At 38.4% G+C, this 1,140,687-nt stretch overlaps 3 protein-coding genes and 1 non-coding gene across 4 annotated transcripts; 1 reads left to right on the forward strand and 3 right to left on the reverse strand.

Annotated features, from left to right (window-relative positions):
• Positions 1-263,058: 263,058 nt before the first annotated feature.
• CNBD1 (cyclic nucleotide binding domain containing 1) lies at positions 263,059-753,898 on the reverse strand. Its single transcript, XM_052651586.1, has 15 exons — positions 753,811-753,898; positions 730,847-730,919; positions 716,085-716,090; positions 695,735-695,842; positions 673,945-674,103; positions 477,782-477,927; positions 466,916-467,086; positions 447,273-447,284; positions 431,090-431,100; positions 409,256-409,393; positions 406,836-406,968; positions 355,715-355,824; positions 353,010-353,160; positions 352,910-352,927; positions 263,059-263,276 (listed from the first exon to the last, which is right to left on the reverse strand). The coding sequence occupies exons 1-15, from the start codon at positions 753,896-753,898 to the stop codon at positions 263,059-263,061; spliced, it is 1,542 nt and encodes a 513-aa protein (XP_052507546.1).
• On the reverse strand, positions 662,416-662,487 carry TRNAW-CCA (transfer RNA tryptophan (anticodon CCA)). The gene has a single exon. It is a non-coding gene; the product is annotated as a tRNA-Trp (tRNA).
• A 134,797-nt stretch (positions 753,899-888,695) lies between the features above and the next one.
• CNGB3 (cyclic nucleotide gated channel subunit beta 3) lies at positions 888,696-1,063,599 on the forward strand. Its single transcript, XM_052651974.1, has 18 exons — positions 888,696-888,806; positions 892,740-892,821; positions 908,877-909,003; positions 971,009-971,154; positions 972,182-972,310; positions 973,180-973,388; positions 979,477-979,527; positions 983,605-983,691; positions 987,055-987,119; positions 987,855-987,977; positions 1,001,370-1,001,511; positions 1,006,911-1,007,070; positions 1,009,008-1,009,105; positions 1,027,557-1,027,640; positions 1,034,653-1,034,771; positions 1,060,239-1,060,385; positions 1,060,624-1,060,798; positions 1,063,342-1,063,599. The coding sequence occupies exons 1-18, from the start codon at positions 888,696-888,698 to the stop codon at positions 1,063,597-1,063,599; spliced, it is 2,313 nt and encodes a 770-aa protein (XP_052507934.1).
• Positions 1,063,600-1,084,928: 21,329 nt separating this feature from the next.
• CPNE3 (copine 3) lies at positions 1,084,929-1,129,778 on the reverse strand. Its single transcript, XM_052651454.1, has 16 exons — positions 1,129,696-1,129,778; positions 1,115,915-1,116,054; positions 1,115,464-1,115,643; positions 1,113,856-1,113,930; positions 1,112,549-1,112,620; positions 1,107,861-1,107,944; positions 1,106,076-1,106,165; positions 1,101,723-1,101,821; positions 1,098,500-1,098,586; positions 1,097,767-1,097,826; positions 1,097,093-1,097,226; positions 1,092,219-1,092,273; positions 1,092,085-1,092,136; positions 1,088,781-1,088,914; positions 1,087,537-1,087,773; positions 1,084,929-1,085,234 (listed from the first exon to the last, which is right to left on the reverse strand). Exons 2-16 carry the CDS (start codon positions 1,116,044-1,116,046, stop codon positions 1,085,124-1,085,126), a joined length of 1,602 nt encoding a protein of 533 aa, XP_052507414.1. The 5' UTR covers positions 1,116,047-1,116,054; positions 1,129,696-1,129,778; the 3' UTR covers positions 1,084,929-1,085,123.
• Positions 1,129,779-1,140,687: the final 10,909 nt, after the last annotated feature.

Consider the following 1,140,687-nt stretch of genomic DNA (forward strand, 5'->3'; position numbering starts at 1 on the left):
TGTTTATGGAGGAAACCAGCATTAGAGAATAAGAGCAAATAAGAAGAAGGTTAGGTGGTTGATTCTCTAATGTTAAGATGCAGTGTTCAGGGACTTTCTCAACAAGACCCGATACATATATTTTATAGAGTAACAAAGCTAAAAGAATATAAATGTCCAACAAGACAAAGAAATCCTTGAAAACCATGGTGTGCCTTGACATTTTGTCCCCCTCTCTTACTATGTGGCAATATATGGTGTTTATGACTTAGTGACTAAATGTCCATGGAGAAGGTGGCTCAGCTGATAAAGAATCCAACTGCAAGGAAGGAAGCCCTGATTTGATTTCTGGGTCAGGAAGATCTCCTGGAGAAGGGATAGGCTACCCACCCCAGTATTCTAAGGCTTCCCTTGTGACTCAGAAGGTAAAGAATATTCCTGCAGTGCGGGAGACCTGGGTTTGATCCCTAGGTTGGGAAGATCCCCTGGAGGAGTGCATGGTAACTCACTCCAGTATTCTTGCCTGGAGACTCCTCGTGGACAGAGGAGCCTGGTGGGCGTGTCCATGGGGTCACAAAGAGTCAGACAGGACTGAGCAACTAAGCACTGCAAGGGGGAAGTTAAAACGGAAAGGCTTCCTGAGTCTGTTTCTTTAAAAATCAGACTAAATTAATGCTCATGCCAAACGGACACATTTTGGGGTAGCAAATCTTGGTGCCCTACAAACTGCAATATACTTCACCCTTCAGTGACCACAGTGCTTTGGCTGTGCACAAAGCTGAGTATGGGGAGGGCACTTTCGCCTATGTGGCCTGTCAGGAAAGCCTTTTTGACTACTTATGACCAGGCCTGAAAGATCACACAAATGTTTAACCAAGAGATGAACTCAGGTCGGGCTCAAAGAGTGGTCTATGGATGCCATCAATGGACGCTGAAGCTTCTGAGATTTTTTGATCAACACAATGACTGAAAAAATAGCAAGTTTTAGAAAGAAGTACTGTTGCAGGTTTGCAAAGATAACTGTTGTGCTTTGAGGGGCTTAGCCAGAAGATTAAGGGCAGACACAGAAATATTTCTTCAGAATTCAAATGTGGGTATGGAAAAATCATTTCTAAAAACAAAGAATTTATTAAAAAAAACTAAGAGAAAGTGAATGATTTCTTGAAGAGAATTAAGAACAGTTGCTTTTTTTCTGCTTTCTTGAATTAATTTAAATTCATTTTAAAGTTTTGCTTGTATTTACTGATCTACCACGTGTAGTCTTTTAGCTGCCTTTAAAACATTTTACACATTAAGAAAAATATAAATGAAGTTGAATTTATACTATCTTAGATATGAATAATGTTATCCATTTTCAAAACAAGTCCCACAGACTAACTCTATGAAAACCACATGAAAAATTGCTTAAAGGTTTTCTGACTAAGTTTGCATTTCTAAAGACATTTCTCAAGAGCAAGCTCAATAATTTGAAAGCCATCTGTTCCATAGACTAAAATAATACAGCCAAAGCAGGGAATTGAGAAAAAAAAAATGTCATGTATTCTCCCCATGGGAAAGAGAATGAAAAAACATAATAGAATTCCACAGGAAATGTTGAAAACCCTCACTTCTGACAAAGAATATAATTGGAGAAAAGCAAGACATGTGTCTACAACCACATACATTAATCAAGATATCATTTCAAAGTTGTGTTTAATATGAGTAACTTGCACATTCTTTGACCTCATATGTTTGTTTTATCAATGTCAAGAAACACCAATGTTTAGAATATAGAAATTAAAAAAAAATTGATCATACAGGCCAAATAAATTTCAGAACCAAGTGAGCCATTAAAGAATATCTTTATTTGTAGATTTATAGTTTGTTTTCTGATAATTTATAAAAGTTATCTTTTGTAATTCAAGGAGAGCCTGTTAAAAATAATTATCGTATGTTATTAAAAGAATGGCGTTTTTAAGAATAAAGTAAGTTCAGATGATTGTCAAACAGGGGAGAATTCTTCCAGGATTCAGGCATTTTTCATCACCTACCCTAAGTTTTCTTGTTGAAATGTTAATCACCATTGTAGCTTAGAAAATCCAATTATTTAAGAGAATTATTCTCTAAACAGTCGGTGAAAAAATATTCTAAATGCATTAATAAAGCCAATGACAACATTCTATGTGGACAAAGAAAATTTATTCATTAATAGGTTATTTATTGAGTGGCTATCATGTGCCAGATACTATGCTAAGCTCCCTAAATACAAATATGACCTAGATAAACCTTCTTGAAGCTTATCTTCAAGTGAAGGGGTGGAGATTAATCATGGATAAATAAGTACATACATATAATACTACCCAAACTAATAAGTACAATGAAGAAATTAGAGGAAAGATGTCACTGGATGAAAGAGTGGGAGAGGCTGCTCTGTAGGGGCTAGAGGAGGATATCTGAGGAAGAGACAGTTTTAAAGACATTATGTAAATGAACTAAAAAGTAAATACAACCTTGATGGGTAGATGTTCAGTGTGAAAAATTAGAGTGACATTCCGGCTTCTGGTTTAAGTCATCAGGTGGTAGGTTGTGTCAGGCATCAAGACAGAAAATCAATGAAGGAAAGTAGATTTAAAAGGGGAAGTTTGGTTGTGGAAACAAAGAATTTGGGAGTCCCACCCCTAACATTTTTAGGGCTTATGGAAAGAGTACCAACCGACGTGCCTGTGCCATATTCCTAAGTATTTAAGTTATAAGTCAAGCTAACAAATTGTTAAAAATGATACACCCTATTATCCTCGTTTGAAAAATATGCCCCATCTAGAAAATGTTTGTGTTTCTTGTCTCTTTTTTGTCTTTTTCCTTTTCTGGGCTATACTTTTATACTTTTAATTACTATCATGACAGTGAATTGTATTCACTGAGTGATTTAGATGATTGAAAATAACATAGAATTCTATTCAAATATCTAGAATTTGAATAGATCTTCGTCAAAAATGTAAATTAAAATAAATGCAAAAAAGTGTTTCAAAACTTTTTCTAAGATTATTAACACTGAAAATCAAAGTATACTAAATGTGTTCCAAATTTTAAAATGAAATTATTACAATTAAGCTGAAAAAATTTGAATTTAGTCTTAAAAATTTTTATAAAAAAATAAATTGTTGTATTTATGACATGCGGTATTCATTTTGTTGTCAACAAAAATTGGTATCATGTTTCATGCAAATCGTGTAGCTCTACATATAGGCAATTCCTGTCTCCATGTGGGACTGTTGCAAATTCCATGCTAATGCTTCAGAATCCTTAGGAAAAAATGGGGGGGGGGGGGGGGAAACTTTTCAATAACGGAAAATGCTACTCTTTTAGATATTCAGAAGTAGGATTTTACAGGGTGATTGTCATTTCTTTCATTTAACCATTTCTCCTTTCTGAGGTAGTGTCTGTATCCAATAATACAATGGCATTCCAGTGTAGTCCCTTTTATTTTCAAGATAAAGGGCAGGCTATGTAGAGATGAAATTCCCAAGAGGAAAGCTTCTCTGGCCTGCATATAAAGATTGTGCTAAGCTTGAGGTATCTGTGGAATATCTGGCTGAAAGTTTCTAGACAAAATTAATCCTTGGAGGTTTGGATTGAATTGAGAACACATATTTGAGATCTTTATATAGATTAGGTTGAAAAGTTGGGTAAAAATGAATTTCTGAGAATCTGCAGAATAAGAATAGAGGTGTGTGAAAGAATGCTCAGTTCAGTTCAGTTCAGTTGCTCAGTCGTGTCCAACTCTCTGCGACCCCATGAACCACGGCATGCCAGGCTTCCCTGTCCATCACCAGCTCCTGGATTTCACTCAAACCCATGTCCATTGAGTCGGTAATGCCAGCCACCCATCTAATCCTCTGTCGTCCCCTTCTCTTCCCGCCTTCAATCTTTCCCAGAATCAGGGTCTTTTCAAATGAATCAATTCTTCCCATCAGGTGGCCAAAGTATTGTAGTTTCAGCTTCAGCATCAGTCCTTCCAATGAATATTCAGGACTGATTTCCTTTAGGATGGACTGGTTGGAACTCCTTGCAGTACAAGAGACTCTCAAGAGTCTTCTCCAACACCACAGTTCAAAAGAATCAGTTCTTCAACACTCAGCTTTCTTTATAGCCCAACTCTCACATCCATACATCACTACTGGAAAAACCATAGCCTTGACTAGACGGACCTTTGTTGGCAAAGTAATGTCTCTGCTTTTCAATATGCTGTCTAGGTTGGTCATAACTTTCCTCCAAGGAAGTAAGCGTCTTTTAATTTCATGGCTGCAGTCACCATCTGAAGTGATTTTTTAGCCCTTCAAAATAAAGTCTACCACTGTTTCCACTCTTTCCCCATCTATTTCCCATGAAGTGATGGGACCAGATGCCATGATCTTAGTTTTCTGAATGTTGAGCTTTAAGCCAACTTTTTAACTCTCCTCTTTCACCTTCATCAAGAAGCTCTTTAGTTCTTCTTCATTTTCTGCCATAAGGGTGGTGTCATCTGCATATCTGAGGTTATTGATATTTTCCTGGTGATCTTGATTCCAGCTTGTGCTTCTTCCAGCGTTTCTTATGATGTACTCTGCTTATAAGTTAAATAAGCAGGGTGACAATATACAGCCTTGACATACTCCTTTTCCTATTTGGAACTAATCTGTTGTTCCATGTCCAGTTCTAATATCTAACATTAGAGAACATCAGAAAGTCAAAGGATCTAAGGAATAGAAGCTGACAAAAAAGTAGTGAAATATTTAACACACAGGTACAAGCAAAACTCGCTGAGAAGAAGATGGTGAGAGTAAGAGTTTAACGAGAAGGGTTGAAATGTGTTTATTTAGATGTTATAGCTAGGGGTATTGATGATACCTCTGAGTTTCCTCTCAGATAGTTTGTATGCCTACCTTTTGAAACTTAAGATGTAAATCAGATCAAATTTTGAATAACACTAGGCCTGGGGAAATTTGTACATTAGAGCTGCAGAAAGTAATGTTATTAATACAAAATATTACTGTATGACCCAAGATGAGTAAAAGAGGAGAAAAACATCTTACTTTTTACTTATTTTTTTAATAATCAAAAAATCTAGTTACATAAAGAAATGACTTTCATGTATAAAAGATACATAGCAGTGTCATAACATTTTGATACATCCTAGGAGCAGAAGTATTGATCAATATCTAAGTGAAAACAAGGTAATTTCTGGCCAGTTAGACACATATGCCATCAAAATAAAAACAAGAGATGACTTTCATTGAAATCTCTTGGGTTAGTAAATTCTCTGTTCTTAAGTACAGTGCCATTCTATCTGTTGATCCCACATCAACTACTGAAAAGTTATAATTACTGTGTGACTAATTTAAAAAATATAATTTATAAAACCCTCAATTATATTAATTATTAGTTCTCATCATTTTTGGTTTAGATTCAGTTTTAAACTGAGTATAAAGACACAACTAGCAAAATAGAAGTATGTTCTACTTTTTTCTATTTGTTTCTCTTTGTGTGCTTGCCTGCAGAATTGGATTATTGTGATAAGAGATTTTTTTTTTAAACAACTTAGTTCAATTCAGATTTTTCAATACAGCACATAATTACCTTAATCTTACCAATGACATTCAGAATTGTAATCCTAGAAGTATTCAAAAGATATATCTATGTATAAATTGTTTACAAATGTTACTTTACTAAACTTAAGTTAATTTTATCTATTTTTGTTTTGGCAAAATTATTGATTCTTTCCTAAAAATTTTCCAGAAGTATTGGCTTTGCTATGACCCACTTTTTTACATTATTAACAATAAGGAAACAGATTTATTCTAGAAAACTTTGTTGGGATGACAGTTATTTTGGAAAGTAAATTTTATGATCTATATTGTTACCTAAAATTTTCAAAATCAAAGATGAATTTTCAATGACATTTTTTAGTGACTGGTAGATATAAGCACTGTGATTATAGATGGACTTCATTCTTCCAACATTGCATTGTTAGTATATACACAAAAATGGGGTGGCCAGACTCTCCAGATTCTGTATGTTTATGAAATTGATCAAAAATCCATGCACTCTTTGGGAGACTTTCCCACAAAAGGATATTTCCTGGTTTTGATTTAGCTAAAAATATCAAAAGAATTTACTTGGTAGCTTTGTAAAAAGGCTTTATTTTTCAAACTAAGCCAGACACCAAATGGGAATTTAAAATTTAAGAGAGGAAAATAACAAAATCCCTGCTCACATCATTACATTTAAAGATTTCAACATTTATCTGTCTTTCCCATCAGTTTCACTTTTATTTTTCACACATTAATATAATTTTTACCTTAAGTTTATTTCTGATGGCAGCAAGCTATTATTGGTCCCTTTGCCAATTTCCCAATATTAATATGTGTGATACATGTGCTGTCTTACCTGAAATATATCAGTCCATCAATAAGAGAATGTTTTAGTATCAATGCATGAGTGCCTGGTCAGTCATGTCCAACTCTTTGCAACCCCATGGACTGTAGCCTACCAGGCTCCTCTGTGCATGAGATTTCCAGGCAAGAATACTGGAATCTCGACCAGGGTTGTGCCAGGGTCCTTTTTCAAGGTCAGTGGTTATTGGCCATTTCAGTTCTTGTGACTGTAGGTTTAAGATCCCCACTTACTGATTTTTAGCAAAAGACTATTTTCTGCTCCTAGTGTTCACCCACTGCTCTCTATCTTGAGTCCTATATACAGCAAGGAAGTTTCCTCTTTCAAGGCTATCAGGTCAATCTCTCATTTAAAATCTCTCAGATCTCTTCTAACAGAGCCACTTAAATAGTTCCATAGAGAATAATATCCCTTTAGATTAGCTATAAACCAATTATAGGAACCATAAGACATCTGAAAATCTATTTCTTCTATATAATATAACCTAAACATAGGGTGATATCCCATAATGTTCACAGGCCTCTGTCACATTCGGGGGGGGGGGGGGGGTGTTTCATTTTTATATTTATTTATTTAACACCTAAAACATTTTATATTGGGGTATAGCAAATTAACAATATTGTGATTGTTTCAGGTGAACAGTGAAGGTACTCAACCACACATATGTATCTATTCTTCCCCAAAGCAACATCCCATCCAGGCTGGCACATAACATTGAGCAGAGTTCCATGTGCTATACAATGGGTTTTTGTTGGTTATCCATTTTAAATATAGTGGTGTGTACATGACCTTCCCAAAGTACTTAATTATCCCTTCCTCTCATGGCAACCAGGAGTTCATTTTCTAAGTCTGTGAGTCTTTTTCTATTTTGTAAGTAAGTTCATTTGTATCATTTTTTTTTTTAGAGTCCACATATGAAGGATGTGATATGACATTTCTCCTCTGTCTGACTCACTTCACTCAGTATGACACACTCTGGATCCATCTGTTTTGCTGCCAATGGCCTTATTCCATTCTTTTTCACGGCTGAGTAATATTCCACACCTCACATCTTCATCCATTCCTCTGTTGATGGACATTTAGGTTTCCTGCATGTCTTGGCTACTGTAAGGAGTGCTGCAATGAACATTGGGATGCATGTATCTTTTCAGGCCATGGTTTTCTCTGGGTATATGCCCCTTAGTGGGATTGCAGGGCCATATAGTAACTCTGTTTTTAGTTTTTTAAAGAACATCTATACATTTCTCCATAGTGACTGTACCAACTTATGTTCCTTCCAACAGTGCAGGAGGGTTCCTTTCTCGCCACACCCTCTCTTGCATTAGTTGTTTGTGGATTTTTGATGATAGCCATTCTGACCAGTGTGAGGTGATATTTTATTAGTTTTTATTTGTGTTTCTCTAATAACTAATGATTTTGAAGATCTTTTCATGTGCCTATTGGCCATATGTATGTACTTTTTAGAGAAATGTCTGTTCAGATCTTCTGCCCATTTTTTGAGTGGGTTGTTTGTTTTGATACTATTAAGTGTCATACGCTGTTTGTAAATTTTGTGACTAACCCCTTATCAGTCACATCATTTGCAAATATTTCTCCCCGTCTGTGGGTTGTCTTTTTTTCTGTTTTGTTTCTTGTTTCTTTTGCTGTGTAAGAGCTTTTGAGGTTAAGTAGGTCCCATTTGTTTATTTTTGCTTTTATTCCAATTATTCTGGGCAATGGATTCAAAACGATGTTGCTCTGATTATGTCAGAGAGTGTACTGCCTATGTTTTCCTCTAAGAATTTTATAGTGTAGTCTAACATTTAGTTATCTAATCTCCTTTGAGCTTATTTTTGTGTATGGAGTTAAGGAAAGATCTAATTTCAGTTTTTTACATATGGTTGTCTGGTTTTCCCAGCATCATTTGTTGAAGAGATTTTCTTTCCAACATTGTGTAGTCTTGTCTCCTTTGTCATAGATTGACTATAGGTACATGGTCTTATTTCTGTTTTCTATCCTGTTCCATTGATCTATCCTCCTAGTTTTTGTCCCAGTACAATACTGTATTGATGACTGTAGCTTTCTAGTGTAGTCTGAAGTCAGGGATCCTGATTCCTCCAGCTGCATTTCTTTCTTTCTTTCTTTCTTTTTTTTTTTTTTTTTTCATAATTGCTTTAGCTATTCAGGATCTTGTGTGTCTCTATACAAATTTTGAGATTTTTTTGCTCTAGTTCTGTGAAAAATGCCATTGGTAATTTGATAGGGATTGCATTAAACAGTACAGTCATTTTAACAATATGGATTCTCCCAATCCACGAAAATGGTACATCTTTACATATGTTTATGTCTTTTTCGATTTCTTTCATCAGCACCTTATAAATTTTGGAGTGCAGGCCTTTTGTCTCCTCAGGTTTATTCCTAGGTATTTTACTCTTTTTGATGTAATGGTAAATGGAATTGCTTCTTGAGTTTCTCTTCTGGTTCTTTTGTTGATAATGTGTAGAAATGCAACACAGTTCTGTGTATTAATTTTGTAACCTGAAACTTTGCCAACTTCATTGATGATTTCTAGGAGTTTTCTGGTAGTATCCTTACAATGTTCTATGTATAGCATCATGTCATCTGCCAACAGTCACAGTTTAACTTCTTCTTTTCCAGTTTAGATTTCCCTTTACTTATCTTCTTCTCTGATTGCTGTAGTTGAACTTCCAAAATTATGTTGAATAAAAGTGTTGAGAGTGGATATCAACAGGGGAGAAATTTAAAGACAGTGTATACCATAGGCAGGAATCATGGAAACCATCTTAGAATTCTGCCTGCTACATTGGTCAATGTACTAATCAAAGTATAATCAAATAATTTTAAAAGTTCCTGGGGAGTGTGTATGTAACTTACAAATAGAAATACATGTAAATCCATTAAGAAAAGAACTCAGAGAATTCTAAGAGTGAGAATGAAGGGAAATACTAAGAAGAAAGAAAAAATAGGCCTAGAGTTCATACAAATGGCAAGAGAGCATAAAAAAAGAGGGATCCAAAGGGATTCTTTCATAAAAAAAGTGAAATCTATATATCCAGATAAAAAGAAGAGAGACACACAAAACAGTTGAGAGTGAATTAGTGACAGGTACATAATAAAATAAGTAAGCAAATAAAAATTAGTGAAGCAATTAATTTCAGGAAAATGTTTAAGAGTGTTTGAACTTTTTCTTCCATTTTAGAAAATTTCAAAACAATTTCTACAAATGAAAAGTATGTAAATAGGATTCAAATGAGTTGTCAATATATGGAGATGCATTTCTGGTAAGAATTATACTATATAAATCAACCACTGTCCCTTCTATTCCTGGAAATTGCTCAAAAACAAGACTATCACAGTTCTATATTCAGCAGAATGAGGAGACAATATAATCCCCAGCTTTTGGATGAAAGGTAAAGGCTGCCAATATAGTTGAAATGAAGCAGAATATGTGGGAGGAAATGAAGCTGAGAAGCTAAGCAAGGAAATCATAGTATTGAGAAAGGCCAGAAGAAGCGTATCTTGAAAAGTAGCACTAGCACAAAAAGCGTATTGAAAATGAAGGACTCAAAAAAAAAAAAAAAGAAAAAGAAAAAGAAAATGAAGGACTCGTCATGAGGCAAAAATCTATGCCTTATGTTTTCTCACGTCAAGGTGAAAATTGAAGTGAGCTGGCGTAAGGTGCCTCCCAGAACACAATAGGACGTTGAGATGCTGAGGATGGAAGGCTATAATAAAATCACCCTGACAAATCCTTTTTTCAGCATATCTTTAGTCTCTTAAGAGAAAGAGCATCTTTGTGTTAAGAAAACTGTTAGTCTGAAATGCCCCTTTCATTTCATCCTTTATGCTCTTCCTCTAAAGCTCTTGCAAAGCCATGCTTCAGGAATACCCTAGTCATCCATAGGCAAGGAAATAAAACATGATGTAGAAAGGTATAGATAAAAAATAATGTAAGAAATAAACATGAGTGTGATTAATTATTAATAAGAACTTGGATATGTTGCCCTGGAGAAAATGAATACAATGATAAAGAAATAGACAACTTTTATAAAGCAAATCCATGAAACAGAAATGTAAGAAGTAGAAAAGAAATGATATTACAGTGGTAGGAAGTGATAAGTGAACTTATAAAGTTTAGAAAAAAATTTAAAAAATGAAGAAAGTGGAAAAAAGCATTTGTGAGAGCAGATATTTCAGAAACCTCAGAAATATAGAAAAGAGAAAAAAGACAATTGAAGAGGACAAAATGGCATATAGAAAATATTAAAACTTTTAGGAAGAAAATAAGAAGTAAAAGAATGGCAAAGAGATCCACCAAATTACAAGAAGAGAGTTGCAGTCTCCAAAAAAGAAGAAGGTAAATTACAGACTAATATTAAATATAATTTTATATGGACATAAAGCATGCCTTTTATATAAATATTTAAATGGCACCTTAAATGTAAGATAGGGATTTAAGTTAAGATGATCAACACAAATACACTATTGCTATCATTACAAATCTTCAAAAATAGACAGATAATACTTCAGACAACTAGGCAAAAAGATCAAGTAACTCAACATGTTTCTAATAGAATCATTGGTAATACAAGGATAAAGACAATAGGAGAAAATATTGCTGTATCAAATTTCATAGTAGAAAAAATGAGAGGATGGGGAAAAGGAAAAGATGTGTTGATTTCAATATTGTTCTTACTAAGGAAACAATAGATACGACTTATAAAGGATAAGAGAAATATATGGAAAATTAAGTTTTCACTACAAAGGTAAATCTAAAATGAAAAGGCAGATCATTCAAAATATCAGAGAGGTAAAGCAGAAAGCACGTCAGATAATAAAGAGTTTCAGTGATGAAGAAATATATAAGAACAGAATCAGTTCAGTTCAGTCACTCAGTCGTGTCCAACTGAAGAACAGAATTGTTATATTAATAAAAATAAGCTTATATTCATCTGTTAAAATAAACAGCTTTACTTTTTTTACTATACAAAACCCCAGATTTTTTGTTGTGTACAGTAGATAAATCCAAAACAAAAGTGAGTTTTAAAAGTGGTAGTTAAAAGTTAAAGGAGACAAATTGAATAGTGAGGAGACAAGGATAAGAAGTAGGAGGAGGAAGAAAAGGAGAAAGGAAAAAGCAGAGGAGAGAAGAGAGGAATTGATAAAAATAAAGAATGAGAAGCAAAAAAGCAGTAATGGGTAAAAATTGAAATGGGTTGAAGTATCATACAAGGTGAAAGTTAGGCTAAAAAAAGCATTACACAGAGCAAAGTGCTAAAGAAACGTTAGCTTCTATAACAGATATGACCCAAATCTTTGAAACTTATATAATAGTTTGCTTCTTAGCAGCATAAGCACCAAACTTAGGTATACCTGATCAGATGACTCGGCGACTCAGGCTTCTTCCGTCCATGATTCCGCCATTTTTAGCAGTGTCTTTTCCCTGATTGTTTTCAGTTTTCTCCTTTTCATGCTGTTTTGTGTCATTACCATGGCTTAACTGTTTCCCTGAATCTTTATTTTATAAAATGCATTTTTTCTTTTTTTTTGGCCTTGGAAGACACGCTCCTAAATCTTCCCATCCACATTTAAAAAATCTTGACTTTTTACTTCTATAAATAGAAGAGTGTAGATGTCTTGGAATTTCCCTCAAAGCTTTCTTGGTTTCTGTTAACTATTTCCTAAATCATATGTATTTTTTGTTTTGTTCCATTTTGTTTTCTCATTTTACTGGCTAATATCGCCAAGGAACTTCTGAAGAAAAGCTCATTAGTGGGAAATATCTCTGAATCCTGATAATATTTTTATTCTACCTTCACATCTTGTTGTTGTTGTCCAGTTGCCAAGTTACACCCAACTCTTCACAACCCACAGACTGCAGCATGCCAGGCTTCCTTATCCCTCACCATCTCACAGAGTTTGCCCAAATTCATGTCCATTGAATTGGTGATGCCATCCAACCATCAATTCTCTATCACCTTCTAAGAAATAGTTAATATAAAATTCTAGTTTAAATCATTGTCCCTCGGAGAAATGAATGTACCGTCCCACTGATCAGAAGTTTGGTGACAGTTTTCTTCTTTCTTCTGTGAATATATTGTTATTTTCATTTTTTCTCAGGAAGCTTGAGAGGTCTTGGATTTATCTTTCTTATTTTGAGTGCTTTTATTGCTTTGGTTAAGTTAATGAGTTTTTTTTTTTTTTTTTCTATTCATCTTGTTTACCAGTTGGTAGGTGATTTTAATTTTTACATTTAGAAGGATTTTCATGTCATCTGGGACACCTTCCCTGATCATCCCATGCCAGACTCAATCATTTTGTTTAATTTAGGTCTGTGAGATTTAGAAACAAGAAGTCTTTTGAGACTTTGGTGAAACAGTCCCAACTGAATGGTTTGCTAGGAGTCAGATTATAGTCAGATGAGGAATGATATAAAGGAGAAGAACTGGGGACAGTGGGTGAAGGCATTTCTTTCAAAAAATGTGGTTACGAAAGCGAGGGGAATTGAGAGTTATATATGGAAGGAACATGGGTAACCGTGGTATATGTCTCAATAGTGTCATGTCTTATATTTGTTTGATTTCAGTTTTCCCTATTAGGCAACAAAGTCATAAGGGATCATATTATTCATGTTTAATGCTGTTTTGTCCTAAAGTTAGTTCAGTGTTTGGTAAACAGTAGATACAAATTATTGCTGTTTGAATGGAGAGATTAATTTATGGGACATTTTATTTATTTTTTCAGAGACTTTAAAAATATTTGAATGTTAATAGGAAAAAAGCCAATGGGTATAGAGACAGTGGATGAAAATATAAAAGTTGATATAGCAAGATGTATGAGATGATAGTATAAACTTTGAAAAAGACCATTAGGTTTTATCCAAAATTGCTAATTTTGTTATAAAGTCTTGGTTTAATAAAAATACATTAAAGAAATATATTTTATTTAGAGTTATGTGTATATACAAACATATACATACATTTTCATTATTACAGACTCCTGCCAATCCTATCCAAAATGACAGGTGCAATTTAATTCAATGTTTAGTGAAGTAATTTGCTTCCACTTGTAATATATATAAAATATTAAGTACACCTATTAGCAAAGTAAAAAATTGAATGCTTCTCTCACTCATAAAAGGACTTTCCAGGTGATGCTAGGGTTAAAGAAAGTGCCTGCCAGTGCAGGAGACATACAGATGTGGGTTTGATTCCTGGGTCAAGAAGATCTCCTGGAGGAGGGCACGACCACTCACTCCAGTATTGTTGCTTATAGAGTCCCCATGGACAGAGGAGCCTGGAGGGCTACAGTCCATGGGGTTACCAAGAGTCAGATAGGACAGATGCAACTTAGCATGCATGCACACACGTTATTCACAAAACCACCTGAGGTAGCCACCAGAGCTTGGATTGACCTTTTTGTAACATCTGATTATGCCACTCTTCAAAAAATCTCATGCTTAAATGATTGAAAACCCAGATATAATTAAACAGAAATTAGAAGAATCCTAATACAACTAAAATACAAGGTACTGATAGTCTTTCTTTGAATTTTATTTAATAGCTGACTTGACATTCATTGAAGTGAAGTGAAGTGGAAGTCACTCAGTCATATCCCACTCTTTGTGACCCCATGGACTGTATAGTCCATGGAATTCTCCAGGCCAGAATACTGGAGGGGGTAGCCGTTCCCTTCTTCAGGGGATCTTCCCAACCCAGGGACTGAAGCCAGGTCTCCAGCATTGCAGGCAGATTCTTTACCAGCTGAGCCACAAGGGAAGCCACAAGAAGAACCCTAATACAACTAAAGTACGAGGTACCAATAGTCTTTCTTTGAATTTTATTTAATCACTGACTTGGCATTCATTAGGTCCTATCTAATAATTTGACTATTTCTTTCCTTGAGGTCATATGATAGGAGGGTGAGGTTATGGGATAAGAAAAACTTTCTTAACAGTAAGAGAAGGTTTAAGCTTGTGCCCAGGTCCAGGGTCAGACTGTGGGCTTAGCTGATATAGAAAATGGTTGTGGCAGAGTCCACAAGGCAGGAAAGGAGAAACTGGAGCTAAAGTGCTGGGCTAGCTAAGTCCCTAGTTCAACAGAAGAAGTAAGAAATCTTGTCAAAACACGTTGACACTGGAGGATCAAATGAATCTTTTTTAAACTAAACATACAATAAAATTTAACATAAAGGCAACTCCTTCTCTCTACCTACCTCTCCCCCTTTCCCCTAAATACTTCCTGTTCTTTCCCCCACCACCTACTTCATACATAGCCTGCTAAATCATTTCTATCTCATTCTCTCTCTCAGAATTGGAGCTGGGTAGTCTTTCTCTCCAGATATCTCATAACTTATGTTATGTCTGTGAACTGTGTATGTTCTGTGCCTGCTTCAGCTTATTAGAAGTGTTCTCCAAGGATAGATTTAGCTTCCCTTTATGCCAGACACCTTTTTTTCCTGGGACTTCTTTCTTTGGAATAGATTAGTTCCAATGCAAGTATCTCTGTCCTGGGCACTCAATTGTTTAAGTTACTATATGCTCCAAGCCCCCTCACTTAAATGTTAAGGTTTTTAAAGGCAGAGTTTTTCTCATGAACCGTTATTTAATGCCATGGGCATATAATTAATATGCATACATAAATTTGCATAAGTCAGGAAAGCCCCACACTATTTGAGCTCGTGTGTGTGTGTGTGTGTGTGTGTGTGTGTGTGTGTGTGTGTATGTGTTCTAAGTTGCTTCAGTTGCAATCCTATGGACTGTAGCCCACCAGGCTCCTCTGTCCATGGGGATTCTCCAAGCAAGAATAATGGAGTGGGTTGCCATGCCCTCATAGACCACAAGATAAACCAGAATGCTTGGTAGACAGGATTTTTTTGTTGTTGTTTGTTTATATAGTGAAAAGCTAACAGGTAGGAAGGCTACAGGTCCCCACGTGGAGCAAATAGGCTGCAAGTGGCAGACATTTTTCTTTTTTTTTTCCTCTTAAGTGGCAGGAAGAAGCAAACTGCAAGTGGCAGACGTTTGTTTGTTTTTTCCTCCTCTGGACAAAATTAAAAGGTTTCTTTTAAATTCTGTGTTGTTGTGACAAGACTTGGTTCTGCCTGAACTTAACTTTTCTCAAACCTTGAGCTAATGAATACATTTTTCTTATGGATAGGTTTTCTTAAACTACGTTACTGCTGCTGCTGCTAAGTCGCTTCAGTCGTGTCCGACTCTGTGCAACCCCGTAGACAGCAGCCCACCAGGCTCCGCCATCCCTCTGATTCTCCAGGCAAGAACACTGGAGTGGGTTGCCATTTCCTTCTCCAATGCATGAAGGTGAAAAGTGAAAGTGAAGTCACTGAGTCGTGTCCAATTCTCAGTGACCCCGTGGACTGTGGCCTACCAGGCTCCTCCGTTCATGGGACACGTTAATGAACTATGTATTTGCCTTGGAATCTGCTTTTCTTCAAATCATTGGCAAACCACGAATCAAAAATGACTCTACAATCAGTATTTCTTACTCATGGAAATGTTCTCTTTAGCTGTGTTAATGAAACTATGCATTTGCTAGAAATCTGTCTTTCTTTAAGATTCATGTCCATTGTTTTATGGCCTGGGATGACTCACCTTGTGCCAAAGTTATCTCAAAATGCATGTTGTGGGAGAGGGGCCTGATGCAACTCTCTCAGTTTTGAGGTGAGTCTTTAACAGATATATAATTCCTTGCTAAAGACTAGCAAGGGTGACACTTTCTTCCCCCTTCTGATGTCTGTGTCAGAAGCTTCCTCTAGCCATTTATACTTTAATAAAACTTTATTACACAAAAGCTTCGAGTGATCAAGCCTCATCTGACTCAGGATCGAGATGGTCACATCCAGAGGTCACGAATCCCAGCATAGCTCACAGCTCACAACTGCAAGCTTTTAATATTTTACAGATGTTGTTCTATTATATTGCAGGCTCCAGAATTTCTAAAATGGAATATTCGTGTGTGTGTGTGTGTGTGTGTGTGTGTGTGTTCAATTGTGTCCAACTCTTTGCAACCACAAGGACTGTAGCCCATCAGGCTCCTCTGTCCACAGGATTTTCCAGGCAAGAGTACTGGAGTGGGTTGCCATTTCCTTCTCCAAGGAATCTTCCCGACCCAGGGATCCAACCCACATCTCTTGAGTCTCCTGCATCAGCGGGCAGGTTCTTTACCACTAGTGCGACCTGTATTTTAGGTTGCAGAGTTTTTGATGCAAGGATAGGGATTTAAAATTGCTACTCCCTCTATGTAGCATGCTATTTTCTCTGGGTGCTTTCAATAAGTTATCTTTATCTTTTATTTTTAGCAGTTTGAGTGCAATGTGATAGACCTAGGTTTCTTCATTCCATCCTTCTTGGAGGCTACCGAGCCAGGGGTTTACTTCACTTGATGAATCTACGTTTATGTCTTTCACCAAAATTGTTGTTTTCACACACTAGGAAAGAATTTTTCTATCCCATTCTCATTCCCTGTCCATCCAAGAAGCTAATTACAAATACTGAAGACATTTCGATATGCTCCATACTTTCCCAATGTTTTCTTCTCCCCTTTCTTCAGACTGGATAATCTATATGGATCTATCTTTGCCCTTCCTGATTTGTTCCAGTGACATTTTTTTGGTTCATTATATTATATATGTTCCTTTTGAGATTTCCATTGGGTTTTAAAAATATCCATTTCTCTGATTTGATTTCCTATATTTTAATTTGCTCAAGGATAATTTTCTTTATTTCTTCGAATGTATTTATAATAGTTGCTTTAGACCCTAGGGTGTTCATTTACAGATATGAGTTGTCATGAAATTGAACCTCATTTTGTGTCTTTTCTTTTGAGAATAGGATGTATATTTCTGGCTTTTCATATATCTAGCAATTATGTATTATGATGACATATACATCTAAAGAGTATTATTATTTACTATTGTTACTTGTTCTTGTTGTTTTATAACATGAAAAATTAATGAACAGAAACCATCTTAAATTCTTTTTTTTTTTTTTAACTCTAGCCCTCTCAACTTGCTTTTATCTCTCTGGAAGTTTTTCTCCTTCCATTGCCTTGGGGGGACTTGCTCATGGCTTGACATGCTTGCTGATACTGAATTTCAATTTGTTGCTGATCCTGAATAGATCTGTCTTTACTGGAAAAATGTCTGACATTTTATTTGCTCTGTGTGATTCATTTTAAATATAACAGTATGTGTGTGTCCATCACAAGCTCCCTAACTATCCCTTCCCCGCATGCTTCCCTCCTGCCCTCCCCATTCATTCCCTCCCCTCAGTCAACTATCAGTTCATTCTCCGAATCTGTGAGTCTCTGTTTGGTAACTGCCTTTGTACCATTTCCTTTTAGATTAATGGAGCTTTCCAGAAGTTGAGCAAATAGGAGAGTTGAAGTCCTGGCCTGAAGGCATGAACAAGAGCACTTCAGATGTTCTTAGATACCTGCATGCATACATGCCCAGTTGTGCCTGACTCTTTGCAACCCCATGGACTGTAGCAGGCCAGGCTCCTCTGCCCATGGGATTTTTCAGGCAACAATACTGGAATGGTGACCATTTTCTCCTCCAGGGGATCAAAACTCATCTCCAGTGTCTCTTGCATTGAAAGGTGGATTCTTTAACACTTGAGCCAAAGCAAATTATGTTAGAGTAAACTATCAAATGCTGCAATCTCAATGCTCTTCAATAAAAGACAAAGTAAATAGAGAAATTTTAGCAAATGTAAATCCTATCAGAGTCAAATCTCATATTTTTCTTTTAAGTCACTACTAGGCAAAAATATTTAGGATGTTAAGAAACAAAACACTCATTTAGCCTGATAGATATTTTCCTTCATAATCTCCAATTCTTTGAGAGAGAGTGAATTACCTCTCCTAATGATTCTCACTTAATAGTATACCTTGAGCACACACAAGTCTTAAAAGCAGTTGAGATCAGTTGGCGGATCACAGGACAAATGCTAAGCAGTCCATAGATGAGGACCCTGTTTTGGCCACTGAGACCTTGTACCTAGTTCCCCTACATATTCCTTTAATAACGCATTTGGGACTGTCTACCTCTTAAAACTTGTGCCAGTGGACTGACTTGTGACTGCTAAGTAAAATTGTCCAAACTGTGCTTAGAAACACTACCCCCAAAATGATATCTTTTTCTTGGAATGTGTTAAATCACAGTCCCAAGTTTACAGCAGTTATGAAAACTGCTATTCCTTCTGGTTCTTTTTAAAGGTTATCTACTGATACCATCCTATCAGTGTCTGTTGAGTGAATATAACAAACCTGCTTCCTTTGCTCTTATATCCTCAGCAGCAAGCTTAATTCCTAGCATGTAGTAAGTAAATATTTGAGGTATTAATGAATAAACACTTAGAAAAAGTTACATTTACAATCTTAACATCTATAGTTGATGTTGATTGAGAGTCAAAAAATTTGTTGCCAATTATTTTGCCAGTAGTATTATTCTTTTAAAAAGTACAATCACATTTTCTTTTAAAAATACTAATTTAAATTATTTCTACAAAAAATTGTTACACTAAAGATGTTGCTTCTTAATAATTCTTGTGCTATATGACATTGTTTCTCCTAATGTAATTATCTGCAATTAACAAGATTAATAGCCTCTGCAGGGCAAGGAGAAGCTGGTACTGAGATTGATGTTTGGAGTTTCTATTTTAATACAAGATGTTGATTTTTTGAAGAAGAATTCAGTGTCTTTATATATAGAACTGAGAATAAGTAACAGCCTCAGGACTGAGTGACCAACCTGGGAAAAGCGTATGAAATGTAAAATGATGGCTAAACTGTAGCCTGTCGATCAGAATTTATGAGTAGATCTGCTGTGTGGTTGTGTTTTTGAGCAAGTCAAACTCTCTTGGCTTCATGTTTTTCCTAAAAACTAAACGACGGTTTATAAAATAACATATTTGTCAAAGTCCTGTGATCTTTATACATCCATATTAAAATGGTTGCCATTAATATTAAAAACATAGTTTAATTTTAATAAGAATGAATATTTTTACTTTAAATAAGAATAAATTCAAGAATTTTTAGTGCTGACTGATAGTGACTACAAAGCAAATCCGTTGCTCAGCAGGAGAGTTTTTATATTCAAATCACCAAATTTATCAACTCTACACGGAGAAAATGAGGATCTAGAAAACTAGGTGTGGGGGGGAAAAAAGGAGCTAGTCAATTATTAAATAAGTTTTATATATTATTTATAAAAATATGTTCTAAATTTTTTGATACTCATTATTAGGCTATGTATTTCCTTCTCTATCTTTCTCACTTTCTGTATCTGACACTCTGTCAAAACTTTTTAAAAGTTTATACTTTACCCATTCAGTTTCATTTTTCTCATATGTTGTTTAAATATTTCACAATGAAAGTCTATTGTTTTCATATACATGAGGCTTAATCAAGTAATGTTTACTATGGCATTATGTTGACACATGAACCATGAACTTCCAGATGTTCAAGCTGGTTTTAGAAAAGGCAGAGGAACCAGAGATCAATTTGCCAACTACCACTGGATCATTGAAAAAGAAAGAGAGTTCCAGAAAAACATCTATTTCTGCTTTATTGACTATGTCAAAGCCTTTGACTGTGTGGATCACAATAAACTGTGGAAAATTCTGAAAGAGATGGGAATACCAGACCACCTGACTTGCCTCTTAAGAAACCTGTATGCAGGTTAGGAAGCAACAGTTCGAACTGGACATGAAACAGACTGGTTCCAAATAGGAAAAGGAGTACGTCAAGGCTGTATATTGTTACCTTGCTTATTTAACTTATATGCAGAGTGCATCATGAGAAATGCTGGGCTGGAAGTATCACAACCTGGAATCAAGATTGCTGTGAGAAATATCAATAACCTCAGATATGCAAATGACACCCTTATGGCAGAAAGTGAAGAGGAGTTAAAGAGCCTCTTGATGAAAGTTAAAGAGGAGAGTGAAAAAGTTGGCTTAAAGCTCAACATTCAGAAAACGAAGATCATGGCATCTGGTCCCATCACTTAATGGGAAATAGATGGGGAAACAGTGGAAACAGTGTCAGACTTTATTTTTTTGGGCTCCAAAATCACTGCAGATGGTGACTACAGCCATGAAATTAAAAGACACTTACTCCTTGGAAGAAAAGTTATGATTAACCTAGACAGCATATTCAAAAGCAGAGACATCACTTTGCCAACAAAGGTCTGTTTAGTCAAGGCTATGGTTTTTCCTGTGGTCATATATGGATGTGAGAGTTGGACTGTGAAGAAAGCTGAGCGCTGAAGAATTGATGCTTTTGAACTGTGGTGTTGGAGAAGACTCCTGAGGGTCCCTTGGACTGCAAGGAGATCCAACCAGTCCACTGAAGGAGATCAGTCCTGGGTGTTCTTTGGAAGGACTGATGCTGAAGCTGAAACTCCAATACTTTGGCCACCTCATGCGAAGAGTTGACTCATTGGAAAAGACTCTGATGCTGGGAGGGATTGGGGGCAGGAGGAGAAGGGGACGACAGAGGATGAGATGGCGGGATGGCATCACCGACTCCATGGACGTGAGTTTGAGTAAACTCCGGGAGATGGTGATGGAGAGGGAGGCCTTTAGTGCTGTGGTTCATGGGGTCGCAAAGAGTCGGACACGACTGAGTGACTGAACTGAACTGAATGTACTTTTCTTCCTCTTTTCACATATTGGTGTTTTAATCTTTGGCAAGCATGTATGCCAAGCACTCATACGTCTGCACAAAATTTTATACTGTTTGAAACTAATTTTTTTTCTTTTGCTGAAAAGCAAGTTCAATTAGACTCTTAAAAAGGAATTTAGAGACTCATCATGATTTTCATCCTTAGGTAGATCTCAGTGTTCTTTAAGAAACATACACAGGTAAAATATTTTCATAAATCCATTAACTGAAGTTCAGCAGCTACCTCTGCTAGCAACAGGGGTTAAGGATAGATGTCAGAGGACTTGTTGAGGAAGGTTTCTCAGCCTGGGTTCTCTAGAAAACAGACTAAGACTATGCTTATTTGTTAATGCTTTATTGGGGGGTTAAATCCAGGAGGGTACGGGAGAAGAATGGGAGAAAGATGAGGCAGAGATGGAGAGAAAGCCAAAATTAAGTTATGTATTACCAAATTGATCACATCCTTACAAGAACACTCAGGTATTTAATCAGTCACACAATTCAATGCACTGACATCAGGATGGTTGAGCAGTTGGTCTGCAGGGCTCTTCTTGTCTCTTGTGTCTCAGTGGTCAACAATTTTTCTATAGGGTTTGGGCTTTCTCCACTTATAGGTTGTATTACTTGGCTATATTAGGCAGTTGCTGAGATGACAGAGCTACCATGAGTTTGGGATACTGGAATTATTGGGGCTTCCACTGAGAATATCCTGATAGAGGTGTTGGTGAGCATCAATCCATATACATGGGGAAGGCTGAGATAAACTTTTTTTTTCTAATGGAAGCAAAACTGGCTTACAATATTATATTTGTTTCAGATGCATACTGTATTTATTCAAAAATTTTAGAGATTATACTCTATCCAGTTGTTATAGAATATTGCCTGTATTTCCTGTGCTGTGCATTACATCCTTCAGTTCAGTTCAGTCTCTCAGTCGTGTCCGACTCTTTGCGACCCCATGAAGGGATAGCAGCATGCGAGGCCTCCCTGTCCATCACCAACTCCCGGAGTTCACTCAGACTCACGTCCATCGAGTCAGTGATGCCATCCGGCCACCTCATCCTCTGTCGTCCCCTTCTCCTCCTGCCCCCAAGCCCTCCCAGCATCAGAGTCTTTTCCAATGAGTCAACTCTTCTCATGAGGTGGCCAAAGTATTGGAGTTTCAGCTTTAGGCTTATTTATCTTATAATTGGCAGTTTATATCCCTGAATCCCCTAAATCAATTTCACCCTTCCCCCGTCTCTCTTCTTTGTGTAATTAATATTTTGTTTTCTGTATCTGTGAATCATCTGTTTGATTTTTCTGATTCCACATACACGTGAAAACATGTGGGGTTTGTCTTTCTCTGTCCTACTTATTTCACTTATCATGATACACTCGAGGTCCATCCATGTTGTCACATATGACATGGTTTCACCAGTTTTCAAGACTCAGTTAGCTTTACTAACTTAAGCACGTTTGCTAAGTTGCTTTAGTTGTGTCTGACTCTTTGAGACCCTATGGACTATAGTCCACCAGCTCCTCTGTCCATGGGATTCTTCAGGCAAGAATACTGGAGTGGGTTGTCAAGCCCTCCTCCAAGGGATTTTCATCTTTCTGACTTAGAGATTGAGCCCACATATTTTATATCTCTTGCATTGGCAGATGGGTTCTTTACCGCTATCACCACCTGGGAAGACATATATATATATATGTATATATATATATATGCACATACATAAACATGTCTTCTTTACTCATTCATCTGTCAATGAGCACTTAGGTTGCTTCTGTATCTTGCCTATTGTAAATAAGACTGAGTGCTATGAACATTGGGATGCATGCCTCTTTTGTATTTGGGTATAGTTGCTTTACAGTGTTTCATTAGTTTCTGCTGCACAAGGAAGTGAATCAGCTGTATGTACTCATACATCCCCTCCCTCTTGGACCTTCTTCCCACTCTCCTCCTATCTTTTCTAATTTTTGTTTTCATTTTCTGTAGGTAAATACTCAGGTATGAAATTGCTGGATGGTATGATACAAATATAAATTTACCTCTGTTTATTACTTGATGTTACATCATTCCTTTGTTGCTGCTGCTGTTAAGTCACTTCAGTCGTGTCCGACTCTGTGAGACCCCATAGAAGGCAGCCCACCAGGCTCCCTCGTCCCTGGGATTCTCCAGGCAAGAATACTGGAGTGGTTTGCCATTTCCTTCTCCAATGCATGAAAAAAAAAAGTGAAAGTGAAGTCGCTCAGTTGTGTCCAACTCTTCGCAACCCCATGGACTGCAGCCTACCAGGCTCCTTTATCCATGGAATTTTCCAGGCCAGAGTACTGCAGTGGGTTGCCATTCCTTTGTTCAGTTCAGTTCAGTTCATTTCAGTTCAGTCGCTCAGTCGTGTCCGACTCTCTGCGACCCCGTGAATCGCAGCACACCAGGCCTCCCTGTCCATCACCAACTCCCAGAGTTCACTCAGACTCATGTCCATCGAGTCAGTGATGCCATCCAGCAATCTCATCCTCGGTCATCCTCTTCTCCTGCCTCCAATCCCTCCCAGCATCAGAGTCTTTTCCAATGAGTCAACTCTTCGTATGAAGTGGCCAAAGTATTGGAGTTTCACCTTTAGCGTCATTCCTTCCAAAGAACACTCAGGGCTGATCTCCTTTAGAATGGACTGGTTGGATCTCCTTGTAGTCCAAGGGACTCTCAAGAGTCTTTTCCAACACCACAGTTCAAAAGCATCAATTCTTCGGCGTTCTGCCTTCTTCACAGTCCAACTCTCACATCCATTCCTTTGTTGGGGAGCTTTAAGTGGGAAGCCAGGATCATGGGAGAAGGCAGGTCTAAGTGGATCTGGAGACCCACAGAAACTGGACCTGCTGTAGTATACACCCTGAGCCATTCCAGTAAGTTCACACTCACTTGTGAAAACAGAATGTTCTTTCTTCCTGGAGATGAGAAATATAAGTAAAGTTCTTCAAAGAGTGGCCATTATTTATTTTTTAGGTCACATCATGTGGCATGTGAGATCTTAGTTCCCTGACCAGGAATCAAACCAATGTCCTCTGCAGTGGAAGCACAGGGTCTTAACCACTGACTACCAAGGGAGTCCCCCCAAAAGACTTTAAAGAGGGTTAGTTAGCAAAACAATCAAACAAATTGAAGTGGAATCATCTCTGCTGCAGCTGACCTTGGAAAATCTTTTTATTTATTCATGATCTTTACTTTAAAATGTCTAGCAAGATGGTCCAGATCTTTATACATAAGGAGTCTGGGCCTTATTTAACTGGCCCTTATGATGTTGTGGTTGCTCCCATTATCTGTCCACAGTTTTTACCAGGCATGGAAGCAACAAGCAATGCCAACAGAGCCCTCTTTATTCCAGACACATTTATCCTGGTCCCCGTTGCATACCTATTTGTCTTGCTAATGTGGTCAGTTAGGTTTTCTGGCCATCCTTGTCGTCTAGTCTAGTCATTGTTTTTTTGTGAGTATATTGGAGTGAAGATCCCACAAAGCAGATGTAGTTGATGTCCAATTTAGGCAGACTCTTATTGTATCCCTTAGAGGAAACTTTCCCCCCCTTAGTATCTAAAGCTCCAGAAGAATCCAGAAGATTCTAAGGATAAATGGATTAGAAGCACAAATTCTATGAGTAAGTCACTAGGACACATGGTTCCATCCTACTTCAGACCTTGATTCCAAGGCCCTTTTATTTAGCTACTGGAAACATGTGATCACTTAACAGCTTTGGGTTCACAACAGGTACCGAAGGCCAACAGACAGTGCTCCAGATTCCCAGGGTTTTTCCTGGCCTGGCACTTTAGCTGATCATTCAGAAGCCTACTCCCCTATATAATTAGTGGGATAAACCAGTTGCTCCTGGGTTATAGAATAAAGAAGACAAGTGAGCTCCATGTTTAGGGTCTCATTATGTCTCCTCTTTTCCTATAAAATGGCAAAACTGTGTGTGTGTGTGAAAAGGAGAGAGTTATATTTCTAAAACATTACTTCTTCCTTTTATCAGTGAGAACACTTTTCTACTCTCTTCACAAATTTCAATTAGACAACCGTGTTATCAGCTATAGTTATCAGCTTAAACATTAGATCCTCAGGCCTTATTTATTTTATAACTTAAAGATTGTCTGTACACTTTTATTGACCTCTTCACATTTCCCCCCCTCCAGAGCCCTAGGCAACCAATTTTCTACTTTAGGCTTCTATGAATTTGGCTTTTAAAAAAAATTTAGACTCCATATGTTCACTATGCAGTGTTTGTCTTCATGTGGCTTATTTCACTTAGCACTATGCCTTCCAGGTTCATCATGTCCCAAATGACAGGATTTCCTTATTTTTAAGGCTAAATAATATTACATGGTTTATCAGCACAGTTCAGCCTCTCATTTATGTCCAGCTCTTTGAGCACCCATGGACTGCAGCACACCAGGCTTCGCTGTCCAACACCAACTCCCAGAGCTTGCACAAACAATTGACTGATTGGATCTCCTTGCAGTCCAAGGGACTCTCAAGAGTCTTCTCCAACACCACAGTTCAAAAGCACCGATTCTTCAGCACTCAGCTTTCCTTATGATCCAACTCTCACAACCATACATAACTACTGGTTAAAACCATAGTTTTGACTATGTGGACCTTTGCCAGCAAAGCAATGTCTCTGGTTTTAATTTGCTCTCTAGGTTGGTTGTAGCTTTTTTACAAAGAGCAAGTGTTTTTTTAATTTCATGGCTGCAGGCACTATCTGCAGTGATTTTGGAGCCCCCAAAAATAAAGTCTCTCACTGTTTCCATTGTTTCCCCATCTATTTGCCATGAACTGATGGGACCAGAGGTCATGATCTTAGTTTTTTGAATGTTGAGTTTTAACCCAGCTTTTTCACTCTCCTCTTTTACCTTCATAAAGAGGCTCTTTAGTTCCTCTTTGCTTTCTGCCGTATGGGTGGTGTCATCTGCATATCTGAGATTATTGATATTTCTCCCGACAATCTTGATTCCAGCTTGTGCTTCAACCAGCCCAGCATTTCACATGATATACTCTGCATATAAGTAAAATAAACAGGGTAACAATATATAGCCTTGACATACTCCTTTCCCAATCTTGAACCAGTCCATTGTTCCATGTCTGGTTCTAACTGTTGCTTCTTGGCCTGCATACAGGTTTCTCAGGAGGCAGGTAGTGTTGTCTGGTATTTCTATCTCTTTAAGAATTTTCCACAGTTTGTTGTGATCCACACAAAGGCTTTAGCATAGTCAGTGAAGCAGAAGTAGTTGTCTTTCTGGAATTCTCTAGCAAATGCTCACACAACCCTACAAGAATGTATAGAAAGAAATGAATATTCAGTTTTTTATTTTCAAAGTTTAATCGTGTATGTGATATTAATGTCATCTTATAATCTGAGTACTATTTGTGCTTGCTTTTTATTGTTACAAAATAGAAGAAACATGTTTGTTTAGGGGGTATATGAGAGTCCAAAAGCTGCATCGGTCATGAGAAACACAGTAAGCTTTCAGTTCAGTTCAGTTCAGTTCAGTCGCACAGTCATGTCCGACTCTCTGTGGCTCTTTGAAATGCAGCACGCCAGGCCTCCCTGTCTATCACCAAACCCGTGATACTCAAACCCGTGTCCATTGTGTCGGTGATGCCATTCAACCATCTCATCCTCTGTTGTCCCCTTCTCCTCCTGCCCTCAGTCTTTCCCAGCATCAGGGTCTTTTCAAATGAGGCAGCTCTTGAATTAGATAATTTGTTGTTTTTGATATGAAAGTGTGAAAGTGAAAGTTGCAGAGTCGTGTTTGACTCTTTGTTGCTGACATATATGCCACTAAATTAGATAAGAAACTTTTACATATTATTAAAATATTTGTAACTTGCTTCCTCATATGAAAAATGGAAATATTGGGATTGTTTAAAAGGTTTAAAAAGGTAACAAGCTCTGTTACAGTGACTGTGTATGTGAAGAGTTCAATAAACATTCAATCATTATTTATTTGGCCAGTTTTTACAAAAGTATTTAACCTGAGTTTTAAAAATTAATTTATTTTAATGGGAGGCCAATTACTTTACAATATTGTGGTTATTTTTGCCATATATTGATATGAATCAGCCATGGGTGTACATGTGTCCCCTATCCTGAACCCCCTTAACCTGCTTTTGAGTGAAAAGAATAATGAGAATGAAGATTTTGCTCCATTAAGTGAAATAAATAAATAAACCAGTTGAAGTGCTGGAAGAGGATAAGGAGCACATGACTATATGGTAGAAGAGAGGAATTGTGATTTCAGTTTAGGCCTCATGATCATCTACAGATTGGGATTTGTGGCAGCTATGTTTTGTTTTATTGTGTTATATAATTGGAATGTATTGGTGGTAGCTTACATTAGTTTCTGTTCCAGCTGAAGAATTGATGCTTCTGAACTGTGGGGCTGGAGAAGACTCTTGAGAGTCCCTTGGACTGCACGGAGATCAAACCAGTCCATCCTAAAGGAGATTAGTCCTGATATTCATTGGAAGAAATGATACTAAGGCTGAAGCTCCAATACTTTGGCCACCTGATGCAAAGAGTCGACTCATTGGAAAAGACCCTGATGCTGGGAAAGATTGAAGGCAGAAGGAGAAGGGGATGACAGAGGATGAGATGGTTGGATGGCATCACCGACGCCATGGACATAAGTTTGTGCAAGCTCTGGGAGTTGGTGAAGGATAGGGAGGGCTGGCGTGCTGCAGTCCATGGGGTCACAAAGAGTCAGACATGACTGAGAGACACCTGAGATGAACCTTCCTTATTCATATTTGCAACATACTTTGGGGGTATAGGAAACTGATTACAATGTGATGCCCTTACTTCTCTTTAGCTATAAACAAACAAAGAAACAAACAAAAGACACAAGGAGTAAAGTTTTCAAGTTTGCAGTTTCTGTAAAAGTATTACAGAATTTGTAAAAAATAATAAGAAGAAATTTTAATCAAATATTAAGTAAACAAACCTTAAAAGATAAGAGAAAATTGGAATTCCTCATGCCCTGTGGAGACAGCAAGAGAAAGAAGAAAGAAGAAAGACCACCAGGAAAAAGAAAGATTCTTCTTCTTTCCTGGCTAGGGTTCAGCCAAGAAAAACCATGGGCTTTTCTTTCCCAACTGCCCCTTCCTCTCTATAAACACGCTATCCTTTTCTGGCTCTGCAGATACTCGCAGGTGGCTTACCATGTTTGCAAATCCAGAATTGAAATTCACTGCTGATCCTGAATAAATCCATTATTGCTAAAGAAATACCTAGCATGCTATTTGCTTCAGGTTAACAAGGGACAGTACGGTCCTTTCCAATGTGTTTCTCTCTCTCTTTTTCTTCTTTCCTTCCTACTTCATCATTGCAGCCTGTGCCTGCAAGGAAAAAAAAAACATAAGAACCAAGAAATAAGGAAATAGAACTAAGCACTTCCTAGTGATTTTGAACAATAGCATTTCCAGCTTACTACAAAAAAACTTCTCCTGTTATCTGAGGAAACTTAATTTTACAGATAACAAGAGAAAAAAAGTATAAATCTATGACATTTTTATAGTTTAATTTAAAATTATACAAACCCTTTATTCTTTTCTTCTCAGATGAGAAAGGATTTGAGTTCCTCAGATTCTTTTTCTAAAGAAATGTTCTTACAAATCATGCATAAAATATAAGATGTCTTTTAACTGCAGTTAATTTTTTTCCCTCTCCTCCTCATACCTATACTGTATGTGCCTTTTGAACATCTCTTGATTAGATGAGGCTTTGTGGAGAATGTGGGCTTCCCTTGTGGCTCAGACAGTAAAGAATCCTCCTATAATGTGGGAGACCTTGGTTCGATCCCTGGGTTGGGAAGATCCCCTGGGGTAAGGGAATGACTACCCACTCCAATATTCTGGCCTGGAGAATTCCATGAATGGAGGAACCTGGTAGGCTACAGTTCGTGGGGTCGCAAAGAGTGGGACACAACTGAGCAATTTTCACTTTCACTTTCATGGAGAGTGTAGAAGCCTGGGAGTAATCAGGGATCTACTTGATCATATGGATAATTATATTAATATGATTTAATGATTAAAAAAATAGATGAAAAAGGTTTGTAATCAAGCAAATTTATTTGGTGACTTTTAAAACATTGTTATTAAAGGTCACATAGATTACTGATTTTTCAATAGTGATCAATCAATCACATTGATCTTTCAGATTTGTAGAAAATGTTGTTAGTGATACATTATGAAACAATGGTCTCTATCTTAACTACACATTAGAATGGCCAGGGGTGCTTTAAAGGTGTACTGATGCCCAAAGTACATCAATCCTGTCTGAATCTCTGCTGAGGGTAAAGCTTGCAAATTGCTATGTAAAAAAAAAAAAAGAAGAAGAAGCGAAAAGCACTTTTTTCAATGTCTTTAAGCCTTCTGGTTTTGAACTGCTTCATAACTTAAAGTGAAGTATTTAAGTAAGAAAGAGTGGCTTATGTTCACTGTAATGCATTGTATAAAGTTGGAAGTACATAAATAACTGTGTACAGCTTTCCCCACTATAGCCTCACACTGGTGAATCCAAATTTATGGAGCACTTTTATTTAGTAGGTGACAAAATCACTTTGCAATGATGGCCTTTTTTCCTTTGAGGAAGAAACTAGTACAAATTGGGCAATCTTAGGGAAACTGGAAGCTCAGCTTCAGTGTAGAGAATTGGTATATTTCTTAACATACCCATAGAATTGATTCCTATATAGTTAATGCAAAACCCCCATAGATAAGAATTTGATTTATTAAATTTCTTTAAAAATATCTTACATTCTTGATATATGGAAACTACAGAGAGTTTTCCTGAGGCTTATTGAGTATTCATTTTTATTTGAAAATAGAATATTTTTGTTTTGTTTTGTTTTAAACCTTTTTAAAAAGATGGTTTTTGATACGGACCATTTTTAAAGTCTTTATTGAAATTATTGCAATGTTGTTTCTGTTACTTTTTATGTTTTGTCCTTTCGGTCATGAGGCATGTGGGATCTTAGTTCCCTACCAAGGATTGAACCCATACCCCTTGCACTGGAAGGTGAAGTGTTAACCACTGAACTGCCAGAGTGTAGAATATAGAATCTTAATATACCAGGCCAATCCAATGGAAAATTCCAATTATAAAGTACCTTGTGATCTCATAGTGTTGAATTCTGAGTGCCCCCAATAGGAGACTGATTGATAAAAGAGCATCATTTTTGGCCATTCATTGGCATTTCTAGTGAAAATATTTTAACACGACTTTTCTCTTTCAATTCTTGGCTGATTTGGGTTGTGGATGATATATATTATAAAAGTTTCACATCACATTGTTCATTCAATGCAAGACAAATGTCTCACCTGAATGGTGTTTCTATTTGATACATTCAAATATTTAGGTAGATCAACTATTCAGTAGACAAATGCATAATGAAAATATAGTGCATATTTACAACATAATATTATTCATCTATAAAAAGGAAATGCCAGCATTTCGTGGCAATGTGGATGTATCTTGAGGGCATTATGCTAAATGAAATAAATCAACAAAGAAAGACAAATGCTGTACGAGTTCACTATATATACATCAAATCCAACCAAACAAAACAAACAAAAAAACTCATAGAAGCAGAGAATAGAATGGCAGTTGACAAGAGGAAATGTTGGTCAAAGAGGACAAATTTCTAGGTACATGTTCTCAGTTCAGTGCAGTCGCTCAGTCGTGTCCGACTCTTTGCCACCCCAGGAATCCCAGCATGCCAGGCTTCCATGTTCATCACCATCTCCCGGAGTTCACACAGACTCATGACTATCGAGTCAGTGATGCCATCCAGCCATCTCATTATTGGTCGCCCCCTTCTCCTCCTGCCCCCAATCTCTCCCAGCATCAGAGTCTTTTCCAATGAGTCATCTCTTCGCATGAGGTGTCCAAAGTACTGGAGTTTCAGCTTTAGCATCATTCCTTCCAAAGAAATCCCAGGGTTGATCTCCTTCAGAATGGACTGGTTGGATCTCCTTGCAGTCCAAGGGACTCTCAAGAGTCTTCTCCAACACCACAGTTCGAAAGCATCAATCCTTCACCACTCAGCCTTCTTCACAGTCCAACTCTTACATCCATACATGACCACAGGAAAAACCATAGCCTTGACTAGACGGACCTTAGTTGGTAATGTCTCTGCTTTTGAATATGCTACCTAAGTTGGTCATAATTTTTCTTCCAAGGAGTAAGCATCTTTTAATTTCATGGCTACAATCACCATCTGCAGTGATTTTGAAGCCCCCCCCCCCCAACACCAAAATAAAGTCTGACACTCTTTCCACTGTTTCCCCATTTATTTCCCATGAAGTGATGGGACCGGATGCCATGATCTTCGTTTTCTGAATGTTGAGCTTTAAGCCATCTTTTTCACTCTCCTCTTTCACTTTCATCAAGAGGCTGTTTAGTTCCTCTTCACTTTCTGCCATAAGGGTGGTGTCATCTGCATATCTGAGGTTATTGATATTTCTCCCGGCAATCTTGATTCCAGCTTGTGTTTCTTCCAGTCCAGTGTTTCTCATCATGTACTCTGCATATAAGCTAAATAAGCAGGGTGACAATATACAGCCTTGACGTACTCCTTGTCCTATTTGGAACCAGTCTGTTGTTCCATGTCCAGTTCTAACTGTTGCTTCCTGACCTGCATACAGATTTCTCAAGAGGCAGGTTAGGTGGTCTGGTATTCCCATGTCTTTCAGAATTTTCCACAGTTTATTGTGATCCACACAGTCAAAGGCTTTGGCATAGTCAATAAAGCAGAAATAGATGTTTTTTCTGGAACTCTCTTGCTTTTTCCATGATCCAGCAGATGTTGGCAATTTGATCTCTGGTTCCTCTGCCTTTTCTAAAACCAGCTTCAACATCAGGGAGTTCACGGTTCACATATTGCTGAAGCCTGGCTTGGAGAATTTTGAGCATTACTTTATTAGTGTGTGAGATGAGTGCAATTGTGTGGTAGTTTGAGCATTCTTTGGCATCGCCTGTCTTTGGAATTGGAATGAAAACTGACCTTTTCCAGTCCTGTGGCCACTGCTGAGTTTTCCACATTTGCTGGCATATTGAGTGCAGCACTTTCACAGCATCATCTTTCAGGATTTGAAACAGCTCAACTGGAATTCCATCACCTCCACTAGTTTTGTTCGTAGTGATGCTTTCTAAGGCCCACTTGACTTCACTTTCCAGGATGTCTGGCTCTAGATTAGTGATCACATCATCGTGATTATCTGGGTTGTGAAGATGTTTTTTGTACAGTTCTTCTGTGTATTCTTGCCACCTCTTCTTAATATCTTCTGCTTCTGTTAGGTCCATACCATTTCTGTCCTTTATTGAGCCCATCTTTGCATGAAATGTTTCCTTGGTATCTCTAATTTTCTTGAAGAGATCTCTAGTCTTTCCCATTCTGTTCTTTTCCTCTATTTCTTTGCATTGATCGCTGAAGAAGGCTTTCTTATCTCTTCTTGCTATTCTTTGCAACTCTGCATTCAGATGCTTATAGGTTTCCTTTTCTCCTTTGCTTTTCGCCTCTCTTCTTTTCACAGCTATTTGTAAGGCCTCCCCAGACAGCCATTTTGCTTTTTTTGCATTTCTCTTCCTCGGGGATGGTCTTGATCCCTGTCTCCTATACAATGTCACCAACCTCATTCCATAGTTCATCAGGCACTCTATCTATCAGATCTAGGCCCTTAAATCTATTTCTCACTTCCACTGTATAATCATAAGGGATTTGATTTAGGTCATGCCTGCATGGTCTAGTGGTTTTCCCTATTTTCTTCAATTTGAGTCTGAATTTGGTAATAAGGAGTTCATGATCTGAGCCATAGTCAGCTCCTGGTCTTGTTTTTGTTGACTGTATACAGCTTCTCCATCTTTGGCTGCAAAGAATATAATCAATCTGATTTTGGTGTTGACCATCTGGTGATGTCCATGTGTAGAGTCTTCTCTTGTGTTGTTGGAAGTGGGTGTTTGCTATGACCAGTGCATTTTCTTGGCAAAACTCTATTAGTCTTTGTCCTGCTTCATTCCACATTCCAAGGCCAAATTTGCCTGTTACCGCAGGTGTTTCTTGAGGAACTCCCCAGGTCATTATGTGCCCAATATGCTACTGGAGATCAGAGGAGAAATAACTCCAGAAAGAATGAAAGGATGGAGCCAAAGCAAAAACCATACCCAGTTGTGGACGTGACTGGTGGTAGAAGCAAGATCTGCTGCTGTAAAGAGCAATATTGCATAAGAACCTGGAATGTCAAGTCCATGAATCAAGGCAAATTGGAAGTGGTCAAACAAGAGATGGCAAGGGTGAACGTTGACATGCTAGGAATCAGTGAACTAAAATGGACTGGAATGGGTGAATTTAACTCAGATGACCATTGTATCTACTACTGCGGGCATGAATCCCTCAGAAGAAATGGAGTAGCCATCATTGTCAACAAAAGAGTCTGAAATGCAGTACTTGGGTGCAATCTCAAAAACGACAGAATGATCTCTGTTCGTCTTCAAGGCAAACCATTCAATATCACAGTAATCCAAGCCTATGCCCCAACCAGTAATGCTGAAGAAGCTGAAGTTGAACGGTTTTATGAAGACCTACAAGACCTTTTAGAACTAACACCCAAAAAAGATATCCTTTTCATTATAGGGGACTGGAATGCAAAAGAAACACCAGGTACATGTTCTAGGGACCTAAAATATAGCATGGTGACTACAGTTAAGAATAATGTATACTTGAAGGTTGCAAAAAAGTAGAATATTAAATATGCTTGTCACACCAAAAAAGTAAGGAGATATAAGTATTAACTAAATTTATTGTGATAATTATTTTGCAATATATGCATGTATCAAATCAGTACACTATGCTTAAACTTACATAAATGTCTCAACATATCTCAATCAAACTGGGAAATATGAATAGCTTGATCTATGCCACCACCAAAAACTTAAATGAAACTGAAGCTTCAGGGGCAAGGATGCTGATGAGGGCACTTGTTTGCATACCAGAGATGGCCAGGACTACCATACACTTCTTTGTGGAGTTCTCTGTTTAACCGGCTTTAACAGAGAGTAGAAGCATTTCAGCAAGTGGATCTTTTAGAAGTCAAGATGACTGGTTTCAAACTTTTTAATAGAGTATAGGACATGCCCTTCACTAAGGCATTTCCTTTTAAAGTGGTATTGAGAGGTTTTTTGTTGTTGTTTTCCTCCTTTTTTCTTTTTTTAAACAATATCACTTCTTTGTAACCCGAAGATGTGAATGAGTGGACTATTCCAATGCAGGACTTTTATTGCTTCAAAACCTGTGATTTGATACCCTCATTATACATCATTGAAGCCTGTAATTATAAGAACAAAGAGAAAAGGAGCAGAGAGAAACACAAAGGGAAAACCAACATCAACATTGCATCACGTTGAATCACAGCATCTCATAGCACAGCATAAATTTGTTTTTCAATCAAAATTTTCTTCATCTCTTTATTTCCATTAGTTGTGCTTCATTTTTAAGCATGGTTGAATAATTCCAACCTCTGAGAATTTAGGCACTCTGAAAAATAGCAGTCTGAAATCTCTTTTTTGGTATTTTAGATTGCAAGCTGTCTTAAGAAAATTTCTCCATTTATTTCTTAATCTTCAAAAACTTGAAGCTAAGTATTAGTTTTGTAAATAGTGAGTTATTTATGATTTAAAGCATTTTTAAAAGTTTTTTTACAGTTTATTTGCATCTTGAAATTCCTCACTAAAATAGTCTTTCATCTAGAGATCATATCAAATATTAGAATATGATTTCTGTATTCCAAAATTAGTGAAATTTTTTACTTATGATAGTTTGTATATATATTTGTCTCTAATATCTTCAAATAATATATTATATTCTGAAAATATTTATTGACCATCTATTACATGTCAAAAAAAAAGGTAAAAATATCTTCCAAAGTTCCCCATCTGGTCATAATAGTGGGCATATGAAGAAGGACATGCAGTAGAATAGTATCCATAGTAAGTACTATTAATAAAAATAGTAGTGAATACTATGGAGGGGGATGTCCTTTGCAGATAGTATGTAAGGTCCTGATACCTCAAATTAGCATTTGAAAGTTATGAGAAAGAGATCAATATTTGTATCAAAAATACTTTAATTTCTTTGTTCTCTCAACAAGCCTTTGATTTCTAAGCTCTGTGTTAGGGCGCCCCTGGTGACTTGGTGCTAAAGAATCTGAGCACAGTGCAGGAGACTGCCTGCGAGGCAGGCGACATTTGTTCAATTGCTAGGTGAGAGAAGGAAATGGCAACCCAATCCAGTCTTCTTGCCTGGAAAATCCCATGAACAGAGAAGCCTGGTGGGCTACCGTCCATGGGGTCACAAGAGTCGAGCATTACTTAGCAATGAAATCATCGCCACCACCATTGCGTTAAGAATACAAAGATGTGTAAGGCATATTACCCATTCTGAAATGGCTCAAATTCCTTTTGGGAAAGGCAGATCTTAAGAGGATATCTATGATGTGATATATGAATAGTAGCAACAAAGTTTTGAAACAGATTGGTATCATTTCTGGAGGCTCTGAAGAGCTCTGGTAACAGTCCTTTATTTCTCCGTGCAAGGAAAATTCAGTGAGAGGCAAAGTGATAGATAAAAAGTGATTTATTAGAGTTGAACTCTTCTGAGGCTTATAAGCAGACAAGTGAGAGGATGCCATGCCTTTGGAACATACTGGGCTACAGTTTTATAATCAAAGAAAAAGTTGGGTTAAGAGAACAACGTTTTGCTCTTTCTTGAGTGGATGTCATGTCACGTTTCTATCATCCACTCTTTCACCAGGTTGAGAAGGGGAGTTTTCTCGTCCCTGTGCGGTCAAGCTAGGTCCACAAATTATTGTTTCTTGTGTGTGCAGAGAGTGTGTCCTAAGAATCATTTTTCTGCAGCAGGCGGGTCTCATGCAACCGTTGTTCTGATGTTTGGGGCTGTGTCTCGTGTTTCATGGTTTTGTTGCTAAGCAAGCCTGCATAGTTTTGTGGTTAAGCAAACCTATTTTCTTGAATAATCATTAGCTTACAGGGATTGCCTATGTTTTTAAATTTATAATCCCCGAGTAAGATTAACTATGTGATCACCTATTTTGTCCCTTTCCTTTGTTTCTATCAGTTAGACATAAAGAATAACGATAATATTCAATTGTTGCCACTTTATGAGACAAAGCAATCTTCTTGGTTCTTCCTTAACTGAATCGCATGTTCTCATTTTTACAAACTGTATATATTAGGCAGAAAGTTAGATGAGAGCGATGAGAGGTAGCCCCTTCAGCTAAACATCTGGGATAGTCAGGGAGCCAAAAAAATTCCCTACTGGTAGACGGATGGTGACTTTCCGTACTCTAGCATATGTCCATACCACACATTATCATGTACTAAAGTAACCTTTGGTGGTCATTGGACTCATTAGCTGCTCATAAATATTCTATGAACATGTGCATCAAATTATAACAGACTGAATTATGGGAAGGACATGCGTGGTAGAACATCTTGTTATATAACCTGCAGTTGTCAGTCAAGACTATCAATCAAGGACCCACAGGGTTATGCAAATGACCTTGCCTTAAATACCACATACTCCAGCCCCGCAGGGCCATTGCCTCCCTTGGCATGGCCCACGTCTCTCTTGAGGGGTTCTCTCTGTTATTTCTTTGCTTATCATCAATAATCTTTCTTGCAACAGATAAGACCTTAGATTCTTCTTTGCATTTTTCCTTACCCCAAACTGAATTTCGTGTGTGGTGAGGTCTCCAGACTCTCCTCCACTAACATATATAAATATATTTGTAAAAGTAACTTGGCATTTCTCACCTATATTTCTTTTAAAAAGTTGATTGAACATGAGACCACATTTTAATGCCTAAATATGGCTTGATTTCCCAATCTTCAAAACCTTGGTTCTTTTGTGAATATTTGCAACCTTTGAATGTTGATTAAACAGGATATGATTGTTTTGGTTAGAGTAGGAAGAACTAATGTCTCCATGTATTTTAGCTCCTGGGTCTCTGAAGCAAAATTTTCTCTCTGTCTCTTTCTTTCTACCTCTGTTTATATCTCTATCTCTGTCTCTCTGTCTTTGTGTCTCTCTCTCTATCTCTATTTCTCACCAACACACACAGACACGTACACAAATTTTTTTTAAAAAATCAAAGACTTATCAGAGGAATGTGGATACCCTGACCTTCATGCCTGTTCTCTTGTAAAAAAAAGACTCAGAAAGAAGGGGATGTCCCAAGGGCAATGAGTGATTTTTTTTTTTTTTCTATCTCTAGTGTTCCATCTTATCAGTCTAAATATTATTACAGATACTTTGATATATGGCAATATATATCTTTTTTAAAAAGCATATACGCTGATAATAATTTAGCTTATTGGATAAATAAAATCAAGGACAGAGCTTTCAGAACCTATGTGATGTTCTAATCAGAGTCCCAGCTAACATAATATATCAATGAAAACACCAGCACAGTTAAAAAGATGTATTAAATTTCTAATAAATAAAGACAACAATAAATGCAGGAATTTATCTTTTTAAAAAAGATGACAGTGGTTCACTGGAAAGCAGTATAAGGAAGGGTTGAAGCCATTGAACTATGGAAACACAGGGGATGCCCCTAAATGCCCCCAAATTGGAAGGCAGCACAGAATAAAACTTTTTTGGACACAACACACGACTGAATTGAGCCTGGAACACTGGAGGTGAATGGCCATCTGTGGATATAGTTCTCCTTCACGGCTTGTTAGGTTTAGCTCAGTGTGAATACTTTCTGTCCCACAATCCTAACTAGAAAACAGAAATCCATGTGAACCTAGGTGACTTCCACTTTACTTTGACATCACACCTAAATTTATTATGGTGTGTGAATTGATTTGCAAATCAAACCCTATTGTACCAGAAGGTCTATTTTTGCACTATTTCTATCACCCAGACACCTAAGTTACACTGATCTTTGTCATTCGGCTTTATCACAGATCATGATGAGATCCTGAGTACTTCCTGTCCATTGGTGGCTCAGATGGTAAGGAATCCACCTGCAATGCAGGAGACCTGGGTTTGATCCCTGGGTTGGGATGATCCCCTGGAGGAGGAGATGGCAACCCACTCCAGTATTCTTGCCTGGAGAATTCCCAAGGACAGAGGAGCCTGGGGGGCTGCAATTCATGGGGTTGCAAAGACTCAGACATAACTGAGTGACTAAGCACAGCACATTTCTCGAACACACCCTTTTTGGATAGTTGGATTTTTTTAAGTGAGATTGTATGTATTTCAATCAGACGAATTCTTTGGAAATATGGTTGTAAGTCCTTTCTTAATATTATAATCCTATTCAATGCTTTTTCTCCCCAGTAAAGAAGCCAATTTTAAAATATTTCTAGAGCATAAAATATTTTCTATAGCATAAAAATCAGAATGTTAACAAGCCCTCAGACGTATCAAAATTACACAGCTTTCTGACTTTAGCACTTAATTTGTTAGAAAAACCTTGTGATATTGGAATAGATGTTTGCCAATGGATGAGCACAATGTTTTTCTTCTGTTGTACGGATTCCCTTGTATTTAACTTTTTATTTTTTTAAATAAAATAAAAGGAACTGGAACTGGAAGCTGGTGGTAATTCATGGATGATTAATACTGAGGAGTATTAAGCAGCATGGTAACTATCAGCAAGAGGTAAGTAAAGCACAGTTTAGTTCAACGACCTGGATATTGTAGATAATGGGCGTTTGGGGGCTTTGAGTATTCAAATATTTTCCATTATAGTCTTCAGTCTGCAAGTGTATAAGAAGGTATTGTCAGCATTCTGTGCTGTCATGTTTATAAATGTCCAAAAAAACAAAACTGCATCATGATAAAATTGCTGAATACTTAGTTGCTGCTGCTGCTGCTGCTAAGTCACTTCAGTCGTGTCCGACTCTGTGCGACCCCATAGATGGCAGCCCACCAGGCTCCCTCGTCCCTGGGATTCTCCAGGCAAGAGCACAGGAGTGGGTTGCCATTTCCTTCTCCAATGCAGGAAAGTGAAAAGTGAAAGTGAAGTTGCTCAGTCGTGTCCGACTCTTAGCAACCCCATGGACTGCAGCCCACCAAGGCTCCTCCATCCATGGGATTTTCCAGGCAAAAGTACTGGAGTGGGGTGCCATTGCCTTCTCCAGATTACTTAGTTAAGCTCAGCTAATCCATATTGTCATCGTCATTGTACAATGCTGCTGCTCCATAGTCCTTCAGTTTCCTGAATAATGCTACTTTTTTCCTTCCTTGACCTTGGATTACTGCAAGCAGGTCATGTTTCACTAATCCAGGATATGATGAAAGTTCTTCTGGCTAACTTGTTTCCATTATTACCTTGATTACTATAAAAATAGATATTACTCATTTAATACTTTCCTTGTCTTAAAATGAAGAAAATAATCTGTGCTTTGAAACAGAAATCCTGTTTCCTCTCCACCCTTTGCTGTTCTGAAATAGGCCTTTTTCAAAGAAAGAACCCATATGGTGCTTAATGATCTCTCCACTTGCACAACTAATGTTTAAAGGCTGTCAACTGTACACTCAAGTGCATAAATCATTTTCAGTGTGTTCATTGTTAAAGATTTTATTGCTTTCTTCAGTAGCCAATTCCACACACTAATAATCTACTACTAAAAAAAGTCTTTCCAACTTCCCAAGGCTTGATCTTAGCTTACAGTGGATGGTGCCACTGGATTCATGGTCTCCAAAGGGAAAGATTTAACTCCAGGACCAAAGATACTCTCAGTCACTCAGAGTTTTGTGTAGATTTTATTAAAATAACAGGAATTAGAGAAAGCTTGCAGCAGGAGACACTGGAGGAGGGCTCTGGTTGGGGAACCCATGTGTGCCTGTGGCTGATTCATGTCGATGTTTGGCAAAAACCACTACAATATTCTAAAGTAATTAGCCTCCAATTAATTTCAATAAATAAATTTAAAAAAAGAGAGAGATAGAGAGACACTGGAAGGGGGCAGGAGAGTACCTGCTTCACTAACTTAAGCAAGGTTTATATACTCCTCAGCAGGTTGCTGAGAATAGATAAAAAGAACACTTCAAGGTTGTAAAATTCCACCAGACTCCTCTCAAAGGCATGCATCCTGAGATAACTGTGTCACAAGATTAACCAGGGAGAACGGGTTCTGGGCAAACTTCTCTGGTCCAGATACACTGTGGCTGTGTCATCAGGGGCACAAGTCTTGAGAGACAGGTTCCCAGGCAAGATTTGTAACAGTTATAATCGTTAACACAGAGCCTAAGAAAAGCATTTCCATGAGTAAGACTTTGTGCTGTGTATGCATTAGCTCGGGACCTAAAGAGAGGCCAGTTCTCGGGAAAGATCCACTGATGCACATGGCTTAAGGCACGCATGAGCGAGAAGCTTCACCTCCTCCTTAAATGGCCCTAAGCTTCAACTCTCAGTTCTTCATTAGTTTATAGCAAAGCTTTTATACTTCACCATTTGATTTTGTGAAATGCATTTTCTTAGATTTTCAAATACTATCATTAGCTGCTGTTCTCTTAAGGCAGGAGACATTAAATTCACCTCACCTTTCAGAAGTTGGTTGTAATGTTCTATTAACTTCAAGGAGTTTTACAAGGTTTGATTAAAAAAAAATACTCAAGTGATATTTGGAGTGACAGATGTCTATTAAGCCTTCTTCTCATATTTTTTATCTTTATCTCTCTTTTTTTCTCTTTATCTCTCCAGTTATAAAACATTACAAAATATCCCGTGATGTCAAGATGTAATGAAAATCATTATTAAACGCCACAAAAGTTCATGAAGGGACATCATAAAGCTTTAATCACCAGTCTCTTATTTTTTTGGCTAATTTCTGAATTAACTTCTGTTTCATAAAGCAGGAAGTCAATTTGCTATTTGCCTCAGTTATTTCTCCACATACTAGAACGTTCTCATCACCGTGCTGTTCTGCATGAATGTTATCCATCTTATTTTTTTCTTACATTTCTTTGCAGTTACTCTCCATTTCTCAACTCTTCTTCAAAGAAACTCCTAGGTGGTATTGCCTTTGCGCACTTCTTCATATCTTATTTACTCCTCAACCTATTCATTAATAAATCTGGCTGTTCTTTCTTCTCTCCCCTCTGAAAACTCTCACCAATGACCTCCAGCTTGCCAAAATGAATGGCCAGTTTCTTGTCCTTTTCTTACTTACACTTGCAACTTTGATAGTTTAAATATTCCCTACTTCTTGAATATATAATATCATCTGGTTTTCTATTTTGGTGGCTTTTTCACCAGCTACTTTTCTATTGCAGTCTTGTCCTTGATTCTTCTATTTTCTTTTTATGCTCTCCCCTTAGGTGAGCTACTCTGTTTTATTACTTCATACAGTGCTTATATGCTGATGCCCCTTATATTTGTATCTTCTGAATGAATATCAAGCCTTTCTCTCAACATCTTCACTTAGATTCTCAATTCCATTGGCAAATGCTACATTTCTGAATAGAACACAATTTCCAACACCCAAATCTACTTTTTCCAAAGTATCTCCATTTCCATCTCTCTCTATTTACTCAGGAAAGGTATTCAATAAGAAATTAGCATTCATTCCTACATTTCCCTTACATCTCACATCCACTTCACCAGGCAAGTCCTTTTAGATTCTCCCATCAAAATATAGCCCAAATCAGGTCACATTTTTTAAAATATTTATAGCTACAGTGCTAACCTCAATTCTTACCCTCCTATAATATATTCTCTACTCAGCATCCAGAGTGATCTTTCAAAACAAAAATGATTTCTTTGCTTGAAATGCTTCACTAATATCTCCATATTTTTAGAATAAAGTCTAAGTGTCCTGCCATCACTTATTAGTGAAATAGTCAAAATAATCTGAAATTTATGGAACTCTAAATAGAACATCTATTCCATTCCAAAGTACCTTTAGGCATATTTTGTCTGTCTGGGAGACACTTACTTTTCTTAAGCCCAAGATAAAATTTAAAAGGTATTAAATCGTGTGTTGTTTTTTTTTTTTTTTTTGGCCTGGATACTATACTTTTCCCCTCACTCTTCTCTGCTTTTCCTTTACAGTTTCCCACAGTCACTCCTTATTCAAGCAATTGGCCATTTGCATTCCTTGATAAAGATGAATAATATGAAAGAACAGAAATGAAAGACCTCTTATCCCATCCATTCACCAGAAAGAGTCCACAAGGCAGAATGCGGGGTGCAGAGGAGGGAAATGGTGATGAAAAAACATGGAGATCACTGGGGCCTTAGAGAGATACAGGCTTTTATTTGGTCCCCAATGAACTCTTGGCCCCTTGAATAACCTGAGACTTGCCTTAACCCTGACTTTCTTACTCCCTATGGATAATGTCTCCTGCAAATAAAAAAGAGTGAGGGTCAAAATGACAAGCAGACTAGTGGCTGTGATAGAGGAAGATGGGGGGACCATTTGTCTCACTAAAACTGGTTAGGAAACTAAATGGAACACACACTAAAGCTTCCTTAGGACAATGATTTCTCACCATAACATACGGGTACTTGTCCAGAATATTGTTAATTTATAAAGTGAAAGTGAAGTCGCTCAGTCATGTTCGACTCTTTGTGACCCGTGGACTCAGGCCTACCAAGCTCCTCCATCCATGGGATTCTCCAGGCAAAAAATACTGGAGTGGGTTGACATTTCCTTCTCCAGAGGATCTTCCCGACCCAGGGATCAAACCCAGGTCTCCCACATTGCAGGCAGACGCTTTAACCTCTGCACCACCAGGGAAGCCCTTAAATATAAGAATCCAAGTACTAACATCAAAGATTTCAAGGGAGGAAAGGAAGCCAGGTTGAAAGCAGAAGGGGGAGGAGGTGGGGGGGCTGAAAGGGGTGGCCTTATAGACATGTTCTGCCACCTACAGATACCCAGGTGTTACGGGACTTTTCCCTGGGCCTCCAGAGAAGGGAGGACTGGAACTCAGCCCTACCAGAAATCAGACCAGACCAGAACCAGAATTTGAGTTCTCTGCCAAGAGGAGGTGATCAGTCTCCAATCCTCAGCTCAGGCTGAGGGCCCTTCGACCAGATTCTTGCGTCCAGGACCGGGGGACTAGAAAAACAGGGAAGGATAGGAAGGGTTAAGGAGAGGAAAGAGAGAGGGAAGGGGAGAGAGGTCAATAAAGTCTCTTGTTCCTTACCAGTCGGGGCACTCTGGCCAGCTGTCCACGTCAGGAGGAGACCAGGGACAAAAGGGTCTCAGTTGCGGCCACTGGGTCTGGTCCATTGGCAGGCAAGCTGGCCCCTGAGTACCCCAAGTGGTCAGGATGTCAGTCTCACTGAAGAAGAGTCCCACCAGAGTTGCCATTTGTTGCAGGAAGGAGGACCCCTTCCAGGGCCTGAAACTGGGCTCTTGTCTAACGCACGGAAATGAATTGTCCGAGGAGACATATGTGCTGACAAAGCAAGAGATTTTATTGGGAAAGGGCACCCGGGTGGAGAGCAGTAGGGGTAAGGGAACCAGCTGGGTATAATTTAGGTGTCATTATTGACCTAGGAATACTTCTATCTAATCAAGTATATATTTTCACTTTTTAGTGTCATTCAAGAATGCTAACAGATTTTACCCATCTCATATGGTGTGGGTGGGAAGGAAACTGACCAGCAGCAAACTGCCTCACACATAACCTATATAAGTCTGCCTGTGAATTGACCCAAAAAGGATTTCTGGAAAACTAGAAAAGGAGGAAGGATGATAGAAAATAACCTCCAAACCTAAGCCCTCTTCTCTCAGAGGTAATCATCTCAAAATACACCCTTATAACTGTTCTCTTCAGTTCAGTTAAGTTGCTCTGTTGTGTCTGACTCTTTGCGACCCTGTGGACTGCAGCACGCCAAGCCTCCCTGCCCATCACCTACTCCCGGAGCTTGCTCAAACTCATGTCGAGTGATGCCAACTCGACATCAAACTCGAGTCGGTGATGCCATCCAACCATCTCATCCTCTGTCATCCCCTTTTCCTCCCGCCCTCAATCTTTCCCAGTGTCAGTATCTTTTCTATTGAGTCAACTCTTCGCTCTAGGTGACCAAAGGCTTGGAGCTTCAGCTTCAGCATCAGTCATTCCAATGAATATTCAGGACTGATTTCCTTTCGGACGGACTGGTTGGATCTCCTCACAGTCCAAGGGACTCTCAAGAGTCTTCTCCAGCACCTCAGTTCAAAAGCATCAATTATTCAGCACTCAGCTTTTTTTATGATCCAATTCTCACATTTGTACATGATTACTAGAAATACCAAAGCTTTGATTATATGGACCTTTGTTGGCAAAGCAATTTCTCTGCTTTTTAATATGCTGTCTAGGATGAATGCAATTATTGGTTAAATTTCTTAGCCAAAGTTCAAAGATGCAAATGAATTCTATCAATGGGTTGATAAGCTAGAGTGGATAAATAGCATGCTCTTCTAGCTTCCAAAATGTTCTATAAAACATAGATTACAGAAATTTTAGATAGACCCAATTATATCTTTGTTCAAAAAATGTATTTTGGGATGTCTTGGCTAAATCAAATTTAATAAATTGCTAGAAGTTTCTTAGAATAATTACCATATTATTCTGATTGTGAATCTTCAAGGGAAGAAAATTTCTTTCCAATTTTTTTGATTCTGAAGTACATTTTCCATAGAATATACTACAGAAACATGTTATAAGAAACTTCCATAGTGGTTCAGATGGTAAAGAATCTCCCTGCAATATGGAATAGCCAGGTTTTATTCCTGTGTCAAGAAGATACCCTGGAAAAAGGAATAACTGCTTACACCACTATTCTTACCTGGAGAATTCCATGAACAGAGGAGCCTGCTTGGCTACAGTCCATGAAGTCACAAAGAGTTGTACATTACTGAGTGAAACATACAAACCACAGAAACATTTATATATATATATTCCAAGTGGATTGAATGAAGGCATTTAAATAAGTATTATTTTGAAATATTAATTGGTTAACCAACACATACCTGCTTATTTAACTTGTAGTGAACTCTGGGAGTTGGTGATGGACAGGGAGGCCTGGCGTGCTGTGATTCATGGAGTCACAAAGACTCCCACACGATTGAGCGACTGAACTGAACTGAACTGAATTGATGCAGAGTACATCATGAGAAACGCTTGGCTGGAGGAAGCACAAGCTGGAATCAAGATTGCCGGGAGAAACATCAATAACCTCACATATGCAGAAGTCACCACCCTTGTGGCAGAGAGTGAAGAAGAACTAAAGAGCCTCTTGAGGAAAGTGAAAGAGGAGAGTGAAAAAGTCGGCTTAAAGCTCACCACTCAGAAAATGAAGATCATGGCATCCGGTCCCGTCACTTCATGGGAAATAGATGGGGAAACAGTGGAAACAGCGTCAGACTTTATTTTTCTGGGCTTCAAAATCACTGCAGATGGTATTGAAGAATTGATGCTTTTGAACTGTGGTGTTGGAGAAGACTCTTGAGAGTCTCTTGGACTGCAAGGAGATCCAACCAGTCCATCCTAAAGGAAATCAGTTCTGATGTTGAAGCTGAAACTCCAATCCTTTGGCCACCTGATGCGAAGAGTTGACTCATTGGAAAAAACCCTGATGCTGGGAAAGATTGAGGCAGGAGGAGAAGGGCATGACAGAGGATGAAATGGTTGGATGGCATCACCGACTCGATGGGCATTGGTTTGGGTGGACTCCGGGAGTTGGTGATGGACCAGGAGGCCTGGCATGCTGCAGTTTACGGGGTCGCAAAGAGTTGGACATGACTAAGCGACTGAACTGAACTGAACCAACAAATTTGTTTTTATTGTAGACCTATAAAATTATTCTATTCAGTAATGAGTTTTACACTTACATTATTAATAAAATAAAATTAATGTATATGCAAAGACATTGTAGTAAAACACCTCTCATATTACCCATTATTTGTACTTTAAAAAAATACCACAATAGAAAAATTATTTTTCATTCAAATTCATATTATTTTTATTAGTTTATTAGCTATATTTTTCTAATGTCTTTTATGAATATATTTTAGTATGGTGTCATTATTTTAAAATAGTTTACAAAGTTACAAATTTTTTCATAATTACATTTTGTGAGTAATATATTTGAAATTGTTGAAACATTTTATTGATTTTTTTCTGTTAACTGTGACATTTCTAAGGAAATTATACTTTTTATGTGCCTTGTAAACTCAAGAGAAATTCTTCTAAAAGTAATTTATATAAATTGTAATTTTATTTTGTAGTTAATGTGTAAATATCTTAGGTCAAGTGTTTTTGTAGGTACTCTTTTTGGTCACCATTTGAGTAACTGTTCTTGACAATTAAAAAAATGATCTTAAATATTTTATTGTTTGCATTTCTTTTTAATGTTGTAGATGCTTAAAAATCATAGACTTTCTCAATGTTTTTCATTTCCAGTGTCAATGATCAATGTATACACTTAAAACTAAGTGCTCTAACACATTTTCTACATAAAATCAAACTATTCTGGAGTGCAACTATAGAAATTCAAATTAAAAGTATATTCCATTTCAGAATTCATGATTTAATTTCTTCAGGTCCCTGTTTTCCTTTTGATAAGTTTGAGTGTTTTGCAGTTTTCAAATATTGCTTAGATATTGAATTTGGTTAAAGTTAAAAAAAATTAAATTTGATTTACTTTTTTCTAGTTGCAAATTTCCAATTCATTTGATTGACTGTGACTAAACTTTAGAAACTATATACAATTTAGGAGATATGTAAACAAGACATAAAAATTTAAAAGACATATAAGACATTTTGACTTAAAAAATTTTTCGAAGGTTCAAACAGATCTATGCCTTAACTGATAAATAGCAGCAAAGAAAGAAAAAATCATAGCATAATTGCTCTTCCTGAAGTTATTTTTATTTTCAGCATCAATTTCTTAATGTAGTTTAGCTTTGTAGTTTAATTATTATAAATATATATATAACATATAATTTTTGATGTAGTGGCTTTAATTTCAATTAAGTAAATGTTTGCTGATTTTTGACATATAATTAGTTTATATTTAACTTTTTAATAATATTATTTATACCATGAAACTGGATCACCCAAAATTTTATTATTGAAAAGCAATCATCTTCTGCTATAGAATCATAATTGCAGTAATATTAGGCATTTAACTTAAATAGAATAATATACCAAAAGATTTATTTGATTTAAAATTTGATGAAAAATGAACAATTTTCAATACTAAATAGATTTTTTATTTGAAGCATCTAATGACATGAATGTAAAGTATGTATCATGTAAACGTTGCTCTGCTAATGAAGAATCATATTGTCCATCCATCATAAAGGAACAAAATTAATTTTAAAATAGTATTTGAGCTAAATAAAATTCTTACTTCACAGAGTATTATTAAACATGAATTGTATACCTTACTTTCTCTCCTTTAATAATCTTCTTAAAATATTTACTAACTTTTCAATTAGATACAAATGCATCTTCTTTAAATTTTGCCTTTACGTGGTACATGATGCTAGTATGCTTCCTCCTTCCCACTTTAGTGTGTATTAAATGTGTTAATGATGACAGACAATTTACATAAATCACACAGTCATTACCAATTTTCTTTAGAAATGAAAATTTTGAATTTTAAAATTAAACATGCCGTTTTAAGGCTTATTCGTGCATAAAAAGTTTATAAAATGTTAATGAAAATAAGATATTTTAGATTTTAACTATGGAATATCTGACAAAATATTTGTAGCAAGATAATGTAGATACAATCTAAGACAGGACTGCCCAGCATTTAATTCCCATATACCCAATACATTCTTGACTGACCACACAGACAAGGGGGATGGCAGTTCTGTTCGTCTGATGGGTAGGCATAAGCCACAGTAAAATTAGCTGGCACTCAAGTAGTCCAGAATGCTTCCTAGTCCCACTAAAGACCAGAAGGTACTAGCTTTTCCGACCTATTTGTGCTGATGAGTATCTGAACAGCCATTCTTGAAAGGGAAGTGTTAGTTATGATGCCAAATGGGTCAAATCAAGAAAGTGAGCCCAATTTCCTTTGTACGATTTTCCCCTGTTAAACTGAAGCCCGTTACATCTCACATACATCTCACATTTGTGGCAGAACCCGGAGATGCAAAATGGAGGTTTATCAAAAATATTTGAGAAGTAAATGATTTAGCATGCTGAACCACAATCTATACTTTCTTTTAAATGGAAGAAGCATTCTCAAGAGAGAAAGAATTTGACCCTGACAAATCTCCTTATAAAATATGGCAATGTAGTCCTACTGGTAAATAATGTTTGTTTGTTTGTTTTCTGGAGAGTCTCTATTTTTAGAATGTTTTTAACTGGATAAATCTCATTTATTTAGCATTACTTTGGAAAACAAATCTGGAATCTACAGAGTATGATCTGGAATTTTACAGAGTATGATTCCCTGAAAAATATCACAGAAAATATGTAATTATGTGAGGATGAATGGAGATGTTTCTGACCAAAATGACTCTGTATAAGATACTGTATATTGAGACTGTATTTTAGCAGTAGCAAAAAAAGACGTGGGGAACTGCATTGGAAAACCTATACATTTTCTATTGCTCTAGTGCTTTACAATTGCTTATGTTCTTAAAATTATTAGTAAATATTTATGCTAAGTAAAAATCTTAGATTTGTGTAAATCTTCTTGAAAAATCTAATCCATTATGTTATCCATTTCAGAAGATTCTCTATTACAACTATGGTGCATTAATTATAAAACTTTCATAAAGTGAAAAATACTGAACAAAGGCTAAATTGGTTGGGACTAAATTGGTGTCAGCAGGAAAAAGCCAAAACTATCTCCTCCTTGTACCTGGAAGAGTGCAGATCTTTAAAAGAATCTGGCCTCTAAGACAGAAATTTGCCACTCACGCTCCAACAACAGACATTTTGTTGCTCAATATTATTTAGAATGAGACTTTCCTCTTTCTGGCAGTAAGCATGGGATGAACTGATTGGTCACTACTTAGCTGTAATTTCTGAAAAATTGTTTGGTGTTCTCACATTTCATTGCCTATTGTAACCATAAATGGGTTATAAATCCAATTCGGTGAGCATTGATGCATGTTTTATTTTAAATAGAAGAGACTGCAGTAGAATAGAATATACAGGACAAAATAAAAATAAAAAGAAAATGTCAAGGCACATTTACCTTTAAAGGCACATTTGTAAATGTAAGTATTGTTTCATTATTGTTTTGCTTTGTTTACTTATAAGTATGTTTGTGTGTGTCTGAAAGAGAGAGAGAGAGAGGGAAGGAGAGAGACAATGACAAAACATGAAAAGTGTTTGTTATTGAAAATCACAGTAAAAAAGAAAAAAGAAATACCATGACTTTTATTACGAGATAATAGTCTAGAATTTTAAGTAGTCTTTTTTGAGGTCACATTTTTTTTGACAACTTAAGAACCATAATCTTTCTTTACGTGGGATCTGCTCGGATATAGTGTAGTATAAATGGTTTATGCAGATAGACCCTGAAGGATGAAATTTGCAAGGCTGACATCAAACCTTGAAACTTGAAATTCAAATCTGAAATTGAGCCTTGAGGGTTCAGATTAATTTCTGACTAGCAAAGTGCATTCATTTTTAAAAAGTCACCATCAAATTATCCAAAAAATAATATCAAGCAGCTTTACCAAATGATGGTTTGAATATCGATCAGTCATCAGATGTAAAATACACTTCCTGTAGCATATACTAGGATTTTTAATTTAAAAAAAGATACTTGTAAAATTAAAAGAAAGATACTTGTATTTTGTGCAACCTCAAAGTTAGAGGGAGAAGTCTTTTATTTGCTTGGATGGTGTAAACACAGAAAAACTTGCTTGTCTCTCACAATGCACTGTAGCACAAAACAAAATGAAAACACTGGAAAGTTATTATGAGGAGGCAGAAGAAATTCAAATTATTCATTTAAAATTTAACTCTGACCAAAGCTCCAACTTTCATAGTTAGTAGTTTCTATAATGCCATTATTATTATTTCAACTCAACAAAACAAGTTGTTGAAACATCGAACAGGAATTATTGTCAATGTACTAAAATCAATAGCATGTAAAATATAAGAAATCTTTATTCCATCAGTCCATGCACACAAGGCTTTCCCAGAGCCAGAAGTGCAGAAAGTCCAGCTCCCTTGGTCTGTGGTCAGGCGGTCACAAAAACCATCCAGCCTTCTGCTGTTACGGTAGGAAAGCAGAAACCAATGTCCATGTCCCTTTACTTTCCTGAAAATGAACACATTATGTTGATGATGTTCAAAATGAATATTTACAGAATATTCTATACCTGAATAAATACATATATATATTCTATATCTGAAGATCTTTTCATACCGTTCATGGGGTTCTGAAGGCAGGAATACTGAAGTGGTTTGCCATTCCCTTCTCCAGTGGACCACGTTTTGTCAGAACTCTCAACCATGACCTGTCCATCCTCGGTGGCCCTACATGGCATGGCTCATAGTTTCACTGAGTTAGACAAAGCTGTGGTCCGTGTGATCAGATTGGTTAGTTTTCTGTGATTGTGGTTTTCATTCTGTCTGCCTTCTAATGAATAAGGATAAAGAGGCTTCTGGAAGCTTCCTGATAGGAGAGACTGACTGTGGGGAAAGCTGGATATTGTTATGATGGACGGGGCCATGCTCAGTAAATCTTCTAACTTTCTGTTGATGAGCGGGCTTGTGTCCCCTCCCTCTTGTCTGGCCTGAGGCCAAACTGTTGACCCACTGGAGACTCCCAGACACTCACAGGCAAGTCTGACTCAGTCTCCAATGGGGACACTGCTTCTTTCTCCTGGCTCCCAGTGCACACAAGGTTCGGTTTGTGCCCTCCAAGAGTCTGTTTCCCCAGTCCTGTGGAAGTTCTGTAATCAAATCCCACTGGCGTCCAGAGTCAAATTTCCTGGGGGTTTTCAGTCCCTTTGCTGGATCCCAAGGTTGGAGAATCTGTTGTGGGTCCTAGAACTTTCTTAACAGTGTGAGAATTTCTTTGGTATAATTGTTCTGCAGTTTGTGGGAGTCTGCTTGGCAGCTCTATGGTGGGGCTGATGGAGACCTTCCCCAAGAGGGATTATGCCACATGCTTGTGTGACCTGGGTCTGCTGCAGCCAGGGCCTTAAAGCTATGGTTTTCCCAGTAGTCATGTTTGAATGTGAGAGTTGGACTATAAAAGCTGAGCACCAAAGAATCAATGCTTTTGAACTGCGGTGTTGGAGAAGACTCTTGAGAGTCCCTTGGACTGCCAGGAGATCCACCCAGCTCATCCTAAAGGAGATCAGCCCTGAATATTCGTTTGAAGGACTGATACTGAAGCTGAAACTCCAATCCTTTGGCCACCTGATGTGAAGAGCTGACTCATTTGAAAAGACCCTGATGTTGGGAAAGATTGAAGGCGGGAGGAGAAGGGGATGACAGAGGATGGGATGGTTGAATGGCATCACTGACTCAATGGACACGAGCTTGAGTAAACTCCAGGAGTTGGTGATGGACAGGGAGGCTTGGCCTGCTGCTGTCCATGGAGTCACAAAGAGTCGGACACGACTGAGTGGCTGAACTGAACTGAACATCTTCTAAATTCGTTCTATAGATTATCTCATTTAATGCATGAAACCACCTGTTGAGTTATTTAGTATTCTCATCTTCATCATATAGGTAAGAAAACTGGGAGAAACGTAAATTTTTGTGGGTTCCAGAAAATATTGAAACTATATGAATCAACTCTGATCTACATAGATAAACACTGCACACTTTCTCATATAATTTTTCCTCCCTCCCTCTTTCCTTATCTTTTCTTTCCTTTCTTTTGATTTTCCTTCTTCCTCCCTCTCTCCCTTATTTTTTCTCCTTTGATACTTTTTACCTGAATGTCTAAACTCAATGTCTTCTTACTCAGATGTCACAGACAATCAATTTCTTTCCCCTTACATGCTCTTCAGCCATTGATGTTAGCAACTACTCCAAACTCTCCTGTACTGTACAATGATACCTGTCATATAATCTATGTCATCTTTGGGGAATAGTATTTGAAAATGACATACTTTCACAAATTGCTTAAAATTAACTGTAGGTGTATTTTGTGGAACCGCTCATTTAATATTTAAATATCGGTTAGCCAAATGATCAACCATTTCAATAGTTAACTCATCCAGTAATAGGCAGCTTATTTCTAACTTTGAACATGCCTATGAAAATACATCTTCACATAAAGGTGAAATGTGACCTTATGGTTTTGTTCATTTATCAAACAAATATTGAGTGATTGTTGTTGCTGTTCAGTCACTAAGTCATGTCCAATGCTGCAAGCCTATGAACTGTAACATGCCAGGCAGCATGTTGATTGAGTGATTATCATATGCCAATCACAGTGTAGGTCCTAAGGGTGCATTAGGAAACAAACAGACAAGCAATGATCCCAGAATTTGTAGAGCTTCTAATTTCTTCTCTGGCCATAATGTAAATTATTTTTGTTATGATCATCTTTCAGGTGTTAAATGATAGGTCTCATGTACAACTTTAATGTTCTTTTCCATAAATAAAATATTCTCTGTTAAAAGGATATTTGTGGAATATATTTTAAAGCTTCACCATTTACACTCATCTGGAATCTAAGTATTCCTCAGAGTAGCACAGAAGGAGTATATGTTAATGTCAAAGTAAAATAGAACAGTGATTTGTTTAATCCAGATAATCCATAAACAAAACAAGCTGTTTGAATTTTGGGTGTTTTCTTATGCAAAATTACCAATAGATTTAAGGACTGATGAATTTGGTGAGTTACTGGATTAGGTAGCATTCCCTAGCTAGCACCTGTCTCTGATTTTTATTTTTGTAAAACTTGAGGATTTATAAAACTAAATCCTGAGTGGAGGTTATTCGTAATTAGTTCCTATTCATTTTATCCTTTAACTCAGGAGATTTTCCCCCAGAAATATCCAACAGTTTTAGGTTAAAAAAAAAAAAAAGTCTCTTCTAAGTCGCAGTTGATTCCTCAGGGTAGATTTGCATGGACAAATACAAGAAGGGGGCAAATAAATGAAAAAAAGCTATATACTATGTCCAAGTTTTTTTTTTCTATCATCTTTCTACACTGAATAGTCGATACTTGATGAAAAGGAGACAGGAAATGTGAGGAGCAATTCCTTAACATCCATTATGTCAGGAACACTTTTCTGTCAGTGACATCAATTTCTTTGGAAATCATTGCTCATCTCTAGCTTAACCCATGCCTTTCAGCAAGTTTCAAAAATACATCTACTCCTTACCCACAAAGTGAAAGTCACCTTGAAATGAAAACTACAAGGTATGTTTGTGGTCAGAAAATACAAACATGTTGACCAAGGATTTTTCACCAAGATCTGAAATTGGCACAGTTAAAAATACATGTTTAAAGTGATTGTGAAAATTACAGTTTTTCCATCTCTTTATCTCCAAAGCTACCAACTCTGCCTCCACGGAGAACCCTGAATCCAATGACTGGTATGTTTGGTCTCCCACATTGGAGGCAGACGCTTTAACCTCTGGGCCACCAGGGAAGCTTTTTACGTGAAGGACATGTGGAAACGCAGAGAGGAGATAGCCATGTGACCACAGAAGGCAGACTGGGATGACACAGCTCCATCTTTCCCCTTCCTCCTTGGGAATATCTATTCTTGATGTCTCACCACTGCATTTGGAAGCAGATAGATAACTTGTTTTCTAGTTTCACAAGTCCACAGATGAAGAGGAATTTTGCTTTAGGGTAGATCATATCCAGAGTTTCACCCACTCCTGATTTGTGTGATTTTGATGGAGAAACAAGTAACTTTGATGAAATAGCTGCAGACTTTGGGGTTTATTAGAATAGCGTGAACACTGCATATGGGACAGATGTGAACTGGGAGGTGGGCAGACTATACTGTGGTCAATCTTGTCCTCTCAAATGTATGTCTACCTAAAACCTGAAGAATGTGACATTATTTGGAAATCAGGTGTCTGCAGGTGTAATTAGTTAGGATGTTGTTTCGTGTCCTTTAAAAAGGCCACATGAAGACACAGGAGAGGAGGAGGCCATGTGATGATGGAGACAGATAGAAGCGATGTAGCCACAAGTCGCAGAATTCAAAGGTTTCTGACAACTGCCAAAAGTGAAGGGACGAGGAAACATTCTTCCCTAGCCTTCAGAGGGAGCATGGCATTCTTGACACCCTGGCTTTGGACTCCTAACCTCCAGAATTATGAGAAAATATATTTCTATTGTTTTTAAGTGACCAAATTCGTAAAAATTTTAGTTACGGTAGTCCAAGAAAGCTAATACTCAACCATACAAAAATAGCTTTCTTTATTTTTTTTTCCTCTGGAATATCACATGATCAGTTTACTCCTTCCTAATATGACAGTTCATCCAATGCCTACCTTCAACTTTTAGTTTGGCCTTCTCTAAGCTAAAATCAACAGTTCCTTTCAACATTTTTGATGTCATATAATTACATCTTGGTTTCTGTACCTCAAAGACTTACAGTTTGTCAACCCCTTATTAAAACAGCAAACCAAAACTAAACATATTCCAGATGTGGGATATTCAAGGGAAAGTAAAGTATGTCTGAATTTAATCTCTGAAGAAAACAATTCTACTATCTCCATGTAGTAATTGTATGAGCCTTTAAAACAGTTATTAAGGTGTTGAAATATATTGTTTGTAAACTACTAAATCTTACCAATCTTTTGCATATGAGCTTTATTAAATTCTGATAATATACAGCATATACTTGAGCAAGGAATTTGGAAAATAATATACAGATTACTGTATGTTCCTGTTAAATTTATCTCAGTTTGTGGCCATACATTTAGCTATAGTGCTTATTTCTAATTTGGATTTTGAATTTCAGTACATAAACTCAATCCTTTAGTTTTACATTGCTTGAGAATTTGATAAGCATGCTATCAATGTTTTTATTAAAGTTACTGATAGAAATACCAAATAGGTATTTTATTTTATAATTATTTATTTTATAAAATAGGTATTTTATTTTATTTTATAAAAATAAGATCAAATATAGAGCTCAGTGCTATATCAGTGTAACATTTTCTCCAGCTGAGCATCAAAAATTAATCAAAAATTTTAGGAAATTATTCAAAAAGAGGATCTTACAGAATAAAATTAATATTAGTCAATATTTTGTCATATAACCCACCAGAAAACCTATTACCTAAGATAACTTATATCTGTCAAATATTTAACAATATTTACATTATATTAATCTCACAATTAAATAACAATTTAAAATAAAATTATATTATTTTGGTTTAATTAATTTGAGGAAAAGTTTCACTAAGTGTTCACCAAATAGCAACTATTTATTTAATATGATATTCCAAATTATTAATGTTCTGAAAGATATTAACTACATTATTGGAAGAAAATTAAGGTTTCTGTATATACATATATTTGGGAAATATTCATTTTATTTCCTCTGGTTATTACAGAGGATGAGATGGTTGGATGACATCAGTGACTCAAGGGGCGTGAGTCTGAGCAGGCTCGTGGAGTTACATAGACTTCTATACAGCTGTGGAGAGTGCAGTCAGCACACTGCCTCTGGCTGACAGCTCTAAACAGTGCTATACACAAGTTCACAGCTCCTAGGGGAGACTGCAGATGGTGATTAAACAAGATGGAGGTACAAACTTGGTCAGTCAGTTCAGTTCAGCTCAGTCGTGTCCAGCTCTTTGCGACCCCATGGATTGCAGCACGCCAGGCCTCTCTGTCCATTACCAACTCCCCAAGCTTGCTCAAAAGCATGTCCATCATGACAGTGGTGCCATCCAGCCATCTCATCCTCTGTCATCCCCTTCACCTCCTGCCTTCAATCTTTCCCAGCATCAGGGTCTTTTCAAATGAGTCAATTTTTTGCATCAGGTAGCAGAAGTATTGGAGTTCCAGCTTCAGCATCAGTCCTTCCAATGAATATTCAGGATTGATTTCCTTTAGGATGGACTGGTTGGATCTCCTTGCAGTCCAAGGGACTCTCAAAATCTTCTCCAACACCACAATTCAAAAGCATCGATTCTTTGGTGCTCAGCTTTCTTTATAGTCCAGTTCTCACATCCAAACATGACTACTGGAAAAACCATAGCTTTGACTAGATGGACATTTGTTGGCAAAGTACGTCTATGCTTTTTAATACGTCATCTAGGTTGGTCATAGATTTTCTTCCAAGGAGCAAGCGTCTTTTAATTTCATGGCTTCAGTCACCATCTGCAGTGATTTGGGAGCCCCCAAAAATAAAGTCTGACACTGTTTCCACTGTTTCCCCATCTACTTGCCATGAAGTGATGGGACCTTGGTCATTTAGGCCCAGTGTAGCACGGCTCATGTGGGCAGTGTTTTTTCCAGAGTTTCCTGCTGAGTCAGCTGAAGTTATCGAGCCTTCATTTCAATTAAATGTCTTTCCCTTCCTAATCCTACCTCCTTCCCCTTCTTTTTTCAAGTATTAATCCTACATCTTGTACTGAAAATTCTATCTCAGCCTATGTTTCTTAAAATATCCTCTAGCTTGAAAAGCAATGCATTTTTTGCAATTATTTGAGATAATTTTCTTTGGGCAAATACACCTTGGTGGAAAGTAGGAGGAAAGTTCTAACATAGAGGCAGTGATAGAAGAGAGGAGCCTGGAGAGGTCCATTCCACTATGGATTTGAAACATGTACAACGAAACCCTAAAGGCCCTATATATAGGCAGGAGCAGGCAGTATGAAGAAGTGAAGAAAATGAATGATTCCAAGGACAAATATAGCTGCAATTTAGCTACATTCTTTTGGTTGACCTAATGATAGACCTAGCATAAATTGTGTCTCTGGTCTTGAGGCCAAAGGCAAAGCCAACCTTAATTTTAAACAAGACTATAAATTAAGGTCTGGGACAGATTGTCAGTACACTACATTTTCTTGCTTAATCCCAAACCTCTGCTGAAATTCGCTTCATGACTAACTAAAGGAAGTGGTGATACTGATTCAGCAGAAATATTTTTGAACTGAGATTTCCATCAAGACAAAAATCAACTAGTCATTCAGGGGAAAATAAAATAGCTTCAAACCTTTGTTGGGATAAATTGAATCAATTCATTGGACCATTTAAGCAAGAGAGAAAGTCTGAAATCTGGCTATATTGAGCAACTACTCTATGAAATGATTATGGAAATAAATATACCCAAAGTGGTGGATTCATGTCAATGTACGGCAAAACCAATACAGTATAGAAAAGTAAAATAAAGTAAAAATAAAAATTTAAACAACAACAACAAAAAAACATAAAAAAAAAAAAACCAGATCTAAAATGCTACTTTAGCTCTTACAGGTTGAATTAACTCTTTATTTTTCAAGTACACTACACTGTAACTGTAGAATGGTTTTTCATTGTGTCCTATTGGCCAGGAAAGTGAGTATCTCTTTGATGCCTTTGCAGAAGGCCTTCTCAAAGAGACATACACCATTTGAGATACATAAGAATACTGCAGTGTCAGTCAGACTTGTGTCTTCAAAAAAGGGATGCCTTATTTCTTTGGTCAGATATCTAGAAGTAGACTATGCTTACCTAAATCCAGAGAATAAGCCAGTTCTCTTCACTACAAAGACTAGATTTAGTAGTCTCACTCATATTTTTTTTCACTGAACTGATGCTAGGTACATAAATGTTAAAACAGTTAGTATCCTCTTGTATTGCTCCTTTTATCATTTTATAATGCCTGTCTTTATCTTTTTAATATAGACTTTGCTTTAAATTTTACCTTGACTGATATGAGGATTGATACCTCAGCTTTCCTTTTGCTTCCACTTGCAAAATATGTGTGATGATCATGGAGTTCGTGTTGCTGACCTATAACTGGATCCGCATATTTTAAACTGATAGGCATTTAAATTCAAACACATTCTAATAAATCTACATTTTTTATTCTTCTCTAAAATGCTTTGTTTCTTTGATGTCAAATTTCACATCTTCTATCTCTTGGCTGTTTATTGTAGTTTTTGATGATTTTACAATTTTTGTCTTTTAATCTTTGTACTAGCATCTAGTGTACAGGCTTTACTGTACATTTGCTTTTACTAGCAGGCTTTTTCCTTTCTTATAATTTCTTCTTTTCTCTTACAGTTAAAGAAGACCCTTTAGTACTTTTTGCAAGATCATTTTGGTAACTAGGTAAAAGGTTGCCTATCCCAGTCTTGAGGTGGTGTCTGTGTGTGGCACATCCCTATGAAGTCTGCACATATCCAGTACCTTCGGTGGGAGGGCTGGTCTGAAGTGAGCACAAGCCACATTTTTCTCTAGGATGTGCTGGCAGCTACCATACTGATGGAGGTTTTAGAGATGGAGGGGCTAGGGCTAGAGCCATGTGTGAGCTGGGGCTTTTCCTCGGCTCAGTGACAGTCTGTGACCTCCCGTATGTGGAGCTGGGCCCAAGACGCGGGAGCAGCGGTCATAAGCTGCTTCCACTCCCTCTGTGTGAAGCCTCCTTGGCAATGGCAGCTAGAAGAGAGCAGTTCAAGCTAAAAGTATCAAATTACAGATTTAAAGTTGTTTTGAATCCAGAATCATAAATTAATTTAACATTTTCAGTAAATTTTACTATATTTGCTTACTGATAAATTCAAAGTCACATTTCAAATTTCCTCCCCCACAAGAAAATATGGAAAATATTATACTTATCTTTTTCACCAGCTTAAAAATAAATTCTTTGTGTGTATTAAGTATTAATTAAATATATATTAATATTAAATATTATATACTATAATATAATTAAATATATTTATAAAACATATAAACATATAATTATGTAATATTAATAGGACTGGAAAAGGTCAGTTTTCATTCCAATCCCAAAGAAAGGCGATGCCAAAGAATGCTCAAACTAAACTACCGCACAATTGCACTCATCTCACACGCTAGTAGAGTAATGCTCAAAATTCTCCAAGCCAGGCTTCACCAAATACGTGAACCGTGAACTTCCAGGTGTTCAAGCTGGTTTTAGTAAAAGGCAGAGAAACCAGAGATCAAATTGCCAACATCCGCTGGATCATGGAAAAAGCAAGAGAGTTCCAGAAAAACATCTATTTCTGCTTTATTGACTATGCCAAAACCTTTGACTGTGTGGATCACAATAAACTGTGGAAAATTCTGAGAGAGATTGGAATACCAGACCACCTGACCTGCCTCTTGAGAAATCTGTATGCCGGTCAGGAAGCAACAGTTAGAACTGGACATGGAACAACAGACTGGTTCCAAATAGGAAAAGGAGTACGTCAAAGCTGTATATTGTCACCCTGCTTATTTAACTTCTATGCAGAGTACATCATGAGAAACACTGGACTGGAAGAAACACAAGCTGAAATCAAGATTGCTGGGAGAAATATCAATAATCTCAGATATGCAGATGACACCACCTTTATGGCAGAAAGTGAAGAGGAACTCAAAAGCCTCTTGATGAAAGTGAAAGAGGAGAGTGAAAAAGTTGGCTTAAAGCTCAACATTCAGAAAATGAAGATCATGGCATCCAGTCCCATCACTTCATGGCAAATAGATGGGGAAACAGTAGAAACAGTGTCAGCCTTTATTTTTTTGGGCTCCAAAATCACTGCAGATGGTGACTGCAGCCATGAAATTAAAAGACGTTTTCTCCTTGTAAGGAAAGTTATGACCAACCTAGATAGCATATTCAAAAGCAGAGACATTACTTTGCCGACTAAAGTCTGTCTAGTCAAGGCTATGGTTTTTCCTGTGGTCATGTATGGATGTGAGAGTTGGACTGTGAAGAAGGCTGAGCACCGAAGAATTGATGCTTTTGAACTGTGGTGTTGGAGAAGACCTTTGAGAGTCCCTTGGTCTGCAAGGAGATCCAACCAGTCCATTCTGAAGGACATCCACCCTGGGATTTCTTTGGAAGGAATGATGCTAAAGCTGAAACTCCAGTACTTTGGCCACCTCATGTGAAGAGTTGACTCATTGGAAAACACTCTGATGCTGGGAGGGATTGTGGTCAGGAGGAGAAGGGCACGACAGAGGATGAGATGGCTGTATGGCATCACAGACTCGATGGACATGAATCTGAGTGAACTCCAGGAGTTGGTGATGGACAGGGAGGCCTGACGTGCTGTGATTCATGGGGTCGCAAAGAGCCGGACACGGCTGAGCAACTTAACTGAACTGAACTCAGTATATACATACAAAATATTAGAGGATTTGGAGTAGCATGGGATGAGGACTAGATTGGCAGTGAATAAAGGAGGGCTTTTGGCCACTTATCAGTTCAAATTATCACAGTTTCAAAATCTTACTTAACCTTTTTGAGGTGATAATGGCCTCTTTTGCTAACTTCATCATGTTGATAAAGAAATCAAGTTTGATAATGTATGTTAAAGCATCTGGATTATTTGAAAAATTTTTCAAATGTAAGAGTATTATGACTAATAAGGATAACAGTGTCTTTTCTTTTGCCTCATAACTTTGTTGCTGTTCAGTCACTAAGTCATGTCTTACTCTTTGTGACCTCATAGACCTCATAGATTGCACCACTCAAGTCTGCTCTGTACTCCAGTATCTCCTGGAGTTTGCTCAAGTTCATTTTCTTTGAATCAGTGATGCTATCTAACCATCTCCTGTTCTGCCACCACCTTCTCCTTTTGCCTTTCATCTTTCCCAGCATCAGGGTCTTATCAAATGAGTCAGCTCTCCCATTATATGGCCAAAGTATTGGAGCTACAGCTTCAGCATCAGTCCTTCCAATGAATATTCAGTGTTGATTTCCTTTAGGGTTCACTGGTTTGATCTTGCAGTCCAGGGGACTCTCAAGAGTCTTCATCACCACAGTTCAAAAGTATTAATTCTTCAGTGTTCAGCCTTCTTTATGGTCCAACTCTCACATTGTACATGACTAATGGAAAAACCATAGCTTTTGCTCTATGGTTTTACACTTGATAAAGTGATGTCTCTGCTCTTTAATATGCTGTCTAGGTTTTTCACAGCTTTCTCTCCAAGGAGCAAGCATCTTTTAATTTCATGGCTGCAGTCAATTTCCACAGTGGTTTTGGAACCCAAGAAAATAAAATCTGTGACTACTTCCAGTTTTTCCCATTCTGCTTGCCAAGAAATGATGGGATCAGATGTCATGATCTTAGTTCTTTTATGATAAGTTTTAAGCCAGCTTTTTACTCTATGCTTTCACCCTCATCAAGAAGCCCTTTAGTTCCTCTTCTTTTTTTTTTTTTTTTTCCCATTAGAGCGGTGTCATTTGCTTAGCTGAGATTGTTGATATTTCTCCCAACAATCTGAATTCCAGCTTGTGATTCATTCAGCCCAGGATTTGCATGGCATACTGTGCATATATGTTAATAAGCAGGATAACAATATACAGCCTTGTCATACTCCTTCCTCAATTGTGAACCAGTCTGTTGTTCCATGTTTGGTTCTAACTGTTGCTTCTTGACCCACATGCATGCTTTTCAGAAGACAGGTAAGGTGGTCTGCTATTTGCGTCTCTAAGAATCTTCTACAGTCGTAGTGACACACAGTCAAAGGTTTAAGAGTAGTCAGTGAAGCAGAGTTTTGTTTCCTGGATTTCCATTACTTTCTCTATGATCCAGTGAATTTTGACAATTTGATTTCTGGATCCTCTGCCTCTTCTAAATCCAGCTGTACATCTGGAAGTTCTCAGTTCACATACTGCTGAAGTCTAGTTTGAAGGATTTTGAGCATAACCTTATTAGCACATGAAACAAACACAATTGTACGATACTTTGAACATTCTTTGACGTTGCCCTTCTTTGGGATCAGATTGAAAACTGACTTTTTCCAGTTCTGAGGCCACTGTTGAGTTTTCCAAATTTGCTAACATATTGAGTGCAGCACTTTAACAGCAATATCTTATAGGATTTTAAATATCTCAGCTGTTATTTCATCAACTCCACTCACTTTGTTCATAAAAATGCTTCCTATGGTCCACTTGATTTCATGTTCCAGGATGTCTGGCTCTAGGTGAGTGATCACACCACCGTGGTTATCCAGGTCATTAAAACCTCTTTTGTATAATTGTTCTGCATATTCTTGCCGTGTCTTCTTAATCTCTTCTGCTTCTGTTAGGTCCTTGCCATTTCTGTCCTTTATTGTGCCCATCCTTGCATGAAATGTTCCCTTGATAGCTTCAATTTTTTAAAAGAAATCTCTAGACTTTCCCATTCTATTCTTTTCCTTTATTTCTTTGAATTGCTCATTGAGGAAGGCCTTCTTATCTCTCCTTGATATTCTCTGGAATTCTGCATTCAGTTGGGTATATCTTTCCCTTGCTTCATAGCTAATTTGGTGAAACTTCAAAAACTTACCTAATCTTCTCTCAAAACAGATTTCATAAATATTTTTACCTGTTATTTTCTATATTATTACTTTGTTTTTGATAGAAACTACCACTTTTTCTTCCCATCTAACAGTGTTTCCCCAGATCTTTTGAAAAAATGAAACTGAAGGTTTATATGTATCTTGATATTTATCCACTTCAAATTATAAAATAAAAATGACGAATACACAATTGGTCTATTACCTTCAAGAAAACATATATCCCACTTTTTACAAGTTCAGAATTAATTTAATATATGCATATTTTGAAATCATGTTCAAAGAACTATTTTAATATACTTACAATTAAAGTAGAACAAATTGTTCATTTAAAAATAAATTTAAAAATTGTTTCCATTTCCACACTTAAACAGGATGCTTGGTGCTGGTGCACTGGGATGACCCAGAGGGATGGTATGGGGAGGAAGGTGGGAGGGGGGTTCAGGATTGGGAACACATGTACACCCATGGCAGATTCATGTTGATGTATGGCAAAACCAATACAATATTGTAATTAGCCTCCAATTAAAATAAATAAATTTAAATTAAAAAAATAATAAAATGAAATAAAACTAAATAATTCCTGCACACAATTTTTACTGACTTCAGTGGAAGCTTCAGTGAACTAAGCTTTGTTTTTTTTGTTTTTGTTGTTGCAAACATGCAGTGTAAATGATTGCAAATTAAAAACATTGATTTTAATGAATTCCATTGCTTTTTTTAAGCTACTCAGTATTGATCACTTGTTTTTCCTGATTAATCAGAAAACTGGTGAGGTTGCAATAGTTCCATAATCCAGAGAAAATGTCTTTGGTGGAAAAAAGGGAAGGAAATCTTCATTTAAAATAGTGAGTGAGGAGTCATGATGACGGCGGCCACCAGCCTGTGGTGAGCCAGCGGATTCTCTGCTGCTGGTGCAGAGCCCCTTGTGCTTTCTACAGATCCAGTGGCTGGTACCCAGTGCATGAGGAAGCATGGTGGCCCTAAATAAAAATGAACAAATAAATACATAAATAAAATAATGAGTGTTTCAGTTATAAGGAAATAAATCCATGTAGGAAATACATTTAAAAAAATCAATTGTATACAAAATGGTAATATCTTAAATTGTTTATTTTGGATAACATGTACTGTTGAAATATTCTATTCTGTATATAAGACGATCTTGTTTCACCCAGTGCTAATACCAGCAAGAGGAGCATATTGTCATCATGATAACATCGACATTTAACAACAGTGTGTGCGTGCATGCTAAGTTGCTTCAGTCCTTTCTGACTCTGCGATGCTATGAACTGTAGCCTCCAGGCTCCTTTGTTCATGAGATTCTACAAACAAGAATACCAGAGTGGATTGTCATGCCCTCCATGGGGTCTTCCGGGCCCCAGGGCATCCAACCTGTGTCTCTTAAGGTGGGTTCCTTACCACTATCGATACCTGCATCAGATAGATAATGTAACATGGTTCATTCCTAGTCACCTAGCAAATACTTCATATGTTTCCAACTCAGAAGTCAAGGATAAATTTGAATTGCCCTTTCTTTATTCTTTATATTATACAACACAGCCTATGTATAAAGTAGTATTTCTTCCTGTGCCATATCAAATACTTGCTAAAAGTTAAATTGCCACTCTACATTACAGACACAAAAGCAAAAATTGTTTTCTTTTCCTTTTTTTTTGCCACACCATGGGCATGGGGATCTTAATTCCCCAGCCAGGGATGGAACTTGTGATCCCTGCATGAGGAATGCAGAGTCTTAACCACTGGACTACCAGGGAAGTCCCTAAAAGAAAATTCAAAGGCATGTATTAAATGCTCTTGATCATGATCACAAATCTGGGGTGAACTGAATTCCATTTACCATGCTCCTGTTATAAAGAACAAGCTTAGTTACAAAGAAGAACTAGCCATATGCTAGAATTGCATAAAAATTTTGGGTTGACCAAAAAGTTCATTCTAGTTTTTCAAGATGGTATATATTATAGAAGCTCCATAGTGCAGCTTTACTTATATTATTATTTTTTTATTTTACTTTACAATACTGTATTGGTTTTGCCATACATTGACATGAATCTGCCATGGGTGTACATGAGTTCCCAATCTTGAAACCCCTGCCACCACCCTCCCCATATCATCTCTCTGGGTCATCCCAGTGTATCAGCCTCAAGCATCCTGTATCCTGTATGGAACCTAAACTGGCGATCCATTTCTTACATGATAGTATGTATGTTTCACAGTTATCCAAGTCATGCCCCAACTAGTAACGCTGAAGAAGCTGAAGTTGAATGGTTTTATGAAGAACTACAAGACCTTTTAGAACTAACACCCAAAAAAGTTGTCCTTTTCATTATAGGGGACTGGAATGCAAAAGCAGGAAGTCAAGAAACACCTGGAGTAACAGGCAAATTTGGTCTCGGAATGCGGAATGAAGCAGGGCAAAGACTAATAGAGTTTTGTCGAGAAAATGCACTGGTCACAGCTAATACCCTCTTCCAACAACACAAGAGAAGACTCTACACGTGGACATCACCAGATGGTCAACACCGAAATCAGGTTAATTATATTCTTTGCAGCCAAAGATGGAGAAGCTCTATACAGTCAACAAAAAAAAGACCAGGAGCTGACTGTGGTCAGATCATGAACTCCTTATTACCAAATTCAAACTTAAATTGAAGAAAGTAGGGAAAACCACTAGACCATTCAGGTATGACCTAAATCAAATCCCTTATGATTATATAGTGGAAGTGAGAAATAGATTTAAGGGCCTAGATCTGATAGATAGAGTGTCTGATGAACTATGGAATGAGGTTCGTGACATTGTACAGGAGACAGGGATCAAGACCATCCCCATGGAAAAGAAATGCAAAAAAGCAAAACGGCTGTCTGGAGAGGCCTTACAAATAGCTGTGAAAAGAAGAGAGGCGAAAAGCAAAGGAGAAAAGGAAAGATATAAGATATAGCATTAGGGTTAGGGTTAGGGTTAGGGTTAGGGTTAGGGTTCCAAAGAGCAGCAAGGAGAGATAAGAAAACATTCTTCAGTGATCAATGCAAAGAAATAGAGGAAAACACAGAATGGGAAGACTAGAGATCTCATCAAGAAAATTAGAGATACCAAGGAAATATTTCATGGAAAGATGGGCTCAATTAAGGACAGAAATAGTATGGACCTAACAGAAGCAGAAGATATTAAGAAGAGGTGGCAAGAATACAAGGAAAAACTGTACAAAAAAGATCTTCATGACCCAGATAATCATGATGATGTGATCACTCATCTAGAGCAAGACATTCTGGAATGTGAAGTCAAGTGGGCCTTAGAAAGCATCACTACAAACAAAGTTAGTGGAGGTGATGGAATTCCAGTTGAGCTCTTTCAAATCCTGAAAGATGATGCTGTCAAAGTGCTGCACTCAATATGCCAGCAAGTTTGGAAAACTCAGCAGTGGCCACAGGACTGGAAAAGGTCAATTTTCATTCCAATTCCAAAGAAAGGCAATGCCAAAGGATGCTCAAACTACTGCACATTTGCACTCATCTCACACACTAATAATGCTCAAAATTCTCCAAGCCAGGCTTCAGCAATACATGAACCCTGAACTTCCAGATGTTCAAGCTGGTTTTGGACAAGGCAGAGGAAACAGAGATCAAATTGCCAACATCCGCTGGATCATGGTAAAAGCAAGAGAGTGCCAGAAAAACATTTATTTCTGCTTTATTGACTATGCCAAAGCCTTTGACTGTGTGGATCACAATAAACTGTGGAAAATTCTGAGAAAGATGGGAATACCAGACCACCTGACCTGCCTCTTGAGAAATCTGTATGCAGGTCAGGAAACAACAGTTATAACTGGACAGGGAACAACAGACTGGTGCCAAATAGGAAAAGGAGTACATCAAGGCTGTATATTGTCACCCTGCTTATTTAACTTCTATGCATAGTACATCATCAGAAGCGCTGGACTGGAAGAAACACAAGCTGAAATCAAGATTGCTGGGAGAAATATCAATAACCTCAGATATGCAGATGACACCATCCTTATGGCAGGAAGTGAAGAAGAACTAAAGAGCCTCTTGATGAAAGTGAAAGAGGAGAGTGAAAAAGTTGGCTTAAAGCTCAACATTCAGAAAACGAAGATCATGGCATCTGGTCCCATCACTTCATGGCAAATAGATGGGGAAACATAGAAACAGTGTCAGCCTTTATTTTTTGGGCTCCCAAATCACTGCAGATGGTGATTGCAGCCATGAAATTAAAAGAGGCTTACTCCTTGGAAGGAAAGTTATGGCCAACCTAGATAGTATATTCAAAAGCAGAGAGATTACTTTGCCAACTAAGGTCCATCTAGTCAAGGCTATGGTTTTTCCTGCGGTCATGTATGGATGTAAGAGTTGGACTGTGAAGAAGGCTGAGTGCTGAAGAATTGATGCTTTTGAACTGTGGTGTTGGAGAAGACTCTTGAGAGTCCCTTGGACTGCAAGGAGATCCAACCAGTCCATTCTGAAGGAGATCAGCACCGGGATTTCTTTGGAAGGAATGATGCTAAAGCTGAAACTCCAGTACTTCAGCCACCTCATGCGAAGAGTTGACTCATTGGAAAAGACTCTGATGCTGGGAGGGATTGGGGGCAGGAGGAGAAGGGGACGACCGAGGATGAGATGGCTAGATGGCATCCCGGACTCAATGGATGTGAGTCTGAGTGAACTCAGGGAGATGGTGATGGACAGGGAGGCGTGACGTGCTGCGATTCATGGGGTCGCAAAGTGTCGGACACGACTGAGCGACTGAACTGAACTGATGCATGTTTCAATGCCATTCTCCCAAATCATCCCAGCCTCTCCCTCTCCCACAGAGTCCAAAAGTCTGTTCACATCTGTGTCTCTTTTGCTGTCTCACATACAGGGTTATCATTAACATCTTTCTACATTCCATATATATTTGTTAGTTTACTGTATTGGTGGTTTTCTCTCTGGCTTACTTCACTCTGTATAAGCGGCTCCAGTTTCATCCACTTCATTATAACTGATTCAAATGTATTCTTTTTAATGGCTGACATACTCCATTGTGTATATTTACCACAGCTTTCTTATCCATTGGTCTGCTGATGGACATCTAGTTTGCTTCCATGTCCTGGCTATTATAAACAGTGCTGCGATGAACATTGGGGTACATGTGTCTCTTTCAAATCTGGTTTCCTCAGTGTGTATGCCCAGCAGTGGGATTGTTGGGTCATAAGGCAGTTCTATTTCCAGTTTTTTAAGGAATCTCCACACTGTTCTCCATAGTGGTGGTACTAGGTGTATTATTAAACCACCATCAGTTTATCTCTTTGTGATTTGTGAGTGCTATTGATTGTTCCCTAACTAGGTATAAATGGCATTGTAATCAAATTTAGTCACTCATTTTCTATTTATTCATTAGCCACACGTGATTCATCATGCTGGAGAATTAATGGTGGACAATGGTTCCAGCGGAAGGACTAGATATTAATTGTGGCATTCTGAGAGCATATAAATGAACGCAATGGGATCATAAAGCTATTTGTGTACATCTTCTTATATAACTGTTAATTTGAACTAGATATGAAGGAAGAGAAAGTGATCTTGCATAAGTGGTGTCAATAAAGGAAAAAACCTTTCAAGAAGAGGACACAACATATGTAAAGGCCCTGCGGCAGGGAGTGGCAGATATTCAGTAACTGAAGAAGGATCATGTGACAGACCCCGAATGGACTGCATAGTTTGAGATATTAAGTATGCTGTGCTTCACTTCAGAGCAACAATCAGTTCAGTCAGTTCAGTTCAGTCGCTCAGTCATGTCCAACCCTGTGACCCCATGAGTTGTTGCACGCCAGGCCTCACTGTCCATCACCAATTCCCAACATGAGTTCACACAAACTCATGTCCATCGAATAGGTGATGGCATCCAGCCATCTCACCCTCTGTCATCCCCTTCTCCTCCTACACCCAATCCCTCCCAGCATCAGAGTCTTTTCCAATGAGTCAACTCTTCGCATGTTCATCAGGCACTCTATCAGATCTAGTCCCTTAAATCTATTTCTCACTTCCACTGCATAATCATAAGGGATTATATTTAGGTCATACCTGAATGGTCTAGTGGTTTTCCCTAATTTCTTCAATTTCAGTCTGAATCTGGCAATAAGTATTGGAGTTTCAACTTTAGCCACGTTAGCATCATTCCTGCCAAAGAACACCCAGGACTGATCTCCTTTAAAATGGACTGGTTGGATCTCCTTGCAGTCCAAGGGACTCTCAAGAGTCTTCTCCAACACCACAGTTCAAAAGCATCAGTTCTTCGGCGCTCAGTTTTCTTCACAGTCCAACTCTCACATTCATACATGACTATTGGAAAAACCATAGCCTTGACTAGATGGACCTTTGTTGGCAAAGTAATGTCTCTGCTTTTGAATATGCTATCTAGGCTGGTCATAACTTTTCTTCCAAGGAGTAAGCATCTTTTAATTTCATGGCTACAGTCACCATCTGCAGTGATCTTGGAGGCCCCCATAAATAAAGGCTGACACTGTTTCCACTGTTTCCCCATCTATTTTCCATGAAGTGATGGGACTGGATGCCATGATCTTCGTTTTCTGAATGTTGAGCTTTAAGCCAACTTTTTCACTCTCCTCTTTCACTTTCATCAAGAGGCTTTTGAGTTCCTCTTCACTTTCTGCCATAAGGGTGGCATATCTGAGGTTATTGATATTTCTCCCGGCAATCTTGATTCCAGCTTGTGTTTCTTCCAGTCCAGCACTTCTCATGATGTACTCTGCATATAAGTTAAATAAGCAGGGTGACAATATACAGCCTTGACATATTCCTTTTCCTATTTGGAACCAGTCTGATGTTCCATGTCCAGTTCTAACTGTTGCTTCCTGACCAGCATATAGGTTTCTCAAGAGGCAGGTCAGGTGGTCTGGTATTCCCATCTCTTTCAGAATTTTCCACAGTTGATTGTGATCCACACAGTCAAAGGCACGGCATAGTCAATAAAGCAGAAATAGATGTTTTTCCAGAACTCTCTTGCTTTTTCCATGATCCAGCAGATGTTGGAAATTTGATCTCTGGTTCCTCTGCCTTTTCTAAAACCAGTTTGAACATCTGGAAGTTCAGGGTTCATGTATTGCTGAAGCCTGGCTTGGAGAATTTTGAGCATTACTTTATTAGTGTGTGAGATGAGTGCAATTGTGCAGTAGTTTGAGCATTCTTTGGCATTGCCTTTCTTTGGAACTGGAATGAAAACTGACCTTTTCCATTCCTGTGGCCACTGCTGAGTTTTCCAAATTTGTTGGCATATTGAGTGTAGCACTTTCACAGCATCATCTCTCAGGGTTTGAAATAGCTCAACTGGAATGCCATCACCTCCACTAGCTTTGTTCGTAGTGATGCTTTCTAAGGCCCACTTGACTTCACACTCCAGGATGTCTGGCACTAGGTGAGTGATCACACCATCGTGGTTGTCTTGGTTATGAAGATCCTTTTTGTATAGTTCTTCTGTGTATTATTGCCACCTCTTAATATCTTCTGCTTCTATTAGGTCCATACCATTTCTGTCCTTTATCGAGCTCATCTTTGCATGAAATGTTCCCTTGTTATCTCTAATTTTCTTAAAGAGATATCTAGTCTTTCCCATTCTGTTGTTTTCCTCTGTTTCTCCGCATTGATCGCTAAGGAAGGCTTTCTTATTTCTCCTTGCTATTCTGTGGAACTCTGCATTCAAATGGGTATATCTTTCCTTTTCTCCTTTGCTTTTTGCTTCTCTTCTTTTCACAGCTATTTGTAAGGCCTCCCCAGACAGTCATTTTGCTTTCCTGCATTTCTTTTCCATCGAGATGGTCTTGATCCCTGTCTCCTGTACAATGTCATGAACCTCAGTCCATAGTTCATCAGGCACTCTATCAGATCTAGTCCCTTAAATCTATTTCTCACTTCCACTGCATAATCATAAGGGATTATATTTAGGTCATACCTGAATGGTCTAGTGGTTTTCCCTACTTTCTTTAATTTCAGTCTGAATCTGGCAATAAGGAGTTCATCATCTGAACCACAGTCAGCTCCTGGTCTTGTTTTTGCTGACTGTATAGAGCGTCTCAATCTTTGGCTGCAAAGATCCTAATCAATCTGATTTCAGTGTTGACCATCTGGTGATGTCCATGTGTAGAGTCTTCTCTTGTGTTGTTGGAAGAGGGTGTTTGCTATGACCAGTGCATTCTCTTGGCAAAACTCTATTAGACTTTGCCCTACTCCATTCCAATGTATTCCAAGGCCAAATTTGCTTGTTACTCCAGGTGTTTCTTGACTTCCTACTTTTGCATTCCAGTCCCCTATAATGAAAAGGACATCTTTGGGGTTTTAGTTCTAAAAGGTCTTGTAGGTCTTCATAGAATCATTCAACTTCAGCTTCTTCAGCATTACTGACTGGGGCATAGGCTTGGATTACTGTGGTATTGAATGGTTTGCCTTGGAATGAACAGAGATCATTCTGTCGTTTTTGAGATTGCATCCAAGTACTGCACTTCAGACTCTTTTGTTGACCATGATGGCTACTCCATTTCTTCTGAGGGATTCCTGCCCGCAGTAGTAGATACAATGGTCATCTGAGTTAAATTCACCCATTCCAGTCCATTTTAGTTCACTGATTCCTAGAATGTCGACGTTCACTCTTGCCATCTCTTTTTTGACCACTTCCAATTTGCCTTGATTTGTGGATCCGACATTCCAGGTTCCTATGCATTATTGCTCTTAACAGCATTGGATCTTGCTTCCATCACCAGTCACATCCATAGCTGGGTATTGTTTTTGCTTTGGCTCCATCCCTTCATTCTTTCTGGAGTTATTTCTCCACTGATCTCCAGTAGCATATTGGGCACCTACTGACCTGGGGAGTTCCTCTTTCAGTATCCTATCATTGTGCCTTTGCATACCGTTCATGGGGTTCTCAAGGCAAGAATACTGAAGTGGTTTGCCATTCCCTTCTCCAGTGGACCACATTCTGTCAGACCTCTCCAATTTCACCCGCCCATCTTGGTTGGCCCCACAAGGCATGGCTTAGTTTCACTGAGTTAGACAAGGCTGTGGTCCATGTGATTAGATTGACTAGCTTTCTGTGATTATGGTTTCAGTGTGTCTAGCCTCTGATGGCCTCTTGCAACACCTACCATCTTACTTGGGTTTCTCTTACTTTGGACGAGGGGTATCTCCTCACAGCTGCCCCTCCTGACCTCTCGGCCCTCCTGCGCCTGCGTAGTCACTGCTCCTTGGACACGGGGTTGCTCCTCTCGGCCCCTGCCCCTGACCATGGAGCAACAATAAATTATTCAAATGTTTTGAATATGGGAAGGATACATGGGACAGGAGAAGTTCAGGTCTGTGTTTCACAGAAAGCACTCTAGGTGGAATATGAAGATTGACAGGGGTAGACTTTAAGAAATCATCCATGAAAAATATTGAAACGATGCCATTTGCAGCAACATGGGTGGACCTAGAAGTTATTACTAATTGCAGTATCATAGGCTAATCATTTATATGTGAAATCAAAAGAAAATGCAAATGAACTTCCTTACCAAACATAAACAGACTCACAAACATAGAAAAAAATATCTTATGGTTATCAAAGTGGAAAGGTGGCAGAGAGATAAATTATCACTTTAGGATTAACGACTCACACTGCTATATAAACAACAAGGACCTACCATACAGCTCAGGCAGCTATGTTTAATACCTTATAATAACATATGTAAACATATATACATCTATATATATACTGTCCATACTGTCCAGCTCTCACAGCTGTAGGTGACCACTGGGAAGACCATAGCCTTGACTACATGGACCAGAGTCGTGTCTCTGCTTTTCAACATACTCGCTAGGTTTGTCACAAGACTGTAAAGAAGGCAGAACACCAAAGAATTGATGCCTTCACACTGTGGTGTTGGAGAAGACTCCTGAGTCCCTTGGACAACAAGGAGGTCAATCCAGTCAATCTACAGGGAAATCAACCCTGAATATTCATTGGAAGGACTGATGCTGAAGCTGAAGCCCCAATATTTTGGTTACCTGATTCAAACAGCCAACTCATTTCAAACGTGCCCAGTACCGGAAGGATTGAAGGCAGAAGGAGGAGAGGGTCAGAGGATGAGGTGGCTGGATGATATCAATGATGCAATGCACATGAAATTGAACACACTCTGGGAGAGGGAGGCCTGGTGTACTGCAGTCCATAGGGTTGCAAAGAGTCAGACATGACTAGAAAACTGAACAATAACATGTTTATACACTACTGAATCAGTCTGCTATACACCTAACACATTATAAATCAATTATATTTCACACACACGCACACACACTTTAAAAAGAAACCAGTCAGAGATGCCTATAGCTGAAGCTGAAATATCTCTTGGGTGTTTGAAGAGAAGTCTGACTTCTAATTATATTCAACTTAGTTCAGTATTTCAAAGACATTTGTAGTCTTAGAGTAGAGACACAGAGTGTGAGTCTGCACTTAATTTGTTAAGTTTTATTGAGAAAATAACTCCCTGAGAATAATCAGCAGTCATAGTAGCTAGATTAGATGAACTGATATCGTTTGAAGTACTTCAATATTCTTAGTTGATTTTATCTTTGGTGGTACAGTTGAAATGGAAAGTATTTCAATTTAATAACTGAAAGAAATAAGGCAGAGGAAGTGGTATTTTTAGTAGCAAGGCTGTGAATAATGTAAGTCACAGTGTCAGTGGGAAAAGGGATTTGTTTAATATGTGGAACATGGTGTGTAGGCTTAAAGGGATAGACACCAAGAAGAGTAAGTTCAACCAAGAAAGAGCTTGGCACAAAGTAAAAAAAAAAAAAACATGAATGAAAAATAGGATGAGCCTTACTGTTGTGCTACCACAAATACACTAAATTCAGTAGGAAAAATGTATATTCTATGCTTTCACTGTTTTCTAACTGAATGGTATCAAGGAACAGTATGAGAATAATTGTTCATATTCTACAAGCATGAACTCTGAGAATTTTAAAAATTAGAAAATTAGAATAAAGTTAGAAATGTAGAAGACACAGAAGCACATAAGATCTTTTTACAATTTGATTATAAGGACAACAGAGGGCCAAGGGATGCCTGGGAGAAAGAATGGCTGGCTGATTGATACTGCTAGACCTGAAAAAGAGCTATTTAGATAAAGAATGAAATTAAGTGATCTATCAAAGAATTTACATTGATAAGTGGGAACAACTTATTTCCATTGATAATTCAATTCATAGCTCCTAAAATTTAATTTGCCAACAAAGATCCATCTAGTCAAGACTATGGTTTCTATGGTTTTCCAGTAGTCATGTATGGATGGGAGAGTTGGACAATAAAGAAGGCTGAGTGCCAAAGAATTGATGCTTCTGAACTGTGGTGCTGGAGAAGACTCTTGAGAGTCCCTTGGACTGCAAGGGGATCCAACCAGTCCATCCTAAAGGAGATCAGTCCTGAATATTCATTGGAAGGACTGATGCTGAAGCTCAAGCTCCAACACTTTGGCCACCTGATGCAAAGGGTCAACTCACTGGAAAAGACCCTGATGCTGGGAAAGATTGAAGCTAGCAGGAGAAGGGGATGACAGAGGATGAGAGTGTTGGTTGGCATCACCGACTCAATGGACATGACTTTGAGCAAGCTCCAGGAGTTGGTAATGGACAGGGAAGCTTGCCGTGCTGCAGTCCATGGGGTCACACAGAGTCAGACACAACTGATGTGACGCAGCAGCAGCAGCAATGGGAAAATAATTGAGATTATCGTTTAAAGATCTACTTTGAAAAATGTATTATTTGTCCTGTACTTTGTATTCCAAAGTTGACAGTATCTTGAAACAGGCAATTTCCACTTGGCTGACTTGTTGTAGATTAGTTGTTTCAATTCTCTAAGAAATGAAACCTATATATAAAGAAGAGTTCAGATGTCTTTTCTTAGTATTATAGATGACTGAACTGCTTGTTCTGTCTTGTATGCATTTCTATGGTTATCATTACTGCCTATATCTTTTTGTCTGGAAAGGTGCATTTTAAATCAGATAAACCTGGATCAAATGTGTCATTACTAATCATATGATTTTATGGAAAATAATACACTTCTCTAAATGAGTTTTCTCATTTGTAAAATAAGAATTATCCTGTCTTGTATATTTATTGTTTATTCTTGGACTGATTCTTTCATGTACAGATATTGATTGAATAATAATTCTAAATGCTGAGGATGAAATGGTGAATCAAAGTAGACAAGTTCTATGCTGTCATGGAGCTTAAAAGTTAGTAGTAGAGAAAGACTTATTAATCATAAGTCACACATATTTACAACTTTGATTAATGCTAGAAAGAGCAACACATGATATCTTAAACATATAGTAAAGAAATTTGACATAATAAAACAGTCATCCAAAGCTTCCTTGAAGAAATAACTTGATGATAGAAAGATGAAAATTATTGCCTGTGTCCATCAAGGGTAGACTTGAAGGAGAGAGAATTAAGCAGTATGTGCAAAAGCCCCACGGGTGCAGAAGTAAGAATCTGGTCATGACAGACAGAAGGCCCTGGAACACAGAGAACAAATGGGCTGTTATAAAAGTTAAAGTTAGAAAACGAGGTAAGAGTCAAATTATGCAGAACTTGAGGCTTTTTTTTTTTTCATTCTTAAAATGATGTACTGTCTGAACAAAAGGAATGGCAAAATCCGTTTTGTATTTGTTTATACATATTTCACCACCAATAAATATTTTATCCATTTCATGTAGGAACAATCTCTAGTGGACAGCCTATATGTGGCTCCAGCACTAAGAAACAGATATTCCCTTGTAAGTAATATATCTGACAAAGCATATGCATTCCTTGATGCGTTGAAGCAGGACCACTACATCCATGATGCTGACCAAAGATACTGCAACATCAAAAAATGCAGTATCAGCAATTGATGAAACTCTAAAAATGTTTTCTACCATATTTTAAAAAATAACAGTGTTTCAAATACTGTATTATGAATTCATTACTAATGCAGTATGGCAAATGTTTACAAAGATTAAATATAGAATATTATACACATTCTTAATATTTAATCTAGTCTATATTGGAGTATAGTCTATAATAAAATTATAGATTAAACACAGTAAATTAGATCTATTTATAGTAAATAAAATATAAAATATAAATGAAATGAAATTACCAATAAATTATAATTTATAATACAATCTATAGTTTATATATTATATATAATATATAAAATGAATATATATTATATTATATATTATTATAGATTATATATATTATATACATCAATGAATAAATCACCACCAATATTATTGTGATGCAGAAATATTATAAGAGATTAAAATTACCTAATAAATTTTGCAATCTAAGTGTTATTGATTATCCTGATAAGAGCAACTTTGACAAAATGGTGGGTGGATGAAAAAAGCTGGATGAATTGGACCCAAAAGTTACTTAGAGAAACAGAATTGGAAACCTTATGTTTACAAATGTATCTATGCTTGAAAAATAAGGTTAGACAGCATGTAAACTTTGGGGGGGGGCATATATGTGGTAAAAGATCCATGTTTTAGTTTTGATCATACTGTGGGGGTCAGATTACAATTAAAGTTTCTGTTCACTTTTGCACTTTTAATTTTTCTCTAAATTTAAAGTTATCATCAATAAACATATATTATTTTAAACAGAAAAATACATTTTTAAAAAAATTAGTAAAAAATAGTTTCTTATATGGAAAGAAAAACTTGGCGGTTTAGTCTTAGAACAGTTTCAGACTGTGAGCTGATGAAATTAAAAATGTGCAAGACTTGTCTTCTAAGAAGTTTGGTGTCCACAGGCTTGATGTGGACTGTACTTCTAAGAATGAATTTCACACCCCTCAAAGCATGCTGTCTTTGCTGTTCAGGATTTTCAAACTGAATGCACATCAGAAAGCCTCTTGGGATATTCCAGAGATAAGGTTTTATAAAACTAGAACATTGTATGGGGCTCTTCTCTGTGATTAGTCCTCTGTCTTAGACAGAAATCCCACTCTGTCCTTGTTTCTGTAACAAGAGACCTCAACTAGATATAATCCTGATCGTGTCCATAAACTTTCTCATTCCACCCTCTTCTGTAGAATTTCAGTGTTATCTTTGAAAATAGAAGCTGACATGTACAAACAAGCCCTCTTTCTTAATGCTTGAGAGCCAGCTGTCCAGAGAGAGTAAGCAATTCTGGTTTGCTCAGTTGTATCCTTTCATGCTGTTAAGATTCACAGAGGTACTTCAACATGGAGAAGCCTCGATTTTATTCATGATAATCATCAGTTTGTTCATTATTCTGAGAAATTCTACAGTTAGAGTCAGGAGATACATAATGGGTATTCAATTAAGATATAATTGCAAATGTGAATATGAGCTTTACTATTAACACAGGTGATTGTATCATCTCCATTGACCTAAATCCTGATTGGCTTTTCTTGTTTTAATAGATTTGATTTTGGTAGCACAGTTTCATATTTACAATAATGAAAAATATACAGATAGTATAAGAATTTACCATCTATCTTCTGCTACTGCTGTTTAATCCCTAAGTCATTGCTGACTCTTTTGTGACACCAGGGACTGTAGCCCACCAGGTTCCTCTGTCCATGGGATTTCCCAGGTGAGAATACTGCAGTGGGTTGCCATTCCCTTCTCCAGGGGATCTTCCTGACCCAGGGAGCAAACACACACTTCCTGCATTGGCAGGAGGATTCTTTACAACTGAGCTACAGGGAAGCCTCGTAAACTCCTTTGTTTTTGTTCCATCCCTAAGTTGTGTCTGACTCTTTGAGACCCCATGAACCACAGCATGCCAGGATTCCTTGTCCTTCATTGTCTCCCAGAGGTTGCTCAAACTCATGTCCATTGAGTTGGTGATGCCATCTAACCATCTCATCCTCCTTTTCTCCCTTTTCATCATGTCCTCAGTCTTTTTCAGCATGAGGATATTTTCCAATGAGTTGAATCTTCAATCAGTGGCCAAAGTTATTGGAGGTCCAGCTTCAGTATCAGTTCTTTCAATTGGTATGCAGGGTTGATTTCCTGTAGGATAGACTGGTTTGGTCTGTTCTCATTGCAAGGGACCTTCAAGAGACTTCCAGCACCACAGTCCAAAAGGGTCAATTCTTCAGCACTCAACCTTCTTTGTGGTCCAGCTCTCACATCCATACATGACTACTGGAAAAACCATAGCTTTGACTAGATGGACCTTCGTTTGCAAAGTGATGTCTTTGTTTTTTAGTACTCTGTCAAGGTTTGTCATAGCTTTTCTACCAAGAAGCAAACATCTTGGAATTTCATTGTTGCAGTCACTGTCTGCAGTGATTTTGAAGCCTAAGAAAATAAAATTTGTCACTGTTTCCACTTTTTTCCATCTATTTGCCATGGAGTGGTGGGACTGGATGTCATGATCACAGTTTTTTGAAGGTAGAGTTTTAACCCAGCTTTCACTCTCATCTTTCACCTTCATCAAGAGGCTCTTTAGTTCTTCTTTGCTTTCTGCCAGTAAAGGGGTATCATCTGAATATCTGAGTCTGTTGATATTTCTCTCAGCAACCTTGATTCCAGCCTGTGAAATATCCAGCCCTGCATTTCACATAATGTGCGCTAAGTATAAGTTAAATAAACAGGGTAACAATATACAGCCTTGATGTACTCCTTTCCCAATTTTGAACCAGTCTGCCATTCCATGTCTGATTCTAGCTGTTGCTTCTTGACCTGAACTCTAAAATAGTACTCTCAGTACTATTTTAGAATAAAGCAGCCTAGTATTCTAATCTCTTTAAGAATTTTCCACAGTTTGTTGTGATCCACACAGTCAAAGGTTTTAGTGTAGTCAATGAAGCAGATGGTGATGGTTTTTTGGAACCGCCATGCTTTTTCTGTGATCCGATGGATGGATGCTGGCAATTTGATATCTGGTTCCTCTGCCCTTCCTAAATCCATTTTGTACATCTGGAAGTTCTCAGTTCACATACTATTGAAACCTATATTGGATTTTGAGAATCATCTTGCTAATATGTGAAATAAGCACCATTGTACTGTAGTTTGAACATTCTTTGTGTGTATGTGGGTGTTATTTGCTCAGTCATGTCCAAGTCTTTGCAACTCCATGGATTGCAGCCCACCAGGCTCCTCTGTCCATGGAATTATCCAGGCAAGAATACTGGAGTGGATTGCCATTCCCTTCTCCAGGGGTTCTTTCTGACCCAGGGATTGAACCATGTCTCCTGTACTGCAGGCAGATTCTTTACCATCTGAGCCACCAGGGAACATTCTTTGGCATTGCCTGTCTTTGGGATTCGAATGAAAACTGACCTTTTCCAGTCCTGTGGCCACTGCTGAGTTTTCCAAATTTGCTGGTATATTGAGTGTAGCACTTTCACAGCATCATCTTTTAGGATTCGAAATAGCTCAACTGGAATTCCATCACCTCCACTAGCTTTGTTTGTAGTCATACTTCCTAAGGCCCACTTGACTTCTTACTCCAGGGTGTCTGGCTCTAGCTGAGTGATGACACCGTCGTGATTATCTGGTTATTAAGATTTTTTTGTACACTTTTTGTGTATTCTTTCCACCTCTTCTTAATCTCTTCTGCTTCTGGTAGGTCCTTGACATTTCTCTCTTTTATTGTGCCCATCTTTGCATGAAATGTTCCTTTGATATCTCCAATTTTCTTGAAGTGATCTCTAGCCTTTCCCATTCTGTTGTTTCCCTCTATCTTTGCATTGTTCACTTAAGAAGACTTTCTTATCTCTCCTTGCTATTTTCCGTAGCTCTTCATTCATTTGGGTATATCTTTCCCTTTCTCCTTACATTTCTTACTTTTATTTGATGAACTAATATTGATATATTTTTATTAAATAGAATTTTTAGCTTATTCAGGTTTCCTTAAGTAAACTTTAAATTTTATTTAACAAAATGTGCCATTATTCATTCATCAACTGTGAGTAATTGCCATAGCAAAATATTAATAATAGATTAACCTGTGTGTGTGTGTGTGTGTGTGTGTGTGTGTGTGTGTGTGTGTGTGTGTCGGGGGTGGTATTTGGGGCTTCTCTGGTGGTTCATGAGTAAAGAATCCACTTGTCAGTGCAGGAGATGTGTGTTCAATTCTTCAGTCAGGAAGATCCCCTGGAGAAGGTTTGTTCGAGCTTCCCAGGTAGCATATTGGCAAAGAATCCAGTTGCCAATACAGGGCATTCAAGAAACACTGGTTGAATCCCTAGGTTGCCAAGGTGCCCTGGAGCAAGTTCCATGGACAGAGGAGCCTAGTAAGTTACAGTCCATGGAGTCACAAAGAGACCCAACTAAGCAACAGAGCACACACACACACACACACACACACACACACGTTTGCTTATTTTACCTAATTATTTTTCTCTTTCAGGGTTTCATGTAGGGTACCACATCATATTTAGTTCTTCTATCTCTTTAGCCTTCTTTTAGTGTGATAATTTCTCTGACTTTTATTGTTTAATATGATCTTGCAGTATGAGGAACAGAGTTTCTCAAAATTATACTGGGGTTGTGCTTTAGGGAATGTAGATCACAGAGTAAAGCTGTCATTTTTATTATATCATATCAGTGTTACATAGTACCAGCAAAGTGGTTTATGACAGCTGATTCTGAACTTGGTCTCATGGCTGATGTAGGATTTGCCATGTTTCTTTCCTTTATTCCCAGGTAAAGGAGAATTTGAAAAATTAATATCTTCTTTTGGACAGGGAATATTTTTAATTGTTTTTTAGGATTACTGAGAGGGACAAGTGGTGATGGTGGAAAAAAGGGAAGGATAACGAGGTTGTGAGTTTCAGATACAGTGGTAGTGGTACAAATGGACATGACTGCTTTGGCTGGAGTTGAAGCACATTCTTTTTCTGAGACTGTGGAGAAATTTGCTAGGAATAGTGAACCTATAGTTGTGTTTGAGCAAGTCCCAAATATGTTCATTTTTTAATAGCGCAGATTTTTTGGTTTCATTTTGCTTCACTGAGTGAAAGGAAGTGGCTGAGACTAGCCACAGAGCAAAACAGAAAATTTAACAAACTAGGAATTAGTGAAAAGACAACTAAGCAGCAGTGGAGGGTTTATTTCAGGTTAAAAACTATCAGTTTTTCCAGATTATGTAATTTTATCCAGATAATGCAAATAGACCATTGGTTAGAACTACAGTTAGAAGCTGGCAAAAGCAAGTATAGTTGAAGGAATTGGGATATGGGATTCTGTTGAGAATGAGCTAAAGCATCTGAAAAAAGCAATTGAAATTTTAAAGTAACTAGAAGATGGTGATATTTAAGAAGATGTAATGAATAGCTTTGAAGACTGAATTCAATGCAGTGATTGAAAAGAGGGTAAAAGAAGGATGATCTGATGAGAGAAATTTTAAATTTCAATATGTGGAAAATAGTGTGAAAGCCTTCATCCAGTTTGTACTCACACAAAAATTCTTCCAAAGAAGGGAAATGATTTAAAATACATTAAATGGCAGGATCTAACAATATGGCTGCCTACAATGGTGATAGTAACGCACATGGATATTCTGATGATGGTAGCCTATGAAGTTGATGGGAAAGTGAGTCAAGTATAATCTATGTAAAATATCAAGTTGTGACTCTAAAGTTAATAGATAATTGTGACAAGGATACAAAGTGGGAGTACTTGAGATGTTGTGAACAGAATGGTAGTTGATAGGCAGTGTGGAACCAGAAGAACATTAAACCATTCCAAACTTTCTTTTTGATGATGGAAAAAGAAATAATGAAGAAAGGAGAGGCCTGTTTTTAAGAGTGAAGCAACAAGAGTGCAAATGTTTTAGCTAATGAAACATTATGGTACATTAGAGAAAGATAAGTATTTTAACCCAAATCAAGATCATAAAAATTCACATAGTATAGTAATTTAAATGCTTTGATTTTATTACCAGTTTAGATTAAGTATGATGAAATGTAATTTCCTCTTTCTGAATACTGAGTAATAAAAGTTGCATAAGTGATAGCAAGGATTTTGATGGTACTGAGACTGTCTTTATTATTAATATATGGGGACAGCAATATATAACAAGAAGAAACAACACCAGAGGATGGAAAAATTAATATGATGCACTATGGCCCTAAGTTCCAAAACTTACTCTTCATCAGTGGGCTGCATATGAGAAAGACTGAAAAGACTTCTAACTCTAGTTTTGAACTCTGCCTCTAGGAAACAGGCTATGAGTCAACTAAGCACTTCAACTGCTTATATATATTGACATTAAATACATTCCAATCAATATCCTAAAAGATGAAAACACACTTTAGTATGTGCCTGTTTTTAAGAGGAAGTGTCCTATAAGTAACTTTTTATATTAAAAAATTAATTTATTTATTTTAATTGGAGGCTAATTACTTTACAATATTGCATTGTTTTGCCATACATTGACATGAATCAGCCATGGGTGTACATGTGTTCCCCATTCTGAACCCCCCTCCCACCTCCCTCCCCATCCCATCCCTCTGGGTCATCCTAGGGCACCAGCCCCGAGCATCCTGTGTTATGCATCGAACCTGGACTGGTGATTCATTTCACATATGATATTATACATGTTTCAATGCCATTCTCCTAAATCATCCCACCCTCGCCCTCTCGTGTTGCTTAACTCCTGCTGCTGCTGCTGCTGCTGCTGCTAAGTCGCTTCAGTCGTGTCCGACTCCGTGCGACCCCATAGACAGCAGCCCACCAGGCTCCTCCGTCCCTGGGATTCTCCAGGCAAGAACACTGGAGTGGGTTGCCATTTCCTTCTCCAATGCATGAAAGTGAAAAGTGAAAGTGAAGTCGCTCAGTCATGTCCGACTCTTAGCGACCCCATCCTGTTATAACTGTATTTGAAATCTTACCTGTTAAAATTTCTCTCTACAACATGAAACGAAACCATTCTGTTTTCCATGTAAGAGAGACAATAAAGAATTACTATGTAAGGATTTCTAGCATTCTTTATTTAATAGTTCAATGAAATTTTGAAAATTCCAGATTACTTGAGATTTTAGAATTTTCTTTAGGTCCTCCAAAAATTTTTCCATCGTATTTATAGTTGTATCTAGTTTTTCTTCAAAGCATTGATTTTTTCCTTTTCTTTTTGCATCAAGAAATATCCAAAATGAATACAGGAATTTTACTATGATGCAGATAATCGTAGATGGAATGTTAAGTGTGAAGTTTTGCAAATATGTCATGTTGAATACGTGAACTTTTTAAGATGCTTCTTTCTACTTTTAGTAGACATTTCTACTATATACTCTTGTGATATGTGCTTCAACAAGCCATTTATTGAATTTTAGCACAGGAATTACAAAGCACATTTACAAATTAAGTATAAAAATCATAAAATGACAAAAATTGAAACACATTTAGGAGAAAATGAATGTTTAATCCATGCTTTCATATAGCTATTACTCTTTTGTACTCCATGATGAAATTTTCACCCATTAATTATAAATCCACTTGAGAAGACCCAGAGATGAGGTGTCCAAGATCAAGGTGTTGGCAGGTTTTGGTTCTCCTAAGACCTCTCTCCTTGGCTGCAGATGGCTACCTTATCCCTATAACTTCACATGGTCTTTTTTCTATTTATGAGTATCCAATGTGTCACTATGCATTTCCAAATCTCCTCTTGTTATAAGGACACCAGTGAAATTGGATTAGCTCGAGTATTACATTCCAGTATAACCAGCCTCTTCTCAAAATTAGCCACATTCTGAGGTTCTAATCATGAGAGTCTCAACATATGAATTTTGGATGAGATATAGTTTAGACCATAACACACACACACACACACACACACACACACACACACACACATGATTAACATAATTAGCACTGCTGTAAGTTATACATAAAAGTTAAGAAAGTAAATTCTGAGTTTTTATCACAATGAAAAAGTATTTTTCTATTTCTTTAATTTTGAATCTGTATGAAATTATGGATGTTCACTAAAATTGAAGTAGCAATGACTTAATGATGTACATAAGTTAAATCATTAAGATCTATATTTTAAATTGATACAGTTGTTGTTGACGTTCAGTCACTGAGCTGTGTCTGACTCTTTGCCACCCAATGGACTGCATCACATGCCTCTTCCCTGTCATCCACCATCTCTTGAAGTATGCCCAAGTTCGTGTCCTTTGAGTCGGTGATGCCATCCAACCATCTCATCCTCTGTCATCCCTTCTCCTCCTGCCTTCAATCTTTCCCATCTTCAGGGTCTTTTCCAGTGAGTTGGCTTTGGCTTTTAGGATCAAGTGGCCAAAGTATTGGAGTTTCAGCTTCAGCATCAGTCCTTCCACTGAGTATTCAGGACTGATTTCCTTTAGGATTGACTGGTTTGATCTCCCTGCAGTCCAAGGGACTCTCAAGAGTCTTTTCCAGCACCATAATTCTAGCACCCAGTAGCATCAATTTTTTTGGCATTCAGCCTTCTTTAACGTCCAACTCTCATATCTGTATATGACTACTGGAAAGACCATAACCTTGACTATGTGGAACTTGTTGATAAAGTGATGTCTTTCCTTTTCTTAAATACACTCTAGGTTTGTCATAGCTTTCCTGCCAAGAAGCAATTGTCTTCTAATCTCACAGCTGCAGTCACCATCTGAGTGACTTTAGACCCCAAGAAGAGGAAATCTGTCACTGCTTCCACCTTTTCCCCTTCTATTTGCCATGAAGTGATGGGATCAGGTGTCATGATCTTAGTTTTGTTAATATTGAGCTTTAAGCTCAGCTTTTTCACTTTCCTCTTTCATCATCAAGAGGCTCTTGAGATTCCTCTTTGTTTCCTGCCATTAAGGTGGTATCATCTGCATATTTGAGGTTGTTGCTGTTTCTCTGAGCAATCTTGTTCCAGCTTGTAACTCACCCATCTTAGCATTTCACATGATGTGCTCTGCATATAACTTTAATAAACAGAGTGACAGTAAACAGCCTTATGTGTTCTGTATATAAGTTTAATAAACAGGGTGACAACAAACAGCCTTGTTGTTCTCCTTTTTCAGTTTATATCTAGTCAGTTATTCCATGTAAGGTTTTAACTTGCTTCTTGACCTACATATAAGTTTCTCAGGAAACAGGTAAGATGGTCTGTATTCTCATCTCTTTTAGAATTTTCCACACTTTGTTGTGATTCACACAGTCAGAAGCTTTAGTGTAGTTAAAGAAGTGAATGTTGGCAATTTGATCTCTGTTCCTCTTGCCTTTTCTAAATACAGCTTGTACATCTGGAAGTTATCGGTTCATGTACTACTGAAGCTTAGCTTGAAGGATTTTGAGCATAACCTTACTAGCATGGGAAATGAGTGTAGTTGTTTGGTAGTTTGAGCATTCTTTGGCATTGCCCTTCCTTGGGATTGGAATGAAAACTGACCTTTTCTTGTCCTGTGGCCACTGCTGACTTTTCCAAATTTGCTGGCATTTTCAGTGCAGGACTTTAACAGCATCAACTTTTAGGATTTGAAATAGCTCAGCTGGAATTCTGTCACCTCCACCTTCTGTCTATGAAAGGATTTGCCCCACTTGTTGCTGGAGGGGAGAGGTTGATCTTTGGACAGATGTTCACCCACTCTCACCACCAGTTGTCAGCATCTGAAATAAACCAAACTTTCCTTTGTATCAACCTGGCCTGGTTATTTGCTTTTGAGCAGCGAGCAGCCAGGCTGCACACACCTTTCAGTAACAGTGCTGCATATATTTTAATTTTTTGTGTACTGTGATGTTTTGACATCTTAAAAACCTTTCTGGCAGGGAAGAGACTGCCTTTCCAGGGGCTAACCAGTTCTTAGAGATAGCAGAGGACTCGGCCCACAGTATGGCTTTGATATGCAAACTAATCAGTCCAGAGCCAGACCTCCTCTGTCTGGCATACTCTAGAAGGCAATTTTTTTCTTAATAATCTATTCATAAAAAATGAGATTGGAGGGGGTCTAGGGATTTAAGAGAACAAGGGAGCTCTGTACATGAGGCTGGGAGATAATGGAGCCTCCAAGCAGAAAGTATTAGTGTTAGGTATTCAGTCCTGTCTGACTCTTTTTGAACCCGTGGACTGTAGTCCACCAGGATCCTCTATCTGTGGACCACTCCAGGCAAGAATACTGGAGTGGGTAGCCATTCCCTTCTCCAAGGGATATTCCTGACCCAGGGACTGAACCCAGGTCTCCCACATTACAGGCAGATTCTTTACTATCTGTGCTACCAGGAAAGGTACTTTTTGATAAAAACACTAGCAAATATGATTTTAATAACAAATGTTAAAAAGCAGAGACATCACTTTGTCAAAAAAAGTCCATATCATCAAAGCTATGGTTACTCTCGTAGTCATGTACAGAAGTGAGAGTTGTACCATAAAGAAGACTGAGCTCTGAAGAACTGATGCTTTTGAATTGTGGTGCTGGAGAAGACTCTTGAGATTCCCTTAGATAGCAAGGGGATCAAACCAGTCAATCCTAAAGGAAATCAATCCTGAATATTCATTGGAAGGACTGATGCTGAAGCCGAAGCTCCAATACTTGGCCACTCAATGTGAAAAGCCCACTCATTGAGAAAAAGACTGTGATGCTGGGAAAAATTGAGGAAAGAGTAGAAGAGGGTGGAAGAGGATGAGATGGTTAGATGGCTTCACTGACTCCATGGACATGAGTTTGAGCAAACTTTAGGAGACAGTGAAGGACAGGGAAGCCTGGCGTGCTGCAGTCCATGGGGTCACAAAGTCAGACATGACTTAGGGACTGAACAGTAACAATGGGGACTACAACCATCCATCTGCCTCCCCAGTTAAAAAGGCACAAATACTGACATCCCTGAAGTAAAGCGGGAATCCATAACTTAAGGGAGTTGAAAGGTTTTACAGGTGTCAGGACATAAAGGGGGATATCACAGGTGCTCGGGTGGCTCCTGCATCACTTGGGTGAATGGTACATGGCCCTCACTGGATGCTACTTGGTCTTCACTGCAGGAAACACCAGTCACTGTAGACATAGCAAACAATCTGACACCAGCATGGAACTGTGTAGCAGCCATTGTGAATGCTGCTAGAATGGTTGCAAATGTGCCGAACTGTCTTTGCTCACTGTTGCCAAAGAGAAATGCACAGACAGAGTTTTTGGTGAAATAGAAAAGAATAGCTTTTATTGCTTTGCCAGGCAAAAGAGACTTAAATTCAGGCTTAAATTGCAGAACATAAGGAAAACCACTAGGTCATTCAGGTCTGACCTGAATCAAGTCCCTTATGATTATACGGTGGAGGTAACAAATAGATTCAAGGGATTAGATCTGATAGAGTGCTGGAAGAACTATGGATGGAGGTTCATAACATTATACAGGAGGCAGTGGTTAAAACCACTGCCAAGAAAAAGAAAGGCAAAATGTTTGCTGAGGAGGCCTTACAAATAGCTGAGAAAAGAAGAGAAGTGAAAGGCAAAGGGGAAAAGGAAAGACATAGTCATCTGAATGCAGAGTTCCAAAGAATAGCAAAGAGAAATAAGGAAGCATTTTTAAGTGAACAATGCAAAGAAATACAGGAAAACAATAGAATGGGAAAGACTGGGAAATCTCATCAAGAAAACCAGAGATACCAAAGGAACAATTTCATGCAAACATAGGTACGAGAAAGGACAGAAACAACATGTACCTAACAAAAACAGAAGAGATTGAAAAGAGGTGCAGGAATACACAGAAGAACTGTACAAAAAAAAGATCTTAATGTTTTGGATAACCACAATGGTGTGATCACTCACCTATGGCCAGACATTCTGGAGTGTGAATTCAAGTGGGCCTAAGGAAGCATCAGTTCATTTCAGTCGCTCCGTCATGTCCGACTCTTTGTGACCCCATGGACTGCAGCATGCCAGGATTCCTGGTCCATCACCAACTCCTGGAGCTGAAGCATCCATAGAAAGATCCCATAGGAAGCATCACTACAAACAAAGCTAGTGGAGGTGATGTATTTATAGCTGAGCTATTTTAAATCCTAAAAGATTGTGCTGTGAAAGTGCTGCACTCAGTATGCCAACAAATTTGGAAAATGCAGCAGTGGCCAGAGGGCAGGAAAAAGTCAGTTTTCATTCCAGTCCCAAAGAAGGGCAATGCCAGAGAATGTTCAAACTACTGCACAATTGTACTCATCTCACATGCTAACAAAGTAATGCTCAATATCCTCTAAGGTGAGTTTAAACAGTATGTGAACGGAAAACTTCCACATGTACAAGCTGTATTTAGAAAAGGCAAGAGGAACCAGAGATCAAATTGCCAACATCTGTTTGGTAATAGAAAAAGCAAGAGAACTCCAGAAAAACACTTAATTCTATTTCATTAACTATGCCAAAGCCTTTGACTGTGTGGATCACAACAAACTGTGGAAAATTTTTAAAGAGATGAGAATACTAGACCACTTCACCTGTCTCCTTAGAAACCTGAATGCAGGTCAAGAAGCAACAGTCAGAATCAGACATGGAACAACAGACTGGTTCAAAATTGGGAAAGGAGTATGTCAAGGCTGTGTATTGTCTCTCTGCTTATTTAACATATATGCAGAGTACATTATACAAAATTCTGGGCTGGATGAATCTATGCTGCAATCAAGAAATATCAATAACCCCAGATATGCAGGTGACACCATCCTTATGGTATAAAGCAAAGAGAAACTAAAGAGCCTCTTAATAAAAGTGAAAGAGGAGAGTGAAAAAATTGGCTTTAACCTCAACATCCAAAAAACAAAGATCATGACATCGGGTCCCATCACTTCATGGCAAATAGATGAGGAAAAAATGGAAACAGTGACAGACTTAATTTTCTTTGGCTCCAAAGTCACTGTGAATGTTGAGTTAAACCATGAATTTAAAACACACTTGCTCCTTGAAAGAAAAGCTATGGCAAACCTGGACAGTTTATTGAAAAGCAGAGACATTATTTGTTTACACAGGTGCATCTAGTCAAAGCTATGGTTTTTCCAGTAGTCATTTATGGATGCGAGAGCTGGATGATAAAAAAAGCTAAGCACCAAAGAACCAATGCCTTCAAAGTGCAGTGTTGGAGAAGATTCTTGAGAGTCCCTTGGACCTCAAGGAGATCAAACAAGTCAGTCCTAAAGGAAATCCACTCTGAATATTCACTGAAAGTACTGATCTTGAAACTGAAGCTCCGATACTTTGGCCACCTGATGAGAAGAGCTGATTCACAGGAAAAGACCGTGATGCTGGGAAAGATTGAAGGTGGGAGGAGAAAGGGGAAAACAGAGGACGAGATGGTTGGATGGCATCACCGACTTGATGGACATGAGCTTGAATAGGCTTTGGGAGTTGGTGCTGGATGGGGAGGCCTAGTGCCCTGCAGTCCATGAAATCACAAACAGTTGGACACGGTTGAGCAACTGAATAGCAACAACAATATTTCCATATAATCCAGCCTCAGACAGTATGTACTTGGAAAAGAGAAGAATCTTATTTAATAACTATGGATTCCTTTCTTTGATACTATATTAAAACTACTAAGTGGAAGTTTCTTAAAAGCTGCAATGCACAATCTGAAACCCTATCAGTGCAGTGATATGGTTATCTCTCCTCACACCCCAAACTATCCAGCCATTTTCTTATCTGTTATATATAGGGTGTTTGCACATAACATTTCATATTTTAAAAAAATAATTTGCAATTGAAATATTTTAAAAGTACTGACCTTGTCCAATCCAGAATCTATTTACTCATGAAAGACTTGTAATATGATGGTGTCACTGTTTTATTATATCTAGTTAATTAAGAAAAAGCACCAATATAACTTATCTGAATAAATAAATCTGTCACTTATTTTCAATGGGAAGAGTAAATTAAAGAAAAAGAAGAAATCACTTTCCAAATACTTCCAAGGTGATACAAGTTTTTATTTTGTAACTAGCAAGAGCGTGGAAAGATCCTTTTTTCCTAAAATAGTTGCTTAGGATTCACAGTCTTTAAAAGTGAGAATGACACTACACATAAGCAGATTATATAATTACCTATATGTTCAAATATTCTCTTTTCAGGTTTTCTAGCTCTACATTTACACATCATTTATACATAAATATGTATTTTGTGTGCTTATTAAGTAATTACTTCCCTTATATGGTTTCATCACTTAATTTTTATGATATTAATTACAGAAATCATTAATCTAAAAATTGAGGATGGAAAAACTGAAGTAATTTTTAAGTTTCATCCTATAAAAATAAAATGTTAAATCTTGATCCGGGTCTGCTTTATTTCACCTTCTCCCCTATATGACATATATAACTCTCATAACTCTCAAAAAGAACTCCAGAGAATGGTTGTAGGGAATTTACCACTGAAAAAATTCACATTATGATTTACTTAATTGTTACATATTCTCTTCTGACAGAGAGATTAGAGAAGTGGAAATTTTGAAATTACCAAATCCCTGGAATATGGCTATAACAAAAAAAAAAAGAAAAAGTTCAGAAAGAGTCAAGAAAGGGCTTCAGAGAGGAATTTATTACCTTTACTAATTATCTCAGGCGTTGGCCATACAAATAGATAATAAATGTAGACACTGAAAATGTTCAAAATTCAAAATATAAAATAAATTTACCTCCAGAGTCTCAATGTTTAGTATCCCTTCCCTGGAGATAATATGATTCACTAACTTCCACACATGTGAAAGACAACTCTTTCCAAGTTTTGCAGTAACTATCGCCATTGGTCGTTGCAGGAATATACCAAGGACAGAAATCTAAAGTCTGGCAGAGAGGTAAAGGGATTTTCCATGAGCTTCCAAACAATGATCCAAGAGCAACAACAAAAACTTGGTCAGATCTCTTATTATTTCAACTAAATTACCATTTAAAAAATAATGCGAGTGCTTTTTAAGTGAAGTGTAGGATTAAAAAATAAAAAGCCAATTCTGCAAAATGTTTCAGACTTTTTCTGTTTCAGACAATGATTCAAGCTCCTATTCTATTACTTTCATACTAAATCAACAAAAGCCATTGTCAGAGTATACACATATGGTATTTATAAGATAAGTTTAGTTTACTTCATATGATTTTATTTTACTCTGGACTTCCTGCAACTCAGATAGTCTTCCTTTTCAATTACTGAAGATAATTTAATAATGTTGTTTTTCTTAGACAAAGAACTATCCATTGTTTAAATGCAAAGAATGACTGGGACACTTCAAAGATGAGTGAAATCTTATGTCGGTCATATTTTATGACATCAGGCCTTAACTGACAATGTAGCCCTTCCTTTCATTTTTGAGACTGACCATGAGCGAACCAATACCAATTTAAAAACTTTAATATCCTATTATATTAAAAATTTCCAATGATAAAGTTTAGAATTAAAAATTAAAACTTTGAGATTCTTTATCCTTTCTTGAAAATTCAGTGATGCATCCATAGTAAAAAGAAAATGTCGTTGATGTAAAGTTAAGCAAAGGTTTACAAAAAGAGTTGCAATAATATATACTCTGGGAATTAATGTATTATTTAATGAATTATTTCTAAAGAAGAACTATGCAAGTGAAAGTGTTTTTCACTTAGTCGTGTCCAACTATTTGTGACCACAGGGCTATAGCTTGCCAGGCTCCTCTGTCCATGGAATTCTTTATGTAAGAATACTGGAGTGAGTAGCCATTCCCTTCTCCAGGGGATCTTCCTGACCCAGGGAGTGAACCCAGGTTTCCTGCATTGCAGGCAGATTCTTTACCATCTGAGGCACCATGGATAACTATAACTTATTGCAAATAACCTACACAAAAATGCATTTCCTTAAACTCCAAGGACTAGCAACTGGTAGCAAAAGGAAATGTCTGGCTATACCAGGAGAACTACACTGACAGTTATCTTCTAGACAAAAATATGTACAAAGGTATTTCTTGTGATTGTGATATGGTTCAAAGGGATTACACATACCTGTTGGTGAGAAACATTAAGCAGTATAGATCATCTTTCTTTCAAGGTTGAATAACGAAGGAGAAAGTTTTAGTTAGGTGACAGTAAAGTCGCTCAGTCATGTCCGACTCTTAGTGACCCCATGCACTGCAGCCCACCAGGCTCCTCTGTCCATGGGAGTTTCCAGGCAAGAGTACTGGAGTGGGGTGCCATTGCCTTCTCCAATGTTAGGTGGCAACCACAGCAAAAAGTAAATTGCTGACCTTAAGTTGTAGAAGAAGTTATACATACATAAAGGATTTCTACAGAAAACAAAAGAATGTTTTCAATACATATGATATATCTTCAGTATAATAAAATAACAAAAACATATGAAATAGAGAAAAAAACTTATATGTAAATGGAACTTTCTTTTTGAGATATAGAATTAAATTAAGAGGGGTGAACAGAGATAATGAAAAAAAGGTAATAAAATACAATAGCAAACTAATGTTCATTATAAGGTACCAAGAAATAAAGCATTTCATTATATAATAGAAAATTATATCAATGATGTCGGGAAATAGAGAAGTTCTTTAAAAAAGAAATAGCAAGAGTAGAAAATGATCAAGAAAGATGAGAGCTGTGGAAGAAAGAGATATGATCCACTTTATATAGATTATCAGAGTCTTGAGATGGAAGCAGAACTTGACTGCTAGAGAAATTAAACAAACATGCAGTATGAATTAAGTTATATCTAAATGTTTAGAGCAAAATAATCCACTTTGATGCAATGGCACTGAAAAAAGATTATCTACCTAAAGCTGTATACACACATACACACACACACACACACACACACACAAACACACACACATATCCCTGTACCAAAAAACACCTATAAAACTAGGGCCTGCCTTATGGCTCAGATGATAAAGATTCCACCTGCAATGCAGGAGACCCAGGTTCAACTCCTGGGTCAGGAAGATCCCCTGGAGAAGGGAATGATATATATATATATAACAGTATCTATTCAAGGAGTTACAGTACAATTCTTATATTCTTTGTATTTATATTGAGTTATTGTGTTAGGCAAAAAGTTCATTTGAGTTTTCCATAACATGTTAAGAATAAAGAAAACTATTTCAAACTTAACAATAAGCAATCGTCTCATTGCATGCAAGATGTATTAAATTAAAAGTAATAAATTATTTTAAAATATACATCATTAATTTGACAACATACAATTTGCAAGTTGTCTTCTTCCAGAAATGCAGGGCGGTTTAACTTCAGGAAATCCACAGAAGTAGCTTGCAGTATCCTAAGTCAGTGAAAAAATTCACATGCAAGGGCAGCACCCTGTGAGGCTGTTCTGATTCCAGAGCCACCTGGCCTTTCTCTATAAGCAGCTTGAGTGTCTTCTGGGGTCTTCAGGCCCTTTTAAGACTGTGCTTAGAAGCCGGGCTCTGGTTTCCTGCCTAATGTCTGCAACAGAGTGGTATATATGAGGCAAAAAAGTTGGCCTGCTGTTGGCTCAGTTGTGCAAAAAGAAACTCTTCTGTAGTTTGGAGAAAGGCAGTTGTCACAGTACAGTTTGCTGACTTCAGAGGGAAGTGAAAGTGAAAGTGAAAGTGAAGTTGCTCAGTCGTGTCCGACTCTTTGCGACCCCATGGACTATAACCTATCAGGCTCCTCTGTCCATGGGATTCTCCAGGCAACAGCACTGGAGTGGATTGCCATTTCCTTCTCCAGCGGATCTTCCCCACCCAGGGATCGAACCCAGGTCTCCCGCATAGTAGACAGACGCTTTACCGTTTGAGCCACTAGGGAAGCCTGAAACAACAATTTTTAACTGGTGTCTCACTTAACACTTAGAATCAAATAGTTTCCACCAGACTGGATTAAATTTTGTGTTTCTAAATAAGACTGGAGTCAGTAACGTTTCAACTTCTCATCATCAAATTTTCACCAAGCAGTCTCATTGCAATTATCATTCAAAGCACAAAGGTAGTTTAATTATGTTTCCCAATATAGCTACATTATCATTTCATATAACTGTCATTTTGATTCTAAAATAGCCATAATCTGTTACTTGTGAATGTTGACATATAATCAACCATAACTCCTATAAAATGATTTTTTCTTGACCTAAAGCTGAACAGAAATGAGCATATATAGTTTCACTTTCAAAAGACTTTTTTGAAAATCAGCAAGCTGTTTAGAATAAAAACTTTTGTTATTGACTGTTGTCACAAATCTTACTGTGTATTGTCCATAAAATTGTCACAAATTTACTGCAACACATAAGCAATGTTAGATTCACAAAAGGTTATAAAATATGGGCTTGTCCCTTTATTTTTACTTAGTATGCAAACTATTTAAGATGCCATTAGGAAGCCTGAGGATTTATGAACTTGGATTCCAATCTCAGCTGTACTTCCTGTGGTGATTGTTTTACTGAATGTCTGAACAAAATTATACCCACGTACTGTGCCATACTGTATTTCCTTATGTCATCATGCAAGCTGGTTTATTTTGTGTGGGTGACTCTGTAGGATTTGTACTTCCATTTTAATAAACATATGAAAATCTACTACAAATAAGCCTTGCCAAAGAAAGCTGTGTTTAATACCAGTTTATCTTGTATGGCATTAAAAATATTTTTCTCTCTCTTGGCATTGTGATTTTACAAGAAAAAAGAGAAACACTTTAAAGAACAGAAATGACTTTTCATAAGGTTGAAGCCTAATTCAATAAAATTATTGTATATAGAACTACAAGGAATAATAAGTGACTTTCTTTTTGTGCTTCAGACATCAGAATAAGAATTTGGGTCAAATAGGACTTATTTTCTTGACTGCTTTTGCACTCATTAGCATTCTTTTTCATATTATTTTCATAAGCCTAAAAATCAAACTTTTCAATGAAGGTCACAGTTGGGAATTTCTTAACTCTTCTTATTACTCTCATTTCCCTAGTACTTTATTATCTCTTTTCTCTTTGGCTTCACTTGCAGGGTGTCGAGTTAATCATGTTTTCCAACTCATACTTTATTATCATTTTTATTTAAGTCCAGAACTTCTTTTTTCTTTTTTAAATTAATTAACTTTAATTGGAAATCAGTCCTGAATGTTCATTGGAATGACTGATGCTGAAGCTGAAACTCCAATACTTTGGCCACCCAATGTGAAGAACTGACTCACTGGAAAAGACCCTGATGCTGGGAAAGATTGAAGGCAGGGGGAGAAGGGGACAACAAATGATGAGATGGTTGGATGGTATTATCAACTCGATGGACATGAGTTTGAGTAAGTTCCAGGAGTTGATGATGGACAGGGAAGCCTGGCATGCTGCAGTCCATGGGGTCGCAAAGAGTCAGACATGACTGAGCAATTGAACTGAACTGAATTTTAATTGGAGGCTAATTACTTTACAATATTGTGGTGATTTTCACATACAATGATATGAATCAGCTGTGGGTATACATGTGTTCCCCCTCCATCCCCAAACCCCCTCCCCCTTCCCTCCCAACCCCATCCCTCTGGGTTGTCCCAGTGCACTGGCTTTGAGGGCCCTGTTTCCTGCATCAAACTTGGACTGGTCATATATTTCACATATGATAATATACATGTTTCAGTGCTATTCTCTCAAATCATCCCACCCTCACCTTCTTCCACAGAGTCCAAAAGTCTGTTTTATATCTGTGTTTCTTTTGCTGTCTTGCATATAGGGTTGTCATTATCATCTTTCTGGATTCCATATAAATGCATTAATATATTCTATTGGTATTTTTCTTTCTGACTTATTTCACTCTGTATAAGAGGCTCCAGTTTAATCCACCTCATTAGAACTGACTCAAATGTTTTCTTTTTAATAGCTGAGTAATATTCCATTGTGCATATGTACCACACTTTCTTATCCATTCATCTGCCAATGGACATCTAGGTTGCTTCCATGTCCTGGCTATTATAAACAGTGCTGTGGTGAACACTGAGGTATGCTTGTCTCTTTCAGTTCTGGTTTCCTCGGTGTGTAAGCCCAGCAGTGGGATTGCTGGGTCATATGGCAGGTCTATTTCCAGTTATTTAAGGAATCTCCACACTGTTCTCCATAGTGGCTGCACTAGTTTGCATTCCCATCAACAGTGTAAAGTGTTCCCTTTTCTCCACACTCTCTCCAGCATTCATTGTGTGTAGACTTTTTGATAGCAGACATTCTCACCAGCATGAGATGGTACCTCACTGTGGAACTGATTTCCATTTCTCTGATAAGCAGTGATGTTGAGCATCTTTTCATGTGTTTGTTAGCCATCTGTATGTCTTCTTTGGAGAAATGTCTTTTAGTTTTTTGGGCCATTTTTTGATTGAGTCATTTATTTTTCTGGTATTGAGCTTCATGACCTGCTTGTATATTTTTGAGTTAGTTCTTCGTCAGTTACTTCATTTGCTATTATTTTCTCCCACTCTGAAAGCTATCTTTTTACCTTGCTTACAGTCTCATTGTGCAAAAGCTTTTAATTAGGTATCATTTGTTTATTTTTGCTTTTATTTCCATACTCAAGGTGGATCATAGAGGATTTATATGATTTATGTCAGAGAGTGTTCTGCCTATGCTTTCCTCTAGGAGTTTTATAGTTTCTCATCTTACATTTAGATCTTTAATCCATTTTAAGTTTATTTTTGTGTATGGTGTTAGAAAGTGTTCTAGTTTCATTCTTTTACAGGTGGTTGACCAGTTTTCCCAGCACCCCTTGTTAAAGAAATTGTCTTTTATCCATTGTATATATTTTTGCCTCCATCAAAGTTAAGGTGTCCATACGTGCTTGGATTTATCTCTGGGCTTTTTATTTTGTTCCATTGATGTATATTTCTGTCTTTGTGCCAGTACCATACTGTCTTGATGGCTGTAGCTTTGTAGTATAGTCTGAAGTCAGGCAGGTTGATTCCTCCAGTTCTGTTCTTCTTTCTCAAGATTACTTTGGCTATTGAGGTTTTCTGTGTTTCCATACAAATTGGGAAATTATTTGTTCTAGTTCTGTGACAAATACGGTTGGTAGCTTGATAGTGATTGCATTGAATCTACAGATTGCTTTGAGTAGTCTACTCGTTTTCACTATATTGATTCTTCCAATCCATGAAAATCATTTCAAAGAATTTTTCTGATCACGATGTGGTAAGATTAGATGTCAGCTACAGGAAAAAACTATTAAAAATACAAACATTTGGAGGTTAAACAAAACACTTGTGAATAACCAACAGATCACAGAAGAAATAAAAAATATATATATATGCATAAAAACAAATGAAAATAAAAGCACAACAACCCAAAACCTATGGGATTCAATAAAAGGAGTGATAAGTGGAAGTTTCATAGAAACATAAGCTAACCTCAAGAAACAAGAGAAAATCAAATGCCGGGTTCCAGCCCTGGTGGATCCAGGGTAATTCGAAGGTGGGGACAGAATTGGCTTCCTGGAAAAAACTTATTTAATTACAGATATAGAGGGAGATTAGAAACAGATAGTGTAGTAGAAAAAGAGGCTGAATAACTGGTTTACGTGGAATACTAATCACCACCTACGTAGGCCACAGGTGTCTTTCCATTCTTCCGAGGGAGAGGAGGCACTGAGGCCTCCCCAGTCCAATCTTAGAAGCCCCGGCAAAGTCAGTAGGCTTGGTGCGTACCCTCGTACCAGATGGGAATTCAGCCAGGAAAATGGGGAGCGAGAAAGAAACAACACGGGGGAATCAGTCTTTCCAGAAACTAATCTGATTTCTTTATTTTTCAGGTTTGTTTATATACCTTTTTATTATACATAGGGATGAATACAGAGTCACGTGGGGGTCAGCAGACCTGACCCTTGTCAAAATCAGGTGCTTCATATTAAAAAAAAAAAAATTCAGAGAAGGTGATGGCACCCCACTCCAGCACTCTTGCCTGGAAAGTCCCACGGATGGAGGAGCCTGGTGGGCTACGGTCAATGGGGTCGCTAAGAGTGGGACACGACTGAGCGACTTCACTTTCACTTTTCACTTTCATGCATTGGAGAAGGAAATGGCAACGCACTCCAGTATTCTTGCCTGGAGAATCCCAGGGACGGCAGAGCTTGGCAGGCTGCCATCTATGGGGTCGCACAGAGTCGGACACGACTGACACGACTTAGCAGACTTAGCAGCATATAAAATTATACAAAGGTCTTATGAGTTTCATCATCTTCTAGCCATGAGGTCTGCTGACATCTTATGGCCCTTTCTGGTACCGGTCAGTTAACCAGAAAACTTATTTTTCCAGGGGTGATTTTTTCTTAAATCAGGCACCACCCTCCAAATAAAGTTGCATTCCTATAGGGTGAGGGTGTAGTGAGTTACAATCAAGAAAGAAATTTACTTAACCTAAGGTTTAACATGATTAATCTTAAAGGTTAATACTTATTTTTCCTATATGCTAGTTATATTCATTATAAGGGCAGGAATACGGAGATTTAGCAGCAAACATCAGCCCAACAAATGAAAACCCTTCACCAATGTTCCCTTTACGATCTATTTAGTCTTAAGGTAGTGATAAAGTCACATTTTTGCATAGCAAGGACACAGTGATTTATAACAAAGTACAGTGGTCTATTACAAAAGAGAAGATTCATTAACTTAAAAAGTCTAGTATTGCTAACATCAAAACTACTATATTTCCTTTTCTATATTCCAAATACATTGATTAATATATTCCCAGGTGCCTAAGAATATGGAGGCCTGATGGCAATCATTGACTCATCAATGAAAAAAGCCCTACGCTAATACTCCAAACTCTCTGTGCTGTTTATGGTTGAGGGGTTGTCACACAAGCTAGTCTGTCAGCAGAGAGGTTTGACCTGAGACATCCTTGTCACACCCAGGGGAGGGAATTAGCAGTAATTATTGGCATGACAAATGAAAAAACCCTTCACCAATATAATTTCTAATCAACCCACTATACTATACTAATAATTTTCTAACTTCTCAAGAGAGTCTGTATTTAGAAAGTTTTAAAACATCTCGTGCCTCTCAAGGTTGGGAGGCTGTAAACAATCACATGCGGCCAGACGAACCTGATCAGGCAGGCCAGAGAACCTTCAGGGTTCATAAGGTGAAACACTTTTGTCATGCCCAGGAATTTTTATTAACTGGAGCTGCAAGTTAACTCCTTCTCTGAGAGAAATGGTTATGGGGGAGAGCTCCCCGTAAAGTACTCTGGTTTGGGGGGTAGATGCTCGGGAACAGGGGGTTTCTTGAGGCTTGATCACGCCTTTGCATATGCCAAGCTTCCTTCCTCATGACCTTTGCCATGGGCGGAGTTCCTCACGCTGGCTCCCAACAATCAAATAAATAACTTCACACCTAAAGCAACTAGAAAAAGAAGAAATGAAGAACCCCAAAGTTAGTAGAAGGAAAGAAATCATAAAAAGCAGAGCAGAAAAATGGAGAAGGAAATGGCAACCCACTCCAGTGTTCTTGCCTGAAGAATCCCAGGGATGGAGGAGCCTGGTGGGCTGCCATCTCTGGGATCACACAGAGTTGGACACAACTGAAGCGACACAGCAGCAGCAGCAGCAGCAGCAGCAGAGCAGAAAAAAATGAAAAAGAAACAAAGGAAACTATAGCAAAAAATCAACAAAATTAAAAGCTGGTTCTTTGAGAAGATAAATAAGATAGAAAAACTGCTAGCCAGACTCATTAAAAAAAAAAAAGTGGTGGGGGTGGGGTGGGGGGGAGAATCAAATCAACAGAATTAAAAATGATAATGGAGAAATCACAACAGACAAAACAGAAATAAAAAGGATCATAAGGGACTACTGTCAGCAACCATATGCCAATAAAATGGACAACTTGGAAGAAGTGGATGAATTCTTAGAAAAGTATAACTTAGGTGCATGGATTTATCTCTGGACTTTCTATTTTGTTCCATTGATCTATATTTCTGTCTTTGTGCCAGTACCATACTGTCTTGATGACTGTGGCTTTGTAGTAGAGCCTGAAGTCAGGCAGGTTGATTCTTCCAGTTCCATTCTTCTTTCTCAAGATTGCTTTGGCTATTACAGTTTTTTTGTATTTCCATACAAATTGTGAAATTATTTGTTCTAGCTCTGTGAAAGATACCGTTGGTAGCTTGATAGGGACTGCATTGAATCTATAGATTGCTTTGGATAGTATACTCATTTTCACTATATTGATTCTTTCAATCCATGAAGATGGTATATTTCTCCACCTATTAGTGTCCCCTTTGATTTCTTTCACCAGTGTTTTATAGTTTTCTATATATAGGTCTTTTGTTTCTTTAGGTAGATATATTCCTAAGTATTTTATTCTTTTCGTTGCAATGGTGAATGGAATTGTTTCCTAAATTTCTCTTTCTATTTTCTCATTATTAGTGTATAGGAATGCAAGATATTTCTGTGTGTTGATTTTATATCCTGCAACTTTACTATATTCATTGATTAGCTCTAGTAATTTTCTGGTGGAGTCTTTAGGGCTTTCTATATAGAAGATCATGTCATCTGCAAACAGTGATAGTTTTACTTTTTCTTTTCCAATTTGGATTCCTTTTATTTCTTTTTCTGCTCTGATTGCTGTGGCCAAAACTTCCAGAACTACGTTGAATAGTAGCGGTGAAAGTGGGCACCCTTGTCTTGTTCCTGACTTCAGGGAAAATGCTTTCAATTTTTCACCTTTTAAGATAATGTTTGCTGTAAGTTTGTCATATATAGCTTTTATTATGTTGAGGTATGTTCCTTCTATTCCTGCTTTCTGGAGAGTTTTTATCATAAATGAATGTTGAATTTTGTTAAAGGCTTTCTCTGCATCTATTGAGATAATCCTATGGCTTTTATTTTTCAATTTGTTAATGTGGTATATTACACTGAAAGATTTGCGGATATTGAAGAATCCTTGCATCCCCGGGATAAAGCCCACTTGGTCATGGTGTATGATCTTTTTAATGTGTTGTTGGATTCTGATTGCTAGAATTTTGTTAATGATTTTTGCATCTATGTTCATCAGTGATATTGGCCTGCAGTTCTCTTTTTTTCTGGCATCTTTGTCAGGTTTTGATATTAGGGTGATGGTGGCCTCATAGAATGAGTTTGGAAGTTTACCCTCTTCTGCAATTTTATGGAAGAGTTTGAGTAGGATAGGTGTTAGCTCTTCTCTAAATTTTTGGTAGAATTCAGCTGTGAAGCCGTCTGGACCTGGGCTTTTGTTTGTTGGAAGATTTCTGATTACAGTTTCAATTTCTGTGCTTGTGATGAGTCTATTAAGATTTTCTATTTCTTCCTGGTTCAGTTTTAGAAAGTTGTACTTTTCTAAGAATTTGTCTATTTCTTCCAAGTTGTCCACGCACTTATGGACACCTTATCTTTGACAAAGGAGTCAAGAATATATAATGGAGAAAAGACAATCTCTTTAACAAGTGGTGCTGGGAAAACTGGTCAACCACTTGTAAAAGGATGAAACTAGAACACTTTCTAACACCATACACAAAAATAAACTCAAAATGAATTAAAGATCTAAATGTAAGACCAGAAACTATAAAAATCCTAGAGGAGAACATAGGGCACAACACTGTCTGACACAAATCACAGCAGGATCCTCTATGACCCAACTTCCAGAATATTGGAAATAAAAGAAAAAATAAACAAATGGGACCTAATTAAAATTAAAAGCTTCTGCACAACAAAGGAAATTATAAACAAGGTGAAAAGACAGCTTTCAGAATGGGAGAAAATAATAGCAAATGAAGCAACTGACAACTAATCTCAAAAATATACAAGCCACTCCTGCAGATCAATTCCAGAAAAATAAACAACCCAATCAAAAAATGGGCCAAAGAACTAAATAGACATTTCTCCAAAGAAGACATACAGATTGCTAACAAACACATGAAAAGATGCTCAACATCACTCATTATCAGAGAAATGCAATTCAAAACCACAATGAGGTACCATTTCACACCAGTCAGAATGGCTGTGATCCAAAATTCTACAAGGTGGGAGAGGGTGTGGAGAAAAGGGAACCCTCTTACACTGTTGGTGGGAATGCATACTAGTACAGCCACTATGGAGAACAGTGTGGAGATTCCTTAAATAACTGGAAATAGAACTGCCTTATGATCCAGCAATCCCACTGCTGGGCATAGACACTGAGGAAACCAGATTTGAAAGAGACACATGTACCCCAATGTTCATCACAGCACTGTTTATAATAGCCAGGACATGGAAGCAACCTAGATGTCTATTGGTAGATGAATAGATAAGCAAGCTGTGGTACATATACACAATGGAGTATTACTCAGCCATTAAAAAGAATACATTTGAATCAGTTCTAATGAGGTGGATGAAACTGGAGCCTATTATACAGAGTGAAGTAAGCCAGAAAGAAAAACACAAATACAGTATATTAATGCACATATATGGAATTTAGAAAGATGGTAACGATAGCCCTGTATGTGAGACAGCAAAAGAGACAGAGATGTATAGAACAGTCTTTTGGACTCTGTGGGAGAGGGAGAGGGTGGGATGATTTGGGAGAATGGCACTGAAACATGTATAATATCATATAAGAAATGAATCACCAGTCCAGGTTTGATGCAGGATACAAGATGCTTGGGGCTGGTGTGCTGGGATGACCAAGAGAGATGGTATGAGGAGGGATGTGGGAGGGGGGTTCAGGATGGGGAACATGTGTATATCCATGGCAGATTCATGTTGATGTATGGTAAAACCAATACAATATTGTAAAGTAATTAGCCTCCAATTAAAATAAATAAATTTAGATTTTTAAAAAAAGTATAACTTTCCAAACTGATCCCAGAAATAATACAAAATCTTATCAGACCCATCACAAGCACAGAAATCGAAGCTAATCAGAAGCCTTCCAACAAACAAAAGCCCTGGACCAGATGGCTTTACAGGTGAATTCTACCAAACATTTAGAGAAGAGCTAACACATATCCTACTCAATCTTTTCCAGAAACTTGCAGAAAAAGGTAAACTCCCAAATTCATTCTATGAGGCCACCATCACCCTAATACCAAAATCAAAGATGCCACAACAAAAAGAAAACTACAGGCCAATATCACTAATGAACATAGATGCAAAAATCCTCAACAAAATTCTAGCAAACAGAATCCAACAACATATTAAGAAGATCATACATTATGACTAACTGGGCTTTATCACAGGGATGCAAGGATTCTTCAGTATTTGCAAATCAGTCAATGTGTACACCACATTAACAAACTGAAAGATAAAAACCATATGATTATCTCAATAGATGGAGAGAAAGCCTTTGACAAAACTCAACACCCACTATGATAAAAACTTTCCAGAAAGCAGTTGTAGAAGCAACATACTTCAACATAATAAAAGCCATAAACTCACAGCAAAAATTATCCTCAATGGCAAAAAATTGAAAGCATTTCCTCTAAAGTCAGGAATAAGACAAGGATGCCCACTCTCACCATGACTATTCAACATAGTTCTGGAAGTTTTAGCCACAGCAATCAGAGAAGAAAAAGGAATAAAAGGAATCCAGATTGGAAAAGAAGTAAAACTCTCACTGTTTGCAGGTGACATGAGCCTCTATATAGAAAACCCTAAAGACACCACCAGAAAATTACTGGAGTTAATCAATGACTGTAGTAAAGTTGCAGGATATAAAATTAATACACAGAAATCCCTTGCATCCCCATACACTAACAATGAGAAAATAGAAATTAAGGAAACATTCCCATTCATCATTGTGATGAAAAGAATAAAATACCTAGGAAAATTTTTACCTAAAGAAACAAAAGACCTATATATAGAAAACTATAAAACACTGATGAAAAAAATATCTTTTCTTTCATTCTTATGCCATACTCCCATTGCTTCCTCCAACATAGGTATATGCCCATTATTTGATATATGCCTTTAAATATACTATTGTACATATTTTATAATCAACATAAATGCTATTGATATTTGTATCTAAATATTTCATTTCTCAAACAATATTATGTTTTTATGACTTTGCTACACACACACACACACACACAGATATATAGTCTTTGTTTCTACCTACTAACAATATTCAATAATTTAACTTGCCACATTTTTTAATCCATTCCATAGAGAATGAGAATCTTCTATTACAAACAGACAAGAAGGAGTTACTGGACCGGGTGGGAATCTATGACCAGGAGTGGAGTTTCTAGACCCCAAATTATACACATGGTATTTTACTAAGTTCTGAAAAAGCACTTTCTACAACAACTGCAACTATTTAAACTCTCAATAGAAGTATATGAAACTTTCAATATTTCTTCCACCCAACACTTGCTATTATCCAATATTTGTCTTCAGCATTACCATTTTTAAAATTCACAGTGATAAACTTCCTAGTGAATTAGAATCAAATATTTGTTAGAAATTTCATTATTCTGTGTTTTGCATTTTATATTACTGTTCTTTGTTCATTGGTTTTATTATATTTCTTATACCTTTCTTGTTGACTTCTAGGAGTTCATTTTATATTACATTTATTTTTTCTTTTGGTTTCAGACAGAAGATCATCTTCTAGCCTTTGTTGATGGGTATAATCGTCAGGAGAGAGTAGGCTATTCATGAACGATTTCAAAATCTAAGTGTTTTAATATAGAATATCATCCAAAGCTTGTGATAGTTCTGGCCAGGCAAAGAGTCCTTTCAGAGTGGGGACTTAGGAGTTTAAGAGTTCTCCATCTGTTGGCACTACCATTTTAACTAAGATCTCCACTGATACAGAGAAAAGGAGATAGAAATTATGGTTTAACCATACTCTTTTCTAAGTGTGTTTTAACAGAAGTAACACATGTTAATTTGGCATACAGCCCATTGCCTAAAATAAGATACAGTTCCCAAATCTAGCTACAGGAGAGGCTAGGAAATTTTTGATGGATATGTAGATAGTGACCATTATCATTAAAAAATATTTAAAAATCCTTAAATTTGATATAATTTAATCCAGCAAATTATCTCATGCTTGTTTTCAAAATTTTTTATTATGAAATATGTTTATATCTTGAAGCTATTCTCCCATTTTTCCCATTAAGGTATATCTCATATTTTCTTCCATTCATTTCATAGTTTTAGCTTTTGCATTTAAGTCTTCAATCTGTTAGAAGTTCAGGTTTGTGTGACTGTAATGTAGGAGCAAGCATTTCTACATTTATTAATCTAAATTTCCTGATGTCATTGTACTTAATGTCTTCTTCTTATTTTTTTAATTTAATTAATTTATTTATTTTTTTTGGGGGGGGGGGGCTCCAAAATCACTGCAGATGGTGACTGCAGCCATGAAATTAAAAGATGCTTACTCCTCGGAAAAAAAGTTATGACCAACCTAGGTAGCATATTGAAAAGCAGAGACATTAATTTGCCAAACAAAACTCGTCTAATCAAGGCTATGGTGTTTCCAGTGGTCATGTATGGATGTGAGAGTTGGACTGTGAAGAAAGCTGAGCACTGAAGAATTGATGCTTTTGAACTGTGGTGTTGGTGAAGACTCTTGAGAGTCCCTCGGACTGCAAAGAGATCCAACCAGTCCATTCAAAAGAGATCAACCCTGAGTGTTCTTTGGAAGGAATGATGCTAAAGCTGAAACTCCAGTACTTTGGCCACCTCATGCAAAGAGTTGACTCATTGGAAAAGACTCCGATGCTGGGAGGGATTGGGGGCAGGAGGAGAAGGGGATGACAGAGGATGAGATGGCTGGATGGCATCACTGACTCGATGGAGGTAAGTTTGAGTGAACTCCGGGAGATGGTGATGAACAGGGAGGCCTGGCGTGCTGCAATTCATGGGGTCACAAAGAGCTGGACACGACTGAGTGACTGCACTGAACTGAATGTCTTCTTTCCACATTGCTCTGTACTACCCACTTTACCATCAAAGGCTGAATTCTAAGGTCACTATTGCTATATTTCATGAATTCTCCTTTAATTTTGTTAATAATAAAGTCAGCATTCCATTTATAAAGTTCAATAGCTTCTATCTCCTGATTTCTAAACTTGATTAAAGTTTATTAATTTGTTAACTATTGTATTTATTTTACAAATACTAAATGAAAATTCCCAGATTTCAAGAGCTATATAGGCAAAGACAATATATAATTGACCACTTATATGTATAAAAGTATTTACAAGTGACTGTTGGAAACTATTTAGGCTTTAAAATCAGTTTTGTTGTCTTTTAAGTGAAAGAAAATTTTCTCACAATTTTTTTTGAGAATTAAATACATTAATAGAGCACCCATTAATTGCCTTGTACATAGTAAGTCTTAATTAAGCATTTGTCCAGTTCAGTTCAGTCTCAGTTGTGTCCCACTCTTTGTGACTCCATGGACTGTAGCACGCCAGGCTTCCCTGTCCATCACCAACTCCTGAAGCTTGCTCAAACTCATGTCCATTGAATCAGTGATGCCATCCTATCATCTCATCCTCTGTCCTCCCCTTCGCCTCCTGCGTTCAATCTTTCCCAGTATCAGGGCCTTTTACAATAAGTCAGTTCTTTGCAACAGATGGCCAAAGCATTTGTTACCATTATTGAATTAATTGTAATCATTTTTTCTACTTTTTGACTACCCCAAATCTCTGCTTTTAGAGTTTTTTTAATTCTCTTTTTATATGACTATTTAATCATTGATCTTCCAGATGCTTAAGAGTTAAAAATAAAAATAAGGTAACTTCATAAAATTCAAGAAGAAATACTCAAAGAAAAGACACAAAGCATGATGATGATGGAATACTGCAACACAGAGTTCTTCTTCCTGAGAAATGAGGAAGCAAAGCAGTAGGTGAAACAAAACTTAGCAAATCATGCAGAGTGCAGAAGAGTGCACATAACCCTGGAAGGCCTTTAAGAAATAGTCACTATAAATCTTCAAATCTGCTTTCCACTTCCCCAAGGAAAGTTAAAATTGTTTCTTTACCTCATAAAAACAAAAAGAGAATTATGCATCTTTGCTGCCATGAGAAATAGGTAGTAAGTGAGTAGGCACTCTGGTAGATAAAATCCTGTCTACTTCTTTTAACGTTAATATTTAATTCTCATTAACAATAGCTAAACAGTGTCCATCTTTTTGTGACCCCATGGACTGCAGCACAATAGGCTTCCTTGTCCTTCACCATCTCCTGGAGTTTGCTCAATGTCTTGTCTATTGAGTTAGCGATGTTGTCCAACAAACTCATCCTCTATTGGCCCCTTCTCCTCTTGCCCTCAAACTTTCCCAGCTTCAAGATATTTTCCAAAAAGTTGGCTCTGTGCATCAGGTAGTCAAAGTATTGGAGCTTCAGGTTCAGCATCTGTCTTTCCAATGAATATTCAGAGTTGATTTCCTTTAGGAATGACTGGTTTGATCTCCTTGCTGCCTAAGTGCTTTACCAATAATCTTGTCCTCAAAATTGCTATTGGGACATTAAAGTTACCATAGTATTTTAAAATACATGAAGCCCTAAATTTAATGACATGAATAATCGATTGTTTTTAAAAAAGAATGTGAGCTTCAAAACATATCCAAACCTAAATTAACTGAAAAAACCTTCATTACAAGCTATGATATTTATCATTCTCAGCTTAATAAATTGTGATTTTTTTAGGTTTCCTGCTGTTAAATACTATAGATTTAACTATAAAAGAATTCACTAGATTATTGCTATTTGACTTGTTTTCAAACATTAGTCTTGTCTATTTAAAAATCCTTTTTCAGTTTCTTATAAATTTAAGTCTGCATATAAATCAATTAAAAAAATAGATAAAATGAACTAAAAACTTGCCACTGTTCATCCATAGGAGTGTCCCACAATATTGAGATTATTTGTTCTTATTTAATCTCTAAGTTATTTCCAACTCTTCTGCAACCCCATGGACTGTTGCCAGCCAGGCTCCTCTGTTCATGGGATTTCCCAGGCAAGACTACTGGTGTAAGTTGCCATCTATTTGTCCAGGATATTTTCCTGACCCAGGGACTGAACCCACATCTCCTGCATTTGCAGGCAGATTCTTTACCACTGAGTTACCAGGAAGGCCCCTATTTAGATTACAAAGTGCTAAATGTTTTCCATTTGTGTGCAATCATTTTTCAAAGTTATTGAAATAATTTGTTTTCTATTTTCAGATAACCCAATCTGGCAACCCACTCCAGTATTTTTGCCTGGAAAATCCCATGGACAGAGGAGCCTGGCAGGCTACAATACACGGGGTCGCAAAGAGTCGGACACGACTAAGCAACTTCACTTCACTTCATTTCAATCCTATATAGCTGGTCTAGACAAAGAAAAGCCAATTAAAGGGAAGCATAATCCCAGAAACTCTAAAAAGATTATGAACATCAAGAATTCCTGATTCATGTTGATGTTTGGCAGAAACTAACACAATTCTGTAAAGCATTTATCCTTCAATTAAAAAATAATTACTAAAAGAAAAAGCAAGACTATAAATTTTATTCACATATTGGCCAGTGTTTAATGCCAAATATAAAACAAACAAAAAATTAAACCTGATTCTGCTTCTTTCCTGATGTCTTTGGTAGATCTTAACAAAAATAAAAATTACTGCTGACATAATGACTTCCCTGGTGGCCCGGATGGGTGGTAAAGCATCTACCTACAATGCAGGAGACCTGGGTTCAATCCCTGGGTTGGGTAGATCTCCTGGAATAGGACATGACAACCCACTCCAGTAGTCTTGCCTGAAAAATCCCATGGACAAAGGAGCCTGGTAGGCTACAGTCCATGGGGTTGCAAAGAGTCAGACATGACTGAGTGACTTCATCCACTAATGCCAACATATGCCTATTTGAACAATTTTCATAGTACGTTGATTATGACAAAATACAAATGGTGAAAGCATGTGACCTCGGACTTTCTTAGACTTTGGTTCTTAGACTGGTCAGGCTTTAGGTTACATGAGCACAGTTCACCTGATTCAATTGGACGGTAGTTCAATAGTATCCACTGAGAAACTGAGACTCAAACTGGGACATACAGAAGAAAGAGGGATAGAATCATTAGGAAGAATTAAGAATGTTGGCATAATTTCAAAAAGCATGCTTTTTGTTACTTCCTGTTTTTCAGTTACTAAGTCATGTCCAAACCTTTGTGATCCCATGGACCTCAGCATGCCCGGCCCCACTGTTCTCCATGATCTCCAGGAGTTTGCTCAAATTCATGTCCGTTGAGTCAGTGATGCTATCTAATTCTCTCATCTTCTGCCACACCCTCCTCATTCTGCCTTCAATCTTTCCAGCATCAGAATCTTTTCCAGTGAGTCATCTCTTCACATCAGGTGGCCAAAGTACTTGAGCTTCAGCTTCAGAATCAGCCCTTTCAATGAATATTCAGGGTTGATTTCTTTCAGCACTGACTGGTTTGATTTGCTTGCTGTTCAAGGAACTCTCAAGCGTCATCTCCAGCACCACACTTTGAAAGCATCGACTCTTCAGCACTCAGCTTTCTTTGTGGTCCAAATCTCACATCTGTACATGAGTGCTGACTGAAAAAAAACATAGCTTTGACTAGACAGACCTTTGTTGGCAAACTGATGTCTCTGCTTTTTAATACACTGTCTCGGTTTGTCATAGCTTTCCTTCCAAAGAGCAAGTGTCTTTTAATCTTATGGCTGAAGGCACCATCTGCAGTGACTTTGGAGCCCAAGAAAATAAAAACTGTCACTGTTTCCACTAAAACTCTTCTGTTTGCTGTGAGGTGATGGAACCAGATGCCATGATCTTAGTTTTTTAATGTTGAGTTTCAAGCCAGCTTTTTCTCCTATTTCTTCCTCCTATTTCACCCTCATCAAGAGACATAGTTTCTACTTCCTCTTCAGTTTCTACCATTAGTGTAGTTTCATCTGCATATTTGAGATTGTTAATATTTCTCCCAGTAATCTTGATTCCAGCTTGTGATTCATCCATCCTGATATTTTGCATGAGGCAATCTGCATAAAGATTATGCAGAAATAATTATGCAGTAAATTATTAATAATTATGCAGAAATAGTTATGCAGTAAAATAAGCAGGGTGACAGAATACAGCCTTTTTGTACACCTTTCCCAATTTTTAACCAGTCAGCTGTTTCATGTTCAGTTCTATCTGCTACTTCTTGAGCCACATGCAGGGTTCTCAGGAAATAAGAAAAGTGGTCTGAAACTCCCATCTCTTAGGAATTTTCCACAGTTTGTCGTGATACACAGTCAAAGGTTATAGCATAGTCGATGTAGTACAAGTAGATTTTTTCTGAAATTCCCTTGCCTTCTCTATGATCCAACTGATGTTGGCAATTTAATTTCTGATTAATCTGACTCTTCCAAACCTAGCATGTACATCTTGAAGTTCTTGGTTAACATACTGCTAAAGCCTAACTTGAAGAATTTTCAGCATAACCTTGCTAGCCTGTGAAATAAGTGCAGTTGTATGGTAGTTGGAAAATTCATTGGCATTCCCCTTCTTTGGGATGGAAATGAACACTGATCTTTTCCAGCCCTGTGTCCACTACTGAGTTTTTCCAATTTTCTGTCACATTGAGGGCAGCACTTCCACAGCATCATAGTTTAGGGTTTTAAATAGCTCAGCTGAAATTCTATAACCTAAACTAGCTTTGTTCCTAGTATTTCTTCCTAAGGTCTTCCCTAGTGTCTCAGATGGTACAGAATCAGACTGCTATGCAGGAGATCCAGGTTTGATCCCTTGGTTGGGAAGAACCTTTGGAGAAGGGAATGGCTACACACTCCAGTATTCATGACTTGAGAATTCCATAGCCAGAGGAGGCTGAAGGGTTACAGTTCATGGGTTTGCAAAGAGGGAGACACAACTGAGTGACTAACAATTTCACTTTTCACAAATCTTCCTAAGGCCCACTTGACTTCACATTCCAGGATGTCTGGCCCTAGGTGAGTTACCATACCATCATGTTATGTGGGTCACCTTTTTTGTATAGTTCTTCAGTGTATTCTTCCCATCTCTTAATTTCTTCTGCTTCTGTTAAGTCCTTACAGGTTCTGTCCTTTATTTTGCCCATACTTGCATGAAATGTTCCCTTGATAGTTCCAATTTTCTTGAAGAGATCTCTAGTCTTTCCTATTTTATTGTTTCCTGCTATTTCTTTGCATTGTTCATTTAAGAAGGTCTTCTTATCTCTCCTTGATATTCTCAAATATTCTACATTCACTTGGGTATCTTTCCCTTTCTCCCTCACCTTTGGCTTCTCTTCTTTCCTCAGTTATTTGTAAAGATTCCTCAGACAACCATTTTGCCTTCTTGCATTTCTTTTTCTTTGAGATGGTTTTGGTCCCTTTCTCCTGTAGAATGTTATGAATTTCTGTCTATAGTCTTTCAGGCAGTCTACCAGATTTACTCTCTTGAATCTATTTGTCATCTCCACTGTATATTCATAAGGGATTTGACTTAGGTCATACTTGTATGTCCTAGTGGTTTTCCCTACTTTGTCAAATTTAATCCTGAATTTCACAATAAGGAGCTCATAATTTGAGCCACAGTCAACACCAGGTCTTGTTTTTGTTGAGTTTATAGGATTTCTCCATTTTTGACTGCAAAGAATGTAATCAATCTGGTTTCTATATTGGCCATCTGCTGATGTCCATGTGTAGAGTCATCTTTTGGGTTGCTGGAAAAGGTTGTTTGCTATGGCCAGCAGTTCTCTTAACAAATCTCTTCTAGCCTTTGCCCTACTTCATTTTATACTTCAAGGCCAAACTTGGCTGTTATTCTGGGTATCACCTCACTTCCTACTTTTGCATTCCAATCCCTTATGATGACAATGATAGCTTTTTTTTTTAATTGTTGTTGTTATTGTTAGCTCTAGAATGTATTGTAGTCCTTCATAGAACTGATCAACTTTAGCTTTTTTGGCATCAGTCCTTGGGGCATAGACTTGGATTGCTATAATGTTAAATGATTTGCCTTGGAAATGAACCGAGATCATTCTGTCACTTTTCAGGTTGTACCCAAGTACCACATTTTGAATTCTTTATTTGACTATGAGGGGTACTCCATTCCTTCTATGGGATTCTTGCCACAGTAGTAGATATAATGGTCATCTGAATTAAATTCACCATTCCTATTTATTTTAGTTCACTGATTCCTTAGATGTCAATGTTCAAATTTGCCATATCTTGCTTCAGTTCAGTTCAGTTCAGTCACTCAGTCACATGCAACTCTTTGTGACCCCATGGACTGCAGTACACCATGCTTCCCTGTACATCACCAACACCCAGAGCTTACTCAAACTCATGTCCATCAAGTCGATGATGCCATCCAACCATGTCATCCTCTGTCATCCCCTTCTCCTTCTGTTCTCAATCTTTCCCAGCATCAGGGTCTTTTCCAATGAGTCAGCTCTTTGCATCAGGTGGCCAAAGTATTGGAGTTTCAGCTTCAGCATCAGTCCTTCCAATGAACACCCAGGATTGATCTCCTTTAGTATGGACAGGTTTGATCTTCTTGCAGTCCAAGGGACTTGCAAGAGTCTTCAACACCACAGTTCAAAAGCACCAATTCTTCACCAAAGAATATATATGCTTAAATATGTCTGTATATATTTATAGATAGATACAAATTATATGCATACCTAAAACCTGAACAGAATAAAATGTTTCTTTTCTTTACATTATTGTCTGCACTTTAAGTAGTCTTTCATCCCTAGGAATGAGTTTCTGGTACATTCACAGAGACTAAACGTACTTATGGAAATCAAAAGGCAGCCAATGAGGGTGATATAAAATAGTGTGGTAAGATATTTCAACTATGATCTAAACTTTTAAAATGGTTCCAAGTTAGTTCAAAAAATTTCCATAAGTTTCACTTAAGTCAGTGTAAGTTATTTTTCCAAATGGCTCACACATCTGTAGTTCCCATTTAAATGCTTTTTAATTCCTTGTTGGATACAATTTGAGTTTGTTGCCAAGGAAAACAGAAACCTTTTTACAGCTGCACCATTTGGGAGAGAAGTGACATCTAATGACCATTGAGTGGAGGGGATTTATTCTTCAGGGGTCATAGTTTCAGCTCTCCCTTAGAGAAAGCTCTCTTTGAAAATGATACTTAATGTTTGCATATTATAAAGTGGATTATTGAAAGACACATCATGAAAAATTAGCAGGGACCCTAAATTTCATTTCAGGGTAAATTTGAGCCTTTGTATCAAATACAGCAAGTCTATTTGAATATAGAACAAAATATGATAATTCTCTCCCCAGTGCAATACAGCTGCTCTTTTTACCCCTCCACAAATAGTAATACAGACAAGGATTATAAATGTCAAGTCTGAGTTTTCTTCTCCGCACTGCTGGAAATATATTCATTTTCAGTGTAATGAAAGATGATCTCTAAATAAAAGATCATTTTCAGTGTCCATGAGAAGTCCTCATACAGAAATTCTTGAAGTATTTTTAATTGCTAGAAAATACTACCACCCCTCTAATGGTGTTAATTACCAACATTATCTTGCTTTTTGTTGTTGCATTAATTAAGAGAAAAATGGTAGAAAGGAGAGTGTTTCTCATGGTTTGCTTTACTGTACTATTTTTAGGTAAAATAATGAAGTATATTTACATGCAAAAATACACACTGCCCATATGGATAAACTATAAATCTGTGACTTGCAATTCTGGTCGGTCATGGTGCAATCTTAAAAAATAAAGTTGAGACACAGGATTTTTCACGACTGAAGATACTCTTTCATGAAGGCAGTGAATTTTCCTACAGACAGAACACTGATAGATCACCTTAGAATTCTTTTGTGATCAGCCAGGAAGTTTTAAAATTAATTGTATTCTTATTGCATCGGTGGCATGCAACTTACCAAAGTTTGTATGTTATCAGTTTGAGGACAAGAGTAATGAAACTTCTCAATTTACCATAATCTCAAAGTATCTTAACATTCCAAAAATGAATAGGCAAAGCAATCCATGGGATCCTCAATTTGTTTTGCACTCATTAGCAACAAAAACAGAATTTAAAGTTGATTGAAATTCAGAAATAATTTGCTATTTGACCCATAGGAGATCATTTCTCAATGGATTATCTTTCTTCCTCATCAAGTAGAACCAGAGATCAAATTGCCAATATCTGCTGGATCATAGAAAAAGCAAGAGAGTTCCAGAAAAACATCTATTCTGCTTTATTAACTATGCCAAAGACTTTGACTGTGTGGATCACAATGAACTGTGGAAAATTCTGAAAGAGATGAGAATATCAGACCACCTGACCTGCCTCTTAAGAAACCTATATGCAGGTCAGGAAGCAACAGTTAGAACTGGACATGGAACAGACTGGTTCCAAATAGGAAAAGGAGTATGTCAATGTTGTATATTGTCATCCTGCTTATTTAACTTATATGCATAGTACATCATGAGAAACACTGGGCTGGAAAAGCACAAGCTGGAATCAAGATAGCTGGGAGAAATACCAATAACTTCAGATATGTAGATGACACCACTCATGGCAGACAGTGAAGAAGAACTAAAGAGCCTCTTGAAGAAAGTGAGAAAGGAGAGTGAAAAAGTTGGCTTAAAGCTCAACATTCAGAAAACTAAGATCATGGCATCCAGTCCCATCATTTCATGGCAAATAGATGGGAAAACAGTGGAAACAGTGGCTGACTTTGTTTTTCTGGGCTCCAAAATCACTGCAGATGGTGATTGCAGCCATGAAATTAAAAGACGCTTATTTCTTGGAAGGAAATTTATGACCAACCTAGACAGCATATTGAAAAGCAGAGACATCACTTTGCCAAAAAAGGTCCTTCTCGTCAAGTCTATTGTTTTCCCAGTGGGCATGTATGGAGGTGAGAGTTGGACTACAAAGAAAGATGAACGCCAAAGAATTGTTGCTTTTGAACTGTGGTGTTGGAGAAGACTCTTGAGAGTCCCTTGGACTGCAAGGAGATCCAACCAGTCCATTCTAAAGGAGGTCAGTCCTGGGTGTTCATTGGAAAGACTGATGCTGAAGCTGAAACTCCAATACTTTGGCCACCTCATGCGAAGAGTTGACTCATTGGAAAAGACTCTGATGCTGGGAAAGATTGAAGGCAGGAGGAGAAGGGGACAACAGAGGATGGGATGGTTGGATGGCATCACTGACTCAATGGACATGGGTTTTGGTGGACTCTGAGAGTTGGTGATGGACAGGGAGTCCTGACATACTGCAGTTCATGGGGTCACAAAGAGGTGGACATGACTGATCGACTGAACTGAACTCATGCAAAGTAGTAAGTTTTCTCATTGTAATTTATTTTTAAATATGCCACTTATTTTGTTGTCATTGTTGTTTATTTGTTTTCTTCTTAGGAGATTCCTTCTCTAGTTTTTGTTTCCAAAGCTTTTCTATAATATCATCTACTCAGAGAAGACAGTGCTGAAAACTCAGTCTAAAAAGTAGATCCAATTCCAGCGCCCGTTACTCTGTATTAAGATTACCATGTATTATTTTATAAAGGCTGCTATTATACTAACTAGACTCTCTCATAATCCCAAAATAGAAATTATCTTTCCAAATAGTCTTAGGGGGAAAAAAAAGTGAAAGGATGACACCTTTATAAATAAGTTCTTGGTTAAAGTTGATTGCCAGACTAGAGTAGCACATCTAACCCCAAAAGAAAATCCAGGTACCAGAGGGCAATGTGCATAGTATGTGGCTCTATAATTGCTGGTCACTAAATCTAGCAGTATTTGCAGTTATATAATTTCAGTGTCCCCAAGTCAAAACAACTCCAAAAATTTTAGATTTTTTTAAAGTGACTGAAAAATATATCGAAAGAATAATATCTTCACAAGTCTTAAAAGTTTTGGTGAAAATGTATGACTCCATTAAAAGCAGCAACAATTTTGTGTTTATTTTGTATGACATTTTTTCAGGAAATTATATTGAAAAGTAGCAATAGCTTGAGTATTATATTTTATTTCAAAAATTTTGGATTCTAAATTTAGTCTAATAGCAATAATTATCTCTTTGGTGGTAAAAAGTATAACTTCTTTGTTAACTATCAAGCTAAGAGTAAAATACTATATTGAAATGACACTGGCTGCAGTACCAGCTGGTGTTTTCACACTTACTTTATTGATCAAATGATGATCAATACATGTTGATCAGAAATAATTTGATCTATGATTAAATTAAATGAACACATGTTAAGATGTGTTCATATGATAGCTTTTAGTTATTGTCAGAATTCTGGTAGTTAGTAATGTGACTAACATCTTGACAAGAAAAATAATATTTTTACTGATAGTCATATCAATTTAGTAACTTAATAAGATGGACTATAAATCTTACAAATATACAAAAACACTTAAAAGAATATATACTCTATTTGCTTTGGTTAGGTATGTAAACATTTCATGTTATTCTCAGAATAACTGCTAGTTAATTCAGTTTGCTTATTTAAAAGAAAGTGCTTTATATTCTTAAACTTTCTCTGAGATAAATCTATTCTGTGCTCTTGCTTCTGATTACTTTTTTTAAATTTTTTTTTAAATTTTTATTTTTACTTTATTTTACTTTACAATATAGCTTAACTGACTTTATTGTTGGCAAGTACAGCTGAAGTCAGGAAATCTTGCTAAAATCAGAATGCCATTGTTTCTGAGGATAAATGAAGAAGATATGTTTCTCTTCTGAACTGAGGGATATAATTCCTTACTCCAAGGAATTATAGGTACATTTTGGAGAGCAATTCATGACATTCAGCAAAAATCAAGAGTTAAGAAACAGTAAGCACCCTCATTCAAGATTTGAGTGGGTAAGGATTTTTGGTGACTCTTAAGTGGTACTATATGTAAGTTTACCAAACTTCTGACTTTATGCTCTCTTCCTAATAATATCTTGTTTGCTAAAAAATTAATAACTAGAAAACCAATGAACATGTGGAAAAGAGTTAATAAACAGACACCTAGGTTATTTCCCAATGCAACCCATTTCAGATATATTCAAATTTGATGAATTATTTATACTCATTTAATGGGCAAAGTGTTTTAATTATTTTACAACCTGAAATATTTTAATGTTATGCTCTTAAGAGTTATTTTCTTTTATGAATCTGGACCTGTTAACTCTGTTGCTGAATGCAGCTAGAGCAGAAACGTAATAAAGCACAATACAGATCAGGACAATTTAAAAACAACTTGCACAGTAAAATGAAGTATAAATTCCATTTAAAAGAAAATTTAGGCTTCATGCTTTGAAGTGGAATCTTATCAAGGAAAGACCTTGGGGTCTGGTCAATAGGAAAGATCAATTATACAGTGTAGTTGATTTAAAGGTCATTTTGTCAGAAAGATTTTCAAACTGGATTCAACAGTACATTTTCTGCTTTCTCCCTTTTAAGTGATAGAGAAATTTCTCTATGCCTTATGTTTTTAATTATTATTATTTTCTACAAAGCTTTACTATCTATCCTGAGTACAGAATTAGAATTCTCAATTGCTTATAAACATATGAAAAAGAAGAAACATGTGCTCAAAATAAATATGGTATATGGATGATTTTAAAAAAGAAAATGAAAAGAAACCATTTCCAAAAAGGAATTTTTTTTGAGGAAATGATAGTTTGGAAATTGTAGTTTTGAGATGTGGGTAGTAAAATTGTCATTATCTTTAGACCAATACAAACAAGAACACTGATCTTTCATAGTATCATGGCTCTGCATAGAAACATAAATTAGATATAGCAGAAAGGAGATAAAGTGTCATAGTAATTTTTTTAGAAATCACATAGTTATATGTTTTGAATATGCAGAAGAGTGACTCTTTATAATAGTCATATTGTATTTATTATTTTATCAGACTTAGCTGTTTATATATTTTCTTCTTGTTTATGTTCTTAAATTGAGTTACAGCACTACTTTATGCCACCAAAATAAAATAAAAAGGCAAATATAATAAATAGCCTACTCAGGAACATTTGCAAATATACAGGCTTGACTAGGTGGAAAGGTAAATTATATATAAAACAAGAATGAAATAATGACATTGCAGCAACAAGGACGGACCTAGAGATTGCCATACTAATTGAAATACTAAGTGAAGTCAGAGAAAGAAAAAAGATCACATGATATTTTTATATCCACTTATCCATTTATTTATATCCACTTATATTCCACTTATTTGTGGAATCTAAAAAATGATGAAATTATTTACAGAACAGGAACAGACTCACAGACATAGGAAACAAACTTATGGTTACCAAGGGGTAAATGTCGGGGAGGGGTACGTTAGGAGTTTGGGATTGACAGTACACACTAATGCATATGAAATAGAAAACAACAAGGACCTACTGTATACCACAGAAAACTATACTTATTATCTTGTAATAACCTATAATAGAAACAATCTGAATAAGAATAAATATATCACCTCACTGTACATCTGAAGCTAACACAACATTGTAAACAAACTATTCTTCAATTTTAAGAAGTTTCCAAATTATCATAAAATAATCAAGGGGATCATCCATTAATCATGCTCATCATTCTGACTGAGATGCTATAGTAGATTTTGGCTGTATCCAAGTCAATAATAACTAAGTATGCTCAGCATGTTCTTTGATACTCAGATAAGTGTATTTCAAAGTAAAATTCCCTGACAGTGTTGCCCCCTGAAAAAATTTCCCCACTTGACACCAACTCCCCAATCACAGTAAGAATGGATTCCTTGGTTATCTAATTTTGAGGAATAATGCATCCTATCACCTTTTAGAAGGGTTGAAAAAATATTTAAAAACTTTAAAAAAGTCTTGTAGTAAAGAAGTATTTTTAACTATGTTAATCCCAATGTTTTCCAAATTTGTTACTGATAGGGATAAAAACAAGAACAATGATAGCAAACAAGTACTTATTAATATCCAAAGGAGCTATTTATCTTATGAAACCATTTTGGAAATGCTGCAAAGTAGCAGTAGAAGCTGTGGAGTTTGCAACTATTAAAACAAAGAGCATCAGTATTGGTATATTGTTGGATTTCTTCTCAAAGGTGTCTTCAGGGAGCCATCAAACTCAAGAGTTATAAAAACTATCCATTTTTATTTTGATATATATAGTTAGATCTTTGTTCTAATCAGTTCGTTTAAAACTATTGTATTTTTTAAAATCAACAAGAATTTAAAATAAGGGTAAAAGCTATGGTGTAATTTTAAAAATAATCACAAAGCTGCAAAGAAAGAAGGAAGACTTCTCTGTGTCCCCATTTTATGTTATTTTTCGCTGCACTAGATAGGAAGTAAGAAAGTACCTTTTTCACTGCTTTTGAGTGCAAGTTTTTACAGTAAAAGAGAAATATGTCTGAGATCAAATATTATAGTCTTATTATTTGCATAATGGTTACAATGGGAAATTCAAAAGTCATATCCATAATAATAAAAATTATATATATGGGAATTTAACCATCCATTATGCTATTTTGGGGGTATCCCCCTTCAAGTTTTGTAATATCGCTTTCATTTTTTGTTTAGTCGCCTTACAAGTATTGCTTGTAAGTTTTGCTTTTGAGTGTTGCTTTATTGGTGGTATTGTTTTTGCTTTAAGAATATAAGCTCACTGAGAATTTGAATCCTGCCTTCGAGTCTGTTCTGTCTTTCCAGGCCTCACCCACTAAGCAAGGAGATGTCAACTAAATCAAAACATTGTATGTCTACAACTCTGAAGAGTATATTTTGCCAGTGGATGTGGAACAACTATTTGTTAATTTATAGAGTCTTCTTTGGGAGAAGGCAAAGGCAACCCACTCTAGTACTCTTGCCTGGAGAATCCCAGGGACGGGGGATCCTGGTGGTCTGCCATCTATGGGGTCACACAGAATCGGACACAACTGCAGAGACTTAGCAGCAGCAGTAGCAGAGTCTTCTTTAACTTATCAAAATTGCATGTATTTGACTGTTATTTTTAAAATATATTTATATTTAATTGGATGGTAATTGTTTTACAATTTTGTTTTGGTTTCTTCCTCCCTACCTGCCACCTGAGAAACCTGTGTGCAGGTCAAGAAGCAGCAGTTAGAATTAGACATGGAAAAATGGACTGGTTCCAAATTGGGCAAGGAGTACATCAAAGCTGTAAATTGTCACCCTGCTTATTCATTATATGCAGAGTACATCATGCAAAATGCTGCTCTGGATGAAGCACAAGCTGGAATCAAGATTGCAGGGAGAAGTATCAAGAATCTCAGATACGCAGTTGACACGACCCTAATTGTAGAAAGTGAACAGGAGCTAAAGAGGCTCTTGAAGAAGGTGAAAGAGGAGAGTAAAAAAGCTGGCTTAAAGCTCAACAGTCACAAAACTAATATCATGGCATCCAGTCCCATCACTTCATGGCAAATAGATGGGGAAACAGTGGAAACAGTGACAGATTTTATTTTCTTGGGCTCCAAAATCACTGCGGATGGTGACTGCAGCCATGAAATTAAAAGACTCTTGCTCCTTGGGAGAAAAGCTATGACAAATCTCAACAGTATTAAAAAGCAGAGACCTCACTTTGCCAGTAAAAGTCTGTATAATCAGAGCTGCGGTTTTTCCAGTAGTCATGTACGGATGTGAGAGTTAGACCTTAAAGAAGGTTGAGTGCCAAAGAACTGATGCTTTTGAACTGTGGTGCTGAAGAAGACTCTTGAGAGTCCCTTGGACTGCAAGGAGATCAAACAAGTCAATCCTAAAGGAAATTAATCCTGAATATTTATTGATTGGGAGGACTGATGCTTAAACTGAATTTCCAATACTTTATTCACCTGACAAAAAGAACCTACTCATTGGAAAAGACCCTGACGCTGGGAAAGATTGAAGGCAGGAGAAGCAGACAACAGAGGATGAGATGGTTAGGTGGCATCATCGACAAAATGGGCAAGAGCTCAAGTAAACTCTGGGAGAGAGTTAAGGACAGGGAAACCTGGGGTGCTGCAGCCCATGGGGTCACAAAGAGTCAGACGCGACTGAGTGACTGAACAGCAACAACAGTTTGTTCCTGCCATACATCAGCATGAATCACCCCTGGGTGTACAGATGTCTCCCCCTCAAACCTCATCCCCACCTCCAATCCCATCTCTCCCCTCTAGGCTGTCACAGAGCACCTGATCTGAGCTCCCTGCATCACACAGCCGCTTCCCCGGTGGCTCAGAGGTTAAAGCGTCTGCCTGGAATGCGGGAGACCACAGAAAATATCCACTGGCTATCTAATTTTACATATGGTAACATATATGCTTCAACGATACTCTCTCAATTTGTCTCCTCTCTCACTGTATCCACAAGTCTGTGCTCTGTGTCTGCATCTCGATTCCACCCTGCAAATAGGTTCATCTATACCATCCTTCTAGATTCCATAAATAACACAAAAACATGAACTCTAAGCAATACGCTTCTGAATAATTGATAGATCGCTAAAGAAATCACAAAGGAAATCAAAATTAACCTAGAAAACATATGACAATGAAAACACAACTCAAAACCTATGGGATGGAGTAAAAGCAGTGCCAAAAGGGAAATTTACAGCAATACAAGCCTATCTCAAGAAACATGACTGATATTTTTTAAAGTTATAGTATCACGCCACAATCAATTTTTGTCTAGAGTGCAAAGGTACTTCCCAAAAGTTCACTCATGCTATCATTTTTCCTGATGTCACACAAAATATTACCTAACTATAGCCGTAAATGGTCATGCTTACTTTCACAAGGCCACCAATGCTGTGCCATCATGAGCTCATCATCATTTCAGTAGTTTAGTCATGTCCGACTCTTTGCAACCCCATGGACTGCAGCATGTCAACTTCCCCTGTCTATTGTGAACTCCTGGATTTTGCTCAAACTCATGTCCATTGATGTCACCCAACCATCTCATCCTCTGTTGTCCCCTTCTCCTCCCACCTTCAATCTTTCCCAGTATCAGGGTCTTTTCAAATGAGTCAATTCTTCACATCAGGTGGCCAAAGTATTGGCATTTCAAATTCAACATCAGTCCTTCCAATGAATATTCAGGACTGATTTCCTTTAGGATCGACTGGTGGGATCTCCTTGCAGTCCAAGGGACTCTCAAGAGCCTTCTCCAATACTGCAGTTCAAATACATCAGTTCTTTGGTGCATCAATTCTTTATGGCCCAACTCTCACATCCATACATGACTATTGGAAAAACCATAGCTTTGACTAGATGGACATTTTATGGCAAAGTAATATCAGAACCACCTGACTGGCCTCTTGAGAAACCTCTATGCAGGTCAAGAAGCAACAGTTAGAACTGGACGTGGAATAACAGACTGGTTCCAAATAGGAAAAGGAGTATGTCAAGGCTGTACATTGTCACCCTGCTTATTTAACTTATATGCAGAGTACATCATGAGAAACGCTGGGCTGGAAGAAGCACAAGCTGGAATCAAGATTGCCGGAAGAAATATCAATAACCTCAAATATTCAGATGACACCACCCTTATGGCAGAAAGTGAAGAGGAACTAAAAAGTCTCTTGATGAAAGTGAAAGAGGAGAATGAAAAAGTTGACTTAAAGCTCAACATTCAGAAAACAAAGATCATGGCATCTGGTCCCATCACTTCATGGCAAACAGATGGGGAAACAATGGAAACAGTGTCAGACTTTATTTTGAGGGGCTCCAAAATCACTGAAGATGGTTATTGCAGCCATGAAAATAAAAGACGCTTACTCCTTGGAAGGAAAGTTATGACCAACCTAGATAGCATATTCAAAAGTAGAGACATTACTTTGTCAACAAAGGTCCATCTAGTCAAGGCTATGGTTTTTCCAGTGGTCATGTATGGATGTGAAAGATGGACTGTGAAGAAAGCTGAGTGCCGAAGAATTGATGCTTTTGAACTGTGGTGTTGGAGAAGACTCTTGAGAGTCACTTGGACTGCAAAGAGATCAAACCAGTCCATCCTAAAAGAGATTAGTCCTGGTTGTTCATTGGAAGGAGTGATGTTGAAGCTGAAACTCCAATCCTTTGGCCAGCTTATGCAAAGAGCTGACTCATTGGAAAAGACCCTGATGCTGGGAAAGATTAAAGGCAGGAGGAGAAGGGGACGACAGAGATGAGATGGTTGGATGGCATCACTGACTCAATGGACATGAGTTTGAGTGAACTCTGGGACTTGGTGATGGACAAGGAGGCCTGGTGTGCTGCGGTCCATGGGGTGGCATAAATGGCACACGACTGAGCGACTGAACTGAACTGAATTTCCCATCCCTCAAAAATAGTCATTCAATTGTCATTGCATTTTGCTTATAGCTTCAAAACTATAATCAGGTGTGTTTTCTTGACTTTATCAGTGGCTAAAATGAAATATTGAGGGTTAATACTCATTATGTAAATGTGTTCACAAAGGAAATCTGAGGTCGTTGCCCAAAAATTTAATAAAGCCAGCAGGAGTAAGGCAATTGCCCAGCATGTAAGGTACTTTCTGAGAGACCTGTGTCAAGAAAGTGATTGGGACTTTGCCATCAATGCAACAATTTTTCAAGTGCTTGTCCTTAACTTAAAGGACAGGCATTGAAAATTGCTCATCTTTGTAGTCACAGCTCCTGGCAGAATGATTGGCATAGAGTAAGCATTCACAAATGTTGGTTGAGTAAATGTATATACAGTTGGCTGAAAACTAAATAAATCATAAAGGGACTTTCCTCTTTTTTTAACCCTAATTTTTGGATGCAACAGACTGCAAACTCTCAGCAAACATTTCCAATTTGCCTGTTGTTGTTCAGTTTTACTCAGTCCTGTCTGACTCTTTGCAACCCCAAGACCTGTAGCACGCTGGGCATCCCTGTCCTTTACTATTTCCCAGAGTTTGCTCAAACTCATGTCCATCAGGTCAGTGATGCTATCCAGCCATCTCATCCTCTGTCCTCCCCGTCTCCGCTTGCCCTCAGTCTTTCCCAGCACAGTGTCTTTTCCAATGAGTCAGCTCTCTGCATCAGATGGCCAGAATATCAGAGCTGCAGCTTCAGCATCAGTCCTTCCAATAAATGTTACAGGGTTGGTTTCCTTTAGGATTGACTAGTTTGATCTCCTTGCAGTCCAAGGGACTCTCAAGTATCTTGTCCAGCACCACAGTATGAAGGCATCAGTTCTTTGGTGCTCAGCCTTTTTCATTGTCCAGCTCTCACACCTGTACATGATTACTGGAATAGCTTTTGCCTGTTGTCCCAGGGTAATTATTAATTTTTCCCTCACATGTGTCCCATTTGGGTGGTAATGACCTCAAGCCTATCTGATGATAGGAAGTGAGGTACAAAAGGCTTTTTTGTTAACACTGACATATTCATACAGTTCTGCCTTACGTCAGTGAAAAGTCTGACGGTAAGCAAATGTTATAAAACAAGAGCTGATATACTATATCTGTTTTTAGGAAATGAATTTTCTGGAGCCAGAATGGAAGATGAAGTGTAGTGAGGGGAAAGAATAGGGATTCTAGTTAGGAAGAAAACCCAGTTACCTAAATAGTTCTTTTCAGGGACCTGGGTTTCACAGAAGGGACTTGGGTTTCAAAGAAGGGACCAAGTTTAAAAAGGATACTTTTTGCCCTACGTTTTGTAGATTTTCACAAAAAGCCAAATAGGTCCTAACTAAGCTTTCTGGTTCCTTGCTGATGATAGTTAACTGTAGATATTTTTAAAAGCTTGCTGTTTTTAAAAAAATTTTATTTTTACTTTATTTTACTTTATAATACTGTATTGGTTTTGCCATACATTGACATGAATCCACCACGGGTATACATGCATTCATTGAAATATGTATATTATCATGTAAGAAACGAATCGCCAGTCTATGTCCGATGCAGGATACAGCATGCTTGGGGCTGGTGCACGGAGATGACCCAGAGAGATGTTATGGGGAGGGAGGTAGGAGGGGGGTTCATGTTTGGGAACGCATGTACACCTGTGGTGGATTCATGTCAATGTATGGCAAAGCTTGCTTTTAAAAAGTATTTTTTAAAGTTTTATATATATTGAATACTTTTTTAGCATATATATTATGATTTTTTTAAAAACTTCATCATATACAGAAACAATGATTCTAATTACTTCTCTCATTCAGTTCATCACATAGAACTAGCTTTATAAGTTAAATGAGGAGAGATAATAAAGACATATTCAAAACTTTCACAAAAAAAGTAGCCATAATTTCATTCTATTAGTAAAAGTAAAATTTTGAACAATAGTTTCACAAGTTGAGGAACAGGTAAAATCAGATCTTGGCCATTAAAGAAAAAAAATTTAATTAGTTCAATAGTAAAATTCCTTTTTAAGATAAGTTTAGTCTGGACTATTATTGAATAAAACACTTGCAAATCAGAGAAGCTACCTGCAAATGAGTAGGCTATTCCCTATGAAATAAATGAGATCGAACGACACATGCTGGTAAAATTATCCACATGTGTATATCATATATGTATATATGTGTACATACATATATAAAATTATTCATTTGTGTATATTATATATGTGTGTATATATGTGTGTGTGCGTGTGTATGTGTGTATATATATATATATTTACACGCAGATATGACGTATGAGGAAGGAATGCTAGGTAACTATAGCTAAGGGCTGAACCCTCCCAAATACATGGAATATTTATTCATGTTGCTTACTATGTCATGCTACTTACTATATACTATGAGGTATATAACATGTGTACACTGCATGTTATATTTCATTGTAAAATATGGTTCAAAGGAAATCATTCATGCAGGCTTCCAGATTGAATCATACAGAAAGGAAATCTGGACCATATGCTTAGTAACTTTAAATAATCCACATATTTCCATAAAATTTCCTTTGTAATTAAGCATCATGTGAGAAAGTCTTTTTCAAGTATATTACATTACAGTTTTGACTTTTAAAGGAGGTACTGAACAGCAGGTTACAACTGCTTGCCTTATCTCCTAGAACCTACACAGTTGGAACAAAGGCAGGAGAAGTCCCAAAGAGAATCCTCACAAAATGTTAGGCCCCCAGGGCTTCCCTGCACAAAACAGAATACAAACGGTAATGTAATCAGGTTTTTTTTTTTCCCTCCTTAGATTTCTAAATGAAACCAAGTTGATGTTTTACTCAACGAAGAGAGGAGGAAGCAAAGGCACCCTCAAGTAACATAACGTACATTAGTGCAGAATTTCACTCTAAGGTGTAATTTTAATTTAAGCTTAATGGTTCCACAGTGCATTCCTCTGTCCCTGCTGTGCATAATGACATTGGAAAAGAACATGTACATTGTCCTGACTGCTTTAGAAATTTTCTAGATTAGCAGAATTACACAGCTTCTTGCTCTGCAGCAAAATAAGTGTTAATTTTAGAAGTTTAGCTTTCCCTTAGGAGGGGGTGATCCTGAGAACTTAGTATTTATTCTTCTCTTTCCTCTCTGTGTCTCTGCATATGGATACATTTTTCCTCCCAAGATCCCAGATTTAACAGACTACAAAATGATATTGGAATGTTTTTGTCTCTATAACACAAATAAACAATTTAGGAAAACATATATATACACACACAACAAAACAAAGTGAAAAAAAAAAAGAAAATAGATATTGTTTCAATCTCTACCACAAAAGATGATGTCTGGTCATTGCTCACAAAGAACTTGTTCATGCCTATTCTCAGTTTGGTAGTTGAATGAAATTACATCTGAAACATTTCCTATTCTTTGATATTAATGTCTTCTCAGCTTTGGAACTAAGATACAACTCAATTTTCAATTGAATCTTTTGCAAGGTTTTGTGGCAAAGTAATCTTAGTCCATTTCAAGTCAACCAAAATTTTGTGATTGTACATGTAAGCACTTAGCAGAGTTGTTCATTCCTAGTAGTTATTTTAAAATGTTAGTTTGTTTATCTGTGATGACATTTTTGAACTGTGGTCAACTAGAAAGAGAAAAGCGACTCAAGTCTTCAAATGAAATGTAGGAGTCACTCCAGATTATTTTAATTCCTGGGCTCATGAAAATTAAATAATCATCTAGTTTCTAAAAAATAGCTTTATGCCTTTCACAAACACATACATGTTTATAACAAGTAATTCAGCCTCAGATGCCCATAAAGACCAAGTGCAGTTCAGTTCAGTCACTCAGTCTTGTCTCTTTGCGACCGCATGAATCGCAGCACACCAGGCCTCCCTGTCCATCACCAACTCCTGGAGTTTACCCAAACTCCTGTCCATCGAGTCGGTGATGCCATCCAGCCATCTCATCCTCTGTCGTCCCCTTCTCCTCCCGCACCCAATCCTTCCCAGCATCAGGGTCTTCTCCAATGAGTCAACTCTTAATAACTTGTAAATGAGTGGGAAAGGACTAGTTGAGAGTTGCAGGGTACATGTGAACTGTCTAAAAAGCAGCTGCTGCTTGTTTGTAGGAGACCATGGCTGTGACAGGTGGAATAAAGATGTCTGTATCTCAATCCCCAGAGCCTCTGAGTATGTGTCATTACACGGCAAAAAGGGATTAAAACAGCAGATGGAAATAGGTTGGTAATCAACCTATTTACAAATAAGAAAACTGTCCTGAACAGTAGGCCCAGTGTAACCCGGTCATCCTTTAGTGTGGAAGAGGGACGCAGGATAGTCAGTGTCACAGTGATGCGATGTGAGCCTGACTCCACTGGTCATAACTGGCTTTGGAGGTGCAGAGGGGCAAGCGATGAAAGCAATTTCTAGAAGTTAGAAAATGCCAAAGCACGGATCCTTGCTTAGAGCTCATAAGGCTTCACATTAAAAAAGAAACATCAATATACTTCCTACTGGTTCTGTTTCCCTGGAAAGTGCTGATTGACACAGACATGCAATGTTTATATGTTTACTTTAAGAAGCTTGCCCATCTGAAGACTTCATTTGACTAACCTGTATCAGTGCCGGTGACCCAGGGCACTTTCACATACCCATCCCCACCTGCGTCTTGTACACGTCAATCTCCTGTTATCAGTATCTCCCGTTCAGGAGCTACTGAGGACTGCCCTCCAGGAGTGAGCATTGACTGAAGAATGTTGAGATCTGCCTCTGTTTCTTTCTTATTCATGTTCTATTCACACCCACTACAGCCTTACTCGTCAAGTTTCTACTGATTTTACTCAAGGTAAAGTCTTCTCTCACTTTTGAAACTCAAATTTTGAAATGCACACATTAAAATTTAGTTTTTCACATGCGTGTGAAAATTGCATTCTGTTACAATAGAATAATGTGTGGATCTCTTTCATCTATTGTGCCCAAAACTCATTTTATTATTATTATTATTATTATTCTGGAAATTCAAACACTTCATATCTGGGAAATCACTTGGTATGTTTCTGTTGATCATTTCCTTTCTTCCATAATCTTTAAATACCCTTCCTGAGCATCCTCTTTATTTAAGATGCCAGAGAAGAAATTTATATTGAACGTAATCAACTGATTTTCCGATTCTTTTAATTTTTTCCCCTGTACTCTCTCATTGTTTCTCTGCTACTTTTTTTTTCTAATATTTTCTCAGCTTTATCTTCCAATATTTCTATGGATTTTTTTTGTTTGTTTTTATTCAGTCTTATCTTTTAGAAAATTAGAGTAATTTTATTTTCAGTTTTACTCAATACTATTATTTATCTAACTTCATTCATTATCCTTTTGTTTTGCCATCATATTTATCTAAATTCATTCTTTGTCTTCGTCTTTTGCTATCACCTCCCCCAGTAGCTCAGTTGGTAAAAAAATCCACCTGCAATGCAGAAGACCCCAGTTAAATTCCTGGGTCAGGAAGATCTGCTGGAGAAGAGATAGGCTATCCAGTCCACGGTTCTTGGGCTTCCCTGGTGGCTCAGCTGGTAAAGAAGCCGCCTGCAATGTGGGAGACCTAGGTTTGATCCCTGGGTTGGGAAGATCCCCTGGAGAAGGGAAAGGCTACCATTCCAGTATTCTGGCCTGAAGAATTTCATGGACTGTATAGTCCATGGGGTCACAAAGAGTCAGATACGACTGGGTGACTTTCTTTTCACTGTTTTTCATAGTCATAAAACAATAACATGAATTGTTGGCATTGATATAATGCTTACTAAGAATATCTTTCCTATTTGCTTATTAGTTACTCTATGCAGTAGGAAGTAAATAGTATTCATTATAGAGATAAAGGAAATTAAATGTACTACCCAAGGTACCCACAGAGATAGTAATAGCAGATCTGAAATCTGGAATCTTGAATATCATAAACTCTTATTTCCATTGAAATATCATACATGGTTGTATAAAGAAAGAATCATGAACGTTCTGTTTTGGAAGCTCTGGATATGTAGCTTCAACTGTGAATCTCAGCTCCACTGTAAGATCACCTCAGGAGGCCATCTGTCAAAGAATGAAATGCCATTATCTTTAGGTCTTTCCCCTTAGTCTGGAAAACTCCAATATGTAGCCTCAACTTTAAGGCTCTTTTGTCTATTCTGAGAACTGAGAGAGCAAAAAGAGTTGGGGGCAAGTTCAGCATTCAGCATTCATTTGGCAACATCAAGGTCCTCTTTAATGGAATTCACCAAGCAAATTTGAAACCTGAGTGGTAAAACAAAATGAAGTGATCTTATGTATCATTTCTTTGTTCTCTTCTTACCAAGAGTTATCTCAAAATTTTCATCTGCCCCCACTGAGTCCTCAACTCACTCGGACAGGCTTCGATCTCACAGCTCTTTTGAGATTGTTCTTTTTGTGGTTATCAGAAGATCTGTGTTGACAATGTCAATGGTAACTTTCCTCTTCTCAACTTTGTCTATTCTCAGTCATTTTTGACATAACTAAAAATTCCTTGTTTCTTATCATTTCATTTTTTTCTTTCATATCACATTTTCCTTATTTTCTTTTATATTTAGGACACTTTATGTATTAACCATGTTCTTCATTTTCTGTATCATTTGATGCCTTGATAACTTAAGGCCTTACTCATCTAGAATAGTCTGCCCCTTCCAGGGCTGATTAATTCCTAAAGATAAAAAATGATTCCTCTGTGAACGTGCCTTTCACAAACCAATAAATCCAAACCCCATACCCCAAACACTTCCTGTATCAGGCTCCTATAGGGCTGTTAAACTCAAAACCAGTATTCATTTTCCTAATTACCCCAAGGCTAGTTATCAGACAACTCATACCATAAGGGCAACCGCTTTCCCTTTTACAAGGTTCTACTCATCTGCTCAAGCAATAATGTCAGCATGACCTCGATAATGGTACCGAAGCTTTTGCTCTTCTTCAACTAGTGAGTTCCATATGTATGCATCTCCAATCTGACTGTTTCAGATGTGTATCTCCATTTTAGATTTTCTCCCAGAGATATGTATCTAATTGATTTAATTAAAAATTCAATTTGGAGGTCTAATAGGAATTTGAAATATAACATGGCGAAAGTAAAATTCTTTATTTTCCCCAATTGTATTCTTCTTCCAAAGTTTCCTTAGTAAATCTTATTTTGATATACTCAATTAGTTAAATCAAAACCTTGCCATTATTCCATAACATTTTCCTTTTCTTAGCCTTCAACCTTTTCCATCTTTACTGCTATCATTATACTCGAACATTATGTCCCATCTAAATTGCTTCAGTAGCAACCAGAGTTATCTTGCAATTCAGATTCTGGCACTGTCCTGCTCCTAACTGTATATCATACATTGATGATAATAAAGACAGTCTAAGCTGTACTCCAATGTCTCCTAAGATTTTTACTGCCTAGTCCTAGCCTATCTCTCTCTCTCTCTAATAAATATATTCTGAGTTCCAGCCATAAAAGCTTTCTTCTTGGTGTACACACATGGCAAACCCAGGTATCTACTTTGCTAAGGCTTTGGCACTGGGTGATTTTTCTGTCTGTAACTATTCCCTGTAAAACTTTATGCAGGTTTTTACTCCTGATTAGGCATATCTTAACCTAATATAAGTTCTTCAAAAGTTTCTCCTCTGACCGCCTTGAGAATTTTGCTTTATATGACTTACAATTTTGAGAATTATTTTACTTGTTTACTTGATCAGTATCCATGGAACCTAATATATGTAAGTCACTTATGAACTAAGACCTTATTTTAACCTTTCTATCCCCAAAATATAGAACTCTGATGGACACAGAGTAGGTCTTTAATATATTTTTGAAGATGCAATGAAAGAGCTATAGATACAGTTCAGTTCAGTTCATTTCAGTTGCTCAGTTGTATCTAACTCTTTGCGACCCCATGAATTGCAGCACGCCAGGCCTCCCTGTCCATCACCAACCCCCGGAGTTCACCCAAACTCATATCCATCGAGTCGGTGATGCCATCCAGCCATCTCATCCTCTGTCGTCCCCCTCTCCTCCTGCCCCCGATCCCTCCCAGCAACACAGTCTTTTCCAATGAGTCAACACTTCCCATGAGGTGGTGAAAATACTGGAGTTTCAGCTTTAGCATCATTCCTTCCAAAGAAATCCCAGGACCTATCTCCTTTAGAATGGACTGGTTGGATCTCCTTACAGTCTAAGGGACTCTCAATAGTCTTCTCCAACACCACAGTTCAAAAGCATCAATTCTTCGGCATTCAGCTTTCTTCACAATTCAACACTCACATCCATACATGACCACAGGAAAAACCATAGCCTTGACTCGATGGACCTTTGTTGGCAAAGTAATGTCTCTGATTTTGAATATGCTGTCTAGGTTGGTCATAACTTTCCTTCCAAGGACTAAGCATCTTTTAATTTCATGGCTGCAGGCACCATCTGCAGTGATTTTCCAGCCCCCAAAAATAAAGTCTGACACTCGTTCCCCATCTATTTCCCATGAAGTGATGGGACCGGATGCCATGATCTTCATTTTCTGAATGTTGGGCTTTAAGCCAAATTTTTCACTCTCCTCTTTCACTTTCATCAAGAGGCTTTTTAGTTCCTCTTCACTTTCTGCCATAAGGGTGGTATTATCTGCATATCTGAGGTTATTGATATTTCTCCCGGAAATCTTGATTCCAGCTTGTGCTTCTTCCAGCCCAGCGTTTCTCATGATGTACTCTGCATATAAGTTAAATAAGCAGGGTGATAATATACAGCCTTGATGTACTCCTTTTCCTATTTAAAACCAGTCTGTTGTTCCATGTCCAGTTCTATCTGTTTGTTCCTGACCTGCATACAGGTTTCTCAAGGGGCAGGTCAGGTGGTCTGGTATTCCCATCTCTTTCAGAATTTTCCACAGTTTATTGTCAAAGGCTTTGGCATAGTCAATAAAGCAGAAATAGATATTTTTCTGGAACTCTCTTGCTTTTCAATGATTCATCGGATGCTGGCAATTTGATCTCCGGTTCCTCTGCCTTTTCTAAAACCAGCTTGAACGTCTGGAAGTTCATGGTTCATGTATTGCTGAAGCCTGGCTTGGAGAATTGTGAGCATTACTTTACTAACATGTGAGATGAGTGCAATTGTGCGGTAGTTTGAGCATTCTTTGGCATTGCCTTTCTTTGGGATTGGAATGAAATCTGACCTTTTCCAGTCCTGTGGCCACTGCTGAGTTTTCCAAATCTGCTGGCATATTGAGTGCAGCACTTTCACAGCATCATCTTTCAGGATTTGAAAGAGCTCCACTGGAATTCCATCACCTCCTCTAGCTTTGTTCATAGTGATGCTTTCTAAGGCCCACTTGACTTCCCATTCCAGGATGTCTGGCTCTAGGTGATTGATCACACCATCATGATTATCTTGGTCGTGAAGATCATTTTTGTACCATTTTTCTGTGTATTCTTGCCACCTCTTCTTAATATCTTCTGCTTCTGTCAGGTCCATACCATTTCTGTCCTTTATCGAGCCCATCTTTGCATGAAGTATTCCCTTGGTATCTCTCATTTTCTTGAAGAGATCTCTGGTCTTTCTCATTCTGTTGTTTTCCTCTATTTTTCTACATTGATCACTGAAGAAGGCTTTCTTATCTCTCCTTGCTATTCTTTGGAATTCTGCATTCAGATGCTTATATCTTTCCTTTTCTCTTTTTCTTTTCACTTCACTTCTTTTCACAGCTATTTGTAAGGCCTCCCCAGACAGCCATTTTGCTTTTTTGCATTTCTTTTCCATGGGGATGGTCTTGATCCCTGCCTCCTGTACAATGGCACGAACCTCCGTCCATAGTTCATCAGGCACTCTGTCTATCATAGAGAGATAGGTGCAGTTGCCTAGTTTCAAATGCAGCCAAATTTCAATAAATTTAAACCTTGAATCATGTATGCTTTTTGGATTGGTATAAGGTATTTGTTGAGACTGAATTATCCTTTTAATGCCCATGCCTTATTTAATAATTTTAGTATACTGGCATTTTCTGATATTTGAAAATTTCCTCTGATTCATTCAATCCTGAAACAGAAAGTTCAATGTATTTGCTTTATGACTCTATGACTCCTTTCTTATTTGCTGAACCATGTTCCTCTTACACCAGGCTTGTTATTTGAATATGGAAGTTTTAGAGAGGTTGTGGATATTTTAGATTTTAGAAAATCATAGTAAACATTGATGGATATTAATAACACATCCGTTAATGTTAAAAACAAATGAGTGTAGAAAGCATAACGTGAGTACAGAAAGTTTGAATCCTGATTTTAAACATTTTAAGGTTTATAATTGATGTTTCTCTCCAATTTTAATATAGGAGAATTGATATTAAAATTGGTATCTTGGGAAAATCTTGAAGACAGTTTCTTTCCTAAAAGCATTTGGGGCTACAGAATGAAAACAAAATACTGTTTGTATTGAAATAGAACCAATATGCATATATGATTAAAACTGTATTTAAAAGTGTGTGTGTGTGTGCTCAGTCATGTCTGACTCTTTGTGACACCATGGACTGTAGCCTGCCAGGCTTCTCTGTCCATGGGATTATCTTGACAGGAATACTGGAGAGGGTTGCCATTTCCTCCTCAAGGGGATCTTCCTATCCAGGGAACAAACCTGTGTCTTCTGTAGCACCTGCATTGGCAGGCAGATTCTTTACCACTGAGCACCCTGGGAAACCTGAGCATTAATTTGTTTGTATAGTAAAGACTCAGTTTATGGAACCTCCAAATGTGTAGACAGGTAAAAGGAGATAAAGCTCTTCTGCACTATAGCAAGGTTTCAGTTCAGTTCAGTTGCTCAGTCGTGTCTGACTCTTTGCGACCTTATGAATTGCAGCACTGCAGGCCTCCCTGTACATCACCAACTCCCGGAGTTTACCCAAACTCATGTCCATCGAGTCAGTGATGCCATTCAGCCATTTCATACTCTGTCGTCCCCTTCTCCTCCTGCCCCCAATCCCTCCCAGCATCAGAGTCTTTTCCAATGAGTCAACTCTTCGCATGAGGTGGCCAAAGTACTGGAGTTTCAGCTTTAGCATCAGTCCTTCCAAAGAACACCCAGGACTGATTTCCTTTAGAATGGACTGGTTGGATCTCCTTGCAGTCTAAGTGACTCTCAAGAGTCTTCTCCAACCCCACAGTTCAAAAGCATCAATTCTTCGGCACTCAGCTTTCTTCACAGTCCAACTCTCATATCCATACATGACCACTGGAAAAAGCATAGCCTTGAATAGATGGACCTTTGTTGGCGAAGTAATGTCTCTGCTTTTCAATATGCTATCTAGGTTGGTCATATCTTTCCTTCCAAGGAGTAAGTGTCTTTTAATTTCATGGCTGCAGTCACCATCTGCAGTGATTTTGGAGCCCCAAAAAATAAAATCTGACACTGTTTCCACGTTTCCCCATTTATTTCCCATGAAGTGATGGGACCAGATGCCATGATCTTCGTTTTCTGAATGTTGAGCTTTAAGCCAACTTTTTCAGTCTCCTCTTTCACTTTCATTAAGAGGCTTTTTAGCGCCTCTTCACTTTCTTCCATAAGGGTCATGTCATCTGCATATCTGAGGTTATTGATATTTCTCCCGGCATTCTTAATTCCAGCTTGTGCTTCATCCAGCCCAGCGTTTCTCATGATGTACTCTGCATAGATGTTAAATAAGCAGGGTGACAATATACAGCCTTGACATACTCCTTTTCCTATTTGGAACCAGTCTCTTGTTCTGTGTCCAGTTCTAGCTGTTGCTTCCTGACCTGCATATAGGTTTCTCAAGAGGCAGGTCAAGTGGTCTGGTATTGCCATCGAAATAATAATCTTTTGGGTGAAGTTAGATGCCTTATCTAATTTGCATTATCATTTGAAATCCAAGTGCTACCTGGGAGCTATTCTGATCCCATAAAGGGTAATGAGGCAGATACAGCTTGTACTAGAGATTCTAATCTTCACGTGTGTGTGTGTGTGTGTGTATGTGTGTGTATCTATGTAGGTTTAAAAAATTATAGCATCTGTATTCTTCCTCATTGTTAAATTATCCTTTAAGGGATATAAATCTAGATATAGAATACTTGGAACGTAGGAAAAGAATGTGGCAAAAATATTTTAATCAAATCGCTTTCTCTGTTTTGCTCTCTATCTTAACACATTTTAGTGTTTACTACATGAAATACAAATGTTGCAAAGTCAATAGGAATATTTATATGCAAACTACCTTATGCAGTATTTCCTAAATATTGGACCACAACTTTATATTCTAAGAAGGTCAAATTCTAAAGAGTTAAGGTTCTGAAAAATGCAACAATATCCCTCTGGGATTGAAATATATTAAGTTTGAGAAGGATGGAAACTTAATTGTGAATGCTTGCATAGCACCTACAGTGATGATTACCATAATTTTAGACACTTTGTATACATTATTGCAATTATCCTGTTGATTGCCTGACAGTATAGGCACGTTAATAAGACCTTAGTTGAAAAAACTGAGTCCCCTATGAGGTTTAAAACATTACATAAGACACAGAGTGAATCCACCTTAGAGAGAGGTTTATAAATCCCAACCATCTAGAGCTAATGCCAGGATCTAAACCACTACACTATGTTTGTGCCAAGTTCTGCTCTTTCTTTCCTTCCCTCCCTTCCTACCACACTCCCTCACATACCCATTCACTCATTCTCTTTATTATTAGACCATGAAGATTAATCTGAAAAGGAACACCTGTGAAAATCTTCCCATTCATTGACACATCTCAAAATATTGACCCTAAACAACCCAGCAATAGAATTATATCTAACACAGTATCTTCAGTTCAGTTCAATCGGTCAGTCGTGTCCGACTCTTTACGACCCCATGAATTGCAGCATGCCAGGCCTCCCTGTCCATCACCAACTCCCAGAGTTCACTCAGACTCACGTCCATCGAGTCACTGATGCCATCCAGCCATCTCATCCTCTGTCGTCCCCTTCTCCTCCTGCCCCCAATCCCTCCCAGTATCAGAGTCTTTTCCAATGAGTCAACTCTTCGCATGAGGTGCCCAAAGTACTGGAGTTTCAGCTTTAGCATCATTCCTTCCAAAGAAATCCCAGGGCTGATCTCTGTCAGAATGGACTGGTTACATCTCCTTGCAGTCCAAGGGACTCTCAAGAGTCTTCTCCAACACCACAGTTCAAAAGCATAAATTCTTCAGTGCTCAGCTTTCTTCACAGTCCAACTCTCACATCCATACATGACCACTGGAAAAACCATAGCCTTGACTTCACATATGGATAATTGCATTTCATCAGAAAATTTTTAAGGAGAGATTATTTCTAATATTTTTAATTAAATACATTGAGCAATCTGATTGAGTATATTTTTAAAGAGGATTCTTTTGATTGTACTACCCAAATCACAGCATTTAGATACTTACTTTTTGTAAATCTGTTAGTTCCTCTGTAATGTATTGGCTATTATTTTACTAAATCTTCCAAAGAAAACATACAGATGGCCAAGAGGCATGTGAAAAGTTGTTCAGCATTGCTAGTTATTAGTGAAGTGAAAATCAAAACTGCAATGAGATATCACCTCACAACAGCCACAATGGCTATCCTCAAAAACTCCACAAACAACAAATGCTGGTGAGGGTTTGGAGAGAAAGCAACCTTCCTACACTGTTAGTGGGAATGCAAATTGGTACAGCCACTATGGAGAACAGTAAGGAGGTTCCTTAAAAAGCTAAAAATAGAGCTACCATATAACCGTGCAATGCCACTCTTGGGCATATAGCCAAAGAGAAGCATGATCTGAAAGGATACAAACACCCCAGTGTTTGTTGTAGAATGGTTTACAGTAGGCAAGTCATGGAAGCAAATTAAATGTTCACTGACAGAGAAATGGATAAAGAAGATGTAGTATTGTATATATAATGGGATATTACTCAGCCATTAAAAAGAATATAATAATGCTATTTGCAGCAACATGGATAGATCTAATCATTGTTACACTCAGTGAAATAAATCAAACAGGAAAGAGAAATATTGTATCATATCCTTTATATGTGGAATCTAAAAAAGAAATGATAGAAATGAACTTATACTTACTAAACAGAAATAGACTCACAGACTTAGAAAACAAACTTGTGGCTGCCAAGGAGTTTGAGACTGACATACACACTCTGCTATATTTAAAATGAATAACCAACAATGGCCTACTGTATAGCACAGGGAACTCTGTTCAGTGTCATATGGCAGCTTAGATGGAAGGGGAGTTTGGAGGAGAATGAAAACACGTATATGTATAACTGAGTCCCTTCACTGTTCACCTGAAAATATCACAACATTACTTGCTAATCAGCTATGTGTACCATTCACTCAGTTGTGTTCAGCTATTTATGACACTCAGGATTGTGGCCCACCAGGCTCTTCTGTCCATGGAATTTTCTAGGTGAGAATACTGGAGTGCGTTACCACTTCCCCCTCCAGGGAAGCTTCCTGACCCAGGGATTGAACCCATGTCTCTTGTGCCTCCTGCATTGTCAGACTGATCCTTTACCACTGCACCACCTGAGAAGCCCTGTTAATCAGCTATGCTACTGCTACTGCTGAGTCACTTCAGTCGTGTCCGACTCTGTGCAACCCCACTAACAGCAGCCCACCAGGCTCCCCCATCCCTGGGATTTTCCAGGCAAGAACACTGGAGTGGGTTGCCATTTCCTTCTCCTACCTCAATACAAAATAAAAGTTTTTTAAAAGGAAAGTTAAAAAAAGAAAATTCCTAAAAAGGATTGTTTGTAATATTTTTAATTAAATGCATTGAACAATCTGATTAAGTGCATTTTTCAAAAAGATTATTTTGACTATATTCCCCAAATCAAAGCATTTAGATACTTTTTATAACTATTACACCTTCTATAATTTATTCATTTCATTGCTCAATCCTTTCTGACTCTTTGCAACCCCATGGACTGCAGCACACCAGGCTTCCCTGTCCATCACCAACTCCCAGAGCTTACTCAAACTCATGTCCATCAAGTTGGTGTTGCCATCCAACCATCTCATCCACTGCCCTTCCCTCTCCTCCTGCCTTCAATCTTTCCCAGCATCAATGTCTTTTCCAATGAGTCAGTTCTTCACATCAAGTGGCCAAAGCATTGGAGCTTGAGCTTTAGCATCAGTCCTTCCATTGAGTATTCAGGACTGATTTTGTTTACGATAGACTGGTTTGATCTCCTTGCTGTCCAAGGGACTCTCCAGAGTCTTCTCCAACACCACAGTTCAAAAGCATCAATTCTTTGGCACACAGCCTTCTTTATAGTCCAGCTCTCACATCCATACATGACTACTGGATAAGCCAAGCTTTGACTAGACGGACCTTTGTCAGCAAGGTAATACCTCTACTTTTTAATATGCTGTCTTGATTGATCATAGTTTTTCTGCCAAGGAGGAAGTGTCTTTTAATTTCATGGCTGCATCACCATCTGCAGTGATTTTGCAGCCTCCCAAAATAAAGTCTCACTGTTTCCATTGTTGCCCCATCTATTTGTCATGAAGTGATCAGACTGGATGCCATGATCATTTTTTGAATGTCGAATTTTAAGGCAGCCTTTTCACTCTCTTTCATTGGCTATTGTTTTATTAAATCTTCCATTCATTGATTTATTCATTCAGTAAATAGTTTTCAACATCCATTATGTGGTAGTGCAAACAGTTCTCTGGGACTCAAAGGTGGACAAAATTAGACATATTCCCCTTCCTCACATCATTTATGGTACTTGTGAAAGACTGATATTTATCCAATAACTATTGAAATAAGGGTAAAATTCCAATGCAATAAGTCCTAGAGGAAACTAGAAGGACCTGATGCTATGAGAATTTTTTAAGTAGGGGATTCATATTAGTTTGGAAAACACAGAAATACGTCTTTGTACAAGTGACCTTTGCATTGATAACTGGAAGATAAATAAGAGTTTACCATCTACCATTGACATATTGCTGTTTGTATGGTATAAGCTCTTAAAGAGAAGCAATTTGAAATAATTATTTCAGTGTACTTCCTGTACAGTTATCCCTTAATATTTGTTTCTTGATGATGACATTAAAATTGAAGATTAATTATCTCTGAGAACTCATCAAAATTTTTTGCCTAAGCTGATGCACTGATATTTCATTTAAAGAATAACTGCCTGGAGATCTCAGCAGCCAGTCTACTGGATCTGAAAAGTTGAAATCTCTACAGGAGACCTGAGGATATATATTGAATTTGGAATCTCAGGACCACTGTGCCTCAGTGACCCTCATTGCCATATAGATGTGTGATAAAAGAAATAAGGGTTGTATGGAAGTATCTGCCTTTTTACATTGCACTGTTTGCCAAAGTTGCATGCATCACTGCTGAATGAAAATGTCAAATAGGATCATAAAGGTAACCTCAGGTTTTTACCAATTCTCATTACCCAAGTCTTGTAAACTTGGTATATATCCCACAATACATAGAGTATTAAATACTGTAACAAAGACAAAGACAAGTGCACTATTTATCAGAGATACTATAATTTTGAGATAAATGTATTATACTATGTCTTATAAAAATTGACTATATATTTTACTAAGGCCATAACAGTTCAGAGAGTCTATTAGTCTTTTTCCTTATAGATAATGACATTTACTGGCAAAACAACTCCCCAAATGCCTTTTGGGTGACATTTTAAGTTTAAAGAAACTGAAGATATTTTCCCCGTATTAGCTATTATCGGGATCTCTTCACATTAAGGCTGCTTTATTCTCTCCTCCTCTCCCTCCAGCCCTCTTTTCCTTTATTCTTTCTCTCTCTCTTTATTTCTGTCACATTCATCCCTTAATATAACTTTTTCCCTGGTTGAAATGCTTCCCTTATGTCTTTGATTTAGTCTTGGTGAGCTAATTATATTCGCTAAATAGATAGATAACCGTGAACTTCCAGATGTTCAAGCTGGTTTTAGAAAAGGCAGAAAAACCAGAGATCAAATTGACAACATCCGCTGGATCATCAAAAAAGCAGAAGAGTTCCAGAAAAACATCTATTTCTGCTTTATTGACTGAGCCAAGGCCGTTGACTGTGTGGATCACAAGAAACTGTGGAAAATTCTGAAAGAGATGGAGATACCAGACCACCTGACCTGCCTCTTGAGAAACCTATATGCAGGTCAGGAAGCAACAGTTAGAACTGGACATGGAACAACAGACTGCTTTCCAAATAGGAAAAGGAGTACGTCAAGGCTGTATACTGTCACCCTGCTTATTTAACGTCTATGCAGAGTGCATCATGAGAAACGCTGGGCTGGAAGAAGCACAAGGTGGAATCAAGTTTGCCAGAAGAAATATCAATAACCTCAGATATGCAGATGACACCACCTTTATGGCAGAAAGTGAAGAGGAACTAAAAAGCCTTTTGATGAAAGTGAAAGAGGAGAGTGAAAAAGTTGGCTTAAAGCTCAACATTCAGAAAACGAAGATCATGGCATCCGGTCCCATCCCTTCATGGGAAATAGATGGGGAAACACTGTCAAACTTCATTTTTTTGGGCTCCAAAATCCATGCAGATGGTGATTGCAGCCATGAAATTGGAAGAAACTTACTCCTTGGAAGAAAAGTTATGACCAAACTAGATAGCATATTCAAAAGCAGAGATATTACTTTGCCAACAAAGGTCCATCTAGTCAAGGCTATGGTTATTCCAGTGGTCATGTATGAGAGAGTTGGACTGTGAAGAAGGTTGGGCGCCGAAGAATTGATGCTTTTGAACTGTGGTGTTGGAGAAGACTCTTAAGGGTCCCTTGGACTGCAAGAAGATCCAACCAGTCCATTCTGAAGGAGATTAGCCCTGGGATTTCTTTGGAAGGAATGATGCTGAAGCTGAAACTCCAGTACTTTGGCCACCTCATGCGAAGAGTTGACTCATTGCAAAAGACTCTGATGCTGGAAGGGATTGGGAGCAGGAGGAGAAAGGGACAAAAGAGGATGAGATGGCTGGATGGCGTCATGGACTCGATGGATGTGAGTTTGAGTGAACTCCGGGAGTTGGTGATAGACAGGGAGGCCTGGTGTGCGGCGATTCATGGGGTCACAAACAGTCGGACACAACTGAGCGACTGAACTGAACTGAAATAGATAAAAATCAAATATGAAACTAGACAAAATTTTTGCCTAGAGTTCAGAGCTCATTCAAAGGAATCACACAAATTTTCATTTCTGTTTCAAAGCATCTGAGATACCATCCAGCAGTCATATAGGGGAAAAAAAAAATGCTTATTCTAATGTACCAAGTACATCAATCCCAGACATTGTGCATAAAAATATATCTAGCCTTTGAATGATGCCAGTTTTCCTAAGAGAGAATCTATGTTTCTTTTGGAAAACAGTTAAATTAGTGAGAGATGATGGTTCCTTGTTAAGGGTTTCTTTATTTTGGTCTGCTCTTACTGGTAGGATGTGGTCCTTTAAAAGTCTCAACTGAAATCTAGGTTTGATTACCAGAGCCCATTTTCTTTGGAAGGTCATGAGTTCTTGCTCTTATTTCCCCATTCACGTGGGACTTCTGGAAGACACTGCGACACAGTTTTCTCCTTGGTCAGAGTTTTCTGGATGGGCAAATAGGCACTTTGAGACTCACCATAAGATATTTCCTTTCTTCCTGACATCTTAGTCCTTTAAGTCTAGCTTTCTTGTTCTTCCAAGGCCTTCAAACAGCTTTTTTCCTTGTTTTCTGTTGCTTGTGTGTGTGTGTGTGTGTTATCTAGCTTCTTTTTTTCTCTTGATGTGAACACTGATGTTATAGAAGCTAACCATTTGAGCTGGAGCTATTTCAAACAAAACAGATCCTACCTATTACAAAATGCATTCCTCATTTTCAGGAGTCCTCCTTCTTATAACGCTTTAGGGATTTTAGTGAAAAAAAAAAAAAAGATAGTTTTCGCCACTCAGTTGCATCTGACTCTTTGCCACCCCATGGACTGTAGCTGGTCAGGCTCTTCTGTCCATGAGATTTCCCAGGCAAGAATAATGGAGTGTGTTTCCATTCCCTTCTCCAGGGGATTTTACCAACCCAGGGATCAAACCTGGGTCTCCTCCACTGCAGGCAGATTCTTTACCATCTGAGCCACAAGACATTCTCTCTTACTGTTTTTTTCTTTTTTTTTTTAAGGAATTTTATGGTGTATTTTTGGCAATCACAAATTGCCAATCTTAGCCACTCTTATTTCAAGGAAAGAAGGAAATCCTGCAAGGATCTGTGAGAATGAATGGTGCGGCTATCATGTTAACACAATTTCACTTGAGGTCCTCAGCTCAGTGTTATCTTTAACATCAGGGTACCAATAAGATATATTTTTCATTATAGAATTACCACCACTAATAGTCGAAACACACCTTTTTTTCTTAGCTAAAATTCTGCAATTTTCAGAATTCTTCTAATGTACTGGCTAAAAGAATGCAGCATCCCCAGAGCCTGAGAAGTAGAATAGTACGAATCAATGAATAAGGACGCCATGTATGACTGTGTCATTCATGCTATACTTAAAAGCAATATAGGAGCGATTGGTCAAAGAGAGTTAGAGACGTCTAAGAACGGACATGAGTCTTCTCTAGAAATGTTTCTAGAAAATATACCCTTGGTTTGAGGTGAAAGTGAAAGTCTCTCAGTTGTGTCTGACTGTTTGTGACCCCATGGACTACACAGTCCATGGAAATCTCCAGGCCAGAATACTGGAGTGGGTAACCTTTCCCTTCTCCAGGGGATCTTCCCAACTCAGGGATTGAACCCAGGTCTCCTGCACTGCAGGCAGATTCTTTACCAGTTGAGCCACAAGGGAAGCCCAAGAATACTGGAATGGGCAGCCTATCCCTTCTGCCGGGGACCTTCCTGACTCAGGAATAAAACCAGGGTCTTCTGCATTGCAGGCAGATTCTTTACCAACTGAGCTATCAGGGAAGCTTTGGTTTGTGAAGGTACAATTGTGTGGTGGATCATTCACTTCCTACTGATGCAGTCAATTCTACTTCCAAAAAGCTCTCGTTGTTAGAAAGATATTGACTATATGTTGAACCAAATCCTCGCCTGGTCTGAGTACTGTCTCTTGAGACTACATGAACTAGGTTTACTGTCCTGTAACCTGATACACTTTAGGTATTTTAAGACAGCTGCCACATTTCTTACATGTTTATCTCCAAGAGGCCACAGTTCTGGCTTCTGAATTGGCACAGTCTCAGACTTTCACTTGCTGGTTTATTTTCTTCTGGAAGTGTTCCAGCTTAAACATGCCTTTTTGCTACTGTGTCCAAAATTGTACTTAATGTTCAGGTGTGTTCTGAATAACCCAGAATGTCATAACCCCAGCTACCTCTAGAAAAAATATTCTTTATACAATGTGATTTATTCATTTTGAGATGTGATTAGCATCTTGATATTACAGTATTAACATGCTGTTTCTCTACCAGCAGCTAAAGAAAATTGAATAGATGTCTCCCAAAATACTTTATTCTTATTCTGTCTCTGTATTTTTTCAAATCACAAGTTATTCTTATTAAAGTTTAACTTTTAAGAATTGCTTTATTATTTTTGTCTATTAAGTTGTTTGTGGAGCTTCAGTTTCTCATAAAACTTTAAAAATACATTGCTATGCCCATTTAGCCAAGAACTCATATTACCTTTTAACATCCTCCAAAAAAAAAAAAAAAAATTGTTGTGATTGATTTCATTGCAAGTTACTATTCTCAGTGCAGCTTGTTCCTATGTGATACTAATACAAATGGATGAAAAGTAGGCTTTGCTTGTATTTTTCTTGTTTGTTTTCAGAAAATAATTTTTCTCAGTACTATGGCAACATAAGGGCTTCCCTGGTAGCTCAGCTGGTAAAGAATTCACCTGTAATGCAAGAGACCTGTGTTCAATCCCTGGGTTTGGAAGATCCCCCAGAAGAGGGCAGGGCAACCCACTCCAGTATTCTTGCTTGGAGAATCCCAATGGACAGAGGAGCCTGGCAGGTTACAGTCTATGGCGTCACAAAGAGTAAGACATGACTGAGCGACTAAACACAGCACAGCACAAGGTGATATAAATAACTGGTTGCGATGACATAATGTGGCAGCTGCTGCTGCTAAGTCACTTCAGTCGTGTCCGACTCTGTGCAACCCCAGGGATGGCAGCCCACCAGGCTCCCCCGTCCCTGGGATGCTCCAGGCAAGAACACTGGAGTGGGTTGCCATTTCCTTCTCCAGTGCATGAAAGTGAAAAGTGAAAGGGAAGTCACTCAGTCGTGTCTGACTCTTAACGACCCCATGGACTGCAGCCTTCCAGGCTCCTCTGTCCATGGGATTTTCCAGGCAAGAGTACTGGAGTGGGGTGCCATTGCCTTCTCCGTAATGTTGCGGGGAGGAAGCCAATTCTGACTGCATGTTGGAAACTGTTTCCTTGACTTGTTTTTCATTGCTTTGTTATTATAATCATAAAGAATGGCTTGCCTGGAGGACCGTGCCCCTCTGCTTGACTGTAAACTAAAGCGCCTTTGTTCAGCTCATGCAGAGATAGTTTGTCCCTGCCCACCTGTGAACAGGAGAGATTTACACACTGCTTTGAAAGGCAGGTCATTCCTTAGGAGATTCTTTGCTAAGAGTGGAGACCCTTTCAATTTCCTCCCTACTACCTTTCCCTCTCTATTCTGCCTTTTGACTTTAGTTCCTCGTTGCTTCTTCCTCTCACCTATAGAAGAATCTGGCACCCAGACCCCAATAAATAGTTACTTTGAGGGGCAAGTCTGCCATTTTCTCCGTCTGCCAGCTCCCCAGTCAAAGTCTCTTCCTTGCCTCAACACCTCGTCTCCCAGATTCACTGGCCTGTTGTGCACTGAGCAAGGCGAGCTTGGACTCGGTAACAATAGTACACCCGTGTTGTTGTTAGTCACTAAGTCATGGCTGACTTTTTTGCAGCCCCTTGGTTGGTAGCGCTCCAGGCTCCTCTGTCCATGGAATTTTTCAGTCGAGAATACTGGAGTGGGTTGCCCTTTCCCCCTCCAGGGGATCTCCCTGTTAGGTAGTTAGTGTAGGAAAAAGGAGTCCAGAATGGTGGTGGCTAAAAGACAAGGAAGGGAAAAGCCCATGAAAATAGAACAAAGGAAGGTCTGAGGACTGGAGTGAGGACCTCAGGTAAAACAAACAGCCCTCCATGCTAGCCCAATTTACATAGGGCAGGCCCAGGGGGAGGAGAAAAAACATATAAAAAGAGGACCAAAATTAGGCTGGGGGCCTCTCTTCCTTTCACGTCTTTTGGGTCGGCATGCCCTCATGCCTCAAGGATGTATTTTCCTTTACTTTCTAAATAAAACTGAGCTGTAACACTGGTCCCTCTGAGGGCTGTGACACTGGTCCATAGGTTGCTTCAAATTTTTGTTGTGATGAGACAGAACTGATGAAATTACAAACTCCCCCGACATTCCCAACCCAGGGATCAAACCCAGGTTTCCTGCATTGACTGGTGGATTTGTTAACAATGAGCCACCTGAGAAGCCCAGACTATTTTAGAAATTTATGATGATATTAAAATGGAAACAAACTCATCTTTTAATGACATCTGTTGCTCATTGAAGTAATTAGTTTTAACATCTAAAATATTATGACACTAATCATTCCATTAGTATACTTATGTAAAAGAAAAATGAATTTTATTTTATCTTTTTAGATAAATCATGGTTATTTTGAATCTCTAGTATCAGTTCAATTCAGTCACTCAGTCCTGTCTCTTTGTGACCCCATGGACTGCAGCACACCAGGCCTCTCTGTCCATCACTAACTCCCGGAATTTACTCAAACTCAAGTCCATTGAGTCAGTGATGCCATCCAACCATCTCATCCTCTGTCATCCCCTTCTCCTCCTGCCCTCAATCTTTCCCAGCATCAGGGTCTTTTCCAATGAGTCTGCTCTTCACATCAGGTGGCCAGAGTATTGGAGTTTCAGCTTTAGCATCAGTCCTTCCAATGAATATTCAGGGATGATTTCCTTTAGGAAAATCTTGCAGTCCAAGGGACTCTCAAGAGTCTTCTCCAGCACCACAGTTCAAAAGCATCAATCAGGGACAAATTATCTCCCTATGAGCTCAACAAAGGCACTTTCATTTACAGTTAAGGAGAGGGGCAGGGTCCTCTGAGCCAAGCTAGTAAGTATGATTATAATAACAAAAACAATGAGAAGCAAGTCAAAGAAAAAGTTTCTAACATGGAATCAGAATTGGCTTTCTCCCTGCAACGTGCATTCTCTTCCTTCTATCCTTATTAAGCTGTTCAGATCCAGGCTACGACTACTCACCCCTGCCCATATAGCCTCGGAGGAGCTCTTGCCTCCCATTCTTCCTGGTTCTTGTTTTTTTTCTCATTGTGTATCACCCTGAGAATGTTAGCACACGTCTTAAATGTGAGGCCATCATTATCTAAGTTCCTTCCTCTATTTTTAGGTTATTTCCTGAAGGAAAGCTAAATGCTGCTTATACTATAGAAAGCCGATGATGCAGATGTTTAGGAGCAATCAGAAGCCTTTTTGTGCTGCCTTCATTAACCAAATTGTCCGCTGAGCTCTAACTCCAGAACCTTGCTACTACTGCGATGTGAATGAGAAAAAACGCAGAGTGACTCTTAGAATTCAGGTTCAGTTCACTGCCTACCATGAGAAAAGGAAACTTTTCATTTGCAAACAGAGAAATGTTATTGACTGGTTAAAGGCATATGATTCTGCTTTTCAGCAAAAACATACTAATCATTTGTATGTAATAAGTCAATAACACCTTTTAAATAGAGTGTTTTTTAAGGATCATTTAATTTCTACAACTAAGAGGACAATTTAAGTTTCCACTGCAGAAAAATATCATAAATTCTGATACTATTGCAAACTACAGTCTAAAATTAATTGATTTTTAAGTATCTCAAGACATTTCTTATTTAAAAGAAAGTGGGAAAACTTATACTACTAAGTGCCACCTCAAATTCTGTAAATCTCTGAAGCCCATATTTATTTATTATAAAGCAGAATTCCCCTTGGGCAAATAATCATTTTGACTTTCAGTGAGATGAATGCCTTAAATAGTCTTCTGGTTTAAGAAAAGCTGTTTCCAAACTTGAGATAAGAGAAAAAGATGATGCATGTATCCCTAGTTTATGAGTTTCTATGAAAATCATTATTCTTAATATCTGCACAAAAACACTATGCCTCTGGATCCAATGTCTTTGCAACCACATCTTAGATCAATATTTCAGCCTGAAATAAAATGTGAACATTTTACAGATGTTTCATTGGTTTAGAAAATGTTTTTGTCCAGTAATTAGAGTAATTATAATGTTAAATAATGACCAAATAAATTAACTGATGCTACTCTTCTCCAGAGATCAAATTGCCAACATCTGCTGGATCATGGAAAAAGCAAGAGAGTTCCAGAAAAAAACATCTATATCTGCTTTATTGACTATGCCAAAGCCTTTGACTGTGTGGATCACAAGAAACTGTGGAAAATTCTGAAAGACATGGGAATACCAGACCACCTGACTTGCCTCTTGAGAAACCTATATCCAGGTCAGGAAGAAACAGTTAGAACTGGACATGGAACAACAGACTGGTTCCAAATAGGAAAAAAAGTACGTCAAAGCTGTATATTGTCACCCTGCTTATTTGACTTATAAGCAGAGTACATCATGAGAAACGCTGGGCTGCAGGAATCACAAGCTGGAATCAAGATTGCTAGGAGAAATATCAATAACCTCAGATATGCAGATGATACCAGCCTTATGGCAGAAAGTGAAGAAGAACTAAAGAGCTTCTTGATGAAAGTGAAAGAGGAGAGTGAAAAAGTTGGCTTAAAGCTCAACATTCAGAACACTAAGATCATGGCATCTGGTCTCATCACTTAATGGGAAATAGATGGGGAAACAGTGGAAACAGTGTCAGACTTTATTTTTGGGGGGCTCCAAAATCACTGCAGATGGTGCCTGCAGCTATGAAATTAAAAGATGCTTACTCCTTGAAAGGAGTTATGACCAACCTAGATAGCATATTGAAAAGCAGAGACATTACTTTGCCAACAAAGGTCTGTCTAGTCAAGGCTATGGTTTTTCCAGTAGTCATGTATGGATGTGAGAGTTGGACTATAAAGAAAGCTGAGCACCAAAGAACTGATGCTTCTGAACTGTGGTGTTGGAGAAGACTCTTGAGAGTCCCTTGGACTGCAAGGAGATCCAACCAGTCCATCCTAACGGAGATCAGTCCTGGGTGTTCATTGGAAGGACTGATATTGAAGCTGAAACTCCAACACTTTGGCGACCTAATGTGAAGAGCTGACTTATCTGAAAAGACCCTGATGCTGGGAAAGATTGAGGGCAGGAGGAGAAGGGGACGACAGAGGATGAGAGGGTTGGATTTCATCACCAACTTGATGGACATGAGTTTGGGTGGACTATGGGAGTTGGTAATGGACAGGGAGGCCTGGCGTGCTGTGGTTCATGGTGTCGCAGAGTCAGACACAACTGAGTGACCAAACTCTTCTCCCTGAGGCTTCCCTGGTGGCTCAGCTGGTAAAAAATCCACCCACAGTGCAGGAGACCTGGGTTCGATGCCTGGGTTGGGAAAATCCCCTGGAGAAGGGAAAGGCTACCCACTCCAGTATGCTGGCTTGGAGAATTTCATGGACTGTATAGTTCATGGGGTTGCAAGAGTCAGACAGGACTGAACAACTTTCACTTCACTTCACTAATCTGCCTAATGCCAAGCTGGCTCTAAGAATGTCAACCCTTTGAAGACTTCTTAAAACACAGCTGCATTCTGATTTGGGTAATTTTATTTCTAAAAGTAATTTTCAAACACACTGAATATATGTTCATTATTGAAAATATAGAAAAGTATAGAAGGGAGACTTTTAAAATGATATTTGATGTTGAATCTGTAATTAATTTGGGTAATGAGAGCTTACAGAATATGACATGCAATATTTCCTTTGTCATTTTAGAATTCATAGTATATTTTACATGTAAGACATTTTTTATCAATTCTTGAAAATAACTGCAAATGCCCAGGTGTTTTAATAAACATACTTTCCCAATAAATCCTCATAAATTAGTCACAATGTCTAAAAAATCATTTGGTAGAAAATATTTGTAAATTGAATTCTTAACTTGGGTGTCACTAGTGAAAATGATCAAATGATATATAAAATAAGTCAATAACAGGATAATAAACTCCATGAGTTGGTGATGGACAGGTCACCTGGCGTGCTGTAGTCCATGGGGTCACAAAGAGTCGGACAGGACTGAGTGACTGAACTGAACTGAACTGAATGTATGATCAAGATGCAGGACAAATTTTGGACTAATGTGAGCCCTAAAAATTTCAGTTCCTTTACTTAGATTTTTAATTATAGCTCTAGCAGGATTATATTTTGAGACATTACATATTACATATAAAATATATTATATTTTGAGACCTATGCTGTCTCAAAATTTCAGCTGAGGTCACAAAGATTAGAAGAATGGGTGTTGAATACTGACTAATTTGAAAGTGCGGTACCAGACCAGCTGTACAGAACTTGCTAAGGGGTGACCCAGAAGACAGATGGATAAACACTTTTCTATGAGCTTCTTCAAGGCAATATAAGGGAAAGCACAAAGATCATAAGAAATGGGTCTCTGTGGGAAGAGTTGTACATTTCTCCTTTCTAGTCCTTATCTGGAGCCAAGAAAGGAAACTAAGAAATCCCTTCAGGGAGCATGGCCATGGCTATCATCAGTAGGTTGGGCAATGGAATGGAGAGACCCTTCTTAGGTCGTTAGAATAGGAAAAAGGGATCTAAAATGACAGTGGCTAAATATAAAGGGAAAAGCCCGCAAAAAGGGAACAAAGGAAAAATTCGTGGACCTGAGTGAGAACCTGAGGTGCAACAAACACCTCCTTTCTGGCTGGCCCTATTTTGCATAGGGCAAGCTCAGGGTTGAGGAGACAAAATGTATAAAAAGAGGAAGCCAAGACCAGCTGGGGCTTCTCCTTTGGGGACAGCCCACCCTCATGCCTCAAGGGTGTACTTTGTTTGGGAAATAAAACTATGAAGTGTAACAGAGCTGTAAACTGTAACACTGATATGCCGTTTCAAATTTTTGTTGCAGTGAGATAGAATGGAGGGAATTACACACTTCCCCGACACCCTTAGTCCTTGACCTGGTTTGTTAGAGTTGGGGGAACATGCTTGGTGTTGACCTTTTCTTGGAGAAGTCTGATTCCAAGGGACTGGGCTGCCTATAGCTGCCTGACTGGTGGGCTTGCAGAGGGGGGCTTTGGTGGGAGCAAATTCAATTTTCACTGACCATAGGCAGGGATGCATGAGACTTCATGGAGCTCTAGAAGCTATCTAGCCTTGAAAAACCCAAGGGCTCTCTTCCTGAGGAAAGATGATCCTGGCTGAAAGAGTCGGGGGTGTAGTGGCCAATGCAGAAGCAGCCAGCAAAGGTGGAAAGTCCCAGTTGGGGACTACGTTCTTAACTTCAGGCCTAGTACTAAGCAAGATCTGCAGCAAAGATGGGGCAATTTCCCACCCTCCATAACGCCAAGAAGAGAAAGAGCCAGCACTCTAGCATTAGCCACACCCTTCTGGATTATAGCATTCTGTCCGTGTCCTCTCTCTTCTTTCTCTGCTCCAACCCCGAGGAGCCAGAGGCGGCACAGTACCTGGAGGAGGAGGAGGAGGAAGGTGAGGAGGAGATGAGAAATATGGTGGCTGGGAGGAAGAAGTTTTTCCTTGCTCTCCTAAATCCCTCTGGCTGGTCTAAGAAGTAAACTGCATGAGACAGATAAACAAGAAACATATCACATAACTGTGGAATAGTATGTATGTTTGGAAGAAGCCTTCAATGGCTTGGATGGTAGAGAATCTGCCTGCAATGCAGGAGACTAGGGTTTGATCCTTGGGTCAGGAGGATCCCCTGGAGAAGGGACTGGCCACCCACTCCAGGATTCTTGCTGGGAGAATCCATTGTCAGAGGAACCTGGTCAGCTACAGTCCGTGGAGTTGCAGAGTCAGAAACGACTGAACAAATGACACTTTCACTTTCACTTCATACAAGGAAGAGGCCCAGGAAAACGCAGTGACTCTCCAAAATGGCCAAAGTCCTCACCTTAAATACCATCCTCCAGCTAAAGACAAACGAGGATGTTGAAGGTGGAGGAAGCAGTTATGGGAGGTTACCAAGAAAAGCCCAGTAAACAAGGGTAAGGTTTTTATGAAGATTTAAGTCAAAGGCTTTACATTGACATGTTCCTAGGGATTTGGTCAACCTCTTCTGGTACAGTGTGGGAATACCCTTAACAAAATGATTTCCCTAGAAAATGTAGATGTGTCTATAGATATCTCTATTGCTCTCTCTCTCTCTCTCTCTCTCTCTCTATCTATCTATATATATATATATTTTTTTTTTTCTTTTTTTTACTAAAGGGTAACCCCTACTTTGGAGAAAGAAATGGTAACCCACTCCAGTATTCTTGCCTAGAGAATCCCAGGGATGGGGGAGCCTGGTAGGCTGCCGTCTATGGGGTCGCACAGAGTCAGACACGACTGAAGCAATTTAGCAGCAGCAGCAGCAACCCCTACTTAGTTTTCAGAGTTTTTTCCATGCCTATTGTTTCTTATAAAATAACCAGTTTAAAATACTTAACATGCCAAAGAGACATATTGTTTCAGAGAAGAACCAATTCCGACTCCATGTTGGAACTGTTTATTTGACTTGCTTTTCATTGCTGTTGTTATTTGAATCATCCATAATGACCTGCCTCAGAGGAACTCACCCCTCTGCCTAACTGCTAAAGTACCTTCATTCAGCTTACAGAGAGATAATAAATCCCTGCCCACCCGTGAATAGCTGCAAGAAAGAAGAGGTTAATACATGCCTTCCCTGATGCTGGCCGTTCTCGGAGATGTCTTGCAAGATTGATGACCCTTTTTGCTTTACTTACTCATTGCCTCTCCCTCTCTATTTTGTCTTCAGCTCCTCACTGCTTCTCCCTCTGGTTCTATAAAAGAACCTGGCACCAGTCCCCAACAATCTGTTTATTTTGAGACATTAGTCTGCCATCTTCTCAGTCTGCCAGCTTTCCGAATAAAGTTGTTTTCCTTGCGTTAACACCTTGTCTCTCAGATTCATTGGCCTGTTGTACAGTGAGCAGAGCAAGCTGCAACTACTAGTAATGGTATTTTGGGGTGGCAAATTTTGCTCCCAGATAGCAGATAAACAGTTAAAAAAATTTTGCCTCTTTCTCTAATGCTTATTTCTGAGCCTAATCAATTTCTAGTTAGTGTTGCAAAAATCACAGACTTTAATATTAAATATTACACTATTTATTAAACTTGAAAGTGAACACAAGAGTTATGAGAATTTCATAAACTTTTATGTAGAGATGACGAAGAACTGGCAACATAAATTCAATAGGGTTGTAGTGAGGGAGAAAAATAACAACACTGCTTTCTATTTGTACCTGGCAGAGTCCAGCTCACTCATTAACTTCGCTGTGCTACATTCATGAGAATTAGGAATATTTGGATAACAAAAACTGCTATCCTTTTTTTCTAATTCAAATAGGGATTTTTATTCTACATTTGGGTCGCCCAGAAGGAGACCTTGAGAAAAGGATTAAAATCCAAGTTATTTATTTTGGAGGCGATTCCATAAAGCATCAGTTGTTAGGATTAGAAAGTAAGAGAGAGAAAGTAATGCTGCTAATAAAGTGCATTTTTCCAAGCAGTTGTGCACTGTTGGTTCCTAGAGCTTAATCCTGCTGGGAGAGCTCTGAGAGCCAATGTTCTTACACCACTGCCATCAGTCCCTGTAAGAGCACAACATTCAGAGTTCATTCTCTAGCAGCTCTAGTCTATTCTATAAATGGCAAAGAGACATTACCAGCAAAGGCAGTTACTCAGGCAAAAACACATGTGCTAAGAAGAATCTGCCTTGTGGTAGAGTAAGGCAAGAACATAGGGGCAAGGCACTGACAAAATCAAATATGTATAATGGATCACAAATTAAGAATGGGGAGTAATACATAGATGATTCAATCTTTCTCACTGAAAATTTTAAAGTATGATTTAAGTCCTTCTTGGGGGAACTTTTTCTGTACTGTGTCTGAAATAAAGGATATTGAATTACTCTAAAAATTTTCTGCTGGAGTTATAAAACATGAAATTATAGAAAGGAGTTATTCTTATTGGTAGTAAAGATTTGATTTTTAAAGCTTTAAAAAATGGTTTTTCCTAGAAATGCTTTGAAGAAGAAAAGTTTCTCTTTTGAGCAAGAATACAATTTTCTCTGATATTAAAAAACCCAGCAGGAGTTAACTCAGGCCTTTCTAACTCTTGTATACGTGATAAAAATGAGTTTAGCCAATGCACAAAAATATTATATCATACTCTCTGACACGATTTTAAAACACTAATTTTTGTAACTACCAATATAAATCAAATATTTATTAATTGCATTTTCAAGATATCAACACATTTAGAAAGCATATTAGTATTAAATAATTATGCATTTCTGTTAGGTGTTATGGGCTTCCCTGGTGGCTCAGCTGGTAAAGAATCCGCCTGCAATATGGGAGACCTCAGTTCAATCCCTCAGTTGGGAAAATCCCCTGGAGGAGGGCATGGCAACCCATTCCAGTAATCTGGCCTGGAGAATTCCACGGACTGTACAGTCCATGGGATCCCAAAGGGTTGGACACTACTGAGCGACTTTCACTTTAATTTTTATTAGGTGTTATACAGTAGGCAGAAGCAGTACAGTGGGGAAGATAGACAAGATTCCTGCCCTCTAGTGATAGTAGTAGGTGTAACAATAAGCAAATAATGTAACATACAGTCACAGAATAAATATGCACGTTCAAAGTGGAGAAGTGCTCAGTTCATTTCAGTTGCTCAGTCATGTCTGACTCTTTGCGACCCAAAGGACGGCAGCATGACAGGCTTCCCTTTCCATTACCAACTCCTGGAGTTTACTCAAACTCATGTCCATTGGGTGATTCATTCCAACCATCTCATCCTCTGTTGTCCCCTTCTTCAGCCATCAATCGTTCCCAGCATCAGGGTCTTTTCAAATGAGTCAATTCTTCATATTAGGTGGCCAAAGTATTGGAGCTTCAGCTTCAGCATCAGTCCTTCCAATGCATATTCAGGGTTGATTTCCTTTAGGATGGACTGGTTGGATCTCCTTGCAGTCCAAGGGACTCTCAAGAGTCCTCTCCAACACCACAGTTCAGAAGCATCAATTCTCTGCCACTCAGCTTTCTTTATAGTCCAACTCTCACATCCATACATGATGACTGGAAAAAACATAGCTTTGACTAGACAGACCTTTGTTGGCAAAATTATGTCTCTGCTTTTTAATATGCTCTCTGGATTCCAATCACAAAGAAAGGCAATGCCAAAGATGCTCAAACTACCAAACAATTGCACTCATCTCACAAGCTAGTAAAGAAATGCTTAAAATTCTCCAAGCCAGGCTTCAGCAGTACATGAACTGTGAACTTCCTGAATGTTCAAGCTGGTTTTAGAAAGGGCAGAGGAAGGAAGCAGAGATCAAATTGCCAACATCTGCTGGATCATGGAAAAAGCAAGAGAGTTCCAGAAAAACATCTATTTCTGCTTTATTAAGTATGCCAAAGCCTTTGACTGTGTGGATCACAAGAAACTGTGGAAAATTCTGAAAGAGATGGGAATACCGGACCACCTGACCTGCCCCTTGAGAAACGTGTATGTAGGTCAGAAAGCAACAGTTAGAATTGGACATGGAACAACAGACTGGTTCCAAATAGGAAAAAGAGTACGTCAAGGCTGTATATTGTCACCCTGCTTATTTAACTTATATGCAGACTACATCATGAGAAATGATGGGCTGGAGGAAGCACAAGCTGAAATCAAGAATGCCGGGAGAAATATCAATAACCTCAGATATGCAGATGACACCACCCTTACGGCAGAAAGTGAAGAAGAACTAAAGAGCCTCCTGATGAAAGTGAAAGAGGAGAGTGAAACAGTTGGCTTAAAGCTCAACATTCAGAAAACGAAGATCATGGCATCTGGTCCCATCACTTCATGGGAAACAGATGGGGAAACAGTGGAAACAGTGTCAGACTTTATTTTTGGGGGGCTCCAAAATCACTGCCGATGGTGCTGCAGCCATGAAATTGAAAGACGCTTACTCCTTGGAAGGAAAGTTATGACCAAGCTAGATAGCATATTGAAAAGCAGAGACATTACTTTGCCAACAAAGCTCTGTCTAGTCAAGGCTATGGTTTTTCCAGTAGTCATGTATGGATGCGAGAGTTGGACTGTGAGGAAAGCTGAGCACCGAAGAATTGATGCTTTTGAACTGTGGTGTTGGAGAAGACTCTTGAGGGTCCCTTGGACTGCAAGGAGATCCAACCAGTCCATTTGGAAGGAGATCAACCCTGGGATTTCTTTGGAAGGAATGATGCTGAAGCTGAAACTCCAGTACTTTGGCTACCTCATGTGAAAAGACTGATGCTGGGAGGGATTAGGGGCAGGAGGAGAAGGGGACGACAGAGGATGAGATGGCTGGATGGCATCACTGACTCGATGGATGTGAGTTTGAGTGAACTCCGGGAGATGGTGATGGCCAGGGAGGCCTGGTGTGCTGTGATTCATGGGGTCGCAGAGAGTCAGACACGACTGAGTGACTGAACTGAACTGAGGGTAGTCAATAGAATGCCAATAGAATTGAGCAATATCAAAAGTCAGACTATTGTTTAGAAATGACATTCAGAGGCAGCCAGAATAGCTCATTTATTTTTTAGTGTATTGAGAATGTGGAGAAACTGGATCACTCATGCACTGTGGGACAAACACAAAATGACATAGTCACACTAGAAATGCATGTATGGATAAAAAGGCTTGTATAAGGACTTCCATGGCAGTTTAATCTCTAATAGCTGTAATAAAAATCAACCCAGATATTCATCAGAAAAACAGTGCAAAAACTAGCTTTTTAATATCCATACTCTCTCTTAGCAAAAAAAAAAAAAAGAAAGAACATATTGATATAAGCAAAAACATGGATGAATCTAGATGTTATTCTAAGTAAATTATGCTTCACACAAAATAAGCTGCACTCTATAATTCCATGTTTATGATATCCTGGAACGGGCAAAATTTATCTTGGGAAATTATCAGAACAGCCATTTGTGGGCATTAGGGCAGAAACAGTGGTAAAAGGGAGCATTTTTGGAGGTTATATTAGTGTTGGGTATCTTCAGAACTTTTTACTGGGAATATATACTCAAGCGTTTTACTCTATTTTGATTTTGTATCAGAAAACACCATGAGCAAATATAGATCTATGTAGTGACACAGTGCTTAAGTACTTATGTAAGATTGTTCTATTGTTTTTAATTTAAATGGACTCAAAAACTGATCTAATAAGTGAATATTAAAAAGAAAGGTTTGATAGTTTAGAAGCAGAGCAAGTGGAACAGAACCAAGGTAGTGAGTGTAGGTCTCTATGAAAGTTTTTCAATTTTCATTTTTGTTTGATGAATACACAGTTTTTAAGTAAACAGAGTTTTTAAAATCAAACTTTCTATCGGCATTGAAGGAGGCAAGTGCCTCTACCTCTTTTTAAGAATTTAACTTCGGGAAAACAATCTTTAGAGATCCTTAGTATTCTCTTTGCAGAGTGACTGAGTTGCTCATTGCTTGGCAGTCATAACTTTACTGATATCATCACTTCACAATTTCATCAAATTCTTAGTTATTACATGATGTTCAGTATATAGTATCGCTTTAGTAACTTTTATATTTGACATGGAATTAAAACAGAATCATTTTCTGTTATTAATTTTCTGCACCTTTCCGAAGTTCACAGTCTATGCACATTCCCATAGTACACTGTATATTCTGAATATGGAAACATTGGTTAGGAAACTTTTGCATCTTTCAGTATAATGTGTTTCATAATCAATTCAGTTAAATAACTGAGTCGTGAAGATCTTAATAAATAATTAAATTTTGTCTTTCAGACACAAGAGGGATGTAAGTATATGACTATATTTGCACAATAATGTGTGTTGGCACCTTTTAAATTACGAAGTTCCTGTAAGATCTTTTTGAGGATAATGCTAAACGAAAAGAAGGAGTCAAAAATTTTTATTCCTTAATTTAAACATGCACTCCCCCAGTATTTTCTGAATACATAACTACTCATCTGGGATACCTTGACAAAACATGACTAAATCTTATTTCATGGTTACCTAACATGTGCCATTAATCTCAATATACTTAATATAATATTCAAAGTAGAATTTGATATTTTGTTATAAAACGCAGAACTTTCTGCTTGGACAATGGATATACTAAATCAGGCACATTTAGGTCTTTTCTCTTAAAATGTATGTTAACTTATTTTATAACCTCTCTAAGCAAAAGGTTCATCTAATTCAGCCAGTAGGCAGTGTCCAACATGTTTCTGTGCTCAGTAAATATCAAATTGCAAGTTGTTACAATGTTCTTTGCAGGATTCTGCCTATTATTGTGTGGGACCCGTAAGGCATTAAATAGCTTCCTTTTCCATAACAATGCAAATATGATCACTTTTTAAATAAAAATTCTACAGAAGTTTTACTCATGTTGTGGTTTAATTTTCCTTGCCTTATTAAAAGCTAAATATTGCGAGAACCTTGGTGTGTAAGGAGGCAAAACGCCTCTCACTCCCCAACCTAATTCTCAGCAGGCCCACCACAATTCAAAAGGCAATTCATTTGGACACACAGTTGTTCTAGTGAGGCCATAGTAGGTAGAGTATGGTATCCTGATACTCCTTGTTCTCATTCACTCATGCAGTTGACTGGGACCAAGCTTCACGAGTTTACAGATAAATGGCTAAAAATTTAATAATAATAGCATGTCGTGGCTATAATTAGTTTCAGAAGTAATTCTTCTAGTTTCACGGAATACCTTGTACTCAAGCCCAAGGGCTAATTACTGCCACAGGCTTCAGATATGTGATACGTGCCACCGCCACATATCACTATGTGGCGTTCAGCATCCATAAACCTGGAAGAGTAAGTGAACTGCCTCTTTCTCACAATCTAAACTCCCCAGGCCTTACCTGCTTTCTGTATAAAAGAGCGTGTGTGCTGGTTAAGCTGGTTAAGGTTTCACTTGCGATTATAGTACCCTCATTCCCCTTGCAAACTCCTTCTTTACCCCATTAATGAGATTCTGCAGTTATCACACATGTACTCAAGGATCTTAGGATGGTAACTGTCCTCTTTTAAGACATAAATGTTTCTATGTAGAAATTTTACTTAGAGTTGCAAATTCATGAAATATTAAAAAACAATGGATTCTTTGAAAAGTTTAAATCAAATTTAAATCTTTAATCAGCATTAAAAAACAACCAACCAACCACACCTCCTAGACCCCCGGCTGCTTCAAAGTAATGTAAAAATCACTTCTGTGACATCTTGGAAGGTTCATAGTTCAAAAGTCAGTGTTTATGAAGTGATCTATGCTTGCCACAGTTACTAGGCTTTCTCAGTGAATTTCAAGGAAAGAATAACACTTTCCCTATAGGAAAGTTGATTTAATTAATCATTAATTTATTCATTCAGTTAACATTATTGTGCTTTCCCATTCCCCATGCTTTGGACTAGCATTTCTACTCTTATTTTAAGGGGCAGTGATTTAGTATTCTTTCTTCACGTTTAAACCAAGACTTAAGAACAAACTTTCAAACTTGATAAGGTATTAGAAAATAAATTTTAATGTCTGAGAATTTTCCAGTTGTTTCAATTCTAAGCTCAAAAGATGCATCACCATCATAGGATTTCTTCCTCATGAACGATTATTCATTCTGGTTGACCTGAATATAGATTTCCTAAGAGCACCATCGGTCCATTACACACATACCCAGTAGGGGTTTATTTGTATAAGCAAAACTTGTGTTGATTTGGTTTTAGTTGGTTCCATGTGTATCAATAAACCTCTAAAACCAGCAAGTTATTGTTCTCCCTTATTTGTACCTGTAGGGCATGATTCCTGGGTCTCCTCCATAAACACAGTCTGCTTCCATTTCTTTACTTTTTTTAAGAAATGTGTGTCTAAAATACATGATATTGGTGGAGATGTGTCTGAGATAGAGAGGCAGTGTCCAAGAATGTCTTGAAATTCCTAGAACTCCAATGAAAACATTTTGAAAATCCCTTTCCAAGGATAACATATTGTATTATTTTACCTCCCACTACTTCAAAGAATAAGAGGTATTTTATTTTCCTTGTTTTGGCTTCATCTCTTTATAGCATTACTATTTTCCCTTTTGTCCTATTTATCTATACAGTGGGATAATTATTTATTAAATATTCCATGTAAAAAGTATCAGGTTTTTATGACCTTCCATATCTCTTCATACTGAATAATAAGCGTAATAATATACGTTGAAGATTTAGTTTCTTCTCAATGTGAAAATGTCTCCATTCCTCAGATAATTATCATATTGTTCTATAAAACATTTCTTGGTTCCATTTGATTTTTCTTTTTGCTGTTGTTACTAACACATTACTACCATAATGCAGGATCTGATGCCAACAAACTGTTTACTTTGGGGAACACTGTAAATAAATCTCGGTAGAAAAAATAACATAAAAATACACAATTTTCAGAGCCTTCATGAAAGTACCAGTGTTAACCAACTGTCCCTTTTCTCTCCATGCTGTCTATAAAATTTATTTGCAGATACTGATAAGATCTACAGAAAGTACCTAGAGGAGTCAGATGCATGTGTTTCGGCATCTGAACGACGAGTGGGCATCTTTGGTTCTTGGGGAGCTTATTCAGTCTTTCCAGGCCTCAGTTTCCACTCTCATTGTTTTGATATGGAGGTTAAATAAGCTCAATGCTGAGTCTAAACCTTCAGTCAAAGAGAGATATATACTTGAAGCCTTTGGAGTTTAAGCATCCAGGCGTTTTACTTAGAAATGCCCAATCCCCCGAAAGAAGGACATTCTGTATATGACTTCTCACATCCGGCGGTATTGAATTGACCATGATTATATTATTTCTGGAACGCTGTATGTGTTTTCTTTAAAAAGGCTTCCATATTTTATAACTTTCAGGCCCCCCAAAATATGGCTCTGTCCTTTCATGAAGTAATTATTTCAGTAAACATGACTGTTATTTACTTTTAGAAAGCTTTCCTACTTTTCTCTCAAACAACATGGATTCTGAGCAGAATGGCAATGGCCTTTTAATCATCAGTAAGACACTGAGAATGTTCATTTCAGATTTTGATTATGGCATGGTTTCAACTCTGTAAAGACAATTGAACTAATTCAGCCGGTTTTTCTTTTCCTAAATAAGATTCCTTATCTTTCTCCTTGAATGACAAATGAAGAGTTGAAATTGATAAATGAATTGATCTGAATTTATGTTTTACAAGAACTTTCAACAGCCCTCCCTTATCCCCCAAATTAAAGAAGAAATCTGCTCCTCAAGTTTTCTATGCTCATACATAGAATAATTTAAAATCAGTAAATGCAGATCTTTTAGTGTCTAATTTGGGCTAGAGAAACTAGAAGAGGCCACACTAGATTTAGAAATTATGACAATACCCTTTTAAAAATTAAAAACAAAAAAAGAAGGAAGGAAACAATCATTATGATATAATCATGACTATTTTGCTTTAGAATGTATTTAAATTTATTAATAAATATCACACGATTACATGGTTCCTCTTTTATTACTGACCTCACATGTAACTAGAAGACAAAACTCACTTATTCCAGAAAATATACAACTTTCTCTGTTGCAAGAGTAAGGCTCATAATCCCTCTGCTTACTAGCCACTTAATGTAACATTACTTAAAACTACCCAGACTCCACTCTGAAAAACAGTAATGATAACATTACTTATTTTCTAGACATTTTAAAAAATATTAAATAGGATGATACATGAAAATGCTTAGTTCCAGTGCCTGGCATGATACAGAAAATTATTAATAAATGTATATATACATAACCCACAAATTATATATCAAAATAATATATGAAATTATGTATATATATAGAATTATGTATATATAAATTTAATCTTGCTCCCTGTTGCATTGCGTAACTCACTAAGACTTGTTCTAAGTGCCATATATTTTCATAACAGAATAAACAGTATACACATGGATGAAAATTTAGTAGTGCACGTCAAGAATTCTTGCATAACGGTTTGAATGTGCTTAGTTGCTCAGTTGTGCCTACCTCTTTGCGACCTCATAGGCTGTAGCCCTCCAGGCTCCTCTGTTCATGGGATTCTCCAGGCAAGAATACTGGAGTGGGTCGCCATTCCTTTCTCCAGGGGATCGTCCGGACCCAGGGATCAAAACCAGGTCTCCCGCATTTCAGGTCGTTTCTTTACCACTTGAACCAGGGAAGCCCAGTGGTTTAAACAGCCATTGCAGATTTGGGGCTTTGGCTAAAAAAACTAATAACCCACACTATCATATTAGCATTTGTCTGTAAGGTCTATGCTCAGATGACTATGTAAATGTATTGCATATTTTCACCAGTGATTTTATATACCACCTCTCTTCTTGCTTTGATCCAGCTGAAGGCATAATGAAGTGTTTTAGCCCCATCTGCTTTAGCTCTGGAATACTTAGAAATGTTTCTGCTGCTACCCATGTATGATGAAAATCAAAACTGCTTGTTAGTGATGTATTTATAATTACTTTGATGGAGGGTTGAGTCCAGAGCAAAATGTTTACTTTCATAAACTTCTGCTGTGGTCGTGCAGTGGTGCTGCTTGTCCCCACTCCACCCTGGCTAACGATCTATCATCAGCATCTAAGCATCCAGCATCGGTGAAGGTGCTGACACGACTCTCTCTGTCTAAACAGGCCAGAAACCAAGGTTTAACTTGTCCCTGCAAACATTCAATGTTATAGATAAAAGAACAGAACAGATTTATGATATAAATATTTGTGTCCCTGATTCCATAAAGACCCAATCAAAACATTAACCCAGCAAATTCCTTTGATGGAATGTTTATGAGTATTTTTAAACTCAAGCATTGATTAAATAAAACTTTCCTCTGGAAATGCACAGAAAATTTCTTCAGAAGAAAAAAATAAATACATGAAAGAAATTTTGCTTTAAAATAAACCTCGAGTATGAACAGTTTGAATAAGGATCATTTCTACTGAACATTTTTAATGAAAGTAACAGACAGTTAATCCATCTTTCATAAAATATATTTTTAAGTCTAAAAATTTGTCTCCAATTTTCAGTCTAGCATTGCACATAAATCAATACAAAGTCAACACTTTGTAGCTAGATGAAAATGAAGCTGTATAAATATAAAGACAGACATTCAAGAATTGATGTAAAGTGTACTTGAATAAATCTCTTTTAGCTGTTCTGAGAGCCCCAAGGTAATGGCTTCCTCCCCAGCCTGATTGTAATGTTTCAGTCCAACAGCTATTTCAGCTGAACCACAGGCCCTTATCTCAGCTTTCCAGACGGGCCCTATAGGTGCTTCTTTGACCTTAGAAAGGGTAATTGCTTAAGACTGGAGGGAGGATGGTGCATGTGGCAACAAGAAGTTGAAAAGAATAATTTAAGAAGGAAGAATAGGATCTGGATTTTAATAATTCATAAGATTCCTTAACAGGCAAGATTTTAATTACATCTTTATCAGCTGTCCCTTTCAAATTTGAGCTCCTCACAACAATAAATAGTCTAACATTTTTAATGCTGACATACCATGGACACTTTATTTGAAATGCATTTCAAGCTCTTTGTGCTAAAATTATGTGAGCCAAAATGGATCTTCAGATGCTATGGGATAACATGAAGACAGAAGCTTTTTCGGCAGTGGGTTTTTAATAAAAACAAATGATTGAATTTGATTTTTATGTCTATTCTAGTAGACATTAAAAAAGACTTAGAAAGTGAAATTAAACAATTATGCCATGAATTAGATCACCTGCAATAGCCCTGTTAACTGATTTCTGTACAAATTATTTTCTCCAAAAATCTACATGGTAAACATATTTAGTTAAAAATCTTCCATTTTGATTATTGCTTTGGAAACACAGATTATATCTGAAATAAGTGTATGAGAATTACTTCACCTTCTTTTATCCATACCTTGGAGAGAGACCTGAGATATTATTGGTGACAACACCTTGAATTATGTGTTGGGATTTTACAGTTGGGTCTGTGTTTTATTCACTTCTCTAACTTTAGTACTTCTCAGAGAATATGAGATATGATATACACAATATCTTTCACTGGATAACTAGAAATGAAATTCTTGTCTCAAACTTTCAAAATTTTCCTTTCCCCATTATGCCAAAATACTTGGAATGAAAACAATATACTGATTGGTCTGCATGATATAAATTTATATAAATGCTCCTGTATAAATGCCAGCAAAGTAACTAATTATTTTGGCATTACCAGGTGCTTTGGGGAAAGATTCTGAAATTAGATCTTTTCTCTTTCCAGGCTGTGCATATGAGTGGGTGAGAATATGAGCACTAGGTTATTCGTGGTGTAACCAAACAATCATGAGTTAATGTCTCAGTATTGTTTCTTTTCTTTCACTTTGTGAATTCTTAGTCCTTTTATGTTTATAATTAAAGGTCACCTGCTTGGTGACTTTCCTGCAAGTCAGCAGACAGTGTGTATGTGTGGGTCTGTGTAAGAAATTGTTTATTTTAGGAGTATTTTGACAAGAAGAGATAGAAATATCACTTCAAATTGTCTAGAACAATATCATCATCATCATTATTCATCTCACTAAAGAAAAAGACCAGAATTAAGGCCGGCTTTTGCCCTGGTCTAATCTGAAGTTTATTAATAACACTGAGAATCCTGTTTTTCCTCCTGGCTCTACTCTGTCACTGTGTTAAGTATTTGCCCTTCATATTCCTTCTTCTAAGAGTTACAAAATAGCTACAACAGTTCTAGATAACATTTCCCAGGACAGCAATCTCCAAAGAAGAGAGTTTTTCTTTTAGCTTTTTTTGGAAGATAAAGAAATATACTTTCAAAGACCCCAAGAAAAATTCTCCTCTCACACCACTGGCCACAAGGAGAGTCCACGCCCAGTTCTAAGCCATCCACAGGTAAAGGGAAGCGGAGCTGGAATGAGTGTCTGGATGGATTAGGATCTCTTCTCTGGCTTTGGGAACTGCCAGTCCCCATGAAACCACAGCTCCATGAAGAATGGATGGTGTTAGGATGCTGAAATAAAATAAAATATTTGTAGACAAAATGTGATGCTGATAAAAAGATATAGACACTTTCAATTCTTTTTAATAGAAAGTTTCTTTGATTTACTCATTTGCTTAGACTTATTTTGAGGTCATTTCTACTTCTATATCCTGTGATATATAAGGTTAAGTCTTTGAAAAATTTAACTGTAACTAATAGTAACCTCTATTTGAAAAGACTACAATTATAGTTATTGTAAAATTTTCTCTTCTTTCAAGCACTTGGTTAAAATTTTGCATTTGTCTTAAGAATTTGCTTTGACCCCATCTAAATCTAAAATTCCATCTCCCTTCAGTTACTCAGTGTTATCTAACACCTCAATCTATATTCCTCTAGAAGACTGATAATATTATATTAACTGAACAAAGATGTTTCATTATTAAAACTAAACATAAGATTGTTTTTTTTAATGTCAGGAAAGTGGGTAAAGAGTTATTAATTTGAATAATGTTTTATTTTAAAAAGATTGTATCTGTTATAAAACAAAATAATTGAACATCTCCAAAATAATAGCTTGTACTTTGTTTGATAGCTTGCTTTTTTGATAGCTTACTTTCTTCATGATCAAGGATATCTTATAATGTCATGTGATACATGTTTATTTCAAGATTGCATCATTGCAATTTATCCACTTTCACTGTTTTCCACCAAAGGCAATATATGGATAACTGAGCCCTTTAGAGACTCACACAGCTAAAATAAAGGTAGTCAGGGCTGTTCTGATGGAGTTCTGCTCCCTCAAAAGACCCCAGAACACAAACAAATCAAAAAAAGGGATAAATAAAAAGCATAAAACGTAACTTATTCGACACCATTAGTATGAGTAGTGGCATATTCTTATTTAGCTTGGGTCCTGGGATTTGTATTATACAAACTGTAATGTTTCCTTAAAGCAATGTCCAGTTTACTCAGGTAGCAACATTTGAAATTCTATACAGTCATATTGTTACTCTTGAAATGTTAATGCAGGAGAGATGTAAAGCAGTTTCTTATGATTTATAGTAATGAAACATGATTTTTCAGAATAGGCAGACTAAAAGGAAAACAGAAGAAAAAAACACATTATTATTAAAAGTAGAATACAGCTATTTATTTTTTAAAAAATCTAGAGTGTTGCTAAGGCGAGATTCAGTTCATTATTGCTCAAATAATTGCCTTGACTGTTTATACTAAGTGAAGAGCTAGAGGGAAAATGATGCCTTGTATGCAAACATATGACTGTGTCTCAGCAACTGGCCTCAGGATGCGTCATGTTCAGCCCATGCAGAAACTGACTCCTTGGGTACTTCAGTTGCATTTGCAGTAGTCCTGTGACTGGTACTAACACAGCAGTGATGTGCAAGATACGCGGGGGATACAGACCCCGCCAGAATTTTGGTTACTGCTCTGTGTCATGCATTCAACGGAAGGAGCATTTTGGGGCAGAGCTATTTTCAGCATTGCATGATGAAATCACTATTGCTATTTAGTGCTGTTGGAGGAGAGCTGGTGTCAGACCCTGAGGCTGAAGTGAAAGTAATTACTTCCTTGCAAAATTGTGTACTTTTGCCCTCAAAGAATGATATCTTCTCTATCCTTCTTTTCTGTTGGAAGGCGGATATTTCACAGTCATTTCCTTTTCATTTATTTGATAATAACGAGTACTTGAAATAAGATTTTTAAATATGGCAACAAAACCAATATATATTTTCTTTCAGATTTCTCACTCCTGCTGACTGATTCATAGAGACTGAACCTTGATGGAAGCACTGTTTCCTCTTTGCTCCTTTCCTGAAAGCTCCTCTATGGATAATTTTCTTTTGCCTTTTTACTCTTCTGCCTCATCTTGGTAGATGTAACACTAGAAAAATAGACACTTGGGGAATAGTAGGAGAATAGTGACTCATGGTAATTGCAGAAAATCTTAAGAAAGAAAAAATAAGTGCACTGAAAAATCTAAAGTTTCTTATAACAGACCTATCGTTTCTATACTCATTTTGGATTTTAGAAGCACAGCAGGCAAAACATTCACAAAAGATGCTTACATATTCACAAAAGGATAAAAAGCAATGATAAAATATGTTTTTAAAATAACAATAAAAGAATAAAAATAAAATGGATTAAATGCAAAGCCACATCAAAACATTCCAAATGACGAAGAGAATCAATGTACATTTTTTGAGGTAATTGAAGTCTGTGATGCTTTTGTCAATTATCTTGACACTGAGTATAAAAATGTGATTCTCGATTATTTGAATAATTGACTTTGTTCTCCAATTTTCTTTGAAGTCATGATTATAGATGAAACTGATGCATGGATCAAGTGTTAGATCGATTTTAATGAAAGGAAAATAACTATATTCATGCATAAAATTGTCTTACATTACCAAAATAGAACTCAAAGGGACAAAGAAAGAGTAAAATGGCAAAGTGAAAAGGGGAACTGTAATAGTGTTATGTTTCTTCTATATCTGGTCTTCCACCTTCTAGATTTTTCCATCCACACTTCTACCTCCAAATGTAATGGATAAATGAAATGACCTTTGGGTGGAAATAGAAGCAAAATGCTTACAACCAAACTATTTAGAATGAGATGGATTAAAAAATGTCTCCAGCATTGCAAAACTTTTTCTCTTGCTTCATCCTCAAACAGAAAATATGAGTTCTATTTGAGAATAAAGAAGATATTTCCCTAATTTTCAGTCATATCCACAATTTGAATAAGTTTTCTCTATATACTGCTGTGTAGAGACAATGATCGGTACCTATTAGTTAAGCTTATGCTCAGTTGCTTCAGTCATGTCTGCTCTCTGTGACCCTATGGACTAAAGCTTGCCAGGCTCCTCTGTCCATGGGATTCTCCAGGCAAGAATACTGGACTGGATGGCCATGTCCCCCTCCAAGAAATCTTCCCAATCCAGGGATTGAACCTGTGTCTCTTGTGTCTCCTGCATTGGCAGGCAGTTTCTCTATCACTGATGCCACCTGGAAAGCCCCTATTAGTCAGGTAAACTAGTGGAATTGATATCCCAAACCCTCAGTAAACTTGCTTAAATATTTCCATAAATTTCCTTCAAATTTTAGTATTTGAGAGTCCCATAAATACCACTTCTCTTTCTTGCGTAAGTTCTGAATCAAATATGAGACAATACGACATAGTCATTAGATAAAAAAGACAAATGTTTTCTTTACTTCTTATTAAGCCTGGATGACAGAACACAGCTAAGTGTGATGACTAGACGACGTTTACTAATGCTGTGTCCCACTGGTGATCCTGGAACTACCTACCAGAAAAGGAATTTGAATTTGTAGCAGCTTAACCTAGTCTGTATTTTCCATCAGTTGATGTGGACAGGAAGTGAGGGAAAGCAGTCTCCTACTGCTTAAGCCATTAAGTCATTAGGAGATTATTTCACCCAAATGAAAAAATGCACCAGTGGTGGTTCCTTATTCCATTTCTTCTTTGGGAGCTGGTGCAGAAGTGTGCAAGGAACACCATACATCATGAAAACTGGGGAGGAGTGCTCAATAAATTTCTAGTAACTTTCTTGAGATATTACAAGAAAGGAGCAAGCTCATGTCTCAGCTGGTATATTTAAAAGCAGAGAGACAAGAGGAAAATAAGCATGTAAAATTTTAAGGGACATGTTTGCCTGAAACAAGGAAGGTGCAGCTTTTAAGGACTGTACATCTTACTTAACTGCAGAAGATAGATTCTTTATCAGATCCTAAAGTTAATGAATAAAATAGGAAACAGTAGGATCTTGGATAAGCAAAGGAGACATAGAGAAACTCCTTCATGAATCAGAGGAATCAATTTCTATTGCAAAGTGCTTTCTGGTACGACTTACTTGAGAGGATATGAAGTGGCATATAAATATTTAATGCATATTTTTCATTTTATTTATGTTGTCAAGTGTGTTCAGGATTTATCTAGTTGCATTGTTGCTCACTAGTTGTAGAGTTTATTAGAAGTAAGATCTGGAATTGCCCAAGATTAATAGCACTTTGTTGTTCAGTTGCCAAATCATGTCCCACTCTTTGCAACCCCATGGACTGCAGAACACCAGGCTTCCCTGTTCCTAACCCATACTACTGAATAGTATAAAATAAACTTAAATCAATGTTGGAACATCTGGTATATCAAATCACTGATTCACAAGGGTTTAAGCTTGGAATGAGTTTGAGATATCTCACTTTGGAAAAGTGATGCACACTGCATCATGCTGGGTGAGAGTATTTTTGGAAATATTGTAGAGAGTTTCTACCAGTTTGTATGTAAATGTGTGTTTGCTGGGAAGTCAAACATTGGACTAGAGTAGACTAGTCCTATTAATTTTTGTTTTCTATCAATATCATCTTCCAAAACAACAAAACCACCCCTCTTCAGTAAATTGTGCCTTCCCTCACTGTATTCTTGGGATTCTTTTGCCTCTTTGGCCATCAGTTCAGTTCAGTTCAGTCGCTCAGTCATGTCCGACTCTTTGTGACCCCATGAATTGCAGCACGCCAGGCCTCCCTGTCCATCACCAACTCCCGGAGTTCACTCAGATTCACGTCCATCGAGTCAGTGATGCCATCCAGCCATCTCATCCTCTATCGTCCCCTTCTCCTCCTGCCCCCAATCCCTCCCAGCATCAGAGTCTTTTCCAATGAGTCAAATCTTCGCATGAGGTGGCCAAAATATTGGCGGTTCAGCCTCAGCATAAGTCCTTCCAATGAACACCCAGTACTGATCTCCTTTAGAATGGATTGGTTGGATCTCCTTGCAGTCCAAGGGACTCCTAAGAGTCTTCTATGACAGCATAAGTTCAAAAGCAGCAATTCCTTGGTGCTCAGCTTTCTTCACAGTCCAACTCTCACATCCCTACATGACCACTGGAAAAATCATAGCCTTGACTAGACGGACCTTTGTTGGTAAAGTAATGTCTCTGCTTTTCAATATGCTATCTAGGTTGCTCGTAACTTTCCTTCCAAGGAGTAAGCAACTTTTAATTTCATGGCTGCAATCACCATCTGCAGTGATTTTGGAGCCCAAAAATATAAAGTCTAACACTGTTTACCCTGTTTCCCCATCTATTTCCCATGAAGTGATGGGACCAGATGCCATGATTTTTGTTTTCTGAATGCTGAGCTTTAAGCCAACCTTTTCATTCTCCTCTTTCACTTTCATCAAGAGGCTCTTTAGCTTCTCTTCAGAGCATACCTGAGATTATTGATATTTCTCCCAGCAATCTTGATTCCAGCTTGTGCTTCATCCAGCCCAGTGTTTCTCATGATGTACTCTGCATAGAAGTTAAATAAGCAGGGTGACAATAGACAGCCTTGACGTACTCCTTTTCCTATTTGGAACCAGTCTGTTGTTCCATGTCCAGTTCTAACTGTTGCTTCCTCACCTGCATATAGGTTTCTCAAGAGGCAGGTCAGGTGGTCTGGTATTCCCATCTCTTTCAGAATTTCCCACAGTTTATTGTGATCCACATGGTCAAAGCCTTTGACATAGCCAATAAAGCGGAAATAGATGTTTTTCCAGAACTCTTCTGCTTTTTCCATGATTCAGTGGATGTTGGCAATTTGATCTCTGGTTCCTCTGCCTTTTCTAAAACCAGCTTGAACACCTGGAAGTTCACAGTTCATGTATTGTGGAAGCCTGACTTGGAGACTTTTGAGCATTACTTTACTAGCATGTGAGATGACTGCAATTGTGTGGTAGTTTGAGCATTCTTTGGCATTGCCTTTCTTTGGGATTGGAATGAAAACTGACGTTTTCCAGTCTTGTGGCCACTGCTGAGTTTTCCACATTTGCTGGCATATTGAGTGCAGCACTTTCACAGCATCATCTTTCGAGATTTGAAAGAGCTCAACTGGAATTCCATCACCTCCACTAGCTTTGTTGGTAGTGATGCTTTATAATGCCCACTTGACTTCATATTCCAGAATGTCTGGCTCTAGATGAGTGATCACATCATCATTATTATCTGGGTTGTGAAGATTTTTTTGTACAGTTCTTCTGTGTATTCTTGCTACCTCTTCTTAATATCTTCTGCTTTTGTTAGGTCCATACCATTTCTATCCTTTGCATTTCTGTCCTTTTGTCCTTTTGAGCCCATCTTTGCATGAAATGTTCCCTTGGTATCTCTAATTTTCTTGAAGAGATCTCTAGTCTTTCCCATTCTGTTGTTTTCCTCTATTTCTTTGCACTGTTGTTTTCTCCTTGCTACTCTTTCAGATGCTATTCTGCATTCAGATGCTTATATCTTTCCTTTTCTCCTTTGCTTTTTGCTTCTCTCTCTCTCTCTCTCTCTTTTTTTTTTTTTTTTTTTTGCCGGGGGGCAAGAATACTGGAGTGGGTTGCCATTCCCTTCTCCAAGAGATCTTCCTGACCCAGGGATTGAACCCGGGTCTCTCGCATTGTAGGCAGACGCTTTACTGTGTGAGCCATCAGGGAAGTCTCTTTGGCCATAGAAAGTTGTTTTTGAAAGAGTGACTTGAACCAGACTGAGCTATGGAGAATACCCTCTAATCTTCAAGCTTTAGTTGATGACTCCTTTAACCTATCCTTGCAAAATATGCTTTGACTTTAAAATTCTTTAAAGTTTGATTACAATCTAAACTGTAGCTTAATTTTAATCTACTTTGCTATTGACAAATCATTTAGTAGAACAAAAAATATTTCTGTATTGCCAGAAGCATTTGTTTGAAGACTTGTTTCAGCCAGGATTTTTCATTCTTCTATTGCGGCTTTATAGAAAAACATGTGACAAAAAAGTGGATCTTATATTACAACAGATATCTGACATCTTGTCTCTCAATAAGTCATTGATGTAGTATGAATGCTCCCCCCAAATTGTCAACACTGAAATTATTCCGAGGCATGAGATGGATGGGCCCCTGGGGTGAGTATGAGGAGTTCGTTCCCTGTAGACCAACACTCTGAGATGAAGATAGTAGAAGCAAGAGGGGAGCCCTGACCAGATAAGACATGCTGCTGCTGCTGCTACTATGTCGCTTCAGTCGTGTCCAACTCTGTGCGACCCCATAGATGGCCTCCCACAAGTCTCCCCCATCCCTGGGTTTCTCCAGGCAAGAACACTGGAGTGGGTTGCCATTTCCTTCTCCAATGCATGGAAGTGAAAAGTGAAATTGAAGTCGCTCAGGATAAGATATAGAGGCCACATTTTCCTCATTCTTGACTTCAAGGAAAACTTCCCAAAAAGGCTCTTTGGAGGTCAAAAAGGGAGGGGGCACCAACCTGCCTACTGAAGTGCAGCTTACCTAAAGTAAGTGATGCCAACCTACCCTACCCATTCTTCACTAGAACCCATCTTGACCAAGTGAGGTACATACACATATGGAGGACACTTGAAGTGAAGTGAAGTTGCTCAGTCGTGTCCGACTCTTTGTGACCCTGTGGACTGTAGCCTGCCAGGCTCCTCTGTCCATGGGATTCTCCAGGCAAGAATACTGGAGTGGGTTACCATTTCCTTCTCCAGGGGATCTTCCTGACCCAGGGATCGAACCCGGGTCTCGAGGCAGACGCTGCTCTGGAGGCAGACGCTTTAACCTGAGCCACCAGGGAAGCCACCTTAGATAAACCAAATATGGGCTCAGAACCAGGCAAAGTAAGGTGACCAGCTAAAGGAAACCAGGAAGAAATGTCCCATATGAGTGATTTAAACTACCACAGGGGCGTACCCCTCTCTCTGAGCCCACCCATATGTCTATCCACATGTGTCCTTTTCCTCTTGATAAATACTTTACCGTTCCACTACTTCCTGTCTCTACGTAAAAATTCATTTCTACAGAGCTCACAGGCCAGGGCCTCATCACTGGACACTGGTCCCTAGAGGTCTAATGGTTAGGATTCAGCATCCTCATTGCGTTGGCCTAACTTAAGTCTCTGGCGGGGACCTGACTTCCTGTTTTAAGCTGTGGTAGGCCAAAGCAAACAGAGATCAATCCAAAGTATGATGATAGGTTTGATATTTCAAGAAGCATACTACAAGAACAATTTTAAGAGGGTAGAAAGCAAAACAACTCATCTGTTTCTGCACAAAGAATGAGTTAAAAATGTAAATGTACTTTACAAATAAAGAAAGTTTTAGATCATCATAAACAAACAGGTTACTAAAAAGAAGTACTAAATTCAGAATGCTATTATTACTCTTACTTAGTATAAAAGTGAAACAAAAGCACCCATTTAGAAAACATTGAGTTTTTGGTTTGCTTTGAATTTAATAAAGGGGTTGAATATAATTATCAGTGTATTACTAGTTGTTTAAAAAAACATGAAAATTTGGAAATATACTGAAGATGCTGCAAATTTTTCAATAAAGCTTAAAAAAATGAATGTAAAGATAATGGTATTTTAAAATGGCCAACATAGTTTGATGAATAGGAAGAAAAATTTCCAATTAAAGTAAATATATTTAAATATGGCATTAAACAAGTAAAGGGCTTTTTTTAATCCTTGAAATATTAGTAGGCAGAATGAAAATAATTGCCTATATCATCACTGCTTCATATGTATATCTTGGATTTTCTGGGAGTGTAAACAGCTCTAGGATTTTGTTGCCTAAACTATAAGAACATTGGCATTTATGAACTTTATATTATTTCCCATTCATAATTAACTGAATTTAAATTAAAACAAGTTATTTTAAATTTCAAAAATTTGAATATACATTCTAATAGGATTAATTATAACCAACACTTATTGTTTTACTCAATAAATTATTATGCTTTACTCTTTTATGACCAACCTAGACAGAGGAGAGTGAAAAAGTTGGCTTAAAGCTCAACGTTCATAAAATGAAGATCATGGCATCTGGTCCCATCACTTCGTGGGAAATAGATGGAGAAGCAGTGGAAACAGTGTCAGACTTTATTTTGGGGGGCTCCAAAATCACTGCAGATGGTGCTGCAGCCATGAAATTAAAAGATGCTTACTCCTTGGAAGAAAAGTTATGACCAACCAAGATAGCATATTCAAAAGCAGAGACATTACTTTGCCAATGAAAGTCTGTCTAGTCAAGGCTATGGTTTTTCCAGTAGTAATGTATGGATGTGAGAGTTGGACTATTAAGAAAGCTGAGTGCCAGAAGAATCGATGCTTTTGAATTGTGGTGCTGGAGAAGACTCTTGAGAGTCTCTTGGACTGCAAGGAGATCAAACCAGTCCATCCTAAGGGAAATCGGTCCTGGGTGTTCATTGGAAGGACTGATGCCAAAGATGAAACTCCAATACTTTGGCCACCTGATGTGAAGACCTGACTCATTTGAAAAGACCCTGATGCTGGGAAAGACTGAAGGCAGGAGGAGAAGGGGACAGCAGAAGATGAGATGGTTGGATGTCGTCACCGACTCAATGGACATGAGTTTGAGTAAACTCTGGGAGTTGGTGATGGACAGGGATGCTGGGCGTGCTGCAATCCATGGGGTCACAAAGGGTCAGACATGACTGAGTGAATGAACTGAACTGACCTGAACTCTTTAAATTCTTTACACGTTTAAGCTTAATGTCAGTTCTACAAAGTAGGAGCTATCATTATCCTTATTTAGAGATAAGGAAACTGAATTACTTAGGGTAATGAAGTTGTTGAGATCACAGATGAAATGATGATGACAAAGCCAGTCATTCTGCTAAATGCACTCCAGCAGTCTACTAAATAAGAGTGTTTGCAGAAGATAATTATCTGATATAGGTTTGAGGAAAATCACCTCCCATTTCCTGACAATACTTTTATAATAATGTAAGTATGTTGAACTAGATAACTTCTAATTCAGCTCTTAGTCTTCAGCTTCTCAAACTTGTAGCCTAAAAATCTAGCCATTTCCACTTTTCGGCTTATGCGTCCATGTTAAATCTGTTCTTTCAGTCTGAACAGTGATTTTAATAGCGAGACATTTCCAACTGTTATTCCTACTGCTGCCTCCTACACTAAGGACCAGCTTTTACTGAACTCTAATCTTGTTTTATTGAATATGGTATAAATAACCAATGCAAAACAACAATAAAGCAATTTGCTTTGGATTATTAAATACAAATTATTAAAAATTAATGAGTCTAGGGAATAAACCCCATTTCAAATGGGTTGTGTAAAAAAAAAAAAAAAAAACAAACTTTTTCTTCCCACTAATTCCGTACCTTTGTGCTATAATCTACCTCTAGACATCAGTACTTCATCCTGACCTCACCCCAGGGGAGAATTCCCACTCCTGGAAAGTGGAGGAGAGTGTGGGCAGAAGACAAGCAAACTATTAAAGTCAAGTCGCTCAGTTGTGTCAGACTCTTTGCGACCCCATGGACAGTAGCCTACTGTCATCCATGGGATTTTCCTGGCAAGAATACTGGAGTGGGTTGCCGTTTCCTTCTCCAGGAGATCTTCCCGACCTAGGGATTAAACCCGGGTCTCCCACATTGTAGGCAGACACTTTACCGTCTGAGCCACCAGGGAAGTCCAAGCAAAATATTAAGCTCCTTATTATATTAGATTCCTGGCTACTGGCTATGGTGAAGTGATTTTCCGTTGGGAAGCTGCCTTAAATTCAGTTCCTTGTTTAAATGAAGTTCTAAATAGGAACCCTAAAGGTCAGTTCAGATACCGTCATTTTTTAAAAGATACTCTTCAGAAAATTTCATTTAAAAATATTTATTTATTTATTTTTGGCTGTGTGAGATCTTTGTCATCGCACTCAGGCTTTCTCTGGTTGTGATGAGTGGGAGGGGAGAGTGCTCCTGTTCTTGGCCCCGCATAGGCTTCTCTTGGGGATTGTGGTCTCCTGGGCATATGGGCTTCAATAATTGCAATTCTGGGCTCAGCAGTTGCAGTTCCTGGGCTCTAGGGCACTGGCTCAATACTTGTGGCATGTGGACGCAGTTGCTCCTCCATTATATAGGATCCTCCTGGACCGGGAATTGAACCTGCGTCTCCTGCATTGGCAGGCGGATTCTCTACCACTGAGTCACAAGGACGCCCTACTGTTTTTTTTTTTTTTCTTTTCTTTCCTTTTCAAAACAGTAATCATGTTTATTCTTTTTAAAAAATATTTATTTTATTATTATTTTTTATTTTACTTTGCAATACTGTATTGGTTTTGCCATACATCAACCTGAATCCACCATGGGTGTACACGTGTTCCCAATCCTGAACCCGCCTCCCACCTCCCTCCCCACACTGTCTCTCTGGATCATCCCAGTGCACCAGCCCCAAGCATGTGAGACAGCAAAAGAGATACAGATGTCTAGAATCATGTTTATTCTTATACTTCCAATGTTGGATAAACTAATTCATCTCATGTCTTAAATTTCTTCAAATTACAATGCTATTGGGGATATACTGTTTAAGGTGACAAACTTAGAGCTACTTAATAAATGCATCATGGAGGGTTAGGCAGAGTATAGTGACCATAGTCCACAATACTGTACCCTTGAAACTTGATGTTAGCAGGCTTCATATCCAAGGATTTGACCAACTGCAGATTGTAAACATTAATTGAAAATGATTATCTAGAAAGATTCAAAACAAAAAAAAATTGAATTTCCTGCAAGCTGACAACTATTTGCATAGCATTTATATTGTATTTACAGCTATTTTCATGGTGTTTACACTGTATTCAGTATTATAAGAAAATTAAGAGGTAACTTAAAGTATTTGGGAGAATGTGAGTAGGTTATAAGCAAATACTATTTTGTTTGTTGCTGTTCAGTCACTAAGTCATGTCCAACTCTTTGTGACCCCATGGACTTCAGAATTCAGGCTCCTCCGTCCTCCATTGTCAGAATTTGCTCAAATTCTTATTCATTGAGTACTTGAGACTGTCTAAACATCTCATCCTCTGTAGCCCTCTTCTCCTGCCTTTAATCTTTCCCAGCATCAGGGTCTTTTCTAGTGAGTCGGCTCTTCACACATGTGGCCAAAATGTTAGAGCTTCAGCTTCAGCATCAGTCCTTCCAATGAGTATTCAGGGTTTTATTTATTTATTTATTTTTCTTTAGGATTGACTGGTTGATTTACTTGCAGTCCAAGGGACTCTCAAGAGTCGTGTCCAGCACCACAGTGCAAAAGCATCAATTCTTTGGGGCTAAGTCCTCTTGATGAACTCTCACATCCATACATGACTACTAGAAGAACCATAACTTTGGAGGAAGTAAACTGCAAGTGGCAGACATTACTTATTTTTTTTTTCCTCTTCCCAACACAAAATTAAAAGAGGCTTCTTTTAATTCTGTGTTGATGGCACCTGGTTCTGCCTTGAGCTAATCAATATGATTTTCCTTATGGAAATGTTTTTCTTAAGCTATGTTAATGAAATTATGGATTTGCTTTGGAATCTGCCTTTCTTCAAATAGGTTCTGCCTAAGATTAACCTTATTTTCTTTTCTCAAACCTTGGGTTGATAACGGCTCAACAAACCACTATTCATATCCATTGTTTTACGGCCAGGGATGGCATGACAGAGAGGACCATTCTCTCTCAAAAATGTATCTTGTGGGAGAGGGGCCTGGTGAAACTCCCTCAGCCTTGAGGTGTCTCTGTTATCTCATTAGCAGCTTGCTAACAGACATAAAACACCTTGCTAAAAACTAGCAGACTGACATTCTTTCTACCCCTTTCTGATGTCTATGTCAGAAGCTTTGTCTCTCTCTCTTATTCTTTAATAAAATTCTGTTACACAAAAAGCTCTGGTTATCAAGCCTCATCTCTGGCTCCAGGTCAAAATCCTCTTCTCCAGAGGTCACAAATCCTGGCGTAGCACATGGATCATAGCAGCAACCTTTCAGACCTTTGTCAGAAAGTGATCTCTCTGCTTTTTAATAAGCTATCTGGGTTTGTCATAGCTCTCCTTCCAAGGAGCAAGCGTCTTTTAATTTCATGGCTGCAATCACCATCTGCAGTGATTTTGGAGCCAAAGAAAATAAAACCAGTCACTGTTTCTACTCTTTCCCATCTATTTGCCATGAAGTGATGAGACTGGATGCCATGATCTTAGTGTTTTTTTGTTGTTTTTTTTTTTAAATATTGAGTTTTAAGCCTGCTTTTCACACTCCTCTTTCACCCTCATCAAGAGGCTCTTTAATTCCTCTTCACTTTCTGCCAAGGCTTTTGATATTACTCCCAGCAGTCTTAATTCTAGCTTGTGATTCATCCAGACCCATATTTCACAGGATGTACTCTGCATATAAGTTAAATAGACCAAGGGACAATATACAACCTTATTGTACTCCTTTCCAATTTTGAACAAGTCCATTGTCCCATGGCTGGTTCTAATTCTTGTTTCTTGACCTGCATACAGGTTTCTCAGGAGACAGGAAAGGTAGTCTGGTATTCTCATCTCTTTAAGAATGTTCCACAGTTTGTTGTGATCCACACAAAGTCTTGGGCATAGTCAATGAAGCCGATTTTTCCAAAATTCCCTTGCTTTCTCTATGATCCAAGGAGTGTTGATAATTTGATCTCTGGTTCCTCTGCCTTTTCTAAATTTGGCTTTTACTAGCAAATACTATACCATTTTTTAAAAAAAGGGTCTTGAGAGTTCTTAAATTTTGCTATCCAAGGGAGTTTGGCAAGCAATCACCCTCCAATAATGAAGGACAATTCTATTACCAGTTACAAAGTTGCTAAGAGACTAAACTTTAGTTGTTCCCCATTCAAAAATTTAATAATGCTAGATTTTCTTCTAATTGTATATTTGTCTTAAAATGTCATAGCATGAGTTTTCAAATTTAGATACTTAATTTACCAATGGGCAGATCTACTGTTCATAACCAAAGCATTTAACAAAAGAAGTGGTAGAGAAAGATTTTTAGAAAGTAAAGTACCTTGCCTATTTACTTAAAATGCAAATCACAGAGCATTCTTAATGTGTAAGTGGTGGCTGAGTCATCATTCTTATGGAGTAGTTCTGAGTTGAAAAATCTTACGAATGAGCAAAACAAGAGAAGAATGTGTACTTCCAACTATACTTAAATTTAAAACAAAATAGCTTTCATTAAGCAAAAGAAACCATTTAGTTAATGGTTTTCTAACCATTCACTAATTTATATGTTGTGTGTGTTAGTGCTTCAGTCGTGTCCAGCTGTTTGCGACCTTATGGACTATAGCCCGCCAGACTCCTCTGTCCATGGAATCTCCAGGAAAGAATATTGGATTAGGTAGTCATTCCCTTCTGCAGGGGATCGTCCCATTTTAGGGATCAAACCCAGGTCTCCTGCATTGCAGGCACTTTCTTTACCATCTGAGCCACTAGGAAAGCCATAATGTTTGTGTTAACATTAATCAAAATAAATACAAATTAGTAGCATGTACAATAAATCTCAATTTTGGTCTACTTAAACTTTTCTTTAGCTGTTTTAATAGACTTTGCTGCTAAAATCAAAGCACAATTTGCTTATTTTTCATGTAGTAGCTTTTTCTGTCCTGAGTAATTAAGAAAATGTTGAAACTGCAAAAGAAAGTTGTCAAAGGATACTCCTTGTTTAGTATCTTCAGTCTAGAAAATAGCATGATGGACCAAAATTTATTCAATTTTTATTATCAGTTTTGTTTTATTTCTCTCTACTTTCATTTTCTGATGTGGTTGAAGGAAAGCGAGTTCATGAGAACAAGATTATTTTTAAAGAAATAATGAAAGATGACATCAGATGTTAAGGTGGGGGAGTAACATGAGAGCTGTAGAAAGCAGGAGGGCTTGGAAAAATTTGGACCACAGATTAGTAAATATTAGAACTGGAAGAAACTGTAAAAAAAAAAAAAAAAGAAAGAAAGAAAGAAAGAAAAAGAATCATTGAATTCTCTCCTTTTACAAAAGAGACAGAATTCCACTCCCCAGTCTCTCAAAATAAACTTGCAACTAGCCCAATATCACATTTTGTGATATTTTCTTCAGCATCTTTTACTAATTTCTTATCTTTCCTCTTTTTTTTTTTAATTAAACAATTGGACTAAAACAGTTCTCTCTTCATTCACCTCTTAGAATGTATGAGGAGGGCAAGACCAAAGAAACATCTCTACACAGATGGGTTGTGTTCAAAATCAAATAGGTCCAATGGAAAGTACTCTTTAGGAAGTAAATTGCTTCAGCATTTCAATAAAGCTTCTTTCCATATGGTTTAATAATTTAGAAACCTTGCCAATGTTGGATTGAGTCAGTCGAGTATTTTTGGTACAGAGACAGGTGCAAAGAATGGAAACTCTCTTATTTGCCCAAGATAGGCAGAAATGAGTTTAAATAAAGCTTGGAAAAAATGGCACAGTAAATATTTATAGAATAAGAGAAAGAGAGGGAGAAAGAGAAAGAGACTGAGTCAGAATTGAGACAGAGACTTAAATACGGATAGTGATAGGGACTAGAAATACTTAAATCTAATCTGACGTTAAACTCCGGGGTGAAAAAATACATTTGGTAAGCAGCCAGATTCACCACCTTGAGCTGTAAACATTTACAATGCACCAGAGATTAAGAAGTTTCTATAAATATTATGTTAGTCTTTCTCTCTCATTGTCTTTTATGAGAAATGGACCCACCACTGTGGGAAGACATCTGGAGTCCTCCCAGCATACGCTATTGTAACCCTTTTGGCATTCAACAGCTGTCAAAGTAGGAGGCACGTTGCAGACACCGTGGTTGGAAACTTGGGAGTAGGCTTGGCCTTGCTGGTGAAGGAATCAGAAGCTCATTGTAGGCTGGTTGCCGTGCAGATAGTTTTGTGAGAATTCTGGACCTCTTTAGTGCAACTCTGTAACAATCTTCTGGTTGCATGAAAAAAAAAAAAAAAGGTTTTCAATGAGTATGTATAATAGACCATTTTAGGAGACTAGAATATTCAGAACTTCACACCTTCCCTCATGCTGCTCTTGTCCTATGGAGACACTTCGTTAGGTTTGTTGGTCTTCCAAGCAGATGTGGGGTGGTCATGAATTTCTGAGCTAATATTCAGAGGTCATATTTAAGATGACAATAACCTGATTAAAATGTAGATGAGTGGTTGATTTTATACACAAAGTTGTCTTTTTAGGAAAAATGCATGTTTTGAAGGACAACAATGAAACAAACAAATAAAGACCTTGCAATTTTGATACTTCATGGTGCATTTGAAAATAAATCTTCTTCAACAAGAAATTCTAAAGTAACTAGAAAAATAAAGAAACAGTTGATAAACCGATAGAAATGGAGCTGAGAATTACATAGAAGCTAGTTTATCATATTTTCCTTGCTTTTCTTTTCTATTCCCGGGCTAAAGTTGTTTCTGTGGTGTATGATTTTGGGCTGTTTGCAATATGTTTCACATCTTGATGAATAGTGGATGGGGTTTAGAGCACCCCGCGGTACCTGCTTCTCCCTCGGGTCACACAGCCTCAGTCCTTTCAGGAAAGAGAAGTCTCTTATTACCATCATATATCCCCCAAATGGCCAGCACTGGACCAAATGGTACAACCTGCTTTCCCCTCAGGATTTACCGACACTCTCTGTAAAGTGCTGTCAGCCTTATTAATTTGCTCTGATTTGGGTAAATGCTATAGATATTCAGGCCCTGAACTTTGTAAAATATTTTGTTTAGTCTCATAAATATTTCTTGGCTCATAAAAGCAAGCCGGTAATTTAAAGCAAGCATTGCAGCTTTTTATTGTGGGACTTACACATGTGCACTACAAAAATAAAATTTCAAAATCTATAATCTTCTAATTTTTATCCCCTTCTCTACCAAAAAAAATTCCTAAAGTTGCAAACATACAGTATAAACACTAACCGCATACATTATATGTATACTCAATACTCTATATTATGTTAATGAAAGAAAGTGAAGGCTTTTATTTGGATATGTATAAGGTTAAAAGAAGTCTCATTCATTTCCTTAACATATGCAGTCTAAGTAAAGAAGGAATACTCAAGAACTTGATGGACTGGTATAATTAATCATGCACAATTGAAGCAATTTTCTTATAATTTGAAAAGGTCCACAAAAGTCTTTGGAGAAGAAAAAATAAAATTAAAATGTATCGATTATAATTCAGCCTTTTCCTAACAATTGAGTAGGTGATTACTTAAAGGTCAATGAGAATTATACATACATTACTAAAACAAATAATAAGTAACCATAGCCACCAAAACATTTCCAGTGAACACATGTGAAAATACTTACTGGAAAGAAAGGAAAACCAAGTGGAAATATATCACTTCATGCAATGTACCAAAATTTGTCCGGAGAAAAGTCCTTACTAACAATCAGATATCAAAAAATGCACAATCCTAACTTGTATATGATGATGGCAGAATTGTGTTGACCTGCCAGCTGTTTCCACATCTGTGATACACCTGTTTAAACAGAACTATAGGAGAGGATACAAAGAATAAGACTTTGGTAAAATGTAAATTTCTTTCATAGTTGTATGCTCTGTCATATCCACTTTGTTTAAAACCCCTAATTTAACGTTCCTGTGATGAAGAATTTATTTTGAAAACATGACATTGCTCCATTTTTTCTGCTTTTAAAATAAATCAAAATTAGATTACCTTTTACAAACTGAATAATAAAATTATTTTAAGATATATATATATAAATATAAATATGTAGTAGTGAATTGAGTAAAGTAAAGGGTGCTAGAACTCTGAATGCTAATTTTGTTCCTGGTTTGCTAGTCATATACAGTCTTGATGTAGTTGTATATATTATAACATTATAGGATGAAGATATCATATTAAGGCATAGAGCAAATCAGGCTTACACTGGAAGTGTCTGTGAAACAGACACTTGTTATCCAATTCTGAAAAACTCTCTCTTTTCTCTGAAAATTGCTGTAAATCCTTTTTCTAGTAAAAGGGAGAGACAGAGAAGAAAGAAAAGAAATGGATGTCCATACATTTAATAGTGCTTATTAGTAGTCATGAACTCGTTTACTCCACAAAAATATCACACTCAATGTGTAAACCACAAATAAATATATTATAACCCTTAAGAGTATGGATCTGAGTTTTATTTCAACCAACATTTATGCAGGTATTATTGAATACTTATGAATCAACAGGTATGTGTTAAGGCTCTACAGACTAGGAACAAAAAATTTAATGAAATGAGATTCTACTTGAATATTTACTTTGACTCCTTCTTGAAACAGGCTCTATATTTGTGTCACATGCATCTTTCAATCAGTTATTATTGTCTTCTCTAGATATCACATGAAGATTATGATCAAAATTAACACTTGAGTCAATTAGGTAGCCTATTGTCTTGTTTAGAATGCACTATTGTTACCAAACACAAGTTCATGTGTTTGATATTTAGTGAGGCCAAAGAAACCTACAGTCAGAGTTTGGAGCAGAGAAAGTTCTATTATACGGTCGTGCAAAAAAAAAAAAAAAAAAAGGGTGGGTTCAATGCTCCAAAACCTAAAGCCCTGAACTCCCAGAAGAGTTCCAGCAAAGCATTTTTAAAGGCATGGTGAATGCAGGACATGATTAGTTGTGGGAAACGTCTTGGTTCAAGAACGCTTACCTACAACACAACAAATGCTATTCTCTGTTTGGCAACTTATCTCTATGTGAATGGACTCTTAAAGGTCAAAGTCTTGAGAAATGAGCTATCCTATGTACTTTAGGCTATAGACCACATAACTCCAGAAAGAATGAAGAGACGGAGCCAATGCGAAAACAACACCCTGTTGTGGATGTGACTGGTGATGGAAGTAAAGTCTGATGCTATAAAGAGCAATATTTCAGAAGGACATGGAATGTAACAGGCAAATGTGGCCTTGGAATACAAAACAAAGCAGGGCAAATGCCAAAAGAGTTTTGTCCAGAAAATGGACTGGTCGTAGCAAACACCCTCTTCCAACAACACAAGAGAAGACTCTACACATGGACATCACCAGATGGTCAACACCTAAATCAGACTGATTATATTCTTTGCAGCCAAAGATGGAGAAGCTCTATACAGTCAGCAAAAACAAGACTGGGAGCTGACTGTGGCTCAGATCATGAACACTTTATTGCCAAATTCAGACTTAAATTGAAGAAAGTAGGGAAAACCAACAGACCATTCAGATATAAGCTAAATCAAATCCCTTACAATTATACAATGGAAGTGAGAAATAGATTCAAGGGATTAGATCTCATAGACAGAGTGCCTGAAGAACTGTGGATGGAGGTTCATGCTATTGTACAAGAGACAGGGATCAAGACCATCCCCAAGAAAAAGAAACATAAAAAGGCAAAATGGTTGTCTGAGGAGGCCTTACAAATAGATGAGAAAAGAAGGGAAGTGAAAGGTGAAGGAGAAAAGGAAAGATACACCCATTTGAATGCAGAGTTCCAAAGAATAACAAGGAGAGATAAGAAAGCCTTCCTCAGTGATCAATGCAAAGAAAAAGAGGAAAATAATAGAATGGGGAAGACTAGAGACGTCTTCAAGAATATTAGAGATACCAAGGGAACATTTCATGCAAAGATGGTCTCAATAAAGGACAGAAATGGTTTGGGCCTAACAGAAGCAGAAGATATTAAAAAGAGATGGCAAGAATATACAGAAGAACTCTACAGAAAAGATCTTCATTTCCTATAATGTTATAATCTAGACAGTACATTAAAAAGGAGAGACATTACTTTACCAACAAATGCCCATCTATTCAAAGTTATAGTTTTACCAGTAGTCATGAATGGATGTGAGAGTTGGACCATAAAGAAAGCTGAGCATGAAAGAATTGATGTTTTTGAACTGTGGTGTTGGAGAAGACTCTTGGGCATCACTTGGACTGCAAGGAGATCCAAATAGTCAATCCTATAGGAAATCAGTCCTGAATATTCACTGGTAGAACTGATGCAGAATCTGAAACTCCAATACTTTGGCTACCTGATGCGAAGAACTGACTCATTTGAAAAGACCCTGATTCTGGGAAAGATGGAAGGTGAGAGGAGAAGGGGATGACAGAAGATGAGATGGTTGGATGGCATCACCGACTCAATGGACATGAGTTAGAGTAAGCTCCAGGAGTTGCTGATGGAGGGAGGCCTGCATGCTGTAGTCCATGGAGTCACAAAGAGTCAGACATGACTGAGCGGCTGAACTGACAGACCATATTCTTTTAGAAAAAGCACAGAGCTAGCGTGACTAAGGCAAGAAGGCATAAAGGTGAAGTAAAAGAGATCAAATATGGAGTCAGATTTATTCTTCTCTGTTATGCTATTTTGCATCCCATTCAACATGCCTTATCTTTAGAAAAGATAATTTAGATTTTCACTACTATTGATAGTGACAACATATTTGGGCTATTTTTTCAAGATAAATTGACTGAAAATAATGCAATCCTATATTTATTAAATCAATAAAAGTAATGTTTAATTCTCCATTTTTTAACTCTTTTTAATGCTTTACTTTTTCAAAGAATATACTGTGGCTGAAAGTGTTCCTAAGTAATAAATGATGACCACAATATAACTCTGTTCTTTTGATTTGCTTTAGCATTTGATGCACTAAGTTGCTTGAAAGTAACATATAAAGGCAGCCATAGTTGACACTTCTTTCTCTTTTTAAGACAAAATAACCTTCTGCATTTTTCTCCAACTTATATTTTATACAGCAGGAATCCTGTGAACTTGATGGTGAATTCCTGTAATTACCTAGAGAATCTTGCTTCCAGGCTCATGGCTATGTGCCCAATTTCAAATTACAGCTTTCATAATAGCTCTTGGGGATAACTTTTTTAAACATTTTAATAATTGTTACTTACATTGTTTCAACTCTTCTTTCTGGTTATTGCTTTAGCTCTTTGGTTTCCAGACAGTGCAAGGAATTCAATATTCTTTGAGTCCTCCTATTTCTGTGAATGTAAGTGATTATTTATCTTCCTTTAACCTATTTACAAAGGCTATCTATGTGTATTCCATTAATTGAAGAAATGGCAACCCTTTATTCTTGCCCAGAGCGTTTCACAGGCAGAGGAGCCTGGAGGGCTACAGTCATGGGGTCGCAAAGAGCTGGGCATGACTGAGTGACTGCATGTTCACTCTTCACTTTTTCACTTTGTATCACTCAATTTGCCTGTTTACTACAGTTCTGTAACAGAGAGGAGCAAAGGACTCCACCTTAGACCTATTCCTTTAGCTCTTTTGTGCTCTGTTTCCTTGCTTAGTCATGCTCACTCTACCCCTTTATAAAAGAATGTGGTTTATAGCCCAAAATATACAGAATAGTGGGTCTTCCCCGGGGGCTCAGTGGTATAGAATTTGCCAGCCAAGCTGGAGATCTCGGTTGGATCACTGGGATGGAAAGATCCCCTGGAGAAGGAACTGGCTACCCACTTCAGTATTCTGGCCTGGAGAATTCCATGGACTGTATAGTCCCTAAGGTCGAAAAGAGTTGGGCACGACTGAGCAACTTCACTTTCACTTTCATACATAATAGCGCTTTATTAATGCTCTGCTTTCCAGGGTTGACCTTTTCCATTCAGAGCAGAGAACAATATATGACCAGACCCCTGTGAACAGTGGCAAGAACAAAAGATTCTGACACCAAGAAATTTGTGACAACCAGCCATACCCTCTCCACTTTTAGTAAAAACGAAGCCTGGACTCTAGTTTGGCTAAGATGGTTTTTTGGGACACTAGTCCCCCATCTTCTTGGTCTGCTGGCTTTCCAAATAAAGGTGCTATTCCTGGCCCAACACCTCATCTCTTGATTTACTGGCTTATTCTGTGACGAGCAATAAAATCTTGAACACTATAACAGTTATTAATTACACTATTTTGGTTAACTTGCTTTCCCTGTCATCTCTTCTGGACAAAAGCACAAAAAATATGTAAATTTTAAAAAGTAAAAATTACCATCAGTGGCTGGAGTGCAAGGTACATGTAGAATAGCTGCAGAAGGTGTGCCTTGATTCAAGAAAGTTGTATGGAGTTTAACGTAGACAATCTTGAACTTTGTCCTTAGAATTAAATATAGTAATGGGCAAGAAATGCCAAAGTCATTAAAATGATCACAGGATATTATTTATTTAAAAAACACAGAATTATGGTTACCAAGCAATAAATAATAAATAATATCCCCAAGAAATAATCCAAGTGAGTTGAGTAGTCATAATGAATTAAGAGCAAGAAAAGAGACTCAAATTAATCTTGCAACACTAAATGATTGTTGAGGGGTAATATTTTTATGTGTATAATAATTGTTCTGGCATGTTTCCACCTCAGAGAAGTTCTTACCCTCTTTTAAGAAAACTGGGAATAGCTTGCCAAATATATTAGCTAAGCTGTAAGAAACTGAGGCAACAAGGCCATTTTGTTTGAAGAAGTAAAACTTAAATATTTTAAAATACGAAGAAGTTTTAATTTTATGTGTTATAAGGTTATAGAATTACATGTTGGCAATGTGTGGGTAGAAGTATAGTCAATGTTCTTATGGAGCTTACAGTTCAGTGAAGAATATATTAAAAAATAAATAGTAAAAATAATAACACTTATATGCGGACTCTAAAAAGTAATACAAATGAATCTATATAGAAAATAGAAATAGACTCTGAGACATAGAAAACAAACTTATGATTGCCAAAAGGGAAAGAGGGGGCAGGCATAAATTAGGAATATGGAATAAAATAAATAGATACAAATGCCTATACAGAAAATAGATAAGCAATAAGAATTTACTGTATAACAAAGTTACAGTCAATGTCTTATAATATCCTATAATGGAAAATAATCTGAATATATATATTCATATACATATTCACATATATAAATGACACACTTTGCTCTACACCTGAAAGTAACGCAATATTGAAAATCAACATTTCAATGAAAATAATACTAACCTCAGAAAATATTGCAAAATTGCAATTTTAAAAACTTCTATGGTGGATATACACCATTTTGCAAACTTTGCAAGGGAAAAGACCTTATTTTCTGTTATTCCGTTCCTACCAGTGCTTAGAGGATTTTTTGCATGCTACACTATTTTGTTACACTGCACTAAAGTCAGATATCAATACTTATTAGCTTGCTTATATCTCACCACACAGGGGGAAAAGGGGAAAGAAAACCAAAGGTTTAGAGCAAATTGAAGCTATTTGTAAATATTTAAAATCATTACACAAAGACACTCATCTTTCTGTAGGTGGGCCAGAAAACTAATTTTATGATTTCTATTGGTTATTAATGTAGAGGAAATAAATAAGCTGTCTAATTTAAAATACCATAAGATAGAAAAACAGTGTTTCAGAAGTAAAAATGTACTTTCTAAAATACAAAGAAATAAATAATGCACAGACAAGATATACACAAAGGTGACACTCAGCAGAATGGTGAGCAAAATTTTCATTGAGCATTAAGTTCTCTGCATAAACAAGAGAAATTAGGTTGAATTTAATCATGAAATAGTCATAAAGCAACAAATTAAATGCAAGAATGATAAAAGACATAAGCAAAGGGTAGTTTATGTACTGGAGACAAAACTTAAGATATATTTGGAAACATAGTGATAAAGCAACTATTCTAAGATAGTTATCCATAGTCATTTCTTCTCATCTGCTGAGCTTTTGAGTTGCTTCTAAGTCACTGAACAGGCAGTTTTTTAGAGAATGTGTTTTGTAGTGCATGGGTATGAGAGATAGAGATGGGGCTTCCCTGGTAGCTCAGCTGATAAAGAATCCACCTGCAATGCGGAAGACTTGGGTTCCATCCCTGGGTTGGTAAGATCCCCTGGAGGAGGGCATGGCAATCTGGTGCAGTATTCTTGCCTGGAGAACCACCACGAGATACTGGCAGGCTACAGTCCATGGGGTCATAAAAAGGGACACGACTAAGTGGCTAAGCACAGCACATGAGGGACAGAGATAGTATTTCCCAGTGGGGCAAAAGGCAGATGTGTTTGCTTTCCAAAATAATAAAGATGTCTCCCTCTGAGGCAAAGTTGGGGCACGTTTGTCAGCAACTCATAAATTAGAATTTTCCTAAGCTCAGCTGTGGCATGGCCCACTAAGCGTACACACTGATCTAGGCTGGCTCCACATTGTTCCTATCGGATTTTACAGGCAGAGGGAAGCAATACAAACGGAGTTCCTTCTGCCTGCCATGCCTTGGGTAAGAAGTCCTATGTCTTTGATCCTGGGCTCTTGTGTTTTCCTTCAGCATCCATGAAATTCTAAAAGACTAAATTAGCTTACAAGCATGGTAAAATCTCAAAAGATATTTCACAGTTCTTAACAAATACCTATTTTACTTAAAATACTGTAATTAGTTAAAACTTCCTCAATGTTTACCAAGAAGTTGTTTTCAGAATTTTTCAACTGTTACTGGAAAAGAAAAAAAATTGTCTCACTCATATGACAGACCCAGTAGTTTGAAAACTACTTTTGTAAGAAACTTCTAAAAGTCCAAGATAAGAGCTAAAAGACAGAAAAAAATGCTCAAATATTCATATACATTTTCCAATATTGGTAGCATCTTGATACCAAAATATGTAAAACAGCCCTCAACTACAAGATCCAAGGAGTATTTACAAATGAAAATATATTAAATTCAATTAAACTGAATATTAAGATAATAACCTAACATGACTAGAATAAAAAATTCAACTCAATGGGGATTTGAATTAATCAGTCTAATAAGAGGATATATCACGGCAACAGGTTAAATAAAGTAAACTTATAATGATCAGAATACATGACAAAACCTTTAGAAAAATAAGAATGAGGAAGTTACCTCACCACAAAAGTGAACATCTATTTCAAACAAATAATAGTGAATTTCTACATTTGAGTTTCTTAATACATGTTTAAGCAAGATTCAATTGGAACAAAAGAATTCCATGTTAAAATGTATGACTTGGAAATGCAGGCTAGATATTCTCTTCTTGGGGATTTGATGTTAAGTTAGATAAAAGCTGAAATAAAATTAAATTGGAGCACAGTTATGACATGATATCAGTTTGGATTATTTTATAAAAGAGAAAGGATATGGTCAAAATCTGTTTCTTCATCTTCTTTTACTTCACCTCTCTGCCAAAATGATAAAATTTCCCTCTGGCTGGGTGCTTTGTTCAAAAATGATAGTCATTTTTCTTTATATATTTTTAATTAAACTTCCATATTTGGCCAAAAATAGTTTGACTAGATAAGAGAACGGCTTTTGCTTAATATGGGACAATAGCTAGGAGTGACTTGTGCTGAGAAAGGTTTTCTCTTTGTTTTCCCTGAGACATATCTGTACTAGGGTAAGGAAATTATAAAATGGCCATTTAAAAGTTTTGTATGATATTGCCTAAAATTAATTCCACTTATCAGATGTGAACTTTAGCTACATGAAATCAGACCTTTCTATGTAGTCTTAAATATAACAGACTTCCTGGCATCCTGTGAATCTTGTAATACATGGAAGAGAGCTGCAATATATTTCAATGAGCTCTTTTTACAATTCAAAAATGAATATCATTAATTACATGCATAAGCAATTTAAGAAAACTTCTATCAGTGTCACGGGTTTTTAATATGTTCTTTAGCATTCATTGAAAGTAACTTGTTTTTTAGGTTACCAACTTTAAAAATAGATTAATTGCTTTCAATACCATTCCTTGAGCACTGTCTCAATTTGCAGGAATAAATTTCTGCTCTTCAAAAAGTGCATGCGGCATTCCACCATGCAATTGCCTGGCAGTATTAGAATAATTATAGCTGATCTATCATTAATCAAGTACTTATTGAACATTTTGCCAAAAGTACAGTGTTCTATAAAAGGACATACTTAAAATAATGATGATTGATATTTATTACATGATTGAGAGATGTCATTGATCTACTTATATTAACTTAATCCTCAACTATTTACATGATAAATTGCATTCTCATTTCATAAACAATAAACTGAGTCCTAGAGAGGTAAAGTGGTCACAGAGGGGTCAGTGAAAGCATTAGATTTCAAGTATTCTACCTCCAGAGTAGTGCACAAAGCCACTTTGCTATGGTTTGTACAAGAATAAAACATCGTTCTCCCTAGAGGGCTACATGCCTTGTACAACATGCAAGCAAATAATCACATTAGAGAAGAAGTATTATTCAAAGAGGTAAGTACAAAATACATAAGACAAAGGGCTTTTTCACTATAAAATTAGTCATTAAATGGGGAAATCTACTTATTCTAATGTCTACTACAAAACATATTAATCTTTGATACCTGTGCAAAAAATGTTATCCCAGTTGTAAAAATGTGCCTAGCTGCTCCTTCAAAAACTTAAATTGCATCATTAAAAAGATTAATGGAGAGATTTTCATTTCTTGTGAGAAGAGATTAAATTAGTTACCAAAGTTTTTTGTTTTAAAGGACATTTAGGAAAAAATTCTTAAGAGCCTCTAAATGGTCAGATATTTGTAAGAAATCACCAAACTTATCCCGAGGTAGAAGTGAGAATTCAAAGATAGATACAAATGAGAGAAAAAAAAAAAAAAGTACTCTTCCCATAACATATTGGCTGAACTGAAAGTTCTGAACTTTTATTTTTACAACCTTAAAACAGTGAATGGGTCAAAATATCAAAGCCATTTATTCACGAAAGGTAAAGAGTGAAAGAGGAAGTGCTCCCACAGTAAGTTGTGTCTCCAAAAATACCCTGAGGTTGAGAGTAGATAAGAAATGGAGAAGTTTTCACATGATCTGAAACTCGGGCATCTTTCAGGGTGCATGTCTTAAAGCTCTTCTGGAAGAATGTAACACAAATTGTTTCTTGAAGTAGGTATCTTCACTCTAGCTATCAATTAATTCTAAAACTATTCGTAACTGTCGATATCTAGTAAAAATATTCACAAACACAGCAAACATATAATGACATAACTAGTATAATAACATACCTAGTATAATAACATAACTAGCAGAAGCTAAGCTTCCCCTGTGGCTCAGCTGGTAAAGAATCTGCCTGCAATGCAGGAGACCTGAGTTCCATCACTGGGTTGGGAAGGTCCCCTGGAGAAGGGAAAGGCTACCCACTCCAGTATTCTGGCCTGGAGAATTCCATGGACTATTTAGTTCATGGCACTGCAAAGAGTCAGACACGGCTGAGAGAATTTCACTTTTTAGTAGAAAACAACATAAATAGACCTGCAAAGACTTCATATATTGGAATCAGGCATAGACTACAAAATAACTTCATTTTATATGTTTTAAGAAATAAAGAATACATTTTAAAATAAAAATAGGAAATAGCAACGAAAACAAGCAGCACAGGAAAAGTGGTAAGGAATAAGATATAACTTCTAAAAGTAAAAAAGTAAAAATAAACATTAAAAATTCAGTTGGTGGATTTAAAGGCAGGTTAAAAATAGTTAAATGAATGAATTACTGAATTAGAAAATAAATTAAAGTAAATGATCTAGAATTCAGCATGAGGGAAAAGTGGACAATGCAGGATATATTTTAGACAAAACAAGCATAGGACAAAGGACTAGTTAACTGAAATTTCAGAAGAAGAAGGAGATTAATGGTTCCGAAAAAAATATTTGAAGAGATAGAAGTTGAAAATTTTCCATAACTGATGACAGGCCTTATGTCACAAAGTTAAGAAGTCCAGAGAAACCCAAATCAGATATGTAAGGAGAAATACAAGTCTAACCCATTTCATAGTGAAAATTCATACAGGAAAAGTAAAAAAGAAAAATTTCTAAAGCACTCTGAGGAAAATTATAAATTCTCTTCAAATGAGTTGTGGCTGGAGTGACAGCTGATTTTCCACCTGCAGGGAGGGGAAGGCTTCTTCTGAGGGCTGGGAGGAAGAATTTATTCCCTGTCTTTCCCCTAGCTTCTGGTAGTTGCTGGCAATCTTTGCTGGCCCTTGCTTGGTGACGCATCACCTGATTCTGCCTTCACTGTACCTGGCATTCTCCCTGTTCATGTGCGTCTGTCTCTAACTTTCTCCTTTTCCAAGGACACCATTAGATTAGTGGCCCGCCATAAGGTCACACGATAAAGGGCATTATGATAAAATCGCTTACGTCTCAGGAATTCAAAGTGTATAAAGATTAGGAAATTAAAATATCAAGAGATAGATATTATATACATATACATACATAAAAACTATAGATTGATGTATATAAAGAGTAAAATGATAAAACTTTAGAATGTATCATAAAGAATATTTGTATGATTACAGAGTAGAGATTTCATAAACATGGTATAAGAAGCACTAAACAAAAAAGTAATGATACATTAACATTTCTTTGTAAGTTTTCATACAGAGTAAAACAAGTCACACAGTGGAAGAATATATTGATAACACATTTTACCAAAAAAAAGTATTCAAATAAAGGAATAACATCCAAAGGGAAAATGACAAAATACCAGAACAGACTGAAATAGATATTCTGAAAACAAATAACCATTTAAACATATGTGTTTAATTATTTTTACATATATTCAAAAAAGGACAGGACAATGAAATAAAGAGAAATGAAAGTTAAGGAAAATAAGGACTACTCTATTTCCCTTGCAAAAGCACTAGAAATAAAAGCTCATCCAGAAGACTACCAACTTGCTTTTTTTTTTTCAATTGAGCAATTTATTGACGTTATGGTGTAAAAAATTCCTACAATCTCATGCCGAAGAGATGAAATGTGATTAGAGAAATGTGGTGATATTATAACTGGCCCCATCTCCTACATTCCTTTTGAAGTAACTTTCTTATCAGTGGTTTCTTTTCAAACGGACTACCTTTTTATACTTTATAAGATTTTATGTAACATAGAGTATAAATTCTATTTTATACTTTATAAGATTTTATACTTTATAAGATTCTATGTAACAAACGGGTGTTTGTTTACATATTAAATACATGTTCGTATTCTTTTCTATTTAATTAAATTTTTTTATTACGAAAGTATGATAACATATTTACAAGAGACTTGGAAAATACAGAACCAAGTTATATACAGTTCTACTATATGTAACCAGTATTTTTAATAGATAAGACTTTTAGTTGGAATTTCAATATTAAGCTCTCAAAAATTAGTAGAATGACTAGACTTAAAAGTAGGAGGATATAGTAGATCTGAAAAGCACTATGAACAAATTCAACATAATTAAACCTTATACAATTTTCACACAACAGGACAGGGAGGCCTGGCGTGCTGCGATTCATGGGGTCGCAAAGAGTCGGGCACGACTGAGCAACTGAACTGAACTGAACTGAAACCTTACACAATTGTCACACAACACTACCAACCCAGGAGATAAAGGTTTGATCCCTTATCCGAGAAGATCCCCCACGCCTCAGAACAACCAAGCCAGTGAGTCGCAACTGCTGAGCCAGAGCTCCCGAGCCAGGGAGCTGCAGCTACTGAGCGCGTGTGCCACAACTACGGAAGCCCGCATGCCCTACAGCCAGTGTCCAGGAGAGAAGGCTGCGGACCACAACTAGAGAGTGAAGACCCAGCACAGACAAAAATACATAAACAAATACATAGAATGAAAAAAACATGCTTGGGGCTGGTACATGGTGAGAGAGATGTTATGGGGAGGGAGGTGGGAGGGGGGTTCATGTTTGGAAACGCATATACACCCGTGCTGGATTCATGTCAATGTATGGCAAAACCTATACAGTATTGTAAAGTAAAATAAAGTAAAAATGAAAAGAAAAAAAATAAATAAATGTTAAAAAAAAAAAAGAATGTAAAAAAAAAAAAGAACAATAAAGCAATTGTGAGCTCCCTCCCAAAAAAAAAAAAAAAAAAAAAAGCAAACAAAAAATGCTTTAAAAAAACAGCACTCACCAATGTAAACGTTAAGTCTATCGGTAAGTGCATTCTGTTTTAAAAGCATTTTCTGTTTGTTGCTTTTAAAAATTTGTTTGTGCATTTGTTTCTGCGCTGCGTCTTCACTGCTGCTCGGGCTTTTCTCTTGTTGCGGAGAGTGGGGGCTGTTCTCTAGTTGCGATGGACCAGCTTCTCGTGGAGCCCTGACTCTAGGGTGAGTCTTAGACGCTGGAGCTCATGGGCTCAGACTTGCGGCTCTGGTCCCAGGCCTAAGAGCGCTTGCTGGCCCACTTGTTGCGGCACCTGGGCCTGGTTGCTCCACAGCAGGTGGGTCTTCCGGGACAGGGATCAGACCCAGGTCTCCTGAATTGGCAGGCAGATTCTTTACCAGTGAGCCACCAGCGAAGCCCATTTGTATTCTTTAACAGTGTCTTCATCCTGCGTCATCCTTGGCGAATAATTTGATATAGCATAATTTATTTCTAAATATGCATTCTGAAGTTCATATGACGGCACTAAAAATATAGCTGCATTTAGTAACCACTTTGTAAGTAGACATGTGGCTGTGAACTAATGTTTTTGTCTCCCCAAAGTTTATATGTTGAAGCTTTAACTCCCAATATGATGGTGTTTAGAGGTGGGGCCTTTGAGAAATCATTAGATTTAGAGGAGGTGGGTCGCCATGATGGGCTTCTGGCCTTTATAAGAAGAGGAAGAGCCTGGAGCTTGCCTTCTCGCCATCATTTGAGGAATATGCTGAGAAGATGGCAGTCTGCCCGCCAGGAGAACCCTCACCAAAACTCCAGTCTGCTGGCACCTTGACCTGGGACTTCCCAACCTCCAGAACTGCTCAAAAATAATGTGTGTTAAGACACTTAGTCTGGGGTTTTGTTATTGAAGCCTGAGTTAAGACAGTTTTCATTTAAAAATTGCTCCCAAATTTTAAATTTTTCCTTTAGTCTCTAGGAGATCAAGCTTCCCACTGATTCTGAATAATAACTTCTCTTTTCTGGGAGAACTACAATTTACACATATTTTTGTATATACAACAGCATATTTAGAAGTTCTTAATTGTAATTATTCTTCTGACATGAGATAGTAAGCGCAGTTATATTTCTTAGATTGTTGTCTTCTTGTACAGAAACATTTTTTGTACTTTAAATGTATTCTATTTCTGACTTTGTTCTTTTCACATGGTCCACATCCGTTCCAGGTAAAGATATTCTATCTCTTTTCAGAGCTATTGTATTTATATTAGTGATGCAAATAATGTATTCTGGCATAGTGTAGTCAGCTTTTATATTAGTTAAATGCCAGAGAGAGTACAAAGATATTAGAACCAAACTTTTTGTATTCACTATAATTAAATATAATTGCTTTCACTTAAAAAAAAAAACCAAAACACAGATAATATTAAGAAAGCATAAAATGTTTTAATAATATATTAGTTTTACTTTATTTTAAAAAATAAAAAATAGCTTATAGTAAATAACTTACCATGTGTCTCCCACAATGACAACTCAAATGCATTTTAGTAATGAGAACTTTTCCATACAGCATATAACCAGGAATTGATTTTTTAAAAAGCTGATAATATATTATGACATGATTATTGACACATCTTTAATATGGTAGAAATTATTTGTGGTTTTTCAACTTTCAACTAGCCTTAATTCATAAATGGCTTTTATATTCGAGGTTAAAGACTGGCTATACTACATTGACTTTCTTTAATTTTATGTAAAATTATAGTCAAATCTAATTGGATGGACATGAATTTGAGCAAGCTCTGGGAGTTGGTGATGGACAGGCAAGGCTGGCATGCTGCAGTCCATGGGGTCACAAGGAGTTGGACACGCACGACTGAGCGACTGAACTGAACTGATAGGCAAATCTATCACTCTTGGCTCAATTTGTAATAGAGAAATGATCTCTGATTTTAACAAAGGAAGGCATGTTATTCAAGCATTTAGATATTTAGAAAATTGTTGCAGACTGGAGAATTCCAAGTGGTAAAAATTAGATCTACCACCAACTTCAAATTTATTGCAGAGGGGTCAGAGATTTGATGCACCACAGCTTCCCCACTGTCAGCCTATGGCCTTAGAAGGAAGAAAGTGGTGTCTGCTTTTTTTCAGCCCACCACACTTCCTGTGAATGCATCTTATTGGTGTGACCTAAACTGTACATGTAACACTGGAGGCAAAGATTTTTGGAAGTATTACAGACATTCAGCTCCTAATGCTCAGGAAATCACAGATGGGTTGTAAATGTTCTTAGAACCAACAGAGAATATCCAGGGCACTTCTCCACAAAAGTAAGTGTTGGAAGATAAAAAGTGGACCTGAGTTATAAACCCTGCATGACAAGGTTGAATTACTACAGTGTAACTTTTCTCTTATGAAATCAAACCTATTCATTAAAGACCAAGATTTCAGAATCCTCCTCATCTTTTCTCCCCTGGCTGTAGCTCCCAATGTGACTATTTATCACATACATCCACCCTCACATACACACAAGTCTTGTAGGAAAAAACTCATAAAAAATGTTTTAAGGCATTTTGCAGGCCTTGAATGAAATTAAACTGTTAGTGAAAAAAATATATGTTCCATGATTATAATGAAAAATGTATACGTAGACAGAAAAGCAATTTGTTTTTCTCTGTGACTAATTTTCAGTGATTAAAAATAATGGATGGTTTATTCTTTTCTTTTTTTTTCTAAGCACAGGCTTTCATTAATAAAGAAATATTCCTTGTATGTGTCATCAAGCTATGTTATTAGGCATTTTCTTTTTTTTCCACACTATTTATTTGAAATGATATCATATTTTTATAATGTATGATGTAAAAAAAGCTATATCTTTTGGCACAAGTATGGCATTTGTTGGCTATATAATGAACATTTTTAGCCCTCCCATTATATTGTGTTTTCATATTATTAGCTAACCACACAACTAAAAACTCGGGCAAGGCCACCACCCAAGAGGAACCCCAGGCTTGATAAATATAACCAGCTGTCTCAAACCACCAACTCTTTTCTTTTCTTGGCCCTGAGCCTTCCCTGGAAATGCATCATTTCTGAAAGATCATTCCTACATAATCAAATATATACAAAGGAATTGCCCCTTTCTTTTTATGTCTTTTATAATTAAGACTCACAAATTACCATAAAGCAAATTAAATCCAAACTCTTCAAGCTGATTGAATAAAAATATTAAATGTGATAGAAATGTGGGGACATTGTGTTTTTCATTCCTTGAGTTTACAACAGCATAATATATATATATTCCCCTATTACCCTAGTCAAGCTTAATGATTTCTAATATTTGTTTTTCTATGAAAGTGTCTTTCTCATTCTATTCTTGCCTTTTATTTCTATAAATATTGATTCCAGACCAGCTTCCCACAAGTGTGTATATATATATATATATAATTAATCTTTTATTGGTCTTTCCTGGTGGGTGACTCATAGGCAAAGAATCCTCCTGCAGTGCAGGAGACTCCGAGATGTGGGTTCGATCCCTGGGTCAAGAAGATACCCTGGAGGAGAAAATGGCAAAACACTCTGGTAATCTTGCCTGGAACATCTCACAGTGTGAGGAGTCTGGCAGGCTACAGTCCATGGGTTGAAATAGAGTTGGATATGACTGACTAAACAATAAAAATTCTTTCCTTGAGATAGCTATCTGGTATCAGTTCAGTTCATACAGTCTTTCTTGTACAATTCTAAATTCAATTCTGAGAGCCTTTATGAAGTTTCCTGCAGATAAGCATAAATTCCTCTTAAAGTGTTCTCAGGTCTATGCAGTTATAAAACACTAGAAGAGCTTAAGTAATATCAGCAATGACTTCCATAGCTCTGTATAGTGGCTAACACATTTAGTAACCACTTACTAATGGGCATAAATTGAATGAAACTGAGTTGGTCTAGTGTAGACCATTTTCCCCTGGAAAAGAAAATGGCAACCCACTCCAATATTCTTGCCTGGAAAATCCCACGGACAGAGGAGACTGGTGGGCTACAGTCCATGGGGTCGCAGAGTCTGAAACAACTGAGCATGCTTGCACCAAGACTATGTTTAGCAGTTCTTTTGAAGGAACAGCTTTAAGGCCATTCCCTATAACTCAGGACCACACCATTAAAGTAGGTTAAAAAAAAGAATTTAAAAAAAAATTTTTAATTCACAAAATTATCTGGAAACTTTCTGAAATTGTTAAATGGACTTTAAAAAATATTTTTTAAATATTTGTTTCAAATATCAGTTTGATATCAAATAGCATATATGGAACTGTTACCTATATTCTTGATCTGATGTAATTTTAAAACAAAGACTTCACATGGAAGATTTTTTTTCTGAGTTTAGCATTAATATAAAATTAATTTAATATATGGAAAGCATCTTTGCTAAGATGGTCCACATTGGACTTTTGGCTTTAAATTAAGATTTATAATTATTTATTTTCTCATGAAATGTCTATAATCCCTCTTATTTTATGTCAAGTATCATTGAAGTTTTGCTTACCCCCACATATTCAGTTCCTAATACATAGCTGTTACACATATGTGTTGAGTGAACCAGTGAAGGAAAACTAACTGCAATTTCAATCTTCCTAGAGTCTGGAAGATTTTCTAGAAAGTTTCAAAAGTCTAAAAACACTAGGACTTTTCTAAACATTCTGTTACTGAAGTCATGCATGCTTCTCAAACTATAATTGAATATTATAATAACCAAAAATTATGATAAGCTGGCTAGATTAATGATCTGAATTTACATGGTTTATTCAAGTGTAATGTAAGTGTCCGCCACCAAGTAATTGAACTGAGGGTGCAGTTTCCATAGCAAGGAAAAGCAGCAAAGAAAAGATAAGTCCATTTTGAGGGAAAACTGTATGAAGAGTATCTTCCACTCACACCCATTTTATCAGTCTAATTTCTCAGGAAAATTTGTGCTGATTTTGACATAATTAAAAGGTTTTATAACAAAGTTCAGTAGTAAACATTCTATAAAGGATCTATAGATTCAAGTGAAAGGAGTTTGAAGTTATAATATTCATGGAAATTTTTCTTAGCAAAAAATATTAGGCAGACAATCATTTAAAGTTTCATTTTCACAGTAATACAAAGTGTGAGAAGCACAATGGAATGGGGATAGAGAGGCAAGAAGTTGGTGTTCTGGAAAGAACATATTTCACAGTGATGTGAAAAATATTTTTTAAATGCTATTCAGTTCAGTTCAGTTCAGTTCAGTCGCTCAGTCGTGTCCGACTCTTTGCGACCCCATGAATCGTAGCACGCCGGGCCTCCCTGTCCATCACCATCTCCCGGAGTTCACTCAGACTCACGTCCATCGAGTCCGTGATGCCATCCAGCCATCTCATCCTGGGTCATCCCCTTCTCCTCCTGCCCCCAAGCCCTCCCAGCATCAGAGTCTTTTCCAATGAGTCAACTCTTTGCATGAGGTGTCCACACTATCCAAAATATTTAAGGTGAATGAGAGACCTGATTCCATGAGTAAGAAAAGTCAAAGAAAGCAATTACTAGAGTTATTGACTGAAGCTGAAGCTCTGATATTTTTGCCACCTGATGCAAAGAACCGATTGGAAAAGATCCTGATTCTGGGAAAGACTGAAAGCAAAAAGAGAAAGGTGGGGAGCAAAGGATGAGATGGTTGGATGGCGTCACCGACTCAATGGACTTGAATTTGAGCAAACTCTGGGAGATAGTGGAGGACAGAGGAGCCTGGCATGTTGTAGTCCTTGGGGTCACAAAGAGTCAGACACGACTTAGGGACTGACAGCAACAAACCTCAGAGTACTTGGTGATAACTGATAATTTCATTCACATCACAAACTGATCCAATTTATGTCCCAAAAGAACAAAATAAAAACGAAACTAGAGACTGGATTGAAGGAAACAGGAAGTGAAGATAAGAATCACATGAGTCATGTCCTAGAGAAGCTCCGGTGAGCAATGAGCTGATGCAAGGATAGACGGAGTGAGAAGAGGAAGAGAAATTCTACCGCTAGGGGGTCTTCCAGATCCAGGGACTGAAGCCGTGTCTCCTGCATGGCAGGCAGATTCTTTACCATCTGAGCCTCCAGGGGAGCTGATGCTTTTTCTGGATTGTATGGCAACTAAGCTTTTAGATTTCTGAGGACCCTCCACACGGTTTTCCATAGTGGCTACACCACCTTACATTCACACCAACACTGTAGGATGTTTCCCTTTTCTCCACATCCTGTCCAGCATTTGCTATTTGTAGATTTTCTTAATGATTGCCATTCTGACTGCTATAGTGTCGTAATTCATTGTGGAAAACACAACTTCGTAAAGTGACTAAAATGTAAATAGAAAACCTGATTACTCTTATGCAATTAAATACATTAAAGCTATCATAAAAACTCTTCCCCAGAAGAAAATCTGGGTCCAGATAGCATTAGCAGTGAACTCTGCCAAAGAACAAGAAAGAAATTATACAAACTCCTAAGAGTATATAAGCAAGCATAACTTCAGTCTTCAGTTGACAAAGTATTACAAGAGAGGAAAATTGTAGGCCAATTTTCACAATTCTAAATGCAAAGTTCAGTGATATACAAAATGGCAAATAAACCTAATTTGAGTTTATATTAGGAGGGCCATGTGAAGCTGACTTTGACATTCTACTTCTCGCAAAGAAATGGAGCAACTAACTACAAGATATCAAGTACCAATGAAGCACTACCCTCTGTCTGAACCACCAAGTCAAAAGGGCATGCAGGCCCAGTGGCAACATAGTGAAGATGAAATTGGTGCATGAACGGGATCGGAAGGAACAGATAAGTTAAGCTGGCATGAATTCTCATGCCATCTACTGCTATTGCACTGACAAGTAGCCCTCATTCTATGCTTCTTGCTAAAGGGAGGGTTTCTTATGGTCTGTCAGCAGAAAAGGAAAATTCAGATTTGGGTTCACAAAGGCTTCATTAACTAGGGGTATATGTCCAGACTAATAATAGGCTTCTGCTCTACTAGACCCCCCACAAAAGGAGCTCAAAGATCAGCAAGAAGGAACATCTTCTTAATCAGCAAACTTCAGGAAGTATATTTCATCGTCTACTTGGTGTGGAAAGAGAATTGGCTTTAAATAAAAATATATACAGTTTCATAAGCAGTGACTAATGCCTTGGCTGGTTGTTCAGAGTCCTCGAAGGAAAACTATTGGAAGGCTAGGGATGAAGCGTTTCAAAGAAGAAATATGTAGATGAACATATGGGTTTGGTCATGAAGTGAGAAAATCTAAGCTTCACATGTTAGCACTCACCAAAGCGCATATTCTGTGCTGATACATTGAACAGTCGGGCAGACAGAATGACTTTGCTGTTTAACATGAGCCAACTCCAGTGTGGTAAATGGTCAGACTAATAGAGCAGCTGCAGTAGAAATGATAGAGGTTATTGCAAGGCTTCCACAGCTGAAAGTCCAACTACTGGCAGAAAAAATCTATATGCTGTGCTTAGGTGCTCAGTCATGTCTGACTCTGTGACGCCATGGACTGTAGGCTCCTCTGTCCATGGGATTCTCCAGGCAAGAGTACTGGACTGAGTTGCCATGCCCTCGTCCAGGGGATCTTCCTAACCCAGGGATTAAACTCAGATCTCCCACATTGCAGGCAGATTCTTTACCATCATAGGTCACCAGGAAAAGCCCAAAAATCCTGGAGTGGGTAGCCTATCCCTTCTCCAGGGGATCTTCCTGAGCCAAGAATTGAACCAGGGTCTCCTGCATTGTGGGTGGATTCTTCACCAGCTGAGCCACAAGGGAAGCCCAAGAATGCTGGGGTGGGTTGCCATGCCCTCCTCCAGAGGATCTTCCCAGCCCAGGGATCAAACTCAGGTCTCCCACATTGCAGGCAGATTCTTTACCAGCTGAGCCACCAGGGAAGCCCCAGAAGAAACCTATGCTGAGTCCTAAATATGGCACCACCTCTGGAAGATACTAAGCGCTTGAGTAATTACATCAAGTCTTTTTTTAACTTCAATTTTTTTTTTTTAATTTTGTATTGGAGTGTAGCAGATTAACAATGTTGTGGTAGTTTCAGGTGAACAGCAAAGGAACTCATTCCTACATATGCATGTATCCCTTCTTCCCCAAACTGAACCTTTCTTATTCCTAGAAGAGGTGGAGATTTATTTTTTACTGGAAAGCCACATATATTTACATATAAATTTACCTTTCTTGCCTGCAAGTTCTTAGCTTGCTTCAGAATAACAGGATGAAGAATATTTGAACTACTTTCTAGAGCATCAGATTTGCCGATGTAGTATCCAATTCAATATTAGATCAGACCATGGGTCCTACTTTTTGGCAGCAGAGGACTTCAGTGAGTATACACTCAAGAGATCCCCTAGCTCAGGGGCCCCAACATTTTTGGCACCAGGGGCCAGTTTTGTAGAGGGCAGTTTTCCACAGACCAGGCTAGGGGGAAGGTTTCAAGATGATTCAAGCACATTGCATTTATTGTTCACTTAATTTCTATGATTATTACTTTGTGACATAAAACACGATTATACAACTCATCACAATGCATGACCAGTGAAAGCCCTGAGCTTGTTTTTCTGCAACTAGACGGTCCCCTCTGGGGGCGAGGAGCGACAGTGACATGCAAAGTGTGCCTCTTCAGTCCAATCCACGCCATAATCTCATTTGGTTGCTGTCACTAGAGAAAACACAGCTTTACAAATATACGATGTTGGAAATGGAACCAGGCTTTTCAGGCCTTTTGCGGCAGTCTCAGGATATTCTGCCTTGTGTTTAATCCAGAACATATGGAGATTTAAAATTGTCTCAAGCATACTTTTCAGGAAACTATCATTTGTGATCTCAAGCAGTTGATCCCCTTCTAACACAGACAGAGTTGATTCACCTGGATTCAAATGGGCCATGGATTCATTTCTTCCCAACTCGAAGGTCTTTGTGGTTTGGAAAGTGAAAGTAAAGCGAAGTTGCTCAGTCGTGTCTGACTCTTTGCGACCCCATGGACTGTAATCTATCAGGCTCCTCTGTCCATGGGATTTTCCAGGCAATAGCACTGGAGTGGATTGCCATTTCCTTCTCCAGCAGATCTTCCCGACCCAGGGATCGAACCTGGGTCTCCCACATTGTAGACAGATGCTTTACCGTTTGGAAGTAATGCTCAAACTCTTTTGAAAGCTGAGATGGGTGATCATGCACTCTCTGGGAGAAAGAATGCACTGGATCAACCTCTTTCAAAATCTCTGCTAATGCTGGAAGCCCAATATTCACTCACTGTCCCCATAATTCCAGTTTGGTTTTGAGTGCGGCCACTTTATCCGCCCATTTGAACACAGCTGTTCTCCCCTGAAATGACTGAGCTCATTGAACAGGTTGAATATGTCACACAAGTAAGTAAGTTTTGCAACCCAATCTATGCCACTGAAATCTGCCGTCAGTGGTGATTGATTTTCTAAAAGAAATCTCTGGAGTGGCTCTCATTAACTCAAAACCTCTGGCCAGTGATACACATTTAGAAAGCAATCACACTTCTATACACAAGACAAGAAGTGTGCCCCGTGTTCATTTCTTTACAGAGCTGCACAAACAGACTGAATTACAGGCATGGACTTTAATGCGGTTGAAAATTTTAATCACATCCAGCAAGATATCGTTAAGTTCAGGTGGTAGTTTGTAGTTCGCCAACATTTCTCTATAGATGATACAATACATAGACTCACATTCAGAAGTGACCTCTTTGATTCAAAGAATGATACCAGAAAGCCATCCAGTCATGACAGCCACTGTGTCCATGCGTATACCAACACAAAATGACCAGTTCAGTTTTCCTGATACGTAATCATCTAGAGATTTGAATAGCTCTCCAGCAGTGGTATTAGTTGGCAACGAAAGTGCACATGTTTCCTCCTGCACATCCTCCTGAAAATAGAGCTCACAAACCCCAGCCTTGTTGCCTTGTTGTCGACATCCGTAGACCCAGCAGCCTGGATTGCATGTCACTGTGACTCACTAATCCTCTCTGACAATTGTGCCCCAATATTCTCTCCTATTTCATTAAATCATCTAATTATTCTGTTCTGTTTAGTCACTCAGTCATGCCCAAGTCTTTGCCTCCCTGTCTATGGGAGTTTTCAAGCAAAATGGAGTGGCATGGCGTTTCCTCCTCTAGGGAATCTTCCCAACCCAGGGATCAAACCCGAGTCTCCTCCTGCACTGCTGGTGGATTCTTTACCCATTGCCATCTGGGAAGCCCTCATCTAAAAATGGTGCCAACCGAAAGGGGAACACATGCCACCATTGGAACTGCAGCCTCTTCTAAAAGTTTTCAACAAATGTCCCTAGAATCAGGCAGATTCAACTCTAAGCCAGTAGTAAAAGATTTCTTAGCTTTAGCAATGTGGTCCATTGCTGTTGTTCAGTCACCAAATCCTGTCTGACTCATTGCAACCCCACGGACTGCAGCACACCAGGCTTCCCTGTCCTTCATTATCTCCTGGAGTTTGCTGAAACTCATGTTGATTGAGCCAGTGATGCCATCCAATCACCTCATCCTCTTTTGTCCCTTCTCCTCCTGCCTTCAATCTTTCCCAGCATCAGGGTCATTTCCAATGAGTCTGCACTTTGCATTGGTGGCCAATGCATTGGAGCTTCAATTTCAGCATCAGTCCTTCCAATGAATATTCAGGGTTGATTTCCTTTTAGGATCAACTCATTCTATCTCTTTGCAGTCCAAGGGATGCTCCAGAGTCTTCTTCAGCACCACAATTCAAAAGCATCAATTCTTCAGTGCTCAGCCTTCTTTATGATCCAATCCCCTGGAGAAGGAAATGGAAAACCACTCCAGTATTCTTGCCTGGGAAATCCCATGAACAGATGAGCCTGGCAGGCTACAGTCCATGGGGTTGCAAGAGTTGGACACAATGTAGTGACTATACCCCTCACCCCCTGTCACATCAGTACATGATTACTAGAAAAAACATAGCTTTGACTATACGGACTTTTGTTGGCAAAGTGATGTCTCTGCTTTTTAATATATTGTCTAGGTTTGTCATAGCTTTCCTTTCAAGGGGCAAGCGTCTTTAAGCCAGTAAGTATGATGGTCTCAGCGCAGACACATTTGTCGAAATAGTGGCCTTCAATAAGTGATTCTGTTCTTGATGTTCACATTTTTTTTGAAAAAAAAAAACCCAAAGGCTTATGTTTTAACACAGGGTGCTTGGTCTCCATGTGGCAGAGCAGTTTTGAAGGTTTCATGACTTTGTTGGATAGCTGGTCACCACAGATTATACAAGCTGGCTTGGGGAATGGGACTCACCTGTTGGAATGAACTCTTAAGTAGGACTCTGTATTTTCTTTTAAATGCAGCTTTCTTTTTGTTGGCAGTTTTAGAGTCTTGTGCTGTCTCATCATTGGATCTTCCCCCCTGTCAAAGAAGCTCTCCAGTGATGTTTGTTTTTTAATCATTTTGGCCACGGTTAGCTTACATGCTTATGAATATGGTTACTGAGATAAGTGCATGGTGCAGGAAAGAGGCACAGATGGAACCAATAAATAAAGAGTGGATGGACTCTGCACGGACTAAGTGTTGCATTCCAAATTAAAACCTGCCACCAGATGCAGCTGTACAACTGAGTCCATCAACTTGCTTACTGCTATAAAACCTGCCACCAGATGTAGTTTAATTGCCACTTGCCTTTCCCTGATTGGGCTTTGATATGCGTCTGCAAGGAATTGATTTATTACGGTCTCTTTGCCGTCAAACCTCTCTGCTAATGATAATTAACATTTACAGCCGCTCCCCAGCACTAGCATCACTGCCTTAGTTCCACCTTAGATCATCAACGCATTTGATTCTCATAGGAACAAGTAACCTAGATCCCTGCGTGTGCAATTCATAGCAGAGTTAATGCTCCTAGGAGAATCTGATGTCAAAGCTGATCGACAGGGGGCGGAGCTCAGGCGGTAACACTAGAGACCGGAGCAGCTTAAATACACTTAAAGCTAAGTGAAGCTTAGCTCACTCACCGCTGCTCTCTTCTGCTGTGCGACTGGATTCCTCACGGGCCATGATCTGGAAGCTGGGAACCCCTACTTTAGATCCACTGCAAACCTCACCACTCAGAAATTGCCAGTCTGACAGACGGAATAGCTATTGGAAGGCACAGCTGGGGCTTCAGCTTGTGAACATCAGTGTATAGATGGGGTACCATCTTCTATGAAACAATATACTCTAAATTGATGATATTATTTTGTCTGTGTCCCCATGGGTACAACACTCATATCTTGTAACCAAGGATTGGAAATAGGAATGGCTCCACTTAATTATTAATGATGATCTAATTGAGGAACTTAGGTTTCCTGAAACTCTGGGCTCTGTCGGTTTAGAGTTCCTTATTCTTCCCACCAGGGACTGCAGCAAGACTTTTTCTAAACTTTAAGAAAGCTATGGTTGTTAGTGGTCACTTTAGCCTTCTGTTTCAAGAGGCCAAAAGGGAAGAAATGAAATCACATCTGATAGGGGTCATGATCATCTGGATCACTTGCCTAATCCCACTGTACACTTGAGACAAGCAACAGTAAACTTGGTTCCCTGTGAACAGTACTACTTCGTTATTTATAATTTAATATTTAATATACTCTCCAACAGTCTTCTGGTATATTAAATTTCAACCCCATCTATTTTCTGGGAAACCTATCTTGAGACAAAGGTATTAATATGTGTTGTGTTCATACAGCATGCCATTATATGTAGTGAATATATGATACATTAAATATATGAGAAGAGAAAAATAGTAATAAACATTTATTAAGTAATAAGTAAGTGTCAGGCACTGATCTAAGTTTTTCACATTATCTATTCATGTTCTCCCACAACAAGTATATGAACTCAGATACATTATTATTTATACAGTACAATGGAAGAAATCGAGGATTAGAGAATCTACTAACTTTTTAGTGGTGTACGTAAGTTACAGAATAGTTTTTTCTCAGTTCAGCACTGCCTTCTTCACACTGTTGATAACAGGTACAAGAAATTTGAAGTCTGCGGTTTTCAACTTTTTTCCATTCTTTTCTTTCATAAAATTAAATTGGAAAAATTAAATAATAACTTGCTGTTCATTAACCCAAGACTTTCATGATGGTAAGAAAGTGTTTTTTCCGAAACTTATTTCTATTTGTCTTACCTTCTTCCTCACTTCCGCCTCCGTCTGCCACCCTGCTTCTCCCCTAGACTTTCTCCTAGGGATCCATTCGCGGCACTAGGTACTTGCGTGCATGTGTGCAAAAGCACTTCAGTCATGTCTAACTCCGTGTGACTGCAGCCTGTCAGGTCCTTCTATCCATGGGATTCTCCAGGCGAGAACCCTGGAGTGGGCTGCAGTGCCTTCCTTCAGGGGATCTTCCTAACCCAGGTATTGAATCTGTGTCTCTTATATTTAACTTGCATTGGCAGGCAGGTTCTCTACCACTGCCACCACTGGGAAGCCAGCACTAGGTTCTTACCCCTTCCTTAATATGTAGACAATTTTAGTAGCAAGTCTCCTGACGTCTCAAACCAAAGGTTTATTTTATGTTACCTATCAAGGATAAAAGCAGAGATACAATACAAGCAGTTGTTTTCATACATGCCTCTATTCACTAGAAGATTCCTAGGGCAACCAATTTAAAACCAGACAGCCAAAAATTTTTGGTATTCTCTGATATCTGCCATCCAGCCAAAAGATGACTCCACTTCCCGCTCCTTGCTTGTTAGTGATTAGCAGAACGACCAGATGACATAATCAAATCATTTCATGAAATAATGGCAAGCCCAGTTCTACTCAAAAAAGTGTTGCTGAAGCATAGACTTCTGAAAAGTAGTTTCTGAACCAACCATGATGAGAATTGAGATCCAGTTCTTTAGCGAACAAAGACACAGCCTCCCATCCTCAATGACTCTCCATCACATGAAATGTGAGACAAATATAGACCTTAGTAATCATTCAAAAATAGAAAAATAGATATTTAGGGATAAGAATAACACCTTGATTTACACGAATACATTGTATACTTGCTGAGACAATATTTTTTTCTCATTGCCCTAAAATAAGTCTCTTATTTTTAAGATTTATTCTTTGTGGTTGTTTTATTTAAGAAACCCAAATGGAAGAATAACATCAACCCAAAGACTTTAAAAACAGAAGAGAAAGGCTTAAAAATAGAGACCTCACAAATGGCTGAGAGTTGGAAATCCTTTCATCCTTACATAATAAACAGTTGGCTCCCTTCTGACTATCTCCTTTCCCACTGAGACATAACATCAACAAATCTCACATCTTGGTCACCATTCGGTCACTTAGCGAATTATAAAATCATCTGCTAATATAAAGTAACATCGATTAATCATCTACTAATTATTCACACCTGCATTCTTCTACCATTTTTTCATTTCTGTTTCCCGTGTTTATTTTTGTGTTTTTCCCTCCAAACTCCCTGGCCTTGCTCTTTAATGTTATGTGCTTAGCTCTATTATATACACACACCTTTGTTTTCAGAGACACATTATTTATTTCTCGATATTTTTTGGCATTGTTGAATAGATTATCTGCCCTGTTATTTTAAACATTTGCAAGCTTCCACTCATCACTATTTTGCAGCATTATGTGATGTGCTCAACCATTTTTAACATACTATATGGACAGGGAGGCCTGGCGTGCTGCGATTCGTGGGGTTGCAAAGAGTCGGACACAACTGAGCAACTGAAGTGAATAGAACTGATGTAACTCATATTCATTGGATATTGAGTCTGTTGATCAAGTTTTATAATAATCCTGGCAGTGTATAGTATGTCTATTCTAAAGTCAAGATTTAGGGACATTAATAAATATACATTGGAATTATAGGTCTTTTTACCTAATAAAACCATGAAACATTTAAACAATATTTTACTATTTGGTGCAAAGATTATTTGTTAAACTAATTCACATTAATCACTGATCCACTAAAAAACAAAAGTTCTATGTAAATCAACTGTATTCCAATAAAAATAATAAAATAAATGAATATATATTCATCTAAACCTTCACAATGTTCAAAGTATAAAGCCAATTTCAAAGTAAATGAAATTTCAAAGTTGTGTTATGTATTTGAAAATGAAACTTTTGCTATCACAAAACCTAACAGCTCAAATATATGTTAGTAGAAATAGTACTATACTGTGATATACATTTTTAGCATGCAGATTCACACAAATGATTTCTTGTATCTCTTACTGAAGAAGTAAATGAGATAGCTAGAGACAAATTCAATTAAATTGGCAGCTCACATACTGATAAGATTAAAGATTCATATGGAACTATTTTAATATATGGAAAAACTATTTTCTTTTCCATAGCTTATTTTGCCAAAATGGACACAAACTATTTCAGAGCAATAAAGTACTTGATTATATGGATTATGATGGAATATAAAGGGAAGGATTAAGCTTTTGAAAAATGATGATTTAGAAATTTTGTCCCCATGTTTATTTATGACATGAAACATATTTTTGGATCATAGCATTTTGTACTTAATAAATTTCAGTATGATAATTTATCAAGATGTCTGAAAATAGTTATACATTTTTAGCCCTACAGCTTAACGAAAAACATGCATGTAAAATGCAATCTGCAGATTGAAATATCTATAAACTACAAGTTAATCATTCACTACCACAGTTGTTCACTCAGAATATAATGGTTCCAAATTTCTGGTTCAGTGAATCAGTTCACAAACTGTAAATAGAGTATCTGGAGTATCTAAACTTCTGTCTTTTGGGGAGATATATTTGTGGTGAAAAAATAGTTTCTTTAACAATGCTACCTATGGTTTTAGGTGTGTGACATCATCTCCTTTTAGTATGTCTTTTCCAGGAAGCTTTCTAATAAATATTTAGGAAAACTAAAATCTTAAGAATTCTATCATAATAGTGTTTTTTAATCTGAAGTGTACATTAGAATCACATGAAGAGCTTTTAAAATGCATGTTTCTGGGTCCCACTCCTAGAATTTCTGATACAGTCAGGCTGTGGTGGGGTCCCAGAATTTGTATTTTAGTAAGATTCAGATGATGTTGATGTTTCTGAAAACAGTGCCATCTTTTGAGAAACATTGTGTTAGACAAACAACATTCGCACATAAGAAAAATCAAGAATAGGGAGTTCTGTTTTGTTTAGCACTGCCAGTAGTTAGATAAGCCACAAGTCCAAACTGATTTTTATTTCACTGGAAACTCTTTTTAATGTCTGAAAGTGGAATCAATGATATCTATTTTATAACCAATGTCAAAATTTTTGATTGCCTAAGGTACTTGTTTCAAATATGGTTCATTTGAACTGTTGCCTATATAAGTATCTAAGGATGTGTGAAATATGTGAATAAAAAATAATGGAAATCCTTATCATACCAATAAGCTTATCTCCACCACACTCTGACATCTGGCCAGCAGAAATACATGCCTTTCACACTCATTTTCTTTGTAGCTCATAAGTGGATGATACTGTAAAAAAAGGACTATTACATATATAGGATCAAACAAATATTCTAAAGCCTTTTTAGGAAAAAAAAAAAAGGTGATGTAAAAGAAATCACAGACGTGATTATTAAGATCATTTTCGGAGATTCAAGTTATATAGATCATCAATAAAAAAATGATGTTAAAGGGGAGGAAGTGATGAAGTGTTTTGTAACAAATAATTTGTTTTAAAAAAAGAACTTGGCAGATTCTTCAAGGATTCAGGCTAAAAATATATTTAAATCATACTAAGCCCATGTAAAATAGTGTAGTGGGAAACATATGATACATTTAGATTTTGCAGCCATTTACTCTCAAATTTTTAAAATGCTAACACATTTTGAGATCTCTGAGGTATCAAGATTGCTTATGGAAAACTGCTCAAATGTTCTTATAATTTCATGGATTCCTTTAAATTTGTATGCAATTCAGTTCAGTTCAGTTCAGTCACTCAGTCATGTCCGACTCTGCAACCCAATGAACTGCAGCATGCCAGGCCTCCCTGTCCATCACCAACTCCCAGAGTCCATCCAAACCCATGTCCATGGAGTCAGTGATGCCATCCAACCATCTCATTCTCTGTCATCTCCTTCTCCTCCTGTCCCCAATCCCTCCCAGCATCAGGGTCTTTTCCAAAGAGTCAATTCTTTGCATCAGGTGGCCAAAGTATTGGAGTTTCAGCTTCAACATCAGTCCTTCCAATGAACGACTGATCTCCTTTAGGATAGACTGGTTGGAGCACTCCAAGGGACTCTCAAGAGTCTTCTCCAACACCACAGTTCAAAAACATCAGTTCTTCAGTGCTCAGCTTTCTTTATAGTCCAACTCTCACATCCATACATGACCACTGAAAAAACCATAGCCTTGACTAGACGGACATTTGTTGGAAAAGTAATGTCTCTGCTTTTTAATATGCCTTTCCAAATGACTCTATGACTAGGTTTTAATGACTTTCCTCTAGAAAAAAAAAGAAAGCTTTTGACTTCAATTTAGTGATTAAATTCAATATATTCAAATATATATTCTAATGGAATCAAAATTAAATTAAGAAAGCTAGAAAATTGCATTTTACAGGAAAGTACACCAATTGTCTTCTAAAACTATCTATATATTGTACAAATATTGTATCTAATTTTTTAGAAGAGTTTTGGAACTTTAAAATGAACAAGAAATAATTATGTTCAATTAGTAAGGCACCTAATCTGAAAAGAGACTAAATAAGAAAGGTCTGAAGCATAGAAATTGTAAAATGTATATCTCTCTTTAAAAGCTAGAAAGTGGTAGGCACAACCTTACTGAATACTGTTGATTGCCAGAAGAATGGAAATGAACTGGAATGAATGGAATATACATGCCAAAGGGTAGACTGACAATGCTGTTGATTCAGTCTCATCTTATATCAGTTTATCTCTATTTTCTGTTCTAATTATAAAGAAATACTGAGGGATGGTGGTTAGACTGAAGCCAGATGTGTATACACACACATGCACACATATAAACCTGGGCTGTTTCAGGAGAAGCACAGATAAGAGAGTGTGTTTAGTTATTTCATTTTGTGCATAATTAAAGACAGAAGGCTTAGAGCAAACAAGCTGAAATTCAAAGCATTTCTCCAAAACGACATCAACTTTAGCCTTTAAACGTCAAAACAGCCTAATTCCACCTATAGTCAAAACCCTTAGAACTGTCATAGGTTATTTCAAGGCTGGTTTCCTGAATAAGAACTAGGAGTTCTTGAGTATGAACAAAAGAGGACAGTTGTGTTGTAACAGGGCTGGGTGTACAACAGAGAATAAGTTTGAAATATTACATAAGGCTTCTGACCAAGAAAAGCATTTTATTCTGCTGGCTTATATATCCATGAGAAAGCAGATTTGTTTTTACAAAGCACTAGAAAGCAAATCACGGTGGTTTGAGCATATGTTTTAAGTTTAATAAAAAAAAAAAGTTTGCTTCAAATTGTTATTTCTTTGTCTGGTAACTATTATAACCAGTTATGTAACTTTAGAAACTTTTAATTTCCCAGTCAATTATTTTAGGTTCCCTAACAAAGCTCTTCGGAGAAGGTAATGGCACCCCATTCCAGTACTCTTGCTTGGAAAATCCCATGGACGGAAGAGCCTGGTAGGCTGCAGTCCACGGGGTTACTGAGAGTTGGACACGACTCAGTGATTGCACTTTCACTTTTCACTTTCATGCACTGGAGAAGGAAATAGCAACCCACTCCAGTGTTCTTGCCTGGAGAATCCCAGGGATGGGGGAGCCCGGTGGGCTGCTGTCTATGGGGTTGCACAGAGTCGGATACGACTGAAGCGACTTGGCAGCAGCAGCAGCAACAAAGCTCTTGGTATTTTTGAGATTATAGAAGACCAGTAGCCCAAATTTCTGATGTAAAATTGAGATCATTTGATCAATTTCTCCACAAGCACTGGAGACACATGGTGTGAGAAATGGTAGACAAATAAAGGCTGAGTGAATGAATATTTGTGATGAGATAAACCAGCCAAGATGCGTTTCAAGAAATATTATTTCTCTGATTTTAGGTAACAGGGAATAGTTGTCTTAGGTGATGTTTAAACACTAACATCCTCGGAGCCTTCAGATTCTTTGAAAATTTTAAATAATCTGAAAATGGGACACCGCATGCAATATTTGTTTCTGGTATTTATTTAAGAACAAAATAACTGCTTTTCTGGTGGGGAGACTTAAGGAAAATAAGTCAAAATTAGGTCAATGATTTAATTATATTAGAGGAATCTAAGTTAAAAATAAAAAGATATATAGATAGATAGATCCAAAAACTGTGACAGGAGTATGTGAGGATGTGAACTGTGCCGCTTCTGTTTAACCTGGTAATTGAAAATTCACTTCATGACTATGGTTTTCTGCTTTCTTGGAACAAGCAGTCAATTAACTTCCTTGTACCTTTACTTCTATGTGATCACATTTATTAAGTAATCGATATGAACTAAATGTACATTAATACAGACTAATTACTCATATCTATGTGATGTAGTCTTGTGAGCTCTCTAAGACTGACTTAAGAAACATATGAATAATTTATTTTCCATAGCTATTTTGTTTTCACTGAGAAAACCAACACATCGTCATGGGGAAAACCTTGCAAATGTGTATGGAAAATTTGCTAATCTCTTCATAGCCTGTCCCTTTTAAGTAGCCTTTGTTAATTGCATTTTTCTTTACACTGCTATCTAAAAATATTTAAATTGCATTATATACATGAATACTCCTGGTGGCTCAGATGGTAAAGCGTCTGTCCACAATGCAGGAAACCTAGGTTTGATCCCTGGGTTGGGAAGATTCCCCGGAGAAGGAAATGGCAACCCAATCCAGTACTCTCGCCTAGAAAATCCCATGGACCGAGGAGCCTGGTGCAGGCTACTGTCCATGGGGTCACAAAGGGTTGGACACGATGAATGGACTCATACAATAGGTATTGTTGAGTAACTTGCTTTTCACACTTTCTGTTGTCAGTACATCCATTTAAGGAGCATCCTTGAAATGACTGCATGGTAGTCTACCGAGTGATTGACTTTAATCAGTACCCTGTTACAAAACAATATTGAAAAAAATACTTATCGTTAAGGGTTTATCTACTTGTAAGACAGTATTCACAGACTTTGAAGGAAGGTGTAGAATTTGTTTATAAGGGACTGCATGTATAACTGAGATTCAGTTTAGAAAGTGGTTTGAAATTTGAAGATGTTAAGGATTTTAATGGGCTTCCCTGGTGGCACTAGTGGTAAAGAACCCACCTACAAATGCAGGAGACAAGAGATGCGGATTCTGTCCCTAGCTTGGGAAGATCCCCTGGAGGAGGGCATGGCAACCCACTCCAGTATTCTTGCCTAGAGAATCGCCATGGACAGAGGAATCTGGCAGGCTACACTGTCCATAGGGTTGCAAAGAGCTGGACATGACTGAAGCAACTTAGCATGTACACACACAAAGACTTAGTAGATATTACCCAGTTTCTCTCAAAATATTTTTTTCATTTTGTAGTATTCCAAACAGTTATAGCTCCACATCACTGAACAAAATAAACTCATTTAATTGTCAGAGAAGTTGAGAAGATTTTCACAGCTTAATGACTTGAAATGTGTCCATGAATTGCAAGTTCAATGCTTTGAATTTTTCCCAAAGGATATTAGTCTTTTTCAAAATAGTTATAATTTTATGGTGCTTTTCTTTTGCTTTAGCTTAAAAACACTATGATGTCAACATTATGACTCTCACATAAACAGTTAATAATTTAGTGATTAATACAATATTAATTGTTACTACTGTTACAAAAAATGTGCATTACATAGAAAATCATATATTACCAAAAGCTTATAGAAAATCTAGCAGCTTCTGCTCCATTCCTTCACATTCCCCTAAGTTCCCCCCAAAGATGGATCGTTTTCACTTTTTTGTGCATTTATGCATCTCTAAATTTCTGGTAACATGATTCTGTTACCACTTTAATCATTATTTTTAGAAATTTTCTATTGGCCTCTTATTACTTATATTTGTACAAACATTGTGATTCATACTTAGATTGTAGCACATCATGATTTCATTTATTTCTTGTTTTCTGTTTTTCTTTTTTTCCCATTTTTAAAAATTGAGTTGAAATTCATATTACACAAAATGGATGATTTTAAAAAGCGGTTTTAGTATATTCACAAGATTGTGAAACCACCACCACTATCTATTTCCAAAATATTTTTATCATCGCCAAAGAAAATGCTGTACCCCTTAAGCAATTAATGACTATTCCCACTCCCTTACTGAAATCCCTAGAAACCACAAGTCTGGTTTTTGTCTCTATAGATTTATTTATTCTATTTCATATAAATAGAATCATAAAATATGTGATCTTTTTTGTCTGGATTATTTCACTTAGCATAATGCTTTTGCAGTTTATTCATGCATATATCAGTACTTTGATCTTTTTATTAAACTGTAATGTTCTATGTGTATGTATCACATTTTATTTATTTAGCTGTTTATGTACATTATTTTCCTACAAATTGACTCTTTGAATACTGCTTCTATAAACATTCATGTACAACTGTGTGCTTTAGCACCTGTTTATAAGTCATTTTAGTCGCACAGAGTCGGGCACCACTGAAGCAACTTAGCAGCAGCAGCAGCAGGCACGGAATTGCTATTGGTCATATGATAATTCTGTTTAACCCATGAGGAAATAATAAACCATTTTTCACAGCCACTACACTCTTCTGCATCACTACCAGTATCCTGTGGGGCTTACAGTTTCTCTGCATTCTCACTAACACTTCTTGCTGTTACACTCATAATATCCATCCTAGTAGAAGTATTCTTTTCCTAAAGTCAGTAATTCTTTTGTTCTCCTTCACTATCCTTCTTTGTAACTCCCTCCCTTGTTTGTTTCTCAGCAGTTTCCTCCTTCAGGGAAATACCATCAGGCATTTTACAGTTTCTTTCTTTTCTTTGAGACATCAACCTGTAAACTGCATTCTACTTCTACGCACTTCTGTTGTTCTCTAGGCCTGCTATAAATATGGCGTCACAATGTTTCCTTGTCTATCATTCTGGAACAGTTTCCTTTATCTCTTCCCTAAATGAGAGGTTTTTTTTTTTCTTTTATTCTTTTTTTGTTTGTTTGTTTTTGTTTTTCTGGACCTTATCCTCACCTTTGTCTTTATTTACTCCCTGTTTTGGTGAATGCAAACTAACTTCATTATGTTACAAATTTAACATATAATGATGAAGGCAATGTGAAGATAGCCTTCAGCAAATCTGGTTTATAACAAATGTTATCTAAACAGAACAGGCTGACCTCTTTTCTTATTACAGAGTAATGAAGACCGAATTATACTAACGTGCCCTTCAGTCACCACCCCAGAGAGCCCTCTCTTCTTTCCCATGTGTGCTGCGCTGTGTTCAGTTGCTTGCTCATGTCTGACTCTTCGCAACACTATGGACTGTAGCCCACCAGGCTCATCTGTCCATGGAATTTTCTCACCAAGAATGTTGGAGTACTTTGCCATTTCTTCCTCCTGGGGATCTTCAACCCAGGGATTGAATCAGGGTCTACTCTCATCTCCTGCATTGCAGGAACATTCTTTACCACTGAGCCACAGGGAAAGCCCTTCCTATGTTGGACATTCTAATTCCTGGAAGGGCTTCCCTTGTAGATCAGTTGGTAAAGAATCTCCCTGCAATGAAGGAGACCTGGGTTCGATTTCTGGGCCAAGAGGATCCCCTGGGGAAGGAACTGGCAACCCACTCCAGTATTCTTGCTTAGAGAATCCCCATGGACAGAATCGGACATGACTTAGCGACTAAACCACCACCACGACCAATACCTGGAAATGTATGTCCTTTATTGTAGGATTAAAAAAAAAATTTTTTGATATGATATAAAGTCTCTGATAGCTCAGTTGGTAAAGAATCCACCTGCAAAGCAGGAGACCCCAGTTGGATTCTTGGGTCAGGAAGATCGGCTGGAGAAAGAATAGGCTCCCACTTCAGTATTTTGGGCTTCCCTGGTGACTCTGCTGGTAAAGAATCCACTGGCAATGCCGGGGACCTGGGTTCGATCCCTGAGTTGGGAAGATCCCCTGGAAAAGGGAGGAGCTATCCGTTCCAGTATTCTGGCCTGGAGAATGCCATGGACTCTACAGTCCATGCGGTCACGTAGAATCCGATAGGACTGAGCAACTTTCACTTCACAAAGTCCCTGATAGTGTCCTGGGCCCAGTGACCTCGTTCATTATCCTCTACTAGGGAAAAATATTTAGACTTCTACTCACCAAAGTGTAGAAAAGGGAATCTAAGACTTTAAGTTCTTAAGTAGTAGCTGTTAAACAACCATCCTAATTTTAGCACTCTGCCTATACCCTCTCAGGAATCATCTAGAAGTGTCAGCTACCAAACCTGTTGAGGTTTCTTTTTTAAAGCAAAGTTAACTTTTGGCTTTCCTCACTCTTATAGTTTATATTTCTAGGTCTTCTAAAATTAAAATTCTTTTAAAATTTAAAAGAATTAAATTTAAATTTAATTAAATTTAAGTACCACTTAAAATGCCACTTAAAATTCTTCCATCTGTCTTCCAGCTTCTTAAATTATGTTGCTACTTGCTCCTGTACCATTCCCACTATTCTTATATGAATCAATCAACCAATATTCAACATACTTTATCTCAGATGATGGTGGGTCAAATCTCTATTTCTGAAGTTTTTGTTGCTTTTTCCTGCTTTTTGTTTTCATACTTTCCATTTCAATTTTTTATAAAGCATTCCATTAATTAAAGATTTCTAGGGAATTCCTGGATGCTTCTTGCTTCTGGTCCCATACAAAATATTCTATCTCCAGTCTTCCTGCATTCTATTTGTTCAGTTGTCTTATTTCTTGGATCAGCTGCTACTCAAATTCTCAATTCTACAGACTGGATGCTGGCAGAAAAGATGTCTTCTCATCCAAATTACATTCCCTCCTTTCATCTCTCCAGCATAACAGCAGGTTTCCAGAAATAAACACCTTTTTCATAGAGACTTACATTTCATGAGAGTCTCGTCACATCCCCAAATTCAGAGAGTAAAATCTGAGAGAAGAATAAATCTGCTGAAGGAACTTGGTCTCTGAGGACTGAAGTGACATGCTGAGAATGACTGAATGGAAAGAGTGCTGAATTCTTCAATCTTAGAGCCCTTCTACCTAAGGATACAATGCTGTGAGCAAATAATATCATCATGCTAAACATTTTAGTAGCAGGAGATTTGGTTACTTGAAACTCAAAGTATACTAACAAAATGTTGATTGCATTTGACTTTCTAAATGATTATATCACATTAATAGGTAATCATTTCAATGGAGGATATTTTCTGTCAGAACAGTGATTTTTAAAATATGATCCAAAAATTTGATTGAAAACTTTAGAGTTCATTCACGGAAACAAGCTCTATAATTGTATGACATGCAGGTTCTATAAGGAGGTGGCATATATGTATTTACATAGGGTTTCTTGGGCTTCCTTGGTAGCTCAACCAGTAAAGGATCTGCCCGAAATGCAGAAGACCCCCATTCAATTCCTGGGTTGGGAAGATATCCTGGAGAAGGGATAGGCTACCCACTCCAATATTCTTGACTTTCCCTGGTGGCTCAGATGGTAAAGAATCTTCCTGCTATGCAGGAGACCTGGATTCAATCCCTGGCTTGGACAGATCCCCTGGAGGAATGCATGGCAACCCACTCCAGTATTCTTGCCTGGAGAATCCCCATGGACAGGGGAGCCTGGTGGGCTTCAGTCCATGGGGTCCCAAAGAGTTGGACATGACTGAATAACCAACACTTTCACTTTTACTTCACTTTTCACATTCTGTACTTCTCTGTCTTTAACTTAAACATACAAGTCTCCCATATATTTCAAAGTGAAGAAAAGAAGCAAGAAAAGGAAAAAAAAAAAAAAACTTTGAATAAAAATGTATCCCCTGTTAGACAATGCCAAATCTATATGCTTTTTATCTAAGCCAAGCTTCTTGCAAGTGTAGTCCAATTTCTTTTTACTTTCCCTGGCTGCTTTCACCAAAATCAAAGCAATTTATCTTCCTCCTGTTATAAGAAATTTTAAAATTTATCTCAAAATTCTTCTTGTGAAAAGCAGAATTTGAGGGATGTCTAACCCTAATTTTGAAAATACATTATTGAACTTTTTGTATATTTAAAGGATAATCTAGTTTGAAGGATAGTTGGTGAGGCAAGTAACAATATAATGATAAAGAGGTGTTTCCCTTGGGTGTCTCACTGTAGAAGGGATAACTGACTTGTAGGTTACTCAGGTGTTTGGGCCTCAAGGGCAGGGAATGTGAGAAAGACTGTGAACTGAACGGGAGCAGGACTCTAGCATGTCATAGCTGAGGGCAAAGTTAGAAGGATAGTGGGGAACATTTTTGACTTGGACATGCCCAGTAGATTTTGTGAGAAGTAATAACTGAGATCTAATCCCCAGGTGCTGTCATTCCCCTTTCCCAGCTTCAGCAGTTAAACTTCTGTCAATGTCTGGATTGGGTCAGGGAGGGTTGTTTCCTCCCAGTTGTATTTTCTCTGTAAAACCAGCACTGGGGAAGCTTAAGAGTTTCCAGGCAAAATAGAAAATATCAGAACAGGAATCTGAGCTGAGGGTAAAAAAAAAATAACTAGGAGATTATAACCACTGACTGGGAACTTTCAAAAATATTTATTGAGCAAAATCATTGCAAGTTTAATCATTATTAATTTGGAGGCTCAACTGTTTTTCATTTGACTGTTAAAGTGTTGACTCAAAAGTAAAAGTTTAAAAAATCACTCTTTTAAATGCTTAATTAAATATTTCAATGAATCTCGGATATTATAGCATTTAGTTTCTTTTTAGTATTTAACAATATTGATGAAATGCTAAAGCCTCCTTGAATTAAACTAGCTTTTGTTGGGTTTTGATTACTGGCAACAGCAAATCCTACCTGAGAGAGAAACTGGCTTCTGGAATTAGAAAATTTCACTTGAGATGATAAAAATTTTGTAAATGATTAAATTCAAAATGAAAGGGGAATAGTGACTATCTTTACATCTCTTAGGAAATAAAATTGCCTAGTAATTGTATTCTTGGCCTTTGGATTCAGTAAAGCTGTTTTTCACTCTGCATAAACTACTGATATACCAATAAACCATATCAGGGTGCCCTTGAAAGTCTCAATTTTATCACTGAATGTCTTATGTCCTGAGAAACTATTCAGTACTGGGTAAGTCAGGATTGTTGGCCATTTTACTTTGGACAAACCCATGTTCCTTTCTTTGTTAATTAGCATAGTAATAATTCCCATGCCTTATGATGTAAGATAGACTAAATTCAGTCATTTTATATATTTATATTACATAGCACTAAATCTGGCAGTCAGCTGATTTATTGTCGTAAATACTTATTATTATGCCTATGTACTAGAAAGTACAGTATTTAAAGTTATGCAAGCAGTTGGTAAAAGGGACATCTTTTGATATTTATCACACTCATGGAAGTTGAAACTCTATGACAGGAACTATTTTATGTGGCTTTTAATAGAATTGCTATAATGCAATATCAAAGAATATGGTTAATTCATCTGAAATAGATGGAAAATACCAGGCTAAGAGAGCATATACCATTTTTGTGAAGCTAGTTTATGTCTATAACTGAGGATCAATGACTGTTGAAGGTTAAAAGAAAAAACATCATGTTTTTCTTGTTTGTTTATTTGTTTTGTTTTTGTGCTAGGAAGGGTGATTTGCCCAGCAAGAAATGTATTAGAACTTTAAATGTGTTCATTACCTTGGAAGAGTCAGAGAAATTGAGAATGTCTTCTGTTCTACATATGCCGATCTAGCATCTCCAGTTTGCACCTTATTCCTATTACTCAGGAGTAGCTTTCTATAAAAAAAAAAGCTTTATTTCACATCTACATATCTTATTTTCTAATAATCAAAAATAAAATAAAACAAGTCACATTTAAACTGGAAAATTATAGATAGAACTCATATCTATAATATCATACCTTCTTGTTTACTTAAAATCAGAAGAGAAACAAAATCCAAATTTATATATCAGCACAAGATTTCTGACTTTACATATTATCCAGTGGAATTCCCCCAAACAAAATGAATTCAATGGGCAAGTCAGTTTTCAAACTACATTTCCAGAAAATCCTCATACCTGTCAGAGGGGAACTTGGTATTGTTCAGCTTTTAAGGCATTCTCACCAACCATTGTACTTGCCCCAGTCAGAAAAGAATGAAGACCACCCGGTGCTCAATAGATATGAAACTAGAGGGCGGTGGGAGACCAGAGGAAGCAGAAATTTTGGTGGTGTCAGAAACACACTCTACCTGCAAGAGAGTAAATAAATAAGAATGTCTCAGGGTCTCTCATGAGTTGAAGTAAGATGGCGGCCATTCCTGGGCTCATCGTAAAGATTTGTCCTGCGTCTGGAACTTGGTCTGAGAATATTGCAACAGCTGAGTTCCCCTGTATTTCTCTCCAAAATGCAAATGTCTCAAGTACTACGGCATGAAGGTAGCTGTAGGGAAGGAGCAAATTAGCCAAGATGGCACCATCTCATGGCTCTCTCATCCCATGGCTTCTCTCCCTCGCTCCACATTCTGTGATAATGTTATGTCACAGCTGAGCTCACGTGCGGCACTGCGCATGCTCATCACGAGGTACTCACTTGCTCACCGGCCGCTTTGGGAGGTTCGCCTGGATGAGCGTCACTATGAAAGCCCTGGCTGCTGCTGCCCCGGAGCAACACTGCAGCATCACGGTTATGTTATACGAGGGTACGTTATGCCTCTTGCGGTTGTGTTGTGGCTGCTGCTATGGCTGCTGTGTCAGCCAGGAGAGAGTAAACGTGTCCGCAGTTCCTACTGCTCCTCCTGTCTTCTTTCAGCCTCTTATCTCCAGCATTTCCTACCCTGGGTTCAGTGGACAGCAAGACAGTTGGCATCATTAACAGGATCAGCAATACAGAAACCATACTCATGTGGCTCCAAATTCCCTAGGTATGTGTTTTGAAAGAGGGCAGGAATGTTTCACATGGAGCTCTGTGAGCTACCCTCTATATATAATAATACAGTCTCATTTTTATTCCATTCTACTATTCAAAACAGTTGCAAAGGTCAGCTATGTTCAAAATGAGGAAATATATACTTTTTGATGAGCAGGCATCACCTTTATATTAAAAAAAAAAAAAAAAAACACCTTGTAAGTTGGGATCTACTTCAATATGGAAGTAGATCTTTGAAAAATATAATCTGCCTAAGAAAACTTTTCAAGTGAGTCAGTTCTTCACATCACGTGGCCAAAGTATTGGAGTTTCAGCTTCAGCATCAGTCCTTCCAATGAATATTTAGGACTGATTTCCTTTAGGATGGGCTGGTTGGATCTCCTTGCAGTCCAAGGGATTCTCAAGAGTCTTCTCCAACACCACAGTTCAAAAACATCAATTCTTCAGCTCTCAGCTTTCTTTATAGTCCCACTCTCACATCCATACTTGACTACTGGAAAAATCATAGCTTTGACTGGACAGACTTTTGTTGGCAAGACAAACTGATTCATTTGAAAAGACTGATGCTGGGAAAGATTGAGTGCAGGAGGAGAAGGGGACGACAGAGGATGAGATAGTTGGATGGCATCACCGACTCAATCAATGGACATGAGCTTGAGTAAACTCTGCGAGTTGGTGATGGACAGGAGGCCTGGCCTGCTGCAGTCCATGGGGTTGCAAAGAGTCAGACATGACTGAGCGACAGAACTGAACTGAACTGAAAGAAAACTTCCACAGAATGACTTTCACACAAATAAGAGATGGAATATGGATGAAAAGAATGCTTATGGCATTTGTGTTTGGATTCTAGATGTTTCTGAGTCCTGACTGTATCCCTGCGATTCTCCCACTCTGTTTTTATAAACTTCTGGCACAATCTAATTTACATAACTTAAAAGGTTTTCACTCTTTTCAACACCCAAATCCTAATCCTCAATGTTTGAATTCTAAATATCTAGTGTCTTCTTAGACATGTCCATCTGTGTTTTCACAGAAACTGAAAGTTCAACTTATCCCAAACTACATTTAGCATCTTTCCTTTAAACTCACTCTTTTTCCTACCTTGGTGAAATTAATCAATCCGGACTTCAGCAGCAGATGACATTAATTAATTTATCATCCTGATTCCACTCCCAACTTCTGGGAATATCATTTACTACCCCACTGCCTATTTCAAATTTATGACAGCTGTCATATTTTTATAGCCCATGTCTTGACTGTACTAATTGACCCTAGGTACACTTTATGAAATTTGACATGGTGTTTTTTTCCCAGGATTTTTAACTTGGGCACCAAAAGGAAAATAAGCATAACTTCTAAGATTGATGATGCCATCAGCTAAGCAGCAAAACACATCATGAAGAGATAATTTTCAGAAAATTGTGAGCTTAGTTTTGAATTTATTGACTTTGAGGTAGCTGTGTAATAACTTTTTGGAAATATACAAGAACTTGCTAAAGTCAATTTGTGAGAGAAGGAAAAAAACAAACCAAAAAAAGAAAAAAAACATAAAGCAGAAGCAAGAATGTTATTAAACTTATGTGACAAGACTTAGAAGGTTAATTGAGGGTGTCACTGTTCGTAACACATTTTTAATGTCATTCTCCAAGTGCAAATTCTAACCATTTCGATGTTATATTCTGATAAAGCCATAGGTAAGCATCTTAAAGACAGTAAAAAATACATAGGATGTGAAGGTAACTAGACAAATAACCTTTGGTTTTGATCAAAATAACTTTTTATCACCACTGAAGTCTAGTTATCCTGAGAGCATTTCAGCTCTAATGGTTAATATGGTGGGAACACTAAGGTTAGACAAAAATTGGAAGGAATATATAAAGTAGCAAAACTTGCTTAATTTTTATTCAGAATCACCATAATGCACACTGACTGAGCAATGTTACTGTGTGACATCACTCTACAAAAATTGAAAAGTAAAAATTTCAATTTTGGCTATTCTATTTGAAAAAACTAGAAAGAGATAGTGACAAGTAATAAAATTAAAAAAAAATAGTGAGGTCTTAAGAAGTATGAAAACATTTGTGTTCCTTTAGTCAAAGGGGAAAAAATAAATAGTCATGTAGCAGAAATTAGGAGACATTTTTGCTATATACAAAAGTTCTGTTTTTTGTTTTTCCCTTTCATAATCAAAATCAGTTAATGAGGTTCTCTGGTGGGTTTTGGAGTTTTTCTGCTTAGTGATATTCAGAAAGAGTCTAAAAAAAATGTTATCAAAAAGTATTTTAGACATTTACCTGTCTAAAGACAGGCAGATTGAACAGAAGATTTCTCAAGGCCTTTATAGTTTTATTATCTTATAAGTCTATAATTTCATCGTGCTTCAAACCACTTTATACTGTCAATATTCTCCATTTTATGTCAACATGAATCAACTCCTGTATTTCATTTTATTCATAAGAGAAGAGCTTGAAAAGCACTTTCAGATAGCAATTTGTACATGATCTGATATATTTTCAAGGTTTTTTAAGCATGAAAGATTTAAAAGCACTATATCCAAGGCTACATTATTCATAAAGGGAAGGTATGAAGCAGCACATCATAAAAGAAATTAAAAGGAAAGCTATAGAGTGCTAGTCAAATCCTCTACAGCTTATGGTATTGTCGGATCAAACAGAAGGCCACACTTTGAGGAGAGTGGCAGAGGACTATGGAATTCTTCTAGGAGCCACTAAAGACATTTCTTTTCTGCAATAATGAAATCATTAACAATAATGAGATCATTTGACACAGCCAGGAAATTTGTTCTAATTTCATTTAGGGGCTTAACAAAGTATCTATTGTTAGCTTGCTATAGGCTTGTTAGTTTGCTAATGATTTGGATTTTTCCTTATGATACTCATCAAAAATAAATTGACAAACACAAAAGAACATTTATTAACATTTACTAGAATACTAACCTCCATGTGTGTTCATTTCCTTATCTGTGCAGTAGGGAATAATAATAGAACCTGCTTCATGTGGTTTTTGAGAGAATTGAGTTTATCTGTTTAAGGACTCATAATAAGTTCTCACTTATTACTGCAAGAACTTTAACTGATAACTGTTTAATAAACAAATTAATTTCATGTTTTAATATTGTAGTGTTTGATGTACATATACAAATTATATATATACAGGACATGACATTGAAGTTGCTCAGTCGTGTCCAACTTTTTGCTACCCCATGGACTGTAGCCTACCAGGCTCCTCCGTCCATGGAATTTTCCAGGCAAGAGTACTGGAGTGGGTTGCCATTTCCTTCTCCAGGAGATCTTCCAGACCCAGGGATCGAACCCGGGTCTCCTGCATTGTAGGCAGACACTTTATCATCTGAGCCACCAGGGAAGTCCAAGAATACTGGAGTGGGTTGCCATTCCCTTCTCCAGGAGATATTCCTGACCCACGGATTGAACCCAGGTCTCCTGCACTATAGGCAGATGCTTTACCATCTGAGCCACCAGGAAAGTCCTTCAAGGCTATGGAAACGGTTCAGTATACATAATTTTCCACCATTCTTCAGTATGATCAAATTTTCCCATTAGTCAATTAATTACTGACTCTGATTCTATTGGAAAAGGGGCTTCTATTTTATTACTTGTTAAATAGGAATAGAGATCATATGAATGTCCCCTATATCATTGTTTTACCTGTATTCATTAACTTCAATATTTCATAATATAAACAAGGAAATGTGAGTTAGGAGAATGGAGACAGTGTTAAAATAGAAAGTCTGTCTTTAACAATGAAGTTAACTGACAGCTAATAATTGCCAATAAGTGATTTGAAGAATGTTATTATGGCTGTCATTGGGAAGATTTAGAATACTGCAAGTTTATATGCTGAAGATTACCTCGCATGATAGACGACTCTGATAATGAAGAAGAGAGAATAACCAAGTTAAGGCAGTAATTGCATAAGTTATAAGGAATGGGTTACAAAACAAGTGGATGTATTTATTTGACTTTGATAGAAGAACATATTTTACTTTAACAAAAAATGTAAAAACAAAATGCCCAGAAACATATCTGTTCTACCTACCTACCTGTCATCCAGCTCTCTACATATACATACACAAGCATGTGTGCCATTCATAAATATCTCTCTCTATATAACTTCTTCTCTGTCTCTCTAATTCTGTTTTAGCCTTTGAAACTAACTAAAATCTGCAGCTGGAACAAGTTTGAGTCCTACAAGACTCAGAATAGATCTGGTTTTCACAGATCCGAAGTGTAGAGTACCCTTTATCAGAATTGTTTTTGGGTAGACTGTAGGGCAGAGATAAGATTTAATGCTTGCGTCATTAAAGATTGCATCATAACGATTCAAGAATTAATCAGAGTTTTCCATCATGGGTTGTTAAATGGTTAAAATATGTGAAAGCAACTTGGTAGACCCTTGTGTCCTTTTCTGCCTATAACTACCCAAGTCCTTTGAATTATTTTCTTTTCACTCTCTCTGAATTTTTATTCACTTATTCAACGTGCATTGATTGATTCAAGCTCTCATATCTCACTTGGACTATTGCTGTTGTTCTCTTATTGTGTTTTTGCTTCTAATTTCTCCACTAGTGTGATTTCCCCTAAAATATGAACATGATATTTATATAATGACCAATAGGCCTCATAAGATAAAACTCAAGCCTTTAGCATGGTGTATATACACTTAATTATAATAAAGAAATCATTCAGAACCAGCTACATACTTTTGTGAGTCTAGTTAAAAATTAAAATACTGGGTCACTTGTTCATAAATGATTATGAATTTCAAGATAATGAGACAAGCATTTAGCGTAACTGAGGATTTTCTAAGGATGAGGCCTGTCACCCTTGCACAAGTAGCGCCCGCATAATGCTAGCCTTGATCTCATCATTTGCCACCTCATTTTCTAATGTTTCTTCACAAGTACCCTCGAGTCTAGGAATGCCTCAGTAATTATACATTCTGAACTTGTATACATTCTGAACTATTGTGCTTTGCCCTTTCCATGTGTCTGCAATGCCCTTCATCATCTTTTTCTGAAAAGACTTTCTTTCTTGGATCTGCTCAGAAAAATGTTCATTTTCTTTTTATGGACTGAAATCTTCTCTCTTAATATCTGAAAACTTCTCTATAAAATTTAAGATTTTGATGACTCTTTTCTGGATAACACCATCATACTTAGTATGTACTCATGTTTGTACTTATTACATAATTGCAGAATTTACTTATACCTTTTTATCCAAGCCTAGATTAGCCCCAGTAGAAACTGTCTATACTTTAATTATATTTTAGTGTCTCATGCTTGGTTCAATGCCTGGCGTGCATTAAACACTTTGTAAATGTTTTTTGGAGAATTCATACATTATAAAAATGCTAAATATTTTAAAGTAGTTAGCCACAAATAGTTTCACTGCTTATGAATGTTCTAAGTGTCAAAACTTAACTATACAATTTTAGGTCAAATTAGAAATTTGTTTAGGTTGTAGATTTTGAGGGAATTTGAAGCTATTTTATATTTGAAGACATTTGGAATCATCAAAATGGAATTTTAACGTGTTCTATTAGGCAAGTCCTGCATAGTCATTTTCAAAACCCACTCTGAATTTATCAATTCTCTTACTCCAATTAGGGAAGGGACAGCAACTGAGATTTTTATATTTCACCTGATATTTGAATAAACCACTTCATCTTTATTATTTCTGCTTAAATTCATTTCTCTGATATTGTATAGATAAATTCCTAGGATAAAGCACATATTATCAGAAATAATGTTGAACATGAAAAAGAAAAAGTGACACTGTTAGTCACTCAGTAGTTTCCAACTCTTTGCAACATCATAGACTGCAGACTGCTACTATGTTAATGGAACTCTCTAGGCAAGAATACTGGAGTGAGTTGCTGTTCCCTTCTCCAGGGGATCTTCCATGCCCGGGGATCAAACCCACGTCTCCCATTTTGGGGGCAGATTCCTTACCAGCTGAGATACCAGGGAATAAAGCAATGAGATATGTCACATGATTATCTTGTAGGCACTTTTCTAGATGTTATAGGAATCAGAAGGACACATAGCATCAAAGAAAATGCATCAGTCAAAATGGTAATGATAAATAAAGAAGAGGCATAAATTTTTACATAGGATATTTTAGAATCATGTGCAAGTTGGATTTAATGAAATATATTTTTAAACTATAGTGGGTAAACTTTGTATTTGCTTATACAATGGTTTAAATGTCTGTATCCTCCAAAATTCATATGCTGAAATCTTAATACATAAATTGTGCCCTTTGGGAGGTGCTTCAGTCACAAATGTGGAGCCCTCATAAATGGGATTGGTGTTCTTTACTTCTACAGAGCTTCCTGTCCCTTCTGTCTTGTGAGGACACAGGAAGCTGCAGACTGTGAATCAGGAAGCCAGGCCTCACCAAATATGACAATTACCGCTGTGTTAATCTTGGACTTTCCAGCCTCCAGAACTGTGAGGAATACATTTTTATTGTTTATAAGGAAACCAGTCTAGAGCACTTTCTGATAGCAGTCCAAATGGGCTAACTCATCTTCAGTCAGTTCAGCCAGTCAGTTGTGTCTGACTCTTTGCAACCCCAAGGACTGCAGCACGCCAGGCCTCCCTGTCTGTCATCAACTCCTAGAGCTTACTCAAACTCATGTCCATCGAGTGAGTGCTGCCATCCAAACATCTCATCCTCTGTTGTCCCCTTCTCCTGCCTTCAATCTTTCCCAGCATCAGGGTCTTTTCTGAGTCAATTCTTCACATCAGGTGGCCAAAGTATTGGAAATTCAGCTTCAGCATTAGTCCTTCCAAATGAGTATTCAGGACTGATTTCCTTTAGGGTGTCTGGTTAGATCTCCTTGCAGTCCAAGGGACTCTCAAGAGTCTTCTCCAACACCACAGTTCAAAAGCAACAATTCTTCGGTACTCAAATTTTTTTATACTCCAACTCACACATCCATACATGACTACTGGAAAAACCATAGCTTTGACCAGATGGACCTTTGTTGGCAAAGTAACATCTCTACTTTTTAATATGCTGTCTAGGTTGGTCATAACTTTTCCTACAAGGAGCAAGCATCTTTTAATTTCATGGCTACAGTCACCATCTGCAGTGATTTTGGAGCCCAAGAAAATAAAGTCTCTCACTATTTCCATTGTTTCCCCATCTATTTGCCATGAAGTGATGGGAGTGGTTGTCATGATCTTTGTTTTTTGAATGCTGAGTTTTGAGCCAACTTTTTCACTCTCCTCTTTCACTTTCATCAAGAAGCTCTTCAGTTCTTCTTCGCTTTTTGCCATAAAGTTGGCATCATCTGCGTATCTGAGGTTATTGATATTTCTCCCGGCAATCTTGACCCCAGCTTGTGTTTCATCCAGCCCAGAATTTTTCATGATGTACTCTGCATATAAGTTAAATAAGCAGAGTGACAGTATGCAGCCTCAATGTACTCCTTTCCCAATTTGGAACCAGTCTGTTCCATGTCCAATTCTCACTGTTGCTTCTTGACCTGCATACAGATTTCTCAGGAGGCAGTTAAGGTGGTCTGGTATTCCCATCTCTTGAAGAATTTTCCACAGGTTGTGAACTACATAGTCAAAGGCTTTGGCATAATCAATAAAGCAGATGTTTTGCTGGTATTCTTTGGCTTTTTCGATGATCCAGTAGATGTTGGCAATTTGATCTCTGAGTCCTCTGCCTTTTCTAAATTCAGCTTGGACATCTGGAAGTTCACGGTTCACATACTCTTGAAAGCCTGGCTTGGAGAATTTTGAGCCTTACTTTGCTAGCTTGTGAGATTGGTGCAATTGTGCGGTACTTTGAACTTTCTTTGGCATTGCCTTTCATTGGGATTGGAATGAAAACTGACCTTTTCCAGTCCTATGGCCACTGCTGAGTTTTCCAAATTCGTTGGCATATTGAATGCAGCACTTTCATAACATCATCTTTTAGGATTTGAAATAGCTCAACTGAAATTCCATCACTTCCACTAGCTTTGTTTGTAGTGATGCTTCCTAAGACCCACTTGACACCCCACTGCAGGATGTCTGGCTCTAGGTGAGTGATCACACCATCATGGTTATCTGAGTTATTAAGTTTTTTTTGTACAGTTCTGTATATTCTTGCCACCTCTTCTTAATATCTTCTGCTTCTGTTAGGTCCATACCATTTCTGTCCTTTATTGAGGCCATCTTTGCATGAAATGTTCCCTTGGTATCTCTCATTTTCTTGAAGAGATCTCTAGTTTTTCTCATTCTATTGTTTTCCTTTATTTCTTTGCATTGATCACTGAGAAAGGTTTTCTCATCTTTCTTACACATACTATAGAATCCACCAAAAAGAAGCTAGGCTTTGCAAACAAATTTAAGATGCTAAATTAAAATGCATTATTAACAGGTTTTAAAAAGCAAACCAAAAATTCCTATTTTTGTTTCAATTTTGTACTTAATATAATGAGGCAAATCATAATATTTAATTTAATTATAGCAATTGGGATTTAGATTATAAGAAATCTTATTTTTAAATATATGTAGTTCTAAAATCTAGGTACAAATTTTTTTTGTGTGTGTGGTTTTTATGCTACAAGACCCTAACATCATGAAAGAAAATTCAGTTGTCCAATATATCAGCAGAAATTTATTTATGTGACTGAGCTAGTAGAAAGCTAGGCAATAGGAATAAACATAGACCCTTATAGAGATTTCAAATGAAGACCATTACAGTGATTTCAAATGAAGACCATTATAGTGATTTCAAGTGAAGAAAAAAAGAATGAATAATTCTTGCTGAAATCCCCAGCTTCTTATGAGTTGGTTTTTTTAATAACTGACTAAAGTATCCTTGAGATGCCTACGAATGCTGCTATAGGAATGGTCCCATTTTCCAAAGCCTGGAATAATTCCATTATGATACAAGGAGTTTTTCACTGTTGTATCCTAGAAAAAAAAAGATTATTAAAAATAATTAATCCTATCAATCCTAAGGTTATAAAGCATAAATTTCATATAAAAACAAATAGAAATAAACAATATGAATCTCTCTTAAGATATATGTTGGTAGAATTTTCACCTAAGCAAAATCTATAAAAAATACAATTTATATTCAATTTTCTATGAAATAAAACCCTTTCAATATTTACATCTAGATGTTATGTCTGAATGGAGCTTTTTTAAGTTTTAAAACAAGAATATGAGGAGAAATTATATTTGAAGTTATAAAGCATTTTTTCCCACTGAAACATTTTATACATGTTATTTAGCTTATCATCTTGATACTTATATTAAAGCAGATTAAACAAGGAGTTATCTGCCCAATTTTTAGTACTTGTCAATATTATAAACTATTATAGTCACTGGAAGAGCTTGTATTATAATAAATTGTGTAAAGGCTCTCTTTGGATCCTCCAAACTAAGAGGGTAACTGTCTATGGTGCCCCTCCTTAGAAGAGGCTTAGATTTCTCTCTTCCATTGATGCCAGCTATCGCTATGTAACTTGCTTTGGCTAATAGATTGAGACATGGGGTGTGCATTTCCAAAAAGAAGCTTCATGAGCCGTTGGCAATTTCCGACAGTATCTCTCTTTAGTCATGTGAGAGCAACACTCTGAGTCTCAGCCAAATGTAGACAAGTGTCAGTCTCTACTAGACAAGTGTGGGAGAAGTGAACCTTTGTTGTTGAGAGTAACAGAGGCCTGGGAATCATTTGTACCATGGCAAAATTTAGCCTAATCTGGAAGACCACATTAATATTTAAAATACATATAATTCTATATTTAATTTTGTGTATATTGACTTTAGTTTGAAAACAGAAAATAAAATAAAAGCCATGGAAAATAGGTGATATTTATAAGTAAGTAAAGGGAATGAGTTTGTGTTGAATGCCTACTGTCTCATTTAATGCTCACAATAAACATGAAAGATGGGCAGTATTTGATTACTTTTCAGTAGAAGACATTAAGGCAGTTTTTAATAAAAATTCTAGTTGACTCAGAGTTGATGTGAGTAATTACATGTTGCTTAAATATATAATAATAAAATGATGTTTAATTCTTAGAATATAAATACTTTGCACCTATTAAAACATAGAAAATGTCTGTAAAACAACTCTGAAAGCAGTGATATTCATGTTAGCATTAATTTAATTTAAAAGATACTATAATTAACCTTGTTATATCAAGCTTCAGGAAATAAATATGTTATTGTTCTTACAGCATAACTTTTTGTTTTTAGTTCAGTATGCTTTGACTATTTTGTGCAGCCTATTAATTTAACTCTCATACTTCATTTTTTCATTTGCAGGGCTGAAAAACTTTTTTCATGTAATATCATTTTACTAGTTACCATTCAATTATGACAGAGAAAAATTTTTCAAAATGGTAAATCTACAAAAGTACTGATAATTAAAATAATACTAATTAAACACAAAGAAAATGAATCTGGGCAGTAAACCAATACTTCAAAGTGGTAATCCAGATAGTTCAGGATGCATTTATATTATTTTTCTGTTAACATTGATAGTGATAAGAAGCAATAATATATAGAATTACAATAAAAACAAGAGATACTTGATATCACAAAGACATTAGTTGTTCCACTATGATCTGAACTTATGGAACCTAGGGGACAAGTGTTACATAAGTTGAAAAATTCCAAATTAGGACTTGGAAATATTAAGCAACCTGTGAGTCATGCAACTCAAAAATGGTAAAGCCCAGATTTTAATCTGAGTCAATCTTCTCTTTTATTATCACTAAATTTTTAGATAGAGCATAATCCTCCTTAAGGTAAATAGTTCAAAACCCCCACAAAACTTATGATGTGATATTAATGACTGAAAAGTAAAAAAGAATAAAATTGTTGACAAAAGAAGATAGTAGAATATCAGAGAAATATATTCAAGAATTCTTTCTTGTCAGAAGCTTATATCAATAGAAATATTTTCTTGAAATTAGCATCAAACTGTTTTATGATTGCTTATTTATCTTTTATTTATATTTTTGTAAAAATAAATAGAGGTAAATAGAAGATGAAATAAAAGCAAAGAAGAGCAATAAAGCCAGGTAAGGACACAATTCATAGAACATGAAAATAGTAACAAAAGGAGAACTCTTAATAGAAGTTGCTGCGCCTTGGCACCAACGCATTCGACTTCATAGGCAACTAAGTTAAAATGACATTTTGTAAGTTTCATGGCTTCCATTTCTCAATTAAGCAAACCTATTCCTCCAAGTATAGTTACAGCCCCATTGGTATTAAGATATAGCATAAATTTAGTAACAGATTTTTTTTTTTTCAGGAAAAAGTAAACTCATTCAATGGTCCTAAAATTTACCCTATCATGCAGCACAAAAAAGTAGCAAATCTTTGATTTTTCTAAGTTAAATTTAATTTACTTTGAAAAATTTACCCAGGGCATACAGGAAATTGAATTTAGTCACTCTTGATATCCTTTCCATTCTTTTCAGAATAGTGCAAATGTCATGAGTCTAACGTAGTTTAAGCCTGCGAAGGGGAAACTGGTCTGTGCTCATGGTCACTAACGACATGCTCTGCTTTGAGCCCACCCCAGATGGCACAGTGGTCAAGAATCCATGCTTGACAATGCAGGAGACACGGGTGACCTGGGTTCAGTCCATGGACTGAGAAGATCTCCTGGTGTGGGAAATGGCAACCCATTCTTGTACTCTTGCCTGGAAAATTCCATTGACAGTGGAGCCTGGTAGGCTACAGTCCACAGGGTCAAAAAGAGTCAGACACGGCTGAGCAATTCAAGCACATGCAGATGCCTCCTTGACCTGGGTTGACCCCATCACTTGGGAGCCACCAGTGTCTGGGCCCACTCTCCCGGGGTCTACCCCGCAGGTACTCTCTCTGAAGCAGGTCGCCTTGCTCGGCACTGTGGCGGAGACAGCACACGTCTTCCTTCTCACAGAGCATGTAAAATGATTTCACTCCTGGCGCTCTAGAGAAGCCCTTCAAACACCCCTCGGAGCTTTCAGTTTCCACCAGCCACGTGGAAACTATTCTCTGTATATTCTCTGGATTCATGATGAATATTTTCCCATTTAAAACTCCACTATAAACACAATAGTTGAAAGTTGAAAAAAAAACAATAGATGTTAGTAACTTTTATTCCTACCAATTTACCTTGTTAGCAGTATATTTTTTAGAGAGTCAAGTCTTAAGAAAAGTCAGAGTTAGGCTTTGTTGAGTTTTATTGTTGTAATATTAGATTTCATAATATACTGTATTAATTGTGTGTTGAATTTAAGCTATTAAGTTTTAATTGTCAAAAACAGATAAATTGGAAAACTAAAATTTTCTTTCTCCAAAATTAGAGATTTCAAATATGGTCTAAAACATATTCATTTGTCTTATGCTTTTATTCTATCTCTCTGTCTCTTCAATGTAATATAATATGCATAACACCATTTTAACCCTTGAGAGACATACAGTTCAGTGGCTTCCACTACATTCACATTGTTTTGTAACTATCACCACTATTCATCTCCAAAAGGTTTTCATCATCCCAAACTGAAATTCTGCATCCACAAAACAAAAACTCCCCACTCTACTCACCTCTGAGCTCCAGGTAACTGCTACCCTACCTTCTGCCTCTGTAAATGTAAGATGGGATTTGGCTATTCTAAGTGTCTCCTGTAAGTGGAATTATACTTGCCTTTTTATGTCTAGCTCATTTCACTTAGCATAATGTCTTCAAGTTTCACCCATGTAGAATATAACAGATCCTCATTCTCTCTTACAGGACATTTCTTTGTCTGGATACCATGAGCATGTTTAGCAACAAAGCTCAGAAAGGAACTGGAAATAATGAGCTTAGTGGACAGTAAGTTAAAGCATATCTTTTGTCATGAGAGAGAAAAAGAGAGATAGAGAGAAAGAGAAAGAAAAAAAAAGAAATAAATTTGGGAGAGCTAAAAGATAAAATGCAGAAGCTGACATTACAGAACTTGAGTTTTCCCATTGCACTGGAAAACTAATTTCAACACTTTACAGCACCTCTTCATTTCAGGTTTACATTAGACACAAAGCTTTTTAAATTTATTGCTTGGTTTGAAAATGGGCAAAGGTTTGTAACACAGCCTCTCTAGCTAAACTCCTTTTCTCAAATTTTATAAAAACCAGGTTTTTCTATTAAAAATATAGTCATGGGAATCTTGGAAGAAGATGTTATTGTTATAAAATGATGCAGCAAGCAGTAAGGACAAAGACTGCCAAGTTAAACACAAAGGGAAGTCCATTTGCATATCCCCACACTCTCACACATGTATTCCAGTGTGAATTGTCTGTGAGTTTCTGATGACAGAACTTGACCCATTAAACACTCATTCTGAGAAAGACTCAGCTTTCTCCACAAACTGCATTTATATTTCCCAGATGATTACATCTTTTATCAAAAGCAGCAGTTGAGAAGTGGGCAAGCTCAACATCAGAAACATAGTCCAGCTTTGACACTTTGACAACCAGTTTCACTTACAAATGATATGGGAAAGGCAAGGAGAGCAAGGCAGTTGTTGGGATTAGATTCTCAAGAATAACATTAAGTTCATGTCACAAAAGATGGGGGAAAAAATCAGTGATCATCAGATGGCAAGTTGTTTCTTCAAGAAATTGAATAGTTTACTTAAAAACTTAGCTTGTGTTGTTATCTTTGAAATACAAGGGTCAAATGAATCAATAAATGTATCACATTCAAGATAAGAATATACAGAATGCATGCATATTATACCCAGAGACATCTATATATACCTATATATCTATTTGTGTCAATAAAAATAAACATGTTCTTTGAAAGATGTTTGTAAATTCTTTACACATCTTTCTTACATGTACAAACTTACTCTTATAAAAATTATTGGATTTGCAAACATTTTTCCTATTGCAGAGGTTGATTTTTCATTTTGTTGATAGTTTCTTTTCTGTGAAGAAGTTTTCTAGTTGGTTTCTAATATCTATTTCTGGTTTATTTTTTGCTTTTGTTGTCTTGGCTTTTGGTATCAAACCAAAAAAAATATTGCCACAACTATTGTCAAGGAGCTTATCCTATGTTTTCTTCTAGAAGTCCTAAGGGTTCAGGTCTTACAGTAAAGTCTTTATTCTGAGACGATTTTTGTGTATGGTGTAAGATAGAAATTAATTTCTTTTTGAATATGGCTGTCTAGTTTTCTCAATACCACTTATTAAAAGAGAATGTCCTGTCTCCATTGTATATTTGTGGCTCCTATGCTATAAATTATGTGACCCTATCTATGTGGGATTAAGTCCAGGCTTTCTATGCTGTTCCATTTATTTATCGGTTTTTATGCCAGTAACATACTTTCCTGCCCTTTGCTTGGGTAGGAAGCTTGTCTTCTAAACTGCAAGGTGTACCTATCAGTACATTCAGTTTGGGGCCTGGCTTAGCCTTCTGCGTGCTGTATCTTACTTTATATGTAATCATTTATCAGTTTGTTGCTTCATAATCTATGTCAGTCTAGATTTTTAAATTCAAAGCAAGCAACCAAACAAACAAGAAATGCCGACACATTGAATCCTTACACGGACCTGTGATCCCTAGACAGACCGTATGATGTGCTGTCTTGACACTTCAGGACTCATGACAATGACATGTGCTCCACTGCACATAAAGTGGCCTTCTACCTGTAACTGATTTAGCTCTTCAGCCCCACTGCTCAATTCTTGAACTTTTTATCTTCCTATCACTGATAAATGGACACTAGCCATGCATATAACATATGCAATTGGTCTATGTAAAATTGAGACAGATGCTATATTATTAGCCACTGTTTAAAACAACTGTTGAATTACAGTAATCTGAGTATGTATCATTATGTGTAGAGTCATGGAAATTGAGAATTAAGCAAAATTCACAGAGCTGTATATATTCAAGATAAGACATCACAATGCACACTGCACAAAATGAATGTTAAAGCTCCTTCCGCTTCTTTCCATACAAAAGAGAAAAACAAGTGAATTACAACTACTTCCCTTAGGATGCTCTGAGTTATATTATGCTACTATGCCACAAGTTCCACATTATATATTGAGATCAAACAAATGTTAAGCTCTGAAAGGCAAAGCTTCATGATAGTGAGCATCTTTCACATTTATGAAGTGCTACTAAGAGGGGTAGGAAAAGATGGTGGTGTAGGAAGACCCTGGACTCACCTCCTCCCATGAACACACCAAAATTCCAACTACTTATAACTGGCACACTAAGCACGGGCAGCTGCGACCGGTGCACTAAGCGCAGCCGAGTGGAGCTACCCCACGACCGAGGTCAGGGGCAGAAGCCGGGAGGACCCCATGCCCGAAGGGCGGCGGCCAAGAGGAGTTACCCCACTTCCAAGGTCAGGGGCAGTGGCCTGGAGGAGCCACCCCATGCCTGAGTCCAGGGTCAGCAGCCGGGAGGAGCAACCCCACGCCTGAGGCCAGGGGCGGCGGCCGGGAGGACCTACCCCACGTCCAAGGAACGGTGGCTGCACAGGCGCAGGAGGGCCTAGAGGAGCTATCCCACGTAGAAGGTCAGGAAGGGCAGCGGTGAGGAGATACCCTTCGTTCAAGGTAAGGAGTAGTGGCTGTGCTTTGCTGGAGCAGCCATGAAGAGATACCCCATGCCCAAGGCAAGAGAAACCCAAGTAAGATGGTAGGTGTTGTGAGAGGGCATCAGAGGGCAGACACACTGAAACCATAATCACAGAAAACTAGTCCATCTAATCACACTAGGACCACAGCATTGTCTAACTCAATGAAACCAAGCCATGCCTGTGGGGCAACCCAAGACAGGTGGGTCATGGTGGAGAGGTCTGACAGAATGTGGTCCACTGGAGAAGGGAATGGCAAACCACTTCAGTATTCTTGCCTTGAGAACTCCATGAACAGTATGAAAAGGCAAAATGATAGGATACTGAAAGAGGAACTCCCCAGGTCTGTAGGTGTCCAATATGCTACTGGAGATCAGTGGAGAAATAACTACAGAAAGAATCAAGGGATGGAGCCAAAGCAAAAATAATACCCAGTGGTGGATGTGACTGGTGACAGAAGCAAGGTCTGATGCTGTAAAGAGCAATATTGCATAGGAACCTGGAATGTCAGGTCCATGAATCAAGGCAAATTGGAAGTGGTCAAACAGGAAATGGCAAGAGTGAACGTTGACATTCTAGGAATCAGCGAACTAAAATGGACTGGAATGGGTGAGTTTAACTCAGATGACCATTATATCTACTACTGCGGGCAGGAATCCCTCAGAAGAAATGGAGTAGCCATTATGGTCAACAAGAGTCCGAAATGCAGTACTTGGATGCAATCTCAAAAACGACAGAATGGTCTCTGTTCGTCTCCAAGGCAAACCATTCAATATCACGGTAATCCAAGTCTATGCCCCAACCAGTAATGCTGAAGAAGCTGAAGTTGAACGGTTCTATGAAGACCAACAAAACCTTTTAGAACTAACACCCAAAAGAGATGTCCTTTTCATTATAGGGGACTGGAATGCAAAAGTAGGAAGTCAAGAAACACCTGGAGTAACAGGCAAATTTGGCCTTGGAATGTGGAATGAAGCAGGGCAAAGACTAGAAGAGTTTTACCAAGAAAATGCACTGGTCATAGCAAACACCCTCTTCCAACAACATAAGAGAAGACTCTACACATGGACATCACCAGATGGTCAACACCGAAATCAGACTGATTAATTCTTTGCAGCCAAAGATGAAGAAGCTCTATACAGTCAACAAAAAACAAGAACAGGAGCTGACTGTGGCTCAGATCATGAACTCCTTATTGCCAAACTCAGACTTAAATTGAAGAAAGTAGGGAAAACCGCTAGAGCATTCAGGTATGACCTAAATCAAATCCCTTATGATTATACAGTGGAAGTGAGAAATAGATTTAAGGGCCAAGATCTGATAGATAGAGTGCCTGATGAACTATGGAATGAGGTTCGTGACATTGTACAGGAGACAGGGATCAAGACCATCCCCAAGGAAAAGAAATGCAAAAAAGCAAAATAGCTGTCTGGGGAGGGCTTACAAATAGCTGTGAAAAGAAGAGAGGCGAAAAGCAAAGGAGAAAAGGAAAGATATAAGCATCTGAATGCAGAGTTCCAAAGAATAGCAAGAAGAGATAAGAATGCCTTCTTCAGTGATCAATGCAAAGAAATAGAGGAAAACAACAGAATGGGAAAGCCTAGAGATCTCGTCAAGAAAATTAGAGATACCAAGGGAATATTTCATGCAAAGATGGGCTCGATAAAGGACAGACATGGCATGGACCTATCAGAAGCAGAAGATATTAAGAAGAGGTGGCAAGAATACACGGAAGAACTGTACAAAAAAGATCTTCACGACCCAGATAATCACTATGGTGTGATCCCTCACCTAGAGCCAGACATCCTGGAATGTGAAGTCAAGTGGGCCTTAGAAAGCATCACTACAAACAAAGCTAGTGGAGGTGATGGAATTCCAGTTGAGTTGTTTCAAATCCTGAAAGATGATGTTGTGAAAGTGCTACACTCAATATGCCAGCAAATGTGGAAAACTCAGCAGTGGCCACAGGACTGGAAAAGGTCAGTTTTCATTCCAATCCCAAAGAAAGGCAATGCCAAAAATGCTCAAACTACCGAACAGTTGCACTCATCTCACACACTAGTAAAGTAATGCTCAAAATTCTCCAAGCCAGGCTTCAGCAATACGTGAACCGTGAACTTCCTGATGTTCAAGCTGGTTTTAGAAAAGGCAGAGGTACCAGAGATCAAATTGCTAACATCTGCTGGATCATGGAAAAAGCAAGAGAGTTCCAGAAAAACATCTATTTCTGCTTTATTGACTATGCCAAAGCCTTTGACTGTTTGGATCACAATAAACTGTGGAAAATTCTGAAAGACATGGGAATACCAGACCACCTGACCTGCCTCTTGAAAAATCTGTATGCAGGTCAGGAAGCAACAGTTAGAACTGGACATGGAACAACAGACTGGTTCCAAATAGGACAAGGAGTACGTCAAGGCTGTATATTGTCACACTGCTTATTTAACTTATATGCAGAGTACATCATGAGAAGTGCTGGACTGGAAGAAACACAAGCTGGAATCAATATTGCCAGGAGAAATATCAATAACCTCAGATATGCAGGTGACACCACCTTTATGGCAGAAAGTGAAGAGGAACTAAAAAGCCTCTTGATGAAAGTGAAAGAGGAGAGTGAAAAAGTTGGCTTAAAGCTCAACATTCAAAAAATGAAGATCGTGGCATCTGGTCCCATCACTTCATGGGAAATAGATGGGGAAACAGTAGAAACAGTGTCAGACTTTATTTTGGGGGGCTCCAAAATCACTGCAGATGGTGACTGCAGCCATGAAATTAAAAGACCCTTACTCCTTGGAAGAAAAGTTATGAGCAACCTAGATAGTATATTCAAAAGCAGAGACATTACTTTGCTGACTAAGGTCCATCTAGTCAAGGCTATGGTTTTTCCTGTAATCATGTATGAATGTGAGAGTTGGACTGTGAAGAAGGCTGAGCATCAAAGATTTGATGCTTTTGAACTGTGGTGTTGGAGAAGACTCTTAAGAGTTCCTTGGACTGCAAGGAGATCCACCCAGTCCATTCTGAAGGAGATCAGCCCTGGGATTTCTTTGGAAGGACTGATGCTAAAGCTGAAACTCCAGTACTTTGGGCACCTCATGAGAAGAGTTGACTCATTGGAAAAGAGTCTGATGCTGGGAGGGATTGTGGTCAGGAGGAGAAGGGGACGACAGAGGATGAGATGGCTGGATGGCATCACGGACTCGATGGACGTGAGTCTGAGTGAACTCCGGGAGTTGGTGATGGACAGGGAGGCCTGGCGTGCTGCGATTCATGCGGTTGCAAACAGTTGGACATGACTGAGCAACTGAACTGAACTGATGGTGCAACTATCTCTGAGAATCACTTGAAGTTGACTAGGAAATATGTTCCACAACTGAAAATAAAAAGGACATGCCACAGTGAGATGGGTGGGAGTGGGGGGGCGTGATCTGGCCATGAACCATACTGTCGGTATTGTGACCTCTAGGCTGAAATGATATCACAGCCTTGAAGGTTGCCTCTGAGAAATGAGAGATTCAAACCCCTGACCAGACTCCCCAGGCCAAGGGATCTGCACTGGGAAAATGATCTCCCGCAATATCTGGCTTTGAAAATCAATGGTACTTATGTGTCCTGACTATTGGGGAGGCATGAAAGTGAAGTCACTCAGTCGTGTCCAACTCTTAGAGACCTCATGGACTGAAGCCCACCAGGCTCCTCCGTCCATGGAACTTTCTAGGCAAGAGTACTGGAGTGGGATGCATTTGCCTTCTCCGTAGAAAACTGAGACTCCACTCTTAAAGGGCATCTGCAAAAACTAAGTCTCTCTGAATTCCAGTGCAGAGGCAAAGTTCTGAAATGTACCTGGGTCATTCATAACGTGGAGAAGGCAGTGGCAACCCACTCCAGTGTTCTTGCCTGGAGAATCCCAGGGATGGGGGAGCCTGGTGGGCTGCCATCTATGGGGTCACACAGAGTCGGACACGACTGAAGTGACTTAGCAGCATTCATAACAAAGGGCTTACTAGGTGGCATCAGTGGTAAAGAACCCACCTGTCAATGCAGGAGATGTAAGAAGTGAGGGTTCGATCCCAGGATCGGAAAGATCCCCTGGAGGTTGGCATGGCAACCTACTCGAGTATACTTCCTGGGAGAAGCCCACGGACAGAGGAGCCAGAGAGCTACAGTCCTTAGGGTCACACAGTGCTGGATATGACTGAAGCAACTTAGCATGCATAGAGGGCTTCCCTCATAGCTCAGTCGGTAAAGAATTTGCTGGCAATGCAGGAGACCCGGATTTGATTCCTGGGTTGGGAAGATCCCTTGGAGAAGAAAATGGCACCCTACTCCAGTATTCTTGCCTGGAGAATCCCATGGACAGAGGAGCCTGGCAGGCTACAGTCCACAGTGTTGCGCAGAGTCGGACATGACTAACGACTGAAGCACACAGCAACATGCATACATAAGGAGATTCATTGAATAATTATAGAGTATGTGTCCAAGGAGTAGGGATCTTTTGGAATTCACTCTGGGTACAGAGAAGCTGGTAAGTGCCAGTTTTCATTTATCTTTGTTTGTTTGTGGTTCACCTTTTATCTTCCCAGGTGATACTAGTGGTAAGTATCTGTCTGCCAATGCAGGAGACACAAGAGATGCTGGTTCAATCCCTGGGTCAGGAATATCCTCTGGAGAAGGACATAGCAACCCACTCCAGTATTCTTGCCTGAAGAATCCCATGGACAGAGGAGCCTGGAGGGCTACAGTCCATGGGTTGCAGAGTTGGACAGGACTGAAGCAACTTAGTATGCATAGCATGCGTGCATGCAACTTTTACCTAACTGGCTTAGTGCTGGAAGGGGATGCCATTTCTGATTCTACCTATCGAATCTACTGGTGGTCAGCCGAGACTCTCCAAAGCAGCCCATGCCCCACTAGACGTAGACTATAATTTTCTGTTCTAGGAATTCTCCAGGCAAGACTGCTGGAATAGGTTGTCATTTCCTTCCCCAGGGAATGTTCCCAACCCAGAGACTGACCCCAGATCTCTTACATTGCAGGTGAATTCTTTCCTGTCTGAACCTAATGATCAAGGTATTGATCAAACAGGAAGATATAATACTTGTAGACATATATGCACTCAACATAGAATTTAAGTACATAAAGCAAATATTGAGATTTAAATTGATAGTAACACAATTTTAGGTAATTTTAGCATGCCATTTACATTAATTAATATATCATCCAGCTGGAATATATATATATATTTTGTTGTTGTTGTTGTTGTTCAGTTGCTCAGTCAAATCCAACTGTTTTCAATCCCATGGACTGCTGCAGCATGCCAGCTTCCCTGTCCTTCATTATCTCCCAGAGTTTACTCAAATTCATGTCCACTGAGTCAATGATGCCATCCAACCATCTTATCCTCTGTTGCCCCTTTCTCCTCCTGCTTTCAATCTTTCCCAGCATCAGGGTCTTATTCAATGAATTGGCTCTTTGCATCAGGTGGTCAAAGTATTGGAGCTTCAGTTTCAGCATCAGTCCTTCCAATGAATATTCAGGTTTGATTTCCTTTAGGATAAACTGGTTTGATCTCCTTGCTGTCCATGAGACTCTTAAGAGTATACTCCAGCATCACAGTTCAAAAGCATTTGGTGTTAAGCCTTCTTAATGGCCCAGCTCTCATATCTATGTATATATGGACTTCCTTGGTGGCTCAGATGGTAAAGAATCTTCCTGCAATGTGGGGAACCTGGGTTCGATCCCTGGTTCAGAAAGATCCCCTAGAGAGGGGAATGGCTACCCTCTCCAGCATCCTTACCTAGAGAATTCTATGGACAGCAAACCTGGAGGGCTACAGTTCTTGGCGTCACAAAGAGTTGGACATGACTGAGTGACTAATACATTCTTTTTTCATATAAGTATATATATATATAAAACATTCCAGTCCAAAGTAGCAGAATGCATATTCTTTTTAAGTGCATGTGAAACATTCTCCAGGCTCACATGCTAGCAAGCACAGATCATATACTCATATGATCACATGCTCGATCACAAAAATGGTTCAGTAAATTTAAGAAAATTGAAATACTTATCAGCAATCTTTTCCGATCACAATGCTATAAAACTAGAACTTAGGTACAATAAGAAAACTACAAAAAGCACAAGCACATAGAGGGTAAACAAAGAATGAGCCATTGAAGAAATCAGGAGATTTAAAAAAAAAAAAAAAAAACCCTGGATATAAGTGAAAATGGATACACAGCGTACCAACGTATATGGGATGCAACAAAAATAGTCCTAAAAGGGAAATTTAGAGTGACAGGTATCTATCTCAGTAAATAAGAAAAGTCTCAAAAAATACACTAATCTTAATACCATTCAGCTCATCTATAGTGAGATGATGTTCACTAAACATACTGAAATCATTTCATGATGTATGAAGTCAAATCATTGTTTGTACACCTTAAACTTATACAGCAGTGTATGTCAATTATATGTAAGTTAAAATTGGAAGAAAAAAACAGATGAATGAACAAAAATGCTGTGATACGTACATGTTAAGTGGTGCAGGCGTAATAATGGAGAGCACGCTACAATTTGGATGAGCCTCAAAAACACTGTGCTAATGAAGGAAGCCGGAGAAAAGGTCGCATACTGTATGATGCTGCTTTCTGAAAACAATAAGTTAGTTCATAGAGAAAGAAAGGAAATGCGTGACTGCTGGAGGATAGGAGAAAGAGGAGATTGGGGATGTAACTGCTTGGTAGATATGAGGATTCCTTTTGAGATGTTGAAAATAATTTAGAAATTGTGGCTGCATAATATCTATATTATGAATGTACTAAATTCCACTGAATTGCTCTCTTTAAAATAGTTAATTTTATGTTCTGCGATTTTCACCTCAATAGAAATTAGATATAAAAAGGGCTACATGGTTTATGTTACGTGATTTTCACCTCAATAGAAGTTAGATATAAAAAGTGCTACACGGAATTGCATCAAAAATAACAAATTATCTTAATATAACTAGAATTTTAGGTTTAGTCTTCAACAAGATAATAAAACAAATTCCATTAAGTCAAAGAAAACACTGAGAGAGGTACCTCTTTTTCTGTCTCATATACCTATTTCTTTTCTTTGCAGCATCTTTTAGAGAACTTCTCACACATTATGCATACACTTGTGTCCATATTTCTATAATTATGTATCTCCCATAAAAGAGATCCAGAAGACCCATAAAAGAAGTGACTGCTTACACTGTACTATTTTCTTTCTTTCTTTTTTTTTTTACATTTCAGAAGATAGAGTCATTTTGATTATCCAGATATCAATTTTCATCATTTAACTAATGCTTACTGAAGTCTTCCCTATATGTCATTCTGTGATAAGTTCTGGACATACATATGTAAACAAGAGATCTTCAAGAAATCTAAAATCTACAACAGGAAACGAACAGAAGTAAAATGTCAGGTAATGAGACAATGTTCTCAAAAAAAGTTGAAAAAGAGATGTTAAAAAAAAAAGCTTCAATTCTTCTTGTAAAAGCTTTAAACACAGTTCAGAGAATTAATGATTAATATTTCCTTTAATAATAATTTCAATGGGAAGAATACGAAAATATCAATTTTACAATAAAAACATAAACTTTGGTATAATAGGAAAAGAAAAACATTTTCACTTCTTAATATTATATTCCATTTTAGTTATGAAGAGTAGTCTGAGGCAACAGATAAATTAATATGATAATTTGATACTTAAAGACTTAGGCATAACAAGTGAAATTTAATTTCGTAATCTCATGGTAATCATTTAGGGTCCAGAAGAGAGCAACACAATAATTAAAAGAAACAGCATTTATGAAGGGAATTGAAGGAACTAATGAAATATAGCCTAGAAAAGAGAAGAATAAGTGATATTTAATTTTGCTTGAAGAGATACAGTAGAGATACAATGTTATGGGTCAAAGAACTAGGGCAAATGTTGATTTAAATATGTGTCAATAATCAAAAATATATATGCAAGTAGGGCATTTGAACACTGACGTTTACATGAAATTTTCTCCCCACAGAATTATACATTTTTTGGCTCTGGACTTACAGACAGGAAAAAACTTACATTAGTTATAACATAAATGAGTGAGAAACTTTTGCACTTCCTTTGTATTTTGGGGAGTAACTTTTTGGGTTGCTTTGAATTTTTTTTTTTTTTTTTTTGGTACAATTTGGAATATACTAAATTGTGTCCATTGTGTCTCTTATTGAGAGCAATAAGCATTAATATTCTTTGATTAATCTGAAATGCTTGTGAAGTATAAAATTGATTTTAAAAATTGATTGAAGTATAAAATTGATTTTAGATTTTTAAAAAATCTAAACAACTGTAACCAATACCAGTACTAATTTAATATGTCCACTGAAATGACGCTACCAGCTCCTGTCCACTGCAACCCTTTTCCAAAATTTATAAAACCACTTAACCCATGTAAATTATACTTGTAGACCAAAGACCACAACTTGGACTACTATTTCTGCAACCTATTGAATATTTACATTAAAAATTTAAACATAGCTTAAAAATTAATAAGGAGCCATTATTCCAGATATTTTTAAATGCAATTTTATTCTAATTTTTGTAGTGTTTCATTTACTTTAGATTTCTGCTCTGACTCACAATTCTATTTCAATTTATAATTATTAATATTTTACTATTTATTCCAAATAGAATAAAATAATTTCAAAATTACCCCAAACAAACAAAAAGCCGCAAATCTCTATCCTGAGAATAAACTGGAATGAAGTATATAAGTTGGAATTGTTATTATATCATTTTTATTTCAAACTACTGAAGGATTCAGTATTTTAAATCTAAAATTGAAAACTGAAAAGGCATTAGAAAGTAATCTGTCAAATTATCCTTTTCTCACTTCTATATTCAAGTTTGCTTCAAGTATTTATTATTTTCATATGTATTTAATACTATTCTGTGTTTTGTGGTTTCTATTCACGAGCCCCTTTAAATTGAAAAAAAAAGAGGGAGACACATGTATAAAACACTTAGAAAATAATATTTCAGTATATAAACAAATATCCTCCAAATTTCTACATTTCACTTGATCTACCATAAGAGTGTTTAGTGGCTACCTCATGTCTCAGGAAGTGCGGTAGAATTGTTGCAGGAAGGCGGACCCCTTCCAGGGCCCGAAACTGGGCTCTTGTCTAGCACTCAGAAATGAATTGTCCAAGGAGACACATGTGCTGACAAAGCAAGAGATTTTATTGGGAAAGGGCACCCAGGTGGAGAGCAGTAGGGTAAGAGAACCCAGGAGAACTGCTCTCAGTCTCAGGGTTTATGGTGATGGGATTAGTTTCTGGGTGGTCTTTGATCAATCATTCTAATTCAGAGTCTTTCCTGGTGGCGCACACATCACTCAGCCAAGATGGATGCTAGTGAGAGGGATTCTGGGAAGTAGACAGACACGCGGTGTCTCCTTTCGACCTTTCCCAAACTCTTCTGGTTGGTGGTGGCTTAGTAGTAGTAGTTGTTTAGTTGCTAAGTCATGTCCAACTCTTGCGACCCCAGGGACTGTTGCCCGCCAGGCTCTTCTGTCCATGGGATTCTCCAGGCAAGAATACTGGAGTGGATTGCCATTTCCTTCTCCAGGGGGTCTTCCCAACCCAGGAATTGAATGGGGGTCTCCTGCACTGCAGGCAGATTCTTTATCAGCTGAGCTAAGAGGGAAGCCTGATAGTGGCTTATTAGTTCCAAATTCCTTATCAGGATTTCCTGTCATAAAGCAACTCATGCAAATTGTTACTATAGTTCCTGGCCAGGGTGAGCGGTTTCAATCTGTGTGCTTCCCCTAACAGAATGACTCAACCAGTCTAGGTAGAATGGCTCCTTTCCTCATTATCACTTTCTTTACTCTCTGGAAATTCTTAAAGGTACCTTCCTGGACCTAGTGTTTAAGTCAGATTTGTGTACGTTAAATGGGAGCTTCACAAACACAGTAGCAAGCAAATAGAATGTATTAAAGAGAAGGAAAGTACAAAGCTTAGCATAGACACTGAGTGGGGGTAAAGAGTCCCCCAAAGGTGAGACTAAGAGCAGTTTATATGCTTACCAGTTTTAATCTGTACATTTTTGGTTGGCTCCTGTTCTTAAAATATGCCATGTCTAATCAGTCAGTTAGGAGAAAGAAACGGCAACCCACTCCAGTATTCTTCCCTGGAGAATCCTGTGGACAGGAGCCTGGCGGGCTGCAGTGCTTGAGGGTCATAATGTTTAACTTAACATCCTTATGTCTTCTCTTGATCTTCAGATTAACCTCCACTCTTGTTCATGCCCCTTGGCAGTTTTACAATCGACCAGGTATGTGGGTTAAAGATTAATGATCATCAGTTGTTTTTCCCTCAGACATATGGAACAGAAATTAATTGCTGCTCTTCCCAAGATCTGAGTGCTGATAATTTATCAGGCCCAAATTCCAGGAATTCTGGACAAAAGGTATATCGCTTTAGGTTAATGGAGTGAGATATTCATTGAAAACAAGACAGAGGTCTCAGAGTCCTATACTGACTGCCTAGTAATTTCTACTTCATAAGCACCTAATCTCACAGACATCAGGAATTTCTTGTGTGTTAGGGTCATTTCATGTCCCATGAGAGTCAAATGGGTACATCTCTTTCCAACTGCATGAACAGTGACATCATGTTTGGAGCTTGAAATTGGCTATGAAGAGATTATTTGCACCATGAAAACATAGTTTTTGTTTCTTTGTTTTGCTGTGTTTTGAGAGGGAGAGGAACAGTTTACTAAACACATTGATTAACACATCATTGTGTTGTTATTCAGTCACTAAGTTGTGTCCATCTCTTTGGGACACTGTGGACTGTACCACACCTCTGCCCTCCGTATGTCCCAGAGTTCACTCAAATTCATGTTTGTTGTGTCAGTGATGCTAACCATCTCATTCTCTGCCACCTACTCCTCCTTTACCTTCAGTCTTTCCCAGAATCAAGGTCTTTTCAAATGGGTTGGCTTTTCATATCAGATGGCTAAAGTTTTGGAGCTTCAGCTTCAGCAACAGTCTTTCCAATGAATATTCAGGCCTGATTTCCTTTAGGATTGCCTGGTTAGATATCCTTTGAGGCCAAGGGACTCTCAAGAGTCTTTTCCAACACCACAGTTCAAAAGCATCATTTCTTTGGTCCTCAGGCTTCTTTATGATCCGTCTCTCACATTCATATATGACTACAAGAAAACCATAGCTTTGATTGGACAGATCTTTGTTGACAAAGTGGCATCTCTGCTTTTTAATATGCTGTCTCAGTTCAGTTCAGTTCAGTCTCTCAGTCGTGTCCGAATCTTTTCGACCCCATGAATCGCAGCATGCCAGGCCTCCCTGTCCATCACCAACTCCCGGAATTCACTCAGACTCACGTCCATCGAGTCCGTGATGCCACCCAGCCATCTCATCCTCGGTCATCCCCTTCTCCTCCTGCCCCCAATCCCTCCCAGCACCAGAGTCTTTTCCAATGAGTCAACTCTTCGCATGAGGTGGCCAAAGTACTGGAGTTTCAGCTTCAGCATCATCCCTTCCAAAGAAATCCCAGGGTTGATCTCCTTCAGAATGGACTGGTTGGATCTCCTTGCAGTTCAAGGGACTCTGAAGAGTCTTCTCCAACACCACAGTTCAAAAGCATCAATTCTTCGGTGCTCAGCCTTCTTCACAGTCCAACTCTCACATCCATACATGACCACAGGAAAAACCATAGCCTTGACTAGACGGACTTTAGTCAGCAAAGTAATGTCTCTGCTTTTGAATATACTATCTAGGTTGCTCATAACTTTTCTTCCAAGGAGTAAGCGTCTTTTAATTTCATGGCTGCAGTCACCATCTGCAGTGATTTTGGAGCCCAAAAAAATAAAGTCTGACACTGTTTCCACTGTTGCCCCATCTCTTTCCCATGAAGTGATGGGACCGGATGCCATGATCTTCGTTTTCTGAATGTTGAGCTTTAAGCCAACTTTTTCGCTCTCTTTCACTTTCATCAAGACGCTTTTTAGCTCCTCTTCACTTTCTGCCATAAGGGTGGTGTCATCTGCATATTTGAGGTTATTGATGTTTCTCCTGGCAATCTTGATTCCAGCTTGTGTTTCTTCCAGTCCAGCGTTTCTGATGATGTACTCTGCATAGAAGTTAAATAAGCAGGGTGACAATATACAGCCTTGACGTAGTCCTTTTTCTATTGGAACCAGTCTGTTGTTCCATGTCCAGTTCTAATTGTTGCTTCGGGACCTGCATATAGGTTTCTCAAGAGGCAGGTCAGGTGGTCTGGTATTCCCATCTCTTTCAGAATTTTCCACAATTTATTGTGATCCACACAGTCAAAGTCTTTGGCATAGTCAATAAAGCAGAAATAGATGTTTTTCTGGAACTCTTTTGCTTTTTCCATGATCCAGCGGATGTTGACAATTTGATCTCTGGTTCCTCTGCCTTTTCTAAAACCAGCTTCAACATCAGCGAGTTCATGGTTCACATATTGCTGAAGCCTGGCTTGGAGAATTTTGAGCATTACTTTACTAGCATGTGAGATGAGTGCAATTGTGCAGTAGTTTGAGCATTCTTTGGCATTGCCTTTCTTTGGAATTGGAATGAAAACTGACCTTTTCCAGTCCTCTGGCCACTGCTGAGTTTTCCAAATTTGCTGGCATATTGAGTGCAGCACTTTCACAGCATCATCTTTCAGGATTTGAAGCAGGTCAACTAGAATTCCATCACCTTCACTAGCTTTGTTTGTAGTGATGCTTTCTAAGGCTCACTTGACTTCACATTCCAGGATGTCTGGCTCTAGATGTGTGATCACATCATCATGATTATCTGGGTCGTGAAGATCTTTTTTGTACAGTTCTTCCATGTATTCTTGCCACCTCTTCTTAATACCTTCTGCTTCTGTTAGGTCCAGACCATTTCTGTCCTTTATTGAGCCCATGTTTGCATGAAATGTTCCCTTGGTATCTCTAATTTTCTTGAAGAGATCTCTAATCTTTCCCATTCTGTGGTTTTCCTCTATTTCTTTGCATTGAATGCTGAAGAAGGCTTTCTTATCTCTTCTTGCTATTCTTTGGAACTCTGCATTCAGATGCTTATATTTTTCCTTCTCTCCTTTGTTTTTCACCTCTCTTCTTTTCACAGCTATTTGTAAGGCCTCCCCAGACAGCCATTTTGCTTTTTTGCTTTTCTTTTCCATGGGGATGGTCTTGATCCCTGTCTCCTGTACAATGTCACGAACCTCATTCCATAGTTCATCAGGCACTCTATCTATCAGATCTAGGCCCTTAAGTCTATTTCTCACTTCCACTGTATAATCATAATGGATCTGATGTAGGTCATACCTGAATGGTCTAACGGTTTTCCCTGTTTTCTTCAATTTGAGTCTGAATCTGGTAATAAGGAGTTCATGATCTGAGCTTTGTCATAATTTTCCTTCCAAGAAGCAAGAGTCTTTTAATTTTATGACTGTGGTCAACATCTGCAGTGATTCTGAAGCCCCCCAAAATCAAATCTGTCATTGCTTCCACTTTTTCCCCTTCTATTTGCCATGAAGCGATGGGACTGGACGTCATGATCTTAATTTTTTGAATGTTGAGCTTCAAGCCAGCTTTTTCACTCTTCTCTTTTACCCTTATGAAGAGGCTCTTTAGTTCCTCTTCACTTTCTGCCATTAAAGTGATATCATCTGCATATCTGAGGTTGTTGATATTGCCTAGCAATCTTGATTCCAGTTTGTGATTCATCTTTTGTTCAGTATGAAAAGGCAAAAATATATGAATCACACCTTTGTGTACACCTATGCATTGGTCCATACAATTTCCAATTGGTTTTTAGCTCCAGTTTTATAACTCAACAACAACAACAAAATATATAGAATACATACATTTCTAGCTATAGGGCTAGAAGGCATAAATATGTAAGTTCACAGTCTCTTCTTGTTAGTGTAAGTATAAGGTTTAGACTATTAATATGAAGTCTGATGTTACCATTGTCACAGAACTTTTTTTTTTTTTTTTTTTTTTTTTTAAGGTCTAGGTGTTAGGTAGTTAAAATAGGAGAAAGGAGTCAAAAATGGCAGTGGGTAAAAGACAAAGAAAGTAAAAAGCTCGTGAAAATGGGACAAAGATCCATAGACCGGAGTGATAACCTTATGTGAAACAAAGACGTCCCCTTCTTGGCTAGCCCAATTTGCATCAGGCTCAAGGGAGGAAGGAGAAAAACATATAAAAGGAGGAAGCCAAGACAGTTTGATGCCTCTCCTTTGAGGTTGGCTTGCCCTCACCCCTCAAGGGTGTCTTATCCTTTGCTTGCTGAATAAAACTCAGTTGTAATCGAGCTATATATAACACTGATCTTCTGTTTCAAATCTTTGCTGTGGCGATTCAGAACCAAGGAAATTACACAGTCCTCAAACATAGGTGTTCCAATATAGAAAGGAAATCAATGTTGAACCATGGCTACTCCTTGGCTCTGTAGCAGAAATCTTGCCAGGACCAATCATCAAATGTTAAGTATCAGAACATGTTTAATAAGAATTCCTGTGACAGATGAACTTGCAAGCAATCTATATTTAAGGACTTGGGAAAACAGCAAGAACTTCAGGGACAACTCTGTGAATAAATAAATTTAATAAATTTGATAGTCTTACATATCCAGCTAGAAGTTCTATGAATCATTTTCTAAATATACAGTTGATAGGGGAAAATTGAATATTATAGTTAGTTAGAAATCTTACTAGAGGGCTAGAGACAGAAAATGAATTTTAAGCGAGTTTGGGAGACTGTTGTAGGCTAGTAAACACTCAAGGAAAGAATCCAATCTACAACCTACTCTACCTTGAAGGAAGACTAGGCACATTCAAGTGCCAGGCATACTCAAGACACAAATCCTAATAGTTAAAACACAACAAAATAAAATAAAATAAAAACCTTAATACTTAAAAAATTCTTTAAAAAACTTAAAGAGCAAATCCTAATATTTAAAACATAATAAAATAAAATTTAAAAATCTTCATAGTTAAAAACAATAGATATGAGATGTGAATCTTATTACATGGAGCCAAAGGGTTAACGGTCCTTGAAGGGTAGAATTTTTGCATGTAGCCAAGTCAGAAATGTAGGGGAAATAATCTAGGTGATAGGGAACATTATACAGGAATCTGAGATGAATTACTGGATTTTAGTACCATGTTACCACCTTTTTGCTAATATGCATATAATTTAAACAGTGCCATGACAGTTTTGGTTAGACCATATGGGGTCAAGGGAAAAACAAATGATGTAAACCTTGATGCCTAGCAGAGAATGGGGAAGAAGGTGGTCTTTCCTCCCCATGTTTCCTTTGATGAAAAAAAAAAAAAAAATGCAGCCTTCTTAGTTCTTGGGACTGTGTTCCCTTACCTGCCCATTTGCATTTTTTACAAACTAATAAACTCACTATTTGCCTATCCACCTATCCTTTTGCTTCATTCTGAATTCTTTCTGTGATGAGGCAAAAGAACCTGGGCTTCAGTAAGTCTTGACACCAGGTGAGCAGTTCTAATTAGAAGACAGTGGATTTGAGTCCCCTCCGAAGGTGGGGATTTGGGGTTCAACTCCTGATCTGAGCTTTGACCGAGTATAAGTCCCATCTGAGATGGAGTTTTGTTTCACAATAACAATATTTCTACAGAAGAAAATTATTAAAGAAAAAAATAGCTTGGATGAAGGACTTTGAACTCCCAGATTTTCCAAGGATTCCCTCATCAGAGATTTGGAGTGACATTGACAAAGTTATGACACCTTTATTCAAGATCATTTCAATAGCAAAGGCATCTGCTGGTAGTGTGTATATAATTCATTCATTTTTCATAATTATCAAGTTTCCATTATGTGACAGGCACTGTGTCTGTCAATCTCTTTCCCTTATTGAAATTACAGTGTAGTAGTTAAACTGAAAATTAGCAGTTGTAAATTAATTCAGGTAAAGGTGTTTTTAAAAAGAGAGAGAACGGTCTTTTAGAGAATTGAAATTTCAGCAGTCAGGATTTTGATAGGGGCAAAATTCTTACAAAATCACATGCAAATTATTACTTTTTAAGATTTAGATTTCTTTAAGGAAAATTGGAAAGCATTAAAATAGCTTTATTCATTTATTTTTATTTTGTGTGTGAGCATAGACATGATCTAACTTTATTTTAGAAAGAACTAAAATTTAAAAGAAAAAATACTATATATTTCAGTAATAGATTTAACCTTATATTTTTGGTAAATTATAATATTTGGAGCAATGAAAATTCCCAATGGGAGAAACATCAAAGCTCATTGACAAGAATATGAGCAAACTTAGAAACAATAGCTTATCTAGAACACTGAATTCGAAGTTTACCATGGTGAGAGCAAGCTGCCATTCAGCTCAAATATTGCATTATTGTACGAGGTTATAGAAGGTAGTATTTTGGTGTAGGCATTCATTCTATCCTTTGTTTCACTATTCCTCCAACAGAAATAAATATTTAACAAATCTTTCTGATGCACTTGCCTTTTCTAAGTGTTAGGTAGATCCCCCCACCCCAGATGACTACAGCACAAAGAGGAGACATCTTCTAGGCTTAAAGTCATAGAGTGGTTGTGCAGCACTTACCTATTGTGGATTGAACTGTCTGAAAAACATTTATCCTTCCTTCTTTTTATTGGAGGTATCTATTGGAGCATTTTTGAAAAATAAAATGCTCCAATAAAATGGAAAATACCTTTCCCATTTAAAGGTATGACATTTTTACTGCATACTGATGATGTGGTATCTCACACAATACTCTACTGTGTTAGCCAGAAAAAGAGTCTGCTACTCTAAAAAGTGGCGCGTTGTCTTAGAACCTAATTTTGAGTTCCTTTTGATTTTTTTGCACATGTCAGAGCTTATGTGTCTCAGTCGTGACATAGTCTTCAGAGTTATACCATTTTTGCTTTTACACATACAAATATTTAATGATATACATGAATGAAATATTTGCAGCTGCTTCACCCACTGTGCATATCTTACAAATGGTACTGGATACATGATGGTGATAATGATTCTGGCAGTAAATTTTTCAAAGTTAAAAAATTTGGATTGATCTCATAGCAAAATGGAGATCACTAGAGTCAACAGCTTTTCTTTTGATGCATATATTACAAAATATAGTTTTAATCTCACTTGCAAGCTACTTTCTATGTCTCTCCTAGAAAGAGACATAAAATGTCAAGGAACTCATTTTATCTTGAATTTTCCATTCCCTCTTTTGCTGTTTCACACAAGCTGTTTCACTGGAAGTTTCTTGAACAATTTCCTTAACCTCCAATATTTGGTTTCCTCCTCCATAAAATAAGAAAAGTAATCACAGGAGTTATTGGGGTTAAATGACGCAGCATACATAATCTAAACACACAGTAGGTACTAAATTCATGATCTTCCTTCTAAGAGAAAAAAAGTTACTACAAATTTATTTGATATGTTTCTTACACAACAGTATTAATATATAAAGAATAATTGATATTTTAGTAGAAATATTGCCTTTATATCCATTTATTATAATAAAAATTTCACTTTCTTTAATATTCATACTCTCTGGAAAAGCTATTTCTAATTTAATGCAGTTTGAAGAATAAATAGCTATCCTAAATATTTGTTGCAATATATGGTATTGTACCTTGAAACTTTTCCATTCCCTCTTTTGTTCCTTTTGCAAATATTCCTTTTTGACGTCCTCCTATAGAAAAACAAAAGGTTAGATTAATTAAATGAGCCAGTGTTTCTTTTAATTATTTAATCTCTGTATGGTGATTCAATGTAATGCTCATAGCAACACCCTCTTTCAATGACACAAAAAACAATTCTACACGTGGACAGATGGTCAAAACCAAAATCAAATTGATTATATTCTTTGCAACCTAACATGGAGAATCTCTATACAGTCAGCAAAAACAAGACCAGGATCTGACTGTGGCTCAGATCATGAACTCCTTATTGCAAAATTCAGACTTAAATTGAAGGAAGTAGGGAAAACCACTAGGCCATTCAGGTATGACCTAAATCAAATCCATTATGGTTATAGGATGGAAGGCAGAAATAGATTCAAGGGATTACATCTGACAGACAGAGGGCCTAAAAAACTAGAGGTTTTTTATAACAGAGGTTTATAACATTGTAAAGGAGGAAATAACCAAAACCATCCCCAAGTAAAAGAAATGTAACAAGACAAATTAGTTGTCTGAGGAAGCCTTACAAATAGCTGAGAAAAGAAGTGAAGTGAAAGGCAAAGGATCAAAGTAAAGATGTAATAACCATCTGAGTGTAGAGTTTCAGAGAATAGCAAGGAGAGAAAAGAAAGCACTCTTAAGTGAACAATGCAAAGAAGTAGAGGCAAACCGTAGAATGGGAAAGACTAGAAATCTCTTAGAAAATTTGAGATAGCAAGGGGACAGTCTATGCAAAGATGGACACGATGAAGGACACAGACTGTGTGTGCCTAACAGAAGCAGGAGATAGTAAGAGGTGGCAGGAATACACAGAGTACATAAAAGGTCTTCATGACCCAGATAACCATTATGGTGTGATCACTCACCTAGAGCCAGACATCCTGTTGTGTAAAGTCAATTTGGCCTTGATGAAGTGGAGTAGTGGAGGTGATAAAATTTCAGCTGAGCTATTTGAAATCCTGAAAGATGATGCTGTTAAAATGTTGCACTCAATGTGTCAGCAAATTTGGAAAACTCAGGAGTGGCCATGGAACTGCAAAGGTCAATTTTCATTTCAATCCCAAAGAAGGACAGTGCCAAAGAATGTTCAAACTACCACACAATTGCACTCATTTCACGTGCTAGAAAGGTAATGCTCAAAATTCTTCAATCTAGTCTTCAACAGTATGTGAACTGACAACTTCCAGATGTACAAGCTGGGTTTAGAAAAGGCAGAGAAAGCACAGATTAAATTACCAACATCCATTGGGTCATAGAAAAAGCATGAGAATTCCAGAAAAATATCTACTTCTGCTTCACTGACGACACTAAAGTTTTTGATTGTGTGGATCACAAGAAACTGTGGAAAGTTCCTTAAAAGATGACCCTGGTGGCTTAGAGGTTAAAGCGTCTGCCTGGAATGCCGGAGACCCGGGCTTGATTCCTGGGTCGGGAAGATCCCCTGGAGAAGGAAATGGCAACCCACTCCAGTACACTTGCCTGGAGAATCCCATGGAGGGAGGAGCCTGGTAGGTTACAGTCCATGGGGTCGCGAAGAGTCGGACATGACTGAGCGACCTCACTCACTTACCTGCCTCCTGAGAAATCTGTATGCAGGTCAAGAACCAACAGTAAGAAAGACCAGGAACAATGGACTGGTTCAATATTGGGAGAGGAGTACTTCAAGCCTATATGTCGTCACCCTGCTTATTTAACTTCTATGTAGAGTACATCATGTGAAATGCCAGGCTGGATGAATCACAAACTGGAATCAAGTAGTATGAATAATCACAGATATGCAAATGAAACAATCCTAATATCAGAAAGTGAAGAGGAACTAAGGAACATCTTAATGAAGATGAAAAAGAAGAGTGAAAAAGCTGACTTAAAACTCTACATTCAGAAAACTAAAATCATGGCTCCATCACTTCATGGCAAATAGATGGGGAAACAGTGGAAACAGTGACTAACTAGAATATTCACTGGGAGGACTGATGCTGAACCTGAAGCTCCAATGCTTCAGCCACCTAATACAAAGGCCAACTCGTTGGAAAAGACTGATGCTGGGAAAGACTGAGGGCAGAAGGAGAGGGGGGTGACAGAAGATGAAATAGTTGAATGGCATCATTGCCTCAATGGACATGAGTTTGAGCAAATTCTGAGAGATAGTGGAGGACAGGGAAGCCTGGAATGCTGCAGTCCATGCTGCAAAGAGTCAGGCATGACTGAGTGACTGAACAACAACTTGTGATTCAAACCTTGCACATGTATAACTGGAGGGCTGGGAAATAATAGTAGAAGTCAAATAGATACATGGCAAAAGATATGGGATAACCTATCTGAGCAGTACCTCGTGTATTGCAGAGTCACAACTTCAAAGACACACGGGGTCTTGAAACAAAGTTTTACTGGTAGCTTATAATGAATAATTACCAAATATATAAGCAATTTAATTATATTTATATAAAGGGACTGAACGCACACACGAGCATGTATGTAGTCTTTCCATGCACTCTTTTAATAAAACTTCCATTTTATAATATACAAAACTAAGGAATAGGAAGATGAAATTAGAATTGTTTCCATTTTAAAAATGAAGATTTGGTCAACATGATCTTTCTGCTGCCATGTGTCACTAAGTTATTATTCCATTTGTTCTGTGAATATCAGCTGTTTGTTTGTATTACTTTTAAATGCAAAGTGTGACTGTAGTGAGTGAATATAGGTCTACATAGGGTTTCCAGGGCAGTGCTAGTGTTAAAGATCCCACCTGCCAATGCAGGGGATGTAAGAGTTACAAGTTCTGTTCCTAGATCAGGAAGAGCCCTGGTGGAGAGCATGGCAAGCCACTCCAATATTCTTGCCTGGAAAATCCCATGGACAGAGGAGTCTGGCCAGCTACAGTCCATGGGGCCACAGAAGGACAGACAGCTGAAGCAACTTAGCCTACAGCACACACATATATTGAATAAATGCTTATATAATATGTACCTAAATATCAAAAATCACCAACTATCTTACTAATAGTCTCCCAGAGAGTCTTTAATTATCAAATATAAAAGGTCCCTTTTGCATTTTAGAAAGACATATTTGCATGTCTATTATATCTATACATTTTAGAAGAGCACAAACATGAATATTAAAAGATACAATAAGCAGCAAAAAGAATGAACCAGTTATTCCAACTATTCATATCAAAACCTGTAATAGTACCTTTGCCTTATGTGTGATCAAAATAATTCAAATTATAATGAATTTGTTTTATACATTCTTATGTGTAATAAGGATATTAAAGATATGTAATGTACAGCTGCTTGTTTCTCTTCTGGAATATGGTCTTTCATGTAAAATTGGAAGTTTCCAGTTGTTCAGCATGATGGATAACAATTTGTTGTAATTTATAAAATAAATAAACAAATTAATAGAGAGAAGTCACATGAAATATTCATCTTTCACTAAAATACATGAACACAAGCTACACAAACATAACTCGAATCCTGGGAATTCAGCAGACGCATAAGTACCTACCTTGTTCATTCCTTATGTTTTCACTTCAGTTTTCAGAAAATATCAGCTTAAAAATGTTTCCCAAGCAGTAAATGCTATATAAAACTGATCCTGTTTTTATTGGGAGATTTGTGACAGTTTGACATTCTCTTTTGAAATTATGCCTATAATGACTCTCAGTGTGAAGCAATCCTTAGGATTAATGGTAATGGTTATGAATCTACTGACATTAATATTCCTCATACAGGGATAGTCTTCTGGATAGCTTCATATTATTGAATAACTAATGACCTCCTTCTCTTTTGGCAGTCCAAGTGAGACATCTTTCAGTGAAAACAAAACACAGATGTTCAGCATTAGCAGAAGTCCAGGATGACACTCTAAACATACTCAAGGAATGGAAACCCTAGATCCTCTCTGATGTGTAAGAAATTCTGACAAGTGACTGTAAAATTTCCTAATAGCATCATTTGGTTTTTAAAGAGTATAATTTTGTTTATGTATTAGATAATAATATCCTCCCAAGTTCCAGTCCTTACATTGATGCCAAAACTATATTTTTTTCAAAAATAAAAGTAATGATATATTACATTTAAAAAATCATATTTATCTTCATTATTTTCATACCATTTCTACATAAAATAACAAAATAAAAACTATAACATGTAAAAGATGATTAATCTGCACTATCAAAATAAATTCTTAAATTAATATATTTTGTCAAAAATTTCTAAGTGGCTTCCTTCATTGTTCATTTTTAGCTTACTCAAGTATCTTCTCAGTGTGGACTTCCTTGGTTCAATTCAAGTGGAATAGCTGACATTGTACACTTAATTCATTTCTCCCCACTAGAAGCTTTGCAAAGGCAGTGAGTCATTTGACTAATTTATCACTCTATTTGCAAAGCCTACATAGAGGACAGAGCAGGTGCTTAATAAATATTTGTTAGTTACACAAAAGAGAAACAAAAAATCGAGTGCTTTTATTTGTTTACTTGCCTGCCTGCCTTCCTTCCTCCCTCCCTTTCTTAGTTTGGTGGGTGAGGTGACATCCTCCCCAAGCCAGTGTAACCATGCCCTGAATTTAATAAACAATAAACTCTATTCAAGTGAGTTAAAGCTGCACCCTAACCAATCCCTTCATAAGTGAAACTTCAGCAAATTATTTTTAAATTGAAGAATAAATTACACACTATAAAATGTACTTTTCTTACATTATTTGTTTGATGAGCTTTCACCACCCAAAACAAATTCATCACCCTGGAGATTTCCCTTATAACAATCTTTTTTTCAGTCAAACCCCTTTTCACAGAGGCAATTGCTATCTGACTTCTACCACTGTAGGTTATTTTTGGCTATTTTACTTAATGAAATCATACAATATGTCATCTTTTTTGCTTCTAGTTTTATTCACTTTGCATAATATATAAGATTCTTTATGTGTATCAGTTTATTACATTTTATAACAAGCAGTATTCTACTGTTTTAATGAATCACAGATAGCTAACTAACTTTTCTGTTGATGGATATTTGGGTTTTTCATTTCTTGTTATTAAGACTTAAAATACAGCATGCTTGGGGCTGGTGCACGGGGATGACCCAGAGAGATGTTGTGAGGAGGGAGGTGGGAGGGGGGTTCATGTTTGGGATCGCATGTACACCCGTGGTGGATTCATGTCAATATATGGCAAAACCAATACAGTATTGTAAAGTAAAACAAAGTAAAAATAAAAATTAAAAAAAAAAGACTTAAAATACTATGAACATTTTTGTAAAAATATTTTTGTATTCATTGACCTTTGTGTTAAATACTTAGGAGTAAAAATATTGAGTCATAGGGTAGATGTATTCTTTACGTTGTTGGGAATGGCAAAGATTTCTCGAAGCTGGTTGTAAAATCTAATTGCTTTTCGTCTCGCTATGTGCTAATCTATGACATCAAGGTCATTAAACACATTTTTCTATGTTTTCTTCTAGAAGATTTACGGCTCTAGGTTTTACAGTTACTTTATCTGTCTTAAACAATGATGAGGATGATTTTATTTTTATAGAATGAAGATAGGGTTATTATTCATTTTTCCATATAAATATTCAGTTATATATTCCGTTTTTCATTTTTAAATTTTAGCCATTCTGGTACATATAAAATAGTATCCAATTGTGGTTTCACATTGGATTTTTCTATTGATTAACGATACTGAACGCTTTTCACGTGTTTATTGATCACTCCCATATTTTATTCTGTGATATGTTTGTTCAAATCCTTTGCTATTTTCAATTTAGTCTTCCATTTTATTGCTATGTCTCCTGGGAAAATGTGTATGTGAGTCAAGAAGCAACAGTTAAAACTGGACATGGAACGACTGACTGTTCAAAACTGGGAAAGCAGTAAGACAAAGTTCTGTATTGCCACCCTGCTTATTTACCTTCTATGCAGAGTACCTTGCCTGAAATGTTGGACTGGATGAAGCACAAACTGCACTCAAGATTGCTGGGAGAAGTAACAACCTGAGATATGCAGATGATACCGCTATAATGGCAGAAAGTGAAGAGCTAAAGAACCTCTTGATGACAATAAAAGAGGAGAATGAAAAATCTGGCTTGAAACTCAACATTCAAAAAGCTAGGATCATGGCATCCGGTCTTATCACTTATGGCAAATAGGGGAAAAGTGAAACCAATGACAGATTTTATTTTCTTGGGCTCGAAAATCACTGCGGATTGTGACTGCAGTCACAAAATTAAAAGACATTTGCCCCTTGGGAGAAAAGCCATGACAAACCTAGACAGCATATTAAAAAGCAGAGACATCACTTTGCCAACAAAGTCCATAGAGACAAAGCTACGGTTTTTCCAGTAGTCATGTTCCGATATGAGAGTTGGACCATAAAGAAGGTTGAGCACTGAAGAATTAGTGCTTCCAAACTGTGGTGTCAGAGAAGACTCTTGAGAGTCCCCTGGACTGCAAGGAGATCCAACCAGTCAATCCTAAAGGAAAGCAGTCCCGAATATTCATTGGAAGGACTGATGCTGAAGCTGAAGTTCCAATACTTTGTCCACCTGATGTGAAGGGCTGACTGTTTGGAAAAAACCCTGATGCTGGGAAAGATTGAAGGCAAAGGAGAAAGAGGAGGCATAGGATGAGATGATTATATAGCATCACTGACTCAATGGACATGAATTTGAGCAAACTCTGTGAGATAGTAAAGGACAAGGGAGCTGGACGTAGTACAGTCCATGGGATAGCAAAGAGTCGAACGTGACTTAGCAACTGAACAGCATTATTAGTATTAATTCTATTGGTTAGTTTCTTAAATTTATAATATATAAATAATTACTGAAACGTCTAGATTTTTTTCTTTAAGCAACCCCACCCATCATTCTCAAATACCTTAATATTTCCTATCAACAAGAACTTTTCCTACATGCTTATAACTGTCAAAATTAAGAAACTCATAACATGATTAAGAAGCTGTCTGCCTAACTTTTCTACTTTTTCTTAAATTTTCCTTTCTTCCTTTTGTAATTAGGACATATTTTATGGGGGGGGGGGTTAGTTTAGAAATGCTCCATTCCTTTTGCATCTTCAGCCCTAATTATTTATTTGTGTTTGGAAACATGGTTTTCAATTGTATTCAAAAGTTATGATCAATATTATATATTGAAATATAATTTATAGTGTAACTAATATATATTGTATAGATAATATACATAGATAAATAATGTTATATATATTCAGACTCCAAGCAGCAGCTGCTACATATGCTCATTGCTATGGAGTGTCCCTCTCCCAAGGTCTCTCAGTGGATAAAACAAGTCTATACATCCAGTTAAACCAACATTTAATACTTTCAATTTCAGTGTTCTACTACAGGTTTCTTTCTAGTTTTCTTTTTCTCTTTTACAAATTGTAACTAACTTTTCTAATAGTGAGTAAACTGGCTTAAGTTGTCCTTAACATATTTACGTACTTGGTTAATCTTCCTGCAGGTGATCAATTTTCTATCTCTAGCACTGTTCACTGGTTATTCTTCCTGCAGATGACCAATTTCCTATCTCTAGCTCTGTTCACTTCCTCCTTAGGGAATTCCCCCCAAGGAAGCTCCATCTCAGACGTCCCACACTGAGTCTGCTCCTGCTATCCCAGTGCCCTCCTCAGCAATCCTGGATATTGACACTGCCCTCTGGTGGATCCCTGCCAATGGACAGATAACAGCCTCTTCAGTGCCTCCTACATGATAGTCCGCACCTTGTCCCCTCCCTTCGGAAATGCTCGCCCCATGCAGACTCCAACACTAGGGCTTGGCAGCACCCTATGCAAAGAACCTGCTTCCCTCCTCAAGCTCCAAAATCTTGCATGCCATTTCTAGACCCTCTGGAAGGGATCTTCCCTCTATTCCAGGGCTGACAGTCTTTAAAAGGGGCAGCCCTCCTAAGTGGGCAACCTTCTCCAGCTTCAAAAGCTCGGGATTCAGCACCAGCTCGGCACGTCACCTTTAGGCTGCACGTGTGCTGACACTCTGTCTGCTGTCCTTCTGCTGGGAGGCCCTCCCAACCTGAAGATAAGTAATTTTTCTTTAAACTCAGAGTGAATTTACACTAAAAATAGATATCTTTTGTCTTGATAAATACTAATGATGCTTTCCCATAAACATAGTAAACAAAAAATATGTCTTCTCTGGACTTCCATTAGAAATACAGGCAAAGCACTAAGAAACTTCAAGGTTTATTTCCAGTGCAGGTTGGTAGGGATGGCTGGTGGTCCTGCTGTGCACAGTCATTCAGGGACCCAGACTGTTTCCATCACGTGGCTCCTTCATTCCAGAGGCCTCAGAGTCCTCCAGATTCTCTGAATTCAGAACCAAACAAGAGAAGATGGAGAATGAAGGATCATGCCTGGGGAATCTGAAAACTACAGGAAAATCTGAAAAAACGTAATCTAGCTGTGTGTTCAGGAGAAAAGTGAAAAGATTTTGTTGTACAAACAGCTAATTTCATCACAACATTATGTTTAGGCCTTTGTGAACCGCAAGGATAGTTCATGGCTGATCATATAGAAGAAAAAGAGATATAAATAAAATTTTTGTAAAGTGTATGCCAACTAAATAATAAGTTGTTTCAACAAAATGGAAATGTCATTGAACAATAATAAAGATATTCTAATAAATATTGAGATTTTTAAACTGTTATTTTTTGGTGGGTGATATATTGTAATTTTTTTCAGATTTTATTAGAAAGAGATTACATGAGGCAGCTCTGTATAAGATATAACATGAGTTTTCTCTGATTCCTTTTAAAATAACCCTTAAGAAATCATCCAGTTTTAGTGCTGTGAGAAACAGACCTATGAAATCAGCTACAGCTTAAAATATTGAAGATGCTATACTTAGGCAGCAAATATTAACTCTTTTTCCTTCTCTATTTAAAGTGTCCTAATCTTACCCACTTAAGCTCTCAAACCTATCACAAAATGTTGCCTCTGAAGAAACAGAGCACCTGGAGTAAAGAAAAGAAAATGGTAACAGCATATATACTTTAAAATTCATCTCTAATTATTTACAGTAAAATTTAATCTTGCAATTTTAGATGATAAGATTAGAAAATTAGATTCTTGCAATTTAAATCTAATATCCATTTTCCAAAAAAGTAGTAACATTGTCTGACGGATTAAAGAAACATAAATAATAATCAAATTATATTGTCCTATTTTCATAATTTTAGGAAACCATTCATTTAGAGTATTGCTAATAAATAAGAGAAAGTGATTATTTAACAAATACAACAAAAATCCATTGTTTAGCAAAAGCAAAACACCAACAAACTTTCTAAAGGACCTAATCTAACCTTAAGCAAAGACACATGACTTTTGATCCTTGTATTTGTATAGAAACAACATTTAGAAAAAGAGTATAGAATCTTTTAGATGGAACCTTAGACATCATTTTATTAGCCCCATAATACTAGGCTTCTTCACTGGCTCCATGGTGAAGAATCTGCCTGCAATACAACTCAATGCAGGAGATGTGAGTTTCATTCCTGGGTGGGGAAGATCCCCTGGAGAAGGAAATGACAGCCCGCTTTGGTATTCTTGCTTGGGAAATCCTAAAGACAGAGGCGCATGGGAGGCTACAGTCCATGGGATCAGGAAAGAGTTGGACATGTGGTAGCAACTAAACAACAAGAAACAGCACTGCAAGTTTTCTCTGTGAGTTTCTCACCACATGGAATCCCAGTCTTAACTCAACACTCCCCTGGGATGGAGTTTCAGCCGTTCCCAGGAGAGCAAGGGCCACTGGCGGATAAAAGGATCTGATAAAGTGTTTACACTGTCCCACACTTACAATAAAATGTCTTACACTGGTTTGAAACGAAGTATCTTATGACTTTTAACTTAATTCTTATTCTATAACCTGGACAATGAATACATTTACACCTTCTACATGAAATATTTTTAATAATGATTGTATAATGTAGTTCATTTCCTTTATTTTGTATGCCTTTCTTAATATCAATTCTTTAATATTTCTAACTAAATTGTCAACTCTTTTTTCAGAATGTCTGTGCCATTCCTAACCAGAAAAACATATATGAGAAACAATGTACTTGACATTTTCAATGTCAATTTTCACTTAAAAATGTGTGATAATACCCCAATAATGAAATTCACTTGAACTTCTCTCATGCAGTTTCAAATAGAAGTCTTATTATGCTCATATGCTGTTACTTATATTTATTATTTTGAAAGAATGATGATCTTGTTAGCTCACAAAATTTGGCATTTAACGTTAATTTCTTAAGGAAAAATAACTTTATTAGGCAAAATATTCAATAGGATTTGAAGTATTTGAAGTTGTTTTATAAAGTAAAACATGTTATACTTGTTTATGCAAATATATGGGTTTCCTTGGTACCTCAACTGGTAAAAAAATCCACCTGCATCAAACCCAGGTCTCCCACATTGTGGGGAGATCTTTTACCGTCTGAGCCACCAGGGAAGGTGAAGAATACTGGAGTGGGCAGCCTATCTTTCTCCAGGGGATCTTCCCAACCCAGGAATCAAACTGGGATCTCCTGCATTCCAGGTGGATTCTATACCAGCTGAGCTTCCAGGGAAGCTCTGTATATGCCTATTATTAAAGAAATGCCAAGTATCCATTCCCATTGAGAACTATTACCAGAAGAAAATGTTCTCAATTATTAATATAGAAATATTCCTGCTTCAGTTCAGTTCAGTTCAATTCAGTCACTCAGTCGTGTCCGATTCTTTGCGACTCCATGAATCACAGCACGTCAGGCCTCCCTGTCCATCACCAACTCCCAGAGTTCACTCAGATTCATGTCCATCAAGTCGGTGATACCATCCAGTCATCTCATCCTCTCTCATCCCCTTTTCCTCCTGCCTCCAATCCCTCCCAGCATCAGTCTTTTCCAATGAGTCAACTCTTCGCATGAGGTGGCCAAAGTACTGGAGCTTCAGCTTTAGCATCAGTCCTTCCAAAGAAACCCCAGGGCTGATCTCCTTCAGAATGGACTGGTTGGATCTCCTTGCAGTCCAAGGGACTCTCAAGAGTCTTCTCCAACACCACAGTTCAAAAGCATCAGTTCTTCAAAACTCAGCTTTCTTCACAGTCCAACTCTCACATCTGTACATGACTACTGGAAAAACCATAGCCTTGACTTAGTTTGTTCCTATTATTTACTGTTTATGAGCACCAAGCTGGAGAGACTGTCATTTTTAGGTAAATATCCAGTGGGATATCTAATTCAATATGGCTGAAATAATACAAGTGTTATCTGAGCATTTCTTCACATTCACATTCCAATGAAGTGAAAGAAAAATACTAAAATAAAATCAAATGGATAGCAGTATTAGAGAGGAGAGCAGAACAAAGCAGTAAGATATAAGAAAGAAGGCAAAATGATGTAATAAACAAAGAAAATGATAATCTCATCTAAATCAATGTTCAGTTCAGTTCAGTCGCTCAGTCATCTCCAACTCTTTGCGACACAATGAATTGCAGCACACCACACCTCCCTGTCTATCACCAACTCCCGGAGTTCACTCAAACTCATGTCCATTGATCGGTGATGCCTTCCAGTCATCTCATCCTCTGTCGTCCCCTTCTACTCCTGCCACCAATCCCTCCCAGCATCAGAGTCTTTTCCAATGAGTCAACTCTTCGCATGAGGTAGCCAAAGTACTGGAGTTTCAGCTTCAGCATCATTCCTTCCAAGAAACCCAGGGCTGATCTCCTTTAGAATGGACTGGTTGGATCTCCTTGCAGTCCAAGGGACTCTCCAGAGTCTTCTCCAACACCACAGTTCAAAAGCATCAATTCTTCGGGACTCAGCCTTCTTCACAGTCCAACTCTCACATCCATACATGACCACAGGAAAAACCATAGCCTTGACGAGATGGACCTTTGTTGGCAAAGTAATGTCTCTGCTTTTGAATATGCTATCTAGGTTGGTCATAACTTTTCTTCCAAGGAGTAAGCGTCCTTTAGTTTCATGGCTGCCATCATCATCTACAGTGATTTTGGAGCCCCCAAAAATAAAGTCTGACACTGTTTCTACTGTTTCCCCATCTATTTCCCATGAAGTGATGGGACTGGATGCCATGATCTTCATTTTCTGAATGTTGGGCTTTAAGCCAAAATTTTCACTCTCCTCTTTCACTTTCATCAAGAAGCTTTTTTCTTCCTCTTCACTTTCTGCCATAAGGGTGGTGTCATCTGCATATCTGAGGTTACTGATATGTCTCCCGGCAATCTTGATTCCAGCTTGTGCTTCTTCCAGCCCAGCGTTTCTCATGATGTACTCTGCATAGAAGTTAAATAAGCAGGGTGACAATATACAGCCTTGATGTACTCCTTTTGCTATTTGGAACCAGTCTGTTGTTCCATGTCCAGTTCTAACTGTTGCTTCCTGACCTGCATATAGGTTTCTCAAGAGGCAGGTCAGGTGGTCTGGTATTTACATCTCTTTCAGAATTTTCCAGTTTCTTGTGATCCACATAGTCAAAGGCTTTGGCATAGTCAATAAAGTAGAAATAGATGTTTTTTCTGGAACTCTCTTGCTTTTTCCATGATCCAGCAGATGTTGGCAATTTGATCTCTGGTTCCTCTGCCTTTTCTAAAACCAGCTTCAACATCAGGGAGTTCACGGTTCACGTATTGCTGAAGCCTGGCTTGGAGAATTTTGAGCATTACTTTACTAGCATGTGAGATGAGTGCAACTGTGCGGTAGTTTGAGCATTCTTTGGCATTGCCTTTCTTTGGGATTGGAATGAAAACTGACCTTTTCCAGTCCTCTGGCCACTGCTGAGTTTTCCACATTTGCTGGCATATTGAGTGCAGCACTTTCACAACATCATCTTTCAGGATTTGAAAGAGCTCAACTGGAATTCCATCACCTCCACTAGCTTTGTTGATAGTGATGCTTTCTAAGGGCCACTTGACTTCACATTCCAAGATGTCTGGTTCTAGGTGAGTGATCACACCATCGTGATTATCTTAGTCATGATGATCTTTTTTGTACAGTTCTTCTGTGTATTCTTGCCACCTCTTCTTAATATCTTCTGTTTCTGTCAGGTCCATACCATTTCTGTCCTTTATCAAGCCCATCTTTGCATGAAATGTTCCCTTGGTATCTCTAATTTTCTTGAAGAGATCTCTAGTCTTTCCCATTGTGTTGTTTTCCTCTATTTCTTTGCATTGATCGCTGAAGAAGGCTTTCTTATCTCTTCTTGCTATTCTTTGGAACTCTGCATTCAGATGCTTATATCTTTCCTTTTCACCTTTGTTTTTCACCTCTCTTCTCTTCACAGCTGTTTGTAAGGCCTCCCCAGACAGCCATTTTGCTTTTTTGCATTTCTTTTCCATGGGGATTGTTTTGATCCCTGTCTCCTGTACAATGTCACGAACCTCATTCCATAGTGCATCAGGCACTCTATCTATCAGATCTAGCCCCTTAAATCTATTTCTCACTTCCACTGTATAATCATAAGGGATTTGATTTAGGTCATACCTGAATGGTCTAGTGGTTTTCCCTACTTTCTTTAATTTAAGTCTCTATTTGGTAATAAGGAGTTCATGATCTGAGCCACAGTCAGCTCCTGGAAATGTTAGATTCATTACCTCAACTTTTTTCAGATCTCTGCTCACATATCAACCTATCCACAGGGCCTTCCTTATCTGAGCTTTACAGAATAACACACTTCATGTGAAGTACTCCACTTTTTGTTATTTTTATCCTCATAAGCTTGATTGCAATCAAAATCATTTATTTATTTACTGTTGATCTCCTTCCCTAGACTTCTGGAACTTGCTGTATGTCACCTACTCTGCCCTCTGTACTCAGATACTGACTGGAACATAGCTGGTACATAATAAACACTTGATGAATAACCCAGTTAAAGAATACTCAATGGTAGGAATCAAAGAAAAATTCCCACCCTTTGGAAAGTGTTATGTGTTCAGAACAAAAGATCCCAACTTTCATTGACAAGGAGTCAAAAGAGAAACTTAAAAAAATAAAACACAGTGAAAAAAATGAGGTTCACCTCCAGATTATGTACTTGTAAAATGAACAATGAAGCAGTAAAATAATATTGAAGCTATAGTTATTTACTCAACTAACCTAGCATTCAAATGTGAGTTGAAAGTAAAACATTTTGGTATATAAAACATAGAGAAATGAGCACATTTAAAAAATCCTATTGAGAAAAGGCACATTGGAAGACATAAGAAACAGAAAAAATAAATAAAATAGAGGCAGTATTTCAGAAATTGCTAACAATTCTGCACTAACTTTACAGATGAATTAAAGAACATTAGATAAAATGGGATACAAAACATAAATCTGCATATTTTATTTGGGTCCTATCATGCAAACTCATTTCTACCAGAAAATGGAAGCATGTATCTTGATCAATGATTACTATGATTGCTCTATATAAATTTCCAATAGAAATATTGATATTATGTTTTATTTTGTGTTAGGATGAAATATTAAAGGACAAAGTAGATCTTAGTTTTTATTTCTATTATCTTCTGTATATTTCATTCTTGAATCAGATGAGTCAAAATTTTGAAAAGAGAAACTGATATCTCTGGTTAACAGTGTCAAAGACAACATACAAACAATACATTGATCAAATTATTTCAAAATGCAATTATTTTCAAAATAAATTGTTTTTGAGGGACTCAAACAGTTATTGAACCAAACTCAGTCAGATACACTATTTACTTTATTTACTAAAAATAAAAATATAAGTGTACCTTATTGCAAAGTTTTTAAAAGTATAAAGATATATGAAATAAACACTTTTAAAAATCTATCTTATTATTCCCTCCAATGACACTTCCTATCTTATAGCGAATCATCGACAAATGACAATGGCAAGTTCTTCTAGGACGTGAAAGTTAGACTTATGATAACAGGGACATAGACCTATAAAGATATGCTGTCAAATATATTACTGTATTCAGAAGGGCATCAAAAGGACTTTGAGAAAGAAGAATGGGATTTCCTTGTTTCATGACAGGAAATCAGTCCAATTCTCTAATCCTCACGAGAACATGCATTATCAGAACTGACATATAAATGCATTACTTGAATAAGAAAATTGACTTGATTAGCAAGTAATTTCTGATATATACTTTGACAATTTTAAATAAAATACAAGTTAAATTTTAAATATAAATAGCATCTAACATTTACAACAGTCTTCATTTATAAAACATGGCAAGTCGACTAGGTGTATTTTTATGTTCACCTCATCTTAACATCTTAGTGGTTAAAGACAGAGAAAGACTGCTTCCACATTTAAACAGCTTACATCTTAGTAGGGTAGAGAGGTGACTTCAAATGTCTTACCAGTAAAATTAAATGATGCGCAAGGTACAAAAGCAGTGTAGAACCGGAGAGAGACAGAGAGGAATTTCCCCAGCAGCGTTGCAGCTTTGGGAAAGACTTTAGAGAGAAAATTTCCTGTGGACGGGATTAGAAAGATGAACTTGCCAGGCTGATAAAAGAATAGAACATATAGGCAAAGGCACAGAGGCATGAAATAGGACAGCACACTAAAAATACTTGCAAGCAATTTTGCTTTAGTTGATCATAACAAAGAGTAAATGGCAGGAGAAAGCCCTGGAAAAGTCTGTAGGGGCTGAGTCATGGATGAGCTGGTATTAGCTGAGTTACTTGAACTCTAACTTATAAGCCATGGAATATGAATGAATGGGTTTTAGAACTAGAAGAGAGTATAGAGGTTATATTACCTAAATTTAAAAATTTAAAGTCATCTACAATCATTTAATAATTGTGATCTGTAAGCAGCATCACACAAAGCACCTTAGACTCTATGTCCGTTTGTTTAAAAAAGTCCAGAGATTAAACTTCATGGAAGAGTCTGGAATATATACAATCAAAAGGGGAAAACTGTGGGCTTAGAGGAAAGGTCATTAACTTGAGAAATGAATCAGGTTTGTTGGATCACATAGGAGATTGTTATCAAAATGTGATTTGGCCTAGATTCTCTATTACATTTCACTTGTTTCAACTGTTATGGAAACTTTTGAAATATTAATTCACCACATTTTTTATTTTCAATCAGTTAAAGATAGTTTTATACACTTTATACAAGGCCTTGAGCTGAGTGCTATTGTGAGGTTTCTGAAATTTGAAAAGTATTGTCCTTATAATGTATACTCTTGTTGAGGATATAGGGCCTAAACATTTTAAATAATAAATAATGAAAGATTTAAATAAAAGAAACTGTCCCAAGGTAACAACTTTATTGCTGAATCTCTTTATGGCTAAAGAAATAAGCACTGTTCCCTTGTGGCTTCCTTAGATATTCCTGTTATCTTCAGTTAGAAGATTTATTACCAATCTTACCAAATGGATCTAGTCTAGACAGAGTAGTTAGTCAATCATCAAAAATAGTTTTGTAATTATAATATTAGATCTAGGGTTAGTCATCATAAGGCATATTGCAGAAATGAATGCCAGAAGAAGCTGATGATCAAAAGAGAATAGGATCCTTAACAATGGAAAAGACTGAGGACCTTAATTCATGTAGCAGACGTCATCACAAGTATAAGACTGCGTGGAATAAAGTATAAATAGGTAAAGTATTAGTTTGTTTGAGTCAAAGCCTATCAACAGAAAATTGAAGGTGAAACTAAACACTCAGTGAGTTTCCAAGGCAGTCCCAGAACTCTTCTAGTCTTTAAATGGTGTGAAAGCAGAGTAATGCAATATTTGACTATTTTAAGGACTGTCTTCAATGCATGATGCTCTATGGTACCATTTGATACCAAAGGTCGGCCAAGGATCTGTAAATTTCAAATGTAATAAATTCAGAAATAAGTAGATAAATCAATGAGGCCTACATTGTCAGGAGTGTGTTGTCAAGCTTTATTAAAAGATGAGATGTTGAATGTCTTTGCAGTCAACAGTCATTAAAGCAATGATGGGCTATGAGCATGCACACTATTTCACACTTAAATTAATGTGGATATTTTCTTCTTACTGATGTTTTCTTTTTAAAATGGCATAGGAATTAATCTCCAGACTTATTTCAGTTATCCATAAAATTTCTATGAATGATAGTTTATAAGCAAAATAATTTCAAAGATAATAGTAGAAATTTTAAGACTATCCTAAAATCATGACAATAAAATTAGATAAAAGTAAAAATTTACATATATTTAATTACTCCAATACTTTTGCTACCTGATGCAAAGAGCTGACTCATTGGAAAAGACTCTGATGCTAGGAAAGATAGAGGGCAGGAGGAGAAGGGGATGACAGAGGATGAGATGGTTGGATGGCATCACTGACTCAATGGACATGGGTTTCGGTGGACTCCGGGAGTTGGTGATGGACAGGGAGGCCTGGTGTGCTGCAGTTCATGGGGTTGCAAACAGTTGGACATGACCGAGCGACTGAACTGACTGACTGACTGAATTATAATTTCATATAAGCAGTAAAGAAAGAAGGTAAAAAGAAAACAAGTTTGTCAATTGAACACTAAATAATTTTAAAAAATAATTCATGAATTACATATATATAATTCATGAGTTATATATACATATATATCCTATATATGTACCCAATACCTAGATTAAATAAAACAGAATTCTGTCATATTTAAATAAAATTGTGGGTCAATTAAATTTTACCTACAACTTCCCAAATGAAATGTTAATATAAAATTTAGCATTCCTAGAATGGATTACTCAAGATACCCATTACTCAATAGAGAGGGATTAAGAACCTGGGTTCTGAAACAATGTAGCCTGATTTCAAACTCCAGCCATAAACTTTATTAGGCAGATGATTTGGGGATTATGCAACTTCCCGGTACCTCAAATTATTCTCTTAAAAACAGATACTGATAGCACTGCTTCATAGAATTCTTGTGAGGGTTTGACTATTAAATACAAAGCATATAGTAAATTGCTGTTCAGTCACTAAGTCATGTCTGACTCTGCGACCCCATGAAGTGCAACATGACAGGCTTCCCTGTCCTTCACTATCGTCCAGTGTTTGCACAGACTTATGAACACTGAGTCAGTGATGCCATCCAACTATATCTAATCTGTCAAATATTATTACTACTCAAATATGGCAATATAAGATCAAAGAGAATTGAAAATACAAAAGCTACTTCTAGTATCTTTTGAAAAACAAAGCTCTGCTGAATGTTGTATTTTTCATTTTTAATATGAATCCATCAATTTCTTGCAGAAGTATTTGGTAGCATTTATTCCTATTATTAAAATGAAGAATGCGTGATTTAGGAAAAAGAAAAGTAATATCTGTGATAATCACAGGTCATTTAGTTTTCTTATCATTCTTAGACCTGTACAGAAATTGGTATAATTCACTCTATATTTTGGGCCTCCCTTTTGGTTCAGCTGGTTAAGAATCTGCCTGCAATGCAAGGAGACCTGGGTTCAATCCCTGGGTTGGGAAGATCCCCTGGAGAAGGGAAAGGCCATCCTCACTAGTATTCTGGCCTGGAGAAGTCCATGGAATTGCAAAGAATATCTGTGATAATCACAGATTACCTAGTTTTCTTATCATTCTTAGACCTGTACGAAAATTGTTAGAATTCACTCTATATTTTACCGTCTCTTTTTTATGATGCCTGGTTATGACAAAAGAGGGCCTGCGAGTCTCCTGCGTTGCAGGCAGATTCTTTACTGTTTGAGCTACAAGCGAGACCTAACTTTTCAGCACTTTTCCAAATGGGTAACCCCTCTGTTCAGAGAAGACGATGGCACCCCACTCCAGTACTCTTGCCTGGAAAATGCCATGGATGGAGGAGCCTGGTAGGCTGTAGTCCATGGGGTCGCGAAGATTCGGAAACGACTGAGTGACTTCGCTTTCACTTTTCACTTTCATGCATTGGAGAAGAAAATGGCAACCCACTCCAGTGGTGTTCTTGCCTGGGGAATCCCAGAGACGGGGGAGCCTGGTGGGCTGCCGTCTATGGGGTCGCACAGAGTCGGACACGACTGAAGCGACTTAGCAGCAGCAGCAGCAACAGCGACTCCTCCGTTAGAGGCTGGATAGGAGAGGAAAACAAGAAAATTCCAACAGGCTACATACATATTCAAACAGGTTCATGACAGATTTTTGTTGTTCCTCGGCAATTATGTTGTCATTATTTATAGCTTTACTAACTCTTCTCATGTGCTATATATCATATCTGTTTAAAAGCCCTGGTTCCAATGTACGGGCTGGGGTTGGGGGCGGTCTTCTTTCCCCTGCATTCCAGAGACGCTGAATGGTTTCTAGCTTGGTGTAAATTTGTCCTGATATTTTGTGACGGGTGCTGTGTGAGTAATGAAAATACTGTATCAGAGCCCTGCATAAGAAAGTAGGCAGGCTGACAATATGCTTGTGCTTTTGGCTGCAAAATATAAGCAGGCTGCTGGACTTTATGAAAACTTCCACCTTCACCCGCCTCTGTGTGCAGTGACAAGGCTGCACTGAGACAGTCCAGATGTTACAGATGCATGGATCCCACTGAGCTGATCTTTATCCTGGAGGAAATCCCAGAATATTCTGGCCGGAGAAAGGTGAAAGTAAGCACTTAGAGTTACATCATATACAATGGTAAGTCCAGAAGCAATAATGAAGAGCTTGCTTTGTTTATTTGTCTCTGAGAATTTTAAGACAACACCCATTGTGAAATCCCAAAGGGCATATGTATGATGAAAAATAAACAAAATGATAAAAGCTAAAAGTCATTTTTAATTAGTGTATCAGTAATGAAAAGCGCAACTGAACTGATGTTCCAGAAGTTCATGATGAACTACAAGTTCTGTCAGGTGAAGAAAAAAAAAGAAAACAGTTCGCTTTAGGATCTTAATAGCAGCACTCTTGCTGATTTTACCCTTTGTAACTTTATGTGGATACTGATATCCCTCCAAAAATATCAAAGGCCATCCTCATAATGGAGATTTATAGATCACATTTGAATTACATCACTGAGGAATTACATTATATTACATCATTTCAGTACATTTGTATGGAAGTCACAGAACTAAGTATACCTGGGGTACGTTACTTACATCAAGACTTTGCTGTACTCATACCCCCACTCTGTTTTCTGCACAAGTAATTTTTATGAAACGTTGGCTGCATATGTTCTGCATTATCATTATTTATAAGAAATATATACATATTTGGTCATTCAGGTGATCAAAATATGTTTCTAATACGTATTTGGTATTCATCCACAGCTTTTAATTGGTCCTTCAATGCAACTCACAAAACCCTTGGAATTTCCTGAGCAATAAGAGCAATGAGATCATCTTTTGCTAAGACATTTGATATCTTGTCTTCAGTTTCTGAAAATTCTGCAGAGCCATGAAATGGGTGAAATGGGTGTCTTCTTATTTTATGAGAAACGTCTTTCCACCACTACCAGGTTTATGTTAATGAAGAGGGCTTTTGGAAGCACCTAGAGAAAGCACGTAGAAGGGACTGTTTGCCAAGGGAGCCAAGAATAGAAATACCGAAACTTTCATTTCCATCCTCTGATTTCCTGGGAGGGGAGAAGGGTAGAGGATGAATTAATCTCCAATGGCCAATAAGTTATACAATTAATGCCTATGTAATGAAACCTCCATAAACGCCCCGAAGTAGAGGGTTTGGAGAGCTTCCAGCTTGGAGAACCAGACCTTCTAGGTGCTGGGACAAACTTGACAAGGATAGAAATTCTTTTGTTCAGAACCTCAATCTATGTATCTTTCTATCTGGCTATTTTTATCCTTTAGTATCCTTTATAACAAATCATTTCCCTGGCATCTCGGACAGTAAGGAACCTGCAATTCAGGAGATTCGAGTTTGATCCCTGGGTTGGAAAGATCCCTGGAGAAGGAAAAGGCAACCCACTCCAGTATTCTTGCCTAGAGAATTTCATGGACAGAGGAGCCTGGCAGGCTATAGTCCATGGGGTCACAAAAAGTCAAACACGACTGACTGACTGATAATAAATCAGTAGTCTATTGAGTAAATGGATTTCCTGAAGAGCTATTCTAGCCAATTAACTGAACTCCAGGAGGGGGTCATGGGAACTTCTGCTATAAGGCCAGCCCGTCTGCACAGGGCTGGCAGTTATTCTCTGAGGTGAAGGGCCATCCTGTGGGACTGAAACCTTTATTGGCAAACTCTGATGCCATCTAGGAGTGGATGGCATCAGAACTGAGTGACATTTATTTGAATTTTTGGACACCACTGATATCTGAACTTTATTTGTTGTTGAGGGGAAGCCTTCACAGGCATGTGTGCACACACGTATACACATGCCTATGCTTTGAAATTAGGTCCAGGAACCCCTGAAGAACTTCCTACCTAAGGAATCATTGAGACCATAGGAGAAGATCTGAGTATATAAAACTCAAGTCCCTCACAAAACAACATCAAATTACTTCTCAGACTTCTCTCCCATAAATGTTCAACATATCCTCTCCATTTCAACTTTGCATTTTTCTTACACCTCATGTGGTACTTAAAATACAGATAATCTCACCACTTCTTAGTATTTACATCCAAAAAAGCCTATTCATTTTCCAAGCTTTAGATAAAATGATATATTTTTCATGTAGATTCACTCCATCTATATTTCTCTGTATTCTGCCTGCAAAATTAGCTGTTGTTTTCTCACCTCATTGTTTGTCCTAAGAATACATGTCGCCCTACTGCAATGGCTAAAGAGGTCAGGGATTGATTAGATTAATTATATATGAAATCTGGGGGTAGACTACCCAATTAACAGATGTATTCAAGGAAACATGCTCTTGATATCTTCTTGCTACAACATCTTTTCTCCAACTTGTGTTCCAAGCCAGAATAATGAGGAAAGTCAAAAATATTTTGCTAGTGAGATATTGTCTGTTTCTTTAGAAGTCAAGTTATCTACAGAAAAATTCTAAAGTATTTCATTGGCTAGAACCGGATCACGTGACCACTCAGCTGAAATAGAGTTTGAGAAGATTTTTTATTTTCCAAATCTAGAGTCAAGAAGAATGAAAGTATAAGTGTATAATGCTAATACTTCCCCTATGCTTCCTCAACTGCCATAAAACTAACACATTTTGTGTTTATATTACACTTATTAATGTGGATATGTTCAAGTCTGTCTATAATCCTGAGTCACTTGAAGAAAATGATTGTTCCTTCAATATTCCTATCTTCAGGTTGGGAACAATTTTAGATGATATTTGTAGAATGGATAGCTTCAAGAAAGACAAGATTCTGTTATAAGAAACCTGAGGAGTTGAAAATAAACCAGTATTATTTAAAGTGACAGATATTACTTTCTTGGACTCCAAAATCACTGCAGATGGTGACTGCAGCCATGAAATTAAAAGACTCTTGCTCCTTGGAAGAAACGCTATGGCAAATGCTAGGCAGCATATTAAAAAGCAGAGACATTACTTTGTCTACAAAGGTCTGTATAGTCAAAGCCATGGTTTTTCCAGTAGTCATGTATGGATGTGAGAACTGGACAATAAAAAAGGCTGAGCACCAAAGAATTGATGCCTTTAAACTGTGGTGCTGGAGAAGACTCTTGAGAGTCCTCTGGACAGTAAGGAGATCAAATCAGTCAGTCCTGAAGGAAGTCAGTCCTGGGTATTCATTTGAAAGACTGATGCTGAAGCTTAAGCTCCAATGCATTGACCATCTGATGTGAAGAACTGACTCATTTGAAAAGACCCTAATGCTGGGAAAGATTGAAGGCAGGAGGAAAAGGGGATGAGGGAGGATGAGATGGTTGGATGGCATCACCAACTCAATGGACATGAGTTTTGAGCAAGCTCCAGGAGATGGTGAAGGACAGGGAAGCCTGGCGTGCTGCAGTCCATGGGGTTATAAAGAGTCAGACATTACTGAAAGACTCAACAACAATGAAATAAAGGTAATATTCTCATGACCTTTCTCTTCTGAGAAAACTTAAATCTTCTGGAGGAAACTAACATCATTCAAAGCATCTATAATTTTGCCAATGTATTTTTCAAAGCAATTGTATCATTCCCACCAAAAATATATGAGTTCTGGTATATACTTATACCACAAAATATATGTATATGTATATATATAAATATAGAGAGAGAATGACTCGGCTGGTAAAGAATCCGCCTGCAATGCCAGAGACCGGGGTTTGATCCCTGTGTTGGGAAAATCCCCCGGAGAAGGGAAAGGATACCCACTCCAGTATTCTGGCCTGGAGAATTCCACAGACTGTATATAGTCCATGGGGTCACAAAGAGTCAGATACAACTGAGCGACTTTCACTTTTCAAGTGAAAAACAGTAACCTTTTATGGGATAAGGAAAAAAATCCATAGTAAAAAGAAATTCTAGTCTTAAGTAGTACATCTTAATTTTCCTTAGGCTGGAAAACTTTTGTCCCAAAAATAAATGTATAGAAATTAAAAGAGTCTCACATATCAGCAATGTAAAGCATCAAGTTATGTCAGTGTGACTAATAGTAGAATTTGTCACATATTAGGGTGTCAATATACATCTTTTCAGTAGTCATGTACAGATGTCAGAGCTGGACAATAAAGAAGGCAGAGTGCAGAAATATTGATACTTTCAAACTGTGGTGCTGGAGAAGACTCTTGAAAGCCCATTGGACAACAAGGAGATCAAACCAGTTAATCTCAAAAGAAAGCAACCCTGAATATTCTTTGGAAGGACTGAATCTTGAAACTCTAATACTTTGGCCACCTGATGTGAACAGCTGACTCATTGGAAAAGACTCCAATGCACAGAAAAATTGAAGGCAGAAGGATAAGAGGGTGACAGGGATGAAATGTTTGGATGGCATCACTGATTCAATGGACATTACTTGGGCAAACTCTGGGAGTTGGTGAAGGACAGGAAAGCCTGGCATGCTGCAGTCCATGGGGTCGTGAAGAGTCAGACACGACTGGGTAACTGAATAGCAACAACAATTTGTGCCTACAGAGTGAAAAATAATAGATCCTATGGTGAGTCTAATTTCCTACTAGATGAAGAAAATTGCGGTATAAATTTTAGGGTCCTTAACTCCCTGGTGGTTGTCAGTACATGCAAGTAGTACAGCTTTGGCAAACTTGTCTGTTAAATACAGATAGAATTATTTATATATGACTTACTTAAGAGTACAATAGGAAAAGTCTAGCAATATTAATTATTCATTACGGAATAGTTATCTGTACTTTTTGTATTTCACAAGCAAAAAGTATATTGCATCCTATACACATAGGTAAATGGCAACAGTGAACATTTCACTGTAAATGTAATAACATGATTCTCCTGTTTCAAAAATAAAATTATTGAAAAAGCAGAGAACCTCAAACATTCTTTATTATTTTTAAAATTATTTATGCAAGAAAAAAAGTTGTTCCAATGAGAAAAATGTTCAGAAAACTTGAAAATCTATTTTCAAAGGAAGAAATCATTGCCAAGTTTTAAAAGTTTGCTTTATGGTTTTATTACTTCTGGAAAACTGTGATTACAAACAGAAGGATTTCTTACAATTATTATGAATGAAAAGAAAAGCATATTAAATTAAGAGTAGTTTTAAGAAACTATAACATTTGTTCTAATGAGGAGCAGAGCAATTTTCATATTGCAACATAACATTTGTTTTTACTTCCTAAGCTTTATTTTCATAATTATTTTGGTGGGAATATTAAATATGGTTCAGTTCAGTTCAGTTCAGTTCAGTTGCTCAGTCGTGTCCAACTCTTTGTGACCCCATGAATCGCAGCACACCAGGCCTCCCTGTCCATCACCAACACCCAGAGTTCACTCAGACTCATGTCCATCAAGTCCGTGATACCATCCAGTCATCTCATCCTCGGTCGTCCCCTTCTCCTCCTGCCCCCAATCCCTCCCAGCATTAGAGTCTTTTCCAATGAGTCAACTCTTCGCATGAGGTGGCCAAAGTACTGGAGCTTCAGCTTTACTATCATTCCTTCCAAAGAAATCCCAGGGCTGATCTCCTTCAGAATGGACTGGTTGGATCTCCTTGCAGTCCAAGGGACTCTCAAGAGTCTTCTCCAACACCACAGTTCAAAAGCATCAATTCTTCGGTGCTCAGCCGTCTTCACAGCCCAACTCTCACATCCATACATGACCACAGGAAAAACCATATAAATCTTTTAAAATTCCTCTGAGTTTATAGTTATTATCTATATTTCTTTTAGAAAACATTTCAATTTAAACTGAATTTAAAAATCATAAAAGCACTTAGTACAGATGATCCACAGCAATGCTTAGGGCTGGAAATGTAATAGAATAAATTGATTATATTAAATGATTAATTAAATTAAATGCTTGCCTGTTGAGTCTATTCAGGAAGCATCTAAAGGCAGGGATCGTTTTATCCATTTAATTAAAGTGTTTTCTGAATTACATTCCAAAAATAAGTTCCTTACATACTAAAACATTCTGTTCTAAGAGACCATTCCAATTTTTTTGTTAAGTCGAATAAAGTTAGCCTAGGTACCCAACAATCACAATCTGCTGTATAGTACTATAATGAGTTTATAATACTCTTCTCATAAACAATACAAAAATAAAACAAGCACAGAAAATAAAGGTAACATTTTTAATCATACAGTATAGTACCTTGAAAAGTACAGTAGTACAATACAACAGCTGGCATACAGGACCTGGCATCAAGTTAACAGGCGAGACGGTTTACTAACTGGAGCAGAAAGAAGAGGTTCAAGATGGTAGAGCTGAAGGATCAGCAGCAATAGGGGATGGAAGACAAGCTACAGTTTCACTCACACCTGACATTAACGAGAGACACATTCTCATCTTTTAAAGTTCTCATCTTGAATGTTCCTATGCAGGGGACTTACTGAACTGTAATTACTCTCTTAGTACATTTTCTTTTATCACACATTAATTCAGACTAGCAAATAAAATAAAAAGCTCTCTCTAAACTTCTCTGGTAATAATCTTGGTCATTTTAATATATTGCTGTACATTCTTATTTAAACCATGAATTAAATAATATGCTAAATTAGTGATTGAATGATAACAATCCAAAGAATATCATTGCAAAATTATATTTTGGTCATTGCAAAAGCATATCATTTATATTCATATATATTTATATATGTATATGTTTGGGCTTACCTGGTGACTCAGATGGTAAAGAATCAGCCTACACTGCAGGAGATCTGGGTTTGATCCCTGGCTCAGGAAGATCCCCTGGAGAAGGGCATAGCAACCCCCTGCAGTATTCTTGCCTGGAGAATTCCATGGACAGAGACGCTTGGGTGGCTACAGTCCATGTGGTCGCAAAGAGTCGAACACAACTGAGCAACTAATGCTAAAGCGCTATACACACATATTTATATGTGCATACATACATATACTTGTATGCTCAGTTGCTGTCATGTCCACGTCTTTCTGACCCTGTGGACAGACTCACCATGGATTTTATGGACAGAGAAACCTGCCAGGCTTCTCCCCATGGATTTTTCAGGCAAGAATACTGGAATAGATTGCCATTTCCTCCTCCATATATATATATATATATATATATATATATATATATACACACACACACATACACATATACACAGATATATATATATATATATTGATTAAAGGTAAAGTTATTTAAATTAGGTGGTCGGTACCATGTGATAATGATTAGCTTGAATTAACTTTCTTTTCCTGTTGAAAGAGATATCTTAAAACAGTCTTCTTGTAAAAATATATTCAACGCTGCAAATAAAGTAAATCAAGAGTGAGAAAATTGGGACAGAGGGAAAATGAGGATAGGAAAGGAGGATGATGTCAGAAGCAAGATGAGTACACTGAAGACATACCAAATGTTTCCGTGCATCTGCTAGAGATGGGATACAAATTTAGCTTGAAGCTTTCTAGTAGTCAACACAAAGAAGGATCAATATTTCATTTAATGGGTCACAGTATCCTTGAAATGAAAACAATATACTCATTCAGGAAAAGACCTATTACTGACACTGTAACCAGAAAAACATTTCCCATGTGTCTTAAAAAGAATATTAGAAATTACACCCACACTTACATCCTTACAGTACAGTAATGTCAGAAGTGCCGTGACATTTCTCGTAATAACATTCTCAACTTCAGCTGTGCTATGACACAGAAGCCAATTCAGCAAAGCCAAAGCAATCAAGTTTGGGTGGACACAACTATCAGACGACGTGGCTTAACCCAGCAATCCACTGCAGTGTTTCTAAAGCAGGAGGCTTTGCATTTCCACGCTACTTCAGGAGCTATCCTGTGTGCACGTGAGTGCTCATCCGTACATACGGGCACACAGATAAAAGGAGCTCCAATATCACTTTCAACTAAAACTTAACAACGTGTTATGTTTGCTCCAGGTTTATATACTTCGTGGCTTAATATGTAGAAGAGTTTTGAAGTTTGTTTGTTGGTTTGTTTCTAAAGGACAGTTTGAAAAGTTTCCAGATCTAAGCAAAGAGATAGACTGAATATTGTTTAGGAAATTTTTAATCACCGATTCTCAAGTGAATGAGAATAAGTGACAATTACTTCCAAGTTCTGTTTCCTGTCACCTTTTTCTAATGTTATTATTTTATTTTTTTATTATTCAGTACAAAACCAAATCTTTGAAGAGTTACTGCAACTAAAAGATGATCAATGCCATCATCTGTTTCAAAGGTAATTATGCGTATGATGAACACATATACTTGAACAGACAACCTGGATTGACCTAATGGTCTTTTAAAAGTAGGGGTTTTTTTGTTTTGTTTTGTTTTTGTTCTTTTTAATTTCAGGACTAAACAGCAAAATGTAAAAAACACATGTTTGTGGATTAGTGCCAGGTAAATGTCTCCAAGCTTGAAGAGAGTTGTAATATAATCATTCATGAAATTTTTACAAATGCAGGTTGTCTGACCTCCATTTCAAAAATCCTGAATTAGAAATTGCAGAATAAGAGGAGGATAAATATAACTACTCAAAACACTTCCATAGGTAATCCTATTATGTATTCCAGGTGGAGAACCATCAACTTGTCCTCAGTAGATTAAGTAGGAGGAACGACACTAAAATAATTCCTTTCTTCAGTTTTAAAGTTCAGCCCATTTGTAGCTGGTCACTTAGTCAAATAACAAAAAGAAGCTGGAAAATATGAAAAGCTGAGAGGCCAGGGCCTTGGCACTAAGCACTGGTCTAGTGGCTAGGATTCAGCTCTCACTGCTGCAACTCAGCTTCACTCTCTGGCCAGGAACTGAGGCCCTGTTTCCCGCAACCACAGGCCAAGGCCCCCTGAGATCAGGACCGCTGGGCAGAACGCTACACGCTCAGTAAGGACCTTCAGTCAGGTTAAAAGGGGAACATCGGAACAAGCATTAAAGATTGCCTTTTCCAGAGAGTATTTAATTAATCCTTTCTTGTACAACAGAAATATAGGTTTCCATAGATTTCCAGAATATTTCAGAAAGTACATTTACTGACAAGTGAACCTAAGAAGTAGGGAAGAGCTGAATAAAGAAAAACGTCTTAATTTTCCTTCTAATTTTCCATTTACTGTATTTTATACATTTCTGGAATGAAATTTTTGATTTTTAGCTTTAAAAATTAAATATCATCGCTTGGCTCTACTAAAAAGTGTATTTCAGTTCAGTTCAGTCACTCAGTCGGGTCCAACTCTTTGCGACCCCATGGACTGCAGCATGTCAGGCCTCCCTGTCCCTCGCCAACTCCTGGATTTAGCATGAGAGTGATAACTGAAAGGCTTTTCACCAGCTACAAAGGGTCTCAGACTATATTTTTCCATTTTGCAAAATGTCCAGTTTTATTTTTCCCAATATGTTTCATTGAATGTAATAGTCTATGTTGACAGTTAAATTCTTCATTAGTTTGGTCTGTTATTGAATTGGTCTAACAATATTTTAAGTGCTATTATTTATTCTCTCTGCTCCTTTTGCTTCTTTTCAACCAGTGTGAGTCAGCCGTAGTTCAAAGTAATGTCTCTCTAGTCTTTGCATATTTAAAAATCTTTTTGCGCATTCTGTCAGTTATTCTCATGTAACTACCAGACTTCCTTTGTTCTCCATAGGATTTATTAATTTATCAAATCATGGTCATTAAGTGCCTTGCTTGAAGTCTACCCTTCTCACAAAGAATAAAGTTAGAGAAAAGGAATTTCTATTTCATGCGACCCCATGGACTGTAACCTATCAGGCTCCTCTGTCCATGGGATTTTCCAAGCAATAGCACTGGAGTGGATTGCCATTTCCTTCTCCAGCAGATCTTCCCGACCCAGGGATTGAACCCAGGTCTCCTGCATTGTAGACAGACGCTTTACCATCTGAGCCACCAGGGAAGTCCACAATGTCATCATCTTAATATATAAATGTTTAAAATGGATAAGTAAGTTAATTATCATAAGTAAAGGTATTCTTGCTTCCCTAGTGGGGCAGTGGTAAAGAATCCACCTGCCAAAGTAGGGGAGGTATGTTCAATCCCTGGGTCTGGAAGGTCCCCTGTAGTAGAAAACAGCAACTCAGTCTAGTATTCTTGCCTGGGAAATCCCATGGACAGAGGAACCTGGCGGGCTCTAGACCATGGGGTCACAAAAGAGTCAGACATGACTTAGTGTCTAAACAACAACAACAAAGGTATTCCTGCTGGGGAAGATGCTTGGGTGTGAGGGAGACTCACCTTGAATGACTCCAGATGTTAGGGGCTGAAAGGCATTTGAATCATTCATTGGGAAATTGAAAACCATAGGAAAGTGGTTGTTGGTTTTCAGTTGCTAAGATGTGTCCGACTCTTTGTGACCCATGGACTGTAGCACTCCAGGCTCCTCTGTCCTCTACTATCTCCCAGAGTTTGCTCAAATTCATGTCCATTGAGTTGGTAATGCTATCTAACCATCTCATCCTCTGCTGTCTCCATCTCCTTTGCCTTCAATATTTCCCAGCATCAGCATCTTTTCCAATGAGTCAGTTCTTCGTATCAGGTGGGGTTTCCCAGATAAGAATACTGGAGAGGACTGCCATTTCCTTCAGGGATCAAACTTATGTCTCCTGCATTGGCAGGCTGATTCTTTTTACCACTGAGCCACCAGGAAAGCCCTGAAAAGTGGTCATGCCAAAGAAGCTAATGGAAAAAAAAAATTAACCCAGGGAAAGTGTTTTGATTCACGATTTTAGCAAAAAAATGTGCAGAACTTCTGTTTCTGGGTAGAATGGATTACTTTGTGGTTGGCTATTGTTCTTGCAGAGCATAAGGAGATCAGTACTTTAAAATAACTTTGACCATTTTGTCTGTGTGTGAGTGTGTTCATGAATTCTTTAGAATTTTCTACATATGAGCTCATGTCATCTATAAACAGATAATTTTACTTCTCCTTTTCCAACTTGGATGCTCTCTATTTCTTTTTCTTAACTAATTGTCTCAGCTGGATTTTCCAGTTCAGTTCAGTTCAGTTCAGTCTCTCAGTCATGTCCGACTCTTTACGACCCCATGAATCGCAGCACGCTAGGCCTCCCTGTCCATCACCATCTCCCGGAGTTCACTCAAACTCATGTCCATCGAGTCAGTGATGCCATCCAGCCAAAAGTAGTGTGACAGTGGGCATCCTTGCCTTGGTCCTTTATCTTAGAGTAAATGCTTTTGGCTTTTCAACATTGAGTATGAGATTATCTGTGAGCTTGTCATGCATGCATGCTAAGTTGCTTCAGTCATGTCCAACTCTGTGGACCCTATGGACTGCAACCTGCCAGGCTCAGAATTCTCCAGGCAAGAGTACTGGAGTGGGTTATCATGCCCTCCTCCAGGAGATCTTCTTGACCCAGGGATCAAACCCAGGTCCCCTGCATCTTCTGCATCGCAGGCAGATTCTTCACCACTGAGCCACCAGGGAAGTTCCCTGAGCTTGTCATATATGTCTCTTATTATGTTGATGTGCTTTCCTACTAAGTTTGTTGAGAGCTTTAATAATGAAAGACTAGCAAATTTAAACGAATGCTTTTTCTCCATATTTTGATATGAACATGTGATTTTTATCTATCATTCTGTGCACTTGGTATATCACATTAAATGATTTATGTTGAACTATCTTTTGGTTTAGGAATAAGCACCACTTGATCAAGATGTATGATCCTTTTAATGTGCTGCTAAACTTGGTTTGCTAGTATTTTGTGAGGCTTTGATTCTATGCTCTCAAAGAATATTGGGCTATCATTTTTTTTGTAGTGCTTTTTCTAGTTTTAAAGTTGCGGGATACAAAGTGAACATAAGTTATATTTCTGAATAATAACAACAAGATACCTGAAAAAGAAATTAAGAAAATAATCTCATTTACCACAGTACTGAAAAAAAGAAAACTGAGGAATAACTTAACCAAGGTGCTAAAATGCTTGTACACTGAAAACTATAAAACACTGATACAAAAATAAATTATATCTATGTGTTCATGGATTGGAAAAATCAATGTTAAAATGTCCATAAGTAATCTACAGACTGAGTGCAATTTCTATCAAAATCCCAATGGTAGTTTTTAAAGAAAAAGGAAAAGCAATCCTAAAATTCATATGGAATCACAAAGGCCCCAAATAGCCAAAGCAATCTTGAGAAGGAGGAGCAAAACTGTGCTTATCACATTTTCAGATTTCAAATTACAAAGCTATAGCAATTAAGACAGTATGGTTCTAGACTAAAAGCAGATATAAAGACCAGTGGAAGCAGAAATCCTAGAAATAAACCTCACATATATGGTCAACTGACATTCAAGGAGAGGCCAAGAATGATCAAAAAGGAAAGGATCACCTTCTCACCAAATGGTATTGGGAAAACGGAATATACTCATGCAAAATACTGAAATTTGAATCTTATTTTACACTATACATTAAAAAATCAATTCAAAATGTATTAAATATAAGACTTGAAATTGTATAATTTCTAGAAGAAAATATAAGAAACGTTATGTGACATTGGTCTGGGCAATGGTTTCTTTGAAATGACAACAAAAGCACAAACAATAAAAGCAAAAACAGACAAGTGAGATAGCATGACACTCAAAAATTTCTTTGCAACAGATGAAATAATCAACAAAATTTAAAAAATGTCCTACAGAATGGGAGAAAATACTGGTTAGCTCATATATCTGATATGGGATTAATATCCAAAACATATTAGGAAATCATTCTTAATTCAATAGCAAAAAAAAAAAAAAAAACCCTAGATAAACTGATTTTAAAATGGTTAAACATACAGCACAATCTTTTTGAAATATTTTGTTAGTACACTAGACACACATATATGTAAATTCTTAGTTAATAAGATAAATGTTTTCTATACAACATTTTAAGGGCAACTTACACTCAGAAAAGTGAAATTTTAATATTCTGAAATATAGATCCTCTATAATTAAGTTCATAATTTTTCAAAAAGAAAATTTGTTAGCATATTGTTTGAAATCTGTTGCATCACTACTATTTGTTTCTGAAGACAACAATGACAGAGATCATGGGCCAAATAAATGCCCTTGCTTATAACGAAGAGATCTGTAGCTCTTTTAAAGGTTAAAAAAAGATAGTTTTTTGGACTAGGCTACAGAAATAAGATGACAGATGGAATGAAGTGTCTCAATGAAATATGCATAATATGATGTCCCTGTGATTTGACCACCTTGAGAAGTGGACCTGTGGCAAATAGTATAGCTCCAGTGCCAAGGATAAATGACAAATTGTCATTGGCATGGTATACCACAGATTTAGACATGAGGTCCCTGAAGGAACCATACCCAAATTTGAGAAACCTGCTATTGAAGCATCCAGTATATTTTAAGGATGGAACAATTAGTCATTTAGTAAGTATTCTCGTTCAAAACAAAACAAAACACAAAATGAGAAAGCAACTTAAATATTTCCAACGAAGACATATATACAGCCAATAGGTACATGAAAAGAAGCTGAATATCATTAACCATAAGAGAAATGCAAATTCAAACCACACTGAGATTTCACTTCACACATATTAGCATGGCTATTATAAAAAAACAAAGGATAGCTGTTGGTGGACATGTGGAGAAATTAGAACTCTTGTACACAGTAGGTAGAAATGTAAATTGGTATAGCCACTATGGAAAATAATATGGAGGTTCCTTGATAATTAAACCTGAACTACCATATGATCCAGCAGTGCCTCTTATGGACAGGCAATCAAAAAAAGTTCAAATCAAGACATCAGATTAATATCTTTAGTCCCATGCTTTTGAACTATTCAAAATAGTCAAGATACAGATACAACCTAAACGTCCCTCAACATTTAGATAAAGAAATATGGTATGTCTGTGTGCATGTGTGTGCGTGTGTGTGTGTGTGCGCGCGCACGCGTGTGTGTATGGAAATTATTCTAGTTTAAAAAAGAAAATTCTGTCACATGCAACAACATGGATGAACTGAAGTGACTTATGCCAAGTGAAATAACCCAGTTTACAGAAGGAAAAATACAACATGATTCCCCTTTGTTAGGGACCAAACGACGGGCTCTGGGACCTGAGTCATGTTTACCAGAAAAAGACAGGACATGCACTCGTCCTGCCTGGCCAATCATGTAACGCCAGCTACTCCTGTAACTGAGACAAAGAACTGCCTGTATATAAGCCGCCATACTCCTTTGTTTGGGGCTCTTGTCGGATTCCACTGTGCTGGAAGAGACTTGGGCCCTAGCACGCTAGAAATAAACTCCCTTCTTGCCTTTGCATTACTGTGGTGACTTGCTCTCGGTTGGTTCGGAGATACGGGCTCGGTGCATAACACCCTTATATGAAGTATCTAAAACAGCCAGACTCACATAATAGAGAGTAGAACGTGGAGTTCCTATTCAATAGGTGTAAAGTGTCAGTTATACCGGATAAATAAGCTGTTCAGTTCAGTTCAGTTCAGTCACTCAGGCGTGTCCGACTCTTTGCAACCCCATGAATCACAGCACACCAGGCCTCCCTGTCCATCACCATCTCCCGGAGTTCACCCAAACCCACATCCATTGAGTCCATGATGCCATCCAGCCATCTCATCCTTTGTCATCCCCTGCTCCTCCTGCCCCCAATCCCTCCCAGCATCAGTCTTTTCCAATGAGTCAACTCTTCCCATGAGGTGGCCAAAGTACTGGCTTTAGCATCATTCCTTCCAAAGAAATCCCAGGGCTGATCTCCTTCAGAATGGACTGGTTGGATCTCCTTGCAGTCCAAGGGACTCTCAAGAGTCTTCTCCAACACCACAGTTTGGTGCTCAGCCTTCTTCACAGTCCAACCCTCACATCTATACATGACCACTGGAAAAACCATAGCCTTGACTAGACAGACCTTAGTCAGCAAATTAATGTCTCTGCTTTTGAATATGCTAGCTAAGTTGGTCATAACTTTTCTTCCAAGGAGTAAGCGTCTTTTAATTTCATGGTTGCGGTCACCATCTGCAGTGATTTTGGAGCCCCCAAAAATAAAGTCTGACACTGTTTCCACTGTTTCCCCATCTATTTCCCATGAAGTGATGGAACTGGATGCCATGATCTTCGTTTTCTGAATGTTGAGCTTTAAGCCGACTTTTTCACTCTCCTTTTTTACTTTCAGACCTATTATATGATGCGTTTATAGATAACAGTACAATATAGGCACTTAGAAATTTATTTACAGGGTAAATCTATGTTAAATGTTCTTATCATAGTCAAAGAAAATAACTTTGACTAATGTATTCAAGAAAATAGTAGAAAAAGATGAACTAAAAGGAAGAAAAACTATGCTATCATCTGATAATTAGAATCTACATCATTGAAATTTAAGATGGCAACAAATAAACCACACATTAAAGAGTAGAAAATAGGATTAGTGAACTGGAAAGAAGAGCAGCTGAAAGTAAGTAAGGTGAAGCAGAGACAAAGAGAAATATAAATACAGAAAATATGTAGAAAAAGTACATATAGAGTAAAATTTTCTCACACACATTTAAACAGAGTCTGAGATGGAAAGGAAGAAGAATGAAGTGGAATCATTATTTGAAACTATCCTGGATGAGCATTTTCCAAAACGAATGAAAGATATAAACGTATAGACTGAAAAAGCTCTAATCAGTGAAAGAGAATAAATAGAAATAAGATAGATACATCAAAATAAAATTGCTGAAAAATGAGGGCAAATAGAAAACCTCAATATCTCAGCAAGCTATTTTGTGTATTTCAATGTCGATTTTATTATAAAATTAAAAGGAAATTCAAAGACGAAGAGAATTGACAAGACAATCATGAAGAAGAACAAAGTGGAAGGATTTCATCTGCAAAAAGTCCCAAATTTATATGTAATTCTCAAAAATGAAGCCACTGTGGCACTGGTATAGGAATAGCCAATGTGCCTATTTTAGAAAAAGAGAATACATGAGTAAACTCATGCATATGTACTCACCTGATTCATATCAATGGTGGCCATGTAGTTCAGTGGATAAAGGATGGCCTTTTCATTACATGGAACTGAGAAAATTGAATATCCACATAGAAAAAATGTAAACAAGAAACTTGGCCTTAAATTCATGCCATTCGCAAAAGTCAGCTTCAGATAAATTGTGAAAATTAGAACAATAGAGCTTTTAGAAGTAAACATAAGAGAATTAAACATAGTCTGAACAGATAAACAGGGAGAAAGGTCGAAAATGAATATTGAAGGTGGCTCTTTGTGGCAATATGCATAAGAATTTGGCTTTGTTGAAAAATTCAATAATTATAAAAATACTACTGAGCTGTGCCTGAAATGCTTCATATTAAAAATGAGGCAATAAAATTCTGTGACGGTGGAAAAATGCTGATCAGCATGAAAAAATGTTTAAAGGATACAGGTGTTTTACTCAGATATGTATTCTGCTCATATGATTCTGCAAGAATTGGTTAACAAAAGAATTCTAGCTTGTGCAAAGGACCAGAATAGATGCCCCTGAAGGAGGCAAAATTTGAAACAGCTTTAGAATCATCATAAAACAAGACAGGGACCTATAAAGAATTAAAAATGAACACTTGTGTGACTATTAGCACACTTGGAAAATAAAGGGTGTTTGATTTTTCTGTGTTATACGGTTTAACACATGTGGCTGGCTTTGCAGGCAGCATCTGTTCTTGTCCCCACTAAACTGTAAGTCAGAGCTGGCATCTTTTTCCACCGAGTGTTAAAAAAAAAAAAAAAAAAAAAAATCGTTAGTAAGCCATTGAAGATTTTTGAGGGGAAACAGAACTTTTACTTTAAACCTGCAACTGCAGCGAACTTTGTTTGTTTATAAATGTGTATTTTCTTCTAAGTCTTTCTTTGGCTGTACTTCCAACTTAGGGTTTTCTCCTTGATGCATTTTGCTTTTTCTGCTTTTTTTCCTCTGACACATCACTTTCCGCTTTATACTCAGATCCCAGGTTGCATGGTCTCGACATCTGCTCACAGGGTCGACCTTTCCTGCCAGTTCACCATTCCTTTCCAGTAGTTCCTACATCCACTAACCATGGTGAATAATAAACATTTTTCTTTCTCACTTCTATTATTCCCTATAGAAAAATATCTGGGCATCCCCCCACCCAAAATCTTCTCAAGGAGAAGACAACACCAGGATTTCCTTGGTATTACGAGGGCTCCATTGATTACTTGCTTAAATTCCTCTCCTAATCCAGAGGTAACAGAGCTTTCTCAACGTCTTCTTTTGGGGTGGTGTTTCCTATTCCAGTCTGAAGACTTAACTGTGGAGAAAGTCTCTTCTTTTGAGTGTGGATTTACCCTTCTCTCAGTCTAGTCAGGCAAAATTACACTTGTGTCAACAGAAGTCAGTGAAAAAAAAGTAAAGTGAAAGTGTTAGTTGCTCACTCATATCCAACTCTTTGTGATTCCATGGACTGTAGCCAACCAGGTTTCTCTGTCCATGGAATCCTCCAGGCAAGAATACTGGAGTAGGTAGCCATTCCCTTCTCCAGGGGATCTTCCCAACTCAGGGATCAAACCTGGGTCTTTTGCATTGGGGGCAGATTCTTTACCATATGAGCCACAGGGAAGCCCTCCCTCAGTCAAGCAAAATTATACTTGTGTCAGCAGAGGTCAGGCTTCCCTGGGAGCTCAGAGGGAAAGACTCCACCTGCAATGCTGGAGACCTGGGTTCAAAAGATCCCCTAGAGAAGGAAATGGCAACCCACTCCAGCATTCTTGCCTGGAGAATCCCATGGACAGAGGAATCTCGCGGGCGGCAGTCCCTGGGGTCGCAAAGCGTCAGACACAGCTGAGCAACTAAGCACACAACATAGATCAGTGAAGAAGTAAAGTGAAGTCGCTCAGTCGTGTCCGACACTTTGCGACCCCATGGACAGTAGCCTACCAGGCTCTGCCGTCCACGGGATTTTCCAGGCAAGAATACTGGAGTGGGCTGACATTTTTTTCTCCAGGGGATATTCCCAACCTAGGGATCGAACCCGGGTCTCCTACCTTGCAGACAGACGCTTTACCGTCTGAGCCACCAGGGAAGCTAATTCAGGAAGTATGCAATTATTGCTACAAAAGGGGAGGTTTAGAGGTGAACTTAAAAGTAAAATCCTTATCTATTTAGCACCTTTTATCCTCTGAGCTATAGCCCACTTTCCAAAAACACCTTTAGCCCCTAATACTGATATCTCTGTGCTTCCCAGGTGGCTCAGTGGTAAAGAATCCACCTGAAAATGCAGGAGACGCTGGAGATGCAGGTTTGATCCCTGAATGGGAAAGATCCCCTGGAGGAAGAAATGGCAACTCACTCCAGTGTTCTTGCCTGGAAAATCCCATGGACAGAGGAGCCTGCCTGGCGGGTGTGTCCACAAAGGGTTGGGCACGAATGAGCGACTAAGCTGCTCACACCAATATCTCAGCATTCCTTTCAAAACCTCTCATTTCAAGAGCTTAATTTCTCTAGAAGATTATGGTTTCTACCCTTAAAATAACCAAAATGAATGGTTGTTTCTATTTCTTCACCTCTTGGAAGGCTCTTTGCTTTTATTTCCAAAATCTGTTTTTCCTGCCTCAGGTGGTCCTTCCAGTTCTATGTAGGACAACCACCAGACCAGAATCAAATGGGCAATTCCAGTGCCAAGGGCAAGTTCAGGAGGCCAACTTCTTCCTCTTTTCCATCTCATATGATCTCAGGCAGATGAGACTCATATTAGCAATCTGAAGATGGGCCAATTTAAAATGACTACTGAAGTTTCAAGTTGGCTATTTCTATTTACTGAGGGCAGGAATTCCTATTCTTTAGTCTCCTTTCTTTTGAAACAGTTAAGAGACAGTTATAAAGGGGCAGGTTTGTTTTTTTAATGAATTTAAGGTCTTTCCAGGAAAGCTAATTTATAAATTGCTCATAAAGTACTATTTCTGAGTAGTTCCAGTATTTTCTCCACATCATATTTCAGAAGGCTTATTACAAAATCTCTTTAGTTTTTAAAATATGTGTAAAGGTATTTTATTTCTTGTCTTTTTGATTTAGAATCAAAATCCTCTGATCTTAGCCCCAGCAACTTTCCACTTTATCATATAATGCCACCAAAAACAGAGAGACACGTCCATGTTATGTAAGTCCTAGCACTGATCTTACAAATGATTTTGTAATCTCTTTCATTTCTCTACTTTAAACCTGCTCCTTCTGAGCATTTCAGTGGCATATTCTAGCTACAAATCAAAATATTTTTCTCATGTCACTGGCATTACACTCCCAATACATTTCTCTATTTTCTGGCAGCTTTCAACCTCACTAAATCATTCTAATACTTGATGGATGACCAAATCACCCAATAGTGTACTTTCTCTAGGGAATTTCACCTCTACAGGTGACATCTGTCATGGACATTTTATAATAATCCTGGAAATGTTTTAATATCTTAAGATTTGTTTAACTGTTATAGCTCAGTTATATATCCATTGCTAGCTTAAAACTTCAGAATGACATTTCTTAATTCTCTCATTCACATATATGGAATGGTTCATGTATTTAACACTTTATCTGCCTGCAATGTGGAGACCTGGGTTCGATCCCTGGGTTGGGAAGCTTCCCTGGAGAAGTGAATGGCAACTCACTCCAGTAATTTTGCCTGGAGAATTTCATGTACAAAGGAATCTGAGGCTACAGTCCATGGGGTCACAAAGAGTCGGATAAGATTGAGCGACTAACACTTTCACTTTCTTTCACTTTGAATCTTTCCATATTAAACTGCACAGTGTTCATCTTGTAAGGTCTCTCTTCCACTCAGTCACGTGCCAGCTACCATCACGGCATGTACCATTTAGCAACCATAGTGAAGAAACACCGTGTCAGTTTTATCACAATGATTTAATCTAAAACATAGATGAGAGGAGCATCTTAATTCGGAAATCCCAGATGAGTATTCAAACTATAACCCACAGGTTGCTCTCTCTTAAGAGCTTCTGTTCTCACCACTCTTTAGTACTAAAGGAGTACTCAACGTGTGTTCCAGTTCAACCACAAGGAAACACCAAAATCATGACTGAGTTAAAGGGATTAGCTACGAGTTTTGTGGGGAGATGGAAGGGATGGCTGGCTTTGAGCTCTGTGCCGTAAACATGTTTGTGTGTGAGTGCTGTGCTCAGTCATGTCTGACTCTCTGCAACCCCATGGACTGTAGCCCACACGGGCTTCTCTGTTCATGGAATTTTCCAAGCAAGCATCCTGGAGCAGGTGATCATTTCCTACTCAAGGGTATCTGCCGGGAGCCAGCGTGAGGAACTCCGCCTGTGGCAAAGGTCGTGAGGAAGGAGGCTAGACATGACGCAAAGGTGGGATTGAGCCTCAGGAGACCCCCTGTTCCCAAGCATCTACCCCCAAAACCAGAGTCTGCCTACTTTACTGTTTTATGCTCTCACCTACACCTGTGACTTTACAGGGGGCTGACCCCCACCACATTTTTCGGAGAAGGAGTTAACTTACAGCTCCAAGTTAATAAAAATTCCTGTGCGTGACAAGAGTGTTTCAATTTACAAACTCCTCTGAAGTTTCTCTATCCTGCCTGAGCAGGTTCGTCCAGCCACATGTGATTGTTTACAGCCTCCCAACCATGACAGGCACGAGATGCCTTAAAACTTTCTATATTCAGACTCTTTTGAGAAGTTAGAAAATTATTAGTATAGTATAGTGGGTTGATTAGAAATTATACTGGTGAAGAGTTTTTCATTTGTTGAGCCAATATTTGCTGCTAAATCTCCATATTCCCTGCCCTTATAATGAATATAACTAACATATAGGAGAAATAAGTATTAACATTTAAGATTAATCATGTTAAACCTTAGGCTAAGTAAATTCCTTTTCTTGGTTATAACCCCCTGCACCCTCACCCTATAGGAATGCAACTTTATCTGGTACCTTCGGAGGGTGATGCCTAGTTTAAGAAAAAAATCACCCCTGGAAAAAATAAGCTTTCTGGATGACTGACCATTATCAGAAAGGGCCATAAAATGCCAGCAGGCCTCATGGCCAGAAGATGATGTAAAACCCCTAAGACCTTTGTATAATTTTATATGAAGCACCTGATTTTGACAAGGGTCAGGTCTGCTGACCCCTCGTGACTCTGTATTCATCCCTGTGTATAACAAAAAGTATATAAGCAAACCTGAAAATAAAGAAAACGGATCAGTTTCTGGAAAGACTGATTCCCCCGTGTCATTCTTTCTTTCCCCTTCTGGCTGAATTCCCATCTGAAGCGTGGGTACTCACCAAGCCTGCTAATTTTGCCTGGGCTTCTAAGCTCGGACCAGGAGGCCTCAGTGCCTCCTCTCCTTCGGGAGAATGGAAAGATGCCTGTGGCCTACGTAGGTGGTGCAAACTTCTTGTCTCGAAGCTTTATTGGTATCCCACGTAAACCAAGTTATTCAGCCTCTTTTCTCCACTGATTTTCTTACTACACTATTCTTTTCTAATCTCTCTTTATATCTGTAATTAAATAGTTTTTTTCCTAGGATGCCGATTCCGTCTCCCCTTCAAATTACCCTGGATCCACCGGGGCTGGACCCCGGCAGGTATCCACACAACCCAGGGAGCGACCCTTGTCTCTTGCATCTCCTGCTTTCTCAGGTAGATTCTTTACCAGTGGTGTCTGGGGAGCCATAAACAGGTTAGTCTTTAAAAACTCCCTCCAGTGATTTCTGGGCCTCAATCATCTTATTTGGTTAAATTGCCAGTCTGCTTCCTTGACTTTTCTACTATTTTCCCATATCAAACATCATATCTTCCACTTTCACAAATATTCACTACAGACATGTGGCCTTGGTTTCTCCCTTCCTTTTATGTAGAACAATGCCATCAGGATTCTAGCCTTCTTCAGTCCTTCCAGAATGTTATTGACTCAACATTCTTTTCCCCATATTCTCATTATATCATAAACTTGTTCAAGGTTTTTCTTTTCTTGTATAACCAACAAAATATTGTAAAGAAATTATCCTCCAATTAAAATAAATTTAAAAAAGGGAAAAAATATTCTAAATGGTATAATTTATAATGACTCTCTATGCATTCTACAAGGGCTTCCTAGGTGTTTCGGTGCTAAAGAATTGGCCTACCAATGCAGGAGCTGCAGGAAACGTGGGTTCCATCCCTGGGTCAGGAAGATCCCTTGGAGGAGGAAATAACCTGCCCCAGTATTCTTGCCTGGAAAACCCCATGGACAGAGGAACCTGGAATGCTACCATCCATGGGAGTCTGAAAAAGTCAGATACGACTGAGCTTGCACATACACGCATTCTATAATACATTATAAATGTAAGTTTTATAGAGATTGGCATAAGTTGCATTTATTGCAATTATATCTTATTTACATAAAAAGAATATACTCAAACTGAAAAAGTGTTATATACCTAACAGATTTTTAAGTATATAATACTGTAGTATTGTCTATAGGCAGAATGTTGTACAGGTGACCTCTAGAAAATTCATTTTGCAAAACTGAGATTTTATATCAATTAATTAGGGACTTTCCTGGTACTCAGATGGTAAAGAATCTGCCTTCAATGCAAGAGACCCAGGAGACTTGGGTTCAATCCCTGGGTCAGGAAGATACCCTGGAAAGGGGAGTTAGCAACTCTCCAATCCATGGAAACCACAATTCTAATTTTTGCTCCCTTGAGTCTAATTTGTTACTTTATGTAACTGGAAATGTGCAGTATTTAGCTTTCTGTGACTGGTTTATATCATTTAGCATGAAAGTTCATCTATGTGCCTATACTGCAGGCATGAAAAAGAATGAAATTGGATCTTTATCTTAAACACTATATAGAAAAATCAATTCAAAATGGATTAAAGAATTAAACATAAGATCTGAAACTATAAAGCTCCTAGAACAAAAATAGGGAAGCTTTTTTATGTAAGAATAATCACATGGTAAACTTTGTTGTGATAAGCTGTAAATGTCTTTGTAGTGTGTTATAAGTCTGCACATTATATAGGTATTACTGTAACATTGAACCACATAAGTAGGTAGAGGGATCATTGTAAGAACTTTTGCAAATATCCTATTCTATTATTTTCTGGGGTGGATAATATGAACTCATTTTTATTAGCAAGAAAACCAAGCCTATTTAAACATAATAAATGCTTACGTTTAACTATCATGAAAACAGATTTGTGTTATTATTAGAACATTTTACTTACATCTGACAGATGACCAAAAGTTGGCTTAGCCGTCTGAAGCATAAGTTGCTTGGTCACTGGGTCTAATGCTGGAGGAAAACCAAACAAAATATATTAGAATATCATGAAGAGAAATAGAAAAGCAAAAATGGAGAAGCAGCTAAAATTATCTTTATCAATATTTTGAAATAAAAAGACAAAATTGGATTTTTCCCTGATAATAAAATTGGCTCACTGAGGATTCTTCTTAAATTCACATTCACAGACAACCAGATAATCACAGAGAATTTTAGCATGAATTATTTAATTTATACAATGTCTAATTTCAAAATTAGAAATTACGTAGTACTTAATTAGTGGCAGATATTATCGACTGCCTACACCAAAGCTATTACCTTATTCCTTACCATGAATTATTTTCCATGACAGATGCTGAAAATACCAGCATATGCTTATTAATATAAGATACTGTGCTCCTAAGTCTTGTGATACAAACTAATTTATCAACCAAACTGGGGCATATTTGAGAATAAAAGGGAAGTATACATAATTACATCTACTACTGTGGGCAAGAATCCCTTAGAAGAAATGGAGTAGCCCTCACAGTCAAAGCAAACTGTCTAAAAGGCAGCGCTTGTATACAAGCTCAAGGCAAACCATTCAACATCACAGTAATTCAAGTTTATGCTCCAACCACCAATGCCAAAGAAGCTGAAGGTGACGGGTTCTATGAAGACCTTCAAGACCTTCTAGAATTAAAACACACAGGATAAGATGTTCTTTTCATCATAAGGGATTGGAATGCAAAACTAGGAAATCAAGAGATACCCAGAATAACAGGCAAGTTTGGCCTTAGAATACAAAATGAAACAGAGCAAAGGCTAACAGAGTTTTGTCAAGAGAATACACTGGTCATAACAAATTCCTTTTTTCGACAACCCAATAGTCAACTCTACACATGGGCATCACTATATGATTAATACCAAAATTAGATTGATTATGTTCTATGCAGCCAAAGATGGAGAGGCTCTATACAGTCAGAAAACCAAGACTGGGAACTGACTGTGGCTCAGATCATGAGCTCCTTATTGCAAAATCTAGATTTAAACTGAAGAAGGTAGGGAACACCACTAGGCCATTCAGGAGTGACCAAAATCAAATTCCTTATGATAATAGAGTAGAGGTGATGAATAGATTCAAGTGATTAGATCAGGTAGACAGAGTGCCCAAACAACTACAGATGGAGATTCATAACCTTGTACAACAGACAGTGATCAAAATCATCCCAAAGAAAAAGAAATGCAGGAAGGCAAAGTGGTTGTCATGGGAGGCCTTACAAATAGCTAAGGAAAGAAGAGAAATGAAAGGCAAAGGAGAAAGGGACAGGTAATCCCAACTGAATGCAGAGTTCCAGAGAATAGCAAGGAGAGATAAGAAGAGATTTGTGAATGAGCAATGAAAAGAAATAGAGGAAAACAATAGAATGGGAAAGACTAGAGATCTCTTCAAGAAAACTGGATATATCAAGAGAATGTTTCATGCAAGGATAGGCATGATAACAGAAATGTAAGGACCTAACAGGAGCAGAGCAGATTAAGAAGAGGTGGCAAGAATACACAGAACCATATAAGAAAAGTATTAATTAATTAGCCAGATAACCAGGATGTTGTGGTCACTCACTTACAGCTGGACATCCTGGAGAGTAAAGATGAGGGGGCCTTAGGAAGCTTTACTATGAACAAAGCCAGTGGAGGAGACACAATTCCAGCTGAGTCACTTAAAGATGAAATTGTTAAAGTGCTGCACTCAATATGTCAGCAAATTTGGAAAACTAACCTGTGGTCACAGGACTGGATAAAGATCAGCTTTCACTCCAATGTCAAAGAAGGGAAATTCCAAACAATGTTCAAGCTACTATACAATTAGGCTCATTTAATATGCTAGTATGGTTATGCTCAAAATTCTTGGAGCTAGTCTTCAGCAGTATGTGAACTGAGAGCTTCCAGATGTACCAGATGGATTTCAGAAAAGCAGAGGAACCAGAGATTAAATTGCCAACATTTGTTGGATCATGGAGAGAGCAAGGGAGTTCCAGAAAAACATCTGCTTCATTGACTATGCTAAAGCCTTTGATTGTGTGGATCACAGAAAACTATGGGAAATCCTTAATGAGAGGGAAGTACCAGACCACCTTACCATCTCCAGAGAAATTTGCATGCTACTCAAGAAGTAACAGTTAGAATCAGTCATGGAAGTACTGACTGGTTCAGTATTGAGAAAGGAATATGACATGCTGTGTATTATCACCCTGCTTATTTAATTAATATACAGATTACATCATGCAAAGTGCCAGGCTGGATGAATCACAAGCTGGAATCAAGATTGCTGGGAGAAACATCAAAAGTCTCAGATATGCAGATGATATCATTCTAATGACAGAAAGTGAAGAGGAACTAAAGAGCTTCTTAATGGGGGTGAAAGAGTAGAGTGAAAAAGCTGGCTTAAAACTCAACATTCAGAAAACTAAGACCACAGCATCCAGTCCCATCACTTCATGGCAAATAGATGGTGAAAAAGTGGAAACAGTGACAAGCTTTATTTTCTTGGGTTGCAAAATCACTATGGATGGTGACTGCAGCCATGAAATTAAAAGACACTTGCTCCTGATAGCTAGACAGCTTATTAAACCTAGACAACTAATGATCTAGACAGTTTATTAAAAAGCAGAGACGCCACTTTGCTGACAAAGGTTCTGTAGAGTCAAAGCTATGGATTTTCCAGTAGTCATGTATGGATATGAGAGTTTGACCATAAAGAAAGCCTAATGCCAAAGAATTGATGCTTTTGAACTGTGGGGCTGGGAAAGACTCTTGAGAGTCCCCTGGACTGCAAGGAGACCAAACCAGTCATTTCGAAGGAAAATAAACCCTAAATCTTGGAAAGACTAATGTTGAAGCTGAATCTCCAATACTTTGGCCAACAGATGCCAAGAGCCAACTCATTGGAAAAGACCCTAATGCTGGGAAATATTAAGGCAGAAAGAAAAGGTGACAAGATGGTTGGACGACACCATTGATTCAATGGACAGGAGTTTCAGCAAAATCAGGGAGATGGTGAAGGACAAGGAAGCTTGCTGTTCTGCAGTTCATGAGGCTGCGGAAATTCAGACATGACTTAACTACTGAACAACAACAAAGTCCATTGTATGGATGTACCATGCTTCTTTAGTCATTCATAAATACAGTTAGGCTGTTTCTACTTTGGTGCTATGAACACTCATGTACAAGTTTTTGTGTGGACATATGTTTTCAACTCCCCTGAGTATATACCTACGAGTGATCTTACTGGGCCACATGAAAGCTCAGTGATTCACTTTTGGAGAACTGCTAACTGTTTTCTAATGCACCATTTTACATTCCCACAAACTATGTATGAGTGTTCTAATTTTTTCACATTCTCATTAACAGTTATTATTGTCTGTGAGTTTTATTTTGTCATTCTAGTGAATGGAACTGACATCACATTTTTCTAATTAACATTTTTCCTAATTTGGATACATGAGTTCAAAATAATTTGCTCACTTTTTAAATGTTTATGATGATTTTGGTAGAATTTCAATAGTTCTACATATCTTACTGTATATATATACTGTGTATATATATATATACTGTGTATATATATATCTCACTAGACTGTAATCAGATATACAATTTGCAAGTTAAATATCTTCCATTTTATGCATGCATGGCCTTTTTAGTTTCTGAATAGTGACTTTAATGCACACAAAATTTCATCTTTTAAAAAAAAATGCTATTAAGTTAACTTGTTCTTGTTCTTTAAGTATTATATGTAGGAACCATTCCCTAATGCAAGGTCATGAAGATTCAGCTCTCTTAAGAATTCTATAAATTCAGCTGGTATATTTCAGTATTTTATGCATTTTTAACTTAGTTTTTGCATATAGTTGGTGGTAGGGGGGTCAAAATTTATTCTTTTGCCTGTAGATACCCATTTTCTCAGCACCATTCATTGACATTGTCTTAGCACTATTGTTGAAAACCAATTAATCATAAATAGCCTAGCCTACTGTGTGCGCTCAGTCATATTTGACTCTTCGTGAATCCCATGAACTGTAACCTTCCAGGCTCCTCTGTCCATGGAATTTTCTTAGCAAGAACACCGGAATGGACTGCTCTTTACTACTCTAGGGGATCTCCCCAACCCAGGGACCGAACTCATGTCTCCTGCTTGGCAGGCCGATTCTTTGCCACTGTGCCATCTATGTGGGTTTATTTCTGGATTTTAAATTATATTCCATTAGTCTAATATTTAATGTATGCTAGTACTATGCAATCATGACTGTTTGTAGCTTGTGTAGTAAGTTTTGAAATCCAGAAGTGTGAGTTTGCCTACTTAGCTGTTCTTTTTCAAGATGCTTTAGACTATTCTAGGTTCTTCATAATTTCCATACTAATTTTAGAATCAGTTTGTTAATTTCTGCAAGAAAAAAAAAACTTGACATTTGATAGGGATTATGGAGAGTGAAAAAGTTGGCTTAAACCTCAACATTCAGAGAACGAAGATCATGGCAATCTGGTCCCATCACTTCATGGGAAATAGGTGGGGAAACAGTGGAAACAGTGTCAGACTTTATTTTTTGGGGCTCCAAAATGACTGCAGATGGTGATTGCAGCCATGAAATTAAAAGATGCCTACTCCTTGGAAGGAAAGTTATGACCAACCTAGACAGCATATTCATAAGCAGAAACATTACTTTGCCAACAAAGGTCTGTGTAGTCAAGGCTATGGTTTTTCCAGTTGTCATGTATGGATGTGAGAGTTGGACTGTGAAGAAAGCTGAGCACCGAAGAATTGATGCTTTTGAACTGTGGTGTTGGAGAAGACTCTTGAGAGTCCCTTGGACTGCAAGGAGATCCAACCAGTCCATTCTAAAGGAGATCAGTCCTGGGTGTTCTTTGGAAGGAATGATGCTAAAGCTGAAACTCCAGTACTTTGGCCACCTCATGGGAAGAGTTGACTCATTGGAAAAGACTCTGATGCTGGGAGGGATTGGGGGGAGGAGGAGAAGGGGATGACAGAGGATGAGATTGCTGGATGGCATCACCGACTCGATGGACACGACTCTGAGTGAACTCCGGGAGTTGGTGATGGACAGGGAGACCTGGCGTGCTGCGATTCATGGGGTCGCAAAGAGTCGGACACGACTGAGCGACTGAACTGAACTGAATTGAACTGAACTGATATCAAACCTGTTGATCAATTCGGTGAGTATTGCCATCTTAACAGCATTGGGTCTGCCAATAAATGAACACATGCCATCTTTTAATTTATTTAGGTTTCTTTGTTTCAATAATGCTGTGTAGTTTTCAGTGCACAAGTCAAACATCTCTTTTTCTTAAGTATATCCCTAAGTGTTTTATTCTTTTTGATACTGTTATACATGGACTTATTTTCTTAATTTTATTTTCAGATTGTTTCAGGTATTTTCAGTTCAGTCACTCAGTTGTGTCCAGCTCTTTGTGACCCCATGGACTGTTTATTGCTTGGGCACAGAAGTAGTTAATTTTAGTATATTAATCTTATATCCTGCTGACCTGATTTACTGGCTGATAGTTGTGTTTTGTTTTTTTTAATTCCTAAGGATGATGTTAATTCCTCCATTCCAAATAGATATCTTCTTTTTTTTTTTTCCTACCTAATTATCCAATGTATGATCTTTTTCAGGATATAAAAATTCCTTTCAACTTCTACTTTATTAAGCATTCTTTTTGTCAAATAAGTTATGTAATATTTGTTGTTTATTCATGTCACTATGGTGTATTAATCAAACATTACATTGTTAGTTATTACATTGAGTGATATTTGTATGCTGAATAAACAAGCATTCCCGGGAGCAGTTCTACTTCATCATAGTGTATAATTCTTTTTATATGGGCAGGATTCAATTTGACAGTATGTTGTTAAGGAAGTTTGCATCTATATCCCTAAAGGTTTTGGCCTATAATTGTCTTATCTTGTGATATCTTTGTCTGGTTTTGGCATCATGTCTCATAAAAGGTATAATACCTCCTGTTTTTGCTTCATAAAATGAATGGAAGTTGTGATTTAGCCTACTGTTTTCTCCAAATGTTATCCACTGCCCTCAGCAGCTGCTAGGTTAAACAACAGTTTAAATAACTCTTACTGTTTTCAAAAAACACCTGGGAAAATAGGTTTTCTGGGCTTCTCTGGTAGCTCAGCTGGCAAAGAATCTGCCCACAATACAGGAGACCTGTTCAATTCCTGGGTGGGGAGGATCCCCTGGAGAAGAGATAGGCTACCCACTCCATTCTTGGCCTTCCCTAGTGGCTGAGCTGGTAAAGAATCTTCCTGTAATGCAGGAGACCTGGGTTTGATCCCTGGGTTGGAAAGATCCCCTGGAGAAGGGAACGGCAACCTTCTCTAGTATTCTGGCCTGGAGAATTTCATGAACTCTATGGTCCATGGGGTCACAAAGAATCAACAGGGTTGAGCAACTTTCAGTTTCACTGCTGAGCTGAGTATGTCACATAAAGACAATCTTTCAGAGAACCACTGGACAGGACAAAGAATGACAGGTCTCTGGGGAGGAAGTTTTAAAGGGGTAACAACATGCTCTGCCTTTCTGGAGATTACAGTTTCACCATGATGGTAGGCTGTTGGTTTTTAAGGCTATTGTAGAGTTGAAAAGGGGGCGTGGTTATAAGGAAAAGGCCACAATGCTCACTGGTCTTATTGAGATTCAGCTGTATTAATACTTAAATAAATGTTCTCCAGATTGCTATAAGCATTTGGTCAATTTTCAGCAAACTGAAAAAAGTTTTATCTTCATAAATTTGCCAATATTGTTCCCATTACTTTTAAGGAGGATAATTTTCATAGGTCTTTCAGACATCAAGTTCAGTCGCTCAGTCATGTTTGACTCTTTGAGACCCCATAGAGTGCAGCACGCCAGGCCTCCCTGTCCATCACCAACTCCCAGAGCTTACTCAAACTCATGTCCATTGAGTTGGTGATGCCATCCAGCCAACTCATCCTCTGTCATCCCCTTCTCTTTCTACCTTCAGTCTTTCCCAGCATCAGGGTCTTTTCTAATGAGTCAGCTCTTTGCATTAGGTGGCCAAAGTATTGGAGTTTCAGCTTCAACATCAGTCCTTCCAATGAATATTCAGGACTGATTTCCTTTAGGATGGACTGGGTGGATCTCCTTGCAGTCCAAGGGACTCTCAAGAGTCTTCTCCAACACCACAGTTCAAAAGCATCAATTCATCAGTGCTCAGCTTTCTTTATAGTCCAACTCTCACATCTATACATGACTGCTGGAAAAACCATAGCTTTGACTACACAGACCTTTGTCAGCAAAGCAATGTCTCTACTTTTTAATATGCTGTCTAGGTTGATCATAGCTTTTCTTCTAAGAAGCAAGTACGTTTTAATTTCATGGCTGTAGTCACCCTCTGCAGTGATTTTGGAACCCAAGACAATAAAGTCTGTCACTGTTTCCATTGTTTCCCCATCTATTTGCCATGAAGTGATAGGACCAGATGCCATTATCCTAGTTCTTTGAATGTTGAGTTTTGAGCTAACTTTTTCACTTTCCTCTTTCACTTTCATCAAGAGGCTCTTTACTTCATCTTCATTTTCTGCCATAAGGGTGGTGTCATCTGCATATCTGAGGTTATTGATATTTCTCCTGGCAATCTTGATTCCAGCTTGTGCTTCATCCAGCCCAGCATTTCTCATATGTACTGTTACAAGTTAAATAAGCAGGATGACAATATACAGCCTTGACATACTATTTTCTCAATTTTGAACCAGTCCATTGTTCCACATCAGGTTCTAACTGTTGCTTCCTGACCTGCATACAGATTTCTCAGGATGCAGGTAAGGTGATCTGGCATTCCTATCTCTTCAAGAATTTTCCAGTTTGTTGTGATTCACACAAAGGCTTTAGTGTAGTCAATGAAGCAGAAGTAGATGCTTTTCTGTAATTCTCTTGCTTTTCTATGACCCAATGGATGTTAGCAATTTGATCCCTGGTTCTTCTGCCTTTTCTAAATCCAGCTTGAACATCTGGAAGTTCTTGGTTCACATATTGTTGAAGCCCAAATTGGAGAATTTTAAGCACTACTTTGTTAGTGTGTGAGATGAATGCAATTGTGTGGTAATTTGAACATTCTTTGGTATTGCCTTTCTTTGGGATTGAAATGAAAACTGACATTTTCCAGTCCTGTGACTACTGCTGAGTTTTCCAAATTTGCTAGCATATTGAGTGCAGCATTTTCACAGCATTATCTCTTAGAATTTGAAATAGCTCAACTGGAATTCCATCACCTCCACTAGCTTTGCTCATAGTGATATTTCCTAAGACCTACTTGACTTCACACTCCAGGATGTCTGGCTCTAGGTGAGTGATCATACCATTCTGGTTATCTGAGTCATTAAGATATTTTTTGTATCATACTCTGTGTATTCTGCCACCTCTTTTTCATATCTTCTGCTTCTGTTAGATTCATACCATTTCTGTCCTTTATTGTGCCCACCTTTGCATGAAATGTTCCCTTGGTGTCTCTAATTTTCTTGAAGAGATCTCTAGTCTTTCCAGTTCTATTGTTTTCCTTTATTTCTTCACATTGGCCACTTAGGAAAGCTTTCTTATCTCTCTTTGCAATTCTTTGGAACTCTGCATTCAGACATCTGAATATATATCTTTTTCTCCTTTGCGTTCTCTTCTCTTCTTTTCTCAGCTATTTGTAAGGCCTCCTCAGACAACCATTTTGCCTTTCTTTTTCTTGGGGATGATTTTGATCACCACCTCCTATACAATGTTATGTACCTCCATCCATTATTCTTTAGGCACTACAGCAGATCTAATCCCTTAAATCTCTTTGTCACTTCCACTGCATAATTGTAAGAATTTATGTAGGTCCTTACTATATCACTTTGGCTGATTTTTATCTTCTATTTTATTATATATTTCAGAAGTATATCATATCTTAATATTATAAATTTATGTATTTCCTTTAAAGATTTATGTCAAAATATTAAATTTAATGTGAATCTATATTATTCCCAATACACAAATTTTAATTGTTTTAGCTTTCTGATAACAGTTATACATTTTTTAACTTAACTCTAATAAAATTTCCTTTTGAAACATATTTTTTTTGTTTTCTGCATACACTTTTTTGTTATTCTTTACATGATAAGTATTTTGTAGCCTTTTTTTTTTCTTTCAATATTTCTAGGTTATTCTTTCCTCTTACAAGCATTATATACTTGGATTTTGCTTTTATTTTGCTATTTATTTTTTATTTATCCTCCTCAGGTCATGTTTTAAAATTTTATCCACTTGGCTTATTTTAAATTTTTTGTGTTATTTCATTTTCTACTGATTATTATTCTCAATTTCATATTTATACATATCCTACTATTTTGTAAAAGTGTACCCTAGAGATGAAAACACATATTATTCTTGACATTATTCTAATGCTTTTAACCACATCCTAGACAATGCAAAATTTTTAAAATATTTTATGCTCAAATACCCATTTTTAAAACATATTTTATGTAGCTTCTTATAGCTCTTAAGCAGAAGGTTTATTTGAATAACCTAGTCCTTCATGAAAAAAAAACAAAAGTGAGTTCTCATTTCTTGATATTTAGACAGGAATATAGAATGTCAATTAATGGTTGCATTGAAATGAAATAGGGAGAAATATAAGAAATCATCAGCAGTAGTTAAACTCTAGGAAAAGTTTCAATGATTGGAACAACTAGTCATCAGCAATCTGTTGCTCAGCACAGAGAGGAGCAAGTTTACAGGGCGCTCTAGGGGCTACAGGGATGCCTGCCTGTGTTCTGAGACTGCTTCTCTGATAGTGACACCGGATATTTTCCCACTTTATAGAATTTTAACAGCCTGAAGCAGGACATTTTAGGGAAATCTTCAGGATAGCCAGAGGCCCTAAAAGACCCTTTGAGGCAGTGGTTCTTAAAGTGTGCCCCTCAGACCAGTGGTGCTGGCTGTTAAAACCTTGGGCCACAACCTGGACTTACCAAATTAGAAAGTGAACTTGAGGGCCAGTATTTGACATGATCTTGGAGTCCCATTAGTGCTCCTGGAGATAACCACCACCAGAGGAAAAACTAACGCTACATCTCCAAAGAGAGCATGGACAGCGTCCACGTGAGGGGGCACCTCCTGGGCGGTGCCCCTCTTTGTGGTATGGTAATAAATGCCAGCTGTTGCTCACATTGCTTGACATCTTCAGGGCTTACTGGGGACTCAGAAGACCTCTCTCCACTTTGCCTGACAATCCAACAAGTGGCTTGCTGCTAGGGGAAACAGACATATATCATCAGGCACCTGGGCCCCAGAGGGCTGAGAAAATAACAGTTTCTTGACACACCTATAACTCATTTGGGGCAATGTTGCTTGTGAAGCTCAATTTTATCATCAAAAATGGATTATCCAATTCAAGCAATATATTCTCAGCAGCTTGCAAACTGAGGTCAAAATCACTAAGTACTTGCACGTATTTTCTCATTATAGAAATTACTTTTTTAATAAGAAAATGCTTTTTTACTGTGGTTATAAAAAATAGCAATACATTTTGAAAAAAAAAATCTAAAGGTATAAGGAAAAGTACATAACAATGTATCCAGTGATGTCTAATTAACAGTTCTTGTATTAGCACCTCGAACTATAATATTATTAGTATATATTTATGAACTCCTCCTTTGCTAACCTTCTACCCACAACCATCCAGTACATAGTATTTCCAGGTGTGTATGTTGTAGGCATATTAAAATAGAATAGCAAAATAAAAGGAGAAATAAGACAATTTGACAAACAAAATAATAACATAAACATTTGTTCAAGAGTAGCTAAGCTGTTTGCTGCTGCTGCTAAGTCGCTTCAGTCATGTCCGAGACTCTGTGCGACCCCATAGATGGCAGCCCATCAGGCTCCCCCGTCCCCGGGATTCTCCAGGCAAGAACACTAGAGTGGGTTGCTGTTTAGGCTCACCAATTCAAATTCAAGGGTTATAATTAAATAAGAGAGTAAAATCTACCAAAGTAAATACTTAAAATGACACTAGTTGTTAAAAATAAACCTTCAGGTGAATTAAAACTTGAATTATTTCAAAAAACAGGTAAACAAATTTAAACTACCAAAAAACACAAATAAGAAAATATAATGTCTCTTAGTATATTATGACGGAGAATGAAATGGCAACCCACTCCAGTGTTCTTGCCTGGAGAATCCCAGGAACGGGAGAGACTGGTGGGCTGCCGTCTATGGGGTCGCACAGAGTCGCACACGGCTGAAGCGACTTAGCAGCAGCAGCAGCAGTATATTATGAAAATGCATATTTTTCTTGGTAACTGTACCATAAAGATCTAGGTTCTCATGAACTTGGAAAACAATATATGAAGGGAGAACATGCAGATGATTGTTAAAGCATCAGAGCACAGAGCCGTCTTAATAAAAATTACTTGTGCATTTTAGGCACATGTTACTCTTTTGTCTAACGTTTGAGAGTAGAATGCTAGCCATAGACATTGGCCAGATGTGATATGTTGATCCAGTATTAACTGCTTTGCTTTTGTTATTTTTATACTTTGCAGATGTCACTTCATTCAAGTTTTAATATTTAAAAGGAACACATAAAATAACAATATATCAGAGGAATTGGGATGTTATAAGAAAATAGTCAGTATATTTAAAAAATGAATGTCATTCCCCAATTTGTCAAAATGGACAAAATGAAGGAGGTAAATATCTCAATTTAATCTGAAAAAAAAAAACCATACTAAGTTATTTAAATTTTTTCCTGACCTTTATTGTATTATAAATCTAAGGTATTGAAGTTACCTCTGATCATTACTAGTGGGGAAGTGCAGTTTGGTGGACTTGTGCCCCAAAAGCACTAATGAATGTCGAGGTAATCCTCATAAAATTTTAATCAGTTGCAATAATGAGAGAGGAAAAAAAAAACTTATGTCAAGTATTTCTCTATACAGTGAAAGCCATCTGTGTCAGAAAATCCCATTCTGTTTCAGCAGCATTGTTTATAGCTATTCACTTCAAGGCCACTCATCTTAGTATTTATGAGAAAATAGTACCTAAAGTCATTACAGTAGCGTTTGTCACTTTACTGCTATGATTTCTTAAGAGGAAAATTCAGCTAATTTACCAGAAATGTTTCAGTGCCTGTAACTTGGTGGCAATTTAGAACGCAGTAATGAACGTATTATAATTATTATAGAAATATATGTAAAAACCTAAAATAAAAAATAACGACATCTCAGGAGAAGGATAAAAAATTGTCAATAAATTCCCAATAAAATTTAAGTAATTCAGTTTCTGGTGGGGGCTTATTATTTACCCTGTGTTCATTAATATATTTTTAAGAACAACTTATCTCGCTGGTTATAGATAATCATCTTTTGGCAAGAGCACACTGTTTGCGAGAATTTTGTAGAATGACTTTTTTAAAATACGTTTGTGAATGAGATGAATACATATGTAACTCAACTAATCCTGCCTATGTAATGTCTAAGCTTAACTATAGAGAGAGGAGTTGATACTCTTAGTGAATTGCAAGTTGAACATGATTATGTAGGGAATTATGTTATTCATTCATTCATTAAAAATATTTAGCTTCAATTGTGTACCAGAAATAAAGATAAATAAAGCATAGCTATGACTTTGATAGCAAGATACTGTAGTGGTGCCTGCTAAGTCCCTTCAGTCATGTCTGTCTCTTTGTGACCCTATGGACTTTAGCCCGCCTGTCCATAAGATTCTTTAGCCTGTCCATAAGATTCTCTGGGCAAGAATACTGGAGTGGGGTGCCATGACCTTCTCCAGGGGATCTATACTCTAGTGATAGGGAGAGACAAATAATTAAAATAAAATATGAAAAATCATATAATAAAAGCTGTGGGAGCAGAATAGAAAAAGTATCCAAAGGCCTTGGAAAGGATTCAGAAAAGTGTTTCAATTAAATGGAATCTCAAGTATAGTAATAGGAGTTAAAATTCTGTTATTTTCTAAATTAATAAAGCATACACTAAAATTCATGGTCACTATGGGCTCCTACATTTCAAAATGGGAGTAAATCAGAAAGGTACCTGGCAAGCACAATGCTAACTAGAAATAAGGCCTTTGAAGAAAAGTAAAAATAATTGATATTATTGAGTTAGAAAGTTGTGATATCATGTAAATGGAAAGCTGCTCTTTCTTCAGATTCTTGTAGAAAAAAACCACAACAGGCCTTTCAAAAATACATTATATTTGGGACTTTGCTTCTGCTTATGATGGACTAGTTTGTGTCAGACCAACGCTACTGACAGGAACAACTGGAAAAGCTGGGTAAAACACATTAAATCTCTTTGGAGGCATCAGAAAATTACCAAGACAACCAAAATTTGAGGGAAGAAAACCCCAGAGAGAATGGAAAATGAAACTGTAGCTCAGTGCCATTTTTTTCTTTCGTGATGTTTGCTGATTCTTAAGCAGGAGAAAACCTAGAGATTCAGGAATAACTAGAGGTTGGTGTATGAGGCTAAGAAGCTATGTAAATCTTTTGGCAGTCTTGCAAGTGCAGGGAAGGGAGAAATGAAGCTCAGGGCCAATTAAGAAACCTGATTAATATGCCAGATTCTGGAAGGCTACACTCAGTGTACAAGAGCAAATCTGAAATAGCCCAGCCTGAAAAAGAACTGAAACCCAGCTTTAAATCAGCTCAGTTTCAATACTAGATTCAGGAGATGTCAGAAATATGCAAAAGTAAATATCTACAGGAAAGATAAGATCATTCAGAAATAAAAATTATCCCTACTATATTTTTACACAATAATTAGGACTCAATCATATATTATCAGGCTATCACCATACAAGGTAAATATACATACAAAAAAGAAAAAGAGTAAAAAGAAAATAAAAAATAGAGATTTAGGAAGGTGATCTAGATGTTAAAATTATAAGGACTCTACAACAATTTAGATTTATAGGTTTATGGAAAATGCATTTTAGGATAGAGAATTTTAGTAGATAGCTAGTTTTTGTGAATAAAAAAGAAAAAGGTGGTTACAGAACAATAAGGTATTAAAAATTAAAGACGATAGGTAGGATTAAGAAGATTAAAAGATTAATGAATATGGATTTATTCACAGAGGATTAATAAATTGATATAGATCAGAAGAAAATGCTTAGCTTGACGCGTGGAAAGAAAATTCAGAGAAGAAATTTCAGAAAATGTCTGATATTCCAAGAGTCATGATCCCATGAAGAAAATGGACAAGGCAGTAGAAGCAATATTTGAAAAGATAATTACCAAGAATTCAAACCATAAAATACAAACAAAAAAATGTAAAACATATTGTATTGAAGAGAACTAAAGGGGAAAGGTGAAACAATAAAGGCACTTATCTACAAGACAGTGTAGACAACTATCTTTAAGAATATGAGGTAGACATGAGCTTCAGTGAAAGAATATAAAAATCACTATATGGGGGAAAATGGTGAGCTGGACTGAACTAAAGTGAAAAACTTCTCATCTAATGAAAGCATTAAGAGAAATTCACTAGGAGAAAATTCAAACCAAGAAGTGAGAGAAAATGCATGCAATATATACATCTGACTCATGTATATAATTTACTGAAAAATCTACAAATGAATAAAAATATAGGTCACTCAACATTCAAATGAACAAATGGATATAAAAAGGTTATCCAAATCACAAATGAATATATTTTAACCATTATTCAACCTTATTATTCTTCAAGATAATGCAAGTTGAAACTATAAAGAGATTCAGTTCAGTTCAGTCACTCAGTCGTGTCTGACTCTTTGCGACCCCATGAATCGCAGCACACCAGGTCTTCTTGTCCATCACCAACTCTTGGAGTTCACTCAAACTCACATCCATCGAGTTGGTGATGCCATCCAACCATCTCATCCTCTGTCGTCCCCTTCTTCTCCTGCACCCAATCCCTCCCAGCATCAGAGTCTTTTCCAAAGAGTCAACTCTTCACATGAGGTGGCCAAAGTACTGGAGTTTCAGCTTTAGCATCATTCCTTCCAAAGAAATCCCAGGGCTGATCTCCTTTAGGATAGACTGGTTGGATCTTCTTGCAGTCCAAGGGACTCTCAGGAGTCTTCTCCAACCCCACAGTTAAAAAGCATCAATTCTTCACTGCTCAGCTTTCTTCACAGTCCAAATCTCACATCCATACATGACCACTGGAAAAACCATAGCCTTGACTAGATGGACATTTGTAGGCAAAGTAATGTCTCTGCTTTGAATATGCTATCTAGGTTTGTCTTGCTCGAAAGACAGAAAATACAGGGAGTTTGCAAAGATTGGAAGTAATGAGAATTTTTATAGACTGATAGGAAGAATGAAATTTGTACATATCATTTTTCAGTACTTACTAAAATTGAATATATGCATAAACTATGACCTAGAAATTCAATTCTGAGAAAAAGGACTACCTGAAATACACTCAGTAAAAGACATTTACTAGAATGTCAAAATGTTCATGGCAGTATTTTTTCATAACAAATCCAAATTAGAAACAATACCAATTTACTCAACATATCAATCAACAAAAGAATTGGTTAAAAGTATAGTATAATCAGAAAAGAGATATCATTCAGCAATAGAAATAAAATGCTAATGTAAACAACAACATAGATGAATCTTGCAAATATAATAATGAGCAAAAAGAGGCCATAAACTTAAACTATACACTATCTTTCCTTATACAAAACTTAAAAATGTGCATAACTTCACAGAATTGCCGGCAAGAATGTAATTTACTTTGAGGATGTAGATAGGTTTTTTACATAACTGGGAAAAGTCAAGAAAGGGTTTCTGTGGTTTTTTAAATGTCTGATTTATACCTTGTTTCTCAATCTGTGTCTGCAGCTATAGGCAACCATGAAGATGCTACCAGTGGCATGTAAACCCACATATAAGCCACGTATTAGTGAATGAGTATGTTTTTTAAATATTTTGTAATGTATTTAGAATTTATTATGATACAAAAATCACTTAAATTGTTATTAAATTCATAGCAGATTTTGCCATTGGATATCTTATCAAACTATAGCTACCAATATAATATCAAGTTATAGATGTTTATAAGATATTTGACATTTAAAATATTCCCCATTCATGAATAAAGGTTGGCATCAACAATTTAGATTATATACTGTAATACAGGTCATTAAATGAATGTTCGTCTAAAATCTCTCTTGATTATATAATTATTTAATTAAAAGAAGATATATTTCCAAATGATGCAAAGTATCAAAATAATCTTGTCTTTTTGGTGAATCCCAAAATAAAGCTCCACTTCAAGGTCCTCAGAGAAATATACTGAAAGATGCAAATGTGTAGAGATTTCACATTGTTACTGGATGATTAATCTCCCCAATTACACCTGTTGTCAGATATGTGATGTTTACCAGAGCTTAAATTTTCAGTGGTAAAATAGATATCTGTAATTGTAATATTTCTAATGTGAATCACAATAAAAATGGAGATAGTTTGAAAATCTCTGAAATAGTGACCCTGGCATATTGGCCAGAATATTGAATGCAGGCTTTCCTTCTGCCATTGATATTGTTAGTCACATTTCATGCCGAATAAGCTGCCATAGCTCAAGGATGGAGTGTTCAAGAGATGCATAGCATGAGTAATTCTCATGATGTCTCCCTTGCTTTATTCCTTCCATGTGTTACTGTTTCAGAACACGAACCATGCAGTTACTGACTCATTCAGGTCTCTCACAAAATCAAAGATGAAGAACATCGGTAATCTGGTCTGAGGCAATAATAAAACATCTGTGCTTCTCCAGCGGCTCAGGGGTAAAGAATCCACCTACAATGCAGGAGACGCAGGAGACTTGGTTCGGTCCCCGAGTCGGGCAGTTCCCCTGGAGCAGGAAACGACAATCCACTCCAGTATCCTTGCCTGGAGAATCCCATGGGCTGAGGAGCCTGGTGGGCTACAGTCTGTGGGGTCACAAAGAGTCAGACACGACTGAAGCGACGAAGGCCAGGGATCTAAAGGAACTGTGGAAACACAAAGCTTGTGTGCTGCAGCAATAAAAAACGCGCTTTAAAACTGTGGTTGCGATAGTCCCTGGATTTACTTCGAAAACACTCACTCTTTTACTCTCAATAGCAGTAGGACGAGGAGTAAAGATAATAATAATAGTGACAATAATAATAAAAACCAATGCTGCCCTTCAGGGAGTGCCTGCCTTGTGTGAGGCATTGTTCTAGGTAATGAACAAACTATTTCATTTAACTGTGAGAAGAATAAGAATATGGGACTTTAAAGCCTTGTTTATGTTAATATGATTATCTTTAAAACCTCAATAGGCCCCTAATATACTTACTTCAGTTTTATCCAGTTGGCTAGGAACTGTGCCCAAAGATGATACTTAGGCAGTTTTTGTTATGGAGGGCTTCCTATTTCCTCATCACAAGCCTTTGTGTATTAAGTACCCTCTAGTTCACAAATTAATAGTTTCAAACCAAGATAAACCAAAATCTATATGATTCTGTCCTCCAGGTTACATTCCAGAGACTTCTTCAATAAGAAAGAATTGTTCAAGAATTACCTAGGGAACGTTTTAAAAAAAAACCAATGCTCGTAATACTTTTTAAGAAAAATTAATTAAATCAGAATTTCAGGGCTGGAAATAAAGCATCATTATTTTTTAAAAAGCCATGTGCAGCCAAAGTTGAAACCACGGGGTTAACCAGAGGTATTTAAAAGAGGGTTAAGAGTTCAGACTTATATTTTAAGTAATCTTATCTTCTAAGAATTCTATCTTTCTGTCAGTTATCAGACCTTAAATTTGGATTACAGTGTATTTTCCAGCAATGCAATGAATCCAGTTATCAGCCATTCAAATCCTGATATCAATTTGGATATCAACTTTACCTCAACAGAGGGAAAATGTTTATTTAAAAAACTGTCTTTTCTTTATTCCTTGTGTCCAGAGAGGCCTAAACTTGTCTCTTTCTTGGAAAGAATATATGATGGCCATAATAATTAATCAGCATGTTGCAACATCCTGATATTTTCCTAACAAATTCTTAAAGATATTGTTCTTATTCCAAATGTACAACAAACCATAATCTAACCAAGCATGTCAACAAAATTTCAATTTTCTACCAAGAATAATAGAGTCCTTCAGCAAATTGATATACATGTTGGGGGTTATGTCACTGCCAGTAATCCAGTACTGGTACCAGATTATTTAACAGTGTTCTCAGTTGTAAACTAGAGAAATTAAATCTGGTTATCATAAACAGAAAAAATAATTACAGTTGAAGAGTGATCGGTAGCTCATAAACTCTCTGCTGAGTCCTGGAGAATAATTCCGGGTGGGGACAAAGAAGGTAAGGTGTAATGAATATCTTTCAACAGGAGCAACCCACACAAGGTGCCATTGCCAGTGTATGGACCGCCGATTGTTAATCTGTGAAGTGGGGAGTGAGTAAGGCTTCCAGTTCTTTTTCCCCTCGAATTGGTATGGTTACCTTTCTTTTATTCTTTCCTGACATCATTGCTCTGGTGCTTAGAAAAATCTTTCTGGAAAGGACCTGATGTAAATAATTGCATATCAGTCATAGTTCTGGGTTACTCCCATTCAACTGAACCAGTTACAATACTGAACTATTTCCTCACCATCTAAATTAAATAACCACTGTTAAAGAACCTTAAGGATCCCATGAGCACTCAGCTGGTCCAGACCTCAGATTGTCCCATGATTAAATATATGACTGGCATGTTAAGGATCCTTCAGGACCCTGTTCTGAGCCCTTTCTTCTGAATGGATCAGGACTGGGACCTTCCAAGCGTCAAATATTTGAGTAATCCTCCTCCTCTCCCAGATGACTGAATTTTTGGCATCCAGAGCTGAAGAGTGACTTCATAAATTATTCAAGAAAGCCCAGAATATAAGTGTGAATCCAGAGTTGGAACTTGGCAGGCTTGTTCCAGAGTCAGACCTATTTACCCCAACCCCATACTCCTTTCTTCTAGATGTGTTTGTATCTCATCAAGTGAATTTCCCTCAGAAAAATTACAGATTGAAGAAGTGGGAGAGAAACACTGGGGAAAACTGGAAAGGGTATCAGGAAGAGTGTTTGCGACCTTAAAACCATGTGTATGCAAGGTGCCCAAGGCTAACAACACCTTAGGACACAGGGATCCTTAGGACTAGTGCATATTTGGTAGCGTCTTTAAAATCCTCACTTATTTAATCTTCGTGATTTATATGCATGCATAAAAGGAACACCAGTAATAACAAAAATAACTGGTTAATTGAATCGTCACAGGTCAAAGCAGTGAAGTAAATAAAATGAAGCATGAAAAGAAAACAGAAATATATTTGTTCCATTATAATAAAAAATAAATGGAAATAAATAGTTTTATTTTAGGATGCTTAACTTCGGGGGGTGGAAACTGTCCTCGATTTAATTAAAAAATTAATCATTGAAGAATAGCAAGCTAGCAAGTAGGAAAAGTGTCCCACTAAGAGAATAATTTTCTCCTCACAGGTGACTAGATGGGTTTGAAAGTTACAGCAGTAAAATCTGTGTTTGTTTTAGATTTACTGCCATTCTTGGTCTAAAAGAATATTAATAATAGAGTTAAAGCCCAATAAGTTATAGGGAAAACTAAGAAAGGCAAGAAGAAACCTTTGAGCCAAACACTTTTCCTGCTTAAAGTATCGAACACGGGTGACAGGGTGAATATAAACTTCTAAGACAGAGGAATTGTATAAACCCTATAACCCTCTCTGGGACTTGGAATGATGAGAGGCTTATTTGAAATATAATAAAAAAGAGGATGAAGCAGGTTTAAATAAAGATGGATTAGGTAAGGAAATCTATAGTTTTAGGAAATGTATGCAACTGAAAACAAAGGTAGCCTGAACAACATTTTTAAAAAGTGAGAGGCTCATAAGTAATCTGTATTAAATACATTTTAAATTTTATTCAACTCATGTGAGTACAGAAAGTATTTATTACATTTTTAATACAGATCAACAATTTGGTTTACAAACAGACTCACCTGTAACTAGGCAATTTCTATTTTCTCTGGAGATCTATTTTCTCAAAACAAAGAGTGTCCAAAATATGTCAACCCATAAAGATAAAATAAGGTAGCTCCAGAAATAGAAAAACAGTATAACTTTTCAAAAGTTTAACTAACAAAATCCAAACATAAATATTTAGATGTCACTAGGGAATAGATACTTAAGAAGATGTGATATTTCAAATTTATTAATATAACAAGGAAATACTTGCAGAAATGTGCTTTGCCTCTAACACAGGTATAATCCAGGTCATAATATAAAGACATTGGCATCTAAAATTTAGAGGATATTGATGATTATAATTTAATCATAGCATAATTGAAGGTATGACTACATTTGCATCTATGATGTTTGCATCCATGCTATGTTTCAAAAAAGGAAGGAAATCTACGTAGAATTCTACAGACAATGAGCGTAAAAAGTAATTTCATTATACCTCCAACACTAACTGAGAAAGAGGTAAGATCTGTTTGCTGCCATGAACTGTCTGGTAAACTATGTGAAGTGTAGAGGGAAACCGTTTTGTGGCAGACTTATGCTTCATATATATTTCCCAGCACATAGCAAAACAGGCCATTTCGCTCTGATTTCACTCTCACAAAACAAATGGTCTTGATTTGTAATAGCACAACCTCACTAGGCTATGGCAAGGGCATTGGATGCAGGTGACTGATGAAATAATACACACAACTCAGAAAGCAGGCACACTAAAGGGGTTATGCCAGCACTTCTAGTCAAGGGATGCAGTCTACTCCTCTTCTACAAATATTACTAACAGAACTAATCATTTCTAGGGTAAAAAATAAAAATAAAAAATTACAGTTCTGGAAGAAATAATGCACAAGAATAAATAAAATATATAGAAAATTAAAAAAAAAAAATAAGAAGTGTCCCTGACAAATAGAAAGTTGTATTATAAAATGAGTAACTAAGACAGTGTGAAAACTTTTCAAATAATAAAGCAACAAATGAAATAATCAAGAGTTCAGAAACAGAAAAATACACATTTTTAAACAGTTTCACCTAAAATCAGTGATAAAATTATGGGCTATTAAATACACAGTATTAGAGCAATTAGCTATACTTGATTATTGGGGAAAAAAATGATCCCTGCATTACATGAGAAGAAATTCTAGATAATTCAAAGAACTTGATAAACAAATGAAACTGTAGCATATTAGACAAAAAATTGAGAATCCATAAAGTAAGTGGAATGTATAACTTTCATTATATTAATAAAAAGAAGTGGTTGAAATATCAAAAAACCAACAGTGGATTAACTAGAGAAAATATTTTCAATATATTAAACTGGAAAACTTTCAGTACTACTAATATAAGAAAAACATATGAACTGATGAAAAAGAGAAAATCTAATGAAAATGGACAAAAGCTATAAATAGATAATAGCAAAAAGAGAAGTGTAAATATTAAATACTTGTATAAAAGATGTTTTGCAACATTAATAATTAATGGAATGAAAATCAGAGTGGTAGACATTTGATTATTACTCATCATATTTGTGTTTTATAAAACTGTCACAAAAACTGAACAATTACTCCACAGGGAAATACGTTAGATTTCCATGAACCTTTAGTCACAAGATTTTCATCAGCTAATCAATACATAACATTGTTTTATGGATATTTCTGTTTAAAAGCACGTGTCTGACTCTGCGACCCAATGGACTCTTGCCCTCCAGCCTCCTTTGTCCAGGGGAGGATACTGGAGCCGGTTGCCATGCCCTCCTCCAGGGGATCTTCCCAACCCAGGGATTGAAGCCAGGTCTCCCACATTGCAAGGCAGAGTCTTTATTGTCTGAGCCACCAGGGAAGCCCTTTAAAGGCAACATCATCTAGTACATATTGTTGATTGATTCACTGACATTGAACTTACAGTCAGCAAACACTATAACTCATGCCCGACTTAGGTTTATCTAACACACTTGTCTTCCTAAGGCATGCCACCACCTTCTTGCACGTGGAAGCACCAAACAGCACAGCAGCACTACACTCGGGGGCTGTTTTAAATGGCAGAATCACCAAGAAGCATAAACTATGGAAAATGCAACACTAATATACTGCAAAAATTACACTTATTTGCAATATGAGAACTGACCACCATTTCCTCAGCTGGGAAGGCGTGTACCAGGTGATTCAAAAGTTTCATTGCCCTGAACAAGTCTATGACTAATCCAGAAAGCATCGTGAATAAAGATGTAGGGGCTTAAAATTAACTTTAGTGAGGAGGTAAGTTCACAAATAGGGAATCCAGGGATAATGAGAATCACTTAAAATCATCAGATGACCATAGCCTGAAATGATTATATAGTCAATGTTGCTATGGGGAAACAAGGATTTGACTACTGTGCTGGTGGAATTACAAAGTTTATAGTGTACCTGCAGTATGGCTAAATAACATGACTTCTAGATCTCGACTAGGGAAATATAAGTGTATATAAAACATAAATATGACCACTTATATCAGGAAAATTTCTTACAGCAAATAAAATTTGACCTCCCCAAAACTAACTGCTAAAAGTGTACCACTACAAGAAGCCTTACTGATAACATAAAGAACTGGTGACACATATTATGCATGTCATACGGATTATATAACATATTCTTACAATAAGGCAAGATAGAGAAAAGAAAATTGTATCAAGAAAATCATAAGCAAGAGAAAGTACATTCACAGTACAATACTGCATTTATTGATTCTGTAAGTTTACAGTGTCTGTTTACAGGAGGAATTGTGTCAGGCTTTGCATCAGTATTGTCTTATATGATATAAAATAGTATAGGTGTTATACATATTGTAACACTCAAAAACAAAAATGAAAAGATAATGTGAAAAAATTCATATTTATTTATAGGTATGATGATTCATGCATCAATAACAAAGAAGCAACGATATGATTGCTTTATGGTAGCCTAGTGTAATCTGTGTGATTGATTCATGGTAGACTTGCCTAACACTAATGAATGAATCCTTGTAAACTTTTATGGCATACAGTATATTATATTCATATTCATAATACACTATTGGAAGCTTTGTTACTTTTTTTTAAGAAAACACCTGTGATGATAATCTGATACACAGTGTCTCCAATTATGAGACAGGCATACTGTAAGCAATGTAATTATTTGAAAGCAAAGTTATGACACTAAGAAATCGAACATATTATTAATATTACATTACATATCACTCACCTTATCCCCAAGTAAGGATAGGCTATCCACTTTATATAAGTGGTGCACTGATGTTTTACACAACCACTACTTAGATGCTAATGGAAACTGTGTCACACAATTCTTGCCACATAATTATTATATTTGCATATGAAGGCACACATATAAGCAACAGATTGAAGGGCACAAACAGAGCCTTGTGCACACCAGGACCCAGGAGAAAGGAGCAGTGACCCCACAAGAGACTGACCCAGACTTGCCCGTGAGTGTCCAGGAGTCTCCAGCAGAGGCGTGGGTTGGTGGTGGCCTGCTGCAGAGTTGGGGGCACTTGAGGGCACCGAGTGTAACAGTGTGTACAGAGGAACATTTGAAGGAGGTCACCATTATCTTCATTACCTCCACGATAGTATAAGTAAGTAAATGTTAGTTGCTCAATCATGCCTGACTCTGTGAATGAATGGGTTGCAGCCCACCAGGCTCCTCTGTCCATGAGATTTTCCAGGCAAGGATACTGGAGTGGGTAGCCATTTCCTTCTCCAGGGGATCTTCCCAACCCAGGGATCAAACCCAGGTCTTCCGCACTGCAGGCAGATTCTTTACGAACTGAGCTACAAGGGAAGCCCCCAGGACAGTTTGGCCCCAGATGATTTTCCTGGTGACTCAGATGGTAAAACATCTGCCTACAGTGTTGGAGACCTGGATTCAATCCCTGGGTTGGGAAGATCTCCTGGAGAAGGAAATGGCAACCCACTCCAGTATTCTTGCCTGGAAAATCCCATGGATGGAGGAGCCTGGTAGGCTACAGTCCATGGGGTTGCAAAGAGTCAGACACAACTGAGCAACTTCACTCACTCAAATAATATGTAGGAAACACAGCTCCATCCATCAACAGAAAATTGGATTAAAGATTTATTGAGCAAGGCCCCTCCCATCATAACAAGTCCCAGCTCCCCTCTCAGTCAGTCTCTCCCATCAGGAAACTTCTATAAGCCTCTTATCCTTCTCCATCAGAGGGCAGACAGACTGAAAATCACAATCACAAAAAACTAACCAATCTGATGACACTGACCACACCCTTGTCTAACCAATGAAACTATGAGCCATGCCATGCAGGGCCACGCAAAACAGATGGGTCCTGGTGGAGAGGTCTGACAGAATGTGGCCACTGGAGAAGGGAATGGCAAACCACTTCAGCATTCCTGCCTTGAGAACCCCATGAACAGTATGAAAAGGCAAAAAGATAGGACACTAAAAGAGGAACTCCCCAGGTCAGTAGGTGTCCAATATGCTACTGGAGATCAGTGGAGAAATAACTCCAGAAAGAATGAAGAGATGGAGCCAAAGCAAAACAACACCCAGTTGTAGATGTGACTGGTGATGGAAGTAAAGTCTGATGCTGCAGAAAGCAGTATTGCATAGGATCCTGGAATGTTAGGTCCATGAATCAAGGCAAATTGGAAGTGGTCAAACAGGAGATGGCAAGAGTGAATGTCAACATTCTAGGAATCAGTAGACTAAAATGGACTGGAATGGATGAATTTAACTCAGATGACATTATATCTACTTCTGTGGGCAAGAATCCCCTAGAAGAAATGGAGTAGACATCATAGTCAACAAAAGAGTCAAAAATGCAGTATTTGGATGAAATCTCAAAAATGACAGAATGATCCTTTTTCGTTTTCAAGGCAAACCATTCAGTATAACGGTAATCGAAGTCTATGTCCCGACCAGTAATACTGAAGAAGCTGAAGTTGAACAGTTCTATGAAGACCTACAAGACCTAGAACTAACACCCCCAAAAGATATCCTTTTCATTATAGGGGATTGGAATGCAAAAATAGGAAGTCAAGAAACACCTGGAGTAACAGGCAAATTTGGCTTTGGAATACAAGCAGGGTAAAGGCTAATAGAGTTTTGCCAAGAGAACACACTGGTCATAGCAAACACCCTCTTCCAACAACAAAAGAGAAGACTTTAACCATGGGCATCACCAGATAGTCAATACGGAAATCAGATTGATTATATTCTTTGCAGCCAAAGATAGACAAGCTCTATATAGTCAGCAAAAACAAGACTGGGAGCTGACTGTGGCTCAGATCATGAACTCCTTATTGCCAAATTCAGGCTTAAATTGAAGAAAGTAGGGAAAACCACTAGACCATTCAGGTATGACCTAAATCAAATCCCTTACAATTATACAGTGGAAGTGACAAACAGTTATACAGTGGAAGTGACAAAGATTCAAGGAATTAGATCTGATAGACAGAGTGCCTAAAGAACAATGGATGGAGGTTCCTGACATTGTACAAGAGGCAGAAATCAAGATCATCCCCAAGAAAAAGAAATGCAAAAAGGAAGAATGATTGTCTGAGGAGGCCTTACAAATAGCTGTGAAAAGAAGAAAAGCAAAAGGCATTTGAATGCAGAGTTTCAAAGAATAGCAAGAAGAGATAAGAAAGACTTCCTCAGTGATCAATGCAAAGAAATAGAGGAAAACAGCAGAATGGGAAAGGCTAGAGATCTCTTCAAGAAAAGTACAGATAGCAAGGGAACATTTCATGCAAACATGGACACAAGAAAGGACCGAAATGATGTGGACCTAAAAGAAGCAGAAGACATTAAGAAGAGGTGGCAAGAATACATAGAAGTTACTCAGTCATGTCAGATCTTTTGCGACTCCATGGACTGTAGCCCCCCAGGCTCCTCCCTCCATGGGATTCTCCAAGCAAGAGTACTGGAGTGGGTTGCCATTTCCTTCTCCAGGGGATCTTCCTGACCCAGGGATCGAACCCGAGTCTCCCACATTCCGGGCAGATGCTTTAACCTCTGAGCTGCCAGGAAAGCCCTGGTGGACTATACAAAAAAGATCTTCATGACCCAGATAATCATAATAGTGTGATCACTCACCTAGAGCCACACATCCTGTAATGTGAATTCAAGCGGGCCTTAGGAAGCATCACTATGAACACAGCTAGTGGAGGTGATGGAATTCCACTTCACTTATTTCAATCCTAAACAGGATGTTGTGAAAATGTTGCACTCAAAATGCCAGCAAATTTGGAAAACTCAGCAGTGGCCACAGGACTGGAAAAGGTCAGTTTTCATTCCAATCCCAAGGAAGAGAAGTGAAAGTAACTCAGTCATGTCCAGCTCTTTGCAATTCCATGGACTATGGAGTCTATGGAATTCTCCAGACCAGAATACCGGAGTGGGTAGCTTTTCGCTTCTTCAGGGGAATCTTCCCAAACAGGTCGAACACAGGTTTCCTGCATTGTAGGCAGATTCTTTATCAGCTGAGCCACAAGGGAAGTCCATTCCCAAACCAGGTCGAACACAGGTTTCCCGCATTGTAGGCAGATTCTTTATCAGCTGAGCCACAAGGGAAGTCCATTCCAAAGAAAAGAAAATGCCAAAGAATGTTCAAACTACAGCACAATTGCACTCATCTCACATGCTAGCAAGGTAATGTTCAAAATTCTCCAAGCCAGGCTTCAACAATACATGAACTGTGAACTTCCAGATGTTCAAGCTGGATTTAGAAAAGGCAGAGATCAAATTGCCAACATCCGTTGGATCATCAAAAAAGCAAGAGAGTGCCAGAAAAATATCTACTGCTTTATTGACTAAGCCAAAGCCTTTGACTGTGTGGATCACCCCAAAATGTGGAAAATTCTCAAGAGATGGGAATACCAGACCACCTGACCTGCCTCTTGAGAAATCTGCATTCAGGTCAGGAAGCAACAGTTAGAACTGACCATGGAACAACAGACTGGTTCCAAAAAGGAAAAGGAGTATGTCAAGGTTGTGTATTGTCACCCTGCTTATTTAACTTATATGGAGAGTACATCATGAGAAATGCTGGGTTGCATGAAACACAAACTGGAATCAAGATTGCTGGGAAAAGTATCAATAACTTCAAATATGCAGATGACACCACACTTATGTTTTAAGAAAGTGAAGAAGAACTAAAGAGCCTCTTGCTGAAAGTATAAGAGGAGAGGGAAAAGTTGGCTTAAAACTCAGCATTCAGAAAACTAAGATCATGGTATCTGGTCCCATCACTTCATGGCAAATAGATGGGGAACAGTGTAAACAGTGACAAACTTTACTTTCTTGGGCTCCAAAATCACTGCAGATGGTGACTACAGCCATGAAATTAAAAGACGCTTCCTCCTTGAAAGAAAAGCTATGACCAATCTAGATAGCATATTAAAAAGCAGAGACATTACTTTGCCAACAAAGATCTGTTTGGTCAAAGCTATGGCTTTTCAGTAGTCATGTATGGATGTGAGAGTTGGACTATAAAGAAAGCTGAGCACCGAAAAATTGATGCTTTTGAACTGTGGTGTTGGAGAAGACTCTTGAGAGTCCCTTGGATTGCAAGGAGATCCAACCAGTCAATCCTAAAGGAAATCAGTCCTGAATATTCATTGCAAGGTCTGATGCTGAAGCTGAAGCTCTGATATTTTGGCCACCTGATGTGAAGAGCTGACTCATTTGAAAAGACCATGATGCTGGGAAAGATTGAAGGCAGGAGGAGAAGGGGACTACAAAGGATGAGATGGTTGGATAGCATCACTGACTCAATGGATATGAATTTGAGTAAACTCCAGGAGTTGGTGATTCACAAGGAGGCCTGGTGTGTTGCAGTCCACGGGGTCGCAAAGAGTTGGACACACTGAGTGACTGAACTGAACTGAACTGAACTGAAGTGTATTAACTATATGGTATGATGATTATTTTCTATTCATTATGTGGAAATGGATCATCACGAAAGTCTTCATCCTCCTCGTCTTCACGCTGAGTAGGCTGAAAGAGAAAGTGAAAGTCACTCAGCTGTATCCTACTCTGCCACTGAAGAGGAGGAGAAAAAGGAGGGTTGGTCTTGTTTTTCAGGGATAGCAGATACAGAAGCCGTGGAGGAGATGGAAGGGCAGGCAGAAGACGCAGGCACACTCCGTGTAACCTTATAAAAATGCATCATGGTTTATGTCTGATTCCCTTGCTTTTACATTTCTCCAAAAATGCTTCTATATGGTACCAATCCCTTGTCCACTGTCTGTTTTAGTTTCAATGCTCATATCATAAAAGGATCCATGTTTTAAAAAAGTCAAAAGCAGTTTTCCACAATCAGAACTCTTCTGTCAGGCTATCCGTTGTCAATTTCTTTCATTTGTTTCTGACACTGCTTCTTCATTTTCTGCAGCATTAGTTCGGAAGCACTCATCTCCATCAGGTTATCTTCTGTTTATCCCTTTGATGTGATGTCTATTAGCTCTTGAGTTTCTCAAAGATCCATATCTTGAAACTCTTTACACACCACTCTTTTTTTTTTTCTTTTTTCCTCTACATCCACATAATTTCCTTGATTGGCTCTATTGTAAAGCCTATGGAGTCATGTGCAACATCTGGACACAGTTTTCTCCAGAAGGAGTTTATTGTTTCAAGTTTGATGGATTTCACAGTTTTTTCTATAACAGTGATGGCATCTCCAAGAGTGTAATCCTTCCAGACTTTTATGATGTTTCATCAGGATTCTCTTCCATAGAGTTCACAGTTCATTGTAAAGGTCCTTATGACCCTCTGGTCTAAAGGTTGAATTAGAGACATTGTATTTAGGGGCAAGTAGACCACATTGGTGCCTTCCGTCCTGAACTCATGGGGTTCTGGGTGACTATGGGAATTAACCCCCCTTCCCCCCCCCCCCCCCAAAAAAAAATAAAACCACTTTAAAAGGCAATTCCTTACTGGCTAGGTATTTCCTGACTTCAGGGAAAAAAACATAAATGGAACAAATCCAGAAAAAGTGTTTCATTATCCAGGTCTTTTTGTTGTACAATTAAAAACAAAACAAAACAAACAAACAAAAAAAAACAAAAAACAAAAAACCCGGCAGCTGCTGTTTATCTTTTCAAGGTTCAGAAGTTAGAAGCATTTGAGAAAGGAGCATTTGCACCAAATGATGAAATTGTGCTATTCCTTCTTGACTTAAAGCCTGGTGCTCTCTTCTCTTCCTTACTAATAAATATCGCTTGTGACATTTTTTCCCCCAAGAATGCTTGCATTAAAAACCTGCTCAGGCAGATATCCTTTCTCCTCAATGATTTTCTTAACAGCACCTGGGAACTCATCTGTTGCCTCTCAGTTACCTGTTATCTTGATATTTTCAAGCCAAATTTCTTTCTAAAATTATCAAAACGTCCTTTACTGGCATTAAATTCTCCAGCTTTAGATCCTTCACCTTTCTTTTGCTTTAAGTTGTCATATAATGACTTCACTTTTCTCAAATCATCTTAGAAATCCATAGATATGTCTTTCCTAGAGCAATCGTGTACCCACATCAAAACTGCATTTTTAATATGAGATTTTTTAAAAAGTAGTTTGCAAGAAGTACAAGATTTTCGAATCTGGTGGAATGACCACAGCAATGGCATTCCTTATTTCCTTCTTTATATAATGGTTCTTACGCTGTATTCATTTCTCTTGAAGTGGCTGCTGCAACTGCTGCTAAGTACTTCAGTCATGTCCGACTCTGTGCGACCCCATAGATGGCAGCCCACCAGGCTCTCCCATCTCTGGGATTCTCCAAGCAAGAGCACTGGAGTGGGTTGCCATTTCCTTCTCCAATGCATGAAAGTGAAAAGTGAAAGTGAAGTCGCTCAGTCGTGTCCAAATCTTTGCGACCCCGTGGACTGCAGCCCACCAGGCTCCTCCATCCAAGGGATTTTCCAGGCAAGAGTCCTGGAGTGGGGTGCCATTGCCTTCTCCGCTTGAAGTGGCAGGCAACCTCAATTGCAGACCTCAATCACTGGTACATATCAAACAATTCAATTTTTTTCTTGTAATGTCATATCTTTTCCTGCTTCCTGGGAGTGCTTCCAGCATCACTAGTGACACTTCATGGGGGTCTCTTGGTGTGACCCAAGGTTTACAGTATTGTGCTAAATATAATGAAAAATGTGCAAGTACCATGAGCCATCACTTTTTCTGTGACACCAATTAACTGGCAAGATCAACTGCTCATGTGGAGGTGATTACTATCACACAGAATTTCAAGCAGATACTCACCACTCTTGAGCTCATTGTGACAACAACAGGAGGTTTCCATGACCTCGTGACAGTCGTCCAGTACGCACTGCAGTCAGCGTGACACGGGTTTGCTTTACCACTGCGCCTGTACATTCACTTGCATTTCTCTTGACTGCAAATGGCACCGTGTATGATCTGTGAGTGTTTGTGTGCGGGAGTTTTGATAAATCTTAATTTTCACAATAGATTTGTGAATATTGTATGGTAATAAATGATAAAATAGACTAGTATCAACATATATTTTGTACATTCATAACATAAGTATTTTTTTTTTTCAGTATTTCTAGGCTTTGTAACTTGTCTGCACGTTTTTCCAACTTATTTCAAATCTCTGAAGAATTTTCCAATATACTTATTGCAAAAAAATCTCATATTGTTCAAGGGTTAACTCTCTATGGAAACTCATATAAATATATGTTTAAAGTCTTGAAGAAAATAAAAAGAAATGGCTGTCTCAAAGGAGGCAACTGGGGAGATTTATAAGAGAAATTGTACTACTTTTAGGTGTGTTATTTATTTTGACAATTTAGGTTGTACGTTGTTGATTTTTTTTCCCCACAGAAGCAATATTAAATGTTATTTTTTGTTAAAAATGCATTTTAAAAGGGAAGATATACAAGGAATAAAATAATATTTTTCCCTTGAAGACTTTTGCCATAAAATTTTAGATTACAAAGTATTATAAAAGACAAATATCTAAGATGACATAAAAAAACCATCTGATTTTAAGTTGAGCATGGACATTTCAGTGAAAGGAGGCAACATCTCAATTCGAACAGAAGTTTGCTAAATGATTTAAAGGAAATGTCTATAGTCCTATAAAACTAATAATGTGGTGTTAGGAAAAAATTAATTTATATGACTGCATAATCATGTCACATTATAGATAAACACTCACAACAGATAGAAGAAGGTTGCGTGCCATAATTTCTGAGCTCTAAGGAACGAATGAGCTGGGGGAAAATACACCTAAACTCACCTCAATATGTCTTCCATAAGCCTTCTCTGTGACGTTTTTTATGTTTTCCATTAACCTCTACGTGCTCCTGAAATGTATGGAAAAGGCTCTGTGGACAAGCCTATGTAACATCCCTGCCTTGCCTCTGAAGGGAATGATCACTAGCTCTCATGAGAGTCTCAAAAGTTTAAAATGACGCAGGCACACCAAGGTTTCACAACACTACTTTACACAAAACAATTCTCTTCCTTCGCTATGCTCAAAATGACTTTGTAAATCTTGATTACAGTGTTTTGAGAAAGTGTTTGGCACTATTAGGACATCAATAAATATTTCTTAAAAGAGTGAACAATTCAGTAGGTTGTATAACATATAAAAGACTTTTAAGAAAATTTTTCCTAGAACGATTCTAAAAGCCATAGAACTTCAGCAAAAAAAGTATTTTTATTATTGACCAAAAAAATCCTTGCCAATATCACTGGCATACAACCAAGCATGTACTCTATCTGCAGGATCTTTAAATTCAATTCAAATACTACTATTTATTTTTATGTTAAACTTTATCTAGAAGGAGTCTATACTCATATAGGCCAAATTCAAAGGACATATTTAACTTTATATTGTCAAATTCTCAAGAGAGAAGTCATTAAGCCAAAGTACTCTGAACTATTGACCTATGTTTAGTGAACAAAGTGTGAACAAGGTAGTAAAACAATATCATTTTACTTTAATTCAAATAATTGACTTGGTGATTCGGTGTGCTTGCCCTGTGTGCTAAATTGCTTCAGTCCTCTCTGATTCTTTGTGACTCTATGGACTCTATTAGTGTCTTTACTGAAAAGGAAACAATACTTCAGCTTGATTTACTTCATCATGGCAGTCATACAAACAATAGAGATATTTCTTTAGCCCACGTAAAAATGGTATTTTCTTTTTTATTGAGTTAGTAGAAACAGAGTCATAAAAAATTTAAAATCAAAATGATTTAATCAAATAAACAGTGAATTTAATTGTTTGCCGAAAGTTTTCACTTTCATCTCAGGTTCAAAGGATTTGTTAACAAAATAAGCCACTCATTATATACAAAAAAATAATACAAATATTTACTAGAGAATTATCTAGCTTACTTTCAAACTACTAACATTAAAAGAAAAGAAAAATAGAAGAGCAGAAGATACATCACCAAATAGGATTCCGACCAACATCCAGACTTAAACAGTGTTGGGAATTCCCCTGCCACATTGCATCTGGAATTCCACCTGGGAAAAGGTCTGTGGGTGAGACATCAAAGACTGCAGTTTGGGGTTCCCACTTATAATCCGAGGATGGACCCAGACTGATATCATCATCAATCTGTGAGCAAATTGCAAGCTTGGTTTCAGGATAAGATTTAGTTTTGTCATGTAAAACTAGGAATGTTGCTAAGCCTGGAGCTTGATTGCCCTGGCCCCCTCCAGGTCTCAACAATCTCAAGACTCCTCCCCCATCTTATCTAAGGTGCTGCACCTCTTGCACTCCCAGCAAACAGTCACTTCAGTTACTCCCAGTCTGGGCCAGTGTCCATGCAGGTTAGAAGCAAGGTCAGAGGCCTGCTCTGCTTTGTCTCTGAAGCTTAAACAGAACTATTTATTTAATTTCCCTAACAATGTCTGAAACCTAAACTAAATGTTAAAAAATAAACTGTCTTAGAATTTATGTCACCCTTTGATATACAGATAGTCTCACACACAGAGATTCTTAAATCTTAAAACACATTTAGTTTGATTGCCTTTTTAAATCATCACTATACAGATAAGTTCAGACAAAAGAATAGAAATTACTATTCTAGACTTTCCCATTAGCCACAGAGAGAAGGAGGGAAAAAAGTGAGAATGCAAATTGTAACTGAAAACAAGATTTATTGCAAAATTCAGACTTAAATTGAAGAAAGTAGGGAAAACCACTGGACCATTCAGGTATGACCTAAATCAAATCCCTTAGGATTATACAGTGGAAGTGAAAATAGATTCAAGCTATTAGATCTCATAGACAGAGTGCCTGAAGAACTATGGACAGAGGTTTGTGACATTATACATGAGACAGGGATCAAGATCATCCCCAAGAGAAAGAAATGCAAAAAGGCAAACTGATTGTCTGAAAAGGCCTTACAAAAAGCTGAGAAAAGAAGAGAAACAAAAGGCAAAGGAGAAAAGGAAAGATAAACCAATTTAAATGTAGCGTTCCAAAGAATCAGTTCAGTTCAGTCACTCAGTTGTGTTCGACTCTGCAACCCCATGGACTAGAGCACACCAGGCCTCCCTGTCCATCAGCAACACCAGCAGTTTGCTCAGACTCATGTCCATTGAGTCGGCGATGCCATCCCACCATCTCATTCTCTGTTGTCCCCTTCTCCTCCTGCTTTCAGTCTTTCCCAGCATCAGAGTCTTTTCAAATGAGTTAGCTCTTTGCATCAGGTGGCCAAAGTATTGGAGTTTCAGCTTCAACATCAGTTCCATTCAGCATTCTATTCCAAAGAATAGCAAGGAGAGATAAGAAAGCCTTCCCCAGGGATCAGTTCAAAGAAATAGAGGAAAATAGTAGAATGGGAAAGACTAGAGATCTCTTCAAGAAAATCAGAGATACCAAGGGAACATTTCATGCAAAGATGGGCACAATAAAAGACAGAAATGATATGAACCTAACAGAAGCAGAAGATATTAAGAAGAGGTGGCAAGAATACACAGAAGAACTGTACAAAAAAGATCGTCATGACCCAGATAACCACGATGGTGTGATCACTCACCTAGAGCCAGACATCCTGGAATGCGAAGTCAAGTGGGCCTTAGGAAGCATCACTATGAAGTAAGCTAGTGGAAGTGATGGAATTCCAATTGAGCTATTTCAAATTCTAAAAGGGGATGCTATTTAAATGCTGCATTCATTATGCCAGCAAATTTGGAAAACTCAGCAGTGGTCACAGGACTGGAAAAGGTCAGTTTTCAGTTCAATCCCTAAGGAAGACAATGCCAAATAACGTTCAAACTACTGCAAAATTGCACTCATCTCACATGCTAGTAAAGTAATGCTCAAAATTCTCCAAGCCAGGCCTCAGCAATATGTGAGCCATGAACTTCCAGATGTTCAAGATGGATTTAGAAAAGGCAGAGGAACCAGAGATCATATTGCCAACATTCACTGAATCATCGAAAAAGCAAGAGACTTCCAGAAAAATATCTATTTCTGCTTTATTGACTAAGCCAAAGCCTTTGACTGTGGGGATCATGACAAACTGTGGAAAATTCTCAAAAAGAAGGGAATACCAGACCACCTGACCTGCCTCCTGAGAAATCTGTATGCAGGTAAAGAAGCAACAGTTAAAACTGGACATGGAACAACAGACTGGTTTCAAATAGGAAAAGGAGTACGTCGAGGCTGTATATTGTCACCCTGCTCATTTAACTTATATACAGAGTACATCATGAGAAACGCTGGGCCGGAGGAAGGACAAGCTGGAATCAAGATTGCCGGGAGAAATATAAGTAACCTCAAATATGCAGATAATACCGCCCTTATGGCAGAAAGCAAAGAACTAAAGAGACTTTTGATGAAAGTGAAAGAGGAGAATGAAAAAGTTAGCTTCAAGCTCAACATTCAGAAAACAAAGATCTTGGCAACTGGTCCCATCACTTCATGGCAAATAGATGGGGAAAGAATGGAAACAGTGAGAGACTTTTCTTTTTTTTTTTTTTTTTGTGGGGGGGAGCCCTCTGAAATCACAGCAGATGCTGACTGCAGCCATGAAATTAAAGACACTTGCTCCTTGGAAGAAAAGCTATGACCAACTTAGACAGCATATTAAAAAACAGAGACATTACTTTACCAACACAGGTCCATCTAGTCAAAGCTGTTTTTTCCAGTAGTCATGTATGGATGTGAGAGTTGGACTATAAAGAAAGCTGAGTGCTGAAGAATTGATGCTTTTGAACTGTGGTATTGGAGAAGACTTTTGAGATGCCTTGGACTGCAAGGAGATCCAACCAGTCCATCCTAAAGGAAATCAGTCCTGAATATTCATTGGAAGGACTGATGCTGAAGCTGAAACTCCAACTGATGTTGGAGTTGATGGCAGCAACTTTGGTCACCTGATATGAAGAACTAACTCACTGGAAAAGTTTCTGATGCTGGGAAATATTGAAGGTGGGAGAAGAAGGGGACTACAGAAGATGAGAAGGTTGGATGGCATCATCAACTCAATGGACAGGAGTGAGCAAGCTCTGGGAGTTGGTGATCGACAGGGAAGCCTGGTGTGCCTGGTGTGTCCATGGGGTCACAAGGAGTTGGACATGACTGAGTGACCCAACTGAACTGACTGAACTGAATACATTTATACAAAGTTGAACCATCCTACCACACCACCTTACTCCCCAGCTCATTAGGTGATCTCTTCATTTAAATAGCTACTAGGTTTAGAGTTGGGGATAACTACTTGATTTTTATCAGGGCTTTATATTACCAGGAATCTTCTTATTTTATATCAATAAGCTAAAATATAGACATCCCTGGTGGCTCAGCTGGCAAAGAATCTGCCTGCAATGTGGGAGAACTGGGTTAGAATCCCTGGGTTGGGAAGATACCCTGGAGAAGAGAATAGCTATCCACTCCAGTATTCTGGCCTGGAGAAGCTAAAATATAATTATTCAAGGCAGTTCTGATTTTAAATACTCCCCATGGTACTAGCATATTCATAACATACTTAGTATGGATGATTATTATATCTAATCAACAGGTTAAAAAATATATCCTTTGATCATGCCCACAAAAAATATAGTTTGTAATTTGATATCATCTTTATTGTTGCTGTTATGTTAATTATTATGTTTATTTGTATTGTCAATGTATTTGCATCTGTTGTCTGTGAATCTGAAAAAAGTCACGCTTATTTTATAATAATTATATGACCACCCAGTCCACAGGTGTTTTCTTTCTGTTTTCCAAAGTATAGTACTTATATGTCCTACACTTACTGGCACTTATCATTTAGTCTGTTACAGCTTAATATATTGACCCCTTATTACCCCTAAACTTCCCACTATTTAAGTGCAATTGACTTTCTCTCGCAATCCATACTTTCTATGAACCTCACAATCTCTTCCGGGAAAGAAAGTGTGGTTTATATTTCTTTGAAATTCTCAAGCCTAGTTTTAATTACATACTACGTGTTGTCTAAAAACTTGAATTCATGTTAGACAAAACACAATAATAAACAATAGTGTGTAGGTCTACTTACAAACTCTCATTTTTGTTATTTAAAAAAAGAATTAAAACTACTTGGATCATATTATATCTAATTAACAGCTCAAATGCAGTGTTTCTGGAGGTAGAATATTACTGGAAGGCCAAGAATAGTTGTCTAAGTAATAGTGTGAACTGTACTTGAGTCTTGTTAGAAATTGTTTCCCCGTTTTTCCCTGAACAATGAACAGCTGCCAGTCTGCTTATTGAAATCTCCTCCTGATAATACTTAGTGTCTGTAGAGTTAACATGTTAAAAATACAGTCTTGATTCCATCCCCGATTTTACTTTTACTCGACTCCCAGACTCCTAGGTTCTAGTTAATGTCATCCCTATTTTTTCAATTCCTCTGTCCAAGAACTTAGTCATTTCATAGTTATGACATTAAAACAAAACAGATAAACAAACAAAAAGCTAGAGAAAGACCTTTAAACTTTTCTGCTAAACAATTTTTAAATGATCATTTTTTAGATTAAAAAAATTAAAATGATTAAAATCCAGCAATATGTGTGTGCATGCATGCGTGCTAAGTCGCTTCAGTTGTGTCTGACTCTTTGTGACTGCATGGACTGTAGCCTGTCAGGCTCCTCATGGGATGCTCCAAGCAAGAATACTGGAGTGGGTTGCCATTTCCTTCTCCAGGCGATCTTCCTGACCCAGGGATCGAACCTGCGTCTCTTATGTCTCCTGCATTGGCAGGCGAGTTCTTTACCATTAGCTCCACCTGGGAAGCCCAAAGTGAAAGTGAAAGTCACTCAGCCTTGTCCGACTCTTTGCCACCCATGGACTATACAGTCCATGGGATTCTCCAGGCCAGAATACTGGAGTGAGTAGCCTTTCCCTTCTCCACGGAATCTTCCCAAACCAGGGATCAAACCCAGGTCTCCCGCAATGCAGGCAGATTCTTTACCAGCTGAGCCATATGGCTTCCCTGGTGGCTCAGATTATAGGCGTGTGGGGAGTACAAACGAGCCAAGATGGAATGGTCAGGCTCTCTTGCCCCACTTTTTGTAAATAATGATTATGTCACAGCTGAGATCAGGTACAGCACTGCGCATGCACATCCCAGGGTACTCACTTGCTCACGGGCTACTTTGCGATGTCCGCCTGTATGAGCTTCACCGTGAAAGCCCTGGCTGCTGCTGCATTGGGGCTACAGTGTCGCGACATCATGGTTGTTATATGAGGGTATGTTATGGCTACATTATGTTATGGTGGCTGCTACGGCTGTTGTGCCACCCAGGAGAGAGAAAACGTGTCTATAGTTTCTACAGCTGCTTGCATCTTCTTCCAGCCTCTTGGCTTGAGTCTCACCTACCCTGGGATCAGTGAACAGTCGGAGCACCAACACAATTGACATCATGAACAGGAGCAGCAACACAAAGGGCTTCCCTGATGGCTCAGTGGTGGAGAATTAGCCTGCCAATGCAGGAGGCAGGAATTCAATCTCTGATCCTGGAAGGTTCCTTAAGTCACAGAGCAACTAAGCCCATATACCACAACTGTTGAGCCTGTGCTCTAAAGCCTGGGAGCTGCAAATACTGAGCCCACGTGCCCGAAAGACCATGATTCTCAAAAAGAGAAGCCACTGCAATGAGAAACCCATGCACTGCAACTAGAGAGTAGCCCCCGTTGACCACAGCTAGAGAAAAGCCCATGCAGAAAAGCAGCCCATGTTTACAGAGTGGAATCCCAGAGCACCTGGCCTGCCTCTTGAGAAGCCTGTATGCAGGGCAGGAAGCAAGTTAGAACTGGACATGGAACAACAGACTGGTTCCAAAGAGGAAAAGGGGTACGTCAAGGCTGTATATTGTCACCCTGCTTATTCAACTTACATGCAGAGTACATCATGAGAAACGCTGGGCTGGAGGAAGCACAAGCTGGATGGAATCAAGATTGCCGGGAGAAATATCAATAACCTCAGATATGCAGATGACACCACCCTATGGCAGAAAGTGAAGAGGAACTAAACAGCCTCTTGATGAAAGTGAAAGAGGAGAATGAAAAAGTTGGCTTCAAGCTTAACATTCAGAAAATGAAGATCATGGCATCTGGTCCCATCACTTCATGGGAAATAGATGGGGAAACAGTGGAAACAGTATCAGACTTTATTTTTGGTGGCTCCGAAGTCACTTCAGGCTTCCCTGGTTGCTCAGACAGTAAAGCATCTGCCTACAATGCAGGTAGACCCAGGTTCGATCCATGGGTTGGGAAGATCCTCTGGAGAAGGAAATGGCAACCCACTCTAGTACTCTTGCCTGGAAAATCCCATGGACAGATGGAGCCTGGTAGGCTACAATCTGTGGGGTCACAAAGAGTTGGACATGACTGAGTGACTTTACTAAAGTCACTTCAGATGGTGATTGCAGCCGTGAAATTAAAAGATGCTTATTCCTTGGAAGAAAAGTTATGACCAACCTAGATAGCATATTAAGAAGCAGAGACATTACTTTGCCAACAAAGGTCCGTCTAGTCAAGGCTATGGTTTTTCCACTGGTCATGTATGGATGTAAGAGTTGGACTGTGAAGAAAGCTGAGAGCCAAAGAATTGATGCTTTTGAACCGTGGTGTTGGAGAAGACTCTTGAGAGTCCCTTGGACTGCAAGGAGATCCAACCAGTCCATTCTGAAGGAGATCAGTCCTGGGTGTTCTTTGGAAGGAATGATGCTAAAGCTGAAACTCCAATACTTTGGCCACCTGATGTGAAGAGTTGACTCATTGGAAAAAAGTGTGATGCTGGGAGGGACTGGGGGGAGGAGGAGAAGGGGATGACCAAGGATGAGATGGCTGGATGGCATCACTGACTCAATGGACATGAGCTTGAGTGGACTCTGGGAGTTGGTGATGGACAGGGAGGCCTGGCGTGCTGCAATTCATGGGGTTGCAAAGAGTCAGATATGACTGAGCGACTGAACTGAACTGAACTGAAACATACCACAATTTAATTAAAATATTTATTACCATTCAAAAGAATTCACATCTTTTAACAAACAATCACTCTTTATCCCTCTCTCAGGCCTAACAACCACTAATCTACTTTCTATCTCTATAGATTTTATTCTGGATATCTCATAGAAACAGGCTTATATAACATACGATCTTTTGTGACTGGCTTCTTTTACTTAGCACAATGTTTCCAAGGTTCATCCATAGAATTCTCCAGGCAAGAATACTGGGAAGGGTTGCCATTCCCTTCTCCAGGGGATTTTTACAACCCAGAGATTGAACCTGGGTCTCCTGCATTGCACGCAGATTCTTTACCATCTGAGCCACCAGGGAAGCCCCATCCATGCTGCACTCTGTATCAGTACTTCACTCCTTTTTATTGCTGAGTATTCCATTGTATGGATATATCACGTGTTATCCGTTGATGAACATTTGAATTGTTTCCATGTTTTGGCTGTTATCAATAATACTGTTACAACCACCTACGAGTGCAATTGCTTAGTTATGCCATAAAGGTATGTTTGGTTTTATGAGGAACTGTTGCATTATTTTTCAAAGTGGTTGCACCATTTGATATTTCCATCAGTTGTGTATGAGAATTCCCATTACTTCACATCCTTGAAAGAATTTATTGTCTTTCTTTGAAAATTTTTGCTACAATAGTGGAAAAGAAATGTTATCTCATTGCAGTTTTGATTTGCACTTTCTTTATCATTATGCTTAGCATCTTTTTATGTGCACAGTACCTTATTTTACGTTTTGGAAAAATGTCTGTTCAGACAATTTACTGATTTTAATGGGGGGTGTTTGGAGAAGGCAATGGCACCCCACTCCAGTATTCTTGCCTGGAAAATCCGATAGATGGAGAAGCCTATGGCTGCAGTCCATGGGGTCGCTGAGGGTCGGACATGACTGAGCGACTTCACTTTCACTTTTCACTTTCTTGCACTGGAGAAGGAAATGGCAACCCACTCCAGTGTTCTTGCCTGGAGAATCCGAGGGACGGGGGAGCCTGATGGGCTGCCGTCTCTGGGGTCTCACAGAGTCGGACACGACTGAAGCAACTTAGCAGCAGCAGCAGCAATGGGGGGTGTTAGCACTCTTTCGATATTCAATACCTTATTATAAAAACTATTTCTAATCTTTTTTCCATTCTGTGGATTGCCTTATCCACTTCTTGTTAGTATAATTTGCAATGCAAAAATTTTTAATTTTAATGAACTTCAATAAGCCACTTCTTTTCCCTTTCTTGCTTATGCTTTGGTATCATAATTAAAAAGAGTTTACCTAACTTAAGGTCATAAAGACTTACTCCCAAATTTTATCCTAAGAGTTTTATTAGTTTTGTTATTACATTCAATTCTATCAGTCTTTGCAACTATTTAAACTTAATTTTTGCCTGTAGTGTGAAGTAGGAGTCCAACTTCATTTTTGTGAGTGAGCATACCCAATTATCTCTGGATCACTTTTGAAACTGCTATTCTTTCTCTTTGAATTATTTTGTCATCTTGTCAAAAATTGACCATAACTATAAAAAGTTTATGTCTAGACTCTCAGTCGTATTCCATTGATATATGTCTTTCTTTATGCAACTCCTACACAAGTTTGCAGTAAGTTTTAAAGTTTGGGAGTCTTCCATATTTCTTCTTATCAAGATTATTTTGGCTATTCTGCATCTTTTGTGTTTCTCTATGAATTTTAGTAACAGTCTGTCATTTTCTGCCAAAAGAAAAACAAAGGGGCAGGCTGGGATTTTAATAGGGATTTTGCTGAATTTGTAAGTTGATTTAGAGTACTCCATCATCATTTTCTACATGGACATTCTAATGCCCTCACAACTGATCTTTTCACTTCAATCCTTGCCCTTCAAATAAGTTATCCATATGGAACTAAAGTGATTAAAGAAAAACAAACCTAGATTATATTCCTCTTCATTTTATAAATCCCCAAAGCCTCACCCAGAGTAAAATCAAAGATCTTTAAGTTTAATGACCCTATATCCGCCTTTCTCCTGCTGCTACTCTGACTTCATCTCTTACAATGTTCCTGCTTAGTCACTCATTCGAACTACCCTGAACTGATCATGAATCATTCTCAGCAGGCTCTACTTCAGACTTTTTTACATTCGTCATTAATTCTGCCCCTGTCCTTCCTCCTCCAGACATTCTGCACTTTCCTCAGGTCTCAGGTACAATATCATATTATACGGGGTCCTTCTTGATCCTTTTGTCTAAAATAGCATCTCTCCATCTGTCTTCTGATATGCTTTGTGTTCCTTCAGAGCACTCATTACTGCCTGACATGTAATATGTGCATACATTTTTATAGTATTTATCTTCCCCAATAAGTAAGTTTCATGTAAACAAGGATTTTGTTTTGTTCACTGTTTTATCCCCAGTGCTTAGAATAAATATCTGTTGAAAGATGAACAAAATATTTTAAGACTATCTAATGGCTACAGATGAAATAGCCAATTCTATTAGGATTCTGTTATACAATGTTATATGCAGATAATACATAATTAAACTTCTCTCTCTTACTTTCAATACTATTATTCAAGCAGTACATCTGCTTTAAAACACATGTCAAATGAATTTGAAAACTATGTGAATGAGCCTTCCTTGAATCTAATTTTCAGCAAGTCAAAAATACTGAGGTCTCATAATCACTATCAGTTTTAGCAAGCAGTTAAATTTATATCACTATGTTTTAAAATCAAAGAATCATTGGTACCTCATAAACAGTATTCTAGAAGAATATTAAGACTATTAAGAAGCCAAAGAGCATTCAACTTCTTCACAATTCTATGTTTTCACTTCACATGACTTGGATTGTACCACTAGGAAGATTCACTGTCTAACAGAACCTTGCTTACAATTGGCTATTTTACCCGTTTCTTCTCTAACATTGGGCTTCCCTTGTGGCTCACTGGTAAAGAATCTGCCTGCAATGCGGGAGACCTGGCTTAAATCCCTGCATTGGAAAGATCCCCTGGAGAAGGGAAAGGCTACCCACTCCAGGATTCTGGCCTGGAGAATTCCATGGACTGTACAGTCCTTGGGGTCCCAAAGAGTTGGACACGACTGAGCAAATTTCACTTTCACTCACTTCTCTAACATTGGATAGTGTTTCTTTAAAACCAACATAATATAATTTGCTACGATTTATTCTCTTGTATGCATTTGGTGATGTTGAGAAAGGTGACATAATTCTAAGTACCGGTCAGTTTTGTACTTGTGAATTGCCACTCAAAAAAAAGAACTCCTGCAGTATAAAAGTTTCCGTGTGCATAAAGGAGGATACATTAATATTATAGTATGAAAAATAACAAAATTATAAATGTATGAGAAGAGGTATAGGGATCGGGAGTCAGGAAGACCTTATTTTAAATGCCGACTCTTTGCTTTCATAAGTATAGTAATAACGATGAAAAGTTACACATAAAGGAACTTACTTCTTTTTCTCTAAAAGGGAAATGGAAAACAATTTTAGAGCACCTAAAAAAAGTGCCAGGGATATGGTAGTACTTTAAAAATGTGTGGTTCAACTTCTTTGACAGATACCTCAAATGGGCATGAGACTAGGTATAAAGTCAAGGGTTTAATGAACAGATAGACTGAAACAGCTATCTTTATGAGGCAGGTGGGATAACCACTGAAATGAACTGTTGAGAATTCCATTATCATTTTTAAAAGAACTGGTATCTTCATAATATAATCACATTAAAAAATGAATACATTTTACAAAATTGAATACTAAAATAAATTGAAAAAGTGTGAGAATTTTGAAGAGTTCATAAATTGGGAATCAAATAATCTATTCACTATTTATCTTTTTGCCTTTAAATATTCTTAATAGATTTTTTTCTTAACTTCAAAAGTCAAATATGCTACTCAGTCTACATCCTGACAACAGTAGTTGAAAACCTAGGGATATATTTACACTCTTTTGTATATAATCATATAACTGTCTGTGTGCATGTGAAGTCACTTCAATAATGTTTGACTCTGTGACTCTGTGGACTGTAGCCCACCAGGCTCCTCTGTCCATGGGGTTCTCCAGGCAAGATTACTGCAATAGGTTGCCAAGCCCTCATCCTGAGGATCTTCCTGACCCAGAGACGGAGGGAACTGTGTCTCTGAAGTCGCCTGAATTGGCAGGCGGGCTCTTTACCATTAGTGCCTGGGAAGCCCTGGAACTATTTACATAGGATTTTTATGACTTGCTTAAATTTGTTATATATATATATATATATAACACATATATCATAATATATATTATATATATATAAATATGTAATATATATAATGTATATTATATATATATGTAACACATATAATATATAATGCTATATATATATGCAGGTCAAGAAGCAACAGTTAGAACTGGACATGGAACAACAGACAGGTTCCAAATAGGAAAAGGAGTACGTCAAGGTTGTATATTGTCACTTTGCTTATTTAACTTCTATGCAGAGTACATCATGAGAAATGCTGGGCTGGAGAAAGCACAAGCTGGAATCAAGATTGCCAGGAGAAATATCAATAACCTCAGATATGCAGATGACACCACCTTTATGGCAGAAAGTGAAAAGGAACTAAAAAGCCTCTTGATGAAAGTGAAAGAGGAGAGTGAAAAAGTTGGCATAAAGCTCACATTCAGAAAACTAAGATTATGGCATCCGGTTCCATCACTTCATGGGAAATAGTGGAAACAGTGTCAGACTTTATTTTTTGGGGCTCCAAAATCACTGGAGATGGTGATTGCAGCCATGAAATTAAAAGACGCTTACTCCTTGGAAGAAAAGTTATGACCAACCTAGATAGCATATTGAAAAGCAGAGACATTACTTTGCCAACTAAGGTCCATCTATTCAAGGCTATGGTTTTTCCTGTGGTCATGTATGGATGTGAGAGTTGGACTATGAAGACGGCTGAGCGCCGAAGAATTGATGCTTTTGAACTGTGGTGTTGGAGAAGACTCTTGAGAGTCCCTTGGACTGCAAGGAGATCCAACCAGTCCATTCTGAAGGAGATCAGCCCTGGGATTTCTTTGGAAGGAATGATGCTAAAGCTGAAATTCCAGTACTTTGGCCACCTCATGCGAAGAGTTGACTCATTGGAAAAGAGTGTGATGCTGGGAGGGATTGGGGGCAGGAGGAGAAGGGGACGACCGAAGATGACATGGCTGGATGGCATCACTGACTCAATGGACATGAGTCTGAGTGAACTCTGGGAGTTGGTGATGGACAGGGAGGCCTGGCATGCTGCAATTCATGGGGTTGCAAAGAGTCGGACACAACTGAGTGACTGAACTGAACTGATATATACATATCTCCTGAAGTTTATTTTGGAAAATTCTTAGTGTCAATAAATGTTATAACTATAATTCATCATCCAAATGAAGAAAGGCTATGCATTTAAAACTCATGTTCATACAGTTCAGTTGAGTTGAGTAGCTCAGTCGTTTGTGACCCCATGAACTGCAGCACTCCAGGCCTCCCTGTCTATCACTAACTCCTGGAGTTTACTTAAACTCATGTCCATTAAGTCGGTGATGCCATCCAACCATCTCATCCTCTGTCATTCCCTTCTCCTCCTGCCCTCAATCTTTCCCAGCATCAGGGTCTTTTCAAATGAGTCAGTTCTTTGCATCAGGTGGCCAAAGTATTGTTGTTTCAGTTTCAGCATCAGTCCTTCTGATGAACACTCAGGACTGATTTCCTTTAGGATGGACTGGTTGGATCTCCTTTCAGTCGAAGGGACTCTCAAGAGTCTTCTCCAACACAAAAAGCATCAAATCTTCAGCGCTCAACTTTCTTTATAGTCCAGCTCTCACATCCATACATGACTACTGGTAAAACCACAGCCTTGACTAGACAGACCTTTGATGGCAAAGTGAGGTATCTGCTTTTTAATATGATATTTAGGTTAGTCATAAATTTTCTTCCAAGGATCAAGCATCTTTTAATTTCATAGTTGCAGTCACCATCTGCAGTGATTTTGGAGCCCCAAAGACAACGTCTGTCACTGTTTCCATTATTTCCCCATCTACTTCCCATGAAGTGATAGGGCCTGATGCTATGATCTTCGTTTTCTGAATGTTGAGCTTTAAGCCAACTTTTTCACTCTCTTCTTTCACTTTCTTCAAGAAGCTCTTTAGTTCTTCTTCGCTTTCTGCCATAAGGGTGGTGTCATCTGCATATCTGAGGTTATTGATATTTCTCCTGGCAATGTTGATTCCAGTTTGTGCTTCATCCAATCCAGCATTTCTCATGATGTACTCTGCATATAAGCTAAATAAGCAGGGTGACAATATACAGCCTTGACATACTCCTTTCCCGATTTGCAACCAGTCTGTTCCATGTCCAGTGCTAACTGTTGCTTCCTGACCTGCATACAGATTTCTCAGGAGGCAAGTCAGTTGGTCTGGTATTCCCATTCTTTAAGAATTTTCCACAGTTTGCTGTGATCCACACAGTCAGAGAATTTGGCGTAGCAAATATTTGCATATATATATATATATATATAAATTTCTATATTCAAGCGAATTCTTACAGTGGATAGATGGCATTTCTTGCCACCAATGTTTCTGCTCATACCCATGTGAGGATCATATGTCTCACTCCTGGTGCTCACTGAGCATTCCATGTGCATTACTTTGGCCATGAAAGTAAATGCAATGATATTTATTAACTGAAATTTTAAGTATCAATGTATGTTCCAACATGTTTCTGTTTTCCTCTCTAAAATGATATCTAAATATTGTAGATAATGACTATTTCACCAGGCTGACCTACGAGTGACACTGTAACAAACCTTTGAGGAATGTGGAATTTGAGTTAGGAAGCAATTTGTTAACTACTAGCTTGCTAGACTATGCAAAACTTGATGAGAAAAAAAAAAAGGAAAAAATCACTTATATATGAAACCTGAAAAATACAGCATTCTAGTGAATATAATAAAAAAGAAGCAAACTCACAGATACACAAAACAGACTGTGGTTACCAGTGTCGGGGAGGGGCAGTACAGGGATTGGGGATGGGAGGTGTAACTTATTTGGTATAAAATAGATTACAAGGGTGCACTGCACAACATGGGGGATATAGCCAGTATTTTGTAGTAGCTATAAATAAGAGTGCAATCTTTAAACAGTGTACATTAAAAAAAAATAAATAAAATTCCTTCTATAATTAAAAAACATGTGGATGAATGAGGCAAAGTGTAAGAGTCAGAGAAAGATTTAAAGGTAGGCCACTGCTGGCTTTGAAGATGGAGGAGGAGACTGAAAAAACCAGGAATGCAAGAGATCTCTAAAATCTGCAGAAGGCAAGAAAACATTTTCTCCTGGGACATTTAGATGGCCTACAGGCCTACTTGCACCATGATTTTAGCCTAGTGTCACCTATATCAGAATTCCAATATCTGGAACTGTAAGATAACAATTTTTTCTTGTGAAGACATTAAGTTTGCAGCAATTTGTTCCCAAAACGGTAGGATTTTGGTACCTGGACATGAGGCATTGCTACATTAAATACCTAAGAAATGGGAAGAGAGAAAAAGGAGTATTATTTAGAAGATTTTTTTAACCTCTAACTCTACATATCATCAAGAATTTTAATTTTTATGTTTGCAATAAGATAGAGATGGTATGCTTTTATTTTCTTCCAGACAAAAGCAGCTATTCTGGCAACTTCATTTCTTTCTCTAGTTATTCTATTTTCAACTTATTTATTTTAAGTTATTCTATTTTATTTCATTTTCTTTCTTCTCCTCTTCCCTGAGCTAACCAAAGAATCATATGTATCAGATCAGAGTTACATATTTACTAATAATTTGATGATACAAGCTAGTAGCAAAAACAAGCATAGCAGAGAGAAATTTGGAACACCAATGATGACTCCCAGGGCCATTATATCATTCTTTAGACATGAATTTCTAACCTGGAATAGCAGATGAGGTTTCCAAGTAAGATATGTGAGTTACTTCACAGAGCAGGAAACATTAAGCTTATGAAGAATTTTTAGTTTATATCTAGATAAGTGATCTTATTTAATATTTTCTATGAAATTAAACCTTACATATCCTAGATTTGTTTGCTATAAACAATCCTAGCCAAAGATATCTTTTTAAGAGTGTTCCATTGATAAGGATTCTTTCTACTAAATCACCCACAATGCAGGAGACATAGGAGATACAGGTTCAACTCCCAGCTCAGAAAGATCCCTCGAGGAAGGAAATGGCAACCTATTCCAGTATTCTTACCTGGAAAATCCCATGGACAGAGGGGTCTGGCAGTCTGCAGTCCCTCGGCTTGCAAAGAATTGGACATGACTGAGCATGCATGCATTTCCTATCAAATATCAATAGTTTATTTCCTGAGACCTCCAAGGAGAGTAGACTGAATCAACTGTGTTCTTTCTTTCCCTCAAATCATCTCTCCAATAAAGATACATAAATTACAGGGCAATTGTTTTACCTCCTTCCTCCCCAGAGCCCCAGAAAACTATTAAGTCTGTTTAGTGTTTTTTAGAAATACCACTGTCTTGATATAATTTAGTCTTGAGTGGATAAATACAATGACATTTCAGGTCAAGAAATAGAAATTCCCATTCAATTTAGTGCTTGTTACATGAATTTGGTTGTAATTACCTCTAACATGACAACAGTAACTCCTAGCAACTGTTTCAGGTGAATTAAGGAATGACCTATTTTTAGATACTGTTATCTCTGTTGACATAATTATTTTATTATAGCACCACCATTTTCCCTTATCTGAAAGGTCACTGCATCTAATTTATATATATATGAAGAATCAGATTTTTCTTCTGGAACATTTTTTTTTCTTTGCCTAAAACATCTCAAGAATTATAAAATATATTTTAACTATTATTTTATTTTGAAAAAATTATTCCTAAAGAGACAACAATGAGTATTTCCCTAAAAGTTATATGTAATTTATATATCAATGTTTCATCGATTTTCCCTTTTAGAGCTCCACAACATTTTAATATCTATATATTAAAACAATTTCTCTAAAGAAATAAAAGTTACATTACTATAAAATGTTTTACTTATTTATATATATTTTAAAAAACTTTACTTCCATAAATAGTATTTTGGTATAACACATATTTTTGTATTACATTCTAAGTAGAATGGTTCTACTTCCCAGGACTATTCACACATAAATTAATAAATACCAATGCTTAGTATTATATAATTATGAGCCTTGAAAGCTGGTTTCCAAGATGTGCTCTGACTCATTAGACAAACGTCCTCAGTTAAATATTTCACTTTTTCTAAGTTTCCAATTTCTCCTCTATAAAATGAGAAGCATAGTTAAGAGCATGGACTTTGTACAGAATTGGGCCTGAATTCTGGCTCCATGATTACAAATTCCTTTTTATTTGTGCAAGTGTCTTCTGCTTTATAAGCATTAGTTTCCTCTTTTGTAAAATTTGTTTAATAAGCTTAACTCAAAGGATTGTCATTAGATTTAATGCAATAATGCAAATAAAGCAATTTAATTCAGTGAAGAATCACTGATGTTAGCTATTTTGATTACCCAATATGCAGATTTCTAGTAAAATTTCCAAATATGACTATGCAAGTCTGAATGTGTGTCTGACGCTTTTCTAAGGCTTTCACCTGGGTCAGGATATTTCTAGAAAGTAATTATTGTTATATCAAGTTTTACCATTAAAACATTGGAATCTAGGGGTTAGGGCAATCTCTTACAGCCACAGTTCACAGAAGATGATGTGTTTAGTTGTTCAGTCATGACCAGCTCTTTATGACCCCATGGACCCCATGGATGGTAGACCACCAGGCTCCTCTATCCATGGAATTCTCCAGCAAGAATACTGGACTGGGTTACCATGCCCTCCTCCAGGGGATCTTCCCAACCCAGGGGTCAAACCCAGGTCTCTCTCATTAACGCAGATTCTTTACCATTTGAGCCACCAGAGAATCCCCACAGAAGATGAGAGACTATAAATTAGCACACTGAAGTTTTATCTGAAACACTCATGATATTCTCACCATAGCAGACTGTCTTCATCAAAGGAGAAAATTAATGAAGTGGTTTGTATATAGGTGATTATGCCCCCAGCAATGTGGCAGCAGTATTCTAATGTGCCCTTCATGATTACGGTATGACTTCCATTATTATGTTATATTATAAATCAGAGAGATTTCACAGAAAAAAGTAAGACGACTAACACGTTGATCTTCTTCTAGAGAGCTTATCTGGATGAACCAAGCAAGATCACCCACAGAACGAGCTGTTCAAAAGCAGTTGGTAGAGAAAAGAAATTTGAATGACTCAGTGTGAGAGATCGGATGGGAGTTTTTCATTGCTGAGATGGAGAGGGCTTGTGAATGGGGCATCCTCTAGTGGCTGAGAAGGATTCCCCAGCTGACAAGCAGCAAGAAAACAAGGAACAAGAACGTAGCAAGCCAACCAACACTGCATCGAATTTGGATGTGTGCTTCTTATCAAGTTAGATGCATTAATAACTCAGTTGAGAATATTTGGAAACCAAAAATAAATTTTAGCATATTTTATGACTTAAGAGTATTCATAAAATCATTAGACTTGTTTGTAAAGGGCAGGGGGAAAACTCCTCTCACTGAAAAAATATCAAAGCATGTGGAAGACACTGCACAATTGCTTTGTGAATGCCAAGTTGAACTTGTTCAATAAACCAGTTATTGCTTTTGTGTATACAGTAGTTTGTGGTTATATTTTAATAGAAGCGCCCCAAAACCCTGAGTAACATTTTAACTTTTTATGCAAGGAGAATGCAAAATGGTTATAGTTAAATTTTTAAAACTAAATGTGCCCAAATTGTATAAGATCATTTTCACCAATAGCAAATAATCCTACTTACAAGTATACCTTCTTGTTGAGAGACACGGCAGAACAATTCAAACACAGACCCTTTGAATCACTGACTACATAATTCATCAAGGACTACATTTATGATAGAACAGCATTTAATAGAACAAGTAGCTTACTGTGTAGTATAAAGCAGAGCATCAGCAAGTCTAAAACTGAGAATAGAGTATTATAGATCTTCCTGCTTCTTTTCTTAAAATAGACTTAAGTCAACTCTGTCATCCCCAAAACCATAAACTGAAATGGTTTAATGTTTTGTTTATGAAACAAATTATTGAAAATACCCAAGCAAAACATTGACTTCTTTATGTAAAATAAACAACATAAACTTTACAAAATTTATCAGTGTTTTCTGATTAATGTTATCATTTATTCATATGTATAATATGTAAGATATGTGATATTTCATAAAATAAACTTAATTTCCCAACTATGAACTATGTCTACATGTCTGCAAAATGTTTAAAATATTTGAATGGTTTTATCATTAACAATAAATTTTTCTTCAATATGTTTATGAAATTCCTAATGAACTGAATGATGTTTTACTCCATTAGTTTCTGAGAAAGTTACATGAAATACATTGTTTTCACACAAAACTTTGTCCAAAATAAAATAAAAATTAACCTCAAATGAATTTGTGTTTCTTCATTGACATTATTAGTAATGAGTAAAAAGGATTTCTAGACAAAAATTATTGTGTCATACCTTATTTTTAACTGGGAAATATATATTTACACAACAATTTTATCATCAAACAGAAACAAAAAACAAAGAGGAAAGGAAAGCATAGTTATGGTAGCAAATCATTCAAGAGTCTAAGCTTTTCTGGTTAACTTTGTTACCAAGGAGACACCTGGTTATAACGCGTCTCAGCAAAGAGGAGAAATACCGAGGAATGCTGGGATGGAGATCTTTTCAGTAAGAATACATTCATTGCTTCTAAAACATCTAAAAGACCTATCTGTGGTAAAAGAAAAAAATCTGGTTTCCTAGGTTTTGGATTAAAATAATTATTATCAGAGATAAACGTATTTTGATATTCCTCCTAATAAAAAAACAAACAAAACTGTTCAGATAGTGTGTCCTGATGACATCTTGAAATTGGAATTTTCCTTTTAGAAAAGCCCAATTAAATTCATAGCTGTCTCTTAGTTTTTCAGTTATTCATGGTTGAATGAGATATAATTAATAACAGTGGCAATCCATTTTTTTACATGAAAGCAATTATTTCTCATTACAAAAGTGGTACACTTGCTTTAATGGTATGATGAGAATTTCAGATATCAATAAAATTAAGGTAGTTGGTATGTATAATTTTAATCTAAATGACTTGAGGTATAAATTCTGCATCTGGGCAAAGATACATTAACTTAATAAAAATAGTAATCAGATAAGCTAAATTCCCAGTGTCATTATATTAAGAAAATATATACTTACATTGCTTAAACTTAATAATCTTGTTCTCAGTTTTTTTTAGATACTTAAGGTAACATCTGAGGAGAATTTACATAGATTATGAAACAAGTTATTTTCTATTTTCCAAAAGTTAACAATCTAAATGAAAAAAAAATACTTTAAGTCCTTTTGAATAATGTCCAATTAATTACTGAACATTTCCTCTATGATCATATACAGTTATATATATAATTCTCCATATATAATATTTAGCATTTATGTACTCTTTTATGTTTCTTGAATTCTGTTCGACTTATCCCAGGTAAAAATATAGTGACTACGCTGCTTCCTTTAGGTATTTACTAAATATTGTTAATAACCTGGATCATTTAAGTGATATTGGTTCTTTAACATAATTTATATGGGAGCAAATAAGACTGTGAACTATATCCCTGAGATAATGTTTTCTTCTCATATGTGGATTATGTTGCAATCTATTAAAGATTGTTAAATACAGTAAATTTGGAGTGGAATTGTAAAATGCATTACTGGAAAACTAATGTTTAATTAGTCACCCAACATGTCAGTAGGTTTATAACATCAGTTCCAAATGAACAAATACATGGAATTTAAAAATATGAACAATACTCACAAAACACAAATAAAACTGAAACTATGACATCTATTTGAATTTTAGTTTGCCAGATGACAAAGATGATTCTGATACATGCTTGAAAGAAGGACTTTCCTGTGTGACATGTTGCTTTATGCCAAAGAGTCCAAAGTGTATTTACCTTGCATCAGTTAACATCATTGGTACATGAAAAGAAAAATCTAGCCTATGTCAAGTGAGACTATTGTAAATATAATTAGTAGTTAGTACATATTCTTAAGTGACATGTATCTTGAGAGGTTTGGTAGTTGAATGTCATAGAAGGAAAGAGTTAGTCAATGCAATTTCAAACGGATACCTACTGAAAGTGGACACATGAATTTGAAGCTAAACACAATCAGAGTTTAAAAGGTAGAGGATACATATTCTCTAAGAAACATTAAAAAAAAACCCTTGAAATTCAGAAAATTCAGCCAAATCATACATAAGTAATAAGAAAATTTTCTAATTGAGCTTATTTAAAAAATCTCTCATGCAAAGAGTTGACTCATTGGAAAAGACTCTGATGCTGGGAGGGATTGGGGGCAGGAGGAGAAGGGGACAACAGAGGATGAGAGGGCTGGATGGCATCACTGACTCGATGCACATGAGTTTGGGTGAACTCCAGGAACTGGTGATGGACAGAGAGGCCTGGCATGCTGTGATTCATGGGGTCACAAACAGTTGGATACGACTGAGCAACTGAACTGAACTGATCTGAAAGCAAATCTCTCACCTATGTTAATTTCTATACGTTTCTAGATCTTTTAATCAATGTTATCATTTCCATTTCAAATTCAAGTGCATATCCTATTTGAATATTTATAGTATTTGGAGGGTCAATCACACATGACTGGGTGATTATTCTTCCAATACCTCTAGAACTCTAAAATGTTAGCATCACTAGTTATTAGAGAAATATAAACTACAGTAACATATCACCTCACATGGTCAGAATGGCCATCATCAAAAAAATGTATCAACAATAAAACAGAGAGTGTGTAGAGAAAACTGAAACTTACCACACTGTTGGGAATGTATAGCCATTAAGTAGAACAATATAGAACGTCTTCTAAGAAACTAAAACTAAAATAACTATATGACCCAGAAATCCCACTCCTAAGGATATAGCCAGAGAAAACCATAATTCAGAAAGATATATACACCACAATATTCACTGCAGCACTATTTACAAGAGCCAGATCATGGAATCAACCTAAATGTCCATCGAAAGAGGAATGGATAGAGAAGGTGTGGTACATATATACAATGGAATATTAGTCATAAAAAAGAACAAAATTCTGCCATTTACAGCAACACGGATGGACTTAAGATATTATCATATGATTGAAGTAAATCAGACAAAGAAAGATAAATATCCATGATATTACTTAAATGTGGAATCTAAGTAAAAGTGATATAAATAAACTTATTTACAAACCAGAAGTATGGTCACAAACGTAAAAACTTTTGGTTACCAGGGAATAAAGAAGGATAACTTGTTTATAACTTCTTTAAGGGATAAAGAAGGAAAACTGGGAGATTAGAATTGGCATACACACTTCAGTATATAGTAATAAAATAGACAAATAATGAGCACAGGGAGCTCTATTCAACACTCTGTAATGGCCTATACGGGAAAACAATCTAAAAGGAAAAAAAAAAGAGTGCTTGGGCTGGTGCACTGGGACGACCCAGAGGGATGGTACGGGGAGGGAGGAGGGAGGGGGGTTCAGGATGGGGAACACGTGTATACCTGTGGCGGATTCATGTTGATGTATGGCAAAACCAATATAATATTGTAAAGTAATTAACCTCCAATTAAAATACATAAATCTATATTTTAAAAAATGGAAAAAATAAATAAATCTCAACTTTAGGAAATGACTATTAAAATTTATTTAATGGACTTCTTTGGCAATATCTGTAAAAAGATTTGATTTCTTAAATTTCAGTTAGCCAATAAAGTCATTTTTTTAATCTCTAAAAAACCCCTAAGAGTGGATGTGTGCATATGTGTAACTGACTCACTTTGCTTTGTTGTACACCTGGAACTAGCGCCACATTGTGAGTCAGCTATATTTCAACAAAAAATTAAAAATTAATTTTAAGATAAAAGTTTAGATACTGCAAACCATGGATTTTTACATACACTTGATCTGGATTATATATTGGACGAGGGTACAAAATTGACATGAACAAGAAACAAGGAAGCAGTGATTTTAAAAAAATCTAGAAAGGGAGGAAATGTTGCTATTGATGATAGCAGGAATTAACAAGGAGGTTTTAGTAATTTACAATCCAAGTCTTTTAAAATATTGCTAATATATTCCAAAAGTAGCACAATTAATGCAGATAAACTATGAAGTTATAAATGGGATTATATATAAATATGTTTTCTCTGCAAATAACACACATACACCCATACTTACCTGAGTATCCTAATTCGTCTGTGAAATACAACTACTCTTATCAAAAATTTATCAAATAAAATGGCAGAATAGTTGAAATAAAAGGCATTTATGTATTTACCATGTAGGTCCTTATCTTCAATAATTGCCATCTCAACGTCTTCTCCAGTAACTATTGTGCAGGTGAAAGGAACTTGAAGAAGAACACTTATCTCACCAAAAGACTCCTTCTCATTAAGTCTACCCATATAAACATGTTTCTGAATTTTTTTCTGTAATAGATACAAATAATGTTTAATGAAATCACTTTCACGTAATGGATAAATATTATTACTACCAGAAACGTACTGTTCATAAATCATTTTGGTATATGGTATTTAAAATAAGTTAGTATTTTCATGCAAATCAAGAGGACACTTATTTATACATACACTTAAATTTTGTTAGAAAAATAGCAGATTGATAAGAGAATTTCAGCATATATAAAATAAATGAAAGCACCATAGTTTAGTGATCTACAAATTAAATGTTTTAATCCACCAAGATGTTTATGAAACCTTGAACTAATTCCATTTTTCAACATCATAGGATACCATTTAGCAATCATAATTTAGTATACTTTGTATGAGATAACTCTTTGAGACCCCATGGACTGCAGTATGCCAGGCTTCAGTTCAGTTCAGTTCAGTTCAGTCGCTCAGTCATGTCTGACTCTTTGTGACCCCATGAATCGCAGCACGTCAGGCCTCCCTGTCCATCACCAACTCCCGGAGTTCACTCAGACTCACATCCATCGAGTCAGTGATGCCATCCAGACATCTCATCCTCGGTCATCCCCTTCTCCTCCTGCCCCCAGTCCCTCCCAGCATCAGAGTCTTTTCCAATGAGTCAACTCTTCGCATGAGGTAATGTATGTCAAAAACCAATTACAATATTGTAAAGCAATTATCCTCTAATTAAAAAAAAAACAAAATATAAAATAAGATTATTACAATTCATCCTATCTGCTGATTATTAGTTCAGTTCAGTTCAATCACTCAGTCGTGTCCAACTCTTTGCAACCCTGTGAACTGCAGCATGTCAGGCTTCCCTGTCCATCACCAACTCCTGGAGTTTGCTCAAACTCATGTCCATTGAGTCAGTGATGCCATCCAACCATCTCATCCTCTCTCACCCCCTTTTCCTCCCACCTTCAATTTTTCCTAGAATCAGGGTCTTTTCCAATCAGTCAATTCTTCAAATCAAGTGGCCAAATTATTGGAGCTTCAGCTTTAGCATCTGTCCTTTCAATGAATATTCAGGACTGATTTCCTTTAGGATGGACTGGTTGGATCTCCTTGCTGTTCAAAGGGCTCTCAAGAGTCTTCTCCAACATCACAGTTCAAGAGCATCAATTCTTCGGTGCTCAGCCTTCTTCACAGTCCAACCTCACATCCATACACGCCTACTGGAAAAACCATAGCCTTGACTAGACGGACTTTTGTCGGCAAAGTAATGTCTCTGCTTTTTAATATGTTGTCTAGGTTGGTCATAGGTTTTCTTTCAAGGAGCAAGTGTTTTTTTAATTTCATGGCTTCAGTCACCCTCTGCAGTGATTTTGGAGCCCAAGACAATAAAGTCTGTCATTGTTTCTATTGTTTGCCCATCTATTTGCCATGAAGTAATGGGACCGGATGCCATGGTCTTCTTTTTTGAATGTTCAGTTTTAAGCCAGGATTTTCACTCTCCTCTTTCGCCTTCATCAAAAGATTCGTTAATTCCTTTTTTGTTTTCTGCCATAAGGGTGGTGTCATCTGCATATCTGAAGTTACTGATATTTCTCCTGGCAATCTTGATTCCAGCCTTGCTTCATCCAAGCATTTCACATGATGTACTCTGCATATAAGTTAAATAAGCAGGGTGACAATATACACCTTGATGTGCTTGATATACTCCTTTCCCAAATTTGAACCAGTCCATTGTTCCATGTCCAGTTATAACTATTGCTTCCTGATTTACAAACAGGTTTCTCAGGAGGCCAGTAAGGTGGTCAGGTATTCCCATCTCTTTAAGAATTTTACACAGTTTGTTGTGATCGACACAGTCAAAAGCTTTAGCATAGTCAGTGAAGCAGAAGATGATTTTTCTGGAATCCCCTTGTTTTTTCTATTATCCAACGAATATTGGCAATTTGACCTCTGATTCCTCTGCCTTTTCTAAATCCAGTTTGAACTAGAACTTGCCTATTCTAGAGCTTCATAAAACTGACATCATAGAGAATGCATTCTTCTGAGTTTCACTTTTTTGCCCAACCTAGTGCTTCCAGACCCATCCATATTCTTGTGTGCATGAGGTTCTTTTAGTTGAGGCATGATACTCCAGGAATAAACCACAATGTTTTTCTTCATCTCACTATGTTTTAACATGTGAAGATTCACATAAGACTTTTGGTAAATGTGTATTTTATTTCTCTTGAGTAAATATTTAGAGTGGAATTTCTGAGTGATATGTTAAGTATAGTTTAACCAATCTGATATGCTTGTAAAAGTATTTTGTTGTGGTTTTAATTTGCATTTCTTTGATAAATAATGTCAAGCATCTTTTAATGTGCTTCTAGGTCATTTCTAAGTCTTACAACTCAATATGTCTTACAATTTATTTTACATATTATAGCTCAGCAACAAGAATAAAATAAATACAATGAAAATTAGTTAAAAAATTTAACAGCTGTTTCATAACACAAGGTAAATAAAAATGATCAATAAACACAAGAAAACCATGTTTAATATCTCCTATTTATTAAAGTAGATTAATCAGTTAAAAAGAATACATACATTTAAAACTTACCACTTTTCTTGATTGTAGTTTTGAAAATCCTATGATATTTCTATAAATCTTACAATATCCAGAATTAATATAAGCCACAAAAGAGATTATATTTCCACTTTCCACAATCACTGTAAACAAAAGAGATAATTCACTATTTCACATAATTTTCTAGAAGATATTATTTTAGTTACTAGGACAATAAAAGTTGGCATGTTTAATTCAACAACTATTAACAATAAACTTCTTAATGAATGACAGTATACAGGCAATGCTTGTTATATGAAAAATTTATGTCGGATATTTATACCAGCACCTAAAATAGAAATAAACATTGACAAGAATTTGGTATGGTGTGCTAGTAAACTGTGTGGTGGAGGAGAGGAAGAGGAGTTTGGAGCAAGCCCAAAATTGTAGCATTTGATGATTTTCATGGTGCAGATATTCATGCCATGGCTTGTTTCAAACTGCCAGTGATTTAACAACTGTCTCAAAAAAAGAAAAAAAAAACAGAAAAATCTGTGAATCTTGAACATTTAGAGCTTCAGAGCTCAAAGTGTATAATAAAAAAGGAAGTAAAAGGTTATTTGTCATGTCATTTATTTTGCTTGAATAAAGATTTATGTAACTCTTCTACTGTTTTATACATTGTTTATTAAATAATAACATTATAAAGTTATCTTCAAACATCAGAGCATATTATAGCTATGGGCTTATGTGTAAATTGTATAGACATGCGAATCTTTTTATAGACACAACAATTAAAAAAAGTAAAAAGTAGCCTTTTGCCAAAATGTGATATGATAGCAGACATTGTTTTACTTCTTGTAATCAATCAATAGGACATAAAGAAAAGCATAGAGTCTTCTGGCAATGTTATAGGTAAGAGAAGGATACATTTATGCAGATATTTAAAAAGCCCACTATTCTTAACTTTTCGAGCAGCACTATCGTAAATCTTTTCTTGAAAGTCAAGCCTTATATAGAATATAAAGAAGCATGTATAGTATCAAAGTGAATAGAGATCAATTTATCTTTTTTTTATTTTTATTTTTACTTTATTTTACTTTACAATACTGTATTGGTTTTGCCATACATTGACATGAATCCACCACGGGTGTACATGAGGTCCCAAACATGAACCCCCTTCCCACCTCCCACCCCATATCATCTCTCTGGATCACCCCCGTGCACCAGCCCCAAGCATCTTGTATTCTGCATCGAACATAGACTGGCGATTCGTTTCTTACATGATAGTATACATGTTTCAATGCCATTCTCCCAAATCATCCCACCCTCTCCCTCTCCCTCAGAGTCCAAAAGTCCGCTCTACACATCTGTGTCTCTTCTGCTGTCTCGCATACAGGGTCATCATTGCCATCTTTCTAAATTCCATATATATGTGTTAGTATACTGTGTTGGTGTTTTTCTTTCTGGCTTACTTCACTCTGTATAATCGGCTCCAGTTTCATCCACCTCATTTAGAACTGATTCAAATGTATTCTTTTTAATGGCTGAGTAATACTCCATTGTGTATATGTACCACAGCTTTCTTATCCATTCATCTGCTGATGGACATCTAGGTTGTTTCCATGTCCTGGCTATTATAAACAGTGCTGCAATGAACATTGGGGTACATATGTCTCTTTCTATTCTGGTTTCCTCGGTGTGTATGCCCAGCAGTGGGATATCTTTGTATTAAAGGCAAGGCAACAACGGAAAAGCTGAACCATTGCAGTAAAACCTATGAAGTAAGCTCCCTCCTTAGAGGGAGCAGTTGCTGCCTGAGTAATTGTCTATAGTCTCTATACTAATCATAGAAACTGTTTATCTTAATGAAGACCACACAGCAAAACACTTTTCATCTAAGTAAGCAGGCTGAATTTAATGACATTACAAAAATGTGTCTCATTACACTTAAATAAGAAATTTTAGATACTTTTTGACTAGGAAAAGAATTGCACCTACTGCCTGTAAAGATTTAACACCTCTCTCTTGTGTTTCTTAATTTTAATCGTTCAGCCTTTGATCCTGCTTCCCATTGCAAAGAACTTATGCCAGTGATGTCAAAATAAATGTTGTCATCTCCATACCTTTTCCTCTTCCATACACAGAAAATGATGAACAACATAGAAATATGCAAAGGATTATAATACAGTTTTAAGTGGAAAGATTTAGTCATGGACTACATAGGAGAAATATTATTCATTATTATTTGAAGGTAATATTCAGGAAATAACGTTTATTTGTATTTCAAACTTAAGCTTTAAAGAGCGTCATCAAAACTCACACTCATATTCTAAAACATGAAATTATTAGATCATTATGAAAAGAGGAAACCTGATTTTATCTTAAAGGTAAATAAGAAAGGGAAGAAAATCAGAAAGGTTCATAGAAAGTGAACATCAGGTATTATTCTTTTCCTTCCTGTTGTTTATTATATACCAGGAAATAGTAAAAAAAAAATCTAATAAAGTAATTTTATTCCAATTTTCAGGTCAGCTAGAAGAAGTCATGATAAGAAAGATAATTCCCAGCTGGCTATTAGAATCAGCTCTGGAACAGTTAAGGTCTCAGTTTAAATGAGAACTAGTGATTAGAAGGATTGTTAAAGGACACCTTCTTAATTAAGATAAGCTCGAGTCCATTAGCCTAACAGGCCAAAACACAGTTTTGTATCAGAGTATCAGTAAGACTGATGCACCTCTAGCAGGACACACATTAGCTGAATGGATACCAGTTCTTATAAAACTTGATTACTAGGAAAATAACAATATTAAAGAAACAAATGCTAGCAAGTGCTACTTTTGAACTTTACTTTCAATTTGGGGGAATATTTTTGAATATGTTTTCTGCCGGGGGCCAGCGTGAGGAACTCCGCCCATGGCAAAGGTCATGAGGAAGGAGGCTTGGCATACGCAAAGGTGTGATCAAGCCTCAGCAAACCCCCTGTTCCCGAGCATCTAGCCCCAAAACCAGAGTCTGTTTTATGCTCTCACCTACACCTCTGACTTTACGGGGGATTCTCCCCCCCATAACCGTTTCTCTCGGAGAAGGAGTAAATGTGTAGCTCCAAGGCAATAAAAATTCCTGGGCGTAACAAGAGTGTTTCAGCTTACAGACTCCTCTGAAGGTTATCTAGCCCACCTGTATAGGTTCGTCTGGCCACATGTGATTGTTTACAGCCTCCCAATCTGAGAGGCATGAGATGTTTTGGACTTGCTAAAGGCAAATTCTTTTGGGGAGTTGGAAATTATTAGTGTAGTGGGTTGGTTGGGAATTGTATTGGTGAAGCGTTTTTCATTTGTTGTGTCAATAATTGCTGCTAATTCCCTGCTCTGGGTGGGACAAGGATGTCTCAGGTCAAACCTCTCTGCTGTGTGACTAGCTTGTGTGACAGGATTATCCATACTGCTGCCACTACGCACATGATTGTGTACTACCTGTTAACCATAAACAGCACAGAGAGCTTTTGAGTATTTTGAGAGTCTTAATTAGCATAGGGCTTTTTCTTCTTGTTGAGTCAATGATTGCCGCCAGGCCTCCATATCCTTAGGCACCTGGGAATATATTAATCAATGTATTTGGAATATAGAAAAGGAAATATAGTAGTTTTAAGGTTAGCAATACTAGACTTTTTGAGTTAATGGATTTTCTCTTTTGTAATAGATCACTGTACTTTGTTATAAATCACTGTGTCCTTGCTATGTAAAAATGTAACTTTATCACTATCTTAAGACTAAATAGATCTTAAGGGGAGCATTGGTGAAAGGATTTTTATTTGTTGGGCTGATGTTTGCTGCTAAATCTCCATGTTCCCTGCCTTTATAATGAATATAACTAGCATATAGGAGAAATAAGCATTAACCTTTAAGCATATAGGAGAAATAAGTATTAACCTTTAAGATTAATCATGTTAACCTTGGGTTAAATAAATTCCTTTCTTGATTGTAACTCACTACACCCTCATCCTATAGGAATGCAACTTTATTTGGAGGGTGGTGCCTGGTTTAAGAAAAAACACCCTTGGAAAAAATAAGTTTTTTGGTTATCAGAAAGAAAGGATCATAAAATCCCTAAGACCTTTTTATGTGAAGTACCTGATTTTTTTAAAGGTCAGGACTGCTGACCCCCGCGTGACTCTGTATTCATCCCTATACGTAACAAAAGGTATATAAGCAAACCCAAAAATAAAGAAATCGGATCAGTTTCCGGAAAGACTGATTCCCCCATGTCGCTTCCTTCTTGCTCCCGTTTCTCTGGCTGAATTCCCATCTGGATTTAGCCTCCTTTTCTCCACTACACTATCTCCTACTACACTATCCATTTCTAATCTCTCTCTATATCTGTAGTTAAATATGTATTTTTCCAAAGACGCCGACGCCGGCCCCCCACCTTCAAATCACCCTGGATCCACCAGGGCTGGACCCCGGCAGTTTTCCTGATAAATATATATTTTTTGCTGTTGCAATGTTGCTAAGAAAAATCTTGATTAGAAACAACTTTGTATTTACAAATGCTGAGTATTTCTGTAAGGGTCTGTACTAATGAAACTTTAACCTATATTAAACATTACCTCTTTATTATTTGAAAATCTACATTTATATTTATTTAAGAATATTTAGGGCTAAGTGGAAGCAAATATTGAATAGAAATATGTGTCAGAAAAATTGATTGCTGACTAATTTCCTAGTATCCTACACCTTCTGAATTCATGGCAGGTTAAAATAGGTCATTATTCTAAAGTATGAGCACTATATGTAAAACTCTCTCATGCAAGTTAAGTACTTGTCACATTACACAGAAATAAAAATAAGTGAGCATTTCTCCAATCTCACAAGTATGAGATTTGGGGGGGGGGGGGAGGTTATATTAATTATTGATAGAGAAAATCCAAAGAAATATGGGTGGAAGAAATTTAAATTTTGAACATGCCTCAGAAACTACTCCAAGAAAAGAATTTGTGTGCTTAGTGGCTTAGTTGTGCTTTACTCTGTGACTCCATGGACTGTGGCCTGCCAGGCTCCTCTGTCCATGGGGATTCTCCAGGCAAGAAAAGTGGAGTGGGTTGCCACGACCTCCTCCAGGGGATCTTCCCCAACCCAGGGATCAAACCCAGGTCTCCTGCATTGCAGGCAGATTCTTTACCATCTGAGCTACTAGGGAAGCCTCTCCAAGAAAAGAATTTACTAATACAATACATTTATAGAATCATTTCACAGAAAGTAACAGCATATGATTGGTTGCTCATTAAAAATTAAGATAGATGAAAAAGGTCCAGACTTGATGTTAGATTCCCTGAACCCTCTCTTCTCCACATTCTTGGTCTTTTCTCCCTTTTCCTCCCATTCCATGCTCCAAGGTAGGACAAATATTGGTGCTTAGAGCTTTTTACTGATGCTGAAGCTGAAACTCCAATACTTGGGCCACCTGATGCTAAGAACTGACTCATTTGAAAAGACCCTGATACTGGGAAAGATTGAAGGCAGGAGGAAGAGGGGACGACAGAGGATGAGATGGTTGGATGGCATCACTGACTTGATAAACATGAGTTTGGGCAAACTCTTGGAGCTGGTGATGGACAGGGAGGCCTGGTGTGCTGCAGTCCATGGGGTCACAAAGAGTTGGACACTACTGAGCAACTCAACTGAACTGAGAGCCTTTTACAAGTCAGAGATGAAGACACACTCACCTACACTCACCATGTCTTTGTTCACATCTCCCCCCTCAATGAAGTCTACCATGATAGATCGTCCTACAGTTTAGCCTTCTCTTTCTCAGCTCTCTTACCCTATTCTCTTTTTCCTCATGGTTTTATTATTACCTAACATGCTAATTCACTCATTTATTTCTTGTGCTTATTGTGTGTTATGCCCTTTAACCACTAGGATGCAAGAACCATCAAGACAAGGATCTTTATTTTTGTCTTTCATTCATGCAACTACTTGCAAAGTAGCCATTCAATAAATATTTGATGGACAAATGCAACATCTCAATACTGAATTTCAATTTTCTCAAAAAGTCAACTGAGCACAAGAGGAAATTCATAGCATGGTGCCTTAGGTTTTATGAAACCAAGCGGCATGACTAAAAATTCTGGATGAAATGTTTTTAAGTATATGAGGTGGTATTAGGCAAAAACAAACAGACAAAAACACCAACCTCAAAAGCCAGAAATAAAAAGAGAGTGCAGTCACAGTATTAAGAAAGCCCTAGAGCCAGTGGCAAAGTCTGTCTGAGAGATCAGACATGCACATCCTCCTCCATAAAACCCCCAAGAGCAACATTCTTATGGGGTGAACTGGAAAAATCCCACCTTACAGAGAGAGTTACTGAAGATATTTTCCTCTTCAAGTTGTGGCACTATTTGACTGGAAAAAGAAAAGAGAAAATCTCTCTGAAAATTCTTAACCATAGCTCGTGGTATTGGGAGTAATGTCTACACCATCTCAGTTCAGTTCAGTTCATTTCAGTTCAGTAGCTCAGTCATGTCTGACTCTGCAACCCCATGAGTCGCAGCACGGCCAAGCCTCCCTGTCCATCACCAACTCCCAGAGTTCACTCAGACTCATGTCCATTGAGTCCGTGATGCCATCCAGCCATCTCATCCTCAGTCGTCCCCTTCTCCTCCTGCCACCAATCCCTCCCAGCATCACAGTCTTTTCCAATGAGTCAACCCTTCGCATGAGGTGGCCAAAGTACTGGAGTTTCAGCTTTAGCATCATTCTTTCCAAAGAAATCCCAGGGCTGATCTCTTTCAGAATGGACTGGTTGGATCTCCTTGCAGTCCAAGGGACTCTCAAGTTTCTTCTCCAACACCACAGTTCAAAAGCATCAATTCTTTGGCTCTCAGCTTTCTTCACAGTCCAACTCTTGCATCCATACATGACCACTGGAAAAACCGTAGCCTTGACTAGGCGGACCTTTGTTGGCAAAGTAATATCTCTGCTTTTCAATATGCTATCTAGGTTGGTCATAACTTTCCTTCCAAAGAGTAAGCGTCTTTTAAATTCATGGCTGCAGTCACTGTCTGCAGTGATTTTGGAGCCCCCCAAAATAAAGTCTGACACTGTTTCCACTGTTTCCCCATCTATTTCCCATGAAGTGATGGGACCAGATGCCATGATCTTCGTTTTCTGAATGTTGAGCTTTAAGCCAACTTTTTCACTCTCCACTTTCACTTTCATCAAGAGGCTTTTTAGTTCCTCTTCACTTTCTGCCATAAGGGTGGTGTCATCTGCATATCTGAGGTTATCTATATTTCTCCCGGCAATCTATAAGGTACCAAACATTGATTTTTAAATTATAAAGTTGTTTTGCATCTCTAAATCCCCAGGAAAAAATTTATTTCCAGGTTTCAAAAGAGTCCCTCAGATATGAGGATACTATTTTAGGGAAATTGAACCCTTAATAAAATGTGTATTTCTAGATACATTAGCCAACCAGCATCATTAATTATAGCCACAATTCTATTATAAAATAACTAGATATATATTATAAACATAAATATACATATATTTAAGTCGTGGTTCCCATTATCTTACATAGTTATTGTTTCTTATATGAACTATGAACTGTTGACTTAAGAAATGTAACTGATTTTCAGTTAAATATTAGTCCTTTCTTCAAAACTTTCTCTTTTATTACATTAAGAAATGGAAGCATTGCTATTAATGTAATAAAAGAGAAAGTTTTGAAGAAAGGACTAATATTTAACTGAAGGTCAGTTACATTTACAGTTCCACAGTCAGAATAAATCAAGCTTCATGATTACCAAACTTAGAATTTTTATTCCACAAAAGTAGTCATAAGTAAGCAAATATGGGTCAAGTGCCAGAATATTTCTTTCTATGCAGCAGGGGTCGATCATCAAAGAATTTAGGTGACATTAACAATGAGTGACTATATGCTAAGCAAACAGATATTTTTAAAAAAACATTTCAAATAACATAAAAAATGTAATTTGTCATCTTCCAAAAATATTTCCAATTCATGGATACCATTATTCTTTCTTTTGCCTAGCACTGTGATGAATCTTGTTGCATATCTGTGTGTGTGTGTGAGTGTGTGTGCACATGCATACGTGTCTGTGTTTAGCCTGACATTTGGAATCAAATTCTGTTTTCAATTGAAATGGCAAAATGACCTTATTTCATAGAGTTTTTTAGAGGACTGAAGAGTTAATCTAAATTAATCTGCAAGAAAGAGTACTTTATAAATATCACTAAATTAATAGCAGAAAATTATTTTCATATTAAACAGTTTCTTCATTTTCACCTGACAATCATATTAAAATATTTCAACCATAAATTATAATCATTGTAATTGTCCATTTAATAAGGATACACTGATTAGCAACTTCATTCTGACACTACATAATCATTACATTGATTTCAGTTAAATTACTTAAGCAATATTATATTAGAAATGAATAACCATGTACTAAATGGACTGGTCAAGAAAGAACATGAGTAGTATGATGCATTTATAATATGCTTGAAATAATGATTTACCTCATTAATTTCACAATAATTAATTTATTTCAAGATATATTCCACTTTGTATATCTTAATGTAGTCTGGACCAGTGTAGGTAAACCAAATAAAGAAAATTTATTTTATTACATTTCTTCAGAACATTGGTCATTTATACTCAAGTTAGTTCAATCACTTTATACGGTATTTATGCAAAAGTACATTTCATTACAACTACTGATGATCCAGCTTCATTTTTGTATACATTATTATGATGAGAAAAAAGTGTGAAGTTGTTATTTTTAACATTTTTCAAACAACTTTAAAAAATATGATAAATCCTATTTTCATTTTTTAATGGAATTTTTAAAAATTAGATTTTATAAACTTTTTTATTAATCTTCTTTTACAATATCATTTTGTTTATTTCTCTGAACCTATTTTTTCCTGTTAATCACATTATTTTCACATATTAAACAACTCAATATAAATTGAATACTCAGTATAAATTGCATACCCATACCCATTATTGCTATTTCTAGTTTCAAGTTAATAATCGGGTTTCCCTGGTGTCTCAAAAGGTAAAGAATCCACCTACAATGCAGGAGATCCGGGTTCCATCTCTGATTTGGAAAGATCCCTGAATAGGGAATGGCTACCTACGCCAGTATTCTTACCTAGGGAATTCCACGGACAGAGGAGCTGGCAGGCTATAGTCCATTTCCATCTTAAATAACTTCTGTAGCATACTATCAGGTTAAATAGCTTATTGAACTTCCTCCCATGTGTGCAGATTATTTTCTAACACTTTTGTCAAAGTTTCCTTTTTTATTTGATCAAATGTATTCAATATACCCAAAACCTAATTCTTACCCTATGCCATGTTTGAATTTTAGAACTGGTAGAGCCTGATTAATACATTCTAACATGATAACTCATTGGAAAAGACTTTGATACTGGGAGGGATTGGGGGCAGGAGGAGAAGGGGACGACCAAGGATGAGATGGCTGGATGGCATCACTGACTCGATGGACGCGACTCTGAGTGAACTCCGGGAGTTGGTGATGGACAGAGAGGCCTGGTGTGCTGCGATTCATGGGGTCGCAAAGAGTCAGACACGACTGAGCGACTGAACTGAACTGAACATGATAAGTTAGCAAATTTGTTTTTCTAATAACATTTTTATTTTAAAAATGACTTGCTTTTCCCCTCTAATACATGATACATCCTCCATTATAAACTATATGTTATTCTCTTGCACACTGGGTTTTTAAATATACTAATGGTCTAAATGAAATGAAAAAGTTGTTTGAGGTTTTATAAGAAACAAATTTATAACGTGTCAAAATCCTTTAACATTTTAGACACATTGATGAAATGGATCTAATCGTAAGATTTTTTTCTTAAGGAAATAATCAGGTATTTAAATATATAAGTAGACAAAATTGTATGTGTAATATATGTTATGCAACTTGAAAATCAATAAGGAAATGCTTAAATAAAATGTGATAATCCATTGAATATATTATATTATGCTTCAATTAAAATTCAAGGGGCTTCCTGATTGCTCAGCTGGTAAAGACTCTGCCTGCTATCCAAATTGCCGGAGACCCCAGTTTGATTCCTGGGTTGAGAAAATCTGCTGGAGAAGGGATAGGCTACCCACTCCAGTATTCTCAGGCTTCCCAGTGGCTCCGCTGGTGAAGAATTTGCCTGCAATGCCAGAGACCTGGGTTCAGTCCCTGTCTTGGGAAGATCCCCTGGAGAAGGGAACATCCCCTGGAGAAGGGAACGTTCTGGCCTGGAGAATTCCATGGACTATATAGTCCAACTGAGCGATTTTCACTTCATTTCACTTTTTCACTAAAATTCATAACTTTAGAAACTGTTTCTGACATGGAATATGCTAACTTTATAAAAGCCAGTGGAAATGAGTTCATTAACTCTATAATATTCAACTTCAGTTGAAAATATGCAAAAGCTGTTTGCTTCTGAATTAAAAATCTGGCAAGATATAGGAAAAGGCTGATGACTATAACAGTCAATGTTTGTAAGACATTGTATGCTTTGTAATATTCAGTATACAAGTATATAATAAATGTAGGCATTGCTTATATATTATTTCATAATTACATTAAAATAAAACATTTTCTAAAATAAATGTTTTTAGCAACTGATTTATCATGTGGTCTCTGGTAGAGGTATACCATAATTACAGAGTAAAAATAAGTTGGTTTTGGGCAATATGGTATAATAACAAACCCAAGACCCTCCTTCCTCTCCCAGAGACACTGATTCCACAGCAATCCATAGACCGGGTCTATTTATCAGAAGTCCAGAAACTAAATAAGAGTCTTTCGTCACCCAGATAAGTACAAAACCAGCCATATCAAAGCTGGTTAAAAAACACCCATGGCACATGCTTGTCATCATCTCCCCACCCTTCCCTCCCCCAGCACAACTCCACAGGATCAGGGGAAAATGACTGCCTCTGATTTCTGTCCAGGGAGGCAGAGAGAAGGTTGGATTGTATGTCCAAAGCTTTGAACTTTCAGGGAAACTTCCTGAGCCATTGGATTCCAGCTTGCTTCTCTGAGAGCACAGATAGAACTCAGTACACTTCAGATGCCTGGGGACCTCTGAGAACAAATAAGAGCTGAGGGGCATGTTCTCCAGAACACGCATGGTGCAGCAAAGTCCAGAACAGCTTGTGGCCTCTCCCTCGGGGGAGGGAGAAGAGGGAGGCAGGCGGCCACCGCTCTGTCTTTCAGTGTGCTGCCGGACTGTCTGAACCTGAGCACTGACGGGATCAGGGTGCCAGGTGAGGGCCACTGAGAGCAAAAGCCTCCCAGCGTGTTCCAGAATCTACAGGACGACATGCAGACAGTGTGTGGCACTCCTGACTGGGACTTGGCAAACCTCTTCAACAAGGAGATTAGACACACAAGACCAGAGAAAACGCATTCCCGGAAAAGGCTTCAAAGATCGCTAGCCTCTCTAGCTAGGCTGACTGAAGAGGTTCCTCCCTGTGCAGAACTGTCACAAAGACTGGGAGAAGTAGTTGGTTTTTCACATTCCCAAGTTCTGACAGAAGATATCTAGACACGCAAAAAGCAGGGAAATATGGGACATTCAGAGAAACAAATCACAAGAAAATGATCCTAAAGAAATGAAGAAATATGAATTAACAGAGAATTTAAAATAGCCGTCATAAAGATGTTCAGTAAATTAAAAGAGAGAGCAGACATGTAAATAATTGACATAAAAAAAATGATGTAGAGGAACTCAATAAAAATTCTAGAACTGAAGAATTAAAATAACTGAATTGAAAAATTCACTGCAAGGACTTAGCTTTTGACTAGCCAGAAGAAAGAATCGGCACACTTGAAGACAGGACTTTGAAAATTATTGAGGCTTAAGAGCAAGAAATTAAGGAGAAGAAAAAGGATTTAAAAAAAAAAAACAAGAGTACGAAAAGTGAAGAGAACGTACCAGATTGCAGGACATCATTGCGTAGTAGAGCATACGCATGATAGGAATCCCAGAAGAGAGAAGAAAGCGTCAGAGACCTGTGCGACATATGCACCCCATAAACTAGTGGAAAGAGAACATGTTAAGTAGGAACATGGAAAACACAAAAATAATGCAAAGCACATTTCTAGAGATGAGAACTAAAATATCTGACATGAAAAATATACAACCTACACGCCAGACACTACAAACAAAATAATTAGTCACTTAGAAGATATGATAATGGACATTATCCAAAATGAAGCGGAGAAGGAAAAAAAAAGGAAGATCAAACATGTACACAGACACACAGAGAAGAGAGCACAGTGAGCCATGGGACAGGTTTAACCCATCTAGTACGTGTTATTTGCATTACCAAAAAACAGTGAATGAGCACTTTAAGAAATGACATCCAAAATATCCCACACTTAATTAAAACTAATATTCCACCCAATAATAGCAAAATATACATTGCTTACACGCACACATGGAACACATACTACATAGACCCTATTCTGGGCCATATAAAAAGTCTCAATAATCTTAAAGATATTTAAATCATACAAAATATGTGCTTTAACCAAAACAAAATAAAATTTAAAATTATTAACCTGCAAAATCTAAAATATTTTTAAGTTTAGTAACATATTTCCAAGGAGTGGGTGAAAGAGGAAAAACAAAGAAAATTAGAAAGCATTTTGAAAGATGAAAACAAAAAGAGTCACATACCAAAATTTGCATATACATCCAAAGCAGGACTTAGAGAGAATAACATTAAATGGCAATATTAAAAATGAAGAAAAATCTCAAATCAGTAACCTCAGCTTCTGGCTTAAGATACTAAAAGAGTGAATTAAAGTCAAAATACACAGGAAAAAGGAACTAATAAAGATGGAGTACAAATCAATGAAAAAGAAATCAGAAAAATGACAGGGAGAATAGATGAAAATCAAAGGTGTTTCTTTGAGAAGATTAATAAAATTGAGATATCTCCTATCCTGGCATTCACAAACACACAAAAAACACCTTCTGCTAAAAGTGCGATTATTACCCCATTTTACAAAGGAGAAAATAAGGCATGGAGAAGTTACATGATTTACCCAAGGCCTCACAATTAGAAAGTAGTGCAGGCAGGATTCAAACCCAAATTATCTTTCTTCTCCAGCCCTTCTGTTAAATATATATTAATATTACATTTTATAATGCATATATTTAAAAATTCATATCAATATTTAAATAGCTGTATCAAATGTAAATATTATATAGAAAATAATAATTACCCACTGTCTGGCACTTTTTCACTTTTTAGTGTATCTTGTATATCATTATGCATTTGTACATTTATTTGTACATATACAGATGCATAATGTACTTTATGAAGGTACATTATGCATCTGTATATGCTTCATTCTTTATGTTGGGAAGATCCCCATTATACAAATTTTCCCTAATTTATTTACCAGCCCATTATTGATGGATATTTGCTTTCTAGAGCAAAAAAGATTGTTGCACATATATCTCTGAATAAACAAGTGCACATTTACTGGTAGTATAAATTTTTAGAAATAAAACTTATTAATAGGAAGATTGTTATGCTTTTATAGATTTTGCTAAATTAATCTTGAAGCATGTCAAACCAAGCGATATGCCTAACTAAAAGCACATAAGATTCTTGTTTTCCAATCCTAGAAAATCTTTGTTAATGAAATTTTGAATGATTGTCAATTAAATAGAAAATGTATAATTAAATAAAATTGAATTTTCAAAATAATGAGCAAAGGTGAATGATAAGAATTGTCTTTTCATTCTCCTTTCTTCATTTCCTCTCACTCTCTTTCTACCCACCTGAGATTTTACAATTGATTGGTTAAGAGCCATTTTATATTAGAAATCATTTTCCTCAGGTGTACAACAATTTTATCAGCTTGCTGATATGAATCACACTGCAACTCAGAATACTGAATTTTTATTATTCTAGGAATAATATTTCAATTTGAATTTTGAAATTTTAGTTTCAAAAAGATATTTTACATGTTTCTTTAGCCATGCTTAAAAGAGCATCTCCCACCAAAAGTTAGGAAGTAAATTTGCCAATGTTCCCTTATAATGGTGCTATGACATCCTAGTTTACACAGAGGCTTTTAATCCACCTGAATGCATTTGTCTCTTTTTAATACTTGTCCAACAATCAGGCATTTAATAAACTATCTTTTCCCTAATCTTTAAATAGCACCTCTGCATTATATTAAGTTGTAATATTTTTTGTATTTCTTAGTTTTTCAAACACTCTGCTTACCAAATAAAATATTTGATTTACATTACTTTCTCAAAAATGACAGAATGATCTTCTTGCATACTGCATATATGTGAATCTTATGAGTGTGTCTGTGTGTTTAATTCAATCTCTATAATGCAAACTCAACATTCAAAAAATGAAGATAATGGCATCGGGTCCCATCACTTCATGGCAAATAGCTGGGGAAACAATGGAAACAGTGACAGAGTTTATTATGGGGGGCTCAAAAATCACTGCAGACGGTGACTGCAGCCATGAAATTAAAAGACGCTTGCTGCTTGGAAGAAGAGCCATGACAAACCTAGACAGCATATTAAAAGCAGAGGCATTACTTTGCCAACAAAGGTCCGCCCAGTCAAAGCTATGGTTTTTCCAGTAGTCATGCATGGATGTGAGAGTTGGGGCATAAACAAAGCTGAGTGCCAAAGAATTGATGCTTTTGAACTGTGGTGTTGGAGAAGACTCCTGAGAGTCCTTTGGACCACCAGGAGATCCAACAGGTCCATCCTAAAGGAGATCAGTCCTGAATATTCATCAGAAGGACTGATGTTAAAGCTGAAGCTCCAGTACTTTGGCCACCTGATGCGAAGAACTGACTCATTGGAAAAGACCCTGATGCTGGGAAAGACTGAAGGCAGGAAGAAAAGGGGTCAACAGAGGATGAGATGGTTGGATGGCATCACTGACTCAATGGACATGAGTTTGAGCAAGATCTGGGAGATGGTGATGGACAGGGAGGCCTGGCGTGCTGCAGTCCTTGGAGCTGCAAAAAATCAGACATGACTGAGCACCTGAACAACAACAGCATCAACATTGGTATAATCTACTTCATGAAAATTTAATCAAATTAAATATTTTTATGCACATTAAAATAGTCACATTTTTATTACATGTACTTCTGGTATCAGCAAGGATCTCACTAATATTCTAGAAGAGGCTGTCACTAAATATGATCAGTATTCTAAAACAAACAAACAAACAAACAGGAAAATGCAAGATACAAGAAGGAAGGGGAGATCTTTGTCTTGGTGAGTATTACTCAAATTATTTCTATGCTGACATATCTTTTCTAACATCATTATATAGTAAGAGTTCATCAGGCACTCTATCTATCAGATCTAGTCCCTTAAATCTATTTCTCACTTCCACTGTATAATCATAAGGGATTTGATTTAGGTCACCTGAATGATCTAGCAGTTTTCCCTACTTTCTTCAATTTAAGTCTGAATTTGGCAATAAGGAGTTCATGATCTGAGCCACAGTCAGCTCCTGGTCTTGTTTTTGTTGACTGTATAGAGCGTCTCCATCTTTGGCTGCAAAGAATTAATCAATCTGATTTCAGTGTTGACCATCTGGTGATGTCCATGTGTAGAGTCTTCTCTTGTGTTGTTGGAAGAGGGTGTTTGCTATGACCAGTGCATTTTCTTGGCAAAACTCTATTAGTCTTTGCCCTGCTTCATTCCGTATTCCAAGGCCAAATTTGCCTGTTACTCCAGGTGTTTCTTGACTTCCTACTTTTGCATTCCAATCCCCTATAATGAAAAGGACATCTTTTTTGGGTGTTAGTTCTAAAAGGTCTTATAGGTCTTCATAAAACTGTTCAACTTCAGCTTCTTCAGTGTTACTGGTTGGAGCATAGACTTGGATTACTGTAATACTGAATGGTTTGCCTTGGAGACAAACAGAGATCCTTCTGTCGTTTTTGAGATTGCATCCAAGTACTGCATTTCAGACTCTTTTGTTGACCATGATGGCTACTCCATTTCTTCTGAGGGATTCCTGCCTGCAGTAGTAGATATAATGGTCATCTGAGTTAAATTCACCCATTCCAGTCCATTTTAGTTCGCTGATTCCTAGAATGTCGACGTTCACCCTTGCCATCTCTTGTTTGACCACTTCCAATTTGCCTTGATTCATGGACCTGACATTCCAGGTTTCTATGCAATATCTGATCTTTACAGCATCGGATATTGCTTATATCACCAGTCACATCCACAACTGGGTATTGTTTTTGCTTTGGCTCCATCCCTTCATTCTTTCTGTAGTTATTTCTCCTCTGATCTCCAGTAGCATATTGGGCACCTAATGACCTGGGGAGTTCCTCTTTTGGTATCCTATCATATTGCCTTTTCATACTGTTCATGTGGTTCTCAAGGCAAGAATACTGAAGTGGCTTGCCATTCCCTTCTCCAATGGACCACGTTTTGTCAGACTTCTCCACCATGACCCACCTGTCTTGGGTTGCCCCGCAGGCATGGCTTGGTTTCATTGAGTTAGACAAGGCTGTGGTCCTAGTGTTATAAGATTGACTAGTTTTCTCTGAGTATGGTTTCAGTGTGTCTGCCCTCTGATGCCCTCTTGAAACACCTGCCATCTTACTTGGGGATCCCAATGGAAAATAAATGCAAAGAAACAAAATGGCTGTCTGGGGAGGCCTTACAAATAGCTGTGAAGAGAAGAGAGGCAAAAAGCAAAGAGGAAAAGGAAAGATATAGGCATCTAAATGCAGAGTTCCAAAGAATAGCAAGAAGAGATAAGAAAGCCTTCTTCAGTGATCAGTGCAAAGAAATAGAGGAAAACAACAGATTGGGAAAGACTAGAGATCTCTTCAAGAAAATTAGAGATACCAAGGGAACATTTCATGCAAAGATGGGCTTGATAAAGGACAGAAATGGTCTGGACCTAACAGAAGCAGAAGATATTAAGAAGAAGTGGCAAGAATACACAGAAGAACTGTACAAAAAAGATCTTGATGACCCAGAAGTCATGATGATGTGATCACTAATCTAGAACCAAACATCCTGGAATGTGAAGTCAAGTGGGCCTTAGAAAGCATCACTACGAACAAAGCTAGTGGAGGTGATGGAATTCCAATTGAGATGTTTCAAATCCTGAAAGATGATGCTGTGTAAGTGCTGCTCTCAATATGCCAGCAAATGTGGAAAACTCAGCAGTGGCCACAGGACTGGAAAAGGTCAGTTTTCATTCCAATCCCAAAGAAAGGCAATGCCAAAAATGCTCAAACTACTGCACAATTGCACTCATCTCACACGCTAGTAAAGTAATGCTCAAAATTCTCCAAGCCAGGCTTCAGCTATACGTGAACCATGAACTCCCTGATGTTCAAGCTGGTTTTAGAAAAGGCAGAGGAACCAGAGATCAAATTGCCAACATCCGCTGGATCATGCAAAAAGCAAGAGAGTTCCAGAAAAACATCTATTTCTGCTTTATTGACTATGCCAAAGCCTTTGACTGTGTGGATCACAATAAACTGTGGAAAATTCTGAAAGAGATGTAAATACCAGACCACCTGACCTGCCTCTTGAGAAATCTGTATGCAGGCCAGGAAGCAACAGTTAGAACTGGACATGGAATAACAGACTGGTTCCAAATAGGAAAAGGAGTACGTCAAGGCTGTATATTGTCACCTTGCTTATTTAACTTCTATGCAGAGTACATCATGAGAAACGCTGGGCTGGAAGAAACACAAGCTGGAATCAAGATTGCTGGGAGAAATATCAATAACCTCAGACATGCAGATGACACCACCTTTATGGCAGAAAGTGAAGAGGAACTAAAAAGCCTCTTGATGAAAGTGAAAGAGGAGAGTGAAAAAGTTGGCTTAAAGCTCAACATTCAGAAAACTAAGATCATGGCATCTGGTCCCATCACTCCATGGGAAATAGATGGGGAAACAGTGGAAACAGTGTCAGACTTTATTTTTTTGGGCTCCAGAATCACTGGAGATGATGATTGCAGCCATGAAATTAAAAGATGCTTACTCCTTGGAAGAAAGGTTATGACCAACCTAGATAGCGTATTCAAATGCAGAGACATTACTTTGCCAACTAAGGTCCTTCTATTCAAGGCTATGGTTTTTCCAGTGGTCATGTATGGATGTGAGAGTTGGACTGTGAAGAAGGCTGAGCACCAAAGAATTGACGCTTTTGAAGTGTGGTGCTGGAGAAGACTCTTGAGGGTCACTTGGACTGCAAGGAGATCCAACCAGTCCATTCTGAAGGAGATCAGCCCTGGGATTTCTTTGGAAGGAATGATGCTGAAGCTGAATCTCTAGTACTTAGGCTACCTCACGCGAAGAGTTGACTCATTGGAGAAGATTTTGATGCTGGGAGGGATTGGGGGCAGGAGGAGAAGGGGACGACCAAGGATGAGATGGCTGGGTGGCATCACTGACTCGATGGACGTCAGTCTGAGTAAACTCTGGGAGTTTGTGATGGACAGGGAGGCCTGGCGTGCTGCGATTCATGGGGTCACAGAGTCGGACACAACTGAGCAACTGAACTGAACTGAAGAGGACATTTCTACAAAATATATGGTATAAGTTGTCCCTATGATAAAAATGTCACTTTCTTCTCAAAGATATCCCAGGTAATGCATGACACTGAATCAGTGATTGAGGTAATTTGTTAAGTGATATTCTTGTAGTTCACACACATTAAAAATTATTTATATCACTTTCATGATTGAATGATTTTTCCAAGTATTACATATTATTTCTACTTTTTAATATTATGTCTTTTATATTCATAAATGCATGAATAAATTAAGGGCCAAAGTACTTCTTGAGAATAACTGCTTAAGCATATAAAATTGTTCTGTGTAAAAAGCTTGAATAATTATTGTCACCTTATTCAAACATGTCATTCATTCTTGAATAGCAACCCAAATTTGATTTATGTTTTATATTTTATGGCAAATATTATTTCCAGATAATTTTCAGCAACATTTTCTAAAATAATATTTGTCAAGCAAACATAAAGGGATTAATATTAATATAGTATGTGTATAAAGAAGGAAATCTCTCAAGTTCAATAACGTTCTTGTCTAAAACAGAATTTAGGTACACGGTATTTTAGTATAAAACCTATCCAAACTTTCTGAGTGAAGAGTTTGCTTTTTGTTAAAATAAACATTGGAAAATGGCATTTTCCTCATAAACATGGTGAAAATTTAAATAACGCATAATTCAAAAATTGAAAGTATGCCATTTGAGAACTTCAGGCAGAACTGCTATAGCCTTTAGGCATAAATGCATATGAATGTGCATGTTTTTTCTCAGGGCAATTATTAATCTCTTTGCTCTATGTGTGTGTGTGTGCTCAGTTGCTCAATAGTGTCCTGCTCTTTATGACCTCGTGGGTTGAAAAAGAAGCCCACCATGCTTCTTTTTCCATGGAATTTTCCAGACAAACTGTAACATTCTCCTAAATGCTTTTGTAAAATGTGGGAGCCTAAAGAGATCAGGAGAGAAACACAGGTTCGACATGTCTGTGCTCTACTGATCCAAGATTTGTCTTGTTTCAACAAAGGACTTTTATGGAGTATTATTATCTGGAATTTCTAAGTCTTGTAAAGTCCTAGACTGAATAAAAATATATAAATAACATTTTTATTAAAGTTTGAAAAACAACATATGGACTTATGAGTAATTGCTCATGTGGTTGTCATTGGCTATAGACATGAAAAAAAAAACATTAAAATATGAAATAAGAATACTATAGTCACAGGTAGATTAAGCCCCTAGCAGTCTTACTTTTCTTTCTTTTTACAAGCAATGTAAGTATCCACTATATTTCACAGAAGTTGAAGACCTGATCATTTGTGATTAACTAGTAGTTTGGGAAATCTTGAATAAACACTTGTTTGGGATCCAAAATATGTAACAATACCACTGATATAAATTCAGTAGTGCTAATATTTAAAGAATCAAAACTAATCATGTGGTTATTGTCCCAAAAGAATATAGGAGGTTGTACATATGTAACTCACACATAGTCATGAAAAATAGATTTACCAAAAAAACAGGTATGAATTTGTTAAAATTAGATTATTATCTCAAAGCACTGCTACGGTTCTTCAAGAAGATTGAGTTTGGGGTTTGCAAGAATATCTGTTCAAGTTTTCCTATAAGCTGTTACAGAAAAATCTGAACAAACTTTTTGGCCAACCCAATACAAGACAGTAACTTGCTTTAAAGAAAAATGAGGAAAGTCTTCCAGTATCACTCAGTCCAAGAGATAGTCTAGATGATAGATACAGATTTTTGCTTTGTTGAAACTATGGAAGCTTATAAAGTTCTTTTAAAAAGAATGAGCAAGAATCATTTTAGTGATTTCAGAAAATTCATGCAGGGGATTACATTTTGTGAAGCAATATGAAGGCAGTTGCAAATATAAATACATGAAGCAGTATCACCAGAAATATGGCCTCTGAGAAATTTAGAGGAAAATTTGTAATTTTAAGACCCAAACCTGATAACACAACACCTCTTCTTAGGTACCAGGAAATGGCAGGTCTTATAGTAGGATGGTAGGTTATCGGAGGATGCAGAAGCAGAAATGGTTTGGAAGACAGAGCAGACAAAGCGTAGCTGGGCCCCACTGGAGGCAGTGCTTTGACTGCTTCTGCCCGAGTGCTGCACAAATGCTTCAAAGAACATTATGTAATGCCACACTTTCACTTGGATAAAGCATGTACTTTTGTTGTCTCAACAGCACCGTAGAAACACACTTATCCCCTTTGGCAGTCCATGTAATCCTAGGAGGACTTTACCATTTTCCAGAGGCAAGACTGTGATCCAGATCCAGCTGAACAATAAATTCCAACCCTAGCCAGGGGAATTGCTCAGAGTGCACACGAGACTCCAGCTCAGCCATGAGTCATACCCGATTTTTCCTGGAACAATCAGAAAAAGGACTTTTTCACAGGGGTTGTTGGCTGTGATGAAAATGCATTCTGTAGGTATTTTTTGCTGTAATATGGGAATCATGCTAGAGAAGAAAATGAAGAGAAAGCAAAAGAGAATAAAGGACTAAAACAAATAATCACAGTGAATTTAGTTCAGATCTTGGATCCAGTTGTTTCTGTAAGATAAGTTCCTAAGCTTCCTAGTTATATGTTATGTTTTGTTGTTTCTCATTCTTGATTCATTGAGTTTGACTTTTGTAATGAAAATGCAAAAATACCTAATAAAATATAGTAAAGTTAGAATCCATAAAGTCTTCTTTGTTAGGCTCTGATCACTTAAATTTTTAGCAAAAGTTCTCTTAACCAGACTCCATTTAATATATGACAAGTTAAATGTCTTTGTAAACATAACACGTGCCCTTGTCTCATTGAATATCTGCAGCTAATCACTGGCGCTTCAATAGCCTCATGTCCTTCAATTACCATCATGTAAGTTGTATTCTTGACAACAGTCAATTGTGTTTGTTAAAAATACTGTTCATATTGTTTCTATTTGTCATTGTAATTAAATTTTAATAAAATATTAAACTAACAAATATTTTACATGTGAAAGAGTTCATACTTCTAGGAAATCTAAAGATGAATCTACCAGAAAGGCCTAATAATTGTGAGTTGCAAAATAAAATATTCTAGCTATAAGATTTTATTTTTTGTTCCTCTTTAAATGACTTACTAGCAGAATTCATGGGAGTAAAAATAAATAAATAAACCATACTCATCTCTAATGTGGATCCATTTTCAAAGAGGCCTTCTTCCTCCATCAAAACATGAGACATACATGGCAACCATTTCAAATAAAATAAAGGCTTAATCTACCAGCAAGTCATTTATATGACTCTAATTTTATTTCAGTTAAATTGCCACTTACTGATCCTAACATACCAGTTCATCCGTAAATTTTTAACCTCTTAGAAGTTAACATGTCTAGCTTTCAATTTAGCAGTATATAATTTTAAAGATATTTTTTTCAGTTCTTCAGTATGGATTCTAAATGCAATGAGGACAGAGAGTTCTGGGTATTATATGACTGGGAATTAACAGGTATTAATGATTCTGTAGAGTTCTGGGTATTACATATTGTAAGTACTTGCAGATTCAGATATGAATTATTTTTATTATCACATTCTTTACATCTAGTCACTCTGTATACATTCCCTCACTCAGAAATAAATTTTTTAAAAAGTTTCCAGTCTTGAGAATAATATTAATAAAATTAATCCATAAACATCTAAAAATATTTTATAACAAAAATATATTAACTTTTGGTGAGTATCTATTTATTTCAACTGTAAGTAGTGCTAATTGTGGGTGACTGATTTACATATGTTCTCCATGTATTAAGAGTTGTTAGTTAAATCAAGAATCTAATGGGTGAAAACAATGTTTTGCCTTACTTCCACTATTTTTTTCTTTTAGTTTTACTGAAATATAGTTGGAACATAGCACTGTGTAAATCGTATGTCACATCAGAATGATTTGACTTGTATACACCATGAAATGATGATCACAAGCTTAGTAAAAATCATTCCTCTGATATAGACACAATATTAAAGAAATAGAAACAAAAGTATTTTTCTTGTGATAAGAACTTTTGGGATTTACTCTTAACACATTTGGTGTTAATTACATTTACATGTCATACACTGTCCTTGTGTGTGTTTGCATACTCAGTCGTTCAGTCATGTCCAGCTCTTTGCAACCCCATGGACTGTAGCCAGCCAGGCTCCTCTGTCCGTGGGATTTTCCAGGCGAGAATACTGGAGTGGGTTGCCATTTCCTCCTACAGGGGATCTTCCTGACCAATGGATCGAACCCTCATCACCTGCATCTGCAAGGGCACGTGAATCCTTTACCACTGAGTCACAGGGGAGGCCACATTATAACCCGAGCACTATTATTTATCTTGTAACTGAAAGCTTATACATTTTGACCACTTTTATCCAGTTACCTCTCCTCCAGACTCCACCTCTGGTAACCATAAATCTGATCTCCTTTTCTATGATTTGTTTGCTTTAGAAGTATAAATGACTCGCAACACTAAGTTACTTCCTATTATATAACATAAGAGGGCATGACAACCCACTGTAGCATTTTTGCCTGGAAAATCCCCATGGACAGAACAGCTTAGTGGGCTACAGTCCATGGGGTCGCAAAGAATCAAATATGACTGAGCAACTAAGCGCAGCACACTTACCACAAAGTGTGATTTGATATTTCTATTCATTTAAAAATGATCACCGCTATAAATCATTACAATAAGATATTAGTTACTATCTTCGCCCTGTACATTTGATACCCATGACTCATTTACTTTCCCACTGAAATTTTATACCTCTTAATATCCCTCACCTATTTCTTCAACTATTGTTTTCTTAATTTCTCATTATTTTCTCCTTATTTTCAGCCCTTTTTCCCCTTAGTTAACAATGCCAATCCAAGATCAGATCTATGTCACAAGTACCAGAGAAAAGGAGGGAGAACTGGAAGACACGGCCACCTCCCTGCAGGGATTAGTGTGGCTCAAATTCACCTCCTGTCCCCATCACCATACTGTGTACGCTGGTAGAAGCCTGCATCTGCCAAGAGACAGCTGAACTATTTTTAAGTCTACACAGAGGTGACATATGGTCTGGGGTAATTTCTGTAGCTAGTCCTCCTGCTGTCTCATATTGAGACTGCAGAGTCTGTACTCATTCTCTTTTTAAAGAAGTTAGTTCAATTCAGTCACTCAGTCGTGTCTGACTCTTGGGGACCCCAGGGACTGCAGCACCCCAGATGCCCTGTTCATCATCAACTCCCAGAGCTTGCTCAAACCCATGCCCATTGAATCAGTGATGCCATCCAACCATCTCATCCTCTGTCATCCCCTTCTCCTCCCACCTTTGATCTTTCCTAGCATCAAGGTCTTTTCCAGTGAGTCAGCTCTTCACATCAGGTGGCCAAAGTATTGGAGTTTCAGCTTCAGCATCAGTCCTTCCAATGAATATTCAAGACTGATTTCCTCTAGGATTGACTAGTTGGGTTTCCTTGCAGTCCAAGGGACTCTCAAGAGTCTTCTCCAACACTACACAGTTCAAAAGCACCAATTCTTCAGCACTCAGTTTTATCTATTTTCCAAATCTCACATCGATACATGACTAATGGAAAAACTATAGCTTTGACTAGTTAGACGTATTTTGGTAAAGTAATGTCTCTACTTTTTAATATGCTGTCTAGGTTGGTCATAAGTTTCCTTCCAAGGAGCAAGGATCTTTTAATTTCATGGCTGCAGTCACCATCTGCAGTGAAGTTCGAGTCCCCCAAATAGTCAGCCACTGTTTCCACTGTTTCCCCATCTATTTGCCATGAAGTGATTGGACCGGATGTCAAGACACTAGTTTTCCTAAAGTTGAGTTTTAAGACAACTTTTTCACTCTCCTCTTTCACTTTCATCAAGAGGCTCTTCAGTTCCTTTTCACTATCTCCCATAAGGGTGGTGTCATCTGCATATCTGAGGTTATTGATATTTCTCCTGGCAATCTTGATTCCAGCTTGAACTTCAAAATTCTTCAAAAGATGGGAATACCAGACCTCCTTATCTGCTTCTGAGAAATCTTATGCAGGTCAAGAAGCAACAGTTAGAACTGGACAAGGAACAACAGACTGGTTTCAAATATGAGAAGGAGTATGTCAAGGTTGTATATTGTCACCCTGCTTTATTTAACTTATATGCAGAGTACATCATGAGAAATGCTGGACTGGATGAAGCACAAGCTGGAATCAAGATTGCTGGGAGAAATATCAACAACCTCAGATATGCAGATGACACCACCCTTATGGCAGAAAGTGAAGAAGAACTAAAGAGTGTCTTGAAGAAAGTGAAAGAGGAGACTTGAAAAGTTGGCTTAAAGCTCAACATTCAGAAAACAAAGATCATGGCATCCGGTCCCATCACTTCATGGCAAATAGATGGTGAAACAATGGAAACAATGACAAACTTTAGTTTTAGGGGCTTCAAAATCATTGCAGATGGTGATTGCAGCCATGAAATTAAAAGATGCTTGCTTCTTGAAAGAAAGGTTATGACTGACCTTATTAAAAAGCAGAGACATTACTTTGCCAACAAAGGTCCATCTAATCAAGGCTATGTTTTTTCCAGTGGTCATGTATGGATGTGAGAGCTGGACTATAAAGAAAGTTGAGCACCAAAGAATTGGTGCTTTTGAACTGTGATCTAAGCTGTCAATTCTAAAGGAAATCAGTCCTGAATATTCATTGGAAGGACAGATACTGAAGCTGAAACTCCAATACTTTGGCCACCTGATGCGAAGAACAGACTCATTTGGAAAGACCTTGATGCTGGGAGATATTGAAGGAGGGAGGAGAAAGGGACGACAGAGGATGAAGTGGTTGGATGGCATCACTGACTCAATGGACATGAGTGTGAGTAAACTTCAAGAGTTGGTGATGGACAGGGAGGCCTGGTGTGCTGCAGTCCATGGAGTTGCAAAGCGTTGGATATGACTGAGTGACTGAACTGAACTGAACTGAACTGGAACGCCTAAGTGAAAACAAGAAAAGAGAAGAGGGCACAGAGGGCTTTAATCACATGTCTATTCCTCATTATCTATTACAGCAATAAAAGTTTCTTGAAACATTAGACAATTTGGTGTTTCTTCTAAAAAAGAAAGCAGGGAACATTCTATAAATTGAATGTGATTTAATAAGAGCATAGGGGCCAGAAATGTTTGGCCAGCAGCACAAGCAGTGTAGTAGACATGTAAATTGATGAAGGAAAGTTATTCCTCAGAGTTCACAATGGCAAATAAGTGGAAAAATGCACTTGACTTGACTTAAAAGCAAACAAACAAACAAAACTCCAGCTTGTGTACTGCCTGGAGTCTGACACACCGACATCTGCTAACACAGGGGCAGTTTTCTTGACTTTTCCAAACACCAGAACACTTCCTGAAGAAATAAGACAGTATAATGGAAAGAGGATTCATTTTCTCATTAGTCCATTCTGGATTTCAAATATTATATTTATAAAAGTCTAATTTTGGAAAAGTACATTTTGAGCTTCAGTTTTCCTTGATATCAGTTTCCCTTAATATAGTTTCCCTTTATGAATATAAAATGAGTATACTTATGATATATTTATATATATTAGCTTTGTGGAATTTCCAATTAGCTTTATTACAAAAAAGTATCGTAACATAGTTATAATCTCAATATTAGAAATCATATTTATCAAATCACTTGAAAATTTTTTGCAAATAATTTGTTAAGAATGCCTTTTAATACCAAGTTCCCTGATGCCTCAGACAGTAAAGCATCTGCCTACAATGCGAGAGACCCAGGTTCAGTTCCTGGGTCGGGAAGATCTCCTGGAGAAGGAAATGGCAATCCACTCCAGTATTCTTGCCTGGAAAATCCCATGGATGGAGGAACCTGGTAGGCTACAGTCCATGCAACCCGCAAAGAGTTGGACACGACTGAGTGACTTCACTTTCTTTCACTTTCCCTGATGCTTATAGAATATAATTTCATTTAAATAAATTCTTCATTAATAATTATAGAAATATAAATATCACTTTATCAAGGCTATTAATATCTATGAAGATAAAGTTGTGTGGTATCTCAATAGACCTGTTTATTAGTATGATACTGTCTGTTTAAAAATGAAAATGAAAATATTAAATGTACTGGTTTTCACATTCCTGAAGTAATCTTGCCCCCCCAACACACACATGCATACACATACATTTTCACTCATCTGTAAATGTGTAATTCCAGAGAAATTTAGGACATTGAAATGTAAGAGATAGGAAAACAAACATAATTCCATGATTTACCTTCTTAACTAGAGTCGCTTTTTAGGAAGTAGCCATTATAATTATTTTAAAAAATATTTTTTAATGAAAGCAGACATATAGTTCATCTTTACTATCAGTAATTCTAAAAATCCAGTTCTGTAAATCTTTTACATCAATATTTTTGCTTCTTTTTATGTTTTCCAATAGCAGGAAGAGTATCTAAATCTCTGCTGTCCATTATGGAATCACTAGCCATATGCACCTGTTGAGAACTGGAAAGCAGTGAAGCCAATCAGAGATGCACTGGAAGTGTAAAAAACACATTGGATTTTGAAGATTGAATTTGAACACTTATCCTTAATAAAATGATGTAAACTATCTAATTAAGCTTCCCTGGTGGCTCAGACTGTAAAGCATCTGCCTGCAATGCCAGACACCTGGGTTTGATCCCTGGGTTGGGAAGATCCCCTAGAGAAAGAAATGGCACCCCACTCCAGTACTCTTGCCTGGAAAATCCCATGGATGGAGGAGCCTGGTACTGCAGTCCATAGGGTCACAAAGAATCAGACAGGACTGAGCCACTTCACTTTCAATGTATCTAATTAGTAATTTTGTGTTTGTTGCCTATTGAAATTGTACATACTTATCTAACACAGTTTTGCTTTCCATAATCAGCAATGGTCTGAATATATTAAGTGGAAAATTCAAGAAATAATTAATAAATTCTAAATTGTAGCTTGCTTGAGTAACGTGATGAAATCTCACCCCGCCCAGCTGGGTCGCACCCAGTCTGTGAATCATCCCTTTGTCTCCCGTGTCCCGCCCATTAGTCGCTTAGGCGCCATCTTGGTCATCAGGTCAACGGTTGTAATATCACAGGGTTTGTGTCCCAGCGAGTCTTATTGTAGTTAATTATGACACAAAGGTGCAAGAGTAGTGATGCTAGCAATTCATATATGCCAAAGAGAAAGTCTAAGTGCTTCCTTTACGTGAACAGGTAAAAGCTCCTGAATTAATAAGTAATGGGAAAAAAATAGTATGCTGAGGTTACTAAGATATACAGTAAGAGCGAATCTCCTATCTGCGAAATTGGGAAGAAAGGAAAAGACATGTATGCTAATTTTGTGGTCACACTTCAACTGCAGAAGTCACAGGCAAAGTGTTTGGTAAGTTCTTAGTTAAGATGGAAAAGACATTAAATTTGTACAGTAAGATGTTTTGAGAGAGAAAGGTTATAGTCACGATTTTTACTATATATATTGTTATAATTGTTCTATTTTATTGTTAGTTATGGTTGTTAATCTCTTCACTCTGCCTGTTTGTTTAGTTAAACTTTATCATATATACATACGAATAAGAAAAAAGACAGTATATATATACGGTTTGTGCTATACACATTTCAGACATTCATTCTAGGTCTTGGATTGTATCCCCTACAGATAAGGAGGGACTACACTATATTAAATTAAATTTAATTTGCTTCTTTTTACTTTTTTAAATGTCACTGCTAAAGATTTAAAAATGTTTATGTGCCTTCTATTCTATTACAGTTGGACAGCTTTGTTCTAAGATGCGTACTTCTGCAAAATAATGTATTATTACATTATAATACTTTGTGAATTATATGTTCAGTTTCATGTTTTTTGAAAAAACTTATTTTCCTTTATATAGCCATCAGGGGTACAGTGGAAAAAATCATCCTAGGTAATTACAGTCTTACCAAACAATACAGACTCTTCCTCTAATTTCTGCTTCAATAAAATCATTCTTACTTCTTTATTTCATCTTTTTAGACATACTCAAGATCTCATCATACAGAAAAGGAGTCCTTTGGTCTAATCCATGTTCTTTTCCTGGACAGATCTATAGTATAATTCTGGTTTGATTTCATACAGTAATGGGTTAGGCCTTAGAATTCAAGGTAAATAAAGCAAATTTATTTTTATTATCACTTCCCTTGCCCCTTAAAATTCATAACACACCACACACTATATATCTAATTGCCTACTTCCATAACCCTGGTGTCTTATCTTTGTTCATAACATCTTTCCAAATATAAAAGTATCTTCCAAAAAGAAGCCATTGCAAAAAGTTTATAATTTCAAACATGATGAAAACTGGCAAGGACTTATATTAATGCAGTTCCACAGGTGGGAGATTGAATGGTATATTACAGCATTCAATAGAGATTGTTCTTTAATCATTAGATTTCTTTGAGGGTCTAAACACCAAATTATAATTATGCCAATTTATTTATTTATAAAATAATAGTTATTATAGAACATTTTTGATATGCTGAAAAATAGAAATGAGCAATTGATACTGTTATGCAGTGTAAGAGTTAGCATTGAAAGAAATTCTGTTTTGAAAATTTAGAAGTCATATTGATTAAAACAAAAAGTATTCATCATTGAGCATTTTTATAGACTGAAGTAGCCACATATTTGGTTTGTTTAGAGAAAAAAAGTTTATTTTCATATATTTGATTTTCTTAAAATGTGAGTAAATGGAGTTGGATTTGTGTGTGTGTGTGTGTGGAGCAAAATGCAACTTTGCTTCTGGATGTCAAAAGATAGAATGCTAAATGTTAATTTTCATGCATAGGAAAGACTATAACTTTTGCAATGACAAGGTAAAAAGTCATATATGGAAAGTAGAAAAAAGTAAAGTATTCCATGAGGGCTTCCCTGTAATTCACCTGCCAGTGCTGCTGCTGCTGCTGCTGCTAAGTCGCTTCAGTCATGTCCAGTGCAGGAGATGTGAATTTAATCCCTGGGTTGGGAAGATCTCCTAGAGAAGAAAATGGCTCCCCACTAAAGTATTGGAATCAAAATTGCCAGGAGAAATATCAATAACCTCAGATATGCAGATGACACCACCCTTATGGCAGAAAGTGAAGAGGAGCTAAAAAGCCTCTTGATGAAAGTGAAAGAGGAGAGTGAAAAAGTTGGCTTAAAGCTCAACATTCAGAAAATGAAGATCATGGCATCCGGTTCCATCACTTCATGGGAAATAGATGGGGAAACAGTGGAAACAGTGTCAGACTTTATTTTGGGGGGCTCCAAAATCACTACAGATGGTGACTGCAGCCATGAAATTAAAAGACGCTTACTCCTTGGAAGAAAAGTTATGACCAACCTAGATAGTATATTCAAAAGCAGAGACATTACTTTGCCGACTAAGGTCTGTCTAGTCAAGGCTATGGTTTTTCCTGTGGTCATGTATGGATGTGAGAGTTGGACTGTGAAGAAGGCTGAGCGCCGAAGAATTGATGCTTTTGAACTGTGGTGTTGGAGAAGACTCTTGAGAGTCCCTTGGACTGCAAGGAGATCCAACCAGTCCATTCTGAAGGAGATCAACCCTGGGTGTTCTTTGGAAGGAATGATGCTAAAGCTGAAACTCCAGCATTCTGGCCACCTCATGAGAAGAGTTGCCTCACTGGAAAAGACTCTGATGCTGGGAGGGATTGGGGGCAGGAGGAGAAGGGGACGACCAAGGATGAGATGGCTGGATGGCATCACGGACTCGATGGACGTGAGTCTGAGTGAATTCCGGGAGTTGGTGATGAACAGGGAGGCCTGGCGTGCTGCGATTCATGGGGTCACAAAGAGTTGGACACGACTGAGTGACTGAACTGACTGACTGAACTGACTTCAGTATTCTTACCTGGAAAATCCTAGGGACAGAGGAGTCTAATGGTATTCAGCCCATGGGGTCACAAGAGTCAAACTCAGCTTATTGACTAATCACCACCAGCAACAAAGGTATTTCATAGAGATCTCCAACATTGCCTTGGTTGTTCATGAAGACTTCTATTTACTCACAGGAAATTGGAATAGGTGAACATTTTATTATTAAATGATATTCAGTAGTGTCCTATATATTTCTAAGGATTTGATTAATTAAATAAATGGTTGACAATTACTGTCTAGTAGTTGGATGATTATTTAAATCAACAGTATTTTTTTACTTTACATAAGTGTTTAATTATTATTCACCTTTGTCTTACTAAAACTTAATTAATTCTGAGTAAGCTACATAATTCCTACAACTTTTGTTTGGGTGTATCCCATGGATATTAATAAACCTTTGTCAAATTGCAAAATCAGTTCAGAACAAAATCAATGCTCTTGTACTATAGAGTTGTACTAGTTTCCTGCGACTGCTGTAACAAATGGTCACAAACTAGGTGGGCTAAGACAGTAGAAGTGTAGTCACTGGTCGTTCTAGAGGTCAGATGTCTGATATCAAGGTGTGGACATGACTGAGCTCCCTCTGGAGGTTCCCTCTGAGGAAAATGCATTCCTTTCCTTTCTTAGCTGGTAGTTGTAGGTATGTGTAATACTCAACAGGTTTCAGGATTAGGAAATGAATATATCTTTAGAGAGTCATTGTTATGCCTGTCATAATAAAAGAAATAATCTAATTGCATTGTTAAATTTATATTTACCAAGTTGTTCAATATGTGTGCAATTTTTAAGAATGTGTTATGTCACCTAAATAAGAACTTCTCCAACATGACTTTTTTTCAAGCAACAAATATCTTTGGATTTTCATAGCAGTGTGTCTTATTTTCTATTGACAAAATGTTAAAAATACTGTATTCAGATTCTAATAAAGTTTATTTTTAAAGATATTATCTACATGCATTTAAATTCATATATTTTCCACATGGGCAAATCATTATGTAATAAAAAAGTCACAATGAAAATATTAATAAAAATTATATTTAATGACATGTAATCTATACTATGTCTAGGGTAAATTATTACAGCATCTATTAGGTTGGTGCAAAAGTAACTGTAATTTTGGACTCTGAATTTTAAATCATTATTTAAATGATTCAGTTGTTGATTATTTAATCAAATACATCTTTATTAATCAAAATGGGAACCATTTCAATCAACACAATTTTGCCCATGAGAAGTGTTTGATTATTCCTGTAGCAAAAAAAAAATCCCTGCTTCAGGATTCATTGAACTCTTGGAAAGCATTTTCTGCTTCCTGCTGGTTGTGGAAGCGTTTTCCCTATGAAAAGTTTTCGAGATGCTTGAGGAAATGGTGGTTGGTTGATGAGAGTTCAGGTTAATATAGCAAATGAGGCAAAATTTCATAGCCCAATTTGTTCAACATTTGAAGCATTGGTTGTGCTATGTGTGGCTTGGCATTGTTGCAGTGGAGAAGAATGAGGCCCTTTCTGTTGACCAATGCTGGCTGCAGACCCTGCAATTTTCAGTGCATCTCATGGATTCGCTGAGCATACTTCTCAGATGTAACAGTGTTGCTGGGATCTCAAAAGTGGTAGTGGATCAGACCAGCAGCAGACCACGAAACAGTGACCGTGATCCTTTGTATGGTGCAAGTTTGATTTTGGGAAAGTGCTTTGGAACATTTTCTCAGTCTATCCACTGAGCTGGTCACCTCTGGTTGTCGTCTAAAATCCGCTTTTTGTCACACGTCACAATCTGATTAAGCAATGGTTCCTTGTTCCATAGAATAAGAGAAGATGATATTTCAAAATGATTTTTTTTTTTCAGTCATCTCTCAAGGCACCTACTCACAAAGCTTTTTCACCTTTTCAGTCTGCTCCAGACGCCAGTTGACTATAGAATGGCCAGCGGTGAGTTCTTGGACTGCTTCTGTAGTTGCAGGAGGACCAGCCTCGATGGTCTTCTCAGTAGGTCATTGTCCACTTCCAGTGGTTGGCACCTGCACTCGTCATCTTCAAGGCTCTTGTCTCCTTTGCAAAGCTTCTTGAACCACCGCTGCTGTACATTCATTAGCAGTTCCTGGGCTAAAGGCATTGTATTGTTGATGTCGTGAGCTGTCTCTGGTGCTTTATGACCAACTTTGAACTCAAATTAAAAAATTGCTCGAATTTGCTTTTTATCTAATATAATTTCCACAGTCTAAAATGCATGTAAAATAAACAGCAAGTAATAAGGCTTCCCTCACAGCTCAGATGATAATGAATTTGCCTTCAATGCAGGAGACCAGAGTTTGATCTCTGGGTTGGGAAGATCCCCTGGGGAAGAGAATGGCAACCCACTTCAGTATTCTTGCTTGAAGAATTCCATGGACAGAGGAACCTGGTGGCCTACAGTCCATGGGGTTGCAAAGAGTAGGACATGACTGAGTGACAAACACACACACAATAAGTCATTGGTAAAAAAAATATAAAGCAAAAAATGCACATTAAATTGATGTAAAACACATTTAAGAATGGCGTTCCAATATCAAATGGCAAATTTTGACAACTCAAAACTGCAATTACTTTTGCACCAACCTAATATGATAAAACTAAAGCTTTTTCATAGGATGTCGATAAAATTGTTTAATTTTATATAGTCATTACACATTTCCATAATTAATTATTACTCTAGCAAACAAGTCTATTATCAAATTATAAGGAAAAATTAAAAAAAGAGAGAGACAGCCACTTCATGGAAAAAAAAAAAGGTTTCTTGAAATGTGAAAGAAATTATAACAAAAAAAAATTTCCATGTAGAAATTTTGGATTATACTTAAGTGGATTTAAGAAATAAATGTATAAGCTAGAATAATAAAAATGTACATATTCTGAAATTGTATCTTTAGATGATCTATAGTATTATAAATCCTTTAGTCAAAATATAAATTAGTAATAATAATAAGGTTAAAAATCAAGTGGTAGACAGGTCTTTCAGCAGCTTTGGGAACATTGGCAGAATGCAGCAACCAAAGAGTTTGGGCTTTAGTGACCAAACTGAGAGAAGAGGAAATACGTGTGCTTGTACAAGGTAAGAAGTAAAAAAAAAAAACTACATAATACCAAGTTTCTCAATGAAGGCATGTTACAATTATCTGTCCATAGATGTAGCAAGTCGTTGAGAAACTTCTGCTTGCTTTGGGTTCTTAGTAGGAAAAATAGCATCTGTTCCATGAACATAAAATACTTGTTTACATTCACAAATGTTTTGAGAATGGGGTGGGGTAGTTTGTATTTAATTACCTTTGGGAAATACTAGAGAAACTGTTTTAACTCTGAGGTATTGAGGGAGAGCACAGATTCATTTAACACCATGCTTGAGAATCCTGGTTGGTGACTAGAGTAAGAGTTTAGGCTGAAATCCAAGATCTACACATATCTATGCAGCAAAAATGTATTCTGGTTGATATTTTTAAAAAGCAAGACAAAAACAAAACGTAGTGTAGGCTGCTAACAGTGCAAGGGCGTACTGAAAATGTACTTGAAAGGGTCTATTTCATGCAATACCTTGAACAATTAAAATAGGTCTCACATAAATCTCCTTCCATTATTAGCATCACCAGCGCCTTTTTTTCCCCCCACCTCTGCACTATCAAAATGGGCTTCCCTGCTGACTCAGTGGTTAAGAGTGTGCCTGCAGTGGAGGAGATGAGGGTTCAACCCCTGGGTTGGGAAGATCCCGTGGAGAAGGAAGTGGTAACCCACTCCAGTACTCTTGCCTGGGAAATCCATGGATAGAGGAGCCTGGCGGGCTACAGTCCATGGGGTCGCAAAGAGTCAGACACAACTTAGCGACTAAACAACTACCAAAATAGACGGCTATCTGTTTTCCTGGTTTTCTAGTGTCTCTCATCACTCATATATCTCTAATTCATTCCTCTCAAACTTTTCCTTCTTCAAGCCTCTTCTACTATTGAAAATCTTTAATGATGCCACATTTGCTGTAAAATAAGGCACATGCATATAAATCTGGCAGTTAAAATGCTTCAGATCTCTATGGTATTGACTGAACTCACATTGCTGGTGAGTAATCGCTGACCTGAATGAGGCACTCTTTAAAGATGCACTTGAAAGGTGCATTGCTTTGATTTAAGATCTGCAGCCCTGTATTGACTCATATTTTTCCTGCCTACAACTATCACTCTCAGGCACTGTCCAATCATGTCCAAAACATTCTCCCTCTCAATCTTATATACTTTTGTAATCGTTAATTCTTTGAGATCAGAACCAAACGCGTGTGCATGTTCAGTCACTTCAGTGGTGTCCTGCTCTTTGCAACCCTATGGACTGTAGCCCACCAGGCTCATCTCTCCATGGAATTCTCCAGAATACTGGAAGGGGTTTGGGATCTTCCTGACCCAGAAAGAGTCAAATCTGCATTTCCCATATCTCCTGCATTGCAAGCAGATTCTCTACCGACTGAACCACTTTTGAAGCCCAAACTTTACATGATAGCTACTCAAATACTTGATTTCATCTGACTTTAAAGGCACTTCTTTTAATCTCCCCAAAGCAGCTAGCATGTTTTTCACATAATAAATGTTTAGTAAAAATGTTACTTGACTAAGAGTCAAATGAAGAAATTATGAAAAAGTACTTGTTTACAAAAGAAATTATCTTTGATATAACAAGCAGCCAGGGTACTAATCTTGATTTCTGAATACAAACAATAGGCTCTTTTTATCTAAATTTAAATAGAAACCAGTTTATTAGAAGATGTTAAAAAAAAAAAAACAAAACTGTCAGAGGGCCATGGAACCTTGTTTCAAAACTCTTGAGTCAGGAACTTCCCTGCTAGTCCAGTGGCTAAGATCGTGAGCTCTCAGTGCAGGGGCTCAGGTTCAATTCTTGGTCAGGGAACTAGATCCTGCATGCCACAAGTAAAACCCAGTGCAGCTAAATAAAGAAAATATTTAAATAAAAAACACACAATTAGAGAGTCAGGGGAAAAAAATTAGACAGTGAAAATGTTCCCCCACAGTATGAAGCTCTTAGAGGAGACCTCTATCTTTCCAATGATCTGTAGTAATGCTGGGAATCAGATCAGAAACACCATAGGCTCATAAGAAAAGCTGCTCCCTGACTTCTTCCAAACTTTGTGTAAACATATCTGCAAGGCAGCACTCAGGCCATAATCAAAATTAAAGCAGTTACAGTGGATATAGGAGATGAAATCTTTAGCTTTTCTAGCTTTCACGGTAGACTAAGACAGGTTAGAAGTGTATGGAAGAGACGAAGACGAATACAATGTGCAGAGTCCACCACAAGCAAGTTATTTCTCACGAGAATATAACAATGTTTATGATGACAAAGTTGAAAAGTAGGAAGGAGATGATATGTATATTTATCAGACATTGTTCCACTTCCATTCCCTTACATTATAGAAGTTGACTGCATATATAGTGAGATATGCACATAATGGCTCACAATAAAAATGATTAGTTTGATAGATTCAAAATGTTTTGCCCCAGGTGATTTCTTTAAGAGAACAGAATTTCAAACTGCCTTTACCTGGTGGTGTTCTTAATATCATGCTAATGTCTGTCTCATTAACAGTATATCAAATTTAAACTGGCTTCTATTTTAACTGGATATGAATTGAAAATGTTGTAGCCTGCCAGAATTCTTGGTGGTTGACTGAATGCAATGATATATATATAACATATATTACATATATTACATATATTATATATTACATATATTACATTATATTATATATATATTACATTTTTACTCAGCAATATTAAAACAAAAAGTTTGTTTTAATCAAAATTTGACAACAAAATATGTTTAAATATGTTGCTATTGTTCAGTCTTGACTCTTCAAGACCCCCTGGACTGCAGCATGCCAGGTTTCCCTGTCCTCACCATCTCCCAGAATTTGCCCAAGTTCATGTCCAATGAATCAGTGATGCCATCCAACCATCTCATCTTCTGTCACCCTCTTCTCCTCCTGCCTTTAATCTTTCCCTGCATCAGGATCTTTTCCAGTGAGTCAGCTGTTCACATCAAGTGGCCAGAGTATTGGAGCCTCAGCTTCTGCATCAGTCCTTCCAATGAGTATTCAGGGTTGATTTCCTTGAAGAATGACTGGTTGGATCTCCTTATAGTCCAAGGAACTCTCAGGAGTCTTCTCCAACACCACAGTTCGAAAGCATCAATTCTTCGGCACTCTGCTTTCTTTATGGTCCATACTATATATAAGTGTATTAAGATTAAGCCAACAAATAGCATTTTTCTAAAAGAAAATTTATGCTTAGTGTTGATGCAACACATCTATCCCAGGAGAAGAAAATGGAGGACACGTTGGTATTCGTGCCTGGGAAATCCCATGGACAGAGGAGTTTGGTGGGCTACAGTCCATGGGGTCCCAAAGAGTTGGACACAACTTAGCAACTAAACTACCACCACCAATGATCCATCCATACTGACCAGTCAAGGGTTAAATTAATTACTTCTGGAAGAAATATGTGCTAACTAGGGCCTAAAGGCACACACCACCATCAAAACATTTGTTCATTTTTTTCTTTCAACATATATTTCAAGGGCCTAGAAATTCTAAGCACTTTTTTGGATACTGGAAAATAAGATGGATACATTCCAGAGTCTATTAAGAAAACTCATTCTTAAGCCATTAGTTGTGACATAGCACGATTAGTGTTAAGATAGGGGTTATCAAACAGCAAACACTGTAAACATACTTTCCATCTCTTTTTCTCAGTTTCTTTAAAAAACATGACTGCATAAAATAATAATGATAATTTTAGCTCAGTTTGTAATATATTTGAATGAAATATGTATGCAACAACAGTGCACAAAAGGGAAAGAGGAAAAAGAGCTATACATTGTAGTGTTTTTATATTTAACTGGAAATAAGTTAGTAAATTTGAAGCAGGTTTTGATAAATTGAAATGTGTACAGCTGCCCTAGAACAAACATTCAAGAAGTAACAAGTATAGCAAAAGAAAAATATAAGGATTTTTCCAGTCCAGCATGTAAGGAGTTTGGGAGATACCACTGCATCCTAACAAGTGGAAAACTGAAAAAATTCAAGAATTCTTAAATCATAAGAGAAATGAGATGATAGGTCAAAATGCCACTCACAGAATTGAAGATATTAACAAATAAATACAGAGAATCACAACTTACTAGAGTAGAAATCTCCATAAGAACCAGGATTGAAGTAGAAAGAATGGCACTGTAATTAATGAATTGCAGAAGGCTCACTGTAGATAAATGTGAGACTTTAAAACCCCAGGGGATCCAAGCAACAGAGAATCACATGCTTTTATGAGTTTTACCTCCTGGATCTCTGCCAGCACTCTTATACTCAGACATGAGATAAGACCACATACTCTGTTCTTATCGAGGCCTGCGTGGGTCAAGTCTAACCTAACAGGGTTTTTACCAATGGTTAACTGAATTGAAGGGAAATATCTAATTCCAGTCAACTCTGACTCACTTTTCCTCTCTAATAGAAATGGGAGAAGACTGGATTATGTGTGAAGTTCACCTTTGAGAGTCATAGGCTCATGATAAGGTGGAGACCTCCTCCCTCTACACCTTACAGCCTCATAACTAAAACCTATTATAGCAAATTGATACCTAGATATCAAGAAAAAGATTAAATACTACAAAACAAAAATCACAGATAGAAAAGACAGAATAAGCAAGACATATCAGAGATGCTGGAATTATCAAACAAGGAATTTTTATGCTAAGCGTTCTAATGAATAAAGTAGACAGCAAGCAAGAACAAATGGACAAAGGAAGCAGAGAGATGGAAGTTCTATGAAAGATCAGAAATAAATATTGGAAATACAAAGCAACATAACAGAAAAAAAAAAAAAAAAACAATGTCTACGAAAGGGTTATCAGCAGACTGCACACAGCTGAGGAATACTCTCTGAACTTGAGGATATCCAATTAGAAATATCAAAAAGTGAGAGGCAAAGAGAAGATAAAAAGAAAGCATAGTCAAGAATTGTGGGACAACTACAAAAGCTGTAACATACCTAATGAGACTGTTAGAAGAAGAAGAGAGAAAGGAAGGGAGACATATTTGAGCTAATAATGACTGAGAATTTCTCAAAATAGTAACAGACACCAAACCATTTGCTCATTCAGTAGCTCAGAGAATATCACGCAGGATATATACAGCATAAGTGCCCTCCCCTATTAAAAAAAAGTGTATATATATATATATATATATATATATATATATATATATATGAACAGAAACCCAAACAACCACATCTCAGCATTTTATTTCCAATATATAGAAAATCAGAGATAAGAAAAGTCCTGAAAGAAGCCGGGGGTGGGGGGGGGGGGGAAGTATATCTTACATATGGAAAATCAAAGATAAAAATTACAACCAGCTCCTTCTCAGAAACCATGAAAACAAGAAGAGAGAGGAGTAAAATATTGACAATATTAAGAGAAAAAAAAAAAATCTACCAGTGGAAAATTCTGGACTCTGCAAAATTATCCTTCAAAAGTAGCTGGAGAAATAAAGACTTTCTCAGACAAATAAAAATTGAAGACCTAGAAATGTCTTGTAACAAATATTAAAATAAATTCTTTAGAGGGACAGATAATGATATAGGCCAGAAACTCTACTCTATATAAAGAAAGGAAAATTATCAGGGAAGGATGAAATATAAAGTAAAATAAAAACTTTTTCTTTTTAGTTTATTCAACAGATAACACTTTGTTCAAAACAAAAATGAAATACTATATTTGAATATGTATGCTTATAAATATGTATCTGCTTAACTATGTTGTATATGAGTAAAATTAATGATGGCAATGATAGAAGAGGTGAGAGGAAGGATTATTTTGTTACTATTGGATTGGTCAAAGAGTTCCTTTGGTTTCTAAATAAAGATACATATTTTTCATTTTCACCAAGAACATTACTGAACAATGTATTCACCATTCTGTTCCACTATCTTCTGCCATTTTTGAAGAAACTTCATAATTTCATCTTCCCCAAACTTTTTATCTTTTGGAGAAAGGAAATGACCCAGGTGTCTTTAACAGTCTTCCAGAAAATTTAAAATTTTTCCATTAAGAGAATTTTATAAAGAATGAAATATACATAAATCTGAAGGTGCAATTTCTGGTGACTACAGAGAATAAATCAGAACTTCCCAGTCAAGTTGTAACAGTTTTGCCTAGTCATCAAAAAACATGCAGTCTTGCATTCTCCTATTGAAAGATTATGCATTTCTGTTGACTAATTTTGGACACTTTTCATCAAGTGTTGCTTTCAGTTGTTCTAATAAGGAACACTACTTGTGGAACTAATTAGTTTTCCAGAAGGAGCTCATAATAGAGAAAGTGAAAGTGAAAGTCGCTCAGCCATGTCTGACCCTTTGCGACCCCAGGGACTATAGAGTCCATGGGATTCTCTAGGCCAGAACACTGGAGTGAGTAGCCTTTCCCTTCTCCGGGGGATCTTCTCAAGACCAGGGATTGAACCCAGGTCTTCCTCATTGCAGGAGGATTCTTTACCAGCTGAACCATGAGGGAAGCCCAAGAATACTGCGGTGGGTAGCCTATCCGTTCTCCAGGGGATCTTCCCGACCCAGGAGGCAAAACAGGGCCTCCTGCATTGTGGATAGATTCTTTACCAATTGAGCTGCCAGGGAAACTTGGTAGCTCTCATAATAGAGAATTCCCTTCCAATCCTGCCATATACACCACATCACCCTCTTTGGATGAAAACTGGCCTTTGGTATGGCTGGTGCTGGTTCATTTCCCTTGCTCCATGATCTCTTCCATTCCACATGATTGTACTGTATCCACTTTCATCACCTGTCACCATTTATTTTAAAAATAAAGCATTTTCATTATGCTTAGGTAGAGAACTGCATGCAGAAATACGATCATGAAGGTTTTTCTTTATATATTTGGTTTTTTGCTTAACTTATATGGAACCCAAACATCAAAGGAATGAATATAACTAAACTGGTGCAAATGAATTTCAATGCTTGATTTGGATATTTTGAGTATGTCAGCTATCTCCTGCATTAGGGTAATGGGATAATGTTGATTGTTCTCAATTAATGTCTCAGTTTGATTGCTGTCAACTTTAACTGGCCTGCCCAATCATGGAAGATCATTCAGTGAGAAATCTCCAGCGCATAGCTTTGCAGACCACTTTTGACATGTTTGATCAGTCACAGCACCTTCTCAATACACTGCATAAATCTTTTCTTTTTGCATTTCAGCTTCATTTTTATATTTATTAAGACAATAAAGCATAAGTGCTGAAAGATGTTGCTTTTTCCCTTACATCTTTGATATTAAAGTGGCTACACAAAAATTCACCAATTTTGGTAATTTTCTAAAAAACGATGCTGATGTGACAGCTGTCACAATACCATCTAACAAAACAATTTCAAATGAAGTTAAGACAACTGAGCACCACTTAGATTCATCTTACGGAAAAAATAAAACCTTTTAGCCAACCCAATACAAGGTATTCACACTAACTGTGGACCGATGAGTTATTTGAAAGTGGGCCTGGATTAGTTATAAGTGTATATTGTAAACTCCAGGACAACCGTAAGAAACAGTAAAAATGTTTATACTGAAAACAGTAAAACTGACATGTTAAGAAAGGAGAGAAAATGAATCATATGAAATAATTAAAATCACAAAAGGCATAAAATGAGTAGAAGCCAAAACAGAAACAAAGAACAACGGTAGCAAATAGACAACAGTAACAAATATGACGAATATTATAAAATTATATCAATAATAACTCTGTATACCAATGGTTTAAATGTACAAATTAAAAGACAAAGATTATCAGAGTGGATAAAAAGGAAAAAAAAAAAAAGACCCAATAATAGGTTGTCTACAAGAAATCCACTTTAAATATAAAGACACATATAAATCAGAAATAACTTTATGGAGAAAATTATACCATACTAGTACTCACCAAATGAAAGCACAAATAGCTATGTTATTTTCAGACAGAACAAACTCCAAAGTAAGGAACTTTATGTGATGAGCAGGGGCATCACATGATGATAAAGAAGTCAGTTGTCCAAGAAAACATAATGATACTTAACATGTATGTGCTAACAACGGAGCATCAAAATATGTGAAGCAAAAGTGATAGAACCTCAAGGATAAGTGGACAAATCCACTATTAAGTTTAGAGAATTCAACTCCTCTCTCTCAGAAAGAGAAAGATCCAGCAGGACTTAGTTGGATTCAGTATCACCACTAGTCAACTGAATAGAGCCTCTCTGTACAACACCACCAGAATAGTCATCTCTCAAGGTCACGTGGAACATTCACCAATAGACAACACATTTTGGGCCATAAAACATGACTTGACTTTAAAAGGATAAAAATCATACAGTGTGTGCTCTTAGACCACAATGGAATTAACTAGAAATCAATAGCAGAAAGAAAACTGGAAAATCTCAAAATTTTTTGGCATGTGGAACCTGAACAACACATTTCCAAATAATATACATGGGTCAAGGAAGAAATCTCAAGAGGAATCTAATAATATTTTGAGTTAAAAGTAATGAAAACACAATTATCAAAAATTCATCAAAATTATGGGATGCAGTGAGAGCAGTGCTTTGAGGGAAATTTATAGCATTGAATTCATTTATTAGAAAAGAAGTAGCTTACAAAAAAATCTAAGCATCAACTTAGAAAATTAAAAAAGGAAAAGCAAATTAAATGAAGAAAAAGGAATAAACTAATAAATACTGGAGCAGAAATCAAGAAAATTGAAAACAGAAAAATCAACATAAAAAATTCATGAAACCAAAACTACTTGTATCAACTAACAATAAACATGTGGAATTTGAAACTTAAAATGAAATACTATTTACCTTAGGATTCCCCAAAACAAAATACTTAGGTATAAATCTACTAAATATGTGCAAGATCTATACAAGGAAAACTATAAAACTCTGATGAAAGAAATTAAATATCTTAATTAAAGGAGAGAGAATTCATGCTTAGGATAGGAAGATATTATCATCAAATGTCATTTCTTCTCAACTTGATCTATAGATATGAGGCAATCCAAATTAAATTCCTTTGTATGTATGTATGTGTGTGTGTGTTTGATTAACTGATTCTAAAGTTTATGTGGAAAGGCAAAAGATTCAAAGGAGTCCCCACAATATTGAAGGTGAAGAACAAAGTTGAAGGACAGCCACCATCTAAGTTCAGTTTAGTTCAGTTCAGTTCAGCTCAGTCGTGTCCGGCTCTTTGCGACCCTATGAATCTCAGCACGCCTGGCCTCCCTGTCCATCACCAACTCCAAGAGTTCACCCAAACTCATGTGCATCGAGTTGGTGATACCATCCAGCCATCTCATCCTCTGTCGTCCCCTTCTCTTCCTGCCCTCAATCCCTCCCAGCATCAGGGTCTTTTCTAATGAGTCTACTCTTTGCATGAGGTGGCCAAAATATTGGAGTTTCAGCTTTAGCATCATTCCTTCCAAAGAACACCCAGGGCTGGTCTCCTTTAGGACGGACTGGTTGGATTTCCTTGCAGTCCAAGGAACTCTCAAGAGTCTTTTCCAGCATCACAGTTCAAACGCATGAATTCTTTGGCACTCAACTTTCTTCATAGTCCAACTCTCACATCCATACACGACCACTGGAAAAACCATAGCCTTGACTACATGGACCTTTGTTGGCAAAGTAATGTCTCTGTTTTTAATATGCTATCTAGGTTGTTCATAAGTGTCCTTCCAAGGAGTAAGTGTCTTTTAATTTCATGGCTGCAATCACCATCTCCAGTGATTTTGGAGCCCAAAAAAATAAAATCTAACACTGTTTCCACTGTTTCCCCATCTATTTCCCATGAAGTGATGGGACCAGATGCCATGATCTTCATTTTCTGAATGTTGAGCTTTAGGCCAACTTTTTCACTCTCCTCTTTCACTTTCATCAAGAGGCTTTTTGGTTCCTCTTCACTTTCTGCCATAAGAGTGGCGTCGTCTGCATATCTGAGGTTATTGATATTTCTCCCAGCAATCTTGATTCCAGCTTGTGCTTCTTCTAGCCCAGCGTTTCTCAAGATGTACTCTGCATAGAAGTTAAATAAGCAGGGTGACAATATACAGCCTTGACGTACTCCTTTTCCTATTTGGAACCAGTCTGTTATTCCATGTCCAGTTCTAACTGTTGTTTCCTGACCTGCATACAAGTTTCTCAAGAGGCAGGTCAGATGGTCTGGTATTCCCATCTCTTTCAGAATTTTCCACAGTTTATTGTGATCCACACAGTCGAAGGCTTTAGCATAGTCATTAAAGCAGAAATAGATATTTTTCTGGAACACTCTTGCTTTTTCCATGATCCAGCAGATGTTGGCAATTTGATCTCTGGTTCCTCTGCCTTTTCTAAAGCCAGCTTGAACATCTGGAAGTTCACAGTTCACTTATTGCTGAAGCCTGGCTTGGAGTTCAAAACACTATAAAGCAACAGTAAATAAGACTGTGATATTGACTGAAGGACAGAAAAATACATCAGGGAAACAGGATAGAGCACCCAGAAATGTACTCCACAAACACAATCAACAGATCTTTAACAAAGGAGTAAAATAATATTACGAAGCAAAAGCAGTCTCTTCAACAAATGGTGCTGGAACAACTTGACTTGCTCACTTGGGTATGTGCTCAGTCTTGTCTGACTCTTTGCAACTCCATGAACTATAGCTCTCCAGGCTTCTCTACCCATGGAATTTCCCGGGCAAGAATACTGAAGTGGGTTGCCATTTCCTGCTCCAGGGGATCTTCCCCACCCTAGGGATCACACCCATGTCTCTTGGGTCTAGTGATGTCTTCATTAAAATTAAAGACGTCTGTTCTTCAAAAATACATTGTATTATGAGTATGAGAAGATGAGGAACACTTTGGGAGGAAATATTTGCAAGGGACATATCTGAAAAACACTGTTATCCAAAATATATAAAGAATTCTTAAACCCCAACAATATGAAAACAAAAAAAAATCTAATTTTAAAAAAATGGGACAAAGAATTTGACTCTTCACCAAAGAAGATATATCAATCAAAAAGCACATGAAAAAGTACTCCACTCATATATCATCAGAGAAATTAAAATTAAGGCAAATCTATTTGGCTAACATCTAGAACACTGACAGCAGCGGATGCCAGCAAGGAGCAACAGGAACTCGCGTTGCTGGTGCAAATACAAAATAGGACAACCACATTGGAAGTCAGTTTTTTACTTTCTCACAAAATAAAACATACTTTTATCATATTATCCAGTGATTTCACTCCTTAATGTTTACCCAAAGGAGTTGAAAACGTATGTTCACAGAAAACCCTGCATGCAAATGTTATTAGCAGCTTTATTCAGAATGCCAAAACCTGAAAGCAACTAAGATGCCTTTCAGTAGATGAACAGTTAAACACACTGGGTTACATCCAGGCAGTGGAATATATCCAGTGTTAAGAGGAAATTAACTAACAAACCATGAAAAGATTTGGAGGAAACTTAAATGCTAAAGGGAAAGAAACCAATCTGAAAAGTTACATATTTATGGTGTGATTTTAATTCAGTGACAATATGCAAGTGGCAAAATCAAAAGATAACAGTAAAAAGACCACTGATCGCCAGAGGTTTGAAGAGATGAATGTGCAGCGCAGAGAATTTTTAAGGCATTAAGTACTGTGCACGATACCAAGACAGTGGGCATACATCTATCTGTCCAAGCTACAGAATGTCTGAAACCAAAAATGAGCGCAAAGATAAACTACGGGCTTTGTTGATGATGTTTCAATGTAGATTCATTTACTGTAAGAAAGGAACCACTTGGGTGGAATATTCTAATAATCAGGGGTAGCATTCAAGATCAGGGGCAGGTGATATATGGGAATTCTCTGTACCGCCTGTTCAGTTTTTGCATGAATGTAAAATTTCTTTAAGCAGTAAAGTCTATTAAAATAATTAAATGAAGTAATATGCTACATTACAAAATATTCACTTAATGCAAAAAAAAAAAAAAAAAAGAGAGACAGAGAAAGAAAAACACAGCATAATCACTGGCACTCCAAGACATAAACCTGATTCTGGGATGCTCAAGAGTGTCCTTGGGGCTAAGAGTTTTGATACCCTCCATAGTTAATTCATCTGCAAAGACAGATGTCAAAAATTTGGGGTGTACACCCATGGTGGATTCATGTTGATGTATGGCAAAACCAATACAATATTGTAAAGTAAAAAAAAATAAAATAAAAATAAAAACATGTCTATACACACACACACAAAGAAACATTAGGTAGAAACGTGGCTAAAACTCTCCATTTTTGGTTTGTGAAGTCTAGATTTTTTTCACAATTGTTATATGTGCATATTTTATCTTTTAAAACTAAATTGAATAATACATTTTTAGTATCTCTAATTATTATGCTTGCTGCATCATACCCAACCTGGAAAACATAGAGCATATTGACATAAGCAGGATAACAATAAAATCTGCACAAATGGTTCATTGATGTCTAACGAATTTACCATTTTGTTCTTATACACATGATACACATAGACATAGGTTGATTAGTGAGATCAGCTGGTTGCCATTTTCCAGTCAATCACACCTCAAAAAACATCACCAGGGAAGATTTTGTACACATACATTATACTCAGTCTCCTTTTGCAAATGAAGCAGAAGGAAAAAAAGACAAGTTAACACGGGAATAGAGCCAGAAGTAAGCTTTACTTATATCATAGATTTCCAGGGATTAATGTTAAGTTCCATCAAGATTTTCAATAACAAAATCTCTCTGATACTTCACCAATATATTTTCCTAAAATAAGATCAAAACACACATAATCATGCTTTGGAATTCATACAACTGCTAATTTCGAACCTAGATAATGAAAGTATAATTTGAGTTATGCTCCACATTTTCTGATAAAAGTTCAAAATAAATCTTGAGTAAAGTTGAGATGGATTATATCTAATGTTTTCTCTTTGATACATCATGTTTGCTAGCACCATAAAAGAAAATTAGATTGAAAGAACTTATTCTTCACTTCAGTATGTTTATTTATGAGAACCATAGTATTTCAGAGCTGAAAGAAGTTTTGAGAATCATCTAGTGAAATTGCCATTCTTCCTTAAGGAGGAAAAATGTTTTTTTTTAACTGTTAAAGAATAAGGATGAAATATTTAAACAATTGGGAACAGAAGAAGAATAGTGTAACTTTTGACTTGCAAAATATAATCATGGATTTTTCAATATAATGGTTTCCACCATTAGTGCAAAATACATTCACCAAAAACAAACCTGAACCCAGCATGTCTAAGAAACTATGTGTCAAGTCATGATCTTCTTAATTTTTTGATCTTAAAGTTAAATATTTTATGTTGAAACACAAATTATTCATCATTAGTAATCAAGTAAATTTAAAAAAAAAAAACAAACACATGACTGCTCCCCTTTTTCCAAACCCTGTATCCTTTTGGTTCATGTAGCTGAAAAATCTCTTTGATTACAGTTTCTTCTGTCCTTTCAAATCATCTCAGAACTATTAAGATCCTGATAAATAGGCAAGGCTATGAAATTCTTATATAAGATAGCCCTGGAACTGAAGTATGGGCCAAGAGTTGATATTTCTAACACAAAAGGAAGACACTATGGTAAATCCAAACACTCAACTTAAAAATAATTCTATACAATACATGTACTGACTCTACAAATGCTAAATTCCAATTTTCTACAGATCAGTTTACTGCTTGTCTTCTAAATATACTTTTGGCCAAAAAATGAATACATCATTAGGAAGAAAATGTCTCATAACAGAAAATGCAACATATCGTATTCAATTTTTATAAGCAAGATGAAAATAAATATTTGGCTAAATGTGGGTGAAACGCTGCATTTCAAAAACTGATAAATAATATATAAAAAAGCACGGAAAAAACTTGGAACAAATTCAGCAAAGTGTGCAGAGTCAGACTAAATTAAACAGGTTTATTAGGGACTCAGTGTTTGAAGCATAATGTACTTTTTTTTTTTTCAAGAATTGAAACATCTATATGGTCTATGCTAAACCTCACTTTCCTATTATGTAGTGACTTCCTCAAATAATGTCGTAGCCAGATTCCACCACGTTTTCAACATACTTTTATTATTAGAATAGTCACATTTTGGAATTAATAAATTAGACTCATTCTTTTTAGAACTTTAGTATTAAACTTAATTCAGAAATGTTCTCCTCCTTCTGATCACATCCTTCATTGCAATTAGGATCTATAGGTTTGAGGTCGGGCACCACAATGATTCCTGACTGAATGAGATCCAAGACTCTGACCCACCTACCATAGTTCCTCTTGTATTAGTGACTTAGTTTTGCCTGTGATAACAATTAGTACTGGCTGGGTGGCTTAAACAGTAAACATTTGCTTTAGAACTTAGGAGGCTGGGACAACGAGGTGCCAACAGATTCAATATCTGATGACAGCCTTCTTTCTGGTTTGCAGATATCTGTCTTCTTAAAGTATATTCACATAGCTGAGAAAAAAGATCATCTCTTTCTCTTCCTAATTTTCAGGGCACTAATATCATTCAGAAGGACTCCAGCCTCATGACTTAATTGTATCCCAAAGGCATCTAAGTAGCATCATATTCAAATTCAAGCTTAAACTGAAGAAAGTAGGAAAAACCACTAGGCAATTCAGGGATAACCTAAATCCAAGTCCCTCAATGATACAGCAGAAGTGATGAACAGATGTAAGGAATTAGATGCAGTAGACAGAGTGCCTGAAAAACTATGGATGGGGGATAGCAATGTACAGGAGACAGTGGCCAAAATCATCCCAAAGAAAAAGAACTGCAAGAAGGCAAAGGGGCTGTTTGAGGAGGCTTTATAAATAGCTGAGAAGAGAAGAGAAGTGAAAGGCAAGGGAGAAAGGGACAGATATACCCAACTGAATGCAGAGTGTCACAGAAAAGATAAGAAGGCCTTTTAAATGAACAATACAAAGAAATGGATGAAAACAATATAATGGGAAAGACTAAAGTCTCTTCAAAAAAAAAAAAAAATTAGAGGTATCAAGAGAACATTACATGTAAGAATGGGCACCATAAAGGACAGAAACAATAAAGCCCTTAACAAAAGCAGAGGAGATAAAGAAGAGGTGGCAAGAATACACTGAATAACTGTACAAAGAAGGTGCAGTCACTCACCTAGAGTCGGACATTCTAGAACATGAAGTCAAGTGGGCCTTAGGAAACATTGTTATGAACAAAACTAGTGGAGGTGATGGAATTCTAGCTGAGCTGTTTAAAAATCCTAAAAGATGATGCTGTTAAAGTGCTTCACTCAATATGTCAGCAAATTGGGTAAAACTCAATATTGGCCACAAGACTGGCAAAGGTCAGTTTGCACTACATTCCCAAAGAAAGCCAATGCCAAAGAATGTTCTAACTATCATACAACTGAGCTCATTTCACATGCTATCAAGGTCATCGTTAAAATCCCCAAGCTAGGATTTAGCAGTACATGAACTGAGAAATTCCAGATGTACAAGCTGGGTTTTGAAGAGGCAGAGGAACCAGAGACCAAATTGCTATCAGTTACTGGATCATGGATGAAGCAAAGACATTCCGGAAAAACATCCACTTCACTGACTATGCTAAAGCATTTGACTTTGTGGATCACTATGAACTGTGTAAAATTCTTAAAGAGAAGGGAGTACCAGACCACTTTACTTGTCTCCTTAGAAACCTATCTATAGGTCAAGAAGCAACAATTAGAATTAGACATGGAAAAATGACTGGCTTTTGGGGAAATTTCCAAAAACTGGGAAAAGAGTATGATAAGGCCACTGTACATTGTCAACCTGCTTATTTAGCTTATACATAGAGGTGGATGAATCACAAGCTGGAATCAAGATTGCCAGAAGAAGTATCAACTACCTCAGATATGCAGACGATACCACTATAATGGCAGAAAATGAAGAGAAACTAAAGAGCCTCTTAATGAGGGTGAAAGAGGAGGGTGAAAAAGCTAGCTGGAAACTCAATGTTAAAAATAATAGCATCTGATCCCATCATTACATGGCAAATAGAAGGGGGAAAAGTGGAAAGAGTGACAGATTTTATTTTCTTAGGCTCCAAAATCACTGTGGATGGTGATTGTAGCTATTAAATCAAAAGACACTTGCTCCCTGAAAGAAAGCTATGACAAACCTAGACAGTGTGCTAAAAGGCACAGACATCATTTAGCTGACAAAAGTCCTTATAGTCCTTATACTTTTTTTCAGTAGCTATGTATAGATGACAGAGGATGAGATGGTTGGATGGCATCATGTACTCAATGGACATGAGTTTGGGTAAACTCCGGGAGTTGGTGATGGACAGGGAAGCCTGGCTCCAAAGGGTTGCAGAGTTGGACATGACTGAGCAACCAAACTGAGCTGAGCTGAACTGATGTATAAATGTGAGAGTTGGACCATAAAGAAGCTGAGTGCCAAAGAATTGATGCTTTCAAACCAGTACTGGGGAAGATTTAGGAGAGTCCCTTGGACTGCAAGATCAAAGTTTTCAGTCCTAAAGGAAATCAACCCTGAATATTCACTATTATTATTGAAGCTCCAATACTTTGGTCATCTGATGTGAAGAGCTGACTCATTGGAAAAGACCCTGATGCTGGGAAAGACTGAAAGCAAAAGGAGAAGGGAACAGCAGAGAATGAGATGGTTAGATAGTATCACCGAATCTATGGACATGAATTACAGCAAAGTCCAGGAGATAGCAGAGGACAGAGGAGCCTGGTGTGCTACAGTCCAAGGACTGGCAAGAGTTGGACATGACTTAGTGCCTGAATAACAACAAGAGATTAGGGCTTCAACATATGAATTTTGTGGGACCCAAAATCAACCCATTCCAGTCAGCATCTCTTATTTAGTACACTTCTCATAGATGAAAATATTGTAAAAAATAACTCAATGCACCTACATTTTTTGCGTATATGTAATCCGACATGTTCATGCATCATTGCAGGTCTAAATATTGGAAATATAGTCAACATCACTACTGTGGCTCCTGCTTTTAATCTTAACTACTCTGTGTAATGATATTTTCCCTGATAATGTGTAGCATGGGTTCAGACAAGCAAATATGCAACTTAAGTATGTGTTCTTCCGAGATAACACACACAAAAAGATGACTATAATTTCTCACTGCATATACTTTGGTCCTTACATTGACAGCAAGGGTAAGTCAAGAAGGGTAGGGATTACGGGGAGAAATAGAGGATGTGGAAGTAACTCTACTTCTGAGATCACCCTTTGAATCAATACAGAATGATTTTTAATTAAAAAAGCAACAATCTAAATGTCCAACTGAAAGTTAACATTAAATATATTAGAGAAACACATGTGACAAAATAGCATATAAAATATTAAATTATAAAACATTTGATATATTTATATTTAATATAATATTTATAAAAATATTAAAATTATGAGAAATTACAAATTTCAATAATATAATGTAAAGAAAGTAATCCAAAATTGCATTAAGCTCACCATGACCTGGGGGAAATTTTTTCCATTTAGTGAATGTAACTAGTTCATATATGGATAAAGTAGGCCACTCCACATAATACGGGCACTTATGGATTAATTTAACCTTATGTTGATTTTCCAGTTTTGTCTTTTCCTGAAACAAAAAGTCACCATCAAAATTTATGTATTAAGTAATTTTTAAAAAGAGAGATAAAAGATAGAAGATAGGCAAATGGCAGTGAAAAGAAAAATAAAGGTTATGTAAATGCAAACTATAATAGAATATATTTGAATTTTTATAAAAGCAAGACCATATAATTGAAATTTTAATCTTCATATTGGCTACTAAAATATTTTCCCACCTTTCATTTATTTTTAAGTTCTTATAAATATTTTAGCATTTTTGAAAGAACTCTATCATAGTTGACTGCACTCAAATGTTGTATTTGATGCAACATTTATTTGAAATAAATGATACTTACTGACATTTTGAAAATAAAACCAAATGTGTGAAACTTTTTTTAGGCCAGCCACTCTGAAACCAGAGATTTGAAAGGAAGCTGAATCTCGGGCTTCTCTTGTGGTTCAGACAGTAAAGAATCTGCCTGCAATTCTTTACCAGAAGACCCAGTTTCGATCTCTTGGTCAGGAAGGTTCCTTGGAGATGGGAATTGTGATGACACCCCACTCCAGTACTCTTGCCTGGAAAATCCCATGGACAGAGGAGCCTGGTGGGCTGCAGTCCATGGGGTCGCTAAGAGTCAGACACGACTGAACGACTTCACTTTGACTTTTCACTTTCATGCATTGGAGAAGGAAATGGCAACTCACTCCAGTGTTCTTGCCTAGAGAATCCCAGGGATGGGGGAACCTGGTGGGCTGCCGTCTATAGGGTCGCGCAGAGTCGGACATGACTGAAGCGACTTAGCAGCAGCAGCCAGTAATTTTGCCTGGAGAATTCCATGGACAGAGGAGTTTGGTGAACTACAGTCAGTCCATGGGGTTGCAAAGAGTTGAACATGACTGAGCGACTAGCACTTTCACACTTCACTGAATCCTGGGAATGTCTTCTGTATCACTAACACTGAGACCACTGCATCAAAAGAAATCCCAACTATTAAAGACCTAATCTGAAGATGGATGTCTCTTGATCTCCTTCCCAAAGAGGATCTCACTGCATCCTATGTAGTGTCTGTGGCACACACACCAGGGTTAAATCCTATGAAGAATTTCTGACAGAGGATAACCATAGTAGTCTCTCAATCTACAATTTATACAGACTTCCTCTACCCTTCAGGGGAGGAGAAATAGAAGATGGGTATATTTTGAAACTTGAATGAAATAGAATAAATTGTCAAAATTGAGGAAAATAAGTTTTCCTAATGCAGCAGAATTAGGGGGTCAGAGTTAAGTTGTGATCACCTATTCATGCAGTTTTGGATTTTGACATGCGCTATACCAATGATATAGTGTGCCAATAATCCCTAGTTGTTTTTTTTAATTTTTTTTCTTATTCCTGAGGCAGATTATACAGGTTTATAGATCTCTGTCTGATTTTTCTGGTATCCCTCGTGGATGACATGCCATTGTTGACAGTCATTGAATGAATGAATTAAAAAAGAGTGAATGAATGAATCTTAAATTTATGGAGAACCAAATGCACCCAATGCACATGTGTAATAAATTATATCCATGGAGACCGTCCCTTCCACTTCAACTACTCATCAAAGGCTTAAGTAATGTATATCAAATCTTCTTTTTATGGTCTCCAATTCAAAACAAATTAAAATATTAAAAGAGATATGGATAACTTCTATCTAGAGAGTCAAACACTCATAATGTGTTAACATATAGACTAGATATGGTCACACTGGTGACTGCAGCCATGAAATTAAAAGATGGTTGCTCCTTGGAAGAAAAGCAATGGCAAGCCTAGAGAGTGTATTAAAAAGCAGAGATATCACCTTGCTGACAAAGGGCTATATAATCAAAGCAATGGATTTTCCAGAAGTCATGCATGGATGTAAGAGTTGAATCACAAAGAAAACTGAGCAGCAGAGAATTGATGCTTTTTAACTGTGGTGCTGGAAAGACACTTGAGAGTCAAGATCAAACCAGTCAATCCTACAAGAAATCTACTCTGATATTCATTGGAAGGACTGATTCTCAAGCTGAAGCTCCAATACTTTGGCCACCTGATGTGAAGAGTCAACTCATTGGAAAAGACCCTGATGCTGGGAAAGAGTGAAGGCAGGAGGAGAAGGGGCGATAGAGGATGAGAGGGTTGCATGGCATCACCATCTCCGTTGAGATGAGTTTGAGCAAACTCTGGGAGATGGTGAAGGGCAGGAAAGCCCAGTGTGCTGCAGTCCATGGAGTCACAGAGTCGGACACAACTTAATGACTGAACACCACCACCATCAACAACAAGAAACACATACCGTCTTTAACTTTGCATAATTATTTGCTGGAATTTTAAGAATTTCACAGTCTTCTTCTGTCACCACTGAGTACTCCTTTGTTTCTGGTTCAATACGAGCTGCAACTTCCAAGGTTCCAAAGGTACTCCATTGTCCAAGCTGTAAAAACACCAACCACTTAAACCTCATCATTATTCATCAACATAAAAACATCAATGGTAAGATCAGTCTAGGAGAGTCTACAAAAGGGAGTATCATAGGCCAAGCTCCAGGTGTGTGAAAGAAGAGGGTCTGAAGTCTGGCATGGATGTCTTTTCTTTTGGCCAATATTACTTGCCCAAAACAAGAAAACTTTATTTTTTCACTAGCATAAGGAAAATAAATCATAAGAATAGATCTTCTGTTTTATTTGCTGATTCATTTAAAATGCCTGAAATAGTGCTTTGTACATAACAGCCATTCAATAAATGTATGTTGAAGGGATGAGAAAATAGTGCACCTATATCCATGGGTCTTCTATTTATTTTATTATACTCATGTTGGTGGTAATAATGAAAACAAATATAGTGGTTAAGTGAAAGTGAAGTCGCTCAGTCGTGTCCAACTGTTTGTGACCTCATGGACTGTAGCCTACCAGGCTCCTCCCTCCATAGGATTCTCCAGGCAAGAGTACTGGAGTGGGGTGCCATTTTCCTTCTCTGGGAATATAGTGTTAAGCGGGTATAAATCACTGGCATAGGTATGTATCCATGTAGGGTCTCCTAACTTACTATGCTACAAATAGATATTAAGCATACCAAAAATATTACCACTTAGAATACATACTGTAAGTTATTAGGATGTAGTGAGAATGTGTATAGCTACATAGAAGGTTTGTACTCATGTTTGCCTGTGAAAAACTGAAGGGCATCTAGGAAAACAGGGATAGCTTCTCAGAGAAGACATCAGATCAATATGGCTGGCTACCACTGATGTGGGAGAATCTCTACTCTTCCACTTCAAATCCACACAAAGGTTGAATGTTGTCCTTAGTTGAATGAATAGCTGAAATTGAATCTGCCAGTTTGAAAATAGAGAAGGAATTTAAAGTAACTGCTGGAACCAAAGTGATCCAGAGTAATATCAAACTTAGATGAGAGTCTCAGGGTCTGAGGTCTAGGAATTGTCACACATACTAGAATAAGAAGCTCAAGACCATACAAGGTGAGGAACCAGAACTGAATGATTTTATATAAAGCTTAAGACCTTAAAGGATTGTATGACATGTTAAATGGGAAAAGCAAGTTGTTGGTTGGTTGTTGTTCAGCCCTGTCTGATTCTCTGCGACCCCCTGGACTGTAGTATGCCAAGTTCCTCTGTCCTCCACTATCTCCTGGAGTTTTCTCTAATTCATGTCTTGAGTCAGTGATGCTATTTAACCACCTTGCCTTCTGCTACACCCTTCACCATCTGCCTTCAATCTATCCCAGGACCAAGGTCTCTTCCAATGATCAGCTCTTCGCATCAGGTGACCAAAGTATTGGAGCTTCAGCATCAGTCCCTCCAATGACTCTTCAGGGTTGATTTCTTGTAGGATTGACTAATTTGATCTCCTGTGGTCCGAGGGACTCTTGAGTCTTCTACAATACCACAAGTCAAAAGCATCTTTTGACATTTGCTTTCTTTATGGTCCAACTCTCACATATGTATATGACTATTGGAAAACCATAGTTTTGATTATTTGGACCATTGTCAGCAAGTTGATGTCTCTGCTTTTTAATACACTGTCTAGTTTTGTCATAGTTTTCCTTACAAGGAGAAGCAGCTTTTATTTTCATGCCTGGAGTCAAACTTCACAGTGATTGTGGAGCCGAAGAAAATACAATCTGTCATTCTTGCCATGTTTTATCCTTCTATTTGCAATGAAATGGTGTGACAAGACGCCTTGATCTTAGTGCTTTTAATGTTGAGTTTCAAACTAACTTTTTTACTCTCTTCTTTCACCCTCATCAAAGGTTCTTTAGTTTCTCTTTACTTTCTGCCATTAGAGTGGTATCATCTGCATAGCTGAGAAAATCATGTTATAGTAATGCTATATATAATATTTCTGTTTTGTCAATAATTACTGTTAATTTTCCTTTATTATAAATGAATGTGAGCCTTTTATCATATTTAAGTGATAATTTTTATTTTGTCATGAATGAATACTGAATTTTCTGCATTTGAGATGATCCTCTTCATTAAGTTTTTAATGTGGTTAAAGGACACAGTGGACATTTATTCTTGGGATGAAAGCAGCTCATTCAACATGTGTTACAGGATTTATATATCACTGTTTGTTCTTAGGATGCTTTCATTTTTTAATAAAACTGGGCTTTCAGTTCAGTTCAGTTAAGATCAGTCACTTGGTTGTGTCTGACCCTTTGTAACCCCATGAACTGGAGCATGCCAGGCCTCCTTGTCCATCATCAATGCCTGGGGTCCACCCAAAGCCATGTTCATGGTCTCAGTGATGCCATCCAACCATATCATCCTCTGTCATCCCCTTCTCCTCCTGCCCTCAATCCTTCCGAGCATCAGGGTCTTTTCAAATGAGTCAGCTCTCTGCATCAGGTGGCAAACGTATTGGAGTTTCAGCTTCAACATCAGTCCCTCCAATGAACACCTAGGACTGATCTCTTTTAGGATGGACTCGTTGGAACTCCTTGCAGTCCAAGGGACTCTCAGGGGTCTTCTCCAACACCAAAGTTCAAAAGCACCAATTCTTTAGTGCTCAGCTTTCTTTATGCTCCAACTCTCACATCCATACATGACTACTGGAAAAGCTATAGCCTTGACTAGATGGACCTTTGCTGGCAAGGTAATGTCTCTGCTTTTGAATATGCTATCTAGGTTGGTCATAACTTTCCTTCCAAGGAGTAGGCATCTTTTAATTTCATGGCTGCAGTCACCATCTGTTGTGATTTTGGAGCCCAAAAAAATAAAGTCTGACACTGTTTTCACTGTTTCCCCATCTATTTCCCATGAAGTGATGAGACCGGATGCCATGATCTTCATTTTCTGAATGTTGAGCTTTAAGCCAACTTTTTCACTCTCCTCTTTCACTTTCATCAAGAGGCTTTTTAGTTCCTCTTCACTTTCTGCCATAAGGGTGGTGTCATCTGCATATCTGAGGTTATTGATATTTCTCCCAGCCATCTTGATTCCAGCTTGTGCTTCTTCCAGGCCAGCGTTTCTCATGATGTACTCTGCATAGAAGTTAAATAAGCAGGGTGACAATATACAGGCTTGACGTACTTCTTTTCTATTTGGAACCAGTCTGTTGTTCCATGCCCAATTGTAACTGTTGCTTCCTGACCTGTATACACGTTTCTCAAGAGGCAGGTCAGGTGGTCTGGTATTCCCGTCTCTTTCAGAATTTTCCACAGTTTATTGTGATCCACACAGTCAAAGGCTTTGGCATAGTCAATAAAGCAGAAATAGATGTTTTTCTGGAATTTTCTTGCTTTTTCGATGATCTAGCAGATGTTGGCAATTTGATTTCTGGTTCTTCTGCCTTTTCTAAAACCAGTGTCTTGTAGGGTTTTAAATGGCTCAGCTAGAATTCTGTCACTTTCACTAGCTTTGTTTGTAGTAATGCTTCCTAAGGACCACTTGACTTCACGCTCCAGGATGTCCAGTTCCAGGTGATTACCCACATCATCATGATTATCTTGGTCATTATGACCATTCTCATGTAGTTCTTTTGTGTCTTCTTGCCACCTAATCTTATTAACTATCAATAACTTCCAGCAGATGATTTATACATATTTTCCTGATATTCTAATTGTTTTTTAATAAGACTCACTCTGAGTTACGCAATAAATTCGTATAAAAGCATAAATCATCCATGACCTTGAATAAAATTCTTAAGGTTTTCTTTCTTGGTTCATTTTTTAATATCAGACACTCAATATCAGGCAAATATTCAACTTCTAACACTCTTTATACACTCACTTATTTTAATTGAATTAATTTAAGTGATTAATGCTCATAACATTTCTATTCTGTTCTATAACTCTGGCCATCTTCAAAGTGCTCAAGAAAAAGAACTTTCAAAGAACTAGAACTGTGTATTTGCTTAAAATAGCAATACAGAATGAGTTTAAAAAAGATGATAATTTCAGACAGCATGTGAAACAAATTGCTAAAAATTGAGTTTTAGCTAAGAAAACATTCATTTCAAAAAGAAGGAATGCCAAAAGTTGACAAAATCGGTAAATGTAAATTTCATTTTTTCATATACAAAAATTTTTAAATAACTAATATGGAATGCATTTAAAACAAGATAAACTTAAAATAATTTACAGCAGAAATGCCAAGGAAAGGTGCAGGAAGATAGAATTAAAATACTTGAAAATATCTATGCTCTGAAACTAGGAAAGAAAAAAGATTTATGTAGTTTTCTTAGCTCAAATTACAAATTTAATATTATAGGAATTAGAACTTTGTAAATGGAAAAGAGAAATAAATGCAATGAAATAAAAATAAAGAAATGATAAAACTTTATGTACCTAAAATATCTAATAACACTAACAATTTGACCTAAAAATAAAAATAACAAAGCAAATAACTACAAAAAAATGATAAAAATATTTTCAGAAATTTCCAGAAGAAAATAGCCAAATGAACTTCAAAGGGAAGAAATATGCTCAACCTCATTAGAAAACAGTTTTATATTTATTCATCCGTCAGACTGAAAATATTAAATTACTCTAACCTATGAGACTGGGGAGATTCTTTAATACATAAGGTGAAAAAGTGTACAAAAAAAACCCCCAAAACTTTAAAAATGGAAAATAAATAATCTGGCAATATTTACTAAAATAATTGAAGAACATATGAAATACTTTATCCAGAAACTCCTTTCCTAAGAATCTAAACTGAATTCACTTCGTTCTTAGAGATATATTTAAAGACTTTAACGCAGCACTTTACAGCAACTCCTGACTGCAGTATCCCTGTAAGTCATCAGCTTAGGTCAACATGTGGGTGTGTGTTATGTGTAGCTTGTGTGTCTATGTATACATGTATACACACATACATATGTAAATAAATTATATATATATACACACATTCATATAACTTTAAGTTCTAACAAACTGATAAAAATCAGTTACATCTAAACATTTTAACACTGCTTATGATGAAAAAAATAACAGATGCAAATCTATTTTTAAAATATTTTTTAAAAGAAACAATTACAAAAACAGTACTCTGTATAAGTGTATACATTTGGTTATCCTTGTGTCAGTTCAAGAAAAGCTGTACAAATGTAATTACAAGGCTATTCAGAGAAGAGGTGAAGTGAAAATGACAGAAGGTTTATTATATTTATTTTCAAACTTCCTTCTATTTTTTTCAATGATAATAGGAAGCTTGTGTTTAATTTTAGACATTTTTTAAAAAACATCTAAAATGCAAGTTCAAAGCAACATTCTCTGTCTTCTAAGACAACAGATATAAAATAAAAAAATAAATAAATGGGACTTAATCAAACTTATTAGCTTTTGCACAACTAAGGAAACCATAGAAAAAGCAACCTACCCAACGGGAGAAAATATTTGCAAAGTTTATGATCAATAAGGGCTTAAATTCCAGCCTATACAAAGAGCTATACAACCCAACAAAAAAAGCAAAAATGATACAGTCAAAGAATAGGCAGAAGACCTAAATAGACATTTCTCAAAAGACAACATACAAATGGTCAAGAAGCACATAACATAATGTTCAATGTAGCTAATTACTAGAGAAATGCAAATCAAAACTCCAATGAAGTATACCTCACAACAGTCAGATTGGCCGTTATTCAAAGTCTATAAATAATACATGCTGGAGAAAGTGTGGAGAAAAGGGAACCCTCCTATACTGTTGATGGGAATATAAATTGGCACTATATAGCCCCTATAGAGAAGAGTACAGAGATTCCTCAAAGCACTAAAAAAGGAGAGTTGTTACAGGATGCAGAAATCCCACACTTGGGCATATACCCAGAAAAGACAAAAGTTTTAATTTGAAAAGATACAATTAACCCAACATTTATAGCAGAACTATTCACTAGAGCCAAGCCATGAAAGCAACTTAAGTGTCCATCAACTCTTAAGATTGATGGATAAGGAAGATATGGTGTATATATACAGGGAATATTATTCAGCCTTCAAAAATTGAAAATCCCATTTTGCGCCAAGATGGATGGACTTAGAGATTATCCTACTAAGTAAAGCAAATCAGAGAAATATGCAGAATATTAAAAGATAGTATAAATTAACTTATTTACGAAGACTAACAGACATATAAATTGCACTCAAGGTTACCAAAAGGGGAGGGGAGGTACAGATAGGGATAAGTTGGGAATATGGATTAACAGATGCGCAGAATCATATAAAAATAGATGAATAACAAGGATTTACTGTATAGCAGAGGGAACTGCATTTGGTATCTTGTAATAAACTATAAATGGAAAAATATCTACATGTACAGTTGAGCCACTTTGCTATACACCTGAAACTAACACAATATTAGAAGTCAACTACATTTCAATTTTAAAGATTCTCATATTTTTCATGCTTGTATTATCTGTTAATATCTTTATGTTGATATACAAAATAAGTAAAATTATATACATCAAATATTTATAGCTGTTACCTCTTCAGTTCAGTCGCTCAGTCATGTCCAACTCTTTGCAATCCCATGAATCGCAGCACGCCAGGCCTCCATGCCCATCACCAACTCCAAGAGTTCACTCAAACTCACGTCCATCGAGTCCGTGAGGCCATCCAGCCATCTCATCCTCGGTCGTCCCCTTCTCCTCCTGCCCCCAATCCCTCCCAACATCAGAGTCTTTTCCAATGAGTCAACTCTTCACGTGAGGTGGCCAAAGTACTGGAGTTTCAGCTTTAGCATCATTCCTTCAAAAGAAATCCCAGGGCTGATCTCCTTTAGAATGGACTGGTTGGATCTCCTTGCAGTCCAAGGGACTCTTAAGAGTCTTCTCCAACACCACAGTTCAAAAGCATCAATTCTTTGGCACTCAGCCTTCTTCATAGTCCAACTCTCACATCCATACACGACCACAGGAAAAACCATAGCCTTGACTAGACGAACCTTAGTCGGCAAAGTAATGTCGCTGATTTTCAATATGCTATCTAGGTTGGTCATCACTTTCCTTCCAAGGAGTAAGCGTCTTCCAATTTCATGGCTGCAGTCACCATCTGCAGTGATTTTGGAGACCCAAAAAAGAAAGTCTGACACTGTTTCCACTGTTTCCCCATCTATTTCCCATGAAGTGATGGGACCAGATGCCATGATCTTCGTTTTCTGAATGTTGAGCTTTAGGCCAACTTTTTCACTCTCCTCTTTCACTTTCATCAAGAGGCTTTTTAGTTCCTCTTCACTTTCTGCCATAAGGGTGATGTCATCTGCATATATGAGGTTATTGATATTTCTCCCAGCAATCTTGATTCCAGCCTGTGCTTCTTCCAGCCCAGCATTTCTCATGATGTACTCTACATATAAGTTAAATAAGCAGGGTGACAATATACAGCCTTGATGTACTCCTTTTCCTATTTGGAACCAGTCTGTTGTTCCATGTCCAGTTCTAAACTGTTGCTTCCTGACCTGCATATAGGTTTCTCAAAAGGCAGGTCAGGTGGTCTGGTTACCTCTACATGATGAAATTGCAGAGAATTCTCTTTATTATTGTGTGTGTGTGTTTAGTTGCTCAGTAATGTCCAACTCTTTGTGAACCCATGGACTGTAACCCGCCAGGCTCCTCTATCCATGAGGATTCTCCAGGCAAGAATACTGGAGTGAGATGACAGGCCCCCCTCCAAGGGCTCTTCTCAACTTAGGGATCGAACCCAGGTGTCCTGCATTGCAGGTGGATTCTTTACCATCTGAGCCAGAATGGAATCCCTTTTCTGCATTTTGTAATTTTTTCAATAAATATAATTTAAAATTAGATAATATTATGAAGCTACTTTAATGATTTAAAACTCAGTCTTTCTCAATTTTTTTGGAAAATATTTTCAAGATTTTGTATATAATCTTGTTTAGGGGGATAGTTAGTAGAGGCACACAAAAGGAAATTTTCTGTCACTTCCAAAATCTCATGTCATTTTACTGAAAAATAAATTGATAGATAAAGTTATTGTGAAGCAATGTATTCCCATGATTTAAGAATTAACTTTTCCAAAAATGAATAATCCAAATAACTTGCCTCTGAACATTAGGAGTTGGTATATCCTTTATGGGGCTTCCCAAGTGGCTCAGTGATAAAGAATCCACCTGCCAGTGCTGAAGATGCAGGAGATGTGGGTTCAATCCCTGGACCAGGAAGAGCCCCTGGAGGAGGAAATGACATCCTACTCTAGTATTCCTGCCTAGAGAATCCCATGGATGGAAGAGTCTGGTGGGCTACAGTCCATAGTGTTGCAAAGAGTCAGACATGGCTGAGCAACTGAGCTCACGTGCACACACATCCATTACAATTTTTTTTTTAATAAAAGCTTCATGTTGAGATTTGTTTTAAACTACATTTTTCAAGAATAAACTTTTCTGAAGAAACAAAAGAATTTCTTAGGTACAATTTTTGTTCTTGTACTATTTTCCCATTTATTCTAGCTTCCAGGCACATTAAACAAGATCAATAACTAAAATTACAGCTGCTATTGTTAAACCAAGGAAAGGTATTGTTCTTAACACTATGAAACATGTTTGTTTTAAGGGACTGAAGAGACAGAGAAAATGCAAAGCCTTGATAGAGGAGGGGTTCAAGACTGACCTCTAAGGATGAATTTTAAAACTCAAACTCCTAATATTTTGCACCCCAATATATAGTTGTTTGTAAATTTCCATTTTTCTTGAGTTTCTGCAGCTTTCATTAGATTTGCAAGGTTGTCTCTCTCTTTCCAAAAAGGTTCAAAAGCATTGCTATAGACAGAAAAATATTATTTTTTCCCTATGATTTAAAAGGTTTATATAGAAGATACCTTCTTAACTAAACAATGTTATAAATAAAAGAGACAGGGAAAGCTGTTGCCTTTTATAATCTTTTGGAGGATTTTGGTCTTATTGAGACTGTATTGTGACATCTAGAAGGAACAAACTTTGTAAGGATAATCTGCTTGGGACCTATGTCATCCCATAGGCTGAGACTTAAAAGAATTCTCTGAGTACATTTGCTCCAAACTTGTATGCTGAGTCAAAGAAGATGTTTCTTACTATAGAAAAAGAATTGATCATTTAAGATTATATTAATAACTATGCAGTCTCTAAGTGAAAACTGCATCCATGATATTAAAAGATGCTTTCTCCTTGGAAGAAAAACTATGGCAAACCTAGACAGAATATTAAAAAGCAGAGATATTACTTTGCCTACAAAGGTCCATATGGTCAAAGGCATAGTTTTACCAGTAGTCATATATGGATGTGAGAGGTGGATCATTAAAAAAGCTGAGCACCAAAGATGCTTTCAAAATGTAGTCTGGAGAATACTTTTGAGAGTCTCTTGGACAGCAAGGAGATCAAATCAGTCCATCCTGAAGGAAATCAACCCTGCCTGTTCATTGGAAGGACTGACACTGAAGCGGAAGTGCCAATACTTTGGCCACCAATGCGAAGAGCCAATTCACTGGAAAAGATCCTGATGCTGGGAAAGACTGAGGGCAGGTGGAGAAGGGGGCGACAGAGGACGATATGGTTGAATGGCATCATCGGCACAATGGATACGAGTTTGAGCAAACTGCGGGAGATACTGAAGGACAGGGAAGCCCAGTGTACTGCAGTCCATAGGATCGCAAAGAGTCAGACACAACTTAGCCGCTGAACAGCAACAAGTGAAACTTACAAATCAACTTGACTTTTAGATATGGTCAATAAATTCCTTTTTAAAAGTTGGCTATAAAGGATGTCCTTTTATTTCCCTCACATATTTTAGCAAGAGTCTGGACATCATAATGAATAAAAGAAGTTCTTATTTCCTCTAAAACAAGAGTGTTTTTTTTTTTTTTTTTTCAAACACCCTCACGGTATTTCCACCTCTTCAACTGTTCAAAAGAAACACTTGTCTGAAATAGGTAGCACACTGGATGCTTGTCTGGATTTTACCCAGCTTTAAGGCCCAGTTTAAATCTCATCTCTTTCACAAAATCACCTGGTTCATCCGTCACCCCTTGGATTTCTAATAAAGCATGCGTTCTTATTGTTTTGTTATATAACATGCAATGCTCTTTTAAGTATGGGCACTCTAAAAACTCAATGATAATATTATATTACTAACTTTAGATTGTGAGGATAAAGAAATTTGTTTCCTTCCCTCCAGTATAGGGATATTTTCAGCAGCAAGGAAGAAGGAAATGGTAACCCACTCCAGTATTCTTGCCTGGAGAATTCCATAGACAGGGGAGCCTGGCAGGCTAAACTCTGTGGGGTCGCAAAGAGTCAGACATGACTGAGCGACTTCACTTTCAGCAGCAAGTGAGCCTGAGTTACATAATCATCACATGCAGCCTCTTTAAGATCAGTAATATTCTAATCAAATATTTTTTTTTATTTTTAAAGGTCTTGCTGTAAAAAAAAAATTATAGGTTAATTTTGAACTCGGTATCAAGTTTATCTGATGCCTTCCTTGCTTAATTCCATTGTGGTTACTGAAGATTTCAAATTTGAATTGCTTGAATCAATCATTTGAAATTTGTAGAGACTCATCTTATGACAGCACCAAGTCAACTTTTTAAAATGTTTCATGTGCCCTTAAAAGGAGTGTGTATTCTGTAACTGTTTGCAATGTTGAATACAAATCGACTAGGTCAAGTTTGCTGTGTTGTTCAGAATTTCTATGTCTTTATTGATGTCTTTTTTTAGGTCTAGGCCTTTATCAGATGCTATTCAAATCCCCCACCCTAGTTGTGAATTTATTTCTTCTTTGTGCTCCATCAGCTTTCACTTTATATGTTTTAGATTATAACTTTAGGGCATATAATTTCACATTCATGAAATATTTCTTTATCTTTAATGGTGCTATGCAATAAAGCATATGTTGCCTATTATCAGAGTAGCTATCCCAGACTTCTTTTTAGTGGGTTCTGATTTATTATATTCTATTATTTTTCTTTGCAAATCCCTATATATTTGTAATAAAATGTGTTAGCATATAGGGTGTTATTTTATCTAGTCTGACAACTTTTGTTTATTAATTGAAGTTTATTTCACCTGTTTATATATAATGTAATTATTGATACATATAGGTTTAAATCTGACATGTTAATGCTTGTTTTTGTTTTTTATTTTTCTATTTTTGTGTCATTTTCTCTCCTTCATTGCTTTATTTTAATCAAGTGTTTTTCTGTTATTTGATATACCTTTATTTAGCATAGTATATTTATTATTATTCTTTCAGTGGTTGCTCAAGTAATAATAAGATATATCTTTGTCTTGCCAGAGTATACTGTAAATTAGTAGGCTTTTTTTTTTTTTAGTTTTCAGAAAGGTAAAGATGCAAAACATCTTTAAATCCATTTACCATATCCTCTTTTTTTTGGTTTTACCACTTTTGTTAGACTTCTATATACATGTAGACCTCCACAGGTAAAACTGTTTTATACTGTCAAAGAATATTTAGATTAACCACATATCCACAAATTTCTTTTGCTCTTCAATCCTTACTAAATTCTTGTAGTTTATTTGGAGAAATATATATATTTTTTCTTCCAGAACTTCTTTGCCTTGGGATTCCTTTCTGAACAGTTCTTCTGGCAGAGATCTCTCTTTACTATTTGTGTGAACACATATTTATTTTGCCTTAAAAGATATTTTTCTGGCTATAGATGTATGGGTTGTCAACTGCTTTTATCTCACTACTTAAATAATTGTCATTCCATGTTTTGTGACATAATGATCTACTGAGAGAGTATTAACATTTACCTTTGAATGGGTTGTGCCCATCCTATCAGCCTCAACATCAAGATTTCCTCTGACTGGTTTTATTAGTTTCTAATGTGTCTAGATGTCATTGCCTAGCTTGTAATTCATATACAACTTGAATCTGTTGCTTGATGTCTTTTCACAGTCGGGAACATGTTTTCAACCTGTACTACTTTCAGTTCAGTTCAGTTCAGTCGCTCAGTTGTGTCCGACTCTTTGTACTACTTTAGGCAGTGCCAAATATTGCTTCTGTCCCATTCTTCTTCTTTTTCGTTAAACTTTATTACTAACTTGTCAGAATTTTGTCATCACCTCTATCCATCACCTGACCTGCCTCCTGAGAAATCTGTATGCAGGTCTAGAAGTAACAGTCAGAACTGGACATGGAACAACAGACTGGTTCCATATCGGGAAAGAAGTACATCAAGGCTGCATATTGTCACCCTGCTTATTTAACTTCTATGCAGAGTACATCATGAGAAATGCCAGACTGGATGAAGCACAAGCTGGAATCAAGATTGCCAGGAGAAATGTCAATAACCTCTGATATGCAGATGACACCACCCTTATGGCAGAAAGTGAAGAAAAACTAAAGAGCCTCTTGATGAAAGTGAAAGAGGAGAGTGAAAAGATGGCTTAAAATTTAACATTCAGAAAACTAAGATCATGGCATGCAGTCCCATCACTTCATGGCAAATATATGGGGAAACAATGGAAACAGTGACAGAATATCTTTTCTTGGGCTCCAAAATCACTGCAGATGGTGACTGCAGCCATGAAATTAAAAGATGCTTGCTCCTTGGAGGAAAAGCTATGACCAAACTAGACAACTTATTAAGAAGCAGAGACATTAGATTGCCAGCAAAGTTCCATCTAGTCAAAGCTATGGTTTTTCCAGTGGTCATGTATAGATGTGAGAGTTGGACTGTGAAGAAAGTTGAATGCCGAAGAATTCATGCTTTTGAACTGTGGTGTTAGAGAAGACTCTTGAGAGTCCCTTGGATGGCAAGGAGATCCAGGCAGTCAATTTTAAAGAAATCAGTCCTGAATATTCATTGGAAAGACTGATGCTGAAGCTGACATTCCAATACTTTGGCCACATGTTGCGAAGTGCTGACTCATTTTAAAAGACCCTGATGCTGGGAAAGATTGAAGGCTGGAGGAGAAGGGGATGAGAGAGGATGAGATGGTTGGATGGCATCACTGACTCGATGGACATGAGTTTGAGTAAGTTTCAGGAGTTGGTGATGGACAGGGAGGCCTGGCATGCTTCAGTCCATGGGGTCACAAAGAGTCAGACAGGACTACACCACTGAACAGACTATCCATCTTATGCCCTTTTCTGTAATCAGTAATTTTTTCTACTCATCTATTTTTTAATTCAGTAGTTCTTTCCTTTTGTATTTAATCTGCTGATAAATACATGTATTGAGTTATTAATTTTTATAGTTAAGTCACAAAGTTTAAATTGTTTCATATTACAATTTTTGTTTTATAGTGAGATTCTCCCCTCATCTATATTCTTCAAAATACAATCACAGTTATTTTTAACTGATAATTTCCATAACCTAAGGTGAAGAGTCAACTCATTGCAAAAGATCCTGATGCTGGGAAAAGAGTAATTGTGGGTGGAAAAGTGGGCATCAGAGGGTGAGATGGTTGAATGGCATCACTGACTCAATGGACATGAATCTGAGCAAACTCTGGAAGCCAGTGAAGAAAAGCAAAGTCTGGAGTGCTGCAGTTCATGGGGTCACAAAGAGTTGAATGTGACTTAGTGACTTAGTGACTGAACACTGGAGAAGGCAATGGCACCCCACTCCAGTATTCTTGCCTGGAGAATCCCAGAGGAACCTCGTGGGCTGCCGTCTATGGGGTCGCACCGAGTCGGACACGACTGAAGCGGCTTAGCAGCAGCAGCAGCAGTAGTGACTGAACAGTAACAACAATAATAGAGAATACACAGTGTCTGAACTATGCATCTCTCCATTCACATCATATCCTGATGAGTGTGTGAGTACTTGATATTGATTGCACTTTGCAGATTGTATGTTTTATATGTGTGTATCTTTATTTCTCTCTTTGAGTTAAATTTCTTTTCAAAGTCTTTTAACAAGCTACACATTTTCTAGTTCACATAACAGATACATTTAAGATTGCAGGAAGGAAGTGGATCAGCAAAGAAAAGAAGTACCTGTAGAATTCAGGAAATGTGTTCTTGACATGTGTTATAACTCTCACAATGTAAACTCTCCTGAACAGCCCAGACTCGATCCTATAAGCACATGTGCACAGCTCAGTGAACAACCATAAACTAAATTTCAGGTGACATATCGAATCATTATGTTTTACACCTGAAACTAATATAAGATTGCAAGTCAATTAAACTTCAATAGAAATTAAATTAGTAATAAAATTAACTTCTGTTAGCTGATTATCTGGCTAAAGAAAACAAGTTTTCCTATTTAGATAGAAAGTCATTATACTAATTATCAGGATATTAATTTTTTAAACTTTAAAATAACCCTAAAAACAGAGTATGAATAGTATGGTTTTATCTATTTCTTCACAGTACTTAAAATATAAGAGTAAATAGCATTCTATTTTTTTGACAAACATAAAGGTTTTGAAATTCAACCATGTTTACCTAGTACCTAGTACATTTCACTTTTCACTGCTGCATGATAAGACTCAAATTATTTATTCAAAATAATTCAAAATAATGTTAGTGAATATTTGTGTTGTTATAAGTCTGCATTTATAAAGCAATGATAATATAAGCATTATTGTGCATGACACTTCATATCATATGTAACTATTTCTCTAATATAAATGCCTAAGGATGCAATTTCCATGCAATAATATGTGTGGGCACTTTAACATCTAATATTAAACTCTTCTAAAGTACAAGTTCTAATTTATACCCCATCTGCCATGTAAATGCATTCTGTTTCTCTGAAACTGCTCAACCATTTTGTATTACCTGTTTTTAAAAATGTTTTCCAGTTTGGTAGTAATACTGTGAGCTTCCCAGGTGGCACTGGTGGTAAAGAACCGTCCTGACAACGCAGGAGATGTAAGGGATTCTTGGGTTGATCCCTGGGTCAGGAGGATCCCCTGGAGAAGGGAACCACAACTCACTCTGGTGTTTTTGCCTGAAGAATCCCACGGACAGAGGAGCCTGGTGGGTGATTGTCCATAGAGTCACAAAGACGCAGGCATGACTGAAGTGACTCAGCACGCACTACTGATTGTAATATTTTTGTTATTTAGATGTATTGATTTTTAAATGTAAAATTTATCTACTGTGTATTTCCTAGATTGATAAGATGGTGAAGCAACTTGTCATTTGCTTTACATTTAATTCATCGTTTCTCTTCTGTAAAAGATTGATTTATATGTTTTGTATTTTTATTATATTTTCCTTTTAGATTTGTGGATCATTATACATTTCAGACATTAGTTCTTTGCCTTTTCTGTATGTTGAAGTTATCTTCTTTCAAGGTATATTTGTCTCTTCATTTACTTAGGGTATCAAGAGATAAATAAAAAGTTCTTGACTTTAACCATATATTCTTATAGTTTAGTTCTATAAATATCTCATTTAAAAAATACTTAAGCATTTGCTAACATGGCATCATGAAAAAAATTCTGTCACACCATCTTCTAAAATATTTGAGATTACCCCTTTCACAGTTAAGCCTGTGATCTGAAGTTATTTTTACATATAATGGGAAGCAAACATGCAGTTTTATATTTTCTATCCACGTAGATAACCAATTGTCTTAGGTCATATTCTTGAATTATGCCCACTGCTCTTTGTGACATTGTTTCACATGAGAGCTCATATATCTGCACCTAATTTTGAATTGTCTGGCTGCCACTGTATTCCTCTATGACCCCCTGTTTTGCTATAAAAACACTATATTGATTATGCGGCTTATTTTAAGTCTTGCTGTCTTGCTATCTGGTAAGAAAGTCCCCCTTTTCAAAGTATCTTCTTGGGGCATTTCTACACTATTCTTAGCCTTTTGCTCTTCAGTATAATTTTTAAAATCAATTTGTCGCTATCCACAGAGATACTTGATTTACTCCCCCACTGGAATTCCTTGAAATTTATAGATCATTTGGGAGGCTTGTCATCTTAAAATAGTAAATGGTCCTGTCCGTGAACATTTCTCTAGTATCTTTCAATGAATAAGTACACCATTCTCTAAAATGTATTGCAACAAAAATTTTGTTATATTTCTCTTGTTTTTTTATTAATGGTATTTTTTTATTATTTCCTATAATTCTGTGAATTATTTATTTTCAGATCAACAAGGTATTTACAATAATGTTCTATTGCAGTTTAGTCAGTTCTTTAGTATTTTCGATTTAGAGAAGGGACTGGCAAACCTTTTCTATAGTGTACTAGAAAACAAATATTTTTAGTTTTGCAGGTCATTTAGTGGCTGTCACTGCAGATGGTGACTGCAACCCCAAAATTAAAAGACACTTTCTCCTTGGAAGAAAAGCTATGACCAACCTAGACAGTATATTAAAAAGCAGAGATATTACTTTGCTGACAAAGGTCTGTATAGTCAAAGCTATGATTTTTCCAGTAGTCATATGTGGACGTGAGAGGTGGACCATAAAGAAGGCTGAGCACTGAAGAATTGATGCTTTTGAACTGTGATGTTAGAGAAGACTCTTGAGAGTCCCTTAGACTGCAAGCAGATCCAACCAGTCCATCCTAAAGCAAATCAGTCCTGAATATTCATTGGAAGGACTGATGCTGAAGCTGAAACTTCAATACTTTGGCCACCTGATGCAAAGAACCGACTCACTAGAAAAGACCCTGTTAATGTGGTTCTTAAAAGCAGGGAAAGAAAGTAAAATTATTAAATCCATAACTGAAAAGTAATTTATTAAAGGGGAGGGGGCCTATCTTGGAACTCAATTAGAAAGCTTTTGACTTTCTAATTTTTTATCTTTTAATAATATAGTTAAAACATAATATTCAGCCATCTTCGTTACTGTGCTTAATAAATAATTGATTAGGGATAAAGCATAGTTCTTGGACTGTGCCTAAATGTACTTGAGTCTTTGGCATTGAAAACAGACAGAACAAACTACAGGCCTGTGATGCACTCACACGTGTGGCAGTGATGAATCTATGAGGGATGCACCAGTCACCAAGGGAATACTTTTCATGCTCAAACCTATTCCTACAGGGGGAAAAAAAAGGAGGGGGGGTGGTTCTTGGTCTTCACAGTATATCCGTACTTAGATACATATCTGATAGGGAACTTAAAATGGAGGTAGTCTTGCTCAGGCTTCAGAAGAAGGAGAGCAGGCTTCTGACCTGCTTCTGACCTGCCTGGATATTACCTGGACTACTTGCCTGCTTGTGAACACACCAATTGTTACCAGAAAGTCAGACAGCACTTTAGATAAGAGAGGGAGTGAGTCTTGTAATTTCTGAGCCCCTGGAGGTCTGGCCAATCCCCCAGGGTCTAAGAAGTCTCGTGACTCACAAGATGAAACAGCATTGTAAAAGTTAAAGTAAAACCAGAGCTGCATTTTGACATGCAGACTGATGGTGGTTTGAAAAATCTGTAAGTGCAATTAGTTATTTTAAAAGAATAAGCATGAAAATGAGTGTCTGTAGTTGTAATTTTCAACATTCAACTTGTAGCCATCAGTTTGTGGTCTAGGAATATAACGGGAGCTCCCAAAACTGGGATTCAAAGTCTTGCCCGTGGGGTGGATGCACTGGAACCCTTTTCCAACTGAGACTCCAGATTACTGTTAATGTGGGACATCCTAGCACTGTTCAAGTCTGGATGTAGGTGCTGGCTCAATTTGGTGATGTATATGCTGTTACTTTTCTCTATTGCTTCTATTTCTTTTATTTTAATGACTATATATTGAAACTACATCAAATAACTCTTCTATAAAAAAATTAAATTATTTATGTGTAACCTGTGGCTTCTTTTGTTTATGAACCTTCAAACCTAAAATGAAACTAAAACTTTTGGCAAAACAATCTCAAATAGTTGGTTGTTGAATTTCAAATACTTTCAAGTGATATAGTAGGAAGTACTATAGTAAGAAAACAATATTACAAAGAAGGGTGAATTGAAATATCAAAGTACATTTGAATAAAACACTGGGGTAGTTTTTGCTTGAACAAAGGGGAAAGGTGAAAATGTTAGTCACTCAGTCGTGTCTGAGTCTTTTGTGACCAGCATGGACTGTAGCCTGCCAGGCTCCAACTGTCCATAGAATTCTCCAGGCAAGAATGTTGGAGTGGGTAGCCATTCCCTTCTCCAGGGGATCTTCCCAACCCAGGGGTCAAACCCAGGTCTCCTGCATTGCAGGCAGATTCTTTATTGTGTGAGCCACCAGGGAAGCCCTGGGAAAAAGGGGAAAAACTAAACAACTCTTGGGGAAAATAGCACGCTATAGAAGGCAATCTGCTAGAGGAACTTGTACCAAAACACAAGGCCAACTTCAGAGAATGTATTACTGTGTGCTTTCCCAAGCTGTCAAGAATCTCTAACACTTTAAAGATTTATGATGCTAGTGTCAAAAAAGTCTGCTGCACTGAACCAAATAAAAATAATTTTTGTTGGTTTTGGTTTGTTCATTTGTTTCAAAATTACAGATCTTTAGACATGGAAAGGAAAAATATTAGTAGTCAAAACTCTTGGCTCCAAGAGGGCAAGAAGGATGATTTGTTGAAAAGAAAATAAATATCAGCAGATGTACAGCACCTATAATGGTGAGGAACTTTACCATTAGCAGCTTGCACAGCAGTCTGGGACTAAGTGTGGCCGCTCAATCACTCGGATTCAAATGTTATGCTATATTTTTATAGTTACTGATTATATTATAAGAGAATAGATAGTTATTAAGTACATTAATCTTGTAATAGCAGTCCGTTTTGATTTTTCTATTTAATAAGGACATAAACTGCTTCCTGATACAAGACAGTGGACTCAAGACCTGACAAATATTAGCTCTTTGAATCCTCATAATAGCCCCATGATGTGAGTTTATTACTATACTCATTTTCAAAGTGACAAAAGTGAGATTAAGAAGGCTGAGTAAGCCTCCCAAGATCACAGAGCTATTAAGTGGCAGAGGCAGTCCCGGGACTCAGGCAGGTTGGCTCCAGAGCCTGAGTTGGTCCAATTACTCCTTTATGCTCCCTGTGAATGCACAGACCAGGCACAGAGTAGGCTAGGAGAATGATTGCTGAAAAAATTGTAACTATAGATATTCATTTTAATACTTTTTAAATAACTGATTGTACTTATAGATTTTTCAAAAATTTAAAATTCCCAATTCCATCCTAAGTGACTTATTTCTCTGATCCTTTCACTCAATAAATATAATCATTAATTCTCTCTTTACTGCACAGCTTGACTTTCTTGCAAAGGTGTAATTAGATCAAGTCATTAACAGTAAATAAAGTTATAGCTACTCAATAAACTGTGAACATGCACAAAGTTTATTCTATATCCCTTCTAACTCTTATTTCCTATAGACTCTTCTCTAAAAACCTTCCATGCCTCATCCCTATTCCCCCATCCTCCTCACCAACTTCAGATGGTCCCTTGGCTCTGTGGGTCACAATTGCTGTGTCCCAAATATCTTTTCTAAGGCTTTATTTTTTAAAGCCACTTTAGGTTATAGCACAATTGAGAAGGTATAGATGTACCATATAACCTCTGCCCCAATATATGCATACCCTCCCCCATTATCAACATCACTCAGCAAAGGGATATATTTCTCAGCAAAGGTGAACCTGAATTGACACATAATCACCTAAAGTCCAAAATGTACAGTATGGCTGTTCATTCTAAGGGTTTGGTCAAACGTATAATGCCATAAATCTATCATTAGATCGTAGAATATGTTTACTGCCCTAAAAGTCCTCTTTGCTCTTCCTATTCATCTTTTCCCCTCTCACCACCATCCCTGGCAACCACTGACTTTTTTAAATGTCTCCATAATTTTGTCTTTCCCAGAACGCATACTATTGTAATCCTCACATTGACTTCTTTCACTTAGCAATAGGCATTTAAGCTTCTTCCATGTGTGATCATGGCTTAATAGCTCATTTCTTTGTATCACTGAACAATATTCCATTGTCTGCATATACCACTGTTTGTTTAACCATTTACCTATAAAGCACATTTTATTCCTTTCAATTTTGTGCAATTATCAATAAAACTACTATAAACATGCATCCAGGGTTTTGTGTTTACATGTTTTAATTTCCTTTGGGTAAATACCAAGGGACACAATTGCTGAATCATATGGTAAGAATATACTTGGTTTTGTAAGAAATCACCGAAGAGCTTTCCGAAGTGGTTAGACAACTGTGCAGTCCCATCAGCAATGAATGAAAATTCCTGTTAATTCACACACTCACCAATATTTGGTAGTGTCAGCATTCCAGATTTTGGCTCTTTGAATAAGTGTGTACTGCTATCTTATTGTGGTTTTAATTTGCATTTTCCTTCTCCACATATGATGTGCAATATCTTTCTGTACGCTTATTTGTTATCTGTCTGTCTTCTTCAGTGAGGTGTTAAGGTCTTTGGTATATTTTCTAATCAGGTTATTTTCTTGTTATTGAGTTTGAAGAGTTCTTTCTGTATTTTGAACCATACCATTATCAGATGTAGCTCTTGCATGTGGTTTGTCTTTTCATTCTCTTGATACTATCTTTTGCAGAGCAGAAGTTTTTCATTTTACTGAAATATAGCGTATCAATTACTTCTTTCATAGCCTGTCTTTGATGTTGTATCTAAGAAGGCATTATCAAAGAAGATATAACAATTATAAATATATATGCACCCAACATAGGAGCACTTCAATATGCAAGGCAAATACTAAAAAAGATAAACGGAAAAACTAACAGTAACACAACAGTAGTGGGGGACTTTAATGAAACTACAAGAAGCTTCCTCCTTGGAAGAAAAGCTATGATCAACCTAGGCAGCAGTCCATGGGGTTGCACAGAGTGACGACTGAGTGACTAAGCTGAACTGAATGACTGAACAATGGCAATGTCTGTGTCTGCATTCCTGGGTTTGATAGAGGATATCCTGTTGTTTCAGCACCATTTGTTGAAGAGGCTAGCTTTGTTCCTTTATACTGATTTTGCTCCACTGTCAAAGATTAGATGACCATATTTATGGGGTTCTATTTCTGACCTCTCTAGTTTCTCCCACTGATCTATTTGTCTTTTCTTTCACCAACACCACACTGTCTTTATTACTATGGCTTTACAGTAACTCTTGAAGTTGGGTTACATCAGTTCTCCAGCTTTCTTCTTCTCCTTCAATATTGTGCTGGCTATTCTTGCTTTTTACCTCTCTTTGTAAACTTTAGAATCATTTTCTTTATGTGTGCTTAGTTGCTTTGGCCGTGTCCACCTCTTTGCAGTCCCATAGACTGTAGCCCGCCAGGCTCCTCTGTCCATGGGGAGTCTCCAAGCAAGGATGCTGAGTGGTTGCCATGCTCTCCTCTGGGGGATCTTCTGAACCCAGGGTTGAACCCAGGAATCCACAAGGCAGGTTGTTTTTTTACCATCTGAGCCACAAAGGAAGCCCCATTTTGTTTATATCTATAGAATAACTCCCCAGCAATCTGGTCGGGATTGCATTGAATATACAGATCAAGTGAGAAGAAGTAACGTCTCAACAGTACTGAGACCTCATATTGTGAACATACTATCTCTCCATTTATTTAGTTCTTTGAATTAATTCATCAGAGTTCAGTTCAGTTCAGTCACTCAGTCGTGTCTGACTCTTTGTGACCTCATGGACTGCAGCGCACCAGGCCTCCCTGTCCATCACCAACTCCTGGAGCCCACCCAAACCCATGTCCATTGAGTCAGTGATGCCATCCAACCATCTCATCATCTGTCATCCCCTTCTCCTCCTGCCCTCAATCTTTCCCAGCATCAGGGTCTTTTCAAATGAGTCAGCTCTTCACATCAGGTGGACAAAGGACTGGAGCTTCAGCTTCAACAGCAGCCCTTCCCATGAACACCCAGGACTGATCTCCTTTAGGATGGACTGGTTGGATCTCCTTGCAGTCCAAGGGACTCTCAAGAGTCTTCTCCAACACCACAGTTCAAAACATCAATTCTTTGGAGCTCAGCTTTCTCTATAGTCCAACTCTCACATCCATACATGACTACTGGAAAAACCAAAGCCTTGACTAGCCGGACCTTTGTTGGCAAAGTAATGTCTCTGCTTTTGAATATGCTGTCTAGGTTGGTCATAACTTTCCTTCCAAGGAGTAATCATCTTTTAATTTTAATCAGAGTTTATAATTTGCTCATATACATTTTGTACATGATGGTAGTTTACTTGCTAAGTCATGCCCAACTCATTGCAACCCTGTTGACTGTAGCCCTCCAGGCTCTTCTGTCTATGGGATTTCCCAGGCAAGAATACTGGAGTGGATTGCCATTTCCTTCCCCATAGATCTTGTATATATTTTGTTAAATTTATACCTAAATATTTCATTTTGAAAATGCTAACATAAATGGTTTTGTGTTTTTAATTTCAATTTCCATTTGTTCACTGTTGGTATATAGGAAACTGATTGACTTTTAAAATTAACCTTGTATTCTGTGACTTTTTTATATTATTATATTAATTATAAATTCTTGGAGATATTTTTGTCTATCCTTTCAGATTTTTTTATATAATCATGTCATCTGTAATAAGCACATTTTACTTCCTTTATCCCAACTTATATAATTTTTATTATTTATTCTTGCCTTATTGAATTAGCAAGGGCTATCAATATAATGTTAAAAAGGAATTGTGAAAGGAGAAATTCATGCCTTATATCTGTTTGGGGGAAAACTTTCACTCATTTCTTCACCAATAATATTCCTTGCTTCTATGTTGATTCAGGTTTATGACCCATATTATTTTTTTTCCTCTCTGAAAAGTTTCTCAAGATTTATTACAAAGTAGGTATACCAGCAACAAATTCCTTCAGTTTTCATTTGTCTTCTAAAGTCTTTATTTCTCCTTTATTTTTGAAGGAAAATTTTCCAGGGTACAGAATTATAGATCAGTAGGTTTTTTTTCTCTCAACATTTTCAACATTTCACTTCACGCCCCTCTTGCTTCTGTGGCTTCCAAAAAGTCAGATGAAATTATTTATTCCTCTGTATACATAAGGTTCCTCACACACCAGGGCACTTTTCAGAATTTTTTTATCTTTCATTTTCTGTAGCATGAAAATAGAATGCCAATGTGTAAAGCTTTTTTGCTTTTGCTTGTCTTTTTTGTGTGTGGGAGGGTATTTATCTTGCTTGGTGTTCTCTGAGATTCTGAATCTGTGAGTTTCACTCATTGCTTCAATATTCCTTCTGTTCCTTTCTCTTCTTCTTCTCCTATTATTTCCATTGTATATGTTTTGCATACTTTGTAGCTGTCCCATAGTCCTTGAATATTTTGTTCTTTTGTTTGTTCTGTTTTGAGTCTTTGTTCTCTTTGCTTTTCGATTTTGTAGCTTTCTAATAAGACACCAAACTCAGAGATTCTTTCCTCAGCCATGTCCAGTCTGCTAAGCTTATCAAGAACATTCTTGATTTCTATTACAATGTTTTGACCTCTAACATTTCTGTTTCTTTCTGGTGATTTCCATCTCTCTGCTTACATTGTCCATATGTTCTTACATGCTGTCTACTTTATCCATTAGAGCCCTTAACACTGTTTTAAATTATTGGTCTGATAATTTCACCATTCTTCTCATGTCTGGTTCTGATGCTTTTTATATTATATTTTGTCTCTTTATGTTATATTTTTACCCTTATGCATGCCTTGTAATTTTTTTTCTCTTGATGCCTGGACATGATGAAATGGGTAAAAGAAAATCACGTAAAAAGACAAGGTTTGGGAGAGAGGAGACGTTCTACAGTCCATAGGCTGCGAATATGTCAGTCTTTTAGTAAAAGACTGCCCTTGGGCTGTGAATTTCACAAGTGTTTCTTAGGGTTTTTCTTCCTTCCCACTTATATGGAACAGGATGGCTAGACTGGGCTAGATTGGATATTTCCCTTTCCCCAGTTCAGTTATACTCCGATAAAACTTCATCACGTTAGGCTCTGGTTAACCAGTTTTCCCTAAGGTCAGGCTTTGTTAAGAAGAGCAGAGTGCTGTGGTGTATTTAAAAATGGCTTCTCCCCTGCCCAGAAGCCCAAGATTTTTCTCTGATATTTACTATGAAAAACCTAGGCAAGATCCTGGAGCTAAATCTTACAATGTTATAAAGGCCCCCCGAAGACTGAGTTCCTCTGAAGATTTTAACTGAGCTGTCTGTACAAGGCTTCCAACAATTCATCAGAGTTCATATTTTTGTACCCTAGCACTGGTTCCCAAAGAAGTTTCGACTCCTGAGCCTCATTTCTGGTAAACCCTGACTCACTGTATTTATCTGTCTTCAATCTTGCCGGCTGTCGTCTGGCCTATGCCCTCCCTTTTTTATGGATACAAGAAGAGACGTAGATATTACAGTCTGCACGCTTTTTTACTTTCAAGGAAAGAGTGGTGGCTTCCCAGCTCCTCACATGTGGAACTGCCCTTGCTTACTTTCTAGCTCTCTGTGAAATAGATGACATTATCTAGCTACTGTTCAAGAGTCTTAAGTGACTTTTCCCTAGATTCCTGTAGCTCAAAAGTAATAACACAAGGATTATACCCCAGGTCTTTAGACACTAATTCTTTCCACATTTAACATATTTCTCCTCCTCTGTAGATTTTAAAATACATTTGTGACTATTAATCCTTGGTTGAATGAAATTAAAAGGCAAAATCAGTGTTAACCTATATAGCAACTTAAAGAAAGAAATGGCAACATATTCCAGTACTCTTGCCTGGAGAATTCCATGGACAGAGACCACAGTCTGTGGAGTCACAGAGTCGAACACGACTGGGTGGAAAAAAAAAAAAAATAGTAGAGCCTTTTCTTCTGCAGAATATTATTGCATCACTATAACCTATAATACAATCTACAATCCCTGCTTGGACTGTAGTTGATTAAGCCATAATTAATACATATAGGATCAGATAGTAAATGATCTGCTTATTCAATGCAGCAGAGATTTTTTTAAAAACTGGTCATTGGAATATAACCAGGAAGAAAAATAATTATTTTTATTTCCTCTAAAGGAAAACGTCATGTAGTAAGTTGATTATAGTATAAGTTATTGACCATTGATTATAACAAATTAATTTAGTTAAATAATCTGGATAAGGTGAAGAATACAGAAATTGGGGTTTACTTATTTATTTATTTTTAATTTTAGTCTCTGGGTCATTTTCCATCTATCTCAGGAATTTTTTTCTCAGTTTTTTTGACTGCCTCCTCTTTCTGCTTATACTGGGTGAGTGGAAGCATTTCCAAGATTAGTTCTCAGGTCTCTGCTCTACATATTAGACAACACTCAAGGAGATCCAACCAGTCCATTCTAAAGGAGATCTGTCCTTGGCGTTCTTTGGAAGGAATGATGCTAAAGCTGAAACTCCAATACTTTGGCTACCTCATGCAAAGAGTTAACTCATTGGAAAAGACTGATGCTGGGAGGGATTGGGGGCAGGAGGAGAAGGGGATGACAGAGGACGAGATGGCTGGATGGCATCACGGACTCGATGGACGTGAGTCTGAGTGAACTCCGGGAGTTGGTGATGGACAAGGAGGCCTGGCGTGCTGCAATTCATGGAGTCACAAAGAGTTGGACACGATTGAGCAACTGAACTGAACTGAACTGATATCTTAGAACTCAACACTAATGACATGATATCATCACTATTTGTAATATTCCTATACCACTCTCCATTTCTGACTACATTTGTAGTACTAATCACATCTCAAAGTGCCTACTGCTCATGTCTCCATAAATAAAATACATGTAAAATTCATAAAGTAAATGTCTACCCTAATTTAGACATCTTTTCTCTATTTTGTTTTATGTATGATAAAATGTTTTTACTGATGACACAGAATCTTTCAGTTGTTAACATCCTTATTTAAGCAAATTCTTATTCCCTTTTAATTTCCATATGCTTGCAATTCTCATGACTGCTCAATTCATGTTTAATATGCTGTTATTATCTCATTGTCCATAACTTTCATCATTACTACGTTAATAGTATTCATGTATTTTCATTACCTGAATTTGCCCCCTGGGTACTTAATTCTGTTCATTAATTCTCTCCATAGTTCTAGTTTGCCGATCTATTTCTGATTCCCTGCCATAATATTCATATTTCTGAAACAATTACTTCCATATTTACCTTGTTATCAGTCAGGGGAGAAATACCACAGTAATATTAAAAGAATTTAATGAAGAAGCTAATTAGGATATAGGGGGATCAAATGTGAGCATGTATTATCCAGGGGCTAAGAAAGAAGTGCACAGGCATCCTCCCTAGGCCTGAAGAGGGAACCCTTGAAGACTAGCTGAAATGTGTGTGTGGAGAGGTCCACTGAACATGCGCTGTGACCTTCAGGTGGGAGCTTCAGCTAGTGACACTGCAGAGCGGGAATCAGGGAACAAATACTCTGACCTCTGCTCTCCTGCTCTTTCTGGTCTCCATGGATTGAATCCAATTGCAGGCCTGTGGGCAAAAGAGCCCTTGGATTTAATCCCTACAAGCTAGCCTTGGGGTGGAACGTGAAGAGTAGAAGGCTAGAAGGTGACTCTGGGGAGTAAGGGAAAAGGAAAACTATCCAAACTTTGTTGCCTTAGCTTTTCAGCTGATTGTTTAGACGCCCTTGGACATCTGGTTTCGTCTTACCTTTTCACTTTGTCTTTACTTCTTCTTTAGCTCTGCCCTTTATCCATTTACCATTGAATCTTCTAAACTTCACAGCTGCCAGGTATATGTGTATTTTCATATCTAAATCACTGCTCAAAATAGGGTTCTTCACACATACACACAATATGTGTCCTCTCCCTTACTTTATAATCAAATCTTGTCTTTTAAAAGTTATCACAAATTCCCCTTTTTCAACAAGCATTATTTGACACTGAACCCATAGTGTCTCACCTGCCTCTGAAATTCTGTAGAACTTCTTTGTCCCAGTTATTTAGCACCTTATAAAGATTATCTCGTGTTGTCATATAATTTGTATGTGTACATATATTGAGCCCCCAGTCAAATTATAAACCCTTTAGAGGCAAGAAATGTTCCTCTAAGTTTCTCCATAACACCTAAAAAAGTTTTATAAATATTGCATATTAGACTTCAAATTTGAGAACAATAACAATATTGAACTCATTGTTTTTTCAGTACTCAGCAGTCGGTACACACACAACATGGATGCTTAATTAAGGTTTGTTGAATTAGCAGTATTAAAATAACCAATGAAAGAATAAATTACGTGCTTCTATTAACTTATTCTCTAGGTAAAATAGCTAATTGCTTTTCTGATTATAAGATGTTTACAGAGTGTAGCTATGAAATTGTCTTTCTTTGTGTAAATATAATAGTTGAAATAAAAACATAATTGATTTTGAATAATGTTAAAACTCATTATAATAACAAAATATTGAAAGTCAACTATCATTGTTTGATATTAAATAGTGAATCAATTTCATAGAATTGGATAAAATGAAAAAGTATACTTTGTTTCATGTTTAAGTAAAAACACACAAAAAAAGCTTTTTCCTTTGTAAAATCTGGTATATCGTGAATCACAATTGAGCCATCAGTTCAGTTCAGTTCAGTCGCTCAGTCGTGTTCGACTCTTTGCGACCCCATGAATTGCAGCACGCCAGGCCTCCCTGTCCATCACCATAGCTGTCATAAAAATGAATAACTCTGGTTATAAGAGCATAGAAAAACTAGAAATGAATGTCAGGAGGAACACCAGGGATTTAATCTAATTTAAATGCCTTTATGTATTTGCTCTTCCATAAAATATACTCACATTATTATCAATTTATGTGGAAATACATGAATCTGCTCATCAAATGTTTTAATCAAAATGGATTCCACAAGGATTATTTTCAAATCACCAATTGAAAAATAGTTTCTGAAAAGAAAACTTATTCAGAGGTATAATAATAGACAGATAAGTATAGAAGTTCTTGATGTAAGAGATGGGAACCAGTCCACATGGGAGCATGAAGGGTTATATCCCAAACTTCTGATTGTATATGGTGGTCTTCAAATGACCAGAGTACAGTTAGAAAAACTGTGTGATTGAACACATTTACAGCCATCTGCTGTAGAGATGCACCATAGCATTTGGAAAGAATAAACGCTAAATTGCACCTAGACAGAAGTGGTCATTTCAGCTCCTAAGAAAAACAATCTCATATTACAAAGGCACCAGTCATGTTCAATGCTCAAAATATTAGGAAGACAATACCACAAAAATGAAGGTACTGAAATTACACTAATGGTCTCAAGGGTCTTGTTTTCATGGAGAACTTTGTCTATATATGGTATCTATGTCTATTTAGCATCCTTGCCTGGGAAATCGCATGGACAGAGGAGCCCAGTGGGCTGAAGTACATCGAGTTGCAAAAGAGTCGGACACAACTTAGTGACTAAACAACAACAGAATTATTAAAAGGTTTTGCATAATGCCAAACTAACTTCTGAGAATTTTGTGTCAGAAATTTATACATCTGTTCAACAGCACTTCCCCACTCCTGCCTTGCTTGCTGACAGAAACCTGGTTTCTTTAAGGCATGAGGTTTCAAAGTGCCTGGGGATTATGAATTAAGCCCATGGTGCTGAAAGCTGATTGTTCTAAGCTAATAGGGTGATAAACTCACCCTTATCAATTCTGAGTTGAAAGATGGACTGTCTTAGTCCATTCAGGCTGCTGTTACAAAGTGCCATAGATTGTGTGGCTTTTAAAAAAGATATATTTATTGCCCATAGTTCTGGAAGCTGAAAGTCTGAGATCAAGGTGCAAGCATGGGAGTGAAAGCTTTCTTTTAAGTTGTAGAATTCTTGAATTCTTATATGATAGAAGACAGTTGAGAGGTCTCTCCAAGCCACTTTTGCAGGCTCAGTATCATTCAAAGTGCTCTACTCTTATAACCTAAAGACCCTACTTCGTAATACTATCACCTTGGGAGTTAATATTTCAGCATATGCATTTTGAGAGAATACAAACATTCAGACCACGGACCTATGACCCTGTCTTGCCAGTGAGATAAGAGTGGAGGTTTGTGCCACCCAGGCTTTTTGTGGAAATGTTTTCTTCACTAATGAAAGGACACATGCTATGCCATCCCATGTCTGGAAGAGTGAACACAATTGAGGGAGAAAGGCAGCATTCTAAGAATGGCAGGACAAAAAATGGCAAGGACCCAACAGAAGCAGAAGAGATTAAGAAGAGGTGGCAAGAATACACAGAACTGTACAAAAAGCCAATGATCTGGTTAGCCATGATGGTGTGGTCACCCACCTAGAGCCACACATCCTGTGAAGTCAAGTGAGCCTGAGGAAGCATTACTATTAACAAAGAGCGTGGAGGCGGTAGAGTTCCATCTGAGCTATTTCAAATCTTAAAAGTAAAATAAAGTAAAAATAAAAATTAAAAAAAAAGAAGAAAAAAAGAGATGCTGTTAAAATGCTTCACTCTGTATGCCAGAAAATTTCGAAAACCTAGCAGTGGCCACAGGACTGGAAAAGGTCAGTTTTTATTTCAACTGCAAAGAAGGGCAATACCAAAGAATGTTCAAACTACCATACAATTGTGTTCATTTCATGTCAGCAAAGCTATGCTCAACATCCTTCTAGTGAGGTTTCAACAGTACTTGAACTGAAAACTTCCAGATGATTTAGAAAAGGCAGAGGAACCAGAGGTCAAATTGTCAACATCCATTAGATCATGGAAAAAGCAAGAGAATTCCAGAAAACATCTACTTCTGTTTCATTGACTACGCTAAAGCCTCTGACTATGGATCACAGCAAACTGTGGAAAATTCTTTAAGAGATGGGAATACAAGCCCACCTCACCTGTCTCCTGAGAAACCCATATGCAGGTCAAGAAACAGCAGTTAGAACTGGGCATGGAACAATGGACTGGTTCAGCTGAGAAAGGAGTACCTTAAGGCTGGATATCTTCACCCTGCTTAGTTAACTTATATGCAGAGTGGAGGTGGTGGTTGTGGTTTAGTCACTAAGTTATGTCTGACTCTTGCAACGCCATGGACTGTAGCCTCCCAGGGTCCTCTATCTATGGGGTTCTCCAGGCAAGAATACTGGAGTGGGTTGCCATTTCCTTCTCCAAGGAATCTTCCCAACCCAGGAATCAAACCCAGGTCTCCTGCATTGCAGGCAGATTCTTTACTGACTGAGCTACAAGGGAAGCCACATCATGCAAAAGGTCAGGCTGGATCACAGGCTGGAATCAAGATTGCTGGGAGAAATAGCAACAACCACGGATATGCAGATGATACCACTCTAATGGCAAAAAGAAAAGAGGAATTAAAGAACCTTTTCATGAGGGTGAAAGAGGAGAGTGAAAAAGCTGGCTTGAAACTCATCAAAAAACTAAGATCACAGCATCTGGTCCCATTATTTTATGGCAAATCAAAGGGGGGAAAGTGGAAACAGTGACAGGTTTTATTTCCTAGGGCTCCAAAATCACTAGGGATGATGACTGCAGCCATGAAATTAAAAGACACTTGCTCCTTGATAGAAAAACTATGACAAACCTAGACAGTGTATTAAACTCCAGAGTCATCACTTTCTTGACAAAGGTCTGTAGGAGAACTCTTGAGAGTCACTTGGACTGCAAGGAGATCAAACTAGTCCATCCTAAAGGAAATCAACCCTGAATATTCACTGGAAGGACTGATGCTAAAGCTGAAGGTCCAATCCTTTGGCAACCTGATGCAAAGACCTGCCTTACTGGAAAAGACCCTGCTGCTGGGAAAGATTGAAGGCAAGAGGAGAAGGGGGTGACAGAGGACCAGATGGTTCGATAGCATCACCTAGTTAATGGACATGAGTTTGAGGAAACTCCAGGAAATAGTGAAGGACAGGGAAGCCTGGGACACTGCAGTCCATAGGGTCACAAAGAGTTGGACATGACTTAGTGACTGAACAACAATAACAAAATGCAGTTAAAATAGTAAAAGCAACAAGAGAAAATAGACAAATAATATACAAGGGAACTCTCATAAAGTTATTAGTTGATCTCTCAATGGAAAGTCTACAAGCCAAAAGGAAATGGCATGATATATTTAAAGTGATGAGAAGGAAGAAATTACAACCAGGAATACTTTACCAAGAAGGACTTTTATTCCGATTTGATAGAGAAAACCAAAAGCTTTGCAGGCAAGCAAAAGTTAATAGAATTCAGCGTCATCAAACCAGCTTTGCAACAATTGCTAAAGGAACTTCTCTAGATAGTAAGCACAAAAGAAGGAAAAAACCAACGAAAAATAAACTCAAAACTTTTAAGAAATGGAAATAAGATCATTCATATCAATAATCACCTAAATGAAAATTGATTAAATGCACCAACCAAAAGACAAAGACTGGTTGGATGCATGAAAACATGTGCATGTATGTACTTTTCCCTAAAACATCACTCTACCTAACCTCCCAAATTCTATGTAATTATTTTACATTGTTAGGTTAATCATGTTTCCAATATGACTTGCAAATGTAATTGTCTTTTATTTTTTGTCTATTGATTGTGAAAACTGATAAAATGTATTTTTCTACTGTGGCTAAGTAACTATTACTCATTTTAATACCATTGTATCATGATTTGTCAGTAGAAAATGATAGAATTCTATATCACTAAAGCTAACATTTAATAGAAAAATCGGTAATCATTTTTCAAAATCCAGATGCGTATAACAATTATCTTGGAATTTTTTGAAAAATGCAAACGCTCAAGTATTGTTTTTTTCTCCAACACCCCAGGTTGGTTCTAATGAGCAGCCAGGTTTAAAAATGACTGGACTATATAATGATCTTTATTCTTATCTAGTTTGTCTCACTCTTTTAAATTTCATTTTCCACGCTGTCATTTAATTTAGTTAATGTTTTCCAAGTTCTCTTTCTCATTTTTGTTGTTTTTTCCTCATGTAGTAGAAAAACTTTTAATATATTTAAAATAACATACTTTTTAGTTAGCATATATTTTTGCATAACAAAAATGTATCACATGTGGTTCCACTGGTCTGTACAAGTATGAATAGAATGCTAGATTTCTAATTTATATTTACTCAGAATTTTGATATATTTCCATTCATTATGGCATCTAGTATTACTGCTAAAATCTAGAAAGCTTATTATCTTAGTCATTTAAAAAACTAATTGAAAGAGGTCTGAAACTTCTAATCCAGTTCTGAGGATATAAAGAAATACTGTGCTGTTAAAAAAAAAAAAAATAGGATATGACACAGTATTACTAATATTTGAGAGTTTGATATTGAAACTCTAAAAATATTAATTTATCTACTAAAAGTAATTATAATATATAGCAAAAATGTATGTTACTTTGTTCTGTATTTCCCAAGTTAATCTCCTATAAATGTGTCATCATACTATCATAATTAAAAATACCATATAGGCTGCATAATTTTTACTTTTTCTAATTTATTTTCAAACAATAGTTTGTTTTCTGTGATTTAAGGTTAGTTTTTAGTTATACCACATATTTTAACTGTGAAAATAGAAGGTCACTACATGATAAGAAATACCTTCATGTTTTAAATCCATCACAAGCTATTTATCTTGAATTTTTAAACGACTGGAGAAATAATTGTATGTTAAGTTCCCATCTTTTTTGACTGAATTTTTGGTTTTTAACTTTTAAATAATCTAATATTTACATTTCAAGAACAAAATACGGCACATATTTTAAATTTAGATAAAATAAATGCAGTCCATAAAAACAGCAGCAGTACATACAAGTTAAATTTGATTCATTTTTATTGAACATCTTAAAAGTTTATGGAATACTAGGCATCAGAGAAATATAAACTCCCCAACCTCAAGGAAGTCACCTTAACCTGGGGAGTTGAGATAGGGGTTCAGAAAGACCAACGTCTAAGATAGCAGAAAATCATCCAAGATAACCCCTAAATGAATAAGAGTCGGAGGGGATCAGAAGTCTGGATGAAGAATGCATCCCTGACAAGTATTTTGATATGGAGAGGCAATAAAAAGGAAGACAACCAGCTTAGAGAACAGCATACCTAGAAGATTAGGCAACTTGCACTTTCAGAAATCTGGAGATCTGGAAATTAAATATTCTGAAAGACAAATTCTTTATGCTTATTAAACATGACTTTGTTTTAGTCTTCAGGATATCCCAATATTCTGCTTGCCCTATAGCTTAAAATTATTTGGAATAAATTACCATTTGAAAATATTGGTTGAGCTTTATTCTGGATCTAGAGATGAAATTGCTATTCAACTATCATATTAAAATGATGTATTATTTCTCCAGTGGGAGCAACCTTTTATCACTGCTTCCAAAGTCCCCCCAAATTCATCCAAATATCTGATGAAACTTGAAATGTTTTGGAGACTAAGTAAGATCCTCATGGCTCAATTACCCTCAGGTATAAGAAAGACACAATCTGCTGATAACACAGATTAGAACTATTTAGCAGTTGGGAGACTGAAAACTCAGGATTCAATGATCATCAACTGATTAACTTGCTCAAAATATGTTTCAGTTCAGTTCAGTCGCTCAGTCATGTCCGACTCTTTGCAACCCCATGAATCGCAGCAAGCCAGGCCTCCCTGTCCATCGCCATCTCCCGGAGTTCACAAAGACTCACGTCCATCGAGTCAATGATGCCATCCAGCCATCTCATCCTCGGTCGTCCCCTTCTCCTCCTGCCCCCAATCTCTCCCATCATCAGAGTCTTTTCCAATGAGTCAGCTCTTTGCATGTGGTGGCCAAAGTACTGGAGCTTCAGCTTTAGCATCAGTCCTTCCAAAGAAATCCCAGGGCTGATCTCCTTCAGAATGGACTGGTTGGATCTCCTTGCAGTCCAAGGGACCCTCAAGAGTCTTCTCCAACACCACAGCTCAAACGCATCAATTCTTCGGCGCTCAGCCTTCACAGTCCAATTCTCATATCCATACATCACCACAGGAAAAACCATAGCTTTGACTAGATGGAACTTAGTCGGCAAAGTAATGTCTCTGCTTTTGAATATACTATCTAGGTTGGTCATGACTTTTCTTCCAAGGAGTAAGCGTCTTTTAATTTCATGGCTGCAGTCACCATCTGCAGTGATTTTGGAGCCCAAAAAAATAAAGTCTGACACTGTTTCCACTGTTTCCCCATCTATTTCCCATGAACTGATGGGACCAGATGCCATGATCTTTGTTTTCTGAATGTTGAGCTTTAAGCCAACTGTTTCACTCTCCTCTTTCACTTTCATCAAGAGGCTTTTTAGTTCTTCTTCACTTTCTGCCATAAGGGTGGTGTCATCTGCATATCTGAGGTTATTGATATTTCTCCCGGCAATCTTGATTCCAGCTTGTGCTTCTTCCAGGCCAGCGTTTCTCATGATGTACTCTGCATAGAAGTTAAATAAGCAGGGTGACAATATACAGCCTTGACGTACTCCTTTTCCTATATGGAACCAGTCTGTTGTTCCATGTCCAGTCCTATCTGTTGCTTCCTGACCTGCATATAGGTTTATCAAGAAGCAGGTCAGATGGTCTAGTATTCCCATCTCTTTCAGAATTTTTCACAGTTTATTGTGATCCACACAGTCAAAGGCTTTGGCATAGTCAATAAAGCAGAAATAGATGTTTTTCTGGAACTCTCTTGCTTTTTCCATGATCCAGCGGATGTTGGCAATTTGATCTCTGGGTCCTGTGCTTTTTCTAAAACCAGCTTGAACATCTGGAAATTCACGTTTCACATATTGCTGAAGCCTGGCTTGGAGAATTTTGAGCATTACTTTACTAACGTGTGAGATGAGTGCAATTGTTCAGTAGTTTGAGCAATCTTTAGCATTGCCTTTCTTTAGGATTGGAATGAAAACTGACATTTTCCAGTCCTGTGGCCACTGCTGAGTGTTCCAAATTTGCTGGCATATTGAGTGCAGTACTTTCACAGCATCATCTTTCAGGATTTGAAATAGCTCTACTGGAATTCCATCACCTCCACTAGCTTTCTTGGTAGTGATGCTTTCTAAGGTCCACTTGACTTCACATTCCAGGATGTCTGGCTCTAGGTGAATGATCACACCATCATGATTATCTTGGTTGTAAAGATCTTTTTGTACAGTTCTTCTGTGTATTCTTGCAACTTCTTCTTAATATCTTCTGCTTCTGTTAGGTACATACCATTTCTGTCCTTTATAGAGCCCATCTTTGCATGAAATGTTCCCTTGGTATCTCTAATTTTCTTGAAGAGACCTCTAGTCTTTCCCATTCTGTTCTTTTCCTCTATTTCTTTGCATTGATCACTGAGGAAGGCTTTCTTATCTCTTCTTGCTATTCTTTGGAACTCTGCATTTATCTTTCCTTTTTCCTTTGCTTTTTGCTTCTCTTCTTTCACAGCTATTTTTAAGGCCTCCTCAGACAGCCATTTTGCTTTTTTGCCTTTCTTTTTCATGGTGATGGTCTTGATCCCTGTCTCCTGTACAATGTCATGAACCTCAGTCCATAGTTCATCAGGCACTCTATCTATCAGATCTATTCCCTTAAATCTATTTCTCTCTTCCACTGTATAATCATAAGGGATTTGATTTAGGTCATACCTGAATGGTCTAGTGGTTTTCCGTACTTTCTTCAATTGAAGTCTGAATTTGGCAATAAGGAGTTCATGATCTGAGCCACAGTCAGCTCCCAGTCTTGTTTTTGCTGACTGTATAGAGCGTCTCCATCTTTGGCTGCAAAGAATATAATCAATCTGATTTCAGTGTTGACCATTTGGTGATGTCCATGTGTAGAGTCTTCTCTTGTGTTGTTGGAAGACGGTGTTTTCTATGATCAGTGTATTTTCTTGGCAAAACTCTATTAGTCTTTGCCCTGCTTCATTCCATATTCCAAGGCCCAATTTGCCTGTTACTCCAGATGTTTCTTCACTTCCTTCTTTTGCCTTCCAGTCCCCTATAATGAAAAGGACATCTTTTTTGGGTGTTAGTTCTAAAAGGTCTTGTAGGTCTTCATAGAACCGTTCAACTTCAGCTTCTTCAGCGTTACTGGTTAGGGCATCAACTTGGATTACTGTGATATTGAATGGTTTGCCCTTAGATGAATTTATTTAGTCATGAGGTTTATTCATTGACACACACACACAAAAAAATACTTTGTGAATTTTGACTCTATTTTCTTAGCAGCTCCTTATAAACACAGAGAATGCCTTCCCTAAGTTATTCTATCCATTTATAATCTAAGCATTTCAACCTACTTTCTTTATATTTTGACTGCAAATACTACTAAGTGAGGTTGCTCAGTCGTGTCTGATCCTTTGCGACCCCATGGACTGTAGCTGACCAGGCTCCTCTGTGCATGAGATTTTCCAGGCAGTTGTACTGGAGTGGATTGCCATTTCCTTCTCCAGGGGATCTTCCCAACCCAGGGATCGAACTCAGGTCTCCTGCATTGTAGACAGAGGCTTTACCATCTGATCCCTGGGTCGGGAAGAGCCCCTGGAGAAGGAAGTGGCAATCCACTCTAGTACTATTGCCTGGAAAATCCCATGGACAGAGGAGCCTGGTAGGCTACAGTCCATGGGGTTGCAAAGGGTCGGACATAACTGAGCGACTTCACTTACTATTGTGTAATAGTTATAACAAAAATGCATTGAGCCCTTTATTTTGGAAATCAGTTTCATCAATCATCTTACTTAATCTTCAGAAGAGTAGTAAGAGGAGGATATTAATAATACTTTGACTACCTCTAAATCTATTTTACAAATGCAGAAAAAGAGCTTTAGAAAAATTATGGAACATGTCCAAGGTCAAATGACTAGTAAACAGCAGGGTCAGGATTCAAGCCTACAATTGCCTCATATCAAACTCTGTGCTTTTGTATCATAATTTTCATTATTTCAAACTGCACTTACAATTCCCCTTATTCTTTATCTTCTTTCTCTAACTGTGCACTTTCTTCTTAATATGGATGTGTAAGACTATCCTATACATCTGGTTATCAAACCAGTCCATCCTAAAGGAAACCAGTCTTGAATACTCGTTGGAAGGACTGATGCTGAGGCTGAATTTCCAACACTCTGGCCACCTGATGCGAAAAACTGACTCATTGGAAAAGATCCTGATGCTGGGAAAGTTTGAAGGCAGGAGGAGAAGGAATTGACAGAGGATGAGATGGTTGGATGCATCACTGACTCGATGGACATGAGTTTGAGCAAGCTCCGGGAGTGGTGATGGACAGGGAGGCTTGGTGTGCTGTAGTCCATGGGGTTGCAAAGAGTTGGATGCGACTGCACGACAGGGCTGATGCATGCTGGCAGGCATACAAGAGAGTCTATAGCATTGAGATATATAATTATGTTTTGTAAGTAGTGAAATGGAATTTTGCAGATTGTGATAGCTGTAACTAGATATATACTGCTAAGTCGCTTCAGTCGTGTCCAACTCTGTGCGACCCCACAGATGGCAGCCCACCAGGCTCCACCATCCCTGGGATTCTTCAGGCAAGAACACTGGAGTGGGCTGCCATTTCCTTCTCCCATGCATGAAAGTGAAAAGTGAAAATGAAGTCGCTCAGTAAGTGTCTGACTCTTCATGACCCCATGGACTACAGCCTACCAGGCTCCTCTGTCCATGGGATTATCCAGGTAAGAGTACTGGAGTGGGTTGCCATTGCCTTCTCCAACTAGATATATAGATAACTAGAAATAGCAAAACTAAATTGCAGACAGAAAGCACACATTAACTAGCAATGATAGCAATACAGAATAACCATAGCAAACAAGGACAAATGTGAGTTTCAAGATCATGGGTTAGCCAAATATCCCTGTTAGAAAACTGATTAAGCTTCCATATGGTCTAACCAATGAATAAAAAGCAAATTCCTAATGAGCTAACTACTAAACTGAAGTAGTACATGCTAGGAACCTGTCTCAAAACAAATGGGAACACAGGAAGGAAGATCTGTGACATGATTTGGAGGCAAGGAAGTAGAGGATAGGGAAAAACAGAATTGTCTCTGTAATGTATATAAGCTTCTCCTCCCAAGATTATAGCTTCTGAAAATGTTACTCAAGAAGCAGAGATTCTCCAGTGGGAATGGAAATGAAAATACCTCGTTCCTGACACAATGAGTAAACTCACTGCTGCTGAAGACCAGCTGAATGCATCACTTGAGAAATGATGCTTCCAGTAGGATTTAATTTGGTGGAAAACTTTTAGGAAGTGTTTAGGATATGGATTGACTCCAGCCTAACAGTCATGATAAAAGTTGGAAGAGAGTTAATTATCCTGCAGTATGAATCAGTATTCTTAATATTTTTTTCTTTATCTAATTCAATTACATTAAGAGTAATGATGAAAATGAAAGTCGCTCAGTCATAGCCAACTCTTTGTGACCCCATGGACTATACAGTTCATGGAATTCTCCAGGCCAGAATACTGGAGTGGGTAGATTTTCCCTTCTCCAGAGATCTTCTCAACCCAGGGATCAAACCCAGGTCTCCTTCATTGCAGGAAGATTCTTTCTCAGTTGAGTCACAAGGGAATCCCAATAATAATAATACACTATTATTTATTAAACCATAGTCTATGTCAGAAATAGGATGATGAACACAATTCAAAACATATTGGATACAGTAAAAGCAATGCTCAGAGGCAAGTTTACAGCAATACAAGCCTACCTAGAGAAACAAGAAAAACATCAGACAAACAAACTAACCTTACACCTAAAGCAACTAGAAAAAGAACAACAAAACAAACTTAGTAGAAGGAAATAAATCATAAAGATCAGACTGGTTATAAATAAAAAAAATAAATGAAGGAGACAATAGCAAAGATCAATAAAACTTAAAGCTGGTTCGTTGAGAAGATAAAATTGACAAACCATTAGCCAGACCCATCAAGAAGAAAAGGGAGAGAAGAGTTGTATCAATGAAATTAGAAATGAAAAGGAGATGTTACAATAGACAATGCAGAAATATAAAGGATCATAAAAGACTATTACAATCAACTATATGCCAATAAAATGGACAATCTGTAAGAAATGGGTAAATTCTTAGAAAAGTACAACCCTCCAAGACTGAAACAGGAAGAAATGGAAAATATGAACATACCAATCACAGGCAATGAAATCAAATCTGTGATCAAAAACCTTCCAAAAAATAAAAGCTTGAGACCAGATGGCTTCACAGGTGAATTCTAAATGTTTAGAGAAGAGGTAACACCTATACTGCTCAAACTCTTCCAGAAAATTGCAGAGGAAAGAAAACTCCCAAACCCATTCTAGGAGGCCACTATCCTCCTGATACCAAAACCAGACAAAGAAACTATACACAAAAAAAGAAAATCACAGACCATATCACTGATGAACAAAGATGCAAAAATCCTTAACTAAATTCTAGCAAACAGAACCCAGCAACACATTAAAGGAATTGAGCAAGTGGAGTTTATCCCTGGGATATAAGGGTTCTTTAATATATACAAATCAATCATTGTGTTAAACTATATTAATAAAATGAAAGATAAATATACGATCATCTCAATAGATGCAGAGAAAGCTTTTGACAAAATTCAACACCTATTTCTTCAGAAAGCAGGCACAGAAGGAACCTACCTTAACATAATAAAGGCCATCTATGACAAACCCATAGCAAACATTCTCAATGGTGAAAACCTGGAAGCATTTCCTCCAAGATCAGGAGCAAGACAAGGGTACCCACTCTCGCCACTTTCATTTAATATAGTTTTGGAAGTCCTAGCCACAGAAATCACAGGAGAAAAAGAAATAAAAGGAATCCAGACTGAAAAGAAGAAATAAAACCCTTATTTGCTAATGACATGATTCTATGCACAGGAAACCCTAAAGATGCCACCAAGAAATTACTAGCCCAAATCAATAAATATAGTAAATCTGCAGGATATAAAATTAATAGACAGAAATCCCTTGCATTCCTATTCATGAACAATGAAAACTCAGAAAGAGAAATTAGTGAAACAATCCTATTCACCATTGGAGCAAAAGAATAAAATACCTAGGAATAAACCCGCCTAAAGAGAGAAAAGACCTGTATGCAGAAATCTATTTGACACTGATGAAAGAAATCAAAGATGACACAAACAGATGAAGAGGTATATCATACTCCTGGATTGAAAGAATCACTATTGTGAAAATGACTATACTACTCAAAACAATCTACAGATTCAATGCAATCTGTATCAAAATACCAATGGTATTTTCCACCATTCAAAAAGCACTAGAACAAATGGAAACACAAAAGACCCTGAAGAGCCAAAGCGATCTTGAGAAAGAAGAGTGGAGCTGGAAGAATCAACCTTCCTGACCTCAGGCCATACTACAAAGAGACAGTTGTCAAGACAGTATGGTACTGGCATAAAAACAGAAATATAGACCAATGCAACAAAGTAGAGCTACATCCATTCACCTATGGGCACCTTACCTTTGACAAAGGAGGCAAAAATATACAATGGCGAAAAGACAGTCTCCTCAATAAGTGGTACTGGGAAAACTGTACAGCTACATTCAGAAGACTAAGATCATGGCATCTGATCCCATCACTTCATGGCAAATAGATGGGGAAACAATGGAAACAGTGACAGAGTTTATTTTCTTGGGCTCCAAAATCACTGCAGATGGTGAATGAAGCTGTGAAATTAAAAGATGGTTGTTCCTTGGAAGAAAAGTTTGGACCAACCTAGACAACATATTAAAAACCAGAGACATTACTTTGCCAACAAAGGTCCATCCAGTCAAAGCTTTGGTTTTTCCATTAGGCATATATGGATGTGAGAGTTGGACCATAAAGAAAGCTGAATGCCAAAGAATTGATGCTTTTGAACTGCCTTGTTGGAGAAGACTCTTGAGAGTCCCTTGGACAGCAAAGAGATCCAATCAGTCCATCCTAAAGGAAATCAGTCCTGAATATTCATTGGAAGGACTGATGCTGAAGCTGAAACTCCAATGCTTTGGCCACCTGATGCGAAGAGCTGACACATTTGAAAAGACCCTGATCCTGGGAAAGAATGAAGGTGGGAGGAGAAGGGTACAACAGAGGATGAGATGGTTAGATGGCATCACTGACTCATGGACATAAGTTTGAGTAAACTTCAGGAGTTGGTGATGGACAGGAGGCCTGGCATGCTGTGGTTCATGGGGTCACAAAGAGCTGGACACGACTTAGCAACTGAACTGAACTGAACATTTAAAAGAATGAAGGTAGAACATTTCCTCACATCACTCACAAAAATAAACTCAAAATGGATTATAGACTTAAATGTAAAGCCAGAAACAATAAAGCTCTTAGAGCAAAACATAGGCCAGTGCACACTTTGAAATAAATCACAGCAAGATCCTCTTTGACTCATCTACTAGAGTAGTGGAAATAAAAACAGAAATAAAAAAATGAGACCCAATTAAACTTAAATGTCTTTGCACAGCAAATGAAATAATAAACAAGATTAAAAGATAACAGAATGACTCTTTGTGACCCCATGGACTGTAGCCCACCAGGCTCCTCTGTCCATGGGATTTTCCAGGCAAGAATACTGGAGTGGGTTGCCATTTCCTTCTCCAGGGGATCTTCCCGACCCAGGGATTGAACCCAGGTCTCCCGCACTATAGTCAGATGCTTTGCCGTCTGAGCCACCAGGGAAGTCCCATAACAGAATAGGAGAACATAATTGCAAGTGAGACAAAGGATATAGCAGCTTATATGGTTCAATATTAATTAGAAAAACAAACAGCCCAGTCAAAAAAATGGGCAGAAGAGCTAAACAGACTTTTCCCCAAAGAACATGTACAGGTGGTCAACAAACACATGAAAAGATATTGAATATTACTAATTGTTAGAAAATGAAAACTACAATGATGTATCAACTCACACCAGTCAGAATGGCCGTCATCAAAAAATCTACAAACAATAAATGCTGGAGAGGGTGTGGAGAAAAGGAAACTCTGCTACACTGTTGGTGGAAATGTAAACTGATATAGCTATCATGGAGAAGGGTATGTAGATTCCTTAAAAAACTAGGAATAGATACCATATGACCCAGCAATCCCGCTACTAGGCATATGCTCTGAGAAAACCACAATTCTAAAAGACACATGTACCCTAATGTTCGTTGCAGAGCTATTTACAATAGCTAGGACATGGATGCAAACTAGATGACTATTGACAGATGAATGGATAAAGATGTATGGCAATATGTATATTGCTCAAGCATAAAAAGGAACAAATCTGAGTCTGTTACAGTGAGTTGCATGAACCTAGAGCCTGTTAAACCCAGTAAAGTAAGTCAGAAAAACAAATATTGTGTATTAATACATACACACAGAATCTAGAAAGATGGTATCGATGAACCTATTTGCAAGGAGAGGGTGGAGATGCAGATGGAGAGAATGGACTTATGGATTCAGTGGAGGGAGGAGAGGGTGAGACAAATGGAAAAAGTAGTGTAGACATATAAACACTATCAAGGGTACAATAGAGAGCTGGTGGGAAGTTGCTACATAACACAGGGAGCCCAGCCTGGCCCTCTGTGATGACCTAGAGGGGTGGGTGAGGGGAGAGGAAGGAGGCTTAAGAGGGAAGAGATACATGGAAAACTATGGCTGATTCCTATTGTTCTACAGCAGAAACCCACACAACACTGTAAGGCAATCTTCCTCCAATTAAAAAATAAATTTAAACAAAAATAAAGGTTTTAACTTTTAGTTAAATTATATTGCTCAAAGGAAACCTATTTTCTCCATTTTAGGATGTTACCAAGTCACATAACAAAATACTCACGAAGAGTCACCACCTACAACCAGGCAAGAAAACATGAGGGGTTCATGCAAAGTTCTCATTGTAAAAGGAAAGGCCTCTAAATACCAATAATTATTTAATCATCTCACCTTCAGTGGAATTTTCTTCTCCCTGTCATATTTCTAGTCAGCTCCGTTGCTGGGATATATAGTGACTACTTTCCTTTTTCTCAAGTGAGAAATTTACTTAAGATTTGCTCCTTGAGTTCAGCTCTTTCTTTTCAATACTATTTTCCTGAAGATTTTATCTATCTTATGGATTTAATATCACATTTCTATGTAGACAGTTTCAAAATTTATATCTCTAACCATTTTAAGATTATATTGTATACTCAACACAGCACTTAAAAATATTTACATAATAACTGCTTAATAAAACTAGTTGATTTAACTGAATTTTTAGCATGCATAAACACACACACAATGAAAAAACGTTTTTACTCTGAGAAACTATCTTGTTGAAATTGATTTTTTGTGTGGCAAAACCCATAAGTAATATAGATATATTTCAATATCCCAGTTTTTGTCAGACGGGGGAGTTTCAAGAAAATTAATAAATAATTTTATATGTAAGATTTCATGTGGAAATATATATAATCTATTCCATTCTATGTGTTATATGTATTTTTATGTGTACACACAACATCCTATTATATTCATATAGATATATTCTAACAGGATATATCATTACATAAGATGTGTTATACCTAAAACACATATAATATTAAGTGCAATATTTTCAATTATTCTAAGATGTTAAACTTTTATTTATAGAAATTTAAGTGATATAAAGTAGACTATATATGCACACATAATAAAGATTGAATGGATATTTATGTAACAGAGTGCTCTGGGTAGTTTCCCTACAGTGAAAGTGACTTTTCCTGTTGCTTCAGAGTATTAGAAATCAAAATGTGTAGAACTTGCATAGAGATTTATCAATCATAAAATTGATTTTGTGAACTTTAGCTCATTTTCCGCCTTGAGAGACTGTAAACTGAGATCACAGTACTGATGGAAAAGACAGAGAGGTCTGTGTAGTGAGAGCTGTCAGAGTCCTGCAGTCATCTCCATTCCTCCTCCTTCCCTTTGCCCAAAGCTCAAAGTGAGGACTGAAAGCAGCTCTTTCTGCCCCTTTCCTGTCTGCCTGCTTCTGTTCCTCTGTGGCCTTAAAAGAACTTCATTATAGGAATGAGATCACTGGATAATTTAACCTAACTCCTAACTTATTCTCCATTGAACGCACACAGTGCCTTGCTAACCTGTTGATTCTTTTCCCAGATCGAAAGAAATAAGAATGAAGGATTAAGGAGTAAGAAAATGACTAGCTCTCTACTCCCAGTAGCCTCATTAGCAATCCTGCAGGCAGATCACGTGGGCAAGCTAGCATCTGAAGAAAGATCAGCAGGAGTCAGCCAGTCTGCATGCAAGCGGAAATGACACAGAACCCAACCTCCCACCTGGATGATTCACTGAGACTCCAAAAGCAGTCATAGCCAAGCAGACTCTTCCGAGTTGATCTGGAGCACAAATCTACCTTCTCCCCAGGTTGCTAGAACTCTGAGAAAGCAAGTTCTCCTTTCTCTGAGAAAGCAACCGTTCACCTACCTTGTGAGTACTGACTGGTTGATCAGTGGGCAGCCAAACTTGAGTTCAGTCACAAGAAGACAGGAAGCTGATGGGCTAAGTGTGTGGCTCTCCCTCTCCCATCAGCTAGGTGGACTCACCAGAGTTAAAGAGTGTGGAACTCTCTGCAAAGGGAGCAAACCTGGGGATCTGCCTGAAGTGGCGAGTTGATTCAAAAGACTTCTGTGATCTCCACTGCATGAAGCCAGGGACAAAAGTTGTATTAAATAACTCACTGTACAAGACAGTGGGCTTCCCAGATGGCTCAAGTGGTAAAGAATCTGCCTGTCAATGCAGGAAACACAGAGATACGGGTCAACCAAATAAAAACCCACTCCAGTATTCTTGCCTCAAAAATACCGTGGGACAGAGGAGCCTGGCAGGTTACAGTTCATTGGGTCACAAAGAATCAGACAAAACTGAGCATGCATTCACAAGACATTACCTTTCAAGGGAGTTACAGAAGGAAAGACATACAAAAGATTGCGTTTAGACACCAAATCACTGACGGTAACCATAAATTCACCTCTAATATTCATTCTCCCTTCCTTCCTGATCCTCTGAAAGGAGCAGAAAAAGCAGTTAGTGAATAGAAGAGGATGCAGAGTAAGAAAGGGGTAATAAACTATCGTGAACTCCTTCCCCCACTGCAGAATTATAGCTTAATAAGATGCAAGTTGTGTTGTCAAGCGTGAGAGTTTGAAATTTTGATATGAAGACAAGACTGCAAATTTTAATATCTAAAAATGAGGCTACTTGTTAATAACTAGGAATCTGACTGAGATTTCATCCAGAGAGCATGGAAAATTACTACTACACAGATTGTTTTAAAGCTTTGTTATTAAAAATATTAAAGCTCTTTCGTAATTTTACCCTATTACTACTAAGTCGCTTCAGTCGGATCCGACTCTGTGCAACCCCATAGACGGCTGCCCACCAGGCTCCGCCTACTCAGTCCAAATTGTTCAATATACATTTATCAAAGGATTTTCATTCCACATGTCTTCAAATGTTTATTGTTCAAAGAAAAGCTCTACTAATAAGCTATAAAGTTATTTTTTGTAATAAAGAGCTTCCATTTAAAAATTTCTTGTATAATGTCGCTAAATGTTATCGTGTTAAAAATACATCTTAATAAAAATACCAGTGTAATCAAATATATATCAATTTCAGGGGCATATAAAGTATAAAATACAAAATAAGGTATAAAATGCAAAGTGTGTGTGTGTATGTTTGTGTTAAAATACACCATATCATACCTGAGTTGACTCTAAGGAAACTTGATTTTCTTTATGATTGTTCTTTGAAAAATTGTGGAACTAATTAAAAACAAACTAAAGATTTTAAAATTACTTAGGATCCTTACTGATGATCTTGTAAATGAATGTTTTTTTCTCTCTTTTCCTTACATGTGATGTGCTTACGCGCTCAGTCATGTCCGACTCTTTGCAGCCCTGTGGACTGCAGCCCTCTCCAGGCTCTTCTGTCTATGGGAATTCTCCAGGCAAGAATACTGGATGGGTAGTCTTTCCCTTCTCCAGGGGATGATCCAAACCCAGGGATCAGACCCCAGGTCTCCCATGCTGCAGGCAGATTCTTTACTGTCTGAGCCACCACAAAACAAATTTGCCTTACTATATAAATCAATATCAAGAAAAACAAAAACAAAAATTGTTATTTGTACTTTACCATTTCTTTTAGTCAAATTTAGATCTGTAACAGGGAATAAGTATAATATGTTTGCATCTCATAAAAAATGTATTTGATTCTTTGACTGAATGCTTTTTACTTTATGCTCATTATACTCAGATAATGCCCACTTGTTTACAAAATTTTAAGTTAAAGAGTTAAGATAGTATTACTTCTCTTTTTTTATGTGATTCGCTGATCAGTTCAGTTCAGTTCAGTCGCTCAGTCGTATCCAACTCTTTGTGACCCCATGAACCGCAGCACGCCAGGCCTCCCTGTCCATCACCAACTCCCGGAGTTCACTCAGACTCATGTCCATCGAGTCAGCGATGCCATCCAGCCATCTCATCCTCTGTCGTCCCTTCTCCTGCTGCCCCCAATCCCTCCCAGCATCAGAGTCTTTTCCAATGAGTCAACTCTTTGCATGAGGTGGCCAAAGTACTGGAGCTTCAGCTTTAGTATCATTCCTTCCAAAGAAATCCCAGGGCTGATCTCCTTTAGGATGGACTGGCTGGATCTCCTTGCAGTCCAAGGGACTCTGAGGAGTCTTCGCCAACACCACAGTTCAAAAGCATCAATTCTCTGGCGCTCAGCTTTCTTCACAGTCCAACTCTCACATCCACACGTGACCACTGGAAAAACCATAGCCCTGACTAGACAGACCTTTGTTGGCAAAGTAATGTCTCTGCTTTTGAATATGCTATCTAGGTTTGTCATAACTTTCCTTCCAAGGAGTAAGCGTCTTTTGATTTCATGGCTGCAGTCACCATCTGCAGTGATTTTGGAGCCCAAAAAAATAGTCTGACACTGTTTCCACTGTTTTGCCATCTGTTTCCCATGAAGTGATGGGACCAGATGCCATGATCTTTGTTTTCTGAATGTTGAGCTTTAAGCCAACTTTTTCACTCCCCACTTTCACTTTCTTCAAGAGGCTTTTCTCTGATACAACACAATAAAAAAAGCAAATAGTGTTAAAGAAGCCAAATAGATGGAGGAAAAATAAAACATAACGCTTAGTGAAAAACAACAAAACTCACAAACATAAATAATGTTTAATGCTTATTTTTTAAATAAATACAGAGAAAAGCAAGTCAACAATATTAGACAAAAAATAGCATGTTTTAAAATGTAACTCACATTTTCTATAGGAAACAGGGTCCATTAGGATACTTTATATTTTTAGCAATCCAAATTAAATTATAGGCAATAGTCACATACTTTTTCTTCAGCAGACTTAAGAACAAAATCGCTAGAGTTGCTGACATGCAATAAAATTGTCTGGTTTTATCTATATTATTTTTTCAAAATATTCTATAAGTACTAGAAAAAAGAATGATTTAGAGTTATTAACTGGTTGCCAGCCAGCTTGCAATAAAAAGCCATTACATTAGTAGTGGTAATTCCTGGCCTGCTGTGGCAGTACAATTGATAAAACTTTTAATGGTGTTGAACAGGGCAAGGGTATTGTCAGAAGACAATGTTCAGGAAGCTACAGTATCTTAGACTTTGAGATGTTGGGGATGAGTATTAAGAACCATAGAAAAGAATAACTGAGTCATGTTTCTGTACAGCAGTAATTAACACAATGTTGAAATTCAACTATACTTTAATTAAAAATAAATTTTCAAAAAGAATAACTGTTTTGGGGGGATATAAATACAATGGATAAAGGAAATAATATTTTAGGAAAATTCATCATCAGCTTAAATTGATATAACCAAAGAACTCCATGGTAGCATATAAGGAAAACTTATTCTTCTATAGTTGGAAAACAGAAAAAGGTAAGAATTTGACTTAATATTTTATTATAAGGATACGATAGCTCCAAATAACCTTGCATATACAACCCCAGCAAGTACTCTGTTGAACTCTGAAACTCAGGGTAGAGACTTTAAAACCTGGTACATTAAGTATCATAATTGCTATCTTTACAGTGAGAAAATATAGAGAATGCAATAAAAAAATTGAGTTTGGGGGCTTCCCTCATGGCTCAGTGGCAAAGAGTCCCCCTGCCAATGCAGGGAACACCGGTTCAATCCCTGATCCAGGGGCATCCCCCATGCTGTGGGGCAATGAAGCCTGTGCACCACAACTATGGAGCCTGTGCTCTAGAGCCTGGGGTCCTCAACTACTGAGTCCACACACTGCAACTACTGAAGCCCACATGCCCTAGAGCCCTTTGCTTCTCAACAAGAAAAACCACTGCAATGAGAAGCCCATACTCTGCTACTGGAGAGTGGCCTCTGCTCTCTGCAACTAGAGGCAAAGTCCATGTATGTAGCAACAAAGACTCAGAATGGGAAAAAAAAATAAAATAAAAAATAAAGAAACTGAGCTTGGCCCAGGTCTGGTTCACAGTGGTGCCACTGGATTCATAGAACCACCACATGACAGCTTTCATGGACTTTAAATATGTAATTTGAATGGATACTTGATATTGACCCCATATTGATTTCTTGGTCTTTGTGCTAAGAGCTATCAGTAAGGAAGATCAAGTAGAAATCTGAAATTCCCTCTCCCTACTATCTTCTACCTTAGCCAAGACAGTAAACCAAAACAATATCATAGACATCAGCAAGAAGGAAGGCTGGGAATTCCCACCCAGTCCTCATTCCCCCACAGAAGTAACAATTTAACAGCAACCCACCAATAAAAACCTAAAAATATTTAGTAGAAGGCAAGGATGCCCACTCTTTCCACTTCTCTTCAACATAGTACTAGCATCCTAGGCAGAGAAATGGTGCAAAGAGAAAGAGAAGAAGAAAAGAAAAAACAAAAGGAGAGAAAGAAAGAAAAGATATCCAAATCAGGAAGGAAGAAATAAAATAACTTGCTTGTATATGACATGATGTTATATGTACAAAACCTGAAAAACTCCACCAAAATTTGTTATAAATAATAAATAAATCCAGTAAAGTTGCAGAATACAAAAGTAACATACAAAATCAGTGTCTTTTCTATACATAATAACAAATTATACAAAAAAAATTGAGAAAGCATTTATAAGAACAAAAATAATAAAATACTTAGGAATAAACTTAAAGATATGTACTAAAAATTATAAAACAGTAATGACATTAAAGAAAGCACAAATAAATGGAGACATTTTTTGTTCACAAATAGGAAAAATTAACATAGTTAAAATGTACATATTATCAACTCCAATTCAACAGCATATTAAAAGTATACACTATGACCAAGTGGAATTTATCCCTGGGAGGCAAGGATAGTTCAATATATGCAATCAATAAATGTGATGCACCACATTCTCAGAATGAAAGATAAAGATCATATGATCACCTCAATATATACAGAAAAAAATCTGACAAAATATACCAGTCTTTCGTTTCAACAAATTGAGTATAGAAGGAACATGCCTCATCATAATAAAGGCTGTTATGACAAAGCCATTGCTACCATCCTACTCAATGGTGAAAGACTGAAAGCTTTTTTTCTGAGATCAGGAAAAAGACAAGGATACCTCTCTCATCACTATTATTCCATATGATACTGAAATCCTAGTTAGACCAATTAGTTAAAACAAAGAAGTAAAAGGCATCCAAATCATAAAGGACACAGTAAACTGTTTTATTATTTGTAGGTGAAATTATCTTATATGCAGAAAAATTTTTTAAAAAGCTGTTGGAACTAATTTAAAAATTCAATAAAGCTTTAGGATATAAAATCAATGTATAGAAATCAGTGGCATTTCTATATACTAATAGAACACCTGAAAAACAAATAAACTATCCCACTCACAATAATATCAAAAACATAAAATAATTAAAAATTTATATAGCCAAGGAACTGAAAGATCTGTACAATGAAAACTGCAGAACTTTTATGATGAAAATTGAAGAAGATACAAAGGGAAAGATATCCCATGTTCATAGACTGGAGCAGCTAATATTATAAATATGTCTATACTATACAAAGTCATATATAGAATCAATGTGCCCCCTATCAAAACTCCAGTGGAATTGTTCACAGAAATAAAGAAATCCTAAAATTTGAACTGAACAGAAACTTTGTATGGGACCACAAAAGACTGAATTACCAAAACAATACTGAGACAAAAAAACAAAGGTAGAGGCCTTACAGGATCTAATTTTAAGCTTTACTACAAGGATATAGTAATTTAAACACTATGGCATCAGCATAAAAAGAGAGACATACCAATGGAGCAGAAAAGAGAGCTCAGAAATAAATGCCGTCACATATAGTCAACATATATTTCACAAGGACTTCAGGAAAATTCAACAGGGAAAGAATAGTCTCTTCTATAAATAGTGCTTGAAAAACCAGATAACCACATACTGAAACCGAACTCATATCTTAGAGCACACTACAAAAATTACCTTGAAATGGATTAAAGATTTAAACACAAGATCTTCTATTGCAAAACTCCTAGAAAAATAGGCAGGAAAGAAGCTCCTTGAAACTGGTCTTGGTAATGATTTTTTGGACACAATACCAAAAGTACAAATAAAGGTAAAAATCAACCATCAGAATTACATTAAGCTTAAAAGCTTCAGAGAAGGCAATGGCACCCCACTCCAGTACTCTTGCCTGGAAAATCCCATAGATGGAGGAGCCTGGTAGGCTGCAGTCCATGGGGTCACTAAGGATCGGACATGACTGAGTGACTTCCCTTCACTTTCATGCATTGGAGAAGGAAATGGCAACCCGCTCCAGTATTCTTGCCTGGAGAATCCCACGACAGAGAAGCCTGGGAGGCCATGGTCCACAGGGTCGCAAAGAGTAGGACAAGACTGAAGTGACTAAGCACGCACGCATGCATGGATCATCCCTCAAAAAATTGAAACAGAACTACCATACAGTCCAGGAATCTCATTTCTGTGCTGTCATCTAAAAAAACAGGGAAACAGGATATTGAAGAGACAGCTGCATTTCCTTGTTTATTGACTTATCATTCACAATAGCTAAAATATGGAAACAATCTGTTTATCCACGGATGAACGGAGGTGGAAAATACCATGTATACACAAACAATGGGATTTATTAAGTCTGAAAGGGAAGGAAATTCTGACATTTGTGACAACACAAACGAACCTGAAAGACATTATGCTAAGTGGGATCCAATTGCCAACATCCTCTGGATCATCGAAAAGGCAAGAGAGCTCCAGAAAAACATCTATTTCTGCTCTATTGACTATGCCAAAGCCTTTGACTGTGTGGATCACAATCAACTGTGGAAAATTCTGAGAGAGATGGGAATACCAGACCACTTGACCTGCCTCTTAAGAAACCTGTATGCAGGTGAGGAAGCAACAGTTAGAACGGGACATGGAACAACAGACTGGTTCCAAATAGGAAAAGGAGTACATCGAGGCTGTATATTGTCACCCTGTTTATTTAACTTCTATGCAGAGTACATCATGAAAAACAGCATGCTGGAAGAAGCACAAGCTGGAATCAGGATAGCCGAGAGAAATATCAATAACCTCAGATATGCAGATGACACCACCCTTATGGCAGAAAGTGAAGAAGAACTAAAAAGCCTCTTGATGAAAGTGAAAGAGGAGAGCGAAAAAGTTGGCCTAAAGCTCAATATTCAGAAAACGAAGATCATGGCATCTGGTCCCATCACTTCATGGGAAATAGATGGGGAAATGGTGGAAATAGTGTTAGACTTTATTTTGGGGGGCTCCAAAATCACTGCAGATGGTGACTGCAGCCATGAAATTAAAAAACACTTACTCCTTGGAAGGAAAGTTATGGCCAAACTAGATAGCATATTAAAAAACAGAGATATTAATTTTCCAACAAAGGTCTATCTAGTCAAGGCTATGGTTTTTCCAGTGGTCATGTATGGATGTGAAAGTTGGACTGTGAAGAAAGCTGAGCACTGAAGGATTGATGCTTTTGAACTGTGGTGTTGGAGAAGACTCTTGAGAGTCCCTTGGACTACAAGGAGATCCAACCAGTCCATCCTAGAGGAGATCAGTCCTGGGTTTTCATTGGAAGGACTGACGCTGAGACTGAAACTCCAATACTTTGGCCACCACCTGATGTGAAGAGTTGACTAACTGGAAAAGACCCTGATGCTGGGAGGGATTGGGGGCAGGAGGAGAGTAGAAGGGGACAACAGAGGATGAGATGGCTGGATGGCATCACCAACTTGATGCACATGAGTTTGGGTGAACTCCAGGAGTTGGTGATAGGCATGGAGGCCTGGTGTGCTGCAATTCATGGGGTCGCAAAGAGTCGGACATGACTGAGGGACTGAACTGAACTGAACTGAACTGAACTGAAGTAAAATAAGCCAAACAAAGACAGATAGGATCTCACATATATATTTTATCTAAAATAGTCAAACTCATGGAAGACAGTAGAATGTTGGTGACAAGGTATAAAGTGAAAGTGAAAGTTGCTTAGTCATGTCCGACTCTTTGCGACCCCATGGAGTATACAGTCCATGGAATTCTTCAGGCCAGAACACTGGAGTGAGTAGCCTTTTCCTTCTCCAGGAGATCTTCCCAACCCAGGGATCAAACCCAAGTCTCCTGCATTGCAGGCAGATTCTTTACTAGCTGAGCCACAAGGGAAGCCACAAGGTGTAAGGGCTAGGGAAAATGGACAGATATTGATCAAAGGGTACAAAGTTTGCTGTATGCAAGATGAGTAACTCTTAAAGATCTAGTATACAACACAGTAATATAATCATGTGTGTATGTGAGAGTTGGACTGTGAAGAAAGCTGAGCACCAAAGAATTGATGCTTTTGAACTGTGGTGTTGGAGAAGACTCTTGAGAGTCCTTTGGACTGTAAGGAGGTCCAACCAGTCCATTCTAAAGGAGATCAGGCCTGGGTGTTCATTGGAAGGACTGATGCTAAAGCTGAAACTCTAATACTTTGGCCTCCTCATGCGAAGAGTTGACTCATTGGAAAATACTCTGGTGCTGGGAGGGATTGGGGGCAGTAGGAGAATGGGATGACAGAGGATGAGATGTCTGGATGGCATCACTGACTTGATGGACATGAGTTTGAGTGAACTCCGGGAGATGGTGGTGGACAGGGGGCCTGGCGTGCTGCAATTCATGGGGTTGCAAAGAGTCGGACACGACTGAGCAACTGAACTGAACTGAACTGAATATAATCAACAATACGAATGTGCTTGCCAGTGCAGGAGACGCAGGATATGCAAGTTAGATTCCTGTCAGGAACATCCCCTGGAGTAGGAAATGGCAACCCACTCCAGTATTCTTGCTGGGAAAACTCCATGGTCAGAGGAGCTGGTTGGGCTGAAGTCAATGGAGTCACAACGAGTAAGAGATAACTGAGCAAATGAGCACATATGCACACACACACACACACAAAATAGTGTATGCTTGGACTTTACTAGGAGGATAGATAGTGTGTTCTCATTACAAATACACAAATATTTAACTATATAAGATGATGGATATGTTAATTAGCTTGATTGTGCTGATCACTTCACAATACATATATCAAAATATCAAGATACACACCCTAAACATAGACAAATTTTCTTGTCAAGTTATACATCAGCTGGAACAAAAACACTACTACATTTATGTAAGAATGACACCTATTACTGCTGCCCTCAAAGACCTAATTCAGGATTCAGAGTTGGTAGTCCCATCTTATTTCATTAAATTCTTGAGTTTTTCCCTCAACAAGCAAACAACTTGATCCTAGAAGATTGGAGTGGATTACTATAAAGTTAACAAAGAAATGGCCCTAATTATAGCTGCTCTGAAAAATGTGGTATTCTTTTTTTCTAAAGCAGATTGAAAAAGTATTAGGTCTGCACAGAAGAACTGTACACAAAAGGTCTTAATGATCCGGGTAACCACAATGGTGTAGTCACTCACCAAGAGCCAGACATCTTAGAGTGTGAAGTCTAGTCGACCTTAGGAAGCATTACTACTAAAAAAGACAGTGGAGGTGATGGAATTCCAGCTAAGCTATTTCTAATTGTAAAAGAATATGCTGTTAAAATGCTTCACTTAATACACCAGGAAATTTGGAAAACTCAGCAGTGACCACATAACTGGAAGAGGTCAGCTTTCATGTACATCCCAAAGAAGGGCAATGCCAAAGAATGTTCAAATTACCACACAATTATGCTCCTTTCACAAACTACCACGGTAATGCTCAAAATCCTTTAAGTTAGGCTTCAGCAGTACATGAACAGAGAACATCCAGATGTACAAGCTGGATTTAGAAAAGGAAGAGGAACCAGAAATCAAATTGCCAGTATCCACTAGATCATAGAAAAAGCAGGGGAATTCCAGGAAAATATTTACCTCTGCTTTGTTGACTACACTAAAGGCATTGACTGTGGATCACAAGAAACTCCAGGAAATTCTTAGAGAGATGGTAATACCAGACCACCTTACCTGTCTCCTGAGAAACCTGTATGCAGGTCAAGAAGCAACAGTTAGAACTGGATATGGAAAAATGGACTGGTTCAAAATTGGGAAGGAGTATGCCAGGGCTGTATATTATCATTCTACTTATTTAACTTTCTAGAGTATATCATGTGAAATGCTAAATCACAAGTTAAAATTAAGATTCTAATCCAAAATCACTGCAGATGGTGACTGCAGCCATGAAATTAAAAGACACTTACTCTTTGGAAGAAAAGCTATGACCAACCTAGAAAGCATATTAAAAAGAAGAGACATTATTCTGCCAACAAAGGTCCATCTAGAAAAAGCTATGATTTTTCCTGTAGTCATGTCTGGATATGAGAGTTGGACCATAAGGAAAGCTGAGTGCCGAAGAACTGATGCCTTTGAACTGTGGTGTTGGAGAAGACTCTTCAGAGTCCCTTGGACACCAAGGAGATCCAACCAGTCCATCCCAAAGGAGATCAGTCCTGAATACTCATTGGAAGGATTGATGCTGAGGCTGAAACTCCAATACTTTGTTTATCTGATGCAAAGAGTTGACTCATTGGAAAAGACCCTGATGCTGGGAAAGATGGAAGGCAGGGGGTGAAGCGTTCGATAAAGGATGAGATGGTTGGATGGCATCACTGACTCGATGGACATGAGCTTGAGGAAGCTACAGGAGTTGGTGATGGACAGGGAATCCTGGCGTGCTGCAGTCCATGGGGGTCACAAAGAGTCAGACACTACTGAGCGACTGAATTGAACTGAACTGAGAATGAAGATTGCTGGGAGAAATGTCAATAACCTCAGATAAGCAAAGAATGCCACTCTAACAGCTGAAAGTGAAGAGAAACGAAAGAGCCTCTTGATAAACATGAAAGAGAAGAGTGAAAAGGCTGGCTTAAACTCAACATTTAAAAAATGAAGATCATGGCATCTGGTCCCATCACTTCATGGCAAATAGATGAGGAAAAAATGGAAACAATGACAGATTTTATTTTGGAGGGTTCCAAAGTCTTTGCAGTTGGTGACTGCAGCCATGAAATTAAAACACACTTGTTCCTTGGAAGGAAAGCTATGACAAACCTAGACAGCATATTAAAAAGCAGAAACATCACTGCTAACAAAGTTCCATATAGTCAAAGCTATGGTTTGTCCAGTAGTCATGTATGGATGTGAGAGTTGGACCATAAAGAAGGCTGAACACTGAAGAACTGATGCTTTTGAACTGTGGTGCTGGAGAAGACTCTTGAGAGTTCCTTGGAAATCAAGGAGAGCAAACAAGTCAATTCTAGAGAAAATCAACCCTGAATGTTCATTGAAAGGACTGATGCTGCAGCTGAAGCTACAATACTTTGAGGCCTGGTGCAGAGAGCTGACTCATTTGAAAAGACCATGATGCTGGGAAAGATTGAAGGCAGGGGGATAAGGAGGTGACAGAGAATGAGATGGCTGGATGGTACCATCAACTCAACGGACATGACTTTGAGCAAACTCTTGGAAATAATGAAGGATAGGGAAGCCTGGCGTGCTACAGTCTATGGGGTCACAATAGTTGGACATGACTGAATGACTGAAAAACAACACAGTAGGTGGCCATTGAGTAGTGAGTTCATTCTTTTCCATTCCAATCAAGATAGAAGTTTAGAAGCCTTACTCATTCATGTGTGATCAACAATTTATACTTCTATGTTTTTGTCTCATTTTTTCTTTTGGGTTCCAAAGTCATTGCAGTTGGTGACTGCAGCCTTGAAATTAGAAGACACTTGCCTCTTGGAAGGAAAGCTATGGCAAACCTAGACAGCATATTACAGCAGAAACATCGCTTTACTGACAAAGTTCCACAAGGTCAAAGCTATGGTTTTACAACAGTCACGAACAGATGTGAAAGCTGGACCCTAAAGAAGGCTAAGTGCCAAAGAATTGATTCTTTCAAATTGTGGTGTTGGGGAAGACTCTTGAAAGTCCCTTGGACAGCAAAGGAGATCAAACCAGTTAATCCCCAAGGAAAACAAACCTGAATATTCATTGGAAGAACTGATTCTGAAGCTTAAGCTCCAATATTCTTCACCACCTGATGTGAAGAGTTGACTGATTGGGAAAGACCTTGATGCTGGGAAAAACTGAAGGCAAAAGGAGAAGAGGGTAGCTGAAAATGAAATGGATAACATCACCAATTCAATGGATGTTAACTTGGGCAAACTCTGGGAGAGAGTGAGGGATGGGGAAGCCTGTTGTGCTGCAGTCTATAATGCTGCAACAAGTTGGACATGACTTAATGACTGAAAAAAAAAATTAATATTTTATCCATGTCTGTCTTTATTGTCTTTATCTATGCTTATCCTTCTTGAATCTAAGAATATTCTAGGTCTTCCTGACTTCAATCCTTAGTGCTAAATCATTTGATTTTAATTAGTTTCTTCGGCTATTTACTCCTCTGAGCATCTTGATCACCCTACATCCAAAACTGGGTTTTAGAGCTGCAGTTCTAGTTGAACCAGTGCTGACCCTCATGAGGGGTATCCAGGTATCCAGAAAGATCTGAATCTTTATTTGAGCCAGTTGATAGTCTTCAAACATTGCATATAAACAAAGTGTTTTCTTCAGTGGAGACTTTCTGATTTAATAGAATCAACCCTTTGATTACCTTAACATTGCTCTTGAGACAGACAGCACAAGCACACACTCTTAATTTTACTTAAAAGGCCCTTCACGTTCTGTCCTCTGTGTTCCCTTTCTTAAGTCACTCCCTCCCTCTCTCTTATCTCAAAACAGCCCTCTTTCTTCATTTAGTGATCCAATTAGAATGGTTTTGTCTCAGTAATCAAATGCACCACAAAACACCAGTCAGTGGGCAGTATGTTGTGGAAGGCATCCCACATTAATTTTTTTTAAACACATCTCCAGTTGTGATGACAGTATAATTTTTAATTTTTAAAAGCTATATTAGCTTTAATATTTCAGGTAACACTGGATATATGTAAATTTAAATATCTGGAAGAGATAAAGTTTATAACAATGATACATCATTGCTTATTGAAGGAGCAAATATTCATTTCTTACTGTGTGACCAACTCCAGTCAACAGAGGGTTTCTGATGTCTTCACTGAAAACAAAGCTGTGAAAACTCTGAGGTATGAAAGAGGTTGTAGAGTCATGTTCTTCAATCAGATTTTTATATATTTGTGTTTGAGGTCGGGCTAGGCCTTTCAGTATTATATAAAATCCATCATTTCCAATCACTGAAAGAAAATAAAACCAAACAAGATATACTATAGACCTTATTTCAAAGGTGCTTTGATGTATATGTGTCTTCAATACATATTACAATTGCTTCCCTTTTAGCAGATTTCTTTTTATTTATTCATTGACAGTGACTTTAATGTAGCAGTTAGGCATCACAAAAATTTAGACAAATAACAAAAATAACAAAGATATCTACACTTAGAGTACTATTTGCTGACAGCTATTTAATCAATCCCCTTATGGAACTGATAAATTCTAGGAAAGAATCGTGGTGACAAATCAAGATTAATAGATTTCAGGCAAAATGAGGAGAAAAGTGCCAGAAAAGCCCTTGAACTTTTTAAAATGTTTCTGTCCCCTTCAAAAGTGCCATTCTTTTTGTTTTATATAAGTAGCAGTTTATCACTAATAATTTTCATTTATGTTTGCTCTAGGCAGGATGAATCACTCATAGAACTGAGTAAAGAATATACTATGAAAAGAGAAATGGATCATTACTAGGAAAAAGTTTTGGGTATTTTTTCAACATTTCTTCTATTCCATTTTCTAACTCTCCACAATCTGTCATCCAACCCCACTACCTAAAGTTAAAATATATGCTGAAGGTCTGGAAGGCTCATTCACTTGTGAAGGTTTGAACAAAACACAAGTCAGTTTTAGTTTTTCTGAAGCCCGTCATCTTGGAGAAGCACATCATGGGAACTGGATGATGTTGCTCCTTTTCTCTATCACTTACTAATGGCTCCAAACGAGGAAATTATTCAAGTGGGGTGCTTTTCTTACCATTTGCTTATTAATTTGCAAATAAAAACTTTACAAGTTGACTTTAATGGATACCTGCATTTCTTTCTTTTTATCCCCTATGACATGTCACCTGCTTGCCTTCTCTGCTTTTGTCTAAGCTGAGTCCTTAATGGGGGGCTGTTTTGTACACCATCTGTACATCCGTTCAGTTCAGTTCAGTTCAGTTGCTCAGTCGTGACGGACTCTGCGACCCCAAGAACCGCAGCATGCCAGGCCTCCCTGTCCATCAGCAACTGCCGGAATTCACCCAAACCCATGTCCATTGAGTTGGTGATGTCATCCAACCAACTCATCCTCTGTCGCCCCTTCTCCTCCTGCCCTCAGTCTTTCCCAGAATCAGGGTCTTTTCCAATAAATCAGCTCTTCCCATCAGGTGGCCAAAGTATTGGTGGCCCTTCCAATGACCGAACACCCAGGACTGATCTCCTTTAGGATGGACTGGTTGGATCTCGTTTCAGTCCAAGGGACTCTCAAGAGTCTTCTCCAACACCACAGTTCAAAAGCATCAATTCTTCAGCGCTCAGCTTTCTTCATAGTCCAACTCTCACATCCACACATGACCACAGGAAAATCCATAGCCTTGACTAGATGGACCTTTGTTGGCAAAGTAATGTCTCTGCTTTTGTTTTGTTTTGTTTGTTTTTCTACTTTTTTTTTATTTTACTTTAGTTTACTTTACAATACTGTATTGGTTTTGTCATACATCAACATGAATCTGCCACAGGTGTACACGCGTTCCCAATCCTGAACCCCTCTCCCACCTCCCTCCCCATACCATCTCTCTGGGTCATCCCAGTGCACCAGCCCCAAGCATCCTGTAGCCTGCATCAAACCTAGACTGGTGATTCATTTCTTATATGATATTATACATGTTTCAATGCCATTCTCCCAACAAATAATAGCAAATGAAGCAGCTGACAAACAACTAATCTCAAAAATATACAAGCAACTCCTGCAGCTCAATTCCAGAAAAATAAATGACCCAATCAAAAAATGGGCCAAAGAACTAAATAGACATTTCTCCAAAGAAGACATACAGATGGCTAACAAACACATGAAAAGATGTTCAACATCACTCATTATCAGAGAAATGTCTCTGCTTTTTAATATGCTGTCTAGGTTGGTCATAACTTTCCTTCCAAGGAATACACGTCTTTTAATTTCATGGCTGCAGTCACCATCTTCAGTGATTTTGGAGCCCAGAAAAATAAAGTCAGCCACTATTTCCACTGTTTCCTCATCTATTTGTCATTAAATGATGGGACCAGATGCCATAATCTTAGTTTTCTGAATGTTGAGCTTTAAGCCATCTGTACATGGTGACTATAAAATAGTGATTTTCTTTAATCTTCACTAAAGCAAACATTGTGTTTCTTTGGATGCCTGAGCTTAAAATAAAATACTTCCTAGATAGCTCAATATCATTTCTTATTAAACATCTAATCTGTGTGACAAAGGTACTGCAGAAATATTGCTTTTTAAAAAAAAATGCTTATGTTTTAATTTTGGCTCCGCTGAATCTTTATTGTGGCCCACAGGTTCAACATTCAGAAAACTAAGATCATGGCATCTGGTCCCATCACTTCATGGCAAATAGAAACAGTGGAAACAGTGGCAGACTTTATTTTTTTGGGCTCCAAAATCACTGCGGATGGTGACTGCAGCTAAGAAAATAAAAGACACTTAGTCCTTGGAAGAAAATTATGACCAACCTAGACAGCATATTAAAAAGCAGAGACATTACTTTGCCAACAAAGGTCCGTCTAGTCAAGGCTATGGTTTATCCAGTAGTCATGTGTGGATGTGAGAGTTGGACTGTGAAGAAGGCTGAGTGCTGAAGAATTGATGCTTTTGAACTGTGGTGTTGGAGAAGACTCTTGAGAGTCCCTTGGACTGCAAGGAGTACTAAGCAGCCCATACTAAATGAGATCAGTCCTGAGTGTTCATTGGAAAGACTGATGTTGAAGCTGAAACTCCAATATTTTGGCCACCTGATGTGAAGAACTGACTCATTTGAAAAGACCCTGATGGTTAGAAACATTGAAGGTGGTAGGAGAAGGGGATGACAGAGGATGAGATGGTTGGAAGGCATCACCAACTCAATGGACATGAGTTTGAGTAAACTCTGGGAGTTGGTGATGGACAGCGAGGCCTGGCGTGCTGCAGTCCATGGGGTCACAAAGTGTCAAACATGACTGAATGACTGAACTGCACTGAACAGGCTCTTTGTTGCAGTGAACGCTCTTGCTGTAGAACCTGGGAGCTATGGTGTGTGCGCTTCAGTGGTTGCGGCATGAGGGTTTCAGTGGCTGCCTTAGGGAAGCTTTGTTGTCTTGTGCCATGTGGGATCTTTCTGAAGCAGGGTTCAAACACATGCCCCCTGCATTGGTAGGCAGACTCTTAACCAGTGAACCCCCAGGGAAGTCTGAAACATTGTTTTTTAATAGCTTTCATGTGGGCTGTATAAGGAAAAAACACCTTGCATTTCCCAGAGATGCTTACTTGTGTGGTCACATGATCATTCTGATTAATAAAACATTGAGAGGATTTTTGCTTTCCAAATATGCACATCACCCGTTTTTCCACGCTAGAATGGGTGTAGGATATTTGAGCTGAGGAAAATGCAAGGAGAATCTCGGAGGCCTCACCTCACGTCTTTAAACTACTGTCCTGTGACTTCTCATTATGTAACATAAAATAAAATAAACCTGAAAAATGTTATAAACTAATGTCCTCTAGTTCTTTGTTACTCACAGCTGAACACACTTTCTGTGTGAATATTGTTGGAATTTCACTGAATTCTATTCATAAAACATGTTCACCTTACTGATGAATGTCATTTTTCAGGCCTCTGGAGGAAATTTTCCTTTTCCTTCAGCCTTGGCCCAGTGACAATGAACCTAACTAAATAAATTCTGCTTGCAATGTATCAATTTTTATATTTACATTTTAAAAATATCTATGATATTAAGGAGGCCTTAAGAGTTTAAGCAATCTAAGGAATTTGGTTGTGCCTTACTCTTTGTGACCCCATAGACTGTAGTCCACCAGGCTCCTCTGTCCATGGGATTCTCCAGGCAAGAATACTGGAGTCGGTTGCCATTTCCTTCTCCAGGGAATCTTCCTGACTCAAGGATCACTCAGGTCTCCCACATTACAGGCAAATTCTTTACCATCTGAGCCACCAGGGAAGCCCAACTAAGGAGTTTAAGTAATATGGGGACTTTGAGATCCATGGAAAATATTTCTGGTCAGAAAATATCTCATCAGTACACAAATTATACTTATTCAAAAATCAGTCAAACAAAGCCATTCTGGAAGCTGCTAACTCCATTTATATAAAAGATGATAGCTGTATTTGAAATGGCAAAGAGGGGCTCTATTTTAAAAGAAAGTATTTTATTAATATTAGGTAGATATAATTTTCTCTTTTTGTTGAGATATAGCTGATGTTCAATATTATGTAAATTTCAGATATACAACATAGTGACTCATTCTTTAAAGGTTATATTCCATTTCTATTTACTATAAAATATGGTTATATTCCAGGAGAAGAAAATGGCAACCCACTCCAGTCCTCTTGCCTGGAAAATCCCATGGATGGAGGAACGTGGTGGGCTACAGTCCATGGGGTTGCAGGGGTTGAACACGACTGAGTGACTTCACTTCACTCATTTCACACTTTATCACTGGAGAAGGAAATGGCAACCCACTCCAAATTCTTGCCTGGAGAATCCCATGGACAGAGGAGCCTGACAGGCCATGGTCCATGGGGTCGCAAAGAGTCAGACACGACTGAAGTGACTAAGCACGCATGCTTATATTCCATGTATTGCACTATATAAATCCCGGCAGCTTATTTATTTTATACAAGGTAGTTTGTACTTCTTAATCCCCTACCCCATCTTATCTTACCCCTCTCTTCTTTGTTACCCCCACTGGTAACCACCAGTTTGTTCTCTATATATGTGAGCCTGTTTCTTTTTGCTATAGTCCCTAGTTTGTTTTATTTTTTAGATTTTATATATAGTTGATATCATATAATTGTCTTTCCAACTCTGATTTATTTCACTCAACATAATAACTTCTAAGTCTATCCATGTTGCCTCAAATGACAAAATATTATTTTTATGGCTGAATAGTATTCAATGTTCTTTATTCAGTCATCTGTAGATGGACACCTGTGTTCCTTCCATATCTTGGCAGTTGTAAAAAACGCTGCTATGAACACTGGTTGCGTGTTCAAATTGGTGTTTTCAAATTAGTGGTTTTGGTTTCTTTGGATGAATACCCAGAAATGGGACTGCAGGGTGTTATACCAGTATTTTGAGAAACCTCCATACTGCTTTCCACAGTGGCTGCGCCGTTTTGCATTTTTACTAACAGCTTAGAAAGGTTTCCTTTTCTCCATATCCTTGCCAACATATGTCATTTCTGGTCTTTTCGATGGTAGCCATTCTAACAGGTGAAACATAGCATTCCACTTTGGTTTTAATTTGCATTCCCCTGACACTGAGACTGAGCCTCTTTTCCTGTGCTTGTTGACCATTTGCATGTATTCTTTGAAAAATATCTATTCAGCTCATTTTTAACTGAGTTAATTATATTTTTGATGTTGAGTTGTATGAGTTTTTTAAATATTTTGGATATTAACTCCATTTATATAAAAATCGCATTACTTACAAAAAATTTTTCGCATTAAGTAAGTTGTCTTTTTGTCAATGGTTTCCTCTTCTGTGTTTTTACGTTTAATTAAGTTCCATTTGTTTATATTTACTTTTATTTCCTCTGCTTTAGGAAATACACTCAAAAAACATTGCTACAATTAATATCAAAGACTGTTTGACTTATGTGTTCTTCTAGGAGTTTTATGATATCCAGTCTTACCTTTAGGTCTTTCAGTAGATACCATTTTAAATGATTTACTACATACTGATAATTTTTTCTTTTCAAAATAAGATGGATCAAGTACTGGTTTAGGAGATTTGTATTTAGTCCCATTTTTGCATCCATTACGTATTCTTGGGAGAATCATGTATTTCTAAGTTCAATTTCCAATTCAGAAATCATCATGCTAAGTCAAATTATCTACATATATTTTATTTTCTTATTTTTCCAATATTCACTGAAATATATTTATATGTTGCTGAACTTACTACTCAAGTTCAAATAAATTAGAACTTCAAAACTATATAAATAACCAAATTTTACCAATAAAAAGATTACTTTAAAAAATTTTGGATAGCTTTACTAAACTTTTAGAAATACAGATGAAAAAGACTTATCTAATTACAATATTTAAATTAGTCAACAATACCTAAAATCCCATATTAAATCTCCAGAAACTTTTTTCAATGTTTATCTGCATTTCAGGATTCCAGTTTCATTTCTACCTTCCTCTCACCCAAGAGGATTCCCAGGCAGTATTGCGGTAGAGACCCACCTGCCAATGCAGGAGATAGGAGAGACGCAGGTTTGATCCCTGGGTTGGGCAGATCCCCTGGAGAAGGAAATGGCAAACCACTGCAGAATTCTTGCCTGGAAAATTCCATGGACAGAGGAACCTAACAGGCTATATAGTCCATGGGATCTCAAAGAGTCGGATATAACTAAGCACACATGCATACCCTATCCAAGAGATATTTGTGAGATTTTGAGAAAATTAATGTAACTTTCAAGGATGAATCTTTATGACCCATGGAGAACACCGTAGTTGCAGTGAAGGCACATGTACACTTTAGAATCAATATACATTCTTCAAGGCCACATTCACCTTTAAGAGAGACACAGTCTGTATGGTAAGGTGAAATATTTTATTGCTTCTATTGTAAGAGCATATTGTTCAAATTATGGTTAATTTATATATGGGGAAGGGGCCCACTAGATTTTACACGAGATGTAACTACTATGTTTTTATATGCTATGTGAAAGTTAAGCCACCACAGAAAATAAAGTCTATGCACGCTAAGATTTGTTTAAGGTTTAGTGATCTAAACATATTTTTCAACATTAAAAATAAATACAATATTTAAAAATGAGGAGCTATGGAGTTTTTCAGATCTAACCTCATAGAAAGTAAGACCAAAAGGGAATAAATTGAAACAAATAGTAGAGAAATAACATTAAGACTTCGTGGACTTCAAGTAAAGAAAAGGGAAAAATTGACATATATATATATTAAGAGACAAAATTCCTTATATCAATAATTTCATAGCAATGTTGCAATGTTAATTTAAAGGTAGATATTAATAAAATTTTTATCTATGATCCAATTCCATATTAGCCATTAAAATGGATTCTCTTCTAAGCTAATTTTCTTAGCTTTCTGAACTTTAGGTTACCAGTCTTCAAAATGCCTTCTGCCCAGGCCATAAAATGAGATCCAGTGGGGAACTCTTGGGATCGATTAAATTAAGTAAACTATGTCTATATAGCATATAGAGTTTACCATATGTACTATATATATAAAGTATTTTATTATAGCAGCATAAACAATCTTTATATATAATGATCGTCATATAGTACTCATGTTTTTAGTACCATTTTCACCTAAGCTAGAAATATGTATGTGTATTATTCAGTGTTTGAAATAAAAAAATTGCTGCTCTTTAATATTTTATTGTCTAAGAAAACAATTCACGAGAGGCTGAGTAGGAAGCTGCCTTAAATGACGAAACTCCAAAAAATCCCATGACCAGAAGAGACCAGAAGGTGCAAACAGCTGTGCAGAATCCCAAGAACGAAACCAAAGCCTTAGCAGCAGAGTGAAAGTCAGCAGCCTGTGATTTGACGTTACTAGGGGGAATACTTTAAATAACAGCAGAGGGAGGGAAATGCACACATGAATAAAGAAAGGGGAAAAAGAAAGACACCTGGTTGGACCTGTTTTGTTTTGTTTTTTTAGAGTTGGATGAACAAAGAGATTTACAAAGGTCAGATATTTAATGAGTTGACTGCTTTGATAGTGAAACACAAATGAGTTGCCAGAATTAGATGTCTTAAAAACTCAAGAGAAGGGTTGTAGCACATGTAGGTGTAAACACAGATAATAAAAATGTTTGATGTGTTTAAAAATATGCACTATTGAAATGAATTGCAAAGTCTTATTTAACATAAATCTTCACATTTTAAAGTTGGTCTTTGTTAAGTAATGAAAGTTCATATTTTATCAGTTTATCACACAAGTCATTACAATACCTGGAGAATGCAGTATTTGCTTCTAATTTTAGTTTTAAAACCTTTTATAAAAAACTAATAGCTACTTACAAACACTAGCACATAAATATACATTCATTGTGGAAAATTCAACACAAAATATATGTGGTTTTTTGGGTTTTTTTAATGTTGGCAATTTGGACTCTGATTACTTTGCCTTTTCTAAATCCAGCTTGAATGTTGGGAAGTTCTTGGTTCATGTACTGCTGAAGCCTAGCTTGAAGGATTTTGAGCATTACTTTACTAGTGTGTGAAATGAGCATAATTGTACAGTAGTTTGAAGGTTCTTTGGCATTGCCTTCCTTTGGGACTGGAATGAAAACTGACCTTTTCCAGACATGTGGCTATTGATGATTTACAAATTTTCTGGCATATTGAGTGCAGCAACACCTTTTTTTACAGCATCATCTTTTAGGATTTGAAATAGCTCAGCTGGAATTCCATCATCTCTACTAGCTTTGTTCATAGTAGTGCTTCCTAAGTTCCACTTGCCTTCATACTCCAGGGTGTCTGGCTCTAGGTGAGTGATCACACCATCATGGATATCTACGCCATTACGACCTTTTTTCTACAATTCTTCTGTGTATCTTTGCCACCTCTTCTTAATTATTTCTGTTTCTGTTAGGTCCTTGCCATTTCTACCCTTTATTGTGCCCATCTGTATATGAAGTTTTCCCTTGGTATCTCTAATTTTCTTGAAGAGATCTCTAGTCTTTCCCATTCTATCATTTTCTTCTATTTCTTTTCATAGTTCATCTAGGAAGGCTTTCTTTTCTCTCCTTGCTGTTCTCCAGAACTCTGCACCAGTTGGGCATTTCTTTTCTTTTTTCCTTTGCCTTTCACTTCTCTTCTTTTCTCAGCTATTTGTATGGCCTCCTCAGACAGCCATTTTGCCTTTTTGGATTTCTTTTTCTCTTGTGGTTTTGATCACTGCCTCCTTTACAATGTGGCAAACCTCTGCCCATTGTTCTTCAGGTACTCTATCAGATCTAATCACTTAAATCTATGTGTCACTTCTATTGTATAATCATAAGGGGTTTGATTTAGGTCCTACCTGAGTGGCCCAGTGGTTATACTTTCTTCAATTTAAGTCTGAAAGTTGCACTAAGGAGCTCATGATCTGAGTCACAGTCAGCTCCAAGTCTTGTTTTGGCTGACTGTATACAGCTTCTCCATCTCTGTCTGTAAAGGATATAATCAATCTGATTTCAGTATTGACCATCTGGTGATGCCCATATGTAGAATTGTCTCTGTGTTGTTGGAAAAGGGTGTTTGCTATGACCAGTGTGTTCTCTTGACAAAATTGTTAGCCTTTGCCCTGCTTCATTTTGTACACCAAGGTCAAACTCGCCTGTTATTCCAGGTATCTCTTGACTTCCTACTTTTGCATTCTAATCCCCTATGCGGAAAAGAACATTGTGTGTGTGTGTGTGTGTGTGTGTGTGTGTGTTAGTTCTAAAAGTTCTTATAGGTCTTCATAGACTTCCGCATGAGTCGTTGGGGCATAGATTTGGATGACTGTGATATAGAATGGTAACCTTGGAATCAAACCGAGACCATTCTCTCGCTTTTGAGATTACACCCATGTACTGCATTTTGGACTCTCTTGTTGACTATGAGGTTTACTCCATTCCTTCTAAGGGATGTTTTCCCCTAGTAGATATGATGGTCATGTGAATTAAATTCGCCCATTGCCATCCATTTAGGTTCACCGATTCCTAAAATGTCGATGTTCACTCTTGCCATCTCCTGTTTGACCACATCCAGTTTACCTTGATTTATTCAATATTGTACTTTTAGCCTTGGAATTTACTTTCACCACCTGATACATCCACAAGTGGGTGTCATTTCTGCTTTGAATCTGCCTCTTCATTTTTTTTTTCTGGAGCTATTTCTCTGCTATTCCCCAATAGCATATTGGATACCTACTGACCTGGGAGGCTCATCGTTCAGTGTCATCTGTTTTTGCCTTTTCATAATTTTCTAATAGGTATTAAACAAATGTGAAAGAATAATGTTTAAGTCTGTTGGTTTAGGGGTGTGTGTGTGTGTGACTCTGTGTGTGTGTTTATTTATAGGCCACTGCCCCAAAATATTAACATATAAAATGCTTCTGTTAATGCACCCTTTATATCCCTGGTCAAGGCACTAGAAATTAAAATGGGAGACCTAACTAAAATTTGTCTGAAGTTTTTGTTTTTGTTTTTCTCAATATCTGGGTCAGTCAGATAAGTACTCTGACCACTTACTGTCTTAACCATGAAAATCAATGCTTGATTGTTATTGAATGTGTGTGTCAATAAATGGTTTTCAAAGTGTGGTTCCCAGACTAGCAGAAACCCCTGGAATGTTATTGGAAATGCAAATTAAGCTTCATCCTAAATCTACTGAATCAGAAACCTTAGGTGCTAAGCACAGCAACACATCTCAGTGAGCCCTGAGGGATTCTGATGCATGTTCAAAAGGGGGAAACACCACTGTAGACCTTTAAAATCTAATTACCAAAATGTGAAGTGTTATTTGTTTCACTAGTTATAACTTTACAAATTATATACAGCCAAACACTACACTCTAGCATGTCAAGTGAAATTCAGATTATTACGACAGAAAACTCAAAATAATGATACACGTTTTGTCTTTTGCCAAATTTCCCTCCAGATTAGTCAGCTTACCTGTGCTGCCTTTTATCCAGGTTTCAGAAATGACATTCTTACTAAGTATTTTCAGATGCTCATCAAGTAGTTGAGAGGTTAAATCTGGAATCGTTTTCAGCATCTTCCACACAATGTTGTGTTCAAATGGAGTCCTGTGAATGGGCCTTAAAGTAAAAAAGATTGCATATTAACAGACTATAGCATAAATACAAAGAAACAGGCCAAAAAATCCTTCACTTTTGAGTTTCCAAATTTGTTTATTCTTGTTTTTAAAATGGTTGCTCAAGAATAAGTGATAGTGTTCTCTTTCGTCTTAAACATCTTTAAAATGTGTTCTCCTTTCAAGATAAAGATGCACCTCCATGAAACTTTAAACTATAGGGGTATTAAATAGTGGGTTTACGTATTTAATAGAAAACGCAATGCTTCAGTTTTACGATTATATCTCTCATTATTAGTCATTATAATAATAATACTTTTTAGACAGTAAAATGATTGATGTTTTAGCTATTATTTATTCTGTATTTTTAAAATACTATTACAGTTAGAGCAAAAGAATCTGTAATTTAACATTTGAGAATATAAATGTTAAGTTGAAAGATACATGTGTAATTTTAAATAAAACACAGTTATCCTGTGATAGAGGATATTTATTTACTTTTCATTCAGTTCAGTCGCTCAGTCATGTCCAACTCTTTCCAACCCCACGGACTGCTGTACTCCAGGCTCCCTGTCCTTTATCTCCCTGAGTTTGCTCAAATTCACATCCCTTGAGTCAATGATACCAACCAACCATTTCATCCTCTGTCACCCCCTTCTCCTCTTGCCTTCAATCTTTCCCAGCATCAGGGTCTTTTCAAATGAGTCAGTTCTTTGCATCAGGTGGTCAAAGTATTGGAGCTTCAGCTTCAGCATCAGTCCTTCCAATGAACACTCAGGACTGATTTCCTTTAGGATTGACTGGTTTGCTCTCCTTGCTGTCTGAGGGGCTCTCAAGAGTCTTCTCCAATACAACAGTTTAAAAGCATCAATTCTTCAGCACTCAGCTTTTTTTATAGTCCAGCTCTCACATCCATACATGACCACTGGAAAAACCACAGCTTTGACTATATGGACCTTTGTCAGTAAAGTAATGTCTCTGCTTTTTAATATGTTGTCTAGATTTGTTATAGCTTTTCTTCCAAGGAGCAAGTATCTTTTAATTTCATGGCTGGAGTCACCATCTGCAGTGATTTTGGAGCCAAAGAAAGTAAAGTCTGTCACTGTTTCTATTGTTTCCCCATCTATTTGCCATGAAGTGATGGGACCACATGCCATGATCTTAGCTTTCTGAATGTTGAGTTTTAAACCAACTTTTTCACTCTCCTCTTTCACTTTCATCAAGAGGCTCTTTAGTTCTTCTTCAATTTCTGCCATAAGGATGGTGTCATCTGCATATCTGAGCTTATTGATAGTTCTCCTGGCAATCTTGATTCCAGCTTGTGCTTCCTCCAGCCCAGCGTTTCTCATGATGTACTCTGCATAGAAGTTAAATAAGCAGGGTGACCATATGCAGCCTTGACGTACTCCTTTTCCTATTTGGAACCAGTCTGTTGTTCCATGTCCAGTTCTAACTGTTGCTTCTTGATCTATATACAGATTTCTCAGGAGGCAAGTAAGGTGGTCTTGTATTCCCATCTCTCTAAGAAATATTCTTAAGAAATAGTTTTGAGTAAACTAGCACCCCATTTAACATCGTTTAAAACCGTGTAATTCAGGTGCAATAAAAAGGACCTAGTATTTAGAAATGGCGTGATATTATAACAAAATCCTGAAATAAATTTCATTGATTAGCAATGAAATGGAGGATGACAAGGAAATAATATCACAGATTTTAAAAACAGACATATGTTTTTAGTGTTAAAACATTTGATATGGTAATTGCCTGCAATAATTTGAAAGGTAGACCAAGTGCCTAGAAAACCTGTCGTTTCTCTGATAATAGTTGGGCAAACCCAGAAAGTTACTGGGTTTTGTTTGCTCAGAGTTAGTTATATTATAATAATTCATGTAGCCATGAATTATTACCTGGGTAAAATTGACCAGCTATCAAGCTAAATGAAAAGGATTAGAGAAGATTTGGAAATGAACCATGTTGTTAGATATATATATATAGTAGTCACATCTACCAATACGGATGAGTAGCCTAATGTTTTTCATCAAATTGGAAAAATTTGGCTATTCCCTCTTCTAATCTCTCGCTCTTTTATTTGCTCTCTCCCTCTGGGATTCTCACTGTGTTGATTCTGGTATACTTGGTGATGTCCCACGGGTCTCTGAGGCTCTGTTCATCCTTTGCATTCTTATTTCTTCTGTTCTTCTGACTGGCTCATCTTAATATATACATCTTCTTGAAGTTTATCAAACTTTTCTTCTGCCAGAGCTAATCTACTGTTGAACCCTTATAGTGAAGTTTTTATTTGTTACTGTACTTTTAAACTCTATAATCTCTATTTGTATCCTTTTTGTAATTTCTTTTAGTGATATTATCTATGTGGTGAGACATTATTATTCTCATGAGTGGGTGAAAGTGTTAGTCACTCAGTCATGTCCAACTCTTTGCAGTCCCTTGGACTGTAGCCTGCCAGGCTCCTCTGTCCATGGAATCCTCCAGGGAAAAATACTGGAGTGAGTTGCGATCTCCTCCAGGGAGTATTCCCAACCCCGAGGATGAATCCGGGTCTCCTGAACTGCAGGGGGATCCTTTAATGTCTAAGCCACCAGGGTGTGTGCCCTACGTGTGTGCGTGCTTAGTTGCTTAGTCGTCTCTGATTCCTTGTAACCCCATGGACCGCAGCCCACCAGGCTCCTCTGTCCATGGGACTCTCCAGGCAAGGATACTGGAGTGGGTTGCCATGCCCTCCTCCAGGGCATCTTCCCAACCCAGGAACTGAACCCAGGTCTCCTGTACTGCAGGTGAATTCCTTACCATCAGAGCCATAGTGTGCAGCTAACCCTCTGTTCATTTCACTTATTCATCTAATACTTGTTTGGAGATTTTCTTAAATGCCTGAACTATTAAGTCACCCAACTTTTGCCAGTGGGTAGGCTGTTTTCATGTTCTACTTTAATTCATTAGATACAGTTTCCTTTATTTCTTTGAACCTCTTCATAATGGTAGATTTAAAATTTTCGTCTACTAATTCTAACATTTGAATCTAAGGGCATTGTTTGTTCTTGGCTGCTTTTTTCCCTACAAATGGGAGACACTTGTTATCTATTTGCATGTCTCATAATTTTTGTTTAAAATTAAACAGTTTGAATAATGTAGCAAATCTGGAAATAACTTTTCCCCTCTTTCCCAGGGCCAAATAAGAGCAAAACCCTATGAATGTGGCTTTTCCAGGACACTGTGTAGCAGTGATCTGGGACTGGGTTTTTAAGGTGCTTCTGGACAATCTGTCCTCCCAGAAGTTGCAAGGCTGCCAGTTTTCAAGACCATCACAGAATTGGAGATAGAAGGATTAAAAGAGGTCAAGATAAAAGGCTACAAACTCTGCTGTTTGTCTTGAATAAATGCTCCTCATTTTGTTCCATGCATTTGATTAATTTCAGAGTTCTGAAAAAAAAATGTACTTTGACAGTCTTTGCCAGTATTTCATTGCGTGTATAGCGGAGCAGATATACAGAGGTCTTCATTTTGCCTTTCTAGGAGACCTGTACTCCATGCTCAACCTTAAATTCTCTGATTGATAGCAACACCCCTAATTTCCTCCCACAGCACAAAATCAGCATAGATTTAACTCACTTAATGACAAGCAGTAGGAAGCACAGGTGGCCGTTGTGGGTGGGACAATCAAAAACATTTGTAAAATAATATTACTACCAGAAGGCATTAAAAGAAATAAAGTTTAAAAGTCTGGAATTCATCCCAAAATTATAGCTATTCGCTTTATTAAAAAAAAAAAAAGAATGGGCTTATAATTTCCATATTCTGACTGAAAATGAAAACCATTTCTTTTCTTCAACTAACATAATCTTACTCTGGAAATCCTATTCCTGATAAATAGGATTTATATATTCCTACTTTTCAGCTTTATTCTGTCTTTCCTACTCAAGCACTCAAGAATTTTCAAATATTTGGAATGTCACGCTTGGAAAATGAGCAACAAGAGAGGGGCTGTGAGTCGCCCCCAGGCTTCCATTGCCACCATGCCTGCCTCACTTGCGCTGCCCCCATGGGCACTTGTCTTTAGGGCATCTGAGGCTACACCCTGACAAACAATGAAATCCCCCCAACATTTTTCAGTGTGGTCTAACACACACCCTTGTGTTTACTATCCTCAAAATGTTGGAATAAGACATTTGGTTCTGAAAACCTGACCTTCACTTCCTCTCTCTAAACTGGACTTCTCTTCTCTTTCAACCTCTACGTTTCTCATCTGGCAGGAACTTTTACACACATCATATCCACTCCTTCTTACCACATCTTCCTGACCTACTCTGAATGTAGAAAAATTTGAGTGAAAGAAACCAGATGAACAAAAAGAAGACATTCATATATTGAGAGATGCTTCAACAACTATAGTGTTCAAACCAGTACCACTAAATAAGGAGTTAATACTGCCGTTCTTACCATTATCATCATTATGAATTATCAGGCCACTTGCAGCGGTGTCAAAAAAAGGTTATTCCCTTCGCATGTTCATTTACTCATCTTTATTTCTATTTCTAGCCCCGATTCCAGCTGGTGACAAAAAGCAACGTCTTAATATATTCCAAGTATTTCAGGCATTACAGTTGCAAGCAAAATAATGATGTGATTTCTCTTCCATGCCTTGCTCTCCTGGTGATCATCTCAAACTTAGGAGCTTATAAAGAGCCATGATAAGTAGGCCTGTGGCTTCTGATCACCAGCACCTGCATGCATTGGCATCTGCTGAATTCTGTTATGTGTAGCCATTGGCATTCATACTATCATTCCCTGAACCTCTATTTGTTTCAAGTTATAGGGACACATGATCTATACTGTGTAAACCTCTTGTTAACCTGTTGACTTTTTCACTCTCCACTAATTCATCACACTTCGTGCTGGTGAGAAGAGAGTTTGATCATTTTAGAAAACCTATCTGTGGCTGTGGGAAAGTGGTTAGGGTTCTCTTATGGTCTCTATACTCCTAACACTAATTTACTTAGATGTGTAGATGAAATGGAGCTTCTGCATTTTTTTCAATTAATCTAGCTTTCCTAATAGTCCCTAATTTACTAGGTTGAAGAGTAAAATAAACAAAATTTCTTGCACTTGTTTCTTATCAATATGACATCTTCTAGTCAATTTAAATATTGAGACTACACAAAGTTTAACTTCCAACACTGGCAGACTCACATGGCCTTTTTAAAAAGATTTAAACTCTTTCATAAAAGTACTTGTCTTCCATTGCTAATCCACTCACAACTCTTCTCCCCAAGAGGGGATTCAAGCATACAAGAGGATTGACTGGGTCCTTGTAGCAGTGGCTAAAAAAGCAGTTAGACTCCATGTGCAGAAAATTTTGTTGAAGAAATATTATAAGTTAAATTAAAAGACACATAAATAGAGCCATTTAACTTGAGTAGGATGCTTGCCAATAAAACTGTAGTAAATCAGAACATGCAGGTGCAAGTAAATGGAGAGAGCAGCGGTGGAAAATGCTATAAGAAGCAATATTTAAACTAAAAAAGAGGTTTACTTCCTTAAGGACACATAGTTAAGGATGATTAAAAATAAACTGACATACTAAAATATTCTAAGTGAAGAACAAATCATTCTAACACTCAATTACACACACACACACACACACACACACATAACAACAACAAAACTTGCAAAATATTTCTTGGAATCAGAATTCAGGAGGAATGCTAATTGCAAGAAAAATGTATTAAGGAAGAGTTGCCAGAAGGCCCATGAAGTTCTCTAAAATTGAAAGCAAACTTCAGAGAGGCTGATTAACTTCTTCTTCTCAGTGACTTATAAACATCAAAGAAAATATCTTTAGGTCCTGTCATAAAACAATTAATTTTTAATTGGAAATAAAGATATTTGTTGGATAAAGCTGATTCATATAGTTAAAGAGCTGTCAAATTAAAGAGGAATTGAGATTATTCTGTCAGGCAATTTGAGTAAAAGCTATAAAGAAATCATGTTTTCTAATTAAAAGTGCAATTAAAAATTAAAAACAATGGAACAGATCCTTGGGAATGTATATAAAAATTCAAATATTTACCTCCTTATCAGGTCCTCCTGCTGTTTGAGTGCATATTTTCTTTCAATAATGGTTAAAAATATCCAACCAAACAGAATGCACCAGGGAGCTCAGTCTTCTGTACTGCGGGAAATGGTATTCCTTCAATGTCCCTGAGAGTTGGGGGGAAGCTTATGTTTCCTCAAGTGGCTTATTATCACTGTCCCATTTTCATTGAATATTAAACTCTGGTCTGGACAGCAAAATTTGCTGTGGTCAGTATTTCTTTGTTTACTTTTAAATAACATCTTATTACCACATATGAGATTGAGATCATATGGAGAACAGATTACTACTTGTTTGCAATGTTTAATATTTTCACTAATGCTCTCAAGTGGTTATATATCTATGTATATATATGGATGGGATGGGGCTTCCCAGTGGTGACCCAGTGATAAACAGCCTGCCTGCCAATGCAGGAGACATAAGAGACACTGGTGCAATCTCTGGGTTGGGAAGATCCCCTGGAGTAGGAAGTAGCAATCCACTCCAGTGTCCTTGCCTGGAGGATTCCATGGACAGGAGAGTCTGGCAGGCTGCGGTCCAGAGGGCTGCAGAGGCCGACACGGCTGAGGCGACTTAGCGTGCACACAAGGACTGGACAGGAGCGATGGTGTTCAAACACACACAGTCACAGAACACTTTGTTCAAACTGAATCTTACACAGACTTGTGTATAAATGAAAGCAGACCTCACTAGTTTAGTGAGTGGGAGGCTAGGTGAGTTTCCAAACCAGACCCAGTTCTCCTCCTTCACATCTGAAGGAGCAGCGAGAGAGTCACAGAGCCAGTGTAAAATTACACAGAATCCAAGGTTCCTTTCAACATGAATATTCTATTATTTTATTTAGTTGATTGCCCACCATTTTAAAATTCCTTATATTATCATAAATTACTAGGAATTATATTTCCTAAACCCAATCTCCTCCTTTTTAAAATAAGAAAAATGAGGCTTACATATGTTAGGTAATTTGTTCAGGAACACATAGATAAGAAACTGTAGAGTCAGAATTTTATTCCCGTAGCCTCATTCTGGATCCTTGGCTCCCATCCACTTAGCTAAACCTTCACTATAGTTGTTTTCTTTTCTTTTCTTTTTTTTTTTTTTTTTTTTGAGTTATTGGGTAATTGAGTTAGGGCAGGGACTATTCCAGGTTTTAGTGAGCATGACAAATTATAAAGCATAAATTTATAAATTACAAAATTGGAACAAATGTCTTTATTTAGGAAGGGAAGCTGATTCCTTAGTCCATAAGGACTTAAACAAATGACATAAACTAAGGGCTAAACTAAGATCATGGCATCCGGTCCCACCACTTCATGGAAAATAGATGGGAAAGCAATGGAAACAGTGGCTGACTATCTTTTTGGGGGCTCTAAAATTACCGTACATGGTGACTGCAGCCATGAAATTAAAAGATACTCCTTGGCAGGAAAGTTATGACCAACATAGACAGCATATTAAAAAGCAGAAACATTACTTTGCTAACAAAGGTCCATCTAGTCAAGGCTATGGTTTTTCCAGTAGTCATGTATGGATGTGAGCATTGGACCATAAAGAAAGCTGAGCACGGAACAATTGATGATTTTGAACTGTGGTGTTGGAGAAGTCTCTTGAGAGTCCCTTGGACTGCAAGGAGATCCAACCAGTCCATCCTAAAGGAGATCAGTCCTGAGTGTTCATTGGAAGGACTGATGCTGAAGCTGAAACTTCAATACTTTGGCCACCTGATGCGAATGACTGACTCATTAGAAAAGACCCTGATGCTGGGGAAGATTGAAGGCGGGAGGAGAAGAGGACAGAGGATGAGATGGCTGGATGCCATCACTGACTCAACGGACATGAGTTTGAATAAACTCTGAGAGTTGATGATGGACAAGGAAGCCTGGTGTGCTGCAGTCCATGGGGTCGCAAAGAGTTGCACACGACTGAGCAACTGAACTGAACTGAGGAAGGGAAGCAAGGACAATAAATTAAAAGTTTTAAAAGCTAGACAATTTAAAACATCATCAAAACCAGAAAAATAGTACAGAATTTTTAAATTAGTTGTATAAGTACATCTAGATAGTGGAGGACAGAGGAGCCTGGTATGCTGCAGTCCATGGGATCACAAAGAGTCAGACATGACTTAGCAACTGAATAGTAACAACTATTATATTTGCTATTCTAAAATTTTTACTGCTTTTCTTACATTTTTTTACCTCTTTGTATGACACCAATTTTAAGTCATTTTTATTGAAAGAACAAAAATGAGCTTGGTGAGTAAAAATTTTTTAATTTATTCTCAATAACTTAAAATTTTTTTAAAAAAACATTAGAATTCCTGTCAAATTTGGGAATATCTAAATCCACATTTGTTTCATGCATGAGCCTTAAACTGTGAAAAGCTTTTCCATGGATTCTATTCTCTCCTGATACATTTCAAAATATGTACCATTTGGCTGCTCACGTGTTTCTGTTACCAGGCTGCCATATGGTGATGGTAATTCTGATCCAGTCAAGATGTTTTGGGTCCTCTCAGTGAGTGATCGGGTTAATTCTGACAGTCATTCATACACTAGAACAGTGAGCAGTAATAACCTGCATGTACAACAATGACTAAGAATCAAAAATTATATCCCACTAGACCAAAATGATATGTATCTTTAACTCAATTCTCCCTAAACTGGACCCACAAAGCACCAGAAGCCACTCCAATGCCAGCTGTCATGAATGTCAAGCAAAGGAAAAAAGTTGGCAGGCTAAATGAAAACAAGAGATTAAAGTTAAAATATCTTACTTTTGCGAATTTTACAAAAATTTATGACCATGTGAATAAATTTCTAAGGCCTCTCCCAGGCCTGTGGAAGGAACCCATGCTGATCAAATGACAGGCCTAAAGCCTAAGCTTCATTACCTTCAGGCTAAATCTACCTGTGAATTAAGGTCTAGTTATTCAGCAGAAGAAACAATAAGAAGAAAATAGCATCAGTAATCAGACTGGATTAAAAACTGAAGGCTTTGAATCTGGAGTGAAAAGAGGTAGAAATTTTCTTAAGGCATGAAGGAGGAACACAGAGCAAAATAAAGGTATCAGCCTGAATTAAAGACCAAGGTGAAACTTGCTCAGGTTTACAATTTGGGAAAAGAAAAACAAAGGTCAACATTACAGTGGAGATTACCATCTGGGAGTAGAATACCAGCGAGTCTATTCCATTTGGTTGTATCTGTCCCTAGAGTCCATACCTGGTGCACCAAGGAACCCCAAAACTTGCTGCAACTTGCTGCAACTTGATGGTGGTTATGTTGGAAATACAAAAACATTTTCAGCTAATTCCTGGGTTTTAGCGAGAATATAACATTTGATCCAATGTTCTGTGAACCACAGATTATTGGGATAAAAAAACTCCAGCTGAAAAGGTCACTTTAATTAAAGGATGCATACACTCATACCCTTGGGCCTCCTTACTAATTTTAAAGGCATCATTTGTCAAAGGAACAAAATTACTTAAAACAGTTAAAAATGTGATTTTCCCCAAATGTCATTTATTTTTCTCCATTTCCCCTTTATGCTTTCAACTAATCCAGTATAAAATTATTTTCATGGAATCTAGTGTGTACCGGAATTTTTCTTGAATCACTGATTATTAATATGAACATCACCTTCTGTCTGACTTCTCATTTGAATTGCCTAATCAGTTAAGGATGAATGAACAGAATAACAATTTATTTTATTTGATCATCCAAATTCAGGTGACAAGTGTTGATCATTATCAGTTTTTCCAGAAATTGGGTTTGGTCAGTCATGAAATGCAGACACCAGAGTCACAGGATGGTTTGGGCTTTCTTTGCTATTCTTAAACACTGGTGAAAATGAAAAGATCAGTGACAACAACTTTAACTCTTCTTTTCAAGCTTAGAATGTATATATTATAGAAAATTGACAATTTTTTTAAATGTCTCTTCTTTTTGTCTGGAGAGGACGAGTAGGGCTTTTCCTTGTGGTGTGAAAAAAATCAAAAGATACATACCTCCAAGATAAAAAACAGATTTCCTATCATTTCTCAGGGATGTGATTAAAGAACATACTAAAGTAACCTGCTGATTGAAAAATTTTAGGTCATAAATCAAGTTTCAAAGAACTTAATTTATATTTCTTTAGGAATTCAACACCAAATTAGGGAATTTTGAGACCCTTCAGGAAAGGTACCTCATCAAAGAACATTTCTTCAACATCTTTCACAGACTTGGTTCCTAAGACCTTAGTGGTTAACAATAGCCACACAAAAAGGGCATAAGTAAGATCTCAAAATATTTCAAGTCACCTATAATCTCACTTCCTAAACATGCTCAGGTTCAATAAATAATATAACCATGGAGTACCAAAGTGCACAGAGGTTTAGAACATTTCCCTGGAGAAGGAAATGGAAACCCGCTCAAGTATTCTTGCCTGGAGAATACCATGGACAGAGGAGCCTGGGGGACTATAGCCCATAAGGTTACACAGAGTCAGACACGACTGAATCGACTTAGCACACATCTTTTGTCCTTACACGTTTGAAAGAGCTGCTTCCGAGAAACAAAATTGATGTGATGGATTTCTCTGTAAGAGAAACTGACAAGCAATTTTGTCAGGAATCTTAATCATTCTCAACTTAATCACCTTACTTCTCTTCTTATGCTCAGAGGAATGTAATGACTACATGTTAAAATCAGAAGGCAAACAGTAGCTTCTACCCGTATTTGAATTAATTTTTTTTTTGGTCAGCCAAAAAAGAGCCCATATTATCTGATCATTCATTCATTTTCTATTCACCAAATAGTTTTGTGCAATGGTTGATTTTTAGATATTATTCTAAATATTGGCGTTTTTGTTCATTAGTCGCTACATCATGTCAGACTCTCTTGTGACTCCCTGGGCTGTATCCCACAGACTCCTCTGTCTTTGGGATTTCCCAGGCAAGAATACTGGAGTGGGTTGCCATTTCCTTCTCCAGGGGATTTTCTTGATTCAGAGATCGAACTCATGGTTCCTGCATTGGCAGGCATATTCTTCACCACTAAGCCGCCAGGGAAGCCCAAATATTGGCATCATACAACAAAGAAAAAGACAAATATGTTCCTTATTTTCCACAACATAAAACACAGTGAAGAAGTCAGATATTAAAGGAAACATGACTGTGGACTGTAGGCTTCCCTGGTGGCTCAGACGGTAAAGAGTCCACTCACAATGTGGGAGACCTCTGTTTGATCCCTGGGTTGGGAAGATCCCCTGGAGAAGGAAATGGCAACTCACTCCAGTATTCTTGCCTGGAGAATTTTATGGACAGAGGAGCCTGGCAGGCTACAGTCCATGGGGTCGCAAAAAATTCAGACATTACTGAACGATTAACACACTGCTATGGAGGGGCTTCCCAGGGGACACTAATGGTAGAGAACCTGCCTGCCAAGCAGGAGACATAAGAGAAGCAGGTTCGATGCCTGAGTCAGGAAGATCCTCTGAAGGAGGCCACAGCAACCCACTCCAATATTCTTGCCTGGAGAATCCCATGGACAGAGGAGACTAGCAGACTACAGTCCATTGTACCGCAGAGTCGGACATGATTGAAGCGACTTAGCACGCAGGAACACGTGGCTGTGGAACTTCTATAAAACTACTATGAAGGGTAAAGCACTGTTCTATGGAAAGTAATAGAGAGGCTTACCTAGTCTAGTTGGGTCAAAAATATTCCAGAAGAATAAACTGAGCAGTGGGGAAAGGGAGGATACCACTGTTGAAGGTATAAGGAATTTCACGCCCAAGGGTCCAGAGTCAAGTATTCAAGAAAGACTGGTAAAGACAGTCCAGACAAATCAGAGCAGAGAAGGCAAGGAGGAAAAAGGACATGAAATGAGGCCTCACTTTGACAGAAAGGTAAAATCCCAGGGGCACTGTAAACTCTTAAGAATTTTAGACTTTGCCATAAGAAAAGTTAAAGTCATCCAAAGACTTTCATTATGAGTAATAACTACAGGGATTTGCCTTCTTTCCACTCTGGCCATACAAAGGAGGATGGATTAAAACTAATGCACTGAGATCAGTTAGAAGGCTATTACAACAGATTGTACAATTTCATCTAGCAGGTTGGGTTTTTAAAATCAGTTTGGAATATATTTAGTGAGTTTTACGGGTCAAGAAAAAAGCAGTATAACTGAATCTCAAGAAGACTCCTCCTTTGGAATAACACTGGTATCCACCAGTATTATCACTATCATAACAGGAGAGACTTCTTTTGTCAGGATTGCTGACTAGTAAGACCACTTTAAAAGTTTTCCAGTCTAAACTAATTGTGACTATATTTCAGTTACTGTCAAAATGCTAGCCAGAAAAAAATAAAATATAAGAAATGCCCTACTATTATCCTCTTTAACATATATTTTAGAGTGTACTCTTTCCTTATCTAATGTTAGGATCAAGGAAACAGACAAACTTAAATTTCATTAGGTTAGCTCTAACATTTCCGTGATCTGAGGGGAAATAAATCCTTAGCAAAGTCACGAACAGTTACATGTGTCAGGTGGATAGAGGAGTAGGTATTTACATAGGTGGTCCCATCACTTCATGGGAAATAAATAGGCAAAGAGTGGAAACAGTGTCAGACGTTCTTTTATGGGGCTCCAAAATCACTGCAGATGGTGACTGCAGCCATGAAATTAAAAGACACTTACTCCTTGGAAGAAAAGTTGTGACCAACCTAGATAGCATATTGAAAAGCAGAGATATTACTTTGCCAACAAAGGTCCATCTAGTCAAGGCTATGGTTTTTCCTGTGGTCATGTATGGATGTGAGAGTTGGACTGTAAAGAAAGCTGAGTGCCAAAACATTGATGCTTTTGAACTGTGGTGTTGGAGAAGACTCTTGAGAGTCCCTTGGACTGCAAGGAGATCCAACCAGTCCATTCTGAAGGAGATCAGCCCTGGGTGTTCTTTGGAAGGAATGATGCTGAAGCTGAAACTCCAATACTTTGGCCACCTCATGCGAAGAGTTGATTCACTGGAAAAGACTCTGATGCTGGGAGGGATTGGGGGCAGGAGGAGAAGGGGATGACAGAGGATGAGATGGCTGGATGGTATCACTGACTCGATGGAGGTGAGTCTGAGTGAACTCCGGGAGTTGGTGATGGACAGGGAGGCCTGGCATGCTGTGATTCATGGGGTCTCAAAGAATCAGACACGACTGAGCGACTGAACTGAACTGAGACATAAATATATATATATATATAGCTGTATTTCAGTATCTGTCTGTAGCTTATATATCTACTTATCTGAAGTAGATGTATATATAGATATTGAAATAGATAACAAAATTTATATCTATGTCTAATTGAAATCTATATATTTGAAAAATATAGACATATCTGTAGTTAGCTGCCAGGGTCCAGCCCTGGTGGATCCAGGGAATTCGAAGTGGGGACAGCGTTGGTGAGGGAAAAAAACTTATTTATTTATAATATAAGATTAGATTATGAAGAAAGAGTGTAGCAGGAAAATTAAGTGGAGAAAGGAGGCTGAATAACTTGGCTTACGGGGAAGACTAATAAAATCTCAGGACAAGAGATTTGCACCATCTACGTTGGGCCACTGGCGCCCACTTGAATATCGAAGGGTGCCCCGCCTTAGGCTCCCTTTCGCGTGGGTCTTAGAAGCCAGGACAAGTAAGTAGACTAGGTGAGCCGCCCCGCTCCAGATGGGAATTCAGCCTAAAATTAGAGTAAAGAGGAGACACTGGGGAAACCAGTCCAGTGACTGGCCCAGCCTCTATTGTGTAGGAAGGCCTTTTATACCTTTTTGATTGTACGTAGAGATCAATGGGTAACACAAAATTATGCAGCATTAGCAGCCCAGACTTATCAAAACCAGGCTTTTCTCTCTGCATACCTAGTTGCATACACAAGTCTTAGGTGATATACATCATCTTCCAGCCAAAAGGGCCAATTAACATTTTACAACCTTTTTTCTGATAAGGGTTTGTCAACCAGAAGACTTATTTGTGTTGTTCTTCCCAAAGTCTGGTGCCACTCTCAGAAAGCACTAAATAAAGTTTCATTCTTACATAGCAAATATACAGCAATTTATAACAAGTAAAAGGAGTACAGTGATTTATAACAAAAGAAAAGTAATTAACTCAAAAGTCTAGTGTTGTTAACATCAAAACTATTATATATCCTTTTCCATATCCAGTTTACATTGATTAACATCCTCCCAGGTGCCTAAAAGATAAAGAATATGGAGGTCTGGCAGCAATCATCGAGTCAACAGTGAAAACCCATCAGCAATATGATTTTTAGCTCTTTAGAAAAGGCTCTGTATCTTTAAGATGCTTTAAGCTTTGTGCCTCTCGTGGTTGGGGGGCTGTAAGCAATTCACAAGCTGTAAGAGGTCCGGGGGAACCTGTTAGGCAAGCTAGAGAGTTATCAGAGGGGGTTTAACTGAAACATCCCTTTCAAATGCAGAAGACTAAAGCCCTGATTTGACTTTTTCCAGAGAATATCAGAAGAGTGGAAAAGCAGGCAGATTCTTATTTTGGCGGGGGGGGGGGGGGGGGGGGGGGGGGGGGGATGGATGCTCAGGAAATTCCAGGGGGAACCCCTGAAGACTGATCACGTCCTTGAGTTTTGTCAGGCTTCCTTCCTCATGACCTTGTCACGGGCGGGATTCCTCATGCTGGCCCCCGGCAGTTAGCTACTGAAATATATATTTTAAATTTTTTAATTTTTTAAAATGTTATTTTTTTGAAAACTGGTAATAAAAATGACAATATGCAGAAAATCCTTTAGGTTAGGCATTGAATAAAAGAAATACTAAAATGCATGATGTTGTCAATTATATACTTCTTTATTTGTTTTATGGAAGAAAAAACTTTGACACTGCAATTTTTTTGTTTGTTTTGCTTTCTCTTTTGAATTGATTTCTTTAAACTGATGAAAACCCTTGTTGTTTGGTCCCTAAGTCATGTCCAACACTGCAACCTCAAGGACCCCAGCACACGAAGCTCCTCTATTCTCCACCATCTCCCAGAGTTTGCTCGAATTGATAGTCATTGAGTCAGTGATGTTACCTAACCATCTCATCCTCTGCTGCCCCTTTCTCCTTATTCCTTCAATTTTTCCCAGCATGAGGGTCTTTTCCAATGAGTTAGCTCTTTGCATCAGAAAGCCAAAGTATGGAAGCTTCAGATTTAGGATCAATTCTTCCAACGTATATCCAGGGTTCATTACTTTTAAGATTGATTTGATTTCCTTACAGTACAAAGGACTCCCAAGAGTCTTCTCCAACACCACAATTCAAAAGCATCAGTTCTTCAGTGTTCAGCCTTCTTTATCATCCAGCTGTCACATCTGTATATGACTACTAGAATAATCATAGCTGTGACTATATGTACCTTTGTTGGCAAAGTGATGTCTCTGCTTTTTAATACACTGTCAGTTTGTCATAGCTTTCCTTTCAAGGATCAATTTCCTTTTAATTTCAATCACCTTCCTCAGTGTCTTTGGAGCCCAAGGAAATAAAATCTGTCACTGTTTCTACTTTTTCCCCTTTTATTTGCCACAAAGTGATGGGACCAGATGACAGGTCAGGTGGTCTGGTATTCGCACCTCTTTAAGAATTTTCCACAGTTTGTTGTGAGCCACACAGTCAAAGACTTTAGCATAGTCAATGTAGTAGAAGTAGATGTTTTCCTTGAATCCTTTGCTTTTTCTATGATCCAGTGAATGTTGGCAATTTGATCTCTACTTCCTCTGCCTTTTCTAAACCCAGCTTGTACATCTGGGAATTCTTGGTTCATGCACTGCTGAAGCCTGTTGGGTTTTGAGCATAAGCTTATAGCACACAAAATGAGCACAGTTGTATAGTAGTTTGTATATTCTTTGGAACTGCTCTTCTTCAGGATTAGAATGAAAACTAACATTTTCCAGTCCTGTGGAAAATTTGCCAACATATTGAGTGCAGCTCTCCAACCCACATCTTTTAGGATTTTAAATAGCTCAACTGGAATTACATCACCTCCATTAGCTTGAAGTTAAGTGACGTGAAAGTCGCTCAGTCTCTTTGTGACCCCATGGACTGAGTCCATGGAATTCTCCAGGCCAGACTACTGGAGTGGGGAGCCTTTCCTTTCTCCAGGGGATCTTCTCAACCGAGGGATGGAACCCAGGTCTCCCACATTGCAGGCAGATTCTTTACCAGCTGAGCCACAAGGAAAGCCCATGATAATGATTTCTAAGACCCACTTAACTTCACATTCTAGGATGTCTGGCTCTAGGTGAGTGACCACACCATTGTGGTTATCTGGGTCATTAAGATCTTTTTTGTATAATTCTCTTGTTTATTCTTGAGACCTCTTTTCAATCTCTTCTGCTTCTGTCCTTATTATTTCTGTCCTTTATCATGCCCAAACTTGCATGAAATTTTCCCTTGATATCTCCAATTTACTTGAAGAGATTTCTAGTCTTTCCCATCCCATTGTTTTCCTTGCTTTTCTCTGGAACTCTGCTTTCAGTTGGGTATATCTATCCCTTTCTCCGTTCCCTTTAACTTCTCTTCTTTCCTCAGCTATTTATAAAGCTTCCTCAGACAACTCTCATTTTGCTTTCCTGCATTTGTTTTTCTTGGGGATGGTTTTGGTCACTGACTGCTGTATAATGTTATGAACCTCTGTTCATAGGTCTTCAGGCACCCTGTCTACCAGATCGAATCCCTTGAATCTATTTGTCACCTTCACTGTATAATCATAAGGGATTTGATTTAGGTCAAAAGGGATCTTAATTATAAGATCCCTTATAATCATAATAGATTTTGACCCCCCAAAATAACCTGAGTTTTGCAATAAAGAGCTCATGAACTGAGCCACAGTCAGCTCCAGATCTTTTTTTTGCTGAGTGTATACAGCTTCTCCATTTTCAGCTGCAAAGAATATTATCAACCTGATTTCAGTGTTGATCGTTTGGTGATGTCCATGTGTACAATCATCTTTCATGTTGTTGGAAAAGGGTGTTTTCTATGATCAGTATGTTATCTTGACCAAACTTTTTTAGCCTTTGCCCTACTTCGTTTTATATTCCAAGGCCGAAGTTGCCTGTTACTCCAGGTATCTCTTCACTTCCTCCTTTTGCATTCTATTCCCCTCTTATGAAAGACACATCTTTTCTTGGTGCTAGTTCTAAAAGGTCTTGTAGGTCTTCCTAGATCTGGCCAACATCAGCTTCTTCGGCATTGGTGGTTGGGGAATAGACTTGAATTACTGTGCTGTTGAATGGTTTGCCTTGGAAACGAATCGAGATTATTAAGAGTGCACCCAAGTACTGCATTTCAGACTCATTTGCTGTCAATGAGGGCTACTCTATTTCTTCTAAGGGATTCTTGCCTTACACCACAGTAGATATAATGGTCGTCTGTATTAAATTCACCCATTCCCGTGCAGTTTAGTTCACTGATTCCTCAGATGTTCACTTTTGCTGTCTCCTGCATGAGCACATCCAAAATGCCTGATTCATAGACCTGACTTTCCAGATGCCTATGCAATATTGCTCTTTACTTCATCAGACTTTACTTTCACCGCTAGACACATCCACAGCTGAGCATCGTTTTCACTTTGACCCAGCAGTTTTATTCTTTCTGAAGCCATTAGTAATTGCCCTCTGCTCTTCCTCAGTAGCATTTTGGAGATCTCTTGACCTGGGAGGGGGGGGGTCATCTTCCAGTGTCATATCTTTTCCCTTTTCATACCACCAGTGGGATTTTCCAAGCACAAATACTGAAGTGGCTTGCCATTTCCTCCTCCAGCAGACCACATTTTGTCAGAACTCTTCTCTATGACCCAGCCATCTAGAGTGGCCCTGAAAGGCATGGCTCATAGTTTCATTAGTTACACAAGCTTCTTCACCACGACAAGACATATATAAGTATTGAAATATATACTGAAATTTATATCTATTTATTTGGTCAAAATCTATATATTTGTTTGTAGACTATATAAACATATCTATAGATAGCTATTGAAATATAACTATATAACCATTTTAATTTTAAAACATGTTACTTTTTGAAGGCTGGTAATCAAAATGACATATTCTTATTTCTCCATATCTGTTTGGTCAGGCTTTGAGGAAAAAATAATACTGCACTTCATGATTTTGTCTTCCCAGGTGGCACTACTCATAAAGAACCTGCCTACCAAGGCAGGAAACACAAGAGACACTGGTAAGATCTTCCTTCCCTAGGTAAGGAAGATCCCCTGGAGTAGGAAATGGCAGCCCACATGCCTTGGTGGCTCAAACAATAAAGAACCTGCCTTCAATGCAAGAGACCTTATTGTATGCTTATGTGTGTATATATGTATTTTCTTCTCTTGTTCTTCACAGTTATCTCCTACTAGACTATAAGCAAATAAAAGTGAGGTTTTATTACATTCTGTATTATTTGTTGTTCAGTCACTAAGTTATTTCCGACTCTTTGTGACCCCATGAACCGCAGCACACCAGGCTTTCCTGTCTTTCGCTATCTCCCTAAGTTTGCTCAAACTCATGTCCATTGAGTCAGTGATGCCGTCTAACCAACTCATCCTCTGTTGTCCCCTTCTCCTCCCACTTTCAATCTTTCCCAGCATCAGGGTTCTTTTCTAATGAGTCAGCTCTTTGAATCAGGTGGCCAAAGTATTGGAGCTTCAGCTTCAGCATCAGTCCTTTCAATGAATATTCAGGACTGATTCCCTTTAGAATGGACTGGTTGGATCTCCTTGCAGTCCAAGGGACCCTCACGAGTCTTCTCCAAACCACAGTTTGAAAGCATCAAATCTTAACAGCTCAGCTTTCTTTATGGTCCAACTCTCACATCTGCACATGACTGCTGGAAAAACCATAATTTTGGCTGTATGGACCTTTGTCTGCAAAGTAATGTCTCTGCTTCAACAATTACCCAAAGTCATGCAATATAAATCCAAACCATTTTTTGTTATAATTATTCTCAGAGCTGTCTTCTTTCTAATATACTAGAAAGCAATTTTTATAATACATGCAATTCTACTACAGTTTAAGGCTTTATAATATTATTTACTATAACATCAACTAATTAAGGAATATGAATTGCATTATCTCATTAATACTGGTTACTATGTGATTAAAAAAGGATGTTAGGACTTATGGGTAGTAAAATTTTGTGCCTTGTGTTTATATAAAATGTGTAATAAGAATGATAAGCCACACTGTGTTAATATTTTGACCATGGTTTTAGGAAAAGAAAGACCAAATTCTTCATTATCAGCACTGGCTTTGTTTAGTGACATGGTAAGATTTAGAATTATGGAATTTTGCTATTTAAAATAATTCCATATTGAAGTTACTATAGGAAAAAAAAAACTCCATTATTTTGAGGATAAAATTCTCTAAATCTCAATCTTTCTCTCCACTGGAACAATTATTTCATAAAATGATTTTCAACATTGTGAGGTTTTTGGGAGCAAACCTTTTTCATAGCAAGAGTATATTCTGAGGAAGTAGCAGAACTAGCCATGCTATTACAATTTGGGTCATGACAATTACTTCTTACATACGCCCTTTTACATTTTTACTCCCATTTTATATCCCGATAATGTTTCCTTCTCCCTCTATGGAAAAAAATGAATGCATATAATAAGAATAATTATAATAGCATTTGAATAATTATTAGCATTCAAGAATAGCATAATTAATAGCATTCAAGAATAATTTGAGTAACATTTTTACATTTTCAAAGAAGTTTCACTTATACTGCTTCGTGTAATATAGTAACAGCACTGTAAATTCAAATAGTCGGTTTTCTTATTATTGAATGAACATGAGTAGCCTCAGATTTCAAGGTAACACTGATAGTGTCAGTGTCAGATACAGCTTAAGCCAGATATCATTTTCCTCTGCCCTGCCATTCTACATGGAAATAGAGAAATAACACTTTTTAAAATTGACTATTGCTTATGGTTATCTTTATTTTTCATAATTTAGGAATGCAACAATAAGAAGAAGAAACCAGTAATATCTGCTGTATTTTGTACTGCAAATATTCATTTAAAACTGAAAAGTCAGTCAATATTAATGCAAGAATTATAAAAAAGTAAATTTTAACCTAACAAACTGACTTAATCCTTGACAGACTGAATTCAGTGCAAGCATGATTTAATTAAGCTTATTACTGAACTAGATATTCAAATAATTGATGACTAAGGGAACATAATAAAGAAATATAATCATATTTTCTAGGTGAGTAAATCACAATATTTTCATCTAGCACTGTCATGTGGAGCTAACTTGGAAACAGAAGCAAAAAAAGAAAAAAATGCCTCTTGTATGTAGACTTACCAAAATACTTCCCATATTTTGAACCAAGTAGAAAATGTTAATTAAAAAGGTATATAATAAAACCCATGAGTGAATATAAAACCCTGCATTGCCTAATCTGTTCACACACCATTGTCAACCTTCATAAATCCACCTAGTAGGGACCCGACCACCCAGTGGTTCAGAAACAGCGAGCAGATGGAAAATAACAGTACTTGTCATTGAATAAAAATGCAGAATCATAAAACAAACCAAGAAAACACATCTGTTTAAAATTCTAATATTTTGTTCATCATAGATTTTTGCATTTATTTTTATTTTTAAAAATGTTTGCATTAAAAATATTTTATCTTGACTACTGAGATTTTTGGCACATACTCTGGCACCTCCTCTGAATCCCAGCCCTGTCTCCAGGTACATTGATGAGAATCACAGAAAAAAAAAAAAGACTGAAAAGCTGTAACTATAAATTGAAATTATCTTTCTCAAAAACGAAAAGTGCATGTTATAGTACACCAGACATACTAGGCTAATGAGTTCTTAATTCAGACTCCCAAATCTAAATTTTAACTTCACCCTTAAGCAACATCACAAGAATGATTACTGTAGCCTAGTTCATAGAATATGCCTCTCAACTGGGAGATTGTTGTTAGAAGTACTAGAGACACATTACACATTAACTCTATAACCATAAATTTGGCAACATTCTCATGATGTGGAAGGTAATTGAGAAAAGCAATCCAAAGTGCATCAATGATATCCCAATATTATAAAATAATAATAAACCTTGCTGATCATATACATATCTATACAGCAATATGTTGATATTTTTTAAAAATCATATTTAAGGAGAAAAGGTAGAAAGAAGCCATATTTCTAAATGACAGTTTACAATAAATGTCCATACAAAGCATGTATGTTTTGATTTCACTTTATAAAAGCATAAATATGTTTGAATATGATATTAAAGACATACTTCAATGAATGGTCACAGAAATGTTAATGGTGATAATATCGAAGTTGTGGGATTTAAGGTAAGTATGTTTTATGATAATGTTTCCAAATAATACTGAATTTTTTCACAAAGAGCATGCATTATTTCTGCTACTAAAAATTTAAAATATTTTATAAGATCACATAACAGCTACTGAATTTAAGCTTCAGAAAATGACTTTACAGATTTTGTTTAAAATGATAGACTGAGCATGGGCTGCGATTCTCTTAGTAATAAAACATAAACATTAAATACATAATTATATACTCTGGTGAAAAGGGAAAAATAGTGTGCGTGTGTGTGTGTGTGTGTGTGTGTGTGTGTGTGGTGGAGATGCAGAGATCCTGACACTGGCTGTCCATGGGAAACTTCTCTCAGAGTAAAATAGTTAAGGGTAAACAGAAGTATGAGGAGGAGCCACCCATAAATTTTTGCAACAAGAATAGTTGGGAAAGAACTGCCCAAATGGAAATAAGCTTATTTTCCACCCATTCTTGTCACAAAAACTTATGGCTGGCTCTTCCTTATATTTCTGTCTACTCTTAAATATTCGACTCTGAGAGAAGTTTTCAGTGAACAACCGGTGTCAGGAGCCCTGCATACCCCACCCCCCAACAAAATGCATTTTTTTCCTTTTCAACAGAGTATATAATAATGCATTAAATCTTTATTTTTTCTTACTAAGAAGGATTTGGGGGAGGGAGACCCAAGAGGGAGGGGATATATGATATATATATATATAGCTGCTTCTCTTGTCCAGCAGAAACTAACACAACATTGTAAAGCAACCACACACTAATTAAAAAAAAAAAAAAGAGAGAGAGAGAGAGAAGAAAGAACCACACCTGCTAAGATCAGAAATCCTGAGGAAGAGAAGAGAAGCTGACCAGAGATTGGAGCACCAAAGAAGAATGAGAAGAGCTGACTTTCAGAAGAATGGGCAGGACCAGGTCCCCCAAGTCATTTGTGGACCTGTTAAGTTTAGTTTTCTTTGTATTGTTTTGTTTGGTTTTTAGTTTAGATTTTATTAGAAGAGAAATGGTACATCAGTAAACAGATTTAACTGAAGAGCCATTGCAGTTCAGTTTGTGTTTTGAAAGGGCATTCTCGCAGCTGTGTGTATAACAGACTCGAAGGCAGAAGTAGCAGAGTCCAAGAGTCTACAAAGGAGGCTATCACAATATCCAGGTGGCAAGCTGATCAGAGACTGATGTCAGTGTGAATGGAACGAAGCAGACAAAATCAAGATGTACTTTGGAGACAAACCTAAAAAGACTTATCAACATGTGGTGTAAAATGGACAGAAATTATTAAATATAATGCTTACATTTGTCACTTTAGTGAATCTTGATCTGACGGATGGTGAGAGAAGGAAATGGAAAATAGCTTTAGAGTCATTGACAGTGAGGCAGGTGGGCAGTAAAAACAGAGAGTTCTATTTTGAGTATGCTAAGTAGGAGATGTCAAAACAGAGAGTTCAATACCTGGATGTAGAACACGAAGAAAGGTCACAGTTAATTTCTTTATGTAATCTCTCAATGGCTAAAAATTTATTTCATTTTACAAGTTTATAACCTTTGACTTAGAAATTTCACTCGCAGAAAGTTATAGTTAGGAAATAAAAGTGTGGTTATGAATTTGTTTACAATAATTATATCATACATAATGGCAAAGAAACTAGCTGAATGTGCATAAATAAGAAACAATACTGCAAAGAAAAGTCAGACAGGATTTAGATAAATTTTTAGTTTTGCATGCTAGGAAACAGGATTTCAGAATGATTCTTTGGTTTGCAACCTGTCTGGGGTAAGTAATAACTTATGCAGAAAAATAACAAGAAATTTGATAGAAATGTGGGTTGTTTTTATTAAGCATTAGTATTGAAGTCCCAGTGAAAATTGTCCACAGAGTCTTAAAACTGTGGGACTTCTATGAGTCAAGATTAAAATTTGCGAAATTTAAAATTATGAAAAATCAGAAAGTTTTAATTTCCAGACCTGCAACTTAACTATATCAATTTGATTACTCAAATTCTTCTAAATAATTTTTAAATTTCCTTGCAACTTCAGCATACTGAACAATATTAAGCATTAAAAATTAATTTAAAATATTCATTGAGTTTCTACAGTGTGGGTCAATGTTTAAGGATTTTTTAAATATTCCCGTGGTAAGTATATGCTTTTTCCTGGCTTATTTCCTATTATGGAATATCTACTTTAGCTTACACTCAGAAAAAAAATCCTATTCCTGAATAAATATGTTCATATCCCTCTTAGTGGGGATGTAAATTGGTGTAGCCACTATGGAAAGCAGTATGAAGTATCCTCAAAATTTTAAAAATAAATTACAATCTAATCCAAAAATTCCACTTCTGGGTATTTATCTGAAGAAAATGAAAACACTAATTAAAAAGATATATCCATCTCTGTGTTCACTGCAGCAATTTTTGCAAGACATGTAAACAACCTAGTCCATCAATAAATGAATAGATAAAGAAGATGTGGGATATTTATATTGTTGTTGTTGTCCTTCAGTTGCAAAGTCATGTTTGACTCTCTGCCACCCCATGGAGTACATCACACCAGGGTTCCCTGTCCTTCACTATCTCTGGAGTTTGCTCAAACCCATGTCCATTCAGTTGGTGATGCCATCCAATCGTCTCATCCTCTGTCGTCCCCTTCTCCTCCCGCCTTCAATCTTTCCCAGCATCACAGTCTTCTCCAATGAGTCAGCTCTTCACAGCAGATGGCCAAAGTTTGGATCTTCAGCTTCAGCATCAGTTCTTTCAATGAATATTTAGCTTTGATTTCCTTTAGGATGGACTGGTTGGATCTCCTTGCTGCCCAAGGGAATCTCAAGAATCTTCTCCAGCACCACAGTTTGAAAGCATCAGTTCTTTGGCTTTCAGCCTTCTTCATGGTCTAAATCTCACATCCATACATGACTGCTGAAAGAACAATAGCTTTGACTATGTGGACCTTGGTAGACCAGATGCCATGATCTTAGTTTTCTGAATACTGAGTTTTAAGCCAGTTAAAACTCTCCTTTTTCACTTTCATCAAGAGGCTCTTCAGCTCCTCTTCACTTTCTGCCATTAAAGTGTTGTCATCTGCATATCTGAGGTTGTTGGTACTTCTCCTGGCAACCCTGATTTTGGCTTGTGATCCAGCCAGTCCGACATTTTGCATGATGTACTTTGCATTTAAATAATCAGGATGACAACATATAGCCTTGATGTACTCCTTTCCCAATTTTGAACTAGTCCATTATTCCATGTCCAGTTCTAACTGTTGCTTCTAGACCTGTATACAGGTTTCTCAGGAGACATGTAAGGTGGTCTGGTATTCCCATCTCTTTAAGAATTTTCCACAGTTTGTTGTGATCCACACAGTCAAAGATTTTAGTGTAGTTAGTGAAGCAGAAGTAAATTTTTTGAAAATTTTTTGAAATCCTATTTCTATACATGTGTGTGTGTGTAAATATTTATATGAAGTGGAGTGAAAATCACTCAGTCATGTCCGACTCTGTGATCCCATGGACTATACAGTCCACGTAAACAAGCAATGGAACATTACTTACCCATAAAAAATGAAATCCTGCCATTTGTGACAATATGAATGCACCTAGAAGATACTGACCTAAGTGAAATGTCAAAGAAAAGCAAATCTTGTGTGATTTCACTTTTATGTGGAACCTAAAAGACAAAACAAGTGAATAAACCTAACCAAACAGAAACAAAGTCATAGATACGCAGAAGAAACAGGTGGTTGTCAAGAGAGATCAGTATGGGAAGGAGAGAAATCCATCTGTGAGGGAGATTAAGAGGTACAATCTTTGTCACAACATAAATAAGCCATGGGTACAAGATGTACAGTGCGGAGAATATAGTCAATAATTATGTAACATCTTTGTGTAGTGACAGATGACTAGGCTCATCACGATGATCATTTTGTGTGCTAAAGTCACTTCAGTTGTGTCTCTTTGTGACCCTGTGGACTGTAGCCCTCTAGGCTCCTCTGTCCATGGGATTCCCTAGGCAAGAATACTGGAAAGGTTGTCATTTCCTTCTCCAGAGGATCTTCCCGACCCAGCGATTGAACCTGTGGCTCTTCTGTCTCCTGCACAGGCAGGTGTCTTCTTTAGAACTAGTGCCTCCTGGGAATTCCCATTTTTAGATGCATGTGGATATAAAACCACTATGTTTTGTACACAAACTAACATAATGTTGTAGGTCAAAAAAATAAAATAAAAGAAGGGGGATGTCTAATATTTTGTTGTAGAAAGACCCTGCAATATGTTTGAACACTCAGCATATCTGAATTAACTCCATAAAGAAACCTTTCACAGAGCAACTCTTCGACACCAAGACCTAAGTATGAAACTGTTTTGTAATCTAATAAAATGCTGCTCTGTGGCTCCCCAGGTGGTGCTAGTTCTAAAGAACCCTCCTGCCAATGTAGGAGACACAAATGATGCATGTTTGGTCCCTGGGTCAGAAGGATACCCTGGAGAAAAATATGGCAACCAACTGCAGTATTTTTGAGTGGGAATTTCCATGGACAGTGGAGCCTGGCAGGCTACAGTCCATGAGTTGCAAAGAGTCAGACATGACTGAGTGACTGGGCACACACACATACACAAAATGCTTTCATCATATTTTGGCCTTTAAATTTTGTATTCCAGAGCTTTACAATGTTCTGGATAAACTAATGAAAGTGTTATTGTGTCAATAACATGATTTTTTTAATTTTTTTCTGTACTTGAAAGTGGATATGTAGTTAGATTTGCCAAGTTACTTGGTAAGGCATAGCTGAATACAATACATTGTCTGAATAAGTCACATTCAGGGCTGTAGAAACTGATTTAGAATTTCCAGTTCTTCAATAAAGTGTTTCTAAAATTTTTTTAAATTCTCTATTTTTATTATTTTTTGAATTCTGGACTGCTTTTATGTGCATTCAATTATTAGTTTGCTCAATATTCTCCAAGTTTTCCTTTAAGCAGCTCATGTGTATTTTGTCATGTAACGAGTCCTTTTTGATGCCCTTCTACCTTATATTGTCATGAAAAAGCATAGGGGTGATTGCAGATTGTCACTATCAGCCTGCCCTTCTACCTTTTGTAATAGAAAGTTGTTGCAAGTTTTAGCTGTGCGACAGCTGCCTCCCTTGCAACTGACTGTGTCTACAAGCGTGAACTCTTGCCAAAGTATAGTGAAAGAAAGTGATGTGGATAATTCCTGATTACATACACAAAGGGGAAACCGTTCTCCCTCCCCTTCCACTCTTACGTTTCTCCCTGCAGATATATATGGAGGGTTATATACATGTGAGATGGCAAGTAACATGATGAAAGCAAATTTAGCTCCTGAATATCTTGCTGAAGCTGAGGCTCCTGCCAGCCCAAACTTCTCTAGTCTGTTACACAAGCAAATAAAATAAAGCTTAGATTATGTAATTCACTGTATTTTAGGATCTCTTTGTTAGAGCAGCTAAACCAGTTCCTAGAAACAAGATGCTTGAATTAAGGAAATACACCACGCAGTTCAATCATCAAATATTGATCTCCATTATAATACATTCTGGATTTTATAATTGTCATAAGACCTTGTCTCTGGTTAAAAATTTCTGCTTGGAGAAAACTTTAAATGAAGCCTCATCTAGTTTAGGAGTCTTCCCATAACTTAGTTGTTTGACTCAACGTCTTACTAATTCTACTCTGCAGAGATTCCTTTACAGATTTATATTCTGACTTAAAGTGATTTAAGTAAAAATTGACTATTGGATAAAGTATACATTTGTTAATAATTTAAAAACATCATGACTACTGCCTTAAGTTGTTAACAACATTGTTCTAGAAGAATAGATTGATAATTCAAGAATACAGTCAATTTTGACCCTCATGATAAAAGTCACTCTGCTACAAATGAAGTCATGGAGAATATCCATATACCTTTTATAATGTATATCATTTTCAGATGGTGTTGATGGGCACTGATTTTTGATAAAACTAGAGCTGAAGAAAATGGACTATATAAAGTTCTCTGTGCTTGTTCCATCCTTCTGTTGTTTATACCTATGATAAACAATATATTTATGTATTTAGGTATCATATTTTAGAAAAATATAAAATCAATTTTGGAAATGAGTTTTATAACACTATTTGTGTAAAAACAACAGAGTATAAAAACACTTCAAAATAACAAAAGCTACTTAACTTTTTTTTATCCATTCATCTACCCTATGTCTTTTGATTGGAGTATTTATTCCATTTACATCTAAAGTAATTGTTGATAGGTATGTAATTATTTGGGCTCAGCTGGTAAAAGACTCTGCCTGCAATGCAGGAGACACCAGTTCGATTCCTGGGTTGGGAAGTTTCCCTGGAGAAGAGAGAAGCTACCCACTCCTGTATTCTCAGGCTTCCCTGGTAGCTAAGATGGTAAAGAATCCGCCTGCAATACAAAGACCTGGATTCAATCCCTGGTGGGAAGATTGCTTAGAGGAGGGCATAGCAACCCACTCCAGTGTTCTTGCCTGGAGAATCCCATGGACAGAGGAGCCTGGTGGGTTTCAGTCCATGGGGTCCCGAGTCAGACATGACCAAGCACAGCAAATATAATTATTTACAGCTTGCCCTTTGTGGTCTGATGGGTTTTGTAGCTCTCCTCTCTGCCTTTGTTTCTTTTTCTCTTCTGTTGTGATTGATGACTTTCTTTAGTGTTACATTTATTCTCCTTTATTTTTTGCACATCTGTTATAGGATTTGGTTTCTGGTTGCCATGAAGGTCATTTATAACAACCTATGTGTATAGCAATCTGTGTTCAAGTTGATAGTCACTTAATCCGTGTGCATTGTCAAAGCAGCAGCTTTCTACTGCCCTCCCCCATCATTTAATGCTTTTGGTGTCTTATTTTGCATTTTTGTTTTATGTATCTCGTAACTATTTTAGGTATAATGATTTTACTTGTCTTTTAAATGTCATGCTGGATTTATAGATGGTTGATCCACTACCTGTCCTGTGTATATGTTTTTATCAGTGAGATAGTCTTCTTTCCTTGTTTTCTTATTTCCAGTTATGGCTTTTTCTCGTCCATCTAAAGTCCCTTTATGGTCAGTCTCCTTAGCGTCCACCAGCAACACCTCTCTTCCAGCACTGCAGCCCCAGCTTGGGCTGGCAGCCCTCTGCAGGTGGGAGCAAGGCGGCCAGTGGCTGGACGGGGAGCTGATGGGAGCAGAGACGGAGCAGTGGGCAGCCTGTGGTCCTGCATCTCTGTGGGGCCGGCGTGGTGTACCCATGCCTTCTAAGGTGAACCCCGAATTCTGTGTTTGTCCGAATACTCCCTTCATTGCACTGAGGGCAATGCATCTTCAGTGGGACTCGAAATCCCTGGAGAAAAGTTTTTGTGAAAAGCTGGCAATAATTTCTTTAAAATCTCTTAGTTTTCCTTTTTGCTGTGTTTCAGAATGACATCAAGCAACTATGAACAACTTTGGTAGTGAACAGTTTCACTGTCATTTCCTGAACAAAGGCTTTACTGCAAAGACATTCTGGACCAAAAAAAATTAATGAAATTTCTTCTTTTGATGATAAGGATGCTTTCCATGTGGCAGACTGGGAAGACATTCTAAAGAAATAATTGAGATGGTTAAAAGCTCTTCCACTGGTCATCCCCTTTAATGCAGTCAAGTGTAATGAGAGCAGAACCGCAGTGAAGTCCTGAGCTTCCACTGGAATAAGATATGACTGTGCCAGCATGACTGGGATACAATTGGTGCAGAGTCTCACAGAGCCTCCAGAAAGGATTATCTATGTGAATTCTTACAAGCAAGTATCTCAGATTAAGTGTGCTGCCAATAATGGAATCCAGATGATGACTTTTGACAGTGAAGTTGAGTTGATAAAAGTTGCCAGGGCATACCCAAAGGAAAAGTCGGTTTTGTGGGTTGCCACCGATGATTCCAAAGCAGTCTGCCGCCTCAGTGTGAAATTTGGCCCCAGAGTCAAAACTAGCAGGCTTCTTTAGGAATGTGCAAAAGAGCTAAGTATTGATGTCATTGATGTCAGCTTCCACATGGAAAATGTCTGTACTGATCCTGAGACCTTCATCCAGGCCATCTCTGGTGCCTGCTGTGTCTTTGACATGGTAGTTGGCTGATTTCAATGTATTTGCTGTTTATTGGTGGCGGTTTTCCTGAATCTGAGGGTGTTGTGGTTTAGCTATGGTTGCCTCAGGCAGGCTGATGGGTGGGGTTGGCTCCAAGGCTTAACCTCAACTACTACTATTGTGCAGCTGTGGGGACTGCCCCCCCCCCCCCCCCCCCGCCAACATGGTTGTCTGTCAGGCCTGGCTTCTACTGCCGCAGGTGTGCTAACAACACAGAACTGGCCCCTGGACTGGCTGCAAGATCCGATAACACCTGTATCGGAACTCTGGTGCGGGGGCTGGCTTCACAGAAGCGAGGAGCTACTCTGCGGCGAGATTCATGCTGGCAGAGGCTCCCACTAAGCGGAGGAAGGTTGGCTTCCTGGAGCAGGAGCCACTTGGAAGGGGCACTGGTCCTGGTCAGTGTGGCCTGCCCGGTGGAGGTGGGGTGGGAGTCACTTTTGAGGCCAGTGTGAGTGGTATGGTGGGGTGGTCCTCAGAGGAATTCTGGGCTGGGGCCAAGCACGTGGTGTTAGTTAGCTTGATGGAGAGTGAGAAAAAGGTGCGCCCACCAGCACCAGGCCAGCTAAGTGGATGGACTGATCAAAACAAAACAACAAAAAATGGAGCCTGCTAGCATTTTTGTCCCTGGAGAAAGTCCCACCACATCTCTGCCTTTCTGGCTCACTTCCTGAAATTAGCAAATGGATCGCCCCTTCATTTGAATGCTTTTCAAGCTATTGCCCCTGTGCTGGGCCTTGAAGAGAGTTTATGTATTAATCAGGAGCAGAGTCTGGGCTTCCTACAGCTTTCAGGCTCTCCCAGATATACACCCTGTGATTTTCAAAGGCAGAATGATGGGGACTCATCTTCCAGTGCCAGTTTCCCCAGGTAAGGATCCCAGCAAGGGGTCAGTTAGAGGTCTCGCTCCTTGGGGGACCTCTGCAGCTTTCAAAACCCTCCTGCTTTGGGGTCTCTGCACCTAGGGTATGGATTCTGACTCGACCACATCTCTGACCCTCCTACCCCTCCAGATGTGGCCTTGTCTTTATATCCTCAGTTGTAGGAAATCTGTTCTGCTAGTCTTCAGGTTGGTCTCAGAGATGGTTGTTTTATATGCGGTGGCAGTTTCAGTGTGTCCTTGGGACGATATGAGCTCAGGATCGTCCTACTCTGCCATTTTGATCCAGACCCCCTACTATCTCACTTTTAAATTCACCTTTTTAAATTACTGGTTAGGTTGACCTTTTTTATAATGTATTTTTTAACATGCACACTTTTTAAATTGTGAATGCACTTGTGAATAAGTCTTGATTTTTCTTTTTTTTAACCTTGTGATTCCCCTTCACTCATTTCTTCCAACCCCACCTCTTGCCTCCAGCAGCCACTAATGTGTTGTCTGTTATCTATGAGCTTGTTTTTTGACTTTTCACTTGTTGTGTTATCTTTGTATTCCACATATAAGATGGATTGGGTAGTATTTGTCTTTCTCTATCTGACATATTTTGCTTAGCACACTACTCCATTGAACCCAAGGCATGGAGAAGAACTATCTTATTGTTGCTTGTGTTGGGATGTATATAGAGCTTTTCGGACATATTAAAAGTATGAGCACTCACGTTGATTTGTAAGTCCTATTATATCACTGGTGGCAATAAGAGTGGTCCAGCTCACTTGCTTGATCACAGAAGGCTCCAACAGCCAGAAATGCATAAGTAATTTAGAAAACAGGTTAGTGGTGGCTCTGGCACAGCCATGATTCTTGGAAGAAATGGACCAACTGCCATGGGTTAACTGCAGAAGGTGCTCTTCAGAGGTCATCAGAAGCTGTCTAGAAGAGCAATTTTCATCCTATGGCAGATGGAATGGATAGTCATCCAGCAACAGAACCTTAAAAGGCATGACAGAAATTTGTCCCATCTCCAAGTAGAAGGCAAACATGGAAGTTTGCATTCCTTCAGCTACCATCCCACTCCTGCCTCACAGAGCCACAAGGACAGAACGCTCACAGCCAAGAGCCCTGTCTCCCACTGCACCAAGCCGCGTTTCATCAGTCAACACTTAATACTTCACTTCTGCTTTATACAGGGACTAGAGGAAGAATTTCTGAATCGGTCCATTTTTTTATATCTTAGGAAAATTCCAAAAACATATATGTGTTGTTTTTTTTTTTTTTTAAGTATAGCTTTTAGGCTAATCTAAGAAAAAAAAAACTAGTCTTCTACTTCATTTAAAGCCACTTGGAATTCTAAGATATTGTTTGAAGGATCATGCACTGGAAAGGATTACGGCAAGTACTGTTAGAACTGATTCTATGCTTACTTGGAATTCAATGCTAACCTTTCATAATCTATGCAAATAAACACCCAATGAAACCAGGCAATATGATACACTCAGTTTGTACTAGAAAACTTAGAGTTTAGCACCTTGTTAACTACAAAGGAAAAAAGATTATTAGAAACTTTTTAAAAAGTGAAAGAAGTAATGAGTGCCATAAGCCTTCTTTAAATTGTATAAAAGATTTATAGCTTGATCCTGCTAAATGATAACTGGCAGGCTATTAAACTGTGTGGAAAATGAGATATGTTATTTTCTGCATAATGTAACTTGCATAACAATGAAGGTGTTTGCTAAGGAATGCTTCTGTTTTAGTTCTTGCTCACTCTCTTTAACTCCAGAAAGTTTATTTAATGTAAACTCTTAAATTGATATTATGCTGACAATGGTTATGTAGTGCTATGAACTGATTAGACTATGCAATAGTCTCAGAGTAAAAAGTCTTTACATATAGTACCAGAGTATTTATTACTTTACTGTGTAACAACAGGCATCTGTCTTTGGACAGATTCTCCAGCTCCCCAATTTATCTTAATAATTGCTATAACTTGCTATTGAGCATAAGCTTCATACAGTTTCCCACGATACCTTTGACAACACCACACAGTGACAGTAATTTTGATATACTATATAATCCATTTCATCAAAAATACTTACTGAAGGTTCAGTATTATCTAGAGCCATTCTAAGAGCTTTACTTACTTAATCTTCTCATGAACCTAAAGCCTAGATCTTATTATGAACCCCTCATAGCAAAAGAGGAAATTGAACCAGAGAGATGTTACATAATTTATTCAAAGTCCAGACTGCTAAAGTGTGGAGTCCATATTTTGCACCAAGCAGTTTGACCCAAGAGAGATCAAGCCTAGGGCCAAATGAATAACACTCTTGATATACTCTATGTACCTTCTGAGGATCAGACACTATCCTAAGCACTTGATACACAATAACTCATTACATTTTGTATAAAAACCTATTACACTTTGCTAACCAAATTGTAAAATCCAAAAAAATAAAAGTATAAGTTTAATTACATGTTCATCATAATATAATGCAGTAACTAGTGAATCTGAAATTCATCTATGTGATTCAAAGCTTATGTGATTGACAAGGAGAATGAATGGCCAACTTCAATTTACTCTGACTTTATGAATGTATTAAAGAGAGAAATCACAGCTCTTTATCCATGCCAAATATTTTTTTTTTGACTTAAAAAAATCAAACTGCTTTGCACAGTGAAAGGAAAAATAGACAAATGTGCTAGGAACGAAATTATGTCAATTATACAGACTTCAGAATTCCAAACTCTACTCTTAAGGATCCTGAGATCCCTCTGACCAGCCTGAGCTTGTTTAACAGGAAGAGTGGCCCTGGGAATCCAGTCAAGTCTCCAGGCAAAGCCCCTGGCATGTAGGCACTTGAGAAGGGAGATGGGGAAGTGCAAAGGAAGAACATCAATAAGTGTCTTTTATGTCAGCCAAAGCACCGTCTGCGGCACTCTGCAGAATGTACAAAGAAATCAAATGTATCTCTATATGTAGTCAGTTGTCAATTATTCCAGGTAGCAGAGTGGTCATAATGTGGGATACCAATGTGTCTGTCAACTTTGGCCAAGACGGTCACCTTATCACCGTTACCTTCGGCCTGCATTCTGCAATTCCAGTGGACATCAACTCTCCCACTGGTGTGAAGGGTTTTCTTTCCTGTTTTTTCTCACTAGGCACCCTCGATATTTATTTTCTATTTTCAGATTTATGGAAATGTATATATATGTGTTATGCTTAGTCACTCAGTTGTGTCCAACTCTTTGCAACCCCATGGACTATAGCCCGCCATGCTCCTCTGTCCATGGGATTCTCCAGGCAAGAATACTGGAGTGAGTTGCCATGCCTTCCTCTGGGGGATCTTCACAACCTAGGGATCGAACTCAGGTCTCCCGCATTGCAGGAGGCTTCTTTACCATCTAATACGTATGTACACACACAAAAAAAATCTTATTGAATATTCAAAGTTAGCCAGACAGACCAACGATTAAGAAAAAAACACATCTGATTAGAAAAGAAATAGTATTGATAATCAAGTTTAAATCTCAGAAATCAGATGGTGCATAAACAATTGCTGATAAATCTACATTAACTTGCTTTTTGGAGTAGGCTGTTTTTTAAGATAATGTTCATCTGCTGGTCAGTCTGCCGTTAAAGCACATGGGTGCAGAGGCTTCCTCTAAACTTGACTATCCAAATACCTCCGCCATACAAGGGGTCACAAACTCATTTAGCTCTGCACCTTAAACTTCAAAGTAGGTGATTTTCACCAAATTCTAGATCTTGGACCACTTCCTACCCCAAATGCATGTGGAAAATAAGTGTATTCTTCCTTTTTTTTTTCTTTTTTACTAGAATTCTAGTAGGGAACTATGTTTCTGACTCATAAATGCTGTAGAAAGAATGCTTCTGAATTTGATCTTTGATAGAGAAATGAAAAGGTAATGACAGCACCATGATTTTCTGTTCTTTATTTCCATAACAAACTGAAATCCCAATCAAGATTAAAATTAAATTTGTCAAAAGGCATCACTGAGCAACATTCTTTGAATATACTCCCCCTACAAAAACTATTTGCGATAACAAACCACAAAGACATATATATGTATGTGTCTGATTACAAGTATATTTTATCAGATACATTTAAGCCATCCTGGAAATAATTATGAACCAAATGAATTATTAGTTGCCAAAACAAGTGGAAACTTCAGTTTCATTTGTAAAATGATGGTGATTGTGCTCACCTTAAAGAACTATCAAGAGAAGTAAATGAGACCATGTGTGCAAAGTCCTTACTATAGTGCTGGCACAGATTAGGCACATAATGGGGTTAAGTGTTGATACTGAGTGGGACCGCTACCCACACACTCTCAAGAGTGACTGAGACCAGCACTTCAAATATCACTAAATGTGAACAACCACTATGCGTGCATTTCTGCACTATAAATGTCTCTCAACTTAAAAAAAAAAATATATATATATATATATATATATATATAAAATGTAACAACTGTACACCTCCACCTGGATATTTCTAAAGCATGTCAGTTCAGTGTGCTGGAAATAAAGTTGTACACTTTCATCAAACCAAATATAATTCACCTCCATTCAAAAATCTGTGAGTTGTCCTAGATTTTCTCTATTTTACATCGCACCGCTTGGCTCCTAGTTCTGTTGATTCACTTTCTAACTAAACCACATACCCATATCTCCTTATTCATATTGCCACTGCCATTGGTGTAGTTCGAGCTCTGATCATTTCTTGCCTGGACTCCGCCTTTCTAATTGGTTTCTCAACTTCCACGTGTGCCCTCTTCAGCATATCTTCTACACTGCCATCAACCCTTCAAAGGCAAGTCTGACCATGTTGCTCACTGATAAAATACTTCAGTGGCTCCCAATTACCTACACAATAGAGATCAAATCATTTAATATCTGGATCTCTTGGAAGATAATAAATAGCACGTTCTTACCTGCCAAATTGTGAAGATAATAAGAAATAGATAACTAAAGCACTCTCTTTATTACTAACGAAGCTATGCTTATTTTTATTACTTTTTAAATGTTCTTAATTTATTTTATTACTTTTTATCATTTTTATTACTTTATTACTAATGAAGCATTTTCTATAATCAGAAAAACTATCCCAGCCCTAGGTATTGCTGAACAAGAGAATATTTTTCCATCTGGAGAGAGTGTGCCATTGTAAAAGCATATTTCAAGTGGAAGAATGGTTTCTCCTAGGAGTTTTACAGTTTGGGGTCTTATATTTAAATCTTTAATCCATTTTGAATTGATTTGTGTGTGTGTTTTAAGATAAGTATGCAGTTTCATTCTTTTGGATGTGGATATCCAGTTTTGCTAACAGCATATGTTGAAGAGATTACCCTTTGTGTACTCTTGAAGACTTGTGATGTATGCCTGAGTTGATGTTGGGGTTCTCTATTCTATTACATTGGTCTATATGTCTGTCCTTATGACAATGACTCCTCGAATATGAAATATGCTCCAAAAGCATAGACAACAAAAGCAAAAGTGGATTAGTGGAATAACCAAACCAAAAAACTTTTGCATAGCAAAGAATGGTGAACATAATGAAAAGGCAAACTATGGAATGAGATCAAATATTTGCAAACAATATATCTGATAAAAGATTAATATCCAAAACACATAACAACTCCACCAACTTAACAGCAAAGAAACAAAGGAGCCAATTAAAAAAACCAAATGGGTAGAGGACTCAAATAGACATTTCTCATACAAATGGGCAATGCATGTGAAGATATTCAACATCACTAATCATCAGAGAAATGCAAATCAAAATCATAATGAGATATCACCTCACACTTGTTAAGATGACTGCTATGGAAACAAAACAACAAAAAATAAATGACAATCTTTGATGAGGATGTAGAGAAATTGTACACTGTTGGTGAAATGTAAAATGGTGCAGTCAATTTTTTAATATAAATTTATTTATTTTAATTGGAGGTTAATTACTTTACAATATTGTATTGGTTTTGCCATACATCAACATGAATCCTCCACAGGTGTACACGTGTTCCTAACCCTGAACCCCCATCCCACCTCCCTCCCTGTCCTATCCCTCTGGGTCGTCTCAGTGCACCAGCCCCAAGCATCCAGTATCATGCATCGAACCTGGACTGGCGATTCGTTTCACATATGATAATATACATGTTTCAATCCCATTCTCCCAAATCATCCCACCCTCTCCCTCTCCCACAGAGTCCAAAAGACTGTTCTTATACATCTGTGTCTCTTTTGCGGTCTCGCATACAGGGTTATCATCAGAAAACAGTATGGAGAGTCCCCAAAAGATTAAAAATAGTGACTCCATATGATCCAGCAAAGTCAATTATGAGCATTTATCCAAAACTAATGAAACCACTAATTTAAAGATGTTCCTATGTTTATTACAACACTAATAACAGTAGCCAGGATGTGGAAGCAGTCTATAAAGAAAATGCAGTACATACATTACATAAAAATATGTAGTATGTGTACTAGCTCTGAAGAAAAGGAAGAAAATCCAGTCATACGTGGCGGTTTGGATTAGCTTTGAGGATATTATGCTAAATGAGACAAAACACTCAATGAAGGGCATACTGCATGATACTACTTATACGAGGTGTCTAAAATAGTCAGACGTATAAAAAAAGAGAGTAGAATGGTGATTTCTGGGGCTGGGGGAGGAAGAGATGGGGAGCTGCTTTTCAGTAGGTACAAAGTTTCAGTTACAGAAGATGAGTAGCTTTATATATCTGCTGTATAGCACTGATACTATGATCGACAATATTGTATTGTGTGCTCAAAAACTAAAGAAAATAGATCCCACTTCAAGTGTTCTTACTATAGCGAATAAAAGCTAAGTTGAAAAGAGGAAAAATGACGATCTGCCCAAACTTCCATGTAAATATTTCCTAATTTACCTCTCAGAGAGGTGGTTCCCAACACCCTTAGAGTGGAGCGAGTGCTAAGACCTGATATATCACTAAATAGGGCTCCTTTCAACTGGAAGAAAGATCTGTTATGCTCTTCCCTAACAAGACGGGCAGACCAAGGCCTTTTTGATCTAACCTGTAGCAGTTACTTCTGTGGCCTCATCCTCTGACACTCCCTGCCACCCAGTTTAGGTAGGTCCTGCTATCAATTCCAAACTGTGTTTCATAGATTCTTAATTGGTTTCAACCCCTGATCCCTCTACCCCCAAAAACGGAAGGTAATAGAGGAAGTTCTATGATAAAGCAATTTTGAAAAAATGCTGAATCAAACAGTGTTATGTTATTCACTGTAGATACTTTCAGATCTTTTACTGTGCTGATGGGCATTGTGACTTTCCAAGAAGGGGACAGACAATACACCTGTTTCCAGATCTTCCTACAGGATGTTTCCTGAGGCTTTGGAAAATGCTACTGTAGTAAAAACATCCCACTCACAGTTCGAAATGTATCTTGTTCTCTCTTGTCTCTAAACCACTGGACACGCTGTCCTACTGCTTAAATGCACTCCCTTCCCCTCAACCAACTCCTCATGGCCCTTTAAAATTTGATTCAAGAATCACCTCTTAAAACTTTTTCAGTTCTTAGACTTTCCTCCTTATTTTCCTACTTATGTGTTTCTTTAGAGCTTCAGGCTCTCACAATTATATCACTTTTCACTCTGTGTTACTGTTGGTTTTATTTTCCATAATTGAAGATACTAAAGTTTAGAAAATATTTTATCTTTGTATCTGAGATCAAAAACTGTTAGGCATCTGATAAATCATTGTAGAAAGAAGAATGCACTTGGACTTATTTGGGTGTCAATTCCACTTTAACATGGTGCTCTGCACCAGTCATCCTGAATTTCACTCTCTTCAGCCCAGATTCTTGTCTCTCTGGTCTTTTCATATATGGTTTCTTCTTTCTGAAGTGCCATTAAGTTTCTTTCTACTGAACTCCTTATTTATTATTCATGCCTTTTCATCCTTCCAAGTTCTCCCAAAATGAGATAAGATGTCGATTTTTGTGCAAGTCTTGAAATACAGTTTATCTCTCTCCAACGTGTTATTGCTTGTTTAATTGCATATTCTATCTAAATACAAGGACCGTGTCTACCTTGCTTACTGATGTGTCGCCATTGCCTGACACGGTACTTGATCCAATGCAGGTGAGCCACAAGCAGTCATTAAATGAATGAGCAATTAATTATGTTTCTCACTCAAGCTCCAGACAACATTCCGGAATTTTATGACATTTACTTCATCAATGTCCTGCGACACTGTCTGCTTTTAGGTAAAAGGTGATATGTGAATATTTTACTTTTCTTTTTTCTTATTCCCAATGCTTCTGTCCAAAATTTGTTACCTGCCTGCTGGGACATGACTTACAATTCAGTGCTTACCTCCTCCACGTCATTCTGCAGTCTTTCTCTACAAATTTTAGCTTAAAGGTCCCTCAGGTTAACTAGAGCATACAAAAGGCTGAGAAAACCTACAAGGGCTTCTTTCCATTGACATTAAAGTAGTAGGTCCCATCATATCCAGAAAATTCATGTGGAAATGGCAGTCTGATATACAGACTAGCATTCATCTAGCAAAACAATTACAGAGAAGCAATTTTCTTTCCCAAGAGACTAGTAGAGCACTTTCCCCATGTCACCTTCCACTATTTTATGTTGTGTTGAGTAACTAACATTTTCTATCCAATTAGAGAGAACTGCAACAAGCTGAAGAGTAAATAGCTAACCAGTCAAGTTAGAAACAAGATATGTTGAGCATATCACCCTCAACCACTTTTTAAACAAACTGACCACAAACAGGAAAGCTATAGAATATCCTTCTTAACAAAGGTGAAGGAAATCCTATTTATATATCTATTCTCCTTGTATGTAGTGTTTATTGGAAATTGTTTTGATATTAGTTTAAATGAGGAACATGGTTAGGCTAGAAAACTTAAAAGAGGTAAAATTAATAGGACACAATTTCCTGAAACCACAATGGCTCCCACAAAGCAGAAATATACTGCTTTATTTAACCTTGAGAACTTATGTTTTTATTGTTTTTTCTTTGGTTTTAAAAGGACTTCCCTGGTGGCTCAGCAGTAAACAATCTGCCTGCAGCGCAGGTTACCTGGATTCGATCCCTGGGTCAGGAAGATCCCCTGGAGGAGGGCATGGCCACCCACTGTAGTATTCTTGCCTGGAGAATCCCCATGGACAGAGGAGCTTGGTAGGCTCTAGTCCATAGGGTCGCAAACAGTTGGACATGACTGAAGGGACTAAAATCTAGCATATGTTCATTAGTGAAAATTTGGAAAACTAGAAATAATCTGAAAACTCACTATAGAAATGCTAGAACCATGTAAGAGTAGAATTATGTGTAGATATTTGGAATATGTAGAGAATAGACGGCTTTATGAGCTTCCCTGGTGATTCAGCAGTAAACAATCTGCCTGCAATACAGGAAACCCAGGTTCAGTCCGTGGGTCGGGACGATCCCCCAGAGGAAGACATAGCAACCCACTCCAGTATTCTTGCCTGGGAAATCCCATGGACACAAGAGCCTGGTGGGCTACAGTTTCCGTAGGGTCTTAAAACAGTAGGACATGAGTTAGCAACTAAACAACAATGAAACAGCTTTTCATGGAGAGGCTGCTGAGAGTTATCAATCTACAGCCTTCTTGACAAGGAATATAGGTTTCAGTTCAGTTCAGTTCAGTCACTCAGTCGTGTCCGACTCTTTGCGACCCCATGAACTGCAGCACGCCAGGCCTCCCTGTCGATCACCAACTCCCGGAGTTCACTCAGACTCACGTCCATCGTGTCAGTGATGCCATCCAGCCATCCCATCCTCTGTCATCCCCTTCTCCTCCTGCCCTCAACCCCTCCCAGCATCAGAGTCTTTTCCAATGAGTCAACTCTTCGCATGAGGTGGCCAAAGTACTGGAGCTTCAGCTTTAGCATCATTCCCTCCAAAGAGATCCCAGGGCTGATCTCCTTCAGAATGGACTGGTTGGATCTCCTTGCAGTCCCAGGGACTCTCAAGAGTCTTCTCCAACATCACAGTTCAAAAACATCAATTCTTTGGTGCTCAGCTTTCGTCTCAGTCCAACTCTCACATCCATACATGACCACTGGAAAAATCATAGCCTTGACTAGATGGACCTTTGTTGGCAAAGTAATGTCTCTGCTTTTCAACATGCTATCTAGGTTGGTCATAACTTTTCTTCCAAGGAGTAAGCGTCTTTTAATTTCATGGCTGCAGTCACCATCTGCAGTGATTTGGAGCACCAAAAAATAAAGTCTGACACTGTTTCCACTGTTCCCCCATCTGTTTCAGTGCTATACAAAATTGTGAATTAAGTAAAATTGTGGTTACCCCAATTTTCCAAATGTCTCCTTGTCTTCTTCTTTAGCTGAGGTTTAATAATTCTTTCCTTCCATAATTACACTTATATCTTCACCCACTCATGCTACAGCCAACTCCAGATTCTCCCCACATTGGTCCACCCTGTATATAACTTTTTCTTTTTCAACATAAAAACTTTCTACAAGGTGGGCATAGAAGGAAGGTACCTTCTGTAATAGAGATTATATAAGAAAAGCCCATTGCTGCTATCATATGCAAGAGTAAAAAATAAAAAATAATAGTAATAATAATAGTTAATAAAAGCTTTTTATCTAAGATCAGAAACCAGACAAAGATGTCCACTCTCATCACTCCTATTAACAACACTGGATGTTTTAACCAGCACAATTGAGCAAAAGAGAAATAAAATGGATCCAAGCCAGAAAAGAAGTAAAGCAGTCTCTGCTGTATGTAAATCATATGCAGAAAAAAAAAAAAGTCTTAAGATTTCACATACATAGACACACACACACACACATACACAAATGATAGAACTAATAAGCAAATTCAGCCATTATAAGATACAAACTTAACCCCCCAAAATTGATTGTGTTTCTCTACACTAACAAAGAACAATCTGAAAAAGAAATACAACTCTATCATTTGAAATTACATCAAAAATAATAAAATATTTGGGGATGAATTTAATCAAGGAGGTGAAAAATCCATACACTGAAAAATATTTTGAAGAAAGAAACTAAAGAAGATTCAAATAAAAGGAAAGACATCCCATGTTCACAGATTGGAAGAATTAACATTGAATTCCTACTTAAATTCCCATGACATTTATCACAGCAATAAAAAAATTAAAATTTTGCTCTATTATAGAAGATGTATCCCTTCTATACCCACCTTGTAGAAAGTTTTTATGTTGAATTTTGTCAAATGACTTTTCCGCAATCTATTGAGATAATCATATGAGTGGTATCCTCCATTTTGTTAATATGGTGGTTGCCCCTGGTGGCATAGAGAGTAAAGAATCTTCCTGCAGTACAGGAGACCCAGGTTCCATTCCTGGATCAGGAAGATCCCCTGGAGAAGGAAATGGCTACCCACTCCAGCATTCTTGCCTGGAGAATTTCATGGATAGAAGAGCCTGGTGGACTACGGTCCATGGGGTTGCAAAGAATCAGACATGACTTGAGTAATTAACACTTTCATAGTTTTTGTTACTGTGGTACATGTATTGATTGATTCACATGTATTAGCCATCCCTGCATCCCAGGGATAAATCTCACTTGATTGTATTGCATGATCCTTTTAGTGTGCTGTCAAATTCAGTTAATAGTACTTTGCTGAGGATTTCTGTGGTCTGTTTTTTGTCGGAGACACTGGCTTGTAATTTTCTTTTCATTTGACATCCATATAGTCTTGCTGTAAAGTAATGCTGGATGTATAAAATGAATTTGGGAATGTACCCTCCTCTTCCATTTTTTAAAAGAGTTTGAGAAGCATTGGTGTTAATTTATCAGAATTCACCAGAGAAATCATCTGCCCTCGACTTTTCTTGCTGGGAGGTTTCTCATTATTGACTCAATCTCCTTACTCACTATTGCTCTATACAGATTTTTGATTTCATCCTGATTCAGGCTTGTTAGGTTGCATGCTTCTAGAATTGTATCCATTTCTATTAGGTAATCTGATTTTTTGGTGTATAATTATTCATAATAGTCACTTATGACCCATAGTATTTGTGGTATCTGTTGCAATATCCATTGTTACATTTCTGAATTTGAGACATCTTTTTGTCTTAGTCTACCAAAAGGTTTTTTATTTGTTCATCTTTTCAAAAAAAAAAAAGCTAAACTCTAGTCTCATATATCGTGTTTTTGTCTGGTCTCTATTTCACTTATTTCTGCTCTGGCTTTTGTTAATATTTCCTCCCTTCTACTTACTTTGGGCCTAGGTTTGTTATTTTTCTAGTTCCTTGAGAAGCAAAAATAGGTTATTTGAGAGCTTTCCTTTTTCTTGCTGAAATTATTTCTTATAAACACATCTCAGAACTGCTTTGGGGCATCCCATGAGATTTGGTATGCTGTGTTTTCATTTCTGTTTGTCTCAAGATATTTTTTAACTTCCCTTTTTATTTCTTCTATGATCCATTTGTCTTTAGGGATGTGTTTTATTTAATTAGAATTAGAGCTAATTCTTTCCATTAGTTACAATTAACACACAATATTACATTAGTTTTAAGTGGACAACTTAGTAGTTGAATATACTTATATATTATGAAATGATCAGTACACTATGACCAGTTATTATCCTGTAACATATAAAGTATTACAATATCATGAATTCCATTCCTGACATATACATTATGTCACATAATGTAATAAATGATTTATTTTCGATTTGAAGGTTTATACCACTTAATCCATTCACCTATTTTCTCTGTCCCCCTACCACCCTTCTTGGGACTTCCCTGGCAGTCCAGTGGTTAACACTCCACACTTTCAATACAGGGAGCCCAGGTTCAAACCCTGGTCAGGGAACTAAGGCTCCATATGCTAAGAACCCACCTGCCCTAATATGGGCCAACTAGGACACATCCCAGGAGAAGGCAATGGCACCCCACTCCAGTACTCTTGCCTGGAAAATCCCATGGATGGAGGAGCCTGGTAGGCTGCAGTCCATGGGGTTGCTAAGAGTCGGACACGACTGAGTGACTTCACTTTCCCTTTTCACTTTCATGCATTGGAGAAGGAAATGGCAACCCACTCCAGTGTTCTTGCCTGGAGAATCCCAGGGACAGGGGAGCCTGGTGGGCTGCCTTCTATGGGGTCGCACAGAGTCAGACACGACTGAAGTGACTTAGCAGCAGCAGGACACATCCCAGTCAATCCTAAAGGAAATCTACCCTGAATATTTATTGGAAGGACTGATGCTAAAGCTGAAGCTCCAATACTTTAGCCATCTGATTCAAAGAGCTGACTCATTGGAAAAGACACTAATGTGGGGAAAGATTGAGAGCAGAAGGTGGTGACAGGAATGAGATGGTTGAATGGCATCATCTACTCAATGGACATGAGTTTGCACAAACTCCAGGAGATAGTGAAGGTCAGGGAGGTCTGATCTGTTGGAGTCAATGGGGTCACAAAGAGCATCTGAACAAAAACAACCCTTCTCCTTGGCAACCACCAGTTTATTCTGTATACAAAGAAAGGCAATGCAAAAGAATGCTCAAACTACCGCACAGTTGCACTCATCTCACATGTTAGTAAAGTAATGCTCAAAATTCTCCAAGCCAGGCTTCAGCAATACGTGAACCGTGAACTCCCTGATGTTCAAGCTGGTTTTAGAAAAGGCAGAGGAATCAGAGATAAAATTGCCAAACATCCGCTGGATCATGGAAAAAGCAAGAGAGTTGCAGAAAAACATCTATTTCTGCTTTATTGACTATGCCAAAGCCTTTGACTGTGTGGATCACAATGAACTGTGGAAAATTCTGAAAGAGGTGGGAATACCAGACCACCTGACCTGCCTCTTGAGAAATCTGTATGCAGGTCAGGAAGCAACAATTAGAACTGGACATGGAACAACAGACTGGTTCCAAATAGGAAAAAAGCACGTCAAGGTTGTATATTGTCACCCTGCTTATTTAACTCCTATGCAGAGTACATCATGAGAAACGCTGGACTGGAAGAAACACAAGCTAGAATCAAGATTGCCAGGAGAAATATCAATAACCTCAGATATGCAGATGACACCACCCTTATGGCAGAAAGTGAAGAGGAACTAAAAAGCCTCTTGATGAAAGTGAAAGAGGAGAGGGAAAAAGTTGGCTTAAATCTCAACATTCACAAAACGAAGATCATGGCATCCGGTCCCATCACTTCATGGGAAATAGATGGGGAAACAGTAGAAACAGTGTCAAACTTTATTTTTTGGGGCTCCAAAATCACTGCAGATGGTGACTGCAGCCATGAAATTAAAACACGCTTACTCCTTGGAAGAAAAGTTATGACCAACCTAGATAGCATATTCAAAAGCAGACACATTACTTTGCTGACTAAGGTCCGTCTAGTCAAGGTTCTGATTTTTCCTGTGGTCATGTATGGATGTGAGAGTTGGACTGTGAAGAAGGCTGAGCACCGAAGAATTGATGCTTTTGAACTGTGGTGTTGCAGAAGACTCTTGAGAGTCCCTTGGACTGCAAGGAGATCCAACCAGTCCATTCTGAAGGAGATCAGCCCTGGGATTTCTTTGGAAGGAATGATGCTAAAGCTGAAGCTCCAGTACTTGGGCCACCTCATGCGAAGAGTTGACTCATTGGAAAAGACTCTGATGCTGGGAGGGATTGGGGGCAGGAGGAGAAGGGGACGACCGAGGATGAGATGGCTGGACGGCATCATGGACTCAATGGACGTGAATCTGAGCGAATTCCGGGAGATGGTGATGGACAGGGAGGCCTGGCGTGCTGCGATTCATGGGGTCACAAAGAGTCGGACAAGACTGAGCGACTGAACTGAAGTGATAGGCCTGTTTCTGTTTTGTTCGGTTAGGTTCTTTGATTCGGGTTTTTAGATTCCACAAATAAGTGAAACTATATGGGATTCATTTTTCTTGGTCTGATTTATTTCAATTAACCTAGTACCCTCTAAGCTTCGCTGGTTGCTCAGATGGTAAAGAATCTGCCTGCAATCCAGGAGACTAGAATTCAATTCCTGGGTGGGGAAGATCCCCTAAAGAAAGAAATGGTAGCCCATTCCAATATTCTTGCCTGGAGAATTCCATGAACAGAGGAGCCTGGCAGACTACAGTCCCTGGGGTCACAAAGAGTCAGCCATGACTGAGTGAATAACAGTTTCAATACCCTCTAAGTCCATCCATGTGGCTGCAAATGCCTGAGTATTATTCTATTCTGTGTATATATTATACAGAATAATAGAATTATATTAGATAATAGAATAGAATTATATTAGATAATAGAATAGAATTATTATATTTTCTATATATGTATATACACGTACACATACATATGTATATCACATCATTTTTATCTATTTTTTTGGTTTCCATTTGCTTGGAATATTTGCAGTAATTCTTCCATCCATTCACTTTAAGCCAATGTGTTCTTGAAACTGAAATGAATCTCTTGTAGAGAGTATACAGTGTGTGTGTGTGTTCTTTTTATAATCTATTCATTCTACATTTTCTAATTGGAGAAGTTAATCTATTTAAAATAAAGAATTATGGCTAGGTAAGGGCTTTCTGTTGTCATTTCACTAATTGCTTTTTTTATTTTTTTTTAATTCACTTGTTTCTTTCTTGCTTGCTGTTTTGCTTGTGATTTGATGATTTTCTCTAAAGACATACCTTGATTTCTTTATTGCTCCATGGAAGAAAAGCTATGACCAACATAGACAGCATATTAAAAAGCAGAGACATTACTTTGTCAAGAAAGGTCCATCTAGTCAAAGCTATGGTTTTTCTAGTAGTCACGTATGAATGTGAGAGTTGGACTATAAAGAACCCGAGCACCAAAGAAGTGATGCTTTTAAACTGTGGTGTTGGAGAAGACTCTTGAGAGTCCCTTGGACAGCAAGGAGTTCAAACCAGTCCATCCTGAAGGAAATCAGTCCTGAATATTCATTGGAAGGACTGATGCTGAAGCTGAAGCTCCAGTACTTTGGCCAACTGATGCAAAGAGCCGATTCATTAGAAAAGACCCTGATGCTGGGAAAGATGGAAGACAGGAGGAGAACGGGACAACAGAGGATGAGATGATTGGATGGCATCACCGACTCAATGGACGTGAGTTTGAGCAAATTCTGGGAGATGGTGAAAGACAGGGAAGCCTGGTGTGCTGCAGTCCGTGGGATCGCAGAGTCTGACACAACTGAGCCAAAGGACAATGACAACAATCTTTTGTATGTCTGCTATAGGTTTTTGACTTATGGTTGACATGTGGCTTGGACTTCCCTGATAGCTCAGTTGGTAAAGAATCCACCTGCAATGCAGGAGACCTTCGTTCGATTCCTGGATCAGGAAGATCCTCTGGAGAAGGAATAGGCTATCCACTCCAGTATTCTTGGGCTTCCTTTAGGGTTCAGCTGGTAAAGAATCTCCTTTCAATACAGGAGACCTGGGTTCAATCCCTGGGTTGAGAAGATCCCCTGGAGAAGGGAAAGGCTACCCACGCCAGTATTCTGGCCTGGAGAATCCCACGGACTGTATAGTCCATAGGGTCGCGAAGAGTCGGACATGACTGAGCAACTTTCACTTTAACATGAGGCTTCCATAAATTTCTTATAGTTGTAACAGCCTATTTTAAGCTGACAATGACAACTTCAATTGCATAAGGAACTGTTTTACTTCTGCTCTATTTTATTCAAGATTGACAGTTTATGTCTTTTTAAAGTGTATACCCATTACCAAGTTATTGTAACTATAGCTTTTTTTTAGTACTTTTGTCTTTTAAAGTTTATACTTGTATTCAAAGTAATTCACAAACTGCTATTACATCAAAAGAGTATGTTGAATTTGACTATATATTTGCCTTTACTTTGTACTTTCGTTTGTTTTATTGTTACTAAATTAGCTTCATTTCAGTATGAAGAACTCCCTTTCAAATTTCTTTTAAAACAGATCCAGTCAGGATGAATTCCATCAGCTCTTTTTTGTCTGGGAAGGCCCATGCCACAACTCCTGCCCCGCAAGTTTTCTGCTAAGAAATCAGCTAGTAATCTTACTGACGCTTCCTTTTCTATGATCTCCCTCTTTTTTCTCTTGCTGCTTTCAAAACTGTCTCTCTCTCTCTTTTTTTTAAGGTTTGATTTGTCAGTGAAATCCTCTTTGGGCTAAATATCATTTTGGACCTTTCATCTGTATGCACTTGGTTGTCCATATTTGTCTCCAGATTTGGAAAATTTTCAGTCACTATCTCTTTCAATAAATGTTCTGCCTCTTTCTCCCTCTCTTCTATATCTGAAACTCCCACAATGAAAATATTAGGTCATTTGATGGTATATCATACATGTCATGGACTTGCTCAGATATTTTTTTATTCTGCTTGTTTAAATATGATGTTGACACTTTCATTCGATTTATTTTTCAGGTCTTGAATTTTTGTATTTTTAAATGATTTCTCTCTCTGTGTTGAACTTTTCATTTTACATACATATTTATTCCTAATCTCATTGAGTGGTCTGTTTGTTTTTTGTAACTCATTGAGCTTCCTAAAATAGTTGTTGAATTCTTTGCCAGGTACCTTTAGATTTCCTTTTTAGGGGGCCAGTTACAGAAAAATTACTGTGTGCCTGTGTACCTTTGGTGGGGTCAGGTGTCCTTGGTCATTCATGGTCCTCAAGGTCTTGCACTACTGTCTACATCTGAAGCAGCACTCACCTCCTCCAGTCTTTACTGACCTTTAGTTTTCATAGAGAAATGCCTTCACAAGTGAGCCTGACTAGAGATTCTGAGGCTTTCTCAAAACTTTTCTTTGAATGCACCTGCTCCACACTACCTGCTCCTTCTGGAGAGGGGATATTTATATATATATATATATATATTTTATTTTACTATTTATTTTACTTTACAATATTGTATTGGTTTTGCCATACATCAACATGAATCTGCCATGGGTGTACACGTGTTCCCAATCCTGAACCTGCCTCCCACCTCCCTCCCCATACCATCTCTCTGGGTCATCCCAGTGTACCAGCCCCAAGCATCCTGTATCCTGCATCGAACTTAGACTGGCGATTTGTTTCTTATATGATATTATATATGTTTCAATGCCATTCTCCCAAATCATCCCACCCTCTCCCTCTCCCACAGAGTCCAAAAGACTGTTCTTTACATCTGTGTCTTTTTTGCTGTCTCGCATACAGGGTTATCGTTACCATCTTTTTAAATTCCATATATATGCATTAGTATACTGTATTGGTGTTTTTCTTTCTGGATTACTTCACTCTGTATAATCAACTCCAGTTTCATGCACCTCATTAGAACTGATTCAAATGTATTCTTTTTAATGGCTGAGTAATACTCCATTGTGTTTATGTACCACAGCTTTCTTATCCATTCATCTGCTGATGGACATCTAGGTTGCTTCCATGTCCTGGCTATTATAAACAGTGCTGCAATGAACACTGGGGTACACATGTCTCTTTCAATTCTGGTTTCCTTGGTGTGTATGCCCAGCAGTGGGATTGCTGGGTCATAAGGCAGTTTTATTTCCAGTTTTTTAAGGAATCTCCACACTGTTCTTGATAGTGGCTATACTAGTTTGCATTCCCACCAACAGTGTAAGAGGGTTCCCTTTTCTCCACACTGGAGAGGGGATATTTAAATTGACATCCCATCTCTCAATTCTGCAACGCCAGACTTGGGATTGAGAGCCTCCCGTTTGTTTCCCTTAGGGAAGGACCTGGAATTCTGAAATACGGGCTTCTTCCAATCCCACAGAGGCGGCAAGCTTTCTGTGCATGTATGTTAGCCATCTGCAAAAGCGTCTTACCATTGTGCATGAGGCTACATGGAGAATCTAAAACAGGGGTAGGGGTGAGGAACACAGAGGATTAATATTAAGGATGCTCACGTGCCAGTTGGAAGAATCACAGTTGAGGCACCCCAAGTGGCTCATGGGTAGACTTTTTGATGGAGTTCATAAAGCTTCTGCTCCCCTGTGATGAATTCTGAGAAACATTCCCTTCCCCCTCCCTCTCAGTTTTATAATTTCAGTACTCGAGGTACATCAAGGAAGAAGTGAGCCTCTTTAGCAGCATCCAGAAGAGCTGGAAGGAGGGCACTCATTCACTAAGTTCTTGCATTCCTCCACGGGAGAAACTACATGGCCCTGAACTCTGCTGCCTTGGAAAAGGGATGATGCAGATGATGGGCAACCATTCTTCCTCCCCTCTTCAACACACCCATTCTCAGATACATTGTATACAGAGATAGATATTGCTCTAATGGTATGCTAGAACTTCGCTGCTAGAAACTTGAACTCCCAAAAAGGTACTCTCACCTGCAGATTGTTGACAAAATAAAGTTTCTGTGGGGAAATGATGGTAGAAACATCCTAAAGAAAGTGGTAGAAACATCCTAAAGAAAGTGGTAGAAACATCCTAAAGAAAGGTAAAAGAAGATTCCTACTCCATCATCTGGTTGATGTCACTGCTAAATATTTTGTTTACTTATTTTGGTCCTATCTGTTGACTTTATATGTATTTAAATACAGAGAAATTTGAATATTTTCTTCACTAATGAATAAGTCTCTATGTTTAGAAAGTGTCTGGCACATTGTGAACATTCAGTAAACACTTGCTAAATGAATGAAAAAATGAATATATATGCACCCCATCTAAACTGGGTCAAAACCATGTTTTTGACAGTTTTTAAGTAACTGCAAAGATACAGCCAAGCCATAGTTGGAAAGAAAGTGAAAGTGAAGTCACTGGGTTGTGTCTGACCCTTTGCAACCCCATGGGCAGTAGCCTACTAGGCTCCTCCATCCGTGGGATTTTCCAGGCAAGAGTTCTGGAGTGGACTGCCATTTCCTTCTCCAGGGGATTGTCCCAATCCAGTAATCAAACCCAGGTCTCCTGCTTTGTAGGCAGACGCTTTACCCTCTGAGCTACCAGGGAAGCCCAACTATGTTGCCTTCACAACGGTGTTTTGGGAGAACACAGACCTCTTGCTGCCAACGTCACTACAACTTTTCGGCTCCTTGCCTCTCTAAAGCTTGATTGTCAAGATTGCAGCTCTTTGAATTCTCAGGTGATTGACCAAGAAGGTCTTAACATTTCCCTCAATCTGACTAAACTTTAGACAGGTTTATTCCTGATGATAAGCCCCTGACCGTTTTTTAGAGCATTCACTTTAGAAAATTGTAACTGTAAATTCACTGCTCCTTTGAGATGTAAATCTCCTAACCTCTTGCAGTGTTTTACAACCCAGGAATGTCTTTCTCAAGGACCTTAAAGCCATGTCTTTGATGTGTAATCAAGACAGAGAACCTATCTCCCAGTTTCTGTGGAAATTAGAAGTCTAACTTCAGAAACTTCATCATAGTCAACAAAAGAATGGGATACAGTACTTGGATGCAATCTCAAAAATGACAGAATGATCTCTGTTCATCTTCAAGGCAAACCATTCAATATCACAGTTATCCAGACTATGCCCCAACCAGTAACGCTGAAGAGACTGAAGTTGAACGGTTTTATAAAGACCTACAAAACCTTTTAGAACTAACACCTAAAAAAGATGTCCTTTTCATTATAGGGGACTGGAATGCAAAAGTAGGAAGTCAAGAAACACCTGGAGTAACAGGCAAATTTAGCCTTGGAATACGGAATGGAGCAGGACAAAGGCTAATAGAGTTTTGCCAAGAAAATGCACTGGTCATAGCAAACACCCTCTTCCGACAACACAAGAGAAGACTCTACACATGGACATCAGCAGATGGTCAACACCGAAATCAGATTGATTATATTCTTTACAGCCAAAGATGGAGAAGCTCTATACAGTCAACAAAAACAAGACCAGGAACTGACTGTGGCTCAGATCATGAACTCCTTATTGCCAAATTCAGACTCAAATTGAAGAAAGTAGGGAAAACTGCTAGACCATTCAGGTATGACCTAAATCAAATCCCTTATGATTATACAGTGGAAGTGAGAAATAGACTTAAGGGACTAGATCTGATAGATAGAGTGCCTGATGACCTATGGAAAGAGGTTCGTGACATTGTACAGGAGACAGGGATCAAGACCATCTCCATGGAAAAGAAATGCAAAAAAGCAAAATGGCTGTCTGGGGAAGCCTTACAAATAGCTGTGAAAAGAAGAGAGGTGAAAAGCAAAGGAGAAAAGGAAAGATATAAACATCTGAATGCAGAGTTCCAAAGAATAGCAAGAAGAGATAAGAGAGCCTTCTTCAGCAACCAATACAAAGAAATAGAGGAAAAGAACAGAATGGGAAAGACTAGAGATCTCTTCAAGAAAATTAGAGACACCAAGGGAAAATTTCATGCAAAGATGGGTTCGATAAAGGACAGAAATGGTATGGATCTAACAGAAGCAGAAGATATTAAGAAGAGGTGGCAAGAATACACAGAAGAACTGTACAAAAAAGATCTTCATGACCCAGATAATCATGATGATGGGATCACTAATCTAGAGCAAGACATCCTGGAATGTGAAGTCAAGTGGGCCTTAGAAAGCATCACTATGAACAAAGCTAGTGGAGGTGATGGAATTCCAGTTGAGCTGTTTTAAATCCTGAAAGATGATGCTGTGAAAGTGCTGCACTCAATATGCCAGCAAATTTGGAAAACTCAACAGTGGCCACAGGACTGGAAAAGGTCAGTTTCCATTCCAATCCCAAAGAAAGGCAATGCCAAAGAATGCTCAAACTACTGCACAATTGCACTCATCTCACACGCTAGTAAAATAATGCTCAAAATTCTCCAAGCCAGGCTTCAGCAATACATGAAACGTGAACTTCCAGATGTTCAAGCTGGTTTTAGAAAAGGCAGAGCAACCAGAGATCAAATTGCCAACATCCACTGGATCATGGAAAAAGCAAGAGAGTTCCAGGAAAACATCTATTTCTGCTTTATTGACTATGCCAAAGCCTGTGACTGTGTGGATCACAATGAACTGTGGAAAATTCTGAAAGAGATGGGAATACCAGGCCACCTGACCTGCCTCTTGAGAAATCTGTATGCAGGTCAGGAAGCAACAGTTAGAACTGGACATGGAACAACAGTTCAGTTCAGTTCAGTCACTTAGTCATGTTCCAAATGAGAAAAAGGCTACATTTAGGCTCTATATTTTCACCCTACTTATTTAACTTATATGCAGAGTACATCATGAGAAACACTGGGCAGGATGAAGCACAAGCTGGAATCAAGATTTCTGGGAGAAATATCAATAACCTCAGAAATGCAGATGACACCATCCTTATTACAGAAAGTGAAGAGAACTAAAGAGCCTCTTGATGAAAGTGAAAGAGGAGAATGAAAAAGTTGGCTTAAATTTCAACATTCAGAAAACGAAGATCATGACATCTGGTGCCATCCCTTCATGGCAAATAGATGGGGAAGCAGTGGAAACTGTGGCAGACTTTATTTTTGGTGGCTCCAAAGTCACTGCAGATGGTGACTCTAGCCATGAAATTAAAAGGTGCTTACTCCTTGGTAGGAAAGTTATGACCAACCTAGACAGCATATTAAAAAGCAGAGACAACTTTGCCAACAAAGGTCCATCTAATCAAGGCTATGGGTTTTCCAGTGGTCATGTATGGATGTGAGAGTTGGACTGTGAAGAAAGCTGAGCGCCAAAGAATTGATTCTTTTGAACTGTGGTGTTGGAGAAGACCCTTGAGAGTCCCTTGGACTGCAAGGAGATCCAACCAGTCCATCCTAAATGAATCAGTCCTGAGTGTTCATTGGAAGGACTGATGTTGAAGATGAAACACCAATCCTTTGGCCACCTGATGTGAAGAGCTGAGTCATTTGAAAGACCCCCATGCTCGGAAAGACTGAAAGCAGGAGAAGAAGGGGATGACTGAGGACAAGATGGTTGGATGGCATCACCGACTCAGTGAACATGAGTTTGGGTAAACTCCAGGAGTTGGTGATGGACAGGGAGGCCTGGTGTGCTGCGGTCCATGGGGTCACTAAGAGTCAGACACGACTGAGCCACTGCACTGAACTGAACTTCAGTAAGTGCCATTTAGCAAAGGCAAATGGTCTAATGAAACTAACAACCTCACTGGCGCCCTCCAACACTTTTTCACTAGCTCACTCCAGCACTTAAAAACTCTCCCACCTCTTTTTTCAGAGATGTTAAGTTTAATCTCTTTTCTATCTCAGTGGTCTTGACCCCTATCACAGCTGAATAAAGTATTCCTTTGTTATTTGATTCTGTCCAGTGAGATTTTGCTTTGACATAGTCTTGAAATGAACTGTGGATTTTGCTTAAGCCATTCAGACTTTAGTTCTCTTGCTTGAGAGAAAAGAAACATCAATTCACACACAAAAAGACAAGAATCTTAATCGAATATTGTTGGGCCTCAAAGGAACTAGAACTGAAATCCCATTTAGAATTCAAGGAACTCTAGGAACTATAGCAAAAGCGGAAAGTCCTGTAGATCTTCACTCTATAGCACATTCTATGCACTTGTGACTCAGTGCATCTCTACTCTTATCGCTATGGGCTTTGTAAACAAAATACATTTACTGTTCTATTCTGTATAGCGAAGTCGCTCAGTCGTGTCTGACTCTTTGCGACCCCATGGACTGTAGCCCACCAGACTCCTCCATCCATGGAATTTTTTAGGCAAGGGTACTGGAGTGGGTTGCCATTTCCTTCTCCAGGGGATCTTCCCAACCCGGGGATCGAACTCGGGACTCCCGCATTGCAGGCAGACGCTTTACCATCTGAGCCACCAGGGAATCCCTCTGTTCTGGATAGCTGACCTCTATTTTGCTAGTTTTCCTTATTAAGTCTCTTATGTTCCCTCATGGTTTTCGCTTATCAGTGACCCTTTGTGCATTTACTCTTAATTTGCTGCATCATTTCAGTTTCTATCCCCATTACTATCTGATTCACACCACTGTTTTTCTCGTTTGAATTGTCAAGAGAAAGACCCATTTTATTCCTTTACAAAAGTCCACCTCATGTCCTGTTCATCTAGGGATTGTCTGCCCTTGGACTGAGTTTAAGACCTGTTTTGCTGTGGCTATTCAGTCAGGATAGTGCTGGCATGCGATAACGGCAGAGACGGTGATGGCCACGTGCACTTTACCTCACCCTCTAATTTCCAGCTGTACATACATTTCCTTTAGACAAATACAGCGTCAAAGATACGCTCTACCTAACAAGGTCTCTTATCACAGTTCAACTATAAATACATCCCCACCACTCTCAGTCAAGCAATAATGCAAAATCATACGAGCTTCCTTAAGATAGAGAAAATGTCATAAAGCTACTTAAAAAGGTTCATGCCAGGAATCTTGTGATCCTAATCCAAGGGACTCCCATTTCTCCTCTGCAGCTGCTGCTGCTAAGTTGCTTCAGTCGTGTCCAACTCTGAGCGACCCCATGGACGGCAGCCCACCAGGCTCTGCCGTCCCTGGGATTCTCCAGGCAAGAACACTGGAGCGGGTTGCCATTTCCTTCTCCAGTGCGTGAAAGTGAAAAGTGAAAGTGAAGTCACTCAGTCGTGTCCAACTCTTAGCGACCCCATGAACTGCAGCCCACCAGGCTCCTCTGTCCCTGAGGTTCCAGGCTAGAGTACTAGAGTGGGTTGCTATTGCTTCTCCACATTTCTCCTCGAGTACAGTCCAAATAACAATCGTATGTTATTTTTTGTGAAATCAGTGAGCTCAATGTTACATGTAATCACCAACAAAACATACCATACATTCGGTAGCAACAACAACAAATGAATAATCTGTTCTACCTAGGTATAGAAAGGAAAAGAAACTGCCCCTAGATTTCTAAGTATAGATGTTCAGGCTGTGGACAGTGCGTACAATAGGAAAACTGTTAGTTCAAAGCATGTAAGACATTGGTAGAACAGTATCACATACGTGAGACATGGAGTCTCATGACTCTGGAGACTGGGAATAGTTAAGCGAACAGATCATTCTGTCATTTTTAAACTTGCATCCAAGTACTGCATTTCCGACTCTTTTTTTGACTAGGAGGGTTACTCCATTTCTTCTAAGGGATTCTTGCCCACAGTACTAGATATAATGGTTTTTTGAATTAAATTCTCCAAGCCAGGCTTCAACAGTATGTGAACTGTGAACTTCCAGATGTTCAAGCTATACTTAGAAAAGCCAGAGGAACCAGAGATCAAATTGCCAACAGCTGTTGAATCATTGAAAAATCAAGAGAATTCCAGAAAAACATCTACTTCTGCTTTATTGATTATGCCAAAGCCTTTGACTGTGTAGATCACAACAGACTGTGGAAAATTCTCCAAGAGATGGGACTACCAGATCACCTTACCTGCCTCCTGAGAAATCTGTATGCAGGTCAAGAAGCAACAGCTAGAACTGGACATGGACCAACAGACTGGTTCCAAATCAGGAAAGGAGTATATCAAGACTGTATATTGTCACCCTGCCTATTTAACTTATAGGCAGTGTATATTGTGTGAAATGCCAGGCTGGATGAAGCACAAGCTGGAATCAAGATTGCCGGGAGAAATACCAATAACCTCAGATATGCAGATGACACCACCCTTATGGCAGAAAGTGAAGAAGAACTAAAGAGCCTCTTGATGAAGGTGAAAGAGGAGAGTGAAAAAGTTGGCTTTAAAACTCAACATTCAGAAAACTAAGATCATGGAATCTGGTCCCATTGCTTCATGGCAAATAGATGAGGAAACAATGAAAACAGTAACAGAGTTTATTTTTGGGGGGCTCTAAAATCACTGCAGATGGTGACTGCAGCTATGAAATTAAAAGACGCTTGCTTCTTGGAAGCAAAGCTATGATCAACCTAGCCAGCATATTAAAAAGCAGAGATATTACTTTGCCGATAAAAGTCCATCTACTCAGAGCTATGGTTTTTCCAGTAGTCATGTATGGATGTGAGAGTTGGATTAGAAAGAAAGCTGAGTGCCGAAGGATTGATGCCTTTGAACTGTGACTTTGGAGAAGACTCCTGAGAGTCCCTTGGACTGAAAAGAGATCCAACCAGTCCATCCTAGAGGAAATCAGTCCTGAATATTCATTAGAAGGATTGGTGCTAAAGCTGAAGCTCCAATACTTTGGCCACCTGATGTGAAGAACTGACTCCTTGGAAAAGACCCTGATGCTGGGAAAGATTGAAGGCAGGAGGAGAAGGGGATGACAGAGAATGAGATGGTTGGATGGCATCACCGACTCAATGGACATGAATTTGGGTGGACTCTGGGGGTTGGTGAAGGACAGGGAGGCCTGGCGTGCTGCAGTCCATGGGGGTCACAAAGAGTTGGACATGACTGAGTGACTGAACTGACTGAAAGGAACAGATTGGGGCCTCATTCCTTTTGCAATGAAAAGAATTTTTAGTCAGTTAGATTGTCTTAAGTTTCCCAGGGAAACTGACCCCTTATGATTAACAACTGTTCTACCACAGCACTCCACTGCAGGGTGATATAACTAACTTACAGACACTCCTAAAAATATGGGCTCAAATTTGTTTCTTTTTATCCTTTATACTCAGATCTGGAAACTGTATGACCAAGGACACATGCCAGTTATTATTCTGAGTCAGATTCAGATCCCCCTTGATTATGACTGGAGAATTTCAGCAGTATATGACTCACAAAAGCATGTGGGGCTATATGTCAACATTCTTCTCCAAGATTCTGCAGTCTATAAATTAAAGATTGCAGCATGTTAGTCTGTCTATTCATGCTTCCAGATTAGTATTCTTCCTTGGCTGCCACATAACATTCTGAGTTCAAATCTAATTCTGCCCCTTCTAAATTAATCTTAGACAGGTCATAAACCTATCTGAATCTCTATTCTGTAAACAATATTGATAAATCTATTTTACAGGGCTGCAATAGGAAATGACCAAAATTAAATGTATCATTACATATTATTATTCCAACTGTGATTATTATAACTTTATACAGATGTTTTGTTTACATGAATTGCATGTAGTTTATTTGCTTATGAGTTTTTTTTTTTCATTATAAGCCTGGATTATGGAATTATTTCACTTCTTCCTAAAATGCATCCTTAAAATTTTCTTTGGTGACCACGTGTTGAATTTTGTGCATCTGAAAACGTCTGTCTTTGGCCCTGATCTATAAAAGATACTTTTGATAAGCGCAATTTCTAAAATTGACATTAATTTTTCTGGAGAATTTAGAGGTTTTTGTAGTCTACTCTCCTTTAGTATCCATTATGATTATATCTATCCTCAGCTCTTTCTTTTTAAAGTATAGTTGATGTATAATATTATGTTGGTTACAGGCATACAATATAGGTGATTCATAATTGTTGAAGGTTATTATCCATTTATAGTTATTACAATATATTGGCTATTTTCCCTATGTTATAAAATATACCCTTATATCTTATTTTATAGATAATAGTTTGTACTTCTTAATCCCTTCCCCTTATGTTGCCCCCCTCCCAACTTCCTTCTCCCCGCAGATGACACTAGTTTGCTCTCTATATCTGTGAATCTGTTTCTTTTTTGTTATATTAATTACTTTGTTACAACTTTTAGATTCTACATATGGGTGATATCATGCAGTATTTGCCTTTCTCTGTCTGACATTTCAGTAAGCATAATGCCCTCCAAAGCCAACCATGTGGCTGCAAATGGCTTTTTTTTTTTTTTTTCATTCTTTTCTATGACAGGGCAGTCTTGCATTGTATTTATATTATATACCATATCTTTACCCACTCATCTGTTAATGGACACTTAGGTTGCTTCCATATCTTGGCAATTGTTAATGATGCTGCTATGAACATTGAGGTGCATGTATCTTTTCAAATTAGTATTGTTCTGTTTTTCAGATATATACCCAAGAATGGAACTGTTGGGTCATATGGTAGCTCTATTTTTAGTTTTCTGAGAAATCTTTATACCATTTTCCTCAAAGGCTGCCCTAATTTACATTGTCACCAAAAGTGTAGACGTCCTTTTCTCCACATCCTTGTCAGCATTTGTTATACGTGTTCTTTCTCATAATAGCCATTCTGACAGATATGAAGTGATGTATCACTGTGGTTTTGATTTGTATTTCCCTGATGATTAGCAATGTTGAGCATTATTTCATGTGCCTATTAGCCACCTGTTGTCTTCTTTGAAAAAAAAGTTTAAAGTCTTCTGCTTGTTTTTAATCAGGTTGCTTTTTTGCCATCATGGAATTGTAGCGCTGTTCATATATTTTGGATATTAACCCCTTACTGATCCTATTATTTACAAATGTGTTCTCTGATTAACTAGGTTGGTGTTTTGGTTTTATCAATGGTTTCCTTTGCTGTGCAAAAGCTTATAAGTTTAATTAGTTTCCATTTGTTTATTTTTACTGCTATTTCCTTTGTTCTAAAAGACAGATCCAAAAAATATATAGCTATGATTTATGTTACAGAATGTTCTGTCTATGCTTTCCTTTAGGAGTTTTATAGTTTCTGGTCTTACATTTAGATCTTTAAGCCATTTCAAGTTTATTTTCATATATGGTGCTACATGTAACTGTCCAATTTTTCTAGCACCACTTGTTTATTTCTGGATTGCTTATTTTGTTCCATTGATTTGTGTGTCTGTTTCTGTGTCAGTATCATACTGCTTTGATTACTACAGCTTTGCATTAATAGTATGGTCTGAAGCCAGGGAGTACAGTTCTTCCAGCTCTATCCTTTCTCAAAATTGTTTTGGCTAACAATTTTATGTTTTTATACACATGTTAACATTACTACCTCCTAAAACTCTACCATAAAATTTGTTTTCTATTAAAATTTATTTGTCTTCTTTTTCTTACACCTAGGGCAATGGCACCCCACTCCAGTACTCTTGCCTGAAGGATCCCATGAATGGAGGAGCCTGGTGGGCTGCAGTCCTTGGGGTCGCTGGGAGTTGGACACGACTGAGCGACTTCACTTTCACTTTTCACTTTCATGCATTGGAGAAGGCAATGGCAACCCACTCTAGTGTTCTTGCCTGGAGAATCCCCGGGACGGGGGAGCCTGGCGGGCTGCCATCTATGGGGTTGCACAGAGCTGGACACGACTGAAGCAACTTAGCAGCAGCAGTGAGATTTAGAGAAGACTCTTGAGAGTCCATTGGACAGCAAGGAGTTCAAATCACTTAAACCTAAAGGAAATCAATCCTGAATATTGGGGAGGATGAATGCTGAAGCTGAAGCTCCAAAACTTTGGCCACCTGATGAGAAGAGCTGACTCATGGGAAAAGACCCTGATGTTGGGAAAGATTGAAGGCAGGAGGAGAAGGGGATGACAGAGGATGAGATGGTTGGATGGCATCATCAACTCAATGGATATGAATTTGAGCAAACTGTGGGAGATAGTGAAGGACAGGGAAGCCTGGTGTACTGCAGTCTTCGGGGTTGCAAACAGCCAGACACGACTTTGTGACTGAACAACAACAAATTGAGTTTTTATTTCTATAATAATGTTTTAATTTCTAAAATATCTCACGGGATTTCTTTTCCAAATTCAGCAAGACATTTTCTCTTGGTTCCTATATTTTACTAATGTCTATTCCTTCCTTTCATTTATATCTTGAATCTGACGTTGTGGTCTTTGAAGTCGTTGGAAGAATTTGCTGCTGTTGTTCAGTTGCTAACTCCTGTCTGACTTTTTGCAACCCATGGACTGAAGCACACTGGGAATTGCTGTCCTTCACTATCTCCCAGAGTTTGCTCAGACCCATGCCCATTGAATCAGTGATGCTATCCAACCATCTCATCCTCTGTCGTCCCCTTCTCCTCCTGCCCTCTACCTTTCCCAGCATCAGGGTCTTTTCAATGAGTCAGCTCTTTACATCAGGTGGCCAAAGTATTGGAGTTTCAGCTTTGGCATCAGTCCTTCCAATGAATATTCATTCATTGGAGGAATAAGTCTGCTCCTTGTTATTTCAGTCTATTTTAATAGTGGTGACTTGTTTCCTTAAATGTTGAGTGATTTTGTGCTTTAATGAAAGTCAAATTTTTAAATGTCATCCGTGAGATAGATCGCTTTGGGCATAAATTGAGGACATTTTCTTTTAAAGGTGAATTTTCTTTTCCTGAGTTCCAAGGAATACCAGCAACCTAGGCACACTTTGGTCTTTTCAAGTGTCCTAAGCTTGGTGGAGAAAACTCAGTTCAGTTTCTCCACATTTCTGAAGTCTTTGGACTTTCTTTCCATCACACCATTGAATAGTCACTTTGTCTTCTTATTTCTCACAACTTTATTATTTAGATCTTAGCTTAATATTTAGATCTCTCTCTTCTGATATTGCCTCATTTTACTTTTTTATTATTTTATTTTATGAGAATTAACTGATTTTAACAATTCTTAAAATGCATTAGCATTTATATTTGGTGTAATTTACCCATGACATATTTTACTTTTATTAGAAGAGCCCTTTAGTAGTTATTTTATTGGGAGGATCTATTCTGTGGCCCTGCAATGTTGCCTTAAAATAGTATTTAAAAGCCACAACTGAAAGAAAATTATTTTGATTTCTCTGAAAATAATAGAAATATATGCATGTTTAATAGTAAGCAGTAGAACATATCTATGAATTTAATTTTGAGAGTCTTTAAGTTAAATATGTTGATATGGGTGCCATTAATAGATATCCTGTTGGCCTAATACTATGCTGGTTAATTAGCACAAACCTAGAACCAATCCTTGGAATAGTTGACATACCAACAGGGCATATAATGGACAAAAGCGTATGAAGACAAAGTTAGAAATTAATAGTTGGCTATATCACGGTTACAAAACCAGGTGGAAATGTTGAAAGTGAAAGTTGCTCAGCTGTGTCCAACTCTTTGAGATCCCACGGACTGTCCACGGAATTCTCTAGGCCAGAATACTGGAGTGGGTAGGCCCAGTAAGAGCTACTCCTCAAGACAACAATACCACTCGTTTCATGCACAGCATGAGGAAGGCAGTCAATGGCTATATGGTATTTTTAATAGTAACAGATGGTAACTGGACTAGTGGTGATTATCTTGAAATACATAGAAATATCAACTCACTGTGTTGTGTAACAGGAACTAACATAGCTTTGTAGGTCAAGCATATTTCAAAAACAAATAAACTCAGAAAAAAAAATACCAGTCATTTCTAAAGGTGGTACAATGGCCTTAATTCACTGATTTGTAGCCCCATTTCTTCTTTTTGCTCTCTCTTGCCAAATAGTTGGATTTCAATAAATGTTGACAAATATATTAAAAAACAGGGACATTGAAGGGAAAATAAAGATAACTGATGCAATGGCAAAATACAGATGTTCTAGTTTGCTTTATGTACATAAATATGCTTCATGGTTAAAGGAATTTTTTTTTAAATCTTTGCCACCAGATAAATCTACTCAACTTCAAAGAAATAATTACATTATAAATGCAATTTATGAACATGATCAGTATTAAAAACATATGAAATATTTAGTGTGAGCTACCCTGAGTGCTATAAAATTTAAAAAGAAGTTGTTTCTATTTTTTTTTTAGAATATAAAATGTAATTAGACATAAGGTCAAATCAAACTTTCGTGAGTGTTCCTATAGGACTTATACTAACTGATCTTGCCCTTCCTTTTTACATTAGGCTAATAGTTCAACTGCTGCTCTTCATTTATCTAATACTATTATGTATATTTTCATGTTTTAGGATCACCATTATTTGAAAACATTATACATGAAGACCAATACAAGATCAGTTACTGAAATAAGTTATACTTATGAGGACTTTGAAAATGTTTAAAACTGAAGAATACTAAAAATGGGTGGAAAATCATCTGTCCTAAATGAAATATACATTAGCTTGACTATAAGTAGAATTGATGACGTGCTTTGATTTTCTGAAAATTTAGAACACAGGTACAGAAAGATACTGAACCAATTTTTTATAATATGATTAACTAGAAAGAAGAGTATAGGAACCTACGCATTTACGCAGTTCCTTCTTTTTCAAGAAACAAAGAAATCAACACAAAATACAGTGCATACACTTCCATTATGTTAGTGAATACACTCTAGATTTCTATCACTGGAAATATAGTTTGATGCTGAAATAAGTCTCATTAAGATCTGTAATCAGAAAATCCATTTTTATTTGGTAGTCATATTGTTAAATGAAACTTAGGCAGCTTGAAAAAACTAAAGCCATTTCCAGTACATTGATTTTGAAAAGACCAAGAGTGAACACCATTATGAACTGTACAACCCGTAGATGGTTAAAGGTAATCAACAATGTTAACAGAATATATTTTTTTTAATGTTTAGAGTGAGCACTTTAGGAGATATGTTCCTTCCATAGTCTCTTCAAAAACTTCATATATCCTAAAAATGGCTAAAGGTTTAGCAGACCTAAACAGTAACTTTCTATTATTTATGATAGGAAGACAAGGTCCAGAAATTATTTAGATCCTACAGATGAAATATGATAATAGCCACCAACACATTGCCACAAGTTACACCTACTCTGGGGCTTCTTCTCATTTTATCTCATGGTAATCTTTTTCTTATTAAAGTTTCTGATTCTACATAATGTGGTATCTTGACAACTGAAATGCTGAATTTTTGAATTTTTAATACATCTAGCATGAATTTTGATATATTGCTATAACTTCAAAAATTGAATATAAAAAATTTACAAGGAAATGCTTTATTCTTCTAGACAAAAATTCTCTCATAATCTGTCATTCCATACTGTGATGTCAATAAATATCAATATTTTAGTCAATCATTATGTTTAATATTCACAGATTGTCTAAATCATCAAGACTTTTTTACATTTAATATTTTATAGGATAGTCTTCTTCAAGCTCAAAGTTTTATAATCATTTGCCATCAGTTAAGTGAGGAAAAATACAGTGAGGAATAATCAGTATTTTCAAGTCACAAGAAATGGAAAAAGCAAATTCCTTTGAAGGGAGAGAGACTTTAATTTACAAGTTGCATCTTATTTCTACCATTTATAATGTGCTTTAGATTAAGTCATGTAACATTTTCAGTTTTTTAATCATTGTTTCTTAATTAAATAGAAATGTAAAGAATGTGTGTTGATGTTTGAGAAAGAGAAAGAGGGAGAGAAATTTAAAACAAAGTGTGTGAAGCATTGACATAAGGAGTAGTTACCATATATTCCCATCTCTTGAAGAATTGTCCACAGTTTCTTGTGATCCACACAGTTAAAAAGGCTTTGGATAGTAAATACAGCAGAAATAGATGTTTTTCTGGAACTCTCTTGCTTTTTCTATGATACAGCAGATGTTGGCAATTTGATCTCTGGTTCCTTTGTCTTTTCTAAAACCAGTTTCAACATCAGGAAGTTCACGGTTCATGTATTGCTAAAGCCTGGCTTGGAGAATTTTTAGCATTACTTCACTAGCATGTGAGATGAGTGCAACTTGCAGTAGTTTGAGCACTCTTTGGCATTGCCCTTCTTTGCGATTGGAATGAAAACTGACCTTTTCCAGTCCTGTGGCCACTGTTGAGATTTCCACATTTGTTGGCATATTGAGTACAGCACTTTCACAGCATCGTCCATTAGGATTTGAAATAGCTCAACTGGATTTCCATCACCTTCACTAGCTTTGTTCATAGTGATGCTTCCTAAGGCCCACTTGACTTCACATTCCAGGATGTCTGGCTCTAGGTGAGTGATCATACCATCGTGATTATCTGGGTCATGAATATCTTTCTTGTACAGTTCTGTGTATTCTTGCCACCTCTTCTTAATATCTTCTGCTTCTGTTAGGGCCATACCATTTCTGTCCTTTATCAAGCCCATCTTTGCATGAAATGTTCCCTTGGTATCTCTAATTTTCTTGAAGAGATCTCTAGTCTTTCCCATTCTGTTCTTTTCCTCTATTTCTTTGCACTGATCACTGAGGAAGGTTTTCTTATCTCTCCTTGCTATACTTTGGAACTCTGCATTCAAATGGGTATATCTTTCCTTTTCTCCTTTGCTTTTCACTTCTCTTCTTTTCACAACTATTTGTAAGGCCTCCTCAAACAGCCATTTTGATTTTTTGCATTTCTTTTTCTTGGGGATGGTCTTGATTCCTGTCTCCTGTACAATGTCACAAACCTCTGTCCATAGTTCATCAGGCACTCCGTCTATCAGATCTAGTCCCTTAAATCTATTTCTCACTTCCACTGTATAATCATAAGGGATTTGATTAAGGTCATACCTGAATGGTCTAGTGGTTTTCCCTTCTTTCTTCAATTTAAGTCTGAATTTGGCAATAAGGAGTTCATGATCTGAGACACAGTCAGCTCCTGGTCTTGATTTTGCTGAGTGTATAGAGCTTCTCCATCTTTGGCTGCAAAGAATATAATCAATCTGATTTCAGTGTTTGCCATCTGGTGATGTCCATATGTATAGTCGTCTCTTGTGTTGTTGGAAGAGGGTGTCTGCTATGGACCAGTGCTTTCTCTTGGCAAAAATCTATTAGCTTTTGCCCTGTTTCATTGTGTACAACAAGGACAAATTTGCCAGTTACTCCAGGAGTTTCCTGACTTCCTACTTTTGCATTCCAGTCCCCTATAATGAAAAGGAAATTGGGGGGAGGGGTAGTAGTTCTAAAAGGTCTTGTAGGTCTTCATAGAATCACATTAAACTGTGGAAAATTCTGAAAGAGATGGGAATACTAGACCACCTGACCTGCCTCTTGAGCAACAATTAGAACTGGACATGGAACAAGAGACTGGTTCCAAATAGGAAAAGGACTACGTCAAGGCTGTATGTTGTCACCCTGCTTATTTAACTTATATTCAGAGTACATCATGAGAAATGATGGGCTGGATGAAGCACAAGCTGTAATCAAGACTGCCAGGAGAAATATCAATAACTTCAGATATGCAGATGACACCATACTTATGGCAGAAAGCAAATAACTAAAGAGCCTCTTGATGAAAGAGAAAGGGGATAGTGAAAAAGTTGGCTTAAATCTCAACATTCAGAAAACTAAGATCATGTCATCCAGTCCCATCACTTCATGGCAAACAGATGGGCAAACAGTGGAGACAGTGGCAGATGTTATATTTTGCGCTCCAAAATCACTGCAGATGATGAGTGCAGTCATGAAATTAAAGACACTTTCTCCTTGGAAGAAAAGTTCTGACCAACCTAGACAGCATATTAAAAAGGAGAGACATTACTTTGTCAACAAAGGTTCATCTAGTTAAGGCTATGGTTTTTCCAGTAGTCATGTATGGATGTAAGAGTTGGACTATAAAGAAAGCTGAGCACCAAGGAAATGATGCTTTTGAACTGTGGTGTTGGTGAAGACTCTTGAGAGTCCTTGGACTGCAAGGAGATCAAACCAATCAATCCTAAAGGAAATCAGTCCTGATTATTCACTGGAAGGATGGATGCTGAAGCTCCAATACTTTTTGGCCACCTGATGTGAAGAACTGACTCATTGGAAAAGACCGTGATGCTGGGAAAGATTGAAGGCAGGAAGAGAAGGGAATGACAAAGGATGAGATGATTGGATGGCATCACCAACTCAATGGACTTGAGTTTGAGCAAGCTCCCGGAGATGGTAAAGGGCAGGGATGTCTGGTGTGCTTCAGCCCATGGGGTCACAGAGTCAGACACAACTGAGTGACTGAACAATGACAACTCGAGAGGGAAGGCTGATATCTTTATATTAATGCAACATCAAGAGGTGGAGCTGATCAGGAACTTCTAGCCTTTGTTGGCATCTGCCATCTCCTCTTGGTCCTCAGGCTTGGTTGTGCTGGAATCTGTGGCTGCTTCTTCCATCCTCATCAGGAGTGATCTCGAAGCTTGTCAACTGATCCGATTTCATCTCAGAATTGGAAACTATAGCTACCCTCCCACACCCATCTTGGCTGCAGGAGTCTCAGCATTGCTCTTTGTCTCCCGATGCCATCATTTGCAGAATGATCAGTATGTTCACCTGCTACCAAACGTTGTTTACATGGTACAGGGAAACTGGAAAGTCAAGGAATGTGCTGGCTCCCTGAGAACCTGAGTCTCAGTCCAAATAACTCACATTTTAAATGAATTCATCATACATATAACACAGACTTACACTATTAGTAGCCCTTTTTCAATGTACTTTATGAACAAATTTAAAAGCACATATACTTTCCCAATAATACAAACTTATATTTAAAATAAAGGAACCATCAATACTTTTAATGTCTGGCAAATACTCTAATATTTGATAACTTCTATTCTATTTTTAACATCAAATAGTAGAGGTATAAAGCAAAAAGTGAAGTGCTTTATTAAGTAACAATTTTCAGATAGGTGCTAAACAAATGCTTCTGAATGCTCTATCATCAGAATAGTTTGGGTTAACCTGCATCTAGATTAAATCACACATGACAAATATCTTCCCCCTTCTCTTCCCGTTCTTAGTATCAGATTTAGAGTTCAATAACTTCAAATTATTGTCTGATTCATTCTTTTATAAACCTGACTCCCTGTCTAGCTAAACTCTAAACTAACCAGGCCAAAAGCACATACAAACAGCCCAGATAAGGCTAAAAATATAAACAGAGCTCTCAGCTTCTGCTCACTGCAGAAAAGGCTGAATTTGGAGTTTTGATCCAGCTTGCTAAAGCAAATAATCAAGTTTTGAGAGGAACACAACTTAACCCAGGGTCTTCACAATGTTGAAGGTAAAAGTCAAAATTATTAGACATATGAAAAACAGAAAAAGATGACTAGTACACAGATTAAAAAACAATATTTTAAGTGTGACACTTAAAATATCACAAGTTGAAATTAGCAGAGAAGTGTTTTAAATTTGCAAGTATAATCATTGCCAAAAAGTATGTGAAACCATGATTGTAGTGAATAAATAAAAAAGAAATTTCAGTGGAGAAATAGAAAATATAAAAATAAATGAAATTAAAATTATGACAATAAAAAATATCTACATTAAAAAAATACATATCCTCATTAAGGAGTGGTCAGTTGGGAAATTTGAAAAAAAAATAGAATTATCAAACTTGAAGATAAATTAATAAAAGTTTTTCAATTTGAAGAAAGCAGAGAAAATAGATGAAGAACCACTAAACAGAACTTCAGTGATTTGCAGAATATCATCAAGTCATAATATTCATGCATTGGAGTCCTATAGAGAGAGAAGAGAGAAAATAAGCAGAAAAAAATACTTGCAGAAATAGTGAAGATATAAAAGTTATACTTTCAGTAATCTCAAGAAGCCCTAAACTGTATATACAAATCTATATATATGATGCATACTAAAGTCAAACAGTTGCAACTCCAATGTGCCAAGAAAATCTTAAAAGCAATTCTCCCCAAAGACACTATCTACAGATAGAAACAATACAAACATCTATATCTCATTATAAAAAATCAAAATAAGAAACTGGAACAAATATTTAAGGTGCTAAAAGAAAAACTGAGAACCTATGTTTATAAATCCAGTGAAAATATCCTAATCAAATATAGAAAAACAAAATGAATAAATAAAAACTGAGCATTCATCCTTAGCTAAAAACAATATAAGAAATAATAAAGGAAGCTCTAGATGAAGGAAGATGGTATCAAATTAAAACTCAAATCCTATAGAGGGAATCAAGACTATCAGAAATGGAGTTTAAGTCATTAAGCACAAATGTTTTTCTCTGTACTAATAATAAAACTTATGATCAGCTAAAGCAAAACATAGCATTGTACTATGGGGTTTGAACATACACACATGTGTGTGTGTGTGTTCTAATATTTAACATAAGAACAAAAATAATTCATCTATGCATCAAAGAAAAGCTCAAGAGAAATTTTAAAATATTTTAAATTGAATTATACAAAATAAATTATGAGAGATCACAAAAGCAACACTTATAGGTAACAGTTTTAAATGTTTAATTATAAGAGTAAAAGAGTATAAGTGCAACATATATAGAGATATCTCTTACGGATATAGTGTATATGACAACAATAGCCAAAGTGAAGTGAAAGGGAGTCTAATATTGATTGCAAAGCTTTTATATTTTTTTGCATGGAATCATATAATACTTAACTCTAAACAGACTGTGAAAAGAGAAAGGCATATCTGTAGAGAACAGAGTTGTGGACACGTGGCAGGGGGAAGGTGAGGGATGGACAAACTGAGAGAGCAGAACTGACTTACAGACACTACTGTGTCAAATAGACAGCCAGTGGGAAGCTACTGTATGCAAACAGAGCCGCCTGCTCTGTGAAGACCTCGCAGGGTGGAATGGAGGATGGGAGGGAGACTCAAGAGGGAGAGGATATGCATGTACATATAGCTGATTCATGATGCTGCACAGCAGAAACTAACACAATATTGCAAAGCTATTGTAGTCCAATAAAAAAGGATAAAAACATATATTGTATCCCTTGGAGAAACCATTTAAGATTGCAAAGAAACAGAATCACAAAACTATTATATAAGAAATTTATTTTCAAAAATGAGTTAACTTTAAAAAAAAATGAGGAAACAAAGATGACAACAGAAACAGAAACGTGGGGAAAATGGAAAAGATGTAATTAAATGGTAGGAAAAAATCTACATAATGAATAAGCACATTAAGTGCACAGAACTGGGGATTCAAAATCTTAAACATAGACATTTTCAGAAGGTATACAGAAACAAGACATAGCATCCTTTCTACAAGAGGCATACTTTAAATATAAAAAATGAAGGTAGGCTGAAAGTAAAAGAATAGATAGGTAAACCATGTGTAACATGTAAGAAAGCTAGAATCTCATATTAATATTAGCACTACTTACGTTATACTTTGAGGCAACAAGAAAATGAAATATTTTAAAATGAGAAAATAGTAAATTCTAAAAAGGAGTAAAAATCATAAATATTCATGCATTCAACAGAGCCTCAAAACATCTGAGAAAAATTTGACAAAATTAAAATAAAAAACAAATTCACAATTATAGTTGCATAGTTTTAACATTCCTTTCTCAAGATTTTAAAAAGGAGAAAAACAGAAAAGACATGGAAGATCTGAACAGCACTATCATCTTCTTTGACCTAGTTGACAATTATAATACATATGCCCAAAGGCTGCAGAATATATTCTTTTTAAGAATACACAGAAAATTCACCAAGATAGACCATATACTGAGCCATAAAACAAGTCTCAATAAATTTCAAAATACTGAAATCCTGCAAGACTGTTCTTTAGTGATATGAAATAATTTAAACATCAATAAACATAATGTATCTAGAATAAAGATCAATTATGTATCAGTGAAAAAAATCACACTGCTAAAAAAATCCACAAGTCAAAGGAAAACTCAAGAAAGAAACTTTAAAATATTTTAAATTGAATGATAAAAAGAGTAACAAATTATGGAACTTTGTTAAAGCCGTATAGGAAAATCACTCTGCCTAAATACAGTTACATAATGAATAGCTGTTATCATCTTTAGTGTAAAAAATTAAATCTCTATTTTTATGTTAAATATCAGTGTTCTCTTTCCTCTCCTTGGCCTGTTTTTAATTTTCGTTGTTATGAAGATACAAATCGTATGCGCTCAACATAGTAATACCAGCTCAACATTAGTCCTATTGATCTGAATAATAGTTTAAACCTCCAACATAATCCATACTAACATTAGAGACCATTACACAGCTGTCAAAAGTCACTGGAGTTTTCTACATTATTATGTCCGTGTGATGTGAGAAATATTTTGACAGCACTAGAAAAACCTCGTAAGTCGTGAACAGCAGAACAAATCAGAGCCACGTGTGGATTAAATAGACTTCCAAAGCAAAGAGAGTTTTGTTTTCTCTAAGAAATGCTGAAAGACTGCTATGTGTATATATAGATTTTTTATATAAACAGATTTTTGTATATGTATGTATGCACATATATATACACCGATTACTAATATGTCTTTTTTAAAAGCTTTAAAACTATTTTTCACTCATTAAAATAGCTTCTGACTCTCCATTAACTTAAATTGTTATGACAGAAATTAAATAAATTCTATTTTAAAAGCCATTTTTTTCTATTAAAACTGCAACTCCTGGATCTATGTTTTAATATTTCTCCTCTTGTGTAAACACCATTGCTAGCCTTTGGACTCACGCAACCAAGAACAGTGAAGATTTATTACGCCTTCAAGGTGTTCTATGTCCTTACATAGACACAGAACAGTACTAGGTACACAGAAGTTGCTGACTACGTCTATTGAATGAAACGTGCATAAGCAATAGAGCTACGGACAACTGTCTAAGTGTAAGTGATAAAACTGAGACTGGCTACATGTGCATCAGGCTTCACTCGCTTCTATGAGTAAAGGTTCAAAATATTTCTGTGAAAAAGGCAAGTACAAAGAAAAATTCAGGGCCTTTGCCAAACTGAAGTTGTAGGAAGGAAAAGTAGTTAGGCATACAATTATGCTCTTATCAGGTGTGCTTAAAAAGAAGGAAAAAAAATTTAAAGTGAAGGCAAAAGCGGCAATGGCTATTTCTAAAGTTAAGAAGCCTGATGCTGGGCAGCAGAAGCACAGAAATGAGAACATACAATAGATGGGCACTAAATATAGACTCGTGAATCCCTCCCATTGCATGAACGCAAAAGCCATCACACCTTTAATGTCTCACTCCATTCCAGCAACAACTGACCTCCTAGCTCCTGCTAGAAATGCTAAGCCCTCTCCTGCCTTAGGGCTTCTGTGCCTCTGCACCCAGACTATGCCCTCTGCCTGGAGGACTAATACACTGGCAGACCTCCCTCCTACACCTCCTTCAAAGCTATTCTCACATATTTTCTCAGTGAAGCCCACCCTGATCATCCTGTAAAATATATATTACACCTCCTCAAAGTAATACTCAAAATTCTCCAAGCCAGGCTTAACGAGTACATGAACGATGAAATTCCAGATGTTCAAGGTGGATTTAGAAAAGCCAGAGGAACCAGAGATCAAATTGCCAACATCTGTCGGATCATAGAAAAAGCAAGAGAGTTCCAGAAAATACATCTACTTCTGCTTTATTGATGAGCCAAAGCCTCTGACTGTGTGGATCACAAAAAGATGTGAAAAATTCTTCAAGAGATGGGAATACCAGACCACCTGACCTGCCTCTTGAGAAATCTGTATGTGGGTCAGGAAGCAACAGTTAGAACTGGACATGGAACAACAGACTGGTTCCAAATAGGAAAAGGAGTACGTCAAGGCTGTATACTGTCACCCTGCTTATTTAACTTATATGCAGAGTACATCATGCAAAATGTCGGGTTGAATGAAGCACAAGTTGGAATCAAGATTGCCAGGAGAAATATCAATAACCTCAGATATGCAGATGACACCACCCTTATGGCAGAAAGCAAAGTAGAGGTAAAGAGCCTCTTGATGAAAGTGAAAGAGGAGTGAAAAAGTTGACGTAAAATGCAACATTCAGAAAATGAAGATCATGGCATCTGGACCCATCACTTCATGGCAAAGAGATGGAGAAACAATGGAAACAGTGAGAGACTTTATCTTTCGGGCTCCAAAATCACTGCAGATGGTGACTATAGCCACAAAATTAAAAGATGCTTGATCCTTAAAAGAAAAGCTATGACCAAGCTAGATAGCATATTAAAAAGCAGAGACATTGCTTTGCCAATGAAGATCTGTCTAGTCAAACCTATTGCTTTTCCAGTAGTCATATATGGATGTGAGGGTTGGACTGTGAAGAAAGCTGAGCAGTGAAGAATTATGCTTTTGAACTGTGGTGTTGGAGAAGACTCTTGAGAGTCCCTTGGACTGCAAGGAGATCCACCCAGTCCATCCTAATGGAGTTCAGTCCTGACTATTCATTGGAAAGACTGATGCTGAAGCTGAAACTCCAATACTTTGGCCACCGGATGCAAAGAGCTGACTCTTTGGAAAAGACCCTGATGCCGGGAAAGGTTGAAGGCAAGAGGAGAAAGGGGCAACAGAGGATGAGGTGGTTGAATATCATCATCGAATCAATGGACATGGGTTTGAGCAAACTCTTGGAGACAGTAAAAGACAGGAAGCCTGGTGTTCTGCGGTCCATGGGGCTGCAAAGAGTAGGACATGACTGAGAGACTGAACAACAATAAATATGAATTATGGACACTTGCAGAGAAACAGTCTCCAAAAGACTCAACAATATCTTTGGCCTTTGAGAGAGATGAGAAAAGATAATTAGCAGGTAAGACAACTCTGATCATCTTAAATTAATTGGACCTCAAGTTCTGGGTACCTATGTATAAGCTGTCTAGTGGGAACTCCCATCTTAAGACCTATTTCACATGTCCAGATACCATGTATTTGTGCCTTTCCACTTAATAATCACTCTATAAACATGCGCAGCTATTTTCTGCATCAAGTGGAAAATATTTTCTAGTATGGGAAAATTCAGATTCTTTTTGAAAGAAAGCCTCAGGAACTAGGAGCAATTTAAAATATTCCCATTTCCTTCCATATTTTCATGTTCATTCATTACCATCAAATAGATTGCAAGTAATTTCAAAGTGGTTGATATTTACATTAAATTCAGTAGGTATCCTAATGTATGCAATTAACAGAGACAAGGTTAGGCACACACAACATATATGTGATATACACACGCATATATATGTAATATATATACATATACAACACATTACAGTTTTAAATGTTCTATAAACTGATATAAATAATGGTAAATTCATGATATGGTGTACTGTGTATGTCTCATATTTTTTATGTTGAGAAATTTTTCTAAAGAATATCATCGAAAGCACTTTTAAGTGAAAAAAAAAAAAGTTGTATGCCTGACAGGAATGTATTTTTAAAAAGCTAGCGTTTATATATATAGTTCCTAACCACGTTTGCTGATGGATTCAATAAATTTGTCATTACATGTCACCTCTGGTAGGTTATATAGATTAAATGATAATTAAGGACCAATCCCTTTTAAAAAATAATTGCATGTTGCAGCTTATATTTATGATTGCTTTGTTGCATCATATGATGCTACAACTTATATTAGAGATTGGTTGCATATTTATTTCATATTCATTTTATATATGATTCTGGTTGCACAGTTATTTCATATTTATTTTAGATATGAAAGAAATATACTTACCTAGAGGACAGCCTCCTGAAGTGAAGTGGTTAATAATAAGAGTTATATTCTCAGTGACTGTGAACATGTTTGCTGTTGTACTGGAAGAGCACATGTGTCAGTTACCAAGGCTATCCAAAAGCTCTTGGGTAAATTGTTTCATTCATGATATGCAAACACTTTTATAATCAGATGAAGAAATTCAAGTACAGAGGGCACTTGCAAGCGTCCTGCTACGAAAGGGAACTAGAAAATGCTAATTTGCAGATAAAAATCAAAGATGAAGTTGAATTAAGGAAAAGAGGTGAGGAGAAAAGAGCCAGGACATAGTCCTTGTATATGTCGATTGTCTTGCAAGGTAATGAATCACTTGCGTACAGTGAGTGCTAGGGCTAATAGTGGTGGTTGATAACGCTTGGGTGTTCCATGAAAAAATATCTCATCACTTGGCTGAAAACCTGATCCTAAATTAAGGCACTCAGACTAAGACATCCCAAGAACCACTAGTGAAACAAAGTGACATCCTGAACTTTAAAGAGAAATTTATATGCACATTAGGAATCTTACGCCATGCATACCTTTTCACCAATAACCTTTTCAAAAATTGTACTGAGTAGTATGCTGAAAAGGAATGCTAATAGTAGCTCACTTTCTTTAAACATTAATCACACAGCTTAATTCATAGGTAAGATCTGCTTCTGTATCTTGGCTAAATAATACACTTTTTTTATTCTTACCAGTGATGTCAGTTTCATTTTTCTGATTTATTCATTTATTTTGCACTGATCTAAGAAATACAGTACCACATTTTCTTTTCGAGGTAATTAAGAGTTATAGATTAGCTTTCTATGTTAAGTAGAATTGAATAAACATACATATTTTTCCTTGTAAAATAGACAAGTTTTACTTGCTTAGTTAACATAACACAAATTTAGCACCTATTGGCTCCTTTACAGATTCATCTTCACTTAATCCTTTCAAATATAAGACGAGTTATTATCTTATTTTTACAGTAGAGGAAACAAAATCTGAAATGTTAATTTTCTTGCCCAAAGGAATGCAGATCTATAAAACTTCAAAGGTCAACCTATTAACATTACATTGTCTCTCAAATATTCTATCATGAGTGTTACAGATGCCGTGGATGTTCCCACTGGATTCCTCTTATCTGGCTCCTCCACCCATCCCTGATTACTGCCAAAGCCTGACACTGGAACTCTTCTCAGAAGAACTGTCCTTGACACGCATGAGTCAACTTGCCCGAAGATGTCCTGGTGATCCGCCTCTACCTTCTGCCTGGGGTAACCTTCAGCTAATTCCTATCCCCTTTGCTCCTGGAGAGAGCAATCTCATTAGTACAAATCATGCTTCTGAAATGTTAGTTGCTCAGTCATATCCATGTCTTTGCAACCCCATGGACTGTAGACCAGCAAGCTCCTCTGTCCATGGAATTCTCCAGGCAAAAATACTGAGGTGGACAGCCATACCCTTCTCCAGAGGATCTTCATGACCCAAGGATTGAATCTGGGTGTTCCATACTGCATGTGGATTCTTTTCCATCAGAGCCACCCTGCTTCAAAAATCCCCTGTGAAATCAGATTGAATTTGAAACCATGTTGACTTATTTAATTTATATGTAGAGTACATCATGAGAAACACTGGACTGGAAGAAACACAAGCTGGAATCAAGATTGCCGGGAGAAATATCAATAACCTCAGATACACAGACGACACCACCCTTATGGCAGAAAGTGAAGAGGAACTAAAAAGCCTATTGTTGAAAGTGAAAGAGGAGAGTAAAAAAGTTGACTTAAAGCTCAACATTCAGAAAACGAAGATCATGGCATCCGGTCCCATCACTTCATGGGAAATAGATGGGGAAACAGTGGAAACAGTGGCTGACTTTATTTTTGGGGGCTCCAAAATCACTGCAGATGGTGATTGCAGCCATGAAATTAAAAGACGCTTACTGCTTAGAAGGAAGGTTATGACCAACCTAGATAGTATATTGAAAAGCAGAGACATTACTTTACCAACAAAGTAATGTCAGTCAGTTATCATTACTAAGGTTACTGTCAGTCAGTAATGTGTCAGTTACCATTACTAAGGTAAAACCAAGGCTATGGTTTTTCCAGTGGTCATGTATGGATGTGAGAGTTGGACTGTGAAGAAAGCTGAGCGCTGAAAAGTTGATGCTTTTGAACTGTGGTGTTGGAGAAGACTCTTGAGAGTCCCTTGGACTGCAAGGAGATCCAATCAGTCCATCCTAAAGGAGATCAGTCCTGAGTGTTCATTGGAAGGACTGATGCTGAAGCTGAAACTCCAATACTTTGGCCACCTCATGCCAAGAGTTGACTCACTGGAAAAGACCCTGATTCTGGAAGGGATTGGGGGCAGGTGGAGAAGGGGACGACAGAGGATGGGATGGCTGGACGGCATCACCGACCCGATGAACATGGGTTTGGCTGAACTCTGGGAGTTGATGATGGACAGGGAAGCCTGGTGTGCTGCAATTCATGAGGTCACAAAGAGTCGGACATGACTGAGTGACTGAACTGAACTGAACTGAACTGATAACTAGCTTCTTCCTCTATCCTGGCTTCCTCCCCTCCTTCACTTACAGGCTTTTCCTGAGAACCTTGCCTCACACAGGAACCCCCTTTTGAAGTTTCACCGGTAGGAAACCTGACCTGAGACAGTTGGCTCAGGAGGCAGGGGTGTCTCTAGAGTAGACTGTGAAGACAGGATTTTAAAATTGACTTTCTTATCAGCCAGTCCCAGTGAAGACCCCAGCCCTGGTCATCAGTGGTGTATGCAGTGTGCTGAAGCAGGACAATTGCTGAGAAGTGCACCGTGGGGTTCTAGGACAGGACTAGTTGCAGATACACTAGCTTCTTTAGTGTCTTTGGCATTTGATAGATACAGGGGAAAAAGTAACTCTAAAATTAGTGGAGAATTGAGTGGGTATGGCTGAGAGCTACTAATTTATTAGGGAGAAATGACAGGCTCCAATCAGTCAATCAACAGTTTAAAGCAAAGTCTGAGAGTCAGAGTGCCCCCTTGGCAGGGTTCAAAGAGACTCTCACCCAGTGCTGTTTGAGGCCTAATTAATTATAGGAATTAACTGCAAAAGAAACAGAACATCAGAGAAAGCTAAATTTTCACCTTGGCAATGCTTACATGCCAAAGTTAGGGCTTACTGGGAAATGACTGGCACCTTAAGATTTGAGGTATGGATATCTGTGCAGTAGCAATGAAGAAGCACGCAACTTTAGGCTACCCTGAGTTTTATGATAGCATACCCCGCCTCCACTTGACAGAAGTAAGAGCATCTCCCGAGCCTCCAAACTGTGAGAGGGCCTCAGAGCAGCTGTCTCACAGGACAGCACTTGCCATCTTCAATGTTACACCTCTTCTTCTGTCTGCCAGACCAGCAGTGGGGATCAAACCTCCTTGAGGGTCAAATAGACTGACCATTGATAAACTGCTGAGCCATTAAGGGGGGGAGCGATTTTTTGATAAAGGATTATAGGATGTAACTAGTTCTCCAGGAGCTTGGCCCAGAAATGTATCTTAGAGTGCTGAATAGAACATTAAACTAGTTAGAAGAAATTCTGTCAGAAATAGGTCACTCTCCTGTGACTCTGGATTTAATTGCCTGACATGGCCCTTAGAGGCTTTTTAATAACTAGAATCTCCACTCAAAGATCAGAGATGCCGATGGCCTATATTACATGCAGAAATGATTTCAGAATTGTGGAACAAAGAATGAAAAGTCTCAGAAAAGTGGGGGTGCAAGAGTGAATCCGTCATGTAAGAATGAAAGACCCCGCATCTGACACTGTTCTCAGGAGCATCCAGAAGACATTCTGTTTATCAGGACAGCAAGGAATGCCTTCATAAGGGAGGTGCCAGTGCTTTGGGGAATTCTGTATTGTAGAGATAGTTGTAATTGGTCTCCCTATTAATGGAGGCAATAATTCTTTCCAGAATATCAGACAGCATATGACATCACTTAACTGTCAGAGATAATGTGAGAGTAGCTATCATTATAGACAATCTGATCTTAATGAGAACCAAGGCTGGACCTGACTCACAGAACTATGGAGGCGGCTCAAAGTGTTAGTCACTCAGTCGTGTCTGACTCTTTGTGACCCCATGGACTGTACCCTGCCAGGCTCCTCTGTCCATGGGATTTCTCAGGCAAGAATACAGGAGTGGATTGCCATCTCCTTCTCCAGGGGATCTTCCCTATCCAGGGATCGAACTTGGGTCTCCTGCATTGTAGACGGGTTCTTGACCATCTGAGCCTCCATGGAGATGACTCATACAGCATGACCCTAGAGGAAGGATGGATGAGCGGTCACCAAGAATATTGCTTAATATATAATCAACAGAGATCAAGAATGAATCAACAGAAGGGTGATCAGCTTACCCAATAGAAAAGCAGTCCACCGTGCAGTTTTCAACCCTGAACTAGTTCTCAGACCACAACTGCGTTGACTGAAAGGGAGGCCAGATGTCTTTGAAGAATGGGACCAAAGAGATCCCATAACCAAGGAAATATACCTTGGATTAAGGAGAATACTCATATTTTTCAAGGGCAGGTAGACATAGGATTTGAGCTGAGAGTGATATTATAGGTTCAGAAAATAAAGGGAGGCCTAACCAAGGTTTATCTCAGTTTTTTACTGTGCCCGTGGGTCCACTTAGTGGTCATTTCTCAAACCCTGAATGTGTTTTTTAAATGAACACACTTATCAGCTCTCAGAACTTTCACACTGACTCCTTGTCTAGTGGTATAAGGATTATTGTTTTAGAAAAAGACAACTGGAAGCTCCTGAAACAGACCAAGTCAGTAAATAAAAAAGAAATACACAGTAAATCCTGAAATTAATTAAAGAGTTTAATTTTACCCTCTGAGATGAAGGGGTAGCGGTTCTCTTCATATCTCATTTCATCAGTCTGTCCCACACAGATATAAAAATAAAAAATTGAAGAGACAGATAACGTTGAATAAAAATAGATGGCTAAAAACTCAGCTTCATGACAGCCTTAAAGCAGCTGACATGGTAGATGTGATATCTTTACTAGAATGCATTCATATTGCCCTGCTATGAGGTGTGGAGATATTCATCCAGCAAATGCATCCTTTTCCATATCCATTAGGAAGAGAAGAAAATGTTACTTTCACATGTGATGTATAACATATATCTTCTATGGCTGCTGTATGCAAGGGCTAATTTAACTTTCTGTCACACAATAGTGCCAAAGGACATGAATTATCTGTATGCTGCACAGACCATCAGATTGGCCCATCATGTCAATGGCATCATGTGAATTGTACTTGATGAGCAAGAAGAGGCATGCACTCTGGATGCCTGATCAGATACATTCTCCAGAAGACAGGAAATAGCTACTAAATCAGTAAAGATTTCAGGAGTTTCCTGCTCTAGGGCATGCTGAGATACCTCTTCTAAAAAAAACCAGGAGCCCCCAGCATGAGCTCTCCTGGAGGTTGCCATTTTGGCACCAAGACCTGGCCCCACCCTCTAGCCTGCAGGCTCTAGCACTAGGACCCCTCAAGTCAAACAACCAAGAGGATGGGAACACAGCCCCACCCATCAACAGACAAGCAGCCTAAAGTCATCCTGAGCCCATAAAAAAAAAAGAATGAAGTTGCTCAGTCGTGTCCGACTCTTTGCAACCCCATGGACTGTAGCCTACCAGGCTCTTCCATCCATGGGATTTTCCAGGCAAGAGTACTGGAGTGGGTTGCCATTTCTTTCTCCAGGAGATCTTCCCAACCAGGGATTGAACCCGGGTCTTCCGCATTGTAGGCAGACGCTTTACCATCTGAGCCAGTAGGGCCCATGGTCGCATCTAGATATGCCGCTTGACATGACCTTGCTCACAAGAGGAACGAGATCCTGCTCCATGCACCAATGAGCAGAGACCAGTCCCTCCAGTCAGTAAGACTGCATAACCCAAGATCTCCAGGAACAAGGGCCAGACACCAGAAAAAAGAAGGAATTTAACCTTGCACAACAGAGGCTATAAACACAGAAACTTAGACCAAACAAAACAGCAGAGAAATATGTTCTATATGAAGAGACTAGATAAAATCTCATCTTAGAAAAACAGCAAGATGAAGAGAGATAGAGCCCAAGAAAATATTGAGGAAATAATAACCAAAAAATCCCCTAATATGGGAAAGGAAACACTCTTTCAAGTCCAGGAAGTGCAGGGTCCAATATAGAATAAATATAAAGAGGAACATGTGAAGACATTGTAAAAAAAACACACATGTAAGCTAAATTTGTTACTAAACAACCAATGAATCACTGAAGAAATGAAAGAAAAAAGAAAAAATACAAAAATGAATATAAGATGATCCAAACCCTATGAGAGACAGCAAAAGCATTTCTAAGTAGGAAGCAATCTAGAAGGAATGGACATATTCTTAGAAAGACTGAATCTTCCAAGATTGAACAAGAAAGAAATAGAAAATATTAACAGATGAATCACAAGTACTGAAATTGAAACTGTGATTTTAAAACTTTTAGCAAACAAAAGTCCAGAACCAGAGGGCTTCACAGACAAATTTTGTCAGCCATTTAGAGAAGAGTTAATACTGATTTTTCTGAAACTCTTCCAAAAAATTGCAAAGGAAGCAACACTCCCAAGCTCATTCTATGAAGCCATCATCATTCTGGTACCAAAACCAGACAAAGATACCACACAAAAAAGAAAACTACAGACCAATATCACTAATGGACATAGAAACAAACTTATTCAATAGTATACTAGCAACCTGAATACAGTACATTAAAAGGGTCTTATAATATGGTCAAGTGGGATTTGCTCCAGGACTGCAATAATTTTTCAATATCCACAAATCAATCAGTGTGATACACCATATTAACAAATTGAATAATAAAAATCATATCATTATCTCAATATGTAGAGAAAAAGCTTTTGAGAAAAATTCAACCTTCATTACTGATAGAAACTCTCCAGAAAGTGGACATAGAGCAAATAGGTGCATGTTGAGCTTAGTTGCTCAGTCATGTCCAGCTCTGTGACTCCACGAACTGTAGACTGCCCGGCTCCTCTGTCCATGGGGATTCTCCAGGCAAGAATACTGGAGTGGGTTGCCATGCCCTCCTCCAGGGGAGTCTTCCCAATCAAGGGATAAAACCCAGGTCTCCCACATTGCAGGTGAATTCTTTACCTTCTGAACCATGAGTGAATTCATCATAATAAAGTCCATATATGACAAACCCACTGCAAAGATCATTCTAAATAGTGAAAAACTGAGAGCATTCTCTCTAAGATTAGGAGTAAGAGAAGTATCCCCACTCTCACCACTTTTATTTAACGTAGTTTTGGAAGTGCCAGCTACAGCAATCAGAGAAGAAATAGAAATAAAAGAAATCCAAATTGGGAAAGAAGTAACTGGTACTGTCTGCAGATGACATGATAATATACATAAAATATCCTAAAGATGCTACCAGAAGACTGCCTGAGCTCATCAATCAATTTGGTGGAGTTGCAGAACGCAAATGGATGCACAAAAATCTCTTGCTTCCTGTTCACTAACAAAATATCAGAAAGAGAAATCAAACAATCTTATTTATCATCACATCAAAGGAATTAAATACATAGAAATAAACTTACCTAAGGAGACAAAAGACCTATACTCTGAAAACTATAAGATGCTGATGAAAGGAATCAAATGACATAAACAGATGGAAAGCTACAACATGTTCTCAGACTGGAAGAATCAATATTGTAAAAATAAATATACTACCCAAGGCAATGTACACATTCAACACCATCCCTATCAAATTACCAGTGGCATTTTCATAGACCTAGAACAAAATTTTTCAATGTGTATGGAAACACAAAAGACCCCAAATAGCCAAAGAAATCCTGAGAAAGAAAAATGGAGCTGGAGGAATCAAGCACCTTGTCTTCAGACTGTACTACAAAAGCTATGGTCATCAAAACAGTATGATATAATGGCACAAAAATAGAAATATTGATCAATGAAACAGAGTATAAAGTCCAGAGATAAACCCACACACCTGTTCAGTTATTATATGACAAAGGAGGCAAGGATATGCAATGGAGGAAAGATAGTCTCTTTAAGAAGTGCTACTGGGAAAATTGGACAGCTTAATGTAAATGAATAAAATTAGAACATTTTCTAAGACCAAACACACAAAAAAATCAATTCAAAATAGATTAAAGACCAAAATGTAAGACTGGGTACTGTAAAACGTCCAAAGGAAAATATAGACACAACACTGAATATAAATCAAAGCAAGATCTAGAGTAATGAAAACAAAAACAAAATTTTTAAAATGGGACCTAATAAATCTTAAAACTTTTCACAGCAAAGGAAACCATAGAAAAATGGAAAGACAACCTATAGAATGAAAAAAATATTTGCAAGTGAGGCAACCAACAAGGGTTCAATCTCCAAAATCTGTAAATAATTTATGCAGCTCAATATCAAAAAAAGCAAACAACATAATCGAAAAATAGGCAGAAGATCTAAATAGACTTTTCTCCAAAGAAGACATACAGATGACCAAACAGTACATAAAAAAGACACTCAATATCACAAATTATTAGAGAACTGCAAATCACAAGTATAGGAGGTATCACCTCACACTGGTCAGAATGACCATCATCAAAAAATCTACACACAATAAATGCTAGAGAAGGTGTGGAGAAAAGTGAACCCTCCTACACTGTTGGTGGGAATTTAAATTGGTACAGCCACTATGGAGAACAGTATAAAAATTCCTTGGGCTTCCCAGGTGGCCTTAGTGGTAAAGAACCTGCCTGCCAACGCAGAAGACGTAAGAGATGCAGGTTTGATCCCTAGGTCAGGAAAATCCCCTGGAGAAGGGCATGGCAGCCTACTCCAGTATTCTGGAACCTGGCAGACCACAGTCCAGAGGGTCACAAAGAGTCAGACACAGGGGCAGCACACATGCATGCACATACAAGTTCCTTAAAAAATAAAAACAGAACTGCCATATGATCCAGCAGTCCCTCTCCTAGGCATATATTTGGAGAAAATAGTAATTGGAAAAGTTACATGCACCCCAGTGTTCATTTCAGTACTATTCACAATATCCATGACATGGAAACAACTCATATGCCAATCAACAGAGGACTGGATAAGGAAAATGTGCTACATACATACAAAGGAAAAGTACTTGGTCATAGAAAAAGAATGAAATAATGCCATTTGCAGCAACAAGGATGGACCTAGATATTATCATTTTAATAGAAATAAGTCAGAAAAATACAAATGTTATATGATATCACTTACATGTGCAATCTTAAAAAATGAAACAAACAGTAATCCCCTGGTGGTCCAGTCGTTAGGACTCTGTGCTTTCACCTCCAGGGCCCAGGTTCAATCTCTGGTCAAGGAACTAAGATTCTGCAAACCACACGACAGGGTCAAAAATAAATGAACAAATAAGGGAAATAATTTTAAAATATTTTTAAATGATACAAATTAGCTTATTTACAAAACAAAAACAGATCACAGACTTCAAAGCAAACTATGGTACCAAAGGGAAGTAGGGTAGGGAAGAAGGGGTAAATTAGACACTTGGGATTAACATATATATACTACTACATGTCCTGAAGAAGGAAATGGCAACCCACTCCAGTATCATTGCCTGGAAAATCTCATGGACAGAGGAGCCTGGTAAGCTGCAGTGCATGGGGTCGCAAAGAGTCGGGCACGACTGACAGACTAACACTTAACACTTACATGTAAAATAGATAATCAATAAGGACCCACTGTATAGCACAAGGAAGTCTACTCAATGTTCTGTAAAAGAATGGATGAATGTATTTGTATAACGAATCACTTTGCCGTACACATGGAACTAACAGACATTTTAAATCAACTAGATTCCTGCATAAAATAAAAATTAAATTATAAAAAATGATAGGTGGAGAGAAGAATGTCAGATAGCATGAAAGGGTAGTATTTCAACCAATAAACAATATTTGTATTCTTCTAGGAAAAAATCCGTGTAGAGTCTCTGGTAAGCCCGCAGGACTCAAAGGGCTATACCTAATGTTGTAAAGCAAGTGTGTGCCTGCCACAGAGAACTAGGCACGTTTTCAGAGCACTGGTTACTATACTGTAGCCCCACTCCTGGGGGGCCCTAAAGACGGCGGTGCGGAGAAATTCTCCCAAAGGGCAGAGCTTCAGATGGCGTTAGGTCATCCACTCTTTTAGTGTGAAGAGAAAAGTGGATAAAAATATAAACAGATTCATGAGCAGTGACAAATGATTTAGCTGTTTGGTCAAAAGGCTGGAAGAAGCAAAACTGGAATATTATGGACAAGGAGGTCTGGGGACGAGGCATATTGCAAACAATCTCCAGGACAGCTTTTGTTCTTTTCTATTAACGTTTGTCTTCAAGCTTATCTAGCTCAGTCTTCTGTACAGAGTAAACTCTGACATGTTTTCTGCCCAGTTCAGGTACACTAACACAGCTCTATATTATAATAAGATTTATGTGAGTTGAATTATGCAAATATTTTACTATGTAGATACTAATGAATTATAATACTCATTTCCTAACCACAGTGTGCCAGATAAACTTCACACACCAGTGTTACCTCTCAAACCCTGTGCATAAATATACTGAAGTTAAAGATCAGCCAAAGTGATTCTCTGTCACTGTGTGCCTATGTAAACTGTCCTTCGGGGTCTATTAGAAGTAATCCTAGGGGTTGGAAGTATCACTCCCTACTGCTCAATATACTTAGGATCTTATCTCAGCTTTTATTTATTTTCCCCTCAACAGAAAACAATATCAAATACCATCTTCATAAATTCCAGATTTTGCAGCAATTAAGTCTAGCTTTGATTATATACTTAGATAAGCTGAATACCTGAACTCTTTCAGTCAGTTAAAAATAAAAGTGGAACAAAGTGGAGGATAAAGTAAAGCAACCTTTTGCCAGCTGTATAGAAAACTTGTATCAAATGCTTCTTTTTGTTGTTGCTATGGATAAAGACATACATTTGTCCCTGTAGAAACCATAAAAGTTTGGCTAGCATTCAGACCAAGAGATTAAAGGCAATGAAACCCAAGAAAAGCAGTTATTTCATTGAAACCAAAACAAGTTATAAAACATCCTAACACAAACGAAGAAAGTCACTATTATACAGTAATAGATTACAAGTAAGCCAAAGGCAAGTAGTCTCATATACATGAAGAGGTTACCAACATTGCAAATATATCAAGCAGATTAACAAAATAAAAATGATCCCGGAACTCGATTGAAGACTGTCTTAATGTTCACACAGCAAAAGCTCCTAACTTTTCCTCTCCTACACTCTCCAATGTCCCTTTAATTCATGGAAAATTTGGATAGTAAATTACCTAGAGTATTGATTCTTAAGAAGTATGTGTCAGAATCATCTGCAAGCTTTTAAAAAGTACACAAACACCAATAGCCAGACTCACTAATTCATAATATCTCATATTGGACCTAGTCATTTGAGTAATTTAAAAGCCTTACAAGAATCCATTCACAATGTATAAAAAGTGAAAGTGTTAGTCACTCAGTCATGTCCACTTTTTTGGGACCCCATGGACTGTAGCCCAGCAGGCTCCTCTGTCCATGGAATTCTGCAGACAAGAATACTGGAATGGGTTGCCATTCTCTTCTCCAGGAGATTTTCTTAACCCAGGGATGGAACCTGGGTCTCCTGCATTGCAGGCAGACTCTTTACCATCTGAGCCACCAGGGAAATTCCAAATTATCACACTGTATATTTTAAATATACTACAATTTTTGTTAATTGTACCTTGATAAAGTTGGGGGGGAAAAAAACACCCCACGTGATTCTGCTGTATACCCCTACCTGATAATTGCCATTTGAACAACTGTAAAGTTGTTCACCCAACCTTGACCTCAAAGCCCTATTTTTCATAGAATACAAGACATTTTAAGAAACATCTTGTTTGGAAGCATAGCTTAAAAGTTTACTTTAGGTATATTCAATACGCTTTTAAAAGTAGCTTGAAGACTAAGCAGGGAGTTTAAAAACCACATATATGATATAACATTTGTGAGAACATATGACTGAGATGTCAGTTTACCCCAAGCCTCTTAGAATACAGCTGTGAACTGCCTATACACAAGATTATTATGTCACTAATAGAAAGAAGAGGGTTCCTTTATCAATTTAAAAGTATTTAAAAGTATGTATTATTCTTATTTGGTTACATGAACATGATGATGTGATTTCACTTCTAAAGGAAACGAGTAACTAGAGGCATAAGCAAGTATTCTATTTAAAGAGATACACAGGTAGCAAAGAAATGAACAGATAGCAGGGATATGAAGGGCGCGTCAGTTGCTCAGCGCTTGTGAGTGTGTTGCAGAACACAGGCTGGAGCAAGCTCTTCTTAGAAGTCTGGGTCTTCCCAGGAGGCCAGCTCCAAGTCCAGTGATGCCAACGCTGCAGTGCTAAAAGGTGGCTAAAAGGAATGCCCCAGCAAGATAAATTCTTGAGATATAGTCATTATTCAAATATTAATTGCATATTCGCCAGTCCATCCTAAAGGAAATCAATCTTGAATATTCACTGGAAGGACTAATGCTGAAGCTGAAACTCCAATACTTTAGCCACCTGATGCAAAGAGCTGACTCACTGCAAAAGAGCCTGATGCTGGGAAAGATTGAAGGCGGGAGGAGAAGGGGATGACAGAGAATGAGATGGTAGGATGGCATCACCAACTTGATGAACATGAGTTTGAGTGAACTCCGGAAGTTGGTGATGGACAGGGAGGCCCGGTGTGCTGTAGTCCATGGGGTTACAAAGAGTCAGACATGACTGAGCTACTGAACTGAACTGATTCACCAGATACTAAATTAGGTAATAGGGCTACTGCTGCTGCTAAGTCGCTTCAGTCACATCCGACTCTGTGCGACTCCATAGACGGCAGCCCACCAGGCTCCCCCATCCCTGGGATTCTCCAGGCAAGAACACTGGAGTAGGTTGCCATTTCCTTCTCCAATGCATGAAAGTGAAAAGTGAAAGTGAAGTCACTCAGTTGTGTCCAACCCTCAGTGACCCCATGGACTGCAACCTACCAGGCTTCTCCATCCATGGGACTTTCCAGGCAAGAGTACTGGAGTGGGGTGCCATTGCCTTCTCCAATAGTGCTACTAGGATATGTAATACATATTGATATGATTTCTACCTTCCTGAAGCTTGTATTTTTACAAATAAAACAATTTGAAACTAGGATATTAGTGCTATTGAAAAAAACACAAGCAACTCAGATGCTGAGATAGAGAATAATGGACATGGTTGATGATAATTTTAGAAGAGTAGTTGCAAATGGGCTCTCTGAAGATTAAATACTTTAGCTGGGAGCATGACAGGCAAAGAGATCAGGGATGGACAGCATCCTCCAGTGTGAATGTGCCTTCTATACACAAGAAACAGAAATGAATATTGCTAGAAACTAGAGCACAGGAAGGTTGGCAGGAAATGAAGGGAAGGTGGCAGCAGAGAGGTAACAGACCTCGTGAGCCACGGTTAGGAGATGTCCTCTAAGTAAACCAGAACTCAGATTTGGGGGATGAAGCCAAGAGCGTCCTTTTGTACATGCCGCTTGTGCAATATCAGCAAAATATACAATAAATGCATACAAATCGGAACCTCTCAGGATTCAGAACATCTATCTTCAGAGCATGGTGTTAAGATAATAAAAAGCAACACATCCAGTGAAGCTGGAGAAGGAAACAGTTCAGTGTGGTTTTGCGTTCTTGTCCTGGAAGCTGGAAGACAGGAAGGAAGGAACGGAAAGAGGGCAGAGAACTACGCATGGAATCGGAATGAAAACACTGCAAAGTTCAAGACGGCCCTTACACATCAGAAAAAAAACAACAGCTGCTATTTGATTATAACCTAGATATGTTTTTCTCTAGGAACATCTACCGTTTGTCTCACATTTGAACAGCAGAAAAGCGTTTACATTTGACTCTCACAGAGAGCGTGACAAGGGAACGTCAGAGGGAGAGCTGCTCCCACTGTTGCTGATGTTACAGGCTGATGAGCCGTCGAGTGTAACTATGGGACAAAATGAAGAAAGTGCCCAGATGGCCGAATAACAGCAAGCGCCCTGACAGTAACTCCTGCTGTGAAGATACGAGGACCTCATTTGAGCGGGCTCAGCTTCGTCAGGTTTAGCGCTGGCACCCAATACGTGGGACCAGAAGTTTTATTGTCCATGTCCAAGACCTAATCTTAAAAAGGTCAGTTTAAATGCAGAGTCTTTAAGGATGAAGACCTCGCATCCACACTCATCACTGGGGAGGCAGTCATGCTTTTGTCTTGGGGGAAGACTCTGCAGATGGAAGAAGGGCTTGGCCCTTAAAGGACTGAACGTGATGTGACGGTCCCACTGAGTCTGACTTCCAAGATACTGAAGAAAGTGCATTAGGGCTCTGACTGATAATAGTTTGTTTTTTTTTCATTTGCCTCTGTGGGTTCCATATTGTCTTCTTCATTTTGTGTTTTTTTGTTGTTTGTTTTTTCTATGGTGCGAGTTCATCGCCGCATTGAAGGTGTCATTTTTCTCTTTAACATGTATGCTCTAATTAAATGCTTAGCAACCTCTTCTGGTATAAAAAGTTGTCATTTCTGATTATGCTCATCTATTCATAGTGTTATTCAAACTTTTGTGTACCTCTGTCTTTTTGTTTTAGGCAGAAAAACTCCTGTAAACATTTTCATACGTTTGTCTGGGAAAGTGTTTCTCCTTCGTATCCGAATGATAACACTGCTGGGTAGAGTTTTCTTGGACGACAGCTTTTATCTTTCAGTACTTTTTGGATGGCAATCAGCTTTTTCCTGGTCCTTAGAATTTCTGCAGAGAAATCTGACTGCCTCACAGAGATTCCTTTGTAGGTCACTGTCCTTTTTCCCTGCTACTTTTAAATGTTATATCATTGACTTTTGACAGTTTTAATATAGTGTTTCTTAGAGAAGGTCTTTTTGCTTTGAGATAATTAGGAGTTCTTTTAGCTTCATAAACTTCAATATCCAGTTACTTTTCCAAGTTTGGGAAGTTCTGGCTTTTATTTCTTTAAATAAACTCTCAGCTCCCTTCTCGCTTCTCTTCTTCCAGGATACTCATTATATTTCCTTACCTGATGGAGCAGAATATTTCTTACATAATTTCTTCATTTCTTAAAATCTTACTTCTCGTCCCTTCTTACTTGAATAATTTCTAGATTTATATCTTCAAGCTTGCTAATTCTCTCTTTCATATAGTCTGCTATAATTTGATGCTTTCTATTGCAGTTTTCATCTTATTTATTGAGTTTTTCAGTTCAAGTATTTCTATTTGTTTAGAGTTTCAGTATCTTTGGTAAAGTCTGCCTTCTGTTTTTAGTTCATTGAATTGCCTTTTAAAATTTTCTCTTTTTTTAATAGTTTGTTTTTTAATTGAAGTATAGTTTATGTACCATCTTGAGTTTTCTTGTAGCTCATTGAGTTTCCTCCTGTTAGCTATGCTGATTTCTTTATTAGATTGCAAACTTCCATAATTCAAAGTTTGGTTCTTGAGGAATAGTCTTTGATGTGTGTGTGTGAGAGAGAGAGAAAGATACCATGTTACCACATTTTCATCACTGTGCTTGATGAGTTTCCACTGCTGGCACATTTGTAGTAGTGAACAACTTTCTTATTTGGGTAAAACTTTTTTTTTTTTTTAAGTTTCATTCTCACTCGTCAACAGGTGCTGTTAGAGGCCTTTCTTTTCTTCTTCAGTAGGTGGCACTATAGCACAAATATTGCCTCTGTCTATATTTGCGAGCCTGCACTGTCTCTCCTCCACCACCTCTGCCAGGCACCTTCTTGGTGGTTGTGCCTCCGGGATCACTGACGTCCCTGCTGTCGGTATCGCTGTAGTCAATGGTGTTGCTGATGTGGGCACCAGGATGGTGGGCACCTCTGCAGCACCCAGGGCAGTCTGTGTCCCAGGCACTGCCATTGTGTTTTAGAGAGCAAGAGCTTGGGGGAGAAAGTTAGGGCTGTTGGGCACCTCTGCCGTTCTGGAGTTGTCAGATTTATAGATGCTACTGTTGAGGGCAGGGGGCCAGGGCCCCTGAGTGTCAAGGGCCTGCCAAAACTGGAAGGGCCTGGGTCACAGTTCCCGCTGCCATTGTTCCCCAGTTCCCTGTGCCTGCAGACACCACTGCAACCGGGAGGCTGGAGTCATTTATTCCACATCTGCTGCTGCTGCTGTGTCCTCTGGGGCTGTGAACTCAGCTGTCTCAACCACGGGTCTGAGCTCATGGGTACCACCACTGGCGTTCCTCTGTTCCTCCTCCTCTCTGGGTTCTAGTTCCACCACCTTCAGACATACAGACGTGCAGGTCTATCCAGCATCCTAGCGCTTGGTGCAGAGGAACCTGTATTGAGTTACGGCTATTTTTACTTGTTGTAGATTACAGGGGAGAGAGTAAGGGAGCTTTTCACTCTGCCACGAGGCTGATGTCACAATACTACTTGTTTTTAATTCTAGTCTTTCAATTTCGTTCCTTTTTACACTTTCTCTGTTTGGATTCTCCATCTGTTAATTCATTATGATTCTGTTTTGCTTTTTATTTTTGAACATAATAATAATTGCTTGAAAGTTGTCTATTGTTTCCAACATCTGTATCATCTTAGAGTTTCTATTCATTGATACTTTTATTGAGTAACTTTTTCCTGCTACTTTATGCCTAGCAATATTCTATTGTGTGCTTGGCATTGGGCTGTGTACATTGTACATAGTCTGGGATTTACTTTTCTCTGAAAGGTATTGAGGTTTTGCTCTAATAGGCAGTCAGATTCAGATTGCAAAAATGTATCTCCAGCAATAGGCAGAAGCTGACATTTCTGTTCATTTCTTTCTTATAGCGACTAGTTTTAGAAGCACTGGAACCTTCCTTACATGCGTAGTTCAGTGGGAAAACAAAGCCTTTGGTAGAGTTACGACATAGACTTTAAGACTCACCAAGTCTAGTTTTCCACTTAAATTTTCCAGCTACTTTGCCAGCTCTGCACTCTAGTCTCTGACAAAGTAAGCCTTTAAGATGGATTTCTGCTATCCTGCCCTCAGATCAAGAATTCCATCAGGACAAAAAAAGTTGCAAATACACAGATATCATCTGATATTGGTTTCATTTTCAAAGGTCAAATTCCCTCGTTTCTGCCTGTTTTTTTCCAGTTTTTTTCAAACAGATGTTTTCTTTTAAAACATCTTAAAATAATTTATAAAGATATTGTTATCTACATATTGGTAATAATGACAAAGCTTCTCCAGTACCAAAAGCCATAGCTTCAACTCTAAAGAAACTGCTTTTGTTAGCATCACCAATAGCCCCACACTATTAGGTCTAATGGTTAACTCTCAGTCTTCAACTTGACCCAAACTTTCAGCAGAATTTTACATGTCCTCCTCACTTTCGTTACTTGCCTTCCAGGAATACATATTTTTTTCTATTTTCCTCCTAACTAATTGACTTTTCTTCTTAAATTGTTGTCCTGATTCTTCATCTTCTTCCAGGCCTCTTAACTTTAAAAGTATGCTATGAGTCAATTTTGCAACTTCCATTTTATGTCTACAAACATTTCCTTGGTGATGTCATCCAGTCTAGTGGCTTCACAAAATGACCAAATGTATAGCTATTCTCCCTGAATTCCAGACATCCATATTTAACTACTCGCTTACTATCTCCATGTGAAAGATCTTCCTTAGATATTCTATTTTCTCACTTTCACATTCAAAATAGCAGAGAACATTAAATGGTCAACCATCAAAACATAGTCAAGAGTGTGTCTACTAATCGCCTCTGAAATTGGTTAAATCTACCTTGGTCTGTGGCTTGGTCTGACATTGCAACTGCCTCCTGATTCATTTTCAGCTTCTACCCTTGTTATCCCACTATTTGTCTCAAGTCAGTAGCTAAGTTATTCCTTTAAAATATAAAACAAATACTATTATGTCTCTGCAAAAGTTTATTTTTTAAGTATAAAATGGAAATAGTATTTCTCTGTTCAAGAATTTGTGCTTCATTTCTAGTAAAAGCCCAAGTTGTCACAATACCCAGAGTCCTTTACGGTCTGGGCCGTCTCTGAGTGCTTCAGCTTCCTTCCTATCTGCTTAGTATGTGGCTGCCATTCTGGATTATTTTTTCAAAAAATGGAGTCCCTTAACTTTGCCTTTTATTTTAAATTTGCTTTTCCCCAACAGCATTGATAGTCTTGCTTCATATATAGTCCATTTATTTATTATATTTAGGTTGTTTTCTCCCACTGTAATGTAAGCATGAGGTTAGTAATTTTCACTGTTTCTTTACTTTTATGTGCTTAGAACCCAGAATCTAACTAACACAAGTTTGGTAATGAATAGTTGTTCAATGAATAACTAAATGAATTAAGCAAATCCTATCTGATTTCTCTCTGACCTTTGAAAACAGTCCAAAATCCTAATATGTTTTATACTCTTAGGCATAATATTATTGTTATATGCCTCCCAAAAGCTCCATGTGGTCTTTCTTCCCAGTGGATAATGTACAGTCATGTTTTAAGTTTCATTTTTCAAAAAGTTTTCTCTTGCTCTTTTAGAAACATCTTACTCCAGTCTGGGTTAGTTTTCTCTTGTCCTCAGAATACCTATTATTCACTGTAGTATTTGTCTATTCAACTGAAGCTTAAAACTATTAAGTTGTTCATAGCAAGATCACCATCACCTCTCTTCTGTGGGCTATTTTATTCCAAATAGTTGGTGAAATATGGGCTGGGCTTAGCTGCTCAGTCGTGTCAGACTCTTTGCAACCCCGTGGACTGTAGCCCACCGGGATCTTCTGTCCATAGGGATTCTCCAGGCAAGAATAGTGGAGTGGGTTGCCATGCCCTCCTCCAGGGGATCATCCCAACCCAGGGACTGAACCCAGGTCTCCAGCATTGCAGGCAGATTCTTTACCATCTGAGCCACCAGAGGAGCCCATGGTCAAATATAATATTTGTCAAAAATAAAGCTTGAAAGATATCACAATTGTTAACCTGAAGTTTTTAGAAGTGAGTAAACTAAGGCTTGGAGCTTCCCAGGTGAAGTTAATGGTAAAGAACCCATCTGTCAATGCAGGTTAGACATAAGAGACTTGGGTTCATGGGTTCAATCCCTTGGTAGAGGGGATCCCCTGGAGGAGGGCTCAGGTAGCCCACTCCAGTATTCTTGCCTGGAGAATCCCATGGGCAGAGGAGTATAGCGGCCTATGGTTCATAGAGTCACAAAGAGTCAAACACAACTAACGCAACTTAGTATAGAACAGCAAACTAAGGCTTGCTTATGGCTATAAAACCATGATGTGAATGAACCAGTATCTGAACCCAAGTCTCTCTAACACCATACTCTTTCTACATGACATATTCTTGAGTTTTATAATTTTCTTATGAGTGTTAAAATAACAATTTATCATAATGCGTTACACCTTTGTTTCCAGTATAAGTTATTGATCATCCCTGGGAATTTTTCATTGATGAAATGAGTTTTCTCTCTATAGTAATAGGCAAAGGGTGACATAACTATGTTATATTCATCTTTAGACATACATATTTATGTATCATCAATATTCAAGCCACTTAAAATACTTTACAAGCTTTGTGTGTCACAACACGGTCAAAATTATGATGACTCTAGTGGAATTTGACAGACCGTGAAGTTAATTTACCTGCTAAGGTGTCAAGAGTGCAAATCTCTCTAGTTGCTGATCATTGCACTAAGCTAAAAAGCACCTGAGGCAACAGGGAGGAAAGTTTGTGGCAAAGCATAATCAACCGCCAGTTAATCTTATCAAATTTGCTGTCACACGTATTGCACTAAAATGCTTCCCAAAAAGCTCAACATGATATAAACTAATGAAGAATAAAGTCAAAAATCATAGTTAAAATGTTATTCTTCTCATACATCAAAGCAGAACACTGCCTCCTGCCCCACTATGAAGACTGTAATTATTTTTAATGGCCTCTAGAGACAGAGCCCATGCTTGTCAAGTGAAGAAACATAAATGCTTTTCTTGGTATACATTGAAGTGTTTTACATGAAAAGACAGCAGTCTTTGGAATCAGACGCTCTTGGGTTTGAATCAACTTCCTCATGTGGGAGGTCTGTGATTTCATGTGTTACATAAACTGTGAACCTCAGTTTCTTCTCTTGCAAATTATGAAAAATATTTTCTCCTCACTCATTTTTAGGTCCAGCTAAAAAGTCACGAGTTAGTTTAAAAAATAGAAGTATAGAATTAAGAGAAAAAATTACATGATATCAAAATCAGAATTAAAATGGAAAAGCAAAATGAAGCTCATATACACAAGGTTCATTGCATAAGAAAGTAAAAGAAAACACAACACTTTCCTTTATCCCTGAAAAGTTCAACATAACCTGTAAACTTTTCGCCTCACTAAAAGTGAACTGTTGGTGCTCAGGAAGTGCTCTGGAAAGAATAATGTCAAATGAAAGGCATGTGATTGAGGGAGCTCTGCCTACTTCCTGGTATACCTGGATCTTCCCCTTCTTCTTACCTTAATTTCTACTTCAGCCACTGTTTCACGCACTGTTCTTTGACACATACATTTGCTTTCACTCGAATTTCCTTGTAATATATTTTTACCACTATGCACACAGCTTTGTAAAGGTTTATAAAGGGAAGAGTAAGCGGGAAATAAATAGAATCAGAAGCAGCAAAGCCCCTCATCTTAGCCTGCTCTGTGGACTTTTCTACCTCCTTGACTCCACTTTCTGGCCTGTGATCTGTAACTCAGAGTCTACTTGATTGTGCTGGAAGTAAGACACATGGTTTTCCCATTCTTTTTCCATTCTAGAGAGCAGGAAACTTGTGCAAGGAAAGGGACCTGTTGCATGTTTGTAGCTCTGCTGAGTTCTCTCTCAGATTCTTCTGACTTAATCATAATTTTCAGCATTAAAAGTAGACTTTTACATTAAAAATTACCCAATGCCCCTGCAATGGACAGAACTGTGTGCTCCAAAAATCCATATGTGAAACCCTAACTCCCACGTGACTTGTATTTGGAGTTAGTGATTAGGGTTAAATGAGGTCATAGAGTGGGGCTCTGATTTGATGGATGAGCATCCTTATAAGAAGAGACACCAGGGTCCCCCCACCCCCCTGAGAACACAGGAAGAAGATGACCATCTGCAATTAAGGAAGAGGCCTCTCATTACCAATCCAATTCGCCAGCACTTTGATTTTGGACTTTTCAGCCTCCACAACTGTCAGAAATTGTTTCTGCTGTTTAAGCCATCTGGTCTATACAGTCTTTGCTGTGACAGCTTGGGTGACTAATACAGCCCCTGTCTGATTCCCCACAAATCAGTTCCTTTTTGTCGTATTTAAAAACACCTGAAAGGACTTGTTTCAGAGCATAAGGGTGAGTCTGCTGCTGCTGCTGCCGCTGCTGCTAAGTCGCTTCAGTCATATCTGATTCTGTGCGACCCCATAAATGGCAGCCCACCAGGCTCCCCCGTCCCTGGGATTCTCCAGGCAAGAACACTGGAGTGGGTTGCCATGTCCTTCTCCAATGCATGAAAGTGAAAAGTGAAAGTGAAATCGCTCAGTCGTAGTGACCCCATGGACTACAGCCTACCAGGCTCCCCTGTCCATGAGATTTTCTAGGCAGGAGTACTGGAGTGGCTTGCTATTGCCTTCTCCGAAGTGTGAGTCTAAGAGCAGAAAAAGAATTGTGATCTGACTGACTGACCTAACATCCTCTAAAGGTGCATTCAATAACACAAAAAGAGAAGGGGTGTTTCAAAGACTAAGCAAATACATAACCATTCATTCATTCATTTGCTCAGAACATAATAATTTGGGTGGTTGCCATAGGCCAAGTTAAAAAGATAATAAGATTAGCACTTATCAATAGGCAATTTAGTTAGAGGATACAAGCATATCTAGTATTTATGATGCAAAATCACAGATTAAAAATAAAACCTATTTATTGACTGTTATATATAGCAGAGAGGAAAGCCATCTAATAAAGGAAAATAAGAAAGAAAGATGATATTCAAATAGGAAGCTATCCAAAATAGTACAGGCTTATCTTCTAAATGAGTTAGTATGTTCAATATAGGTCATCAGGTGTAGGATCTTAAGCAAGAACTAGGTTTTCCAGGAATCCAAAGCCAACATAAGCAATCTCTTAGCCTCCAGAGAGTGAAATGTTAATTCTAATTTGCAGCTTCTAGGTTTTTTTGTTTTGCATTTTTCACTTTGTAAAAACAAAACAGTAGGAAATGTAATTAACCTTCATTTAATCTGAAGCTTTCACAGGTTAGGTGAAGAGGCTCTGCTTCTGTGAATATGATGTTTTAGTAGGTTCTAGATATTTATCCACAATGCACAAATTATTTTTGTGGGTTTAACAGAACAGCCCTGGGCAAAATTTCCTGATAAGCTGACTTCTGGATTAAAGTCTTAAGGTTCTGCAGGCTCTTTTATAGGCTCAAACAATGAATAGTCATAACAGTGAGACTAGGTCATCTAACATCTCAGGGGGCGAGACGTAACTTGAGCATTTAAGAAATTAGTATTCTCATTATGAAGTGAATGCATAAATATGACATTTCTTTCTCTTTGATGGTTTTTCTAACCACTCTAAGAAAGTAAGCCTAACTAGCAAAATTTAATTAAAAAACTAATTTAAATTTTTAAAAAGCACTGGAGAAGAAAGAAACATCAGGGAAAGTAACAGGAAAAGGAAGCATTTGCTCTCAGATCTGAAAAGAGGTTCACCTAAGAGCTTATGCTTAATATTCCCAAAGCTTGGGCCCTTTCTACCTGCAATAACCCCCATATCTTCTAATTAAAGCTGTGCCTTGTAAAGGAGAAAGAAGAAAAGCTAAAAAATGAATCCACAGCATCTTATTCTGGGAAGCCAGAGCCTTTAACATCCTGCTTATCCAAATTCCTTGCACAGTCATCAGTGGACCTGCATGATCCACAAGTTGTATTTTCCCACTGTTCTTGAAGTGGGAGGTGAGAAAGAGAGCTTGTCATAGATGCCACTTTCAGAAAACCAGAACATTATGAAAGATGCTGTGTAGAAGTGTGTTCTGAAGTGGCTCCAGCCATGAATTTACTAGTTATTCCGTTCCTAGTATGTGCTAATATGACTAGAAAGGGATAGAGATTTTTAAACAAATTATTATAGGGCTTTACGGAAGCATTTAAAGAGGAATCGGCCTTGTTCTTGGAGTTAGGATAGATTCCTCTGATAAAATGACATTCAAATTGAGAACTGAAGAAATGAAAATGGTTTCTTATCATAAATGCGGTAGAAGAATATGTGTGGCTGGGAAGAGAGACAGAGTTCACTGGGCATAATTTTTTAAAAAGGGAATTACTGTAAAAGTGTTATAGTGAAGAAGGCCAGAACAGAACAGGCCTAGAACACTTAAAGCACAGACTGGAGGAGGAAACGGTATAAGCTGAAGATGGAAATGTACTCAAGAAGTTTACAGTCAGTGCTAAATACTGAGCTCTTCAGACTAAGGGGGAAACACTTGAATCTCGTTTTTTGTAGAAGTCGCATCAACTTCATAGAGGAAAGCAGAAAAAAAGACTGGGGAGGAGGACCAGTTATTGTAGGGAGACTAAATGGGTAACCACGTTACAATCCTTCAGACAAGAAGCAACCCTCCACACAGAAGCATGGCAGCAATACGGTGAAAAGAGTTGGATGCATTCAACATGTTGTTTATTTTTATTTATTTTTTATTTTTTATTTTTTATTTATTTTTTAAAAAAAATTTTAAAATCTTTAATTCTTACATGTGTTCCCAAACATGAACCCCCCTCCCACCGCCCTCCCCATAACATCTCTGTGGGTCAAATGAAGTTGATGCCCCCCAGCTAGGATTGCATTAAACAGCAATCAACACTTTGAAAATCAAGGTGCTCTTCACTGCATTTCGGGATTTGAGGGCTGGTTTGAGGACTTTGTAGACTTTTTAACAGACTTCCCTGGTGGCTCAGACAGTAAAGCATCTGTCTACAATGTGGGAGACCTGGGTTTGATCCCTGGGTCAGAAAGTTCCCTGGAGAAGGAAATGGCAACCCACTCCAGTACTCTTGCCTAGAAAATCCCATGGACGGAGGAACCTGGTGTCCATGGGGTCTCAAAGAGTCAGACACAACTGAGCAACTTCACTTTGAGGACTTTGCACACTATTTTCTCACTGAGATATCCTTGAAAATCCTCTGTGATAATTCATTTTATGCATCCATTGGCTAAGCTATGGTACCCAGGTGTTTGGGCAAACAGCAATTTAGATGTTGCTGTGAAGACATGCTTTATTTATCTTCAGCAGATTAACTTTTAAATCAGTGCATTAGTCACTCAAGCATGTTCAACTCTTTGCAACCCCATGGACTGTAGCCTGCCAGGCTTCTCTGTCCATGAAATTCTCCACGCAAGAATACTGGAGTGGGTTGCCATTTCCTTCTCCAGGGGATCTCACAACCCAAGGATTGAACCTGGGTCTCCTGCATTGCAGGCAGTTAGTTTACCACCTAAGCTACTACGGAAGTCCAAAGTCACTCAGTTGTGTCCAACTCTATGTGTCTCCATGGAGTATACAGTCCATGGAATTCTCCAGGCCAGATACTGGAGTGGGTAGCTGTTCCCTTCTCCAGGGGATCTTCCCAAACCAGGAATCAAACCCAGGTCTCCACATTGCAGGTGGATTCTTTACCAGCTGAGCCATCAGGGGAAGCCCAAGAATACCACAGTGAGTAGCCTATCCCTTCTCCAGCAGATCTTCCTGACCCAGGAATCCAACCAGGGTCTCCTGCCTCTTGAAGGCAGATTCTTTACCAACTGAGCTACCTGGGAAGCCCTACATATCAGTAGACTTTGAATAAAACAGATTACCCTTCATAATGTGATTAGGCCTCATCCAGTCAGTTGACAGCATGAAGGAAAAAGCCTGAGATACCTTCTTTCAGAAGGAATTCTACCTTCAGCTGCCTTAGGACTCAAACTGCAATATCAAGTCTCCCCAGGTTTCTAGTCTTCCCAGCAGGTGATTGCCTTGGCAGCACCACAATCACATGAGCGAGTCTCTTAAAATAAATCTTTGTCCTCATATACACACATCCTATTGCTTCAGTTTCTCTGGAGAAACGAATGCACTCTTTTCTGCTCACTGCAATCAGTTTTTCCTGTCAGCATGCTGCTCTCTCCCAGCCATAGAACAGTTCCATTCACTTCTTTCTGCCAACTCCCTAAGCACTGCACAATGCCAGGCTGCTCACTCCCTTTCTCCCAGCCAGAAGAAGTCATTGGCTTTCTGTTCTCATCTGCCTTTTACTGCTCACAAGTGGTCAGAAAAATGAAAAGTTGGACTATAAAGAAAACTGAGCACCGAAGAATTGATGCTTTTGAACTGTGGTGTTGGAGAAGACTCTTGAGAGTCCCTTGGACTGCAAGGAGGTCCAATCAGTCCATCCTAAAGGAGATCAGTCCTGAATATTCACTGGAAGGACTGAGGCTGAAGCTGAAGCTCCAGTACTTTGGCCACCTGATGCGAAGAACTGACTCACTGGAAAAGACCCTGATGCTGGGAAAGATTGAGGGCGGGAGGAGAACGGGATGACAGAGGATGAGATGGTTGGATGGCATCACTGACTCAATGACCATGAGTTTGGGTGAACTCCAAGAGTTAGTGATGGACAGGGAGGCCTGGCATGCTGCAGTCCATGGAGTCGCAAAGAATAAGACACGACTGAGTGACTGAACTGAACTGGACTGAATTCATCCCAACAACAAGTCAAGTTCCCCACAAATGGGAAGCCCCCTTTAATGCGTTTCTTATACGAACCACCCCTTTTACCGAATTATTTACAGAAAAAGAGTTGCCAAGAGTTCACAAAGGAAATAATATATATTTATCCTAGAAGTCAGAGGTGAAAATACTGTGTTTATTCATATATTAATAATCCTTGGGCCCTGTCACAGATATTTAGGAGGTAAAAGTTAAAAGATCCATGATAAACTCAAAATGGCAGGCATGAATAAGGATGAGAGAGGAACAGAGGTGAGTACAAGGTTTCTGTCTTAGATAACTATGTTAGTGAATAAAAATGCCTCTCACAGCAAAGGAGGTGGCCAACAAAGTGGGTGGGAGGGAAGGGAATTTTATTATATACATATATATACATATATATAATATAGACATGTGTGTGTGTGCTAGGTTGCTTCAGTCATATCCAACTCTGTGCAGCCCCATGGACTGTAGCCCGCCAGGCTCCTCTGTCCGTGGGGATTCTCCAGGCAAGAATACTGCAGTGGGTTGCCATGCCCTCCTCCAGGGGGTCTTCCCAACCCAGAGATCAAATCTAAGTCTTTTATGTTTCCTGCCTTGGCAGGCAGGTTCTTTACCACTACTGCCACCTGGGAAGCATATATATATACATATATATATCCAATTTTCAGTTATATATTGGTCACACACTAATCCTAAAACGTGTGAAATTTCTCTAGATTTAAAATGTACATGCAAGAACTTCCCGATTCTTGGGAATAGATAAAAACCAAATTATTTCTCTCGGATAGGAGACTGAGTGGAGTTAGAGGCAGCATCAATAGACCTAAACCCCTACCCTGACTATTTATCTTGTTACGTCTTTGCTCCTGCATAAAATTTCTCTGTGTCTTAGTTTCCTCTTTAGGAAAGTTAAATTACTATATCTCCCTGCAATTGTTAGATGGAAGAATTAAAGCAATACTGTGTATAGTATCAACATAGCATATTGAAATGCGGTAACATTCCATAGTGTCAGTCAGTCAGTCAGTTCAGTCGCTCAGTCGTGTCCGACTCTTTGCGACCCCATGAATCACAGCACGCCAGGCCTCCCTGTCCATCACCAACTCCTGGAGTTCACTCAGACTCACGTCCATTGAGTCGGTAATGCCATCTGGCCATCTGGCCATCTCATCCTCTGTCGTCTGCTGGGAGCCAGCATGAGGAATCCCGCCCGTGGCAAAGGTCATGAGGAAGGAAGCCAGACATACGCAAAGGCGTAATCTGGCTTCAGGGGTTCCCCCTGGGTTTTCCTGAACATCTACCCCCAAAAACCAGAGTCTGCCTGCCTTATTGTACTGTGCTTTGCACTCTTCTGACATAACAGGGGGCCATCCTCAATCACCTTCCTCTAAAAGGAATTAACTTAGGTCTCCAGTTAACAGTCTCCTGCATATAAAAAGAATGCCTCGGTTTAAACCTAAAATACCTGACTGGTCTGCCCAGACTTTTACAACTTGTAAATTGTTTACAACCCTCCAACTGTGAGAGGCACAAAGCTTAAAGTATCTTAAAGATACAGAGCCTTTTCTAAAGAGCTAAAAATTATATTGGTGACAGGTTTCACTGTTGAGTCAATGACTGCTGCCAGGCCTCCATATTCTTTATCTTTTAGGCACCTGAAGGATATTAATCAATGTAATTGGGATATAGAAAAAGGAATATAGTAGTTTTGATGTTAGCAACACTAGACTTTTGAGTTAATTACTTTTCTCTTTGTTATAAATCACTGTACTTATTTCATTGTTACAAATTGTTGTGTCCTTGCTATGTAAGAATGTAATTTATTTAGTGCTTTCTGAGAGTGGCATTGGGAAGAACAACACAAATAAGTTCTCTGGTTAACAGACCCTTAATCAGAAAAGGGCCGTAAAATGTTAATTGGCCTTCTGGCCAGAAGATGATGTAAATCACCTAAGACTTGTGTATACAACTAGGTATGCAGAGAGAAAGCCTGGTCTTGATAAGAGTCAGGGCTGCTGATGCTGCATAATTTTGTATTATCCATTGATCTCTATGTGCAATCAAAAGTATAAAAGGCTTTTCCGGACAATAGAGGATGGGCTAGTCATTGGAAAGACTGGTTCCCCCGTGTCTTTTCTTACTCTGTTTTCTGGCTGAATTCCCATCTGGGGTGTGGAGGCTCGCCAAGTCCACTTACTTGCCCTGGCTTCTAAGACCCATGTGAGAGGGAGCCTAAGGTGGGGCACCCTCTGCTATTCAAGAGGGCACTGGTGGCCTAACGTAGATGGTGCAAACCTCTTGTCCTGAGGTTTTATTAGTTCTCCGTGTAAACCAAGTTATTCAACATCTTTTCTCCACTAAATTTTCCTACTACACTATTTCTTCCTAATCTCTCCTTATATTTCTAAATAAATAAGTATATCCTCACCACGCCATCCCCACTTCAAATTACCCTGGATCCAATGGGGCTGGACCCCAGCAGTCATCCCCTTCTCCTCCTGCCCCCAATCCCTACCAGCATCAGAGTCTTTTCCAATGAGTCAACTCTTCACATGAGGTGCCCAAAGTACTGGAGTTTCAGCTTCAGCATCATTCCTTCCAAAGAAATCCCAGGACTGATCTCCTTTAGGATGGACTGGTTGGATCTCCTTGCAGTCCAAGGGACTCTCAAGAGTCTTCTCCAACACCACAGTTCAAAAGCATCAATTCTTTGGCACTCAGCCTTCTTCACAGTACAACTCTCACATCCATACATGACCACAGGAAAAACCATAGCCTTGACTAGATGGACCTTAGTCGGCAAAGTAATGTCTCTGCTTTTGAATATGCTGTCTAGGTTGGTCATAGTGTATATGTATATCAAATCATTACATGGGATATTTTAAATATATATATTTTTCAATGATTCCTCAACAAAATTGAAAAATGTTTTAAATAAAAAATTGATTTTCAAGATAAAAAAATTAAGAATCCTGTTATAGACATTTTATATCAATTGCATATAACTATAATTGTTACTTTGATGGCACCTCAGCTGTTAATTCAGTAGAATACTGAAAACTGATATATTCTGTTGAATTAATATAGTTTTAATCACTCCCTGATCTTCAGCAGATGTTGGTAAACACTGCATTGCCATCAGTCAACCATCTTAGAAGGTTATTAACTCCAACACAGGGCAGTCATTCACAACAAATTAACATTCTCCAGAGGATGTATTAGAGAATGAGGGAAAGGAAATAATCTTTTTGAAGCTATCTTTTAAAACATGCTCTGCTTGTACATTCTCAATCCATTTACATTCTTTGAAAGGGTATACCAGAAGAACCATGTGACTAAAAATTAAAAAGGTGTATTCAGACTATATCTGAATAACCAATCTGAGGAATTTATTAGCTATGTTATCAAATATCTATACATTATTAATAAAAGACATTTGTATGAAAAAGTGACATTTTCAATACTGTCAAAGTCTAATATTATAAAAATGTTTTTATATAGAAGGAAAGAAATGATTCTTTGGGAAAAAGCAAGAGTAAATTACAATTCCAAATCCATTTTTTAACCCTTCATTTGTTTTCAAATTTTGCAATATTATCTCATGACTGTTTCATAAACAGATCTTTATAGAATGAAGGGTCTGCAAATATCAAATTCAGTAACTGCTTTCAGTCTTCATTCTGCCAACTTTTCATAAATTATCTGACACTTTTATTTTTTTCTCAGATTTATTCTTGCTGTTGCTGCTGCTAAGTCGCTTCAGTTGTGTCTGACTCTGTGCAACCCCATAGATGACAGCCCACCCAGCTCCCCTGTCCCTGGGATTCTCCAGGCAAGAACACTAGAGTGGGTTGCCATTTCCTTCTCCAATGCATGAAAGTGAAAAGGGAAAGTGAAGTCGCTCAGTCGTGTCTGACTCTTAGCGACCCCATGGACTGCTGCCCACCAGGCTCCTCCGTCCCTGGGATTCTCCAGGCAAGAATAGTGGAGCGGGTTGACATTTCCTTCTCCAATGTCTCTGGATAAGAATATGCAATAATATCATTTAATTATTTTCCATGTTCTCCCCCCCCATCTCTACATACACACACACATTCACACATACACAAATGTGCGTATACACACACATTTGAGACTATTTAATACAGCTGAAATATAATATCTTTTATTATACTCAGATACTTTGACCATGTGACTCTCGAGATTGTATTTTTAAGGACTATCACTGACTAAGGAATCAAGTCTAGAGTTCGTCCAATACTATTCACAACACTGTTGGATCTGGTTCCACTATGTTCTACCTGCTTTTTCACCTGCGATCCCATCGACTTCACTTCATTGATCCATCTCTCCCATAGACAAGACACCCGGCCATTCCCTGTAGATTCTGTGATGCTCCCTGCTTACATGCTTCAATATTTATTTTTTCCAGTTTCTACTAAGCCTTTTAAAAACCTTGCTCAACTACTTTCTTCTTTATGGAGTCTTTCCTAAATCTCCTCCATGAAAGTAATTTCTTCTCCTGTTATACTTCTGTCCACCAAAATACCTAGGACAGTTATAAGAGTTCATTTTTTGTTATATTGCATTAAACATTTCAACTTATTTTCAAGAACACTTGGTTTATAGACTTTTTACTAGAATATAATTGCTTTACAATGTTGTGTTAGTTTCTCCTGTATAACATCGTGAATCAGCCATATGTATAAATATATCTCCTCCCTTTTAAATCTCACTCCCACCCCACTATCCCACCCCTCTAGGTCACCACAGAGCTTTGAGCTGAGCTGCTTGTGCTATACAGCAGCTTCCTGCTATTTCCCACATGGTAGTATATATAGGGCGGTACTACTCTCTCAATTTATTATTTTTTTAAAAAAATACTCTTCATGTTTAATAGAGAGATGTGGGGTTGAAGAAGGTGGCACTAGTGGTAGGAACCTGCCTGCCAATGCAGGAGACATAGGAGACAAGGGTTCGATCCCTGGGTCAGGAAGACCCCCTGGAGGAGGAAATGGCCCCCCACTCCAGCATTCTTGCCTGGGAATCCCAAGGACAGAGGGACCTGGCAGGCTACAGTCCATAGTGTTACAAACAGTTGAACATGGCTGAGGCAACTGTGCATACATGTCAACAAAATGATAGTGAAACCAGTGTCAAACTTACTCCTCCTTAGTAAATTTAATCACACTAAATAATACTACTACTTTTAATAAAATAAATTAATTTCCTTCAGATATGATTTTAATTTTTTTCACTTAAATATTATTAAAGGTTAATTTACTATGACATTTAAAAGACAAGCACTCCTAAAAAGAATCATAACTATGAATGGCATAGTACAGAAAATGAGGTAAATTCATCAATAATTTTAAAAAATGATTTATAAAAGTCATAAATGCTCTTTTCAGATTACCCTGAAAGACAGCTAGGCCATATGGATATACAAAACATCCCACTGTCCTTTACAATATGACTAAGAGGACTTAGTTTTGCTGCAAAAAGATACTTTTATTGGACATTTCATGCCCAAGGGGTCAACTGAGTTACAACAACCTATCATTAGCAGTGCATTAACCTCTAACATTACTTAATATTCACAAATGTTAGTAGGTAGCAGTGTCAAAGGTGAAACATTTTAAAAATGTCTTTGAAACAGAGGGGGAAAGCTAATATGCCTTTCAACCTGAAAGTTACATTCATAAGCAGGCATATATACAACTCAGCCTTTGGAAAGGAGGATAGAACTTTTGCAATCAATTTATCACTTGAAAAAGACTATTATATAGTGACAAATGACTTTATGTGCACATAATGTGATCACAATTTTTTTTTTCCTCTTCCAGAATAAACACAAGGTAATGGAAAGAGCTACAGACTCAAAGCCAAAGCACTTGTGTCCTCTCTCAGGCTCCACTGCTTGCTGCCTATATGACCTCTGTCAAATCATTGAACATTTCTGGTCTCTGTTACCTCATCTGTAAAATGAGAAAGGTGAACCCAGTGATCTCTCAGGTAACTCTAAGCTCTAAAAACCTATAACTCTCAGGAATATATTTGGATAGAAGAATTTCCAAAAGTTCTCTCTTGTAATATCTCCCAACAATATGTTTCCTGATATTTTGCCACATATTGTCATATTTTGCTCCATTTTTGAAAGTAGATAGTGAATTTTCTCCATGTATTCCACAGTGTCTACTTTACTTCTTTATACCTAGTGAGAACTTATATATAAATATATATATATATATATGTATAGAATGGATACTATGAAGTTTACTAACAACCGGTGCTCTGCCTCCCAGGTATTCTTGATGTTCATTTGTCTTTAATTTTATTAAAGATGTTTAATTCACTGACATTTCTAGGAAAGAATTCCGTGATTTAGCCCAATCCAGGAAGCATATTACATTTCCTTGGGGACAGTGATTGGTTCAGGAGTAGGCATAGAACCAAACCTGATTTGAACAGAACGACTCTTGAGTTTTTATTTGAATGCTGGGCCCTCTTCCTTCCTTTCACAGAATCATTTCTAAGTGTAAGGTCTGAATAGCTAAGCTGGACAAAGGATAAAACTGACCCTCAAAGGAAGGCCAAGGGGAATAGTTTCAGACAATGTCACTGGGCACTGTTGATAATTATGAACTTCTTGCTCAACCGGTGCGTAGAATTCTTACTGCCTTTGAATTTGGGGTTTTACAGGAAGCTCATTTACTTTTCAGTTTGAGGTGGTTTAAGTCAGATTTTCGTTTACTTACAACAGAAGTATTCAAATACAAGAAGTTAATAAACTTTTACAGGATCTTGTTAGTAACACCTCACAGAACTCCCAAAGCTAAATACTGACTATATGACATATATTATTAAATTATTTTGTTTTGTTTCATGGTTTAACATCAATCCTGTAATTTGTATTTTCAACAAATCTACTCCCATAAAATGAATTATTTCATTTTTCATAAAACTATCATTTTAAAAATAAATGATGCTTTGGCCTTAAAAGCAGATTCATAATATTTGTATTGCTCAAGAGACAATATTTCAGTATAGTAACATCTGAAAATCTGAATATAATAATTTATTGCTTCAGAAATATCTTTATATACTTGTCAAAAAATATTCTCTTCCCTGCTGATATACCCTATTTTTCTACTTTTCAAAATTTGCATTCTGCTTAGCAAGTATAAAGCCTGAATGTCTCCCCCATGCTCTAACAATCAGAAAAAGCCAAATAATCTATAAAGGTATATATGTTTCAGATAAATTAGAGAGCTGAGAACATTTTTTGCAGGACAAAAAAATGCACCTAAAATCTAAGGAAAACCAGCTATGCCCAAGGAGAGAGGGGTATAAATGAGGCAGACAATGAGAAGAGGAACTGGGTGCTATACTCTTAAGAAAAAAATCACTTTAAAATTTCTAAAAGGATGTGAGTGAGGGCTATGGTGAGATTATAAAACCATTAGGAGCTTCAGACTCAAAGACAGTTCACATTCATTTACAGACTTCTCAATGATCTCACCCAGACCTTGGGGAAGATTCTAGTGGCAGCACAAATAAAGAAACTAAGGGTAACCCACGTATTGAGGGTAACCATAGCAATAAAAGCTCCCAATGCTGCTCAATCTTCCTTTCCAAAAACTGAACAAAGGAAAAAGTGAGCCCTACTTCCAGCATGAATCACTGTTACTCTCCTATCTTACATACATGTCTGCTTACCAAGCACAAGTTTTGAGAAAAATGAAGCAGCAAGGAAAGCAAAACACTGGTAGAAGACAAAGAGATCAAATGAACCAGACCCATATATGATCCATCGGGTTACTAAGGCGACAACTGAAAAAAAAGCATGCTACATATGAGAACACCTTGAATTGAGTCACTGGAGACTTAACCATAGCTAAGGAAAGAATTAGTGAACTTGATGGCAGGTCAATGAAATTGCTCAAACTAAAACCCAAAGAGAGAAAAAAAGAGACTTAAAATAATTCAGAATAGAGCATCCAGGAGCCGTGGAAGGATTCCAAAAGATGAAGATAAGAAAATGAGGCAGATGAAGGAAGTATTGGCTGAAGAGGTAATTATTGGCAAGTCTGCAAAAATAATGAAATCAAAATACAGATTTAAGAGGCTCAGAAAATATGAAGCAATATAATTTTTTAACGATAACTAACACATTTTAGCTAAACAGAGGAAAAAATTTTGAAAAGTAAAAAATCTAAAAATTGGCCAGAGGAAAATAGTACATCTCATATAAGAATAGGAAGAGTTTCACCTGAAATTATGCACACCAGAAGACAGAAGGATAACATAATAAGTGATTAATTCAGAATTTCATATCAATGAGAACATCTCTCAAAACAAATGAAAAGCAAAAGTAAAATAAACATATTTGAGGGCAAACAAAGGCTGAAATAATTTATAGTCAGTAGTTCTGTGCTACCAGAAATATTAACTCAATTTCTTCCAGTAGGATAATACTACCAAATGGAAATTGGCATCTATAGAAACAAATGAGGAGCTCTAGAAATAACAAAAATAAAGCTAAATATAAACATTTTTATTAATTGCTTTAACAGATACTTTTATTATCAAAGGCTAAAACATCAGTGTATTGTGAATTTTGAAACATATAAGATAGAGTATATGAAACAGAAGAATAAAGAATTATAAGAAAATGGAAATATATTGTTATAATATTAAAATACCATATGTGACATGGAAAAATAATATTTAAAGATTGTGAAAAATTAAAATTGTACATTGTTAACCTCAAGTAACCACTAAAATGTTTTAAAAAGATCTACAATTGATAAACCAATAGGCGAAATAAAATGGAATCATTATAAAACTCAATTCTAAAGAAAATTCTAAATGAGAAAAAAAAAAAACAGATGGAACATAAAGAGAAAAACCAGAAAAGTGGTAGGGTTATTCTAATTACAATCATACTCAAATGTAATGGCCTATTGTTGTTCAGTAGTTCAGTCAAGTCCGACTCTCTGCAACCCCATGGGCTGCAACACACCAGGCTTCCCTGTCCTCCACCATCCCCTGGAGTTTACTCAAACTCATGTCCATTGAGTCGGTGATGCCATCCAACCATCTCATTCTCTGTCGTCCCCTTCTACTCCAGACTTCAATCTTTCCCAGCATCAGGGTCTTTTCCAATGAGTCTGTTCATATCAGGTGGCCAAAGTATTAGAACTTCAACTTCATCGTCAGTCCTTCCAATGAATATTCAGGACTAATTTCCTTTAGGATGGACTGGTTGGATCTGCTTGTAGTTCAAGGGACTCTCAAGAGTATTCTCCAACACCACAGTTCAAAAGCATCATTTCTTCGGCGCTAAGCTTTCTTTATGGTCCAAGTCTCACATCCATACGTGACTACTGGAAAAACCATAGCTTTGACTACACAGACCTTTGTTAGTAAGGTAATGTCTCTGCTTTTTAATACATTGTCTAGGTTTGTCATAGCCTTTGTTCCAAGGAGCAAGCATCTTTTAATTTCATGGCTGCAGTCACCATCAGCAATGATTTGGGAGCCCAAGAAAATAAAATCTGTCACTGTTCCCATTGTTTCCTCATCCGTCTGCCATGAAGTGATAGGATCGCATGCCATGATCTTTAATTTTTGAATGTTGAGTTTTAATTAAAATATAGAGATTGAATTAAATACACACACACATACACATACACAAACATATGATTCAGGTATATGCAGTATATAAGAATCCCACTTTAAATATAAAGATGTAAAGAATTTAATAGAAAATAAAAGGGTAAAATATACCATTTAAACATTAAACAAAAGCAAGCTACAGAGGCTACAATAAAGCAGAGAAAGTAGATAACAAAATAGGAAATATTACCAGGGTCAGGAGGGACACTGCAGGATTATAAAGGGATCCAGAGCATACTTGTATGCTAAATGGACATTCCTCTAACGACAAAATTTTAAAATGCATGAAGCAAAAACTGAAATAACCGAAAGGAGGTATAAATAAACCTACAATTATTGTTAGGAACCTCAAAAATACTCTATCAGTACTCAGAGTAATATATGGAAAGAATTAGAGGAGAGATTGTGTGTCTGAATAGGATTATCAACCTGCTTGAGCCAGATTACATTTATAGGATAATCCATGCAATAACAACAGAAACCATAAGGCATGTTAATTAGGATAAACTATATTTTAGGTGATAAAACAATTTAAAAAACAAACAGAAAACATGCAAGGAAATTAGATTAGAAGTGAATAGAAAGATATTTGGAAAATCCCAAATATTTGGAAATTAAGCAACACACTCTATAGCCAATGGGTCAAGAAGAATCCATAAGAGAAATGAGAAACATCTTAATTAAATACAAATGGTAATATATAAGAAATCACTTGTTGTTGTCCAGTCACTAAGCCATGTCCAACTCTCTGCAACCCCACGCTCCTCTGTCCTCCAGTACCTCGCAGAGTTTGCTCAGATTCATGTCCGTCGAGTCAGTGATGCTATCTAACCATCTCATTCTCTGCTGCTCCCTTCTGCATTTGTTTTCAATCTTTCCCAGCATCAGGGTCTTTTCAAATGAGTCAGCTCTTAGCATCAGGTGGCCAAAGTATTGGAGCTTCAGCTTCAGCATTAGTCTTTCCAATGAATATTCAGGGTTGATTTCCTTTAGATTGACTGATTCAATCTCCTTGCAGTCCAAGGGACTCTCAAGAGTCTTCTCCAACACCACAGTTCAAAAGCATCAGTTCCTAGGTGCTCAGCTTTCTTTATAGTCCGACCTCCCATCCATACATGGCTGCTGGGAAAACCATAGCTTTGACTACATGGACCTTTGCTGAAAAAGTGATGTCTCTGCTTTTTAATACACTAGGTTTGTCGTAGCTTTTCTTCCTAGGAGCAAGTGTCTTTTAACTTCATGGCTACAATCACCATCTGCAGTGATTTGGAAACCAAGAAAATCAAACCTGTCACTGCTTCCAATTTTTCCCCATGTATTTGCCATGAAATGATGGAAATAGTGTCAGACTTTATTTTTTGGGCTCCAAAATCACTGCAGATGGTAACTGCAGCCATGAAATTAAAAGACGCTTACTCCTTGGAAGGAAAGTTACGACCAACCTAGATAGCATATTGAAAAGCAGAGACATTACTTTGCCAACAAAGGTCTGTCTAGTAGAGGCAATGGTTTTTCCAGTGGTCATGTATGGATGTGAGAGTTGGACTGTGAAGAAAGCTGAGAGCCAAAGAATTGATGCTTTTGAACTGTGGTGTTGGAGAAGACTCTTGAGAGTCCCTTGGACTACAAGGAGATCCAACCAATCCATTCTGAAGGAGATCAGTTCTGGGTGTTCATTGGCAGAACTGATGCTAAAGCTGAAACTCCGATACTTTGGCCACCTGATGCGAAGGGCTGACTCATTGGAAAAGACCCTGATGCTGGAAGGGATTGGGGGCAGGAGGAGAAGGGGACGACAGAGGATGAGATGGCTGGATGGCATCACCAACTCGATGGACAGGAGTTTGGGAGATCTCCGGGAGTTGGTGATGGACAGGGAGGCCTGATCTGCTGCAATTCATGGGGTCGCAAATAGTCAGACATGACTGAGTGACTGAACTGAACTGAACTGACGGGACTGGATGCCATGATCTTAGCTTTTTGAAAGTTGAGTTTTAAGCCAGCTTTATCACTCTCCTCTTTCATCTTCAAGAGGCTCTTTAGTTTTTCTATGCTTTCTGCAATTAGAGTGCTATCAGCTGCATGTCTAGGGTTGTTGATATTTCTCCCAGCAGTCTTGAATCCAGCTTATGATGCATCCAGCCCAACACTTCTCATGATGTACGCTTCATACAAGTTAAATAAGCAAGGTGACAATATACAGCCTTGATATACTCCTTTCCCAGTTTGGAACCAGTCCATTGTTCCATGTCCGGTTCTACTCTTCTCTCGTGACCAGCATACAGGTTTCTCAGGAAACAAATCAGGTGGTCTGTTTCTCCCATCTCTTTAAACAATTTTCTCAAATGTGATCCACACAGTCAAAGGTTTTAGCCTAGTCAGTGGATCAGAAGTATATATATTTCTGGAACTCCTTTGCTTTCTCCACGATCCCTCAAATATTGGCAATTTGATTTCTGGTTCCTCTGCCTCTCCGAAACTCAGCCTGTGTATCTGCAAGTTCCCAGTTCATGTACTGCTGAAGCCTAGCTTGAAAGATTTTGAGCATTACCTAAATCTAGCATGTAAAATGAGTGAAATTGTATAGTATTTGGAACATTCTTTGGTATTGCCCTTGTTTGGGATTGGAACTGAAACTGACCTGTGGCTAATGTCAGGTTTTACAAATTTGCTGACACATTGCAGCACTTTAACAGCACTGTCTTTGAGGATTTTGAATTGGTCAGCTGGACTTTCATCAACTCCACTAGCTTTGTTCAAAGTAATTCTTCCTAAGGCCCATTTGACTTCAGACTCCAAGATGTCTGGCTCTAGGTGAGTGGCCACTACATCATGGTTATCTGGGTCATTAAGACATTTTTTTTGAATAGTTCTTCTGTGTATTCTCACCACCTCTTTTTAGTCTGTTCTGTTTTTTAACATTTCTGTCCTTATTCACACCCACTTGTGCATAAAATGTTACCTTGGTATCTCCAATTTTCTTGAAAGTTCTCTAGTCTTTCCCATTCTATTATTTTCCTCTATTTCTTTTGATTATTATTCATTTAAGAAGACCTTCTTATCTCTCCTTGCTATATTCTGGAAGTCTTCATTCGCTTGGACATATCTTTCACTTTCTCCCTTTCCTTTCACTTTTCTTCTTTACTCAGCTATTTGTAAAAGCTCCTCAGACAACCACTTTGCCCTATTGCCTTTCTTTTTATTGAGGATGGTTTTAGTAATTGCTTCTTGTTTAGGTCTGAACTTCCATCCATAGTCCTTCAGGCATTCTGTCCACCAGATATAATGCCTTGTATTTATTTGTTATCTCTACTGCATGAACATGAGTGATTTGATTTAGGTCATAACTGAATAGTCTAGTGGTTTTCCATTGCTTCTTCAATTTAAGCCTGAATTTTGCATTAAGGAGCTCACAGTATGAGCCACAATCAGTTCCAGGTCTTATTTTTGCTGACTATAGAGAGCTTCTCCATCTTCAGACTTACTTAGAAATTCTTGCCTTAATATTCTTGTCTTTCTGGGTCTATCACTTATAAAATATTATATCCCCAAACTTGACCAATCCTAACCAAGCCCAAACATTGAAAAAAACCTTGTTAATCCAGGTCACTTAAGCCTCATAAATACCTTGCCTTTGCTCTCTCCATTCTGAGACACCACTAAACACTATTAAGATCGATACCTCCCTTTATGTGGTAAGCCATTTGTTTCAACATGCTATTTTGGTGATGTTTTCAAGAAACAAACAATAACAACTTTTGACATCAGCAAAGTTAAGAAACTTCAGAATGCTCAATTCTTCATTCAAATCATGAACACTGATTCAAGACAGTCTCAAAGAAAATTAATTCATAAACCTCTGTAGTTTTCACCATGAATATTGTTCATAAATTTCTCAAATAAATCTCTCAGTTACATTTTCCTGACATAAGCCTGTCAGAGCTTTACTGTACTCAACTGGATGAGTAGCAATAATATAATTATAATTATAATTACAATTATAATTCTAATTAATATTTCCTTATACTATCTAAGGTTAAGCATCACCTGGCTCAGAGGTTAAAGCATCTGCCTGCAATGCAGGAGACCTGGGTTCGATCCCTGGGTTGGGAAGATCCCCTGGAGAAGGAAATGGCAGCCCACTCCAGTATTCTTGCCTGGAGAATCCCATGGACGGAGGAGCCTGGTGGACTACAGTCCACAGGGTCGCAAAGAGTCGGACACGACACTATCTAATATTTTATTACAATTAGGATGCCTAATAATTTAAGCTGAGAATACAAACCCCCAATAATATCAGTCAAAAGTCCTCTTTGTAAGGTAATTATATCTTTGGGACAAATTGTTTCAGGCCCTATTAACATACCATCCAGGTGTAGCGTATAATTATTGTTATAGAATCACCACTCCGTGTGGACTCTAGAAATCAGAGCATTTCTCAGAGGTTTATTAAAAACTACTCCCTGCCCTGTCACTCGGCCTCCTCAGCAGCTCCCATTCACTTCATGCTAGGAATGTTACAGCTTTTTCTACACAAGAAGCAAATCTTTGCATTACTCTTTCTCAAAACATCTGCCCTCTTTCAGAAATGTCTTGAAGTATCTGCATGTTTAATGTATACCGATTTACCACATTTACAAACATATCTCTATGCTTCTTCACTATATCAGTGGAAATTTGGAAGACAGAGGCTAGACTCATGGGCTAAAGGTGTCTCTCTCAGAGAGCCATTAAAGCCAAAAACAACAAGGTACACAGGAAAGTATTCCAAAACCCCCGTGTACACAGTTCAAAAGGATTATATGCAAATGGCATATGGGCATATTATATGTTTTACCTCATTAATAATTGAGAAGTACAGCTGAAAGCAATTTTATATTATGTACTTTTATGTATCATTAAGTATTCTAAGAGTTTTACAAAAAATTAATGTTTAATCCTCATAAAATCTCAGTTGCTCATGTACAGATGAGCAACTGAGACATACAGAAGTTATATACTTTTTCCAAAGGGATAAAGTAAATGGAAGAGCCAAGACTTATGCTCCTCACTCTAAACTTATACTGCCACTCCATCCCTAGATAGAGCTAAAAAGAAAAAGAAAACTTCAGCAGATGCTTCCAGAAAGAAGAAAATGGGGAAACCTTTCATAGTTCACTTTATAAGCATAAACTTAAAAATAAAACCTTACAAGAAAACTACATAGAAAGGAAAATTAAATACAAAGCTCACTCACAAAAATGAGTCAAAATAATCTTAAGTGAAATATTAACAAGCTTAACCAAGCAATAATCTGAAAGATAAAGAAATGATGTTAAGCTGAAACTTCAGTAACCTTGGCCACCTCATGAGAAGAGCTGACTCATTGGAAAAGACTCTGATGTTCGGAGGGATTGAGGGCAGGAGGAGAAGGGGACGACCGAGGATGAGATGGCTGGATGGCATCACTGATTCGATGGACGTGAGTCTGAGTGAACTCCAGGAGTTGGTGATGGACAGGGAGGCCTGGCGTGCTGCGATTCATGGAGTTGCAAAGAGTCGACATGACTGAGTGACGGAACTGAACGGAACTGAACTGAACTGAATACATAAAACTAAGTTGGGTTTATAATGAGTCAAGGATGCTTTAATTTTCAAAAATTTTCCAACAGAATTATTCACCACTGAATAAGGAAAAACATCCATGTGATCATCTTAATAGATGTATAAAAAATAATTCATTTAAATTCAATAATATTAACCAAAAAAAAAAAATTAGGAAACCAAGACTATAAGAGAGCATCTTTAGTATGATAAGGAAAACAATTTTACAACAATCATCACACATAAAGCTGAAAGCTTTCCTCTAACAGACATAATGACTTTTGACAGTTGTCATCACTTTTAATAATAGTGGATTTTAGGTCCAATGTAGTAAGATAAGAAAATAAAAGTTATATGAAGAGGAAATAGAGAAAAATGTTTTCACTGGCAAATTGCATGATTACACATGTAGAAATTACAGAATACTCTAAAGAAAATTTAATATAATAATGTACTAACATTGGTGAACACAAGATCAATGTAAGAGTCAGTTGTATATATTTAATATTTCAAACAAAATTTTAAAAGCTACTGTGCACAGTAGTATCTGAAATAATAAATAAATCTAGAATAAATCTAACAAATTCAAATCGAAAAATAAAACATTATTGAGAAAAAATAGAAAAGGTCTCATAAATGGAGAAACCAGCTCTTTTCACACATGGGAAGACTCCTATAAAGCTGTGAGTTCACTGCTGATTTATCTCCAGATTGAATGAAATGCCAAATATTTTCAAGTGAATTATAAATCTAAGTGTGAAAGACAAACCATAAACTTTGGAAGGTAACAAAGAATATCTTTTAAAGCTCTGGTAAAGCTTCAATTTCCCAAACAAGATACAAAAACTATTAACAAAAAAAGAAAAGATTGATATATTAGACCATGTTAAAATTTAAAATAGCATTTATTAACTGATAGCATTAAGAGACTGAAAAGTAAAGCCTCACAGTGGGAGAAGATATTTGTAACACATACAGCCTACAATGGGTCTATATCCTCAGTAAGATGGTGACAATCTAATTTTTAAAAAGGGCAAAATATTTGAACAGATCTCCTTAAAAACTGCATTTCATTTGTCAATAAACAAATGAAAAGTCACTCAATCTCACCAGTTATCAGATAAAGTCATGCTAACTAAACAGTGAGGTGCAACTACAGCCAGCAATATGGTTAAAACTAAAGGCTGATCTCTCTCTCGGCCTGTATTTATATATATACTGTATGCTGCTGCTGCTGCTGCTAAGTTGCTTCAGTCATGTCCGACTCTGTGCAACCCCATAGATGACAGCCCACCAGGCTCCCCCGTCCCTGGGATTCTCCAGGCAAGAACAATGCAGTGGGTTGCCATTTCCTTCTCCAATGCATGAAAGTGAAAGTGAAAGTGAAGTCGCTCAGTGGCGTCTGACTTTTCGTGACCCCATGGACTGCAGCCCAGCAGGCTCCTCCATCCATGGGATTTTCCAGGCAAGAGAGCCCTAGTTTATTCCAATTCCCACTGTTCACTATTCTTACTGCCTGACATAAGCATACACAAAATTTCTTCCTTGTAGTTGTAATTATTCAAAACTATTTTTCAAAACAACAATAGCAGGAGTAGCCATAGCAACAAATAGATGATGAAATAACACCAAAATCATTTAGATGATACAAAAGACATAAACAGATAAGTTTACAAAACAGAAATTTGTTATTCATTTTAAAAATTCTTCGTCTTTGCACCAAATTAGCATGTGTAGCTTGCAAGAACAAGACACGGCTGCTTTTCTCACTTCCAACTAGGTCTTTTTTTTGGTTCACATTTCTCAAGTAACACACAGTTTTGTTGAAGACAGTTTCTACACTTGCAATATTCCTGGGCAATCCCAAAAGGAGCTTGCTATTTTTCTATCTATGTGAGAGCCTTACATTAGTCTAGGAGATCTGGAGCTTTACCTGCGTGATGGGTATAATATCTAGGCCCTTTTAGAGCTCTGCCTTCCTTGTGGAGAAATACTTTGAGAGGAGAGAAAAATTAAGTGAGAGGAAGTAGCCTGGCTGAGAAGGGAAGAGAAAATAACTTTATTCATAGGTGCTTTAAGTACATTTTTAATTCCAGCAGAGCTATTTAAAATCCTAAAAGATAATGCTCTTAAAGTGCTGCACTCAATATGTCAGCAAATTTGGAAAACCCAGCAGCGGCCACAGAACTGGAAAAGTTTAATCTTCATTCAAATTTCCAAGAAGGGCAGTACTGAAGAATGTACAAACTACCAAACAATTGCTCACCCCAATGCTCGAAAGGTTATGCTCAAAACCCTTCAAGCTAGGCTTCAGTATTATTGAACTTCCAGATGTCCAAGCTGGGTTTAGAAAAGGCAGAGGAAGCAGAGATCAAATGGCCAACATTTGCTGGATCATAAAGGAAAATAAGGGAGAGTTCCATAAAAGCATCTACTGTTTCATTGACTGTGCTAAAACCTTTGACAACATGGATAATAACAAACTGTGGAAACACTTAAAGAGCTGGGGATATCAGACTGTGTTACCTGTCTCCTGAGAAACCTGTATATGGGACAAGAAGCAACAATTAGAACCTCATATGGAACAACTGACTGGTTCAAAGTTGAGAAAGGAGTATGACAAGGCCGTTTACTGTCACTCTTAGTTAACTTATACACAGAGCCCATCATGAGAAATGCTGGGCTGCATTAGTTACAGACTGGAATCAAGATTGCCAGGAGAAATATCAACCTCAGATATGCAGATGATACTACTCTAACGGCAGAAAGCAAAGAGGAACTAAAGAGCCTCTTGTTGAGGGTGAAAGAAGAAAGTGAAAACGCCAGCTTAAAACTCAATATTAAAAAACTAAGATGATGGCACCCAGTCCCATCACTTCATGGCAAATAGATGGGGAAAATGTGGACACGATGACAGATTTCCCCTAAATCTGCAATCTCTAAAATCACTGCGGATGGTGACTGCAGCCATGAACTCAGAAGATGATTGCTTCTGAGCAGGAAAGCTATGACAAGCCTAAACATTGTATAAAAAGCAAAGACATCACTTTGCTGACAAAGGTCTGTATAGTCAAGGCTATGGTCTTTCTCGTACTCATGTATGGATGTGAGAACTGGACCATGAGCAAAGCAGAGTGCTGAAGAATTGATGCTTTTGAACTATGGTGTTGGAGAAGACTCTTGAGAGTCCCTTGGACTGCAAGGAGATCCAACCAGTCCATCCTAAAGGAAGTCAGCCCTGAATATTCATTGGAAGGACTGATGCTGAAGCTGAATCCCCAATACTCAGGCCAACTGATGTGGAAGATCCAACTCTTTGGAAAAGACCCTGATGATCGGATAGATTGAAGGCACAAGAAGAGAGTGACAGATGAGATGGTTGGACAGATCACTGGTTAAATGAACATGAACTGGGGGCAAATTCTGGGAGGTGGTGAGGGACAGGGAAGCTTGGTGTGCTGCACTCCATGGGGGTCGCAAACAGGCAGACACAGCTTGGCAACTGAACAACATATATTGAACATCAAACCTAGAAGAGATTCTGACAAATTATCTTTCTCCTCTGAGGTATTAAACTTACAGATGGACTTATTGATTGATACACCCCTTTGCTCTATAAAATATTCTAAATTAGCTCATCCAAACACAAACATGAGTGACCACACAAGCTCAGTCTCACGATGTGGTCTAAACACACAAAAACTGAACACTTATAAACACTGGCACATAAGTAAGTTATCTGATCACCTGTAACCTTGGTTTTCTTATTTTTTTCAAAATTATACGCACAAAGGTTTGTTGTGAAGACTAAATTAAGTGAACGTGGAAAAGCAATTATTTTTTCTCAGACCACTTAACCTACTCAAAATGAAAAAAAACGAAGATTTTTCCTTCCCACCTTAAGAACATATTACTTAAAACATTATCACATTCATTTACTGAAAACACATTTAAAGTGGAAGTCATTTTTCAATTAACTTAAAATTTTGTCAGGATGTGATGAGTAAGATGGGGTCGCAAAGAGTCCGACACGACAGAGCAACTGAACCGATGAGTAAGATACACACGTCTACAAGCACTTCTGCTGCTCCATAAGTAACCCAGTAAGTCGTGTTTGCTCTATGCTAAAGGTCAAAATCATGGATGCAATTTAAAAAGCAATTAAATACTGAAAGAACAGATGATTCCTTGTCCATACCTCAAATATGTTTAATGTATTAGCAAAGTTGAATTGGCCAAAGCTATAAAGGAGGTTATTTATTACATCTTTTCAGAGTCTAACTGTTATTTAGTATTTTGAAGGTAATTATTTCCATGACAAACTCACTTGATAACTATTCTCAGGCCAAACTAGTCTCTCCTATTTGTGAGTGATTATTTTAATTCTTTATTGGAGAGATACATGAAAATATTAGCTTTCCTCAGGTGAAAACCAACATGTATTAGGAGGCATGAGAAATTACAAAAAGAAGTAATACACGGGTGGAGATCGGTCACATTTTAAAAAGGCAAATTTTAAACAACACAAGGTTATGAGTAGTTAAATACTGAGTGAAAACAAATGGCCTCTGTTTAATAATTCTAATTTGTGATGACTGAAAAATGAAAGGAATGTTCTGCAATCTCTGAAGAGTTACCCTGGAGGAAGGTGGAAAAATGATTTAAATATTCGTGACTAAATGCAACTTGTTTTCACTTTAAGCTTTCCCTTATTGGTCTTTTTAAAAGTTTTACAAATATTAAACTGTAAAGGAAAGCTGTACCTCATTTAAAACTGCCATAAGTAGCATTTTCTAAAATCAAAGTAGATGTGTGGTATTGTACACAACATATATTTTCTGGTAACATCATGGGGTTTAAGATCAAAGTCAAAATATCACCAGGAGAATTAGTAATTCCATGAAAACTGTACAGTTATTAGGGTGGACTTTTATTTTTAAGGCATGCAATAGCCGCACATTGAGAAATGTTTATGTTTCCTCTTGACGCTTTATCCATTTTTCCCCAAGCTTATTCACTGGCATAATACAGTCAAAGGATCAATTTTTAAGCATTTTGTTCACATATGAGCACCAGATGTAGACATGCTTAATATTCCATCTCTAGAGAAATGAGCTCAACTCTCACGTGCTTGATCATGCAGAAGAGATGATGCCTCTGACTAATGACAGCAGCGCACAAGAGGATTATGCCCAAGTGAAAAATGCCGCCAGTAGAATGATTTTTTCCAAGCCCACATGAATCACAGAGTCATGACATTTTAGATCTGGAAGGAACCATCAGTATTATCTAATCCCAAACTTTTATTTCACAAGCAAAACCCAGAAAGACAAACTGCCTAGCTTGAAGAAATGAAGTAATTATATTATAAAGTATAACACAATTAGCAGATTATAGGAGGCAAAAATAAAATATATTTTACCACTTATATGGACATATACAAACAGATAGATGCATGATTTAATCATACTTTTTGAAAGAATTGTTATTTTTCAGAATATTTAATTATAACCTAATAGGAGCAGTTTCTAGAATTTGTAAAATTATTTTTAAAAGGGGCTTATCAATAAATCAAGCAATAGAATGTGTATAATTTCTATCTGAAATTAAGATACATAAAGCTGTACATTAAGTTAAAACAATAAACCTACCTACTCAATCAAAGTAATTGAATACTCTAGAAATAAAACAAGAATGTCTAATTATTCAGTTGAAAAGTTTGGGAATACCTAAAGCTCTGATCAAAGTATCTGAGATATTTCTTTAGGGAGAAAGAACTGGAATAAGAGGGAAGAGGAGACACCCTACAAGTGAATAAAAATGGGAAGCCCCCCAATTTATAAGGCAGGAACACTCTTTCAGGGAAGAGAATGTTCTGAACCATGGATTTAAGCACTCCTGGTTTTAGGAGTACGGTAATCTATGTAACACCCAAATAACTCTTGTTCTAATTACATACAAGCTTCTAATTATAGTTCATCATTTTTCCAGTTCCTTACCAAGAGTAACAGAGATCACTAATTGACTGGCATAAACCTATATTTCATGATCATTTTGAGTAGGTTGGCATTTGGATTTACACATGACCATCTATGAGCTTGGTATTGTGACTCTAAGTCCAAGGATTTGCCACCATCATGCTGACAACCCTGGGTCACTAAAAATAAAAGGATGAAGTCTAACCCTAGATGTGGCGAATTCCCGAAAGTTGCTGTAGGATCGTATTGAAGTTCCTAACCTCCAATAATTTGTGCTTCCTTCATGACCTCCAGGAATCACTGTGGTTTTCTTCTTTGTAACTTAAATATAGAGTTAGAAGGAAAAAGTCACATATTGGTTAGGAATATGTGCTTTAGAATTTGAGAGAGCCAGGTTTGAGTTCAGCATACACATTCATGTGCCTTTTGACAAGGCCCAATTTACTCCTAAGTTTGGTGGAAATTTTGGAGGACAACTTTAATGTTTGGACAACACATGAAAATATTTACACAAAGACTTCAGAGGGTTGATATTGCCATGAGGAAAAGTACATTCAATATTTTTAGTTTCCTTTCCCTTAGAAACCTCTTAATAACATTTTGAGGTGGAAAATAGAGGAAAAAATTGGAATCCAGGCCAGCTAAAAGTGTGCCAAGTAAACACCCTACAAATTTTTTGGTAGCAGGAAAGGTTAAGTTTCAGAGTAAGAATGAATTAGAATTAGGAACACAGAGGGACTACATATGGCCTAATCTCAAATCATCCCAATTCCTTAGATGGGAATAAGAAGTCCATATTGATACTGCTCCTAGAATCCTACCAGAAGCATTGTAAATCCTGTCTGGGGAGTGGTAGCATCACTAATGCTCACAGTGTTTCTACTATTTTTCAAAAAAAGTGTCTGGCTCATAAAATAATAATAATAATAATTGGGCCCAGGAGTAGAAAGACACCATTGACAAAACAAAACAGCAGAAAAACCGACAGAAATAAACACAAAACTCTAAATTCTGGAGTTATCAGGCATCGGCTGTAAAATGAACTTTGCTTACTATGCTTTAAAGAGATATTAGAACTTCTGCAGAGAACTGGTAAATCTATAAAAAGCAAATGGAAGTATGAAAATGAAAAAGCACAACAGTCAAATTAAGAACTGAATAGATGTTGGGAACAGAAGAAAAGACATACAGAATTTATGAACCAACACTAATCGAGGAAAACAGCCAGACTGGAGTATGCAGAATGAAAAATACACAGAGAGTGAGTTACAAGGATGCCCTGAGAAGGCGCAGCGCACGTGCAGTTGTGTTTGCAGAAGAGGAGTAAGCGTTACAGAATCAAATTTTTAATAGCACCTGAGCAATAAAAGGCAACAAGCCGCAGATTTTAAAAGCCCCATGGAAGACAAAACAAACTCAGTCATAAAAACCTAGCTATCAGATTAGATTCCTAGAGAAAATGTCTTTTAAAAGTGAAGCTAAGGAAGGGGCCTGGGGCTGAAGAGGCACCCAACGAACCCTCCTGCAGTCACTTTTGCGCAGGGCATTGGGCCAAGGGGAGACCGTGCAGGCTGGCGGGCTGCTCCAGGTTACTGGCCAAGGGTTGGGAGTGTGGTGAGGCTGGGGGGAAGAGAAGGTAAGGAATAACACTTTCAGACATGCAAAGAATATCGACTAATTCTGTCACTGGAAGACCTGAGCTTAAAAAAAAATACTAAAAGGGTGGTTTTTTCAAGATAAAAAAGTAGAAATAAAGATAAAAGCAGATATAAAACATAAAAAATATACTGGCTTTTGAAAATACTAGTGTATTTTGGAGTTTAAAATATAGAGAAATTAAAAGACATGAAAAATAGCACGTTTTTCAGGGTGGAGGACAGTGGATTTGCAGTGTTCTAAGGGGCTTTCCTTACCTAGGAAGAGAATTTTCTTAAATCAATATATTGATAATGGAATCTCAGTTAGTATTCCAAATCCTCTTTTCTGGAAATTAAAGGCTTGATTCTAAACTTTTAATGGAGATTTCAGGAATAAAAATAGCTGTGATTCTTAAAGAACAAGATTTGAGAACTTTTCAGACATTAAATCTAACTATAAAACTAAGTAATTAAGGTGATACAGTCTCAGCATTAAGGTTACCAATAGACTGTAAGAGAACAGAGGCCAGAACCAACCACTTGACTATGTGGACACCTCATCTAAAGCAAAGATGGTTCTGCAGAGCATTGGAAAATTCATGGTCTTTTCAATAAGTGGTCCTTGGACAACTGGATAGCCATATGAGGCCCATATAGACTTGCCATTACAACTCTTACAACACTGGTCCAATCACTTCTTTTTCCAGAAACATGGTGCCTGTGTTAAGGAGGTTTGAGTGAATTTGAAGACAATTATCACTGTTCTCCCAGTCTCATGTGCTTTGGGCTCTAGCTGAATGCCAGAGGAGCTTGATATACGTGATAGGACTTCTAAGCCACCCTCTGTAACTCTTACCTTCATCTCCATAAGGTCACGATTTGCCAGTCTCCTTCAGAACACATAAAGTGAACACATGCTTTGAGTGGATCTGATCTGTACCATGATTTCTTGTGTTTCAGTTCCTATACTATTAATACAGCTATTGGTTCATTTTCTTGGCAACCCCATCAGTAGATGCCATGTACTAAAATTATAATCAGCCAAAATCCTTTTTTTTAAACATGTATTAAGACCTATCTTCTCCTTTTTGAATTGTGGAGTTGCATAAGACTTTTAACCTAAGGCCCAAGATTTACCTTAAATCCTATTACATTTAAGGGGAAATGATGTATAATATGTAGAGCACTTTAATGAGGTACCTGATTTATAGTAAGTAATCAAAATATTAGCTGTTGAAAATGTCAGATTTTCCTTAATAGCTTAGAGTATGTGCTGCCAAAGTGAGTGCTTCCTTAATAATTTAGGCACCTTCTAGGAAGATGACAGTAAAATCTCACTTATTAATACTCGTAAACACACAACACAAACATACACACAGGCATTAATGTGTCCATTTTTCTCAAGCCTAAAATTAGTGTTGAAAGATGCTGCTGTTATAAAGATTATTCCTTGAAATTAACTTTGCCTTGAATAACAAAATAGTACACACCTACTTGGAAACTGGAAATAACCCAGGTTGTCACTGCAGACCTCTGAAGTAGGCTATTGTTTCTGAACGATTGTTTCCGCTTGTCTGGAAGTTGAGCCCCTGGCTAGCAACAAGCTCAGTTCACTTTTCATTCGGCTGGTGTCATACCTTAATGTCACTAATGGCCTACCCTCACCAATAGATAATTGACTATCTCTGCTCAGCAATCACTGCTCAGCTGAAAATAGATTCTGAATAACATTGATCATTTCATTTTCCCTGTCAAGCGTAGCTGTGCTGACAGGACAGACCACAGCGTAGGGTAATTATGGCGGCGCCTGCAGGGAAGCCATTAGGAGAGTCACGTGGCCTCTGTCAGAGCTACCGCTTCTTCTTTCGTGTAACTATCGGGGAAATGTTCTCGTCCATTTCACTTTAAAGGCATGTTTTCTTACACAAGTTTCACAGTCTCTGAAATACACTTGCTTGGAACACACAAAACAAAGACAAATGTTAAGCGACTAGAAATGTCATCAGCTCACTCCCACACTCCTAAACCCATCTCAGAATAGGACACACAAAATATATTCAGACCTGGTGAATGCATACTAGTTATTTCAAATTGCAAACGAAGCTCTAGTTTTTAAACAGTTAGTACATTCAACATGAGTGTAAATAATTATGAAGGCTATTCCTGGAGGCCAATGCGAATGGAGATTGAGGATTAAATCTTTGTGATTAGAAAACAAGGAATGAAGTAAATTGGCCATTTGTGGGGCTCACAGAGCATCTGAAAAATAAAACTGTTTGCAGCATTATTCTGTAACCTGCTGTCAATACAGCCTGAGTCAGCCAAATCGAAATGAATTTTCCACTTGATGGGACTGATTAACCTTGTTTAAGGACACTGATCCTATTTAGTGACTTCCTAACTCCCGGTGTCTTGCTTGTCTCTTGTTTGGTACAAAGTTCAGGCAAGCCATCACTGAGTGGTGGGTGTTGAGCAGAACAATTTTTCCACTAGTACAAGAGATGTGAATATGCTATTTACTCACTGCAAACATTCACAGAGTCTCAAGCACCAGTTTAAAAATCCTGAAATTGGCTTTTCAAAATCAAATTTACATTGAAAGATGAATTTGAGTTTCACTCTTATGAAATCTTGTTTCTGCCAAGAATCCTTGCAATCCAGGGGCAAAAGATGCAGAATGTAAAACTTCCTCAGACAGCCCTCTCTTATACCCCCTGCTGGCTCTCTTCAGTCTTTAGCCAAAAGGAGAAATACTTATTGCTGACAAGCTTCTTCCTTCATGTGTAAAATTTTTTTTATCTAAAGTATACAAACTGTATTTATCTCTTATGAATTATATTTTTTACCCATTTTCTCTTTCAGATTCTGTTAGCTCATCATACAATAAATGTGTTACCCTTTTTAATATTTGTTGGAGACACTTTTTAATTCAAAAATTTTTAGTTTAATATCATTATGAATATAAAGAACATATTTCTATGTTATAAAGAAAGGTGAGCACTGAAGAATTAATGCTATTGAACTGTGGTGTTGGAAAAGACTCTTGAGAGTGCCTTGGACAGCAAGATCAAACCAGTCAATCCTAAAGGAAATCAGTCCTGAATATTCATAGAAAGGACTGATGCTGAAGCTCAAACTCCAATACTTTGGCCACCTGATGCAAAGAACTGAGTCATTGGAAAAGACTCTGTTGCTGGGAAAGACTGAAGGTGGGAGGAAAAGGGGACGACAGAGGATGAGATGGTTGGATGGCATCACCGACTCAATGGACATGAGTTTGAAGAAGCTCTGGGAGTTGGTGATGGACAGGGAGGTCTGCTGTGCTGCAGTCCCTGGGGTCGCAAAGAGTCGGACATGATTGAAATAGCAGCACAAACACAGGCACTACATAGGTTATTAATGTGTGCAAACGAACAGTTCCTGGTTCTTAGTAAATGCTCAGTAAGCATTTCAGTTAAAGTTGTTCAATATTGTTATTATTGTTTTATTCTCCTTGAGTTTTCCATTTTTTTCTCAGGAGTTTTAGAATTGTCAGCACGGGAGTTTAAGAAAAAAGAAAAGAAGGAACAAAGCAATCAGAAAAAAGAGGAAGAGAGAAAGGGAAAGTGTAAGAGAGGGAAAGAAAGAAGAAAAACTATTTGACTTAAAATATTTAAGGTGGGAGAGGAGCAAGGAGAAGGAATTGGATGAAGGCAGTTAAAAGGTAGAGACTCCTAGTTATAAGATAAGTACCAAGAATGTATCGTGCAATATGATAAATATTACCACTACTGCACACTATATATGAAAGCTGTTAAGAGAGCAAATTCTGAGGTATCTCATAAAAAAAAATTTTTTTTCTTTTTCTATCGAGACCATAGATGTTCATTCAACTTCTTGTGACGTATGTCAGTCACATCACTATGTCACACACCTTATTCCGTGCTGTACATCAATTCCATATCAATACAACTAGAAGAAAAAAATGTCAAAGGGCACATCCAGATTTTATGGAGCCTAAAACTTATACTGAGTCCCTCTTTAATAAACATAATACAAAAAAATTAATTTGCAAAATGCCAAAAAAAAAATACAACCATGTGAGCCCATTGTTAGGATCCCTCCCAGGGCCCAAGAAGGACTGTGTAAGGGAAGGACACTGAGACTCAACTTTCATTAGGTCCGCGCGAAATATGCTTCCATAGACAACCCAAATTGGAGTTAGAAGAAAAATAGCCATCTTGAAAGTAAAACAAAAATCCTTTTAAAACCATCTACCTTGTGTTAACGTTAAGAACAAGAGTGCCTCATTCATGAGCTCTTCCTTACTGTGCAACTCTTTCTAGAAGACATCAACACGGGGACTTTGCTCTTCAAGAGGGAGGAGAAATCCTTTCTGGCAGAGGGATGGCAGAGGTCATATCAGTGAAGTGAAACACCAGGTTTCTCACTGTTACCCGCAGAGAAGAGAGAAGGGGCTTTTAGAACCATCAGGAGAGACAGAAGAGAAACTGAGCATGTGAGAAATAGCAACTTATTCCCCAGCAGGCAGTGGTAGCGGGGGCTGCAGGCCTCTAGCATACGCACTGGTTCCAGCAGAGTTGGGGCACAGGTGGTGGTAAGCTTTCTGAGCAACAGTTCTGCTTACCTATGGCCACAGGTGATGAACATGAGATCCAAAGGTTCATTCCAAACCTACCAAAAAAACCCAAAGGGCTCAGAGTTCCAGGGCCCTGACCTGGATCCTAATATCAGAGCCCAAAGGCCACTGTGTATACAACATGAGCTGACTTAGATAACAAAACTAAAATGTCAAAAATTGGAAACCTTTGAATCACATTTATAAAATTTATAGGTAAAATATATTGCATTGAATTCTATATATAGAAAAATATAAGAAGAACTTGGCAAACCTAAATTTACAATAAATGATTTTAATAAATGTCAGATTATATATAATTTCTGAGGATATGAAGATAAAAAAGTATAACAAGTATATTTATAATTCGATTTTATTATATCTTATAGGGTATATATGTTTAATTTATGTAATAGTCATGTATAATTAGTATTTATAAAACTTAATTGTTAGTCATAGTATATGTACACATATCTACATATATTCAAATTTTTCTCTGAGAAACAGATTAACTTAAAACATTCTGTTGGCCATAAAATATTTATAAGCATTATTTCACATAAAACTCTCCAAAACAAGTTTTGCTCGTTCCTAGTGGCCCAATCTCTGTTTAATTTACTTTAATCAAAATTTCTTTTCCATCATTTAGTTTTGTTGAAATTACCAACTGTTGCAGTCCTTTAATGGACTGGAACCTGGCAGTCTGGAGTCGACAATAAGAAAGTGAAAGAGAGAGAGAGAAAGAAGACATGGGGACCCAAGCTCTGATGGAGCAAGGGTATTTTATTGGCAGAAATGCAGGGTTATATATCTTTAGTAAGATGATTACTCAGCTATTACACAGGATGAAATTTTATCAATAGCCACAATATGGATAGTCTAATACATACAAGATTGCTGACGCTGGAAAGAGTCACTGAAGGGAGTCGCTGAAAGGAATCCAAGGAGATACCCTTTCTCATGATCCCAGTCCTGAGAACTGCTTGCACTGCTACTCGTCCCAAAATAGGAACTGATAAGGAACAGAGAATCCTTGAGAAAGGGCACAAAAAGGAAAAAAAATGTAACATATTGGATTCCTCAAAGTTAAACATCCCCTGACAACCTCATATTCTCCACAGCATTGCTAGACATAGCTTATTACTTAGCTTTTTTCTCTCTGCTGTTCAGTTACCCAGTCGTGTCCAACTCTTCACAACCCCATTGATTGCTGCATGCCCTGTCCCCCACCATCTCCCTGAGTTTGCCCAAGTTCAAGCCCATTGCATCGGTGATGCCATCCAGCCATCTCATTCTCTGAAGCCCTCTTCTCCTTCTGTCCTCAATTTTTCCCAGCATCAGGGTCTTTTCCAGTGACTTAGCTGTTTGCATCAGCTGACCAAAATATTGGAGCTTCAGTTTCAGCATCAGTCCTTCAATGATTTTTCAGGGTTGATTTCCTTGGAGATTGACTGGTTTGATTTCCTTGCTATCAAAGGGATTCTCAAGAGTCTTCCCCAGCACCACAGACTGAAGGCATCAATTCTTGGTGCTCTGCCTTCTTTATGGTCCAACTCTCACAACTGTATGTGATGAGAAAAGACCATGACCTTAACTATATGCACCTTAGTTGGCGAGGTGATGTCGTTGCTTTTCAGCAGACTGTCGAGGTTTGTCATGGCTTTCCTGCCAAGAAGCAGTTGTCTTCTGATTTCATGGCTGCAGTCACCATGCACAGGTATTTTAGAGCCCAAGAAGAGGAAATCTGTTACTGCTTGCACTTTGTCCCCTTCTATTTGTCATGAAGTGATGGGGCTGGATGCCATGATCTTAGTTGTTATTTAGTTTTAAGGTGGCTTTTCCACTCTCTTCCTTCACCCTCATCAAGAGGTTCTTCAGTTCCTCTTCATTTATGCAGTTAGAGTGGTATCATCCAAATATCTGAGGTTGTTGATGTTTCTGCCACCAATCTTGATTCCAGGTTGTAACTCATCCAGCCCAGCATTTCTCATGATGTGCTCAGTGTATAAGTTAAATAAGCACAGTGACAACAAACAACCTTTCTCAGTCCTGAACCAGTCAGTTGTTCCATACAGAATTCTGACTGTTGATTCTTGACCCGCATACAGGTTTCTCAGGAGACATGTAAAATTCTTGCCTGGAAATATTTTTCTCTACTTATACTCTAAAAGAATCACTCTAGCAGATTCTATTCAGGTCCTTGGTTTTAAATCCTATTCATGAGTCATGTCTTGCCCTAGGCCCTTATCTGAGCTCCAGGTACTTATATCCCATTGTTAAATCAATTTCTCAACTGGAATATGTTGAAGAAATAATAATAATAGGTAATCTAAATAAACATATTGAAGACTGATCCTTTGATTCATCTATCCCCCCAAAACTTTGCTCTTCCCAGAGCTTTCTCCTCAGTAAAAAAACAAAACAAAACAAAAAAACCACAGTTCAGGCCAAAGGCTAAGAAATAACTTTAATTCATTTTTTTCCCTCAGGCACCATAAATCAGACCACATAAAGATAAATACTATATAATATCACTTAAAAGTGGAATCTAAAAAATAAACAGACATATCCAGAACAAAGCAGAAACAGACTCACAGATAGTTTGAGGAAACAAACAAATGATTGCCACTGCGGAGAAGAAAGAGACGGAAAGGTGGGACAGGAAAGGGAGATAAAGATATATAAACTACTGTGTAAAAAAGCAATAAGCAACAGGGACATATTGTACAGCATAAAGAATTAGGGGCATTAATTTGAAACACTTTTTAATGTAGTTTAGCCTTTAAAAATACTGAATCACTATTCTGTGTAACTAACACTAATGTGTTCATGTGTGCATGATCAGTCATGTCCAGCTCTTCGCAATCCCATAGACTGTAGCCCACCAGGCTCCTCTGTTCATGTAAATTTCCAGGCAAGATTACTGGAGTGAGTTGCTGTTTCCTCCTTCACAAGATCTTCCTGACCCAGGGATCAAACTCGTCTCTCCTACATCTTCTATATGGGCAGGCAGATTCTTTTACTACTGTACCAACTATTACTAATACAAAATTTCAAATCAACTGTACTTCAGTGAAATAAATATTTGAGCTAAAAAAATTAGCTTCAGTTCAGTTCAGTCGCTCACTTGTGTCCGACTCTTTCTGACCCCATAAATCGCAGCATGCCAGGCCTCCCTGTCCATCACCAAGTCCTGGAGTTCACTCAGACTCACGTCCATCAAGTCCGTGATGCCATCCAGCCATCTCATCCTCTGTCGTCCCCTTCTCCTCCTGCCCCCAATCCCTCCCAGCATCAGAGTCTTTTCCAATGAGTCAACTCTTCACATGAGGTGGCCAAAGTACTGGAGTTTCAGCTTTAGCATCATTCCTTCCAAAGAAATCCCAGGGCTCTTCTCCTTTAGAATGGACTGGCTGGATCTCCTTGCAGTCCAAGGGACTCTCAAGAGTCTTCTCCAACACCACAGTTCAAAAGCATCAATTCTTCGGCACTCAGCCTTCTTCACAGTCCAACTCTCACATCCATACATGACTACTGGAAAAACCATAGCCTTGACTAGACGGACCTTAGCCGGCAAAGTAATGTCTCTGCTTTTGAAAATGCTATCTAGGTTTTCATAACTTTTCTTCCAAGAAGTAAGCGTCTTTTAATTTCATGGCTGCAGTCACCATCTGCAGTGATTTTGGAGCCCCAAAAAATAAAGTCTGACACTGTTTCCACTGTTTCCCCATCTATTTGCCATGAAGTGATGGGACCGGATGCCATGATCTTCCTTTTCTGAATGTTGAGCTTTAAGCCAACTTTTTCCCTCTCCTCTTTCACTTTCATCAAGAGGCTTTTGAGTTCCTCTTCACTTTCTGCCATAAGGGCGGTGTCATCTGCATATCTGAGGTTGTTGATATTTCTCCAGCAATCTTGATTCCAGCTTGTGTTTCTTCCAGTCCAGCATTTCTCATGATGTACTCTGCATATAAGTTAAATAAGCAGGATGACAATATACAGCCTTGACGCACTCCTTTTCCTATTTGGAACCAGTCTGTTGTTCCATGTCCAGTTCTAACTGTTGCTTCCTGACCGGCATACAAATTTCTCAAGAGGCAAGTCAGGTGGTCTGGTATTCCCATCTCTCTCAGAATTTCCCACAGTTTATTGTGATCCACACAGTCAAAGGCTTTGGCATAGTCAATAAAGCAGAAATAGATGTTTTTCTGGAACTCTTGCTTTTTCGATGATCCAGCGGATATTGGCAATTTGATCTCTGGTTTCTCTGCCTTTTCTAAAACCATTTTGAACATCAGGAAGTTCACAGTTCACATATTGTTGAAGCCTGGCTTGGAGAATTTTGAGCATTACTTTACTAGCGTGTGAAATGAGTGCAACTGTGCGGTAGTTTGAGCATTCTTTGGCTTTGCCTTTCTTTGGGATTGGAATGAAAACTGACCTTTTCCAGTCCTGTGGCCACTGCTGAGTTTTCCAAATTTGCAAATCAACTATACTTCAATGAAATAAATATTTGAGCTAAAAAACTTAGCTTACAATTATATGATAAATCTGACCACTTTCTCATCATCTCTTCTGCTAGTTCAACCTTGATAAAGTAACTGTCATCATTGCACTCCTAGATTCCAGGAATACCTTTATACCTGGCATCCTTTCTTTCTTTAATCCTCCAGAGTGATCCCTGGAGAAACAGTCATAATACTTGTAATGCTTACATCAGAACATTTCCCATGCTTCTTTAACACCTTTCAACATCTTTCAAATCCACTTTTCCGTACACTATCATATAATCTAGAGCTTTCTGATCTTTGTGATGGCCAATCTTATGTGTTACGTTTTCTGGCCACCAAGTGACCGTACGAAACATCATTTCTAGAGATGTCTGTGAGGGTGTTTCCAGGTGAGGTTAGCATTTGAGCCCATGGACTCAGTAGATGGCTCTCTCAGTGCAGGTGCCGTCACACCATCCGCTGAAGGCCTGAATAAGTCAGAGTCTATGGAAGGACTGGTTTGTTCTTTTATTTCTACTTAAAGCGGGACATCTCGTCTTAGTTTCTTCTTCCCTCACACCGGGATATATACACGTCACTGACCTCTCTGACTGAGCCTTTGAACTCTGACTCAATTGCATCACAGGTGTTCCTGGAGCTCCAGCTTGTGTACGGCATTCATAGAATTTCTCAGCTTCCACCTGTGTGAGCCAATTCCTCACTATAAATCTCCTTGATAGATAGATAGGTTATCTTGAGAACCCTAATATGCTCTTTATCTCTCATAATGGCAGTTTCCTCTTCCCTCATTCCATTTCACCTATACTGGTATTTTTGCTCTTCTGCAAATAACTTAATTCCTGACTCGAACTTTTATATGTGCTGTTTTCTCTCTCAGATATGCTCCTGCAACTCCTTACTCTGCACCCCCCGAAAAAAAGCACATTGCTCACTCTTATACATCATTTAGTTATCTTCTCAAATGTCATCTTCCTAGAGAAGACTTTCCTTAACACCATATTTAAACTAGTTTTTCCCACTCCTTCCGCTGGCACCTTTTCCTTTTCTATTTTTCTTCACTGCATTTTTTACAACTTCAGACTACACTGAAATTGTAATAAATGTAACTTCTTCATTTGTACATTTATTGCCTGCAACCTTTCTAAACAATATAATCTCTTTCCTGTGTCTGAGTATTCTAAAATACATACATTGCTTTTTCAATCTGAAACAATAAATTACTTTAATTAGAAGCCATAATAATGTATCACATGAAAATTAATAATAGGGAGAATACTTCCAAATAAAACATATATTTCATCATATCGCACTAGAAGATTTAAAAGCTTTGTTTTTCATTGTTAAATGAAAATATTAAAAATAACTTATTTAAGCATTCAACTCAAAAATTGAGAATAGGAGCCATAAAATAGGAGAAAGAAAATTACGTTAAGAATTAATGGATATAGTGGATTAAGAAAAAAGTTAATCCATTATAATCCTTTTTTTAAAAAAGAAATAGTAAAAATGAAAATCACAACCAAGAGTATTGTTTTAGAAAAGGAAAATAAAATAGATAAATCTCTGATAAATCTGATGTTATAGGAATGAGTGAACTAAAATGGATGGGGATGGGTGCATTTAATTCAGATGACCATTATATCTACTACTGTGTCAAGAATCCCTTGGTAGAAATGAAGTAGCCCTCATAGTCAACAAAAGTCTGAAATATAGTCATTGGGTATAGTCTCAAAAATGAGAAAATTATCTCTGTTCATTTCCAAGGCAAACCATTCCATATCATAGTAATCCAAGTTTATACCCCAATCATTAATGCCGACAAAGTTGAAGTTGAGTGGTTCTATGCATTCCAATTCACTACAATAAAAGGACATCATTTTTTGGTGTTAATACTAAAAGGTCTTATAAGTCTTCATAGAACCTTACATAGACGCTTACTCCTTGGAAGAAAAGTTATGACCAACCAAGAGAGCATATTCAAAAGCAGAGACATTACTTTGCCGACTAAGGTCTGTCTAGTCAAGGTTATGGTTTTCCCAGTGGTCATGTATGGATGTGAGAGTTGGACTGTGAAGAAGGCTGAGCACCGAAGAACTGATGCTTTTGAACTGTGGTGTTGGAGAAGACTCTTGAGAGTCCCTTGGACTGCAAGGAGATCCAGCCAGTCCATTCTGAAGGAGATCAACCCTGTGAATCTCTTTGGAAGGAATGATGCTAAAGCTGAAGCTCCAGTACTTTGGCCACCTCATGCAAAGAGTTGACTCATTGGAAAAGACTCTGATGCTGGGAGGGATTGGGGGCAGAAAGAGAAGGGGACGACTGAGGATGAGATGGCTGGATGGCATCACAGACTCGATGGATGTGAGTCTGAGTGAACTCCAGGAGATGGTGATGGACAGGGAGGCCTGGTGTGCTGCGATTCATAGGGTCACAAAGAATCAGACATGACTGAGTGACTGAAATGAACTGAAATGAACTGATACTGTTCATGAGTTTCTTGAGGCACAGATATTGAAGTGGTTTTCCATTCCTTCTCCAGGTTTGCCTTAGAGTACAATTTGAAGCAGGGCAAAGGCTAACAGAGTTTTGTCATAAGAATATACTGGTCATAACAAACATCCTTTTCCAACAACATGAAACCACTCTACACATGGGCATCACCAGATGGTCAATGCTGAAATCAGACTGATTACATTCTGTGCAACTGATGATAGGGAAGCTCTATACAGTCGGCAAAAATAAGACCTGGAACTGACTGTGGATGAGATTGTCATGATTCCCTTATTATAAAATACATGCTTAAATTGAAAAAAGCAGGGAAAACCACTAGGCCATCCAGGTATGACCTAAATCTTTTATGCTTATACTGTGGAAGCGGCAAATAGATTCAAGGGGTTAGATCTGGAAGACAATACCTGAAAAACTGTGGAGGCGGGTTCATAACACTGTATATGAGGTGGTGACCAAAATCATCCCAAAGAAAAAGAAATGCAAAAAGGCAAAATGGTTGTCTGAAGGGGCCTTACAAATTGCTGTGAAAAGAAATGAAAGGCAAAGAAGAAAATAAAAGATATACCCATCTGAGTGCAGAGCTCCAGAGGATAGCAAGGAGAGATAAGGAAGCCTTCTTAAGTGAACAACACAAAGAAATAGAGGAAAACAGTAGAACGGTAAAGACTAGAGATCCCTACAAGAAAACTGGAGATACCAAGGGAAAATTTCATGCAAAAATGGAAACAATAAAAGACAGAGTGACAAGGACCTAACAGAAGGATTAAGACAAGTGGCAAAAATACGCAGAAGAACTCTACAAAACAAGGTTTTAATGATCCGGATAACCACAAAGTTGTCATTGCTCACCTAGAGCCAGACATCTTAGAGCGTGAAGTTTAGTGAGCCTTAGGAAGAATCCTATGAGTAAAACTAGTGGAGGTGATGGAATTCCAGTTGAACTATTTCAAATTCTTAAAATGATGCCATTAAAGTGCTGCACTCAATATACCAGCAAATAAGTCAGCAGTGGCCACAGGACTGGAAAATGTCAGTTTCCATGCCAAACCAAAAGAAGGGCAATGATAAAGAATGTGCAATCTACCGAATAATTGTGCTCATTTCACATGCTAACAAGGTAATACACAAAAACCATCAAACTAGGTTTCAACAGTACATGAACTGAGAACTTCTAGATGTACAAGCTGGATTTAGAAAAGACAGAAGAACCAGGGATCGAATTGCCAACATCTTTTCCATCATAGAAAAAGGAAGGGCATTCCAGAAAAACATCTACTTCTGCTTCATTGACTATGCTGAAGCACAAACTATGGAAAATTCTTAAAGAGATGGAAATACCAGACCACCTTACCTGCCTCCTGTATGCAGGTAAAGAAGCAACAGTTAAAACCAGACATGGAACAATAGACTGCTTCCAAACTGGGTAAGGAGTATGTCAAGGCTGTATATTGTCACCCTGCTTGTTGAATTTCTATGCAGTGTACATCACGTGAAATGCCTGGCTGGATGACTCACAAGCTGGAACGAAGATTGCTAGGAGAAATATCAACCACCTCAGATATGCAGATAATACCACTCTAATGGCAGAAAGCAAAGAGGAAGTAAAGAGTCTCTTGATGAAGGTGAAAGAGGAGAGTGAAAAATTTGCTTTAAAACTCAACATTCAAAAAACGAAGATCATGGCATCCAGTCCCATCACTTCATGGCAAATAGATGGGGGAAAAGTGCAAACAGTGGCAGATTTTATTTTCTTTGGCTTCAAAATCACTGCAGATGGTGACTGCAGCCATGAAATTAAAAGTTGCTTGCTCCTTGGAAGAAAAACTATGACCAACCTAAATAGCATATTAGAAAGCAGAGACATAACTTTGCCAACAAAGATTAATATAGTCAAAAGTATGATTTTTCCAGTAGTCATATACAGATGTGAGAGTTGGACAATAAGCAGGCTGAGGGCCAAAGAACTGATGCTTTCAAACTGAGGTGCTGGTGAAGACTGTTGAGACTCCCTTGGACGGCAAGGAGATCAAACCAGTCAATCCTAATAAAAATAATCCCTGAATATTCATTGGAAGGACTGATGCTGAAGCTCCAATACTTTGGACACCTGATGTGAATAGCCAACTCACTGGAAGACCCTGATGTGGGGAAAGATTGAGTCCAGGAGGAAAGTGGGCAAAAGAGAATGAGATGATTGGATAGTATCACTGACTCAATGGACATGAGTTTGAGAAAATTCTGGGAGATAGAGATGGACAAGGAAGCCTGGTGTGCTGCAGTCCATGGGATCACAGAGAGTCGGACACGACTTAGTGACTGAACAGCAACAATATAAGTATTCAGAAATAATAAAGAGAAAAAAGCTAAGGAAAAGGTTGAAATTGCTAAGTACAAACATACTTAAGTAATTTGTGATCCACTAACTAAATTAGTAAGTAAATTTGGGAAGAGGTAGAAATGTGAATAGGAAAATCATTTTTGAATTCCAAAGACATACACCCAGAAAAATCACCAGAGAGTATTAATGCACACATGTGCAATAGATAATTAGCTTCCAGTTGAACATGGCAGGTTGAAGATATCGTCACTCTTCCTGAACTATCACTAAAATATAAGTGAAAGAACCAAAAAAGATATATAAATTCAGGCATACACAAACAATGAAAAAAGTTAACAGCAGACAAAAGATGTCATAAAATTTTAGAAAAAGAAAAGACCACAGTAACTGAGTTAATTTTCAACTTTCTCTGCTCTGATAAAGGCTTATACTTGGGAAGAAGCCCACAAAGGTAAAAGATTTACTATACAAACTCCAGGAAAATCTCAGAAATCAGAGGCAACTGGTTTCACTAAAGGCATTCATGGGAAGTAGAGGTAGGACCCCTACAAAAAGGAGTCCTGACCGAACATGCACTTATACTAGGTATTACATCTCTAGATTCCCTCCCTCACACCATATAGGTGACACCAGAAGGTTTACCATTTGTGCAGGCTCTGGGAAACAGAAGACAGAGAGTCATGTTATTAAGAAGAGGGACATGTAAGTGTTAAGTCCAAACACCAGACTATAAGACCCCCTCAGCTCAGCAGCTTCCCCATCGTCAAGTCCCAGGAAGACTGGAAGCAAGACTGTGATCCATGGTACAAACAGATCAGAGATTAAAGATGATGCTCGAGTGAAACTAACCAGACTACAGGAGGAGTTCATTTAGAGGGCATGACCGACGGCTGACCCTCAAGTTGGACCAGGGAAACTGGAGGCTCCTTACACATTTCCCTTGTCCGTGGAATGCCCCACAGTGGGAGCTAGTTTCAAAGGACACAGCCTTGAGAAGACAATATGTTGCTGAGACTATCCGGACAGTGTATGTGGCTGAACCGAGTTAAGGCCTCTTAAAAACACATAAGACTCTAGCAGGCACATGCAGAGATCTACTTATCTTGCTGCTGCTGCTGCTGCTAAGTCGCTTCAGTCATGTCTGACTCTGTGCGACCCCATAGACAGCAGCCCACCAGGCTCCCCCGTCCCTGGGATTCTCCAGGCAGGAACACTGGAGTGGGTTGCCATTTCCTTCTCCAATGCATGAAAGTGAAAAGTGAAAGGGAAGTCGCTCAGTCGTGTCCGACTAGTAGCGACCCAATGGACTGCAGCCTACCAGGCTCCTCTGTTCATGGGATTTTCCAGGCAAGAGTACTGGAGTGGGGTGCCATTGCTTTCTCCCTACTTATCTTGAGGCTGCCCCAAACAAGCCTTGTATGTAAATTCTGGCTTGTTTAGCCTGATACCCATTAATCTGCAGGGGTCTGAATCTTTCTTCAGTCTCTCCTTGCCTTTCTGTACAGGGTTAGTCTTCAAAACAATACAGTCTAGAAAATCACGTAGAAAGACTGAAATCCCCAGCAACAAGCTATTTCATCCTATATGAGGCCTACAAACAAAACTTTAAGTCATCACTTCAGTGTTTCACTCTTAAATATGGGCAACTAGACAAATGAGAAAAGTTTCCAACAGGAAATGTAGTCACAAATACATAACCATAAAAAAAAACTTTTTCACCAAGAAGTATTCTCTGAAGGATTTGAAAACATATTTTTAAAAAACTAGTAACCCAGGAAAGACAAGAGAATGCTAAACTCTTAAAATAAAAGGATGCCTTTAATAGAAATATTTGAAAAACACTAAACTTGCAGAAAAACATCAGATTTATAAGTTCAATAAAGGGTGGGGGATAATGTTGAAAGATTTATATTTTTCAAAAAATGATAAAATGTAAAAGGTGAGGTAGTTATCATAGAAATAATATGCACAATTTTTGTATTTGTAAAGTTATAACTTGGAGTCTGAAAATGCCAATCAAACAGCCAACAAGATGAATGAAAAACTGTCCACAATAATTAAATTATTGTGAAGTTTCAGAACTGTAGAAATAAAGATACTGAGAGCTTTCAGGAAGAAAAAAAAATTTGGTTTGAAAAAAAAAAAAGGCATTTTCAAAGAATTGTTGATCACAGTAGCATCAAAGGCCTCACAGAAGCAACTGGGAAGTTGAAAGACAAGGCAAGAAAATTTTGAGGTAAACTTATTTTGAACTATACAATTCTACATCAAGCCAAGCTGGTAATTAAATGTGAGAGAAGATACTAATAAAAAGCATATTTTTATATCCAAGGTCTCAAAAAATGTTAACATTCTTAGAAGTTCACAAAGGAAAGGCTGCCCTCAAAGGAGGAAGTAAATGAACTGGGAAGAAATAGTAATTTCCAGGTTGATCTATTACAAGTGGAAGTTAAAGGGACTTCACAGGATGAAGGGGAAGTAAGCCCCAGGATGCCAGATGTGCACCAAGCTTGGATGATATTTATCATAAATGAAGCAGGAAAACAAAGTATCCAGGCGTCTTGCCTCAAAAACATTGTAGAGAGATAGATAGATATATAGATTTGACATATTTGACCTTAGTAAGAGAACCTTACCCTTTTGAGCAGTTTGGAAGTAAATTAATGATAGATATAAAACAAGTAGGTAAATAAAAAATTAAAGACTTTATCAACTCCAGGAAAAACAAAAAGTTGTATGAGAAAGGAAATGGGATGCTATATGGAACAACTGTGACTAATATTCAGTCTGCAAAAATAATTGTTGCTGATTAGACATGCTCACTCATGCCCAGCTCTTCTGCAGCTCCATGGACTGTAGCCCACCAGGTTCCTCTGTCCATGGGTAGGGGCAAGAGTACTGAAGTGAGTTGCCATTTCGTTCTCCAGGAGATTGTCCTAACCCAGGGGTTGAAACCACATACTTGCACTGGCAGTACCTTTACCACTGAATTCTTTACCACTGAGCCAACAGTAAAAATGGTGGAAAACACCAAAGAGATTTAATCAAAAATTATGAAAAAGAAGCATGAATGGTATGGATAGGGAGTGATGCATGGGGTATCCTTAATTTCTATAGTAAGAAGTGACTAGAGAATGTCTAAAACTGAAAAATCAAAAAGTTAAACGTGTTCCAGACACTACTTGTCCCTCCCAACACACACACACACTTCTCCATAGCAATAACAGAAGGTTGTTCAGGCACATAGATGCACAGAAAAGAGATTACTTCCCTGCTTCTTTTGCACCCAGCTACAGTCACAGGACTGAGGTCTGGCCAGTAGATACGTCAAGTGTTAGTTTTCCAGTATCTTCTTTGAAAACACAGACTGGCTCTGTCCCTTTTGGTTATAAAAGAAATTTCCTTATACTTCATGTTGAAGCAACTGTGGATTTTAGAACTTTATTCCTTGTTACCTGATACTGGACTACTTAACCCACAAATGTCTCCTTAGCTTGGGATCTTTGAACATATTTCCATGACACAGTATATATCCCAAGGTAATAAACTGGCAGTTTTCTACTAAAATGTCAATATGTACTTAAAACATCTTTCTTCTCCATTTTTTCCCATGACTAAGTCCCAGGGAGAGACACTGTCAACTAATAATAAAATTGCTATTTCCAATCCCTGGTCCCTTGCCATATTTCATCACAGATTCATGATAGAAAGGCGTATTTAGCAAATCAAACAACCAACAAAGAATTAATCTCCAAAATATGCAAACTAGTTCATTCAGCTCAATACCAGAAAAACCAACAACCCAATCAAAAATGGGCAGAAGACCTCAACAGACATTTCTGTACAGACATACAGATGGCTAATAAACATGTGAAAAGATGCTCAGTATCAGACTATGAGAAGTACAAATCAAAACTGCAGTGAGGTATCACCTCACACAGGTCAGAATGGCAGTCATCAAAAAATCTACAAACAGGAAATGCTGGAGAGGGTGTGGAGAAAAGGGAACCTTCTTGCAATGTTGGTGGGAATGCAACCTGATGCAGCCATTATGGAAACAGATATTGAGATTCCTTAAAAAACTAAAACATTAAACAATCCCACTACTGGGCGTATACTCTGAGGAAAACATAATTGAAAAAAAAAAAAAATACATGTACCCCAATGTTCATCACAGCACTATTTACCATAGCTAGGACATGGAAGCCAAGGGGCTTCCCTGATGGCTCAGATGCTAAAGAATTTGCCCACAATGAAGAAGACCCAGGTTCGTTCCTTGGGTCAGGAAGATCCCCTGAAGGAGGGCATGGCAACCCACTCCAGTATTCTTGCCTGGATGGTTCGGTTCAGTTCAGTTCAGCTGCTCAGTCATGTCCGACTCTTTGCAACCTCATGGACCACAGAATGCCAGGCCTCCCTGTCCATCACCAACTCCTGGAGTTCACTCAACTCATGTCCATTGAGTCAGTGATGCCATCCAACCATCTCATCCTCTGTCGTCCCCTTCTCCTCCTCCCTTCAATCTTTCCCAGCATCAGGGTCTTTTCAAATGAGTCAACTCTTCGCATCAGGTAGCCAAAGTATTGGAGTTTCAGCTTCAGCATCAGTCCTTCCAATGAACACTCAGGACTGATCTCCTTTAGAATGGACTGGTTGGATCTCCTTGCAGTCCAAGGGACTCTCAAGAGTCTTCTCCAACACCACAGTTCAAAAGCATCAATTCTTTGATGCTCAGCTTTCTTTATAGTCCAACTTTTACATCCATACATGACTACTGGAAACATCATAGCCTTGACTAGATGGACCTTTTTTTGCCAAGTAATGTCTCTGCCTTTTAATACGCTGTCTAGGTTGGTCATAACATTCCTTCCAAGGATATTGCCTGGATAAGCCCATGGACAGAGGAGCCTGGTGGGCTACAGTCCACAGAGTAGCAGAGTCAGACATGACTGAAGCGACTTAGCACAGAGGTCATGTACGCAATCTAGATGTCCATCAATGGATGAATGGATAAAGAAGTTGTGGTACATATACACAGTGGAACTAACTGGACAGACAAGGAAATTTGTTGAATGACAAGGCGAGCTCAAATCTAGCCCTCTGTGACCACCTAGAGAGGTGGGATGGGGTGGGAGGTGGGAGGGAGGTTCAAGAGGGAGGGCACATATGTGTACCTATGGCAGAAATCAACACAGTAATGTTAAACAATTATTCTCTAATTAAAAATACATAAATTTAAATCTAAAAAGAAAGGCATATTTATATTTTTCAAAACTTTTTAAAAGTTGGGAGCATCCATAAGACCCAACTATCACATATAACCAAAAATATGTTTAGTGAAGGAGGCTTCTGGGAAAGTTGCATTTTCTTACAGATAAGAAGAGGAAGACATGCTCATGACCATCTTTCCCTCTTCTTGCCTTGAACATTAGGATTATGGCTGGAGCTGGGTTTCCTTCCATCATATCCTGAGTCCTAGCTGAATCACTGAACATCCCACATGAAATAGCATGAAAAGGTGTGCATTTTTACTACGAATTCTAATGATATATTGCATTCATGGATAAATTCTAGAGCATCAAAATGAACTGACAATTTTATTTAAAAAATTTTTCTTTATTTAAAATGTGTTTAGTCAGTTAGATTAGAAAGAGCCGACATGGGAAGAATAAGCAAAAGGAACAGACTATATGGAGACAAGAGAATAAAAAGGAAAATACAATTCCCATGCCCCAGAACAGGATGTCTGGAATTTTATGATTTGCTCCTCCTTTACTACCTCCCCAAATGTGGGCCAATCTGTACAGATAAACCAAAGTACTGGAGCACTTCATAAGATTTCCAAAAATATCTAGAATAGCTTCTGCTTCAATCCTTATTCCTCCCATTTTCCAAGCAGTGCTATCAAATCAAAATTTGAGGAAATGTAAATATTCTCACAGCTGTCAAAGTGTTTATGTTTTTAAATGGATATTTTAAATCCCATTCAACCACAAAACATTGTAAGACAGTTGCCATGGTTACTGCTATTAATTCCAGCAGCCATAAAATACTTAGCAGGCTGCTTAAAAAAATTAGTGTCATCAAGCACTTAAAAAAATAAAAAACTTTTGCAACTGTTTATCTTGACTAGTAATCATCTCTGTTGCATGCTGATAATAATCCTGAAAACTCAGCAGATGTGTTAAATTCAAAGAACAATGTACAGAATTCAATAAGAAAATGAATATCTAAATTTATTTCACTTTCATTGCAATTTATTATATTCATGACTTCAATTTGTATATGGAATGCTGAACACACATATAAGTGCCTGACACAGTATATTACAAATCAGATCTACATGCATTTTCAACGTCTTCAATTTAATGGTAGAGTACAATTATTTTTTACATACATTCAGACTTGATATTTCAGGAAATTAATCCCTTGAAGTGAAAATACATCTTAAAAACATATCTCATATCCTTACAATTTAAATATAATTGCTATATTAATTGCCAAACAAATTACTATGCAAAATAATAATATGTACGTTATTTTCCATAAATCTTTATTCCTAATGACACAATTTTCTTTTTCAAATAATATTTTTAAAAACTTCTAAAAAAAGTACTTGAGACAGTTCCTCATCCCTCCCTTTGTCTCTCTCACATAGGTCAATCGCTTTTGATTATTTTTACCTTTCTTAATTACACTGATTTACCTGCCACACTTTCTAATAATTATATAACTATACAAAAATTGCAATAATTTTTGTTGAGCCTGTATTTTGCGTTTGAATTAATGTGCCTTTGAAGAGTACATGCTCAGAGCCCTTTGCCGTGTATTTGTTTGTTTGGTCTCTCCTGCATTTTCACTCTTCACGCAAGTACATCTGAATGAAATTAGTTTTTGACTGCACGGAGTCTTCGCTGCTGTGCGTGGGCTTTCTCTAGCCGCAGTGAGCGGGGGCTACTCTCCAGCTGCAGCGGTGCAGGCTCCTCATTGCGATGGCGTCTCTTACTGCAGAGCATGGGCTCCGGGACACACAGGAGTTAGCAGCTGCAGCACGTGGCCTGAATAGCTGTGGCTAGCAAGGCTTAGCTGCCCTGTGGCATGAGGGATCTTTCTAGACCAGGGATCGAAACCGTGTCTCCTGTATTGTCAGGCAGATTGTTAACCACTGGGCGACAAGGGAAGCCCCCTGAAAGAGTATTTTTAAATGAAACATATGCAGATTTCAAATGAAAGGGAAAAAGAGAAAGAGACTGATAAAGAGAGATAAGAACAATTCTCTTCTTCATGAAAACTTTTGCAGGACAAATCTATCCTTTTTTTTTTTCACCTTCTATTGAAAATAAAATATTTTGCTTATATTTCAAATTAGAATAAAGAAATATTACAAAAGAATTCTTTTGTAAGCATCTTCTCATTTATATATAGAATAGTCATTTTGATGAGATTTATTTTAATATTCCAGTATTACTCTTCTGCTCCCTGATTTTTTTTCTCTAAATCAGGAAATATTTTAAACATAAATTTATTATCTGAAGATTAGCCACATTTTAGAATAGAATTTTTTATGTACGTATATTTTAAAAATGGAAAAGATCACATTTTCCCTGCAGGTATATGTACTCTATAATCTTGGCAAGAAAGGGAAAGGAAAGGAAAAGATGACAAGGAGGAGAAGGGAAAAGAAGAGAAAAAGAAAAAGAGAAAAGTGAAGAAAACTCTCAGATATAACTCTCTAGCTCTATTAAATGCAAGAAAATCATCACCATAAAGACAAAATTTGATTCTCCCAGTGTTTGTAGGTCTTACTGATTTGTGAGCTTTGAAAAGACACGTCTCAAAAAGAATGCTTTGATAACATCAGTTTATTTTAATTTAAAACAAAAGCAAAACATTTGAAATTAAATAAAAGTTGATTTATAGAAAAAAATGAACACTTCATAAATCTATTTAAAATGTAATAATGTTCCTCTCAGAAAGCTTGGAAAATGCCTCTTGTAAAAGAAAAGATATCAGTCGTATAATTTGGGATCATAGACTTTAACTCCTTTCCCACTTTTTTCATCTGCCAATTTTCCCTACCTTGCTCTTCATTCATCCCACCCAAAAGTTACCCTCAAAACACAAAAGGATGTTAATTTATATTTTTTTAAATTTCTTAGTCACCTTCTATGCATTCAAGAAAATTTTTCATATTTAATGATTAATATGATGATGATTTAACATAATGATTTAATTTAATATTTAATCATTTAAAATGATTTTACTTGATTTTATAAACCTTTCTTTCAGCCTCGGAAATGATGCTCAGTTGTGGATGTGTCTGGTGATGAAAGTGAAATATGATGCTGTAAAGAGCAGTATTGCATAGGAACCTGAAATGTTAGGTACATGAATGAAGGTAAGTTGGAAGTGGTCAAACAGGAGATGCCAAGAGTGAACATCAACATTTTAGGAATCAGTGACCTAAAGTGGACTGGAATGGGGGAATTTAACTCAGATAACCATTTTATCTACTGCTCTGGGCAAGAATCCCATAGAAGAAATGGAGTAGTCCTCATAATCAATTGAAGAGTCTGAAATGCAGTACTTGGGTGCAACCTCAAAAATGACGAAATGATCTCGATTCATTTCCAAGGCATACCATTCAATATCACAACAATCCAAGTCTATGCCCCAACCAGCAATGCCAAAGAAGCTGAAGTTGAAAGGTTCTATGAAGACCCACAGGACTTTCTAGAAGTAACACCAAAAAAAGATGTCCTTTTCATCATAAGGGACAGGAATGCAAAAGAAAGAAGTCAAGAGATACCTGGAGTAAGGCAAGTTTGGCCTGGGAATACAAAATGAAGCAGGGCAAAGGTTAACACAATTCTCCAAGAGACTGCAGAGGTCATAGTAACACAAGAGATGACTTGACACATGGACATCACCAAATGGTCAATAACAAAATCAGGCTGATTATATTCTTTGCAGCCAAAAATGAAGAAGTTGTACACAGCCAGCAAAAAACAAGACCTGGAGCTGACTGTGGCACAGATCATCAGATCCTCATAGCTAAATTCAGGCTTAAACTAAAGAAAATGGGAGAAAACACTAGGCCAGTCAGGTACGACTTAAACCAAATCCCCTATGAATATACAGTGGAGGGGATTCAAGGGATAAGATCTAGTAAAAGAGGACTTGAAAAACTACAGACAGAGTTCTGTAACGTTGTACAGGAAGCAGCAAACAAAAGCATCCCAAAGAAAAAGATGCAAGAAGGTTAGCTAAGCGGTTGTGTGGGGAGTCTTCACAAATAGCTGAGGAAAGAAGAGAAGTGAAAAACAAGGGAGAAAGGGAAAGGTACTAAATGTACCTGATTAAAGCAGAATTCCAGAGAATAGCATGGGGCGACAAGAAGCCTTCTTCAATGAACAATGCAAAGAAACAGAGGGAAACAACAGAAGGGGAAAGAGTAGAGATCTCTTCAAGAAGCTGGAAATAACAAAGGAAAATTTCATGCAAAGATGGGCACAATAAAGGAAAGAAACTGTTAAGAGCTAACAGAAGCAGAGGAGATCAAGAAGAGATGGCAAAAATACACAGAAAAGACCTCAAAAATACAAAAAGATCTCAAAGACCTGGATAACCACGATGGTGTGGTCACTCATCCAGAGACAGACATTCTGAAGTGTGAAGTCAAGTGGGCCTTTGGAAGCATTGCTGCTCATAAAGCTAGTGGAGGTGATGAAATTCCAGTAAATCTATTTAAAATCCTAAAAGATGATGCTACTAAAGTGCTGCACTCAATGTATCAGCAAATTTGGAAAGCCCAGCAGTGGACACAGGACTGGAAAAGGTCAATCCTCATCCCCATTCCCAAGAATGGCAATACTAAAGAATGTTCAGACCATCAGGCAATTGCACTCATTTCCTATGCTAGCAAGGTTATGCTCAAAATCCTTCAAGCTGGGCTTCAGCATTGTGTGAACCTAGAGCACCCAGTTGTTCAACCTGGCTTTAGAAAAGGCAGAAGAGCCAGATATCAAATTGCAAACATTTGCTGGATCATAGAGAAAGCAAGGAAATTCCAGAAAACCATCTACCTGTTTCACTGACTACACTAAAGCCTTTGATTGTGTGGATCATAATAAACCGTAGAAAATTCTTAAAGAAATGAGAGTACCAGATCATCTTACCTGTCTTCTGAGAAACCTGTATGCAGGTCAAGAAGCAACAGTCAGAACCCTGTATGGAACAACTTACTGGTTCAAAATTGAGAAAGACATATGGCAACGCTGCTTACTGTCAGCCCATTTATTTAACTTATACACAGAGCACATCATGCGAAAAGCTGGGCTGGATGAGTCACAAGCTGGAATCAAGATTGCAGGGAAAAATATCAACAATCTCAGACTTGCAGATGATACCACTTTAATGGCAGAAAATGAAAAGGAAGTAAAGAACCTCTTGATGAGAGTGGAAGAGGAGTATGAAAAAGCTGCTTTAAAATTCAACATTCAAAAAACTAAGATCATGGCATCTGGTCCCATGACTTCATGGCAAATAGAAAGGGAAAATGTGGAGGCAGTGGCAGACTTCCTCTTCTTGGGGTCTAAAATCACTGCAAATGATTACTGCGGCCATGAAATTAGAAGACAATTGCTTCTTGGCAGGAAAGCTATGACAAACCTAGACAGTATTTTAAAAAGCAAAGACATCACTTTGCCAACCATTGTCTGTATAGTCAATGGGATGGTCTTTCCAGTAGTCCTGCAATGATGTGAGGGTACTCAAGGAAGGCAGAGAGCCTAAGAATTGACGCTTTCTAACTGTGGGGCTGGAGAAGACGCTAGAGAGTCCCTTCAACACCAAAAGATCAAAACAGTCTTAAAGGAAATAAACCTTGAATATTCCTTGGAAGTACTGATGCTGAAACTGAAGCTCCAATACACTGACACCTCATGAGAACAGTCAACTCATTGGAAAAGACCCTGATGCTAGGAAAGATTGAAGGCAGAAGGAGAAGAGGGCACAAAGGATGAGACGGTTGGATGGCATCACCAATTCAATGGACATGAACTTGGGCAAACTCCAGGAGATGGTGAGGAACAGGGAAACATGGTGTGCTGCAGTCCATGGGGTCTCAAAGAGTCAGACATGACTTGGTGACTGAACAATAACATCAACACTAAGAAATCATTATGAAATACTTGATTCTAAAAAGATATTTCTATATTTTATGTATTGTAATAATTCATTAACAGTTTTCTTTGTGAAATATTATTCAGGGTTAATCTATTAACATAAAGAAAATGTGCAATTCAGACAAAAAATATCTGATTATATCTTTTAGCTAATGATCAAAATAAGTAACTCTAAGAAAGCTTTTAAATGTCATAATAAATATTTAAAATGATAAAGTCTAAGCTTTCCAGGAAAGAAAGACACTGAACCATGCTAACAAAGCATTTTCTCCTTTCAAGAGAGTGGTTTGGAATTTTAATTCAGTACGATATGGCCTGTTTGATATGCAGGACTACAAGGAAGAGATGGTTAATGGCAATTGAACACTTGAATTAAAATTTTTCTAAGGAAATATATGATCTGATTATTGCCTTGCATATATAAGTACTATTACGGTTTTCTAAGGGTGAGGAAATAGTACAAAAGTTCAAAGTGTAAAAATTGTGTTTGGGCCTAGGACATTCATTTTCAGATTAAAAAATCATACTAAGAAAAAATATATATAATACAGTAGATTGCAAATTCTATAATTATATTTAAGAGATGATTATTTTACATCATCTTAAAGGTATATTTTACTGTAATCTTTTTTATATTTTTAACATGTCACAGTATTCAATCTACAAGGTCTATAAACTCTGCATTGTGAACCCCTTATCAACAAGGTTTGTGTATCTTTTCACTTGTTATCCTCAGAAAATCTCTCATGCAAGAGAGAGTCACTGAAGCCGTACCTAAACAAAAACAGAGGATCCTGTCAAACAAAGGAAGCATGAACTGATGAAAGACCGCCATCTTAGTTTTTGTGGGCTGCTATTTAAAAAAAAAAAAAGCCATAAACTGGGTAGTTTATAAACAATATACATTTATTTCTTACAGTTCTGGAGACTGAAAAGTCCAAGAACAAGGAACGGGAACGGAACATACAGGGTCTGGAGAGAGCCCACTTCCTTCTTCACACACAGCTGACCCGCTATCCTCTCACTTGGGCGGGAAGAGACTAGAGAGCTTTCAGGGGTATCTTCTATCAGAGCACAGGGCAAATGCTAATAGAGGTTTGCCAAGAGAATGCGTTAGTAATAGCAAACACCCTCTTCCAACAACACAAGAGAAGACTCTGCACATGGACATCACCAGATGGTCAATTCTAACATCAGGTTGATTATACTCTTTTCAGCCAAAGATGGAGAAGCTCTATAGAGTCAGCAAAAACAAGACCGGGATCTGACTGGGTCTAGGGAAAACCACTAGACCATTCAGGTATGACCTAAATCAAATCCCTTACATTATACAGTGGATGTAAGAAATAGATTCAAGGGATTAGATCGCATAGACAGAGCACCTGAAGAACTATGGATGGAGGTTCCTAACGTTGTACAGGAGGCAGGAATCAAGACAATCTCCAAGAAAAGAAATGCAAAAAGGCAAAATGTTTGTCTGACGAGGGCTTACAAATAGCTGTGAAAAGAAGAGAAGTGAAAGGCAAAGGAGAAAAGGAAAGATATACCCATTTGAATGCAGAGTTCCAAAGAATAGCAAGGAGAGATGAGAAAGCCTTCCTCAGCGATCAATGCAAAGAAATAGAGGAAAACAACAGAATGGGAAAGACTAGAGATCTCTTCAAGAAAATTACAGATACCAAGGGAACACTTCATGCAAAGATGGCAAAATAAAGGACAGAAATGGTCTGGACCTAACAGAAATAGTCTGGGCCTAACAGAAGCAGAAGATATTAACAAGAGGTGGCAAGAATACACTGAAGAACTACGCAAAAAAGATCTTCATGACTCAGATAATCACTATGGTATGATCACTCACCTTAAGCCAGACACCCTGGAATGCAAAGTCAAGTGGGCCTTAGGAAGCATTACTACGAACAAAGCTAGTGGAGGTGATGGAGTTCCAGTTGAGCTATTTCAAATCCTGAAAGATGATGCTGTGAAAGTGCTGCACTCAATATGCCAGCAAATTTGGAATACTCAGCAGTGACCAAGGACTGGAAAAAGTCAGATTTCATTCCACTTCCAAAGAAAGGCAATGCCAAAGAATGCTCAAACTACTGCACAATTGCACTCATCTCACATGCTAGTAAAGTAATGCTCAAAATTCTCCAAGCCAGGCTTCAGCAATATGTGAACCATGAACTTCCTAATGTTCAAGCTGGTTTTAGAAAAGGCAGAGGAACCAGAGATCAAATGGCCAACATCCACTGGATCATCAAAAAAGCAAGAGAGTTCCAGAAAAACATCTATTTCTGCCTTATTGACTATGCCAAAGCCTTTGACTGTGCGGATCACAAGAAACTGTGGAAAATTCTGAAAGAGATGGGAATACCAGACCACTTGACCTGCCTCTTGAGAAACCTATATGCTGGTCAGGAAGCAACAGTTAGAACTGAACTTGGAACAACAGACTGATTCCAAATCAGGAAAGGAGAAGGTCAAGGCTGTATATTGCCACCTTGCTTATTTAACTTGTATGCAGAATACATCATGAGAAATACTAGGCTAGAGGAAGCAGAAGCTGGAATCAAGATTTCTGGGAGAAATATCAATAACCTCAGACATGCAGATGACACCACCCTTATGGCAGAAAGCAAAGGAGAACTAAAGAGCCTCTTGATGAAAGTTAAAGAGAGTGAAAAAGTTGGCTTAAAACTCAACATTCAGAAAGCTAAGATCACGGCATCTAGTCCCATTACTTCATGGCAAATAGATGGGGAAACAGTAGAAACAGTGATAGGCTTTATTTTGGAGGGCTGCAAAGTCACTGCAGATTGTGATTGCAGCCATGAAATTAAAAGATGCTTACTCCTTGGAAGGAAAGTTATGACCAACCTAGACAGCCTATTAAAAAGCAGAGACATTACTTTGCCAACAAAGGTCTACCTAGTCAGAGCTATAGTTTTTCCAGTAGTCATGTGTGGCTGTGAGAGTTGGACCATAAAGAAAGCTGAGTGCCGGAGAAGTGATGCTTTTGAACTATGGTGTTGGAGAAGACTCTTGAGAATCCCTCGGACTGCAAGGAGATCCAATCAGTCTATCCTAAAGGAGATGAAAGTGAAAGTGAAGTCATTCAGTCATGTCTGACTCTTTGCGACCCCATATACTGTAGCCTACCAGGCTCCTCTCTGCATGGGATTTTCCAGGCAATAGTACCGGAGTGGATTGCCATTTCCTTCTCCAGGGGATATTCCCAACCCAGGGCTCAAACCCAGGTCTCCCACATTGTAAACAGACGCTTTACTGCCTGAGCCACCAGGGAAGTCCAAGAAAGGAGATGAGTCCTGGGTATTCATTGGAAGGACTGATGTTGAAGCTGAAACTCCAATACTTTGGCCACCTGATGCGAAGAGCTGACTCGTTGTAAAAGACCCTGATGCTGGGAAAGATTGAAGGTGGGAGAAGGGGAAGACAGAAAATGAGATGGTTAGATGGTATTACTGACTCAATGGACTTGAGTTTGAGTAAATTCCAGGAGTTGACTCCAAGGAGGCCTGGCGTGCTGCTGTCCATTGGGTCACAAAGAGTTGGACACGACTGAGTGACTGAACTGAACTGAACTGAATCCCATTTATGAAGGTGGCATCCTTATATTCAAGTCATCTCCCAAAGGCCCCATCTCCAATTAGCACTCTTTCAGGGATTTAGCTTTAACATATGCTTAAGGGGGAATCACAAACCATCATCCATAACAACCCCTGACCTTTGCATCAAAGGATCTAAATTCAGGTCTCATCTCTCTGTTTCGGAGATATGACATGCCAAGTTACCCATGACACTATGAGGGACACTAATAGCATAAGCTTCAGATTCCTTTTATGTAAGAGTGATAATAATATCCACTTAGAAGCCTTATTTCAAGATTTAAATACTATAATATTTGAAGGTGGCTGGGCTCACAGTTTCATTTTTTAAATTGCCTTCTTTCTTCTCTCCCTATTTTCAAATCCAGAAGACAAATTTTGTTTGACTTCAAGCAAACAAATGTAAGTTGTCTTTAAATTTCAAATTGTCTCCATTATATAGACTGTTAAAACATTTCCAGCAATTATTAGATATTTACTGAGAATCAATTTTGAATTATATTCACTTTTCTGGGGGTTAAGCAGTATATTTGACAATGTGTAGTAAAAAAACAGGCAGGATAATTTCAAAACTATCATCTCAGTAATAGCAGCTACAAAAGCCTGTAGTATAAATGTTTATTCAATTGGAGATTTGTGAATTTAATACACTGAAGGACCAGAATAAACAAAATGTAATCAAATTCATCTGAAACATTAAAGCTCAGAGCACCGAGTATTTTTTCTTCCTTATGGTAGATTACCCCACTTGGAATCATCTGAGATTAACTTCTATTTTTCACTTTCTTTGCGTCACTGTGACTCATCTGATGCAACCTATTATTTCTCTTCTCACCAAGAGAAAGATGTAACTCTCCAAAAAAATTTATTTTCATTGAAGTATAATTGAATTACAAGGTTGTGTTAGTTTCAGGTATATAGCAAAATGGTTCAGTTATATACACATATTTTTTCAGGTAATTTTTCATTATAAGCTATTACAAGATACTGACTATAGCTCCCTGTGCAATACAATAAATCTTTGTTGTTTTCTATTTATGTATGGTGGTTTGTATCTGGTAATCCCACACTCTTTATCTTTCCCACTTTCCCTTTCTCCTTTGGTTACCATAAGTTTGCTTTCTATGTCTGCGAGTCTGTTACTGTGTTGTATACAAATTCATCTGTATTATTTTTTAGATTCCACACAAAAATGATATCATATAATATTTGCCTTTCTCAGTCTGACTTACTTCAGTTAGTTTGATATTATCTAGGTCTACCCATTTTGCTGCAAATGGCAAAATTTCATTCCTTATGTAGCTGAGAAACATTACATTTTACGTGTGTGTGGATGCATATATATATTACATTTTCTTAAACCAATTGTCTTTTGATGGGCGCTTGAGTTGTTTCCATGTGTCGGCTATTGTAAATAGTGCTGCTCCAATTATAAGTCACCAAAAACAAGAACTGGGCCCAGTTCTTGTAAAATTCAGATTTAAATTGTAAAGAACTGGGCTCCTTATTGTAAAATTCAGATTTAAATTGAAGAAAGCACAGAAAACCACTAGGCCATTCAGGTGTGACCTAAATCAAATCCCTTATGATAATACAGTGGGGGTGACAAATGGATTCAAGGGATTAGATCTGATAGACAGAGTGCCAGAACTACGGATGGAGGTCCATAACATTAGTCAGGAGTCAGGGACCAAATTTATACCAAAGAAAAAGAAATGCCAGAAGGCAAAGTGGTTGTCTGAGGAGGCTTCACAAAAAGCTGAATAAAGAAGAGAAGCAAAAGGCAAGAGAGAAAGGAAAAGATACAGCCAACTGAAGGCAGAGTTCCAGAGAATAGCGAGGAGAGATAAGAAGGCCTTCTTATATGAATAATGCAAAGCAATAGAGAAAAATAGAATAGGAAAGACTAGAGATGCCTTTAAGATATTGGCAATAACAAGGGAGAGAATCTGCCCACAATGCAGGAGACCTGGGTTTGCTCCCTGGGCCGGGAAGAACCCCTGGAGGAGGGCATGGGAACCTACTCCAGTGTTCTTGCCTGGAGAATCCCATGGACTGAGGAACCTGGTGGGCTGCAGTCCATGGGGTCGCAAAGAGTCAGACACAACTCAGCAACTAAGCACAGCACAGCACAAGGGTGTATTAAGGCTCTTTCCTGGCCTCTAGCCTACAGATGCCAATGGGAACTTCGTGACATGAGTGACAAGCAAGAATATCTCCAGATACTACCAAATGTCACATAGGAGGCAGAATCACCTCCAGTTCAGACCCACTGGTTTACATCAATGAATCTAAATTTCAACTTTTGATAAGAAAATGTAGCCATTAGATTGCTAAAGATTTAGGAAGTCTGTAATCGAAAATATCTCAAATGTGTAAGAAATACAGTTCCAAAATCACATTTAATTATCTTCACATACTTCTTGTGTCTATGCAGTATGAGTAAATCATTGAAATATAATAGGAATAAGAATACATTTACTACAAGAGCATTTCCTGACTGCAGGTAAACTTCTCAAACTAACTTGCATAAAATTACTTTGAAAGAATAAAGGATGTCTGCTAAACTATACCTATTGTGTATAGCCTTGCCCTCACAAAAATCAGCAACATTAAGAACCAACAAAATCACTAACATTTCTGCAACCAGAAATTTCTCTATAAGGTTGGATAACAAATTTCCTGCTCATTCATCTGCTGTTAGAGATGGCATGTTTTCATTGCTCACTTAGTGACTTTCTAATTCATTATAGCTTGTAAATTTAAAAACCACAATGAACTTGTCCCAGAAGAGATTTAGATGTCCTCTAGAGAACTTCACCTACATGGTTTTATTTATACTAATTTCAATTCATAGGAAAAAAGTACGAAACCAAAGATCCCAAATGTTCCCTAGCTTTAATACTCCAATAAATCTGCTCTCCTTCGAGCATAAATTATTCCATGTACAATTATTCTTAGTGTCAATTATCTCAGCTGTTCTTCTAATATTGTTTATTTTCTCCAGAGTTTCAATTAATTTTCTCTGAAAAGAGTATGATCTTCATGTTTATTCTTTAAGTTTTTGTCCTGGAACAAATTGACTATACCTAACATTAACTCTAAAAGTAGAAGATAAAACATAGTTTTTAATGAAATATTTTTCTTAACTAAAAATGACCATTCAAATGAAAGAGAATAAAGACTTAACCCATTTAATAAAGTTTTTTTTTTTAGATTTATCTTGAAGATATTAGATGAAAATTAAATTATTCTGCTCTGGCTATGATAAAGTAGGTCTTCTCAGATAACTTCCGCCCAACGAGGAGAAAAAGAAAAATGATAAAAGTTGGGTAAATTTTTATGAGTATTTAGCAAAAGCAAGCAAAGAAACATATAATTTTTAGTGTATTAAAGAAAACTAAAGTAGACAAGAAGTCAAAACGCTGCAGAGATGGAAATTCTTAGAGATGAGCAAAATGGTTTTTGCTGCTTTTTCCTCAAGGCATTTGATGATTCATAAGCTACATAAGCCAAGAGGCTAAGAAGCCAAACAAAATAGAAAATTTAACAGGATATCTAAACAAAGTTTTCTACAATCTCACGATGCTGAAGAGAAATAATATTGAAATTCAGAGAATGCCAAGAAGGAGAAAACCCTAGAAAACATCTCATGTTTTTGATTGAAAAACCTAAAGAGCCATTATTTAGGAAAATAAGACAAAACAAACAAAACCAGCTCTAGGAAAGACTGAATCCAGTCCTAAACTTTCCAGCTATGACTGCAACATGGGGATCTGTTCCTATCATCTCTGCCAGAAAAAAAAAAAAATTCATCTTCTCACATCAAAGATATCATTGTTCAGTCTCTATAGGGTCTTTCACTCAATGACTGGCTTACAAACAAACATTATTAGACATGCCATGAGAGTAAATCAAATGCTTATAAATCAAAGAAGAGAAAAAGAGGGGGGAAAAGGCAGAAATATACCTATAAGTAATCCAGATATTATAGTTTTCAGACATGGACTTCAAATAAATGTTTTCAATATATTCAAGAAGACATGACAGTATAATTACCACAGAACTGGAATTTATAAAGAAGAAAAATGTAATTCAAAAAAATGAAAATACTGTAACAGAAATAAAAGCTAGTAGGTACATTTAACAGCAGCTTAGACAAAAAATAGAGCATTAGTAAACTGGAAGTTAGATCAGTAGAAAATAGCCAGAGTGAAGCTTGTCGAAATAAAAAGATAAAAATCAAAATAGTTTCAGAAGTATATAGGCCACTTATTACAGGTCTAAAACATGTATTTAAAGTGCTAGAGAATGAAAAATGGAGGTAAGGGAGGAAGTAATATTTGAGAAAACTCCGTGTGCAGTTTTTCCAAAAATAAAGACCATAATACAGTGGAAGTGATAAATAGATTCAAGAATTAGATCTGATAGACAGAGTACCTGAAGAACTATGGCAAAGGTTCACAACACCGTATGGGAGGCGGTGATCAAAACCATCCCCAAGGAAAAGAAATGCAAAAAGGCAAAATGATTATCTAAGGAGGCCTTACAAATCGCTGAGAAAAGAAGAGAAAGGCAAAGTTCTGTATAGTCAAACCTATGGTTACTGTGGATGTGAGGGTTGACCATAAAGAAGGCTGAGAGTCAAAGAATTAATGCTTTCAAACTGTGGTGTTTGAGAAGACTCTTGAGAGTCCCTTGGATTGCAAGGAGATCCAACTGTCCCATCCTAAGGGAAATCAGTCCTGAATATTCATTGGAAGGACTGGTGTGAAGAGCCAACTCTTTGGAAAAGCCCCTGATATTGGGAAAGATGGAAAGCAGGAGGAGACGGGGATGACAGAAGATGAGATGGTTGGATGGCATCACCAACTCAATGGACTTGAGTTTGCGTAGATTCTGGGAGTTGGTGATAGACAGGGAGGCGTGCTGCAGTCCATGGGGTCACAAAGAGTCGGACACGACTGAGTGACTGAAAGATCTTTATCGACTAACAACAAATTAATATGTTAGAGGAAAAAAATTTCCAAAATCCAAAGATAAGGAAGAAAACTTAAAAGCAGCAAGTCATGAGAGGATATCCCCTTCAAACAGAGAAATAAGACCCTCAGTTGACTTTATGTCAAAGAACAAAAAGAAGGAAGAGAGGAAGGAAGATGAGGAGGACAGAGATGAGGAAAGGGGAGGAGAGGGGACACAGAAGCCAAAGAGGACAAAACCCTGTTGTGGCAACTTTAATGCACCTAAGTGAACACTAAAATTTTCCAACTTGTAAAAATATCCTCTAAAAGCAAAGATAAAATAAACGTGTTTCAAATAAATAAAAGTATTTGTCACCAGCGGACCTAAGTTAGAAAGGAATTCTACCTTACAAAGAAAAGTGATCAGACTGAGAGAGTCAGTTTGTAGGCAGGTTGATAAGAAGTCCAGGGTCCCCAAGGAGGAGAGTGGGGTCTGGGGCTCTTGAAGAGGAGACAGGGGTCTGGAATTCCCAAGGAGGAAGAAAGGACAAAAGTCTTTTCTCCTCTATATTCCTGAGTCTTAGTCACATAAAACTGAGGTTTTCTTTACGCCCAGAACGGATGATTACATAACAAATAACTCAGTTTAAACTCTGTACTAGGGATTATGTAACAACAATGTATCCTGCTTGAGGACAGTTTCTTCTTGTTGGAAACCTTCTGACTAATCCTGTTAATTTCGAATGTATATTATGGGAGTGAGTCTGGTAAGATCTTTCTATAGCTAGTTCTAATCCTATCATTTTAAAATGTAAAGTGTGGGAGTGGGTCTACTAAGATCTTTGAAACCTTGAGACATTCTTTTGATTTATTGTAATAACCAATTAAAAAAGTATATAGCTCCCTTGCTTAGACTAACGAGGGGGACACTCTCCACCCCCTTCTGATGTCCATGTCAGGAGCTTTCCCTGTCCTTTCTTCAGTTTAATAAAACTCTGCTGCACAGAAGCTCTTGAGTGATCAAGTCTGCTCCCTGGTCCCAAAGCTAAATCTTCTTCAGAGATCTAGAATCTGACATCGCTCATCATAAGCTATCAAGCATGGGAAAGGGGGAGAAAAGAAGAGTCAAAGCAGGATAAATAGGTGGATGAGTTGGAATGAATATTGGCCTAAATAATAAATGATACCAATAATGTTTGACAGATGGAAACATATATGTAGAATTAAGTGATGAAAAAAGAACAAAGGCAAAGAAAGTTAAATGGTGTTAAACTGTTCTAATACCATTTTGAATTTTCTGAAAGTGGAAGAGCATTAATTTACCACAGACTCATAAATCATGGTTGCTCAGATGGCAAAGAATCTGCCAATGATGGAAACTCAAGTTCAACCCTTGGGTCAGGAAGATCCCTTGGAGAAGGGAATGACTACCCTCTCCAGTAAAATCCCTTATGTTTATACAGTGGAAGTGAGAAATAGATTTAAGGAACTAGATCTGATAGAGTGCCTGATGAACTATGGACTGAGGTTCATGACATTGTACAGGAGACAGGGATCAAGACCATCCCCATGGAAAAGAAATGCAAAAAAGCAAAATGGCTGTCTGGGGAGGCCTTACAAATAGCTGTGAAAAGAAGAGAAGCAAAAAGTAAAGGAGAAAAGGAAAGATATAAGCATCTGAATGCAGAGTTCCAGAGAATAGCAAGAAGAGATAAGAAAGCCTTCCTCAGCGATCAGTGCAAAGAAACAGAGGAAAAGAAAACAATGGGAAAGACTAGAGATCTCTTCAAGAAAATTACAGATACCAAGGGAACACTTCATGCAAAGATGGGCTTGATAAAGGACAGAAATGGTATGGACCTGACAGAAACAGAAGATATTAAGAAGAGGTGGCAAGAATACACAGAAGAACTGTGCAAAAAAGATCTTCACGACCCAGATAATCATGATGGTGTGATCACTCATCTAGAGCCAGACATCCTGGAATGTGAAGTCAAGTGGGCCTTGGAAAGCATCGCTATGAACAAAGCTAGTGGAGGTGATGGAATTCCAGCTGAGCTGTTTCAAATCCTGAAAGTTGATGCTGTGAAAGTACTGCACTTAATATGCCAGCAAATTTGGAAAACTCAGCAGTGGCCACAGGACTAAAAAAGGTCAGTTTTCATTCCAATTCCAAAGAAAGGCAATGCCAAAGAATGCTCTAACTACTGCACAATTGCACTCATCTCACATGCTAGTAAAGTAATGCTCAAAATTCTCCAAGTCAGGCTTCAGCAATACGTGAACCGTGAACTCCCTGATGTTCAAGCTGGTTTTAGAAAAGGCAGAGGAACCAGAGATCAAATGGCCAACATCTGCTGGATCATGGAAAAAGCAAGAGAGTTCCAGAAAAACATCTGTTTCTGCTTTATTGACTATGCCAAAGCCTTTGACTGTGTGGATCACAATAAACTGTGGAAAATTCTGAAAGAGATGGAAATACCAGACCACATGACCTGCCTCTTGAGAAATCTGTATGCAGGTAAAGAAGCAACTGTTAGAACTGGACATGGAACAACAGACTGGTTCCAAATAGGAAAAGGAGTACATCAAGGCTGTATATTGTCACCCTGTTTATTTAACTTCTATGCAGAGTACATCATGAGAAACGCTGGACTGGAAGAAACACAAGCTGGAATCAAGGTTGCTGGGAGAAATATCAATAACCTCAGATATGCAGATGACACCACCCTTATGGCAGAAAGTGAAGAGGAACTAAAACACCTCTTGATGAAAGTGAAAGTGGAGAGGGAAAAAGTTGGCTTAAAGCTCAACATTCAGAAAACGAAGATCATGGCATCTGGATCTGGTCCCATCACTTCATGTTCGGAAATAGATGGGGAAACAGTGGAAACAGTGTCAGACTTTATTTTTGGGGGCTCCAAAGTCCACTGCAGATGGTGACTGCAGCCATGAAATAAAAGATGCTTACTCCTTGGAAGAAAGTTATGACCAACCTAGACAGCATATTCAAAACTAGAGACATTACTTTGCCGACTAAGGTCCATCTAGTCAAGGTTATGGTTTTTCCAGTGGTCATGTATGGATGTGAGGGCTGGACTGTGAAGAAGGCTGAGCGCCAAAGAATTGATGCTTTTGGAACTGTGGTGTTGGCGAAGACTCTTGAGAATCCCTTGGACTACAAGGAGATCCAACCAGTCTATTCTGAAAGAGATCAGCCCTGGGATTTTCTTTGGAAGGAATGATGCTAAAGCTAAAACTCCAGTACTTTGGCCACCTCATGCGAAGAGTTGACTCATTGGAAAGACTCTGATGCTGGGAGGGATTGGGGGCAGGAGGAGAAGGGATGAAAGAGGATGAGATGGCTGGATGGCATCACGGACTCGATGGTCGTGAGTCTGAGTGAATTCCGGGACTTGGTGATGGACCAGGGAGGCCTGGCATGCTGCGATTCATGGAGTCTCAAAGAGTCGGACACGACTGAGCGACTGAACTGAGCTGACTGAACTTACCCTCTCCAGTACTTTTGCCTGGAGAATTCCACAGGCAGAGGAGCCTAGTGGGCTACAGTCTATAGGGGTCAAAGAGTCAGACTGGACTGAGCTACTAACACTTTCACTTTCACTAGCAAATCAAGGTTATGTATAACCATTACTACTGTAAATTAAAGTAAATGGAAGAATTACATGGCCTAACCAGATAATATGCAGAAAGAAAGCATAAATAGGAAAAGATAATGGATAGTTAAATTAGAAAACCCCATGACACATTTCAACTTAAACATGTAATTACTTTTAATTATAAATAGAGCTTGTCTGCTCAGTTGCTAAGTCATGTCTGACTCTCTGCGACCCTATAGATTGTAGCCTGCAGGCTCCTCTGTCCATGGGGTTCTCCAGGCAAGAATCCTGGAGTGAGCTGCCATTTCCTTCTCCAGGGCATCTTACTGACCCAGGGATTGAACACAAATCTCTTATGTCTCCTGCTTTACCAGGCAGATTCTTTACCACTGAGTCACCTGGGAAGCTGATAAATAGAACAGATGTCATAATTAAGACAAGACTGTCAGCAAAAAATCATCCATATAAATTCATTGAAAATGTGAACACAATTTTTTTTGCATTGAAGGGAAACGTTTTTGCAATTATGAACAGGACATTTTGTTTATAAAAGGATGAATAAAGGTGGTTTGGTAAGGCTAAGAAATAAAATTTCCCCAAATAAGCTTACAAGGAACATTTTGGCACAAGCCCGTTCTTCCTTAATTGCTCCTATTGGCTAACATCAATTCGATTTTGCTTCCTGTGGGTCTTTCATACATCAAGCTAACTCCCTGATGATTTCTGCTTTTCTTTCCAGACGTTTAGCTGTGGCAAAACATTTCACTCAGCAGGGCCTTACATGACAGGGATACATTTGAGTTGTCAACACTGGGGATTCAGATATACATTAAAAATAAACCCCAGCACATCTAAAATTAACTCTTACTGGATAAATTCTTCAGGAAGCACTTTTAAGACTAAAGAAAAAGTACAAAGGGGTGGCAAGGAAAGTAATTACTGTGTAAAGTGTGTGAGAAACACCAGTACAGTCACTTTCACCACCAGGTTTCTATACTCATTGTTTCTAAAATTAAGCATATAATAGAAAATACATTAAGCTATGAGAACATCAAGCAATGTGCTTAGAAACAAATGTAAATAGATTAAAATAAAGATGACATTTAGAACAAAAAAACAACAGGGAGAAACTGATTGGAGAACCAACCCATTACATTAGCCCTAAATTGATATTTTAAAACACAAAGAAAATAATTGTGCATTTCAAATTAGTAGGCATTAAGAGAAGTATCTACATCTCACAGAAGTAGTTTATGTAGATAAAATTTCAAAAGCTTAATGTAATGCATCAGTGGGTTGGTTTGAGTGTTTTTTAAAGTCTATATGAAAATAAATATGTAGACCAAAATATTAATTTATTAGATTAGTTCTTCTCTTATCCTTCACCTCAAATATCATTTAAACATATTCATGTACCAGCAGTGGTTTAAAGTTATTCAGTTATTATATGAGTACTATGTTATTAAGAGAAAAGGGTAGTATGTTGACTTACTTAATATCTTATCTAGATATTTGAAAATTTAATGAACAAAATGTAAAAGTAGTCAAAAATTTTTTTTAGTAAAAATTGTAGTAAACTTTTTTTGGATTAATCTCCAAAAAAGGAAATAAAATAAAAAGTAAACAAATGGGACCTCACTAAACTTAAAAGCTTTTGCACAGCTAAGGAAATTACTGATAAAATAAAAATGAATGAGAGAAAATATTTGCAAATATGGCCAATAAAGGATTAATATCCAACAGCTCATATAACTGAACATCAAAAAAAAAAGAGAGAGACCTGATTAAAAAGTGAGCAGAAGAACTGAATAGACATTTTTCCAAAGAGGAAATGCAGATAACCAACAAGCACATGAAAAGATGCTCAACGTAAGTAATCATAGGGAAATGTAAATCAAAACCACAATGCGCTATCACCTCATACCTGTCAGAATGACCATCATCAAAAAGATCTACAAATAACAAATGTTGGCCAAGATATGGAGAAAAGAGAAACTTGATACACTGCTTGTGGGGATGTAAATTGGTAAACCATTATGGAGAACAGTATGAAGGTTCCTTAAAAAACTAAAAACAGAACTACCATTTTTATTCAGTCACTGTTGTGTCTGACTTTTGGTGACACCATGGACCACAGCATGCCAGGTTTCCCTGTCCTTCCCCATCCCCTGGAGTTTGTCATATCCATGTGCATTGAGTCGGTGATGCTGTCTAACCATCTCATCCTCTGCCACTGCCTTCTCCCTTGCCTTCCGTCTTTCCCAACATCAGGGTCTTTTCCAATGAGTTGGCTCTTTGCATCAGGTAGTCAAAGTATTGGAGTTTCAGAGTCAGCATCAGTCTTTCCATTGAATATTTGGAGTTGATTTTCTTTATCACAGACTGCTTTGATTTCCTTTCAGTCCAAGGGACTTTCAAGAGTCTTCTTCAGCACTGCCATACTCCAGAACACCATATTACCCAGCAATTTCACTCTTGGGTATATATCCAAAAAAGAAAGAAAAAAAAAAACTAACTCAAAAAGGTACATGAACTCCAATATTTCTAGGCATTATTTACAATTACCGAGATATGGAAGCAACCTAAGTGTCCATCAGCAGATGAAAGGGTAAACATGTGGCTAAGTGAAATAGGTCAGACAGAGAAAGACAAGCACTGGATAGTATCACTTAGATGTAGGAATCTAAAAAATACAACAAACTCATGAATATAGCCCAAAAAGAAGCAATCTCACAGATGTGGAGACTAAACTAGTGGTTACCAGTGGAGTAACCAATCATGGCATCTGGTCCCATCGCTTCATGGGAAATAGATGGGAAAACAGTGGAAACAGTGAGACTTCATTTTTGGGGGCTCCAAAGTCACTGCAGATGGTGACTGAAGCCATGAAATTAAAAGACACTTATTCCTTGGATGGAAAATTATGACCAAGCTAGACAGCATATTAAAAAGAAGAGACATTACTTTGCCAACAAAGGTCTGTCTAGTCAAGGCTATGGTTTTTCCAGTGGTCATGTATGGATGTGAGATTTGGACTATAAAGAAAGCTGAGCACCGAAGAACTGATGCTTTTGAACTATGGTACTGGAGAAGACTCTTGAGAGTCCCTTGGACTGCAAGGAGATCCAACCAGTCCATCCTAAAGGAAATCAGTCCTGAATTATCATTGAAAGGACTGATGTTGAAGTTGAAGCTCCAATACTTTGGCCACCTGATGCAAAGAACTGACTCATTTGAAAAGACCCTGACACTGGGAAAGATTGAAGGCAGGAGAAGAAGGGGACAACAGAGGATGAGATGGTTGGATGACATCACCACCTCAATGGACATGAGTTTGAGTAAACTCCGGGAGTTGGTGATGGACAGGGAGGCCCGGCGTGCTGCAGTCCATGGGGTCGCAAGGAGTTGGACACGACTGAGGGACTGAACTGAACTGACTACCAGTGGAGAGATGGGGAGGGACAATATATCAATTGGGGGATGAGATGCACAAACTTCTGGCTGTAAGATATGCTCAGAAGTATATTGTAAAAGATGAGAAATATAGCCAATCTTTTATAATAGTTGTAAATGGAATGTAAACTTTAAAAGCTATATACAAATTTTAATTAATAAAATAAATAAAAGCAACTCAAACCCTGAGTCAAACTCTTTTAGTCAACATCAAATAAAAATTAAGCAAAATAAGATAAAATAAGTAGAAAAATGCAATTTACTATAAACATAAAAATAGGAATATTTAAACATTTTTTCCAAATTTTTAAGGAAAATATTAAGATGTCATCTAAAATGTATTTTTCAATAATAAAAAACCTTTTTATTTCCCCTGAAGTACAACAAGGGGCAACTAAATTTCACAAGCTAAGAGAAAACTAGCATAAAGATGGAAACTATTTATTCATGTAACTAAATATCTTAAGTAACATGGGGAAATGACAAAGATAACTCAATGGACAAACATGGAAAGTTACAATCTCAGATAGAGTAAAGTCACTGTCAGTTGTTGAAACCTAGGACTGGAAGCTCAAAAGATACTTTTATATCCAAAAGATATGAAATATACACTAAGGGAAAATTGTCACATAATCTAAAAGCATAAGTTAGTTGAAAAATATAATAAAAGCTTAAAGATTGTTTAAGAAAATATTTTCTAGTTTGCTGAGAATTGAGTCTCCAAGAGTTTAATATTTCTGCAGTCTCTATAGTATAAAAACATGATAATAAATGATGAATATATTTAGGAAAATTAGTAATAATATGAATTTTTATTTCACACTGTTCAATTAAATGCTAACAAGGAAATTATAATACTTACATATTTTTAGCTTTCATCAGCTTACATTAGGAAGTAAAACATTTAAAGCAAATAAATAAGGAGGTTAATTGTCTTCTTGGCTCATTCATTTTGCGCTTGCTATAATTATTAATACAAAGAAAATAGGACTAGTGGTGTCTTCTGTCTGGAAAATATTATTTCCTTCCAGAAACCTCACTTAGAACTAAGGTTAGGGATTGAGGACGTGGACAACAGGGAGACTTACTGAAGAAGATCGCTCACCCTTATTCCTCAGTTCAGAGTAATGGTCAATCAGAACTGAGGCCGAATTTAGGGGAAGAGCTGCCTGGAGCAGGTTCCACAGTCTTGACTTTACCTAGGATCTCAGCTCCAAAATGGACCTGTAGGATCCCGTGCCCACGAGAACCCTCCTTTTACCTTCAGTGAATCTGAACTCTGAACAGAAATTTTCCTAACTATGAGCCCTTGTTACGTTTTGCATTGTTTAACAATACCTTTTGTATTGCCAAACGTCTATTAGGTAGCATACCTACCTATGCATGCGTTGTTGGACTGTATAAATGAGACCTCAATGCTGAGTCTTCATGTGCATATGGTGTAATACAGAACTCATATAGAATTTCTCCTAGACTACCCTCCTGCCTCAGTAATCCTACCCTGAATTTCTTTGCCACTTGAGACAAGCTTTGCGCCATGAAACTGCATCCGTTTTTGTATCCTTGGACATTTTTAGAGGCTAAGCGATCGAAACAACGCATCTATTTTAGTTTCTGACCAATTGTGGAATTCCCCCTTAGACGCGACTTCTTTATTCATTGAGCACTTCACCCATTCAACACCGAGGATCTCTCCCCGCTTGCTGAAACGCTGCTCTGTTTGGTTCCGGTCACATCACACTGGAGAGCCTGCTACCGCCTGGTTTGTGGCTTCTCAGCTTCTCCTCTTGGGTCCTTCCTGATTTCTGAATGCTGGGCGCCCCTTTGAGCTTGGTTCTCCACAGTTGCTCACCCGTCATTTAAATACCATGCCTCTTGCCCTGTTTGATGTCTGACTTGGAAGCGGAAGAAAGCTTCTTCTCCCAGAGGGGCTGAAGTTTGAGCTGGGCATGGACAGAAGATGAACCGGCCACAGGGAGAAGAATGGGGAGTCATGTGAGAAGAGGCACAAACGTACGAAAAGAGAAATTGTGTTGAGAGGAAAGAGGGAACTCTGGCGTACGCTGAAAACGGCAGGTGAGGTAAGCTGTAGTTACATTGAGAAGAACATTGATTTCGAGCTAAAGAATTTGAACTTTACACTGAAGAAGTCAGCAATAACAAGAGCGTCTTCAGCAGGAAAGGAATGTGGTATATAGATTAGATCTGGGGGCTTTGTGTGTTAGAAATAAAATTACATCCATCTTTTGAGAAAAAAACCATAATTTTCAAAGTAAATTTTCTGAATTTACTAAGACAACATAAGTCTAGGAGTTGCAGTGATAAAAAAATAATACAAAATTATGATTTACTATGCAAAACACAAAATAGTACTTTAAGTATTGTGCTTAATTTACAAATATTTGGTGTCAATTCTTAGGATATTTGGTGTTAGATTTATTCTTTGATCTCCCACGTGTTTTGTCTCTTTCTCCAAAGGTGTGGCCTTTGAGAGGTACTGGGGAGGAATTCAAGTACAGGCATGAGGGAGAAACCAGAAACATGGATAGAAATCACATGTTCTTTCATTCTTGGGCACCATCTTGTGCAACTGTTAGCCTCCTACTTGACTTCAGGCCTCTATGATCCAACTCATGATTATCTCTTCTAATCAGTTCAGATCAGGTCAGTTCAGTCGCTCAGTTGTGTCTGACTCTTTGCAACCCCATGAATCGCAGCATTCCAGGCCTCCCTGTCCATCACCAACTCCTGGAGTTCACTCAAACTCATGTCCATCGAGTTGGTGATGCCATCCTGCCATCTCATCCTCTGTCGTCCCCTTCTCCTCCTGCCCCCAATACCACCCAGCATCAGAGTCTTTTCCAATGAGTCACCTCTTCACATGAGGTGGCCAAAGTATTGGAGATTCAGCTTTAGCATCAGTCCTTCCAATGAACAGCCAGGACTGATCTCCTTTAGGATGGACTGGTTGGATCTCCTTGCAGTCCAAGGGATTCTCAAGAGTCTTCTCCAACACCACAGTTCAAAAGCACCAATTTTTTGGTGCTCAGCTTTATTCACAGTCCAACTCTCACATCCATACATAACCACTGGAAAAACCATAACCTTGACTACACGGACCTTTGTTGGCAAAGTAATGTCTCTGCTTTTGAATATGCTATCTAGGTTGGTCATAACTTTTCTTCCAAGGAGTAAGCGTCTTTTAAAGTCTGACACTGTTTCCACTGTTTCCCCATCTATTTGCCGTGAAGTGATGGGACCACATGCCATGATCTTAGTTTTTTGAATGTTGAGCTTTAAGCCAACTTTTTCACTCTCCTCTTTCACTTTCATCAAGATGCTTTTTAGTTCCACTTCACTTTCTGCCACAAGGATGGTGTCATCTGCATATCTGAGGTTATTGATATTTCTCCCAGCAATCTTGATTCCAGCTTGTGCTTCCTCCAGCCCAGAGTTTCTCATGTTGTACTCTGCATATAAGTTAAATAAGCAGAGTGACAGTATACAGCCTTGACGTACTCCTTTTACCCTGTGGAACCAGTCTGTTGTTCCATGTCCAGTTCTAACAGTTGCTTCCTGACCGGCATACAGATTTCTCAAGAGGCAGGTTAGGTGGTCTGGTATTCCCATCTCTTTCAGAATTTTCCACAGTTTATTGTGATCCACACAGTCAAAGGCTTTGGCATAGTCAATAAAGCAGAAATAGATGTTTTTCTGGAACTCTCTTGCTTTTTCCATGATCCAGCGGATGTTGACAATTTGATCTCTGGTTCCTCTGCCTTTTATAAAACCAGCTTGAACATCAGGAAGGTTCACTCTTCACGTATTGCTGAAGCCTGGCTTGGAGAATTTTGAGCATGTGAGATGAGTGCAATTGTGTGGTAGCTTGAGCGTTCTTTGGCATTGCCTTTCTTTGGAATTGGAATGAAAACTGACCTTTTCCAGTCCTGTGGCCACTGCTGAGTTTTCCAAATTTGCTGGCATATTGAGTGCAGCACTTTGACAGCATCATCTTTCAGGATTTGAAACAGCTCAACTGGAATTCTGTCACCTCGACTAGCTTTGTTCATAGTGATGCTTTCTAAGGCCCACTTGGCTTCACATTACAGGATGTCTGGCTCTAGGTGAGTGATCACACCATCATGATTATCTGGGTCGTGAAGATCTTTTTTGTACAGTTCTTCTGTGTATTCTTGCCACCTCTTCTTAATATCTTCTGCTTCTGTTAGGTCCATACCATTTCTGTCCTTTATCGAGCCCATCTTTACATGAAATGTTCCCTTATTATCTGCAATTTTCTTGAAGAGATCTCTAGTCTTTCCCATTCTGTTGTTTTCCTCTATTTCATTGCATTGATCACTAAGGAAGGCTTTCTTACCTCTCCTTACTATTCTTTGGAACTCTGCATCCAGATGCTTATATCTTTCATTTTCTCCTTTACTTTTTGCTTCTCTTCTTTTCACAGGTATTTATAAGGCCTCCCCAGACAGCCATTTTGCTTTTTTGCATTTCTTTTTCATGGGATGGTCTTGATCCGTGTCTCCTGTACCATGTCATGAGCCTCTGTCCATAGTTCATCAGACACTCTATCTATCAGATCTAGTCCCTTAAATCTATTTCTCACTACCACTGTATAATCATAAGGGATTTGATTTAGGTCATACCTGAATGGTCTAGTGGTTTTCCCTTCTTTCTTCAATATAAGTCTGAATGTGGCAATAAGGAGTTCATGATCTGAGCCACAGTCAGCTCCTAGTCTCGTTTTTGCTGACTGTATAGAGCGTCTCCATCTTTGGCTGCAAAGAATATAATCAGTCTGATTTTTGTATTGACCATCTTGATGTCCATGTGTAGAGTCTTCTCTTGTATTGTTGGAAGAGGGTGTTTGCTATGACCAGTGTGTTCTCTAGGCAAAACTTTATTAGCTTTTGCCATGCTTCATTCCATATTCCAAGGCCAAATTTGCCTGTTACCCCAGGTGTTTCTTGACTTCCTACTTTTGCATTCCAGTCCCCTATAATGAAAAGGACATCTTTTTTGGGTGTTAGTTCTAAAAGGTCTTGTAGGTCTTCATAGAACCATTCAACTTCAGCTTCTTCAGCATTACTGGTTGGGGCATAGGCTTGGATTACTGTGATATTGAATGGTTTGCCTTGGAAACGAACAGAGATCATTCTGTTGTTTTTGAGATTGCATCCACATACTGCATTTCAGACTCTTTTGTTGACCATGATGGCTACTCCATTTCTTCTAAGGGATTCCTTCCTGCAGTAGTAGATATAATGGTCATCTGAGTTAAATTCACCCATTCCCGTCCATTTTAGTTTGCTGACTCATAGAATGTTGATGTTCACCCTTGCCATCACCTGTTTGACCACTTCCAATTTGCCTTGATTCATGGGCCTAACATTCCAGGTTCCTATGCAATATTGCTCTTTACAGCATTGGACCTTGCTTCCATCACCAGTCCCATCCACAGCTGGGTATTGTTTTTGCTTTGGCTCAATCCCTTCACTCTTTCTGGAGTTATTTCTCCACTGATCTCCAGTAGCATATTGGGCACCTACCCACCTGGGGATTTCCTCTTTCAGTGTCCTATCATTTTGCCGTTTCATGCACTAATCCACGGACTCTGCTGTTTCCTCTTTCTCCCTTTGTCCCTCCTGTTGTAGTAATTTCTGAGTTGCTTAACTTTTCCTTGCTGGGCTTTTCATCTCATCTAGTTACCAATTCCAGAGGTTAAATTCCTTCTCTTTTTTAATAAAGAGATTACTTTTTCCCTAATAAAGAGTTTTTCTCTTTGATAGGGTTTTGATGTCTCCTACTTGATAAATAACTCCCCCCCACCAATTTACTGTTTAAGTACTTTACAAAAGGTCAGACTCACATAGAGTTTAAGTGGCAGCAGAATTATGATTTGTATGAAGTAAGATCTACCCAACTCCTAAACTGCTCCTTTCATCCTAACCAGTCTCCTTTTATCATTATTCAGTTACAATAACAAGTAGTCTTATATTCTGATGGTCTATGTATTTTGGAATATCATAAAATTAGGAATTTCTCCCTTCTTTTTAATTGTTTATTTTTTTAAAGTCCAACACAAATATTCTAAAACACCAAGAACCACAGAACATGGAACAATCAAAAAAGATTTTCAACATATCTTTTCATTTATGTACAAGACAATATTAAATATCAAGATTTTTTTACATTGTTTTTCTGATCTTTGATGTTTAACTCCCTCGTTTCTTTGCAAACATTGAAATAAATCTGGACTCCTTCCAAAATGAAGGTCAGAAAAAGATAAAGCAATGAACATTTCAGCCAAGTTTTATGGGCATGAACTGGTAATTTCTTCAAGGGAAAAAGGTGATTGGATTTCACTTTCTTATCATCTGTCCTAAGAAAGAGAAGACTGACTATTTAAAACAGACAATAAATATTTTCCTACACACATAATACATGCCAGGCACATATCTAGATACTTACTAGACACTTACTAGATACTTGTGACAGACATAGATGCTTGTGTCTGTGAAACTTACATTCTAGAGATGAAACAAGATAGACAAATAGTAAGCATAATTAAATAAATTACATAATATGCTAGATGGCAATAAGTGATATAGAATAATACATTAGAGTAAGGAGGGTGGGGAAAGCAGGGCAAAGGAAATATGTTGTTGATTTAAACTGGGTGACCAGGGCAGGTTTTATTGAAAAGCTAACATTTGAGCAAAGACTTTAGGGAAGAGTTAGCCTGAGAATATGTGAGGGAAGGGGTTTCAGGATAGGTAAACATCAGTGCAAAGGGGAGAATATATTTGGTATTTTTGAAAAACAGCAAAAAGACCATGCAGCTGCAATAGAATGAACGTTGGACCTATTACTAAAAGATGATGGGTTTGAAGAAATGCAGGGAGTCAAACTCATATACTGCCTTGTGGAATGTTTAAGGAACTCCAGTTTTTAACCATCCAGGATTTGGAGTAGAGGAAAGACATGATCTAATTTCTGAAGGACCACCCTTGCTACTATGTTATGAACAAGCTGTGGCAGATGACGAATAGAAGCCACGACTAGTTAAGGAGTCCATGGAAATGAACCTAGAGAGACACAGCAGTGGCTCTGATCAGCTCTGCTCTCTCGGAACTGGAGGAAAAACGTGGATCGAATTCTGGACATCCTCTATTTTTAGGGTTATCTCAGAAAGATTTGATTTTGAATTAGATGTAATGTATGAAAGGTAAAAGGAGAACTAAACAATTTATATGTGCATTTTCATAAAATCAAGTAAAGTTTCTATAGCAGAATGAAGCACAGCGGCACACACTGGAGGCTCTTACCTCTGAGTCCACCCTTCATAGTCGCAAACTGTCCGACTCTTTGCGACCTCATGGATTGTAGCCCGCCAAGCTCCTCTGTTCATGGGATTCTCTAGGCAAGAATACTGCAGTGGGTTGCCATTTCCCTCTCCAAAGGGTATGCTAGCAAATGACAATATCTGGATAATTCTCTTATCCCTTCAATATTGAGATAAATAAACTGAAGATATGTCTTCTTCTTTTCCCTCTTCCTACAAAGAACACTTATAAGTGACTACTGGGTTATCGTTACCATCTTTCTAAATGGGAAAACCAATACAATATTGTAAAGTAATTAACCTCCAATTAAAATAAATAAATTTATTTTTTAAAAAATTAGTGACTACTGGGAATAAGAATTAAAATGGAGAAAACAAAAAGAGAACGTGACTTTTTAAGGAATTAAAAGTTTAACTGATAGTCACTAAAGTGAAACCTGTGAATGACTGTAGGGAGGATTTCTATCTGTATCTCTGTCTCTACCTATACTGATATATAAGTACAATCATTCACAAGTGGGCCTGGCCAGGATGTTTCCTGTGAGCTAAACAAGAATATTTTAGCATAATGCTCATTGCCTGGAAGGCAGGGTTCCCAGAAATGGGCCATTATGTATAATTAAGCTTATTGGCAGCATCGCCGTAGTCATGAACTTGTAAAAGGTTCTTCCCTATTACACTTGCTGTCTAGTATTCCTAAATTGTAAGAGGGCTGTGATGTGCCTTCTGGAGAAAATGTTAGATAAGCTTCATTTAGGCATGAGTTAGAACTGCTGGCCATGAGTTCAATGTACGTGAAACTACCATATGATATTAATCAAGATATGAGAACCTAGAGACTCACAAGGGACCTGACCCCGTATTTCCTCTGAAAACAATGGTCAGAATTGTCAGCAACTTGATAGACCACGATAACCACAGGAAATGAAAATCAATTCTATCTACTTAGTATTTATGGTATAGATTTGCCTTTGTGTTGTAATGTGGGTGTGGAGAAACGTAATCTTGAGTGCACTCTGGGCTTATTCAGCCTTTGAGAAAAAGAAACAGGCTTACCAAGGAACACTGAACTCTATTCTGTTTTGCTCCATGAGCTGCTAGTGGTGAGGAAGCCATATCATAAGGTGGGCACGACCTTGCCAACAAGAAAGATTAGGATTCACTAAGGGAGGAGACACCCCGGGGTCTGGAGGAAGACTTATGACTCAGGTGGCTAAATAAGTTTGGAGAATGGCTATAACCTCTCCTCACTGTGACTCCTGAGAGACCTCAGAGCTAGAGTGCAATAAAGATCATACTAGAACGCACAAGCCCTGTCACACCGGACCTAAGAAGAACCAGTCAGGAGTCACACACTACCCACCGCTTCCACAGACCCCGTTTCATGTCTACCAGGAAAACTGCCTCAGAGCTAATATCTCTCTAACCACTTTTTCACAGGATAATGAAGCCCTATCAGCAACAACTGGCTTAATTCTTTTCAAGGCGGCCTAAACATTTGGGAAAACCAACCAAAGGGTTGGGAATGTTGACAAACTGAATGTGATCTAATCACGTTTCCAAGGCGGTGACAGAGGAGAATGGCCTCCTCCAGGACACTGAAGAGTGCAGTGAATCAGCCACAGGCAGAGAGGCTTGCTCTATATTATCCGAATTCCTCTAAGGTATACAAAGTGTCTTCTGTAAAGAGCTTTCATGATTATATTTTTAAAGCAAAGTCTCCTCTAAATACGTCACGTTGATCATCAAAAAGGGGTGAGTCTTGGCTCTTAAATACACTGTGTATCCATAGCAAAGGTAGCAAGTATCTCATGGTCCTAGGCTGAAGATTTCAGCTGTGACTCTGTATTACCGTAAAACATTGGGTCTTTAAGACAGAGGATACCTAACTGTCTAAGCTCTAACCTCACTATGCTTTCACTGTGTCAACTTTGCGACACTCAACTATTCTGCTTACTCTCCACTCCCAGTCTAATTTCATAACTAATTATTTAAGATAGAACATGTCTTTCTGCCCAAAAGTAGAAAATACATTGGTGTCTAAAACTGAAAACAGAAGCTGTAAAACTTTATATTCAATCGACTACTACAGTGTTTTAAAGTACAGATAGTTCATGTATATATATATAAAACAACAGTATGAAAAAACTTTTAGAAACCCCAGTGAAAACATTTTTGTGGTTTACAGGTTTTTGCATTAACTTGTGCTCAGGTAAAATTGTCAGTGTTATTGATATTTGCATCAATTAATCGATGTGTTTATTGTGCTTTTGAGCATTCTCAGCATTAAGACCAGTGCTTGGTAGGAAGTCATGGTTTCTATGCTCAAAAAGTTCATAATTCTGGTGAGACCATAAGATAAAAAAAAGGCAACAAATGTGCATGTAAGATTTTGTCTAATTGTGAGCAGCAGTCACCAAAGAAGAGGTGGAATGGGAGGAAAAGAGGCTTTGGAAACCTCTAGAAATTCTTCCTGAATAAAAAATTTTGGAAGAGTAATAATAATAGTAAAAACAAGGACAGTTGGTCTTTTAAATAGGTGTGGTCCATCACTCGGTCATGTCCAACTCTTTGCTGCCCCATGGACTGTAACCTGCCAGGCTCCTCTGTCGCTGGGATTTTATTGGCCAGAATACTGGAGTGAGTTGCCATTCTGTTCACCAGGGGATCTTCCCAACCCAGGGATTGAACCCATGTCTCTTGCACCTCCTGCACTAGCAGGCAGATTTTTTTTACCACCAGGGCCACCTGGGAAGCCCCATTATCCTTTAGATAATAGAAAACAAATTACCAGGTAGGAAATAAGCCTGAGAGAGAGGCTACTTTTTTGAGGGACTAAGGAAAATTAAATTAGAATGCAATTATGGATGAGGATTGACTGGTTTGGAAATCAGTCCTGAATATTCATTGGAAGGACTGATGCTGAAGCTGAAACTCCAATACTTTGGCCACCTGATGAGAAGAACTGACTCACTGGAAAGGATCCTGATGCTGGGAAAGATGGAAGGCAGGAGAAGAAGGGGATGACAGAGGATGAGATGGTTGGATGGCATCACTGACTAGATGGACATGAGTTTGAGCAAGCTTTGGGAGCTGATGTTGGACCAGAAGGCCTGGCGTGCTGCAGTTCATGGGGTTGCAAAGAGTCGAACATGACTGAGCAACAGAACTGAACTGAACTGAACTGATGTATGGAGATCATGGAGGCTCTCAATAACAACGGGAGTTTGAACGTATTTGACAAGCAAAAGGAAATCCATCAAGGATTTTTGACAAAAATATTTCTACTTTTTCCATCTCCAGTTCATCTTTCACAAGAATGTTATCTAAACATAAATATGGATGTAAAATACTTTAAGAATGTATCTCTGTCAATTCCAAGCACCTTAGAACATTTTTAAGACTTCCTGTCTCCCCAGTCCCCTTCTGTTCATTCCACTGTCTCCACATCACACACACACACATACACACACCTCCTCATATACAGACTGCCTTTCAAATCCGTATTTCAGGCCGTTCCAGCAATAACCTGTATTTTTCTTGCCCTGATGTAGTAACTCCCATCGGTTTTTATTTCAAAAACCAGTGCTCATTATCAAACACTCCACTTAAATTCCCAATCGTATGATTTTCATTCTAATGAATTTTTATTTCGTTAAAAGAAAAGATGTTGTTTATGTCAAAGGCCAGAAACCTATAGCCTATGGACTAATCTAGCTCACTTTCTCTTTTTCAGTTAGTCTGCTTGTTTATTTTTCTAAAATAGGGTTTCTTTGAAAGAATAAAGTCTTGCTCATTTATTCATGTAAAACTATAGCCTGTCTCTGTTCCATGATACAGAGTTGAGTACATGCAACAGAGACTGCATGGTCCAAAATCTAAAATATTTACCATGTGGACATTGAAAGTAAAAATGTGTCAACCTTGTTTTATGGTTTATGCCTCTGCTGCAGAACTTACCATGGTGTTTCATAAATATTTATTTATGTATGCTTGTCATATATAAAGTCAAGATCTGTTTCTACAGTGATCCAGAGATTGCTGCTTAAGCTGAATCTGCCCTGATTCTTCAAATTTATTGACTTACTTGCATCCCCTCCAAGTCCTACTGACCTCTTTATTCAGCTACTGCAACACTCTAAAAGCATTCTTTCCTGGAGACGCACACATAGGTTGTCCCTCTGTCCAGAACAAGGTTCACTGTCATTCACACAGCAAGCTCTTTGTCATGTTTCATATTTCAGCTTAATCATTACAACCACTGAAAGACCTCCTTCCTGACAGTAATTTGTAGCTCCAACCCCCATCTTTCACTCCTGTTATTATTCTCTATCAAAATACCTGATTTGTTTAATTCATAACACTTAACATAAGTGGTACTATCTACATTTTTACCTGCTTTTTCTCAAACTACTTTGTGACACTGTAATTTCCATGAAAGTGAGCAACACATCTGCTTTTTCATCACTATTTTCTCAAATTACCTAATAATTTCACCTCAAACACTACAACAGTTTCTGGTTCTGAAATTGATAGACCTCTAAGTAGACTGATCAAGTAAAAAAGACACAAAGTAACAATTCAGAAATGAAGAGGAGATACCACTTCAAATCCCAAAGACATGAAAAGAATAAGACTAGATGAAGCTACTCTCTGCAATGCAAGAGTCTCGGGTTCACTTCCTGGGTTGGGAAGACCCCCTGGAGAAAGGAATGACAGCCTACTCCAGTATTCTTGCCTGGAGAATTCATGAGCAGAGTAGCCTGGTGAGCTATAGTCCATGATCTGGCAAAGAGTTGGACAAGACTGAGTAACTAACACACACATAGAGTTATACCTATGCCTTTGATAACATAGGTTTCAAAGATTTGAAAATCATAAATTAGCAAACCTGAAAAAAGAAACAGAAATTTTGAATAAGTTTTTATTAATTAAAGTCACTGAAATTATAATTTAAAATCATCCCTAAAGAAAATTTCATACACAGATGCCTTCAACAGTGAATTCTATCAAACACTTAAGAAATAAATAAAACCAATCCTGTATAAACCTTTCAGAAAACAAAGAAGAGAATGATCACAAAATAAAACTGGAGATTCATACTTCTCATGAAGAAACAGGAAAAATTCTTAAGAAAATATGAGCAAATTGTTGCAATGTGTTAAAAATATAATACACTATGACCTGTTGGAATTTACCTGGGGTAGCAAGTTTAATATCTCAAATCAATACGGTAAAATAAAGTAGGAAAACTTAAGATAATTTCAGTAGATGTAGAAAAAGCCATTTTATAAAACAACTTCCATTTACAATCTTTTAAAAATATTAGTAATCTAAGAATAGAAAAAACTGCCTCAACCTGATTTAACAATCTACAAAAAACATTAAACTAATATACTCAGCAGTAAATTACTCATTACTTTATGTCTAAAATCAAGAAAAAAGGCAAGAAATATCTTATCTCTCCATTTTATTTAAAATTATATTTGAGGGCATCAAGATTGGAAAGGAATAAGTAAAACTATTATTTCATATAATTTGATGGTATATTTAAAAATTCTAAGGAAGCTACAAAATAACAAGCAGAATTAAAAAGTAAATTATCAAGGTCATAGTATAGGTCAATTTAAAAATCAATAACTGGTATTTTAATAATCAATAAAAAATTAAAAATTCAAAACCAAAATTAAAATTTTTCAATTATAAAAACATCTATTAGAAATAAAATTTTTAGAAATTACTTCAACAAAAGTTGTGAATAACTTATACATTGAAAATTATAAAGCATTGCAAAGTGAAATCAATTAAGATCTAATCTACCTGCCTCTTGAAAAACCGGTATGCAGGTCAGGAAGCAGCAGTTAGAACTAGACATGGAACAACAGACTGATTCCAAATAGGGAAAGGAGTACATCAAGGCTGTATATTGTCACCCTGCTTATTTCACTTATAGGCAGAGAATATCATGAGAAACGCAGGGCTGGATGAAGCACAAGCTGGGATCAAGACTGTGGGAGAAATATCAATAACCTCAGATATGCAGATATCCTTTTGACAGAAAGTGAGAAAGAACTACAGAGAAGGCAATGGCACCCCACTCCAGTACTCTTGCCTGGAAAATCCCATGAATGGAGGAGCCTGGTAGGCTGCATTCCATGCAGTCACAAAGAGTCAAACACAACTGAGCAACTTCAATTTCACTTCTCACTTTCATGCATTGGAGGAGGAAATGGTAACCTACTCCAGTGTTCTTGCCTGGAGAATCCCAGGGACAGAGGAGCTGGTAGGCTGCCGTCTATGGGGTTGCACAGAGTCGGACACGACTGAAGTGACTTAGCAGCAGCAGCAGAAGAAGAACTAAAGAGCTTCTTGATGAAAGTGAAAGAGAAGAGTGAAAAAGTTGGCTTAAAGCTCAACATTCAGAAAACTAATATCATGGCCTCCAGTCCCATCACTTCATGGTAAATAAATGGGGAAACAGTGGAAACAGTGTCAGACTTTATTTTGGGGGCTCCAAAATCACTGCAGATGGTGACTGCAGCCATGAAATTAAAAGATGCTTGCTCCTTGGAAGGAAAGTTATGACCAATCTAGACAACATATTAAAAAGCAGAGACATTACTTTGCCAAAAAAGGTCCATCTAGTCAAGGCTATGGTTTTTCCAGTGGTCACGTATGGATGTGAGAGTTGGACTATAAAGAAAGCTGAGTGCTGAAGAATTGTTGCTTTTGAACTGTGGTGTTGGAGAAGACTCTTGAGAGTCCCTTGGATGCAAGGAGATCCAATCAGTCCATCCTAAAGGAAATCAATCCTGTATATTCATTGGAAGGACTGATGTTGAAGCTGAAACTCCAATACTTTGGCCACCTGATGTGAAGAACTGACTCATTTGAAAAGACCCTGATGCTGGGAAAGATTGAAGGTGGGAGGAGAAGGGGATGACAGAGGATGAGATGGTTGGATGGCATCACCAACTTGATGGACATGAGTTTGAGCAAGCTCTGGGAGTTGGTGATGGACTGGGAGGCCTGGCATGCTGCAGTCCATGGGACTGCAGAGTCAGACATGACTGAGTGACTGAACTGAACTGATGGCAAATTGATGATATTGTGATAGTTTTAGGTGAACAGCAAAGAGACTCAGCCATACATATACATGTATCCATTCACCTCCCTTGGACTGCAAGGAGATCCAACCAGACCATTCTGAAGGAGATCAACGCTGGGATTTCTTTGGAGGGAATGATGCTGAAGCTGAAACTCCAGTACTTTGGCCACCTCATGCGAAGAGTTGACTCATTGGAAAAGACTCTGATGCTGGGAGGGATTGGGGGCAGGAGGGAAAGGGGACAACAGAGGATGAGATGACTGGATAGCATCACCGACTCGATGGACGTGAGTTTGAGTGAACTCTGGGAGATGGTGATGGACAGGGAGGCCTGGTGTGCTGCGATTCATGGGGTCGCAGGGAGTCGGACACGACTGAATGACTGAACTGACTGATTCACCCCCAAACTTGCCTCCCATCCAAGGTTCCTTTTATATGAAATTCTAGTAAATGCCAAACTCTAATGACAGAAAATAGATCAGAGGGTATCTTGGTTCAGGGATGAGAAAATATGGACCACATAAAGGATGAATTTTGATGACAGTTACACAACTGTACACAATTGTCAAAATCCATCAAGCTCAACATTTTAAAGGGGGAGTTTAATTATATATTAATATATAGGCTTCCCTGGTGGTTCAGCAGTAAAGAATCTGCCTGTAATGCAGGAGGCACAGGAAACATGAGTTCAAGCCCTAGGTCAGGAAGGTCTCCTGGAGAAGGAAATGGGAAGCCATTCCAGTATTCTTGCCTGGGAAATCCCATGGACAGAGGAGCCTGGCATGCTATGGTCCTTGGAGTCTGAAGCACCTGAGCACACACACATGCATGTGTGCGTATGTGTGTGTGTATATATATATCAACAAATCTTAGATTAAATTAACAGAATTAAGAGACTTATGCCAGCAAGGGCATCTAAAACCCTTGTAATCAGATATCTCTCTCATGTTCTTTGGGAAGGCTTGAGTATGTGTAAACGTACAGCATATACACACATACACACGTGCATACACAGAGCAATACCACAGTCTCCCCACAGTCTGCATCATCCCAAATGTGTTCTGTTATGTAGGCTGTTCATGTTTCTTAATTTTATGTAAAGCTTCAAGGTCTCACCTTATTTTCCATACAAACTGCTGTGTCTAGTCTCCCTCTCGAAAACATACTCTGAAAGCATCATGTGCGGGTGTATCAGAGGGTGTGAGTTAATGCACACAAAAGTTCTGCAGATTATTAATAGTCAAATTTGTATACTGCAGTGGCTGAAAACAGACATTTTACTTTCATATCATCCTGAGTTTCAGTCCCAGATTCGATTCCCAGAAAGTACTACTGAACCCTAGTTTCCTCATCTGTTAAAATGGTAGGGAGTGGAATGGGAAATAATATCTCCCACCTAATTAGATTGCTGTGAACATTAAAAGCAACAACAAATATAAAGTTCAATAAGGATCAACTATTACTCTTATCCTATATCTTGAGATCTTTGCAAATCCCTTAATAATACAATAGCAAATAATTTGCCCCATAAAACACAGCAAAGTGTAACCAAAAAATTTAAGTAGTCCCTTTAGGCTCTTAGAACATATGCCTATATGTACTATGCAGTCTATAATACATATGACTGAAGTCATTTTCAAAAGTTTAAAATAAACTTTATCTCTATAATAAACTCTACCACATTAATTTTAATGTAATATAGCATATTAACTGTGCATTTGCTTGAGTCAGTAAACTTTTTTATATGGTCTTCATCTTTTAGAGAAGCTTTAGATTCAGAGCAAAACTAACAAGAGATGATAGAGATTTTTCATATACTCCCTGCCTCTACACATGCACAACCTCCCCCATTATCAACATCGTCGACCAGAGAAGGACATTTATTAAAATTAATAAATCTACATTGACACATCATAATTATCCAACTCCATGATTTGCGTTGGAGTTCACTCTTGGTATACAGACTATGTGCTTGAGCAAATGTATAGTGACATGTATTCATCATTACAATATCCTACAGAGTGCTTTTACTGCCCTAAAAATTGTCTGTGCTCCACCGATTCATCCCTTCCCACTGCCCAAGTCCTGGCAATGAATGAATGAATGTTTTACCGCCTCCATAGTTTTGCATTTTCTAGAATGCCATATAGAGTTGATATCACATCATATGTTGTCTTTTCATATTGGCTTCTTTTACTTACTAATATGCAATCAAGTTCTCTCCACATCTTTCATGGTGTGATGGCTAATTTCCTTTTAACTCTGGGTTATATTCTGATGTCTCCATTACTACGGTCTACTTATCCGCTCACCTATTGAAGGACACCTTGGTTGCTTCCAAGCTTTGGCAGTTATGAATAAAGTTGTTATAAACATCCATGTGCAGATTTCTGTGGGGACAGAAGTTTTTAACTTCTTTGGGTAAATGCTAATGAGAACAATCACTTGCCAACTTCCCTGGTGGCTCAGACAGTAAAGAATTCACCTGCAATGCAGGAGACCCAGATTCAATCCTTGGGTCAGGAAGATTCCCTGGAGAAGGGAATGCTTACTCACTCTGGTATTAGCGGATCCCTGGTGGGCTACAGTCCATGGGCTCCTAAAGAGTCAGACGCAACTGAGCAACTAACACACATGTACAAAGAGGATGTTGAGTTATATAAGAAACCAAATTATCTTCCAAAGCGGCTTTGCCATTTTGCATTCCCACCAGAAATGAATGAGAGTTCCTGTTTTCCACATCCTTGCCCACACTTGATATTGTCAGTGCCCTGCACTTCAGCCATTCTGATGGGTGTGTAGTGGTATCACCTTCTTGTTTTATCTTGCATTTCCCTGATGACATGTGATGCAACGTATCTTTTCAGACCCTTATTTGTTATCAGTATATTTACTTTGGTGAAGTGTCTGTTAAAGTCTTTTGTCTATTTTTTAAAATCAACTTGTTTTTTTATTGTTTAGTTGTATAATTTCTCTGTATATTTTGGATACCAGTTCTTTATCAGATGTATTTTTTGCAGGCATTTTCTCCCAGTCTTTTGACGTATCTAAACTCATTCTCATTTTCTTGAATTTGTCTTTCTCAAAACAGAAATTTATAATTTTAATAAACTCTTCCTTATTAATTATTTCTTTCATGGATCATGTCTTTGGTTTTGTATCTAAACTGGCAAAACTTTTATACTTTCTCAAAATGTGTTTAAAATATGAACATAAATCCACATTGAGATACAAGTTGGGCAATGAGCTAGACATTTGCTAAAGTCAAGAAATGCATAATGTGAATATGGCATAAAACAGTCTCCAACATCCACCTTAGTTACTGAATGTCAGCAAAAGGGCACAAACTTGGGCTGGATAGCTCCCTCACTCAGAGCTGGCATCTGTGAGCCAGCAGCTGGCAAGATTGCCCACAACCAGGGGAATAAGCCCCTTAAGGATCAGGGCTTACTATACCATAACTGAAGCAATCTTTGGAACATTGTTTAATTTGCCTCATTCTTTAAAGTAATACATTTTCAACTGTTATAAAAATTCTAGTCTCAAGTATGAAAATCAAAAAAGGAAGTCAGAAGACAAAAATAAAGGCAAATACTTGAAAGGTGGTGATAAATTTGACTTTTAGAACTTATAAGTATCAAAATCACTGAAAACAGAAAAAATTGAGTTATATGTGTTTGTGGAAGTATTATTATTTAACATAAGTAGAGTAATTCAATCAAAAAGATTTTTCTGTCAAGGACCTTTAATTGTTACATTTTTCAACAACATTGGAAGAATCTAGCATGTCTTACTTTGCTTTTATATCACCTTTTAACTCTGTAAAAAATAAGCAGTTAACCTCATAAGTGATGGTGACTCAGCTGAGCAGCCTCTGGCACAGGCAGTAGCCTTAGAAATACAGCCCTATGGGACCTCCTATAGGAGACAGTTACTTCTAAATAAAAATCTGTTTCTATACAGAAGAGCTGATTTATCCAAAGTGTTTGTGTATTAAGAAATATTTTTAGGAGAATAATCATTTGGAATTGGATATTTAGTGTTCTTATAATAGTTTTCATTCTTTTAAACTAAGGAAAAATATATCATCCATATTACAAATACACAAGAAAACAAATGCTGTTGTTATTTAGTGATTAATAAGGACAAGGTTGACTACAGAGGGAAAATGTGAATTGATACTTTATTCTGAATTAATAACTCAGTGACAGATTCAAAACTTGAACTGATTCAAAGATGTAATCTTAACCTTTCCATAACTGAAAAAAAAAAAAAGACAATGAAAAGCTACATTGTTTGTGTGATGTTATTTGGAATATTCAGTGTATATACTCATATTCCAAATATTCCTAGGCTGTTGTATAGATTGCACTTTTTTCTATAAAAGAATATGTATTTGCTACATAGAGAGCTATACTTAGAATATATGTTCCTAAAACAAAAAGCATATCATTTACAAATATGAAATTAGGATGGGTTACCAGGATTTTGTGTATATACTGTAAAATACAGAAAAGAGAGATGCTTATTTATTAATAACACTACATTCAAAATGTTTTATAAATCTAATTTCAAGTAAAAAACACTAGTCAATTTAACTTTGAATCAGTGACACAATTTTTTCAAACCCACTGCCTAGATTATTTCCTGTCTCATTTATGCTTTTAGAAGATAGCAATAAAAACTGATTCTTATTGCTATTAATATTATTGATGTTTCCTCAAGAGGAAGTTCATCTACCCACATTGACACTTAAAGAAATGAAGGTCAATAAGGATATTGGCTTTCTGTAAATAAGATTAAAGGCTTGAGGTAAATTTTAGTAAAAGATGGCTAGTTTCTTCTCTAAATTTTCTAGTAAACAACTAAAGGGACTGTAAATGACAAAAATAAGCTCAAATGACAAGAAAATAGGGAGAATGAAGTAGTATAATCTCAAGACGTAAAACCAGACATTAAAAGGCAATTCATAGCAGTATAGATTACTTGAGGGCTTCCCTAGTGGCTCAGTGGTAAGAATCCACCTGCCAATGCAGGAGACATGAGTTCAATCCCTGGGTCAAGAAGATTCCTGGGAGAAGGAAATGACAACCTACTCTCGTATTCTTGCCTGGGAAATCCCATGGGCAGAGGAGCCTGGCAGGCTACAGTCAACGGGGTTGCAAAGAATTGGACATGAATTAGCGACTAAACAACAATGGACTAATTCAATAAAGAATTCATGTACACTAATGTAATACATGGCTTCCCTGGTGGCTCAGAGGTTAAAGAGTCTGCCTCTAATGTGGGAGATCCAGGTTCGATCCCTGGGTCAGGAAGATCTCCTGGAGAAGGAAATGGCAACCCACTCCAGTATTCTTGCCTGGAGAATCCCATAGACAGAGAAGCCTCCAAACACAGAGAATATTTTCATTTTATTTGCTCATCATAGAGTTTTCCCAATAGTTTTCTCCTAAAATGTTTAGGAGAAACAGGTCAGGAAGCAATAGTTAGAACTGGACATGGAACAACAGACTGGTTCCAAATAGGAAAAGGAGTATGTCAAGACTGTATATTGTCACCCTGCTTATTTAACTTCTATGCAGAGTACATCATGAGAAACGCTGGGCTGGGAGAAACACAAGCTGGAATCAAGATTGCCAGGAGAAATATCAATAACCTCAGATATGCAGATGACACCACCCTTATGGCAGAAAGTGAAGAGGAGCTAAAAAGCCTCTTGATGAAAGTGAAAGAGGAGAGTGAAAAAGTTGGCTTAAAGCTCAACATTCAGAAAACGAAGATCATGGCATCTGGTCCCATCACTTCATAGGAAATAGATGGGGAAACAGTGGAAACAGTGTCAGATTTTATTTTGGGGGGCTCCAAAATCAATGCAGATGGTGACTGCAGCCATGAAATTAAAAGACGCTTGCTCCTTGGAAGGAAAGTTATGACCAACCTAGATAGCATATTCAAAAGCAGAGATATTACTTTGCCGACTAAGGTCCGTCTAGTAAAGGCTATTGTTTTTCCTGTGGTCATGTATGGATGTGAGAGTTGGACTGTTAAGAAGGCTGAGCGCCAAAGAATTGCTTTTGAACTGTGGTGTTGGAGAAGACTCTTGAGAGTCCCTTGGACTGCAAGGAGATCCAACCAGTCCATTCTGAAGGAGATCAGCCCTGGGATTTCTTTGGAAGGAATGATGCTAAAGCTGAAGCTCCAGTACTTTGGCCACCTCACGTGAATAGTTGACTCGTTGGAAAAGACTCTGATGCTGGGAGGGATTGGGGACAGGAGGAGAAGGGGACGACCGAGGATGAGATGGCTGGATGGCATCACGGACTCGATAGACGTGAGTCTGAGTGAACTCTGGGAGTTGGTGATGGACAGGGAGGCCTGGCGTGCTGCGATTCATGGGGTCGCAAAGAGTCGGACACGACTGAGTGACTGAACTGAACTGAAAATGTCTAGACTTATATTGAATGGATTTTTAGTTTTTGCATTTCAAAATAAAGTGAAAGTGAAAGTGAATGTTAGTCACTCAGTCCTGTCCGACTCTTTGCAACCCCATAGACTGTAGCCCACTGGTCTCCTCTGTTCATGGGTATTCTGCAGGCAAGAATACTGGAGTGGGTTGCCATACTCTCCTCCAGGGCATGTTCCCAACACAGAGCTCTAACCCAGGTCCCCGGCATTGGAGGCAGATGCTTTACTGTCTGAGTCACCAGGGAGTGAGTAAGTGAAGTCGCTCAGTCATGTCCGACTCTTTGCGACCCTATGGACACCAGGCTTCTCCGTCCATGGGATTTTCTAGGCAAGAGTACTGGAGTGGGTTGCCTTTTCCTTCTCCAGGGAACTTCCCAACCCAGGGATCGAACCCGGGTCTCCCGCATTGGAGGCAGACGCTTTACCATCTGAGCCACCAGGGAAATCCTACTAAAATATATAATTTTTTCTCCCTTGAGATGGGAACTTTTAGGACCTATTCTCCTGAAAACTTGCAAATCATCATATTGTTTAAGTATTCCAAGTATATTGGGAAGCTAGCTGTTTAACTACCAATATATATGTGTGTGTTACTCGCTCAGTCACATTCGACTCTGTGACCCTGCGGACTGTAGCCCACTAGGCTTATCTGTCTATGGGATTCTCCAGGCAAGAATACTGGAGTGGGTTGCCATTTCCTTCTCCAGGATATCTTCCCCACCCAGGAATCAAACCCGGGTTTTCCACATTGCAGGCAGATTCTTTACCATCTGAACCACCAGGGAAGCCCAGTAAAACTTAGAACTGATGTTTTCAAAAAATAAACAAAACTGACATATATAGGTCTAGTTTAATCACTAGCTTTCCCATATACTTTCAATATTTAAAAAATACAATGATTTGAAAGTTTATAAGAGAATAATCCTAAAAGTTTCCATCTCAAAGGAAAAAAAAGCATTTTTGTATCTATATAGGCTTATGGATATTAATTAAACTTGTGGTAACCACTTCATAATACATTTAAGTTATTATGGTATACATTTAAACTTACAGGATGCTATGTATCAATTATACTTCAATAGATCTGAAAGGAAAAAGTACTTCTTCAACTGTGCCCATTAATTTTTTTGAGACTGGTCTTGAAAAAAATGCAATAAGAAAGTAATGCACTTACAATATTTACAAAAAAGATATAAGAACTAGGAAATGACCCCGTTAAAAAATATAGAATCTCTATGAAACTCTACTAAGAGTCACAAAAGACGACTTAAAAAAATGCAAAATATACACCATGTTCCTGAATGAGAAATATACTACATTGTATATGTAATTAATTAACAAATTAGTAAGAAATTGTCTTACTAGATATCAGCACACATCATAAAGCTAAAGTTAGTTTTAATTCAGATGAATCTGGCACAAGACTAGACATCAATAAAACAATAGCTAGCCCAAGTGTATAGTAAACTTAAAATGTGACCAATATGCATCATAATCAATATTATGATTGAAATGTCCAAGAACTCAAACGATAATATGAAGATTTTGGCAAAGAACTGCAAACTATAAAAAATAGTCCACTGAAGTTTTTAGAAATGACAAATGAAATAACTGAAATTAACAGCTCCATGAATGAGCAAAAGAGAATTGGTGACTAGAAAAATAAAAGCAAGATTTTAAAACTTTTAAGTTTTAAAAACCAAATACAAAGAGAAAAATCTTAGAAATAGCTAGAAAAAAAAAAGAAGTCTTATTACTTTCAAAGGAGGAACAAAGGAGTAACAACAAGACAGATAGCTGACTTTGCAGTTGAAACAAAGCCAAAAAGTCATAAAATAACTGCCAATTTCACATTCTATTTTCAGTGAAAAATCTCCAAAAATGAAGAATAATAAAGTCATTTTTCTAAGAAACGAAACTTGAAAGAATTTTCCATCAGAAGACACACTAAGGAAAATATTAAACGGCATACTTCAGGCAGAAAAAAAAAATGAAGAGATGAAAGGTTAAAACTGGGTAAATCTAACTTAAAAAAAAGAAAATGTTTCTTTCAAAGTCTTAATAATATTGATTTATAGGATTTATACACAGAGTAGAAAGTTTTCCAGATCCAACCATCTCTCGGTCAAAATTGTTATGATTTTAACACATTATTTATCTGTACAAAGTTTATTTTGAAATGAGTTCTACAGCTAGATTCTTTTTAAAACCTAGGAAGATTCAATAAGTTCTGTTACCTAAAACAAACATAAAATTAAAAAGCAAATGAAAATTGCAATAAATATGTAAAATTCCAAGTAGTCTTTTCTCTTTTAGCAACTTACAAACTGATTCTAAACATCCATCTGAATACACAAGAGACTGAAGATTATCCAAAAGAGCAACAAGGTGGAAGAAATCACACTACCTGGTTTTACTTGCATGCGTGCTAAGTTCCTTCAGTCGTGTCCAACTCTGAGTGACCCCATGGACTGTAGCCCGCCAGGCTCCTCTGTTCATGGGATTCTCCACACAAGAACATAGGAGTGGGTTGCCATGCCCTCCTCCAGGGGATCTTTCGCACCCAGGGATCAAACCAAAATGTCTTCTATCTCCTGCATTGACAAGTGGGCTCCTTACCACCATTGCCAATTGGCAAACCCATCTGATTTTAGGACATATCAAAAAACTACAGTAATCATCACATGTAAATTAAGTGAATTAAGATAGACATACGTCAACAAAATAGAAATTCCATAAGTAAAACCACTTGTGCATGAATAGATAATTTCCACCAAAACTACAAAGGCATTGCAATCCAGAAAGAGTATCATTTTCAATAAATGGATATCAATGAGCAAAACAAACAAATAAATAAAAAGCAACCAAACTTCTAGTAACACTTTATACCATTTGCAAAAATTAACTCAAAATGAATAACAGACTTAAATGCAAAACCTAAAACTATAAAACTTGTGAAAGAAAACATACAATCAAGAGTTTTAATAGGGCAAAATTTCCCATATACAATATCAAAAGCGCGATTCATAAAAGAAAAACGATTAAATTGGATTTAATAAAAATTAAGCACTTCTACTTTTTGAAACTTTGGAAAGTGAAAAAGATAAGCTAAGACTAAGAAAATATTTACTAGGTGTATATCTGATAGATGTTTTAATATGTTTAGAATATAAAAATTACCTTCAATATTTGAGTAAATACTTCCCTCTTTTAAAATTGAGTTTTCACTTTTAAATTGTGCAAAATATATGTACAAGTATTTCATCAAAGAACATATATGAATGACAAATACATTAAACATCATTAGTTAGTAGAGAAGGATAAATTAAAAATCATGATATGGCACTATAAGCCTATTAGAATAACTAAAAATTTTAAAATGATCAAATCAAGATTTGACAAGAATGCAAAAGAAATAGAACACTCATAAACTAATAGTGCAATGTTTGCAGTACAAGACTTTTGGAAGAGTTTGGCAATTTCTTAAAAGTTCAACATATACTTACCTAGGAGGCCTTACAAATAGCTGTGAAAAGAAGGGAAGTGAAAAGCAAAGGAGAAAAGGAAAGATATAAGCATCTGAATACAGAGTTCCAAAGAATAGCAAGGAAAGGTAAGAAAGCCTTCCTCAGCGATCAATGAAAAAAATAGAGGAAAACAACAGAATGGGAAAGACTAGAAATCTCTTCAAGAAAATCAAAGATACCAAGGTAACATTTCATGCAAAGATGGGCACAATAAAGGACCGAAATGGTAGGGACCTAACAGAAGCAGGAGATATTAAGAAAAGGTGGCAAGAATACCAAAAGAACTGTACAAAAAAGATCTTCATGACCTAGATAATCATGACGGTGTGATCACTCACCTAGAGCCAGACATCCTGGAATGTGAAGTCAAGTGGGCGTTAGAAAGCATCATATGAACAAAGCTAGTGGAAGTGATGGAATTCCAGTTGAGCTATTTCAAATCCTGAAAGATGACACTGTGAAAGGGCTGCACTCAATATGCCAGCAAATTTGGAAAACTCAGCAGTGGCCACGGGACTGGAAAAAGCCAGTTTTCATTCCAATCCCAAAGAAAGTGAAAGTGAAATCGCTCAATCGTGTCCGACTCTTTGCGACCCTGTGGACTGTAGCCTACCAGGCTCCTCCGACCATGGGATTCTCCAGGCAAGAATACTGGAGTGTGTTGCCATTTCCTTCTCCACAATCCCAAAGAAAGCCAATGCCAAGGAATGCTCAAACGACCGCACAATTGTACTCATCTCACACACTAGTGAAGTAATGCTCAAAATTCTGCAAGCCAGGCTTCAGCAATACGTGAACCGTGAACTTCCAGATGTTCACGCTGGTTTCAGAAAAGGCAGAGGAACCAGAGATCAAATTGCCAACATCCGCTGGATCATCAAAAAAGCAAGAGAGTTCCAGAAAAACATCTATTTCTGCTTTATTGACTATGCCAAAGCCTCCTACTGTGTGGATCACAAGAAACTGTGGAAATTCTGAATGAGAAGGGAATACCAGACCTCCTGACCTGCCTCTTGAAAAACCTGTATGCAGGTCAGGAAGCAACAGTTAGAACTGGACGTGGAACAACAGACTGGTTCCAAATAGCAAAAGGAGTACGTCAAGGCTGCATATTGTCAGCCTTGCATATTTAACTTCTATGCAGAGTACATCATGAGAAACAGTGGGCTGGAGGAAGCACAAGCTGGAATCAAGATTGCCGGGAGAAATATCAATAACCTCAGATATGCAGATGACACCACCCTTATGGCAGAAAGTGAAGAAGAACTAAAGAGCCTCTTGAAAGTGAAGGAGGAGAGTAAAAATGTCAGCTGAAAGCTCAACATTAAGAAAACTACGATCACGGCATCTGGTCCCATCACTTCATGGGAAGTAGATGGGGAAACAGTGGAAACAGTGGCTGACTTTATTTTGAGGGGCTCCAAAATCACTGCAGATGGTTGCAGCTATGAAATTAAAAGATGCTTACTCCTTGGAAGGAAAGTTATGACCAACCTAGATAGCATATTAAAAAGCAGAGACATTACTTTGTTCACAAAGGTCCATCTAGTTAAGGCTATGGTTTTTCCAGTGGCCATGTATGGATGTGAGAGTTGGACTATAAAGAAAGCTGAGCACAGAAGAATTGATGCTTTTGAACTGTGGTGTTGGAGAAGACTCTTGAGAGTCCCTTGGACTGCAAGGAGGACCACCCAGTCCATCCTAAAGGAGATCAGTCCTGGGTGTTCATTGGAAGGACTGATGCTGAAGCTGAAACTCCAATACTTTGGCCACCTGACGTGAAGAACTGACTCATTGGAAAAGCTTCTGATGCTGGGAAAGATTTAGGGTGGGAGGAGAAGGGGATGACAGAGGATGAGATGCTTGGATGGCATCACCAACTCCATGGACATGCGTTTGGGTGAACTCGGAGTTGGTGATGGACAGGGAGGCCTGGCATGCTGCAGTTCATGGGGTTGCAAAGAGTTGGACACGACTGAGTGATTGAACTGAACTAAACTGAACTGAAGTTTCTCCATTTCTAGGTTTTTACTTAACAGAAATGAAGGCCAATGTCCAGACTTGTACTTGAATGTTCATAGCAGCTTTATAAATATAATAGACAAAAACTAAAAACAAAGCAAATGTCTATAAACAGATGAATGGATAGAAATGGTTGCACATTATCGAGTGTATTACCACACAAGAAAAAAAGAAATGAGCTACTGGTATGCAAAACAACATGAATAACTCTCCAGAATACCTGTGTTCAGTGAGACAACCAGGCTAAAGTACGAAATACGTTGTATGATTCCATGTATACATAATTCTCGAAAACAAGCTATAGTGGCAGAAAGCTAATGAGTGGCTGCTTCGGGGAAAGGGAATGGGGTATAAGTTTGAGTAAAAGAAAAGGATTGCAAAGGTGCACAAGGAAACTCTTATGAATGATGAATATGTTCTTTATCTTGATTGTGGTGATGGTTTCATAGATATATACATGTCAAGACATACCAAATTTATACAGTGATGATGGTTTCATAGATGTATACATGTGTCAAGATGCATCAAATTGAATGTGTTAAAATATGCATTTTATTGTAACTAACTTATACTTCAATAAAAATATTTAATATATATTAATTAACTGTATTATATAATAATAGTATGTGTATTGGAGAAGGCAATGACAACCTATTCCAGTACTCTTGCCTGGAAAATCTCATGGACGGAGGAGCTTGGTAGGCTGTAGTCCATGGGGTCGCTAAGAGTCAGACACCACTGAGCGACTTTACTTTCACTCTTCACTTTCATGCATTGGAGAAGGAAATGGCAACCCACTCCAGTATTCTTGCCTGGAGAATCCCAGGGACAGAGGAGCCTAGTGGGCTGCCATCTATGGGGTCGCACAGAGTCAGACATGACCAAAGCGACTTAGCAGCAGTATGTGTATTATTAAACAATAATATTAATAATATGCATAATGTCTTTCTTTGAGCTTCCTATGTAGCACAGTATAAAGAATCCTCATGCCAATGCAGGAAACGTGGGTTCAATCCCTGGGTGGGAAATATCCCCTGGATAAGGAAATGGCTATCCACTCCAGTATTCTGTCCTGGAGAGTTCCATGGACAGAGGAGCCTGGCGGGCTACAGTCAGTGGGGTGGCAAAGTCAGACACGACTGAGCAACTTTCACTCACTCCCGCTCCAAGAGTGCATGTAAGCTCCACATCCCTTCCCATACACCTTGTCCTATGCATCTCTTCCTTCTGACTGTTCCTGAGTTATATTTTTTAATAATAAACTAGTGATCTAGTAAGAAAAATGTTCCTCTGAGTTCTTTGATCTGCTCTAGCAAATTAATTGAACCTAAGGAAGGGGCCATGGGGCCTGTGATTTACAGTCAGTTGGTCAGAAGTGCAGGCAAAAATCTAGACTTGTGAGCGGCATCTGAAGTCCACGGAAGGGTTGTGGCAACTCTAATCTGTGGTAGGTCGGTCAGAAGCACAAGCTTTCAACTGCTGTCTGGAAGGGGAGAATGAGTTGGAGAAAAGACAGTAGTTTTGCAGATCTGAACCCCAAACCTATGAAAGCTGGTGCTGTCTCTGAGTTGAATTGCATATTGGTTCAGGGAACCCCTCCCCACCCCGCTCCACACACTGGGCACTGTATCTCAGAAGACACTCTGGGACCTCTCTCCACTTTGGCCACGTGAGCACAGAGCCAGAAGATGGCCACCGATGACGCGGGAAGGGGCCCCGCCCCACCCAAGGAATCTGCAGGCTCCTTGATCTCAGACCTCCCAGCCTCCCGAACTGACTGCGACAAATAAACTTCTGTTATTTAAGCCATCCAGTCTATCGGTTTTTTGTTATAGCAACACAAAGGGACTAAGACATAGCTACACAGTGAAAAAAAAAATCTGACTAGAAATAAGGAAGGAGAGCATTTACTTATTTCCAAACAATAAGAGAATGATACAAAGATATCATTTTCTTAAACATTAGTTAATTTGTGACCAACTAGTGGCTTCTGAAACTCTAGTATAAAAATATCACTGGCACCTTTGTAAATTAATATAAATACATAATAAATAATTAATGGCAATTACTTATTCACAAGGGTTTCCCTGGTACTTCAGCTGGGAGAGAATTCCCCTGCAATGCAGGAGACCCTAGTTTAATACCTGGGTCAGGAAGATCCCCTGGAGAAGGGATAGGCTATCCACTCCATATTCTTGGGCTTCCTTGGTGGCTCAGATAGTAAAGAATCCTCTTGCAATGCAGGAGACCTGGGTTTGATCCCTGGGTTTGGGAGATCCCCTGGAAGAGAGCTACCCACTCCAGTATTTTTGCCCAGAGAATCCCCATGGACAGAGGAGCCTGGTGGGCTACAGTCCACGGGGTCACAAAGAGTTGGACATGAGTGAATGATTAAGCACAGCACAGTAGATTTATTCACAAACTAAGAGAAATCTGCATATTCCTTCTTAAATTAAAAAATATATATGTGATCACTGTTATTCTGCAATACTAGAAACCTCTTTGTACTTCAGCTATAGGAAGTATATAGCAAAGTCTTCTATAAAAAATTCTTATCATAACATGGAAGAGTCCTTTGGAAAGGGGAGATTGACTTGTGCAAAGACCTGTGATGGACTAATAATATTCATAGGGCTTTACATTTTTTAACTTCATTTAGGCTTTTCGACAACAATGATCCTATGACATTAACAGTTGTTCCCATGTTAGAGATTAGTGAATTATATATCAAGAGGTAGAAAGTTGCCCGAGATCATATAACTCATCACTTGCCTTGGCAATCCCATGGACAGGAGACTGACAGGCTGCAGTCCAAGGGGCGCAAAGTAATTGGACACTACTTAGTCGGACATGACTGAGCAATTTCACTTTCACTTTTCACTTTCATGCATTGGAGAAGGAAATGGCAACCCACTCCAGTATTCTTGCCTAGAGAATCCCAGGGACTGGGGAGCCTGGTGGGCTGCCATCTATGGGGTCGCACAGAGTCAGACACGACTGAAGCGACTTAGCAGCAGCAGCACCAGGAACTAAACAACTAATTACTAGTGGAGTGCAAGTCAGGACATATTCCTTTTCACTCTGAAGTCAGGCATTTGTGATTCCTGCACCCCAAATGTAAATTTAACTCTCATTGTCATTGGTGGGCCAAGAAAGTGCCTTACTCTTCTATGCTATCAATCTACTGTCAAGGAGGTTTTAATTTCTGTCCTTGGCTAACTCATCTCTTTTAACAAAAATAGCTCTCTTTTACAATTTCCATTCTTATAAACAATTCTTATAAACTGTTTCTGTCAGAAATCTAAATTACATTTAGCATTTGCATCATTCTTTGTTAACTTATGTTCCCTTTTAGATTCCAGTCAGTTTTGTTCAGTTCAGTCACTCAGTCGTGTCCAACTCTTTGTGACCCCATGAATTGCAGCATGCCAGGCCTCCCTGTCCATCACCAACTCCCAGAGTTTACCCAAACTTATGTCCATCGAGTCGGTGATGCCACCCATCCATCTCATCCTCTGTCATCCCCTTCTCCTCCTGCCCTCAATCCCTCCCAGCATCAGGGTCTTTTCCAATGAGTCAACTCTTCGCAATAAGGACTTTTTTTTTTAATGTAAAGAAGAGGGCCTTTCCAATTCCACTTAGATTTTAACCCAACTTTGCATTTTTAACAGAATTAATAACCCACAAAGTTTATTTCTCTCATCAGCATGTAACCCTAAAATATACTTTGAGATTACATTTCCTCCTCTTATACCCCATTTCACTAGCAAACAGTACTGTAAGAACCATATTGCATTTGGATTTTAAGCAGCCTGAATCTAAAAATCACAAACCCTCATGTCTTTTCAGGGACCAATTTCTCTGAGTCATTCCTGAGAAGCGGCTTTGCATCACTGCTCCACTGAAACATAATGATCTTCAGATGCCTCCTTCCCTCAAAGGAAACATCTTTAATTGGAGAAAGTAGGAGAAAAATCATTTGGGCCAAGTTTTCTCAGAGGATCTTGAACTGCTTTTCACAGCTCATTTATCAGTTTGTCTCCTCTCCTATCCTTTCTACAACCCCCACAGTTACATATACACATCACTTGTTTTCCAGAAATTAGTCATTTATAAAGAAATCAATTATGTTTACCAAAGAAATCCATAATTCTGTTTTTAAAGCCGGTGGTGTTATATGCAATGTCATCAAATACAAACATGTGAGAGCAGGAGATGAATTGCCCGGCATTATCTTTGTTGGGGGTCAGGTTGAGCTAATAACCTAATGTGCTTCCAGGAATATCAATTGAAAACTGTTCAGCTCATGTATTTTTAAATGCTAAGTTCTATTGATACGTGTCAAACTGAACTCCCTAAAAACAGAATTCAGACCACAGTTATCTCACACCTAGACCAATTCCATATAGCCTTCTGACAGGTCATCCCAAATCTCCTCCTGGTACCCACATGACACATTACCACATAAATAAAAACAATGTCATTCCCATTTTGCCTGTCACACCAAGATTGAAAACTTACCATAGCCTGCAAGATGCAAAGCAATGATCTGCTTCAGCCAACTCTGAAGACTCACTGCTACCCATTCTTCCCCTTACCAATGTACTTTCACAACACTGGCCTGCTTGCTGATTTTTTTTTTTCCCCCCAATTTACAAAACACGTGTCATCCCTGGCTCCAGCACTTGTGTTTCCTCTCCTTGAAATGAACTTCTCCAAGATATCTGATTCACTAGCGCTCTCATTTCATTAAATTATATGACTTTTCTAATCATTCCCATCATCCCCTATACACCTATTCAGCATTAGTTTCTATTTCTAATACCTATCACTAACATAATATATACATATACATACATATATAGTGTGTCTGTGTGTGTGTGTGTGTGTGTGTGTGTGTGTGTGTGTATTATCCCTCTTACATTAGAATATAAGCTCCCCATGAGGGCAAAAATATTGTATTCACCACTGCTGTCCCAAAATTAAGAATATTTTCAGAAACTATAGGGATTCAAAAGTATATACTGAATTCATTAATAAGTGAAAAATACAGTCAGTCAAAATTACTTATAAAAATTTCATCATGTTTTAATTCATTGCTTTTAATATTGTTTATTCATGATCCATTTCCCTCTCTTTCTGAGACACTGATATTTTCTCTTTTGAAATCCTATCTCTTACCAATTGAAGGTAAATTCAGTACAACTGTAAATTAAAGTGTGTGATCCCCATCAGCCTTTATCCAAGATATGAATATGAAAGCAAACTGCAACAATCAACAATCTGACTCCTTCTCTCTGAAACTAAAGTATGAGCCTAATAACCCCCAATCAAAAATAGTTGTAGCTGACTGAGTCCAATGTTATACACCCAGAAGAGTCAAATACTTCTTTCTCTATTTTGGGAGCTATCCAATATTTCTCCACAAGTTTCCCCTTTCCCCATTCCTTCTTGTTTGTTTGTTTTAATTAACCAGCCAGTTTCTGTTGCTTACAACCCAAAATCTAACTAACACGTGTAAGGTTGTATTTAACCTGATATGCCTCAAAATACAAAACTTAACAGAAAGATTTGTAATTCTCTTTTCTCTCTCACCTCTCCCTCCCATTGTCTATTCTCTGTACACACTTCACAATTACAATGTCCTCTACTTATTTAAACCCTTCCTTTCTGGTGACATCCCCCATATATGACCTTTCCAATGATTTTAATGTTTCAACCTCTTTTTTCCTTCCTCCCATCTAACATTGTTTACTCAGAGCTGCTGAATTTAAGTATAAGTTAAGACATCATAATATGATTAAGCCGAAGTGCTCTGTTATCAATAACTAGTATTCTTAATCTTGTCAGGCATATTTGCATTTCTTTAAAAAGTGGCTACTCTTACTCAAAATCAATTTGTTAAAATTTCAAGTATGATGACAAAGTAAAAAATTTTAGAGTATAAGGTAGTTATTTTTAAAAATGTATTAAATGGCATTACTCAAGTAGTCCATGGATCTGCTCGTGGTTCAGCTAAAGATAAATGGAGGGCTATAGATACCACAACATATCCATCAATTAAACAGGTTTCAGTTGCATTATTTTTGTTTGAATTACATAAAGCATTTAGACCCATTGCAATGTGATTAATGGAGTCATGATAAGATTTATGATGTTAGCAAATATGACTAATACACCCCAAGGGGACCCTCAATCACCTCTCCCTGGGTTTTAGGAGATGGAGGAAAGAGTAGTGATTTATTCCTATCCAATAGACTATCCATGTTGAATAGGAAGAAATAATGAGTTTTAAAAAGCTATTCAAAAGAATTATTCAACTACCATAAGTAACATATTTAAAATACTTACAGTTTCTTTAAAATAGCCATGAATTGCACTACCGTCTCTTCATACTTTTTTGGTCCGTATAACGTGTGCCCACCGCGTGCTTTCTTAACATGGATAGCTATGTTGTGAGAATCATCAGGTTGCGGAGGTTTACTTCCTTCTGTGTCTTCAGCAGGTATTCTAAACAAGGAAACATAATATTTTTGTTGTATAAAAAATTACTGATGTGAACGCTTTATTGTCAAGAGTAGAAATGCACTGTTCCAAGATACTATTGCATTTTAATAATATATTCCTTCTCGTGTCTGTTTTTCTCTGGTCATTAGTAACGCAATTAAACACATCACTCTAAGTCTCAAAATTATCACTCAAAATCACCATATATAAAATATTTTCTAGAATTTGATTATAGATGTTATGACTGTCCCAACTGATTAAACCATCTTCCATAACAAATTAGGTACATATACTTAGGAAAATATTTTAAGACAATGGTTACCACACTTTCTTTATTTTTGCATGGTTGTTTTCCAGCAACTTTTTTTTCACCAATGATAAAAATACTTTTTAAAAAACTTCTGTTTCCAACTTGTAAATTATGCACATCTTGGAAGCAGCCACCATAACTTATTCATGTGTTACTGGATGATATACTTTTAAGTCCCCAAGAGATGTGTGAATGAATGACCATTTTCCCATTTATCCTTCCAGCTCCAAGCTTTCCAATTAAAATGAAGGTGAAGTCGCTCAGTCGTGTCTGACTCTTTGCAACCCCATGGACTGTAGCCTTCCAATTAAGAGGTAACTAAAAAACCTAAGGAAAACCAATCTAACAAATATTGTCATCCTTAAGAAAAAAATTAGAGCAGGAGAAGATAAAGATCCAAATGATCACAGATTAGTCACCTCTACTTATAAACATGAGACTTTTTTAAAGTTAAATATAAAATAAGCATCATGTAGAATAACAATAACAATCATCACATTAACATCTAACTTATATTTGAGTCTTTTTAAAGGTACTGGCTACTCTATTAAACATGATATACATAGTTATCATTAACATTAACTAAGTTAAATAAATATTATCCCCCATTTATGGGACAAGGAAATTTCAGCTTAAAGAGTTTGCATAATTTGTCTAATCACTCATATCCACTTTCCAGTAGAGCTGGAAAGAGCTTTTTGCGATCCACAGTTCACAGAACATTAATGCTTAATAGCGAAACTTACTTGTCTGACAGATACAGAAAGATACTGCACCATAATTTACAAAGATAAAACTGAGAGTCAAAATTTATTTCCCCTTCTACCATTTTCACAGAACCTCATTCATCCTATCCACAGAAACCTAGAACTCTATTTAATACTCTATCCCTAGTTAGGTCTATAAATAGTAAGTACAGTAAAGCTCAGCAATGTTTGAGATTCATACATAAAACAACTGACGGCTTTCCTTCCCCCAGCTCTGATTTTCAAATGCCAATGGAATAAAGTTCTTATGTTCTAAAGAAGAGTGATCTGTGGACTGAACTCTGAAGGGGAAATTTAGAAAGTGAGTCCCCACTGACCCAGTATTCTTCTGGCGCAAGTTCATCATATTTGCCCAAGGCAAGGGTTTCCTGAAATTCCTGCCTTTACATTGAAAATCTCAAGCCAGCCAAAGAAAGTGAAGTCTCTCCGTCCTGTCCATTTCTTTGTGGCCCCAAGGACTACAGTCTGCCAGGCTCTTCCATCCATGGGAATTTTCAGGCAAGAATACTGGAATGTGTTGCCATTTCCTTCTCCAGGGGATCTTCCCAATCCAGGGATCGAACCTGGGTCTCCTGTATTGTAGGCAGACTCCTTAACGCCTACGCCACCAGGGAAGTGGCAGCCAAAGGATTCAGAATAGTCCTCAATGATATTTAAGCCATTTGAAGCCAACCTGGAAGTCATACCTGCTACCAGCTTGTGTGCTTGTGTTTACACTCAGCCGTGTCTGACGCTGCAATCTCATGGACGGTAGCCCCCTAGGGCTCCTCTGTCTGTGGGATTTTCCAGGAAAGGATACTGGAGTGGGTTGCCATTTCCTTCTCCAGGGGGTCATCCTGACCCAGGGATTGAACCAGAGTCTCTTCTGTTTCCTGAAGTTGCAGGCAAGTTCATTACCAGCTGAGCCATGATGGAAGCCCAGAAGAAAACCAGCAGATAGCAAACCACCAAAAGCAACAGGGACAAATAGATGGTCATATACAATGACTGACTGAGGGACTAAGTTATGTCTTGTGCTCTCTGGGGAATGGTAGTGTCAACTACAAACGAACACTTGCCAAGAACATTTGCCAGCGGCTGAACAACAACAGGGGCATTTGCCGTCTGCCTCTGTGGTGATTAAGCCCTGTGCTGCCGCAAATTCCAACCTTCATCACCCTCTGAGGGGAATTCGGGGTGGACAGTGAGGAGTTCTGCAATCCAGGGAAACTTCTGGGATGGGTCTTCAGGTAGCTGGATATTTTCAGGAACTGATTTAATGACCCCTATCCTTGTGTCTCTTCATATCTAGAAAAATATTAAATCCCTTCATGGTGACATCAGCTCCTCGTGACTAGCAGAAAATCTTTTGATTGCACTGAACTCCCCTTTCACCAAAATCTTATATATCAACCTCCCCCTACAACCTCTTTGGAGCAGTCTCTCAGAGCTAGCAGAGGTGCTGTCTCCCAGACTGAAGTCCTCATTTTGCCCCAAATAAAATTAACTTGCAACTCTCACACTGTGCATCTTTTTAGTCAACAATAGAAAATAATCCTCATCACTATATTTATGTAGCAAAACTAGCAACAATTCAATATTATATATAGCCTAAAATGTTCAGTCATACAAAATTCAAAATCTGTTTATGAGTGGTTAACTTGTGCAAATTGCCAAGACAAACTAAAGTATGAGTTGTAGACATGAATCACATCTTTTCTGGGGAGCTGTGTTATAATCTCACACTTCTCTATGTTTCTGTGTTTCACAAATACATGTATCTTTAAATTTTTAGTGAAGTTTTACACTGGGTAAATCTCTGATTCTTTTGAGTCTGATTTGATAACTGAGCCCTTTGTGGTAGACTGAAAGTGTTCATGAAAGCCACTCAGTCTTGTCAAACTCTCTGTGACCCCATTGACTACACAGCCCATGGGATTCTCCAGGCCAGAATACTGGAGTGGGTAGCCTTTCCCTTCTCCAGGGGATCTTCCTGACCCAGGGATGGAACCCAGGTCTCTTTATTTTCAGACAGATTCTTTACCAGCTGAACCACCAGGGAAGCCCAAGAATACTGGAATGGATAGCCTATCCCTTCTCCAGCAGATCTTCCTGACCCAGGAACTGAACCAGGACCTCCTGCATTGCAGGCAGATTCTTTACCAACTGAGCTATCAGGGAAGCCCTGTGTTAGTCTAAGGCCTCCAAATATTCTTATTTCTTTCATATAAGTCCTACTTGTTGCCTGATAAGATTGTTCCAAGATATGTAATATGTTGTTACAAATTATGTATATGTTTATTATGTTCCTTGTATATAGGTAATAATAGTTCTGTATCTAAAGTGTTAAGGATTTTTTAAAATAAAATGGTGTTCTATTTGTTGGTCATTGTGGTTGCATAGAAAAATTATTTTTCTCTTTTCCTCAGTAAACTCAGGTGTAGAGATTAGCACTAAGATTAGCACTTATTAGCACCACTAAGCAAAATAAAGTCAAATTAGCATACATTATCTCATCTGATCCTCCAATATCACTCTTGCGTGTACATTCTTGTCTCCATTTTTAGATAAAGAGCCTAAGATTCAGAGTTTAAGGTAATCTTCTTAAGGCACCATAATCACCAAACTGAAGTTCAAACCCAGATCTAACTAGTCTAGAGGCCATCACAGAACTTTATTTTCCATATGTTCTTACATTAGCCCTCTTATAAACATTTTCTCATTCCTCAAAATCCTTCTTTAACCTTCTCCATCACTTTTTTGTAAATCCATACAAATTTTACTGCTGCTGCTGCTAAGTTGCTTCAGTCGTGTCCAACTCTGTGTGACCCCACAGACGGCAGCCCACCAGGCTCCCCTGTCCCTGGGATTCTCCAGGCAAAAACACTGGAGTGGGTGACCATTTCCTTCTCCAGTGCATGAAAGTGAAGTCGTTCAGTCCTGTCTGACTCTTAGGACTCCATGGACTGCAGCCCACCAGGCTCCTCCGTCCACGGGATTTTCCAGGCAAAAGTACTGGAGTGGGTTGCCATTGCCTTCTCCGAAATTTTACTAAGTAGTAGTTAAAGCCAGAAAAATATATGTCCTTTTTCTATATTTGCTGGGATTCTTCAGTCATTTTTTAAGGAAACTGAAATCATCCTGACTTATAACAATAAAAATTAAGTTCAGTCATTTCAGGAAACTAAGTTTACTCTATCTGTTGATGTTAGCTTAATTATCACTAACGCCAAAACAGGGAAATAGCAGAGGGTAAGTCTCAAGCGCCAGGATGAAAGTTGGTGAGTTGCAGACTTTGTTTTGTGCTGAGCAGGAGTGCTGACTTTGTCCCACACGTTGCCAACATATCCAAAGTTAAAATTGAGGAGAGTTGAAGACAAGTTCCATTATAAACTCTTGACAGTCAACATTGGAATCCTGTCACCTCTTATAATATAAGAAAGAATATTTTAAGATTAGACAGAGGTAAGCAATATTTCCCTGGTTTCTATTAAATTAATGTCCTTGACAGACTCAATGTCTTCTCTTTCATTTCCAAGGAGCAATAGAAAATCCACATTTAAAAATGAACATTGGACTTACATGTATTCTACACAATAAGGCAGCAATACATTTTCCAGATTATATGACAAACTATACAGACATACAAGAAAGTTATTTAGAGAAGATTATAACAGATTTATCTCTGAAGGGTTAATTGCAAATATTAATAGGCAACAAATTAAAAAGTTGGGATATCTAAGATAATTTTTAATATAGCAATATATTAATATGTATTTAGAAAATACTAATCAAATGTGTGCTATCTTTACTTGCAACCTAAATCCCCTCCAGTCATGATTCAATTCAGCAAACATTTCTTGACTCTCTAGCCCAAGTAGAGTTCTTTGTGTTCATTATCTTAGCTCCCAGGTATGAATCATTTCCATATTTCCAATGTAATCATCCTACTTTTTCCGCCCAAAGAACATTGCTGAATTGGTCACACACTTGGGTGATTACAAATCTACATTATCTAATTTTAACTGATCTTTGCTCTCGCTCAGCATTCTAAAATCAGCTATTTGTCAAGCTCTCACACATTCCCCTCAGTGGCTTCCGTTTAGTTTCTTTTTCCATTCTCATTTCCACATTTTATGGACAGTCTTATGTCAGTACTTAATGCTCTCTACTTGACATCTGTATAGGAATTAACGATTATTACTTACTCTTAAGAAATAATGATAAACACCATTCCAGTTATTCAGGTACAGTGTCACACAAGCTGAACCTAATTTTAAATTTTTGAAGAATCAAATGCAAAGAAAATGTGGCTTGTGAATTTTCAGAATTTCTCTTTTTATTTTATACTAATCTCTTCGAGTAAATCTTAACCCCATAGGGCTAATCTAAGTAATGAGTGGAACCCCTAATTTAGGGAAATGGAAGGATCAATTTGGAGACAGGGAGCAAAATTTCCTGCCACCAATATTATACAATAGGGAAGAAAGTCCAAAATTTCAACCATATCTTTTTGAACCTTAGGACTGACTCCCTTTAACTCAAAGGTGACTTTTTTTCTTAGTTACATATGATTTTGATGAACAGGATTAATAAGACATCACCACTCACATTACTTCTTCAGCTGAACTCATAATTTCACATTGTTCACTACTTCTTTTTTTAAAAAGTTTTTGTTTTATATTGGCGATAAGCAATTAACAAGGTTGCAATAGTCTCAGGTGCACAGCAGAGAGATCAGACTTACATTTACATATATCCATTCTCCCCCAAAACACCCCTTCCATTCAGGCTGCCTGTCACATACCATTGAGCACTTACTGTGCTATATACAGGTCCTTGTTGGTTATCCGTTTTAAATATAGCAGTGTGTATATGTCAACCTGAAATTAACTATCCCTTCCTTCCACCCTTTCCCCTAACCATAAGTATGTTGTCTAAGTCTGTGAATACATTTCTGTTTTGTAAATAATTTCATTTGCATCATTTTCTTTTTTTAATATAAATTTATTTATTTTAATTGGAGGTTAATTACTTTACAAAGATGGTAACGATGACCCTGTCTGCATCATTTTATTTTAAATTTTGCATCTAAGGAATATCATATGCTATCTTTTTAAAATAAGTTCCCGTGGAAATTCATGCATGTAGAAAGCTCTTCCTAAATTTCCAGCAATTTCCCAGGAGATTATACTTACATCCTGATGTCACCTTTGCCACTGCGCTTCTTCCTTAAATACTCTCCTTATTCCACGCCTTGTTTATCCAGAGGTAAAACCAACTTTTTCTGTATTTCCTCAACATAACTTAACTAAACTAAACTAAACCAAGTATTCAGAGCATTTGTAAGTACAGCAGAGTTCATCAAATGCTGGGGTTATCTTAGATGTTTGTATCACATATGACTTTGGCCACCTGATGTGAAGAACTGACTCATTGGAAAAGACCCTGATGCTGGGAAAGATTGAAGGCAAGAGGAGAAGGGGACGACAGAGGATGAGATAGTTGGTTGGCATCACCGACTCAATGGACATGAGTTTGAATAAATTCCGGGAGTTGGTGATGGACAGGGAGGCCTGGCGTGCTGCAGTCCATGGGGTTGCCAAGAATCAGACACGGCTGAGTGACTGAACTCATCCTGACCACATATGAAACAGGGTACTTGAAATCCACTAACCGACCTCTCTTTTCCTAAATGCCCTCACCTCCCTGCCCAGGATCAGGGGGTTTTCCTCACTCAGTGCACATCTCCCCTCAGTTATTTCCTGGCTACTCCTGCTTCTTTTTCACCCCATTTTTGTCTGTCTTTCCCCACTCCAGACTTGCTCCACAGCTCCAAATTAGAATACCTTTTGAGGCCAAGCAATTCCGTTCTTAGCACCTATTCTCAGATACTTCTAACCAAAATCATCAAGAAAGAAGCATAACCGAAGGTCCTCCCTTTCAGCAAAATCTATCACTTCTCAGTGGGGGTCGTAAACATAAATGACGCTTGTTTTTAGACTCAGACTGAAACTTTCCTGTCTCAGTCCACTTTAACACAGGGAAATCCTGCACACGTACACGATTTTTACAAATCACCATCGCTTGGCTACAATAACGCCCCAACCCATACAGAATTTCACTTATGTCATATTAAAGGCTTTAATCTGGATGACATCAGGATGACACAAAGGATGACCCCAGAGCATGGCTGAAGTGACCAGTTAGGTTTCTATAAAGTTCCCTCTTTCCTTCATAGCATTCTCTGAAAGGTCACAGTACTGCTCCTGAGCTGGCAAGATGGTCCTTCGTTTCTCCCCTGTATTTCTCCCTTCCCTCTCTTCCTCTTTCCTTCCTCCTTTCTTTGTTTCCTCTCTCTTTCCCTTCCCCTTTTATTTTCTTCCTTTTTTCTTTCTTTTTCCTCTCGCATCCCTCCCACCCACCATTTTCCTCTTGGAATCTGTGGCGGAGAACATGGGCCGTTTTGAAGAAACACCATTTTTACGTTTCTGTTCACAGCTGCTAAACAGGGCAAGCAGAGTATCAGCAGGGAGAGCCTCCTGAGTCCTTGGATAGTCAGCAGTGTGAAGAACATCACACTCGGGCCTCTCTGCCTCAGACATTCTCTCCTTTCCTTTAGCCAACCGTTAAGTCGTCTTTGCATTTAAACTTGCCTTCCCTCAGGGATGCTTGCCTTGATTGCCAGGACCGCATCTGTGGCTAGCATAAGCTCTTTCAGTGCAAGTAGCTCCCAAACTTGTAATCATCTCTGACACTCACTTCATTTCTTTCATCCTTCTTACTCAGGGCCTCTCGGTGACGCCAACATGCACCTTCTAAGTACAGAGACCCTGCCCGACTGATTCAGCGCATGGTCACTGCTTGGTATATATTAAGTGAATAAGACTAAATAAACAAACCTCCTGAGGTATCATAAGCTTTCTTTCCGAAGACTGTGAAACAGGGGGGTTCTTTACCAATAACGCCATGCTAGTGGTGAAGAACCTGCCTGCCAGTGCAGGAGACGTAAGAGACTTGGGTTTGATCCCTGGGTCAGGAAGATCCCCTGGAGGAGGGCATGGCAATCCGCTCCAGTATTCCTGCCTGGAGAATCCCATGGATAGAAAAGCTTGGCAGGCTATGGTCCATGGGGTGGCAGGGTCGGACATGACTGACGCGACTTAGCATACACATTCAGTAAAGCAGAAGTGTTCCAATTCTGACTTTTAAAAATACGAGGAGCATCTCATTCAATAGATCTCAAAACTTCAATGAAAATATGGGTTTTACAACCATAACAAGAGTAGTTTTATCAGTTCTAATGTTAAATACATATTTTCCAAATGGTTAAATGTCTTGAGACTAGATCCAAGCTAGCATAAAATAAACACTACTTAGATGTAGCTGTTATCCAAGGGTAATTTTGACAATGCTAGAGAACCAAACAGATTTTCTCAAAACAGATCTGTGATTTTCACAAGAAAATCACAAACAAAAAATTCAATTTTGCAGAGGTTTTTTTAAATCAATCTATTAGAATTCATTTGCCTAGGTTTTCAGTTGCTTTATCTCCAAATATTCCTATTTTCCAACATTTTCTGAACTTACACTTTTAGAAAGAATTTATAATCCATCTAGGCAGCTTATGTACTATACCAAATTATTGTTTTAAAATGTTTGAGAAAATATACAAATTACAAAGTTCCACATCATTTTAATCAGATCATAGCCACTTGTTACTACTGCTTTTAGATCTAGAAGTAAAATTCTGAGCTTTAATTCAAGCAGCTGGGATAACCTAATCTCTTCAGAATCTAAAGTCCAAATTAAAGCATCGGTTTTTGCACAAAACACATGTTGAAAGCTTTTGGAGTGACTGGTAATTTGACCAACTGAGTGAGCATACAGACTTCTGAGCCCATGAGGAGGATCCCAAAAGACACTTCTGGCCAGGCTGCCTTTGGGACTTGGAGAGGACTCTTGGTGGAGTCCTGGGGCTGGTGGGATGGGAGAACACCATTTGCAGACTCCCAAAATCTTTTTGCTCTTCCCAACTTAAGTCATTCAATTGTTTGTTACATAACATAAGCTGAGAGAAAATGATATTGCAAAATACTGCAATTTATGATTACAAATCTGTCATAATCTGTTATACATTATAAACTTTGAATCTCCTTCTGAACATAGCAATTTACTTATGTTTTTTCCTTATCTGATCCTATACTTGATTAGAATTGAAATTTTAAAGATAACAGATACTTGCCGCATTTCACTAAAATGTACTGAGTAAAAATCTACCAAAGAAACTCCAAAATGTCACACTCTGCATATTAACTGCAACATGATATTTGCTATAAATTTAATAAAACAACTGCATTATGGCCAAAGAGCATACACAGCAATGCCGTTAAACGAACTGAAATAAGCCCATAAATGAATGAATTAATTGTTTAAAAGGGGGATTAAACTTTTCCATTAAAAAGTTGCAATTCTGTATTTTATTTTTCCTTTTCTTAAAGAAAAAAATTGAATAGTTCAATTGTGGTCCATGGACCGGGAGTGGCAGCAGCTGCCAGCTTATTAGAAACACTCTTTCTACCCCACCTTAGACCTTCTGAATCAAAATCTGCATTTTAAAAAACAGCTACTCCCAATACCCTGGAGATTAATGCACATATGAAAAGCTGAGAAGCACTGATTTGGAATTTATTGAAAGTTGCTTTGAAAGCAATGCCAACTTTCTGTCTTTGACTCTCAAGTTATGCTACCTCTGTAAATGCTTAATAATAAATGACCATGAAGGAGAGTTTATTCTGCAACCCTCCACCATACATCTTTTTGGATCACAACATAAATAACTCCTATATGTATTTGTATTTATTTGTTTATACAAAATGAGCAGAAAGTACAGAGATTTCCCATATATACCCCACCTGACACACATGCCCAGCTTTCCACATCATCAACATCCTCTGCAATTCTAGCACATTTGTTACAATTGCTGAACCTACATTGAATCACCATTAGCCAAAACCTATAGCTTACATTAGGGCTCACTCTTGGTGTTGACCCTCAACTCTATGGGCTGGATAAGCATATAATTATATATAACCACCATTATAGTATCATATAAAGTATTTTCATTGAAATTGTCTGATTCCATCTATTCATCCTTCCCTTCCCCCTAACCCTGGCAACTGCTACTCTTTTTACCATCTCCCTAGTTTTTCATTTTCTAGAATATCATACAGTGGGAATTATACAACACGTCCTTTTCATATTGCCTTCTTTCACTTCAGTTCAGTTCAGTCACTCAGTCGTGTCCGACTCTTTGCGACCCCATGAATCGCAGCACGCCAGGCCTCCCTGTCCATCACCAACTCCTGGAGTTCACTCAGACTCACGTCCATCGAGTCAGTGATGCCATCCAGCCATCTCATCCTCTGTCGTCCCCTTCTCCTCCTGCCCCCAATCCCTCCCAGCAACAGAGTCTTTTCCAATGAGTCAGCTCTTCACATGAGGTGGCCAAAGTACTGGAGTCTCAACTTTAGCATCAGTCCTTCCAAAGAAATACCAGGGCTGATCTCCTTTAGGATGGACTGGTTGGATCTCCTTGCAGTTCAAGGGACTCTCAAGAGTCTTCCCCAACACCACAGTTCAGAAGCATCAATTCTTTGGCGCTCAGCCTTCTTCATAGTCCAACTCTCACATCCATACATGACCACTGGAAAAACCATAGCCTTGACTAGACAGACCTTAGTCGGCAAAGTAATGTCTCTGCTTTTGAATATGCTATCTAGGTTGGTCATAACTTTCCTTCCAAGGAGTAAGCGTCTTTTAATTTTATGGCTTTTAATTTCTTTCACTTAGTAACATGTAATTAAGTCTCTTCCATGTCTTTTCATGGCTCTGTGGCTCTCTTTTAACACTAGATAATATTTCATTATCTGATGTAGCACAGTTCGTTTAGCCATTCACCTACTGAAGGACATCTTGATTGCATCCAGGTTTTGGCAATTACGAATAAAGTTGCTATAAGTATTTATGTGCCACCTTCTGTGTGTCATATAGTTCAACTTCTTTGGGTAAATGACAAGAAGTGTTATTGTTGAATTTTGTGGTAAGAGTGGGCTGAGTTTTGTAAGAAACCACCAAACTGCCGGTACCAGTTTGCATTTTCACCAGTAATAAATGAGAATCCTTGTTGCTCCACAATCTTGCTGATATTTGGCATTGTCAGCGTTCTGGATTTTGGATCTTCTAATAAGTTTATAGTGGTGTCTTACTATTGCTTCAATTTGCATTCCTGATGATACATGATGTAGACATCTATTCACATGAGGTTACTTTTTGCTATCATTACTCTGAAATTTCCTTCTTACAATGTCCTAATTAGATTTCCAATTGCTCTTCTACTAAAGAAAAGTTATGTCAGTATCCATGTTAATTGTACCTTAACAGGCATCCTGAGATGTGAACGTTTAGAATAACATATTTCATACGGACAGGAACCCCTTCGCGTTGTTAAAGGACATTTTCCTCTGGCTCTTTCTATGGATGCAGTTTTTGTATTTTAATACCTAAGCAGATTAGTGGGATTGAATTTTATCTAAACTCTACAATATACAAAGAAGACTATTTATTTATACATATACATATATGTATATATATTGATGCTTTTGAACTGTGGTGTTGGAGAAGACTCTTGAGAGTCCCTTGGACAGCAAGGAGATCCAACCAGTCTATCCTAAAGGAAATCAGTCCCAAATATTCACTGGACAGACTGATGCTGAGGCTGAAACTCCAATCCTTTGGCCACCTGATGTGAAGAACTGACTCATTTGAAAAGACCCTGATGCTGGGAAAGATTGAAGGCAGGAGGAGAAGGGGACAACAGAGGATAAGATGGTTGGATGGCATCACTGTCTCAACGGACATGACTCAAAAAACTCCAGGAGTTGGTTATTGACAGAGAGGCCTGGTGTGCTGCAGACCACAGGGTCGCAAAGAATCGTACAAGACTGAGTGACTGAGCTAACTTGAACCATCACATGGTGTCTGTCCCATTAATTTGAAATAGTTAGGGTAAAATAATCTTGTTCTTGTTAAGTAAATGAAGACTCAGTCATGTCGATTTTCTATTTCATTTCCTTTCAGAACTCGGTTTGAGTATATGTTGGGAGAGGTTCAGTTCAGTTCAGTTCAGTTCAGTCGCTCAGTCATGTCCGACTCTTTGCAACCCCATGAATTGCAGCACGCCAGGCCTCCCTGTCCATCACCAACTCCGGGAGTTCACTCAGACTCATGTCCATCGAGTCAGTGATGCCACCCAGCCATCTCATCCTCTGTCGTCCCCTTCTCCTCTGGCCCCTAATCCCTCCCAGCCTCACAGTCTTTTCCAATGAGTCAGCTCTTCACATGAGGTAGGCAAAGTAGTGGAGTTTCAGCTTTAGCATCATTCCTTCCAAAGAACACCGAGGACTGATCTCCTTTAGGATGGACTGGTTGGATCTCCTTGCAGTCCAAGGGACTCTCAAGAGTCTTCTCCAACACCACAGTACAAACACATCAATTCTTCAGCGCTCAGCCTTCTTCACAGTCCAATTTTCGCATCTATCCATGACCACTGGAAAAACCATAGCCTTGACTAGACGGACCATTTTTGGCAAAGTAATGTCTCTGCTTTTGAATATGCCATCTAGGTTGGTCATAACTTTCCTTCCAAGGAGTAAGCATCTTTTAATTTTATGGCTGCAATCACCATATGCAGTGATTTTGAAGCCCAAAAAAATAAAGTCTGCCACTGTTTCCACTATTTCCCCATCTATTTCCCATGAAGTGACGGGACCAGATACCATGATCTTCATTTTCTGAATGTTGAGCTTTAAGCCAACTTTTTCACTCTCCTCTTTCACTTTCATCAAGAAGCTTTTTAGTTCCTCTTCACTTTCTGCTATAAGGGTGGTGTCATCTGCATATCTGAAGTTATTGATATTTCTCCTGGCAATCTTGATTCCAGCTTGTGCTTCCCCCAGCCGGTTGCCAATATGAGCATGGTTTGAGGAAGAAGCTTCTCTTCCCTGTGAACTGTGAGCTGATCATCATCACGTTCCTGTTGCATGGTGACTGCAGGTCTACTCAAGCCCCTACACTGGCATCTATTGAGGAAAGAGTGCAACTTTTGGAATGCCATTCATTCCTGCTGGCTAGCTCTCACCTGGATCATCCAGATTTTTATCTCAGCAACCTGTGCTCCCCCTCTGCCCGACAGCCCTTCAGTGCTGTTAGTATCTCACTGTCTCCTCAACACTGTTTGTGGTCATTTCTGGAGCTTGTATATGCTAGACACAAGCCAAGTGGAACCAAAAGCCTTAGCTTTTGTGTATCACTTGGCATCTTAATTCACAGAAATATTGCAGTATTATTCTGACTTCATGTTGAATGAAGCTCAAGTTAGGTCTTACTATAACAATAATTTTCAAAAGTCATCTAGGAATATTTGTTTCAATATTTAGGCTTTGCTCCCACGTTCAATTCAGTCAGTTCAGTCGCTCAGTTGTTTCCGACTCTTTGTGACCCCATGAACCGCAATACGCCAGGCCTACCTGTCCATCACCAACTCCCAAAGCTTACTCAAACTCATGTCCATTGTGTCGGTGATGCCATCCAACCATCTCATCCTCTGTTGTCCCCTTCTCCTCCCACATTCAATCTTTCCCAACATCAGGGTCTTTTCAAATCAGTCAGTTTTTTTGCATGAGGTGGCCAAAGTACTAGAGTTTCAGCTTCAGCATCAGTCCTTCCAATGAATAGTCAGGACTGATTTCCTTTAGGATGGACTGTTTGGATCGCCTTGCAGTCCAAGGGACTCTCAAGAGTCTTCTCCAACACCACAGTTCCATGCAACATTTCTTCAGCACTCAGCCTTCTTTATGTTCCAGATCTCACATCCATACATAACTACTGGTAAAACCATCACTTTTACTATATGGACCTTTGTTGGAGAGGTAGTGTCTGTTTTTTAATATGCTGTCTAGGTTTGTCATAGCCTTTCTTCCAAGGAGCAAACGTCTTTTAATTTCATGGATGCAATCACCATCAGCAGTGATTTTGGAGCCCAGTAAAGTCTTCCAAGGTTTCCCTTGTTTCCCCATCTATTTGCCATGAAGTGCTGTGATTCATGGGGTTGCAAAGAGTTGGACACGACTGAGCGACTGAACTGAACTGAATGAGACTGGAGAAGACTCCTGAGAGTTCCTTGGACTGCAACAAGATCCAACCAGTCCATTCTGAAGGAGATCAGCCCTGGGTGTTCTTTGGAGGGAATGATGATAAAGCTGAAACTCCAGTACTTTGGCCACATCATGCGAAGAGTTGACTCATGGAAAAGACTCTGATGCTGGGAGGGATTGGGGGCAGAAGGAGAAGGGGACGACAGAGGATGAGATGGCTGGATGGCATCACGGACTCAATGGATGTGAGTTTGAGTGAACTCCGGGAGTTGGTGATGGACAGGGAGGCCTGGCGTGCTGCAATTCATTGCATTGCAAACAGTTGGACACGACTGAGCAACTGAATTGAACTGAGTGAGACTGGATGACATGATGTCAGTTTTTTGAATGTTGAGTCTTAAGCCCGATTTTTTACTCTTCTCTTTCACCTTCATCAAGAGGCTCTTTAGTTCCTCTTCACTTTCTGCCATTAAAGCAGTATCACCTGTTTATCTGAGGTTGTTGATATTTCTTCCAGTAAACTTGATTCCAGCTTATGATTCATCCACCTAGCTTTTCACATGATGTACTCTGCATATAAGTTTGATAAGCAGGTAACAATATACAGCCTTGACCTACTCTTTTCCCAATTTGCAACCAGTCTGTTGTTTCATGTCTGGTTCTAACTGTTACTTCTTGACCTGCATAAAAGTTTCTCAGAAGACAGGTAAGGTGGTTTGGTATTCCCATCTCTTGAAGAATTTTCCACAGACAGCTTTAGTATAGTCAGCAAAACAGAAATAGAAGTTTTTCTGGAATTCTCTTCCTTTTTTATGATCCAACGGATGTTAGCAACCTAATCTCTAATTCCTCTGCCTTTTCTAAATTCAGCTTGAACATCTGGAAGTTCTTGGTTCATGTACTGTTGAAGCTTAACTTGGAGAAATTTGAGCATTACTTTGCTAGCGTGTGAGATGAGTGCAATTGTGCAGTAGTTTGAGCATTCTTTGGCATGGCCTTTCTTAGGGACCGGAATGAAAACTGAACTTTTCCAGTCCTGTGGCCATGGCTGAGTTTTCCAAATTTGCTGGCTCATTGAGTGCAGCACTTTCACAGCATCATCTTTTAGGATTTGAAATAGCTCAACTGGAATTCCAACACCTCCACTAGTTTTGTTTGTAGTGATTCCCTCTAAGGCCCACTTGACTTTGAACTCCAGGATGTCTGGCTCTAGGTGGGTGATCACACCATCATGGTTACCTGGGTCATGAAAATCTTCTTTGTATAGTTCTTCTCTGTACTCTTCCCATCTCTTTGAACATCTTCTGCTTCTGTTAGGTCCATACCACTTCTGTCCTTTATTGTGTCCACCTTCGTATGAAATGTTCCCTTGGTATCTCCAATTTTCTTGAAGAGATCTCTAGTCTTTCCCATTCTATTCTTTTTTTCCTTTGTTTCTTTCATTGATCACCTAGGAAGGTCTTCTTACCTTTCCTTGCTATTCTTTGAAACTCTGCATTCAGATGGTATATCTTTCCTTTTCTCCTTTGCCTTTTGCCTCTCTTTTCTCAATTATTTGTAAGGCGTCCTCAGACAACCATTTTGCCTTGTTGCATTTTTTTTTCCCTTGGGGATAGTTTGATCACCACCTCCTGTACAATGTCATGAACCTCCATCCATAGTTGATCAGGGACTCTATCAGATCTAGTCCCTTAAATTTATTTCTCACTTCTACTGTATAATCATAAGGGATTTAATTTAGCTATACCTGAATGGTCTAGTGGTTTTCCCTACTTTCTTCAATTTAAGTCTGAATTTGGCAATGAGGAGTTCATGGTCTGAGCCACAGTCAGCTCCTGGTCTTGTTTTTGCTAACTGTATAGAGCTTCTCCATTTTCAGCTGCAAAGAATATAATCAATCTGATTCGGTATGGACCATCTGGTAATGTCCATGTGTAGAGTCTTCTCTTGTGTTGTTGGAAGAGTGTGTTTGCTCTGACCAGTGCATTCTCTTGCAAAGCTGTTAGCCTTTGCCCAGCTTCATTTTGTACTCCAATGGGAGTGAAGATCAACACTTTTCAAGCTTAGCTAACCTCCTCTATTTCTATATCACTACTTTTCCTCATATGCTTCCATTTTATAAGTTTCTCCTTCTCAATGCAGTCTTTATCCTTCTCTTTTCTCTGAAACCATGATGATGCATGGAATGCAGAAGCCATATTATTATGAGAATATATTAATTTCAAAATATAATATAAAATATTATCTTTATTACATATGTCCCCCTAAAGTATCTGTAATGTCAAATAGGAATTTTTACAAAGACAAGACATTAACAGGGATCCAGGAATCCTTGCAAATATTTAAATTCCCATTCTCCTAAAAAATTATGTTTTTTATAAATGTATCTTTAATATAGATTTCTACAGTTCTGTGGATGTATTTTGTTTCTTCTGTTACTATTATTATCTTAAACTTCTTTTTCCTTGGATATAAGCTAATGTTAAAATTCATTGATTAAAGTCTATATATTTCTTGTTATTTAAAAATTTTTGAAGCAAGCAATGCTGTGAATTTTTATTGATTTGTTGTGGAGGTGATTATTGTTTAAATCTGTAGTCCACAGTAATAATCAGTGATCCCATGGGTTGTAGCCTGTCAGAATCCTCTGTTCATGGAATTCTCCCAACAAAGAATACTGTGCTGGGTAGCCATTTCCTTCTCCAAAGGATCTTCTCAACCCAGGGGTCAAGCCCAAGTCTCCCACACTGCAGGCAGATTCTTTATCATATGAGTCACTAGGGAAGCTCAGTAATGAGCTATTAAATTAAAACACTCTTTCAATGCATAACTTTGAGTAGGATAACATTATCCTCTTTTTCTGAGTAAAAAAATCTGGAGTGCAGTCAATGTTCAAAGACAATTCCAAAGACACATTTTTGCTATTGGGTAGAACAACAATGCAAATCCAAGTCTTCTGGATCAAAATTTAGTGTGCTTTTTTGTTTTAATGTGTCTATTTGATTTCCCATGTCTGTGAATATACCAAAAGTTCACCTTCTGTCTAGATGATCCACCAAAAAAAAAAAGAGTTTAGGTAATGGTCACAGTTCCAAACAGCCCTTTGTCTCATTCTCGTCCTGCGCTCACATTTTTTGCTCATGTAGAAATGTTTCCCTATGTCTCTGCCATGTGTTCCATTTATTTTCATTAGTGCAGCTTTGCTCCAAGTCATTTTCATGGTTATATAAAGCATTTCTTCTGTTCTCCTTGCACATGACTGTCTTACTTCACTGCTTAGCAAATGCCCTGGCATCAGTATTCTCACGAGCTGCCACCGCAAAGGAGGTGTCATACTTCAGTCTGGCTATTGTATCCGTCACAGGACATTTGAATTAAATGAATTATAAAGTGTTGAATATGACAATGATAATAGGTAAAGGTTATTGATGAATAATTTAATAGTGCAGGAATTTAGTGTCTACTAAGATTCTTGTTTCCTGAATGATTTTATCCTGCCAAATGTTCTCTGAATTAACTGCAGCTCTCTTCCCATCAACTGGGCATATATGAGTTTATCACATCACATGAGGGACCAGTGTAAGCTAAGTGTAGATGAGATTTATAATTTCTTAATATATTTTCTGTAATTCATTTTAATTCCATTTTAAGATATTTTATTGTTACTTTACAGCAGATGATTTTTCATGACCAAAAGAGAGAGAAACATTTTGTATTTCTTAACAGTCACATGACTGTATTCATTACATATTTTTACTTGCCTGATTTTGCTTTTACTATGAGACAGGATACTGAATTAAATCAAATGCCTTTTCATCATCTGTAGATATCATCATATAGTTTCTCTTTGAGTTACTAATATTATAAAATTTTAATAACAGCTTTTCTAACAAACCTTCTTTGTACTCATGAGATGAAGTCAACTTAACTGTAGTGTACCAATATGCTAATACACTATTGCTAGCACTTTATTTTTTCTGTATGCCTATATGTGGACTTCTCTGGTGGCTCAGGTAGTAAAGAATCAGCCTGTAATGCAGGCAATCTGGACTCAATGCCTGGGTGTGGAAGATCCCCTAGAGAACGGAATGGCAACCCACTCCAGTATTCCTGCCTAGAGAATCCCCAGAGAGAAGAGAGCCCAGCAGTCTACAGTTCCAGGAGTTGCGAAGAGTCAGACACCACTGAGCAACTAGCACTATTACTCTGCCTGTATCAGCTGTGCTTAGAACCCAGCTTGCCTGTGTTGCATGCGAATTCTTCACTGTCTGAGTCAAGCCCAAGAATACTAGAGTGGGTAGCCTATCCCATTCTCCAGGGTATCCTCCCGACCAAGGAATCGAACTGGGGTCTCCTGCGTTGCAGGCAGATTGTTTACCAGCTGAGCTACCAGGGAACCCATATATGCCTTATCAGTTCAGTTCAGTTCAGTCGCTCAGATGTGTCCAACTCTTTGCGACCCCACGGACTGCAGCATGCCAGGCCTCCCTGTCTATCACCAACTCCCAGAGTCTACTTAAACTCATGTTCATCAGGTTGGTGACACCATCCAGCTACCTCATCCTCTGTTGTCCCCTCCTCCTCCTGCCCCTAATCACTCCCAGAATCAGGGTCTTTTCCAATGAGTCAACACTTCGCGTGAGGTGGCCAAAGTATTGGAGTTTCAGCTTTAGCATCAGTCCTTCCATGAACACCCAGGACTGATCTCCTTTAGGATGGACTGATTGGATCTCCTTGGAGTCCAAGGGACTCTCAAGAGTCTTCTCCAACACCACAGTTCAAAAGTATCAATTCTTTGGTACTCAGCTTTCTTCACAGCCCAACTCTCACATCCATACATGACCACAGGGAAAACCATAGCCTTGACTAGATGGGCCTTAGTCAGCAAAGTAATGTCTCTGCTTTTGAATATGCTCTCCAGGTTGGTCATAACTTTTCTTCCAAGGCATAAGTGTCTTTTAATTTCATGGCTGCAGTTACCATCTGCAGTGATTTGGGAGCCCAAAAAATTAAAGTCTGACACTGTTTCCCCATCTATTTCCCATAAAGTGATGGGACCAGATGCCATGATCTTAGTTTTCTGAATGTTGAGCTTTAAGCCAACTTTTTCACTCTCCTCTTTCACTTTCATCAAGAGGCTTTTTAGTTCCTCTTCACTTTCTGCCATAAGAGTGGTGTCATCTGATTATCTGAGGTTATTGATATTTCTCCTGGCAATCTTGATTTCAGTTTGTGCTTCTTACAGCCCAGGGTTTCTCATGATGTACTCTGCATATAAGTTAAATAAACAGGGTGACAATACGCAGCCATGATGTACTCCTTTTGCTATTTGGAACCAGTCTGTTGTTCCATGGCCAGTTCTAACTGTTGCTTCCTCACCTGCATATAGGTTTCTCAAGAGGCAGGTCAGGTGATCTGGTATTCCCATCTCTTTCAGAATTGTCCACAGTTTATTGTTATCCACACAGTCAAAGGCTTTGGCATAGTCAATAAAGCAGAAATAGATGTTTTTTCTAGAACTCTCTTGCTTTTTCGATGATCCAGCGGATGTTGGCAATTTGATCTCTGGTTCCTCTGCCTTTTCTAAAAACAGCTTTAACATCTGGAATTTCACAGTTCACGTATTGCTTAAGCCTGGCTTGGAGAATTTTGAGCGTTACTAGCATGTAAGATGAGTGCAATTGTGCGGTAGTTTGAGCATTCTTTGGCATTGTCTTTCTTTGGGATTGGAATGAAAATGGACCTCTTCCAGTCCTATGGCCACTGCTGAGTTTTCCAAATTTGCTGGCATATTGAGTGCAGCACTTTCACAGCATCATCTTTCAGGATTTGAAAAAGCTCAACTGGAATTCTATCCCCTCCACTAGCTTTGTTTGTAGTGATGCTTTCTAAGGCCCACTTGACTTCACATTCCAGGATGTCTGGCTCTAGGTGAGTGATCACACCATTGTGATTATGTTGGTGGTGAAGATCATTTCTGTACAATCCTTCTGTGTATTCTTGCCATCTCTTCTTAATATCTTCTGCTTCTGTTAGGTCCAGACCATTTCTGTCCTTTATCAAGCCCATCTTTGCATGAAAGTTTCCCTTGGTATCTCTAATTTTTTAGAAGAGATCTCTAGTCTTTCCTGTTCTGCTGTTTTCCTCTATTTCTTTGCATTGATCACTGAGGAAGGCTTTCTTATCTCTCTTTGTTATTCTTTGGAACTCTGCATTCAAATGAGAATATCTTTCCTTTTCTTCTTTGCTTTGCGGTTCTCTTCTTTTCACAGCTATTTGTAAGGCCTCCCCAGACAGCCATTTTGCTTTTTTGCATGTCTTTTCCATGGGGATGGTCTTGATCCCTGTCTCCTGTACATTGTCACATACCTCATTTCATAGTTCATCAGGCACTCTATCAGATCTAGTCCCTTAAATCTATTTCTCACTTCCACTGTATAATCACAAGGGATTTGATTTAGGTCATGCCTGAATGGTCTAGTGGTTTTCCCTACTTCCTTAAGTCTGAATTTGTCAATAAGGAGTTCATGATCTGAGCCACAGTTAGCTCCCAGTCTTGTTTTTGCTGACTGTATAGAGTTTCTCCATCTTGACTGCAAAGAATATAATCAATCTGATTTCGGTGTTGACCATCTGGTGAAGTTCATGTGTATAGTCTTATAATCATAACTAAAAACTGATATTTCTTGTTTATGCTATTCTTGCGAAATCTTGTTATACCTGCATGGCAGATACACAACCTATATTCATTTTCTATACTCCAAAAATATTAAATTGCATAGAAAGCACCTTTTCTTAAAAAGAACATCTAGTCATATCACTGAGACTATGAGTTTTTAATTTTTGTTTTTGTTCTATTTAGCCTTCAAAAATACTTTGAAGAGTTATTTTTACAACTCTTTTATTCATACCATAATTACTTTTATATCATCTTGAATAATTTTAGTAGTATGAATTTTTTACAAAATGAACCAAAAACATCTATATTATTCTCTGGTTATATGAAATATTCTCTCACAAATTTCTCTGTATCATTTACTATATTCTCATTCCTAATAGTATTTTATCTTATTAAGTTTGTTGTATAGGGATTGTTGTTTAATGAAAAAATTCAACGAGCTACACATATTTATTAGTCCCAGTTATCTTACAACCTAATTAAAAGCCTGCAGAATTATGGTAGGAATTCAACCTCCCTTACCAATATCCATTTCCTTGGCTGATCCCTAACATGTAGTACTGGGAACCGATCAAACACTCAGTGTTTGAGTTCCACTTGTTTTTCCATGCATTCACACGCATCTGCACAAACACACACACATCCACACACACAAAGGCTTGCTTTCAAAAGAAGATATCATTACCTTTTCTCTTCCTCTTTGAAAAGTTTAGGCAGTCTGACTTTTTTCTGCACGAATATTTTAGGATATTGCTTCATAAACACATTGTGCGCTGATAGAATATTGGTTCGGCTTAAAAGAGAGAGAGATAAATTATTATAAGTGCCATACAACTTCTGAAAGAAAGATTTTAAACTCAATATATACAAGTTAATTCTATACTATTTAGTCTAAAAAAGCAAATGACAAAAATATGAAGCATAAACATTTTATGCTTAAAAAATATCCACTATAAAAATTGTCTGTAGTGTGTTTCACTGAGAAATAATTTAAGAATATCAAATTTAGGGTAATGCTAATTGTCAAAAAATTAATTTTTTAGCTGAGTCTTCTTAAAATTTTATTTCTGTAATTTATTAAAGTGCTTAGAAAATATACCATATAATTAAAATTCCCCCAAGATGATTCATCTATAGTATAGTATTGTATTAGTATTAGTCACTCAGTCATGTCTGACTCTTTGCGACCCCATGGACTGTAGCCCACCAGGCTCCTCTGTCCATGGAATTCTCCAGGCAAGAAAACTGGAGTGGGTTGCCATTCCCTTCTCCACATACATAGTTTACATATACATTATTCAAAGTATAGTTATCTGAATCTTTGCAATTTTTATGAAAATCTCATGTGCTTTTGTTTTAGGATCAGAATAAAGAAGTTTTCGAGCAATATTTCAGCATTTATGAAATCCAGATCACTGGACTCATCTCAGGTGTTTTTTAAATATAGATTTCTGATCCTTTTCCTGATGAAGCAAGATCTGCAAAATAGAGTCTGGGTAGTCTTCTCTATTTTGAATATCAACTTCCAGGTGATTCCTACTTGTAATCAGGTTTCAATCCAGTGAAAATATTTTAATATGTGAATAACAAGATCTAATGAAATATAGCAAATTGTCAGTATTAGGTAATGACACTTGTTTCTGAAAAGTCTGCTTCATTCAATTTTTAACAGACAACATCATGAAAATTTGGTCAGTTTTTAGAATGTTGAGTGCTCATCTCGACAGCTTGTGTCAATAATTATGAAAAATAATCATACTTAAAATTGAACATTGACAAACATCTTAGTCAATATTTGCCTCATGATGTTGAATATAAAAGTCTTCAAGATTTTCTTGTGTCAATGTCAACAGCACCACACTCTAAAATACTAATAGCATCTTTTTTCTCTTGCTCTGAGTTCATAAAATACCATGTTAATTATTTACACAAAACAGAGAATATATACTTTAAGAATCTTATTTAATTTAACTTTACTGATTCAAATAATGCAATGTGTGATTTATATGACATTAGAAATTTTCATTCTTACTCAGACACTGTAGAGATGCACTGACCAAGAATCTACTGTTTTTTAAATGTGAATCACTGAAACCACTGGGAAATTTCCTAAGATCTTTCTTTCTTTTTTTTTCTAACTGGAACACACATTTTGCAATCATCTGTTTTTATGGATCGTTATTTCCTATATGACAAACATTTTGCTAAGGTCTTTACATTATCTTTCTCTAATTCTATATTTATATAACCTGAAAAGATTCAGTTCAGTTCAGTCGCTTAGTCGTGTCCAACTTTTTGCGACCCCATGAATCGCAGCACGCCTGGCCTCCCTATCCATCACCAACTCCCGGAGTCCACCCAAACTCATGGCCATGAGTCGGTGATGCCATCCAGCCAGCTCATCCTTTGTCATCTCCTTCTCCTCCTGCTCCCAACCCCTCACAACATCAGGGCCTTTTCCAGTGAGTCAACTCTTCGTATGAGATGGCCAAAGTATTAGAGTTTCAGCCTCAGCACCAGTCCTTCCAATGAATACCCAGGACTGGTCTCCGTTAGGATGGACTGGTTGGATTTCCCTGCAGTTCAGGGGGCTCTCAAGAGTCTTCTCCAACACCACAGTTCAAAAGCATCAATTCTTCAGCGTGCAGCTTTCTTCACAGTCCAACTTTCACATCCATACATGACCGCTGGAAAAACCATAGCCTTGACTAGATGAACCTTTATTTGCAAAGTAATATCTCTGCTTTTGAATATGCTATCTAGGTTGGTCATAACTTTTCTCCCAAGGAGTAAGCGTCTTTTAATTTCATTGCTGCAATCACCATCTGCAGTGATTTTGGAGCCCAAAAATAGTCTGACGCTGTTTCCCCATCTATTTGCCATGAAGTGATGGGACCACATGCCATGATCTTCGTTTTCTGAATGTTGAGCTTTAAGCCAACTTTTTCACTCTCCTCTTTCACTTTCATCAAGAGGCTTTTTAGTTCCTCTTCACTTTCTGCCATAAGGGTGGTGTCATCTGCATATCTTAGGTTATTGATATTTCTCCTGGCAATCTTGATTCCAGCTTGTGCTTCTTCCAGCCCAGCGTTTCTCAAGATATACTCTGCATATAAGTTAAATAAGCAGGGTGACAATATACAGCCTTGACGTACTCCTTTTCCTATTTGGAACGAGTCTGTTGTTCCATGTCCAGTTCTAACTGTTGCTTCCTGACCTGCATATAGGTTTCTCAAGCTAGTTCAAGCTGCAAAGATTGGTATTCTTTAATTCCTACTTACACATAAATTATAAAAGTAATATTAATTTGCCTAACTCATTTAACTAGGAAATAGAGGATAAAGGTACATATGAAAACTAAATTGACTTCTAAACCCATGCTTTTAAACTTTTCGATATGCTACCCTCCTAAATAATAAACATGTCAGTTCTTACTATGTGTACTAAGGTGTTATTCTAGGCAGTTTGCATGTATCCGATCATTTAATTCTTATGCAATTGTATTAGCTAATACTCCTACTGTCATCTACATTTTCTAGACTACAAAACTGAGGGCCAAAGGAGTACAAAAGCATAATCTTTTTATTATTCTACATGGAGCCAGTGTCCCAAGACTTGGAACCTTATTCCAATTGGTAATCTAGATAAATCATCTTTGGAGTGGCTAAGAAATTTATATCAAAGTGCTAAAACATTCACTTTTGTTCTTTTCTATGTATGACTAAGATGTTTGCTTCATGTAACACTTGAGAATTTTCAAAGTGTGGTGGCTGGTGTGCATGTAACTGGTGTTTATAATTTGTGTCTTCAAAGTAATGTACCCAAGAAGTGAAAGATGTGGAAGGTTAAAATGAAAGAGTCAAATGCTAGAGTCACTTTTCAGAATGAGGCCCTAAGTGCCAAACAATGCTCTGATGGATGTTCCATATCACAAAATGCAGACTACTCCTATTTTTGAGGTTCTTGTTGAAACAAAATCATACAATCCTATATGTCTAGTCAGAATGCATTTTTGTTTAAAACCGTGTGAAATTTGTACATGAATGCATGTGAATGTGGATAAGAGAAGTAGATTTGAAGAAACATGAAATAAATATAATTAGAAAGCCAAGGACAAAGAAAGATTTAGAACTATAGTAGGGTTGGAGAGTAGATCATGGATCCAAATAACTACTTGACAATTTGAGCACTGTCCAGAAAATACTTATATTTTCCCATGGTGTGAGTGGACACTGCCTATGAATAAAATTTGTCATTTCCTTGAAGTTAATCTGCAAAGAAATTCACCTACAAGGAAAAAAGTCCAACTTCTTCAAGCAGATAAAGAAAAGATACGTGAGAAAACGTATAGCTTTAAAAGATCAATCAAGATTGTGGAGTAAAAGGATGTGCAGCTTATCTCCCCAGTCAAACACACCAAAAATATATGTATATGAAACACAGGAAAAGATGCTCAACATCACTCATTATTAGAGAAATGCAAATCAAAACCACAATGAGATATCACCTCACATCAGTCAGAATGGCCATCACCAAAAAGTCTACAAACAAGAAATCCTGGAGAGAGTGTGGAAAAGGGAACGCTCTTGCATTGTTGGTGGGAATGAAAATTGATACAGCCACTATGGAAGATGGTATGGAGATTCCTTAAAAAACCAGGAATAAAACCACCATATGATCCAGGAATCCCACTCCTAGGCATACACCCTGAGGAAACCAGGGTTGAAAAAGACACTTGTATCCCATTGTTCATTGCAGCACTATTTACAACAGCTAGAACATGGAAGCAACCTAGATGCCCATTGACAGATGAATGGATAAAGAGGTTGTGGTGCACATACACAATGGAATATTACTCAGCCATAAAGAGGGATGCATTAGACTCAGTTCTGATGAGGTGATGAACCTAGAACTTACTGTACAGAGTGAAGTGAGTCAGATAGAGAAAGATAAATATCGTATTCTATTGCACATACACAGAATCTAAAAAAATGGTTCCAAAGAATTTATTTACAGGGGAGCAATGGAGAAACAGACATAGAGAACAAACGGACTTATGGACATGGGAGAGGGGAGGAGAGGATGAGACGTATGGAAAGAGAAACGTGGAAACTTCCATTACCATATGTAAAATAGATAGCCAAAGGGAGGTTGCTGTTATGTCTCAGGAAACTCAAACAGGGGCTCTGCATCAACCTAGAGGAGTGGGATGGGGAGGGAGATGGGAGGCAGGTTCAAAAGAGAGGGGGAATATGTATACCTACGGCTGACTCATGTTGGGGTTTGGCAGAAAACAGCAAAATTCTGTAAAGCAATTATCCTTCAATTAAAAAAAAGGAAACACACACAAAACATATGTATACGAAGAACAATCCTCACTGAAAACTAACTAGAAACTGGCAGAAGGAATCCTGTTCAACCAAGGCTGTAAGAAATATGCACACATAATCAGGTGGAAAGGGGAAGGAAAATGATTAGGTCAGACTGTGCCCCAGGAAAGGACTCAGAGGAAAAGGGAGACAACAAGGGGGACACCCGCTCTGGGTGTGGGTATCTCAGCCCAGAGGTCCTGCATGGGAAATAGGAGCCTCCTCGGCTCACTGGAGGACTGCTGAAGCTAAAAGGTGGGCTGCGGAAAACCGGGACTCCATTCATGCAGAAAAGCCAGTTGGCTAACTCTAACCCGAACCTAACCCTATGGCTATACCCTGGCATGCATCTCATCCCTAGTCAAGCAAACACGCATTCTCCCTCCCTCAATGAGACAGTGTGGCACAGGACCTGGGGAGGCTGTGAGTAGGGAAAGATGTGGATACGGGAGGCAGAGGCCACAAGGTACCAGGAAGAGTCTGGGTGGGGTGGCAGTGGCCGCTGTTTGCACTTACTAAAGCAGTGCATTAGAAGCAGCCCACATCTCTGACAGCAGCTCACGCCTTACCCACCAATGTATACTGAGAGCTTACAGGGCTCTCCTCTACTTGTGGAATAGCTCCATAACAGAATGGGAGCGGAGGCTGGGGGGCCAGTGACTACCTGTGAGCGACAAAGTGGCCTTGAACCGAAGGCTACATCTAAGTGCAGCAAGAGAAGCAATTGCAAGTGTCTGCATAGGAGCACATCAGAGACATCTTGCAGCTGTGCTTGAGGCCAGCACAAGTCCCCCTTGCTTCACCATGACCTCCTCTGGGACAAGAGGTCTGGTGAAAGGGAGAGAGTAAAACAATATACTTGAAGGTAACAGCCATCTGGGGCCTGAGCCACAGGCTCCTACTCCAGCAACATGAGATCAAATCGCACTCCCATTGGTTGCTGCTGGTGACTGAGAAGCAGGGAAATCCTGCCTCATAATCCCCTGCACCTCAAGCGCCTCCATCCCCATCACATCCCCTATCAAAGTCAGAGCCGACAGAACACCCTGAAGAAAACCGCAACTTGCCTCCATGTAAATCCAACTCCCTTACCAAAGGTACTGGGTACATGCAGTCTGTACAGGTGTGCCCCCATTTGATAGCAATCCTTGAAGACTACAAGAGGTAACTGTTTCCCATAAAATCACAGGGACAGAGAAAGTTAAGAAAAATGAAAAGGCAGAGGAACTGACCTCATTTGAAAGAATAAGAGAAAGCACTTGAAAAAAATAAATGAAACAGACATAATTTACCAGAAAAGAATTCAAAGCATTGATATTAAAATTGATATACTCAATCAGAATGTTAATATGGAACTAGAAAATATTAAAAAGGCCCAATTCACTAGCTGAAATAAAACACTAGAAGCAATGAATAGCAGACTAAGTTATACAGAAGAACACATAAGAGATCTGTAAGATAGAACAAAGAAAATCACACAATAAGAGTAGCAAAAAGAAAAATTATGAAAAAAAATGCAAGAGGTCCCTGTGATAACATTAAGCATACTGACATTTTCATAATAGCAGTTCCAGAAGAAGATGAGAGAGAAGGGGATCAGTAAAGTATTTGAGAAAATAATGGCTGAAATTTCCGAAACCTGAGGAAGGAAATAGATATCCAGATACCAGAAGTATAGAGGGTGATGAACCCAAGATGAACGCAAGCAGACCAACACCAAGATACATCATAATTAAAGATCAGAAGGGAAATAAATAAAGTGGAGGCCCCACTCTCAAAAAAAAAAAATTAAAAGATTAATGAAACCAATAGTTCTTTTTAAGATAAACAAAATTGTTAAGATTTAGCAAGGCTCAAGAATAAGAGAAAGGTCAAAATAAACAAGATTAGTAATAAAGAGGAGAAATCACAACCAATATAACACAGCTATGAAGATCATAAGAGAATATTATGAAAAGCTACATGCCAACAAATTGGACAATCTGGAAAAATTTGACAAATTTCTACAAGCATACCATCTTCCAAGACTAAATCAGGAAGAAATAAACAATCTTAACAGATCAATCATTAGCTGTGAAACTGAATCTGTCATTGAAAAATTTCCAGAAAACAAAAATACAGAACTGGATGGCTTCACAGCAGAACTCCACCAAACATATAAAGAAAAGCTAATGTCTGTCCCTCTCAAACTGTTCCAGAAAAAGAAAGAGAAGGGAACACTCCCCATTCTATGAGGCCACTATTACCCTGATACCAAAACTAGACAAAGATGCTCCCCCCTAAAATTATAGGCCATTATCTCCAATGAATATGGATATAAAAACTCTCAACAAAATATTAGCAAACTGAATCTAACAATATATAAAAAGGACCATACACCATGATCAAGTTGGACTTACTCCACAGATGTGAGGTTAGTTCAATATTCACAAATTAATCAGTGTGATAGAACACACTGACAAAATGAAGAATAAAACTGACATAACCATATCAAATGATGTAGAAAAAGCATTCAACAAAATTCAATGTACATTCATTATAAAAGCTCTCATTAAAACAGATATAGAGAGACCATATTTCAAAATAATAAAGGCCATTCAGAACAAATCTACAGGTAACATTATACTCATAGGTGAAAAGCTAAAACCCTCTCTGATAAAATCAGGAGCAAGAAAAGGATGCCAACTATCAACACTTTTATTTGACATATTAATAGAGTTGGAAGCTCTAACCACAACAATTAGATAAGAAAAAGAAACAAATGGAATGCAAATTGTAAAGGAAGAAGTTGAAATGTCCCCATTTTTCAGATATCATGATACTTTACATACAAAACCCTACAGTCATCACCAAAAAAATTATAGAACTAAAAAATATGAATTCAGAAAAGAAGCAGGATGCAAGTTTAAATAAAATAATATGTGACTTTTCTATACACTAATAATAAACTACCAGAAAGATACAGTAAAAAAAATCCCTATAAAATCTCATCAAAATAAAATATCTAGGAATAAACATAATTAAGGAGGTGAAAGAACTGTACTCTAAAAATTATAAAACATGATAAAAAATTGAAAATAATACAAAGACTTGTAAATATGTCCCATTCTCTTACAGTGGAAGAATTAACATTGCTAAAATGGCCACACTACCCAAGTTAGTTCAGTCGCTTAGTCATGTCCGACTCTTTGCGACCCCATGGACTGCAACATGCCAGGCCTACCTGTCCATCACCAACTCCTGGAGTTTACTAAAACTCATGTCCACTGAGTTGGTGATGCCATCCAACCATCTCTTTTTTTACAGTTCTTCTGTGTATTCTGTGTATATTACCCAAAGTAGTCCACAAATTTAATGCAACACCTATTAAAATATTCATGACATTTTTCACAGAACTAGAATAATTCTAAAATGCATATGAATCCACAAAACCCCCAAAAGCCAAAGCAATCTTAAAACAAGCAAACAAAAAAAGTTGGGATTATCACCCACCCAGATTTCTGACCATCCTACAAATCTACAGTAATCAAAACAGCATGATATGGACACAGAAAACAGATATCGAGATTCATGGAACAGAACCAAGAGACCAGATATAAACCCAAACAACTCTGACCAATTAATCTTCACCAAATGAGGCAAGAATATGCAATAGAGAAAAGACAGCCTCTTCAAAAAGTGACACTGCAAAACCTAGATAGCCACATGTGAAAAAAATGAAATTAGAACATTTCCTTAAACCACACACACAAATAAACTCAAATGGATTAAATGCCTAAATGTAGGACTTGAAACCATAAAACTTCTCGACACAATATAGGCAGAATACTGTAAATCATAGCAATAGTTTTTGGGTCTCTCTCCTAAGAAGAGGTGGCAAGAATACACAGAAGAACTATACAAAAAAGATCTTCACAACACAGATCATTACGATGGTGTGATCACTCATGTAGAGCCAGACATCCTGGAATGTGAAGTCAAGTGGGCCTTAGGAAGCATCAGTATAAACAGAGCTAGTAAAGGTGACGGAATTCAAGCTGAGCTATTTCAAATCCTAAAAGATGATGCTGTGAAAGTGCTGCACTCAATATCTCAGCAAATTTGGAAAACTCAGCAGTGGCCACAGGACTGGAAAAGGTCAGTTTTCATTCCTATCCCAAAGAAAGGCAATGCCAAAGAATGCTCAAACTACCACACAATGCACTCATCTCACACGCTAGTAAAGTAATGCTCAAAATTCTCCAAGCCAGATTTCAACAGTATGTAAACTGTGACTTTCCAGATGTTCAAGCTGGATTTAGAAAAGGCAGAGGAACCAGAGATCAAAGTGCCAACATCTGCTGGATCATCGAAAAAGCAAGAGAGTTCCAGAAAAAGATCTATTTCTGCTTTATTGACCATGCCAAAGCCTTTGACTGTTTGGATCACAATAAACTGTGGAAAATTATTCAAGAGGTGGGAATACCAGGCCACTTTACCTGCCTCTTGAGAAACCTATATGCAGATCAGGAAGCAACAATTGGAACTGGACATGGAACAACAGACTGGTTCCAAATAGGGAAAGGAGTATGTCAAGGCTGTATATTGTCACCCTGTTTATTTAACTTCTATGCAGAGTACATCATGAGAGACACTGGGCTGGAAGAAGCACAAGCTGGAATCAACATTGCCGAGAGAAATATCAATAACCTCAGACATGCAGATGACACCACCTTATGGCAGAGAGTGAAGACCAACTAAAAGGCCTCTTGAAGAAAGTGAAAGAGGAGAGTAACAAAGATGGTTTAAAGCTCAACATTCAGAAAATGAAGATCATGGCATCTAGTCCCACCACTTCGTGGGAAATAGATGGGGAAACAGTGGAAACAGTATCAGACTTTATTTTGGGGGCTCCAAAATCACTGCAGATGGTGACTGCAGCCATGAAATTAAAAGACGCTTACTCCTTGGAAGCAAAGTTATGACCAACCTAGAGAGCATATTCAAAAGCAGAGATATTGCTTTGCCAACAAAGGTCCATCTAGTCAAGGCTATGGTTTTTCCAGTGGTCATGTATGGATGTGAGAGTTGGACTGTCAAGAAAGCTGAGTGCTGAAGAATTGATGCTTTTGTACTGTGGTGTTGGAGAAGACTCTTGAGAGTCCCTTGGACTGCAGGGAGATCCAACCAGTCCATTCTAAAGGAGACAGGTCCTAGGTGTTCTTTGGAAGGAATGATTCTAAAGCTGAAACTCCAGTACGTTGGCTGCCTCGTGTGAAGAGTTGACTCATTGGAAAAGACCCTGATGCTGGGAGGGATTAGGGGCAGAAGGAGAAGGGGACAACAGAGGATGAGATGGCTGGATGGCATCACCAACTTGATGGACGTGAGTCTGAGTGAACTCCGGGAGTTGGTGATAGACAGGAAGGCCTGGTGTGCTGAAATTCATGGGGTCACAGAGCCAGACACGACTGAGTGACTGAACTGAACCAAACTGTGAAGAACCGACTCATTTGAAAAGACCCTAATGCTGGGAAAGTTTGAAGGTGGGAGGAGAAGGGGACAACAGAGGATAAGATAGTTGGATGGCATCACTGACTCAATGAACATGAGTTTGATCTCCAGGAGTTGGTGATGGACAAGGAGGCCTGGCATGTTGCAGTCCATGGGGTTGCAAAGAGTCAGACATGATTGAGCAACTGAACTGAACTGAACTCCTAAGCCAACAGAAATAAAAGCAAAAATAAACAAATGGGACCTAATTAAGCTTAAAATCCTTAGCAGAGCAAAAGATACTGTCAACAATACAAAAAGACAGCAAACAGAATTGAAGAATCTATTTACAAATGCCATGAGCAACCCGGGTATAAAATCCAAAATATGTGAACAGCTTGTAAGATTCAGTATCAAGAAACAAACAAACAACCCAAATGATATTGGGCAACAGTCCTGAATAGTTATTTTTCCACAGAAGACGTTCAGATGGCTAACAGACATATGAAAATGTGATCAAAATCTAATTTCTAGAGAAATGCAAATTCAAACCACAATGAAGTATCACCTTGCACCTGTTGAAATAGCTGTTATCACAAAAATTTTAAAAATAAATGTAACTGAGGATATCGAGAAAAGGGAACACTTGTACACTGTTGGTGGGAATATAAATTGATAAGGCAACTATGTAAAAAACTATAGAATTTCCTCCAAAAGCTAGAACTATAACTGCCATATTATCCAGCAATTCCACTGCTGGGAATATATCTGGAAAAAAAATGTAAGCACTAATTTGGAAAGATACATGCCTCCCAAAGTTAATAGCACTATTTACAATAAATAATATATGGAATCAACCCAAGTGTCCATCAATAAATGAATGGATAAAAAAGATATGGTGTGTGTGTGTGTGTGTATATATATATATATATATATATATATATATATATATGAATATCACTCATCAGAAGCCTCTTAAGAGTCCCTTGAACAGCAAGGTATTAGACCAGTGAATCCTAGAGGAAATCAATCCTGAATATTCATTGGAAAGACTGAAGCTGAAGCTGGAAATCCAATACCTTGACCACCTGATGCAAAGTGCATATTCATTGAAAAAGTCTCTGATGCTGGGAAAAAATGAGGGCAAGAGGAAAAGGGGGCGACAGAGAATGAGATGGTTGGATGGCATAACTGACTCAATGGACATGAGTGTGAGCAAACTCCAGGAGATACTGAAGGACAGGGAAGCCTGGCATGCCGCTGTCCATGGGGCGGGAGTGCGGGGGGGGGGGGGGTGCACAAAGAATCCAACATGACTGAACAACAAAAATACGAAAACAAAATTCTGCCTTTTGCAGCAATGTAGATGGACCTAGAAAACACTATGCTTAGTGAAATGTCAGAAAAAGACAAATACTGTGTATTTTGGACAGTATTTGTGGAATCTAAAAAATAAAAAGAATGTATTCAGCACAACAGATTCAGATATATATATAAATATCTTGGTTATCAGCAAGAAGAAAGAAGCAAGGAGGGACAAGATAGTGGTATGGAATTAATAGATACAAACTCTTACATAAAATAGATTAGCCACAAAGATATATAGCAAGGCAGTTATAGCCATTGTTTTGTAATAACTTTTAATGGAATATAGTCTGCAAAAATACTGAATCACTATGCAGTATACCTGAAAGTAATTCTTGCCTGGAAAATTCCATGGAGAGGAGAGCCTGATGGGCTTCAGTTCATGGGGTCACAAAGAGTCAGGCATGGCTGAGCTCACACACACACACACACACACACACACACACACACACACACAATATAAAATTATTATAAATCAATTATACTTCAGTAAAAATAAACAAACCAATAGCTTTACACACAAGAAATATAAACTATGCCCAAGATGCTACATATTCAAGGATCATAAAATTAAATGCTTGCCCTGCCCAAGCAGGTTTCAAAAGGTGAGGACTGCGGTGAACAGGAGAGATTATGTCTGTAAAATGGAAGCCATGGCCCCTCTCTTAAATCCACTTTTGTATTGTAATAAGGGAAGTTCAAAGTGCTTAGATATTGCAGGGCTTTTTCTTAAGAAGCCAGAAATCTGAACACATACGTGAAGAATTGTGATGTTTGAATATTAGCAACTGCTGTAGACTGAATTACGACCCCTTCAAAATTTATTTTGAAGCCCTGGTTCCCCGTTTCATCTGTATTTGGAGATAGAAATTTTAGGAGATACAAAGGCTAAACTATATTGTACAAATCGATATCTAATCAATTCAAAAAGATTGGTGGCCATAAAAGCAGAGGAGTAAGAAGGATCTCTCTTTCTCCCCACATGCAGACACCAAAGAAAGGCCAAGAGAGGACACGGAGAGAAGGTACCTCTGTGCAAGCGAGGAAGAGCACCTCCACCAGAAACTGAATCAACTGGCATCTTGGACTCGGACTGCCTGGCCTCCAGAACTGTGAGTTTCTGATGTTTAAAACAGTTAATAGTATTATGCCGAAGAAAGAAGGAAAAACCACTAGGCCATTCAGGTCTGACCTAAATCAAATCCCTTATACTATACAGTGGCGGTGACCAATAGATTCAAGGAATTATACGTGCTAGACAGAATGCCTAAAGAACTATGGATGGAGGTTTGTAACATTGTACAGGAGGCAGTGACCAAAAGCATTCCAAAGAAAAAGAAACTCAAGACTGCAGAGTGGTTGTCTGAGAAGACTTTTACAAATATTAATAGGGGAATTAAACAAGCAAAGGGCAAGGGAGAAAGGAAAAGACATACCGAATTGAGTGAAGAGTTCCAGAGAAGAGCAAGGAGAGATAAGAAAGCTTTCTCAGTTGAACAATGCAAAGAAATAGATAGAGGAAAACAATAGAACAGGGAAAACTAGAGATTGTTTCAAGAAAATTAGAGATATCAAAGGGAAATTTCATGCGAGGATGAGCAAGATAAAACACATACAGACACAGAAGAGATTAAGAAGAGGTATCAAGAATAAACAGAACAACTATACAAAAAAGGTTTCAATCACCCAGATAAGCATGATGGTGTGGCCACTCACTAGAGTCAGACATTCTGGAGTGTCAGGTTACGTGGGCCGTAGGAAGAATTGCTAGGAACAAAGCTATAGGAGGAAATGAAATTCCAGCTGAGCTATTTAAAATACTGAAAGATGATGCTGTGAAAGTGCTGCACTCAGTATGTTAGTAAATTTGGAAAACTCAGCAGTGGCCACAGAACTGGAAATGTTCAGTTTTCATTCCAATCCCAAAGACGGGCAATGCCAAAGAATGCTCAGACTACCATACAACTGTGCTCCTTTCACAACCTAGCAAGTTTATGCTCAAAATGGTTCAAGCGAGGCTTCAGCATTATGTGAACTGAGAATTTCCAGATACACAAACTGGGTTCCAAAGAGGAAGATGAACCAGAGATCAAATTGCCAACATTCACTGGATCATGGAGAAGGCAATAGAATTGCAGAAAAATAACTGCTTTTGCTTCATTGACAACACTAAAGCCTTTGACTCGGCGGATCACAACAAACTGTGGAAAATCCTTAAAGAGTTGGGAGTACCAGAGCCCCTTACCTGCCCCCTGAGAAATCTGTATGTGGGTCAAAAAGCAACATTTAGAACCAGGCATGAAACAGCTGGCTAATTCAAAACTGGGCAAGAAATGCCACAACACTGTATGTTGTCACCTTGCTTGTTTAATGTCTAGGCAGAGTACATCATGTGAAACGCTGGGCTGGATGAATCAAGATTGCTGGGAGAAAGATCAACAACCTCAGATATGTAGATGATACTATTTTAATGGCAGAACGTAACAAACTAAAAAGCCTCTTGATGACAGTGAAAGAGGAGACTGAAAAAGCTGGCTTGAAAATCAACATTCAAAAATAACAATAATAAGGTTGTGGCATCTGGTCCCATCACTTCATGGCAGAAAGAAGGGGAAACAGTGGAAGCAGAGTCAAATTCTATTTTCTTGGGCTCCAAAGTCACTGCAGACAGTGACTGCAGCCTTGAAACTGAAAGACGCTTGCTCCTTGGAAGGAAAGCTGTGACAAACCTAGACAGTGTGTCAAAAAACAGAGACATCACTTAGCCAAAACGTCCATATAAGCAGAGGTATGGTTTTTCCAGTAGTCATGTACAGATGCCAGAGTTGGATCATAAGGAAAGCTGAGCACCAAAGAAGCGATGCTTTAGAATTATGAAAGAAGATCAAGTCAGTCAATCCTAAAGGAAATCAACACTGAATATTCATTGGAAGGACTGATGCTAAAGCTGATGCTCCATTACTTCAGCCACCTGATGGGAATAACCAACTCACTGGAAAAGATCCTGGTTCTGGAAAGGATTGCAGGCAAAAAAGAAGATGGGAGCAGAGGAAGGGGTGGTTAGACAGCATCATCAACTGGATGGACGTGAATTTTAGGAAACATGATAGTGGAGGACAGAGGAGCCTGGCGTGCTTCATCCATGGGGTTGCAAAGAGCTGGACATGACATCTCAACTGAACAACAATAAAAAGAAGTACTATGTTATGGCAGCCCAAGCAGACTAAGATAGTAACTTATTTTAAAATTTGTCTAAATTTCTGTGTGTGGATCAATCAAAGTAATTTTGGGTGTGGTATATATCTGAGGTCAGAGAGAAGAACAGCAACTGAGTAAAAGCTTTGGGAGGGTTCCTTGACTGTGTAACATTAAGAATCTGCTCAGTTGTGCCCGACTCTGCAACACCCTGTCTGTCCATGGAATTCTCCAGGCAAGAATACTGGAGTAGGTTGCCATTCCCTTCTCCTGGGGAACTTCTTGACTCAGGAATTGAATCTGACTCAGGGAAGATTCTTTACTGCCTGAGCTACCAGGGAAGTCCATGAAGAATCCTAGTCTTGTGGTTAAGATAACCTACTTGTGTACTAATTTTTATACTTTATATAAAATTGCCAGTCATTTGAACTTTATATGCCTCATTTCTTTATCCTTAGAGCAAGAGATTAGTAATATCAGCATCTCTAGGTATAATATTTAATATCATATATTTATCTCAAAGACTTCTCTACACTATGACGACCCTGTATGCAAGACAGGAAAAAAAGACGCAGCTGTGTATAACGGACTTTTGGACTCAGAGGGAGAGGGAGAGGGTGGGATGATTTGGGAGAATGGCATTCTATCATGTATACTATCATGTAAGAATTGAATCGCTAGTCTATGTCTGACGCAGGATACAGCATGCTTGGGGCTGGTGCATGGGGATGACCCACAGAGATGTTATGGGGAGGGAGGTGGGAGGGGGGTTCATGTTTGGGAACACATGTAAGAATTAAAGATTTTAAAATTAAAAAAATAAAAAACTTAATACTAAAAAAAAAAAAGTGCATTCAGCTGCCAAATGAAGCATATTAATTGTGAGTCTTCTGCTGGTTCTTCCCCCAAGCATGCCTATACATTTTCAATTATTTGTACAAGTGTATATTGCATTTTGTTAAAGAATATGCCTGCAATGCAGAATATGTAGGAGACATGAGTTCAGTTCTGGGGGTTTGAACCTCTGGAGGAGGAAATAGCAATCCACTCCAGTATTCTTGCCTGAAAAACCCCATGGACAGAGGACCCTAGTGGACTATAGTCTAAAGGGTCACAAACAGTCAGACATGACTGAGTATGCACTCAAATTGCATTTTGCTTTTCAAAATTTCTGATTATATTATTTTATCATCTCCAGAGCTTTTAAATAGATTTTAAAATTAATCTGATTTTAGTAGAATCTGTTGAATCATAGAGATATCTGAATTATACATAATTTTTAAAAACATGACTTGTTTTAATTTAAAATTTATCTTTCCTATATGTTGTATTTCTAATTATAATTATATCTATAAAATATTAAAGTGTTTGATATCTTAAAAAAAATAATAAATAAACTAAACCATACCTTCTTCTTGGGCACAGAAGGAGACATTTCCTAACCTCTCTTGTAGTATCTGGCTGAGTTCTAGCCAATGGAATATGGAAGATGAGGTGTGAAGGATGTGTACCACTTCAGACTGGGATCATCAAAATCTTTCCCCAACTTCAAAAAAAATCCTTTCCATGTGAGATCCTCTACCTTTTTTCCTTTCAGCATGAAGCAAATTATTAGGGAGAACTTGGAAGACACACAGAAAAAGATCAGAGAGCAAAAGATTGGAAAAAACCTGAGTTCCTAAACCAGAAAAACAGCCTGCCAATCAAAACAGTGTTATAGGGTTTGATGTGAAAAAGAAATAGATTCTATTATGTTGAGTCCTGAAAGGCAATGTCAAAGAATGTACAAACCATTGCACAATTGCACTCATCTCACATGCTAGCAAGTAATGCTCAAAATTCTCCAAGCTAGGCTTCAGCAGCGCATAAACCAAGAACTTCCAGCTGTACAATTTGGATTTTGAAAAGGCAGAGGAACCAGAGATCAAATTGACAACATCCACTGGATCATAGAAAAGGCAAGAGAATTCCAGAAAAACATCTACTTCTGCTTTATTGACTATGATAAAGTCTTCAACTGTGTGGATCACAACAAACTGTGGAAAATTCTTAAAGAGATGGGAATATCAGACCACTTTATCTGACTCCTATGAAACCTGTACACAGGTCAAGAAGCAACAGTTAAAACCAGACGTGGGACAATGGGCTGGTTCAAAAATGGGAAAGGAGTATATTAGGGGTGTATATTGTCACCCTGCTTATTTAACTTAAATGCAGAGTACATCATGCAAAATTCTCGGCTGGATGAAGCACAAGCTGGAATCAAGATTGCCTGGAGAAATATCAATAACCTCAAATATGCAGATGACTCCACCCTTATGGCAGAAAGCAAAGAAGAACTGAAAAGCCTCTTGATGAAGGTGAAAGAGGAGAGTGAAAAAGCTGGCTTGAAACTCAACATTCAAAAAACTAAGATCATTGCATTTGGTCCCATTACTTCATAGCAAATAGATGGAAAACAATGACACACATTGTTTTCTTGGGCTCCAAAATCACTGCAGATGGTGACTGCAGCCATGAAATTAAAAGATGCTTGCTCCTTGGAAGAAAACCTATGACCAACCTAGATATCATATTAAAAAGTACAGACATTACTTTGCTGACAAAGGTCTGTCTAGTCAAAGCTGTGATTTTTTCCAGTAGTCATGTACGGATGTGAGTTTGACCCTAAAGAAGGCTGAGTGCTGAAGAATTGATGGTTTTGAACCACAGTGCTGAAGATTCTTGAAAGTCCCTTGAACTGCAAGGAGATTTAAAAAAAAAAAAAGTCCATCCCAAAGGAAATCAGTCCTGAATATTCATTGGAAGGACTGATGCTGAAACTGAAGCTCCAATACTTTGGCCACCTGATGCAAAAAACTAATTCATTGGAAAAGACCCCGATGCTGGGAAAGGTTGAGGGCAGGAGGAGAAGGGGACCATAGAGAACAAGATGGTTGGATGGCATCACCGACTCAATGGGCATGAGTTTGAGTAAGTTCCAGGAGTTGGTGATGGACAGGGAGGCCTGGCAAGCTGCAGTCCATGGGGTCACAAAGAGCTGGACACAACTGAGCAACTGAACAACAAATAGCAGCTAGGAATATCCTAAATAGTAGACTATGTCTTCTGCATCCCATTTAGTTCTGCTCACAAGTCTCAGGAGATAATAAGCTTTTTCATAATATGTTTACTTATCAATTATATTTATGTGATTGCCCTAAAGCAATTTACAGTTTTATTACAAATTAATTTAAAAAGTCATAAAATCTGAATCTATTCAACCACTTTTGGATTTTTTTGTTGAATGTGTCTTATAAATGTTGTAGCATCTATACACTTATTTGATGAAAATTGAAAGAACTATGAATGTTATCTTTGCACATTAGGAGATACAATATTTATAAAATGTTTATGACATATGTGTATATTTATATATCATAATTTACTATGTATAACAGATATATTGTATTATATTATATTCCATTAATTTATATTATACTATATAGATTCTTTTCTTACAATATTAAGTTGAAGAAAAAATGCTCTGTTGTAAGCTCAATGTATTTAACACATCCTAGACTTAAATGAAAAGTTAACCATCAGTCTTCAGAGAATACCACTACAAAGTGTTATTTTATTATTTCTTCTATACTTATTCTTTGAATTTTGGAAATTATTAACTTCCCTTTATGGATTAATTTAATAATCATTCTTTGATAAAGTGCATTAGCCAATGACATCATGGCTTTAAAACTATATTTTTTTCAAAGGAGTTCCACATGCTCTTGCAGTTAATCACAAAAGGTTAAGTCCAAGATTTTTATTTTATAAAATTCCTGGAGAAAACTTAAAGGATCTATTTTGACAAAGTTTTTTGACAAAGCTAAACTGCAAAAATATGAAGACTGAATCTAAACTTTTTAGAGAGATGCTGCTGCTGCGAAGTCACTCCAGTCGTGTCCGAGTCTGTGCAACCACACAGGCGGCAGCCCCCCAGGCTCCACCGTCCCTGGGATTCTCCAGGCAAGAACACTGGAGTGGGTTGCCATTTCCTTCTCCAGTGCATGAAAGTGAAAAGTGAAAGTGAAGTCACTCCGTTATGTCCGACTTTTTGCGACCCCATGGACTACAGCCTATCAGCCTCCTCCGTCCATGGGATTCTCCAGGCAAGAGTACTGGAGTGAGGTGCCATTGCCTTTAGAGAGATATTAATCTGTCATAAAATTTTACTTCCCATAAAATAACTGAAAATCTCCCTAGTTTAAGAAAAAAAAATCTAAATTGTATATAAAACTGAAGTTTTGTGGAAGATTTAAGACAGTGGTTTAAAAAACCCTTAATTCACTTCCTCCCATGGACACAGAAAATCACATCCCATTCACACCGATCCATAATCAGGAAGGATTACAAGGTACAGTCATTTTCTCATTACTAGTAATGAAAATCTAGTGGGAGCCATTTTTGTGATCACAGGCTACCTTGCTAATACCAATACTAGTAGAAACCATTTTGCAAATCTCCATCTAAGATATTAGTGACACTTGGCACGCCCTGGTGCAAGTCTCTCAGCTCCCGGAGGTATTCTAATTGGCCCCTACCTCTTTAACAGATGATTGAAGCTTAGTAAGTGGGAGGGGAGAAGATAACGGAGGAGCAGGCGGACCTGCAGTACATCCCTCCCCACAGATACATCAGGAATACACCTTCAGACACAGAAGTGCATGCAGAACACGAGCTGAGAGCCAACAGGAGTGCCTGACCAGCGGAAAAGAATGTATAGAACCATGCAGAACCGGGTTGGATGAAGGAATTAGGGGAAAAAACAGGAGTGTTAGCAGGACTGGGCCTGCCCTTGGTGGGTGGGGGAACTGAAGCAGGGGTCCGATCTTCACATCAGGGCAATTGTCAGAATCAGAGAAACACCTGAGGCTGAGAGTGAAACAGCTGATCTGTGGCCGCCTACATGGAATGAGAATCAGACAGTCCTTACCGCAGCCAAACATACCCCAGACAGAGACGCAGGTCCCCTAGAAGGTGCAGCGGCTGCAAGCCGGAGTTTAGGGATTGTGGAGCAACCCCACGGTGAGGGCTGCTGTTGACTTTGGAGAGACAGGTTGAGGGTATCTAAGGAAGGAGATTGTGATGGGAAATGCCTGTGGAGGAACGCCAGGCAGCCAAAGAAGCAAGGCGATACTGCTGAGTCATGCATACGGGGTGGAGCCATCACCATAGCCTCTCTCTTCCCACACTGCCAGCATTGGCAGCTGAGGATAAAGAGGCTGGCCCATCAAAGGCCTGATTCACTACAGAGTAGGACCCCACACAGGGTGCCCCTTTAAGTGCCTGACGCACCGATCTACAGAGTAGGATGCCAGGCTGGGGGGCCCCTCTATGTGCCTGATGCACTGAACAGAGAAGGACCCCAGGCGAGGGAGCCCTCTAAGTGCCTGAACAGGCAGAGCTAGGGAAAAAGACCGCCCAAAAAGGCCTTCTGATCGCCAGCTACAAGAGGTTCCAAAAGAGGCTCTGGTAGGGCCATAACTCGGAGAAGGGGATGGCACCGCACTCCAGTACTCTTGCCTGGAAAATCCCATGGATGGAGGAGCTTGGTGGGCTGCAAGTCCATGGGGTCGCGAAGAGTCGGGCACGAACGAGCGACTTCACTTTCACTTTTCAGTTTCATGCATTGGAGAAGGAAATGGTAACCCACTCCAGTGGGTTACCTGTTTTTTGCCTGGAGAATCCCAGGGACGGGGGAGCCTAGTGGGCTGCAGTTTATGGGGTCGCACAGAGTCGGACACGACGGAAGCGACTTAGCAGCAGCAGCAGCAGGCCATAACTCCTGCGACGGAGACAGTCCGTGTCCCTGCACACTTGGCGCCACCAGGGTCCCCGCGATCCCAGCAGCTGCTCCACCTTCACGCTCAGCCCTCACTGGGGCAGAGCTGCCACGGGTGAAAACGTCTTGCATCTGTGCACGCGGAGTCGCTTGGTTGTGTCCAATTCTTCGTGATCCTGTGGACCCTGGCCTGCCAGGCTTCTCTGTCGGGGGGTGGGGGGGTGGGGGGGGGTGGTTCTCCAGGCAAGAACACTGGAGTGCATTGGCCAATACTGGTTGCCGTATCTTTCTAGAATGCTATATTTCCTGCTGCCCTGGCCGCCAACTCCCCTGGTGCTGCCAGAACCCCTGTGACCCAAGCAGCTGCACCACCTCCACACCTGGCCCTCACTGGTGCAGACCCAAGTCCTCCAGGACAGCCGCAGGAGCAAACCCCGGTAGATGACCCACATGAAGAAATAAAAGGCGGAAAAAAAACCATAGTTGAAACCCAGGGGTAGTATAGGTAAGGAAGAAGACCCAAAACCTCCCCACCAGCTGTACAAGCTGCAGATTAAATCCACATGATCAACTAGGCAGACTCTGTCTATGGAATATATAAAAGGAAATTGAGAGCCCCCACAGAAGAAAACGCACTAGTTCTGAGAGCGGTGGACATTAGAGGCAAGAACACACGGGAGCAGAACCAGATTAGAACCTGGGCTGCCCCCACAGCAGGTCCAGAGACCAGCACAGTGTTGGAGGCCATCCTAGGCAGGTGAGGTGGACTGTGACTCCCAGCGAGAGAAAGAGCTGACAGCAGTGACTCCAGAAAAACATTGATTATTCTTCTGTTTTGACTTGTTCTGTAGTTTCTTTTGGATTTTTTTTCTTTTTTCCCCCCTCTGTCATAGTTGTTGATTTTACTGGCACTATGAAATCTAATCAAGCTTCTGAGTTTTTTTTAACCACATCTTTTATTGTTGTTATAAACCTCGGCCTCTACATTGGGCTTTAGAAGTCCTGTAGAATTTTTTTTTCCCTTTTTTTAATTTTAATTTTTAAACCTATTATTTCTACATTTATTCCTTTGTTTGCTTTTCCAACTGTTCTTTTTTCCCTTGCAGTTAATCTTTATATAAATTTTGTTTATCTACCTCTATTTAACTTTGCCTATCTATTCTTTCTTTCCTTTCCTCTCAAAATATTGGTTAGTTTTGTTTTCATTGGTTTATTTCACAGTTGGCACCGTGGTTTAGTTTTGTTTTCCAGTTTGTGCTTTAGGGAATTTTGTTCTTAACTGGTAAACATAATTTTTAGTATCCTTTGTTTGCCAGGTCAATCTAATGTACTTCGTTTTTGTTGGACTGTTTTGATTTTGCTTATGGGTGTATATGTATATGTGTATATTCCATTATTTTAATTATTATTTGCCTGATTTTGTAACTGCCGTTGGTCTGGGGTTCATCTTTGGTTTCTCATTTTGGGGTATTTGTTTTAATCTCACTTAATGCCATAACAGACCACTTGTGGAATCTTTGTTCCTGACCAGAGATCAAGCCCAGAGCCCCTGGATTGGGGGCACTGATTCCAAGACCCTAGACGACCAGAGAACTAACCCTAGGGGGTATCAAACAGTGAGAACTCACACAAGCAAAACCACTTGAACACAAGACCCAGCATCACCCAACCACCAATAGCACCCTGTGCAGGACACCTCATCCAAACAACAAACAAAACAGAAATACAAACCCAATCATCAGCAGACAGGATTACCCTCACTCAGCCTTGTGAGAGAAACATAGACTAGTAAGTGGTGAAGGACCACTTCACCTGTGGTCCACACATTGTTCAATCTGATGTCTTGAATTAGTTTTGGGTCAAGTGGGTTTGAGTGAGGCTGTGTGTGTGGCTTTTAAGAGTGGTTTTACTATTCTCTATTTTACTATCAGAACCCCTGCTGGCTCAGATGGTTAAGCATCTGCCTACAATGAGGGAGACCTGGGTTCGATCCCTGGGTTGGGAAGATCCCCTGGAGAAGGAAATGGCACCCCACTCCAGTACTCTTGCCTGGAAAATCCTACAGACGGAGGAGCCTGGTACTGCAGTCCATGGGGTCGCAGAGAGTCGGACACGACTGAGCGACTTCACTTCACTTACTATTCCCTGTTGATCCTCAAGACCAGATGTTTGGGGGGACTTGTCTCTTCTGTGCAGAATCTAAGGGTGAGGGATGTGACTTTTGATTGGCAAAGTTGTATCTTTGTTTCTTCTACCCATCTTGATATCTTCCTCTTTGTTGTGGAGAATTTGTTCGTCCAGTTTTCAAATCCCTTTCATAGGGAATCAGCTACATGTATAGTTGCACTTATAAAGATGCATGCTCTGGTTCTGACATGTCAAATTATTTGCAACACTATGGATGTAGTCCACCAGGAGTCCACCAGGCTCCTCTGTCCATGGGATCAAGAATGCTGAAGCAGGTTGCCATTTCCTCCTCCAGGGGAATCTTCTTAACTCAGGAATCGAACCCATGTCTCCTGCACTGGCAGGTGGACTCTACCACTGTGCCATATATAAAGGACATGTGTGTATATATATATATAACTATATAGAGAACTCATACAACTCAATAACAACAAAAACAATCTGATTTAAGAATGAGCTGAGGATCTGAACAGGCATTTTTCCAAAGAGAAATACAGATTTCCATCAACAGACTAAAATATCTTTAACACCACTAATTATCAGGGAAATGCAAATCAAAACCTCAAGGAGATATCAGATCACACATGTTCAGTTCAATTCAGTTCAGTTGCTCAGTTGTGTCCAACTCATTGTGACCCCATAGACTGCAGCACACCAGGCCTCCCTGTCTATCACAAACTCCTGGAGTCTACCCAAACCCATGTCCATTGTGTCAGTGATGCCATCCAACCATCTCACACTCTGTCATCCCCTTCTCCTCCCACCTTCAATCTTCCCAGCACCAGGGTCTTTTCAAATGAGTCAGCTCTTTGCATCAGGTGGCCAAAGTACTGGAGTTGCAGCTTCAGCATCAGTCCTTCCAGTGAAAATTCAGGACTAATTTCCTTTAGGATGGACTTATTGAATCTCCTTGCAGTCCAAGGGACTCTCAAGAGTCTTCTTCAACACCACAGTTCAAAAGAATCAATTCTTCAGCACTCAGCTTTCTTTATAGTCCAACTCTCACAACCATACATGACCACTGGAAAAGCCATAACTTTTACTAGACAGACCTTGTTGGCAAAGTAATGTCTCTGCTTTTTAATATGCTGTCTAGGTTGGGTATAGCTTTTCTTCCAAGGAGCAAGCATCTTTTAATTTCATGTAGTCACCATCTGCAGTGATTTCAGATTCCCCGTCCCCCCAAAAATAAAGTCTGTCACTGTTTCCATTGTTTCCCATCTATTTGCCATAAGGTGATGGGACCAGATGCCATGATCTTAGTTTTCTGAATGTTGAGCTTTAAGCCAACATTTTCGCTCTCCTCTTTTACCTGCATCAAGAGGCTCCTTAGTTTTTCATCGCTTTCTGATGTAAGAAAAGGCAAGTCAGGTGGTCTGGTATTCCCATCTCTTTCAGAATTTTCCACAGTTTATTGTGATCCACACACTCATAGGCTTTGCAGTCAATAAAGTGAAGTAGATGTTTTTCTGGAACTCTCTCACCTTTTTTGATGATCCAACGGATGTTGGCCATTTGATCTCTGGTTCCTCTGCCTTTTCTAATTCCAGTTTAAACACCTGGAAGTTCACAGTTCACATACTGTTGAAGCCTGGCTTGGAGAATTTTGAGCATTACTTTTCTAGCATGTGAGATGAGTGCAATTGTGTGGTAGTTTGAACATTCTTTGGCATTGCCTTTCTTTGGGATTGGAATGAAAACTGACCTTTTCCAGTCCTGTGGCCACTGCTGAGTATTCCAAATTTGCTGGCATATTGAGTGCAGCACTTTCACAGCATCACCTTTCAGGATTGGAAATAGTTCAACTGGAATTCCATCACCTCCACTAGCTTTGTTTGTAGTGATGCTTCCTAACACCCACTTGACTTTATATTCCAGGATGTCTGTCTCTAGGTGAATGATCACACCATCGTGTTTATCTATGTCATGAAGATCTTTTTTGTACAGTTCTTCTGGTATTCTTACCGCCTCTTCTTAATATCTTCTGCTTCTGTTAGGACCCTACCATTTCCGTCTTTTATCGAGCCCATCTTTGCATGGAATGTTCCCTTGGTATCTCTAATTTTCTTGAGGAGATTCTAGTCTTTCCCATTCCATTGTTTCCCTCTATTTTTCTCACTGATCACTGAGGAAGGCTTTCTTATCTCTCCTTGCAATTTTTGGAATTCTGCATTGAAATGGGTATATCTTTCCTTTCCTCCTTTGCTTTTCATTTCTCTTCTTTTCACAGGTATTTGTAAGGCCTCCTCAGCCAGCCATTTTTCTTTTTTTGCATTTCGTTTTCTTTGCAATGGTCTTGCTCCCTGTCTCCTGTACAATGTCACGAACCTCCATCCATAGCTCATCAGGCACTCTGTCTATCAGATCTAGCCCCTTCAATCTATTTCCCTTATAAATCTATACTGGCAGTTACCCTAATCTAATAAATATAGGCTTCAAGGAGCTGTCTCTATTATAATAGAGAAAAAGATAATTAAACAATGCATAATTAATTAAACAATTAATTATTAACAATTAAACAATGAATTAAACAAATGCATAATAAATTATCAGGAGTGCTCTGATAGAAAGTATTACAGAGTCAAGTGGAAATGGAGAAGAATACTCTTTTGGAGAAGATTTTAGGTTGGCTATGAAGATTAGTTCACCTATTTATTGGAAGTTGGGGATGAATGGGAAGATGGTAATTCAGACTGAGACATCAATATGAGTAAAAAGTACAAGACCCTCAACAATATTGTGCAGGTGTAGTGAAGAAGCCACCAGTCATGTCATCACTGGGAGGAAAGGAAGAGTCACTGGGAGACAAAACTAGAGATGTCGAAAGCATCCCATTATAAAAGCTCTCATTAGTAATGTGATTACAATTTATTTATCAAATGCAGAGGAGATATGAGTCTATGATATAACAGTTTCTGGCTTGGACAGCTGTGTAGATAATTTTATCATTCACTAAGATAAAAGTGTGGATAAAAATATAGCTTCAGCTTTATACAGTAATATGGCTAAAATTTTTTCTGTCAGATCAAATTTATGTCATTCCTTTTGCAAATGAGAACGCTGAACCCTGAGAATGTAACTGATATTACAAATACCTCCATCACACTTAGTGGCAGAACAAGAGCTAGAAGGCAATCATTCAGACTCCCAGGTTACAGCTTTTCTGAAACAAATGTGTAGGAAAATTAAAAACAATGACATTTGATGGGAGACAATCTGGACTTTGACGGATAAATAAAATTAAAGTTGGTATGGCGTGCGTGTGTGTTTTAGTCACTAAGTCGTGTCCGACTGTTGTGACACCGTGGACCGTGGCCCACCAGGCTCCTCTGTCCATGGGATTCTCCAGGCAAGAATACTGAAGTGGGTTGCCTTTTCCTTCTCCAGGGGGTCTTCCCGACCCAGGAATCAAACCCAGGTCTCCTGCATTGCAGGTAGATTCTTTAGGGGAGATTAATAAGAGTATCAAGGGAAAGGAGTTCATAAAAAGGTTTGGGACTTTAGGGGATACTCACTCAGGAGTAATCAACAGGTAGTAAGAAGAATATATTGATTTATTCAGATTATAGAAAACCAATCATGCCAGATAAAGGAGATTATTCAACAAATATTTAAAGTGTACCAATAATATGTCAGATACTATTCTAATCACTGAGAATACATCAGAAATAAAATGAATTTTTTCCTTATGAAGTTTTCAATGTAGAGAGAGGAAACAAAAATAACTGTATAACTATATGCCAGATATGCTATTAAGAAATGAAAGGAACACTCAGAGGATAATATGTGCTAAGAGTATCTATTTCATATAGGCTGGTCACAGAAAGCCTGATGTAACCAAGTGCAAGCTTGGTCTGCTCACTGCACAACAGGCCAATAATCAAGAGACTAGGTGCTGCGACAAGGAAGAGCAACTTTATTCAGAAAGTCAGGCATCCAAGAAGATCGCTAACTAGAGTCCTAGAGTACCACTTTATTGGGGTCTGAATGCTAGTTTATTTTATAGAATAGCAAGGGGAATGACGTGAGGAAATAAAGTAAAAAGGCCATAAGTCTGGCAAAATATATTCTGGTTTAGCCAGCCTCAGGGAGTGGATGTGTTAATTCTCCTGAAGCCATTCACAGGGGCAAGGTGACTCCCTGTGAGCTGAACAAAGGCACTTTTATTTCACATTCAGGTAGACAGGCAGGGTTCCCCAAGGCAGACCATTGTGTATGCTTACAGCTATAGACAGAGTCCTTTTAGTGATTATATTAATGAAAGAAATGGAAAGCAGAGGTTAAAGAAACCAATCCAGCATGGAGTCAGATTTTGTCCTTCCCTGTTACACTGAGGGGAGTGAGGGATAAAGCAGAGTAAACATCTGAAGAAAGAGCATCCCAGATACAAAGCATGACGCAGAGGCCCTGGGGCAGGAGCGTACATGATGCGGCAGGAATGGCTCACGGAGGTAACTGTGGCTAGAGCGAGAGAAACAGAAGGGCCTTGTCCAGAAGAAGCGGTTAGAGACGCAGTGGGATGAGATCATGTAGGACCCTGCAGGCCACCGTGAACATCCTAGCTTCTACCTTGAGTGACATGGAAGGCATTAGAATATTTTGAGCAAACAATGTTCTGATGTACATTTTAACAATATTACCCTGGCTACTGTGCCAACTTACAGACTGTAAATGGGCAAGGGGTGGAGTAAGAAAACCAATCAATAGGCTATTGCAGTAATCCAGGCAAGAGCATTGGTGCTCTGGACCAAGATGGTTTTAGTAGAAGTGGTGAGAAATGGCTCTGTTCTGGATATATGTATATTGTTTCATTGCTCCGTCATGTCCAACTTTTGTGACTCCATGCACTATAGCCTGCCAGACTCCTCTGTCCATGAGATTTCTCAGGCAAGATTGAACTAGCGTCTCCATGTCTTCTGCAATGCAGGATACGCAGGAGATGAGGTTTGATCCCTGGGTTGGGAAGATCCCCTGGAGGAGGGCATGGCAACCTACTTGGGTATTCTTGCCTGGAAAATCCCATGGACAGAGGAACCTTGGGGTCTATAGTCCATGGGGTCGCAGATTCAGCCACAACTGGAGCTACTGAGCACATGTGCATGCTGCATGTGTGTGTGTGTGTGTGTGTGTGTGATTCTCAGTGAGAAGGACAGAGAAGAACTCACATGCACTTAAACAGTAGACAGGAGCAGCTTTAACAGCAGGAATTGAGCCCATGGTTGAGGTATATGGTAAAGGGTAAGGAGTAGCAGCCTCCCTTTTTCCTCTTCACACCCTGGGCCACAGGAAGGACTGGGAGGAAAGACAGCTATCCAAAGACAGTGAATACACATATGTACATATGTGTGTGTGTGTGTATTGGGTTGGCAAAAATATTCCTTTGATATTTAAGTAAAACATACATTTCTCATTTTCACCAAGAACTTTATTTAATCCTGTGATCAGTGTTTTATTCCAATACCATCTGCTATTTTCCAAGAAACTTCATGATTCCATCTTCCCCAAACTTTTTACCTCTTTGAACAAAGAACGGTTGCAGGTGCTTTTTACAGTCTTCCAGGAAATTGATATTTTTTCCATTATGGGAATGTTGTAAAGACCAAAACGAATGGAATACAAAGTTGAAATGTCTAATGAATACAGGCAATGAATCAGAACTTCCCAACCAAACTGTAACAGTTTTTGCCTGGTCATTAAAGAAACATGCAGTCTTATGTTCTCCTGATGGAAGATTGTGCATTTTCTGTTAACTAATTCTGGATGATTTTCATCAGATGCAGCTTTCAGTTGGTCTAATTGGGAGCAGTACTTATGGTAATTAAACTTTCGGTTTTCCAGAAGGAGCTCATAAATAGAGGACTCCTTTCCAGTCCGACCATATACGCATCACCTGCTTTGGATGCAGACCAGACTTTGGTGTAGTTGGTGGTGGTTCATTTCACTTACCCCATGATCTCTTCCATTCAACGTTATTGTCTATTATCCACTTTTCATTGCCTACCACAATCTGTCTTTAAAACAGAACATTTTTGCTACGTTTAAGTAAGGAATCTCATGTGGAAATATGGCCAAGGTTTTTTCGTTTAACTTATGTGGAATTCAAACATCAAAGCGATTAACATAACCAAGCTGGTGCAGACTTCCAATGCTTGATTCTCAATTAATGTCTTGATTTGATCTCTATCAACTTCAACTTGTCTACTCAATCATGGATCATCGTCCATCGAGAAATCTTCAATGTGAAACTTTGCAAACCACTTTTGACACATTTGATCAGTCACAACAGAGTCTATATACACTGTACAAATTTTTGTGTGTGTGTTTCAGTTGTGTTTTTACTTTTCTTGAAATAATAAAGCATAATATGCTGAAAATATTACATTTTTTCTTCCACCTTCAATATTAAAATGGCTACACAAAAATTATTTTGGCCACCTGATGTGAACAGTTGACTCACTGGAAAAGACCCTGATGCTGGGAGGGAGTGGGGACAGGAGGAGAAGGGAATGACAGAGGATGAGATGGCTGAATGGCATCACCAACTTGATGGACATGAGTTTGGGTAAACTCCAGGAGTTGGTAATGGACAGGGAGGCCTGGTGTGCTGAGATTCATAGGACTGCAAAGAGTCAGACAAGACAGAGACTAAACTGAACTGAACTGAACACAAAAATTCACCAATTTGGATGTTTCTTTTTTAAATGCACACTAATAGGACTAACACCAAAAAAAAATGTCCTTTTCATTATAGGGGACTGGAATGCAAAAGTAGGAAGTCAAGAAACACCTGGAGTACTAGGCAAATTTGGCCTTGGAGTATGTAATAAAGCAGGGTAAAGGCTAATAGAGTTTTGCCAAGAGAACGCACTAGTCATAGCAAACACCCTCTTCCAACAACACAAGAGAAGACTCTTCATATGGACATCACCAGATGGTCAACACTGAAATCAGATTGATTATATTCTTTTCAGCCAAAGATGGACAAGCTCTATACAGTCAGCAAGACCAGGAGCTGACTGTGGCTCAGATCATGAAGTCTTTATTGCGAAATTCAGACTTAAATTGAAGAAAGAAGTGAAAACCACTAGACCATTCAGGTAAGACCTAAATCAAATCCCTTATGATTATACAGTGGAAGTGAGAAACAGATTTAAGGGACTAGATCTGATAGAGTGCTGAGGAACTATGGAATGAGGTTTGTGACATTGTACAAGAGACAAGGATCAAAACCATCCCCATGGAAAAGAAGTGCAAAAGAGCAAAATGGCTGTCTGAGGAGGCCTTACAAATAGCTGTGAAAAGAAAAGACATGAAAAGCAAAGGAGAAAAGAAAAGATATAAGCATTTGAATGCAGAGTTCCAAAGAATAGCAAGGAGAAATAAGAAAGCCTTCCTCAGCGATCAATGCAGAGAAATAGAAGAAAACAACAGGATGGGAAAGACTAGAGATCTCTTCAAGAAAATTAGAGATACCAAGGGAACATTTCATGCAAAGATGGGTTCGATAAAGGACAGAAATGGCAGGGACCTAACAGAAGAAGAAGATATTAAGAAGAGGTGGCAAGAATACACAGAAAAACTGTACAAAAAAGATTTTCATGACCCAGATAATCACGATGGTGTGATCATTCACCTAGAGCCAGACTTCCTGGAATGTGAAGTGAAATGGCCTTAGAAAGTATCACTACAAACAAAGCTAGTGGAGGTGTTAGAATCCCAGTTGAGCTATTTCAAATCCTGAAAGATGATGCTGTGGAAGTGCTGCACTCAATATGCCAGCAAATTTTGAAAACTCAACAGTGCCCGCAGGACTGGAAAAAGTCAGTTTTCATTCCAATCCTGAAGAAAGGCAATGCCAAAGAATGCTCAAACTAATGCACAATTGCACTCATCTCACACGCTAGTAAAGTAATGCTCGAAATTCTCCAAGCCAAGTTTCAGCAATACGTGAACCATGAACTTCCTGATGTTCAAGCTGGTTTTAGAAAAGGCAGAGGAACCAGAGATCAAATTGCCAACATCTGCTGGATCATGGAAAAAGCAAGAGAGTTCCAGAAAAAAACACCTATTTCTGCTTGATTGACTATGCCAAAGCCTTTGACTGTGAGGATCATAATAAACTGTGGAAAATTCTGAAAGAGATGGGAATGCCAGATCACCTGACCTGCCTCTTGAGAAACCTATGTGCGGGTCAGGAAGCAACAGTTAGAACTGGACGTGGAACAACAGACTGGTTCCAAATAGGAAAAGGAGTACGTCAAGGCTGTATATTGTCACCCTGCTTATTTAACTTATATGCAGAGTACATCTTGAGAAACGCTGGGCTGGAGGAAGCACAAGCTGGAATCAAGACTGCTGTGAGAAATATAAATAACCTCAGATATGCTGATGATACCACTCTTATGGCAGAAAGTGAAGAGGAACTAAAAAGCCTATTGTTGAAAGTGAAAGACGAGAGTGAAAAAGTTGGCTTAAAGCTCAACATTCAGAAAACTAATATCATGGCATCTGGTGCCATCACTTCATGGAAAATAGATGGGGAAACAGTGGAAACAGTGGCCGACTTTATTTTGGGGGGGCTCTAAAGTCACTGCAGATGGTGATTGCAGCCATGAAATTAAAAGACGCTTACTCCTTGTAAGGAAAGTTATGGCCAACCTAAATGACATATTGAAAAGCAGAGACATTACTTTGCCAACAAAGATCCATCTAATGAAGGCTATGGTTTTTCCAGTAGTCATGTATGGATGTGAGATTTGGACTGTGAAGAAGGCTGAGTGCCGAAGAATTGTTGCTTTTGAACTGTGGTGTTGGAGAAGACTCTTGAGATTCCTTTGGACTGCAGGGAGATCCAACCAGTCCATTCTAAAGGAGATCAGCCCTGGGTGTTCTTTGGAAGGAATGATGCTAAAGCAGCCACCTCATGCGAAGAGTTGACTCATTGGAAAAGACTCTGTTGCTGGGAGGGATTGGGGGCAGGAGGAGAAGGGGACGACAGAGGATGAGATGGCTGGATGGCATCACCGACTCAATGGACATGAGTGTGAGTGAACTCTGGGAGTTGATGATGCACAGGGAGGCCTGGCGTGCTGAGATTCATGGGGTCACAAAGAGTCGGCCACAACTGAGCAACGGAACTGAACTGAACTGAACATGACAGCTGTCACGTTACAGTCTCACAAAATTATTTCAAAGGAAGTAAAAAAGAACAAGCAGTACTAGAGTCATCTGACAGAAAAAACAAATCTACCCTTTGGCCAACCTAAGATATATATGCACATGTATGGTATAACATTACATATATGGTATAATATCAAACAAAGAGCTGAGCTTCCCTAGTGGCTCAGTGGTAAAGAATTTGCCTGCCAATGCAGGAGAGAAAAGTTTGAACCCTGATCCAGGAGGATCCCACATGCTGCAGAGCAGCTAAGCCATGCACCACAACTTTTGAGCTTGTGTTCTGAAGCCTGGGAGTCACAGCTACTGAATGAAGCCCATGCAACCTGGAGTGCATGTCTGAAGCAAGAGAAGCCACCGCAATGAGAAGCCTCTATACCCTTCCACTGCAACCAGAAAACAGTAGACTCCAAAAACTATGATCTTTCATAGTTTACGTGTAAAAAAATATTTAATCCTTGGGGTCAGTTAATTCTCAGCCTTTCTGTTTATATTACAGGGAAAAAGTATATTTCATTGGTCATTTTAAACATATAATACATATGAAATAAATATGAAAGAGCAAGTTTTCCTTAAATCTCTCTGAAAGACTTAAGTAATTTCTATGTATGCATTTTGGATAAATCGCCTTAAGAAGTCTCATGAGGGAAAAGAAACCTGAATGCCAAGTCTTCATTAATTTGTTGTAGTTTATTTTCTCATTTTAAATACCCATTTCCATATCTAATTTTGTGAAGGTGACTGCAGCCATGAAATTAAAAGACGCTTGATCCTTGGAAGGAAAGCTATGACAAACCTAGACAGTGTATTAAGAAGCAGACATCATGTTGCTGACAAAGGTCTGTACAGTCAAAGCTATGATTTTCCCAGTAGTCACAAGCAGATGTGAGAGTTAAGCCGTAAAGAAAGCTGAACACCAAAGAATTGATGCTTTCAAACTGTGGTGTTGGAGAAGACCCTTGAGAGTCCCTTGCTTGGATTGCAAGGAGATCAAAACAGTCAGTCTTAAAGGAACTCAGCCCTGAATATTCATTGGAAGGGCTGCTGCGAAAGCTGAAGCTCCAATACTTTGGCCACCTGATGGGAAGAGCCACCTCACTGGAAAGACCCTGATGCTGGGAAGGACTGAGGCAAAAGGAGAAGAGGGTGGCAGAAGGATGAAATGCTTAGACAGCATCACCGAATCAGTGGACATGAATTTGAGCAAAGACCAGGAGATACTGGAGGACAGAGGAGCCCACGTGCTGTAGTCCATGGGGTCACAGAGAGTCAGACACAACTTAGTGAGTGAACAGCAACAGCAAAATGTTTTCTAAAAGAATGAGCCAAAACCTATACATAGTCCCCCTAAAATGTGCCCCTTTCCAGGCCCATGGTGTTTACAAAAGGAAAACATCCAATAAATTCAGGGGAGCTAGTGTGAAAGAGAGGGGCTTCCCTGATGGCTCAGAGGTCAAGAATCTGCAGGAGAGGCAAGTTCAGGTCCCTAGGTTGGCAAGATCGCCTGGAGGAGGGAATGACAACCCGCTCCAGTATCGCTGGCTGGAACATCCTTTGGTCAGAGGAGCCTAGTGGGCTACAGTACAAAAGGCCACAAAGAGACATGACTAAGTGAGCACACACAGACAGTGTCTAACAGAAGGCACAGAAAACAGGGGACTACATAGAGGGGAGGAAGGCAGGACCGCCAGACTGCACCCGGACCCGGTGACTGTCTGATGAGGCAACACTGCCTGCGAGGGTTCTCAAGCCAGGAAGATGAAGGCTGGCAAAGTTTTAGTAGAATGGATTGTTTGGCAGACCCAGATCTACATGATTTAATCTCTCTTATTATGGTTCCTCAAGGGTAAGGAGGTAGAATCTAGAAATAAATTTTAAAATAAAATATCTGGCCTAGAAAGCAAAAGGAAAATAAGGGTAAAGGAAGCGTTCTGCTCCAAAAGCCTCACATAAAATCTTTCATGTGGAAAAAATAAAAGGGCTAAGGGGAGCCACATATAAATTCAACAGTCAAAAGCCTGGGTGAGCTTTTTTAAACAATAATAAAAATACTTATATAGCTCTTACCATGTACCAGATACTCTTTACATATACATTAGCTCATTTAATCATCCTAATAGTTCTTTGAAATGGATAAGACTGTTACCCCATTTTACTAATGAGAAAACTGAGGTAAAAAGAAATTATGTAACCAGTCCAAGGCCACACAGCTGGGAAGTGGCTGAGCCAGGATTAAAACCAGGCGACTTGCCTGACTCCATAGTAAGTTTATTTAATTCTTTACCCTATGGCAAAACATGCCATGTGTACAAAACGGACAGGAAGGCATAGTAAAAAATGTAAGCTTTGGAAAAATTTTAAAAAAAGAAAAAAAGCATAGCCTCCTCTCTTTCTCCAAGAAAGGAGGAGTAGAGAGATGCAAGATGTAAATAATTTATAAAAAACCATGTGATAATTTGTAAATAATTATGTAAATACTTTACATCAGTGAAGAGGTAAATAATTTGTAAATAACTTGTAAATAATTATGTAATAATTTGTAGATAATTATGTAAATAATTTACATCAATGAAGATGTAAATAATTTGAAGTGGTTAAGAGGAGATGTAAATAATCTGAAGTGATTAAGCAGATATGACTTAAGATGAGGCAAGGGCCTGTCCCAGTAAAGAAAAGCAGGAGGATAGATAGACGCTGATGGATAGGAAAGAAACTAGCTAGTTTTATAATTTCAAAAATCCAACTTGGGAAAAGGAGTTGACAAGAAAATAGATCTTTAAAAAATTGCATCTTCAAGTATCACATATCTTAGGTATCCTGAGCTTTAAACCAATATTTTTTTAGTTCTTTCTGTTGAATATATTTCAACTAGGCATCTCCTAGGCACTGCTAAAGTGCCTATTTCACGCAGGATTTGTGTTTTCGACCATTTGAAGCTTTTTTCTCTTATGACTACTTTTTGAGTACTAGAAAGGGTCCAGCTAGGGATGAGTTATGCGTGCTTCACACTAAATTGTTTCCTTAAAATGTGACATATATAGTCTGCCCCTTCAGTCTGGAGAAATAACCTCCAGGTTTTCAGATATTTTTATCTGTGTGGTAAATCAGGTACCTCTGAGAGTCAGCAATGGTTTATTACTCTACGTTATCCATGGAACAAACATATTCATATTCATTTGAGTGACAGGAAAAGAAAGGCATGATAACCTACCTGTGTTGTTTTCCTCTCATGTGGCATAATGCATTCAACTCACCATAATCAATGTTCCTAGATTTTTGCAAGTCTGCAAAAGTAAAAAAAATCAATTAAAAATGTAAGTTTCTGCAACCTTATTAACCAAATTTGCAAACAGAGTTTAATTGCAACCATTCATCATAGTAAAGTTATTCAGTGACTATGAAAATGAGGTATTACCAGACTTTATTTGATACACAAGAAGAATTGCATAGGGTGATTAAAAAGAGGAAAGAATTTCATGTTTTTCATGTATGTCAGATTTAGTCTGGCATATTTTATGTCTTTAATTCCAGTAAATGGAATGTTTATATCATATCACTTCTCTGGAAGCAAGCCTTTCAGAATCTTTATCCTATGCCTTTCAAACGTGAAGTGGTTCCAGAACTTCAGACCTGAAACTTCAAAGAAGAGCTTTCTTGAGGTCTCCCTCTCCCTCTTTATCACCCTGTCTATCTCTGAAATATTAGTCATTTTTGTTCGTTCCTATGCAGGGCCCGACCATTGGTGAACTCCTCATCAGAGCTCTACAGATCATCTTCCAGGATCTGCATTCAGTTTGCAATTCCTTCTAAAGTTCAAGTGTAAGCAAATCACACACACTCCCTTACAAGCAGAAAGATAGTAATCATAGCCAAGAAGCAAACTAATTGTCATTCCCCTTCAGTGCCAGAAAGAACTGACATCTTTCAGAGGAGATGAAAAGGAAGATAGAATATTGATGACAACCGTTATTACAAAGATGGGCACTCACATAACAGGTCCTCTCCACATCCCAGGAGAATGCATACTGTTGGAAATGTAGAATGGAAAGCAGTAGTAAATACTGAGGTGCACATTAGTCCTTCCCTTGGTGATCAGGTACTGAGAAAATCAGTGGCCTAATGCATTTCTAACCCTTTGTCAAAATGTATTCATTGGTCGCATTTCAATAAATGTATCTGCTTTAATGCCAGATTACAGAATCATAAATTTCAAAGATGTTTTAAGCCTTTTGTGACCTAAAAATGAATCAACAACAGATAAACACTTTCTAAATGCAAAACTGAGATTAGTAAAATTTAAACAAAAAACTGGCTGCTGCCTACCACATAAATCATCACCATTTAATAAATCTGAAAATTCTAATTGTACATTTTAGGTATCTTCTTACTTAAATTACTCAGTTAAAGCTTAAGGAAAAATTAATGAATTGCATTTTAGCATTATATGGAATGACTATTTTAAATGAATCAAATGACAAATTCTATCAAAATGCTTTCAGTATAGTAATATTTCTATTATAGGATATTATATAAAATTTTATAGTAGATTTATATACATGAGTTAAAAAAAAGACTTAACACGAAGTATTGATTTAGTCCATCTTCCTAACTGAGTTTAAGAACAGGGTCAGAAATAGCCCTGGGGACTGGTGTGGACATAAAAAGTGGATGGTGCCATAGAGATCTGGGAAAAGGACAAGGTTTGAGAAATTCTGACCTTGAAAGGGGCTTTGAAAAAGTAAATATATTCATCTTTCAGGTAAAGCAAAAATATAAAATCCATAGGACAGGTATTATCAGACTATGAATTGCCAGTAAAGAATAGAAAAATTGAAAGTTCACCTTGCCTGAGGAAAGCTGTAGCATCTGAAGGTCCAATTTTGCACAGGGCTTGGCACAGCCAAGTGAACTAAAAAACGTAGACTAGGCTAGATAGTACTCGCAGCCTAGAAGGATACTTTACAATTCACCAAAAACGTCTCCACTGATCCTCATTTCCAAGAGGTTTTGGTCACAAAGGTTTCACATAAAAACCACTGAGCAATATACTGGTGTTTTAGTCACTAAGTTGTGTCTGCCTGTTTTGACACCAGGGACCATAGCCTGCCAGGCTCCTCTGTCCATGGGATTCTCCAGGCAAGAGTACTGGAGTGGATTGCTTTTTCCTTCTCCAGGGGATCTTCCCGGCCCAGGAATCCAACCCCTGTCTCCTGCATTGCAGGCAGATTCTTTACTGACTGAACTATGAGGGAAGCCTCATTCCCAAGAGGTATTTATTTGTCACAGAGGTTTTACATAAAGGCCACTAAACAATATTTTAGATCTTGTCTTTCCTGCAGTTTCATTAAAAAGGAAAAAAGCAAAAGACTTTACCATAAATTATAAAGGTGAGCATTTCTGGTGATGAAATTTAATAGAAGGATAAGGCTTAGACAGTATAAAGAGGACTAAGCTTATATTATTTTCCAGTCTTTTTTCTCTTCATAAATATGTCTTATCTGAGATTTAAGCAAAAGTAGAAGAGGCTTAACCCTATATTGGGGATAAAAATAAAGGATTTTGAGAAGAGTAAGTTTGAAAAGAGATTAGTGGCTGATATAAATGAATGGTTATAAAGAATTTTAAACTTGAAATTCATGGTGAAATTAAAAACAATTATCTTTATCTATATCTTTACTGTGGTGAAGGAAATGGCAACCCACTCCAGTATTCTTGCCTGGAAAATTCCATGTACAGAGGAGCCTGGTGGGCTGGGCTACAGTCCCTGGGGTTGCAGAGTCAGATACAACTTAGCAACTGAGCATATCTTTAATTATATAAAAAGTTCACTGTATATTATTAAATTGAAAAACTAAACTTGCTCCATCTTGTCCGACTCTTGGCTCTCCCATGGACTGTAGCCCACCAGGCTCCTCTGTCCATGGAATTCTCCAGGCAACAATACTAGAGTGGGTAGCCATTCCCTTCTTCAGGGCATCTTCCTGACCCAGGGATTGAACCCATGTCTCCTGCATTGCCGGCAGATTCTTTACCATCTGAGCCACCAGGGAAGCCAATATCATCTTTAATACGGCCCATACATATGGCCCATATATATATATATATATATATATATATATATATATATACATATTATATATATATGTATGTGTGTGTGTGTGTGTGTGTATGGCCCATTATATATTATTGAAATAAAAGAAAAATCCAGTGTTTTATCTGAGTGACACATTGATGATCTCTTACATGTCTTAATATTACTTCAGCGGTAGATATATATTTTCATATTTGTGCAGTATGGTGAATTGTTTGTTTGTGATGGGTGTTATAAAGATATGTTAAAACATAAAGATACGTTTTGTGAGTAATAAGACTAAATTCAACGTTATGTTAACCGTGAACTTCCAGATGTTCAAACCGGTTTTAGAAGGCAGAGGAACCAGAGATCAAATTGCCAACATCTGCTGTATCATCAAAAAAGCAAGAGTGTTCCAGAAAACATCTACTTCTGGGTTATTGACTATGCCAAAGCCTTTGACTGTGTGGATCACAATAAATACTGTGGAAAATTCTTAAGGAGAGGGGAATTCCAGACCACCTGACCTGCCTCTTGAGAAATCTGTGTGCAGGTCAGGAAGCAACGGTTAGAACTGGACATGGAACAACAGACTGGTTCCAAATAGGGAAAGAAGGAGGTCAAGGCTGTATATTGTCACCTTGCTTATTTAACTTACATGCAGAGTACATCATGAGAAACACTGGGCTGGATGAAGCACATGCTGGGAGAAATATCAATAACTTCAGATATGAAGATGACACCACCCTTATGGCAGAAAGTGAAGAATTAAAAAGCCTCTTGAAGAAAGTGAAAGAGGAGAGTGAAAAAGTTGGCTTAGAGCTCAACATTCAGAAAATGAAGATCATGGCATCTGGTCCCATCACTTCATGGGAAATAGACGGGGAAAGAAACAGTGGCAGACTCTGTTTTTCTGGGTTCCAAAATCACTGCAGATGGTGACTGCAACCATGAAATTAAAAGACGCTTATTCCTTGGAAGAAAAGTTGTGACCAACCTAGACAGCATATTAAAAAGCAGACATATTACTTTGCCAACAAAGGTCTATGTAGTCAAGGCTATGGTTTTTCCAGTAGTCATGTATGGATGTGAGAGTTGGACCCTCAAGAAGGCTGAGTGCCAAGAATTGCTGCTTTTGAACTGTGGTGTTGGAGAAGACTCTTGAGAGTCCCTTGGACTGCAAGGAGATCCAACCAGTTCATCCTAAAGGAAATCAGTCCTGAATATTCTTTGGAAGGACTGATGTTGAAGCTGAAACTCCAATACTTTGACCATCTGATGCAAAGAACTGACTCATTTGAAAAGACCTTGATGATAGGAAAGATTGAAGGTGGGAGAAGAAGGGGACAATAGAAGATGAGATGGTTGGATGGCACCACTGACTCAATGGACATGAGTTTGGGTAAACTTCGGGAGTTGGTGATGGACAGGGAGGCCTGGCGTGCTGCAGTCCATGGGCTCGCAAAGAATCACGACTAAGCAACTGAACAGAACTGAACTGAAGACTAAATTATTTTTCTCCAACAAGCTTTCCCTTAAAAATATAACAGATAAATATCCTTTGCATAAAGCAAAGAGGAAGTGGTGGAATAAGTGAAGCCTTAACAATATTGTAAATGCATAACCACTATTTACTATGAGACTAGACTCATCTTAGTGGCTTATAGGGCAAGATAAAGGAGATGGACAGTGGAGCCAAAGAGAAAATGTGAGAATACGATGCGAAAATGTCAGAGTACGCATGCATGCCAAGTCACTTCAGTCGCATCTGACTCTGCAACTCTGTGGGCCATAGCCTGCCAGGCTCCTCTGTCAGTCAGATTCTCCAGGCAAGAATACTGGAATGGGTTGCCATTGGCTTCTCCGGGGGATCTTCCCAACCCACAGATCAAACCTGTGTTGCACATATCTTCTGCATTGACAAGCGTGTTCTTTACCAGTAGCAACACCTGGGAAGCCTACGAAACAGACTGCTTCAAAGTAATTACCTGTACCATACTCTAATGATGAATCCAGTGATAAGTAGAAATTTGCTTAATACAGTATTCAGAGTACAAATGGTTAAGTACCAGTAGTAACAGAAACATTATCAATAAACTTTTAGTAAGAATAGCAAGTCTCATACTAATACGTAGGAGTGAATTCTAGCATAGCAAGGTACAGAACAAGGAGTAGGGTAGGAGAAAGGAAAATTTCCATCAGAGGCTACAAGTGTAACTAATTCTCTGTGTGTGCTTGGATAGTTGATCTAGTTCTATGTTTCTATTAATAAATAAGCCTAAATTTCTGTAATAATAGCTAATAAATGCAGGAGGAGAAGGGGACGACAGAGGATGAGATGGTTGGATGGCATCACCGACTCAATGGACATGACTTTGGGTGACTCCAGGAGTTGGTGATGGACAGGGAGGCTTGACATGCTGCGGTGCATGGGGTCGCAAAGGACTGAGCAGCTGAACTGGACTGAACTGAACTGAAACATACCTATTCAGAGTGTTAACAGCCTGGGCAGGCAGGCCAGAGGCCCCCCAGGGACAGGAGGGAATAAACTGCAAGTGGCGGATTTTTTTTTTCCTTCTCTACGCAAAATTAAAGGAGGTTTCTTTTTTCTGTGTTGTCATGGTGACACCTGGTTCCACCTGAACTTAACTTCATCACAAACCCTGAGCTAACCAATGCAGTTTTTCTCATGGAAATGTCTTTCTTAGGATATGTTGATGGACTATGCATTTGCTTGGAAATCTGCCTTTCTTCAAGGTTCATGTCCATTGTTTTATGGCCCGGGATGACTCACCCTGTGCCATTGCTGTCTCATAATGCCTGTTGTGGGAGAGGGGACTGGTGCAACTCTCTCCGTTTTGAGATGTTTCCTTTCTCTAATTAGCAGCTTGCTAATAGGTATACAACTCCTTGCTAAAAACTGTCTCCTTCTAATGTCTATGTCAGAAGTTTTCACTATCTCTTTTATACTTTAATAAAACTTTGCTACATGAAAAGCTCTAAGTGATCAAGCCTCAGATTGAATTCGTTTCCTCTGGAGGCCATGAATCTGGGCATTGTTCGTGGCTCATAGCAGCAACCTTTCACTATGTCAATGGTTAATATTGTGTTTATTCTTCTCTCTTCAACTTTGCTGTTTTCTAAAATCCCAAAGTTAATTCTTCTTCCAATAACATTCAATAAACATAGGCACTTGAAATTTTTCAATTAAATAAACCATCAAAAGGCAAAGAAATAGTGCCCAATGAAGGGCTTCTAAAAATAAAAGTTGACATAACAACATGGACAATTATACAAGCAGGCCTTGTTGTTCCTACTCCTTGTCTGAACAGTTAAGACATTAAAATAAACATGTATTAACTGAAGAGGGGAAAATGAGGAGAATGTTATACAACAAATTATTTACACAGCTTCTGTTTATATCTTGATGAATGCAATCATCTACATCTTTATGACCTCAACTCACATTTGCTTTTCCACTCACTAAAATTTATCTTTCACCTTCATTATTTGTTAAAAATTGTATTTTTAAAAAATTATAGGAAATCCTGTAGTTTCTAGCCCAGTAACTTCTTTTCAGTCTTCATCTTACTAACCCATTTGACATTTGAAGTCTGGTGAAGTTTCTGCCTGTGAGACCTCTGTGACAACATGCCTTCCTAGCTTGCCTCTTCCTTATTAGGCTGCCCTACAAGCTGGAATCAAGATTGCAGGGAGAAATATCAATAACCTCAGATATGCAGATGACACCACCCTTATGGCAGAAAGTGAAGAGAAACTAAAACGCCTCTTGATGAAAGTGAAAGAGGAGAGTGAAAAAGTTGGCTTAAAGCTCAACATTCACAAAACGAAAATCATGGCATCTGGTCCCATCACTTCATGTTCGGAAATAGATGGGGAAACAGTGGAAACAGTGTCAGACTTTATTTTTTGGGGCTCCAAAATCATTGCAGATGGTGACTGCAGCCATGAAATTAAAAGACGCTTACTCCTTGGAAGAAAAGTTATGACCAACCTAGACAGCATATTGAAAAGCAGAGACATTACTTTGCCAACAAAGGTCCGTCTAGTCAAGGCTATGGTTGTTCCAGTGGTCATGTATGGATGTGAGAGTTGGACTGTGAAGAAGGCTGAGCGCCGAAGAATTGATGCTTTTGAACTGTGGTGTTGGAGAAGATTCTTGAGAGTCCCTTGGACTGTAAAGATATCCAACCAGTCCATTCTCAAGGAGATCTGCCCTGGGTGTTTTTTGGAAGGAATGATTCTAAAGCTGAAACTCCAGTACTTTGGCCACCTCATGCGAACAGCTGACTCACTGGAAAAGACTCTGATGCTGGGAGGGATTGGGGGCAGGAGAAGGGGACGACCGAGGATGAGATGGCTGGATGGCATCACAGACTCGATGGACGTGAGTCTGAGTGAACTCTGGGAGTTGGTGATGGACAGGGAGGCCTGGCCTGCTGCGATTCATGGGGTCGCAAAGAGTCGGACACAACTGAGCGACTGAACTGAACTGAACTAACTCGCATCTTCCCCCTCTGAGCATGCTGTCCACCAATCCATTCTCAGGGTCCCTGTCTTCTCTTCTCAGTTTAGACCCTCTCCTTGCATGACCTTCTCAGCACTCACATCCCCACTGTCACACATACGCTTCAGATCCTCACACCAAACTCTCTAGCCCAGAATTCTAAGCTTCACTCTGCTGATATTCATGTGAATGTCATCCAAGAAAATCAAACTCAAGATAGCAAAGACTTCAATGATAATTCCTCTCATACTTCTTTCCCCCAAAAGCCTGATCCTCTTCCTGAATCCTCCACCTGGGTTAAGAAAATCCTGTTATTTTCCATAACTCTATCGCCAACCTTGGGATCCTATTCTTTTGTTTCCCTTTCAGGGCCAATGTGTTATGAAACCCATCAATTCTGCCTCTTTTGAAATGCACTCTAAAGTATCTTTCAAACACGTCTTCTCCAATCCTAATGGTGTAGCCGCCAAGTAGGGCCGCTGTGAAGAAGCGCCACTGCCATGCAGGCCACACGTCAGGATCCCTCTTAGCGTCGCATCTGTCTTATTGCAATAATCTCTCTAGTCTCCCTGACTCCAGTCTCTTCTGTTCCAACCCATCCTTCATGCTAGTATCACAGTACTTTCTAAAATTCCGATGGTAGGGACTTCCCTGGCAGTCAGTGGTTAAGACTCCACATTTCCACTGGGTGTGGGTTTGATCCCTGGTGGGGGAGCTAAGATCCCATATGCCACACAGTGTGACCACAAAAAAGGGAAGAAAAGAAAATTCCAGTGGTGGTCACATAACTTTGCATGGAATACAATGCCTTTTTAAATCATAAATTAACCTCATTGAACTTCATTAAACACCACCACCATGTTCATCTCCCTTGCTACCCATGTTTCAATAACACATTTTCTACACATTTTCTATACATTTTCTATCTACTCCATGAACATATTTAGTCCTTTCATTATAATATTCTCTTTGGTTCTTTCCCAACTTAAAAAAAAAATAAAAACTTTAGATCCACCCCAAAAGTTAACTTGTCTGTGACATTTAACCTTCTCATCACTAAAAAAAAAGCAGTTTTACTAAACCTGAAAATAATTGTAGTGGAGCAAGCATCATCCTTTGTTATGATTTTTTCAATTGTATTTAATGTTTATTTCAATTTATCACTGTCCCCTAAAGGTAGGATCCATTATTCACTCATATATGAAACTCTAGAACTTATCACAATGCTTGAATTTAAATAAATATTGTTTGTTTTAAATTATAATGGAAAATTAGAACATTGTTCTATATGTCAGACAAAGGTCAGTTGTATGCAAGGAAAATAAAGAAAACCAATGAAGGCAGGAATAGCTGATGAATATAAAGTTTTAAAAGAACATGGCAAAGAATACCCACCAAAAGCTAATAGATGAACAAATGAAACAACTCTGCCCCTTGTAGGGTATTGCACATGAATCATTTTACCTTCTTTTCTACATGAGATTGAAGATCATGGAAATGTCATTTTTGGCATAAAAAGCTATTCACCATGACAAACAGCTCACTAAGTAAAAAAGTGTATAAAGGAGGAAATATTTCCAACTTCATTAAACTGAGGATTAAGCACATCTCCTTACTACGAAATTTGAAGAATATCAGCCAAATGATGTGATGTCAATGAACCTTAAAAGAAGCAAGCATATGCATACTTCTCTTGTTTGAGGAAACAAGCAGCATTCTCCAGGGGAAGACTGTACGGTCCTGGAGGATACAACCGATGAACTCTTACCTGGAATGGCAGGTTCTCGAGACTGGACACTCTCAAGAGCACTAAGCCCATGATATATATGAAATGTAGGGCTGAACAAGGATTCCACCTGTACTTACACTCTTTTTAAGAGTCAGGTTGTTGTAATGGTAAAACAGAGGGCAAATGTTAAATGACCATCACGGAAGCAGCTGATCTCAGTCATTAAAGAGAAATAGAGAAATCTCTACCAAGAAAGCTTGGCAGAATTATAACAGCTGAATTATGACAGCACTAATTAGAGACATACAATTTAGGGAAGAGTACAGAACAGAGGTGATGAGAAAGTGCTCACAGGTAACATGCAAGAAAATTCCACCAGTCTGCTGCCCTCGTTCATTCATTTTTCTTGCAAGTAATCCACCTTCAAAAAAATAACCATCATTCAATAATACTGATACCTAGGCATAACATACTCGAAGAGAAATTGTGAAAAACACTTAACCTATCAAATGAAAAATAATATGCATTAAAAGATGTAATAAGCAGGAAATGGGAAGAAAGTCCCACCACACACACACACACACACACAAACCCTTGATGGAAGAAAAATGACCTATAAGGCATTAAATATAAATAAAACGATAGAAATAAATTACAAATGAACAGGTTATATTCAGGAAAGGAAAGAAAAAATAATTAAAACAAAATCCACATTAGAAATAGCAAAACTGTCAATAGAGTATTAAGAAAATATGGTTCCAGAAGATAGAAGTTAACATCAATAGAGAAAAAAAAAAAAAGATGAAAGTGATAAATGAAGACAGGAGACACTACATGTGAAAACTACTCCTGAAGAAGGAAATAGTAACATTGGTAGGGTAGGGGTGGTGGGGAGGGGGGAATGCTCGAATATATAATACAAGAACATTTTTCTCATACAAAGACTTGAATCTGAAGAACTAAATACCATGACCCAGAACGGGAAAGAGAAAGCATAGTTCACGATCCACAAAGAGACCAGACATTTTAGATGTACTAGGTTACCAGCTAGACGTTGCTGTTTCAAAGGTAAACGATTATTTTAGCACCCAGCCAAAAGAGGAAGCGTCTCCTATAAGAAACAAAACTCATTTTGGCCCTAGTCTTCTCTGCAGCAAAGTCCTGGCAAACAGTAAGACAAATTTTTCCCTGACAAACAGTAAGACAATTTTTTCTTAAAGATAAATATAATGGTATTTTATAAATATATATAATAAATATATAAGGTATATATAAATAAATAAAAATAAATGTAACAAAAACTTCAAAGAATATAATGTACCATGAGTTCTCTGAAAAATACAATTTGATAGACATATGACTAAGCCTTAAATGGCATGGACTGTGCTAATAAAGGGCTCCCCAGGTGGCACAGGTGGTAAAGAACCTGCCTGCCAGTGCAGGAGTAGTAAGAGTTGTGAGTTCGATTCCTGGGTCGGGAAGATCCCCTGGAGGAGGGCACAGCAACCCACTCCAGCATTCTTGCCTGGGGAATCCCATGGACAGAGGAGCCTGGTGGGCTACCATCCATAGGGTCGCAAAGAGTCACAACTGAACCAACTTAGCACACATTCTAACAAAGGTTAAGTAAATCCTTAAACCTTCATGCAAATTTTAGATTCTCCGTAGATTCTAGTGGAGACAGTGTAAATAATAATGAGTAGCAAATTGGAAGTTTCTTCAGAGAAGCAAAAGTATAAAATATATTTGTATAAATTTCCTCACACAACAGATAGTAGTTCAGACTAAAGAACATTTAAAACTAATGGATGTGTACTAATAATATTTGAAGGTATGAATTTAGCCAAAGACTTTGACATTAATATTTATTAGACATTATTAATCAAATTAGGATATGGAGAAAGTTTTCTCATTTTGTACTAAACTGTCAATATCCATTGTCTAAAGTTAATGAGTCAAGCAATATAGGTTTAGATATGGGGCCTTACTATTAAATGTTTTCCAAATTAAATGGCATTAAAATATATAAATAAAAAATCACAGCTTTTGTATTAACAAATTAGCTATACCTCAATTTTAAAAATTGTTTAAAAAAAGCAAATTGGAAAGAAAAACTCAGGAGACAAAATAGCTTCCACAGTAAGTTTTTTTCCTTTTAACCCAAAAATTAAGTGGAAATTGAATCACTGAGGATATAATTATTTTACATAGTTAATGAGATATATAATCATATGTCAAATATATTCCTTAAATCAAAGAGCATATCAAAACTGAAATTATAAAATATCAAGAAAGTAAAAATAGTGAATGCTTTCATGAACCAATGGTATGTAATTAGTCTTTCTTTGGGGACAATACACTCCCCTAAATATATATATTACAACAAAGGAAAAGGAATTAAGCATTCTACTCAAGAAGTTAGAAAAAGAAAATTAAAATAATAAGAGAAATGGAAGAGAGAAAATGGGAAAGTAGAAATTAATGAACTTCTAAAACAGGAAAAATTGTTGAAAAGTAAGCAAATTCAAGAGGTTGTTCCCTGAAGGGAAAAAATAAATAATTAACTTATCTAAACAAGGAAAAAAAAGTCATAAGTACTCAATGTCGGAAAGATAACTGGGGTGTAATTAACTTGAAATATCATAAAGATAATGTACTTTTTACAACTACATGCAAAATAATTAAAATTCTGATTTAAAAATGAGTGAGTTTTCAGGAAAATGTGTATTTCCTAAATTGACCCTAGAAGGGAGAGAAAACCCAAATAAATAATTTGCCTTGAAAGAAGTAGAAAGTAATCTCACAGTTCAGTTTCTCTCTCTCTTACACACACACACACACAAACAGACAAATGTATCAAAGCAAGGTGTTATCGCGGTGAATTCTATCAAATTTTTATAGAAGTAACTCTAATGTTAGTTAAATGTTTCAAACCACAGAAAAAAAAACCCTTCCAAATTTCTTTGATGAAGCAAGTAAAGCAATGATGGTGTGAAAATGAAAAACAGACACTGATCTCGTAAATAAATAAAGATGAATACGTTTATTAAGTCCAGAAGCATATTAACATAATCATACCCACAAAAATGTAAGATTACCATAGTAATTTGAAGAAATTTCAAGTTACAACGATATAATTTGCCACAAGTGAACATTTTAAAAATTATAACTTCAACAGATGCAGAAGTCGTCAATAAAATTCAACACTGTTTTTTAATAATTTAAGTTGAAAAAAGGTTCTTAACTTGATGAATATATCAAACCAAAAGACAGCATCATATTTAATGTTGAAACGCCAAAAGCAACAGCATAAATTGAGGAACAGAATACAAACATACACTAGTGCAACACATGTCTGCAAGTACCAAGAAACATGATTTGATAAAAGAAATATGCAAGTTATAAAAAGACGGGAAAAAGAGACCAAAAAAAGATCACTTAACAGAGATCACCATAACAAATGTAACACTAATAATGGAAAGGTTTGAAAAACTGTAAGAAATACTAAAATATAACACAGAGACAAGAAGTAAACAAATGTTAGAAAAATGATGCTAATTTGAGGGTGGGGTGATCTGAGAGAATAGCATTGAAATATGTATGTTACCATATGTAAAATCAATGGCCAGATGCAAGTTCAATGCATGAACCGGGTCACCCAAAGCCGGTGTACTGGGACAACCCTGTATAGGATGGGGAGGGAGGTGGCGGAGGGGTCAGGTTGAGGGGAACACATGTACGTCTGTGGCCGATTCATGTTGATGTATGGCAAAACCAACACAATATTGTAATTATCTTCCAATTAAAATAAATTTTTTAAAAAGAGAAAAATGGTGCCAATAGACTTAGTCAATGCAAGGCTGCCACAAACTTTCATTTTGTAAAACATGCAATATCTACAACACATAATAAAACAAGATATGCCTATTAAAAAAAGAATGAATAAAGAAGACAAAATTATTTGATAATATTGTAATAATTAATATTGTAAGTATTACAATATAATAATATTATAAGTAGAAAACAGAACTTCATAGATGGAAATTCCCGTAGGGTATCAATTTAAGTGGCTAATTATAAGAGTAACTAGATATTCAATAGCTTTTACCTTCCTCTGAACCAATGAGTCCCAAAACTGCTGAGAGAGTAGAGAAAGGTAGGCGTCAATTCCAGCTGTAGGTGTGGGGTGATGATAGGGTGTCCCAAGGCACAATACCGGGGTGGTGGGCACCCACACGTGGGGTGGGCCCGGGAAGAGTATTAGAGGCCAAGAGGGGTAAGGACCACAAAAGTGGGAAATGGGAAGGGTCAGGATGTGCCAGGGTTGAGTGTAGGACCCTCAGTGGGGATGAGGAGAGGGGCAGTGGTATGAAAAATGGGCCTCATACAGGGGAACTGGTCAAAGGCGTTTGGATTATAGGAGCACGGTTTCACACTTGAGAGAAGAGACTTACAAATATAGAAGGAGAAGACCAAAATGACTATAGAGTTGCAACACTAAGTTGCAATAGAAATAAATTGATATGCAAGCAAAAATAACTGTAAAATCTAATTCCTTAAATCTGTCCACTGAGAGGGGCTGGGAGCAGTAACGCTCTAACATCGAAGAACACCCAGAGTACTTTGATCTTGATTTTTAAATCCAAGTCTGCATTAAAATGAACCAGAGTTCTTTGGGAAAATGGCTGGTCTGTGGGCTCAGGTAGGGAAAAGTACAAGATGAACCTGAAAAAATCATATTGCTCTAGGAAGGAAAATGCTTAACAACCTTGAGAGCACTCCCAGTGGCCAGATTGAATAATTAAACAGTTTAGGCATCAAAACATATAATGATAGTAATTTATCAAAATACTTTGAATTGACTGTTGCTGTTATTGTTTAGTCACTGAATCATGTCCCACTCTTTTGTGACACCACGGACTATAGCCCGCCAGGCTCCTCCATCCATGGGATTCTCCAGGCAAGAATACTGGAGTGAGTTGCCATTTCCCACTCTAGGGGATCTTCCTGACCCAGGGATCGAACCCACATCTCCTGCTTGGCAGGTGGATTCTTTATCGCTGAGCCACCAGGGAAGCCCTTTTGAATAAATGAGGAAATCATAATTTTACAATGATTAATTGATTAAATATTTGAGAATAAATAGAATATTTATATACTTTCAAAATACTTTTTGGCAAAATACTTATTAATTATGAAAAAGGAAAGAGTAATTTACAGCAAAGTTCTCTGTGTATACTGAAATCAACTGATTAAAGTAAAATTATGCACCACCTGGTAAGATGGAAGGAGAACACAGAATCACTTCTGTGACATTCCTGCCAAAGATATCTGACTTGAATCTAATCATAAGGAAATATCAGACAAATCAAACTGAATCATAACCTACTAATAATGGTTTGTAATCTTCCAGCATCAAGGTCATGAAATGCAGGGAAAACTTAGAAACCATTCCCGACTAAAGGAGATCAAAGAGACGAGACAATGAAATGCAATGTGAGATTTTAAATTGAATCCTTTACTTACAGAAGATTATAAGAACAATTGGCTAAATTTGAATGTGGTCCAAAGATTAGATTACAGTAATTTATCTGTGTTAAGTTCCTGGTTGTGATGAATGTACTGTGATTACATAATAAGAGAATGTCCTTGTTTTTCAGAAATACATAATAAAATATTTAAGGATGATGGAGTGTCAAATGGCTCTGGAAAAGTATATTTCTTTATGTTGAATTTACAGCATTTCAGTACAATTGTGGCTTCAATTTTTTATTTTATCTTTTAATTCAATAGCTTCTTTGTATGACTTTTATAGTTAGAAAACATAATGAGGAAAAGATTTTTATAATAAAAAGGAAAAAATTAAATGCCCAGGAATAAGCTTTATTTAGTGTCATAAATGGACACCTGCATAACTTGGAAGTAGAAAGGTTGAATAAAGATACCAGTTCCTAAGTAGAAAAACTCAATACCATAAAGATGTCTGTTCTCCTTAAGTTAATTTTAAATTTAGCACATTTTTTCCAGATAAAATACAAAAACGTTTATTTGTTGAAGAAGCCCAGATAGTTCTAAAGTTCACAAAGGAAAATAAAAATGGAAGAATAGCCAGAAAAATGTCTTTTAAAAAAGAGTAATCAGTAAAGATTAATCTTACCAGGTATTGAAATATAAGGTTTCAAAATTATAACAGTTCAACATGAATGCATAAGTAGATGAGAGAAAAGAAGAGATTAGTGTCAAAAGTAATAATATACTACAAATATAGATCCAGAATAAATGTAAAAATTTAGTATTTAATAAAAACTGACATTTTAGATTAGTAATAAGAATTACTCAACAAATGGTGTTAGAACAGTTGGTTGGTCACTTGGAAAAATATTGTGTTGTAGCCTTACATCACTATTCTAAAGTAAATGTATTCAAAATGATTTTTAGATGCACCAAATATTTATTCAACAAGTTTAACACTGAAAAATAAAACTATACAAACACTAAGAGAATGCATGAAGGAAATATGTTTAAATTTTGATATGAAAAATGACATTCTAAGCAAGAATCAATAACAGAGGACAAAGCTACGCAAACATCCTAAAATCTTTGTCAGACACAAAAATCATAAAGACAAAAGAAAAATACAAACTGAGAAAAATACTTGTAAAGCTCAAGCTGAAAGCCTCGTTTCTTTTATAAACAAAGAGTTGTTTTAAGTAAAAGGGAAAACAAACCTCAGTGAATGGGCAAGGGACATAAACAGCTATTCACATAAATACAAATTGCCAAAAATATATGAAAAGATTCTAAACCTCGCTATTTAAGAAAAATAAATAAAGAGCAGTTAAAATTGTTTCCAATTAATTTATTGACAAACATTTGTTTTATAATACATAATATCAGTAGAAATGCTGTAAAATAGAAGTTTACATTCATTGATGGTAGGACTAGAAATTAGTAGAGCCTCTTTAGAAGACAGTATCAGTAATCAAAATTTAAAATGCACACATCCTTTGGCCTTGCAGTTCTATTGAAGCACTTACTTACCAACTGTAAAAGGTACATGCAAGGTGTTTATTTGATTTTAACAGCAAAACGTGCTAGAAACAAATTCCCACCCTATTAGTTAGGATCCAGTAGCCAAGGAACAGAAGCCATATCAGTATTTAAATGGAAAAAAATAATACAAAGGACTGTTAGGGATTAAAGAGATGAAAAGACAAAAAAAGGAACATCACATACCACGCAGAAAGCATCTACCACCAATATTTCTGCTGATGAAGGTTTAATTACTAAAACTTAGAAACTGGATCAATGGCCCTACAAAGCTGAAACATGGCCCTCTGGGGACAGGGCCTAAGCAGCTGGCACTGGATATTTGAAGGGAGGTGATGGGGCTATTCCTGAGAATGTCGGGAAAACTGCAAACGGAATTAATTGCTGCTGCTGGAACAGCCAGCCACTGCCTCGGTGAAAAACACATTTCTGGTGAGATATTAACAAGGAGAAACAAACCAAAAACAGAAATCAGAAGAATAAACACTTTCCTTAACTTTCTTCCTGCCTTCCAATCCCCCTCTAACACTGCTCTTCACAGAGCCTGATAGGAGGCCACATTTCTTCTTGGGAAAAACTGGTTTGCAGAGTCCCAGCCCCAGTTTCATAAAGCAGAATATAGAAGGGTGGATTAGAAGATGAGACACACTAACTTAAACATCCTTTAGTAGCATTTTCTTGTATTCAAACACATATAAACATGAATATGCTTGGAAAACTCCGAGAAAAAATAGTTTTATGATACTTCTGAGGATAAGATCAGGAGTACGGGTTGGGAGGAAGACTCACTCAGCTTTTAATATTCTCATGATTCTGTGTGTGTGCTCAGTTATGTCTGATGCTCTGCAACCCCATGGACTGTATGTACCCCGCCAGGCTCCTCTGCCCGTAGGATTTTCCAGGCCAGAATACTGGCATGGGTTGTTATTTCCTACTCCAGGGGATCTTCCTCCCTCAGGGATAGAATCTTAGGCCTCTTAGGTCTCCTGCATTAGCAGGCAGGTACCATTAGCATGACCGGGCCTTGTGTCTGATGCACGTACTATTTATGTAATGATTTGTAAAAGAAAATTCACCAAAATTCCCACAAATTGAGATTTATTCATTCTTCTGTCAATTTACTAAACACTTGAATGTTAAGCATTAGACAAACAAATTTTTCTCAGTATCAGGGTCTTTTCAAATGAGTCAGTTCTTCACATCAGGTGGCCAAAGCATTGGAGTTTCAGCTTCAACATCAGTTCTTCCAATGAATATTCAGGACTGATTTCCTTTAGGATGGACTGGTTGGATCTCCTTGCAGTCCAAGGGATTCTCAAGAGTCTTCTCCAACACCACAGTTCAAAAGCATCAATTCATCAGCGCTCAGCTTTCTTTAGGTCCAACTCTCACATCCATACATGACTACTGGAAAAAACATAGTTTGACTAGACGGAAATTTTTGGCAAAGTAATGTCTCTGCTTTTTAATATGCTGTCTAAGTTGGTCATAGCTTTTCTTCCAAGCAGCAAGCGTCTTTTAATTTCATGGCTGCAGTCACCATCTGCAGTGATTTTGGAACCCCAAAAAATAAAGTCTGTCTCTGTTTCCATTGTTTCCCCACTTATTTGGGGAAACATGGCATTTATGTGCCATGAAGCAATGGAACAAGATACCATGATCCTTGTTTTTTGAATGTTGAGTTTTAAGCCAGCTTTTTCACTCTCCTCTTTCACTTTCAAGAGGCTCTTTAGCTCCTCTTCATATGAGGCTTTTAAGTCAGTACTATTTTGTACCTGCCCTTTGTGACTCTCATTACCTTGATCCTGGGGGCCAAAGAGGACTCTGTGGGCTGCTGCCTTGGCAGCTGTAAGAACTGCTTCCACGAAAGGGAAGCACTTGATTCTGCCCTTCTGGAAGGTTGTGATTCTACCCTACTACAGCCTTCTGAGCACAATTGCCAAATAGGGTCACATGAATGTTTACTCCTAGAAACCTCTCTCATCCTCCTGAGAAGTGTTGCAGGTAGGTTTAAAGAACATCAATCAAATAATTTTAGCTGCATTTTACCCTTTATCAAGTGTAAAGTTTATGACATGAGAGACAGACTTAAGCCCAATCATGAAAAGTTTAAATGCCAGATTAAGGGAAATGAATTGTGATCTAATTTTTGGAGGAGAGTAGGGCCCTGATAATTTTTGAGCAGAGAGTTACTATGATCTAATTTTAAATCATCATATCACCAAGAAGATGTGGTCCACAATGTATGTTGGGAGGAAGGTGACAGAGGATGCAGATGGCTGGAGGGGCGACGCCAGAGGACTGAAGCAGGAGCTACTGCAGAGACGATGGCCGGGAGCAGAGCAGAAAATAGCCTGAGACTGGGGGTGACCCAGAGTGACGTCTACAGAGACCTGACCTGTGATGAGCTGCAATTTACTTCAAGGTCTCCTGCCTGAACACCGCAGTCACAATTAAGCTCAAGTTTAAGTTGCCATGCAGGAGACCTGGGTTCAATCCCTGGTCCGGAGGATCCCATGGAGAAGGGAAAGGCCATTCACTCTTGTGTTCCTGCCTGGAGAATTCTATGGATCGAGGAACCTGGTGGGCTACAGTCCATGGGGTCGCAAAGAATCAGACACGACTGAGCGACTAACACTTTCACTTTTTTTCACTTAAATTGAGGTAACTTCATTTCTAAAGGCCATTCAAGATTTTCTAACAGAAAGTACAAGCACGTTGAGAACCAAAGTAAAAACTCTACCTTTTCATTAAAATATTCATCCTTTCTCCTTTGAGACTTAAAGAAAAATTTCAGTGACTTTTAAACTGAAACAAAGCAGAGAAAACAACTTTCCAAAATTTCTTTTCCTAAACTATCTGATGTTATGTTCCATTAGGATGATGATTGATTACACTCACACAGAGACACACACAATAACTCAACCCCTCTTTTTCCATCTTTTATCCCTTCTTGGAATACCCATTCTCATCTGTTTCAGCTCTGTTTTTCAGCTTTGCTTTCTTTACCCATTACAAAATCTGCTTCTCTGCAAATGAGTCCCAACCCCCCTTTTCTTACTTGGACTCCTAGGATTTGAATAGTGTAGAACTTTAAAATGAAGTAATATTCCCCCTTACAGATAAATATACATTCTGAGGGTCTTTTCATCTTTTGCTATGAGAGAAATAACAACTCTCAAAATACAGGAAATGCCATTGAAGAGTTAGTAATGATGACACCATTTTTTTTATATGCCCTTAAAATGAAAAAGAGCAAAGGAAAGCATTTATTTAGGAGTAGTATCTTGTTCCTAAATTCCTTCAAGTGTCTCTGATCTTATCTTGAGTGCTTTTTTTCCTTCTGCATCACCATATGTTGGAACAAGCAAAATGTACCCACTGATATCTTGTGAACCTGAAACCCATTTGTTACTGGGAAAGCAAACAAACAAACCCTTTTGTTAAAGCACAGAAATTATCAGATAAACCAATACAAAATGCAAAGCACACTTTTGAACTTGTCCTTTCTCAGAAGGATAAACCTAATAAGTATAAATAAAATAAATGTATAACTTATTAACCCAAACAAAGGTAGCTAACTGGACCATACTAATTATAGGTGTGAAATGATTTCCTCCAGCCAAATGCTAAAGGAGAGCTCACTGTCTCCTTAAAAAAAAAAAAAAAAAAAAAAATTAAAACATTTTTCTTCCTTTTGTCTCTTCAGAAAATCAACTGCTAATAATAACGGATCTAATGTGTCCCTAGATTAGATGCTGTTTCACATAGGTGGTAAACTACTGCAGGTTTAGCTAACTTGTAAGATTTTTTAAATATAAAGGAAAAAGTGGTATGACATTTTTGTTTTCAAAAACAATCATCTCTTTCCTGGGTTATGAAGAATCCAGAGATACAAGTCAAAGAGAGTGTAGAAGTCTTGAAAGTTTCAAAGAAAATATTTGTAAGTGACTCAAGAAGCTTAACTACTGGAGTGTTTGTGGGTCTGAATTTCAGAGCCAAGGAGATAGCACTGGGGCAGGGTAGGGGGTGTTTAAAGACGTGTGATATGTTCTCTTCCTGAAATCGACAGTGTCGAGGTAGATGGCAAAATTCAAACAAATGCATCACCATCATTTAAGTGGTAAACTGTGTAAGGGATTTCAGGGTAGTGGGCAAGGAGGAAGCTGAAGTGTGGCTGACTTTGTTGCTGGTTTATGAGGAGAGGAAATTCATAACAAGGATGATACTGTGAATAATCTCTACCACTTGACACCTACGTGAACATTAGTATGACACTTAAGCCTACCTGTCCCTAACTGTAAAATATAGCATGTGTTGGTTTTGTGTTACCATTGTAACAAATTACCACCAACCTACTGGCTTAAAGCAACACAACTTTGTTATCTTACAGTTCTCTAAGTCAGAAGTTTGAAACAGGTCTCACAAAGCTAAAATCATATTGTCAGCAGGACTGCATTCCTTCTACAAACTCTAGAGAAGAATCCATTGCTTTTCCAGCTTATAGGGGCCACCTGAATTCCTTGCATTACCTACTCCTTCTATCTTCAAAGTCAGCAACAGCCAAGCCAGCCTTTCTCTGCAGGAGACCTGGGTTCGATCCTTGGGTCAGGGAAGATCCCCTGGAGAAGGAAATGGCAACCCACACCAGTATTCTTGCCTGGAGAATCACATGGACGGAGGAGCCTGGTGGGCTACAGTCCGTGGGGTCACAAAGAGTCGGACACGACTGAGCGACTTCACTTTCATCTGCCACAGAGTCTTCCCTCTTCCACTTATAAGGACCCTTCAGATTATGATGGGCCCACCAGATATTCCAGAACACTGTCTCATCTCAAAGTCAGCGGATTAACAGCCTCAATTTCATCTGTAACCTGAAGTCCACGTGCCAAGTAACACAGCATATTCATAGTTCAAGGGATTAGGACATGGACATCTTTGTGGTAAGCAAGCCATTATTCTGCTTACCACAGAGCTCATGGGTTCTTGTAGAAAATAAATGAAATAACAGCATAACGTGCAAAATATTTATACGCTGCCTATAGAAAGCCCTCAATAAATGTTATCCACATATGAAATTTACAGAGAAAGTAGACGTGACTCACTAAACATAACATAGCTAACCTGATCCTATGTAAACAGAATATAGATAATGCCTAGACTTTCTTTAAGATCCCTATCTGCACCTTCCTATTTATGCCACATTTTGAGTAACTCCTTTTCATATCTCCTTTATAATTCAGGTTCAGTCATATTTGGGTTGAGAGCATCCTCACACACACTTTCATGAGATCATTGTTTCAGCAGAGTTTAATAGGGGAAACTGCTGACTTGTTAGAGTTAGCACAAAGACACAGCTACTAAGCAAGCCAGACACATATCTACAGAGAAGTCACAGACAGAACATGAAGCAGGAAACTCTAAAGGGACAATCGGGAGCTCCGCGCCTTTCCATTATGTTCTATTCAGTTCTGAGATCTAAATTGCTGCTGATTTTTCATCTTTTAATCACTTCACACAAGTTAAGTGTCCTTGGGAGACACTACAGAGGGTAGCACATATCTCATCCCATTGATTCTAAATTAATTTGATCTTTAAACTCCCAGCTACTGTAGTTCCTAGGCTGCTAAAAAAGAAACCATTTTAGAGTAACTTTTTTCTGTACAGTAGAGACTGCCGCTTTTTGACAAAATTACATTTGACATTTATTTTCACGGACATTGAAATATGATTTTGACTACATACAAGAATTTTTGCACAATAATAATAAAAACATATAGAAGTAACTTATGTAAGAGTAAATTTGATTTAACATAAGGACTTCATTTAATACTCTTCAAGGCTTAAGTAGAGCCTTTCAAATGGTATCAAGTGCTGTCTGTGGCAACTTTTTGCTGGTGACTATGTTCATTAATTTAAAATATATATATATATACATAAAAGTTAATTCTCAGAGGAAGGTAAAAAGCAGACGGGTTAGCTTTTTCAAATCAATGCTGGAAATTTGCCCAGTCAATACTAAAATAATAAGGTAAATGCATTATTGAAGTTGAAAAGGTCACAATTACTGCTGGTATCTAAAAATTTTTTTAAATCTCAGCTATCACTGGGACTATTACATATTATTAGTCGGTGTATTAGTGATCAAATAATAGATCTATGAATTTGATGACTATGAAGAGAGGTCTTGAGAAAAATATTCTGGTTTATTCTGACTCTATAAAATAAGGAAACACTGTAAATTATATAAACTTCAAAATGTTTAACTCAAAACGTATAGTTCCTTTAATATTGTAAACCAAAGACTACAAAATTAAAATAAAATGGGAATACATTTCAGAGCAAGAAAAATGGGAATTATGTCTTTTTTTCCCTTGAAAATTTTAAATAAGAATTCTCCTAGTAAAAATTATGCATGAATTAACTCACAAAGGTCAGGCTATAAGCCTAACTCTCGGTAGGCACCTGGAGACTTGTCAGAAGCAAGGGACTTGTTCACAGGTGAGACAACCGACCTCTCTAAGCCTTCGTTGTTTCCATTTTTAAACTATTTGTTATTTGAAGCTCTGAGAGCTCATAAAAATGCTCATTTTACAAAGTAAAGCACTGGAAGCCTAGAGAACGAAAATGTTATCAGAAGGACACAGCAGAATCGGCACACCTGTGTTCTTTCCAGTCCACTATGCTCTCAGTAAGGCTCCCAGGGTGCCTACCAACCCTGAAAAGCCCCATTTGTTTTCTCTGGGGTCAGTACCACTGAAAAAAATGGTGGACCCTACAGGTTTTCCCACTCACTTGGAATACTGCGAAGTGGAGGAGGCGGCACATTGCTTACAGCTATCATATGGGATAAAATGGCTGCCGGAAGAGAAGACATAGGCATCGTGATGGCTCAAAGGCAGCTGACCAGAGGCTTCTTAAGAGGCAAATGACCTCCTCTCCTTGAGGCATCACAAAGCGGAACGCTTAAGGAATGCCCTGATAGGTAAAGTAACATGGAATCTTCAAGTTCACAGTTCTACGTGTGTATACGTATTCTAAGAGTGAAACCTAGACCAGGAGGAGAGAGAGTTTAGTCCAGTGGAACTTATGAAGGAGGCTTTGTGAGCTACCGTGAGCAGTAAGGACTGAAGAGGGAAGTGATAACGTACAGGCAGGGACAGCAGAATCCATAGCACTCAGGAGTCTAGGTTGGGTAAAGGAAGAATTCATGTCATTGCTCTTTCACTGTCCTGAGCCTTTTTTTCAGCTTGCTAAATGTCTGCATTAGTATTGGAAACCTTTTCTGTAACAGTAGCAACAGGATTATTTATACTGCTCTCCAAGGCTACATACATACAATAAAACATACCTTGTAATGATCAGACACCAGTACACACCATATTCTGCTAAGGTATAATATGTTTTTTCTTGTTTTCTTCTGCTTCACAATAATTAAGGCTCACAACAACAGCCAGGATTTAGAGTCTTAATGCATCTTCTACTTCTGCATATCATCTCTGAAGGCATTTAAAAATATTTTCTAGTGTCATAATTATAATGGGTCATAAAGCAAAAGGGCTGTGACTGATTCCTGAACATGATATACTTATAATTATTCATAGATCAACTTCATCTGGAAAATATTAGCCAGAATTGAAAATTGGAGTGCATTACAAAAGTAACATGTTTATCTTATAATAGTGCTTATCAAATTGCCACTCTACAAAAACTTTACTGCACTATAACTTTTCAACGGCATCTATTTTCTTGACTCCAGTTTTATAAACTCTAGACTCTGTAGACTCAAATTTCTTGAGGTTTATCATTACATTTAATCTTGTATTTTTTCTACACTAGCCAGCTACCTTCATCTGCATGACTCCCACGTCACCATCCCAACTGTAACCCCTTGGGAATTCATACGCCTTCATTTGACAGACTCTTCAGATCCATTCTCTTCCCAATCTTACATTTAAAACTCAAAGAACCAAGGACATCTTTATAAAAGTTAATTGTAAACTACTGAAGTTTTCATGGATTTTAAATAGATGGGGCTGTATTAGATATTTTTTTTCCTTTCACAAGTAGTTTTGATCAAAGAAAAGTTCTTTAAGGCCCTAAGTTCATAGTGATCAATTTCCTTTCTAATTCCAGTTTTGTCAAGTTCTTACTTTTATTTGTGATCCACAGAGTCAAAGGCTTTGGCATAGTCAATAGATGTTTTTCTGGAACTCTCTTGCTTTCTCCATGATCCAGCGGATGTTGGCAATTTGATCTCTGGTTCCTCTGCCTTTTCTAAAACCAGCTTGAACATCTGGGAGTTCACTGTTCACGTATTGCTGAAGCCTGGCTTGGAGAATTTTGAGCATTATTTTACTGGCATGTGAGATGAGTGCAATTGTGTGGTAATTTGAGCATTCTTTGGCATTGCCTTTCTTTGGGATTGGAATGAAAACTGACCTTTTCCAGTCCTGTGGCCACTGCTGAGTTTTCCAAATTAGCTGGCATATTGAGTACAGCACTTTCACAGCATCATCTTTCAGGATTTGAAAGAGTTCAACTGGAATTCCATCACCTCCACTAGCTTTGTTCGTAGTGATGCTTTCTAAGGCCCACTTGACTTCACATTCCAGGATGTCTGGCTCTAGGTGAGTGATCACATCATCGTGATTATCTGGGTCATGAAGATCTTTTTTGTACAGTTCTTCTGTGTATTCTTGCCACCTCTTCTTAATATCTTCTGCTTCTGTTAGGTCCATACCATTTGGAAGGAAAGTTATGACCAACCTAGATAGTATATTGAAAAGCAGAGACATTACTTTGCCAATAAAAGTCCGTTTAGTCAGGCTATGATTTTTCCAGTGGTCATGTATGGATGTGAGAGTTGGACTGTGAAGAAAATTGAGCACTGAATAATTGATGCTTTTGAACTGTGGTGTTGGAGAAGACTCTTGAGAGTCCCTTGGACTGCAAGGAGATCCAACCAGTCCATTCTGAAGGAGATCAGCCCTGGGTGTTCTTTGGAAGGAATGATGCTAAAGCTGAAATTCTAGTACTTTGGCCACCTCATGCAAAGAGTTGACTCATTGGAAAAGACTCTGATGCTGGGAGGGATAGGGGGCAGGTGGAAAAGGGGACGACAGAGGGTGAGATGGCTGGATGGCATCACCAACTCGATGGATGTGAGTTTGAGTGAACTCTGGGAGATGTTGATGGACAGGGAGGCCTGGTGTGCTACGATTCATGGGGTCGCAAAGAGTCAGACGTGACTGAGCGACTGAACTGAACTTTTATTTATTTTCTAGTTCTTTCTCCCCCTTTTCTAAATTGTCTCCTTTATTCTTTTCTATATTTTGTTTGCAAAAAACCATGCGCTTAAAGCAAATTAATATTATAATAATTTCACATCAAATTGGACCTTGCTTGAAAACAACTAACACAAGTAAACAAGAATGTTAAGGAAAAAAACAGCAAAATAAGCAATTTTAAAAACTTACTTCATTTTCTCTGAAAAACAAAATGAATGTGATAGTCACTCAGTCATATCCAACTCTTCACAGACCCACGGACTGTAGCCTTCCAGGCTCTTCTGTCCATGGAATATTTCTGTAATCTTCAAGATTTTGAATGACCATCTGCTAGTATCTGCTGGTACGTGTCCAGAGAGAATCCAGGAAATCACAAATTCAGCTTCCATGAAATGTTTTTGATTAGTCTTTGCAGTATATTCTGAATAATCTTAAAATTCATCCAAGAACAATAGCATAATCATTAATTTGTCTTTGATGGACAGACATTTGAAGCTTTATCTCAGTTTCTAGATATTCTTCAGAAGTCTACTCACTTCTCAAACACTTAACTTGTAAAATTATCCTGTTCAAGTCACTTAATCTTAATTTCATAATCCTAGTCTACACCGTAAATGTAACAATACCTCATACAAATGTTATGAATATTAAATTTAAAAATGAATATTAAGATCCTAGCACAGAATAATAATCACTCAATTGTCATTTTTACTAGTAGTATTGTTATTATTGCTGAGGTAAGCCTTCAGAAATTCACATGAATTGAAAATGTTTTAAATAATAGCTTTTTCTCAAGTATACATTTCATATGCATCCTACCCTTCCCATTACATAGTCAGCAATAGCATATTATAGGTTGGTGTTCCTAGATACACCTTGGGTATCCATTCCATATTACAAAGACCAATAATAATAATGATGAAATTAACCATGATAATTTTCTATAGACTATTAATATTTCAAATAATTCCAGAGAGAAGAATGCTTCAATTAAAATTAAATTAATTCAATACATACATTTTAAAGTATAATTATCAAGACATTTATAAAAATTAAAACTGGAGAGATACAAAACATTTATATAAAATAAAGTGTTACATGTCCTCTCACTGGCCAATCTGTTCCTGGAAAGGATAGTCTATAAATTACGTATGTTCATGCTGGAAAAGGTCAGTTTTCATTCCAAACCCAAAGAAAGGCAATGCCAAAAAATGTTCAAACTACTGCACAATTGCACTCATCTCACATGCTAGTAAAGTAATGCTCAAAATTCTCCAAGCCAGGCTTCAGCAGTACGTGAACCGTGAACTTCCTGATGCTCAAGCTGGTTTTAGAAAAGGCAGAGGAACCAGAGATCAAATTGCCAACATCCACTGGATCATGGAAAAAGCAAGAGAGTTCCAGAAAAACATCTACTTCTGGTTTATTGACAACATCAAAGCCTTTGACTGTGTGGATCACCACAAACTGGAAAATTCTGAAAGAGATGGGAATACCAGACCACCTGAATTGCCTCCTGAGAAATCTGTATGCAGGTCAAGAAGCTACAGTTAAACTGGACATGGAACCACAGACTGGTTCCAAATTGGGAAAGGAGTAAGTCAAGGCTGTATATTGTCACCTGCTTATTTAACTTATATGCAGATTATATCATGCGAAATGCCAGGCTGGATAAAGCACAAGCTGGAATCAAGATTGCCAGGAGAAATATCAATATCCTCAGATATGCAGATGACACCACCTTTATGGCAGAAAGTGAAGAAGAACTAAAGAGCCTCTTGATGAAAGTGAATGAAGTGAGTGAAAAAGTTGGCTTAAAACTCAACATTCAGAAAACTAAGATCATGGTGAGCAAGTCAATTCCAAGGCAGTTTTGATAAGAAGTCCAGGGGTTCCCAAGGAGAGAGGGGTCTGGAATTCTCAAGGAGGAGAAAAGGACAAACTTTTTTTCCTCTCCATTCCTTAGGATTATATAACAATAAAGTATCCTGCTTGAGGAGAGTTTCTGGAAAAAATCTTCTGGCTAATCCTGTTATCTTAAAATGTAAATTATGGGAGTGAGTCTAGTAAGGTCTTTACAACCTCTAGACATTCTTTTGATTCACTGTCATAATTAATTAAAAGTACATAACTCCATTGTTAACACTAGTGAGGGGGGCACTCTTTCTGCCCCCTTCTGATGTCTGTGTCAGAAATTTTCTCTATTTCTTTTATACTTTAATAAAACTCTATTACACAAAAGCTCTGAGCAATCAAGCCTCATCTCTGGCCCTGGATGGAATTCTTCCCCTCCGGAGGCCAAGAATCCTGGCATCTTCCATGGTTCAGCAACAACCTTTCAATGGTATCCAATCCCATCACTTCATGGCAAATAGATGGGGAGACAGGGGAAACAGTGACAGACTTTATTTTGAGGGATTCCAAAATCATTGCAGATGGTGACTGCAGCCATGAAATGAAAAGATGCTTGCTCCTTGGAAGAAAAGTTATGACCAACTTAGACAGCATATTAAAAAGCAGAGACATTACTTTACCAACAAAGGTCTATCTAGTCAAAGCTATGGTTTTTCCAGTAGTCATGTATGGATGTGAGAGTTGGACCATAAAGAAAGCTGAGTGCTGAAGAATTGATCCTTTTGAGCTGTGGTGTTGGAGAAGACTCTTGAGAGTCCCTTGTACTGCAAGGAGATCCAACCAGTCCATCCTGAAGGAGATCAGTCCTGAATATTCATTGGAAGGACTGATGCTGAAGCTGAAACTCCAATTCTTTGGCCACCTGATGCAAAGAACTGACTCATTGGAAAAAACTCTGATGCTGGGAAAGATTGAAGGTGGGAGGAGAAGGGATGACAAAGGATGAGATAGTTGGATGGCATCACCAACTCGATAGACATGAGTTTGAGCAAGCTCTGGGAGTTGGTGGTGGACAGGCAGGCCTGGCGTGCTGCAGTCTATGGGGTCACAAAGAGTCAGACACAACTGAGCAAATGAACTGAACTGAACTGATGCTTATAATAATAGCAAAACAAAGCAAATCATTAATATACAAATATATTCATACGTGTACATATTTTTAATGTGAATGATTAAAAGTAATATTAAAATTAGCTGAAATATACGCAATCCACATATAGTCTTACCCTGACTAATGAATTACAGTACTTATATATTTATTTCTATATTCAGACATATATGGAAATGGATAGAAATGAAACTTATATGGTACTCTGTACACCTACATCAATTTATGTCAAAGTTGCTAATATAAAATGAGTACAGAGTACAAAAATATTGTCACTAACTTCTGACTTAAATTCTATTGCTTCATTTATTACAAATTGCTCTGAGGTATAATTTTTACATCCTTCCAAATAGTAATTTTTACTGTAAGATTAATTTATAAGCAATTTAAACTCCAACTGATAAGTTGGATAATGTGTTGATAAATATGCTATTAAAGAAATAAACTCATTTTCCAGGACCTATTGACAATGATATTTTGGTATATACACATATGACTATTACTTATCTATAATGTATAAATAAAATACTACCTATATTCAAAAAAATCTTGGCTTTGATTCAGTCTTTTACCATATAGAGACCCAAGTAATAGTACATTTACAGACATATAGTCACAGCCCTTGCCACATATATTCTTTAAGTGTATAGAAATTTTTAATAAGAAAAATATAATCTTCTGTTTGAATGGGTTATGTATTTACCTGAAAAAGAGGATCAAATTTCTCCACAGATGTGGCTACATACATTTGTATAATTCGTTGTGCCACAGCTAAAGTAGTTTCTCTAGAGCTGCACTAATCACTTCCTGCTTGAATTAAGACCTATTTTGAGTATTTCATTCTGGTATATCTGTAAGCTTTATTTATTAGGAAAGATATGTCAACTTAAAATAAACTTGCATGATTTAATAGAGGATTTCAAAAAATTTACCAAAGCAATTTCCCTGTCAGTTTAAAGATTTGCAAGTATTATATCCAAATAGCTTTATTAGATTAATAAAATTAACTAGTCACATTCCCAATGTAACCCTTCAGTAACCCTTAGATCAGGCATGCAATCTTAAATACAACAAGGTCTAGAGAGGCAATAAGCAAAAGTCTGAACATTCATAGAAAATAACCCTAGGTACTGGCAAAGTGGAGAAGCATTTGACTCAAAAACTAGGTAATAAGAACAAAGGATGATAAATAACTCCTATCTAAGGGCTTCACCAAAAACCAATGGAAAGAAATGAATCAGTTATAGTAAACCACAGTACTCTTACATGTATACTATTATCATATGAAAGGCCAGGTGGACAGAGTTTCAGATGCCACCTCAGGCATTAACAAGCACGGCCCTTTACGTTGAGTTATTTACAGGCCTCAGTTTCTTTGTAGGCAAAATGGAAAGATATCTATCCATAAGATTATTTTGAAGAATGAAAAAAAAAAAATAGAAATCATTTAATGCAGCTTGCTTAACACAGTTGTCCAATTAACATTACTTCATTCTTTTTAGTCTTCTCTATATGGGATTTCTCTGGATAGACTGATGCTAAAGCTGAAACTCCAGTACTTTGGCCACCTCATGTGAAGAGTTGACTCATTGGAAAAGACCCTGATGCTGGGAGGGATTGGGGGCAGGAGAAGAAGGGAACGACAGAAGATGAGATGGCTGGATGGCATCACTGACTCAATGGACGTGAGTCTGAGTGAACTCCGGGAGTTGGTGATGGACAGGGAGGCCTGGCCTGCTGCAATTCATGGGGTCGCAAAGAGTCGGACACGACTGAGCGACTGAACTGAACTGAACTGAACTGAACTGATATGTTCATATATTTATGTTCCTGTTTAGGGATCATAATAGCTCAGTCTTACAGGACTTATAAAGTAACTATAGGATTTACAAAATAATTAACAGGATTTACAGAATAATTATAATAATTAAGTGAAGTGAGCTCATCTCTTGCCATAAAAACATGAAAATTACAACTAACTGCTGATAACCATCAATAACAACAACAACAAAAAAGATACTGGAACCTACTAAAAAAAGAATCTACAGCAAGATGGTTAGAAGGATGAAGACGATAAAATCAAATCCCATACCCATACTAGGTAGGCAACCCACAAACTGGAAAATAATTATACCACAGAAGTTCTCCAAAGGAGTGAAAGTTCTGTGCCCCATGTCAGGTTCCCTAGCCTGGTGTGTGACATTGGGAGCTGGAGTTCCCAGAGCATCAGGTTTTGAAAGTCAGCAGGATTTGATAACAAGAATTCCATAGGAGTGGGGGAAACAGAAACTCCACTCTTAGAGGGTACACAAGGTTTTGTATACTCCAGGACCCAGGAGAAAAAGCAATGACCTTATAAGACCCTGGGTCAGACCTTCTTGCTGGTTTTGAAGCAACTCCAGTGGAGGTAGCTGTGGCCGTGGCTGACTGCAGAGACAAAGACCCTGGAGGCAGCAGTTCCGGCGGGGGGTACTTGTTGGCATGAGCTTTCCAAGAGAGCCCCATTTTCTCACCAAGACCTGGCCCCACCCCACAGCCTGTAGGCTTCTGTGCTGTTTGGTCTAAGATGCCTCAGACCAAACACCCAGCAGGGTGGGGACACAGCCCGAGTCATCAGCAGACAGGCTGCCTACTCATCCTGAGCCCACACCTGCACAATAAACACGGACCTTGACACAGCACCACTCGCCAGAGGGACAAGACTCAACTCTCCCCACCAGTGGGCAGAAACCAGTCCCTCCCACGAGGAAGCTGGCACAAGCCCATTAGACCAGTCTCGTCCACCAAGATGCAGACCACAGAAGCAAGAACTACACCCGTGTAGAATAGACACCATGATTACAGATCGTTAAATGAAATGTGACAGCAGAAGAATACATCACAGAGAAAGGAACAAAATAAAAATGCCAGAAAGACAACTGGGTGAAATAGAGATAGGCAATATGCATGCAGGGACGGGGGGGATTCAGAAAACGATAGTAAAGATGATCCAAGGTCCCAGATCTGATTCTCCAGGCAAGAATACTGAATGGGCACCTATCCCCTTCTCTAGGAGACCTTTCTGGCCCAGGGATTGAACCTAGCTCTCTTGCATTGCAGGCAGATTCTTTACCATCTGAGCCACCAGGGCTGCCCAAACAACAAACAGAGATGACCAATACAGTAACTGAAGCGAAAAGCACACTAGAAGGAATCAGCAGGAGAACAAATGAGGCGGAAGAATGGATACGTGAGTTGGAAGAGAGAATTGTGGAAATCACTACTGCAGAATAGAATAGAGGAAAAGAAGAATCAAAAGAAATGAGGAAAGTCTAAAAGATTGCTGAGACAATATTCAATGCACCAACATTCACCTTATAGGGGCTCCAGAGGAGAAAAGAGAAAGTACCAGAGAAAATATTTAAAGAGCTACTAGCTGAAAATTTTATTAACACGGGAAAGAAAATAGTCACCCAACTCCAGAAAGTTCAGAGAATACCAGGTAGAATAAACACGTGGAGAAACCCACAGAGACACATAGTAATCAAATGGACAAAAATTAAAGACAAAGGTAAAATATTAAAAGGAATAAGGGAAAAGCAACAACAACAAATAATCATGGACTTCCCTGGTGGCTCAGATGGTAAAGCGTCTGCCTGCAGTGCAGGAGACCTGGGTTCGACTCCTGGGTTGGGAAGATCCCCTGGAGAAGGAAATGGCAATCCACTCCGGCACTCTTGCCTGGAAAATCCCATGGATGAAAGAGCCTGATAGGCTACAGTTCATGGGGTTGCAAAGAGTCGGACATGACTGAGTGACTTTACTTTTACAACAAATAATATACAAGGGAACACTCATAAGGTTATTAACTGATTTTTCAGCAGAAACTCTACAGGTCAGAAGGCACTGGCACAAACACATTTAAACCAATGAAAGGGAAGAACCCACAACCAGCAAGGCTCTTATTCACATTCAGCAGAGAAATCAAGAGCTTTACAGATAAGCAAAAGTTAAGAGAAATCACCACCATCAGATCAGCTTTGCAACAAATGCTAAACAAGCTTCCCTAGGTGGAAAAGAAAAGGCCACCACTAGAAACAAGAAAATTATGAATGAAAAAGCCCACCAGGAGAGGCAAACATACAGTAGGAAATCATTCACACAAAAATATGATATTAAAACCAGTACTTGTGAGAAGACAAGAGTAAAAATACAGGATTTGGAAATGCTTCTGAAATTAAAAGACTGGCAACTTTAAACAATTTTGTTTATATATAGATTGCTATATCTAAACCTCATGGTAAACACAATAGATACATATACAAAAAAGATTAAGGAATATAATAAGCACAGCAGTAAAGTTAGCCATCAAAGCACAAGAGAAGAGAACAAAAGAGGAAGGAAAGGGGAAAAGACCTACAAAAACAAATCAGACCAATTAACAAAATGGCATTAAGAACATAGATATCAATAATCATCTTTTAAAAATGCATTCCATACAAATGAAAATCAAAAGTACCAATACTCCTATCAGACAAAGCAGAATTTAAAATAAAGACTGTTACAAGAAACAAAAATTACATAACGATCAATGGATCAATCCAAGAAGTTATATCAGGCAAATATTGTTGCTGTTGTTTCATTGCTAAGTCATGTCTGACTCCATTGTGATCCCATAGAATGTAGCCTGTCAGGCTTCCCTGTCCTTTGGATGTCCCAGGCCTGAATACTGAAGTGGGTTGTTATTTCCTTCTCCAGGGGATCTTCCCAACCTAGGAATCAAACCTGCATCTCCAGCATTGCCAGACAGATTCTTTACCCATAAGCCACCAGGAAAGCCCATAGAGCAAATACTAACAGCCATAAAAGGGAAAAAACAACCACAGCACAATAACAGTGGGGGACCTTAACCCCACACACTTTCATCATTGGGCAGATTACCTAGACAGAAAATCAATGAGAAAACACAGGCCTTAATTGATCTTTTTTCTTTTTTTGTATTTATGGAACACTCCATCCAAAAGCAGCAGAATACACTTTCTTCTCATGCACAAATGGAATATTCTTCAGGATTGGCCACATGCTGGGCCTCACACTGGACCTCAGTAAATTTAAGAAAATTTAAATCATATCAATTTTTTTTTCCAACCTCAACACTATGAGATTAGAACTAAACTACAAGCATAAAAACACAAACACATGGAAACTAAACTATATGCTACTAAACAACCAATGGGTAACTGAAGAAATCAAAGAGGAAATCAAAAAATACATAGAGACCAGTGAAAATGATAGCATAATGATCTTAAACCAGTGGGCTGTGGCAAAATAAGTTCTAAGAGGGAAGCTTAGAGAAATATAAGATTCTTTACTGTCTGAGTCACCAGGGAAGCCCAATCTTACATTAGTGTGATAGGCCACATTAACAGACTTAAGAGTAGAAGTCATATGATTATCTTAATATATGCAGAAAAGCTTTTGACAAAGTTCAGCACCCTTTTATGATAAAAACGCTCCAGAAAAGTGAGCATAGAAGGAACATAGTTCAATATAATAAAATCCATTTATGGGAAACCTACAGCCAACATCAAAGACAACAGTGAAAAACTGAAAGCATTTCCTCTAAGGTCAGGAATAAGACAAGGATGCCCACTCTTGCCACTTCTAGTCAACATGGTTTGGAAGTCCTAACCATGGCAAACAGAGAAGAAAAAGAAGTAACACTGTCAATATTTGCTGATGACCTGCTACTATACATAGAAAATTCTTAAATGCTACCAGAGAACTACTGGAGTTCACCAATGAACCAAATAAATACACAGAAATCGGTGGCATTTCTACACACACACACATAATGGAATATTATTCAGTTAAGCCATTATATAGAATGAAATAAATAAAGCTTCCCAGGTGGCTTAGTGATAAAGAATCCACCTACCAAGCAGGAGACACAGATTTGATCCCTGCATCAGGAAAATCTCCTGGAGAAGGAAATGGCAACTCACTTCAATATTCTTGCTTGGGAAATCCCATGGACAGAGAAGCCTGGTGGGCTATACCGTCCCCGGGGTCACAAAAGAATTGGACACAACTTAGCAACTAAACAACAATAAATCATTGCCTTTTGCAGGAACATAAATGTACCTAGAGATCATCGCACTGAGTGAAGTAAGTCAGATAGAGCAGGACAAATATATGATATCACTTCTATGCAGAATCATAAAAAAAATGATACTAATGGACTGATGTTCAAAACAGAAACAGTCTTAAAAAACAAGCTTATGGTTACTGAAAGGACAAGGTGGGGGTGGGGATAAAAATTGGGAGTTTTAGAATAGATAACCAACAAGGGACTACTGTATAGCACAGGGAACTCTGCTCAATACTCTGTAAAAACCTAATGGGAAAATCAGTTTGGAAAAGAATAGATATATGCGCATGTATAACTGAATCACTTTGCTCTACACATAAAATTAATGTTACTGAGTCCAAGCTTACTCTGTTTGCCCCACAACAGGTCAGTGAATCTGAGAGATGAGGTAAGGCAAGAAATAAGACTTTATTTGGAAAGCCAGCTGACCGAGAAGATGGCGGACTAATGTCTCAGAGTAACCATATTGTCGGGGGTTTGGAAGCCAGGTTCTTTTACAGAACCAGAGAGAGCAGCAATGAGTGACTGAGGTCTAAAAGAAAAACAGAGATGGAGAGGCAGTGGGGAAGTGAAGTGAAATAGTCTTCAGTCTTGCAAACGTCTCTCCTAATGGCCAGCTGTTGGAAGCAGTGTGTTAATCTCTTCTTTTTGTTGTAGCTATTCACAGGTGGGCAGGCATCAGATTTTCTATCTATGAGCTGAACAAAGGCACGTCAGTTTACTGTGAGGCAGAGGGGCAGGGTCCTCTGAGGCAGGCTCTTTTGTATTATAATAACAAAAGAAACAAAAAGGAAGTCAAAGAAACAAGTGTCCAACATGGAGTTAGAATTGGCTTCTCTACAACACAGATTTGATTCTTTTCTGCAACACTGAGGCCACATTGTAAATCAACTCTGTGCTGCGCTGTGCTTAGTTGCTTAATTTTGTCTGACTCTTTGTGACCCCATGGACTGTAGCCTGCCAGGTTCCTCTGTCCACAGGCAAGAATACTAGAGTTGGTTGCCTTTTTCTTCTCCAGGGGATCCTCCTAACCCCAGGATGGAACCTACATCTCCTGCATTGAGGATAGATTCTTTAGCACTGAGCAACCTAGGAAACTCAAACTCTTAATAATATTAACCAAAAAGATCAAAGTAAGATTTTGTGCCAGTCCTTCTTATAAGAAATGTAAATATTCAGCAGGAAGGGCAGAGCATATGAGCATTGAAAGATGGCTTTTTAAAATAATCAAGATGTTATCAGCTGTTGATTATAAATGAAAAACATCTTAAATGAAATCAACTCTTCAAGGAAATAATTAAACATTATAACAATCATGCAGTTTGGAAAACTACTGAGATCAGAAATCCTTGTCAGACTTGATGGCATTAACAATTCCCATGATGGCTTTCAGGTAAAATTATTTGAAGCACATTCCTTATATCACAGAACTTTAAAAATATCTTCTCTTGCCAACTTTAAAGTTCTTTCCCTTTATAGGCACTCACAAACAGATGGAGTCTCCTTGTTGAAAATAGATTTTTCCTAAATAAAATAGAGAAAGACTACAGAATGTTTACATTACCAAGAATTTTAACCAGGGTGGTACGTTAAGCCATTTACTTTACCAGCTTAGGAAGTGCCCTAGTGTTTTAATGCCTGTTCAAAATTCACTCTGAAAGTCACAAACCCATTTGTGCTCCACTTACTACCAAGCTCTTTGAGTTTCTTTGATCAAAGTTTACTTCCATAACCTTATGAGAAAAGGCTAATTCATGACGTTTCTGTTTGAATTTCTATTCTCATGAGAATAATTGAATGATAGATAACGTCTGTGGACTATATTCTAATTATCAAGCTAAGTGACTTCTTCTTGCATTATCCCCTATTTTGTTCAATCTTTGCAAAAGTCTACCAGGCAGAAACTAGTACTGTTCCCATTCTACAACTTGAAAACAGTCTTGATGATGATAAATAGTTTCTCCTCTTCCAGCCATTGAAATTCACCTCCAGGATTCAAATTCCACTGGATTCTTCAGCCTGTTGGTTCATCATCCATTAGAGCAAAGGAAAATACATTTCAGCAGCACTTTCCCAAACTTATTTTAAATCTCAGTGCCTCTTGTTAGAAGGAAGACCCCATTGAATAAGTGAGTGTTCTTAACAAAGACACACAGTAGTGATCATTCCTGAACACTCTGAATACTGTCTTCCAGGAGCTCCTTAGACACACAATCTATTTTTTCTCCTGACTTTTCTCCAGATACATTACTCTGAATTCCCAACATTTTGCTCTGCAAGTGCTCAAAATTTATTTCCATTTAAAAGTGCATCATTCCCTTTACACCCAGGAGGATGTGAACCATGTCCCCCTAATCTAAAAGGGCGGGGGGGGGGGGGGGGGAGTCCCTTTCTTTTTCCTCCTCTCTTGCATTTTCTTTCATATGATTTAGACATTTTAAAGATTCTCTTGTGTATATTCACAACTGCCTAGAGAAGCATCTAGAAAGGTCATAGATGTGTGCATGGCCCATGATTCCTGTCCATTCCTTATACATCCTTACTTTCTAATTCGCAGGATTATGTGGCTAAAGGAGTGAAGCCCAGACATGCCAGCACTCACAGAGCCTGTGAAGGATGTGAGGCGTTTCCTCTTTCTTGGGGTGAGCCTACTGAGTGCTCTCTACTTCCTGAACAGATGATTCTGCTTTTCATTTGTGCAGCAGACAAAATTGGCCTCTTCATCCTACCTACCTTCAACTTTTGGAAGGTCACTAATGAATCAGGAAGGGGCTCATAATTGAGGCCTAAATTAAAAATTCTTTGCCCAGCCCAATTCTTTCTCCTGGTCTGCTTCCCTCCCCTCAGACATTTCACAATATTATTTCCCTCTTCACCTAAGAGCTTGAAGTGTTTCCCAGTGCACCACACCATAAAGTGAATTTTATGAAGATACTATTCACAGCATCAAATGAGCCACTTGTCATCTTGATTTTTTTCTAATGTAATCTCATCGTCATTTAGGTTTGACATTTCAGAAACTTGAACTTCAATGCACTGTACTACTCAAAAGTGCCTGGAGACATGTGCTGAGCTGTGCTTTTCCCCAGTGATTCAAGGAAGAATATTATTCTTCTTTCTTTATTGCTCCAGTCTTCCACTCTACACTTACACAAATCACTGTAATTTACACTATCTGCATGAGGTATCCTATAGCAACTTCTGAAATGGCCTATAATATTATAAATCATTGTGATATTTTGGCATAAAATGTTACTTAGGTAAATAGCCATTGCTGTGCATTTTTTCTCTAGAGAACTATTAGTCACATTGTATTGTTCAGAGAAAGTCTGGCAGGAGTCATATTTTTCTGGTTTTTTTTGGTTGTTGTTTGGTAGCTGCTATTGTTTAAAATTACACTTTAGTCCTTAATAGAGGCAATGTCTTTGAATAAAAAGCATGTATATGTGTTCACGTATTAATAAACTGTAGGTCACTAAGAGAGCTGATGTCCATTTGAATATCTTTATTAATCATTACTTAGTTACATGGTATCTGCAACAAAAACAGAACAGATTTATAGGCCATGACAAATGGATTAGTAGAAGTAAATCCCTGACTTTATTAGGTCAAATACAGAAGAGAAATAACTACCCAGAAAAAGCCAGCCAGAACACAGCTTTGGAATACAACAATTTTGATGGTTTATCATTTTCTGTGATACATCAAATTGTCCTTCAAAATCATACATGATTCACTTTTTTGATGGGTTGGATATAAAAATAAAAAATCTAGCTGATTTTCAGAGCCTGAACTGCTGTTTCCTCTGTCCAACTGCTTCGGTCAGGATTTGATATGAGAAGGAGAACTAGGAAATATATGGTGTAAGGGATTTATCGAGAGATTTGAGATTCTGCAGTGACACAACGAAAATCCAACTCATTTCTCAACTTTTACTTATCTGACTTCCATTTATCCTCTAAACATTTTCCTAAAAATATTAGGAGAAACTGCCAAATAGCCATGAGATACATTAGTACAGTCAAAAGAACAGAACAGCGACATGGTTAAAAATGGCATCTGGATACCAACTCCAGGAAACCTCTTCCCAGCTTTCATTTAAATCGTCATAAAGATTCCAGAAAAGACAAAATCTATAAAGTGAAAAATTAAAAGGGACAGACAGCATGATGACACATCCTGAATAAACTCTGTGAAAATTTAAAGCACGTGGAGTAAGATTGATGAGACTTTTCCTGTTATGGGCTGAAATGTGTTCCCTAAAATGATATGTTTAAGTCTGTTAAAATATTCAAAGAGTACAGTTTAACTGAGCAAAGCAGGTTTCTTTCTTTCTTTCTTTCTTTTTTGCTTCCTAAAGCAGGCAGTCTCCCCTCTCCGGAGTCCAGAGAACTACAAAACAAGGAATAGGGCTGTGAGCTTTTACAAAAGAAGGCAATCAGGGAATCAGGGAAGGGCATTTGGCTTAAATTGATTGGCTGGAATTGCATATCAGACGTTATTTAGAACAAAGAAATCATTACAGGTTCTTGGCAGTTGGGGTTTGCCTGGCTGGACACACTGTGTTTCTGGTTGAGGGAAGTATTTACGGGAACATGAAGTCTAAGTTTCAGCTTGCTGACATGGCATCCCACCAGGAGTGGCTCCATCTTGGGCCTAGAAGTTTGTTTCAAGAAGTCTTAATTCCCAGTACCTCAAAATATAATTTATTTGTTAATGTCTTTACAGAGATAATCCGGTTAAAATGAGGTCATTAGAGAGGGCCTTACTCTAGGGTGGCGGGTGCCTTTATGAAAAGGGGGCAATTTGGACATTCACAGACGGGAAAGGGAAAGCGCAGTCGCTCAGCCGTGTCCGACTCTTTGCGACCCTGCGGACTGTGGCCCACCAGGCTCCTCCGTCCATGGGATTCTCCAGGCAAGAACACTGGAGTGGGTTGCCATTTCCCCGTGCCCTCACCCACACAGTCCTCGCTGACAATCTCCGCACTGCACGCACGCGCGCGCTTCCGTACCGGCGCACTGATCCCCGGGAACCGTGGAGAGCCCCGAGCGGCCCATCATCACGCGCGAGGCCGGACGTGGCTGAAGGACGACCTCGGTCCCCCACCCGCGGCCTCCACGCAGGAGCCTCGCTCGTCTCCAGTGCCTGCCCCGCTAAGTGTAACTCGGGAATCCACTCAAAACAAGTTCAAACCAACATCGATATCGTAAAGCAAATGAAACAGCTCAACGCAGGAAGATGGCCCTGTGCCTGGAGTGACACACCAATGAGCCAAGGAATTCCAGCGACTTCCAGGAAACACCGGAAGCTAGAAGAGGCATGGAAGGATTCTCCCGCAGAGACTTCAGAGAGACGACAGCCCTGCCAGCACCTTGGCTTCTGATTTTAATCTCAAGAATTGCGAGACAACAATTTTTTCTTGCTTTATGCCACCTAGGTTTTTCTTTCTTTCCGCCCCCCCCCTCCCCCCTCCTTGGTGCTTTGTTACAACAGCTTCGGAAAACTAATTCATTAACAATGCTTCCTCACGTGGCATCATCCACAGTATGGTCCTATGCCAGCTCTTTTTCATGTATTCTTCACCCTCTTCAAGTTGGTGTGTAAATTGTACTAAAAATCCCCATGATGGATACCCATCCTCTGCCTTGCAAATTCCTTCAGATTTGCCTGTATGTATGCTGCTGCTAAGTCACTTCAGTCGTGTCCGACTCTGTGCGACCCCAGAGACGGCAGCCCACCAGGCTCCCCCGTCCCTGGTATTCTCCAGGCAAGAACCCTGGAGTGGATTGACATCTCCTTCTCCAATGCATGAAAGTGAAAAGTGAAAAGTGAAAGTGAAGTCGCTCAGTCGTGTCCAACTCTTAGTGACCTCATGGACTACAGCCCACCAGGCTCCTCCATCCATGGGATTTTTCAGGCAAGAGTACTGGAGTGGGGCGCCACTGCCCTCTCCGCCTTGTATGTATATGCTCTAATAATTCTTGTTCATCCATTTCATCCACTATTTCTTTCATTCCTGAACTGGTTCCCACCCTCCCTCGCTTTCCTTGGCCCCTCCTACAGGTGGCTCAGGTCTGGGCTTTGTCCTGCGCTGCCCTTCTCGAGAGCCGGCCACAGAGTCTGGTCCACAGTCCAGGGAAAGCACCACAGCACCTGCACCGCCACCTCGTCTTATTGCCCCTCACCTGCTTCACAGCCAACTTTGAAAATACTCGCATAAGGTGATAGAAAGACCGGTGAAAATATTTCTAGATAACTGAACTTAAACTTAAAAGCACCAAAACATTCTACAAAAGTAACAGAAGCTGATAAATAGATATTCTGGCTTGGTGATTCAGGATTATCAACAAGAATGTCAACTTTTATACTAGAGTACTATAATAGTGCCTTTGGAATTTGTTAAGTTGTTAAGTTCGGCAGACTATTGAATATTTGTGGTTTTTTTTTTTTTAATTTTGGAGAATTCTTCCCAGTTTTAACATGGTTCAAGTTACTTCTGTTAATGTGGCAACGTCTCTCCTTCTAATTTGTTCCTTCTAACCAGCACTGTCCAAGGATATCAGTTAAATTGGTTTGTAGAATTGTATTTATGAACATGGAGATGATCTGCCAGAATCTTCCTTCAAGGGAGGATGTCTTGCCCCAGCAACAGGTTAGTCTCAGCTAAAGAAAAATCTGCATTCAGAAGGTACCTCCTTCCCAGGGGAGCTTGTGCCCAATAACCAAACCATACATATATGGGCTTCCTTGGTGATTCAGTTGCTAAAGAATCCACCTACCCTGCAGGAGACCAGAGTTCAATCCCCGGGTCCGGAAGATCTCCTAGAGAAGGGAATGGCTACTCATTCCAGTGTTCTTGCCTGGAGAATTCCATGGATAAAGGAGCCTGGCAGGAAACAGTCCCTGGGGTTGCAAAAACTTGGACATCTGAGTGACTCTTTTGTTTTTCATATATATACTTATATGTGTGTGTGAGAGAGAGATGATATATGGTATATCATCATTTCAGATGATTAATTGGTTATTTGAGCAAAATTTGCCTAAATATCCTAATCTCACCACAATTCTTGCTGTATTTCATTATATATGATGAACCTTATCTTTTCAAAGTATTACTATTTGTGTTCTGAACATACCACATTGATTAACAGATTTTATTCTTAAGTTTTTAGTTATTAATTATTGTTACTATAATTATATAAATGCATTGGTTCTTGATTAAATAATAATTAAAATTACTGTTGACTTAACTGGTAATTTAATTAAAAGAAATTTCATCACAATTGGAGTTTTGTATTCGTTGTTTCTTAGCAAACACAACTTATTTAGATAATTTTCTATTATATCTTTACTGCTGGTAATTCAGGTTATGGATTCACCTTTAAATCTGAGTGTATCCCTTCTTGGGCAATTAAAATGCATTGTTAACTGAACTTGCTACCTCTACTTAGCTGTCTTGTGGCTTCACAATGGAATGAAGCAAGGATCTTGGCACCCATCACTATTATCATATTGTAATGCAGATATTTTGAAATAACCTACACTGCTAATATTTTTCTTAAGTTGTCACCTGTTAGAAAAAGATCACTTCCTTAAAAAGGTCTGCACACAATGTTTGTAATTTGGCCTTAGAGTTTCTTGATCATAATGATGATGAAAATGATGGCCAAAGTATTTTGAGAGAGCTACACAGTAAAGAGAAAATAAGTAGGGCCGTATCTGCATCAGTCATTGCTGAGGATATATTAGCAATTCATGGATTATTTAAAAAGCTTAAAAAGATTCTCAGTGCTTTAGTCACTAATTTCACATTAAATCATACTTATTGGACTGATATCAAGTTTAATTAAGACATGCTTTGAGATCCAAATTTAGAATGTCATATCTATTTTTAAGTTTTAAAAGCAGATGCTCCAGGGAAAATATCATAAAGATTCTTCAAAGAAAAAAAAATACCCCAGTACAGTCTTGACTAAACATTGAAAAAGGCTGTCAAGCTGAACAGTTGACTGATGATGACCCTAGTTGAGATGCCCGTTCTTAGCTATATTTTCAAAAGCATCAAAGTCATTCCTTAGTCTCCTGATAAATTGTCAAATCTGCCAATTGCTGTTAGCCATATCTGCCTATTCATGAAAAGCTAAAAAACAAAACACTACCAATAAACTTTGGCCTTTGAATTTGAGTTACCATCAAAGAGAAGTTGTTGTGATTTTTCTTTCTTTCTTTTTTTTTTTTTCTTTCCTAAGAGCATTTACCTTTTAGGGAATTGCCTGAATTACATGCTCTACAATAAAAGCAAATTTCAGAATGAGTTCAAACCATTAGAATGGATATCTGAAACAACTAAGAAGTCAAAAAAAAAAAAAACTATTTTAAGTTAAAAAATCCTCCGACTTCTACTTTTAGAATTACTACTTACAGATCAATTGATTTAAGAATCACTGCAAAACTTTTCAGCCCTAAAATATCTTGAGAATAAAGATGTAACTATGAAGTAATGAAATTTGAATATAAACTATATAGAGAGGGTAAAATACCAACTCAGACAAATAGTTTTCTTTTTTCAGTTCAATTCAAGGAGCAGTACAGTGTAAGAGCTCCAAAGTAAGGAGAATAGTCATTGGAAGTCTTACCTATTAAGTAACATAGAGGAACTCTGAAACTTGCAAAATAGGCAGGCCACAAGGGAATGAGGGCCCAGAGAAGAATCTACACAACAAGGATTCAAGCAGGCCAGAGAAAACTGTTAACCAGTACAGCTTGAGGGTCCCTTGGACTGCAAGGAGATCCAACCAGTCCATTCTGAAGGAGATCAGCCCTGGGATTTCGTTGGAAGGAATGATGCTAAAGCTGAAACTTCAGTACTTTGGCCACCTCATGCAAAGAGTTGACTCATTGGAAAAGACTCTGTTGCTGGGAGGGATTGGGGGCAGGAGGAGAAGGGGACGACAGAGGATGAGATGGCTGGATGGCATCACGGACTCGATGGATGTGAGTCTGAGTGAACTCCGGGAGTTGGTGACAGACAGGGAGGCCTGGCGTGCTGCGATTCATGGGGTTGCAAAGAGTTGGACACTACTGAGCGACTGGACTGACTGACAGCTCACCAGAAGCCAAAGATGAACTCAAAACTTCTTGAAGAACTTATTTATAACCAGGTCTGCACTGGTCTGTATGTACTTAATGCCAGCCCAACTAGGGCAGGCCTACACACTGACAGGATTCCTGACCCTCTGTGTAAATGCAATACTGAAAAATATTTGATTTGATGATACAATCTATGGCTACTGCTGGAATAAATGAAAAATTCCATGAGAGTGATAGTTGTAATTACCTCTGAGTATCAGTCACATCCATCACTTTAACTACGTGTACTCTCCTCTTTCGTGTCTTTGACAGTGTTTGCAACACACAGTTCTGATCCTGGAAGACAAAAGCTATCCTCTAATTCCATATGATATTATTCACATAGGAAGAAAGGGTTAGGAATAAATTTGTTAAGATAAAGATGCTATTATTCATGGGTAGTTAGGCCTGTCGCCAAAGAATCTTAAATCAAATACTCTCTTTATTTTCCTTATAGGTGAATATAAACTTAAAGATGCATAAGTAAGTATCTGAGTTTTCAGAATAATGCAGTTTAATAGAAGATATAATATCAGTCTTTCCCACAAATCATCCTGGCCTCTGTTAATATTTGTGCCTTTAAAAATCATAATGATATAACTTTTATACAAAAAAAAATGGGGAAAGTCAAATTGTGAGTGAGTGTTCAAGTAACCATTAACTGCTGCTCCTAAGTCGCTTCAGTCGTGTCCAACTCTGTGCGACCCCATAGATGGCAGCCCACCAGGCTCCCCCATCCCTGGGATTCTCCAGGCAAGAACACTGGAGTGGGTTGCCATTTCCTTCTCCAATGCACGAAAGTGAAAAGTGAAAGTGAAGTTGCTCAGTCGTGTCTGACTCTTAGTGACCCCATGGACTGCAGCCCACCAGGCTCTTCCATCCATGGGATTTTCCAGGCAAGAGTACTGGAGTGGGGTGCCGTTGCATTCTCCATTAACTACTTCTTCTTAAATGCATGAGTGTATGTTAACCCCACAATTACAATAGTTGTTTAGGTGATCTGGTTCTTTATGTCAAAAATTGAACTACTGAAGTAAACACCCCTAAGGTAGAAGTGATAGTGAATTTACATTAATTCAAAATTGAATTTTGAATTTCTTATTTGGGGTCTTTAGTGTTTCTATACTGGAAAAAGCCATGGCACCCTACTCCAGTACTCTTGCCTGGAAAATCCCATGGATGGAGGAGCCTGGTGGGCTGCAGTCCATGGGGTTGCCAAGAGTCGGACACGACTTAGCGACTTCACTTTCACTTTTCACTTTCATGCACTGGAGAAGGAAATGGCAACCCACTCTAGTGTTCTTGCCTGGAGAATCCCAGGGACAGGAGAGCCTGGTGGGCTGCCATCTCTGCGGTCACACAGAGTCAGACACAACTGAAGCGACTTAGCAACAGCAATGTTTCTATACAAATTTTAGAACTATTTGTAATACTTCTGTGAGAACATGACTCTGGTATTTTGACAGCATTAATTCAAAATTGAAAATAGGCTAAGTCCTTGATATTATCAGAGTAGGGCATGGCTGTGAAATTGAGTTGTGGTATAAATTAGACCAAATGATTTACCTAATTATTAACAGAAATCAGACAATTGGTAGATATAAAAGTACACAAATGACATCAGAAAAAAGTCAAAAGCAGATAAGCAATGGGGAAAAAGCTAGTATTGAAGTCAAGAGAACAAATTTCACTGCAATCCCCCACCCCTCAAAAAAAACAAGTGAAAATGAACATCGCTCAGTCGTGTCCAACTCTTTGCGACTCCATGGCCTATATAGTCCATGGAATTCTCCAGGCCAGAATACTGGAGTGGGTAGCCTTTCCATCTCCAAGTCAGGTATAAAAGGAGCCACAGGAAAAATGTAGAATGCTGATTTGTTTTCCAGGAGAAGAGCCAGTGTGAAGCAATGAGAACAGACAAGGACCTTTATGTTCAGAGGACTAAGCCTAATTTGGACAAATCCACTCTTTTGCTGAAGAATTCCTATAGGACAAGAGAATCATCTCCAATCCTTTAAGGATAATTATAGAATAAATACAGGAATAGAGTTATACAGTAAATAGAGGAATTTGGATTAGAAATTGGATTTCTTGAACTTCAGTCACTTTCTCTTTCAGTAGACTTCTAATGTTCAAAGTTAGGGAAAAAAATTCCCACTGATTTTTGTTTTCTCCCCTTCTGATGGCTGAGAAGGGAAAATATATATTTAATCTCCTACAAATTATTCTCAAATATAGGACTGTCTTCAGTCCAGTATCAAATATAATGCAGAACACAAATAAGATATTCAACAAAAAGAGGCAGAAAGTTGAAAACATTTCTTCTACAAACAGGAAAAAGATAAAGATGCCCACTCTTGCCACTTTCATTTCACACGGTGTTGGAAGCAGTGGCCACAGCATTTAGACAAGAAAATAAATGAAAGGGATCTAAATCGTAAAGAAAAACTATAATCATTTGAATTGTCTGCAGATAACATAATACTATATTATACAGAGAAAGTCATAAATACACTAAATAAATAGGTGAAAGACTTATACTTTGAAAAGTATAAGATAGTGATGAAAGAAAATGAAGATGACACAACAGACAGAAAAATACATTGTGCTTATGGGTTGAAAGAGTTAGTATTGTTAAAATGATCATACCACCCAAGGCAATCTTCAGATTCAATGCAGTCCTTGTCAAAATACCAAAGTCATGTTTTCACAGAAGTACTACAAATGGTTCTAAAATTTGTATAGAAACACTGCTGTTGCTAAGTTGCTTCAGTCATGACCGACTCTGTGTGACCCCATAGATGGCAGCCCACCAGGCTCTCCCGTCCCTGGGATTCTCCAGGCAAGAACAATGCAGTGGATTGCCATTTCCTTCTCCAGTGCATGAAAGTGAAAAGTGAAAGTGAAGTCGCTCAGTCGTGTCTGACTCTTAGTGACCCCATGGACTGCAGCCCATCAGGCTCCTCCATCCATGGGCTTTTCCAGGCAAGAGTACTGGAGTAGGGTGCCATGGCCTTCTCCAGTATAGAAACACTAAAGACCCCAAATAACCAAAACAATCTTGAGAAAAATGAACAAAGCTGTAGGTATCACACTCCCAGATTTCAAACTATACTACAAAGCTACAATAATCAAAACAGAATATCTCTGGCACAAGCAAACACACAGATCATTGGAACAGAATAGAGAGCTAAGAAACAAACTCACATTTATATAGTTAACTAATCTACAACATAGGAGGCAATGGGGAAAACAGTTTCTTCAGTAGATGATTCTGGGAAAACTGTCTAGTCCTTCAAAAGAATAAAACTCGACTCCTTTCTCACACCATATATAAAAATAAACTCAAAATGGGTTAAAGACTTAAAAATATAAAGGGTTAAAGACCTGAAACATAAAATTCATATACAAAAACATAGGCAATACACTCTTTGACATTGATCTTAGCAATATTTAGAGGGATATTTCCTCAGGCAGGAGAAACAAAAGCAAAAATAAGTGAAAGGAATTACATCAAAGTAAAAATGCTTTTCAGAGTAAAGGAAACTATCAGAAAACCAAAAGACTTAATGAATGGAAGAAGATATTTGCAAACAATATATGGAACAATGAGCTAATATCCAAATTATACAAAGGACTCTTACAACTCAATATCAAAAAGAAGACTGATTTAAAAATGGCCTGAAGAGATGAATAGTTGTTTTTCCAAAGAATAGATATAAATGGCCAACAGGCACATGAAAAGATGCTTGATATCAAGCAAACATCAGGGAACTCCAAATCAAAGCTACAGTGAGATATCATTTCACATCTGTGAGAGTGGTTATCATCAAAAAGACAACCAATAAAAAGTGTTGGTGAGGCTGTAGAGGAAAGAGAACCCTCATATACTGTTGGTATGAATGCAAATTGGTTCAACCATTGCGGAAAATAGTATGAAGTTTCCTCAAGAAATTAATAATACAACTTCCATATAACCCAGCAATTTCATGTCTGGGTATTTCCCCGAAGGAAATATCAATACTAATTAAACAAGATATATGCAACCTTATGTTTATTTCAGTATTATTTATAGTTTTGAGATATAAAAGCAACTTAGCTATCTATTAATAGATGAATGGATAAAGAAGATGTGGTGTGTACATATATATGCATATATGTTCTTTATTCATATATATATAAATGATGTTCAATGAAATATTACTTGGTCATAAAAAATGAAATCTTGCTTTTGTGACAGCATGGATGAATCTAAAGAGAAGTTAAATAAGTGAGACAGAGAAAGACAAGTACTGTATGGTCTCACATGTGAAATCTAAACAAACTAATCAAAGCAAAAGCAGACTATAGATAGAGAGAACAATAGGAGTAGTTCAGAGGGAAAGTGGGTGGGAGGTGCATGAAATATGTGAAGGGGATTAAGAGGCACAAACTTCCAGTTATATAATAAATAAGTCACATGGATGTAATATATAGCATAAGAAACATGCTCAATAATTTTACAATAACTTTGCATAGGGACAGATGGTTGCTAGACTCATCATAGTGATCATCCCATAATGTACGCAAATGTCATCTCTGAAAGACATAGTATACCTGAAAATTACACCATACTATTGTATGTCACATACATTTAAATTGAAAAAAGAGGCAAAATGTTAACTGGATATAGGCCTTTGCTAAAGAGAATCAAAGAGGAAAATAAAAGACCTGAATTTAGTCTCAGAAAAAAAACTAAGATATAAATAATACATGTTTTCTAGAAAGCTGAGTGAGAGAGAAGCAAACAAGAGGCCATTTATTTGCTAACCTAAGGTAGGCTGCAGTCCATGGGGTCGCTGAGGGTCGGACACAACTGAGCAACTTCACTTTCACATATTGGAGAAGGAAATGGCAACCCACTCCAGTGTTCTTGCCTGGAGAATCCCAAGGATGGGGGAGCCTGGTGGGCTGCCGTCTATGGGGTCGCACAGAGTCAGACACGACTGAAGTGACTTAGCAGCAGCAGCAAGGTGCAGAAGTCCTACTTATCAAAAACTATTCAATTTCTTGCTGTTATACTCTTCATTACAACATGAAAAAAGCAAAAGAGCACTCAAAATCACTTTTTTAAAGAACTCAGTTGTTAGTAGAATGTTAGAGTGTTTTGACCAGAAGTTTTAAAAAACAATTTTTTTTGAGCAATGTTCATTTTTTAAAATTAAAAAATAAAAAACTAATAAAAAATAAATAAAACAACTTTTTATAATAAGATTCTTTCTTTCTGATTTTGAGTTCAAAAAGAAGTTGGCTGTCTAAATTTCAGAACAAACTGAGACAAGTTGTGCAAATTTCACAACATGTTGAAACTTTTCACAGAAAAGTGAGGGATCTTTTTAGAGCTGTTTTCCTCTGTGAAGATGTTTGGTGAAAATGTGTGCCATGACTCCAGGGGAAAACAGAGAAAATCTGCTTCCAAATGAGGAATTTCTAGTCTCTCTCCCATTGCCCAAACACAGTCAAGTTCAGAGCACATAGTCCTTTTGACATCTCCTCTGCCTTTGTTATTGCCTGGGGTAGTAGCATCTATTTAAACACAGATCCAGCTTGACTTTGCCTCAGACTTAGTCCTCTGGGCAACTGAAACTCCAGCTGACTTTCACTAGGGCATGTTCACCAAACACCTACTTTGGGTACTATTACAGACATGAAGTTCCACCCTGGAGGCAAATACAGAAGCTGAGAGATATCCTGCAGATGATTTGTCCCCAAAAGACCATGACTACTTCCTTCCCACAGAAGTTCTTTTCTCATTGTTCCTGTCTACAATAAGCAGCTCCTCCTTTTGCTAGGGTCATTAGTACTCATATCATTTGGGTAGAAGGATAGCCTAATTCCAGGGTGTCAAACTCAACCAAGTAAAGCTGGTGTGTCTGGCTGTTACTGCACATTTTTTGGGACTTAATAAATTGCAAGGGGCCTTTCATTTTTAAGTATTTTCATTGCCTCAACTCCCAACGGTTGGTGTAAATCATCCCATTCTGTTTTCCATGGCTGGACATTTGTAGTTCAGTTACCATATTCTAGGCAGGACCCACAATACTCTTCTTAAGGGTAGGGATAACAACCAGTCATATCAGCAAAAATCATAACACTCAAGTCAGTGGCTTTATTCCAGTGTTATTCATCATTAAGAGAATAGGTGTTCTGTATTCCTAGAATATAAGTGCAAATAATCTGAGAAATTGTGGCATGAGCTGTCCCTTTGACCACTACCCCCATTTAATTCCTTCTATTCTAAGGTGAGCAGCCATATTCAATTATAGTTACAGTAACTAAAGCCTTCAACTCCTAGTGACTATTAATAGTCGTACAGTCTTTTCATATAGAGTTGACTTTTGAACAGGAAGGCGTCAGGGGTGCATACTTTTTACGAGGTCAAAAGTCCCCACAAAATTTTACAGAAAGTGAACTTGCTCAGATGTATTCGACCCTTTGTGACCCCAAGGATTGTAGCTCACCAGGCTCCTCTGTCCATGGGATTTTCCAGGCAAGAGTACTGGAGTGGGTTGCCATTTCCTTCTCCAGGGGATCTCCCTGACCCAGGGATCGAACCCAAATCTCCCACATTGCAGGCAGACACCTGCCTGAGCCACCAGGGAAGCAAAATTTTGCCAATTGTCTTCAAAATCCAAAATTCTATATCTGCTTATTCAACCAACTGCAAATTGTATAGTACCGTAGTAAGTATTTGCTGAAAAAAAAAAGAAAAAAAAAAAACACATGTATAAGCTGATGCACCCACTTCAAGCTAAATGTTTTTCAAGGGTTAACTTTAATTTGCATACTTTTTACACACTTGTTAAGTAGGACTGATAAAATAGTAAGTGATTTTGGCTAAATGAAAACTCCCATGTCATAGATACAGGACAGAAAAGAACATGAAAAAAGAAAGTGAGTGTGTGATGTACATAACAAAGAATATCATTAGAGTCCTTGCACAAGTTTAATACAAATGAATAAGGGGAAATGTAAACATATGCGGAGAGAAACGTTTTCCAATGGACCGTGAACATAAGATCATTAGCAGCGAGCATTATGATGACCGCACAGAAACATTTCTCGGTCAACGCTTCCCAGGTCTCTCCCTCACACTCCATAATCACATGTGCTTAAGGCTGAGTCCACAGAACTTACCACATTTCATTTTAAACTTCATCTGTATGGCTTAAGTTGGGAGTGGACATGGAAGCCATATAAAATTGATGTGCTAGTTGTCCGATTGACTAAAATTGTGGGAAGGAATGTGCTTTGCTGGATACAAATGAATAAGAATATAACATGGTTATTGTTCAAAACCAGTTTTCTTCATAGCAGATAACTCCATTTTCAGATAAAGTTCTGAGCTGTTACAGAAAATTTGCAGATTTATGCCATAAATGGTTGATGTATTTACATTGCTCTTGTGTAACGTGATCAGGGAAATTCCTGAATTTGAATTCACAATTTGCTTATGTGGATCAATAAAAGAGACCATAAGAATCTTTTAAAAATACTTTAATTCAAAATTATGGTGTAACATGCCCACTATTATTCATCAATCCACTCATTTATTTCAAAATACCTGTATTAAGCCTCCATGATACATTTCTTATGACTAATCAACACTGTCCCCTTACCCCTTATTCCTTCCACCTGTAAGACTCTCTTCTCCCTTTCAGTATGGAGCCAAGCCTCATCTTCTCTGCTTTGACATACTCATTCTCCTCCTTCCCAGAGAGGTGCTCCCGCATTAGGCCTTCATGACATCAGCACAAAAATCCAACACAGAGCTTATGCTATTTCATCTTATATATTATCCTTTCACTACTGGACTGATTCCTCCTCAGAACTGGGAAGTTGTCATCATCGAGTGTTTATTCAACCTTGTACCTACAAGGCGAAGTGTAATGACTGAGACATATTAAGAACTCCATAAATGTCTACTGAATGATCAGCTGATTGATTAATTGATTGAATGTTAGGAAGCAGGAGTCTAAGTTAATCATTTGGCTGCTTTGGATTAAATTTAATCTTTCTCTTGTCTATTTTGAGCTGACAGAAATAAATAGCAGAATGGCAGCAGCTGTAGAAATTCTGTAGAAAAATATCATTCTTCTCCATATCTGAGTAATACATTATCCCCCTAAATTTTTTCCTGTAAAGACTACTAAATTTTTTTCTCTAAGGATTAATTTACAGGCAAATTAAGTATTTTTTGGAGTTTTATTAGATAATCATTATCTTATTCACTTTTCATAGAACCTGATGTAGGTATTTATTTACTCATATTTATTCATTCATGACTTCTTAATATGTCAGTTAGTAAAACCACGAATATGCTGTCAGCAGGATTCTTCATTATCGGCAATATAAATAAATTTTAATCTAAAATGAAAAGGGTTGATGGAGAGAGTATTAGGAGGCTCGCAGAACTTGCTACACAGTCTGGAGGCTCACAGTGGGAGAAGGGGCGAAGCCAACGGGCTGCAGAGAACAGGCCGCAGAAACCAAATGCGCCAACCAACCTTGACCGTAAACATTCTGGCGACGGCTTTGTTACTATTCAACCACGCCTCCCATCCCAGCTTCACTTACTGCTAAGAGTACATTCAAGTTCGCCCGGTGATCAGCGGACCGGGCTTAAGCTCAGAGCCCCTCACCTAGCAGGGAAAAGGAGGTCCTCAATACTTCTGCTTTCCCAGGAGGAGGTTGTTACCACTGACACCACCCCCCAAAACTGTGCATGATGGAAGAGAGGCAACTCCACAAAATGGCAGGGTGCCATTAGGAAAGAATTGGTGTCAGCCAGCCAGAAAAGTTAGAAATATTCCTCATGAATATGTCTTATATTACATGCAGTCATCTTCTAACAAAAGTCAGGATGTGGAAGATGAGCCAGATGTGAATCCTGCCATTAAGAAACTAACCGTCTCAGAGGAACTAGTTGCTTTGGAATCACACTGTATCACTATAGCCTGAAGAAACTGAACTAAATGCAGCTTCGCGTGGTTCAACCTCAAATTTAGGCTCTCTGTAGTTGTTCAGTTGCCAAGCAGTGTCTGACTCTCTGATCTCTTGAACTGTAGGACACCAGACTCCTCTGTTCTTCACTATCTCCCAGAATTTTCTCAAGTTCATATCCATTGAGTCAGTGATGCTATCTAAGCATCTCATCCTCTACCAGCCCCTTCTTTTGTTTTCAATCTTTCTCAGCATCAGGGTTGTTTCCAGTGAGTCGGCTCTTCGCATCAGGTAGCCAAAGGATTGGAGCTTCAGCTTCAGCAGCAGTCTTTCTAGTGAATATTCAGAGTTGATTTCCTTTAGAATTGACCAGTTTGATCTCCTTGCAGTCCGAGGAAGTTTCAAGAGTTTTCTCCAGCACCACAGTTTGAAAGCACCAGTTCTTTGTTGGTCATTTATCGGAGCTTCCCTGGTAGCTCAGCGGTAAGACTCTGCTTGCAATGCAGGAGACACAGGTTTGACCCCTGGGTCAGGAATATCCCCTGGAGAAGGAAATGGAAACAGGTATTCTTGCCTGGGAAATCCCATAAATGCAGGATCCTGGCAGGCTATGGTCCATGAGGTCACAAGAGACGGACACGACTTAGTTACTAAATGGTAACAACTTTTCTTTATGATCCAACTCTCACATCTGTGCATGACTGCTAGAATAAACCATAGTTTTGATTCTATGGACCTTTGTCAGCAAAGTGGTATCTCTGCTTCTTATTTATTTCTTAATTGAAGGATAATTGCTTTACAGAACTTTGTTGTTTTCTGTCAAACATCAATATGATGTCTCAGTGTGCTATAACTTTCCTTCCAAGGAGCAAGTGCCTTTTAATTTCATGGCTGCAGCCACTGTCCACAGTGATTTTGGAGCCCAAATAAATAAATTCTGTCACTGCTTCCATTTTTATCCCCTTCTATTTGCCGTGAAGTGATGGGACCAGATGCCATGATCTTAGTTTGTTCCGTGTTGTGTTTCAAGCCAGGCTTTTCGCTCTCCTCTTTCACCCTCATCAAGAGGTTTAGTTCCTCTTCACTGTCTGTCCTTATAGTGGTGTCATCTGCATATTGGAGGTTGTTGATATTCCTTCTGGCAATCTTGATTCTAGCTTGTGATTCATCCAACCCAGCATTTCACATGCAAAGTTCACATATATTCTGCAGAGCAGTTAACTAAGCAGGGTGATAATATACAGCCTTGATTGCACTCCTTTCCCAATTTTGAGCCAGTCAGCTGATCCATGTCCAGTTCGACTGTTGCTTCTTGACCCACATACACATTTCTCAGGAAACAGTAAGATGGTCTTGTATCCCCATCTCTTGAAGAATTTCCCTCAGTTTGTTGTGATCCACACAGTCAAAGGCTTTAGTGTAGTCAATGAAGCAGAAATAAATGTTTTTCTGGAACTCCTTTGCTTGGCAATTTGATCTCTGACCCCTCTGTGTCTTTGAAACCCAGTTTGTACCTCTGGAATTTCTTTGTTCATATACTGCTGAAGCCTAGCTTGAAGGATTTTGTGCAATACCTTGCTAGCAGGTGCACTGGCCTCTATTTATTTCAAGTATTCACCTTTATTTCTTTTACCTTTTTCAGTGGCATCTACAGACTCAGAACAAAATAATTTTGTTGCATGTTTTATATATGATATTATTAAAATGAGTACTTTTTAATGGGTGCAAATAAACATGGAGAACAGAAAGTAGACTATTTGGGCAATGAGAATTAACCCAAGGGAAACATTTTCTATGATTACTATATAGCAAACTGAATGGTTTTCAAAGGCAATTATACAAAATGATTGTGCTAGATACTTAAGTTGGATTAATATATCCAGAATAGTAAGCGGGTAGTTTTATTTTCAAGATAGTACATAAATAGAACAAAATCTGAGAATCCGAATCAGAAAAATACTGCATTATATCAAAGATCAGCAACCTTCTGAATTATGTACCAAAATTTTAAGCCCTACCCTCTGGTTCTTTGGGCTCATGGATAACATGGTTACCATGCCAACCAGTTGAAACAATGTTTCCATGACAACTCAAATGATGAGTAGTAAAAGGGTGTTGTTTTTCCAATTCTCTCCTTGAGATAGCTCTCACATGCAGTGAACCCTATCAAGTATGGTAAAGTGGTGCTTGACAAAGCCTGTCCACCCCCTCCAGCCTCAGTTGCTGAGACCTGATCAGTCTGATTCTAATTTAGTTGGATGGATATATTCTATTCTGTGAAACTCTAATGTGATTCAATGCCAGAGTCACTGAGCTACAGAGTACCCTTGTGATTTGGAAGAGTTAATACAACTTCTCACATACTCAATTTATTCTCAGAAATTTTGAAAACAGGGAAAGGATAACTTGTTTATTAAAATTTTACATATTTATTCATTGGGTTGCAAGTATACTAAAGTGCTAATTTTTTTTTCAATATTTTAAGGGTGAAATTTGAGTCCATGTCAGGAATCCCCAAGACTACATCCAGACTCAATGATCCTCTAGAAAGATCACCAGACTCAAAAACGGTTAAACTCACATTTATGGTTTATTATTACAAAAGATACCAATTAAATTCAGCAAAAAGGAAAGGTTTTTATGAGGCAAACTCCAGGAGAAACAAGATACAAATTTTTAGATGTCCTTATCAGTGGAGTTGCATGGATGCATTTAACCGCTGAGCAACAATATGTGACAGCAGGTGCCAAATATTGCCAGCCAGGGAGTCCACAGAGCCTCGGAGTCCAGGGTTTGTAGTGGGGGCTCAGTAACACAGGTATGCGGTGCTTGCTTGCAAAACTGCCTTCAGCTACTCTAGCCCTCACGGAGCAAAAACAAATGTTCACCATAAATCCTTTTGCGAGCATAATTTATCTGATCAAACTGGTACCTCATGGATTACAGCCTCAGGCACACAAAAACACTCTTACCAGCTAGGCATTCCAAGGACTCAGAGCTCATCTCCCAAGAGCTGGCCAAGGGTCAGTCCAGAAGATAATCTTTTCTCGGGAGTATGCAGGATGCGAGCAACTCTGTCCTTCTGCGTTAACCCTTCCATGCATGACAGATTGCTCATTATATAAAATCTATTTCCTTTTCTTATACTGTAATAACTTATCTGAGCACATGGCAAGACAAACAGCATTTCCCATCTTTTCTTTCAGCTAATCATGACTATGTAACCAAGTTCTTCTATCTAACAGATTCTGTGAAAATCACAGCACACTGCTTAAAAGGAAATTGCTTTTCCTGGACTTCCTTTGTTGGCTCATTCTGTGGGAAAGATGGTGGTTATGCAATTCAGCTTCAACCTATGACCCAGAAATTTTCCGCATCTGACAGTATCTCCCAAGAAATTCTCACACATGCCATAAGGGGACATTTACAAAGATGTTTATCAAGCATTGCTTGTAGCAACAGCATTTTGGAAGCAATCAAGTTGTCTATCAATGGAAGAACAGATAGGCAAAATGTGGTGGATTCATGCCAATCAGGTTAATGCTCAAAATATGTGACAAAGGCGGTGGCATCAGTCCCAGTCAGTCGAAATGAATACCAGCCTTGGCACTGAAACAGGGTCCTAGAGACCCCATCTCCCTACCCCCCAAAAAAGCACTTGGTATTATCCCTGTAGATGCTGGACTGTGGAGAGATCAAGAGATATAGCAGAGGAGCCCAAAGGAGACTCTAAGTAGAGACTGTTCATCAGTCCATGTTCAGGCATTTCTGTGCTTTAACAGGGATTTCCCCAATGGCTCAGTGAGTAAAGAATCCGCCTGCAGTGCAGGAGGAACTGGAGAAGGAAATGGCAACCCACTCCAGTGTTCTTGCCTGGAGAATCCCAGGGACGGGGCAGCCTGGTGGGCTGCCGTCTATGGGGTCACACAGAGTTGGACACGACTGAAGTGACTTAGCAGCAGCAGCAGCAGAAACAGGAGACACGGGTTGGATCCCTGGATCAGGAAGATCCCCTGCAGAAGGAAATGGCAACCCACTCCAGTATTCTTGCCTGAAAAAGAGGAGCCTGGAGAGCTACAGTCCATGGGGCTGCAAAGAGTCAGACACGACTGAGTGACTAAGCACATATTTTAACAACTTGTGTGGCCATACATTTGCATACTGATTGAAAAACAGCCCTATGTGGAATACTAAGTATGAGTTAGCATAAGTGTGCTACAAGTCCCCGTAGAAATACATATCAAGAAAATAACAAATAAATGGGATATATCATTTAAATTAAATACATTTGCACACAAAAAAACAGCAAACATTTTGTAAGAGAATGACAAAATGGAATGGGGAAGAAGGGAAGCAAATAAACAAGAGGGAGTCTTGTGTGGATCAAAGATTATGAGGTCCAAAATATTCCATTTACAACCAAACTGTCTCTGAGTCTAGCCAAATATAGTTAGGCTGTTGCTACAATTTTTTTTTTGTATGTTAATAAACTTATGCAGAAGAAAATAACTGCATCAGAACCAAACCCTTGATAACTTGCTTTGTTTCTACAAAGAAAAAAAACTGTTTTCAAAATTCAGCTCATAGGAGGGAGATGGCTTATTAAGGGATATGAGAAGGAAATACAAAAAAGATGGGCTGTTGGAAGAGCCTTAAAAGATAAACAAGATCTCAACTGGCATAGATTGGGCAAGACAATTTCTGACAAAGAAAAATAAGCAAAGCACGTGGATGGAAAAGCCTGAGATAATGAGAAGGGGAAATAAAATGAGAAAAGACGTAAGATGCATGAAAGAGACATGTGAGAAAGGCAACCATGTAAAGAGCTGGGTAAGAACTGGAAGGGCTGTGGGCGCTAAGTAAAGAAATTTAGAAGAAAGTGAGACACAGTTGAATTTTGTTGTTGTAGCTATTGTTACTGCTATCGTTATTAGCCTAAATAGTGTACATTCAAGGCTGCAGTTTTGGAGGATCAATCGCATGGCTCTGTTTAATGTGAATTAAAAGGAAGGGGTTATAAAGTGAAGGAACCAGTTGAAGGCAATTATAATAATTCAGATAAGAGATATGAAAGGTTCCTCTTGGGAGCAAGATTAATCCAAAGAACACAGATATGGGGAAAAAAACGGATAAAAATATATAGGCTATGTGACTAATTGGAAAAGAACCTTGAAGGTAAAAGCGTTCAAATGACCCTGTTTTGATGTTTGAATGATAGAAACCCATGTTTCTCCCAGAAACAATAAGTAAGGGGAACAACAATTTGAAGAGATATTGTTATAATAAAGGGAAAAAGAGAGATAGAAAAGGTATTAATTCTAGGTGCTAGAAAGAAAATTCTTAAAACATGGGTTGTTTTGTTATTGCTGTTGTTAGAACAACTCAACAAAATAAAATTCTGGTTTATTGTTGGACAACATTGTTCCACACATACATCAAACAGGCCAAAAAATAAAGAAACAACAACTTCATAGACAAAAAAAAAAGAAAATGTTTATCTTTGGCCTTTTTAATCACCTCATACAAACCAACTGCTTAACAGCACGGCTAGGTACATACACAGAAAAGTTACTGGGACGCCCGGAATAGGGTTGGTTGTCATCTGCTTTTATCACAAAGCTGTCTTCCTTCTTTGAGACTATAATGAGTGTGGTCACACCACAAGTAAAGTCAGGCAGAGAATGCTGGGAAGGAAGGTTTGCTCACCCAAGATCACTAAAATGTCTGACCCCTGAGAATACGTACAAAACTATAACATGTCAATTAAAACTATAAACAATTTTTTTTTTCTTTTTAAAGTACTTTAAGAAAAAAACAGGACCTTGGAAGTTTTGTTTCTTTCTTTGTCCCCTGTTGTAAATTCCTGGGGCTTCCCCGGTGGCTCAGTTGACAAAGACTCCGCCTGCAATACAGGAGACCTAGGTTCTGTCCCTGGAAGATCCCCCTGGAGAGGGGAAAGGCTACCCACTGCCAGTCTTGTGGCCTGGAAAATTCCATGGACTCTAAAGTCCATGGGGTCAGCAAGAGTTGGAAAGGACTGAGTGACTCCCTTCACTGAAAAATTATCTCTTTTCTTCAAATTACCGTAATTTGTGCCAGATATGTATGGAGTATGTATTTATTTGCCAGACATTGTGCTGCATTAATTAAATATAGTCTTGTAGGTAAGGGATTACAATGGTCACGTGATTTGGGAGAGGGAATTATCAACTTATTTTCATACATCATAAATACTTCTTTTACCTGTCTCGTACTCTATAGGCTAAATTTCCATATGGCTTCCCCCCAAATTCAAATTCATCCTTGTATGAAGTGATATTTTCAGAACTTAAATTATATGTTTTTCATAGCTTAAAACTCCTCAGTGACTCTTTTCACCATACAGATTAAAGCCAAACTCAGGTTTGTCTTTCACTCTTTGCCTTTTTTCACCTTTTAAAATACCCAGTTTCCTGACTTCACAGTGCCTGGCGTGGTCAGTGCTCCTCCTTGCCCCCACCCCTTTGCTAACCCAATCTCGTCTCCCCAGGACTCTCCTAACCCTGGTGTGGCCCTGACTAGCCTACCTAATGTCCCCATCCTACCCTAACCCTGCCTTCTGTTGGCTTGGCAGAGATCTATTTCAAGCATCTGTCTCAAGAAGACTTTCTTCTCAGTAAACTCTAACCCCAACCTCAGCCATCACCACATGTACTCTGACACATACCGCCACATTTTACCTTCACCCTTCTTTTTTTCTGATTAGATCTGTGTCATAAAAACTCTGATATTTAATCATACATGTTTGTCTTTACATCTGCTTATTAGACTATAATCTTATTGGAAAAAGGAACAATATTAATACATGCAGAAGACTTGACTTATTGTGATGTCTAATAAATATTAAATGAATGAATATATAACCAGTACTAGATTTATCTTAGTTAGACCAGTCTACTTTTTCTAAGAACTAACTTTTTAGCTTTGAAAATAGAACAAATTTTGCTTTGATTTCCCCCCCATACTTTAAAAGATCTGGAGCAATGATATATTTATTGCATAAAAGGATACTATTGAAAAAAAAAACCATAAAATTCAGTGATTTAGAACTGGAGCTCTGCAGTCTTATAAAACTGGATGTGAATCCCAGCTCATTTTCTGCTTATGTAACATTGGGTATATTTTTAAACTCTTGAAGATACTGTTTCCATCTCTTAAATAAAAGTAATAAAAGCACCACTTTCACAAGGTTGCTATGAGGGTTGAATAAGGTAATTCGTATGAAGGCTGGCCATAGAAGATTATATGAAGAAAGTACTAGTCAGTTTTACCTATAATTACATATTATTGCTGCTACTAGAGCCAGGTAATGGAACCCAGTTTGAACTATCTGGTTCTAGCCTATACTTTTGATTGATTGTTTAATGAACATGCAGACTTCTTCCTTTTCTTCAGTCTTGAAAGAAAAGAAAGAAAGCCGTTCAGTCGTGTCCGACTCTTTGCGACCACTTGGACTGTAGCCTACCAGACTCTTCCATCCATGGGATTTTCCAGGCAAGAATACTGGAGTGGGTTGCTGTTTCCTTCTCCAGGGGATCTTCCTGACCCAGAGATTGAACCTGGGTCTCCCGCACTGTAGCCAGACGCTTTGCCATCTGAGCCACCAGGGAAGTCCAATAGATGTTCTCTATCCAGAATACTACACAGCCACAACCATTGTTCTGTAGACAAGATCCAAAGCCATTTCAGCAATCTTGCTCAAGAAAATCATCAGTTATCTTAGTTACCACTGTGATACAGTACATTCCACAATACTTCTCTGAAGTATAGGGGAAATGACTAGATGGATGCACAGACCCACTTTGCTTTTTATTTTACCCACTCCTAAATAACCCTTATATTTTAGCTGATAATAGAGTTGATGATAATTATTTTTTAATTAAAATATATTCAATTTCAAAATAGATTTTCCATGGAACGTAAGGAAAACCAAAGGGAAAACTCTAAGAAAATTAGAGTTTCTTACTGCATTTCTGTTACAGACTATTTCTATCTTCACGTACTTGAATGTGATGCTTTTTAAGACCTGTTCATTTTTATGGTAAAGTAGTCAAAGTAATAAATGAGAGTAGTCAAAGTAGTAAATATAAGGGTAGAAATCTTATGCACCAACTGAATATCTAAATTATGACATAGTAAGGCTCAAACTTCTTCAAAATATTTCATGTTTAGTAGCTCTACAAAAAGAAGTATAGTTTAAAACTGACAAATCTACTGTCAATACATTTTCCCAGTCAATAATTCAATATGCAAGTATGGTATTTTAAGAGATTTATCATTTTTATTTAATTTTATAGATGTAATTTTTTTTTTCTTTATGACTCTGTTCAGTTATATCATAGTAGCAAGTAAATATACTTTGGTTCCAAAGACTATGAAAAAGTTGCCAAAAGTAGATGGTTTTAATATGAACAATTGTGTATTTTCATCCTCTTCCTGAATACTAAACTATACAATTTGAAAATGTTATTACAGGATATAAAAGAATTCTCCCAACTTCAGTGAATGTAGAGAGCAGTACAAACCTTAGTTCATAATAGATGTTCAACACGGGTGCATTAAGTTGGATCTAAGTTTTCAAATATTTAGTTTTGAGTGAAAATAACTGAATTATAAATGAATTAGCTCTGTTTATGCAGAATTCTAAAACACAGCTTCAAACAAATTATTCAGCTGGAAAATTCTCTACTGTGAGTATATGTGCCTCATCTGAATACTAGAGGCAAAATCAGAAGATACATTAAAGTTCTTTTTTGTCTCTTGATAAAAATGAGAGAGCTTTCCAACTTCAATGGTGTGCCATAAAATTCTACTTTTCTCAGGTATGATGTAGGCAACAGATATCTCTGTTCCCAGGCAACAACACACAAAACTTAGTAACAAATCTGAAGAGAATGGATGGAAACGAAAGTGGACCTCCATAGCTATCAATGTTTTTTGAAGCCAGTTACTGCCTTCCCAGGGATCCCATGCACCCAGAGCCTAAATTTTGCCAATCAAATACACCATATGGAGTTAGTTGAGTCTGCAATTTAGTAATATAAGATGGAGACTATACTCCGGGAAATTGATCTGGCAAGTGAGCCAGCAAAGGTAAATGAGGTGGAAAGCTTCTTAAAGGATGACGTGTATGCATAGTGTTCACTAGCTGGTGTTCCCTGGAGGCAGACTGTAACACAGCATCAGTAGTAGAGCTCCTGGGGTGCAGTCCCAACCGTCAAATGCAACAAGCAGCAGCAGCAGCAGCATCTTCAGTACAGACGTCTGCAGGTTGGGCACTCATGACTGCCAGGCCACCCTGTTTCCTCTGTGAAAGCCACAGAGATGCTATGAGCTGTGTTGTTGTTGAGTGTTTCTAAGTCAGGTCCGACTCAGTGATCTTATGAACTGTAGCCCACCAGGCTCCTCTGTCCGTAGGATTTCCCAGGCAGGCAAGAATTCTGGAAAGGGTTGCCATTTCCTTCTCCAGGGAATCTTCCTGACCTAGGAATGAAACCCACATCTTCTCCCTGGGCAGGCAGATTCTTTACCACCGAACCACCAGGGAAGTCCATGAGCTATGGAAGCTCTATTAATAAATTCCTTCCCTGCTTAAACTGACCAGAATGGATTCCATCTCTTGTGGTCTTTAGTGGAAATGCCAGACTCTATGTATCAAAAAGCTGTAGTTTTTGTTTAGGCTTTGACACTCACTAGCTGTGTGACTGAAGGAAGTCAACTGAATTAGCAATGAGAAACACAGTTTAGATGTTTCAAAGATTGAAACCTTTTTAAACAATGAAGTCACTAAAATTTTAGAAAAAAAATTTAAGTGCATGTATTTACAACTTTGATGAGAAGAATTTTCTAAGGATAAGACATAATCCATGTATTAAAATTATACAATTAATCACTTAAATTACAGGTTTTTTAATATTATAGCCAATAAATACCTTAGCCAAAGAAAAGTAGATGAAAATGTATAATATATATGATAGACAAAATAATTTTTAATATTTAAAAGGTCCGTATTAATAAGAACAAAAGGTAATATGAATATAATACTCCCTACCCTCAAGTAAAAAGAAATTTTAAAAGGTCAATACACTTAGAGAAAAATGTTCAGCCTCACTCATATATAAATAAATTGAAACAATAATGAGATGCTATTTTTCATCAGTTAGACTGGTAAAATTGTTAAAGTTTTATGATACCAAGTACAGACCAAGATGTGGGAACCAAGGCGCTTTCATTCACTATTAAGAATGAAAATTAGCACAGCCTTTGGAGAGGCAATTAGATAATATATCTCACAACCTTAAAAGCACATATATTTGACTTGCCAATTCCATTTCAAAGGATCTACCTCAAGGATAATATTACAAAACTCCATGAAAATATCTAAAAGACTAGTCATTTTCTGGTAGCAAAAGTATTAGAATAATCTAACTTTTCTTGAGTATTAAAGTAGTTTTAAGAATAAAAGTAGATACATGGAACATCTGAATGCAATTGACTTCCCTGAAATCATTAGAAAAAGTGAATTTGATCTATAATTAACATGGGAGAGATCTCCAAGATTAAATATTAAAGGAAAAGATGCACAGTGCATAGCATTGTCCCTTTGATAAGCTTTTTAAAGGATGACATATGAATGCAATATTCACTAGTTGGTTGCCTCTGATGGCAGATTGTATTTAATATTTTAGACAATACCTTTGTTAACCAAAACTTCAGAAAAAGAAACCTGATTAAAGTAAAGAGGCATTTACTTCAGGATTGTTAGGACTGCAGCCCAGGAGATACAAATTCAAGAAACCTTTAAATTGTTTTCCATTGGACTACAATGGAAATTTTCTCCAAAAATATGGAGAAAACTTATAAAGGCAGAAACCACAAGGTCAGAGTTAGTTATATGAACTGTTTATCAAGAGTTATAACTGGAGCTGGCAAAGAGTAACGGTGTTTGTTGAGCTGAACTTGGTTGAGGTCCAAAATGGCTGAATAACTACAAAGGAGAACTGCCTTAAGGCCACAAAGTTGTATGTAGCAGATGTTGTTTTAAAAGTGGCTGGGGTCCTTGGGTTTGGTATAGTTCACAAAGTTCAGGTTCTCAGTGGTGCAAGAACATGCCTGTGGCCTGATCCCCGGTAGCAGCCCAATTCCATTTCATATGCCTAAACAAGCATTATTCATCCCATTATGATTTCAAATTCTCGTCATTTCCCCTTCTGGTTAAAACCTTTCTTCCAGAAGGCATTGATGAACACGCCTTTATATCAGTTAGATGTTTTGTCCCACAGAGCTGAAATGGACTTGTCACGGGAAGTTTACCTTAGGGTTAAAGGAGCAAGAGAAGAGTGTTTCATGCTTGGGTTGTGTTTGAGTAACAAGGGGTCTTAGGGTTAAGGTCTCAGGCAGACACATCTCAATCAAGATTCTGAACCTAGTTGACCTCTTTGGAATGCAATGGCAAGTGATGAGGCAAAGACTCAATGACTCAAAGACTCTCCAATCGTTGGTTCACTATCATTCTAGTAGATTCAGAAGATTTCAAATATTTTGGGAATAATAATGCTATTAGTTTGCATAACAATCAAACTAACAGATAGGGCTAAGATAACAATTAGTGAATCAAATTATAGTGCATGTCTTAAAAGATAGCTTAATCTGGAAGGCAACAAACTAAATAGGTCCATCCAATATCCAGAGATTTCATGGACTTTTCTTTAAGATATCAATATTAGCCTTTAATATTTCTAATTATTAGACTACTTTTATGATTTATTTATTAAAAAACAACATTTTTCTCTAAGGAGAACTCACAAATTTCTGCTTATTAGGTGGTTAAAGATGAAGAAACAATAAATTTATGAGGATTGACAGGACAGAGAAACTTAGGTTTTTGGTTGCTCAATTAATGAAGACGAAACAAACCTTGAATAGGATAGTAAAAAAAAAGTAACAAGATTTGTTTATATAGGCTTCTTGGCCCAAATCTCTACCATTGGCGGTGAAGGTGTTCTTCTACCCCAAATTGCAGGGAATGTACCTTTCACAAGGGAGTTTCACTTCCTGTTTTCAGGAAAACAAAAAGGAGGGTCTGCGTGTTCCTCTCACATTGATTGCTTTTTAAGTAACTTTAATTCAAAATAATTAACACCCCTGGCCCACTCTAAACCTCAACAGTTACCTCCTCTGAAACTTACCTGGAAGTTTCATGTGTTAAAAGCTGAGTTGGTAACTGTGGAGAGAGAGAATGGGTTACTAGAGTCCTTCATTTCATTGAACTATTTTCTCAGTTCTAAGAACAAACTGGTCATTTCAGTTAAACAGACTGTGTCTCAGTGCAGGACGCGGTGATGCAGGTAGGTTCCCCAAGTTAGGCCTATGATATAAACAATTCGGTGTTTAGTAAGAGGCACTTCTGTGGAAACAAACAAAGCAATCAAACAAATGTTAATGATTGGACCAGGTTATAAAACAGATTCTTAGCCCAGGCAGCAGTCAGTCATTGAAGCATCTTTTGCAGTTTGAAATGTCTCTGATGATGTCCTCAGGAGTTCAGGTAAATTTTCTGTATGGCTTCTACGGAATCAGGCATGATTAAATATGAGGTTTAGATATGACCTAACTGTGGCATCTTCTTCATAGTTTATATCAAGTCATCTAATTTCAGTTCGCAGGGCTTCAGGAAAAGGGCAGTTTTAGTCTGAGAGTTTCTGAATTCTGGAGGGATTATGTAGGGAGAAAAAGATGAATGTCTCAATTCTGCTTACAAAGATATTACCAAATGACTGTAAGTTTTGGAAAAAAAGTTCCCTATATTTGGATAACAAAAGATTAAAAACCAGTAACATTTTAGACAAATGACAAAACTTATTATAGTATTTATCAGTTCATTCAGTCCCCTATAATTAATTCTCAATCTGCTTAAGTCCAGGTTTTCCAGTAGCTCTGACAGTCTTGCCTAATGATTGAGAGTGACTGTGACAGTGATAATTTCAAGAAGCTTGAAAAGTTTTTAGTTTTCCCAGTGTAATGGCCTCCCTGATCCCTGGAGGTTTTGCGGAGGATACCCCTGAAGCAGAAAACACATTTTGAATGGTTTCTTTTTCTTTGTGAGGGCACGAGTCTTGCAGCAAGAGAAGGCATCCAGAAAACATACATACAATAAAAAGACTATTTCAGTAACCCTACCATGTGTCATTTGCAGGTGTTCAGAGACTCCAGAGGGAGAGAGGTGAGACCCCTGAGGAGAAAACAATTTTCTTCAGGGTTGTGGTGCTGAAATGTCAGACATCCTGGTAGAACATTTTCACAGTTTTATAGAAATCTTCCCATAATGTCTATTTACCACTTGAAGTATAGGAAAAGCACTGTGGTGCGTGAAGGAATGCTGTGAAAAATGAGGTTTGCCACGAAGCCAGGAACCACTGAAAAGCCATCTTGGATTTCCCACAGCACCTCTCAGCCTTGTGTACTCACCCTAACTCCCTTGACTGAGGAGCAGACGGTTGCCAAGTTAAAAGGACATCAACAGAGCAGAAGCCAAGCAAACAGGGGTCAATTTTCTTATTAAAGTAGAATTGATTTATAATACTTTATTAGTTTCAAGCGTACAATGTAGAGATTCAATATTTTATAGGTTATACTGCATTTAAAGTTATCATAAAATATTGACTATATTCCTTGTTCAGTATAATATGTCCTTGCAGCTTATTTGTTTTATACAAAGTAGTTTGTGCCTCTGAATCCTCTTTTCCTATGTTGTTCCTCCTCACTCCTCTCCCCACTGGTAATCTCTAGCTTATTCTCTGTATCTGTTTTTGTTTTGTTATATAAATTGCTTTCTTTTATTTTTTTTTTTTAGATTTCATGTTTCAGTGATAACACACATTATGTCTTTATCTGACTATTTCAATACGCTTGAGGTCCATTCATGTTGTTACAGATGAGAAAAATTTATTCCTTTTTATGGCTGAGTATTTCTAGGCAGTGTATTACAAAGCAGAGGCATCATTTTGCTGACAAAGGTCCATATAGTCAAAGCTATGGTTTTCCAGTAGTCATGTGTGGACGTGAGAGTTGGACCATAAAGAAAGCTGAGTGCCAAAGAATTGATGTTTTCGAACTGTGGTGCTGGAGAAGACTCTTGAGAGTCTCTTGGACTGCAAGGAGATCCTACCAGTCCATCCTAAAGGAAATCAACTCTGCATATTCATTGGAAGGACTGATGCTGAAGCTGAAGTCCCAAAACTTTGGCCACCTGAAGTGAAGAGCTGACTCATTCGAAAAGACTCCGATGCTGGGAAAGATTTCAGGCAAAAGGAGAAAGGAGCAGCAGAGGATGAGGAGGTTAGATAAGCATCACTGACTCAATGGACATGAATCTGAACAAACCCCAGGAGACAGTGGAGAACAGAGGAGCCTGGAGTGCTGCAGTCCATGGGGCCCTAAAGAGTCAGACATGACTTAGCAACTGAACAGCAACAGATTATCCCATTGCAATAACAGATTACCCCATTGTAAATATATGCTTTTATCCATTCATTTGTTGATGAACACTTAGGTTGTTTCCATATTTAGGTTCTCATTGTCAACAATGTAGCAATAAATATTGGGGTCCATATGTCTTTCTTAATTAGTGTTTTGATTTTCTCTGGACATATACCAAGGAGGGGAATTGCTGGATCACCCAGTAGTTTATTTTTCAATTTGAGGACTCTCCATACTGTTTCCATAAGAACTGCACCAATTTACATTCCTACTAACGGTATACTAGGCTTTGCTTTTCTCCATATCCTTGCCAACATTTGTTATTTTGATAGCATTTTGATCATAATCATTCTGACAGGTATGAGGTGATATCTCATGGTGGTTTTAAATTGCATTTTTCTGATAATTGGTGATGTTGAGCATCTTTCCTTTTGCCTGTATATCTTCTTGGAAAATGATTTTTTAGGTCTTCTGTCCATTTTTTAATTGAGTTGTTATTTTTCTAATATTGAGTTATATAAGCTGTTTATGCACTTTGGATAAAGGTGTCAATCACATCATCACAAATACTTTCTCCCATTCAATAGGTTGTCTTTTCATTTTTTCAGTGGTTTCTTTTGCTGTGCATAAGATTTTAAGTTTAATTAGATTCTATTTGTTTCTTCTTCCTGTTGTTTACTTTGCTTTAAAAGATACCTTAGGAATCAGATTCCAAAAAATATTGCTACGATTTATTTTAAAAAGTGTTAAGTACATTTTTTCTTTAGGAGTTTTATAGTTTCTGGTCCTACATTTAGCTCTTTAATCCATTTTGAGTTTATGTTTGCAGATAATGTGAGAAAACATTCTAATTTCTTTCTTTTATGTATACCTGTCCAATTTGCCCAGCACCACTGATTGAAAAGACTCTTTTCTCCGTTTGTTGTTGTTCCTACTGGTCAGTCATATCTGGATCTTTGTGACCCCATGAACTTCAGCATGCTAGGCTTCCCTGTCCGTCACTGTTTCCCAGAGTCCCAGCTCAAACTCATGATCATTGAGTCGGTGATGCTATCCAAACATTTTGTCCTCTGTTGCCCCCTTCTCTTCCTACCCTCAATCTTTCCCAGCATCAGGGTCTTTTCCATTGAGTCGGTTCTTTGGTCAGGTGGCCAAAGCATTGGAGCTTCAGCTTCAACATCAGTCCTTTCAGTGAATATTCAGGGTTGATTTCCTTTAGGATTGACTGGTTTGATTTCCTTGCAGTCCAAGGGACTCTCAAGAGACTTCTCCAGCAACAAAGTCTGAAGTATCAATTCTTCAGTGTTCAGCCTTCTTTATGGTCCAACACTCACACCCACACATGACTACTGGAAAAACCATCAATGCATGTTCCATCACTTCAGTCATATCTGACTCTTTGTGACTCCATGGACAGTAGCTTGTCAAGGTCCTCTGTCCTTGGGATTTTCCAGGCAAAAATACTAGAGTGGGTTGCCATGCCTTTCTCTGGGGGATCTTCCTGACACAGGGACTGAATCTGGGTCTCCTGAATTTCAGGCAGATTCTTTACCACTGAACTAGTGGGGAAGCCCTAGAAAAACTATAGCTTTGATGATACAGACCTTTGTTGGCAAAGTAATGTCTCTGATTTTTAATATGCTGTCCAGGTTTATCATTCCTTTTCTTCCAAGGAGCAAGTGTCTTTTAAATTCATGGCTGCAGTCACCATACCCAGCAATTTTGGAGCCCAAGAAAGTAAAGTCTGTCACTGTTTCCATTTTTTCCCCATTTATTTGCCATGAAATAATGGGACCAGATACCATGATCTTCATTTTTTGAATGTAGAGTTTTTGTTTTTGTTTTTTACTTTACAATATTTTATTGGTTTTGCCATACATCAACATGAATGTAGAGTTTTAAGCCAGGATTTTCACTCTCCTCTTTTATCTTCAACAAGAGGCTATTTAGTTCCTCTTAACTTTCTGCCATTAGGGTGGTGTCATCTGCCTATCTGAGGTTATTTATATTTCTCTTGGCAATCTTGATTCCAGCTTGTGTTTCATCCAGCCCACATTTCACATGATGTACTCTGAATATAATTTAAATAAGCAGGATGACAATATACAGACTCCTTTCCCAATTTTGAACCAGTCTGTTGTTCCATGTCCACCTCTAACTGTTGCATCTCAACCTGCATACAGGTTTCTCAGGAGGTAAGTAAGATGGTCTGGTATTCCCATCTCTTTAAGAATTTTCCACACTTTGTTGTGATCCACAAGGTCAAAGGCTTTAGTGTAGTCAATGAAGCAGAAGTAGATGTTTCTCTGGAATTCCTTTGCTTTTTTATGATCCAATGGATGTTGGCAATTTGATTTCTGGTTTCTCTGACTTTTCTAAATTCAGGTTGTACATATGGAGGTTCTTCTATTGAAGCCTAGCTTGAAGAATTTTGAGCATTACCTTGCCAGCATGAGAAATGAGTGCAATTGTAGGATAGTTTGAACATTCTTTGGCATTGCCCTTCTTGGGATTGAAATGAAAACTGATCTTTTCCATTACTGTGGCCACTGCTGAGTTTTCCAAATTTGCTGGCATATTGAGTGCAGCACTTTAATGCCATCATCTTTTAGGATCTGAAATAGTTCAACTGGAATTCCATCACTTCCACTAGCTTTGTTCAGAGTAATGCTTCCTAAGGCCCACTTGACTGAAAAAAATAGGTGATTTTCCCCAAAGACACAAAGTTCCCTATTAGTTGGCTACAGGATATCTCATTACCACTTTTCTGTAACTCAACATCAATATTCCTCATCAGACACAGATCACACAATTCCTTACAGTGATCTTTATATGTATTTATTCACATTCAGGTGATAGATAGGCAAACAAATAGATTATCACTTTGATAACTGATGAATATATTAGTAGCTTTGGGTAAGATTCCCACTATAGAGGACTAAGCTGAATATTTCAGGCCAGAGACTAATAATTCAGAATCCTTATCAATGTGATAGAACACAAATAACAATTGAGATCTTTTAAGAGCTGTGACAGACATTTCAAAGTAGCAGTGTATCTAAATCAGCCTGTATTTAGTTGTGAGTTGGAAACAATTCCTGGCTAAGTGACATATGCCGGGTTTAGAACTATGCGTTTCAGCTCTAGGGAGAGCATATCACAGGAAAGTTTTATCATACCCATCGTCAAAATCTATGTAAAAATGATATCTGGGGAAACTGCACAGATGCCAATAAAGAGACAACGGCATAAAGCCATATTCAGTCTCTCTGTTCTTTATTTCCTAAAAGATGATCCACAGTATACCTTATTTCCTACCAAAGTCCTTGAAAGAGTTGTGAGTTTGTCATCTCACAAACAATTCTTTGTTTCATGAAAACATTTTTCCTGTAGTTGGTGATAATTAATAGCTTCCTTATAGAGAGTGCTAAAGCCCTTGCATATTATCCAAGAGTTATGCACAGTTTCATAAAAGCCCAGGCCATATGTGAAACTGACTTGAGCATACTAACTTACTTGATCTTATTCTGATTCACCACATGTTGTTGTTTGCATCAAAATTCATAAATCTTGCTTCACTTTGGCAAAGATGATTCATAGAAAAGTCTCAACTGACTGGATGAAAAATTAGCTTGTATACAATAGAGTAAAAAAATGAAAATGCATATGATTCGGGTATACACATTTTCTTTTGATGGCAATAAACTACTACAAATGGATTTTCATGTTTCAGCTTAATAAATTCCAGTAGCTCATTATTGTGTGAATTAAAACAAGGCCACTGTGAAGTAGCAACTTAGGGCTATGCTATGAAAAAACCCCATATTTTTAAGACCCCCAAACATTGTTTGTATTAAGTTTAAATTCAGGAGAGTAATATTTGCCTATCTCTAACTTTGAAACTCTAACAGAAGCAGAAGATATTAAGAAGAGGTGGTAAGAATACACAGAAGAACTGTACAAAAAAGATCTTCATGACCCAGAAAATCACGATGGTGTGATCACTCATCTAGAGCCAGACATCCTGGAGTTCAAAGTCAAGTGGGCCTTAGAAAGCATCACTACAAACAAAGCTAGTGGAGGTGATGGAGTTCCAGTTGAGCTATTTCAAATCCTGAAAGATGATGCTGTGAAAGTGCTGCACTCAATATGCCAGCAAATTTGGAAAACTCAGCAGGGGCCACAGGACTGGAAAAGGTCAGTTTTTATTCCAATCCCAAAGAAAGGCAATGCCAAAGAATGTTCAAACTACTGCAAAATTGCACTCATCTCACAGGCTAGTAAAGTAATGCTCAAAATTCTCCGAGCTAGGCTTCAGCAATATGTGAACCGTGAACTTCCTGATGTTCAAGCTGGTTTTAGAAAAGGCAGAGGAACCAGAGATCAAATGGCCAATATCCGCTGGATCATGGAAAAAGCAAGAGAGTTCCAGAAAAACATCTATTTCTGCTTTATAGACTATGCCAAAGCCTTTAACTGTGTGGATCACAATAAACTGTGGAAAATTCTGAGAAAGATGGGAATACGAGACCAGCTGACCTGCCTCTTGAGAAATCTGTATGCAGATCAGGAAGCAACAGTTAGAACTGGCCATGGAACAACAGACTGGTTCCAAACAAGAAAAGGAGTACACCAAGGCTGTATATTGTGACCCTACTTATTTAACTTATATGCAGAGTACATCATGAGAAACGCTGTACTGGAAGAAACACAAGCTGGAATCAAGATTGCCAGGAGAAATATCAATAACCTCAGATATGCAGATGACACCACCCTTATGGCAGAAAGTGAAGAGGAACTAAAAAGCCTCTTGATAAAAGTAAAAGAGGAGAGTGAATAATTTGCCTTAAAGCTCAACATTCAGAAAACGAAGATCATGGCATCCAGTCCCATCACTTCATGGGAAATAGATGGGGTAACAGTGGAAACAGTATCAGACTTTATTTTTTGGGCTCCAAAATCATTGCAGATGGTGACTGCAGCCATGAAATTAAAAGACGCTTACTCCTTGGAAGAAAAGTTATGACCAACCTAGATAGCATATTCAAAAGCAGAGACATTACTTTACCGACTAAGGTCCATCTAGTCAAGGCTATGGTTTTTCCAGTGGTCCATGTATGGATGTGAGAGTTGGACTGTGAAGAAGGCTGAGTGCCGAAGAATTGATGCTTTTGAACTGTGGTGTTGGAGAAGACTCTTGAGAGTCCCTTGGACTGCAAGGAGATCCAACCAGTCCATTCTGAAGGAGATCAGCCCTGGGATTTTTTTGGGAGGAATGATGCTAAAGCTGAAACTCCAGTACTTTGGCCACCTCATGCGAAGAGTTGACTCATTGGAAAAGACTCTGATGCTGGAAGGGATTGGGGGCAGGAGGAGAAGGGGACGACCGAAGATGAGATGTCTGGATGGCATCACCGACTCAATGGACATGAGTCTGAGTGAACTCTGGGAGTTGGTGATGGACAGGGAGGCCTGGCGTGCTGCGATTCATGGGGTCACAAAGAGTCAGACATGACTGAGTGACTGAACTTGAACTGAACTTTGAAACCCAGAAAATTTTAATTTACCTGAGACTTAGGTAATATGTCCAATCAATATGAAGCAACCCAAAGTCCCCTGGCATATACTGATCAAGCACTTTAAGAAAGTCACTGATATAGAACATCTAATTATGAGCTGAACAAACTATTAAGACTTGCACACATAATTTTCCTCTCATGATCGGCCATTATTTCTCACTTTGCTTATGATTAGATCCCATCTGTTTGACTATCCTATTTCTATTCCTACAATCCTCTCAATAATTGAAATATTGTTAATAATAAAGTATCTTGAATTAGACTGAGTTCTCCAAAGTGAGGAGTACATTATCTGTGTCAAGGATAAGGGAATTCTAATGTTAAATAGAGAAAAATCTAAAACAAAGAACTTTAACACCATTAAAGTTATAAGGCTTCAAGATTACAGAAAGGAATTTTCAGTACAGGTTTAAACATATGTTATGATACTGGACAGATGTTTAAATGTTCCTCTGCTTCCTTGAGCAGATGCATCACTCACTGTTCTATTTCAGTGAGCAGGGAATATCATAATGAAATAGACACATTTGGCAATAAGAGATCATCACTTTTATGAATTGCATTTTCTGAAGGTGGGACGTTTTAAAGGATTTTGCTACAATATATCATCATACCTGGTGTAAATTTATGATGTCCCTCTTTTCAAAGTTGACTAAATCAAATCAGGTTTCAATGAGATGAAATGAACTGATGAAAAGCTGTTTCTGAATCTTTGAAGTGGTTTGGGCTTTCTTATCAAGGCAAGTCTGTCTTGTAGCATGTTAATGTAAATTATGGGAGTGAATGTCAAATCTCCATCTGCTCCACCAATCTGTTAAAATATACAAATCTCTTCTAGGGAAAAGAGTTTATAATCTTTTAGAATATTGTCATAAGTACCCCTTTGAATAAACTGTGTCTTAGAAAAATCTACTCTTCACCAATGACTTAATTCCCTGCTCTGGCAGAATTTTTTGGTGATATTACCAGAGGCTTATACATTTCTCTCTATTCCTAGAAAGGGTTTTATGAGCTCTTGATAACATTCTCTAGACTGTGTGCATCCATCCACATCAATGCTGCAGACAGTGCATTTAGAGATCATCATGGGAGCTAGAAGTCCTTCACAACAGAACATTCACTTTGGAAAAGAGGGAAAAGAAGTCGAAAGGAAAAGAGCGTTTTCAATCACAGGGAGGGTGGATTTAGAGTATCCTCTGGGTTCAGTTTCCCAAAGCACTAGCAATGGCTTGGTGGAAAGAGCCTGTCACTAGAATAAAAAGGCTCAGTGACTCCTATGCTTTCTACAGCAGGACGCTATGCAAGTTACTTAACCTTCAAAGACTCACTTTCTTCATCTCTAAAGAATAACATCTATGAGCAAATGAAATCCTTCTGTGAAACTTTTAAAAGAATATATTTTACCAAAAATTTATAATCATTTTTCATAAGCCACTGCATTCTGTCATGTGAACATACACAGAGATTTAGGTAATTATAATAGAAAGTTTTTACTCAGAAAACCTGATAGATCAGCCTGCACTGTTGAGAACCAATGTGTCAGTAAGCATTAGGAGACACTCTCAGAGATTTGCTGCCCAGCAGAGCACATAGAGCACATTTAAGAAGAAAAGCTTTCTGGCAATACATTATCAATCTTCTCCCAGAGTTTTGATGTCTTCAGAAACAGACTTGCTTTTTTATCTTTACCCAAAAGAAGTTCATTGTGAAGTCTATGCCCCCAAATTCACCAAACTTACATAATAAAACTGCTCTCATTTGTAGAAAGCAAAAGGATATTCTTAAAAAAACTCTTTCCAAAAAAAAAATTAGATTGGTTCATTCCAATGTGACATTTAAATTTTTTTTAAAAATGTATATCAGAGTTTTTGCTTAAGCTTGAATACAAACTTTATTTTTAAACTTCACTAATTAAAGACTCAGGAAAACACAAGACAAAAGAAATCAGAAGGTCTACATCCCAAACAACAGAATTCTAATCAACCATGGCTAAATGCCAAAGTGAGAAAAAGAGTATAATTATTGTGTTTTCCTCCATGTTCAGAAGAAGTTCTTGACGGAATATTTTAGTTAAAGTCAGAAGAAGTCTGAAAACTGTGGCCTAACCACAGAAAACCTGTCTTTTCAATTTCTTTAAATGTGTCAGTGGAGCTGATGACTACATAAGGGCTAGTCTTCCTTGCTTAGACACATACGGAGGGGAAAGGGACTTCAGCATGAAAGAGCGTCACTCGCTTTCAGCAGACCACCGTCAACAAAGTCAAAATTTCAAACTTGGCATTTATGTTGTTTGCAGGAATTGCTATTTAGGAGTTGAATATATGCTCAAGATTCATAACTGAAACAAAAAAAACCTCTTTGGATCACATAGTGTTATGGAATCAAGAAGATATGAACAGACTGCATTCTTTAAAAACAAGGCCTGATTCATTACAGTTTTACAGAAATGACCCAAATTACCCCGGATGGCAGTTGGGAACAGTTGTTACCAACATGGATTATGCATGTAAAAATGTTATAATGGGCTTCCTAAGATATTTTCTTATTCCAAAATCTCCAGGTTTCCTGATAAACAGAAACTAAAAATGCTATTCAAAATCATCTAAATTTTCCATTCCAAAAATGTATATAATAAATTATTTTATGTTGCCTAAGCAAAGGATAGCTACTAAAAGATGACAGACTGTATTAGATTTGTAAAAGATTAAATCATCATTTAATAGAAAAACAGGTAGGTGTATATCATTCATGAATTTAAACTTTTTAATATATAAACATATCAAAAATCATGTGGTGGGATATAAATATTCATCTTGTCTTTAATGGAAACTTCATAGAATACAATTATTTCCCCTCGCTTTCTGACAATTGGAAGGTTTCGCCCTTCTTGACCTCTTGTTTTCATTTACTAATAATTCACACTAATGGATCTTCAGTACCTACTAAGAAAAAATAAAAAGGAAATAGAAGGATCGGAGTGACAAGGAACTGGGTGAAGAAATAAAGTGATCAAGAAGATATAAGGAAAAGAGTCTGAAAAGAAGAGGAGTAAGTTTGGGGGCTTTGTCAGTGGGGCACCACAAATCACAGAACTCATTCCAAAGAAATTGCCTTAAAAGGAAGAAGACCCACTACCTAGAAGAGTCTAGTATACCAAGAAATAGTCACCATATTTCAATTGCTCAGTTTTTACCAACCCTGTGCATGCCAAAATGTCCTTAAGAAAATGATGGAATTTAAATCGGGTCTTGAAGAATAGATAGTATCTGAAGAAGGTAGAGGGAAGGAAAGGCTAGCATGATTAGGAAATGGTAAGTATAAGGTTGGATCATCATGAATGTGGACTGCATATATTGGAAAATGTCTCTCAATAAAGACTTCGAGTTGCAAGTCAAACTGTACATCATTTCAGTTCACTCGCTCAGTTGTGTCCGACTCTTTGCAACCCCATAGACAACAGCACGCCAGGCCTCCCTACCCATCACCAACTCCTGGAGTTTATACAAACTCGTCCATTGAGTCTGTGATGCCATCCAACCATCTCATCCTCTGTCATCCCTTTCTCCTCCCACCTTCAAACTTTTTCGCAGAATCAGGGTCTTTTCAAATAAGTCACCGCTTTCCATCAGGTGGCCAAAGTATTGTATTTTCACCTTCATCAGTCCTTCCAAAGAACACTCAGAACTGATATGCTTTAGGATGGACTGGTTGGATCTCCTTGCAGTCCAAGGGACTCTCAAGAGTCTTCTCCAACACCACAGTTCAAAAGCATCAGTTCTTTGATGCTCAGCTTTCTTTATAGTCGAACTCTCACATCCGTACATGACTACGGAAAAACTATAGCCTTGACTAGATGGACCTTTGTTGGCAAAGTTATGTCTCTGTTTTTTAATATGCTATCTAGGTTGGTCATAACTTTCCTTCCAAGGAGTAAGCATCATTTAATTTCATGTCACCATCTGCAGTGATTTTGGAGCCAAAAAAATAAAGTCAGCCATTGTTTGCACTGTTTTCCCATCTATTTGCCATGAAGTAATGGGGCAGGATGCCATGATCTTAGTTTTCTGAATGTTGAACCAACATTTAAGCCAACTTTTTCACTCTCCTCTTTCACTTTCATCAAGAGGCTCTTTAGTTCTTCTTCACTATCTGCCATAAGGGTAGTGTCATCTGCATATCTGAGGTTATTGATATTTCTCCTAGCAATCTTGATTCCAGCTTGTGCTTCTTATAGCCCAGCGTTTCTCATGATGTACTCTGCACGTAAGTTAAATAATCAGAGTGCCAGTACACAGCATTGACGTACTCCTTTCCTGATTTGGAACCAGTCTGTTGTTCCATGTCCAGTTTTAACTGTTGCTTCCTGACCTGCATACAGATTTCTCAAGAGGCGCATCAGGTGGTCTGGTATTTCCATCTCTCTCAGAATTTTCCACAGTTTATTGTGATCCACACAGTCAAAGGCTTTGGCATAGTCAATAAAGCAGAAATAGATGTTTTTCTGGAACTCTCTTGGTTTTTCGATGATCCGGCAGATGTTGGCCATTTCATCTCCAGTTCCTCTGCCTTTTCTAAAACCAACTTGAACATCTGAAAGTTCACAGTTCATGTATCGCTGAAGCCTGGCTTGGAGAATTTTGAGCATTACTTTACTAGCATGTGAGATGAGTGCAATTGTGTGGTAGTTTGAACATTCTCTGGCATTGCCTTTCTTAGAGATTGGAATGAAAACGGACCTTTTCCAATCCTGTGGCCACTGCTGAGTTTTCCAAATTTGCTGGCATATTGAGTGCAGCACTTTCACAACATCATCTTTTAGGATTTGAAATAGCTCAACTGTAATTCCATCACCTCCACTAGCTTTGTTCATAATGATGCTTTCTAAGGCCCACTTGGCTTCACATTCCAGGATGTCTGGCTCTAGGTGAGTGATCACACCATCATGATCATCTGGGTCATGAAGACCTTTTTTGTACAGTTCTTCTGTGTATTCTTGCCACCTCTTCTTAATATCTTCTGCTTCTGTTAGGTCCATACCATTTCTGTATGGACTGTACATAACTGTACATCAGGTAGTTTTAAATGACTCTCATGAACTAATAATGAGTCATAATTGATAATCTATTGTAGGTAGACATCATAAAGGCTTCTATTTTTTCCAAGTGCTGTCTTCATCACTCAGGATTTAACTGTGAGAAAAATAGTTGTGTTTCCACCTCTGCAATTGATGGTAACAGATTTAGTCAAAGATACCCTCCAGTTCATACGACAGAGAAAATTTAATAGCCTGTCATGCCACTAGTGGACAGAACAGAGGGCATATTAATTCAGTACTGGTTAACCCAAAGCTCGTGTTCACAGTGGAAAAGTGACTGTACTTAATGTGACAGAGGAGGAAAGACTGATTCCAAGGATTTAAGTAACAGAGACACAAGTTTTGATCCAATAGTTTCTATAACAATTACAAATGTCCCAAATTAGACTGGCCTGCTCTTCAGGTGGAATTTAATCAAAAGCCGAATTACTGCCTTTATCGAGTATTGTGAAGAGCATTGTTGTGGTGGACAACCTCTAAATTTCTTTTAACTTTCTGGGCAATTAAATCTTGACTTTCCTCTGTATGTTTTATGATTATTGAACTAACAATAAATATAAAAGATCCCTGCACAAAAATATGTGCAATAAAATAACTCCAAAAGATAACAAATAATATGACCTCTACTCTAAAATAATTGGATTTTCATCTAATGCGGTTGGTCTTTTCAGTGATCATATTACACCTAAATTCTCCCTATCAGTTCTTACATGAAAACTCCTTTGTCGATTATTCCACTTCAACGTTATCAAATCAAGGGGAAATTTGAAATATTTGGCTTTCTTAAACATCTCCTAAATGTTCAGCATAGTCTATACCAAATTAGTATTCACATCATTTCTTCAAAACCTTACATTAAGACTTGATTTTAATTACCTCTCAATTACATCTTGCAGTGCTCCTGTGAGTTAGCATTTTGAAAAGAGGGAAAGCTGCTGAAAAAAAGTTAGATTTTAAAATGCAATATGGCAAGTTTAGACTTAGCTTCTGTTGCAGCTATGAAATGATTTTCCAAAACAAGATGCTTTCATATAATTTTTTAAATTGTATACTTCTCGTTGCCTCAAATGTCCACATGTATCTATACCTTTTCCAAAAACATTGCACAGAATATAATAAGGAAGCCCTGGGTTTCAGACATCAGCACTAGAACTAGGCAAAGTGTGAAGTGCAGGACCTCTGCATTACTGCTTATGCAGAGTTGTGAAGATTGAAATAGTCCCAAAAAGACTCATAAAAATTAACCATTTAGAATGTTATGAATTAAAAATTTGGTCACCTCCGTCTTAATTGGCTTCAAAAGTTTTCCTAGTGAACAGAGGTTACTATAATTATTTAAACTCATTTTGAATGAAAAAGGACTTCCCTTGTGGCTCAATCCCTGGGTCAGGAAGATCCCCTGGAGAAAGACATGGTAACCCACTCCAGTATTCTTGCCTGGAGAATCCCCAGGACAGAGGAGCCTGGTGAGCTGCAGTCCATGGGGTCGCAGAGAGTCAGATTTGGCTGAGCTACTAATACTTTCACTTTTAATGAAAAAAAAAAAAAGCATGCATAACAATAGTGAAAATAATGATGTGATAAGAGCTACATTTATCAAATACCTATTATGTTCAGACACAATTATAAGCACATTATATATCTTAGGTAATGTATTATATGAAAAATATTGCTGTTTTTTTAAACCATTTTATATATGAGGACACTGAGTTACCTATGTATTTCTGCATTTCATAGCCAGTGACAAATTGGGCCCAGTTTCTCATCCCAGTAATGAGGTCTCAAAACATGTATTAAGGGCATTATGTTGATATTATTAATTTCTGCTTCTGCCTTGGAAACAAACAGATAATCTCTCACACTATTTCTCCAACCTTGAACAAAAAGGACTAACTGCTTTAAAACACAACACTGTGCATACATTCAGTTCAGTTCAGTTCAGTCGCTCAGTCGTGTCCGACTCTTTGAGACCCCATGAATTGCAGCACGCCAGGCCTCCCTGTCTGTCACCAACTCCTGGAGTTCACTCAAACTCTCGTGCATCGAGTTGGTGATGCCATCCAGCCAGACAACTAATCATGGTACCATATTTACAGAAAATAAAGCAAGAGATTTAGGTAAGCAAAGATCCACAGTGAAAATGAGACTTCGATTTTAAGACAGTGCTGACCCCTTTTATACCAGAAATTACTCAAAACGAGGAAAAAACCCTGAAACACAAACCCTACTTATGTCGCAATGTCGGAGATAACCAGAAGCTAAGAGGAAGAGAGTGCACAGGCTAGACATGGGAGCATGTCATTCAACAGAAGCTGGCAGCAGGGATGGATGGAGGAATCACACAGGCAGACGGCACCGTCAGGAATCAGTCTGTCGGTGAGACAGGTTGGAGAAGAGAGACTGAATCACTGATAGCCCTAGAACTGCCGATCTTGGAGGACTGGGAGGAAGTAGACTAAACATCTCACTCACATGCATGCTACCGTATAACGAGAACTTCTACCAGCGGAAAAGATTGCCTTGACCTTTCTCTCAAGGAAAACGCATGGTCCAGCTAGAGCCCATCTCGTCAAACAAATGAGTAATAGTATGTAAGGACACCGTACACGTCTTTACTAACACACCAAAAGAAAAAAGAGGAGTGGAAAAAAAAACAGAAAAAGTTAGTAACTCACCACAAAAATATTGATAAAGGAGCAAAGCATTTTAAATGGCATATAATCTATAAAATTATTGAATCACTATGTGTACACCTGAAACTAACATAACATTGTAAATCAAGTACACTTCAATATAAAAAGAAACAAATGAAAACTGTGACCATCAATGTTATCATGAATTTTTTAAAATGTAATCAATACATTTCTCCAAGAAATTAAATAAAATCTCAAAAGAAAAGGATGTGAGCTCTGGAGTAGTAAAACAGAATAAGGGAAAATATCACATCATTGCACTTAGAAAAGAAATGGTGGGGAAAAAAATGCTATCATAGAAAGAAGCTCCGTTTGGAAAACAGACAGAAAGTAAATAATGCCGCAAACACAGTAAAAGATGGAAGAGGTGGTTGGGAAAAGGAAGAAAATAAGATAAAAATAAGCAAGTTGATTAGAGAAAATCATGCATATGGAGACGTGAGATTCATTATATGCAGAATTGATGCTGATAAAAAAGAAGTGCAAAATAATGGTAGACAAAAGTAAAAAAAATATTTGGTTGAAGAAATCAATCCATGATTCAAAAGTCCATATTTTTTAATCCATAAATTCAAAAATAATAAGTCTATGGGTTCACAGGACACAGGAAAAAATACACCAAAACTTCCAGTCCAAGGTATTTCTAAGTTAAGCTCCCATTTTCATTTCTTTTATGGCAGGATAGGGAAAAGAGAAGTCATTTAAAGCTGATACTTGAAGGTATAAAATAATAAAAAGAATAAATGTAAAAACTAAGAGAAGTGTCTCTATTAATTGAAATCAGTTATAGAAAGGAAAGATATAAGGTGAGAAAGCATTGAAATATCATTACTTTATTATGAATGACAGTAACTAGTCAATAGACTTTCCATTAAAAATAATTCATTATAAAAATTTACAGTTAGAAATGTAATTATGAAGAAAAATCAGAATAATTGCATATAAATATTACAAATTGACTATATACAAGACAAGAATTAGCAAAACAAATTCAAACTATATTGCGAGTTTCAAAAACAAACATAAAAATGTAAACAAAATCACAGCAATATACTAAAATACAAAAACACTAAACAAATCTTTTATACTAGTGGGCTGAATTCACATATTAGCTTGAAAATAGAGACCTCTAAACCAAAGCAGAAAGGTAAAAATAAAAAGATGAACATCTACATACCAGGCACATGAAGATGAAAAGAACACAGATGCCATAACCACTTTTTTTTGTATGCAATATCTTTATTTTACCTCTATTATTTACTTGTTTATCTTCTATTTTGTATTGGTGTGTAGCCTCTTAACACTGTTGTGAGAGTTTCTGGTAAACAGTGAAGGGACTCAGCCATGCGTATATATGCACCCATGCTCGCTCAGACCCTCTCCCATGCAGCTGCCGCATAACACTGAGCAGAGGGCCAAGCGCTATACAGTAGGTTCTTGCTGTTCTCCATTCTAAATATAGTAGTGTCTACGTGTTCACCCCAAACTCTCTAACTCTCCCTCCCCACAGCGAGCAGCCATAAGTTTGCTGTCTCTTTTCTGTTTTGTAAGTTCGTTTGTATCATTTCTTCTATATTCCACACATAAGGGATGGCAAAGTACACATATCAAAGAGGATGAACTATACAAAAAAGCATGCTTTCTAAGACAAAGTGTAGAATCCAAAATGCAGAATTATAATTAAGATCAAAAAACATAGCAGCAATACTCACAAAATTAAAAGTATCATTTCAGTTCAGTTCAGTCGTTCAGTCGTGTCTGACTCTGCGACCCCATGAATCACAGCACGCCAGGCCTCCCTGTCCATCACCAACTCCCGGAGTTTACTCAAACTCATGTCCATCAAGTTGGTGATGCCATCCAGCCATCTCATCCTCTGTCGTCCCCTTCTCCTCCTGCCCCCAATCCCTCCCAGCATCAGAGTCTTTTCCAATGAGTCAACTCTTCGCATGAGGTGGCCAAAATATTGGAGTTTCACCTTTAGCATCATCCCTTCCAAAGAAATCCCAGGGCTGATCTCCTTTAGAATGGACTGCTTGGATCTCCTTGCAGTCCAAGGGGCTCTCAAGAGTCTTCTCCAACATACCGTATTTTATTGCACTCTGTTTTACTGTGCTTTGCTACGTTTTATAGTGCTACGCTTCTTACAAACTGAAGGTATGTGGTAACTGGATAGAAGTTTATCAGTGCCACTTTTCCAATAGCACTTGGTCGCTTCCTGTCTCTGTGTCACATTTTGTCAACTCTCACAAGATTTCAACCTTTTTCATCATTATTATTGATATATTAGTAATCCGTGATCAATGATCTTTGATACTACTGTTGTCATTGTTTCGGTGTGCTCTGAACTGTGCTCAAATAAGACACTGAGCTTCATCGATAAAGGTTATGTGTGTCCTGTCTGCTCCACTGACCAGCTGTTCATTTCTTTTGCTCTCCTCCGACTTCTCTAATCCCTGAAATGCAACAATACTGAAATCAAGGCAATTAATAGCCATACAATAGCCTTTAAATGTTTAAGTGAAAGAAACATTTTGTCACTCGCACTTTTGCTGAGAAATATTTTTGTTTCTCACTCTCACAAAGTGAGAAACATTTTCTCACTTTGTCGAAGCCTATAAATGATTGTCCTGTGCTAAGTCGCTTCAGTCTAGTGTCTGATTCTTTGCAACCCTGTGGACTGTAGCCCTCCGAGCTCCACCATCCATGGGATTCTCCAGGCAATCATACTGGACTGGGTCACCATGCCCTCCTCCGGGGCTCTTCCCAATTCAGCGATCAGACTCACCACTCTCATGTGTCCTGAGTTGGCAGGCAGATTTTTTACCACCAGCGTCATCTGAGAAGCCCCTTTCACAGATAGACCACTAGATAAACTAATCAAGGAGAAAGGAGAAAAGAAACAAGAAAAGGAGCACAGAAAAGTACAAAATGAGAAATCATTAATAGGAAAAGACTCAAAAACAAGATTAGAGGCTACTTGCCTCATCTGTATTCAAACGCCTGTACAAAATAGGTGATGTTCTAGGAGAATATAAATTAAGGAAACTCATCTCAGGGTGTGACCCTTAGGATATTGGCAGTCGAACCCACTCAACATCAAGTCACTAACATGCCTAACTTTTTATAAAATTCAACAACTTACTATGGTTCATGTCACAGAAACCTTCCATCCTATTAACCTATTCCTGACCCCTAGACAGTTACCGCATGCCGAACATGCGCAAGATACAGGCTGAATTTCGCCGAAGACCATAACCGACACAGCAGCTTGCAGTCAGTTTAACTCAGTGGTTCAGAATCTAAGGACCGTGAGCTCAAATTCAACTGGCAAACCTCTTAGCAGAAGTTTAATTTAGACTATAAATATTCACCATGCTATGTTTACTAGCCATAATGCCATTTCTCTCAAAGAGCCGTATTGGAAATATTGATGTCTCACAGCGTTCTATTTACGGTGATAGCAGATTCAGTCACCTAACCTTATTTGAAGTTCCTTTCTTTCACATCCACTACATCCAAAACTTTATCAGTTCTACTGCTCCTGGTAATAGAATTGTCAGGCTCAGACAACTAAAACCTACCACCTCAGTCGCTAGAGCTTTGGTGGGGTCTGGAAAATTCAGCTGCTGGATAGGTGTGCAGTTGAGCTGTTTCTTTCCTTCTCCTTTGCCACATGTGCCTTTCTGAACATCAGCAGAAATGGAAGAGGCTTGTGCTATGGCAGCCTGAACTACTGAAGAGTAGAAACACCTCTGTTCTTAAAAAAGAAATAAAACAGTGCCATTCAGACACATCTGCCTACTCAATTTCCAGCATCCAACCAATTTCCTTGCCATTTCTTTTCTCTTTTCTTCCCAAATCTTTTGTATTCCTAAATTCCTAAAGAGGCTTTTAATTGTGAAGTATGTCAGGGAACAAAGCTAACAATGCAAAGAAGGGATCCTCCGTGAAAGGAAAGAATGCAAGCTTCAGAAAGGTAGAAATTGTCTGTTCTGTGTGCTGAGTCGTCACAAGGCCTAGAACATACCCAGTGTATAGCAGGACCTTGGTAAATATTTACTGAATTTAAGAATAAAGATTGGAACATGAGAAAGGAGTAGATGGCAGAAATAAGACTGAAATTAAGGAGCTTTTCCAGTTCTAATTAAGCTGCTCCCTAAATCCAAAATCCTCAGTGATTATCTACTGTTAACTGTGGTGTTGGAGAAGACTCTTGAGAGTCCCTTGGACTGCAAGGAGATCCAACCAGTCCATTCTGAAGGAGATCAACCCTGGGATTTCTTTGGAAGGAATGATGCTAAAGCTGAAACTCCAGTACTTTGGCCACCTCATGCAAAGAGTTGACTCATTGGAAAAGACTTTGATGCTGGGAAGGATTGGGGCCAGGAGAAGAAGGGGACGACAGAGGATGAGATGGCTGGATGGCATCATTGACTCGATGGATGCAAGTCTGAGTGAACTCCGGGAGTTGGTGATGGACAGGGAGGCCTGGCGTGCTGCGATTCATGGGGTCGCAAAGAGTCAGACACGACTGAGCGACTGAACTGAGCTGAACTGAACTGAAGACGATAAAATCTAAACTCTTTCTTCCACCCTGATCAGACTTCAACTTCCATTTTCAGATTCATCATGCAATGTATTATGTTGTCTGTGCCTGCAACAAACTGGCTCACCCTCCTACACCTTGCTCACACTACCTCAACTGTCTGTGTCCCATCAATATTTACAATGAATGTCAATGTTTTTCCTTCATTTCCTTTCCTAAAGTTCTTCTGGATTCTCTCTACTCCCTTATTCCTCAACACAATGTGACTGCTACTTAAAAAGAATCTCGTTTCCCTCTGTTCTTACTTCACTCTTGTCTCTTGGAACACGTGGCCTTGAATTATACTCATCTGCAGTTTTGTCTTGTCTCATTGTCACAGTTCAGTTCAGTTTACAGTGGCTGTCATCATTTTATTCCTTAATAAATTAAACAAGTGATGTTCACATGTGCAATATATATCAACGGGCTTGGTCACTCTATTTCTTTCTCGCCCACTCAGGAAAACAGATTAAGATTTGGGAGGGAGAGGGCAGAGACGACAGGGATGAAGTTGAATTTATCCTGATATTTTAAGTAATTTGAGATTCCGTTACTTATATAATATCAATCAACAACCACCGGCAAGTTATCTCACAATTGACAGTTAGCATTCAATATTCTTTACAATATTTAAAAGGTATTTTTATGTTGTTTTGGTTGAATCACTAAGTCATATCCAACTCTTTGTGATCCCATGAACTGCAGCATTCCAGCCCTCCCTGTTTTTCACCTTCTCCCTGAACTTACTCAAACTCATGTCTATTGAGTCAGTGATGCCACCTCATCCTCTCCCGTCCCCTTCTCCTCCTGCCCTCAATGTTTCCCAGCATCAGGGTCTTTTCTAATGAGTCAGCTCTTTGCATCAGGTGGCCCAAGTATTGGAGCTTCAGCATCAGTCCTTCCAATGAAAATTCAGGGTTGATTTCCTTTAGGATGAACTGGTTTGATCTCCTTGCAGTTCAAGGAACTCTCAAGAGTCTTCTTCAACTCCACAGTTTAAAAGCATCAGTTCTTCAGTGCTCATCCTTCATTATGGTCCATACATGACTACTGGAAAAACCATAGCTTTGACTATACGGACATTTGTTGGCCAAGTGATGTCTCTGCTTTTTAATATGCTGTCTAGGTTTTTCATAACTTTTCTTCCAAGGAGCAAGTGTCTTTTAATTTCTTGGCTGCAATCACCATCCACAGTACTTTTGGAGCCCAAGAAAATAAAATCTGTCACTGTTCCCACTTTTTCCACATGTATTTGCCATGAAGTAAGGGACTGATGCCATGATTTTCATTTTTGAATGTTGAGTTTTAAGCCAGCTTTTTCACTCTTTTTCATTTTTATATTCTTTTTTTTTTTTTCTGTATCACCTAACATAGGTACATATATAGGTAAGCCAGTGAGCCTCACTTTATAGAAGGCATATCAGAATCACTGTCATGGGAGTGAGAAGTCATATACCTATAACTCGGGCAATAGGTTGTCTTCAGCCCATAATGAGCCCTGTAATCTTCTCTGGTAGAAAGTAAGAACACCAGTTAGCATTCTTCAATTGAACGGTCTCAAGTCATGGTTGAAAACTGGATCTCCTTCTCTTCCTGGTATTGAGGAGACCTAAGTTTTCTGACATTATGGGTTTCATGTTAAGTGGAGAAAGTAGCCTGATACAAAGTACACAAGCTGCCCACCATCTAATCCATGCTCCTATCCCTTCCCACTGAGTACTAAAGAGGTAACTTTTATTGATGAAATTGGACCATATAATTCAAGAATGACAGGAAAGGAAAAAAGTTAAGACAAACACGCAGGTACCAAAAGCAAATTAGTAAAATTAAATTAAATTAGGAAGACATTTCTAGTTACAAGAATTGCCTGAAGATTAAACTTTATACAATAAAGTGGCCTCTCCATCACCAGAAGAATGGGAATTAAATAATTTTCTAAGTGCTATCATCAGTTCAGTTCAGTTCAGTCACTCAGTCATGTGACTCTTTGCAAACCCATGAACTGCAGCACGCCAGGCCTCCCTGTCCATCACCAGCTCCCAGAGCTTACAACTGATGTCCATTGAGTCGGTGATGCCATCCAACCATCTCATCCTCTGTCGTCCCCTTCTCCTCCTGCCTTCAATCTTTCTTAGCATCAGGGTTTTTTCCAGTGAGTCAGTTCTTTGCATCAGGTGGCCAAAGTGAAGAACTGACTCATTGGAAAAGACCCTGATGCTGGGAAAGATTGAAGGCAGGAGGAGAAGGGGACGACAGAGGATGAGTCTATCATAATACCCTAAAATTAATAGTATCATTGTACACTGCACATTTTACTGTATATGCAAGTATATCTGTGCTCTCATTAGACTGTAAGCTCATTGAAGACCAGATCATATCTTAATGGCTTGTCAGTCCCTGAGTCAGAAGAGGTACTTGGTAAATATTTTTGTTATAACTATATGACTTAATGGGAACATTTAAAAAGGATGTATATATTTGATGGCTAGTTTAGTAGTACCTCTGTATCCAGTTCTAAAAATGTATGCATCTGTGATTTCCTATGAAGATTACTATAGAATTATTTTCCTCTGATGAATCTGAAGAAACAAAAGACCAAACTATGATGGATGATAACTAGACATTTGGGGGTTATCAATTTGTAACATATGCAGATATCAAATTATAATGTTTTATATCTGAAATTTACAGAATAAAAAAAGACCAAACCTAATCTTTAAAGGTAAAGTGATAGATCAAAGCAAAGAAAAATATCACAACCACAATGTGAAAAAAGTAGACAGTCAATGTTCTCTATTAACAAAATAAAGCCTTTGCTTTTTTAAAATTCATAATGGGAAACAACAGATTTCTCCTGTACTCTACATTAATCAGAGGGAAAGGAAAAGAAATAAAGACTTCAGACCCTAGATGGGATATTATTTAAAATTCTTACATTTACTATATAATTCTTTGGCTTGACATTTCCTATGCAGTGCCTTTGTAAGTCTAGTATAGGGAATTCAAGAAATATCCCACTGCAACCACTGTAATAAAATATAATTGGAAGTTCTTGAAATTTTCTTTAAATTTTATAAAAATTCAACTTTAATCCGTTTGTAGATTGATGACCATGTTTTTCCTTCACTGTTTACGGGGTTCTCAAGACAAGAATACTGAAGTGTCTTGCCATTCTCTTCTCCAGTGGACCACGCTTTGTCAGGCCCTATCCAGCAGGGACGTGCCATTCGGCCACTCTGCGGAGCGGGATTACTTACCTGGTGACCTGGCTGTCCCACTGCAGTCCCCATTGAGTGTATAAATTTTCACTGGCTGTCGGATGTCAGTCAACGTGCAGCCGGGGGTCAAGCAAAGGCCCTGCTGGAGTGGCTGGGAAGGGGGTTTAGGGGAGGCTGGAGCTGATGTTGGAAGACACCCAGGATCAGAGGGCACCCTCCACCCAACCAGCCTCACTGCTGTGGCTTGCTGCCCTGGGGTCAATCCTCTTTAACTTCCTCTTTATTTTCCTCTTAATGAAATATTCTTTTTCTGCCTCTCCATGGTGAAGATAACTCAAGAAAGATGTATACATCAGTAACAGCATAACCATATTCTGCCTATACAGTTTTTCTTGAGTTTTTAATAGAATATATTATCTTTAGCATCATGTTGGACATTTACAACACACTTTAGCTAATAGGTTACTGACCATTATTTAGTCTTTCATTCATTATCTTCGATTACTACCAGGGAAAAACTTGTTGAGCTTATCAGTTTAATCTTTATAGCTTTTCTTCATAAGCAACTTTAAAAAACTTAGTAAATATCTTGCTAGCTATATATACATTTTGTTTGTAGAAATATTTTATTCTGAAAAATATTAATAGATGGAGTTTAGCTAACAATATTTAATTATTAATATTAAATTTGGTTTTGAATTAATTTCTTTCTTATGTACCTTTTCAAAATTATGTATATGTACCACAGCTTTCTTATCCATTCATCTGCTGATGGACATCTAGGTTGCTTCCATGTCCTGGCTATTATAAACAGTGCTGCGATGAACATTGGGGTACACGTGTCTCTTTCAGTTCTGGTTTCCTCAATGTGTATGCCCAGCAGTACACATTGAGTACTGGGATTTCCAGTTTTTTAAGGAATCTCCACACTGTTCTCCATAGTGGCTGTACTAGTTAGCATTCCCACCAACAGTGCATGAGGGTTCCCTTTTCTCCACACCCTCTCCAACATTTATTGCTTGTAGACTTTTGGATCACAGCCATTCTGACTGGTGTCAAATGGTACCTCATTGTGGTCTTGATTTGCATTTCTCTGATAATGAGTGATGTTGAGCATCTTTTCATGTGTTTGTTAGCCATCCCTATGTCTTCCTTGGAGAAATGTCTATTTAGTTCTTTGGCCCATACTTTGATTGGGTCGTTTATTTTTCTGGAATTGAGCTGCATAAGTTGCTTGTATGTTTTTGAGATTAGTTGTTTGTCAGTTGCTTCATTTGCTATTATTTTCTCCCATTCTGAAGGCTGTCTTTTCACCTTGCTTATAGTTTCCTTTGTTGTGCAGAAGCTTTTAATTTTAATTAGATCCCATTTGTTTATTTTTGCTTTTATTTCCAGTATTCTGGGAGGTGGATCGTAGAGGATCCTGCTGTGATTTATGTCGGAGAGTGTTTTGCCTATGTTCTCCTCTAGGAGTTTTACAGTTTCTGGTCTTACATTTAGATCTTTAATCCATTTTGAGTTTATTTTTGTGAATGATGTTAGAAAGTGTTCTAGTTTCATTCTTTTACAAGTGGTTGACCAGTTTTCCCAGCACCACCTGTTAAAGAGCTTGTCTTTAATCCATTGTATATTCTTGCCTCCTTTGTCGAAGATAAGGTGTCCATAGGTGTGTGGATTCGTCTCTGGGCTTTCTATTTTGTTCCATTGATCTATATTTCTGTCTTTGTGCCAGTACCATACTGTCTTGATGACTGTGGCTTTGTAGTAGAGCCTGAAGTCAGGCAGGTTGATTCCTCCAGTTCCATTCTTCTTTCTCAAGATTGCTTTCGCTATTTGAGGTTGTTTGTATTTCCATACAAATTGTGAAATTATTTGTTCTAGCTCTGTGAAAAATATCGCTGGTAGCTTGATAGGGATTGCATTGAATCTGTAGATTGCTTTGGGTAGTATACTCATTTTCACTATATTGATTCTTCTGATCCATGAACATGGTATATTTCTCCATCTATTAGTGTCCTCTTTGATTTATTTCATCAGTGTTTTATAGTTTCCTATATATAGGTCTTTAGTTTCTTTAGGTAGATATATTCCCAAGTATTTTATTCTTTTCTTTGCAATGGTGAATGGAATTGTTTCCTTAATTTCTTTTTCTACTTTCTCATTATTAGTGTATAGGAATGCTTAGAATTTATTATGCAATTTTTAAAAATTTGTTTATTTTTAGTTGGAGGATAATTGCTTTGCAGTGTTGTGTTCGTTTCTGCCATTCATCAGCATGAATCAATCACGGGTATACATATAGCCTCTCCCTCCTGAGCCTCCCTCCCACCTCTCACCCCACCCCACTCTAGAGCTCCCTGCATCATACAGCAAGTCCCCATCCCTATCTCTGTTTTACATATGGGGATATATATGTTTTGGTGCTAGTCTCTCAATTCACCCCCCACTCTCCTTCCCTGGCTGTGTCCACAAGTCTATTTTCTAGGCCTGTGTGTCTACTTCTGCTCTACAGATAGGTTCATCATTACCATCTTCCTATATTCCATATATATGTATTAATATATGATACTCATTTTTCTCTTTCTGCCCTACTTCACTCTTCATAAGAGGCTCTGAGTTCATCCACCTCACTACAACTGACTCAAATTCATTCCTTCTTATGGCTGAGTAATAGTCCATTGTTTATAGGGACTGCATCTTCTTCATCCTTTCATCTGTGGATGGGCATCTAGGTTGCTTCCATGTCCTGGGATTTTAAATAGTGCTACAGTGAACAACGAGGTATATGTGTCTTCTAGAATTGTGATTTTTCTCAGGGTATATGAATAGCAGTGGGATTGCTGAGTCATATGGTAGATTTATTCCTAGTTTTTTAAGGAATCTCCCTACTGTTTTCCAGAACAGCTATATCCCACCAACAGTGCAAGAGGGTGCCCTTTTCTCTACATCTTTTCCAGCATTTATTGCTTGTAGACTTCTTCGGAGAAGGCAATGACACCTCGCTCCAGTACTCCTGCCTGGAAAATCCCATGGACAGAGGAGCCTGGAAGGCTGCAGTCCATGGGGTCGCTGAGTGTCGGACACGACTGAGCGACTTCACCTTTCACTTTTCACTTTCATACATTGGAGAAGGAAATGGCAACCCACTCCAGCGTTCTTTCCTAGAGAATCCCATGGGGTCGCACAGAGTCGGACACGACTGAAGTGACTTAGCAGCAGCAGCAGCAGCAGACTTCTTCCTGATGGCCATTCTAACTGGTGTGAGGTGATACCTCGTTGTAGTTTTGATTTGCATTTCTCCCTGGTGGCTCAGATGGTAAAGCGTCTGCCTGCAATGCAGGAGACCTGGGTTCAATTCCTGGGTCGGGAAGATCCCCTGGAGAAGGAAATGGCAATCCACTCCAGTGCTGTTGCCTGGAAAATCCCATAGACAGAGAAGCCTGATTGGCTACAGTCCATGGGGTTGCAAAGAGTCAGACATGACTGAGCGACTTCACAAACAAGTAATAAGCGACGTTGAGAATCTTTTCATGTGTTTATTAGCCATTTGTATGAAATTTTAAATCTTGAGCACAAATCCTCCAAAATCTACAACCCACGAGATGTCTTATTCTTTCTTTAATGGACTTAGGAAGCTTGTGACATTTATCAATCTATAAACAACATTTTTAAGAAAAGAATTTCTCTTGTTAATATTTGCCCTAATCTGCTCTCTAAAAACTTAATTCACAAGATTGACTTTCTTTTACATAATGCTCTGTGAATAATAGAATTAAAATGTTTCTTTAATTTCAGAACGTCAAATGTCTTGAACAAGTAAAATTCATGATTTTTTTGCCAATATAATAAACGGTTTTCAAAAGTCCTTTTCTTTCATGACATAACTTTTTTCAAACTAAGCCTATTTAATTACAGTTGCATTAAACCAAGGCAGAAGCATGTGATTTGATTTTTGTAATTTCCATTATAATAGAACACGTGAGAAACAAAAGACAGTTTAAAAGGCCACCCATGCTCTTATGCCGGGTAATGCTCATTCATCTCCAAAAGCTGAAACCTAATTCCAGCATAAACATTTTCCTTTAAAACAGCCAATTAAAATATCCTTAATTGCTATTAATTTTTCATTTTCTATTTTTTCAGTATCCTTTATCTCCAAGCTTTCTACAATGAAAGTGGATTACTTTAATGAAAAAAGTTATAAGTAAGATTAATGCTATGTGACCCATCTAATAAGAATTAAAATAGATACCAAATATAGCTAGATGTTAAATTAGTTTTACAATTTTAATTTCGTGTGAAATAAAGTCAAAATAATATAATTGGGATAAACTGAAAAGCTTCAGATGTTTGAAAAGCTCTCAAACAATTATTTAAAAGCTAAAACTTTCTCCCTTAAAGGATGTTATAAAACAACTCATTTTAAAAGTGCCTATGCCTATAAAGTTGCTTTGCAATATCTTCAAGATCCAGCTTTTGTAAATATTGCAAATTTTAGAAAACGCTCCTATAGTTTGGTCAGCAGTCTTAATGTGTCTGAAATTGTGAAGACAAACATTTCTAAAAGCAAACCAAGTAATGAATAGAGGTTTAGAAAAGATTTTACACACGCAAACCAATTTATATCCAAATAAGAAAAAATATTGTGCAATGTGCATGGAAAGTCACTCGTTCTAAACCCCTCATTAGTATATTAACATAACAACATTTAACTTATTTTTATTAAAGCAATAATTTATAGAAATCAGTTCACATTATTACTGTTACTTCTTTTATCTTACTATTAGAAGTCCTAGTGATAGTTATAATAATCATCTACTGATATTAATGATAACTGATATCTGCGATGGAGAGAGGAAACTAATATGATGGTAGAGAGATCAGCTGGAATGTCACTGTAAAGGCCTGGGGAGGAGAGATACTGGAAATAGCAATGGAAGAAGAAGCATGGAGATGAGGCGGGCTGGAGGTCCCAGTGCTAGATGGAAAATGTGAGGCCACTTGTCCAGAAAAGTGGGGGGAAAGTATCATTAAAAGTATTTTCTTTTCTTCCATAGCTTCTCTCTAGATCTGTCATGAAGGTTTTATTTGCTATGTGCTAGCCCTTCACATGCGTTTAAACTGCTCCCTGCAATTTAGGTGAACTATTATTATTTCAAGCTTATATCTGAATGCCTTTGCCTTTGCAAAGGAAAACTGACTGAAGCTCTTGCTTGATGCAGAAGTCAATGTTATTTGTAGCAACCACTTCCATTAACCATATAGAAACTCTTGTATTTTTTCAGGAAAATTCTCTTTTAAATAACATTTCAGTTCAGTTCAGTTGCTCAGTCGTGTTCAACTCTTTGTGACCCCATGGACTACAGCACGCCAGGCCTCCCTGTCCATCACCAACTCCCAGAGTTTACTCGAACTCATGTCCATAGAATTGGTGATGCCATCCAACCTTCTCATCCTCTATCGCCTTCTCCCATTTTCAATCTTTCCCAGCATCAGGGCCTTTTCAAATGAGTCAGTTCTTCCCATCAGGTGGCCAAAGTATTGGAGTTTCAGCTTCAGCATCAGTCCTTCCAATGAATATTCAGGACTGATTTCCTTTAGGATGGACTGGTTGGATCTCCAATCGGTATCTTTAGAAGGATCATGGCTTATTTCATTCAAAGTAAAGGATAGATATATTCCAAGAAGAATAGAGAGGTAAGGCAGGGCTTGCATATGTAGTTTTATTTATTTTTTTTTTTAATTTTTATTTTTACTTTACTTTACTTTACAATACTGTTTTGGTTTTGCCATACATTGACATGAATCTGCCACGGGTGTACATGAGTTCCCAATCCTGAACCCCCCTGCCACCTCCCACCCCATATCATCTCTCTGGATCATCCCCGTGCACCAGGCCCAAGCATCCTGTATCCTGTATCGAACATAGACTGGCGATTCGTTTCTTACATGACAGTATATGTGTTTCAATGCATATGTAGTTTTAAATATAAACTTGGTACATGTTACTTTCCTCACAAAGTACTTCTTAAATATTAAGTGAGAGTTCCACAAGTGTGTCTCATGAGTGATATGAATTAGAAGAAATCCAGACTTCACAGTTGAGGAAATCAGCTTATCGAACTGCACACTCCAATGAAGCTGATTTGAGTGGGGAGTTGTTTTGAAGTTCATGGAAATATTCAGGGCAGCATGCCAAATATAAAATCTGTCCTCAGTTTAATCATTACAGTCTAGACAATCAAGCTAAAAATATTGGTAATTAATTACTTATTTATAGGATATATTAACTTTTCTATAGCTGATTATAAATCTTGAGCTCAAGTTCCCAAACCATTGGTAAAGAGGCAATTTGATTTTTTATGGCATATGGATTGGGGCAGCCAGGGGATTGGGATAAAAGTGCTTCTCTCTCATGCAGTGATTTCTAAAACGTCTTCAATGAATAGAGTAAAATGATTGAGTAAGGAGAGGTCTGTAGAAATCTCTGTACTGTTTCTGCCCAGATGTTTTCCCAATTATACAGCTCTAACATCAATTCCGATCTAACTTCAATGGCATCCTAAGCCATTCTAAGCCAGATAAAACTGAAAAGATATAGATAGAATGCTGGAAGGCTCATCATCACTTTTAGCTTACAGTTTTACTATTCTAACAATAATGGTGATGAAGATGAGTGATCATTTACATAATACCTATCTGGTGCTGGACTTCCCTGGTGGCTCAGCTGGTAAAAAATCCGCCCACAATGTGGGAGACCTGGGTTCAGTTCCTGGGTTGGGAAGACCCCCTGGAAAAGGGAAAGGCTACCCACTCCAGTATTCTGGCCTAGAGAATCCCATGGACTGACTGTATATAGTCCCTGGGTTCGCAAACAGTCGGACGCGACTGAGCGACTTTCACTTTCTGTTAGGTGCGGAAGATCATGCTAGGTGTTTCATTGTCTCGTTGAATCAATAAAACAATAAAAAATTATCATCCTGCAATAAAGATAGAGACACACTGAGGCTTAGAAAAATTAAGCAAAATTTCCCAAAGTTATGAAATGGAAGAATTAGGAGGCAGAGAGTCACCAAAGAAAACCTTTGCAAATTGGGAACCATATCGGCACACTCTGGTCCCCTCTCTCTAGAGGCTGGAATTTTTTACTGGCTCCTTTCTTGGTCTATAACGTTCTTCAACAAGTTTTTTTTCCCACAGATGAGTCTTTCTCATTGTTGAGAAATGTCTTTCCAGGAGGAGTTCTTTCTTGGCCCCTGGCGTCCTATTCTATTGTATCTCATCACCTTACTCATTATCCACAGTGCTCTTATCAGTGTCTGTGATTATCTTAAGGTTTATCACTTGTCAAATGTCCATTTCTCTCTCTTGAATGACAGCTCCATGAAAGCTGGGACCTCACCTTTCTTTTTCTCTACTGTATTTCCAGAACTGAGCATACTTCTTGATACATATTAAATGCTCAGTAAATGTTTATGGGGCTTCCCTTGTGGCTCAGCTGGTAAAGAATCCACCTGCCATGTGGGAGACCTGGGTTCAATCCCTGGGTTGGGAAGATCCCCTGGAGAAGGGAAAGGCTACCCATTCCAGTATTCTGGCCTGGAGAATTCCGTGGACTATACAGTCCATGGGGTTGCAAAAAGTCGGACAAGACTGAGCGACTTTCACTTTCACATGTTTATAAAGTGCATGACGGAATCCTGACAGAAAGGTGTCAGGAAAGAGTGTGGCTGGCCCTTTAGGACAAGGCAGTGAGTGCCCCTATCCAGCATGTCAGACTCATGGGCTATTCAAACACAAGCTCAAACACACAAAGTAAAGAGGATGGCTGCACGAAAAGCTGGGCTTTCTTGAGCTACCTGACTGACCACCCTAATATTTATGAAAGTCAGTCTCCTCTTTGTGGGACTATCAACCACGACATATAAGATGAGCAGCCTCTAAAATCTCATACCAGAAGGAAGATGTGTTCATTGCAAAATCTGTTCCCCAAGTCAGGGAGCAGAGCGGTTGACCAGCTCAGTGGGTAAGGAGCAGAAATTCTCTTCTGCCTTAGACTCCCTACTGTGGTCATCCAATTATAAGCCTCATGTGCTCAGAAAACTTGTTTGAGCCATAACTCATGTAGCTCAATTCAGGATCGGTATTACATTTAAAGAATGCAGTCCAAAGATGCAAATAATATTACTCATATCAATTAATAAAGCAGAATTTCAGCCTCCTATATGTCTCTCCAAAGGCAGTGAAGGAATACAGGTCATTCAGATCAGTTCAGTCACTCAGTCGTGTCCAACTCTTTGTGATGCCATGGGCTGCAGCACGGCAGGCCTCCCTGTCCATCACCAACTCTCAGAGCTTGCTCAAACTCATGTCCATCGAGTTGGTGATGCCATCCAACCATCTCATCCTCATCCTCTGTTATACAGGTCCTTACCCTCACTGATCCTTGTTCTTCCAACATTTTTCACCCTCCTCACACACTCTCCTATTTGTCAATTTCTCTCTTTCCCTAAAACTTCCTTACTGTCTTCTAGTTAGACCACCTATGTAGTGTATACAAATATCTTCTCCCTGTCCTATTGCTGACAATTTCAGGGTCAGCAAAGGTAATAAGGTGCGATCAGCACAACATTAACAAGTTTTAACCTATCACACCCACAAAAGGACCATTTTCCCTCTAAGAACAATAGTGGAAAGATACTATTTTTAAATTTCTCTTCCTATTTATATGTTGCTGTTTAGTTGCTAACTCATGTCCAACTCTGTTGTGATCCCATGGACTGTAGCCCACCAGGCTCCTCTGTCTGTGGGATTTTCCAGGCAAGAATTCTGGAGTGGGTTGCCATTTCCTTTTCCAGAGGGTCTTCCCGACCCAGGGATCCAACCCATGTCTCCTGCTTGGCAGGTGGATTTTTTACCACTGAGCCACCAGGGAAGCCCTTCCTTATTTATAGATAGCTATTATTTGTACAGGCATGTTTTTATTCTTTTGTGTGACTCTCTTTCTGAATCCATTAGGAAATAATATTTTCTCTGGGAAATAAAGCATATTTAACCTCTATACATTGATAGATTTGAAATGTATGAATTGTTAAATATTCGCAAGAAAGGTGATGATCAGTGGCAGGAAAATAGTAGCATTTCTATAAAAAGAGCTTTTATTATCCCTCAAGTATCAGCAGTTGTGTATTTGTTACCATGAAAGTTTTTGAGGTACATGTCATACTTAGATACTTATCATTGGTAAAAGCAAAGAATCATTCATCCCTAAGTTATACTAGGAAGCTATTTCAAAATTCCAATCCCAAAGTTATAGTCTCTCCCCAAAGCAAAAGGAATAATTTCGTAAATGACCTGCTTTCATCTTACTTTCCTTCCAAAAATAAAACTTTTTCAAGCCAAAATATTTATGATTTGTATTCACTATACTTCTCCTTTCAAAAATAGAACTCTTTCAAGGCAAAATATTTCCCTAAGGTAAGTTTTTGTCAGAGTATAGCCACATGATTTTTTCATTTGAAGAATTATTTCAATGGCCCAAATATCATATTCTCTCTTACAGGATATTCTAATGAATAATTAATCAAGCTACTCTTCTTGGCAAAATCAGAACTGTATTATGCATAAATGAGTTACATACTCAAATCGTCAAATGACTAAATGAACAAAACACCCAGGAGGATTTTTTAATTAATACAATCTAAAATAATTGGTAAAAGCAGAAGAATTAAAAGCTGTGGAAACTGTTATGTGTTCGATTGTCATTAGACTCCTGATGCTGTTCCTCCCCACCTGCCCCAGGCTCCCTTTTGTGTTGCAAAGCTAAAGCCTGGAAGCTACCTTCTTCACAATTCCTGTGAGTGGGATTATAGGTTAGAATGCGCCAGCCAGGAGCACTTGCATAAAATTTAAGAGGCAAAAGAAAAGCAGAAACCCGGGTATTGTTTCTGCGCTGGAGGCAAGCACAACCTTTAGGTACTTTCCTGGGAATCACCAAGCTCAGCTTTGGAAGCAGCTATGGATACAATCAGGGCACGTGTGCCAAGTCACTTTAGTCATATCCAGCTCTTTGCAACCCCATGGACTGTAGCCCACCAGGTTCCTCTGTCCATGGGAGTCTTCAGGCAAGAATGGTAAAGTGGTTGCCCTTCCCTCCACTGTGAACAAAATCAGTAGTTTCCTGTAATTCCAGAGATTTTCTGAAAACTACAACACCTGAGAGTAAAAGGCCCTATTCTGACCTTCACACTCCCAGCTCTGCTAATGGCTTTGTAAGAAGCATCTAATTACCTTCACTATATAGTTTATTGAATTAAATGTGTCTAGTTTAATTCATTTCATCCGATTTATTGAAACCTTTTCTGCTTGAGATATCTTGAGTGATGTTTTTTGTTCTTGACCAAATTTTGGACAACATATGCTATTCTTTTCTGAGATGGCATATAGCTTTTTAGCAGATTTTGTAAGTTCAGAAAACATTAATGGAAATGTGTCCTTAGCTTTATGTCATTCACATCACATTTGGTTACATCGCAAAATGATGCTGAGCTTGTGGGTGGTGTGTGTTCTCCTGCTGCTTTGATTGAAGTACCACTTAAATATAAACGTACTGACACTTGCTATATCTGTTGCACATTTCTTTTCCTGCCAAATAACAGAAAAGTGAGAAAATGTCTTGGCTTTTGCCCTCCAGATGCACAAAATCTAGTAGGGAAAGTGGTAGTAATGTTCATTAAAAATGAATGAAAAAATGGAATGTCTTTATTCATCCATCTCATTTCACCGCCTCCCACCTTACCAGCAAATTTACTAGATGGCAGTCTCTAAGAGAAGCCTTTAATAGACTAGCAGACTTTCTGAAGGCAAAGAGAAACAAGAGAAAGCACAAGGGACAGAGTGAGAAAGTGGAATGGGGGAAAAAAAGTCACAGGAAGAGATATGTGGCAGAAACACAGTTCCTAATAAATAATTTTGCTTGAAGGAAAAACCAGATGTGGGGATTGAAATGCTTATCCCTGAGATCTAAAAAAGTCCAAGGATGGTGAAACATCAGAAAGGGTATTAACCAGGAACTCTGGAAGCCTACATTTCCATCTCATTTCTGCTACTAAATCTGACTTTTTATCACTTCAACTCTCTGAGCCTTCAACTCATTGTCACTAAAATCATGGCTTGAACTGGATTATTCCTTAGAGTCCATTTTAGTTCTAACATTTAGGCATTGGAACAACAGTTTATCCAGGGTATATGGGATTTTCCAATATTTTCCAGGTAGTCACAGAATTTCCCTGGGTACCAGGCAATATTTCATTTACTCATGTGGATATTTTAAAAATAGACATGTCAATTTTCAAAATTCAGATAGTCAATATTTGAAGCATTATGTGAAATCAAAAGGAATAAGGAAATAAATTATTTTTGTGCATTTAAGGCAAAAGCATCCTGATCCACTCCATTTGACTTGGTAGAAAAACTCCCTTAGTGCCACTCACTACATTTTGAATGTACAGAAAGCAAGAAAGACACGTTCCACAGTTCTCCCAGAGCTCCACCATGGGGAAAGGGATTAACTGTATCTCTTTATAAGAAATGTGAACATACCTTATCTTCAAATACAGCCGTCTAAATTTAGAGCCTTTTTCTCATGAATATTTAAATAATCAGTAATAGTAGTAATCATTCTGATTTTATAATTAAAGTAGATGGGTTTTATTTTTAATTTAGGGTAGGGTTTTTTTTCCTCTCTGTTAGGCAATCACAGTAATTCTTGATGAATACATGCTTTATCTGGTAAGAAACGTCTACCAAAATAAAAAGTCACTCTGCTTTGGGGGAAAAAAAAATAGTGGATTAAATCATGCAGAATCTTTTGACTATAATTAAAATGACGTATAATTTTTTTTTAATTTCCTAGTATCAATATACAAGCAAAACTCTGTAACATTAGTAAGAATTCTGCAAGAATTCCATTCAGCGGAAAATAGAAATTATTTGTCTTGTGTTCATGAAGGAACCCCGTTACTCAATCCAAGACCACTTCCACTTTAGCTACATTTCCCACTCCCTCCAATGCCTATTCTTGGGTACTGTTCCTGCAAATTAAACATTTAAATAAAAACGCACAGTTTTTATATTCATTTACTCTGACATGCTTGGGCTTCCCTTGTGGCTCAGCTGGTAAAGAATCCCCCTGCAATGCAGGAGACCTAGGTTTGATCCCTGGGTTGGGAAGATCCCCTGGAGAAGGGAAAGGCAACACATTCCAGTATTGTGGACTGGAGAATTCCATGGACTGTATCATCCATGGGGTTGCAAAGAGTCAGACACAGCTGAGCAATTTTTACTTCATTCACTCTAACATGCAACAGGAAGGACAGAAAGTCTTAGATTAATTTCTTTTTTCCTTAAAAAGTAGTTGGGTGTGTGCATTAGTAAGAGCTTTTTATTTTTCCCCCTCTGTGCTCTAAACACTTAGTTTCCAATCAATTGTTGTAAGCCAGGGCAAACGCCTCTAAGGTAGACTGTACTTTATACTTGGAAATAGGTAATTTGCACAGGTAATATCAGTCCTTTCTACTTGATCTATGTCTAATGGCTTAGCATCAAGGGGGTACTTCTTCCAGCATAATTCGAGAATAAAGAGCATCCTTTAATATGAAATCCCACCATTTACTTTGTCGTTTATCCAGCACTTATCACATCTTATGGTACCTGTTGAATATCTGACTCTTCCACAAGGCATTGCACTTCTTGAGGATAGACACCATGCCTAACACATGTTCCTGTCTTCAACACTTATGTAATTTTTTGCATATAGTAGTGTTCCAGAATGAATAACTCTTCTTCATCAACACAGAGATTGCCTAAAACTTGGCTCAAAATAAACCACCCCATCTGTCAAGTGCTTTTTCTCTACTTTCCTGAATTTCTCAGACATTGAAGCATTTGTCAAGATTTCTAGGCACCTAAAGTGAATTACTTTTGTTAACCATTTCCTTGTCACAGCTATTGGACAGACTGGAATATTTATGTTGGCGAGATCAGGGAGATGTGTCTGTAAAGGTAAATTGGGGTTAATACAAGTTAAAGATCAATAAAGCCAAATATCACCTTTTCCTTTATAGTACTTTCCTTAAAATATGGTGTGGGGTTTAGCATTTTTTTTCTTTTCAATCATTTTACCAACTTAATTGGTATCATAAATAGACTCTGAATGAGAAGTAAAGTGACATCATATAGAGGTCATGGATTTCAGAATCTAAAATACCTTGCATCAACTCAATTTCAGCCTCTTTCATCCATCCGTTAAATATGCCACTTCTGAGCATCTACTCAGAGCTTGACCCCCAGCTAATTGTCAGGCAGACAATGATCATTGAGACACGGTTCCTGTTCTCAAAAAAACTGAAATACAAAGGTAGTGAAAGAGACATGAAAATGTAAATGTAATTCATAAGTGCTTCAATAAGAGAAAATGCAGGAAACATAGGAACTGAGCTTAAATGTGTGTGGACCCAATGATGTAATATATGGAATGTGCTTTGTAAACTAAAAGCTCTGTACAAAGACGAGTCATTTTGTTCTGTCCTTAGTTTAATGACATAGAATGTGGTAAAATAGTAGGAGTGGTCAGAAGAATCAAGAGATAGGGCAAGTATCTTCCTTTGAAAAAGAAATTGGTTGCGTCCAAATATTTTTTAACAGTATTTGAAAGGTTCTTCCATTTCTTTGTACTGAAAATCTGGCAGTTCTTACCTATCAAGGAAATCTCCATTGACTTTATTCCAAAAACTGTAGGAGTACTAAACATGTTATAAATATTATATAAATATAAATTATGGAATAACTGGTTTGACTTACCCATTTTAATGACGCAAATGAAACATTTTAAGGCAGTAATTGACACTAATATCTTCATTCACTTTCTAAAATTAAAAATATATATATATATATATTAGTACCTTGTGGAAGGAAACAGATTATAAAACACATATCAGATAAAGTACTCTTCCTGAGAAAATGTGTGTACAGCAATTAGGAATCAGGTCAGAAAAGCAGAAGCCAGTCTAAAGTAGTTCGTCCGGAAATAAATTTAATAGAAATGAAGTAGAGCTTATAAAACACAGCTAAGAGAGTTGGGGCAGCACAGGTCAGGGAAAGCCTCTGCTGGTTTTTAGGAAATCAAGAAATGCAGGCTTATTACCACCAATGAACTCAACTGCCTGCAGCCTCAAAATGGGTGATCCACAGGGTGGAGACTAATCCAGAGCCCTGCTGGCCGAGATTCGGAAAAATGTTATTACCGAGAATTTAGAAGAAAGCCTAGGAAGGGGAAAATGGTGTTGAGTTCCCATCAGACCATCCAGCACACATCCCTTAAATTTCAACACTTTTGCTTATTAAGAATAATTTTCCCAAGTTCATATTTTTAGTAATTTACAAAACTGACCCTTGTCCTATTTCTCATCCTGTGCCACCTTATGAAGCTTATCCACGAGTCACTTCCTTCTTTTCTCTCATTCCAGAATTAATTGGGAAAAAGAGTAGTCAAGTTAAAAATACATTTCCAATGAATGCACCTGAATGGGAACGTTTACCTTTTCTAACAACCTGACCTAAACAAATTAGTAAATGCTCAGTCGCTTTTCCCTCTCCCATAATTTTATCCAGAAACTCCTAATAAAGCTGTCAATAATATTAAAGTTCGTTCAAGTAAACAATTTGTTACCATGTTTAGAGCAGTAGTAAATTTTGAAAGTTAATGGCATGCTAGAGTATATATTAATTTTTAACATCCAACAGTAAGCTTAAGAAAATAAAAATAGAACATGGGATTAAACATGGATGAGTGCCAACTTCTGGAGCCCTGTCATCTAGATTCAGTTTCAGGTCTAACGCCGCTTAGTTGTGTGAGTTTGGCAAGTTCCATGGCCTCTCCCTGCCTCAGTTTTCTCACTTGCAAGTACAGAGGGGATGAAATAAATTAATATACTGAGAGCCTTTGGAGCTTCCCAGGTGGCACTTGTGGTAAAGAACCTGCCTGCCAATGCAGGAGACGTAAGAGAGGCAGATTCGATCCCTGGGTCAGGAAGATCCTCTGGAGAAGGGCATGGAAACCCACTCCAGTATCCTTGCCTGAAGAATCCCATGGTCAGAGGAGCCTGGTGGGCTACAGTCCATAGACTCACAAAGAGTCAGACAAGACGGAAGCAACGTAGCACTCCCACACCTAGAGTCTTTAGAATAATAACTGTCTCATAGGAAGTACTTGATCAATGTTTCCTATGGGATTCATAGAAGTAAATTTGCTAAATCTTTCCTTGGACCCTTTCATCTAACAAATACTTATTGAACATCTTCAATATGCCAGATCCTTCTATACCTGGTAATGAATCATATTGGATACAAAGACCCTGCAAATGTAGCAGGAAAAAAAAAACAGAAATCAAATGCACAATAATGTGACGTCAAGAGTGTAACACATTAGGAGGAAAAAATAAAACACAGTATAAGGGTGGGAAGAGGATAAAAAGTGACGGAGGCTGATATTTCAAATAGAATCTTCAGGAAGGCTGTTCCGAGAAGGTGACATTTGACCAGAGATTGAAATGAAGGGGAGAATTGAGTCTTCCTGGAGTGTGCCTGGCCTGCTGCAGAAGCCACAAATGGGCCAGAGCAGCTGAGGTCGAGTGAACAGAAGGGAAAGGCACAGCAGATGAGTCCAGAGACACAGTCTATCCAGGAGGGCCAGATCTGGGATGAGGCTGCGAGGCATCAGGGTGCAGGCACCTGACAGTGAGTGCCTCCTTGCCTTTCCCTCACTGTGAAGCTTAAGTTCAAAGCCCTTGCCAGGCCTGCAAATGACTGCTTGGTCTGGCTAGTCCTCCAAACGTATCTTCTACCACTGTCCCCCAGCCACTCTCTTCCGGTAACCCTGGCCTCTTTCTCCATCTTCAGACACACCGAGCACACTCCTACCGCACTGGTTATTCCTCCTTTGTGTTGAGAGCCTCAGAGTGCACTTCACTCAGGTCTCAGTTCAGATGTTACCTTCAGAGGAGTCTACTGCCATCTAGATAGATAGTGAAGTCGCTCAGTCGTGCTCGACTCTTTGGGACCCCGTGGACTGTAGCCCACCAGGCTCCTCCGTCCATGGGATTCTCCAAGCAAGAGTACTGGAGTGGGTTGCCATTGCCTTCTCCAGGCGATCTTCCCAACCAAGGGTTCGAACCTGGGTCTCCGGCATTGCAGGCAGCCACTTTACCGTCTGAGCCAGCAGCCTTCTGCCCTGCCCTCACTGCGATCCCCTGATCCGCCCTATTTCTCTCCACCGCATCCACTAGCTTTTCTGGCAGTACTGCTTCCTAAGGCCCACTTGACTTCACACTCCAGAATGTCTCGCTCTGGGTGACTGACCACACCGTCATAGCTATCAGGTTCATTAAGCCCTTTTTTGTGCAGTTGGGTGTATTCTTTCCATCTCTTCTTGATCTCTTCTGCATTTACTGGGACTCTTCCATTTCTGTCCTTTCTTGTGTCCATCTCTGGGTGAAATGTTCCCTTGATATCTCCAATTTTCCTGAAGCCGTCTCTAGTCTTTCCCCTTCTGTCATTTTCCTCGATTTTTATTCACTGTTCACTGAAGAAGGCCTTCTTATCTCTCCTTGCTATTCTTTGGAACTCTGCATTTAGTTAGATATGACTTTCCCTTTATCCCTTGCACCCAAGTACTGAATTTCGGTCTCTTTTGTTGGTTAGGAGGGTTACTCCATTTCTTCTATAGGATTCTTGCCCACGGTAGTAGATATAATGGTAATCTGAATTAAATTCGCCCATTCCCATCCATTTTAGTTCACTGACTCCTACAGACGTGGTACAGCTACCTAATACATGGAAATGATGACAAAATATTATCCCTTCTCTAGAGACTGAAATCCCTTTAAAAATGCCATTATTCTGACTCCATGCTCACAAAGTAACTTATTTTAAGCCTCAGTTCATTTACACATTGATCTGAGCAAGGTGCCTCTTCATTCATTTCTGTTTCCCTAACTTCACATAGGTATCCAATCTAATATGCTTAAATAATACATACCTTTTTATTTGTATGTGTAAAATATAAAATGTCCCTTTTTTTTTCCTTTGATAATTGATTTTTCTACCCCTAGATCTCTGTTCTTCCACATAGATTTTAAAATAAGCTTATCATGTTCCTCAAAAAAACTGGATGAATTTTGATTATGATTGTATTGAATTTAAACTTTAATAAAAAATAAATCTTTTTACTATTAAGCCATCCAAATAAAATATGGAAGTCTTTCTTTTTATTCTGATGTTTTTTGTATAATTTTAAAAAGAGTATATCTTTTAATATACTTTAAATTTCCTTCTTAGATGTCTTGCATATTCTTTGATATATTTATTTCTATAAGCTTTATGGATTTTGTTGTTATTGTGAATATCTTATCTGTGATGATAGTTTCTAGATATGGTGTAGAAAAGTGTCATTGATTATTAAACATTGATTTTGTGTCTGATGATTGTGCTAAACTTTCATATTCATTCTAAATTCATCTTTTGTTTCTCTTAGCTTATTTGTTCTATTCAAATGCACTGGATTAAATAGTGTTCTCAAAAAGTTCATATTCACCTAGAATGTCAGAAGTTGACCTCATTTAGAAATAAGATCTGTGCATATGTAATCAGTCAAGATGAGGTCATGTGCCCAAAATCCAGTGACTGGTGTCCTATAAATGCCATGTGAAGACACATAGATAAAGAAAAGGAAATGTGGTGATGGAGGCAGATTTTGGATTAATGCAGCTATAAGCCCCGGGATGTCAAGGCAACCACAAGAAGCTAGCAGAGAGGCACGGAACAGATTTGCCTCAAAATGTCCAGATAGAATCAGCTCTGCTCATTTTGGAACTTGAGTTTGAACTTCTGGCCTGATGATCTGTGATGGAATAGGCTTCTGTTGCTTTGAGTCAACTAACTTGTGTTAAATTTTTTAAGCCAGCTCCAGCAAAATGATACAGTAGATAATCATATACATGGAAATTCTGGCATGCATTTCTCTTACCAATTCTCACAATTCATTTCTGTTTTTCTTGTTTATGGGCTTGGTCAGAATATCCAATGTTGTGTAAAACAGTGACAGTGACAGTAGAAATTCTTGTCTTATTCCTGATCTTTAAAATAATATGTTTATTTTTTCCATCAAGTTTGCTTACAATAAGAATTTACATATAGCCTCTCCAAATTAAAGACTTCTATTTCTTGTCTCCTAAGGGTTTTATAGTACATAGAATTTATCAAATATATCTTTCTGCAATTTTAAGAGAACTATGACATTTTTACTTTGGTCAATTAATGGATAAATTAAGTTCTTAGATGTTTTAATATATTCAGACATCCATGCATTTCTAGATAAAACCTATTTCATAATATATTATTTTTATACACTTTTGAGTTGAGTTGGCTAATGATTTTTTTATTAAGGAATTTCACATCTGTGTTAGTAAGTAAAGTGGGCATCTTTTCTTGTGCTTTCCTCACACAGTTTTAGAATAAGGCTTAAGCTAACTATATAAAATAGGCTTGGCATATTTTGCCACTTTTTATATTCTGGAAAATTTTTTATAAGTTTGGAATTAACAGCTCCTTGAAAGACTGGTAATATTTTGGCCTAAGTTTCATAAAGAGGAGTCTTTAACTACCATTTTGATTTATTTATATGTTTATTAGTCTATTCAATTTTACATTTCTTCCAATTTTGTGCCCTTTTATGTTTTTTCAAGTATATATACATAATTTCATGATGAATTTTAAATTGGTTAGGGTATAGTTGTCTTGATTTATTTTAGTTTTAATCTCTGTGTTATTATAACTTTCTCCTTTTTCACTCTGTATTTTGTCTATTTGCATGCCATTTCTTTTCTTTTTTAATCAGTCTTGCCAGAAGTCTCCATATCTTATTAATCATTTCAAAGATCCATTCTGAAACCTTCTCTGTTTTTTTCTGGTGTTATCTTTGCACTGCATTTCACGGCTCTCTGCCCTTTATTATGTCTTTCCCTCCTACTTATTTGGGTTTGCTCTCTTACTCTGTTTCTAACTTCATAAGTTGAATGCTCAGCTGGTTTGCTTTTAATGTTTCTCATTTTCTGATAAAATTTGTAAGATGATAAATCACCCATTCCCTAATGTTGCTTTAACCATTTCATATAGGGGGCGGGGGGAATGGTATAATGTGACCCAATGTGGAGCTCGCCTCTAGGCAAAGAATGTGGCTGTTAGCATCTGAAAGTGCAGGATGCTTCCACACTCTTCATCATCAACAATCAAATATCAGTAAAGTACAGGGAAACATGAAGTAGAGACTTCTATTTAAACCATTAAGAATCTGCCTGCAATGGGAGACCTGGGTTTAATCCCTGGGTGGGGAAGATCCCCTGGAGAAAGAAATGACAACCCACTCCAGTAATCTTGCCTGGAGGATACTGTGGATGGAGAAGCCTGGCAGGCTACAGTCCATGGGGTCATGAAGAGTCAGACACGACTGAGCAACTAACACATACTACTATACAACAGGCATGTGCTCAGAACTGGGGACATAAGAGCGTAAAAGGTTAGCAGAGTCCTTGCTCTCTAGCATTAAATCTATAACATCTCATCAAGGGCACCGGCCGTCTTTCATTAACTATCTTAACTTCTAAGAAAACATTTGAATACTTTTAAATTTCCTGTATTCAAAAAGTATGCTTTCTGTTCATATGATAAGCCCCATAATGTTTTGAAGCTACATTGATTTTGTCTCTCATAACCACAGTGAATGAATAGATGTTTTATTGGAGTGAGAAATGGTAATTTTCCAACTTGGGCAGTAGGTAGAGGAGAGTGCTGGTCCCTCCAAAAGAAAATATATAGAAGGTGCTTAGTCAAGTCAATTTTGACATGATAAAGTGGTCTAAGAAAGGTTACTAAACGACTGAATAATCATGGGCAAACCACTCCCTTTTACTGGGACATCTTTTACTCTCTGAAGAAAAAAAATTGTGAATCAGAAAAATTAAGAGATGACTTTTAATTTTGAATGATAATTGTTATTACTACATAATTAATGAATGTCTTTTGAACTTTTAACTACTCTATGTATATAGTATTTCCATCTAATTTGACAATAATTCTTAATAAAATAAAAGAAATATATAGGAGGAATATATCAATTCAACCTCTTGGCTGTACTATAATTTGCAAAATGTTACCTTTGGGAAAATTGGGTAAAGGGTACATGGAATCTCTCTGCATTATTTCTCACAACTGCATTTGAACCTATAATTATCTCAAAATTAAAAGTTTAATTAAAAAAGAAAATAGATACAAAGAGTAATTTAGGGAAAGAAAATTAGTTCAGGTTCTTATAATAAAGTTTGCATTTTCTTTTGAAATCCAAATGGAAATATGTAAGAGTAGGTCATTAGATACATAGCTCTAGCCTCAGGGAAAAGATTTCAGCTGAAGGAAAAGACTCTGGAGTCTCAACCCAGTAGACATTCATTAAAAGCCTGTGAGTGGATATCTTCTCCCAGGAAAAGTGTGCACATGAGAAGCACACAGGGCCATCACTAACTCCTTCCCCCAGAGTCATCAGTCTTGCTGCTTGCCTTCTATTTTCTACAAACCTAATTGACGACTAGTCAGTGCTTGTTTATTTTGCCTCATTTTCTGTGCTTCCTTCCTCCTTAGGACAAACAACATTGTTGTATTGGAAGATCACCTATCTTCTATTTACCTCCAATTATATCAACTTTTTTAAGAATACAAAGTAAGTATTCTGGTTTTGCTATTTCAAATCTACAATCTCCTGGCTATTGTTTATTTACCCTAAGTGAACATTTACTGAGGGCCTACTATATGCCTAGACTAATCTAGATATTAGAAATATAGCAGCAAAGGAAACAGATATTGGCTTGCCCGGTGGACTTTACATTTTTCCAATTATCTGGTCTCTTCTCCATTTTGTCTCCGGATTTGCTTCTTCATCTACATGTAAATGTACTACATGGATCTTTCATCCTTTTTTCTTCTAATAACATCCATTGCAAAACCATTCCCAAATATGCCTCTAGTCTTTACCTTTTTCAAAATCTGTGGACCAAAATCAATTAATACTGTGAAGCAATTCACTGTTTACTATATATACATATACACATATGTATAGGGCAATGGCACCCCACTCCAGTACTCTTGCCTGGAAAATCCCATGGATGGAGGAGCCTGGTAGGCTGCAGTCCATGGGGTCGCTAGGAGTTGGACATGACTGAGTGACTTCACTTTCATTTTCATGCATTGGAGAAGGAAATGGCAACCCACTCCAGTGTTCTTGCCTGGAGAATCCCAGGGACGGGGGAGCCTCGGGGGCTGCTGTCTCTGGGGTCACACAGAGTTGGATGAGACTGAAGCAACTTAGCAGCAGCAGCAGCATGTATATATATGGATATTCTCATTCTTATTTTAAAAATTAAGAAACTGAAGTCTTTACAGGTATAGTAACTTCCCTAAAGTAAAAATATGTTAAGTAAAAGAACAAAGTAATAAGCATAAGTTTTCTCTGTTCAAAACCAGTGTTTGTGCTGTTATTCTAAGTAGAATGCATCAAGCCTATCTTTGGAATATTTCTCTTATGAATATCAAAGTCATTTTCATACTTTCCCTAATGCACATTACATCAAACATCATAAGATTCTTTAAACATTCTACAGCCTCAATCTACCTTCCTCTGACAGCCGTAGTTTATGCCCTCATTACCTCTCTCAAAGCCACTCAGTCATACAAACTCATTAGATCAATACTATCAATGCTTATCCTATGGACAATCATCCAAATTTTGTCACCATTCCCCTACCTTGTCATACACACATTTCTCAATATCCTTACTCAAGTTGAAAAAATTTTCACTTAAGAAATATTTACTTAGCCCTTCATTATATGCCAAATCTTTATCCCAAATGCTGGGGCTTAGATTGTAGTAATAATTATCATGGAAATTTATTAAATGTCTATTTGGCACAAATATTATCCCACTAACTCTCCTCAAAAGCCTAAATAGTATTCGTAGTATTTTTCTATTCCTTAGAAAAAGAAATTGAGATTTACAGAGTTTATGAACTTAAACCATGGTTAGAACAGAGAAAACCCAAATTTGAACCTAGTCTGTCTAAAGTTAACATCCTCACACTTAACCTTAAGCTATAAGACCTCTTCTTCTGATACTCCACTTATCTGCCTACTGGACTTTGCTCCTCCTTTAAGATCTATCTCAAATCTTGACTTACCCCCAAAACCTCTCTTTATTAAAACTAAACTTATTTTATCTTCTCAGTGCTCCCAGAATACTTTCTTAAACTTTTTCCCTATCATAAGCTGCTTTTTAACTAGCACTTGTTACATCTACATAAGCATAACTTAATGCAAAAATTATAAGGCCCAGCAGGGAAATAACTATATTCTGCTCATGTTTATATTAAAGCAACAAGATGAAGAATGTGTAGATAGTAGGGAATAAATAGGTAGAAGGGTATGTTCAGTTGAAAAGAACAGCTTCCTGAAAGCTTTGTTCTTACAAGATGCTACATGAGAAAGCCTGTATATGAATATATTATATATATAATTATACATAAAATCATCATGAATAGCTTGAAAGAAGCAGGCATACACCTGTAAATAACGAAGTTTTCATAGAATATTTAAATATAGTCATTTCAAAACATAGTATTAAGATTAAAAATTAATATTTATTAAAAGTAGAAACTATCATTTGGAGAAAAATTATTTCTTTCATGACTGTAGAAGTCCAGAATCAATTTTTAAAAAGAAAAAAAAAAGCATTCTATCATCTACTTATACCATACCATGGTTGTATGAACTAGTTCTAACTCAGGAACGTTATGCAATAGCCACTTGTCAGCAATTCCATCTGATTACATAGTCTCAAGATTAAACAACTTTTGAAATTTGATCTTGATTCTTTTGTTCTTACACAATCTTCTCAAGTCTAAATTTCTCTAGAATGACTAATAGCTCCAGATTCCCAAAAGGCAGGAAAATATAGTGGGTGTGCTTCAGAGTCTTGCCTAAATGCAAGTCTGGGTTCTTTTCCTTAAAGCTGCAGGAGAGCTGAAGAAAACTGTATTCCATTTTGTACTATTACCATCCTCATTCCTTAAACTGAAAGTTGAGGACATTTTATTTTCTAGCATATCTTTCATGCAGGCAACATACAGTTAACCCCTGAACCCTTTTCCTTTTCCACGTGTTTAATACTCTGTTTGTGTAAATGTAGTCTATTAACCAAAGTTCAAAGTAAGTAGGACCCCGTTTAGTAAATTTTCCCTGGTGGCTTAGAGGTTAAAGAGTCTGCCTCCAATGCGGGAGACCCGGGTTCAATCCCTAGGTTGGGAAGATCCCCTGGAGAAGGAAATGGCAATCCACTCCAGTATTCTTGCCTGGAGAATCCCATGGACAGAGGAGCCTGGTAGGCTATAGTCCACGGGGTCACAAAGAGTCGGACACTTCACCTCACCTCACCTCAGAAAGTATTCAACACTAAGGAATTAATTTGTTAAATTCACGCAATTAACACAGCAAGAGAAACAAGGTTGTAACACAACATTTACTGACACAATGCTATTCATGATGTTGTTGTTCCGTCGCTCAGTCGTGTCCGACTCTTTGAGACCCCATGGACTGCAGCACGCCAGGCTTCCCTGTCCATCACCATCTCCTGGAGCTTGCTCAAACTCATGTCCATTGAGTCGAAGATGCCATCCAACCATCTCCTCCTCTGTCACCGCCTTCTCCTCCTGCCCTCAATCTTTCCCAGCATCAGGGTCTTTTCCAATGAGTCAGCTCTCCAGGGCAGGTGGCCAATGTATTGGAGCTTCAGCTTCAGCAACAATCCTTCCAATGAATCCTTTAGGATTAACTGGTTTGATCTCCTTGATTCATAATGTGTTATTACTAAACAAAAAAGTATATAGCAGGTATACATAATCATAAATATTATATCTATTTTTATTAATCACTATCTATATACATACCCACCCATATGGAGAGAAAGAAATTAAAAGTAAGGTTTTTAACAGGAATAATCTCTGAAGAGTAGAAGCCTGAGTTAGTTATAGCCCTTTCTCAGTTGAGTTCAGTTCAGTTGCTCAGTCATGTCCAGCTCTTTGTGACCCCATGAACCGCAGCACGCCAGGCCTCCCTGTCCATCACCAACTCCCAGAGTTCACTCAAACTCACGTCCATCAAGTCGGTGATGCCATCCAACCATCTCATCCTCTGTCATCGCCTTCTCCTCCTGCCTTCAGTCTTTCCCAGCATCAGGGTCTTTTCCATTGTCAGTTCTTTGCATCACATGGCCAAAGTATTGGAGTTTCAGCTTCAACATCAGTCCTTCCAATGAATATTCAGGACTGATTTCCTTTAGGATGGACTGGTTGGATCTCCTTGCAGTCCAAGGGACTCTCTAGTCTTCTCCAACATCGTAGTTCAAAAGCATCAGTTTTTCGGCACTCAGCCTTCTTTATGGTCCAACTCTCGCATGTACACATGGCTACTGGAAAAACCATAGCTTTGACTATAGCCCTTTCTAATTGCCTGTATTTCTAATATTCACATGTAATAATGCACTAAACGTGCTTTTGAATTCACTTTAAATGCTGTTTACTTCATAAGCCATATTGCAAAGCTGCTTGCTTCATATCTTGTAAGTAGCTAGCAACTTTTGTGTGAATTTAGTTCCAAAACACAGCAAGAAAAGAGAAGTAAAAGTTAGTAGTAAAGTTAGAGATAAAAGTATTATTGGCTTTGTGCCAAAATCTCAAAAGAGCTAGTGTCCTGTTACCTTGTAATTATGCCATAAACAAGCTTCAGGAGAACCAGATGACTGTAGTAGAGTAACATTACACATTAAGGTAAGCAAATAACATCCAAGTAGGGTCCCAGCTGATGCACTGGTGTTTCCATCCAAATGTTTCAAAAGGATAATGATTTGGGCTAAAGCAAAGCTGCCCAACACTTTAATAATGTAAGTACAATAAATCCACATGGCTTTCAAATTTTGAATTTCATGTGTAAATGACCAACTGATGGTTTTGTTTTGTTTTTTCACTTATGACTATCTCAGTTCCACCCTTTGATATCCAAGTTCCTGCTATAACTAGCTAGTATGATTTTTATAGTGACAAGCTTTAAATATTAATGATAAAAGAGCAGGAATCTCCGTGTCAATGCAGAATAAAGAAGTATTGGTGAAGCGAAGAACAAGAGAACTTTAAGGAATACATCTCTTTGATATCATGGCACATTTTAACTTCCCAAGGAGCTTCAGGTTACTAAAGGTCAATGCAAGCAATGGGTCTCCTATTTTCATCCTCTACTGAAAAAAACAAACAAACAAAAAAAAAACTTTCTTTGATGTGTAAGAGCCCTGAGGCTTACAGGACCTTGTCCACAAAATGGAGTGTATTTTCCCCCCAATAATCACTTATTCTTAATATAAAAATATCTGAAGTGAAAAATAAATTAATAAGGTTTATACAATCAATTTAAGAAAATTAAATCTAGTAGATATTATATGGGCTACCTTTCAGCATATATTTTCTCTAAAGATTTTGAAAGACATACTAAAGTTCAGAAAGATATATTTTTCATCAGTGCATGACCTACAGGTCAAATTTGCCCAGAAATGTTATAGAATTTCAATGAGCAAGGCATTTGGTAACACAGAGGAGGGAAAAACTGAGTACCTAAAAATTAAAGAGACATTTAAGAGCTAGAAGCTTTCAGGTGGATGAACTTGGATTGTCTATGCTCAATATTCCAGCTCTTTCATGTTTTGAATATCCCATAGGCCCTAGCCACTTGAGAATCTGCCAAGAAAAAGATCAGAAGTGAGCAATCCAATAGTTCTATACTAAACTGAATCCATATCGCTACATTACTCCAACCAAACTAATTTTTTAAATTTCTATTTACTTATTTTGCCTGTTGGTCTCATGGCTGCATGAAGGCTCTCTTTAGTTGCAGTGTGCGGGCTTCTCATTGCAGTGGCTTCTCTTGTTGCAAAGCACAGGCTCTGGGGTGCCTGACTTCAGGAGCTGCAGCACACAGGTTTCCTGCGGATTATGGAATGTTCCCCGGCCAGGGAAGAAACCATGTCCCCTGCATTCTCAACCACTGGACCAGCAGGCAAGTCCCAGCCAAATTAATCCAACCAGGTTTTTAACCTCTGGCCTTAGACCCTAAGCCACTTTGTTGGACTAGCAACTGACCTTACCTGGTGGAACTCGTGGCTGTGCAAATATCAAATGTAAGACCCTCATCCAAAGAGCCTTGGAAATCCTGGAGAAGTAAGGCCTGTGACCGCAATATAGAAGGAGAAATTGTTATTGCTTGTTGAAAGTGAATATTAAAAGGAAAGTCTTTTCACAAACTGGCTCCGAAGACACAGACCTGATCTCCCATCCTAAAGTCTTCTCCCAGTGTGCCTGCACGCTTAGTCACGTCAGTCATGTCCAACTCTTTAAGTGTCAGTTGTTCAGTCGTGACTCACTTTTTACCACCAGTGGACTGTAGTCCTCCAGGCTCCTCTATTCATAGAAATCTCCAGGCAAGAATACTAGAGTGGGTTGTCATTCTTTTCCAGGGGATCTTCCCGACCCAGGGATGGAACCCAGGTCTCTGGCATTGCAGATTCTTTACCATCTGAGCCACAAGGGAGGCACCCCCACTCTAGTACTCCTGCCTGGAAAATCCCATGGATGGAGGAGACTGGTGGGCTGCAGTCCATGGGGTTGCTAAGAGTCAGACGTGACTGGGCGACTTCACTTTCACTTTTCACTTTCATGCATTGGAGAAGGAAATGGCAACCCACTCCAGTGTTCTTGCCTGGAGAATCCCAGGGACGGGGGAGCCTGGTGGGCTGCCGTCTATGGAGTCACAGAGAGTCGGACACGACTGAAGCAACTTAGCAGCAGCAGCAGCAGCCACAAGGGAACCACTGAATGGCCCAGTTTTATTCCCTATTCCTATGTCTAGAAAATCCAGGAGCTCTCATTCTTTAAACATACGACTAAAATTAAAATCTCAACTCCGTTGCCATCTCCTTTCTTTCAGGATAAAAGAGTGAAGAAGCAAAGGGTAAGAAAAGCCTAATATTAAACTCAATAATTACCGTATGTCATTAACCCTAAAGCACACATATTTTGTTTATATTTTGACATTCTATACTCTTTTTGTTTCAATTGGATTATATGCACTCTTGCTATTAGGAGTGGAATTATGATTTTAAATGCCTTCAAAAAACTAGACCATGACTTATTACTAAAACTAACTTAGTAAGTGTACAGAAAGACATAGAAATAGAGGAGTGGAGAAATAATTAAGTAAATAATAATCATTGCTGGAGAAATTACCTCAAATCCTTATTTTCTTGCAAAGGAGCAGTCAAAAACATTACAGTAATTAAGAAAGGAAGAATCCTACAAATGGATAAAATTGTGATGCATTGGGACCCCTGGCTAAGTTGAATCACCTGTCTCAGTTCAGTCACTCAGTCATGTCCGACTCATTGCAACCCCATGGACTGCAGCATGCCAGGCCTCCCTGTCCATCACCAACTCCTGGAATTTACTCAAACTCATGTCCATCGAGTCAGTAATGCCATCCAACCATCTCATCCTCTGTCCCCTTCTCCTCCCTCCTTTAATCTTTCCCAGCATCAGGGTCTTTTCAAATGAGTCAACTCTTTGCATCAGGTGGCCAAAGTGTTAGAGTTTCATCTTCAGTGTCAGTCCTTCCAATGAATATTCAGGACTGATTTCCTTTAGGATGGACTGGTTGGATCTCCTTGCAGTCCATGGGACTCTCAAGAGTCTTCTCCAACACCACAGTTCAAAAGCATCAACTCTTCTGAGCTCAGCTTTCTTTATAGTCCAACTCTCACATCTATACATGACTACTGGACAAACCATAGCCTTGACTAGTAGGATCTTTGTTGGTAAAGTAAATCTCTACTTTTTAATATGCTGTCTAGGTTGGTAATAACTTTTCTTCCAAGGAGCAAGTGTGTTTTAATTTCATGGCTGCAATCACCACCTGCAGTGATTTGGGAGCCCCCCAAAATAAAGTCTCTCACTGTTTCCACTGTTTCTCGATCTATTTCCCATGAAGTGATGGGACCAGATGCCATGATCTTAGTTTTCCAAAGACCTAAGATTTCCAACTTAGTTGAGTTTTAAGCCAACTTTTTCATTCTCCTCTTTCACTTTCATCAAGAGGCTCTTTAGTTCTTCTTCACTTTCTGCCATAAGGGTGTTGTTATCTGCACATCTGAGGTTATTGATATTTCTCCCAGCAGTCTAGATTCTGGCTTGTGCTTCTTCCAGCCCAGCATTTCTCATGATGTACTTTGCATATACTCCAATATTCTTGCCTAGAGGATCCCACGGACAGAAGAGCCTGGTGGGCTACAGTCCATGGGATTGCAAGACTCGGACATGATTTAGCAACTAAACCACCACCACTACCACTCTGCATATAAGTTAAATAAGCAGGGTGACAATATACAGCCTGACGTACTCTTTTCCAGATTTGGAACCAGTCTGTTGTTCCATGTCCAGTTCTAACTGTTGCTTCTTGACCTGAATATAGAATCTCAGGAGGCAGGTCACACGGTCTGGTATTCCCATTTCTTTAAAAATTTTCCAGTTTGTTGTGAGTCACAGAGTCAACAGCTATGAATCACCTAGGGATTTTGTTAAACAGGCAGATTCTGATTCAGTGAGTCTGGGTGGGCCAGAGACTCTGCATTGCTAATGAACGTTCAGGTGTTGCTGATGTTGCAAGGTGCTATATTACCTCCCCACACCATGCAATGCAACTGAAGGTGGGGAAAGCTGCCAATTCCCTCCAAGTAAATAGAAAAAAATCAAAGTCATTAAAGAAAGGTGGTGTGATCAGTTTATATGTTGCATAAGGACTATCATTAATCAAAAATCTGCTAAGACAAAGACAAATACTATATGATTTCACTTATATGTGTCATAAAAAACAAAACAAATGAACATAATAGAGCAGAGTTATAGATACTGAGAACAAATAGATGGTTGCCAGAGGGAAGGAGGTTGGGGGAGGAAAGAAATAAGTGACAAAGTTTAAGAAGTATAAACTTTCAGTTTCAAGATAATTTTCATGGGTATAAAATGTAGAGTGCGGGGAACACAGTTTTTAAATATATAATATCTTTGTATGGTGACACCTCATAACTTGACTTATCATGATGATCACTTTGAAATATATGGAAACATTAAATCACTATGTTATTTAACAGAAACTAACATAGTGTTATCTTCCCTGGTGGCTCAGAGGGTAAAGCGTCTGCCTACAATGCTTACCATGTAGGAGACCTGGGTTCAATCCCTGGGTTGGGAAGATCTCCTGGAGAAGGAAATTTCAACCCACTCCAATATTCTTGCCTGGAAATCCCATACTGTTGGAACCAAACCAAACCATAGGATGAAACCAGAGCAAAAACAACACTCAGTTGTGGATGTGACTGGTGATAGAAGCAAGGTCCGATGCTGTAAAGGGCAGTATTGCATAGGAACCTGGAATGTTAGGTCCATGAATCAAGGCAAATTGGAAGTGGTCAAATAGGAGATGGCAAGAGTGAAAGTCGAAATTCTAGGAATCAGTGAACTAAAATGTACCGAAATAGGTGAATTTCACTCAGATGACCATTATATCTACTACTGTGGGCAGGAATTCCTTAGAGGTAATCGAGTAGCCATCATAGTCAACAAAAGATTCTGAAATGCAGTACTTGGATGCAATCTCAAAAATGACAGAATGATCTCTATTTGTTTCCAAGGCAAACCATTCAATATCACGGTAATCCAAGTCTATGCCACAACCAATAACACTGAAGAAGCTCAACGGTTCTATGAAGGTCTACAAGAACTTTTAGAACTAACACCCAAAAAAGATGTCCTTTTCATTACAGGGGACTGGGATGCAAAAGTAGGAAGTCAAGAAACACCTGGAGCAACAGGCAAATTTGGCCTTGGAGTACAGAATGAAGCAGGGCAAAGGCTAATAGAGTTTTGCCAAGAGAATGCACTGGTCATAGCAAACACCCTCTTCCAACAACACAAGAGAGGACTTTACACATGGACATCACCAGATGGTCAACACCGAAATCAGATTGATTATATTCTTTGCAGCCAAAGATGGAGAAGCTCTATACAGTCAGCAAAAACAAGACCAGGAGCTGACTGTGGCTCATATCATGAGCTCCTTATTGCAAAATTCAGACTTAAATTGAAGAAAGAATGGAAAACCACTAGACCATTCAAGTATGACCTAAATCAAATCCCTTATGATTTTACAGTGGAAGTGAGAAATGAATTTAAGGGACTAGATCTGATAGAGTGCTTGATGAACTATGGATGGAAGTTTGTGACATCGTACAGGAAACAGGAATCAAGACCATCCCCAAGAAAAAGAAATGGAAAAGAAAGCATTTTTTTTGTAAGGCTGTCTGAGGAGGCCTTACAAATAGCTGTGAAAAGAAGAGAAGTGAAAAGCAAAGGAGAAAAGGAAAGATATAAGCATCTGAATGCAGAGTTCCAAAGAACAGCAAGGAGAGATAAGAAACCCTTCCTCAGCGATCAATGCAAAGAAATAGAGGAAAACAATAGATGAGAAAGACTAGAGATCTCTTCGAGATAATTAGAGATAGGAAGGGAACATTTCATGCAAAGATGGGCTCAATAAAGAAGAAATGGTATGGACCTAACAGAAGCAGAAGATATTAAGAAGAGGTGGCAAGAATGCACAGAAGATCTATACAAAAAAGATCTTCATGACACAGAGTCACGATGGTGTGATCACTCACCTAGAGCCAGACATCCTGGAATGTGAAGTCAAGTGGTCCTTAGGAATATCAAAGAAAAAAAAAAAAAAGAAGAAGAAGAAGAAATGGAAAAGTTGGAAAAGACAAACTTAATGAAATGAAAGCACTGAATATGAGATATAAAAAGTGAAATAAACTAGATAAAAGTTAAAGATCCTCATATAGTCCAGTTGTTTTTAAACCTGGTTGCTCATTAGAAACATATCTGAAGCTCTGGCAAAAAAAAAAAAAAAAAAAAAAAAAAAACCTGGGCATTTGTATTTTTCAAGAAATTTCAAGATAATTCTGATATGCATCTGGATTTTTAGAAGTCATTACATGTTTTTCTATTAAGTGGTAGTTTGGTGAGAATAGAATTCTATTAGTTTTCTGTTGACTAATCATGATACAACGGTATTAAGTGAGTAATAGTTATATAATCACAATAGTTAAAGATATTTATCAGTTTTCACAATCAATAGCCAGACAAAAGTAAAAGATAACTACTATTGAAAGCCATAATGGGAACACGATTAACCTAACAATATAAAATAATTACATTCAACTGGGGGGGGGGGGGGGCGTCAAGCAGAGTGTTGTGGTAAGTGCAAGTGCCTACATGCATGTGTTTTCATCTGCTCAGCCAGCCTTTGTCTTTCGGTGCTTTTAATCAATACGCATGATCCCATTATTGTTTTGTTTTGTTTTATTATTTTGGGTTTATTTTCTGTAGTTAGGGCTTTTCTGTCTCTTGATTTCTGCCTAGGGTAGTTCCCTTAGTATTTCTTGTAAAGCTGGTTTGGTGGTGCCAAAGTCTCTTACTTTTTGCTTGTCCAGAAAGCTTCTGAGTTCTCCGTCAAATAAGAGTCTGGCTGGGTGGAGTATTCTTGGTTGCAAGTTCTCCCCTTTCGTCATTTTAAAGATATCGTGTTGTTCTCTTCTGGCTTGTAGAGTTTCTCTTGAGAAATCAGCTGATAGCCTGATGGGAGTTCACTTGTATGTTGTCATTTTTCCCTTGTTGCTTTTAATATTTTATCTGTCTTTAATTTTTGTCCATTTGATTACTATGTGTCTCAGTGTGTTCCTCCTGGGGTTTATTCTGCCTGGGACTCTTTGTGCTTCCTGGACTTGGTTGATTATTTCTTTTCCCATGTTAGGGAAGTTTTCAGCTATTATCTCTTCAAATATTTCTTATTTTAGTCACTGTGGGATTGTTGTTCTTCTTGCTTCATTTGTCTGCCCTCTGATGGAAGAGGCTAAGAGACTTGTGTAGGGACTGCTGGTGGGAAAAACTGAGTCTTGCTCTGTGGGCAGGGCCTGCTCAGTAAAGCTTTCATCCAATTACCTGCTGATGGGCGGGGTTGCGCTCCCTCCCTGGTAGTTTTTTGGCCTGAGGTTACCCAGCCGTCTGGTCCGCAGGCTCTATGGTCCAGTTAACAGTCATCTCCAAGAGGGTTTACTCCAAAGGGGACCTTCCCAGACAGCTGCTGCCATGCCCCCGCCCCTGCGGTGAGCCTCTGCTGATCCAAGCCTCCACAGGAGGCCCTCTAACACATGCAGATAGTTTTGTCTCAGTCTCCTGTGGGGTCTCTGCCCCTTTCCTCTGAGTCTCGGTGCGTGCAAGGTTTTGTGTGTGCCCTTCAAGACTGGAGTCCCTGTTTCCCCCAGTGGAAGTCTTGTAGTCAAATCCCTCTGGCCTTCAAGGTCAGATTCCCTGGGATTCCCAGTCCCTTTGTTGGGTCCCCGGTCTGGATAGCCTGACTTCGGGTTCTGAACCTTCACAAAAGTGCAAGAACTTCTTTGGTACTATTGTTCTCCAGTTCAGGGGTCACCCACCCAGCAGGCATGGGATTTGACTTTATCAGATTGTGCTCCTCCTACCATCTCGCTGTGGCTTCTTCTTTGTCTTTGGACATGGGGTATCTTTTTTATGTAGGTTCCAGTGTCCTCCATTCAATGGTTGTTCAACTGTTAGTTGTGATTTTGGTGCTCTCCCAGGAGGAGATGGGTGCATGTCCTTAAAAGTGTTCCTTCTATAAATATAAAATAAAGCATCTAAGTGCTGAAGCATTGTATCATGATTGCTGCTGCTGCTGCTGCTGCTAAGTCACTTCAGTCGTGTCCTACTCTGTGCAACCCCAGAGACGGCAGCCCACCAGGCTCCCCCATCCCTGGGACTCTCCAGGCAAGAGTACTGGAGTGAGGTGCCATTGATTAGCAGTTTTATTCCTTAGTACTACAAATTATTTTTTCTCAATAATAGTGTCCTAGATTTAATAAAACACAATATAATTGCAGTCAACTTATTCACCTCCACTTCCACAAGCAAGTAGACGCACGCACATGCATATTCAAAGCATACTTTGAACATAAAATGAAAGTATAGAAAAATCAACATTCAATAAATTAGAATAGCTCTCTTTAAATGTCATCATCATGAAGGATAATTAGAACATATAATCAAATAAATTGCATTGTTTCCATAATGAAGAGAGAATGTATATCAAGAAAAAGTGAATGATCAAACAGGAAGAATAGGAAGGATTCTCTAAAGAGAAAGCATCCAGGAGGACCCAGAGAACAGCACATTCTGATGTTAGCAATAAGCCCCTCTCCCCTCATAAACAACCTCAAGTGAAAGACAGACGCAATAGACATCTATCCTTCAGTTCATTCCCTCTGGACTGGCTCTATGCTCACCAAGCATCCTTTTAATTACAATTTCTTTTCTTATAGATTTGCTAAAAGGAAAGAGAATTCCCTCTACCCTACCTGAAAGTTAAATATTTAAAATAACACGTTAATAAGTTAGGACTCTGGGCAACACACTAGTCTCTTAGGGGTTTGGTGTGGTAAGAATGCCCTGAGGATATCACCTAAGGGCAAGCTTGAGAAATTTATTTCTCAGCCTGCAGAGCCGAGAACCAGACGCGGTAACATGGTGACCATATCGAATAATGATTCCAACCTTGTCTAAGCCACCAGCTGATTTCCCAAGTGTTTACTTCCCTCCTGCAACAATTACTATAATTCACATAACAAAAAAAGTTGGAAAAGTGGCAGGAGACTAGGTTTTGTACACTCCTTTTTATCTCCCGACTTCTTCCCCAGAGATATTTTCTTACTAAAAGCTATTCTGTTTTCCTACATTTTAGGTTAATTAACCAAAACACTATCCGGCTATTGGTAGATGATGAATTATTCATAATTCCCATGTGTGTCTCATCGAGGAAAAATGCAACATAAAGTTGAAGACAATGCAGCCTTATCCAAACCAGATCTCTTAACGTGGATTTACAAGGGACAGATTGAGAGCTTATCTAATAAAGTCGAAAATTAGATGGGTAAAATACAGAATAAATACAAACTGTAACATAACAATCTAGTATTCAAAACAGACGAAAAACATTTAAGCAACCTAACATTTAACACTGATGACTTCAAAGTGAAACGTATATATACAAGTGAGCTGTGGTAATTACTTGAGATCAGTGGTTCTCAAACTTTAACATGCATCAGATTACCAAGCAAATTACCAGTTAAAACACACATTCCTAGGCCCCATAAAAGTGTTTTTTATTTAATAGGTTTGGGTAGGACCAAACGATTTCCATTTCTAGCAAGTTTCCCTGGTGGCTCAGATGGTAAAGAATCTGCCTGCAATGAGGGAGACCTGGGTTTGATCCCTGGGTTGGGAAGATCCCCTGGAGGAGAGCATGGCGACCCACTCCAGTATTCTTGCCTGGAGAATCCCCATGGACAGAGGAGCCTGGTGGGCTATACCCCATGGGGTCACAAAGAGTAGGACATGACTGAGCAACTAAGCACAGCAAGTTTCCAGGTACTGTTGATGAAGTCGGGGGAAGAGAGTGGTCCATACTTTGAGAACAGGTGGCTTAATCATTCAAGGGATGCTTAACTTAATGGAAAAAGTCTTGTTAAGACAATATTTGTTAACACTGGACTACATGATGAAATCATCTGGGAAATTTTGAAAACTAGATTTCCTAGGAAGTATCTGAAACTAATTAAAGCATGATTTCTGAGAGGTGGTGTCCCATCTTTCTTACTTCTTAAATTTTTTTTTTTTTAATAAAAACTCAGTTTGCAGAGTTTAGCCAAAAGTGATGGCCTTACTCAATATCTGCACGTAGTCCCGCATTGGATGCTGCATTGATAAATGACCTTGAGTTTTCTGAGTTCTTCGCGTGGACTTGTGAATCTCGCAGCAGCATGGTGATTAACAGCACAGATGCTGGAGCCACACTGCCTGGATCCAGACCACACTTCAACTTCTCTTGGCTTCATAGGCGCTTTGTCTGTAAAATAATAACACCCACCTCACAAAGTGGTGTGGAGATTAAATGGAAGGGTCTTCCCTAGTGGTTCAGAGGTTAAAGCATCTGCCTGCAATGTGGGAGAACTGGGTTCTATCCCTGGGTCAGGAAGATCCTCTGGAGAATGAAATGGTGCCCCACTCCAGTATTCTTGCCTGGAAAATCCCATAGATCAAGGAGCCTTGTTGGCTACAGTCCAAGGGGTCTCAAAGAGTTGGACACAACTGAGCAACTTCACTTTCACTTTTTCTTCATGTTCATGTACAGCATCTAGGACAGTCCCTTGCATGTGGTAAGTATTACATAGACATTTGCTATTAGTATCATCTCAATGGCATAACACTCAAGCGCCCCCTCTAGGGTCACCACGGTCTCTCAGCTCTTCTCGAAAGCCTTCCCTTGATCCCTGATTGTCCCCAGAGGAGTACATCATAATCAAGACTGTCAGCAGAAGGAAAATTCAGCCTGTTCCTTATAATTTATCCCCTGGTCTGGCTCTACCTTATCCATATACACTGCCCACAAAAACTGTCTATTTCTTTTACTTTTTTTTTTTTTTTGAAGTATAGTTGATTTACAATGTTGTGTTTATTTCAGCTATACAGCAAAGTGATTCAGTTATATATACATTTTTTTCATGTTCTTTTATGGTTTATCTCAGGATATTGAATATAATTCCCTGTGTTACACAGTAGAAGCTTATCATTTACCCATTCTACATATATAATAAAAACTGCCTATTTCTTCTTTTTCCTCACTCTGCCCTTGTAGTTCATGACAGTTGCACTGTCCGTGCCTCAGACGTGGAGGGGTTCTGGATTTTCAAAGTGAGGGAATGCGTATGTGGAGTCACGCAGACCTCGTTCCTGGGCCCCAGCACAGCCCTCCTTGTGTTGGTCTCACACAGACTCCTGCCCAGAGCAGACTCCATTCCTCACAGTCAACTGCAGACGATCATCTCTGCTTCAAATGGCCAGGCCAAGAGGCATTTACACACCTTCCACATTCTCGTACTTTTTCTTTCCCTTTTCTAATTGGGGAGTGGAGGTAGGGGGAGAGCTTTCTCTCAACAAGAATCTCTGCTCTCCTTTTCAGCTAAGATATAAAGACTGTCAGGCCCCTTCTTATGCAGCTGAGCAGAAGCTAATTTAACAAATGGCAGGGGTTACAGTTGGAAAAGAAAATGGCAACCCACTCCAGTATTCTTGCCTGGGAAATCCCACAGAGAAGGAGCCTAGCAGGCTACAGTGCATGAAGTCACAAATCAGATATAACTTAGTGACAAAACCACCACCACCACCGCTAGGAAGAACTAGTCCAAGAGCTTGAAAACTATTCTCTTGTGTTAACATGTTATCTAATAACTGTTCTGTTGAGTTCAGTTCTGTTCATTCGCTCAGTCATGACCAATTCTTTGCGACCCCATGGACTGCAGCACCCCAGGCCTCCCTGTCCATCATCAACTCCCGGATTTCACTCAGACTCATGTCCATTGAGCTGGTGATGCCATCCAACCATCTCATCCTCATCTAATAACTGTTACCAGATTGTAAAAGTGATGTTATAGTTCTCATTCTATATGAGAGAAAGCTGAAGATATGCAAACAAACTCTACCAAATGAATTTGACCAGGAATGTGAAAAGTACTCTCTTGGAAATACTGAAAAATAGCTGACAAATGGTAGGAAGTTTCTCGGCCAAGGCTGAGGAGAAAATGGGAATCTAGAAGGGAAAACAAACTCAGAAGATATGTTTACTTTGAAAGCATTTGTCTATGCAAGAAATTTTGAAATTTCACTTGGATGGCTTATCTGGGGGTCAAGGTCAGAACCCAGGAACCATATAGGATCTGGTGAAGCAGAAGCCACAGTTAACTGGGACAGAGACCATGCCTTGGTGTGGTGGTGAACAGTTAGAGAAAAAATTACTCATGAAACTGTTAGAGAAAAAATTACTCATGAAACTGTTAGAGAAAAAATTACTCATGAAACTGTTAAAATTTTAAAACAGACTTTACTCAAAGGAATGCTCACGATAGGCTGTTTTGCAGTAGGGGAAAGATTGGGCTCAGTTCCAGGTATAACAAAGGAAAGTCAGAATTTTATAGCTAAGGAACAAGCTGGGGAGTCAGTGGTGGAAAATTACTAAAAGGTAGAATAATTCTTGCTCACTGATCTAACAAGATTCTTGCTGAAGGAAGGCCAGTGTGATGAGATACTACCTGGAGGACAGTGAGAGGTGAGAAGGAAGATCAAATATGAAAGATAATCAGATATTGATGGTGGAGAATTCTGGTTAAACTTAGAAAGATTCTTGCTAAAACTAGGTTCTTTCACCTCCTTGGTCACATTTATTTCTAAAGTGTTGGTTTGTTTTGGTTTTGGGGTTTTTTTTAGTGTGATTTTAAAAGATTTTCTTTTTACATTCCCTTTCTAATATTTCATAGTTAATGTAAAGAAATGCAACCAATTTCCATATGTTAATACTATATCCTGTTACCTTGCTGAATTCATTTATCAGTTCTGGTAGTTTTCAGGTGGAATCTTTACGGTTTTTTATATACAGTATCATATCATCTGAATATAATGACAATTTTACCATTTCTCTTCCAGTCTACATATCTTTTATTTCTCTTTCTTGTCTGATTGCTGTGACTCGGACTTCCAGTACTATGTCGAGTAGAAGTGGTAAGAGTGGGCATCTTTGCCTTGCTTTAGATTGTAGCAGGAATGTTTCCAGCTTTTCACCATTTAGTATAATATTGACCATGGGGTTTTTTATAGCTTTTATTATATTGTGATATATTCCCTTTATACTCATTTTGGTAAAAGTTTTTGTCATGAATGGATGTTGAATTTTCTCAAATGCTTTTTTTGCATTTATTGGGATGATCAAGTGGGTTTTATCTTTTTTGATGTCATGTATCACATTGATTTATTTGCATATGTTGAAACATCATGTGAACTTGGAATGAATCCCATTTGATTATGATATATGATTTTTTTATTGTTGTTGGATCTGGTTTGCTAATATTTTGCTGATAATTTTGCATCTATATTCATAAAAAAAAGATAACTGCAGGCTAATTAATTTTAAAACAAATGCTTTCCCCTTCAAAGTTAAAATTATATATACTTTTCACCAATGTGATAAGAAAATGTTTGACAGACTTTATTTCTCAATTATATCAGATTTCACGAGGCAAAGTCAGGATAAATTACATAGAATGCAACACAATGTGACAAAACAAAATGGAAAATAAAGTGGGAATGAAACAGATTTTTACATGAGAGGATCAAAAGAAGCAGAGAGAACAGAGCAAAGCAGGAACAACAGGAGAAGAGATATGGCTGGGGATTTTCCAGAAATGATGAACACCAATTTACTAGTTATTTATTGCCATGTAACAAATTACCCCAAATCTTAGTGGCTTAGACCACAAACATGTATTATTTTACAAAGACAAGATCAGGAATTCAGAAGTGACTTAGATGGGTCTGGCTTAAAGTATGACATGAGGTTCTAATCAGCCGTCTGAAAGCTTGATTGGGGTGAGGGCACTGATTGCAAAATCACCAGCATGGCTGTTGGTGGAAGGCTTCAATTCCTCATCACAGGGGTCTATCAGAAGTGCAGCTAACAATATGCAACAACATGGCAGCTGACTTCCGGAGGGAAAATTATCCGAGAGACAGAAAGGGTGGGAGAGAGATCTGAGGAATAATCTCAGATGTAACATGCCATCGCTCTTGCAACATTCTACCGGCCAACGCAAGCCAACCAGATAAATCCCGTAGAGGACTAAATAAGGGCATGGATGCAAGGGGGCAGGGGCCACTGGGAGACATTTTAGAGGCTGTCAGTTACAGACACGTATCCATAGATTAAAGATGCCCAACGATCTTACAGAAATAAATAAAATGGTACACCTAAGAAACGCATGGAGAATCTGCAGAATAACAACATGAGATAGAAGATCTTTACAGATTATCTTCAAAGGTCAAGTTTTAAAGTTGACTTCTCCAATGCAATGCTGGAAGCCAGGAAATAATAATCTGTCGATGTGCTAAAAGAATATATCTTGAAAGAAATTTTCTCAAAAATGAAGATAAAAAAAGACATTTTCAAATAAAGAAATGAAGGAATCTGTCTTTAGCAAACTCTCATGAGAGAAACATCAATAAATATACTTCAGGAAAAGAGAAAATTATGTCAGATGAAAAGTCTAAGATGCAGGAAGACTTAAAGGGCTAAACATAATAAATAATGCATGTAAATCAGAAAGACCTTTGACTATAAAAAATAATAATATGAATAATGTTTTATGTGATTTTTAGTAAGATTATGAGAGATAAAACATAAATAATATTTATGTCATGAAGAGAGTAATTGTAGTTAAATATTCTAAAGTCATTGTATTGTCCTAGAGAGGAGTGAAGGCATTGTAAAACAGAGTTTGATAGGTTGAGGATAAATGTAGGCATTATCAGGGTAACCATAAAACAAATAGAAACTGAACAGATATTATCCAAGCCATTAGTGGAAAAAATAAAGAGGCAAAAACATTAATTTAAAAATACTACTAAAAAATATTAGAAGGTAAATGGCTTTATCAAGGAAGAAGGGGTAATGCAAGTTGACAGTCCCTTATAGATAACAAGAGGGCTGTATTACCCTTAGATAATTAAAAAATAATTTTACTGTTATCATACACTGACAATACTAAGTAATAATCCACAATAAAAAAAATCCATCATCCCTAGAGCAGACTGCTGCCACTACTTATCTAGACAGGGAACACAAGAGAAGGAAAACACCTATAGAAAATAAACCCTAAACAATTAAGAAAATGGTAATACGTTCACACATATTGATCATTACCTTAAATGTAAATGGATAAAATGCACTGACTAAAAGACATAGACTGGCTGGGTAGATGAAAACACGTGCATTCATGCACTTTCACTTACCACATCACTCTGCTTGGCCTCCCCCCTAAATTGTACTTATTACTTTATATTGTTAGGTTAATCATGTTCCCATTATGGCTTACAATTGTGACTACCTTTTATTTTTTGTCTGGCTGCTGCTGCTGCTGCTGCTAAGTCGCTTCAATCATGTACGATTCTGTGCAACCCCATAGATGGCAGCCCTATTGATTGTGAAAACTGATAAACATTTTTTACTATTGTAATTATGTAACTATTACTCACTGAACACCACTGTATCGTGATTAGTCAACAGAAAAATAATAGAACTCTGTATCACCAAAACTAAGGTCTAATAGAAAAGTCTGTAATCACATGGCAAAATCCAAATGCATATCAGAATTAACTTAAAATTTTTTGAAAAATACAAATGCTCAATATTTCGTTTTCTTCTCCAGAGTTCCAGGTTTGTTTCTAATACGCAGTAATGTTTAAAAACAACTGGACTATATGATGATATTTTCAGTTTAGTTCAGTCACTCAATAGTGTCTGACTCTTTGTGACTCCATGGACTGCAACACGCCAGGCTTCCCTGTCCATCACCAACTCCAGGAGCTTGCTCAAACTCATGTCCATTGAGTCAGTGGTGCCATCCAACCATCTCATCCTCTGTTGTCCCCTTCTCCTCCTGCCTTCAATCTTTCCCAGCATCAGGGTATTTTCCAATGAGTCATCTCTTCTCATCAAGTGGCCAAAGTATTGGAGTTTCAGCTTCAACATCAGTCCTTCCAGTGAATATTCAGGACTGATTTTCTTTAGAATTGACTACTTGGATCTCCTTGCAGTCCAAGGGACTCTCAAGAATCTTCTCCAACACCACAGTTCAAAAGCATCAATTCTTTGGTGCTCAGCTTTCTTTATAGTCGAGCTATGATGATCTTTTATCTATTTTCTGTCAATTTTTCTATTTCATATTCTGAGCTTCCATTTCATTTAGTTTATGTTCTCCAGTTTCTCCATCTCTTCCTTTTTTTTTTTTTTTTTTGATGTTCTTTCCCAAGTCTTTTTCAAGTGGAGTAGAAAAGCTTTTGTTACAGATATACAAATATGTACAATATGTATTTTAGAAAACTTACGAATTTTTGCCTAACTAAAAACATTATGACACTTTGCTTCCACTTGTTTGGCTTATTATGAAGTAGAATGCTAGATATCTAATTAAAACATAGATATGCAACAAGAAACAAAGATTTACTGTATAGCATAGGAAACTACTGGGCTGGATGAAGCACAAGCTGGAATCAAGATTGCTGGGAGAAATACCAACAACCTCATATATGCAGATGACACCACTCTTATGGCAGAAAACAAAGAACAACTAAAGAGCCTCTTGATGAAAGTGAAAGAGGAGAGTGAAAAAGTTGGCTTAAAGCTCAACATTCAGAAAACAAAGATCATGGCATCCAGTCCCATCAGTCAGTTAGTCAGTTCAGTCGCTTAGTTGTGTCTGACTCTTTGCGACCCCATGAAGGCCTCCTTGTCCATCACCAGCTCCCAGAGTTCACTCAGACTCATGTCCATTGAGTCAGTGATGCCATCCAGCCACCTCATCCACTGTCATCCCCTTCTCCTCCTGCCCCCAATCCCTCCCAGCATCAGAGTCTTTTCCAATGAATCAACTCTTCTCATGAGGTGGCCAAAGTACTGGAGCTTCAGCTTTAGCATCATTCCTTCCAAAGAAATCCCAGGGCTGATCTCCTTCAGAATGGACTGGTTGGATCTCCTTGCAGTCCAAGGGACTCTCAAGAGTCTTCTCCAACACCACAGTTCAGAAGCATCAATTCTTCGGCCCATCAATTCATGGCAAATAGATGGGAAAACAGTGACAGACTTTATTTTCTTGGGCTCCAAAATCACTGCAGATGTGATGCAGCCATGAAATTAAAAGGCGCTTACTCCTTGGAAGAAAAGCTATGACCAACCTAGACAGCATAGAAAAAGCAGAGACATTACTTTGCCAAAAAAGGTCCATCTAATCAAAGCTATGGTTTTTCCAGTATTCATGTATGGATGTGACAGTTGGATTATAAAGAAAGCTGAGTGCTGAAGAATTGATGCTTTTGAACTGTGGTGTTGGAGAAGATTCTTAAGAGTCCTGTGGACTGCAAGGAGATCCAACCAGTCCATCCTAAAGGAGATCAGACCTGTTCATTGGAAGGACTGATGCTGAGGCTGAAACTCCAGTACTTTGGCCACCTCATGCGAAGAGTTGACTCATTGGAAAAGACCCTGATGCTGGGAGGGATTGAGGGCAGGAGGAGAAGGGGATGACAGAGGATGAGAAGGTTGGATGGCCTTGACTTGATGGACATGAATTTGAGTGAATTCCAGGAGTTGGTGATGGACAGGGAGGACTGGCATGCGATTCATGGGGTCACAAAGAGTTGGACACGACTGAGAGAATGAACTGAACTGAAGTGGTGATTTAAAAAAATAGCTCAACAACTTTGGTGCAGTTCAGTTCAGTTCAGTCCCTCAGTCGTGTCCGACTCTTTACGACTCCATGAATCGCAGCACGCCGGGCCTCCCTGTCCATCACCATCTCCCGGAGTTCACTCAGACTCACGTCCATCAAGTCCATGATGCCATCCAGCCATCCCATCCTCGGTCGTCCCCTTCTCCTACTGCCCCCAATCCCTCCCAGCATCAGAGTCTTTTCCAATGAGTCAACTCTTCACATGAGGTGGCCAAAGTATTGGAGTTTCAGCTTCAGCATCAGTCCTTCCAAAGAAATCCCAGGGCTGATCTCCTTCAGAATGGACTGGTTGGATCTCCTTGCAGTCCAAGGGACTCTCAAGAGTCTTCTCCAACACCACAGTTCAAAAGCATCAATTCTTCGGCGCTCAGCCTTCTTCACAGTCCAACTCTCACATCCATACATGGACCACTGGAACAACCATAGCCTTGACTAGACGGACCTTTGTTGGCAAAGTAATGTCTCTGCTTTTCAATATGCTATCTAGGTTGGTCATAACTTTTCTTCCAAGGAGTAAGTGTCTTTTAATTTCATGGCTGCAGTCACCATCTGCAGTGATTTTGGAGCCCCCAAAAATAAAGTCTGACACTGTTTCCACTGTTTCCCCATCTGTTTCCCATGAAGTGATGGGACCTGATGCCATGATCTTTGTTTTCTGAATGTTGAGCTTTAAGCCAAATTTTTCACTCTCCTCTTTCACTTTCATCAAGAGGCTTTTTAGCTCCTCTTCACTTTCTGCCATAAGGGTGGTGTCATCTGCATATCTGAGGTTATTGATATTTCTCCTGGCAATCTTGATTCCAGCTTGTGTTTCTTCCAGTCCAGCATTTCTCATGATGTACTCTGCATAGAAGTTAAATAAGCAGGGTGACAATATACAGCCTTGACATACACCTTTTCCTATTTGGAACCAGTCTGTTGTTCCATGTCCAGTTCTAACTGTTGCTTCCTGACCTGCATACAGATTTCTCAAGAGGCAGGTCAGGTGGTCTGGTATTCCCATCTCTTTCAGAATTTTCCACAGTTCATTGTGATCCACACAGTCAAAGGCTTTGGCATAGTCAATAAAGCAGAAATAGATGTTTTTCTGGAACTCTCTTGCTTTTTCCATGATCCAGTGGATGTTGGCAATTTGATCTCTGGTTCCTCTCCCTTTTCTAAAACCAGCTTGAACATCAGGAAGTTCACGGTTCACATATTGCTGAAGCCTGGCTTGGAGAATTTTGAGCATTACTTTACTAGCATGTGAGATGAGTGCAATTATGCAGTAGTTTGAGCATTCTTTGGCATTGCCTTTCTTTGGGATTGGAATGAAAACTGACCTTTTCCAGTTCTGTGGCCACTGCTGAGTTTTCCAAATTTGCTGGCATATTGAGTGCAGCACTTTCACAGCATCATCTTTCAGGATTTGAAAGAGCTCAACTGGAATTCCATCACCTCCACTAGCTTTGTTCATAGTGATGCTTTGGTGCAGAGGCACATATAAAAAGAAAAACTATTTGTGCATAAAGCATAAAGGCTACATAGAATGTTCTCAACACATTTCCTCCTAGTATATTCTCCCAAAATTTCTTGAAATCGTTGCTTTTCCATATACGTCATGGCCATGGCAACAGTCACTTTACACTTCCCTAGTGGCTCAGACGATAAAGCATCTCCTTACAATGCGGCAGACCTGGGTTCGATCCCTGGGTCAGGAAGATCCTCTGGAGAAGGAAATGGCAACCCACTCCAGTACTCTTGCCTGGAAAATCCCATGGACAGAGGAGCGTGGTAGCTTACATTCCATGGAGTTGCAAAGAGTTGGACATGACTGAGCAACTTCACCTGACCTCAAGGAATGAGCGTTAATCAAGGACAAGTAGGCCCATCAGTACCCCAAATTATGGACCTGTGTCAGAGTTCATTCTCTAAGATTCTAAATTGTAGCATATTGGCTGCCAGGTGTTGTTAAAAGTCATTTTCTGTCAGAGTGATGAGCCAAAGAAAAAAATTATGAGATGTGAAGAGATGATAATTGGAGAAGATAGAGGTTTTTCAGTACCCTGAGGGCAAGATAGCTTTCTCCCTGGGATCCATGAGTCATTTCCATATCCTCTTAATAAATTCTCTTTTGTGCTTAAACTAGTTTGAGTTGACATTTTCTTATATAAAACCAAAAGAAATAGTAAAAATGATAAAATATACCCATACCCATAATACCCATGCGTTCATGCTAAATTGCTTCAGTTATATCCAACTGTTTGTGACCACATGGACTGTAGCCCACCAGGCTCCTCTGTCCGTGGGATTCTCAAGACAAGAACACTAGAGTGGGTTGCCATGCCCTCCTCCACTCCTCCAGGAGATCTTCCCAACCCAGGGATCATCTCCGCATCTCTTACGTCCCCTACATTGGCAGACAGGTTTTTCACCACTAACACCACCTGGGAGGCCCATAACACTCATAATATAGCCATAAATTTATTTCTAGTTTGTAAAAGTTTTCACAAATCTTATTCCAGCCAGTCTTCTCTTTTGCCCCTAGGCTTTTAAAGTTGAAACTGTGATTAAATTCTGTAATATGACTTGATGCTTATTTAACTACCTATTACAAATTACCTTGCCTAGAAACTTCTAAGAAAAGGTGTTTTCTGAAAAAAAAAAAAAAAAAGGAAAGTAAATATATAAAACAAATCTTGAGTGGAGATTTTTATATAGATTACCCAAAAATGTTATTAAATTCTTTCCTTCCCATTGAAAGATGGAATTTAACTTTGCTAACTATTCAAACTGAGTTGAACATACGACGTGCTTTGGGACAACAGAATATTACCCAAAGTGCTGTAAAAGACATGAAAAGAACTTACATATAAAGGTTTTATTTCTTGATTCTCTTGGTACTCTGACCCTACCATGTAAAAGGGCCTGAGTGAAATGAAGAATGACAAGCCACATGAAAGAGCATCAAGGAAGCCAGCTCAACGTCGTACAAACTATCAGACTAAATTCACCAGCTGCCAGGGCCAGCTGACCTGCCTGCTGACCACAGATGTATGAAAAAGCCCAGAGACCTTTATATCTCTTCCTTGCCCCTGCTTGACTTCACAAGTTTGCATTCAGCAGTCTAGAATTAGCTTCTGAGAAGCTTTCTGAAAATATCATGCAACCAAGTAAATTGTCCCATCCATTGTGCTGTGCCTGTGAATATCCCTCCACTGAAGGGTTACTGCCACTGTGTATCTAGAGCCACGCCCTCACTCTCCACCTCCACGACGACGTGAGCGGATTTCAGGACTTTACCCGATTAATCCAGACATCAGATGTTCTCTCAAAGTAAAAAGCACACACTAGAGCTCATAAATGTGGTAATGTCGCTCATAGCACTTTATTGATCTGTAATTAATATACAATAAAATGTGTAAATATGAAATATAGACCACTGAATTTTAACAAATATAGTGATTCCAGGTAAGCATCATCCAGATCAAGGTTTAGCATATTTCCATCACCCCAGAAAGTTCCCTCCTGCTCCTTTCCAGTCAGCTTCCCCCCATACCCACAGTCCCACCCACCACCTAGAGGCAACTGCTATTCGAATTTGTGTTAGTGCAGATGAGTTTAATCTGTTCTTTCACTTCATATAAATTACATCATTAATTATGCATTATTTTGTGTCTGGTTTCTTTCAACACAGTGGTTTTAAGATACGCTAGTGTTATTGTATACATCACTTGTCTGCTCCTTTGGACTGCTTTGAAATATTCCTCTGTATGAATAGGCCCCAGTTTTAAGCATTCTCTCAAAACTGGACATTTGAGTTATTTCCAGTTTCGAGCTAACAATGAATGTTGCCATACCAGTCTTTATGTGGACAGAAGCACTCACTTCTGTTGGGTGAGTTTCTAGGAGGAGAATTGAGGAGTCATAGAGTAAATACGCAGTTTAACCACATTAGAAACTGAGAAACACAACACAACACATGCTTCAAACTGCAATAATGAAAGAGAAACAGGTCACATGCTAAGGAAACTCAGGATTCAGCAACTATATGACACTTTGTGGGCCAGTTGTCACTAGACTCTTTGCAGAATAATGCTATTCATGTTTATCTGTATTGGCAAATAAACAGTGATGCTTTTTGTTCAGCTGTGAAAACTACCATTTCCACTGCCTAAAATGTGAGACACAGATGTATAGAACAGTCTTTTGGACTCTGAGGGAGAGGGAGAGGGTGGGATGATTTGGGAGAATGGCATTGAAACATGTATAATATCATATATGAAACGAATCGCCAGTCCAGGTTCGATGCAGGATACTGGATGCTTGGGGCTGGTGCCCTGGGACGACCCAGAAGGATGGTACGGGGAGGGAGGAGGGAAGGGGGTTCAGGATGGGGAACACGTGTATACCTGTGGTGGATTCATGTTGATGTATGGCAAAACCAATACAATATTGTAAAGTAATTAACCTCCAATTAAAATAAATAAATGTATATTTTAAAAAATCTTTACATCTCTCAGTGGGGTCTCTATAAAGGCCAGTAACCCGAAACTGTGGTATGTGTGAACGTATTAGTCAAAGAATGCAAAAGAAACGTTTTCAGAACTAACACACTCCAGTTTCAGTAAGCTTTGGGAGTACAATATAGACGTAGAGAAAGAGATCTTTTGTTGATTTCCCAGGCACTGAAGGGAGAGATGAGGATTCCAATGGCCCAGGACAATTGTGGATGTTGGGTTGTAATTAGTATAACAAGATATGCTGTGATAAAACAGAGTCAGTAAGACAAATATAATGTAATACAATTTCTGAATTGAAAAATAAAAGGAACTGGCAATTTTCTAAAGTGGTTATAACATTTATACACCCATTGGTAGGCTGCGGTCCATGGGGTCGCTAGGAGTCAGACACGACTGAGCGACTTCACTTTCACTTTTCCCTTTCATGCATTGGAGAAGGAAATGGCAACCCACTCCAGTACTCTTGCCTAGAAAATCCCATGGACGGAAGAGCCTGTTAGGCTACAGTCCATGGGGTCACACAGAGTCCGGACACGACTGAGCGACTTCACTTTCACTTTCAGGACTCCATACAAATTTTGGTGACTAGATAGTGTTAACTCATTGTGGTCTCAGTATGTGCTTGTAGAATAAGCTACTGATCCTCTACAATAAATACTGAGGAAATCTTAGAGAAAATGATGTTAAAGTAGTTATCTTGATGTATTACAATAACAAGGTTTAACAAAGTTATCCATTAACCAACTATATGTCTATATCTATATATATATATCAATGAACCAGGATAACCTATTTTTAGTGTTCTGATAGAATGTGCTCAATATTGTGCTCATTTTTATTTTTAATCTATTACTTATAATTACCATTAAAACTTCTATTATCAAGCATTTTCAATGTTACAGATTATTGTCACAAACATCATTTAATTAAACATAAAAATAATTATGGATAGAAATATTATAAAAGAGGTATGCTTATCTTGTTTATACAGAAAAGAAAATTACAGTTCATGAAAGTTGTGAGTTGCCAAAGTCAGTAAGTGTTGGAATTGGCTCTTCAATCCACACTCCCTAGTTTCAAATACTCTTATGTTTCCTGCTAGGTCAAGTTGCCCATTTCTAATGATTCATGATGACATTTCAACTTTATGCAAAAAATAAATGTACTAAATATCAAAATGTTAAGAGAAAGTGAGTTCATTGGTATAGATTTCCACTAGAATGCAAACAAGTTTCTTTTGGGGACACATCCTCGGAACAAATAAATAGACTAGTTGACATTCATAAACCCTTTAGTTACAACTATTCTATGAAATCAGAAATGGCCATAACAGAAACTTCACATAAATTTACATCTGGAATTACATAACTGATAATACCCTACAGAAATAAAGTGAGGTGTAGAATTTGGAAAGCATCTTTTGAATTAAATGCAATAATTTAACTCAATATAGATTCCCACAAGATTCATTTAATAATTTATTATATAACTTTACTAGTAGGAATCAAAATTCTCTACATTTGTCTGCCTGTGTACAGATAGCTTGTAACCACTCATTTAAGTACTAATTGATTTAAAATGACATAGTTTTAAATATAAGCTATTTTGACTATTCAAATTAAAATATTCTTCAGGTTAAAACGGATTTGCAAATCTTAGGTATAATTAAGTAACTAATTAAGCAGGGTGTTTTTAACCCCTTCCACTTAATACATATATTTATTTGGCAGGGCATATTGGATGATTGCATATTATAAGGCAGTGCCAGGACTCAAAATGAATGAATTATATTCCCTGCATCTAAATATTTACACTCTCCATCTGCATGCCTGTATCTCCACTAAGCTGCAAGTTTTTTAAGAACAGGGGTCTCAATTTCAGCATCGCCAATGCTCAGTAAATAAGCCCTTGAAAGCATTATAGCTTTGGCATTAGAGTCCCAGCTATACTGTTTATTATTTTGACTTTTGACAAATTGCTTGATTCTTGTAAGCTTCATTTTTCATTTGATTATTGGGGCCAATAATAAAAACTTAATCTGATAAGGTATTACAAGCCTTAAGTGAAATAACACACGAAATGCCACTGGCCTTCAATGACTGAGTAAATGAGTCCACAAATCAGCAAATGGATGAATATGAGTATAACTTGTGGTGAAATTTAATAAATGACATGAGCTACAAAAGCAACATTTGAAAACTCCTTAACCTCCTAACTCAACTGTAAACATAAGACAGCCAATGTGAGATTTGGACTGGTACTATCTGAGAGGTTTGATTAAAATTTTTAGAAATATTAATTGGACAAAATTGTATAAAATAGATGGTGCCATCCTATAAAAAGATAGGCTAGTGCATTTTAAAACTGTCAAAGTCAGGAAAGTCAGGAAAAGACAGAGGACTCATTCCAGATTTAAGGAGACTGAGGAGTTATAGCAATTAATTGCAACACATGATCCTGAGTGGACTCTGAACCAGGAAGAAAAGAGAAATGGTTGAGACAGTTTTGCAAAATTTAAACAGTCTGTGGATTGGACAATGTCGGACTGATATGGAGTCCCTGATTTGGAGGTTTGAACTGTGGTCATGTAGGAGAGAACCTTGTTTTGGGAAACATACATTGAATGCTTAAGAGTGATGAGGTATCATGTTTGCAGCTTGCACTCAAATGATTCAAGAAAATACTATGGTAATTAGCATGTATACAGAGAAACAGTGAGACAGAGAAGGAACAAATATAGTAAAATGTATTCCGGTTGGGGAATCTTTATGAAGCAGATACTGATTTATTTGCCATGTCCTTGTAACTTTCCTCTAAATTTTAAATTATTTCAGAAGAAGTATATTTTTAAATTTCTAATGAGTGCATCGCAAGAGTCAACATGAGAGATATTTATAGACCAATGTTAGAACTCATACTTAATGAAACCAGTGATTTCTTTGAAATTACAGAAGAATATGAGCAACACTGCTCCAACAGCTGCTCTGTGGGACTCCTCTCATTACATTTCAGGGCTGGGCGTCTCCAGCCTTCATATACACAAGCTAACCAGCTGGCCTCAGAGCATTATTCATGGCTTCTGCTAGCCAGCCAGACCTTATAGCAGCAGTAAAGCATCTCCATGTGCTTAGGGACAATGCTGAAAATGGGATGGATAAGAGAAGAAACTGTAAAGAAGAATCAAAGAAACAGGTAAATAATTCATATCACTAGGGTAAGGGAGGAAATTAAAGGAATGATAACACCTTTAACTAAACAAGAAATCAGAAGACGCTACTGGTCTGATGGTAAGGAAGATAAATTTTGTTTTTAAGTGGGTTGATCATAAAGTACACAAGACATTTCAAATTAAACATCCGGCAGACTGTAAGAACCAGGAGACTAAAACTCAAACATGAAATCGATTCTGGCTTCTAAATAAAGAACTGATCATCTTCCTCAAAAATTTTTCAAATTGCTATATATTATATTCATCCTTCAAACCTAAGCAATCAATAAAGTTTTCACTATTGGTAAATTTGAATGTTGAAAACTAGTACCATTCTCATGTTGGGTCAAGGATACATCTGCTTTTATTATTAAGATAACCAGCAGTATTAGTCATAAACCAGCTCCAAGTTTCACTAGTGCTGGATATGTTATTAGGATTAAGAACATCCTAACATAACTCAAAAATGTCTAAAACATTAGGTTTAGATCACCGACAAATTTAGAATATAGAAAACCAAAAAATCCAGTGGAAAGCAGCTTAGTTAGGGAGCTAATTGTATATAGACAATCTTCTTTACGAAATGCACTATTAATCTCCTTACATAACAGTAGATCATGATGTTCAATTAACTGAAGTGCTTTCAGTTAGCTCACTTGATGATAAAAAATAAATAAATAAGCAATGCTAGTCCATAATTGGAATCAAATACTGAAACAGGCTAATCAACTTTGTAAAAGACTAAGGGAACTTCACAGAGTTACCCTATCCATATTCTACATAACAAATCCATCATGACCTGATTACTGTTTATAAAATACTAACATAAGGATTTTTTCAAAACATTTATTCTATTAGTCACAGTCTAAACCAATATAGAATTCATTAGTCACAGATGCCACTAGTTATTAACAATTTCCTGAAGGCATTTTTACCCTTAATATTTGATACATTTGCTGCTCATGCATTTTAATTATAAATTAAAAGCAATGCAAATATTATAATCAGAGAAACAGAGAGCATTTCTAGTCGCTGAAATACTATACTTCAAATCACTTAAGTTTCAGAAATTCTTCATATCAGCTGATTTACATCTAGTGCCATTACACCTGCAGGTGATTTTAAAAAAAAAATCTACTCTAAATTTATCATCACATGAAATCATACTATCAAATATTTCTTAATAGTGTATTACATATTTTATGATGGAAAATTTTCTCCAAGTTGCTATAAATCTACTTTGTAATATCAGTAAATAGTCAATGTCATCAACTCAAGAAAAACATATTTGGGAATTTTATTTGAATATTTGTTTTTTGATTTTGATGATTTTGCTAACCCTATAAAATGAAAAGAATGCAAAATCAGTGTCTTTGTTCCTCTTTGGAAATAATATGGACTATGACTAATATTTAATGTAAAGAAAATTATGTCTATATTCATATTTATTGTTAATATTTACCACTAGTTTAATAAAGATTTGTTATATGTCTACTATGGGCAATGTGCTGGCCACATTAACTGCCACTTACCTGTAATACCTTAATTAATTGCATGATGTCTCTGTGTCTGGAATGTCCTATTTTTCCACATCTGCTCAGTGAATTCCTCCTCCTTTAAACCCACTGTGAGCATTAACTCCTCCGCAAAGATTTACTCTCCATTTTACGGCCCACTCTGGAGGCTCAGAAGGCAGAGAGTCTGCTGGCAATGCAGAAGACCCACGTTCGGAAGATCCCCTGGAGAAGGGCATGGCAATCCACCTCGGTACTCTTACCTGGAGAATCCCATGGACAGAGGAGCCTGGTGGGCTACAGTCCATGGGGTCGCAAAGAGTCAGACATGACTGAGCGACCAGCATTTTCACTTTCACTCACACCTAGGCAGACTCGGTCACCTGCTCTTCTGTGCTACTGTTAATATAACATTACTCACAGCTGTCCATTAGAGAAGGTGAATTGTGACTGTTTATCCATCTCTGAAGAATATGCGTGTGTCACAGGGTATATGTGGGTTATCTCTACATACCCTACAAGAGCTAGCAGTAAGAATGCAAATATTTATTGCTCAGGAAAGTTACATACTTTAGTAAACAGAGTGTTTTAAATCTTATTGCTCTCTGGAAATACAATTTCTTTTACTCAATTAATTAACAAGTATTTCTTGAGCACTTTCATTTTTACTAGATACCTTTTTTATATGACTATTTCACATCTTTTTAAAATTTTTAAGGTTTTAATTGGAGGATAATTACTTTACTATATTGTGTTGGCTTTTGCTGTGCAACAACGGGTGTTAGTCGCTCAGTCATGACTGACTCTTTGTGACCACATGGAGTGTGGCCCGCCAGGCTCCTCTGTCCATGGAATTCTCCAGGCAAGAGTTCTGGAGTGCAGAGCTGTTCCATTTTCCAGGGGATCTTCCCAACCCAGAGATCGAACCTAGATCTCCTGCACTGCAGGCGAGTTCTCCACCATCTGAGCTACGAGGGAATCAGCCATAATAGACACATATCCTCTCCCTCTGGAGTCTCCCTCCCACACCCTCACCCACCCCTCTAGGGCATCACAGAGCACCAGGCTGGGCTTCCTGTTTTGTACAGCAGCTTTCCAATAACTATCTATTGTACACGTGGTAATGTCTATATTTCAGTGCTCTTCTCAATCTGTCCCACCCTGTTCTTCCCCAACGTGTCTACAAGTCATTCTCCATGTCTGTGTCTCTATTCCTGCTCTGCAAATAGGTTCATCAGTACCATTTTCTAGATTCCATAGATATGTGTTAATATATGATACTCGTTTTTCTCTTTCTGACTTACTTCATTCTATATAACAGGTTCTAGGTTCTTCTACCTCAGTTCAACTGATTCAAATTCGTAACTACAACAAGGTATCACCTCACACTGGTCAGAATGGCCATCATCCAAAAATCTACAAAAAATAAAGAATGGATAGGATGCGGAGAAAAGAGAACCCTCTTGCACTGTTGGTGGGAATGCAAATTAATACAGCCACTATGGAGAACAGTGTGGAGATGGCTTAAGAAACTAGGAATAAAGCTACCATGGGCCACAGCCTTGTCTAACTCAATGAAACTATGAGCCATGCCCTGTAGTCCCACCCAGGATGAATGGATCATGGTAAAGACTTCTGACAGAATGTGGTCCACAGGAGAAGGGAATGGCAAACCACTTCAGTACTCTTGCCTTGAGAACCCCATGAACAGTATGAAAAGGCAAAAAGATTGGACACTGAAAGATGAACTCCCCAGGTCGGTAGGTGCCCAATATGCTACTGGAGATCAGTGGAGAAATATCTCCAGAAAGAATGAAGGGATGGGGCCAAAGAAGAAAACAACACTCAGCTGTGAATGCGACTGGTGATGGAAGTAAAGTCCGATGCTGTAAAGAACAATATTGCATAAGAACCTGGAATGTTAGGTCCATGAATCAAGGTAAATTGGAAGTGGTCAAACAGATAGCAAGAGTGAACACTGACATTTTAGGAATCAGCGAACTAAAATATACTGGAATGGGTGAATTTAACTCAGATGACCATTATATCAAGTACTGTGGGCAAGAATCCCTTAGAATAAAGGGAGTAGCCTTCAGTTCAGTTCAGTTCAGTTCAGTCGCTCAGTCGTGTCTGACTCTTTGTGACCCCATGAATCTCAGCATGCCAGGCCTCCCTGTCCATCACCACCTCCTGGAGTTCACTCAGACTCACGTCCATCGAGTCCGTGATGCCATCCAGCCATCTCATCCTCAGTCGTCCCCTTCTCCTCCTGCCCCCAATCCCTCCCAGCATCAGAGTCTTTTCCAGTGAGTAGCCTTAATAGTCAACAAGAGTCCAAAATGCAGTACTTGGATGCAATCTCAAAAACAACAGAATAATCTCTATTTGTTTCCAAGGCAAACCATTCAACATCACGGTAATCCAAGTCTATGCCCCGACCAATAATGCTGAAGAAGCTGAAGTTGAACGGTTCTATGAAGACCTATAACACCTTCTAGAACTAACACTCAAAAAAGATGTCTTTTTCATGACAGGAGACTGGAATGCAAAAGTAGGAAATCAAGAGCTACCTGGAGTAACAGGCAAACGTTGCCTTGGAGTACAAAATGAAGCAGGGCAAAGGCTCATAGAGTTTTGCCAAGAGAACACAATGGTCATAGCAAACACCCTCTTCCATCAACACAAGAGAAGATTCTACACATGGACATCACCAGATGGTCAATACAGAAATCAGATTATTATATTCTTTTCAGCCAAAGATGGAGAAGCTCTATACAGTCAGCAAAAACAGGACCAGAAGCTCACTGTGGCTCAGATGATGAACTTCTTATGGCAAAATTCAGGCTTGAATTGAAGAAAGTAGGGAAAACCACTATATCACTCAGGTATGACCTAAATCAAATCGCTTACAATTATACAGTGGAAGTGACAAATAGATTCAATGGATTAGATCTGATAGACAGAGTACCTGAAGAACTATGGATGGAGGTTCGTGACATTGTACAGGAGGCAGTGATCGAGATCACTCCCAAGAAAAAGAAAAGCTAAGAGGCAAAGTGGCTTTCTGAGGAGGCCTTACAAATAGCTGAGAAAAGAAGAAGCTAAAGGCAAAGGAGAAAAGGAAAGCTATGCCCATTTGAATGTAGAGTTCCAAAGAATAGCAAGGAGAGATAAGAAAGCTTGCCTCAGTGATCAGTGCAAAGAAATACAGGAAACAATAGAATGAGAAAGACTAGAGAACTCTTCAAGGAAATTAGAGATAGGAAGGGAACATTTCATGCAAAGATTGGCTCAATAAAGGACAGAAATGGTATGGACCTACAGAAGAGGAAGATATTAAGAAGAGGTGGCAAGAAAACAGAGAAGAACTGTACAAAAAAGATCTTCATGACCCAGATAACCACAATGGTGTGATCAGTCACCTAGAGGCAGACATCCTGGAATGCCAAGTCAAGAGGGCTTTAGGAAGCATCACTACAAACAAAGCTAGTGGAGGTGATGGAATTCCAGTTGAGCTATTTCAAATCCTTAAAGATGATGCCGTGAAAGTGCTGCACTCAGTATGCCAGCAAATTTGGAAAACTCAACAGTGCCCACAGGACTGGAAAAGGTCAGTTTTCATTCCAATCTCAAATATAGGCAATGCCTAAGAATGTTCAAACTACCACACAATTGCACTCATTTCACAGGCTAACAAAGTAATGCTCAAAATTCTCCAAGCCAGGCTTCAGCACTATGTGAACCCTGAACTTCAAGATGTTCAAACTGGATTTAGAAAAGGCAGAGGAACCAGAGATCAAATTGTCAATATCCATTGGATCATCAAAAAAGGAAGAGAGTTCCAGAAAAACATCTATTTCTGCTTTATTGACTATGCCAAAGCCTTTGACTGTGTGGATCACAATCAACTGTGGAAAATTCTTCAAGAGATTGGAATACCTGACCAACTTACCTGCCTCCTGAGAAATCTGTATGCAGGCCAGGAAGCAACAGTTAGAACTGGACATGGAACAATAGACTGGTTCCAAATAGGAAAAGGAGTATGTCAAGGCTGTATATTGTCACCCTGCATATTTAACTTCTATGCAGAGTACATCATGAGAAATGCTGGGCTGGATGAAGCACAAGCTGGAATTAAGATTGCTGGAAGAAATATCAATAACCTCAGATATGCAGATGATATTACCCTTATGACAGAAAGTGAAGAAGAACCAAAGAGCCTCTTGATAAAGCTGAAAGAGAAGAGTCAAAAAGTTAGCTTAAAACTCAACATTAAGAAAACTAAGATCATGGCTTCCAGTCCCATCATTTCATGACAAATAGATGGGGAAACAATGGAAACAGTGACACTTTATTTTGGGGGGCTCCAAATCACTTCAAAATCACTGCAACCATGAAATTAAAAGACACTTACTCCTTGGAATAAAACTTATGACCAACCTTCAGTTCAGTTCAGTTGCTCAGTCATGTCTGATTCTTTGTGACCCCATGAATCACAGCACACCAGGCCTCCCTGTCCATCACCAACTCCCGGAGTTCACTCAGACTCATGTCCATCGAGTCCATGATGCCATCCAGCCATCTCATCCTCTGTTATCCCCTTCTCCTCCTGCCCCCAATCCCTCCAGGCATCAGAGTCTTTTCCACTGAATCAACACTTCACATGAGGTAGCCAAAGTATTGGAGTCTCAGCTTCAGCATCATTCCTTCCAAAGAACACCCAGGACTGATCTCCTTTAGGATGGACTGGCTGGATCTCCTTGCAGTCCAAGGGACTCTCAAGAGTCTTCTCCAACACCACAGTTCAAAACCGTTAATTCTTCGTCACTCAGCTTTCTTCACAGACCAACTCTCACATCCATACATGACCACTGGAAAAACCATAGCCTTGACAAGACAGACCTTTGTTGGTAAAGTAATGTCTCTGCTTTCTAATATGCTGTCTAGGTTGGTCATAATTTTCCTTCCAAGGGGTAAGAGTCTTTTAATTTCATGGCTGCAATCACCATCTGCAGTGATTTTGGAGCCCTGAAAAACAGTCAGCCACCATTTCCACTTTATCCTCATCTATTTGCCATGAAGTGATGGGACCAGATGCAATGATCTTAGTACTTAGCCTATAAAGGTCCGTCTGGTCAAGGCAACAGTTTTTCCAGTAGTCATATATGTATGTGAGAGTTGGACTATAAAGAAAGCTGAGTGTCAAAAAACTGATGCTTTTAAGCTGTGATGTTGGAGAAGACTTTTGAGAGTCCCTTGGACTGTAAAGAGATTCAGCCAGTCAATCCTAAAGGAAATCAGTCCTGAATATTCATTGGAAGGACTGATGCTGAAGCTGAAATTCCAATACTTGGGCCATCTGATGTGAAGAACTGACTCATTGGGAAAAAAAAAAAAAAAAACCTGATGCTGGGAAAGACTGAATGCAGGAGAAGGGACAGAGGATGAGATGATTGGATTGCATCACTGACTTGATGGACATGAGTTTAAGTAAGTTCCAGGAGTTGGTGATGGACAGGGAAGCATGGCATGCTGCAGTCCATGGAATCACAAAAAGTCAGGCACAACTGAGAGACTCAACTGAACTGATGACCCAGCAATCCCACTACTGGACATATACCCTGAGATAACCATAATGCAAAAAGACACATGTTCATGGCAGTACCATTTACAATGGCTACGATGTTGAAGCAACCTAAATGCCCGTCAACAGAGGAATGGATAAAGAAGTTGTGGTACATCTATGTAATGCAATATTCAGTTCAGTTCAGTTCAGTTGCTCAGTCATGTCCGACTCTTTGCAACCCCATGAATTCCAGTACGCCAGATCTCCCTGTCCATCACCAACTCCCGGAGTTCACTCAAACTCATGTCCATTGAGTCGGTGATGCCATCAAGCCATCTCATCCTCTGTCATCCCCTTCTTCTTCTGCCCTCAACCCCTCCCATAATCAAAGTCTTTTCCAATGAGTCAACTATTTGCATGAGGTGGCCAAAGTACTGGAGTTTCAGCTTCAGCATCATTCCTTCCATGGAACACTCAGGACTCATCTCCTTTAGAATGGACTGGCTGGATCTCCTTGCAGTCCAAGGGACTCTCAAGAGTCTTCTCCAACACCACAGTTCAAAAGCATCAATTCTTTAGCACTCAGCTTCCTTCACAGTCCAACTCTCACATCCATACATGACTACTGGAAAAACCATAGCCTTGACAAGACAGACCTTTGTTGGCAAAGCAATGTCTCTGCTTTTGAATATTATTCAACCACAACAAAGGAATGAATTTGATTCAGATATTTTTTAAAGTCATCCTATTCATTACCTTTAGAAATCTTCCCCAAATCCTTAAGAGATTGTTGTTTTATCTTCTATTTTGTAGATAAGTGCCAAAATCAATTTCTCAGGTGTCCTGAGTATCCAGTAGTTTTTTCTGAATTTTTATAACTTAAAAAAATGCATACTTTATCTGCTTTCCTTCTTACTAAATATAATGTATTCAGTGCAGTGAATTTTTCAGGACGTGGTCACACTTCAGTCTTGTTATCAGTTAATGATCTTCTCCTAAAAGGAAAACTGCTCTCAAAACCTAGAAAAGAAAACTCGTGGTTGTTTCCATTCAAGCTGTTGCTTTAGGTTATCTAGTATAAACCAGTTATTCCCTTAGTGGCTACTATTCTTTTACTGAAATAATATTCAAATTATTTAAATTTAATTCAGAATGATCTCATAAGATTATCTAAATATTACTATCTTTAGTAGACATAGGGGAAAATATAATCTTAGCTGATTTTGTAGTTTGTCTCCAATTTGTTGTTCATTCACTAAGTCATGTCTGACTCTTTGTGACCCCATGGGTTACAGCACATCTGGCTTCCCTGTCCTTCACTGTCTCCCAGAGTTTGCACAAACTCAGGTCCATTGAGTCAGTGATGCCATTCAACAGTCTCATCTTCTGTGGCTTCCTTCTTCTTCTGCCCTCAATCTTTCCCAGCATCAGGGTCTTCCCCAAAGAGTCAGCTCTTCACATCAAGTGGGCAAAGTACTGGAGCTTCAGCTTCAGCATCAATCCTGTCAGTGAGTATTCAGGGTTGAAATCCTTTAGGATTGACTGGCTGGATCTCCTGGCAATCGAAAGGACTCTCAAGCATCTTCTCTCAAAAGCATCAATTCTTTGACACTCAGCCTCTTTATTGTTCAGTTCTCACATCTGTACATGATTACTGGGAAAACTATAGCTTTGACAATACAAACCTTTGTCAGCAAAGTGATGTCTTTGCTTTTTAATATGCTGTCTAGGTTTGTTACAGCTTTTCTTCCAAAGAGCAAGAATCTTTTAATTTCATGACTGCAGTCACCATCCGCAATGATTTCAGAGCCCAAGAAAATAAAATTTGTCACCATTTCCAATTTTTCCCTTCTATTTGCTGTGAAGTGATGGGACCATATGCCGTGGCTCATAGCTTCAAGCCCCTTTTGCCACGACAAGGTTGTGGTCTGTGAAAGGGTTGTGTCCAACAGTCTTCCAAAAGGAAAAAAAGAAAGTTCATCCCAACCCATCCCCCTCTCAGAAGCAGAAGCTGTGATTTTTAAACTATTAGGAATTCCTCTTAATCACACTTCAGTGGCAATGTTGAAATTCTGTCAATAAAGGTTTGCTCAAAGAAAGTTTGAATTTCTATAAAGTGGAAACTTTATTGTTGATCCTCCGACATTGACTTGAATAATTTTGTAGGAATAAGATATAAATATGTTCAAACCTGGAGCTAGATATAAATTCCATTTGCTTGTATCTTTTATATAACTATAAAGCTAAAATCCATTTGTAAACTTAACAGAACACTCAAAAATCAAATTAATGCAAGCAACATTGCTATGATGGATAAAGCTCTACTGAAGCTAACCAGGAAGAATAGGTACTATTTGCCACTGATGATTCTTTTTATTTTAATATGGCTCTGTCACCATCTCTGTGTACACATGTGTAATTACATATATTTGCATAGATATATACATGTTCAGAAAAATACAAAAATCATAGAATTTAGAGTTAGAATTATATATAAAATATTACTACATGTCATTTATAAACCATATTCATCAAATCTAAAACATGATTCATTGTAAAATCCATCATCATTTTATGTATACTTCTCTTAACCTACACCATGCCCAGCCTAAAATCAAGTCTTGCATACAATGAATAATGACTCATAAAAGTTAATAAGACCATAATATATAAAGCTGAAGTTCCAGTATTTTGACCACCTGCTGTGAAGAGCTGCCTCATTGGAAAAGACTCTGATGCTGGGAAAGGTTGAAGGCAAGAGGAGAAGGGCCAACAGAGGATGAAATGGTCCGATGGCATCACCGACTCAATGGACAGGAGTTTGGGTAAACTCAAGGAAGTAGTGAAGGACAGGGAAGCTGGGCACGCTGCAGTTCACAGGGTTGAAAAGAGCTGGACACCACTTAGCCACTGAACAATATCTCTGTCCTCCAGAGACACCTTCTCCACTTCTTACAAGCTGTTTCTGTTGCAGAGAACCTCTTTATAATTAATTCCAAGCTAAGAGATGGTCTAAACCATCATTTTCTCATCATTAATTCAACAAACACTCATGTTGTATTTAGAATATACTAGCATTGAGCCAGACAAAAGGGATTTGAAGGTGACCCAAATGTTCAGCCTCAACCTGAACAAGCTTACTCTCTCACAGGAAAAAGAGATCTGGAAATGGTTGTAAAGTGAAAACTGATAAAGTGAAGGTGTACATGTGGCACAAGGTACAATCGGAACAACAAAGAAAGGATTATATGGACACTTACTGGGAGAAAAGCTGGGAGAAGAAAATACCCAGCGAGGTAGATAGATAAGAAGTGGAACAGGATTTCAGGCAGGAGAAGGACCTGTGAGCAAAGACATGGATAGAGGTGAGAGAAAGCAGTGCGATTCAAGTTACCACGAATAATTCAGCAAGGGCTAGGAGTGGGGTATACATGAAATCAGAGAGTTAGGGAAAGATCGATTTTAAAGGCCAGAAAGGTCAGAATGGTAGCCTGGACCTGATAGCAAAGGCAGGAGGAGCCACTGAGGGCTTTCATCCAGACATATTGATCAGATTCATATTGGAGCATGATTGTCTTTACTCGGGCTGGCAGTCACTACTGCAGCAATCAACCTTGCGCAAAAAACCCGGAGTGCTCTTGGTGAAATCCCAATAGCCAATTCACCCAGAAAAGCAACCCTCTTCTTTCTCTTGTCTTCTTCTGTGGGACACAAAATCACAGAATTTAGAGTCAGAAGGAAACGTAAATATCATTTTGCCCCGTCGTGCCATTTCCAGATTAAGGCAAGAGATTCAATTTAACTCACACATCTTTGTTGTTGTTGTTGAGTCACTAAGTTTTGCTGACTCTTGCAACCCCATGGACCATAGCCCACGAGGCTTCTCTGTCCTTGGGATTTCCCAGGCAAGAATACTGGAGTGGGTTGCTATTTCATTCTCCAGAGGATCATCCTAACCCAGGGATCAAACTCACATCTTCTGCATTGGAAGGTGGATTCCTTACCACTGACCTAACAGGGAAGCCAGCCCACACATCTACCCACTGAAAAAGAATGAGCCAAAATTCATATTTCTAATTCTAAAATACTTTCCCGTTTCCCATTTGCTGAACTTTCAGAACGCTGCCTGAAGAACTATGGACAGAGGTTCGGAACATTGTACAGGAGACAGGAATCAAGACCATCCACAAGGAAAAGAAATGCAAAAAGGCAAAATGGTTGTCTGAGGAAGCCTTACAAATAGCTGTGAATAGAAGAAAAGCAAAAGGCAAGGGAGAAAAGAAAAGATATACCCATCTGAATGCAGAGTTCCAAAGAATAACAAGGAGAGATAAGGAAGCCTTCCTCGGTGATCAATGCAAAGAAATAGAAGAAAACAATACAATGGGAAAGTTTAGAGATCTCTTCAAGAAAATTAGAGATACCAAGGGGACATTTCATGCAAAGATGAGCACAATAAAGAACAGAAATGGTATCAACCTAATGGAAGCAGAAGATATTAAGAAGATGTGGCAAGAATACACAGAAGAACTATACAAAAAAGATCTTTATGACCCAAATAGTCACAATGGCATGATCACCAACCTAGAGCCAGACATCCTGGAAAGTCAAGTGGGCCTTAAGAAGCATCACTATCAACAAAGCTAGTGGAGATGATAGAATTCCAGTTGAGCTATTTCAAATCCTAAAAGATCATGCTGTGAAAGCACTGCACTCGACATGCCAGCAAATATGGAAAACTCAGCTGTGGCCACAGGACTGGAAAAGGTCAGTTTTCATTCCAATCCCAAAGAAAGGCAATGCCAAAGAATGCTCAAACTACCACACAATTGCACTCATCTCACATGCTAGCAAAGTAATGCTCAAAATTCTTCAAGTCAGGCTTCAGCAGTACTTGAACCATGAACTTCCAGACATTCAAGCTGGTTTTAGAAAAGGCAGAGGAACCAGAGATCAAATTGCTAACATCCATTGGATCATCGGAAAAGCAAGAGAGTTCCAGAAAAACATCTACTTCTGTTTTATTGACTATGCCAAAATCTTTTACTGTGTGGACCGAAACAAACTGTGGAAAATTCTGAAAGAGATGGAAATACCAGACCACCTGACCTGCCTCTTGAGAAATCTGTATGCAGGTCAGGAAGCAACAGTTAGAACTGAACATGGAACAACAGACTGGAAAAGGCATACGTTAAGGCTGTATATTGTCACCCTGCTTATTTAACTTATATGCAGAGTAAATTATGAGAAACATTGGGCTGGATGAAGCACAAGCTGGAATCAAGATTGCTGGGAGAAATATCAATAACCTCAGATATGCAGATGACACCACCCTTATGGCAGAAAGTGAAGAACTACAGAGCCTCTTGAAAGTGAAAGAGGAGAATGAAAAAGTTGGCTTAAAGCTCAACATTCAGAAAACTAAGATCACGGCGTCCGGTCCCATCACTTCATGGCAAATAGACTGGGGAACAGTGGAAACAGTGAGAGACTTTATTTTGGGGGGCTCCAAAATCACTGCAGATGGTGACTGTAGCCATAAAATTAAAAGATGCTTGCTCCTTGGAAGAACAGTTATGACCAACAGCATATTAAAAGGCAGAGACATTTCCTTTCCCAAAAGGGTCTGTCTAGTCAAGGCTATTTATGTTTGGATGTGAGAGTTGGACTGTTAAGAAAGCTGAGCGCTGAAGAATTGACGCTTTTGAAGTGTGGTGTTGGAGAAGACTCTTGAGAGTCCCTTGGATTGCAAGGAGTTCCAGTCCTTCCCCGGAAATCAGTCCTGAATATTCTTTGGAAGGACTGATGCTGAAGTTGAAACTCCAATACTTTGGCCACCTGATGCGAAGAGCTGACTCATTAGAAAAGACCCTGATGGTGGGAAAGATTGAAGGCAGGAGAAGAAGGGGACGACTGAGAATGAGATGGTTGGATGGCATCACCAACTCAACGGACATGAGTTTGAGTAAACTCCAGGAGTTGGTGATGGACAGGGAGGCCTGGCATGCTGCAGTCCATGGGGTCGCAAAGAGTTGGACACGACTGAGCGAGTGAACTGACTGGCTGAACTGATCTAAACAGAGTGAAAGTATTCATCTGTAATTTTAATGCCTGTGTGAACACCATGCTACTGACAAAGATCAAGATACTGAAAGTATTTTAAGTTATTGATAAAGATGCTTGAATTAATATCTGTATCATTTTCTTATGATCTGTGATAAATCCTAAGGTTTGAATTGTCTAATCAGACTTCCCCAAATCACAGCAAACTGCATTAATGGTTCAATGGATACAGGCCACTGTCAAACATATATAAAACATCCTTTGTGGGAAAAGCTGTAACCATCAGACCCAGCATTTAAAACTGTCCACTCTCTCCTGCATTTTGACACATTTTGATTTCAGATGTACAAGGAGGTTTTGAGTGTTGTGTGCAAAAGTATTTCTCACAAGAGGAAGGCAGTGGGAGGGACTTCCCTGGTGGTCTGGTGGTTAAGAATCTGCCTTGCAATGCAGGGAACATGGATTCCATCCCTGGTCTGGGAAGATCCCACATGCCGCTGAGCAACTCAGCCCACGAGGTGCAACTACTGAGCCCAGGCACCCGGGAGCCCGTGGGCCACAACTAGTGTGTGCATCACAACAAAAGATGTCGCATGATGCACCTAAAACCCAACTCAGCAAAGAAATAAAATATTTGGGGCTTTCCTGGAAATCCAGGGGTTGAGAGTCAGCATTTTCACTGCAGAGAGCCAGGGTTCGATTCCTGGTCGGGATACTAAGATTCCACTTGCTGCGTTTTTTTGTTTTAGTCACTCAATCGTGTCTGGCTCTTTAGTGACACCACGGACTGTATGTAGCCCACCAGTCTCCTCTGTCCATGGGATTTTCCAGACAAAAATACTGGAGTGGCTGCCATGTCCTTCTTCAGCGAATCTTCCAGGATCAGGGATCAAACCTGTAGCCCCTGCACTGGCAGACAGATTACCACTGAGACACTTGGGAAACCCCATGATGTGGCCAATAAAAAAGAGAAAGCAAGGTGATTTGAGGATATCTCCATTTTAAGCTTCCTTACAAAGTTACCCCATCTCCAGCCAGCCATGCCACATAAATCCATAAATTACAGGCTTTTCTGCAATAAGCAACCTCAGTTCAGTTCAGTTCATTTCAGGTGCTCAGTTGTGTCCGACTCTTTGCAACCCCATGAATCACAGCACACCAGGCCCCCCTGTCCATCACCAACTCCCGGAATTTGGTATTTACCCAAACTCATGTCCATTGAGTCGGTCATGCCATCCAGCCATCTCATTCTCTGTCGTCCCCTTCTCCTCCTTCCCCCAATCCCTCCCAGCATCAGGGTCTTTTCAAATGAGTCAACTCTTCACATGAGGTGGCCAAAGTATTGGAATTTCAGCTTCAGCATCAGTCCTTCCAATGAACACCCAAGACTGATCTCCTAAACAACCTAGACAGACCAAAAATGTCCTACTAAATACATTTCCTATACATAGGGTCTTCCTGGTATCTTTCCACCAGTAAATACCACGGTCAGATTTACAAGGAGGTCTGATGAAGCTGTTTATTCCTCTGAGGGTCCCGGGAAGGGGGAGAATCAGTCACAAATCTGTTGTTAACATTTTCTTGCATGTTTATATCCTAAGTTCAAAAATCTAACTGACCACAGGCATAGAGGATTAACTGAGAAGCTCCTAAAATGACCCCATACATATCTGACAATTCGTTCATAACTGTTTCTGAAGCAAAAATGTAATCAAAAAGAAAAGCTTGCCTTTTAAAACAATGAACATCCATTTTTTGAACAAAAATAAATATTGATAATTTTGTATTTTCAAGACATATGAATCAAATTATATAATCAATAAAGGTGGTTTTTATATGTTTCTTTTTGATGAAATGACTGAATCTAAAATGAAAACTTATAGTTTCTTTTTAAAAAATCAATAAAAGACTTATGATGTTGAGAATATGAAAAACTAAATTAAAATTCTTCCTTAAAAACCTTTCCTGCATATTTTTCCTCTTACAAATACATTTTAAAATGCATAACTATTTTTTTAGTTTTATTGACATATAATTGATTTAAAATGTTGTGTTAATTTCTGCTATATATTAAAGTGATTCAGTTATGCATGTTTTTTTTCAAATTGTTTTCTTAAAATACATAACTGTTATCTCAAGGAAATCCCCAGGTTCCAGAAATACAAAAGGAAGAAGTATTAGATGTGTTAACTTAGGTTGCCCTGGGGGTAGATAATGTGGAGGGTGGTCTTGGAGCTGAAAGGCTCTGGTTTTAATTGGCAGTGCACAAGAGAAATTCACTAAAAACTCTATTGAAAACAAAGTCAAAGCACCCTTTAAAAAAGTACATTCTTGCTGTACTGAAAAAAAATCTGTCCAACAGCATAGACCATCAAGGAAGTTTGTTTGGGCTCTGGGTAGGAAAATAAAGTTCTCCTTAACAATTCTTAGTGTTGAATCTCCCTCACACTGATTTGGGATTCAAATTAACACACAAAAAGAGCAGAATAAGCAGATTTTTTAGTAATGCAGAAATAACCACCAGAAGTAACCATAACTAACAAGATTGTAAGTCTCGAGAAGAATCAAGCTTAAATGTTTCTCAGTATACAACACAATGAAATGTCAGGGAAAGGCTGTGTTGTCTAACTTTACTGTGGAAGTCATTTTGCAATATATACGTGTATCAAAACATCGTATTGTACACCTGAAACTTACATAATGGCATATGTCAATCATATCTCAATAAAGCTAGGAAATTTTACTTTTTAAAATAAGGCATGTAAGAAATGAATCGTCAGTCTATGTTCGATGCAGGATACAGGATGCTTGGGGCTGGTGCATGGGGATGATCCAAAGAGATGATATGGGGTGGCAGGTGGGAGGGGGGTTCATGTTTGGGAACTCATGTACACCCGTGGTGGATTCATGTCAATGTATGGCAAAACCAATACAGTATTGTAAAGTAAATTAAAGTAAAAATAAAAATTAAAATAAAATAAGGCATGTTAAGGAATAAGATTCCACCTATTAATATACAAGTATTTTGCTTCACAAACTACAGGCCCAGATTTTATTTTATAAAAGTAGCTTTTTTTTGCATTTATGTAAAATATTTATTCTCCAGAAAACCAAGTAAGATGTAATTAATCCATCAGTATTTTAATGTTTCTGGTGTCCTTAGAACTTGATATAGTAAGCAAGATCTCACTTCAAAAGGATTTTCATGATATGAAAAGAACATTTTCTATTATTTAAATTACTTCAATTCTTTTTTTACAAGAGCAGAACAAAGTTTCACAATTGAAATATTCATTTCATCTTTTTTTTCTACAAAAATGTTTGATATTTTTTAAAAAGCTAAATGGTTAAAACATAGCATTTTTTAAAAACTGCAATATTTCTTTCATAATTTGTTTAACAGCTAAATGTTAATGTCAAACTGTGAGAGAAATATCCAGATAGATGTTTAAACTAGAACATATACAATGAAAGAACTCTATTTTTGATGACAAGGTGATACTAGAAGTGATGCAGCAAAGGTTCTGATAGTAATCATCGTTCCAGCTATTTAGGGAGACGGCAGAGATGCTGGGAAACATTAGTGAAAGAAATGGCATATTGTGGTGCCAAGTGTTGTTAAGAAATGCATGAATTTAAATTCTGTGAGTGTAATATGTTTAATTAGTTTTGCATTAAAGCAGAGATATAGGGAAAGCCTAGAGCTGTTCAGATCACGTCAAGGGCTTTCAGTTGATTTCTATTCAGCAGGGGTTGAGTTTCTACCTTAAATGGAGGCACTCTGGGGGCATAGTGTCCTCCTCCAAGGAGTTAAGGTTTATTGATTCAATTAAAAAATTAATAACTAGTGAAAGATATATTTTTAATAATTTAAGAAACTAATAACCCAACAGAATTATCTAGACTTCTAAAACTAAGAATCACATATATAGTATTCATAATATTTCAGCAATTTGTAAGAAAATAGTAAACTTGTAAGAAATTTTGGAGTACATTGCTTCTTAGCAATAAATTATATTTCTTCTAAAGTGATATTCGTCAAAAATACTGCCTCTGTATTATGGGCTCAGTAGTATCCCCTCAAAAATTGGTGATGAAGTTCTAATCTCCCATACCTCAAAACGTGACTTTATTTGGAGATAAGAGTCTTTTTTTTTTTTTTTAGTATTAAGTTTTTTATTTTTTTAATTTTAAAATCTTTAATTCTTACATGTATTCCCAAACATGAACCCCCCTCCCACCTCCCTCCCCATAACATCTCTGTGGGTCATCCCCGATAAGAGTCTTTAAAGAGGTCAATTAAAATAAGGTCATTGAAGTGGGCCTTAATCTAATGTAACTGGTGTCCTTATGAGAAGACAGAATCTGGACACGAACAGGAACAGAGGAAAGACGCAGGGAGAAAATGACTGTCTACAAGCCAAGGAGAGAGACTTGCAACAGCTCCTTTACCACAGCCTTCAAAGGAACCACCTTGTTATCTTGATCTCAAGCATCTAGCCTCCAGAACTGTGAGAAAATACATTTATGTTGTTTAAGTCAACCCAGCCTGTGGCACTTTGTTATGGCAGCTCCAGCAAGCTGATACAGTCTCTCTGCTTTATTCTAATATAATCATTATCGTGCATCTGAGATGGATGTTTAGGCTCCTGGGAATGGGGAACACTATCTCACTTTCCATTATATTTTCTAAAAAAAAATCATTAATCAAATAATAAAATACCAATTAAAATAATCACAGGAAGAAAAAAAAGAGAAAATGTAGCTACCTCACAGTGCGGCTCGGCTTTCCTGGCGGCTCAGAGGATAAAGCATCTGCCTGCAATACAGGAGACCCAGGTTCGACCCCTGGGTTGGGAAGATCCCCTGGAGAAGGAAATGACAACCCACTCCAGTATTCTTGCCTGAAGAATCCTACGGACAGAGGAGCCTGATAAGCTACAGTCCACGGGGTCGCAAAGAGTTGGACACGACTGAGCAACTTCACTTTCACTTTCTTTCACTTTCACAGTGCGGAACCAGAAATGAGGACTTTGGGGAAGTTGCTTTATATCATAAGCACTTCGTTTTTGTTCAGTCACTCAGTCATGTCCGACTCTTTGTGACCCCATGGACTGCAGCACCCCAGGCTTCCCTGTCCTTCACCATCACCCAGAGCTTGCTCAAACTCATCTCCACTGTGTCAGTGATGCCATCCAATCATCTCGTCCCCTGTCATCCCCTTCTCCTCCTGCCTTCTATGTTTCCCAGCATCAGGATGTTTTCCGGTGAATCAGCTCTTTACATCAGGTGGCCAAAGTATTGGAGCTTCAGCATCAGCCCTTCCAATAAATATTCAGGGTTTGTTTCCTTTAGGATTCACTGGTTTGATCTCCTTGCAGTCCAAGGGACTCTCAAGAGCCTTTAATCATTTGCATGTATTATTTTAATGAAAATTCAATAGATGGAGATAGGTAGGTGGGTAATTACAAAGAAAGAAAGAAAAAATAAACCAATGGGCAATGTGCCCACATTTAAATAACCATTTAAACAATTTAAATCAACAATGAAGTTTTAATTCTCACTTCTAAAGTATTCACAAGGGTATTTTGACTCTCTGAAGTTCATAAACAGAATTTAAATCACCCAAGCAGAAGTAATTTGCTGCTTTTAAGCCAAAGCCCTGACTAGCTAGAGAGTTGCCTCTAGGAATTAACCAGAACAAAATCCTGATTAAACAACTAATTGGCTTGTCTGCTAATGAAAAGAAAATCGAGGCACATTTCTCTACCTCAAGATACAGAGTCGTAAAACAGAAGTTTTCAGAACCACCTCAGAGATGCTTAAATCACTGACAATAAAATTTAACAAGGTGAAGCCTAGCGAAGGAAGCAATGAGAATATACAAGATCCTGATCCAAGCAGTGAGTCGCGGCAAGCCACAGAACAGGTATGTGCCCCCATGGCCCTAAATCACTCCTGATTCACATCATTTCCTGGCCGGGAGAGGGATTTTCATAAACACTGGGATATGTGATTTCTCTGAAGTTTTACCTGCTCCCGACTAAGTCATGGACTGTTCGTCTTTGGGGTTTATCCCCATCATTTTATATATACTGCATATATTGGCTTTAAAATGGACTAATGCGTAGAAGACTCTGTTACAGTTTGGAAAAGCCAAGTAAGACTTGTTGATTTGCACTTCTGCCGTCATCCAAAACGAAATCATTTCTCAAGTCTTAAGCATGATATATGATCTAGTTCCAACAGAGAAGGTCAAACATCCTGGTCTTAGTAAGCTATATTTTAACAGTGGTTTCTCTAGACCAGGAGCTCAATGAGGAGGAGTTTGCACTGAGGACAGCTCTCAGTATTTGAAGATATTTTTTGTTGTCACGGTTCAAGGGTAGGAAGTTACTGGGATCTAAAGGGGAAAGGCCAGAGATGCTGCTATAAATCCTAGAATGTGCAGGAGAGCCCTTTACAACATAGAATTATCCAGGTTAACACTTTAATATTACGAAAGTGGAGAAACCATGCTCTAGAAAATATATTTTCTTAAGTTTTAAGTCTGTTCACCTTTAAAATAAAGATAATACCTGCTTTGTAGCCTTGGTATACAAACTAGAGACGGTACAGATAAAGCATATAGTAGGGCAATTCTTATTACCATTATTAATCATTTGTATCTTTATGACAGATTTAAGTCCAAATGATAATCATATGATCAACATTCACTTACAGCTATCTATAAAACAATTTTCATGAATTACTCACTAGATTCACCTAAAAATCACAACATAAGATTTTTAAAACAAGAATTATTTTCTCATCTAAGAGAACTGGATGAAAGACGTCAAGTCCAAACAAGAAGGTACCTCAGGGACTGGCATAGCATGGTCTAATGATTCAGGTTTAAATGAGCCTGCTGCTGCTGCTGCTAAGTCGCTTCAGTCCTGTCCAACTCTGTGCGACCCCAGAGGTAGCATCCCACCAGGCTCCCCCATCCCTGGGATTCTCCAGGCAAGAACACTGGAGTGGGTTGCCATTTCTAGAGTACATAAAATATCAAGATTACCTAATGTTTGCCCTGGAAAATTTGCCTTCCTTTTCTGATTAACACTGACCGTTTTTGCAGTGGAGAGAATGAGAGAGAATGTGCTTAGCATGGCTTTACGAGAGTGTCCTTGACTTCTTTCTAAGTCTTGTGTCAAAATAAATATCTCTTAAATATATAATAATAAATAACTCAATCTCACACTTTAAGAGTTATTTATATGTTTAAAAACTTATAGACTGTCACAAATGTTGAGCTGGGTACTTCCCTTCTGCTAGCCTTGTTGTGTTTCTCTCTGGGAAAGTCACTACAGCGATGTTTGCCAACTTGCCAACTATCATGATTATTTTCCTACAGAGCACACAAAAAATAGCTAAAACATTATTATGGAGAACATAATAGCTAACAGGAATTACTATGTGCCAAACAAAGTGTTATCCCTTTTCAAGCACTATTGTATTGAATACTCACAATACCCACAGGCCCTGTTATAATTTGCTATTTACACACAACTGACAAATTGCAGACTGAATTGGAACCCTGTTCTGTCTGATTTTAGTGCCTGAGTGCTAAATCATTTAGGTTATGTTGCTACAGAACAGGAGAAATAGTAGTTGAATCAACTTTTCGAAATGCTTAACCTACAGAGAAAAAAAAGCAAGGGCCGGGGATGCTAGAGACAAGGCGAAAAAAAAAAAAAAAATTCAGGAGTTGTCTTTCCTTCAGAAACATTAATAGTGGAGAGCTAGTCAGAGCAGAACCCGGCAGAAGCGCTCTTACACATTCTGTGCCATTCTGACGGCCATAATTTATGGATGCTCACTCATCAGGAAGTCTGCCAGCATCACATATCTTAAAAGTCATATTAGGGAATTATTTGTGTCTACTCTTTCCAATAATATGTCAGTAAAAGGAAAATAGTTTTTTTCTCCAGTTTCAACGGTGCTAAATGTTAAAATTAACACAAAGTTAAACTTCTATTTTCCTCTACAGAATATAACCTTTTAAAATGACATTTAAACAACACGTTTCTGAAATACAAATAGATTATTTGAGTCCTATAAGGAAAGATCTAGGAATGAATAAATCAATTTGCATTGTATTTTAACTGTCATTTAAACAGTTAATTCTCAAACCAAAATATCATAGGTAATTCAGATTTGTAAATAGCCACTAAATCAAAAATTGAAAATTCACACTTGTCCAAACTCTCTCTCATACTCCAGAGTAAGGCATTATTCACATAAATTTATATTTATGTACACATAAAACTATGATGAAAATGTTAATGAATAATATGACGTAAAAGTACTTGGTTGAAGTCAGAAGGCTTTGTCACTATTTCATAATCTATCCAGAGATCTGTTTTCTAGGCAGTTAATCAATTCCTTATTCAATAATATAAGAATAATAATAGCTGCCTTGCCTAACACATATGATGTTACAAGGCTGAAATTAAATCATCTAATCCATTTGCTTTCCAGTTTAAAATGTGTCTGACATACAGTGTCTAAAAGTAATGTCAAGATTCATATCAAGGCTTATAAGACTCTCAAGACCCCTTCCTTCTTCACTGGCCTCATATCCTCCCATTTTTCCCCTTCTGAGCACTTCTGTGGTCTCCCTTCTCCTATACACACCTTAGGCTTTTGCTAAACATCCATCCTCTGGAGTATTTTCCATGCCTTGTCCATCTGGAAAACAAAAATCTCATCTTGATTTGTAAATTCAAGAGTCACTTTCTCTCTAACAGTGTCCATCCTTTCCCTTCCACTACAATAGAACTGACCACTCTACCTTTAGCCCCACTCTAGGGTCCACAAACACTTTCTCATCACCTATAACATTTCAAATCAGTTACATTTGTGTGTGTTTATTCCCCACGCAAGACTGGGAGCAGCCTCGGAGCCAGTTGTTCTGTGCTTTAACCTTATCTCTTGATTCACTCTGTCCCCACAGAAAAATCTTCAGGTATACATTGGCCACATCCAGCAAGATATACTTACATTTCGAGGAAAGCTTAAGTGTTCAGATAAATGATGAGGTAGAGGCAAATGAAATCGTGGAGGGAATAAAGAAGTGCGCTATGAGTAAAGACACCAAAGTGCTTTCTTCTCTCCATCATTTTGCCTTCTGTCGCTAAAGACTTAGCTCAGAACCAATGTTCAGGCTACGGGAAGTGAGAACCAGAATCATGAGAAACAAGCATCAGAGAGAAGCGGCAGCCACACTGGCAAAGACAGACTGTGGCCAACAAGCTGCTGACGTTGAAGCTGATTATCCGATAGGAGAGCCAGGAATATTCATCTGAGCGCAAGAACCATCATTTTTAGTATATCATAAACAAATGATCAGTTTTGATGATTGGCTTGATAATGAAATGGAAAACTCTTGTATTTACATCCAACTTCATTCTTATGTAAAATCACATGTTCAGTTTAGTTCAGTCGCTCAGTCGTGTCCGACTCTTTGCGACCCCATGGACTGCAGCACGCCAGGCCTCCCTGTCCATCAGCTCCTGGAGTTTACTCAAACTCATGTCCATCAAGTTGGTGATGCCATCCTACCATCTCATCCTCTGTCGTCCCCTTCTCCCACCTTCAATCTTTCCCAGCATCAGGGTCTTTTCAAATGAGTCAGTTCTTTGCATCAGGTGCCAAAGTATTGGAGTTTCAGATTTAGCATCAGTCCTTCCAATGAATATTCAGGACTGATTTCCTTTAGGATGAAATGGTTGAATCTTCTTGCAGTCCAATGGACTCTCGAGAGTCCTCCAACATCACAGTTCAAAATCATATATACAGTCTCTATTTTTTTTTCTCAAAGGGAGAAAACAAAAATGAAAAGAAATCTCTCAAAACCCAGATGCCACCAGTCTCAGCGGAAGAGTCACAGACCAAAATCCAAGGTAAGACTCAAATTTGTAGGAAAAAAAGTAAAAAGTATATTTCCCTGAAATGTATTGTCTGATGAAGCACAATATTCCTTGACTACATATTACCTAGGGTGATGTTTGAGACAATGTGAAGATATGGGTATTTACAAAAATTATTTCTTCATTCAGTCATTTATTCAATAGATGTCTTCTTTTTCACCTATCACATGCCAGGCTCTGGCCTGTGAATTAGAGATACAGTGATGAATAATTTGGGTCGTTTATGTTAATATAGCATATAGTTTTTCAGATAAGTGTTATGAAAACAATAAAATAGACGTGGCTTGTGCATGTGTAAAAGTTCTGTGTTCCTCTGCCAACTCTCCTCCAGAAGTCTTATCTATTCCTAAGGCTAACACATTCATTTCTATATTGATGATTCTAATTTCATATCGGACCAATTTCTTTTTTAAGACCCTGTTCAATATTTTCCAAGTAACCACTTGACAAATATACCTGAATGTTCTACTGCCATCTCAAAGAAAACATGACTAAAATTGAATTCCTTATCTTCTCCTTCAAATAAGCTCCCTCTCCTGATTTATTTCTATTCCTGTTTCTATCTTTTTTTTTCTTTTTCAGTCTCCTGGGCTCAAAACCTAATCGATGTTTTGTTTCTCTGTCTAGACTGCCCTACAGAGAAAATTAGCCACCAAATCTTCTTTCATAAGGGCTCTCAAACACACTTCATTCCTTTCCAATCCCAACACCAATACCATCCTTATTAGTAACTCATGCCTGCATGACTCCCAGGCCCTAAGTGATCTCTTCTGATTAGAGCTCTATTTCACCCAATCTTTCTCCTTTTTGTTCAGCCTCAACAGAATTAGCAGATTACTTTTTCAAAATTAATCACTATTTTGATCTCCCATCCCTGCTAGTCTCTTCTAAAGAACTTTGAGTGCCTCAATATTGCCTGCAGGACAAAATCTAAATTACTTCACCTGACTTTGTAGGATCTAATGAAATCTATTCCCAGTCCCTCTTTCTAGCCCTTCTCTCCGATTTCTCCTGAGTAGGAACACAATCACCAGGGAAACACAAAAATGATACAGGAATCACTAAAACAAAATATGCTATTGTTAAAAAATAACATAATTATTGTTATAAAACTAGGGTAAATGTCTTAGCTTTTCATATATTAGACAAAGGTCTATCTATGATCATTTTTAATGATTCTCTAGTTTTACTAGAATAAATCTTGGGGCTGAGGCACAATTGAGTTTTCACTAGCCAAAATTCCTGTCTATAAAGAGGAAAAATAAGAAGAATATGAAAATTACAAACAAGATTGTAAATAAACAATCACAAGAAAGGTTGTAAGTAAACAAATTACTCCAAAGTAATATCAACACACTCAAAAGCTGAAGAAATGGTCCCATTGCCATTATATCTGACTGCTCTTACTTAAGAGAAAGACAAAGGGTCTATGTGAAGAAAATAACAATTTAACAGAAAAATGTAGAATAATCTTGAATGACTGGAGGAAAATAATATGTTCCCAGTTTGAAAGATAACATTGTGGAAATAAAAATCTATTTTTATAATTAAGTCATATTTCTATTTTTATTATTGCTCTAGTTTTATTGATTTTGTTTATATATTTATTTTGAAATATAGTTCTAGATTTTTATTGTTCTTATTAGAATGAAGAGAATATTTACTCTTCTCTATAGAAATCAGCTATTTTGTCTGCTATCATTCTTTTGCATTTTCATCTCCTCCAAGATAACAAAAAAAAAAAAAAACAAAAAAAAAACAGTGTTTCTCAAACAGCCAGCATTTACCATTAACTTACCTAAGAAGAAAGAAAAAAAAAAAGTGAATGTTCGGCAATGTTTTTCAACATAAATGTAGTTTAATATCACCTCCTAACTCATTACTAAAGCTAGGCTCGTCAATTGTTAGATTATTTGATTTAAAATATTTACTATGATGTGTCATTGAAAGGAAAACATTTAATAAGCATAAGACTCTATTTCTGATAAAAGTTCACATATATAAATTTCCACAGATAGTAACTCCTATACCAAGAGGATATAATTAAAAAAAAAAAATGTGTTCTTGACATTTTTTTCCCTCCCATTTTTTGCTTTGCTGAAAGTTTTCACTTTCATCTCAGGTTGAGAGTTAACAAAATAAGCCACTCATCCAAAAATAAATAATGCAAACATTTGTTAGAGAATTATCTAGCTTATTTTAAATAGAAAGAGAAACAGAAAGAGCAGAAGATACATCACCAAACTGGGTTTTGACCAACAGTCAGCACTGGGAAGTCCCAAATCCCAGCATCTGGACTCCCAGCTGGGAAAGGGTCCCAGGCAGCGAGGCTGCACCCTGGGTGGGACTTCAAAGACTGCAGTTAGGGGTTCCCGCTTATGATCCCAGGACGGACACTGATTTCAGCATCCATCTGTGACCAGTTTGAAGCTCTGGATTCATGTTAGTTTTAGCGTGTAACACTTGGACTGTTGCTAAGGCTGAGACCTGGTTGCCCTGGCCCCCTCCGGGTCTCAACAATCTCAAGACTCCACCCACCTCCCCCATCTTATCTAAGGCGCTGCAGGTCTTGCACTCCCAGCAAACAGTCACTCCCAGTCTGGGCAGTGTCCAGGCAGGTTATAAGCAAGGTCAGAGGCCCACTCGGCTTTGTCTCTGAAGCCTAAACAAGACTATTTATTTAATTTCCCTAACACCTTAATGAAAACAAAACTTCAACCGAAAGACACCTCTCTCAATCTTGCCTCATTCCCACGTCCTCCTTTAGAGTAAGACTGCTTGAAACAGCTATATATACTTGTAGTCTCGGATTCATGTGGTCCCTTTCTTTTTTATTGAAATATAGTTGCTTTAATGTTCTCTTAATTACTGCTCTACAATAGTGACCCAGTTACACATACTCAGTTATACATACATTCTTTTCCATATTATTTTCCATTATGGTTTATTATAGGATATTGAATATCATTCTTTGCACTATACAGCTGGACCTTTTTCTTTTTTTTTTAATTTTTTTTTTTAATTTGACTGCACCTGGTCTATCTGCAGCACGTGGGATCTACTTCCCTGACCAGAGATCAAACAGAGGCCCCCTGCTTTGGGAACACGGAGTCTTAGCCACTGGACAGCCAGGGAAGTCCCTGCACATCCTTTCTACAAAGCCATCCTACGGCTGGGCCTTACTGCTTGTCCATTCCACATGGACTAGTCTGCATCTGCTGATGCTGGGCTCTCACCAGCCCTCTCCCACTCTCTCCCCCTTGGCAAGCACCAGCCTATTTTCTGTGTCCCTGGTTTGGTTTGTTTCATAGATAGGTTTATTTGTGCCGTAATTTAGATTCCACATATCAGTTCAGTTCAGCTCAGTTCAGTCGCTCAGTCATGTCCGACTCTTTGCAACCCCATGAATCGCAGCACCCCAGGCCTCCCTGTCTATCACCAACTCCCGGAGTTCACTCAGACTCACATCCATCGAGTCAGTGATACCATCCATCCATCTCATCCTCGGTCGTCCCCTTCTCCTCCTGCCCCCAATCCCTCCCAGCATCAAAGTCTTCTCCAATGAGTCAACTCTTCACATGAGGTGGCCAAATACTGGAGTTTCAGCTTCAGCATCATTCCTTCCAAAGAAATCGCAGGGCTGATCTCCTTCAGAATGGACTGGTTGTAAGCGATACCATATGGGGTTTGTCTTTCTCTTTCTCACTTCTCTCACTTAGTATGATAATCTGTAGTTGCATCCAGTTCAGTTCAGTCCAGTCGCTCAGTCCTGTCCGACTCTTTGCAACCCCATGGACTGCAGCACGCCAGGCCTCCCTGTCCATCACCAGCTCCCAGAGCTGCATCCATGTCACTTCCAATGGTGTCTTTCATTTTCATGGCTGCATAGTATTTCATTGCATATATGTATCACATCTCCTTTACACATTCATCTGCCAGTAGACATTTAGGATTTTTCCATGTCTTGGCTATTGTGAATAATGCTGCTACGAACATGGAGGTGCGTGTATCTTTTTGAATTATAGTTATGTCTGGATATATGCCCAGGAGAGGGATTGCTGAATCATTTGTTAATTCCATTTTTAGCTTTCTGAGTAACCTCCATTCTGTTTTCCACAGTGGCTACATCAACTTACATCCCCACCCACAATGTAAGAGGGCTCCCCTTTCTCCACACCCACTCCATCTCTTGACATCTTCTTAGCAACGATTTAAGAACATTATTTAATCTTCAGTTTTTTTCAAAAGGAATAGAAGGTTTTTCTGTAGATCATATAAGAATTTTCACTGCATACAATGAACTGTGGTTAACAAAGGGAGATATTGAGGAAGAAACACCCTACAGGAGAAATCAAATCTACATAAGCCAAAGGAAGAAAAAACCCACAAAATTGTCAGCATGATTCAATTAATTCAGGATGATTCAACTATAATTCTATTTTATTATCACCTTTTTTAGTTTTTATTGAAGTATACTTGATATACAATGTTGTATTAGTTTCTGGTTTGCAGAAAAGTGATTCAGTTATACATAAATTGTATATATATATATACACACACATATATATACATATATATATATATATACACACACACATATATATATACATACATATATATCGGAGAAGGTAATGGCACCCCACTCCAGTACTCTTGCCTGGAAAATCCCAGGGACGGAGGAGCCTGGTAGGCTTCAGTCCATGGGGTCGCTGAGTCGGACACAACTGAGCGACTTCACTTTCACTTCTCACTTTCATGCATTGGAGAAGGAAATGGCAACCCACTCCAGTGTTCTTGCCTGGAGAATCCCAGGGACGGGAGGGCCTGGTGGGCTGCCATCTATGGGGTCGCACAGAGTCGGACAAGACTGACGTGACTTAGCAGCAGCATACATATACACATATATACATACACATTCTTTTTCATATTCTTTTCCATTATGATTTATCACAGAATATTGAAGATAGTTCCCTATTCTATACCATAGGACTTTGTTTGTTACCTACTTTATGTATTGTACCTTGTGTCTACTAATCCCAAACTCCTGATTTATCCCTCCTCCACCTCCTTACCCCTCTCATAAACTTGAGTTTGTTTTCCATGTCTATTTCTGTTTGGACCTGGAGAAGGGAAAGGCTACCACTTCAGTATTCTAGCCTGGAGAATTGCATGAACTGTATAGTCTATGGGATCGCAAAGAGTCAGACATGACTGAGAGACTTTCACTTTCACTGGCTATCTGTATGTCTTCTTTGAAGATATGTTTATTTAGGCCTTCTGTCTATTTTTTTGTCTGGGTTGCTCATTTTTTCTTATGAGTTCTATGAGTTATTTGTATATTTCAGAAATTAAGTCCTTGTCAGTCACATCATTTGCAAGTATTTGCTCCTGGTCTGTGGGTTATCTTTTCATTTTTTATGGTTTCCTTTGCTATGGAAAAGTTTATAAATTTGATTTAGTCTCATTTGTTTCTTTTTGCTTTTATTTCTATTTCCTTGGGAGCCCTAAGAAAACACTGGCATGATTTATGTCAGAGAATGTTTTGCCTAGGTTCTCTTCTAGGAGTTTTATATTGTTATGCTGTATGAGTCTTTAAGCCACTTTGAGTTTAGTTTTGAGTATGATGTGAAGAGGTATTCTGACTTCATTGATTTACACACAGCTGTCCAACTTTCCCAGCACCACTTGCTAAAGGGACTGTCTTTTTTCATTGTATATTCTTGCCTCCTTTGTGGAAGGATTAATTGACCATAGGTATGTGGGTTTATTTCTGGGCTCTCTTCTGTTCTGTTGATCTGAATGACTGTTTTTATGCCAATATCATGCTATTTTGATCGCTGTAGTTTTGTAATATTGTCTAAAACCTGGGACAGTTATGCCTCTTGGTTTGTTTTTTTCCTCATGATTGCTTTGGTAATTCTGCCTCTCTTATATTTATATGATTCCATATAAATTTTAGGATTATTCATTCCAGTTCTGTGAAAAATTCATGAGTAATTTGATAAGAATCACATTAAATTTATAGATTGCTTTGGGTAGCATGACCACTTTAATAATGTTAATTCTTCAAATCAAACAGTATGAGATATCTTTCCATTTCTTTAAATCACTCTGTTTCCTTTATCAATGTTTTATAGTTTTCAGCATATAAGTTTTTCACCTCCTTGGTCAGGTTCATTTCTAAGTACTTTGTTTTTTGATGAGATCTTAATAGTATGAATTATTTTATAATAGTAATGGTCTCAAATCTGTGGTTCTCACATAAAAATATAAACTTAATGGCATGAAACCAAGGATCACATCTTCAGGATTTTAAGTTTATTCTTATTATATTTTATTCAAAGTGTATTTGTAAGCTTAATTTTCATGATTGGTAATAAAAACTCTTTGTGGAAGCTTCATTTAACAGAGGAGCTATTTGAGTAGGAAGGAGAAAAACAGCATCATTTAAATTTGTAAACTAAGCATGTCTTCAACATTTTTAATAGGAATAACAGATACTTTGTTTTGAAAAAGTAAAAGCAAAATTATTACTGCTTAAAGATAGCATCTTACACATGGTTGGTATTTTTGTGTTCTTCACTTCAAAACATGCAGGTGCAATGTCATAATATCTGCAGATGTTGATTTCTGATTATAGAACTCTTATCTTCTGCCGAGCATGGTTTAATTTATATCTGCCATGGAAATGAAGAATGCAATATATTTTGGATTCAAATAAAGATAACTTACTAAAGTCCTCTTTTGATTACAATCATCTTTCTTAGGATTGCACTTCATTTATGTTACATTAAATGCTTCTTTAAATAAATGTTTTGGTACCAGGAGGGAATATGTAAATAACTTACCTCGTGATTCCTGATGCTGTAAAGTGACTCTGTTGTGTGGAAGTGGATCAAAATTAGGTGCCCATTGCCAGTATGATGTGGTAGGTTGAATAATGCCCCCCTCAAAGATGTCCACACCCCAACCCCCAAAACCTATGAATTTCTTAACTTACATGGAAAAAAATTGCTGATGTGATTACATTAAGGATCTTGAGAATCAGAATATTAGTCTGGGTTATCCAGGGGACGTCAGTATGGTCAAAGGGTCTTTACAAGTAGAAAGCAAGAGGGCCAAAGGCTGAAGAAGGGGCTGGGATGAGGGAAGCAGAGGTTGCATTGATGTATTCTGAACATGGGGGAAGGGACCCTGAGCCAAGGTATACAGGCAGCCTCTACAAGCTGGGAAAGATGAGGAAGCAGATTCTCTCCTAAAACCTCCAGAAAGAACACAGTCTGTCCTAAAATTTCTGACTTACAAAATTTCTGTTGTTTTACGCTGCTATATTTGTGATAATTTGCTATAGCAATAGAAAACTGACGAATATGGCTTTAAAACACTCCATACTTTTAAAAGTCACAATTAAAAAGATTTTTTTCTGTCCAGACAATCATGTGATTAATACTAAAGGCAGTGTTTTATACTAGAAAGGGCATTGATTTTAGAGTTTGACACTCCTGAATTCAAATTATAATTCCACTACTTACTAGTTTTTCTGTGACCTTAGTCAAGATATTAAATATCTGACTCAGAGCTTGCTCATATATGAAATAAGGATAATACTGTCACGACTAGGTTGTGGGTATGAATTTAAGTAATATAGGTAAAGCATTGAGCATTGAGGTTTGTAAATTCCAGTGTTGACAGAAGTCAGGGCGTGTGAGGATTGCACATGCCTGATCCAAAGAGCCCCGAGGCCACGCGGCTCCTACCAGCTGCTGCCATTTGGGGGTATGGGTCACATGCTTCCAGACATTCCATCTCCAGTCTAGAGAGACTGCAAAGACAAATCTTAGCTTGAAGTGTCCCAGTTTTCAAACATTGACTTTGTAAATGTTCACTGATTCCCCTTTTTTAAATCACTGAAGGAAAAACTGAATTCTTGTCAAATGTAACCCATATTACCATCCCGTGGCCTCTAACGCACCACGTGTAGGTTCTCCATGTTGCTCAAACCTGTGGACACTGACAGCCCTCAACAAGATGCTTTTAGTTCTCCTCTTAGCCTTCCCTTCCTCTCCACTTGTGCCTTTCAGCCCAGACTTTGTGCTGCGAACAGACTACAGCTGTGGGATCCCCCCAAACCCTCTGGGCCAAACAGCTCTCCACAAGCAAGATCCCCGTGCTCCAGGTCCAGCACAGTGCAGGTCTGCAGAGCATCCAAGGCCTCGCCAGCTCCCTCCATCTATCCAAACTGATGTAGCCTGCATCTCAGCTGATTCTTAACAGTTTGAACAGAGATCCAGAGAGACAAAAACAGCTCTAGAGCTTAAACTACTCTAAAAAATAGAACATGTTAATTTTTTAAAATATAGACCAAAAAAAGAGGGACAATCCTAGCTTATTTAAACAAGAGACCCTTCTTTGGGCTTTCTGGGTGGCTCAGACAGAAAAGAATCTACCTGCAATGCAGGAGCCCTGGGTTCGATACCTGGATCCAGAAGATCCGCTGGAGAATAGAATGGTTATCCTCACCAATATTCGTGCCTGGAGAATTCCATGGACAGAGGAGCCTGCCGCCTATGGTCCATGGGGTTGCAAAGAGTCAGACACCACTGAGCAACTACACCACTCTTTAGTCCTTGGCAGTAACAATTAACTTGTACAATTTAACTTGCCTTATGTGGGATAGAAAAATAGACAGACTATCTACTGAAATCTAATTTATAAATATCAGTAAATTCCCCATGTAAGAGCAAACAGCTTGACTGGCATCCAGAAGAGGAACTACTATGGTTAATTTTAGCATTATAGTCCATTCTCTGTGACTGTCAGTCCTATTCACCAGCTAAAGGTAAGGTGGGAATATAGAAACTACAACAACAAATGAATGAAATTTTTATCAAAATTGCTCCAAGCATGTTTCTCTGCTTCATCTGAAAAGAAATAGTCTTACATAGTATATAACTAGAATTATAGAGCTCACTAAGGAATATTCTTTCAAAAATGATACCTAAGGTAGTGATGGACAAAAGAAACGAGAAATGAATAAACTTGGCATGTGAATTTCTGAAAATGTAGTCTAGGAAAAAAAAAAAACAAAAACGGTGTCTTTTATGGTTTGAAATGAGGAAGAAAAGTCCCAACCACGCTGGGTTGGCAAGGGACAGAGGCGTAATCAGGGCACCCTGGGTGGCAAGGGTTCACTGTAAGAAAACGTGTGGATAACTGGAACTGAAAAAGCACTCTGGGGACAGAAGCTGTCTCAGGAGCTAATTGCCTTCTCTGCCTCTTGTTCACGGTCAACATGGCTTCAGTTCTCCAGACGGCTGTGTTCCTGTCTGCGTATCTCCTCTAGACTGCTCTCCCACCATCTATTCATTTCCTGGTCCGTAGTCCAGAGAGAGTGGCCTGCCTGACTCAGATAACAGCCATTGTTCTCAGTGCGCAGCCTCCATTACAGCATGGCGGTCACCCGGCAGCTGCGGACCGCCATCTTCTCTCGCGCGCAGAGCTCTGGGCGCCCTCAGGAACCGTGCCTGCATGTGACGTAGCGGAAGTGGGGGGCTGTGTTGCCTAAAAGGAGAAGTTAGGCAGAAAAATCATACTCGGTTTTAAATATCAAACAGAAAAGCAGACTGGGATCAAATACCTCAGTTTCCATCTTTTTTTTTTTTCTTTAACTAAAAACCTGAGACTGTAACCAATGTGAGTTAGATGGGTGTTTTTCCTCCTTTATTATTTTTTGGACAAAATGCCATTTTTTGTAGCTTGAATGATTTAAATATATTTGCATAATTCAGTTACATCGAACTCTATGTTTTTAGGCTTCTTTCTACTAAAAAAAATATAGGAAATCGCATTCTGCTTTCCAAATCCCTGGAATCCTTTCTAGTAAAAAAAAGTTCCTGTATACCCCACACACATTAATGCTGTGCAGACATGAAGGAGTTAATATAGTTTTGGGTTTTTTTAAGATAATTTTAATTTATTGTAGTCTGGCTGGTGGAACACTTTGTATTTATATTGCATTTTTCTCAAATGCAGTTTTTATCTAATCCTCACAGAAATCCCCATGACAAAAGTATTTCTCATTTTATGGATGAGGAAACTATTATAGAAAAGTGACTTATCTAGAGTCACCCAGAGAATTAGTGATGTAAGGATTAGAGCTCTCTATTTGGTACCTAGCACCAGTAAATCACCACTTTCCTTAATACCTACACATAAAATGTATTTTCTAGATGAATTATTCCCAACAAAATGTTCTGGAAATCAAGCATGGCGTTGAGAAAGTACCAGAGCTGATTCTGATACAGTACCAAAGCTACCTTATACGGATCTGTATTCTTTTTTGTTTGGTATTATTCCTTTTTTTACTTATGGAGATGCATGTTAAAGCAAAATCTGCCTAAATGTAAAAATCCCTTCAGGACTTTTTAGCATGTAGGGCTGCCTGGAGGAACTTCAACCTCTGACCAGAATCAAGGACCTCATCTGACACTCTTGGCACAAGCTTCTGCCTGCACACCTCCAGCAATGGGGCAATCACCGCCTCACAAAAAAGTGTGTTTCACTGTTAGACAAGTTTAAGAATGCTTGAGGTTTGTTTGTGTGTTTTATAAATTCCATGGATAGACTCCTCCTGTGCCTTCTGGACTGTGTGAAATAATTTTATTTTCTTGTCTATTTAATTGCCCTTCAAAGAATTGGAAATAATGGCTAGGTTGCTAGTTAATCTTCAGTACCTTAGCTAAAGAACTGAAGTTCCTCAACCCTACCTCTAATAAGAAGGTTTCCAGAACTCTCACCTACTCTGATTCCTTCTCCCTTAGATTTTGAAAAATTGCATGAGCACTTAATATAAAGTACTCCCTTTTTCTATTCTGTGACCTTTTAGGGCACTCCATCAGATTCCATTGTATATGCCTTGCTATAATGTGTGTCCGCTTCCTCCGTGTCATTTGACAATCTGCAAAGATGTAATGAAATTTCAAGTGTGATCAAAGTGCTATGTTATAATTAAAATTATTCTAAGGACACTTATAGTCTAGCAACTATAAAATTAATCACAAGCTGAGTCATAAAATAATCTTGGGTGCCCATTAATCATATGCTTCATAAACTGTGTTATTCACTTTTTAATGCCAAGTGTTTATTCATTAAGAGGAAAATAAATATCATTCATGCATCTAACCAGGGTACTCAGATTTAGTCTTTATTAATTCATCCAGCAACTACCACTCAGGTATTGTTGGTATCTAATAAAAAGAACAGAAGCAGAAGATATTAAGAGGTGGCAACAATACACAGAAGAATTTTACAAAAAATATCTTCATGACCCAGAAACCCATTGAAGATGTGATCGCTCACCTAGAACCAGACACCCTGGAATGCGAAATCAAGTGGGTCTTAGGAAGCATCACTATGAACAAAGTTAATGGAGGTGATAGAATTCCAAATGAGCTATTTCAAATCCTAAAAGAGATGCTGTGAAAGTGCTGCACTCAATATGCCAGCAAATTTGGAAAACTCGGCAGTGGCCACAGGACTGGAAAATGTCAGTTTTCATTCCAGTCCCAAAGAAGGGCAATGCCAAAGAATGTTCAAAATACTGCACAGTTGTACTCATCTCACATTCTAGCAGAGTAATGTTCAAAATTCTCCAAGCCAGGCCTCAACAGTACATGAAACAAGAACTTCCAGATGTTTAAGCTGGATTTAGAAAAGCCAGAGGAGCCAGAGATCAAATTGCCAACATCTGTTAGATCATCAAAAAAGCAAGAGAATTCCAGAAAGACATCTACTTCTGCTTTATTGATTACACCAAAGCCTTTGACTATGTGGATCACCACAAACTCTGGAAAATTCTCAAAGAGATGGGAATACCAGACCACATGACCTGCCCCCTGAGAAATCTGTATGCAGATCAAGAAGCAACAGTAGAACCAGACATGAAACAACAGACTGGTTCCAAATTTGAAAAGGAGTACATCAAGGCTGTATGTTGTCACCCTGCTTATTTAACTTGTATGCAGAGTACATCATGCAAAATGTCAGGCTGGATGAAGCACAAGCTGGAATCAAGATTGCTGGGAGAAACATCAATAACCTCAGATATGCAGATGACACCACCCTTACGGCAGAAAGTGAAGAGGAACTGAAGAGCTTCTTGATGAAAGTAAAAGAGGAGAGTGAAAAAATTGGCTTAAAACTCAACATTCAAAAAACAAAGATCATGGCATCTGGTCCCATCACTTCATGGCAAATAGATGGGGAAACAATGGAAACAGCGACTGACTTTATTTTCTTGGACTCCCAAATCACTGCAGATGGTGACTGCAGCCATGAAATTAAAAGATGCTTACTCCTTGGAAGAGAAGCTATAATCAACCTAGACAGAATATTAAAAGGCAGAGATATTACTTTGCTGACAAAGGTCCATCTACTCAGAGCTATGGTTTTTCCAGTAGTCAGGTGTGGGTGTGAGAGTTGGACTATAAAGAAAGCTGAGTGCTGAAGAATTGATGCTTTTGAACTGTGGTGTTGGAGAAGATTGCTGAGAGTCCCCTGGACTTCAAGGAGATCCAACCAGTCCGTCCTAAAGGAAATCAGTCCTGAATATACATTGGAAGGACTGATGTTGAAGCTGAAACTCCAATACTTGGGCCACCTGATGGGAAGAACTGACTCATTGCAAAAGACCCTGATGCTGGGGAAGATTGAAGGCAAGAGGAGTAGGGGATGACAGAAGATGAGATGGTTGGATGGCATCACAGACTCGATGGAGTTTGAGCAAGCTCCCAGAGTTGGTGATGGACAGGGAAGCCTGGCGTGCTGTAGTCCATGGGGTCGCAAAGCATCAGACATGACTGAAGGACTGAACTGAACTGAACTGAATAAAAAGAGGTTTGTTTTTGGAACAGAATCCATAATGTATTTGCTGTTTTAAGAGTTAGAAATTTAACTAAGTAATAAGGTCAGCTGCATCAAATATTCCAACCAATGAAAGCATTTTCAAGTCTTCTTTTTACATTCATCCAAAAAGAGCCACTTGAACCAATGCCTAATTAAGAACCTTATTCCCAAATTAGTTTCTTTATTTGAATCCCTCCTTTTGCACCAGTTATTTAGTGCCACTGATAAAATATAGAAGGTTGATAAATGTCATCAATCGTTTCCTCTCTTGAAGAGGAAAGCAGGTGTTTCACACCTACACAGGTCATCACCAAGCCCTGCTACAAGGGGGTCAGACAGTCTGGAGGTGTATTACTGAGGCCCGGCTGGAGACAGAATCCTCCAGGTTTTTGGAAATCGCTCAGTTCTCACCCTTGCACATTCAGTAAAAGCAGCCATATCAGAACACTCTGATATCTGCCATGGGTACACATTCCAGGGCCAAATTTGACCAAGTATCCTGATGAGATCTGGCAATGGTTAGACAATGTGCAAAGAGCACAGTTGGCAGGAAGGCTCATTCCGTTCGTTTGTGCAGCTACAAAAGAGGGAATCCTGCTGTCCCTGTGTGAAGCTGGGAACAAGTACAATGCCCAGCTCACAAAACTTTACCCAGATGCCAGTGCACGGTTTGCCATGTATTTTGGATTTCTCTTTCATGACGAAGATGATGCAAACAATGTGACCATCTGTTCCCACAAACAAATAACATGCTGCAGAGATGAAACGACACCCACACTGACTGTGGTTGATGGAGATCCTTTTGTTTTCAGTTCTCAGAGGTATTTTTTTTTTCAGTTGTTCTGCTTTGAATCCAAGAATGGAAAATAACTGGTTTCTCATCTTCATCAATAAGCTATGATTGAGGATTTATTTTATAATTGAAATGCTTATCCACAAGGCAAATTAGGCTATAATTAATTTCTAAATAGCCCAGATTCGTCATAATGGAGCATCATTTTAGAAAGGCTTGGTAATGTCTAGAGGAGACCTGGTAAGATGTGAAGATCTGCTTACTTAGTTTAATCCAAATGTTGTGGAATAAAGAAATATTCTTTATTAGAATGGAAGAAAATGACTGCTGCAAAATGATTGGTCATGTAATTGGTACTAGCAGAAAAGTAACACAGCAGAAATACATATGCTGTGGATTGAATTAGCAATGGAAGAGGAGGAAAAGTATAATATAACTTATACCCATGAGCCTCTATAAGAAGTAGTCACTAAAAATCTCCTAAGGAGTATTCTGTTTTACAGATTCTGCCTCTTTTATATTCAGGAGGGCTTTATCTGAATTCTTTTATTCATTTTTCATGTTCTACTTCAATCCTAATATTCTTTGGGGGACAGGTATTCCTAGAAATTCATATGTGCACAAAATAGCTCATAGCCCTTTCTCGGTCCAGACTCCTTTGATGAGCTCACGTTAACCCTAGATCCTCCCCATGGAAAAAAATGCATACACAACATATAGTCTCAAGGGTTCCAGTCCAGAAATGTACTGGACATCCACAGCCAGAGGTTAAGAACTCTGCTTTTAAATACCATACAGTGATTGCCCCCAATATCTGTAGACATAGGAAAAAAGAGTTGGCCATCCACTTTCTTAGGCAGCAATACATGGCACAGTGTCAAAGATCTGGAAAATGATTGTGGGAGGTGGATAAAAAATAGATATGACTTGAGCCAAATACATAAGGAAAATTCTTCTCTTTATTTCTATTCAAGTTTTTAGTACATAATGACGTGTGGAAAGTGTGTGTTTCCTATCTTCCAGCCAAAATTACTTTAATTTCAAAACAAAGGTAAATAGATGCAAAATGAAAAAAAAATCATCTTGGAAAATCCAGGAGTTTGTTGTATATTGTGTTAGTCACTCAGCCATGTCTGACTCTTTGCAATCCCATGGACTATAACTCGCTAGGATCCTCTGTCCATGGAATTCTCCAGGCAAGAATACTGGGGTGGGTTGCTATTCTCTTCTCCAGGGGATCTTCCCAACCCAGGAATCAAACCCTGATCTGGCCGTATCGCAGGGAGATTTTTTACTGAGTCAGCAGATAATTTTTTTTTAATTGCAAGTAATGACTTTATTCTTGAAACATGTTCTTGAAAAGCTTAGTATATTGAAAACTTTTAGATGGATCATAGCAATTTTGATATTAAAAGACTTGTATGATGAAAACTTTTGTAAAGTAAGTGATCATCTCCTCATTTATCAGTTTTGCATACCCAAATTTTCAATACTGTGTTGGCTTAAGTCTTTAAAATTAAAATGTACTATAATAAAATAAGAATCATTATTTGTGCTTTGATTTCATTTCCTAAACATAGTACATCCAATTAAAAATAAATTAGAAACTGAATAATGAATTAAATTGTATTCACTGTATTTCTTTGCTCCCTCTATATTTTCTTTTTATATTAAACCATTTACTTTCATTAAAATCTTCTCTAAAATTCAAATATTTACCCATGAATTGATTATTCTCTGGGTAAATTACAATTTAAACTATATTAATTGGAAATTGTATTTGTAGGTTTGAATGAAAAAATAAAAAATGAATCAAACACATGATTAGCTTGCATTGGTTCTTCAGAAAAGAGGTCACAGCTAAAATGATCAAATCAAAAATCATTTTTATCAAAAAGCAAAATTAGAATGCAAAATTCTAAATACCAATGGCATCCTTTCTGCCTATTTTATTTTTCTGAATTTCTGATGAATCAATTTCAGCCATAAATTATGACTACTTTAGCAAACTGAAAATGCCTTTTGAATGTTAATTATTTTGAATATTAATCCTTATTAATCTCAGCTTTGCTAATATAAAAAAGAAATTATACCATGTGAAATTTTTGTTGCATAATGCACCACATTTAAGTGTATTTTTTAATCATTCTGAAGGTTCTGCATGTTATTAACATCTCCTGAATAAGATCCTACTTTGTTCAGAGGAATCTGAGAGGAGGTGTTCTGGAGAAGACTATCCTGAAAAAACAAAACAAGCATCATCTGCTGTCCAACACAGCTGTATTAAGAGTGGCATATATTCTTCTATTTATATGTTGTTTCTTTTCCACAGATAAAGTCTCTGAGAAAAATACACATGAAGATAAGACCACAAACCCTGACTCTCAAAATCCAACAGCATCAACTGGTGCAAAACCAGAGCAGAAGGAAATGGGGACAGGGAAAGAAGACCCGGTCAGGTAAGAACTCAATAAAACACCTAATTCTGCACTCGGAAGTTCGAACAGCTAGTCCTCACGGAAATGACTGAGCGACTTTCACACTTGCCCGGTCCTCACTCTAGCTGAGCACAGGCCGGGAGAACTACAGCAGTCACACGGCGCAGGGAACCCGGGCCGGAGCTACAGCATGGTTTCTGTCTGTCCAGCTCACTGTTCCTTAGCAGCCCGCCAAGGCCGCGAACCAGGATCTTCAGGCAGCCAGTTGGCCATAGTCCATAGTACACCGAGGAAAACATTGTAGTCACATGTCTGAGTCATTAATATCATCTTGCCAACAGCCTACATATTTACGAGACTTGAGTCTTTTTAAAGGACTTGAAGAGAATGTATGATTCTTCTCTGAATTCACAACGAAATAGCTACTTCAATACTGCAAACATTTTATTGTTGCAGAAGATTATTATTTCCTTTCATCTGCTAAATAAAGTGTGATATGATAGCCAAGAATAATTACAGAAAGAGATAATCTTTATGCCACTGAAGGAATACAGTTATATAAATACTTCCCACAAAATTACTGGATATATCTCAAAGGAAATGGCAGTTTCCATGTGAATCAGCAAATCCACAATAAAACCCAATCTGAAGCTCCTTCACTTGGCCACCGCTTGACATGTTATTATGTGTCTGCTGATCCAATTTGAATTGCTTGACTATAGTCAATATAATTGAAATAAGCGTACCCTTCTTATTTAAGAGGCAAGAAAAGCTGTCATTTCTAAAAAAGTGAAAAGTACCTTTGCTTCTCCTCCACCCCCTATTCCCACTTCTCTCCCAGCAGCCCTACTGTATTAAACTGTGAGCTGCCAAGAGGTGTTACAATGATAATCTGGGACCCAGTGTGTTGGGTTGAACAACAGGCATCAGAAAGAGTGCATTTTCAGTAAGTGTAGATTTGACTGTATAAGAAAATAAATTCAAGCTTACTCTACCGCACATACAAAAAATAGCTTGACAAAAATTAAACATGACATTTTATTTAGGCAGAGAGAAGATACTTAAACTCTGAAGTAAATATTAGACTCTCAAAACTGGGATAAGTATTTATATTATACCTGTAACGGTTGGCGTTTATAGACGTTTTACAGTCCTTCTGGTGAGCCACTGCTGTCTTTACTGCAAAGACAAGCCGCCAAGGCACAAAGAGGTTAATTAGTTCGCCTCTAGTCGTAGGGTCAGCTCCGCCAAGACCAGAGAGCGGAAGAGTCAGATCCCGGAGTGGAACTCTCCCTGCCTCCCACCAGTACACGCGCTGTTAATCAACAGCTTAACTTTTTGAACTGATCTCTCTTTCTAGCATTTATTTTAGTATATTTTATTTTTTGTAACAACCAGGATGATAGGTAGTTTTTCAAAGGACTGAAGTGAAAGCCGTAACTAATATTTTTAGGGATGCATTCTTCTTCACCTAACAGAGTGCTTTCACTTTTCTGAAGTATGAAAATGGAGACATTTCAGTCACTCAGAAAATGGGTCATATCTTAAACACACAGAACTCCTGGACATGGCCTTGTCTGTTACCCCAGTGCATTGTTCCTTCCCCTTCTTCCTATCTCTCTGCACCAGTCCCATTTCAGACTCCTGTACTCATGAGCTGATTACTCTCTGGAATGTTCGATTATTCATTTGGTAATATGGGCTTCTCAGGTGACTCAGACAGTAAACAATTCACCTGCAATGCTGAAAACCTGGGTTCAATCCCTGGGTCAGGAAGAGGCCCTGGAGAAGGGAAGGACAACCCACTCCAGTTTTCTTGCCTGAAGAATCCCATGGGCAGAGGACCCTGGCAGGCGACATCCCACGGGGTCACAAGGAGTCAGACACAACTGAGTGACTAACACTTTCACTTTGCAATATAAGCAGCAAAATCTCTTGAGAATTCCTGACAAACTGAGTAGACCCATGTTAGTTTAAAGCTCTGGCTTTATAGCCAAACACACTTTTCCTCAGGATTGCGGGAGAACCAGTTACATTGAAGGAGCAGCTTAAAAGGGTGCCTGGAAATTCCAGTGTCACTTTTGACTAATATGACTAGAAATCCTAATTTTAAATCCCATGGAGGACTTACCAAAGCCTTCCTCTTTTGATTTCACAGGCTTCAATGGTACCACATCTTGAGTCCTAAAGAGCAGAGGTTTTGTACATAACTAGAAAATATCAATGGTAAAATAAATTTCTATTAAAAGTATTATTTCACAACACTCTCAATGAGTAAAAATGATTTTTATATCTTCAGTTATTAAAAATCAACAACTTTACTTCACTCTGTATAATAGGCTCCAGTTTCATCCACCTCATTAGAACTGATTCAAATGTATTCTTTTTAATGGCGGAGTAATACTCCATTGTGTATATGTACCACGGCTTTCTTATCCATTCATCTGCTGATGGACATCCAGGTTGCTTCCATGTCCTGGCTATTATAAACAGTGCTGCGATGAACATTGGGGTACACGTGTCTCTTTCAATTCTGGTTTCCTTGGTGTGTATGCCCAGTAGTGAGATTGCTGGGTCATAAAGCAGTTCTATTTCCAGTTTTTTAAGGAATCTCCACACTGTTCTCCATAGTGGCTGTACCAGTTTGCATTCCCACCAACAGTGTAAGAGGCTTCCCTTTTCTCCACACCCTCTCCAGCATTTATTGCTTGTAGACTTTTGGATCACAGCCATTCTGACTGGTGTGAAGTGGTACTTCATTGTGGTCTTGATTTGCATTTCTCTAATAATGAGTGTATGTTGAGCATCTTTTCATGTGTTTGTTAGCCATCCGTATGTCTTCTTTGGAGAAATTTCTGTTTAGTTCTTTGGCCCATTTTTTGACTGGGTCGTTTATTTTTCTGGACTTGATCTGCAGGAGTTGCTTGTATATTTTTGAGATTAGTTGTTTGTCAGTTGCTTCATTTGCTATTATTTTCTTCCATTCTGAAGGCTGTCTTTTCACCTTGCTTATAGTTTCCTTTGTTGTGCAGAAGCTTTTAAGCTTAATTAGGTATACTAATGCATATATATGGAATTTAGAAAGATGGTAACAATAACCCTGTATGCGAGACAGCAAAAGAGACACAGATGTATAGAACAGGCTTTTGGACTCTGTGGGAGAGGGAAAGGGTGGGATGATTTGGGAGAATGGCATTGAAACATGTATAATATCATATACGAAATGAATCGCCAGTCTAGGTTTGATGCATGATACTGGATGCTTGGGGCTGGTGCACTGGGACGACCCAGAGAGATGGTATGGGGAGGGAGGAGGGAGGGGGGTTCAGGATGGGGAACACGTATACACCCGTGGCAGATTCATGTTGATGTATGGCAAAACCAATACAATAGTGTAAAGTAATTAACCTCCAATTAAAATAAATAAATTTATATTTTAAAAATTCAACAACTTTAAACCTGGGCAAGGTCAGGTTTTAAAAAGCTTCCTCTCCTTGAAAAACATGAAGGATTTGATTGATTGCAGGTGCTAAATATAGAAGCTGTGTGAATGACACTCTCACCTTAACTTTTTGAACTTAAAAAAGTTAGATTATTAATAAATAAAACTTAAAGCCAGGTTTTTTACTCTAAGTGCATCTGTTTTATCCTCTGACCTAAGCCATGGGTTGAATAGGAATTATGTGTCTAAGCTGATTGATTAGTACTGGGGAGAATGCTTGTTGTAGATTTTTCTGACTTTGTGTGTAACGTGCACTGTGATAGTATTGATTATGCCTTTAGTTTCTGTCACACTTAGCAAAAGATATGCCAGAGGTAGATAACAAGAGAACCAACAGGATATAGATATAAATATATTTTTAACAACAAGATTGTTGTTGTTCAGTCAATCAATCATGCCCATCTCTTTGTGACCCCATGGACTGCAGCATGCCAGGCTTCCCTGTCCTTCACCATCTCCTGGAGCTTGAACAAACTCATGTCCATCAAGTCGGTGATGCCATCCAACCATCTCATTCTCTGTCCTCCCCTTCTCCTCCTGCCTTCAATCTTTCCCAGCATCGGGGTCTTTTCCAGTGAGCCAGTTAGTTCTTCACATCAGGAGGCCAAAGTATTGGAGCTTCAGCTTCAGTATCAGTCCTTCCAAGGTATATTCAGGTTTGATTTCCTTTAGCATTGATAGGTTTGATCTCCTTGCAGTCCAAGGGACACTGAAGAATTTTCTCCAACACCACAGTTAAAAAGAATCAGTTCTTCAATGCTCCACCTTCTTTAGAGCCCAGCTCTCACATCCATACATGACTACTGGAAAAATCATAGCTTTGACTAGATGCATCTTTATTGGCAAAATAATGTCTCTGCTTTTTAATATGCTGTCCAGTTTTGTCATAGCTTTTCTTCCAAGGAGCAAGTGTCTTTTAATCTCATGACTGCAGTCACCATCTGCAGGGATTTTGGAGCCCAAGAAAAGAAAGTGAGTGACTGTTTCCCCATCTATTTGTCATGAAGTGATGGGCCCGGATGCCATGATCTTCGTTTTCTGAATATTGAGTTTTAAGCCAAATTTTTCACTCTCTTCTTTTGCCTTCATCAAAAAGCTCTTTAGTTCCTCTTTGCTTTCTGCCATAAGGGTGGTGTCATCTGCATATCTGAGGTTATTGATATTTCTCCCAGCAATCTTGATTCCATTTTGTGCTCATCCAGCCCAGCATTTTGCATGATGTACATGGCATATAAGTTAAATAAGCAGGGTGACAATATACAGCCTTGACATACTCCTTTCCCAATTTGAAACTAGTCTGTTGTTCCATGTCTAGTTCTAACTGTTGCTTCTTAACTTGCATACAGGTTTCACAGGAAGCAGTTAAGGTGGTCTGGTATTACTGTCTCTTTAAGAATCGTTCAGTTTGTTGTGATCCACACCGTCAAAGGCTTTAGTGTAGTCAATGAAGCAGAAGTAGATGTTTTCTGGAATTCTCTTGCTTTGTCTATGATCCAATGGATGCTGGCAATTTGATCTCTGGTTCCTCTACCCTTTCTAAATTCAGCTTGTACATCTGAAAGTTCATGTTCACATACTGTTGAAGCCTGGCATGGAGAATTTTGAGCATTACTTTGCTAGCATGTGAAATGAGTGCAATAGTGTGGTAGTTTGAACATTCTTTAGCATTGCCCTTCTTTGGGATTAGAATGAAAACATACCTTTTCCAGTCTTGTGTATAAACAAGACTTTATGTATATAAAGAGATTTATTTTAAGGAATTGTCTCCCATGATAATGGAGGCTGGGAAGCCCCAACATCACCAATCAGTGAGCTAGAGACCCAGGAGAGCCAATGACATAGTTCAGGTCTAAATCTGAAAATCTCAGGATTGATGGTACAATTCCAGTTCGAAAGCTTGCAAGCTCAAGACTCCAGAAGGCACAAAGAGTCTGAAGGCAGGAAGAGCTCTTGTCCCTGCCAGAAGGAGCCCCTCTCACTCATAGGAGGGTCCGCCTGTTTGTTCTGCTTATGCAGGCCCTCAGCTGATTGGACACACAGCTGTGTGCTCTGGCTGTGGCTGTGAGGGTGTTTTGAATGACTTTAACATTTGAATATGTAGACTAAGTAAAGCAGACTGCCCTCTCTAAGGTAAGTGGCCCTCATCAGATCAGTTGAGGGCCTGCATAAGTAGAACAAAACGGCTGACCCTCCTGTGAATGAGAGACTCCTGGCAATGGCAGGAGCTCTTCCTGCCTTCAGACTCTGTGCCTCCTGGGGTCTTGAGCTTGCCAGCTTTTAAACTGGAATTATGCCATCAATCCTGAGACTTTCAGATTTAGACCTGAACTATGTCATTGGCTCTCCTGGGTCTCTAGGTGGTCCTAGCGGTAAAGAACCCACCTCCCAATGCAGGAGACATAAGAGGTGCAGATTCCATCCCTGAGAAGATCCTCTGGAGGAGGGCTTGGCAATCCACTCCAATATTCTTGCCTGGAGAATCTCATGGACAGAGGAGCCTGGCAGGACATGGTCCATAGGATTGCAAAGAGTTGGACTTAACTGTCGTGACCTGGCTCTCATGCACAAATACCTGGGACCCTGTGGCCCAGGGTAGGTGACACATACTATTAATTATCACACCATCTCCATTACTCACATAAAGCAGTTGAAACTATACAAGTCCTTGTTTTTCTGATGCTAAAATATGGTCTTTTCTCACCATTTCACAGCCCTTTCTTACCTGCAATGGACTGAATGTTTGTGCTCCTTCAAAATTCATGTGCTCAAATTCTAACCCCCAATGTGATAGTGTTAGAAGATTGGGTCTTTAGGAGGTGGACTCCATCATAAATGAAATTCTTGCCCTTATAAAGAGGCCCTTGAGAGCCCTCTTGTCCTCTTTCCACTGTGAGAGAATACAAGAATCCTATAAAACAGAAGAGAGCTCTCACCAGGACCCAACTATGCTGGCACAGTGATCTCAGACTTCCAACCTCCAGAACTGTGAGAAATGAATTTCGGTTGTTTACATGCTACCAGTCCATTGTATTTGTTATAGCAATCTAAACTGAGAAAGACATCACCCAACTCTTTAACTTACAGCCTCAGTATGCTTAGACATACACAACAATGCCCTTCCTCATTATGCCACAGAAGAGAAATTCTAATGTTAACTATTTACAAAGTTAGGCTACATGTTTAAAAAATATTCTCTTTTCTCAAATACAGTTTTGTGAGGATAGAGGAGTATGAATATATGCCGAAGCCAAACTGACATATTATTTATGTCTATTAGCTCTTTATGCAAACACAAAAAGGTGAGTAAAGTTTATATTATTATTATAAAGATGTGAATTCATAAAATAAAATCACTGTTGTGATCCTGTGATTTTTTTAATCCAACTCCCAAGAATTTTCTAAATACAGCCTAAAATTAATTTTCTAGCCATAGTAATAGTATTTATCTCAGATACGTGTCAGCCCAGGAGGAGATTTCTTTTCAAGATATCCAAGATTACATGTCTACCTTTCTGACTCCATTCTGAATCCATTTGTGGTAAACTAGTTTATTTCTTTCTATATTTATTATTTTTTATATCATTTCAGAATTTTTGTAAACTGTTTAGCCAAGGGGAAAATGTTCTTTGCAAATATTCCCAGAAAAAAAAAAACAACCAACTCATTATCTTGTCAGATGAATCATTTAGCTTCTAAAAGACATGGGGTTCACCCCCTGGAAAGTCCCAGTGATGCCGTGTGTCCATTACTAAGAAAAACAGCCTGTTTCTGGCATTCCATCTCAGCACAGTCTTATTTTTTAATATAAAAAAGTGTATTTTGATGGACGCTAATGAATAGCAAGCAAAAGAAGATGTGTTTTGCCTGGAAATGTCAAATAGCTATGTCTGAAAAGGAGACAACGTTGAATGCCTGATAGGTTAAGTGGTTGAGGACGAACAAGCAAGTGAGTGAGAAGTTCAGTGCCCGTGGCGGGGTGCACTGCAAGACTGGCTTTTACCGTCTAGTATATGGCTTTTCCTCGCCGCCGCTACCCATCATGCCAAGAAGGAAGGTTATTTCTTTGAAGAGTCTTCTTTGTTCGTAATAGCAATCAGTCTCTATTTGGGTGGTTTTCAAATAAGCAGTACTTCACAGCAGGGACAATGAGAACAGAATAGAATCCAGAGTCTTATCAGCACTCATAAACACTGATGTTCATTGTCTTGTAGCTAGAAAAGGCAAGAATCACTGCCAGAAAGACACTTAAAAATCCATATGTGACTTTATTATTGAAGTAGAAAAAGAATGGCAGCTATCAAGTTTACAAAATAAAATACAATTGATACTGTAAAAATGTATAAGATCGTAGAAACCATAAAATCAGCTACCCATTTGCTGATTTTCTGAGATGAATAATAAAGAATGATGCACCATTACACTTGCTGCTACTGCTGAGTCGCTTCAGTCGTGTCCAACTCTGTGTGACCCCATAGCCGGCAGCCCACCAGGCTCCCCCATCCCTGGGATTCTCCAGGCAAGAACACTGGAGTGGGTTGCCATTTTAACCCCTATTAAAATTTGCCTCTATGGTAAGCAATACTTTTATAATTAGGCATTGCAAACACTTTTAACAACAGATTGGCAACTCATATTAATAATGATTGCTGACTATATTTCTAGCAATATGGCAGACTAAATATTTATATTAATAGAAAACTCTTTGAGGAGAATGTAATTAAATCTACTAGGTAAAATGCAAAACCTACATTTGAAAGCATTCCCCAGCTAGTGAAAAATAAATTCTTCTGATAGAAAGTTTTAGAAACTGGGTGTTTGCCTTGAGGATTTTTCGAAACTCTACAACCTAGATCTGAGTTGAAATATATCACTAGTGAAATAAAACCTGGGATTAAACTGGATGTAAAAACAGATTGGAAATTCTTTCATAAAACTAGAATTCCACCAGGTAACCCACTGAAGAGTAAACTATTTCTCAGAGAGAAAAAGCTTGAGTAATACTTGGCCTTTGTCCTGATTTTGAGTGGGAAAAATGGAAGAAATTTAAAACTGGGGAGGGAGGCAGGGGATGGGGAAGAAAAGAGGAAAGAAAAGGGGAGGAGATGAAAGGGAAAGGAAGAAAAGGAAAAGGGAGAAAAAAAATTATTAGCCACAAGTCGGTATTCATATAAGCCTGGAACCAAGATTCTTATACTATCTGTATCCTAAAAAAAAAAATTGAAGCTAAAAAACATTTTAAATAATTAAGTTTGAAAGCCCAGATATCTTCAAAAATCCAACAAAATTTGGAAGATAGTAAACCTTAAAACCACATCTCAAAATATCCCTATTGATTAAAGTCCAATTTTAGTCCAATTTATTCAAAAATTACTAAACATATGAGGAAATAAATAACTATGAACAACATTGCAGAAGCAACAAACTGCAGAATCAGACTCTTAAAAACCTACAGAGGATGAAATTATCCAAAATAGTATATTGCATAAAATAAGTATGCTATATATATTAAATGGAGAAGGAAATGGCAACCCACTCCAGCACTCTTGCCTGGAAAATCCCATGGATGGAGGAGCCTGGTAGGCTACAGTCCATGGGGTCGCTGAGGGTCGGACACGACTGAGTGACTTCACTTTCACTTTGCACTTTCATGCATTGGAGAAGGAAATGGCAACCCACTCCAGTGTTCTTGCCTGGAGAATCCCTAGGACAGGGAGCTAGAAAAGATTGAAAATAAGACAAGAAACATCCGAACTGACAAGGTATTTTTGCAAATTAACTGAGAAAAACATCTAGAAACAAAAAATATAACCTCTAAAATTAGCAAGTTAGTGAGCTAGACCACAGATTAGAGAGTTGAAGAGCTAGCAAAGTGGATGACAAATTGGAAGAAATCACCCAAACTTCCACCAGAAAGAAAAAGGATAAAAGCTATGAGCAATAGATTAAAATTAAGAAGTGTGGAGGCAAGCATGAAAAGATAGAAAATGCATATAATCAGAATTCCAGAAAAAAAGATAATAAATAGAATGGTGGAGAATAAACATTCAAAGAGATATTCAAAGAGTTTTTATTCCAATCCCAAAGAAAGGCAATGCCTAAGAATGTTCAAATTACCGTACAATTGCACTCATTTCACATTCTAACAATATGATGCTCAAAATCCTTCAAGCTAGGCTTCAGTGTACATGAACAACTTTCAGATGTACAAGCTGGATTTAGAAAAGGCAGAGGAACCAGAGATCAAATGGCTAACATCCACTGGATCACAGAAAAAAACAAGGGAATTCCAAAAAAATTCTACCTCTGCTTCTCTGACTATGCTAGCCTTTGACTATGAATCACAACAAATGTGGAAAATTCTTAAAGATATGGAAATACCAGACCACCTTACCTGTCTTCTGAGAAACCTATATGTGGGTTAAGTTCTATTCGTAGAACTGGATATGGAAGTGACTAGTTCCCAATTGGTAATGGAGTACAACAAGGATGTACATTGTCACCCTCCTTTGTCCATAGGATTCTCCAAGTTAAGAGTACTGGAATGGGTTGCCATTCCCTTCTCCAGGGGATCTTCCAGACCCAGAGATCAAATCCCAGTCTCCTGCATTGCAGGCAGATTCTTTACTGTCTGCGCCACCAGGGAAGTCAGAATGTACATGCAGAGTACATTATGTGAAATGCCATGCTTGATGACTCACAAGCTAGAATCAAGATTCCCGGAAGTAATATCAACCACTTCAGATATGGAGATGATACCACTTTAATAGTAGAAAGTGAGGAGGAACTAAAGAGCCTCTTGATGAAGGTGAAAGAGAAAAGTAGAAAAGCTGGCTTAGAAGTCAACATTCAAAAAGCAAAGATTATGGCAAATAGATGCAGAAAAAGTGGAAGCAGTTACAGATTTTATCTTTTTGGCTTCCAAAGTCATTGTGGATGGTGACTGCAGTTATGAAATTAAAAGACACTTGCTCCCTTGGAAGAAAAGCTATAACAAACCTAGACAACATATTAAAAAGCAGAGACATCACTTGGCCAACAAAGATCCATATAAGCTATCATTTTTCCAGTGGTCAGGTACAGTTGTGAGAGTTGGACTATAAAGAAGGCTGAGCACTGAAGAATTGACGCTTTTGAGCTATGGTTCTGGAGAAGACTGTTGAGAGTCCCTTGGACAGCAAGGAGATCAAACCAGTCCATCCTAAAGGAAATCAGTCCTGAATGTTCACTGGAAAGACTGATGCTGAATCTGAAGCTCCAATACTCTGGCCACCTGATGCCAACAGCCGACTCATTGGAAAAGACCCTGATGCTGGGAAAGACTGAGGGCAGGAGGAGAAGGAGACAACAGAGGATGAGATGGTTGGATGGCATCACTGACTCAAAGAACATGAGACTGAGCAAACTCAAGGTATAGTGAAGGACAAGGATGCCTGGCATGCTGCAGTTCATGGAGTCACAAAGAGTCAGACATGACTTAGATACTGAAGAGCAACAAATCCTAAATATATTCTAGTAAAACTTAAAAGTACAAAAGACAAAACAAAAAAGATTTTAATTAAAAAAATACAGGCCACATAAAATAGGAAAAATAAACTAATATCTGACTTAACTGTAACAGTGGAAACTAGTAGACAGGAGAATAACATTATCATGTTTCTAAAAGTAATAGTCTAGAGTTGTCTACCTGGTGAAATTATTATTCAAAAATGATCATAAAACTGAGATACTTTCAGTCAAGCAAAAAGAAGAGAGCTTAGAAATGTTTTAATGTATACTTTAGGGAAAAAAAAAAACTATCTGAGGAAGAAATACTCACACTGGGGTAGTCAGAGATCAGACAAGAAAAAGAATTTATTGCAAATATTTCAATAAAAATACCAACTATTCATTTAACTAATAAATAGTTAATTTAACATTAATTTATTATACTTAATTCTACATTATTATTCTAAATATTATACAAAGAATTCTGCAGTTTAAGAATTGTTGTAAGAGGTAGGAGAGCTGCCTGTAAGTTCAAGGGTGGAAATTGCAATCCAGAAATTAGAAAAGTGCAGAAATTAGCTGCCAATGCCACAGCTGCCCCTTAATTTCAAAGGTGCAGACTGGCAGTAGAATATAGATTCTGAAGAAGGCTTAAGAAGATCTGCTGATTCTGAGGAAACATGCTCTGGTCTTCTGCCAGATGACAACTTCCTTTTAACTTTCAAATTGCCTACAAAAGTCTCTCATTGGTGGAATTTAAATCAGAACCCTTCTGGCAGAGGAGTCTTAAAAATAAGGTTCCCAGGACTTCAGACAGTGCAATAACATGGAAGAGTGTATAAGGAGCAGAAATGCTACTGATTGCAAATAGACAATTCAGCACAGAGATTCAATAAAAAATGAATGAAGGAAAACATGTGGACAAACAGAAGCAAACACTGACACCGTGAAATAATCATGAAAGTGAAATGTTAGTTGCTCAGCCACGTTCAACGCTTTGCGACCAGATGGACTGTAGCCCGCCAGGCTCCTCCATCCATGGGATTCTCCAGGCAAGAATACCGGAGTCGGTCGCCATGCCCTTCTCAGGGGATCTTCCCAACCCAGGGATTGAACCTGGGTCTCCTGCACTGCAGGCGGATGCTTGACCATCTGAGCCACCAGCGAAATAATTACAATAATGTCTAAACTGAAGGAGAAGGCAATGGCAACCCACTCCAGTACTCTTGCCTGGAAAATCCCATGGACAGAGGAGCCTGGTGGGCTGAAGGTAAAAAATGAGGTAGAACTAACTCTTCCCTCTAGAGTAAGGTGATTACATACAAAGAATTAAGAATTCGATCAATTTTAGAACTTCCTAAGGAAACACACATGTTAAAATATATTTGAAAAACACTAATTTAATTAAAACCTACACTAAATCTATATGATTTTTATATTATGAGATGATAGACAAGAGACAGAGAGAACACTGAGTAATTACGTCAATTAAAAATGAAACTGATGATTCCAGCTCCTTGATGGCTGAGTTTAAAATATGACTTTTTGTTTATTAATAGTTTTTTTTAAATTCATTAGGTATATGGTATATTTGAACGACACAACTGAAAAATTAAACATAAAAGAAATTTAGAGAACCCTTATATCCAGTAACTGAAGGATAAATACTTAATTCAAGCTTAAATAGAACATTACAAAAAGTCACAATATACTGCCGAGGTACACCATAAAATCTCCCAGGAGCTCCTTAAAAATACAAATATCTGTGTGCTACTCCCAATGATACTGATTTTACTGGTCTGGAGTGGGTCTTTAACATGTCTAAAAACCTCCTCAGGTAATTCCACCATCCATCCAGGGCAAAGAACCATTTCACTAGGAGTGACCATTTCTCAAGTTGAGACTTAACGTGAGTCTTAATTAATTTTAATGATTTCACATTGAATATATTTCTAACAACTATGCAGTAAAGTTAGAAGTTTTTTTTTTCATTAAATTTTTATTTTTACTTTATTTTACTTTACAATACTGTATTGGTTTTGCCATACATTGACATGAATCCACCATGGGGTAAGAAACTAAAATTTTGAAAAAGTGTCACATAATAAAAGAAATTTAAAACACACTTTTAAGTGACCCTTGGGTCAACAAATAAATCATGAGTGAAACTAGAAAAAATGTAGAAAGGAATAACAATGAAAATATGGCACACCAAACTTACAGAATAATAGAGACACTATCCCCAGTGGATCAGATGATACAGAATCAACCTTCAATGCAGGAGACACAGGAGACACAAGTTTCATCCCTGGGTCAGGAAGATCTCCTGGAGAAGGAAATGGAAAACCAATCCAGTATTCTTGCCTGAAATATCCCATGGACAGAGGAGCCCAGAGGACAATAGTCCAAAAGATCACAAAGAGTTGAATACAACTGAGCAACAAACACACACAGACACACACTCCAGAAGTTGTTATTTAGTTGCTAAATCATGTCCAACTATTTTATGACCACCAGGCTTCCCTGTCTGAGATTATCCTGGCAAGACTAGTGGAGTGGGTTGCCATTTCCTTCTCCAGTGGATCTTCCTGACTCAGGGATCCAACCAACATCTGCTTGGCAGGTGAATTTGTTACCACAGAGCCATCAAGTAATTAACTAGCATAGAGTAAAACCATTATATCATGTAATCCCAGAAGTAAAACAGTAATTCTGACCCTCAATATGGTTCTATTTAAAACGCCATCTTGACCTCAAACAATTATTATTAGTATATATATTGAGAAATCTGTATGCAGGTCAGGAAGCAACAGTTAGAACTGGACATGGAAAAACAGACTGGTTCCAAATAGGAAAAGGAGTACGTCAAGGCTGTATATTGTCACCCTGCTTATTTAACTTCTATGCAGAGTACATCATGTGAAATGCTGGGCTGGAAGAAGCACAAGCTGGAATCAAGATTACCGGGAGAAATATCAATAACCTCAGATATGCAGATGACACCACCCTTACGGCAGAAAGCGAAGAGGAACTAAAAAGCCTCTTGGTGAAAGTGAAAAAAGGGAGTGAAAAAGTTGGCTTAAAGCTCAACATTCAGAAAACGAAGATCATGGCATCCGGTCCCATCACTTCTTGGGAAATAGATGGGGAAACAGTGGAAACAGTATCAAACTTTATTTTTTTTGGCTTCAAAATCACTGCAGATGGTGATTGCAGCCATGAAATTAAAAGATGCTTACTCCTTGGAAGAAAAGTTACAACCAACCTAGATAGCATATTCAAAAGCAGAGACATTAGTTTGCTGACTAAGGTCCGTCTAGTCAAGGCTATGGTTTTTCCAGTAGTCATGTATGGATGTGAGAGTTGGACTGTGAAGAAGGCTGAGTGCCAAAGAATTGATGCTTTTGAACTGTGGTGTTGGAGAAGGCTCTCGAGAGTCCCTTGGACTGCAAGGAGATCCAACCAGTCCATTCTGAAGTAGATCAACCCTGGGATTTCTTTGGAAGGAATGATGCTAAAGCTTAAGCTCCAGTACTTTGGCCACCTCATGCGAAGAGTTGACTCATTGGAAAAGACTCTGATACTGGGAGGGATTGGGGGCAGGAGGAGAAGGGGACGACAGAGGATGAGATGGCTGGATGGCATCATGGACTCAATGGACATGAATCTGAGTGAACTCCAGGAGTTGGTGATGGACAGGGAGGCCTGGCGTGCTGCGATTCATGGGGTCGCAGAGAGTCAGACACAACTGAGTGACTGAACTGAACTGAACTGATATATACATATGTAATATAATATCCATTTATTATGTATACATTATTCAAATCAACATTCAGAAAACTAAGATCATGGGATCTGGTCCCATCACTTCATTGGAAATAGATGGGGGAACAGTGGAAACAGTGTCAGACTTTTTTGGGGGGGGCGGTCCAAAATCACTGCAGATGGTGATTGCAGCCATGAAATTGAAAGATGCTTACTCCTTGGAAGAAAAGTTATGACCAACCTAGACAACATATTAAAAGCAGAGACATTACTTTGCCAACAAAGGTCCATCTAATCAAGGCTATGGTTTTTCCAGTGGTCACGTATGGATGTGAGAGTTGGACTATAAAGAAAGCTGAGCGCTGAAGAATTGATGCTTTTGAACTGTGGTGTTGGAGAAGACTCTTGAGAGTCCCTTGGACTGCAAGGATATCCAACCAGTCCATTCTAAAGGAGATCAGTCCTGGGTGTTCATTGGAAGAACTGATGCTAAAGCTGAAACTCCAGTACTTTGGCCACCTGATGGGAAGAACTGTCTCACTTGAAAAGACCCTGATGCTATGAAAGATTGAAGGCGGGAAGAGAAGGGGATGACAGAGAATGAGATAGTTGGATGGCATCATTGACTTGATGGACATGAGTGTGAGTAAACTCCAGGAGTTGGTGATGGACGGGAGGCCTGGCATGCTGCAGTCCATGGGGTCACAGAGAGTCAGACACGACTGAGCAACTGAACTGAATTGATTCATATTCATATAATAAATGTGTATGTGTGTACTAGGTTGCTTCAGTTGTGTCCAAACTTCTCTGTCCATGGGCTTCTCCAGGCAAGAATACTGATGTGGGTTGCCATTTGCTTCTCCAAATAAATATGTTTATTTGGTGACATATTACCTGCTAGAGTCTACATCTATGCTCTCTACTCTTAAAAGTCAAAAATACTGCTGCCAGAAATTAGATGCGGCATGTGAAGATGGTACAGACCAGTATCAGAAACAGCAAGAGCGATGTACTGGTAGGCAGTCAGACATGAGTCAGCACACAACAGACAAATTTAAGAGCATACATAGTTGTCTTGAGAGTGGTACAAGCCTACAGACATGGTTTGTGGTCCTATTTAAATCACTTCAGTCTTTATCATGGATTAATATCACTCATTATCAGGCAAATCCGCTGCCTGTTGCCATAGAAAACCAGAGCAGACAGAACTTGTGTCTACCTTCTGCTTTTATTTGCCTTAGAACTAAGGAAATTAGACAAATTTTGTAATAATTTTTTCACCAAAATTATGATTTTTTTTTTTTTTAAATGAGTCTTCTTACTTCCCTGGTACAGTGAAGGAAAACATAGGATAATTAGCGGGTTGATTGAAAGTTTTTTAAAAATTATGCAAGTGGATAAATTCAGATTACTACGAGGCAGGAGAACAATACCCATGAATAAAGCAGAGAGTGTGGAAACAAAGGAGGGGGCAGGGTGGTGAGAGACGAGAGGAGGGGACACGGAAGTGAACCCGAGTGTACCCACGTGCTCCTCCTTTCCACCAAGAGACAATCAAGCTGCGCGCTGCCATATGGAAAAGTGAGGCCAGTGTTGTGAATATCATCTGACTTTTTCAAAACAGCCCAAAATGAATGCTACCAAAATAAACTGAAATTCTTTTCAACTCCAGGCCAAACAGAACACAGCTACCATCTCTGCTTTAAAAGGGTAGGCAAGTTCTAAACAAGTTCACTGTTAAAAAATATAATTCCACTAGAAAGTTAGAGATGTGGTCCATAGGGAAAACATTCATTAATGCTCTTCCCAATGTGAAGCCCATATAGAAGAAAGATTCAAAATGGTAAGAACATTTTGTGGATTATAATTAATAAGTTTGTGTGTTTCCTTTCCGTATTCTTTTGCTATTTTTAGGATTTGGATTTATATTGTAGTATTTTTAGATATTGTATTTTAGATATTTTGGATATCTTTTGTCTGACATTATTTAATAAGCAGTCTTCCATGTGAATAGCATGTTTTTGTAGCCAAACACATTCTCTTTAATGCATTTGTAACAGTCCAAGTGTGCATTAATGGCAAGAGTCTAGAAAAAAGGTTTTGTTGATTCGTTTGAAAGTTCACTGACAGATGGAAGTTGGAAGACCTGGTAAAAACAGGTAAAATGGAAGCTCCCTAATGTGAGTGAGTAACTAGATGACTCATCGAGTTTTTTAAAATCTTTATCTCCTTGGGAAGAAGAAAATGATGGATCTGCCAAGGACTGGCATTAGCAGGAGACAAGAAAATGCTGAGACCAAGGGCTAGAGATGGGGAAGGGAGTGCCTCCCCACCTGTCACAGCGACAGACGAAAGAGAGGAATGACCTGAGAAAGAAAAAAAGAGATTTCCACCGTCACGGGGAGCAGAAAAACGGGCACAAAGACTTGCAGCATGCAGAGTCTCAAAAAGCAGCAAAAACACTATACAGATAAGCCGAGGGAGCAACCCCATAAGCAAACTAAAAGGTAAGTAAGTTAGCCTATGGGCGTCAGGATGGGAAATGGAGGCTATCAGAGACTCCTATACTTTTTCCTACCCTTTTGAGCAAGGAAGGGACTTGAATGTTTCAGCAAGTCAGCAAAGGTAAGCGGAATTACTTAGCTGTTTGAGTGAGACAGTTATCAGAAGGGTTGATGATTTTATCTCAGATGTTTAGCCCAGGGTCTGGCACCTAACTATATGCAGAGGAGCTTGGCAGGCTACAGTCCAGGGGATCACAAAGAGTCAGACACGACTGAGCGACTAACGCTTTCATAGGCACTTAGAGATAATTGCTTTGTGAATAAGACATCATGTATTTATTCTACTCCAAGTAGAGTTCCAGAAATCTAAATCTTAAAAAAAAGAAAGAAAGAACGTGAAAGTGTTCGTTGCTCAGTGTTATCTGACTCTTTGTGACCCCATGAACTATACATTTGTCCGTGGAATTCTCCAGGCCTGGAGTGGGTAGCCATTCCCTTCTCCAGGGGATCTTCCCGGCCTAGGGATCAAACCTGGATCCCCTGCAATACAGGCAGATTCCTTACCATCTGAGCCACCAGGGAAGCCCAGAAATCACAAAGTGAACCATGTGCATGGTGTCCTAAGTTGTTTCAGTCGTGTCCCACTCTTGGCGACCCCATGGACCATAACCCACCAGGCTCCTCTGTCCATGGGATTCTCCAGGCAAGAATACTGGAGTGGGTTGCCATGCTCTCCTCCAGGGGATCTTCCCAGCCCAGGGACTGAACCTGTGTCTCTTACCCATCTGCATTGGCAGGCAGGTTCTTTACCACTAGTGCCACCTGGGAAGCCCAAAATGAACCATAAAACATGTATTTTTAAAGATTCTGATGGAAATTTTATGAATACATATAACTTATGGCTTAAATACTGTTGTCATTTTAAAAAGTACAGGAATCTTTTCAACTATGGCTATTTTCACCAGTCATGATATGTCTCAACAGTTTTTCTTTTATGCAGCAGGTAATGTTTCCATTTATTGTTACTGTCTTCCAGCATCCCATTGTATCTGGTCAATTTGTTATATAATGTGGTGAGACAAATCTGAAAGCTTAAATCTCTCACAATCTTACACCAATAAAAGTGTGCTAGGGTTAGTAGTTCAGTCATGTCTAGCTCTTTGCAACCCCATGGACTGTAGCCTGCCAGGCTCCTCTGGCCATGGAGTTCTCCAGGCAAGAATACTGGAGTGGGTAGCCATTCCCTTCTCCAGGGATCTTCCCAACCCAGGGATCGAACCCAAGTCTCCTGCATTGCAGGCAGATTCTTTACCATCTGAGCTACCAGAGAAGCCCATATCAATAACGTTTACCCTATTTCTGTTGAGATAAGAGAGTCTCTCAACCAGTTTATGCGCCAACCACCAGCTAGGTAATTCACTTCCACCTAGCCTGCTGGTTCATTTCATCCTAAGTGTCCCCATGCAATTGTTCACCAGAGGTTTTATCTGGGCATCCAGCTCACAAGAGGCGTGTCATAGCCCAGCCAAGCCCTGGCCATGAAGACATTGACAGACCGTACAGAAACAGCTACACAAAAAGGAAAATGCAGCAACGGGACAAGTGAACAACACAGGAGCAATCAGGAGAGACGTTACACATGCATCCATCATCCAATGTAACACACGTCTAGGTCTGGACCCTTTTAATCAGTCTTTGCTCCTATTACAGTGAATGGGCTGAGCACACCATGTCTCAAGGTGACTCCTTCAGGAGTGCTTCCCCTACCCCCCACTCAGGACATCACGCTGTCAGTGTTCCCTTTCTCTCCTGCAACATCTAATCTCTCCTTTCCCTGTTGGATCACTTCTGTACATTTCTGTAAGCATATAATCATGTTGCAGCATTTCTCACATTTAAACAACAGCAATGGAATGCCTCCTTTAATTCCAAATGAGCATCAGCTCTGGTCCTATTTGTCTGCTCCTCCTTAAAGTAAGTCTCCTCAAACCAATTTCCTGTGTTCACTTTTTCTACTTCCCATCCTCTCCTGTCTTCCTAAATCTGTTTCAACCAGGATTTTATTCCTTCATTCCACCAGGCTTTTTTTTTTCCTACTTTTAGGGATGTTTTTACTGGTTTTGTCCACTTTTATCAAAGTCAAGAATGCCCCCTACACTCCCGGAGCCAATGGGCAGGCTCACTTTTGTTCCTTTCCGCTCATCAGCAGCAGCCCAGGGTTGAACTCTCTCTTATCCTTGAAACACTCTCTTCATCCCAGATGCCTCGCTCTGACTGATGCCTGACCTCCTTGGACCTTCTCACCACTGTTCATGGGTGATTAGGGTCTCCCTAAACTTGGAAGGCCCCAGGCATAATCTGCAGACCCTTCCTCTGCCCTTACTAAATTCTTTGAGTGCATTATTTTATCTGGTTCTATGGTTTTAACCAACATTGATACCTGAGGAGTCCAAAATTTGTATCTCCGATCTGTCTCTCTCCATGAGACCTCGGTTTCACATACCAATTTCCTACTTAATATCTCCACTACGGTGTCTATTAGACATGCCCAAAACCAACTCTTAATTTCCCTGTCTTCCTGCAAATCTTTTCCTCTTACAGTCTTCCCCTTCTTGGTACAAGGCACCTTCATTCTCCCCTTTCCTCAAGTCAAAAAATCACCCTATTTTTTCTCTCATAAAGTCCAGCCAAGGCAATAACAACTTCTGTTGGCTATTCCTTTGGGACCTCATCAGAATCTTGCCACATCTCAGCATCCCACATATAGCTGTTGCAATATCATCCTAACCATCACCTGGCTTGCACTGTTCGTCCCTGTAATCTATGTTCAACAGAAAACCTGACCGATTGAGTTGAAATGCAAATCACCCCTTTCTCCTCCCAATTCTCCAGCGGCTTCTCATTTCATTCTGAATGAAAGTTGTGTCCTCATGATGGTCCAGAGGGCCCTACATTCCCTGTTCCCCAACCTCACCCCCGCTTCTCTGCCCTTAGCCCCCAGCACGTTCACTGCCTCACTCTGACCCAGCCATGCTGGAACAGGCTTCCCTCACGTCTCTGTAATTCCTCCCTCACTGTTTTCCAAGTCTTGGCTCAAATGTCACCTCATTCATTGAAGGGACCTTCCCTGGCCACCTGATAGGAAATGGCAGTCCCTTTCACTCCTCCCATGCCCTTACCCTGACTTATTTTGCTTTGTAGCATTTATCATCACCTCACATAGTCTGTATTTTTTAAATGTCTATATTGTCAGTCTCTCCCTACTAGAAAGTAAGATCCCTGAGGGAAGGATTTCATTAAACTTATTTCTATATTCCTGTATTCTCAATGTCCAGAAGACTCCTGGCACATAGTAAGCCTACAATAAACCAATGAATGACTAACTGAATGATTGAATGAGATCCCAAAATTATATAATTCTGGAGGGATAATAATGTTTTCCCCATCAATATTTACTTCATTTGAAATTTAAACTATTGCCAAGTTAATTTCTCTTAAACAACTGAACATTTTCCTCCATTAACACATTTGATCAAGCTCCATGTTTGACTTCACAACATTTTTATCACAAAATACCACCGAGTCTTTTCCAATGGCTCAGAGCAAATTCAGTTTAATGTGCTTTTAAGCTATTTGGGGTCAAAAACAAAATTGGTCTCATGCTTTAACTGTTTCCACAAGTATAAGCAGGAGCTATGCATTTGATTTCCTCTCTACAATTGTTGGTTTCAACTACAATCATTATAATGACTCATGTGACTCAGATTTGGAGAAAGCACTGTAATCAGGAGGTGACTGCTTTCGATACTCACCTCCAGAGTCTAGGACATGAGTTAAGACTCCAGTGAAAGGAAAACAGTGGTTACAGTCTGGACTTCAGTAGGCATCTGTCCACGTAACAAAAGCACCAAGCTATCGGACAGAGGAGGTTTCCTGCTCAGGGCAAAGCCAATTAGAGAAAGGCAAAGCGAACCGGAGAAAAGCATGGTGGCCACATGGAAGAGCTCTCAAGCCTGTTGCACTTTTCCCCACTTGGAGCTCAATGTGGTGTTTTCCCCGCACTAATGAGCAATGCATTTACTCACATGTTTTTAAAATTAGAATCAGAGGGATTTTTTTTTTTTTTAAGTAATGAATGTTTTGCTTAAGCCGTAGCAACATGTGTTTTGAAAGGAACTGGAAATGTAACATATGGCTCACGTAGATGGAAATAGGCCTTGTTGAGACATTAATCTGAGGGGAAGAGGGGCTGTTTGCCTAGCCGTCCCCCTTGGGCACAGCAATCTCTACTCAATCATCAGCGATTTTCCTTAGATCAGATATTTGGTTTTAATGGGACCTGACAAAGTACTTCACCCTCAACTTTTAAAGACAATTTTGAAAAGACTTACTGAGGAATGTAAACTACAATGTGGAAGAAACTATGTTCTGATTAACAGGCAGTTTATACAAGCAACTACCATTAAATTACCATACTTAGCTCACTCCTGCTAGAGGACCTCAATAAAGAAAGTTCTGAAATCAACAACCCTTGCTCATCAATAGCTCTGTGAAACATTTAGCCAGGTGTAATAAGCTTCTGCCTTGGTCTCTTCAGATCCACGACTGCTCCTGCCTCATCGCTGTTCCTATTCTACACCTCACTACGTCTACAGCGTTTAGGCCAACACCATTGTTGCTGTTCAGTTGCTCAGTCGTGTGCAACTTTGTGACCCCATGAATCGCAGCACGCCAGGCCTCCCTGTCCTTCACCAGTTCCTGGAGCTTGCTCAAACTCATGTCTATCCAATTGGAGATGCCATCCAGCCATCTCATCGTCTGTCGTCCCCTTTTCCTCTCGCCTTCAATCCTTTCCAACATCAGGGTCTTTTTCAATGAGTTAGTTCTTCACATCAGGTGGTCAAAGTATTGGAGTTTCAGTTTCAGCATCAGTCCTTCCAATGAATATTCAGGACTGATTTCATTTAGGATGGACTGGTTGGATATCCTTGCAGTCCAAGGGATTCTCAAGAGTCTTCTCCAACACCACAGTTCAAAAACATCAATTCTTCAGCGCTCAGCTTTCTTTATAGTCCAACTCTCACATCCGTACATGACCACTGGAAAAACCATAGCCTTGACTAGACAGACCTTTGTTGACAAAGTAATGTCTCTGCTTTTGAATATGCTTTCTAGGTTTGTCATAGCTTTTCTTCCAAGGAGCAAGCATCTTTTAATTTCATGGCTACAGTCACCACCTGCAGTGATTTTGGAGCCCAAGAAAAGAAAGTCTCTCACTGTTTCCAATGTTTCCCCATCTATTTGCCATGAAGTGATGGGACTGGACGTCAAGATCTTAGTTTTTTGAATGTTGAGTTTTAAGCCAGCTTTTCCCCTCTCCTCTTTCACCTTCATCACGAGGCTCTTTAGTTCCTTGGGATCAGCACCCTGCACAGGGGCAAACATAAATTTAGCAGGCCTAGTACTGAAGCATCTCACCACCCACTGCAGGCGAAGCCTCTGGTGCCATTTATAAACCATCAGCAGCAGCATCCCAGAAGCTCAGGCTCTATGTTTTCTCTGGATCCACATATGCTCATGTCAGATATGTCCTTGTATTTGGATCTGATGCTCTCTTCTGCTTGCAACCAGAGGAAGTTTTCCACTTTTAAGGGCTCATGTGATTACACTGGGCCCACCCAAATAATCTCCCGTTTTAAAGTCTATAAACTGCAAAGTTCCTTTTGCTGCTAACAGAACAACTTCCCAGGTTCCAGAGATGAGAGCATGGACATCTTTGGAAGGGTCACCTTTTCTTTTATTCAAACTTACAGACTCAAGCATAATTTTGACAGGTAAATACAGTAGAAGACTGAGCAAAAATTAAACAATGACAATGAAAAGTTTCCAAGACTTGAGTTTTAATTGGCCAAAGAAAAAAGCTGCCTACTCACTGACAGAAATACATATGAGAATTCCACTCAAAGTGAAATACTGGCAAACAGCTTCAGAAGATAATTAGAATTCCTAGGCAATTTCCTTCTTCCAAGATGCTTTTTGAGAGGTGTGGGGAGGGGTTTATCATCTCTGGATAGCTTTAAATACTTAGAGATGGGCTAATTTAAATTACAGATCTAATTTTAACTCTAATCTGTCCTTAAATGTAGCTGCTGATACCACATTTCCAGTTCCTAGGATGCTAGTGACCCCTGAATGAAGGAGATCAACTACCCTCTGTCATTTGCTCATACAGATAATCCCCCAGATTTAAAAAAAAAAAAAAAAAAAAGACGGTGCTTTGGAAGTCCTAATGCATTTTTTCATTGTAACAATGTTAAAAGCAACAGATGCCAAGGTAGATGTATAAAATTCAATTTAGATTATAATTTCCTTAAGACCAGTGCTATTTGAAAGGACTATAGAGCTAATTGTGAGAAACTGTATTCCAAGTTTCAGCTTGGAACCCATCAGTGCCCTTCACACACAGCTCCTATCTCAGCTCCCGAGGTGGATCAAACCCCTGAGAGCAGAGGTCCCCAACCCCTAGGCCTCAGACTGGAACCGCTCCATGGTCCATTAGGCAAGGGGCTGCACAGCAGGAGGTGAGCAAAGCTTCCTTCATCTGTGTTGACAGCCGCTCCCTGTCACTCGCATCATGGCCTGAGCTCTCTGCCTCTTATCTGAGCAGCGGTTGCATTAGATTCTTACAGGAGCAAGAACCCTGACTCTAAAGTCAAGACGGAATATCTGAGATGGCCACAAAATAAAGTGCACAATAAATATAATCCACTTGAATCACCCCCAAACCATCCTCTCCCCTAGTCCATGGAAAAACTGTCTTCCACGAAACCGATCCCTGGCGCCAGAAAGACTGGGGACCTCTGACCTAGAGAGTAGCCTCTGATGTGGTTTCAAAGCCCAGGCAGAAAGTCCTTCAGAGCACCATCTGCAAGAAAGTGGCAAAAGCAACAAGGGTTTTGGCTTTCAGGAATGAGACAGAACTTCCCACCCAGGCAGCCTCAAATGTCTAATTTCTAGTGACTCACACGTTCCTTGTTCCATCAGTGCTTGATGGCGATGTTTTCAGTATCCCTGGTGTACAAAATAGGAAAATGTAACTCCAAGGATCTCTCTTCCCCTCTATCTCCATCATTAAAGCACAGTCCTTTAGTAAATTTATGGTCAGTTTTGACTGCTAGGAACAGTGGGTGTGTGACTCTGGGCGACCCCACGGACTATAACCCACCAGGCTCTTCCGTCCATGGGCTTTTCAGAGCAAGAGTACTGGAGTGGGTCACCATGCCCTCCTCCAGAGGATCGTCCTGACCCAGGGATCAAAACTGGGTCTCTGGCATTGCAGGCAGATTCTTTACCCTCTAAGCCACCAGGAAGTCCCTGGGGACAATAAGGAGTATTAATTTGTATGGCATGTATTCTTTTATGTAATAATTTTACACGTTGCCACTAGCAAATTTGATAAATAGCACATATTGAAAGTAAAAACCATTCATGATCTCAATAGCTGAATATAATACCCGTTATAATATTCCTTGTTGAAAAGTACAAACGAAAGAATGATTGAATGAGCAAGTTCACAGCGTAAGACCAAAAGGAGGTTTGACTCGCTCGTACAAGCTCTGTGGCAGTCTGCAATAGTCTGCCTAGCCGTGGCTCCTGCTGTGCTGTGGACTGCTGAACCAAATCATGGATTAAGTTAAGAAAAAGAGGCCCAGCGGCAATCAGTCACAACAAAGCTTGAACTTTGCTCAGAACTGCCTTGGAGCAGCGTCAGGGCTTGCGCCCATAACTGCATATACATAAGTGCATATACACTGCCCCCTAGTGCCCACCCATCGGATGCAATGCAGCGACCTGCGTTATCGGACTAACCACAAAGCTGCAAGCAGATCAAAGGAAAGCAGTGACTACGGGGTAGAGGAAATGATTAGAAAAGAAATTAGATCGCGTGCACTCAGCGAACTTCTTTTATGGAAAAATAAATTATCAAAAAGCTCTCCTTTTCTCCTCTTCCCCACCCCAGCCCCACCCCCCTCTCTCTTTACCAGTACAATACACGTGCTGTTTTTCATTCTGGCCATGTCTGTGGGTGGAATGAAAAGGATCCTGCAATAAAGCTGTGAATTAAAACTTAAATATTATTTATAAATATTGGGGTGTATCTGAAGGATTAAGTAGCCTTGTTAAAACAGAAATCTGATTGATAGAAAAACAATAGTATATTAATGGCGAATGAAGATGACATCATAAATCACAAGAAAAATGAAAGACTATTCAAAGAATAATGTTAGGTGGTGAGCTAGTTTGAAGAAAGGGGGGTGTAGTTAGGTCTTCACATAAGTCCAAAGAGCCAAGTACATTTCAGATGCTTAAAATTTAGACCAAAAAGTGATTTGCCAAAAAAATAAGAATATCAAAGTGAACATTTGTTACATATATGGAGAACTTTCTAAGCTGGAAAAAATGACAAAGGAAACTGTGGATAATTTATATCAAAATAAAAACTTCATTATTTAAAAAACTGAGCAGGAACACAATAGGCTGAGAAAATGTCTACACTTACATAGCCTATGAAAAGCTCATACAAATATATATATATATGAAACAATACGATTTCTAAACCAGCAATTACAAGTAAAATATGGCTTACAAGAAAATGTGAAAGCATTTACCTTGAGAGTAACCAAAAAATGCTAATTAAAATTATAAGCCATTTTTCAGTCTACACATTAACAGAAATGCTTTTATAAGAATATCCAGTGCTGAAGAAGAGGAGGTAAAAGAGACATTCTCAAATACTGGTTGCATACCTTTAGAAAAATAATTGGCATGTATCAGAGATATTCATGCTCAAAAAATACTCAACTCTACTATTTTAGATAATTTATTTTAAGGAAATATTTAAGAATTCTTAAATGTGTAAGAAGCTTTATGGTCAAAGATGATATTGCAACATTATCTATAATGATTCAAACTTACAGGCATAGTAAATGTCCAACGATAGAACGATACAGAAGAGCCTTAAGAATTGCCCACTGGCGGCTCCTGTCACACTGCAAAATGGATCATACAGTCACTTATCCTCCCTGTTCTCAAAGATGATCACAGGGTCTGTCTCTGATCCTCAAGCCATCTTCATCTATTCACCTCAGAGGGCCTTAAAAATAGTCATTTTCTAGGTGTGCCATGATATGAAAAAGATTAGGAAGCATTTTATAGTATAAACATTAAATGTGGTTGTTACTAACCATTAAAATGTTTACAAATTCTAATGTAAAAAATCAGATCATTAATAACAAAAAAGAGAGCACAAAGTCGTACGTATCATATAATCTCAGATACATTTTTCAAATCTATTCACAAAGTAGAGCAAAATATTAATAATGATTTTCTTTGGCTAGTAAACCTAAAATTCATATTATTTTTCTTCCTTCACTTTTTGTGTTTTCCAAGTTCTCAAAAATGATTACCCATTTTTAAGCATTAAAAAAAATGTTTAAGTCTTAAATTGTAAAATCCATAACAAAAGAGTACAGATATACTACAGGGAAAGTAGCCATTTCCAAGGGTTAGCTATTGATTTTTTTTTTTTTTTTGATATATCATGAGATGGCATGGTAGTGTTTGTCCAATAAGAAAGCTGTTTTAGTAATCTTGCCTGTTTTTCTAATCTTTTAAATTACTTCCTCAAGTTAGCTATGGACACACCTAGAAAGAGTGGATAATTACCTCTCTAGATATAATGTGGAAAGGATTCTTGCTTCAGAAGAATCAGATTAAAGGTCTTCTGAGATGTCCTTCAAAGCTTGCCTTCTGCACCCCAATCCACCAATAGTATGGATCATTAGGGGCTAGAGGCCGCATGTTGGGGAATGTGGGCCTCTTTCAACACTGAAAGAAACTAAATCCCATGAAATCTGTAATATTACTAATGTTGACATATTTTACCATCTTTGACTTGAAAATTTGAAGTTCCAGCTCATAATATGTTTTCTTTTGCTTGCCAAAGAGATTTTTTTACAACTAAGAAACATCTGAATTTAAAAGAAAAGAGCAATAAATAGTATGTGCATAAATTGTGATTTGGAAAATTATGAAAGTGTTGACAGTGTTAATCATTTAATCATGTCCAGCTCTTTGTGACCCCGTAGACTGTAACTCACCAGGCTCCTCTGTCCATGGGATTCTCCAGGCCTTCTCCAGGGGTCAAACCCGGGGGTCGAACCTAGGTCTCCCACACTGCAGGCAAATTCTTTGCTATCTGAGCCACCAGGGAAGTCTATGAGCTTATAGCTATTAAAATATAAAAATAATTTATTTTCATAGACTATTAAAGTGTAAAAGCATAAGGCATTCTTTCCAGGCTAAGAAGGTAAAGGTTTTAGTAGAGTTAGGATTCAATATTTATAATATTGTTTATATTTTAAATTATATTGAAATGGTAATTACCCAGAAGCTAGAAAACATGATTTAGAAATATCCAAAACATTCTTTCTCTTTGCTCTACCAATTTATCTGCTTTGGGGCTGTTCTGGTTTTGATTCATATCATAACCAGAAGGCACTGGAGGTAAGGAGTTAGAATTTAAACAGTTTAATCTTATTCACTGTAACTGGAAGACATTTTGCAAATAGAAAATAACATGAAAGAGATGTATATTCTTTATTAAGAAGATTTTCCAGAGTTTTTACTATAGCTCCCATTTTTAATCATTTCTTTGTTTACCTGGCTGCCTCAGGACTTCCCTGCACCACGTGGGATCTTTCACTGAGGCGTGCAGACTCTGGTTGTGGCACACAGGCTCAGTAGTTTGGGTTTGGACTTGGCTGCCTTGTGGCCTGCAGGATCCTAGTTTCCCAGTCAGCAGTTGAACCTGTATCCCTTCATTACAAGATGGATTCTTAACCATTGGACCATTAGAGAAGTCTCTTTAGCTACGTTTTAAATACAACTAGGTGAAAATATCCATTCATGGAAATTTCCTGAAGGTAAATTTCCATGTGGTCAACTAAATAATGCTGAGTATGCGAGTGCTTGAAAATGGTAGGCAAAATACTGTAATAATCTCTAAGATGTATACAAAAGCCCTTGTCAGAGCTGAGTTAATCACTGACTAGGTTTGTTTTGTTTTGTTTTGTTTTGTTTTTTAATTTGACTTGATTTGGATTGAAAGAGAAACAGAGAAGGAAGGAAGGAAAGAGGGTAGGAACAAAGAGAGGAGGGAGGGAGGGAAGGAGGCAGGGAAAAGGGGGAGAGTAAGTGGGGGAAAGATGGGGTGGTGAGGAAGAAGGGGGGAAAAAAGGAGAAACTGCATCTCGATTCTAATTGAGTCTCCTCTCAGAGAGCCTGAGAGGAAAGATTAAAGGATTTACCACCTGCTAAGGTTGGAAGATTATGAGCATTGTGCAAAAAAAAAATTCTGACAACCCTATAAATTTAGCAAAAACGATCTAACACAATGCGATTGATAGAGGGGAAATTTAACTATCCAAACTAACCGCAATTTTTCAAGCAATAAAAGACTTGAAAGTTTCAGGAGTTTTTTTTTTTTCTTTTTCTTTTTATTAGTTATTGTAGATGTCAGGACATTATTTTTCTTAGGCCAGAATCATATACAGTATTTAACAAGAAACCACAAGTGCTAAAAAGTGGTCTATTGGAAATGGTACGCGTATGCAATATTTTGACATGCAATAGTCTTAATTCTGTTATTTTTTTAATAACAGCCAATTAATTTATAATTGGGCTATTAACACAATGAAATCTTAATGAAGAGGATTTTTAACATGACACTAGTGTGCAATATTTGGAATAGGAAAAGAGGTTCAACTTGAGAGGAATTTTAAATATATGTTTTCAGTTGAAAAATAAATTACGGGAGTATTCTACTTCACTAGCTTTCAAAATGTAAAGCTGTAACCAGATGATTACTTGCCTTGTCATTGATCACTAATTTTAAGAAGATAATATTAGCTGAGAAAACTGAGAAAATAAATCCAGCACCCAGGACAGTAAATTGCATACTGAAGTAGAAGTTCAGTTCAGTTCAGTCGCTCAGTCGTGTCTATTTGCGACCCCATGAACCGCAGCTCGCCAGGCCTCCCTGTCCATCACCAACTCCCGGAGTTCACTCAGACTCGCGTCCATCGAGTCAGTGATGCCATCCAGCCGTCTCAGAAGAGGAGACAATAAGTAAGAACTGTGGGGCAGGGGTCAGAGAACAGAGAAGAGTCCAGGATGAGAAAGGTTGAGAGAAGACAGAAATACTTTCAAAGACAGACTACCCTCATCATGTTACTTGTAAACTTGCTGTGGTCCAGAGTGATCCAGCGATAAATCGTGAAGCAGCTACGATGCCTCACTGTGACCCAGAGAGCCCTGACTTCATCCTAGTAGCACTTTTCAACTTATGTTCGCCCTCTACACCACAGCGAAGATCCCAGACTCTTCACAGAACTCTTTTCATCTAACACCCGATCCTTAGCAGCACCACTACCACTCACTTCATCATCTACACCCTACTCCTAAGGCTACTTCAGGAAATAAAAGAATCTTGGTAATTTATATCTTAACATAAATTATGCCTCTCTCAAAAGCAAGTGGAGCCTAATTCTAATTATGGAATGGAAAGCTTTTCCCCTATTAAGAAATCTTGAATATCATCAAAAATGTGGGACAGTTCTAGGAAGGGAGCAGAGCAAAGGAATCAAACACTAGGCAATTTTTTTCTCTCTTTCTATAAAGGTGTCCTTGACTCAGTCAAAGCCTCCACCCAGTACAACTTGAAATATCATTTCTATTCCATTCATTAAAGAGAATTACTTCTCCTTGACTGTAAGGTCATAATAATACTCACACACAGGTAGATTCAGAAGCATCATTTTGTCCTGATGAAAATTATATTTAATTTCCAAGGAACATCTAAATAACAAATAACATTTAGAAGAATCTTCAACTACAACTGATTTGAATCTACTATATAAAAATATGCCCATGTATTAATTTTCAAAGAAGAGTATGATATAACATCTAGAAACTATAGACCACACAGCTCTATGCTTGATCCCATGCAGAACTCTAAAATGGATTGTTAAATATGACTTTTGAGCACTTAGAAAACAAAATGGTACTCCTTAAATAGCAAATGGGAGTTGCTAAAAATTGTCCCATTAACCTCGTTTTAGGAAAGAATTTTACAGTTTTCTGTTGTATATTCTCAAACAAGATGGGGAAATGTGTTCAGTAAATTCACAGTTCTCTGAAAACATAGACCTACTAAATTTTAATAAATGAACCAGTGTAAACCTGATCATCTGTAATGTCAGAACTCCAGACTCTGTATGTTATATTGTGCAGCTCAACATCTTTTTCAGTGACTAGGAGAAAGCCACAGATGATCCAAGTGTCAAGTCTAAAATTAAAAAAAAAAAAAGATAAGACAACAAATATGTTTGTGATGGATAAAAATAAAATAACAGATTGGAATAATAGATTAAAATAAATGAAACTAAAGAACTTGATTCTTCTCTTTAAACTTCCACTTACTGTTCTTACAGACTGGGACTAACCTTTTAATTTGGAAGAACCTCATTTCCTCATTTAAAAAGGAGACTAATCTCAAGTGGTTTTATTCATGGGGCTGTTGAGAGAGTCAAATAAGGCAAGAATGGTAAAAACCCTTTTAAAATCATGAGTGTCATTAAAAAAAAATTTTTTTTAATGTGTAAGAAACAAATGTAGAATTCCTAGTAGAAGTTTTAAATATTCAACCATTTGAATACTGACTGAGGGAGAGCCACTTAGGGCAAGATAGGTAAAGATTAAGAATCTGCAAACTATTAGGCAGAAAAGAAATAAGATACAAGGATATAATGCTTAGCACAGAAAATATAGTCAACAGTTTATAATAATTTTATATGGAGTATAATCTATAAAAATATTATATCACTATTAAGTACACTTGAAGCTAATATTATATTGTAAATCAAATATGCTTTAATTGAAAAAGAAAATAACAGAACAAACAACCCAATTATCAAAAAAAAAAAAAAAATGAGCAAAAGGTCTGAACAGACACCTCATCAAAGATAGACAAATGGAAAATGATATATGAAAATATGCTCAACATCATTTGTCTTTAAGAAAATGCAAATTAAAACAAAGAGGTATCACAATACCCCTGTGGGAATGTCTAGAATTCAAAATATCGAAACATCAAATGCTGATAATGTCGTGGAGCAACTGGAACTCTCATTCACTGCTAGTGGGAAAGAGAAGCGGTGAGGTCACTGTGGAATACAGCTCAGTAGTTTCTTACGAAGATAATCTTAGTCTGAATACACAATCCAGCAAGCACACTTCTTACCCAAGTATACCCAGCTTTTGTCCACACAAAACCTGCATATGAGGCTAATGGCAGTATTATTCATAATTGCCAAATTGAGAAGCAAACAAGATGCCTTTCAGTAGGTTAATGGATTAAAAAAAAACAAACTGTTTATTCTACACAGTAGAATATCACTCAGTGATAAAAACAAATAAGTATCAAGTCACTAAAATTTATAGAGGACTCTTTAATGCATAATGCTAAGTAAAAGAAGCCAGTCTGAAAAGCTACACGCTATGTAATTCCAAACATTCTGCAAGGCAAGCTGTAGAGACACAAGATGAGTGATTTCCAAGGATTTGGGGGAGGGAGGGATTTTATATGGATAAATAGGTGGAATACAGGTAAGTTTTAGGACAATTGAGGCTATCCTGTATGATACTGTAATGGATTCATATCATTATACACTTGCCAAAATCCACATAACTGTATAGCACAAAGAGCAAATCCCAATGCAAACTATAGGCTTGAGTTCATAATCATATTTTTTCATGATTGCAACAAAGTAGTAGTGTTAGTCGCTCAGTCATGTTCCACTCTTTGCTGTCCCATAGACTGTAGCCCACCAGGCTCCTCTGTCCATGGGATTCTCCAGGCAAGAACACTGGAGTGGGTTTCCATGCCCTTCTTCAGAGACTCTTCCCAACCCAGGGCTCTAAACCGGGTCTCCTGCATTGCAGGCAGGTTTTTTTGACTGTCTGAGCCACCAGAGAAGTCCCATATATCACGTGAAAGCAAGAGGTTAATAATAGGGGAAATGGAGGGTGAGAAGGGGCATATAAGGCAGGAGCTCTCTGTGCTTCCTACTCAAATGTAAGCCTACAACTGTTCTAAAATATAAAGTCTTTGTTTAAAAAGTAATGATAACTAAAGTAATGATAATGATAGACTTTTTAAAGTCTATTAATTTAAAAAAATCTTGCCAGTAATGATGGCTATTTACACATGGAATGTACAACTTACAGTGACAGGCAGTTGCTATCATCAAGAAAGTTCACAGAGAGATCAAATGGCCATCTGTCCCGAGCAGGGGAGAGAGAATTCTCTCTTTGAAAGGAAGGTTAAACTGCTTGATCCCGAAGAGCCCTATCACTCCCCCTTTAATCCATTAGAAATGATCAAAGTGCAGCTCTCATCAAATTGCTCCCTTTGCTTCTTGCTGCTTCTGAGGCCACCAGGAATGCCTGTATTTCCACCACAATCCATAGTGGGAGGGAGGTATGGCAGTGCGTCTATAACGACAAAACTAAGCTCCCTTCCAGGCATATTGCAAACTGCCATTGTCTGCTGCCACAAGTGTGAGACCCGTCATATTCCACTGAGATTGATTAGTTTCATTAGGATACCACACCTCTTTACTGCAGGGAAAGATAACTTTAAATGTTGACTCCTAAATTAGACATTTCTTTGCTATTTCAGACCCAAAGTTAAGATTCTGGCTCTGTGAAGAACAAGAGTTCCTAAAACGTGAAAAGAAGAATAGTGTTTGCTAGCAACTTTTAGAAATATGTGAGCTTTGCTAAATCCTAACAGTTGAGGTGCTACCCTTTCAAAAACTACTGAAAATATATAGATTTTTTTCCCCAGAGAAAAAATATGCGTGTACAGTTTTAAAGGGTATGCAATTTCAGGATTTCAAAGAATTTCTGAAACCAAAAGAACCTTTAAATAATCAATGAAGCCTAAGTTAAGAACTCCTGCAACAGCATACCGAGTACTTGGTAATTCCCACGTGTATATTTTGCTCATGTTATTTCTTCCACTAACATGCCCTCCCACCCGCCTCCTGCTAGGTCACTAATTCTATTATCTAGCCCCACAATAACTAACCTGCTTTACCCAAAACATTTCTCTGCTGGTTCTCTCTAGCTCCCAGGAGTTCTGCGCTCGTTAATATCTCCTCGCTTCTGCTCACTCTGTTACCCCCTCAGCTTCCTCCATTACTTGAACTCACATATCAAGTGAGATGATTTACACAATCATCTCAAAGCTGTCTACTTTTTGAAGATTTGTCTGATAATCCCTTGCTGTGCTGTGCTTAGACACACAGTCGTGTCCAACTCTGTGACCCCACGGACTATAGCCTGCCAGGCTCCTCACCATGGGGATTCTCCAGGCAAGAATGTTGGAGTGGGTTGCCAGCCCTCCTCCAGGGGATCTTCCTGACCCAGGGATTGATCCCAGGTCTCCCTCATTGCCAGTGGATTCTTTCCCTTTATGAAGAATTGTGGAAATCACACAATTCTGGAAATGCATTGACAATTACAGAGTTTTTTCTTTTTCATTTTTATACTAAATTATTTAAGAACAAATCATGTGACTTACCTTTTTAGCATGTTGAGATACCTATAAGTCCTCTGTAAACACTTGAGCACTTCTCCTTGAAGCTTAGCATACTATAATATAAGGTGACATTATAATGTTACAACACTAGTAGCAATTAGCTTCCGAGTGAATGAATGGATTGTGGATTTTAAAACATGACTGTGGTGAGATTCATACAACATAAAATTAACCATCTTAAAATGAGCTATTGAGTAGTAGTTAGTACATTCACAGTGTGGTTAGACCACGACCTCTATCTAGTTTCAAAACATTTCCATCACGTTAAAGTAAATCTTGTGTCCGTTAAACAGTTTCTCTCCATTTTTTTCCCCCTCCAGCTTCTAACATCCACCAATCTGTGTTCTGCCTCCATGTATCTATCAGTTCTGGGTATTTTGTCTAAATGCAGTCAGATAACACGTGACATCGTGTTCCTGGCTTCTCTCACTTAGCATCATGTCCTCAAGGTTCATCCTCGTCGTGATATGCATCTCTACTTCATTCTTTCTCGTGGCCAAATAACATTCCGTTACATGTGGATACTAGAATCTGTTTATCCACTCACTCACTGATGGACATTCGGGCTGTTCCCGTCTCTTGGCTGTTATGAATAAGCCTGTTATACGTGCTTGTGCACATGTCTGTTTAACTACCTATTTTCCACTATTTGGAGCATAAACCTAAGGGTGGAGGTGTGAGCTCATGTAATAATTATGTGGTTAACTTTTTGAGGAACTGTCAAATTTTTTTCCACAGCAGCTGAACCATTTATTTTCCCAATAATATGTGAGGTACAAGGGTTCCAATTTCTCTAAAACCTTGTCAACACTAATTTTTCGTTTTTCATTTTACTGGGTTTGAGGTGATCCTCCTGGATGATGACTTTAAAACAGTACACTGTTTTGAATACATCTTTAACTTCAGTAGGGGTGAATTTACTGTAAAGCTAATAAGTCTTATGTTTTAGAGCCCCTCTCTAAAGATTTGGCATTGAAATTAGGACTCAATTTTCTATTCTTTTTAATTAAAAGGGCCCTATAAATTATATAGTTTCCAGTTCCCCAAAACTTGAAGTTTCCCTGCACACAACCAAATAAAAATATCTAGTGTTCAAAAATACAACAGTAATATCCCTATCTCCAGCTGTGGTGGTGCATTCTTTTGCTTGCAGAGTCACCATATTTGACTTAAAGCCTTTATGACAAATGATCTTACCTCCTGAGTAAGATGTTTAAGAACCTAGTATTACAGATGGCATGACAGGAATCATAATAATCCCTGCCACTTATCAATTGCAGGACAACCTGAATCCAGCTTATGGTTAGAAAGCCAAGCATAAATTTTTGTTTCCAAAAAGATACATACACAGTTCTGCTGACAATTACCTCTTCTTCTCAAATATCAGATTAAAAAGAACAGAGCCATAGGGTGTCTGCAATATTTTAAAGCTGTAATCTCTTTTACATTATTTCTGCATTTTGCTTGTAGCCTATAAGATGATTCTGTCACATTCACTGAGAGGAATCGAGTTGCAGATGCAAATTTATATGACTATTGATGTCCCTGATTTACATAAAAATCTGTGGTGCACATCCAAGATCTGTACTGCCTACAAATAGATCAGATGGCAAGCTCTCTCAACCATGCTTATATGATTTATGGCTAAGCTTTACTCTATGTGCCGTTATGCCCTTCAGAAACTGGGTTATTTGAACTGAATGTTCAGTGTAATCCACTATGTGACAGACGATGCAAATTATTTGCACACGACATGGTAAGCGATTTTGACTGTAAAGCTTGATGACAATGTTCATCAGGAGGGTGGCCTGCAGCTCCAGAAACCTTGGCGATTTATGTTATCAACCCATATGCTGTTCTTTGCTTTCCACATTTTCCTCTTGAAGATTCCAGCGTATTCCCATAGTTCATCATGTTATTCTGCCCTGTAAAATATTCGCTTTACCTTACATATGAGCAAACTAAGTTTAAGTTAGTGTCATTCAATTTTAACAAGTTCACCTTCCAGTTCATATTGCTAAAATGGGACTAAATGACTAGATTCTTGCTCGGTTCTGTTTCATGTACTCAGAATATTCTCCATTTTTTAAGAGAAGTATTTCGCTATAAACCAAGCTTGGCCTCTTAAAATCAAAATACTCACCTTTCACAGATCTCAAAATATTGAGTTCTAAGTATTTCCATTTTCCCTTCTATAGTTCTGTCATAATCTGTTAATAACGTTCTATCACCTATTTTCATCCCTACATGGTTTTTCATCATATAGGCTGAGTCTCAGTCCATCAGAAAAGGGATACAGTGAAGCCCATCTCATTGAGCTTTGTGGGAAACGTGTGCTATTGACGCAGCTAGCATCCAATAAAAGTTATACCCGTTCCCCCTTACTTAATGGGTGCTTAAGTAAATGAAAAAGTATGAATTCTGCCAACATTTACAGATTTAAGCTTGTAAAACCACTCTTACAGAACAGTATTTCTCAAACGTTACTGTGCAAATTATCTGAGGAGCTAGTCGAAATGCAGATTCTGTTTCCATAGATCTGGGGTGGGGCCTGATATTCTGGGTTTCTGAAAAGTTCTCAGGCGATGCAAATACGGGTCCACAGACCACTCTTTGAGTGGCAAGGTTACAGATCCATGCTTCTACCTGAGTATGCTAAAGGTAACTAAGTAGGTAGCTCACTGTGTTTTTGTTTAACGAAACTTTCAATTTGGGATAACGGTAAATTTATATAAGAAATAATATAGAAATTTCCCATATGCCTTTGATCCAATGATAACACCTTGCAAGCTATAGAACAGTAGCACAACTGGTATAGTAAGATAGATAATCCACTGATCTCACTCAGATTTTCCTTGTGCTCGTGTGTGTGTTTGTGTTTTATGAAATTTTATCACATGTAAGTTCATGAATCCATCACCAGTTAAAATACAAAACAATTCCATCCAGGATCTCTCCTGTTGCTTTTTATAGCCACACGCATTTTTCTCCCTACCCAACACCCTGTCCCTTCCCTGGCCCTGACAATCACTAATCTGTTTTCCAACTCTATAATTTTCCCATGTTTAAAAAGTTTAGTGAAGTGAAAGTGAAGTCGCTCAGTCGTGTCCGACTCTTTGCTACCCCATGGACTGTAACCTATCAGGCTCCTCTGTCCATGGGATTTTCCAGGCAATAGCACTGGAGTGGATTGCCATTTCCTTCTCCAGCGGATCTTCCCAACCCAGGGATCGAACCCAGGTCTCCCGCATTGTAGACAGACGCTTTACCATCTGAGCCACCAAGGAAGTCCTTTAAAAAGGTTATACAAATGGAATTGTCTGCTTCTAACCTTTGGAGATTGGTTTTTAATCATTATAATTCCCTGGAGATTCATACAAAGTCTAGTGTGCTTCAATAATGCATTCCTTTTATTCCCCATGATGTGGCTGTACCATAATCAAATTATTCAGTCACTGAAGAGCATCTAAGTTGTTTCCTATTTGGGTTTATGAAAAAAAAAAATCTGCTTTTGCACATCTGTGTACAGGTTTTTGTGTAAACACAAGTTTTTAGTTCTTGGGGATAAATGTCCAAGTGTGAAATGGTTGGGTCATACAGTAATCACATTTAGATTTATAAGAAATGATGCAGTTTCTCCACATTCTTGCCAGCATTTGGCAATGTCATTTTTTTTTTATTTTAGCCATTCTGATAGATGTGTAGTGATACATCACTGCAGCTTTCATTTGTAATGGTCAATGATATTCTAAGCCTTTTCACATGCTTATTTGCCACTTTTATATCTTATTTTTTGAAATGTCTGTTCAAGTCTTTTGTTCAATTTATACTTGGAGTCTTAATGTTTACTAATAAGTTTTGAGAGTTTTCTATATATTCTAGATGTTAAACTTTGGTCAGATATGTAGCTTGCAAATATTTTCTCCCTTTCTGTTGCCTGTTTTCATCCTTCTAACAGAATCTTTCACAGAACAAAAGTTTTTGGTTTTAACCTGGCACAATTTATCAATTTGTTTCCTTTATGGACTATGCTTTTGGTGTCAAAGTTAAGAATTCTTTGCCTAGTCCTAGGCATAGAGGAGTTTTCTCTTTTTTTCTAAGAGTTTTATAGTTTTATACTCAACACATAAGTTTATGATCCATTTTGAGTTAGTTTTATACGAAGCATGAGGTTTAGGATTGAGTTCATATTTTTGCCTGGGATGTCCAGTTGTGCCAGCGTGATTTGTTAAAAGGGCTTCTTCCTCCTCTAAATTGCTTTCGCACCTTTGTCGAAAGTCAGTTGATGCCTTTTTAATGGTGGTGTTCGTGTTTTGTCTTCAGACATGAAGGTCTGTCCCTTGCAATAACTGACAGCAGTCAAGACTACAGCAGTGAGAATTCCCTGGTGGTCCAGTGGTTAGGACTCAAAGTTTTCACTGCCATGAGATCAGATTCCATCTCTGGTCAGGAAACTAAGTTGCCACAAGCCATGCAGTGCAGGCGAAGAAAGAGAGAGAGACTATGTTGGTGAAAGAGTCAGTACAAATTTCCTCATGAAAATATAATTTCTAGAAGAGAAAGAAAATTATTACAAGCTGCTTCCTCCTAAGGAAAGCTTCACATAGAGGCAGCCTGCCAGCACAGTTCATTCACTGAATTTCAGCAGTTATCAGAAACGTGTTGCGTTTCATCTTGCTCTTTATTTATCTAGTTCTATTCGTTGTTCTTTTCATTGAGTGGTTTAACGGTCAGAAATCATTCAGACTTTATCTACATGCCCAGATGCCTGCTTGACCATGTTTAGTTTGGCTCCTTCGTGCTTCAGTTCAACTTGATGTCTGTTCAGCATTTAGAAGAAGCTGGGGAGAAAACCATGAATTAGGCATTCAGAGGATCTCTTAAATATATCCCCTGTTTTCTCATTTATTTCAACATTAAGCTGAACATTATTTTTTATACTATTAGTTATATACCTGGGATATGATTGATATATCTGTACTTTCAGAAAAAAGAAGTTGGGCAAATATTTTCAAGTCAAAGATATGTATCTCTAATAACCATTTACTGTTCGCTCACTCTTAAAGCAAACTCTACCTGAGCACTTTGCCCAATCAGACACTGAACTGCCAAATTTCTAAATGGGCAGGGAAGGGCATCTTGGTGCTCCTGGGCTTTCAAAGCTGACTACCAGACAAGGATCAAGATACGGGAGTAAAAAGATCCTGCACTCCCTCTGCATAGGGACACACCAAAACTACGATTAGATATAGAATAACTACCCTATGAGAAGGACCTGAACACTAGCAGAACAGCTCTTCTACAACTATGGATATAAAGAAAAAAACTCACTGAGATAGGCAGGAGCAGGACTCACATCTCCAGGGAGATGACCTACAAGAAGGAGAGGAATCACAAATGCAAAGGCTCGCCTTCAGGAGAAGGCGTTTGTGCCCTACTGTGGGCACGCCAGTTCTGGGGACCTTCACCAGGGAGACAAGCTTCCATAATATCTGGCTTTGAAAACCAGCAGGGCTTTCATCTAGAAGAGCCAGAGGGTGATGGAAAATGAAAACTTTACTCTAAAAGGGCTCACATGCAAACTCACTCCAAGTCCAAGCAGAGAGGCAGCAGTTTGAGAAGCACCTGAACCCTAAGTGAAGGAGATGTATTGACTAACTTTAAGACAAGTAGCAAAAAGGCACTGGAACTTTCTCTGGGGTTCAAAGCGCGGGTGGATGCCATTTTCTTTCTCCTGGTTGGCCTGACACCGGCGTGCTCCGTCTGTGACGCTCACCATCTGTATTGCTAACACCCTCTGCCCATGTGGCAATCCTCTCCCGCACTTCCCCACACAATCAACCTGCCCTAGTAAGCACCCCTCAATGCAGCTCCCACCTTGCCGCATCTTTCTGGTGGCCTAGGACAAGACTTCCCTGTAGCTCAGAGGGTAAAGAACCTGCCTGCAATGCAGGAGACCAGGGTTCAGCCCCTGGATTGGGAAGATCCCCTGGAGAAGGGAATGGCAACACACTCCTTGCCCAGAGAATGCCATGGACAGAAGGAGGAGCTTGGCAGGCTACAGTCCATGGGATCACAAAGAGTTTGATATGATTGGGCAACTAACACTCCTCCTAGGACCAGACTAGCACCCCACAAATTAGCTACTTCCCCTCCACACTGAGTGGGTGGGCTCCACCAGGACAGGTGTCCCCCACCCTGCAAAGTGGCTCCCTACTTACCACACCCAGTTGGCAGCCTTGGACCAGACAGGCACCTCTCCGAAGTGGCTCCCACACCAGGAGCATACTCCACCCACCAGTGCACCCACCTGCAGCACCACAAAATAAAGAGCATGCAGTCCACATGGGGGACACATCTGGAGCACCAGGAGCTAGTAACCAGGAGGGCCTGCTTTTCCAGGCCCCAACTTTTTACATAAGGCCACTCCTTTAAGACCAGGAGGCATAGCTGGTCTACCCGACACCTAAAATCAAACACATAACGTTAGGGTAAACAAGAAGATAGGGGATACGGTCAAAATGAAAGGACAAGACAGAACTTCAGAAAAAGGATGAGACCAAATATGCATAAGTTATCTACTAAAGAGTTAAAAGTTATGGTCATAAAGATGCTCACAAAAATCAGGAGAAACTAGATGAATACAGTGAGAACTTTGACACTGAGACAGAAAATACAAAAACCACTCAGAGCTGAAGAATACAATAACTGGAGTGAAAAATACACCAGATGGGATCAGCAGCAGGTGAACTTCCAGATCAATGAACTGGAAGACCGAGTAGTGGATATCCCCTAATCAGAACTGAAAAGTAAGTAATTAATTTAGAAAGTATAGTTTAAGACATATCTGGGACACCTTAAAGCATACTATCATCCACATCATATGGGCCCCATAAGGAGAAAAGAGACAGAAAGGGCCGAAAAACATATGAAGAAATAATGGCTGAAAACTTTCCTAATCAGAAGAAAGACACAGATGTCCAGGTACAGGAAGCACAGAGAGTCCCAAATAAGATGAACCAAAGAGATACACTCCAAGACACATTATAATGACAATGTCAGAAGTTAAAGACAGAATCTTAAAGGTGGAAAGAGAAAAACAACTAGTAATGTATAAGGAAATTTTCTCCAGAAACATTACAGGCGGCTAAGAACTGGAACAATATATTTAAAGTACTAAAAGATAAAAACAAGAATATGCTGACAGCAATGTTATTATTCAGATTTGGAGATATGAAGAGTTTTCCACCGAGACAAAAGCTAAAGAATTTCATCACTCCTAACTTGCATGTAGACAAAAGGTTTAAAGAACTTATTTAAGTAAAAAAAAAAAAAAAAAAAAAGGCCATAGCTACAAATAAGAAAATACATGAAATAATCTCACTTACAAACATGAAAATAAAGAAAAGGTACTGGATCAATACTTACAAATCTAGTATGAAGGTTAAAAAACAAAGGTAGTAAAATAAACTATAGCTACAGTAATTAACAAAGGGAGGCGCAAATTAAAAAGACACAAACTACGCCATGAAATCTCAAAAACTTATGAGATCACAAAATTAAAGAAAAACTCATCCAAGCATAACACTAAAGATAGTCATCAAATCACAAAAGGAGAGAATAAGATAAGAAGAAAGGAACCGAGAATTACAAAAACCAGCAGAAAACGATCAACAAAATGACAGTAAGTATGTACCCGTCATTGCTTTAAGTGTAAATGAACTAACTCAGTGTCAAAAGACACTGAGTGGCTGAATGAATACAAAACAAGACCATCTATATAATGTCTACAGGAGACATACTTCAGATCTAAAGATACACAAAGACTGAAATTGAAGGCATAGAAAAAAAGTATTATACATAAACAAAAACAAAAAGAAAGCTAGGGTAGCAGTACTTATATCTGCAAATAGACATAAAAACAAAGGTTTTAAAAAGAGATCTTTTTAAAGTATCTTTTAATACTTTAAATACCTTGTATAATGACACAGGGCTCAATACAACAAGAAGAAATACTAATGAATTCATAATAGAAGCACCCAAATACATAAAACAATATTAACAGACATAAAAAGAGAAATTGACAGTAATACTATATAGTAAGGGACTCTAATACACCACTTATAGCAAAGAATAAATCATTCAGACAGAAAATCAACAAAGAAACACTGGTCTTAAAAGATATATTAAACGAATAGATTTAATAGATGTATATAGAACACTCCATCCAAAATAATAAAGTATGCATTCTTTTGAAGTGCATATGGAACATTCTCCAGGATAGAACATATGTTAGGCTGCAAAACAAGTCTCAATAGTTTGAAGAAGATTGGATTCATGTGAAACATAATTTCTGACAATAGTGTGAGACTAGAAATAAGACTCTGATGCTGGGAGGAATTGGGGGCAGGAGGAGAAGGGGACAAGCGAGGATGAGATGGCTGGATGGCATCACCAACTCGATGAACATGAGTTTGAGTGAACTCCGGGAGTTGGTGATGGACTGGGACGCCTGGCGTGCTGCAATTCATGGGGTCGCAAAGAGTCGGACACGACTGAGCGACTGAACTGAACTGAACTGAATCAAGTCAGAGATTGCTTACAAAGTTGTCTTCCTGAGCAAAGCCAAGAGGTGGTCTTACAAAAGTTTTGACACCAGGAGTTCAAGAAAAATTTATTTTCCCTTAGAAATGTCTAAGGGCTTCCCCGGTGGCTCAGATGGTAAAGAATCCACATGTAATGCAGGAGAGCCAAGTTCAGTTTCTAGGTTGATAAGATTCCGTGGAGAAGGTAATGTCTGTCCACTCTGGTATTTTCACCTGGAGAATCCCATGGACAGAGGAACCTGGCGGGCTACAGTCCATGGGGTTGTGAAGAGTCAGACACAACTGAGTGACTTCACTTTCACTTTTCAAACAGCAGCAGCAGCAGAAATGTCTAAGTCTTCTTGTAATTTCTAGAAATTTCCAGCATCCGGCAGTACCAATGAGAAATCTCATGCCAATCTTATGTTTATTTATAGACATTTTTTTCCATCTCTGGAAACTTTTAGGACTTTTATCGTAATGTTTTGAGATTTAAAACAGTTTGCTATGTTTGAGTTTTACTCCTCACTCACATTTGGTGACCTTTTTAAATCTAAAGATTTGTGCATTTCTTCTTAATTTTTCTTTAAGAAAGAAAATGCCTTCGGGGACTTACCTAACTTATGTTAGAACTTCTAGTTCTGTCTTTCATGTCTGTTTTTCCTCTCTTACCATCAGTTCTCTCTTACCTTTCTTGCATGTTTGTACATCTCCTGTCTTTCTGTGTTATATTCGGGGAGAATTATTCAACTTATTAAATCTCTCTTCAGCTGTGTCCATTCTGAAATTTAATCAATCTCATATTTTTTTTGTTTTTATTGTTATTGCTTTTTTGCTTTCTGGATGATTAAAATTTTTTATCTCCAAGTCTCTAATTGATTCTTTCACAATAAACATTCTAATTAACATGAAATAGGTACCCTCTCTTATCTCCACAAGGACATTAATCTTTTACAAAAGTTGTTGTCTGTTTTGTTCATTTTAATTCCTCAGGTGTTTGTCTTAATGCTTCTCATAGTGCTCATTTTGCGCATTGTTTGACAGTCTTTGTCTTGTGTGATTATCTTTGTACTGAAATTCTTTGTAATTTAGGTAGATTAGTAGTATACAAAGAGTGATAATAGGCATGGTCTACCCTCAGTTCAGTTCAGTCGCTCAGTCGTGTCCGACTCTTTGCGACCCCATGAATCGCAGCACGCCAGGCCTCCCTGTCCATCACCAACTCCTTAGGGGTGGAAGTATTTTATCATCAGCATCATTTGATATCAGCACACAGTGACAATATAAGGACTGACTTTGAATTATGTATAGTTTTTTTTATTATTTCCCTGCAGACATTACCCCCGTTAATTGCCATCACCTGGGGAAGATCGGTCCCACTATACCCCTTCTTACTTCACCTTCTCAATTCATCCCACCACATGATAAGCTAGTGCTATAGATTCTGTTCCATTTAATGTCTTCTTTCTACAGTGATTGTGGGGGAAACATTGCTAAGAAAAAATAAGTACACAACAAGGCTTTATGGTAAAGCACACCTAATTATACCTAATATATTATAATGACCTATAATGGAATATCTGAAATTTTATCAGCCAAAAAGCTGAATCACTGTTCTGTATACCTGAAATTAACACAATATTTTAAATAAGCTTTACTGTGTTGTTGTTGAGTCACTAAGTCATATCTGACTCTTTGTGATCCCAAGAACTGTAATCCACCAGGCTCTTCAGTCCATGAGATTTCCCAGCCAAGAATATTGGGGTGGGTCGCCATATCCTACTCCAGGGGATCTACATTAATTTGAAAAACTCCTAAGAAGGGTATAACACTAACTCATTGTCTGGGCATAGAGTCCCCAACACCCTCTGATTTTTGCCATCCACCTGGGATACAACTTTGCTTCTCCAGATCAAATTCCCAATCTTACCCAATCTTACTCCTCACCCTGGAGACAATTGCTTCTGCTTTCATCCATTCCATGCAGATTTGGTGAGAAAGAAGTCAACCTACTTCACTTACTAACTCCATGTAATCAGTTTAGTGGTTAACCACGGCACTAGAATCTGCCCTCTTCAAGGGTAGAGCATTTCCAGAATCCTTTTCACTTTGCAAGAAATGTTTCCTATGAGTGTTTTGGGTATTGCTATTCTTCATTAATAGTAACAACAGTAGCCTATTCTAAGCACTTCACAATTTGTGCAAATTAAATGATATGAATCCATGTGACTTCTCATTAAGAAACTTCTCAAGCTTTCTATTTTCCAGCTAGCAATTTCCTGTTTTCCAGCACTGAAGATTTTCTTAACCATCTTTTTTGTCATTTCTAGAGATTTATGGCATTCGGCTTATTATCTTGATCTAATTTTTTTATCTGCTTCTTAAAATAGCTTTGCCCTTTTCTTTTTCTAGACATACATTCATTCTGGAGTAGTCTGCTCAGAGTGCCATAGCAAAATACCACAGACTGGGCAGCTTAAACAACTGAAACTTAATTTTCTCATGGTTCTGGAAGATAGGAGTTCAGATCAGAGGGCTGTCATGGCTGATTTGTTAAGACCCGTTTTCCTGGCATGTAGGGAGCTACCTTCTCATAATCTCCTCCGATGGTCTTTCTTCTGTAAACAGACAGAGAGTTCGTTCTCCGGGGTCTCTTCCTCTTCTTAGAACACAAATCCTGTTGGATTAGGATCTCACTCTTATGACTCTATTTAACTTCAGCTACCTTTCTAAAATCTTATCTCCCAAATAGTCACATTAATAGTCACATTCAATAGTCAACATATGAATTTCGAGGAACAGCATGCAGTCAATAGCAATTTTAATAGATTGATTCTTAAAGAAAACAGCAATTTACGCAGAAGAAGCTGATAAGCAAGAACAAACGTAAGGGCACATGTAAAGTGAAAGAGAGGGATATTAACTGAAGAATCTTCAAAGTGAATATAGAACATGCTGTCTTTCCTGGTGAAAAGTAGTGTGCAAAAATATCTGTAGAATAAATGAATGAGACATTCAAAATGCACCTCAGCTTCTCCAAGACACCAATTTTCAGGAACATTTGTGAATATATTCTTTGATTCATTTAGGTTAGATTTGTATAAAAGGAATAATAAAAACATAACTGTTCCTTACTTTACTTTCAAACCTGAAATTCATTAGGGTATTTGAGATGTTTATTAAATGAAATATATCAGTGTTAAAGACTAATAAATTTTGATATTGATATGCTATTAAAAAATTCTCTTTCCAACTGGGCTAAAATTTGGAAAGGGTTGTTGTTCTTATGTCTGATGATGTGTTTGCAGATATGTGTGCATATAAGTGTACATATGGGGCTTATAAATTTTAAATCTGTGTGGCAATATTTCTGTAATGCTTTTGTGACTTTAGTCTTAACTAGTCACAAGTTCTAACAAAGTTAGGCACCACCATATTTATAGACTATTAGAATGTGATTCACTAAAAATAAAGATAAGTGCTATGTACACCATCTCTAGCACTTATAGGTTAGCAGAAGAATAGGTCTAGAGAGCAGACTGTTGGAATAGGTTTGCAAACAAGATTTGGAGCCACAAATGCATCATAGGCTGTTCTACACAGATCAAAAATAATTTAGGTTAGGAAGTTGTGGATCATAATATCCATATGTATACTACCATATGTACAAATTAATGTGTACAAACAATACCATATGTAGAAGTGAAATGTGACAAGCAACTCCAACTTTTCTCCGTATTTAGAGGTAAATGTGAGAAGACAGCAAAGTAAGAATTGGTTAAGCTTTTTCTTAATGACCCAAGTTTGCTTACAACTTGTTTTTATGATAGAACAAAAGATACATTGCTTAAAATCAGAATTGTGTGTAAATTTCAAATATTGGTGCTTAGAAATTTAATCCTACAAAAATTTTCACTTATTCAAATGAGATTTCTTTTCTTCAGATGTAAAATTAGACAACAGCTCTATGAATTTATCATTAATTAATATCTTCCAGTTGCTAAGTCATGTCCAACCCTTTAGGCTTCCCTATCTTTCACCATGTCCAAAAGTTTGCTCAAATTCATGTCCATTGAGTCAGTGATGCCATCCAACCGTCTCATCCTCTGTCACCCCCTTCTCCTTTTTCTTTCACTCTTTCCCAGCATCAGAGTCTTTTCCATTGAGTCGGCTCTTCGTATCAGTTGGCCGGAGTGTTGGAGCATCAGCTTCAGCATCAATCCTACCAATCAACTTTCAGGGTTGATTTCTTTTAGGACTGACTGGTTTGATGTATGATGTAGTGCAAGTGTTCTCCAGAGTCTTCTCCAGCACCGCAATACAGAGGCATCAATTCTTGGCATTCAGCCTTTTTTACTGTCCAATTCTCACATCTGCACGTGACTACTGGAAAAGCTATAGTTCTGACTATATGAAACTTTGTCAGAAAAATGATGTCTTTTCTTTTTAGCACACTGTCTAGGTTTACCATAGCTTTCCTTCCAAGAAGCAAGCATCTTTTAATTGTGTGGCTTTTAATTGTGTCATGGTCCACGGTGCTTTTGGAGACCAAGAATGTAAAATCTGTCACTGTTTTCACATTTTCCCCTTCTGTTTGCCATGAAGTGATGGGGCTGGATGCCATGATGTTAGCTTTCTTGAATGTTGAATTTTAAGCCTGTTTTTTTGCTCTCAAGACTAGAAAAATGACCTGCTACTCTCTCCCTCCCAAACCTCCCAAATTAGAATATAATATTCTTTGTATTGAAATATAGTTGACATATGATATTATGTTATTTTCAAGTATACTACACAGAGATTTGACATTTTCAAAAGATATGAAATGATAACCACTGTAAGTCTGATAACCATCTTTTCCTGAATAAAGTTATTAAATATTACTGATATTTATTCAATGTATGTTATACCTTGTGTGTTATTTATTTTATAACTAGAATTTTATACCTCTTAATCCCTTTTATCAGTGTTACTCACCCCCACTTTCTCTCCTCTGGCAACCACCCATTTGATATCTCTACGGGCCAGTTACACTTTTGTTTCATTTGTTTGTTTTCAGACTCCACATATAATTGAGATCATACATTATTTGTCTTTTACTAGCTGATTTCTCTCACTAAAGCTTAGCTTTCTAGATCCATCAATGTTGTAAAAATGTTAATATTTCACTTATTCTTATGGCTGAATAATATACCACACACACACACACACACACACACAGTATCTCCTTTATCCATTTGTCCATCGTGTACCCTTAGGTTGCTTCAATATCTTGGCTACTGTAAACAGTGCTACAATATACATTGGGGTGCATATACCTTTTCCAATTAGTGTTTTATATTTGGGGACAAATACCCAGAAATGGAATGTCTGGATCACACCTTAGTTCTATTTTTAATTTTTTGAGAAACCTCCATACTGTTTCCCATAGTGACTGCACCAATCTACACTTTCACTGACAGTCTCGAGGGTTCCCTTTCTCCACATCCTCACCAACACTTGCAACTTTTTAATAGCCATTCTTATGTGTGTGAGGTGAGATCTCACTGTGATTTTGATGGGAGTTCACTGATGATTACTAACCTTGGGCAGATTTTCAAGTCTTTTGGCCATCTCCAGGTCTTCTTTTTGCCTTTTCATACAGTTCATGGGGTTCTCACAGAAAGAATACTGAAATGGTTTGCCATTCCCTTCTCCAATGGACCACATTTTGTCAGAACTCTTCACCATGATCTGTCTGTCTTGGGTTGCCCTACACAGCTTGGCTCATAGTTTCATTGAGTTAGACAAGGCTGTGGTCCATGTGATCAGTTTGGTTAGTTTTCTGTGTTTGTGGTTTTCAGTCTTTCTGCCCTCTGATGGATGAGGATAAGAGCCTTGCGGAAGCTTCCTGATGGGAGAGACTGACTGTGGGGGAATATGGGTCTTCTTCTGATGGGTGGGGCCATGCTCAGTAAACCTTTAATCCAATTTTCTATTGATGGGGGGAGTTGCGTTCCCTCCCTGGTGTTTGGCTTGAGGCCAAATTATTGTAGGGATAATGTCGATAATGGAGACCTCCTTCAAAAGGACTTATGCCCACACTGTTGGATTCAGTGCCCCTGACCCCAGTGGCAGGCCACTGTCAATCCACACCTCTGCCAGAGACTCCCAGACACTCACAGGCAAGTCTTGTGGGGTCACTGCTCCTTTCTCCTGGCTCCTGGTGCACACAAGGTTTTGTTTGTGCCTTCCAAGAGTCTGTTTCCCCAGTCCTGCAGAAGTTCTATAACAAATCTCACTGGTCTCCAAAGTCAGATTCCCTGGAGGTTCTCAGTCCCTTTGCCGGATCCCCAGGTTGGGAAATCTGTTGTGGGTCCTAGAACTTTCTTAACAGTGTGAGAATTTCTTTGGTAGTATAATTGTTCTGCAGTTTGTGGGCGTCTGCTCAGCAAATCTATGGTGGAGCTGATGGCAACCTCCTCCAAGAGGGTTTGTGCCACATGCTGGCATGTCCCAGGTCTGCTGCAGCCAGAGCCCCTGTCCCCACGGCAGGCCACTGATGACCTGTGCCTCTGCAGGACACACTCAAACACTCAAAGGCAGGTCTCACTCAGTCTATGTGGAGCCTCTGGGTCCTGGTGTGCACAAAGTTTTGTCTGAGCCATCTGTGTGTTTCTGGTGGGTATGGGGTTTGATTCTAAGTGCAATTTCACCCCTCCTACTGTCTTGTTGAGGCTTCTCCTTTGCTCTTGGATGTGGGGTATCTTTTTTTTGGTGGCATCCAATGTTCTCCTGTCAATGGTTATTGAATATCAAGTTGCAGTTTTGAAGTTCTCTCAGAAGAAGATGAACACATCCTTCTATTCTGCCATCACAAGCTCTGAGAGTTGGTGACCGACAGGGAAGCCTAGCACGCTGCAGAGTATTTGTATGGGGTTGCAAATAGTCAAGTACAAGTGAGCGACTGAACTGAACTGACTGATGTCTTCTTTGGAAAAATCTCTATTCAGATCCTGTACCTAATTTTAAACTGTTTTTTTTTTTTAATGTTGAGTTCTCTAAATTCATTTTACAGTTTGGATATTAATCTCTTATTGGATATATTGTTTGCAAATATATTCTCTCATTCAGTGAGCCAAATTTTTATTTCGTTGCTAGTTTCCTTTGCTATGCAAAAGCTTTATAGTTTAATGTAGTTGCATGTGTTTACTTTTGCTTTTGTTTTCCTTGCCTGAGGAGACAGATCCAAAAAATAAAGGACATGACATGTATGGAGTTTTGTGGTTTCAGGCCTTACATTTAATTCTTTAATACATTATGAGTTTATTTGTGTATATGGTGTGAGAAAATAATCCAGGTTGATACTTTTGCATGTAGCTATCCAGTTTTCCCAACAGCATTTATTGAAAAGTCTGTCTCCCTCCATTGTATATTCTTGTTTCTGTCATCATTCTTAATTGACCATATAAATGTGGATTTATTTCTGTGGTCTTTATTTTGTTCCATTGATCTATGTGTCTGTTTTTGGCCAGTACCATACTGTTTTTATTGCATTAGCTTTGCAATAAAGTTTGAAATCAGGGAACACGATAAACTCACATTTTTCTTTCCCAGGATTATTTTAACTTTTCAACATCATTTGTGTTTCCATACAAACTTTAAAATTATTTCTTCTAGTTCTATGAAAAATGACATTGATATTTTGAGAACAAAATTTTTGCCTCCATTAGATATTTTTCATGCCTTTTTTCTGGATGCACTTGTAAATGAAATTTTTTAAATTTTTATTTCTGATAGTTCATTATTAGCATATAGAAATGCAACATATTTTTGTATTAATTAGGTATCCTTCACCTTTACTGAATTTATTAGTTCTAACACTTTTTTGCTAGTGTCGAAGATTCTCTACATATACTAACGTGTCATTTTCAAACAGTGACAGGTTTACTTCTTCCTTTCAAATTTGAAGATTTTAATTTTTTTCTTGTCTGGTTGCTGTGGCTAGGACTTCCAAAACTATGCTGAATAAGAGTGGTATGAGTCCACTTATCTTGTTCCTGAAATTATAGCAGAGGCTTTCAGCTTTCACAATTGAGTATGATGCTGACAGCGGACTTGTCACATACAGCCGTTATCATGCTGAGACGTTCCTTCTTTACCCACTTTGTTGCGAGTTTTGCCATAAATGAATATCGAATTTTGTCAAAAGCTTTTCTGCATATATCCAAACGATCATGCTATTTGTTCTTCAATTTGTTAACATGGTCAGTTTGCAGATATTGACTCATTCTTTCATCCCCGGAATAAATGCCTTGTGATCATGGTGCATGATCCTTTTAATGTATTATTGAATTCAGTTTGCTGATACTTTGTTGAGAATCTTTGCATTTATGTTTATGAAGGATATAAGCCTGTAATTGTTTTTTGATGTTTTTGTCTGGTCTTTGTAACAGAATAATACTGATCTCATTGAACGAGTTTGGAAGCATTCCTTCTTGTTCAAGTTTTTTTGAATAGTTGGAAAGGGTAAGTAGTAGTTTTTTTAAACAGTTGGTAAAATTCACCTGTGAAGCCATCTTGTCCTGGATTGTTTTTTTAAATTATTAGTAGTAGTAGTATTGATTCACTTTCATTATTGATAATTGGTCTGTTCATAGTGTCTATTTCTCCTTGATTCAGTATTGGAAAATTGTACATTTCTAGGAATTTATCCATTTCGTCCATATTGTCCATTTTATTGGTGTATAATTTTTCATGGTAGACTCATAATTCTTTGTATTTCTGTAGTGTCAGAGACAACTTCTTTCATTTCTGATTTTATTTATTTGGGTTCTTTCTCTTTATGTCTTGATTAGTTTGGTTACAGGTTTGTCAACATTGTGTATCTTTTCAAAGAAATAGCTCTTAGTTTCATTGATCTCTTGTATTGGTTTTTCCTGGTGGGTGGGGAGATAGACTCCCCTATTTCATTCATTTCTGCTCTGATCTTGATTATTTCCTTCCTTCTAACTTTGAGATGTGTTTGCTTGTTTGTTTCCTAGTTTTTAGGTTTGAGGATAGAGTGCCTGAGACTTTTCTTGCTTTTTGAGGTAGGTCTGTATCATTTTCCACTTCTCTCTTAGAACTGTTTCTGCTGTCTCTCACTGATTTTGAAATGTTGTATTTCCATTTCCATTTGTCTTTGGGTTTTTTTTAAATTTTCCCTTTGATATTCTTAGTGACCCACTAGTTGTTTAGTAGCATATTGTTTTGGCTGCACATTTGCGTGTTTTGTATTTTTAAACAACTGTAGTTGAAACAAATATATGGTTGATTTCTGGTCTCATACTGTTGCGGCCACCAGATATATGCCCTAGGGGTGCCCCCATATAATCTGGGAGCCCTCCTCTGTTGTGGTAGGCCTGACTTCCGTGGGCATGCTGGTAAGCAAGGCTTTTCCCAGCCCACTTGACTGCAAGGGCCTGCCTCATGCAGTGACTGTGGCCCAGTGGTGGGGGAAGCTGAGTCCCAAGTGCCTGGCCCCCAAGACTGAGGTCCAAGGGGCCACAACACTGATACCAGTCTGCCAGTGGTCACAGAAAGATCCCTTCATGGCTGGCTGTACGGGATAGAGGGCAGTGGACCTGGTGTCAGTCCACTGGTAGACAGGCAGGTAAGCCTGCAGTTCTAATAGGCTAAAGAGAGGGCTCCTAAATGGCACTTTCCAGCACCGGAGTCCACACAGTGAAACAAGCTCCCCAAACTGGCTGCAGCCAGCATCTCCAACCCTAGTGGGAGTCCCAGTTGCCCCTGCCTCTTCAGGAGGCTTTTCGAGATGAGCAAGGGGATCTGATCCAGGCTTCTCTAAAACTATTGCCTTTGTGCTGAGACTTACAGAGTGTGAGATTTTACATCCACCCTTTTGCAACAGAGACTTTGTTTCCATAGTCTTCTGGCTCCCCCACACAGAAGCCCACTGATTTTCAAAGCTGGACACTCTAGGGGCTCATCTCCCCAATGCAAGACCCCCAGTCTAAGGAGCCCAATGTGGGGCTGAGATCCCTCAGTTCTCAGGGAGGACCTCTGTGACTGTGAGTCACAGATGGAGGGATGTGGGTCCTGACTGTATCGTGTCTCCATTTCACCTGTGCATCTTCTTGTGGTTCCTTCCTTATATCTTTAGCTGTAAAATTATTTTCTGCTGGTCTTCCTGTCTTTCTCATAGACCATTTCTCTGTTAGATGGTTGCTCATTAATAGTTGTAATTTAGGTGAATTCAGGGACTATTACTCCTCCATTTTGACCACACCTTTCCTGGAATTTATTACCTAATTCCTATCTGTTTTTCAAGACAGAAATCATCGGGCTTTAAAGACTTTAACCAACTGGAATTTTTTTAAGTGAGTTGTCATTTAATTAAGCATTAAGAAGAATCTAGCAAAGTTTGCAAATGCCAAAAATCATTCAAGAAGATTTTATTATAGGAAATAAATACTACCTTTAAATGAATTTAAGAACTAATGAATGGAAATCTAAAGTATTATTTAGAGAACAAAAGTCGATTCTAAGTATTGATTTTACAAAATATTTGAGACAATTGAGGAGAAAAATGACAAAATTTGATCACATTACATTTTTCCCCAATCAATTTTCTTAAAAATTATCAATGAAATCTTACTTGCTAAATACATAGAGTCCTCCTTAGTCTAGTCCCCATCTTGCTTTGGGTATAGCACTGACTTCCTTTTTCAAACTCTCAGCTTCCCCAACTTTTGTGACTTTTTTCTTCCAGTTCCCCCTCTCTAATTGTTGCTTCTCAGTTCCTTTACTTTTGCTACTCTTTAAATGTCAGCAAATTCCAAGATTGTGACCTCCCAGTCTTATGTTGTTCTATATAATTTGCACCATTTCCTCTAGACAGGTGATTCTCTGTTCAGCCTCCAACTGACTTCCAGATCCAAATTTTCAACTGCCTGAAATATTGAGTGTATGTTAAAAGATCTTGATTATCCATTCACACCTCAAGTTTACCATATGCTAAATTTAATATATTTCAATTTGTCTTGCAGCTTTTTATATCTCCATCTGAGTTGTCCATGTGGTATCACAATTACCTACTTTGCTAATTCTATTAGTTTCCTAAGGCTGCCATAACAAATTTCCACAAACTGAGTGGGTTCAAGCAACAGGAATTTCCTCTCTCAGTTCTGAAGACCAAAAGTCTGAAATCAAGCTATTGGCAAGGTCGGCCCTTCGGGAGATTCTGAGGGAGAATCTGCTCCACCGTTTTCTCCTAGCCTCTGGTCATTACCAGCAATCCTTGGTGTTTCTTGGACTGCGGACGCATCAGCCTCTGCTCTGTGGTCACATGTCTTTCTCCATGCGTTTCTTCCATGCTCTCACTTGACCTTCTTATAGGAGGACTCCAGTCATTAGATTAAGGGCCCACTGTTCCCCGATGTGACCGCATCATAAACAGTTACATCTGTAAAGACTGTTTGCAAGCACAGCCACATTCTGAGGCTCTGGACAGACATGAATTTTGGCAGAACACTATCAGTGTCTTATGTTGACCAAATTTGACATTTCCTACTGTTACACTAGTCCACAGATTTTAACTCCACTCTCTTCCCTCTTCAAATCATACTTTTTCCTCATCACAAGTAATTGCCATCTTTCTTTTTACAATAACATTCTACAACATAGCTAATAATGTCCCTCTTCGGTTTAGAATTCTGTTATGGTTCTTCAGTGGTCTCAATTGACCTTTCAAGCTAAATTACAGGTGATTGGAGATCCTATATTAAAATGTTTCAGGCTTTATTGTCTTCAACAAGGCAGCAACTAACACGTCTTTCCTCAGGTTTTTGAGTATCTTCCCTTTACATCATTAAAGTATCATTCCTCCTTCTCTGTAGACTCATCCCTGATTACTATCTATTCATTTTGCCCCATCAAAATTTGCCATCCGTTTGTGTTACGTTAAAGCTTCAATCTTAAACTAGAGTATATGTATCACAGGGTGCACATGAAAACTTTCCTAGAGCCCTATAAACACCAATAGTTTTTAAAGAATCAAGTTCAAAATCTATAATTTACATACATACTCTTTCGTGACACTGCTATTCCTAAGTCACCTGCAGATGAGCTTTTCTTTCTTCCTTTCCTCTCGCATTGGCTTTTCTCTCAGCGGACAAAAAAAAGCCTACTTCTAACCCATCCCAATACTACTACAATACATTGTCCTGGAGTGCAAAAATTTTTGCAATCCCAAACACAGGGACAATTGTTAATTGTGTAAATTTTTTGCCTCTATCTGATTGAATTTAGGAAGTAAGGAATACTGTTATAATTCTCTTATTTGCTATCAATTGATTTTAGAAATGAGTTTCCTCTGAATCCTTATCAAAAAGAGAAATAAATTATATTTTAACATAACTAATTCTTTATTCCTCCATAAGTACATATTCAGTTCACTTCAGTTCAGTTCAGTTGCTCAGTCATGTCCGACTCTTTGCAACCACATGGACTGCACCACTCCAGGCTTCCCTGTTCATCACCAATTCCCAGAGCTTGCTCAAACTCTTGTCCATCAAGCCGGTGATGCCATCCAACCATCTGATCCTCTGTCATCCCCTTCTCCTCCTACCTTCAATCTGTCCCACCATCAGGATCTTTCCCAGTGCATCGGTTCTTCGCATGAGGTGGCCAATGGATTGGAGTTTCAGCTTCAGCATCAGTCCTTCCAGTGAATATTCAGGACTGATTTCCTTTAGGATTGACTGGTTTTATTTCTTTGCAGTCCAAGGGACTCTCAAGTCTTCTCCAAAACCACAGTTCAAAAGCATCAATTCTTTGTGATTCAGCTTTCTTTATAGTCCACCTCTCACACAAAATCTAAAAGGCTTATCCATGTCAATCAGAGATGACTCTCAATAAAACTTTACTCTCATGTTTGTTTATCAAAGTTTATAAAATATATTTACCATTTCCTAAATTCTTCACCAAGGAGTTATGAGGATTAATTCTTTTAAAAATATACAACATGAACTAGAATTATCAAGTATAAGTCAAAAGAACCTTTGTTATATAAAGCATATTTCATTGGTTCCCTCATACTCCCATACAATTTTTTGTTTATTTTATGGAATATTGTTTCTTCACCTCCATTTTTTCATTCATTCACAAAATTACCTAAGGAGAAATACATTTATAACTTCTATATGTACATTGGTGGAGAAGAAGATAGGCAAGGATTACTGTGGAAAACAGCTGGAAAAAACAGAAAAGGTGGACTAGATCAGCATATTGATGTTCAGCTAACACAAAAAGAAAAATACAGAGTATGTGAAATATAGCTATGGATTAGAAATAGTGACGTGCTTTATAATACAATTTTAAACATGTAACTGTGAGATATGTTTACACAGTACAAACTGGTGCTCAGTTCAGTTCAGATCAGATCAGTCACTCAGTTGTGTCCGACTCTTTGCAACCCCATGAATCGCAGCACGCCAGGCCTCCCTGTCCATCACCAACACCCGGAGTTCACTCAGACTCACATCCATCGAGTCAGTGATGCCATCCAGCCATCTCATCCTCTGTCGTCCTCTTCTCCTCCTGCCCTCAATCCCTCCCAGCATCAGAGTCTTTTCCAATGAGTCAACTCTTCGCGTGAGGTGGCCAAAGTATTGGAGTTTCAGCTTTAGCATCATTCCTTCCAAAGAAATCCCAGGGCTGATCTCCTTCAGAATGGACTGGTTGGATCTCCTTGCAGTCCAAGGGACTCTCAAGAGTCTTCTCCAACACCACAGTTCAAAAGCATCAATTCTTCGGCGCTCAGCCTTCTTCACAGTCCAACTTTCACATCCATACATGACCGCAGGAAAAACCATAGCCTTTAAGGGCCAATTATATGATCAAGTAAGACATAGATAATTCAGGGAAAGAAAAGTATTCTCTTTAAGTCTTAGTGCTTGAATTAGACATTTTGACAGTATGAACACCTGACTTTACAGTCAGTAATCCACCAAGCCTCAACCTTACTTTTTATGGATTTTTTTTTAGTGCACTGAAGTACATCAAAGAAGGTCAAAGAAAAAGGTTGAAAGTAGTGGGTTTATTTATTCAACAAATGTTTATTTAAAATATACCTTGTCCTAGATCTTGCAAAATATAAAGAAAACATACAGTTCCTGATCTTGAAACTGTCAGTTTACGATAATATCAAAAACAAACATAGCTTCAAAAATCCCAGATACACTAAGTCATCAAGATCTTGTTGTAAGAATTATATTCCCGAATGCTTCCAGAGTGTCACAAGCAAGGTCCTATCACACAAAGTCCTATAAACAGCATGAATTGAACACACACACATATACTTATAGACACAATTAATCATTTCATATACCCACACATACAAGCATCTCTTTCTGAATTCAAATTTTTATTAATGTTTTCATAAATCTAGTCTCCTGTAATAGTAATCTTTGTAAATTTAGTCTCTCGCAATAAAAACCTAGAAATTATTCTTGATTCTTTATTTGGATTTATCCAAAAGATCCAGAAAGTTCAAATTCTTTGATTTCTGCCTCTACAATACTTCTTTAGTCCATTTTTCCTCCATCAATTCTCACCTAACCTATTAGCTTCCTTCCTTGCCTATATGCATTTACACTGCTCCTCTTCAATTCTCCCGTTATTGCTACCTTTCCAAAACGTCTATCAGCTCATACACCTCATTTGCTTAATATTCTCCATTGGTTCCCATTGGCCTATAGGTCAGTGTTTAAACTGTAAGCAGATTAAACAGGAACTGTCATAACCTGACCCCACTCACCTTTCCAGACCTAACCACTACTTCTGCCACCCCACCACCACCTGGCCCCGTACATGTACACAATGCCTTCCAGTCACACCAAAACACTTGTTTAACATATCATATTTATTTCATATTTTTTAACATGTTGTTCTCAAGGCTAGGAGGGGCCTCATTTCATTTTTCTGTCAAAGACATTCTAACCCTTCCAGACTTGTGATGCTCTCCCTATGAGGCCACTCTGATCCCCAGGCCAAGTTCAGTGTGAGCACAGAATTCCCTGTGTATTTTTATTACTTCTAATTAGCTACTTATTTACATCCTTGCTTCCCCCATTAAGCTGTGAACATCCAAAGGGCTAGTGTCTGTTCAACATATCTTTCTATTCCCAGTGTGAAAAGTAGAAACTCAATAACTGTTTGATGAATGAATAAGCTTCTAGGCATACTAAGATTTTAAGCAGAAATTTATGACATGATATAAATGGCAGCAAGTTTTCATCAGAAAATAAAAATGCTTCTTGGTTTTGTGGACTGAATGCCCTCCTGTGTCTGTTTCGTGTATCAGATTTTCTTCCACTGCTGCTCCATCCTTGAATGGTTTATAAAGGTCTTAGTGGGACACAGACACTCCTGAAAAATCCTGATGCTCAAGCAGGGCTTTAGACATTTGAAAGAGGTGCAAATTATCCTATGATAATTATAAGGGGAGAAAGAAAGACAAAAATGGTCAGGGAATTTGTAAACAGGTAGACATGATATATTTATGGACCTGGTGGAAAATGGATATTAGTGGAGAGGGGCTCATATTAGAGTCCTCTTTAAATAGAATGCACAGTTTACCCAGTTCCACTGTGAACCCCATGGGTTCCCATTTGGAAAGGAGATGAAAAAGGCAGATATGGATGTGAAAAGGTGAGAATGGCTGGAACTTACGTGGGTCTATGCAGACCCAGTGTTAGACTCGGAAGGAGGGTCAAGAGTAAGTTACAGCTTTGAGGATAAACTATGAGGAAACTCAGATCTTTATAAAATATACTAGTTTATAAAGTAAACCCACTCCATACAAGCCTTCAAGCTGCACACTTTCAAGGATGCAAACACGTGTTCACATATCCAGTAGTGTAAGTTACTCAGACACCTGACATACACTGTCACACGCAGGCATCCTCTACAAGTGGTTGTACTTTTGTGCAATTTATTGTACAGTACTGTATAGCATACAGTAGTACAGCATCTTTATTTCAAGCCCAAGATGTCCAGAAGCAAGTGTAAAAGCAGCAGTGATATAGCTGGCACTGCTAAGAAGTGCCAAGCAATAACAATGGAAACAAAAAGAAAATACCTGAGAGAGTAGAGTGAGGCAAAAAGATGGTAGACACCACTTGTTCTTTGGACATGAATTGTTCAACCATCAACATGGTTCTGAAGAAGGATGAACTCATGGAACATGTGAAGTCTGCTGTGCCCATGACGTCAATGATAAAATCGAAGAAGCAAGGAAGAGTGATGAAGGAGATGGAGAAACTTCTCAGAGTGTAGATGCAGGATCAGGATCCATGTTGAGTCCCACTCAGCTTAATGCTGCCTCAAGAGAGAGCTGAAAGCCTTTGTGAAGGCCTGAAGAAGAACCATAGTGAAGAATCAGACAGCACACCTTTTAATGCCAGCTGTGTCTGATTTCATCAGTCCAAGGCTAGAGCCGACCTTTACAATGTAAAAGTAACTGGCAAGGCAACAAATGCAGATATGGTAGCTGGAAATTTCCTGAAATACTTTGAGAAATATTTTTTGAGAAATTATTGATGAAATCACATTTTTGTCCCATCAGGATTTTAATGTGGATGAGACCGGACTGTACTACAGAGGGTGCCAGACTGAAGTCGCATCAGTAAGGAGGAAAAGTGATGCCGGGCTATGAGGCAGCAACGGACAGGCTAACTCTTGTTTGGTGGCAATGCTTCTGGTATGAAGCTGAAATCTCTCTTAATCATTCTGAGAATTCAAGAGTGTTGGAGTCCTTTAATGGACCAGGACCTGGCGGTCCGGAGGTGACGATAAGTAAAGTGAAAGAGAGAAAGAGGATGATACTCCCTGGTTTACGCAGAGAACCAATGAAGTCCTTGACACAGGACTTGCATCTCTCAGGAAGGCACAGGGCACCCTCTCGAGGCGGGGGTGAAGGCACGGGATGCCTTCTTGAGAGAGTCTTAGAAGCCTGGGCAGAAGAGTGAGCTAGACAGGTTTCTGCATTCCAGAGAATTAGCCGAGGAGAGAAAGAGACAGAAAGACAGACAGACAGACAAACAGACAGACACGGGGACCCAAGCTCTGATGGAGCAAAGGTGCTTTATTAGCAGAAATGCAGGCTTATATATCTTTAGTAAGATGATTACTCAGCTATTACACAGGATGAAATGTTATCAATAGCCACAATATGGATAGTCTAATACATACAAGGTCGCTGATGCTGAAAAGAGTCACTGCCGGCCTCATCCCGTGACCTCAGTCCTGAGAACTCCATGCAGCTTTACTCATTCTTGGCATAGGAACTGATAAAGAGCAGAGAATCCTTGAGAAATAGAAAACAGCATGCAGGAATCCTCCTGTTAAATGTTCCCTGACAATTCCCTCTTATTTATTACACTTGTAAAAAGGGTCTTGATGAATTGAGTTTGTCATAAAGAGAATGTTTACTAAAGGAGATTCAAGCCTGTCTCACACAATGACCTCAGTTCCTGGGAGCAGCCTGCTGTTCTGCTTAAAAAGAAACACAGGACTTGTGAGAAACAGCACGTAGGAATCCTCCAGTTAAACACTCCCTGACACAAGAGCCTTTATAAACATGCCAGGGACTCTCTTCCTATTGTGTGGAAGGGTACTGTAACCCCAAAGCTTGAGTTACAGAGGCGATTTTCCAGAACTGGTTTTTTCCACCACTTTGTCCTGGAGGTGGAGAAATATTGCTCAGAGAAGGACATCCCATTCAATATTCTTTTGCTGCTTGACCATGCTTGGGTCACCACCACCAACCCCCAATTCACGGACAACTTTCATCCTAGGATCAAAGTAGTACATAGCTCATTCATCCAACCTATGGACCAGGGAATTATAGTGACTTTCAAGAAATATTATTTACATCACACTTGGTCAGGCAGCGAAGACAAGGAATGAATCAGGAACAACCTTGTGACAACATTGGAAGGGCTATAGCAACTACAGGGTTTCTCTGGTGGCTCAGACAGTAAAGACTCCACATGCAATGCAGGAGACCTGGGTTTGATCCCCAGGTTGGGAAGACTCCCTAGAGGAGAGCATGGCAACCCACTCTAGTATTCTGATTTACCCCACGAAAACACTGATTATGCTTAGCACAAGGTTACAGCTGTCACCAGGAATGGTATCTGGGAGAATCTTTGTCTGCAGTTTGTTCACAACTTTCGTGGATTTAAGAAGGCAGGTGAGGAGTCCAAAGAGGTCTTCAGCAACTTAATGACCTTCACTGAGAAGCTGGAGCTAGGTCTGCAAGAGGGCGACTTCACTGAACTCCTTGCTGTGCAACACAAGAAGCTTACAAATGAAGGCCTGATGGAACTGGAGGCTCAGAAAAAGAACAAAAAGAAACAAGAGTGGAACTCGTTTTTAGGCAGGGGACTTACTGTATGCTTTATTTTGTATGTTTTCTTAGAAGGCAAGTTTATTAAAGCATGCTGATATATTAGTTTTTTACTATAGCTTAACACATTATGGCAATTCTAGAGACTTGAAACAGCAACCAGTTCCTAGCTCACATTTGCATAGCTCAGAAGTTTGGGTGGGCTTGGCTGGGTTCTCTGCTTTAGACATCACACAGTTGAAATTAAGGTACCAGCCAGGCCTGGCTGGGCTCTTATCTGGAGGCACCAAAGAAGAATCCACTTCTAAGCTTATTCAATTATTGGCAGAATGCAGTTTCTTACAGTTGTGGGACTGAAGTCCTTGCTTCCTTTTTATCTACTAGCCAGGGATCATTCTCAGCTCCTAGAGGCTTCATGCAATTCTTATCAGGGGACTCCTTTCTCCTTCAAAGCCAACAATGGAGAATTTCCCTCCAGTGAAATTCCCCATGTGCTTCAAATCTCTGACTTTCTCTTCTGTCACTAGTTGGAGAAACTGTCTGCTTTTAAAGGACTCATTTGATTACATCAGACACATCGATATAATTTCCTTATCTTAAAGTCAGCTGAGCCACATAACGCAACCAATTATGGAAGTAAACTCCACCGTATTCATTGTCCCTGGGATTACCTAGGACATGCAAGCCAAGGAGATATCTTAGAACTCTGCCTACTGCATCAACTATAGCATTTTTTCTTCTCATGATCCAGTCTAACGACAGAATCACAGAATCAGTTCAGTTCAGTCACTCAGTCGTGTCTTACTCTTGGCGACCCTATGGACTGCATCACAGAAGAGTCATTTGCTATTTTTGGATTCTAGTTTTTCAGTAGGAAATTTGTATTGCATGAGCACCATATCCATTAAATTTTATTCTTGAGTTGTTCTACTCAACTGTAGAAAGGAGAAGTTAATACATTATCTTGGGTGTATGGGGAAGAGGAAGAAACTTAATCCCTCCCCTGTATGTATCTCCTTATAGATCTGACTCTGTCACCTTTTTTTTTTTTCCATTTCATCCAAAAAGCAAACCACCTGTAGCCCCTGTTATTAATGAGTACGCGGATGCCCAGTTACACAGCCTGGTGAGAAGACTGCGTCAAAGAACAGATTTCTACAAAAGAAAGTTAGTGGAGGCTGACATGTCCTCCCCTGAGAGCAGTCCCCAAACTGGTGAGTGGTGTTACCTCAAAGTTCTGGGACGAAGGTGATGAGTGGTATGTATCAATATTTTGCAAATGGTTTAGCTTGGGCTTCCCCAAAAGCAGTTTCCCCAAGACAATGGCTTAGCTAGGAATATTTTATATTGAGAGTGGTGCAGGAGGTGAGACGGCAAGAGAGACAGGGAAGGGAGTTAAGAAAATAAAGGAGTGCTAATGGCAGGGCCACTGGGGCTTGAGTCAGCTGAACATCTGTGTGGACGACACAGAAGAATCATCCTGGAGGAGGAGGAAGCTGGGAGATCAGTCCACCCACTCCTGTCCTTCGTCAGCTGACGTCTGCTGCTGGGGCAAGCTGCTAAAGCATTGTGCTGTGCCTGGTCACTCAGTCATGCCCGGCTCTTTGTGACCCTCTGGACTCTAGCCCACCAGGCTCCTCTGCCCGTGGGATTTCCAGGCAAGAACACTGGAGAGGGTTGCCATTTCCTAATACTCCAGCACTTTAAGCAAGCCAGCTGGGAGACAATGCCCTGGCAGGGAGATGAACAATTATATAATAGTTTCTTTTTAAAGGGAAGGGTCAAGAATACAGTCATTATAGCTTTATAAAGATATACCAAAAAGAGTGTTTTGAGCTTTACTTGCCCATACTGGAAGGACATGAATAAAGCTAAAGAACCACAAAACTAAAACCTGCGGAATGGTGTATATTTGTAAAGTTTCTGTTCAACGTCAATCCAAAGTACTAACTACTTATGCTCCAAAATATGTGGGAATGAGGCTTATATTTAAAATATCCTATTTGCAACACCTTTAGGACATTTAAGTTAAACTTTAAACCTGCTACTTTTTTGCAAATTTCAATGTTTTTGTTACTTAGGTATTTTCACAAGCAACAGTGTTGTAAATGTCATAAAACGCCTCATCTACCTGCATGAAGGAAGATTACAAAATGTTTTCATTCCAAACAATCTAAACTTTTTCCTCCCCAAGCTAACTTAACCTCTTAAAAATCTTTTCATCTTTTTTCTCCTATAAAGCAAAGCCCACAGCTGTGTCATCAACACAAGAAAGTAGTGCTAAGCTAAAAGAAGAGCATTCCCAGAAGGTGCCCCTGATCGAGTACCTAAAGCGACTCAGACTTCCAAAAAGCATAGATTCCTACACAGGTACCGTCAAGGAGTGGACTGTCTCAGTGGGAGGGCTGGCTGTTCCCAAGAACCCCTGAAATCCAAGCTCACAGATGGCTTCCATGTTCTCTAGCCAGTATTCTGAGCCTGTCTAGAAACCAGTATTTAAACTGTATGGTCTGCGATGGATCATTTGTCCCTTTCTAGTGAAAAGAAGATATGAAAATATTCCTGTCTGTTTTTAAACAGTCCAAAGCGGACCCAGTCCCTAATAATCTTTAAAAGAGGCATTCAGCAATAAGTTCATTGAACATTCTCCCATCCAAAAAACAAAAAAATCCTTATGAAATCTGTCTTCTTCCATGGGTTCATTGTTCATTTAATTGGACAAGTCCCGTCCCCAGCCTCCCTGAGGCCGAGGAGATTCCTGGGTGCAGTCATGGACTGCGGTCACCGCTGACTCACCCCGTCTCCACCTCGGTCACCGCCAGTGAGCAAGATGTGGGCCTTGGTTCACAAGCCCTGCGTGACCCTGCAGCTTCCTTAAGGACCCGCTGGAGGCCTCCTGCTGCAGTTCCAGACACAGTGAGGCCTGCACTTTTCCTCGGGTTCCCTCCCCTGATGCTAATTGTGCAGTTACTCCAGCAGAGAGACACACTGGTTACTTCTCTAGGAAACAGGAAGGACACCCTCCAAAGTTAGGAAAGCTGCTGAGATCATCTAACATCCCTCCTAAAGCCTGGTGCCTCTGCTCTAGGGGCAGAACCTCGTGATTGTTGTAAATAGAGCCTCCTACACAAATTCCTTATCTCCAGAGGGGAGTGCCCCAACTTTACCAAACTAAGCAACAGAATTATTTTAATGTTCTGTACATGCCATGTGGATTGCTCCTGTCGCTTTTTTTCCAGATCGATTCTATCTCCTGTGGCTCTCGCTTGTCACCATCGCCTTTAACTGGAACTGCTGGTTTATACCCCTGCGAATGGTCTTCCCGTACCAGACACCACACAACACGCACTACTGGCTTATTACCGACCTCGTATGCGATACCACCTACCTCTTCGATCTGCTGTTAATCCAGCCCAGGCTCCAGTTCATGAGGGGAGGAGATATAATAGTAAGTAGGGGCTCGGGAGCAGCAGAGACTGACAAGGAATAGCAAAGACTGAATCACAAAACACCAGTTCATGTTTGCTTGTTGCTAATTTAACGTCTGAGGGACTGCACGTGGGGCTTTAACCACCGGAACCATCAGTATAGTAACCACGATAACCGAACAAGCGCTGAGCCCTCCCCTGAGTGCTGGGGACCGTGCACGTCCCTGCGCCCCAGTTTCCTCATTTTAAAAATAGCAACAGTAGTGCCTTCATAATATTGATGGGGAGACTGGGTGAACTGACGCCGGTAGGGTGCCTGCAACTGTGTCTTCTTTCCGCACTCCACTTTCCAGATTCATCACACCTCATTCCTCAGCATCAAGCACCCTGTTTGATCCACCTCGGAAAGAGCATTCTCACCCTCATCTTCTCCTGGATTTATTCTCACCGTTGAGGGAATTTCAGCCAGTCCAGTCAATCTAAGACAGAAAGAGAAGAATAAGTTTTCACAAGGACACACCCAAATCTCTTATACTCCCCTGCCCCCCAGGGCCCCTCCCCAGTTCACTGAAAGGATGCTTCCTTCCCAACCCACGTGCCCTGTGATGTCTTCGGCACAGTCCTGGCGAGGGCTGCACAGAAACAGACCTCCCAGGGCCACGCTGGGGTGAGCACAGCAACCGAGTGCAGGGCACCCTGGGCTAGTACATGTTATTTGAAGAAAAGAGGTTGGTTCCTTGATCTCCTGAATATTCTCTTTTGAATCCTTAGATGATTTCAAGTTATCAAAAAGCTGAAAGGAGTAGTTTTGCTTTTTTTTTTTTTCCCTCTAAAAGTACCATTTGATGGGGAATGCCTTCTGCAATTGAAATCTTTCCTAGGAAGAATTCTAAAGGCCAGAGCTAAAGTTATCGCAAAAATCTATTCAAATCATTCCTTGTGCGGACTTCAGAGCATCAGTTAAGTCGGCACTCCTCTAAGCGCACTGGCAGGTTGATGAACGGTGATGACGGCACACAAATAAGAAAGAAACACCACGCGAGAAAGTGAGCACTAATTTCAACCTCCATTAGATGCACAAGAAGGGGAGAAAAATCAATGTTTGACAAATGGAAAATGACAAAATCAGCAAGGATAAACTTTATTTTCAATTTTCGAAGACATCTTTCCACATAATGGAGTGTTAAAACCAAGAAAAATAACCAATAAAAATACACTTAATGGGCTCCATTTAAAACTCATTATCACAAGCCACAAATATAGAGTGGGAACTAATTGCTTTGTTTGTTCAAATGAAGTTTAATGGTTTCTTTAACTCAGAGTAGGTAGTTTTAGACTTTGAAACTTTGATTACATGTCGCTAAGAGGACAATCCAAGTCGAGTACCCAACCTGAAAGTCTCACTGCAGTTGAGCTATCTATGTGACCTTTATTTTACACCACCAAATTATTCATTCATTCAACAAACATTTACTAAGTACTTACAGTTACCAGATATTTTAGGGCAGAGTACGGAAATATTAATTCCTGAAAGGCTTAAGGAAAAATAGATACCAGATGGAGTCCTGGAGGCCGCAATAGAGGGAATGGTGAGTGTTTACAAGTTTTCCACAGTATTTGTGTGCAATATCTTTCTTCTGAAAATGGTGCTGCATAAAGAGCAGAATTTTAATTCAAGGACCAAAAAAAAAAAAAATTAAAATGTCCTTCATAGACAGCAGGAGTAGAGCTGGGAATGACCGTGGGGGTTATTTAGATATGAGGTTTGTGCTCACAACACTTTGCTGAGCCTGCCAATCACAAAGATCCATGGAAACCCTCAGCAGCTTCTGTGAAAGAGGTGAAAGCCTTAGTTGCTCAGTCATGCCTGACTCTGTGACCCATGGACCATAGCCCACCAGGCTCCTCTGTCCGTGGAATTCTCCAGGCAAAAATAGCCATTTCCTTCTCCAGGGCATCTTCCCAACCCAGGGATCGAACCCAGGTGTCCTGCATTGCAGACAAATTCTTTACTTCTGAGCCACCAAGGAAGACCTTCTAGTGACCACGTCTATTGGGCCTGCCCTTAGAGTCAACTGCCTTTGGTGATTTGGTTGCTATTTATAAACTGATCTGAAGAAAATTAACCACTCTCTTCTCTTTGTTCTGCAGATTTTGCTCATACTTCTGTTATTTAATTGGTATATAACCATTAAGCTCACTATGATGTAGTGGAAATAAATAGTAATAGACTAGGATCAAGGTTCACCTCTGAAATTAACTTAGAGTAATACTTGAAGACAATTAATTCACCCTTTCATTGTGTACTATCTTCGTCATCCATAAAATAGAACTATTACACCCACGTCATAAACTTATTGTGAAGATTAGATAAGACAGAGTGAACACCTAGCCCACGGTCTGGTTTCTAGAAGACATGCAGTAAAGTGCTGACTGAATCAAATGAATGAATGTCCACACATTAACTTCCTTTCGTCTCCTATTTGTATATGTGGTCTCCTTTCTTACCTGATAAGTTTCCTGAGAGTAGGGAGAGCATTCAGTTCATTTCCCTATTTACCTTAGGAAATCAGAGGATGTATTCCAGATATATTTGAAGGAGTGAGTGAATGGCAGTCTTGGCTCAAGGATATTTTTTTCCCCTTGAATAACTATTTAATCTACATTGTAGTTATTTTATGGGCTTCCCTGATAGCTCAGATGGTAAAGAATCCATCTACAACACAGGAGAACTGGGTTTGATTCCTGGGTCGGTAAGATTCCCTGGAGGAGGGCATGGCAACTCACCCCAGTGTTCTTGCCTTGAGAATCCCATGGATAGAGGAGCCTGGTGGGCTACAGCTTACGGGGTTGCAAAGAGTCAGACAACACTCAAAAAACTCATAAAAAGAGTTATTTTATATGAGAGTATTATTTTTGAAACATTTATACATGTTTTATGTGAAATTATGGAGTTTCTCTGAATTATTTAAAGGAAGAGGTAAACAATAAAGGGCATGGCAACCCACTCCAATACTCTTGCCTGATGAATCCCATGGACAGAGGAGGCTGGTGGGTTACAGTCCATGGGGTTGCAAAGAGTCAGACACGACTAAGTGACTAGCACTTTCACTTAAAATAAGTGCTTAATTGTCCTCAGTTAGCATACTGATCTTCAGAAGGCTAACGACGCCAAATACATTTAGTGTGCCAAGAAGAGAGGTTTTAGAAACCCCAGACGGCATTTTCATATAATCTAGCAAGTTTTAGCACACTTTCATTTATTCCATCATAGGATCAGAGACAACCCTGAAAGCAAAGGTATGAATATGCTAAGAAAATTCTTCCAGAGTTGAAGGATACGGTCATACTTTAACTTAACTTCTTAGCACTTGAAATGTCTGCTTGTTCCATATACGCTTTGAAGCAACTGACTCATCTTACTCAAGCTTGGTACGTGATTCAACATAAACTTATATATACATGTCTATGTCTACCTATAGCTAGGATGCCATTTTGTTTCAGAGAAAACAATTGTTAAATAAGTTGGTCATTTATTTTCTAATACACTTCTGTAAAATTTGATAAGTGCACATGGATAGAAATTATTGCTTTTTAAAAAATGAGGCGGTGGGACAGGAATTGGAAAGTTAGCTAACCGATTTTCAACACTGTTCAAGAGCAGCTTAAAACTTCTGAACATGGACAGCCTGGATAATAATGTTAGAGGACGTTGCTTCCATGTGTCCAAGTTAATACTTTGGTTGAAAAATTAATAGTACACAGTTTCTTCCTACCTATAGCTAAAATCGAAAGATATAAACTCAATAGTAGTAGTAGTAATAGTAGTCACTCAGTTGTGTCCGACTCTTTGCAACCCATGGACTGCAGCCCACCAGGCTCCTCTGTCTGTGGGATTTCCCAGGCAAGAATACTGGAGTGGGTTGCCATGCCCTTCTCCAGGGGATCTTCTCAACCCAGGGATCAAACCCATGTTTCATGAGTCTCTTGCAGTGACAGGCAGATTCTTTACCACTAAGACCTCCTGGGAACCCCATCAGTCCAATATTAGCTTTAATTCCTTTAGGTCTGAATATTAATGAATGTCTTTCTATTCCTCTACCTCTTATCACACATTTATTGCACACCCATTATGTGTTAGACATTGTGTTAGGAACTGAGAAATGGAGGGCAAAGAAATGGTCCTTACCTTTTTAAGTAGCTCAGAGGATGAAGGATAAATAAACAAAAGAAAAATAGTGGCGTTTTGTGATGTGAGTCATGACATAGCTGAGCCCTGGGTGCTATTTGATACAGAGAAAAACCATACAAAGGTGGGAACGCTTGGTCCGAAATTTTGAGGAATAAGTTGAAATTATCTGCACACCTTTGTTCCACTAAGAAAAAGGAAAAAATGTGTCCCAAGCTCTGGGAACAGCATAAGTCAAGGCATCAAGGTAGGAAATTTGGTGAGGCACTGCTAAACAGTGAGTATGACCTGCTGCAGGCGGCGAGTGGACAGAGAGAGTAGAGCTTTGCGTACGTGAAAGGGAGCAGATGTTTTCTTCCTTTAGGTCATGTGACGTCATGAACCAACAGAATTGTTAGTGATCTAGAGAGATCATCTCACTGCCACTGTAGAACTGATCAAAGAGAGCATGACCCAAAGCAAGGAAACCAAAGCCAGAGGAGAAAACAGGCTTGAGCACAGGGCTGCCCAGGTGGCATGAGTGGAACCCACCTGCCATTGCTGGAGACCTACGAGATGTGGGTTTGATCCCTGGGCATGAGAAAATTTTAGGAAGGAGAACCAGTAGAATGTGGTTGCCGGTTGGATGAGAGCTGAGCGAGAGTGCGTGGTGTGGGCTCATTGCCTAGGGAGATGAAAAGGCACGTAGGCTACTCAGCAGGAGAAGGAGTGTGGTCAGGCTTCTGGGAAAATGGAGATGATGATGCATTCATGTTTTTGTAGGCTAACTTTGCGATTAGCAAAACTGATAAGTGAGGAGGCAATTGCTGGACAGGTTAACAGCTCCAGAAAGTGATATTAAATGGAGGTAGAGTTTTGGTAGCATCAACATACCTAGTGACTTTGAAACTCTGCAAGTGGATGAAATTTCCCAGGAAGTATAATTAATATGAAGAGAAAAGAGAAGAAGGCTGAATCCTGGGAAATATTGACTTTTAAAAGGTTAGTCAAAGAATGCAAGCAGGACATTGAAGAGTTGAAACTGAAGAAGTAAATTAAGAATGGCATTACAGATTCTTGGGAAAAAGAAAGCTTCAAAGATAAAATTGTCCCCCAAAAGTCAACTGCCTCAAAGGTTTTATTCATCTCTTTGTTCCTTTACCTGTTCATCCACTCAAATATTTATTGAGCTTTTAATATTTATAGTCACTAGTTATACACAGTTGCTAAACAAAATCAACCCTGTCCAGAAGTACATTATCATTCACAGAGTAGACCGATTTTAAACAAATGGGAACAAAAGGTATGTGTGATTTCAAAACACAGTGAGTGCCATAAAAGAAAAGTGAAAGTGAAAGTCACTCAGTCCTGTCCAACTCTTTGTGACCCCAGGGACTGTGTCCACGGAATTCTCCAGGCCAGAATACTGGAGTGGGTAGACTTTCCCTTCTCCAGCAGATCTTCCCAACCCAGGAATCAAACCAGGGTCTCCTGCATTGCAGGCAGGTTCTTTACCAGTTGAGCTATCAGGGAAGCCCCACCATAGAAGAAGGATAGTATTATAAAGGACTCCCTGGGTGTGCTCATTAAGAAATCATTGGTGGCTTTCAAAACTGTAGCCTTGGTGGAATTGAAGAAGTAAGCAAAAGTCAAATCACCATCAAATTACCGTGTGTTGAGGAATAAATATGAGGGAAGGGCATAGAACAAAACAAGGTAGGCAACTCTCTAAGAAGCTTGAGTGTGACAAATAATTGGAAACCATACAAAAAGAAGACAAAGCCAGGGAGAGTTTATAGATGTAGGATGTGTGAAGAGGAAGCACATTTATAGGCTGAAATCGGAAGGGCCTAATAGAAAGAAATAGCTATAAATATTTTTAAGTGAGAACGTATCTAATGAAATTGCATAAAATTAATATTAATTATAATATATTTCAGGTGGATTCAAATGAACTAAAGAGACACTACAGGAATTCTACAAAATTTCAGGTAGGTGACTTACAATTCCAAAATCCAATATCATTTTGAGTTTAAACCCATCCACAAATTTCTACCAAAAAAAACTGCTTCCTTTCAAAACTGCAGCCTGTTTAACAAAGTTCATACAGTTGTATTAGGCTGAGTTTCTTCTTCTCAATAATTATACAATATACTTCCATGTATGTGCAAATGTGTAATTCAAAATATGGGTCTTTATTAAGCAAAACGAAACAGAGTGACCACATTTAAATTCTAATAAATGTTAATAAAGGAATATGGAGTGTATTTTGTCTTGTCCATACAGAATTTTAGCCTCCAATTCATGTAGCAGGATGATGTAAAAGTCAACAAAATTGTTTCTACTCCTATTTAATTCTTGTTGATATAACATAAAATACGGTATGAAATAACATCAGGAACTCCGCTCAATATTCTGCAATAACTTAAATGGGAAAAAGAATTTGAAAAATAATATACGTTTACATAGGCTTCCCTGGGGGCTCAGATGGTAAAGAATCTGCCTGCAATGCAGGAGACCCAGCTTCGATCCCTGGCTCAGGAAGGTCCTCTGAAGGAAGGAAGGAATCTGTCTGCAGTGCGGGAGACCCAAGTTCAGTCCCGGGGTTGGGAAGATCCCCTGGATAGGGAAATGGCTACCCACTCCAGTATTCTTGCCTGGAGAAGTCCACAGACAGAGGCTACGGTCCTGGGGTCTCAGAGAGTCAGACACGACTAAACAACTAACAAGAATACACACACAAATATATACACTGCTGCTGCTGTTCAGACGCGCAGTCATGTCCAACTCTTTGTGACCCCATGGATTGCAGCATGCCAGGCTGCACCTCGCGAAGTTTGCCCAAGTTCATGTCCATTGCATCAGTCGTGCCCTCCAGCCTCTCATCCTCTGATGCCCTCTTCTCCTCTGCCCTCAATCTTTCCCAACATCAGGGACTTTTCCAATGAGTCAGCTGTTTGCATCAGGTGACCAAAAAACTGGAGCTTCAGTTTCAGCATCAGTCCTTCCAGTGAGTATTCAGGGTTAATTTCCCGTAAGATTGAGTGGTTGGATCTCCTTGCAGTCCAAGGAACTCTCAGGAGTCTTCTCCAGCACCACAGTTCAAAGGCATCAATGCTTTGGTGCTCAACCTTCTCTGCAGTCCAGCTCTCACAACCGTTTGTGACCACGGGGAAGACCATAGCTTTGACCATATGACCTTTGTCAGCAGAGTAACGTCTTTGCTTTTTAGGATACAGTATACATGCATACATCCAACACCAGCGTTTCCCTGGTGACTCAGCAGTAAAGAATCTGCCAGCCGATGCAGGAGACACGGGTTTGATCACTGGGTCAGAAAATCCCATGGAGAAGGAAATGGCAACCCACTCAAATATTCTTGCCTGGGAAATCCCATGGGCAGAGGAGCAGGCTACAGTCCATAGGGTCACAAAAGAGTCAGTCACGACTTAGCAACTAAACAGAAACACAAAAGAGTCAGTCACGACTTAGCAACTAAACAGAAACACTGCCAAGTTAAATACGCAGGGTGGCAATATACAGCCTTGCTGTACTCCTTTCCCAATTTGAACTAGTCATTTGTTCCATGCCCAGTTCTAACCATTGTTTCTTGACCCATGTGCACATTTTTCAGCAGACTGTAAGGTGGCCTGGCACTCCCATCTCTTTCAGAATTTTCCACAGTTTTCTGTGATCCACACAGCCAAAGGCTTTAGCATAGTCAATGAGGCAGAAATAGATGTTTTTCTGAAACTCCCTTGCTTTCTCCATGATCCAACAAATGCTGGCAATATGACCTCTGATTCCTCTGCCTCTTCGAATAATTATTTACAAGGTAGTTTATTATCTTTTATTGTTTATCCTAACTCTGAGAAATAGGCAGAGAGTTGAGGGTGATCCAAGGTTACCCAATCTGTATGATTGAACTCCAACTTCCCATTTCAAGGACACTATAGTGGCCTCAAATTTTGTAAAATATTCAGATCTAGGTTTAGGTGCCAGATTGTCCCTGTTGGCAATCTATGGTGATTGCAATTTCTTTCAATCTGTTTTCATCTCCAACTAATTTTCTTTGTAAAACTTTCCCACACACTTAGACATAGTCATAAAAGGTCTAAACTACTTTGATGAACTCTACAAAGAGAACTAATATTCTTTGTAAGTGCTACAAAGCTTATTTCAAACTCTTAATCACTTTCTTGAATTTGAATAAATGCAAATTAACTCACATATTTAATTTGTGTTTCTAAATGTAAACTTTCACGTTTAATTGAGGTCACTTCTTTTGAATTTCCTTAGCACATCCCACAGGTCATGTGTGAAGTGAAAGCCAATCAGTTGTGTCCGACTCTTTGCGATCCCAGGGACTATACAGTCCACGGAATTCTCCAGGCCAGAATCCTGGAGTGGGTAGCCTTTCCCTTCTCCAGGGATCTTCCCAACCCAGGGATCGAACCCAGGTCTCCGACATTGCAGCCAGATTCTTTACCAGCTGAGCTACCAGGGAAGCCCAAGAATACTGGAGTGGGGAGCCTATCCCTTCTCCATCGGATCTCCCTGATCCAGGAATCAAACCAGGGTCTCCTGCATTGCAGGTGGACATATAACACATGTCTTATGGCATTGTGTTATACCTATTCTTGTGCTTGGCTATCCTATCATTGGACTGTTAATTTCTTGTGGACAGAAACAGTATCTTATCTCCAATGTGCTTTGCAAAGTTCCTTGTACAGAGTACAGTGTTGGTCATTAATTCACTTTTCTACAATTCAGTAAGAAATAAATCATATCTACCAAATCCATGCTAACATGTTAATATCAAGCACAACTTATTGACTGTCTGCATGGAAAAGTCAAATGGGCCTTCAAGCGACTGGACGTTGAAATAGCACTAGACAGAATCAGTGATTCCACGCTCCCGCTTTCATTTACAAGACATTGTTATAGCAACTCTTTGTGCACCTCTCAACTTGTCATGAGGCCCAGTATCCGTAGGATAAAATCAGTAAGGCTTGGTGATATTATGCATTTTTAAGCCAATACTTCTAGTAAATCATTTGTTTATGGTAACCAATCTGGTTGAGTCAAACTGAGAGTCCCATTTCTTTTCAATATCACTAGGCTTTGAAATTCTAGTACACAATTAATTACTTCAACTTTTCATTTCATATGTATGGCCTTACAGAAAATTCTTAACTGCTCTTAATTATCGTAAATAAATTAAATGTTTCTTTAATGTACCCTATTTTTCAAGATAACAGAAAGATGAATGAAAATTAGTCATTATCTTACATAAAAATTTTTATTGTTATCATTGAAATCAAGAAAGTATGCAAGTATGATGCTGTCATTTCGCAATTACCAAGGTAATATAAAGCCAATATAATTTAAATACATCACATATGTAAAATGTTTTTAGCTATAATGGTACTTTCAATACCTTCTCCCATCAGAACTGATAATTAATTGTAAATGGGACCGATTTCTTTCCTCTCATCTCTGTTAGCCTGTACAGTCTCTGACAGATACGCTCACTGCTACTTGTTGTCAACAATATGATCCAAAGTAGAGGGCAGTAGAAAGAACTGAAGCGTCTGGATGAACCACCAACAATATAATCAGCCTGACCACTGGAGAACTGGCTGAAACATAAAAATCAACCACTACAATGAATGTCCAATAGTTTCAAATAAAATCAAGAATGAGCTTGAGCTTCAGTCCAAAAACCCCAAGTTGAAATATGTTCTAAAAGTAGCAACCATGCCATCTCTGAAACACATGTGACAGCGCAACAAAATTCCAGAAAAATGCGGTGCCTAAGCTTAGCAAGATCAGATGCATGAAGCTGGAAATGAAATTCATTGGACATAAGCTATGAAATAGTGTTCTTGTTTTCATGGTGTTGATCTACCTTTCAGAGACACCATGCATATCTAACTGAAAACAATTTTGTATTAAACAGAAAATGATCCACAGTGACTAGTTAACTTTTACATACATTGATGTGTTAATTTATGTCTAAAAACTTATGTAATCACATCATAATTATGAGTATGTTCTTCCAACAGCTGGATATGGCATCAATAATGCCCTTTGATGTTTTCTACCTCTTCTTTGGGTTTAATCCAATATTTAGGACAAATAGGATGCTAAAGGTAAGATAACTATATTTAATTGTCTTCTTCTTATAATAATGGAAATCTTCAAGTAATTTAAAATATCCCAGTTGTTTCCCAAAAAACTGTCCTCCTTTTTTCTGCCCTCATCAATGCTATGAATTTTAAAATCTTAATGAAGGGAAAACATCATTATTTCTACTGATAGAAGTTGCTTGCTCTTGGTTGTTTTGAGTCTGTATCTCATAACAGGTATTTTTAAAATAGGAATGCTTTTGTGCTTCTAAATACAGCTATAATTATGAATGAATATTTTATCAATCTATGCTTTTCCACTTGTCACTTTCCATTACATAGTCACTGAATGCTTGGAACACCAGGTTTAAAATGAGAGTGCCAGATGAGATGACCACTAAGCTATCTTACTCATCTAAAATTCTATAATAATAGAAAAATGCAAACACCCTTGCATAACAAAAGTATTTATATACTTAGAGCTCAAATGTTCATTGAGAGGGAACTAGTTAAATCGCAGTACGTCTATACAGTAGAAAACTTTGTAATGCAAAAATAAAGAGAGTTTTCTGTGAACTGGCAGAGGACAACCTCCAAGATAAAACAACAAAATGAGGGGAAAAGTTAGTTACAAAACAGTTTATAGAACAATGTTAAGTCTTGCAACAGAAAGAGAATATATTCTATGTTTCTGTATTATGTAAATAGTGGATGGCTACAAAAAAAAAAAAAAAAACTAATAAAAATGGTTAACTGAGGCTGGAGAGGAAATCAGGATGTATAGGGGCAGGAATGGGGCTTCCTTTCCTAGCGGTGAAGAACCCACCTCCCAGTGCAGGAGACATAAGAGACTCGGGTTCAATCCCTGGGTCAGGAAGATCCCCTGCAACAAGCCACAGAAGCCCGCTCCAGTGTTCCTGCCTGGAGAATCCCGCGGACAGAGGAGCCTGGCGGGCCATAGTCCATGGGGCCACAAAGAGTCCAGCAACACTGAAATGACTTAGCAGGCAGGCACGGGGGCAGAATAGGAAAAAAGGCTTTGAAGATATACATTTCTTACTGTTCTTGAACTGTATTAATAAATTACCTATTGATAAAGATTCTAAGCTATAAATATTTTATAACTCAAAGCTTTTTCAGGTCCCTAAAATGAGTCTGAGGGGAGTCAGCATGTGGAATTTTGTAGAAATCTTTAATATTAGCAATAGCAGCTTGCATTCCCAAAGACAGCCCTCTTAAAAGGAATACCGCAGACTCTTTCCGTTTTAGGCGGTTATCTCTTTGACACTTTGGGAAGACAAGGTGGCATGACCTGGAGACTCGAGTGCATCCTGACACAGCAGCAGCTGCTGTTTGCTGGATCCATACTCGGTCCTACTTACTCTGTTCAACTTTTATTCATTGTCTCATTTATTCCTCCAAACAAGCTCTTTCTGGAGATGAAAATGAGAATAAGCAGAGTTTAAAAAAAAATCTGTCCAGACGCGCAGCTGGTGAGTGGCAATATCTGGAGCCTATCGCATATTTTTTGACTCCAAATTCTTTACTATCATCAGATGAGCAAGTGAACTTCAGGCTGAAAGGCTCTCTTTCCATGTCCATGATTTTTCCACATCAAGAGGGACATTACTCTATATTCTCACACACTCAAGACTACTCTAGGGACTTCAGTTTTGACCACAGGGTGTGGGTCTAGACTGAGTAGAATTTAACATTCCTAGCAGCTTGGTGGGCTGGCCATCCATCATCAAATTTCTAGTGTCGAATGGACATTTCAGGAGCCCACTTCTCAGATGACCAACTTTCAGAGAGTCTTGGGTTCCTATGGTTTGGGGAGTTGGGTATCACAATAAAATCTTATAAAATGCTAGCTCTTCACATGCCATCTTTGTATCCCTATGGTGTCCAAAAGCTCACTATCTTTAGATTTTTAAAATCTAGGCAGTCCTGAAAGTCAACATTAATCTTCTTATCATAGCCCCACAGGCCAGCCATTTCCACAGAAGTGTGTCATTTTAATGTGCAGTTCTCTAGGGAAAATATCACTTATCTACCTCCAAAGTATATATGAAAAAACAAATTAAGAATATACATTTTTTCTACAGTGAACACTTTAGCAAAGTTTTAAAATGTATCTTTGTGCAAGCTTCTATCAAGAGTACAATAAACAAATAACCACAAACGGAAATTATCTTAATCTGAGTGCTGAATGGATGCTTCCTACTCAGGAATTCTAGAAAAACAAATCATTTGTGCATATTCCTAGACTAGTAGTCATTGCTATTACACCTGTTTTTTAATTCCCAAATGTTCTATTATAGTCATACCTGCACTGGATGAAATTTTGAACCAAATACTCTTTGAATTTAGTAATCTCTCATAGCCCTTCCAATCTGTAAGGTCCTGTGAGTCTAAGCATATTATATGATTAAATGCATGAACTCATGTAAGCATGCAACCTCTTTTGGAGTCATGTTCTCTGATGTCCTCATTTTACAGATGAGGAAGCTGAAATACAGAAATATTAAGTGACTTTTCCAAGATCACACAGTTAATAAATGGAAGAGAGGAGATTGGTGTTCAGCTCTGGATTTCACGCTCTTGCATTTTACAGCCTATAAATTAAAAAGAGAAAGTAGGGAGAAAAGAAAGAGGAAGTAGGTACATGTAGGGAGTATCTGCTAAGATAGAAGTGGGTATAAGCAGAAGAAAACCTTGAGGCAAATAGCAGCTGTTCTCCAGTGTTCTTGCCTGGAGCATCCCAGGGACGGGGGACCCTGGTGGCTGCCGTCTATGGGGTCGCACACAGTCGGACATGACTGAAGAGACTTAGCAGATGCATCTAATCTCCCTGTATCTTTGAACAATGTCAAGAATAGATAACCAATGCTAACATTTACTGGACTTTAAATTCTGTTGAAATAAATACACATGTAATGCCACTTGCTTATATGTAATGCTAGTGTTGAGCAACAGGACATAACACCTGTTTTTGACTTCAATATATTTTATTATTCTTCTCCTATTTAACTTACGTTTTGAGGGGAGGTGTGATTTTTAATGATTGTGAAACAAAGTTCCACTATATGCTTTAAAAAGAAAAAAGGAAAGAAATGTTTTTAAGCTTGCTTTTCTAAAAGCATTACAAATAAGACATAACTGGAGTAGAAATGAAAAAAAAAGTGAGAAGCTCTATAAGTTTGGCGCCTTGCTAAAACGCACTGCCCAGAGGAAAATACCACTAAACAGATCTCAGTTTTTGTTTAAGACATGAGTATAATTATTTTCAGTAGCAAATAAAGTCTATTTCATATTGTTTTATTTAAATATAAGAGATGTATTTAAGACTAACACACTTTGGGATTCTTTTGCTTGTTTCCTACACAGTACACTTCATTTTTCGAGTTTAACCATCACCTAGAGTCTATAATGAACAAGGCATACATCTACAGGTAAAGTATAACTCAGTGTACTTTGGGGCTGGGAGAGAGCGCAATGCTATGACATTGTAGACAAAACTGGGGAAGAATATGGCCTCCCTGCAAGAGAGTAAGGAATAATCTCAGATTTGGGGCTATGTAGAATATTGAGCTACATTCTAAAACAGATCTGAACATTTCAAAGTGAGATGAAAGTATGAAAATTATATTAGATTTAGAAGAATACCTGACAAAAAAAAGAGGGCGTATTACTTGCTTCCATCAGAACAAGGACAGAGAAATGTGTCCTTTGGCAAGCTGACTTTGCATCTCTCTCACGACAATTCATTCCAATCTGAATTTTCATTCATTCGCTGTTCTGAACTTAACTTGCCCAGAGACCTCTAGTCAGTCAACTGTAGCGTGAAGTCCCATGAGCTCTCCGGAGATATCCAGTGAAATCAGCATGGTGTATTTTATGGAACTCAGACTGGAGAGGTGACCCTGGAGACATGTCTTTCAGGGAACTGACTCGTGCCATCTGTGAGAAGAGAAGAGCTTTTTTCCCCCTCTGTCAGTCCCAGTCAGGAGACTGAAGTCTGGAAACCTGTGGTGGCAGCATCATTTCATACTGTACTAATGAGAGCTAACAGTTCACACATTTAAAGCAAGGAGATTCAGCAGAGACTTCAAGAAAAAGAAAATGTTAAAATAGGCTGTATTCCAGAAACAACTCAAGCCTCACTTTGCACTTCTTCTCGTTGACAGAGTAATTCGAACGACTGGATACTTGTTGTTTACGCTGCACATTAATGCTTGTATGTATTATTGGGCTTCAAACTATGAAGGAATTGGAAGTACCAGATGGGTGTATGATGGTGAGGGAAACAAGTGAGTTTTAATTTTTTAATTTTTTAATTTATTTTTGATTGGAGGATGATTGCTTTACAATGTTGGGTTGATTCTGCTGTACAGCAGTGTGAATCAGCCACAAGTGTACCTCTAACCCCTCCCTCTTGAACCTCCCCATCCAGCCTCATCCCACCCCCGGGTCATCACAGAGCACCAGGCTGAGCGCCTTTGTGACACAGCCACTTCCCAGGAGCTGGTAGCATCTATTGCGCACATGGTGGCATGTATGTTTCACTCCTGTGCTCAACTCACCCCGCCCTCCCCTTCCCTCCTGCGTTCTCAAGTCTGTGCTCTACGTCTGGTGCAGGGTAAGCGTTCCTTTTGAAGGAAACTTCCTGACTCTTCTTAACTTCTGTTCCAGTGGGAGTTTTCGTAAGCCAGTGTTTTTGAAACTGTTAAGAACAGTCCAATAGTGGACAGAAAAAACTCCTTAGTCAGTCAGTATGCTTTTGAGTGAGAGAGGGTAGGATAGAAGATGACAGAGTAGAAAATATCAGCCTGTTATTCCTAGTAGGGGTGTGTTGTGTGTGCACGTGCGTGTGCATGTGCGTGTGCGTGTGCATGTGCATGTGCGTGCGTGTGTGCGTGTGTGTGTGTGTGTCCTGAGTTGACCTGTAAAATTCATTTCTTACTCTGGATCAAGATCAGAAAAGTTGGAAAGCCTCTGCTATAGATAACGGAGTGGTAAGGTAACTTTTAATAACCCCAATGCCAATGTTGGTAATGAACAATGTTAATTATTTGGAGGGCAGGTGCAATGACTAATTAGTTTACCACTGAAAGGTTTTATGAGTTATGAGTCAGCTATAACCATTAACTCAATTAAACGCTTACAGATCGTAAACTAAACTTAGGATAAAGTTTAAACAAGGATCGTAAACTAAACTTGATAATTAGACGTGCAAGTACTCCAAGATTAAAAAAGATTATCTGAGAAGTTTCGTGCAGTAGAATCACAACTCAATAATGGCAGCTGAGTTATTTAATCGTGAAATTTTTGGTAGATATAAAGGCCTGGCATAAAGTACACCGCCACTGACTTTCTGCTCCAGTGAAATGAGTTTGAGCATATTGTAAGGCAATGTCCTTACTGGAAAATAGTGGGTCCCAGCATGACTTTGAAGGGCAACTCACAGCAGCCTTGGGAAGGAAAGCAATTACAGGAGGGAGGAAAGATACCTCACGGAATTACACACTAGCTAGAGTGAGCAGGATCTGAATGAGGGATTGTAACAACATTTTTTGAACTTTTAGCCAGAACTAATTTTAAAAATTTAAAGTCATAGGGCCCACTGACTGGGAAACTACACACACACACACACACACACACACACACACACACACACACACAGCCACAGAAGAAAGTTTATAACCAAATCTATAAATAATTTCCTTTAGAAACTATTTATGTATTCAGCTTAATATAACTATATAGAAAACTGAGTAAGATACCAACTATATTAAATATTGTCTAGAACTATATAATTCAATATCATCAGATGCATGACTCTGATTATTGTTTTACTCAAATTAGAAAAATTTCTGCCATCTAGAAAGAGGAGAGCTATTTCTCTCTTCATACCTGGTTGCCTCCCTGCCACATATTTTAGAGAATATGTCTTGCTCCCAGTGCTTAGAATATTAAGTGTACACACTTATATTAATATTAAGTAATACACACTCGGTATATGTTAGGTCTTAGAGAAGACAAGAAGGGAGTTTCTTCACTCTTTCTCTCTCTTCCTTCTCGCCTTCTTTAAATCCCTAACACATACTGAGTGTATGAAAGAGAGAGAAAGGAAAGAAAAAAGGAAGGAGTGATTAAATTTGTATTATTATAAGAAGAAAGAAACCTCAGCTTTGACGCATAAGAAGCTAAAGCTAACGTATGCTAATATTTTAGACATCTAATTCTGGCTATAGTGTAGACCAAATATTCAAAGTGCCCTCTCACTAAAATAGAAGAAGATAACCTACTTGAAATGTTTGTTGTATTAGTTATTATAGTTACTCGTTATAAGACACATTTCTATATAAATTATATTACAACAGTTCCCAATGATTGCTAAATTCTTTTAGAAAGTAAAAGGAATCTTTGAAATCTAAAAAAAAATTGTGTCCTGAAGCTGGAGTTGAGTGGTAAGATTAACAGTAAAGAACAGAAATAGAGAGGATAAATTCTTAATCATTAGAAGAAAAAAAATGGTGAGCTGCTAAAACAATTTAAAATATATCAGTAAGCAGAATACATTAGTATGGACTAAATTCACCAGTTGAAAGAGATTATCAAATTATATCAATCAAAATAGACTTCAAAACAAAGATTATTTTAGGGAAAAATTAAGTCACCGTATAATGGGAATGGTTTCGATTCACCATCAGTATTTTCCAGTTCTAAATGTGTAATGCACCTAATGCAAAATAGTTACAATGAGTCAAAGAAACTTACAGAGCAAAAATTACTAGAAGGAAGAGAAACTGGCAAACACACCGTCAAAGTCTGAGACATCAACACACAACTATTAGCCAGTCAAGCGCCAAAGACAGTAAAGATAAAAGATTTGAGAACCTCACTAATAAGCTTGACTTAGCAGATGCAAATGGAGCCCTGTACCAAAGAATTAGAAGCTACTCATCATTTTACAAAAATTTTTATTGTTATAGTTGCTGTACAACATTATGTAAGTTATAGATGTACAATACAGTGAGTCATAATTTTTAAATGTTGTGCTCCATTTATACTTTGTAAAATATTGACTACATTCCCCACATTGTACAATATATGCTTATAGCTTATTTTATATGTAATAGTTTGTACTTCTCAATTCCCTGTCCCCATCCTGCCCCTCCTTCCCTCCCTCACTCCACTGGTAGCCCTTAGTTTGTTCTCTATGTCTGTGAGTCTGCTTCTTTTTTGTTATATTCACTAGTTTATTGCATTTTTTTCAATTCCTCATAGAAGTGATATCATGCAATATTTGTCTTTGATCCATTTGACTCAGTATAATACCCTCCAAGTCCATCCATGTTGCTGCAAACGGCAAGATTTCGTTCTTTGTCGTAGCTGGGTGGTATTCCATTGTGTCTGTACGGAAAAGATGTGTCCGTCTCCTTTAACCAATAATCTGTTAACGGCACTCAGGCTGCTTCCATATCTTGACAATTGTAAACAACACTGCTACGAACATTGGGGTGCATTTCAGATTAGTGGGTTTTTTGGATATATGCCCAGGAATGGAATTGCTGTGTCATGTGATAATTCTGTTTTTAGTTTTTTTGAGAAACCTCTATACTATTTTCCATCGCAGCTATACCAATTTACATTACTACCAACAGTGTACAAATGTTCCCTTTTCTCCACATCCTTGCCAACATTTGTTATTTTTGTTCTTTTTGATGATAGAAATTCTAAGAGGTTGAGGTGATATCTCATTGTGATTTTGATTTACATTTCCCTGATGGTTAGCAATGGTGAGCATCTTTTCATATGTCTATAGGCCATCTGCATTTTCTCTTTGGAAAAAGAAGCCACTCATTCTTCTTAATCATTCATGATAGATTACAAAAAAGTGGTCATTTTCTAGCCCAAGGAGCAAGTTTCGATGAATTTTTCAGCATTGCTATCAAACAGCTCGCATTCTCTAGTCCTTTAGACAGGAGGGTTCTCACCCAAAACCAGAGCTCTAATAATCCTCTTGAAAGTGGAAGTGAAAGTTGCTCAGTCGTGTCCAACTCTTTGCAACCCCATGGACGTCCATGGCATTCTCCAGGCCAGAATACTGGAGTGGGTAGCCTTTCCCTTCTCCAGGGGATCTTCCCAACCCAGGGATCAAACCCAGGTCTCTAGCATCACAGGCGGATTCTTTACCAGCTGAGCCACCAGGGAAGTCCAATAATCCTCTTACCAAGTGTCAGGAACACATCCTTACCAAGAAAATGCCTTTAAAAGCAGCAGATGCGTGTGTGTGCTGTTTTATATATATATATATGTATATATATATTACATATAAATAATTGTTCTTGTTATTGTTTAGCCGCCCAGTCGCGTCCGATTCTTTACGACCCCATGGTCTGCAGCATGCCAGGCCTCCCTGTCCCCCGCCATCTCCCAGAGATTACCCAGTGGCTAAGACTCTGCACTCGAATGCAGGGGGCATGGATTAGACCCCTAGAAGGGGAACTAAATCCCACATGCCCCAACTGAGACTCGGCACAGGCAAATAAAACAATAATAAATAATTTGTAAATGGCAGTTGTTAATACACTTACATTTCCCACAGTTTTAAAGCAACACCTGCCTCTTCTCTTACTTCATATTACTCTTTGACCTCAAAAGTGTAAAGTCTTTTTTTAGTTAACCCTTGTGATGGCTCCTGATGACATATAATTTGGAGGTTGCTTATGAGATCACTGGACTTGTGAACCTTGTCCTAGTTAGAATTATGCAGCAACTGTAGGGCATAAGTGAAGCACTGTGAACATTTAAAATAAGAGGCATTTATTACTATTCTATTAATCTTCATCAAAATAACAATGTCTGTTCATTTCAGTAAAAGAAAAGAGGTTATTTTCATTTATACTAAGTACATGGCAGCCTTCATCTGACTGTGAAAAATGACAAAGCAGGAATGGGCTTACTTAGCTCAAAACCAGAGCGTAAGTTGTTGCTGTTCCTAAATCATGCCCGACTCTGACCACATAGACTGCAGCACGCCAGGCTTCCCTATCCTTCACTGTCTCCTGAAGTTTGATTGGAGTGATGTTATCCAAGCACCTCATCCTCTGTCTCCCCCTTCTTCTCCTGCCTTCAATCTTTCCCAGCACCGGGGTCTTTTCCAATGAGTTGGCACTTCACATCAGGTGGTCGAAGTATTGGAGCTTGAGCAAAATATTCAGGGTTGATTTCCTTTAGGATTGACTGGTTGGATCTCCTTGCAGTCCAAGGGACTCTCAAGAGTCTTCTCCAGCACCACAGTTCAGAAGCATTAATTCTTCGGTGTTCAGCCTTCTTTGTGGTCCAACTCTCACATCTGTACATAACTACTGGAAAAACCACAGCTTTAATTGTAAGGATCTTTGTCAGCAAAATGATGTCCCTGCTTTTTAACATGCTGTCAAGATTTGTCATAGCTTTCCTTCCAGGGAGCACGTATGTTTTAATTTCACGCTGCAGTCAACATCCACAGTGATTTTGGTGCCCAAGAAGATGAAATTTGTCACCATTTCCACTTTTTTCCCTTTTATTTACCATGAAGTGATGGGACCAGACACCATGATCTTTAAGCCAGTTTTTTCACTCTCCTTCATCCTCATCAAGAGATTCTTTAGTTCCTCTTCATTTTCTGCCATTAGAGCAGTGTCATCTGCATATCTGAGGTTGTTGATATCTCTGCTGGCAATCTTGATTCCAGCTTGTGATTCCTCCAACCTGGTGTTTCACATGATGTACTCTGGAGGACAAAATACAGCCTTGACTTACTCCTTTCTCAATTTTGAACTACTCTGTTGCTCCATGTCCAGGTCTAACTGTTCTTATCGGTATGCACGTTCCTCAGCAAACCCATAAGGTGATCTGATATTTCCGTCTCTTTAAGAATTATCCACAATTATTTGTGCTCCACACAGTCAAAGGCTTTAATATCATCAATAAAGCAGAAGTAGATGTTATTCTGGAATTCCCTTGCTTTCTCTATGATCCAGTGAATGTTGGCAATTTGACCTCTGGTTCCTCTGCTTTTTCTAAACTCAGTTTGTACACCTGGAAGTTCTCAGTTCATGTACAGTTGAAGCCTAGTTTGAAGGATTTTGAGCATTATCTTACTAGCGTGTGAAATGAGCACAATTACACAGTAGTTTGAACATTCTTTGGCATTGCCCTTCTTTGGGATTAAAATGAAAACTGACCTTTTCCAGTCCTATGGCCACTGCTGAGTTTTCCCAATCTGCTTACATATTTGAATGCAGCACTTTAACAGCATGATCTTTTAGAATTTTAAACAGCTCAGCTGGAATTCCATCACCTCCACTAGCTTTGTTTGTAGTAATGCTTCCTAAGGCCCACTTGACTTCACACTCCAGGATGTTTGGCTCTAGGTAAGTGATCACACCATCATGGTTATCCAGGTCATTAAGACCTTTTTTGTATAGTTCTGTGTATTTCTTGCCACCTCTTCTTAATCTCTTCTGCTTCTGTTAGGGCCTTACTGTTTCTGCCTTTTATCATGCCCATTCTTAAGTAGAATGTTCCCTAGATATCTCCAGTTTTCTTGAAGAAATCTCTAGTCCTTCCCATTCTACTGTTTTCCTCTATTTCTTTGCACTGTTAACTTGAGAAGGCTTTCTTATCTCTCTTTGCCATTCTCTGGAACCCTGCATTCAGTTGTGTGTATCTTGCCTTTCTCCCTTGCCTTTTGCTTCTCTTCTTTTCTCATCTATTTGTAAAGCCTCCTCAGACAACCACTCTGCCTTCTTGCATTTCTTTTCCTTGGGGATGGTTTTGATCAATGCCTCCTATACTATGTTATTAACCTCTGTAGTTCTTCAGACATGTTGTCTACCAGATCTAATCCCTTAAATTTATTCATCACCTCCACTGTATAATCATAAGATATTTGATTTAGGTCATACCTAAATGGCCTTACTTTCTTCAATTTAAGCTTGAATTTTGCAATAAGGAGTTCATGATCTGAGCCACAGTCAGCTCCAGATCTTATTTTTGCTGCCTGTATAGAGCTTTTCCATCTTTGGCTGCAAGGAATATAATCAATCTGATTTGGGTATTGACCACTTGGTGATGTCTCTGTGTAGAGTCATCTCTTGTGTTGTTGGAAGAGGGTATTTGTTATAACCAATGTGTTCTCTTGGCAAAACTATTAGCCTTTGCCCTGCTTCATTTTGTATTCCAAGGCCAAATTTGCCTATTACTCCAGGTATTTCTTAACTTCCTAGTTTTGCATTTCAATCCTCTATGATGAAAAGGACATCTTTTTTGGTGTTAGGTCTTGTTGGTCTGCATAAATCAGTCAACTTCAGCTTTTTGGCATTTATGGTTGGGGCATAGACTTGGATTACAGTGATGCTGAATTGTTTGCCTTGGAAATGAGCCAACATCTTTCTGTCATTTTTGAGGATGCACCCAAGTACTGCATTTTGGACTCTTTGTTGACTATGATAGCTACTCCATTTCTTCTAAGGGATTCTTGCCCACAGTAGTAGATATCTTGGTCATCTGAATTAAATTTGCCCACTCCTGTCCATTTTAGTTCACTGATTCTTAAGATGTCAGTGTTCACTCTTGTCATCTCTTGCTTGACCATGTCCAATTACCTTGCTTCATGGACTTAACATCTCGGGTTCTTATGCAATGCTCTTTATAGCATCGGACTTTACTTTCACCACAAGACACATCCACCACTGAACATCGTTTCAACCCTGGCTCAGCTGTTTCATTTTTTCTGGAGCTGTTAGCAATTGCCCCCCACTCTTCCTCCACAGCATACTGGACACCTTCCAATCTGGGGGGGCTCGTCTTCTGGTGTCATATCTTCTGCCTTTTTATACTGTCCATGGGGTTCTCCAGGCAAGAATAATAGAGTGGATTGCCATTCCTTCCTCCAGTTATTTGATATCCAGAAATGTTCCCAGTCTCTCTTATCCATATATACCTCAATTTATTTATCTTCTGATACAAATTTCCCAATGTACAAAAATGTCTTAACAAATCCCTAACCTCAATCCTGGACACATAAGTCATCAAATGAATGAGTAAATGAGCAAGCAAGTTTGTCATGGGAATCATAACTCTAGATGGAGTGAAGAAGGAGTCAGAATGTCCATACTTTAGTGCTCGGGAAATTCAGGATTACTTACTCCCTTCCCTTTGTACACGAGGAAGATGAGACAAGGGTAAATGAAGTTATTAAGTCAGGGTCCCCTAGATACTTCAGTTCAGACACTAGCAGGAAAAGAAAGCGTGGTCTTTACACCAGACATTTAGACTCCCTTAAATGCATTAGAGCCGCTCCAGAGCAGCAGATGGGCAGACCAGAAGGGAGCTGAAAGGCAGCTGATGGCGTGACAGGGAGGAGTCTGCATGGGGATTACAAGGACGTAATCACAGATACAGCCTTCCCGTGTTCTTCAGTCTTGGGTTTGCATGACCTTTCACTTATTCTTTCACAGCCTTTAACAAATATTATTAAGCTCCTATTTGTCATACCTGTTTTTGAGGAGTTTATCTTCTAATGAGACTAGACGCCTAGCGTTCTCCTCCAGATTCAGTGTCTTCAGTGATAAATTTACAGAAACCTGGAACTGGAACTAAGATAGGTGGAGGTAGTTAAAAGGTCCACTCATAAAGTATTGAATTGGGTACTTTTAAAAGTTGCATGTCCCGCTACACATCCACCACATTGGCTAACATTTTTTAAAACTTCATATTCTTGGGTTAAACATATAAAGCAACTGGAAATCTCATACACTGTTGGAGGGATAAAATCTGACAGTTTGTTTTACAACTATATATAGCACCTATCTTAAAAACAAAAATTCCAACCCTAAATATTTGCCCAAGAGAACTTAAAAATATATGTCTATGAAAGAACGTATATAAGTATATTCATAGGATGTCTATTCATGAGAACCAAAAGCTTGAAACAGTCTAGGTTTTCATCCACAGGAAGATGGATAAACATACTGTGCCATAGTCATGCAAGGGTTATTGCTTAGCAATAAAAATGAATAAACACACAAAAACCCAGCTAAATCTCAGAAACATTATTCTGAGTGTAAGACATCTTACACAACCGTGTACACGTGTGTGATTTCATTTGTGTGAAATTCTAAAGCAGGCAAAGCTCATCTGAAACAATAGCCGCCCCTGGGCGGGGGCAAGAATTGACTGGGGAAAACGAATGAGAGAAATTTTTGGAGCGATGGAAATGTCCTCTGTCTTGATAGGTTTCTGAGTTACACAGATGTATGGATTTCTCAGAATCCATCAAATAGTGTCAAATGGTATACTTAAGATTTGTGCTTTCGATGTACAAGTTTTTTTAAATAACTATATCAGTATAGAACTGTAGTAATACATATATATACACACATATATATTCTGAAGTGCTGTATTTAGGAGGAAGTGTCTGTCTGCAAATTACTTTGAAATGCACCCAAAAATAAGATGGGTTGATGGATGGAAAGTGGAGAAACATCTGACAAAGAAGGTAAAGTAAAATGTTCATAATATTTATAGAATCTATGCTGTGAATACATGGGTGAAATTCAGTTTTTTCTGCTCGTTTAAAATATTTCAAAACAAAATGTTGGGGGGAAGTTTCATGTTGCATTTGTTTCACAGAGGAAGAAGTTCTTTTTTCATACAAAATGATCTTTTATGGTTTTATGTCAAATTCTGCCTTATGCTTTAACTTGAGGCTATATATGTGTGTGTGTATATATATATAGCCTATAGGATAGCTCATGTATTAAATCAGCCAGACAGAATCTCCTTGAAAAGATCTATCTGCCCAGGGTGTAAATATTAAAGGTGGACACGCTTGACTAATTAAGCTAATCCTGGAAGATCAATGTGATGCCATCTAATTAAATTACAAATCTTACCTCTGGTTGTGCCTGCCTGGATATAAGACATGACTGAGAAAAGAGTTCCAAGGTAAACCACAAAGCATCAGGGCAGAAAACTTCCAATTAACATAGCAGACATTTTCATCATGAAAAAAATGGTTCAAGGCTGACCCTTCAGATTTGGAAAATCAATGCCTAAATTTTACACTTGCTATTTTCTAACATCTGTAAATAAGAAAATAAGACAAAGCAATTCCTGTGTTTGTTCCTCTCAATACTAGAGGGACTTTGTAGGACATAGTAATCCCAACAGTTGGAGTTGGCTATGCAGGGAGAGAATCTGGTCTGTGTCCCACTCGTGGGTTGCACTGGGGTCAATAAATTTCCTTAATTCAGAGACCCACAGGTCCAGGACTTGTGATCACACTAAGCCAGGTAATGAGAAATTATAAACTGGAGTTGAAAATTAAATGCAATCCATAAAATTAATTCCATGCTTCTTCAAGGTAGTTCTCTTTGACATCCAGTTCACTGTAGTATCTGTAAGTCCAAGGAAGCTTGTTAGGGAATATGTTGCAGACCAGTGATACTTTCATTCTCTTGGCAGTGGTTTCAGATCCTACCAAAGAGTTAACTATTTGTCCGTTCCTGTATCCACCAGATAAAACAAACAAAAAGACTCATGTCCTTCTAAAGGTATTGAATTTCAAAACAAGTGATTTCTCTCTAGATCTGTTTTTATTTGAATACTGACTTTAACTGTAGTTTGATTCTTTCTTTGTAAACCTCAACTTCTTACTGTTTGAAGATCTGAAAATTATAACCCATTCTCACACACACACACACAAAAGGCCATCCTTGTTCAAAGACAAATGCACGTTTACTTAAAGTGCAAACGTTTATGTGGCACACCCAGATAAGAAATAAAAGACTGACTAGGGCAGGATTCTATAACACTGCTGCTTTTCTGTTTACTCTGGAAACTAGATAGCGAGCTGGAACCCACTAAATCTGAATGCCTGTCTGCAACAATATCTGAAAATGGCCTCTATATATAGGACATTTTTCTTCAAGGATTCAGTAGAAATAGCTGATCCAGACCATGTTATCAGAGCTATATGGAATATACCAAGTAGGCACCTCATTATGTGGGCTTCCCAGGGGTGTCAGTGGTAAAGAATCCACAGGCCAGCGGGAGACATGGGTTTAATCCCTGGGTCAGGAAGATCCCCTGGAGAAGAAAATGGCAACCCATTCTAATATTCCTGCCAGGGAAATCCCATAGACAGAGGCACCTGGCTGGCTACCATCCACGGAGTTGCAGAGAATCAGACACAACTTAACAATAAACAATCGCCCCCCGTGGCGGCGACGACCCATTCGAACGTCTGCCCTATCAACTTTCGATGGTAGTCGCCGTGCCTACCATGGTGACCACGGGTGACGGGGAATCAGGGTTCGATTCCAGAGAGGGAGCCTGAGAAACGGCTACCACATTCAAGGAAGGCAGCAGGCGCGCAAATTACCCACTCCCGACCCGGGGAGGTAGTGACGAAAAATAACAATACAGGACTCTTTCGAGGCCCTGTAATTGGAATGAGTCCACTTTAAATCCTTCCGCGAGGATCCATTGGAGGGCAAGTCACCAAGGAAACCAGAATTGAAAGAGACACATGTACCCCAATGTTCATCGCAGCACTGATTATAATAGCCAGGACATGGAAACAACCTAGATGTCCATCAGCAGATGAATGGATAAGAAAGCTGTGGTACATATACACAATGGAGTATTACTCAGCCGTTAAAAAGAATTCATTTGAATCAGTTCTGATGAGATGGACGAAACTGGAGCCGATTATACAGAGTGAAGTAAGCCAGAAAGAAAAACACCAATACAGTATACTAACACATATATATGGAATTTAGAAAGATGGCAATGACGACCCTGTATGCAAGACAGGAAAAAAGACGCAGCTGTCTATAACGGACTTTTGGACTCAGAGGGAGAGGGAGAGGGTAGGATGATATGGGAGAATGGCATTCTATCATGTATACTATCATGTAAGAATTGAATCGCCAGTCTATGTCTGACGCAGGATACAGCATGCTTGGGGCTGGTGCATGGGGATGACCCACAGAGATGTTATGGGGAGGGAGGTGGGAGGGGGGTTCATGTTTGGGAACACATGTAAGAATTAAAGATTTTAAAATTAAAAAAAATAAAAAAAAATTAAAAAAAAAATTAAAAAAAAATAAACAACAAACAGTATCTAATTATGGACCAAAATTATAATATATATACAATGGGTTGTAATACTAATTTCTATTCCCATGTCAATCAGGACTCCATGAAACCCTTAGCCACATATAGCCAAGTGAACCTCACATGTTCTGTCCTCATCTTTATCATATTCTTTTTTGTTGCCCTGGTCCCAGATTTTCTTCCCATCTGGGCTATCATGATCTGTCTCTCCATTTGCAATTGCGAGAGTTTAGTACAGAATCTTTATAAAGTCTATTTCTGAGCATACTTGATTTTCTTCAATATTAAATTTCTAGATAAATTAGCTGTTACGCTTAAGAGTAATTTCCCTTTTAAGATAGGACTCAGTTCTCTGTCTCTGTCATGGTTTATAAATTCAATCATATAGTAAGATATGAGTAGAAAAGGGAGAGAAGCTATATACCCACCTGCTCTATCTTCCATCAGTAAAAAACAGCTGGTTCTAAACTATAAAGGTCTTTTCAATCTCCATAAACCCCCTTGATATCTATGATATCCCTCACTAGTCACTACGAGGTAGTTTAAAGGTAGCCTCACACTTCTCGCTGCTCCTCTCATTGGAAGGTAGATTCAAATATCCCTTCCCTTGAATCCGGCTGGTCTAAGAGACTTGCTTGGCAAATATATATGGCAAGAGATTAAGAGATTGGAGGGCTTCTGAGTTACAAGAAGCCTTACAAGCTACTGTCTGAGCTTCTACCACTCGAGGGGAAGCCAGCCAGGCAAGAAGTCCATCTACGCCAAGACTTCCATGCTGTAAGGAAGCCCCAGCTATCCACACAACAGGCGGAATGAAAATACACAGCCAGCCCCAGCGGGTGCAACCATCCCGGCTCAGACGGTGACAGGAGACAACCTCGGTGTTCCAAACAGCCGTGCACGACAGAAGACTCAGCCAGCGGTTAGAGCCAAGGCCTCAGGACTCTGGCCTCAATCACATCCTCCCAGCTGTCTCCTGGCATTCAAGTCTCCTGAGGGTTCACTCCTCATGGAGTATAGAGGAGCCATCTTGGGGGTCTTCCACAAACACCTGACCCTCAGCATGACAAGCCCAGTCAAACAGTCTCTGCTTCATACCACTCAACTCTAGGGTGATTTGTTTTGCAGGGAGAAATAAGTGGAATGACTAATAAACACCTTCTTTGGCTTTGTTTAGTCTTTTCACAATGTTTATCAAGAAGTTTACCTTACCCTGGAGAAGGAAATGGCAACCCACTCCAGTATCCTTGCCTGGAGAATCCCATGGATGGAGGAGCCTGGAGGGCTACAGTCCACAGGGTCGCAAAGAGTCGGACACGACTGAGCGACTTCACTTTCACTTTCACTTTTCCTTGAAAGGGAAGTTTACATTAGTACACACGGTAGTCACTAATGCTGCTTAAAGACAGACAATCTTAATTACGAGGGAATGTGTTAAAATCTAGTATTATAGCAATATATTCCCAAGCATAATGGCATTTTACTGCTATAGTAAAAAGCAAAGTGTATATCTTCTCTTTTCACAGGTATCTGAGATGTTATTATTGGGCAGTTCGAACTTTGATTACCATCGGGGGCCTTCCAGAACCACAAACTTTGTTTGAAATTGTTTTCCAGCTGCTGAACTTCTTTTCTGGAGTTTTTGTGTTCTCCAGCTTAATTGGCCAGGTAAATTGAGATGTGAATCCCTAGATACATGAGGCTGTCATTTTTGAAAGCCTAACAATTTTTTATAAATTTTACATAGGAAAAATCAAAATCCACATGGTGCTTTTTTAATTTTACTAACTTTCATCTCTTTTAATGAATTGAAGGGGGCTTCTATAAGAAAACTTGTACACAATGAGTATCTGTTAGACTCTCAGAGAGTCACATTTCTAAGTTTTTCTGAAAACCTTTAGAAGCTCTCTTTTTTTTTACTTAAACTTCAAATATGGGTTAAAGTCAACTTCAGAGGTCATTTAAATCAGAGATTACCAGATGTCATCTAAATTAATTAAAAAACCATTGGTTCATAAATGTTTATTATGGTATCTATTTGTCCTTATTCTCAAGGAATCAGTCTTGTGAGAAAGTAAATCAAATACCCAAATAACTTTATTGCAAGATAATTGGCATTTGCAAAGTTTAGAGCCCAGCACCTTTGTGATTTCTCAGATCACAAGAAATAAAAAGCTCAACAGCATAGTGTCTTTAGAATTATACTTCCTTGTAAGGCATTTTACATACCATATGTCTGAAAGCAAAAAGCCATCTTGAGATTTGTACACTAGGTAAATAGTTAGACAAAAATCACGAAATGATTATTACCACCAGATAAGCGATTGATTCCCATTCACTACACTAACAGTGTTATGAATATAACCCATGCTTTAACAAAATTTAGCAATGAAAATTATTTTTTATAACATTTAAAGAAAAGGCAACCCACTCCAGTATTCTTGCCTGGGAAATCTCATGGACAGAGGAGCCCAGCAGGCTATAGTCCATGGGGTCGCAAAGAATCAGACACGACTGAAGTGACTAAACAACAACAAAAAGCTGATCACAAATAGTCAAAACTCAAATCCTACTTCCATGAATGTCAAGGGGCTACTAACCATGATAAGTTCCAGAGGGGAGTTTGAAAGCTCTATATTAGATCAGAAAAAGGAAGCTTCCCAGGAGGTTTCACGGAGGAGAAAATGTCTTTGCAACATCTTAAAAAAACAAATAGGATTCTGTAGTTACAGAGAGATAGTTCAATCAATCAGAAACTATGTGTGAAAGATAGCAATAATAAAGCACCATATACGTTTGACGAAATGGAAGAGTACCAGAACAGCTAGAGTGAAAGACACCTGTAAATAAGGTTAGAGATGTAGTAAGGACATGCAGAGTACATCGTGAGAAACGCTGGACTGGAAGAAACACAAGCTGGAATCAAGATTGCCGGGAGAAATATCAATAACCTCAGATATGCAGATAACACCACCTTTATGGCAGAAAGTGAAGAGGAGCTAAAAAGCCTCCTGATGAAAGTGAAAGAGGAGAGTGAAAAAGTTGGCTTAAAGCTCCACATTCAGAAAACGAAGATCATCACTTCATGGGAAATAGATGGGGAAACAGGGGAAACAGTGTCAGACTTTATTTTGGGGGGCTCCAAAATCACTGCAGATGGTGACTGCAGCCATGAAATTAAAAGACGCTTACTCCTTGGAAGAAAAGTTATGACCAACCTAGATAGCATATTGAAAAGCAGAGACATTGCTTTGCCAACTAAGGTCTGTCTAGTCAAGGCTATGGTTTTTCCAGTAGTCATGTATGGATGTGAGAGTTGGACTGTGAAGAAGGCTGAGTGCCAAAGAATTGATGCTTTTGAACTGTGGTGTTGGAGAAGATTCTTGAGAGTCCCTTGGACTGCAAGGAGATCCAACCAGTCCATTCTGAAGGAGATCAGCCCTGGGTGTTCTTTGGAAGGAGTGATGCTAAAGCTGAAACTCCAATACTTTGGCTACCTCATGCGCAGAGTTGACTCATTGGAAAAGACTTTGATGCTGGGAGAGATTGGGGGCAGGAGGAGAAGGGGACGACAGAGGATGAAATGGCTGGATGGCATCACTGACTCAATGGACGTGAATCTGAGTGAACTCCAGGAGTTGGTGATGGACAAGGAGGCCTGGTGTGGTGTGATTCATGGGGTTGCAAAGAGTCAGACACGACTGAGCGACTGAAATGAACTGAAGGACCAGATAGTTTAAGGACTCTGAATGTTGCAGATGTTGAACTTCATCTTAAGCGCAATGGGCAGTCAGCCAGGGAAGAATTTTGAACAAAGAGATTTATGGAAGATCAATCAAAATGTAAGTTGGAAAGGTTATACTGTTTTAAAGGCTTACCAGGTGGCTCTAGTGGTTTAAAAAAAAAATCTGCCTGCCAATGTAGGAGAAAGAGACACAGGTTTGATCCCTGGGTCAGGAAGATCCCCTGGAGGACGGCATGGCAAGCCACTCCAGTATTCTTGCCTGGAGAATCCCATGGTCAGAGGAGCCTGGCAGGCTAGAATCAATAGTGTTGCAAAGAGTCAGGCACAACTGAAGCCGCTTAGCATGCATGCATGCATACTGTTTTAAAATATAGGTTTTATTATCATTTACAGATGGTGAGAGCAACAGGAGACTGTCGACACTGTAAAGATAGCCTGTTATACAAATAGATCCAGGAGTGGATGGTCACTCCTTTCCTAGAGGGCTACTTAAGAGGGAACCAGGAAAGGAACTGGTCAAGCAGGTAACAGCTCTTAAGATCAGCAAGTTTGTATCATTTCAACAGCCTCTGGAGTATAGTGACTCTCTCAGTGGCCTGGCGCTTCACCCTGAGGCAACTGGGGCAGGTGGAGAGTAGCCTGGAATATGAGAGCCAGTGAAGAAGGCTCTGAAGTCAGGGCTCAGGGTTGGCTATTCTGCATGTGAAAGGAGCTCTCCCAGGAGAGTTGTCTGCAATCTTTGTGCGCTCAGTCATGTCCTACTCTTTGCAACCCCATGGACGGTAGCCCACCAGGCTCCTCTGTCCATGGAATTTTCCAGGCAGGAAATGCTCGAGTGAGTTGCCATTTCCAGCTCCGGGGGATCTTCCCAATCCAGGGATGGAACCCACATCTCTTGCGTCTCCTGCATTGGCAGGCAGGTTCTTTACCACTGTGCCACCTGGCTTAGCTAACTCTGGGAGGGATAGTCCAAGAAATCAAAGCATCAAAATACAAAAAATAAAAAAGTACAGTGAATATACGCCACTTCAACCTGAACATGGTAATTGAGTAGACAGAGAGATTGTAAAGGAAACTCTATTTAGAAAATATTTCAGTTTGGAAGATGAACACTATGCAGTTAAAAACTATGAGTATAAATTATCAGAATCTTAATGCTTGGGGAGACACATTAACAGTCATTGAAAATAGGAAGTTTGTTTATAGAGAAAGGCAATTAATTTGAATATAAATGCAACTAATTTGAATATAAATGGCAAAGATCATATTATTTTATAACTTCTAAAATCTATGTGAAGTAGCCAGATCTCCTTCAGTATCTTCTCAGTTTTGCAGTTGAGACAACTCTAGTTTGAGGAGATTAAAAAGTATCCCAAATTCATACATGTAATTCAGAAGTCCTAAGATAAGACCATATAATATCAATAAAAAATAATAAAATCTGGCCTATTTAGCAGTAACTATGTTCAAGGCAATTCTTACAAGATTAAAAGACTATGTCCACCTCCAGTTAAAATTCCATTCAAAGTGGTCTTTGGACTATGAGTAGAAGCATCACCTGAGAAATTCGGAATTCAGGCATCACCCCAAAACTACTGGGTCAGAATTTGCATTTTAATAGTATCTTCAGAAGATTCATATGCATATGAAAGTTTGAAAGAGCTGCTTTTTACCCCACACCACACCTGCCTGTACATTGACTGTGAGGTTCCAACAGGATCAACGAGAACCACCAAGCCACTAAGAAATGTAGTAGAGCCGAAAAGAAAGCTTGAGAAAGGAGATGGAGATTCGCGCCTTGACTCTCACAGTGAATAAAAGATGCTGAGAAGAACAGAAACAAAAGTCAGGAAGTCCTGAACAAAATCTCCTCTGATTCAGAATTCCCACATATAACCATACCAAGAACTGCACCCTAATAATCACATCACATTTTAACTGCAATATTCTATTCTCGCATACAGCTCATAGAGACTGACATTTTCCTCCTCCAATCTGGAACACACATCATAGAATATATGTCTTCTTCACCTGCACCATCAAAATCCAGCCTTGCACATAAAGCATTCAGATTACTGTCACTACAAATCCTCTGCCCTCAACACCAATCGATAAGGCTTTTAATTGTCCTTGGGTCCCAATTTAAAACTCTATTAAATCTCCCAACCCAGCCTCTAATATCCCAATCTCAAGGCCTTAGGTGAGTGGGTAATGTCCATCATTTGTCTAAAATGGCTTGGGAAAAGGGGGTCTAGGAATTGAGGTTGATGATGAATAGCCCTCAAGGGGTAAGTTAGGAACTGGAAAAGGTGTGTCCAGTTGACTCTCTGCATAGCTCCTCAATAGATGCTCCCAACAAGTAGAAGAACCTGTTAACTCTAAAAATGGAAACTGAGGAGGGCATCGCAACAAAAGAGCCATTTTTTATCTAGACCTCAAAGAATGAGTGGTTTTTTCCATAAGCAGAAAAGGCTCAGCTACTAGAATGAATGAGCGAAGTCTTCAGAGTGTGAAAGCGAGGCCCAGGTTTTCCTCCCTATTATAAACCCACAGTCAAAGCAAATTTACAACCACTCGCTTCTCTCTATGTGAGAGGAAGAGTCGGGCTATATATCTTTTTTGTGCTGAGACCTTAAAGATCAGCTTTTAACCTAGAGTGGGTTTTTATGGCTGAGTTATAAACATCCAAGAACTAAAACCTGACAGTTCCTTAAGTATTGTCACGTCTGTAGATGATGCTTCAGTCATTTCTGCACATTTCAGCTTCTGCTGAATACTCTGCCTTAAGCATGATGAGATTTGATTTCATCTGTCTAAACAACACAAAGGGAAGTACAGAGGTTGCAGTTTCATGATGAATTGAGTCCATATAGCCAGCCACACTGCAAAATCTGTGAAGGATGCTTGCAAAACGAGATTCACCGAAATGGACTAGCCATTCTGCTATGTAATTAATTGCTTAACTTTCTTCACACATTTCTTGCATAAGCATAAGCTATATATTTTTAAAATATCAACTAACATCTTTGCAGTAGTATACAAGCTTGCAAAGAAGAACGTGTGCAGTCACATGCATTGTGAGACTGAATCCTCACAAAAGTCTCACATGGTAGGTAAAACAGGTTCTATTGTCCTAACTGGGTCAGAAAGGATATGATTTGTCCAATATCTTATCAGCAGGACCCAGTATCGGTGTGTTAAAAGATCAGGTAGTCAGCATTGGAATGGACTGTGTCATGTGAGAACTCTTAATTCAACTGGGCTTATAGTAACTCTTCCACCTCCTCCGCTGAATGTGGAGTAACCGTATTTGTGGTTTTAGATGCAAGATGTAATTGGAGCAGCTACAGCCAATCAGAACAACTTCCGCATCTGCATGGATCATACCATTGCCTATATGAATACTTATTCCATTCCTAAGATTGTGCAGAATCGGGTCCGGACTTGGTATGAATATACGTGGGCCTCTCAAAGAATGCTGGGTAAGCATTGCAAATTACTGATTAAGTCCCTGTAAACCGTGTCCCATAATGAAAATCCTATAAGGCAGCAGCAGAGACTAATAGGATCTGAACAAAAGATTGGGAAACAACTAAATAATCTTTAAAGCACTCACTTAATTCCATGGGATTTTTTTCTCAAATCAGACATAACTTACTGATTATGCAAATCCTGGAAGGTTTGCTAAATTTTCTTTAGTGTCCAACAGATGCTAGATATTACACACATTACCTCATCTAATCTTCACCCAGAAAAATGGGGAATATTAGGTGTTACCAACCCCCTTTTAGGAGACAAGGAAATGGAGGCTCCTAACTGAAAAAAAAAAAAAATGGCCAAGGGCACAGAGCCAGCAAATGGCCTAAACTGAGCTCAGACGTGCACCTGCTCTCCAAACTCTTGCTCTCTCTGCAATATCATCCTCTTCCCAGAGCTCAGCGCTCAGCAGCGATCTTTTAGGCCACACTCAGCTACAGGTCTCTACCAGGAGACCCTTAATCATTCATGGTGTCTACTGTTAGTACCACAGCACTGGAGGTAAAAATAACATTTACTAAAAGATATAAAGTAAGTTAAAGATAATGTGCTACTTAACAATAATCAGATTCAACTTTTAGTTTGCACCTCACCCTATAAAAATAAGAACTGGTGCTACTGAGAAGTCAAAAAGGCTACTGCCTTCAGAATGCAAATTGCAGTGTGATTCCCAAATCACGAAAGTTCCCAAAAAGCAGGTAAGAACCACTGGTTGTTGATGGTTTTCTTCTCCTCTCTGCTGGTCTTAAAAGATACCAACCACAGGTTTAGAACATCTTCCTGAATCTAAATGACAAAAATCAAACCTTTTCCTGCTGCTGCTAAGTCTTTTCCTAAGCACCCACAAATATTCCAGAGGGCGTCTCATGCAGGGGGAGGAACAGGGAGAGAAAGGGTAGCAGACCCCTTCCTTCTTTTCCTGTGGACCCTGCTCCAAACCCTCAGCTTAGGAAGGACCTAGAGATAAGCAGCCCTTGGAAACAAAGAGCTGTGTTTTTATAGGAAGGATTTTCATATTTAGAATATGAATCAATATTTGAATATTGATTTGAATATTTGAAAATATTCAAATTTCAATATTTGAATCAAAATTAGACAGCATGGATTTTTTTTTTTCTAAATGGATGTAAGAAAACATCACACATAATCAACTCTCAGAAACCAGTACTATACTATCGACCAAGAATGGGTAGTCTTGTTCATAGACCATTTTATCAGCCTAAAGGCCCATCATTTAATTCACAGGTAGAGAAATCTTTAATGTATTCACACAGTTCATTGAGTAAATAAGCAAGGAAATAACAATCGTTTGAATTTGCTCACTTAATACATTTGTTCTTTAGATTCCGCTCCCAGCTCAGCCACTCACCACTTACACAGAAACAAGTCACTTAACACTCTTTTGCTCTGAGTTTCACTTGCCCTTTCTTCTTTCCAGAAAGCAGGAATGAACATACTTAGGGTTGTCCCAAGTGTCCAATAAGATCATGACAGACCTCTGTAAGCCGCGTGGTACTCGTTATACTCATTTTTCTTTGCCATCCCTAGGATGTTAGGGCTGTGGGATCAGAAGATGGGAACCAGATCCTTTTCCCACCCCAGTTTGTTCACTTGCCTTGGCCCCATCCTCTCTAAACTTTATATCTAAAGTTTCAGAGAGCACAAAGTTCCGGAATTAGTCAGAACTGTCGTGTCGCCAATAGTGAAAATACGTTTCTTTTCCATTGTGATGGGTATGCGAAAATATAGACAGTGGTGCAGCTGTTTATTTACAAAACAGGAGTTGGCATTTTGATTCTGTTATTGTTTTAATGTTTCCTGAACTTCGGTATTGTTTATTAATGACTCTTCTTTGTGGGTCGATGTGTTTATCTCTATGAAGATGAGTCCGATCTCCTTGAGACGCTGCCGACCACCATGCAGCTCGCCCTCACTGTTGACGTCAACTTCGGCGTCATCAGCAAAGTCGACTTGTTCAAGGCAAGTGCTTCTCCAGTGCGTAGGAAGGCAACGCATCAATCTCCCGATAAATATCAAAGCTCTCCCTGAATACAGCATTTATGATTTTTTGCCCTATTTTTAATAAGATGAAAGTTATCTGGAGACTTTATGTGAAATTAGAGTCGAATAAACTATGAGTCTCTCTTCAGCAGATGACTTATTCTTTAGCAGTCTCTCTCCTAATTGGTGTCAAAGAAGAAGGGCTCTTCTGGCATTAATTTAAATATAATTAAATTCTACAGCTCTATGTCTTTGCTACTAAGCACGTCATTTCCCATTTACGAATATGCCTCGGCAATGCATGACAATCAGGCCCCAGATTAGCTCTGGATTGGCCTGACAATCAGAGAATCAGCGCCTAATTATGTCTCCAATACAAATGATTTGGATTCAAACGTTTTACATGGCCAAATTCAAATGTAGAGGTCTTTTTTGTAAAGAAAAAAATGTACAGCAAAGAAATTTTAATGTTTTGAATGTTTCTAATTTTCCTTTTCTTAATGCATTATATTACATGTAAGTGTCTTTCACCTAACACTTATTCTGTGTGGGGCACTCACTGATTCATCTGTTTAGTTAACTCATTCAACAAACATTTATTCAATTCTTACTTAAATGTTCCCGGCACCATTTTAACTACTAGGAATTCGGTGGTTAAAAAAAAAATACTTGCACACATGGAGCTTAAATTTCGAAAGAGAGGAGTGAAAAAGCAATATAGAACATGTGTGGAGGTGATAATGCTAGGGACAGAATTAAGCAGGTTAAGGAGAGTGAGGATGGTATTGGCCGTGAAAAGTTTGCTCTAGGGAAGTGCAACTGAGTACTGGGGCAGAGGACTGCAGGAAGCAAGGGCGTGAGCAAGCAGGCACTGCGAGCAGGGAAGGAGGGACAGACGGAGAGGGTGCCCGGCAGGAGGACGGGCAAGATGAAGCTCTGGTCTGCGAGGCTAAAGGCAGAGTGATGTGCAGCAAGAGGAGCCAGAGGAGAGGAAAACCCGGAATGATCAGCCAGGGCGAGTTAATGGAGGGCTTTGGAGGCTGTGGCGTAAACTTCAGGTTGTCCTCTGAGATGCAGAAACCACTGAAGATCTTGAGCAGAAGGTGACCTACTTGAGATCTTTTTGAAAGGGATTTTTCCTGCTGTCTGGAGAATAGACCACAGAAGCAAATACGGACGTCAGGGAAGCCAAGAAAGGATCACCATCTATAGGGATAATGGTGCTCAGACCCAGAGTAGTTGGAGCAGTTTGTGTGTGTGTGTGTGTGTGTGTGTGTGTGTGATCAGTCGCTCAGTCGTCCAACTCTTTGTGACCTCATGCAGCAGAGTTAAGAAGTGGCCTAATATTGGATGCATTCAAAGAAAGAGCCTATAGTTTTTGCTGTTTGATTGTGTGAAGAGAGAAAAGAAATCAAGGATAATTTAGGATTTAAGCTGAGGGACAGTAAGAACAAAGATGCCATTTGCAAAATAGGAAATTTTAAAGCAAGCATAGAGGGAGAAAGATGGAAATAGACTGGAGATGTGTTAGTGTGAGGTGAGAACCAGAATTCAGATGGCATGTCATCTAGGCAGTTTGATAAATAAATCTGAGTTCAGAGGAGAGGTCCAAGCTGGAGCCATAAATTTGGGCAAATCAATATACTGATGGATTTTAAGCTCAGGACTAGATATGATCCCCTATTATGTAATCCACACAGAAAGATATGACTTGAAAATAGGTGAAAGACACTTTTGCGTAAAAGATGAAGAATCAGACACTATCCTGAAATGGTTAAGCAGGGTCACTCTCGATATTAGCTTAACCCAGGACTGCATGAAACAAGAGATAGATCAGTATCCTAGACCCTTCTCTTGGGTGATATGTCCTGTTCTAAATTTCCACAAGGATTTGAATGAAGATATAAACCATGTGATTTTCAAATTGGCAGATGAAACAAAGCAAGAGGAATAGTTATAAATGTGTTAGATGACTAAACTTAAAATTAACTGAATACTTAGAAACAATGAGCAAAACCAAGATTAATTTCCATAGGCATAAAAGAAAAATCCTGAGTTTAGTCCTAAAATTATAAAAGAGCAGTAGTTTTATAACAATTTTTTTAATACCTGGGAGTTTTAGTTGACCTCAAGCTACATGTGAGTCAATAGAGTTATATACAATATTGCCCTAAAATTTAACCTAATAAGAGTTTTCTTGTTTATTGCAACTACATTTCTTTTAACATATATGGTAAATAACCAGTTTTAAGAAGTGAAGTGAAAGTCACTCAGTCGTGTCTGACTTTTTGCAACCCCATGGACTATACAGTCCATGGAATTCTCCAGGCCAGAACACTAGAGTGGGTAGCCTTTCCCTTCTCCAGGGCATCTTCCCAACCCAGGGATCAAATCCACGTCTCCTGTAGTGCAGGCAGATTCTTTACCAGCTGAGCCAAAAGGGAAGCTCAGTTTTAAGAAGGACTTTGACAAATTAGAGTATCTTTCAGGGGATAAGAAGTATGGATTGAGTAGAAGAGAACCAAGAAGATAGCAAAAGAATGATTTTAGAAACAAAATTATTCTATAATGGTACAAATCAGACCAATGACTGCTTATAATTGGGAGTGGGTAAGAAGATATTAACTATGAGAAGACATGAGGGAATTTTATGGAGTGATAGAAATTTTTTGTCTTACTAGGGAAGTGCCACAATGTCATTTGTCAAAATTGATCTGTCCTTTAAAATTTATATATTTTGCAGCATATAAATTATTCTTCAGTTAAAAAAAGAATGGCTTCAAAAGAAAATGTATAGATGCTAGGATATTTAGTTATTGGGAAAATTAATTCAAGAGCAGCAGTGGTTACATAGAGTAATGTTTGTTAAATGAACAAGGAATAACGTTTACTCCCTATTTCGGCAAAATAACACTCAACTGTAAACCCCATTTCTAAGCTGCAGATACATCTACTGGAATAAACATTCTTGGAGAAAAAGGCTTGGTCCTAATGGTCTTGATCCCCACAGGAGGAGTCTTAGGAGGAAAGAGAGAGGACGGGAGGGAAGGTGCCCTGGAGTCAATTCCTGGAGATTTTAGAATGTAGTTTCCTAATTGTAAAGCAGTTTCCAATTTCTAGTACAAGCGCCACAGTGGAAGCTCTGGTGAAGGAGAAGCATCATGGAATGCGTTCAGTTTTCTGATTTTCTATCAGGGAGACTAGGAAGGGGATTTCTACCTTGGTTAACAGGTGCCTGTAAATAAATCGTTTTCAAGCTGCAGCTTGCAATTCATTCGGGGATCATGAATTCAATTAAATGGGTCATAACCAACATATAAAATAGACAAGAAAATATCAGAGCACTACACACATAAATAAGGGTAAGCATTATACTACAGAATTTTTGTTTCTGTACTGGAGTGGGTTGCTACTTCCTTCTCCAGGATCTTCCCTGATCCAGGGATCGAACTCAGGTCTCCCACATAGCAGGCAGACGCTTTAACCTCTGAGCCACCAGGGAAGTTATACATGTACATATCTATGGGCTTTCCAGATGGCGCTAGTGGTAAAGAATCTGCCTGCCAAAGCAGGAGACGTAAGAGACGCGCGTTCAATCCCTGGGTCGGGCAGGTCCCATGGAGGAGGGTAAGGCAACCCACTCCGTATTCCTGCCTGGAGAATCCCATGGACAGAGGAGCGTGGTGGCTATGGTCCATGGGGTCAGACACCAATGAGTGACTTTCACATCAATGACTGGCTTAATTGAGACCAAGTGAGAACAACCAGAGCTATGTTTAAGAAAACAAAACCTTTAACTGATACACCGATGACTTTTACAGAATTATCTCTGACTTGGGAAGTTATCAGTTTCCAGCCTCAAAGTTATTTTTCTTTGGTTTTTGCATATATTTTTGGAAACCCATAAAATCAACAATATCTGATTGAGAAAAAAAGATTAGATCGTCACATGTTGCTACCATTATTCATAAACATAGATTCATTCTTCCCTGACATTTCCATTAAAGATGTAGTTCCTTCCAGAAAAAACCCATTTCTATTTATATTTCTGTTAAATGAAAAAAGTTATCTTTTTCCCTAAAGCCAGTGAAGTAGAAAATAAGCAGGTATGGAAAAATTCCTAAATTTATTTCTTTTCTAAATCTTACGAAGACAATCTTTGTAGCTGACACAAATTTGTTATTTCCCTAGGGAGGAAACAGACTGACTAGGGAATCCTACACCCTTAGCTCATAAATTATACCCAGTTGACGCGTCGCTTCTCATTCAGTCAGAGTTCACTGAGAGTCACCTCTGCCCTCGAGGGTCGGAGGCACAAGAGAAAACCCTTGTGTCCACCAGGCGGCTTCGGAGTGAAAAGGGGGCAGCTTCGGAGTGAAAAGAGGGTGGCTCCCAGGCAGCAGCCTTGTTGTCACTCGTTAGGACCAGAGCATGTGGCAACAGCTAGGCAGTCTAGAAAGATCAGATGAAGGCAGGCCAAGGCATGCGGGCCCAATCCTGCAGGCCAAGGAAGCTGGAAAGGAGGAAACCAACATCACAGATTTCAGTTTTACAAAGACAAGAAATGGGGATACTTGGAATAGAACAGAACATCCAGGGATAACAAAAAAAAAGTGACTGTCAACTGTTTAACAACCTCCATATCTTGAATTCTCCCTGAAAATGGATCTTCCATATCTTTAAAAGGCCAGCAGGCAGGAACAGAGAGAAAAAGAGAGAGAGTTCGTGCACGCACACACACACACACACACACACACACACACAGGTACACACGTACACACACACAGAAGGACACCAGGACTGGGAGCTGGCGGGCATGCTTTGTGTCTTTCCAATCTTCAGGATTAGGGTAAATTAAAAGTACTTGAAAATCACTTAATTCACAAATACCTAGTGTAAGATGCCCTAAAGAATACTTTGTGCAAAGAGCTGGACGTGACTGAGCGACTGAGCTGAAAGAATACTTTTAAGTTTGTATCTTGAATCTTCAATCAGAAATTTCACAAGGACTTTTCTCCACTTTGTAAATGTGTGAAGGGATGCAGATGTGGTAGAATTTGTTTGCAATGTAGCACCAGAAAATGAGTCTATGCTAAATAAATTAGAATAAACTAACAAATTAGAATAAACTCGTTTCAGCTTTTCCAAAGATATGTGTCTGTTGCTTTAATTGTGCATTGTATTCAGTTTTTAAAAGGACAGTTCAGTTCAGTTCAGCCACTTAGTCATGTCCAACTCTGCAGCCCCATGGACTGCAGCATGCCAGGCCTCGCTGTCCATCACCAACTCCCGGAGTTTAGTGAAACTCATGTCCATCGAGTTGGTGATGCCATCCAATCATCTCATCCTCTGTCGTCCCCTTCTCCTCCCACCTTCAATCTTTCCCAGCATCAGAGTCTCTTCAAATGAGTCATTTCTTTGCATCAGGCAGCCAAAGGATTGGAGTTTCAAGTTCAACATCAGTCCTTCCAATGAATATTCAGGACTGATTTCCTTTAGGATGGACTGGTTGGATCTTCTTACAGTCCAAGGGACTCTCAAGAGTCTTCTCCAACCCCACAGTTCAAAAGCATCAATTCATCAGCACTCAGTTTTCTTTATATTCCAATGCTCACATCCACACATGACTCCTGGGAAACCCATAGCCTTGACTAGACGGACCTTTGTTGGCAGTCATGTCTCTGCTTTTTAATATGCTGTCTAGATTGATCATAACTTTCCTTCCAAGGAGTAAGCATCTTTTAATTTCATGGCTGCAGCCACCATCTGCAGTGATTTTGGAGCCCCCCCAAAATAAAGTGTGTCACTGTTTCCATTGTTTCTGCATCTATTTCCCATGAAGTGATGGGACTGGATGTCATAATCTTAGTTTTCTGAATGTTGAGTTTTAAGCCAACTTTTTCACTCTCCTCTTGCACTTTCATCAAGAGGCTCTTTAGCTCTTCTTCAATTTCTGCCATAAGGGTGGTGTCATCTGCATATCTGAGGTTATTGATATTTCTCCCGGCAATCTTGATTCCAGCTTGTGCTTCATCCAGCCAGGCATTTCCCATGATGTACTCTGCATATAAGTTAAATAAGCAGGGTGATGTTATACAGCCTTAACGTACTCCTTTCCCCATTTGGAACCAGTCTGTTGTTCCATGTCCACTTCTAACTTTTGCTTCCTGACCTGCATACAGGTTTCTCAAGAGGCAGGTCAGGTGGTCTGGTATGCCCATTGAAGAATTTTCCACAGTTTGTGGTGACCCACACAGTCAAAGGCTTTGGCATAATCAATAAAGCAGAAGTAGATGTTTTTCTGGCACTCTCTTGCTTTTTCGATGATCCAACCAATGTCAGCAATTTGATCTCTGGTTCCTCTGCCTTTTCTAAATCCAGCTTGAACATCTGGAAGTTCACAGTTCACGTATTATTGAAGTCTGTCTAGGAGAATTTTGAGCATTACTTTGCTAGCATGTGAGATGAGTGCAACTGTGCGGTAGTTTACTTTGGCATTGCCTTTCTTTGGGATTCAAATGAAAACTGACCTTTTCCATTCCAAAGAACAACGTGCTTGTATTTCTTTCCTTTTAACCTTGTGAAATTTGTTTATTTACTAGGGAAACAGCGAGTGTCCTAATACTTTAATGAAAGTAATGTAAGTCATGCTGGAGCATCACAAATTACAATACGGACAGTGTTCCATGAAAGTGGTCCATGCTGCCCCGGATCTTTCATTCCCGGGGCTGTCACCATATACCTTGCTGGACCCGATTGTCTTATGGCCCCTGTATTAGGGTACTCCCGAGAATCAGCCTGCCAACGGTGGAGATGCAGGAGATTCAGGTGGTCCCTGGGATGGGAAGATCCCCTGGAGAAGGAAATGACAGCACACTCCAGCACTCTTGCCTGGAGAATCCCATGGCGGGCTGCAGTCCAGGGTGTCTCAGAGTTGGACACGACTGGACAGGGGATTTATTTTAAAGAAGGGCTCATGTAATCATGAGGACCGACAGATCCAAAACCTGCAGGACAGGTCAGCTTGTTGGAAACCCTGGAAAGTGTTACTGTTGCAGCTCAAATCCAAAGGCCATCTGGAGGCAGATTGCCCTGCTCCTCGGGGAACTTTAGACTTTTTTCTCTGAAGGCCTTCAGTTTATTGGATGAGGCCAACCCACATAATGGAGTGGACCTTGCTTTGTGTGCATGCATGCTACGTTGCTCAGTCGTGTCCAACTCTTTGTGACCCCATGAACTGTGGCCCGCCAGGCTCCTCTGCTCATGGGATTCTCCAGGCAAGAGTCCTGGAGTGGGTTGCCATGCCCTCCTCCAGGGGATCTTCCCAACCCAGGAATCAAACTCTTATCTCTTATGTCTCCTGCATTGTCAGATGGGTTCTTTACTTCTCAAAAATCATAGCTACTGTTTATTGGGTTCTGATTGTACTATATTATCTTCTTTGCTCTCTTCTCTCAGTTAATTCTCACAGCAAGTCTCTGAGAAAAGTTTTATGACCCCTCATTTTACAGAAAGTAGAAACTATTTACCTGACTGAGGCCAAAGAGCGGGAAGCAAATTTTTACTGCACAGGCTACAGTCTTAGCAGCTCGGTGATGAGACCTTTCAGCTCCCCACCAGCCCTGTCTAGATAAGTGGTAAGATGCTGAGAAGTGTCCCCAGAGTCAAAAAACAGCAACATAGCATCCTGCGGTGAATGTCACAGACTTAGACTCAGCACATCGATTAGTTTCACACCAGACACCTAAATGTGCACACTCTTTGCTACTCTCCTACTAAGACCTTGTAGCTCATACGGTTTTCCCCCTCTTGTTCAAAGCAGGTAGAACTAAAGTCACAGAATTTCACTAAAACTTTGCTTCAATTAATTGTGGTGAATTAGTAAGATTTGCCCCTTCGACATGGGGTGATCAGAGTTTCCAAAGAGCTTCGAGATGAATAGTCATTTTTTGACTTTTTTTTTCCCCACAAAAATGGGTCTCTTTTTCCAGCCCAAACTCAAGTATTAAGCTAATAAGGAGTGATTCATTCCTATGAGGTTGGACAATTTCCCTTCCTATCTGTTGATTTATTACTTTTGTATTGATTTTTAAATATGTTTTATCAAATTAAATGCTAGGGAAATCACATTTCGTGTCCACCACTAAATTACCAAAAATGGGAGAAAATTTAGTGAAAGTTCTGTTGCGCCACCTAGTGTGTAGAATTAAGATTGCATTCTTTAGAAACTGAAAAAGAGCCCCCTGCTTATTGGTACGGAGAGGGCAATGGCACCCGACTCCAGTACTCTTGCCTGGAAAATCCCATGGACGGCAAAGCCAGGTGGGCTACAGTCCATGAGGTCGCTAAGAGTCGAACACAACTGAGCGACTTTCCTTTCACTTTTCACTTTCATGCATTGGAGAAGGAAACGGCAACCCACTCCAGTGCTCTTGCCTGGAGAATCCCAGGGACGGGGGACCCTGATGGGCTGCTGTCTGTGGGGTCGCACAGAGCCGGACACGACTGAAGCGACTTAGCAGCAGCAACAGCTTGTTGGTAGGACTTCCTGGATCGGCTTCCCTGATAGCTCAGCTGGTAAAGAATCCACCTGCAATGCAAGAGACCCCGGTTGGATTCTTGGGTCGGGAAGATCCCCTGGAGAAGGGAAAACCTGCCCACTCCAATGTTCTGGCCTGGAGAATTCCATGGACTGTATAGCCCATGGGGTCGCAGAGAGTCGGACACAACTGAGTGACTTTCGCTTTCCCAGATGGAGCGGTGGTGTCCATCTGCCAGTGCAAGAGACACAGACGCGTGAGCTCCATCCCTGGGGTGGGAAGACCCGGGAGCAGGAAATGGCAACCCACTCCAGAATTCTCGCCTGGAAAATTCCATGGGCGTCCAGCAGTTTGCAAAGAGCTGGACACGGCTGAGCACACAGAGCCCCAGCTCCAAGGTAGGAAAGAAAGACACCAAACTGGAATCGGAGGTGCCACGGGCCTGTCAAGGAAAGCGCGAAGCGTTTCACCGCCTGCTGCTCCGGCAACAATGCGGACCGCTTCCCAAACAGGACCCCTCAGGGGCGGCTGGGACCCTCCTAGTGCGGCAAGCAGAGCCTGGGAAGGCTGTGACGTCAGAGGCAGGAAGCACACGGAGACGGGTTTGGTCCGTGAGTGACAGACTGCGCCAGGGGTGGGATGGGAAAGGCACTGTTATTTCTTCCCTTCACCCAAGGGTCCACCTGTTCACATATTTCTTCCCAGGGGCCTAAAATCAGAGCATTGCAGGAGGCTTACTACTTTTCATTTTTAACTTTATGTTTAACCACGGTGGTATTAGTAACACTGTTGCTGCTGCTGCTGCTGCTAAGTCGCTCTAGTTGTGTCCGACTCTGTGTGACCCCATAGATGGCAGCCCACCAGGCTCCGCTGTCCCTGGGATTCTCCAGGCAAGAACACTGGAGTGGGTTGCCATTTCCTTCTCCAATGCATGAAAGTGAAAAGTGAAAGTGAAGTCGCTCAGTCGTGTCCGATTCTCATCAACCCCATGGACTGCAGCCTGCAAGCTCCTCCGTCCATGGGATTTTCCAGGCAAGAGTACTGGAGTGGGGTGCCATTGCCTTCTCCAAATACTGTTGCTAGACTTGTTGAAAGTATTCTGACATTGAGCTTTTAACCCAGATGAACTCCACTCAGCTAAATCTGCTGAGCAGTCACTCTGTCTAAAGCACCAGTGTGGTGCCCTCAGACCCTGTGCCCCTGTGGTCACTTCTCCCCACTGCCTCCCAGAAGGTAGGCAAACTTTACATAAACAAGATGACATCCTTGGCTGTTGTGTGATAATTCAGTAACTCAAAACATACAAAGCACTTATATCAATACATCAGGTATAAGTACATTATTCATATATTGTGATTATTATTACTGTCCCTGAGGAATAAAACTGATTCAGCCACAGAGGAGTTTTCACACAGGTAAAACCAGTGTGTGGCCATGCTTAATCCTACGAAGATTGGTTAGATTCATCCTCGGGGTTGCATCCAGCTTGTGACTTCTCATTTTGACTGTGATACTGAGGCTCCTAGAAAAAGAGAATTATTGTTAGTTCTCAGGGAAAGCCTAATGGAAATGACTCTCTTCGTGTTTGCAAATATGAAGTATAGGGTTCTATGTAAGATCACTTAGAACTCAATAAGTTATGCCATCATAATACCTTGCAAATTATTTATCACATTTGACTTTGCTGCTCCCAAAGCTACCAATCAATAACATGACTGGCATAGTCGATAGTATGGGCGACTGGGTTCAGAATTCCTGTCTAGACGTATCACCCATCCCTGGCTTAGTGGGAGCACAGTTTCAGATGGGACAGAGCAAGGCCTCTTATAACAAACAAGGCTGAGTTGAGAAAAGCCTTGAAGATTCTTGCTTATACTTGAGGGTGACTGAAAGTCCCAGCGAGTTATATAGTACTGATAACATCTTGAGTTCTTTTTCAAATAACTTAGGGAGAATGAGCTTAGAAATGAAGAAATCCTTCAAGACTGAGAAGGTTAGCACCCAGAGATAAATTTTACCAACTTGACAATTGTGTTCAGAGTTAGCCGGTATTAAAAGGACTTCCTGCCTATGGGAACATTCATCTAACATATAGCTCATGTGTTGAATAAAAATAGAATTTCTCCCAACTTCATTCAAATCTCCAGGAGCCTTATTCAAATATGAATCCAACTTTATACGGCACTGAACTTCCCATTGTTGAAAAGAGAATACTTTCTAACAACTTCATGATGGATGTCAGGCCTTATTTATTTAGTACCTGGCATGCCCCCTGCCCTGGCAAGACACCGGGGAGATGGAACCACTGTCTTGCCCTGTTGCTCAGAGTGCAGATTAAACAGCGCGCTCCCCCTGCACAGGCCCTGGTGAGTCTTCCTCCGACATATCTTCCACACGTGACCTCAGCTGAAGAGTCAATAGACGTCCTGAGCCTCTGTTCCCTCGCCTAAAATCCAAGAGTGTTGACAATGTGTTCATGAATGTCAGGCCTCACAAGGGAGGTTGAGAGAATTAAACAGATACAAAAAAAAATTAAACAAAAAATATAAGAAGATAAAATGTAATGCAAATGTACGATGAATACATACAAAAGTGAATATTGACACTCTCACAGGTACACTCACTTTGTAGAAAAAGGAACATTTATGAAACAATGGCTGTGTGCTGACTTTCTGAGAATCAGAAATTTTTCCTAATTACTTCTATAAAGGAAATGGAGCTGCATTATAAAGAAAAAAATGCTAACCCTGGGATGTGATTCTTTTAAATCATATGATAATGGAGCAAACTGTATATCAAGAAAATAATCATTTGGCAGGGGAGGGGGAGGAGATAAGTATTCTCAAATACATCATAAGATATAACGGCTTCCTAACACAAATTTTATTTCACTATGAGAGAAAGGAAAGACCTAGTCCTAAATCACAATTGCCTTCAAGGCCAGTGGCAACCTGTCCACAAAGCAATCATTAGGGTCCAGAATCAATTGATGAGGTTTAAGTTGTAGACTTTTTTCCTAACACACAATCGCTATGGCCTATTTACATGAATTAATACATACTTTATGCAAGTATGTTGATAAAAATATATATTTGTAATGGTTCATATATTTTTCTCTGAGGAAATCCAAGACATAAGCTAAAAGCTCTCCTTTTAAGTATTTGGGCATTTCTACTGAGGAAAGCACTAATTGTTTGCTAAGTTACTTTAAGGTTTATCTCCTAGTTTGGTCCAATACTTTCCGTTAATTAGGTTTCTTTATAGTGCTTTCTGCCAGTGAGTTAACCTGAAAGGTAGAAAAGAAAAGATGAAATGTGGTCCCTCTCGAAGAGGATTTTGTTCCTACAAGAAATCCTAGGATGTGTGTTTTACTTTATTTTTACTATTATTAATAAAAGTTAAAGTTGAGGTCTAATCAGTTCTTCGATCCAGTTCCATTCTCCTTTCTCCCTCCCCAGAGGTGGCCACTAAGATAATTTTAAGAACAGCCTTCCAATCCTCGTTTTTATCTTACGTTTTATCTATAAACATCAGTGACTGGCAGTATTATTTTGTTCAGTTTTTTTTCATAGTTGGAGTCATAGTGAACATATTCTATGGCTTGTTTCTGTGCAGAACACATTATTTGTTGAATTCAACCATATGTAGAGAGAGAGAGAACTGGGGTATTGATTTTAACCACTGTATGCTCTTGCAACCTACACATACATCGTCAATACTTTTCTCTGCCCTCAGATTGTGCTTTTCTTGTTTCCAGTCTGTTCAGTACTGAAAATGACACTGCCACATACATCTTTACATTTATGGGATTGTTGCCATAGGAAAACAACACTTCAAATAATTAATCATTCCTATTAACGTAAAACAGTTGGGAATTTTCATCAAAGTTCATTCCAGCAGGAATTGTTTTAGGAATAAAAACTTTATTTTGGCCTCAGTTCAGTTCAGTTCAGTCGCTCAGTCGTGTCCGACTCTTTGCGACCCCATGGACTGCAGCACTCCAGACCTCCCTGTCCATCACCAACTCCCAGAGCCTACTCAAACTCATGTCCATTGAGTCGGTGATGCCATCCAACCATCTCATCCTCTGCCGTCCCCTTCTCCTCCCGCCCTCAATCTTCACCAGCATCAGGGTCTTTTCCAATGAGTCGGTTCTTCGCATCAGGTGGCCAAAGGATTGGAGTTTCAGCTTCAGCATCAGTCCTTCCAGTGAATATTCAGGACTGATTTCCTTTAGGATGGACTGATTGGATCTCTTTGCAGTTCAAGGGACTGCAAGCCTACACATTATATTGTATTTTGGCCTATACATTATAAATGTAAAAGTTAAGGCCAAAAACATCAAATTTCAAATTATGCACATTAAAATAAATGTAAGTAGATTTTTTTAAAGATCTTCTCTTTCTGATCATTTGCAATGCTATTATTCTCCGTGCATGGTAAGTTGTGTCAGTCGTGTCTGACGCTTTGTGACCCCATGGACTGTAGCCCGCCAGGATCCTCTGATCAGGGGATTCTCCAGGCAAGGATACTGAAGTGTGTTGCCATGCCCTGCTCCAGGGAATCTTCCCAATCCAGGGATCAAACCCAGGTCTCCTGCATTACAGGCAGGTTCTTTACCATCTGAGCCACTAGGGAGACCCATTATTCTCCATAAGCACAAAAAATTGAGAGTTACCTTCATTGCAGTGATATTCTAGTCACGCTTAAGCTTTAAGAACTTCCAAATATATTTCTAATGAATTTCCTCTGAAATATTGAAAACACGAACTTCCTTTAGCGGGGGAGATCTTAAAATAAAGTGTTTTTTCCCTAACAGAGTTCTGAGTGATCAGAACACCAATTTCTGAAGTGAAATTTCTCTGAATCAGTGAAAGCATTGAAAGAAATAGAACACTTGAGCCATAGAGTTAGAGAAGCTTTACTGAAAGCAAAATAATAAATTTTAGGAAGAAATTAATGTTTGTCGTTTGCCTTAATAAATATGATAACCTATAAGACATAGTAGGGATAAAGTCAGTATAAGTAAAAATTATACATTTTGCGCTAAGCAAGTATATAACAAAGAAAGAAGCGGCACACTTCTCTCTTCCTCAAAGGACCTTTGCACATCAAAATAAATGCAGATATAAATCACACTCATCAAATGACTCGGCTTTGTCGCCCACATGAGCACCTTCTTCCCACCTCCCCTGTCTCCTGTCTGCACTCCCAGGCAGAAGTAAGCGCCCCCGCCTCTGAAAAGTTTTGTGGGTATGTATATGGCATAACTTACAGCATGATTAACTTTTACCACAAATTACTGTTTTTCTGTTTACTTAAAACATTATTCCCAACAGACTCACTCTATTTCACCTCTGATTGGACCAAGGGCATGGTTCATAGCAGCTTCTCGTCATTACGTGTTGGACTGTGTTAAGAAGGCTTTCTCTCCATTCAAGAGAAGCAAAAGCTATAGCTTCTCAAAGAAATTGTTAAATCCTAGCTTCGAGTTCATCTGAATGCTTCTCACCCATGGCTATTTGAAAATACTTCAATCATAAATCATTAACTTTCCTTATCAGTCAAGCAAGCCTTAGGTGTAAATTTTATATGGATCTAGGTCAAGTGTTTGCTACTGAAATTATTATGGAAACCTATGATTGCTATTGGAGAAGGCAACGGCACCCCACTCCAGTACTCTTGCCTGGGAAATCCCATGGATGGGGGAGCCTGGTAGGCTACAGTCCATGGGGTCAAGAGTCAGACACAACTGACTGACTTCACTTTCACTTTTCACTTTCATACATTGGAGAAGGAAACGGCAACCCACTCCAGTGTTCTTGCCTGGAGAATCCCAGGGACGGTGGAGCCTTGTGGGCTGCCGTCTATGGGGTCGCACAGAGTCGGACATGGTTAAAGCGACTTAGCAGCAGCAGCATGATTGCTAAAGAAATTATTATCCAATCCATGAACTGGGGGTAGATACTTTGCTTTTCTACATGGGATTAATTATCTGAAAATAATACTGTTCCTAAAAAATGGACAGGGACAAGCACAAAAAGAAAGCAGCCACATGCTAACAGTTCTGGGAGGGAAAACTAAAAATATTTGATGAAAGTCAGTTCAGTTCAGTTACTCAGTCTTGTCCGACTCTTTGTGACCCCACTGAATGCAGCACGCCAGGCTTCAATGCCCATCACCAACTGCCGGAGCTTGCTCAAACTCATGTCCATCGAGTCGGTGATGCCATCCAACCATCTCATCCTCTTTCATCCTCTTCTCCTCCTGCCTTCAATCTTTCCCAGCATCAGGATCTTTTCAAATGAGTCAGTTCTTCGCATGAGGTGGCCAAAGTATTGAAGCTTCAGTTTCAGCATCAGTCCTTCCAATGAACACCCAGGACTGATCTCCTTTAGGATGGACTGGTTGGATCTCCTTGCAGTCCAAGGGACTCTCAAGAGTCCTCTCCAACACCACAGTTCAAAAGCGTCAATTCTTTGGTGCTCAGCTTTCTTTGTAGTCCAACTCTCACATCCATACATGACTATTGGAAAAGTCATGTATGTAGCTTAGACTAGACAGACATTTGTTGGCAAAGTAATGTCTTTGCTTTATAATATGCTGTCTAGGTTGGTCATAGCTTTTCTTTCAAGGAGCAAGCGTCTTTTCATGGCTGCAGTCACCATCTGCAGTGATTTTGGAGCCCCAAAAAATAAACTCTTTCACTGTTTCCACTGTTTCTCCATCTATTTGCCATGAAGTGATGGGACCTGATGCCATGATCTTCATTTTCTGAATGTTGAGCTTTAAGCCAACTTTTTCACTCTCCTTTTTCACTTTCATCAAGAGGCTCTTTAGTTCTTCACTTTCTGCCATAAGGATGGTGTCATCTACATATTTGAGGTTATTGATATTTCTCCCGGCAATCTTGATTCCAGTTTGTGCTTCTTCCAGCCCAGCGTTTCTCATGATGTACTCTGCATATAAGTTAAATAAGCAGGGTAACAATATATAGCCTTGACATACTCCTTTTCCTATTTAGAGTCAGTCTGTTGTTCCATGTCCAGTTCTAACTGTTGCTTCCTGACCTGCATACAGATTTCTCAGGGAGCAAGTCAGGTGGTCTTGTATTCCCATCTCTGCAAGAATTTTCCACAGTTTATTGTAATCCACACAGTAAAAGGCTTTGGCATAGTCAAGAAAGCTGAAATAGATGTTTTTCTGGAACTCTCTTGCTTTTTCGATGATCCAATGGATGTCAGCAATTTGATCTCTGGTTCCTCTGCCTTTTCTAAATCCAGCTTGAACATCTGGAAGTTCATGGTTCACAAACTGTTGAAGCCTGGCTTGGAGAATTTTGAGCATTACTTTGCTAGTGTGTGAGATGAGTGCAATTGTGTGGTAGTTTAAGCATTTTTTGGCATTGCCTTTCTGTGGGATTGGAATGAAAACTGACCTTTTCCAGTCCTGTGGCCACGGCTGAGTTTTCCCTGTTTGTTGGCATATTGAGTGCAGCACTTTCACAGCATCATCTTTCAGGATTTGAAATAGCTCAACTGGAATTCCATCACCTCCACTAGCTTCATTCGTATGATGCTTCCTAAGGGCCACTTGACTTTGCATTCCAGGATGTCTGGCTCTAGCTGAATGATCACACCATCATTGTTATCTGGATCATGAAGATCTTTTTTGTACAGTTCTTCTGTGTATTCTTGCCACCTCTTCTTAATATCTTAATAGCTTCTGTTAGGTCCATACCATTTCTGTCCTTTATTAAGCCCATCTTTGCATGAAATGTTCTCTTGGTATCTCTAATTTTCTTGAAGAGATCTCTATTCTTTCCCATTCTATTGTTTTCCTCTATCTCTTTGCATTGATCACTGAGGAAGGCTTTCTATCTCTCCTTGCTATTCTTTGGAACTCTGCATTCAAATGGGAATATCTTTCCTTTTCACCTTTGCCTTTAGCTTCTTTTCTTTTCTCAGCTATTTGTAAGGCCTCATCAAACAATCATTTTTCATTTATTTTTCTTGGGGACCATCTTGATCACTGCCTACTGTACAAGGTCACAAACCTCCATTCATAGTTCTTCAGGCACTCTGCCTATCAGATCAAATCCCTTGAATCTATTTGTCACTTCTACTGTAATGCAATGTAAGGGATTTGATTTAAGTCATACCTGAATGGTCTAGTGGTTTTCCCTACTTTCTTCAATTTGAGTCTGAATTTGGTAATAAGGAGTTCATGATCTGAGCCACAGTCAGCTCCTGGTCTTGTTTTTGTTGGCTGCATAGAACTTCTCCATCTTTGGCTGCAAACAATATAATCAATCTGATTTCAGTGTTGACCATCTGGTGATGTCCATGTGTAGAGTCTTCTCTTGTGTTGTTGGAAGAAGGTGTTTCCTATGATCAGTGTGTTCTCTTGGCAAAACTCTGTTAGTCTTGCCCTGCTTCATTTGTACTCCAAGCGCAAATTTGCCTGTTATTCCAGGTATCTCTTGACTTCCTACGTTTGCATTCCAGTCCCTTCTAATGAAGAGGACTTCTTTTTTGAGTCTTAGTTCTATAAGGTCTTGTAGGTCTTCATAGAATGGTTCGACTTCAGCTTCTTCAGCATTACTGGTTGGGGCATAGACTTGGATTACTATAATATCGAATGGTTTGCCTTGGAAATGAACAGAGATCATTTTGTCATTTTTGAGATTGCACCCAAGTACTGCACTTTGGACTCTTTTGTTGACTATGGGGAGTGGAAAGTCTAATGAAAGTAGAAAATTCAAAATCACTATGTGAGGTGAGATTTTTGGAACATCTACAGATTTTTCTTTAACCTATTTTGTAGATAAATTATTGGTTTCCCTGGTGGTTCAGATGGTAAAGCATCTGCCTGCAATGTGGGAGACCTGGGTTAGTTCCCTGGGTCTGGAAGATCCCCTGGAGAAGGAAATGGCCACTCAGTCCAGTATTCCAGCCTGAAGAATCCCCAGGGACAGAGGAGCCTGCAGGTTACATTTCATGGGGTCGCCAAGAGTTGGACTCGACTCAGTGACTAAGCACACACACACATAGATAAATTATAATTATTTAGACAAAGAACAAATATAGACAGATTTTCAAACAAATCAAATTTGTTTCTTACACTACTGAAGTGAATATGAACAGTCACTTATTTAACAGATATTGTTTTTGTATCTCTTAAGTACAGTTAAAGAAGCTGACAAGTTGGGGAAGAAAAACATACAAGTTTGCAAATGTAATATCTCAAATAGTATGAAAGATGTTATTAGAAAGAAAAAGATGTGGAAATATTTTATTTGTCATTGTTAATATATTAATAATCAATTGCTATTACCATTACATTACCATAGTCTTTAATACTTATCATTTATTCAGCTAATGTTAAGTTTTACATGAGTAAAATTTTACTATTACAAAATTAGTACCATTTAACTCCCATTTAACAGACTAGGAAAATGAGGCCATGAGATATGTAGATACATAGCAATAAGTAGTGGAAACAGGATTCAAACTTAAATATATCTGCAGGAGTGCATGCTTAGTTACTCAGCTGTATCTAACTCTTTGTGACCCTGTGGACTTTAGCCTGCCAGGCTCCTCTCTCCATGAGATTTTCCAGGCAAGAATACTGGAGTGGGTAGATAGTCCCTTCTCCAGGGGGACCCGATATATCTGACCAGCATCTAAGTTCTATTATACTGTAGGGTTTTTTTTTTTTCTATATTTTTTCCTAATACAAGTCCATATCTACTGCAACTAATATTTTAGCATCAACACAGACAAAAATCTATCACTGTTTATTTTCACTGCCTTTTAAAATCTCTTGGAATATTTGCCTCTTAGCTGTATCGATAAGGATCATTTTTCTCTTTATTATTTTTTCTCTAGGGCTGTGACACACAGATGATTTATGACATGCTGCTAAGATTGAAGTCCATTGTCTATTTACCTGGTGACTTTGTCTGCAAAAAGGTGAGTGCCTGCAATTTTTCAAATGCATGACTCATAATTAAATATATTTGAGGAGTTCAGATATAAGTCAGGAGAACAGTTTAAACAAAATCTGCCTAGGGTGAGTTCCAAAGTATGAAAATAACTATGAGATGCAATTCTGTAAAACAATAATGTGCTTTCAGAGTTCAAAACAGAGTAAGACTATGGATTTCATTACTTGTAGCATATGAGTGTGGGTGGTCTGAAAAGTTGGTTTGTGTATACAGAAGTCATCAACTGTCATACCCCATTAATTCCAAATACCTTCCCTTAATTCTACCTTTTCCCTTAAGAAGTGAAAGGTGATTCTGCCCCTTTTTTGTCTTCAGCAAACTATCAGTTACCTCCATTTAGCTCACACAGTTAATGGATAATCAATGCCATATTTTTTAAATTTTGCTGTAATTACAAAGCAATACATGGTCATTATTTTTAACATGGGAAACACATAAAAGCACAAAGCCAAAAGCTCCACCATCCATAAATAACCACTATTAATATATTTCAACCTATCTCTTTTATAAATCGATTGATGGATAGTTACAGCTTGTTTCATAAAATTAGCATCATACCTCCCTTATGGGTGAAACTTGCTTTGTCACGTCACAATATACCAAAGGAAGTAATCTACAACCTCCTTTTTAAAGCTGCATAGTATTCCAGTCTATGAATGTATCATAATCAATTTCCAAGTGTTTGCTATTACAAATAACTCCAAAATGAGTATTTTTGCACATCTCTGATTACTCACTTAAGGGAGAGAGAAGGAATGATGACCTTGGGTTTTCATCTTGAGACATTAAATCAGTTGTGAAGGCAACAATCAAAATTAAACATAGAGAATGATGAGTGGTTCAAAGGAATGAAAGATGATCCAAAACCCCAGGGAGTTTACAGACAAGTGGAGGCAAGAGGCACTTACCTCCCAAAATAACATGTTAAATGTGGTGGGAGAAGTAAGCACAAGCTGTAGTAGGACAGAGATCGAGAATGTTTCTCCCTGGGGTACTGGTAAGAGCTCCTGGAGAAGATATTGGTCAAGCAAAGTCCTGAAAAATGAATCGGCATGAACTAGGAGAAAGAAGAAGCGGGCGTTCCAGATGAAGGAAAAAAGTTCACATGAGCTCAGGCAGAAAGGAAGGAACTGTCTATGGAGAGAATGTATGGAACTACAAGTCAAAAGCTGGGAAATTTTAGTGTCATCTATTCAGTGAAACTCAATAAATAATTCTGAAATGCTATGGGCCAGGCACTGTGCTAGATACTGGATATATTCAGTATATGTCAGAAAAGGGTGGTTCTTGTCCTTCAGAGGCCTGCTGTCTGATGCTGGGGTATTCAGTTCACAGTCTGCATCAGAATCACCAGAATTTAGAAGTCTGGGCCCCATCCCCAGCAATTCAACTGGTCTGGTAGAGCCCACATATCAATACTTTTCAGGCCTCCCAGGTGATTCTCACATGCAGCCAAAGTTGAATATCACTGGCCTGATGGAACAGACAAACAATAAACAAATTAAATAAATGCATAACTCCAAAACGTGCTAACTTCTATGAAGGGAACACAGAATTTGTGTGGTGGCAAAGGTACTTAATTTAGATTGGAGGACTCAGAGGTGGGGAGATTGTCAGATTATCAGACATGATCTTTGTGAAAATCTAAACAGAAATAGTTCTCTAGTTTAAAAAAAAAGAAAAACAAACTAGAGAGGACAGTTTTTTAGATGAAGACTTGGGGACATGAGGCAAGACAGAACTTGACAAACTTAAGGAATTAAAGCACGAAATCAATGAGGATAATGGCTAAAGACAAAGTCAAATGGAGGGAAGGTACTTTAAGGCACCCAGGTGCAGAGGTGGAAATAATGTAGTCTGCAAGAGAGGATACAACTGGAGGTAAATCTTTAGGGACCAGCATATAACAGAATTGCTATCATAAGAAGCTCAACATAAGGGACGTGAAAAAGACCAAGGTTGTAACTTTGAAGAAAAACAGTATTTATGGAAGAAGTCAGTGGAGAAGAATAACAGAGGGCAACTGAGAAGGAGTTCTCTTCTAGAAGTAAAAGAGGAAAATGTGGATGAGACATTGTGATATTAATGAAACCAGGAATACAGTGTGAAAGCGTTAGTGGCTCAGTCATGTCTGACTCTTTGCTACCCCAGGGACTGTGGCCCGCCAGGCTCTTCTGTCCATGGGATTTTCCAGGCAAGAGTATATAAGCCCACACAAATAAGCCCAGATTAAAAGTGGGCATACTGATGATATGAAATCATTTTCATTAAAATGGGAAATGCAAACCACAGCTCGATTAAAGGACTCCTTTCGATCAATGATGCGTTTAGGATGGCATGGCCTTAATGCACCCAAATAGCCTTTCAATTTGTTCCAATAGCCGCAGGGACTGAAAATTGAGACAACTCATAGAAACTTTAGCACTCATGCCCCTAAGCAGTGAAAACTTGCTTAACAAAGTGTGAAATGCAGAGTAGAGGCAGCCTTCTCACTTCTAATTTCTTCCTTACATCACATCCATCACTAAGTAATAAAAACAGATCAGTTGAACACAAATGAAGCAAGGGAAAAAAGTAAGCAGGGAGAAGAGCAGAAATGAAAAGATATGAGACCCAAGCCACATTTCTCTGCTTCCGTTTCTGTTTTAAAGAAGGGGTTTAATTAATAGTAGATCATGGCATCTGGTCCCATCACTTCATGGGAAATAGATGGGGAAAAGTGGAAACAGTGTCAGACTTTAATTTTGGGGGCTTCAAAATCACTGCAGATGGTGACTGCAGCCATGAAATTAAAAGACGCTTACTCCTTGGAAGAAAAGTTATGACCAACCTAGATAGCATATTCAAAAGCAGAGACATTACTTTGCCGACTAAGGTCCGTCTAGTCAAGGCTATGGTTTTTCCTGTGGTCATGTATGGATGTGAGAGTTGGACTGTGAAGAAGGCTGAGAGCCAAAAAATTGATGCTTTTGAACTGTGGTGTTGGAGAAGACTCTTGAGAGTCCCTTGGACTACAAGAAGATCCAACCAGTCCATTCTGAAGGAGATCAGCCTTGGGATTTCTTTGGAGGGAATGATGCTAAAGCTGAAACTCCAGTACTTTGGCCACCTCATGTGAAGAGTTGACTCATTGGAAAAGACTTTGATGCTGGGAGGGATTGGGGGCAGGAGGAGAAGGGGACGACAGAGGATGAGATGGCTGGATGGCATCACTGACTCGATGGACGTGAGTCTGAGTGAACTCCAGGAGTTGGTGATGGACAGGGAGGCCTGGCGTGCTGCAATTCATGGGGTCACAAAGAGTCAGACACGACTGAGTGACTGAACTGAACTGAGACATAGACAGAGATGAAAAGTTGTTACTTGACCAGATTTTAGACAGCTGAATTCAGCTTTGCTTCTGCTTTATCATTTCCACAAATCACTGTAGGAAAAGGGAAGAAAAACAAACAACAAACATGCTCATTAGAGGTCATTTAAATAATTGAAGAAATGGCAAGGCTCAGGACTGAGTCTACTGACCTCCCTAATCCTCTAAGCAGCTCCTAACACTGGGTTGGCATTCCCAAGTTTCCCCAAAGGAGTTAGATACATATGCTTGAAAGTGTGAAAGTGTTAGTCACTCCATCGTGTCTGACTCTTTGTGACCCCATAGACTGTAGCCAGCCGGCTCCTCTGTCAATGGAATTTTCCAGGCAAGAATACTGGAGCGGGTAGCCATTCCCCTCTTCCCAACCCAAGGAGTGAACCTGAGTCTCCTGCATTGCAAGCAGGTTCTTTACTCTCTGAACCACTAGAGAAGCCCTAATCCTCTGGATGGCTCCTAAACTTACTGAGTGGCTAGCTTGGACTGCTTCAAAGAGTGTTTGGGAGTTTTCCCAGGATTAATTTGCAAGAATTAATTTGAGTGTCATAATACCCCTGCCAGCCTTGGAATAGCCTTTCACAGGGGAACTCTGAAAATTTTAAATGCTCTCTCAGGAAGGGTTACCCTATTGTATATGAAGCGCTTGCATTTCTATACTTTCTCCAAATTAGCACGTAAACCAACCACAAAAGCTTAGTTTGGTCTTATTTTGCTCTTGCTGTCAGAATCTTCTTCTCTAAGGAATGTCTACTTAATTTGAATGCTAATTAACTTGCAGAAAAGTCTTGAATTAGCCTAGAAATATTCAGGAAATAGTGGAAGTTTTGGTTCGGTGATTATGCCAGATCTCCTTGGAAAATTATTGAAATGATCATTAAAAAATAATTAAAAGTGCTGAACTATATTTCAGTACCCATTATGTACTTCTACCTCCAGTCAGCTGTAAAAACTGCCTTTGAAAAATCATTCCAGTTCCTTGAGAATGACTTCATGCACAAAATGAAGGAATATGACCATGTTCTAATCATTACTTCTTGGAGTATCTCTTGAAAAACTAATTTTCAGACACTTGCCTTCATTTTAAAAATAATTCATAGCTATTTTGTTGGTTTCAAAGAGATCAGTCTTGATATTGGATTCATCATTAAATGTGGTCTATCTGTACAGATACATTGCATCATATTTAATATGCATATTATATGGTCAGGTGACATAGGTGTTGCCAGCTCTAATGCTGCCATCTGCCAGCCTCACAAATTTGCCCAAGACACTTAACTTTTCAAGTCTCTACTGGTGGCTCAGATGGTAATGAATCTGATCTGCAAAGTAGGAGAACTGAGTTCGATCTCTGGGTCAGGAAGATCTCCTGGCAAAAGGAATGGCTACCACTCCAATATTCTTGCCAGGAGAATTCCGTAGACAGAGTAACCTGGCAGGCTATATAGTCCATGGGGTTGCAAAGAGTCAGACATGACTGAGTGACTTACACACTACCAAATTTAAATAAAACTAATGATATCTTTCCTACATGACCTCACTGAGATTTTTGCAAGAATTAAATAAGTTAATATCTATGAAAATATTTTGCAGCTATAAAGTAGCATGTTCTGATCGAACAAACACAGGCATAAAATAATGAACAATGTAAAATCTGACATTGTGAGTTTAAAAATACTCTGCAAAATGCAAGATGTATTATTAGTATTGATATTATGGAAATAACTATAATTAGATCCATCTGTATTGGAATTTCTACTTAGATCTACACTTGGGAATATATATGCTTAATATTCTCCACAATGCAGAATTTAAATATACTTTTTTGCATTGCTTCATCCAGAGATATGCATTCTAGGCTTCCTTTTGCTTCTAATTACTGTCATGGAGCGTTGGTTACTCAGCCAAATATTTGCCAGTAAGTCAATCTGTGCCTTTATTTTCTTTCTGCAAAATGAAAATAATAATACCTACACTAACTTCCTCATAAAAGTCATAGGGAGATAAAATGAGAATGTCACAGATGTCAGCTAAGAGGTAGAACCTAAAAACTTTAAACTTAACCTAACAGTTAGAATGTGACAGTAAGTAATGATCAGGAAAATAATCCTTGGCATTAAAGAACTTCCCAGAGAATGGTGACATTATAAATTATTCATAAATGAGTTGTCTATGTCATAATTCCTGTGCTCAGCCCTGGAACAAAGTAGACACTGTCTCAGTCTTTGCAGAGCAGAAACTATAATCAACATTGTTTAATCCTAAATTAATTTTAGTGTGTTCTAATCTTCTGAAAATATGATTAACAAGAATATTTGATGAACTCAAATAATCTAGTCCCCTCCTAAGCCAAGTATAAGAGAATTAATTGTATTTATGCTATTTTTAATTGCTCAGATTGATCAAGACTCAACTCATTAAGATATATAGGTACTATTATCCAGTTTGCCTAGTATTATGACAACTGTCTTATTTAAAGCTGAACAGCTTTTCTTGACCCAAGTGCCATTCAGGTCTCTTGTAAAGCATGTTTGTTCTTTTTGGATCCTGGAGTGAGATGTATTCCAAGGGTCCCACTATCACCCGCTAGTTTGGTGATTTGCATGACTCAATATAAAGTGGTATTTATCACGTAAGATTTATTAGAGTAAAGCACACAGGGCAGGAAAAGCAAGAAAAAGACACTCATAGGCAAAGACTAGAAAAATAAGGTACAGATTTACTAGGTCCTCCTTCCATGAGGGTCACGTGAAATTCATCTTTATCACTCGCTGTGGACAAGGACAAAATATCTCTGCCTAGGAAAACTCAACAAAGTCTTGGAGTCTAGAGTTTTTAAAAGGGTCTGGTCACATAGCTACATGACCAGCCATGGTTCAGACTACAAACTAGACACCAAGTACACATCATAAATCTTTGTGTTTACATTAAACAGTGTTGACAGCCTGGTACATCCCGCCACACTGCCTGAGGCATACAGAATAGCATCATTAACCAGCGGCTATGTGAACACTCCAAGAGTTTAGTTCTCGGGGCTTTGAACAAGGGTCATTGCCCTGGTTCCAGGGTCCCCAGAGATAAACAAGAACTGAATAAAAACAACTTGCTGCATTAACACTTTCAATGTGGAACAAGAATAATAGCTTAAAGGTCTCCTATGCCCCAGTTACTAAAATGAGATCTCAGTGCTAAAGGCAGAAGAGTAGAGTTCATCTTTTAATGACTGTAACCCATACTCTTTGGACAAATTAAGCAACTTCTTCAAAGCAAAGCAGTTGTCACTAAAAAATAAAAAAGAAAAGGTTGCTATTCTTACAATCTCTAATTTCCTCTCTCCAATCCCATTCCTGAAACAATGTGCCAGCTAAAATATCTTTGCCTATCCAGTTATGGTGCACAGTGCTCTCCTTTTGAAGAGTACCACTTTTCCTACCATTTCTTTTCACATGATGTGTCAAACTAATGTCCATACCTCTCTCAAGTCTTCAAATAATTACTTTTACACTTCCTTCCTTTATGTTTATTCATCTAGAGGAGTTTATATTTCTTTAATTTGGGGCATAATTGTCAAGAATAAAGTGACTATCATTTCCTCTTTTTATTTGGCATACAGGGAGAAATTGGCAAGGAAATGTATATCATTAAGCAAGGAGAAGTCCAAGTTCTTGGAGGTGCTGATGGCACTCAAGTTCTGGTTACGCTGAAAGCTGGGGCAGTGTTTGGAGAAATCAGGTATCCAAAAGACACCCTGTAAATGTTGAAGACTGTCATTTTTCATAAAAGAGAAGTCTTAAGTCGTAAAATAAGTAAAGTTCCTGCTCAAATTCATCAATGGCTTTATTGTGCTGACAACATGGATAAAATAAAGATTTTCACATTTCTATTTATCCTTTCCCTTCCTCCAAAGACCATTTAAACCCAAGACTTAGGTCAGGGCCTGGCATAAGGTATTTACTCAATATATGTTGAACAATGGATGTGTGCATGAATGAATGGATGAATGATGAAAGAAGAGATTGGGAGAGCTAGACATCAGATTGTTGGAAAGCTTGAATGCCAGGATAAGACAGTTTGAGTAGGTGAGTGATAATGATTATCGCTGTGGGACCAAATTACCTGAGTCCAAATCCCCATCCCTCTACTTAGGAACAAAAATCTTTGTTTCTTTATTACTTGAACCATCTGTCCCTCATCTTAATAATTTGGATAATAATAACACATATCTTAGAGGGTTGATAAGTGAGTTAATTCATTAAAGGCACTTAGAGCAATGTTCAGCGTCTATTAGGAGTTCAATAGATATTAGCTATTGTTATTATTATTTGCTATTGGCCAGGAGAAGTTTGTCCTAAAAGTGAGTCCCCAAGAGTAAGAATAGTTGACCCTTAATATCTACCAGGATATTGGTTCCAGAACCCCCACAGATATCAAATTTCACCAGTGCTCAAGTTCCTTATGTAAAATAGCATAGTAGAATCAGCCATTTGTGTCTGTGGGTCCTTTGTGTGAGGGTTCCACACCCCAGGATTCAACAGACCAGCCTGCACAACCTTGTGTGCAAATGCACAGCCCGTGGATACAAAGGTCTGACACTACAGACAGCAAATTTAAGCATTTTATGGACTAAACTTTTCATATATATTATTATACTCATGTATTCATCTGATAAACCCTTATTTTGAGTGCCTAGTACATGCTAGACTGTCAGATATTGCTCTAAACTCTGGGAATGTACTGTGTAAACAGTGAACAAGAGCTTAGAGTCTTATGGGATAAAGCTCACAATAAATAAACAACTAACTAGATAAGATAAACTCCCATTGTGATAACTGCTATAGAGGTAAAAATTGCTGGAAAGTGACTAGGGATGCCACTTCACATACAGTGTCCAGGGACACCTCTCTGGACAGATAGTATTCCAACTGGGCCTTGAGAGAGTAAATGGAGCAAGCATCCAGACGTGGCAGAAGAGCCTCCTGGAGGATGCAACGGCAAGTGTGGAAGGCTAAAGGGAAGGCTGGCCTTGTCTGGTTGAATGTCACAGAGGTCAGCATGGCTGGAGCTCAGTGAATGCAGGGCCCTGTGGGGTGACGGGGACAAAGAGGTAGGCAAGGACCAGACTGTACAGATCTTTTAGGCCATGGTAAGGGACTTGCGTTTTATTCGAAATACCAATGGATGCCAGTGGAGAATTTTAAGCAAAAGAATGATACAATTTGAATTGTGATGTTAAAAGATCACTCTAACAGCTATGCGGAGAAAAGGCAGCAGCGGAACAAGAATGAAATGCAGATCAGTTAGAAGTCAGTTGCAGTGGTTCCAGTGAAAGATGATGGAGTCTTGAACTAGGATTTTGGCCCTTAAGGCAGAGTGCACTGTCAAGCAGTTATTAACATATCCATTTCACAATTGGGAAAATTCCAAGGCATCAATTATCTTGCCCAGGATAATATAGCTAACAAGTGAAAGCGACAATATTCAAACATAAGTTTCATGGATCACGGTCAAGTTGATCTTTCTACCATACCAGGAAGAAAGGTGCTCATTCAACCTTTTATTTCAGAGCTGCTAAAAAGTTATCTTCAAGGTTCCAGAGATATGACTAATTTCAGATGAGTTTATATGAGCATGACTACGGTTTCCTTAGAATATTGAAGCATGTTATTTCTCTGATGAAAATGTGGATTCTCTTTTTTAACTTTTCCTCCTTGCTTAAAACAGGGTGGGCACTCCTGTGGGGGTCCTGCTCTGTGGCAGGAGTGAAAACGCTTCCCAGAATGCCCAGGTCTTTGTGTGTTCTTTGCCTGTTTCCTATTGCTTCCTTACTGGGAGTCCTTGCAAAAGTGATTTAATATTTTAGTGACTTAATAATCACTGCAATCTTCAAGGTCACAAAACAAGCAACAGTCTAATCTAAAACATTGCAGAAATTAATTAGGTGACCTCTCTCAAGGGTCGAGTACTCCCTGAAGAATAAGGCTTTATAAATACAAGTACATTAATTGCTGATATTATCATCACGGGAGGAAATACTCTGAAAATACAATCCAGGTGCTGCTGAGTTGCTATTGAAAGGACTCTTAGATTTTTGACAGCAATTTCTCAAATAAATCTCCTGTTACGCACTGGGCTTGTAAGCCCAAATTGAAACCAGTAGACCAGACAAGCTCTAACTTTGCTCAATAATCTGGTTAATTCAAGCAACAGGGAGATTTCTGCCTCGATTGTCTTCTTGGCTGTGGTTGAGGAGAGATAGGATGCATCTGCTTTTTCCCAGATACTCCCAGGCTTCGCAGGCCCACAGCTGTCATATGCCCCTGGCACTCTAGTTATTTATTCCAGCAATGGAGGCTTGCCTGCCAAATATCTAGATACTGGAAAGATCTAGCAATCGTGTTTACTACTCAAAAATGCTGTGACCTTTGTAAAAATGAGCTAAGTCCAACACCATCATGTAACTTTTTGAAGAAGGTTCTTTTTTCTTTGGAAGAAAAAAAAAGAAAGAAAGAAAAGAACCGAGGGCTTTCAAGGACATTACATACTAATCCAAAAGAGCAAAGCCCTGACTAAAATATAGATTTACAGCCTGTCATGGAGAAAACCCAGACCACATTTCCAATTAACATCTGAAGAGTTCAGACACCCCATTTTTAATAGAGAGACCCGGGGTCTGCTGGGCGATGGCCTTGTAGTTCTTCTGACTCCACTGTCGTTATTTTTTTTTTTCACAAATACATTTATTGCCAAGTCTTATTCCCTGAATATATTTAACTGCTTCCTCTCCTTCTTCTGCATCTGTTAAAAATCTCACTTTTCCTGAAAATGCATCTGAAATTTTTCCCTTGCTAGTGCTCTTATGATTTCAATAGGAATCCCTACTGGTTTCATCTTTCTTTGGATAACCTCCCCCTAGAAAATATCTGTTTGCCTCTCAAGACTTCAATTCACATGTCGCCTCTCTGAAGCCATCTCTACTGCTGCTGTTTAATCGCTCAGTTGGGTCCAGCTCTTTGCGACCCCATGGACTTTAGCCTGCGAGGCTCCTCTGTCTATGGGATCTCCAGGCAAGAATACTGAAGTGGGTTGCCATGCCCTTCTCCAGGGGAAGCCACCTCTAACCTCCACCAAAATAACCAGCTGCTTGCTGCCTGTTGTTCCTTAGCATTTCATGCATAACTTTACAACAGGAATTCCCACTAATTTATAATTAATTTGCTCAAATAGATCTTAATAGACTAAACAATTAAAATATAAGAACTAAAACTTTCCATCTTTAAGTCACTAGCAGCTATAGAGAAACTATACAATGTGTTGATTTTCACCGATACTCTGCCATCCAAAACAGTTTGCAGGTGCTATTCAGAAATCTCTAATTAATTAAGTAGTTAATTGTGATTTGATTTTAAAAATTATATTCAAGACACCTACAGCATAATGTGAAGTACCTCATGGAAGGGCCACACCTGGCCTGGTGAACGAGAATGGTAAACCATCACCTCCTCCAAGGGCCTTACAAATAAGAGACAAGGAAACAGCAAGATTCCAATAGCAGGTGATAAAATGCTCAAATGCACTCAATGATGGCGCATACACAGGAGGTTATAGACTACAAAGGTTTCACAAGGATCAATCCTCTAGATTTAGCAGTTGCTTTGGGAGGTGAGGGCAGACCTCTCAGAGCTTCTCAAATGACTTGTGGAGACAATATGTGTGCATAAAGGTCAGTCCTGGTAGCCCATACAAAGTGAAAAAAGAAAGAAAGAAAGTGAAGTCGCTCAGTTGTGTCCAACTCTTTGTGACCCCATGGACTGTAGCCTGCCAGGCTCCTCCATCCATAGGATTTTCCAGGCAAGAATACTGGAGTGGGTCACCATTTCCATCTCCAGGGAATCTTCCCAGCCCAGAGATGGAACCCGGGTCTCCCACCTTGTAGGCAGATGCTTTACCGTCTGAGCCACCAGGGAAGTCAAGCAGTAAATAAAAGATTGTTCACATAATGCTTGTAGTGGATTGAACATTGGCCCCCACAAAGATATAACCATGCCCTAATCCCCAGAACCTGTGAGTCGGTGGTGGGGGGAGGTGGGGAGAAGAGTTTGCAGATGTAGTTAAGCTAAGGATCTCAGGGTGAAATCATTCTGGATTTTCTCGGATGGGCCCTAAATCCAATGACAAGTGTCCTCACATGAGACAGAAGAGAAGACGCACAAACACAGGGAGGAGAGGGGAAGCCCACGTGAAGACGGAGGCAGAAATTGGAGTTACACGGCCACAGCCAAGGAACTCCTGGAACCACTAGAAGCTGGAAGAGGCAGGACAGGATTCTTTCCTAGAGACCTCAGAGAGAGCCAGCCCTGCCAGCATCTTGATTTTGGACTTCTGGCCTCCAGAACTGTGAGAGAATAAATATCTGTTGTTGGTAGTCACTGGTTTTGCAGGAATTTGTTACAGCAGCCCCAGGAAACTAATATAAAGCTAAGCTCTTTACACTGTTAACTTTTGAAATTTACTAGGGAAAAAAAAAGGTTTGCATGGCACCCCTTCAACTCACCCTACATGGCCAGTCCACTCCTGACACCTATCAGTTTCACCTCCAAAGGTTGTCTCTGATCATTTGTACCTTTCCTTCTCCGCTACCCACACTTCGTCCACACCACCTCCCTCTCTCACTGGACAACTGCAGTGGCTGCTTCAAGTCTCCCACCCCAACCACCACGCCCTCTGTAACCCAGGCCCCACTCATAGGCTGGGGGGGGGGGGGGGGTCTTTCAGAAGCAGGGATGATCGTGTCGTTGCCCTCCTGCTTAAAACCACTCAGACACTCAATGCTGTCAGTGCTTTCTTAGAAATAAGATCAGACAATAAGATCACAGCTCTTGCCTGACCTCCAAGACCCTGCAGAGTCCAGCTCCTGCCTACCTCTCCGTTGCAGGGTGCACCACACTCCCCTTGCCTGCTTTAATCCGTACTTCAATTCCTTGAATGTGCCTCATGCCAGCCAACCGTGGAGGGCTGGTTTATTTTTTCCTAATTTTCAATTTAAAAAATGAGGTAATATTGGTTTATAACATTAGATATGGTTCATCTATACATTCAGTTCAGTTCAGATGCTCAGTCATGTCTGACTCTTCAAGACCCCGTGAATCACAGCACGCCAGGCCTCCCTGTCCATCACCAACTCCCGGAGTTCACTCAAACTCATGTCCATCAAGTCAGGGATGCCATCCAGCCATCTCATCCTCTGTCATCCCCTTCTCCTCCTGCCTCCAATCCCTCCTAGCATCAGGGTCTCTTCCAATGAGTCAACTCTGCATGAGGTGGCCAAAGGATTGAAGTTTCAGCTTCAACATTAGTCCTTCCAATGAACACCCAGGACTGATCTCCTTTAGGATGGACTGGTTGGATCTCCTTGCAGTCCAAGGGACTCTCAAGAGTCTTCTCCAACACCGCAGTTCAAAAGTATCAATTCTTCGGTGCTCAGCTTTCTTCACAGTTTAACTCTCATAATCATACATGACCACTGGAAAAACCATAGCCTTAACCAGACAGACCTTTGTTGGCTAAGTAATGTCTCTGCTTTCAAATATGCTATCTAGGTCTGTCAGAACTTTCCTTCCAAGAAGTAAGCGTCTTTTAATTTCATGGCTGCAACTACCATCTGCAGTGATTTTGGAGCCCCAAAAAATAAAGTCTAACACTATTTCCTCATCTGTTTCCCATGAAGTGATAGGACCAGATGCCATGATCTTCGTTTTCTGAATTACATTTTGACTTATACTGCTGAGAGCTTACCACTGAAAGTGGAGTTTTCATCTGTCTATATAGTTGACCCCTTTTATCCATTTCACTGTTCTCCAAACCCCTTATGGTAACTACTATTCTGTTCTCTGTATCTATGTTTTTGTTTTGGTTTGGTTTATTCATTTATTTTGCACTGTTTTTGTTTTTTATATTCCACATATGAGTAAAAACATATAGTATTTGTCTTCCTCTGTCTATTTCACCCAGTACAATACCCTCAAGGTCCATCTTTGTTGCAAATGGCAAGATTTCATCTTTCTATGGCCGAGTAGAGTTCCGTTGGATGTATCTACCACGTCTTTTCTTTTTAATTTATATATTTTTAATTGGAGAATAGTTGTTTACAACACTGTGTTGGTCTGTTGGTTTCCACCATACATTAACATGAATCAGTCATAGGTATACATAGGTCCCCCCTCTTGAATCTCTCTCTCACCTTCCACCCCATCCCACGTCTCTAGGTTGTAACAGAGCACAAGGGTAAGCTCCCAGAATCTTATAGCAAATTCCCACTGGTTATGTATTTTACATATGTATACCACATCTTCATTCTTTCACTGATGGACACTTAGGCTGTTTCCATATCACAGCTATTGTAAATAGAGGTGCAATGAACAAGCATCAGTTCAGTTCAGTTCAGTCGCTCAGTCGTGTCCGACTCTTTGCGACTCCATGAATCGCAGCATGCCAAGCCTCCCTGTCCATCACCAACTCCCGGAGTTCACTCAGACTCATGTCCATCGAGTCAGTGATGCCATCCAACCATCTCATCCTCTGTCGTCCCCTTCTCCTCCTGCCCCCAATCCCTCCCACCATCAGAGTCTTTTCCAATGAGCCAACCCTTCACATGAGGTGGCCAAAGTACTGGAGTTTCAGCTTTAGCATCATTCCTTCCAAAGAAATCCCAGGGCTGATCTCCTTCAGAATGGACTGGTTGGATCTCCTTGCAGTCCAAGGGACTCTCAAGAGTCTTCTCCAGCACCACAGTTCAAAAGCATTAATTCTTCAGTGCTCAGCCTTCTTCACGGTCCAACTCTCACATCCATACATGACCACAGGAAAAACCATAGCCTTGACTAGAAGGACCTTAGTCGGCAAAGTAATGTCTCTGCTTTTGAATATACTATCTAGGTTGGTCATAACTTTTCTTCCAAGGAGTAAGCGTCTTTTAATTTCATGGCTGCAAATAAGGGTGCATATTTCTTTTCAAATTAGTCTTTGTTTTCTTTGAATGAACATACAGAAGCGGAACAACTGGATCATATGGTGGTTCTAGTCTTAATTTTTTGGATGAATATCCATGCTGTTTTTCCATAGCAACCATGGGGAGTTTTTAACCTCTGCCCAAATGCATTGCCCACCCCGTTAACCTAATCTCAGGTTCTTTCGGGACTTCTTTTATTCTCCACTGTAGGGACCTCCCTGGTCTCCTTGCTAGATGCTCTGGCTGGGCTACATTCCTTTCTTTCAGGGCACTTACCTTTGTAATCACACACTCACTGGTGCATTTATTTCCTCAGCATCTTTCTTCCTTCCTCACTAAACTGTAAGCACCAGGACTACTCTGTATGGTTGTGCCAGTCACCCTCTGCGTCAGGATGTCCAGGGCAGGGCTGGGAGATCTGCAATGCAGCCTGTACTCCACTCCTGAGTGTGAGCCCTGCTGTTGCACTCCCCTCAAGCACGGGTGCCCTTTACTTTGCAAAAGGGGGCATTTTTCTGGCCAAGCTTGACCTACAGGACTGCATTTGCCCAGAAAGGCTATATTTTTCCACTGTGCACAAAGACACAGGCCCTAGCAGACACCACACTCAATCTGCTCTTGATCCCCAGCCCTTAGGGCTATGCCTGGCCCACATAAACGTCTAATAACTAGCTAATGAATAAATAAGTTAACATCATTATCTTTCTATCTTTGTAAATGTACTAATACACATTCATTTTGTCATGAACATGCATATTCAGCCTTGTGCCCTTTTTGTCAGCGTTTATTAAGAATAAGACTGCTATGTTTGTCCTTGTAAAGTCATTTTGCTTTTCTTTTATTTCTTTGAAGTTTATTCCCCAAAGTGAAATAACTAGGTCGAAAAGTAGAAACATTTCTATAAATTTTGGAATATATGGGCAGATGATTTTCTAGAAAAATTGAACCAATTTATGATACAACATGCAATATAAAGCTATTTTTCCCTAGCGTCAGTGATATTACCTCATTACTCTCACTGGTTTTGCATTTTAATAGGTTGTTTTAATTTTCATTTCTCTAAATAGTGCCTAGAAAGTAATAGGTCCTTAATAAATATTTTCTAAATGAATTAATTTCCTCTGGGCCTATTTATTTTCATAAATGCAATCATTTACTTTCTGCATTTCTTTCGTTGTACAACATTCTTTTCTCATCACACATAACAAGATATTGAGTAGAATTTAGGCAGCGATATGTTTTAGGAACTGACTCATTTGAAAAGACTCTGATGTTGGGAATGATTGAAGATGGTAGGAGAAGGGGACAACAGAGGATGAGATGGCTGGATGGCATCACCAGCTCAATGGACATGAATTTGAGTGAGCTCCAGGAGTTGGTGATGGACAGGGAAGCCTGGTGTGCTGCAGTCCATAGGGTCACAAAGAGTCAGACACGACTGAGTGGCTGAACTGAACTGATGTTTTATGTACTCTGGATTTCATTTAAAGTATTTAAGTTCTGATTTCCACCAGCTATATTGGTCAAATCACACATTCTGCATATTTAGCAGAATATTTAACAAATATTTACTCTAAGCCATTGTGAAAAGGCCAAATATTTTGCAAAATAATTTTAAACTTCTTTGTTCCCTTCAAACAACGTTTGCCCGTTTCTCCTAAACACTCAGTTTTCAAAGTGCGAGTACCAAGATAGAGTTCTGGGCTTCCCAGGTGGCGCTAGTGGTAAAGAACCCACCTGCCAATGCAGGAGACAAAAGAGATGCAAGTTCGAGCCTTGGGTCAGGAATATTCCCTGGAAGAGGACATGACACCCACTTCAGTATTCTTGCCTGGAGAATCCCCATGGACAGAGGAGCCTGGCGAGCTACAGTCCATACTGTCTCAAAACCAGGCATGACCGAAGCGACTTAGCACACAGAAGCACATAACGTAGAGTTTTAGCTATTTCGAACTATTTTAATTCCACACTTTTATTCTCCATCAGAATAACTCTGTTATCCCTTCCTCCATCACACTGCTTTTCCTAAAATACAGAAATAATAGATACATTGGAAGTATGAAAGGGGTTCAGTTCAGTTCAGTTGCTCAGTCGTGTCCAACTCTTTGCGACCCCATGAATCACAGCACTCCAGGCCTCCCTGTCCATCACCAACTCCCAGAGTTCACTCAGACTCACGTCCATCGAGTCCGTGATGCCATCTAGCCATCTCATCCTCTGTCATCCCCTTCTCCTCCTGCCCCCAATCCCCCCCAGCATCAGAGTCTTTTCCAATGAGTCAGCTCTTCTCATGAGGTGGCCAAAGTACTGGAGTTTCAGCTTCAGCATCATTCCTTCCAAAGAAATCCCAGGGTTGAAAGGGGTAAGGGGATTGATTAATATTGAAGGAGAAAAATTTTACTTCCATCTTTTTCTAGCTCAATACTGTGAATACTACCATGTTTTTAAAGATGTGTTTGTATTTTCACCACATTTTTCAAGAGGCAGTGTCTTTGACTGTGTAACATCTTTTTCCTCAGAGCAAAGAGCAACCCTCACCTAAGTTTCACAATATTCCTGTGAACAACTTTGTTATCAGTTCAGTTCAGTTCAGTTCAGCCACTCAGTTGTGTCTGACTCCTTGTGACCCCATGGACTGCAACACGCCAGGCCTCTGCATCCATCACCAACTCCCAGAGTTTACTCAAACTCATGTCCATTGAGTCGGTGATGCCATCCAACCATCTCATCCTCTGTCGTCCCCTTCTCCCACCTTCAAATTTTTCCAGAGTCAGGGTCTTTTCCTATGAGTCAGTTCTTCACATCAGGTGGCCAAAAAATTGGAGTTTCAGCTTCAGCATCAACCCTTCCAATGAATGAATATTCAGGACTGATTTCCTTTAGGATGGACTGGTTGGATCTCCTTGCAGTCCAAGGGACTCTCAAGAGTCCTCTCCAACACCACAGTTCAAAACCATCAATTATTTGGCACTCAGCTTTCTTTATAGTCCAACTCTCACATCCATACATGAATACTGCAAAACCATAGCTTTGACTAGACTGAACTTTGTTGGCAAAGTCTCTACTTTTTAGTATGCTGTCTAGGTTGGCCATAACTTTTCTTCCAAGGAGTAAGCATCTTTTAATTTCATGGCTGCAGTCACCATCTGCAGTGATTTTGGAGCCCCCCAAAATAAAGTCTGTCACTGTTTCCATTGTTTCCCCATCTGTTTGCCATGAAGTGATGGGATCAGATTCCATGATCTTAGTTATCTGAATGGTGAGTTTTAAGCCAACTTTTTCACTCTCCTCTTTCACTTTCATCAAGAGGCTTTTTAGTTCCTCTTCACTTTCTGCCATAAGAGTGGTGTCATCTACATATCTGAGGTTATTGGTATTTCTCCCAGCAATCTTGATTCCAGCTTGTGCTTCTTCCACCCCAGCGTTTCTCATGATGTAGTCTGCATAGAAGTTAAACAAGCAGGGTGACAATGCACAGCCATGACATACTCCTTTCTCTATTTGGAACCAGTCTGTTGTTCCATGTCCAGTTCGAACTGTTGCTTCCTGACCTGCATACAGATTTCTCAAGAGGCAGGTCAGTTGGTCTAGTATTCCCATCTCTTGAAGAATTTTCCACAGTTTGTTGTAATCCACACAGTCAAAGGCTTTGGCATAGTCAATAAAGCAGAAGTAGATATCTTTCTGGAACTCTGTTGGTTTTTTAATGATCCAATGAATGTTGGCCATTTGATCTCTGGTTCCTCTGCCTTTTCTAAATCCAGCTTGAACATCTGAAAGTTCAAGGTTTATATACTGTTGAAGCCTGGCTTGGAGAACACTGATACTTGTTATCAGTACCAGTTTAAACCTGTATTCAGATGTTCTCAGAACTCCTCATAAAGTGACCATCTGCTAACTCTAATTCTATGAAAACCAAGGATATTTACCATTGTTTGGAAGAGCAGAGAGGGAGTAAAAAATCTAATGCTCAGAATTTGGCAGAGCTTATCCTGGCCAGCCTAGCAGGCTTCCTCCCTGATTTTTTTTTTTTTTTTTTTTTTGGCATCCATAGGCAAATCTGTATCAATAGAACAATAACAATGGCGTCATTAGCAACGCTAGAGTTAGGGTACAAAGAAAAGACCTCATGACTTGAGGTCAGCTCTGGTCTTGGATTTCAACAGTGGAAAGCATACGTGTCCGTTCTGGAATAAGTCACTTCACTGGACTCTGAACCTCAATTTCCATGTCAATAAGTGTAGGCTGAGAACCTACCTCACCAGGTTGATGTGGTCATTAATATATGACATCGTTAGCTATTTTCTAGCAGAGTATCATATATCTTCCTGGGTAGTTGAAGGGATATAAGCGAAGCATGGAGTAAAAAGTGTATGATCTTCTTTTTTTTCCGTTTTCCTTTCTTAGAATTTTTACCTGGATTCTTCATTGATTATCCACTTCTAAGGCCAATTCAACTCTGAAATCAAGACCTCTTGGGGGAAAGAGGGATACATGTTTTGTATCTGTGAAATCTGAACCCTCTAACCCTGATGAAACTCCATACCCAGAGATTTTTCTCAAACATCTAGGTTAACATGTGTTTGCCTTGCAGTAATTTTATGAATATCAAAGTCACAGCAAAGAGCAAGCAGCCTGGGCAGAGGTGACATAAGAACATCCTCTGATATTTGCTAACCCACTAAAGTTTCATTAGAATTTATTTCTAGTGAAATGGTAAAAATATTCAAGCAATGAAGTATTTTCCAATAACACTGAAAAGATTTAAAGAATATCTCAAAAAAAGCCTACTTAGGTGACCTAACCTCCTACCTTCCAAATATAACCAGTTGGAAATTTGCTTAATGAGAGTAGATATTTGAAGTTGTGATCTCTCACTCGGCATGGGATATGATTGCTATTCTTTCCATAGACAGTATTTAGAGTTGGACTTATTTCTACTATAGGGAATAATTCTATGTGAGAAAATGCTTTTAGTCAAGAAACTTCTACATTTTAGAAAGCATTCTCATTTCTTACAGTTATCAACGCATTAATCATTCTGAACTGTGCATCTCTGTTTAAGAAATCTGTCTGGGTTTGCATCCAACTCATCAACAATGAACTGTGTGACTCTGGGCAAGGTTCCAAACTGAGGTTTCATTTCTTCATGAAATGAAAGTTAAATGGAGTAATAATAATACATAATTACCTCATAGGATTGAAAAGCATTATATGTATTAATATACAAAATGAACTTAGAAAAATACCCCAAAATATTAGCTATTACTATTACTATAAAACTGTCACTATTACTAATATCATTATCAATATTTTCTGGTTGACTAGACAACTAGAAAAAGTCAGATAACCTCACTTATGATTTTCCCACTCCTGAATCGCAAGAAACTTGAGGTCAGTTTTTTTTTTAATTGAAATATGGCTGATTTACCATATTGTGTTAGTTTCAGATACACAGCAGAGAGACTCAGTTATACATATATACACATATATCTATATTCTTTCTTTATCCTTTTCCATTATAGTTTATATAAGATATTGAATATAATTCCCCATGCTCTACAGTAAATAATTTTATCTATTTTATATATGGTAGTGTGCATCTGTTAATCCCATACTCCTGATTTACCTCCTGTCCCTTCTTGTTTGGAAACCATAAGTTTGTGTTCTATGTCTGTGAGTCTGTTTCTGTTTTACAAATAAGTTTATTTGCACTAATTTTTAGATTCCACATATACATAACATAATATTTGTCTTTATCTGACTTACTTCATTTTATATGATAATGTCTACGTCCATCTATGGTGCTGCAAATGACATTATTTCATTCTTTTTTATGACTAATATTTCATTGTGTATATGTGTGTGTAACACATACACAAAGATGTGTATAACACATCTTTATCCATTCATCTGTTAATGGATACTTGCTTTCACGTCTTGGCTATTGCAAATAGTGATGCTATAACATTGGGGTGCATGTATCTTTTTTAGAGCTTCTGTCTTTTCTGGGTACATGCCCAAGAGTGGGATTATTGAATCATATGGTAGTTTTTTTTTTTTTTTTTAGCTTTTAATACCTTTTATTTTTTTATTATTATTACTTTTTAAATTTTACAATATTGTATTGGTTTTGCCATACATCAACATGAATCCACCACGGGTGTACAGGTGTTCCCCATCCTGGACCCCTCTCCCACCTCCCTCCTGTACCATCCCTCTGGGTCATCCCAGTGCACCAGCCCCAAGCATCCTGTATCCTGCATTGAACCTGGACTGACGATTCATTTCTTATATGATATTATACATGTTTCAATGCCATTCTCCCAAATCATCCCACCCTCTCCCTCTCCCACAGAGTTCAAAAGACTGTTCTATACGTCTATGTCTCTTTTGCTGTCTCGCATACAGGGTTATCATTACCATCTTTCTAAATTCCATATATATGCGTTAGTATACTGTATTGGTGTTTTGCTTTCTGGCTTACTTCACTCTGTATAATAGACTCCAGTTTCATCCACCTCATTAGAACTGATTCAAATGTATTCTTTTTAATGGCTGAGTAATACTTCATTGTGTATATGTACCACAGCTTTCTTATCCATTCATCTGCTGATGGACATCCAGGTTGTTTCCATGTCCTGGCTATTATAAACAGTGCTGCGATGAACATTGGGGTACACGTGTCTCTTTCAATTCTGGTTTCCTCGGTGTGTACGCCCAGCAGTGGGATTGCTGGGTCATAAGGCAGTTCTACTTCCAGTTTTTTAAGGAATCTCCACACTGTTCTCCATAGTGGCTGTACTAGTTTGCATTCCCACCAACAGTGTAGGAGGGTTCCCTTTTCTCCACACCCTCTCCAACATTTATTGCTTGTAGGCTTTTGGATCGCAGCCATTCTGACTGGCATGAAATGGTACCTCATTGTGGTCTTGATTTACATTTCTCTGATAATGAGTGATGCTGAGCATCTTTTCCTATCTTTGTTAGCCATCCGTATGTCTTCTCTGGAGAAATGTCTATTTAGTTCTTTGGCCCATTTTTTGATTGGCTCGTTTATTTTTCTGGAATTGAGCTACAGAAGTTGCTTGTATATTTTTGAGATTAGTTGTTTGTCAGTTGCTTCATTTGCTATTATTTTCTCCCATTCTGAAAGCTGTCTTTTCACCTTGCTTATAGTTTCATTTGTTGTGCAGAAGCTTTTAATTTTAATTAGGTTCCATTTGTTTATTTTTGCTTTTATTTCCAGTATTCTGGGAGGTGGGTCATAGAGAATCCTGCTGTGAATTATGTCGGAGAGTGTTCTGCCTATGTTCTCCTCTAGGATTTTTATAGTTTCTGGTCTTACATTTAGATCTTTAATCCATTTTGAGTTTATTTTTGTGTATGGTGTTAGAAAGTGTTCTGCTGCTGTGCTGCTAAGTCGCTTCAGTTGTGTCTGACTCTGTGTGACCCCATAGATGGCAGCCCACCAGACTCCCCCATCCCTGGGATTCTCCAGGCAAGAACACTGGAGTGGGTTGCCATTTCCTTCTCCAATGCATGAAAGGGAAAAGTGAAAGTGAAGTCGCTCAGTTGTGTCCGACTCTTAGCGACCCCATGGACTGCAGCCCACCAGGCTCCTCCATCCATTGGATTTTCCAGGCAAGAAGTTTCAGTCTTTTACAAGTGGTTGACCAGTTTTCCCAGCACCACTTGTTAAAGAGATTGTCTTTTCTCCATTGTATATTCTTGCCTCCTTTGTCAAAGATAAGGCGTCCATAGGTGCTTGGATTTATCTCTGGGCTTTCTATTTTGTTCCATTGATCTATATTTCTGTCTTTGTGCCAGTAGCATACTGTCTTGATGACTGTGGCTTTGTAGTAGAGCCTGAAGTCAGGCAGGTTGATTCCTCCAGTTCCATTCTTCTTTCTCAAGATTGCTTTGGCTATTCGAGGTTGTTTGTATTTCCATACAGATTGTGAAATTATTTGTTCTAGCTCTGTGAAAAATACCACTGGTAGCTTGATAGGGATTGCACTGAATCTATAGATTGCTTTGGGTAGTATACTCATTTCCACTATATTGGTTCTTCCGATCCATGAACATGGTATATTTCTCCATCTATTAGTGTCCTCTTTGATTTCTTTAACCAGTGTTTTATAATTTTTTATATATAGGTCTTTATTTTCTTTAGGTAAATATATTCCTAAGTATTTTATCCTTTTCATTGCAATGGTGAATGGAATTATTTCCTTAATTTCTCTATTTTCTCATTATTATTATATAGGAATGCAAGGGATTTCTGTGTGTTGACTTTATATCCTGCAACTTTACTACATTCATTGATTAGCTCCAGTAATTTTCTGATGGAGTCTTTAGGGTTTTCTATGTAGAGGATCATGTCATCTGCAAACAGTGAGCGTTTTATTTCTTCTTTTCCAATTTGGATTCCTTTTATTTCTTTTTCTGCTCTGATTGCTGTGCCCAAAACTTCCAAAACTATGTTGAATAGTAGTGGTGAGAGTGGGCACCCTTGTCTTGTTCCTGACTTTAGGGGAAATGCTTTCAATTTTTCACCATTGCAGATAATGTTTACTGTGGGTTTGTTATATATAGCTTTTATTATGTTGAGGTATGTTCTTTCTATTCCTGCTTTCTGGAGAGTTTTTATCATAAATGGATGTTGAATTTTGTCAAAGGCTTTCTCTGCGTCTATTTAGATAATCATATGGCTTTTATTTTTCAATTTGTTAATGTGGTATATTACATTGATTGATTTGCGGATATTGAAGAATCCTTGCATCCCTGGGATAAAGCCCACTTGGTCATGGTGTATGATCTTTTTAATGTGTTGTTGGATTCTGATTGCTGGAATTTTGTTAAAGATTTTTGCATCTATGTTCATCAGTGATATTGGCCTGTAATTTTTTTTTTTTTTTTTTTGGTGGCATCTTTGTCAGGTTTTGGTATTAGGGTGATGGTGGTCTCATAGAATGAGTTTGGAAGTTTACCTCCCTCTGCAATTTTCTGGAAGAGTTTGAGTAGGATAGCTGTTAGCTCTTCTTTAAATTTTTGGTAGAATTCAGCTGTGAAGCCATCTGGACCTGGACTTTTGTTTGCTGAAAGATTTCTGATTACAGTTTCAATTTCTGTGCTTGTGATGGGTCTGTTAAGATTGTCCATTTCTTCCTGGTTCAGTTTTAGAAAGCTGTACTTTTGTAAGAATTTGTCCATTTCTTCCACGTTGTCCATTTTATTGGCTTATAATTGCTGGTAGTAGTCTCTTATGATCCTTTGTATTTCTGTGTTGTCTGTTGTGATCTCTCCACTTTCATTTCTAATTTTATTGATTTGATTTTTCTCCCTTTGTTTCTTGATGAGTCTGGCTAATGGTTTGTCAATTTTATTTATCCTTTCAAAGAACCAGCTTTTGGCTTTGTTGATTTTTGCTCTGGTCCCTTTTGTTCCTTTTGCATTTATTTCTGCCATAATTTTTAAGATTTCTTTCCTTCTACTAACCCTGGGGTTCTTCATTTCTTCCTTTTCTAGTTGCTTTAGGTATAGAGTTAGGTTATTTATTTGACTTTTTTCTTGTTTCTTGAGGTACACCTGTATTGCTATGAACTTTCCCCTTTGCACTGCTTTTACAGTGTCCCACAGGTTTGGGGTTCTTGTGTTTTTATTTTGATTCATTTCTATGCATATTTTGATTTCTTTTTTGATTTATTCTGTGATTTGTTGGTTATTCAGCAGAGTGTTGTTCATCCTCCATATGTTGGAATTTTTAATAGTTTTTCTCCTGTAATTGAGGAATCATATGGTAGTTTTTTTAAGGAACCTCCACACTGTTCTCCACAGTGGCTACACAAATTTACATTCCCCCCAACAGTGTAGGTGGGTACCCTATTGGTTTGAGGGCAGATATTAATCATCTTTATAACCCCAGAACTTAGCACAGTATCTAGGTCATTACAGAGTATGCTATTTCTACACGCTCCTAATTTATCTCTAATTTCTTTTTTTCCTTTCCTTTTCAGTTCATACAGTGGATTTCTTATATGCTTCTGCATGATTGGCCTCCAAAGTGTAATGGTCCGTACAATCTCAAACTCTTCGAAAAAACTACTAATCAAGAGAACAGTTGAGAAAGGCATTGTTTAGGAGGATTATTTTTTTCTAGATAGTCTGGGTACCACTGAAAACAAAGAGAGAGGAGTATCTGATATGCAGTATACTGACTGCCTTTCCTGCCCACAGAATTGCTCTGATGGAACTAGACTTTGGAATGACACACGGCATTTACTGAGGACCATGTCACAAACAGTGCCGGCTAACTTAGTTTTGCATCTGTAATAAGAATATGAACATGTTGTCCACCAGTTTACGTAGTGGCCTCCCTACTAAAGCTCTTCCAGAGGTATTTCTGTCTTAAAACTAAGAATTGATCGCTTTTTATGATGTAAGAGACTTAAAGCCAAATTTGAAGCCTTCTGGTGGCAGAGTTTGCAATCTTGTGTAAACCTCATTTTATGTTTCCATTCTTGTTTTTCTTTTGTTCTTAGGCTCTTTTGTATTCTACTTTTCCTTGTGAATGCGTTCTGCATAAACCAGCTCTGCTAAAAAGGGCTGTGAGGGTGTGTTCCAGTCATATTATAGTTGGTGTGTGCTGTGCACAATTTATGATGCCATACGTGGCACGCCTGGAAAAGAACTGGGAATGAATGACTGACAAGGGACCATCTGAATATTCTAGCTCTTTCTGGTGTATGCACACAACATGCACCAATGTATACATAGACACATGCATAGACATAATTGTTTATTGTATATGTGCATATTACATATTATATGTATATGATGTATGTGTATTACACACATATACATACACATGATGTATGTATATTATACATGTATAATAGATATTTGTGTAAATATGTTATATATGTACATATATAACCTCCATATTGCTACTAATTCCTGACTTTTATCAAGTTTTGCACATACAGGTCATCTCACACTAAATATATTTATACCTTTTCCCTCTGACATTCCCATCACCGATTTCATTCACTTATTCACCTTTCTCATGCTGGTAATATGATGGTTAATTTTGTATGTCAACTTGATGAAGCTAAAGGATGTCCAGATAGTTGATAAAGCATTGTTTCTGGGTGTGTTTGTGAGGGTGTTTGAGGAAGAAATTAGCATTTGAATCAGAGATGGAGTAAGGAAGATCACCCTCAGCAATGTAGGAGGAATCACCCAATCCACTGAGGGCCTGAATAGAACAACAAGGCAAAAAAGGGGCAAATTCACCCTCTCAGCTTGAGCTAGCGTATCTGCATTCTGCCCTCAGGCATCAGAGCTCCTGGTTCTGAACGTTCAGACCCAGATTTGGACTTGCACCAGAGGCTCCTCTTTCTGCTTTCTCAGGCTTTTGGACCCAGACTGAATTGTACCACCAGCTTGCTGGTCTCCAGCTTGTATATGGCAGACGGTGGGATTTCTCAGTCTCCATAACCACGTGAGCCAATACCCACAATAAATCTCCTTTTATATATACATACGTAAGTGTGTGTGTGTGTGCGCACGCGCACACGCGCACGTGCACGTGCACACACACCCTAGTTTTTTCTGTTTCTCTGGAAAACCTTGAATAATAAACTTTATTATATTTATTGATACTTGTTACAATTACATACCCCAAATTAGGGTTTTAAACTTCTCAGCCAGGAGTTTTACCTAATTACACCTTCATAATTGAATGTCAAGAGTCTACAAACACCTATTTCTCCCTAAAGATAATAATACCTATAGTAGGTGCTAAAAAATGGTCTTGCTTCCCAAAAGAGAGATTAAGTATCTTGCTCAGAAATACACTTAATAAATAGCAAAGTTCAACTATAGTTCTATTTTTAAAATTTTAATTAAACATTATAAATAAATAAATGGTAGAGTTATCTGGTTCCAAAATCTGTACTCTTTGCACAAAACCATATCATGCTTTAATGTTTTTCCTTTAGGCCTGCTGAAAACATGATAGGTGCTTAATAATTACTTATGTGATTGGAGTAAACATCTAAAAGGTCCTTAAGTTCTTGTTTAAGGTCCCAGCAAACAGAGGCAGACCTGGAATTAGAATCCATTCCATTGTTTTCTGAGCTGCTGCTCTATTCACTATTTTTGACCTGGGGACACTTATCATTAACCTCAGCTGTTCACCCTCCAGCACGTGCTATTTCTGAAACTCTGTGAGCTTGGAAATATTTAGAGATCTTCTTACTAAGCTATTTAGTGAGTGAAACTTTCCATTGGTGGAATGCTGGAGAAGCATTTTGTGGACAGAAGGAAAAAAAGATGCTATTTTAAACATTGCTGAGAGAGTTTGGGCAAAATCCATCTGGCAGACAATTTCTTCCGTTCAAAAACTCATCAAGCGCTCCAAATGTGTAACCTGTAGGCAACTTTAATTAAAGCTTAAGAAATCTCAAAATAACTTGACATTTAAATATGTTATTTTCTCTTCTGCTCTCATAGTCTGACACACACAGAGACAATCTCAGGTCCAAATTAAGCCCCTCAATGCCATCTAGCCCTGCCTAGCCAGTGGATTACTCTATTCCAAGGAGATGGGACTGTGAATGAAATAGACTCATCCAATCACTGTCCTTCAAATGTTAACATCCATTTCTAGATAGGCAGGAAGATAGACGATAAATAGATGAATGGTACAGTAAAATTTCTTTTTCTTCCTCAAAAAAGAAAGGAAATTGAAGGCAGAGCTTGTCTTGGGGAGAACTTCAGGAAAGGACTATAAAGTAAATAGGTTTTTTTGGCCATGGAGGAACAAACTTTTAAGTTTTTAATGTGAAATCTTGAACAAAATAAGTGGGCATTAACATGGTCAACATGTGTGGATTCCAAAGAAATAGTTTCCATCTGGGAGGAGTAAATCCATTCTTAAGTGACCTGAATAGTCTTGGACTCAAATTTACCATGAAGTTCAGGTAGAAGTCTCATGCCTTACAGTGGCCTAACAGTAAGGTTTTCTTCCTTCTATTTTATTTATTTATTTATTTTTTGCTTTCTCTGGTTTTAATTGAGCATTTTATATAATTCTGTTTTTCTCTTAACATATCTATTATGATTCATTGCAAAAAATTTCAGTGTTTGCAATACACATTTTAAAAAAGTTTACCTTCACATTTACACTACACCACTATCACACATTACTTCATGGGAAATCACTTCATGGCAAATATATGGGGAAACAATGGAAACAGTGACAGACTTTATTTTCTAGGGCTCCAAAATCACTGCAGATGGTTACTGCAGCCATGAAATTAAAAGATGTTTGCTCCTTGGAAGAAAAGCTATGACCAACCTAGACAGCATATTCAAAAGCAGAGACATTACTTTGCCAACAAAGTTGTGTATAGTCAAAGCTATGATTTTTTCAGTAGTCATGTATGGATGTGAGAGTTGGATCATAAAGAAAGCTGAGCACCGAAGCACTGATGCTTTTGAACTGTGGTGTTGGAGAAGACTCTTGAGAGTCCCTTGGACTGCAAGGATATCCAACCAGTCCATCCTAAAGGAAATCAGTCCTGAATATTCATTGGAAGGACCGATACTGAAGCTGAAGTTCCAATACACTGGCCACCTGATGGGGAGAACTGACTCATTGGAAAAGACCCTGATGATGGGAAAGATTGGAGGCAGGAAGAGAAGGGGTCAACAGAGGATGAGATGGTTGGATGGCATCAACGACTCAATGGACATGAGTTTGGGTAAACTCTGGGAGTTGGTGATGGACAGGCAGGCCTGGCGTGCTGTGGTCCATGGAGTCACAAAGAGTCAGACACAACTGAGGAACTGAACTGACTGACTTAACGGGTAATCCGGGAGTCTTATAAAGGCCTTCCGTACCAGCCCTGAAGACATTAATGTCGGTCATTTCACTTATCCCTATGCTCAGTCACCCAATACACGGCTACTTTATTTAAATCTGTACTTTAGGTCAATTAAAAATAAGAAAAATAAAACTTTTATTTACCTCTACTTATTCCTTCTCCCATGTCTTTCATTCTCTTTATAAACCGAAGTTTTTAATCTGTATCATTCTACTTCTTCCCAAAGAAATTCTTTCAACATTTTTAAAAAGTAGTTCTGTTAATGTCAAAGTCCCTCAGTTTCTGGTTTTCTGAGAAAAATCTTTGTCTCTCCTTCACTTTTGAAGAATAATTTTACTATGCATAGAATTCTAGGTTGATGATTTTGTTCCTCTCAGGCACAATATTTCACTCCATTCTCTTCTTACCTGCATGGTTTCTGATGAAAAGTTCACCATAATTTTTATTATCATTCCTTTATAAGTAACGTTTTCCCCTCTTATCTCTTTTCAAGATTGTCTTTGGTTTACTGCAATTCAAATATGATATGCTAAGGAATGGGGGTAGGAATTTATTCTGTTTGGTATTCTCTGAGCTTCCTGGAACTGTGGTTTGTTGTCCGTCATTAATTTGGGAAAGTTCTTGCCATAATTACTTTAAGTTCTTTTTTTAGTATTAGAGATTGGTAGGTGCTTCAGTGTGTGTGTGTGTGTGTGTGTGTGTGTGTGTGTGTAATACTTTTTGAGAATGTCTCACAGTTCTCGGTGTTCTGTTTTTATTTTCTTTTTCTCTCTTTGTATTTCAGTTCAGGAACTTTCTACACATCTCATGTAATCTTTTCTTGGCCATACTCAGTCTCCTGATGAGCCCATCAAAGTCACTATTCATTTCTGCTACAGTATTTTTGATTTCTAACATTTCCTTTAGAACCTGTCTTAGAATTTTTATCTCTCTGCTTACATTACCCATCTGTTCTTGAATGAGACCTACTTTTTCCAATAGATCCTTTAACATATTAATCATGGTTATTTTAAATTCTCTATCTGATAATTCCAACATCTGTTTTACATCTCAGTCTGGTTCTGATGCTTTCTTTGGCTCTTCCAGCTGTATTTCACTTGTTTTTTAGTGTGCTTTGTAATTTTTGTTAAAAGTTTTGTATGATGTAATGGGAACTGAGGCAAAAGTTTTAGAATGAGATGTTGTATTCCTCTCGTTAGGAGCTGAGCTGTGTTTACCGTTTGCTGTAGCTGTGGGTGCTAGAGCTTCTAAATGTCTCTAGCGCCCTTGTTTCCATCCCCTCTGCTGCCTTTGGCCTTCCTTAAATACTCCTCCTCAGAGCAAGTCGGCATTTTGCAACTATTATCCACTCTTTATATACAGAAGCCCCTTTGACATGGTGCTAAGGTACGGGGGAGAGCTCAGACTTTAGGATTAAATCTCAGCCTTTTAGGGCACTTATGTCCCTGGGATGCGACCTTCACAGGTCCTTCTTATCCTATTACATAAGACAGGAAGGCTAGAAGTGCCTAGAGTGAGAGAAATGCCCTTCCTAAAGGTGGATAAGACTCTGGTAATCTTTTTCCCTGGATGTAGGCCTTTGTGATGGAGAAAAAATACACCTAGGGAGTTTTGTTTTGTTTTGTTTTTTAACAATGATTAATTATCCCCTTTTATTGCCAGAGCAACAAGCAGATCTTTCTTGGCTCTAACCATGAGAATTTGCTGGAATTTCTCAACATCAAACCCATAAAAGTATCAGTTTCCCCCTAATTGTGGCCCTCTGAGTTTCTCATTCTCTTGATAATTTACTCTCAACCTATAGCAATTTGTCAAAATTACCATTTAAGTGTTCCCTACCAGTTATAGCTCCAAGGGCTTCTGCCCAGATAAGCAGGTCTGGCCATGACCTCTGAAATCATCTGATTCTCCAGATTGGGGCAGGAGATGACCTTGCAACCTGAGTTCTCTGACAGGTCTGAGAAAAGTCATTGGTTTTTCGGTGTGTTCAACTTTTTCAAGTGGTAAAGACAGGGATGACAACCTCCACGCTCTTTACATGTCACAGCTGAAACTCTGTGTTAGTTTCCTAATGATTTACGGCCAGTCAGAATGTTCCATTTTCTGCAACAACAGCTAGAGAAATACACACGGTCTGATATCAATCTTCAGGCCCAAGATCCAGGCAGCTTCTCACATCTCATTGCCCCCAAAGGCAGGGCTGTGAAAGCGTGAGCGTTTCTATTGCCAGACTGCTTGCTCAGTCCTTCCCACCCCTGGAGATTGTTTTCATTAATGTGAGACTTCTTTCTCCATTTCTAAATGGTTGACTCCAAGAGGCTGAATCTCAGTGAGTGTTACCATCTCACTGCAGAGCCTGTAGTGGGTTTTTTGTTTTTTTTTTTTAACATTTGAAATGTGCTTTTTATTGTCTTGTTTTCAAAGACCAACCCTTATTTTCTAGATTACTGCTGAATGATAGAAGTTATATTCGTTTATTTCATTCACTCAATCATTCATTTATTTGATAACTATCTATTGGCTACTTCCAAAAGGCAAAATGCCCCAGCTATACCCTGAGAGATATAAAACCCACAATTTTCGAACATTCCAAGTGGGAAGTGGTAAGTGAATGACCATTGCTATTGTTTCACTAAGCCACGTTCAACTCTTTGCAACCCTATGGACTGTAGCCTGTTCCTCTGCCCATGGAGTTTTCCAGACAACAATACTAGAAAGGGTTGCCATTTCCTTCTCCAGGGGATCTTCCCAACCCAGGTATCAAACCTATGTCTCCTGCTTGGCAGGCAGATTCTCTACTACTGAGCCACCTGGGAAGCCCTAATGACCGTACTACAGAGCAATTTATGATTCTGAGAAATAATTTGATCTGGAAATTACTTTTAGGAAGAGACTGAATCCACTTAGTGTTACCAAAGTATCATTAAGATTTGCTGTCAGAGCTTTATTATTCAGAGTACAGGCGAAACAGAATGTACACTTAAGGAAATTAACTAAGAAGACTTTAATAAAGGGATTATTGACAGAAGTCAGTCAAAGAAAATTAAAAGACAAATCTAAGAGTACCCAACAAGAGATGCTGATACATCTCAAAGCTAGCTACAAGGGAGCTGTTTCCACAGCCAAGCCTAAAGGGGACAAGGGCAGGGCGTGTTATCAGGGCCCAGAAAGAAATCTGCGGGAGTTGCTCTTGTAGGAGACGGCCACATGTCAGGGGCTGTGGATTTTTGGTAGCACCTGCAGCCTTTGCTAACCTAAGTCCTGGCAGGGCAAGAATGGGGGAATAAATGCTCCAAAACCACTCTCCACCTGCTTTCTGACTTCCTCCTCATATTCCCCATTCAGTTCAGTTCAGTTCAGTCGCTCAGTCGTGTCCGACTCTTTCCCACCCCATGAATCGCAGCACGCCAGGCCTCCCTGTTCACCACCAACTCCCAGAGTTCACTCAGACTCACATCCATCGAGTCAGTGGTGCCATCTAGCCATCTCATCCTCTGTCGTCCCCTTCCCCTCCTGCCCCTAATCCCTCCCAGCATCAAAGTCTTTTCCAATGAGTCAGCTCTTCACATGAGGTGGCCAAAGTACTGGAGTTTCAGCTGTAGCATCATTCCTTCCAAAGAAATCCCAGGACTGATCTCCTTCAGAATGGACTGGTTGGACTTCCTTGCAGTCCAGGGGACTCTCAAGAGTCTTCTCCAACACCACATTTCAAAAGCATCAATTCTTCGGCACTCAGCCTTCTTCACAGTCCAACTCTCACATCCATACATGACCACAGGAAAAACCATAGCCTTGACTAGACGGACCTTAGTCAGCAAAGTAATATCTCTGCTTTTGAGTATGCTATCTAGGTTGGTCATAACTTTTCTTCCAAGGAGTAAGCGTCTTTTAATTTAATTTCCCATTGGCTCACCCCAAATCAGAAAGCAAACCCACAGTTCAGCTTCCTGGAAGGCAAAGATGTCTGGAGGGATAAAAGGTGAGTTTGGAAGAGCAAATAGAGGATTCTCACCAAAGAGAGGCGGCACTTCTGGAATCTGGGAGGAAGAGCCTCCCAGGCTCTGATGGCTACAAAGCCTTGATTTGAGGCGGGAGTTAGATGCCAAACATGTTAAAAGTTGTTGCCACGTCTATTGCCGCCACATCCTGACTCTCTCCACAGAATCACCTGAACTCTCACCTCCAGGGAATGAACCCGAAGCAGTATAAATGGCTCTAACATGTGATATTTATTTTTTAAAAGATTTTGGTGGAGGGAGATAGAAAATGGTGGCAAAGATTTGCTTTTCTCTCTTACAGCCTTCTAGCGGCAAGAGGAGGGAACCGGAGAACAGCCAACGTGGTGGCCCATGGTTTCGCCAACCTTTTAACTCTGGATAAAAAGACCCTCCAAGAAATTCTAGTGCATTATCCAGATTCTGAAAAGCTGCTCATGAAGAAAGCCAGGTACCACCTTTGACATCTCATTAGAGAAAAAAAAAACCCATTAGAGAGGAGTTGGCTTCATGTGACCCTGTGCTCATGGCTGCAGTCAACAGTTTCCAGGAGAGCCACCTAACATACTATTGTTTATGTGGTCATGCACTGAAAACTTCACAGACTAGGCAAAAAGACAGTATTTCTGGGAAGTTTTTCCAGAATCCTCACAATGCTATCTAAAATGGCCTTTCTCTCCTGCCCACAGAGTGCTTCTAAAGAACAAGGCTCCAGGCACAGGGGCAACGCCCCCAAACAAAGGACTTGCCTTTCTCTTCCCACCGAAACAAGAAACACCCAAAATGTTTAAAGCTCTTCTGGGAAGCTCTGGAAAAGCAGGTCTTGCAAGACTACTCACGTTGAAGAGAGAACAAACCGCTCAGGTAATAGGACAGAGGGAAAGGAGGGCTGTAACAGAGACCTCCAGATGAAATACACTCAGACAAGCTCCTACTTTAATCCCGTGTCAGACACTGGGATAATCTGGATTCATCTAATGCATATAATTGCTACATTATACACAGCACTTATTATTATTTACTCTATACCCATGTATCATCACAGTTAATCCCCCTGGGTTTATTATGACAGTTTTAGTGTTTTGTGATGATATATGTAGATATATATATGAGGAAAGGTGAAAGGGTTAGTCACTCAGCAGTGTCTGACTCTTTGTGACCCCATGAACTATAGCCCGCCAGGCTCCTCTGTCCAAGGAATTCTCCAGGCAAGAATACTGGAGTGGGTAGCCATTTTAATCTGGACTGATTTCTGTGTGATTCTATATTCCTCAGAAGGTAAAGAATCTGCCTGCAATGCAGGAGACCCAGGTTCGATCCCTGGGTCAGGAAGATACCCTGGAGAAAGGAATGGCAATCCACTCCCGTATTCTTGCCTGGAGAACCCCCATGGACAGAGGAGTCTGGCGGGGTACAGTCCATGGGGTCACAAAAAGTCGGACATGATTGAGCGACTGAAGCCAGCACCAGTATATATGGCATCCCTGGTGGCTCAATTTGTGTTTTCTGTGTTTGTGAAACTGCTTACTCACTAAAGTGTGTCTGTAACCTCAAAACCAATATTTAAGGGGTTTAGGGGTTATTTTCGGGCATACATGTACAGAGTAGCAAAAACTTAAGTTGCTGGAGGCACATATTTTCAGCTGAATTTGAACAAGGAGACACTTTGCCTTCTTGTTTCAGCTCTCACACTGTGAATGAATGAACTTTTCAAGGTCTATTTATTGTCGTGTTTTTTGTATTTTTGTGCATTTCCCCCCTCTCACTATTAAAAATGGCCCTCAAACATAGTGCCAAAGTACTGTGTTCCAAAGGGCAAAAAATGCAGTGATGTGCCCTACAGAGAAACACGTGTATTAGACAAGCTTCATCCGGGCATGAGTCAGAGTGCTATTGGCTGTGAGTTCAATGAAATGAATAAACCATACATATTAAATAAGGTGTTTCTAAATAGAAATGCATGTAAAACAAGGTTATGTACTGAGCAGTTGACAAAAATGTTAAAACCAGAGGCTTGTAGGATCCTAAACCTGCATTACCCCCAAAGAGCAGGGTTTGCTAGTTCAGTGCTCATGGCAGGTTTGTAGAACAAAACTACCATGAATGATGAGGATCAACTGTATATATATAAACATATATATATACCTATAAATGTGTAAGACATTTTACCAGCCATTAAACATTTTCACCAGTATTCACTCAATTACTATCACTAAGTCAGAAGTAACCTCACAGAGGACATGACAGCCTTCATGTTATAGCTGAATAAACTGAGATCCAGATCAATTATTTAGATAAGATCACCATCAATGACAGAGCAAAAGTTATTAGTCAAAAATTCAGTCTTCAACACCTACACCAAGCTGTCTCCTAATTCCTAGAAATGTCATGAAACTGAAATGTTTTAGTTTTTCTGTTTTTTTTTTTCATATTTCTTTGATTCTCATGATAAGTTGATGAGGGCAGATCCTGAAAAACAGAGCAGAGATTCAAGTTTTCTGAATCTAGTTATTATGTTGTCTCTAAAACACTAAGAAATGAGTATCTGTGACTCTTTCCAAAAATTGGTAAAGCAAATATTATAAAGTCAATCACACTCAAGAGATTCAAACTTGCCTCTTCCTTTTCCACACACACACAACACTGTGATGGAGGTCAGGGTACACCAGATGCCTCATTTAATTGGCAGGCAAATAATAATTTGTGTAGAAGACTTATGGGGAAAACAGCTCTGTAAGTCAGTGTGTTAAGTAAGGTTCTCAACTCCGTATATGCACCTTCATACCCTGTACAAGCCTCTGTCAGACTGATCTCAAGCATCACCAGCAAAGAGCATGGTATGTGTCTTGATGTGAAATTTCTACAGATGAGACTAAATGCCAAAGGTTCTAAACTATACCAAATACCTATGGGGCAAATGGGGAGACTGTACCAGGAAGGAGACAGGAATTTCTCCCTGAGATGCTCCCATGAGCTTATGCAGGAGGGCAACTATAGTTCTAGAGTGTTTTTAGAGCATTATTTGGTATCGGGCTAATACCTTTTTATTAAACGATAAATATTTAAAATTTTATCTTCATAAAATAAATAAGTAAATATTTGAAAAGCAAAGCATCTGGAGCACTAAGTCTAATAATTCAGAGACCATGGGGGCCAATTGGGAGCAAATTCCTTGGCAGGAACAGAAGTGTAACGCACACTAACCCTGAATTCAAAGGTGACAGCTCAACCCCATTCTCTAGTACATCAGAAAACTTAGTTAAAGGATAGTCAAAGGCAGACAGGATTCCCATATTACGTCAGTCTTTTGACCGTGATCCTTAGGTATTGCGTATTAATCAAAAGACTCCAACATCCTCGATTATGATTTCAGTACCAATCAACTCTTTTCAATAACTTTCTTCTAGAGAAAAGATGAAAACCAGGAAGAAGAGGATAAAGGAAAAGAATCTGAAGATAAAGGAAGAGCAACAGCAGAGAAACCACTTGAAGCATCCAAATGTCAAACGAGTTCCATTACAGCGGAGGAAGCGCCCCAGGCAATTAGAAACGCAGTTTTACCCAGAGGAACTACCCGTCAATCACTCATCATCAGCATGGCTCCTTCTGCCGAGGCCGGGGAAGAGGTTCTGACGATCGAAGTCAAGGAAAAGGCTAAGCAATAAATACGTGATGATCTTAAGATAGTCTCTAGCTAGTTCCCCGAGAGATTATAGCCAGGATGAGAGTTTAACTAATGACAGGAAAAGACCTTGACGGCACCCTTGAGAAACCACAGGCAAATCTCTAGCTTAGTTTCTAGGGCATATCTTAGAGTCTGATCTTCTGCAGTGGCAATAAGATTATAAAGGAAAAAATCCCTATTCTCCGTTGTCATCAGCTTTGTGCAATTGGTATTCTCCTAATGGTACCTAGAAGGTGATTTTTCTTCTGTACTTTCTTGATGATGTTTCTTCCCTCCGTTTTGATTAGGTTGGTCTTGGCTCTGAAATGATTCACTAGGTTTTTCTCTTAATTGTGTGTGCGTGTTAAAGTCTTGCATTGCACGGTTAGTTTTGGTTAAATGTTCTATGTATATGACTATCACCTCTTACTTGAGGAGTATGAGATTTTAATAAAATGTCAAACATCAAGTGATTTTTGTCCAAGCCAGGTTTATAAGTCTGTCAAGTATCAGATCAACCCACCAGGTGGGATTAAAGGAAGCAACTGTTACGAACTCAATGGATATAAAACCCACCTTGCAGAGAAGTCCTCTGAAGAGCACAGCTGGTCAGCAATAGGAACAATAGTGAAAGTGAAAGTGTTAGTTGAGTAGACTCTTTTCAACCCCATGGACTATAGCCCCCCAGGTTGCTCTGTCCATGGGAGTCTCCAGGCAAGAATACTGAAGTGGGCTGCCATTCCCTTCTCCAGGAATCTTCCTGACCCAGGAATCGAACCCAGGTCTCCTGCATTGCAGGCAGATTCTTTACTGTCTAGCCAAGAGGGAAGCCCAAACCCACAAGCAAAATCACATTGCAGCAACATGTTAGAAAAGCTATACCCTTTACTAAAGACACAAGCTTTAATATTTTCATTCATATCAACTTAAAAGCCTCATCTGGCTCAACAGACTCAAACAGGGGAAATCAGATTGTCCCCATCTTCCAGGAGGCTAAAGCGACATTTCTCAAAAACTTACAGGCATTTGCTTCAGAAGGTGCCAAATTTGAGCTTCTTGTTTTCAGCTTTAGTAAAAACTGATGAGGTTAGGAAGGCAGACTGTACACATGTCAGATTGACATATCCCTACAATTTCCGGAAACTACATGTACAGCTGTTTACAAAATCTCTGAGTTAATTAAGTGCACTTTAGGAAGTTGTCCTCATGAATCAGCTAGCATTAGCATAATTACCAAAGTCTCATGCTGTGAGGAGGCTAAAAAAGCCAGGCTGCTGTCGGAAGTAATAATACATATAGAATTCCATTCTAATAAATGCCATTACTGTATAACATTAAGTTCGGTATAATAAGGCTATTTCCAAGTCTCAGAAGATGGTCACTGTAACAGCACTTTGCTGAGAGTGTTTTAACAAATTATATTAGCCAAAAAGCCTACAACACAGACACATTCAGCAAACCATGTATAAATTAATCACTAGAATAAAATGTATCATTTGTTACTCATCATTTTTATATGCAAAAATATTAAGAGTATCACAGAGACATGACAAATTTTACAAAAGGTTGGGTGGTGTTTTTCCAGAGTTAAGCAAACAGACAGAAATTGTTAAATAGTGCTTATTGGATAAACAGGAGTTTGTTGTGGAGAGTGATTACAAGTGCCCGAAAGAAAAGGTAAAAATAGGACCTCTAAAAAGTCTGATAATAGGGGAAAAAATAAATGAGAAAAATCCTGAGCTTATGAATAATATGTTCTCCCCTCAAAGTCTATAAAGAAAGTAAAATTAACCTCCATTATGCTCTTCCTCTGTCATTTATTTTCTCTCCCAAACTATCCTTTTTTAGATAATATCTTCATTCTACCAGACTCTCAGACTCAAATCTAAGAATAATTAGCAATTCTTACATTGCTTATATAGTGGACCAAATCCTGTCTCCTTCTTAAATCTTGCTAATTTCCCTTTCCTTTTCAACTTCAATGCTAACCATCCAGTTCATATTTTCTGTTCAATTCAAATAAATAATCACTTTTTACCGACTATCCACTTTAATCACGTTATCTTTCTCAGTCCTTCTGCCATGGCTAAAGTCAGGCCTGTCTCAAATACAACTATCTTAGACCATTTGGGATGCTGTAATAAAAGCACCACATACGGGGTAGCTTATGAACAACACAGTGTATTTCTCACAGGTCTGGAGGCTGGGAAGTGCAGGATCAAAGCCCAACATGGTTCTTAGAAGGCTCATTCTCACTGTGTCTTCACAGGGTTGAATGGGCAAGGGATCCCTCCAGAGTCTCTTTTATGAAGGCACTAATCCTATTCATAGGATTAGTGGACATGACAAATACTTTCAACACATTAGATCCGAAGAATTATGGATGGAGGTTCATAACATTGTACAGGAGACAGTGATCAAAACCATCCCCAAGAAAAAGAAATGCAAAAAGGCAAAATGGTTGTCTCAGGAGGCCTTACAAACAGTTGAGAAGAGAAGAGAAGCAAAAGGCAAAGGAGAAAAGGAAAGATATACCCATTTGAATGCAGAATTCCAAAGAATAGCAAGGAGAGATAAGAAAGCTTCCTCAGTGATCAATGCAAAGAAACAGAGGAAAACAATAGAATGGGAAAGACTGGATATCTTTTCAAAGAAATTAGAGATACCAAGGGAACATTTCATGCAAAGATGGGCACAATAAAGGACAGAAATGGTATGGACTTATCAGAAGCAGAAGATATTAAGAAGAGGTGGCAAGAATACACAGAAGAATTACACAAAAAAGACCTTCACGACCCAGATAACCATGACGGTGTGATCACTCACCTGGAGCCAGACATCCTGGAGTGCAAAGTCAGATGGGCCTTAGGAAGCATCACTAGGAACAAAGCTAGTGGAGGTGATGGAATTCCAGCTGAGCTATTTCAGATCCTGAAAGTTGGTGCTGTGAAAGTGCTGCACTCATTATGCCAGCAAATTTGGAAATCTCAGCAGTGGCCATAGGACTGGAAAAGTCTGTTTTCATTCCAGTCCCAAAGAAGGGCAATGCCAAAGAATGTTCAAACTACCACACAATTACACTCATTTTACATGCTAACAAGGTAATGCTCAAAATCCTCCAAGCTAGGCTTCAACAGTTCATGAACTGAGAACTTCCAGATGTTCAAACTGGATTGAGAAAAGGCAGAGGAACCAGAGATCAAATTGCCAATATCCATTGGATCATAGAAAAAACAAGAGAATTCCAGAAAAACGTCTACTTCTGCTTCATTAATTATGGTAAAGCCTTTGACTGTGTGGATCACAACAAACTGTGGGAAGCTGTTAAAGAGATGGGAATACCAGACCACCTTACCTGGTGGAAACCTGTATGCAGGTCAAGAAGCAACAGTTAGAACTGAACATGGAACAGCAAGCTGGTTAAAAAATTGGGAAAGGAGTACGTCAAAGCTGTGTACTGTCACCCTGCTTATTTAAATTATATGCAGAGTACATCATGCAAAATGCCTGGCTGGATGAATCACAAGCTGGAATCAAGATTCCCAGGAGAAATATCAATAACCTCAGATATGCAGATGACACCACCCATATGGCAGAAAGTGAAGAGGAACTAAAGAGCCTCTTGATGAAAGTGAAAGAGAAGAGTGAAAAAGTTGCCTTAATACTCAACATTCAAAAAACTAAGATCATGGCATCTGGTCCCATCACTTCTTGGCAAATAGATGGGGAAACAATGACAGACTTTCTTTTTGGGGCTCTAAAATCACTGCAGATGGTGACTGCAGCCCTGAAATTAAAAGATGCTTGCTCCTTGGCAGAAAAGCTATGACAAATCTAGGCTGTGTATTAAAAAGCAGAGGTATTACTCTGCCAACAAAGGTCAGTAGAGTCAAAGCACTCATCTTTCCTTCTGGTCCAACTCTCACATCCATACATGACTACTAGAAAAAAATAGCTTTGACTAGATGGGCCTTTGTTGGCAAAGTCTCTGCTTTTTAATGTTGGTAATGTCTCTGCTTTTTAATATGCTATCTAAGTTGGTCATAACTTTCCTTCCAAGGAGTAAGTGTCTTTTAATTTCATGGCTGCAGTCACCATCTGCAGTGATTTTGGAGCCAAAAAAAAAAAACAGTCTGTCACTGTTTCCATTGTTTCCCCATCTATTTCCATGATGTGATGGGACCAGATGCCATGATATTAGTTTTAGTTTTCTGAATGTTGAGCTTTAAGCCAACTTTTTCACTCTCCTCTTTTACTTTCATCAAGAAGCTTTTTAGCTCCTCCTCACTTTCTGCCAAATGGGTGGTGTCATCTGCATATCTGCGGTTATTGATATTTCTCCAGCAAACTTGATTCCAGCTTGTGCTTCATCCAGCCCAGCATTGCTCATAACGTACTCTGCATATAAGTTAAATAAGCAGGGTGACAATTTACAGCCTTGACTTACTCCTTTCCTGATTTGGAACCAGTCTATTGTTCCATGTCCAGTTCTAACTGTTGCTTCCTGACATGCATACAGATTTCTCAAAAGGCAGGTGGTCTGGTATTCCCATCTCTTGAAGAATTTTCCACAGTTTGTTGTGATCCTGTAGCCACTGCTGCCTTTTCCAAATTTGCTGACATATTGAGTGCAGCACTTTCACAGCATCATCTTTTAGTATTTGAAATAAGTCAACTGGAATTCCATCACATCCACTAGCTTTGTTCGTAGTAATTCTTCCTAAGGCCCACTTGACTTAGCATTCCAGGGTGTCTGGCTCTAAGTGAGTGATCATACCATCGTGATTATCTGGGTCTAAAGGATCTTTTTTGTATAGTTCTTCTGTGTATTCTTGTCACGTCTTCCTAATATCTTCTGCTTCTGTTCAGTGCAGTCCATTTTTGTCCTTTATTGTGCTCATCTTTGAATGAAATGTTCCCTTGGTATCTCTAATTTTCCTGAAGAGATCTCTAGTCTTTCCCATTCTGTTGTCTTCCTCTATTTCTTTGCATTGATCACTGAGTAGCCTGAGGAGAAACCAAAAGTTCAGGCATCCTGAGTTTGGACTTCCAGCCTCCAGACTGTGAGAAGATAACTGTCTGTTGTTAAATCCCTATTCTATACTATCCTATTCTATATGGCATCGCCAGGAGACTAGCATACTTAGTTTCATGAACTCTGGCAGGAGATAGCTGTTGGTTGGAGAAGCAAGAAACAAGAATGAGAAGTATCTCATGGAGATTCAAGAAGCAGACCTGATAAGACAGGTCTGTGGAGGTGTGAAATAACCATACTAGGGGAGCCACAGCTGTGAGTGAATGTGTGGAAAGCCCACGTTAACTTATATCAGCTCATTTGTTGGGTACATGGCAAACAGAGTTCCCAGCATCTTAGTTACAGAGAAGAATAGTAGTTGAAAACTGGATTTGTAACTTCCGTGGGGCTTCCCAGGTGGCTCAGTGGTAAAGAATCTGCTTGCCAATGCAGGAGATGCAAGAGACGCAGGTTTGATCCCTGGATCCAGAAGATGCCTTGGAAGAGGAAATGGCAACCCACTCCAGTATTCTTGTCTGAGAATCCCATGGATAGAGGACCCTGGCGGGCTACCGTCCATGTGATCACAGAGTCGGACATGTCTTAGCAACTGAGCGCGTGCACACACACACACACACACACAACCTCCACAGATGTTGACCACACTTCTCTCAACAAACTCCGATACATTCATTCATTCTATATAAAACCACAGGGTCTTATCATCTCCTAGTTCTTAGCAGACACCAAGCCCACAACCCAATGTTGATAACAATTCCATACTTTGCTTAAAAATGTGAAAAATGTGAAGAGGACAGTGAGAAATTGGTAAAAAACATAGATGAGGGAGACATTTTCCCTTATGAATTTCAAAAAAAAATTTCTGATTAAAAACAAAAAATTTATATAAGATGGGGTTGCCCCCACCCCAGGATAGCATAACTAATAGCGTGTGTTTATTAAAAGGTAGCTAAGTGAATGGAAGAAAAGTTACGACCAACCTAGACAGCATATTAAAAAGCAGGAGACATGACTTTGCCAACAAAGGCCCATCTATTCAAAGCTATGGTTTTTCCAGTCGTCATGTGTGGATGTGAGAGTTGGATCATAAAGAAAGCTGAGTGCCAAAGAATTGATGCTTTGGAACTGTGAGAAGACTGTTGAGAGTCCCATGGACAGCAAGGAGATCCAACCAGTCCATCCTAAAGGAAATCAGTCCTGAATGATCATTGGAAGGACTGATGGTGAAGCTGAAACTCCAGTCCTTTGACCACCTGATGCGAAGAATTGACTCATTGGAAAAGACCTTGATGCTGAGAAAGATTGAGGGCAGGAGGAGAAGGGGACGACAGAAGATGAGATGGTTGGATGGCATCACCAATTCAATGGACGTGAGTTCGAGTAAACTCCGGGAGTTGGTGATGGACAGGAAGGCCTGGTGTGCTGCAGTCCATGGGGTCACAAAGAGTCAGACACAACTGAGTGACCGAACTGAAAGTAAATGGAATCCCCAAATGAAGTGTGGTGTTCCTCCACCCAGTGCTGAGACCAGAACCAGACTCTTCAAGTCTACCGTTATCACTCTGCCAGGCCTTGGAGTTCCTGTTGAAATTTCTGCTGAAAAATATCTGGCTTTTCAAGGCATGGAGCCCTCCAGGTCTCATTCTTCTATACTCTTTTCATTTCTCTCAGCTGAGAATTCATCGATACCCAGGAAGTGCTCATTCAGGCTTTCTCTTTCTTACCCAGATCCCCTCAAGAAGTAGGATGTATCTTCTAATATTCTATACTTGATTCCAAGTAACATTAAGTCTCACTGCTGCTGACAAAGGTTTCCAAGTGCTACAGGCATAGAACAGCCCCCAACCTGGTCCCCAAACTCCCCACGGGCATGCTGTCTCCTGCCAATTCTCCAGACTCATGCTGCAGCCCTGGTTCCACTTGCTCAGTACTACAGGTCAGCGCTGACACGTCTCCCTGCAGGACTTTCTTCTTCCACCGTCTCCTTGCCTTCACAGTGTGCCCTCCAGGCAATGCAAACTAAATCTAGCATTGCATGCGTGCATGCTAAGTCACTTCAATTGTGTCCCACTCTCTGCAGCCCTATGGACTGTAGCCCTCCAGGCTCCTCTGTCCATGGGATTCTCCAGGCAAGAATACCGGAGTGGGATGCCATGCCCTCCTCACTAACTTGCCCTTGATTGTTATGAGTACAAAGATTTCCTGTGTTAGGATATTGGAAAGGGCTCACCACACTCCACAGAGCATACCCACACTTCACAGGGATTCTATTGAAAGGTAATGGATACCATGGAGAAAGAGAAAAGTTGCCCAGGCAAGCACAGGAAGGTCTGCCTAACCTCCCATGAACACACTCCCAGTGTCCTTAGTCCCACAAGGACCTGATCACATCTGTTTTAGGACTGAACTACCCACAACTATGTAAGGAACCTAAGCTTCAGGAGAGTTCAAAGTTGAGGTTCCCAATGGGGATCGTATATTCCTGGAGCCACATATACGGGGCAGGCTGACTAACCAGTGAGATCACTAGAAAACTTTCAGTGAAAACTGATTCTGGCGGTCACACATGGAGTTTGGCACTTTAAACACCACCTTATAAATCCCACCACCCTTTTCTTGATCAAGAGTCAAAACCCAGACATCTGGTGGTCCCCAGAGATAAAAACTGAACTTTCCCCTGTTTCTTCTCTCTTCTACTACTGCTAAGCCATCCATCTCTCTTCTCTGGACCCTTGAGAGCCCATGATCATTAATCATTTGACTAGTTGACAAGCAGTGGTTGACTAACTGGCTAATTGGTGATGCAGAGATATATGAAATTTCTTTCCCCACCCCGACCAGAATCTTAACCCCAGTAATCAGTCACCAAAGGTGTATGCAAAATGCTGGTTAAAAGGAAGGTATCCTGAAAAGGTCTTCAGAGAAGGAACTAGAAAGTGGGAAGCCCTCAGCAGGCGTTCTACCCTTTATGAACATTACATGGCCAAACACGCAATGTCTTTTTACAAAAGTGAATTTTTTTCCTGTGGGCCCAAGTGTATTCAACAAGTAATTTCCTCTGATATCTTGAAGTCATCCTCAAGAGTTATTTGCTCAAAATTAATTACAAAAAATACCTCTTACCTTACTTTCATCTGTGGCCTTTAAAACTCAGCACAACCTATGAGCTTGCCTCTAGTTTTAAAAAAATGCCTAGCTCCCCTTTGCATTGTTAGACTAGATCAGTTTCCTTTGCTAACTAAAACTTAAGGACTTAAAATAACAATTGTTACTGCAAAAGGGGTAGATACAAAGGAGGGAAGGATTTGGGCCATTTTTGCAATTTATCATCCAGGTAGATTGCCGAAAAAAATACAGAACACCCAGTTAATGACTAATTTTTTAGTATAGGTGTGTCCCATGACATATTTAGGAAATGTCTATACTAAAAAATTATTTTTTGTTTATCTGAAATTCAAATTTAACTTGATGTCAAATTAAACTTGTGTTTTCTAAATCTGGAAACCCTACACACAGACCATATCAAAGATAAATAAAACCTTTATTTAAAATAGAACGAGAACTTTGAACTTGAAATCATTTTTAAAATGTACACTATACCACATGTTGTATTAAACTGAGCTAAAATCTCCAAGTACACCCACAGGAGAGGAGCAACTTGGTCCCTCACCATAGTCTAGGGAACATCTTGGCTTAACTGGTATTAATTAATCCTAAAATAAAATATACTGTGTTTCATTTCAGTTATGCATTACATGAAAAATGCCACATAGGATGCTAAAAAGAGAAGCGTCTATACTTTCTGTAATTTGGACCTATTCTATATTAAAAATAATTATTTTACCTACCTAAGAGGAATTTTTAAAAATCTTCAGAAGATATTAATCATTATGCTGTCCTGAAATTGATTATATCTAATCAGACAAAAGATACTTGAAGTTCATGTTTTAAGCACTTTAACCATATAAACTATAGTAAAATTTGATGTTTCCCTCTATGAGTTTTTACAACTGGCAGTATTTTGCCTACTATAACTTTTGTGACTAGAATGGTGACATTGCAAAGGTCAAATAAACATGAATCATTAAGAAATACAAGCTGACATTTCTAGACAATAACTCTCTCAGATGAGGAAATATAAAACACAAAACAAAATCCAGGATCACATCAGATGTGTGTGTGATGGCGAAATCCAAGAAAAAAGATGCTACATTGTTTTCAAACAGGAAGATGATGGACAAGCTTGATAAAAGTAGCATCCACCCAAAGAAGGACTTTTTGAAATAAACAAGTGCATTTCCTGAGATTTCATAGAGCAAACCGGTGGTTAAGTCTGCCATTTTAGGACCATATTTATACTCCAAATTTGACAGGAAACTTTCAAATTTATCTTGTCCTTCAGAAATGGATTAACCACAGATTTCACTAAACTAGGAATGTGAAAAATGAATACAGTTGCAATTTTGATATGCCATTTGTAAAAGTGAGTAAAAAGATTCAATTATGAAATAAAAGGATTATTACAAGCACATGTTCATTTCCCTGTACCAATAATATTCCCATCTGACCCTACTTTCTGACTTCAACCCATGGACAATGTCTATTTTTTGGTCTGGCGTCTCTTCTTTACATGATAAAACTCTATGTAACCATCAAATCACAGATGAAATGCCAACCCACCCATGAAGTTCTTCCAGATCTCTCCATTGTTCTAACTGCTACTCAGATTTAGAAGAAAATCTCCCCACTCTAAACTTCAATATTTTCTCATATGCATTAACTTTTACCCCTCTATGTGCTCTAATACATACCAGATTCATTCATACTTTTGGTGATTAGTAGGGAGAGGCTAGTTAATGCAAAGTTCTTTTCCAGACAGTGAACAAAATAAACAAAAATCCCTGATTTCCTGAAACTAACATGTCAGTGGGTAGAAATAACAAGAAAGAAAATAAATAAAACCCAAACAGGGAAAATAAAAGGCCTAGGAATATACATTCCTAAGGAATCAAAAGACCTGTATTCTGAAAACTGTAAGATGTTGATGAAAGAAATCAAAGCTGATGCCAATAGATGTTCTTGGATTGGAAGAACCAATACTACCAAAATTACTATACTACCCAAGGCAATCTACAGGTTCAAAGCAATCCTGAGGGGATGGGAGGCGGGGTGGGAACAGAGCTGGAGGAATCAGGTTCCCTGACTTCAGACTATACTACAAAGCTACAGTCATCAATATAGTATGGTTCTGGTACAAAAACAAAAATGTAGATCAATGGAACAGGTCAGAAAGCCCAGAAATAAACCCATGAACCTATGGCAAATTAAACAATGACAAAAGAAGGAAGAATATACAATAGAAAAAAAGTCTCTTCAATAAGTGGTGCTGTGAAAACTGGACAGCTACATATAAGAGAATGGAATTAGAATATTCTCTAACACCATACACAAAAGCAAACTCGAAATGAATTAAAGATCTAAATGTAAGACAGATACTAGAAAACTCTTAGAGAAAAACATAGGCAAAATAAATACAAAAATAAACAAATGGGACTTAATTAAACTTAAAAGCTTCTGCAAAGCAAAGGAAATCATTAAACAAAACAAAAAGACAAGACACAGAATGGGAGGAAGTATTTGCAAATGATGTGACTGACAAGGGATTAATCTACAAAATATATAAACAGCTCTTGCAGTTCAGTATTTAAAAAACAAGCAAACCAATCAAGAAATGGGCAGAAGATCTAAACAAACATTTATCCAAAGAAGACATACAGATGGCCAAGAGGCACATGAAAAGATGCTCAACATCACAAATTACTAGAGAAATGCAAATCAAAACTGCAAAGAGGTAACACCTCACACCAGTCAAAATGACAATCACGGAGAGGGTGTGGAGAAAACAAACTCTCCAAACTGTCAGTGGGAATGTAGATCGGTATAGCCACTATGGAGAACAGTAAGGAGGTTCCTTAAGAAACTGAAAAAGAACTACCATATGATCCTGCAATCCCTCTCCTGGGCATCCATACAGGGGAAACCACAATTCAAAAAGATACATGCACCCTAGTGTTCATTGCAGCATGCTTTATAATAACCAGGAAATGGAAGCAACCTAAATGTCTTTCCACAGAGGAATGGATAAAGAAGATGTGATATATATATATAATGATGGAATATTACTCAGGCATGAAAAAGAATAAAACAATGCCATTTGTACCAACATAGTTGCAACTAGAGTTTATCATACGAAGTGAAAAAAATCAGACGGAAAGACAAATATTATATGATATCACTTACACATGGAATCTAAAGAAAATGATACAAAAATGAATTTATTTACAAAACAGACTTACAGGCTTTGAAAACAAACTTATGGTTACCAAAGATGAAAGTTGCAGGGAAGAAGGAAACCTGGATAGGAGGAGTTTGGGATTCATATATACACACTACTATATATAAAACAGATCATCAACAAGGACCTTCTGTATAGCACAGGGAACTCTATTCAGTATCCTCTAATAACCTATATGGGAAAAGAATTTGTAAAAGAATGAATGTATGCATATGTATAACTGTATCACTTTTCTGTGCACCCAAAACTAACACAATATTATAAATCAACTGCAGCCCAATATAAAATAAAAATTAAATTCATGGAGAAAAAAACCTAAGCACGGAAAGGAGACAGAATATCCCGGGAAAGAGGTGCAATTTTAAATAGGATGGTCACAGCAATCCCACTGCTGGGCATACACACCGAGGAAACCAGAATTGAAAGAGACACATGTACCCCAATGTTCATCGCAGCACTGTTTATAATAGCCAGGACATGGAAACAACCTAGATGTCCATCAGCAGATGAATGGATAAGAAAGCTGTGGTACATATACACAATGGAGTATTACTCAGCCGTTAAAAAGAATACATTTGAATCAGTTCTGATGAGATGGATGAAACTGGAGCCGATTATACAGAGTGAAGTAAGCCAGAAAGAAAAACACCAATACAGTATACTAACACATATATATGGAATTTAGAAAGATAGCAATGACGACCCTGTGTGCAAGACAGCAAAAAAGACACAGATGTGTATAACGGACTTTTGGACTCAGAGGGAGAGGGAGAGGGTGGGATGATTTGGGAGAATGGCATTGTAACATGCATACTATCATGTAAGAATCGAATCACCAGTCTCTGTCCGACGCAGGATACAGCATGCTTGGGGCTGGTGCACGGTGATGACCCAGAGAGATGTTATGGGGAGGGAGGTGGGAGGGGGGTTCATGTTTGGGAACGCATGTACACCCGTGGTGGATTCATGTCAATGTATGTCAAAACCAAAACAGTATTGTAAAGTAAAATAAAGTAAAAATAAAAATTAAAAAAAAATAATAAAAATAAATAAATAGGATGGTCAGCAAAAGTCTCACTGACTGATGCTGGAATGATGATTTGAAAGAGGTGAGGGAGCAAGGCTCACAAGTGACCAGGAAGGGTTCTACAGGAAGGGGAACAGCACGTGTGAAAGCCCTGAGCCAGGAGGATGCCAGGCATACTTAAGTAAGAGCAAGAACGCTCACATGGTGGGGCAGGATGGCCAAGGCAAAGACCAGTAGGAAAGATGTCTACAAAAGAAGGAGGAGGGGTTCATGCCATGGAAGTCATTGAACACTTGAAAGGTTTAGTGGATTGAAGGTATTGATGGAGAATGATTTGTTGGAGTTTTACTACTAGAGTGAGTAAGTTGGAAAGTGGGTTGTTGCTAGAAAATGGGGTACCTGAAATTGAGATTAGGGAGGGTGTTGTAGTTGATAATGACATGGTATGACCTTAGGAGTAAGGGCTGAGGTAAGGGGGAGAAAACAGTTACTAGGATGAGGGACAGTGTGGTCTGGTCTAAGGATCTGATATTCAGAGCTGGTTGTCTTAAAGTGTAGGAAAAGGTCATCTGAAAGCAGAAAGGAGGACTTAGGGGTACACTTCACCTGCTTCCAAGCCCAGTGGTGGATCAGGAAGAGAAAAGAACCATTTGAGAGGGCTGCAGAGAAGGTAAGATTCTTAAAGACAGAAAGGTTTCATTAGAATAGAAACATGGAGGAATTGTTCAGAAAATGCAGGTATGAATTGTTCAGAAGATGCAAATGAATGACTCAGTTCCCAAGGATAGAGGCATCTGAGAGAGGATGGGTGTGGTCAGAATATGGGTTCACAGAGAAGCCATGTGGAGATTAGAGTGAGAGACATCAAGACCAAGCTGGTGAGGAAGAGCAGGACCCACCCTGCTCTTAAGGTCGTGGTTGGCACAATGGGCGCTGGAGGCCAGGAGGGAGGGGCATCTTGCCAGAAGCAGTGTGCAGGGTCCCTTCTGGACCCTTGTCATAGCTTGCCTCCTGAGGAGCAAGCACCTTTTCCCTGCATGGCTGCAGTCACTGTCCCCAGCGATTTTGGAACCCAAGAAAATAATATCCGTCACTGCTGCCCCCTTTCCCCCTTCTGTTTCCCACGAAGTGATGGGAAACTTCCTCCTTGGAAGGAAAGCTATGGCAAACATAGTGTATTAAAAAGCAGAGACATCATTTTGCCCACAAAAGTCCAAATAGTCAAGGCTATGGTTTTTCCAGTAGCCATGTACAGATGTGAGAGTTGGACCATAAAGAAGGCTGAGCACCAAAGAATTGATGGTTTTGAACTGTGGTGCTGGAGAAGACTCTTGAGAGTCCCTTGGACTGCAAGGAGCTCAAACCAGTCAATCTGAAGGAAATCAACTCTGAATATTCATTGAAAGGTCTGTTGCTGAACCTCCAATACTTGGGCGACCTGATGCAAAGAACTGACTCATTGGAAAAGACCCTGATGCTGGGAAAGGTTGAAGGCAAAAGGAAAAGCAGACGACAGAGGATGAGATGGTTGGATGGCATCACCGACTCAATGGACAAGAGTTTGAGTAAACCCCAGGAGTTGGTGATGGACAGGGAGGCCTGGCGTGCTGTGGTCCATGGGGTCACAGAATCAGACACTACTGAGCGACTGAACAACTGTACTGTTGACCAAGATGACTGAAGGGATAAGGAACTGCCAGGAGCCAGCATGAGGAGTCCCGCCTGTGGCAAAGGTCATGAGGTTAAGGGGCCCGACAGGCAAAGGCAAGTCGGGCCTTAAGGGAGCCTCGCTGGATCTGCTCATGCATCTACCCCCAAAACCAGAGTCTGCCTGCTTTACTGTGTTATGCTTTCCACCTACTCTTCTGACATTAACAGGGGGCTGTCCCCCCCCCCCCCCACCTTTTTCTGGAAAAAGTTAATTTAGAGCTTTTAGATAATAAGTCTCCTGGGCATAATCAGAGTGTTTCAATCCAAAAACCCCTCTGATGGCTTTCTAGCCTGCCTGCTGGACTCTTACAGCTGCACATGTGATTGTTTGCAGCCTCCTGCCCACGAGAGGCACAGGAAGCTTAAAACATCCTAGGAATGTAGGGGCTTCTGAGGAGTCAAAGATATTTAGAATAGGACTGATTAAGGGTTTCATTTGTTGAGCCAATACTTGCTGCCAAATTTTCATATCTTTTATTTTTAGATACAGTTGGTCTATAGAAAAACAGGCAGTAGCCCTGGCATTAGCAACATTAGATCTTTGAGTTAAGTAATTTCTTTGTTATAACCCACTGCACCTTTGTTCTACAGGAATGTAACTTTATTTAGTACTTTGAGGGTGATGCAGATTAAGGAAAAAACACTTCAAGGGAAAAAGAGTTTTCTGGTTGATAGACATTTATCTAGGAAAAGAGCCATAAAAATGTTAACAGGCCCTCTGGCCAGAAGATGATGTAAAACCACCTAAGACCTTTTGTATACGGGAAGGTATGCAAAAAGAAAGCCTGGTCTCAATAAGGGTCAGGACTGCTGTCCCTGCATAACTCTGCATATTCCATTATTTCTTTATGTACAACTCGGGGTATATAAGCTGCTTTTGAAAATAAAGTTGTGGGTCTGGCACCAATGCTTGGCTCCCCCATGTTGTTCTTTTCTCCCTTTTCTGGCTGAATTCCCATCTGGAGCGTGGAGGCTCACCGTGTATACTTATTTGTCCTGGCTTCTAAGACCCACGTGAGAGGGAGCCCAAGGCGGTGCACCCTCTGCTATTCAAGCAGGCGCCAGTGGCCTACGTAGATGGTGCAAACTCCTTGTCTTGGAGTTTTATCGGTTCTCCGCATAAACTAAGTTATTCAGCCTCTTTTCTCCACTAATTTTCCTATTACACTATTCTTCCCTAATCTCTCTTTATATTTCTAAATAAATAAGTCTCTTCTCGCCGACTCCATCCCCGCTTCGAATTCCCTGGATCCACCAGGATTGGACCCCGGCAAGTAAGGAACGGTATGGGCGGGAGTCGGTGGGTGCCTCTGCAGGTCCCCGCGGTCCCTATGCGTCATGCGGAGGATGTTCGTAGAGACCATCAAAGGGTCTTGTGCCTCCGAGCTGGAGGGCTCCTCTCCAAGCGCAGGCAGCAGCTGTCGCAGGTTGTGGGCAAGCTGGCATAGCACACAGCGGTGTGCGGGGTCCAGGACTGGCTCTCGGCCTTCCGGCCTCCAGCGAGCCTGCTCGCTCTGCAGGCTGCACCGCATCCATGTGGTCCGCAGGAGAAGACCCACTCCTACAGCGAGCTGCTGGGCGGCCACCTGGTCAACTGCTGTACCCACGCACCCGCAGGGGCAGGCTCTTCATCAGCTGCTAGGACTTGAAGGAGCCCAGACTCTGTGGCCCCGGAGCAAGTTTTCCTGATGCCCCACCCCCAGCGACCCCACCGCCTGGGACAGAGAAATAAATGGTGTGGAAACTGGGGGTGGGGGGTGGGGTTAGGGAATAGGTAAAGTCTCACAAAAAGCCTGCCTCACCTTGCTCCTTTCTTGTTTCAGCATCATGTACTGTCTCCTTTCTCATATTAGATCATAAACTCTTTTAGGTTACCAAGAAATTTTACTCACTTGACTTCACCTGTTGATTGCTAGTACAAAATGATTTGGGCTTCCCTGACAAGGCTATGGTTTTTTCCTGTGGTCATGTATCGATATGAGAGTTGGACTGTGAAGAAGGCTGAGCGCCAAAAAATTGATGCTTTTGAACTGTGGTGTTGGAGAAGGCTCTTGAGAGTCCCTTGGACTGCAAGGAGATCCAATCAGTCCATTCTGAAGGAGATCAGCCCTGGGATTTCTTTGGAAGGAATGATGCTAAAGCTGAAACTCCAGTACTTTGGCCACCTCATGCGAAGAGTTGACTCATTGGAAAAGACTCTGATGCTGGGAGGGATTGGGGGCAGGAGGAGAAGGGGACGACAGAGGATGAGATGGCTGGATGGCATCACTGACTCGATGGACGTGAGTCTGAGTGAACTCCGGGAGTTGGTGATGGACAGGGAGGCCTGGTGTGCTGCGATTCATGGGGTCACAAAGAGTTGGACACGACTGAGCGACTGAACTGAACTGAACTGACAGCTCAGTTGGTAAAATCCGCCTGCAATGCAGGAGTCCCCGGTTTGATTCCTGGGTCAGGAAGATCCCCTGGAGAAGGGAAAGTCTACCCACTCCAGTATTCTTGGGCTTCCCTGGTGGTTTAGCTGGTAAAGAATCTGCCTGCCATGCGGGAGACCTGGCTTCAATCCCTGGGTTGAGAAAATCCCCTGGAGAAGGGAAAGGCTACCCACTTCAATATTCTGGACTTTCTAGACTGGAGAATTCTATGGACAGTATAGTCCATAGGATCCCAAAGAGTCAGACATGACTGAGCAAGTTTCACTAAACTATTCAATATTTATTCAAAAACAAACAAATACTTTTTACTGGCTGGAAGACGTGGCTGAAGACTAATCCTATCTCACTCAGTCTTCTCTCTGAGAACTCTCTGGATCTTCCCAACCCGAGATTCTTGTGTCCAGTCCTAGGTGACCAAGCGCTGCTGTGAAACCTGGCTGTGAGTTTATGAAAAAAATCAAAGATACTAGGGCTCTCATTTACCTATTGTAAGAGGTCACAATTCTGCTTATAATATTTGCTTCCTGATCATCTCCTTTTAGAGAGAAGAAGATCAATAGCCAAGACAAAGTATCATTCTTCAAGGACACTGCAACCTCTTGAGAGTATTCTGGAGAAGTTGGCCAAACACAGCCGTGTGCTCAGTCACTCAGCCCTGTCCTGCTCTTTGCGGCCCCGTAGACTGTGGCCCACCAGGCTCCTCTGTCCATGGGATTCTCCAAGCAAGAATGCTGGAACAGGTTGCCATTTCCTCCACCAAGGGGTCTGCTGGACCTCGGGACTGAACCTGCATCTCCTGCATTGGCAGGCAGATTCTTTCACCACTGAGCCACCTTGGAATGCTCAATGACAAATGACGAGGGTGCTGGTCTTGCTACAAGGGTGACAGATGAGAAGGCTTTGGCAGTGCTGGGACTCTGTGCATTCAGGCGTGAGTCAGCACTGGAGCCATGAAGGAACTGACATGGGGCTAATCAATAGATGATCCAGTGTGGAGGCAGGGCAGTGGCAGGAAAAGTGTAGAATTCAGAAACTGACCTAGAATCAGAACTTGGCAAGTGGGTAACCAAACAGCAATCTTTGCCATAAGGCGACCACCACCTACTCCCTCATGAGGCCTTCACCAAGACCACTGTGGCCACAGCAACTTTGGCAATGGGGTCCCTCCTATCTGCCCTAATGTAGGCCCTTCTGTTTTTCAAAAACCCGACTAGGATCACATCAGAGCTGCTAAGTCCATTTAGCCTAAGCAGGGATGCCCTTGAATGCCCCCGGGGCCTGGACAGGATGCAAAGCCACCTGCCACCCTGTCTCCTCTCTCCCCTCTTCTCTCATGCTCTCCCTCTCACACTTTGTATTCCACCAAACTTAAATTCTTCCCATTCCCCAAACATTCAACCCCATAGTTGCTGTGGATACGACACCTTCATAAATGCTTTGAACTTTCAGCATCCAGTGAAGGCCAGGTCTCAACCTGAATGGGGTGCACATCCTGGGAAAGGTGCTCCTTGACAGCTAGATGGGTCAGGTCTCCCCCGACGGGGTTCGGCCACACTGAGCTCATGTCTCTACAATTACTCACTCAATTCTTTCTCTCTCTTCCAGTCCATTATTTCCACGAAGGTGGCAACTTTGGCTACCAAGGTCACCACTGTTCCCCCAAGACCTTGCCCCATGACTGCAACATGATAGAAGCAACTTAAAAAAAAAGTTAGATGAATATACTGTCCTGCCTAACACAACCAATAAAATATGAGTGCCATAATTCTCATGTGAGCACTCTAGTTAAGCTGAGAACCTTTCCCTTACTGTACCCTGAAAAATACCTTGAATACATCTAATATCTTTAAGTGATTACATCCCATAAAAGCATAAACCCCCCAAACTGTTTAATTCAGAAAAACATGGAATACAGGCTGATTAAAGCACTAACTTTATTTCTAACTTTTCGACCAATATCATTTGAAGAAAGAACAAAAATAAAAACAAGGTACTATTGTAGCACATCAAGAAATGACTTTATCCAAATGGAAGATATACTTAACATCAATTCATATATTAGTAACTTACACACTTATTATCAAATATGACATAAAACCACAAAATAGTCTCTCGAAATCTCAACCAAGCTTCTGGTTTACCATACGTGTCACTTCCATGACTACCAACCACACATATAAAGAGACTAGGAGAAATTTTATTGGAGATGATTTTCCAGAAAATTTACACAATAAGGCAAAGTACATTAAATAAGGCATAGGCAACAAGGGGGCCCTGAATTTACTCTGGAAAGGCTGCCTAAGGCACTACCAAAGTAGACAGCTCTAAATCCCTGATCTGACTTTAAATTTTTCTGATCTCAAAATTTTCAGTTTCAAGCACAAGGTGGCATGACCATGCTAATTGCTATTCTCTCAGTACAGGCAGACATGAGAAATATCACATCCATCCAAGGCACTGTCACCCTCGTATATGTATGTGATGTATCTGTTTGTATGAGGTGTGAAAGTCAACCTGGCTGTTTTTTCTTTAAATGCATTTTAAGGACTAATGGCACTTGAATGAATGGTGGCACTAAAGGGAAAAGGGCTATTTTAATATAAAACAATACTAAACCAGCCTGTGATGATGCAAAATGTTGAAGCTATAAGAATTTTATAAATGATAATTTAGAAATTATATATCCTTTTATTCAAAACTGCAAAAAGGTATCAGTTCCCCTAATCTACTGGAATCAGAGGTCTTATGAATAATAGCAGTTACTGATGAATCAAATAAAAAATGCATAATATAAAATTAATCTTCAAAAGGGAACAATTCTGGTTAAAATCAGAGTATAAAATTATGAAGACCAACTCAATGACAGTGGTGACTGGACACTGATTTGGCGATGAAACAATGAATGCTTCTGATCAGCGGTCCCTAGGTACCCTGTGCAGGCGGCCCCAGTGCCGCCAGGATGGGGTTCAGGTGAGCCCTGGACCCTGCCCCAGCGTCACACAAGAACCTCTACTTCTGTCTTGCAGTATACCAAGATCACATGCAAATCATTTCTTTTAAAAGCCATGTATGTTTAAAAAAGTAAATTCTGAAAACCAAAGCAAAATAGATATGCTGTTCCCCAGCACACAAAGAGAACTGAAAGTAGGACATCTTAGACACAAAGGCTGCAAACTCCTGGAAGAATCAGCAGTTTATTCCTCTCCTGACTGCCATCGAGATGACTTGTCATCTCATGAGTCATAGTATAGGGTAACAGACGACTAGTTAATAAGTACCTTCAGGTTAACAATGCACATCCAGAGGCCAGCTAGCTGAGCGGGAAAGTGTTAACCACTCGCCGGGGGCGGGCACCCAAGATGGTCAGCAGACGCCCTCTCAGCCTGACCTGGGCAATGAGCAGCTTCCAAGAAGCCAAAAGCTGTTCATGGCTGAGGGCTCGCTTCCTTCAAATATTTCAGGGGACAAAGGACCCGCGCAGCGGCGCATTTTCAGTAAGCCTGGAAGGCATGTCAGCACAGCACAGCATGCATCCACTTAGGGATCCGTGACCGACATGCAATCCTCAGTAACCAGATGTTACTTCATGACTGCCAGCACACGGACATGCATAGTACCTGGCACACAGATCCTCAGTAAAACCTTAATCTATTCTGAAAAGGTAATGTTTACTAAGGATTATATTCCAAAGTGTAAACATCAGGAAAAAAAAAATACTAAAAAAAAAAAAAAGCATGGAAAGTTCACTCTATCCTATGCAGCAGTTGGATTTTTTTTTTTTAAGTTATAATAGGTTTTTTACTTAATACCATACATTCTGGGCTTAGGAAGCAGCATGTTATTAAAATGTAAAATAGGATTTTGATTAATAACCATTATCATGAGTTTTAAAAAATCAGAGTAAAAAATCACTTTAACAAAAAAAGGAGAAAATATCTAAATGAATCTATATAAATGTAGAAATCAATGTATGCGACCTTTGCAAGGAAAATATAAAGCTTGCCTTTTTTAATAAGTAAAGTCTTTCATTAACTAACAGAAAGTGGAATTCCGAATTTCCCCTTATGTGTTTGGTCCTTATAGCTTTCCTGGACAAACCCAGTCCTACCCATTTTAACAAACTCCAGTTGAAATCATCTAATAATGCTGAGTCTAGGACAAGCTATCATTAATGCACGTACAGAATCCCGAGTGTCATGTACAATCAATGAAAAGGTCAAATCTGACCATGATTACAGTATTAAATAGTGAAAATGAAAGATCTAGGAAGGCAAATAAAATGGCTTACAGGAAGCTCCTTTTACTTGTTGATTTTACAGCTTTAAGAACTGAATATGTATGTGTCTTCCTTTCTAATTTGGGACCTTTCATGAAGTCTTATGAGGATGCATTCTGTTTTGAACTGTGCATGTCTAAGTTGCAGCCAAACTCAAGCGCAAGTGAAGGTAGTTTTATCCCACGGAAAAGCACAAAATATCGTTCTAGATACAAATGCAGTATCACCTAATTTAAGAAACTCTGGCCATCTCGTGTGGACATCGGCTTCTAAGACATACATCGCCTAGAGCAAAGCACAGCAACCTGCAAATCGCATCGTTCCAACAATTTCCCATTCTTTCTATTGACAAACATTCAAAAATAGCATTTTCATCATATGAAAGTAAGCAACCACAAGAACGTGTCCTTTTCTCACACCGGTTTCTAATCCAAACGGCCTCACCACAATTACTGTAAATCACTGGCAATCACTGAGTTGATTGGGCAAAGACTAAGTTAGCACTTTCCTTCAAAAAAAGTATAAAAAGACTGCTTTAAATAGACATACTCCATAGAGCTAGGTTTGCATCGTAAATCGTAGGGTTTGTGAGAAGGGTGTAAAATGATAGATTCACGATTTGGGATGAAGAGAAATCTGTTGCTCCACACAGCACGAAGAATTCCGCTCGGACGACCAGTGCGCCTCTCATTTCGTAGCTGGGTTCTTGGGAGGAAGGAGTTTGTATGTGTTGAAGTAGCCCACCACCTGCTGGGGCACCTCCGCCAGGACGCTCTGAGCAAGTGCTTCTTTTGGAGCCTGTGAACAGATAAAATCAAAGCAATTTTATTACCAACCAAGTTTTTAACTGGGATTTTAATAAAAGACTAAGAGTTCCTCACCCACCAGGAAAAAGCAGTTAGTTTCCAATTTCTAGACTTGTATCTTGTCTCGAGAATAGGCCACAAAAACACAACAAACCGTTACTCAGGAATGCTTTAGTATGCTCACGTTTAACAAGTCCTTTTTTGGTGCCTGCATTTTGGCATTTAATGATGTTGGTTCTTTTGCTTTTCAACTTTTAAATGTGGATCTTTCATTCTCTGGGTATTAATTTTTTTTTACTTTTTATTTTGAAATAATTACAAACAGTGCAGAGAGGTCCCATGTACCCATTACCCAGTTTCCTCCAAAGGTAGCATCTTATATAACTATAGTACAATAACAAAACTAGGTACGGTTCTCAGAACTTATTCAGATTTCACCAATTTCACATGTGCTCATTTGTGTGTGTGTGTATGTGCCTGTGTGTATACAGTCACATGTGATTTTATCATGGGGGTATATCTGTATAGGGAGAAGGCAAGGGACCCCACTCCAGTACTCTTGCCTGGAAAATCCCATGGACAGAGAAGCCTGGTAGGCTGCAGTCCATGCGGTCGCTAAGAGTCGGACACGACTTCACTTTCACTTTTCACTTTCCTGCACTGGAGAAAGAAATGGCAAACCACTCCAGTGTTCTTGCCTGGAGAATCCCAGGGATGGGGGCGCCTGGTGGGCTGCCGTCTATGGGGTCGCACAGAGTCAGACACGACTGAAGCGACTTAGCAGCAGCAGCATATCTGTATAACCACCATCACAATCAAGATACAGAACAGTTTCACCATCACAAAGATCCCTAACACTGCCACCTTTTTTAATATACACCCACCTCATTCCCCTCCACCCACTCCCACTCATACACTGGCTGGTGGGAATGTAAAGCTATGACATAATTTTACATAATTATGTAAATGACATGATTTACATTATATGACATTTTTGTCATATTCAGATTTCACCAGTCTGTGTGTACACAGTTATATGTCATTTTATCATCAGGGTCTATCAGTATAACCACCATCACAATCAAGATAGAGAACAGCTTCATTATCACAAAGATCCCTAACATTGCCACCTTCTGCATACACACCCGCCTCATTCCCCTCCATCCATTCCCATGCACATCGTGGCTGGTGGGAGTGTGAAAGGACATAATTATGCCAGAAAAGTTCAGAAGTTTCTTTAATGACTAAAATGCAACAATCATACAACTCAGCAACTGAACTTATGGGTATTTATCCCAGAAAAATAAAAACTTATGTGCACACAACAACCTGTACATGAATGTTTATAGCAGCTTTGTGTTTGACAGATGACAACTGGAAACAACTGAAGATGTCCTTTAATGGGTGAATGGTTAAACTGGTATACCCATACCACAGAGTACTACTCAGCAATAAAAAAGGAATATATTCAACAAGTGCAAAGAGTCTTAAGAGAATTAAGCTGAGTGAAACAATGCCAATGTTGAGGTTATATACTATGCGATTTCATTTATATAACATTCTTGAAATGGCAAAAACATAGAAATAAAGCCAGACTGGTGGTTGCCAGGGGTTAAGGAGGGAGTGAAGGTGGCTGGGAAGTGGTGTGATTGTAAAAGGGCTACATGAGGAAGCCTGCTGTGATGGACCTTGATTGTATCAACGTCAATATCCTGGCTATGATTCTGGACCATAGTTTTACAAGATGCTACACTAGAGTAATCTGGGTAAAACAATCTCCTCAGAGGTTTTTCATCGAATCAACTTCTAGTTTGGTAAATTCATCATATACTTACATAGTTTTTCTCTTGTTACATTTGTAAAGATAAAATATATTTTAAAACAGCAGTCACAACAACATCATTTTAAATACTTTATCAAAAGGACTATAAGAGGCACACAATACAACCTGAAACAAAAAAGCCAAATCTAATCAAGGTTCTTCAAATGGAAAATTCACACACTCTACTAGGTCAGTGTTGAAGAATCTGCAGGAGACCTGGGTTTGATCCCTGGGTCAGGAAGATCCCCTGGAGGAGGAAAAGGCAACCCACTCCAGTCTTCTTGCCTGAAGAATCTCATGGACAGAAGAGCCTGGTGAGCTGCAGACCATGGGGCTGCCAAGAGTGAGACACAACTCAGCATATATGCATGGCAACTCCAAACATCTACTCTTAACTGCCCAGCTATGAACAGGCAGAGTCTCTGTTCAAAAGCCTTGGAGCACGTGAGGGGCAGGGAGGCGTGGTACTCACGTTCTGGAACTGCCTGAAAGGCACAAACTGGACAATATCCCTGACGGCTACTTCGCCGGTTGGGGAGCGGAGGCTTCCGCCGTCACCATCTAGGAACTCCATGGCGCCAAAGTCCGCGCCTCCAACCCCAACAATGATGATGGACATAGGCAGCTTGGCAGCGTTAACAATCGCCTGTCTGGTCTCATCGAGGTCTGTGATCACGCCATCGGTAATGATCAAGAGCACAAAATATTGCTGCCAAAAAAAGACAATAATGTCCGCTGAGCAAGCTGAGCTCCCCAAGAATAAAAGCAACCGTTAATGACATCTCCCGCCTGATGAGTCATTTCGTCGCTCATTTTCCTTGTCAGTCTCTACCCAGGATACCATCTATATGAAATCTTCTAAGATTCTCTGATGACAAGGAAATTAACAATAAAAAAACTGTAGGTTAATTAAAAGTGCAACAGACCACAGAAGATTGGCAAAAATACACAGAAGCAAGATGAAAGTTAGCACAGAAACATTATGATTGAACTGGAGGATTGGATATGTGAAAGTACCTGTCAAGGGAGCAACTGGCAACAACTACATTCTTAAAAGATCAAATATGGAAGCAGAATTGTTTATCAAGCTAAAATACACTTTTGAATAAATGGATATGGTTCAGGGAGGGGCAGAGGGGAATCTTTCTCTCAATCCTTCCATCTCTGCTAAATCATTTGAGAGAGTGATAAAATGTGACATAAAGTTGTGACTCCATCTTTTGGGTCATTTATGTCTGGAATGGAAAGAAGAATTATAATAGTAGCTATTATGTGCTGAGTGTTTATGGTTTATCTCCTCACACTCTTTCAATAACTGTATGAGGCAGTTATCCCTGCCTTATTTCTGAAGATACTGAAGCTGAATGAGGTTCGTTCTCCAGGGTCGAACAGGCATTTTGCAACAGCAACTGAAGTGGTAAGTTTCCTCAAGCCTTAACTTGCTAAATCTCCTCAAAAAAATTTTTTTTTTCAGAACCTACCCAGGAAAATTATTTCAAAAGATAGAGAACAAACTCATTAAGTATAAAGGTTGTTTTGCTGTTCTCTTGTTTTCAATGCTCACCAATTTAACAGATGTTACTCCCAACCCAAGGAGGACACATCATTGCTTCATGCCCTGTGTTTGCCTCTCGACAGACCAAATAAACAGGAAAATGGCACTGGAAGCAACTACCCACCCACGTCCTCCCTGCCCCCTGGCAACAGCGCACTCACAGAAGCTGTCCGTTGCTGTGTGGCTGCAGCAGCAAACCTGGCCACGTGATTTATGATTGGAGAAAAATTAGTCGGTCCATAGAGTCTTATCTGAGGAAGGCAGGCCCGATATGCCTCTATAATGCCTTGGACTCCTAGATTAAAAAAAAAAGCAGGATTAAAAATTCTCAAGCACAATTTATTTGTCTACTATTCACCATAGTGGCTGGTTTAATTTATATACTAACATACAGTGCTTTAAAGAGTCAAAAGTTCCATATTTAGGAGCTCTCTAAGGTATATATTACAAAGCTCCATAGCGATGCTCCATCACACACACAGAAAAAACCTATAAACTTTACTCTCCCCCAGTAGAAGGCATTTGCTTTCACCTCAGCCAAATTATTCATTAGTCTTCAGTAGGGTTGTTACACTGTTTAATTTTGATATGTTTTGAGAATGAGACTCTGATGGAAAAAGAATCATGCAAAAGATGCTGCAAAATACCACTGATGCCAAGTTAAGAAATAGTAACTGATAAAAATGGGAACCTCTGCATATATGACCAGAGGTTCTAAAAAAATGTCAGATAGCTATAAACTTAATGCCAATTCTAGCCAAGGGTTTATTCGATAACTTACAGATTAAGCATGGTATAGTAGACTGTACTAATTGCAAGTATTCACTTCCGGGTTGTTAATCACATTTTGCTGCAGAAACACTCGAGCGTGTGTTTGTGGGCTGCAGCTTAGGCCTGCGGCGTAGCTTCACCCAATGCAAGTGAACAGACACGACAGCCAAGTCTAAGCAGATGTTTCAAGAATCGCTGCCGGTTTTTGCCAGCTCTCTTGCTTTCCCCCCCTGCTATGGGAACAGCGTATTCCAGACTGCCTGAGGCCCAGAAGGAGAAGGAACAGGCGAGTGCAGCGGTCTAGCCAAGAGTCGAGTGATTTGTCAAGTGAGCGAGACAGATCACTGTCATTACAAATTACTGAGACTTGGAGACTGTTGATTCCTGCAGCACAGCTTATCAAGAGCTGAACAGCATCCCTGATTAAGGCACTGCTGAGGAATCTGCCCTTAATACACAACAGAGTGTCTGGGATGTAGGTAGGGGCATAGAAAGCCTATAGAAACTCCCCCACAGTCCTTTGCTGAGAATATCAAGAAAATCTTAAAAGACTTTTTAACATCAACCAAAACAAGTGTCCTGCTTTTAAAATTTCCCATAGAACATAGATTAATAAAGAGGAGCAGTGTATATTTGGTTTAAAAGCTTAACAAGATCAACTCTCTCCACTTAGAATTTGAGAGCCAATAAACTCCTCAGGCACTTTGAATTTAAGAATAAGTGGTCTTATGAACTACCTTTGAAAATGTAACTAATTCGTACATAGAGATGATTTTATATGCATAAGGTGAGGCTGTAACTAGTGGTTAGTCAGTCCAGTAGTAACAAAAATAATATTAACATAAGCCAGCAGCAGGATCTTTCTGTAATGATATACGCTATAGAAAAATTGAACCCATAACCAAAGCAACAGTAATATTTTCTTCCATTTCTGTCATCTAGCTTGCTTTTCAATAAGGTATACGAAGCTATTAAATGTTTTCATAAATATCAACAGCCTTCAGTTCCTCAACTAAAACTGAATTATGCTAGTATCTTTCCATTGCATTAAAGGAACAACTGAGACATGTTTTTTTATGGGCAACTAAATTCAGTGACTAATTAAGAGAAGGGGATTAAACTTCCTTGTCTTAAAATAAAGTTGTATTGTTTTCTGTGTGACATTTCCTTTGTCTGAAACCAAAACGATTCTTTCTTTTGTCCAGACTAAACCGAAAGCAGAAAAGCTGCACTTTGTGACAGCCCGCAGACGGGCTCTTATTACTCAGAGCGGATGAACTTCTAAAACGAATCATCCCATGATCTGTCATCCATATTTACTTGCAAAACATAAAATCTAATTACAACAAATTCTAAAAACTGTTCCAATTTCATCATAAGCATGAAGCACATTTTTTAAAAAGAAAAAATTACTAAAAAAAAAAAAGAAATAATGGCTATTTATTGTGGGTATGAAGTGCCCATGCCCATTCTATGGGCTGACTTTGCACTCTTTTGACAGTGTCCTTTGATTTACAGAAGTTTTAAATTTTAATTAGTCTAATGTATCTACTTTTTCTTTTGTTGCCTGTGCTTTTGGTATCATATCCAATAAATCATTGCCAAATCCAAAAAAAAAGAAAAATATCCCCAGTTTCATATGGCTAGGGATATGAAAGGTCACAACCACAGCCGCTGAACGTGAACACTGAATTAGTATGAGAAAAGAGTTTTGCAAAAAAGGAGAAAATCCTAATACAAACCACTCCCAACAAAATATTCATGCTCTTCTACTTTATGAATATCATTTAAGAAGAGGAGGGAAGGACATCCTCTTCTATTAGAAATCTATGTATCTTGCAACGGTTAAAGGACCCTTTGCAGAAAATTAGCATAGGGTCTACACTTTTATGCCTCTGCCCCTACCTCTTTCCCTCCTCCAAACTGTTCAGTTTTATCTTAATTTTGTGGGAGATTTGGCATTGCTCAATATGGTAAAATGGAGAAAGAAATGACAACCGACTCCAGTAGTCTTGCCTGGAGAATCCCAGGGATGGAGGAGCCTGGTTGGCTGCCATCTATGGGGTCGCACAGAGTCAGACACGACTGAAGCGACTTAGCAGCAGCAGTAGCAATATGGTGAAAAGGAAGAGGCACTGGGATATTTGAGGAATAAACAGAAAAGTGGAATGACAGCAATATTTGTGCCTGTTTTCTACACAAAGGAAAGCTACTCCTGGAGCTTAATTCTGTGTTTCTTTAGCCTACCTCCACCTCCTTACAGAACCTGTGTAACAAGTAATTAGATGCTGGACACTTTCTTCATAGAAAGTTAACTGTTAATCTGAGGAAAACACCTGCATATTAAATGATTCATTTTATTGAAGATTTATTTTTAAATCAACTTATATCTGAATATAAAATGATTACTCTTATTGATCTACCATCAAGACTGAGAAATCTTTTATTCTATTAGACCTCTTAAGGTAGAAGAATTTAGCCTGCAGTCTTCATCATTATCATTCTGATTTGCCTTCTTACCACATTAACCACCAACTTGGTGTAAAATTCTACTTTACATGATAGGAAATTCAATATGTCACAAAAAGAAACCTAGAAAGGAAATCTGAGTAGCTTTCAATCATAGAGAAAAAACAACTGACAAAGACTGAGCAAGGCTTTCAGTTTAAAAATTCATGTTGCTTTTTAACTTACCATTACAGTAGGGATTGGATGGATTAAAGTTTATTGGAAATTCATGAGAAACCTGTCAAAAGATGAAAGAAGGACTCATGAGGCTTGTTTTGCTTTGCTAGGAGGCAAACCTTCACAATAAGAGTTCTTCCTACCTGCCACTGAGGTGGGACCTGCGCTCCAAAGCCAAAAGCTGGAAACATCTTATCACTAAAATGAAAATTTGAAAAAAGCAAAAGGTCATTTGTATCTTTACTCATAATAAGACAATATGAGCTTACTTTTAAAACATTCAAAATCTTAGAAAAATATAAAAATAAAACAAAGACTAGAATTAACGTTAATATTTGGAAACTCCCTTCTTAAATATTTTTCTGTGCATTGAAGGAATTTAAAGTCTTTCTATATGTATTTATTAATATGGACTTTATGACTCAGACAGTAAAGAATCTGCCTGCAATGCAGGAGACCTGGGTTCCATCACTGGGTGGGGAAGATCCTCTAGAGGACGAAATGGCGATCCACTCCAGTACTCTTGCCTGGAAAATTCCATGGACAGAGGAGCCTGGCGGGCTACTGTCCATGGGGTGGCAAAGAGTCGGACACAACTGAGCAACTAACACTTAACACACCTCTACTTATGTATCGTTAATCATTTCACTAAATAAATATGTAAATAAATTAATAAAGCTTTAAAAAGCACAAGTTTTTCATTTGTCTACAAAAAATAATCATTTGGCAGCAAAACGTGACCTCAACTGACAAGAGGTTATTTTTAGCCTGTATTTATACCACTTAATATGAATAAGATATCGTACGTTTGGCCACAGAAATATGGTACAAATGCTATACATCATACAACTCTCCATTTCTGCAGCAAAATGTATGAATATTTGGCCCAAGGGTTTAGAGATAATTTGGACAGAATATACAACATCATGAGAGTGGCTGCCAGGCGTTCCACTGTATGGAGATTCTCCCCCAACGGACAGACACCAGTGGCCTGCCCTAGCAGAACCCTGTAATGATGATATTACCATTTCTTCTAGCGGGATTCCTTTTTATATTAATTCTCAATGGTTCTTTTTGTGCTGAGGATAGAGCCTGTGTCACCGATAGCACAATGTTTTTTCCCAGTTGACAGTCTGCCTTTAACTTTAAAAGAGCTTCCCTTTCCTAGTTATTAACGTTAATGACTGTGAACACTCAAAACTTCTTCCATGAGTGTTGCCTTCTCGGTCTTGCTTAAAGGCTGTCCTCACTGCAATATTATAGACAATTCACATATATGTTCTCTCAGAACTTCCAAGCCTTGATCTTGATATTAAACGTGTAATTCATCGGGAGTGGCACGTGGATCCTGCTCACGAGGATCCACCAGGTTCCACCTCTCCCCCTTTAGCCCTGGATCCCCTGGGCCCCTGGTGACATTTGCCCGACCCCAGACTCTCTGGGCTGGCAGTGGTCAGGGGCGAGGTTCTGGCCGGATGTGTGAGAGGAGGGGTTTGCAGCCACTTCTGAATCGCACCCTCGGGGAAAGCACACACCTCCTCAGTCCCTTTGTCCTCCTCCCACTGGCTGGAGAGGACGAGAACTCGGATCCAGGGCGGACGGTCTGGGGCATCACGGCCCTCTCTAGACGTGCAAGAGGAACGAGATACAAATCTCTATTTTGTCAAAATCACGGTGTGCTGGGGTATCTATTTCAGCAGTTCTGTCCATAGTCTGTACAAGTATCCTAACATATACAAGCACAAGTCAGGGATTCAAATCCAGTTCATGTTAAGTTTGACAGTTGTTACAACCCTCAAAATGCCATCTCTATCATATACTTAAATTCACAGACATTCTTGGGTCTGTTTCAAGACTGTGTGTTTCTACTGGTCATGTAGTAGTTCCATGCTCTTAACGTATACTTCATATTGCACACACGGAACATTTATAATGTTGCTGTGCCGTGCTTAGTCGCTCAATCACGTCTGACTCTGTGACCCCATGGACTGTAGTCCGCCAGGCTCCTCTGTCCATGGGATTCTCCAGGCCGGAATACTGGATTGGGTTGCCACGCCCTCCTCCAGGGGATCTCCCCACCCAGGGATGGAACCCACGTCTCCCGCATTGCAGGTGGATTCTTTACAGCTGAGCCACCAAAGAAGCCCAAAGTGAAAGTGTTAGTCACTCAATCACATCTGACTCTGTGACCCCATGGACTGTAGTGCCAGGCTCCGCTGTCCATGGAATTCTCCAGGCAAGAATACGAGAGTGAATAGCTATGGAGTGGGTAAGTAAAAGTGAAAGTGAAGTCGCTCAGTCATGTCCAACTCTCTGCAACCCCATGGACTGGAGCCCACCAGGCTCCTCCGTCCATGGAATTTTCCAGGCAAGAGTACTAGAGTGGGGTGCCATTCCCTTCTCCAGGGGATCTTCCTGACTCAGGGATCAAACCTGGGTCTCCCACATTGTGGGCAGATTCTTTACCATTTGAACCACTAGGGAAATAAGTCATATATATATACTTGATATACATATCAAGTTTTAATATCTGCAACCACAAATTTCCCTTTTTTTTTCCCCTGAAAAACTTGGCTATTCTGATTCATTTTACCCTCTAGAAAATTATAAGAATCATTTTGTCAAGGTTCCATTGGAATTTTGATTAAAACTGACTAATCCAGAGAGAAACGTTATATTTTCATCATTGTGACATCTGCCTATCTAGAATCGTGACGTATCTTTCCTTCTTTGCCCTTGGGTATAATTCTGTAGTTTTCTCTCACTAAATATCCTAGACCTTTGCCTAAATTTATTCTAATTTTTTATTGCGTTATGAACTGTGATCTTTTATTCACTATAGTTTCTTCAATTGGTTTTTGCTGGTTCATGAAAAATTGCTGATTTTTTATTTTATGTTGTATGTCACCACCTTTTGAATTTTCACTACTTTCTAATATTTTTCCCTTGATTCTCTCAGGTTTGAATTCATTTCTCATTTATGTATGAAGCTGTCTTGGCTGGTGCCTTTGTGAGAAGAGCTCTTTGACCAGTTCCTGGTCTGATGAGGTTCTCTGCCTCTTTGAGCCAAGTTTGGTAATTTGTAGCTTTCTAAACGAATCATCCTTCAACCTAGATTTTTTCACTGAAATAGTATAACATTTTACCAAACATTAACATACAATGTTTAATGATTTTTCTTCTGAATTTATGCTTATGATCTCTGTCTCATTACTAATATTCTACACATTTTCTCTTTTTCTTGGGGATCAGTATCACGAAAGATTCTCTTAAATTTTGTTGAACTTGCAAAGAATCATCTTGTCATTTAATTTATTAACTTCGTGTGTGTAAGTCATCACTTTGTGTGTTTGGAGGAAGCAGAGCACAGCAGAGTGGTGAGGACAAGTCTCCGGAGCCAGACAGCCCAGGTGTGGTTCTGTGTCTGCCGTTACCCGCTGAGGGACCCTGGACACGTGACTTTAGCCTTCCTGCCTCAGGCTTCTCATCTGTAAAATGAAGATGATGATACCACCTATCTCAGAACCAAGCATGAGGATTAGATGAATATCATATAGAAAGGATTTAAAATTTTCCTTGACATATAACAGCTAACATGTATATGGAATCTCCTACTATTACTGTATGTATATTTTTCTTTCTATCCTTGAATTTTACTTTGTTGAAAAGCTAGTCCATTTATATTCAATTCTTTTTTAAAAATAAAAGTGTCAGAAATCTTCCTTTTTAAAGATGCCTGGGTACTGCCTGGGTACCTCAGTTGGTAGAGTAATCAGACTTTTAACCGGAGGGCCTACGTTCAAGTCCCTGGAGATGCTTGAAAAAAATGAAAGAAAAGGAGTTCCCTGGTGGTCCAGCATTTAGGACTTGATGCTTTCACTGCTGTGGGCTGGGGAGCTAAGTTGCTGGAGACCACGTATAGTCTTCTCAACACCCTTTATTTCTAGACAGTCTGCTTTTACACTTTGATTTCCTCTTTGATCTAAGAACTACGTAAGAGTTTTTTCAATTTTCATGTGGTAAGCTTTTTTTAGTTAACTTTTTCTTTTAACTTCCAGGAAGCACTCTGAAAAAGTAACCCTGTAAATTTACTACTTTTTTAATCTAAGTCCCATTACAACTGTGTTTCTTTGAAACTTTTATCATATTTCTAGCCATTTTTGATTGAAATACATTGATACTCTATTACTAACCATATCCATGCTTATATTTTTATTTTGGATTATATAACAAAGTATCTATAAAGTAATTTTTAAATTGCATTTAATGAGTTTTGTCTTAAATTCTATTAGGCTGGTATTGGAACTGCTACCCTTGCCTTAAATTTGTTTGTCTAAGAATTTCATCTAAATGGCATAATAGAGTAATGAAAAACCCCATCAATATGTTGGACTTTTATCATAAAATGATAGACAAAAACAAGTGAAAATGTAAACTGTACCCTAACAGATACAGAACAAAAAATTAATAATGTGGATTTTTTTCTATTGTTTAGTACACCTTCAGAAGGACCTACTTTAATCTATTCAAAATCTATCCATTGAGAATCAATTCAAAATATTTCATAGCAATTATATCAAATTATCCTATAGCACTTGTTGAAAATCACCATTAAGAAACTAATTTGACAACAACTGCCTAGAAAATAGACATATTAAAAACTAGTGTCTATGAGTGTTTACAAAATGTGTCTTCTGGACTTCAACCACAGAAATAACTTATCCCTAATGAGTAAGCCCCAAGAAAACCAGATCAAAGAAACAAAAGCCTTGCCAACAGTCAGCTGTTAGAGAAGGACTCTACACATAATACGTTATAACTAATCACAGCCAGAGATTAGAGGTCAAAGGTAAACACTGACTGTTCACAAAGGGAAAAATAGAAAAGATAAGACGAGAAATTTTAAGGAGAAAGTTACTTCTCCCCAGCACCGTTATCCCATCAACTACATCAGAGGACCAGCAGAAGGCACAGACACTGCCGTTTCTGGGGAGATGTGCACTGGAGTCGTACTCACGCATCGTAGTCTTGAATGACCAGCCCCACAGACCAGATTGCAGTCAAATACTCATTAACACCGTTGGGGCTGATGTAGTGAAGGGAGTTGGGAGAACGCGGATCACCATTGGAGCCAGTGAAGTCCACTCCCACCTGCCAAATAACAATTGCGGTCCTTACTAAGGGGAAGGCAGGGACATCCTCGCTTGATGTCCAGGAAACACACACTGACTGCTGACACAGCAACACTCATCCCTGAGCCCGCTGCTCGGATTTGCCAACAAGGCCATGAGCCAACAGGTATTTTCACGACAATTAAACAATTACAGCCTCAGCCTGAAGCAACCTGCTATTCCTAATTTTCTAGATGTCTTAAATCATAGATTATTATATCTATGACTTTAGACATAGCGGACTTTTTGGTACGTTTGATTAATGTTTTTTGTTAATTAAATTACTGCAGGATAATCACTGATTTATACACACATGCTTTTTTGCAGGTGGAAAAGGTATTATCGACAAGGCCAAAAGCTTCTGGATGAACCTAGACAAACTCTCTGCAGAGACCCTATTCAACAGATTGTGTACATTTCATCACAAAGTCAGTTTGGCAGTAAAAGAAAGAACACTGTAAAATAGAAGGAAAAAGCCACACACTACAGTCTACTGTGAAAAATCCAGCGTGTTACTCACAGTAAAATTCAGCTGGCAGCCTCCCATGATATAGTCGAGGAATGTACATTCCACTGTAATCTAGAAATAAATAGTAAACAAAATTAAAACTTTCCTACTTTTTTAAGAGAAGCAAAGAGCTCCCTGGCATTCATTTTTAATCATTTATAAACTGAACAGCACAAGATATAAATACATAGAACCCACCCCTACATTTGAATTTAAAGCAACCTACCCCTACATGTCATGAATCTGAAAGATTCAAGATAATTATAGCATGTTAAGATTAGAATATCAATAGCCAAAGATGAAATGCACTGGTTTTCAGAAACTAGTAATGAGTTTAATATGTTGAGACTTTAATACGTTTAAAAACAAAAGCAAAAACTCCCACTCATTTAAGAAATCTCTTCGATTTTTCCCCTTCACTCATAACATCTCATCTTGAAATTATAACCAGGACTGCTGCACTGAGTTAAGTCACTTCCACTGATGCACCAGAAAAACACCAATGGAGCCTGGTATTTCCTAAGATAATGGGAAACTTTAATTTGTCCTTTGTTAGAGAGCTGTCAAACCTTGGAAGCAAAGTTACTTGAAAGATTTCTCTACTATTTCCTATTTTCTCCTCTAAAGGGGCCCGGATGCTCATGTAATTTTCAACTGTTCAAAGTGCTTGAGTGATATATACTATATTCACAGAAGAACTTAAAATGTGATCTCATTACACTATAAGCTGTCAAGAGCAACCGACCTCACACTGCTTCACACTGATAACCCCTGAATTCTTGTAGCTTTTCTTCTTTTGCCTCTTTTTTTCATTTATGCATTCAAATTCAACCTACAGGAAGAAAAGGCAAAATGTTCAATATTATTAGTGATATTAGAAAGTGCTCATGTAAATTTAAGTGAATGACTTTTTTCTCTTAGAATCAAACCATCTACTGATATAAGTCTGTTACAAAATACAACTGTGAAATGATTGCACACTATATTATATATATGAAATATTTATCAGTCACATTTCCTAAAAGCACTTCTAAAACTTTGTACCGTTTAAAATAGTTTCTAAGTATAAATGTTTCCTTTGTAGATCATTTCCTTCTAAATGCTCCAAGTAATCATCTTTCTTCTTTATAACAAAAGAAACGAAATATTATTTTTAGCTGTCACCCACACAAAGCACAAAAACACACTGCTTAGAAAAGAAAAAAAAAACAACCATCAGAAAACAGAAATATATGAAGCCCAACTCCATGGTAAAATACGCAGCAAAGATCATCCCTTTCCACTGGGAATATGCATAGAAACAGATCTAATGTCTTCTTCCCACAAACAGACCATCTTCCCTTCCAACTCCTACCCACTATGCCTCTGGAAGCTTGGCTCAAGTCATCCTGCTCCGTAGCATCAACTCTTGTTCTATTCTCCTCTGATCGCCATCTCTCTCATTAAGCTTCCACAGCTACATAAAACTTACATACTTGGCATTAATCTCAACTGTTTCATTTCAGTAATTTTTTTCATAGCTAGGGTACAGTCACTTCCAAGTTATACCCTGAAATTCTCACTGTCTTGCCTAGTAATAAGAGACACTCAGTGAATACTGGATAAGTCACCTCTTCTGGTCAACAGAAAGCAACTTACATACTTTAGCCAGAGGCATTACTAATTTTCTAAGAATCAAACATTTAAAAATACCTTTGAAACAATGATACCAAACAAAATGATGTTAAAATAAAAAAATCTCTTGATGGTTCAGGATCCTGCCAGAGTTTCAGTCATTATCATACACACTAATTACTGAATATTAGAGATGCAGAAATGCCCTAAACAGAAAGGCTACATTACTTCACTTCATTTATCCACATTTTTACAGTATCCACCCAAGCAACAAGCACGTTCTAGGTACTGAACAAAGAGTTGATAAGATAGAGTCCTGCCTTTGATGAGTGAGTGGATAAACCTTGTCACTGAAACTTTTAATGAGTATTAAAAGCCACATTCTATCATGGGGGAGGGAAGGACCAAGTTAGCTGGATTTAGGAGAGTTCCACATGCTAAGACTGGCATCCTCTCCTCAACTGCACCAAAGGAGTGAGTTCCTAGACCCCGAACACTTTATTATTCCATCAATTATCTCATGTAATTCTGCCAACAACCTTGCAAGATAGGATTAATGTCCCCTTTTCGGAACTGAAGAGGCTTCCCTCATAGCTCGGTTGGTAAATCACCTGCCTGCAGTGCAGGAGACCCGGGTTCGATTCCTGGGTCAGGAAGATCCCCTGGAGAAGGGAAGGGCAACTTGCTCCAGGATTCTTGCCTGGAACATCTCCTGGACAGAGGAGCCTGGCGAGTTACGATTCATGGGGTCGCAAGAGTCAGACACAACTTAGCGACTAAACCACCACCACCTACGTGCTCTGTAAAGTATTACGCGGTTAGTTTCTGGTTCATTCTCTTCTAAAAGCAGGTCATTTACTGGTTCTGCAAAATAACAACAAACTGAAACCAGAGAAACGACGATACACATCGCTCCTCATATTTAGTTCTTTTAGGAAGCTTGCTTTACAGAAATGTTCAGATTGTCACAGTTTTCCATTGTTTCTGCCCTTAAAAATAAACATATATATCTTTCCGCAGAATATTTACAGCTGAATTTTACTGTTGTTTTAATTTAAACTGTTAATTCAACCTTTGCATTTGAACCATTAGGTGTGATTGGAAAAGCCCTTCTTACTTCACACAAGCACTTCTGCTATGCAAGGACCTGGGCTTTGTGACCAGGGGGTAAGGACAGTCACTATGCTCAGTCACTCAGTCGTGTCTGACTCGTTACGGCCCCATGGACTGTAGCCCACCAGGCCCCTCTGTCCATGGGATTCTCCAGACAAGAACACTGGAGTGGGTTGCCATTTCTTACTCCAGGGGATCTTCCTGACCCTGGGATCAAATCCACATCTTCGGCACTGGCAGGCGGATTCCTTACCACTGAGCCACCTGGCAAGCCCGTAGAGATAAGACTAGAGATCTCTGTATGACCTACTGAGAATTCTAGTCCCACTCTGTTAGCTCAAAGCTCATTTCTCCCAATTATGTCAATCAAAAAGCTATCAAGTTTTATTTATTCATCTAGTATTTTTGATCTAAAACTATCAGTATCTTCTTTTGGGTCACTTCACTTACATAACTTGGTAAAAAAAGAGACCTTCCATTCTGACCATAATCTCTTACCTTTTAAACTTCATGTTTGGATTTTCAAAAGCAAATGCTATATAAGAGCATATTCTAGGTAAGCTAAAAAGAGAATTAACTTATTTCATTCAAACTAGAAAGTTAAGTAAGAGGGAAGCAGTTTATAAGTTTTATATAAAAAACACTCTGGAATAGTTTTTAGACACTTTGCCATAGAGACAGGAAAGTTTCAGAAGCAATCTTAGAAATATGTGGGGATACTAACTAACAAACTGAGTGCAATTAAGGCAAACAAATGATCCTAACAAAATCACTCCATTAGATGGCAACTTAATACTCCATAATTTGAAGTAGCATAACTATGCTTTTATCCTTCCTTTGGGCAAGGACACATCAAAGAGGGACAGAAGGTAAAAGCCAATTTCTAAAGTATCCAAAAGGAGAATAAATGTCCACAATTTAAGCCTTGGTATTTGTCTCATGTAGATATTAATTATTGTGGCCAATGAAATGCCAAGATCTTTAAAACGAAGGCTTTTCAATCAAACCACATATATTTGTCCATAGTGAAAGGAAACCAAACTTCTAAACGTAAATGTAAACTCACCCTAAGTAAGAATTTTGAATCATCTGACTACCTAAACAAAATTCACAGATTTCAGAATACTACATATTATAGAGTAAAAGCAAGGAAAGCTATTTGCTATTTCAAGAGGAAAAAATGAAGCAACAAATACAGGGCCAAATATAAGGTATACACAAATAACAAAGGTGCAACTTACAGGTGAGTTTCTGGAGGCTTCTTTCAGTTTTGTCATTGTGGTTTGAAATGTTCCAATGAGATCATGTGACCCATCATTGTCATAATCATAACACTCTACCTATAAGGAAGCATAATAAAAATATATAAAAATCAATATAACTTTGTTTAAAAGAACTGGTTGCAATAAATGGGACTTACCAAGAAGTGCACTTTTAATTAAAATAAGTGAAAATGTTTAATACACAGTCCTACTTGGAGAAGCAGGAACCAAGTTCCTAGAGGAATAATACTGAAACCCTTTCAAGCCCTGGCTATTCTTGGGATAAGATTCTAAGACAGATTGCAGGCACATGAAAAACACAAATACTGTTGAAATTCCATGTTGAGCAGTTTCCAGTTCTTGTATATGCCCTTTACAAGTTCTAATAAAATCGAAATGGAATTAGACCTTCTCTCTCATCCACTTTTCACTTTGCTATTTTACAGTGGCTAAAAGCCATTATCTATCTGAAGGAAGAAAGGAAGTCAGTATTTTAGGCAGCTAAAAATCGTATAATTAAATTCTAGATGATTTATAACTATGGAAAATGTATTTCATTAGCTGAAATCTGGTGAGGCTTGGCTTCTTTTAGAAATTAGATTCAATGAAGTTGGATTTCCATCAGTCTGAGGATCACAACTCCCACAATGAAAAGGAAAATTCCAGGAAAACAGTATTTAGCCCACTAAGGAAGTGTCTACACTGGGTCATCACAATGCTGTTTCCATGTAAGACAAGGCCAAGTCCAGTCTGAGCTATGGCTTCCATTAAATGTTCACTATTTCTTAAAACACATGGAATAGAGCTGAGAGTATCTGATTTCCATGTTGGCAGATGCTGTCAAAGAGTAAATATTCACAAGAATATCAGAGTAATCATTGCAGTGAGAAAATTAACGTGGTGTGAACTCTTAGCAAGCGGAAGTGTTCACTGTGATCATAAAGAACTTAAGTTTTTACACTGCTTTATAATTACAAACATTTCTTCCTGCAAACATCCATTACATGCACTGCACACAGCATCTGCTGAGGATGCCAGGCAGACAGAAGAATTTAATGGTCTTAGAAGAGGACCTATCTTGTGTGGTAACCGACAAAGTAAATCTGTGCCAAGGAAACTTTTGAATACTTCTAGAACCTATGATTTAAGATAAAAGGCCTATAATTGAAAAGCAATTTGCATTTACCCTATGCTATAATCCTTTACCAAGTCATATTAACCATCAAGCTAAAACACTCAGGATTTATATATATTCACCAAGCAAAGTGATTTTTTTTCCTCAGTTCTATGAAAAGTGAGTTGAGTGCTTATCAAAATAGGAAGTCTTTCATTCCATATATTTTCATTATTTTTCAAGACTAAAAATCAAACAATCAATAAATGAAAACAAACTAGGTCTAGAATGGCAATTCTGAGTAACAGTAAGTGCTTTTATTTGTTTCCAGCACTTCAGTCAGTAACTCTTGATCTATATATCTGACACTCATTTTTATTTTTTTATACTCAATTTTTAAACCAAAAGCCCTTTATCTGACAGAAAATTAATGACATCAATAATTTTCTAGAGGAATTAAAATTAAAGTTAAAATAATATTTTAATAATTTTATTTTTAAGGTTTTTTTTTTTTAAATTACAGAAAACAGAACATTGCATTTTAGATTTGCATTCAGGAAACTCCAATTTATACCTAAAGACAACAAGATCAGGCTTTGATAAGACCAAGATTTTATTAAACAAAACTTACGGAAGAGCTAAAACAGTTCATGTTTAGACTGTCCAAAACTTCTGGGAATGCAAAAACATTTTTAAAATGTAATTCCTGATAACTCACTATAATAAACTTGTAAGAAAAGTTCACTGTTGTCCCATTAAAGACAAATGTTAGATGTTAAAGGAAGATGTGACGTTTATTATGCTGACATGTGTTCAGATACAGTTTGAGGCAAAAGGTGTAACGATTTATGTCATTTAATTTCCCTTCTCAAAAATTCGAAAACCAGTACTATTAGCTGTTTTAAACAACAGCTTCAGTAGTCTGTGAACCTGAAATGTACACATATATACATATGTGCATATGTATATATGCAAAAGACTGCACACATCACACAATACTACATTCACTAATGCATTCTCTGTTTAGACATGCATGGTTATTTTTCTTATTCGCACAATCTTATGAAAATAATAATCCATGCTAGAATGGCAACACTGGGACATTCACACTGCAGCAAAGAAATGACCAATGATTCTGACTCTATTTTCTGCTCTATAACTCTTTACTACACCTCTAAGCAATTTCCAAACACCAAGAGAATCAGTGATGGATGACTCTCTGATGACTGCAAAGAAATACAGAACTAAAGAAAGAAAGACAGAGATGAGGTGGCGAACCAATCGGCGTATAGTGAAAACAAGTGGAGAATCTTTTAAGAATGAAGACATTCATCAGAGAAAGCTCAAAAAATCGGTTTACTTACTATAACAAAATAGCCCTGTGAGCATGACACTGTGCACAAAAAAAAGAAGTTTAAGAAATATTGTTTCATTGTTAATATATTATTACAAACAATCAAACAGTTTAAGCATTTTTTTTCTAGCCTTTCTTACTTCTTAGATCTAAGGAAGCCTTAACTTATTACTTTTAATGTGAAAAGCAAAAGGTCTAGATTTAATATAACAGTAAAAAGTGTCAACTACAGATTGGCCCTCTCCGTGGGGGCTTGCCATCACCTCTACAGGGATTAAATCAAGTGACGCTGCAGCTGCAGACCTTCAGTGGCCCCTGAAGGAGTTCAGGGTGGAGAGCAGAAGTGAGGCACTCTGCGTTCAGGGAAAAACTGGCAGGACAGGTCTTCAGACAGTTAAATATTCGCAGGAGCTGATTTTATGAAGCCAATTCTTGCATTTCCGCATATCTAGAAAAGCACTAAAATCCTTCACGGTCACGATGGTTTCTCATGACTAGCAGAAGCTTCACAAGACTCGTAGAAACCTTTAGGGAAAACCTGTAAACACTGACCTTTCCCCTGCCTCTCTGGAACAGTTTCTCAGAGCTCTCCGAGGTGCTGTCTCTGCAGCCCTCAGATTGTCCCCAATAAAACTTGACTCAAAACTCTCACGCTGCGCATTTTTTCTAGTTGACCAAAGTAATGTGCAAGGCTACTTTTCTATTTATTTTGTACCAAAATTTTCACTGCTGTTTGAAATATCACACAAATCATATTGATCTTTAAAGTTCTCTGAAAAATGAGGAAAAAATTTATGGATCTAAGAAATGAAATGGTTTTCAATAATAATAGCATCTCTACTGTGTTTAACAGTTTATGAAACTTTTCACATACATTAATTTATTCTTGATTTTATTTTGCTATGTAGACATTATGTTCTCCATTATATAAGTAAGGAAGTTAAGTAAGGAAGTTAGAAAACCTGTTCAAGATCCCTTAGCTGGTTAAAGGTCTAAGTCAAGTCTTGGACTGTGGTTTGACTCAGATCCCTTCATCACCTTGCCTGCTTTCACTATACTAATTATCAAAAGAAAAAAAAAAATAAACAAAAAACTCACCCCAGTTTGCTGACCTCTGCAATACATGAAAAGGCTCCTATAGGGAATCTTACGTAAAGAAGTGACTGATATAAAAGTGTCTTTAAAATAATATATCTATATTGGCTATACGTGAAAACATTAAAAAAAATTCTTAGCTATCTGCTGCAGCTCCCTGCGTCTACTTTGCCTTCCTTTAAAAACTCTAAAACTAAAGCCATCCAAATGTAATAAATTATACCTTCCTCTGAGCTCCGGGAGTTGGTGATGGACAGGGAGGCCTGGCATGCTGCAGTCCATGGGGTCGCAAAGAGTCAGACATGACTGAGCGACTGAACTGAACTGAAAATCAGTGACGGGAAATGTCACCACTATTGTGCTCTGCGCTGAAGGCAGAAGGAAGCTCTGGGTTCTCAGTTGAAGTAATACCTATTTTTATTGCAAGGGACACACCAAAGCCAAAGAGTGCAGTTAACTGTTTCTATTCACAGAGCAGAAGACTCTTATTAAAAAGTAGGGAAGACTTAAATATTTTATTTTTAAAAATGAAGAATAAAGTAAAACCCACAATGTTTGATTAAGCATTCAACAGGTCAACAGATCACTAAAATGTCTCTGCTCCTTTAGACTGACTGCTTATCAGAAACATTTCTATTTTAGCATTCCTAAATATAAATAAAATTCAAACTTACATCATTTACTTTCTTTAAGTACTAGCCAATGAATTAATTTATAAAAGCAGTGAGTGTGTATGTGTGTACATAATATATATATAATTTCAAATTACCTTAATAGTTTTATCCATATCTCCATAGCACAGAGAGTTAAGAGAGATCTTAAAAGGCTTCCAAACAGGATTCAAGTTGTTTTTAACAACCTATTAAACAATAATAATAATAATAAAGACCAGTTAGAAAAACATTCCATTCATCATTAATGTTCTGCTCTTGCCTTTCCCAGGTTCCTACCAAGTGCACCATTCATTCTTCACCTCTTCACCCACCCAACTTCGTCAGTGAAAATCTAGCTAGGACCGTATTATACACCTGTTATATGAAAAATGTGAGGGACTGTCTAGTCAAGGTACATTCTGCGAAGGAAAAAAAACTGGGAAATATATCCAACCATTACAAGATGCACTTAAAAATTTCAGAAGATTATTGGTTTTGTTGGGAACCAGAGTTTTCACTGCAGGATACAAGATTCAAATATGGAATAAGAAAGGTTGGGAAAGGATCTTGCTATATTCGATAATGAGAAAAATGGTATAAATTTATGATTTTAGGTTTTTTTAATGTTTAATATATAAACATATATACACAAACATATTTCTCATTTCCACTGAAAAGGTCTAAAAGTGCTCAGCAGTAATGAGCACTCATACCCTGCTGTGCAAATCCTACCCTCTTAAAGGAAAAATCGGGCTTCCTAAGACAAATAGCTCATTCCAGATGGGACAGGGGAAGGACAAGGTCAACTGACAACACAATTTCACATAAAATAAGATAGTCCTTAAAGACTAATTTGTGTTGTTTAGTCACTAAGTTGTGTCCAACTCTTTTGTGACCCCAGGGACCATAGCCGGTCCACCTCTGTCTATGGGATTTCCCAGGCAATACAGGAGTGGGTTGCCATTTCCTTCTCCAGGGGATCTTCCCAACCCAGAGATCGAAGCCGTGTCTCCTGCGCTGGCAGGAGGGTTCTTTACCACTGAGTCACCTAGGGAACATAATAGCCAAATGCAAAATGTGAACCTGGAATGGACCCTGTATTAAACAATACAAAACACATAAAAAACGTGTTTGGGGAAATTGGGAGGATCTGAAGATGAATGGTATAGTAAATCATGTTACTAAATCAGCGCTAACTCTCTCAGTTATGGAGGTGTACAGAAATGCCTTCGTTCTTGAGAAATACCTGTAGCAGTTAAAGGTGAAGAGCCACGAGGTCTGTTGCCTACATTAGGATAGTCTGGCAAAAGGTCATGGATGTGGGCGTGAGCAAGAGAGAGCACACACCCGTGTGCTAGTGTGACCATTGGGTAAATCTAGGTGAAGGATACACTGGCATACATTTCAGTGTCCTTTACAGGATTTTGGAAATAAGGCAGAGGGACTTCCCTGGGGCCCAGAGGTGAAGAACCCACCCGCCCGAGCGGGACACACAGGTTCAGTTCCTGCAGCACCCCACAGGCCTTGGGGCAACTAAGCCGGTGAGTGCCGTGACCGCTGAACCGCACGCCTGGGGCCCTCAGCCCACAAGAGAAGCCAGCAGTATGAGAAGCCCGGGCACCACACTAGAGAGCAGAGCCCACTCACTGCAACCGCGGAAAGCCCGGGGGCAGCAGCAAAGAGCCAGCTGAGCCAAAAGTAAGTAATTGAAAAAAACAACTAAGCATAGCAGTACCTTCTCATTAAAAAAAAAAGAAACGAGCATGCTGCCCTTGTGTCTCTGGCAGTTATATACATCTGAATTTAGATGAATAGTTTTATAAGTACATAAACTTTTAAAATTCAGATTACCACAATTCCAAAGGAAACTTCAACCCTACTTTTCAAACTCAGATATTCACCTCCGTTCGATGAACCATTAGCCAGTTTCCATCAGATGTCTGCTTGTGGAATTCTAGGTAAGGATCTGACTTTCCAAATAGATCCTACATTAAAATAAAAAGCAAAGCAATTATTCTCCTCCTAAAACATGCGAAACCACACTTTATACATGTTACATGTCTTTAGTACCTGAAGTTTAATTCTATAAACATATAAACAGATAGACATATAAACAGATAGACATATAAACAGATAGACAGATATAGAGAGAGATAGTACAAAACAGCAATAAATACAAATCCCAATACATTCCTCACAAACATGAACCTGCTGGAGTCTACGAGGAGAACTTTTAAGGCATTCCTGATAAATGCTCATTATCCTTACACCCTTACATCTCAAAACACATGATGGCTTTAGAATACAGTGATCAACGGAACCCATTATCAACACAGGACACTTTTAGCTTATTTTCATTATTAGTAGCATTCACTCATTCACACAGCACTAAGTAATTTTATCTAAATGATCCCGTACAGTAGTCGTACTAGCTCCACGAGAGGCAGGACAAACTGGATGCAGAGGAGTTAAAGACTTTGCCAAAATCACACAGCTAATGAATTGATGGATCTGAGCCTTTATTTCACATCTTACCCTTCTATGTCCAATACCCGTTTGGCAATCCCACACGTTTCTTTGCACAAACGCAAGGGAGCACAGACAAGGAGACACGTGAAGTGCACAACAGAAGTGCTGGGAGGGCACAAGGTGTACTCTATTTCCTCTGTGATTCACCAGGCACAGCTCTCCTGTGCAACGCATGAGCACAGTGAGTGTCCAAACGTCTCCTTAGGGCCATCTTACCCACATACACACACAGATGCTCTTCCACAGGGACATACAATTCTGGAAAGATGTACAAAGGTAAAACTCAGATAGTAAGATTGTGGATGACTTTACCTTCTCGTTTTTATTTATCTTCATTTTGAAACTTCTATCTGCCTTAGCATATATTACTTATTATTTGTGAAAGTGAAAGGACATCTGTTAAGCCCACAGGAATGTATGCACATATGTTCCTAAACTGAAGATTTGTTTCAGTACTGAATTTACTTCAATATTAAATTAAGAACTAAGATATTATTTCCCTCCTCGGCATACTTTAATGTTAGGAAGGGAACACATCCCTCATAGTCAAAAATAAAAACACAAAGACTACACAGAACTTTTAAAATTTAACCTTCTCTCTAAGAAGAATTTAAGCAATGTAATAAGCCTCTCTATGCTCCATTTTATAAAACTAGGAACAATATTATACCCAGAGAAGCTAACTTTCCCAAAAGCACATGAACATCCTCTGTCTCTTTTATCTTAGAGATAATCTTTTGAGGAAGGGAGAATATTATTACTACCATATTGAAGGTCAAAAAACAGACCCTGCTTGACAGTTCATGAAGCTATCAACAGAGGAACTAAAATAAGAAGCAGAAGTCCCTGACTCTGACCTCCAGGATGAGTTAAGTCAAAAGAGCAAGGCAGAGAAATGCATGCGTGATATTAATATATCATGCTTCACTTAATCAAAGACTGGGGCTGGGCTAGGGTATGGAAATGTAAATATATACATACACACAGGCATGTGCACTCATATCTACCTATATGACATATACATCCATGTCTATCTATTTGTACATTTATATACACACAGAGAGACACACAGAGACACACGTGTACATACACACACACACACAAAAACCCTTAGTTTTTTGGAAAATGAAGGATTAAGCCATTAAATGTAAATTTTACAAATGAATAAAATACAGCAAGAGAAAAAACTGCAGCGTGGACAGGGAAAGAAGCTAAATTTCTTGAATATACCTTGTTTTCTGTTAGCTTTGGAACCATCTTATACATGATTATAAAGCAAAATTAAACCAAAAAAAAATTTAAAGCAATCTCTAAATATCAAAAGCAAAATTTGATTATGTGCTAATGTTACAGCATAACCACTCAGAGAACAATTATTCCTTTAAAACCCAGGAATTAAATTCGTATAATTCAAGTGGAATATATAACCCTAAAGGCAAAAAGAACTTCAAAGCAAGCTCAAGCTATTTTCAGTAAAAATATTTTCACTATAACATGTATATTTGTATTTTTAAACTGTTAGATATTATATAGGGCAAAACATAAGCAGTTCTGTTAGTTTCCTTATGAATCAACATTTGACATAAGTAAAAAGAGGTGCAACTACAGAATCAAAGAAATAACAGCCTTGTAATTTTACATTTGAATTGGAATTTGTCATACAAGTTTACGATTTAGTTTTCCTTGAAAAAGAAAAGACTTTCCTATAGCTATCTACTGAAAAGTCCTAAAAGGAATGAGCAACAGCCATCAATAAACATTAAGCACCCCTAGAACCACCTCGTGGGCTCACCACAGAAAGGCTCCCTTTAACCTGCCCATCTGGGGCAGAAATTAGATAAAATAAGCATGGAACATCTGTCATGCCCCAAAGCAAGAAGCTAGCCAAAGACTTCTGAGACTGTGCCAAATGGCTCAGGAACAAACTTAAATAGGTTCCCTCCCATAGGTCAAACTTGGGATACTTTAAGCATCAATAAGATTAATAGAGTTCCTAGAAATACTAAAAAAAAAAAAAAAAATTTAAGTTCTTCTGTAAAAGTCAAGTCTACAGAAATGTATTCTTCTAAAAAATAGTAAATATAAAAAAAATATCAAACACTTCAGCTTGCCTTTTCTGGACAAACTATCTTGGAATAAATAAATACCTAATGTGAAGAAAGATACTTCTCTCTAGAGAAGTATTCTCGGTAATAAAAGCAGCAGCAATGACAGCATGAGAATAACAATATTTTAAGGCCCTTAATCAGAGAAGGCAATGGCACCCCACTCCAGTACTCTTGCCTGGAAAATCCCATGGACGGAGGAGCCTGGTAGGCTGCAGTCCATGGAGTCACTAAGAGTTGGATACGACTGAGAGACTTCACTTTCACTTTTCACTTTCATGCATTGGAGAAGGAAATGGCAACCCACTCCAGCGTTCTTGCCTGGAGAATCCCAGGCACGGGGGAGCCTGGTGGGCTGCCGTCTATGGGGTCGCACACAGTCGGACATGACCGAAGTGACTTAGCAGCAGCAGCAGGAAGGCTCTTAATAAAATAGTATATCTAGGTAGTTATCATCAATGGTCACTAATACCCCAAAAAACAGAACTTGACAATGTGAGCCTCTTGATGGAATTAGTGTCACCACCTATGAAACTCATACCAATTCAAAATGCCACGAGATCATACCTCTAGATTCAGTTTCAGCTGATAGAAATCAGGAAATAAAATATGGAGAGACAAATATATTACATGACATCACAGGGATTTAACTAGCATATACTGTGTGTGAAAACTTCTATAGGACAAAGGAGTCAGTTTATTGAATAAATCCATGGATGGATGGATAGGACAGAGGGAGAGAGAGGAAACAAGAGAGCAATAGAGACAGAAAGGGAAGTAAAGGGAAGGGGAGAACGTAAAGGTTAAAAAAATGCAAGAGACACATTAAGCAACTGTAGTATTTTAGAAGTCTTTAGAGATACATCTACATTTACGGATGCAATGATACGCTGTCTGGGAGGAGAGAAAGTAGACAGGGTAGGGATGAGATAAAATTGGTCATGAGTTGTAACATTTTTAAAGATAGGTGGTGGGAACACGGAATTTTTTAGATATACTATTCTATTTTTGTGTATGTTTACATTTTTCCAAAATATTTTTTAAAAGATAACTAGCTAGGTCTAAGGATATCTGGCTGGTCTAAGATATTTGCAAACTGCATTGTAAGGTAGATGAAAATGATGAAGAATATTGATTGCATTATAGAATTACATACAAAAGTCACTCAAAGAATTATTCCAATCCAAGGTATACACTACACTTAAGTGTTCTTATTAGTATTCATCCTAAATTTTGAATGCAGAGAGGAAAGTGAAAGTGAAAGTTGCTCAGTCGTGTCCAACTCTTTGCGACCCCGTGGACCATGCAGTCCACGGAATTCTCCAGGCCAGAATACCGGATTGAGTAGCCTTTCTCTTCTCCGAAAGAAAAGGCTTTGCTGAATTTTGATTCAATATCTGTGCTTCAGTCAGTCCAACTCTTTGAGACTCTATGGACTGAAGCCTGGCAGGCTCCTCTGTCCATGGGAATTCTCCAGGCAAGAATACTGGAGTGGATTGCCAAGCCCTCTTCCAAGGGAATCTTCCAGACCCAAGGATCGAACCCATGACTCTTCTGTCTCCTGCATTGGCAGGCAGGTTCTTTACCACTAGCGCCACCTGAGAAGCCCCAAAGAGGAAAATCTAATCAATAAAGCATGGAATTTTAGCTTTTTTCCTTAAGTAATTCAAATACACTCTAAAATATCTTTTACAATAGCGTTAATGTTTGTATTAACTCTTCTTTTAAGCTATACAAACTCTTCAGTTACATCCAGGGGAAAGAGAGGTAAAGAGAAATATCTTCTGCTTAAATACGCATCCACATAGAAAATAGAATTTGGAACTAATACTCCAACTGATGCTTAGATGATAGAGTTCATAATATTAATTGCATTATTATTTTCTCAAAAAGTAACCAATGTGAGGGGGGAAAAAAAGATGATATCCTTGTTGAAATCTGCATCACCCACCTACCTTATTATCCAGTTTTCTTGCTTCCATTTCAAACAAGACAATTCTGTTATCCTTTATTTCTTCAGCTGAAATCTATGAGTAGACAAGGTAAGTAAAAGAAAATGTTTTGGGGGTTCTGATACAGTCATGAAGCACTGATTTAGTCTGTTATCTAATAGTATACAAAGTCTACACTAACTTTGACTAGTCTAAAGTAACAAAATGGTACTATTAAGAAAGATTTGTCATTATTTCCTTTATGCATGTGAAATAAATATATTTCCAAAATACGCCTAATTTACATTATGCAACTTTCTTTTTAATGTTGTTGCCGAAACTGGATCTTCCTTCTTCTGATGGAAAAAATCAAAGCCCTGCACAGCACTGGTGAGAGCTCTCCAGAGATGGAGAAGCATGGGTAAGTTATACCTAGAGAACATTACACATTCAAATATCAGCTCCATATTTTTCATCCAAGGTAACTGAAAGACTTACTCTACTCAAAAACAAATTCTAGGCTGTGATGGCCCCAAAAGCCATAAAGATCATTGCTGCTTGCAATGATCTCTGTTCCCCACATAGAAGTCAACACCCCCAACAGACTGGACATTCTTTGGCACCTAAACTAGAGCAAACAACTACTCAGAGAAATGTGTTTGATAGTTGCAATAATCCTGAAACACGACTCTCTCAGCCTCCCATTCCCAGGCAGAGCTAAAGCAAGACAGCTGTCTCTTCAGACAGCTGTGACTACCCGGACAGCAACTCTAGAACATTTAGAACATTTAAAAGGATGGCACTATATAATTTGAAATCTAAAATAAGATAATGCATATATTCACTTGCCCAGGTCCAGCAATCAGCAAGGAAAAATTTAGGTAAGAGGACGGATAGCAAAGTGCACACGCACACACATGAAAACACAGTTAAGAACTGAGCGGTTCAATGGCCATGTCATACTACAAGATCACTCAGGAATCAAAACCACTATGGAAAGTTTCTGTCATGCCGAGGGGCCTATGTTTGATTTGCTGAGAGCCAAATTGATCCATTCACATTATTAAGTAATTTCTTCCTACTCTGGGAATTGATGCTTCCATCAGGAAGAGGCAAGCATTACCACGGTGTGTGTGACTTTCTTCTAGGCACAGCACAGTTTCCATTTGCGATCACTCTAAGGCAAGTCAAGGGAGGGTGGAGGGCGACATTCAGGATCAAATGATAATGCCTACTGTAGAATCTCTGTCTGATATACACAGTCTCAGCTTGTCCACTTGTGCTAAATCTCAGGAGGCAAAAGACTTGTATTTTAAAGGATCTTATTTTACCGTAATGCTCCCTTTTCCTGCAGGTCTGCCATTTTTAAGCACCAGTGGTCGGGTTAGCTTCTTACTGGAAACAATCTGTTAAAACCGGAAAGTGATACAAAGAGCTATTTCACTTCAACATGTGAATGTTTAAACTAAATAGTTTTCAAAAAACGGTTGAGAATAAAGTATACAAAGTTATTAGAAATGGAAACATTAAGTTCATTCCTTAAAGATTTGGAGATTACAAAATGCATCTGCACCCAAATGGAAAAAACTTCCAAGGAGCCAATCCTGGCAGATAAAATCTCCCCAAACCACTAGTTTCTTTATCAACCACTTCAAATTCTTCCTTGTAAAGAAAAAAGAGGGCAAGATCCTCATCACATATACAAATCACTAAGCTGAAACAAAACCCCTATAGGTAACAAGGGTTACCTGTCAATTTTTCAACTGACACATAACTTCAATGTATAATCCTCAGAAGATATCATTTTGATTAAAATAATACAGTAAGCACACATACTCTCACAGGTATGTTTCTCAAATTTGCTATTTTAGATATACTGTGATTTTTTTCCAAAAAATAAGTACTTCTTTAATTTTCTTTTTGATACAAGTATCAAAGTTTTAGAAATCTGACCAGCTCCATGTTGTCCTTGAGACATAGGAAATACAATGATCTCCAAAAAATTCAAGACTAAAAGATAAACTCATAAAAGACAAATCTTAGATGTCACCCACTGAAAAAAAATAACTCCTCCCTCCGAAAATCCCATAAACATGGTCACTGTCTCTCCTTAGAAGTCAAACCGAGCTGGGAGCACAATGGTGAGCCCACAGACACACGCGTGCTCCGACCCAACCTGTGATATCCTAGAAAGACAGAAAATTAAGCAACTACAATAAAATATGGTAAACATTTAGGTAGAAGGAGTGGAGAAGACCACCAAGTGAGCACAGCAGGGTGACCCAAACGACTCTGGGCTGTCAGAGAAGGCTTGCGAGGGGGAGTTGGGTTCATGCCCAAGGCAAAAGTAGGAGCAAGCCAGGAAAAGGGACTGTGCTGGGCTATCAAGGGGTCAAGAGGTATCGGTCATGCAAGTTAGAACGTCAGAGAAGTTGCTGTCGCCTTGACAGCATTTATGACCTAAACGTAAGAACAACACTGTACTGAAATCTGTAAAGAGCAGTCAAGCAGCTAGAGTAATGGTACTATTTATTGAAATGGCAAACGGAACATCTTTAACTCATGAGAACTAACACACACTTTGCAAAAGAGCCATGGTCCCTACCCTCATACAAAGTAAGATAAATTCCATAATGTTTAAGGCAAACATAAGCTCAGTTGCTCAGTCATGTCCGACTCTTTGTGGCCCCATGGCCTGTATCCCTCCAAGCTCCTCTGTCCATGGGATTTTCCAGGCAACAATACCGGAGTGGCTTGCCACTTCCTACTCCAGGGGATCTTCCCAAGTCAGGGATCAAACCCAAGTCTCTGCATTGGCAGGCAGATTCTTTACCACTAGCGCCACCTGGAAAGCCCAACAATTAAACTAAAGAGAATTTATCAAAAACACCTGATGCTTTGGCTCAACTGTAGAAAACACCTGTACCATTCGTACTCACTTGTCCAAGGGTACATTCACATTCTCCTAAGAAGTCATCATCGCTCAGCTCGATAGTTTTGTTGTCGATGTCATAGATCCCAAATTTCAATTTCTGAACCACTTCAAAGTAGTAATCAATAATAAATGTCTTGGAGAATTTGGGGTTCAGGCAATTCTTAATCCTTTCTGTGCGCTCAACCTAAATTCAACCCACCAAAACAAAAAAAGTTTCTTCAGATCAAAGGTGCATTTGTTTATTATCTTTATATACCACTTGTGTCTAAATATTGGCATGATAGCTAAAGGAAGCGTCTATAGGTATATGAAATATTTCACAATCAAGGACTAATTTGCCTGAAAAACTGCACTAACAGATGAGATGGTTTTATTTTTTAACTTTTTAAATAAACTCTTCATATTGTCAAAAAAGCAATTCAGGCGGCTTTTCAGCTGCAAGTATTTAATATTACCTCATACCACTGCTGACCGCTCGTATTCAAAAATAACACACATAGAGGGTCTGACTTTGACCCTATGTCTTTATCCAAAAGATTGTCACAGGAAATATTCAGCTCCACCTTTGTGACGCACTGGGCAGCCATCTCTTGAGCTGTGAGAAAAAGAAAGAAATGAGTAAGCCAGAGAAGCGGTGCCTTTAACAAGCGCATGGCTTCCTTGGGATTTCCCTCCAGGTTCAGCAGCTACGACTTTGTGTTCACTTCAAGCCCGGGGTTTGATCCTGGTCAGGGAACTCAGACCCTGAAAGCTACATGAAGCAGCCAAAAAAAGAACAAAAAAGGCACACGCGTTCTTAATAAAACACCTAAATTCTTAGGGCACACGGTCAGAACAGGATAGCAGAGTGAGCTTGCTGGAGAAGACTTCGTTGTGTGTGTCTCCAGGGGACTCAGATGTCTCATTACCCCATGCCAATCATACTGCTTCCGCCAGATTATCTTGCTGGGATAAAACTCATTTTACAGTGTGACAATAAAATGCAGCTTTCAAGATGGCAAATAAGATAGATTAATCTTATCATTTCCCTGTACGTTTTACCCTTCAGAAAACGTCCAAGTATAATCATGACCTTTCACTTAAAGGCAAACATAGCCTTCTGCTACAAAACGAGACAGATTAAACCTCCACCTTAATTTTATCTTTATTTATTTGACAAAATACTGAGTGAGATACTTGCTGTTTTCAAGGAATTTTGGCTAAGACCCAGACCTGGGGAATAAAAGACCCTCACATACACCCCTCTGCCCCTCCCTGCACGTTTTCCAGCAGTGCTCCTCAAGCCTGGCTGCTCTTGGAATCACCCGGGGCGCTTTCAAAGCCCCTGAGGCTGGTGGCCCGCACAATGAGATGTGACCTAACTGGTTTAGGGTGCAGCCTGGGCGTTGCTCCTTGGATAATTCCCATGCGCAGACAAGGCTGACAAACTGCCATCTGCAGAACATGCTTCAGGCATCTCTAGCTCTTCACGGCACTATGGACTGTGGCCCACCAGGCTTCCCTGTCCATGGGACTTTTCAGGCAAGGATACTGGAGAGGGTTGTCCCTCCTCCTCCAGGGGACCTTCCCGACCCAGGGATCGAACCAGTCTCCAGTGTCTCCTGCATGACAGTGTGCGTCCGTCGCTCAGTCATGTGTCTGACTCTTGGCAACCCGTGGACTGTAGCCCGCCAAGCTTCTCCACCCGTAGGATTCTCCAGGCAAGGATACTAGGGGTGGCTTGCCATTTCCTTCTCTGGGAGATCTTCCCCAGCCAGCCATTGAACCCGGGTCTCCCGCATTGCGGGCAGACTCTTTACAGTTTGAGCCACCGGGGAAGGTTGGGTCATTACAGCCTGCCTGACAGGTGATTTCTTCACTGCTGAGCCACAGGGGAAGCTCGACCTATGGTGTGTCCAGCAAACGAGCATGGCTTCCCTTTCCTCGAGACTTCCTGATAAACGCTGGAGCTGGCCTCACGTTCACTCACCCTGCTTGCCCCAACTCCCTGTCAGTATACGGAGAGGACCCGGGAGCAGACGGAGTGGTGGGCACTGGCCCTGAGATGCAGGCGGGGTTAAGGGTGAGCCCTTTCTTCCCTGAACCAGGGGAAAGAAAGGGCCTGCAGGTATCAGAAGAGGAAGTGGGCATTGCACTCCCCAGCTGGAAGTCCACCTAGCTGGCAGTCTAAAGGAAAGTGAAGCTTTCAGGTCCTGGTGGTAGAAAGGTACCCCGTCCCTTAGAGCTGCTGGCAACGTCCTTAGAATGTGGAGTGGTTAGTGCCCTCTGATCTCCACTTTGAGCTGAAATTCTGAAAATACAGTAGAATAAATCTACTCACCATCTTGTTACAGTCAAACAATTTCTGGACTCTACAAAACGTGTGGTCAGGTCTGAAATAATAAGGACTCCTATTAGAAGGGGCTTCCTAGGTGGCCCTAACGGTCAAGAATCCTCCTGCCAGTGCAGGAGACACAAGGTTGGACCCCTGGGTCCGGAAGCTCCCCTGGAATAGGAAGTGGCACGCGTGGGTGCTAAGCTGCCTCAGTCGTATCCAGCTCTTTGTGACCCTATGGACCGTAGCCCACAGGCCTCTTTTGTCCATGGGATTCTCCAGGCAAGAATCCTGGAGTCGGTTGCCTTGCCCTCCTCCAGGGGATTTTCTTGACCCAGGGACCAAACCCGCATCTCCTGCATGGTGGGTGTATTCTTTTACCGCTGAGCCGCTGGCGGAGCCCAGTGAAGATAATCCTTCCGTGTAAAGTCAGTCTCATAGGAAAGAGACATCGCATATCAGAAGAGCGTTATTTTTCCCCAACAGTGCTCACCCAAGAGATACAAAAACAACGTGGCAGGCACACCTGATTATTTAGTAGTATTAAACTGCTGACAGCTACACTACTGCATGGTAGCCAGGACCCGAGTTTCCCCCATTAGCAGCGCTCCTCGCCCCGCCTGAAAATGACTCTAAATGCAGCACCATTTTTATCTAGAAAGCCATTATGACTGAATGGCAAATGGAAGAAATTACATAAACACACTGGTCTGAAACATTCTGAATATTTAACATGAAGATGTTATTTTCATTTCCTAAGTAATTATCGAGCACAGAATAATTTTTATTCAATTATATCAAAATGTTCAGCTTTTTAAAGAGCAATAGGCATTCGTTCATGATAGAAGAAAATGAAGCAACTGTTTTGTATCCTTTAGTATGGAAAATAGGAGACGTGGCTGGGACAAGCAGTTGGGCAGAGGAAGCCATGTACAACTAAAGAGCAGGCCTACGTCTTTCACTCCTCAAAAGAGCAGGGTGACAGAGAAGATAGGAAGGGTCCCCAGGATCAGACAATGGCTTCTCTGATGGTACAGACCGCTTACTGGGGAGTCATCTGGTTTCTAAATGCAAATAACTCCTAGAAAGCATCTCGGTCATTCTCCAAGTCACCCGAACTTTCCTGAATCAACACTATATAACAGAGATCCATCAAAGGAATTGAAAATTAAGGCCTAATATCTTAAGTAGGACCCGAGGTGTGAAATTTAAGGCATATGGTTTTCCCCACGCCCTCGCTGAAAATCCTTCAGTCTCGTCTGCTCCCACGTTTCCATCGTCCCTCAGCAGCAGAGGCCGCCTGCAATAGCCCCAAACCTCTCCAAGGTGGAGGCAAGAATCTTCCTTCACCCACAGTCACAACTTCAGGTATTCCATAGCGCTCCTTTGCCTACTGTAATAGTCTCCTAAAAGTCTTCCCACTCATCTTCCCTCAACTCACATCACGATTTTATCAATTCTGATGAAAAAAAAATAATAATAATAACCATTACTGGCTGTCCAGGGCGTACCCTAGTCCACTCAGCTCTGCCTGGAATTCACGGCTCTGTTTACACCTGTTGCATCCTATCCAAACAGCTGTTTCTGATGGTAGTGGGTTTGCAGCATGCTCAGCATATATTAGACACACTACAAAGTGTAGCGATTATTATTTTATTAAGTACTCAAGTATTTCAGTTGGTTATCTCAGCATTGGTGGCTTATTATTAAATAGTAAGACATAAAGCACCTTTTTCATCCTTGCTTATAAAGAACATCTTGGAATAATGACACAATAACCTCTGGAATTTACACAAAATGAATTGGCCAAAGGAGTCAGCCTTGACTACAGGCAAGTGCTGCTGCTGCTGCTAAGTTGCTTCAGTCATGTCCGACTCTGTGCGACCCCATAGACGGCAGCCCACCAGGCTTCGCTGTCCCTGGGATTCTCCAGGCAAGAGCACTAGAGTGGGTTGCCATTTCCTTCTCCAATGCATGAAAGTGAAAAGTGAAAGTGTAAGTCACTGAGTCGTGTCCAACTCTCAGCAACCCCATGGACTGCAGCCCACCAGGCTCCTCCGTCCATGGGATTTTCCAGGCAAGAGTACTGGAGTGGGGTAAGTAGTGCTAATTTTCCCAGATCCTCTCGGTAGAGTTTATTCATCTGAGCGACTGCAACAGTTGCATGGGGCCCAGCGACACTAACATTATTTGCCCTAAAGCAATCGGGAGGGAAAAGTCGGTGCCCATCCTCCAGTGCCTTTAGTACACTTCAGTCTTTGGCTACAAAATGATGAGTGAGTGAAAGTAGCTGAGTCGGGTCCGACTCTTTGTGACCCCATGGACTGTAGCCCACCAGGCTCCTCTGTCCATGGCATTCTCCAGGCAAGAATCCTGGAGTAGGTTTCCATTCCCTTCTCCAACAAAATGAGGAGTCTGGCAATATTAAAATGCCCACAAAGGTTTCTCCTGGTTCCAGCATCATGACTCACTAACTGATAGCCACAGCGTGTCCTGCACGACCTCCTCTGAAAGGGAACTGGGGCCACCCTGGGGCGGCTGGAAGGCGGCCCAGCAGCATCAGCAGTGCATGCCTAGACAAGGGCTCTCAGACTGCATGACTCCCAAAGGCAACAAGGATCCCCCTCCAAACAAAGTGGGAAAAGGGTCAGATGGCAGTAAATCCAGGAGCTGCCACCCTACCTGGAAGCCCCAGGTCAAACCAACAGATGTATATTCTGAGGGTACTATATACCTGCTGCTACTGCTGCTAAGTCACTTCAGTCATGTCCAACTCTGTGCAACCCCATAGACGGCAGCCCATGAGGCTCCCCCGTCCCTGGGATTCTCCAGGCAAGAACACTGGAGTGGGGTGCCATTTCCTTCTCCAATGCAGGAAAGTGAAAAGTGAAAGTGAAGTTGCTCAGTCGTGTTTGACTCTTTGTGACCCCATGGACTGCAGCGCACCAGGCTCCCCCGTCCACTTCTCCAGGCAAGAACGCTGGAGTGGGGTGCCATTGCCTTCTCCAACTATATACCAATCACTGTGCTAAGGACAGGGGGCTGGGGGGAGGGGTGCTGCAACAATAGAAGATCTTGGAGCTCATGATAAGCACACTGGGCCACCCAGTCACTCAACACAGTATCTTCCATGTGCTGTGAATGCCGAGGAAGGAGGGACGCAAACAGAAGACAGCATAAACCCCTGGCTCTCTCTGTGTACAGAGATATCCAAACCGTGGCTCAGACAGAGCAACAGGACACCTCGGGATTAAAACTATGCTCCACTATAAAAGCATTCGCATTCCTACTGTCACTTGCTACTAGATTATTTTATCCCTTTAAGTAGAGACTGGGGGAGCGGAGAAGGGAAGGACAGAGGGAAAGGAAAAAGTTAACAGTTCCATTCATCTGGATAATCTGCAGGTTTGCCTTTTGCAGTTTTCAAAGTGCTTCCAAATAGTATATTTTATTCTGTGCTCTCCAAAAAAAATCCTAGTGAATTGGCCAGGACAAGGAGCACTACTATATGGTAAGAGGTCAATACATCATAGCTATAACTATAATAGTAAGCCTGCAAATAACTAGATTGCCTCTGAATATATTGATAATTTTTAGCACATTGTTACGTTTTCAAAACAATGCATAGTATCCATTTTAAAAAATGAATTTATCCAAAAAGGTTAATTACCCTAGATAAACAAGCTAATAAGTAGCAAGGCCAAAGAAAGCACTTATATTATTCCCCTCTCTCGCCAGAATGCCCTGAGGGCACTAAAGCCTCTAATTAATCATTATTTAGTATAGCAGCAATATTTTCTAATTAATTTCCTTATGACCTTTTAGTGTGTCAAATTAATATTCAGCCCAGCACAACTTAATGAATAGGATCGTACAAAATTAAAGATTAATATTTATACTATAACTATTACTATATTCTGAAACAAATGTAAACAGAATAACACTAACTTGCCAAAGACTGGGAAGAGCTGAAAGGTTTATATTTACATCGCAGCAGTTTCTCTTCAAGACAGCCCATGAGATTGTAAACTACTTCAGGCTAAGAAAGTATTTTCTCTGTAAAGTCCCCACACACGCAGATCTACACAGGGTCACGGGATCTCAGTGTTCTCAGAGGGCACTGCTGGACCAGCTTAAGGCGGCAAAACTATCCTCAGAACACACTGCATTTAACAGCTGAGACTCTGAGGTCAAAAACCTCACAGTAAACAAAAGTCCACTGAGTTCGCCCAGTATTCAGAAGATAGGGATGCCCACAATTTTTTTTTTTTATCCTTGCCATGGGATACTACACATGGGGATAGGGAATGAAGTACAGATGCATAAAAACAGAGAGAAGGGCACGTGTTCTTTTCAGTGTGCAGAAGGAACTGGCAGGAGCTCACCGGGACAGACAGGAAGCAGTTCGGTGTCAGTCACACCACAGGAGGGCAAGCGCTGCAGTTTCTCTAGGCCTCGGGGTTCTTTCAGTCGGGAAAGCCAAAAGTCAATCGCGTTAACTCCTAAGGCTCCTTCCCGTTAATATTCTGTGATCCCAGTTTAATGACAGTGAATAAAGCACTTGTTTAGGAACTAGTACTGAAGGAGTACCAGCTTGCTGGTAGGAAGGAAAGTTATGACCAACCTAGACAGCATATTCAAAAGCAGAGACATTACTTTGCCAACAAAGGTCCATCTAGTTAAGGCTATGGTTTCTCCAGTGGTCATGTATGGATGTGAGAGTTGGACTGTGAAGAAAGCTGAGCGCCAATGAATTGATGCTTTTGAACTGTGGTGTTGGAGAAGACTCTTGAGAGTCCCTTGGATAGCAAGGAGATCCAACCAGTCCATCCTAAAGGAAATCAGTCCTGAATATTCGTTAGAAGGACTGATGTTGAAGCTGAATTCCAATTCTTTCGCCACCTGATTCAAAGAACTAAGTCACTGGAAAAGACCCTGATGCTGGGAAAGATTGAAGGTGGGAAGAGAAGGGGACGACAGAGGATGAGATGGTTGGATGGCATCACCGACTCAATGGACATGAGTTTGGGTAAACTCCGGGAGTTGGTGATGGACAGGGAGGCCTGGAGCGCTGGCAGAACATGGAGTCGCAAAGAGTTGGACACGACTGAGAGACTGAACTGAACTAAAGGTGTTCCTACTCCTTTAAAAATATTTTTTCTTAATTTTTTTTAAGGGGAACAGAAAATTTTAAGAACCAAGAAGAGAAATAAAAGAAAAAAGATACAGGTTTCCAAACTGTGTTTCCCTCTACTGAAAAAGGTATATCTGAAAAAATATATATACTCAGATACTTTCCCACTGAAGGAGGCACCTTCACTTAAAATTGTTATTCAATTCTCCATCCCAAGATGACTTGAAAAATAATCCACATCAACAAACAAAACAGAGGGCTCAGTCTATTAGGCACAGGCAGCATAGCAAGGAAGTGAATTTTACAACCGTCCACAGAATCTCACATTATTAACTCTCAGTTCATATCATGGCAGGAATGAAGGAATCAGCTTTTGGCCACTGTTTTTTTATTGAACTTCCAGATTCTTCAATTATCCTGAATAAAATCTAAACCAACACTATTGCTGATACTTGGCCATGCAGAACTGGGGTCAGCAGAGGTTAATATGAAAGAGTTGTCACTTGACCCCTCTTTCTTTAAACTCAAGGAGTTAGTGCAGTTTTACCCTATCCTACCCACCACAAAGTGAGGAATCAATCAAGGCCCCTTCCTTGATTTCTCTAGGAAATTTCTGAGATACACTGGCCTGATCTATCATTCAGTTTACTTACCATGTGCTTCAGGTTGTCCTGCTTTACTAATCCCCTGGTTACTGTACATACATTTTAGAAATGTCACTGATTATTATACTTTCAAGCATATCAAATGAACAGTTCACCATAAGTAGTGAGTGAAGTGTTAATAAGAGAAGTAATGATAACATCATATTGCCTCACCTTATGAAATATGCATCTTGGCAAAGTTAGCTACAGAGTATACATACCTTTCCCTATCTCCAGTGGATCTTTCTGATAGTTCAGTTGGTAAAGAATCCGCCTGCAATGTAGGAGACCCTGGTTTGATTCCTGGGTTGGGGAGATCCCTTGGAGAAGGGATAGGCTACCCACTCCAGTATTCTTGGGCTTCCCTTGCAGCTCAGCTGGTAAAGAATCCGCCTGCAATGCAGGAGACCTGGGTTCGATCCCTGGGTTGGGAAGATCCCCTGGAGATGGGAAAGGCTACTCACTCCAGTATTCTGGCCTGAAGAATTCCACGGACTGTATAGTCCATGGGGTCGCAAAGAGTCAGACACAACTGAGCGACTTTCACTTTCACTTATACATACCTGACCTACTAAGTGAATCATCTTTTACCAAACCTGCTTTGATAAAAATCAGAGCTGCATCACCTAGCAGAAAATTCCAGGGTGCTCAACCAAAAATTTAAAGTTTGCTGGAGATTCCATTGTAAAGAGTCCGCCTGCCAATGCAGGAGACATGGGTTTGATCCCTGGGTCGGGAAGATCCCCCGGAGAAGAAAATGACAACCCATTCCAATATTCTTACCTGGAGAATCCATGGACAGAGGAACCTGGTAGGCTACAGTCCAAGGGGTTGCAAAAGAGTCAGACATGACTTAGCGACTAAAAAGCAACATAGACACAATAAGGCTGCTGGCCAGATATTCAGCACTGGTTGGATGTATATTAAGGCACAGCAACCTACTGGTGTTCTTTGGGGTTCTCACTTCCTTCCGAGCGTTTTAAGAACTGCCTACCTTCTCCAATCTACCAGAGGCTGGACCAGCCATCAGAAGGTCTCACCCTCTGTATTATCCAACGATGCCCAATTCTGAAAGCATGCTTTCTAAAACCTGGCTCCCTTATTTCTCTTCTTAGCTGGGCACATGTACTATTTAACTGGGCAAGACAGGCGTTTTCACATTTTAACACTTTATGCTCCTCTTTCGTTCATGGTGAACAGTGATAATGAAAATTCTTTCCTTTTAGAGCTGCAACAACTACAGAGTGTAAAACTTTCCTTGGTCCTCAAGGTTTAAAAGTCTGTAATGCTGAGAAAGGACCTGGAATGTTATACATTTCCTGATTTCAAGAATATTCGTTTTCTGCATGCTGAGTGCACACATTTCATTGGTTTTAACTTTTTGGCCAACCACTTTATATTTCCCAATGATGAACAGTTTAATAGTTCATTCACTCCATACTCATTCAACAAATACAGGATGCCTGTGTGTCAGACACTATTCTAAGGGATTAGGCGACAACAATGAACAAAGCAGGCAAATATCCCTACTTTCATGTGATTACACGGTAGGGAGATATACAGTATGCTAGGTGACGGTAAGTGCCAAAGACAGAAATAGAGCACAGAAGGGGAGCAAGAAGTATTGCAGATGGGTGTAACATTTATATATTTTTATCAACTTATTTTGATAACATCATTAAAAAAAAACTTTTTTAAATTTTCCCTTCTTTTTAAAAAAATCCTGACCGCTAAGCAGATTTTACACTGTATTTTTTGTTAAAGGTTTTTAGGGAAGATAAAACCTTAAACTTGGAGTGTGGATGTTAGGTTATATCTAACAAACAGTGCGTTATGAAAGCGTGTGATAAAGGTTCTGCTGGTGGAATAACATGCTGGAGAGTTGGAGACGTGGATTACTTCCAACACGGCTCACTCAACAGGTGTTCTTCCCTTAGACCTGGAATGCAGAGTCTCTAAAGAAAACACTTTGTTCTTATAAGGTCATTTACATATTTGCTTTCTGTTGAAAGAGCTGAAAATGTTAAATCTGACAGTTGTTTTTGTCTTATATAGCGAGTGTCACATATATTTAGGTTGTGTATTTTTACTGCTGTTGTTGTTTAGTTGCTAAGTCCTGTCCGACTCTTTGGTGACCTCGTGGACTGTAGCCCGCCAGGCTCCTCTGTCCAGGGGATTTCTCAGGCGAGAATACGGGAGCGGGTTGCCATTCCTTTACCAGGGGATCTTCCCAGTTCAGGGATCAAAGCCGCATCTCCTGCATTGCCAGGTGGATTTTTTTTTTACCACTGAGCCACCAGGGAAGCCCGCTGATCTTTTTTTAATATAAAATAAGTCAAATACCAAGAAAGGGGGGGAGGGAGGGAAGACAAGTTTCTCCTTACAGTCTCAGATATCTACCTTAGCATGTCCCATCTATCACCTTAGGATCTAGAGACACGGCAAACTAAATGCTCAGCATGTCGCAGCAGCCTGGTGGCAACACATGTTGCAACCACACTCTTGCTCTGGTAATTTTCACGGGAACCAGACACAATACAGCGGCTCGGTGCATCCAAGTGTACCGTCCATTTCCAAACTGAAATACATCTGTTTCAAAATTGTTTGCTAAAATGAATATGTAGTAATTTCCTGCTATTTCCGTGGGGAAACTGTGTTAGTATGCTAGCCATCTAATTTATATCGGTAAATTTCACTATCACATAGACTAATTTTAAGGTCTTTTTAAAAATTATGACTGCATACTCATGAGCTGTTATATATTAAAAGAGTAAACAGTCTCTCCAAAAGAATCCCATTTTCTCCCCGTTTCAACTTCTAAATAGATTTAAACCAGAATAACTGGCTGAATTGTAGGTATAATCTTACCTAAATATATATAGTGGTGATCATTTTGTAACGTAATGTATAAAAATATTGAATCACTGGTGCACCTGAAATTAACGTAGTACTGTAGATCAGTTATACTTCAACTAAATAAATAAAATGTATATATGTCTGCCTTTGATCATCATATTAGAAACTCAAATAATGTAGTCAAATTAAATGTATGATACTTTACTTTTAGGACTTAATTTAAACCTTCTTCTCAGCCAATCTTTTACTAAATCTTCTACCAAATATTCTATTTAATTGTCTGGACTTTAACCAATTAGCAATCCTTATAACGTAAGAAAGAACAGAAAGGGAAAATATTGGTGGGAAGGAAGCTGGCCTATAGGGTGAAGGTAATAATGGGTAAATTAAAGGAATGGCCAGAGTAGGACTCTTCAACTTGTTGAATGCCACCAATGGAAGTAGTATTAATCCTTGCTGAGAGAGCTACCTGAAAGATCATGCTTTTGATGCACAAGAGTAGCCAATCACAAATCCTTGAAGGTCAAGTGTTATTGAATCAAATTTCACATCCTACATTAACTAAGTTTTGCTGACAGGCATATTTTCCAGTATAGTAAATCACTGGCTAAATAAAGTTTTGAAAAAAGAAACAGAAAAGTAAATTATAATAATAGTAGGAGAAAAAAGAAATCACAGGAATCACCGGAAACAAAAGAGGGCAAATAAACTGTGTCTGAAGCCACATGAGAACCGACAGGAGCTAGGGTGCGGTATGAACGGGGTGTCTGAACCCATGCTACAAAGGGAATGCTCAGGGCAATAGTGAGAGCCCTGTAAAGAGGCTACACAAATTCGCAACACTTGGCTGCCTTCACTTTGAGTGAAAATGAAGATCATTGTCTATAAAGTGTCCACAGCTATAGGTAAAATTACAAGAGGTGTCCAGCCATTTATCAACCCTTAAAAGGCAAAGCTGAGCACCAAAGAATTGTGGCTTTTGAACTGTGGTATTGGAGAAGACTCTTGAGAGTCCCTTGGACTGCAAGGAGATCGAGCCAGTCCATCCTAAAGGAGATCAGTCCTGGGTGTTCTTTGGAAGGAATGATGCTAAAGCTGAAACTCCAATACTTTGGCCACCTGATGTGAAGAGCTGACTCATTGGAAAAGACTTTGATGCTGGGAGGGATTGGGGGCAGGAGGAGAAAGGGACGACAAAGGATGAGATGGCTGGATGGCATCACCGACTCGATGGACGTGAGTCTGAGTGAACTCTGGGAGTTGGTGATAGACAGGGAGGCCTGACATGCTGCATTCATGGGGTCGCAGAGTCGGACACGACTGAGCGACTGAACTGAGCTGAACTGAACTGAAAAGGCAAAGAGGTGCTTTGTTTTCCCCAACCTGAAATCTCCTATCTTTCTCCTTTCTTCAGGTGCTTGATCTGGGAGAAGAAATCCTGAAAGTTGTGCCAGGCCCTGTGGAAATGCGTTCCCCCTCACAGGCGGGGAGCCTCAGCACAGTCCTGTCCCAGACACCTCTCAGAATGTTTTCAGCCCAGAGTGGGATGTGTTTTTCCAGTTCATCAGCTATAACGAACTGCCTTTTAAAAAATTCTCATGAAAGCAAAAGAGTGGCCCTCGGCACCACAGATTGCTCTATTGGCGTGCCTAGAATTGCCACCACCCATGTCATCTGTCTTCAGTTTTCTGTTCTGACTCTTCTATCCCCTTCTACCTGTGCTCTAGGTCCGCACAAGCTGTGCCTGGCTCTGGCTGGCAGCGGTCAGAGGTGCAGTTTGCTGTCCCCAATTAATGACAACAGCAGGATCTATGTTGCTATATATAGTTAACCACTATGTGCCAGACACTTGGCTAAGTGTGGTCCAAAAATGATCTTATTCAATCTTCATAACAACCCTGTGACACAGGAGGTATTTTATCTCTATTTTACAAGTGCCGAAACAGGCCCTAAAAGGCTAAGCAACCCGCCCAAGGTCATACAGCTAACAAATCTCAAAGACTAGATCTCAAACCTCGGCATCTGTCTTATCCCAAAGAGTAATAATATTCTTCGTTGTCGTTTAGTCGCAAAGCCATGTCTGACTCTTTGCGACCCCATGGACTGTAGCCAGCCAGACTCCTCCGTCCATAGGATTCTTCCTGGCAAGAATACTGGAGTGGGTTGCCATTTCCTTTTCCAGGGGATCTTCCCAACCCAGGGATCAAACCCTCCTCTCCTGCATTAGCAGCTGGATTCTCTACCACTGAGTCATCAGGAAAGCCCCAATAATGTTTTTTAACATAAGGCCATGAAGCCTGGGTGCAGAAATCATACAGATCTGAATTTCAGCTCTAATGCTACTACGACTTAACCCTTGTGCAATTTGGAAATTTATGCAATCTGAGTTTCCTCGAGTATGAAATGAAATAGCAATACCACTTAAGCTGATGATTGTGAGCACTAAATGAGCTAACATATATAGGAAAGTTGTCTAGCAGGGTTTGTGCCATCCTGTAACCAGTACTCGGTACACTCAATGCCACTCTTCCTCCTACCTGATTAGCAGTTATAGAGGCAGCCACGAAAAGATAATACCGAGGATAAACAGAAAGTGTGGATCACCATCACAGGCAACGTCAGTGATAGGTTTGCTCGGTCTCCTAGAGGTTCTGGTAATGCAAAACAAACCTTACCGCACTTCCTCCACGCCCTCGGCGGTAGTGAGCCCAAAACACTAAACCTTAGAAATTCGAAGCTGGAACCGGAACTGGAGCCGCTAGGATACGCCTTCCCGCAGCCTCCTGCGTTACCCCCAGACGGAGTCACTTTTGTCCACCCCACGATCTGACAGCTCCGCTGGGGTCCCCCGCTACCGAGGCGCGCCCCGCTCCCCCCGGTACTAGCGAAACAGAGCGGACCACGAGTACGCGTCTCTCCCCGGGCCGCAAGCCCGCCACCCCGCCGGAGGAGGCTGGGGGGTCCCGGGCACCAGACGCCACGCGCAGGCGGCGCCTCGTAGCCCGGAGCTGAGCGCGGAGCTCCGGCTCCCCCGGGAGACGTCGGGCAACTCTGGGCCTGGGCTGGTCGCCGATCGCGCGTCCAGCGGCCGCAGAGGCCCGATGCGCCCAGCCGAGTCCGGGCCGCGCGGAGCCCGGGATGCGCCCGCAGCGCGAGGGCGGCCCGGCCCAGTCGCGCGGATCCTGCGAGCTCGGCTCTCCCGACCTGGCCCCTTCTCCTCCCCAGGGGACCGCTGGGTTCGGGTGCCCCGCCACGCCGGGCCCGAAGCAGAAGAGAGTCCTCACTCACGGCTCGGCCACAGGGATGGGAATCACTCCGTAAGGACCCGGCAGGCGGACACCGCTCAGTCTCCCAGTCGCCTTGCGTCCAAGGAAACTCCGGGGATCGGCCGAAGGGCGGGGCGGGGCCGAGGGGCGGGCCAGGCCAGGGCTGGTGGGCGGGGCCCAGTAGAGGGGCGGGGTGGCGGGGCGGGGAGAGGGGCGGGGCTGGCTGGCGGGGCGGGGCTGAGGGGCGAGGAGAGGCTGGGGCCGGCCGAGGGACGAGGAGGGGATGAGGGAGGGACCGGACGAGGAGGAGGGCGAGGCCCGCTTGAGGGGCGGAGCGGGCGGGGCTGAGCCCGGCTCCGCCCACCTCGGCCACTCCTGCCCGAAACTCTGATTGGTTTCTTACTGAAAACCCCTAGTAGACTTCAGGCTTTTTAAGTAAGTTATCCAGTACACCAAAATAAATTCCTGAAAATATAAGAATTTACATTTGAGAAAATTTAGACTGCATTGTGAAACAGGAAAGAATCAGGTTCAGCATGAAAGTAGACAAGTGCTAACTCCTACCCTCTGTTACGTTGAGAAGACTCTTGAGAGTCCCTTGGACTGCAAGATCAAGCCAGTCAATCCTAAAGGAAATCAGTTCTGAATATTCATTGGAAGGACTGATACTGAAGCTGAAACTCCAATACTTTGGCCACCTGATATGAAGAACTGACTCATTGGAAAAGACCCTGATGCTGGGAAAGATTGAAGGCAGGAGGAGAAGGGGACGAAAGCGGATAAGATGATTGGATAGCATCACTGACTCAACGGACATGAGCTCGGTGAACTCTAGGAGTTGGTGATGGACAGGGAGGCCTGGCATGCTGCAGTCCATGGGGTTGCAAAGAGTTGGGCACGACTGAGCGACTGAACTGAACTGAACCACTATTAGAGTGCTTTCAGTGTGCGCACTGTCGGAATTATTTGATATTCTTAATTTCATTCAGTCCTCACAATTTTGTGACGTATTTAGTGCCATTATCCCCATTTTGCAAATGAGAAAAATACGACTAACTTGAGATTTGATAGCTAAGTAGTTGGCCTACTGCCCGAATTCACAGACTCAAAGTACTCTCTAAGCATCCCACCTAACTGTGACTTGCTGCCTGAGATAAAACAAATTATCAGTATTATGGAAAACATTGCTACATTTGACTACTTGAAATTTGAACTTCCACCCCAAAAAACGGGGCAAAGATCAATAGGCAAACATGAGAAAAAAATATTTGCTACAAACCTGACTTTCAAAGAAAGGGTTAGTATCTTAAGTATAAATTGCTTTCAAAAAAAATAGAAAAATGGGAAAAGGATGATTTTTTTAATTACAGAAGATATGGGAAAGTAAATGAAGAAATACAGACTTCTAAACCAAGCTTTTCTTTTAATCCAAAAATATGCAAAGTATAATCATACCAAAGCAAGTGAAGATTCCTTCATTTATTTAACACCTCCTGGATCCTTGTTTCGTGCCAAGCATTGTTCTATAGAGATGTGATAAACTACTGAAAAACAGAAGCTTCTATTCTAAAGGGAGAACAAATAATAAGTTATTAAAAAGAACCAAAATGATTTCAGATAACCATAAGTGCTGTGAAAGAAAAATCAAAATGGAATCAGTATTGCTAAAAGAGCGTCCTAAAATGGAGCCAGAAACCCTGGAGGGAGTGAGACAGGCACATCTCAGCTCAGGTAGACTCAGGAGGAGCATCCAGGCCATCTGCCCAAAGGCCATGAGACTCAAGATATTTATCTGACCCTAGTAACAGCTCCCCATTAAGAACAAATATCTTCTTTTCTGCATCAGAAACAGCCATAATTCTCACCAGACAGCTTTAACAGCCTCGTAGTATCTGCCTTTATAAGCCCCTGACTCTTTCCAGAAGCACTCTTCTGGTTTTTACGCAAGTCCCTGTCTCCCAAATTGCAATTCCCAAGGCCCTTGAGTAAAGCTCATTGTTGCAACCTTGACATGGATTATTGTTCACATTATTGTACTATGAGGAAAATAATACAGAGTAATGTGGTAGAAGCTATGGCAAACCTAGACAGTGTGTTGAAAAGCAGAGACATTACTCCTGCTGGCAAAGTTCTATACAGTCAAGGCTCTGGTCTTCCCAGTGGTCATGTACAGTTGTGAGAGCTGGACCATAAAGAAGACAGAAGGCCAAATAATGGATGCCTTTGAACTGTGATGCTGGAGAAGACTCATGCGAGTCCCTTGGACAGCAAGGTGATCAAACAAGTCATTCTTAAGGGAGATCAACCCTGAATAGTCACTGGAAGGACAGATGCTGAAGATGAAGCACTAGTATTTTGGTCACCTGATGTGAAGAGCCATCTCATTGGAAAAGTCCCTGATGCTGGGAAGAAATTGAGGGCAGGAGGTAAAGAGGGCTTCAGAGGATGAGATGGCTGGATGGTATCACTGATGCAATGGACATGAACTTGCGCAAACTCCAGGAGATGGTGAGAGACAGGGAGACCTGGCGTGCTGCAGTCCATGGGGTCACAAAGATTCAGACACGACTGGGTGAATGAAAAAGAACACAATGTGATAGAAAGGGACTTGAGGATAATGAGAGCCTATTCAGACAGGGAAGGCCTCGGTAAGGTTATGATATTTTATTTAAAGAGCCAGTCATGTAAAGAAGATCTGAAGGCAGAGGAAAGAGAGCAGGGACCAAGGCAAGTCTAGACTTAGCAAACTGCAGGAACAGAAGCAATATCTTTGTGGTTGGAACATAGCAGGAATGAAAGAGAAGTATCTTATTTTGTTTTTACTAAAAGATTGGTAAAAACAACCTTTCTGTTTTGGTTTTTATTCTGTTTTAACAGTAAAGTGAAGGTCCTTGGGTACCTTAATTTTGTTGCAAGTTTCAAAATTTCCAGAATACATAATGTCAATACCTAACTTTGATGACCTCTGTCTCCACTACCATTGGGAGCAGAGACAATGAAATGGTTTTGTACTTTTAGTATCCAATAAGCATTCTCTCATTTAAATAGACAGTGCCATTGCTGATTAACTTATTTATTCTTCTCAAACTATAGTCTTAATTCCATTCTACTTTTGTACTTATTTATGTGCTCACTTATTCAACATGTATTGAATGATTATTATGTATCAGGCATAACAAGGTTCTAGAAACAAAGAACGAATAGCCATGGGACTAAACACCTGCCAGAGAATTAAAGGGATGAAAAGGGATGCTAAAATGAATGAGAAATACAAATATATATATATTCTTTTGGTGTTCTTCTGCTTCACTGGTTATTCCTTCTTATAGCCTTTGATTTTTGATCCTCCTATTCCCAGTTCTTACACTGGAGTGCCCCAGGGTTTAGATCTTGACTTTTCTTTTTTCTATCTTCATCCATACCTTTAGCTATCTCATCTAGCCTTACAGCTCCGAAATTCATCGATATTCTTTTTAAAAATTATTTATTTATTATGTATTTTGTGTGCATGGGCTTTCTTTAGTTGCTGTGAGTGTGTGCAACTCTTCGTTGTAGAACACGGGCTTCTCATTATGGTGACTTCTCTTGTTTCAGAACACAGGCTCTAGGGCACATGAACTTCAGTAGTTGTAGCACTTGTCTCAGTAGCTGAGACTTGCAGGATCTAGAATGAGTGTTTAGTAGTTGTGGCACATGAGCTTAGTTGCTCCAAGGCTTGTGGGGTTGAACCCAAGTCCACTGCCTTGGCAGGCAGATTCTTAACCACTGGGCCACCAGGGAGGCCCCTCATCTATATTGTGAAGGTTACCAAACTTCCAAACTCTAGATTCCAGCTTTCTACTTTCGGGGTGTATTAGTTATCTACTACTCTATAACAGATTACACCAAATTTAGGGGCTTGCAATTAAGTAATCATTTATTATCCCACTACTGGGCATATACCCTGAGAAAATCATAACTGAAAAAGATACATGTACTCCAGTGTTCACTGCAGCACTATTTATACTAGTCAGGACATGGAAGCAACCTAAATGTACATCAATAGATGAATGCGTAAAGAAGATGTGGTATATACATACAATGGAATATTCAGTTCCGTTCAGTTCAGTTCAGTCGCTCAGTCGTGTCCGACTCTTTGAGAGCAGAATATTACTCAGCCATAAAAAGGAATGAAACTGGGTCATTGGTCATGATGTGGATGAACCCAGACCCTGTCATACAAAATGAAGTAAGTCAGAAAAGGAAAAGCAATATACATGGAATCTAGAAAAATAGTGTTGATGACGCTATTTGCAGGGCAGGAATAGAGATGCAGACCTAGAACAAGGGCTTGTGGATACAACAGGGAAAGGGAGGGTAAAATGAATCGAGAGAGTAGCATTGACATACATACCCAATCGTGTAAAACGGATCGTTGGGCAGCACAGGGAGCTCAGTGTGGTGCTTTGTGACACCAGGAGGGGTGGGATGGATGGGAAGGAGCAAGGAAGGTCTGAGCAGGAGAGGATATATGTATCCGTATAGCTTATTTCCCTTGTTGTACAGCACAAACTAACACAACATTGTAAAGCAATTATACTCCAAAAAAAAATTATATTCAATGAGATATGACTAAGGAAAGGAAAAAGTTATAACCCACCTAGACAGCATATTAAAAAGCAGAGACACTACTTTGCCAACAAAGGTCCATCTCATCAAAGCTATGGTTTTTCCAGTGGTCATGTGTGGATGTGAGAGTTGGACTATAAAGAAAGCTGAGTGTCAAAGAATTGATGCTTTTGAACTGTGGTGTGGGACTCTTGAGAGTCCCTTGGACTGCAAGGAGATCCAACCAGTCCATCCTAAAGGAGATCGGTCCTGGGTGTTTATTCGGTGGACTGATGTTGAAGCAGAAACTTCAATACTCTGGCCACCTGATATGAAGAACTGACTCACTGGAAAAGACCCTGATGCTGGGAAAGATTGAAGGCAGGAGGAGAAGGGGACGACAGAGGATGAGATGGTTGGATGGCATCACCGACTCAATGGACATGAGTTTGAGTGAACTCCGGGACTTGGTGATGGACAGGAAGGCTGGCATGCTGTGGTCCATCGGGTTGCAAAGAGTCGGACACTACTGAGAGACTGAACTGACTGACAACTAAAATAAAGTAGTCATTTATTATATAGATTCTGAGTCTCAGGAATTTCATAGTGGCTTAGCTTTGTGGTTCTGGCTCATCATCTCTCATGAGAATTGCAGGCAGGTGTTCTTCAGGGTTGCAGCCATCTTCTGGGGCTGGAGGATCCACTTCCAAGATGGCTTGCTTACATGTAACAGTGGTGCACTTTGCTGGTGGGAGACCTCAGTTCCTTTCCAACTGGCACCTCTCAACAGGGCTGCTTGAGTATCCTAAGGCTCCTGGGTTGCCCCGGGGCAAACAATCTAAAAGACCACAGCAGAAGCTTAATGAGACTTACAATTTAGCCTCAGAAGTCATATACAATCACTTTTGCCATATTCCTGTGGTCAAATAAACCAGTCTATATCTAATTTGAAAATTTAACTCAGATGACCATTATATCTACTACTGTGGGCAGGAATCCCTTAGAAGAAATGGAGTAGCCATCATGGTCAACAAAAGCGTCCGAAATGCAGTACTTGGATACAATCTCAAAAACGACAGAATGATCTCTGTTCATTCCCAAGGCAATCATTCAATATCATGGTAATCCAAGCCTACACCCCAACCAGTAACGCTGAAGAAGCTGAAGTTGAACGGTTCTATGAAGACCTACAAGATCTTTTAGAACTAACACCCAAAAAAGATGTCCTTTTCATTATAGGGGACTGGAATGCAAAAGTAGGAAGTCAAGAAACACCTGGAGTAACAGGCAAATTTGGCATTGGAGTACGTAATGAAGCAGGGCAAAGGCTAATAGAGTTTTGCCAGGAGAACACACTGGTCATAGCAAACACCCTCTTCCAACAACACAAGAGAAGACTCTACACATGGACATCACCAGATGGTCAACACCGAAATCAGATTGATTATATTCTGCAGCCAAAGATGGAGAAAACGAAAGATATAAGCATTTGAATGCAGAGTTCCAAAGAATAGCAAGGAGAGATAAGAAAGCCTTCTTCAGCGATCAGTGCAAAGAAATAGAGGAAAAGAACAGAATGGGAAAGACTAGAGATCTCTTCAGGAAAATTAAAGATACAAAGGGAACATTTCATGCAAAGATGGGCTCAATAAAGGACAGAAATGGTATGGACCTAACAGAAGCAGAAGATATTAAGAAGAGGTGGCAAGAATACACAGAAGAACTGTACAAAAAAGATCTTCACAACACAGATAATCACGATGCTGTGATCACTCACCTAGAGCCAGACATCTTTGAATGTGAAGTCAAGTGGGCCCTAGAAAGCTTCACTATGAACAAAGCTAGTGGAGGTGATGGCATTCCAGCTGAGCTATTTCAAATCCTGAAAGATGATGCTATGAAAGTGCTATGCTGCACTCAATATGCCAGCAAATTTGGAAAACTCCGCAGTGGCCACAGGATTGGAAAAAGTCAGTTTTCATTCCAATCCCACAGAAAGGCAATGCCAAAGAATGCTCAAACTACAACACAATTGCACTCACCTCACATGCTAGTAAAGTAATGCTCAAGATTCTCCAAGCCAGGCTTCAGCAATACGTGAACTGTGAACTTCCAGATGTTTAAGCTGGTTTTAGAAAAGGCAGAGGAACCACAGATCAAATTGCCAACATCCGCTGGATCATGGAAAAAGGAAGAGAGTTCCAGAAAAAACATCTATTTCTGCTTTATTGATTATTCCAAAGCCTTTGGCTGTATGGATTACAATAAACTGTGGAAAATTCTGAAAGAGATGGAAATACCAGACCACCTGACCTGCCTCTTGAGAAACCTGTATGCAGGTCAGGAAGCAACAGTTAGAACTGGACATGGAACAATAGACTGGTTCCAAATAGCAAAAAGAGTATATCAAAGCTGTATATTGTCACCCTGCTTATTTAACTTCTATGCAGAGTACATCATGAGAAACGCTGGGCTGGAAGAAGCACAAGCTGGAATCAAGATTGCTGGGAGAAATATCAATAACCTCAGATATGCAGATGACACCACCTTTATGGCAAAATGTGAAGAGGAACTTAACATTAAAAAGCCTCTTGATGAAAGTGAAAGAGGAGAGTGAAAAAGTTGGCTTAAAGCTCAACATTCAGAAAACGAAGATCATGGCATCTGGTCCCATCACTTTATGGCAAAGAGATGGAGAAACAGTGGAAACAGTGTCAGACTTTATTTTTTGGGGGGGCCCAAAATCACTGCAGATGGTGATTGCAGCCATGAAATTAAAAGACGCTTACTCCTTGGAAGGAAAGTTATGACCAACCTAGACAGCATAGTAAAAAACAGAGCTATTACTTGGCCAACAAAGGTCCGTCTAGTCAAGGCTATGATGTTTCCAGTGGTCATGTATGGATGTGAGATCTGGACTGTGAAGAAAGCTGAGTGCCGAAGAATTGATGCTTTTGAACTGTGGTGTTGGAGAAGACTCTTGAGAGTTCCTTGGACTGCAAGGAGATCCAATCAATCCATGCTAAAGGAGATCAGTCCTGGGTGTTCATTGGAAGGACTGATGTTGAAGCTGAAGCTCCAATCCTTTGGCCACCTGATGCAAAGAAACGACTCATTGGAAAAGACCCTGATGCTGGGAGGGATTAGGGGCAGGAGGAGAAGGGGATAATAGAGGATGAGATGGCTGGATGGCATCACTGACTCCATGGACATGAGTTTGAGTGAACTCTGGGAGTTGGTGGACAAGGAGGCCTGGCATGCTGTGATTCATGGGGTCGGAAAGAGTCGGACATGACTGAGCGACTGAACTGAACTAACTATATCTAATTTGAGAGGGAATCCCACAAAGGAGTATATTCAGGAGGTAAGAACCATTGTGGGCCATCTTGAAGACTAGCTAACACATATGTCTAATAATCATTTCAAATCTTAATGTACAAATATACCCTCGATCTTCCTTCCCAAATCTGTATCTCCCAGAGTCTTCTCTCTCTCAAGCAATGTCAAAGCTTCCTTCCAGCTGTTTGGGCCAAAACATTTGGAGAAATCTTTGCCTTTCTCAGATCCCACCTCATCTGGTCCAGGGTGTTGGCTAATTCCATCAACCCTGCCTTCAAATTACGTCTGGATTCTATTTTCCACCCTAGTCCAAGTCACCACAATTTCTTTCTAGATTACAGTATCATCCTAGTAACTGCTTCCTTAGCAGCTCCCCGAGTCTGTTTTCAAAACTGTCATATGAATCTAATTAAAATGTAAATTAGACTGTGTCATGTGTGTGTGTGTGTCTGTGTGTGTGTATGTGTGTGTGTCCTCAGTCATGTCCAACTCTTTGCAACCCAATGAACTGTAGCCCACAAGGGGTCCTCTGTCCATGGAATTTTCCAGGCAATAATACTGGAGCAGGTTGCCATTTCCTACTCCAGGGGATCTTCCTGACCCAGGGATCAAACCTGGGTCTTCTGCATTGCAGGCACACTCTTTACCATCTGAGCCACCAGGGAAGCCCTTGTGTTCAGAGAAAATGTCGCTTGACTTCCAAATTCAGGCCTTTGCACTTTCATTCCCCCCCACATGATATGCTTTGCCCCCAAATATCTTCAGTGACTCATTCCCCCTTCTCACTCAGTGACTTCTTCTGTGGCCACCACCCTGTTTAAAACTGTAATGCCTACAAAGAAGTATACTCTATACCCCTTCCTGCTTATCTTCCTTTTCAGCATTTAGCACTGTCTCATATGTTTGGAGAAGGCAATGGCCACCCACTCTAGTATTCTTGCCTGGAGAATCCCATGGTCAGAGGAGCCAGGTGGGCTATAGTCCATGGGGTTGCAAAGAGTCAGACACGACTGAGCGACTAACACACACATTATATATCTTTTATTATCTCTCATATTGTTTATCTTGCTTACTATCTCTTCCCAGCTGAAATATATACTCCACTAAGAATTATTCATTCAGCCTAGAAGAATATCAGGCATACTATAGAAGAGCAAAATATATTTGTTTAATGAGTGAAGAAATTGTTCCAGGCCCAGTTATATGCAAAAATCTAACACATCATTGAGTTTACAATATAATGAAGGCACACATTATTGAATCTTATCATTGCTATCTTTAAAATTTACTCCAGATTGACAAATAATCACAAATATATAAAAGAAATTATGAAATGTGTAAATGTGTTTAGAGTCATAAAGAAAATGAAAATATACTAAGGGGAATCAAGAAAATTTTCTCTGAGGAAGTAACATTTGGACTGAGAATTGAAAGATGAATAGGAATTACCTAGGTAAGGAATAGTGGAGTGTGATCAGGGGAAGGGGGAGGGTTACAAGGAAGTAAGTGGACTGGGAAGGACAGAGGACCCCTTGTGGGCTACAGTTCATTGGGTTGCAAAGAGTTGGACATGACTGAGGGCACACACACAGACACACACACACACACACACACACACACACACACACACATGACACAGTCTAATTTACAGAAAAAAATATCACAGAGGGAAATCTGAGGCTCAAGGGAGGTAAGCAAAGATATTGTCACTGGAGCCAAGAGAGAAATATCCCAGACTTGAGGAGACTAGAGAAACGAATTAAATACAAGTAATCAGGATTTGATCTGAGTTGGGGAAAAATTGTTACTATGAAGGACAGCATTGGGACAGTAAGCAGATCTTGTATAGTAAACAATAATATTCTGTCTACTTTGATTTCCTGAATTTGATCATTGTACTGGGACTAAACTGCAATGCAGGAGACACTGGTTTGATTCCTGGGTGGGGAAGATCTGCTGGAGAAGGGATAGGTTACCCACTCCAGTATTATTGAGCTTCCCTGGTAGCTCAGATGGTAAAGAATCTGCCTGCAATGTGGGAGACCTGGGTTTGATCCCTGGGTTGAGAAGCTCCCCTGGAGAAGGGAAAGGCTACCTACTCAAGTATTCTGGCCTGGGAAATTCCATGGACTGTATAGTCCATGGGGTTGCAAAGAGTTGGAAACGACTGAGCGACCTTCACTTCACTTCACTAGGACTAAATAAGAGAATGTCCTTGTTTCTGGGTTTGAAGAGTCATGATATGTGTAATCTACTCTTAACAAGTTCAATAATAGAAAATAATAACAGGAATATAATATGCATGTTATATGTAAAATATTTAAACAAAGATAATGTAACAAAACGTTAATAATGGATGAATTTAGGTGAAGAAAATATGAGATTTCTTGCAACTTTTCTAAGGATCTAGATTTTTTTTTTCAAAATAAAAAATCTAATTAAAATTTTAACTCTGGTTTAAATATCAGAAAGTCAGTCTCAGGATTATGATGGCATTCAGTGGTAAAAGCCTATTATTCAGCAATATTGAGAAAGCTACCAGTAGAAAACTTTTTTTTTTAAAGAAAGTAAATTATGAAGAGGACCTGTATATCTTTTACAAAATACTTTAAAAATAAACACAATAGGGATATCACTGATATAATCCTGAAGAAATGTTGTTGATCAAATGGTGGAAGGAGAAATTACATAGAGGAAGCTTTGAACTTGTTTTTAGAAGACATGAATTCAACTCTTCTAGCAATATTTGCTGGTCTTTCCTGATGGCTCCATGATAAACAATCTGCCTGACAATGCAGGAGACACAGGAGATGGGAGTTAGATCCCTGGGTTGGGAAAATCCCCTAGAAGGGGGAAATGGCAACCCACTCCAGTATTCTTGCCTGAAAAATCTCATGGACAGGGGAGCCTGGTGGCTTACAGTCCATGGGGTTGCAAAGAGTTGGACAGGAATGAGCAACGACCAACCAATATTTACCAGCTATGTATCCTTGAATAATAAAACTCTTTAAGCTATAGTTCACCTGTTTATTAATTTTGGATACCACTTCACAAGGTAGTTGGGAAGATCAAATGAAATGAAAGTGAA

Source organism: Budorcas taxicolor, chromosome 14 (assembly GCF_023091745.1).
Source record: "Budorcas taxicolor isolate Tak-1 chromosome 14, Takin1.1, whole genome shotgun sequence".
In the NCBI taxonomy this organism is placed as follows: Eukaryota; Metazoa; Chordata; class Mammalia; order Artiodactyla; family Bovidae; genus Budorcas; species Budorcas taxicolor.

What these genes read in the sequence shown, in the direction of transcription:
- CNBD1 (XM_052651586.1), bottom strand. Translation starts at nt 753,898, where the DNA reads ATGCCTATGTCTTCTCTTCCGGCAGCCATTTTATCCCATATGATAGCT. An exon ending in TCCACTTCGCAGTATTCCAA is followed by an intron (nt 730,920 to 753,810) that starts GTGAGTGGGAAA and finishes TTACTTTTGCAG; the next exon opens with ACTTGCAAAAATCTAGGAAC. An exon ending in AACTACAATCAAGAAAAGTG is followed by an intron (nt 353,161 to 355,714) that starts GTAAGTTTTAAA and finishes TATCTATTACAG; the next exon opens with AAAAAAATTCAGAAACATGT.
- CNGB3 (XM_052651974.1), top strand. Translation starts at nt 888,696, where the DNA reads ATGCTTAAATCACTGACAATAAAATTTAACAAGGTGAAGCCTAGCGAA. An exon ending in GGGAAAGAAGACCCGGTCAG is followed by an intron (nt 909,004 to 971,008) that starts GTAAGAACTCAA and finishes TCATCCAAAAAG; the next exon opens with CAAACCACCTGTAGCCCCTG. An exon ending in TGAGAGCAGTCCCCAAACTG is followed by an intron (nt 971,155 to 972,181) that starts GTGAGTGGTGTT and finishes TCTCCTATAAAG; the next exon opens with CAAAGCCCACAGCTGTGTCA.
- CPNE3 (XM_052651454.1), bottom strand. Translation starts at nt 1,116,046, where the DNA reads ATGGCTGCCCAGTGCGTCACAAAGGTGGAGCTGAATATTTCCTGTGAC. An exon ending in CAAGAAAACTGGATAATAAG is followed by an intron (nt 1,107,945 to 1,112,548) that starts GTAGGTGGGTGA and finishes ATTTTAATGTAG; the next exon opens with GATCTATTTGGAAAGTCAGA. An exon ending in CTTTCAGGCAGTTCCAGAAC is followed by an intron (nt 1,085,235 to 1,087,536) that starts GTGAGTACCACG and finishes ATCTGTTCACAG; the next exon opens with GCTCCAAAAGAAGCACTTGC.